The 1,093,728-nt window shown below is 41.0% G+C and overlaps 10 protein-coding genes and 1 long non-coding RNA gene across 44 annotated transcripts in view; 7 read left to right on the top strand and 4 right to left on the bottom strand.

Moving 5' to 3' along the window:
• Nucleotides 1–157,595: 157,595 nt before the first annotated feature.
• On the bottom strand, nucleotides 157,596–243,254 carry LOC122564373 (E3 ubiquitin-protein ligase RNF144B-like). 5 transcript variants are annotated; one of them, XM_043719154.2, is made up of 8 exons: nucleotides 242,749–243,177; nucleotides 198,043–198,255; nucleotides 195,059–195,163; nucleotides 182,232–182,292; nucleotides 175,020–175,224; nucleotides 170,500–170,644; nucleotides 169,150–169,239; nucleotides 157,596–164,896 (listed from the first exon to the last, which is right to left on the bottom strand). In XM_043719154.2, the coding sequence occupies exons 2-8, from the start codon at nucleotides 198,208–198,210 to the stop codon at nucleotides 164,756–164,758; spliced, it is 915 nt and encodes a 304-aa protein (XP_043575089.1). In that variant the 5' UTR covers nucleotides 198,211–198,255; nucleotides 242,749–243,177; the 3' UTR covers nucleotides 157,596–164,755. The 5 variants fall into 5 exon arrangements, with proteins under 5 accessions (XP_043575089.1, XP_087834742.1, XP_087834744.1 ...); XM_087978616.1 differs by lacking the exon at nucleotides 242,749–243,177 and adding an exon at nucleotides 203,663–203,798; XM_087978618.1 differs by lacking the exon at nucleotides 242,749–243,177 and adding an exon at nucleotides 203,503–203,543.
• On the top strand, nucleotides 212,146–214,019 carry LOC148141146 (uncharacterized). Its single transcript, XR_015752890.1, has 3 exons — nucleotides 212,146–212,562; nucleotides 213,275–213,376; nucleotides 213,914–214,019. It is a non-coding gene; the product is annotated as an uncharacterized LOC148141146 (long non-coding RNA).
• Nucleotides 243,255–243,285: 31 nt separating the features above from the next.
• Nucleotides 243,286–347,988, top strand: LOC122564371 (protein DEK). 6 transcript variants are annotated; one of them, XM_087978613.1, is made up of 13 exons: nucleotides 243,286–243,307; nucleotides 320,185–320,358; nucleotides 320,646–320,759; nucleotides 325,103–325,212; nucleotides 326,207–326,301; nucleotides 330,373–330,493; nucleotides 333,564–333,746; nucleotides 336,726–336,867; nucleotides 337,631–337,681; nucleotides 341,662–341,688; nucleotides 341,791–341,939; nucleotides 344,568–344,636; nucleotides 347,030–347,988. In XM_087978613.1, the coding sequence occupies exons 2-13, from the start codon at nucleotides 320,193–320,195 to the stop codon at nucleotides 347,039–347,041; spliced, it is 1,239 nt and encodes a 412-aa protein (XP_087834739.1). In that variant the 5' UTR covers nucleotides 243,286–243,307; nucleotides 320,185–320,192; the 3' UTR covers nucleotides 347,042–347,988. The 6 variants fall into 6 exon arrangements, with proteins under 6 accessions (XP_087834739.1, XP_043575084.1, XP_043575086.1 ...); XM_043719149.2 differs by lacking the exon at nucleotides 243,286–243,307 and adding an exon at nucleotides 312,128–312,285; XM_043719150.2 differs by lacking the exon at nucleotides 243,286–243,307 and adding an exon at nucleotides 312,180–312,285 and having other exon boundaries at nucleotides 320,203–320,358.
• A 682-nt stretch (nucleotides 347,989–348,670) lies between these two features.
• On the bottom strand, nucleotides 348,671–456,850 carry kdm1b (lysine demethylase 1B). Of its 6 annotated transcripts, none has more exons than XM_043719142.2 (22): nucleotides 456,711–456,849; nucleotides 450,075–450,169; nucleotides 442,110–442,231; nucleotides 436,077–436,166; nucleotides 429,619–429,730; nucleotides 428,900–429,016; nucleotides 423,324–423,362; nucleotides 420,700–420,913; nucleotides 415,207–415,284; nucleotides 407,651–407,835; nucleotides 404,682–404,858; nucleotides 400,217–400,291; nucleotides 396,202–396,336; nucleotides 394,833–395,004; nucleotides 389,480–389,607; nucleotides 383,949–384,080; nucleotides 380,087–380,161; nucleotides 376,662–376,778; nucleotides 363,912–364,037; nucleotides 356,687–356,809; nucleotides 351,645–351,797; nucleotides 348,671–349,781 (listed from the first exon to the last, which is right to left on the bottom strand). In XM_043719142.2, the coding sequence occupies exons 1-22, from the start codon at nucleotides 456,727–456,729 to the stop codon at nucleotides 349,698–349,700; spliced, it is 2,568 nt and encodes an 855-aa protein (XP_043575077.2). In that variant the 5' UTR covers nucleotides 456,730–456,849; the 3' UTR covers nucleotides 348,671–349,697. The 6 variants fall into 6 exon arrangements, with proteins under 6 accessions (XP_043575077.2, XP_043575078.2, XP_087834738.1 ...); XM_043719143.2 differs by having other exon boundaries at nucleotides 456,697–456,789; XM_087978612.1 differs by lacking the exon at nucleotides 456,711–456,849 and adding an exon at nucleotides 453,476–453,523.
• Nucleotides 456,851–456,944: 94 nt separating this feature from the next.
• Nucleotides 456,945–530,010, top strand: LOC122564372 (putative thiopurine S-methyltransferase). The gene is made up of 9 exons (XM_043719153.2): nucleotides 456,945–457,263; nucleotides 459,795–459,936; nucleotides 489,059–489,151; nucleotides 500,092–500,224; nucleotides 508,487–508,539; nucleotides 513,518–513,592; nucleotides 514,681–514,766; nucleotides 521,835–521,879; nucleotides 523,466–530,010. Coding segments are annotated over exons 1-9 (762 nt in total). The 5' UTR covers nucleotides 456,945–457,262; the 3' UTR covers nucleotides 523,600–530,010.
• LOC148141147 (uncharacterized) lies at nucleotides 485,168–638,469 on the bottom strand. Of its 8 annotated transcripts, none has more exons than XM_087978624.1 (4): nucleotides 638,241–638,335; nucleotides 637,145–637,290; nucleotides 633,324–633,483; nucleotides 485,168–485,504 (listed from the first exon to the last, which is right to left on the bottom strand). In XM_087978624.1, exons 2-4 carry the CDS (start codon nucleotides 637,178–637,180, stop codon nucleotides 485,284–485,286), a joined length of 417 nt encoding a protein of 138 aa, XP_087834750.1. In that variant the 5' UTR covers nucleotides 637,181–637,290; nucleotides 638,241–638,335; the 3' UTR covers nucleotides 485,168–485,283. The 8 variants fall into 8 exon arrangements, 5 of the variants coding, with proteins under 5 accessions (XP_087834750.1, XP_087834749.1, XP_087834751.1 ...); XM_087978625.1 differs by lacking the exon at nucleotides 485,168–485,504 and adding an exon at nucleotides 572,133–572,366; XR_015752888.1 differs by lacking the exons at nucleotides 485,168–485,504; nucleotides 637,145–637,290 and adding exons at nucleotides 602,736–603,633; nucleotides 629,835–630,364 and having other exon boundaries at nucleotides 638,241–638,469.
• Nucleotides 539,148–585,585, top strand: LOC122564369 (putative thiopurine S-methyltransferase). Of its 3 annotated transcripts, none has more exons than XM_087978622.1 (10): nucleotides 539,148–539,294; nucleotides 556,758–556,896; nucleotides 559,787–559,879; nucleotides 562,850–562,982; nucleotides 564,074–564,126; nucleotides 570,813–570,887; nucleotides 572,188–572,273; nucleotides 573,005–573,049; nucleotides 583,653–583,785; nucleotides 585,484–585,585. In XM_087978622.1, exons 2-9 carry the CDS (start codon nucleotides 556,760–556,762, stop codon nucleotides 583,775–583,777), a joined length of 747 nt encoding a protein of 248 aa, XP_087834748.1. In that variant the 5' UTR covers nucleotides 539,148–539,294; nucleotides 556,758–556,759; the 3' UTR covers nucleotides 583,778–583,785; nucleotides 585,484–585,585. The 3 variants fall into 3 exon arrangements, with proteins under 3 accessions (XP_087834748.1, XP_087834747.1, XP_087834746.1); XM_087978621.1 differs by lacking the exon at nucleotides 585,484–585,585 and adding an exon at nucleotides 584,895–585,482; XM_087978620.1 differs by lacking the exon at nucleotides 585,484–585,585 and having other exon boundaries at nucleotides 583,653–585,482.
• On the top strand, nucleotides 586,382–588,715 carry LOC122564368 (E3 ubiquitin-protein ligase NHLRC1-like). Its single transcript, XM_043719135.2, has one exon. The coding sequence runs from the start codon at nucleotides 587,186–587,188 to the stop codon at nucleotides 588,374–588,376; it is 1,191 nt and encodes a 396-aa protein (XP_043575070.2). The 5' UTR covers nucleotides 586,382–587,185; the 3' UTR covers nucleotides 588,377–588,715.
• kif13a (kinesin family member 13A) lies at nucleotides 637,837–969,001 on the top strand. Of its 8 annotated transcripts, none has more exons than XM_043719126.2 (40): nucleotides 637,845–638,821; nucleotides 638,997–639,093; nucleotides 734,926–734,938; nucleotides 739,649–739,709; nucleotides 798,129–798,221; nucleotides 801,314–801,494; nucleotides 825,289–825,376; nucleotides 828,587–828,721; nucleotides 828,853–828,965; nucleotides 830,727–830,838; nucleotides 842,212–842,424; nucleotides 844,128–844,238; nucleotides 846,697–846,831; nucleotides 850,525–850,655; nucleotides 857,037–857,123; nucleotides 860,329–860,501; nucleotides 862,398–862,629; nucleotides 871,551–871,713; nucleotides 875,210–875,356; nucleotides 876,046–876,195; nucleotides 876,542–876,700; nucleotides 878,175–878,348; nucleotides 878,486–878,637; nucleotides 880,475–880,607; nucleotides 881,068–881,214; nucleotides 891,748–891,780; nucleotides 896,450–896,549; nucleotides 896,737–896,863; nucleotides 900,175–900,230; nucleotides 908,186–908,310; nucleotides 920,960–921,136; nucleotides 922,372–922,464; nucleotides 926,055–926,207; nucleotides 931,784–931,861; nucleotides 944,633–944,683; nucleotides 947,419–947,530; nucleotides 948,612–948,757; nucleotides 950,631–950,750; nucleotides 955,885–957,064; nucleotides 967,490–969,001. In XM_043719126.2, exons 1-40 carry the CDS (start codon nucleotides 638,767–638,769, stop codon nucleotides 967,771–967,773), a joined length of 6,090 nt encoding a protein of 2,029 aa, XP_043575061.2. In that variant the 5' UTR covers nucleotides 637,845–638,766; the 3' UTR covers nucleotides 967,774–969,001. The 8 variants fall into 8 exon arrangements, with proteins under 8 accessions (XP_043575067.2, XP_043575061.2, XP_043575063.2 ...); XM_043719127.2 differs by having other exon boundaries at nucleotides 637,846–638,821; nucleotides 862,398–862,608; XM_043719128.2 differs by lacking the exon at nucleotides 891,748–891,780.
• A 26,770-nt stretch (nucleotides 969,002–995,771) lies between these two features.
• nup153 (nucleoporin 153) lies at nucleotides 995,772–1,074,263 on the top strand. 2 transcript variants are annotated; one of them, XM_087978628.1, is made up of 22 exons: nucleotides 995,772–996,006; nucleotides 1,007,694–1,007,898; nucleotides 1,013,612–1,013,866; nucleotides 1,016,869–1,017,005; nucleotides 1,017,103–1,017,234; nucleotides 1,019,294–1,019,410; nucleotides 1,020,615–1,020,659; nucleotides 1,021,378–1,021,431; nucleotides 1,023,605–1,023,751; nucleotides 1,030,345–1,030,397; nucleotides 1,030,503–1,030,620; nucleotides 1,033,637–1,033,774; nucleotides 1,034,394–1,034,486; nucleotides 1,034,731–1,034,809; nucleotides 1,034,899–1,035,027; nucleotides 1,038,969–1,039,592; nucleotides 1,047,317–1,047,505; nucleotides 1,050,872–1,051,663; nucleotides 1,064,359–1,064,727; nucleotides 1,065,976–1,066,254; nucleotides 1,067,918–1,068,080; nucleotides 1,073,164–1,074,263. In XM_087978628.1, the coding sequence occupies exons 1-22, from the start codon at nucleotides 995,920–995,922 to the stop codon at nucleotides 1,073,255–1,073,257; spliced, it is 4,299 nt and encodes a 1,432-aa protein (XP_087834754.1). In that variant the 5' UTR covers nucleotides 995,772–995,919; the 3' UTR covers nucleotides 1,073,258–1,074,263. The 2 variants fall into 2 exon arrangements, with proteins under 2 accessions (XP_087834754.1, XP_087834755.1); XM_087978629.1 differs by lacking the exons at nucleotides 995,772–996,006; nucleotides 1,007,694–1,007,898 and adding an exon at nucleotides 1,008,280–1,008,419.
• An 8,798-nt stretch (nucleotides 1,074,264–1,083,061) lies between these two features.
• Nucleotides 1,083,062–1,093,728, bottom strand: part of LOC122564366 (protein FAM8A1) — a 35,490-nt gene continuing 24,823 nt past the window's right edge. The window contains exons 4-5 of one of the 3 annotated variants that reach the window (XM_087978630.1): nucleotides 1,086,758–1,086,897; nucleotides 1,083,062–1,083,923 (exon numbers count right to left, since the gene is read on the bottom strand). In XM_087978630.1, coding sequence (XP_087834756.1) covers nucleotides 1,083,743–1,083,923; nucleotides 1,086,758–1,086,897 — 321 coding nt within the window. In that variant the 3' untranslated portion in view covers nucleotides 1,083,062–1,083,742. Of the gene's footprint in view, nucleotides 1,084,016–1,084,035; nucleotides 1,085,666–1,086,757; nucleotides 1,086,898–1,093,728 lie in introns of those variants that run through there. The other 2 variants (XM_043719124.2, XM_043719125.2) reach the window with 2 other exon arrangements.

Genomic DNA, 1,093,728 nt, shown 5'->3' on the forward strand with positions numbered 1-1,093,728 from the left:
TTGCATCAGAGTTTGAGAAATAAATAGTAAATTTCCCATCCAAAGAGAGATTGACTTTTTTTCCTCAAGTGATGGCACAGACAGCAAGGGACCCAAGATACAATGAAGGAGCTTGACTGATTTTAATTTCATTTAGTGCGGCCTGGAAAATGGTTTCGAAGAGTGCTCCAAAGCACTGGAAAGAACAGAGTGTTTCCAGTTTGCCGAAATTTGCTAAAGGTCTATAAGATTCCATTCCGGTATTATGTGTGGGTTCCATTGACTGAGCATCCTGATGCTATGATCAAGAATCAGCAAGTACAACAGCAGTGTAGTCCTGCTCACATAGGGCTCCTGTCCTCTCTATGGTCATGGTCTGCTCCATACATCCCTGAACTTCAGCTCTCCCCAGGTTCCAGCTCTCCCTGGCATCCTGCACTCTCTGAACCCTTACTTTCCCTGAATTTGTGCATTGTCGTGCTTACACAGTTTCCTGCTCTCCACTCCCCTTGGACTTGTGCTCTCCCCAGTCTCCTCCTCTTTCACAACTCCTGCTCTCCCTCAACTCTTGTTTTCCTAAGGGTCCTGCTTTTCGCATGTTCCTGTACATCACTGTCACAGATAACTATTAGTATTGCAGTTTTCTTAAAGCACTTCACTTGTGGTATTTCCATACTAGGTGTATTATACAGTATTATAACTTATAAGTTGAATCTGTAATTATTAATCATTTTAATCAAATTGAAAAGGAGTTCTAAACTTAAAAAAAGGTTTGAGAATCACTGAGCTACACCCATCCTATCCAATATCTAATTGTATAATTGTGAAACCCAGAAGGCGGCTTGCAACAAAGTGCTCCTAAACCCATAAAAGATTAGCTTTCACTCATTCTGTTCTGATGAGGCTTTGTTTTTCCATGTCCTTTTAACGTAAGTGTAAATCTATTTAAAGTAAATGCGCAAACAGAAGCAACTTTCAGTCTCATACCTGAGCCAATACAGAAACATTGCTAGGAATTCTTTTAAGTTTGCTGAACTGATCAATTTCAGGACGCAAATGAAGAGAAACTGACAGCAACCGGTAACATCAGAGAAAACCAGCTAAACATCAAAGTCAGGTACATGAAGATCCGCCACAACAGAGCTAATGTAGTGCACTACCACAGCGCTGAGGTGTCGTGTACTTGAATATTAACAGGACTCAGGATGGACTGTTCAATCAATCAGTCCCTGGCTTGTTCAGATAGAGAGAAAGAAAAATCACCTTTCTGGTACAGAGCATCTTCAAATGAACCTGGGGATGGAAGCAGAAATCCTCAATTTCAGGCTTTCTTAAAGCTCTAGAGATGGCTGTTTTTTTTCTCTCCATAGGATTTTAGCCTGCCAGTGACAGCTATATGGTACTTCAAACATGCTGCTACTCATTTAAAGCAGGTGACAAAGAGTTAGGTGGGGGATGTGAGGAATTTATAACGCAACTGCCAAATTAGCATACCAGGGAGGATAAAAGGACTTGAAATGCCTGTCGCCTTGGTATAAGCAGTACTGTCCCGTGACCTTTTCAGGTTCAAGGTTGATAATGAGAAAAGTCAGGTTTGAAGGTGGGGGGGAGCTGTGAGTCGACTCCATTAGTGTTAGCTGCGTATGCAATCAACACCAATGTGTCTCCTAGCTGTCAATTAACTTAGGTAGACCATGGGGCATCTGATTATCTCAGACATACAGCCACTCAGAACCACAAACTGCTGTTTTACTTCACTCTACACCTTCCTGAATTCTAATTAGCTGTCACCTTGAAGCCTCGGTTTATTAAAATAATAGAACCCACAAAGACTTCTTTACTGTTCTTCTCCAAATATATTGTAACGATTGTAAACCTTTTTTTTGCAAAGTAACTGATGCTAGTTTGTACACATTGATGAGCAGGTAAACCTAAGTCATTGGTCACTGTCAAACTTGCTTGAAAATGTTTAACTGTCCTGTACTTTTAACCAGGTTCTGTGATTGGGTGACAAAAAAAAAGAGTGAGGGGTTTGAAAAGCATTGACCAGACTATAATGAAAAATCAAATAGGGTTTCCTTTTGCCTTCACATTGGGAATACCCTCCACTGGGGCACTATAAATGTGCTAACTCAAGCTGGGCATCCATGAGGCACTGTGGGCCATCAACAGCAGCAGAACTGTACTCCAGCACAATCTGTAACCTTATGGCCCAATATATTCCAACTATTTACCATCAAACCAGGGAATCAACCCCGATTCAATAGAGACTGCAGGAAGGCATACCAGGGGTAACATGAGGCATATCTAAAACTGAGGTAGCAACCAAGTGAAGCTAGCAAACAGGACTACTTGGGTGCCAAAGAGTCATAGACAGAGCCTTGTGATCCTACAACTAATGAATCAGATCTAAGCTCTGCAGTCCTGCCACATCCAGACATAAAATCCCTGCAATGTCAAGGCAGGCCATTCGGCCTATTGAGTCCACACCAACCCTCCAAAGACAATCCCATCCAGTTCCCCCCCCCCCCCCCCCCCATCCTATAACCCTGCACTTCCTATGACTAACTCACCTAGCCTGCACATTATGCAAAATTTAGCATGGCCAATTCACCTCACCTGCCCATCTGTGGACTGTATGAGAAAACCAGAGCACCTGGAGAAACCCACTCAGACACAGGGAGAATGTACAAACTCCAAACAGATAGTCGCCCGAGGGCAGAATTGAACCAGGGTCCCTGGCACTGTGAGTAGTAGTGCTAACCACTGAGCCACTGTGCCATCCCCTTGCGAATGCTGGTGGACAATTAAACATTTCACTGGAGGAGAAGGCTCCACAAATATCCCTATCCTCAATGATGGATGGGCCCAGCACATCAGTGCAAAAGATTAGGCTGAAGCATTACAGCAATCTTCAGCCAAAGAGGATGATCCATCTTAGCCTCCTCCAGTGGTCCCCAGCGTTACAGAAACCACTCTACAGCCAATTCAGTTCACTCTACGTGATATCCAAGAAATGGCTGGAATCACTGGATACTGCGGAGTCTATGAGCTCTGACAACATTCCAGCAATAGAACTGAAGATTTGTGCCCCAGAACTTGCCACTTCCTGAGCCAAGCTCTTCCAGGACAGTGGAGAAAGTGAGGACTGCAGATGCTGGAGATCAGAGCTGAAAATGTGTTGCTGGAAAAGCGCAGCAGGTCTGGCTGCATCCAAGGAGCAGGAGAATCGATGTTTCGGGCATGAGCCCTTCCTGAAGAAGGGCTTATGCCCGAAACGTTGATTCTCCTGCTCCTTGGATGCTGCCTGACCTGCTGCGCTTTTCCAGCAACACATTTTCAGCTCTTCCAGGACAGTTACAACACTGGCATCTATCTGACAATGTGGTAAATTGCCCAGGAATAGCTTAGCGAATTTTGAGAAGATTTGTACTCAGGTTGAGGTTCTGGATGTAGGTTTGCTCGCTGAGCTGGAAGGTTCATTTTCAGACATTTTGTCACCACACCAGGTAACATCTTCAGTGGGCCTCAGGTGAAGCACTGTACATGGTTCCTGCTTTCTATTTATATGTTTGGGGTTCTTTGGGTTGGTGATGTCATTTCCTGTGGTGATGTTATTTCCTGTTCTTTTTCTCAGGGAATGCTGGATGGGGTCTAACTCGATGTGTTTGTTGATAGAGTTCCGGTTGGAATGCCATGCTTCTAGGAATTCTCTGTTTGGCTTGTCCTAAGATGGAGGTGTTGTCCCAGTCAAAGTGGTGTCCTTCCTCATCTGTATGTAAGGATACTATTGAGAGAGGGTCATGTTGTTTTGTGGTTAGTTGCTGTTCATGTATCCTGGTGACTAGTTTTCTGCCAGTTTGTCCAATGCAGTGTTTGTCACAGTTCTTGCATGGTATATTGTAAATAACATTAGTTTTGCTTGTTGTCTGTATCGGGTCTTTCAAGTTCATTAGCTGCTGTTTTAGTGTGTTGGTGGGTTTGTGGGCTACCATGGTGCCAAGGGGTCTGAGTAATCTGTCAGTCATTTCCAAGATGTCTTTGATGTAGGGGATAGTGGTTAGGATTTCTGGATGTGTTTTGTCTGCTTGTTTGGGTTTGTTGCTGAGAAATTGTGTTCACTGGGTACCCATTCTTTTTGAATACACGGTATAGGTGATTTTTCTCTGCTCTGCGTAGTTCCTCTGTGCTGCAGTGTGTGTTGGCTCATTGGAATAACGTTGTGATGCAGCTTCATTTGCGGATGTTGGGATGATTTCTTCTGTAGTTCAATATTTGGTCCATATGTGTTGTTTTCCTGGGCAACTAGGGATAGGCAGTAAATGCTGGGCCGGCCAGTGATGCTCAGATCTTCTGAATGAATAAAACAATGGAAATCTGCAGCCTTCTTTTATGAAACCTTCCTGTGATCTTTGTAACAATGTTGCCTACAACCTTTCAACGCATCTGGACTGCATTGATTGTGCTCATAGGGAAAAGTGGCAGTATAAAATAGAAATGTTCTCTCCATGGAGTAGATCTCAAGGAGGAAAACGTTCAACCTCATTACTACATAATGTGTTCCCTTTTAGTAACTGGGCAGTAAAAAACTGGACCCTAACTTCAATATTTAAGGACATAGGCTAAAGGACCCAGAGCAATGGGGTCAGTAACAAAGCCAAATACTGAAGCCTACCCTTAGGCACTGAAAGGGAAGGGCCTGCAATGGCAGGGGTACAATAAAGGATGCACTGTTTGTCATAATTGGCATACATTTAATCAGCAGTCACTCTAGGGATTGCAGAGTAATCTTCATTAAAATTGGTTCTTCCAGCTATAAAATTTATTATTAAAATAGAAAATCTTTTAGAATATATCTAACAGCCTTATAAGGGCTGATGTAACTTCTTCTGACTATATTAGGTAAAGCAAAAGACGTGCAATTATCGCATTTTTTTTTACATTCATATCTTTCTAAGCGTGAACTAAGAAAGTGTCAGTAACAACTGTGAGGAAATTGGAATGTCAGCCAGGCTTGATCTTCTCCTGACCAATGTTAGTAATTCCTGATGAAGGGTTTCTGCCTGAAACGTCGACTCTCCTGCTCCTCGGATGCTGCCTGACCTGCTGCGCTTTTCCAGCGCCACACTTTTCAACTCTGATCTCGAGCATCTGCAGTCCTCACTTTATGCTGACCAATGTTGATAGGCACACATGGTCCCTGAAATTCTGTGGGGTTTCTCTTCATCTCCCGGAATAACTCTGCCAAAATGCTCAGAAATTTGACGGATGCTCAGCATTACCAGTTTTTTTGTGGGCTTGAGGGAAGGAAGGTGGTTTTAGATTAGATTAGATTAGATTAAATTACATTACAGTGTGGAAACAGGCCCTTCGGCCCAACAAGTCCACACCGACCCGCCGAAGCGAAACCCACCCATACCCCTAACCTAACACTACGAGCAATTTAGCATGGCCAATTCACCTGACCCTGCACACCTTTGGGACTGTGGGAGGAAACCGGAGCACCCGGAGGAAACCCACGCAGACACGGGGAGAACGTGCAAACTCCACACAGACAGTCGTCTGAGGCGGGAATTGTACCCGGGTCTCTGGCGCTGCGAGGCAGCAGTGCTAACTACTGTGCCACCGTGCCGCCCGCGCGGTCTGGCAATCCTCAGCTACAACAAGAATCCATAGAATGCTTGTGGGATTCAGTGGCACACTCCTGTTGAGTATGTCAGCAATGGTTCGGTACGCTTGCCTAGACGATTCTACATTCAAATCCCACTACTCCAGAGGAATAATCAGAAATTCCAGAGTTCCAAGCCAGTGATGTATTAAGGAGATGCTGTAATGTTGAAAGTGTCATTTTTCAGGTAAGACAATGAAACCCAAGGCCAATTCTGCCCTCCATTAGCTATAAGCTATCCCTTGGTATTACTTGAGGAAAAGCAGGGGAACTATTCTTGCTGCCCTGACCCTTATTTATCTCTCACCTAACTAAACTTAAAATGCTTATACTCTGGTATGTATTATGTTGATGGGTGCAACACAGTTGACATAAATATCTGCCATATCTTTTATATTGTAAGAGTGACTATGTTTCAAAATTACTTCATTAGTTGCAAAGGAAGTCATGGGAGTAAATGGAAGTTCATTTTGTTTTAACTCTCAGAAGATGGAGCCTCGTTGGCCGTCCTGAGCTATGTCAATCCAAGATTTTATTTTTTTTTAGCATAACGTGTGCCTTTACTGCTGCCCAAGCTCAATGACTAAGTCTACTTAGGCTAAAGACGATCATGTCACTGTGCTGAACTGCAAAACACAGGGGGAGAGGTGAACACTATTGAGAGGCGAGAGATGGATGCCAACAGTATCAGGAAGTGATGGAGGGAGGTGAACCCCATTGAGAATTGAGGGAAGAAGGTGAAGGAGAGAGGCGAACATTATCGAGGTTTGAGGAAGTGAGGTGAACACCATCGAGGGGGTGAGGGAGGGAGATGAAACTGTTAAAGGGTGAAGGAGTGTAAACAGTGGTCAAAACTGGCCAGCCACACAGCAATCAATATTTGTAGACGTTATTTTTGAAAATATTCTCTTCTGTGAAACAAAGTTGGAAATAACACCATTAACACAAGCTTTGGGGAATTTAAGGTCCCAGTTGCTGTTGTTAAAAGGGAGCTCCATATTTCTGAAGAAGTTGGGATTGGAGGTCCTGGTGTCAAATGCAGAACCTGGTCATAGTGCAACAGAGTAGGAACGGAGTGGCTATCAGACAGTGAATGCCAGTCCTTGGAAGATTCAAGCCAATTCAGATCCAAGATGGTGGTGGAGTCGGACTCCTCAGCTGGAGCTGATCTGCTCCATCCATTTCTTTTTTTTTTCCAAAGTTTTTTCTCTTTTGTGTTTTCTTTTTCTTCTTTCCTCTCGGCGATATCCTGAACTCCCAGACTTAGCATGGACTCGGACTGACGGCCTCAGGGCGGATTCAGCAAGACGATCTCTCGGCCTAACATGGCGATCTCCCTGTCCAATGCAGTGGTCTCTCAGCCTGGCGTGGCAGTCTCTCGGTGGCTGAGCATGCAGTCCCTCAGCCCAGAGTGGCAGCATCTCCGCGGCCGGACGTGGCGGTCTCTCAGCCCAGAGTGGCAGGCTCTCCGCGGCCGGACGTGGCAGTTCCTCAGCCTGGAGTGGTGGTCCCTCAGCAGCTGGACTTGGGCGGTCTCTCAGCAGCTGGACTTGGCGGTCCCACAGCAGTCGGACATGATGGTCTCTCAGCAGCCCAGTGTGGTGATATTTCACCCGCCCGTGTCAGTCTCTCAGCCAAGCGTGACCTCAGCATGCACTACTGCCTCGAGGTGAATCCAGAGCGGTCTCCTGTCCTTGAGGTAAAGCCCAGCACGGTCTGGAGTCAGGGCCCGGCCCAGACTACAGGGGCTGGGTGCTGAATGGACTGGCTTGGAAGGACCGCAGTTTGGAACTTTTTATTTCATTATTTTTCTGATTTATTCCTGTGATCTAAAAATGCTGGACTCCTTAATTCTTTATATTTTCCAATATTTTTCCCCTAAGAATTTGTACTTAAGTATCTGTACCTAGGTATCTTCATACTTCAGGTCACGCCATAAGTAAAGTTTTCACTGTATTCATTTGAGTACGTGACATTAAAGCTGTTTCTAATAATCAATATGCTGAAACCTGAGATTACAATGGTGACATTGAGGTGTATTTTCCATGTTGTCTGGAAATGCAGAGTGCGGAGTTTACTCTTATTGTGTGTGTCTCTGAGCCAGACAATATTTACAAGATTTGTCCTAATGCATTGCAAGCTCCCAGGGAGATGATAATTCCTCAGGACTGATATGCACAGTGTTACTGAAAATAGGTAAAGAACAGTAGCTGCTTTCTAAATGGCAGAGACCTTTCTTTTAACCTCGACATGCAGCCTTACATGCAAAACGAAGCACTTCATCCGAACCAAACTTGCTTCTTCAAAAGAAGCTAAAATATTCATGTAAGATATTTAACACAAATTTTGAAACGTCACTATTTCCTGTGCCAAAATATGAGAGTTTGTTTTTAATATTGCAAATCAATTTCAAATGAAGGTAAACAGAGAAGGAATGAACAAGCACAACATGAGAAGGATTGTAAGCATTGATGAAGAAAATGAAGCCCTGACACTTCCTGTGAATCGACCCAAATGCTTACTAAGGTTTCTTTTATTAAATTGAAGGCCTTGAACTTTTTAAATCAATTCTCTTACAGACTTCAGTTTAAACAATGAGCCCTAATGGCACCAGCAGGAGGCAATTGTTTGGAGGTGTTGCTAGGCTTGATTGTAAAAAGCTGAATTAGTGTTAGACTGAATGCAACCATCAAGACGGGTAATTCAACTTGCCCAGCTCAAAAACCTGTCTGAAACAGTAACACAGGGCCCATTTCAATCACATTGCATGCAAAGGGAAGAATTGTAATCCCAATAATTCTTAATTACAATTTTCTTTTACACAGTTATGTGGGTCAGACACCCCCTGGAAGGGAGAGGAGGAGAGGAATCTGGCTTGGTTAGGATCTAGTGCTTTGTTCTCCCTAATGAATTGATCAAGTTGATTGCTCAAAGATTACCATCTGTAGATGAGAATTGCTGCATTACCAGGGCAGCAGGAAATAGGCCAATCAGTTTCACAACACTTGGATCAGAATTGTAACATCAAGGGCCTATTTATGTGAGCTAAAAAACAGATGACATTGCTTTCTCACTCATGAAGGTTTAATCATTTAAATAGCAGACAGCTACCTGAGTGTTCTCACTGCAAGACCATTAAGGCAGACACCGGAACCCTTTAATTAACTGGCAAAGTTACCTGCAGCGTCCAGCACTACCAGACATCGAGCAGGACTATATCCTGAGAAGCATCACCCTATTACAGTCTCTGCATGCTGCCACTGCTGCTGCAGAATAATGATCTTAATCAACTTCACCCTTTTTTTTCCTATTTCAATCAGCATTTGACATTTCATTCCCTGTGACTTGTTGAATAGGCAATGCATTGAATCAACAACAAATTGCACTTACATAGTGCCTTTAATGCAGTACAACACCCCACATCACTTCACTGCAGTGTAATCAGACAAAAGAAAATTGACAACCAAACAAAAGCATTAGCACAGATGCCCATAAGCTTAGCAAGAACACTAAGTTTGAAAAAATACCCTAAAGAAGGTAAAATAGTGCAGCAGAAAGGTACATAGAGCTGGGGTCCTGGTGTTTAGGGCCTGGACAGCTGAAGACTCCATAGACAAGAATGACAAGAAAGTGCTTTATACAAATGCAATCATTAAGATGCTTTGTGAGGAGATGGAAACCAATGGAAGTAGAGGAATTCAATTAGGGAATATGATTAAAGAGAAAATGGAGCAAAGCTTCTGTTAACTATCAAGGTAGTGAGGTGGAGCAGTTCAAAATTGAACTGCAGAGATGGAGCTGGATGTGATGGCTGTACGAGCATTGCCAGGATGGAAAGAATATGAGGCAGAGGGTGGGGTTGGAAGAAAACTGTCAAAATTAGCAACAAAATACACTTCTGCCTAAATCATTAAAATTGGCTTTGATTTGTTCCAAACACAAAGAACTCTGGAAAACTGAGCAAGTTAACGTTTAAGAGTTAACATTTTGAGTCCGTTAAGGGTCTTCATTCTGATGAAAACTCATACTGGTGTTGAAATGTTAACTCTGTTCTTTCCACAGATGATGCTGAATGAACATTACCTGGGTCTCTGCATTACTGGTCCAGTTACAATACCACTAAGCCATAATTGATCAGACAGGATAAGGTTTCCACCCTTAAAGAATATTCATTAACTAGTTGGATTTTGATAATTTCTAAAGGGTTTGTGACAATTTTAATGATACTAGCTCTTAACATCAGAATTATTGTTACTTTAGATTTAGTGAATTCAAATCTGAAACCACATTCAATTTTGATTCAAAGAGCTGTCATTATCCCAGGTTTCTGACCACCAGTCCAGTAACATAACCACCACTGACCACTGAGATCCTCTTTGAAACTTTACATTTCCAAAATTTCCTATTTCCTTTGAGTAAATAGCTACTTTTCTAACTTAAATTTCTTTATCTTTCAAAATATATCATTTTAAAAATGCATAATCTACATTGTAACATAGAAGAAAGAAATTGACATGTTAATAGTTTTTTTATAAGAAAATTGCCATTTCACGATATGGCTTCACAATAAGGGAAATCATTTTTGCATTTCTCAATCTGGAAACAAAAGCATAACTCATCTTTTATCTAGCCCTGTGTCCCAGCATCTTATATTAATGACTAAAATCAAGAATTTTGCACAGAATGCTTCGCCCATATGTGTATGATCGCAGTAAGACCTTATCTCAAAACATTCCTTGCAGTAAATCCACTTTTGAATTCTTCAAATGTAATCTTTCATAATCCTGGACACTCTGCAGTGCCTATATCCGTGATATTAAAGACAGTGCCTGACTAATACAGACACACAAAACAGAATGTTTGAGCTAATGATGTTTTTAAAGGTCAATCGAACAATTTGTAGCACAGAATAAGTTGAAAAAGACTGGCGGGGAACCTATTGAACCAATGTCACTGCACAGTTGTCTGACTGCTCCCTTAATTGGTTTGCAGTTTGACCCACTCCACTTACAGAAGTAACCTCTGTGAAACTACATCAAGAAGACCAAGTACGAAGGACAAAAATGATACCACACACCATCGTGCACAATGCAAAGCTCACAACTCAGCGCTCAATCCTAAAGAATTTTACCAGTCATTGTATCGCTACATTTTCCGTTGTTCTTACACCAACAAGTTACATTCTGCAAGAATACATTGCAGAGACATGCAATATTTGCATTTGTACGGGATCTTATCACATGGCTAGATATCCCAAAATACATTTCGATCAGTCATTACTTTTGAAGGGAAAACATAGAAGACATATTCCATACAACTGGCTCCCACGAAGAGGAAACAAAGGATTGGCTAAACAACCTGTTTTAATAACTAAACAAAGAAAACAATGAACTATGGATGCAGGAAATCAGAAACACAAATAGAAATTGCTGGAAAAGCTCAGCAGGTCTGGCAGCATCTGTGGAGAGAAATCAGAGTTAACATTTTGAATCCAGTCAGTTCTGATGAAGGGTCACTGGACCCAGAGCATTAGTTCTCCTTTCTCTCCATGAATGCTGCTAGGCTTGCTGAGGTGTTTCAGGAATTTCTGTTTGTGAATTTGATTTAATGATGTTGGTTGAGAAAGCAAAAGTGGCCAGGATATTCAATGACTGTTCTGCTCATGTTCAATAGCAGGGAGAATTGATAGGTTTGATCTTAGCCCCCACAGGAGCTGGAAATGGAGATAAGTGGATTTTAAAAATGGCGTCACCAGATTGTCTGCCAGTTCCCCAACTTCAACCTGCCCTGAGTTGCTTTCTGAGAGGAGAAATGAGGGAAGCAGAGTGACATGTAGGTACATAGCAGGTAATCAATGAGATCAATTAAAGGCCTATTAAGTTAGGCCTCCAGATTTTCAGAAGGGGATACTTTCGCTGCCTCCATCTGTGTGACAGACTGAGAGTTGGTTTAGGCTGAGAGCTCTTTCCTGCCTGGATAGAGCAACTGTTCCTATCTAATAGTGATGTGCCAGCCTTTTCAACTTTACGTTTTAAAATGTTGCAGCAAATTTGCGGCTATTTTGATGCAGACTTTCCCTCATTTAACTTCCATTACAACCTTGTGCTGTTTTCAAGCTGGAAGGCATCTGACATCCCCCCAAACAGGAAGAACCCCCACACCCAGCAACACCCCATTCCAGTCCCTGAAACCTTTATTTGAACAGTAAACTTGTCCATGGGTGACAAATCGGCCAACCTGGGGAGAATTATGTTGAGTAACTTTCCTACACAATGCAGCATTCTGACCCACACTTGAGTCTGGAAACGGGGTTTTAAAGCACCACACCCTCCCCACTCCGCCACCTAAAGTCCTGCTACAGTCTCATCTGAAAGATGAAAACGTAACGCTACCTAAGTTGTGCAAAGAATTCCCTGGCTATCTAGTTACATTTGAAGCAAGGCTTGATCAGGTCATTTGGTCATTATCCTATTTCTTGTTCTGGATCCTGGATATGTACAAAATTGTCTGCTGTATCGCTTTGATATGTAAACGTTACCGACACAGTTAGTTGTAAAAAGCCTGCAGCCCAGAAAGGAGCTAGATCAATGCAAGTGCTTTCTTTCAGAGGCATGAATGCTGCCAAATGAGTAAGTTGACTCAAGAGTTGCATCTGACTTTGTGCAATTGTGCAAAGCGGCCTCTTTTACTTCTCTTCAGGTATTTATTTTCATTGACACACTCTGAATGTACACCTGTTTTTAAATCTTTTACTCATTGAATAGATTATGTACTAGTGCTTTCAAAAAAACACTCACTGGTGTCACAGCTCTTTGACATACACAACAGATGCTAGCATGGCAATCAGTCATATGCAATTAGGGATGTAAAGAGGACTTTGAGAATTCATTCATTTCATGTGTTTTCAAAACATCTAAATCGCATCTTGGTTGATCTCCACATTTACAAGACCTGATTTCATGTCACGTCTGCCACATTTTTTCCCACTGGCCCTGATCATTATTACCTCTGTGCCTGGCTATTGTACTCCCCTGCCAGACATTAATGGCAAGACAGGTTTGAGGTTGCACTGTCTGACAGCAAATCCTTGAAGCTTAAAGCAAATGCTGCCTTGTTCTACATCTGGACTGATAAACATTTGTGTTCAAAAAGAACATAATTAGGACTTGGCTGTAAAGAAAGCTTTCTGTCCCTCATGCAGTAAATAAAGATTCTCATCCTGGAACCAAACAGCAATGGAAAGGCCATTCAGCCCATTGTGTCCTGCAACTTGTACCTTTTCAAGTATCCTCTTTCTTTTCATTTTTTTTCTAATTGTATGTCTGAGCTAATAATTAAAACTGATCACAAATGTTCAATGTTGTTCATTTATATCTGAATTATCGTACACTTTTATGTTTAAGCAAGATGATTCTTATAATAAAACCAAAATTAAAACAATACAAATTGAATCATGTAGTACTTTTGTTTTAGACATGGCTGTATGAATGAATTTAAGATGGTAAGTTGCCCTAAATGTACATTTCATCTTGATTCTTTGTTCAAGCAGAACTCCACACTGACCTCTTTTTTTCTTGTAATTGATGACTGTGTCTTGCTTACCTTGCTGTTAATCAGATCTAGAAAAATTTCACAAATAGACCATAAGACCATAGGGCATCGGAGCAGAAATTAGGCCATTCAGCCCAACAAGTCTGCTCCTCCATTCAATCATGGCTGATAAGTTTCTCAACCCCATTCTCCTGCCTTCTCCCTGTAACCTTTGATCCCCTTGATATCCATCTCAGTCTTAAATATACCTGTATGACCTGGCCTCCACAGCCTTCTGTGGCAATGCATTCCATCGATTCCCCACTCTCTGGCTGAAGAGGTTTCTCCTTATGTCTGTTCTAAAAGGTCTTCCTTTTACTCTAAGGCTGTGCCCTCAGGTCCTAGTCTCTCCTACCAATGGAAACATCTTCCCAACATCCACTCTGCCCAGGCCATTCAGTATTCTGCATGTTTCAATTTGATCCTGTCTAATCCTTCTACACACAATCCGAATATAGACCCAAAGTCCTCAAATGCTCCTCATATGTTAAGCTTTTTATTCCTGGGACAATTCTTATGAATGTTCTCTGAATGCACTCCAAAACCAGTGTATCCTTCCTGAGATATGGGGCCCAAAACTGTGCACAATACTCCAAATATGGTCTCACCGGAGCCTTATAGAGCCTCAGAAGTACATCCCTGCTTTTAGATTCAAGTCCTCTCAAAATAAATGCCATTGTTGCTTTTGACTTTCTAACCATTGACTCAACATGCAAGTTTACCTTGAGAGAATCCTAGACTAGAGCTTACAAGTCTCCTTGCACTTCAAACTTCTGAATTTTCTCCCCATTTAGGAAATAGTCCACGCCTCTATTCTTCCTACCAAAATGCATGACCTCACACTTTCCCACACTGTACTCCATCTGCCATTTCTTTGCCCATTGTCCTAACCTGTCCAAATACTTTTGTAGCTTTCCCGCCTCCTCAACACTATCTGTTCCTCTAATTATCTTTGTGTCATCTGCTAACATAGCCAGAATGTCCTTAGTTCCTTCATCTAGATTGTTAATGTATGAAGTGAAAAGTAGTGGTCCTAACACTGAGCTTTGCGGAACACCACTAGTCACCAGCTGCTATCCTGCGTAGGACCCTTTTATCCCTACTCTCTGGCTTTCTGCCAGACAGCCAAGTTTCTATCCATGCTAGTACCTTGCCTCTAACACCATGAGCCCTTATCTTACTTAACAGCTTCCTGTGCGGCACCTTGTCAAAAGCCTTCTTGAAGTCCAGGTAGATAACATTCATTGGCTCTTACCTGCTCATTACTCCCTTAAAGAATTCCAGCAGATTTGTCAGGCATGACCATCCCTTGGTTAAACCATGCTGACTCTGTCCTATTTTACAATACACTTCCAAGTATTCAAGAAGCTCATCCTTCACAATGGATTCCAGGATCTTACCTACAACCAAGGTTAGGCTAATCAGTCTCCAAATTTCTGTCTTTTGCCTTACTCCCTTTTTAGGATTTTTCAGTCTTCCAGGAGCCTTCCTGATTCTAGCAACTCCTGAAAGATCTCCACTAACTGAAAGATCTGCTATCTCTTCAGCTATCTCCCTTAGAACTCTGGGGTAGTCCATCTGGTCCAGGAGATTTATCCACCTTCAGGCCATTTATTTTTCTAGCACCTTCTCCTTGGTGATGGTCCCCATACTCAGCTCTGCCCTCTCACTCCCTTGAATTTGGGGATTTTATTCATGTCTTCCACTGTGAAGACTGATGCAAAGTAATTATTCAGTTCCTCAGCCATTTCCTTGTTCCCCACCACTATCCCTCCAGCATCATTTTCCAGCAGTTCAATGTCCACTTTTGCCTTTCTTTTGCCCTATATGCATCTAAGGAAACTCTTACAGTCTTCCTTTATACTGTTGGCTAGCTTATCCTCATACTTAACCTTCTCTCTCCTTATTTCTTATTTTGTTGTCCTCTGTTGACCTTTGTAAGCTTCCCAATGCTCTCAAATTTCTGCCATTCTTCACTTTTGTCTAAGCCATCACTAACTCTTTCCTTTCTGGATCTCTTTCTGTGGCAGTGAACTTTGAATAATGTCACAGACGAAACAAGGTGCTGTTGAAATTATCTCCATATCCTCAACTCTCAGTTGTCCACGACTTTCAGGGTGTGTTTTTAATCCACTTTTGGATGCTGCGACTTTTAATAATCAACATGACACGAGCTTTCTGATTCGCTTGAACCTGAGGAAAAGATAAATGCTTACTCACACAACGCCGGTAATATAAATGTAATAAAACAGTCACTTCTGAAAATGCACAGGCACATACATACCCAAGAATTTTACAAATAATATCCACTCTTATATTGTTGAATACAAGACATTAATCACGTATTTAAATTAGTCCTTTAAGCTGAACTCAGTGCAAGCCTGGATGGAGTCATCTCAACTGAATGGAGGTTGGTAAGTCATGGTAATGTGCTGTAGAGAAAAATATAGTTTTATTGCAGATCGGGAGCAAATTAGACCCCTTTCATTGCCCCAGTTAGCCATGTTATTCTGTCTTCTTGATGGAGGTCTCTGGCTGTTTCTCGGAGTAACAAGATTTGTTATCTAAAATTAATTTCAATCATATGATCAACACTTCTTCTATCCACAAAAATGATTTGAAGTTGCAAGTCTTTGCTGAACAATGGGGTGGTGAGTGGTGGCTGCCTATGATAAATCAGCCTCTCTGCTCTGCTCTTTGTTAAGTTTCAAGCTTGCAAACACTGATTCTGTTGGAAGAGCATTAATATTTTTGTTACGATAAACGAGACATTAAATTCGCTGGTGATTTCACATCTTACATGCCGATTCAAATTAGTGTGTTCCATTCTTGGATACTTATGTTTCAATGGTTTTCTGAAAGCATGTGTTAGTTCTTGTCTCAACAGAGATCAAAAAAGTCATCAGATCCTATTTTTTCAATAACATTTTGTTCATTTTTTTAAAAGGCACCAGTTTATTTCAATGGTCTGTATGTTGCATTTTCTTCTGCTATTGTAGTGGTTGGAAACAGGGCTGGCCACGTTGACTATGAGGTCGTTGATTGGGGTTGTTAACATAGGCCATTCAGGAAAGCCCTGACTGACCAATATAACCAGGAGACACTCTGGTGTTTCCTTTCTTCCTGGTGGTGGAAACTGAATAAAGATTTGTACACCTGTTGCCTTTCACTGTGTCTCACACCTACACACACACAACATGGGTGCTGGGGAAAATATCAGCACTACTGCTGTTTTAAAAGATCAATATCTGTTTGCTAATGTCTCCCTTTTGAAGAGAAAAGAAAACAAAAAGAAAAAAGAAAAAATATATATAACCAGGCGATTCACTTGCAAAAACAAACCAGGAGATATTACTGCTGTTTGGTAGTAGTGTGGGAGAGAAAAAAATAAAGAAAGAAGAAATAAAAGTATAACCAGGTGATTAGAATCTCCTCAGCTCAAGCAACTGACTTTGACCTGGCTGGCTACAGCCAGTGTACTCTGTACCAGTAAATAAAGGGTGACTTGGTGATGGGATACTAGCTTCTATGCAGTTATTTCTGCAATGTTCCTGATTTTTTTGGAGGGCCTTGTGCTGTGATGTCTAGTGAGTCCTCTTGCTGAATTTGACCAAACCCATCACATTAATTACCCAACTCACCGCTATGTCACCTCCCATGCCTGGTCTTAGCCTGCACCGTTCCCAAGACAACTCATCACTCAGCTGCCTCAGAATTCAGCCTGGGCCTGCATCCTTTTTACATGTTGTCGTGTAGCTGGATAAGCACTGACAGTGCAAACACATCCTGGCATTTGCCTCAAACATGGCAGATCAGGGAAATCAGTGAACAGCTGTGTGGGCAGTGACCTGGACATCCAGCTGGAAGGTGGACATCGTCTTCCTTCAGGATCCAGCCTGGTGCAAAGTTTCCACTGGCTCAGGGCAGTCTCAGCCATTTGGAGGAATGCCCAGCAATGTAGGAAGAAGGTCAATGAACTTCTCTAGTCTGCCAGTATAATTGCCACATCTGCTCTCCAATACCTCATGTTCACTAAATCTTTGCTACTGTACCCACCTCCCAGCAAAGGTAGTGCTTTAACTACTGCCTACAATATCTTCCCTATCACCCATCCCAAAACCAGCAACCACTAATCCCGCATGCCCCCTGGTGCTGCCTACTCACTCTCTTGGAACACCTTCCCACCCACATCAACAGGAGCAACCATGCCACCCACTCATTTCTCCTCAGAGGAAAATAGCCCACAGCCAGGCAGGAAGAAGCAAGGTGGATAGTACGCTGTCTGTCACTCAGTCCTACCACTTTATGCAGACAGCATTCTGATTCTGAACACTCCGAGTGACTGATGGACCACTTCCAAGCTCGCTTACTGTGACCAGAGATTTCCTTTGACTTACTGCGCTAGGACCCACCAGGTGAAGGGTGTTTGACTTAACTGAGGCCTACTGTCAACCATGTCAAAATTCCGTCCTTTGTGTCTGCACTAAAGGTCAAGGCAAAACAGAAACAATATAAGTCTCATATCTCTGGGTGACGGGGCAAAGCACAAAAAGGCAAGGCCAAGTGCAGCAAGGATGCTGTGAGCATCCATGTAGGCTCAGAATGAGTGAAAATTATGAAGGCAAGAGAACATCATGGATGTACATCCTGTTGTAGCACATAAGCTGGGTGTATATCCCTGAGTGCACAGTGTCCTTGTTGTAGTGTTACTATGACAGTGCAGCATTAAAGTACAGAAGTATCCTGTTAGTGGATCAGAGATATGCCAGTAGGGTTCATAGAACCCCTACATGGACAAAAAAGACTCTTCAACCCATTGAGTTTGCACCCATACTCTGAAGACTATCCCACCTAGACCCCCCAACGTAGCCCATGTCCTCACATTTACCACAGCTAATCCACCTCACTGGACACTATGGGACAATCTAGTATCACCAATCCACCTAAGCTGCACATCTGTGTAATGATGGGAGGAAACGCACATAGAATGAGGAGAATGTGCAAACTCCACATAGACAGTCACCTGAGACTGGAATTGAACCTGGTTCTCTGGCACTGAGGCAGCAGTCCTAACCAATGAGCCATTGACCCAGAACAGATGCCAATGTCCATGAATATGGAATGCTTGTGGCCCATGCCTGGGGAGATGTTGGTGCCCAGTGTCCAACATGGAAGCTGTTCAAAGCAAGCAATGGGCTGAATCCATCAGGTTTCCACGGGCAGTTTTCTCAACATCGAGCTTGTTTGATAAGATCACTGAGTATTAATGATGTGAGTTTTGCCATTAACAAGAACTTCAGCAAGAAATAATCCCCGAGCTTAGTGAGAAACTCGCCAAGCTGCATGTAAGATGGAGCAAGTTGTTCCCCGTGTCGTGATGGGTGTAACTGGATTCTTCACAAGATTCTGCCACAGATCTGGCCATAGCCCTATGACTCAGACCTCTATAATACTCTGCCCAATGAATCCTTACTGAATAAAGTGCATTTCTTCAAAGTGAGAAATATCATATCTTTACTGCACGCAGCAACTGACATAAGTCATGAACCCATTGACCCCCTTTTCCAGTTCGGGCCTTATTTGCTGTTTTCAGTTTCTCCAGTATATCTATCCTCATATTACCATATCCATGCTTCTGAAATTAGCATGAAATTAGCATTGAGTGGGTGAATTTGGGTCCCTTTCCCTCTGTGCATTATTTGCTCTGTTCCTTTTTAAAAGTTGTTCATCTGTAACCTCCTTTGCTTCAGAGGCTGAGGCCACATCTGAGATATTGGTTCTGACCATAGAGGCTGAGTGTCTACAGCAATTCTGTTTTGTCTTTCATTGTTCAACTGTCAGCTCGTACCTGCAGGAATTTCAGTTATCACTACCACTTGTTTTTGTGGTTACCTTTCTAATAGGTTCAATTTGCTGATAGCATCAGGGTAATATAGATCTTGTGTTTGGGCCATTCTTTGATTTTAGAGAGAAGAGTTTATAGGTTTCTGTGCAATCCATGAAGCTAAGTCTGTTTATAAAGCACCTAACTTCTTCAAGATGGTAACTATATAAATTAGTCTTGAAGAACAATGGGGGCAGCTCAGTGGTTAGCATTGCTACCTCATAGCACAAGGAACCCAGGTTCGATTCCCACCTTAGGTGCTGTGGAGCTTGTATGTTCTCCCTGTGTCTGTATGGGTTTTCTCCCATAATCCAAAGATGTGTTGGTCAGGTGAATTGGCCATGCTAAATTGCCCAGAGTATTAGGTGCATTAGTCAGGGGTAAATATAGGGTAAGGGAATGGGTCTGGGTGGGTTGCTCTTTGGAGGGTCAGTGTGGACTTGTTGGGCTGAAGTGCCTGTTTCCATATTGTAGGGAAGCTAATCTAATTTAATGCTCATTGGCATGGAAGGAAAATGGACAGCTCTATGCCACATACGATAAACAATTTATTTGCCAAATAATAGGACAGGATTTCTTGGCTCAAAAATCAAATACATGGGCAGTCTTCTTTATGAGTATACTTTCCAGCTAGTTCCCAGAATATTCACCCCCTTCCCCATCAATATTCGGCCTCTAATAATGTTTATCCCCCCAACAAAACCGTTCAACTCCTCTAAACAATGTTTGTAACCACCTGGCAATGTTTATCCTGATGAAAGGCTTATGCCCAAAACGTTAATTCTCCTGATCCTCACATGTTGCCTGAGCTGCTAGTGCTTTTCCAGCATCGCACTCTCGACTCTGAGCTCCAGTCTCTGCAGTCCTCACTTTCTCCCATGTTTATCAACCCGTGTTATTGTTCATACCCCTAACTCTCAACAGTACTCACCTCTGTCCAGTCAATGTTCAGCCCTCCCAGCTCAACTCCTGAAAAGACTGGCTCCTTTTTGACCAATGTAAGGAGAATAAGCAATTTTGCTGCTTGACTTTGAAGGAGGGTGAGCAGGAAAGGGGGATGAGACAGGAGGTGAACAGCATCAGGCTGAGTGGTGGGAGAACAATGCTGACAGATGAGAAAAGATGTAAGCATTGTTGGGGGGGTTGCTGAGGGGAGTGGGTGAGTTTCTTGTGGGATACTGGGGGAATGAGGTGATTATTGTTCAAAGGATGAGGGAGGGAAGTGAATATTGTCTGAGGGTGACTCTGTGACTGTTTTGAGGGCTGACAGACTCATATCTAAACCCTTAAATCAATGAACTGCAGATCTTAAGGGGAATGTCTTCAATTCGTGACAATAAAAGGAACGTGACTTCTCTAGAATTACCAGCGGCACCTGGCCTCCTGTCTTTGGTTATCGCCGGATCCAAACTGGTGCTGGGATCAGAAGGTGCAGAAATCTGCTGTGAAATGGCAAGTGTACAGTTCAAATTGCGATCAGGAGCTGGCACATCCTATCGTATCAGAAACAAAACATTCTGGGATTGTCACTGGGTCAAAATCCTGCAAATATCGAAGCAACCATATTGGAAGCATCTTCTCAACTGCAGAGGTTCAGGAGCAAGACCCATGAGCAGCTTCTCGAGGGGAACTAGGGATTGGAGATAACATTGACCTGGCCAGAAGTGCCTTGAGATTGAACACAAATCATATCAGTAAGACTGTAATAGTCTTGAACTATATCATGAGGACAAAAAGAAACCAAACTGGTATCAGTGATCCTTAAGCAATAAGGCTCCATTTTTTATCCTACTGTTGACAGTAGTTTCAGTTATTCCAGCAAGCCATAACACTTCACCATGCAAATGAACCAACTGACCTGTGAAAATAACATGACTTATTTAAATGGTGGTTGGAAACATGCAAATTGACAACTGAACGCCATCATTGTCAGCAAAGAAGGTGAATGCTTTAACTCGGGTAATTTGATTCTGAAAAATTTGAAGGAGTCATGCTTTGAAACACACAGGCAACGATTCCAAACTTGCAAGAACAAATGAAAGAACAGCTTAGCTTTTTTTTTAAGGTTAATCTATATTCAAAAACATGCAGACAGCTGTCTTTTTGCATGTGTATCAATAACTTCAGAAGATCATGTTCAAAGTAATGAAGGGTTTTAATGGAGTAAATAGGAAGAAATCAGGGGATGCAGATTTTAAGTTACTTCGCAAAAGAATGAAAGGCAACCTGAGGAAAAATAAGTTAATGTAGTAGGTTACAACAATTTGGAATGAACAGCCTGGAAGCAAACGCCTCTAAAAGTAATTGTCCAAAGAGAATCAGATAAATACTGCAAGGAGGAGAAAAAGGCAAGGGGAATGGGGCTAACCCAGCACAAATATGATGGGCCAAATGGTCTCTTTCTGTTACCATGATTTTCTGATTTTATTAGGAAAATGTGACTTGGAATACACGTGGAAATTGAAGGCAGCAGCAAACTAAATTACATTAAAGGTCATACAGAGAGAGTCCGATCAAGCATGAAACCATCAACTTCGTACAAAATGAAGTGGGATAAGGACAACCAGGCCTCTTTCTTGGCTCTGGCTGCAAAGCAAGCTGGTAGCTCATTCGTAGAATCACGTAACCCTGAATAAGACCATTTGGTCTATTTTGTCTGTGCTTGCTCTTTGAAAGTTTACCAATTCGTTTCTATCCCTTTCTCTTTTCACTGAATGGTTCATACATTTTCTCTGCAAGTACATATTCTATTTCCCTTTGAAAGGTACTATTGACCATATTCCCACCACTTTCAGGACACTAATGGGAGGAAATCAAGTCCCACTATTTCACGATAGAAGTGTAAATGACCAGTTTAATCACTAAGATGGTTCATTGGCCTTATTTTGACCACTACCTAAGACAAAAGGAACTCACATCAGGGTTTCATCAGTAAACAAATAAAAAATGATGATAACAATCTTATCCTTTATTAAGTGAAAAAACTGAAGTTTAATTACTAAGAAGCAACTTAAACTATACTGTCTTTAAAGTCCCAAAATTCATAAACAGAGATGGACAAGATGGATAGTTTTGCAGAAATAGCAACAGTGGAAAATGTAGGTAAAAAGGAACAAATTTGATGGATCAAAAGTCCAAAAGATACAATGAGGTGACGTTTTTCACAGTCCTTTGGGTTTCTGGTGATGATCGAATGTTGTTATTAATTGTAGCAATTATCAACTTGGTAGCTCATCAGTCCAATCGAGGTTTTGGGTTGAGTTAGAAGTTGTTCTTTTCAGAAGCTCTTAGTGCCTGTTGTATTCTATGCACAGAGGGGGAGACAGAGTACTCTGTCTTGGCACGCAGGCTTTTCAAAGTTTAAGTGCAGCTGCTTTCTTCTCTGTTCTGTGACAAACTGCAACTTAACTGATCAAAAGCCGTTTCTGGGCTGTTGATTAACAAAAAGACATCTGGTGCCAGCAAAAGTATTAAGTCAAAGTATTGCATGGAAGCATTAAATCCAGCTTCTTCAAAATGTACAGGTCTTGTGTAACCAATTAGTGAACACCACACAGTTTTATTTTTCCTCTGATTTTTTAAAACAATTGATTCATTCGCTGCAACACGTGTGCAAGTGACTGCGTTCCCAGTTTATGTTTCCAAAAAATAATGCAGTGTTTACACAACTCTTTCAAACAGTGCATTCCAGATCACAATAATCTATTTAAAAATACCCTGCTCATCTCTCCCAGGTTTGACTTCCAATTTTATCAGGCGTGGCCTTAAAAGTCAGAATATTCTATACATGCCAACTGTAAGTAGTAAATATTGTGAATCTGCTGATGGTAATAAGAACACAGAAACACAGGAACAGGAGTAGGCCTTTCAGCCTCTCAAGCTTGGTCATTGCTGATCTGTGGCCTAATTCCACATGCCTGCCTTGAGCCCATATCCCTTGATACCTGTGCTTAATAAAAACTTGTCTATCTCAGATTTAAATTTAACAATTGAATCAGTATTGATCAAAATTTGAGGAAGAGAGTTCCAAGCCTCCACTACTCTGAGTGTAGAAGTGCTTTCTAACATCTCTCCCAAATGGCCCGGCCCGAATTCTAAAACCATGCCCCGATTCCAGACTCTTCAACCAGTGGACATAGTCTATGTTTATCAGTTTAGCTCATTTGGTTGGATGGTTTGTTTGCAAAACAATATGATGCTGACAGTGTGGTTTCAATCCCCATACCAGCTCAGGTTACTATGAAAGGTTGTCATTCTCAAACTCTCCCCTCACCTGAAGTATGGCGGCCTCAGGATAAACCACCAGCAGCCATCTCTCTTCAATGAGAGAGGAGCCCTATAATTTGGTATGACTATGGTAACTTGATTTATGTATTAATAAAAACTCTTCTTATTAATTTTTATGTCCATAATCTATTTTCTTCCTTCCATAATCTATGTTAACCTCTTTTATAAGCTGCTTTGCAGCCCTTTGTTGGTCTTTCTATTTATTGCATTCTGTGGGATCTGTACAATTCTTTGCATATTTATAAACCTTTTCTTTTAAATTAATGCTGTATGTTATCTCCTTAAATGTCAGTGAGTAATTTTTGTGAGATGTACTTTTACCTTCTAATCGAGCTGTACTGCTTCTAAATAGCATTACATTTCTTCAAACACCCCCCACTGTTCCTTGGTTCTTTTACTTTTCAATTTACTGTGGACAGTCTCTGACTCATCCCATTAACGTCTGCCTTACTGAAATCCAAAATTCTAGTATCTAATCTTTGCTTCTCTCTACCAAATGTTGCAGGAAACTTGATCAGGATATGATCACTATTTGACAAATGCTGATGAACAATTAGGTCACTAATCAAATCAAACTCGTTGCTTATTATTAGTTCCAATATTGGTTGTCCCCTTGTTGCATCCAAGACACGTTACTGTAGGAAACTATCCAGGCGCACTCTAGAAATGTATAATCTTTCTGGCAGGTGTGTAACTGTCTCTCTCAGTTTATGTTAAGAATAAAATCCCCCATTAGTACTACTCTGTCTTGGCTACATAATGGCTTAATTTCAGCATTTATACCATCTAGCACGTCTGAGCTGCTACCAGTTGGTCTATATATGACACTTATTGTGCTTTTAGTTCCTTTATGGTTGCTCAGTTCCACCCATAAGGTCTTCATTGTGTGCTTTCCCCTCACCATAGAAATGATTGTGTTTTGAATCAGTAACACTTCTCTAACCCAGCTGCCATATTCTCTCTCCCTCCTATAAACTGTATAATCTGGTATGTTTAGTTCCCAGTCCTGACTACCCTGCAGCCATGTCTCTGAAATGGCTACTCTATCATAATTTCCAATTTGAATCTGTGCCTGCAGCTCATTTAATTTGTTCCTTACACTTTGTGTATTTGTATGACGATATCCAATTTTTACTGCACACTCTATTCTATCCTTCAGCATCTTTTTATTATTTCTCCCTCCTGGCTTACTCAAATCACTTTTTAATGGACCCACCTTCTTCATTACACTGGCCCTTTTTTTTGTCCTATTAACCTCCACTTCTCCTCACTTGCTGACCTGTTGACCCAGTTCCAACCTCACCCCCCCGCCGCACTAGTTTAAACCCACCCCAGTGGCACTAGCAAGCATCCCACAAGAATATTGATGCCTCTCCAGTTTAGATGCCTTCCTTAATCTCTGGAAGAGATCCCAATGATCCAGATTTCTGAAGCCCTCCCTCCTACACCAGCCCTTTAACCACTATTCTGTTGTACTATCTTCCCATTTCTGGCCTCACTACCACCTGGCATAGGCAGTAATCCCTAGATTACAATCCCAGAAGTCGTGCTTTTTAAATTTCTCCCTAAATCTCTCAATTTTCTTTTGTAGGACCTCATCTCTCATCCTGCCCATGCCATTAATTCCAATTTAGACTGCAATCTCTTGCTGTTCACCTTTTTTAATATGTCCTGTGCCCACTCAGAGAATTCCTTGACCTTGGCACCAGGAAGGCAACATACCATCCTAGAGTTCAGCTTGTGGCTACAGATATGCCCTGTCTGTGCCCCTGACTATAAAGTCCCCAACTACCACTGTTCACCTGCACTTTGAACCTCTCTGCTGTAGCACAGAGCCAGCTATGCTCCCACCATTCTCGTTACCAACCCCTCACAAGCAATCTCCCCAACAGTTTTCAAAATGGTATACTTGTTGGAGAGGTGAATAGCCACGGGGGACCCAGCACTGACCGTATGCCACTCCTGACAGTCACCTATCTACCTTCCTCATGTTTGGGTGTGGCTACAGTTCTGAAACTGCTATCTATGATACTTTCCACCAAATGCATGCTCTTAAATGTGCCCAGCTACTGCTTCAGTCAATCTATGCCAACATCTTTCATTATCCAATCTGTTTCCAGAAATTAGCCCAAATAACTTTCCTTTATCTTCTGCTATAGTAGTCACACACCAGAGCTCCATACATGTTCAAAGTTTAAGTGTCAGATACTGGAAGTGAAATGCTGGTGACCATAAGTGGTTCAGTCTAGCTATATGTGACTCCAGACACATACTTGAGTAGCTGAGGACAGAGGACCTAAATTGCAGTTCTCCCAGTTACACAAATGTAGCTAACATTGCTTTCCTGACTGGTCCATTAGCTGATGTTGTATGCAGTTAGCTGAATTGTTAACTTGTGGTGAAGAATGTTGCTGTCAGATTGACAATGTGAGCTGGATAGTCAGTCAGACCTAATAATTTCGATGCATTTCATGGTTGAGTGGACAATCTCTATATTTACCTGCCTGAGTGCAATGATGTTGGAGACTAATGCTCCTACAAAAAAAGTGGGTTGTTTTCTGAACATGAGAAACTTGGCTGCCAGGTCTGAAGACTAATTGAGGTCAAATTTGCAAATAATATACAGCATGCATGCAGTGTCTTCTGCCATGTATTAGGGAATCACATCTGATCATTTAAAACGAGCAGTAAGTTTTGGAAAGCCCACCCATAAGTATGTTGGCACTTTGGGTAATTGTAATGGAGCTGCTGGTTTTGAGACAACTATTTTTCATTGTTCGTCAAGTACAGATTAAAAAACAAACTTAGATAAAACAGGTGGAATTGTTTTCTTCGAAAATAAGGTTTTTTTCTTGGGAAGCTTCTGCTGTAAGAATGGGTTTCGGAACATAATTTCCTGGCTCCAGCAGCCATGCATTTGAAATGGCTTCTTGTTTTTTTAACCATTTAGTGTTTGGGGACCTTTAACATCAGTTTTGAGTCAGTGTCTACCTGTGCTATCTTTTAACACATTTATATTTCATACACTGGCAGTACTGCTGTGGCATATACCAAATGACAGGTTTAAATGCCCCACAGTAATATTTCCAAACCAATGAAGAAAGCTCTGCTTTCCTCCAATTTCAGCCTCTTCCACATCCTTCATTTCCTTTCTCTCCAGTGCCTCTAGCTATCTCGAACCTCAGCTACAATTCCCTCCCCAAAACTCTCTAACCAATTTTCGTCATCTGTCTTCATATATTCCTATATCTCACTGTGAAAGCAGGTTGGCACATTTTATTTTGTTAAATGCAATATGTCCTTCTTTAAATAAATAGGCTGCTCAGTAGAAGGTGAGGAAGTGAACAGCTAGTGTTAATTGAAGTGGAAGCATGGGAAAATCGATTAGCATAATTTATTTCGAACTAGTAGCTGTACTGGGGACAGACCTTCGTAAGTAATTTTTTAAAGGTTCAATTCTACTCTCTGCATTAACCTCATCGCTAGTTTGCCTTCTTCCCTTTCATACTCCTCTAGACTACGGCATACTTACCCTGTTCAGCTTAAGGCCAATATATGCTTTCCAAACTGAACCCCTCATGTAATACCTCCACAACCAACTATTCATTCAGATTTTTACTGCCCGCCTTGGTTAAGGTCCATGTCTCCTTGTTCCTGTCTTCACCATTTCCATTGTGCTCTAGAAAATTACCAAGATCCATCATATTCTCACCTTTGGCCATCCATAACACTGACAATTTAGCAGAGCCAATCCACCTAACCTGCACTTTCATGGACCGTGGGAAGAAACCAGAGTACCCAGAGGAAACCCACACAGACACAGGGGCAAATTCCACAGAGTCACCCGACAGTGGAATCGAACCCAGGTCTTTGGCACCGTGAGGCAGCAGTGCTAACCACTGAGCCACTATGCTGCCCAAATTCAAACATTTACATATGGAAAGACTGGTAATGTCTATTTAAATATGTGTTCAATATAAATTTCACATTTCATTCTATCACAAAACTTTTATCATGGGTCTTCTGTTTCCAGAACATCTTTTGCTGTGAAGCCATATAAATGTTGACATTGGACCTCTATCACAGCTGGAGGATATTTGATTACTTTGAAAAATCGCTGGAAGTTGCCTTGTTTTAACCTTATTGTAAGGTAAATATGGATAAGTGTCTCCCAGCCTGTCACATTGATGTGTTTTCGGTGTTTTAGATGAATTCAGGGCCTGAAAATCCTCTTGTGGCTAAAGGATAAATAAAGACTTCTTCCAATCCTGTAAAGGTAATGATGTCATCTTTGTTGGGAATCATAAGTAGTTGATTGTTAATGACACGCAATTTCTACAAAATGATGAACTTTATGTTTTAAAGAGATGTCTAATGTTGGTTTAAAATTAGGAGTGGTTCCACCTACACACGTAGCACCAAATTAGCAGCTTGTAAAGTCAAGTTTTTCAGCGAAGGAATTATGTTGGCTAACACAGTGGGCTCCTGTTTCGAGCTGAAATTGAATTGAATGTCCATTGTCATTGATGAGCACCATCATTTCTGGTTCAAGTTGGTCACTGGTTTCTCTTAGGAATGACTGTGGTATTTCTTCTAAAGGAGGAATGTCATCACTTAAGAACATATGTAAATATCTCTTGGGAGTCAGGTGTGCTTTTTTTAGTGACATTTGGGAAAATCCATTGACTTCTTTGTGGGAGCAACCAACATAGTTTCTGTTGTTAAGAGATTGCTTTTGATTTATTGCACATTATTTGAAAATGTCCCTTTTTCTGAAAGAGTGACATTTTTGTGACAGAGTTAGATTTTTCCTTGTAATCGTGTTTTCTTCTGCTTCACACTTTGGATAATAACTCCTAACATCAAAAGAGTTGAATACTCTTTGTTTTCTTTGGTTGTTTGGATTCTTTACACCATTATGAAGCTGATAGGTTCAGATGGGCTTCTGTTTCTACTTCTGTTGCCCATATTTTCCTGTGTTTTGTGGAATCTCAGCTTCTAACACGATCTGGGCAGTTTTTTTTTTCCCAATGTGAGATCTTCCTTCAAAATTGCAGAAGATCTGAAAGAGATGAAACAGAAATTCTGACACAATTCTGTCTCTAAATAATTTTGGTTAGAATGCCTCCATATTCACAAGATCCAGACAATGTATAAGGTCATTGACGAAGTCGTCAACAGGTTCCTTGAAAATCATTTTCTTTCAGTGAACTTTGTACTTTGCTTTACGTGATTGGTTGTTAAAGTAAGATAGTTAGACAAATCTTTTCTGCAATATTTCTGCACTAATGTTTTGAAAATTATTTCCAATCAGTGTAAAAACTCTTTGTATTGTCATTTTTTCATCAATGTAAAGCGTTGAGAAAGGAAATAAAGAAGGATGATTGTCACCATTTTATCCCTCTTGTTTGTGGGTTTAGAATAGAATAGCCTTTATTGTCACGTGCACTCGAATGAGTGTCGTGAAAATTTTATAATGTTGTCTCTTGGCACCATCCTAGGTGTAGGGCACCTAGGTACAGATACTTTAAAGTGTTGTTACAGAATTGAAATAGTAAAGAAAATAGACTCGCATGGGAATGCAGAGTTTAAAAGTCCAGAATGAGAATAAAGGTGTCTTTAAGTACCCAAGTTATAGTTCTTTCTCACTGAGTCTATGCCCAACAGGCTTCAGAATAAGTGCAACACTCTTCAACAATATTAACAATTAATATAATTTCTGCTTCATCCAAACTCATTTCCACTCTTTTCATTTGAAAAAAATGTTTTTAATCCTTTAAACATTTTTAGTTGAACAACAAAAATTTGTTTCAAATTCAAAACAATTGTTTTTAACAAGAACTTTCTCTGCCTTCAACTTTTAGGATCTAATATCACAAACTAAATTGCTGTTTTGGAACATTTCTTTAAAGAATTATGTTTTTTTTAAGCCTTTTCTGCAGCATATAATTGTGATTTTTGTGATAACCAAAATGGACATTTTGGTAAAGATGATAGCCTCTTTTATCTTGCTTGCCAAGAATTCTGTCATAAATGTAACACATGTTTCATGTTCTCTACAAGGATTTAAAAATTAAATTTTATTTAAAACTTTACAAAAAACATGCTGAGGAGAAAGTGAGCACTGCAGATGCTGGAGATTAGAGTCAAGAGTGTGGTGCTGGAAAAGCACAGCAGGTCAGGCAGCATCCGAGGAGCAGGAAAATCAACGTTTTGGACTTAAGCCCTTCATCAGGAATGAGGCTTGGGTCAGGGCTGAGAGAAAACATACTGATGCTACTTCTCTTGTAGGGGCTGACTGGATCTGTGTCCCTCTGTAGAAGCTGCTGAATTCTTAAAGAGACACACTGTTTTAGTAGAACTTTTCTCTTCTCCCTTCTGTTTGGAAGCTGCGGATTCTTGCTTGGGGTGATAATTTCATTTATTTTCTAAAAATATATTTTATTCATAAAGTTACAAACATACAATAAAACATTTAAACTTGAATGCTACAATAATTGTAAGAAAATCCAATTTGTCCCCAACAGCATGTTCCACTTAATACCATTGTATAAGACACAAAATTTTAAAAATACATTCCATGTCATGTATATATCCAAATTGGAAATTGAGGCAGTAAATCTAAGCTTTTACATGTCCTTCAGCATGTAGTCATCAGCGTGGGAATGTGCCAGTCCAGAACACTTGGTAGAGGATACTCCTTGCGCTGGAAAATTAGCAAGTTTCAAGCAGACCAAATAGAGGCTTTCACAGAGTTCCCTGCCCTCAAAGGCACAGTTGATGCTCATCTTAATGTGGACCACAGAGTTGTGTGTCACAGATCTGGTTAGGATGAACCATAACCAAAAGCCATTGTGTCTCTCTCCAGATCTTCCTCATAAAGAGGAATTCCACAGGAGGTGAACAACATTCCTTTCCCACCACGGCCACTTTGGGGTAGTGAGTGGAATATGGGAGACTCGGCGTGTATAAGGAAGATCTAAAGGGAAAGGTCTTCCTCGGCACCAGCCAAGCTACTTCGCGGTGTAAGTTCTGTCAATGAGGCATTCTGCCATATGATTTTGATAGTCAGCTCAGAGTGCCATCCAAATAGGACCCATGGTTTCATTTTCCCTCAGGGCCTTGAGGATGTTATGTGCTGACCGCTGTCTGATGGACTTGTGGTCAAAGATGTTTTTCTGCATACATTTCTTAACAGGACAGCACAATCCAGTAACCTCTGTGATAATATAGTCAGACCCACCTTTCACAACACGTTGGACAAATACAACCACAGCATATAGTGACACAGGTTTGCATTCTGAGTACCAACACAAACTGCTGGATGGAGCCAAACTCAAAGGTGGCCATCAGAATAAGAGTGCTGTCGGATACATTTTCCCAGTTTATCTAGAGTTTTGTACATTGTGAGGTGATGAAGGTTCACAGTACATTATTATTTGGAAACTTGGTTTCTGACAGAACGTGGGCAGAGCCATGTCTAGCTGTAAATTTGATTTGTAATTTAGAATTCAAGAAAGGACTTAGTTCCATTTTTGTGCTCTGTGAGTGGTGTGTGTTTGAAAATGCATTCACATACATTTAAATAAAACCTTGAAGTGAATAGTTCAGTGCCTTAGAAAACAAAGGGGAGGGAAGAGGGAAAAAAAATGGGCTGCTGCCTAGCAACGAGGTGTCCTATGAAACGGCAAAATACAGACAGAAACAGTTCCCATTTGAAAAGTGAGAACTATCCAGAAGTGAGTGTTCAGGTTTCTGTCACGGAGAAACAGTCAATGGTAGCAAAGTTGCTCTTAGCTGAGTAACGTCCAAAGTAGTTTTGGCTGAAAATAAGTCCTCACTTGTTTTATGTCTGTCAAAAAAAAGCTCCATAATCAGAAAGCTGTGAAAGAGGAGTTGAAGGTATTCATGTTAAAATATAAGGGTTTAGATCAGAGTGGTGCTGGAAAAGCACAGCAGGTCTGGCAGCATCTGAGAAGCAGGAAAATTGACGTTTTGGGCAAAAGCCCTTCATCAGGAATAGAGGCAGGAAGCCTCCAGGGTGGAGAGATAAATGAAGGGGGGGTGGGGCTGGGGAGAAGGTAGCAAAGAGTACAATAGGTGAATGGGGGTGGGGATGGAGGTGATAGGTCAGAGAGGAGGGTGGGGGAAGGTAGCAAAGAGTACAATAGGAGAATGGGGGTGGGAATGGAGGTGATAGGTCAGAGAGGAGGTGAATGGGGGTGGGGATGGAGGTGATAGATCAGAGAGGAGGGTGGGGGAAGGTAGCAAAGAGTGCAATGGGTGAATGGGGATGGGGATGAAGATGTTAGGTCAGAGGGGAGGGTGGAGCAGATAGGTGGGAAGGGAGATTGGTAGGTAGGACAGGTCATGGGGACAGAGCTGAGCTGGAAGGTTGAAACTGGGGTAAGGTGGGGGATGGGGAAATGAGGAAACTGGTGAAGTCCACCAGTAATATAAGTAAGCTGTGTTAGCAACTTGTTTAAGATTCTTGGGATGAGACGTTAACTAAAGAAATTGAGTGAATGCAGAAATTTACTGAGAAAAATATTAAGTATTGCTATACTTGAGACCAGCCAACATAACCACTCTGGACATGACCAGCAACAGTGGGAGCTGCTGAAGTTAATTCAGCCACTCCTCGTTTTGAGCTGGAATTCATTAACCAAAGCAGAATTCTGCCAATCAAAGGTTGAAATACATCACAGAGTAGAATTCAGCTAATATGCATTAATGGAAGTGCTTTTAATACCCAACTTTTTATAATTGCTTACTATTACCATTCATTTTTACAGGTCTGCTCCTGTACTCCTGTAATAATCACAAATTGTTTTACTCATGATTGGAAAAAGGGCCCATCTTCATATACCCTGATCAAATAGTCCCGCCCAGGATTGATTAGTGGGTCCTTACAAGGGACAGGGTTCCGATTCTTCCCTGTAGAGGATTAACCCCATCAGTTCCCCTTTAGGGATAATTGCTGCACCCAGCTTCCTGGCCTCTTTGCTTCTGCAATATTTTGGGCTCAGGTAGCTTCTCCTCCAGCTCCTGACTCTTTGCGGCCTTTTCTGAAGATGACACCAGTAACCTTCTTCCTCCTTTTGCCCATGTTGGAAGGAAGTAGTCTTTTGCCATTGTTTTGACCTCTTCTTCTTTGTGGACCTCAGTCGCTGCTACTCTGGATTGATGCTCTGATTACCTTCTCCATGGTGATGAGTGGGAGGCTCAGGGAAACGGTCCTGATGTTTGTCAGGCTGCTGCCTCTTTCTTTTCTCTCCTCTGTTTCCTCCCTGTGTCTTTCTTTGACTCATTCTGCTCAGTGAAGGGCTTGATGGGTGGACTGCTTCACCATGGTCACATTCTCCATTCACGTGTCTCTTTCTTCAATGCAGAAGCAGCTCACGCCACATTGACACCATGTTGTACAAGATGACTGGTTCTGGGTAGTTAACTCCTTTGGTAGATATTACTGCCACCAATCCTTTTGTAATACTAGTTTGCAGGGCTTACTCGTATTAAGCGGTGAATGGTGAACCACTGATAGGTCTTTGCCAAAAGAAGCATGTACTGAGTAACTAACAGTAGTTCATTACATACCAATTAAGATGACAGATTACTTTAACGCAACAGAGTTCAACTATATTACATTTAGTCAGAGATATGAATATCACTAAAAGACACCAGGCTAACCTAAGAAGCAACTACAATAGACATCTAGAACTGGCTAGCTCCTCCCAGAAGCAGTTAAAGATGTCTCAGTGGGCACAGTGATACAATCCTTCAGAGTTAACTCTTGCAGACCAGTTGTTTTATACGACATTATTCACTCCACATTTTTCAGCTCTTGGTAGAGTGACCTTATTTGTGCATGTGACAAAACCCTGTGAATCAATCAGTATAAATTTTAAAATGGTGAGGAAACTGTTGTGTAATCAGACCTGCTCTCTGCTGAAACTGTACCAAAGTACAAAGTGACCTATAGACATGAAGCCTCACCACGCTTAGAACCCAGTACTGTGAGAGCTCTGCACTGTTGAAGGTACTGTCTTTCAGCTGAGATGTTAAACTGAAGCTCCATCTACCTTCTTAGTCAGGTGTTGAATATCCCAGCACAGTAAACAAAGAAGTATTCTCTCCGGTATCCTGGGCACTATTTATCCCTCAGCCCATACTGAAAAAACAGATTATTTCATCATCAGCACAGTGCTGTTGGTCGAACCTTGCTGTGCTTAAATTAGCTGCCACAATCCATACTCTGAAAAAGCAGCTAAAAATATGCATCACAGGCTAAAGCATCGGATATGCCATGGTTATGAAAGGAATATAATTGACAATTCTTTTCTGGTCTGGTTTCCAGGTTATTAATCAGCTTTCCTGCTGTTGTATTAAATTTGCACTTCAGCCCCCATTGCATTACAGTCACCATGGCTGCTGTGCCTGTTCCCAGATTCCCCTCTTTTAATTAGATACAAGCCAACTCCTTGCTGTCCAGAAACCTCTGACTTGTGTTGTGATCCAGTAGAGTAGTATACATGCTGATGCCTCCCTAATGCTTCCCTTTATGTCTGCAAAGCTCAGCATCCACTGGCTACTTGACTGAGAGCATCACAGCTGGTTCCGAAGCTATAAAACATTTACACTATCATTTGTCTTTGTGCATGTCCATACACAAAAGTGCGCACTTCCCTGTACACACAATATTCAAACATACACACACTTGCAAGCTGAGCTCACTGAATTAGCGAGTTAATTTTCAGAAGAATTTGCAAATTTGATAATCACACTGCTTAGTCATTAGTCTAGCTTGCTGATTATAAAAACACTGGAGAATGTAATCTTGTCATTTTCTCCAGTGCTTTTTGAGCCATTGCCTTGGGCTATCAACCTGAGTCATTAGGAAAGCACAGGCTTTTGGACTTCCCTGATGCTGTGATGGTTAGGTTACTGATTACAGAGATATGGAACTGAACCGGAAGGTCAGGACAGGACCCTGTTTCACATCCACTGCTTTACGATAACTCATTATATTTGTGGCTTCAAAGAGGCACCTGAAGAATTTGATGTTATTACAAGAATGTAACAATTATCATTCTTTGGCCAATGTAAGTAACTACCCATTCTCAATGTAGCTCCAGAAATATGGGGATATAAAGTGGATATTCAACCCTTAAGCCTGTTCCTTACTTTAAAGATCTCTGAGCTGACCAGTATCTTTACTCCATTTAGCTACCTTATATGCACAACGTTTAATGCCTGGCAAAAAAACTATCAACATCAGTTTTGAAATTTTCAACTGACCTAATCTGAACTGCTTTTTGAGAGAGTGAGTTCCAGATTTCCACTTCCTCTTGTGTGAAGAAATGCTTCCTGACACTATCTCGAATGACCTATTTCTAACTGTACATTATAACCAAAGGAAAATCTTCTCTCTCCAGCTACTTTGCCGCAACATCTAATCATCCTAAAAATCACAGTTAGATGACTCTTTGATTTTCTACAATCAAGAGAATACAAGCTTTGGCTGCAACCTGACCTCAAAATGTCATCCCTTTAACTCTAGTATTATACTGTGCTACATGTCTTCCCATGGCCAGTTCTCTCAATTCAGTGCCCAGAACTCAATAAATTGTATTTAGCCAGAGTTTTATATAACTGTAATGAACTTCTGCCTCTTGGCACAGTACCATGTAACTTCGTAGCATCAGCAAACTTGGCTCTCCATTTCTTCATTGAAGTCATTGATAAATATAGTGACAAATTGAGGCCCCACTCCCAGTCTCAGTGCTATCAGAATCACCTCCTGTCAGTAGGGCTGTTTTCCTTGCAGTATGTCTCTGAAGCTCTCAACTATGCATCTCATGAGATCACCTCCAAATCCACACAATCACATTTTTGTTAGTAATCTCTTGTATGGAATATTCTAAAATGCACTTTGAAAGGTAATATAAATATCATCCAGAGACACTGAAGCAGTCCATGTTTGTATGCAGCAAGACCTGGACAATACCCAGGGTGGGCTAACAAGTGGAAAATAACATTCATGCCACTTAAGTGCCAGGCTATGACCATATCCTATATGAGAGAGTCAAACCATTACCACTCAAAATTCAATAGCATTACCTTTGCTGAATCCCCCATTACCAGCATCTGGAAAGTTACCATTGACCAGAAAGTTGAACTGAATCAGCCATATAAATATTGTGGCTGGGTTAGAGCAGGTCAGAGGTTGGAATCCTATAGTGAGTAACTCATCTCATGACTCCTCACAGCCTGTCCACCATCTTCAAGGCACGTGTCGGGAGTGTGATGGAATATCCCCCAATTGGAGTGTGACACCTACAACAGTTGTGAACTTAACACCATCCAGGACTGAGAAAGCCACTTAATTAGCATTACCTTCAACATTCACTGCCTTTAGCAGCAGTAAACACATTATGTCAGAAATGTGTACAAGGTGCACTGCACTAACTCATTCAGGTTCCTCCAACACCACCTTCTAAATTTGTGACCTCCAGTACCTAGAAGGTCAGGTGCAGCAGATATACGGGAACACCATCACCTACAAGTTCCCATCCAAGCCACATACCATCATGACTTTGAACTATATTGCTGTTCAATATTGTTTTTGCGTCAAACTCTTTGTGCTCCCTTCCTGGAAGCACAGTGGGTGTCCCTAAACCCAAGAATAGCCCTCAAGAAGGCAACTCATCACCACTTTGTCTAGGCCATATAGGGATGGGCAATAAATGCTTACCCAGTCAGCTCATAGACCGATAAAAATAAAAGTTAGTTGCCTTAATTTTATTTTATTTCTGCTGATGTTTTTGGCATTTTATCCTCATCTTCTATTCTGAAGGTTGACACAATGTAAGTTTACAAATTTCTAATTTTCAATTAAATTATAACTTACATCTGAGGGCGGGGGGTGCATATCAGCTCAGCTCTGTTCAACCTCCTCATTTAACCTTAAACAATATGTCGTTTAAAATCATTACAATGTCCTTGAAGTGTAAGCTTTCAAGCTGAGATCAACAGCCATTACAAATATTGTGAATACTTAAGTTCTTGGTGCCTGAATAGTTCTCTACAACTTGGTGGATTCTCTTACCTGAGAAAGAGCTTTCTCCAGTTTTTCAGTTACAAATCCATTTCTTCTGCTCTGCCGAAAACAGGTCCTTGAAGTACACAAACAGAAATTGCTGGAGAAACCCAGCAGGTCTGGCAGGATGGAGAGAAATCAGAGTTAACGTTTCAGATCCAGTGATCCTTCAGTACAAGTTCCTCTCCACGGATGCTGCCAGGCCTCCAGTTTTTCCAGCAATTTCTGTTTTTGTTTCTGCTTTCCAGACTCCACAGTACTTTTCTGGTTTTTTGGTTCCTTGAAATACAAGCTTGTTTTGTGTATCCCATTGGCACAAGTTCTGTTTCTTTAATTGTAGGTCAGTTTCCATTTCCGAAATGCGAAAGTTTTCAAAAAGTTTATAAATAAAAATTGAAAATAAGGATTTCTTCATGCCTGCTGGGTTGACTGGTTTCAGTGTCTTCTGATAAATTATTAATTTTAGTTCAAACTCTCTTTGTTTGCCTCACGTTGGTTTCATGTGTGGAGCAACCTGTGGACAAGTGATTGTGGTTGTGAATTTTAACTCAGTTTTTTTCTTTTGAATACCATTTCAGACAACGAATGTCCCACCTTTGAAGGTGATGGAATTCAAAAATCATTACTCTATATTTTATTCACAGAGGAACTTGTCATTATTATTTGAAAATGAAAAGCATACAGGTTAATGGGGGAAAGACACGAGGTATGTTGCTTACTCAGGGACCCAGTATCGTACCAGCAGACTTAAATGGCCTCCCTCAATTCTATAATGATTCTGTGACTGTAATTCTGTTTTCAAAGGACCCAGTTATTTATCGTTCTCCTTGTTTTCTTAGCAAATGTGTAAATTCCTTTAGTATGAATATCCTTCACATGTATTTTTTTTCCTTAATGCTGTTTTTACTATTTGTTTTAATTTCCCGTTGCTGTTCTTCATATCTCCTGCAGTCCACCAAGTTTTTTGCAGCATGGTGCATAGGTATTATAATCAGTTGGGCAATGCACTTGTTTACACTGACAAACCACAGGTAGAATTGTATTCTTTCCATTTATACTACTGGGTTCTTGTAATAACATCAAATTCTCCAGGAGCTCCTTTGAAGCCACAAGTATAATTTGGTTGAATTGGATATGAATTCAATGACATAGAGGGGGAGGGATGTAATGATTGCAACAAGGTCAGCCAGGTAGCCTTCATACAATATTAGAGGCACAGTGGCTCAGAGATTAGCACTGCTACCTCACAGCTCCAGGAACCCAGAATCAATTCCAGTCTCAGGCAGCTGTCTGTGTGGAGTTTGCACATTCCACCCCCCTATACCCCCTACACCCCCACAATGTCTGTGTTGGTTTTCGCCGGATGCTCCAGTTTCCTCCTACAGTCCAAAGATATACAGGTTAGGTGAATTGATCAAGCTAAATTCCCCATAGTATTAGGTGCATCATTCTGAAGGGAATGGGTCTGGGTGGGTTACTGTTTGGAGGGTTGGTGTGGGCTTGTTGGGCTGAAGGGCCTGTTTCCACACTGTAGGGAATTTAATTCTCAATATCCTTGACACAATTCCAAAGATGTTCAGGCTTGTACTCCAAGTGACCGAGCTGCTGTTTAATTCTCGATCAACATCAGTAAACAAAAATCAAGCAACCTGGTCATTATTGTATTATGGAACTTTGCTATGCACAAATTGGTAGCATGTTTCCTACGTTACAACAGTGATAGAATTTCAAATTAAGATGATTTATTACCAAAAAGTGCTTTGTTACATCTTATAGCTTGGAAAAGTACTATATAAAAGCATTTCCTTTCTTTTACTAGTCTGGGGCTTTGCAGTCCCAGACTTGATGAATTCTTAAACCTGCAGGAAGATGAAGTGGGAACTTTGACCATGTACAATCCATGTACAAAATCTTCTACCTCCCTTCTATACCCATCCTTTGTTCCCTTCTTAATCCTTAAATTTCTTTGCTTCAAGTGGAGGTCCCATAGCCTGTTGATCTTGTTGCAGTGAGCTCAGGTTTATGACAAGTTATGGTACTAAAGGCTTTGAACTGAATGTTGCAGGATAATATCTAACACACCCTCCTCCAGCATGATCCAGTCCATCACCAATCTGAACACAAATTTGGTGAAGCTGATCTGATATCACTGCATACTAAGGGTATGGGAGTCATTGTCTTTTATATCTCATAGTCACAGTTGTTTCCTGAATTCATTTCAAACTCTTTTGAGAATTGGATAGGACTTTCCCATTAGTCCATGAATTGGCATAGGGATTTCTTTCTCATCTTTAGCCTCTCCCATGTGACCCCAATAATACTGGCAGTGGGGATCATTGGAACTCATTATCTGTATCATGTACTATACTATATTAATTTATTATTGTTAATATTAATTATTATTGTTGTATGATTTATTTGGATTTCCAGAAGATGCTTGATAAGGTACAAGATATTAGGCTAGTTAACAAAATATGAGGCATGGCTTTGGCAATTGTTTATTAGCATGGATAGAGGATTTGTTAAGGTATAGAAAACATCGAGTTGGGATACACAGAACATTTTCAGGATACTAACCTGTAACCAGTGGAGTGGCGCAGGGATTAGTGCCAGGACCACAATTATTCACAACATATATTAATGACTTGATTATGGAAAGTGAATGTATTAAAGTCAAGTTTGAAGATGACACCAAAATAGGTAGGAAGGCAAGTAGTGAGGATGACACAAAGTAAAGGAACATAGACAGATTTAGTGAGTGGGCAAAAATATGACAGATGGAATATAGTATGGGAAACTGTGAGGTTATGAACTTTAGCAAAAGGAATAGAGGGGCTGACTATTATTTAAATGGCGCAATACTGCATAAAGTCACATTTCAGAGGGATTTGGGAGTACAAATTAGATTAGATTAGATTCCCTACAGTGTGGAAACAGGTCCTTCGGCCCAACAAGTCTACACCGACCCTCTGAAGAGTAACCCACCCAGATCCATTTCCCCATGACTAACGCACCTAAAACTATGGGCAATTTAACATGATCAATTCACCTGAACTGCATATCTTTGAACTGTGGGAGGAAACCTGAGCAAACCTACACAGACATGAAGCGAATGTGCAAACTCCATATAGACAGTCGCCCGAGGTTGGGATTGAACCCAGGTTTCCTGGCACTGTGAGGCAGTAGTGCTAACCACTGAGCCAGCATGGTGCTGCATAGAGCAAAACGATAGCATGGAAGTTCAGAAGATCAAAGGGAAAGCAAATGAAATGTTGGTCTTCATTTCAAAGGGATGGAGAATAAAAATAGAGGAGTTTTGCTAAAATTATACAAGCACTAGTTAGGCTACTCTGTGAACAGTTTCAATGCTCTTATCTGAGAAGGGATCTATTGGCATCTTTCAAGGGAAAGTTGACTAGGTTAATACCTGGTATAGAGGGACTTTCTTAGAAGGAGAGGTTGAGTAGGTTGGGCTTTTACACACTGGAGTTTAAAAGAATCAGAGTCAATCTTATTGGAAGAAGCAAGATTCTTAGAAAACTTGACAATGTATGTGTTTGAGAGGTGGTTTGCCCTTGTAGGACAATCCAGTACCAAAAGGCATAATCTCAGAGAAAGGGGCCTTCTACTTAAGAGAGATATGAGGAGTAATTTCTTCTCTCAGAGGATAGTGAGACTGTGGAACTCTTTACCATGAAAAGCTGTTGAGGCTGTGTCATTGAGTATATTCAAGCCTGAGACAGAATGTTTAATCAGTAAAGAATCAAGGGTAATGGGGAAAAGGCAGGAAAGTGGATTTGTAGATTATCAGATCATCCATGATCTCCTTGAACGGTAAAGCAGATGGGCTGAATGGCCTATTTCTGTTCCTACCATTCATGGTCTGTGGCAATTACTTCTGGTCTTTTTCTTCCCACATATTCCCATGACATGCTTAAAGACTCTGATGTAGTTTTTGATGGACGCCATTAACAATTATAATTCCTTTAACTCACTGGCTGAAGATCACACTTGAAGAGTACGAAAACTAGTCTAAACTTGCTTTCTAAATACGAGTTAGAAAGATCAAAATGATTTAACCACAGCTGTAGGGAAAAGAAAGGGTCTGTACAGTGGAAGAGCCCCATCCAAACCAAGCATTTTTCTGCCTATTCCCACTGCTAACTGGTTCCCTGTGTTTTTTCAGACCTTTTATTCCTATGTTGCCATCAACCAGTAACTTTCCCTCCTTGAACATTTCTGACATGAATAAATAACTGCGCTTTGACATAAAAGTCTCAAAAATAGAGTGAGGGGCAGGTACATGTACCGGGATGATTCTCTCTGTAGAGCTCAATTTTAAAAGGGGATAATTTTTCCCTTCAACTTTTATGATTTTAACATTGTTAACAATCCAATTAAAATGTAGTCAAGTCTGACACTTAACCCTCAACTTGCCTTTCGTTTGATTTTTACGTCATTAACAATTAGTACAAACTTAAAATAGCTTCAGAGGCCTTTTGAAACTGTGACACATTTGACAGTAATACATTTGAAGAGCCTGCCACTTTGCCTACCCAAACAAGACTCATTAATGAGTGAAGCTAAGACAAACTGTCAGATTTCTTTCTCTCTCCCTCTGCTGTTGCTTCTTCCCCATTTCTCGCTAATTAGCTTGTTTTCTCTCACTCCACGGGCTGGTGCTAGAACTGGAGTCAAAGGATGTCAGTTTTTTGTAAACCCAAGAGTCAAACTAATCAACAGAATTAATGACTCTGCAGCCCATTGTACTGGAGGTCCAATAGAAAGGTTTGGGAAAAGCAGACTCCAACACGCTGCTTTCCATCAAAAAGCTGCCAAACCCCTACTGAACTAAAATGAGCAGCGATTAATATATTAACCTTAACAGCTTTGAACTCACATTTTCTGAAAGACTCGGCTGCTTGCTGACAAGGGATTGATGGGCGTTTTGATAGGAAGCAAACACAACTACATTACACGCAGTACATCAAAAGACAAGCACTTCTTGGGAGCTTTTCTTCTGTATTCCACAGTAATGATGTATAGAGACAAGTGCTCTGAAGTGGGTGGAATTATTCATTATGCTGTCGCCTGCTGATTTGTGTATCCAACAATTTTTGAATAAATATGGAAACTAAAATTAGCCTTTCAGCATAATGTAATTAATTGGATCTCTTTGCATATCTGATTTCTGAATCATTATTCAGTTCGTTGCATTTTCCAGCAAGGAACTCACTAATGCAATATATTGAACTGGCAGCATGACTGCATTCTTCCCCTTATTAGACAGGCAAGAATGAAATGGGTTTTCACTTTGAATCTAGCGATAGCGCTGAGAATGACCAAGTCAGAAATAATACGGGTCAACTTTAATGGCACTCACTACAGTACAGTGCAGCATTCCTTTGTAGCCTGACCTTCATCCCAGACAAGCCTAATCTACCAGCCAACTGGTGTCAGCAAACATTCACTGTGAATTTTTAATAGGATTGTTCATTCTTTTTATCTTTGTTCATTTTTCTGTCTGTGCTTTTAATTTTATTTTCTTACTGTACTAATGACATTTTTTTAATGAGTTTTTTTGTTTCTATAAACGGTTTACTTTTTAAAAAATTCTTTCATTCGAAGTTGGGGTGTGGCTGACAATTTGTGGCTCATTGCTAATGCCTCCCGAAAAGGAGTTTTATGAGGTGCCCTCTCAATTGTTGCCTTCCACCGGGTGCGGGCAGACCTGTGAGGAAGATGGTTCTACAATTTGACACAGTGACAGTGAAGGAAAAGCAAAACCTTTTAATGTCAATATGGTGTGTAGTTTGGTGGCAAACTTGCAAGTTATGGTTTTCCCACACAAATACTGCCTAAATGGGAGGGTCACTGATTTGGGAGGCACTGTCTAAGGTGAGTTACTACAGTGCATCTTGTGGATAATACAAATTGCTGCTACTGTATGTCAGTTGCAGAGGGAGTGAATGCTGAAGATGGTGGATGATGTATTAATCAAGTGGGCTAACTTTCTTCTGGATTGTGTCAAGTTTCTTAGGTGTTGTTAGGACTTCACGTATGAAAGTGACTGGAAAATATTCCATCAGAGTCCTAGCTTATGCTTTATAGATGATGATGAGGCATGGAGGAGACAGAGGATGAGTTACCTGGTGCAGAAACTCAAGCCTCTTAATCCAATTTTGTAGCTGTGGGATATAGGTGAATTAATGTTATTTCTGCAATTATAAGTTCTGATACAGAGTAAATGAATTCACATTAGTTTGGGATTGTTTCGGCCGAGAGCTGACTTAGCAAGAATGAGGAAATATATAATCCGTTAAAAATGATATGTCAGCATGAGACATGATTACAAAACAATGGTAGAAATACAGGCACTAGATAAAATGCTGTGAAGAGAGGCCTGTATAAACATCTGTTTTCCCACTTGTATGGGGACACAGGAACAAACCCTAATTAAAGAGGTCATAAAGGTCAGAGTGGCCTCCGGAGAGGAATAAATGCTGATAAAGAAAGGATATGCCTAGCGGTGACCTGCAGTGAGATGACGTCAAACAACCTTATGGGGGCCAGAGATAGGCATTTGTCACGGACAAGGCCGGATAAGCAGAAATTGTGGGATCAGTCTTAAGGAAATGAATGACGTAAGCGGAGGAGGGGGCAAACAATGAAATAAGACAAAATATGGGGATTCAAATTGTATAAATTTCGAGAGTTTGTTGGATTTGCTGTGTATTTGTCATTGTCTTACCTGGCATTAGACATTGCACCCACTTGCAAGTGTACAAATAAACGGCGCTACTGTTTCAGATTTTTGGTCTCGGACTGAAATTATTGAAGTGAGTGAGCTTTTGTTTCTCACAATTGGGCGCTCGTCCGGGATTTTCTTCCATCGCCAGGGGGAGTGGCTGGTCTTGGACACTGGGAAGACGCGTCACGTTCCCCATTGAGGAGCGGTCTCGTGTCCCGGTTTGGTCTGCTCCCTTGGGTGACTGGTGTGAATCCTACAAGAGAGACATCTGAATCAGACAGTGAGAGGAGGTTGATAGACAATACGGCAAAAAGGGGCCAGGCAACTCTGTGCACAGACCAAGGTAAGAAAATTGACTTTTAAGTATTGCCTTGGTGGCCGGGATTGGGTTTTAGTAGTTAATAAGGCACTAACGAAGGAACTCAATATGGATTGTGCTGTGGGTGAGGAAAAAGCCTCCGGGAACACAAAGTAAGGAAAAGGCAATGGAAATGGAGGCGGGGTCCCTTACAACATACCTCCAGAAAGTCCTTTGGGCAGGATGTTGTGGAATTGGCAAAATAATACTTGTACAAGGGAGAAAGATGATTAAATATTGTTGCTTTGTATGGACTAAGGAATCCATTCTTCGTCCCACTGTCTTCTGGCCAACGTACAGATCGGACGAAGACTGGGTTTGTAAATATCTGAATTTATATGTCAATGTGCGAGAGAGAGAGAGAATGAAAAGAGCTGTACAGCTGGTAGGAAGTTTAACCCTTTGTGATTTGGTTTGAGTGAACATTTGTTTGTTGGTGATTGAATGTTTGTGTTTTATTCCCTGGAGCTTGAGTTCCAGGACTGTTTTGAATCTGATTTTTATTATGGAAACTTAACATGATTTCTTTTAAGGTTAAGGATTCTATCGAGATTATGAAGAAAAAAAAGAATGATAACTCCTGTTCTTTTTACAGATCATGACTGCCTTACTATCAGTTTCTAACTAATCTCTTTTATCTTTACATAAAAGCGATTTATGGAGGACAGTTGAAGTTTCAGTTCAACATTAGATTGTAGTAAAAACAAAATTCTATGGTTAATATCTGTGACCTTGGATTCAGCCATTGTTCATGCATTAGAAGTTTTTTTAAACTTGAGTAGACAAATTCTTTTAAGGCAGCTCTGATTATTTTACGACCTATAGTATTGTAATTGAGCAATGATTGGTCAGGACTATTTAAGAAAACTAATTTTGGATTTAAATTACAGGACTAAAACTGGGTAATTACAGTGAATTGCAAAATTGGGAACTGTATGCATTTTGCATTTTAACTATTAAATACTGAAGAAATGAACGTAAATATATAAATATATTTATAAGTTAGGAACAGGCTTTAAAGGTTAGTCAAGCATGAATTGATGAATTGGTGTTTGAAGTTATGGGGAGCTAGAAATATTGCAATATTTCTTTAAAAAAAAGAAAAAGGGGAAGAACGTAACGACTTATCCCCTTCGGGAGGTACCCATAGGGGACAAAGAGGTTGGGTTTGTAAGTGCCCCCCTCACCAGTGGGGAGGTCAGAACATTTAAAAAGGAAATGAAGGTCCTGGTTGAGGATCCGGTGGGGTTGTCTGAACAAATTGATCAATTTCTGGGGCCCAGTCTGTATACATGGGCTGAGTTAATGTCTATTTTGAATATACTATTTACTGGGGAAGAAAGGGGACTTATACGAGGAGCTGCCATTAAAATATGGGACAGGGAACACCCAATTGGAGATGGGGATGCTGGACAGGGAGAGGTGAAGTTTCCCCTCAAAGACCCCCAGTGGGAAAACTAAAACCCGGAGCATAGAGAAGAAATGAGGGAATTGAAAGACCTGATTCTAAAAGGAATAAGAGAGGCAGTTCCGAAGTCACAGAATTTGACTAAAGCCTTTGAAGTTAAACAGGAGAAAGGTGAGACTCCCTCAGCTTTCTTGCAAAGATTAAGGGACTCAATGCGGAAATATTCTGGAATGAACCCTGAGGACCCAGTGGCACAGGGCCTTTTGAAAGTACATTTTGTGACAAGAGCATGGCCAGACATACAGAGAAAGATACAGAAGATAGAAGGATGGAGTGAAAAACCATTAGATGAATTGTTGAGAGAGGCACAGAAAGTGTTTGTAAAGAGGGAGGACGAGAGACAAAAACAGAAGGCGAAAATGATGGTAACTACGGTTGATGAGGTAGTTAAGAGGAGAATGGAACCAATAGTGAACAACCGAAGCAGTGGGTGGCAGCATGTAGGACAGAGAGGAAGAGGGAGAGGGAGAGGACAAGGGGGAGCATTTGATAGAGGGTTTGGGCGACAGGGGCAGAGATGGAGATCTCCACAGACAGGATGCTATTATTGCGGAAAGATAGGGCATTTTAAGCGGGAGTGTCCTGATCTACAAAGGGAAGAAAGGGCAATTCCGCTTATGAATTTTGATGAAGAATAGGGGTGTCAGGGGTTCCTGCCCTCGGGAGCCCACCAGGAACCCTTGATAAACTTGAAGGTGGGACCCTGTAGGGAAGAGGTAGTCTTCCTAGTAGATACGGGGGCAGCACGGTCATCGCTGAATTTTAAACCAAAGAAGGTAGAAATGTCGACACGGTCAATTACTGTTTCGGGGGTACTGTTCCAGTATTTAAACCTATGATGATAGAAGGTCCTAAGGATAGGGTCACAGGGGAACTGCTGTATATTCCTGATATAGGAAGTAACTTACTGGGGAGAGACTTAATTATCCTTTTAGGACTGGAGATTGGAATTCAGGAAAAAGGAATTAGTTGTACAACTGGCGATGTTGACAGAGGATGCAGAGAGAAAGATAGACCCTATTGTATGGGCTAGAGAAGGGAATCGTGGAAAACTACAGATCCCTCCCCTTTTAATAAATTTAAAATGGGAAGGAGACGTTGTCTGTGAACGACAATATCCCATTTCCATTGAAGGTACACGAGGACTGCAGCCAGTAATTGCAGGACTGATTAGAGATGGGCTGTTGGAGCCATGTAATACCCCAATTCTACCAGTGCGGAAATCTGATGGAACAGGATTGGTGCAGGATTTGCGAACATTGAATCGAATAGTACAGATCAGGCACCCAGTGGTGCCAAACCCCTACACGTCATTAAGTAAGATCCCTCATGACCACAGATGGTTTAGTGTGATAGATTTAAAGGATGCCTTTTGGGCCTGTCCCTTGGCGGAGGAAAGATTTGGGACTATCCCCCTATGAAATCTTATTTGGATTACCTTATCTGGGAACGAATGGAGAATTGCCAATTCCCAAAACTAAAGATTTGTTTTTAAAGAAGTATATACTGGGCTTGTCCTCCTCTTTGACTTTCCTCAGGAAACAGGGTTTATTGGCACAGACTCCGCCCCTTGAATTCACTGTTCACCCCATCCGGCCAGGAGATTGGGTCTTAGTAAAATCATGGACAGAGACTAAATTGCAGCCGGACTGGGAAGGGCCGTACCAGGCTCTTTTGACTACCGAAACGGCAATAAGGATGGCGGAAAAAGGCTGGACTCATTACACTCGGATCAAAGGGCCCGTGGACCCTTCAGTTGAGGAAGAAGTCTGGACAGCCGAATCAACGCAAGACCCGCTAAAACTCAGACTAAAGAGACTTTGAGTAACTGACTATACAGTGGCGGCGCGAGCATGGGATTATTTCTGTAAGATTGTATATTAAGTCTTTTTGTGCTTCAGCATGATGATTAGAATACTGGGAATGTTTAGAGTTATGATGCTAGCCCTCTTAGTATTGGGATTTTGTCACATATCATTTTCATATGTATTATTAATGGTTCCTGAGTCTGATAATCCACAAGTAATAGACACTGATGCATGCAGTTTAGTAAATTGTGGGGATGTAGCTAATCAAAGACAGTACCGCAGCTCTGAGATACATCTTAAATCCTATGGGGATGACCTCGGGGATGGTACCTGGTATAATGGTCTCATCACAGTACACCGGGCCCCCTTCCGACCAGCTCGCGATTGTCTCGATAAAAAGTGTAACCCAATATACTTAACGATAAGGAAAACCTCATGGCACGAAGCAATTTGGGGGGGGGGCACCTATGAGATACAATTAAATGAAAGCAAATGGGAAGGATTTCGTGGGTTGTTGTTTTCGAATTAGTGTAGGACAGGGAAAACGGGTAGAATTACTGGGTAATAAGATACAACCCTTCACCCCTCCCGATGATCCTAAAGTAGTAAAAATTATAGAGATAAACGACTTGAAACAGACCATCGAGATAGAGACTGGGTACAGGGATACAAATGCCTGGGTTGAATGGGTAAAGTATACTGTAAAAAGTCTGAACAAAAGCAATTGCTTTGCATGTGCCTCCGGTAGGCCAGTGGCCCAGGTGGTTCCCTTTCCGCTCGGGTGGAAGCGAGACAGGAAGGGCATGAAATGTATGATAGCCCTGTACCAGGATGAGACTGCATGGAATGATAGGAATTGTACCTCCCTATCTCTGATGTTCCCTCCCTTGGATAAGAAAGATGCAAAAGTTCCCCCCACATTTTCCGCCGCAGTTGGAAATCACACGTCATGTGTGCACAGGCGAGGTACAAGTCGGTCGAGAGATTTGGGGGAGCTGAAATTATGTACAGAGATTAAGAATGTTACCGAAACAGAGAAGGGAGGGAACTACTCAGCACTAAAGGTTCCCCGAGCGGATCTGTGGTGGTACTGTGGAGGCAAAATATTGAGACCCACGCTACCTCCGGATTGGAGAGGGATATGTGCAATTGTACAATTGGCAATTCCATTTACCTTGGCATTTGAGAAGGAAAAGATCGTGGGGAAAAAGGGAACGGGTAAGAGATTACTGTTAGATACTTCTTTTGATGACAGGATTTATCTCGACTCGGTAGGAGTCCCTAGGGGAGTGCCTGATGAATTCAAGGCTCGTAACCAGATTGCAGCAGGCTTTGAGTCAGCTCTCTTTTGGTGGGTAACAATTAATAAAAATGTAGATTGGATAAATTACATTTTCTATAATCAACAGCGATTTATAAATTATACAAGAGATGCGGTTAAAGGAATATCAGAACAGCTTGATGCAACAAGTAGGATGGCATGGGAAAACAGAATAGCCCTTGATATGATTTTAGCAGAAAAAGGGTGTGTGTGTGTGATGTTAGGAGGAAGCTGTTGTACCTTTATTCCTAATAATACTGCGCCTGATGGTTTAATTACTCGGGCCTTACGGGGATTGACTACTTTAGCAGAGGAACTGGCTGAGAATTCAGGAGTAGACACATCTCTCACAGGGTGGCTTGAATCCTGGTTTGGAAAATGGAAGGGGGTGGTGGTTTCTATCCTTACTTCCCTGATAGTAGTAGTCGGGGTATTGGTGGCCATTGGCTGTTGTGTCATACCCTGTATACGAGGGCTCACCCAAAGACTGATTGAAACAGCTTGAGGAAACAGATGCCCCTAAGAGGGAATCAGACAGAGGAACTTTATCGACTAAATAATGAGGAAATGAGTGAAACCAAGATGGATGAAATCTCTGAAATGATGCTTGCGAATTTTGGGAACGATGTTTAAAGAAAAAAAAGAGACAAGAATGCAGAAGATAACAAATGGTAATCAAAAGAAAAAGGGGAAATTGTGGGATATAGGTGAATTAATGTTATTTCTGCAATTATAAGTTCTGATAGAGTAAATGAATTCACATTAGTTTGGGATTGTTTCGGCCGAGAGCTGACTTAGCAAGAATGAGGAAATATATAATCCGTTAAAAATGATATGTCAGCATGAGACGTGATTACAAAACAATGGTAGAAATACAGGCACTAGATAAAATGCTGTGAAGAGAGGCCTGTATAAACATCTGTTTTCCCACTTGTATGGGGACACAGGAACAAACCCTAATTAAAGAGGTCATAAAGGTCAGAGTGGCCTCCGGAGAGGAATAAATGCTGATAACGAAAGGATATGCCGAGCGGTGACCTGCAGTGAGATGACGTCAAACAACCTTATGGGGGCCAGAGATAGGCATTTGTCACGGACAAGGCCGGATAAGCAGAAATTGTGGGATCAGTCTTAAGGAAATGAGTGACGTAAGCGGAGGAGGGGGCAAACAATGAAATAAGAAAAAAATATGGGGATTCAAATTGTATAAATTTCGAGAGTTTGTTGGATTTGATGTGTATTTGTCATTGTCTTACCTGGCATTAGACATTGCACCCACTTGCAAGTGTACAAATAAACGGCTCTACTGGTTCAGATTTTTGGTCTCGGACTGAAATTATTGAAGTGATTGAGCTTTTGTTTCTCATAGTAGCCCCAGTATTACATAGAGTCATAGCATCACACAGCAAAGAAATACTCCGGTCCAACGCGTCCATGCCAACCAAGTTTCCCATAGTAAACTAGTCCCACTTGCCTGCATTTGGTCCATATTCTTCTAAACCTTTCCTAATGTCTTTTAAGTGTTGTAACTGTACCTGCACCTACCACTTCCTCTGCAGTTCATTCCACACACAAAACCATGCCCCCCACCCCCCCCCAACCCCGTGTGAGTGTTACAGCCACATTTGGTCATTCGTAGTGCCTGGGATATTGATAGCGGTGACAGGACTGCTGATCAAAAGTCATGGGGTGTTGATTAGATTCTCTCTGATTAGAGATGTCATTGCTTGGTGCTTGAAACGTGGCACAAATGTTACCTGCCACTTATCAGCCCAAACCTGAATCTTTCCCAGGGGTTGCTGCATATGGAACCAGACTGCTTTAAAGTCTGAGAATTTGTGAGTAGCACATAACACTGTGAAGCATCTCCTTTTCTGAGGGTATGAAAGAGGAAGATACATTGATGATGCAGCTGAAGGTGCATAGGCATAGGACACTTCCCTGGGAAATCCCTGCAGCTACGTCTTGGGGTTGAGATGGTTGCCCCTAAAACCCATAAGGATCCACTCATACAATGTAGAGAAGCAATGTCTTTATAAATCCTAGAATGAGAGACATACTTGTGGTCAGCCCTGACCTGATTGATAGGACTGTCAGTTTTGAGACAGAAGGACTCAAGTTAAAGTTTTACTACAGAAGAGTGAGCACCGAATCTCAGCTGACATTGCAATGTTGTCCTGAGGGAGTGCAACGCAATCTGAGGTATTGGTTTAAGGTATGATGATAAACTAAGGCTCCATATACCTTTTCAAATGAAAGTGAAAGATTCCACACATTCTTTCAAAGAAGAGTCCTCATCAGTGTCCTGACTATTATATTTCTTCCTCACTTCCTCACTTGTCTATTATATCTCCAGACAACTCACTTGAATAGGAAGTTGGTACCATGGATGTCATCATTGTGCATCCACACTGCATGGGAACTAGAATTGGAAATAGTGCTCCTATTGTTGCTGCCTGACATTCAGCTGATTACCTTTAATCTAATAACTTAATATTAAGCCAGTGTTTAAAAATCCAATGCTTTTAAATAATCAGTAACAGTGATAAAATCCAATGCTTTTAAGTAATCAGTAACAGTGATATATCTCCAGACAACTCAAGTGAGTTGTCTGGAGATATATTAGACAGGTGAGGAAGTGAGGAAGAAATATAATAGTCAGGACACTGATGAGGACTCTTCTTTGAAAGAATGTTGCATCCTTCAGAACCCTAATATCTGCACTCAGTTTTGTTTGCTTTGGGAGATGACTTTGCCCCATCAAGTAAAACCTTTCGTTGAAGGCAAAACTCACATCACCTGCCAGGCTATATATTACTAACAGTGGGGGAGGAGCACTTTGCCACATGGGGAGACAGCCCAACAAATTCTTGAGTCCTCGCCGGGGATGACAACAGAGCCATCCAGATCAGCAAGCTGTGGTCCATGAAGGGCTTCCAACATCAATAGACACCCCTCAAAAGGTCTGCTGAATTCCATGGACCGGGTGCAGACCCGATCTTAGTGGCTCCGTCTGGCATTCATGAAACTGATGAGCTGTCAGCTTTCTAATTAACCAGCTGTCCTTCGAGGTGGGACCTCACCCCTTAAAAGAATGCAAGACTCAACTCCAGGCTATTTATTACCCGACGCTTGTAAAATATAGTCAGGGTTCACAAAGCCAGCTGAGGCCAAATTTCCTGCAATATTCTGTGAAATTCCAGCCCAGGTGCCAACAAACTGACTGTGAAGATGTTGACATTGTATTAAACTGCCAACCCGGCTAAAAATTTCATTTCAGGAAGGAATTCTACCATCCTTAACCAGGATGGTTTATTTAACTTCAGTCATACACCAATATGTTTGACTCATAACTATTCGTAGAGGAAGTACTCTGCAAGCCACTCAATGGTGTCAAACTAAGAAATATTAAGAATAAACAGGATAGATTTCTCAACTAAGATATAAACATGATTGGATCAGTATAAATCAAAGGCACAACCAGCTTGTTAAACCCTCCAAAGTGTTACTCACTAACATATGTGGACTGGTGCACAGGTTGGAAGCATTGACCTGCAGATTAGTTAAGCAAAACTATGACATTGTGGCAGTTATAAATTGACAGTTATTAGCTAACATCCTAGAATTTTTCAGACAGAATACCTTGGACAGGTGCTAGTGTTGATGTTCAGGAAACACCTCTGGTGAAGTGACAACCCCTAATGCCAAAAAGTTTCAATGGCTAGAATGTGGGCATCCGCCTGAAAAAGACAAATTTTATTTTAGTCACTCACAGGATGTGGGAGTCACTGACTAGGCAAGTATTTGTTGCCCATCTCTAATTGCCCACAAGACAGTTAAGAGTCAACTATATTGTTTTGGGTCTCAAGCCACACATAGGCCTAACCAGGTAAGGACAGTAGTTTCCTTCCCTAAAGAACATCATTGAACCAGATGGGTTTTTCCCAATAATCAACAATGGCTTCATGGTTACCATTAGGCCTTTAATGTTCATTGAATTCAAAGTCCATTCTCTGCCATCGTGGGATTTGAACCTAGGTCCCCAGAATATTCCCTGGGTTTACTAGATTAACAGTTCAGTGATAATACCACTAGGCCATCATCTCCTCATGACTGGGCCACAAGTGTGTTGAGAGAACTGGCCAACAAAATCACATGAGGTTTCATAGGATCCCTTGCAGAAAACCTCTGAGTCAATTCCTTCCATAACCATATCAACTATTACAGGTTCTTGTTCACTTCCATCCTCCTCCTGCAACCTGATCATTAATATTCCACTAATTGTTCTTCCATTAGTGTACTTATGCCTCTTGAACTATCTTTTCAACGTCAAGCTGCAGCTTACATACAGCTCATTGTTGTTTCCACAGCCATTACATTTTACAGAAGAGAATTTGGCCCCTTTAGGTCTGGGTAGATCTGTGAAAGAACCTTCCAATTAGTCTCTCTCATCCTCTTTGAGTACAGAAGCAGGGATGTCTTATAGAAATTATATACGGTCTCAATGAGACTACACCTGGAGTATTGTGCACAGTTTTGTCTCCTTATCTGAGGAAGCATGTTCTAACTATGCAGAAAGAGCAACAAAGGTTTAGATTACATACATTGATTAGATTACATCACATACAGTGTGGAAACAGGCCCTTCGGCCCAACAAGTCCACACCCGCCCCGCCGAAGCACAACCCACCCATACCCCTACCCCTACATTTACCCCTAACCTAACACTACAGGCAATTTAGCATGGCCAATTCACCTGACCTGCACATCTTTTGGATTGTGGGAGGAAACCGGAGCACCCGGAGGAAACCCATGCAGACACGGGGAGAACGTGCAAACTCCACACAGTCAGTCGCCTGAGGCGGGAATTGAACCCGGGTCTCTGGCGCTGTGAGGCAGCAGTGCTAACCACTGTGCCACCGTGCCGCCCTGTTTACCAGACTGACTTCTGGAATAGCAAAACTGATGTATGAAGAGAGATTGAATCCATTACTACTATATTCATTGGAGCATAGAAGAATGAAGGGGAATCTCATAGAAAGCTATAAAATTCTAACAGGACTACACAGGATAAATTTTACCCATTCTGCTGATCTATGCCCAGTTTGCAGCCAAAAGGTGTCATCCTCCCTGTTTGCCATCCCTTTATGTTTGGTTTCTTCCGCAAATTTTAGCATTTTGCTCTGTATTCCAATATTCAAGTTTTTTATTGACATCAAAAAATCCATTGTTCTAATGCTGACCCATGAGAATCACTACTATTGACCATCTTCCATAACCATAGTCATTTGCCATGAGTTCTTAATGTCCCTAAACCTGTTATAGTCCAAGGTGACACTCACCCTCCTATTCCATGAACTTCAATTTTGTGTTCCATCTTGTTATGTGGTATTTTGGTAAACATTTATAAAAATGATATTGATAACCACTACTTCATCAAAAAATTCAATTTGAATAATCAGTATGATCTGCCTTTTATAAATCCTTTTACTAAATCTCTGGCTCCATTGACAATTTTCTTAAATCTGCATCCTTTGATTAATAACATATTATCAGTTGAAAGAGTTTGCCCATATTTATTCCATCAAGATCCCAATTAAATTTGAACACCTCTATTAAATCTATCCCTGCCCTTCTCTACCCTGAAGAACAATTCCAGCTTTGTCAGCCTTTCAATAAAATAATAATATTTCTATCCTATTTTTGTGGTAAGGAAAGCAAACACAAGAAAAGTTAAAAATCACACAACACCAGGTTATAGTCCAACAGGTTTAATTGGAAGCACACTCGCTTTCGGAGCGACGCTCCTTCATCAGGTGATTGTGGAGGGCTCGATCGTAACACAGAATTTATAGCAAACATTTGCAGTGTGATGTAACTGAAATTATACATTGAAGAATTGATTGTCTGTTAAGCCTTTCATCTGTTAGAATACAGTGATAGTTTCACTTCTTTCATGTGTAAATCACAAAACCCTTTTTTTTAAAGTTGCATTCTTGGGTTAGCTGTTAACAATGGTGATAACTAGACAATATGTTGAAGGTGTTAGCCCCCTGTGTTCTCTGTCTATGACCTGATGTTTAGATTGATTCCAATCTAAAAAGTGAGATAACAGAGCTTTACATAAATTCATGCAGTTTTTGAGCTCAGAGTTCTACATGAATGTATGTGGTTTTTGAGCAAAGTGCAATGTAACTCTGAAAGTACCAAAAAAATTCACCACACAAAATATATGTGTGCATGTGGGTCTTTGTCTGTCTGTGTGTGTGTCTGTCTGGGGTGGGGGTTGTGAGTGTGAGAAAGTGTGTGTGTGTGTGTGTGTGTCGTGAGTGCAGAGTGTCTTAAGTCTGTGAGAGAGTGCATGTGTGGGAGTCTGTGTGTCTATAAGGGTATGTGTGGGTGTCTGTGTGCGCGTCTGTGTGTATCTGTGTCCGTGTGTATGTGAGAGTGTGTGTGTGTGCAGGAATATCTGTGTGTGTGTGTGTGTGTAGTGCAATGGTGATCACCTGTAATGTGACATGAACCCAAGGTCCCGGTTGAGGCCCTCCCTATGGGTACCGAACTTAGCTATCAACCTCTGCTCAGCCACTTTCCTCTGCTGCCTGTCCCGAAGTCCACCTTGGAGGATGGTCACCCGAAGGTCCGAGGCTGAATGTCCTGGACCACTGAAGTGTTCCCCAACTGGGAGGGAACCATCCTGTCTGTTGATTGCTGTGCGGTGCACATTCATCCGTTGTCGTAGCCTTTGCTCGGTTTCCCCAATGTATCATGCCACCGGGCATCCCTGCCTGCAACGTATAAGATAGACAATGTTGGCTGAATCACATGAGTACCTGCCATGTACACGGTGGGAGGTGTTCCCACGCGTAATAGTGGTATCTATGTCCACAATCTGATACGTTTTGCAGTGTCCACCGTGACAGGGTTGTGTGGGGTTGTCCTGAGAGCCAGGCAGTTTGCTACGAACAATGATCTGTTTGCGGTTGTTTAAAGGCAAGTAGTGGAGACCTTTGGTACTTTCAGAGTTACATTGCACTTTGCTCAAAAACCACATACATTCATGTCGAACTCTGAGCTCAAAAACTGCATGAATTTATGTAAAACTCTGTTATCTCACTTTTTAGATTGGAATCAATCTAAACATCAGGTCATAGACAGAGAACACAGGGGGCTAACACCTTCAACATATTGTCTAGCTATCACCATTGTTAACAGCTAACCCAAGAATGCAACTTTAAAAAAAAGGGTTTTGTGATTTACACATGAAAGAAGTGAAACTATCACTGTATTCTAACAGATGAAAGGCTTAACAGACAATCAATTCTTCAATGTATAATTTCAGTTGCATCACACTGCAAATGTTTGCTATAAATTCGAGCCCTCCACAATCACCTGATGAAGGAGCGTCGCTCCGAAAGCTAGTGTGCTTCCAATTAAACCTGTTGGACTATAACCTGGTGTTGTGTGATTTTTAACTTTGTACACCCCAGTCCAACACCGGCATCTCCGAATCATGACAAGAAAAGTTGATCTTGAACTTAATAGAGCCCTGTGGTTACTTCACTTTCTTGTGAAGTGACTTTGATGTAGAATCTTTTTGCATCCATTTGAGTAAACAGGCAGTGCCTCAGTTTAGCTGAAAGTGAGGACTGCAGATGCTGGAGATTAGAGTCGAGAGTGTGGTGCTGGAAAAGTACAACAGGTCAGGAAGCATCCGAGGAGCAGGAAAATCGACATTTCGGACAAAAGCCTCATTTCTCGACCGTGCCTCAGTTTCACATCCCATCTGAAAAACAAATAGCCATGGCTGCACAATTCCTGCTCAATACTATATTGTAGTGTTAGCCTGGATTATGTGCTCTGATTCCTAGAGTGGGGTTTGAGTCCATAATCTTATAATTCAACAGTTTATTGCAAATTACAGCTTTAACATAATTCAGTGTCCCAAAGTCCTATGATATAAAGTTTGACACAAAATCACATTTGGTCAAAAAGGTGGATATGAAGAGGAAAGCAGCAGGGAAGTTTGAGGAGAGAATCTGAAAGATCAGGGGACTAGGTAGCAGAAAGAATCACAGATTTTCCAAATTCTTGAGGATTTGAAGGAGCAAAGAAAGAGCTAGGGAGAGGCAAAACCATCAAGAATTTTTGAAAATGGCTGAAAGCTGAGGTTTGGCCGCTTGAAAAATATCTGTTTAACTATTGCCAAATTTTGCAGCATCAGAATAATGCATCATATTTGGTGAAGAGGTTGAAAGATATGTTGTTGATGTTGATTAGGTATGTAGGTGGAGCTAAATTTGTGCTTTCAAATTATTATTGGACCATAACCTGCTGTTGTGTGATTTTTAACTTTGTCCACCCCAGTCCAACACCGGCACCTCCATATCATTGCTTTCAATTTATATCACTGGGAGGCAACATGTACTTGAAGGATAATGGGACTCCAGAGAGATGACAGGAAGAGACTCCAGAATTATATCAATGGTTAGTTGAATGGGTGGGAAAATGGCAAATCATAGAATCACCACAGGGTGGAAGCAGGCCATTTGGCCCATCAAAGAACAACCACCCAGACCCAACAACCCCAACCTATCCCTCTAACCCTGCATACCCCATGGCTAATCCATCTAGCCTGCACATCCCTGGACACTATGGGCAATTTAGCATGGCCAATTCACCTAACTTGTACATCTTCAAACTGTAGGAGGAACACCCAGAGAAAACCCACGCAGACAAGGGGAGAATGCGCAAACTCCACACAGGCAGTCGCCCACAACGTAGGGGACACCTTGTAAATCAAACTTACTGTGACCAACCAAGGACACACCTGGAGCTTGGTGATTTGCAATGTCCCTTATTGAACTATAATAATTTGGAAACCTTAACCCCAGGGTTCAGTTATTACATATTATATATGCTATTATATATGTATGTGTTTGTGTGTGTATGTGTGTGTGCATGTTAATGCAATCTATTTTAGATTTTTAATTAGCAGAATGTGGATTTGGTCAGTGTTTCTGAGGAGGTTTGATGATTAACTTGCAGGCGTGGTTTTCTGGAACAACTGTAATTTCTCCTTCCCAGGTATGGTGATGAAAGGCATCCATACAGAAACCGTCCCATTAGGCAGACACAGCATGGGTTCATGAAGGGCAGGTCATGCCGAACAACCTTTTGGAATTCTATAAAGACATTATGAGCAAGGTGAATAACAGGGACCCAGTGGATGTGGTGTACCTAGATTTCCAAAAGGCCTTTGACAAGGTGCCGCACAAGAGACTGCTACATAAGCTAAAGATGCATGGCATTATGGGTAAAGTATTAGCATGGATAGAGGATTGATTGACGAACAGGAAGCAAAAAGTGGGGATAAATCAGTAACTAGTAGTGTGCATCAGGGATCAGTGTTGGGGCTGATTTGGAGTTGAGGACCTCGTGTAGTGAGTCGAAGCTTGAAGATGACACTAAGTTGAGTGGCAGAGCAAAGTGTAGAGAGGACTGTGAAACTTTACAGAGGGACATAGATACTTTAAATGAGTGGACAAAGGTCTGGCAAATGGAATACAATGTTAATAAATGTGAAGTCATCCATTTTGGTAGGAGTAACAGTAAAAGGGATTATTACTTGAATGATAAAATGTTGCAGCATGCTGCTGTGCAGAGGGGCCTGGGTGTCCTTGTGCGTGAATCACAGAGGGCTTCTCTGCAGGTACAGCAGGTAATTAAGAAGGTAAATGAAATTTTGTCCTTCATTGCTAAAGGGATTGAGTTTAAAAGCAGGGAGGTTATGTTGCAGCTGTACAGGTTGCTGGTGAGGCCACACCTGGAGAACTGAGTGCAGGTTTGATCTCCTTACTTGAGAAAGGATATCCTGGCACAAGAAGGGTGCAGAGGAGGTTCACTAGTTAGAGTTGAGGGAGTTGGCTTATGTGGAGAGAATGAGTAGACTGGGATTACATTCATTAGAATTTAGAAGAATGAGGGGGAATCTTATAGAAATATGTAAAATTATGAAAGGAATAAATAAGAAAGAAGTAAAGAGGATGTTTCTACTGGCAAGCAAAACTAGAAGAGAGCATAGCCTCAAAATTAGAGGGAGAAGTAACTTCTTCACCCAGAGGGTTGTAAATCTATGGAATTCCCTGCCCAGAGAAGTAGTTGACACTACTTCAGTAAACGTTTTAAAGCTAAGTTAGATGATTTTTTAACAACAAAGGAGTTAAGGGATTCAGGGAGAGGGTGGGAAAGTGGATCTGAGTCCACGAAAAGACCAGCCATGATCTTATTGAATGGCGGAGCAGGCTCGAAGGGCCAAATGGCCTACTCCTGCTCCTAGTTCTTATGTTCTTATCATTTCTCTTTCAAAAACAAAACAGTCTGATTGAGGTCGTCTTTACAGTCTAATGGGCATTTGTTCACATTTTACACGTGAACAAAGTAAATAATTATGCATTAGGTTTGTAGTTTAGAAGGTCAGAGATTAGCCTGGATTTTCAGATGGCCAGATAATTATTTCTGAAGGGTAGATGGGAGTTGCATATGGGGTCCCTGTAGGATCTTCATCATAGCAGACGCTGAAGAATTTGCTTGGAAATTTGAAGATTCTGCTCATCAATTCTTCTATGTCTAGAACCCTCTAAAAGCATCCATTTAAATCAGATAATTCAAAGGGTTAGGAAATGTTAGTTTATTAAATATCAAATCTAACTCCCAAGAAACAATTAATTTGACTTCCAACTTACCTTAGACACCTCGAGCTGGACCTTCTTCCCCACAACCACTGACCCTGACCGTGACCTGACACCTTTCCTCCTGGGATCTAACATTCCTCCCACATCACTGGATGTGATACTCTCTCTACCCTGCCCAAGAACAGACCTTCCCCAGAATCTGACCACCTTCCCCTTCACCAGATCTGTCTCCAGTGCCCCCATGACTCAACCAAACCGTCCCTTCCTCTACTCCATCTGACCCCTACTCCCATCTCCCAACTGACTCCACCTCCCCCATTCTGGACGCCCCCTTTCTTACAACGACACCCGTATCATACCCCAAACCAAATAGCTCTGCCCCACTACTAGAGCCAACACCACAAAGCCCCACCTTCCCACTGGTTCTGGTCACTACTACACACACCCCACCCACCCACCCTGATACTACCCACTCTGACCCACCTAAAACACTCCAAGCACTTACCTGACCCATTTGTCAATTTGTACCTTGGCATCCTATTTCCCTGCTACCCCACATTAGAATCCTGCCCACCTGGCATCCCATACTGGCACCCTAACCTCACCCTTACTATAAGTACTTACCATTTGATGACAGCAGTCAAAGTGGCTGTCTTGCTCCTGGACCTTTAAATTTTGGAAAATGGTAACTAGCTGCTGTGAAAAAGGGGCTCATTTGCCTTTCCCCAACTCTTATACATAGTGAGGGGCCTGTCTGCATCGATGTGGAACTTCTTACTGATTAGAATCTCCTGTTCAGAAATACAGAGCTTTCTCACGTAAAATTTGAGGAATAGATTGCCACTCCTCAGAAAATCCGAACTACTGATGTGTTTTCTTTTGATTAAGGGAACACCCATAGCTTTTAAAAATCTTTTGGTGTTTGCACAATTTTGTTGAAGCCTTGGCTGCAGCTGGATATGTAAGACAGTTGCTTCTTAAAAAAGGAGGTAGTTTAAAACTCTGAAGAAATAGATTGCCTCAATATGAAGAGTTTAATTTAAAGATTCCAGACCAGATGCGCTTGTTCAAAACACAGAAAGAGTTATATTAAACTGAGAAAGTCTATGCTGCGTTGGTACTGTGCCTTTAAGAGAGACTTGTACTGTGCTGCTTTTCTTGCACAGAGGTGTTTCCACAGTGGCATCAGGAGGTCTGCTTCAGAAGCAATAGATAAACGGCTTTGAGCTTCCTGAGTGTTGGCTTTATTATATAAATTAGACAAAAGAAGCATGTTTGGGTGGAGTCAGGTTCACACAGACCCAGGGTTTTAATTTTATTTTCAGTTGGGGTTCAGAGTCAACCGTTGAAGCTGATGGATACAACTCTCTCTCGCTGCTGCAGCAAAATGCTTGCATTCTCTCTCTGCTGCTCGATTGTTTATTTCAGCGTACTTTTCTCCTGGACTGGAGAGGAGATGGCACGTGCGGAAAATCTGTTTTGCTGAATTTGTCTTTGCCAAAGATGTGTTCATGTGTTGCTGGTATACTGAAACAGTTGATGTTTAGTCATTAAATAAAATATGATTTTATTAAGTATTTCAATTGAGTTTAAAATTCTTTTTTTATGTGTATATTAACAGTGTTGTGAGAATAATGTATATTTTGTTTAAAGCCTCGTATCAAATCACATGTGGAACTCAGTGCTTTAAACTTGCCTTTAAATGAGGTAAAATGTTAGGGTCTGGGCTATCTCCTTGATATATTTTGAGGGGGTTTGGTCTGGTCTATAACAATGCTTCGTAATACAAAGGCTTAAGGGAGAGACTATCAGATTCTCCAAACCAGGAGTTGAAACCACAACCTAGTCAAGTCCTCTGTGCAAATGAGAAAGAAATCCTGCCTGGTGTTTGTGTACAGTAAATGAGTATCATAGTCATAGTCCTAGTCATAGTCATAGAGAGGTATGGTGTGGAAACAGACCCTTCGGTCCACCTCGACCATATCAACCAAATATCCTAAATTAATCTAGTCCCAATTGCCAGCACTTGCCCCATATCTCTCTCAACCCTTGCTATTCATGTCTCCATTGTGGTTTACTGTGTAATTCAAAATCTTTAAACTTCTGTTACATGCAAGTAGTTTAGTTCATACTTTTTTACCTTCATTCTTTTTACATTATAAATTTCTGTTTTACTGATAAAACCAATTCTGCAGCAGTGTGTGTTTGTGTTCCAATGAAAGGTTATTTCATTAAAACAAAACAAAATACAAAATATGATCTACCGAGCCACATTTCAATCTGGGATCTAACTTGCCCAATAATAACATCAGCTGGTATCATAACAACATAATGAGGTTTTTTAAAGCATCTTGGGCATCACCAAGATGGCGGTGACGTAGGAGTAATGGAGCCCCTGAGCTCGTTCATTTCCATCCACTTTTCTTTCTTTTATTTTCTTATTGCTTTTTCTTTGCCTTCCCCTTTCGTTTAAAACCTTTTGTTTCAGCGAGGCATTGAAGACAGTCCCTGCCCGACCATATTTCAGGACCCAGCAAACTAAGGCTGTGAGTGGGCCCTTCCTGAGCAGGTTCTGGGATCCGGTGTTCAGAGGTTGCGAACGGGCCCTGCCTCAATATGTTCTGGGATCCAGTGAGGGATCTGGTGATCGGAGGCTGAAAGCAGGCCTGCCTGAGCATGTTCCAGGACTCGGTTGCAGTACCAGTAGTTATAGAATCGGAGGTGGCAGCGGGAGCAGGGTGAGAATGGAGATGGTAGTGTCACTAGCAGCTCCTCCTGACATTCCAGGCTGTGGCTTGGCCCAGCCACCTGCACGGATGTGAGACCTAAATAAGACTTTAATATCTGGATGTTCCTCATTCCTTTTGGCTTTGTTCCTTTGTTTCTGCTGGTGTTGAAATCAAGTGTGTCACCAAGATGGCACCAGTTACATTGGTGGAGCCATGGTGGTACTTGAAGAATGATGACTTACGTGCCAGTAGCAGCAGAATGGTGAAAGGGCCTCATGCCTGGCCACCAGGGCCATGGCCCATGACAGAGCACTTAACACGAAGGACCGTAATTCTGGACATTTCTTCATTTTTCCGCCTTCATATCCTACGTTTTGGCTTATTTTTCTGTGTTAGATGGCGCCGGAGTGTGGTGACACTATACAACACTTTTCATGTTAGTTTGTTAAAAGATGCACATGGCAATAAATAAATCAAATACAGACCATGGGACACAATATTGTAAATGGCATGTTCAAGTCATGATGAAAAAGCCAGCTTTGTTCTCTGTAACTGTTCTTTACCACATGGCTTCCTATATCTGGTCAATGTTTGGCAAACATTTTATGCACTAAAATAAATTATTGAATCTTTCAAAATGTAAGTACATAAATACAACTTTTTTGCAAGGTTTGTGAAGGTTTGTAGCTCAGGTTGAGGTTTAGGGTGTAGGCTTGCTCACCAAAGCACTGCGAGCAAACCTACACCACATAAATACAACTAATTTTCTAATAACTAGTGTGTTGCTTCATTTCCCGGATGCATTTCACAGAGTACACACAAAATGTTATGACACAACAGCACAGCCTGGATTATCCTTTAAATAGGCTGCAGTACATAAAATTTAGTGCAACAATTTATGCAAAGTGGCTACTTCTGCATAAGTAAAGGCCCTGGGTTTCCAGAGTTCATCTCCTTCAGTGAGCAGAACACAGGAGTGGCAAACAATGTCAGCCTTGTGTCCACACTGCTGGTCAGCATGTGCTGTATGCTGGTGGTATTCTTATTTATGAGTCACTCCAGAGATCTGAACACAAAATCCAGGCTGTTACTCCACGATAGTACTGAGGGCGTACTGCACTGTCAGAGGGGCGGCTGTTCAGGAGAGACATTAAGCCAGTTTTTACTCAACAATCTGTACAATAACTGGCGAATTGTAAACTTTTCATTGTCCTCATGTGAGTACATGTGACAATAAAGCTAATTCAATTCTATCATTAAAATCATTATATAAATGTAATTCCTCATACCATTCCATTTTTTTTCCTCTTCCTTCCTTTGGAGGCAAGAAACTAAAAGCCATATCATTTGGTTGAGATATGATTCTTCTCTATCTCATATATTATGCTCTACAATAAAATTGTTAATCCCCATGATGCACAACATTTAATTAGTCTGTTCTTTATAACATTTCAGGAAGGACAAAGACCTCTGATAGAGGTTTTTGCAAAATCTTGATACATTTAGAAGCATTTGATACCACCCACTCTGGCCTCAGGGTCAATTTTATAATTGCTGTGACATAGGCTTTAATTAGGGTTTGGGATTGCTGACTACATATGGGAAGGACTAAATTGTTTTGGGAAAAGAACTTCCTTAACAAAAAAGAACTATGAATTTAGGCCATAAAAAAAAATCTAGGCATTGAAGATGGATTAGTTAGCAATTCAAAATCCATCCAAAGACACATCAATAAGTACTTCCCTCACCTCGGTGAATGTGTCAGGGAGCTAAACAAAGGCAGATAAGAAGTTGGAGAGCAATGAAGAGTGGGCAGGAAAGTGGACTTGAGGCTGAGATGAGATCAACCATGATCATATCAAATGATGGAGCAGGCTCGAGGGACTGAACTCATCGAGTCCCTGCAATGTAGATAAAGGCCATATAAGCCATTGACCCTGCACTGACCCTCCAAAGAGCATCCCAGCTCGACCCACACCCCCACCCTATCCCTGTAACTCTATAGTTCCCTTGGCTAATCCACCTAACCTGCACATCTTTGGACTGGGGGAGGAAACCAGAGTACCCAGAGGAAATCCATGCAGACACAGGGAGGATGCGCAAACTCCACACAGACAGTCACCCGAGGCTGGAAGCAAACCTGGGATCCTGGTGCTGTGAGGCAGTACTGCTGCCCATTGTGTGAACTGTCTACTCCTGCTCCTGGCTCCTATGTGTCCATATTTAACAGGAAAGAAGTACCAAACGCATGTCTGACAGAAGGATGGAAGAAATGAATGCACAGTCGACAGATGAGGTAAAATCAAGATGCACAAGACAGAGACATAGTCTTCTGCTGTCTCTGGAGGGGCATTAAATTAGGCCGAGTGGTGGAGAATTATTTTTAATCAACCTATTCAGAGATGTTACTGAACACCTCTGGAGTCTGAGTTCAGAAGCAGTGATACTATCATTGCACCCCAACAGCCACACACACACACACACATTCACACACAGCCCCACACACACACACACAAAACCACCACCACAACCACAACCACTACCACTACAATCACCACAACCACCACAAGCACAACCACTACCACTGCCACAACCACCACAACCACCACCACCACAACCACAACTACCACAACCACCACAACCACAACCACCACAACCACTACCACCACCACCACAACCACAACCACAACCACCACATCCACCACCACTACCACCACCACCAAAATCACAACCACAACCATCACCACTACCACCACCACAACCACAACCACCACAACCACCATCACCACCAAAACCACAACCACAACCACTACCACCACCACCACCACAACCACCACCACCACCACAACCACAACCACAACCACCACAACCACCACCACTGCCACAACCACCACAACCACCACCACCACAAACCGCCACCACCACCACAACCACAACCACCACCACCACAAACACAACCACCACCACCACAATTGCTGCCACCACCACAACCACCACCACCACAACCAAAACCACAACCACAACCACCACAACCACCACCACTGCCACCACAACCACCACCACCACCACCACAACCACCACAACTACCACCACCACCGCAACCACCACAACCACCACAATCACAACCACAACCACCACCACCACAACCACAAACACACTAAAACCTGTTCTCCCACCTCCACCTGAATTCAATTCTGGATGGGCATCTCATTGATCGAAGTTCCTAATCAGGGGAGTAGACACATGGAGAGGGGCTCAGTCCCAGCCAAATCCCTACCAGTCTTGCCCAACTACATGCTCCCTTCTCTCCATGGACACCAGGCAGCAAAGCCCCCTCTGACTCCAGGTCACCTGGGGTGTTCCACCATCCTAGAACTCAGATGCATACAGCAAATCCTGGAATTCCCTCCCTAACGGAATTGGGGGTCAACCCACAGCAGTTCAAGACGGCAGCTCACCACCACCTTCTCAAGGGCAACTAGGAACAAGCAATAAATGCTGACCTGGCCAAAAAACACCTATGTCCCACAGATGTAACACCTTCTCAAGGTTGGGAGAAGGAGAGGATGTACTGAAGGACAGTTCCTGCTGCCTGACAGAGCAAAGAAGGAAGTTGCCCAATGATCTGTCAGGATGGACAGAGGTAGTAGAACACAGGGAGCATCAGAAGAGCATCAGAATGATTATGGGGAGAGCAAGGGTCAGACTAGGAAACTTATTCTCCAAGATTTGAGACTTAAGGGGAACTGTGAGAGGCTCAAGGGTAATAGTAGGAGTGACAGATGGATGCCATATTGAAATTCTGGAAGTGAAAAATATATCATTGTGCTGTTGGGAAAAATCAAGGATCCCAGCTAGGTTATTGTGGCTGATTAGAGAATGGGTGGAACATACCTGAGGGGAAGGCAGATGGGTTGCCCTGAAGTTTGACCAAGTTGGAAGGAAATTCAATACTGACTGAGATGGGGCTAACAGTGATTGCTTCCATTGCCAGGCTCACATCTTAAGGGGCCAAACATATGGCTAGACAACAAACAGTGATCTCTATAGTGATCCTCCAGGCTGGAATTGAACACAACGGGTTGGCTGGAGGCCAGGGTGTGTCTGATGTTATGGCTAACATTTCCCTTTGGGAAGGAATGCTCAGGACAGGAAGTAAGGTCTCAAAGAATTTGCCAACTAGACTGTTTGCTGCTCACAAATCACCTTTTTCGCTAACTATGGTGCAGAGGAAAGGGAACCAGCAATTGTCAGCGGCCCTGGCAGATCAATGGGAGTGGCAGCAGAAGGTCAAGTAGCATGGGCTATTGGCAACCAGGGACCAGTGTGATGTCAGGCATTGACACACCACCAAATATACCATGGGCAGGACAGCTTCCCGCAAGCACTGGAGGCAGGTAATGTCATGGGCTGCTGTCATTCCCAGGAAAAGCTGCACCTGGGAGCCAATGGAATGATGGAAGCTTTATTCCATCACGGGTTCTTCATGGATCATATAAAGATATCTCAGACAGCAAAGAAATCACCTGTTTGGAAGAGGGAATGCATTTGTTAGACTCCCAATTGTCCTTGGTAGCCAGAGCTGTGAGATTCGCTGCCAGATGCAAAATTTCCACAGATGCAAAGGCCAATTGACTATGCACATGTAATGCTGAAAACTTCCTGGGATGAGTAAACAGCCTCCATTAACAGTAAGGAAGTTAAAACTCTGAGTGTGCAGCTGATCCACGATTACCAGAAACAAGTCTTTCAGGTAACTGTCTCAACGTGTACATCCTCACTGACTCACCACTGCCATTAGGGTTTCCATCCTCTCATCAATTGCAGGGTGGGCTCCTTGGTGACAGGAGATACTAACAGAGGACCCAGACAAAGGAAGTAATGCAGAATCTACAAAGTGCAGTCCTGGAGAGGTCCAATAACTCAACAAGGGCACCAATAGAATGCACTACAGGACTGCTAAAGGTAAGGGTCCACACCTTAGTCCGCTCAAGTGGTGCACTCTCCAGAAAGGGTGTAAAGGATTACTGTGATCTGCCCCACCCTGCATAACCAAAACGAGCTAAGAGTAAGGGGGCACGCAGGAAGCTGCAGAGGAGGAGCTGGAGGTGCCAGCTGTCAGTTATTTAGAGGATAGAGAAGATGACATATCTCAGTAGGGAATGGAGGGTGCAGATCCTGCCGCTACCTGGGTGATGGAGTGATGTGGCAGACAGGCCCATGACATTCCAGGCTGGTGAAGCACTGCTGCATCTGTGCAATGTCAAGCTTTAATACTTGGGAGTTCTGGCTTCCCTTGCAGGATCAGAAACCTGGTTCGATTATTTTTGTGTCTGCAATGAAGTTGGCAATATCAACTTAACAACGTTGGTACTGCAACCCTGCTTGACGAGATGGTGCTTGTTCTGAATCTTCAGAGTCATCGCCTGCAGAGGTGGTCCTCAGGTGGAAATGGAGCTGGGAGAAGGTTAGTCCTTTTTCAACTTGCTGCAAGAGCAGGCAGTGGAGAGCAAAATGAATTAGCTGATGGCTGAGTAGAACAAACTTTTAATTCGACAAAATTCTGGTGTCATTCCTTATGTCCATTTATCAGATGGTGAGGGTTCATCATTGGATGTCTGTAAAGCTCTGATCTCTCCAACACCAGAAGTTCTAGTGTCTACGTCTTAGTCAGTATGTTCTAAGCCCCCTCCTCTACTGAGATCAGGATTCTGATGTCTGGGGCACTTCCACCTGTCTTTTCTCTCTCCTGCCTTTATCTCCTACAGACAAACCAGAATGATTGAGAGTCATTGCAATGGGTGTATGAGAAATCTATGAGCACACATTTTATGGTAGCTCCTGAGCTCTGCATAGTAAGTGTTTCATACCAATACTGAGATGCCACTGGTACAACATTCACAACATGAAGTGACCCCCGCCACACAATCCACATGTTCCATCAATCTCCTGTCTGACAACGTCCTGTACTCATACACTTACTGTTAATGCCCTCATGAATATCACTTTGCAGTGACTACATAGAGTTATAGAGAAGTACAGCATGGAAACAGACCCTTCAGTCCAAATTCGTCCATGCCGACCAGATATCCTAACCTAATCTAGTCCCATTTGCCAGCACTTGGCTCATATCCCTTTGAACCTTTCCTATTCATATACCCATCCAGGTGCCTGTTAAATGCAGTAATTGTACCAGCCTCCACCACTGGCAGCTCAATCCATACATGCACTATTCTCTTCATGAAAAAGTTGCCCCTGAGGTCCCTTTTAAATCTTTCCCTTCTCACCTTAAACTTATGCCCTCTAGTTCTGGACTCCCCCAGCCCAGGGAAAAGACCTTGTCTATTTACCGTATCCATGCTCCTCATGATTTTATAAACCTCTGTAAGGTCACCCCTCAGCCTCTGACACTCCAAGGAAAATAGCCCCAGCCTATTCAGCCTATCCCTATAGCTCAAACCCTCCAACCCAGCAACATCCTTGTAAATCTTTCCTGAACCTTTTCAGGTTAACAACATCTTTCCTATAGCAGGGAGACCAGAATTGAATGCAGTATTCCAAAAATGGTCCATCAGAATGACCTGCAGTGCTCAAGTGCCCGACAGGTACCAGTAGGAATGTCTGCAATACAGGAATGTTCGAGCAAGTGAGGAGTACTATTGTCGACCGGACACAACATTAGCAATGTCACCATAAGACTAACCAGACACTGTCAAAAGGGAGTCAATAGAAAATGCATTGGCCTTGTGTTGGAAATGGACATAATGAAGATTGAGGGAGGAGGTCAGGAAGCAAAATGAAACAATAGAAGGACAGGGGTAGATGATGAAGCACAGCTTATGAAGGTGGCTTTTTAGACATTTAAGACATTCTCTCTGACAAAGGATGTGCGGCATTGAGGACTCCCGGAACGGACAGCATATAGATTAACGGAGTTAGTGAGGAAGGTGCCGCTGAAACTTTTATATTACAAACTACTTATGTTGGATTTGCAAAACGTATGACAAGGTGCCTACATAACCCTCCATAGTGCTGAGCACAAGGGCTGCCTTAGCTTAGCACCTTCCAGTAAATCCAAACAAGATCTGTGAAAACTGGAATGACTGTTGTGGTTCTGTTCGCCGAGCTTGGAATTTGTGTTGCAGACGTTTCATCCCCTGACCACGTGACATCCTCAGTGCTTGGGAGCCTCCTGTGAAGCGTTTCTGTGATGTTTCCTCCGGCATTTGTAGTGGTTTGAATCTGCCGCTTGCGGTTGTCAGTTCCAGCTGTCTGCTGCAGTGGTCGGTATATTGGGTCCAGGTCGATGTGCTTATTGATTGAATCTGTGGATGAGTGCCATGCCTCTAGGAATTTCCTGGCTGTTCTCTGTTTGGCTTGTCCTATAATAGTAGTGTTGTCCCAGTCAAATTCATGTTGCTTGTCATCTGCGTGTGTGGCTACTAAGGATAGCTGGTCGTGTCGTTTCGTGGCTAGTTGGTGTTCATGGATGCAGATCGTTAGCTGTCTTCCTGTTTGTCCTATGTTGTGTTTTGTGCAGTCCTTGCATGGGATTTTGTACACTACATTGGTTTTGCTCATGCTGGGTATCGGGTCCTTCGTCCTGGTGAGTTGTTGTCTGAGAGTGGCTGTTGGTTTGTGTGCTGTTATGAGTCCTAGTGGTCGCAGTAGTCTGGCTGTCAGTTCGGAAATGCTCTTGATGTATGGTAGTGTGGCTAGTCCTTTGGGTTGCGGCATGTCCTCGTTCCGCTGTCTTTCCCTTAGGCATCTGTTGATGAAATTGCGGGGGTATCCGTTTTTGGCGAAGACATTGTATAGGTGTTCTTCTTCCTCTTTTTGCAGTTCTGGTGTGCTGCAGTGTGTTGTGGCCCTTTTGAATAGTGTCTTGATGCAACTTCTTTTGTGTGTGTTGGGGTGGTTGCTTTCATAGTTCAGGACTTGGTTTGTGTGTGTGACTTTCCTGTGTACCTTTGTGGTGAATTCTCCATTAGGTGTTCTCTGTACCATCACGTCTAGGAGCACCCGAGCTACAAATCTTCTCACGAACTTTGAACTGGAATGACTGCTGAGACTATTTAGGGGAGAGTTGCCATGGGGCTTGTACTGGATGATACAGACTAGGTGGCCACGCTCAGACTCGAGGTCTTACCCAGCCATTAATTATCCTGCACACTGGAAAAGAGACTCAGCACCAGGAGCAACATCATTTACCAGATGTGGCCTCCCCTAATGTCCAGCTGTTAGTTCTTCAGCTCCAACCTCGCAGATTAATTACAGCGATTGGTTACTTATTACAGCTCTAGTCACACCTGCAGCCTCCGCAATTAGTCACTAGATTGCTCTGAAATCCTAAACAGATGCAAATTGGCCCCTTGCCATTTTCTAGCCAGGTGTGCCCTGCTGAGGGATAATAGTGTCTCTCTTTTAACCGGGATGAATTTCAATCACTGGTTTTCCCTTTCATTGCCTATAACATATAGTGATGATCGATGGAGATACTGTGTCCCTGTTTTAATAAATTAATATGAAATCATCTTCATCTAGGATTTCACACAGTAATTCTTCACCTTACAAAGAGTGGCTAACCTTAAGCTTTCAGATTGCTGTTACAGAGCTTTTCTGCTTTTAACTGTAGTAATTTTACCTCATACAGTGCCCCTGAATCTAAGCAGAGGCTAAAAATCATCTCTGGTGATTTGCCCGAGAGATACTGAGGGTCTGATGAGAACAAAGTGACTTTTTTTCCTGATGTTTAGCTGTCAGGGAGACAATGAATGCCATGAGTCAGCTTTCCTGTGGTTTCATTTCTCTTCTGTTTCCCATCCCCCCACCCCTGTGCTGTTTCTCTTTGCAAATTACATTTTCCTCTGTTACTTTCTCTGAGGCATCGATCCTTGCAATTCTGCAGTACATCATATAAATGACCATTTTCGATGTGTGAATCTCAACAATGAGCATATTCTGTATTTTTCTCCCTGGGTAACACAACCAAATGTTTCTGTTCAACAAAAATCCAGAGTGGACACTGTGACTAATCATTTACTGCCTCCTGAATGTGAAGATGAATAAAATGTGAATAATCAGTTTCTTTGGGTTTTACTTCCCTCTCTCTTCACCCCTCCCTAAGTTATTCTCCCCACCTGCCACTGATGCTCAAAGCTATATATTTACCATCCAGTTAGGTTCTTCGCATAGCAACAGAAGTAGATCCTTCAATGTGTTGAAGCTGTTCTGCCATTCAGTTAGGTCATGTCTTTTTTTTTATTTATTCGCAAGATGAAGGCATCGCTGGCTAGTCCAGTATTTATTGCCCATCCTTAATTATCCAAGGGGCAGTTAAGAGTCAACCACATTGCTATGGGTCTGGAGTCACATGTTGGCCAGACCAGGTAGAGATGACAGTTTCCTTCGCTGAAGGACGTTAGTGAACCAGATGGGGTCTTTCCAACAATCGACCATGGTCATTCCAGACTTTTACTTCATTGAATTCAAATTTGAACTAGGTCCCCCGAATATTACCTGGAGGTCTGGATTAACAGTCCAGCAAGAACACGGGGAGGCCATTATCTTAAATCAATTTATGTGTCATGGTTCCAGATTTCTTAATCCCCTTAATTAACACAAATCCATCAATCTCAGTTTTTAAATTTTTAACTGACTTCGCCTCAACTCTTTCAGAGAAAACAACATTCCAGACTTCCATATGTGAAAAACTGTTCCTTAACACTACCCTGATTGGTGCAGCTTTAGTTTTAAGATTATTGCCATAAATGTGCTCAACCTCTCCAAAATAGTTTACCTCAACTACACCATCAGATTCTTTAATCATCACCTCACCTTTTAATTCCCTATACCCAAGGACTTTTAAAATCAACCTTGTTATGACACACTTCTCAGCTAGGTAAAAACAATGACTGCAGATGCTGGAAACCAGATTCTGGATCAGTGGTGCTGGAAGAGCACAGCAATTCAGGCAGCGTCCGAGGACCTGTCCTCGGATGCTGCCTGAATTGCTGTGCTCTTCCAGCACCACTGATCCAGACACTTCTCAGCTAGGCTGGACTCGAACTCAGGCCCTCTAACTCCAAGGAAGAGCCATTTCCACTGCGCAAGAGCCTTTTACTAATATTTCTTACCTTTTAATATGTTTTATCCCAGTGTAATTTTGGTAGATCTGCACTCCATCCCTTTCAAATGTAATGTGTTGCTTCTGGGATATAGTAAACAGAACACAACATGCTAAATGGTGTCCAATCAGACTTCTGTACAACTTTAACATAATTTCTATTCCTTTCAATTCCAACTTCCTGAAGATAATAAAACTGCTATTAACTGTTATATTTATATTTTATACCTGTCCACTAGCCTGTGGTGAATTCTGTACTTGAAGGTCAAAATCTCTCTGCTCTTCTAAATCTCATTACTTAGAAAATCCTCTGATTTTTCGAAACCGTATCAAAAATGAAATAAGAGCCTACTTGACAAATTTCCTCATAATTTCACCCTCCAGGCCAGAGTATAATCCATTTGAATTTGTGTGGTATTCTCTCCAAAGTCAATAAATGATCCTCAGAATTGAATAGCCCCTCTGCCAATCGATTCATTCAGCCCTGGGCTAAGGAGATTTAAAATCACTGGATTCCTGGTCCTGTTTGCCAGTCAATGGACTTTTCTGGAGCTATCCCAAGTGAAATTCACCCTCAGAACTCTGTACCGTGAGTCAAAGGGAAACAATTTTGATACCCAAATAAGCAAATTGCTGCCGAAAAAGATTCTTCAAGGAAGAGAGGAAAAGAAATTCAAACTGAAAACATTGGCATTGGTACCAAAACAGAAAGTCAGATTGAGGGTAAATAGTCAATTTCAGTGTGACCTTTCAACTTAGAATTTTAATCTTAGATCATGATATTCTGCAATACTTTAAATTAGGAAATCAGCAGCTAGTTTAGACATCTTTCTGTGTTTTAAAGTTCATTGACAACCTCATGATGTTAAGGTTTCATAGAAGTATCCCAGACAGGAAGTGGCTTTGTTTGCCCTTAGACAAATGTAATTACTGTAATAAGTCCTACCATCACTTTCTTCCTCTGTGTATATGCATCGACTGTGTATATATATTTCCTTATCGAATGGTAATTGAATCTGCTTCTAGCACCCTTTCAGTCAGTTATGTTTCTAAGCACAATAGCATGATGCATAAAATACAATTCTCATGTCACCTCTGGGTCTTTCTATTGGAAGGCAAGAATTAAGACTACTTTCATATGACAAAGAATTTGTTTAGTAACATTCAGATAACTAAATCCAAATTAGTGAGTTAGTGGGCAATTGTGGAAGTGATTTGAAGATCACCCGATTTAAAATGTCACAGACCTTCCACATTAGTTTGGAAATAAACCCATTTCCAGGGTTGCTTCTGTGCTGTCCCAGATTGGGCTGCAAAGTCTCATTGCAAAGTGCTTGCAACTTCAGCTTTGTGGGTGTCATTTGAGGATCAACATGATTTCATACCAGGGGTGCGTGCTTCAAGTGTGCAACATACTGGGAGTCATTTTGGGTACGTCATTCATGTGGGCATCAGGAGTATGCAGTGAAAATCTACAGAGATGCCAAATTGTGCTATCAGTCTGTGTATGTTGCTGACTGTCCTCTTGCTGAGTTGTTTTCCATCTCAATAGTCCAGTTAATTCCCCTCACCTAATCTCATGCAGCTGAACAGGGGTCAAGCAAAAAGGTTTTCTCCCATCAGTGGCATATAAACATAATTAAATACTTTCAGCTTAGTTGCTGAAATCTTTCCACAGTCTGTTTTTGAATTATTAAAGTTTTTGAAGGTTTGTATAGTTGGGCAGCACAGTGGCTCAGTGGTTAGCACTGCTGCCTCACAGCACAAGGGACCTGGGTTTGATTCCAGCCTTGTGTGACTGTCTGTGTGGAGTTTGCACATTCTCCCCGCGTCTGTGTGGGTTTGCTCCAGTTTCCTCCCACAGTCCAAAAATGTGCAGGTCAGGTGAATTGGCCATGCTAAATTACCCATAGTGTTAGGTGCATTAGTCAGGGGTAAATATAGGGTAGGACAATGGGTCTGGGTGGGTTACTCTTCAGAGGGTCAGTGTGGACTTACTGGGCTAAATGGCCCGTTTCCACACTGTAGGGAACTAAATCAAAAAAAAAGAACTATAGTTGCCGACATCTACAGGGCATGGTGTGGTATGTGGTGATGGACTTGGCTCCCATTTTAAGGGTTCTGCTGAGAGCACTGGCTTCCAGGCATGAAGCTATGGCTCCATTCCCCTTCGTTTGCAACTCAAAGTTGAGAATGAGCAGAAGGAAAACAAATGCCTTGGATAGGGAGTGAAAAGTATGCACAGAGTCCATGTCTGAGCTGGTGACTGAGTGAGAGAAATTGACAGCATTTTTTCTTCATTGCTGTCAACCTGCTCCTCTTCAATTTTTCTACTGCTACCCACACAGGTTACAGTTCTTGGGGATGTAGAAGGAGAAATGAACAAACAAAGGTTGTTTTGCATGGAATGGGACGGGCATGGGGAGACAAGATATACATCTTGAAACCATTTGCAACCTGTAAAGCAGAAGATATTGTGGAAAGAGGAGGAAGTGAGGTGGGAGGCGAAGGCTGAGATATGAGCATATTGGCATCTGTGGTTTCAGCTCACTGGGTGGTCCTCGCCTCAGTCATGACTGCTCTCATGATAACAATCACTATCTTCTCCATGTACCCATGACTAACTGCTGTTAGGTGCAGTTCTCTTCTGTGCCATCTTATCCTGCAAGAGGGAGGGAAGTGTCAGTGAGTGAGGTGCAATGTCTTCGGGCAAACTACTTATCTTGGATTAATAACTGGTAGTGTATGCCAACTGTGGCATGTGGGTGTGAAGCTAGCAAGAGTATATGTGGGTGAAAGAAAGTAATGAATGTGAAGAGTGAGTCCTGGCTTGTAGAGATTACTGGAAAGTGACTGAAGGGGTACCATTGTGTGAGGCACCATTGTACAGACAAGGCAATTAAAGACTGACCTTGACCACTTTATTGAACTTCTTGCATTGGGCATCCAGGTCCTCGGCACTGTACTGTTGGCATTACCATAATGACAATCTTGTCCCACTACTTTTGTTGTGTGTCTGTCTGTCAGTCAGTCTGTTTGGATGGTCTCGTAATTCTCTGTGGATAGAGGACCTTTCTCCACCACAGTGGATTATAATGGAGCCATCTCTCTGCCATGATGGGCCAATTCTGTGTCTTTCTGAGATCAAAATCATTTACTAAATGACTTCTAGGATCTGCTCCCTTAGAAATGCCCTTACCCTGTAAGAGATTTCAGTTAATGAATAGTAGTTTGCCCTACCCAGTTTTTCAGTGTCTAAAGGTTTGGCGCTGGAAAAGCACCGCAGGTCAAGCATTCAAGGAGCAGAATGTTCTGAAGAAGAGCTTATGCCTGAAACGTCAATCCTCCTGCTCCTCAGTTGCTGCCTGACCTGCTGTGCTTATCCAGCACCACACTTTTTGACTCTGACCTCCAGCATCTGCAGTCCTCACTTTATCCTACCCAGTTATTCAGCCATTCACTAGAACATTTACAGCTCTAAATACAATCGTGTAATTAGCAGGCAGCATGAAGTTTGCATTAAAATGAATGGATGGCTGGTCAATATTGCACCGTCCTCTCCCACCCACTCATCTCCAGGGCCAATTTTACCCGCTCTGCCACTGATCAAATTTTACATTATTACTCACACCAGGATGGAGACAAACTAATGCCTAAAACCTCATGATGCTATGTGTTGAACTGCTCAGTGCAGAGCTAAAACATCAACTGCAGGTTACAATCCTGCTTCAGAAAGGCCTGGAAGACCACTGGATTCAAATTAAGCCAGAACCTCACAGTGATAGTTGAGGTAGAAGTCTGTCCTGGGCCAAAGATGAAGAAAGCTAGACATGAAAATGACCACAGGCTGCATAGCAAGTGCTACTGACTTAAACAAAAATTCAGCTCAAAGTCATTGAAGGCAGGTGAGAATCCCCCACATGTAGTTCAGTGTGCTCGCTGAGCCACGTTGACTCAATTTAAATTTCTCTGCACATTTACCAGACCGAAGACAACAGGAATATCATCAGATCCAGCAGGTGGGAGCAGGAAATCAGGTGGTAGGCCAACCCCATCTCTGAAAGATCCAAGGGAATAAAAACTGAAATAACTGTGGGTGCAGTAAATCAGAAACGAAGACAGAGGTTGCTGGAAAAGCTCAGCAGGTCTGGCAGCATCCGAGGAGCAGGAACATCGAGGTTTCGGGCTAAAGCCCTTCTTCAGGGTTGCCATGCTTTTCCAGCACAACACTCTTGACTCTAATCTCCAGCATCTGTAGTCCTCACTTTCGCCCTCTGTGGAGAGAGATCAGGGTTAACATTTCAGGTTGAGTTCTGAGGAAGGGTTACTCAACCCAAAACATTCACTCTGATTTCTCTCCACAGATGCTGCCAGATCTGCTGAGCTTTTCCAGCAATTTCTGTTTTTGGATCCAAGAGAATGGTGTTTAAGCAAAAGTTAGTGTTCAGAAAAGAGAGATGACCTCCATGGAGCTGGTGGACTGATGAGGCCCATGGATTCTTTATGGGGCCAGGAGGAATGTTCCTGTTTTGCCAAGTCCATAAGCACACTTCATTAAAATTATTCCAAACTCCTTACCTTGGGCTTGTAGGAATATCATCACAGGCTTCTAGAACTTGAAACATGCAAGAATGAGATGCAAGGGAGGTGTGAATCATCCATATTTATAGAGTCATAGAGTCATACAGCATGGAAAAACACCCTTCGGTCGAATTTATCCATGCTGACCAAGTTTCTGAAACTAAACTACTCCCACTTGCCAGCATTTGGCTCATATCCGTCCAAACCTTTCCTATTCATGTACCTATCCAAATGCCTTTGAAATGTAGTAACTGTACCTGCATCGACCACTTCTTCTGGCAGTTTATTCCACATTTGAATCACTCTCTGTGTGAAAATGTTGCCCCTCAGGTCCCTTTTAAGTCTTTCTCTTCTCAACTTAAAAATATGCCCCTAGTTTTGAACTCCCCCACTCTCAGGAAAAGACCTTTGCTATTCACCTTATCTATACCCCTCATAATTTTCAAAACCTCTGTAAGGTCACCCCTCAACCTCTTATGCTCCATTGAAAAAAGTCCCAGTCTCTCCTTATAACTCAAACCCTCCAGTCCCAGCTACGTACTGATAAATCTTTTCTGCGCCCTTTCTAATTTAATAATATCCCTCCTGTAGCAGGGCAACCAGAACTGAACACAATAATCCAAAGTGGCCTCACCAACATCCTGTACAACCTCAGCAATGGTATGATCAATGGTCTGAGAAATGAAGCCAAGTGTGCTAAATGCCTTCTTAACCACCCTATCTACCCATGATGAAACTTCCAAAGAAATATGTACCTGAACTCTTAGGTTTCTCTGTTCAACAACACTACCCAGGGCCCTACCATTAACCCTATAAGTCCTGCCCTTATTTGTTTTACCAAAATGCAATACCTTGCAGTTATCCAAATTAAACTCCAACCACTACACCTCAGCTGATTGGCCCAATTGATCAAGAACCCTTCATAATCTTAGATAACCTTCTTCACTGTTGACTACACCACCAATTTTGGTGTCATCCGCAAAGTTATTAAGCAAGCTTCCTAAATTCTCATCCAAATTGTGTATGTAAATGACAAACAAAAGAGGACCTAGCATCGGTTCCTGTGGAACACCGCTGGTCACAGGCCTCCAGTCCGAAGAATAAACCTCCACCACTTACTTGTCTATTAACAAACAGTACATAAATATGAATGGTAGAGCAGAAATTAACAGGAGCTTTCTCCATTATTGTCTCAGTCCGTTATTGTTTAATAACATGTGACATCGCTTTTTCACATACCCTTGATAAATATTTGTATTATAGACAACACTTTGCCCCATATTCCTCTTCTGGTCATCCCTGACAAGTTTTGTTGGTGTGTCTCTTTGTTTTTTTGACCTCCCTAAGTTTCAAACAGATATTGTACCATGGCTCTAATTCTTTCAACTTGCCATGACCTCAGAATATTAAGTAGTCCCCAGCTATCTGATGATGTTGGGCATTGTCTCCCTTAAAACCTTTGGTGAAAATGAATGGAATGTGATACTAACCATTCTGGCTGCCATTTCATGACATACCAAGCATTTTGGATCACATTGGAGTATACATTTTTTATTTGAATACAACTCGTTTTAAACTAATCTGTGTGGTTTAGGTGAGGTTAAAGCAAACTGATGTTCATAATTTTATTCAGTCAAATGTTCTTTTCTTCATTTCAAAGGGGAATAAAAAGCTATACTTCTGAAAATGGACCTTTATTGCAGCAAGAAACAGGCAGAATGTTGAAACCTCTACAAAAGGTCCTCATTTTAAACTGAAGAGCTAATTTCATGTTCAAGTCTCTGCAGAAAAAGAGAAGCAGTTTCCACTTTCCACCAAAGTATGTTTTCGACAAGTGCAGTTCAAGATTTAAATCTCCTCATGCTGAGCCACACTCCAAAGTGGATCCTATGACTTGTTCATTCTTTCTCATCAGGGAACTGGAAACCAGGTACTGTGCTACATTTCCACAAATCCAAGATGGCGGCGAAGCAGAGCTCCTCACCAGTGCTCGACCACACTGACCACTTTCCTTCCTTATTTCTTTCTCGCTTTTAGCTTTCTTTCTTTAGAGGTTTGTCATGGAGGTGGTGACCGAGGCGGGTGTGGGACTTTGACAGCCCACCACGAGGTGGCAGGTCACGGTGGGTAGGCAGCATCGCGGCTTCAGCAATGTCTGAAACAGTGCCAGCGTGGGTCTCTGCAGCGAGTCTGCTGACACAGCAATGGAGCATGGCAGCAGGCGGGGTGTTGGGCCGGGATGGCAGCAGGCGGGGTGCTCGGCCGGGATGGCAGCAGGCAGGATGTTGGGCCGGGATGGCAGCAGGCAGGGTGCTGGGTCGGGATGGCAGCAGGCAGGGTGCTGGGCCGGGATGGCAGCAGGCAGGATGCTGGGTTGGGATGGCAGCAGGCAGGGTGCTGGGTCGGGATGGCAGCAGGCAGGGTGCTGGGCCGGGATGGCAGCAGGCGGGATGCTGGGCCGGGATGGCAGCAGGCAGGGTGCTGGGCCGGGATGGCAGCAGGCAGGGTGCTGGGCCGGGATGGCAGCAGGCGGGATGCTGGGCCGGGATGGCAGCAGGCGGGATGCTGGGCCGGGATGGCAGCAGGCAGGGTGCTGGGCCGGGATGGCAGCAGGCAGGGTGCTGGGCCGGGATGGCAGCAGGCGGGATGCTGGGACGGGATGGCAGCAGGCGGGATGCTGGGCCGGGATGGCAGCAGGCGGGATGCTGGGCCGGGATGGCAGCAGGCAGGGAGCTGGGCCGGGATGGCAGCAGGCAGGATGTTGGGCCGGGATGGCAGCAGGCGGGATGCTGGGACGGGATGGCAGCAGGCGGGATGCTGGGCCGGGATGGCAGCAGGCGGGATGCTGGGCCGGGATGGCAGCAGGCAGGGTGCTGGGCCGGGATGGCAGCAGGCAGGATGTTGGGCCGGGATGGCAGCAGGCGGGATGCTGGGCCGGGATGGCAGCAGGCGGGATGCTGGGCCGGGATGGCAGCAGGCAGGGAGCTGGGCCGGGATGGCAACAGGCAGGGAGCTGGGCCGGGATGGCAACAGGCAGGGAGCTGGGCCGGGATGGCAGCAGTGCCAGTCAGCATCGAGGTGAAGTCTTGCAGCAGCAAGGCCTGGTGTGCCCAGTTGACGTCAGCAGTAGCAGTTAGTGGAAAAGGCAGCTATCAAAAACAGATTCTGAATGTGGAACAGATGCAATAACACTTTTTTTCTGCAGTCGGGTTTCATTTGGATCGCTTTTGCATTTGTCTCCAATTCCATGAGAACTGTGTCCTTATCCCTAATTCCCACACTGCTTCTGAATAGATTTCAGTTCCAGCACTTCAGGGGGGAGGAGTAGTAGATTTATATCCCAATTAAATGTGTCACTGTTGCAATAGGACATAAATCATAACCCTTTTTTTTGAGTTCTTTTCCACATTCTATTTCTTCCTCGGCCCTGGTACTGTGGGCACTGGCAGCACAATACTCAATTGCTAAAGTTGTCACACTGAATTTTTATGCTGAAAATGTGTTGCTGGAAAAGCGCAGCAGGTCAGGCAGCATCCAAGGAGTAGGAGAATCAATGTTTCGGGCATGAGCCCTTCTTCCTTGGATGCTGCCTGACCTGCTGTGCTTTTCCAGCAACACATTTTCAGCTCTGATCTCCAGCATCTGCAGTCCTCACTTTCTCCCACACTGAATATGTATGGCAGGATAGTGAGCATGCCAGGCAAAAGAACAAGTAACCTAGTCCAGCCCTGTGTGATCCCAAAGTCTAAATGGGTGTGTATTTTCCCAGATGTATTACTGGGACAGCGACCAGCAGAACAAACGTTATTTCCTGTGCTGTCCAAAATGTTCAAACAGCATGCCAATTCAGTGTCTAGTTCCACATATGGGCACTTGAATGAGCAATCATAGTATTTTCCAGGACTGTACACTAAGGCATTTATAGCTCCTTACCTGGGAACCAGCTGAGTGTCACTAACCCAGACAAGGGATCCTTCTCTTTATTAGCTTTGTTGCACATGCGCAGTTCACAGAAAAAAAAGATCACAAAGACAATAAAACAATAATAACAGGAGAGAGAATCAGCCCCTCAAGCCTATTCACAGTTCAATTAGATTGTGGTTGTTGTGATAGGAATGGAATGCTAGGTTAGTATTTTATGTTCACAGAATGGATAAAGTGAATGGACAGAATTGCATAGGCCTCAAATTCGCCTAGTGCTTGGCCCTACATTGGTGGAAATGTAATTAGTGTGTAGTAATTGCTGAACATCTAGCTAAATACACTAGAGGAGCAGAAGAGTTTCCATTAAAGCACCCAGTCGTACTGATTTTAACGCATGTGTTTTCATGTTACCACTGGCCACTGTTTGGTAAGCTCTAACTAGCACCTTTGAAGAATGGGTCTCCCTACACCAGCAGAAAGTGAGGGCTGCAGATGCTGGAGATCAGAGCTGAAAATGTGTTGCTGGAAAAGCGCAGCAGGTCAGGCAGCATCCAAGAAACAGGAGAATCGATGTTTCGGGCATGAGCCCTTCTTCAGCCCTTCTTCTCCCTACACCAGCCTTGTAATTAGTCCGTAAGTACAGAAGTCCAGCCAGGAGCCTACCTGATGTCAAAGTAAACTTCATAAGGTTTTCTCAGGAGTTCACTTCTGTTTTCCCATGGAGTCACTTCCTTGACACCTGATTGCTGTGCAAGAGCAAAAGGTTCCTTTGACAGCTCCACTCAAATCCAAACACTCTATCATCTAATCTTTGTCAACGTGTCCACATCCCTAGGAAGAATTTTGACAAAAGAGTCACACTCTATCAAGCTTCAGTGAAAATTAGGTTCCCTCCAAACGATCATTGTATTAACTCTTCAAGAACAGACCAAAACCACAGTCAGGACCCAGCCTGATATTAGAGTGAAGCTTAGAAGATTCCCTCCAGGGAGAATTTTGTTCGGCTTTAGAATCATCTCAGACCTTGCCACCTTATTTCTCACTGCAGATTTTGCACTGGGGTGAAGTGCATCCATGCTAAACTTAGAGCCTAACTATCAAGTCCTCCGGCAAAGAAGGTAATAATCCTCATTAAAATTTACTCTCCAATTTACTCTCCTATTTTCATTTCAAACCCTTGCAAACAACGTGGTATTTAAAAACACAAAATAATGACATGGAACACAAGCCAAGTATGAAACTTGCTATCGTTATGTGGCTTATCCCATGGAATGAATCTGTTTCCTCAATCAGCCCCATCAATCACAGATTTATACCCACAAATAAAGCCCAAATGTTTTACAAGCTGTCAAACATAAACAGTTTAATAAATGCATGTTTTGGAGATTAGGAACAGCATATATAGCACAACAGTCACTCTTTCAAAGGCACCTTGCTAATGGAACCATTAATTTAAAGGTACCAATTAATATGAATGTGCACTTGGAGGCAGAAATTGATCAGGTATTGATTCACTTCTGGTATGCTCCAATATAAACATGTAGAAAGGACTACTAGGCAAATGACAGAGCATCACCAGTGGCTCAATAACAATGAGTAGTGGATTATTTTTGTTTTGGTTCTAGCCAAACAAGATTAGTGTAGGGGGTATAATCCCCCTCTATTTCAGTAGCATCAAGCTTTGCCAGGTCAGGTGCTGGTCAGATGTGCACTGAGTGATATGGGTTGCTGATAGGAGTAAAGCTCATGATGGTAATCAAAGGGCCCGACAAGTAATTGCCTCAAACTTCCAACTTATATGCAGAAACCAAGCTTCAAGTGTAACTATTATTTTCCTTAAATATATTCAACTAACATTCAAATGTTCTAAGGGCTCTGGTTCTCTTACTGACAGAGACGGCAGAACACGCTGAGTGCATCAATTGGTAAAGGAATAACCTAGCTTGCAACTGAGCCACAGAAAGCTGGAAGTTATCAAATCTCAATCCCATGCCAGTGTGAGTTTGGCAATCTCTGCCATAGGAGCTCTAGGTGCTCCCTGTATATGTGTATATATATGATACACACACACATTTAAGGACTGTCAAGCATCACATTTTAATCATTAAGTCACATCACAGAGAATTACAATAATCTTCATCACGTGTTGTCCCTGTACCATGTGGACTGAACGATAATTAACTTTGATTAAAACTTCTCCAACGGCCGAAGACAAGTCCAGGTAATGCGGAACATAGCCTATGAATAGTTCCCGTATGGAAAATTGGGGATAATGGGACTTTGTTCAGAATTTGTCCCTGGCAAAGTGCACAATTAAGAGTTTCATTTTCCCTGGCACCTCGCTCTAGTGCACACCTATATGCAGGCAACCGATCTTAAAATAAGCGAGTTGACTCCCCCCACACCCCCTGCCACCACCCCCCGCAAACCAAGAAGACAGAAATGGAATATAAGAGAACTGGGTGCTTCTGCATTGGCTTCTCTGATCAGATAAACTAATCAAAAATGTTGGTATCATACTTGCACAAGAGAATGTGTACCTCTGTTCTCCTATTGGTTAGAAATCCTTGTTTTAAGACACAGTTAGTAAAAGATGACTAAAACCCTGAGCAGAAAGTCTGTCTGATCATTGCTGCCTTCAAGCAGAAAGATCCAGCTTTCAGCAGTAACCCATTCAGAAAGCTGCAAACTAATGTCCAGAAAGAAAGGCAAGAAGAATAGGGCAGGAGTAGACCATTCAGCCCCTCAAACCTATCCCACCATTCAGTTAAATCATGGCTAATCTGTATTTTATCTCCATTTAGAATCCTTTACTCTTTCCCTACCAAAACTCTACCAAGCGTAGTTTTGAAATTTTCAATTAACTCAGCCTCAACAGCTTTTTATAGTTGGGAGTTCCTGTTTTCCATGGTCCCTCTATGTGAGGACAGGTCAATCACTGGAATCAAGATTTATAGAAAATTCAGCTTCCCAGCTATTAATTAGAAGGCATCATGCTGGCCAATAGAATGCTTGCAGTGCCTACAGTGTTAAATCATATGCCACTGTTCATAATATATTCATGCATTTTACATCCTAACTCATGCAAATTGCATCTGCAGTGGAGCAGAAATTAATTCAGTGCTGTAAATGTTTCATGACATTGGCTGTGACAAAGATGAGACCACCTTTCCATATCAGCAGTCCTTGGCATCTCACATATAATGCTAAACATGCCAGAGTTCCCCAGACAGAGGTGCCTGGGAGTTAGACAGTGGCAAATAAATGTCTCATCCGTTAGGGCGAGTACTCCTTCCATAGAAGGATGTGTCCTCAAGGCCTGCATTTCATTCAAATGGCTTTTAGACACTAACTCTACTGCAATGTCATTAGAGAATGGCTTGCTAATTATGGATTTCCCACTCGCATGGAGACCGGTTTATAATTTATTAAAATGAACAGCAACCATTTTGAGTTTACCTCACTTTTAATGTTCATGTTTGGATCATTAATAATATGAATGGTGCAAATTCACAAGATTTTAATCATGCTGTAAGATCAGCATTATGAAAACTACCTTCTGTCTGCAGGTTTGTTGAAAAAAAACTGATTTGTATTGAATCTGAAACCCCACTGACTGTCAGCTTGTAACAAGAACTGTGAGAGAGCTATGAAATGGAAGGCTCCTAGAGGAGATTTTGAAATCAGATGATTGCCACCAGCAAGTCAGCATTAATGGAATGCAATCAGCTCTTATCCAATTACAGCAATTTTTTGCATAGACCTTTCATGCTGAATAGCATTAAATAAATGAGATAACCTTCTGGTTATAAACAAAAAGATGATATACTGTCCTGCATGAAATGTATTGCCACTGAGACATTTATACTGCTTAGTAATTGGCCTGACTGTTCTCAGGGAAATAGCCTCTGTTCAAAGACCCAGCACCCAACATTTTCACTGAGGAGCTAACAGAGACTGGTTGTAGTTTATACATTCATGGTTCACAGAGCTAGCTATAAATACAAAAGTGTAATTTTTGTTACTGGAATGTGCAAAATATGACCGGTGGGCTTTAGACATTTGAGCAAAGAGTCTGATTGACTCTGATAAAATTTTCTTCTTTCAGTTGAAGACAAGTCCAGGGAAAGAGGAACTAATCTGTTCAAAGAAGTTACTGTGTGGGAAAACTTCAGATAATGCGACCTGGATCAGAAATTATGCCTGGCAACATCCACATTTAAGTTACCAGAGTCATTCGGAGATGTAAGGTATCCTTGTGGAGACATCAGTAATTGGTCAATGGGCCTCTTTGGGATAAATTCCAAACAGCCACAGCAAGCATTTTTCTAATTGGAGATTTAAATATCTCTTCAGATCAACAGTGCCAATGAGTTCATCCAATTTAACGCATAGCAATGTCAACTTTAACAATCCCATAGGGCACTTCTCCCAAAGAACACTTTACCTTTTCCAAAGGTGTCCCCAGATCTTCTGTCCAAAAGTGTTCCTGATCTCTTCATATGATTCCAGCATATTTAGACCTTGTGCTCCAATATCTAAAGTCTGCGAGTCTTGTTTGTAAATCTCACACTGATGAAAAATGCATCTGTTTGAAGGCAGCTGCACAGCTACTGTCTAGCATACATATAGCCCTATATTCTAATTTCATCAGACTAGTGTCTCACGGGCCTGGTTTTGCTCCTGACATGCTCTCCTCCTCTGGAACCAGGATTGATCCTTTGGTTTGGCAGTAATGACAGATTGAGGAATGTGTTGGGATCATAAGGTTACAGATCGGGGTGGAGTAGAATACTGCTCCTGCTGACGCCCCATATCGCCTCATGGGTACCGAGTTTCAGTTCTTAATCAGATCCACTTAACATTGTGGTGGTGCCACACAATATGGTAAAGCATTGCCACAGAACTTTGCAAGCATGCTGTCATGACCAGACGCAAACAAGTAGGTGGCCACTTCAATCTATGATACAGGTCACCTCATTTACATTTCTAATGAAATCAATGGGATGAAATTGGATGAGTTCTGAAATAAGAAATCAATTCACTCTCCTACACCCAAAAAGCCAGCTGATGCTTGAAAGAAATTACTCACCTTGTGGCAGTTAGTGCCACCTAGTGGATTATTTAGCAAAGCTTTAGGTGGCACCTTATTCCCAAGATAGCTTGTTGCAAACCAGCCAAAAACGCTTTTAATTGTTGGCATCACAGGGAAGTAAGTCAAACCTTCTCTTGAAGTGACAGCTGACACTGAACACATCACCTGTTCAGGGCCTCTATTGTGTGATCTGTTGTGTTATATTTTCATTCGCACCTTTGCATATTTAAAAATCTGTCTAAAATAAAACAAGTTTCCAATGCAAAACCCTTCAGAAAACGTGAGACAATGTTTTGACTAGCTTACACGACTGAATGTATAAACAGGAGCTTTGGAATGAGTTCATTGTTACACACATTACAGGTGACAATGTTTATGTTGTTTGGAGTTTGCATATTGTAGCGTATTTGAATGTTCTTTTGTCAAGTATCTGGCCATATGCTAGTTAATCACGAAACTAAACTTTCATTCATAAGTGTCAGCTCAGTTTCTCACAAACAGGCTTATTCCAATCATCTTCGTTGCTCCTTATTTCCCCACGCTTTGTGATTTTCTCACAAATTTTAGCTCCTAGCTACCCAACGTTTCACCTCCTAAAGGCCTTGTGAAAGACACATCTTAGGCCATCACTGTATAAGTCACCTCCCCTGGCATTACGCTGATTTCTAACTTGCTGCTTGATGTCCATTCTCCTCCTCGTGTCCCACATTGATGTCCATTCTCCTCCTCGTGTCCCACATTGATGTCCATTCTCCTCCTCGTGTCCCACATTGATGTCCATTCTCCTCCTCGTGTCCCACATTGATGTCCATTCTCCTCCTCGTGTCCCACATTGATGTCCATTCTCCTCCTCGTGTCCCACATTGATGTCCATTCTCCTCCTCGTGTCCCACATTGATGTCCATTCTCCTCCTCGTGTCCCACATTGATGTCCATTCTCCTCCTCGTGTCCCACATTGATGTCCATTCTCCTCCTCGTGTCCCACATTGATGTCCATTCTCCTCCTCGTGTCCCACATTGATGTCCATTCTCCTCCTCGTGTCCCACATTGATGTCCATTCTCCTCCTCGTGTCCCAACCCCTCCAGGCTCCCTATCTCATTTGGCAAGGTCTCTCAGGACTCCTCATTATGTTAAAGGGACTGTGTAAGTGTAGCGTATTCTTATGGTTCATGTGCTGGCTTTATTGATAAACCAATCCAGCTACTTTTCCAGCAGCTGAAGTTCTCTCATTAGTCCTAACAGACTATGGTTAAAGCTCTGCAGCCAAGCTACCACAAAGCAAGATTTCATCAGTGAAACAGGCTTCCTGACCAGTAAACGTACTTGGTAGGCGGCACGGTGGCACAATGGTTAGCATTGCTGCCTCATAGTGCCAGAGACCTGAGTTCAATTCCCACCTCAGGCAACTGTCTGTGTGGAGTTTGCACGTTCTCTCCATATCTGCCCGGGTGTGCTCCGGTTTCCTCCCACAGTCTAAAAATGTGCAGGTTAGGTGAATTGACCATGCTAAATTGCCCATAATGTTAGGTGAAGGGGTAAATGTAAGGGAATGGGTGCGTTGCTCTTCAGAGGGTCAGTGTGGACTTGTTGGGCCGAAGGGCCTGTTTCCACACTGTAAGTAATCTAATCTTATATCAAGTGTATAAATAATCTTTCTCACCTCTTAAAATAGTTGCATGGACCCTTCTTTTGTGGAAAAAGAGCATGCCAAACTTTTCAACTTTGGTCAATAACTGAAAAATCCAATAAAATCAGTACCACGAGAAATGTGCATTTTGCAACATCATCTAATAAATGAGATAATAGAATCCTTACAGTGTGGAAACAGGCTACTTGGCCCATCAAGCCTACACTGACTTTCTGAAGAGCATTCCACCCAGACCCACTCTGCCTATCCTATCCCCGCATTGGTGGGCAGCACGGTGGTTAGCACTGCTGCCTCACAGCGCCAGAGACCCAGGTTCAATTCCCGCCTCAGGCGACTGACTGTGTGGAGTTTGCACGTTCTCCCTGTGCCTGCATGGGTTTCCTCCGGGTGCTCCGGTTTCCTCCCACAGTCCAAAGATGTGCAGGTCAGGTGAATTGGCCATACTAAATTGCCCGTAGTGTTAGGTAAGGGGTAAATGTAGGGGTATGGGTGGGTTGCGCTTCGGCGGGTCGGTGTGGACTTATTGGGCCGAAGGGCCTGTTTCCACACTGAAATGTAATCTAATCTAATTCCCAACGGCCAATCCACCTGACCTGCACATCTTTGAACTGTGGGAGGAAACTCGCACAGACACAGGGAGAATGTGCAAACTCCACACAGACAGTCATGAAAGGCTGGAATTGAACCCAAACCCCTAGTGCTATGCTGCAGCAGTATAAGTACTGAGCCACCATCCCACCCAATGGTGTACCATTCACTTGGATCTTCAAGTGTTCTAATCATCAAAAAGTTGCCTACCTCTTTAAAAAAAGGACTTCCATTTATTACAGTACTCTTCAGCCTCAGGATGTCTCAACATGAGGTACAGTTATTTGACTGGCATAGATATATTGGACCGAATAATCTGTACCTTTTATGTATTTAAGGAATTTTTAAATCTGCAGTCTTCACGTTTTCCTTAAAAATTGGGCAGCCCTGAATTAACAGTACATTTGAAAGACCAGCACTTCTAACAGTGCAACACTCCTTTTATACTGCACAGGAATGTCAGCATGAATTACCTGCTCAAGTCTGTGGAATTGACCTTTCCCCCAATGACAACAGTGTGTCCATTGAAGCCACAGGAAACAAGAATCAATAAATAGAAAAATGCTGATTTTCATTCAAACAATCTTAGACGTAGATTTACTTAGATCCTCCAGCACTGTTCTGGACAATGGGCAGAATGACTAGACTCCAAGAGAGGTTCAAAAGGGCTTTTGCCCGAAACGTCGATTTCGCTGCTCGTGGGATGCTGCCTGAACTGCTGTGCTCTTCCAGCACCACTAATCCGGAGTCCAAGAGAGGTTCCCCAATTTGTTACAATTTCAGAAGGCACACCTCAAATGATTAAACCCTTGGCTGAGGAGAATTGAACTGGCAGCACTTGGTTATTCACCCAGCTCCCTCGATTGGTCACAACAAGGTTAATTTAAAAGGTTATTCCTTTGCTTTTATGTACCTTCCTTCCAGATCCAAATGAATCTATGTTTTAAAAGGAGCCAGCTTTTGCAGACTGTGGTGAATTACTGAAGGTAGTGAGTTTATTCATTACCACATGCGAGAAGAAATAGTAACGTAATACACAAACACACAGAAGAGAAAAGAGTCCAAAAAGATAAAAATTAAAGAAAGAATATACATGTCAGTCTACAAATTGTGAATGAAATGCAGTTAAGATAATGTTGCAGACATTACTGGATGGCACCAGTAGTATTGACATTGGCAGTTGAGCAATTGATTTTGAGATTCTTGAGTTTGCAATATAGCGGAAATTCTGTTGTTCCAGCTCCTTTCAACAGTAATTGATTTCCAGTATTCAGAACAAGAAACAGTCTTTCCCTTTGGTTTATAGGGTCAGCACAGGATTAAGTAAAACGACTGTTCTCAAAGTTGTAGACTCATAGCACTGTAATCCAAGGGCAATGTCTTAATGGTATTGTCACTACAGCATTAATCCAGAAAGCCAGCTAATGTTCTGGGGACCCAGGTTTAAATCCCGGCACAGCAGATGGTGAAATTTGAATTTTAAAAACAATCTGGAATTTGCAATGTACTGATAACCATAAAATCATTGTCAATTGTTGGAAAAACCCATCTGGCTTACCAATGTCCTTCAGGGAATGAGATCTGCCATCCTCACCTGGTGTGGCCTACATGTGACTCCAGGCTCAATTGCTCTCTGAAATGGCCTAGCAAGTCATTCACTTGCATCAATCCCTACAAAGTCTCAGCAAAGAAATGAACTTAGATGGAGCACCTGGCATCAAACTAGGCATCACAAAAGACAACTGCAGAAACAGCCCTGTCAACCCTGCAAAGTCTCCTTACAAACCTCTGGGGGCCTAGTGCCAGAATTGGGAGAGCTTTTTCACAGAGTAGTTGAAACACAGCCTGATGTGATCATACATACAGAATCATACCTTACAGACAATGTCTCAGACACCACCATCACCATCCCTGGGATATATCATGCCCCACTGGGAGGACAAACCCAGCTGAGGTGACAACACAATGGTATACAGTCTGGAGTACTGGGAGTCCTCAATATTGACTCTGGACCCCATGAAGTCTCATGGCTTCAGGTTAAATATGGGCAAGGAAACCTCCTGCTGATTATCATGTACCATCCTCTCTCAAATGATGAATCAGTGCTCCTCCACATTGAACAAACCTTGGAGGAAGCACTGAGAGTGAGAAGGACACTAAATGTACAATGCCCATTGCCAAGAGTAGCTCAGTACCAGCACTACTGATTAAGTTGGTTGGTTCCTAAAGGATATAACTACTTGAATGGGTCTGTGGCAGGTGGCGAGGAAACCAAGAAGCAGGAAAAACATGCTTGACCCCCTCCTTACCAATCCTGCCAGCTGCAGATGCATCTATCCATGACAGTATTGGTAAGGGTGACCACCACAGAGTTGCTGTGAAGACAAAGTCCCACCTTTACATTGAGCATAACCTTCATCATGTTGTGTGGCACTATCATCATGCTAAATGGCACAGACTTTGAACATACCTCGCAGCTCAAGACTGGGCACCATGAGGTGCTGTGGGCCATCAACAGCAGCAGAATCATATTTCAGCACAATCTGCAACCTCATTTCTTGGTATGTCCCCCACTCAACCACTACCATCAAGGCAGAGGATCAACCCTGGTTCAAGGTAGAGTGGAGGAAGGCATACCAGGAGCAGAATCGGGCATAGCTAAAAAGGAGGTGTCAATCTGGTGAAGCTACCAAGCAGGACCATTTGTATACCAAATAGTATAATCAGTAAGTGATAGACAGAGCTAAATGATCCCACAACCAACAGATCACATCTAAGGTCTGCAGTCCTGGCACACTCAGACATCAATGATGGTGGACAATTAAACAACTCACTGGAGGAGAAGGCTTCACAAATATCTCCATCCTCAATGATAGAACAGCTCAACGCATCAGTGCTAAAGATTAGGCTAAAACATTTGCAGCAATCTTCAGGCAGAAGTGCCAAGTGAATGATTCATCCAGTGGTTGCCAGCATTACAAAAACTAGCTTTCTGCCAATTCGATTTACTCCATGTGATATCAAGAAACAGTTTGAGACACTGGAAATCGCAAAAGCTGTGGGGCCTGACAACATTCCACAACAGTGCTGAAGGCTTGTGCTCCAGAACTTGTGGGCGGCATGGTGGCACAGTGGTTAGCACTGCTGCCTCACAGCGCCAGAGACCCGGGTTCATTTCCCGCCTCAGGCGACTGACTGTGTGGAGTTTGCATGTTCTCCCCGTGTCTGCGTGGGTTTCCTCCGGGTGCTCCGGTTTTCTCCCACAGTCCAAAGATGTGCAGGTCAGGTGAATTGGCCATGCTAAATTGCCCGTAGTGTTAGGTAAGGGGTAAATGTAGGGGTATGGGTGGGTTGCGCTTCGGCGGGTCGGTGTGGACTTGTTGGGCCGAAGGGCCTGTTTCCACACTGTAAGTAATCTAATCTAATCTAAAACTTGATGCTATCCTGGCCAAGCTCTTCAACTACAGCAGGACAAATCCAACTTGGTCAATTATTACCTGGATCAGATTATTCTTGATCATTAGTAAAAGTGATGAAAGTTGTCTACCAAACAGTACCTGCTCGGCAATTACCTGCTTAATTGATGTCCAGTTTGGGTTCTGCTGGGGACATTCAGCTCCTGACCTCCTTACAGCCTTGATTCAAACATGGACAAAAGAGCTGAATTCCAGAGATGTGGTGAGAGTGACAGCCCTTGACATCAAGGTTGCATTCAAACTAGTATGGCATCAAGGAGCCGAGCAAAATTGGAATCAATCAGTATTGGGGGCCAACTATCCACTGGTTAGAGTCATAACTGGCAAATGGGAAGGTGATTATGGTTACTGGAGGTCAGTCATCTCAGCTTCAGGACATCTCTGCAAGAGTTCCTCAGGATACTGTCCTAGCCCAACCATTTTCAGCTGCTTCATCAATGACCTTCCCTTTATCATAAGGTTAGAAGTGAGGATGTTCGTCAATGATTGCACAATGATCAGCACCATTCGCAACTGCTCTGATACTGAAGCAGTCCATGTACAGAGGAACCTTGATTATCTGAACGAGATGAATGGGCAGTATTTCATTCGGATAATTGTTGATTCAATGCCTCTCCTCTGGGGCTCAGAGTTTTTCTCATTCTGTCTGCCTTGCTTCCTCTCTGTGCCAGGGTTTGTTTCTGAGCAGACACACCCTTGTGTGTAAGGGGCCTGCAACATTCCTGAATCTACTCCCCACCACTGCTTCACTTCAATGAGATTGACAGAGTGAGCACTTGCTGAGTCCGCTCCCCATTCAGGAGACTAGGCAGCAGCACACTTCGCTCCACACGACCTCCCAACCCCACCCCCACACCGCCCAGCACAACCCACCCACGCCCCTGTAAAGGAGACAGCAGCTGGACTGGGTACCAATAGCAAGACAGTTGCTGCCTTTGGAGGGTGAGACACACACACACACATGCACACACACATGCACACACACACTCACACATTAACACACACATACACACACACACACATACACATACACACACACAGACACACACACTCTCTCTCTCTCGCAGCCACACAGACACAACTTTTTGACAAGTTCCCACTCTGCCCTGTATAGGGAAGGTGGTTTTAGGGTACATCCCTGTGTAGAACTCCGGGGAAAGTGTGGGGAGAGAGTGGGAAGGTGGGAGGTCAGTCATTTGGAGATGGTGCCTGGGCTCCCATCAATGTCCAGGACTGTTCTCGGCAGCATTTCAGTAAGCCGAGTTCACTTCTAATCAGTGTAAACAGAAGATGCGATCAATGTTGGTAACACCTCTTTGATGTAATGTTTCTATCGGGACCTCGAGATCATCTTCAGAAGAGAAGGAAATGTCTGCTGAGACAGGATCAATGTGGACTTCAACAGTTTCCTCATTTCCCCTTCCCCCACCTCACCCTAGTTCCAAACTTCCAGCTCAGCACTATCCCCATGACTTGTCCAGACTTGTCCTACCTGCCTATCTCCTTTTCCACCTATCCACTCCACCCTCTCCTCCCTGACCTATCACCTTCATCCCCTCCCCCACTCACCCATTGTACTCTATGCTACTTTCTCCCCACCCCCACCCTCCTCTAGCTTATCTCTCCACGCTTCAGGCTCATTGCCTTTATTCCTGATGAAGGGCTTTTGCCTGAAACGTCGATTTCGCTGCTCCTTGGATGCTGCCTGAACTGCTGTGCTCTTCCAGCACCACTGATCCAGAATCTGGTTTCCAGCATCTGCAGTCATTGTTTTTACCTAACAGAAAAAAATCAGTCCATTCATAAACTTTTCTTGTTTATTCTCTCATGTTTGAAGTTTTGCTGACAATTAGCTGGTGTGACCTTCCATAGGCTTCACTCTGGATTTCGCAAGACAGTCACTGACATTCCACCGAGATGTTTTCTCCTTGTTCCAGTCCTCCATTTACAAAAAGAAATACATATTTAGGAAATCAAAGTGAATGTATGTCATTAAATACTTTAAGGTTTCTGATCCATCAACATAACAAGCGTTAGACTGCCACTGACTGCACTCTAATGCAATTTCTCCCACTCCACCCCAAATTCTTGAAATATGTTCATTAAATATATTATACCAGGTTGCCTTTAGCCAGCTTAATCTTCATTAGCCAACTGCTAATGTCCATCTCACTGCCACTCTGGCATAGCATATGTCTAGGAAATGAAAAATATGTCCTTCCAGTCACATTACCTCTATGCCACAATGTTCTGAAGGCACTCTGACCAGACCAATACACAGAATATTTACAATTCAACTTTTAGTTTTGGGAAGAGATTTTTTTTCGTTTCTAAGTTATGTTCATATAGATCAGGCATCAATATAAAGCAGATGTCTAAATACACATGATTTTTGTCTTTTGTTTCATAGGCTCATTGACTCATTGGATGGAGGATTTTCAGAAAGTTATGGTTGTTACTGATGCGAGATTTACAGATCGTAGGCTGCATTCTGCCAGGGTGATGGAGTAACAGCAGTTAGTAAAGACAGGAAATTGCTTTTTTAAACTTCAGGCTTTACACCTTATGAACAATTCGTGAATAAAAGATGCAGTCGCATAACCAGTCATCATGGGAGTTGAACTAAGGAGGTAAAGGAATATAATGTTATAACCAATTATACCATAGGGTGTAATGTGCTTGTGAGGTCTGTCATAGAAGACTCCTTAATGAGGTAGCCGGTCTCTCCTTGTTCTACACATACATATACATAGATCGTTAAAAATCTTCTGTAGGCCACATTTTCTACCCACATTCCTGCTGTTACAATTTTCTGTTAAATATTTCTGCCTCTGCTTCATCATAGATGGGCTCCCGAATCTTAATTTTGACTCATATTTCTACAATTTCTGTCCTGTCACACCATCATTGAACTGCACTTCTCAACACAGAAGTATATCATCTTTTTCTTTCATTCACATTTTGAACAAATCCACATATGCTTCCGTTCGAAGAGGGCTTTAGCAGTTCAAGAGCATTAGTCTTAGGCTTAATCTCCTAAATTAGGGTGTCAAATACTTTGGAGAGGATTTGGAAGAGTGCACCAGAATGATATGACAGGGGATGAGGGACCTCAGTTTATTAACAGACCTGAGCAGCTGGGTTTGTTCTCTTAGAGAAGATCATGTGGAGATCTAATAAAGATGTTCAAAGTTAGGAAGCGCTTTGATAGGATAGATAAGCAGAAATTGTTTTCACTGACAAAGGACAGGTAACCAACTGATAGAATATTAAGATAAATATCAAAAGCATCAAAGAAGAAATTAGGAGAATATTCTTATGCGCAGAACTGTTATGATCTGAAAATGACTATCTGGACAGGAAGTGGAAGCAGGTTCAAAGTTAATTTTAAAACTAAATGTAAATTTGAAGATAGAAGTTGCAAAACTATGGATAAAGTTCAAAACAGTGGGCCAATATGCTGTACAATTTTATGATTTACTAACTTTGAATATATTATAATCAATGCATTTAAAACAACCCCTCATAATTATAGACTTACCCCCAGGAAGTAGTGTTGCAGAGTCCCAACTCTTTTAACAGTTGCAGAAGGAACAGATTTTTTTTAGAATCCCTACAGTGTGGAAACAAGCCCTTCAGCCCAACAAGTTCACACTGACCCTCCAAAGAGTAGCCCACCCAGACACATTTCTCTCTGACTAATGCACCTAACACTACGGGCAATTTAGCCTGGCCAATTCACCTGACCTGCCCATCTTTGGACTGTGGGAGGAAACTGGAGTACCTGGAGGAAACCCACGCAGACACGGGGAGAATGTGCAAACTCCACACAAGCATTCACCCAAGGCTGGAATCGAACCTGGGTCCCTGGTGCTGCGAGGCTGCAGTGCTAACCACTGAGCACCATATAATGGATGAGTGGGTTTTAATATGTCCACGAGTGAGAACGAATTTGGACATTTGAAAATTTATAACATTGATGATTAATGAACTGAATTAGGAGTTAATTTTTGCACAGCGCTCCTGTTTCTGTAAAAATAGCAGGTGGCTCCAATGTGCAGAAGCAGATTCAGTTTTTCCAGTGAGGAATAGGGGTGAGGAGTCATTCACAAAGGGGCAAAGCTGAACTCAGACGTGTCATTTGAGCTCAGCATTAAGTTTGAATATTTTAGCTGCTGCAATGAAGTTAACCTGCAGTCACAGATTGGGCAGAAACAGTCTTGAAAGTCAGATAAGATCTATTTAATTGTCACAATCTGAATTTACATAAGTCCCAATGTCCTTAGAAATTAAAAAAAAGGCAGGTGTCAGTGAGAGTTAACGTAACTGTTCCAGCTGTTCCATTAATTTGTTATCATTTCCCTAAGGGGTCTTTATGAAGTTTGACTGATTTTGCAAAATTACAATTATCTCAGCTGGAGATTTAAAATTCACAATTTGATTGACAGTTGGAAAAGTCCATTAAAGGATTAACTACCTTCGAAGTTGGATTTAAATAGAAATGTTGTTTCTTTTTTATAAAAGATTAACCATGGAGTAGTTTTAAAAACTTTGAATAGGTTCTGTGAATGGGTGGGAATGTAGAAATTAAAGCCATATTCGAAATTTAATCATTTCCATCTCCACTTGGCTCCTGGGGTCAAACCATGATGGATACAAAGTGAATGACTTTGGAGGTAACAATGCAAGATATGTGGACCCAAGGTAATAGTTAGGAGGCATGAGTTGGCATTGAGTTGACATGGAAAATATAAAAGGACTCAGGGATAGAAGGTGGATTGGAGAATGTGAATAGTGAGGTTTGGAAGGCCTTACAACAATTAGGAAAATTTCCCAGAGAAGGAAACAGGTGTTCTAACCAGCCCATCTCAGCACTTACCCACACCATTGTTGGCTACACTTTGCTTCAGGGGTCAGTGGGTACGACTGTGTTGTGATTAGAACCAGGTGGACTTCATTGACGATGAAGTCATTGATTTGGGTTGTTAACCTGAGCCAATCAGGAAGTCCTGGCTGAAACATATAACCAGGGTAGAGGTGGGTAAGCTGTCCTGACCACTGTCACCCCTGGCAGGTTCCTGGGGCGGGCTGTCCTAGAGGTGGTCGAAAGGTGTGTCAGGGCGGACCGAGAACTGGAAGGGGCATGGGGTGGACCGAGAACCGGAAGGTGGGTAGGGGTGGGTTGCCTTAGAGTGGTCGGAAGGTGGGAGGGGCGGGGGCTTGCTGGGTCTGTATTGTCTGCACTTTTGTATGTAACGGTATTGTCTAATGTATAAATGTCATTGTCACTGTCTTGTCACACGTGGAACTGGGATTTGAGGTTTGTCCTCCTCTCCCTGTAAAATGGTTGAATGGTAGGGTTCGGGGCCTAGCTTTGCTGCTCCTCTCCCTTGTAAAACTGCTGTCTTTTGTGTACAGCTGTCAATGTTTTTTGTAAACTGTTTTGTAATTTGTTTAATAAAAAAAAAATAATAACCAGGGTAGAGGTGGGTAAGCTGTCCTGACCACTGTCACCCCTGGCGGGTTCCTGGGGCGGGCTGTCCTAGAGGTGGTTGAAAGGTGTGTCAGGGTGGACCGAGAACTGGAAGGGGCATGGGGTGGACTGAGAACCGGAAGGTGGGTAGGGGTGGGCTGCCTTAGAGTGGTTGGAAGGTGGGAGGGGCGGGGGCTTGCTGAGTCTGTATTGTCTGCACTTTTGTATGTAACAGTACTGTGTAATGTACAACTGTCATTGCTGTTGTCTCTTTATATCTTTGTGAAACTGGGATTTGAGGTTTGTCCTCATGTCCCTGTAAACTGTTTGAACGGTAGGGTTTGGGGCCTGGCTTTGCTGCTCCTCTTCCTTGTAAAATTGCTGTCTCTTGTATGCAGCTGTAAATGTAACTGCTTGTTGTAAACTGTTTTTGTAATTTGTTTAATAAAATAAAATAACAGGAGATTCAGAGTCTCCTCAGTTTCGGGAAAAAAAAATAACCAGGGTAGAGGTCAGATTCTCCTCAGTTGAGGACAGACTCGAATAAAAAATAAAAAGTTATCGATGGGGCAAGGGCAATTATAATGCATTAGGCACGAATTAGGATACATAGAATGGGGTAGCAAAATGCAGGGAATGCAGACAATGGAAATGTGGAGTTGGTTTAAGGAACAGATATTGCGTGTCCTTGATAGGTATGTCCCTGTCAGGCAGGGAGGAAGTGATAAGGTAAGGGAACCGTGGTTTATGACAGAAATTGCATCTCTTGTTACAAAGAAGAAGGAGGCTTATGTGGTGATAAGGCAAGATGGTTCAGATGAGGCGATGGAGAGTTACAGATCAGCTAGGAAGGATTTAAAGAGAAAGTTAAGAAGTGCAAAGAGAGGACACAAGCAGTACTTAGCAAATAGAATAAAGGAGAACCCTAAAGCTTTCTATAGGTTTGTGAGGAATAAAAGGATGATTAGGGTAGGAATAGGGCCAGTCAAAGACCGAAGTGGGAAGTTGAGTGTGGACCCTGTGGAGATCTGAGAGGTGCTAAACAAACATTTCTCATGGGCTTTCACTCAGGAAAAGGAGAATATTGAAGAGGAGAAGAATGAGGTACAAGACATTAGACTAGAAAGAATCGAGGTTAGTTATGACCAGGTGTTATCAATTCTTGAAGGAGTGAAAGTAGACAAGTCCCCTGGGCCGGATGGGATTTATCTGAGGATTCTCTGGGAAGCTGGGGAGGAGATAGCAGTGTCCTTGGCTTTGATATTTGAGTCATCATTGTCTACAGGTTTAGTACCAGAGGACTGGAGGATTGCAAATGTTGTGCCCTTGTTCAAGAAGGGCGGCAGAGATGACCCAGGTAATTATAGACCAGTGAGCCTTACTTCTGTTGTAGGAAAGATATTGGAAAGGATTATAAGAGATGAGATTTATAATCATCTAGTAAGCAACAATTTGATTTCAGATAGTCAACATGGATTCGTCAAGGGCAGGTCATGTCTGACAAACCTCAGAGTTTTTTGAGAAGGTGACCAAGCATGTGGATGAGGGTAGGGCAGTTGACGTGGTATACATGGACTTCAGTAAATCCTTGGATAAGGTTCCACATGGTAGACTGTTGGAGAAAATGCAGAGACATGGAATTGAGGGTAATTTAGCAGTTTGGATTAGAAGCTGGCTTTCTGAAAGAAGGCAGCGAGTGGTGGTTGATGGAAAATATCCAGCCTGGAGTCCGGTTACTAGTGGTGTGCCACAGGGATCTGTTTTGGGGCCACTGCTGTTTGTCATTTTTATAAATGACTTAAACGCAGGCATAGGTGGATGGATTAGTAAATTTGCAGATGACACTAAAGTCGGTGGAGTAGTGGACAGTTTGGAAGAATGTTACAGGTTGCAGGGGGACTTGGATAAACTGCAGAATTGGACTGAGAGGTGGCAAATGGAGTTCAATGCAGCTAAATGTGAGGTGATGCACTTTGGAAAGAATAACAGGAAGGCAGAGTACTGGGTCAACGGAAAGATTCTTGGTAGTGTGAATGTGCAGAGGGATCTTGGAGTCCATGTGCATAGATCCCTGAAAGTTACTACCCAGGTGGATAGTGCTGTTAACGGTGTGTTAGGTTTCATTGGGATTGAGTTCCAGAACCGCAATATCATACTGCAACTATACAAAACGCTAGTGCGGCCACACTTGGAATATTGTGAAGCATTCTGGTCCCCATATTTCAGGAAGGATGTGGAAGCATTGGAAAAGGTGCAGAGGAGATTTACCAGGATGTTGCCTGGTCTGGAGGGAAGGTCTTATGAGGAAAGGCTGAGAGACTTGAACCTGTTCTCATTGGATTTGACAGAGACATACAAGATGATCAGAGGATTTGATAGGATAGACAGTGAAAGACCTTTTCCTAGGATGATGTCAGCTTGTACAAGAGGGCATAACTACAAATTGAGGGGTGATATATTTAAGACAGATGTCAGAGGCAGGTTCTTTACACGGAGAGTGGTAAGGGCATGGAATGCCCTACCTGCTAATGTAGTCAACTCAGCCACATTAGGGAGATTTAAACAATCCTTGGATAAGCACATGGATGATGATGGGATAGTGTAGGGAGACGAGCTGAGAATAGTTCACAGGTCGGCGCAATGTCGAGGGCCGAAGGGCCTGTTCTGCGCTGTATTGTTCTATGTTCTATAATCAGGCGATTAGAATCTCCTCAGTGGAGGACTAACCAAAACAACAACAAAAAATGCATATATATAGAATCAGGGGAATTTGAATGTCCTCTGTATAGGGGACTAACTTCGAGATAGCTGGTCATAGCCAAAGTACTGTGCACAAGCAAATAAAGGGTGATTTCTGATAGGATGCCAGCCTCTGTGCAGTTATTTCAGACTGTATTTGACTATCTTCCAAAAGCACCCTGCCATCTGCAGCCATATCCCCAACCTCCAAACCCCTCTCCTCACAACCCCACTCCTCAAACGAAAAGCAGAAGAACTCATTTAAAAACCAAGCTCTCTGTAAAACATGTCATGACTCTAACCACAGTTAGTGGTTAAGTACAGATGAACAATTACACTGGTGATCCTTCCTCTAAGATGTTACGCTTTCCATTTTCTTGCACTGACCCTTTTTCAAGCATCTATCAGTTTATAGTCAACTTAACTGCAATTATGTTGCTCGTCACTGGGGAAAGAAAGAGAAAAGATATACCTTGTATCCATATAGCACCTTTATTGACAGAAGAACATCTGGTAAAACTTTACGACTAATGTAGCACTCTCTGAGATGTAGTCATGGTGTGAAAGTTAGATATTTTCTAATCAACCTGTTCAGAGCTGATATTACAGACCTCTGGAGCAGGTCAGACTTGAACCCAAACCTCCAGGCTTAGTGTTACATGCACTCCCACTGAGCTACAAGAACCCCCTTTATCACTGCTGTAATCTAGGAACACAGAGCCCATATGCATTTAGCAAGCCCCTACAACCAGACATTAATGAACAGATAATTTAATTTAGTGAACTTGTCTGGGGAATAAATATTAGCTGAAAATGTGTTGCTGGAAAAGCGCAGCAGGTCAGGCAGCATCCAAGGAGCAGGAGAATTGACGTTTCGGGCATGAGCCCTTCTTCAGGAATCCTGAAGAAGGGCTCATGCCCGAAATGTCGATTCTCCTGCTCCTTGGATGCTGCCTGACCTGCTGCGCTTTTCCAGCAACACATTTTCAGCTCTGATCTCCAGCATCTGCAGTCCTCACTTTCTCCTGGGGAATAAATATTAGCCCAAGCACTACAGTAAACTGCTATGATCTTTGTACAGTGCCATGGGAACTTTTACATGAACTTGAAAGAGCAGTTAAGGCCTTATTTTGATTTCCCAGCAGCATTCACACAGTGTTGCACTTGAATTCCAACCAAGATAAGGCACTCAGATCACCTCAAGAATTTTGATTTGTTTCGATTCGATTTATTATTGTCACGTGCAACAAGGTACAGTGAGAAGTGTTACCTTACGTGCTTTCAGGCAGATCATTCTATACAAATGCATGAGAGTAACAGAGCAGAATGCAGGATACTATGCCACGAAGGTGCAGAGAGAGATCAATATTAACATTAAAGAGGTCCATTCAAAAAGGAAGAAGCTGTTCTTGAATCATAAGAGCGTGGAAAAGAGTATAACCAGAGTGGGAGAGTTCATCGATTATGTTGGTTGCTTTCCATGAAGTTTTGACTCGGAGACTCAGACTGAGCCAATAAAACTCCCATCTCTTTCTTAATGAAAGTCTTAAGTAACAATATTTTGAGTTTGTTTTAAGTATTATACACAGATGCCTTCAAAATAACCAATGAGCTTCCAGTTGAGATGGACAAGAAGGAAACAAAACAGCAACTTCAAAACCCAGCTGTGCCAAAGATGGCCAAAGGCAGTCAACTGTTTGCTGATGACAGGCAGTCCCTGCTCTGGACCTGCAACCATTAGAACTGGTCAAATTCATTTCCCTTGGGAGCTCTTCTGACAGACAGAAAAAGGAGACCTTTATCCCAAAGAATTTGGACTGAATTTTAAGACAGATAAAGGTAGTGGTCTAACTTGTTGGACAATCCTCTCACTGTACATTCTTTATTCAATAAAAAGGGACCTGGTTTGACAAGGCCTCGCATTTCCCACAGGGCCTTAACCCCATCTGCCGCAGATCAGAAAATTGGATTTTAATGGGGGTGACATTGTTGGTAAATAGCAGCCAGCTTCCAACTTCTCTAGTATCTCTCAAGACCTGTCAAAAACATGGCTCTCACACAACTTGGTTTATATTTATTCTTATCAAAACCAGAATAGAAACAGATAGCTTTTCCAATCACGTGAAAATATTAAATTAAAACTGAAAACGCTGAATTAGAAAATAACTTGGGCAGCATCTGTGTGGAGATTTAATGGGTTGAACTATCCCATTTTTTTGACCATTATTTTTCAAGTGTAATTCATGGTGGCAAACCCACCATGGCACTTGTTGACATTTCTCACACAATCATCTGCTCTTCAGCTTAGTAATTATACAAGTAGCCTTGTGGAACCTTGCCAGGACTCACATTATTGCCTCCGTTTTTTTAACCCCAGACATATAACACTTCATATGCTGTGAGCCAGGAGATGTCCCTCACGCTGTGATGTTCCAATGCTATCCCAAAGAAAATGTCAGAGAAAGGAAGTTTAGCCTTCCACTTTATGGACCAGGACCTTGAGGTTATGGTGGCCTGGGAAGGAAGGTCATCCTTTCTCTCGCTGACCAGTAAATAATGCCAAGCTGCCAGGCTCAGCCAGCCCCAGGACTGAGGCAGTGTGTCAGTCGTGTCTGCTCTAGTGTCTTTTTCAATGTTGGATCTGCTGAAATCACACCCATTTGACAGATGCACAGCCTCTGCAGACAACCCAAGAATGGAAGAAATTGTGTTGACAAAGCATTGCTTATCGCTCATAAGCAACCTACTCCTTCATGGCAGATAGCCTCGGACATTACAAGTCTTTAAACCATTGGCAACACCCAAGGCATTACAGTTTCATGTAGACAACACTGAGGCTACACGTAATGTGCCAGGATTTGAATAGGTTCTGTTGCACAAAACACCCACACTCATACCCACCTTGTGGGTGAGGGCATGGAGTCAGTGATGGTTCCAGATATCTCTGCAGGTTGTGCTTCATTCTGTCTCATTAGCTGTTCCAACCTTTCCCCCTGCCCCTTCTCTCCTTGTCTCCCCCAACTCCAAACCACTAAAACTGCACTTACCTGAGGTATGGGTGTTCAGGTTATTGTGTGTTCTCCCAGAAGCAGCCTCTGCCTGTGTGGTAACACTGCCAAAGGCAAGATCTGTTGGCCTCTGATTGGCTGGGGGGTGTTACTGGGCAGGAATTCAGCTTCGAGGGACATGATTTCAGACAAAGGCCCAATGTTTTCATCTAACTGCCCGAGCGATGGAAGATGACATGAGTAAGGGTCAGAGCAGCGGCTTACAGCATCCATTCAAGCTACCTGAAGACACCAAACAACCCGGCCTGTATATTCTAAGTTCAGATCCTTTCTCTTCAGTGCCTTGCTAACAAAGTCTTTATTGTAAGGGTGTCACCCCACCACAATTCCTTTTGCTATTCTGCACATCTGCTGTAAGAGTCAAATATCCTGGAGTATTTAACTTGATACAAACATATCTCTATAACAACTATTGGATCCAACCCATTAATTTCTTTCTGCATTATTAATTTATCTGTTTTATTTTGCCTAGTCCTTGAATTTAGATATTGTGCCTTTAATTTTGATGGTTTTCTTAGAATTCCTTCAGTGTGGAAGCAAGCCATTGGCCCATCAAGTCCACACCAAACCTCCAAAGAGCATCCCACCTAAAACCCCTTACCCTATTTCCCACCACTAATCTGCCTAAATTGCGTAGCTTTGGACTGTGAGAGGAAACCACAGCACCCAAAGGAAACCCGCACAGAAACAGGGAGAACGTGAAAACTCCACACAGTCACTTGAAGGTGGAATCGAACTCAGGTCACTGTCGCTGTGAGACAACAGTGCTAACCCCTGAGCCACCATGTTGCCCCGACCCCGACTGAGTGTTGCAGACTGGCTTCTCGGCCTTTTGGCTCGGAATATGTGTAGTTCCTGAGGACCAGAGGAAGAGATTCTGCTCGAGTGCTGTCGGTTCGATGCAGCGGACGTGTGCTGGCGGGGGAGAAACCACGGGGATCGTGTTGCAAGTCGTCGGAGCTGCTGGAGACCATCGCTGGGTCGTGATTGGACGTTGGAAGCAGTGGACGTGTACTGCCTGCAGGATTTCCCTGCGGCAGGCTATTTCGATGTGACCTTCAGGAGCGTGAAGAATTGCGAGCAGCTCCTGAAGGTCTTCAAAGAGAAGGAAGGGGAACCTCTGTTCTCCATCTTGTCGGCGGTCCCGTTGTGTGTGCTTCCTGCGCAGAGGAGTCGGGTCGTAACAATCCAGATGTACAACCCTCACGTCCCAGCAGCAGATGTCCTGACCTTCTTGAGGAGATACGTCCAGGTCGAGGGAGAGAGTACCGATGTGGTCGATCCTTTCGGGATCTGGACCAGCAAACGACAGGTCAGGGTAACCCTGAGGGTCGATGCCAGTGGGAACATCCTCCACCCACCCTCCAGCTTTGCCATCGGAGGAAGCAGAGGTTACCTGACATACGCAGGGCAGCCGAAGGTGTGCCGAACCTGTGGGAGATCAGGCCACATGGCGGCGGATTGTAAGGTGACCGTCTGCCGAAACTGCAAGCAAGAAGGCCACCCGACCAAGGAATGTAAGGAGGCCAAGAACTGTAATCTGTGCGAAGAGGCGGGCCACATGTACAAGGCCTGCCCAAGACGAGGGGCCGCCACCTACGCACAGATGGCCAGAGGTGGCAACACGAGCCGTGGACCGCCTAAGACCAGCAAGGTACCACAAAACAGCACAGGAACGGTGTCTGGAGGCACCCAGAAGGAAGGGCAGGCTGTAGCGGGGCAGACAGCGGGGAGATGCAGCAGCTGATCCAAGCTCCTTCAGGACTGACGGAGGAAATGGAAGAGAAGGGACCAAAGGAGGCAGAGTATTGGATTACCGTGAAAAGCAGGAAGAGGAAACCTCCCAAAGCCACCCAGCGAGGGGGGAAGCGACACCTACACGGTGAGGATACAGGCAGCTCTTCTGATGGTGAGGACGGGCGCAAGGAGGGTCGTCACCAGAGGAAGAGACAGAGCACCGTGTGGAAAAAGGAGGGCAGCACCGCCCAAGCAGGCAAAGACGATCCCTCTGAGGGGATGGGTAAAGCCCTCCCCCCAACCGGTGAGAACCAAGAGGTACCCACCGGCCCACAGCTCCAGGTAACTGGGAGCAGCGGTCCTGTGACAGCCTCGCTGTCAGATGGAGAACTGGACTATGCGGAGCCTGGGCCCGATCCGAAGACACCCCGAGCGGGGAAATGGCTCCAGCGTGGAGCCGGACAGCTACCTCAGCCCTGGGAGGGTCCAGCAGTTTGCCGTCACCACGGGGATGCACACAGCTACCCCAGAGGGGCAAGACCAGCAACAAATGGACAGTGTCAACCTTGTAAACTGTTAAAATGGGGATAAGAGTTGCCAGCATCAATGTGCGTAGCATCAAATCGGCTACGCGATGTGTTTCTACGCTGGCCTTCCTGGCCAACGTTAAAGCCAACGTCCTGTTTCTGCAGGAGTGTGGGATACCGCACCTCAGCAGCTACAGGAGATGGTCGAGTTTGTGGGCCCATGGACCGTCAGTTTGGTCAGGGGGCAACGATAGCGGCGCCTCCGGCCTGGGTATCCTGTTGCGAGGAGGCAACTTCACCATCTCCGAGGTTAAGGAGGTGGTGGGCGGGCGCCTCCTCGTCGTCGACGTCATGTACAGGAATGCTCCCCTGAGACTGATTAATGTGTACGCCCAGTGGGTAAGAGTGAATGGTAGGTCGTCCTGCAGCAGCTTCCACTGTGGCTGGCTATGTCCAGGCCGGTCATTCTGGCCGGAGACTTCAACTGTATCATTGATGCAGATGGACGATCCGGCAGGGGGGACGGTAAACTGGACGCCACATCCAGAGACCTGATGGACACGGTAAAAGATGCCAAGCTGCACGACGTCTTCAGCTTCCCTGCAGACGGAGTGCAGCGTAGATACACCTGGTCACGGGCAGACGGGTCTATCCGCTCAAGGATAGATTACCTGTTTGTGTCTCGAACGCTTTCGGTCAGATCCACCGACGTCAAGCCGGTGTTTTTCTCTGACCACTGCCTCCTGCTGGCCGACTGTCACCTACAGGACGAGCAGCGGGCTGGGAAGGGAACGTGGAAGCTGAACACAAAGCTGTTGACCCCGGGAAACATTGAGGAGCTCAAGAGGGACTACGCAGGTTGGAGAACCGTGAAGCCCCTCTTTGAGTCCCCAGCGGACTGGTGGGAAACAGTAAAAGGGAACATCAAGAGGTTCTTCATCCTCAAAGGTGTTCAGGAGGCGAGAGAGAGGCGGGGAAAACTGTCCCAGCTCCAGGAAAGTATGCAGAACTTGCTCCTGCTGCAGATGATGGGGGTGGATGTCACGGAGGACCTCAAGGAGGTGAAGGGCCAGCAAGCCTCGCTCTTTGCCTTGGAGGCCTCCAAGATAATCTTCCAGTCCAGGGTCTGCTCGGTGGAGCAGGACGAGACGTGCTCACGTTTCTTCTTCCAGAAGGTGCACAAAGAGAGCTCTGTGCTCAGCAGCCTGAAGGAAGAAGATGGCTCGGTAATGTTATCTCAGGCTGACGTCATGAGGATCAGTAAATCCTTCTATGCCAGTCTGTATGACGCGAAGCTGACCGACAGCACGGCCTTCCAGTCGTTCCTGTCCTCTATCACGGAGGTCTTAGACGACAGAACACGCGAGAGGCTGGACCAGCCGCTATCTCTGGATGAGCTGAACAAGGCCCTCGAGTCCTTTGAAAAGAATAAAACTCCCGGAAGCGACGGCTTACCGGTCAAGCTCTATTCCGCTCTGTGGGACTTGATTGGCCGGGACCTGCTGGAGGTGTATGTCAGTATGCTTCGGGCAGGTACCATGAGTGAATCCATGAGGAAAGGCATCATCACCCTCATCTACAAGCGGAAGGGGGAGAGGGAGGAACTCAAAAATTGGAGACCAATCTCACTGTTGAATGCGGATTACAAAATTCTGTCAAAGGTAATCGCCAACCGGGTCAGGTCTGCTCTGGGGTCAGTGATTCACCCTGACCAAATCTGTGCTGTGCCAGGCAGGAAGATCGCTGAGAGTCTCGCACTCCTCAGGGATACGATCGCCTACGTGCAGGACAGGGGGGGTGGGCACCTGCCTGATCAGCCTGGACCAGGAGAAAGCCTTTGACAGGATATCACACACGTATATGAGCGATGTTCTCTCCAAAATGGGCTTTGGGGAGGGAATCTGCAATTGGATCAGACTGCTCTACACCAACATTGTCAGTGCTGTCTCAATCAATGTTTGGGAATCAGATAGCTTCCCAGTCAGATCTGGAGTCAGGCAGGGCTGCCCTCTCTCTCCTGCCTTGTTTGCGTGCTGCATAGAGCCATTTGCCGAGTCCATCAGGAAGGATGCGAGCCTGAGAGAGGTGACTATTCCTGGCAGCGGGGGCCTGCAGGTTAAGGCCTCCCTGTACATGGATGACGTCGCCGTTTTCTGCTCGGATCCGCTGTCCGTGCGCAGACTCATGTGCATATGTGACCAGTTCGAACGGGCCTCGGGGGCCAAGGTAAACCAAGGCAAGAGCGAGGCCATGCTCTTCGGGAACTGGGCCGACCAATCCTCGATCCCTTCACCGTCAGGACCGACCACCTGAAGGTGCTGGGTACTTGGTTTGGGGGGCTGGGGCGTGCGCCAAGTCTTGGAAGGAGCGTATCAGCAAAGTGAGGCAGAAACTGGGCAGATGGAAGCTACAGTCGCTCTCCATCACGGGAAAAAACCTGGTCATCAGGTGTGAGGCACTGTCATTGCTGTTATACGTGGCACAGATCTGGCCTATTCCCAGAACCTGTGCCGCTGCAGTCACCCAGGCCATCTTCCAGTTTATATGGAGGTCAAAGATGGACCGGGTCCGAAGGGACTCGCTGTACAAAGATCTGGGCAACGGGGCAAAAAATACACCCAATGCCACCCTCACCCTGATGGCCACCTTTGTGTGTGGCTGTATCAAGCTGTGCGTGGATCCCCGGTACGCAAACACCAAGTGTCACCACGTACTGAGGTTCTACCGGTCCCCGGTGTTGCGAAGGATGGGCCTGGCCTCGCTGTCGCGGAACGCTCCGAGTAGTTGGACCGTTCCGTATAACCTGTCCTTCGTGGAGAAGTTTATGAAGAAAAACACCTTTGACCACAAGTCCATCAGGAAGTGGTCAGCACATAGTGTCCTTGAGACCCTTCGGGAAAAGGAGAGGGCGGATCCTATCGAGCGGTTCCCTGAGCAGACTGTCAAAGCCATTTGGTAGAATGCCTCATCGCCAGAACTTTCCAACAAGCACCAAGACATGGCTTGGCTGGTGGTGAGAAGGACTCTGCCTGTGAGATCCTTTATGCACGCCCGGACTCTCAGCCGCACCGCATACTGCCCTCGAAGCGGCTGCGGGGGGGAAGAGACTGTCACACACCTCCTTCTGGAATGTGCCTACGCAGAAGAAGTCTGGAGAGGAATGCAGTGGTGTTTGTCGAGGTTCGTCCCGAGCAGCGCTGTGGCGCGGGACTCCGTGCTCTACGGCCTGTTCCCCGGGACGCACACCGAGACGAACATCAACTGTGCCTGGAGGATCATCAACTCGGTGAAGGACGCTCTCTGGGCGGTCCGAAACCTGCTGATCTTCCAGCTGAAGGAGTTGACCCCGACTGAGTGTTGCAGACTGGCACATTCCAAGGTCCAGGACTACGTGTTGAGGGACGCGCTGAAGCTTGGGGCAGCTGCCGCCAAGGCGCGGTGGGGAAAGACCACCGTGTAACATCTGCCTGACAGCACTTGGGTCTGACGCAGTAAGGCGGGCTCCGCAGACCCCCCTGCTAAATATGTGGATAGTAATCGTACAGACCTGTATATATGAATGATTACTCTGTCTCTGTATGCCAAGAAATGGAATGTTTACATATGTATGGCATGACCAATTGTACAGATCATCAAAATATTTATGAATAAAGTATATTTTTGAAATAAAAAAATTAGCTATTTTTTGATGTCACTAACGCAGTAACTTTGTTAACCTTTGATTCTTCTTCACCCACTCTTTTTTTAATTTAAAATGTTACCCTGTACTTCAGCCTTGACATTTTGCTTCCTATTTTGAATTAGTTCTTAACCCATCCCCATCTTTTAATTTTCTTAAAATCTTACTTGGTTCGTCAGAGTACTAGTTTCTGAAGGGCTTTTGCCCGAAACATCAATTTTCTGTTCCTCGGATGCTGCCTGACCTGCTGTGCTTTTCCAGCACCTCACTCTCGACACTAATCTCCAGCATCTGCAGTGCTCACTCATCCTAGGGTACTAGTTTCAGCCTGATTAAAGTGGACTCTATTGCAATAGTACAACTCCCTGTTTCCCAGGACAAGTGTCTGAAAAACCTTTGCTTCCCTCACCATTTCTTCAGCCACACGTTTAACTCTTTAATCCGTTTACCCTTGAGCCAATTATGCTCAAATGACAAACTAGAGATTATTTCTAGTTAGGTTCTGCATTCACTTTACAGCTTAGCTCTTCAAACTCTCTCCGCAGAACCCCATTGCTAGTTTGATCTATTTCACTGTTTCCTTCATAGTTTACAATACCTAGATTCTTCCTCTTCCACTCCAGGTACCTCTCTGTCAATGATGAGACCTACACCACTGCCTCACAGAAGAGATGACTGTCTGATAGATCAATACGTCCCCTCCCTTTACATTATCTGTAACTCAGTCTCCAGCTCAACAATTCAAACTGCCGATATTTAAAGCAGTTATGAGTGTCTGGAAAGCTCAAACATTTACATGCCACAGTTGTGGTCTGCCAACTGCTCTGTTATTCCCATATAATATTGTTCTATTTATTTAAATATCAAACAAAAGTTAAATTAGAATTAGAGACTTCTTTTAAACTGTTTTCCTTCCGACACATTGATGTTTCTCCCTTTTTGTTTGGTTTATCATCTCCTTTAGTTATTCACCTTTTATTATGTGCATATATCAGATTTTAATGTAATGGAAATTCAGAAACCTTTAATGTTAGCACACTCCTTTTAGTTAATTTTAATTCTATCCCCACCCTGATCTGATTAATTAGTTAATCGCCAAATTTAATGATATAATAAATTATACACTTGACTAAGTTATAAAATAAATTAATCAACTAGCTGTATTTCCTCAGGCTCCAAAACTCCTCTGATATCGCTTTGCAGATTTAGCATTACCTTTTCCAGATTATTCCTCGCTTCACAGACAGGCTGCTCGTGACTGTTCCTCTCATCATTTATAGTCCCTGCTCGTTATTCTTCTTGATCCTTGTGGCCTCTCTTTTCACAATTCATGGCCTTGCCTCATCTACTCTCTCACAGTTTATAGCTCAGATCCTAAACACATTTCTCACTATTTAAACCCACTCCTTGCCACAGCTCTCACAGTTTGTGACTGCCCTTCACCAGTTCCTTCTGCATTTTATAGCACACTTTACCACCCCCTTCACAAATTTACATCCTGCTGCTCTCAGGTTTTATGACCCCCATCTCTCACAATTTACGGTAAAAAATAATACAATAGAGTAATCTTACAAAAGTGACCTGCTGCAATGATTCAGCTTGTCAGAACTTTGATATCTGATAGAGTTGTTAATATTCTTCTAATTTAGATTACTTACAGTGTGGAAACAGGCCTTCGGCCCAACAAGTTCACACCAACCCACCCAGCCCCATTCCCATACATTTACCCCTTCACCTAACATTATGGGCAATTTAGCATGGCAAATTCACCTAACCTGCACATTTTTTGGACTGTAGGAGGAATCCGGAGCACTCGGAGGAAACCCACACAGACACGGGGAGAATGTGCAAACTCCACGCTGTCAGTCGCCTGAGGCAGGAATTGAACCCAGGTCTCTGGCACTGTGAGGCAGCAGTGCTAGCCACCGTGCTGCCCACTAATTGTGGGATTTCTGATGGTGCTAATAATCTGGCCTTTAGAACATGGAACACTACAAGACAGGAACAGGTCCTTTGGCCCACTATGTCTATGCTAGCCATGAAGCCATTATAAACTAATCCCATCTGGCTGCACATGGTCAGCATCTCTCTATTCCCTGCATTTGTATGTATCTGACGTATGTGGTCAGTGAAGCAATAGAAAAAGTGTGCAGTGGCTAAGTCTTGGCTAGTATAGCAAAACAAGTTAATGTTCAGGGCATGGTAGTTGGTGGGATTTAAATTTGAATAAAATCTGGAATTGAAAGCTGATCTTTTAGAGTCATTGAGTCATACAGCACAGAAACAGACCCTTCAGCCCAACCAGACTCTGCTGATCATAATCCCAAAAGGAACTAGGCCCACCTGCCTGCTCCTGGCCCATATCCCTCCAAACCTTTCCTATTCATGTACTTATCGAAGTGCCTTTTAAATGCTGAAACCAGCCCATATCCACTGCTTCCTCAGAAACTTCATTCCACACATAGTGGGCGGCACGGTGGCACAGTGGTTAGCACTGCTGCCTCACAGCGCCAGAGACCCGGGTTCAATTCCCGCCTCAGGCGACTGACTGTGTGGAGTTTGCACGTTCTCCCCGTGTCTGCGTGGGTTTCCTCCGGGTGCTCCGGTTTCCTCCCACAATCCAAAGATGTGCAGGGTCAGGTGAATTGGCCATACTAAATTGCCCATAGTGTTAGGTAAGGGGTAAATGTAGGGGTATGGGTGGGTTTCGCTTCGGCGGGTCGGTGTGGACTTGTTGGGCTGAAGGGCCTGTTTCCACACTGTAATCTAATCTAATGAACCACCCACTATGTAAATATTTTGCCCCATGTCTTTTGTAAATCTCTCTCCTCTCACCTTAAAAATATGTCACCTAGTCTTGAAATTCCCCCATCCTAGAGAGAAAAAAAACACCTACCATTAACCCTATCTTTACCCCTCATGATTTTACAAACATCGATAAGGTGACCTGTCAACCTCCTACTCTCCAGTGAAAAGAGTCTCAGTCTCTGTAATGGTGACCACGAAACTTGAATTAGTTGTTGTAAAAATCCACCAGGTTCACTAATGACCTTTAGGGGAGGAAATCTGCTGTCCTTACCAAGTCTTGCCCATATGTGACTCCAGACTAACTGACTTCTGAAATAGCTGAGCAAGCCACCCCATTCAAGGGGCAATTATGGTGGGAAAAAAAATGACAACTTTGCCAGGGATACTCACATCGGTTCAAAGAATGGGAAAAGGTTAATAATCAACAGCTGATATTTAAAGATACTATAATAGATATGGTGGCCAATTACTAATACATGTTTAAGCTGTTAAGGACCAGGTCAGACCTCTTCAAAATGTTCCAAAAGGGAGATGTGAAGTGGATATTCCAGGTGTGATGCAGCTGGTCAAACCACTCGGCTTTAAGCAAAACAGATTTTATTTAAACAACTACAGTTTCGAACACAAACAAAGAAAACAGAATTTAGAATAACGTAACTATTTGAAAACGCAACCAACTCAATATAGCAACTTAACTAAGGAGCTGTTCCAATTTCCATAGCATCCCATAAACACACCCTTTGGGAAAAGGTAAATGCAAACCCAGGTTCTTACAGGCAGTGGAGATTTCAGAGAGAAAGCCAGTCAGGAACCATCTGCTGAAGCTTGGAACCTTTCTCCACTGCAAGCAGCTCCTCACTCTTACAACCAAAAACAACTTGGCAAAACCTGATCTGGGAGAACTGGCCACTCCCCTGCCAAGGTTAAACTAGGCTCATTTCCAAATATTTCGGCACCTCTGTAAAAACAAAAAAAAAAACCAAGGTCAAAATAACCTTGTTAAAGGGGCAGCATTGTCACAAAGGAGAATTACTTCAGCTGAAAATGGCTTTCAAAAAATACCTGTAACACGTATCTCAGAGGGATGCATCAGCTGAATAACAGCTAAGTAAGTCACAACAACTTCACAGGAAGTATCAGACTCCATGGACAGAAAAAAGTCTAAAGGGTCATCAGACTTGTTTTTGCCACCAAGTGAATACTTCCTGTCAACAATTTCCACATTGGATCCCTGAGCTCTCATGCTGACATTCCACCAAAAACAACGTTAGATGACAGCTTTAGGTAAAATCACAATGGAGCTTAGAACAAATACTTGCCACCCCCAATGGGAAGATGCTAACATAGTTGATCTCCAAAGATAATCAAGCTCAATTCTTTCAATCTAATTTCTCCACTGCTCAACTCTGGTCAGTTGCCTTCCACAGACACTTGTCTCTGTTACCCAAGAGCACATTATATATGGCCTGTGAAGTTTTATGATCCTTTCTGTCAAAGTCAATTATTCTTTTCACTTGCCCGGCTGAGAATTTACTCCACCCTCTTCCAAAATGCATCAGTTGCTCATTTTAAAGTATCACTCTGCCTTTTGCTATGACTGAAATTGGAGGGTGAAAGTGAGGACTGCAGATGCTGGAGATCAGAGTCTAGATTAGAGAGATGCTGGAAAAGTACAGCAGGTCAGGCAGCATCCGAGGAGCAGGAAAATCGACATTTCAGGCAAAAGTCCTTCATCAGGAATGGAGGCAGAGGGATAAATGGGAGGGGGGGGGGGGGTGGGGATGGGGAGAAGGTAGCCAAGAGTACAATAAGTGGATGGAGGTAGGGAGGAAGGTGACAGTTTGGAGAGGAGGATGGAGCAGATAGGTGGGAAGAAAGATTGGCAGGTAGGACAGGTCATGAGGATGGTGTTGAGCTGGAAGGTTGGAACTGGGGTAAGGTGGGAGGAGGGGAAATGAGGAAACTGGTGAAATCCACATTGATGCCCTGGGGTTGAAGTGTTCCGAGGTGGAAGATGAGGTGTTCTTCCTCCAGGGGTCGGGTGGTGAGGGAGTGGCAATGGAGGATGCCCAGGACCTGCATGTCTTCAGCAGAGTGGAAGGGGGAGTTGAAATGTTGGGCCGCAGAGCGGTGTGGTTGATTGGTGCAGGTGTCCCGGAGATGTTCCCTAGAGCGCTCTGCTAGGAGGCATCCAGTCTCCGCAATGTAGAGGAGACCGCATGGGGAGCAACGGATACAATAAATGACATTAGTGGATGTGCAGGTGGAACTTTGGATGTGGAAGACTCCTTTGGGGCCTTGGATGGTGTTGAGGCAGGAAGTGATGGTGCAGGTTTTGCATTCCTGCAGTGGCAGAAGAAGGTGCCAGGGCAGGAGGGTGGAATGTTGGGGTGTATGGACCTGACCAGGTAGTCATGGAGGGAACGGTCTTTGCGGAAAGAGAATATGGGTGTGGAGGGAAAAATATCCCTGGTGGTGGGGTCCGTTTGGAGGTGGCGGAAATGTCAGTGGATGATGCAGTTTATGCAGAGGTTGGTAGCGTGGAAGGTGAGCACCAGGGTTGTTCTGTCCTTGTTGCAGTTGGAGGAGTGGGGTTTGAGGGCGGAGGTGCGGGATGTGGACGAGATGTGTTGGAGGGCATCTTTAACCACGTGGGGAGGGAAATTACGGTCTTTAAAGAAGGAGGCCATCTTGTGTGTTCTGTAGTGGAACTGGTCCTCCTGGGAGCAGATACAGCGGAGGCGGAGGAATTGGCAATATGGAATAGCATTTTTGCAGGAGATGGGAAGAGGTGTAATCCAGGTAGCTGTGGGAGTCAGTGGGTTTGTAAAAAATGTCAGTGTTAAATCGGTCATCATTGATGGAGATGGAGAGGTCCAGGAAGGGGAGGGAGGTGTCAGAGATGGTCCAGGTGAATTTAAGATCGAGGTGGAATACGTTGGTGAAGTTGATGAATTGCTCAACCTCCTCGCGGGAGCATGAGGTGGCGCCAATGCAGTCATCAATGTAGCGGAAGAAGAGGTGGGGAGTAGTGCCAGTGTAACTGCGGAAGATGGACTGTTCCACATAGCCGACAAAGAGACAGGCATAGCTGGGGCCCATATGGGTGCCCATTGCTACCCGTTTCGTCTGGAGGAGGTGGAAGGATGCGAAGGAGAAATTAAGGGTGAGGACCAGTTCAGCCTAATGAATGAGAGTGTCAGTGGAAGGGTACTGGTGGAGACGTAGGGAGAGAAAGAAGCGGAGGGCTTGCAGGACCTGGTCATGGTGGATGGAGGTGTAGAGGGATTGGACATCCATGGTGAAGATGAGACGTTGGGGGCTGGGGAAACAGAAGTCTTGGAAGAGGTGGTGTGCGTGGCTGGTGTCTTGAATGTATGTGGAGAGATCCTGGATGAGGGGGGATGGGACACCTGCCAATCTTCCTTCCCACCTATCCACTCCACCCTCCTCTCTGACCTATCACCTTCATCCTCACCTCCATCCACCTATTGTGTTCTTAGCTACCTTCTCCCCAGCCCCACCCCCCTCCCATTTATCGCTCCACCCTGGAGGCTCCCTGCCTCATTCCTGATGAAGAGCTTTTGCCCAAAACGTTGATTTTCCTGATCCTCAGATGCTGCCTGACCTGCTGTGCTTTTCCAGCCCCACTCTAGAGACTCAAATTGGAGGGTGCTCCGTCACTGTCTGGAACCAACATGCCACTGGTCACAAAATAAATGTAAGTGCTTTACTCAGCTACTGGAATGGTCAGTTATATACTTTAGTTATATTAGGTTTGGAATAAAAACATCCATCAATAGATTCCTTTAATAATAAACAAAATTATTGATTTATAATAAAAATAGAATTTATTCAATAAGGATATAAAGCTGATGAACAGTTTGAAAGCTGAAAATATAGATATATGCCTTCCTAAATACCTCAACACATACCTACAAATTAAAGGGAAAATAAAGAACTTTCTCAGCAGAGATTAATAACAAAGGAATTTCAGCTTCAACGAAGAAAGGAAAGAGCATGAAATGATGAAGATGGTTTTCAGTCAGCATCCTGGCACTAGTTGCAGGTGTCATTGGATCTTTGGAAACACAGTTCAGTCAGGAAAAACTGGGAGGAACTCCTTCAGAGACTTTTCAGCGGAATGGCTGAATCACAAAAGACCTACAAAGTGGTTTTGTCACAAAGGAAGAGGATGAGTTTGATGACTTCGCCCTCACAGCAGGCTGTACCCCGACTGGACTCCGAGTAATATTCAAAACAAAGTCTAACTCCTGGTGTCTATAAACCCAGACATGTGATTTCTATTAAATCAGTCAAAGCAACTAACCTTAGGCATGTGGCTTCCAAGAAGTGTTTTAAAAGATATCCCAATGTCCTTTAATGACTCCTATTAGAAAAAGCCAGTTCATAAATTCTCAGTCCTGTCAAATGAACCACACCCACAGTTCTTTAATCCACAAATCATCAAACAAAACATTTAAATGCCTTCATAAAATATTTTAGCCCATTTCCTTAACTGGTTAGGATTATGTTAAATGTTAGTTTTCTCAGCTATAGCTGTCAAAAAAAAATTTGCATCCATTTACTTCCATTTACAACTCAAGACTTCCCAATGCTTCTTTAATACCCGAAGTAATTTTAAAGTAGTCCCTGTTGTAATGTCAGAAGCACAGAAACCAGTTTTCCACACAGCAAGATCCCACAAAGAACAACAAAACATCCTATGTTCTAAAATATTTGCTAAACTTTCATAATCTGAGGTGGTATGTGGGATCTTGGTTTAATGCAACATTTGACAAAGCTGCACATTTGAAAACTCGAGCACATAACTTGGGTTACGATATTGATGGGGAAATTACATAGATAGAAAATGGGCTCCAAGGTCTGAATTGTCCTTTCTTGATTTTCCATGCTTGCATGTGCATTAATTGGCTGATTGATTGATTTATTGTTGTCACATGTACCGAGATAAGGTGAAAAGTGTTGTTTTACTTGCTACACAGGCAGATTATACCGTACAAAGTGAGTCAGGGTAGCAAAACGGAGTGCAGAATACAGTGTTATAGCCAGAGAGAAGGTACAGAGAGAGAGAGAGAGAGAGCGAGATCAGAATTAACATTTGAGCGGTCCATTAAAGAGTCTGTTAACAGTGAGGAAAAAGCCATTCTTGAATCTGTTCGTATGTCAATACAAACGTGAATATCTTCTGCCCAATGGAAGAGGGTGGAAGAAAGCAGGGTGGGAAGAGTCTTTGATTATGTTGGTTGCTTTCCTAAGGCAGTGGGAAGTATACATGGAGTCAATGGATAGAAGGTTAGGTTAGTTTGCGTGGTGGAATGGGCTGTCATGACTCTGCAGCATTACATTGTAACATTACAATCCACTAGAATGCGAACTCATATGGCAGGGGTGAAAATGGAAAGGTCACTGGAAAGCACTCACACAACTCAGCGGCAAAAAATACAGTTGCATCACTAAAATCTGACTCAACTGCCTAAAAGCAGCCTAACATTCCTTGATTTGAAATTCCTTCACAGATTGTTTTCCAAATTAAAGTGTACGATTCAACATTTCAGTCAAACATCTCAGTCTGCCAGCCCCAATAATATAAACACTGCAGCCCCAATAGTTGCTTAGGGCCCTGATTGATGATCACATGCCCAGCTTTGGACATCGAAGGAAGGAGGGTAGAATCCAAAGCCCTCTGACTTAAATAAAACTTTGACTCTCTGTCCTTGCACTAAGTAAAATTCTCGTGAGTTCATGAGTGGCCAGAAGTGGTTGTGATTTAAAGCAGATTAAGCTGATCGGGAGAGTGCCGATCCAGTGACCTCAGAAAATGGCTGGATGAATATTTATCATCATTAGCATCATTACACAGCACAGCGCTCCAACGGTCGAGGGCAGCTGTACTACCAACGGCTGTGCTGTTGTGGGGGAGGGTTGATTTTATTTTCCCTTCTTCTTCTTCGAGAACCTTGTTTTCAACAATAACCTCTCTGTCCTGAAGCACATTCCACCACCACACAAGTGTTTTGTCCCCACAGAATGGGAATCAGTAGCGTGTACGTGGGATCTTTCTTCTTTGTATCCAGGACAAGGGACCGAAAAAATTCTTGCCTTTTCATAATGGGCCTGACTCATCTTTTCACTAAACTATATTAACATTCCCTTGATTGCATGCTGCAGGACATCTGGCATATCAATGCAAACAACTGAGCTCTCTTTAGTCCAATTTTCAGTGGAAGAGAGAACACTTCTCTCGATTTTTTTCTTCCTCCCTGCAGAAGCCAATAATTGCTGTATGATTAAAACTATTATGATCTAATGGCAGCCCCAAAGCATTAGTCACTTTGTCTCCTGAAAACAACACATGGACTTCTTGTCTCTTGATGGCACAGATGAGGCTGATGGCACAGTTCAGCAGCAGGGTGGTGGGGGGGTGTCCGGCCTGTTAAGTCTTCAAGCTGCTCCTTTTCCACGACCATTTACTGTCAGAATTGGCATAAAAGCACAAACTAAGACTTTAAATGGTCTCCAGCATCAGAGAAGTCAGCTGCAGTCATTCAGATTACTCAAGGACCAAGGAACAGCAGCAGTTCAGTTGATGATGATTCAGCTTCAGTTAATTGTGGCGGGCCATTGATTATTTTGACTGGATTAACCCTTGAGGACTACTCATATGCATTGATACAAATATATAAATTGATGGTCCAACTTTAATTTTCCTCAGAAAATATGGTAAATCAAGAGACACTTGCTATTATTTGGTAAGGATGCCTATGAAGAAGAATTTTCAAAGTGATATATTTGAAGTTCTGACTGCTGAACCATTAAAACTGTAAGGTACAGCAAAAAGGCTTTTTGATTTACAATCATTGGTGAAAAATGGATTTTCTTTCTCCCAAAGGGTACAGGAAATGACATCGTGATAGGCCTAAGTTGATAGCTGCTTTAGAGAGTCAAACCAGGTGTGATGGGTTAAATGACCAGATCGTGTACTGTAAGAACCCAATGATGTAGAGATATTGACACTACCAGTGCAGTAGCCATTATACTTGGTTTGCAGTGGGCCAATGTAATCCTGAATCCCTAATTGCTGTCTGTTGTAAATAATCAATGTTGGGCTGAAAGGATGGAAACTATCTGACAACTTTTCAGTGAACTTTGTACATACAATATTTGTGTCAAATCAAGAAGTCTTTTGACAGCTTTGAGCATAGGTTGACCTCAAGTGGCTATTCAGTGAATTGCATTCAGTAGGTATCAATGTGCTGTGATAATGGGATAAGCCCTTGATGGAAATAGGACAGTCAACTGTATCAATGTCACAAAAATGATTTTGTAGCATGACACTTTTCTAAAACTACAACAAAGTTATGATTTAAGGATCATTACCTGGTTTTGTATATGTTTCTTGTGATTTCAGTTTCTTTGGGAAGGTGTGGTTATGAAGGGTAATGAGTGTTGTCAGGCCATAGGAGGCAGTTTTGGAGATGAGAGCATGAAAATTTGATGGCGGGAAGGTCAACAGAATTTTACTAGATGTAGGTTTGCTCGGTGAGCTGGAAGGTTCATTCCCAGATGTTTCGTCACCCTACTAGGTAACATCTTCAGTGGAGATGTTACCTAGCATAGTGACGAAACATTTGGAAATGAACCTTCCAGCTCGCCAAGTAAACCTACATCCAGAACCTCAACCTGAGCTACAAATCTTCTCAAAACTCGCTAAGAATTCCATTAGATCAGTATCCTCAGGTGTTCCCATGTACTTCTGGCTTTCCTGGTGGGGAGAGACTTTGCTAGAGCAGGCAACAAACCTTATGGTTCAAGCAGAAAGGCAAATAAACTCATGAAGGGGAAATTTGAAGAGGGAATTTCTGGGCCAAAGCCGTCCTCTTTTTCTGCCTTTCTATGAGCTCACAACTCTCAGGTTGACCTCCAGTCGAAAGTGAGCGATTTTGGGGGACAGCTAGTCTGTTGTCTTCACTGTTTGCAGGCGATACGAAGATTGGTGGAGTTGTGGATAGTGATGAGGGCTTTTGTCGGCTGCAAAGGGACTTAGATACGATGCAGAACTGGGCTGAGGAGTGGCAGATGGAGTTCAACCTTGTCAAGTGTGAGGCTGTCCATTTTGGAAGGACAAATAAGAATTCGGAATACAGGGTTAACGGTAGGGTTCTTAGTAAGGTGGAGGAGCAGAGGGATCCGGTGGAGGAGCAGAGGGATCTTGGGGTCTATGTTCGTAGCTCTTTTAAAGTTGCCACTCAGGTGGATAGAGCTTGTAAGAAGGCCTATGGTGTATTAGCATTCATTAGCAGAGGAATTGAATTCAAGAGTCGTGAAGTGATGTTGCAGCTGTACAGGACCTTGGTAAGGCCACATTTGGACTACTGTGTGCAGTTCTGGTCGCCTCATTTTAGGAAAGATGTGGAAGCTTTGGAGAGGGTGCAGAGGAGATTTACCAGGATGTTGCCTGGAATGGAGAATAGGTCGTACAAGGATAGGTTGAGAGTGCTAGGCCTTTTCTCATTGGAACGGCGAAGGATGAGGGGTGACTTGATAGAGGTTTATAAGATGATCAGGGGAATAGATAAACAGTCAGAGACTTTTTCCCCGGGTACAACAGAGTGTTACAGGGGAAAGAAATTTAAGGTGAAGGGTGGAAGGTATGGGGGGATGTCAGGGGTAGGTTCTTTACCCAGAGAGTGGTGGGGGCATGGAATGCGCTGCCTGTGGGAGTGGCAGAATCAGAATCATTGGTGACCTTTAAGCGGCAATTGGATAGGTACATGGATAGGTGATTAAGCTCGGACAAATGTTCGGCACAACATCGTGGGCCGAAGGGCCTATTCTGTGCTGTACTGTTCTATGTTCTATGTTCTATATTCCAGTGAGTGTGCTGACTAAAACATCAATGATCCTCAGAAACATCCCTTTCAACACAATATTTCCTCCGACAAAGTGGCAGTGTTGTCCCTCCCACCTTCCAGTTTGCTGAGAAACCAGGATGTGGGCTTTTAATTAGTTTGTTCTGGAAAAGAATGTCCTGAAAATATCTGTCCAGAAAACAAACTAAGTGAATATAATTCCATTAGTCCTATACCTCTATCCTCATTGCTATGCAAAGTCATTTTGTAAAAAATTATTAATTCAATTAGCAATATTTATATTACTAACATTGACAGATCTTCCTGAATGTCGCTCAAAGTGAGTCTCACAATGTGGTCTACAAGTGATGGCTGTCAAGTTTACACTCACTTCCTGAAATGTGAACATATGAATCCACGCTGATACGTGTGCAGCACTTGGGATCCCCTGAGGTTGTGAAGTGTGCTGTATAAATGTTGTTTTGCCGAATAAGTGTTGCACTGCCAATGTTCAGATGAGACATTAAACTGAGATCTTTCCAGTATCACACTTCCTGTACAAGTTAGCTCAATTGACAGAACAGGGATTAGTTTGACACTGGGGGATCTCCACCTCCCCCCTTTGAAATATTACATTGGACTCTTCTACATCAACCTGAGTGGGCCTCAGTGAAATGTGGTTTCTGAAAGCCAGTATCGCTCATGATGCACTATCTCCTCGAATCTGCGCAGAAGTGTTAGCCTGGATTCCATACTTTGGATAGTGGACTGATGTGATCCAATGGCAATATGGAATCAGTATTATTGGTTGCTTTTGGACTTGTTTTCATTTCTTAAAAATAAAATGAAACCTGCAGCTGCATTTTATTGAGATAGTATAGTCTTGTCAGCAGGGTTGAAAGTGGGATGTAACTCCACTTTGACAGAGGGGGATCCAGGATTCATACAACCACAGTCCCAATTAAGGCCTCAAAATCCACCAGAACAATTAATGGAAGTGGCCATTGCTGAGGCTGCAGCTACTGGGAGAAAGTTCTTCAATAGGGTTCCCCATAGAGAGGTAGGCGAGGTCAAGACAGGCTCCAGAAATTAGAAGGGTACCAGTCAGTGTACGAATGGTACATGGATGAGGGGATGGTTATTGTTGCGGGAGGTGAGGTGGGGGGGATGGTGGTGCTCAATGAGCCATTGAGTGCACTAAAGCAGCCACTAGCATTCACTGGGCGGTCTCTCCATACGAAGACAGCCCTCCCTAGCCTCCATCAACCCTTCCCTGACACAGGCAAAGTTCTCCAAGAGGTGGGAAGGTGCCTCTGAATCGATCTGCCAACTTTCTGACCTCTGACAAAATGGCATGACAGCAGGAAGATCTTGGGCACCTATCGAAATTCCGATACTTAGGGCCTGATCAGCTACATTCCTGATGAAGGGCTTATGCCCAAAACGTCGATTCTCCTACTCCTTAGATGCTGCCTGACCTGCTGTGCTTTTCCAGCGCCACACCTTTTGACTCTGGTTAGCTAGAAGCGTAACTATTAATTAATTAAGCATTTTCTCTAGTAATGATATTAATCAGGAAACTTGGTGATCTCACATCCCCTTCTCAGAGGAATGTTGTGGGATCCACCTGCTACAAGAAGTAGGCAGGACCTCCATTTAACATGTCATTATAAAGATGCCATGTCTTGATTGCTGAGAACTCTTTCAGTGTTGCACTGAAATGTCAGTCCAGATTAGGAGTCCAAGTCCATATTGTAACCTAAACCTACAAGCTTCTGTCTTTCAGGTGACAGGAATTCCAATTAAGTCGAACTATCCTACATTCTTAAAGATCAATGGACCAATTCCCAGGACTGTATTCACTCCAGGCCAGAACGCTTAAAGGGTTCAATAAACAGCCCCTAGACATGACTAACCAGACCCCTGACTGCTGCCTGTGCAGCTCCCAAGAAGCTGATTTATTCTCCTGACTGCAGCTGCAAGTCCAATAAGACTGAACATCGCCCACTCCCTGGACTGTAGTCAGACTGGTACCCTGACCACGAGCATGCCAAATGGATGACTGACTGTAGCCGAGCCCCTGGACAATGTGTGGACTGTATCCATGACTGATCGGGATTCCTTGACTGACAACAACACCCCACCTTGACGAGACTGAGGACTAACCCCAACCCATTTTCCAACATTGCCATTTGTTTGAATAGATGTGCAGCTGCTTTGCTGTGCTTTTGCTGGCATAACCTGTAGGGATAGGGTTGACAGCTCGATTGCTGTAGAGGATGACGTGATCGCCTCCCCCCACCCTCAACCTGGACAAATCCCTACTGACAAGCAGCAACACTTAAGAATAGCAATACTGACAGCCTTTGACTCTGCCTGAAGCAGTGAGCAGCACCAGGCAAGCTATATCAAGGCAAGGAGATTGCGAGCATGCAAGAGAGCAAACATGAGATGCAGCTTTGTCCAGTCATGGGCTGGGTGCCTGTTCCTGTGCAAATTGTTCTTGCTGCAGCCTTTCTGTTCGAGTTGCTGATGTACCCTGCAATGCAGCTCTATGATTCCTATGTGGCCTACAGATGGATCAGAGAGGGGTCGTGATATTTCTGAAGGATTGGCAGATGTTGGATGCCATTCTCTATGAATGAGGGGGTGCATGCGGCTGGTACTCATGGATCATATCCCGTATGATGGTGGTCAACATGGAGGCTCCTTACAGCAAGCAATGAGCTGAGGTATCTGCTCTGACCACCATGTTGAGAATTGTCAATGTTAGCTTTATTGGCACATTTGGTAAGAGAGACAGCTAAATATTAAGACATTTAACAAATTATAATCTCCCTGATTTGACAACCTGCTGCTGCCTAGTGAGAAATTCACATCACCACGTGGCAAAAACATCAAAGGTATAAAGACTTGCTCCCAATGTCAAGATAAGTCTTGTCAGACTACTCACTCAATTCTGCCTCAAATCTTGCCATATTCCGTGTTGCTCAAACCCCTATAAAGTACAATTCTGCGGGACAATTCTTTACATTAAATGTACTGTATGAATCCATGTTGCTTTTCCTATTGAAGTAATGAGAGGTTAAATCCACCAACATCAAGCTTGCAGTTTGGAGTTGCACTCTAAGAGAATGAAGGTTGAAGATAGTATGTACACTGCCAGGGTATTATAGATAGGCAAAAGTGAGGACTGCAGATACTGCAAACCAGAGTTTGGATTAGAGTGGTGCTGGAAAAACACAGCAGGTCATAGCAGGTCCCCATTCCTGATGAAGGGCTTTTGGCTGAAACGTCGATTTTCCTGCTCCAGGGTATTATAGATCCAGTATCATCACTGTCACCACATAACCAAAACTCCAGGATAGTATTGAGGGACTGCAACTCAATAAGTGGTACCATCATATCGTATTACTATTTGTGGAAGCTTTCTGTGCACAATTTGGCATACTAGTTCTGTCTGTTCACTGGATTTTATTGATTCTGAGATGCTCTACAATGTACAGAGTTGATTAAAGGCGCCTTATAAATAAGGGCTCTTTTTACAACATGTTGATGATTTCCTGACCTACATTCCTTTCTTGCCTATGTGTCCAAAGCGGGGGAGAATCCACCTTTAGCCAGTTGTGCACCTCTACAACCACATGGCTTGCAGGTCATTGTGATCACGCAACAGGAACTTAAGTTTTCATTTGTGAAAGCTGTGACTTTAAAATCTTAGTCTCTGAGTCACAAATGCAATGTCAGTTCTCATTTTGGTTGTGAGCTGCCATTGTGTTCCTGTGAGGGAAAAAAAAGGAGAATGTGTGATATACTTTGGGCTGGAAGTAATGTGGAGTTTGATATGAGGGTGTTGCCTTCAGGTAATTCTGAATTCTTCTAAACTCTGCTGCCCTTATCCTAACTGGCACCAACTCCTCATCATGCCTTCAATAACTGACATACAGTGACTCCTTGTCCATCAAATCAAGACTTCAATCCTTACGTTCAAACCCACTCATTGCTCATTATTATGCTCTGTAACCTCCTCTATCCCTACAACCATGTAAGAAGTTTACATTAATCTAATCATGGTCCCTTATGCACCCTACTTTCACCGTACTGTTTGATAGCTATACCTTTAGCTCTGTAGGCTTTAAGCTCTGAAATTCCCACCTGATATTTGGATGTCTTTCCACCTCTCTCTCCTCATGTTACTTAACTCATTGATCGTGTTTATGATCTAATATAGTATCTTCTTACATGGTCACATGTCAAATACTGCTTGTCAATATTCCTCTGGAACGTTTTACTAATTTCTAAGTGCTATCTAATTGCGAGTTGATGTTTGCAGACTGTATTCATTTAGTGCATGTATTAGGGCAGTGCTGCAGATGTTAATGTTGCCAAGAGATGCTGGGTGGAATGGGCCCCTCGTCTCTGCCACCTGCAAGATTCCAAAATTGTTATTGGGCATTTTGAGTCGAATGTGTTGATCCTGTGAGACTTTCTCCAGTTGCTGTCGAGAGCTTGGAACAGCCCAGGGAACCTATGTGCAGAGATGCAGCTGTTGCCGGGAATGGTAGTCCTGACAGTAGCTCCAGGCATCTTGAGGCCTGTATGATAAATGCCTGTTATCACACATGTGGGCAAGAACAGGAATCTGTCATAGCCAGTTTCTCACTGCACTTTCAACAGAAACTTGGAGCTTGGTTTAATTGTGTGTCAAAATGGATGCCAAATAAATCCTCTCGTGCGAATTTCCTTATTAATTTTATGCCAGCAGATATGTTTCAGTGACAGAGGCTCTACTGTTTGTACATTTAATCTTGTGACTATTTCCAGTGAATTCCAAAAAACTCTAAACTTGTCCTTTTCACTAGGCGTTTACTTCTCTGTAGCTGTAACACTACATTCCACATGCTGTTCTCTTACCCTGATATACTTATGTAAGGTAAGATTTACCTGGACAGCACACAAAACAATGCTTTTCACTTTATCACAGTATATGTGAGAACAATCAAATTGTCAAAACTGAAAATTAGACTGAGAACAAAACAAATCAACTGCCTAATATTTTGTTCTGTTTAGCACTTGACCAGTAATTTTCTTTTGATTTTCAAATATTATTGATACACAGCATTGACAATTGTTATTCAGAGGTCTCCTGAAAGCTTTGTGTGATTACAATGGGTAAGACTTCATGTTTATCAATCAATTTATCTCTCCACCCTTCAGGCACCCTGCCTGTATTCGTGATGAAGGGCTTTTGCCCAAAACGTCGATTTTACTGCTCCTCGGATGCTGCCTGAACTGCTGTGCTTTTCCAGCACCACTCTAATCTAGACTTTTATCAATCAATGTCAGTCAACAGAGGTTGCAAGTGTCATCCATGTTCTGTGGTCAAAGTCATACAGGCAGAGGTAGAAGATCCCCTGGTATTACTTTGAAGAAAAGTGGCAACAACATACTGGGTATTCTGACCCATTCTTATTCCGCAACCAACATCACTCGACAAATTTGTTTCATTACTGTTTGTGAGATTGAGCTGTGTGCAAGTAGACTGTTGTCTTTCTTGCGTTACATCAGTGATTTCATTGCTAATTTACTTCATTGCATTTACAAAGCATTGAGGCAGTTTGAGGCTTTGAAAGCTGTAATATAAATACAAGTTTTTTTTTATTTACAATACTCTTTTTTCAGATTTGTGAATGGTGAAGCACAGTATTGCTCAAATTCAGTGCCCAGCTGCAAGTGTACAGCTCTGTGACTTGTTTAAGAACGCATTTAGGATTAAAGGTAAATTTAGTAAAGAGTTTAGAAACAGAAGTTATTTTCATTTCCAGTGGATCCAATTATTCTAAAGGGCTAATATTTGAATGGAACAAAGTTATAGACAGTGGGGGTTAAATTGGGTACAGGATTAACATTCACTCATTTCATTGCTTTGCAGGTAGTTGGTCAAATTTGTGAAATCTGCTGTCTTGAACAAATGTGACCAGTTTGTTGCTGTTCATTCACTTCAAGCAGCAGCAGAGAATCTAATGTCACAGGTGGATAGGATACTTAAAGGTAACTGCATCTCTTAAAGGGGTAGACCACTGTGACTGCAAGAAGTGACAGGAGATATTTGCAAACTAAATCTGTACCGTGAAGATCGAAGAATGGTTGTGCGTTCACAAAAACCGTGCATCATGATTTCACAAGAATGCGCTGAAAGCCTTGGTAGAAGAGATGGAAAGGAGGCGTGGTATCCTTTATCCCGTGCACAGGAGACAACTCGAATAAAGAACTCGAGCCATCAATGTTATGAGTGCCACTACAAGAATGTGGATGCAAAGTTGGAGAGTTTTAATAATTTCATAAGTGGTAACAAGGTCAATAAACTCATCTTTAAGAGGTATGCCTCACCTAATGTACCACTCACCCGCTGTTCAATTCATTACACCTCATCACCATCAACCAGCAATCTCCGTCACTGAATACTCGACCTGAATATTTCTCTGCTTTACTTCACGTCCACACACTTTGCACACCTCACTCATGGAATTCACAACCCTCATATAATAATAGAAACAAAATACTTCCATTGCTGAAGAACTGAAATAAAAACGCAAAGTACAAGAGAAACTCATCTGGTCTGGTGACATCCATGGAGAGAGAAACCAGGGCTAAATCCTGTGGGTTTTTTTGGCTTGGTACAAGTTCTGTTGAGTTTTTGATGAGGTACTTTTGCCATGAGAACTAGTAAGATTTCTTGCCATACCTTAGCTCACTAACAACCTATTCCAGCTTTATTATGTCCCTCATATGCAATGCTATCCCAATCTCACAATACACCATTTCCAGAAGAATTTACCACTCACCAGATATCCACCAAAAGATCAGCATCCCTTCTACCCACACCATTATTGAGAAGCCATTGTCCAGATGGACAAGTGTTGGCAATCTGGTGTTGCCCTTCACCAGCATTATGATGGTATACCATACGATGCTACTCATAGCATTTAGAAGCATGGCTGACTCACCCTCACACATATGACCCTACTCTCACCCTAGTTGCTGTTTAACCACCAGATCACTCAATTTACCTTATGCTTTGATACATTGTGTCTAAGCATTCTGCCTGAGTACTCAATACACTTTCTCCAATAACCAGTGGGGAACACTGGCCCTGAACTCTGACCTTACATCTTAATGGTTCCACCTGCTCCTCTGTGCTTCCTCTGTGGAGGCCACAATGATGGTCACTGCCAAAAACACCCACTCCTGTAGCCTATCATGCCCTGTGTAGACATAGCCCCGTAGACCCTGCCTTCTCACCTAGCACTGTCCTTGTTCCCACCTCCAGAAATGCATCTGACTTCCTCCTAAGGGCTTGCCTTGCCCTCCCGTTCTGGCAGTGATCTCCTCACTACCCTTTCAGGCCCCCTTTATACCCTCCTGAACTATCAACGATGGACGCTTAGGTCAGCATTCATCTCAGACTTCTGACTTCGATGAGTAGCCCCTAGACATGACTAGTCAGACCCTCGACCACAATCTTTGCAGTTTCCTGACTGATGCTACTGGCCCTACAGGAAGGAACCATTGCCCACTCCCCAGCCTGTAGCCAGAGAGATCCCCTGACAGTGAGCATCTCTGGCTGACAACAGACATGTCCATATCCCTGAACTGTGTGCAGACAATGTCCATGACTGACAGTACTAGGACCCCCGACTTACTGCTCACCTGCACCCTCTCCCTGACTGGACTGAGGATGAGCCCCTACCCAGTTTCCAAAATGGCCATTTGGTTGAATGAGTGTGCAGTGTGTATGTTGTGCAGGCCGTAGGCACGTGCTGTATGTGTTACATTGACATCTCAACGTCATGATGTTCCCCATCCCAGGCTGGCATGACTTTATGCAACTGTGTAAAACACCACAGTAATATGGCAGTACTGAGAGACATTAGCTCTGATTGTAGCACCAAACTGCTAACTGGCATGGCATGGCAGACAGGGCAAGTCATAGTATGGATGCTGCATGCTTACAGGGAGGCACCAAGTGAGTGAGCACTAAGAAAGCAAGCGAGCAGCCCTGAGGTGCAACTTGGTCCATTCCAAGAGCTGGGTAACTGTCCCTGCACGTAAAGTGTCCTTATTATAACCTTTCAGTGCTAGTTGCCATTGTGCTCAGCAAAGCAAGTCTCTACCTGCAGCCTGCAGGTGGATCAGGGAGGTGGCATGATAGCCATTGGAAAATGTCTGATGCCAATGTCTGTGGATGAGGCATGTGCGTATACCTGTGGACCGTGCCCTGGTCCATTTGTAATTCATCAAGACAACTCTTCAAATGAAGATCACATTTTAAGGTACATGGGTATTAGTGAACACACTGTTAAAACTTTTGAGATATTGTTCAATTTGCTGAGAAACTGACATCCATGAAGCTAGCAAATGGTTTAGCACAGACTTTGTTTTATCATTTTCCCTTACTTAAAATCAGGTTACTCATAGGGAGTGAACTTGACACTTACTAAAATTGCTTATGTTAGTAATAAATCAATTTTAATGGTATTAATAAAATTGTACTGAGTGACCACTGTTAAGGGTATCAGTAATTTGTTTTAAACCCAAGGTGAGGTAAACAATTATGTTCGATTATGTCACCCAGTGGAAAACTCCACATATTCTAATTGTGTAATTGTGTTTGACTGTAAATTTGAACCACAGTTTCATATCAAAAATCCAACGTAATTTTCAATCGCAACTAAAATGAAAACTCCAACTCTGCGTTGCTCATGCAATAGTTTGGACAAAAGCCAAGTACTCAACACAAAATAATCTGGAGGTTCAGTTAACTTGGAAACTGTTTAAAGTATTTTAAAATCTCATATCTTATTGTCCTAAAGAAAATCTCCAGGTTGGCTGTGAGAAGAGGCAATTTATTAAATAATCCCGTTCAATGATGAAGCTGTTGATTTGTTAATCTCTCTCTGTGCAGCTACAATGCTTTTCTTTGCATACTTTGCACTCTCGAGAGTAGTGTCAACTAGTGGAAGGATTCATAGGATGGACAAGAGTCTGGCAGGCTGCTTCCATGGTTGTAATCATCTCTACAGCAGCCAATGTATGGTTTGACGTGCACAGTGTGAAAATATCTTGAGCTCTCACAGTCCATGTGTTGAAGCCGAGAGGGAGGAACCACCCAGACTCACACATTACGAATAGCCCACTGGAAACCAACACAGTCCATTCATTGGAACTGTCTGGAGCAGAATTTGAACAACGTACCTTCATTGGTAGAAATTCAATCATTAACTAAAGTCCAAAGTGATTTGATAAAGGTTTTTAAGATTATAAAGGGATGCTAGAGACAAAGAGAGAATAGTTCGAATGATTGAAAAACTCTAGAATAAAGTGGCATTGTTATAAAGTGAATTGTAAGAGGTTTAGTTCAGACAGCAGAAGAAACATATTTGTTTATTACAGAGAGCTGAGAGGTTCTGAAATTTGATTTGATTTATCATTGTCACATGTACCTATGTACAGTGAAAAGTTTTGTTTTGTGTGCAGTACAGGCGGATCATATCATGCAATGTGCATAGGGCAATTGAACACAGTGAGGCATACAAAGTTGTGGCTGCACAGAAGGTGTGGAAAAAGCAAGGCAGACTTAGGAATGAGGTTTAGAAGTGCAGAACGATGGTAAGAAATGTGAGGGTAAGATCTGCTGTGGAAAGCTCACAAATCGCCCTGTCTCAGCACCATTGTGAAATTTTCACTACAAGACAGCAATTAGAGCAGACACCATGTCAGTTTTAAAGCATGAGTTTGATCAATAATTGAAGGTAAAGCGAATAAAAGGTCAAGAAACAAAAACAGAAAATGCCAGAGAAACTCAACAGGTCTGGAAGCTTATATGGAGAGAGAACCAGAGTCATTGTTTCAATCTAGTAACTCTTAGACAGACACAGTCATAAAGATGTTTCTTAATTCATTCATGGAATGAGGGTGTCTCTAGCATTTATTTTCCATCCCTAATTACCCAGCGGGAAGCGGGGAGTCAACCACATTGGTGGGGGTCTGGAGTCACATGTAGGCCAGGCCAGATAAGGATGGGAATTGCTTTCTCTAAAGGTTGTTGGTGAACCGGATGAGTTTTTCCTACAATTGACAATGGATTCATGGTCATCATTAAGACTCTTAATTCCAGATTTTTATTGAATTCAGATTCTGCCATGGCGGGATTCAAACCTGGATCCTGAGATTATTACCTGGTTCTCTGAATTAACAGTCCATTGCCTTCCCATAGCATAGGACAGCATAGCACAGAAAAAGGCCCTTCGCCCCATCATGTTTGTGCAAGGGAAAATCAAACACCTAACTATTCTAATCCCATATTCCGGCACATGGCTCATCCCGTTTTAAGGTTTGGCATTGCAGGTGCCCATCTAAACACCTTCTCAATGTTATGAAGGATTCTGTCTCTACTGTCCTTGTAGCAGTGAGTTCCAGATTCCAACCACCCTCTGAGTGAAAAAAATTGAAAGAGTTCAGTCTGTTTTAATGAAGCATTGGACTGGATTTGAACAATATCTGTTTCTCTCTCCACAGATGCTAGCTGACCTGCTGAGTTTCTCCAGTATTTTCTGTGTTTGTGTCTGTTTTCCAGCTTCTGCAATATTTCATTTTTGTTAAAGGGATAATGAAACCAGAGTGAACATATGGGATTGGGGCTCCTGCTTTTGTTGAGAGCATGTTCCATAGTTATAAGAGAGGGGCACTTCAACACAACCTACTAGTAGAAATCAGAAGTGATAATTGTCAAGGGACTTACTAGCACAAGTCTCAACCTAATTTCACAGGTTCCAATTTTAACCTGGTCATCCGAGCACAAAGGGACATCAGCTGAAAAATGATCCTTTACATTTGCAGGTCCAGCTCCAATAGCATTATTACAGCCCAATGGTTATCTTATTCAGAGGGCTGGATACAGAAACAATTATGAATTTACTTTTACCCATTCTATCAGGAAGCAGGATCAAGACTAGTTTCATTTTACTGACCTTGTTGTAGGGTCAGGAAGAGGAAGAGTGCTCTTCTCTGCCCTGTAAGTAATGTTTAGACCTCTCTTTGTTCAGTGCTTACCAACTTTCCTGATCTGAAGGCTCCTCCAAGTCTTTGGTCACTTAAGTGAGTGCTGGGGCAACTGTTCTTACAATCCCTACAACATGGAAATAGGCCACTCAGCCACACTGATCCTCCAAACAGCATCCCACCCAGATCCAATCCCCCACCCATCCCTGTAAGCTTGCATTTCCCAAGGCATATCCACCTAACCTACACATGCCAGTACACTATGGGCAATTTAGTGTGGCTAATTCACCTAACCTGCACATCTTTGGACTGTGGGAGGAAACCAGAGCATCTGGGGAAAACCCACACAGATCCAGCGAGAACATGCAAACTCCCCATAGTCATCCAAGGGTGGAATCAAACCCAGGTGTCTGGCTTTGTGAGGCAGCAGTGCTAACCACTGAGCCACAACGCCACCCTGTTCCTTTCTTTTATTCACATTTACTGACCAGCTCCTCCTTCCTCGTGGAATTCACTATGCAGCTGAGGGTTAGGAGCTTTGCATCTTGGCCAGCCCCTCACCCTCATGTCTGCCTGACTATGGTTAAAATCAGGTTACATTGCATGTGAATCTTTGCATTTTGTTTCCAAGTACACAATACGATTGCATTTGTTGCGTCAAAATGCAAAATTGGATCATTGGCACCTAGATGTAGGCAAATTGGCAGCCCATTTTATCTTTAGTTAAGCTTAAAACAGTGACTCAATGGCCAACAAAGGTTGTGAGAGCATTCAGATTCTTCCCACTTGTCCTTCATACCTGCCCTCACAGACACTTCTTCAAACAATACCATCGAGATCAGTATTGACCAGAAATGCAAATGGAACCAGCTACATAGCTGTTATGGATGCTAGAGCAGGTCAAAGGCTGGGTCCTCTGCATAAAGTGATTCCCCTCCTGATGTTTCAAAGCCCCTCAACCATCTACAAACACAAGTCAGAAAGTGATGGCATTTCTTTCACTTGCCTGGATGGCTGCAGCTACAACAATTCATAAGCTCAATACCACCCAGTCAAAACAGTACACCTGATCAGCGCCTAGTTCATATAAAATAAGCATTGTTCCCCCATTGTTGGAATATGAAATTGCAGTGTCTCACCCAGACTTCTTGGACACTCTTACTCTTGAGATGGAAGGTTGTGGGTTAAAGTTCCACCCAGTAACTTGAAATCAGAAATCACTGGCTGACCCTTCAGTGTAGCACTGGTGGATAGTTGCACTGTCAAAAGTGCTGTCCTTTGGACAAAGTGTTAGACCATTTTCCTAGCATCCCCCCTAAGGTGAATCTGCAGTTCAAAGAGTAGCTAGGTCCATACTTTCCATATTAACCCCATTGTAACCAAACCAATAATTTCAGTTCCAAATATTAGTCTCAGTATCTAACTAAAACAATTTCAAGCAGCCATTTCCATCTCTTTTGCATATATCTGAAACAAATAACTCAAAACTTAGAATCACCACAAACTTACTGAAGATGTCACCCTGGTTTTACCAATAAACATTGTTTGTTGTAATTCAAGAAGATTCCAGTGAATTGGGTTCTGTTTGGTATAAGTCATGCCACAAATCATGAACAGCCTCCAACTCACTCATACCACAGTGACATCAATGAAAAATCTTTCGTTTAAACTTACTTATTGCTTTACATTTAACTATTTTATCCACTGCCTCTTCATTTGTGAAGCTTGTTTAAAATTGCAATCTTATCTGGTGGCAATGGAGCAGGATGCTGGCAAAGCGAGTGGTTGCTTTTACAGGTGCCCAGTAGTATTATATAAGATCCCCCTCCCTCACTTCACCCCCCCCCACCCCCCTTCCATCCGCTCCCTCTCCTGCCCCCCACCCCCACAACCGACAACAGTGCCACACTCTCCCAAATCAATCACTAATGACTTGCAGCTGCCACCAGCCTTTGGGGCAGTGCCATGCATTATTAATATTGGTGAGTAGCCAAATGCCAGGTGTTGGCACTGTTAGTTCCAGTGTGAGGGAAAGGCCCACGATTGCCTGCTTGTACAAAATGTAACGTCATTTTATGCAGAGTTGTGCCTTGATATTTGGCTTTGAGTGGGCGGGCAGGAAAGTGAGGGAGGAATTTTGTCTTTCAGATTAGATTTTTAAAAATTGTCTGATTGTTATATTTCTTTGCCTAAAACCCAAGCCACTGTAATCTATGCTTGTTATCTGATGGCCTGTTAACAACATAGTTACTGGTTAACCACAGAAGTGCCATTGTTAAATGAAAGTACTTCATTTTATTTTCAGTCCCACAATGGCAGACAGGATAGAGTGGCAGACTGTTATTCATGAGCACTTCACAACTCATTGTCTTCATTGAAACGTTCTTTCATTACAACAAGCTGTGGTTGTTGTTGAGCTCTTGTTTGAAGTCCGCCTTTTTCTTTCTCTCTCTCGTGTGATTTGACTTCTTTTAATTTCAATTCATTCTTTTGCTCGAATTGTTTCTGTTTCACAGAGTCAAAGTGCAGACCTGACCGCCTACTTACTGCCCCAGATATAGAGGACAGCACTCCTCATTAATAAGTACGTGCTTGTCTGACTGTCAGCTTTTCAGAAAGTTTAACATATCAATACTTCCAAAAGGCACAGTGGGAATGATATCATTCCTGACTGGAATTGTGGGAAATAATTTTAAAATGCTGTAAAACATCTATTTGCCCATTTTCAATTTGAAGCAGTCTTTAGATAATAGAACAGAACTCTAATCTCCAAACCTCCCACTCGACAGAGTGGGTTTAAACTCCAGCACAGATGACTGAGGGTGGAAAGATCTGTTCGCTGGCATTAGGACAGAAAATGCTGGCAATACTCAGCAGACATGGAGAGAACAGGTTGTGACCTTTCAGCACCGTTCTGCAGATTAGCAGAGATTGGATTTCAGCCCTAATAACACTGTCCGAGCACAACCGGCCAGCCATTTGGCACGAGACATAGAAAGGACGCACTTAGCCATAGTCTTACCAGACCATAGGGGCTGCTCTCTTGTTAGAGAGAAGCAACTGGTGGTGATTTAACCTGAGGGCCACCAGACTTCAGGCAAGAGAAACAGAGCCCTTCATGGTAACCTCAAACCACTGATGAGAATTGAACCCATACTGTTAGTATCACGCTAATCTGTAAATCAGCCATCCAGCCGACTGAGCTAAACCAATTCCCACCTGGGCTCAGGGCATACTGTAGCATCAGAGAGTCTTATGGCATTGGAGGAGGCTAGTCAGCTCATTGTACTCTTTGGAAGTGCTGTCTAATTATACAGTAAGACAGTGAGACCTTGATCATTGAGCCCATTAAGTTTGCTCTGCCAGTCAATGGCTGATCTGGTATTCCTCAACTCCATTTTCCTGTCTTTTCCCTATAAATCTTGATTCTCTTACTGATTAAAAAGTTATCTCTCTCAGTCTTGAATATACTTAAGGAGCCAGCCTCTACAACTCTCTGAAAGAAGAGATTCCTGTTCACCCCTGTCTTAAATATCTTAGTGTTTCTTCTTTCTCTATTTCTTTGTAGTCCCACCATTGTTTCCTTTACGAGTAAACAGTTAATTCCATTGTGAAAGTTACCATCAAATCTACTTTCATTATCTTTCAGGTAAGTTGCATTCTAGATCAGAACAATTCACTGTCAATTATCTTAAATGTGTGTCCTCTGATCACCATCACTGAACCTCCTGCCAATGGAAACACATTCTCGATGGTGAATCGTACATTTTCTTTCGGTTGGGTGCCAGTTTTGTTGAGGTTCATGGAGAGTTTTTCTCTTTGGGGCCCGGCAGATTTTCTTACCACATCTTACCAAATTCACCTCATTGGCAATCTACCCTGGACCCCCCTCTCGTCCAGTTCAAGCCCCATTCTACCACCCATCTTACCCAGGACAACTCACCACTGCTGAGATATCCTGGAATAGACTGCTGTTGGTGCCATCTTTAAGAGGCTAATGTGTACCCAGACAAGCACTGTCAGTCCAAAGCCGCTTTGCATGGCTCCTAATATTTGTCCTGCATATGACAGAGATGGGAACACTGTAGCATTGCTTTGTGGCCAGGGATGAAGCTGGCCTGCTGGACAGGGTGATACAGGTAAGCATGTCCTCTTACCTCAGGATCAGCAAAGGAGGCCACAACACCAGACCCTGACAAGCTAACCTGAGGTTGCCACCCCAAGCTGAAGGAGAAATGCCTAGCACCATAGGAAGACAATCACTCCAAGTGTCTATGCGACCAGCTTCTCTCTGAAACCACACACACGATCTATCTCTGTGACTACGCCATAGCTCATGCTCTACCACGCTCACTATTACCTGTGACAACTTCCCTCACTCATTTTCACCCACCCAACCCCAAAGATCGCTCACCTTGCATGTCCTCTGTGCAGCCTACTCACTTGCTCAGGACATCTCCAAAAGTAGCAGAATGCCAACCACTTTCACCTTCCTTAATACTGCCTCTCTCTCTCTCTCTCTCTCTCATTTCAGAGGAAAACAGCCCACAATAGGGCAGGAGACTCAGGATGGGTGGTGGGCTGCCTGACCTTTGACTCCTCAGCTTCTAAAGAGGAGAGGATCCTAACTCTGACTATCCTGACTGAGCCAAGCCCCTGGACTGGCATCACAGAATTACTGTGTGTGAAGGGATCCTCCTGATCAAAGCCTATCTCCCTTAACTTAACTGGGGACTGCTGACAATCATGACAAATGCCCTGGCTTTATGCTGTGCTGAACAGCAAAGCAATACAGCAGCACTCTGACCCTGGTAACTTTGGCTGAGGGAGCAAACTGTGAAAAGGCGAGGCAAGGCAGCGATACAGTGAACAAGGAGGTTCAGAGTGAGTAAGCACCAGGAAAGCAGGTGAGCAGCCCTGAGATGCAGCCTGGTCCAATCCACGAACTGGTTACTTGTCCCCGAGTGCACAGTGTCCTTGCTGCTGCCTTACAATGATAGTTGCCCGAGATGCAGCATTGAAGCACAGAAGCTTACCGACAGTGGGTGGAGATGTGCCCATGAGGGTTGTTAGAGGCTGGCACATATTGGATGCCAATACTCTTGGAATTGTGGTGCATGGAATGTGCCTGAAAAGATTAGTGCCGGTTGTCCAATGTGGAATTCCTTGGCAGCAGCAGTGAGGTGAAGTTATGGAATCATACAGCATAGAAGCAGGCCCTATGGTCCAACCCGTCCATGCCATCCAGGTATCCTAAATGGAACCAGTCCCATTTGTCTGCGTTTTAGCCCATATCCCTCAAAACCTTCCCTATTTATGCCAGATTCCAGTCCTGACTTCCATATCAACAATCCTCAGAGTACAGTTTATTAATGGCAGGTGATAGGATAGCAAGCTGCATATTGATAAGTTGATATGTGAAGTTAATAAGGTCCTTATCAAGCACCAATCTCCCTTAATATAGAACTCACTGCTGCCTGGCAAAAGCTTTGCCTTGAGGCCTGGAACTTAGTTAAAAGATGCAGCAAACTGTTCCCAATGCTGATATAGGCATCACTGGCCCTCTCCTGCATTTAGAATCCCATACAGTGTGGAAACAGGCCCTTCGGCCCAACAAGTCCACACCAACCCTCTGAAAAATGACCCACCCAGACCCATTCCCCTACCCTATATTTGTCTAATGCCCTAACCTAGGCATCCCTGAACACTATGGGGCAATTTGGCATGGCCAATTCATCTAACCTGCACATTTTTGGACTGTGGGACGAAACCAGAGCACACCCACTCAGAGAATTTGCAAACTCCACACAGACAGTTGCCCAAGGCCGGAATCAAACCTGGGACCCTGCTGCTGTGAGGCAGCAGTGCTAACCACTGAGCCACCATGTTGCCCATGTCATCCAGGCCTCCTATAAGTTTCCCAGCCTCTCTATTTACTCTTGCTTATAATTTTGAATGTGCCTGTTAAATTTCATCCTAACCTTCCCTGGTCTAAGAAAAACAATCTCAGCTTCTTTAGACTCATCACATCACTGCTGAAGTTTGAGCAGTAGGAACTTTACTAGGCATTTAACCTATTTCCACTTTATTCTTGCAGCATTGAGCATTTGTTTTACCTAATCCTTCTTTTACTATCCATTGTTTCCTGAACCAAATTAATTTTAAAAAATCTTCCAATATCATCTTCTGCCAGTTTGGAACTAGAAACCATTTGAGAGTGTTCCATCTTCACCTGTTTGCTGTGCATCTCACAGAGATGACACTTGTTCTAAATTTATTACGGTTAGGACATTGGCAGGAACTTGCAGGAATTCCTATATACATCCAGTCACTGCCACAACCTCTAGCCTTTTCCTGCTAGTTTTCAGGCTCCCTGATAAAGTTGAGCAATCATAGAACCCCTACAGTGCAGAAAGAGGCCATTGAACCCATTGATTCTGCATCAATCCTCCAAGTCCACCCCACCCTGACCCAGCCTCCTACTCTATCCCTGTAACCCTACTAACTAATCAAACTAATCTGCACCTCCCTGGACACTGTGGGACAATTGAGCAGGGCCAGTCCGCCTGGTCTTTGAACTATGTGAGGAAACTGGAGCACCCAGAGGAAACCCGCACAGAAAGGGGGAGAATGTGCAATCTCCACACAGTCACCCAAGGCCAGAATCAATCTCGGCGCTTGGCATTGTGAGGTAGCAATGCTAACCACTGAGTCACCATGCCAGGAACTACTAACATAATCAAGCACAGATTAATCAAACTCTTGGGTGCAAGAGGGAAAAAAAACATTTTGAATGGTTGTAAACATTGCATTGTTTGAGACACAGATTTTTCTTAATCAATTGAAAGAACAAAGTGTAAGAATGATCATAGCCATGAAGGAGATACAGCCCAACTTTTCTAAAACACATTCAATCACAGCTCTCTCTGGTTGATACAACATGCCCTGTTGCTGCATTTGAGGGAGTTATAATTTGGAGATGCCGGTGTTGCATTGGGGTGGACAAAGTTAAAAATCACACAATACCAGGTTATGGTCCAACAGGTTAATTTGGAATAACCAGCTGCTCCTTCATCAGGTAATTGTGGAAAATAAGATTGTAAGACACAGAATTTAAAGGAAAAGTTTCCAGTGCGATGTAACTGAAATTACATACTGAAAAAGACCCGATTGTTTGTTAAGTCTCTCATCTTTTAGAATGACCATGTTGGTATTAGTTCTTTCATATGTAAACTTTTTTTAAAAAGTTACATTCTCAAGTGCACCTTAACAATTGGTCCTTTTTAACTTTGAGGGAGTTCTCCCTCTATCCTGGCCAATACTTATGCCTCAAGCAACTCCACAAAAAACATGTTTTTTATTTACCTCATTTCTGTTTGTGAAACCTTACCATTCTATTTCCTTACCAAAGAAAGTTTTAATTATATAGTGCCTTTTCTTTCCCACAGGACATTCTGAAGTGCTTTACAATCAATACACGAAGTAACATCAGTAATTACAACTAAAAAGTATTTAATCGGCTATGAAACAATTTGTAACATCCTGAGAATGTGAAAGGTAACATACTGATGCAAGTTTTTCTTTCATTTGAAATTTAATTTCGACTCTGAATACACAACACTCACAAATCTTGTGGTATACACAAAGTCAGCAAGCTCCCCACCTAGTGGAGCAAATGTGCTATAACACCTTTTTTAAAATGTCACTTATTTCAGGCCCACAATGGATGCTAACTATAAGGGAAAAGAACATAATAATAAATAACGCTGGCGCTTGTAATGTCTACATTACAGCATGGTCACAGTTCAAAAAGTACTTCTTGGTTGTAAAGCACTTTGGGAATATCAGAGGTTGGAAAAGGTGTCGTACAAATGCAAATCCTTTTCTCAATATCACACTGCGATTCTCTATCTTTTCAAAGAACTTCGTGCAGGGACTTAGCATGAAGTGAGTTTACTAAAGTGTGTTGGCAAATACAGCAGTCATAGCTTTGAGATGAACAGGGACAGGTAAGAGCTAGGTACATTCAAACTAAGGGAATCAAAATCAGGGCACCTTGGATGACAAGGGAGCTGGAGAATATGATGAAACAATAACATCTTACATATCAAGGGAAGTTTTCAATTGAAAAACTGACAAATGCAGTACATTGAGAAGGAAAGAGAGGACAAAAATACAACTTAGTTGAAGTAAAAGGAAACCCAAAAATCTTTTACTTTCAGTTAAATAGTAAGTAACGTGATAATTTTTTTTTGTCTTTGTTCTGTAAGTTAGCCATTTGTGGAGAGCGACAGTTAGTTGATTGGATCTTGTATCATTTGAAACACCAAATGTTCCACTGGTTCATACATTTGAATCTACCTACAAAAGGAATGGGTCTTTGTTGGGGGGTTTAAAAAGCACAGTTTAAGGGCCATTGAACAGCAGTTAGCAAGGTCGAGCAGAGGAAGTTAAAGACATTCGATTCGATACACCTCAATGTTGTTGTTAGCTCTGGACAAATGTGGTCTTAGTGAGGCCTAGAAGCCATTTGGTATCTCCTTGCAGTTGGAGCTCAAAAAGCCTGTCAGATGCTGAAAAGTTGATGGAAGATAGCATGCTGCTATCCATGCTGCTATCCATGCTGCTATCCAGGGATCAATGTGGCTGAGCAACCAAGGCTCAAGGAATCCCTGCGGCATAAATGTTGCTGTCTGCCAGAGAGTGAGACTTTGAGCAAAGGAAATCCTAGAAGCAGTGATTTTCTGTCAGTGAAGCTGGCAGCTTCAAAGCAACACCTCTGAGCAGTGAGGTTTGACTCAGGACAGCAAGAACTGTACCAGTGTTTAGATGATGGAGTGCAACCTAATGAATCCCGTAGGACACAGTCTCGGGAGAAGTAGTGCAACTAATGGGTGAACAGTCACTGAGTCAGTCCAAGTTGAAGACACACTGAGGGAAACGAGAGGCCACATCTTCAGAAGAGAAGAACTGACATCCCTCATGAGAGGTGTCCTTTTGTGACTCATTTTTGTACGTGATCACTTACATTGGATTGGGTTACCCGGAAATTTATGCGATACATCTTGGTGGTATGTACCAGTTAAACAGTAGTTTTGGATGTGTTAAACTAAAGTTTGCCTATTAACTCAGTTCCTCTCATGTTAATTCTTGATGTTAGAGTATAAGATAGATATTCTTGCTTGTTTGCTTTGCTGACTTGCATATTGTAATAATCTCTTATGTCATTTTATGTTGAAACTTGGAGCTTTTTTCACTTAGTAATAAACTGGGATTTAAAATTTCATCTACTTTAAACAAAAGGTTATGACGCAGATTGTAACCAAATTTAGGGATCTCCTCAGTGGGTAGTTAAAGGTATGGATTAAGTCCCTCCAGGGGCAAAGAGGGTGATATATGCTTACAGGCACAGAGAATACTTGACAAGTAGTTTGTATTAGTGTTTACTAAGAAAGAGAAAATGGCCAAAATATCAGTAAAAGTTAAACAGGGTAGTGCTGGAAAAGCACAACAGGTCAGGCAGCATCCAAGGAGCAGGAAGAGTCGACATTTCGGGCATGAGCCCTTCATCAGGAATGTGGAGTGGGAAGGGGAATGAGAGATAATTAGAGGGTGGGGGTGGGGTTGGGGGAAGGTAGGTTAAATGGTGATAGGGTGGATGCAGATGGGGGGGGTAATTGCGATAGGTTGGTGGGGAGGGTGGAATGGATAGGTGGGAAGGAAAATGGATAAGTAGGACAGTCAAGAGGGCTGTGCTGAGTTGGAGGTTTGATCTGGGATGAGGTGGGTCCCAAAGCGGAAGATGAGGTGTTCTTCCTCCAGTTGTTGGGTGGCTTGGCTTTGATGGTGGAGGAGGCCCAGGACTTGCATGTCCTTGGTGGATTGGGAGGGGGGGGGGGGTTGAAGTGGTCGGCCACGGGCTGGTGGGGTTTTTGGTGTGTGTCCCAAGGATGTTTCCTGAAACGCTCTGTGAGTTGGCGTCCTGTCTCCCTGATGTAGAGGAGACCACACTGAGAGCAATGGATGCAGTAGATGAGATCTGCTGGATGTGAAAAGATCTTTTGTGGCCTTGAATGGAGATGAGGGGTGAGGTGTAGGTGCAGGTTTTACATTTCGTGCAGTGAAGGTGCCAGGTGTGGAAAGTGGGTTGGTGGGGACCGTGGACCTAATGGAGGGAATGGTCTCTGTGGAACACAGATAGGGGTGGGAAGAGAAATATATCCTTGGGGTTGGAGTCTGACTGTAGGTGGCAGCAAAGGATAATGCACTGTATCCGGAGATTAGTAGGGTGGAACGTGAGGGGTAGACAGTAGAAGTAATGGGTGAGGTGCAAATTGAGAGGGATGATATATAGGTCAGAGTGAGTTCTGCTGCTAATGGCGTGGATGGCTTAAGTCTCACCATTATTTTCCAATCTCCCCTAGACAAAGGAGTGGTGCTAAAGGATAGTGAAGTGACAACCATGACACCGTTATTCAAGAAGGGATTTCAGGTTCCAATTATGCAGGCCAGTTAGTTTAACGCAACTGATGGGTAAGGTTTTAGAAATTCTGGAGTTAAACAATGACAGGAACTTGGAGAGGTTTGAGCTAATTATGAAAAATCAGCACAGATTTTTAAAAAGCAGATCACAGCTGACTAATCTAAGGCAAATTATGTTAAAGTAACAGAGAACATTGAATGTTGTCTGTGAATTTTAAACAAGCAATGAACAAAGACCCATATCAAAGGCTGGTTTACAATTGAACCTCAAGAAATAGTGACAAATTGAATTAAAAATTAGCTTGTGCAAAGAAAACATTAAGTTGTGGTGAATAGTTATTTTTCAGTTTCAGAGATGATCAATGTTCAGACTTCAGTTTATAACTTTGCCGATGACACCAAACTTGGAAAGGTGGCAAATAATAATGATGTTACTAATTGAAGGAAATTATAATGATTCGTAAAATAAGCACACAAATTTAATACAGATAAGTGTGAACTGATGCAATTTCACAGAAGCAATAAGGAATAGCAATATAAAGTATTATGGACCAGGCCAGGACCAGGAAGGCAGCCAAACCCTAACCCTTCTAGCAGTTTTGAGCAGGTGTACAGTGGATATTCCAGGACTGATGTAGCTGGTCAAAACCCCTTGGTTTTAAACAAAACAGAATTTATTTACAAAGTATGGAATGAAAAACAAACAAAAGAGAACAAAATACAGAATAACTTAGCCTATCCGAAAACCCAGTAGATTATTCCAACTTAACGATGCTGTTCCAAATACTTGCAACATCCCTATAAACACCCCCTTGGCAAAAAAAGGTAAAATCAAACACAGGGTCTTACAGGAGAGCTGAAAAATGTGTTGCTGGAAACGCGCAGCAGGTCAGGCAGCATCCAAGGAGCAGGAGAATCGATGTTTCGGGCATAAGCCCTTCTTCAGGAATGAGGAAGGTGTGCCAAGCAGGCTAAGATAAAAGGTAGGGAGGAGGGACTTGGGGGAGGGGCGTTGGGAAGGCGATAGGTGGAAGGAGGTTAAGGTGAGGGTGATAAGCCGGAGAGGGGGTGGGGGCGGAGAGGTCAGGAAGAAGATTGCAGGTCAAGAAGGTGGTGCTGAGTCCGAGGGTTGGGACTGAGACAAGGTGGGGGGAGGGGAAATGAGGAAGCTGGAGAAATCTGCATTCATCCCTTGTGGTTGGAGGGTTCCTAGGCGGAAGATGAGGCGCTCTTCTTCCAGGCGTCGTGTTGCCATGGTCTGGCGATGGAGGAGGCCAAGGACCTGCATGTCCTTGGAGGAGTGGGAGGGGGAATTAAAGTGTTCAGCCACAGGACGATTGGGTTGGTTGGTGCGGGTGTCCCAGAGGTGTTCTCTGAAACGTTCCGCAAGTAAGCGGCCTGTCTCCCCAATGTAGAGGAGACCACATCGGGTGCAGTGGATGCAGTAAATGATGTGTGTGGAGGTGCAGGTGAATTTGTGACGGATATGGAAGGATCCCTTGGGGCCTTGGAGGGACGTGAGGGTGGAGGTGTGGGCGCAAGTTTTGCATTTCTTGCGGTTGCAGGGGAAGGTGCCAGGAGTGGAGGTTGGGTTGGTGGGGTTGGCACACCTTTTCCAGCACTGATCTCCTCACTTTCTCCTTACAGGAGAGCTGTCAGAGAGAGAGATGGCAGAGAGATTCAGCATGGAACACCTTCTTCAATGCAGCTGTTTCTTTGACTAGCAGATTCCAAAAAAAGACTGACTGCTTGCTCTGAACAGCCAGACTGTTAAAACCAAACCAAACCAGAGAAAAGCTGAGCTGGGAAAACTGGCCACTCCCCTTTCATTGTACAGGGTTTTTTTTTTAAGATTCTTCAAGTAGATAAACACAGGAGCCTCTGTTTTTACGACCCCCTCTAACCTTGTTAAAGGAGCAACATTGTCACAACAGATACAATGACACAATTTGAAAGAAAATGTGACAAAAGTGGAACGTAGAGGTACAAATATGTATCAATCTCGGAAGGTGGTAAGTCATATTTACAGTGTGGTTAGCAAGGCCTATGAGATCTTACAATTCATCAACAGAGGCATTAAGTACTATGTAGGGGTGCGATGATGAATCTTTATAAAGGTTCAAGCACAGCTAAACTATTACATCCAATTCTGATTACCAGATATTATGAAGAATGATCAGTTGATTACTTTTTGTAGGGATTTAGTTAAGAGAAACATGTTACTAAAGCAGGGAAACTTCCTGTTCCGCATTGATCCTTCTATTTACGCAAGACATTATTTCACACAATGTATGTGCAACAGACATCTTACACAGCACGCATACGTTGTTGTGGAAAATGATTATTAGTTGTGGCATAGTTCTTGCAGCATTATAAGTTAAAGAACTACAGAAGTTTTTAATACTGATGGAGGCCATTCAGGTTAGCGAATCTGAGCCTGTACTTATCACCATCAGTTCAAAATTAATCCCACTTTCTCTGCATACTTCTGTATTATTATTCTCTAAAGATGAAATCACGTCGATTCCATAGCAAATACATGATACCACTGGGGGAAAAAAGTATGAGCACTGTTATGCTGCAGAGAATGAACTAGTTGTATTTTTTAAGAACCCAAAAGTTAAAAGTGAAACTTGTGGTCTTCACTTTTTGGATGCAAAACCATGTAAGTTTCAGTGGAAAAAAACAGTTTTGAGTTCTGAAGAAAGGTCACTGGACCCAAAACATTAACTTGGATTTCTCTCCACAGATTCTGCCAGACCTGCTGAATTTTTTTCCAGCAATTTCTGTTTTTGTAACTTTTGGAGAAGCTGGATTTGATACAAGCACTTCCAACTCAAGCGAAAACCTTTGTCTAACTGACCAGCTAGTGAATTGCGGATTTGTCCATAGAATCCCTACAGTGCAGAAAGAGGCCAATCAGCCCAATGGGTCTACACTGGAGAGCTATCCACCCAGACCCAGGCCTATCACCCTATCCCTTTAACCCCACATTTATCATGACCAATCCACCTAGCCTGAGCCTTCCTGGGCACTAGGGGGCAATTTAGCTTGGCCAATCCACCTAACCTGCACATCTTGGACTGTGGGAGGAAACCACAGCACCCAGCAGAAACCCACGCAGACATCAGGAGAACATGCAAACTCCACACAGCCAATCACCCAAGGATGGAACTGAACTCAGGTCCCTGGCTCCGTGAGGCAGCAGTGCTAACCCCAATGTGCTAACCATTGTTTACTGTCGACAACATAGTATTGTTGCTAAAAACCAAAAGACCAATAACACAGTCACCCCATTCCACCTTGTGGTTTGGACTCTTGATCCACAGAATTTGCTTCTTTTTGCCTAAGCTTTCAACCCATAAAATTTCTACAGAATTCTCTGTGTCTCTGCTGTTTTTGTGAATGAATGTGTGGGTGCTCGGGTTTAAAGACAACAGCTAAAGCCAGCGAGTTGATTGGTCATTTCTACATTTGCAATAGCTCATGAATTTTTGAGACGTGATTTTCAGTGCACAGTTCCCATCAGTGTCACAATTGTGTCAATGTTAAAATGATCATTTACAATATTGACTAACTAACAGAAAGACTAGCTTTTCCCTGTTCATTCTATCAGCATGTCATCAGTTTAAAGATGGCTTCAGGTGGCATGGTGGCACAGTGGTTAGCCCTGCTGCCTCACAGCGCCAGAGACCCGGGTTCAATTCCCGCCTCAGGCGACTGACTGTGTGGAGTTTGCACATTCTCCCCGTGTCTGTGTGGGTTTGCTCTGGTTTCCTCCCAAAAATGTGCAGGTTAGGTGAATTGGCCATGCTAAATTGCCCATAGTGTTAGGTGAAGGGGTAAATGTAGGAGAATGGGTCTGGATGGGCGTGCTTCGGCAGGTCGGTGTGGACTTGTTGGGCCGAAGGGCCTGTTTCCACATTGTATCTAATCTAATATCTTCTTGCCTTATCTTTTTTTTACCAGAAATGGTATGAGCTTTATAGAGTCAAACAGCACAAAAACAGACCCTTCTGCCCAACGTGTCTATGCCAACCAGGTTTCCTAAACTGAACTTTGGTTCATGTCCATCTAAACCTTTCCTCTCCAAGTCTCTGTCCAAATGTCTTTTAAATGTGGTAATTGTGCCCACTTCCAATGGTTGTTCATTCCATATACACACCACCCTCTGTATGGAAAAGCTGCCTCTCAGTTTCCTTTTAAATCTTTCCCCTCTCACTTTATACCTATGCCCTCTAGTTTTGGACTCCCCTACCCTGAGGATAAGACCTTGGCTATTCCCCTTATCTTGCCCCTCATGATTTTATAAACCTCTATAATGTCACCACTCAGCTTCCTACGCTCTAGTCTTCAAAAGTTTAATTGCTCCTGATACCAGCTTTTTAAAAGGACGACTTCAAGATGAACCCTTAATGTAAACAAGTGCTTTCTGATCTAACTGGTCCAATTTGAATTTTAAGATTGCAGCCTTTTGTTCTGAAGCCTTCCACAAGGGAAAGTACTTCAGCTGGGTCTACACTGTTAAGTCACTCAACTTTCTAAAACTCAAAAAGCCATGTTTAATCCAATGTTACCATTTTAGGAAAATCCTATTGAATCCTTAATACCCATGTCTTCAAATAATGCATTTAAAAATTAAAGTACTTTTTAATAAAATTATATATAAATATATACAGTAATTGTTTTTTTTTAAATTAGTTTAAAAATATCTAAATGCAGATTTTCTATAAACACAAGAACAAGGGTTAACAAAATCTGCAACAAACCATGTTGTTAAACTGGAGTTTATTTATTAGCCACCAGAGGGTAGACTGGGTCCATTTATAGATCAACAGCCAATTAGTGCTGTGGCTGGTTTTTGGGCAGCTGTTACCAGATCTTGTCCCATGAATCATGTCATGTAAATTATTAAAAATAGATATTTGCAATCACAAATACATCACTATTTTTAAAGTGAAGGGCAAGTGTGTCAATGCTGTCAAGTGTAAAGGCATTTTGGGGCACAGAGTCACTGGAACTGAAAACTCTTAAGTTAAAGTCCATAAATTACACTGATATATAAAAAGGATAATTGCTTGATGGTTGGTTTGTAATGCAGAGTGATGCCAACAGCATTCAATTCCTGCCATTGGCTGCGGTTACCATGAAGGAGTCTCCTTTTCAAATTCCACCCTGACCTGAGATGTGGTGACCCTCAGGTTAAACCACCATCAGAGTCAATCTTATTAGAGAGCAGGCCTATGGCCTATATAGGACAATAGTGACTTTACATAAAAAGAGAGGAGAAACAAAGGTACTGCGGCAATAAAGTGTGTGAATAGGTTGAATGACGTATGTCCTGCCTAAAGAATTGTGATTTGTTTTAAAACTTATTCTTAAGTTGTGGCCCCTGCTTGGAAGATCAGTATTGGGTTTTCTCAACCTTGCTGAGCTGACTGGTTTATGGGGTCATTTAAGGGAATAGCAAAGATGATGGCATGAGTCTGGAGTCACAGCAGGCCCCAGGCTGGGTTTCCTCTTCGAAAGGACTGGAGAGAAGCTGGTGAGTTTTTACAACAATCCAATAGCTTTGTGGCTACTTTTACTGATCAGTTTTTTTATTTCTAGATTTTTAAAATGGAATTCAGTTCTCAAACCCAATTATCAAAATGACATATATATATAGTTGAATATATTTTAATGAAATTAACTTATCCACTAATTTATTGGTGACAACAACCCTTTAGAAATAGATGGTTAAATGTGTGGGGTTTCTTTAAGAAAGACTGGAGTTGCAGATATTTCATACGATGTCCGTACACCAATTCCAACTAGCATGACTCTTTATTTTTAATGAAGTGCATTTTCTTCCTACATTACAGCAATTACCATACTTGGAGACTGCTTATTAGCTGCAAAACGCTTTGCAACTTGCCAAGGTTGTGAAAGTTGCTATGGAAATGTAGATTTTAGCTTTTCTAAGCTGAATAGGCATCTCACAATGTGTTTATAATAGAATTAATTTAAAACAAAAAGTAACTTTAAATCCCTCTATAAATGTGCATTTTCTATTTGCACACACCCCACAGTACTGCATTCTCCAATGGAAAATTGTGCTCCCGTCATTTGGATTTCAGATGAGAAGCTGAAAGTCAACTATCAGAAAATCCACTTAATAGTTCAAGCAGCACAGTTTTGCTGTGCATTTGGTGCTTGAATATTATAAACCCAGAGTCCTAGACATTTGGTAAAACATCTAATTTATAGGGAAATCCTGATTGAGGAAAATTGTTTGATTTGCGAGCCCTTTATTAAGAAATAATTGGCAACCACTTGCTAAAAGTCTTACAGACCAGTTCACAGACACAAATGGTTTCATATGTTTGGTTGCCAAAACTCCTAGCTAGTTGGAGCACTTGCCCAGACTGTGGCCATTGACGTCATGTGTTTGGTATTCAGGAAAATGTGGGAAGCCTCTTAAGAATTGGTTGTCTTGTAAGCACCATAACTGGATTTAAATGGGCTGTTTTAAATTTGACTAATATTAAAGGAACTAACATGTTTTCTGGAGCTTTGGAAAGTGAGAGGTGATCGAATTGAAATGTAAAAGGTTTTGCAAGAAAGATGTTGAGAGACATGTGAAGAATCTGGAATTACAGGCCATAAGTTCAGAATAAGATCAGGGATGAGGAGAAATTCCTTTATACAGGGGGTTTGTGAAATTTCAGAATTCACTTCCACAGGGGATTTTGGACACTAAGTTGACGAGTAAAGTCAAAGTAGTGACTGATAGGTTTTGTGCCATTAATGGAATCAAGAAAAATTGAATATAAAGTGGGAAATTGGAGTCAATGGAAACGTTCAGTCATGCCTTTTTTGAAAGATAGAATTGCCTCAAATTCATATATTGTAATTTTTTCCAATTTCTCAAATCCTGTGGATGTGTGCTTTATGAGCACGGTAAAATTTGGCTCTCTGATAGGTGTGGCAATGTTTTATGATTCACAAAACAATGAAGTTGTTGGACTTCTAATCACATCATGGGATTGTCATATGATAAGCTAAAGTCCTCACAAAGCAATAGAAGGAAGAATGAAGTCCTGTAAATCTCACCACATCCACCACAAACTTCAAGTCCTTTTAGATAGTATTATTTCAAAATGATAACCCAATGGAGGAGTTAAGATTGTGGAGAAATAGAATCATGTGTCCTCAACATTACCAAGGAGTAGTATATGTGTACCGGAAACGAGAAGGTTTCTCTATCAGACATAAGAGATTACAACACCAGAACAGGAAGAGGGTGGGGGAAGATTTGACTCAAAGGGCAAGTGCAGGGAGAGAAACAGTAAAAGAGTTGAACACAAGGTCCTGAACATGACTGTAAATATGACCACTTTGTATTTGTAGGTGTAATTAGAAGGTGGTGTTTGAGGGCATTATTGTTGCAGAAAAATCAGTGTTATACTTTGTTTCCAGGATGACCCTGAAGTATGCTGGCTTTAGAAAATCAGTATGAAGCTTGGTAGCCATTTGAACCTGAAGATGAATAGTTAAGTCGCATGTTGAAAGGAACATTCGACCATATGCAAGCAGTGTAATTTGAGAGAAAACTAAGAACCAAAATGACTGCGGATGTAGGAAATCCAAAATAAAAACAGAAATTGCTGGAAAAGCTCAAAAGGTCTGGCAGCACCTGTGGAGAGAAATCAGAGTTAATGTTTCGGGTTCAGTGACCTTTCCTTAGGACCTGTTGAAAACCTTCCTGTTTTGTGGAAGGGTCACTGAACCCAAAACATTAACTCTGATTTCTCTCCAAAGATGCTGCCAGACCTGCTGAAATTTTCCAGCAATTACTGTTTTTGTTTGTAATTTGAAAGTAAACTTGACTCTGCGAATACCTTTGGGGAGATGATCCATCTCTTATCAATGTATAACCGAGAATCAGTCAAACCCTGTCAGTAATAGCCAGCACACAACCATTACATGACTGATAAACACAGCACAAAATGGGGCTATTGGAGCAGTGTTTTTTATTGGTAGCAGGAGTAGAGAACTGTACAGACGTGCCTTTCACCGGGGGAGGTCACAGGTAAAACCAAACACTGTTGAACCGGATTGATGAGGACAGAGTTATATGGACATCAGTAAGACATTCGATAAGGTTCCTCACGGTGGACTGGTTAGCAAAGTTAGATCACATGGAATACAAGGAGAACTAGCCAAAACTGGTCGAAGGTAGAAGACAGAGGGTGGTGGTAGAGGGTTGCTTTTCAGGCTGGAGGCCTGTGACCAGTGGTGTACCACAAGGATCGGTGCTGGGTCCATTGCTTTCTGTCATTTATATGAATGATTTGGATATGAACATTTGGATATTGTTAGTAAGTTTGTAGATGACACCAAAATTGGAGGTGGAGTAGACAGCTAAGAAGATTAGAGCTGAAAAATGTGTTGCTGGAAAAGCGCAGCAGGTCAGGCAGCATCCAAGAAGCAGGAGAATCGATGTTTCGGGCATAAGCCCTTCTTCCTGAAGCTTTTCCAGCAACACATTTTTCAGCTCTGATCTCCAGCATCTGCAGTCCTCACTTTCTCCTAGCTTAGAAGATTACCTTGGAGTACCACAGGATCTGGATCAGATGGGCCAATGGACTGAGGAGTAGCAGATGGAGTTTAATTTAGATAAATGTGAGGTCTTACATTTTGGAAAATCAAATCAGAGTAGGACTTACACATTTAATGGGAAGGTCATGGGGAGTGTTGCTGAACAAAGAGACCTTGGAGTGTCAGTTCATAGCTCCTTGAAAGTGGTGTCACGGGTAGGTACGATAGTGAAGAAGGCATTTGGTATGCTTCCCTTTATTGGTCAGAGCATTGTGTGTAGGAGTTGGGAGGTCATGTTGCGGCTGTACAGGACATTGGTTAGACCACTTTTGGAATATTGCATGCAATTCTGGTCTCCCTCCTATCGGATGGATGTTGTGAAAGCGTTCAGAAATTATTTACAAACATGTTGCCAAAGTTGGAGTGTTTGAGCTATAGGGAGAGGCTGAATAGGCTGGGGCTGTTTTCTCTATAGTTTCTGAGGCTGACGGGTGACATTACAGAGGTTATGAAATCATGAGGGGCATGGATACAATAAATAGACAAAGCCTTTCCCTGTGATGGGGGAATCTAAAACTAGAGAACATAGGTTTAGGGTGAGAGGGAGCAACCTTTTCATATGGGGGTGGTGCGTGTATGGAATGAGTTACCAGAGGAAGTAGTGGAGGCTGGTACAATGACAACATTTAAAAGGCATCTGGATGGGTTTATGAATAGGAAGGGTTTAGAGGGATATGGCCCAAGTTCTGGCAAACGTGTCTAAATTAGGTGAGGATATCTGGTCAGCATGGACAAGTTGGACCAAATGGCCTGTTTCCATGCTGTGCATCTCCATGACTCCATGTTATTGAGAGCAGTATGAAGAATCTAATGTATGAAGTCCATCTTCTTTTGAGCGATGATGTCAATGCCATGGCAACTTGTGTGTCCTTGAGCTCAGCCAGTGAAAAAGGAGACAGTAGACAACAAAGGTTGGATGTTTTCAGCAGAAGACAGTATCAGTTGGTCTTTTGTACAAACAACAAAACAGGTTGTTTTTTGAAACTAATATCTGAAAGAGTCTTAGAATTAAGTTTGTATCTTAATCCTTTCCCTTACAGATGATGCGTGCCAAAGGACAATCAGAAGCAAAATCAACAAGTCCTGCTTCACAAAAATGGAAATGTGAAATGAGACCATAAGACATAGGAGCAGAAATTAGGCCATTCAGCCCATCGAGCTCACACAAGTTTCTCAACCCCATTATCCCACTTTCTCTCTATAACCCTTGATCCCTTTGTTATCCAAGAACCTATCTATCTCAATCTTAAATATACTCAGTGACCTGGCCACCACAGCCTTCTGTGGCAATGAATTCCATCGATTCACCATTCTCTGGCTAAAATGGGCACTGTGACCCCCATCCTATAGGGTTAGGATTGTAGTCCTGAGGGACAATTACATTTTCAAGATAGTGATAGATTTTTATTCAGGAAAAGGTATTAAGGAGTTTGGAAAAATTGTAGTCAAACGAAGTTGAACCACTGATCAGCAACAATCAACTTGAACAGCAGAACACAGTGACCTATTTCTACTCCTCGGTCAAAAATGATCATAGAGCAAAGAAATTGAAAATATATTCCTTAATTCTTCTTAAAGGTCACTTTATCTCAAATGTTGCCAAATGATCACTTGGCAGAGTTGGGTTGTATGTCCAGCAAAGGATTCCCTGTGAAGTAACTGAGATACAGTATGAAACTACTACAGCCAAAGCTACGTTCACTAGAGATCATGGAGACTCAATCTTAATCAGTCAAGAACCTTAAACTTATAAACAAATTGCCCCAAGGCCCAATTAACATAGGATAAGTCGAAGAGAAGGTTAAGGTAACAGCAGTTTTGTTTGATTGGAGGCGCAGAGGAGGGGATAAAGGCCTTGGTGGGGATTGGGGAAAGTGGGGAAAGATCTGAAGCCAGGGGATGTGAATAGCTGATTGATCTGTGGAGTGGTGACCAGATGTTGACAATAAGTTCCTCCTGCCTACCAATAGCAATGCGCTGGTCTCCCAGGTAGCTGATCAGCCTGAAAGTGAACAATATGAGGAGAAACCTTCAGGCCGCCAAAAAAAGATGATGTCTCTCCTTCTTTCTCATCAGTAAAACAATACCTAAAGCAAGCCATTTATTTACCCTCAGTTGGTATAAACTGTTGTTTTTAAACCAGTAACAAAGACTATGAACGGTTAGAAACTGTGAATCAGTCACTCTGTGCCTCTTACAAGCAAACAAAATGTACCTGGAGAAGAGAGATTGAGAAATAGCAAGTCTTTGCAAAACAAAAGAATCATCTCAGTGAACCCCCTTATCAGGGACTACAACTGCCTGACCAGTTATTTCTTTTTCCCTCCACCCAGAACACTAATGCTTTTTATCTCTTTGTGGGAGAAAAGGGGATTAGAGTTTTAGTTAACAGAAGTATTTGTCTATGGTTCATAATTGTTACTTGTGAAAAGTCTATTCGTTTGTATTAAATGTTCTTGATAAGAACCAAAACCTGGTCTATACTTTGTCAACCTTCATCCAAAAAGATACAAATTGGGCAATTTTGTGCATTTTTATAAAATCTTTAACTATTGCGCCAACTCCAGGAATCATGGGGCTATATTTCCAGCACACTACTCCAGTGAGATGTGGCAATCTCTGCTCAGGCTGGTGGTCTTATGCCATATGAATCGTATTGGTAACTTGCAACTGTCTTCACTATAAATGATGCAAGTAATACCTCAGAAGTAACCATAGACCAGGCTATAGAAGGTCTTACATACATTTTAAAAGTATGGACTAGGCAGTATTAACATAGATAACGGGGAAACAAAAGTTGGTGAGAGCCAACTTTGGATTAATTTAGGTTTTGGAGGACAGATGATCAGCTAGAACATGCACTAGGGGGACACTCAAAAAGAGAAGATAAATGAAAGGAGGAAAATATAGTAAGAAAACCAGACCAACATCACAACAAACATAATTGAAAAGCAGAAGACTGCAGAAGCTAGACATCTGAAATAAAAACAGAGAATGCTGGAAACACTCAGCCATTCAGGCTGTAGATGGGAAGACAGAAGCAGAGTTACTGTTTCACGTTGATGACTCTCCATCAGTGCTCACCAACATTAGCAAAACAGTTATAGATTTGCACCAGTCGTGGATGCGACAAAGACCAAAGGAGGGTCTGTGATGGGATGGAAGACAGGGGAAATATAATGACAGAAATATTAACTCTACAGGGCCAAAGTGAGTAGCGATGGAGGAAAGAAAAACAAAGAAAGAAAAGATATCCTAGCCATCCAATCTTCAAAACCAATTGAATTTGGACTGCCAGTGGCTTTGTCATTAGAATATGCAGGAAGTGGAGCATATGAGTTTCAAGGTGTATTGTTGGAAGGGGACACCCTCGCCAGGCCCTACTTAGCTTGGGGGACATCACTTGAGTGAAGGCAATTGCATAGCCTCACTCAAGACGTGGCCTGAATAGACGGACTCTAGGTCAACCCACAGCAAAACCCTAAGACAAAGCCAAATCTCAGCCAAACGGTTAACATTTTTTTTCAGGATCCGGGCCAGCAAGCCACTGTAGTTGCAGCTGGTGTGTGGATTCAAGGCAAGAAGAGTCTCTCTAGCCTCAAATGAGTAAGAGAACTGATAGGCCAGTGTCCAGGTGAATGCACACCCTGCAAAACCTGCTTACGTCTGGCATGGAACAATTAAGTTGCCCAGCAACATCCAAATCAGAACCAATCATTTGGTTAAATGGTCACCCAGCTCAAATGGAGGTTGATATCGGTGCAGCTGCATCAGTGATTACAGTCTTTAACAAAATTCACTCTGGACTCCAACTCTTAAGTTTGAATAGGGTCTTGGCTCGACTGAGCACCTAGACTGGGGTACCTTACAGATTAACGGTACAACTTCGGTTCCGGTCTCATATGAGGAGGAGCTAGCTCAGTTCCCACTGATTGTGGTAAAAGGCTTGAGCTCAAGCCTGATGGGGTGAAATTGGTCGGGGGAAGTTTACCTATTTGGTTCAACATTTTTTGGATACCTGAGTGAAGTCCTAACTCAATACCCGGAAGTCTTTTAGGAAGGTCAAAGCAGCCAAAGCCACCTTGCAATTGTCCAGAAAGTAATTCCATGACTCTGTAAGGCCTGCCCAGTGCCATTTGCCTTACAGGCAAAAGTAGGTGTAGAAATCAGAAGGCGAAGAAATCATCAAAACAGTACACTTTGCAGAATGGGCAGCACCAGTCATACTGATTGTGAAGCCTGATGGGTCAGTTCACCCTTGTGGGGATTATAAATAAACAGTAAACAGTTTCTTGCCATTGGATAAATAACCAATCCTTCACAGAAAGGACTTGAATGAAAAGCTGGCAAGGGAAAGGGTGGGCTGTCCTTCCTGAAACTAGATTAGATTAGATTACTTACAGTGTGGAAACAGGCCCTTCGGCCCAACAAGTCCACACCGACCCGCCGAAGCGCAACCCACCCATACCCCTACATTTACCCCTTACCTAACACTACGGGCAATTTAGCATGGCCAATTCACCTGACCTGCACATCTTTGGACTGTGGGAGGAAACCGGAGCACCCGGAGGAAACCCACGCAGACACGGGGAGAATGTGCAAACTCCACACAGTCAGTCGCCTGAGGCAGAAATTGCACCCAGGTCTCAGGCGCTGTGAGGCAGCAGTGCTAACCACTGTGTCACCGTATCTCTATGACTCTTGCAAATGGTGCAAGAGCAAACTTGCAACTGATGCCCAATTCAGAAGTCTTTCTGACTGTTGCAGAACCCCTAGGTTCTCCCGGTCTGCCTAGTGAAGAAACCTCAGAATCAGAAATTGACAATGGTAGATGTCGCAGCCTCAACACCCTTACCACCTGAAGAGAATGAATTTCTTCAGAGATTCATTTTTTTTCATTTTTTCACTATCTCTTGGCAATTTAGAGCAGAGGGAATGGAGGCCAGGGCAGTTGCATGCTCCTCTTGCAGGATGTGGGAGGTAAGGGTCACCACTAGTGTCCCTGCTGACTTCACCTGTGAGAAGTGCACCCAACTCCTGCTCCTTACAGACTGCATTAGGGAGCTGGAGCTAGAGCTGGATGAACTTCGGATCATTCGGGAAGCTGAGGGGGTGATAGAGAGGAGTTACAGGGAGGCAGTCACACCTAATTTACGAGATAAAGGTAACTGTGTGACTGTCAGGAGAGGAAAAGGGAATAGGCAGATAGTACAGGGACCCTTGCTGGCCGTTCCCTTCAATAATAAAATTGTTTTGGATACTTTTGTCAGGTGGGACCCTACCAGGGGAAAGCCACAGCAGCCAGGTTTCTGACACTGAGCCTGACTCAGAAAGGAAGGGGGAAGAATAGGAGAGGGATAGCAATATGAGATTCAATCATGAGAGGAAGAGACAGGAGATTGTGGTCGCGAGCGAGACTCCCGGATGGTATATTGCCTCTCAGCTGCCAGGGTCAGGCATGTCTCAGATTGCATCTCCAGGATTCTTAAGGATGTGGAAGAGCAGCCAGAAGTCATGGTACACATTGGTGACATAGATATGGAAAGGGAGGAGGATCTGAAAAGAGAATATAGGGAGTTAAGTTGGTGGTAAATGGAAAGTATTCAGCCTGGAACTCGGTGGCCAGTGGTGTTCTGCAGATACTGATTCTGGGACTTCTGCTCTTTGTGATTTTGATAAATCACGTAGATGAGGAAGTGGAAGAATGGGTTACTAAGTTTGCTGATAACATGAAGGTTGGAGGAGTTGTGGATAGTGAAGGTTATATACTGTTGTAGGTTGCAATGGGACATTGACAAGATTCAGAACTGGGGTGATAAGTAGCAGATGGAGTTCAACCTAGAAAAGTGTGAAGTCATTCACTTTGGAAGGTTGAATTCGAATGCAGACTACAGGGTTAAAGGCAGGATTCTTGGCAGTGTGTTGGAACAGTCGGATCTTGCAGTCCATGTCCATAGATCCCTCAAAGTTGCCACCCAAGTTGTTAGGATTGTTAAGGCGTACGGTGTGTTGGCTTTAATTAGCAGGGGAATTGAGTTTAAGAGCCACAAGATTATTCTGCAGCTCTAAAGAGCCCTGATTAGACCACACTTAGAATATTGTGTTCAGTTCTGGTCGCCTCATTATAGGAAGATGTGGAAGCTTTAGAGAGGGTGCAGAGGAGATTTACTATGATGCTGCCTGGACTGGAGGGCATGTCTTATGAAGCAAGGTTGAGGGAGCTAGGTCTTTTCTCATTGAAGTGAAGAAGGATGAGAGGTGACTTTGTAGAGGTATACAAGATGTTGAGAAGCATCTATAGAATGGAGAGCCAGAGACTTTTCCCCATAATAGCAGAAATGTCCATTATGTGGGGGCATAATTTTAAGGTATTTGGAGGAAGGTTTCGGGGAGATGTCAGAGGTCAGCTCTTTACACAGCGAGTGGTGAGTGCACGGAATGCACTGCCAGCAGTGGTAGAAGAGTCAGATACATTAGGGACATTTAAGCGACTCTTGGATAGGCACATGGTAGATAGTATCATGAAGGGTATGTAGGTTAGTCTGATCTTAGAGTAGGCCGGCACAACATTGAGGGCTGAAGAGCCTATACTGTTCTATGTTCTATTCTCTGGGCACAAGAGGCAGGCTATGTTCTGGTACACACCACACATATCCAAGGCCGAGTCAGAGGAACTGGACCTGGTGCAAAAATGCTCCAGGTCAGGCTACAAGAAAAAGAACAGGCCGATGTGCCCAAACATAGAGGGGGAGGAACGTAGTGATTGCAACAAGGTCAGCCAGGTAGCACTCAGAATACGAGTTCCCTTATTGGGGGTGTCCAATCTGGTCCATTCAGCACCCCTGGCTGACTGTTATAAACAGGAGAGTTAGAGGTTCTGTTCACTCGGAGGAAGCTGGGCCAGTTCAAGTATGATGCATGTGTTAATAAAGGATGACTTGATGATGGGATACTGGCCTCTCAAGTTCAGAGATTGAACGACTTCTCACAGCTACACCTCTTCCAATGACTCTGACACACAATCAACATGGTTTACCCACCAATGTCAATAAAAGACACTAGGCAAGTGATGGCCTTAGTGGTATTATTACCAGACCATTGACCCAGAAACTCAGCTAATTTTTAGGGGACCTGGGTTTGAACCTTGCCACAGCAGCTGGTGGAATTTGAATTTAATAAAGCATTTGGAATTAAGAATCTAATAATGACCAGGAATCCATTGTCGATTGTCAGGAACACCCATCCAGTTCACTAGTGATCTTTAGGGAAGGATATCTGCCATCCTTACTTGATCTGGCCTACATGTGATTGCAGACCCAAAACAATGTGGTTGACTCTTTACTGCCCTCTGGGCAATTCGGATGGGCAATAAATAGTGGTCTCGCCAGTGATGTCAACATCCCAGGAATGAATAAAACAATTAAACAAGTAATATTATTTATTTTAATATCAAACAAAAATATACATAAGCTTCCAAACTATTATTTTCTTAAATTTTGAATATTTAGCAATATGGCACAGTTATGTCGGGAACTACATTTATAGGTACAACAATAAAGTGCATGGATTTACAATGCTGCTCTTATGATATTACAACAATGTGACATAGGCTTGGGCACAGAGTTTAATAACTGGGACTACAAGTGTAAAACTCAAATCAGTTTTAAGTAGCACATAAATACAGGAATAAAACTAACTGGCCTTGGGTTTCTAATTTTGCAGAATTCTCTTGGTGTCTTCAGAAATTGAACATTAACATTCTTGTCACAGCTGAGTATAACATATGGAGCGGCGGGGGGGGGGGGGGGGGGGGGGGGGAGGGAAGGGAAAGGGGAGAAAAAAAAATTGACAGTGAAAGTTTTTGCCCCCATTTGCTTTTGCCTCTATTTCCAAACAAATTATTGGAAGCTGAGGACAAGGGCTGTTAGAAGGACGTCATATGCTGGAACCTACAGAAAGAGCTCCAACTAGAATTAGCAAGCTTATTGCACTGTATTACGCTCTAGAAGGCACCTGCATCCCTTTGTGTAAATTGCATGCTCCAAAAACAAGTTCATTTGCCAACTCTTCTAGGGTTAAGTTTGCCTGCTTCAGCAGAGTAAGCATGGAGACACCAGATCCACAACCTTAGCCCTGTCAGGACAGTTTGTAAATCCTGGTTGTGTGACTCTACCTTAAGAGTAACATAAAACATATTAAATAAATTATCAAAGTATATAATAAGAGCTGTCCATGTTAACTCTTGCCAGGCAATGGATTAGCTTCTCTACATACCAGCACAAGGGTGTCACATGATTCACAAAAGGATTTAAGTCTATTCAAATAAGGACACTTTTTGAGACCACCTGCAACTCTCCACCACCACCTACTCCAGTCTCGAAAACAGAACAAAGTGCAGCAAAAACTAGTAGCTGGGTGGGAGAGAATTTCAGCACAAGAAGGTGCGTCTCTCCAGCAGCACCAAATATACTAACAAATTCCTCCTCTTTCCATCTTGCACTAAATGAGTCTTTTCAGGTCAGTTATAATGGATAAATTTCCACAGTGTATCTCCATAATATCAAAGAACCAGAGAGGAGAGGATGATGCATTTTATTACACCACAAACTACTATCAGCTACAATGTACTTCCCAACACATAGTAAAGGAACTTTCAAGAGGGAAATGTCATATACTTGACTAGGGAAACTTGCAGGGCTATGAGGGAAGGGCATAGGAAAAACTGAATAACTTCCAAAGGGAGTCAGCACTCCAGGCTGAAAGTTTTCAAGCACGGATTCCTTTTATATTATACAACAAAACAAAACTCAATTACCAATCCAGTTCAACCTCAATGCTGGCTGCTGGGAGATTGTAAAATTTGGGAGTAACAATAAAAGTATTCATCTTAGATAATGTAGATTGGAGTGTGTTTGAAGAATTAGACATGTTGAAGTTCATACTTGCAACAATCCAAATTGTCATCTAAAATCTATAGTATTAATCCAATATAACCTTCTAGTCTATATCTTATCCAATATTTCATTATTCAATTCAGCTGGTCAACAGTCCATATGATCCCATTCTTCTGGAACATGAACCTTAGTACTCCACCCATTGCAGAATTTAGGTGTTTGATAAGTTAGTCTAGTGCCCTGGCTTCAGCCAACTGATGTGTAACCTGCTCCAGATACTGATAAATCTCTGGTGTAAAGATGCATGTACCATCCTCTGTCTTAAATTCTCTCTGACCTCATATCCTCATGTTGCTGCTCCAGGCACAGACAAAGTAAGCAAACTGCTTTAATCCAGGAGCTAAGACCATTTCTCAGTTCAGCCACTATGCGGCTCTCCCATCAATTAATGGACAATGGTCACAATTTTAGAAAGGCAAATTAAATAATGTCCTTGGAAAGTCTAGCATCATTTCGTTTTCACATTATAAGAAGTCAGAAACACCCCTGGCAAAGGTAACATTTCACTGTAAGCTTGCTAACATTGTCTAATTGCACCAAATATGTCTCCACAATTCATTGTACAAAATAAGGGATACAAGCACAGTGAGCTGTTCCCAGAACACACAGAGATTTAGTTGTTTGCTTGTACAGAACTGGCGTATTGTTGAAGTAAAGACAGACACATGACTAAAGCTTTCTGTTTTGTACTATCAAGATAGAATCACACGAAAACCAGACGACGTATCGCAGGAAGTGGTAGATCATATCAAACAGCGTTTTCCGATGGCTATTCAAAACAGGCAGCATACTGACCATACTCAACAAGCCCATGATTGTAAAACTCAGAAAATAAAGTTCCACCATTGGATGGAATTTCCCCAAATATACAACACCTGCTAAACAATCCCAAATATGCTAAGAGTTGCATTAACAACTCTCTTGTGTTTGCTAGGAGCTACACACATTCACATATGGCACCTTGTCTTTCAATGAACACAAAGAACATGGCCTAGTGTTGCGCCTTTTCACTTAAACAAAAGCTCGGGGGATAACTATTCCCTGGTGCATTCCTCCAGGCAATGATTTAGCCAAATCAGCTAAATCAGCTTGGCACTCGCTTGGTCTGAATTCAAGTTAAAAAATGGAAGTTAACTATTCCTTGGTGCATTCTCCATGGTAACACCTCTATCAAAGCCCACCTGTCAACTAATCAGTACCCTCTTCTCCTGTTGTTCTCAGAGATTTGATTTTCTTGTGATCTTGTCCTAATGAATGCAAGATGAAAAAACTTCAACAGCATGTCTCTCTTTTCAGAAATATTTCTAAATAAGATAAATGTATACTATTAACACTTTGAAAACAAAAATAATTGAAGTGAGAGATTAAAAAAAAAACTGAAAAGATGCAGGAGAGCAATAAGTCAGCTCAGTACATGACAAAAAAGAATCTGCATTTTCACAAGTCCTAATAAAAAAAAATTAAAACATCAGCTGCAAAAGTCAGGACAAATCCCAAGTTTTGACTTCCTTTACTTTTTAAGGGTGGTGCAGTGGCTCAGGGGTTAGCACTGCTGCCTCACTGCGCTAGGGACCCGGGGTTTGATTCCAACTTCGGTGACTGTCTGTGTGGAGTTTGCACATTCTCCCCATGTCTGTGTGGGTTTCCTCCAGGTGCTCCAGTTTCATCCCACAGTCTAAACATGTCCAGGTTAAGTGAATTGGCCATGCATAATTGCCCAGAGTGTTCAGGGATGTGTAGGTTAAGTACATTAGTCAGGGGTAAATACAGGTTCGGGGAATTGGTCTGGGCGGGCTACTCTTCGGAGGGTCAGTATGGACTTGTTGGGCCAAACGGCCTGTGTCCATACTATGGATTCTAAGATTTCCTTTTATAAATGCATGAGATACCGTGTGAATACTTAGAAAGGAAGCTCACAGGAAGCTCAGATACTACAGTGCTGTTTGCAGACAATGTAACATTTTAAAGGCTTATGACGGAACACTCTCTATCCTTACACATTTTCCTCCACCCTCTGCTCTAATGCTTTAAGTAATAAAACTGATCAGGGACTGCCTACGTGCAGTTTGTGTGGCCTCTGCAGGTGACTTCCTGTGCCTTTTCAAGTTGCAAGTGCTGCCCAGTAATCTTACATCCCTTCTCAATAACTTCAATGCAGGCTCCCATCACAGAACAATCACTCAATCAGAAAAAACTGGTCTGGTAGCAAGAGCACATGCAAAGTCTGATTACAGTATCAATTCCATGCCTGTTGGGAGCAAAACAAAATCTGGCAGACCTTGGGCCTGGTCTCCAGTAAATGTTTAGACTTCCTCTTCGTTCTTGAGGAATACATTTACTTTTCAAGGGGTTTTCAGCGTCATAAACTACCACTTCCTTGACAAATATGGTTCAGGCCCAAAATCACCCTCTTCCTTGGACTGACCAAGTCAAGGGATCAAGGAGTAGTTGGAAGATTTAGCATCATTGTGGTTCAACGATTCCACCCTTGTCTGAATCAGTGAGTCGCAAGTTCAATGTCATCTGATAAGATGCGAGAAGATAATTTAGGTTAAGTGTGATAGGTTTCATTTGAAATGATAATCTGAGGCTTTATGTACTCTCTCAGACTAGCAATCAAAGACACTATCCCATACACTCAATGGGGAAGGAAAATTCACAAGGGATGATTACATATCCATTAGGTCAATATTAGGGAATGCCAAAAGGAAAATATCCTGGAAAATATCATGTTAAAAAATAGGCTCTTTGATGCAATTATTTTACAGTATTAGCAATATCACAACTAAATGTTATAGTTGTAAGTTTACAGATTTGTGCTCCTGACAACCTTTGACTACTGGAGATAATAATCTATGAATCCTGCACACAGTCAACCGACTGCCTCATCCAACTTTCTAATATACTCTCCCAATAGATAAATCTTTGCACTGTGAAGACAATTCCTTAAAATCTATACCTTTACCAAATGTGCATTTGGTCATATTTTTCCAATCTCAGTCAAATTTTTGCTGTTTCTTTTTAAAACACACACCTAATAGTAAAATAAAAATGGCATTATAACTTTTAATAATGCAAAAATAACTCCTACGTTCATCAAAAGGATTTGTTATCCTCACAAAATGGATGTTGAGATTTTTTTATCATGTATTCCCTCTTTCCTATGATAATCTCAAAATTTTCTAAAAAGAAAACTTTAGCACAAATGTCACCAATAAGATATTCCACCGTAAAAGGGAAAACATGAGCAGATTCAAGTCTAACCAAACAACCAATTTTAAATTGGTATCATTTCTTCTCAAGAAAATTGACCAAATTATGGGTAGCCAAAGCTCACCACGTTGCTTTATCTTTCAACTTCTGTCATCAAAAGGTGGATAGAATATTTACTTCCTAGTCTCTGAATATCTCTGTTCAATCTATAGATTACAGAATGGGTCAGTATTGTTGCTGGAGTCGCATTGGAAATGGAATATTTTTTAACTGACAATATTCAAAACTTACTTTCATTTGTTTCTCCTCATTGTCTCTCTCATTCTCATGAATCTGTTGTTACAAAACAGTATAAAAGAGACTAAGAAATACCCTTACATCTGCAGCAATAGTACAGGTGGAAGCATATACCTTCTTATATGGAGACAAAATATGCTGAAAATCCAAATAAATAAATGACGGGTTAAAAACCAGTTCAGCTTCTGTATGCAGGTTGGGCATCATCTTTTAGAAAGCTATCAGGCCATACAAGTTGCAGAAGGGATTAATTAGGATAATCAGTGATGAGAGCATTAGTTATAATATGAGACTAAGAAAGTGGAGCTCTTCTAATTAGATGCAATAACAACAATTTTTAATTATATAGTACTTTTTAACAGCAAAAAAAATGTCAATAGCACTTAATAGGAACATAATCAGGCAAAACTTTGACACTGAACCAAATGAGACATTGGGTCAGGTATCCAAACACTTGGGACTGATTTTTTTATGGTTGGATCACAATGCTGATGTCACTTTCAAATCTGTTCATGAACCTGGAGATAGCGGTTCAAGACGCTGGCTGCGATCTTCCAACGGGAATCACGATGCCCTGTCCAACTAAGGATGGTGGGTAGACAATGGAAATGTGAGGACAAATATTAGGGCTAGCAGTTCCACCAGGAGAAATGGACTGAGGTCATTAGAGACTACGGGGCATCTCAATATGGAGGGGCTCTGTATAATTTTAAATAATTTTAAAAATCACACATGGCCACAGCTATCAGGCCACAATTATAGAAAGGAAATTTCTCTATGGATGCCATGAGATATCCCAGTGGGTCCATGCTGAGGTAATAAGAGTGGACAACATCCATGGCACACTGCTCTGCCACTCTAGTTGCCAGTCAAGCTCTGGCCTCACTTGAGGAGCCCATCCACCATTGGAAAGACAACAATATCACAATCAGAATCTCCCCTATTGGGCCATTCATTGATCTAATCATTGCCTATTGGTGCTGGATCCATAACCTCTGTTATGTTGGCCCTGTCTCTGGCAAGGTACAGCTGCACTGGGGAACCAGCTTGATGCATTGTTTTGTAACTTCAATCCTGATTCTGAGTCTTGACCTGCTTCCAACAGACTGGAAAAAAATCAGCCCTTTGATGGGAATTGTCTGGCTATTACTTCAACACCCAAAATTAACCCACTTTCTCTAAAGCTGACTTTCCCAATCCATGGTAGACAGTTGTCTAAACTTAATGCCAATGGTATTTGTAAATGTGCTTATATATTAAGAATTCACTTCACATTCAAAGTCATGTTCGACATTCTCCTCCTCCTTCCATTCACAACAAACCTCAAAGCTCTAAAAGGAAAGAGAATGTCATGATCAGTTTCTTGCGATTCGCTGTTTGTAGCCTTGATGATGGAAGATAAGTTTCATAAGATTTGGTACCAAATGCACATTTGGTGCTTCTGCACATAAGCTACAACTTGACATAAACAAGTACTTTAGTGTGAAAAGGGAAATGAAATAACACAACCACCATAGTCTAAATATCAGAATAACAATCCGGTGGGTAAAGCAATGCAGTTTCTCATTGAAAGGGTTTAGATGGCTTTGAGTTTGAGTCTTATATTGCCCCATTCAAGTGAATTTCAATGATTTTCTTCATATATGGTAGTAGGTGAAGGATTTTTATGGATGTCAAACACTGCCTTGTCCAAGTGATGGAAAATGGTATAATTGAGAATCTTATCCTGTCCCAAGCTGGATAAAACATATAAATAAGAAACCTGCTAAAACACAATGGGTCTGTTATGGGAGAGCAGGCAAAGGGAGAAATGTTAAAGGTGGGCAGAATATTTAACTGAAAGCACACAGTCATCCTCATCGAGAAAATTAGGGTGCAGCATCTTGCTGCTGAGACACCTGAGCAATGCTATATTCACCAACTGCACTTTAGTGTGACCTGTTTCTTTCAGTCACTACAATGACATCTCCCAAATCAAAGCTACCACCAACTTCCCTTCCCCCACAGTCTATACTATATATATTTTCACAGCACTGATCCAGTAGGCACTTCAAGAAGAAGATGGTCCAGGTGGAGTGAGGAAGGCTTGGCACCCAGAGAACACTGGTGCACTGGTTTCCTCAGCTTATGTAGATGATGGGCCATGGTGTTTCCTCTTACTCCTACAGGACTTACAGGCACAGCAAATGATGCAGGGAGAGGCCAGGAGGAGAAGTGGAGATGTGACTAGCACAATAAGGCCTAATCCAAAGAGGATCCCGACAACCTGCAGGGAAAGGGAAAAAGGAAAGTTAAAATTTTAGTAATACACAGAATAATCAGATAGCAAGGCATGGATATTTGCCAAGACTGCATGATGCAGGAGCCCTTTGAAAACAGCAGGCAAATGGCAGGGGCAGCACGGTGGCACAATAGTTAGCGCTGCTGCCTCACAGCACCAGTGTCCTAGGCTCAATTCCAGCCTCGGGCGACTGTCTGTGTGGAGTTTGCACATTCTCCCTGTGTCTGCGTGGGTTTCCTCCAGGTACTTCGGTTTCCTCCCACATGCAGGTCAGGTGTATTGGCCGTGCTAAATTACCCACAGTGTTGGGTGCATTAGTCAGAGGGAAATGGGTCTGGGTGGGTCACCCTTCGGAGGGTTGGTGTGGACTGGTTCGGCTGAAGGGCCTGTTTCCACACTGTAGGGAAGATAATCTAATCTTGATTCTGCGATTTCCATCCTAATACTGCGGTGTCCAATTATTGGAGGTTACTTTAAAAAGTGCAAACTATTTTGTGTCAAAAGCCCTGAACATCCGAACAGGCTGGCTTCATTGCAGAGAAAGGCATGGCCTGTTCCTCTGCTATTTTCATGGGGTCAGACCAGCTTTTCAAAAGAGTCCTAGTTCAGGGCATCGCAGAATTGTCATGAACTACAATTCATAAGGAAGACATTTATGAAAGGCAAGTTTGAAAAGGGCTTCCTCATGCTCCCTATTGCTGAACATTATCCATTTGCCCACCATTCCATAGCTCCTCATGCCAGTCTCTGTCACTCCAATTCCCATTCACCATTCTAATATGTATAGAAGCAATAAACGCTATAGTGACTTAGAATATTAAATAAAAGCTTTAGAATATTATTGTTCACTTTCCAAATTAAAAAAAACTTTTTTCAGTAAAGGACCATCCATCCAGACCCTTTTAATATCACTAGCTGAAGCTGCAAGCACTTTGTAGAAGATGCAGATGGAATACAATGTGGGAAAGTGACAGATTGACTAAGTTAGCCTTTATTGTCACAAATACTTGATGAGTATAGTCAAAAGTGTATATGTCAGCATTTACAGCACTACTTAGGTACCTAAGTACAGCTTCTTTGGTTACAAGATCTTAGAGAATAGAGAAATATAATATCGTGCATTGCAGAAATACAACAGTCTTCCAACCCAGACCACAATAGTATCGAGCCTCCAGTTCACACCAGGCCCTGGCTCCAGACCGCGCCAGGCTTCACTCTGAGGATCATGAGGCGGAGAGCTTGCTTCAGACCGCCACCCGGGGAGGCCACTACATCAGGCTGGTAGGTTGCCACGCTATGCCAGGAAGTTACCACAGGAGGCCACTGAACCAGGCTGGGAGGTCGCCAGCCATCGGACGCCAGGAGTCAGCTGGAGGTCGTCTCTGAAAGCCGGGATTTGTCATTGGAAGTCGGAGAGAAGTAGGTAAAAAAGAATTAAGAGGAAACAGAAAGAGAAGAAAAACAAGCAGAAAGACGTGCTCCAGCTGGAGCATCTTACTCTGCCAGCATTGGATCGGAAGGTTATGCACTTCACTGGAAGAAAGATGCATTGACTATTTTCTAACTGGGGAAAGACTTCAGAAATCTGAAGCACAAAGAGACTGGAGAATCCTAGTTCAGGATTCTCTTCAGGTTATCATGCACATTCAGTTAGCAGTTAGGAAGGCAAATACAACATCAGCATTCAGTTAGCCATAGAACCAGAGATGTACAGCATGGAAACAGACCCTTCGGTCCAATCCTTCCATGCTGACCAGATATTCCAACCTAATCTAGTCCCACCTGCCAGCACCCGGCCCATATCCCTCCCAACCCTTCCTATTCATACATCCATCCAGGTGCCTTGTAAATGTTGCAATTGTACCAGCCTCCACCACATCTTCTGGCAGCCCATTCCATACACGTAACACCCTCTGTGTGACAAAGTTGCCCCGTAGGTCTCTTTTATATCTTTCCCCTCTCACCCTAAATCTCTGCCCTATAGATCTGGACTCCCCCACCCCAGGAAAATGACCTTGTCCATTTAACCTATCCATGCCCCTCATGATTTTATAAACCTCTATAAAGGTCACCCCTCAGCCTCCGACGCTCCTAGGAAAACAGCCCTAGCCTATTCAACCTCTCCCTATAGCTCAAATCTTCCAACCCTGGCAACAACCTTAGAGCCATAGAGTCATAGAGATGTACAGCATGGAAACAGACCCTTCGGTCCAACACGGGCATGCTGATCAGATATCCCAAACCAATCTAGTCCCACCTGTCAGCACCTGGCCCATATCCCTCCAGAGCCTTCCTATTCATATACCTATCCAGATGACTTTTAAATATTGCAATTGTACCAGCCTCACCTGAAAAGGTTGCCCCTTAGGTCTCTTTTATATCTTTCCCCTCTCACCCTAAACCTATGCCCTCTAGTTCTGGACTCCCCCATCCCAGGGAAAAGTCTTTGTCTATTTATCCTATCCATGTCCCTCATGATTTTATAAACCTCTATAAGGTCACCACTCAGCCTCCGATGCTCCAGGGAAAACAGCCCCAGCCTGTTCTGCCTCTCCCCATAGCTCAAATCCTCCAACCCTGGCAGCATCCTTGTAAATCTTTTCTGAACGCTTTCAAGTTTCACAACAGCTTTCCGATAGGAAGGAGACCAGAATTGCACGCAATATTACAGCAGTGGCCTAACCAATGTCCTGTACAGCCGCAACATGACCTCCTAACTCCTGTACTCAATACTCTGACCAATAATAGAAAGCATACCAAACACAGCCTTCACTATCCTATCTACCTGCGAGCATAAAAGGTACTGGTGAGGTGGCATAAGGCTCTGGTCCAACCACATTTGGAACACTGTGAGCAGTTTTGGGACCTCTATTTAAGGAAGGATGTGCTGGCCTTGAGAGATCCAGAGGAGGTTTACAAGAATGATCCTGGGAATGAGGAGTTTGTTGCATGAGCTGTTGAGGACTCTGGGTCTGTACTTGATGGAGTTTAGAAGGATGAGGGGGAAGCTGATTGAAATTTACTGAATACTGAGAGGCCTGGATAGAATGGATGTGGAGGAGATGTTCCTACTTGTAGGAGTGACACAGACTCAAACTGAAGGGACCACCACTTAGAATGGAGAGGAGGAGGAATTTCTTCAGTCAGACAGTAGGTGATCTGTGTAACTCATTGCTGCAGAAAATTGCGGAGGCTAAGTAATTGAATGTAATTAAGAAAGATAGGTTCTTGATTGGTAAGGGGATCCCCAGTTACAGGGTAAAGGCAGGCCAATGGGTTTGAGAAACATATCAGCATGATCAAATTATGGAGCAGGCTTGATAGGCCAAATGGGCTTATTTCTGCTCCTATGTCTAATGGTCTAAACCTTCATATTACCTATAGGTGCACAAACACAGTATTGCTCACATTGGTTCGAGGACCAAGTGCACCTCCAGATGAAGGAGGACTAGAAGATGCGAGATAATTGGAAAAAGCTATACAGTCCCAGCTAAAAGGTTTTGCTGTTCCAGATATCCCTCTAAGTACTTCATAATTGTATTTCTGACCAATATCTCTACATAACATATGCACGGAATTTAACTGCTTCCATCTTCCCAGTTAGGCTAGGAATGAAGCAGCAAGGAACTGACCTCCTGACTCCTCCAAAGCTTGTCCATCATCGAGGCACAAGTAAGGAGTGTGAGGTGATGCTCCCCACTTGCCTGGATGAGCATAACTCCAACAACAGGCAGGTGGGACCAGTTCAGTTTGGGATTATGTTCAGCATGAACTGGTTGGACTGAAGGGTCTGTTTCCATGCTTTTTGACTCTATAAGAAGCTTGGCATCATTCAGGACAAAGCATCCTGCTTCATTTGCACCACATCCACTCCCTCCATCACTGACGTTCAGTAGCAGCATTGTGTATTCTCAACAAGATGTACTGCAGAGATTCAAAGATCCTTAGAGAGTGCCTTCCAAACTTGCAACCACATCCACCTAGAAGGGCAAGGGCAGCAGATATATGGGAACTCCACCACCTGCAAGTTCCCTCCAAACCGCTCACAATCCTGACTTGCCATTCCTTCACTGTTGCCAGGTCAACATCCTGGAATTTCCTGCTTAACAGTATTAGGGGTCTACCTGCAGCACATGGCCTGCAATGTTTCAATAAGGCAGCTCACCACCACCTTCTCAAGGGCAACTAGGGATGGCCAGCCACATCCCAAGAGAGAATTTTTAAAAATTGCTACTCACCTGGGTTCTGTTCCAAATAACTGAGGCCCTAGAGTGGCCAAGTTTATTGCGACATGGGCCTTTGTCATAATGTCTCAAGAAAATATCATTCTGAAAAATACAAATAGCCAATATCTGAATAAACTACACAGAGTTGTCACATTGTACTAAATGTATTCCATACCTTGATTTTCAAAATCAATAAGTTATAACAGGTGAGGATTAGCATGCAATTTTACATAGGTCTGTTTGTTGTTCTAAAGATGAGGTTTGAAACACTGCACTCTTTGAATAAGATCTACTATTGCTCCCATAACAATTAGAATTTCTATAGCATTACTAACAGGAAACATCGTATGATGCTTCACAAATGTTTTAACAAAACGAAAACATAGAAAAGCCAAACAGACAAGGGGAGGGGGGGTGGTTGTGGAAGGCATGATCAAAAGCTTGGTCATACAGGAAAAGATGACATAGTAGTAGAGGAGTTTCTAGACATGGAACCAAAAGAAGCTGAGATTGCTCTCCTGAGAGCAAGGGAAAATAAAGACAGATTTTACACAAGTGGGTGGCACGGTGGCACAGTGGTTAGCACTGCTGCCTCACAGCGCCTGAGACCCGGGTTCAATTCCCGCCTCAGGCGACTGACTGTGTGGAGTTTGCACGTTCTCCCCGTGTCTGCGTGGGTTTCCTCTGGGTGCTCCGGTTTCCTCCCACAATCCAAAAATGTGCAGGTTAGGTGAATTGGCCAGGCTAAATTGCCCATAGTGTTAGGTGAAGGGGTAAATGTAGGAGAATGGGTCTGGGTGGGTTACGCTTCGGCGGGTCGGTGTGCACTTGTTGGGCCGAAGGGCCTGTTTCCACACTAAGTAATCTAATCTAAAGTGTTCAAAATTGAGAGATTTCAACAGAATAACTTCCAAATCTGCTCCCACTAGCAAGGGAGTCAGTAGATTTAAGATAATTAGCAAGAGAATGCTGACCATTTAAGCTAGCTAACCCCATAATCTTTTGAAATACCTTTAAGGATTTATTGTGGAGTTCTGAAAATGAGTTGATAAATTCTTCGATGGAAGTTTTAGCTTTTTAACTCTCACTGACAGCTGAGGACATGCTTTTAAAATTTGTAGTGGCGTCCACAAGGACGAACCAGTCAATTAATTAAGTACATTTTATCTGGACCAGTTGAGTGGCTACCTCAGTGCAGTAGTGTGATCAAGGGACAGAAACAATGCACAAGATCAGTCACTTCATAGATGAGGACATCTGTCCTGATCAGAATATCTGTCCAGATCACAACTTTCAAACAAATTAAAAGAATGCAAATTCGTGTAATCTGAATGTCAAACAGCATTTTGATGATCCACTTACATCCAGATTGTGAAGACAATACCAGCAAAAGGTGTGTTTGCAGTTTTTACACATCATTTGAGCACAACCTTCATTTCGTTCTATGAAGATATGACACACTGGACATTGTTTAATGGGAGCATCGGGGTCAAAGCTGGTGGAATCACTACAGAAAGAGGCAAAGGCAAAAAGAGGTTAGTTAACATTTATTAACATGCATATTTAGCCTCACAAACTTAGCCAAAACAAACAATCTAAGGCTGATCTCAGAACAACCCACAATGTATACTAGAAGGTGTCACAATCAATTTACAATTTAAGCAATGATTTCATTATCAACAGCAATATTCCTTCATTTGAAATTTTCACATACACATAAATAATGAGAACTATTGATTATAATCCATTTTAGACAAAATCTGAACTAGTTCTCGTTTGTAGGCTCCATGACCCAGATTGGAGTTTCCAAAAATGATAGGTGTAATGGGAGTGTGGAAGTTTGTTGCTATTTCCAAATTCTGTCTGATGGAAAGGGAGTGAGGTATGATTCACACATAAGGGAAACCCAAAATCAGCCTTACTATTTTACTCAGTGCTGCATTCAAACAGACTAATTTGGCTGCGATGAGCAACTTGATGCATAACATGGCAGTCACAAATAAACAAAGGTTTTTGAACAATAATGTCTATTTAACTGCCATGATCTGAAGGTTATTAAATCGCCTCCAACTTCAAATCTTAAACATGATGTGGAGGTGCCAGTATTGGACTGAGGTGGACAAAGTTAAAAATCACACAACACCAGGTTATAGTCCAACAGGTTTATTTGGAAGTACAAGGTTTTGGAGCATTGCTACTTCATCTGGTAACTGATAAAGAAGCAGCGCTCTGAAAGCTAGCACTTCCAAATAAACCTGTTGGACTATAACCTGGTGTTGTGTGACTTTTAACTCAAATCTTAAAAGCATGCCCACAGTTGTCAGTAAGAGTTTAAAAAACATGTCAGCTACTATATGCTGCAGCATCTTTCCAGCAGTTTTAAAAATCATTTGATGACATTTCCCGAAGGGGCATTTATGAATGTTTGACTGACTTCCAACAGCTACAACTGTCTCAGCAGGAGTTCCAAGCTCTTAGTTTTATTGACAACTTAAATGGCCTATTAAGGGTTCTGCTTCCTTTAATGTGGTGAGAACATAGAAGTGATTATTTTTATAAGGGAATAAACGTGAAATCTAAAACTTAAACAGACTTTCAAGAGTGAACTTTTTTTTTATTAGAAATATAGTGAAGACTGTACTTATTTTTGAGAACTTTATTTCATATCAACCCAACATAGCTCTGGAAGTTTGCCCAGAGTAGATACTGGGCAAGTTGGCATGGAGGGTATAATAGCCAAGGTGGAAGGTGCATAGGTTGAGTCCCTGTAGTTTAGGCAGGAGTGCAGGGAGGCTGGTCGCTTGCATTGCTGAATGGAATGATCATAGTATCAGTCTTCAGCATTGCAGCACCAGTGGGGAAATTTCCAGTGGTTGCACTGACTGCGTGATGCAGGAGCAACACTAATCGCAGGAAATTTCTGTAGGATTGCTACAGAGGGAAAAAAAAAGAGGACGGACCAATGAAAGATCACTTGAGAGGTGGTTCCCATCAACATTATCTTGGTCTCACCCTTTCAATGAATGTATGCAATGCCCAATAGAACAAGCAGCCAAGTGGGGATTTTAGTACCATCTCAGCCCCATCAACCCATCTGACCATTCAAGGCGACAGAATGCAACATGCATTCTGTACAACTCAGTGCGATGGCTTTCCAGGAGGTTGGCCACTCTTTGAATCAAAGAGTTCATGCACTTGAATGTCTGAAACACTGTAGAACAGATGTCATGAGTGATCTGCTCCAGGCTCCACACTGCCTCGAGGAAGTCCAACATTTGGGGACACATTGCTGTTCCTCAAACCTTCACCTCACAAATTAAAACAAAATTGCTTCCTGATATATAATTTCAGAACACACTCATGTAAACAAAAGGTGGGGGGTAATCAAAGTTGTTTTGTAGAATACTCCTTCAATGTAGTGTCCATTAATAAGGAGATGAATTTCAAAGTTAGAGAATAAAATCTACTAAATCATTCCATCTCCTTTTTAAAGAAAGGGCAAGTTCAACAGCCTAAATTTAAGCTCCACTCAAGTAGTTCAGCACTTATTCTAGGAAAATCTCAATACCAAATGAATACTTGACTTCAGAGTAACAGAGTAATACAGTACAGTAACAGAGCAGTGCCTGAATTATACAACACAGTAACAGAGCAGAGTCATAGTATTATACAGCACGGTAACAGAGCAGGTATCCTAAACTGATCTAGTCCCATTTGCCATCATTTGGCCCATATCCCTCTAAACCCGTCCTATTCGTATACCCATTCAGATGCCTTTTAAATGTTGTCATTGTATCAGTCTCCACTACTGCTTCTGGCAGCCATACATGCACCATCCTCTGTGTGAATATGTTGCCCCTTTTCACTCTTTTCCCTCTCACCTTAATCTATGCCCTCTAGCTTTGGGATCCCCTACTATGGGGAAAAGTCCTTGGCTATTTATCCTATCCATGCCCCTCATGATTTCATAAACCTCTATAAAGGTCATCCCCCAGACTCCAATGCTCCAGAGAAAATAGTCTAAGTCTACTCAGCCAGCCTCTCTCTATTGCTCAAACTCTCCAGTCTTGGCAACATCCTTGTAAATCTTTTCCGAACCCTTTCAAGTTTCACAAGATCCTTCCTATACCAGGGAGACCAGAATTAAATACAGTAATCGAAAGATGGTCTAACCAATGTTCTGTACGACTGCAACATGACATCCCAACTCCTTTACTCAATGCATTGACCAATGAAGGCAAGTGTGCCAAATGCTTTCTTTTTCACCCTGTCTACCTGCAACTCCACTTTCAAGGAGCTACACACCTACACTCCTAGGTCTTCTTCTTCAGCAATACTCCCCAGGCTCCTAACATTAACTTTATAAGTCTCATCCTGATCTTATAGCAAGATGGAGGCAGAGTAGGATGCTCCACCCAGAGCTCCTTTGCTCTGCCTGTTCTTCTTTTTCTGTTTCTAGCAGTCCCTAAGCAGCATCAGGGGAAATGGGTTCTGGAACGTTGTGCATGGAAGCACTCCCTGAGCAGCACAAGAGGAACGAGACCTGATGCAGCTTGAGGGCGAGCAAGTCCCAGATCAGTGCAACTTACCTTGTTGCAGCTGAGTAGCCATATGGATCAGTATGGAGGTTGGAGCGGAGCAGGACAGGTGTTGGACTGGGGTATTGCACCGGCAGTCAGACCACCTGCTGTGCTGCTGCTATTTGAAACTCGTTACCAGAATGTAATGTCAATCCTTTAACTATGTTATAACTCTCTTACTTCTAACTTATTTTTCAGAAACTAGATTATGCTACTACTTCTCCTTTTATTTATTTTATTCCTCTTTGTATCCGAGATTTGTACCTACGTACTTTTACTTATGATGGTGCCTTCAGAGGCAGCCATTGTGAATACTTCTCACTGTACTCCTGTACTCGAGTACACGTGACAATAAAAGGATATTCTAATTATTCTGATTTGCCTTACCAAAATGCAACACCTCACATTTATCTAAATTAAACTCCATTTGCCACTCCTCAGTCCATTGGCTCATTTAAGCAAGAAACATTAAACAATACTCTGAGTATCCCAGTAGACAAGAAACGTCTTACTATTAGAAGAACAAATCTTTTACCTCAGTCTGACAACATTCCTTTCTCAAGCAATCAGATTAGCTTAACTTGACATCAGCTCAATGAAGTTAATGGAAGCTTGCCACAATCAAAATAACTACTGCTCATCCCTACGTAGTCACAATGACCACATTTCAGCAAGGATTGTGATACATCTGATTAGGATTAACATTTGCGTGGAAATTCACCAATATGAACAGGTTAGACAACATCTATTTAATTGCTCCCTTTAGAATAAGGTTAAAAATCTCACAACACCAGGTTATAGTCCAACAGGTTTAATTGGAAGCACTAACTTTCGGAGCGACACTCCTTCATCAGGTGGTTGTCTCCGAAAGCTAGTGTGCTTCCAATTAAACCTGTTGGACTATAACCTGGTGTTGTGAGATTTTTAACTTTGCACACCCCAGTCCAACACCGGTATCTCCAAACCATCCCTACAGGATGCCCTTTCGACATTTCTTTGGACAATGTTAAAACTGAACAAGGCCGAAATATAAATATTTTGCCACTAATTTAGCGCTTGCGCAGTTGTCTTTTATATCCCAATAAACATATCAAAAAACCCCAAAGTTGGATATCTAAAATGATAAAGGACTAATACTGTAATAAAACACTTATTCTCATTTCAGAATGGTTTCCATTGGTGTCTCTCTCTTGTTAGGCACTTCTGATTCTGACAACAAAAGGGAAGAAAATGATAAAATTCACCCAAAGTTCTGTCCATTCCAAGAGCAACGGTTATTGATTCATGCCTCATAATTCTTACCTTGCATCATTTGCTTTTGAGGGCATTAAGGGCTGGCTCTCTTGACATGCCCGCCCTGGATGCCAACTGGCCTTGCAAATGGAGCAAAACTCCGCCTGGCAGGTGGGACATTGGACTGACACAGCCTGGTGAGAATCAGCTACCTGGCATACAGCCTGACATTGGACCCTGGGGCACCATGTCCTAAAAGGATCCAGATGGACTTCTAAAAACAAAACAAAGAAACGTCAAACAAATTTGCAATCCCAATGGTTCTTTAAATCCTAAAATTATTTTCAATTCTAGCCTCAACATTACACAAATTAGATTTTATAACCAGTTGAGTTTTCTCTCCATTTAATGTATCACTGTGGGTTTTATGTTTAAAAGTTCCATTGTGTGACACGGGTAGCCTTCTTCCCAAAGGTTTAAAAATGAATATTAGATGTCAACCTTAGTGAAACAATTACTAAAATGTTTGATTTTGAATCAACTGCTGTGCATTTTAATCGATGGAGATTTTCCTGGATGTCAGATAAGGAGAAAGTCAGGTTTGGAGGGACAAATTTCTGTGAATGAGTTCACATGACCTCTGATACTAATCTTTTATTAAACATTCAATTTAATGTTCTTGTACATCACCTATTTCATCATCTGCAAAGTGTTTCAGCTCTCACACTCACATGAGTTGGTGTGGTTGGCAATCGTCTCACAATGCCAATGACGTAAGGCGCAGAGAAAATTGAAACAGAAGGGATTTCATTTTTATATATAGTCGAGACGCTTAGTATCATGACATTCATTGATGCTGCCATTAAATAGCGACTAACTTTAACAGCTCTGAACAATTTTACTTAACCTACATGTCCTCCTCCATCAAATACCCTTGAGAAATTATGAAATATTAACACAACCCCTAGATGTTATCTCAGTCCTCACTAAATTGTTTCACTGGGGCACAAGCAAATGATCCTGTTCAATAGATTCAAAATTTCTAATATTATTCCCCTTGAAATGGTTGTTGACGGTGAGTCCATTTGCTAAATACTTTAAAAATAAATGAATACTGCCAGAGAGACCAACCACATGGAAATTACAGCAGAGAAATTGGTACCAGCCTCCTCTTGATCGACTTCATTGAATTAAAGTTGTCAGGTTATCTTTCAATGCCTTTGTCCCTCACTTATTCCCTTCCCTTAAAAGGGACAATTCCTACCCTTAAATGCTATAATCCTCAACTAGGCGATATGTCATAACAATCTATTTTTGAACAACTTTCTGGTTAAAGCAGTTTCTCCTGGATTCATCTATTTATTCATGGCCATCTTGTGTTGACTATCCCTAATTTTGGACAACCCAGAATTAGAAGCATTGTTTCTACATTTACCTCCATCACGATCTATCGTATTTAACATTTTAAAGAACCCTTTCAAGCCAACTCAGAAAATGCTATTCAGTTAGTGTTTTGCTTTTTCCTGGGTTCCCCATAGGAATTACCTCCATAACTGAAATCCTGACTTCCACTCCAGTGCTCGAAATAAAACAAACATCATTTGCGTTCGGATTATGAAACAAAATGACCACAACTTAATGACCAACAAGTGATAAACTGGAAGTAAGAATATATATTGTTGAATATTTTTCCATTTTTCTGGATGAACATAGAGCAGACATCAGCATGCGATATTATTAGGTTAGGTTAGTTAAGTGGTTACAGGAAGCAAGAATAAAGAAATCAAGAGTGATTACAACTCATTGTGTTCATGTGGAGCAGAAGCGTCAACGTTGAAAGACATCAGGTTCATGTTTTAAGTTCCAGAATTTTATTAGATTAGATTACCTACAGTGTGGAAACAGGCCCTTCGGCCCAACAAGTCCACACACCCACCCATACCCCTACACTTACCCCTTAACCTAACACTATGGGCAATTTAGCATGGCCAATTCACCTGACCTGCACATCTTTGGACTGTGGGAGGAAACCGGAGCAAACCCACGCAGACACGGGGAGAATGTGCAAACTCCACACAGTCAGTCGTCTGAGGCAGGAATTGAACCCGGGTCTCCGGCGCTGTGAGGCAGCAGTGCTAACCACTGTGCCACCGTGCCACCCTGCAGTTTTGTTCCCCAATTTACTGCATGATTTTGTTTTGGTTATGTTTGTATGAATGATAAAATGGTGATGAGGACACTGTAGCAGGTCATTAACTTTCTGCTAAAAAGTCTAAAAATGGTCACATCCAGGAGCTTTGTTGAGTTACTACTATCTACAAGAGACTCAGATGAAAGTACAAACTAAGAGTGTCACCAGGCCAAATTCTACACAATATCTGAAAACTTAGGTTGCGTGTTGCAACTATTTAGAATTTTTTTTTTTTAACTTGCATTTCCAAAATTCCAACAGGACTTTCATGGAAATGAGTGATATTTTTAAAGTAGTTGTCAGTAGGGAAAGTTTCAATGCAAAATAACCCCAATATGGAGAAGGACATTTCACACTTGTACTATAATTCAACTGGGGCAGGCAATTTGATCAAACAATGAAGTTGGTGTGGTTTATGCAATTATCTGAATCATTGTCTCAGAAAGAGAATCTTCTATTCCTTCCAAGCATTAGCTATTGTCAATATAAAAGGTTATGTGAAGTGAGGTAACATTTCTGTCATACCGTTAAAACTGTTACCAAATATATGAGGTGTACTCTATGCAGGAAGTTCTAAAAGGAGAGTGTGACAAAAAATGTGATACTTACAGGAAGCGAATGGTACTCATAAGACTTTATGAGTATTTTAAAGGATTTCTTTCCTTCAACTGTTTTAGGCCTTCGCTTGTTTTGGTAATAGCAGCTATAACAACAACAACAACAACCTGCATACTCTGTAGTCCACACTGACAGTATAACGATTGGGACAGGAACACTGACTTTCACCATCAACAAACATTTCAAGGGGAATAATATTAGAAATTTTGAATCCAATGAAACAGATCATTCATTTCTGCTCCAGTGAAACCATTTCAGGAACATTGTGGTAACGAACATTGAGAGTTTTTTAAATTTTTGATAATAATCTCTCAGGGATATTTGATGGAGGAGGACATGTAGATTTTAAAAAAATTTCCAGAGCAGTTAAAAATAGTTAATATTTACTGGCAGCATCAAAAAATCTCATGGGGTTGTATTTTATGTTGGAGCGGGGTCAGGGGAGGGGGTGGGCAGAGAAATACAAGAGCCCTAGCAAGAAAATAAAAAGTAAGGTTGTCAACCCTCAGGGAGAGAAAATCTGACTCTTTAAGAGTGCAGGGCAACTAGCAGTGCAAGAATTTAGTTCTGGGTGTCGCTGAGATTCAAGCAGTGTACTTTAGGACAGCAAGGAATTGTGGATCCAAGGTACTGAGGGAGGAGGTGGGTAGACCTCAATGTGCACAGAGTGCCCACCCAAAACACTCTCTTCCCAACTCTTCTCATCTTTTCAACACAGAAAAAGAAAATACAAGTGGTTTCCCTTTTGTGGTGCGTTCCACATCATGTTATGGTGGGAGAAGTGGAATTAGTTCTGAATTGCACACTAACTGGACAGGAGCGGACATGATATATTATTGAATGCAAACTTTAAACAAAAAAGGACAATTTTATTCAGATGTAAAGTAGCACTGGCTTATTCTTCCTCTATTTCCAATAATACTTTATAGCTTCTCCAGCATTCATTGTTATCTCCATCAACAGAAAAGCAGTGACTACACAGTTTAATAGTCTTTGAAAGCAGTGAAATCTTCATCCTAGAGGAGAAAGTGAGGTCTGCAGATGCTGGAGATCAGAGCTGGAAATGTGTTGCTGGAAAAGCGCAGCAGGTCAGGCAGCATCCAGGGAATAGGAGAGTCGACGTTTCGGGCATAAGCCCTTCTTCAGGAATGAGGAAAGTTTGTCCAGCAGGCTAAGATAAAAGGTAGGGAGGAGGGACTTGGGGGAGGGGCGTCGGGAATGTGATAGGTGGAAAGAGGTCAAGGTGAGGGTGATAGGTCAGACTGGGGTGGGGGCGGAGAGGTCGGGAAGAAGATTGCAGGTTAGGAAGGCGGTGCTGAATTTGATGGATTTGACGGAGACAGGGTGGGGGGAGGGGAAATGAGGAAACTGGTGAAATCCGAGTTCATCCCTTGTGGTTGGAGGGTTCCTAGCCGGAAGATGAGGCGTTCTTCCTCCAACCGTCGTTTTGTTGTGGTCTGACGATGGAGGAGTCCAAAGACCTGCATATCCTTGGTGGAGTGGGAGGGGGAATTGAAATGTTGAGCTACAGGGTGGTTGGGTTGGTTGGTCCGGGTGTCCCAGAGGTGTTCTCTGAAACGTTCCGCAAGTAGCCGGCCTGGGTGGTTGGAGGGGCGGGGTTCAAGGGCGGATACCCAGATGGCCTCCTTCTTCAAGGACCGCAATTTCCCCCCCGACATGGTCAACGATGCCCTCCACCGCATCTCTTCCACTTCCCGCTCCTCCGCCCTTGAACCCCGCCCCTCCAACCGCCACCAAGACAGAACCCCACTGGTCCTCACCTACCACCCCACCAATCTCCATGTACAGCGCATCATCCGCCGTCATTTCCGCTACCTCCAAACGGACCCCACCACCAAGGATATATTTCCCTCCCCTCCCCTTTCAGCATTCCGTAAAGACCACTCCCTCCGTGACTCCCTCGTCAGATCCACACCCCCCACCAACCCAACCTCCACTCCCTGCACCTTCCCCTGCAACCGCAGGAGGTGCAAGACCTGTGCCCACACCTCCCCCCTCACCTCCCTCCAAGGCCCCAAAGGAAACTTCCATATCCGCCACAGATTCACCTGCACCTCAACACATATCATCTATTGCATCCTCTGCACCCGATGTGGCCTCCTCTATATTGGGGAGACAGGCCGGCTACTTGCGGAGCGTTTCAGAGAACACCTCTGGGACACCCGGACCAACCAACCCAACCACCCTGTAGCTCAACATTTCAATTCCCCCTCCCACTCCACCAAGGATATGCAGGCCTTTGGACTCCTCCATCGTCAGACCACAACAAAACGACGGTTGGAGGAAGAACGCCTCATCTTCCGGCTAGGAACCCTCCAACCACAAGGGATGAACTCGGATTTCACCAGTTTCCTCATTTCCCCTCCCCCCACCCTGTCTCAGTCAAATCCATCAAATTCAGCACCGCCTTCCTAACCTGCAATCTTCTTCCCGACCTCTCCGCCCCCACCCCAGTCTGACCTATCACCCTCACCTTGACCTCTTTCCACCTATCACATTCCCGACACCCCTCCCCCAAGTCCCTCCTCCCTACCTTTTATCTTAGCCTGCTGGACAAACTTTCCTCATTCCTGAAGAAGGGCTTATGCCCGAAACGTCGACTCTCCTATTCCCTGGATGCTGCCTGACCTGCTGCGCTTTTCCAGCAACACAAATCTTCATCCGAGACTACTAAAAGCAATGATCACTCCCTCTCACTGGGCACAGCTCCTTGACCTGGAGTGCCTTGCTGAATTGATATCCACATGGAAGGATAGATATTCCACATCAGCAGTTTTCGGTTGTCAATCAAAAAGTGAGGCCAATCTGTCCTCATCCAAGAGTATCATACCACATACTGTCAGCTTATTTAAAAGCTAGATTAAACATCCTAGTTGGCAGAGAAATTAGATTGCTCAGTAAGATGCTCAGCTTTTTCGGAATCGAGTTCCTCAAGAATGTAGGAAGCAGTATAAACAGAGATAATCATAAGGCAATATGGAGGGGTAAATTCCACGATCCAGAGTTGCTGAAAAGGCAAATCACAATACTGCAAATGATGACATTTTCCAACCATTAATCATAGTTTGAGATAGAGTCATAGAGATGTATAGCATAGAAACAGACCCTTTGGTGCAACCTATCCATACCAACCAAATATCCCAATCCAATCTAGTCCCACCTGCCAGCACCCGGCCCATATCACTCCAAACCCTTCCTATGCATGTACCCATCCTAATGCCTTTTAAATGTTGCAATTGTACGAGCCTCCACCACTTCCTCTGGCAGTTCATTCCATACACGTACCACCCTCTGCATGAAAAAGTGGCCCCTTAGGTCTCTTTTATATCTTTCCCCTCTCTAAACCTATGCCCTCTAGTTCTGGACTCCCCCACTCCAGGGAAAAGACTTTGTCTATTTACCCTATCCATTCCCCTCATGATTTTATAAACCTCTATAAGGTCACCCCTCAGCCTCACGACACTCCAGGGAAAACAGCCCCAGCCTGTTCAGCCTCTCTCTGTAACTCAAATCCTCCAACCAGCAAGTAAATCCATCCCCCTTCTTGCTAGTATCTCCAAGGTCAACTGTAACCATTGTATTCTATTTGCAATCACAGGCCCCTTGACTGCAATTATCATTGTGGTTGTTTCCTGTGTTCAGACAGCATTGTTCGTAAATGCAAATAGCTGTGGTTAAAATGGTGGAAACCAGTGGGGATGAATGAGTGTGCCGCAGTTTCATTATTGGCACCAGGGAGCAGTTGCACAGAATGTTCCCTCAGCGGATTAAGTATTTGGTACAGCATTTATCGTACAGCTGGATGTAAATAGACTGGGGAGGATTAAGCAGTCAGGAAGACTTCCATTATAAGATCGTTTATACGTAGATTTGAGAAGACCATTAAGTAGTTGGGGTAGAGTTTGTGATAATACCAGTGGTGCACAAGACTGTGGAAAAAAAATTTAGGTTGATACATGTCTTTTCTCATTTTATGGTTCCATTCATTCTTCTGATTGAAGTAGAAACTTGATAAGAGTTCTTTTGGCCTGTCTTGATACATGTAAATCATGTCTTAACACAAACAACCAAACAAACAATTTGCACACATTTTACCTTGCATCTGGGACTGAAGAGGAAATGAGTCTGCATTATCCTATTGAGCAGTATGCAATGTATTTGAGAAGGTAACAAAGCAAGTGCAGAAAAATGTCTGAAGAATCAGAAGTCAAGCAAAATTTAGGTGCGACAAGGCAAAGCACAATTAAGCTAGATCAGCTAGTTGTTGAAGATATTAAAGATATGAAAGATTTGCATCTGTAACCATGTAAAACACAAAAGCACATTGACATCTCCAGCTGATGCACTGATTATGCGAATATTGCTTTGCAATAGTTGAGAGTCAGAAGCAAATGCAGCCCCAGTGGAGAATACCAATACATCATGCTGTTGCTTATAAAAACGTTGCACACCTTGTTCAAATTTCAGTTGCTGGTACAGCTGAAGCACATCAGCTGGAACCAAACATGCAATCTGAAACAAATATAAAACAAAACAAGTTAAACAAAACCGGAATTTTTCTTTCTGAAAATAACAAAAGCCATAAATATTTACTTATACAGATAAACACCCAAAATACGCCTTTGCACTTTACTTCTGCCAATTGTTGTTAGTGACTGAGAACACTGTTGAGCAATGAAACCATTTCTGTTGCTGTGTCCAAACACCAGCCATTAGGAGATAAAACTGGGCAGCAGGGAAGGGGAACAGACAAGCACATCATAGAATGATCTCGAGAAGTACTTCCCTGAGCACCTGCATTTCCAATCCAGACCCTCACTGATCTCGGATGCATGCGTATTAGTTGCCCTGCTACACCTCAACTAAGTACCAAATCTTCATGTCTGAAGTATAACAGTGATCCTCAACAGACTGTTTAATATGTGCAGACAGAAACTGTGAAAGAAAGCAGCAGTTATTTACCATTAGAGTAATTAAAATCCCCAATAGTATCATCACTCTGGCTGAGACTAGTCAGCTTGGTGTGTGACCCTGAATCACAGCTGGACCTCTGTGGCTTTACTGTCATTTGGCTACTCGCTGAATTACTCAGCAAAGCCACTGATGCAGCTGCTTTGCAGCACTTTATTTGCATTTAGCATTGACAAAGTTAAAACCAGCTGAAAACATCATAGATTTCTTTTTTTTTTAAGAATCACAGAATCCCTACAGCGGGGCAACGGGCTATTTGGTCCAACAAGTTCACACTGTCCCTCCGAAGAACAACCCACCCAGACCCATTCCCCTAACCTATTACTCTGACATTTCCCCTGACTAATGCACCTAACCTACACATCCCTGAAAACTATGGGCAATGTAGCATGGCCAATTAACCTAACCTGCACAGCTTTGGACTGTGGGAGGAAACGAGAGTACCCGGAGGAAACCCACACAGACACTGGGAGAATGTCCACACAGACAGTCGCCGAAGGCTGGAATCGAACCCGGATCCCTGACGCTGTCAGGAACATCTGAGGGTAAGCACACTCCCATTTGATGGGAAAATCTGACTTTTTGCTAATATCTATTTTCCTTTTAGTAATCCCATCTCTGCCCACGTAAGAAGAATAAATTGCATAATACATATTTGAAACATTTTCCATAATGGCAGATGTTAGTTACAAATCACTACAGTCCATTTCAATTAAAATGAAGGAGTGAATCAAATTTAATAATCTCAAGGTTCTTTTTCTCCTGCTCCAACTGTGTTCATCTCAGTTTAGTGTATACTCCCAGATTTAAGTTTGTGACCTTTACAAACCAGAAAGACAAAAGGAACAGATGCAAGTTTCCAGTAAGTCACAAATCGTGGCTTCAAAATATATTGCTAATCCTTCATTGTCGTTGGATCAAAATCATGGAAGTGCCTATCTAGTGGAAGCTCCTTCACCACACTGATTATAGAAAGCTCACTGACGTCTTCTCAACAGTAGCTAGGAGTGGGCAATAGAAGCTGATTTTCTAAGTTATAACCAATCCTAGCAAGGCATATTATAAATAAAGTCAACAAGTAGCTTTTACCTCATACATTTCTTCGAATAAATAGGCTTAATTTGTCAGCAATTATCAAGCATTAGAAAGATCTACCTGTTTGTTTATCCCCCAGTAACCATGTGACTTCATCATATTTACCTCACCACCTTCCAAGGTTGCATTCCGAGGCAGTAGTTAACCAAGAGAGACAGGCAGAGAAACGAGTGATACTGACCTTTACTCCAAAATTCACAGCAGATTACTAAACACTAGCTAATTCTTGCTAAAAGATAATAACGAGAATTGATTCACATCTTCAAACTAAAAAAAACTGCATTTGACAACTTTTCTCTGTATAAAATAGCTGAAGGAAGTCACCAGAAAGTAAAAAAGTGATTCATTATGGTAGGAAGAACCAATATAAAATATGAAGTATAAGACACAATATAAAATAAAGGAGTAACCCTAAAGAAGGTACAAAAGCAGAAACACCAGTTTGTATATGTTCAGAAGTTATGCCTGTGGATGGTACCTCCACATTATTGTGACAAGACAGATCTAGAGCAATTGATAAAACATACAGCCTCTTGGGCTTTATCAATTGGGTTATAGAATACAAAAGCAATGAAGTCTTACTTAACTCGTATGCTTGGCCTCAACTGGAGTATTGCACCTCGTTCCAGACATCACATTTAGGAAGGATGTGAAGGCACCAGATAGGGTGCAGAAAATATTCGTGGAGAATGGTTCCAGTGAAGAGGAATTTTATTAAGTAGACAGATCGGAGAAGTGGGACTGTTTTTCCTTGGAGAAGGGAGATTGATAGAGGTAAATCAAATCATGAAGGTTCTCAGTGGAGTAGTTAAAGAGAAACACGTTATACAGTACTTACAGAAGGATCAAGGATCAGAGGGCACAGATCTATGGTAATTTTGCAAAAGAAGCAACAGTGACAGGAAATTTTCTTTTTCCCCCCCCACAGCAAGCGTTTTGATATCTAGAATGCACGACCCTGAGACTGAGTGTGGTGGAATCAGAGACAATTAAGGTATTCAAAAGGGAATTGAATTATTATCTGAAAAATAACTAAAGGTCTACAGTGAGAAGGCAGGGGAATGGAACGAGGTGAACTGCTCATTTGAAGAGCCTATACAGACATGGCAGCCTAAGTGCCTTCTTTATTGTTATGATTCTTTGACCAGAGAGTAATAGCTGGTTCCTGGTGAAGGGCATATGGATGAAACATCGATTCATCTGCTCCTTGGATGCTGCCTGACCTGCTGTGCTTTTCCAGCGCCACACTTTTTGACTGTTAACACATGCAGAACTAGCAGCCCCAGGTTCAATTGCTGGCTTGTACTTAGTTTGCTGAGTTGATCCAGTGTAGTTATACAAATAGCATTGGCTTCAGTGTCCTTGGACTGAGGACAGGAAAATGTTTCTCACACAGAACCACTGTTCAATGTATCCTAACTGAGGTTGGAATCAAAGTAAGGAATGTAAAGAACTCAACAGCTTTGAACCAGGGGTTAAAATATTTCTATGGGAATCTATGATTCAATATTAAAACTAGAGTTAGTCTTCTTCAAACAATTCTTGCTCGGAAACAATATACTGAATTTACATACTGTACTACGTGATTGCAACACTGTGCACTCCTAGCTCAAATAACTTGTGCAATAAGATCTCATAGTATGCAAGGAACATCATAGAGTTAAACTTCAGGGCCTTTCTCAGCAGAGAAAAAAAAAACTTTCAAAAGCACGAAATCAAAATGGTGTACATCCCTAAATGTCTACATTCATAAATAAAAGAACAGCCAGAACAATTTTTAATCGAAATGTAATCAAAAAGCACATACAAAAATCATTAATATTATATTGGCCTGATGATGGTAAATTGACCAAGCTATATCTAACGGCAGACCTTCTGATGAAGAAGATAGAGGACAGGGACAGGAACTGTAGGAAGGCTAAGGGAAGGGCAGGACTGTACAATAGTTGAAGCATGGGTCAAAGGTCCTAGAAATCAGCAGGCCACAGAACAGGAAGTCTGTGACAAAACAACAGCAAACAAACTCCCAGTATTAATGTCTTTTAATAAACAAATGCCAATATTTTTGTTTAAAATGATTCAAAATTAACTGAATTGACTTTGAATAGAGTTCCTGTATTAAAAGTAGTATTGCATTTGCAATGATTTGATTTTCATTCACAGGAGGTGGCCATGCTGGCTCAACCAATATTCACTGCCCATTCTCACTGTCCTGGAGAGGTATTGGTGAGCTGCTGTCTTGAACCACTGCACCTCTGGGGTGAATAAACACCAGTGTTGGCCCAGAGAAAATTCCAGGATTTTGACACAGCAAAATAACAGTAATATATTTCCAAGTTAAGTTGGTGAGTGGCTTGGAAGGAGATTTGTAAGTAGTGAGGCTCCCATGTGTCTGCTACCTTTGTCCTGCTAGATGTTTGAAGCCATGAGTTCAGAAGGCACGGTTTAAGAAGTGTTGGTATATGTGTATGTTGCAATACATCTTGTAATGGTATAAACTGCTACCATTGTATTTAGAGGGAGTGAATATTGAAGATGTTAGATGCGGTGTCAAATCTTTCAGGCTGCTTTGCACTGGATGGTATCAATACTCAAGACGCTTATGGAGATGAACTCGTCCAGGTTAAAAAAAGCATTTTGCCAAATTACAGGTGTTTATACCTTGTAAATGGTGTTTAAGCTTTGAGGAGACAGAGGGTGAGCTACTCACCACAGAACCTCGTGCCTCTAACCTTCTCTTGTAGTCATATTATTTATGTGGCTGGTCCAAATCAGTTTCTGGTCAATGGTAACCCCTAGGATGTTGACAGTGAGGGATTCAGCACAAGAAATGCTATTGAATATCAAGGTGTAAGCCTTTGTTTCTATCTTGTTGGAGGTATTCATTGCTTGGTATTTGTATGGTGTGTCTGCGTTATTTATCAATTGTTAGCCGAACCTGAATGTGGTCTAGATTATGCTGCATGTGAATATGGACTGCTTCAATAACTGGAGGAATCGTGCTACAAGCAGCAAACGCCCACACTTTGACCACATGGTGCAGATAAGGTCCCTGATGAAGCAGCTACAGGAAGAACTGCAATGACGCCCTGAAGCTGAAATGATCGATCAACATGTAGAACCATCTTCCTTTGTGCTCAGTATGAATTCAAAATGCAGTGTTTCCTCCTCAATTCCCATCTATTCCAGTTTTGTTAGGCCATTTTGATACTGTTTCTAGTCAAATGTTGCCTTGATGTCAATGGCAATCACCCTCACTTCCCCTCTGGAGTTCAGCACTTTTGAGCATCTTTGGAACAGGCCATATTGAGTTCAACAGCTGAACAGGCTTGGAGTAGACCCAAAAGTAGACATCAAGAGCAAAGGACACAGTAGATGAGGTGTTTGGATATGCAAGAAAATCTTTGCCAGATGTGGAAGGATCCTTTGGAACCTTGTATAGAGGTGAGGGGAGAGCTGTGAGGGTAGGTTTTCCATCTCTTCCTGTGGCAAGGGAAGGTGAAGGGGGGTGGAGGGTGGAGGGAGAACAGTTTCTGGAGGCTTTGGATTTGCCATAGGTAGTGGTTGTCCTGATCAGGTCCAAACTGTGATGGTCTGAGTGTAGTCTGGAGTCCATGCGGACAAGTCGCTTGCATAGGCAGACGCTGAGGAAGGAGACATGGCTACAGTAGCGGGTCTGTTCCACCCTCCAATCCCAGCACCTTCCCTTGCCACCGCAAACAGTGTAAAACTTGCACCCACACCTCCCACCTCACCTTCATCCAAGGCTCCAAAGGATCCTTCCACATCTGGCAAAGATTTTCCTGCTTATCCAAGTACCTCACCTACTGTGTCATTTGCACTTGATGTAGTCTCCTCTACTTTGGGGAGACAGGACGCCAACTCATGGAACGTTTCAGAGAACATCTCTGGGAAACATGCACCAAACAACCCCACCGCCCTGTGGCTGACCACTTCAACTGCCCCTTCCACTCCACCAAGGACATGCAAGTCCTGGGTCTCCTCCATCGCCAAATCCTAGCCACTTGACATCTGGAGGAAGAACGCCTTATCTTCCACCTTGGGACCGTCCAACTACATGGCATCAACGTCAATTTCACCAGTTTCCTTATCTCCCCTCCCTCGACCTCATCCCAGATCCAGCCCTCCAACTCGGCTCTGCCCTCTTGAACTGTCCCACCTGTCAATCTTCCTTCCCACCTATCTGCTCCAACCTATCACCATCACCCTCCACCTGGATCTACCTATTGCCTTCCAAACTACCTTCCTCCCAGCCCCAAACCCCTCCTATATATCTCTCAGCTCCCTTCTGCCACCACCCCCTGACCCACATTCCTGATGAAAGGCTAATGTACAAAACATCGACTCTCCTGCTCCTTGGATGCTGCCTGACCTGCTGTGCTTTTCCAGCAGATCCCAGCTATATAACACTTGATCAAATGCCTTTTGTCCATATAGACAACCATCACACCTCATCTATCAATTCTATTACCTCACCAAAAACTCAAACAAGTTGATTAAACACAGTTTCCCTCTTAACAAATCTGAGAGGCTTTCCTTAATTAATCTACTCTCGCCACAATAACTAAAATAAACCAAAGAACTGTGAATGCTTGACATCGGGAGGTCACTGGACTTGAAACATTAACTCTGCTTTCTCTCCAAAGACATTGCTAAAATTGTTGCTTATTTTGTCCCAAAATTATGATTTCTAAAAGTTTTCTCACTATTGAAGAAGTGTATAACAAAGCAAAAATGAGTCAGCATTGTGACAGCAGAGGGACTAATTGAATAGCTCTCTTCTCGACACAACAGGATGAATAATCAACTATGCTGCATCATTTTATATATATATGCCAATCCTTTTGAACAATTGTTTTTTAGTATGCTATTCTAAAACAGAGGAAAACAAAAAGTTCGGCTTCCATTCAGAAGTAGAATCTAACATCCATGTAATATATGAAATTCTGATGTCAAATTATTGAGGAATGACTCCCAATAACTAGCTACAACTGGGAAATGCGTGCCATCAAAGGACAAGAATATGGGAGTTAAACTATTTACTACAAGCTTTGAAAAGAGCAATGTTGCATCCTGGCTTTACCAGGCAAAAGAGTGAAACTAACTGGATTGTTCTTAGAGAGCCAGTGGAGACTATGTTTCTATAGCAAGTGCCCTTTTGTCTTACACCTCTGGCTGGTTGAAAGTCTGGGTATGATTTTTTTAATATAAAAGTAAAAAGATTGCTGATTTGATAGAAGTAAAATCTCTCTTATCAATATGGGCTCTCGAGCAGCTGGCATTTAACTATTGCCAACATAAATTGGCCTTTCATTTTATATGTGCTCCTCAGCAGTCTAACTTCCAAGTAATCTCATATTCAGAAGCAATACTCATATTGGAAGTTCAACTAGATGCAGCACAACGACTCACTAACAATGAAAAAAAATCAGAAAAACATCTGAAGTCATATGAACATTCATCAAGTTTCCTACTGCTTAAGGAATCATCCCATATTTGTTTAAGCCAGTTTCCTAGTTGACAGATTGAAGAGCTTGGGAACAGGGTGGGTCTGAGACAGTACAGAAGTTGGCAGAAACCTATGGGAGCACTGAGTCATACCATCTCCAGTAATACACACAAACAAAATACTGGAAATCCAAACTAATGACATGAAATGTGGAAAGTACAGAGGTCAGGGGCATGCATTTCTCTCATCACAGATTCTACCTGACCTGCAAGATATTGACAACATTTCCATTTCCAACCCCAGTAATGTCTGGTCAAGTATGATGGAAGTGAGCCTTTATTCGACTGCTAAGAATCAAGACAGCTTGTATTACATTTTCTTATAATTTGGGATAAATATTAAGTAAAAGTAAATTTCAACCCTCAAATGCTGAAATGACCATGAAAATTTCAAAGGACATGTTTGTTATAATTGACAACATGTACTACAACCAAGAAAATTAGATCAATGTTACACCATATTGTTCTGCATCAGAGTTGCACCCAGGACCATTTTGAGTCAGGAACCAGCACAGCTGACAGAAATTATGTAGTGATCTATTTAGTAAACAAGTGCAAGACCTTCATTTTGCACTGTGGACTCAACTGTCATTTTCAAAATCTCTAGCATGCTACTGATCAGCTCTACAATAGATTATAAATTATTAATCGGAGAATATAGCTTCCAGTTGATTTTCAGAATGCAACTAATTTCAGGTACCTCACTAGTGTGTAAATGTTGGTGTTTACCCGGTGCGTTAGGTGTCTTAGCTAGCCATGAAACACTCTGAAAGGTTATCTGTCTGTGCCTACTGTAGAATCTTAACTAGAGCTTCTGGCAAGCCTCTAGCTGTCTTTGTTAGTGTGCCAGTATGCCTAGAAGAAAGAGGAGGAGGAAGACGTCAGGTTCTGGGATGTCAGCATTACTCAAATTCCAGCCACATAGAGTCAAAGACAAGTACAGCATAGAAACAGACCCTTCAGTCCAACTCATCCATTCCTAAATAAATCTAGTCTCATTTGCCAGCACTTGGCCCATATCCCTCTAAACCCGTCCTATTCACATACCCATCCAGATGTCTTTTAAATGGTGGAATTTTACCAGCCTCCTCTGGCAGCTCATTCCATACACGCACCACCCTCTGCGTGCAAACGTTGCCCCTCAGATCCCTTTTAAATCTTTCCCCTTTCACCTTAAACATATGTCCTCTGGTTTTAGACTCCCTTGCTGATGCCTTGCTGATCTTTAAGGGGCCCTATTCTCTCCCTAGTTACTCTTTTGGATTCTCCTTAACCCTATTTGCCAAAGCTCTCTCATGTCCCTTTTTTGTCCTCCTGATTTCCCTCTTAAGTATACTCCTACTGCCTTTATACTGTTCTAGGGATTCACTCTATCCCTGCTGTCTATTGCTGACATATGCTTCCTACCTTTTCTAGACCAAAAACCTCAATTTTTCTAGTCATCCAGTATTCCCCATACTTACCAGCCTTGCCCTTTACCCTAATAGGAATATACTATCTCTGGACTCTCATTATCTCATTTTTGAAGGCTTCCCATTTTCCTACCATCTCTTTACCTGTAAATATCCACACCAATCAACTTTTGAAAGTTCTTGCCTAATACCGTCAAAGTTAGCCTCCCCCCAATTTACAGCTTTAACTTTTGGATCTGGCCTATCCTTTTCCAGCACTATTTAAAACTAATAGAATTATGGTCGCTGGCCCCAAAGTGCTCCCTCACTGACACCTCAGTCACCTGCCCTGTCTTATTTCCCAAGAGGTGGTCATGTTTTGCACCTTCTCTAGTAGGTACATCTACATACTTAATCAACAAATTTTCTCGTGCACACCTAAATCCATCTCCATCCCTTAACACTATGACATCCCAGTCAATGTTTGGAAAGGTAAAATGCCCTATCATTATCAACCTATTATTTTTACAGATAATGGAGATCTCCTTACAAATTTGTTTCACAATTTCCCACTGACTATTGGTGGGGGAGGGGGTGGAGGGGGGGGGGGGGGGGGGAGAGGAGGGGGTGGAGGGGGGAGGAGGGGGTGGAGGGGGGGAGGGGGGGGGGGGGAGGAGGAGGAGAGGAGGATATCTAGAGTACAATCCCAATTAAGTGATCACTTCTTTCTTATTTCTCAGTTCCACCCAAATGACTTCCCCAGACATACTTCTAGGAATACCCTCACCAAGTACAGTCACAATGTTATCCCTAATCAAAAACATCACTCCCCTCCTCTCCTCCCCCTTCTTCTATTCTTTCTACAGTATCTATACCCTGGAACATTAAACTGCCACTCCTGAACCACCTCTCTGTAATTACAATGATCTTCTAATACCATGTTCCTAACCATGCCCTGAGTTCATCTATCTTCCCTGTTAGGCCTCTCGCATTGACATAAAGGTAGTTTAATTTCTCAGTTCTACCTCATTCTCTGCTTTGTTCCTGCCTGCCCTGACTGTTTGACATGCTCCTTTTCCCAACTGCACCAGTCTCAGATTGATCTCTTTTCTCACTATCTCCCTGGGTTCACTACTAGGAATTAAAACTTTCAAAAGATCCAGTTTTCACAACAAAAAAAAGTTCTAAATTATCATGAGGTGAAAAGGGAAAGATTAGCAAAGACAAATATGGGCCCATTACAAGCAGAGTTCGGAGAATTAATAATGTGAAATAAGGAAATTGGAGTGAAACTAAACAACTTTGTTTCTGTTGTCACAGAGGAAGTTGTCACAGAGGAAGTTGAAAGAAAAACTCCCAGGGATACTACGGAACCAAGGTATGAGCAAAAATGAGGAACCGAAAAATACTAGTGTTATTAACAAAGCAGTACTGCAGAGGTTATCAGAGCTGAACGCTGATAATTCTTTCAGTCCTAACAGTCTATATCCCAGTGTGATGAAAGAGGTAACTGTAGGGAGAATGGATCCGGTGGTGGTCTGCTTCTAAAATTCTACAGATTCTGGAAATGTTCCTACAGACTGAAAAGTTGCACTGTAACCCCAGTATTCCAGAAAGGATGGAGGAAGAAAACGGAAGTACAGACCAGTTAGCCTAACATTTGGGAAAATCTGTTACAAAGAATGTGATGACTGGACACGAGGATCAGGCTCATCCAATATAGATTATGAAGACAAAATCATGTTACCATGTTGTAAGCTTTTGAGGATACAATAGCTAAGATGCTACCATTGGATGTAATGTATCTGTATCTTCAAGAGCATTTCAATAAAAAAAGTCCCACACAGGCAATTAATAAGGAAAACTGTAGGACATGGCATCTGGTCTAATACATGGAACCACCAGCTCAGGGGGCAATGAGGTGGTTTGAATGGGCCATGGGGAGTCTGGAAGTGAGGACCGGAAAACCTTACTAATTTTATTATAACTGGGAAACAAATTCCAAAGCACAGAGTTGGACCATCTAACCAACTCACCTCAGCACTTGAAAGCTCCTGTGACTGACTCCAGAGTTCTGCAGGCCTCACATCACTCTTCCACTCCCCCAGTTGAGCATAAATCTGGTGGTTTCTGGGCAGTTTCTCCTGAATGGAGGTCAGTGTCAGGATTGGGATTTTTCCAGACATTGCCTTTCAGTCTCAGGAGCAAAATGGAAGAAAATCTGCCTTCCAAGCACCAATAGGGCTCAGAATTCCAGCAGACTAACAAATGGATGTTGCTCCCTTAAAGTTTCAAATGCTAGTCATCAACCATGCATTTTCTTTTTTGATTCTAACATTTTTACTTCATTGAATTCAAAACGTTTTTGTTCTTTGATAGGTTGTAAAGACATGAGACGAAATCTTCAGAAGCAAATAAACAGTCAGACCAGTATTGTGAGGCCCCTTCCCTGCACACTAACATGAAGCAAGATTTTGGCATTAGTTAATTGCAGGCACAACCAATGGCACCAATCTGATATGAAAATTCTGACATAATGCAAAATAGTTGGCTATCAAAGTAGCCAAAAATGAAAATAACAGGGCAAGTCAAATAGTCTATCGCAGCAGCCTTGGTTCAGAATGCACTCAGTGAATTTATCAGATTCTTCATCAGGCTAAAAGTAATGGAGTATCCAGCAGTCAACCAAATGCACTGCAAGCACTCTACCCTTTTCTAAAGACTCATGTTTGATCCCATGAATGAAGGTTCATGTACAGTAATAACAGGACCTTCTTTTCAGAGTCTGGTAGCAAACATCACATTAGTAGTGGAGTACCAAAATTAGCCCCAAAAAATTTTATTTCAAACCAACCTTTTATTCTGAATCTCTTACCACGCTATCAACAGGCAAATAGCTTCCCAGAAAGCAAGCAAGATTTAACTCAAGCATGACACTAGGAAGCACATGGTTGTGTCCATATGATTCCACCCCCAGATTTCCTTCTCCTTGTCCAAAAAAAAATGAAATTATTCTACTGCAATCAGTTGGGTACCTCAAGAATCCAACTCACAATAATGTGGATCAGACATGGTGACATGTCACTACTCATGTAGGTCTTTCAACATTCAAAGTCACTTCCTTAGGAAATCACTAAGTATTTCAATGATTGTCTGACTCTTACTAATCCCATCTTTTTTATTGAAAGATTGCTATTCACCCCCTTGAAATGCAATGCAAAATATTCTACTTGAAAAGAGAAGCAAGCTGTGGCCAAGGCTGGAGTTTTGTTGAGTCAAGACGAAAAGGAGACAAGATGATAAAAAAAAAATTGGTTTATTCCTAACACATAAATTTCCCCAAGGCTGGGTGGACAGCAGGTGCTGATGGGGGAAGCCTCTAACTAGGAGGCTTGGTCTGAGCTCATCTGCTGATCCAAAATGTTCATGGGGCCAGGTGGTCATTACAGCTCTCTTAAAAATGACCCACACCAATCTGATGGGAATATGGATAGCAGTAATGCATCATTCAATACAGAAAACGTGAACATTTGGATTAAAAAAGTCGTGAAATGTAGTAACATTTGAGTAATCATCCTTTTCCTACACTAGTTGGCTCTCTCTCTCTACATACCTACTTACCTACCTAAATATTGAGGGAGCAGTCCTTTGGTCCGGTAAGACTATGGCAACTTCACCTCTTACCTACCCTATCTCTGGTCTGAGCTCAAGTTACTCAACATGAAGATCCTCTTTCTTTAAACAAAAGAATAAGCACCACATGCAGAACACAGCCACAGTGAAGGCTGTTAATTCAGGCTAGAACGTGGCCCACTTCCCACCTCCCCATGTCCACCAACTAGGGAGTTTCTTGAGTCACTAAAATCCTGCCCTGTGATCTCACATCAGCAGTGAACTCCTGAACCCAAAATCCTCCCACTTTCCGATTCCAATGTGCAAATTTGACTCCAGGTCTCAAAGGAGTGGGTAAGATTTCATACGAGTGCCACTTCTATTTTCCATTGGAATCATGTCAGCATATTTTCCTTACAGAAAACATTGCTCAAAACCGGAGAAATGGGCAAGGTGCTGAGAGCAATTAAAGACCTAGACAGAAGATGGGAGAGAAAAACATTGCTTGGAACATCAGAAATTTTGCGCATTCTAAGTTAAAAGTTGGTTGTAGGCTTTTTGTGATAGTTCTGAAAACTATATATATTGCAAATTTAAAATCAGTTTAAAAAATTTATGTCAGAAGCAGGTTGTTAGGAAGAATGGATTCTATTAAACTATAATGTTGAAAACATTTTTACCTCTGTATCCTGCAAGACCCCATTTTTAGGACATCCAAGCTCTGGGCATGTGATAGGAGATCCACAACCTTCTCTGATCATCAGTTCCACGTAGCGCATTAAGCACTGATGAATCAAAGCATAATTTGAAAAAAAAAACACAAGTATACCTGTTACTTTGTGTCACAGAGCACCAGCATATTTATTCAATTAGTGAACCCTGGACTTTATCATTCAATGTGATATTCTAATGAAATCCAAAGTTAGCTGAAGGCAATACTTAAAGATACTGATTACAATCTCTGGATTGGGTAGTACTGAATACTGCATTAAAATACTCAATCAGAATGTCAATTTGCAACTTAATCAGCAGAATATTATTAAGCAACTCAAGTGATTGGATTCTATGAGAAAAATCAACTTTCTTCAAACATGATGGTCATTTTATTTCATCTGATAAGGGTTCTAAAGAAGGGTTCAAACATTCACAGATGCTGAGTCAATTACTGCACATTTACAGCATTTTCTTCAGATTATTTACGGTTTATCCCCAGTGCTCAAAGAGAAACTGAATCTAAATCTAGGAGTGAAAGTGAGGAAATCTTGCGCTGTTTTAGTTTCTCAACAATGAAGCAAAACCTTATCCAAAACACCTCACAGGAACAAAATGAAATAATAACTGACACCAAACCAAAGGAAGACACATTATAGGACAGGTTAGCAAGCATATGATCAAAACAGACTGGTTTTTATTCAAATTTTAAAGAGAGAGGAACACAATGCTTTGGAGAGGAAGTTTCTGGAATTAAGACTAGATAATTGAATGCATGTTGACTAAAAGTCGAATGAAGGAATTGGGGATTGCATATGTTGGAGGATGATAGCACTCTTGGGTATATGTAGGTGTACTTGTTAGGGTACTTGTAGAGAAATAGGAATTGATGTCTGGCCATGGAGCAATTTTTTTTTAAATCCACTCACAGGCATGTTGTTAGGGGCCATAGCCTTTGCAACATTCAGCGCCTCCAATTGTTTCTTGCTATTACATGAAATGAAATGAATTGAATTGGCTGAATACTGGTGACTGAAATGTTGGGGACCATTGGAGATGGATCATCCACCTGGCAGTTCTGGCTGAAGATTGAAGTGAATGCTTCAACTTTATCTTTTGCAATGATGTTTGGGCATTTCCATAATTGAGGTTGGGGTATTTGTGCATCCTCCTTTTCCAGTGCCCACCACCATTCATGAGTGGTGTGGCAGGACTGCAAAGCTTGAATTTGATCTGTTGATTGTGGGATCATTTACTTCTATCTACCTATGAAGTTTGGTATGCAAGTAGTCCTATTTGGTAGCTTCACCAGGTTGACACCTCACTTATAGGTATGCCTGGTGCTGCTCCTGCATACTCTATTGAGCCAGGGTTGATCCTCTGGCTTGATGGTAATAGTTGAGTGGGGGGGGGGGGTTACAAATTGTGCTGGAGTGCAATCTGCTGCTGTTGATCATCCACAGCACTTTATGGATGCCCCGTCTTGAGACGCCTGATGTGTTCAAGGTCTGTCCCATTTAGCACGATGATACTGCCAGACAACATAATAGAGATTATTCTCAATGTGAAGGTGAGACTTTGTCTCCACAAGGACTGCGTGGTGGCCACTTTTATCTTGTTATGTACAGATACACCTTCAGCTGGCAGATTGAAAAGAATGAGGTCGTGTATGCTTTTCCCTTTCAATTACTTCATCACCACCCACCGCAGACTCAGTCTAGCAGAATGTCCTTTAGGACCTGACCAGCTCAGTAATGCTGCCACCAAGCCACTCTTGGTGACGGGCATTGAAATTCCCCAGAGTATATCTTGTGCTCTTACCACCCTCAATGTCACCTCCAAGCATTGTTCAACATGGAGGAGTACTGATTTATCAGCCAAGGGAGGATGGTCCATGGTAATCAGCAGAAGGTTTCCTTGCCCACATTTAACCGGAAGCCTTGAGACTTCATGAGGTCCCAAATCGATGTTGAGGACTCCAAGGGCAATTCTCTTCTGACTGTATACTACTGTGCCGCCACCTCTACTGGGACTGTCCTGCCGGTGGGACAGGACATTTCTGAGTCTGAGACATTGTCTGTCAGGAATGATTCAGTGAGTATGTCTGTGTCAGGCTCTTGCTCTTCCAAAGTTGGCACTTGCCCCAAGAAGGGGGACTTCCGCATCCACAGGCCCCAACAGGGCTGTTTCTGCCATTGTCTTTTCTTGTGCCTAAGCCGATGCCAGGTGGTTTGTCCAGTTTCATTTCTTTGCTGAGATCTTGTAGCAATTGATACAACTGAGAGGCTTGCTAGGCCATTTCAGAGGGCAGATGAGAACCAACCACATTGCTGTGGGTCTGGAGTCACATGTAGGCGAGGATGGCAGATTTCCTTCCCTGAAGGACATTAGTGAGCCAGATTAATTTTTCTGACAATTGATAGCGGTTTCGTGGTCATCAGCAGATTCCTAATTCTAGATATTCTTTAATGAATTCAAATTCCACCATACGCCATCGCAGGATTCAAACCCAAGTCCCCAGAACATTAGCTGAGTTTCTGGATTTATAATCTAGTGATAACACCACTAGGCCATTGATTCTCCATTTAAATGGGTGAACCTAAATGAGAATCTCTTTAAAATTAAATGCGGCTTCAGTTGATCGGGAGCCGTCATAGATTAATGAGCGTAGTTATGATGAGTGCCTGTATTCGAACTTGCACCAGTGTCTGCTTGGAGTTTGAGATGCACCTAATGAGTTTGGAATATGGAAGGTCAGGCAAGACAGCACAAAAATATTAAGTCTCGGGAATACAAGTGTGGACATGTGTGGTATTATTGATGACCTACTGTTTAAAAGGCAAAGTTGAATCATTCCAACCGAATCAAAATTATAGGGATATCACTTAAAGCTTCCACTTAGCTTCAATTCTAATAAACCCACTAGTTACAAAGCCTTGCTGAGCATACTGACCATGGTGCAGAAAAAACAGTTGCATTGCTCCAGAGTGGTCATTCCATCAAGAGGGTATTCACAAAGGCAGAGCTTGCATGTCACCAGTGGGTCCACAGCCAATTCCGCATCCACAGACAAACCTGTTGTAATCACTGGGTGTTGGTGGACTTTACTGGAAGACTCCATTTTTCTACTGAATTAGGTCACTGGATTTGGCCTGAGGTACTGTACCTGTCAGAAAACACAAAGAATTTTGAAGGTTCTTCCATAGCATGACAGCGTTTTTAATCAATCAACAATTTTCTCGCTCGCATAACTGCAGAAAACCGAGGTATGAACTTGAACCCAGAACACCTGTTTTGGCAGAACACCAAAGACTGAACCTAACTGAATGATCATGTGTGCGACCCACCCAGCTTAGTTTCATCTGGCTTTACATCAAGTCAAACATCTTGAATGTGCAAATTTGTGGTTCCTGGATTTTAAGTAAGCCAGTTATGCCAATTGACAACCTATTTTGCAACTCAAAAGTACAATATAGTCACACTGAACTAAAGGTAATGTAACACCTTTTTAATTCTTTTTTTGAATCAGAAAAAGATTTCTCCACAACAATTACAACAGTTCACTTCATAATTGCTAACAATTATTATAAAGTTAAGATTCTTCTTTTATGGGCTGTCTGACCATCTGCAGCAATAAGAGATAGTATACAGTTAGGAAACTCTTAATTAAGGTTAGCATTTTGGTGACAAAATAGATAAAATAAAAAAGTTAAATCTAAATTGTTATTATTAATATCAAACCATACAATTACAATATATTAGTCTCCTTGAAACAACTATATTCTGCGCAAAATTGAAAGTCATCAGTACGGTTAAGTGAGAAATTTGTCTTCCAATTCAGAAGGTTATGGAGTCAAATTGTATACAGTTTATCAAATTGGGACTCCAATCTTAGCCAAGTGTCTCCATCTACTTGTCAGAGTTAAAAAAAAGTCTGTTACATTTTGTTCAGGAAAAGCAGGGCGTTTTCCCAGAATCCTGTACCATCACTCATCACATAAACAGTACCTCTCAAACCTTTTATTGCTTTTAGTACTTGAACAGCCTTGTTAGAGGCACATTTCTTTCAGGGTTTTCCCAACAACAAAAAAATTACCTAATACAAGATAAAATGTGATACAGATGCAAAGCTTCCTATTGAAGCAAATAGCTTACTCAGAAGAAAACACTGAATTCAAGTAAAACTTTGGATTATCTTCACTTGTCAGCTTTTTTCTCCATCCTTCAAGGGATCACCAAAGTTTGCATCACTGACAGGTTCAGCAGATGGTAAAGCAACAGAGTCCCCAGTCAAAATTAGATGCACATGAACCCAGAGATATCAACACTTGCTTGCTTCCTTCTTTGTGGGAAACAGTTTATCATTTTCACATATGTTCCAATTAAGTTCAGAAATTCACTACATAGAAACCATAGATCTGAATCCAGCTGCCCTGTGGTGTAACATGTTGATATACCAGCTCAGTGTTGCGAGATATTCAAGCAGTGTTAATCTCCGCAACAGGCCTCATTAAGTATAGACTGTAACTATAGTGATTAAGCTCGTATCTAAACAAAGCCCAGTAAAACGCGACCCACAAACATTTTAAAAATTTTGATCTGGATTCAGAAAACATGAACCATCCAAAAAGATAATTCTTTTCTTTCCAGAAAACCTTATTGGTAATATTCTATCACCAAATGCCAGCAGTAAAGCAAATGCACTAATCCTTTATCCTATTTCTGTCAGTGGGAACTTGCTGAGCACAAGTCGGCTACTGTATGTGGCCACTTTACAAGAACAATTATACTTTAAAAAGTACTTCAGTAGATGTGATACCCTTTACAGCCCAACACAAAAATCACAATACACGAACATTCATTTAAAAGACATCTGAATGGGTATATGAATAGGAAGGGCTCAGAGGGATACGGACCAAATGCTGGCAAATGGGACTAGGTCAGATTGGGATATCTGGTCAGATTGGGATATCTGATCAGCATGGATGAGCTGTTTCTGTGCTGAATGACTCTATACGAAATAGAAACAGAAATTGACTATTCAGCCCTTTAAACCTGCTGTACCATTCAATAAGATCATGGATAGTGTTTCAAATTCCACATTCCGAGCTACTCCTGATAAAACTATTCCTCTGCCTAACAAAAATGTATTCACCTAGTCTTCTAAATACTTAATGACACCATCTCCACCACCTTCCAAGGCACAGAGTTCAAGGCACTCAGTGAAAAAATATTTCTCCTCATCTCTGTCCTGGAAGGGTGAATCTCTTATTTTAAAATGGTGTCCCTTGGTTCTGAACTAATCTAGATGAGGAATAATCATTTCCTCGACTACTTTTATGTTCAGGTTATTATACACTTCTGTCAAGTCACCTCTCTCTAACTTCCAGGGCAAGCAGGCCCAGTCTGTCCTCAAAAGCCAACCCACTCATTCGGTATCAATCTAATAAACCTCTTTTGAATCACTTCCAATTGACCTACAGCCTTCCTTAAATAAAAACATCAAAAAAATTAAGCGATGTGGTCTCACCTCTGCTTTGTAAAGCATAACACCCTCACTTAAGTTCAATTTCCCTTATGATAAAGGACAGCATCCATTAGCCTTCTTGATGGCATGCTATACCAGAGACTAACCTTTTGTGGTACATGCATGAGAATACACAAATCCCTCTGCACCTCAGAATTCTGCAGTCATTTCCCATTTAAGTAATTGTCTGCTTTCTCATTCTTCCTGCCAAAGTGAATTGCACATTTTCACATACAGTCCAACTGAAAGAATTTTTGCTCAGTCACTCAGTCTATCTATACCCATTTGCAACTTCTTGGCCTTTTCACAACTTAGAACTATCGTGATGCTGTCTGTAAATTTAGCCATTGTGCCTTTGCACCCCTCTAAGTCATTGACTAAATTGTAAAATACTGATGCCCCAGCATCGCCCCCTATGGGATTCCAGTCATCATATCCTGCCAATCATTTATGCATACACTGCTTTCTGCTAGCCAGACGATATTGCATCCATGGTGATCTCTATCCTTTACAGCATCAGCTTTTACTTTCTGCATCTTATCAAATACTTTCTGAAATCCAAGTACACCCACAAGCACCTCTTTATCTATTAGTACATCACTCCTTCAAAAGAACACCAATTTTATTTATAATAGATGCACCATAGAAAGCATCCAATCTGGATGCGTCACAACTTAGTACGGCAACTGCTCTGCCCAAGACTGCAAGGAATTACAGAGAATTGCCAATGCAGCAGAGTCCATCATGAAACCAGCCTTCCTTCCACTGACTTTGTCTATGATTGCTGCTGCCTTGGGAAAATGGCTAATATAATAAAAAAAACCCTCCCGCCCTAATTATACTCTCTTCCAGATTTTTCCATCAGACAGAAGGTACAAAATTTTGAAAACACTTACCAGATTCAAAAAACAACCTGTTCTCCATTTTTATCAGACTTATGAATCATCCCGTCATATAGTGGAGTTGATCTTTCCCCACACGCTCTCTGTAACTGTAACACTACATTCTGCATTCTGTTCTAATACTCTAATGCACTTATATTAGATATGATTTGTCTGGAGTGAAGAAGTGGGGAGCTGGAAAAAGCACAGCAGGTCAAGCAGCATCTGACAAACAGGGGAGTCGACATTTCAGGTCAGAGCCTTTCATCAGTCCTGACTTTCCAGTATCTGCAGTACTCACCATCTCCATGATTTGGCTGGGTAGCACGCAAAACAATACTTTTCACTATCTCGGTAAGCCCAGCTGACTTCCCCGATTACCTTGAATGTTTCTAAGTGCCCAGCCATAAACCCCTTAAACAATTGATTTAAACATCTTCCTGTGTCAAATGTCAAGCTTACTGGCCTAGAGTTTCCATTTCTGCCTCTCTTCCTTCTTGAATAGCGTGCTTACATATGCCAGTCTGACAGAACTGAATCAAGAGAATGTTGGAAAATTAACACCAACACATCTACTACCTCCTTACCAACCTGTTGTAAGAGCCTAAGAAGTTCATTTGAACCTGACAATTTTCCACCACATTCCTCATGATTGTAATTTCACCAAGATCCCCCCCCTCCCAATTCCACACCCGAAATTACAGCTCTGTCAGGAACATTTTTTAATCTCCACAGTGAAAACGGAAGCAAAATATTTGTTTATTATTTCATTCATTTTCTTACTATCCAATACCAACACCCCATTCTCACTCTTTAGATACCTAATGCTCGAATTGCTTACTCCTTTTATTTTTAAAATACCTGTAGAAATTCTTGCTTTCCCAATTTTATATTTCTAGCTTGCTTCCACTCTAAAAGATTAATCAGGAGGAAGGAATTAATCATTTACTGCTGTTCTTTATGTTCTGACAAATCATTTGATATGCACTCACCTTTGTGCAGTTGTCTGTCTTTTCCTCAAATTAAATTATTTACCTAACATCTTTAATTGACCACGATGATAATTAGAATTTAGATTTTCTTTTCTTTTGATTTTCTTTCTACCTGTCGAAAAGAACTTATACTAAAACGCTTCCTTATTAGGTCTACCACTATATCTCTATTGATCTAGCAATACCCTATATACCAGTCCATTTAAGCCAGCTCAGTTTCATGGCCCTTTGGTTTCTCTTACTTATGTTTAAAGTAGTAATCCTGAATCTCCCTTCCAAACTGATTGTAGCCATTGATACCTACAGATGCCTTGACTTGGAGGCTATTACTTAATCCTGTCACATTGCACAATATCAAATCTAATATAACTTGCTCCCTGGTGAGTTCCAAAACATGCTCCTCTAAGAAACTAAAACATTCTATGAAATCTTCATCTCAGCTACAACTGTCAAGTTTATATGTAACTTAAAGTCACCGATGTTACTTACTGCCCTTTATCACAAGTATCCAATGTTTCTTCTTGTGTGCTTTGTCCTCCATTATGGCTACTGTTAAAGCCTTTAGACCAGTCCCACAATGATTCTTTAACCTAGTATTGCTGATCTCCGCCCAATATCAAATTCTATATTCTGATCTCCTGAATCAAGCTAATCTCCAACTTTTGCACAAATGCCATTCTCGAGTTAACAGTGCTCAAAGTTTATCTAGCTTTCTATTTTTCTTGAATGTCATATACCCTTCAATATTCAGGACCCGACCCGTTACCCCCTGTAGCTATGTCTCCATAATGGCTATCACATTGTATTTATTTACATCAACGTGAACTACCAATTCATTCACTTTACTCTATTACATATGCAATGTACAGACAGGAGCCTTAAGCTTTGTCCTTTAGCTATCTTTGTAACATTGCCCTAACTATTGATGTATTTTTCAGTTTTGTCCCCCCATCCTCACTGCCCCATTCTGCTGACCCTTCTTTCCCATATAGCTATTTTTCTTTCTTTCTTACCTTGACTCGACTCCTTGATTTATTAGATCTTTCCACAATTGATCCCTTGCGACCACTACTTAGATTAAAATCCTTTCCACATCCAGAGTTATGCGATTCACAAAAAAAATTTATCCTAGCACGTTTCAGGTATAGATCATCTCAACAGTATAGCACCCACCTCTCTTCATACTGCCTTCAATGGCCCACGATCAGGAATCCACTTCTCCCACAATGTTCGAGACATTATGAACTAAAATGTCAGCTTGCATGCAACTCAAGTTATTATATAACCTTTGAGTTTCCGCTTTTTAAATTTCATCCCTGGTTCTTCATATCCCCTCTGTACAGAATCTACTTCCTGGTTCTCCCTAGGTCGTTAGCTCCAACGTTGACCACCCTTCACCTCTCACTACACATTCCTTTCCAGCCCTGATCAAAATATTCCAAACTCTGACACTGGGCAGGAAACACAGCTACCTGATCTCTCACTCTTTGTTACAGAAAACAGAATTAAGTCTCCTTCACTATATTATCTACTATGAATACTATACTGAAAATGTGTTGCTGGAAATGCGCAGCAGGTCAGGCAGCATCCAAGGAACAGGAGAATCGACGTTTCGGGCATAAGCCCTTCTTCAGGAAGGCTTCTTCGGGTTTATGCCCGAACTGTCGATTCTCCTGTTCCTTGGATGCTGCCTGACCTGCTGCGCTTTTCCAGCAACACATTTTCAGCTCTGATCTCCAGCATCTGCAGTCCTCACTTTCTCCTATGAATACTATACTCCTTGCTACTTTCCTCACTTGAATGGCTTCTTGTATCATGGTGCCACAGTCATAGAGTTATAGAGATGTACAGCACGGAAATAGACTCTTCAGTCCAACCTGTCCATGCCGACCAGATACCCCAACCCAATCTAGTCCCACCTGTCAGCACCCGGCCCATATCCCTCCAAACCCATCCTATTCATATTCCCATCCAAATGCCTCTTAAATGCTGTAATAGTACCAGCCTCCACCACTTCCTCTGGCAGCTCATTCCATACACGTACCACCCTCTGGGCTGCTCATTCATTTGTAGTCCCCCAAACAGGCTGAAGAACCTTAAAAACTGACAATGCTGTACTCTGGGCACCCCCCCCAACCTGCCTCCAGTTCAGAAGTACTTATCCCAAATAAAATGACTACTTCCTCATACAAAAGAATCCAAGTAACCTTCCCTGTATCTGATGCGTGGCAGTGTTTATGGTTCAGCCTCCAGTTCAAACTCTGAGCCAAAGTTGCTCAGCTTGAAAAACTGCTTGAAACAGTCACTGCAGAAGTGCTTGCCATCAATCACAACAGTATACAGGAGCTCCTACGTACTATAACATCATCTCAACTACCATCCTTAGCGAGTGACTTTTAATTATTCATTTACGTTCACTTCATTATATTTGGTTAATTGTACCACCATTATGCATACTGTAAAAAGACCTTAAATGTGTACAAGAGACTCACCAAACACCTTGTTTCTCTGTAGTACAGTGAGAACAAATTCCAGTCAACTTCAATGAATCCATCTCTGCCTGCCACAGGGTGCTCATGTCACCCCCTCCTGGCCAAGTGACTGCTGTGTTCCCTTAGCTTAGTGTTAGTGTGTACATTGCATAAATTTTCTATTGAGCATATATTCAGTTGACAGCTAGCTCAGATGGTCTCCAAACTTATTTACATAAGCCTTACAATCACTAATCAAACTTGAGTCCCAGTAGTGAAAGGATGATGCTCTAACATGCATTGCTATTTAGAGGGAGAAGGGCAATGTAACAGTACTACATTTTGACCAATTGCTCATTCATTCTAATGTGCAATTCCAGATCTCACTTGCTCACATTCCATTACCCTGCCTCCATCACCACCACCACCGAGTGTATGTACTTTAAAGATTCAGTTTAAACAATGAAGATATTTCCTTTGTTCTTCAGTCTATGTTCTTCTCCAAGGTTATTGACCATAGAAACCATGTAATAAAAGACCCATATTTTGTTTGAAGTACTGTAACCCAAAACTTCTGGTTAAACAAAAACATTGAATGATATGATTTGTCGTTTAGTGAAGTGGACTTCCATGATCAAATATACTATACAGTATGTACAAATGATCCACACAGACTTCATGAGTTTCAAATTAAACTCTGACTAGAGCTGGCAGATCTCAGGTAGGCAGTAATGAATAACAAGTTTCATTTATACAGCTGCAACAATATAACATCCCTCTCAAACATGTGGAATGTTAAACAAAAGTGAACATTGAGACACATAGGAAAATTGTATAACAGGCAACCAAACATTTGTCATAAGACCTCGGTTTGAAATGATGTCTTAAAAATGGAGAAAGTAGTGGAGGGATGGAGTGTGCTTAAAGAGAGAATTCTAAAGTTTAGAGTCTAAGTAGCGATAGGCAAAATTGCTGATGTTGCAATTGATAAAAATCTTGGTTTATGCAAGAACACAGACTTGGAGGAGCACAGAAATCTTGGAAGGTTGAATACAGAACTGGCTCAAAGGTAGAAGACACAGGGTGGCAGTGGAGGGTTGTTTTTCAGACTGGAGGCTTGAGACCAGTGGAGTGCCACAAGGATCGGTGCTGTGTCCACTACTTTTCATCATTTATATAAATGATTTGGATGTGAGCATAAGCGGTAGAGTTAGTAAGTTTGCAGATGACACCAAAATTGGAGGTGTACTGGACAGCAAAGAAGTTTATCTCAGATTATAACAGGATCTTGATCAGATGGGCCAATGGGCTGAGAAGTGGCAGATGGAGTTTAATTTAGATAAATGTGAGGTGCTGCATTTTGGGAAAGCAAATCTTAGAAGGAGTTATACACTTAATGGTAAGGTCCTAGGGAGTGTTGTTGAACAAAGAGACTTTGGAGTGCAGGTTCATAGCTCCTTGAAAGTGGAGTCACAGTTAGATAGGATAGTGAAGGTGGTGTTTGATATGATTTCTTTTATTAGTCAGAGTATTGAGTACAGGAGTTGGGAAGTCATGTTGCGGCTGTACAGGACATTGGTTAGGCCACTGTTGGAACATTGCATGCAATTCTGGTCTCCTTCCTAAAGGGAATATGTTGTGAAACTTGAAAGGGTTCAGAAAAGATTTACAAGGATGCTGCCAGGGTTGGAGGATTTGAGCTATAGGGAGAGTCTGAATAGGCTGGGGCTGTTTTCCCAGGAGCTTCGGAGGCTGAGGGGTGACCTTATAGAGGTTTATAAAATCTTGAGGGACATGGATAGGATAAATAGACAAAGTCTTTTCCCTGGGGTGGGGGAGTCCAGAACTAGAGGACATAGGTTTAGGGTGAGAGGGAAAAGATATAAAAGCAACCTAAGGGGCAACGTTTTCACTTAGAGGGTGGTACGTGTATGGAATGATTTGCCAAAGGAAGTGGTGGAGGCTGGTACAATTGCAACATTTAAGAGGCATTTGGATGGGTATATAAATAGGAAGGTTTTGGTGGGAAATGGGCTAGGTGCTGACAGGTGGGACTAGATTGGGTTGGGATATCTGATCGGCATGGACAGGTTGGACCGAAGGGTCTGTTTCCAAGGAGTACATCTCCAGGACTCTATGACTGTAGTTGGTTACAGGGAGGGAGGGCCAAGTCGTGAAGGAACTTTTAAAGATAAGAATTTAAAATCGATGCAAGGCAAGCCCAGTCAATATAGGTCAAGGAGCCCAAGGCTGATAATTGAAAGGGATTTGATGAGAATTAGTATACAGGCAAGAGAATGTTCGATCAGTTCAAGTTTACAGACAATTCAGCAGCAGCACCTATATTGATGTAGGAGAGATTACTAATGTTGCAATGCTGGAAGTAAATAGTCTTGACACTATAATTATCTTCAAAAGAGAAGAAACAGCAAGAGTTCTTTATTATGTCACAGAAGAATCAGAATCACCAGTCATTTCACTTCCCTCTCTATCATAATTATAAAGCTTACTCACTAACCAACACAACTAAAGAATCATGGCGGAGAATTGTTCCCAAAGAATTAATGATGCATTCATTCAGGAGAGGAAAAAAATTGAAAAACATTATAACTTTTTAAAAGCTCTACATGCTCCCTTACCATCTCTTGGTCGGTGAAGATTTAAAACATACACAGAGTGCTGGAGAAACTCAGCAACTATGGCAACATCTTTGGAGAGAGCGACAGAAATAACATCAAGTCTGGTATGACTCTTCTTCAGAGTAGTTTCTGAAGTAGGGTCACTGAACTTTAAAGTTAACTCTGTTTTCCTCTTCACAGCTTATGCCAGATCTGCTGAGTTTCTCCATCGTTGTGTTGTTTGTTTCACAACTTTCAAGCATCTGCAGTATGTTGCTTTGAAATGAGGATCATGACAATTAATTTTACACTCAGTATTTAACTAGGAGAAAGTGAGGACTGCAGATGCTAGAGATCAGAGCTGAAAAATGTGTTGCTGGAAAAGCGCAGCAGGTCAGGCAGCATCCAAGGAACAGGAGAATCGATGTTTTGGGCATAATTCCTGAAGAAGGGCTTATGCCCGAAACGTCGATTCTCCTGCTCCTTGGATGCACTCAGTATTTAACGTCAATTAACCTTTTGTGGTTTCTGTTCCGCTTAAGGAATTTGCCTACAGACACTTGTATAGCGTTGACAAAGTTGGAATGCAGAGCAGCAAATTTATCGAAATTAGAGGAGTTAACCACCAAACCAATCAAGTTTCACAATGAAAGGGTGTGTTGCAATGCAATCTCTTCTCTGATCATCAGTTGAAGGATTCACTTGCCACTAGCTTTTCTCAATATTTTGTTCAGAATTTTCATGTTTGAGTTTTCTACCTATGGTTCACAGGATGTTATTTACTATTCATTCGCTATCAGTCCATTTCCAATCAAGCTACTGCTTGAGGTTGGGTGTACTTCTAAATGCATCACTTCAGGGTCAGGATGGAACCATCAGTCCACCAGCCATTCCTAGGTTAAATGTCCTAGGTCAGAGTCATTATGTATTTATAGCAGGGCTCCCAGAAGGACTTCCATAAGCAAGGTGAATACCCTTCACCATCTAAGACATTATGGATAATAATGCTGCAGGACTGCCATTGTGGCACTACAAAGCTTAGCAATTGGAAAATAAGACTGAAAGATGTAATTTACCAAAAGCTTCAGCCAATAAGCAAATTCGTGGGAGATGGAGCTTCAACTGGCCACAATCAGGGCCAAATTTGTCCTTAGGGTCAATCACCAATCTTCAGCAGGTTGTCCCTGTAGGCAGCACAAACAGAGGCATCTGGATCCCAGCCCCTGCAGGCCCAGCATCATTTACAGGAGGTGGTGGTGGAGTGTCCAGTGACAGGGTTATTGGGAGAGGGAAGTTAGGTCAGTGAGGTAGGAGTTGGCCACAATGCCAGTTTTGTCCCTTTTCTGTTGCACCTTTGCACAATTTCAAATGTCTTACACCTGAGAATAATAGGAAAACATGCTGTATGATCTCATCTGCAAATACAATTAATTTGCCTATGTTCTTTTGATATTTGTTTCTTCAGTTACTTCAATGTGTTTTTCCTTTGTTACTTACGTTCTATCCTTTTGAAACTTTCAATTCTCCAATCAGTGCAAGGGGAGCAACAACAGCAATAGAAAACTAGAAAAAAAACCTCAAGTATATTAACATATTTCACCTAACTAGCTAAAGATAACAAAACATATTCGTAAAAGGAAAGGCGCAAAAAAAAATGCAACCTGGAATTAAATCCCCGTGGCCTCCTAACAATTTTCAATGGGTGAGGCTCTGGCAGGAACATGGTTAGCAAATATTTACTTATACAGGTATGCCCTCCAGTAATTGGATATATCTCAGTAACGTGAGATTACAATAACCTTTGTAATTGATTCTAAACAAAGTTTTATTTGAGAGGAGATGGCCAGCAATTATTTCTATATGTAGTTCTGCAGTTATGTTACTGAATGAAATATGGTACAAAGGTCTGGAGTTGTATTCTCCCCAACTGTACAATTGGTCAATAAATCCATTAGTCATCTGGAAAAATGACAAAGTATATAGGTAGGCATAAAATACCAAACTGATCTTTGTAACGTCAAGAAATGGAAATTTCCACCCTACCAAATTTGGTTTGTACGTTATTTCAGTCCTTCACGCAGAGTGGTTGTCTCGTAATGCCTCAAGGATGGTCAATATTACATTGGTTAGAACTCGGCTAGTGTATTGTGTACAGTTCTGATCACCACAACATAGGATGGCTGTGATTGAAGGCAGAAAAGTTTTACAATAATGGTTCTGGGGTGCGATACTTCAGTTATATGAGAAAAGATTGGGTAGTTGGGACTGTTTTCCTCAGAGAACACAAGGTTAAGAGGATCTTTAAACAGTTTTCAAAATCATGATGGTCTGGCAAAAGTGGAGAGAGATTAGTTCCACCCTTAAACCAAATCAAGAACCAGCAGCTATGGTTTTAACGTGCTTTGACAAAGAGGCTTGAGCAAGGTGAGAAGTACTCAGTGTGAAAAAGCTTTTTAAGATATCAACTGCCTGGCAAAGTATTGGATGCAGGCTCACTTAAACGTTCAAGACAGCATTGTTTCTATTTAAATAATCAACCAATATGCAGAATTGTGAGCAAAGGATTAGCACCAAGTTAAAATGCTGACACAATTGTTTATAGTGCAGAAGGAGGCCATTTGGCCAATCTTGTTAGTCTGCCCTATCTCCAATATTCCAGGATAATGAAAAGTACATCTTATTCACATGCAAGTACCTTTAGCACTGAAATACATGTTGTTCTGGTAGAACATGCACTTTGTTATAGCCAATTGGCTATAATGCAGTTGACGAATTGCGTAAGCTGTTTGGATAATGCAAACTTTCTACTTAACGGGTATGGCAATTTTCTATCGCGATCTTGTACAGCGTGATTTTCTATAGTGGTTTTCTATAACGCAGGGTGGCAGAGGAATGCAACTATCATGTTATCGCAGAATGACCTGTAGCTGATGATTAAGATAGATTGAAGTGGCAACATTTCATTCAAACATGGCTGACTCATGGATAGAAGAATGGAAATGGATTTTTATGAGATTTGGTTTCCTGATAGATTTTGTATCAAACAATGGACCTCCCTTTGTGAAAGAGGATTTCAGGATTTCACTAGGGAGACCAGAATCCAATCAGATGACAAGTTCTCATCCCATCCTCAGTCATATGGAAAAATAGAGCCAACAGTCAAGCTTGGTGAATTCACTGACACTTGAGAATTCAATCCATTTACAGAGCACCACAAGAATTATGGATACTTGCTAGTGTTAATAGGGCGGAGGTTAAAAAACTGGTGTACCAGTTTCAGAACACAAAACCAAAGCTATATCGAGCCAAACATAGACTCTAATGACCACAAGAAGGTAAAACAACAAGAGAAACGCCTCTGCAAAAAGCAAGAAGTGCTATAATTTCAGGCACAGACCAAAAACTACTGACATTTAAGCCGGAAACTGAAAGTCTGCTGAAGAAGCAGGAAGTCAAAAGCTACGCTCATCAGAAAAACCAATCAAATGAGATCTTATATTATCAGAACATCCGAAGGGATGCTCAGGAGGATCAAAAAGATATTGATTTAGCTCGACCTAAGACGTGATATTGAGTATGATTATGACAAGAAGTGGGACAGTCTTGTCTTTAATGCATCACATAGTGGACAGAGAGGTACAACACCAGCACCTTACTGTTGAACTGAAGAAACTTTGCTCAGGTCATCTAGTCTAATTTCCCTGAACTGTACGATTCAGATTCTGAGTGGGTAAAGGGAGATGGTGATCACGTTGATAGCAGCAATAACGGTATTAATGATGCTAATGATTGCAAAATTGAATTAAATAGCAGTAAACTACTGGAATAATGAATATCAAGTAGAAAAAAAACTGTGGGGGAACATAGTATAACGAGATTGATATAAATCATGATTAAATTAACTGATGACATGACTCAGACAGAAAGACACCAGTCTAGAATGAGCATGTGAAGTGAGGTATCTTAAATGCAACACGAGCGTGCTGAATTTGATAACCTACCATCCAAAGGTGTTTTGATAACCTACCATCCATAAGAGTGTTGCAGTATATTAAGATTGAACAGCCTTCTGTAGAGACATGGAGCAAGCAACCTTAGAGACAGTGCATGTGCAGACATCCACAACCTTAGATTCTCAAGATCAGTATCTCAATATACAAATAGTATGCATGTGACGTTAAACATGAATTCCTTCAATTTATTTTCTAGAGCCACATATGTATACTAACCCTAATTGGGCATAATAGACCATGCAATTATTAATACACAACCACCCACCGACCCACCTTTCTGTCGAGTTAAATTTACTCTTTAGTACATCCTGTTCGAAGACTCATGTACATGAAGGGCAGATGAGAAAAAGGTTAGGTTTGGTTATGATTCTGCCAGAGCGATGTGCTCACTAACTCTTATTGCTTGGCTTTAAATATTAAGAAGGGCAACTAAGGTAGTGTTTGGAGGCCTGCCATGAAAATAATCCTAATGCTACTGTGTAGATTTAAAAAATTAAAGCAGAGAAATTCCATGTAGACGACAATGGATTTATGTACCCATTTGATTTGCTTTTCTGATCTATGGCTAATCCACTGTACCAATTTTCCACCCCTGCAGATATGGAATTCAAAACCCAGTACAAGTAGTTCTCCTATAACGCACATTTGTTAAACGCGATCGGTGAATTGTGGACCTTTCTTTGATACAGCGATCACCTGTTGTGCAATTCTATCATGGGCACTAGCTGAAGAGCAAATCCCAGTCTCAGGATCCTCTGCGTGCAAAATGCAAATTCAGTGTGTTCAGCTAAAACAGTAAAGCAATCAGCTCTGCAAGCTTTGAAACTTAGCTTGAAACTGGGAATCGTAGTCTATATTTAGAAGGAACTGCATTCCAAACTGGGTGAGAATCTTGAGGAGTACTGGACTTCCGCGTGGCATCATGTGGTCAGTCAGCTCATGCACTTTCTGAGGAAGACCTTCATGAAAAGGTACAGTGCTCTAGTCAGCGATTTTAGTGTTAAATTTACATATTATTTCATTAAAATATATGCTTTAAAGATTTACTTAGGCTGTGCTATTGTTTGTGTTAGGCTAACTAGTGTTTTCGTTTTGATTTTTGGTGGTTCGCCCCTAACCCGGTTTTTCCCATAGCCTCCATTATTTATATTGGGCGATTTTCTATAACACTATGTCGCACGGGAACACAACTACCACGTTATAGGAGAACTACCTGTAATAGTGCTCTTTTAAGCATCAAAGCTGCTCTATCTGACCAAAGAGGAAAATCAGGAGAAAATCGCATGCCTAAGCCAAATTCCATTATTTTAAAATGATGCTTCAAATCCACTTTAGTAATTTGTCACCATGAGCTTCACAAGACAAATCTATTCTCCAGTTAGCCTCCCTACTCCCCAGCAGTAATATTTCTCTTTCAAACAGCTACATGCTGCTCTTTCAAACAATAAAAGGTGGGCCCTTGTGGACAGTTTAGTGTCCCTGCCTTGAGGCCAGCCTGGATTCAAGTCCCACCTGCCACAGAAGTGCCATAACTTATCCAAATATAAAATATTACAACATTTCTTGAAAATTCTCTGAAGTGAATTGAGTCTTAAAATGAGAAGAACATTTTTAGCTCAATTTTAATTTCTTTCATAATTGGTTCAATGTCCTAAGTGCCTATAAATATGGTTTGATTTACAGATTATAACCACTGAAAAATGCAAGTAAACGAATAGTTGGCCCTCTCCAAAAGCTCTGGGGTTCTGAGGATGCATCCTGTCACTGGAGGGCACTCCTGTACAGGTAAATATTTGTGAAGCTGAATCCATGCCACAGCCTCACCCATCAAAATTCAAGTCAGGAAGTCACAAGCGTGCAGCTTAGGATTCTCAAAATAATGAACAAAGAATTGTGGACTGTGCAAGCACGATTTCTCAACATACACTCAAATAGTTAAGACTTACGCTATTGTACAATTGGAAAACGACATTTTTCAAACTCACCATATTTGAGTGAGGGTGTAAACAACTAGTAGGAAGGGCAAGAATTAAAGCTACATTTACATGGTGGAGAAGTTTGCTGAGGATTTAAACACATTGAAAAGTTGCATGCTGGAAGAGAAAAGTCTCATAATTTTATTGCAGCATCTGGAAATTAGCTGGGAGAGAATTTTAGCTCTAGCTCTGCACAGAAGGAACAGGGTAAGCAAACAATTCAAGTGGAGCAAATCCATTTCCATCTTGGCAAGTGAGCTGTTACATCATTCCTAAATTTGCTAATGACAGAAACATAGGAAAATAATATGCAAATAACACATAGCCTAACCAAATCCCTTTACAGACTCTATAAGCGAGTGGAAGAAAGTGAGGACTGCAGATGCTGGAAAAAGAGACGCAAAGTTTCGCGCTGGAAAAGCACAGCAGGTCAGACAGCATTTGAGGAGCAGGAGACTCAACGTTTTGGACATAAGCTCGTCATCAGGAATGTGGAGAGGTAAGGGGGGTGACAGATAAATAGGGGAGTGGGGTGGATCTGGGGAGGCGGGGGGGGGGGAGTAGTTAGGAAGGCAAACGTGGATGCAGCTGGGGGATACTATTGATAGGTCGCTGGGAGGGTGGAGCGGATAGATAGGAAGGAAGGTGGACAAGTGGGACAAGTTAAGAGAGTGGTGACAAGTTGGAGGGTTGGATCTGAGATGGGGTTGCAGGTGGGGATATTTGGAAACTGGTGAAATCAACATTGATCCCGTATGGTTGAAGGGTCCGAAGACTGAAGATGAGGTGTCCTTCCTCCAGGCGTCGGGTGACTTTGATTGGCAGTGGAGGAGGCCCAGGATTTGCATCTCCTTGGGGAAGTGGGAAGGGGAATTGTCGGCCACAAGGTGGTGGGGTGGTTTGGTGCGTGTGTCCCAGACATGTTCCCTGAAAAGCTCCACGAGTTGGCGTCCTATCTCCCCGGTTTGGGTGCGCGTGAAAATATCTGCTGGATGCGAAAAAAATCCTTTGGGGCCTTGGACGGAGGTGAGGATGCAGGTTTTATATCTCCTGCAGCAGTAAGGGAAGGTGTCGGGTGTGGAGGGTGGAGTCGTGGACCTAACGAGGAAGTCACAGAGGTAATAGTCTCTCTGGAATGCGTATAAGGGTGGGGAGGAAAATATATTTTTGGTGGTGGAGCCCTGGGCCTCCTCCACTGTCAAATCAAAGCCACCTGACAATTGGAGGAAGAACGCCTCATCATCCATCTCTGGACTTTTCAACCACATGGCATCAACATCGACTTCACCAGTTTCCAAATCTCCCATCACCCCCCACCTCATCCCAGATCCAACTCTCCAACTTGGCACCACCCTATTGACTTGTCCATCTTCCTTCCCACCTTATCCACTTCACCCTACCCACCGACCAACCTATCACTACTATCCACCTATCGCCTTCCCAGCCACCTTCCCCCCACCCCAACTCCCCTACAGATCTCTCTGCCCCCTCCTCCCACCATATTCCTGCTGAAGGGCTCATGGCTGAAACCTCGACTCTCCTGCTCCTCAGATGCTGCCTGACCTGCTGTACTTTTACAGTGCTGAAAATGTGTTGCTGGAAAAGCGCAGCAGGTCAGGCAGCATCCAGGGAACAGGAGAATCGACTTTTCGGGCATAAGCCCTTCTGCAGGAATGAGGAAAGTTTGTCCAGCAGGCTATGATAAAAGGTAGGGAGGAGGGACTTGGGGGAGGGGCGTAGGAAATGTGATAGGTGGAAAGAGGTCAAGGTGAGGGTGATAGGTCAGACTGGGGTGGGGGCGGAGAGGTCAGGAAGAAGATTGCAGGTTAGGAAGGCGGTGCTGAATTCGATGGATTCATGGTACTTTTCGATGGTACTTTTACAGTGCCAAACGTTTCATGTCTCACTCTCCAGTATCTGCAGTCCTCACTTTTTCCCCACTCGCTTTTTGTGACAGTAGTGATTTTTTTTTAGAAAAACAGAAAAAAAGTCAAATACATCAAATCCAAGAAGGCATGTGATATCAGGAAGCGCCTGGCAGGACACCTATAAACTTAATGCTGGCACATTTATGTTGCTAAATGTAGGGGAAAAAAAGACCGAAAGGTCATCAAAGCCAAAAAGTATTGTTAGTTCGTAGAGTTGCTAAATTGAACAGAGCTTGCTCAGAAGTCTTCAAATTGTTAGAATGGAGAAAGTTTAGATCATCAAAATTGTGACAGGTTCATACCAGCTTACTCAGAAAGGTATCGGAAAACTGCTTCCACAGTCCAAGAAAAAAAATTGTGAAGAATCAGTTAAGTAATATTTAAAGAGTTGAGAAAGGAATGATATTTCTCTAGAAATGAGTATCTGTAAAAGGATAGCGTTCAGAAACCGGGTAAAACTTTGTTTTGCTATTTGTATTAAGCAATTTCTAATTCAACAGTTGCACAATTTCCCCCACCTCCCCCGGCCCTGTGTGTAATAAACATATGTCAGTTGTTAAAGAATATCTGTAGCCTCGTCTGAATATCTTTCAGTGACTAAGCATCATGGTAACCAAGTGCAATAATTAACCATATGATCTATCAAGCTGGGTATCATTCTGCAACCTGGCTGGTCCAGTATTACCATCAGCTGGGATCATAGCAAGTAATGCAGGTCAGCAGCCAGATGAAGGGCAAAGAGGACCTTAAATAAACAAATGACCTATTTTTGTTCCTGATGAAGGGCTTTTGCCCGAAACTTTGATTTTCCTGCTCCTCGGATGCTGCCTGACCTGTTGTGCTTTTCCAGCACTACACTCTAAATCTATTTTTGTTTGAGGTCAGGAGCAGAGGTGCTCCCCTGAACTTCACAAGCAAAGGCTGTCCATGCCCAGGTCTCAATCTCTCTTCCCTGCTATAAGACCCCTAAGAAAATACTTTCACATTTTCTCTCAAAACCCCTGGACAACAGAGAGTAAAACAACCAACCGCTCTGCTCCCTTTGCTGGGGCCTCCCTGTCTGTCCCTAGTCAACCTGTCCCACTAACCTGAAACCTGGGACTCTATCAATCTGTGACATTGGCCACACCGCGGTGATCATCATGGTGGGTACTGGGGAGCTGCCAGCCTCTGGTTAATCAGAACCTCTCTAAAGCAGTACATGCCATCACATCAGGCTTTTCAGGATGAAATTCTATTCACAGCAGTTGGAAAGCCCAATGGCAGACAAGCAAGTATCTGAGAAGAATTTGATCTCAATGCGCTTCCAGCAAATGCCCTAAAATGTGGAGTCGGCACTATGTTCCTTGGCTCCCTGCTGTGTCGATTAAGTTCTGCCCAACTTCAAATAAATAGTGACTGGAAATATTGTGAAAATGTGACAAGAAATGTGGGTGTGTATGTGGCAATGCAAAGTAAAGATTACAGGTATACCAAAGCAAACGCTTAGGAAGCAAGGTCAGTTTTGTTTTACAGTTGTGAGGAAACAAATTTGTGCGTGATAAAGACACGTCTGAATTTCTGGAACCAATCTGTTCATCAAATTTTGGTATAATTAACACACAAATGAGAAGATCTTAAAAGATATTATCTTAGCACAAAAGGCATTGCAATCATGAAATGGTTAACAGCAGAGAAAGCTGGAACATTACTAAGAGTACAGCAGAAAAGCACATTGGTCTTTTTTTTAGGTTTGGTGACTACGAACTGGATCAGCAGCCAGAATAATAAGTTGGAGGGAGTTGCTCTAATATTTACATAGAGAGTTTTCTGCTTGCATGCAGGTTGTGTGAAAGGGGTGGGGTGGAGAGAAGAGTGAGAAAAAAAAAGAGGGGACGAAAAAAGGAAGGAATAGAGAGAAAGAGAGGGGGGGGGGAAAAGTGAGAGACAAATAAAAAGACAAAAAATAAAGAGAGAAGGGGTATTTATATTGTCAAGATGGAGACCAGACCATGAGTAACTGCTCATGTTTGAAAGCTAATAAATTAATTTTTTTTTTAGATTGGCGTGTACCAGATGATCAAAGTCTTGAACATATTCTCTGAACGAATCAGGTTTTACCCTCTTGAGCTAAGAGGTTTAGCATTGCAAGTAGTATTTATTGATTCAGAATTTTGAAATCAAATAATAAATCCCATTTTTCAAGTCACATTGAGGTAAACTATTTGATTACTATATTAAAATGATGATAGTTGGAATCTGACTGACAGTTAAATATCAGTCATGCCACCTTTCTTGTTGACATATCCAGCAGTGCAAATGTTTATTTGCCAATTATAGATACTTTTAAAAATCAACCTGTTCAGACAGGTTATGACACACCTTTGGAGTCGGTAGAATTTGAACACAGACTCCTGGCTCAAAGACATAGACACTACCACTACACCACAACAGCTGTGTGTGTGCAAATTATATTGAAAAATCCATTCTCCTCATTTAAATACCTATCCAATCAAAAGGTATTAAAACATCCTTAATTCTAGGCTGTTGCTGCTTATGTTTGGTAACCCTGGAATTCAAACATCAAATTTTGGTTATTGGAATCTACCTAAGATCCCAATGCCATGCCTATTTTGAACCCGTTTTTTTAGTGAAGTAAAGGACAAAACTTAGATATCGGACTTAAATCAAAATAACACACATAGCACTCCTGCAGTCATATTACAGACTCTTTGGTCCAAATCGTCCATGCCAACCAGATATCCTAAATAAATCTAGTCCCATTTGCCAGTATTTGGCCCAGATCCCTCTAAATCCTTCTCATTCATATACTCATCCAGATGCCTTTTAATGACTGTAATTACACCAGCCTCCACCCCTTCCTCTGCCAGCTCATTCCATACACACGTGAAAAGGTTGCCCCTTAGGTTCCTTTTAAATCTTTCCCCCCCTCACCTTATATCTATGCCCTTCAGTTTTAGGCTCTCCTATCTTGGGAAAAGACCTTGGCTATTCACTCTATCCATGCCCCTCATGATTTATAAACCTCTAAGATCACCCCTCAGCCTCCAACGCTCCAGGGAAAATAGCCTCAACCTATTCAGCCTCTCCCTATAGTTAGTAGTGGCTTGAAGATTTAGTTCTGCCATGGCCAGTGTTTGTATGTGACACTACAATGAAAGTGAGACGGTCCATTTGGGATGGAAATTTACTTACATCTGGGAAGGAACGATTTCTGGGTCCAGTTTCCAAGTTCAACCCACCTGTCCAATCGTTTTAGAGGAGGCCAATTCCCAGGCCTATTAATTGGCTGCCTCCAGGAGCCCTATTTAGTTAAAGGAAGGGAGGAGAGCCAATAGGCTGGCCATTTGGCAGCCCCACGCGAGGACGTAGAGGTTGCTTCAAGATGGATTGATTGCCCAAATACTTCTGAACACAAAAAGAAACATACAATGGCCTATTGCTACAGTTGTGTAATTCTGGCAACCATAGCTCTGGGAATGGGTTGGGGGAGGAAATGGAAGACAGCCTGATCGTTTCCCTGTTTTGTCATCAGAAGACCAGCCCCAGTCAGCTGACAGCTTTGCCTTCACCACTGATGGATGGGCCCAGGATCCAGCAGTAGCACCAAATTTGCCCCCAAGGGGGCAATTAATTGCAGATAATTAACCATCCACCAGTACTGGACTGGTAGCTATTGTCGGTCTCACCCCTTCTGCAGTAATTTTACTCAGCAGTGTCCTTGGATCAAAAACCTGCAGCACAACTCAAAGGTGTCCGTGACCCTCTGCTTCAAACCTGCCTCCGTACGATTGATCAGTGCAGTTAATGAAAGAAAACATCTTTATTCTCCACAACCACCTGATGAAGGAGCAGCGCTCCGAAAGCTAGTGCTTCCAAATAAACCTGTTGGACTAAAACCGGGTGTTGTGTGATTTTTAACTCAGCTAACTTGCACATGGTAAGGTATCATACGCAAGAAATAGCCAGATAATCTGATTTAGTAATGTTTGAGGGGTAAATAATGGCATGGACTCCAGTACAATCTCCCCTGCTCTTCTTCAAAATAAAGCCAGAGGATTTAAATGTCACCTGGAGAGACCAGAGTTCAGGGATAAACATTTCATCTGAAAGACGGATTTCTTTTGCTTCACATCATAAACGAAATGGCCCGATGTTGACTGGAACATCGGGATTGATTCCATTTTGGTTTGAAATGTAACCTCTATTCCCACTGAGCGGATTTAAAAAGGTAGCAGCTGTCAACTCTGATGAAAGGTATAACGGTTCATTTGACCTACTGAGCAGCAATAAAAAACCTTTTAATAACCCTCATCATGGATTTACTTGAATGGATTTAACCATGTGCTTTCAAGTAGAAGGAAGAGAATGTTAGCAAGGATTGTGTGATGAATGGTTACAGATGCAACAAAACAGCTGTCACCAAGAACCCTTTTCCAAATTTAATTTTGTGTTTCACATTTCTTTAGTTCTCGGGCCAGCACAGTGACTCATTGGTTAGCACTGCTGCCTTGCAGCACCAGGGACCCCAGTTTGATTCCAGCCTCGAGCAACTATCTGTGTGGAGTTTGCACACTCTCCCTCTGTCTACGTGGGTTTGCTCCGGTTTCCTCCCACAGTCCAAAAGATGTGCAGGTCAGGTGGATTGGCCATGCTAAATTGCCCATAGTGTTAGGTGCATTAGTCAGAGGGAAATGGGCCTGGGTGGGTTACTCTTTGGACAGTCGGTGTGGACTTGTTGGGCTGAAGGGCCTGTTTTCACACTGTAAGGAATCTAATCTAATCCTGCTCCAATAACCATTACTGATTCCAACTTGTTTAATTAATTCAGGGGATGCAAACAACCACTTACAAAGCCAGCACTGGCTGTTCATCCCCAATGCCTTTGAAAGATGATAGTGAGTCAACTTCTTGAACTGCTAAAATTCATGGACGGTAGGTATACCCACAGTGGAAGAGAATTACAGGGTTTTAACTTAGAGACTGTGAAGAAATGGCAAAATTGTACCCAGTCAGGACAGCATGTGGTGGCGTTCCCAAAAGTCTCCTGTGCTTCTAGTGGTTAAAGGTCACACATTTAGACGGTTCAGTCAATGGAGGATTCGTGAGTTTCTACAGTGAATCTTGTAGATTCCACAGATTGCTGCCTGTGTATCAGTGGTGGATATTGTGTTAATAAAGACAGAGTTTTGTCCTGGAAGGTGAATGAAGCTTTGAATATTATTGCTTCTGCACTCTTCCAGACTACTGCAGGGAATTCCATCACACTCGTGACTTGTGATTTTAGGAAGCAGACCTGCTCTGGGAAGTTAAGAGGAGACTTACTTCTGAAGACCCAGCTGGTCTTAGCAGCTCTTGTAGCCGCTGTATATAATGTTGGTCCAGTCAACTTTCCAATCAATGGTCACAATGAAGGTGTTGATGGTGGGAGATTCAGCAATGATTATTATATTGAGTATCATGCAGAGATTCCCTCTTACTGCAGATACCCTTCTCTGGCATGTGTGGGGGCAAACGTTACCTGCCATTTTTCAGCCCAGGACTTGGTGTTGTCCAGGCAGGGTGATGTAATGCACACAGTACGGGACTTCAGTATTTGAGGCAGCAAGACTAGCATGAAACACTGCAGACATTAGCAAACATTCAAACTTCTATCTTTATGATAGAGGGAAGGTTGTCAACCAAGATAGTTGGGCCTAGGACATTATCCTGGAGGAACTCCTGCAGTGAAATTCCATTCTTCACTGCATTTCAATATCTTTGTCTGCATCATCAAATCCATCCAAGAGCACTCTGATATTGGAGCCTGTCTGATCAGCATTGGGTAGAGAGGGTAGAAGAGAACTTTGCCGGAGTTTACCGGCGAAGTAAAGAATGATAGGCAAGTTATAATATACCAGAAATGGGCAGGTTCAGCACATTAGCTCTAAATTTCTTACATTTCAAGTATGTTTGAGTCACCTCACCCCTCACTAATATTGCAACTTACAGATCCATGCCCCACTCATTACAGTCATCTCTTACAATATCTCTTACTGTAATCTAATCTGTTTGATGATTTTCAATTCCTCAAGTTCAGAAGTGATCAAGCATTCAATCATGTTGTCACATACTTTACAAATTCCTGTCCAAATCCCTTCATCTTGTTACATTTCTCCCCTTTAGAATCATAGAGATGTACAGCATGGAAACAGACCCTTCGGTCCAACCTGTCCATGCTGACCAGATATCCCAATCTAGTCCCACCTGTCAGCACCCGGCCGATATCCCTCCAAACCCTTCCTGTTCATATACCCATCCAGATGCCTTTTAAATTTTGCAATTATACTTACCTCCACCACATCCTCTGGCAGCTTATTCCATAGATGTACCACCCTCTGAATGAAAACATTGCCTCTTAGGTCCCTTTTATATCTTCCCCTCTCATCCTAAACCTATGCCCTCTACTTCTAGACTCCCCCACCACAGGGAAAAACCTTGTCTATTCATCCTATCCATGTCCCTCATGATTTTTTAAACCTCTATAAGGTCACCCCTCAGCCTTCGACGCTCCAGGGAAAACAGCCCTAGCCTTTTCAGCCTCTCCCTGTAGCTCAAATCCTCCAACCCTGGCAACATCCTTGTAAATCTTTTCTGAACCCTTTCAGGTTTCCCAACATCCTTCCAATAGAAAGGAGACCAGAATTGCACGCAATATTCCAATAATGGCCTAACCAATGTCCTGTACAGCCGCAACATGACCTCCCAACTCCTGTACTCAATACTCTGACCAATAAAGGAAAGCATACCAAACACCTCCTTCACTATTCTATCTACCTGTGAGTCCACTTTCAAGGAGCTATGAACCTGCACTCCAAGATCTCTTTGTTCAGCAACACTCCCTAAGACACTACATTAAGTCCTGATCTGATTTGCTTTTCCAAAATCCATCACCTCGCATTTATCTAAACGAAACTCCATCTGCGACCCCTCAGCCCATTGGCCCACCTGATCAAGATCCTGTTGTAATCTGAGGTAACCTTCTTCGCTATCAAATACAGCTCCAATTTTGGTGTCACCTGCAAACTTACTAACTGTACCTCTTATGCTCACATCCAAATCATTTATATAAATGAACAAACGTAGTAGACCCAGCACCGATCCTTGTGGTTTATTTGAAACAAAACACAATTCTCAGCACTGTACTGTGCCACCTCCGTTCCTACACCTGCTCCACCCAACTCTTAATATGAAATGCCTGGAGATATTTTGCTAAGCTGGTTGTTGCACAAGTGATACATTGCAGCAATACCTGTGATTTAATACTTTTGTTGTTTAATGAAAAAGTCAAGTAATTCTCAATTTAGGTAGTCATTGTTTGCAATTGTCAAATTTTCAAAGACTGCTCAGTGCTGATAATCTCTTGTAGAAGTAGCCAAGTTTAAAACTAATGCAAATTTTTTCAGAGGAAACTCATTTCATTACTGAGCTGAATCAGAAAGCTGTAGACACTTGGACACAAAATTTGAGTTAACTCTCCAGTGCATAATAAAGAGTACTGCAAAATCAAAGACCTGCAGAAGATGGCTATCCAGGCCACAGTGTTTGTATCACCTTCAATCGGTTTAATTAGTTTAAAATTATTCTCCTCTCCTCTCCTCCCCCCCCCCCCCCCCCCCGCCCCACCCCCCATACCCTTAACGTATCAACTTATTTAGATACATTAAATACGTATCTAATGCCCATTTGAACCTGTCTCCATCACACTTTCAGACAGTGCATTACACACATCTCACATTTACTTATTTTGCAAAAGATGCTGCTTTTAGAATGAGGAATTAATCAAAGACCCCCAGATGTGCTTTCCAAGGCAGGTGTGAAAAGTCCCGTCGTAGTCTCTTCAGTGTCCAGGCCAATATTAGCATGCAAGGACCACTTTGCTGTCTGTGAGACTTTACTGTGCAACCTACATTACAAAACTGACAAAAAAATTTGAAATACTTAATTGGCTGCAAATAGTTTTGAGGCATTATGAAAGATAATATGTATACAAATCTAAATCAATAAGGACTCATCCCTTGTGAGTGGTGGAGTGGGAGTGACCCTACGTCTGGATCAGAATACATGTGTCCAAGACTCACCATCCCTAAAGGTGTGCTTTAATAGCTTGATTTAAAAAGTCTATAAACATGAATCTTCTTTTCTTTTACCTTTGAAAATCCTGTTAAGGCGAGACCATTAGTGATGTTGCCTTTACCACAACCTTTCAAAAATGTTGTTTGCCAGCTTGCAATAATCCTTTCATCGTGACATGCTGTATCCATTTTATAGGTTCATGCAAATCACATCTTAAGGCACTTGGTTTTAAGCCGCAGTCATTAAGTAAAAAAACAACTCACAGGGACCTCTTTTAAACAACTTCATTGGCAACTACTTCTCTTAGTAACGTAACTACACTTGTAGTTATTTGGCAAAGGGTTGCTTTAAAATATTCAATTTTTGAGATCACAACGTTGTTGGCATTGAGACTTGTCACCAGAAAATGGCTGTTTATGTTCCCATGTTGTCAATAATAGAATAAAAGAGGAATGTGGATGAACATTTGAAGCTAAGAATACTACACAGTGATGGGAATACAGCCACAAGTATGTGGGCTGGGGTTGGATTAATTCTGGTTAGAGTGGTGCAGATGAAGGGCTCCTGCCCAAAATATCGATTTTCCTGCTCCTGGGATGCTACCTGACCTGCTGTGCTTTTCCAACACCGCTTTAATCTTGACTCTGATCTCCAGCATCTGCAGTCCTCACTTTCGCTTTGGATTTATTCTGGTGTTACTCAACAAAGTGTCAACACGGGCAGAAGGGTCAGATGACCTCTCTCTGTGTTTTAACCCGATTTAGAAGGTTATAAATAACTGCAGAGTAAATCGTTTAGCATTAGCATTATTAGCAGGATTAGCATTGTTCTGACATTGATAGGGTCCTAGAATTTTTACAGCATGGAAAGAAACCCTTTAATTGTGAGCACATCGATCTATTCCAATCTCATTTTCCAGCACTTAGGCAGTAGCTTTGTAGCTTTAAGAACTACTTAAAATGTCTTGAAACATTTTAAGTAGTTCTTAAAATGTCTCAAAAGTTCCCACCTCCACCAACCTTTCAGGCAGTAATTCAAATCCCCACTAGGCCTCATGCCCATTGTGTTGAAACTGTCTCTCCTGATTAATGATGCCCCAATGGTAAAACATTTCTCCCTAAATCCAGTGTAAGATTAAAATAAAAAGGATTAAAAAACATCCAGGGTTGCGCTGTTTATAGTACAATGCAACTGGTGTTACAAACAAGGCAGATGAACTGAGGGCACAAATATACACAGACAGCACGACGTCTTTACTATAACAAAAATTGGTTAAAGGAGGAAAAAACTGGCAGCTTATAACATGCAGAAATTTCAGGCAGGGTAGAGTGAGTGACAAAACAGGAAGGGATTAGCATTATTGGTTAAAAAAAATCAATTACAGTTGTGAAAACAGATGATATACTAAATGAGTTAACAAATGAGGTTTTATGGGTTGAACGTAGGAATAAAAAAGATGCAGTCACACTACTAGTAGTATACTACAGACCCCCAAATAGGAAAAGGGAGATAGAAGATCACATATGTAAGTAAATCTCTGCCTACAGAAATAAGAGGAGACTTTAACTATCCCAATATCAACTGGGTTTCAAACAAAGGGTGAAAAGTTCATCTCCCGTGTCTTGGAATTTTTTTTTTAAACAATATGTGACAAGCCCAAAGACAGGAGATGCAATTCTGGATTTAGTTTTGGGAAATGAAGATGGGCAAGTGGGTGAAGTGATAGTGGACGACCAAATTGAGAATCGTGATACAATTTGGTTAGATTTAGTATAATTATGGAAAATAAGAGCTAAATCAGGAATAAAATGTTTTAGACTGGGTAAAGAGAAATTTTACAAAACTGAAGTGATTTAGCAATCTTGTCCAGTTCACCCCAACCAAAGGATAAATTAATGGTAAACCTCTGGGAGGCACTAAAACATGAGAACCTTAGGACACAAAACTGTCATGTTCTCTCCAAAAATAAGAAGGTACTTCCAAATCTAGACTCTAATGGCTTCTAGAAAAATATACAGGGAAGATTAATAAAAAAGAAAGCTTGTGATAGTCACAAAAAAATCAACTTAAAAAGAAATAAAGGAAATCAAAGACAGGGCATGAAAAAAATATTAGCAAGCAAGATAAAGGAAAATCAAAAGGTGTTTCACTAGTATGTAAAGAGCAAAAGTGTTTTCAAGGAAAGTGGGACCTATCAGAGATGAAGAAGGGAACTTGTATGGAAATGCAGTGGATATGGGAAGATTTCAAATGAATTTTTCATCCCCATATTCACAACGGGACGGGATGATATGATATAGTAAACAGAGAGGTGCAGTGTGAAATACTGGACAAAAATAATCAGGAAAGGAAGTGTTAGAGGAGTTGGAATTCTTGGAAGTGGATTGTTTCCTCAGATGCTGAAGGAGGTCAGAGAGGAAATAGCAGATGCTCTGAGGATTATTATCCAATTTTCACTAGATTTAGGCAAGGAGCCAGAGGATTGGAGGAACGCAAATATGGTTCTGTTGTTTAAAAAGGATACAAAGAAAATGTGAGTAAATTGTTAGAATCAATCACGGGAAATCAGATAAACTGTCACTTAGAAAAGCATGGACTAGTCAGGGATAGCCAGCATAGCTTTATTAAGGGAAGGTCATGCCTTATTACTGCAGGTTACAACGGGATCTTAAATCAGATGGGCTAATGGGCTGAGGAGTGATAGATGGAGTTTAATTTAGATGGAGTTTAATTTAGATAAATGTGAGATGCTGCATTTTGGGAAAGCAAATCAGACCAGGACTTATACACTTAATGGTAAGGTCCCAGAGAATGTTGCTGAACAAAGAGACCTTGGAGTGCAGGTTCATAGCTTCTTGAAAGTAGTCACAGATAGATAGGATAGTGAAGGCGTTTGGTATGCATTCCTTTATTGGTCAGTCCATTGAGTATACAAGTTGGGAAGTAGTGTTGCAGCTGTACACGACATTGATTAGGCCATTTTTGGAATATTGCAAACAATTCTGATCTTCCTAAAGGGAATATGTTGTGAAACTTGAAAGAGTTCAGAAAAGATTTACAAGGATGTTGCCAGAGTTGGAGGATTTGAGCTATAAGGAGAGGCTGAACAGGCTGGGGCTGTTTCCCTGGAGCGCCAGAGGCTGAGGGGTGACCTTATAGAGGTTTATACAATCATGATGGGCATGGATAGGATAAACAGACAAGTGTGGGGGAGTCTAAAACTGGAGGGCATAGGTTCAGGTGAGAGGGGAAAGATATAAAAGAGACCTAAAGGGCAACTTTTTCATGCAGAGGGTGGTACATGAATGGAATGAGCTGCCAGAGGAACTGCAGGAGGCTGGTACAATTACAACATTTAAAAGGCATCTGGATGAGTATATGAATAGGAAGGGTTTAGAGGGGTATGTGCCAAGTGCTGCAAATAGGACTAGATTAGGTTAGGATATCAGGTCGGCCTGGATGAGTTGGACCGAAGGATCTGTTTCTAATGCTATGTATCTTTTAGATGAGATTACATTACAGCGTGGAAACAGGCCCTTCGGCCCAACAAGTCCACACCGACCCGCTGAAGCGCAACCCACCCATAGCCCTACATTTACCCCTTACCTAACACTACGAGTAATTTCGCATGGCCAATTCACTTGATCTGCACATCTTTGGACTGTGGGAGGAAACCGGAGCACCCGGAGGAAACCTACGCAGACACGGGGAGAACATGCAAACTCCACACACTCAGTCGCCTGAGGCGGGAATTGAACACGGGTCTCAGGCGCTGTGAGGCAGCAGTGCTAACCACTGTGCCACCGTGCCGGCGTATCTCTATGACTCTATAAATTTGAGGAAGTGACAAGGAGGATCAATGAGTGTAGTGCAGGGCATGTTGTCTACATGGATTTTAGTAAGGCATTTGACAAGGTCACACATGGCAGACCAGTCAAAAAAAGTAAAAGCCCATGGAATACAAGATAACGATCAAATTTGGACCAAAGTTGGCTTAGTAACAGGAAACAACGAGTCATGGTCGATGACTGCCCTTGTAAATGGAAAGCTGATTCAAATGATTTTCCACAGGGCTCGGTGTTGGAATCCCCATTGTTGTTTATATATTAACAATTTGGACTGAACATGTTGGACAGTTAGGAAATTTGTAGATGACAAGAATTAGCCATGTAGTGGGTAATGTAGAGAACAGGTGTAAGCTCCAAGATGATGGGTTGGTGGAGTGGGCAGGTGAGCGATAAGTGGAGCTCAGTTCTGATATGTGTAAGGTAATGCATCGAGGGAAGTCAAACAGTTAAAGGGAATTCACAATAAACAGGAATATACTGAGAGGGATAGATGAAGTGAGAGATCTCAGCATGCAAGTGCACAGCTCCCAAAGACAGCAGTAGGTATAGATAAGGTAATAAAGGCAGCAAATGGAATGCTTTCCTTCATTGGCAGAGGTACAGAATACAAAAATAGGGATACAATGATGAAACTGTACAAGACGGTGATGAGGCCACAGCTGCAATATTGTATGCAGTTCCGGTCACCACACTACAGAAAGGACGCAATTGCCTTGGAGAGAGGGCAGAGATTTACTAGAATGTTGCCTGGGCTGGAGAACAGTAGCTGCAAGGAGAGATTGGAGAGATGAATAGATTCTTTACAGTGTGGAAACTGGCCCTTCAGCCCAACAAGTCCACACCAATCCTCCGAAGAGCAACCCACTCATTCCCCTACAAATTACCCACGACTAATCCACCTAACAGTATGGGCAATTTAGCAGGCCAATTCACCTGACCTGCACATCTTTGGACTGTGGGAGAAAACCAGAGCACCCAGGAGGAAACCCAAGCAGACACGGGGAGAATGTGCAAACTCCACACAGACAGTTGCCTGAGCTGGGAATTGAATCCGGGTCCCTGGCGCTGTGAGGCAGCAGTGCAAACCACTGAGCCACCGTACTCCCAAAGATTGGTGTTGTTTTCCTTGGAACAGAAAGGCTGAGGGGCAACATGATAGAGATATACAAAATTGCTAGGGGTAGAGATAGAGTAGACAGGAGAAACTTGTTTCACTTGGCAGAGAATTCAAAAGCCATAGTTTTGTAAGATCATGTCAACAAATTTGATTGAATTTTCAAAAAAGATAACTTGGTATGTAGATGGGGGTGGTGCAGAAATATTGATGACATGGACTTCAGTAAGGTTTTTGATAAGTTATTGAAAGGCAGCCTGCTTAAAAAGCTATCAGCCTATGGGGATCCAAGGCAACTTCACAACTTGGATTCAAAATTTGCTTAACAGCAGGAAGCAAGGGTTTTTTTTGTGACTGGAAGCCTGTGTCCACTGGCATAGCACAACACACCACCCTTTGCATGAAAAAGTTGCCCCGAGGTCCCTTTTATATCTTTCCCCTCTCACCCTAAACCTATGCCCTCTAGTTCTGCACTCCCCCAATTCAGGGATAAGATCTTGTCTAATTATCTTATCTGTGCCCTACATGATTTTATAAACCTCTATAAAGGTCACCCCTCAGCCTCTGAAGCTCCAGGGAAAAGAGCCCCAGTTTTGAGGTTGACTGCTTAAAAGGCATCCCTCGGAACTCAGACTTTATCGCAGTTACAATTTAAAAAAAACACAAAGATCTCAAGCCCTCAATTCCCTTACACGCTGCTTATGGGCCATCCAGCTCATACACCCTTCATAATCCTCTATCTCTCATGACTCCTAATAACTTTCATGCCATCCCATGGTCCATTTCTTTATAGTCCCACGTCAATTTAGCACCAAATCATATCTCCATCAAGCCTTTACCCTTACTCTCTCCATGCCAATTCACCTAGTGTCCACCATGTAAAGACCTTAGCAACCAGGCAGAAATCAAATACAGACCACTATAAAAACTCATTAATAAAAGCCAATTCAACACATTTGAATCTCATCAAGTACAGAATTCCAGACCCAGAACCTGAAGCATTGCCCTCCTCCCTCAAAATAGTCTTACAAATAAACTGTGCTCGTGCCATTGAGTGCTACCTGAGCTCAAACTCAATGGATAAGTCTTTATTGTTTTGAAAATGAATAATTAAGTATCAGGACTGAATACATGCTTCAGTAAAAGATTCAACTTGTAACTGAGTGAGGTCACATCATCATTTTAACTTACTCCCCAAGTCTCCCAAAAATAGTTCTTGTTAAACAGTCATTTGAAAAAAAAAAGAACATTTGAATAGGTTTATGAAGTACTTGTTAATTTGCATTTAGCAGTGACTAAATTTGGTACATGCTAAAAAATAAAATCAAAGTTTAACCTTTTAAAGTTCATTTCTAAAATACACGATGCCTTAGATCTACTTTCAAATCAAAAAAAGTGTACTTGATTACCTAAGCCCTGTACTCATACCATGTGACTAAGACATGGGCGGCACGGTGGCACAGTGGTTAGCACTGCTGCCTCACAGCGCCAGAGACCCGGGTTCAATTCCCGCCTCAGGCGACTGACTGTGTGGAGTTTGCACATTCTCCCCGTGTCTGCGTGGGTTTCCTCCGGGTGCTCCAGTTTCCTCCCACAGTCACAAAGATGTGCGGGTCAGGTGAATTGGCCATGCTAAATTAAAAGGGGTAAATGTAGGGGTATGGGTGGGTTGCACTTCGGAGGGTCGGTGTGGACTTGTTGGGCCAAAGGGCCTGTTTCCACACTGTAAGTAATCTAAAGTAATCTAATCTAAAACTGTGGCTCAACATTCTGGTCTCAATTGGGGGGAGTGGGCACATGTGGAATCTCATGTCATAGGTCAGTCGTTGTGCCATTTTGCCTGCAGCATTCTGCTCCTCGGTCATTTTCCTCAAGGTAGGGTGGGTGGATGCCTTCCTGCAAACAATGGTAGCCAATAAAAAAAAACTTTAAAAGGCCCATTAAAGTCAGATTGTCAACATATGATAATGCAGCTGCTAAGGCAATTTTTTTTTTAAAATCAGGCAGTAGGCACTTTAAAAAAAAATGGAGTGGCCTTCTCTCTTTCCTGAAAAGGACATGTGCTGCTTTTTTAATGCTGAAAGTAGTTTGCAGAGGTCACTGGAAAGTTTGCCCAACCTCTGGTCACTAATTTGCTAATTTCTGGAAAATCAGTGGGAGTTTCTGACCCCTGATAAAAATCAGCGGGAAACACAATTTGCCTCTGTCCTCTAACATGTAAAGTAACTAATAATATGGTCTTGCCTCAACTATCAACTATTCTATCACTCTCCGATTATTTTATCTGTCGTAATTCGCAATGCAAAACGTGGGAGATTAATAATATTGAACAATTCTAGGACTATCACACATATGCAGAAGTTGTCCAGATGGGCGGGTTTGAGGCCAGAGCTGTTGAGTTTGAAAATGGAACCAATTAACTGCTTCTTGCTACCAAGGCAGATAGCTCACATGAGCAAACTCCTCAACCTTGCAAATCTGTCTCATCTGACCCAAGTTTCACTTCACTATGGTGGGCATAGGGTCCATCTGGGCCTGCTGTCCCCAGAAGAGCAGTATTAAGGTGAGCCAATTGAAAGGCGGCACGATGGCCCAGTGGTTAGCTAGCACTGCTGCCTCACAGCGCCAGGGACCCGGATTCGAATCCAGCCTTGGATGATTGTGTGGAGTTTGCACATTCTCCCAGTGTCTGCATGGGTTTCCTCCGGGTGTTCCAGTTTCCTCCCACAATCCAATGATGTGCAGGTATGGTGAACTGACCATGCTACATTGCCAGGAGTGTTCGGGGATTTGTAGGTTAGGTGCATTAGTCAGGGGTAAATATAAGATGGTAGGGGAATAGGTCTGGGTGGGTTGCTTTCGGAGAATCGAAGTGGACTTGTTTCAGAGAACACCTCTGGGACACCCGCACCAACCAACCCAACCACCCCGTGGCTGAACACTTTAACTCCCCCTCCCAAGGACATGCAGGTCCTTGGCCTCCTCCATCGCCAGACCATGGCAACACGACGCCTGAAGGAAGAGCACCTCATCTTCTGCCTAGGCACCCTCCAACCACAAGGGATGAATGCAGATTTCTCCAGCTTCCTCATTTCCCCTCCCCCCACCTTTTCTCAGCCCCAACCCTCGGACTCAGCACCACCTTCTTGACCTGCAATCTTCTTCCTGACCTCTCCGGCCCCACCCCCTCTCCGGCCTATCACCCTCACCTTGACTTCCTTTCACCATCGCATTCCCAATGCCCCTCCTGCAAGTCCCTCCTCCCTACCTTTTATCTTAGCCTGCTTGGCACACCCTCCTCATTCCTGAAGAAGGGCTTATGCCCGAAACGTCAATTCTCCTGCTCCTTTGATGCTGCCTGACCTGCTGCGCTTTTCCAGCAACACATTTTTCAGTTCTGATCTCCAGCATCTGCAGTCCTCACTATCTCCTTGTTGGGCTGAAGGGCCTGTTTCCACACTGTAGGGATTCTAAGGCCAGTCTTGCTAATCTGAGAATTCACTTCAGTAATTTGCTTGTATTTTCAGCCCTCAGATCTCTCTTACCAACTCATGCTTTCCACCCCGTATGTCAACTCAAGATACTTCCATGCCTGGTCTCCAAGTACACACACAGCACAGAACTAATGAACCTCATAAACCAAAAGAGAAAATGCTGGAAAAACTCAGCAAGTCTGGCAGCATCTGTAAGGAGAGAAAAGATCTGACGTTTCAAGTTTAACTACCCTTTGTCAAAGCTGCTTTGACAAAGGGTCAGTTAGACTCGAAATGTCAGCTCTTTTCTCTCCTTACAGATGCTGCCAGACCTGCTGAGATTTTCCAGCATTTTCTCTTTTGGTTTCAGATTCCAGCATCTGCAGTAATTTGCTTTTAATGAGCCTCATACTTAGAATGGTACTTGTGGAAGGGCTTAGAAACATCCATTCACGATTTTATTTTTTTAAAAAGCTGTTGAAACAACCAAACCTTTAAAGCTTCAATATTGAAGTTTTAAGAACTTAACTCCTCTTGAATTTTGTGCAACTCAAAATTGTTAATAGCTCATAAAAAAGTCATAACATCAAAAAGATATTCATCAAGCAAAATTTTCCCTTCTGCACCTGCGTCAACAAAATTGATTCTTGCAATGGAAGTCTGGACAAGTCTTAATGAATGTGATCTCTATCAAGGGCTTTGTATTTTCTGTAGACTTAAATCAGATAAAAGTCAAAAAGAGGGAGTTTTTAAGATTGCATCCCAGGCCATTTCTTTGTTTATATGCTGAATGTCTCTCCAACAAAAAAGGGATGTGGGTGATAACACTAAAGAACGTTTTGAAAATAATTACAACAAACCAAGTTGGGTTTCTTTTAAACAAAGGTAGGACAAAGCTTTTTTTTTTAAAAGTATCATTTTATCAGGGTGCTGCTATAAATCAAATTGCCTATTTTCTTGGAATGGAAGGATAACTAATTCAAATTAAATGGTTGAGAAAGAAAATGTCAGATCACATACAGCACAAATGAGAGATTTTCAAGTCGAAAATAAGTGATATAGGTTAAAAGGTATTCCAAATAGGATTCTGAGGAATTCCTTCAAGAGATGGACTTCCACAGTATATGTAATTTTTAAAAAGAAAACTCAAAAGGGATAGGGAAAGGAAATTCAAAAGAAATTATGGTCAAGCGTAAAAGCCTTGAGCATAAACTAAAGAGATATTAGGAATAATACAAAAGAAAATTCAGGAAAAATGGGAAGTCCCAAGAACATTTTTTATTAAATTCACAGTGGAATATGGAAGTCACTGGCTGATTGTTCTGGGATTCCTTGATGCCACCCTCCATCAAATATGGCCTTGTGGTTCAGGGCAGTCACTTTCACCTCACCTCTGGAAGTCAGCTCTTTTATCCAAGGCCGTAATGTGGGTAGAAGCTGAGTGGCCATGGGGGAGCCCAAACTGAGCTATAACCTGCTCATTGGCGCTAAGTGTTACCTGATAGCACGATAATTGGCCAAGTTGGATTTGTTCTGCCTTTTGTGTACAGGACATACTTGGACATTTTTCCACATTGTTGGGTAGATGCCAGTGTTAGTGCTTTGTTGTTGGAACATCTTAGCTAGGGGCGCACCAAGCTCTAGAGCACAGGATTTCAGTATTATTACTGCAATTTGCAGTGTCTTGTGCTTGCCACCAATTTCTGATGTCATGTCAAGTGACCTGAATTGGCTGGAGACTGGAATCTGTGATGCTGAGGATCACTGTGGGAGGCTAAGATGGATCATGTACTCAGCATCCCACACTCAAGATTGTTGTAAATGCTCTAGCCTTATCCTTAGCATGATCTTCTGGGCTCCCCATCATCGAGGATGGAGATATTTGTGAAGTTTCCTTCAATAAGGAGTTGTTGTTTAATCAGCCACCACCATTCATGTTTGGATGTGGCAAGACTGCATTGCTTATGTCTGATCCCTTGTTTGTCGAAAGAGACCTGGGAGTGCAGGTTCATAGTTTCTTGAATGTGGAGTCACAGGTGGATAGGATAGTGAAGAAGGTGGTTCCTTTATTAGTCAGAGCACTGAGTACAGGTGTTGGGAGGTCATGTTGCAGCTGTACAGGACGTTGCTTAGGCCACTTTTGGAATATTATATGCAATTCTGGTCTCCCTTCTATCGAAAGGATGAAAGAAAGGGTTCAGAACTTGAAAGGGTTCAGAAATGATTTGCAAGGATATTGCCAGGGTTGGAGGATTTCAGCTATAGGGAGAGTCTGAATAGGCTGGAGCTGTTTTCCCTGGAGCATCGGAGGCTGATATTATACAGGTTTGTAAAATCAAGCGGGGCATGAATAGGATAAATAGACAAGGCCTTTTCCCTGGGGTGGTTGGGGGGGGGGGGGGGGGGGGAGTCCAGAACTAGAGGGTATAAGTTTAGGTTGAGAGGGGAAACATTTAAAAGGGACCTAAAGGGCAACTGGTGTGTGCATCGAATGAGCTGCCAGAGGCAGTGGTGGAGGCTGGTACATTTACAATATTTAAAAGGCATCTGGATGGATATACAAATAGGAAGGGTTAGGGGGATATGGGCAAAGTGGGGGCAAATGGGATTAGATTAAGTTAAAAAAAATCACAACACTGGGTAATAGTCCAACAGGTTTAATTGGAAGCACACTAGCTTTCGGGGCATCGTTCCTTCATCAGGTGGAAGTGGATGGCTCTACAACCACCTGATGAAGGAACGTCGCTCTGAAAGCTAGTGTACTTCTAATTAAATCTGTTGGACTATAACCTGGTGTTGTGTGATTTTTAACTTTGTACACCCTAGTCCAACACCGGCATCTCCAAATCGGGATTAGATGAGGTTAGGATATCTGGTCGGCATGGACGAGTTGGACCAAAGGGTCTGTTTTTGTGCTGTACATCCTTATGACTCTATGAATTGTAGAACTCGGTCTGTCTCAGTTGCTGTATAGCATGGAAGTAGTCCTGTTTTGTAGATTCACGAGGTTGACACGCCATTTTTAGGTATGTTTAGTCCTGCTTGTGGTATGCCAGGATTGATCTCCTAGCTTTGATAGTAATGTGGTTTGGAGTTGCTAGATTTGCTCAAAAGTCTATCTCAATAATAACAGTAATGGTACCACACCACACATGGAGGCTATTGTTGATGTGAAGTTAGGAGTTTGTTTCTGAGGAATGTTCATCAGCCATGCTTTCCGATAATGTGATGGACAGACGCATCCTGAATGCATAGGATTCAATGCCGCCACCTCTGCTGAATTTGTCCTGTTATTGGGAAAGATACAGATGGTGATGGCATTGCCTTGGACAGAGTGTAGAAGGTGGCACTGTGGCCCAGTGGTTAGCAAGTTTGCCTCACAGTGCCTGCGACCTGGGTTTGATTCAAGCCTCAGGAGACTGTGTGCAGTTTGCACATTATCTCTGCATCTGCGTGGGTTTCCTCCGGGTGCTCTGGTTTCCTCCCACAGTCCAAAGATGTATATATTAGGTGAATTGGCCATACTAAATTGCCCATAGTGTTCGGGATGTGTAGATTAGGTGCATCATTCAAGGGAAATGTAAGGTAATAGGGTAGGGAATGGGTCTGAGTGGGGTACTCTTTGGAGGGTCGCTGTGGACTTGTTAGACCAAATGGCCTGTTTCCACGCTGTAGGGATTCAATGATAATCCAATGAGTTTGACTGTCAGGCTGTTCCTTGAGTAATCTGAGACAGTTCTCACAATTTTTTTTCTTGAGCCCTCAGGTGTTGCAAGGTGGTCCTTGCAGGTCAAGTCTGCCATTGTCATTTCCAGTGGTATGTCGGGTTTCATTCCCATTTTGAGACTTTTTAAAACAATTGAATGGCCATTTGAGAGAGCAGTTAAGAGTTAAACACTTTGCTATGGTTCTAAGAGCTACATGTAGACTAGACCAGGTAATGGCAACAATTTTCTTTCCCTGAAGGCTAGTTGGCCCTTTACAACATGGTCATCATTAGAGTTGTAACTCCAGATTTTTATTTACTTCAAATTCCATTAATTGTAGAAGTGGGAATTGAACAGGAGTCCCTAAAACATTACCTGGGTCTCTGGATTACTAGTTCAATGTCACTATGCCATCATCACTTCCGTATGAAAGATTCAAGATTCTGCAACTTTTATTGAAATCCTTGTCGACATTTATTCCTCAACCAACACTGCGTGAGAACAATTGCATGGCTGTTCATTTCCTTCTTGTAACAATGTTTATTTTTGCAAAATAGCTGCTGCATTTGCCTGTTTAACAACACTGTCTGTACTACAGAAATATTTCATTGACTTTTAACGTAAATTACTAGACAAATCCTAGATTTATTTTCTTAGTACGATGATGCTCGCACTGAGAACTAGGAAAATATTTGTCTTAGTTCAGCTGAGACATTAAACTATGCAGAGGCTTCTCTGGTGAATGCAGAAGATTCCACATCATGATTTTGAAGAGCAGGGGACTTATCCCCATCAATATTTTTCACTCAACATCATATTATCAATTTACTACATATAGGAGCTGACTGTGCTTAAATTGGCTTCTTGTTTCCAAATTACTCCAATTATGAATGCTTCAAAGTTACTTCATTAGTTTAACATACTTTGAGACACTGGGAAAGGTACTAATAATGTTTGCTTTTCTTCCCTTCATCTCATCTTAACATTTTGATAAATGTCAAATCTAACTGAATTTCTGCTATAATTACATCTATAAACGGATGATTAAATTTTGGCATGAATAGTATGAATAACATAAGCTAGCCAAATTTTCACATCCTATTAATACTGTGCACATTTATTAATGCTGGTATATATTTTAGAACAGTCAACTAACAAATCACAAGCAGGAAACAATTTGAGTCACTGTCAGGACTCACTGTATATGGTCTGGATGGTGCTTCAGAAGTTGAGGTTCCATTTTGTATCATTTTACAGGAGTGTGAATACCTGGATACAATGAGATGGGCAGCATAGTGCTCAGCGGTTAGCACTGCTGCCTCACAGCGTCAGGGACTTTGGTTTGCTTTCAGCCTCAGGTGACTGTGTGTGTGGAAGTCTGCACACATTTCCTTTGGGTGCTCTGGGTTCCTCCCACATCCAAAGAGTGCAGGTTAGGTGGATTGGCCATGTTAAACTTCCCTTTAGAGTCCAGGGATGTGCAGCCTAGGCAGATTAGCCATGGGAAAGGGTTAGAGGTTTAGGATAAAGGGGTGGGTCTGATGCTCTTCAGGAGGGGCAGTGTGGACTTGATGGACCGAATGGCCTGCTTCCACACTGTAGGATTTTTATACAAGTGGATAAATTATTTTGTTGATTGTTTTGCTGTCTGGAGGCAATTGCTGTTTGTGATGTGACTTGCACTGTGCCAAACCTTTTATTGAAGTAATTATTACAGTGCCGAATCTTTATTATTGAGACAATGTACATGATCCTGTTGTTACTTGTTCAGTATGTAAATTACCCAGATATAATATTTCTCCACACCCTCATGGTGGTTTGTATGGCATAAGAATGCATTTGACAAGAATCTGAGTGCTAGAAATTTCAGCATAAAAGATGGTGATTTGCCCATCACTGGGCCAATTCTTCAAAAAGAACTGTTTTACTTAAACAACTAATAGCTATTTTTGCATAACTTTTAAATCATTTTTCTATTTCACATTAATTTATTCTTAATATATAATATTAATTTTAATAATATTATTCTAAATAGATATCATGACATTTATTTCTAAGCCATTCGTGTTAATATTTTCCTGATTCCATATCCTTTCAGAACATCATAAACGTCTGGCTTCCTCACTTGTCTTATTGGTTATCTTGAAATTATATTTCCTTTTTGTTACTAGCTTACCAACCAGTGGAAACAATCATTTTCTGTTGGCCATCTCAAAAGTCTTCATTATTTTGCAAACCTTTATTGGATTCTTTCATTTTGCCAAGAAAGAACTCTCAATTCCATCAATTCATAAAAGTAGCCTAAGGTTATCCATAACTTCTGGCTTGTCATTTTCCCCTCTATCACAGATGTAAAATTTGCCTTCTTCTGCTTCGTGGGAATTGTTGCCATTACCAAAGATTTGATAAAGGTTTGATAAGATATGGCTTGCATCTTCTACTTTCTTCTTCCCACCTGCTTCAGACTTCTGAAATGTATACCATCCAGACCTTTGCCAATGATAGTTGCATTTTCTTCCCCAAATATGATGTCCTGTTGAACATGCATCGCCCAGAATGTTTTGTTCACCTTTGAGGTATTCAACAGCCCCATCTTCACCTCTTCCTGTCAAAACTGAATCAAAGTCTATATTTAACAGCTTACCTGACACCTTTTGAAATGAGTAAAGATTTTGTAAATTTTACTTGATGTCAATTGTTGCAACCTAAGTAAACTGTATTTAAAACTGGAGTCAATGGGAATCAGAGAAACATTTGTTGGAGTCATACTAGCAAATAGTAAGATGGCTGTGCTTGTTGGAAGTCAGCCATCTCAGCTCCAGGATATCTCTGCAAGAGTTCCTAAGGCAGTGTCCTAGATCCAACCGTCTACAATTACTTCATCAATGACCTTCCTTCCATCATTAGGTCACAAATGGAGATGTTCGCTGATGACTGCACAATGTTCAAAACCATTCATGACTCCTTAGATACTGAAGCAGCTCATGTCAAACACAAGCCTTGGATTGAAAACATTTGCAATGCACAAACCATGTCCAAGAAGAGACAATCTAATTACCATCCCTTGACATTCAATGACCTTACCAGCACAGAAATCCCCCATTATCAATATCATGGGGTTTGCTGTTGACCAGAAATTGAACTGGACCAGCTAAAACCGTGGCTATAAGAGTCGGTCAGAGGATAGGCATCTGCAGAAAGTATTTCACCTCCAACTCCACTATCTACAAGGCACGAGTCAGGTGTATGATGGAATACACCCTACTTGCAACTCCAACAATATTCTGACACCACTCAGGACAAACAGCCCACTTTATTGACACAACATCCACAAATATTTATTCTCATCACCACCAAGCTCAGTATCAGCTATTTCTCATCTACAAGATACACTGCAGAAATTCATTAAGGCTACTTAGACAGCACCTTCTAGATGGTAACGGTTGTAGGTTTAGAAGAATAAGCAAATACATGGGAACACCATAATGTGAAAGTTCCCCTCCAAGCTACTCAGCATCCTGACTTGGAAATATATCACTGTTAGTTCAATGTCACTGGGTAAGAATCCAAGGCAATAATGATATTGGGGTCTACCGACTCCGGCAGTTCAAAGAGGCAGCTCACAACCATCTTTAAAGGGATGGACAATAAGAGTGCTGGCTTAGCCAGAAATGTCCACATCCCATGAATGAAGAAAATAAATCCACCTGAAGTGGCAAAGGAGGCTCCACTTCAATGAATTAAAGATAGCCATCCAAGAAGAAAAACAGATAGCCCCTCCAAAACGGAAAAAAAAAAGACAGGCACCTCTCAGTACTGCATTGATGTGTCAAACCGTATATGATCAAGAGTGCAATCAGACTTGGCTTCTGACTCTTCAGCAAGAGCATTAGCGACTGAACCAACTGAACTACCGCTTAACATTGAACACACTGACCATAAACATGAAGATACCAAGACAAGTTGTCACAATCAATTCCCATTTCAATGATGAGTCAGCTAATTATAAAAAAAAGGTGCAGCAAGTGACATCATTAATAGCTAGGATCTCATAACTTCATCACTATCCAGTCATTCTGACTGGAAGACCTTGGATTTGGCATCAGCTGAACCAGTATGGCTCTATAGTATCCCAAAACCAAATATATCATTCACAATTACTACTCAGACTTGCATATGAAGAATGACTGTACAGGGGAAGATAGCAGATGACCCAACCCCAACTGAGACAAAATAAGGATTAGAAAATTCGAACACAATGAGAAATAAGAAAAAGGATTGAAAATTTTGGATTCTGAATTTGCCACACTTCCTGACTAATGGAACATGGGTGTGATATCAATGGCAGCAATATTCACAACTCCTCATCAGGAACAGCAAGATTCTGAAAATTTCACTACTCTTATGTGTTAAAGGTAGGCTTTGGGGAGAAAAGCCAAAAGGAGGTAATTCTGTAGAATCACTAGTGTGATCACCCATAAATCATCATTTAACAGGGGTATGACTGATCACTAATGTGGTTAGTTAAAAGCTAGATTCAGCCCAGTTACTAATTTAGTACCTATCGCAAAATGTTTCTTCCAATAGAATCTTAATTCCTGTTCCTGATTGGGTTAGAAATCAAGATCAAAATAAGTTTCCTCATCTTCACTTCAATCCATTCTAGTGGCATGCCATGTTCATAATCTGAACATCCTTACCATCTGTCAAACCAATTGAAACCCAGCCTTCACAGTCTTAAATAACATTGCACACAGTGGATTCAATACACTTGAACATTTCTACGCCAGTTTGACAATATGCTGAATTTTGCTCCATGCAAAAATCTATCCAAATTTATCAGTTCTCTTCCATCAATATAGAGAAGACATTAGTTTAAGGAATTATATTTATACTTTTCCCTGAACCGAATAAGGAAGACTTTTGGTGGACATCCCCTTGGGGGTGACAGCACTGTACTTTTTGTGCAACTATTCTTTGTTTTCATTTGGATTCAATAGCCTATTGGTTAAACTTTGAGAGTCAATAACCAGCACTTTTTTGTAGTAATCCAGCAGTATAATATCATAAAGCACAGAAGATAACCATTTGGTTCATCACAACGGTGCTCCAAAAGACGCTACACAAATTAGTCATACATCTCGGCTCTTTCACAAAGTTAAGCAAATCTTTCATTCAAGTATTTATCCACTCCTTTTGAAAGTAACTACTGTCTCTGGCGCCACAATCTGTTTTTCAGAGAGCGCATTTGAACTCATTAAATCGCCACACTAAAAGTTTCTCACCTTCCCTTCTATACTGCAGCAGTTCAAAAAGACAACTCATCACAACCTTCAAGGGGAGTTCGGGATGGACAATAAATGTTGGCCAGCCAGCTAGTGACACCCACATTCCCCAAATGAGTGAAAATCAAAAGTTAGAAGTAACTACACTTCATAAGTTTTTCATTGACTAGAAAGTGCTTTTGGACATCATGAAATTATGAGAAGTGCTATATAAAAGCAAGTCTCTTTCTGGTTCATTTGTTAATTATCTTATGCAAGGTGATCAAAAATAGCAATAACTCACACTTTTGCCTTTTCTCTTTCTGATGGCAGGATATTTCTCAGACTTGGAAAAGGAAGAAACTGCCTGACGGGCAAGATCATGGAACTACTGGAGTTTATAGTAATAGAATAGTCTGGTAAAAGGGGCAGAAGAGTCAAGTCATTTTCTCATTAGATTGACCTCTTCTCATTATGGCAACAAAACCAGATGCAGGACAGTTATTTGTCAGCCACAGTATTATAAAGGAACAGTTAGTGCTCTTCTTTGACATAGTTTGAATCTCATAAGCACCAAGAATCTCTACCTGTGCCTTCTAATTTCAGACAGCGTTGCCACTACCCAAAAAGTTACCCATTTTAAAACTGAAATCAGGCCATGTTCGCAATGATAGGATACTGTTTTCCTAAGTCCCACTATCCACCATCTTGCCTCTTTTTGCGACCTTCTGTCAAGACCTGGTCATAGCCTGTCACCAGCAAGTCTCCCTATTCTGTCAGCAAAGAGACACAGTGCACATCTCTGGTTTACCATCTTAAGGGTCACATTTTCAAGTTGGAGCCAAATTATAGCAGCACAAGGTAAGCTGTCAAGGGATGGAGCAGAAGACTATTCTTTCCTCACAGGGTGCATGATAACTCCACATCAAATTGACAGCAGTCAAAGCAGAACCAAACAGCCACCAAAGGCTACACAGCAATATACATTATGTGCTGGAACTCAGGTCCCAATTAGTCTTGAAACCAATCCAGTTGTTTAAAATCATGTTTGCATATAACACTAACCCCAAAAAAGTACTAGCAGCAACAGATGTTGCCACTAAATTACTTTATTGACCTTACTGAAATATTAGTGGAAAGCATTTAAACCCACTGCTACAAGGAACATATAATTCATCACAGGGAAGAGTAGAAGCACAAATCCAGGGGCAAGAAAGTGACAATATTTGGAGTGTTTGATCTACTATTTTGATTGGAAGTAGAAGCACCAATAGGTTACCCCCAGCCACAAAATACTTGGGCTTTGAAACCAGTAAGGAACATGGTTAGGTTTGATAAGATAAAAGCATCATTTTCATTTCCAGACTAAACAGATGATAAAACAAAAAGAGTGGTATTTGAAAAATCACTTTAGCTTTGCCAAAACACTTCGTGTTCCAAAAGTGGTTACGTGACAAGGTTGTTTTAAATGTTATCAAAAGAACTCCTGGTTTTATGCACGTATGACTGCTGTAAATAGGAGTTACTTATTGAGAAAGGCATTTCTAAATAATTGTTGTTACTTTCTATAAATTCTATGCCTAAGTTATGCCACAATCAAAGGATAAACATTAAATAAAAATACCCAGCTCCATACCAACCAAATAGAGTTCTATAGCAACCTTACACCTTTTTTTTTACTGCGAGAAAGTAAAACTAAAACGGGTCAAACATTTGTTTTCACATTTCATACCTTGGGAGGTGAAAATTCCAGCCCTGAAGGGAAGAAGGTGAGATCAGTAGAAGTTGTTTATCTGCTGAAGTTATTGGACAGCCTGATACGAAAGACCCCCCACGCCTGGGAAAACACACACGCCGAGGCAGGCAGGCACACGATGCAACTTTTCAGCTGCTGCAGCTTTCTAAGTAGCTCGGCTGATTCGATAGGCTTCACACACAACCAAGGCGCACGTCCTAGCCAGAGACAGCCTCACACCAGAAACAGACACTTCAGTTTTTGGGAGCTTTGCTTTCACGGTGAGCTGGCCTGACTGGTTTCGTGAATGACTGATTTGAAAACACAACAGCTTTCTTTTTTTACAGCAAGTTACCTCAGCAGACACCCACGTCATAAGCTGTCTCCACCCATGATTAAACAGGAAACTGAGCACAGAACTTCCTCCTTTCTCTGTGAGCAGTTTAAATATTGATAAAGAAGACTTCAGTTTTGTGAAGAACTACTCGATGCGGGAGCTAATCCATAGATTCCAGTCAACAATTCTTCTTTGGGACGATCAACATCCTGAGAAAAGGTTAATGGTATTTAAAGAAAAATATATATCAAAGACACAGTGGCTCAGTGGTTAGCGTTGCTGCTACCTCTCAGCGCCAGGTACCTGGGTTCGATTCCAGTATCGGGTAACTGTCTGTGTGGAGCTTGCCCATTACCCCCGTGTCTGCGTGAGTTTCCTCCCACAGTCCAAAGATGTGTAGGTCAGGTGAATTGGCCATGCTAAATTGCCCAGAATGTTAGGTGGATGAGTCAGGGGAATGGGTCTGAGTGGATTACTCCCTTGAGGGTTGATGTAGACTTTTTGGGCTGAAGGGCCTATTTCCACACTTATAGTCATAGAGATGTACGGCACGGAAATAGACCCTTTGGTCCAACTCATCCATGCTGACCAGATTTACCAATCTAGCCCCACCTGCCAGCACCCAATCCAAACCCTTCCTATGCATATATCCATTCAGATGTCTTTTAAATGTTGCAATTGTACTAGCCTCCACCACTTCCGCTGACAGCTCATTCCATACAAGTACCACCCTCTGCGTGAAAATGTTGCCCCTTAGGTTGCTTTTATATCTTTCCCCTCTACCCTAAACCTATGCCCTCTAGTTCTGGACTTCCCCATCCCAGGGAAAATACTTTGTCTATTTATCCTATCCAAGCCACTCATGATTTTATAAACCTCTATAAGGTCACCCCTCAGCTTCCGACGCTCTAGGGAAAACAGTCTAGATTAGAGTGGTGCTGGAAAAGACAGCAGGTCAGGCAGCATCCAAGGAGCAGGAAAATTGACGTTTCGGGCAAAAGCCCTTCATCAGGAATATTCCTGATGAAGGGCTTTTGCCTGAAACATCGATTTTCCTACTCCTTGGATGCTGCCTGACCTGCTGTGCTTTTCCAGCACCACTCTAATCTAGATTCTGGTTTCCAGCATCTGCAGTCCTTGTTTTTATCTAGGGAAAACAGCCATAGCCTATTCAACCTCTCTCTATAGCTCAAATCCTCCAACCCTGGCAACATCCTTGTAAATCTTCTCTGAATCTTTTCAAGTTTCACAACATCTTTCCAATAGGAAGGAGACCAGAATTGCACGCAATATTCCAACAGTGGCCTAACCAATGTTCTGTACAGCCACAACATGACCTCCCAACTCCTGTAGTCAATACACTGACCAATAAAGGAAAGCATACCAAATGCCTTCTTCACCATCCTATCCACCTACGACTCCACTTTCAAGGAGCCATAAACCTGCACTCCAAGGTCTTTTTTTTCAGCAACACTCCCTAGGACCTTACCATTAAGTGTATAAGTCCTGCTAAGATTTGGTTTCCCAAAATGCAGCACCTCACATTTATCTAAATTAAACTCCATCTGCCACTTCTCAGCCCATTGGCCCATCTGATCAAGATCCCGTTGTAACCTGAGGTAACCCTCTTCGCTGTCCACTACACCTCCAATTTTGATGTCATCTGCAAACTTACTAGATATACCTGTTATGCTCACATCCAAATCATTTATATAAATTGGGATTCTAATTCACAAACAAACATTGGGCTGAATGTTCACAGTTGGCTAAGTATCATTTTTGGGGAATTTCATGAAGTATGGCCCATAGTGATTTTTAAATACAATCTTCCACTGTTCACCTAATTAATCAAGTATCCAAGCTCCATCGTACCCTTCTAGTTCAATTTTGTAGATGCAGAGGTGAAGTCCACATCACTGCCACTATACCACTGGAACCATGTTTGCTCTCTCCTCTGCCTCACCCAGCTGTAACACTGCAAATTGAGAAGTGGCCTTCACACTCTATTGTTAGCACTGAGGAAGTGGCTGAGAAAGGCAAACTGGCAACCCACTTCAACTGCCCCTCACACTCCCCGAGGACTTAAATATTCTGGGCCTCCTCCGCTGCCAAATCCAAACCACCCAACAACTGGAGGAAGAACACCTCCTCTTCTGCCTTAGGATCCTACAACCAGATGGCATCAACATCGACTTCACCAGTTTCACCGCCCCCATCTCATCCCAGAACCTGAAACTTGGCAATGCCCTCTTGACCTGACCTATTTGTCCATCTTACTTCCCCCCTCTATCCACTCCACCCTCCCCAACAACCTATCACAAACAACTCCTACCTGCATCCACCCATCACCATCCCACCTATCTTGCCCCCCAGCCCCATCCACGTATTTATCTCTCAGTCCCCTTCCCCCTCAGCTACTTCCTGAAATGTCAACTCTCCAGCTCCCCAGATGCTGCCTGCCCTGCTGTGCTTCTTCCAATGCCACACTTTACGATCCCACTTCATCAACGAGAAAATCTTCAAGTTAGCTATAGAGGATGTAGACTGCTCATGTGAGCTTGTTGAGACTTCAATATTGAGGCAATCAAAGAAGCTTTATTGTGCTGAGGCTGCACTGCTGTCCCATTAATCACTGTTGTGAATGTGTTCTTAACATGCTGAAACTTATACCACTATTGTGAAACCAATGGCCCCTCTTCTCTAATGCAGGCATCAAAAGCACTCTTACCCACCCCAATCAACCCCAAAGAGGCCAGACCCTCACCCATCCAGAATACTCCAGCTGAAATCTCATCAGTGCCTCATATAAGTTCAATATAAACTCCCTGATCTTGTACTCCATACCCCTACTAGTGAAACATAGAATACTAAGTACTTTATTAACAACTCTCCCTACGTGTCCTGCTTCCTTTAACAATTTGTACCCAGATGCACACAAGTCACTGCACTCCTGCACACCCTTTAGAATAATACCCTTTGTTTTATACTGTCTCTCCTTGTTCTCTGTACCAAAATGGAACACTTCATAGTTTTTCTCATTGAACTTCACCTTCTACCTATCCACACGAGCTATCAGTTTGTCCATGTATCTCTTTGAACTTCTCCACTGTTCACCGTTTACAAGATTTCCATGTTATGGATTGTCTGAAAACTTTGAAAATTATTCCATTGTTTTGGCTGTGATTTACTTTGTGCAAATGCAGAGACAGTCAGTAGTAGTCATAGAGATGTACAGCACAGAAACAGACCCTTTGGTCCAACTTGTCCATGCCGGCCAGATATCCTAAATTAATCTAGTCCCATTTGCCAGCACCAGGCCCATATCCTTCTAAACTTTTTTCTATTCATCTACCCATCCAGATGCCTTTTAAATGTTTTAATTGTGCTAGCCTCCACCACTACCTCTGGCAGCTGATTCCATACACGCACTACCCTCTTCGTGAAAAAGTTGCCCCTTAGATCCCTTTTAAATGTTTCCCCTCTCATCTTAAATCTATGCCCTCTAGTTCTGGACTCCCTCAACCCAAGGGAAATACCTTGTCTCTTTACCCTATCCATGACCCTCATAATTTTATAAACCTCTATAAGGTCACTCCTCAGCCTCCGACACTCCAAGGAAAACAGCCCCAGCCTGTTCAGCCTCTCTCTATAACTCCTACCAACCAACCCTGGCAACATCCTTGTAAATCTTTTCTGAACTCTTTCAAGTTTCATAACGTGTTCTGATAGGAAGGAGACCAGAATTGTACGCAATGTTCCAAAAGTAGCAAGCACATTCATCAGAGACACTTGATAAACTGGACCAAAAATTGCACTGGCCCACTAATATCTTCAGTTTTGTACTGGCTTCAGCATGTGCGCATCTGGCAGTCTCCATGGACAGATTGGCAGGTGGCAGGAAGAACACAGCAAGCCAGGCAGCATCAGCAGGTGCAGAAGTCGACGTTTAGGGTGTCACCCTTCTTCAGGACTCTGGACAGATTGGCAGCTATCACAGAAATCTGGGTTCAGCAAAATGTTCAGTGGCAGCCAAAAGTACATGAGGACCAGCACTCCATTACTTGAGCCAAGGTGTTCAGCATCAACAGCAGGATGAGAGAGAGCCAAGGAACCTTGACCTTACTCCAGATGCCCTTTCCTCTGAAGAAGACAGGGTGGTGGCAGCAGACACCCAGACAAAGGAGGAACCACCGACATGTCTCCCATAGGTTTCCTCCCAAGACAATACCCAAATGCCAAACCTTCACACTGCTTGTGACCCCTAACACTGTGAATGTTGTAGCTGGGGGTGAGCCAACATCAAGATAGGACACTCTCAGCGTGTCTGAATGAATGAATAATTTTATTGTCACAGATATTTGGGAAGATACAGTGAAAAGTGTTTTGTTGCCACAACCCAATGCCATTTTTGATTACAAAATTAATAAAAAGACATTACTTAAATGAAACTTTATCTTCTCATCAACTGACAGAAAAATATAAAGGCAGAAAAATAAGAAATAATGTTCAACTTTACAGTCCTTCTTGTCAAATTGTCTCCCTCTGGAACAAGTACTTCAAGCACTTTATAGACTCTTTGGATCTTTTCTTCTTCTTCCTTGAGAATTCCCTTCAGATCAAGATGCCTGAATGGGTTTGGACATGGCTAGTCAGTCTCATGGCAATCTGTAGATTCTGCAGGTGCATCGTCAGGTTAACCAAGCATTCCAGATTTTCCAAGATCATCCTACAATTTGGCTTCCCATCCCATATTTGGATTTGCGAGGATGACATGTCTTCCAGATTCCTCCAGGCAGTGATTGAGGAGTTTGCTTGTTACCTCCTCTTGCTGCTGTCTAAGCATCACAGTAAACATTTAGCCATAAGGAAACAGGAGCAATTGCTGAAGTTGTCCTCTCTGAAGTTGTCTGACTTTGACAGAATTGATTAGAATTAGGGTTAAAGCACAAGGTGTCCAGCATGCAAGTATCTGAGATGGAAGGTGGGGCAAGGGTGGAGGAGTTTTATCTGTGTGTGGGGGGGTGGAATGTGTCTGACTCCAGTGTGGAATCAAGGTGGGGGCCCTCGGCTAGCGCAGTTAGGAGTGGGGTCCAGTCAGGCTTAATGGAAGCATCTGGGGAGAGGATTTCTGAGTGATTGAGAGGGGCGGCATGGTGGCTCAGTAGTTAGCTCTGGGTGCCTCATGGCGCCAGGAACCTGTGTTCGATTCCAGCCTCGGGCGACTGTCTATGTGGAGATTGCACATTCTCCCTGTGTCTGTGTGAGTTTCCTGCAGGAGTTCCACTTTCTTCCCACAGTCCAAAGATATGCAGGTTAGGTGGATCGGCCATAGGAAATGCAGAGGATGGGGCAGAGGGCTGCGTCTGGGTGGGATGCCCTTCAGAGGGTCATATGGTCTTGATGGGCTGAATTGCCTGCTTCCACCCTGCAGGGATTCTATGATGTCGTATTTGGGTAGACAGAATTCTGAGTGAGCAGAGGAGAGATTGGGGAAGGAATGCTATTTTTCACCTCTCTTGATCAGCACAGTGCTTTGAGGGAGTAGCACATGAGCATTTACAGATCTAGGAAGCAGACTAGATGTTAAGAATTTTACATGTAATCTATTATAATGGGCAAAATGTTTTATCTGAGCCCCTGATCTGGGCCCCGTCATCCCCACTGATGCAATGCATATTCTTCCCTTGAAGTTTCACCCTGGGTTTCTGGTTCACTCTCACTTGCCAGCCCTTTATCTCCCTCCCATCCCACTACTAAGTTACTGTCAACAATCGTCTCTTAAGATATTATCAGATATCCACCCCATCCCCCTCAACCCTTCATTCTTATCAGCACCCTTTACCTGCTCCTCCAGCAAAGTAACTCTCTCGATACCCTCAGAATTGTTCACTTTGACCATCATGCTCTCTGATGCCCTGTTCTCAGCTCTGCATGTTCCAATGAACCCTCCCAATGTATTCAGTACCTTCCGATGTAAACATTTGACATTTTGGTCATCACAAGATGTTTGTCCCTCTTTAGGGATCTTTCAGAACATCCCTAAAGCCTCTGCTGTCCTCCTGGGAGTCTCTTGCTATCACCAAATTCTGACCTGAGAGGTTGCTTCAGGATTTTGCTGTCTTGACTAGTGCAGCTGGTTTTGAGTGAATGGCACTTCAGTGGTGGGCATGATTCAGCACTTTAAAAGGCTGGTTCAGTGGATCAGCAGGCTCTGAAAATACCTGGAAAAAAGACCCGGAAAAATATATCCTCATGCAATCAGCTCCTCTCCACGATCATGGTGACCCATGGCAACACCAAGTCACAGATTCAAACAACCTCTGGTCTGCCCTCAAGGCCACCATCAACAATGCCTGAAAAAACTCAGTCAGTCATTTAACCAGGAAACACAAGACTGGTTTGACAAGAATGATCAGGAGATCCAAGAACTGATAAACCGGAAGCGCTTGGAAGAGAAAAGGCAGACCTATAGGCGACTGAAGGCTGAGGTCGCACAACATGGGTGGAAAAAGCATTGGAGGCCCAACAAATGGATGATTATCATGAGTAGGATTTCATCTGTGCTGTCAAGACCACCTACAGTCCAAATACCCAAGGCCCCACCCCATGCTGGCCAGGGATGGAGTGACTCTTACCAAAGACAAATAATTAATCAAACTACTCTGGGGGCAGCACTTCAGAAAGCTACTCAACCAAGGCTCTGTCACCAACCCAAGCGTCCTTGATGGCATCACACAGTATGCAATGCCCTAGCCCCGAATGAAATCGAGAAGGCTATCCGCCAGGTCAAGGACAATAAGGCTGGTGGAGGAGCAGACTGTATGCCTGCAGAGGCATTGAAGTGTGGAGGCAAAGAGCTCCTGCAGCTACACATCTTTGTCTACCTTATCTTGAAGGAGGAGAGCACCCTGGGAGAGCTTCAAGATGTCACGCTCGTGAGTATTTTCAAAAAAAGAGAACAAGTCCAACTGTGGTAACTACAGGGGAATCTCCCTGCTGTCCTCCTCAACCATTTCCTGCCTGAGGAACCCCTCCGGAAACACAGAGAAGCACAATGGACATGTTTTTCACTAAGCAATAGCTGCAGGAGAAATGCAGAGGAAAGAACCTCCCCCTGCATATGGCCTTATTTGACCTTACAGAAGCCTTTGACACTGTCAACTGGGAAGCATAATGGAGCATCCTTCTCCACTTTGGCTGCACCGTGAAGTGTGTCACCATCCTATGCCTGCTCCATGACAACATGGAAGTCATGGTAATGACAAATGGCTCCACCACCAACCCATTCTCTGTTCCGACCGACGTCAAGCATCGTCCCAAAGGTGTTTTCGATCATCTCGCTGCAATGCTTCCTCTCACTGCCAACCAGCTCCCCACTGAAGTGGAGCTAACCTACAGAACCAGCAGGAAATTATTCAACTTCCGTTGCCTTCAAGCCAAAACCAAAGTCACCCCAACCAATGTCATTGGGCTGCAATATGCGGGTGATGCTTGTGTATTTGCAAACTCAGAGGACAAACTCCAGATCATCAACAGCACTTTTACAGAGGCATATGATAGCATGGGTCTCACCCCAAACACCCACAAAATGAAATTCCTCCACCAGCCTGGTCCAGAATCCCCAATAAACAAGGTCCACAGGGAGGCCTTAGTGAACATTGGCTGCTTCCAATACATCGGGAGTGTTCTGTCGACCAAGGCAGATATTGATGAAAAGTACAAGCACCACCTCCCATGTGCTAGAGCAGCATTTGGTCACCTGAGACAGAGTGTTTGAGGATAACAACATCAGTTCTGACACCAAGGTCATGGTATACAGAGTTGTGGTGGTTCCTGCCCTCCTACTTGCCTCTGAGATGTGGATTGTCTACAGCAGACATCTCCAAGTGCTGGAGCAGTACCACCAATGCTGCCTGTGCAAGATCCTGTGAATCCACTGGGAAGACAGATGCACCCAACATCAGCATCCTCAACCAGGCCAACATCCTCTGCATTGAGGCACTGACCACCCTTGATCGGCTTGATGGGCTGGGCCCACCATCTCCATGGTCAATATGAGACTCTGCAAGCAGGCATTCTACTGTCAGGTCTGAAATGGCAGGTGAACACCAGGCATACAGAAGAAACACTTCAGGGATACCATTAACATCTCACTGGCAAAGTGCAGCATTCCCACCAACATCTGGGAATCACTGGTGCAAAACTGTCCAAAGTAGAGGAGGAGCGTTTGGTTAGGGGTCGAGCACCTCGAGACTTGCCATCAGGACAAAGTGGAAGCCAGGGAAAAACAGCATAAGGAGTGCTCTGCTACAGCAATACCCCACCCAACTCTTCCCATGCCCACCTTTTACCTCAAGTGTAGCAGAGTCTGCGGAAGCTGCTTTGGACTACACAGCCACCTAAAGACTGAGAGTGGAACACAGTCATCCTCATCTGCAAGGGACTGCCGTCATGATGGATGCGAGGATGATGGATGAGCAGACTCAGAAAAAAGCTAAAACAGCTAGTAAACTGGCATTTTTGTGGCTTGCACTTGGTTTTTTGAGGAACAGGTTGAGAGCACAGGCAGGGAACTCATGGGCAAAATATGAAGCCAGTTATGTCAAGTTAGGAACATTTTACAGATGCATCCTTTTGCAGATGTCCATGTCAGCAACTCGGCAAGGTAAGGAAGGTAAATGCATAGCTGGAAGGCTACCATTACTGGAATAATATTAAGGAGGAAATCAGCAATAAACTGTCTGTCTATAGTGTAAACCTAGCACTAACAGGAGAAACATCCAGAGGTGAGTATTTTGGATACTTTGCATTATTAGGGACTTGGTGCCATTGTTAAAAAGTGTGGTGCTGGAAAATCACAGCCAGTTAGGCAACATCCGAAGAGCAGGAGAGTTGACGTTTTGACCATAAGTTGTCATCAGGAATTCCTAATGAAGAGCTTAAGGTCGAAACGTCGATTCTCCTGCTCCTCGGATGCTGCCTGACCGGCTGTGCTTTTCCAGAACCTCACTTTTTGACTCTGATCTCCAGCATCTGCAGTTCTCACTTTCTCATGGTGCCATTGCACTCACACCAGTTTGGGGAGAAAAGGGACAACATTAATCTATAAAGTTATATAATAAATGGAAATGTAGGGTCCACATAATCTGAAATGTGGCAGTCCACTGAGGAGTTGGTACGGTATCCACAATAGTCAGGGGATCAAGCTGGACCAAATATTGCAGACTCTAATACGGGGAATGCCTGAAACAATGCAGGCAGAAGTTGGTGTGCACAGGGCCAATACATCAGCAGTTAACCTCCTTGACCTGTCAGAGCAGCAGTGTCTCTGAAGGCTGCAGCTGTCAGGTTAGATGGTCACTAGCTTGTTTATACTGATGGAAGATGATCTCGTGTTATTTGGAGCATTTCACCATCTGTTGCTGATGGCTGCGAAGGTGACTTCAATGTTTTTTATTAATCCTTGATAAATGGGCATCGCTGGCTGGACAGCATTTATTGCCCATTCCCAGTTTCCCTTGAGAAGCTGGTGGTCAGCCACTTTCTTGCACCGCTGCAGTTTACATGCTGGGGGTTGACTCCAGGATTTTGACGCAGTGACAGTGAAGGAGTAGCGAAATATTTCCAAGTGAGGATGGTGAGTGTCTTGGAGGGGAACTTGCAGGTGGTGGTGGTGTTCCCACATGACCTCCTAGCTGGAAGTGGTCATAGGTTTGGAAGGTGCAGCCTGAGGGTCTTTGGTGAATGTCTGCGGTGCATTTAGTAGATAGTGCTCATTGCTATTACTAAGTGCTCGTGATGAAGGGAGTGAATGTTTGTGGTAGTGATGTCAATCTAGTAGGCTGCTTTGTCTTGGGTGGTGGCAAGCTTCGTGAGTGTTGTTGGAGCTGCACCCATCCAGGCAAGTGGGGAGTATTCCATCACACTCCTGACTTGTTACTCACTGTAATATTCCTAGCCTCTGGTCTGCTTTTGTAGCTTTTGTGTTATGTGGTGAGTCCAGTTGAGTTTCTGGTCAATGGTAACCCCAAGGATATTGATAGTGGGGAATTCAGAAATGGTAATACTATTGAAAGTCAAGAGATGGTAGTTAGATTTTCTCTTATTGGTGATGGTCATTACCTGGCATATGTATGCCGCACTGTTACTTGCCACTTGCCAGCCCAAGCCTGGATATTGTCCAGAACTTGTTACAGTTGAATAGTGACTGCTTCAGTATCTGAGAAATTGCAAATCGTGCTGAACATTGTGCAATCATCAGTAAACATCCTTACTTCTGACCTTATGATGCAGGGAAGATCACTGATGAAGCAGCTGGCGGTGGTTGGGCCTAGGGCACTACCCTGAGGATGTGCCCTGGAGCTGAGATGACTGACCTCCAACAACCACAACCATCTTGCTATATGCTGTCATGACTCCAACTAGTGATACCCATTGATTTCAGTTTTGCTAGGGCTCCTTGATGTGACACTCAGTCAAATGCAACCTTGATGTCAAAGGCTGCCACTCTCCCCTCAGAATTCGGCTCTTTGGTCCATGTTTGAATCACGGCTGTAATGAGGTCAGGAGTTGAGTGATTCTGGCAGAACCCAACCTGAGCAAGTATTTGCTGAGCAGGTGTGGCTTGATAGCACTGTTGATATCACCTTCCATCACTTTCCTGATGATCGAGATTAGACTGATGGGGCACTCAGTAGCCGAATTGGATTTGTCCTGCTTTTTGAGTCTAGGACATAACTGGGAACTTTTCCACAGTGTCAGGTTGATGCCAGTGTTGTAACTGTACTGGATGAGCCAGGCAAATTCTGGAGCACAAGTCTTCAGTACTATTGCCAGAATGTTGTCAAGGCAAATAGACTTTCCACTATCCAGTGTCTCCAACGGTTTCTTGATTTCACATGAAGTGAATCGAATTGACTGAAGATTGGTATTTATGACACTGAGGAACCAGCGGATGAGGTGCAATGCTCTCGGCATTTCTGGCTGAAGGTTGGCTGTGAACACCTTAGTCTTATCTTTTGTACTGATGCACTGGGCTCTTCCATCATTGAGGATGGGGATATCTGTGGAACCTCCTCCTCAGGTGAGAGGCTTAGTTGTCCTCCATTATTCACAACGTGATGTGGCAGGACTGCAGACCTTAAATCTGACCTGTTGCTTGTGTGATGGCTTGGCCCTGACTATCACTGGCTGCTATGATGTTTGGTATGCAAGTAGTCCTGTTTGGTAGCTTTATCAGGCTGATATCTTATTATTAGGTATGCCCTCCTGTACTTTCCATTGACCACAGTTGATCTCCTGGCTTAGTGGCAATGATTGAGTGGGGGACATCAAGGTGCAGATTGTGCTGGAGTACAATTCTGCTGCTGTTGATAGCGCACAGTGCCTCATGGATGCTCAGTCTTGATTTGCGAGATCTGTCCCATTTAGCGACACAGCACAATGGAGATTATTTTCAATGCAAAAGCTTAAGGTGTCTCTTATCAAATCTAACTTTAAGAATTTTCTGATTGATATTGGGATATCAAGCAGCTAACCAAATAATAATATAAATAAGGGGATGAAATAGTCTGCCTTCTTTGCCTCTTTTGTTTTGTCTGTATTACTGAGCTTGTGTTATTCAATGGTAGGTTTGCCTGGTATAGCTGATCACAGCATAATTGATTGGGTTCAGCAAAAGGTGAAGTTGAAATTGTTTATCATTCGCTAATTTTTTGACACTTCAGTTGGCACCACTAATGAGATGTTGCAGAATTTCAATGTCCCCCATCTGAGATCCAGCATTAGCTCAGATTAAAAATGTTCACCCTTGCTTTCAAATCGCTCCATGGCCTTGCTCCTCCCTATGTCAGTCATTTTCTTTCTGCTTTATAATCCTCAAGACCTCTGTATTCCTTCAATTGTTGGTTTTTGCACAACCCCAGTTCTCTTCCCTTCCCTTCTCTTTTGGCAACGACAGGCGAAATCTTCCCAGCCTGAACAACTTGAACTATGGAGAAAAATTTGGGAAAACCAGACGAAATGTTCAGAGTTGTTAAATGTTTGTCGATGTCAAGGCCAAAAAGTGACATTTTTGAATCAAATGCTGAATGTTGAGGTAAAATTTTTGTTAGTGAGCAGCAAAAGGCCTATAAGCATGGATTATCACTCATTTTCACCATCATTACCTAATCTCACCTCATTCTACCACCCACTGGATAGAAATTCCCGACATGACAGTCAGAATGAGTACCTGTGATTCAGTTCGCCACTTGCTCCTTCAAACTCCCATTTTGGATACCAGTTACTGACATCTCAGGGCACACTCCATGGGCAGTGACTGTATGTGCCCCACATGCATGGCCATTGACATATGACATGAACCCACTTCATTGCATCATTATCGCACTCATCTGACCCTCTTACAGTACTGTTTCTTAGACATGCCAGTAAAACACGCAACAAACACAAGGCAGGTTTTTCAAGCCAATGGCCATGTCTCAAACCCAGCGCCACACTTTTCGATTCTTAGAATTTTCAGTTGAATCAAAGCAGAAACCGTTCAGGCAGGGGGCCCTGTCACAGTAAATCCAAGGCAGCTTCTGATATCAGTCCATGGGCTTGGGCACAGTCAATTGTGCACTTGAAGCAGTCATAGTCAGAATCCTGTTTTCATAGGCAGTGAGAGCTTAAAATGCTGGGCACTTCACCAGGCATCTCATCTCTACCTTCCAATTCGTGCAGTGTCATGGATGAGCAACAGAGCAATTGAGTGAGATGAAAGTACCACTGTTAGAGGTGGGGAAAGGTGATGAGATGTTCCAATTGAGTGAGTGTCCAGTAAAGAGATCACGCACAATTAGTGGTTTGGGGTTTAGGATGGGTGAGAGCAAGTGAAGGGAGATATTGAATGTGACAGTGAGAGTGGTAGACTGTGCGTCCTTTTGGGAAATGTGTGCAGTAGCAGAGAGAAGGCAGTGACACTTAACCTGACAGAGCAGAGGATTGTTTTTGTTCCTATGCTGCTGGGCATCCTTCTAGATGTTTGAGACCATTTTGACCTGTGTGGCAACCTCAAAACAAGCTGGTATGGTCTAGTGTCATGGCCTCCTCTGTCAGTCCAGGAGGAAGAGGACAGTCCTCTGCGCATGGTCCCATACACCAGGATTTCCAGGTCCCAGTCTGCAAATCAGGTTGCCAATTTCTCCTTATCTTCCATGTCTGGGGCAAATGTCAAAAAACTATGCAGGTTAGCTCTAGACGGATAGTGCTTTGACCAGGTGCACGACAGCGTTTTAAATTTGGCACCCGTGCAAAGAAATCTTGGATGTCCCGGTAGTTACGAGTACTTCCACCTACCATGAGGGGGAGAATTGGGCTAGCAGGGTGCCATAGGGCTATGTACCTAGTCAAGAGTTGAATTGGGATAATAACGTGAGAAAGCTCTCGAGGCCTTGGGGAGAGAAACCCTCCACAAAACTCAGCAAAAATTATACATAACCAATTTCTGTTTTCAGTTGTTTTCAAATTTGCTGCTGTAACATTTTCTCTTTTCTTCTGTAAGACAAAGTTTCTTGTTCTTACACAGTGGTGTTCAATTTTGATTCAGATCACTTCCTTGAAGCAACATAGGGCATTTTATTTCATTAAAGGTGCTATATAAATTAAACATCTCACTGTTGTTGAAACTCTCACCTTGTCAAGAATCTGCCACAATTGCAACAAGTTTTCATCCAAAGGTCAGAGGCACAGTGTCAGGAAAAGTTCCAAATCTGCAAATCAGACTCCAGAGTAACAGCTCCAGTGTCTTAATTTGGTTCTTTTGATGTTGTGAGCAGGCAGGTGTAAACCTATCACCCTAGTAAACACAGACACAAGGTGCAGAAGCAGGCTTTGTAAAAGGTTGGCCTTGGTGAACAGCAACTTAGAAGAATAAAAACAAAAAACAGCCCTCTAGCCCTTGCCCCCTCACAAGCCTCTGCTTGCTTGGATGAGAGACTTATGTGTGTGTTTTCTTTTAACCTCGGTTCGACAGTCAGGTAAATTGGAAAATTTGGATAGTTTGGATTTGGATAGTTCCATTAAATGTTTTCACATTTGTGATGACATAGGTAATAGTGGGGCTCAATTTCCAGTGTCCTACCCCAATGACCTAGGCCTGGATATTGTCCAGGTCTTTCTGTATTTGTAAATGGTCTGATTTAGTATCTGAGCTGTTACTAATAGCTCCGAATGTTATACAGTTATTAGCGAACATTCTCACTTCTGACCTTATGATGAAGAGAAAGTTCACTAATGAAGCAGCTGATAATGGTTGGGCCGAAAACACAACCCTGAAGAACTCCTGCAGCAACCACAATCCTCTGCCTCCGTGCCATGTATGACTCAAGCCAGCAGAGAGTTTTCCCTCAATTCCCATTGACACGAGCTTTACAAGAGCTTCTTGCTTCCACACTGTAAAATCTGCCTTGATGTCAAGGCCAGTGACTTTCACCTTATCTTTGGATTTCAGCTCTTATATGAGGTCAAGAGTTGATTGGCCTGACAAGATCCAACTCAGCATCAGTGAATAGGCTATTAGTAAGCAAGTGCTACTTATAGCACTGCTGATGATATCTTCCATCATTTTACTGATGATTGATAGCAGACTGGGATGATGTACGATTAGATTCCCTAGAGTGTGGAAAAGGCCCTTCGGCCCAACAAGTCCACACCGACCCTCCAAGGAGCAACCCACCCAGACCCATTCCCCTACATTCACCCCTGACTAATGCACCTAATGCTACGGGCAATTTAGCATGGCCAATTCACCTAACCTGCACATCTTTGGACTGTGGGAGGAAACCGGAGCACCCAGAGGAAACCCACACAGACACAGGGAGAATGTGCAAACACCATACAGACAGTTGCCTGAGGCGGGAATTGAACCCGGGTCTCTGATGCTGTGAGGCAGCAGTGCTAACCACTGAGCCACCGTGCCGCCCAAAATGGTCTGGTTAGATTTCTTTCATGTTTTTTGTGTACAGGATGCTTTTGTGTCAGGTTTTCATATTGTCAGCTAGGTGCCAGTGTTGGAGCTATGCTGGAATAGCTTAGCTAGGAGCATACGTTTTCAGTAATATTGCTGAAATACTGTCCGGCTTTGCAGTCTGCAGCCATTGCTTAATATCATCTGATGTGAATCAAAACAATTGAAGACTGGACATCTGCTTCACAGATTCCTCTGGAGGAAAATTGCATGGCACAGTCCTTAAGTTTTTGTCCACCAGTTATCTGAGTGCTAGGACCAATCGAGCAGAAAGAACACATTATTCTAAGTAGGCCCATTTTCCAGAAAGTAGGGACTGGGTCTTTCAAACTCCAGATAGTTGAAGACTGGACATACCCTGGAAAGTACCCATTGGGACTCCCAGAACTTCTGACACACTGAGCATGTGATAATTACACAGAGAGTTTAAGCTTCAAATGATCAATTACCCAACAACCACAGCCCTCCACAAATATCACCAACTCTAAGTTAGAGTCAGATATTTCAGAGGGTTCCAACTTACTTACTTGATAGTTAGCCAGGAAAGATTAATTGGACTAAAACCTGCTCTGACTCTGATTGGAAAACTAACCTCCATACACCAGTCACACACATGAACCCATCCCCCTCACTCTGAAACCTGAACCAACTTAACCCTACTCCCAATATCCACCCACAGCCACTCACACCTAGCTCCCCTAATTGGACAGCAGGATACCCAACCTTTTCCTCAAATACCCAAATGCTACCACCTGATTCGATCCCTAGTAACTGACACAACCTGTGCTCTCACGCATTTACCAGTCACCTGTATCCCCTCACTGACCTTCCACCATACAACACTCATACACTTACATGACATCTTATTGCCACAGACACTTTACACCACTTTACTCCATCAAGCACATGCCACCCTACCTTTTCACTAATTCAATTGTCACCTGTACATCCACATACCTGCCAGCCTACTCTATAATCAAACTTGCTACTCTACCCCTCATCTACCTGTCACCATAACCACCTCACCTTACTTCCTTACCTACCTGGCACCTTACCACTTTACCTAAGTGCTACCATGCCTCTGTAACCACCTATTCCAATCCTTTTCCAACCAATCAGCCACATACCATCTCACCCACTTACCTTACACACTTTCTCCCAGTGGATATCAACTAGGCTTTGGGATCATAAAACATTTCAGTTACTGGAGTAAGGCAATGATTGATGAGAAAAGAGGTTATGACTCGGATTCACTCTGATGCTGTCTGCGTTGGTTCACTGAACTGCATCAGGAGTCAGGCAAGATAAAATGACAGCCTTTTGTTTGATCTGAGTTGGAAATAGGGATTCCAACCCAAATCAGAAGATTCAGGCCTAGGAGATCATCAGAAGAAGAGTATTCTAAGTGTGATGGTGTCAAAGAATGCTAGGAGCAGGTGAAGTTTCAAATCCAAAACAAACCAGACATCCGACATACATTATTGGGATTAATTAAGAGGACTCCCTGAGAGACCACTTTCACTAAAAATACACTGAGGTGGCTGTGTACAGTGTTTCAGTGCTCCAAGCATGCATTGCTCAACATTATAATTTACTGTAAACAACAGAATATGGGTATAGGGTCAAAAGAAATATTTCTATTGGTCCTACTAATGAAAGATCTGTTCTCCTCTTAATAACATGTTGCAATCTAGATTTCTTCCCAAAATTAATCTGTCTTGAGTTTCTGATACAATGATAAAAAAAGATACAAAGACCAATTCAGCAGTGCTACAATTCAGACGTCCTCATTCTTCCTCTGCCCTATTCCCAGTAAATTACTAGTAACTCAATGCCCCTTCCTGGCTCCATGTTCATTGGTATTTTATGCGGCTTATTCTCCTCAAGTAATGGTCCCCTCCTTTCCCAAACCACAGTTATTACCTTCCACTAAAATAGCATGCACCTTATCCATTTATGCTCATTAACTACAACTCATCTCCAAACTCCCTTTCCTTTCCAATATTTTTGAATACATTTATTGCCTCCCAGATCATGACAAGCTGTCCATAATGGGAACCAAACTTTCTGTTCCCATCAGCTTTTCATTATCATTCCCTTCTCCTCTTCAAGCTGAAGTAACACACTTGACCATGTCATCCTCTGGGAGAAAGTGAGGACTGCAGATGCTGGAGATCAGAGCTTAAAAATGTGTTGCTGGAAAAGCGCAGCAGGTCAGGCAGCATCAAAGGAACAGGTAAAACGACGTTTCGGGCATAAGAAGAGCTTATGCCTGAAACGTCGATTCTCCTGTTCCTTTGATGCTGCCTGACCTGCTGCTCTTTTCCAGCATGTCATCCTTTGTCAAAGCCTTTCTTTTGTTATTAAGCTCCATGGGACTGCCTTTGCTCCATTCTACCATTCTATCCAGTCATATCAAAGCCAATTCTATCATGGCCGCATATTTCACTCACTCACCATTGGCTCTGGAGACCCTCCGAATATATACTCGTTTCCTTTGTGTTCCTCATCTATATGCTGTTCACTTATAACATAGATTTATAGAGTCCTACAGCATGGAGATAGGCTCTTTGGACAAAAGTGCTCCATGCCAACCAAAATGTCTGTCCACCCTAACCATCCACCCATTTCCCTGCACTTGGCCCATATCCTTCAATCCTTTCCTATCCATATATTTGTCCAAATGCCTTTTAAATGTTGTTAATATACCCACCACTTCCGCTGGCAGCCTCTTCCATATGTGTGCCACCCTCTGTAGTAAAAGGTTGCCCCTCAGGTTCCCTTTTATTCTTTCCCCCTAACCTTAAACTGATGCCCTCTAGTCCTCATTTCCTGAACCTTGTGAAAAAGACTGAGTGCATTCACCCGATCCATGTCCCCGTAATCTGGGGACATAGTATTTGTATCTGGACATACATTAATAAGGTACATCCCTACCTCTGCACCATTTCATTAAACCTTCTGACAATTCAACATTATCAAATTGGGTGAGCAACATCCAGTCTTAGATAAAGAATAACATAATAACAGTTTGGTCTTTGGTCCACACTGCAAATATGGTGACACTTGTCACTAACTCCTTTTGCCACTGAATTAAAATGTTTACATCTCCTGTGTTCTATTTGATGATATGGTGAGCTCTGAGCCCCAAAACATGTCTGTCACAATTAATTCTACATACACCTCCATACCCTCCTCAATATGCTGGAAAGAAAACCTTTCATAAGATCATCACCTCCAGATTCAGTGACCTATTTTCAATAATTGTTTGGTAGTACAAAATTTGATTATTGTTGAGAAAAATTTCATGAAAATTTTTCATTTTGCACACATCTGGACAATTCAAAAGGAATATCAAAGACAAGAGAAAATAACATTTCTACCGTATTAAAGGAGAGTGTTAATTGGTAAGTGCACACTGGTAAGTAGAGGTATTGCCATGGAAATTGCACCACTTAATGCTGACCATTAGTTAATTGCCAAGTTTTTGTTAAATTTTAAACAAAGTAGATTGACTTTGAATGAACAAGGCATTGCTGTCAGAAATGGACCTATGTTGTTGAGTTCAAACAGTCATAGTGTGTGTACAGGTTCTTTTTGTCAGCAAATAACAGGGCCCTGTGTATTAATACACACACACACATTAAAACTTCCAAAGACCCCTGTTCATCTGAGTCTTAATGGCTCAGTGCCTGTTACAACAGCACATTGTCAGGATTGAGCCTCTTCTCTCTTCCACTTAATACTGAACAGGCTTGCAGTGTGATGATAACAACCTTCTCCTTTGATTGCCTCTGTCCAACTAACTAAAACTGACAGTTCTGTACCCTTGAATTGCTCTGAGCGACTTGTTGAAAAGCTTGCAACCTATCTACCCTTATACCTAGATAAGATTAAATGTAACTAATATTTGAAACAGTCAACTGTAGGGACTCCCTATTTCCTGAATGTTACAACATACACAGAATACTGGCTTACATGTTACAATTGGCAACATGTTATATGACAACGATCCTTTATATTTAATGTTGCTTGAAAGACTTTTGTTCTGAAGGATTGCACAAAAAGAAATGTATTTCAAATTCTGCGTAACATACTGGAGTGCTTTCTTTAAGAGGTCGTTGGTTGTTTGCTGTGGACATTAGATTTTCGTTTGAACAAGTCTTAGAAATCTCATGAATGATGAAAACAGTTTGCTTTGCTGTGGACATGCTGGGGCTGTTTTGAATAGTGACTGGCTTGGAGAGGTTATTTTCCTAAGCTACTTCAGTTGGAGGAAGCCAGCTCAGCACCAGCAAAGTTGGTGGAACACAAGTTTAAAGCCATCTGAGCTGGAGGGAAGCATACTAATAACAAGTGGAATAGGACAAGAGCTTGCAATAAGCAATCTGCCCAACTTATCTAGTCTATTTCAATAAAGAAAATCCTTTATATCAATTTGGAGTGAAAATCTATTTGTTCTTTTGAAAAATTGATTAAAAGAACATTCCAAGATTATAATTACTGAGTGGGTTGTGTCTACAAGATTCCAGAGACAATGTATGTGATTGTCACAGGTGTGTGAAAACATCAGAGCAATCAGATTCCAAAGCACCCTCCACTTGATTGTCTAATGGATTATCTTGAATGCAAAACAATGTGTTTTGCTTTGTTAGAAAGCCAAGCTGTGCAGACAGATTTTTGTTTTCATTTTTCCTGAAAACAATATGTATCTTGAGGTAAGTACTAGCACTTTGATATACTCACTATGTATATCAATTAATTATTGCATCTTTATTGAATAAACAAAATAATAATAAGCACAATTATAGGTTTATTAAGAAACCTGATTTACAGATCTATTTGTTTAAAATATGTTGTAGATGTGGTATTTAATTGGCCACCTTGGTAACTGGAAAAAGTAATCGTAGTTTCTATTGCAACCCATGGAGTAGTGGAACTAAACGACAGAGCCCTCCTCGAGCCATGGTTGTAACAATGTTAAAAAAATGGAATCTAACAAATACTTACATTTTGAAAGCAGGGAATTCAAATTATAAATATGAGCAATGCAGTGCCACGTAGCATTTGAAGATACCACATCATCTCCTGTTACTTTAAAATATGAAGCGATCAGGAAAAATGTAGTCTGAGATAAACCTGTGATAACATATCATGAATTTTACAATGGAATTTATGTTATGGTTTCATGTTTTCACTTTTGCATCACACTGCAGCGTGGGGAGGCATGGTCTTCTGGTAAATTCACTTCAGACAGAATTTAGAATTTCTCCTGTTCAGTAATGATGACAATATAATCCCATGGTAAAATAAACTGAATATCTGTGAAAAGAAATTAAACACATTCAATACCATTTAGTTTTGCAATATATTTGCAAACATATCTACTCCATGTAGAGTATTTCATGCCAGTTCTAAATGTGTAGAAGCAATGGACTCTATCAGACATTTCCTTTTACCAGAAATGAGGTATAAAAGTAGCTAAACCTATCTTTAAATTCCAGGGTTTTAACAGTAATAGCCGCAGCAGTTTCTTCACCCTCAAGGGCATCAACAAGAGCTCAACTTATCTTCATACTAATTCTCAGGTTTAAAGAGTATGTGAACTGATTTTCACATTCCATGTCAGTTCAAAGGTCATAACATTTGCTGGAGATTTCTCCACATTTCATACCTTCCTAGGTGTATTTATCTACACATTTTGGTCTCTCAGGAAATCGAGTGAGATGGAAAATGAGCACGAAAAGTGGAATTGAAGCCAAAGATCAGCTGTAATTATACTGGAAGATGAAACAGCCTCAATGATCCATTCTGCCATTCACTTGTGTTCACTTATAATTGCAACTACATAATTAGATTCCCTACAGAGTGGAAACAGGCCCTCCGGCCCAGCAAGTCCACACCGACCCGCCGAAGAGTAACCCACCCAGACCCTGAGAGACCAAAATGTGTAGATAAAGACACCTAGGCATGTATGAAATGTGGAGAAAACGTCAGCAAATGTTATGACCTTTGAACTGACATGGAATGTGGAAATCAGTTCACGTACTCTTAAAACCTGAAAATTGCAGCAGTAGCTAAAGCTGTCTCCTCAGACTTTAACAACCTGTGGTTGGAACAGTAGCTTTAACCTCATTCCGTACTGGCTCTTGCAAAATGACAATGTCTTGAGTTATATTAGAGCTGATAATATGTAGATATACCATACCACCCTCAGTGATATAGCTCTATCTAAAACTTTCTTAATAATTCTACAGCAGCTCCCAAGGTTTAAAAGGAGCAAAACATAACTTCATAGCAGTATCAATCACAGAAAAGATAATATCAGCTGAATCTATGTCCTCATTGAATACCAGCTACATGGATATAACAGTAGCTGAATCAATTTCGACATTCATATTAATATAAAAACAAAATAAGATAAATGCTGGATATCTGAAATGAAAACAGAAAATTCTGGCAATACTCAGTAGGCCAGCCAATATCTGTGGAAAGAAACATAGTTCACAGGCTAGATTTCCATTTCAGAGGTTGGTAACTCATGGCTCCTTATATCCTCCATATCAACCTCTTCCCCCCAGCCATCCGTGGCTGTTTACATCCCTTATGCCAACTTCATGCCAAGTCATGATCCCCAGCCAAACCCAGTGCACATTCCAACTTAAATCCAATTCTTGTTGGACCATGTACAAAATCACCACCAAGTCCTTTTTAGCCATTGTGCCAATTTACTGCTAACACATGCACCCCCATGGCCCATACACTCTCCATGCCAAACCACCAATTATCTATTACAGGCAGACCTCAGGAGCCATGTTGAGATGAAACAAAATAAGGATCTGAATATGTGTTACAGCCTATACTATAATACCATACAAACTCATTCGTGAACGCCTGTTCAAAACTTTTAAAATTCCCTCAAGTCCTTACTCCCTCATAAAAGCAAACCAATTCATACTCATATCCCCACTTCAAAGATAGCTAACGCTTTAGTAACTTATTTTAGCTGTCAGTCAAACTGTAAACTACAGACCCCTGCTGAGATAATTAGTTGCGGAAAGGAATCAAGCATTAACAGTTATATGATAGTCCTTGAGCAAATGTCAACAAATAGCTATTGTAACTGCTAGACAGTAGTTTTGAAACCTCTCATTGATACAGGCAGCCTATTTTGTAGAGTCATAGAGATGTACAGCATGGAAACAGACCTTTTGGTCCAACTCGGCCATGCCAACCAGATATCCTAAACCAATCTAGTCCCACCTGCCAGCACCCACCCCATATCTCTCCAAACTCTTCCTATTCATATACCCATCCCGACGCCTTTTAAATGTTGCAATCGTACTAGCCTCCACCACTTCCTCTGGCAGCTCATTCCATACATGGAGCACCCTCTGCGTGAACAAATTGCCCCTTAGGTCTTTTTTATATCTTGCCCCTCTCACCCTAAACCTATGCCGTCTACTTCTAGACTCTCCCACCCCAGGGAAGAGACTATGTCTATTTATCCTATCCATGCCCCTCATGATTTTATAAACCTCTATAAGGTCACCCCCCAGCCTCTGATGCTACAGGGAAAACAGCCCCAGCCTATTCAATGTCTCCCTATAGCTCAAATCCTCCAACCCTGGCAACATCCATGTAAATCTTTTCTGAACCCTTTCATGTTTCACAACATCTTTCCGATAGGAAGGAGACCAGATTTGCATGCAATATTCCAAACGTGGCCTAACCAACGTCCTGTACAGCCGCAACATGACCTCCCAACACCTGTACTCAATACACTGACCAATAAAGGAAACCACAACAAACACCTCTTCACTATCCTATCTACCTGCGACTCCACTTTCAAGGAGTTATGAACCTACACTCCAAGGTCTTTTTGTTCAGCAACACTCCCCAGCACCTTACCATTAAATTTTTAAAGGGTGGCGAATTTAAATAACTTTTCTTTACCACATACTGACATATGCAGGATGTTTTCATGTCAATCTTCAGTAATTGTCAACAGCTTGACAATCCTACAAACGTTTTCCACCCTTCATAAATATTTAAGTAGAACATTAAAAAATCCTGACTGCAATACAGTGGGTAGAGACTTGACTCTATTTGAACTTAACAATAATTAAAAATGGCTGACTTAATGTCCCCCATGTATGAATCTTACACCCTTCCCCACCCAGCAAACCTGAATCTATTGGAAATGGGAACAGATGTCTTGATCTGGGGTCCCACTCAACATTTTTAAAGGTTCACAGAGTTTCCATAACACTGAAAAGCTGGCCCACTTAAGATCTCTTAGATGACCTGCTCAGAAGTAGACTTCAGGTTTTTCATTTTTTTTAAAGTATAAATGGACAGGTAAATAAAAAATTAAAAAGCAATGACTAATCCCAAATTATAGACACAAGGACTGTCATTTTCTCATCCTGGGTCAGGATGGAATGACATCAGGATGGCATACAAAATTATCATCAAGCTGTACGGCTGGAAATCCCACCTTTACTTCTACCCTTCACCATTTTTGCACAGTGGAGGAAAACATAGAGGTGGCAAACCAGGTTGTGCCTATTAAAGCAGAAACAAGCCTATTGAGGCTACATTAAAGGTCCAATTTCAGATTCCATTCAATTTTCCAAGAAAAGGCTTGTGGAGCAATGGTAACTTTCCTACCTGATCAAGTCCCACCCACCCTGGGCATGTGTCACAGCATGTCTGAGCAGGTTAGTTAAGATAACTACAATATTCCATGAGTCAGCTAGGAATCATAAGCATCAGTAATCAGACCCAATGATTAGAGGTGTGGACAATGATACAATTATTGGGAAGGAGGCAAGGAAAATCTTTGAAACTTTATTTAGAGTGTTTGAACTGATGGCAAGATCTTACTACATGCACTGAAAAGATGGAAGAGCTCAGTAATGGAGAGTGGAGAGAAAGGGATAAGGTTCCTGCCATCATATAATATGGATTATGTCTCAACAGAACTGATAACTTGAAAATCTTTGCATCCAATTCATGTATTTTCCAAGTTTGCAGTGATGACTCCAAATTTTGAAATGATACCTTTCCTGTTGGATTCTTCAAACCAAGTACCACAGAGCAATGCTCCACAGTCAAAGCTCAAAGTCCTGAATTTGTTTAAGGGTAATCATGGAATCCCTACAGTGCAGAAAGAGGTCATTCGGCCCATTGCATCTACACCAACCCTCCAAAGACCATCCCCCAAATCCCTATAACCCCACATTAACCATGGTTAAACCACCAAGCCTGGACATCCTTGGACTCTATGGAGTAATTTAGCATGGACAATCCACCGAACCTGCATATCTTTGAGCTGTTTTGTGGAAACTGGAACACCCAATGGATACCCATGCAGACACAGGGAGAACGTACAAACTCCACAAAGGCAGTCACCCAAGGCTGGAATTGAACCCGAGTCCACGTATTGTGAGGCAGCAATGCTAATCACTGTGCCACGGTGAATAAATAACATAGAGTCCACATGAATGGCTTTTATTTATTTTTAAGGTAGCACTTCTTTTTCCAAAAATATACTTTATTTATATAAACATGGTATCTAATTGTGGGTTTTTAGATTTAGGATTTAACTCATTTAGTCTGGCCATTTGTAGAAACACATATGTTCTATCAGGCTAACAAAGGAAAAGGGCTATTTTGTATTAATACAAGAAACATGATTATGGTGTACTTACAAACTCAAAACACCAGCTAGCAACAGGATTAGAAGAAGCATTTCAATTGTACCATGATTCAAGAGTAATTAATTAATAAGTAATCAATAGCAAATAAATTGTAATTTTTATTGATTTTTACTAAAATGTAATAACAGCTTGGCATTTCAAATGGACTTTCTCTATATTGTGAGAGACTGACAGGCTATGGAATGCAAGAGAACAAGATGTCTCCATGTTCTTACCAGCTTAACATTGTCTTCTTTACAAAAGACAGCTATACATGTCCATTCTAAAAGATAAGGTAGTCAGTCTCAATTGCTCCATTTTCTTATGTTTAAGACAATTTCAGCAAGAAAAATTCCAAATAAACAATAAACTATCACATTATGAGCAAATGGGTTCAAACAACTTTTAATTAAGAGAGAACATTAATTCTTAAGGAACTGAAATAAAAGTTTTGAGCAGCATGCTTTGTGCACGTGTAGAGGTTCTCAAAATAACTGAGGGTGGTGAGGTGGGCATGCACCAACGCTGGAGAATTATTAGATCAGCCTAAAGATGGTGACAGTTAGTCAGGAACTGTTCTGCCCAGGTTTAACAGGTTTTCAATGTTACTCCATAACCTTTTCTATCAGCGTGAAAACTTGAAGGTATTTGCCTTAAAGAAGAAAGAGATAATCTTGCCCAAAAGCCAGGTTTTGATTTGATTGATTTGATTTGATTTATTCTCATGTGTACCTAAGTACAGTGAAAAAACTTTGTTTGCAAGCAGTACAGGCAGATCATAGTAAGCAAGGAAATACAGATCAAGGGTGCCTGGACAGAGTAAGGTATGCAGGTTACACTGCACAGGAGGTGCACAAGGTAAGGTCAACATTCAGTCTGTCTTGTATTGCCAATAAGTATAACTTTATTTTTGTTATTTAAGTAGTTCTTAGCTGGCAGATGAGTATAATGTCTTCCTCGATTATACTTAATAAAATCTGGTATTACTCATTTACTCCGTGTCCAAGTGTTAGTCTGTCAATACAGTATATATGCATTTCTTTGAGAAATGGGAACATTTAACTTACTTGGACAGTGCTGGGTTGAAGAAGCTTTATCATGTATTTTCTTGGAAGAAGTCAAGGTTTAAGGAGAATGCTGGCTATTTGATATTTAATGCAAAAACAAATTATTTTGAAAAAGTTCTCATCCTGAAGCTTTTATGTGAGAGAAGAGATTACTTTTGTGGCTTTAATTGTAAAACAAATATCCTGGATTTTGGAAGGCAGCTGGTGCTGAGGGCTATCTAGCAACAGTCTCTGGAATTTTAGTTTCTGTTTTGCCACTAATTTAGGAGGTAGTCAGTTTTGAACAGATGTGTAAGGAAGCAGAGTGATCTCTGTCTCTTTCTCAGTGAGTAAAAGATAATCCATCTAAAGATCTATTTCAGTGAGGTATTTTCTGGAACCTGCACATGTTCCAGAAATCAATATCTCTGTTCTCCCCATACATTCTAAATGTTGAACTGTTATTTCAGTTCAAAGTCCTCGGTCTAATTGACCTTACAGCCAAGCTGAAGATCTTTAACTACAGTTAACAACATGACCTTATCAACATGAAACTGAGGAAACTGTGGGAGGTCAACTACTTCTACCCGTCTTGATTCACAGGGATTTTGTAAATTTTTCCCACCTATACTATCTCTGTAGAGCTGTGTCAACTTCTGAGAGTGTGTGTGTGTGTGTGTGTTAGGATTAAGTGCAGTATCTTAATATCCCACTCACTTAAAGAATATGTTTGTTTTAATAAACAAGTTATTATTGAGTTTGTTGAAGCAAGCTAGTGATAATCCCTTTTGTTCTAGATTACAGTAATTAAAAGAAACAATTTGACCATTTTGCTGATTAAATAAAATGTTAACCACTTTTTGTATGGCTCATGGAGTAATGGGACTTAATTAGTAGTTGACTCCTCTCATCAAAGTCGAACACTAATCTTGCCTGATGGTATATTCCTCCATGACTCCAACAAATATAGTTTCTCGTGTCCAAGATGACCTTTTGAGGTCTTTAAACTTTACTTACAAACTCAAGAGTTCCTATACTCTAACCACACCTTCCTGCCTGCTTCTATTTTACAGGTAAAAGCCATACTGTGGCCATAAACCACAGATATATTGAAACTACAAACCAATATTACTGAACAAAATAGTAGATTAATATAGCCCACATTATTTAGTTAGTCTATACTAAGAAAAATCACATAGAAACTTAGAATACAGGAGCAGGAGAAGGCCATTTGATCCTTGAAGCATGCTCCACCGTTCAATATGATCTCGGCTGATCATTCAACTCAGTATCCTGTTCCCAATTTCTCCCCATATCCTTTGATCATTTCAGTCCTAAGAATTATGTCTATACCATTCCTGAAAGTCTTCAATGTTTTGTTCTCAACAATTTCCTATGGCAGAGAAAGTCTCACCACTTTCAGGGTGAAGAAATTTCTCCTCATCTATGTCTTAAAAGGGCACTTATTTTTAGAATGTGGTCCCTGGTTATCAACTCCCTGGTCTTCGAAAACATCCTTCTGGTACCTACCCTGTCTAATCCCGTTCAAATTTTACAGGTTTCTCTAGGATGTCCCCCTCATTCTTCGCAACTCCAGTGAATATAATGCTAACAAACACAGTCTCTCCTGTACATTAGTCCTGCCATCCCAGGAAACAGTTTGGCTCATATGCAAAGAACTGTGGATGCTGGAAATCAAAAACGCAACAGAAATTGTTGGAGGGAGAAGAAGAGTTACTGGACCCAAAACATTAACTCTTGTTTTCTCTCCAAATATTGCTGCCAGACCTGCTGAGTTTTTTTCCAGCAATTTCAGTTTGTATATCCGTCTGGTAAATCTTTGTTGCACTCCCTCAATAGCCAGAACATCCTTTCTCAGATATGCCAACAAAAACTGCACATAATACTCCAGGTAACATCTTACCAACCCCCTATAAAGTTGCAGCAAGGCGTATCTGCTCCTGCACTCGAATCCCCTCACATCGAAGGTAATATATCACTTGCCTTCTTCACTGCTTGCTGCACCTGCATGCCTCCTTTCAGTGATTGGTGTTTAAGATACTGATATTTTGTTGCACCTTCCTCTTTTCCAAACCATCCCCATTCAGATAATAATTTGCCTGCCTGGTTTACGCTACCAAAGTGGGTGCCCTCACATTTATACACATCAGATATGTATTTGCCCACTTAAACTGTCCAAAACGGACTGAAACTTCTCTGCATCTTCCTCACAGCATACCCTCCCACCCAGCTTGGTAGCATTTGAAAACCTGGAACTATTACACAGCTTCCTCACCCAAATTAATAATATAAATTGGGAAGAGCTGACATCCCAACTCTTGGTCCTCCAGTGCCCCACTAATCACTGCCTGCTATTCGGAAAAATACCTACTCTTTGTTTCCTGTCTGCCAACAGTTCTCAATCCACTTCAGTACAAAACCTCCAATCACATGCATTTTGATTTTGCATGCTAATTTCTTACATGGGGCCTTAATTTGCAGTCTTTTTTTCAAGGTCAGCCTTGAACTGCTGGTAGTTCTTCCTGCAGCACTGTTGGGTACAGAGTTCCAGAATTTCAAGCAACAATGATGTACTATAAATCAGGATGGTTCATGATTTGTGAAAAAAAAACTTGGAGCTAATGTTGTTTGCATACCTCGCCTGTTGTTTTTATCCTTTCAGGTGATGGAGGTTAATAACCACAATGGCAGGATAATATGATAATATGTTCCTCAAACATATGGTGAGGAATTTTAATGGCCCAGATTTTGCAGTTATTGGCGTTTATTCCTATATTCCTTGTCCATCAAGTTTACAGGGAATATTGAGATATCGGAGAAAGTAAGGACTGTAGATGCTGGAGATCAGAGTCGAGAGTGTAGTACTGGAAGAGCACAGCAGGTCAGGCAGCATCCGAGGAGCAGGAGAATTGATGTTTCAGGCATAAGCCCTTCATCAGGAATTCCTGATGAATTCGGGTTAGATGCAGCCTCTTCAGTGGCCCGGGGCACAGCGAAGGAGGAGAATTCCTCTCCTTTCTAGGTCTAAATCTTCCGCATCTGCTTTCTGATTTCAGCTACCTCTCAGTATAGTTTTTCCATCCTTTGGAAGTCAAACATGCCTTCTTTCTTCTCCCCATTTAATGGAAAAAATTTCCTTAGGGATCTGCATTCCTGCCTAAAGTTCTCCTCCTTAATACAATTGATTCATTCCCTTCATGTTCCAGGGTCACCACTGCCCCGTCTGTTGTTCCCATCTTGCTTCCATGTCTTGAGGGGACAGCTTTTTTGCCTCGCATATTTTAGCTTCTAGTCTGGCCCTGCTTTCTTAGCCCATTGTCTCTTTTCAAGATGATGTGTTATTTTTCTCAAGACTGCAACTTGGACAAGTGGGTCAAATTCCTCAAGCACAACCTGAATATTCAGGATGAATTTTCTCACCTGACTCCTCAACCAGTGAGTTATGGGGAGGTTTGTAAGGTGTTTGCATTGTTCAGGAGCCCCAGGAATGGCCATTTTATATGTGCCCACAATCGATCTGCATTTGAAGAACTGGACTCGTTAGGCCCTTGCTGAAGATTATCTAAGGGTTTGATCAGTGTTTTCCCATTGCTACCCATGGCAATTAACACTTCGTTTGAAGTCCAGCAAACAAGACAATTATTTGCCTTGTTTCGATGTATTGGGGAGAGTAGCAAACAGGCTATTGGATCAGGCAAACAACACTTTCCATTTGTCACTCCCAAGCAAATTATGGAGGGTAGTTGTCTGAAACATCTCCTGGAAATGCTCGTATGGATCCTTCCCAAAGTCTAATATAAGATGGTTTCCTGTAAATGGTCAAGGATACATAATACTACATATTTATATTCTATCTCCCCATCCTGCTCATTTGTACCCAACTTACTTTTGCATAACATTATAGGGCCACCAACGCACATATGCAATGGTTTTGGGGTGGGGCCATCCAATCAACTGCCATGTATCATAAATATCCCCTTCCTTATCTTCTTACATGAGATCACTAATATCTGTCTTGCACACCCAACCTAATCCTTCACCCACCCTCCTGACTGGCTCACCATCTGAATCACCGTGTCTGTTTTAAACTGAACTTCAGCTATTCCAGCGTTAACAGTTCAGTTCATTACTACTGAGTTACAAAACTTAATATAAACACATAGACATACCTTCAGCAAAACACAGAAACACATTAAAGCCAGAGACCTTTCTAATCATTAGGTCATTATCAGGCTTCATATCCGTATTTCATTTTAACTTCATTTAATGTCATTTTGGCTAACCAGCAAATTTAAGTTAATATTTAAACAGTCGACAATAACAGAAGTTTAATGTGTAAGCCACGTATAAATCGTCTAGCAACTTCTGCCGAGGAAGAGGTATTCTGCGTAGTACAAATCTCTAGAAGTCTGGATAATTTGTGCTGTTGCATTGTTAGGTTTAACAAGCAGATTTTAAAATATTTAATCTCCTCTTGAGTTTCACGAAATTCTTGAAATTGTCTAGTAATTAGTAGTCAAACCTACTGAAGTTATTGCCGTTAATTAGTAACTTACAACTCTTCTACTGGCATGATTTATGTTCCTACAATGACCCAGAAAAGGAATGAATGAAACTGTGCTCTCTCAATTCTCTATGTAATAAATTGTTGATATTTAAAATGTAAACTTACTTTTCCTTTTTCTATCTCTTTTGCTTCTCTCTTTATCGTAATCCAAATTTTCTTTCCCTTTTTCTTTTTTTGTGGCTGACTTAACTTGAAATAAACTCATTTCTGGCCCCATTTCTCTGTGTTTCTTTCTCATTAAATGTCATTAGTTAAAAAGGTACACATTTCATACTGGAGGAGAAAGTGAGGTCTGCAGATGCTGGAGATCAAAGTTGAAACTTTATTGCTGGAACAGCACAGCAGGTCAGGCAGCATCCAGGGAACAGGAGATTCGACGTTTCGGGCACAGGCCCTTCTTCAGGAATGAGCAGAGAGTGTTCAGCAGGAGAAGATAAAAGGTAGGGAGGAGGGACTTGGAGGAGGGGCGTTGGAAATGTGATAGGTGGAAAGAGGTCAAGGTGAGGGTGATAGGTCGGAGTAGGATGGAGGCGGAGAGGTCAAGAAGAAGACTGCAGGTCAGGAAGGCGGTGCCGGGCTGGAGGGATTCGGCTGAGACAAGGTGGGGGGAGGAGGGATGAAGAAACTGGTGAAGTCCAAGTTCATCCCCTGTGGTTGGAGGGTTCCCAGTCGGAAGATACTGTTGGTCACTAAGGTCCCAAGTCTCCATTGACCTCACTGCACCATTAGGTTACTTAATTAATTAAGGACAAAGAAATGTTCAAGCTTATAGCTGAGGGAAGAATTTCAACAAATGAAGTACACTGCAAAATGCCCTTCTGTTACAAATACTGGATCAACACTGTAGAGAACAAGTTTTAAACACAGCTTTCCTTGGACATCTGAAAACTGGTTTGAGTACAGGAATAACTCAGTTTTCACAGAAACCTTAAATGGGAGTGGTCAGCACAATGAGATTGAGAAATTAATGAACTCACCGCACAGCTCATGACTCAAACTGTACTTTACACTCTTTCTGATGATTAGTGATTCACTAAAACAAGAATTCTGCCAACAAGGTGAGTCACAAGTTCTAACAACTGTTATGACAAATGTCCATTCAGCCTTCTTCTACACTTTCCTACGTAAGAAAAATCAAATGTATCACACCCATTGTGAAGCCTCTGTCTTGCACAAAGTCTCATAACTCCAAAAATAATAATCCATTTCACTTTGTTATCATATTGCCATTGTGTCATCATTGTTTAATTGGACCTGCAGGATAATGGTCCACTACTCGAACTGCAATGATAACGAATTCCTGAACTTAGCCGCCCAAAAGCGGCAGACTGACCTTGTCCAAGCAACTATACTAAGATTGGATGCTGTCCTTGATTTACTGTGGCAGGACCTCCCTCCACTGGTATCAATCCTCTTGAATTGATGGATGACTATCTGTCTTAGATAAGGTGATGGCATAGTGGTATTGTTGCTAGACTATTAATCTAGAAACTCGGAAAATATTCTTGGGACCCTGGTTTGAATCCTGCGAAGGCAGATGGTAAAATCTGAATTCACTTTTTAAAAATCCAGAATTAAGAATCTATTAGATTAGATGAGATTCCCTATAGTGTGGAAACAGGCCTTCGGCCCAACAAGTCCACACCGACCCTCCAAAGAGCAACCCACCTAGACCCATTCCCCTACATTTACCCCTGACTAATGCACCTAACACTACGGGCAATTTAGCATGGCCAATTCACCTAACCTACACATCTTTTGACTGTGGAAGGAAACTGGAGCACTCAGAGGAAACCCACACAGACACCGTGCAAACGGTACACAGACAGTCACCCGAGGCTGGAATCAAACCTGGGACCCTGGTGTTGTGAGGCAGCAGTGCTAACCACTGAGCCACCGTGCCACCCCAAATTTTGCTGACCGTGAAACAATTGTTGTTTGTTGGAAAAATCCATCTGGATCAGCTGGTCTGGCCTACATGAGTCTCCAAACCTACAGCAATGTAGTTGATTCTCAACTGTCCTCTGAAATTGCACAGTGAGCTTGTATAAATCGTTACAAAGTCTCAACAAAGAAATGGAACCAGACCACCACCTGATAGCAACCTAAACACTGGAAAAGACAATGGCAGAAGCAGCTCCGTTGACCCTGCTACTGCCAAAATTGGGAGAACTACCTCACAGATTAGTCAAACAACAGCCTGATGTAGTCATATTCACTGAATCATACCTGACAATGTCCTAGAAACTACTACCACTATATCTGGAGAGGTCCTGTCCCATCAGGAGGACAGACACAGCAGAGGTGCAGCATGGTGGCTTACAGTTGGGAGGGAGTTGCCCTGGGAGTCCTCAACTTTGACTCTGGACTCCATGAAGTCTCATGGCTTCAGGTTAAACATTAGCAAGGTATCCTCCTGCTGTTTACCACATCTGCCCTCCATCAGCTGAAGAATTAGTACTCCTTCATGTTGAACAACACGTGGAGGGAGCACTGAGGGTGGCAAAGATGTAACATGTACTCTGGGTGGGGGTTTCATTGTTGGCAGCATTAGCAGCAGCAGCACTACTGACTGGTTGGTCAAGTCCTAACGGACATACCTGCAAGGCTGGGTCTGTGGCAGGTGGTGAGGATGCAACAAGAGGGAAAAACATACTTGACCTCATGATTATCAATCTACTGGCTACAGGTGTATCTGTCCAAAATAATATTGGTAAGAGTGACCACCACACGGTTCTTGTGGAGATAAAGTCCCAACTTCACATTGAGAATAACCTCCATTGTGCTGTGTGGCATTATCATCATGCTAAATGGGATAGACGTCAAACAGATTTAGCATTTCGAAACAGGGCATCCATGAAGTGTTGTAGACCAACAATGGCAGCAGAACTATCCTCCAACACAAGCTTCAACCTCATGGCCTGGCATATACCCACTCAACCATTACCATCAAGCTAGTGGATCAACATTGGTTCAAAGCAAAATGCAGGAGGGCATCCCAGGAGCAGAACCAGGCATACTAAAGATGAGGTGTCAACTTGGTGAAGTTACCAAACAGGACAACTTGCATGCCAAACAGCATAATCAGCAAGTGACCCATCGTGATCTCCACCAGTGGTTCCTAGGATTACAGATATCAATCTTCAGTTAATTCAATTCACTGTAAGTGACTTCGAGAAACAGTTGGAGGCTCTGGATACTGCAAAAGGCTATGGACCCTGACAACATTCCGACAATAGTACTGAAGACTTGTGTTCCAGAACTTGCTGCTCCCCTAGCCAAACTTTTCCAGTAATTACAGTTCTGGTATCTACCCGACAATGTGGAAAATCGCCCGGGTATGTTGTAAACGCAAAAAAAGAAAGCACATACAGGTCATTTAAGAAGCAATATGAACCATGCAACAGTGGAACTTACAACAAGAGCTCATTTGCAACAAAATCATCATTGTCTCTGGAAATAAATCTGTCACTGAAGTTCTTGAATTGAAAAAGATTTTTTTAACTCTAGAATGAAAAGTCCAAATAACAGTGGATAGAGTCTAGAAAATTGTTCAAGAAGCATTATACAGCAAAAGTTCCATTTCATGCAGAACATTCTGGAGAGTGTGTTGACAACTTAAATAAAGCATTTGACCAGAGAAGTCAGACTTCTAATGTGAAAAATATACAATAGATGACAACTTCAAAACAAAATCCTAAACAATTTAATGCTACTGTAATAAAGATAGAAACTGCTGGAGAAACTCAGCAAGTCTGACAGCAGCTATGGAGGGAAAACAGAGATAAACTTTTGAGTTCTGAAGAAGGGGCAGTAAAGATGTCCTGTGGCAGTTGTATAGAACTATATCTGCAGTTCTGTATATAGATTTGGTCTTACCTTAGGAATGATATATTTTCCAGACAGGGAGGACGACAAAGATTCACTAAACTGATTCCTGGAATGTGTTTGAAGCTCAGATTCCAGCTCATCAATTCTAAGCTGGAGTTCCTCCAACATCCAACACTGGCTGTTGATGTGGTCAGAGCAGCTCGCAATGGGAACTGCCAGCTCCCACATCATACAGCTACAACACATTACATAATGGCTAGCATGTACAGGTTCACATTAGTGACAGCATTCTCTTCTTACACCACCAGTTTGGGCAGATGGTGAGGATTGGGGTGTTTGCATTTGCTGAAATGGGTCTTCTCAGTCTCTGGTCTGTATTGGTACTTTCTAATGCATCCAGATTCTGTGGCAGCTCACTTACGTTGTGGTCAATGTGGATCAGGGATCCAGCTGTCATATGATTGATGGCACTCGTTGCTTCAATTTCTGCCTCTTCACAGATTATCCCTTCATCATTTTCCAGGGTGGAAGCAGGCCTTCAGCACACTGAATGTGTCACCTGGATGTACATCACAGGTGACTCCAAGATTCCTCAATGCTATCTGACTCTACTTCACTTGACTCTACTGACACTTTAGGCTCTGAAGTACTGTTGAGTGAACTACTTTCCTCTACTTCATCCACCAGATCACTGGTGGTAAACCTTTAATGAGGTTGCTGTCTAGTTATTAATTCCAGAACATAGTTTTCACTGATGTCGAGCTGCTCAATGATTCTATGGGGTTCAGGATCCCAGACACCCTGTAACTTATTCTGACCTCAGATAGCCTGATTTCAGAGCAATACTTTTTATTGATTGGAAAGTCAGTCACATCACTCTTGCAATCATTCTATGTTTTTCCAAGAAAATTACAAGAACCCTTCCTTCCCGATCCCGTAGACATCATTACAAATGCCTGACCTAGCCTCATGTGATGTTCCATTATCCATTCATTGACCTGGCCATCTCCCTCAGAAAGTGTGATGAGCCCAAGGAGATGGCCCATTGGAAGTACTTGATCTCAATCAGTTAAGAGATAGTGTGGAAAAAGGCCTGTGAATTTAGTGTAGGTGCTATTATAAACATAACTCAGCTTCAGAGGATACAAAAAATACTTTTGTTCACTCTCAGGAGGCAAGGTGCACAGACAGTCATACAGAGTACTTCTTGTAATGTCAGTTTTGAATTGTCATGGAATGTACTTTTATTATTTTTATGAATAGTGCATTTTGGAATAAAGCTAGTGTGGTTTTGGCCAAGCTATTCCAGCATAACTTCTCATGTGATATTGATATTTGCCAAACTTCTCATGTGATATTGATGCACCTCTTAAATTAAGTGGGACTTGATCCCTAGCCTCCTGGTTTAGAGATAAGGACAATATCACTTTTCCACAAGCACCCTCTTGGTCATGTGGAATACAGTTGAATCATCTGCACTGTTGATTACCCTCTGGATGACAAGGGGTGGTGTGGCTTCTGGCATGTCCATAAACCTTGCAAAACTCCTTTGGGATCTTGGTCTCCAAGTTGCTACAGAGTTATACAGTCATACGGCAAAGAAACACACCCTTCAATCCAACCAATCCATGCTGACCATAATCCCAAAGTAAACTAATCCCACCTGCCTGTACTTAGACTATATCCTTCCAAACATTTCTTATTCATGTACTTATCCAAATGTCTTTTCAATGTTGTAACTATATCTGCAATCATCACTTCCTCTGGAAGTTCATTCCACATACAAACCACTCTCTGTGGAAAAGTGTTACCCTCACATCTTTTTAAAATCTTTCTGCTCTCACCTTAAAAATCACTCCTCATCTTGAAATCCACAATCCTCTGAAAAAGGTACCAGCCATTCACCTTATCTATACTTCTCATGATTTTATAAACCTCTATAAGGGCACCCCTCAACCTATTATGCTCCAGTGAACAAAGTCCCAGCCCACCCAACCTCTCCTTATAACTTAAACTCTCCATTTCTGGCAACATCCTGGTGAATCTCTTCTGAACCCTCTCTCATTGAGTAATATCCTCCCTATAACAGGACGACCAGACCTGGACACAATACTCCAGAAGAGGCTCTCACCGATGTCCTGTATAACTTCAACATGAGGTCTCAATTACTATACTCAAAGACCTGAGCAATGAAGGCAAGCATGCTAAACGCATTCTTAGTCACCCTGCGTATATATGAAGCAAACTTCAAAGAATTATGCACGTGAACCTCTTGGTCTCTCAGTTCTACAGATTACTGAAGGCCCTACTTTTAATCAAATTTGTCCTGCCCTTACTTGTTTTCACAAAATACAATACCTCGCATTTATCTAAATTAAACACCATCTGCCACACCTCAGCCCATTGACCCAACTGAACCAAGTCGTTGTAATGGATGAGGCCTTTTGGTCGGTGGTGGGATTGGCCTGTGTGATCTTGGCGAAGACACCTGTGAGTATGAGAATGTGCTCAGACTCATTAGACCTGGGGCCAAGAACCAAAAGATCCATTGCAAGGTCTTCTTCTGGTCTCTTGTAAACCAGAGGTCCCACTCTGGAATGAAGTCGCATTCATGCTTTGGCTAAAGTAAGGCTCTCAATTTCGACAGTAGTTAGTAATATCAGCAGCCATCCTCGGCCAGTAACACCACTCTCTATGCAGGGCAGCTTTCTCTCCAGTTGCTTCACTTCCTGCTTGATCATGAACTGTTACCATACTTGACACTTGAGGCTGTTAGAAAGGATGAGTTGCTTGATCTCAACAGTTTCCACGTTTGTTTGGGCACCCACATCTGCTGGCATTCAATTGGTGGAGTTACGTGTAGAAATACTGGAGGAAGCTGAAGTTGAATATAAACATTGGCATGTACTTGGTAGATGAAGTTACGTTTTGCTGCACTGTATATTGAATGAAATCAGATGGAGGATACAGGTTTTCTCAGAATAGAGATCTAGCTTCTACACAGATAATGAAAATTACAGACAATCCATCTATTCTTATCCTATCCGACCTGATGTGTCAGAACGTATTCACTTCACACTTGACCCAAAAGCCACGTATTTCCCTGCAGGAAGTGAAAAACAAGGTAAATCTCCAGTCAAACTAATGGGAAAAATATCTGGTAAATTCCTCTTCGATCTCCTTAGGACATTGAAAGCACTCTGACCCTGATGTGTGTGATACAGTGCCTATCTTGTGTACAAAGTGTTTTTTGCCATAGCCAGAAACTAGTGCAGCCCTCACTTGGAGGAATTCACAAAGTCGATGCCCAGATGGCAGCCTATCTAACAGACTACCATTCTCTGCGGAAAGAATAATCCTCTGATTATATAACCTAATGCCAGCTTATATTACTAATTTAATTGAAACGATCCATTTCAAGGTCACAAGTTTTATTTTTAAACTAATTTCTAAAACATGGTCAAATCACCCCAAGCTTATGCTTCTCCAAATTGCAGCTCCCCAGGCCTTTTTTTAATTACGAGGATGATCGAAATTGGGAAATAACATAGTGACCTTCCTTTGCACCCTTTCAAAAGCAATATCAAATATAAGGCCATTATACATAGGAACAAAGAAAGGCCATTCAGCCCATCAAGTCTGCTTTCATTCAATGAGACCATGGCTGTTCTGATAATCCTCAACTCCCCGTGTCTGCGTGGGTTTCCTCCGGGTGCTTCGGTTTCCTCCCACAGTCCAAAGATGTGCAGGTTAGGTGAATTGGCCATGCTAAATTGCCCATAGTGTTAGGTGCATTAGTCAGGGATAAATGTAGGGGAATGGGTCAGGACCTCTTTGGAGGGTCGGTGAGGACTTGTTTGGGCCGAAGGGCCTGTTTCCACACTGTAGGGAATCTAATCTAATGCACTTTCCTGCCTTTTCCCTACTAATGATTCCCCTACTGATTAAAATCTATCTCAGCCTTGAATATACTTAATGAATCAACTTTAACAGCCTTTAGCAGTAAAGAGTTCCACACATTCACAACCCTCTGACAAAAGAGATTTCTCCTCATCTCTTAAATATGTCACCCCCAATTCTTAATTATGCCTTTGTTCCTCCTCCCTCCCATTAATGGGAAACAATCTTCCCATACCTATACTGTTAAAAGTTATCTATAAGAATAATAGGGTGGTAATGATAGGGGATTTTAACTTTCCAAACATGGGACTGTCATAGTATTAAGGGCTTTGATGGCGAGGAATTTGTTAAGTGCATACAAGAAAACGTTCTTCTACAGTAAGTGGATGTATCTATTAGAAGGTGCAAAACTTGGGAAATAAGGCAGGGCAGGTGATGAGGTATGGGTGGGGGTGCACTCGAGGACCAATCACCATAATTGTATTAGTTTTAAAATAATGATAGAAAAGGATAGATCAGATTGAAAAGTTGAAGTTCTAAATTGGAGGAAGACCAATTTTGATGGTATTAGGCAAGAACTTTCAAAAATTGATTGGGGGTGGAAATTTGCAGGTAAAGGGATGGCTTGAAAATGAGAAGGTTTCAAAAATAAGATAACGAGAGTCCAGAGACAGTATGTCCCTGTTAGGATGAAGGGCAAGGCTGATAGGTGAAGGGAATGCTGGATGACGAGAGAAATTAAGGTTGTGATTAAGAATAAGAAGGAAGCATATGTCAGGATTGAATGTATCCCTAGAAGAATATAAAAGCAGTTGGAATATACTTAAGTGAGAAATCAGGGAGGCAAAAAGGGGACATGAGATAGCTTTGGCAAATAGGGTTAAAGAGAATCGAAAGGGAGAGAATAGGGCCTCTTAAACATCAGCAAGGCCACCTCTGTGTGGAATTGCAGGAGTTGGAGAGATACTAAATGAGTATGTTGCATCAGTGTTTACTGTGGAGAAGGATATGGAAGATAGAGAACGTGGGGAAATAAATAGCCACATATTGAAAAATGTCCATCTTATAGAGGAGGTGGTGCTGATTATCTTAAAATGCATAAAGATGGATAAATCCCCAGGATCTGATCAGGTGCACCCTTGAACTCTGTGGGAAGCTAGGTAAGTGATTGCTTGGCATTTTGCTCAGATATTTGTATTATCAATAGTCACACGCAAGGAGGTTGGCTAATATTGTGCCACTCTTTAAGAAAGGGGGCAAGGAAAAGCAGGGAACTATAGACCGGTGAGCCTGACATCAGTGGGTGGGCAAGTTGTTGAGGGAATCTGAGGAACGGAATTTATGTGTATTTGGAAAGACAAGGACTGATTAGGGATAGGCAAATGGCTTTGTGCATGGGAAATTGTCTCACTAATGTGATTGAGTTTTTTGAAGAAGTTACAAAGAGAATTGATGAGGGCAGAGTGGTGGACGTGAGCTACATGGACTTCAGTAGGGCATTTAACAAGGTTTCTCATGGTAGACTGATTAGCAATCTTAGATCTCACAGAATAGAGAGCGAACTAGCTACTTGGATACAGAACTGGCTCAAAGGTAGAAGACACAGAGGATGGTGGTGGAGGGTTGCTTTTCAAACTGGAACCCTGTGACCAGCAGTGTACCACAAGGATCAGTGCTGGGTCCACTGCTTTTCTCTATTTATGTAAATGATTTGGACGAGAACATGAGGTATGTTAGTAAGTTCGCAGATAACACCAACATTGGTGGTGTATTGGATTGCAAAGAACTTACCTCAGAGTACAAAGGGATCTTGATCAGATGGGCCAATAGGCCAAGGAGTGGCAGATGGAATTTAATGCAAATAAATGTGAGCTGCTGCATTTTGGAAACACAATCAAGGCAAGACTTATACACTTAATGGTAAGCTCCTGGGGAGGTTGCTGAACAAAGAGACCTTGGAGTGCAAGTTCATTGTTTCTTGAAAGTAGAGTTGCAACTAGATAAGATAGTGAAGAAGGCATTTGGTATGCTTGCCTTTATTGGTCAGTGCATTGAGTATAAGGATTGGGAGGTCATGTTGTGGCTGTACAGGACATTGGTTAGGCCACTTTTGGAATATTGCATGCAATTCTGGTCTCCTTCCTATCGGAAGGATGTTGTGAATCTTGAAAGGGTTCAGAAAAGACTTCCAATGATTTTGCCAGCGTTGGAGGGTTGGAGCTATAGGGAGAGGCTGAACAGGCTGGGGCTTTTTTCCCTGGAACATCAGAAGCTGACGGGTGACCTTATAGAGGTTTAGAAAATCATGAAGTGCGTGAATAGGGTAAATAGACAAGATCTTTTCCCAAGGTTGGGTGAGTCCAAAACTAAAGAGTATACATTTAAGGTGAGAGGGAAAAGATTTAAAAGGGATCTAAGGGACAACGTTTTCACACAGAGGGTGGTGCATGTATGGAATGAGCTGCCAGATAAAGTGGTGGAGGCTGGTACAATTATAACATTTAAAAGGCATCTGGATGGGTATATGAATAGGAAGGGTTTGGAGGGATATGGGCCAAATGCTGGCAAATGGAACTAGATTTATGTTGGATATCTGTTTAGCATGGATGAGTTGGACCAAAAGGTCTGTTTCTATGTTGTACATCTCTATGATTCTAAGTACCCTAAGAATCTTGTATGTTTCAATAAGGTTGTGTCTCATTATTCTCAATTCCAATGAGTGCAGGTCAAACCTACTCAACCTCTCTTCATTAGACAATTCGTCACTACTTGGTACCTGCCTAGTAAACCATCTTTGAATTGCCTCCAATAGCAGTATACCTTTCCTAAGATAAGAGACCCAAAACTACTCACTGTACGGGCAGTCCCTGGGTCGCAAACAGGTGCCATTCTTGAGTCCATTCACAAGTTGATTAGTATGTAAATCAGAACAAAATGCAGGACATTATAAAGTAGCCATTTTTAAGTACTGGAAATGTTCTCAATGTGTATCTTTAATATCCCTGTAAGGGATCGCATTTGTAAGTTTAAGTATTCGTTAAGTCAGACATTCATAAATTGAGGATTCCTGTATTCCAGCTGTGATCTGATGAGCTAGAATCTTATATAATTTTAGAGAAACCTCCCAACTTTTATACTCCAATGCCTTTCAAATAAAGACCAACATTCCATTTGTTTTCCCTATTATCCATTGAACTTGGATGCAAACTTTTTTGCTATTCATGGATGAGGACTCCCAAGCCCCTCTGTTCTGTAACTTTGTATTGTCTTTCTCCTTTTAAATAATATTCAGCTCTTTTATTGCTCTTGCCCTTAATGCATAACCTCACAGTTTTCCTCATAATATTCCATCAATCAAGTTTATGCCCACTTTTATCTCTTTGTATACTCTTTGTGTCATCCTTACCACTTGCCTTCCTACCTGTTTTCAAGTAATTTCTAAATGTGGCTACAGTACATTAACTTTCTTCATCCAAGTAATTGATATATATTGGAAATAAGTGTGGCCCTAGTACTGATCCCTGTGGATACCACTGGTTATATATTGCTTTCCTGGAAATGGTCCCTTAGCCCAACTTGTCTGTCTTCTATTAATTAGCTAATCATTTTCCCATGTTAGTATACCACCCCCAACATATTTATCTTAAGTAGCTTAAGTTGTAGTACCTCATCACATAAATCATAGAATCCCTACAGTGTGGAAACAGGCCATTTGGCCCAACATATCCATATTGACCCTCTGAAGAGTATCCCACCCAGACCCATTCCCCTACCCTATTACTTTACATTTCCCCTGAGTAATGCACATAACCTAGAACACTATGGGCAATTTAGCATGGCCAATTCACCTAACCTGCACATCTTGGAACTGTGGGAGGAAACTAGAACACCCGAAGGAAACCCACGCAGACAGGGAGAGAATGTACAAACTCCACACAGTCACCGAGGCATGTCTTCTAAAAGTCTAAATCTATTACATACATTGCTTCCCCTTTATCTATTCTGCTTCTTACTTCCTCAAAGAATTCTTATAAATTTGTCAGACAAGACATCCCCTTCATGAAGCCATGCTGATTTCACTTGATCATATTATGTATTTCTAAATGATCACCTATTATATCCTTTATAATACACTCAACCATTTTCCTAATAACAAGATGCAGTATTCTAAATAAGGCCAAAGTGAGGAATATTACAAAGATTAGCTGCAGTAGAAAACTTCATCTTACATTCAATTGTCCTACCAGTACAAGTCAGCAGATTACTTTCTTAGCTATTGCTTTATTACATTATCATGAATCTTTAGAGATTGTATGCAAGTCCAATATTCACGTTGTCCCTATATATAACATTGTACTTGTATTCATTAAATATCATTTGTTAGTTACAAAACTATTCTCATCACACATCTAGATTTGTGTGCAGTACTCAAGTATCATCCTCAACTCTGGTATTTGTACATTCCTTTCATATATCATCTGCAATCTTGTAGATCCCTCCCCCAGCACTCATATCCACAGCATTAACAAGGAAAGGTAAAAAGCAATGGTCCTAATAGTGATCTTTGTGGGATATCATTGGTGATTGGTTTGTAAAAAATTCCAGATCAACTGACAAACACTTTTGACAAACACTTTTGCCGAAAGTCTTTCAGTCAGTTCTCAAAATTGCTCTGGATGGCCATTAATACCTGAACGTTCAACCTGAGAAAACAAACCTCTTTTGCATTACCTCAGCAGAAAAAATTTGTAAGTCTAAGTAAACACAGTCTATCAGGTTCCTCTCCTCCTATTTTGTGATTTGTTCTGTGTGCTGGGTCAGTGTCAAACCAAGTGGCATAGTCATTGATCAGGATTATTTGCACTTAAAACCCTTTGAAATATGATAGAAAGCAATCTGGTAGAAAGCAATCTACACAACGATGGAAAGCAAGCTGTGAAACACATAATAATATAGAGTAATTTCCTCCAGCACCTATGGATGCTAGGTCACTGTTTACTCAGATGGATACATCTATTAATCAACTATGGAATACAGGAAGAACAAGCCATTTGGATACAAAACTGGCTCAAAGTAGAAGACAGAGGGTGGTGGCGGAGGGTTGTTTTTCAGACTGGAGGCCTGTGTATAGTGGAGTGCCACAAGAATCGGTGCTGGGTCCACTACTTTTCGTCATTTATATAAATGATTTGGATGTGAGCATAAAAGGTACAGTTAGTAAGTTTGCAGATGACATCAAAATTGGAGGTGTGGTGGACAGTGAAGAAGGTTACCTCAGATTACAACAGGATCTTGATCAGATGGGCCGATGGGCTGAAGAGTCGCAAATGGAGTTTAATTTAGATAAATGCGAGGTGGTGCATTTTGGGAAAGCAAATCTTAGCAGGACTCATATACTTATTGGTAAGGTCTTAGGGAATGTTGCTGAATAGAGACCTTTGAGTGCATGTTCATAGCTCCTTGAAAGTACAGTCGCAGGTGGATAGGATAGTGAACGAGGTGTTTTGTATGCTTTCCTTTATTGGTCAGAATATTGAGTACAGGAGTTGAGAGGTCATGTTGTGCCTGTACAGACATTGGTTATGCCATTTTTGGAATATTGCGTGCAATTATGGTCTCCTTCCTATCAGAAAGATGTTGTGAAACTTGAAAGGGTTCAGAAAACATTTACAAGGATGTTGCCAGAGTTGAAGGATTTGAGAATTAGAATTAGAATTAGAATCCCTGCAGTGTGGAAACAGGCCCTTCAGCCCAACAAGTCCTCACTGACCCTCTGAAGAGTAGCCCACACAGACCCATTTCCATACATTTAGCCCCTGACTAATACACCCAATCTACACATCTCTGAATACTGTGGGCAATTTAGCATGGCCATTTCACCTAACCTGCACATCTTTGGGTTGTGGGAGGAAACCCACGCAGACATGGGGAGAATGTGCAAACACCACACAGGGAGTTGCTAGAGGCTGGAATCGAACCCAGGTCCTTGGTGCTGTAAGGTAGCAGTGCCAACCACTCAGTCACCGAGCTGCCCCTAAAACTTGAGCCCCCAACCTTTGAATAGCAACCTCAACCATGACAGAGAATTTCAAAGTGCCCTCTATTATGCCACACAGACGTGTTAATGTATGCTTTCCTTTATTGGTCAGAGTACTGAGTACAGTAATTGGGAGGTCATGTTGCAGCTGTACAGGACATTGGCTAGGCTACTTTTGGAATATTGTGTGCAATTCTGGTCTCCTTCCTATCGGAAGGATGTTGTGAAACGTGAAAGGGTTCAGAAAAGATTTACATGGATGTTGCCAGGGTTGGAGGATTTGAGCTATAGGGAGAGTCTGAATAGGGTGGGGCTGTTTTCCTTAGAGTGTTTAAGGCTGAGGAGTGACCTTATAGAGGCTTATAAAATCATGAGGGGCATGGATAGGATAAATAGACAAAGTCTTTTCCCCGGGTTGGGGGAGTCCAGAACTACAGGGCACAGGTTTAGAGTGAGAGGGGAAAGATATAAAAGAGACCTAAGGGGCACTTTTTTCATGAAGACGGTGGTGCGTATATGGAATGAGCTGCCAGAGGAAGTAGTGGAAGCTGGTACAATTGCAACATTTAAAAGGCATCTAGATGGGTATATGAATAGGAAGGGTTTAGAGGGAAATGAGCCGGGTGCTGGCAGATGGTACTAGGTTGGGTTAGGATATCTGGTCGGCATGGATGAGTTGGACCAAAGTGTCTATTTCCAAGCTGTGTATCTCTATGACTCTTTAACTATAATTGACTGACCAGGCCAATCTCTTTTTTGAACTGAAGAAACTATTTTGAGAGTTGAATTTGTATTAATGTAATAGTTCAAATTAAAAATGCACATAAACTATTCAGCAACAACTTGCATTTACAATGTGTGCCTTTAACATAGCAAAGCATCAAAAATTAATAATAGAAGTCTTCACTTTATAACCTGTTATCAATAGTTGGAGGAGCAATAGAAAATGTTCTAATGTCCACTAATGAGGTCAATATGATGCAACTTATAGATTTTTTAATGGGAGCTGGTAAGTAAAAAAATCTAAAGAGCAGACAAAATAAAGATTGTAGTGGGCACAAACAAGAGGCCAATGATATTCAATATTAGTAGATTTCAAACATCAATGAAAACTCTGCCCTGATATAAAGAATCAAATGCACAGCTTGTTGATTATTTTTCAGACACTACAAGAAAAAGAAGTTGAGTTTAGATTCTGTTTCTGATACATCTATTTATCCCAAAACAAATAAATGTTTCATCTCAGAGATAAAATTCCACAGGCATGATTGGGTAGATACCTTGCAATCCTGCGATAGGGTTAGACATTTCTCAACATAGACTAGTGACTGTATCTACAGATCTTGGAACACCTGCATGTCTGTTGTTAAGAACAATTTAAGCTGTGTTGGCCTGGCTGTGTATTGATATCCACAGTAAATGTGCAAAATAGATACAGTACTGCCACCTGTTGACAAGAACCATGACCTATGGCTGTTATTGTTGTGGCTTATTGCCAACCAGAGCTGAAATATCAGAAAACAAAGTGCTCACAGATCGATTGTTACAACACAGCGGTAAACTCCTCTGATAATTAAACCAAACACATAGAAAAGCTCACCTCACCTTGTAATCTGTTAAAGTATGAGTGACAGAGAACTACACAAATTCCACTATTTAAAGAAAAAAAATAACAATTTTATTCTTTAACTCCAAAGTGAACATTAAACAACTATTTACAAATCTAAGCCTCATTTCTCTTAAAGATTTGTTATCTACCTCTCACTGTATAACATTATTTGATCCAATAAAGCCCCTATTAAATTTACAGAATCTTAATTTTCAAAACCAGACACCGTCTCCGGTCTCACTCTTCCTCTTGTTCCTAGATCTCCCTGAGTCGTCTTCGGTCTTCTGCTGCAAAGATGTTTCATGTGAAAAAGGTACCTTCGACAGAGAGTGTGCTGAATAGCAGTCTTTCAATGGCAGTTGGTACTCTTTCTGGCCAACAGTCCAAAATGCCTGCCTTTTTTTATACCCTAAACATCGGACCATCTCATTGGTTAGATGTTGTCAAAACAGTACAATTCAAATTTAATTGGGTTTTAGTATCTTGGGGCATAATTTAAACTGATTGGTTAAATTCAAACTGCTATGAAAACAACTGGTATTTATGTTACGGCCAAAATTTTACATCTTTCAATTTTCCAGCACACTCTGTGACTGCAAGTCAGTCGCATGACAGGTGCTTGCCAGCTTTCACTCTCTTTAAAGGTACAGTACATGCCTTCAACTTCATAACAAGATCAAACAGGTAACATGCGTCATTCAGGGTGCTAACAGTTTCATTGATCCTGGTCAATACTTACCTCTCAACCAACATCAAGAACAGTTGATTTGACAATTTATTTCACTGCTATTTATGAAACTTTGATGAGTGCAAATTAGCCACCAAATTTCCTATATTATAACATTAACTATACTTCAAAAATTAATTAATTGTCTAAAACTTCTTTGACGCATTCCTAAAAAATGAAAGACATGAGATAAATGAAAATGTCTTCCTTCCTCTCCTGTTTCCCTTGCTTTGCTCTTTATTCCTTTTCATCCTTTATACCGTGACACCATTCTCCACTGTCAATATAGTGCTGCATCTATATACCAGTTAGTTACAGATGTTTTCTGTGGGTTGCAGAAACGCAACGTTGCACCAAAATACTATGTTAAAAACTGATAGGTGTGTGGACAGACTACCCACATGCCCTGTTCTCACCAGGTGCAGGAAACCAGCATCAGGGGTCATGTTGCAGTGCTTGATATTATCTAATCAACCTGATAAGAGATGTTGTTACACACCTCTGGAGCAAGTGAGACTTGAACCCAGGCCTCATGGCCCAAGGGTAAGGGCATAACCACTGCATCATAAGAGATCTCAAATGTTGCAGAGCTTTGCTGCATAAATTCCATAATGGAAGGAAGTGTAATGAGGATTTTTACTTTATCGTCCATAAGAACAAACTGAGATATGGATGTACATGAGATGCAATATGAAAAAACTTAAAGGTGAAATGACAGAAAGAGAAAACATTTAAGCATCGTTTGCAATCTGAGCATACCCCAGAATGTTCTGCAGCCAAAATGCTTTTAAAATTGTAATTACTCATGTTATATAGAAAGTGCAACAAACAATTATTGCATAGCCACACCTCACAAATAAAAATCATAATGACCAGATAATCCGCTTTACAGTGATGTTGCGTGAGAGATAAACATTGACATAACATCAGGAGAATTCCCCCATTCTTCTTCAAAAGTATCATGGAGTTGTTTGCATTTGCCTCAGCTGGCACCTTTGACATTGCAGCATTTGCTCAGTTGTGAATAGGCATGTCAGCCAGCCTAGATTTTCTGCTCAGTCTTCTTGAACACGCAAACTTCTGACTGTTATCTATCCTATTTACCAAAATTCTGTCAATGTCCCTTTGAAATTTTTAACTGAATTAACCTCAACAACTTTTGAGTGAAAAGAGTTCAGGGTTTTTATTTTGTGAGAAGTTTTTCTTGTCTAAATGTGTGATTTATATATTTTAATATCATTTCATTTAGAGTTTGTATTTGAGCTATTGGCATATGGGTTTGAGTCTCTGTGTTTGAAGAGGTTTAATGGTTAACTTGTAAGTATTTCTGTGTAGCTACAGTAAAAGAGACTGTTTCGGGTATGTTTTAATTGGGCAAGATATGAGTGAATAAAGTTTAGTGTACTAAGCTTTCAGCTTGTATGTTCAGGAATTGATTTGTTTCTTTTGATTAAGAAAAACGCTTACTTGGAAGAAACGTTTCTGGGTTTCAGTTTGGCAGTTTTGCAGAAGTCTTGGCTAAAAAGTGGATGAGCAAAACAGATACTTCTGACAAAAGCAGATTATTTAGAACTATTAAGAAATAGGTTACATCAGTGAAAGGAGTTTAATTTGAAAGTTTCAGATTTGGAAATGTTTGGTTACAACCCTAAAGGAGTTATTTAAAGCTGACAATTACTATGTTTACTTTAATGGAGGTTGAGGGAAGAGGGGATTAAATTCTCAAGACTGGAAATTGAAGCCATTGTTAAATTAATTCCTAGAGATGTGAAAGAGAAGAGAATTCTCCCTGGTATGTAAAAGAGGGTGTTTGGGATTATTGGGATTGAACTTTACTGAATGTATAAAATCCTCAAACTTGTGTTGAGAGTAAATAGTTTAGTTTATAATATTTTGATTTTTATTCTTACATGCAATAAACTGCCATTTAATTGTAAAACCCAAATGCACAACATTATGTCTTGTGTTTCTATAAAAACACCATCTCCTTAAAACCAAATAAAGCGAAATGTGATTTATCAAGCTAGATTTCAGTCTGGGGACTGACTTGTCCAACAATAACATCAGCTGGGATTATAGCACTTGACATCACCCTGAATGGTCTAGCTGTGTTTTTCAGGCTGTACTGCTTTTTGTGAGGGCATTCCACCTGAAGAAGTAGTTTCTCTGTCCATCCTATTAACTCTTTAAACAATTTAAAGACCTCAATTAAATCCTTTATCTTTTACACTCAAGATACTATAAGGTGAGTTGCACTGTATGGAGTTGCATGATGTATTGCAGAGTGGGAATTATTGATAAGGATCCAAGGCTCCTGCTTATCATGCCACCTTCAGGGCAGCAGAATAAAATAATGTTAAATTTTGAAATTATTGGACCAAAAATTGGCATTATTTAGATTCCTTTTGGGAGGGAAGGGTTCAGCTTTAAATGCTCTTTTCTCTCTGTCATAGACAAAACCTATTATCATGTCAACTAAGCCTGGCATTGTGGAACAAGCCCCTGATCATCAGGGGACACAGGGAGGCCTTAGAGAATGACACTTGATCACATTCAGTGTCCTGTCAGCTTCAGCAACTTTTGATGAAGAGATCCAGCATCACCTCCAGTGTGCTAGCGCAGCCTTTGGTCACCTGAAAAAAAGGTGTTTGAGAACAACAACATTAGATCCGACACCAAGATCATGATTTACAGAGCTGTGGTGGTTCTGCCCTCCTATATGGCTCTGAGGCATGGACTGTCCACAGCATACATCCCATGGCACTGGAACAGTACTTCCAACCCTGCCTGCACAATATCGTACAAATCCGCCGGGAAGAAAGATGCACCAACACCATCATCCTTGACCAGTACCAGGCCAACATCCCCAGCATCGAGGTACAGACCAGACTTGATCGGCTACAATGGGCTGGACACATCGTCCACATGACCAACACGAGATTGCACAAGCAGATTCAAAGCTTCAAAGAAAAGAAAACCATACCCCAATACTCCCAGCTTCAAAGTGGCAGACAAGCTCCAAGTTGACAGAGGAAACGCTTCAGTGATATGCTCAAGGCCTCACTGGCAACATGCAGCATTCTTACAGATACCTGGAATCACTGGCCGAAGACCATCCAAAGCTTCTGTGAAAGCATCGAGCACCTTGAGATTTGCCATTGACAAAAAGCAGAAGCTAGGCAGCGCACTGCCACACCAATGCCCCACCCACCCCTTTCCGTGACCACCATCTGCCCCAAATGTAACAGAGCCGGTAGTGGCCGCATTGGTCTGTACAGACACCTATGGACTCACCCAGCGAGTAGGAAACAGTCATCTTCATCTGCAAGGGACCGCTGATGATGATGATCACATCAACAGAAAAGGACAACATTTCATTCCAAAGTTCTGCCACCATCAAATGCAGTGACACTTTAAACCAGTTTAAAGACAGAGGAAGTCTTGGTCTTTTTTTTGTACAGCACAATGAAACCAACAGTCAAAACTGCAAATTTCTGTTCTGTTACCATACAGCATCAAGTAATGATTCTGTAAGTGATTGCTTTGCAATTTTGAGCTTTAGGTTGAATACGGCACATCAGAGATTTTCAGCCTTTGATTTAAACAATATTCCTAAGAGCATGATAAAAACATTTTCACCAGGATATATTTATTACGTTCCTCCCTCAGCCTGTGCACCAAACAACTTTCCATTGCTCAGCAACTTTAAACTTCACATCAATTCAAGTTCTCTCATCTTTGATTCATCGTCCTTTCTTCCTCCCTTAACCATGTTCTCCACTTAAACTCCTCAACCCTGTATTACAGGATAGTCTCACCTTTGACCTTGTTGGTCACATGCTGTCATTACTTCCAACCTTTTAATCAGAGTTAAGGATATCTCTGGTCTATTTCTTCAAACACTTGCTTGCATCACCTCTATTCTATTTCCCAACATTACCTTCTTCACTTTTTGGAAAAGAAAACCATATCCCAATTCTCTTACAACTGCACATTTGAAATTTCAATTTTCTTGTTTTTACATCTACCATTTGCTATAGCATTCTACAACTATTGATTTGCTTAACCACATTCTCATTTGATACCCTCATACCCTAGTATGACCCTGATAGCTCTCCCAAACTGTTTGAGACATTAGCTTGAATAGACATGGAAGACTATTGATTTAGCCGTTTATTACTGGATCTTGCTGGACCACATTGGGGCCTGCTTTCCTAAGCTGAAACTGCTCACACCCCAATACCATCCTGGAAGGCAAAGATAAGCCCGGTCATGTCTTTGCTACAAATAGTCCTTCCACATCCTCTATCGTCGCGAGCAGCACATGCACTTCATTGTAATAAGATTGAGACCTCCAGTCAGTTGCCTCCACAATTTTCCTCACTCCTACTAGGATCTATCTCTAAGGCAGTGCTCCCCAACGTTTGCAGTGTCAAATTAGATTTAAATGTGCCAAATAATTTCACAACACACCCATGTTTTTCAGCTGGATTGATGGCTCACAGACGTCACATTTACTTGTATTTACACTGTCACAGTAGGAATGGAGACACTGAGTGATTGTTAAGTGTCCCTCACGACCTCCTCATTTCCTGCGATCCATGCTGTCCTCCAGCTGCCACGCACAACACGCGCCCATCCTGCAGGGGTCACCGTGTGGCCCAGTGTCAGACAACAAGCCAAGGTCACCACTGGCAGCAGCTGTCCCCCACCACGCAGAGCTGGAGTGAGGCAGTGAGCTGTGACACTCTCTCCCAGACTAGGTTCCAATAGCTCCCACATTCACCTTGTTCTCGACACTGCTGCGGCGCAGCCTTGACAACCCAATAGTAGCTAGCAGTGCTGCGCAATCTGTCTCAGCCCAGCAAAGGGCAAAGACTACAAGTGACAGACGCACCATCTCTGCGCACTGAGCAATAGCGTCATGCATCAATCGGATGCTGGGAACTGGCCCACACCTCTGCTCCCACACATTGAGTGACAGCGCCATTCACCGACCAGATGCTTGGAGCTGTTTTTGCTGTCCTGCAATAGGGGTGCCTGGTGTCAGCCGATTAAGCGGTGTTGCGACCCGATAATTTCCAGGCACACTTGTCACCTTATTGCAGCACACCAGTTTTAGACTACTGCTCTAAGATTCTTCCCACGCCTAACTCTGAACAGGCATGTTTCTGTAATTGCTGTACTATCTTCCCCAATTCCCATGCTCACCTTGTAAATGAAACACAGGTCCTATTCTCTCAACAGTATTCTAGTTGAATGGCTGGCCACTCAATTTTCTTCCTACCCCAGTTACTCAGTTACTTGATATTGTTAATGGTTTTCTCTCTTCAGGTACTGTCTCTCATCCCATTAAATCTGTCCTCTTTTAAAGGGCAACCTTAAACTCTCTTTAAAAGGGCAAACTTTTAAACCTTCTATGCACTATCCGATCTCCAATTTTTCTTTCCTCCCCAAAATCCTTAAATCTGCTGTTGCCTTCCAAATTTGTGTTCATCTTTCTATGTTTGATCCTTCCAATCAGGTTTCTACACCTACAGGAGTACTGAAAATTCTCATCAAAGTCATAATGGCATCTTATGTGTCCATGAGATAGATAATTCCTCCTTCTCCACTTTTGCAGCTTTTTACATTGTTGGCTCTACTATCCTTCTCCAACATTTCTCCACTGACATCCAACTGCATGAGACTGCATTTACCTGATCCCATTATTACCTATCTAATCATAACAAAAATACCATTTGCAAAGGCTTCTCTTCTTAGTCCCACACTGTAACACCCTATAAGCCCCAATGAGCTATTCTTGGCCCCATCCTAAACTATATGTTGTCTTTTGGCAACAAAAGCAGAGCAATGTGTATGCTGATGATACTAAGCAGCACTACAGGACCAACTTTCCCACCTCCCCCACCAATACTAAATTACCAAACAGCTTATCTGACATTCAGGGCTTAATGTTCTGTAATTTCCTCTACTTGAATATTGAGAAAAATGAAGTAATTTCTTTAGGTACCCACTTCAATCTTTGCTCCTACCTACTGACTCCTGGAAAATTGCCTGAGAAGAAGCCAAACTGTTCACAACTTAGTATCATCTTTGACTCCAAAATGAAATTTCAGTTTGTATCATTCCTAAGTCTATTTGTTTCCATATCCAAACTATAGCCTGACTTTGCCCCTGCCTCGGTTGATCTGTTGCTGAAACCCCCATTTGAAGCTTTGTTAGGTCTAGAAATCACTGTTCTAATTCACTGCTGGCTGACTTCTGACATTCTACCAATATACATAAAAACTTAAGAATTAAGAGCAGGAGTAGGCAATTCAGGCCCTTGAGCTTGCTCCAGTATTTGACATCAACTGATTTTAACCTTTTAACCCATTACTAATTAAACATCTATTTCTTTCTTAAATTTACTCAATGTCCCAGCATCCATCACACTCTAGGGTAGTGAATTCTACAGACTCATGACCTTTGAGTGAAATTATTTCTCTTCAGTTCTGTTTTAAATCTGCTACTACTCAACCTAAGCATGTAAACGTGTATGCATGAGATCATTCAAAACTCTTCTATCGTGTCACTGCTTGAATCAAATCCCATTCACTGGTTTGGAGTGGAATTCAATCATGTCAGATAGGATAAATTGACAAAGTCTCTTCCCTGGGGTGGGCAAGTCCAGAACTAGAGGGTATAGGTTTAGGGTGAGAGGGGAAAGATTTAATAGAGGCAACTTTTTCACACAGAGTGGTACATGTATGGAATGAGATGCCAGAGGAAGTGGTGGAGGCCAGTACAATTACAACATTTAAAAGGCATCTGGATGGGTTTATGAACAGGAAGGGTTTGAAGAGATATGGGCAAGGTGCTGGCAGGTGGGGCTAGATTGGGTTGGGATATCTAGTCAACATGGACAAGTTGGACCAAAGAGTCTGTTTCCGTGCTGTACATCTCTATGGCTCTATGTTGTCCCTCCTTATCTGGCATAGTCATGCGACTTCTACGACAAGGCACATATGATTTGGTAGATGTATAAGTGTACTTCAATTACGTAGTCCAAAGATGTGCGAGTTAGGTGGGTTGGCCATGCTAAATTGCCCTGTAGTATCCAGGGATGTGCAGGTTAGCCATGGGAAATATGGAGTAGAGGAGGTGAGTCTGTGTGTGATGCCATTTGGAGGGTCGGCGCAGACTTGTTGGGCTGAAAGGCCTGTTTCCACACTGCAGGGATTCTATGGATTCTGTGAATTAAATGCACGTGTTGAACACATTGCTGTGTTGTGCACTCAAAACATCCTTGTACTTGCTGAGCTACATGGGCTCTCAGTCAAGCAACAATTTGATTTTAAAATTATCTTCCCCCTTCAATCCCAATCACAACACGGCCACTACTCATTCACATAGATGTAATCTCCTCCAGCACCAAAACCCTCCAAGATGTCTGCTGTCAATAATTCTGGCTTTTTGAGGATCCCTGATTTTAATTGCTCCACTATTGGTCACCTTTGCCCTAAACACTGGAATACCATAAGACCATAAGACATAGGAACGGAAGTAAGGCCATTCGGCCCATCAAGTCCACTCCGCCATTCAATCATGGCTGATGGGCATTTCAACTCCACATACCCGCATTCTCCCCGTAGTCCTTAATTCCTTGTGACATCAAGAATTTATCAATTTCTGCCTTGAAGACATTTAGCATCCCAGCATCCACTGCACTCCGCGGCAATGAATTCCACAGGCCCACCACTCTCTGGCTGAAGAAATGTCTCCGCATTTCTGTTCTGAATTATCATTTTAATTTAAGTCTGTCATCAATACCATCTCAAATCCCTCTGGCAAGTCTACTTCTCTTTCTTCTTTATGACACTGGTGAAGACAAACCTTTAAGCATTTGGCCTGCTGCTGTAATATCACGTTAAGTAATGTTTTATTTTGTTTTTCAATGCTCCTTTGAAGTGCCTTGGGATGATTTGTTATGTTAAGGGCATGAAATAGTTGTAAGTTTTGTATTTATTCAAAATAAGGCCCCTCATTTGCAGCACAAAGTCACCCAGAACCCAATGTTTTTACATTCAGTCCAGGAATATGAGTACTGCTAGCAAGGTCAGCATCTATTGCACATCCCTGGGTTCTTAACAAAGAAAAAGTGTGCTTATAACAGGGGTCAGATAATAAATATAATTGAGAACCAAACACATAAGATTCAGAAGGGGTGCAGAAAACAAATAGAAGGAGCAAAGAGGGATTCTGTAAAAAAGACTGGCCACTAAGATAAAGGGGAATTCCAGAGTCATCAATAAGCACATCAATGGTAAAAGAGTGGTAAAAAGAGGAGTATATCCCCTAGAAAACAGTGGCCATAACATGGTAGAATTTAGCAGACAGTTTGAGAGTGAGAAAATAGGGCTGGAAACAATTGTGCTAAAATTGAATAAAAGTCATCACAAGGGACAAGTTAGCTGGAGTGAAATGGGGAAGATGTTGAACAGGCAACACCGTTAAGGAATAATGGCAGACATTTAAGAAAATTCAAAACAAATTCACAGTGAGGAAGAAACATTCTAAGAAGGAGATAAACCAACCTGGTTAGCCAAGGAAGTTAAGAATAATATTAAAATGAAAGAGTATAATATGTGTTAAAAATTAAGCCAGAGAGTTAAAGACTTTTAGAAGCCAACAAAAGATGGCCAAACTGGTAAGTAATATCAAAATAGACAACAAGAGCTTCTTTCTTTCATTGGGGATGGACATCATTGGCTGGCCAGCATTTTATTGTCCGTCCCTAGTTGTCCATCAGAAGGTGGTGGTGAGCTGCCATTTTGAACTGCTGCAGTCCATTTGCTGTAGATTTTGACCCAGAATGCCCTTAGAGATGGTGTTCCAGGATTTTGACTCAGCAACAGTCAAAGATTGGCAATATATTTCTAAGTCAGGATGGTGAATGGTTTGGAGGGAAATTGCAGGCGGTGGTATTCTCATGTATATGCTACCCTTGTCCGTCTAGAGGGAAGTAGTTGTGGACTTGGAAGATGCTGTCTAAGGATCTTTGATAAATCTTTGCAGTGCATCTAGCAGATAGTACACATTGCAGCTACTGAGCATTGGTGGTGGAGGGAGTGGATGTTTGTGAATGTAGTACCAAACAATTGGGCTGCTTTGTCCTGGATGGTGTCAAGCTTATTAAGTGTCGTTGGAGCTGCACCCATCCAGGAAAGTGAGGAGTATTCTGTTACACTCCTGACTTGTGCCTTGTAGATAGTAGACAGGCTTTGGGGAGTCAGGAGCTGAGTTATTTGCTGCAGTAATCCCAGCCTCTAAATATAGAAAAAGGAAGAGAGAATCAAAGCAAATATATGCCTCTTAAAGCATGAGGCAGTGAAAATAGCAATGGAGAACCAGGAAATGGTACAGGAAATGAATAACTACTTTGCATCAGTCTTATCAGTAGAAAACACATCTAAGTAAGGGGTAAAATGCAAAAAAAGAAACAAAATATAATAACTATCACCATATATGATTAGATTAGATTAGATTACTTTACAGTGTGGAAACAGGCCCTTCGGCCCAACAAGTCCACACCGACCCGCCGAAGCGCAACCCACCCATACCCCTACATTTACCCCTTACCTAACACTACGGACAATTTAGCATGGCCAATTCACCTGACCTGCACATCTTTGGACTGTGGGAGGAAACCGGAGCACCCGGAGGAAACCCACGCAGACACGGGGAGAACGTGCAAACTCCACACAGTCAGTCGCCTGAGGCGGGAATTGAACCCGGGTCTCTGGCGCTGTGAGGCAGCAGTGCTAACCACTGTGCCACCGTGCCGCCCACATATAAGAAGTACTAAGAAAGCTAATGGGACAAAAGGCCATTAAATCCATGGAACTGATTGGTTACATCCGAGGAAATTAAAAGAAGTCGTAACAGAGGTAGTGGATGCACTAGTAGTAATCTTCCAAGAATTGTTAGTTTCTGGAAAAGTCACAGAGGAAAACTGACAATGTAACACCCTTATTCAAAAATGGAGGGAGGCAGCAAAACAAGTAATCATAGGCTGGTTAGTTTAACATCTGTCAGTGAGAAAATGTCATTAGAGTCTATTATAAAGAATGTGAAAACAGAGCATCTAGAATACATAACATATGAAGCAGGGTGAAGGGAAGCACCCCTGATAAATTGATTCAATTCTTCAAGGAGGTATCATGCAGGATAGATAAAGCATGTCCAACTTGCTGGAGTGTACTAAAGAGGCAATAGAGAAGATTGATGAGGGCAAGCCATTTTTGTGTTGTACAAGGATCTACAAATGACATTGCCACAAAACAGACTTGTGAGAAAAGTTATAGAAACAATAGATTTAAAGTCATAGAATCATAGAGATGTACAGCATGAAAAAAGACCCTTCAGTCCAACACGTCCATGCCGACCAGATATCCCAACCCAATCTGGTTCCACCTGCCAGCACCCGGCCCATATCCCTCCAAACCCTTCCTATTCATATACCCATCCAAATTCCTTTTAAATGTTGCAATTGTACCAGCCTCCACCACTTCCTCTGGCAGCTCATTCCATACACGTACCACCCTCTGTGTGAAAAAGTTACCCCGTAGGTCTCTTTTATATCTTTCCCCTCTCACCCAAAACCTATGCCCTCTAGTTCTGACTCCCCGACCCCAGGGAAAAGACTTTGCCTATTTACCCTATCCACGCTCATGATTTTGTAAACCTCTATAAGATCATCCCTCAGCGTCCGATGGTCCAGCCTGAAGGGGCTTGATAAGGTATCACATGTTACATGGTAATAAGAGCCCATAATGTTGCATGGTAAATTAGCACAGATAGCGTATTAGCTACCTAATAGAAGACAGAGAGTGGGTAAAGATCATTGAGGACTGTGGGGGAGGTGATATTCAAAATGGCAAACTGTGCCTCATGGACTGCCACAGGAAGTTGTGCTGGGACCAGCCACAATTATTTACAATAATTGGATGTAGTATACATGGATTTTAGTAAGGCATTTGATAAGGTTCCCCATGGTAGGCTTATGCAGAAAGTCAGGAGGCATGGGATAGAGGGAAATTTGGCCAATTGGATAGAAAACTGGCTAACCGGTCGAAGTCAGAGAGTCGTGGTAGATGGTAAATATTCAGCCTGGAGCCCAGTTACAAGTGGAGTTCCGCAGGGATCAGTTCTGGGTCCTCTGCTGTTTGTAATTTTTATTAATGACTTGGATGAGGGAATCGAAGGGTGGGTCAGTAAATTTACAGATGATACGAAGATTGGTGGAGTTGTGGATAGTGAGGAGGGCTGTTGTCGGCTGCAAAGGGACTTAGATATGATGCAGAGCTGGGCTGAGGAGTGGCAGATGGAGTTCAACCCTGTCAAGTGTGAGGTTGTCCATTTTGGAAAGACAAATAAGAATGCGGAATACAGGGTTAACGGTAGGGTTCTTAGTGAGGTGGAGGAACAGAGGGATCTTGGGGTCTATGTTCATAGATCTTTGAAAGTTGCCACTCAGGTGGATAGAGCTTGTCAGAAGGCCTATGGTGTATTAGCTTTCATTAGCAGAGGGATTGAATTCAAGAGTCGTGAAGTGATGTTGCAACTGTACAGGACTTTGGTTCGGCCACATTTGGAGTACTGTGTGCAGTTCTGGTCGCCTCACTTTAGGAAAGATGTGGAAGCTTTGGAGAGGGTGCAGAGAAGATTTACCAGGATGTTGCCTGGAATGGAGAATAGGTTGTACGAGAATAGGTTGAGAGTGCTAGGCCTTTTCTCATTGGAACGGCGAAGGATGAGGGGTGACTTGATAGAGGTTTATAAGATGATCAGAGGAATAGATAGACCAGACAGTCAGAAACTTTTTCCCCGGGTACAATAGAGTTTTACAAGGGGACATAAATTTAAGGTGAAGGGTGGAAGGTATAGGGGAGATGTCAGGGGTGGGTTCTTTACCCAGAGAGTGGTGGGGGCATGGAATGTGCTGCCTGTGGGAGTGGTAGAGTCAGAATCTTTGGTGACCTTTAAGCGGCAATTGGATAGGTACATGGATGGGTGCTTTAGCTAGGACAAATGTTCGGCACAGCATCGTGGGCCTTCCACATCCATCAAAGTTTTACCTGCACATCCACTAATATCATCTATTGTATCCGTTGCTCCCGATGCGGTCTCCTCTACATTGGGGAGACTGGACGCCTCCTAGCAGAGCGCTTTAGGGAACATCTCAGAGACACCCGCATCAATCAACCAAATCGCCCAGTGGCTCAACATTTCAACTCCCCCTCCCACTCTGCCGAGGATATGGAGGTGCTGGGCCTCCTCCACCGCCGCTCCCTCACCACCAGACGCCTGGAGGAAAAACGCCTCATCTTCCGCCTCGGAACACTTCAACCCCAGGGCATCAATGTGGATTTCAACAGTTTCCTCATTTCCCCTTCCCCCACCTCATCCTAGTTTCTAACCTCCAGTAACTCGACCTGTCCGGACTTGTCCGACCTGCCCACCTATCCACTCCACCCTCTCTTCCCTGACCTATCACCTTCATCTCCTTCCCCACCTACCTATTGTACTCTATGCTACTCTCTCCCCACCCCCACCCTCCTCTAGCTTATCTCTCCATGCTTCAGGCTCTCTGCCTTTATTCCTGATGAAGGGCTTTTGCCCGAAACGTCGATTTTGCCTGTCCTCGGATGCTGCCTGAATTGCTGTGCTCTTCCAGCACCACTAATCCAGAATCTGGTTTCCAGCATCTGCAGTCATTGTTTTTACATCGTGGGCCGAAGGGCCTATTCTGTGCTGTATTGTTCTATGTTCTATATTCATGACATGGATGAGGGAAGTGAAGGCACTATTACCGAGTTTGTGGATCCATAGAATCCCTAAGCATGGAAACAGGCTATTCGGCTCAACGAGTCTACACTGACCCTCTGAAGATCATCCCACCCAGACCCATTCCCCTACTCTTTTCCCTGTAACCCTACATTTCCCACGGCTAACACACCTAACCTAAGTATCTCTGAACACTATGGGCAATTTAGCATGCCATCCGTATAACTTGCACCGCTTTCAGCTGTGGGAGGAAAGCGGAGGACCCAATGAAAAGACACAGGTAGAACATGCAAAGTCCCCATAGACAGTTGCCTGAGGGTGGAATTGAACCCAAGTCTCTAGTGTCATGAGGCAGCAGTGCTAACCACTATATCACCTTTGATGATGCAAAACACATGGAAAAGCAAGTAAGGAGGAGAATAAAAGAGTCTAGAGGGTTATAGAAATATTAGGTGTGTTGACAAACATTTGGCAAATGGCATATAATGAAATTATGCACTTTGGCAGGAAGAATAGAGGATTAAATGAAAAAAGACTGCAGAAAGCTGCAGCACATAGCAATTCAGGAATCATTATGTATGAGTCACAAAAAGCTAGCATACAGATTCAGCAAATAATAGGAAAGGCAAATAAAACATTGGTCTTTATTTGAAAGGCAATGGAGTATTAAAATAAGGAAGTCTTGCCAAGCAATGCAAAGCACTAGTTAGACTAGACCTGGCACACTGTGAACAATTTTAATGCCTAATCTAAAAGATATACGATCATTGGATGCAGTCTAGAAAAGGTTCACGAGGTTGATGTCAGTTATGGAGGGATAATCTAATGAGAAAAGGTTGAATAGGTTGGGTCTCTACTCAGAATTTACATGATTAAGAAGCAACTTTATTGAAAGGTAAAATTTTTTAAGAGGGCTTGAGAGGGTAGATGCACAAACATTGGTCCCTTTGTCAGAGAATTGAGGACCAGAAGGCATAAATTTAGAGCGCAGGGTCACTAATTTAAGACTAAGACAGGGAGGAATTTCTTCTCTGAGAGAACAATGAATATATGGAATTCTTTCTGTATACATCTATCGAGGCTGGATTATTAAGAATATTCAAGGTTGAGATATGTGAATGTGAAGGTAAAGATTATCAATTCAGTCGTGATCTGATTGAATGGTACAGTGGATTAATATATAGAAGCAAAAAGTATGACTAGGCTGTGAAATGAATACTTTGTATTTGTCTTTACCTATGAGGCAGATGCCACCCAGTTCATGGTGTCTCAATCACAAAAAGCGTTTACAATTCTGAACGTAAGTTTGCTCGCTGAGCTGGAAGGTTCACTTTCAGATGTTTCGTCACCATACTAGTTAACATCTTCAGTGAGCCTCCGGACGAAGTACTGCTGATGATTCCTGCTTTCTATTTATATGTTTGAGTTTCTTTGAGTTGGTGGTGTCATTTCCTGTGGTGATGTCATTTCCTATTCTTTTTCTCAGAAGGTGGTAAATCGGGTCCAAGTCAATGTGTTTGTTGATAGAGTTCCGATTGGAATGCCATGCTTCTAGGAATTCTCGTGCGTATCTCTGTTTGGCTTGTCCTCGGGTGGATGTGTTGTTCCAGTCGAACGTGGTGTCCTTCCTCATCTATATGTAAGGATACTAGTGAGAGAGGGTCATGTCGTTTTGTGGCTAGTTGATGTTCATGTATCCTGGTGGCTAGTATTCTGCCCGATTGTCCAATGTAGTGTTTGTTACAGTCCTTGCATGGTATTTTGTAAATGGCATTAGTTTTGCTTGTTGTCTGTGTAGGTTCTTTCAAGATCATTAGCTGCTGTTTTAGTGTGTTGGTGGGTTTGTGGGCTACCATGATGCCAAGGGGTCTGAGTAGTCTGGCAGTCATTTCCGAGATGTCTTTGATGTAGGGGCTAGGATTTCTGGTCGAGTTTTGTCTGCTTGTTTGGGTTTGTTGCTCAGAAATCTGCGGGCTGTCTTCATTGGGTACCTGTTCTTTTTGAACACATGTAACCCAAACACTACATTGGACAATTAGGCAGAAAACTAGTCACCAGGATACATGGACACCAACTAGCCACAAAACGACATGACCCTCTCTCATTAGTATGCTTACAGACAGATGAGGAAGAACACCACTTCGACTGGGACAACACATCCACCTGAGGACAAGCCAAACAGAGACACGCACAAGAAATCCTAGAAGCATGGCATTCTGATCGGAACTCTATCAACAAACACATTGACTTGGACCCGATTTACCATCCCCTGAGAAAAAGATTAGGAAATGACATCACCACAGGAAATGACATCACTAACCCAAATAAATCCAAACATATAAATAGAAAGCAGGAATCATCAGCAGTGCTTTGTCCGGAGGGTCACTGAAGATGTTACCTCGTATGGTGATGAAATGTCTGAAAATGAACTTTCCAGCTCAGCGAGCAAACGTACATCCAGAACCTCAACCTGAGCTACAAATCTTCTCAAAATGTATTTAAAGTTGGTAAGGAGGATATATTGGATAAGTTGTTAGTACTTAAAGATGATTAGGAACTACACCAGATGAGATGCATCCAAGAAAAGTGAAGAAAGTGACAGCGATATTTGCAGAGTCCCTGGCAATAATCTTTCAACACTCCCTGAATTCAGAAGAGTTATATAATGACTGAGGCTGAGGGGTGACCTTACAGAAGTTTATAAAATCATAATGGTATGGATAGGGTGAATAGCCAAAGTCTTTTTCCCAGGATAGGGAGTCCAAAACTAGAGGGCACAGGTTTAAGGAGAGAGAAGAAAGATTTAAAAGGTACTTGAGGGGCAACTTCTTCATGCAGAGGGTGATGAATGTATGGAATGAGCTGCCAGAGGAGATGGAGGAGAAGGGTATAATTTCAACATTTAAAAGGCATCTGGATGGGTATATGAATAAGACGGCTTTAGAGGGATATGGGCAAAATGCTGTTAATGGGACTTGATCAGTTTATGATGTCTGGTCAGCGCAGATGAGTTGGACCAAAGCATCTGTTTCTGTATTGTATGACTGAAGAATTGCAAACATTACACCCTTGTTCAAAAAAGATCAGCTCAGCAAATTCAGCAAATACAGGGTGACTGCTGTATCCGTGGAATCGGTTTCCACGGTTTCAGTTATCCATGGTTTGCCACAGCTCTAAAATATTACATGGAATGTTCCAGAACCAGGAACCAGGTTCTGGGGAGGTACATTTCCCATTTAAATGAATGGGTTCACTACTATCCATGGTTTCAGGCAACCCCGGTAGGTCTTGGAATGTATCCACTGTGAATGGATGGCTCCTGTAGTTAGTTTGATGTTGGTGATGCTGAAGCTTCAAGGAACAATTACTCAGGACATAATCAATAATCATTTAGGAAAGTGAGGATTTATTTGGAAGAGTCAATGCAGATTTCTTAAAGGAAAGTCATGTCCAATTTGCTGGAGTTTATTGAAGAGGTAACAGAGAAGATTGAAGAGGGCAACACTATTTTTGTGTTGTACAAGGACTACAAAAGACATTGCCACAAAACAGACTTATGAGAAAAGTTATAGACCATGGAATAAAATGGAACAGTAGTAAACATTGATTCAAAATTGCCAAGTGATAGAAAACAAAGAATACTGTTAAGAGGTATTTTTCAGACTGGAAGAAGGTTTGCACTAGATTTCCACAGGGGTCGATATTTTCACATAGTCATTAGGATCTGGACTGTCCTACCTGTGCAGTGGAGGCAGGCTTAATTGAGGTACTCAAGAGGGCCTTGGATAACTTATAAAGTGGAAACTATAGCAGGGGAAGGACAGGGGATTGATACTGATAAAATGATCAGAAAGCCATTGCAGACACAGTGGGCTGAGTAGCCTCCTGCACAAAACAATTCTGTGATTCTGCAAATACACCATATAAAACCACAACTTTGCTCCAATTATCAAGGCATTGGCCATGACAAAGCTCAGATGCCAGTCCTCCACCTCTATCTTGGCCACGATTGACACCACAGGCCCCCATGGCCATACCAGGGGAACAAAGCAGAAAAGTTGCTAAATTCCATCTGGAGTAGGGCAGGTGTCAACAAGCTTCTATCGTCAGATTAGCCGCTGTCCTAAATTTCCCATCAGCTACAATTCACCATGAGCCACAATCTGAGCTCAGCATCACTGAGACCAGCTGGCCAGGTAGTGGGGAAGGAAGGCCAATGCCGTACAATGCCAGGTTTTGGCAGCCAGCAAGTAGGGAGCTGTGGTCTCTCTTAAAAGATCATTTGGCCACAATGCAGACAGGAACAAGAAATGGCCCAAGCAGGTGGTCAGGGGCCTGACCAGCAAAGGCCTCTTGATGTAGACCGCAGGCACATCTTGGTGGGTCTACTACAGGAGATGCTGTAAGTTGAAACTAAGGTACTCTTTTAAACATTTGTTTAATTTAGCAATGTAAGAATTTAGCTGTTTAAAGTACCCTTTTTCAATTTACAGGATTTGAAAAAATTCTCTCTTGGGATGTTGGTGTCACTGGCTGGCCAACATTGACTGGCCATCCCTAGTTGCCCTTGAGTAGTGGTGGTGAGCTGTCTTCTTGAACCACTGCAGTCCATGTGCTATAGGTAGAACCACAATGCCTTTGGGTATTTCTGGATTTTGATCCAGTGATAGTGAAGGAACGGCAATGTATTTCTAAGTCAGGATGGTGAGTGGCTTGGAGGGGAACTTGCAGGTGGTGGAATTCAATATATCTGCTGCCCTAGTCCTTCTAGATGAGTGTTTGTAGGTTTGGAAAATGCTATCTAGGGATCTTTGGTAAATTTCTCGATACATCTTGGTGATAATAAAACTGCTGCTACTGAACATCAGTGGTGGAGAGAATGGATGCTTGTGGATGTAATTCCAATCAAGTGTGCTGCTTTGTCCTTGAAGATGTCAAGCTTGAGTGTTTTTAGAGCTGCACTCATTCAGGCAAATGGGGAGTATTCCATCATACTCTTGACTTGTACCTTGTAAATGGCTTTGGGGACTCAGGAGGTCAGTTACTTGCTGCTGTATTCCTAGACTATGAACTATCAGGTAGCCGCTGTATTTATGTGGCAGTTAAGTTTCTAGTCAATGATAATCTCTAAGATGTTGATAGTGGAAGATTCAGTGATGGTTACGTCATTGAATGTGAAGCGGTGGTGATTAGATTGTCTCTTATTGATAATGGTCATTGACTGGCAATGTTTAAAAAAAATTGTTGTCTGCTAAAGGACCCCCTGATAGAACTTCACTCTGATAGGAATCAATACGTATCTTAAAATCATGGTGGTTGTAATTTTCTGGATTTAAACTACAAGACTTTCTGTATATGCAATATGCCTTTCATATTCCTTTAATGGATATCTTCCAGGTATCTTGTTCTACTGTTATTACATGATAGTACCACACTTGCTCCAGTACAGCTCATTGAAGTCTACTGACTTTCAGTAAAGGTATTGCAGATAATCACTGAGGATGATCTTAGGCAGCTCTCCACCTTGATCTTTCAGTTCCAGGCTGCTGACTTTGGCATGAGCAGCAACCTTCTCAGTTAAGACAGGCAGCAGAAAGGGCACTGGCAGAATGGCAACTGTAGCAATGGGAAAATTAAAGTGGATAATGTATTCCATGAAGCCAATGCCACAAAGAAAGACAGTGCCTCACTAATGCTAGTAATCTGTCGAAATACAAATTGATGAAGAGCTGTCAGATCCTACAAGCCCTTCAGCACTGCGATTTACAGCCATAATGGGAAACAGTTCAAACCTGTATGGCAGCAAACTAGGATTTCACTTTGTCTGATATGCCACTCCCAAAACCTAGTCACAAAGGGCCAGATATTCCTATTTCAACAAGGAGACTGAAATGGATCAGGCAGGCTTTTGAATTGCCCAGGGGAGCAGATTCCTGGATTTTCATCCCCTTTTCCATCTCCAGTAATTTTCAGGGGTTTGGGATAAGTGAACATAAGCAGTTATAATTGTTATGCAGGCGTGAAATTCCCACCCTCGCCTTGGAAACTCGTCATGCGAAAGCTTTCTGTTTCTCTCAGGGACTTAGTATGGGAGATGTTGTACACGACAGTCACGTGCAATAAATTGTTACTTGGTGGCTCATGCGCTCAAGAGGTGCATCTAATTTAGAATACCTGAGGAATATGCATTTGACGTGTACACACAGTGTGTGAGAGTGCAGTCGCTGATTCACTTTCAGAGGACAGTGCTAATTAATATCTTGCCACACTCCGGATCTTTGGCCACTTGGTGCAAAGCTGAGTAGTATTAAAAATAACACAACAACAGGTCATAGTCCAACAGGTTTGTTTGGAAGCACTAGCTTTTGGACCGTTGGCTTTTCATCAAATAGTTGTGCAGCAGGATCATGAGACACAGACTTTACAACAAAAGATTTGGTGTCATGCAGTTGAAATGATATATTAAAGAAACCTAGATCGTTCATCTTTTAAAATGGGTTGCAGGTTTCAGTTTGAAGAGTGAGAGAGATGGAGAGATGGCATAGGGTCACGTGTAGTGTGACATGACCCCAAGGTCCTGGTTGAGGCCATCCTCATGGGTACCGAACCTGGCTATCAGCCTCTGCTCGGCCACATTGCGTTGTTGCCTATCCTGAAGTCCTGAAGAAGGGCTTATGCCCAAAACGTCGATTCTCCTGTTCCCTGGATGCTGCCTGACCTGCTGCGCTTTTCCAGCAACACATTTTCAGCTATCCTGAAGTCCGCCTTGGAGTCACCCGAAGATCCAAGGCCGAATGTCCCTGACCGCTGAGGTGTTCCCCAACTGGGAGGGAACACCCTGTCTGGTGATTGTTGTGTCATCATAGAGATTCGTAGAGGAGTGACCAAAGGAGTAGAAGATTTGGACCAGGAACACTACAGGCAACTATCGGCCAATCTGACCAAAGAACGCTCCCATGAACTAAACACATTGATCAAGACATTTGATCTAGTCCTTCAGAGTTCCCTACATGCTCTCATTCCAATTACTTCTCACATAGGTAACTTTTACTGCCTTCCAAAGATATACAAAGCCAACACACAGGGACGTCCCATCATATTGGCAACGAGACCCTGTGTGAGAACCTCTCTGGCAGTGTCGAAGGAATCTTGAAACCCATTGTACAGGGGACCCCCCAGCTTCTGTCGTGACACTACAGATTTCTTACAGAAACTCATACCCAAAGACCAGTCGAACCGGGAACGTTCCTGGTTACAATGGACGTTTCAGCACTCTACACCAGCATCCCCCACGATGACGGCATTGCAGCAACAGCCTCAGTATTCAATACCAAAACTGTCAATCTCCGAGTACTGTCCTACAATTCATCCGCTTTATCCTAGACCACAACATTTTCACCTTTGATAACCAGTTTTTCATCCAGACACACGGAACCGCCATGGGGAACAAATTTGTACTCCAATATGGAAACACTTTCATGCACAGGTTCGAACAAGATTTCTTTGCTGCACAGGACCACCAATCAAAACTATACATCAGATATATTGACAACATTTTCTTCCTCTGGCCCCATGGCAATGAGTCACTGAAACAACTGCACAGTGATATCAACAAGTTTCATCCCACCATCAGACTTACCATGGACTATTCTTTAGTATTTGTCTCATTCTTGGACACATGCACCTCCATCAAGGATGGGCACCTCAGCACTTTACTGCAAACCCACAATAACCTCATGATGCTACACTTTTCTAGTTTTCACCCTAAACATATTAAAAAAGCCATCCCCTACAGACAAATCCTACGCATACACTGGATCTGTACAGAGGAGGAGGACTATGACAGACAGCTGAAGGTGCTCAAGGATGCCATTGTATAAACAGAGTACGATGCTCAACTCTTCGATCGCCAGTTCTGACATGCCACAGCGAAATACCGTAATGACCTCCTCAGGAGACAGACACAGGTTGCAACTGATAGGGTACTCTGCATTGTCCAGTACTTCCCAGAAGCCGAAAAATAATGCTACGTTCTTCGCAGCCTGCTGCACATTATCAATGAGGATAAGACCTTTGCTACACCTCCACTTCTCACCTTAAACAACTGCCAAACCTTAAACAGATCACTGTTTGCAGCAAACTGCCCAGCCTTCAGGACACCACAACCACAACACCGTACAACCGTGTCATGGCAACCAATGCAAGACGTGTCAGAGTGTCAACATGGATACCGCCATTACATGTGGGGACACTACCCACCATGTACAGGGCAGGTACTCATGTGACTCCAGCAACATTGTCTCTCTCAATTGTTGCAGGCAAGGATGCCTCGAGGCATGGTACGTTGGCGAGACCAAGCAGATGCTATAACACGGATGAATGGGCACCACATACACAACAATCACCAGACAGGGATGTTCTCTCCCTGTCGGGGTATACTTCAGCAGTTGGAGACATTCGGCCTTGAATCTTCAGGTGACCATCCTCCAAGGCAGACTTTGGGACAGGCAACAACGCAAAGTGACTGAGCAGAGGCTGGTAGCTAAGTTTGGTACACATGAGGATGGCCTCAACTGGGACCTTGGGTTCATGTCACACTACAGGTGACCCACTACAGTATACACACTCTCACAAACACAGAAGAGCACACATACATGCACACTCTTACATACTCATACACAGACCTTCTCTCATTAACATGCTCTCTCTCATAAACACACACACCTGCACACTCATCCTCTCACAGACTTGTACTCCATGACACTCACATACACACTTTACCTAGCTTGCACACATGCACACACTCACATGCACTCACTCACTGTCTCGCCTACCCATGCACATACGTATAAGTCGGTGGGGTGAATTTGTATTTGCAGAATTATATTTGCAGATATATTCTATTTTGCTCAATCTGCAGGCACTCAATACATGTAATATTTTATCAGTTCCAGTCTGATTTAAGATTGGGATACAGACTCTAACCTCACACCTTTAATGCATTGTCTGAGCTGATATGTCACCTTTTGTTATAAAACCTTAAGTTATATTGAGAATGTGACTTAAAGGAAGTTCTCGAATTTACATATTAATGAACTGAAACCTACATTCTTAAAGATGAAAGACTTAACCAGGTTTGTTCAATATATCACTGTAATCATTTGCTATAAATTTTGTGTCTTAAGATCTTATACTCCACAACCACCTGATGAAGGAATAGTGCTCCAAAAGCTGGTGCTTTCAAATATACCTGTTGCAGTATAACCTGGTTTTGTGTGATTTTTAACTCTGTCCACCCCAGTTCAAAACCAGCTTTTCCACATTAAAGCTGAGTCGGTTTGTGGCACCACCTCGCGGTTAGCTCCGCCTGGGCCTGGCCGAAGAGTCCAACAAGCGGGGTTTGGGAGCAGACAGCCATTTGCTCCAAAGGTCTGTTTCTCTGCTGCGGCCACGGGTGTCGTTGGACCAACCGCAGGAACCTGCTATAGTAGGGCCACCAGAGAATGGGGCGGTGCTGCAGTACATCATTTACCCTGAGAGATGGCTGATTTGTTAAGTTTTCTTTGCAAGGCCGGCTTTCTATTACCAGAGATGTCAAAGAAGCGCTTAGTTCCGCTGATGGACAGCCTGGAAGATTATTGATAAAAGGGCCATGCCCACGCTGTGTTTTATATCTCCAGTCTCCACATGTATTCTGTTGTGGGTGTACGGTCAGACACAGCCTGTCACTCGCTCAACACCCCCTCCCCTGGTTGCTAAGGGCCCTTCCGCACTTCCTCCCATTCTTCACTCCGATTGGATGCCGTTTTCCCGCGTGCGCCACAACTGCCATTTTGAACCGAGGAGCTCGAGCGGTTTGAAATCGGCCGCCCGCCCGCCCGACTGAGGACTGTCGCCCGGCCTTACATTGGATCCAGGTAAGTTCCGCGCCAGTCGTTATTGCCCCCGCTCTCACCGACTCTCGGAGTTACTTGGATGGGAGCAGAAAAAGAAAACCCAGCAAGTCGCGCCGCCTCCTGGGCCGCCGGATCCAACTTGCGTGTCCGGGCCAGACTGACAGAAAATCTGCAGCTTCGTCCTTGTCCCGACTCTCAATCCTGGGGATGCTGAGCCAGGCACAGGGCAGCGAGTTCCGAAGGCCGAGGTGGAGAAATCCCATAAACATGGGGGAAGGTTGCCTGTAGTTCTGGGCCGGACTCAGTCCCCAATTAACTGCACCACAATCAGTCCGAATGGGGATTAATTTAAAAGGCCGCTGTGCATCAAGTTAAACCTGATCTCTTCATGCCGCCCCTCTGCCAGCTCCAGGCTGTAGTTTGCATTATTTTTCTCTTTTGTTTTGTGTTTCCCGCCATCAGATCTTCTAGAGGAATGAAACAGTTTTTTTCAATTCTAATGGGGTTACTAACCACGGGAGCGTGTTACATCAATGAATCTTCAGTTTTACTTGAAAGAGAGATCGGAAAATAAACTCACGAAGGGAAATGCATAACGTCTAATCACAGTACTGCACCAGCATTTTACGTATTCAAATAGGTTTCTTTAAAATAAAGCATTGTGGTCTAAATTTGTAACAACTTTTCAGAGAAATAAAATCTAGCGCCACTTCTATTGAGTTTGTAAACTAATGAAATTGTACCTCATTAAAACCTTGCTTGGTTCGTGTTAGTGCAGTTTTAAGAGGTTGCCCATTTAAGACAAATGAGAAATTTCTAATGAGGCTGGTGAATTTGTGGAATTCTGCTGCAGAGGGGTGTCCAGGCTGGGTCATTCAGTATATTCAAGGCTGAGATAGACGTTTTTTAAAATCAGTCAGGTAATGGAATGTTATAGTGAAACGACAGGAGATTGGAGTCAGTAATTGAATGACAGCAGACTCTGCCTGAATGGTCTCCTTCCGCTCTTGTCATGTGGTCTTATTTGTTTTGGGCAGTTGCTAAAATATCTCCAGTGGGTTTTTATCAGATCAGTGAATTAGAAGATTTTGATATTTTAAAGGCAGTGTTATGTAATCTGGAACATACTTAAAATAGCTACTGGGATCTTAGGGAAAAATTCAGTTCAGGGGAAGGAGCAGAGAAATGGGGCTTATTGGATTGCTCCTTCAAAGAGTAAGAACTACTGCATGAGGTGACTAGCTTCATATATCAACTTACTTTTCTGCGTTCTGTTCAGAAGCATTTCTTTAGAGATTATTTGCCACGCAATGGCAAAGTGCTATAGTTTGCTCATCTATGTAAAGTAAGGAGGCAGATCCTAAATCAGACAATGAGAATCAAACCCCATGTGAGCCAGCTGAGCTAACCACATCTTGTTTCATAATTTTCAAAAGATCTTGAACATCCCTGTATTAATCCTGGTGTTTTGTGAGATTCTATGCCACAGTATCATCAATGAAAAACTGCGCAATTTCAGTAAACAATCCTCTTTCACATTATTATCTGGAAATAGAGTAGATTGTGCAAAATTTTGTGTTCTAGTCAATCCAGTGATGAGAATTAAAGCTTGCATTCAAAACTACTGTGTACCTATTGTACTATTCCGTCTCCGCTATTCCCCCCCCCCCGTAGCTGAAACCTTTACCTGGTCTTTTTGACATGTTTACTGCAAAACTTTACTTGCTAATCTCTTCGCCTCCTTTCTCAATCTTCAGCTCGTTCAAAAATGAATTGGTATCATGTACTCTCATGCATGTGAATCAAATTTGGCTCTCTGTTCCTTGATGCATTGAATTTAATATCCTTGGCTTTGTTTCTAAATTCCTCCTTGTCCGCACCTTGCTCAATGTCTTCTTTCTGTGTGCTTTTCTTTCTGGTTGGTATGCTAACTGGTTCTTTATGAATCCACACCTCCTTCTTTGCTTTGTTTTTGATGGCACCTGCAGCTGTTTTGAATTCGCTTCTGATGCGGTCTTCCAAAGTGACTCTTCCTACTCTCCAGTGTTTGATAACTGTCTTTGGGTCTATCTTTGTCACCGGTGCAGTACGTTTTTAGTAATTGGTTCTTAGTCATCAACGTGTTTGATTGCCAAGTCCCATTCACTCATCATTCTGTCACTGAATTGTCATTTGAATTGACTCAAGGAAAAACCTTGACTTAAAAATTCTCATCCTTATTTTCAAATCCTTCTGTTCTTGTTACCTCCTATCTCTAACTGCTGTCAACCTTTCAATTCATGTATGACTGCATCGCTTCACTTATGTGTCTTAACATCCTTTATTTTAATAATTTTCTGTTGTGCTTTCAGTAGCTAGGCGCTAAAGGAGCACAACCTCCTTAAATGTCTCTCCGTTACTACTACTTAAGAGCTCTTTAAAACCTATGTTTAAGTTTTAAGTCCCCCATGTGGTGTAGTGCATAATTTTGTTAAAGCTCATGAGAGATGCTTTGAAATGCGTCACTATCAATTATATAAATGTAAACTTGTGGTTCTGCACAATTTTAGTATACTGCTACCAAGAATTTAAGGTGGAATGAGCTCTTACTTACCTTTTGAACCTGAAGTTCAGTTCATTACGTATTTCACATCGTTAACTGACTCGATTTCTGACTTTTTTATATAATCCTAACTATTATGTTGGCAAGCTTAGAAAGAGTCACCAAATGTATTGCTTGAAAATTGCAATTCTATTTTACCATCAATGACCAAGTTAGACCATAAGATATAGGAGCAGGATTAGGCCCATTTGATCATGGCTGATTATGCTTCTGAGCCCACTTTCCTATCTTCATCCTCTAACCTTCGATCCTTTTATAAATTAAGAACCTATATATCTCTTAAATACACTCATTCATTTGGAGACCAAATCATTATGTAGCGATGAATTCCACAGATTGGCCACACTCTGGCTGCAGGAATTCCACCTATCTCAGTTCTAAAGAATCGTCCCTTCCTACTAGAGAAAACATCTTCTCCATGTCCACTGTATCCAGACCTCTCAGTATTTTGTAATTTTCAATGAGATTTCCCTAAATTCTTCTAAATTCCATTGAGTATGGACCCAAGGTTCTCATCCCCAGAAACATGCTTGGAAACCTCCTCTGGATCCCCTCTGAGGCCAGCATGCCCTTCCTCCAATACAGGGTTCAAAACATTTAATATTCTAAATGCAGTCTGACCAGAACCTTGTACAACCTCAGCAGTACATATTGCTGTCACATTCTCGCCCTTTTTGAAATGAATGTCAGCATTGCATTTGCCTTCCTAACTGCCAACTGAACCTGCATGTTAACTTTAAGACAATCCTGAACTAGGACGCTGAAGTCATTTTGCACTTCCAGATTTCTGAAGTCCTCCGTCATTTAGAAAATGGTCTATGCCAGTTCTTCCTGTCAGAGTGCATAACCTCTCTCTTTCTCGCATTGTATTCCATCTGCCATTTCTTTACCAACTCTCCTAGCCTTTCCCAGGTCCTTCTACAGCCTCCCACCTTCCTCAGCCATGTCTGTCCCTTCAACAGTCTTTGTGTCATCTGCAAACTTATCAATAATGCCTGTAGTTCCTTTGTCCAGATTGTTATGTATGATGTGAATAGTTGTAGTCCCAACAGTGAGCCCTGTGGAACTCAATTAGTCACTGGTTGCCATCCTGAAAAAGACTCCATTATCCTTTCTCTGTTTTCTGCCAGTCAGCCAGTCCTCTATCCATGCCAGTACCTTACCCCAACACCATGAGCTCTGATCTTATTTCGCAGCCTCCTGTGTGGTACCTTGTCAAAGGCCTTCTGCAACGTTTCTTGGGATAGAAAGTGGGCTACACCGCCAGTGCTTCATCCGAGGCTCACTGAAGATTTTACCTAGTATGGTGACGAAAGAAAACCTTCCAGCTCAGTGAGCAAACCTACATCCAGTTTCTTGGGATGCATACTTATTTTTGAGACAGTTCAGTTTTTGTCTGTAACTGTTGCTTCACACCTTATTGCATCCCAAATAAAATTCTAATGTAAGAAATGTGTCTTACTGGTGACATTCCTCCTTTGTTAGTTTTACATATGTTCAAAGTAACACATTGCATTTCCTAATCCTTCAGTATAACTAACCAAGCTTCAGCACCTAAAGAAATGCATGTAGATTGAGATGGAAAGGGAAAACCAAAACGATTCTCATGAAAACTTTCAGATTGAGGCAATGCAAATGAAACCTGTTATCAGTGTAGTATTGCTTGTTTTCTGATTTTGTCGTTGTGGGTTTTCAATTTACAATTGCTGGGCAAGCGGCGAAACTGAAACTGTTCAAGAAATTATAATTTTGCACAGTAATTTTGAAGGTAATTCAACTCCATGCTGTGACAGCACCTTGTACGATGAAAGTGACACTATCTATTGCAACCACAAGTGATTTGTGGTGTTATTTGACATTTTTCTAATGCCATGTGTCCACCTTACATATGCCTAAATTAATTGTTCAAATACTTTTTTTACATTTTCAGGTGGCTTTCTGTCTGGTCAATAGCAACTAATTATCACTCACTGCTTGTTAGCTCATAAAATTTAAAAGGGGTACTATTTACTGCAGAAGGGTAATGTGTTTATTTTTAAAAATCCAAGTAGCAATATTATATGAACATGGTGTCACTGGTAATGGAATGTTCGCACCAATCAAGAGAGCATGTGTCACAGTTTGACTTTCTTTCTCTGGCAGATTATTGACATTACTTGTCATTTACTCTGTCACTTCTGCGAGGCTGTGGATTGTTGCCAATCCATAATTGATGTTTGAAGGTGATGCTGCGGTGCCCCCTTGAACTGCTACAGTCATTGGGGTGTAGGATTGCCAGCAGTGCTGATAGGAAGGGAATTCTAGGATTTTCAATGCAGATTGTGTATTTTCAAGTCAGTGGTTTATGACTTGGCAAGTAGTATTGTTTCCATTGTATCTGCTATCCTTGTCCCTTCTAAATGCTAGAGGTTGTGGATTTGGAAGATGCTGTCAAAGCTGACTTAGTTAGTTGCTGCAGTGAATTTTTTTTTTGTTTAGAAGCTGTGTCCTGCTGCTGTGCATTGGTAAAGGAAGTAAATGTTAAAGATTGTGGATGGGGCACCAATTTAGCAGGCTTCTGATAGTGTTAAACTTAAATGTGAGAACTACATCCTTCTGGACAACTGGAAAATATCCGCAATGCTGACTTGTGCCCTTGTAGACCATGGCCAGATATTGGGGAGACAGGACGTGAGTTGGTTGCTGCAGAATTCCCAGCTTCTGATGTGCTCTTGCAGCCATAGTTTTTACATGGATGGTCCAGTTCACTTTCTGGTTAGTCGTTTCCAACATGTTGACAGGGGGGAATTTAGTTAAGGTAATGCCATGAATATCCTGGGCTGATGGTTAGATTCTCTTTTGTTTGAGATGGTCATTGCCTAGCACTTTTTTTTGTAGTGTGATTATTAGTTGCTATTTATCAGTCTAAGCCTGGATATTGTCCACGTTTTACTCCATGTGGAAATAGGTGCTTTTGGTATCTGACAAGATACCAGAGATGGTCAGTATTGTGCATTCATCGAAGAAAATCCCCATTTTTAATCTTAGGATGCAAAGAAGATCATTGAAGTAGCTGCATATGTTTGAACTTAGGACATGACAATGAAGAACTCCAACAGTGATGTCTTGTGACCAAGATAATTATTATTCAACAACCATGACCACCTTCCTTTGTGGATGTTATTGCTAGGCCATTTGCCACTTTTGAGTGGAAGTGAATGCTGATTGACTTGAAATCTGGAGATCCTAGTTCAAATATCACCATGGCAGATGTTGGAACTAAATTCAACAGAAAAATCTGAAGTTAACAGTCTGATCGTGAAATCGTTGTCAGAGAAACCTGTCTTGTTCACTAATGTCCTTAGCTGTGACTCCAGGCACTGTAGATGGATTGTATCTGCTCTCTGAAATGGCCTAGCAAGCCATTCAGTCGTATCCAGTACTTGAAAAGGGGAAAAAAAACTGGGTGAATCACCTGCCATTGACGAAGACATTGGAATTGACAACAAAATATACAACCCTGTTGATCTCGCAAAGTGATCCTTGCTAAATTCTGGGGCTGGTGCCAAAATTGGGACAACACTCGTATAGACTAGTCCAGCACCAGCATGAGAGTCATACTCCGAACCATTTTACATGCAGTGTCCCAGACAATGCCACCTTCATCCTTGAGTATAGCCTATCATGTCAGCAGAACCACCTTGGCAGAGGTGGCAGCATAGTGGTAAATATTCAGATGGGAGCTGCTTCAGGAGTGCATATATAAGGAGTGTGGACCATCTGGGTCAGCGGTAGACAGGTAAATCCCTCTGGAGACTACATTCGGCACCCATATCATCCTCGGTGCTTCCTCTGTATGCTGTTCAACTTGGAGTAGTACTACTCCATGTTGAACAACATTAGGAACCACTAAGGATTATATGGGTGCCAGATGTAGTCTCTGGAGGGAATTCCTTGTCCTCCACTGATTCCGGTTGTGTGGCAATGACTTGTCATCCTCACTAATCTGCCTTCTCACCCCCTCCTTCCCCCCCCCCCCCCTTTGAGAATACTATCCATTTTGTATGGCACTGTGCTAAATGGGATCAACTTCAAAGAGTTCTACTATCTCGAGGCTGGGCAATTTTGAGGGGTAGTGGGCCATCTTCAGTTGAATTGTACTCCCAATCTTATATCCCAGCATATCCCCCCACTCAACCATTACCATCAAGCCGGGGATAAACCCTGGTTCAATAGGCTGTGTGCAGGAGGGCATGCCAGGAGCAACACTAAGCCTGTCTAGAAATGAACTGGCAACCTGGTAAAACTATACAACATGGCTACATGTGTGGTGAATAGAATAAGCATCAAGTCCTGATCTAAGCTCTGCAACCTGCCACATTTAGTTGTGAATGATTTCCTGGTAGAGGAAACAGTTCCACAAATACATCATCCTCAATGGTGGGGGAGCTTAGTGTATTAGTATAAAAAAACTGAATTGTTCACAGCACTTTTCACTAGCAATGTCTTTGTAAAGCCTCCGAGATCTCCAGCATCTAGATGGCAGCCTTCAGCTAATTTGATTCACGCCACGTATATCCAGAAAAAAAGTTGGAGGTACTGGATGCTGCAAGCATAAAAGGCTCTCACAGCATTCTGATAATTAATCCTGAAGACCTGTTCTCCAGAATTGCCATACCTTTAGCCAAGCTGTTCTGGTACGGCAACAGTACTGGCATTTGTCCAACAATGCGCAAAATTTGCCAGGACGTCCTTTAAAATCCTGCCCAGCAACAGCCCAGCCAGTTACTACTACTTCATCAGTGAAGTGATGGAAGTGCGCCATTAACCATGTTATCAAGCAGCAATTGCTTAGCAGTAACCTGCTCACTGATGCTCAATTTGGATTCTGCTAGTGCCCCTCTGCTTCTCCAAACGTGGATAATGCAGCAGAGATGAGGGCGAGAGTTATTGCCCTTGACATCAAGGTTACGTTTGACCATCTTGTTGTAACTAGGAGCTCTGGCAAACTAGTCAGAATCGTTGGAATATTTTCCACCAGTTGGAGACATTCCTGGTGAGTGGACTCTGGTAGTGATTTTTGTCATAGAGAATTCACCAATTAACGATCGACAGTTAATGGCTGCACTTTGTGACTGGTTTAAAATATAAACATTGACCATCACTGGATTTTGGAGCGAGGTTATTTGATGATTTCAAACTTTGTTGTATGGTAAAGGTAATAAGTGCTACAAACTGAAGGTTGGCTGCAGTAATTTTAAGCATGGTGCATCCCTGAAACATTGTGACAATAATGGTGTAAGTTACTGAATACCTGATACATATTCTGTTTTTGATAGAGTTTCTAATGTCGACAGAAGCAGATTCAAAGATGGCTGCAGTTGAGAAAGGAGATAAGGCTGAAGGAACAAAGAGGAGAAATAAGCCTGACAAGTCTTCCACCATTGAAGAAGAAAAAGGTGAAAAATTGGAGAGTGAAGATGAGGATGAAGAGGAGGAGGAGGAAGAGAGGGGTAAAATACAAATTTGTGCAATGATTTTTAACATTTTGAAATCAAATTCCATTTATGGGAATAAAAACCAAGTACTGAAGAAACTCCAATCTGGTAACATTTGTGGAGAGAGACAGTTCATGCGTCAAGTCCAATCTGCTGCCTCTTCTGGATTCCAATTGAACTGTGTAACTGCTTCTCTCTACAGGTGCTACTAGCCCTCCTGAGTTTCTCCAGCACTTCCAGTTTTTATTTCAGATCTGCAGTACTTTGCTTCTGTTACAGGAATACTTATTTTGATGTTGCAGTGGGATTACTGGAAAGAAGTCCCATCGTAGAAGGGAAAAGAGAAAAGAAAAAAGTGGAAAGACTGACTTTACAAGTGACACCATCTGCAAAAGAGACTTTTAGTATTCCCGAAGGTAAATATTTTAAAGCTTTGTAGCTATTGCCTGGATTTTTGTTCTGAGCTTTCAACATCATTGAATTTTGGTGATTTGAAGAACTTGCTCCACAAATGCTCAACAATGTGGTCTGTGGTAGAGAGATGCATGATGGATTGAAAGGCTTTAACTTCTTTGATAAATGCTCTTTAGTACAGCATATAGAAATACAAGTCCTAGAACTACAGTGAAGAAGGCTGCAGTATGCAGTTGGAGTTCCGCTTTTACCATTTGGGACACAAGAAAAATAAATTATCATAAGTCAGTGTTGCCAAGCAAAGCTCTTAATATCATGGACTTGAGTAGAAATCACTGACCATTTGCTACTTTCTCATTAAACTGTGGACATTGCACCATAGTTCTTTCCTTTGCTCTGAAGAGGTTCATTGCATGCGTGATTGCCACAACTACAATGCAAAGCATTGACCACCTGAAATATTGGCAACAAGCTGAGGTTTGATTTGTCACTTGGCACAATATCCATCTCGTTGGAATGATTTCATTTGGTACATGTTTGCTGATGGTAAGTCCTTGAGATGTAAGGTCATCCACATATGAAGTAGACACTTCCATGAAGGGACCTTGCATATTCACATCTTTTGGCAACCTGTTGCAGCCACTGATCAACATTATAATGTGTGTCAACCCATAGGTGGTGCTGCTACCTTTCTTGTTTTTTTTTTAAAACTATTTACTGATGCCCAGGAGCCAAATGGACTAGTCTTGTTCCTATTTATATGATCTACTTTTGACATCAATGAATTAAGCATCGGATGCTGCTCCTCTTTAAACCTTCTCTGTTAATTAATAATGCATATAAAACCCAGGTTCCTGTGCTCCTGCATCCACTTGAAAATTGTACTCTTTAATTTTATTGTCTCTTTATTCTTCCTACTGAAATTAATCATTTCACAGTTCTCTGTGTGAAATTCTTATTTGCCACATCTGTCAATTCCACTAATCCATCCTGTTGAAATTATGCCTTGTGCACCAAAGTCCAATTCATGTGTATATATCATGAAGAGCAAGGCAATGGTCTTAACACTGACCCCTGGGAAATCCAGTACAAGTCTTCCTGCAGTCTCCTATTGGGGCGGCACGGTGGCACAGTGGTTATCACTGCTGCCTCACAGTGCCAGAGACCCAGGTTCAATTCCCGCCTCAGGAGACTGACTGTGTGGAGTTTGCACATTCTCCCCGTGTCTGCGTGGGTTTCCTCCGGGTGCTCCGGTTTCCTCCCACAGTTCAAACATGTGCAGGTCAGGTGAATTGGCCATGCTAAATTGTCCATAGTGTTAGGTAAGGGGTAAATGTAGGGATATGGGTGGGTTGCGCTTCGGCGGGTCGGTGTGGACTTGTTGGGCCGAAGGGCCTGTTTCCACACTGTAAAGTAATCTAATCTAATATTAAACACTTTAGTAGGTCATCCCTTACAGCAAGGTACTGAACGCACAAACTTGGAAGTTATTCTTGTGTTTAGATTTGCTTCTGAAATCGGTTTAGGTGTATTTTTTTTGCCAAATGGGGAAGAAAAGAATTTCCAATTTTTAAAAAATCTTGAGCATTTCATCAAATTTATATTCTAGTTTCTACAGAACATAGAACAATACAGCGCAGAACAGGCCCTTCAGCCCTCAATGTTGCGCCAACCTGTGAACTATTCTCGGCTTGTCCCCCTACACTATCCCATCATCATCCATGTGCTTATCCAAGGATTGTTAAAATCTCCCTCATGTGGCTGAGTTAACTACATTGGCAGGTTAGGGCATTGCATGCCCTTACCACTCTGCGTAAAGAACTTGCCTCTGACATCTGTTTTAAATCTATCGCCCCTTAATTTGTAGTTATGCCCCCTCGTACAAGCTATCGTTATCATCCGAGGAAAAAGACTTTCACAGTCTATCCTATCTAATCCTCTGATCATCTTGTATGTCTCTGTCAAATCCCCTCTTAGCTGCTGCCTTTCCAATGAGAACAGACCCAAATCTCTCAGCCTTTCCTCATAAGACCTTCCCTCCAGACCAGGCAACATCCTGGTAAATCTCCTCTGCACCTTTTTTCAATGCTTCCACCTCCTTCCTGAAATATGGTGACCAGAACGCTTCACAATATTCCAAGTGTGGCCGCACTAGTGTTTTGTATAATTGCAGCATGATATTGCAGCTCTGGAACTCAATCCCTCTACCAATGAAACATAACACACCGTATGCCTGATTAACAGCATTGTCAACCTGTGCGGCAACTTTCAGGGGTCTATGTACATGGACTCCAAGATCTCTCTGCACATCCACACTACCACACTACCATGAATCTTTCCATTGACCCAGTACTGTGCCTTCTTATTCTTACCAAAGTGCATCACCTCACACTTAGCTGCATTGAACTCCATTTGCCATGTCTCAGCCCAATTCTGCAGTTTTTCCAAGTTCCCCTGCAACATTCTTCCACACTGTCCACTACTCCACCGACTTTAGTGTCATCTGCAAATTTACTAATCCGTCCACCTATGTCTGTGTCTAAGTCATTTATAAAAATGACAAATGGCAGTGGTCCCAAAACAGATCCTTGTGGCACAGCACTAGGAACCAGACTCCAGGCTGAATACTTTCCACAATAGGGTGTAGGTTTGCTCGCTGAGCTGTGGGTTTGATATCCAGATGTTTCATTACCTGGCTAGGTAACATCATCAGTGGCGATCTCCAAGTGAAGCGAAGCTGTTGTCTCCTGCTTTCTATTTATATCTTTCTCCTGGATGGGGTTCCTGGGGTTTGTGGTGATGTCATTTCCTGTTCATTTTCTGAGGGGTTGATAGATGATATCTAGATCTATGTATTTGTTTATGGTGTTGTGGTTGGAGTGCCAGGCCTCTGGGAATTCTCTGGCATGTCTTTGCTTAGCCTGTCCCAGGATAGATGTGTTGTCCCAGTCGAAATGGTGGGATTTTTTTATCTGTGTGTAGGGCTACGAAGGAGAGAGGGTCATGTCTTTTTTGTGGCTAGCTGGTGTTCATGTATCCTGGTGGCTAACTTTCTTCCTGTTTGACCTACGTAGTGTTTATAGCACTCCTTGCATGGAAATTTGTAGATGACGTTGGTTTTGTCCATGGGTTGTACTGGGTCTTTTAAGTTTGTTAGTTTTTGTTTGAGAGTGTTGGTGGGTTTGTGTGCTACTAGGATTCCGCGGGGTCTTAGTAGTCTGGTTGTTATTTGAGACTTCTTTGATGTATGGTAAGGTGGTTAGGGTTTCTGGCTGTGTTTGGTCTGCTTGTCGTGGTTTGTTCTTGAGGAATCTGCGCACTTTTTTTTTGAGTATCAGTTCTTCTCAAATATGTTGTATAGGTGCCTCTCTGTTTTCCGAAGTTTGTCTGTGCTGTAGTGTTTGGTGGCTCGTTGGAATAATGTTCTGATACAGCTTTGTTTGTGTGTATTGGGATGGTTGCTGATGTAGTTAAGTATTTTGTCAGTGTTTATCGGTTTTCTGTATACGCAGGTTTGTAGTTCTCTGTTGTCCTTTCTTTCGACTGTGACATCCAGGAATGTGAGTTTGTTGTCTGTCTCTTCCTCCTTGGTGAACTTCATGTCTGTGAGGGTATTGTTGATGATGTTAAACATCTCTTCTATCTTGTTTCGTTTTGTGATGACAAAGGTGCCATCTATGTAGCGGACCCAGATTTTTGGTTTGGTTGGTAGGGCTGTTTGTTCTAGTCTTTGCATTACTGCTTCCGCTATGAATCCTGATAGCGGAGATCCCATGGGTGTGCCGTTGGTTTGTTTGTAGACTACGTTGTTGTAGCCCTTGTAGCCCTTCACACGGATGAAAAAAGCCACTATTTTGACTGGGACAACACATCTATTCCAGGACAGGCTAAGCAAATACATGCCAGAGAATTCCTTGGGGCCTGGCACCCCAACCACAACGCCATAAACAAACACATAGATTTAGATGCCATCTATCAACCTCTCAGAAAACGAACAGGAAATGACATCACCACAAACCCCAGGAACCTCATCCAGGAGAAAGATATAAATAGAAAGCAGGAGACAACAGCTTCACTTCACTTGGAGGTCGCCATTGATGATGTTACCTAGCCAGGTAATGAAACGTTTGGATATCAAACCTACAGCTCAGCGAGCAAACCTACACCCTAAACCTCAACCTGAGCTACAAACCTTCACAGACCTTGCAAACATTTTCCATAATATTCAGAACATCCTTCCAGCTGGATGTTTGTTTGTGTGTTTGTCTGCCTGCCTTGGACCAGTGTATGAATTTAAGGGCAAAGTCCAATTCGACATAATGGATTTTTCTTTTGTTTTATTCAGGTAGAGGCACAAAGCTGGGAGAAATTGAGAGGATACAGTATTTCATGGGCAAAACTAAGGCCGAAGATCTCAAATCACTTCACAAAATCTTATATAACAGGCCAGGTTCGGTAAGATCAAAATATTTAGTATTTGGGGTTCATCAATTTAAATACCTGCTGTTGGGCAAAAGCAAAATTTGCATTGCTTTTCAGAGGATCACATTTTTTTCGAACATGGGAGTAAAGTTAATTAGTGATTGATGATACTAAGCAAAAATATGCTATTTTTGTAAGAGGAATTTTGCTTTTCCTGAAGAGGCAAGCTGTTTTACAGAGATGCAAGTCATTGGACATAATTGTGCACATGTAGTAACAGTTAGACATTTGCAAAATTTGTTGTAATTCCTTATTGCTGTAAACCTTCTAAAAACAACATTTCCAGTCTTCCAACAACGACTTGAAGCAGAATTAAAATGTTTCATTCTGGAAAGCTACATAACTTTAGCCATGACTAAAGTGTGTGGAAATGAAAATAAATGGTGTCAAGAGTCTAGCCTTGTTTCAAATTTATGCTCCTAAAATATGAAAGTTTAATTGGATATTAGGTGGAAATTGCACGTTTACAGCTGATGGGGTGCATATTATTTGAGGAATATTCTTAACTGCTATAACTTCAACACCTGTCATTGATAAAAATGGCTTCCGAACTATTAATCGTATTCTGTGACATTGTTTATTTATAATTTTTTTTATAATCCAATCAGTTCACACCACAAATTTGGTTTGTTATAAATGTATTCAAAAAGTGGAATGGTACCAGAGACAATCTGGATCTCTTAGCTAAGAGTTGACTAACTTGCCTGAAATTCACATGCTGTTTCAGGAGGGATTATGAATCAAATATGCTGTTCTTCCCTCACAAACTCAAAGGAGCTGAGGCCCATGATTAACTCATCATAAACTGAGGACCAAGCCAGACATTGCTAGTCTGTCTCAGCAACTCATCAGTTGACTGGTTATCTTTTGTTTGATGTACTTAATTTATGGTTAGTATTTCCTGTAAGTGACTTTTAAGTCTTATTAGTTTGCTGCAATCTGTTTTGTTTATATTGAATTCTTTCAGCTTGCCACGTTGAAAAGAAACATTCGGCTGTTTGCTGGGTTCTCCTTTGAAACTGGCAGTGAGCAGCACAAGAAAAAAGAAGAGGTATTGAAAAAGTGAGTGACTGACTAAACATTTTACTCACCTCTTACACTCTCTACCAAGAGCTTAACTTTTTTGTGTGTTGCTTGTTAACTAAATTACTTTTCAAATAGTTTTCAACTAGCTGCCTATTTCGTAGTCTTTTATAATCAAGGTGTATGTAGGAAAATAATAGAGGAGACAAAATAATATTTACATCTTCAGAGATGAGAAGGGTTCTTAAATGGTCAGTAAAAGAATGATTAATGTTTGCTTACTATGTAACAAGATCACCTGGAGAACAAATTGGTCATGTGAAACCCTGGATGACCAAGAAATCTAAGAAATTACCAATTTTCTTCTCCCTATTTGACCAGAATTTGAGTCTTTTGATATTCTGCTGGGTTAAAAGGTGGATCCTGTTTGGAGTGAAATAGGCTTGAAGCATCAACTTAGCCATTGTCAAAAGAGATGAAGCAAAGTACAGCATCATGACATTATTGTGAAGACTGAGGAAAATCTTGTTTAATGGGGACTACATTCCATTGTCACTTTTATTTTGTGAATCTAGGGAAGTTTTTGTTTTAAGTAGCTAGTTGTCCCTTTCTTGAAATAGAGATTATCAAGTCTGATATTAAGTCATTCACTACCGATCGTCAATGGGTGTTTGTGTATACTTAATAAATTGGTAAAGTGCAGTGATCCTGGTAGTAGAGAGATGTTGCTGATTGACAGGAGTAGGTCTGGTCGGGATAGTCTTTGGTTCTCAGCTACTTAAGATCATAATAATAGATTTGATCCTAAACCTATCCAATTGCTAAAATAGTGACTGACAAAGGAAGCCATGTTACCTATATATCCAAAACCATGAGTCAGTACTTTTAAGTCCTGCTCAAACTATCGTACTCCAATCTGATCAGATTTTGTACCAAATGTCCAGTTTGGTCTCAGCAAGGGAGTGTTCAAGCTCAAGAGCACTGTTTAGAGGAGAACCACACATCTGATTGATTTTTTTTTTTTCTTACCTTGAAAGGAAGTGCCTGATTACTGACTACTTAAGATTTCAAAAAGTTGGGGAGTGGAGATAAAAACAGAAGTTTGGAAGACTTCAACCAGAGAATAAGAAAGGTGAGGGTGGGGGATTATTGCTATTAATAGGACTGATAATCTGGCACTCCTTCTAAAATAATGATGAAAAAGTGGGGTAGTGAAAGTCAAGCCCTAGTATCAATTACGAAGAAATTGAATGAGGTGAAAGTGAAATTTTAGTGTTCTGTTGTGGAATGATGAGCTCAATGACCAACTTCATCCATATTTGTCTTGTGAACTAGCACTGCACTTTAATGTCTTATGAAAAGTAGGGAGTGGAAAAGATTGTCTGCCTGCAATACCAGTTGAATGTTCATTCTAGAACAATGGCAAAACGCCTTTTCTATTTACAGGCCAAAAGCTAATGCACTAAACTGTACTGTTCAAATTTTTAAAATTCAATCTGGTATGGGTGTTGCTGGCTGGCCAGTATTTAATGTCTATCCCTAGTTGCTCTTGAGAAGGTGGTGATGAGCTGCCTACTTCAACCACTGCAGTCCATGTGCTGTATGTAGATGCACAATGCCCTGAGGGAAGTATTCCAGAATCTTAGCCCAGCGACTGTAAAGGAGCAGTAATATTTTCAGGTAGGTGAATGCCAGGGAGGGGAATTTACAGTGGTGATGTTCCCATGTATTTGCACGTGCCCTTCTAGATGGAAGTGGTTGTGGGTTTGGAAGGTGCTAACTAATGACTTTTTTTACTGTAATGCAGCTTGTAGTTAGTGTTCCATGCTGGTACTGAGTATCAGTGTCGGAGGGAGTGGATCAACTAGGTTGTTTTACCTTGATGGTGTCAAGCTGCTTGTGTTTTTGGAGCTGCAACCACCCAGGCAAGTGGGGCATTTTTCATTACACACCTAACTTGTGTCTTGTAGATGTTAAACAGGCTTCAGGGAGTCAGGAGGTGAGTTACTCCAGTATTCCTTGCCTCTGATCTGCTTATGTAGCTACAATATTTGTATGGTGAGTCTAGTTGAGTTTCTGGTCAATGGTTAGCCCCAGCATGATGTTAGTAGGGGATTCCATGGTCTTCACACCGTTGAATGTGAAAGGTGGTGATTTAAATGATCTCTTACTGGAGATGGTCACTGTCTGGCATTTGTGTGGCGCAAATGTCACTTACAACTTGTCAGGACGAGCCTGGACATTGTCCAGATCTTGTTCCATTTGAACGTGGACTGTCTCCGTCTCTGAGGAGTTGTGAATGTTGCTGAAAATTGTATAATTATTGGCAAACATCCCCACTTCTGACATTGATGGTTGGAATGTCATTAGTGAGGCAGCTGAAGATGGTTGGACCTCAGATGGTACCCTGAGGAACTCCAGAGTTGTCCTGGAACTGAGGTGAAAATGTGTTGCTGGAAAAGCGCAGCAGGTCAGGCAGCATCCAGGGAACAGGAGAATCGACGTTTCGGGCGTAAGCCCTTCAGGCTTATGCCCGAAACGTCGATTCTCCTGTTCCCTGGATGCTGCCTGACCTGCTGCGCTTTTCCAGCAACACATTTTCAGCTCTTGATCTCCAGCATCTGCAGACCTCACTTTCTCCTGGAACTGAGGTGACTGACCTCCAGCTACCACAACCATTTTCTTAGAGTCATGCCTGACTTATATCAACAGAAGAGTTTACGTGCTGATACCCATGATTCAAGTATGCCATGGTTCCTTTGCCAAATTTGATGAAATGCAGACTTGATGTGATTGGCTGTCACTCATCTCTGGAATTCAGCTCTTTTGATCAAACATGGACAAATGCTGAATTTATGTCAAGAGCAGTGATTTTGATGGAACCCAAACTGGATGTCATTGAGTGGTGTATTGCTGAGCAGTTGCTACTTGATAGCGTTGTTGAAAACACCTGCCATCACTTTTACTGATGATCAGGCAGTAATTAGCCATTTTGGATTTGTCCTGCTCTTTGTGCCCATGTAAGTCCTTTGGCATCTACCTGACAATGTGGAAAATTGCAGTGTTGTGACTGTATTTGCCTTAGCCAAACTGTTCCAGTACAATGTTCTGGAGCACAATTTTTCTGTACTGTTGCTGGAATATGGTGAAGGCACATAGTCTTTGCAATATCCAACCATTTCAGTACACAAACCAACAGCCACACTCAGACGACAACTCACCAGAACGAAGGACCCGATACCCAGCATGAGCAAAACTAATGTAGTGTACAAAATCCCAAGCAAGGACTGCACAAAACACTATATAGGACAAACAGGAAGACCGCTAACGATCCGAATCCACGAACATCAACTAGCCACGAAACGACATGACCAGCTATCCCTGGTAGCCACAAACGTAGACGACAAGCAACATGAATTTGACTGGTACAACACTACCATTATAGGGCAAGCGAAACAAAGAACAGCCAGGGAATTCCTAGAAGCATGGCACTCATCCACAAACTCCATCAACAAACACATCGACCTGGACCCAATATACCGGCCACTACAGCGGACAGCTGAAACTGACAACCGGAAGCGACAGGGACAGGCCACTATAAATGCCGGAGGAAACACCACAGAAGTGCTTCACAGGAGGCTCCCAAGCACTGAGGATGTCACCTAGACAGGGGACGAAACGTTTGCAACAAAAATTTCCAGCTCGGCGAACAGAACCACAGCAACGAGCACCCGAGCTACAAATCTTCTCACAAACTTTGATTTCCTTATGTCACTTGGGAGTGAATTGAATTGGTTGAAGATGTAATGCTGCGGACCACTGAGATGGATCATCCACTGGCACTTTTGCTGAAGATTGTTGTGAATGCTTCGGCCTTGTCTTTTGCATTGATTGTTGGGCTTTTCCGTCATTGAGAATGGTGGTATTTGTGGAGCCGCCTCCAGTGAGTTGTTGAACTGTCTACCACTGGATGTGGCAGGACTGCAGACTTTAAATCTGGCCTGTTGGTTTGGAATCACTTAGCTCTGTCTATTACTTGCTTATGTTTGTTGCTAAATCTTTATTCTAAAAAATGTTTATTTGTTTTCTTTTTGTCCCCCATGATTTTAGGAATCCAATTTCGGTGCTAAAGGTCATTTGTACTGTCCTGGATCTGGAGAGAAAAGGCACTAAAGATGAAATTGTGTCAAAAATTCTGAATTTCCTCATGAAACCCAAAGCATCTGGCAAGGTTGAGATTTTGAAATCGAATTCTATTTATGTATGCTTGTGTAAAAGTCAGCCTGAGACTTTTGGTCATAAGTTTTCATTTACCTCGTGTAAACGTTTACCCTAATTTTTCAGAGATCAAACTGCATTTATAAACAATCAGATTGTCAGTACAGAAAAAAGATCTTCAGCCTATTGCTTCAACACCAGTCAAAAGCAAACACCTAACTATTCCAATCTGATTTCCCAGTACTTGCCTCACTGCCTTGTTTGCCTTGGCATTGCTGGTACACATCTAAATAGTATTTGTGTATGAGGGTTTCTGTCTTTGCCACTTTCTTTTTTTGACAGAGAGTTCCAAAGTCTGACTACCCTCTGGGTGAAACATCTTTTCCACACATCTCCAAATCTTCTGTCCCTTGAATCAACGCTCCCGGTCATTGATCCCTTTATCAAGGGGAAATTTTTGTTTCCTATAAACCCTGTGTATATTTCTCAATTTTATACATCTTGACCACATCATCTTTTCAATCTCATCTGCTCTGAGAAAAAACTACTCCAGTCTATCAAATCTCTTATCATAATTGAAATATTGCCCATGTGCATCCTAGTGGATCTTCTCCAGTGCTCTAACTTGCTTCCTAATAAGTGGATTCTACGCTTAATACTTTTTTAGCTGTGGCCTAACCAATATTTTATATAGTTCCCTGTTCTTAAACATCTGTGCATAAACTAATAAAGGTAAGTATCCCATATGCTGCCTTAACCATTTTCTCTACCTGCTGTCATACCTTAAGGGACTGGTGTACATGCACACCAAGGTCCATTTAATCCTTGATACTTCCCAGGACCCACTTATTCATCATGTAATCCCTTGCCTTATTTTCCTGCCCAAGACTATCACCTTTCATTTATCCAGATTGAATCTCATTTGCCTGTCTATATCCTCATGTAGTGTAAGGCTAACTCCATTATTTACTATGCTGTTTACCACACCACCACTTCTTGTATTGCCTGCGAACTTGCTGATCACCTCTCTTACATTTGAACATTTAATAAAGATTATATAAACCACGAAGAGAAAGGGCTTCCTGTAGGACCCTAATGGAAACTGACCATGTCACAAAAAGGTCCCTCAACCATCCTGTTGCACTGGATCCCATGGGCTATTAATTTTACTATCAGTCTCCCATGTGGGATTTATCAAAAGCCTTGCTGAAGTCCAAATAAATTACAGCAAAAACATTGTCTTCATCTACACATTGGATACCTCTTTGGAAAATAAAATCAGTTTGGTCAGACATGACCTCCCCTTAGCGAAACGATGCTGACTGTTCTTGATTCATCCCTGCCTCTCCAAATGCAGAAAAAGTTTATCCCACAAAACTGTTTCCAATAGTTTTTCCATCACCAAGGTTAGCCTGACTAACAAATAATAACAGGTCAAGTTACAGATGCAACCAGGAAGCTTTAATTTTTACACCAATTCTAGCCAGTTGACAAACCTAACTGGTGCCAAATGATAAATCAAATATAACAGCTCAATTTAAAACTGAAGTTATAGCAGTCACTGGGAAAACTTATTATTGTATAGTGACCCGTGAGCTTGTTTTCACGAGAATGGTGAAATATATCCAATAAGTAGAAAAGCTTTGGAATAAATTCACCAGCATAACAAAAGTGAGCAAGTGGCCTTAGCTGGAGAAAAAATCAGCAGAACAATTTAATAAGCATTGGCAATATTATCACCAGTGGGACCATCTGACTTGATGTCCCCCAAGAAGCAAAGAAAGATGAATTCAGAATTTAATGCAGATGGTGCACAGGATTCACGAACAGGCATGATTTAAAATAGACAGTGAAATCTTTGATTCCTGACTATCACTTGATAAAGTCAAGTTCCACTGTTTCTTCATCAAACATCAAGTGAAGAATACATATGGTTGAAATACTAATCAAGTTCCACATGCTAGCAAAATAGTCTGCTGAGATTGGTGGAACAAACCATCCTTTTTAAAAAAAAAATACAAGAGTGTGTTCAGTGATTCCATCTTATGGAAGGTGGCACAAATTACAACCAACTGATATTGAAGAGTAAAACTCTCCCAACAAAAATTTCAGAAAGATGTTGTCATCAACCTTTTTATAAGAAGCTGGACAGATGAATGCAGTTTCAAGAAATGAATCAAAGTGGTCTGGAATTATAAATTTTTATTAAATTTATTTTCAGATTCTGTTTTGCTGATAGCTTTAACCCATTTTCCTGATTCCTAGGAGAATCATAGACTGCAGCATCTATGTCCCTCCATTGCAGCTTCAGATGTCTTGGAGGCTATTATCTGAGCACACCAAACGTTTTTTCAGTCGCAAGTACCATTTTTAAATAGTTGTTGATCGTAGCTCTTCAGAGGAGATGTTAATCAAGGTTCTGTCTGCTTGTTCAGTTTGTTGGGAGTGGATGGCACTTTCAGAGAGCAGGTAGTTTTTTTTTTGATATCCTATTCAACATTCCTTTTCTAAATTTCAATTTCTTCCTCCATGTGAACCACTAAAAACTGTTCAGATTAACTGATGGTGAATCTCATTTTGCAGAATCGCTTGGACTAGGCTTCCTGCTTTGGCGCATTTGGAAAATTGTGCCAGAACATACTTGAAATGAAGCCATTTTAAATTAGTGTCAAATTTCTGCTCAAAACATTTGCATAACTAAATGAAAACTCCTCTGTGAGCTGGTTCATTTAGGCAGTCTTCCAGAACTACACTATTTTACTCTTCAATACAAATGAATGTATTTTTAAAAGATCCCCCTGGCTCACTTCAATTTTTCATAGTTACATAGTCTTTAAAAATGAAAACACCAGCTCCTAAACTGGGTTTTATAATCTTGTATGCAGCATGGTTCTGTGTCCTGAGAAGTTTATAATGTTCATAACGTGCCATTTATTGTAGCTAATTCAGATAATAAAATTGCTCACACTGTGCGTGTGAGCAAACTATTGAAGCACCTGCACCTTTCGAGGTATGATTTTGATAAATCTCTTCATAAATTAATCCTTCATAAATTAATATTTATTCATGTATATATTTTTCAGTCATTACCAAAGCCTAAAAAAAAACGTCAAAAGGGTGGAAAGAAAGACCATAGCAGCTCTGGGTCCAAGAAAAAATCCAAGGCTGCAACCTCAGAAGAAATTCTCACAGATGAGTCCAGCAGTGAAGAGGAAAAGAAAAAGGAAAAATATTCTGATGAAAGTGATGCAGAGGAAGAAGTGGAGGTTTGTGTTTGTCTTCGACACAGTGGGTACTAATTGCTTATAGACGAGTCAACTATCTGCAGAGCAGATAGATTCTACAATAAAAAGCTAAACTGATCTTTTAAGCTAGATGCTACTTAGTTTAAAAGTGATTAAATTGCTTTCTCTCTCTAACTTAGAGCGCATGTTTGTAACAATCATTTGTAATTCTTTCTAGCTTTCGATGGTTAATACAATTTAGCTTTCTTTTCACCATACCATCAATCCTTTCTCTCATTACATTATTTTAATTGTCTTGAACTGATTCATGCTTTCTCTGACTAGGCTATTCCAATCTCCTAATTCTGTTACTCTTTTTGATTCTTATCACCTGTCTCATATGAGCTGCTCACTATTTGCTGATGAAAATTGTCAACTTTGTGTAAATTTGAGAACTTTAGTAGAATTTCTATCTTTTTTTAAAGAAAGTGGAACCAACGCAACATGTTCAAATTTTCCTCAAGATTCCTTGGTCTTTTACACTATTACAGTGGCTATGCTGAAAGCTGTGTCTTTTTGCTCACCGCTCTGATGAAGAGTCATATCAGACTCGAAATGTTAACTCTGTTTCCCACTCCACTGATGCTGCCAGACCTGCTGGGTTTCCCTATTTCATTTTTATCCCTGGCCAGTCTTCATCATAACATTGTTGCAACCAGTCACTTTGGTACCAAATATTTTCACTTGAAATGATTGTTTGTTTTCGTTAGCACTCAGTCTAACCAGAAGGCTGTGATTTGATATTAGGGTGCCTAAGGCATATCAGATATTTTTTCTGACAGAATGAGAAGTCCTCATGCTGTTTCAGTGACTTGAAGTTGTTGATTAGAGGATGAAGATTTATTTGGTAACATTATCTATTTGAATATGCAAGTTTATTTAGTTTCCACTGTTTAAATCTTGGATCATAATGCACTATTCCATTTAATATGTCAGTTAGTTCTTCCTTTTGCTACTTAACCAAATTATTTTCCACTCATCTCATACTGAATTCTGGCTGCAACTTGTGTTTAGGTTCTTCTGAATCCTGTTACATTTCCTTTCATTTTACCTATCTTTTTTTCCTTTTCAAAAAAAAAAATCACCTGAGGAGTTAAAGGTGCTGCTGGCAGGCCAGCAACTATTTCCCATCCCAAGTTGCCTTTGAGAAAGTGGTGGTGAGCTGCCCCCATGAACTGCTGCAATGCATGCTCTGTAGATTGATCCACGATGCCTTTTGGCAGGGAATTCCAGAATTTTGACCCAGCAACAGTGGAGGAACAGTGATATTTTTCCAAGTTCAGGTGGTGAGTAGATTGGAGGGAACCTTTGCTGGTGGCGGTGTTCCCATTATTATCTTGACCTTCTGGATGGAAATGGTTGAGAGTTTGTAAGGATATTTTGATTTTCTGCAGTGTATCTTGTACATAATACACACTGCTACTACTGAACGTTGATGGTGGAAGGAGTGGCTGCATATGGATTTGGTGCCACATTGGATAGATGCCAGCATTACAACTGTACTTCTCTCAGAGAGGCAAGTTCTGGAGCATAAGTCTTCAGTACAGAGTTATGATGATGTTATCAGGGCTCATAACCTTTGTAGTATCCAGTGCCGCCTCCTGTTTCTCTATCATATGGAGTGAATTGAAGTGGTTGAAGACTGGTATCTGTGGTGTTTGGGACCACTGGAGGAGGTCGTGGTGGATTGTCACCTGCACTACTGGCTGAAGATTGTGTGAATGTTTCAAACTTACCTTTTGCACTAATGTGACTCTTTCATTTGAGGATGGAGATATTTGAGGAGCTTCCTCCCCCAGTGATTTATTTTAATTGTTCATGATTAGTTGTGGCAGGACAGGAGAGCTTAGATCCGATCCATTGTTTATGGGATTGCTTTGCTCCTTCTGCACTTAATCTCACCAGGTTGACACTTCATTATTACGTATGCCTTGAAGTGTAGTGCTGGAAAAGCACAGTAGGTCAGGCAGCATCCTAGGAGCAGGAAAATCGACGTTTCAGCCAAAAGCTCTTCATCAGGAATTAGATATGTCTGGTGCAGCTACTGGCAGGCTGTCCTACATTCTCCATTGAACCATTGATTGTAGTGATTAAGTGGGGGATATGCCAGGCGATGAGGTTGCAAATAGTGCTGGAGTATTATTTTACTGCTATGGATGGCCCACAGCGTCTCGTTGATTTCTTGTCTTTGTTTGCTAGATCTGTTTTGAAGTTTGTCTCATTTAGCACCGTGATGGTGCCACACAACACTGAGGTTATTCTCAACGTAAAGGTGGAACTTTGTCTCCACAAGGACTGTGTGGTGATCACTTTCAGCAATAGTGTCATGGACAGATGTATCTGCAGTCACAGATTGAAAAGGATGAGGTTGTGTTTTTCCCTCAATTGGTTTCTACACCACCAGCCGGATACTCTGTCTAGCATCTGTGTTTTAGGACCTGGCCAGCTGAGTCAGTAGTGCTGCTGCTGAGCCACTCTTGGTGCTGGACATTGAAATAAGTATGCTTTGCCCGCTTGCCACCTCCAAATGTTGCTCAACATGGAGGCATGGTGGTACACAGTAATTAGCAGGTTTTTTCTGCCCATGCTTAACCTTAAGCTACGAGGACTCCCAGGGCAGCTCCTTTCCACGATAATGCAATCTCCTGGATGTAGTCTACCTCGTTTGGATGCTAGTCATGTCAGGATAATGTTCTGACTACTTTTATGTTTCTGACTGGTGCAGTTAATAATTTTCGGGTAAGTGCCAGTTAAAGATCTGTTTCATTTTCAAGTTGCTCAAAGCTCTTGATAATTGAATCAAAACACAATTAAAAATAATTAAGTTAAAATCTTCTTAGCTCAATGTAGTATTGTTAGAAAACATTGTAAAGCTCTAGAATACAAACACAACAGAGTGAACCACGACTAGCACTGAGAAATAAAGAAAAAATAGAAAATCTGTTTTCTTTTCTCTTCCAGCCACCTAAGAAAGCATCTAAAAAAGAGAAATCAACATCAAAAGCTGTTCCTAAAGGCAAGAAAGGACAAAATACTAAAGCAACAAATGTGAAAAAAGCTGACAGCAGCACTGCAAAGAAAACTCCAGCTCCTGCCAAGAAGGGTAGGTACATAATTATCCAATGCTGTGACTGTAGCAAACAATACATTAATGACCAGAGGGTACTGTAATTCTGGGATGTTGGTTGAGGGGAAAAAAACTGTTTCCTGGAAAAAAGGTCTTTATTGTTTAAGATATGTTCTTTTAAATCACTCCAGGGTTACTGAGGCATAGCTTGCAGCTTCTAAAACCAAAGCAACAATCTCCATTTTCCTAATGTCAACTCTTGTCTTTCTTGCTTCCCTCTTCATCTTTCCCACCACCTTTTCTCTTCCACCCGCTGCCTGTCTCACCTCTCCTGACCCAAATACGAGAGAGGAAGGCAACCGTCTTGTGGTTTCTTTTAAAACTGAAAATCTGAATGCATACAAATAGCTTACTGTACCAGAATGTTTTAGCAAATATTTTTATTGACCGTGGTGTTCTCATTAAAGTGAAAAGGGATTTATTTTGTAAACAATGGACATTCTGTTCTGCATCAATATTGCATCAGTTTTATGTAGGTTAAGGTATGGGATGAAACTTGTATGGGACCTCATTCCCTTGCCTGATTTTTAACCGAGTCGTCTCCTATATATGAGTGAATTTGCCACAATTCTTCTCTCTCTCTCCTTTTGACTTAAATTCAGTTGCTGAGCATTATTGATTCGTAACTGGCAGGAAGAAACTGCGCTGTCCTTCATGCCGCGCTGAAATTTGAATCCAGATCTCGTAAATAAAAGAATAGTATTCAACAGTTCCCGTTTAATGTAATTTTGTTCCCTAGACATGGGCAGTGGCGTTAAAAAGGTGGCTTCGATTGGGAGGCTAGCTGAGAGTAAGTAAATCTTTTTAAATATCATCTTACATGCAGACCAAAATTATGTGGGGAGAATTTATTTGTTAAAAATTAGTGTAGGAGAAAGGTGCTATAAAACATTTCGTGGAGTTCTCCTGTTAAAAAGTTTTAAAAATAAAGGCAGATCTAGGATATCATTGTATACATCAAACTGAAACTCTTCCTGAGATAAAGAATAAATAATACTGGGAAAACTTAACTCGTTAACCAATATCCTTTCTAATTAACATCCATTTAATTTTGAAACTGTCAATGGTATAGATGTACTGAGCCAAGTAGCCCCCCTCCATATGCCATAGACTTCTTGATTCTGTGATTTGGTTTAAACTTTAATGTTTACCAGTAACCAGGATCTTCACTAACAGAGTGATTGTAACCTTCCATTGAGATACCTTGTCAAAATTTAAGTTAATGTATGGTGTCACATCACTTTGGAATTTGCCACAAGTTATCTTGTCACCCCGGTCATAAGAAACTAGTCCTCTTGTAGGTTTAATCTTGTCTGTTTCCATTTTGACACATTAACAATTGTTTATTGCAATCAGGTGATTAGTATTCTTGTTTATAGCCTGACATAAGAGAGATTCTGTCATGATGTCTCTCCTACCTAATATGTCGATCAGACATAAGGCCATCACTGATCACTTCCTTGTTTCATTCATCATTTTTTCCCACTTCCACATCTCAATCTTAGTTGAGAGGTAAGAGTGACTGGTCTTTTAATAGCAAGGCAGCATTTGACCGTGTGTCATCAATAGGCCAGTAAAATTGAAGTCACTGACAATTAACAAAAATCTCTTCATTGGTTAGAGCCAAAGAACTCTGCTGTAGAAGTTCCTTAGTGTAGAGTCCTGGCTCAGCCACCTTCAGCTATTTCATCAGTGACCTTCCAGCTCTCCAGTGAGAAGTAAACAGTACCATTTGTGACTCCTCGGGTACTGAAGAATTCAATGTCCGTAAACAGTAACATTTTGCCTAGTACTTATCAGCCCAAGTCAATGTAACTTTTCATTTATATGCTGTGAATGACCATCAACCCTTGATATTTGGCTGGATCAGGATCAGTTTAGCTGAATAAATACTGTGGCTATAAAAAGCAAATCAAAGACTAGGAATTCTGCCAGTAACTTGTTGCCTCATCTCTAGTATCTCTTTATTCAACTATGGAATGTGGGTATCACTGACTAGACCAGCATTAATGGCCCTCCACTAATTGTCCAGAGGGCAGTTAATAGTCAACCACATTGCTGGGGTCTGGAGTCACATGTAGGCCATACCACGTAAAGATGGCAGATTTCCTTCTCTAAAGGGCATTAATGAACCAGAAGGGTTGTTCACCATCTACACGACACAGGTCAAAAGTGTTACAGAATACTTCTACTTATCTGGATATTGCAGCTCCAACAACACTTGAAGTTTGACACCAACCAGCACAAAACAGCTTGATTGGCACAGTCCACTACCTTCAATATTCCTTCTCTCCACCAGTGATGCAAAGTGGCAGCAACATGTTTTCATTCGCAAGATGCATTATGTCAACTTTTCAATCATCCTTCTCAATTCTGGAACACCCCTCCTAACAGCACTATGGATGTCCCTATGTCTTTGGACTGCTGTGGGTGAAGGTGACCCCACCTTGAGGACAAATGAAATATTACCAAATGCTGACTTTGGATGTGATGTAATATTTCATGTCATTTTTTTTAATCCACCCAGTCAGACTGCTTTCAAATTTGCAAACATTCCTGCAGCTGCTGATTTACACAACCATACTCTGTCCATCTCCTTTTCATCTTCTCTCCCAAATGTCATCTCTATATTTTCCATGAGATCCTCCACCGTCTCCTGTTTCCTCTGCCCTATTTCCACAACTCTTCCTGGTCCCCTTGTTAGCTGATGTTGCTTGTATCATCTTAAATCTGCTGTCATCACCTCTGCCCTCTGCTAGTTAGCCCTTCACCCCATTTTTCTTGCAAACTGTCACACCAATTCCAACTTACCTTTCTTTTTATCCAAAGTGATGTCCAAAGGCATGTTTCCTCCCTAAATCAGTGACCATCTTCCCCAGCTCTCCATGTATTAATTACCCCAATCAGACGTCCCCTCCTGGCACAGTACCTGAAATTCTGTTTCTCCAAGGTGAGAGAATACCTTTCTGGTTCCTCTTGACTTTTCACATTTGACCATACCATTCATCAAGTGTGTCTACTGTTATTACCTGGCTGGAATTTTTCTTGCCTGTTTATTCTTGATCTAATTGTATTGAGTATCATTTGCAATAACTTTTCTGATCGTTCAGGAACTGATATCTTTTGTGCCCCTTCTATTCCTTATCCAAATGCTGCCCTTTGGCAGTATGATCTGAAATCAAAATGTATCAACTGATAACAGCCAGTTCTATCGTCTCTCCACTAAATTCAGACTGCTAACTCAAACGTCCAATACTAATTGAGCTGAAATTTAATATAATCTAAATATTGGAAAGACTAAAATCATTGGTTTTGGTTTCTGTTGCAAGCACTATTCTCTAACCAACTCTATTTCCCTCGAACAGTGAGTGGAAACCTTCAGTTTGTAACTTTGTCAGAATTGATCTGAGCTTCTGAATGCAAATTTGCACCATTATTAAATCCAAGTATTTCCATTTCCTTAACACCTGCCCTTGTCTTTGTCTCCACCTATCTGCTGAAACCCTGATTCGTGACTTTGGTGCTTTTAGTTTTAAGTATTCCAACAGTACTGGCTGGTCTTTCATATTCTGACCTACATGAATTTGAGGTCATCCACAACACTCTCTCACCTATGCACTATTACCCGCCCCAAGTTCTATTCTGTGTGTGTGCTGTTCTGTACAGCTGCTGGTCAAGTCACATCTTATTTGAAAACTATGTTTCTGCAATGGTTTCACTGTCCCTATTTCTAGTTTCTTCCAAACCCACGACTTTAATACGTATTCATTTAATTCTGGCACTTAAGTATCATTTGTTGTTTCACCGTTGACCATATTGACTCCAAACTCTGAAATTCTTTTGTTTCCTCTAAAGCCATCTCTAAATCGACCTCTTGTTTTTATTGCCTAATGTGTTTGTTTTTGTGTGGTTGGGCACTATGGTTTGTTTGTAAAGCTTCTGTGAAGCGCCATGGGACATTAAAGGTGCTCTATAAATAGGTTGTTGTGAATTTTGCTGAAAAATGAAGTATCTGCTTTCTTCCTCTTGGTGAAAAGGTGACTTTAAAACTTGAAATAATATTTTTTTGAAATCTTAAGGTGATGTGATGTCAATGATTTATGGTGTTGAATATACTGTAATTCCTTTGGAAAATCATTCTTAACAGTTGATCAATGTTTTTTGGATGTCGTGCTCTCCAGTTATTATTGTGAATTCTTGAATTAACTATTGTGCTGTTACAATTTGAAAACTATTAGTGACTGATATTTCTCCTCTTAGCATAGGCTGGAAAAGAATGTATTAATCTATGACTGTCCATAGATGTAAGCCACAATATGCAAACAAACAGGTCAATTCAGAAACAAGAGAACTGTTAGTGAATTGATCTGATTTTTTTTTCCCAATGGTAAGCTAAGCAGTGGCATTGCAAGTCTCACTTACAACTGTTTAATGTGCAATTCCACAAAATTAAAATGGAGGCAAGAAACCAATACAAGAAAGATAAAAGTACGAAAATGATTTTAATTGAGGCTATTCTTGTGTCCTCTTGGAATGTTCCTACTTACAGAATCCAGATGGTAGGAATCTGTCCTTATAACTCGTGCTAGCATACATGATTATCATTTTTTTTTACACTTGGAATGATTTTGACTTGGTCATAACTTAAATTGGTTGAATTTTCACTTTAAAAGTACTACCGTTTTCCATGTTTATCAACTGTGATCTCTTTTATATCTTGTGTACCATTTTCTTTTCCAACCTTATCCACTGCTTGATCTTTCTGAAAAGCCAAGCTAAATCGAGCAATGTCAGCTGGTATGTATTTGAAGTGTAACAAAAATTGTCTAAAATAGTGTACAATTGCATTCAGTATCCTGTTTATTTTGCAATATTTGCATCTTGTTATTTGTTTCCCAGAAAGTGAATCTGAAGATAGTTCAGATGATGAACCTCTGATTAAGAAACTTAAAAAACCACCTACAGATGAGGAATTGAAGGAAACTGTCATGAAATTGCTGGTTGATGCAAACTTGGAAGAAGTCACAATGAAACAAATCTGCAAAAAGGTGAATGATGAAGAATTTATTATGTATGTTTTCTTTAAACTTGATTGGAATCTGACGCAATAGTTCTTTTGTATAAACAAGCTCAGTACTGAAGAGAACTTGGGCTTTTAGTCTATTTAAATGACTGACTATTTGAAATATTAACAGCAATAGTCAATTATCAAATTTTGGTCATGGTGAAATTATATTTAAAACTAGCTGCAATTTCCCGATCACTGCACATTTAAACATGGAAATGCAAATATTACTGTCAGGTGATTTGTTTCTCCCATCCCCACCCCCAATTGCCATGTTGAAATCTGTGTAGGTGAAATCTCCTAAATTTCTTGATTTTGTATGAATTGGTCTTACTGTAAAAACTCTTCGGGCAGGGGCAAGTTGCAACTTGTTGAATGAGCTGTGGCCAAGTTTTTTAACTGGTGTAAAGTTTATTTGATATTTCATCTCTTCCCCCCCCCTTTTTTTTATTTTTGTCCCATGAATATTATGATCTTGATAGTGCCTTTTACCTGGTTCTTTGCTTGATGATATTACAGTTGCTGGATCTCTTCAAGGTGACAGTGGAATGAAATAGTCAGATGGTAAAATCTACAGTATAAAGGTTATTAGGTCCATAGACTATGTTTCAAGGTTAGTTGAGATTGTAATCATTTTTCCACTAACTGTAAAGTTCAGTACACCCAGAGAGAATTAGTCAAGAATTAAAAGAAGCTAGACTTTGTTTTGCAGTACCTTTTTTTAATGGAAAAACTACAAGAAATAGAATATGAATAATGAATCAGACATATGTAAGTTTTTTTTTTAGTCACTAAGAAATCATAACACATACCTAGTTGTGCAAAGTAAGTAATAACTCCTGCAAGATTTAGTCTGGTGGTAGCTTTACAGATAACATTAAATGGCATTTAGTCGTACTGGCTTTAATTGAATAAAATTGATTTGAAAAAAATATTTTTACATTGTACTATATGTGGTATGATTGAACCTACTGTGTGTTGATACAACATAGCGTGATTTTTAAAACAAGTCTTATATCATGGAATGTTTAGCATAAATGGTTGAACTCCTTCCATTCTCACTGCTTTTAGTATATTTGATATCTAACCGATTTGTAGGCATTTCCATTGTGTTCAATTCTTGTGACTCTCCAGTTCTAAACAATCTCTATATACAAAATCATTCTCTAATATGATGCATGCAAGGGAACCTATAGAGTAAAAGATATAGATTTTCTGCATTTGATATATTGAGTGTGTCATGAATTTAGAATTCATTTCTGTTGTATTGAATATGAGTTTGGGAGGTCTTGCTAAGGCTGTACAGGACATTGGTTAGGTCACTTGTGGAATATTGTATGCAATTCTGGTCTCCCTGCTCAAAGAAGGATGTTGTGAAACTTGAAAGGATGCTGTCTGGGTTGGAGGGTTTGAGCTATAGGGAAAGACTGAATATTGCTGGAGCTGTTTTTTTTTTCCTGGAGAATTGGAGACTGAGGGGTGACCTTAGAGGTTAATACAATAATGGAAAGGTAGATAGACTAAGGTTTTTTTCACCTGGAGTTGGGGAGTCCAAACTTAGACTGCATACATTTAAGGTGAGGGGGAATGGTATAACGGGACAATTTTTTCATGTAGAAGTTTGTTTGTGTATGAAATGAGCTACCAGAGGAAGTGGTGTAGGCTTTTAAGTACTTTTAAAAGGATAGGTATATGAATAGGAAGGATCTAGAGGGATAAGGGCCAAATGATGGCAAATGGGACTAGATTTATTTAAGAGATCTCGTCGGCATGGACAAGTTAGATCGAAGGGTCTGTTTCTGCTGTACAACTCTATATGGCTCTATCTTGAACCATTTCAGAAATGCACATTTGCATTCCTAGTCAGTTTTTACACCTGCCCTTCAGCCCAACAAGTCCATGTTGACCCTACGAAGAGTAACCCACCCAGACCCATCCCCAACCTTATTTGCCTAATGCACCTAACCTACACATCTTTTGGATTAGTGTTAGAAGTGGTGAAACAGCATGTTTTCTAGATTATTTTCTAAAGTAGAAAGGTCAAAGGCAAGACTTTAAATGTTTGGCCACTGAACTATGACTCACAAGACCTTATCTTAACCTTACTTGTGATAAAGTTAGAAACTCCTTTCTTCTCTCAATTTTCACTTGAGATAGTGTACCCTGTTGTTAATAACTATGGGATGCTGTATGACCAAACTTGAATTGCTTTCTGGTAATTGTAGGTTTTACAGCTTTTTTTTTCTCTTGAATAAGAAACTGGATTAATTATAATTGAAAGTAATTTGACATGGAAGCATAGTCAGTTCTTGCTTGTGTGCTGTTTGTTTCATAGTTCATGTTTCTGAAGACAAATTCATATCCTCATGTACGCTCACTTGTTGAAGTAGGGTACTGTGGATTAAAGTGAATGGGGTAGATAATCTCTCAAATTTGCAATGAGCTCAGTTCAGTTATTCATTGATCATTTGTGTATAGACATCTTTTATACTTTTAAATATTCTGAATGGCATCTTTGACCCTTGTAGTTTTAATAGACATTTTTGTTTTCAACATTGTTATTTTTAATGTACTATTCTTTAGCATTTAGTGAATTTTCTTTTTTATTTAGGTCTTTGCCAGCTATCCAGATTATGACCTGTCTGACAAAAAAGATTTTGTCAAGAATACTGTGAAAGAGGTATGTGCTTAGTTCTCCAAATCTAGTATCTATTTATAAATCAGTGATTTAATGATGCATTGATGTGAAAATTTGCAAATTCCAGTTAATGAGTTTGAAAGGAAATAAACCTACATGACCAGAAGGATTTAGAAGGTTTGGGGAGTGATGCTGACAGGATTGATAGGCCAAAAATGACACTAACTCTATAATTGCCTGATGTCAGGCTAAAGGCGAGGAACAATTTTTAATGTAATTTGGGATAAATTTTAGTGTTATAGCATAATGTAAGAAAATACTTGGGTAAAAATGATATTTATTGCAAGTCTAATATTTGACTACACAGTGTACATGAGAAGTCCCATTTATAAATCAGATCAATATACCTCATTTTGCTTGTTGCCATAAGATGTAAGATCAGAAGTAGACCATTGAGTCCATCGAGTCTGCTCTGTAATTCAGTGAGCTTGTGTGATCGGAACATTGTCAATATCCAAATTCTTTTTTTTCCCCATTTTAATGATTTAAAAGTCTGCCTATTTCAACCTTGAACATACTTAATGACCCAGACTCGACCACCCTCTGCAGCAAAAACTTTCACAGATTCACAACCCTCAGGAAAAATTCCTTCTCATCTCTCTCAAATGTGTCACCCCTTATTCTGAGATTGCTAGACTCTCCTGCATGGGAAAAGAGCACTTCTGCAACAACCCTGTCAAATTCCCTAGAACTCTTGTATGCCTCAATTAGGTCACCTCTTTCTTGTATATTCAAATGAGTACAGACCCAGTCTAGTCAACCTCTGTTAAAGCAATCCCTCCATTACTGGTATCAGGCTAGTGAAGCTTGTCTAGACTGGGCCAAAGAACTTTAGATAATGGACCTGCAGCTATTCACCATATTCCAGCAGTGATCTGATTAGCACATTGTGTGGTTTTATCAAAAGCTATCTACTTCTGTGCTCCTTTCCCTTTGAAGGTGACCATTTCATTTGCCTTTCCTATTAAATGCTAAACCTAGATGCTAGGTTTGATTCATGGATTGTGGCTCCTAAATCCCATTTTGTAGTTTTCTGCAGTCTTTCTCTATTTAAATGATAGTACTCTATTCTGCCTGGCAAAGTGCATAACCTCACACATTGTATTACATCTGCTATAATTTTGTCTCCTCACTTAGCCTATCTATATACGTGTGCCGACTGTCAGCCACAAACCTAGCTACTGTACGTTCATTTTCCTCATCCAAGTCACCTAATGTATAGTAATGAAGTGACTGCACCAGGGATCATTGTGGTGTAATTACTATTAATTATGAAAATCCACCCCTTATCCAAACTGCCTTCTATTAGACAGCTAAAGTGATGTGAGAATGACAGCCTTTAACAGTAAGACCTCATTTGACCAAGTATGGCATCAAGGAATTCTAGTAAAAACAAAATGGGGGCAAACTCTGCTCGCACAGAGGAAGAGGGTTGTGGCTGTTTTGCTGTCCATTTTGATATTAACTTTTCCAATTCCCTGGCTTGCTACTAATCTTTACCACGTTGAAATAACTGATAATCTGATGACTATCCTTAATTGCACTGGTTAATTATCATTTACTTAGCCCCTTCCTAGAATCCTCCTTTCTCACTGAAATATGCCTTCATTGTGATTCATTAACATTTTTATGTTAACATAACGGGTGGCATGGTGGCTAAGTGGTTAGCATTACAGCCTCTCAGCACCAGGGAACCACGTTCGATTCCAGAGTCTGGCGCCTGTCTGGGTGGAGTTTGCACATTTTCCCTGTGTCTGTGTGGGTTTCCTCCACGTGCTCGGATTTTTTTTTCCTCCACAGTCCAAAGATGTGCAGGGCAAGTAGATTGGCCATGCTAAACTGCTCAGTGTGCAGAGGGAAATGGGTCTGGGTGGGTTACTTTTCGGAGGGTTGGTGTGGACTTGTTGGGCTGAAGGGCCTGTTCCCATATTATGGGGAATCTAATTTTTCTTAAATGTCTGCCAGTGTTCCTCAACCACCTTTTTCAACTACACTCTTCACTAACACTGATCCTCACATTAGCTACTGGAATAATTTTCAGAAGCATGATTTAAACTTAATAGTAATGCCCATCACAAGTAGAGAATAGCTGAGAAGAATTGCCTTCCTCCTAGTTTAAATTGCCTTAGAGGCATTCCTGCACATCATCACATTGCAGAGTGAAACAATCACTCTGATCTGTAAACTAGTGCAACAAGTAGGAGTTGCAGTCTTTGAAAAAGCTGAAAGCAAGCAAGACTCTGCAGTGATGATTATAACTTGAGTAGAGGTCTGTTCCTGCTTTAAGGCATTGAGGGAATGGTTTCCATTGTGCATTCCACAATTTTTTTTAAAAGCATATTGATAAGCATCTCATTCAGTTTTTATTTTTTCAGTTGATTTCGTGATGAAACTTCTCCTAGTTCAAAGAAACCAGAGTGTTAAGGCGGCTCCATTACCATGTTCCCATGGATTGTGAAATGGGATTGTTAAACACCAGCAGAAGTGAGAAGAGAATGTATTTCTTTGCAAGCCAGTGAGATTTATATAGGTTGTCTCATCCTAATGTAAATTGAACATCTTTCAACCAATTGCTATAGATCTGACTTTTAAGACTTGAGTTTTATGTTACTTTACTAGCTTTTTTAAATGTTTGAAAGTGTACATTTGAATCTAGAGCTGTGAATAAAATTACTTAGAACATTCATTACTTAGGTGTTAGGCATGTCTCATTTTTCACCAGCTAGAGTCCAACTAATTGAATTGAAAAATATTTTAGCCTGTTCTGTAGCTTTAAGTTGCCACATTTTTTTGCATGTGCTCTGTTCAATTTAATTTTTAATCTTTGTTTTTGTATTTAAAATGTCTTCAGTGTAAGGCCATGGTTTTAATCTTGTCAGGGGAAATTTTATTGCAGATGCAGTATGTATACTTCTGTAAGCTAAGTTCTTATTGTAGAACTTATTGAAGATTCTGTTGAACAATTTCTATCCTAATTTCCCTAGAGTAAATAAAACTTTGTACACATGAAAAGGTAGTTCATGTTTTAATTTTACTTGAGCACCTTTTTGATTAACAACTTGAATGATCAAAGTTATTAATGCTTTACAGAAAGTAATCTTTCTAATGGAAAAAGTAGAACTTTCATCTTGCTGCAAGGCCATTTAAAATGATGAGAAACAAATACTCAAAACATAAATTAAGTTGTATTAATGATTAAATGTTATCACAGTACAAGAATACTCCTCCTCCTGATGGTATTTTTGTTCAGCCTACTCTGGTTAGTCAATTGTGCTTAAAACCCAATCATTGAATTAAACAATCTCAACAAATAAAATTTTAGTATTGAAACTGAGACCAGATGTTGTACCTTTCATCTACCAAAAGGACATATTCTGCTACATAATGATATGCAATGACATTCAGACCTAGATGCAGAAATAACAGTACAACATCGAATGTAACTATTACTTAATTGGTATTCCCAGGAGATTGGTATCTTGAGTATTACTAATCCCAGATTTAAAGTGGTCCTGAAAAACTCAATGCCAGATAGTAAACATTTTTTTGGTACTGATGCAACTGGCTTGAATTTTGCAACAAGTTAAATAGCAAGTAGGCTGAGGCAGTTACATTGGTGAATTAGTATTGTTTCAGTCTAGTGTAATTGACGGACAGCTGTTAAAATACCTGAGTTTTTTTTTAGTGATGGAGTTTTTAAAATGATGTTTGTCACTATATTGAGACTAATTTAGTCCACTTGCTTTGTGAATAAAACTACCCTATTGATCTTGCATAACTCATGTTCAACAGCATTTGACTCTACACTATTACTCATTTGGTTGCACAGACAGGTGATCTGAACATTAACTAAATATTTACATCAAATTATATACAGGATTTAAGTTACAGGTCTAGAAAATCCTGTACTTTACCATATATAAAATCAAAGATACAGGAGCTTTAACCTTGTTCAAGTAGGATTATTATCCTTGCATTTGTCATTCTATACACTTTACAAAAATAATTAGCCCAGATTAACTGAGTAGAAAAGGCAGTGTCAGACTTACTGCACAATCACCAGGTTTTATTAATGAAAGAAAGAAACTAGTCATTTATCATTCCAAACTGTTCTGTCTCAATTTGAGTTTTTCAAATAGGGAGGGAAACGAGATATTTTACCTAATTTTGACATGGTCCAGAGTCTGTGATGCATTACACTGCTGCTCAGCATTTCCAAAGCAAGAGGATTTACCCCATCTGGGTAAGTTGGTGCTTTAAGAATTAAAAGCCTTACTGGAAAAACCAAGTTTAAAAATCACAATACCAGGTTATAGTCCAACAGGTTTATTTGGAAGCACTAGCTTTTGGAGTGTTGCTCCTTTATCAGGTGGGTGTCCTGATGAAGTAGCACGCCCAAATAAACCTGTTGGACTATAACCTGGTAGTGATTTTTTTTTAAAAACTCTGCACACTCCAGTCCAACACGGGCTAAGTCATGGGAGAAACCAGCTTTAGTTTACATTTTATCTTAAAATAGTATTCTGCATTTTTGTCAGGTCACAAATCTTTAACTGCTGGAATTCAGACAATACAAACATTGAATGCTTCCTTAACTCACTCTCCCTGGTCAGCTTCTGTGGCAGCTATTTTAACATGTTAGAATCAAAAATGCTAATTGTACAAAACAAACTGCATAGTTCAAACCCTGTGAAGTAGCTAGTGACGCTCAAGTGTGACCTCTTGTTAATATTGTGAGCTTTGCTCAGTAACTTTATTAAATAAATTTAGTGTGAAGGCAGCTTTGCCCACACCATTTATAAATGGAACTGGAGTATTGCAATGGTATAGTTTTCCATGTCTTCATGTGAAGCTTTGCCACTTATTTGCTGACAGTTTGAAAGTGATATTCATTTTGCACTTTCAAACACCAGTTTTGCCAAGAATTTCAGTGATCTTTAAAACTTGACCTGTATAATAATCAGCAATAATTTGTTTAGAAATGTAGACTCTCTATGTACATTTTCTTCTTGTACCTTAAGTTATAAATTACAAAGTCATCTTTTACAATGTAGCAATTTTACTCGCTTCTCTGACTCCACTCAGGTAGGCCCCAGTAACAGTTTGCGGAAAGTGTCGATTAGTTGCCTGTGTAAAAAGAAATATTTTTAAACAGTGAAATAAACTAAAATGTTGAGTATTACTTGTTAAATAACTTGGTTTTGCTATTATATGCAGCTGGTCAAACCAAAAGCCTCATTATTTTAAAAGCTAAAAGCAATGTTCCAAATTGGAACTGCAAACCAGACCCATCCAAGGAAGATGTAATAGTTAGGTTTCCTTCATTCATTCCTTTTGTTTCAAATCAAAGTTTTGTACAAGTGTCAAGTGCTGACAGCAATGCCTTATGCTAAACAAATTTCTAGTATTTTGAAAGGTAAGTTTTTAGGAAGCTATTTTTGGTCATGATTCATAGGTCTTGATTTTCATGGTTTTGCTGTTAAGACCATGCTTGTCATTGTACAAATTGAAGCATACAAGAATTTATTTAACAGCATTTAAACTATGTCTTTCAAGTAAGTCAATTTACTGTTAGATATGAAAACAAATGAAAAATCAAATATGCCAGTCTGATTACAATGGTGAGTGTGACCAATACAGTCCCAGTTGAGAAATTGCTGTGATCTGTATAATGTTTGGCACATCTATGCTCAATGGGAAATTCAGAACTGACCTACACTCTCCTAAGCTCAGTGACTACACTTCCAACTCCGTGCCATGCAAACTTCTACACTAAAAAAAAATTCACTCTGTGCCTTGTGTGTAGTGTTAGAATGGTATTTAAAATGCATGTAGTCCTGAATGGTGAGTGATTCAATAACTAACTTGAGGATCCCACAAAATAACCTAATATGCACCCTGTCAAGGACAACTAGAGACAGGCAATAAATACTGGCCAGCTCTCAAATGAATTAAATTTTTAAAAAATCCAAATTTGGATAAAATAATCTGAGATCCAGAGGTAGTGATAAGGATGTTCACCGACATCAAGACAGCATTTAATCAAGTGTTCAACAATTTGAGTGATAACTGGCAGAAAGGAAGTTGGCTGTAGTCATGGACCCCAATCACCTCAGCTCTTTACTGCACAAATTCTCCTGTATTAGCTCAAAGATTATTGAAGCAGTTGAAAATGGTTAAGGTCAAATGGAAATTTTCATGAATAATTACAGTATTGAGTATCATTCATGACAACTTGAGCTGACAAATCAACTATCACTTCGATCAACACAAAAGCTGACTACTTCCCTGTTACATTCACCTAGCTCGACCAGCCCCAAGACCATAAGAGCAGTATTAAAATTAATTGTGAATGCAGAGACAGTTTAAAACAGCATGCCAATCAAAACTAATTGCTCATAAAAGAAAATTTCTTAAACACCACTGAATACAAACATTAGAAAATAACCATGACAACACTGGAATAAATTGTAAAATTAAATCATATTAGCCAAGAGCAAACCCTTTGATTTTGTATCATAGTTAATTCAGAAAATTTCCAACCATTTTGCAAGCAAAGCTGGTTGTCTTGTACAAATTTTAGTGAAAATAGTGCAGAATCATACCATTACTGCAGGGAGTCAAAACAATGAGTCAGATTTGTGTGGACAAACTAATTTACATTCAATACTTAGGTCAACTTAATTGTAAGAGGTACAAGGCATAAATTAATTTATGCATTTATTACCAGCCAAGGAGCAATTTGCACATCATAAATGCCATAAGTCCATAGACCACAATTTTTTAAATTTAGCATTTAGCTAACCTTAAGTTTAAAAACTGAGTACTTCACAGTCATGTGTAAGTAGTCATACAGAGGATTTGGAAGTTGCTACGTAAATGCATTGTGTTCCTTAAAATTAGTAATCCCTTCACTACTACTTCAGAAAAGAAAATTATTTTTAGAAGTGTACAAATAATTGGCAGTTGAATTTTGAATGACAAGCTTACCTCCCCAGCAAAAAACACTTTTCCTTGTATATCTTCCGCGATTATATCATAGGCCTCACCACTTCCCCCTGCCTTTATAAAGCTGTAAGCCATCTGTGCCCATGGGTCCTTGCTCCAGTGTGTAACAAAATATCTGATTGGATCTGGGACTTCCTGTAATGATATTTAATGTCTAGGGTTTTAATATGTTGAGAGACTCAAATGCTCAAAACAAAGTACTGAAGTACCTTTTTATGTAGTTCCTGCATTAATAAATTAAGAATTTACTTGTCATTAAAAGAATTGAATGCAAGTTAATGAAGCTTTTTGTTAATTAGTAAATGAAGACCAGTAACACAACACGTAACATAGCAGTCCAAGGTTTGGCTGTAGACATTTAACTGCATTAATGAGTTTTTACACCAGATAGCTGAATGAAATATGAGCAAGTTGACAAATATTACTTTCAGAATAGTTATCAGATTGGTAAACATAACTCATTCCAATAGTCTGAATTAGACTTCAGAACACAGGTTTGGTAATATAGTCCTGATGTGATCAACTGACTCTCAGAACTAATTTATTTCATCAAAATGCATCATTTGTCATCAGCGAGTTTTTTTTTGTAATTTGAGCCCAAAATCAAATTATACAAAAGAAAAAACAGGTTTAAATTACACTTAAAATTCAAACGTGTCTTTACATGAATGTGTTAGACGATGGAACCACTCCTATGAATCACCTAAGATCATTTTATCATGTTAAAAGGAGCTACTTAATGTGCAAGTTATTCTCAAGTCACTTACTTTGATGAATTTTTAAAAATCAACCTGTCCAGTTGTCACAAAGTTAAAAATCACACAATATCAGGTTATAGTCCAACAGGTTTTATTGGAAGCAGTTGCTTTTGGAGCGCTGTTCCTTCATCAGATTTTTAACTTTGTGCACCCCAGTCTAACACCGGCATCTCCAAATCATGTCCAGTTGTGTTGTGACACACCTTTTGAGCAGGTCAGACTTGAATACAGGCCTTCTAGCTCAGAGGAAGGAACACTACCATTGCAACACAAGAGCCCATTATCTTATTTTAAAGAGCTAAAAGAGCAGGTTAGTATCGAGGAATCTGGCAATGGATAATTCACCTAACTCTTCAATGCCTGTCCAACGTCCATAAAGACAAAAATCAAGTGTGAAGGGAATATTTGTCTGGATGAGTGCAAGATGCTCAACACGACTAGAGAAGGTGCAAACTTGACCCACTCTTGGGAAATAAGGCAGGGCAGGTGACTCCGGTGTCAGTGGGGAAGTATTTTGGGGCCAGTGACCATAATTCGATTAGTTTTAAAATAGTGATGGAAAAGGATAGACCAGATCTAAAAGTTGAAGTTCTAAATTGGAGGAAGGACTATTTTGACGATATTAGACAAGAATTTTCAAAAACTGATGTTCGCAGGTAAAGGGACTGCTGGAAAATGGGAAGCCTTCAGAAATGAGAACCAAGTGTCCAGAAACAGTATATTCCTGTTAGAGTTAAAGAAAAGACTGGTAGGTGTGGGGAATGCTGGATGACTAGAAAAATTGAGGGTTTGATTATGAAAAAGAAGGAAGCATATGTCATGTATAGACAGGAGAGATTGAGTGAATCCTTAGAAGAGTATAAAGGCAGTAGGAGTATACTTGAGGGAAATCAGGAGGGCAAAAAGGGGACTTGAGATAGCAAATAGGTTAATGAAAAGGGATTTTACAAATACATCAAGGACAAAAAGGTAACTAGGAACAGGGCACCTCAAAGATCAGCAAGGCAACCTTTCTGTGGAGCTGCAGGAGATGGGGGAAGATACTAAAAGAGTATTTTGCATCAGTGTTTACTGTGGAGAAGGACTTGGAAGATACAGAATGTGGGGAAATAAATAGCAGCATCTTGAAAAATGTCCATATTACAGAGGAGGAAGTGCTGGATGTCTTGAAACGCATTAAAGTAGATAAATTCCTAGGACCTGATCAGGTGTACCCGAGAACTCTGTGGGAAGCGATTGCTGAGATATTTGTATCATCGATAGTCACAGGTGAGGTGCCAGAAGACTGGAGGTTGGCTAATGTGGTGTCACTATTTAAGAAAGGTAGAAAGGACAAGCCAGGGAACTATAGACCGGTGAGCCTGATGTCAGTCGTGGGCAAATTGCTAGAGGGAATCCTGAGGGACAGGATGTACGTGTACTTGGAAAGGCAAGGACTGATTAGGGATAGTCAACATGGCTTTGTGCGTGAGAAATCATGTCTCAAACTTGATTGAGTTTTTTGAAGAAGTAACAAAGAGGATTGATGACAGCAGAGCAGTAGATGTGATCTATATGGACTTCAGTAAGGTGTTCGACAAGGTTCTCCAGGGGAGACTGGTTAGCAAGGTTAGATTTCATGGAATACAGGGAGAACTAGCCATTTGGATACAGAACTGGCTCAAAGGTAGAAGACAGAGGGTGGTGGTGGAGGGTTGTTTTTCAGACTAGAGGCCTGTGACCAGTCCACAAGGATCGGTGCTGGGTTCACTAAGAGGTATTGTTAGTAAATTTGCAGATGGACAGCAAAGAAGGTTACCTCAGGTTACAATGGGATCTTGATCAGATGGGCCAATGGAGTTTAATTTAGATAAATGAGAGGTGCTGCATTTTGGGAAAGCAAATCTTAGCAGGACATTGACACTTAATGGTAAGGTCTGAGAGAGTGTTGCTGAACAAAGATCTTGGGAGTGCAGGTTCATAGTCCCATGAAAGTAGATTTGCAGGTAGATTGGATAGTGAAGGCAACATTTGGTATTTTTTAGATTAGATTTCCTACAGTGTGGAAAAAGGCCCTTCAGTCCAACTAGTCCACACCAACCCTCTGAAGAATAACCTATTTCCCTCTGACTAAAGCACCTTACACTTTGGGCGATTTAACATGGCCAATTCACCTGACCTGCACATCTTTGGACTGTGGGAGGATACTGGAGCACCTGGAGGAAACCCACACAGACACTAGGAGACTACACACAGACAGTCGCCCAAGGCTGGAATTGAACTTGGGACCCTGGTGCTGTGAGGCAGCAGTGCTAACCACCGAGCCACTGTGGGTCAAAATCCTGAAACTCCCTCCCTTAGAGCATTGTGGAAGTACCTATACAAAATAGACTGCAACTGTTAAAGGCAGCAATTCATGACCACCTTTTGCAAGGTCAGTAGGAATGGGCAATAAAAAATGCTTAGCCAGCTAGTACGATCTTCCTCTGAATGAATGAGTACAATAAAAAATCACGATTACGTGAGCACACTGGTTTGATTTTGGTGTCTTTGGCTACAGAACAAGATACCTGCCTTGCGGCGGGGGGGGGGTTGCAACTACAGTTTACAATAGGGGTCCTTGATTTTCACATGCTCATGCTTATGAACATGATTCCATAGAAGTATACATTAATAATCAGATTAAAAATTCAACTTGTGAACATTTTCTTATACGTAAGAATTGCTATTTTATATTGTCCAGCATTGTGTTCCACTTGTGTACAAATTAATTTGTGAAGTCAGTCAAGAATGGAACCCGTTCCCAACCCGAGGAAAGCCTGTACATTGATTCATGAGGTAAGATGGTGTTATGTAAATCTCAGTTCAACATAAATTCTGAGGGCTGTTTGAGAAATTAAACGCAAAACTGAAGGCTTACTGGAAGATTGATGCATGTTTTAAAAGCAAGTAACTTAACACTCACTGCAACAATAGTTTTTACAGCTGCATGTTGAGCAATGGTTAAAGTGTGACTGACTCCAAGGGGTTGTGTATAGATGGAGCTTTGATTAGTACAAGTAGCTGATTGGTCTGTAGAAAAGTGACCAGTTATCGTTCACTAAGGCCTTCTCTTGCCAATGTTATTAGTTCTCAGTTAGCTGAATAGCTTGGAGCTGTGAACAAGGAACGGAGAAATCATCAGATCTCCTCCAGCTCAGAAGCTCTCTCCATTCTCTGCAGTAAATAACACTTTTTAAGGCTGAAGAAAATCAGTTTACCTTTCCTTCAGTTGATGTAAGCTGTAACTTTTAATTGATAAGTCTGTAAGTGAATTAGCCACCCGTGCATCTTGCAAACCAGAAAGAGGATTTGGAGAAAGAAGATGGTGAAGCAGAATTTTGACCAGCACAATCATTAGAATCATCTCAGCAACTGTGGTGAATGGGAACTAGTTTTTCTCTCCGTCTATAATACCCTTTTTCCTTGATGCGTGTGTATGCATACGTAGAAATTTATAAGGGGATTAAAGTTTTCATTAGTCGAATTGTACATCAAGAGTTCATAATTGTTTACCTGTAGGTAGAATCTAGTTGCATGTCATAAATAATACTTTAAGTACAGGTCTGTCAACCTGGGTCTAAAAGGCTGGTATTTTCAGGGATGTATACTACTTCAAGTCTTTAGTTTTTGTGACAACTCCAGGAATGCTCGATTTACAGCATGCCACCCCAGTGAGATGTCGTACTGTAACTATGGATCATATCCTCAGAATAGAATAAGGGTTGACCAATCAGGACTGAATTAAGGAGAAGTTGCTTTACTCAATGTTTGGAATTCTCTGACTTAATAAGCTGATTTATGACTAAAGATAGAATAGAAAATGGAGAGGATACAAAAGATCAGTCTGATTTTGCTGAATGGTACCATTGCTTTACGATCTACTCCAACTCCTATTTTCTTTGTTCTCACCTATAAAAACTTCTAGATGTAAAGCAACTTAATACAACATACAGTGAAATTAACAATCATACAAATCTTCAAAATATTTAATTATGGTAGCCTTGCCCTACTTTTCACCCAAACAGAAGCATGATATTTAGGTTTAATTGCTGTCTGTGCCATTTTTGCTTTTGGAACATGTTACTATTTGCAATACTGGGATTACCCAGACAGTTGTATGAATGCATCCAGGCATCAGTAACTAATCTCAAAACTTGAGATTATTACTTGATATGTTGCAAGGAAAAAAAAGCATTTTGAAAAAAATTTATTTAATAATAGTATTTTAATTCTCTATTATATTACCTCTTCTTTAAACAGTTCTCTGAGGACGCTCATACATAATTCAGCCACTTGCTGCTCTTGCATATCCCGAACGACGGCCACTGCATCTCCACTGATCACAGACATCAGAACACAATGCTCACCCTGCAAGTTTCAAATCATGTAGAAATGGTATGAATATAGGACATGTAAAAATAACCCATGACCTGTTGGCAAAGGACAAAACAAAATCAAATTTTCCGTGAGGACGATATACTAAGGTTTTAGGTAATGATATCAATGGATATGTTTTGATTATTTTTAAAGGCCTAATTCATGTACTTGAGAACCCTTACCTCTCAAGCTCAGCAAATATGACAATATGCATAGAAATAATTTCAGGCCCAGAAAAGCCCATACATAATAACTAGCTCAAATTTGTCACTTAAACTTTGCTTATGATGTTTTCAATATTGAGATGCAAGTCAAGCTGGTTTTGCTCATTTTGTAGAAATATGATCTCTTCCTTAAACACCAACAATTTTTATACTGCCGAAATTATCCACATCTTGATTGAATATCAGATCACAAAGTTCCTTCTAAAATAAGCACCTGTTCCAACTGTACACCAGCCCATCAAGTGCTGCTCATTTGATTAATGCTGCATTTATGGCACATAGAGTATTCTAATAATCCTGATCAATCCAGCCAACCAGGCTGCATGGCAACAACATAAATGATTGGCACCTCACCCAATGACAGAACAGAAAGATAGCAAGCAATGCCTGGGAGAAGATGGTTATTTATTTGATGTTATTTTAGCAGAGATGCAAGGATTTTCAAACTCAGCTGTGTTCCAGAGAGGTGGCAAGTGGGAAGGCAGAGGGATGCAAAAATTCAGGAGTGACAGCAAGTCAAAGGCAGGAATTAGTAAACAGGATGATTTAGTAAATTATTGCTGAGAGGAGAAATACACAGCCAACATTTTTCATATTGCATTCATCAGAATAAAGACAAGAATGCCAAATTTCAAATCATTTCAAATTCATACAAAAAGGAGAAAAGGATGCTAAGTGATGTCAAGTCCACAGTGATTTGTCAAGGCATTACCATGGAGAAAGCCACAGGGAAACACTGGCTCTCCACTCTATTGCCTTGCTTTTTCTGCAGCAACACCTGACCAGTGTTGATCTGCCAACCAACGAACCAACATCGGTTTCTCCTGGGATAAATTCTTGCAAAGATTTAAAGTGTAATCTTCCGTTTGCCATAATGGATTCATGACTAAAACCTCTGACAACATCATTTTTTCAGTAATAATAAAGAAATGTGAAAATTACAAATGAGGAATGTTACCCAACTGTATTTTCATTTACCAATTTTCATTCAGCACTGTTTCTGAAGAACAGATTAGGAGTGCAAAGCAAAGGCTTGCTGTACTTCACTGGCTGTGCATCTTGAGGTGGTGAACATTGCTGTATAAATGTTCCTTTATATAGATTGAACTTCTGCAACTGCTAACATCTGTGATGAAATAGATCTCCAAAATTCCTAGATTGTAACTTTAGATGCAGAGCTCCAAGCATGCTACAATTGACTGGTTCAGAATTTAGCAACATTTGGTTCTGCCCAGCAATAGGCAAGGGATTTTTTCCAAGGTTTTCAGGATAGTTTGGGGGACAATGAAGTGCAGCTCAAAGGTTATAGCATGTTGGAAAAAGACAAAGACAGAAACAGAAGCAGATTCCATATCAGAAGTGCTGTAGTTAGCTGTCCAGCTAGGAAGGCAGGTAAATGTTAGAGTTCTTTCAGCCCATTGAATCTGCACTGACAAAAACTGCTCTAAATCTGCACTGGGCCCACAACCTTGAATATCAAATACCCTCCAAGGCAATGTATTCCAGATTCTCTTAACCGTTTGGGTAAAAAAGCATTCTCAAATTCCTTCTAAACCTCTTGCCTGTCACTTAAAAACTTTGGCCCCTCATTATTAAGGGGAACAAGTTGATTTATTCCACTCTGTCCATGGCCCACAATCTTAAAACACCTCAGTTAGGCCTCAGGACTTCTTAAAACAATCAGAGCTCATCTAGCCTCTCTTCATAGCAAAACTGCTCCATCCAAAGCAACATTCTGTGAATCTCTTCTGCACTCCTGCCAGTGCAAATACATCATTCCTATAGTGTGGTAACCAGAATTGCACACAGTACTCCAGCTGTGGCTGAACCAAACTTGCACAGCTCCAACATAACCTCCGTGCTCTTGTAATCTTCCACAACTAGAAAAGATGTGTCCCATGTGTCACTTTAACTACATTACTAACTTGTTGCCTTCAAAAGGTCTGTGGGAAACCACCCCAGATCTCTATTCCTCTGATTGTCCTAGCATCTTACCATTCATTGATTACTCCTTCATCTTGTTGCACTTTGGAAAAAGGATCACTTCAAACTTTTCAGGATGAAACTTTATCAGCCATTGATCTGTCAAATGACCAATCCATTTAAAACCTCCTGTAATCTAAGACATTCTTCTTCACTGCCAACCACCCGGTCCTTTTTTTTTGCAAAATTACTTATCATTTCCCCCACATTCTCATCTATTTCATTTATACATATCATAAACAATAAAGGGGCCAACACTGATCTCTGACGGTAAGCCAGTGAACACCACTGTGCAGTCACAAAAACAACCTTTACAACCACCGTCTGTCTCCTACCACAGCCGATTTTGATTCAACTTGGCATGTCACTCAGGATCCGGAGTGATTTTTACCTTCCTTATCAGGCTTCCATATGGGACCTTGTAAAAGACTTTGCTGAAATCCATATTAACTACATCTACGATACTACCCTCACTTCAATATTCCTGGTCACCGCTTGAAAAATTCAAATTTCTTGGGCATGACCTCTCCCTGAAAAAGCTATGCTGACTATCACTAATCAAACCTTGCCTTGTCAAGTGAAGAATAATTCTCTCTTTCAGCATGTTTTCCAATAGTTTCTTGATTTGAGACTCACTGATCTGTAAATCTCTGGTTTCTCTCTTTTTAACAGTCAAGCAACACTTTGCTTGAAAAGTGGAACCACTTTAGCTGACCTCCAGTGATCTAGCATCTCCCTTGTGGCCAAAGAAGAAATAAAAAAGCTTTACCCAGAAAGCCTCATGTAATGATCCTTCTAAGATATCATCCCTCTTCACTACAGTAACTGACTCCTTAATTAATAATGCAAGACCACTTCCTTTAACATTCTTCCTTCCTGAAGATTCTATACCTCAATGTAAAGCTGTCATTTCTGCCCCTTCTTCATCCATGCCTTTGAGGTCCGACCAAGCAGCCTAAATTCTTGATGGAATAACTCATCCCTTGTTCTACCCATATTGTTGGTATCAATGTGTATTGCGATCTTTGCCTTATTATCCTCCCCCTCCAGGTACCCTATAGCACTGTGACATTCCTGATCCTGGTACCAGGTAGGCAACAGACCATCTTGGAGTCACATTTGTGGCTGCAGGAACACTAGTCTATTCTCCTAACTAATGAATCCCTTATTGCTATCACTCCTGCTTTCCTCCACTCCTGTGCATTCAGGCTACTTGTAGTGCCAGAAGCTTTGCTCTGTTTGCACTCTCTTGGGGAACCAGTGCCAACAGCTTCCAAAACAGAAAACAATTTGAGTGGGATCCCAGTGGACTTCTGCCCCATCTATCTGATTCGCATTGACTGCTTTGTGGTCACTCTTTCATCCAGTTTCTTGAGCTACTGTGTGACCACCTCTCTAAATGGATTTTCAGCCTCACTGATGCACCACAGTATCTCTAACCACTACTTAAGCTCCAAAACACAAACCTCAAGTTTCTATAGTAGGAAATATTTTCTGCACACATGGTCAACTAGGGTACCATGATTTTCCATAAATGACAGATCAAACATTCCACTTGTGTAAATTACACAGATTGTGTGTCTGGCAACTCAGTGTAGAGCCAAGAGCAGTTGGATGGCTCTGTGCTGGTAGCTCTCTAGTAATTCCGAAAGTTCTTGAGTTCGAAGTGTTGAAGTCAGGATTTCCAAGTGCAAAGTCACTGGCTCAGTGTTACAGGAAGTAGTGAGCCACTCAAAAGAAGCCTTCAAGCATTGGTGCTTCAGTGCATCTGGGTGAACAGGGCTTGAAAGACAGACAAGTGGTATTAGCTGAATGCAACTGAACAAGATTGGAGTTCATTGAAAAACCCAGGCAGTTTTGCTCGGTGAAGCTAGCAGCCAGTGAAGAATTGAGGCTCAGCTTGTGAATAAATAGTGGAGTGTAGTTTTGGAGTCCAAGATAGCACAGACCAAGCAAAGGAGGCTTACAGAGCAGCAGCACTGAGGCACTGAGCAGCAACCCTCAAGAGGAGGCTATGTAGTTGAATAGGTGCAATTGAAGAATTATGATCCCTTATGAAGTTTAATCTTCCATTGTGCTGGGTGTGGCTCCAACTAGCAGAGAGACTCGCCCCGCTCATTTTTGTTCGGGCTCCTTGGTGCCACAATGTCACACGTGGCCTTGATATCAAGGGCAATCACATGCATATCATCTCCGTAATTCAGCTTTTATGTCCATGTTTGAACCAAGGTAGCAATAAATTCAGGTACTGACTGGTTCTAGGTGAAACCGAAGTGTGCATTAGTGAGCAGATTATTGCTAAGCATTGTCAATGGTCATTTATAGATGTTTGAGAGTAGGCTGATTAGATGGTAATTAGCCAGGACGGATTTGTCTTGTGTGTACAGGACAATACATGAACAATTTTTTAAACTGTCAGGTAGATGCCAGTGTCATAGCTAGACTGGAACAGCTTACCTAGGGATGCACCAAACTCTGAAGCACATATTGTCAGTGTTATTGCTGGCATGTTGTCAGGGCCCACAACCTTTGTTGTAGCCAGTGCCTTCAGCCATTTTTTGACATCACAGAGTGAGTTAAATTGACTGAAGACTAACATCTCCAAGATGGATTAGCTACTTGCAACTTCTGGCTGGATTGTTGCAAATGCTTCAGGATTAACTTTCACAAGGTGTGCTGAACTCCTCCATCATTAATGATGAGGATATTAGCGTCACCGAGTTGTTTAATTGCCCAACATCATTCATGATTGGATATTGCTGGACATAGAGCTGAGATCGGATTCCTCAGTTGTGGATTTTCTTAGCTCTGTCAGTTGATGCAAAATCAGTTTCGACACAAATATTCCTGTTTTGTAGCTTCACGAGCTGACCTCTCAGTCGTAGGTACACCTGACGTTGCTCCTGACATTTCCTCCCGTGATCTTCATTGAATCAGGGTTGATCCCCTGTTTTGAGGGTAATAGTAAGAGTGGAGGATATGCCAGGCTATGAGGTTGCAGATTGTATTGGAGTATGATTCTCCTCTGGCTGATGGCCCAGAGTGCATCAAGTTTGCCCAGTTTTTACTTGCTAGATCTGTTCAAAGTCTATCTCGTTAAGCACAGATGGTGGTGGGGTCAATGTAGAGGACTCATAGGGTAACCCTGCAGTCTGTATATTACAGTGCTGCCACCTCTGCTGGGCCTGTCCTGCTTGTGGGACAGGATATATCTAGGGATTTTTTAAATTTGGGACAGTTTGTGTAAGGTAGAAAGATTCCACGAGTATGACTGGATGTAATCAGTGAGTAGTTATACCATTGCTTGAGTAGTCTGAGACACACCTCAACTTTGGCACTAGCCACCAGATGTTATTAAGGACAATTCTGCAGGGTTAACAGTACTGAGTTTGATGTTGTCATTTCTAGTACTTAAGTGATGCCAGTTGGTCCATCTGGTTTCATTCCATGGTTAGTTCAGAGTCACCATATTATTTTCTGGCCAGACCAGGTAAGGACACCAGTTTTTCTTCTCCAAAAGACATTAATGAATCAGATGTGTTTTCACCACAGTCAACAATACTCATACTTCTGCTTCCTTTCAACGTGAAAAAGCAAATTTAAAAGTATGTGGGAGGACAGGGAATGTAGCACTGGTTGTTTCAGTTACTCAAAGATTACAAATTGTTCTGTGATTTTGAAATTAGCACTGAATTCAAATTCCATCACCTGCTGTGGTGGGATTCAAACCCGCATCCACAGAATAATACCTGGATCTCTGGACGACTGATTCAGCAACAATACCACCAAACATCGCCATGAACACTTAACTCTGTATATATGCAGTACTTTCATTGCTGTCACCAGTGCTCTGAATTCATTGTCAACGTAAATGCTGTCAATTTAGAATACCAATCATTTTGACATTTAACAAACTCAGTACTGCAATATAAACACACCGATTATATTTGTTGGATTTATTGAATCATGTTGCTCCTAATAGTTTAGGCATTGGTATTAAAAACATAAGAACAGTTTTATTTTTAAAAAAGCTTATCAAATTTTCTGTTTTCTCTTCTCTTCCCATTTGCAATATTACTGCCAAATTTTACTTGAAATTTACTTTAACTTTCGATAATTGTTCAGGGCATTAAGACTTTATTTTGACCTTAAAAGGTTTATAAAACAATGAGGGGGTATAGATAACGTGAATGCCAGGAGTCGTTTCCTAGGGTGGGGAATTTCAAGATTAAGGGACATAGTTTAAGGTGAGGGAAGGGGGATTTTAAAAAGACAGAGTCATAGAGATGTATAGCACAGAAACAGACCCTTCGGTCCAACTCGTCCATTCCGACCAGATATTCCAAATCAATCTAGTCCTGGCCAATATCCCTCCAAACCCTTCCTATTCACATACCCATCCAGATGTCTTTTAAATGTTGCAATTGTACCAGCCTCCACTACTTCCTATGGCAGTCCATTCCATACACATCACCCTCTGCATGAAAAAGTTGCCCCTTAGGTCTCTTTTATATCTTTCCCCTCTCACCCTAAACCTATGCCCTCTAGTTCTGTACTCCCCCACCCCAGGGAAAAGACTTTGTCTATTTATCTTATCCATGTCCCTCATGATTTTATAAACCTAATTTTCATTTTTATACAGGTGTGGAATGAACCTCCAGAGGAAAGGGTGGATGTGGGTACAGTACAATGTTTAAAAGACATTTAGATAAGTACATGGATAAGAAATGTTTGGAGGGATATGGACCAAGTGCAAGCCGGTGGGACTAGTTCAATTTGGGATTATGGTCAGCATGGACTAGTTGGTGCAAAGGGTCTGTTTCCATGCTGTGTTACTCTATGACTGTACTAAAATTAGTACCAAACAATAAAATTAATTTACTTACTTGTGGATCCATATCATAAAATACTCCAAAAAGTCCTCGTTTGTTAGGACTGGGAGGAATATGGCCAAAGAAATCCGCTCCTTGAATTTTTTTCTGCCAAAATTTATATGGAAACTGTAGGGCAATCTAAAAGACAAAAAAAAGTTCAGTTTCAGTGATTGGAACTCATTTTTAAAAGTATCCAATCAATTCCTAGGAAGAGCGCAGATTATCTTTTTGGTAGAAGTTGAAGGATTCTAAATGCATTAACACAAGATCTGAATTTAAAATGATTTCAAAGTGCATAATTCCACAGGCCTTCACTCAGTGACTGAGAAAGGAGCCTGCAGGGAAAAAAAGAGAAAGTAATGAAGTGTTATCTTTGGAAAATTCTGTGTAGCAGCAGACGGCAGAGTTTTCTTTTTAAATTTCTTAACACATTTCAATACTTTACCAATCGAGAGCTTCAAGAATATATTCATGGAAATTTTGCAGAGCTTTTGTCTATCAAACTAGATCATGGGCGGCACGGTGGCAAGCACTGCTGCCTCACAGTGCCAGAGACCCGGGTTCAATTCCCGCCTCAGGCGACTCTCTGTGTGGAGTTTCCACATTCTCCCAGTGTCTGTGTGGGTTTCCTCCTGTTTTCTCCCACAATCCAAAAAATGTGCAGGTTAGGTGAATTGGCCATGTTAAATTGCCCGTAGTGTTAGGAAATGTAGGGGAATGGGTCTGGGTGGGTTGCACTTCAGCGGGTTGGTGTGGAGTTGTTGGGCTGAAGGGCCTGTTTCCACACTAAGTAATCTAAAAAAAATCTAAAAAATCAGTACTCAATATATAGCTACTCAACATAAAGATACTAATATAGTTCTGAATTCAAAGTCAACTGAGCGATTTCGATATTGGTTCAAAAGTAAAATTGTACTGAAATGTATAGAATGGCTTGTTGCAAAATAATCCTTAAGCTTTCCTGTTAAGTTTTTAAGCCATCATATTGAGTCAAGTCCTATTTACACGGATTAACATATTTTGAACTTTTATTTAGAAATACTAATAAACTCCTTGTACACTAAAATATGTTTGTCATCCCTTTAAAAAATGATCTCCTTCCAATGATTGGAAGGTTCAATCTACACAATACTCCAGATGGGGTTTGATCAAGTGCAACCTGAAATTACTTTTAAATACCGAAAGAACTGCAAATGCTGTAAATCAATAACAAACACAAAAATTGCTGGGAAAGCTCAGCAGGTCTGGCAGCATCTGAGAAGGGAAATCAGAGTTCACTAGACCGAAAATGTTAACTCTGTTTTCTCTGCACAGATGCTGCCAGACCTGCTGAGCTTTTCCAGCAATTTCTGGTTTGCTTTTAGAATTACTTTTCTTTTGTACTCTGAATATTTTGGGGACAAAATGCAAACTAAGGTGTATTTACTAGACCTTAAAGCTCAATCGTAATATTCGTGCCCTCCCACCCATATTTGCACATGCGTTTCCTATTTGAAAGTAACGTAGCATTGGTCATTTCAATTAACACCTCCAAATCATTCTGAATCTTGCTCTTTCCTATTCAAATTAATTCGTCTGCCACTGGAACCAGTTTTTCTTATTTGGTATTATTTGCATTTATGTCAAAGCCATCTTAAATGGCCTCACTTCTGTCCCATTTAAAACTTCCTATTACTGAATTATTCACTTCTTTCAGTCCTCTGTATGCAATGCTTCTCCACACCAATGTTCTATCCTTGTTCCCATCATTTAGTGGCTTAAGCCATACCCACATAAGTTAACATTTCAACAACATACAAATCGCTTTATTTTGTGTATAAGGACTAACTGGTTACAGTATCTCAAGAACTGTTTATGTAGTTCAAGGTGTTTTCCTTAAAACTGTATTTACTGCACAAATGACCACATTCTCAGAGTCTCTAGATAATTATGTATCACGGTTGGCAGTGTATAAATGGAGGTGGGAAGGAAGCTGAGTGGCATTGTCACTGGACAAGTAATCTGGAGCCTGGCTAATCTCAATGTGAATTCAGTAAAAATCTGGAATAAAAAAGCTAGTCAAATAACGATCAAGTATAACCATTGTCAATTGTCATAAAAACCCATCTAGTTCACTGATGTCATATATGGAATGAAATTTGCTATTCTAACTTGATTTGGCCAACATTAGACTCCAGACCCCAACAACGTAATTGACTGTTAACTGCTCTTTGGACAATAAATTCAGGCCCAGTCAGCAAATTCCACATCCCAGGAATGAATAACAAAAAGATGTCCTTATACATCATGAATGTTCGGATGTTTTATCAAGATATATCTTCCCTGAAATCTTTAAACTCATCATGAACATCTTCCTTCTAAAGTCTCAGACGCCAGGGCTTTCTTTGGTTCTGGTCTCATTAAGAAGTTTTCGATGCTCCACACTCTTCCTTTCCACTTCCTCTCTTGGATGATTGCAGAGTGTTCTCTTGTTCCTCTTCTTTGTAGAAATCACTGCATATTTAAATTATGGTTTCTTGTTCAATAATATCAATGCACTGTTATTTCCTCCTTATATCCTTTGATCAGTTTCAAATCTACGTTAGCTTGGGTGCTGTGTTGATCTCTTATCCATTCTCTCTCCCCAGGCTGTAGATCTGGTAGCTCTTGTATATGCATCGTTTACTAATGTTTCTAGCCTGGCTGGTTCTCTGCTCTTCTTCATATCTTTTTTCTCTGTTATTGTTACACTCAGTGATGTTTAACTGTAGCTTCTGAGATAGGAGTTGTGTGCTTAGTCATCCAGCCTTCAATAACTCTAATAATGCCAGTCTCAATTTTCAGCGGTGATCATCTCTGGCTTGATTTGGACGTGCCGGTGTTGGACTGGGGGCATAGAAAGTTAAAAATCACAACACACCAGGTTGTAGTCCAACAGGTTTATTTGGAAGCACTACCTTTCGGAGCTGTGCTCCTTCATCGGGTAGTTGTGGAGTATAAGATCATAAGACACAATTTATAGCAAAAGTTTACAGTGTGATGTAACTGAAATTACATATTGAAAAAGAACTGGATTGTTTGTTAAGTCTCTCATCTTTTAGAATGACCATGTTGGTTTCAGTTCTTTCATATGTAAATCCCAGAACTTTTTTGAAGTTACATTCTCAAGTGAACTTTAACAATAGGTGCCATGTCGGCCCAGATAATGCATTGAAGGTGTGAGGTGCCCTGTGTCAGGCTATCTTTGCCCCAATTCTAATCTAAAAAAGGGATTTACAGAATCTTACATGGGTTCATACAGCAACATAAAATTTAATTCTGTAAGATCAAGTTTACCCCACAACTTGTGGGTGCATGTGTGCGTGCGCACGGGGGAGGATGTGAGGCAGTGTAGTGCAGTGGGGTCACCTGTAGTGTGACATGAACCCAAGGTCCCAATTGAAGCCATCCCCACGGGGACCGTACTTGGCTCTCAGCCTCTTCTCGGCCACTTTGCATTGTTTCTTGTCCCAAAGTTCGCCTTGGAGGATGGTCACCTGAAGGTCGGTCACCTGAAGGTCTGAGATCGAATGTCCTGGATCGCTGAAGTGTTCTCCATTGGGAGAGAACATTCCTGTCTGTTGATTGTCGTGCAGTATCCATTCATCCATTGCCTTAGCCTCTGCTCAGTCTTGCCAACATAGCTTGTCTCAGGCCATCCTTGCCTGCATCCTGGCCAAGTCAAGGGAGTACCTGCCACGTACATGGTGGGAGGTGTCCCCACGAACAATGGTGGTATTGGTGTTGACATTCTGACACATCTTGCAGCATCTACCACAAGGTTGTATGGTGTTGTCCTGAAAACTGGGCAGTTTGCTGCAAACTGTGATCTGTTTGAGGTTTGGTGGTTGTTTAAAGGCGAGAAGTGGAGGTGTGGGGAAGATCTTGGCAAGGTAATCTTGGTTTAATAATGAGACTTAAGGCTTCATTCTTTTTGATGGTGTCTTGATTGTACGCACACCTCACTTAGTTTCAAAGATAGTAGGGTGAACTTATGACAAGAGTAAAATCACATTCACGGCACATATCTTAAATTGCTCACTTGCAAATTGCAGACTTGGTCTGAGATTACAATGTCCCGAATGCCAAGCATAGAGAAGGTTTTTAGATGATTCTATCACTGCATCTGCGGTAATCTTATGTACATTCTTTACTTCAACAGCAATGATATTAATGAAGACCTTAGTTTTGAACTCCAATAAATCCATTCCCAAGCACTCTCATGGCCTTGGCAGAAAATATGGTAATAGTGTTTCTCGGTTCTCAGCTGCTCATCACATGTGAAACACAACTGTTAATCATTTAAAGACAGTCATATGTATGTATTGAAATCCTTGGTGACCACACTGACATTTTGTAACGCCTAGTATTGCAATTCTTCAGATTGGTTTGTTGCCAATAACAATAACATGTCTACACTGTTCAAGTACTGAAATATCTTGACCATTCTTACAAGCAGAATTTACCTATATTATAATCTGCATCAAACCTTTGCGCTTCCCAGATTTTTACAGGTTTCATTCTGTAGTCAGTTGATCATTTGCAACTTTGGACATACAGACTTCAACCTCTGCAATGAAGTCAACTCTGTTTCTCAGCTGCACTTGCTGGTATTCTTTACTCAGACCTGCTGTCCTGATACTTCGACATGTAGTCAGTTGTAAAGTCATAATTCCTTAGTCTCAAACTGAACCTGGATAGGATCTTAGCTGTTTCTTTCACATTTAGGTCAGTGATCAATGATTTATAGTCTGTTGCTATTTTAAACTGTAAACCAATTTGCCAAACAGAGAGGCAGAAAGAGGGACACAGCATTTGCTAGATGAAGATTGCAAAAGATGTACAGGCCAAGAATATCTACATATTTACATATAGTCTCTTCAGTTTAAGATTCACTTACTCTCTTTTTTTTAAAATGTAGATCCCCTAGATTTTACATTAATGTAACTTGGGCCCATTTAATATTTATAATTGTTTACTTAATTTTAACTTGATCTTTTAGATCCAATTAATTACTGCAATTACTTATGTATTCGTTTTGACCTTGGCTATAAGTCATTTAGGATCTCCTTGCCACCATTGAAATGACAAATTTTCATCAAATGCCACTGCCATTCTGTTCATTAAATGATTACAGTTAACAGATTTTCCCAGTTCTGTGCACACGCACCTTACACCCCACACAACTGTACTACCTCATTTACTCAAGCTTCTTATTATAGCATTTACAAACTGGGAGATTGTTATCTTCACGGAGCACACAACCTTTCCAGTTTGATAAATGTCTTTTCATGACCTCTTCATAGCCAACTGCTGCCGCGATATTAACCGTCACCTGAACTCCCCCACCCCTCTCACCCACTCCAACCTCTCAACTTCGGAACGCGCAGCCCTCCACTCCCTCCATTGCAACCCCAACCTCACTATCAAACCAGCAGACAAAGGAGGGGCGGTAGTAGTTTGGCGCACTGACCTTTACACCGCTGAGGCCAAACGCCAGCTCGCAGATACCTCCTCCTACTGCCCCCTTGACCATGACCCCACCCCCCACCACCAAATCATCATCTCCCAGACCATCCATAACCTCATCACCTCGGGGGATCTCCCATCCACCGCCTCCAACCTCATAGTCCCACAACCCCGCACCGCCCGCTTCTACCTCCTGCCCAAAATCCACAAACCTGACTGCCCCGGCCGACCCATTGTCTCCGCCTGCTCCTGCCCCACCGAACTCATCTCCGCATACCTTGACACCGTCCTGTCCCCCTTAGTCCAAGAACTCCCCACTTACGTTCGGGACACCACCCATGCCCTCCATCTGCTCCAGGATTTTCGCTTCCCCGGTCCCCAACGCCTTATTTTCACCATGGACATCCAGTCCCTGTACACCTCCATCCCCCATCACGAAGGACTCAAAGCCCTCCGCTTCTTCCTTTCCCGCTGTACCGACCAGTACCCTTCCACTGACACCCTCCTTCGACTGACTGAACTGGTCCTCACCCTGAACAACTTCTCTTTCCAATCCTCCCACTTCCTCCAAAGGAAAGGAGTAGCCATGGACACCCGCATGGGCCCCAGCTATGCCTGCCTCTTCGTAGGATATGTGGAACAGTCCATCTTCCGAACTACACTGGCCCCACCCCCCACCTTTTCCTCTGCTACATCGATGACTGTATCGGCGCCGCCTCGTGCTCCCACGAGGAGGTTGAACAGTTCATCCACTTCAACACCTTCCACCCCGACCTTAAATTCACCTGGACAGTCTCAGATTCCTCACTCCCCTTCCTCGACCTTTCTATTTCTATCTCAGACGACCGAATCAACACGGACATCTACTACAAACCGACCGACTCCCACAGCTACCTGGACTACACCTCCTCCCACCCCGCCCCCTGTAAAAACGCCATCCCATTCTCCCAATTCCTTCGACTCCGCCGCATCTGCTCCCAGGAGGACCAGTTCCAAAAACGCACATCCCAGATGGCCTCCTTCTTCAAGGACCGCAATTTCCCCCCCGACGTGGTCGACGATGCCCTACACCGCATCTCTTCCACTTCCCGCTCCTCCGCCCTTGAGCCCGGCCCCTCCAACCACCACCAGGACAGAACCCCACTGGTTCTCACCTACCACCCCACCAATCTCCATGTACAGCGCATCATCTGCCGTCATTTCCACCACCTCCAAACGGACCCCACCACCAAGGATATATTTCTCTCCCCTCCCCTATCAGCATTCCGTAAAGACCACTCCCTCCGTGACTCCCTCGTCAGATCCACACCCCCCACCAACCCAACCTCCACTCCCGGCACCTTCCCCTGCAACTGCAGGAGGTGCAAGACTTGCGCCCACACCTCCCCCCTGACCACCCTCCAAGGCTCCAAAGGAAACTTCCATATCCGCCACAGAGTCACCTGCACCTCCACACATCATCTATTGCATCCTCTGCACCTGATGTGGCCTCCTCTATATTGGGGAGACAGGCCGGTTACTTGCGGAGCGTTTCAGAGAACACCTCTGGGACACACGGACCAACCAACCCAACCACCCTGTGGCTCAACACTTCAACTCCCCCTCCCACTCCACCAAGGATATGCAGGTCTTTGGACTCCTCCATCGCCAGACCACAACAACACGACGGTTGGAGGAAGAGTGCCTCATCTTCCGCCTAGGAACCCTCCAACCACAAGGGATGAACTCGGATTTCACCAGTTTCCTCATTTCCCCTCCCCCCACCTTGTCTCAGTCAAATCCATCGAATTCAGCACCGCCTTCCTAACCTGCAATCTTCTTCCTGACCTCTCCGCCACAACCCCAGTCTGACCTATCACCCTCACCTTGACCTCTTTCCAACTATCACATTTCCGACACCCCTCCCCCAAGTCCCTCCTCCCTACCTTTTATCTTAGCCTGCTGGACAAACTTTCCTCATTCCTGAAGAAGGGCTTATGCCCAAAACGTCGATTCTCCTGTTCCCTGGATGCTGCCTGACCTGCTGCGCTTTTCCAGCAACACATTTTCAGCTCTGATCTCCAGCATCTGCAGACCTCACTTTCTCCTCAAATGTCTTTTCATGGCCAACATCCGTTTCTAATTTTTATCTGTCATTTTATCCTATTTGATAACTACTGTCCTATTTTAAATTGTAGATCTGACAATCTATCAGTTTCTAAAGATGCAAGCACATAGCACCTACATTTCCCTGTTAATCATGTTCACTTAAAAGGTTGCAAAAAAAGTATAAAACATGTTTCACCTTCCACAATTTATTCAAATCTCACCACATTTTCAGTGCGTTTTCACTGACATGTATTAAACTTAATGAACCAAACTTTTAATTTATGTCGACTGGCCCAATTTTAAAATACAGAGGAACTTTGAATATGCAGATATGGGCAGAGAGTAGTTCATTTGGTTAACTGAATGCCAGATAAGTTTAGCCAAGCATCGGGACCCTACGATCTTGCTGGATAATCCGATATTCGGATTATCAAGTGCTAGATAATCGAGGTTTCTCTGTTATGCTTACATTTCACTTCTGCAATCTCTCCTGAATACAAGAAAACTTTAAATGCAATTACTTTTATCTTCTTTGAAGCTTGCACTATTTGTACAAAACTTTTACTATCTACTCCTTTTCTCAGCTACAAAAACAATTATTCTGTCAAATTTACTGATCATACTAAACTTATAGTTGAGGGATAACAGGAGGCAGCATGGGATGCTTATATTGACTGGTTGCAAAAATGTGTTTTCAGTCTCCTAATCCCACAGAATCAAAATGTTGATTTAGTTGTCTTTTGAGCAGCCTCCTTAGCAAAACTAAATATGTTGTTCAATGGGAAGCATATCTCAAAATTACAAGCGAGAGCTTGTAATTGGCATTGAATCTTTATTTATTAACCAGACAGTTTCTCACAATTACCACATTTTTACTTACAGGTCTGATGCCAATAGATCATTCACAGCCAAAAAGACAAAAAACATTGCCTTCACAATCACCGATTTAGGTGAGAACTGAATGGTGCGGATTCAAAAATCATTTTTGGGTCATCACCTATGTAACAACAGTATTAACTTCATAAGGTGCATAGAGGTTGCAGAGTGGTGGAAAAATTGTTCAACCACAATGGAGTGATTATTTATAGCGGGCAATCAGTTACAAAGCCTCACTCTGGAAGAACAACCCTCACCAGGAATACCAAGCTCATGCTCTTCATTTATTCCCAGACAAAAACTACTACATTCACATTTTCACAAATAGAGGTTAGTGTTGCTAATTCAACTATTCAGACTAGCCTCTCTCATCTATATCTCTAACTTATTGGGGCATTTGTAGTGTATTTTACTACAACCAGACTGGAACTAATGTCCTTGGGGGAGTTCTTGCTACTGCTGTTGGGGACGGTTTAAACTAATGTGGCAGGGGGTTGAGAACCAGAAGAGAAGACTAGTAGATAGTGAGGTCGAAACTAGAGACTGTAAGGTACAGGATCATGAAGTTAGCATTACCAAGGGGAAGAGTAGGCAGAGAGTAGATGAACTGGTGGTCTAAGGTGCATATGCTTTAACGCAAAGAGCATAGTGGGAAAGACAGACGAACTTAGGGCTTGGATTGGTGCCTGGGAGTACGATGTCACAGAGACTTGGTTGAAGCAAGGGCATGATTGGAAATTAAATGTTCCAGGATATAGATGCTTCAGGCGGGACAGGGAGGGAAGTAAAGGGGGGGAGGAGTTGCATTGCTGGTCAGGGATGATATTACGACTGTGCTAAAGGACAACACTATGGAGGGCTTGAGAAGTGAGGCATTATGGGTAGAGCTGAAAATAAGAAGGGTGCAGTCACATTGTTGGAGCTGTACTACAGGCCTCCCAACAATGAGCGTGAAGTCGAAGAAAAAATAGGTAAACAGATTATGGAAAGAAGTGGAGGCAACAGGCTGGTGATGATGGGAGATTTTAATTTTCCCCACATTGACTGGGATACACTTAGTGTCAGAGGTCTGGATGGGGCAGAATTTCTAAGGAGCATATAGGAAAGTTTTCTAGAGCAGTAGGTCAATAGTCCAACTCGGGAAGGGGACATATTGGACTTGGTGTTGGATAATGGGCCAGGCCAGGTGGTAGAAGTTGCAGTGGGGGAATTTCTTTGTGGAAAAGTGACCATAATTTTGTAAGTTTTAGAACACTCGTAGACAAAGATGAGAGTAGTCCAAAGGGAAGAGTACTAAACTGGGCCAAGGCCAATTATATCAAAATTCAGCAGGAGCTGAGAAATGTAAATTGGGGACAGCTATTTGAAGGGAAGTCCATATTTGATATGTGGGAGGCTTTCAAAGATAGGTTGAAGATAATGCAGGATAGACATATCCCTTTGAAATCAAGGGATAGGAAAGGCAAGATTCATGAACCGTGAATGGCAGGAGAAATTGTGCGACTAGTCAAGAGGAAAAGGGAAGCATTCATAACGTCCAGGCAGCTAAGAACAGAACAGGCTTTGGAGGAATATCAGGAGAGTAGGACCAATCTTGATCGAGGAATCAAGCGGTTAAAAGGGGTCATGAAATAACTTTAGTGAGCAGAAGTAAGGAGAATCCCTAGTCATATATGAGCAGCAAGAGGGTATCTAGAGAAAGGGTTGGTCATCAAAGGATAAGGAAGGAAGTTTGTGTGTTGAACTTGAGAAAACGGGTGAGATTCTCAATGATTACTTTGCATCAGTGTTCACTGAGGAACGGGAGATGATGAATGCTGAGATTAGAGATAGAAGTTTATTTACCCTGGATCACGTTGACATAAGGTGGAAAGATGTGTTGGGTAGGCTAAAGAATATTAAGGTGGACAAATCCTCAGGACCAGATGGAATCTATCCCAGGTTGCTGAGGGAGGTGAGAGAGGAAATAGCTGGGGCCCTGACAGAAACCTTTGTAGCATCCTTAAACACAGGTGAAGTGCCAGAGGACTGGAGAGTTGATAATGTTACCCCCTGTTCAAGAAGGGTAGTAGCGACATTCCAGGTAACCAGTGAGCCTGATATCAGTGGCAGGTAAGTTGCTAGAGAAGGTACTGAATCTATTTATATTCGAAAAAGAAAGGGCTTATCAGTGATAGGCAACATGGTTGTGTGTGGGGAAGATCATGCCTTATCAACTGAATACAATTCTTTTAGGAAGTGACCAAGTTGATAGATGAAGAAAGGGCTGTTGAGATGTCATATACATGGATTTTAGTAAGACATTTGATAAGGTTCCCCATAGCAAACTAATGGAGAAAGTGAAGTCACATGGTGTACATTGTAATCTAGCCAGGTGGAGAAAGAACTGGTTGAGCAACAGGAGATAGAGTAGTAGTTGAAGAGAGTTTCTCGAAATGGACAAAGGTGACCAGTGGTGTTCTACAGGGATCAGTGCCACTGTTGTCTGTGATATACATAAATGATCTGGAAAAAGGCATTGTTGGTCTGATCAGTACGTTTGCAGATGACACAAAGATTGGTGGAGAAGCAGAAAGCATAGGAGACTGTCAAAGAATACGGGAGAATATAGATAGACTGGAGAGTTAAGCGGAGAAGTGGCAGATGGAGTTCAATTCAGGCAAATGTGAGGTGATGCATTTTGGGAAGTCTAATTCTAGAGCAAATTATACAGTAAACAGAAGTGCCTTGGGAAAAGTTGATGAACAGAGAAACTGGGAGTTCAGGTCCATTGTACCCTGAAGGTGGCTGCACAGGTGGATAGAATGGTCAAGAAGGCATATGGTATGCTTGTCTTCATCGGATGGGGTATTGAGTATAAAAGCTGGCAGGTCATGTTAAAACTGCACAAGACTATGGTTTGGCCGCATTTAGAATACGGTGAACAATTCTGGTCGCCACATTACCAAAAGGATGTGGACACTTTGGAGAAGAAGTTGCAGAGAAAGTTTACAAGGATGTTGCCTGGTATGAAAGGTGATAGCTATGAAGAGAGGTTGAGTAGGTTAGGATTATTTTCATTAGAAAAAAGGAGATTGAGGAGGGACCTGATTTGAGGTCTACAAAATCATGAACGGTATAGACATAGCTTTTTCTCAGTGTGAGGGATTCAATGATGAGAGGTCACGGGTTCAAAGTGAGAGTAGAAAAGTACAATGGGGATACACGTGGAAAGTACTTTCCACAGAGGGTGGTAGGCGCCTGGAACACATTGCCAACAGAGGCAGTAGAGACAGGCATGGTAGATTCATTTAAGGTGTGTCTGGATAGATGCATGAGTAGGTGGGCAGCGGAGGGATACAGATCCTTAGGAAATGGGCGATGGGTTTAGATAGTGGATTTGGATTGGCACAGGCTTGGAGGCCAAATAGCCTGTTCCTGGGCTGTAAATTTTCTTTGTTCTTTGTTATTTTTACATAGGGATCTTGATCAAATGGGTCAATGGGCTGAAAAATGACAGATGGAGTTCAATTTGGATAAATCTGAGGTGTTGCATTTTGGGACAACAAACATGTATACAGCTTATATAATTAATTATAGGGCCTTGGATAGCATTCTAGAGCAGAAGGACCTAGGTGTGCGCGTATATAATTCTTGAAGTTTGCATCACACAGACATGGTGGCTAAAAAGACACTTGCCTTCACTGCTCAGTCCTTTGAGTTGGGGAGTCATGTTGAGGTTGTATAGGACATTGATGAGACCTCTTGTGGAAAACTGTGTCCAGTTCTAGCCACCCAGTTATAGGAAGGATATTACTATGCTGGAGTGGTTTTAGAAGAGATTTACCAGGATGTCAGTGGGTATGGAAGTTAAAAAGAAAGGCTGGGACTTTTTTCACTGGAGTGTGGGAGGTTGAGAGGCGATCCTATAAAAGTTTATAAAATAATGAGAGGTACAGATAGAGTTAATAGTCTTTTCCCTAGGATGTGGGATTTCAAGACGAGAGGACACGTTTTTAAGGTGAGATGAGAAACATTTAAAAAAAACGAGGGGCATATATATTTTTACACAGAGTGGTTAGCGTGTGAAATAAACTTCCTGAGGCAATAGTGGATGGGAGTATAATTACAACATCCAAGAGATATTTGGATAAGTATATGAATAGGAAAGGTTTGGATGGATACGGGTCAGGAGCAGGCAGGTGGTACTAGTTTTGATTGGGATTCTGTTCGGCATGAACCGAAGAGTCTATTTCCATGCTGTATGACTATGACTCTAACATATGTGGCAAACTATGGTTAGCAACTGATTTTAATTCGACTTCCACATACCTTTTCAATTACCCCTTGACCTAGACTGTTGATGGCCTTGAGTTTCCGTTCAGATAGAGCTGGATAAAACTGAATAGTGTTTTTCTGAAGAAGAGCTAGAGGAACAGTAACCAAGACCTGCCAAGATAACATCCAAAGATTAGTCAGTTAAGGGGGACACTGTAAACCACTAAGAAACTTAAAATAAATATTCACAATATTTTTTTTTAATACATAATCTAGAAGAGATTTGTACAATTTGTATGCTGGGTCTGCTGATGCTATGCATGAAAAGATCAAAGTCCTAAAACCTTAAGGAAGAGTCCAGAAAAAAAATCCAAAGGTAGCCCAATTCCTGTGCACCAGAGTTGTTACCATTTACACAGCTATTTATCTAAAAATAAAGATTGAACAATCTGAGGCTCTGTTCACTAAAAAAAAAGGAAAGCTGAAGAGTAATGACAGTTTTTTTTTAAGATTTTGAAAGTATATACTCCATAAAGCATTTCACCTCAGGAAGATCAAAGCTTTGGATCATCAAAATCAATTTAAAATCCCTTAGGGAGTTCATGATCAATCTATTTTGCCTGAAGGTTAGTTAGAATGTGAAACTTGCTGCCACAAAGCTGTAGTAAGGAGAATACCATAGATGAATTTAAGGTAAACCAGATAAATGAGAGGGAAAAAGGAATTTAAGTGAAACAAGATAAACACATCAATGTGAAAGGAAGAGACGCTTCTGGAGATATGATCACACGAATGATGGTTGAAGAAAGTTCACGTGAGGTATAAAAACAGCATGAGCCAATGATTCAAATGGTCTATTGCTGTGTTGTACTTACTATGTAATGGCAAGCACCATTTTCAAAACAGGAATTTAGAAGGTGCAAGAAACAACAGTTTCAAAAGATGGTAAAAATTTGCAAGATGTTAAGATATTGGTTCAATTATTTTTTCTTTTAGCTTCTCAAGATTCTAAAATGTGTGCTATGCTGTATGGAACAGTAGATCTGTACTGATACACGCATCCCAATCAGTATCTCTACTTCAGTCTCATTTCTCCTTTTTCAAAAAAGTTATATTGAAATATGCAATCTTTAATTTTGGGAACAGAATGCTTCTCATTTCAGAAGAAGGGCTTATGCCCGAAACGTCGATTCTCCTGTTCCTTTGATGCTGCCTGACCTGTTGCGCTTTTCCAGTAACACATTTTGAAGCTCTGATCTCCAGCATCTGCAGTCCTCACTTTCTCCTGCTTCTCATTTCAGGTCAGCATTGTGCTTTTCCTGGCCGAGGAGCGCACAATGAGTAAAAGGTCTGAAGTTTCATACCAGATACAAAAGCAAACTCTTTGCCTCCATAGATGCTGCCAGACATGCTGAGTTTCTCCAGCATTCTCTACATTTGTTTTGGATTTCCAGCATCCACAGTATTTAGCTTTTATGCAGTAGGTAATGCATCTTTGCTGCTGCTTCTTGATTTGCATAGGTGTGCTATTTCCAACATCAATTGTGCTGCAGTCTTCCTGATCAGGATTGCCAAGTTAACACTGAATTCAAAACTATTTATGCACTACAGATTCATGTTCATCATTCCAACCTTACTTCATATATGTACTACAACTAAGATCAACAGAAGTAGGCCATCACATCACCACCTTAAAAAAACCTAGGTTGCCTAAATGACTTCAGTTCAAAAGTCATTCATTGCATAGGATATATTTTGGAGTAGATAAGGAGATACCAACTTTGGAAAGTAACACATGGCTTGTTTCCTCAACAGTCAACACTTTGTCAAAAAGTACACTTTTAAATAGTACATACACAGTTTAAATAGTAGAATATGTTTCTCAAGAAATAATTTACTAAACTATCATGCCTTTTCATAAATGTTCCCAATATTCTATTGTAAAACTGGACAAATCTTGCCAACATCCAGAACAATTGTTATCAAGTTGAAGGCACTTTAAGAGAAAGTGAATGCCGTTCTGAACTGACAGTTTACAAGCAACTGTGTATATGATTAGATGGCAACCCAGAGAGTACTGGAAAATTGAAAAGATGTAATATTTGGCTGTGAAACAGATACCTGAGGTTTGGTTACTGTTTTGACAACAATTCAAATTTAAATCAGTTTAAATTATGCCCCATACCACCAAAACCCAATCAAGTTTGAATTTATTGTTTTGCCAACATTGAAACAATGTGACGATCGACATTGGAGTTATAAAAATGAAGGCATGCTGAAAAACGATCAGAGACCAACTGCCATCGAGACAGATCCAAGAAATTAGAAAACACTCTCTATCAAAGGTACCTTTTCACATGAAACATACTCAGTAAAATGAAAGACGAAGACCCAGGGAATTCAGCAGCCAGAGAGTTAAGTCCCAGAAGACAACAGCAGCTGTGTGGCTTTGAAATTAAGTTCATGCAATTGTAATAAGTGTCTTATTGGGACAGCATATTGTTATAGTGTTTGAGGTAGGTAATAAGCAGTTAAGACAAAGGGGGCTTAGAGTTGTAAATAGTTGTTATTTGATGTTCACTTTTAGAGTTAAAAATAAATTTATGTTATTTTCTTTAAATACTGGAATTTGGGAGTTCTCTATCACTCAATCAGGTGAGCTCTTCTGGGTGTTTGATTTAATTAAGAGAGGTTCACAGCTATGTCATTGCACAATTTCAATTTCAGAAGTCTCACTAAGTACACAAAATCTTATGTTCAGAGCTCCAGATCAAGGAACATTTCTTCCCTGTAGGGCTCTGCAGAAATTGAATTCTCCCTTTTTTTAGGCTTGGAGCTATTTGGTCATCAAGTTTACATTATAATTTCATTCTATTATAGTTTGTGCACAAATCCCAGGTGAGACAGATTTCATTTTCAATAAACTGCAGATGAATTCTTTCCCAATAACAGGTACTGTATTTTGGTGAACGCTTATCTCAGAGACAGAATCATAAGATCAATGGACCCTCTTGTCTGCATTGGAAGCCAATGTAATAGATACCTGATTAGTACCATGGCTCTCGTCAGTACACCCTACATCCAATCTCCAGGAAATGGGAGACTTCTTATACAACAATATGCCAATTAAACTTTCTCTTCCTCTGGAAGAGGTCATAAATTCATATATGACACGGCTCAGAGAACAGGACTGGAACATAAAGCTAGAGTAACTTCATGGATACCTCAATCGCACTGATTTATTCCTTTGTAAATTGGGATAATTATTCCCTTTTCTCCAATATACAAATAGATTATTTACCATTGTTGTTTTACAATGAAGACAGATAGTTTCTATGCTATTATTACTACACCATTATCAAACATTTCATTCCTCATAAATGGATTGATGAGGAAAACCATTGTGGTCAGATCATGTGGTAGTTTTCCAAAAAACTTTAAGAGCTGAATACAACTTATATTAAGAAATAGAGATTTACCTTCTGAGTTGTCCATAACATTCCATTAGCTGTCCCAATGCGAATGTCATCTCCTGAGTAATTAACGGTCTGTACCTGTAAAGATAAAAAAAACTCCATGATTAAGCTGAAACAAAATAATGGACATAAAGTATGGAAATAACACTAGCAACAAACTGTAAAAATAAATCTGCAAGGCACTGCAGTTCCTAACCCTGAAATTAAATTGCAGTCCTTGAGTTTATTTTTGGTATTCCATTGCACATTAACGACTCCTCTAAATGATCACAATATATCAGACTTGAACTGTTAACGGTTTCTCTCACTATAGATGCTGCCAGACTTACTGAGTTTCTCCAGCACTTTTTATTTCGTATTTCCAGCATTGGCAATATTTTGTTTTTGTTATTGAAGAGAACTAATGTTTGTTATCCTCCAAGTTATTCATGTTTGACAATATCCTCACAAACTTTTACATCATTAAGTCATTATCACAAATTTCACAGAGAAAAAGACAACTTTTGAGATTCTGGAGGAGATAAAAATTGATAAAGGAGTACTTAAAATCAACATGAAACTCAGACTGGGCAGAAAACATCCTCTGTTCCAAAGGGAAGAGAGAGGATAAACTCAGACATATTGGTTATTAATCCGCCTTAGATAAGGAGTGACGCAATAAGGATTGCAAATGTTATACACGCATTCTACCCTCATTCTATTAAAAGGGAAAGACAGGGAGACAGAGTCATTTGAACAGACACATTCAATGGGGGGAAAACAGTCAGGGATAGTAGTTTGATAAAGGTGAAACTAGTCCTACAGCTACAGGGACTCACTCCTGGCCAATTTACACAGAAATATACAAGTGAAATCATAGAAAGTTTGAATAAGGTCACTTGTCCCATCATGTCTGAGTCAGCCCAAAAAAATGATTCACCCAGTCCAATCTCGCTTTCCAACATCTGGCTCATGGCCCTTCAGGTATGTGGAGGCCTTTTAATGGACTAAGAGCTTCTGTCTTGACTGATTTTTCAGGCAGTAAGTTCCAGAATTGTGACACCCTCCTGGTCAAAAAATCTTTTCATCTCCCTGCTAAACCTTCTATTGATCATTAATCTATACTCCATGGTCACTAATTTCCCTAAGGTAAAATGGCCCTGCACAGCCACCTTGTCCACGCCCTTCATAATTTTGTACATTTCAAGCAAATCTCCTTTCAGCCTTGGCCCTGAATTATATGCAGATTCTTGGATATTTTTGACCCTGCAATCATCCAGACAAGAGGCGAATATTCCCTTGTACTCGCACTCTTGACTTGGGCCTTGTGAATAGTGGACAAGTTTTGTTGAGTGAGGTGGTGAGTTACTTACTGCAGGATTCATAGCTTCTGACCTCTTGTATGACTAATACAGCTCAGTTTCTGGTCAATGGAACTCCAAGGATGTTGATAATGGTGGATTTAGTGACAATAATGCCATGGAATGTCAAAGTAAGTGGGTTAGATTCTCTCTTGTTGGAAAATAATTATTGCCTGGCATTTGTTGGTTAATGCAATTAATAGAATAGTTACTTCTTTGTGCAAATCTTTTACCTTTGTCCATATGCGATGCAAACACATTAGCCTGTGATCTCATGAGAAGATTTGCTTAGAGTTATAGAGCTGTACAGCATGGAAACAGACCCTTCCGTCCAACCCGTCCATGCCGACCAGATATCCCAACACAATCTATTCCCACCTGCCAGCACCCAGCCCCTATACCTCAAAACCTTTCCTATTCATATACCCATCCAAATGCCTCTTAAATGTTGCAATTGTACCAGCCTTCACCACTTCCTCTGGCAGCTCATTCCATACACATACCACCCTCTGCGTGAAAAAGTTGCCCCTTAGGTCTCCTTTATATCTTTCCCCACTCACCCTAAACCTATGCCCTCTAGTTCTGGACTCCCCGACCCCAGAGAAAAGACTTTGTTTATTTATCCTATCTATGCCCCTCATAATTTTGTAAACCTCTATAAGGTCACCCCTCAGACTCCGATGCTCCAGGGAAAACAGCCCCAGCCTGTTCAGCCTCTCCCTATAGTTCAAATCCTCCAACCCTGGCAAACATTCTTGTAAACCTTTTCTGAACCCTTTCAAGTTTCACAACATCTTTCCAATAGGAAGGAGACCAGAATTGCGCGCAATATTCCAACAGTGGCCAAACCAATGTCCTGTACAACCCCAACATGACCTCCCAACTCCTGTACTCAGTACTCTGACCAATAAAAGAAAGCATACCAAACGCCTTCTTCACTATCCTATCTACCTGCGACTCCACTTTCAAGGAGCTATGAACCTGCACTCCAAGGTCTCTTTGTTCAGCAACACTCTCTAGGACCTTACCACTAAGTGTATAAGTCCTGTTAAGCTTTGCTTTCCAAAAATGCAGCACCTCGCATTTATCTGAATTAAACTCCATCTGTCATTTCTCAGCCCATTGGCTTGCCATGACGAATGTTGGTGTCTACAAATGTGTCAATCATTGGTGGGCACTTTTTTTGCTAACTTATGCTTTTTTGAGTTAGTTTAAATACTGACGTGTCTAAGAAATTAACGTTTGTGTGTGTTGGGTGTTTAAATTTACTGGAAGAATAATAATTGATGATATAAAATTATTCTTACTTTGATGTCAAGTGTCCAAATACCCCCTATGACAACTCAAAACAGAAGACATTGTTACTATATAATTGCATCACCCAACAAAAGGAGCTGGTGAGAATGGGAAAGAAACCTCAAAATCAAAAGTAGCCCTCAGGCAAATCAAGAGGAGCCCTTGAGAAAGGATTATTATTTTTCTTGAAAATACCCATAATTAAGATTCAACTTCAGCTCAAGATGGAATTAAAAAGGGAAGGAGACAAAGAACAACAGGTAAGTATAATAACAGCTTGCTGAATATCTGTCATTGGGAAACTATTTGAGTCTGTTATAAAGGATGTACTGGCAGAGCATTTAGAAATATGTAAAGTATGATCAAACAGAGTTATAGTATGGTTTCATGAAGGAGAAATCATGTTTGACAAAATGCACGAGAATTTGTTAAAGAGGTAACAAGTAGGATAGATAAAGGGGAAGCAGTGGATGTAATATATTTGGATTTTCAGAAGGCATTTGATAAAAGTATCACTTGGATTGAAGGTACTTTTTTTAGCGTGGATAGAGGACTGACTAACTAATACAAGACATAGCTAGGATAAAGAGGGCACTGTCAGGTGGAAACGTGTAATTAATGAAGTGTCACAGCGATCAGCACTGGGCCCACAATTATTTATATATATATTGACTTGGATGAAGAATGTACAACAGTCAAGTTTTTGAATGATACGAAAGGATAGATGGGACACCAGGTGAAGATGACAGAGTCTGCAGACAGACAGGTTAAGCAAGTGAACAAAAACTTGGCAGATAGAATATAAAAAGTGGGTAAACGTGAGGTTATGCATTTTTCCAGGAAGAATAAAGGGGCTGAATAATTATTTAAATGGAGGAAGCTAGCACACAAATTCAGCAAAAATGGAAGGAAAACAGAATGTTGGTTTTTATTTTACAGGGAACAGAATAACAAAGTAGTGCGATTTTGCTAAAACTATACAATTTCCAAATTCTTAAATGTCAATCTTTAAGATATGCATTGAATTCTGTGATCTAGCTGACCGAACACCAATTTGCTTGTGGCTCAGGGACGAATCCAAAATAAACTTGCTAGTTCTGCTTTTTTAAAAATAACCATCCTTTAAAATATATCCTGTGATTAACTTTATCAGTATGATAAACTGCAAGTTTTTGGTACTCCATTTTTGTTTTACAAATGGAGCTGCCATTTAAAAACAGAAAACTTACTGGAGTATTAAGTCGAATGTCCAGACCATCACCAAGTTTATTGATGATGGCAGAGTAACCTGATGTGAAGAGAGTATGATCACCTGCAAACTGGGCAAAAAACTCATTGTGATCCCAGGAACGTGCAGACACCTACAACAAAAATCATGTCAGTTACATACAGAAAAAGAAATATATTTGCATTTTTTCAACTTGATAACCTTTTACAGTTATACCAGAAAAATAAACAATAGCTTAGATTAGTGGAGTGTGTTCCAAAGGAAGAACATTAGTCCAATAGTCACCATTCATGAGAACAGGTTTAAAGCACTGACAGAAAAATTAACAAGTTAATAACAGTTGGAAATAAAGAACTGGAAGACAGCAAACCCCGGATTTGAGAAAATATGACAGTTGTGTTGCAAGCAAAAACGACCAAGTAAATATTCAATGAATAAAGACTAGAATAGTTAAGTTACAAACAAGCTTACTCCAAAGGTCTCAGGGTGACAAAAAGAAATATTTAAAGTCAAAAGCATAAAATGTTCATAATCCAGCAGAAAATCAGACAGGACATCGAGAATACAGAAAATTCAATGTGAGAAAAATAATCGCAATAAAGTTGAAAAAAAAATAATGTCCTGACAAAGAATCACAGGATTTGAAATGCTACCTCTACTTCTCTTTCTGCAGATGCTGCCAGAGTTTCTCCAGCGCTTACTGTTTAATGTTTCAGAGTTCCAGCATCTGCAGTTCTTCGTTTCCATCATACAAAATACTAGATGGTAATACAAAAGGGAAGGCTACTTTTTGCATGTGGGATAAACTAAGGGCTAGAAAAAGGAGGAAATCTCAGGTACAGGACATGACTAAGCATTGAGTTAGTGTTTTGTATTGCTTCCACAGAATAAGATAAATTACTGTTAGAATAGAGGAGTGGTTAGAGATTATTATTTACAACAAAGAGATAAAAACTGTGTCGATCAAACTGCTACTCAAAGTTATCAAGTCACCTAATACAAATGGGATGCATTATAGACTGCTAAGGGAACTAATATTGAATACAGCAGAAACTGGTCACAATCTTTCAATCTTCGTTTAGACTTGGGAGTGGTGCCAGAGTACTGGAGGAATAGGGGAAATAAACTTGGTAACCACAGGCCAGTGAAAAGAAAATTACTAGAGATCATTACCAAGAATAAAATTAATTTGAGAAGTATAGTGGAAAGCCAGCATTAACCTTTTCCTCAAAAAAGGCAAGTATCAATTAACAGACTTATCCAGAAATGAAAGCTTTGTATTAAAGTCACTTTAGCAAACTGGATACTTAATTGGGTGGGGGGGCATAGTTCATCACTGCTTGATCAGATGTTGGATAGGATTAGTACCTGTATTCGGAGAATAACACAGGCCCCTCACAAGCACTACAAGTTCACAGGCTGTAACTTTATATTTTTGCAGAAAAATGACCTGGAGTTCAGCTTCAAAAATAACATTTGAAGGTTTGGGAGAGAAAATGAGAAACTGCTTACTGTCTCAAGGGGGTCAGCAACTCCTGATTTAAAATAATTGACAAAAGAGCGAGAGGGAAAACAAAAATAAAATTTACATTGTTCCAGAATGTCCATTCATTTGTAAATAAAGTCCTTGTAATCCATGAGCTTACAGAAAACTACATGAGCATAACATTGATGGAAAATGTACTGAGGAGTAATCACACTTCGCCCTGACTGAAGCCCTGGGTACACACTTCACCACTTGCCTTGCCAAGTCTGTCACAGTCTAGATTAATGTGGTGCTGGAAAAGCACAGCAGTTCGGGCAGCATCTGAGGAGCAGTAAAATCGACATTTTGGGCAAATGGCCTTCATCAGGAATACAGGCAAAGAGCCTGAAGGGTGGAGAGATAAATGAGAGGAGGGTGGGGGTGGGGAGAAAGTAGGATAGAGTACAATAGGTGAATGGGGGTGGGAATGAAGGTGATAGGTCGGGGGAGGGTGGAGTGGATAGATGGAAAAGAAGATAGGCCCTCCAACGCATCTCATCCACATCCTGCACATCTGCCCTCAGACCCCACCTCTCCAACCGGAACAAGGACAGAATGCCCCTGATGCTCACCTTCCACCCTACCAACCTTCGCATAAACCAAATCATCCACTGACATTTCTGCCACCTCCAAACGGACCCCACCACCAGGGATATATTTCCCTGCCCACCCCTTTCTGCCTTCCGCAAAGACCGTTCCCTCCGTGACTAACCTGGTCAGGTCCAAGCTCCCCTACAACCCACCCTCCCATCCTGGCACCTTCCCCTGCCACCGCAGGAATTGCAAAACCTGTGCCCACACCTCTTCCCTCACCTCCATCCAAGGCCCTAAAGGAGCCTTCCACATCCATCAAAGTTTTACCTGCACATCCACCAATATCATTTATTGTATCCGTTGCTCTCGATGCAGTCTCCTCTACATTGGGGAGACTGGACACCTCCTTGCAGAGCACTTTAGGGAACATCTCTGGGACACCCGCACCAATCAACCACACCGCCCCGTGGCCCAACATTTCAACTCCCCCTCCCACTCTGCCGAGGACATGGAGGTCCTGGGCCTCATTCACCGCCACTCCCTCACCACCAGATGCCTGGAGGAAGAACACCTCATCTTCCGCCTCGGAACACTTCAGCCCCAGGGCATCAATGTGGACTTCAATTGTTTCCTCATTTCCCCTTCCCTCACCTCACCCCAGTTCCAAACTTCCAGCACAGCACTGTCCCTATGACTTGTCCTACCTGCCTATCTTCTTTTCCACCTATCCACTCCACCCTCCCCCTGACCTATCACCGTTGTCCCCTCCCCCACTCACCTATTGTACTCTATGCTACTTTCTCCCCACCCCCACCCTCCTCTCATTTATCTCTTCACCCTTCAGGCTCTCTGCCTGTATTCCTGATGAAGGGCTTTTGTCCGAAACGTCAATTTTACTGCTCCTCGGATGCTGCCTGACCTGCTGCGCTTTTCCAGCATCACTCTAATCTTGACTCTGGTTTCCAGCATCTGCAGTCATTGTTTTTACCTAAGTCTGTCACAGTGTCATGTGGCTCCTTCAGTTAAATTCCACAGCAGTCTGAACCCTTATACTTCTGCCATCTTCTCCTCCTTGGATCTTACCTCCACCCCTCTCCCAAATGTGTGTGTTTTGGACCTCCATTCACCTTAAGATTTCTAGAGTTATTGATCTATTCAACCACATGCTCACCTCCATGTTCAACACTCTAATCACCATTAAACCATTACCTTCTCTCACCTGGCTGCTCCCCCTGAACAGCCTTTACTTCAAATCCAAGAAAGACAGTCTCAAAGTTATATGGTGACCAACCACTTTAGCAATTCACCGAATGTGACAGGGTCACAACATACGAACAAATGTTTCATCTTCCATCTGCAAATATAGTTCACTTTTCTAGAATCATCCCGGAATCAAAGGATCTTTTGCCTACTTCAAATCATTTGTTTAAAATCCTTTCCCACATTCCCTTCGAACATGAAATATGCAACGAACTCATGGATTCCTTTGTCACTAACATTAGGACCACTTGGTTAGCTGCCTCTGCAACTTTCTTCTGTCTCTGCTGAAAGATTATATGATGCTCTTACTTAATTTGGCCTTTTGCAACCACCTTTCTGCAGGCCTACTCCTGCACCTATTGTCTATTTCACTTTGATTTAAAAATTGATTATTTCTAGACCATGTCCATGTTTTTGTTTCAGGAAACATTTCTCTCAGCATCTACTCCATCAAGCCTCTTCAGAGTCTTGCATATTGCAATGAAATTGACTCACATTCGAGAGCATATAGGCCCAATTTACTCAGTCATTCATCAGAGAACAATCCTCACATGCTAGGAATCAATCTGGTGAACTTTCCCTGTATTGCCTTCCTTAAATATGGAGACCAAACTGCAATCTGTATTCCTGATATGGCCCACCAAAACCCAATACAATCATGGCAACACCCCTCTAATCCTCTACTTCAAACACCTTGCAATTAAAGCCAACGTGCCTTCAATTGCTTTCTCTATCTGTAGACTTTTTTGTGTGAGCCTTGAACATGCACACTAAATTATTTGAACATTAATATTTCTAAGTGTCACACCTTTCATGAAAAATTTGCTTTATTTTTGTGATCAAAGCGAATAACTTCAGGTACAAATTACACGTCAACTACCATCTTGCTATCTGTAGCCTGTGTCCTCCTCAACTTGCATTTTTGTCTGGCTTTGTATCAAACGTAGATACGTTACTGTCTCTTCATCCAAGTAATTATTGTAGATCGTAAATAGCTAAGGCCCAAAGCATGATCCTTGTGGCACTCAACTAGACAGTCTGAAAATGCACAATCTGTGCCTATATTTGTTTGTTACTAAGACTAACTATCTTAACTTATTCACTCTTTCGAGCCCTGGTTACTCACTATGTCTTAAATGCAAGCTGCCCCTTCTACTGTAAAGACAAAATATTGAATATCCATGCAATTTCCCCATTTGCCATAACTTCTCTTGTTTCTGCTTTTAAATCAAAATTTATATTAGCACTCTTCCCAAAACCATAGTCCTTTGGTGGCTGCAAAAGGCCAAATTTGTAAATTCTTGGCTAATTTATTAATTTTTTTCTCCCCATTTAATCAATTATTAGAGGTCTTACAGTGCTTAAAAACACTTCGAATTCAGTTCCAAAGAAGAATCGCAGTGGACTTCAAACTGGAATTGTTTTCACTCTCTGCAGATTAAGCCAGAATGGATTTTCTCAAACACTGCTTTTGTTGCTCCTGAACCTGCCTCATTGCAGAATCCCAAATCCAAAATGGCTTTTACCACAGCTCTACAATGGTGTGCTTTCAGAAGCAATCCTGAAAAACATTCTTTCAGCTAATTCTCTATACTACCCAGGCCATTTTATTTTCTGATTTATACAAAAATCAAAATCCCCACAATTTTTAGATTACTTTTGCTCAAATAATTTGTTTAATATTTTGTGCAATGGTATAACTACTTTTAGCGAGTTTATAAACTAGTCCCACCTGCATTCTATGCTTCTTGCCATTCGTAATTGCGACCCATATTGACTGTACTGTATGAACATCTGAGCATAGATCCTCTCTCATTTATGTTATTGTTCACTGTCAAGGGTACATCTATTCTTTTGCCACGGTTTATCTTTCCAAAATACTGTGTAGCCTTGAACATTTCAACCCTTGGATCACCTTGAAACTTCATTTCTATAATGGTGATTAAACCTACACACACCAGTTACTCCCTTATTAGTACAGAATTCGAGCATTACTGAAAAAAATAAATCTGTTGAGGATTTTTTTTCCAGAAAAATTTGAGTTCTCCGGTCCAAGCATCCCTTTACAATTCTCTACCTGAAGACCCACAAAGTATAAACTATTAGCCACTGAAAATACAACTTATAATTACTGCAGTTATTACTAAAATCAATGTTATACATCACTGACAATTTTCTATAGCATTCAGATGATTCTTTCATTTTATTTTTACCTGCTGTAGGTTGCTACCACATGCATATTCAAGGTTGCCAAGATGAAACTGCAGCACTTTGGCTTCTAGTTCACTGAACTGGACTCCAGATTCTTGAATAAAAGTTTGGTAGATCTCCTCAATCTTTTCTGCACACAGAACAAAAACTTGTATGTTGAGTTTTGCTTTTTTTTTGGAAGCCTTTTGTTCAACAAATCTGCTTGCCATTTCCCAAACAAACATATCTTGCCCTCTTCTTCGAATTAGAAGGAAAGATTCACTTGGTAACACCCCAGTGTACTTCTCAATGACTCTCGTATTCCAAGCCACCTTTCCACACAAATGCAGGAGAAACAACATCTGCTATTTCACCTCATTCCTTCATTCAAACATTCCTTTCAGATAAAATAGTGACTTTTGTACAGTTTTTTCAACTTAATATAACAATTGTTACTGCTCACAATGCAGTCTACTCTAAACTGAAGCCACCCAACACAGTTTGGTCAACTACTTGGTCAGGTACTTCCGATCAGTCTGCAAACATAATCCCAAGCTTCCAGTCATCTGCCATTTCAAAATCTCCAGTTTGTTTTGATGCGATCGTTCAGTCTTCGGCCTCCTGCAGTTTAAATGCAAGATCAAGGAACAGGACTTGATCTGTCAATTCTGAAGAAGGCATACCAAACTTCAAACATGAAGTCAGCTTCTCTATCTACAGATTCCCTGACTGTGCCTTCCAGAATTTTCTGCTTTAATTTCAGAATCCCAGCAACTCCAGTTTTTTAGAATATCAAACTGGAACACAGCCAACCATTGCTTATTTGCTTATTCTAATTCAAGATCAACCAATATTCACTGATGATTAACCCGTGGGAAAGAACAAAAATTCGTATTCGTCCTACAAAATGACATTAGCACCACACATGGACTATTATTCAGTACCAGAGGGAGCAAGTAAGTGAGGCAGTAAGACAGAAAGTGAGCTGGACGGGAGGATGGGAATGGTAGGGAAAAAGCAATCAAACAAATAATCAATGTTCAAAATGGACTTAACAACAACAGGAAGGAGGCAGTTCAGAGAATGTACATTGGGATGATTACTGGTATGAAGGAATTGTTTTAGGAGTAAAGACTAACAGTTTGGGACTCAACTCGCTGAAGTTTAGAAGAATGAGAAGTTTAGATTAGATTACTTTCCGTGTGGAAACAGGCCCTTCGGCCCAACAAGTCCACACCGACCCTCCGAACAGCAACCCACCCAGATCCAGTCCCCAACATTTACCCTTTCACCTAACACTATGGGCAATTTAGAATGGCCAATTCACCTAACCTGCACATTGTGGGACTGTGGGAGGAAACCGGAGCACCTGGAGGAAACCCATGCAGACACGGGGAGAACATGCAATCTCCACAAAGGCAGTTGCCTGAGGCAGGAATTGAACCCGGGTCTCTGGCTCTGGCAGCAGTGCTAACTATTGTGCCACCATGCCACCCAAGTTCTCAGCGAAACATATAGGATTTACAGGGCTTGACAGTAAATGTTGAGAAGATCTTTCTCCCCATGGGAGAGTCTAGGACTAGAGGGCATAGTCTCAGGGGTGTCAATTTAAGACTGCAATGAGGAGGAATTATTATTTTGATTGGTTGATTGTCTTTGGACTCCTGGCTTTAGAGTGTGATGGGCGCAGAGTCCTTGTGTATATTTAAGTCTGAGAGAAATAGATTCTTGACTAGCAGGAGGAATCAAGGATTACAGAGAAAGATCAGGAAAGTGGATATGAGGAATGTCAGAGCAGCCATGATCCTCAAGACTGGCAGAAAAGGTTCGAAGGGCTGGGCATACTACTCCTGTTCCTATTTCTATGGACTCATGGCAAGATTTAGAGTAGCTTTTCAATCTTTAAAATTCTTACCCCATGTGTACTTGCTTTGCGCAAGGACCAATGGCAACATATGGAGAAGCACACTTTACTTTCATGAAAACTTGTATAACCTTTTCAAATCTGAACGTTGTATCACATTCCTCGCTACCCAGAAAGACATTGCAACACAACATTTTGTAAAATGGATGGAGATGGGGCAAAAGGGCAGAATATATAAATATTTTGCGCATGCCTTGTTAAGATTCACTAATACTGTTAACCCTGTGATGATGCTGTCACTTTAAAAAGGTTATTGTGTCCTTAGCTTTTATTCCCAATAGAGGTGGTAAAGGCAGAGGCAACAAAGAGTCCAGTTTAACAATGGAAGGGGAATGGTCAGTTCTCCCAGTTCAGGCTTTTTTTTGAGTTTGTTTTGCTGTAGCAGTCACAAGCAGAATCACAAGTCCAGAAGAAGTGCAAGCTTCAGTAAAGGACCCCGCTGACACTCTCTGAAATCTCTCTCTGGATGTTGATCCCTCCTGCTTGATAGAATCGGTGCTTGAATTTACCTTTCTGGCAAGGGGAGTGTTTATGGGATGTTACTTCATTGGAACAGTTAATTATTGACAGTTAATGTATCGAGTCAATAAAGTTTTCAAACAGTTAGGTTATTCTAAATTCCCCTTTCTTTTGTCTGTTTCAATTGCAGTGTTTAAATAAATTTTGTTTTACTTTAAGCTGAGTGATTTGACCAGTGAGTTGTATCACACCTGAAACACCCACTTCACATCTGCCTTTAGCATAAGAAAAAGTTAGGGTCAAGGCTACCTTCTTAAAATATTTTTGAGGGGGTCTGGCCTGGTCCATAACAACCTATATTTGTGTTGTTTCCTTTAAAGCTTGGGGTGATGGGGAGCAGAGAAGGTAGCTTAAGCATTCTACACTATCAGAAAATCACATTTTTAAGTGAACTGTACAACATTAAGGGTCAGGGCACAAACACTAGATGGCTAAGGTAAATTTATCATTTTACAGCACAGCTACAAAAACAAAACTGTCCTGTATTTAGTCATACAGCTGTACAGCATGGAAACAGACCCTTCGGTCCAATTTGTCCATGCCGACCAGATATCCCATTTGCCTGCATTTGGCTCATATTCCTCTCAACCCTTCCTATTCATATTTCCATCCAGATGTTTTTTAAATGTTACTATTGTACAGCTTCCACCACCTCCTCTGGCAGACATTTCATACATGCAATATCCTGTGTGTGAAAACATTGCCCCTTAGGTCCCTTTTAAATCTTTCCCTTCTCACCTTAAACCTATGCCCTCTAGTTCTGGACTCCCCTACCCTGGGGGAAAGAAAAAACCTTGACTATTCACCTATCAATGACCCTCATGATGTTATGAATCTCTAAGTTCACCCTTCAGCCTCTTATATACAGCTTTGAATATCTGTGGATCCCTATTTTTTATTTTTACCTTTTATCCAACAGAATATACCTCTGAATATTTCAAACTTGCAAGTGCTTGTACAAATCCTGGGAGCAATAGAGTTAGTCATAGCGATCAATGGCACAACAAAAGACTCTTCAACATATTGGTTTACCAAGTCTGCACCAGTCAAAAACAAGCATTTAACTATTCCAATCCCAGCATTTGATGGAGCTTTGTAAGTGCATTCAGGTCATTCTGTTATAATGCGTGTTTTGTTAACGCGAATTTGCTATAACGCAATTGGTGAATTGGAGGACACTGTTTCTAAAGTACAAACTTTTAAAACATGTATTGGCTGTAATGTGATTGCGTCACCAACACTTTAATCTCCATTTCTAAAGTGCAATTTTTCTATCGTGCGGGGCTGAACAAGAACACAACCATCGCACTATAGAAGAATTACCTGTATCTAAATACTTCCTCAATATTATGAGGGTTTCTGCCTCCACCATTTGTTTTCAGGCACTGAGTTTCAGATTCCAATCAGCTCTGGGTTTTCCATACATCTCCTCTAAGACTTCTGCAGTTACCTAACATCGATACTCCCAGTCATTGATCCTTCCAAACAGAAAGGTTTCTTCCTATCTGCCCTGTCTAGGTCTCGTTCACTTTGTCCATGCCCACCTAATATCCTAATCTAATCTAGTCCCATTTGCCAGCATTTGGCCCACATCCCTCTCAACCCTTCCTATTCATATACCCATCAAGATGCCTTTTAAATGTTGCAATTGTACCAGCCTCTACTACTTCCTTAAGTCTAAATCATTTGTATATAACACCAACAGCAAGGCCACAATGTTGATTCCCGTCACAAAGACATGCTTTGATCATCACCCTCTGCTTCCTGCAGGCAGCAACTTCTGGGTTCAACTAGCCAAATTTTGTTGGATCCCACAGACTCTTACCTTCATGACCAGTCTCCCATTCAGGACCTTATCTACTTATCTACTTGAAGTTCAAGTAGAGTACGTCAATGGCATTGCCCTCATCTACACATCTGGTTACCTCTTCAAAAAATTCAATCAAGTTGGTCACACACAACCTTCAACCTTCCCATTTAAAAATTCTTGATGATTATTCTTGATAAATCTCTGCCTCTAAGTGAAGACTAAATCTGTCCCTCAGAATTTCTTCCAATAGTTTCCCCATGACTGAGGTTAGACTGACTGGTCTGTAATTTCCTGGTTTATCTCTTGCTCATTTTTGAATAACTTTACCGCACTAACTTTCCTCCAGTCCTTTGGCACCTCCATGGCCAGGGAAGAAGTAAAAATTATTGCCAATGGCTTGCTACTTTCTGCTTGCCTCCCTCAACAGCCAGGGATACATCATCTGGCCCTAGAGATGTATTTATTAATTTTAAGCCCACCAGACTACTCAGAACCTCCTCACTGTGTTAATTTCCTTAAATATATCTCAGTCCTTCTCCTTTACTTCGATATCCACAGCACCCCCCTCACTTGTGAGCATCAACTCAAAGTATTCATTTATATCAAAAACAAATTGCTGGTGAACCTCAGCAGGTCTGGCAGCATCTGGGGAAAGACAGTGGAGTTAAAGTTTCAGGCCCAGTGACCCTTCTTCAGAACTAGTAGTGATGAGGGAAAAGATATGCTGATGACAGTGGGGGTAAAGAACATGGAAGAAGGTGTTCCTTTCTCTCTACAGATGCTGCCAGACCTGCAAAGTTTCTCCAGTAATTTGTTTTTTTCAGATTTCCAGTTTTTAATGTTAAATTTTAGTATTCATTTAGAAATCTACCTACATCCTTCCTGTTCCATGCACAAATTACCACTGTGGTCTTAATGGGCCTTTTTCTTCCCCTAAATATTCTTTTAACTTTAAATTATTGTAAAATAGCTGATTTAGATTTTAGATCTTTAAATTTAGATATTAGTTTTGTGAATTCTAAACAAATAGAATACTTAGCACAGTGTTATGACTTTTAAGGATTAAATCCAGATTATTTGAACTCTAAACAACATTCATGAAAGTTGTTTCGAGACAACTCACCTCCAAGAGGCACATCTTGAAATTGTTTCTTGTCTTTTCTCCATTCTGCTACAACATCCAGCATTGCATTGAAATGGAAGTCAATGCACTTGTCTATGGTGGGATCAACCACCCTTCCACCTTCTTCAATTAGATCACACCTATCCCCCAATTTGTACATCTTACTTCCAAGCTGCAGAAGGAATTAATTTCAAAAGGATTCAACAAAGCTTATACAAATTTTTCGTATCGCAACAAGTTAATTTAGACTTCTGCCAGTAGCAATTTGAGTAAACAAAAATTCCACATTTATATGAACCAATGACTTAGGACGCTACCATGCTAAAGTGGTGATCACAAGATTGCAAGCTATAGTCTCTGTAATTTTAATGGTTTCCTACCATCTCCATTACTGGAGGAATGGGGGATGAAGAAGTAAATACATCAAAATTTTAAGTGGCATTCAGGTGTTGGTAAACATCAGTGAGGAGCAGCAAAGCAACATCTGGATTCATTCCTCTATATATCTCCATAGAAATACATTCGCACAGCCAGAGAACAATCTTTTCCCCAACAACTTTTTCAATGTACAGGTTATGGGAATTCTACTTAATAGTAATGTACAAGTGGACAGTATGCCATCATACTCTCGACTTGGGTATTGTAATTCCTGGTCAGGCTTTGAAAGTTTGGTGGTGAAACGTGTATCTCTAAATTCCTAGCTGCTCTTTTAGCCACCGTGTTTATATAGTTAGCATAGTTCAACTGCTGGTCAACGGTAACTTCCGGATGCTAATACTGCAGAATTTAGTGATGTTAAATGTTATTGATTGTCGGGGAGGGTGCCTGGCACTTGTGTGGCACAGAAGATACTTACCATTTATCTACACAAGTATAAACGTTGGGGTCTTGCTACACTGGACATAGTCTGCTTCAATTTCTGAAGAGAAGCAGATCATATTGATCATTGCACAGTGAATATCCCCATTTCTGGTCCTAATGTATAGGGAAGGTCACTCACCAAACTACTGAAGATAGTGAGCCAAGGACACTACTTACTTGCAAGAATAAAAACTGAATTTCTCTCCTTTTGCTATTAAAAAGGACCATGAATCAGCACTAATTTACTTTTGTTTGGAAAGAGTAAACAAAGTAGTTAGAGTAAAGTAAATCAATATTGTTTCATTTACAAGCAGCACAAAGAGAGACATAAAACCAAAAATTGCTAACTTAAGTCAGGCAACCAAAATGATGGGCAAAAAATATTAAAGGAAAAAAGTTGTAAATTATAATAAATCATTAAGACAAAAAATGCAATCTGCGAAATCATTATTCAAACAGGTCAATGATTAATGCAGTCATAATATTGCTATATAATACAAAAACCCACTTGCTCACACATTAGTGCTATAGGGTTGTTTATGCAGCCATTAACAATCTGTGCTCCTTTTCCTACAGTCACACCGAGAGAGTGGTCATCCCAAACACGTCCACCAATCCGATCTCTGGCTTCCAGCACCATTACCTAATGTGAAACGCAACAATCAGAAAATCCATTTCTGTATTGTCACAACTGCCAGTAATCATTTGTTAGAAGTCTTCCCTCTGAAACCATACACAGGACCAATTCTAACACTTAAATCCAGTTTATTTTTAGTTGGTCAAGCAACTTAAAGCGACAATAGCTGTCACTAAAAGAAAATGAAATAGTCAACTCTATCAAAAGAAAATAAAATCTTTGCTGTACAGTCTAATCTTAAACATCTAATCACCAAACAATGATTCAGGGGATGCACAAGCACCATTACTGAAAAGAATTGTGAAAGGGAAGAATCTCAAATTCAATATGCTTCCCAGAAATTTCAAACATGCTTAGAATTACAAACGAAATTCCTTTAACCATCCACTACCAAGATGCTGACCTCTTAAATCAAAGGCTGAGCAAAGTGTGTGCAAAGAGCCAGGATTAAGCAAGCCAGTAGAGTAAAATTTGAGCTGCCTGGCACATCACCAACCACAATACTCCCACAATTAGGATGGGTGATGTCTTATCCTCCGCCCTGGGCATTTTTGATGTGCCAGCATCAGCCTTTCCCATTGCATAAGAGGAGTTTTATTAGATTATATTTCAATATATTGCCTTAAAAACATAGCAAAGATAGTATACCAGATACTATCTGGGCAGCAGGGTGGCACAGTGGTTAGCACTGCTGCCTCATAGTGCCAGAGACCTGGGTTCAATTCCCACCTCAGGCAACTGTCTATGTGGAGTTTGCACATTCTCCCAGTGTCCGTGCGGGTTTCCTCCGGGTGCTCCAGTCCAAATCATTTAAATTGTATATATTACATATAAATCCAACAATTATAACTATAATACAGGCACTGTAGGTAAGAGATGTACATCATCAGGAATATTTACAAACAAATGGTAAAAAAACAAATGACCTTCCTTAGACTACACTGACATGATCAGAGTGATGACGATTCCTAGAAGACTGTCCCAGCTGAGGAACCTTTCCTAGTGTAGTTTCCCAGGTTTCAGGAAGCTCCTGTTGTTCTGCATAGATATCCCTCACTGTTGACCTCTGGCACTACTGTTGTCTCCTCCCTGGTTATGACCAACTCTGCTGTGACTTGTCAACAGCACAGTTCCCATCTGGACTAGCCTGGTCTTTTGAGGGACATTTCCCAGCAACCCCTGCCCTTTACCATTGATGAGGTGCAGCATCCAGCTGGTCCATGTCTCTCCTCCGGACCATATACGACAACAGTCCTGTTTGAACCACTTCTACCGCTGGGATCAGTTCTTCCCCAAACATATAATTCCAGGCCAACATGGTCTCTCCTCTATGGAATACCCTTGGCCTTGAAGTTCCCATCCTTCTGGCCGTCTGTCCTTCTTGATTTCGCTCTATCACCTCTCTGGTCTTTTCCAGCTGCAGTAACTCAAAACAATGTTCAACTGCCAACGGAGAACCATAAGAACATTGAGGATCCCAGTGAACACTGTGGCATGTCCCTGTATATGCTAAGGAACCTGTTGAGTCACCGTCCAAGCAAACCTTCCCCTTGAGACACCTTTAAGACCCGCTTCAAGGTTTGAACAAATCTCTCCACCTAGCCGTTTGTTGCACAGTGGCATGGAGCTGATTGGTACATGTATGACTGCGATTTTCCAGGAACTCCTTGAAGACGTGCACCAAATATTACGGACCATTGTCACTCTCAATTTGTTTGGGATTCCTGAATCTGGAAGAGATTTCACCCACTCGGCCTACTGTTACTTCTGCTGATACTGACTTCATCACCACCACCTCAGGCCACTTTGAGTGGGCACCCATGGCCACCAGAAATAAGTCCCTCTACTGGTTCGTGGGCGGCACGGTGGCACAGTGGTTAGCACTGTTGTCACACAGCGCCGGAGACCCGGGTTCATCTCCCGCCTCAGGCAACTGACTGTGTGGAGTTTGCACGTCCTCCCCGTGTCTGCATGGGTTTCCTCCGGGTGCTCCGGTTTCCTCCCACAGTCCAAAGATGTGCAGGTCAGGTGAATTGGCCATGCTAAATTGCCCGTAGTGTTAGGTAAGGGGTAAATGTAGGGGTATGGGTGGGTTGCGCTTCGGCGGGTCGGTGTGGACTTGTTGGGCCGAAGGGCCTGTTTCCACACTGTAATGTAATCTTATCTAATCAAAACTGTGAATCTGATGTCACATGATTGAGGCATGGGTGAAGGGGCGACATTATCCAACTTTCTCCTCAATCTGAGAGTCCATCTTCAGCCACCCCAAATCTTTTTGCTTCGCCTCCATAAACCTCCTCACATTCCTGGGCCCATTCCCACAGTCATCCTTTCCCAGCAACAGATGCAAGGGTTTTAGAATGGTTCCCAATTCAGCCAAAAACCATAGTAATGTACAAGCCCAAAGAATGATTTCAGTTGAGATATATTCTTAGGTCTAGGGGCCTTCATGATAGCCTGCATCTTACTGAGCACCTTGTGTACTACTCACCATTTGTTGTATGGCCCCAGTACTCAATGGGGTCTTGCATCCAAAAAAAAAATCTCTCATTTCCCCCTTGTCACTTGCGGGCTATGCTCCTGCAACCTTTCTGGATTTCTTCCAAGTTAAGCTGAAGAAAACAGTTGTCTGACCTATGCAAGAGACAGTTACCTTAAAAACAGCTAGCTATTTACAGATAACTAGCAATTGCTGGTAAAGGGGAACTGTAGCAGACCATTTAGCCTTTTGATCTTGTTCAGCAATTTAATGAGATCATGGATGATCTGTGAACTAATCTGAACACTGGTCTTTACTCCATATCCTTTAATACTTTGATTAAGCCTAACTTATCAATCCTAGATTTAAAATAAAACTGACTTAGTATTAATGACCAATTGAACAAGAGATGCCAAAATTTCTATGACATCTGTGTGTAGCATTTCTTAAATTTGCTCCTGACAAGTCTCTATCAATATTGAGGCCATATGCCCTGACTCTAGGTTTCTCAATCCATCAACAATACTGATTGAATGACTGACTAAAATGTTTGGGAACAACAGTCTGAACTAGAAAGATATTTCATTAAATATTTCTTGACTCAACAGGTCACCAAGTATGTAATTCTTTACTGACAATTAAGTTTAAAAAAAAATTAGGATAAAATCTAAAGCTGGATTTTTACCAAGTACTTTGCACAAATTAAACACACCAACAAAACTTACTACGAGAAGCTTTCTACTCCTATCCCCACTCCTCCCCTATCAAAATATACATTCCTTCAAATTACATTAACAAATTCCACCAACTTTACTCTCATGTGTTCTTCAAAATTGTGAAGAGACACATAATGAGAAGAGAACAAACAACTGGTGACTATGAAACTGTTACTGCTACTGAACAATGGATGTCAGTGAATAAGGTCAGGAGCAGCTCAACTGTAATGCACTCCCTAACAAACAATGGATAGTCACACTGAAATGAGAGGGAAAAGGCAACACACATGGAACTGTACCCCAGCTAGGTGAAAGGAGGAAAGAGGACAGGAATATTAGAAAGCAAATTCTAACAATATATTTTCAAACAACCAGGTCAGTTATCAAACATCAAAACAAGTCAGTTAATTGACTTCATAGGGATTTTATCATAGCTTCTCCTTGTAATGTTAGGTGCTTAAAGTCAATATTTGCGTCCTCACTTCTCAGTGAATGTGGTTGCACACGTATTTAAGTCAGTCCATTAAGATAACCAAACAATTTTCCATACATGTATTTTCTTTGTAAAATGACCCAATTTAGTGATTTCAAATAGACATGTTTGTTAAATTTGATGAAGTCGGTTAGTAAACTAAAATTGAGCTTTTGTGACTAACTTTTAAATTACAAGTTTTCTAAAGAGCTGACTTACCTTAATTCCAAAATTTTGCAGTTGTCGTGCAGCTGCTAAGCCTGCTGCACCAGCGCCAATTACAATAACATTTTTCTGTCAAAAATAAGAATAATACACAATTGATAATCACAAATCTAAAAATACTCAATACATATATCAGATAGAACTTTACTCAGGAAAATTGGTTTGTTATATTTTCAGTAATAAGTCAACTACTGAATCAATAACATGACAAGAAAAGTGACAGAATATTTTAAAAGCAACAAAATTTCAACAACTAATAACTTCAGTCATTTATTTAGATAATTTGAAAAGCAAAAACCTAGAGGGTTGTTAATTAAGATCAACATACTACAATGACTGCAAAAACGTGAAAACAGTTTTGTTTTATTTATTGGTAAAAACAGATTTGAACAGGAGGCTCCAACAAAAGTTAAATAAACAACAATGTTTACAGTCCTCTAATATTAAACAAATTATTCAAAAAACTTTCCAACCCTCAGTAAGAGCATGACATTTTATTTTTAAGAAAAGTATGTCAGTTGAAATGAACTACAAGTCTTGTGGAACACAGAGAGGAGTCAATTTACCAAAATACCGGGGGAATACTCAAAATTTTGAGAGGACACCAACATCAATAAAAATTAACTTCTACCAGTATGGGTTTTCAGCAACTGCAAAGAATCTCAGGGATTAAGTTAATCAGACTTTGTTTGCGAAGTGTGGACATCTCAGGCCTGCATTTATTGCCCATCACTAACTGTCCTTGAGAAGTTGGTGGTGAGTGATCTTCGTGATCTGCTGTGGTCTACATACACCCACACTGGGCGGCACGGTGGTACAGTGGTTAGCACTGCTGCCTCGCAGCGCCAGAGACCCGGGTTCAATTCCCGCCTCAGGCGACTGACTGTGTGGAGTTTGCACGTTCTCCCAGTGTCTGCGTGGGTTTCCTCCAGGTGCTCCGGTTTCCTCCCACAGTCCAAAGATGTGCAGGTCAGGTGAATTGGCCATGCTAAATTGCCCGTAGTGTTAGGTAAGGGGTAAATGTAGGGGTATGGGTGGGTTACGCTTCGGCGGGTCGGTGTGGACTTGTTGGGCCGAAGGGCCTGTTTCCACACTGTAATGTAATCTAATCTAAAAAAAAAAAATCTAATTCATATAACACTGCATTTAGGAAGATTTTGGCCACATGACACAAAGAAATCACCATATGTTACCTCAGACTGGAATATAACTGCTTACTTTGCCATGAAGAGCACTGAGCTGCTCCAGAGTGAATGAAGCCACACTCATTCAGGCATCCACACTCCTAATTTGTGCATTATGGATAGTGGACAGACTTTGGAGAGTCTGAACAGGTGGTTTTTCCAAAATTCCCAGCCTCTCATGTAACAGTATTTAGATCATGAGTCCAGGTAATTTTAACTTCAAAGTTAGCAAGGATGTTGATGGTGGGGAGTTCATAGTTATTAGTAATGCCATTCAACATCATGGGGAGATGAGTAGATTCTGCCTTGTTGGACATGGCCACTGGTATGAATTTTACTTGCTACTTTCCAGCCAAAGTCTGAATGCTGTCCACATCTTGTGTGTGCAGGCAGAGACAGAGACATTTCATTATCTGAGGGACTACAACTAGTAGTTAACATTGCACAATCAACAAGCAAGTATAACTCCAAAAAAGAATTGACTCCCAAATTTAAAACAGAGAGTGAGAAAAATGGTGGGGAACTTAGCATGAAACAGGAGACTGAATGGACTAAGTAGCAACCATCACCCTGTTAATGTATCTCTGATACTTTAATAATGATAAATTATACTCAGTTTCGCAGCAAGAGGAGTTTTAATATTCCAAGATGATATTTAACAGAAAATTAACTACAATAGGGCAGAATTTATTGTAAAAGTAATTAACATTAATTGTTGGCACTAAATATTGAGCTACATCTTGCTGCCATAAGCTCTGAAAAACCACATCTCACTTTCTAGCTGTCCATTTAAGTGAACTGAGTTTGCCAAGTTCCTGTACATGCATCATAAATGTGAACTGAAATCACAAAGTTACAGCTTGCCTATTATATCCTGTACTCTTAACTGTGCAGTGACTCAATCGAGGAAAAACAATGTGAAAATTAACTTCTACCAGTATGGGTTTTCAGTCCATCAAATTTTAATTGTTATTTCATTTTTTAAAAAAATGTAAACTTGTTTTTTTAAAAAAAACTTGCCTTGTTTATTCTTCTCTTATTGCAATATTTCTTCACTTGTTTTTATGTTCTGATTTGAGACTTTTCTAACTTCATGGTTCAGAGTCTGTACTGCTAATTAACAATTCCTTAATCTTTATGAAACAGGAAGTTGTTTGTCTCTCATTCACAAAGGTTCTAGGTGCCTTAAGCGGCCAATTCAATCTCCGACTTAAGCTTTTGCAAGGCCATTTGTTCTAAGAGCATTTAACAGGAAGGGGCAATTCTAATGAATGACAGGCAGCATTTATTGCAATTGTAACAAATTCACTCTGATGATAAAAAATCATGAGGCATAATTCCCCTTTATTGGCTAATTCATATAGAATAATACCAGGAAAATTATTTTCCAATTCTGCAAAACACTAGTTACATTACTGCTAATTCATTGCAAAAATGCATTGCAGGAAACAAATGCTAAAATCTGTATAAATGACTTGTGAGGACGCTACCTGGAATTAAGCGTTTTAGCTAAAGATAGATTAGATAGATCAAGGGTTGTTTTTTGGAAGAGAAATAGCTGAAGGCAGATTGAATTGAGGTGTAAAGATTTATGAGTAATTTATTAGATTGGATAGACTGTTTCTCTCAGCAGAAGTCAATTAAATGGGGGCATATTTTTGAATCAACTGGGTTAGAATCCTCACTGATATTTCACTTTATTTTTATTACTTTATCATTTTTGGTTGAACCATGAGCTGAGAGCTGAAAGTGACCTATGGACTGTGAGCAACAGCTTGTTTCTAAAAAAAAACAGACAAATTAATGTTTGCTTAAGCTAAGACTGTGGTTGACTATTTGTGGTTGATTCTTGTTCAAAGAATGCTGTGGATGTTTGATTCCAGCAATACATTATGCTGAAACAGATCACTGATGTTTGAAAGTTAACAGATGTCCCATTGGGAGTCAACCAGCCTATGAAAAAGAAACCAAAGTTTAATTTGATTTTTAATTATGTTCAAGTCAGAAAGATTGTGGCTTTGACTACAGGTCAGAAGTCCTTGGCTATCCTCCTTTATCAACTTATTGAAAGTTTGGATAATAGAATTGCAGTTATAAGTACGAAGTGAATATTTCTCAGTTCTGGATGTAGGTTTGCTTGCTCAGCCTGAGCTACAAATCTTCTCAAAACTCACTAATTCCTCAGTTATCTGGAAGCTATCTGCATGCATCGGTGTCTTTAGAAACTAAGCAAGATACAATCCCATGCATCTGAGATCTTATGTTTTGTGGAGTCAGGTTTGGTGAACTGGTCAGTTGCCTGTTTTATCTTTCGATTTATCCCTTACCTATGTCTGTTTGTTGGCCTTTAAGAGAGTCAGGGAGGGGTTAGAATCAAACAAGATGGATCTTAAAATTATTGAATAATTAGATTACCATGCAGTTTACCTTTGCTCTTCCAGAACCACTGTATTACTAATAAATTGTTAATTCTTTTGTTTAAGCTACAAATTTAGTGTCCACTATCAGTCATGCACAATGTCAAGAAGTCCGGGGCCAATTTTGAGGGTGAGTTTTGACTTCACTGTGTGGCGAATACAGGAATAGGGAGGCTGATCTGATTTGGCTGCCTGTCTGTGTATTATTTCAAGGTAGGAGGAGCAAGAAATTGAAGAAAGTTCATTTCACTGAGTTGAGGGTGTCTCACATTTACTGCCTTAAAAGGTGGTAATGGCAGAAACCCCCATTGCATTTAGAACATACAAGTATGTGCATTTATGGGCAATGAGCTAGAAAAGATTATTGAACTTCTTGCAACCACTGTGGATACAACAGGTCATTGGCTCTTCCAGTGCTTTAAAAACTTCATTTTATTCATAATCTTGAAATAATTAAACAAGAACTTTTAACCATTTTTCATCTGCTTGATCCCTGGAGTTACAATTTGAACAGCTTGCCAACATACATGCAGAGGAATGTTGCTAGTATCCAAGAACACCCATTAAACATTAATGATCAAAGTAACATGAAGCAAAACAGAGTTATTTTCTTTCATTTTTCAATCACATTATCCAGCAAAATTTGTACACTATTTAGTTATCAAGTCAGACAAATGAATTATTTTCGAGTAGTTATTTTGAAGTATACTATCTACCATTCAAAAAATTGTAAATTAACTTTTTAAATTGAATTACCCAAAAAGCATCCTTTTCTCTACATGTTTAGAAATCAGCTTTTTAAAAAGTTATATTTAGAAAACCTAAAAGAAAAACAAAAAGAAACAAGTGCTGTCCAACCTTGTGATAATAACTGGGCAGGAGGGGATGATCTGGGTTAACAGCCAAGATCCCAGTGTTGACCAAGCCCTTTCTTGTCACAAAATATAAAATCTTCTCCACTTCCAGGACACAACGAATACGAACAAGCCCTCGAACAACTATATGGTTTGCACACTTTTGTGGAGTAAGAACCTCCTGCAGATGAAAGACAAGGGCAGACAATTTAGCATTTTTCATTAAGACATGACAGGAAGACAAATACACTTTATCCATTGAACACATTGATATTTTGTTGACAGCACGATCATCTTAACTCCAATTTCCAGCCCTATTCCATATTGCTCAATATCTAAACATCCCAACTAAGTAGCCATCACTGCATTTAAAGACCCCAATTAATTTTGCATCATTAACAGTCTGCTGATTTTTCTAATAAGAATGTGCAAGCTCATTACAGTGTACATTAGTAAACATATGTCATGTCTGTTTCACAATAGTGTGCCAATTCAGTTGCAAGAGGCAGGTTATATAACCATTTTCTTGATAACATAGAAAGAATGGTGGCTGTGGCACCTGAGCTATGGTGAAAGTGCAATCCAAGATTCACAGTGAACAAGACATGTTAATGTTAAACAAACCAATTCAAGGAAGCATGCAAAATATTTAAATTATAATGATCAGCAATCACAGAGTAATCATTCACTAATATATCAATAAGAAATCCAAACTACAATGAAAAATCTTTACAAAGCTTCATTTTTTAAAAAAACTGTTCTGAGGGGGTTTGGAAATCACTCAGATAGAACACTGCATATTCAAACTTGCTAGTGCAGAATATACTCAAGCATATTCTTAGAAACTGAAGGAGACTAGGGGAATTCTTCCCCCATTTCACAACGCATTATTTAAATATGGAATACCAAAATATAAACTGAAAAAAAAATTAGAAAAGTAAAAAAACAGTACAGAAACAAGCAGAAATTTGCAATTAGATGAAATACTTTAGTTGAAGAACTAATGGAAGCAAAATGAGTCAAATGGTCATTAAATGTTAAATGCAAAGTTAAATGGTGCCATGATAAGGGAATCAGCAAGAGAGAGAGAATAGTAAAGTGAAGACAGTATAAGTTTATTCTAATGCAAGATGAAATACATATCTGGTGAAACATATCTGTAATAAAGACTTTTAGGTCAACCAAAAGACTAACATTAAGGTGGTATAAGAGCAGAAAAAGTGCAGCAGGAGGACTGAAGAGGAGGTCGAACTAGAAATATTGACATTTCTAGTACAAAAGAAAGCAGAACTATAGAGAGAGAAAACTTTATTTTTGCCTAACAATATGTGCACTGAGCTCACATCTGAAATTCTGTCCCACAAAACACATGTTTTGACTATACTAATGCCCATTTGGAACTTAAATATGCTTTTCATTTGATGTGATACCATCAAATGTGGATCTTCTGCATTTTCAAAAGCATTCCTGTATGTAAACTACGAGAACTCTACAAACACAATCAGCAACATACTCACTTTTGCTCTGAAGTTGGAAGATAATAGGGCCTTTAACTTGCTTACTTTTGGAACAAATAACTTTTCACTCGTGGGATTTTAACTTCATACTGAGGGGTGACCTTACAGAGGTTTATAAAATCATGAGGGGCACAGATAGGATGAATAGACAAAGTTTTTTTTTCCTGGGGTGGGGAGTCCAGAACTAGAGGGCAGCATGGTGGCACAGTGGTTAGCACTGCTACCTCACAGCGCCAGAGACCCGGGTTCAATTCCCACCTCAGGCGACTGACTGTGTGGAGTTTGCACATTCTCCCCGTGTCTGCGTGGGTTTCCTCCGGGTGCTCCGGTTTCCTCCCACAGTCCAAACATGTGCAGGTCAGGTGAATTGGCCATGCTAAATTGCCCGTAGTGTTAGGTAAGGGGTAAATGTAGGGGTATGGGTGGGTTGCGCTTCGGCGGGTCGGTGTGGACTTGTTGGGCCGAAGGGCCTGTTTCCACATTGTAATGTAATCTAAACTAGAGGACATACGTTTAGGGTGAGAGGGGAAAGATACAAAAGAGACCCAAGTAGCAATTTTTTCACACAGAAGGTGGTTCGTGTATGGAATGAGCTGCCAGAGGAAGTGGTGGGAGCTAATACAATTACAACATTTAAAAGGCATCTGGTTGGGTGTATGAATAGGAAGGGTTTGGAGGGATATGGAGCGGGTGCTGGCAGGTGTGAATAGATTGGATTGGGATATCTGGTTGGCATGGACAAGTTCGACCGAAAGGTCTATTTCCATGCTGTACATTTCTATGACTCTATATTGGATACAAGTTGTTCACATGCTACCGCTAATTTGCTGAGCAAATGTCAAATGCTCACAAAGAGATTCAGAATCATTCACACAAACAAAAAATAAGTCATTTGTGCTCAGATTCAAAGATCAAATCAAAGATGATAAAATTCTTGAGGACATTTCATTGGGGATACTCTGAATTTCAATATTTTGTAAATTTAATTCTGCCTGCTTCAGAATTTGGAAAACATGCTGCATTCCTTTGGGAATAGGAAAGGAAACTTTCTATTAAAGTACTAAAGTAAATACTGGGATTCCTTTTGGTACACATGCAAATATTGCTGACATTGATGTTTGTAAGATGGCCTTATGTTCAACTCCTGTGAAATTTAGAATTAAAACTTAGCCTTCAAAGACAGACTAAGAATAAAGGGGAGCAAAGAAAAGTCCTCTACGCACATGTAAACTAGCTAGAGTACTCCATGGAAGCAAGAGTCCAGGATAGTTACAACATCTGTCGCATTCAAACAATATATCAACCTGTTATTTGGATTTATAAGTATTGGCCATTAGAAAAATGTTATTGATGGAACTATGTTGATGTCACTTTTAGGAAATGCGGCATAAGAAAAAACATGCTAAAGAAATGAGTAAGGGAAAGCAACTAGAAATTAGGCATGCTAAGGGCTTACTTTGCAATTAATATGCCAAAGAGCCAAAATTAGATTTCTCAATGCTAAGTACATTGTAGGATCCCGGGAATATTCAGGAAACTCATACAACTCATCCAGTTCCATCACATCTGGTCTCACACAAAGGGCTTTTCCACATTCATTGGGTTGATAGAAAGGTTGGAAGTAAGGACTCATTCCTGCAACTGATCACAACAGATTCAAAGTTAATTCAATTTATAAATAAGGTACAAGTTAAATTTAGTTTTAATCAGTATTTTTTCCTAATACTGCTGGAATGCTATTATAAACCTTCACAGTGTTACTAAAGTATTTCATGTTTATAATTTATAAACTTAAACTTTTGAAGAATGCAGAAAAATAGATTTATTTCAAAGTTCTGTGGATCTGATCTGTTTAAAAAATAGCCCAATGTAAAGACACAGTTATTTTTGACAATGCATTTCTTCATAGTTTACAAGTATTACAATAATTGCTTGTTTAATGTAGACATTTTGCCACGGTTACAAAAATCTGGATGTATATGATGCTTTGAGATTAGTTGTCTTTTACAGTTAGTAACCAGCCTGGGGCAGTGAAAAGAGCTTCCATGCCAGCTCTCCTGTTTATTGAAATATTCTCATTGTAAAACCAATGAGAAACTCAATTGTGCTCTTAGAGAGCATCTGGAAGAACCTTTCTTTCTGTATTTCCTGAGCAAACTGTACTTACAACATGGTGATGGCGATATCTATCTATCTACAGCATTTGAACATGCCAAATTATCTTTTTCCCTCAAGAACTAAAACTTATTGGCTTAAAGTGCTTTCCCCCCCTCAACTGCAGAATTATACAAGATAGTAGCATTTTGTAACAAAATTCTTCTCAAAGGAGAAAGAAATTGCTTATTCCTCAAATGCAACATTGCTCAAATGTTGGCAAACCTGCAGTTATACCAACAGATACATATGCCATCCAAATTCTTACGGGGGAAAGACACCTTTTCCACAAGAACATGCAATGGATACCAAAGTTTTGGCAAAAAAATGTTAACAGTCCATGTACACCTGTGTCTTTGCATCAGGAGAACTTAGAGTATGATCTAATGTTTGGGACTATAATTGAAGGGATTATCCATAGTTTGCCTCAAATGTTGATCCACCCATAGGGAATGATTTGGCCAGAGCAAAAGTTGTAGCTTCTCTCACAGCCACAGAAAGCCAAGCTAAGTCAAGGACTCAAAACCGCTGCAGGAGGAGATTTCAAGAGCTTTTCTTTCATCATAGGAACGGAGCAATATCTCAAAAAAAGTTCATTATGAGGTCAAGTTGGCACCTCAGACAGATATTTGGTTATTCCAAACTTTCCTTGAAGACTTGAGTAATGGGACAGAAGCATTCAATAAACTTTCTGCGACTGAGACTCAACAAGCCAACTAAGAGGTAAGTAATAAATCTCAATCAGCTCAAGCCAAAGCAGAAGGAGGAGTGAACTTCCTTGTCAGAATTGGAGACCTCCTCACTGTCCAGTGGATGGATGATAGCTCACCAGACAGTGGTATCACCCAAATTATGTCAACAGATATTAAAGGATTGCTCATGAAATTCCTCTGATGTAACATGTAGGAATCTGAAGACCAACTGCATGTATTGACATTTTTACTCACCAACTCTTCACAGGAATGTGGTTTAGTTTTGTAAAATGTTCTATTTATGTCAGCTGGTGGGAAACCAATAAAATGATATAATACTGTCACCTTTAATTTCTACACAAGTTTGAGGAACCAGTGTGTTAGTAGATCATTACTGAAAACAAAAGCTAGACATGAGAATATCCTTACTAGTCAGGATATGGAGGCTCTGTTTTCAGAGACTATACCCTCAAGAACAGTTAGTGCTAAGGTAGAGGTCTTCACTTAATCTGCCTGAAACTCCACTGGTAATCCATATCAAATTTCTCATTTATGTATAAACATTTTGTGGAATGAGTATAGTCTAGGTATAATACAGTTAGAGGCTTTCGCATATTATCCATAGACAGGAATTTTAGAAAGGTACTGTCAAACTTTCAAAAATAATAAGAATATGCTGTCATGAAAATCTCCGAGCGTGGGGCAAAGAACTTGAATTTCTATTGGTTGGCATTCAAGATTCATCTACTGGTTTTAGTCTTTTTGAATTAGTTTATGGACATGAACTAAGAAGTCCTCTGAAACTAACCCAGGAAAGATTTCAGACCAGAGGATCAAATTTTCCATGTTACACTAGAATTGCAGATGCCTGCATATGAGTTCAAAACACTTGACAGCATTGTAAACAACAAAGAATAAATGGATTGATAAGCAAGCCTAACTACAAATATTTCAACCAAGGGTTAAGGTGTTACTATTACCACCTTTATAAGATGACCATTGAAAGCACAATCCAGTGGGCCACATAAGGTACTCAAAAAAAATTGGTCAAGTGAGTTATTGGATAGACACCCCAAATCACTGGAAAAATAATTGGCTGCATTACGCCAGTATGTTGAAGCAATATCACAGTCAGCCAGAGGATAAGCAAATGCAGATATTTCAGGTAGTAGTAACAGTGGAGGATGAAAGGGATAGTGAGAATGAGGCAGAAAGGGGTCCAGACAATTCCCAAATTCAGTCCCTTTGGTTAGCTAACACTAAACTATTAGAGAGGCTAGATTGCGTGCTTTCATATTTGCAACTAGAACAAGATGACTTACAGAATTTGAAGAAATCTATAGCAACAAGCTACAGCATACAACTTTAGCCACACATGATATGGATTGCAGGGGAATCATTTCCTATGAAACAGGATCCTTAGATTAGGTCCAGAGAAACAAACCCAGTGAAAATAGAAATCCAAGTTTGAAAACCACTTACTTGAACCTTGTCTTAGCAGCTGGAGCTCCCTATTCATACCAATGCCCAACCTTGATGCTTCAACCAGATTCAGCACATAGAAAGGCTAATGTTGAGTTGAAAAGAGATTCTCAACTAATTCCTTGGAAGTTGACAGTGAGAGATTTAATATCATTTGGGGTAAAAAAAAACCTCAACCACTTTTCAGAGATGGCTAGTATACATTCCCAATTGTGTGGTTTATTCCATTTTCACTTGAAGGCACCACTTGGAACAATTAACAGCTTATTTTGAAAATTAAATCTATCACTAAATCAGCTGAATGTATCAAAATTGAGTTTATGAACAATGCAGGTACCCTACTTAAGGCAAAGAGTACAGCAAAGCCAAGCACTGCCAATTGATTCCTGATGAAGGGTTTTTTGCACGAAACGTCGATTTTCCTGCTCCTAGGATGCTGCCTGACCTGCTGTGCTTTTCCAGCACCACTCTCATCTCGACCCCAAGCACTGCCAATGGCAGCTTAAATACAATTTTTACTGGAATGCGCTGTCCCTGAAACTATCACAAAATTGAGATTTTTGGGGATGTAGGGTTTCTGGTTTAATTTTTTATAAACCTACAGCACCATAGCTCCTCCCCAGACAGACTTATTACAAAAGGCAGCTATGATAATGTAGCCATGCAAGGTTTGAAACACTAAAAAGCATTTTGATCAATAAATCACTGTTGGCTGCCCCCAAATTTACTGACGAGGAGTGAGACATATAGAAGCAAATGGGGATTTCATCAAAAAAAATGAAATAGAAATCAGAAGTAGCACTCTATTATAGAAAAAACTAATTCAAGCATTGCTATTAATTCTTAAATATTTTGAAAAGTGCATACCACACAGCTAAAGGAAAACACTGATACATAATGACTACAAGCTCTTAGCATTTGTGGAAAAATTCAACAGCCAAAATGTTGGGTTCAATGGAGTTTGCTAATACAGCCTTATTAGTTAGATACCATAGAATCCCTACAGTGCGGAATAAGGCCATTCAGCTCACTGAGTCTGCACTGAACCCCACCCAGCCGCAGACCCTATCCTAACCCAGTAACCCTGCATTTACCATGAATAATCCATTTAGCCTGAACATCACTGGTCACTATGGGACAATTTAGCATGGTCAGTTCATCTAATCCGCACATCTTTGCACTGTGGGAGGGAACCAGAACATGCAAACTGCACACAAACAGCCACCCAAGGCTGGAACTGAACCCAGGTTCCCTGACGCTATTAGACAGGAGCACTAACCACTGAACCATTGTTTCATCTATAAAGAAGTCACATTGCAAGGAAAAATAAGGTAATTCCCAAATTCCCTTTTCAAGAATGTAACTTTATTTGAATTGTCTAAGCATCAAGAGGGCAGCAACAATAACTGTATAATGAAGGGGTTAAGATAATCAAGCATTAAAGCTCCAGCCATTTAGCCAATGACAAGTAAAGTGTTTCAGAACTATAAATGCGTAGAGAAATGGATAACAAACAATATATTCAAGGCTAGTAGTGTGGAAGCCATGCTCTCAGAGATTGTGGGTAAAAGAACAGCCGATGATGATAAAAGACTTTGGGAAACAAAGATAACATGGGATGCATGGATGTTGAAGTGTGGGAATTGTATTATTGTATTATGCATGGTGTATTCTGTATAAAACATGATGACATTCTGTAACCCACCAGAGTGAGTTTTAAACTTTAATGTTAAGGTTCTCTATAGACATATGCATAAAAAACAAAATATTGTCATCCTGTTTTCCTGAAGTCCTTTTATCAACTTGTCAAGGTGACCCCCATAACAGTTTGGCATAGTCACAAAAGGTCATGTCACAACCCTGGCATTAGCATTGCATTTGGGGAAGTAGGTTTTCATTTTCCACTCAGGTATAGCAGGCAGCCATACCAAACAGAAGTAAATGGGATCCAAAGAATCTGAAGGACGAGTCAGGACAACAGGTGCCGAATGTGGTGGCTGGACCATGCTGGTGGAATTGGGTGGGAGAGTGTTGATGAAAAAGCCAAAAAATCCAGAGGGGTCAGGCACCTCAAGAGCTGCTAGCAGAACAGGACTGCCAAAACCACGTGGTCAGAAAAGGTTGCAAAAGCAGACAAAATGATTTACTCATGACAGAATCCAGCGAAATGAGATGATGAGCTTAAGTGAGACACCTTCCTTTGTTCTTTGTTCCTGGATAGCAGCCAGAGAAAATAACAGAAACATAATTAATTAAAACACGTTTCCATGGAGACAAACGGCAAAAGAAAAAATTGTTTTTGTATATTTCCTATTAGTTTGTTTAAATCTGGAATTGTTAAATGTCTAAAAATAAAGGATGAACTGTGCAAAGATGTTAGTGCATGGCATCAAACTGAATTGTTTGATTTTTGATGTTAAGAACATTGTAAGGATATTTCTAAGACTCATGAGAAGAGAGAAACAGTTAAATGCAATTTGTTTTGTGAATTTCGAACAGTTTAAGGAAAAGGGAACTGTAGGATTTTAAAAAATTAATTTGGTGTAGTGGTTAAAGTATTTGTGTCTAAGTGCTAATAATTAAGGATTAGCAACAATTTGTTCAAAAATGTTATTGAACAAGGTAATCTGTAGATAGACAAACCATCACAGATAGATAGTGACCATCTACATCTTCAAGTGTACTGGAGAAAAGAAATAGGACCTTTAAAAACACATTGAAATGTTCAGTACAGATTAGGATACAATGTGATACTGCACACAACAAACTTAATGATGATTGATCACTTATTGTGCAAGATTTGCGGTGGAGAAGACATGGGAAATTAGGTTGTTATGTGTTTTAAGTTTAAAATTTACAAGCCATTCTACAATAGCCATCAGCTCCTCTTTATGACCATGGACAGGCTGTCTGCCATAACGGAGTGAAAAACCAATTGACACTGACACGGGAGTGTGGGCACAATTAAACATCAAAGACTGAAGTCAGCAAGACCAGGAATTCTAACAATAGAGTGGTGGATATGCCAAGAGCATAATAAATTTACCACAACCCCATTATTATCCACAGTACCATCAGAAGTCCAGAAAATGGAAGAGTGTCAGTAAAGAGCAATAAACTTCTAGGTGATATCCATGAGCAGGTACCCATTATTCTAAACATCTCCAATAATGATTCTCCTGAGTGGCACTCAGTTCAGACTTACACACTATATAAAATATTTGGTAAATCAAGCAATAGCATGTTTGGTTTAATGGTGGAAGGTAGCCAATGGCTGCATGCCAATCCAGGCAAGAGTCAACTGAAATGCAGTCTGGCCAATAATGTTTTATTGTATTCAACACAAGGACATCAATAGTAAACATGATTGACTTGGCAGCAGTGGACCGAAAGATTTGAACATAAAGTTCTCAACTTAAAGAAATCTTGGAATAAGATAAGAATCCAGCTCATAATGGACCAAAACCTGACATGGGTGATTCAAAGTTTTGCTACAATACTAGATAGTCATGCTTGGTTCATTAATGAATTGATCACAGTACATGAAGTCCTCTTAAATAATGCAATTAGATGCTACCACTTGGTGGGAAGAGCAGTGAAACTCAGGACCAAATATACAGATTCACCCATGGATTTAATTTACTTCCCGTACCCTGGTTAATGTTCAACCGTTATTAATTTTATACATATTGTACTGGGCCACATAGGAAATGGCAACAGATATTTAGAAATTGAGACAACATGGAGTTAGTTCAGAGGCCAACTGTAATAGATCAAACTGTATAGACATTATAACTAAATATTTATACAACCCACGCTTAGTACATATCCAAAATTGATGGGCAGAGCGTGAAGAGAAAAGCAAGCCACTTTGGGCTAGGCCACAGGGCAAAGGTAAAAGGGAGGTGGGAGAAGAGGTGAAGGGATTAAGTTAATTAAGGATGAATGTTTTAGCCATATGGTCAAAGCTGGCAAGGCATATGGAAGCTACAAATGTACAGAGAAATGGAGAACTAATGAGATAATTTAGTAGCATAGAAGCCATACTATCAAAGCCTTGGGTGAAACAACAAAATACCTATGAAAGACTATGGGAAACAAATAATGTGGGACACATGGATTTTTTTGTCTTGCAATTGTATTATGCATACTGCAATCTGGATAAAGCTTGTAATCATTCTGTAACTCACCAAAGCAAGCTTGAAACATCAGAGTTAAGATTGCCCCTGTGTACATGAGTATAAAATAAAGAATTGTTGCCTTGTTTTTCAGATGTCCTCTCAGAAATTTATGAAACTGACACCATAATAGGTTACAGATAAGCAGAGCAAAGGAGAATGAGTAGATAAATAAGTCATAACTTTAAAAATACATTGTTGATTTTGTTTACACTTTATAATGAAACACTTAAAAATGTCTCTTCATTTTTACTAAGGTTTGGAATATGACAAAGGCACTTCAAATTTAATACTAACTTATGGATTTGGGTTTTGAAGGATTGCCTGGAAAATGAATTTATTCCAAGTCCTTCGGATCTGTATTTTTTTGTTTAGAAAAAGTTGCTTAGTCCATGGGATGTGGTGTTACTGGCTAGGCCAGCATTAGTGCCCATTCCTCATATTGGAATACTTTTCTTAAAAGAGGCATATCTTAGTCACATGTTTTATGATAACTGCTTACTTACTGCAGATCATCTGCCTGGGCCTACAACGGTCAGACTGCAGTTTGTGTTTGTTTGGATTTTCAAGTGGTGGTGGCCAGCCTGTGGAAGGAAAAAAGATGACCAGGCTAGCTCTCCGTAATCATTGCTGTGAAAGTATTGAGAAACCTGACTATGCTCTCATAGAAAATTTGACAAAATCCTCAATTCTGTGCCTCTTGAGCAAACCACATTTGGGGAAAGACTTCAAAGATGCCTGTCTATGTGAGCGACTCCTATTTACATGTGCAAGACATTTAGTCAACAAAAATTTATTGCTTACATTTTTTACCTCAGTGAATTTATGCGCAGAGAATTGTTTTCCCTCTTTTTCCTACTGGGAGCATGTATGTTTGTGCACACGCACATTTATGGATGTTTAAAGGAAAAAGCATGTATATTGTCAAATTACAAACTGTTAAGCAATTCTATGTTGTTATGGAATAAGTTTTGTTTTACAGTAAAATCAGTAATTGTGTTCCAAGAAATCTAGTTGATGGATCTTTTAGTTCCAAGTCTAAGTCAAGTTGCCACAGTCCCAGAGTTTCTCTCATTACGTGAGACAACTCTTGGCGGTTTAACCAGAGGGTTATGACAGCTCAGACAAGGGGAGAGGTTGAGAAGAAAAAGCCTTCGATCTGGTCCTCAGCTAGTACAGGAATGGAAATCATACTGTTGGAATTACTCCGCATCATAAAGTCAACTGCCCAGCTAACTGACTCTTTTTGAAATCTGCATTGGAACCAAGTAGAACAATTAAATTTATGTTGTAGCCAACGTACTTGTGTACTGCACCTTTTAGAGAGAGGGGAAGCTAGCAAAGACTGACTGAAAGCACACAGTGCGTTGGACAATTTAAAAATGTAACACTTGGTTGAAACAAATAGCTGGAGTTGTGTTGCCATGGATCAAAAACAAATTCAAATTTGGCCAGTTTAAATTATGCCCAAGAGACCAAACTCCAGTTGAATTTAAATTTAATATTTTGATGACATCAAAACAATGAAATGAGACGATGTTTTGGGGTAAAAAACTGGACATTTTGAACAGTCGGGGGAAAACTGCCAAAAGCACCAGCAAGTATAGACTGCTACCCGAATAGCACTCTGAAAGGCACCTGTCCAAAAGACATGTGTGCAGTACACCGTAGACGACCCAAAGAAAATTCTAGAGGAAAATCGGAAAAGGAGAATCAATAAGGCCGGCTGGCTTTGAAACGAGACTTTTATTTTTGTAAATCTTTATTGTTTTTTAAAAAATATCAGTCCAGTATTATAGAATGGGAGGTAAACGATAGGTTTAAGAGAAAGGAGTTGTAAATAATTGTCTAATGTTCTCTTTTGGACTTGAAGAATAAAATTGTTAATTTCTACATTAAATAGTGACCTCTGGGATAGTTGCTTGCCTCTTGAAATTGAACAGATTACGGCGGGAAGTGAGCTTGTGTGTGTATCGGCTTTTAATTAGCAGAGGGGTTTACCCAGTGTTGGAATAGTTTGAGGCTTTGAACACTTTGGGTCTCTGATTCATGATTTGAATAGGTTTAGACAGATCCAGACAGATTTGAATAGATTTGTGTTATGAGAAAATCCCAGTAGATTTAAACACCTGCCAGTTAGTGTCCTAGATCTTAAAATACAACGTAGGTGAGACAATTTGTTTAATTTTAGTTACTTGTAGTTGGTTAAATTAAAAGTGACAGAAATGGCTCTTAAAATAGCTAAAGAGGTTCTGGGGTTTGAAGATGATTCCCAAATTTGCCAAGAAAGTTTAAGAAAAGACCTTAGAATTAGCAAAGAGATTAGAATTGGGTTTAACAGAGGACAAAAGCAAAGCTGAATTTGTAAGGAAGTTACTCAAATGCTGAGTTGTGTCAGAAAAACTGACAAGTGCATTCGAGTTAGAAAAACTTAATTTACAATTGAGGAAAATGCAGTTAGAAGATAAGGAGAGAGAGAGGAAAAAGAGAGAAGGTCCTGAGCTGAGCAAAAAAAAGAGAATTTGAACTTGAGAAGTTGTGACTTAGTCAGCAAAGTCAAGTTAACAGGATGGAGATTAAAAGAGAAGGCAGTGATATATACAAATATGTCAAAACTCTGCCACATTTTGATGAGAAAGATGTCAAAGCCTATTTATTTCATTTGAAGAATTGGCAAGACAGATCCAAGGATTTATGGGTAATGCTAGTTCATACTAAGCTGGTAGGCAGACCTAGTGCAGTATTTGCTGTGCCATCAGATGTGGGGTCAAGAGATTATGAAGAATCAAACAGGCTATTTTAAGAGCTTATGAATTGGTACCGTAAGCACATTCACAGCAGTTCAGAAACATAAATGAGGAAGCAGGTCAGACTTATATTGAGTTCAAAAGAATTAAACATAGTCATTTTGATAGATGGGTGTGAGCCTTAAAGTTAGATAAGTCACAGGTAGGTAGGATAATGAAGGTGGAATTTGGTATGCTTTTCTTTATTGATCAGCGATTTGAGTCTAGGAGTTGGGAGGTCATGTTGCAGTTATACAGTACATTGGTAAGGCCAATTTTGGAATATTGCATGCAATTTTGGCCTACTGCCTGTCGGAAGGATATTGTGAAATTTGAAAGGATTTAGAAACGATTTACAAGGATGTTGCCAAGGTTGGAGGATTTGAGCTACAGGGAGAAGTTGAATAGGCTGGGGATATTTTTCCTGGAGCATCGGTGGCTGAGGGGTGACGTTATAGAGCTTTATAAAATCTTGAGGGGCATGGATAGGATAAATAGACAAGGTCATTTCCCGGAGATGGGGGAGTCCAGAACTCGAGGACATGGGTTTAGGGTGAGAGAGGAAAGATATAAAAGAGACCTAAGGGGCAATATTTTCACGCAGAGGGTGATGAGTATATAGAATGAGCTGGCAGAGGAAGTGGAGGAGGCTGGTACAATTGCAACATTTAAAAGCCATCTGGATGGGTATATGAATAGGAAAGGTTTAAGAGGGATATGGACTAAGTGCTTGCAAATGGGACTAGATTAAGTTAAATATTTGGTCAGCATGGACGAGTTGGACTGAAAGGTCTGTTTCTGTGCTGTACATCTCTATGACCTATGAGGCTCTAGGAGAGATTATTCTGCTGGAGGAGTTTAAAAATTCACTTCCAGAACTGGAAGGTTCATTTTCAGATATTTCGTCACCATACTCGGTAACATCTTCAGTGAGCCTCTGGATGAGGCAGAGGCTTAAGGCACAATATAGCCTCCTCTTTATTTCTTGTATTCTGAGACATCAAAGTTCAGTCCAAATTGGTCCCATAGCTCAGTTGAACCCAGATTCCCACGGCAGAATCTGAAGATGGCCACAAAAGGAACAGTCCATCAAATTAGTAAGAATGCTTCGAATACTCCATATTATTTTCCAAGGGTAAAAGTGCGTGAAGAAACTAAAAATAAACAAGTTGACATGTAATAAACATGACCCAGCTCTCATTCGAGCATGCTGTTGTGGGGGGCACTTGGAAAAAGGAGAATAACCAACTTTATGAAAGGAAAATAGTGTTTGACAAAGCATAGATTTCTTTTGAGGCTGAAATTGACCGGGTGGTTTGTAAACGAAAATGACATGGTGGCTGAGGCTGCTCTGCATTCTTGGAATAATGGAACAACAAAATTCATAGACCCCACCTGAAGGAAAAAAAAAGATTTTTTTTTAAAAAACAGACTGGATTTTCCAAAGAATGTCAGGCAAACAGTCATTCTAGCCTTTTTCTGGATGCTCTGCATTTTTGAGAGGAGATTCCACACAAGGGTCCCTCAAAACTGCAGAATCATGGCAAGCCACATCTTTTCACAGCAGTTGGATTCTGAAATTTCAAAGATTTTGACAGAAACTGTGAACCCATAATTAGATGAGATAGAAGAGATAAGGGCACTGGATGGATGTGTTGCCTGGTGGGTAAGGATTAGTGGTCCTTCTAATCTAAAGGCTTGGTGGATGGCAATCTACATTGGCATGGTTCCAGCAGTTGCTGTCATGCACAGAAGGGCTGGGGGCAAAGAAAAAGAATAGCGTGCCAGTTTGGTTGGGGATAGGGTACCAGGTAAGTAGTGTCCAGCTGCTTAAGAGGTAAAGTGCCAGCTGAGTCACATGTGAGGGAACTATGGAATTTGTTGAACGGTTACTCAGGAATTAGATGATGTTACTCATGCCCTCCTAGACATTAACAGCATAGAGGTGGAACAATTGAAGAATATCAAGCTCTTGGCAGTGGTCACCCACAACAAGCTTTCTTGGACTCTTCATGTGGACGCACTAGTTACAAAGGCCCAACAACATCTCTTCTTCCTCAGGCAACTGAGGAAATTTGCCACGACTGCAAATACCCTTGCCAATTTTTATAGGTGCACCAGAGAGCATTCTGTCTGTATGTATTACTATTGGCAGGGCAACTGTACCATTCAAGATCAGAAACAGTTACAGAGAGTGGAGAATTTGGCCCGGACAATCACAATTTATAGAATCCATCTACAGGCCTGCTGTCAAGGAAAGGCCACCAACATTCTTAAAGATTCATCCCACACTGGCACTGTTTTTCTACAACCTCTACCATCGGGGAGAAGGTACAGAAGCCTGAACACACGCACCAACAGGTTTCATAACAGTTTCTACCCTACTGTTGTTAGAATACTGGATGGACTCACAAACTCTTAACATTCGCCTGTACCTGTGTTTTTATTTTTGCTGCTGTTTACCTATTATTTATGATCTATGCTACTTAACTATGTGATCTGCCTGCATTGCTCGCAAGACAAAACTTTTCACTGTGCCTTGGTACATATTACAATAAATTCAATTCAATTAAACACCAACTTCCCCTGAGGAACTATTAAGTTAACTTCAGCAGAATCCCCTGAAGTGTCTGATTTAAAATAGAGACTTTTGAAGAGAGTTCCAAGCGTAAAGAAATTGCCCATGGAAAAGTCAATTTTCCAGATATTCTTGCAGCATCTTTGATGGGGTTCCACAAGGTCCCAATGCAAAACTCCTACCTAAGCTGGTGTAACAACTATCTGGCCAGTAGAAAACCTGCATCAATAAACTATCTGGCAACTTTCAATTTGTTTATTGTTAATTCTGACCAACTCATTATTACTCTTGTTCTCTGGATAGGTGGTCAGGAAAACAAGTTGAGAAGCATCATCATTCACACATCAATAAATGTGTGAACTTGACCATCCTTCTTCCTCAATTTTGCCAGAAACTGCAGAAGTTTACATGGATTTTTTTCGTTGGTGGGAGAAATGCCAAGGTTGGAATCTAGTGATAACAAGATAAATCAGGATAAATTGTTAGATTCAGATTTTAGAACAAAGTTCTATTTGTACTGAAAAAGAAAATTTTAAACCACTGTCAGAAGTTAATCCTTCAAATTGGCCCAAGTCTTCATTAAAGGACTCATTTTGGGGCTTATATTGTTAGCAGTTTGATTAGGAACATCTTACCTGGTGACTGCACATTTTTTTTACTGTGCTCTGAGGAGATCATCTTCATGCTGGAGAACTCATTGTGGAAACGATTTGTGTTGCTGCAGGATGGACTCATGCCCACACAGTCTGGATAGTAAGCACCAAGAAAGGGGGCTGCTGGGCTGTCCTTCAGCAGTGGAGGCACAATGAGCATGGAATACCACTTACCATCTCCAACTTCACTCACTCGCTGAAAAAAAATTAATTGACATTACATAATGTGAGCAAAGTAGCTAGAAATACCCTAATATATGAATGCATTTCAGAAAATTAAATGATAGAGCTCCAAACATCAATTGTTCGTACTTTAGCAGATGATCACTTGAATTAATCTTAAAAAGCATTCATTCCACACAGCTCATTTGTTTTGTTACAAGCCGAAGACAAAGTTTTTACAATTAAACATACCTAATTAAAGAAAAAAAACTTACAGAAAACAATTTTAAAAGTTGTAAGAAATGATCAAAATTAAACTTAAACTGGATTTCCAATTATATTTCATTAATTTTTAAAATGCTCTTAACAAAATAACCAACCTACACAATAGTACTAGTTCTCAGCCTCTTACACAATACAGGAGGAAGGTATGAATCAGTGGATCATTTGACAATTTGCCAAAATAACTTAAAAAAAAATTAATTTAAAGTTTACTTTCAAATTTTTTTTGAACAGTTGCCAAGTGAGTGAATACACTTCAGGATATGTGGCTGAACCATGCAGGTCAGTTCCTGGTCTGCGCTAAGTTGCATGAATTGCAAACAACAGAGCAGTTATAAACAAAATATTCAGCACCCTCTACTGGGAGAAGAATTAGACGGGAATCTGGTCCTGACTTCTAATAAAAAATGCATCAATTTTCAAATAAAATGTAGTTAGTCCTCAAGCTCTGCCATCACTCTCATAAATACAATTTCTTAGGAGAGATCAAGAGGTAATCGGTGAAATAGTATCCAAAAGAACAGAAAACACTTCAAAAGGTGATTTTTAAAAATGCCAATAAAAACATTGTTTTTAAATCTAATACTTAATTAGAATTTCAAATATATTCAGATCATATGGTTCACCTAACTAGTACATTATACTACAGAATAAACCCTCTCATACACGTTAACTAGATTAAATCATGATGAGTTACCAAACAGAAATGTTTGCAAGTATTTGCCAGGTAGATATTTATAATCAACCTGTTCAAAGATGTTATTACACACCTCTGGTCTAGATGGGTCTTGAACCAAGACCTCCTGGTTCAGAGGTAGGCTCTTGCACCACAAGAGCCCTAGTATTGTCCACGTATGCTATCAAAGAGCCTCCCCTACCTAGACCTAGCAATCACCCTTCATTAATGCCTTAAAGATAGGGCACACTTAATATCACGTACGAGATGACACAATATTAAACATTGTATTTGGATCACAACCACTGATGTTTTGACCAAATGCAGTTTAATTCACATCTATGCTGATATTTAATTTCACAAGTGTATTACAACCTGGTCTGGTTTCCAAGATAACATTTCATATAGGTACAATTTTATTAAAAAGCAAAATTCCACAAATGCTAGAAATTCAAAATCAGAAATGAAAGATCATTGGCCTGAAACATCCACAATGTTTCTGTCTACAGATGCTGCCAGCGTTGCTGAGAATTTCCATCATTTTCTAATTCCACGGTCTAAAATGTGAAGTTTAGTAAATGAAAATTGTTTCCAATTAATTCAATCAATTAGTATGAAACAAGAGCTGAATTTTTTCCCCCATTTGTCATCATATGACACAGTGGTAGTGTCCCTCCCTCCGAGTCAGGAGACTCAGATTCAAGTCAAATCCCACCTGCTCCAGAAGTGTGCATTTATATCTCTGAACAGTTTTCCCAGTTCCGGAAAATAATGAACAATAATAATATTCAACATATTTAATTGAAAAGAAGCATCCAAAACCAACTCATGGGATCATGAAAAAACATTTTAAAAAGAACACAAAGCCAAATATACATGTGCTATGTCAGGTGACCAAAGGTTTTGACCAAGAGGTAGGTTTTCAGGAATGCCTTACTAAAGGAGGGAAGTAGACAGGCGAAGAGATGTAAGGAGGAAATTCCTAAGCTGAGTTCATGTGTCACCATAAGTGTGGCCACAAATGGTGTAGTAAAATTCTCCATAAATGTAACCTAACCTCCTGATTATTTCCAGCACCAGTGTTTTATCATTAAAATTATTCATTCTTCTTACAAATCCACTCATGGGTTTACTGTCCCTCTCTACGCAACTTCCTCCACCCTTAAAAGATTTCAAAAATCAGTGTTGCTACAACTAGTCTCAAAGCATTTAATCAATAGCTGCTGTGCTTTCAACTGCTTAATCTTAAAGTTCTGGAATTCCCTCCCTAATCTTACCAAGGTTTCCACAAGTCACTTTTGCAGCCTACCTCTTTGACTATCTGTTAAATACTACTTCATATGTTTCTGTCAAATTTGATTGATATTGCTTTTGCCAGGCACTTTGAAAGTTTTTACAACATGATAGACACCTTAAATAGACGTGCTATTGTTGACAGTTTAGCTTGGAGCTAAAAACTTCATTTGGATTTATAATTAGTACTTACCATGTCTTCAGACAAAGAGCAAGGATCTGAATTTTCACTCTGGATGGACATTAAATAAAAAGTTGGTTAGGTTACATGGAAATCAAAGGATAAATATACATTTTCCAACTTGACTCCTCCTCACATATATCCCATTCCAGATCAAAAGGGATAGCAGTTAAACTATTCCTCAACAAATATTAATGACTCCTCAAGATAAGCCAAGATGGCTAACCAATTTCTTACATTTCAAATTCCATTTTAAATGGTGGAAATGCTTAGTGGATAGTTGCAAAAAAAATGTAATTTGCACTTTGTTCAAAACTCAGCCAAATGCAAGTCAAATACAAACTTAAACCTCCAATGCATCTTGCCGCTCTATAGGTTTCAAATATTCATTTTGGTCTCAGTATGAAGAAGTCAAATACTTTACTAGGTGTGAAATGATGAATATAGGCTTAAACAAGGATTAACATAGCAGTGAACATCCTGAATAACAACTTCCATAAATTATTCACAAGGAAAAACAACATCATGACATCTAGGCAAAGTTAATAGTGAAGGCAGAATTCTTAAAAGCACACAAAAACATTAAATCACCAAAGATAAAGTTCATTAATCTCAAAACACTCATAGAAAACATGAAATTTTAAGAAAAATTGTCAATTCTGAGGCATCATTGAATGTTGGAGAATTACAAGTAGGTTGCTAGCAGGTAAGCAGAATGCTTTATTCAAAGAGTAAGAAACTAGATTAAGGCATAATGCTAATTTTAATTCAGTTACACGCGAAGTACTGGAATGAACCATCAATTATAAACTTGAATTATATACACAATAACAATCAGTCAATCTGGGAGGATTTGGTAGTAGTTCTGGTTTGTCAAACTCTTACTTCCCTTGAGAAAGTGGCATCTCCGATGTGGAATAGAGTGTTCGAATGACAACTTCCAGAAGAACTTTAGCAAAAATAATTGTCTTTCAGACCAGGCTAAGCTTAACACAAATGAAGGTTCAGATAAGAAACTGGCACATGGGCATAAAGGATTTTTGATAAAGGAAGGGATTCTAGTTAAAGGAGTTATTCATGGGAAGTACTGGATGGGTCATCTAAGGAATCAATGTTAAGAATTTAGAGTTAAGAGTCATAGAGATGTACAGCACGGAAATATACCATTTGGTCCAACTCATCCATGCCGACCAGATATCCCAACCCAATCTAGTCCCACCTGCCAGCACCCAGCCCACATCCCTCCAAACCCTTCCCAATCATTTACCCATCCAGATGCCTTTTAAACGTTGCAATTGTACTAGTCTCCACTACTTCCTCTGGCAGCCCATTCCACACATGCACCACCCTCTGCGTGAAAAAGCTGCCCGGTAGGTCTTGCTTATATCTTTCCCCTCTCACCCTAAACCTATGCCCTCTAGTTCTGGACTACCCCACCTCAGGGAAATGACCTTGTCTATTTACCCTATCCATGCCGATCAAGACTTTGTAAACCTCTATAAGGTTACCCCTCAGCCTCATACGCTTCAGGGAAAACAGCCCCAGTCTATTCAAATTCTCTATAGCTCAAATCCTCCAACCCTGGCAACATCCTTGGAAATCTTTTCTGAACCCTTTCAAGTTTCACAACACCCTTCCGATAGGAAGGAGACCAGAATTCAAGTAATATTCCAAAAGTGGCCTAACCAACGTCCTGTACAGCCATAACAAGACCTCCCAACTCCTGTACTCAATACTCTGACTAATAAAGGAAAGCATACCAAACACCTTCTTCACTATCCTAACTACCTGCGACTCCACTTTCAAGGAACTATGAACCTGCACTCCAAGGTTTCTTTGTTTAGCAACACTCCCTAGGACCTTACCATTAAGTGTATAAGTCCTGCTAAGATTTGCTTTCCCAAAATGCAGCACCTCACATTTATCTAAATTAAATTCCATCTGCCACTTCTCAGCCCATTGGCCCATCTGATCAAGATCCCGTTGTAACCTGAGGTAACCTCCTTCACTGTCCACTACACCTCCAACTTTGGTATCATCTGCAAACTTACTAACTATACCTCTTAAGCTCACATCCAAATCATTTATATAATTGACGAAAAGTAGTGGACCCAGCACCGATCCTTGTGGCACTCACTAATCACAGGCCTCCAGTCTGAAAAACAACACTCCATCACCACCCTCTGTCTTCTACTTTTGAGCCAGTTCTATATCCAAATGGCTAATTCTCCCTGTATTCCATGAGATCTAACCTTGCTAACCAGTCTCCCCTGGAGAACCTTGTCGAACACCTTACTAAAGTTCATACAGATCACATCTACCACTCTGTCCTCATCATTCCTCTTTGTTACTTCTTCAAAAAACTCAATCAAGTTTGCGAGACATGATTTCCCTTTCATAAAGCCATGTTGAATATCCCTGATCAGTCCTTGCCTTCCCTCAGGATTCCCTCCAACAACCTGCCCACCACCGACGTCAGGCTCACTGGTCTACAGTTCCTTGGTTTATCCTGACCACCCTTAAATAGTGGCATCACGTTAGCCAACCTCTAGTCTTCCAGCTCCTCACCTGTGACTATTGATGATACAAATATCTCAGCAAGAGGCCCAGCAATTGCTTCCCTCAGTTCTAGGGCACACCTGATCAGGTCCTGGGGATTTATCCACTTCAAGACATTCAGCACTTCCTCGGCTAATAGGGACATTTTTTCAAGATGTCATCATCTATTTCCCTACAGTCTATATCTTCCATGTCCTTTTCCACAGTAAACAGTGATGCAAAATACTCATTTAGTATCTCCCCCATCTCCTGCGGTTCCACACAAAGGCCGCCTTGCTGATCTTGGAGGGGCCCTATTCTCTCCCTAGTTGCCGTAAAAACCCTTTGAGAAAACCCTTTAGATTCTCCTTAACTCTATTTGCCAAAGCTATCTCATGTCCACTTTTTGCCCTCCTGATTTCCCTCTTAAGTATACACATACTGTTTTTATACTCTAAGGATTCACTCAATCTATCCTGTGTTTACCTGACATTTGCTTCCTTCTTTTTCTTAACCAAACCCTCAATATGTTTCGTCATCCAGCATTCTCTATACCTACCAACCGTTCCTTTCACCCTAACAGGAATATACTCAGCACTCTTGCTATCTTACTTCTGAAGACTTCCCATTTTCTAGCCGTCCCTTTGCCCGTGAACATCTGCCCCCAGTTAGCTTTTGAAAGTTCTTGCCTAATACCGCCAAAATTGGTGTTTCTTCAAAATCCAGTCTATCCTTTTCCATCACTATTTGAAAACTAATAGAATTATGGTCGCTGGCCCCAAAGGACTCCCTCATTGACACCTCAGTCACCTGCCCTGCCTTATTTCCCAAGAGCAGGTCAAGTTTTGCACCTTCTCTAGTAGGTACATCCACATACTGAATCAGAAAATGTTCTTGTACATGCTAAACAAATTCCTCTCCATCTTAGCCCTTAACACTATGGCAGTCCCAGTCCATGTTTGGAAAATTAAAATCCCCCACCATAACCATCCTATTATTCTTACAGATAAATGAGATCTCCTTACTAATTCATTTCTCAATTTCCCTCTGACTATTAGGGGGTCTATAATACAATCCCAATAAGGTGATCATCCCTCCCTATTTCTCAGTTCTATCCAAGTAACTTCCCTGGATGCATTTCCAGGAATATCCTCTCCCTCTACAGCTGGATCGCTATCCCTTATCAAAAACGCCACTCCATCGCCTCTCTTGCCTCCCTCTCTTGTCCTTTCTGGAGCATTTATATCCTGGAACATTAAGCTGCCAGTCCTGTCCATCCCTGAGCCATGTTTCTGTAATTGCTATTATATCCCAGTACCATGTTCCTAACCATGCCCTGAGTTTCCCTGTTAGGCCCCTTGCATTGAAATAAATGCAGTTTAATTTATCAGTCCTACCTTGTTCTCTGCTTTGTCCCTGCCTGCCCTTGACTGTTTGGCTCGCTTCTGTTCTCAGCTGTAGCAGTCTCAGATTGATCTCTTTCCTCACTATCTCCCTGGGTCCCACCCACCTATCTTAATTGTTTAAACTTTCCCGAGCAGCTCCAGCAAATCTCCCTGCCAGTATACTGGTCCCCTTCCAATTCAGGTGCAATCCATCTTTTTTGTAAAGGTCACTTCCACCCCAGAAGAGATTCCAACGATTCAAAAATGTGAATCTTTCTCCCATACATCAGCCATGCATTCATGTGCCATATTCTCCTATTTCTATCGTCACTTGCTCGTAGCACCGGGAATAATCCAGATATTACTACTCCTTTTTTAAAATTTCTGCCTAACTCTGTATTCTCACTTCATAATCTCACCCTTTTCCCTTCCTATGTCGTTGGTTCCAATGTGTCCGATGACCTAGTGCTGGTCCCTCTCCCCCTTGAGAACATTCTGCACCCTCTGCGACATCCTTGGTCCTGGCACCAGGAAGGCAACACACCATTCTGATTTTTTGTTGCTGGCCACAGAAGCGTCTGTCTGTGCCTCAGGCTAGAGAGTCCCCTAACACAATCGATCCCTTAGAACCCGACGTACCTCTCACTGCATTCGAGCCAGTTTTTATACCAAAAACTTGGCTGTTCGTGCTCCATTCCCCTGAGAATCCATCAGCCTCTACATTTTCCAAAACAGCATACTTGCTGGAAATGGGGATAGCCACAGAAGTCTCCTTCAGTACCTGCTTACCTCTTTCATCTTTCTTAGAGTTAATGTGACTGTATCTATGACTTTTCTCCCTTCCTATTAACTGCCATCCATCATATCCCCTTGCCCTTGTAAATTCATTATTGCCTCGGTCGCTCCAACTGTTCCATTCGATATGATAGGATTCGCAACCAACGGCATTCATTGCAGATATAATCCTCAGTAACCCGTAAACTCTCCCTAAACTCCCACATCCGACAAGAAGAGCATACTCTATTCAATGCCATTTTTGTTTCTTCCAATCTCCAGAAAATAACCTGGTCTTATTCTTCTACAAAACATTGCTCCAGGCTAACTTAATACTTATGGCTTATATTTTTAAGTTTAATCAAGAGACATAACTCAATAAAACATATAATCAAGAAAGAAGCCACTCTACTCACTACCATAGGCTTACAGCTAGACCCCAAGACTACACTTTAAACTCTTCATATATCTGTCTCTGTGCTGTGACCTTTCCTAAACAGGTTCCTCCACGATCAGTTGTGAACTTCACTTTGTTCATTTTCCCAGATGGACTCCAGCGCCCATTGATACATGAATTAAACAGCAAAGGCAGTAACTGCACAGGTTCACTGCTGTGTCAGGGAGCAGTGTGGGTTTCTCTCGCTCTCTCCTGCACTGACCTTACCATGTAATGTTCTGACTTTTTTTTTCACCAAAGTTCCAAAACAATGCAGCAGCATATAAAACAGTAATTGCTGCTCCTGGTATTTGAGGAAATCACTTCCAACACCTAAAATACCCAAAAAAAGGAGCAACCTGTTACAGCCAGACATTTTTCCTACCCTCCATCTTGAATTACGCAGAATCCTTACTGCTTACAACTTAGCAATTGATGAATATACAATGCTTCACCTTAACAGTGTTATGGGTTTTCAGGCCGCAACGGTATGTTTTTGCAGATGTTGTTGTCATCTGGACATCCCTTGTTAGCTGACGCCATTTTGCACAATCTGACTTAGTACACTGTACCTGTTACAGATAAATCAAAGAATCAATTGATACACCAATTCAAACACGCTGTTGATTAAAAATGAATACCAGCTTATGTAACATAGTACCATAACCAAACTGATTTACAAGACATTACAAATGTTTGACTGCCTGGACAGAGAAGAAAGAAGGAGAAACTAGCCATTGTTAAAACTATGCTTTCAGCACTGTTAAGGACTGTGCAGTTTAATCTGCTCAAAATAAATCACATCAGGGCTAAAACTACATAGAAAACCTTGCCTTTCATTCACACTTACTGACTTCCCTGACCTCCAGATGAAATTTTCACAAGCTCAATGGAATTGAGCACTTGAAGCTATGGAAAGTAGGCTTCACAGGCAGTGTGGTTTCATCTTGTCCTATACTAGCCTTGAATTGAAAAAACATAGACATCTTTTTCACAATCAAGCATTTTGCAAAACTACTGCTTCAGAAATGTATAACCTAAGACATCTTTCCTTTGTGCATTAATTATAACATTCATTATGTTGTAATGAAATGTCTATTTCTACAATTTTTTTAATGTACCTTTCTACAATTTCACAAACTAAATCTGAATATTAATTTGGACATGAGCTTACCCAGTAAGGAACCAGCTGATCAGCCATAAATGCTTTCAGACTAGGTTCACTTTTGCCATTACTGGTCCAAATTCTTTTCCAAGTTGCATACTTCTCATATCCATCTTTGTGGCTAGAAGATTAAAGAAATCAAATAAAAAGAAAAATTAGTGTGGACTACTAATACAGTAAAAGTTAAATTTTAGTTATTAAATTTATGTGGAAGGTACATTTCTGCTGAAAAGAGAAGATCTGCATTAATATTAAAAGGAATAGATTAATTATTCGAGTTCTGCTTTCATTTCCTTGCCATGCCTATCAAACTTATTATTGACACCGTACTTTTTTATATAGATATTTTTATTGAAAATTTAATATTTTTACAAGTTTATAAATAAAAAAAAACAAGTTTCAACATTGATATACAATTAAATCTTCAATAAATAATAACCAAAATTTATCAAACAGAAAAAAAAGAAATACCGAGAGAAAAGAAAACTCAGCTAACTACTAACCTGACCTACAACTAACCAGAGTGTATAATTAAGTCTCTTACATTATTCAGGGAAGAAATAAAAACTGACGGATAACACAGAAATTGAGTAATGAGATACGTGCTCGGAATGTGTTAACATCAGATCATAACAAAACCCGTATTCGTGTGGGATTCTTCTCCCAAGGGGCCCTGGGCCAGCCAGGTTTGCCATCTCAATTAAATAAAATCCCTTGTTAGGATGGCCAAAATATCTGTATTTATGTAATTCAAGAAGGGCTGCCATATTTTATGGAATAATTCGGTCTTTTGGTGCACCATATTTGTAAGGAAGTACATTCCATGATTATTCTGTGCCAATTCTAAAGTCCAGGGGGGGCCTCAGCCACCCAGTTTACCAAAATATTTTTCCTTGCACAGAAAGAGAGAATGGAAAATAATCTCTTCCTATGCATATCCAGGGAGGGTAAGTTCGAAAAGCCGAAAAGGAGAGATCCAGGATCCACTCTAATTTCCGTTCCTAAGATTTCTGTCAGAGCACTTGCTACTTTAGTCCAATATCTACTGATCTTATGACAGGTCCATAAGCAATGTACAAGAGTGCCCACCTCTATTTTACATCTGGGACACATTGGAGATGCTCCTGCCTTAAATTTTGCCAATCAGTCCGGTGCTAGATGGGCCCTATGAAGTATCTTCAAGTGAATGGCCTGAGTTCTGTTGAAGATGGAGATTCTTCTGGCATTTTCCCAAATGTCATTCCACATTTCTATAGAGATTTCCAGTCCCAAATCCTGATCCCATGTTTTAAGCAGATTGTCCATATCTCTCAATTAAATCTTAAATAAATACTTCATTAAGTAATAAATGATAAATAGTGCTGACCGAAGATACCCCTATTGGCCATAACACTCTACGTTCTCTATCTGATTTATAAAGACTATCTAATAACGTAGCCTTCTTCTGTATGTAATCTCGAATTTGGAAGTATCGAAAGAGATCACCATTAGGTAATCCAAATTTCTGATGCAGCTGTTCAAAAGACATCAGAACCCCTTCTTTAAACAGATCCCCTAAACAGGAGATACTCCTGGATCTCCAGAGTTTGAATGTGGCATCTGTAAGCCCTGGTTGAAATCCCCATGCTCCCACTACCGGAGCAGAGGGGGATGTTTTATGTGAGTTGCCCTCATTTTGCCGTATTATATTCCAAGCTTTAATTGTATTTAGTATTGTAGGGTTTTTACAGTGATCCATGATGATTTTCCTCTTGTCTGAAAACAAGAGGTTAATAATTGGGCATTTTACTTGAGAAGCCTCGATGTCCAGCCAGATTGATTGCGGGTCAGACAAGACCCAATCGGCTATGTAACTTAATAGGAAAGTTAACTAATATTTCCTAAAATCTGGGAAATCCAATCCTCCCCTTGCCTGTGGAAGCTGTAACATCTTCAGCTTAATGAGGGGCCGTCTATGATTCCAGATATAGGAACCTAGCCAGCCATACAATTTACGTAGTGCCAGCCTCAGCAGCATCACCGGAAGCGTTCTCATAGGGAACAGGAGACGGGGCAGGACATGCATTTTAATTAGTGCTATTCTGCTTAACCAGGAAATTGGAAGGTCTCCCCATCGCTGGAGGTCCTGCCAATGCACAATGTTAGCGTTGTATAACTGACCAAATACTGGGGAGATAAAAATGCCTAAATATAAGAAACCCTCCAGAGACCACCGAAAGGGAAAGTGGGATCCGTCCAATAAGTGGGATATACTAGCAAAGCCACCCATTGGCATCGCGTTGGATTTTGAAAAATTAATTTTATAGTCTGAAAATACACTAAATGTATTAATAACTTGGATTAAGCAAGGCACGGACGTCAGAGAATTACTGAGAAATAGAAGAACATCATCTGCATAAAGAGTAATTTTATGTTTACCAGTACCAATCCTTGAGGCCATTATATTAGGGTCAGCCCATATAGCTTCTGCTAGTGGCTCAATTATTAGCGTAAATAACAATGGCGAAAGAGGACATCTCTGACAGCAGCCCTTATCCACACTGAAGCTATCCGAGTCTAATCCATTGGTAATCACAACTGCTTTGGGATCACTATACAGTGCTGAAACCCATTTGGTACACACCTTTCCAACGCCAAACCTTTCCAATGTGTAAAACAAATATGACCATTCAACACTGTCGAATGCTTTTTCTGCGTCTAATGAGACTACTACTCCTGGTATCTTTCCCTGATGGCAGGCTTGAATCACATTCAAAACCCTTCTCACATTATTGGATGATCTCCGGCCCTTAATAAAACCGTCTGATCCTCCTTTATGATGTGTGGCAATACCCTTTCTAGCATCAATGCTAATGTTTTAGAATGGATTTTAAAATCTACATTTAGCAAGGATATTGGTCTGTATGACGGGCAATCTTCTGGGTCCTTTCCTTTTTTGAGAATAAGAGAGATATTCGCCTCTTTCAGCGAAAGCGGGAGACAGCCCTGACTGTATGAGTAGTTATACATGTCCATAAGTGGACCAATCAATATTCCTGTAAATTCTTAATAGAATTTAGCTTGAAAGTCATCTGGGCCAGGTGCCTTACCACTCTGAAATTGCCCGATTGCGTCAAGTATTTCTTGGCTTGTTAAGGGGACATTCAGAACCGATACCTGTTCCGGAGTTAGGTGCGGAAAGGTCAGGTTTTTAAAAAATGACTGCATCCTCCTAGCTCTGTCTTCGCAATCCTGCGATTTATACAAATCAGAATAAAATTTTCTAAAGATTGCGTTAATCCTTTTATGATCATGAGTCAGAATACGCATACTTTCCTTGACAGACATGATAGTTTAAGGGGCCTTTTTTCTCTTTGCGAGAAATGCTAAGTATCTAGCAGGTTTATCGCCAAGTTCATATAACCTTTGTTTTGCAAATAATATTTCCCTCTTAGCTGTTTGGGTAAGCGTGGTGTTCAGAGCTGTCCTAAGGGCCGTAATCCTTTGTAATTTGATAATAGGAGGTCTGTCAACGTATGCTGTTTGAGCTGCTTTTAAGCGAGCTTCGAGCAGACGCTGTTGTTCTCCCTTTAATTTTTTCTGGGTCGCCGAGTATGAAATGATCAAACCTCGCGCGTAAGCTTTGATGGTCTCCCACATCATTGATGGGTTGCTAGCCGTACCTGAATTAATTTCTAAAAAAGTTTTAAATTCTTGAGAGAAGTACTTTACAAATTTACTATCTTTCATCAGGAAGGGGTCCATACGCCAATGCCAGGGGGATGTCTCATTGTTCTTTGCCTTGATTTCCATATATACAGCAGCGTGATCAAAAATTGCTATACTGCCTATTATACAGGATGATATAGAATTTTAAAAAAATCGAGGGGGCAAAAAACATATCAATTCTGATATGACATTTATGTGGATTGAAGTAAAAAGAAAAATCTCTGCCCTGTGGGTGAAGGCATCTCCATACATCTACTAATCCTAATTCTTTGTTCAAATCCACCAATTGTCTACATCTGGGAGGTACTCCTGCAGTTCTCTTGGGAATCCTATCTATTTCCAGATCCATAATACAAGTAAAATCTCCCCCTATAATTGTATGACAAGCACCAAGAGCCATCAATTTTGAAAAGGCTTCAGTTATACATTTAAAAGGATGTGCCAGGGGACAACACAGATTTAAGATCCCATACTCCTCTCCATCTAGAAGGGCTTTAATCAGAATATATCGTCCAGATTCGTCTTTTATCTGATTTAGGATTTTGAAAGGGAAATTCTTCCAAATAAGAATAACAACGCCCCTACTTTATGAGCTGAAGCAAGAAAAGAAGGCCTGAGCAAATCCATCATGTCGTAATTTCAAGTGTTCAGGTGTGACTCCTGTAGGAGAGCTATATCAACCCTTTCTTTCTTGAGGTTTGATAATATTTTCTTCCTTTTGATTGGTGAATTACTCCCTTTGACATTCCAGGTGCACCATTTAACCAACTGATTAACCATAATCGTCCTGGCAAGTCAGAGACCCCTTGGGAGGGGAAATCCTATCAAGAACATCCCGAGCATAGGGCATATAAAATTCACAAAAATAAAGGCTCTTTAATACACTCACATCAATACAATAAAAATCTATTTTTAAATTAAAAAAAAGTATTTAAATGGAGATTTTCCCCCTTGTTCCCAGGGGGTATCACTTCCTTTCCAAAATTCCATCATATCCTCTCCCAACCAGTGCCCCACCCTTGACCCAGGCACCCCTCGATAGGATGAAGAAAATTCAAGTAACTACAGAGCTAGAGTTAACAGTGAGCACCTTAACACCCCCCCCCACCCCAACCGGATATATTTGGTAATGTTAATACCATGTATAAAGATATATAACTATAAAATTACAACCTCAACAAGTAATAATTAAATATAATAATACAAAATAACAGGGGAAAACAACCCCGCTCCTAAAGACAGAAATAAAATAGGATAAAAGGTAACCACCTCCTCCCACCAATATTAACTAGACCCCCCGGCCAAGGGGGGGGGGGGAGGAGAAAATTGCTAAGTAGAGAACAAATAAATAAATCCCTCTCCCCACCCCCCCGAAGGTAATATTCAACAGTAAGGTAAAAAAGGGGATTAATATAAAGAAAAAGGGGGCGATGTAAACCGGGAGGGGGGGGGGGGGGGGGGGGGGGGGGGGGGGGAGGAGAGCAAATTCTTGCCAAAAGTGCTGAATTTCTACAGGGAGCTTGTGTATATATCACCCATTGATAAACTGGACAGCAAAATAACGAAATAGGTAATTCCTAAAACATCTAAAATGTAGTTAAAAACTTACTAATCTTGACTGGAGCAAAACCATTGAACCAAATCAATTCAAGACAGCTTAAGAAATAGGATCAATAGGCCATTCAGACTTTCGAGCCCTCTGCACAGTTCAATGAGATCATGACTGCTCTACTTCAACACGATTTTTCTATACTACCCACGTGTCCCACAATGTGTTTATGATGAATCAATCAACCAACCTCTTCCAAAGATTCACCACCCTCTCGGTGAAGAAATTCCTCATCTGTTCTAAATGGTTCATAGACATTCACAGCAAAGGGTGGAGCCATTCAGCCCAATGATCGTGCACCAAAGATCTGAATACACTAAGTACATTTTCTAGCTTTTGGCACATAGATCTGGATGATTTCGCAATGCAAACGAATATCTAAATACTGCTTAAAATGTTAAGAATGTTTCTCACTTAACTATTCTTCCAAGCAGCGAATTCCAGACTCCCACCATCCACAGGGTGAAAACATTTCTCAACTGTGTTCTTATATTTCTACCTCTTACCTTAAATTCACGTCCCCTCATTAGCGACTCCACTATTTATGAAAATCCTCCACACTATTCACTACTTTACTAATGTTAGCGTCAGCCACAAAGATTTTGATCATACCCTCCACATTTCAGTCCAAATCATTTATGTACACCATTAACAGTAAGTGCACTAAGACCAAGCCCTGCCGATCCACACTGAAAACAGAGTTCCAGTCACTGAGGCATTCTTTACCATTATCATCTGCGTCCTAACACTCAGACAATTTTGGATCCAACATGCCATTTTGCCTTGGATTCCACAGGCTTTTCTTTCTTGACCAGTCTGCCATGAGGGACCTTATCAAAAGCCTGACATACAGAGTACATCAAATGCATTTGATAAAATTTGATTAAATTTGTCAAACACAATGCTGACTATTCCTAATGAATTCACATCTTATTTCAGATATATTCCCAATCAGTGCTGGCATTCTAGAAAAATAAATTTACTTGAAGTCAGATTCTGCCAGAGATATTTTCTCATATATTAATAAGTGCAACTTGAATATATTTTTAAAAGCACTTCAGGTTTACGAACAGGTTTATCTGCAGGCATCTTCGGTTCAGAAACAATAATCAAAAACAATTTAAGGTACAAACAACTTCTAGGAACTTACCTTCTGTAACAATGATCAAAGCATTCATTGCAGAAATGTTCCCCACAAGATAAATGGTACCAACGTGATGTATAACCATTTTTAGCACATCTAAAAATGACAAATCACAGAAAGGAATTTAAAAGAAACAAAATCATTCTAAATTTAAACACAATCAATTCTGAATGTTTCAGTGTCAGTTGAGTTTTAGGTAGTAGCACTCTTGCCTTCAAGTAATAAGAGAGGGCATTCAAATCCAGAGTCTTCAGTACAAAAGTCTAACCCAACTTTCAGTATATTGCTGAAAGGCTGGTGCACTGTTGATGATGCTGTCTTTCAAATAAGGCATTAATCATGGAGACTTTGTCTGCTATCTCAGGCAGACATAACAGTTCAAATTCCATCATTCTGCAGAAATCCAGGAGAATTTCTGAGTTCTAACCCATACCTATTCCTAAATCAACACGGCAATGGTTAGGCCACTTTTGAAATACTGTGTTCAATTCATGTCACTCTGCTGTGGAAGGATGGTGTGAAACCTGAAAGGGTTAAAAATAAAATTCCAAAGATTTTGCCAAGGTTGGAGGGTTTAAGCTACAAGGAGAAGCTGAATAGGCTGGGACTATTTTCCCTGGAGCGTAGAAGTTAATAAAATCATGGATACAGTGAACAGACAAGGTTTTTCCCCCAGGGTGGGGGTGTCCAGAACTAGAGGACATCGGTTTAAGGTGACAGGGAAAAGTTTTATTAGGGATCCAAGGGGCAACGTTTTCCACAGAGGGGGTAGTGAGTGTATGGAATGAGCTGCTGGAGCAAGTGGAGGAGACTGGTACAATTGCAACATTTAAAAAAGTATCTGGATGGGTATATGAAAAGGAAGACTTCAGAGGGATATTTGCCAAATGCTGGCAAATGAAACTAGATTAAGTTAGGATATCTGGTTGACATGGACAAGTTGGACTGATAGAGTTGTACAGCATGAAAACAGACCTATGATTCTATGACAAAAAAGTATTTTGATAATATTACATTGTTGCTTGTGGGAACTTTGTGAATCAGCTGACTGCCCTGTTGCCTATATTACAGCAGTGATTACATTTTTCAAAAAATGTACTGAGGCGTTGAAAGTTGTTTTGAAACTTTACAATTGTGAACAGTAGTATTTAAATGTAATTGTTATCTCTAAATATTTAGCAACATTACATGACTGTAATGTAATATCATTGTGCTAAACGAAAATGTGAGAACATAATCCCTGCATGCAAATTAGACCAGCTCCTAAAATTCTTCCAAAATACTAGCCATCTCAAAACATCTTATGAGCAGAATGGTGGCTCAGTTGTTAGCACTGCTGCCTCTCAGCACCAGGGACACAGGTTCGATTTCAACGTCGGTCAACTATGTATAGAATTTGCACATGGTCCCCGTGGGTTTCCCGGTTTCCTCCCACAGTGCTGGTTAGATGAATTGGCCATGCTAAATTGCCCAGTGTTCAGGGATGTGTAGGTTAGGTACATTAGTCAGGGGAAATGTGAAGTAATAGGGTAGGGTAATGGAACTGGATGGTGATACTCTTCTGAAAGTCGATGTCAACTTGTTGGGCCAAATGGTCTGTTTCCACTGTAGGGATTCTATGCTATTACAAGTAGGTAGGCCTCAACAAGAAGTTGCAATCATATAGCATCTTTAATATAGTAAAATATCCTAAGTTATTTTACAAGGACAATATTCAATAGAAACAGAGTGAGAAGTGTCTTACCAACTGAACATCAGACTAGAAGCATGACCAAAGGATGGAGAAAGGATGGAGAAATTAAGGATGGAGAAAGTTGCAGGCATGACTACCAATAATGTACAACAAACTTCTTTCTCACCATGAGGTCAGAATGAGAGGAGAATTGGGAAAAGGCTTCAGAGAGAGGGGGAGAGGAAAGATCATGAAATGATCTGAACAGAAGGATAAAAATTTTAAACTCATTGGGGAATTCAGATTTAATGTGGGTCAGAAGGATGGAGACTTGATGCAAGTTCTGAGAACATCAATAAGATTTTGATGAAGATCAAATTTATGGGGTGGGGAGTAAAAGTGAAAAATAAAATGAACATGGGCATGGTGCGCAATAGCTGAGTCTGGTGGGATAAACAGCTGATCAGTTAAGTTGGTCGATGTTAACAAGGGCATTTTCAGATTTTGAGTGATAGAGGATGTGGGAACAGTCACTCAACTGAGGGTTAACTGAAGTAGATGGTTTAGCTGAGCAGTCAAAACAAAAATAAACCAGAGCTCTCCAGCTATTTTTACCTTGAAAACTCTCTTTATATACATTTCAAGCATCTATTCTCCACAATACTGGTACACATTAGATTTATCCAAAATACACAGAGACTGAAGTCGCCCACAAATGTTGCATTACTATTATTGTATGTATCTGTAAATTCCAGATGCATACCATGCTTTATATTATCTAGACGATTTGATGGCCTGTAAACAAATATCTTTGCCATTTCTTTATGCAACTTAATTGTACATCTTCTTCTGAACTAAGATTGGCTCAAAGTAATGTACTGACCCCCATTCATTATTAACAGCACAACCCCACCTCTCATTTTTGCCTGTCCTCCCAAGATGTTGAATATGCTTGAACATTTAGGTACTGTCGTGACCACCTGCAGCCACATCTCCACAAAGGTAACAAAATCAAGTTAATTTTCTTCTACTTGTGTCAACTATTTACCATCCATGCTGCAAATGTTACACACAAATCAGATAGAGTACCTTGAATCCTGTCTTTTTATCATTATGTCTTTTGGTTCCATTTATATAGTCCATTATCAGCTCAATTTTCTCCTTTCCGAATTCCCTTTCAGGTTCAGATCCTTAAACGAAAGTTTAATCTTTCCCCATCATCACTAAGAGACTTCCTTGTGCAGATTTTAGACAACTGCACAGGTGAACTATTCACTTGTGGCTACATGCTAGATAAATTAAAGTTAAGGTTGAAAAGGAAATAGGCTGTTAATTGATTAATTGATGTCTGGATATATAAAGGTGAAAATGAGAAGGGCTCTTGTGGTGCAGTGGTTGTGTCCTCATCTCTAGAGCAGAAGCATGGATTCAACTCCCACCTGGTTAAGGTGTGCGATAAACATTGATGAACAGGCTGGTTCAGTAGTAGTGTTCCTATGGCAGAGCCAGAGGCCTAGGTTCAAGTCCTACCTACTCCAGAGGTGCATACAAACACCTCTGATCAGGTTGATTAAAATATCTCAATGTATTTAGCAACTGATTCCTGGAACACTAGCATAAGGGGCCCTTGTGGTGTATGGTAGTGTCCCTATCCCTGAGCCAGTAGACCTAGTGAAGACCTACCGGCTACAGAAGTGTGTAATATCATCACTGAACAGGTTGATTAGAAAAACAAGGTGTAAATGAGGAGTGCTCTTGTTGTGCAGCTTCACATCAACGTCATTTCTCAAAGTAGCAAGACCTAAATAACCAAGAACTTTGCCAATTTTATGCTCGTGTCACTCATGAGATTACTTATAATACTCAGAATCTCTGGCTGCCTTTGGCAGGAATACTTACCATCTGTACAAAGCACCCCTCCAAAGTAAAAAGGGTAGTGTCTTGTGGTGCAGTGGTAGCATTTCTACCTCTGAGCCAAGGGTTCAAGTCCCACCTGCTCCAGAGGTGAGTCATAACTTCCCTGAACAGTTGAAAGAAAATATGTGGCCTACCTGGACTCAAATCTCCAAAACAAACAGGGGCACAGGGATCACTGCTGTCTGGTAGACCATGACATTCGTTCTACCTCTGAACCAGGAGATACAACTTTGTACTAACTTCTATACAAGCAAGAACTGAGGAGGGATCTTGTGATGCAGTGATAATATCCCTAATTCTGAGCCAGGTGACCAGGACTCAAGTCCCTGCTCCAGAGGGGTCATAACATCTCTGAATAGGTTGATCCAGAAATACCTAAAGGAGAGACTCAGAGTGATAGCTGCTGGATTGGCATAATCAATAAACTATTTACACAAAAACATGTGTCGGCCTCAGCCAAGTTAGAATATATTAACAATTTCCAATTTCAAAAAAGATTGTGTTTACACAAACTGGAACCATTAGAAAATTATTTTTAGTTAGGTAATTAACAAAAGCATACAGACCAGTACACATGTGAAGAGTATACACAGCAATGACAAAGCCAAGGTATGAGCATTGATGCACAGGGTCATTGGCATGAAGGGAGCAATCTCGGCTCTAATTTACCAGAGGATAACTCAATTCTAACTTATTTTCACTAATTATATCACCTTGAAACTATCCTCTGGGACATGCTAATGCATGCCATACCTCATTTAACCAACAAGACTGAAAGGAAAGTTGGAGTTTCAAGACACATTTGTTTGTAAACAATGGGGCAGCACCCAATTTTGAATCCAATAGGGAATTCAGAACAAAGTATTTTCCCAAATTAGTGAGCATGTGAAACTTGCTACCACAGGAAGTGGTTGAGTAAATATTATCAGTGCATTTAAGATGAAGTTAGACAAGGATGCAAGGGAGAAGGGAATGGAGTTACAATGGTAGATTTAAATGAGGAATGAGGAGAGTCTGAAGTGGAGCATAAATGTGAACATAGACAAGTAGGATTGAACAATCTATTTCTGTGCTATACAATTAACATAATCCTATTACCCTGAACATCAGAAGGACACCATCACCCGAAGATGAAATAGATACTTTCAGACAGCCCGCAAAAAATAAAGCTTCAGAGTTTATCTATAAATAACATATTGGTAGCACAATACACATTTCACCCTTACACACTGTTTGAACAAAGAATGATAGGAGCTAAACATTTCCAAAAATGATCCTGAAGCTACATACTATTGAAAACATACCAGAATTCTATTCCAAACATTCTTCTATAGAACAATTATGAAGTGTCAATTATAAAGTTTTACATCATAGAAGGTTTATAAGAGAGTACAATAATTAGATGTCACCATTTAAATCTACATAGAAGTTCACATGTGACAAGTGAAGTCAGCTTCTGAAGCACCCCGAACACCCTGGAAAATGCAATCACAGATGTGACTAACCAGAGAAATGGTTGCCACAAGGCTGTTGGTCGAATTGACAGAATCGATAAGGAGCTGATCCTCCAACCACAAGTTAGCATTTGCTTGCATTTCCTGCTACTAAGGATTATAGTGAGTCTATCAACAGCATACAGGTGAGCAGCAGTAGTGAAGAAGGCTGCCTAGACAGAGGAACTCAGCTAACTAAACCTGAAAACAGAAGTGATGAATTCCTTGCACAAGAGGGGAATTGCAGTGGATGTTATTATAATGAACAGAATTTAATCTAGATTTGCATTTAAATGTTAAATCTCAACGTATCTCACAAACTGGGAATGACAGGAGGCGTAGTGACTGTGTAAGGGACAAATGTGCAAACGTTCAGTTGTGATGGCAACAATCCATGGAAAGCACAGATAGGGTGATGGCTTGTTTTGCACAGAAGTGTGCATGTTAGCTATTTAAGAGACTTTTTCCTATTCATATCTGTCATCTTGTGTCAATTTAAATGCTATGCAATCCAGGTAATAATGGCTTTTCATGAATTCAAGTTCAATAGAAGGGTGATAATTAAAGATTTTGATGAGTTCTTCCAATTTTGCTTCCAAAAAGTCCAAATATGTTAATTTGACTACATCTCAAAGAAGAATGAAAATCAAAACCGAAAATGAAACTGAAAACTAAAAGTAAAGACCTTAAAAAAAAAAATTTGACTCCTGTTAAATTCATGCTCTGACCAATAGCATAATTCACGAACTCTGACCAATAGCATAATTCCATTAAGCACACACTCTATTGAAAACTCAGCATTTGTAAATCCCAAAACTGCACCAATACCAGAAAATAATATTGATTATTACATTACTTGTCCAAAGGGAATTGAAGAGATTCCAACTGAACTGCTGGACTATAGCTCTTCTGTTCACCGTATTGTAGCAACCTATTAACAGAATTAACTTCACTTGCCTCTCTGAAGCACTTGCAAAACAAACAGGATATGTTGCACTGCAGCCAGCTTTTTCACACTTCCTATATTTTTTTTCAGAACCCTCTTCCTCTTCCTCAGTTTCAAAAGTTTTCTTCTTGACCTTCATTATAAGAAAATACAAAATGAATTTGACAATGAAATTTGGATCTCACACTCCACAAATGCTTTCAAGTTCATATTATTTTTCAAATTACATATTGTTTAAAAAAAAAAAGACATTTTGCCCAAGCTTTCCATCTTGCACTTAACAAGACAATTCTAAGGATATGGGGTACACCATTTACGACTGATATGAGGAGAAATTTCTTCAGAGTGGTGAGCCTGCAGGATTTGCTACCACAGTAAGCAGTTGAATCTGAACACTGTCCGATTTCAAGCAGCTGAAAATTCCACTCAAGGCTAAATGGATCAAAGGACATGGGGGAAAAGCAGAACAGGCTATTACATTGGATGATCAACCATGATCATAATGAAGGACACAGCAGGCTCAAAAGGACCAAAAACCTTATTTCTGCTCTTTGATTTTTATGTAATTCACAAGAACAGAAATTGAAGGGGAAAACATTTATACTAGGGAGAGTACTCATCTGTTGGCATGGAGACTGTAGTAGAGATATTGTCATCGAGGGATGCACCCATTAATGATGATTGATAGCTTATCGTCAGATTTTGTTTAATCTTTAAACTAAGTATGTTGAGTCCGATATCCAACACACCAGATAATGACCGACAACTCTGCTGACATTTCTTGGCTAGATAATCTCAGTGAGAAGAATTATGCCAATGACCAATTTAGAACAGAATATTGGGCAGCAGCCTGGTGCATTTGCATGTATTAGAAGCTGCATATATTTGTATACAGGATCTTGCCATTTGCAGACAGAAGGAAGATGTACTCACATTGTACCTGTTTCAATTGAACAAAATATGCGACAGCCATTCACCAGTTCACTGATCAGAGCAATGCCTCAAGTAATCAGAGTTAACCCATTTGGTTTAAAAATTAGTATTCTTGTGAATTATCCTGATATGTACAAGTTGAAAAGTGTCAAAGTGTGTCATTTTAGAACATTTAAGTTTTGTACTACCAAACAACTGCTTCCAAATTATAAAAATACAATTACAGACCATTACAATGTATTGAGAGGACAAGTAATATTAAACCAATTCGATCAAATGCTACAATCTTCTATAGTCTATGGATCATACTATATCCAGCATAGTTCACTTACAACAGCTCACATTAATCTGCAAAGCTGCAAAAACATCCATCTTGCATCTTCCCATGGTTGCAAGTAGTACAATGCAAATTGCATCTTTAGTGGAGAACAATAAATTCTGTGCATCAATAAATTGAGAAAGGGCCTGTGAAAGCACACAATCATTAACATTCGTGTGGTCAGTAAAGAGTGATCACATCCAGCATAACACAGCCCAAGCGAGTATCATGTTTGGAGAATTTGGAGGAATATAGAAATAGATTGTTTAATTTTTTTCTCTCCGTTTTAAAAGTTTAAAGTTCAGTAGTCGAGTGAAAAGATTAATAAGCTCACAGATGGACAGTTGTCAGTCAATCATTTGAAGCTTGGACAGGGTCTTAATAGGTGTTAAGTACTACTGAAGTCTAACTAGTGTGGGCCATCTAAGTTCACCTCAGCCCTATTTCAGAAAGCGTCTATCGAAAGCACACCATCAGTAAGCTTCACAAGTAAGGAAGTAGAGGTCACATCTGCACGCGACACAGCCCAAGTGGAGTATATCGTTTGACGAATTTGGAGGCAACATAGAAATTCAGTGCAGACAGGAAGAGGTACTTCTGCTTTTTTTTTGGCTAATACTTTGTGAAGTATTTTTATTAAACAAGATAAATTGAAACCCAGAAGCAAGGGCCCAACACAAAAGAGTGACATCACAGGTAAACCCCAAGTTCATTGCTTGGTGCTAGCTACTATTTTCATTAAATCCCTACAGTTTGGAAGCAGGCCATTCCAACCCTCTAAACAGTATCCTACCCATACCCACCCCTCTAATCTATCAGTATACCCTTGCATTTCCCATGGCTAATCCACCAACTTTGTACACCCCTGGACACTATTGGCAATACAGCATGACCAATCCACCTTACCTGCACATGTTTGGACTGTGGGAGGACACCAGAGCACCTGAAGGAAATCCATGCAGACACAGGAAGAATCTGCAAACTCCGCACAGACAGTTGCCCAAGGCTGGAATCAAACCCGGGTCACTAGTGCTGTGAGACAGCAGTACTAACCATTAAGATACCATACATGTCTTAGAGTTGCCTGGACACTGGTTCACGATGCAATCGCACCCCTTTGATTAACTACCTCAAATTAAATCAGGGACAACAAATTAGATAGAGGGATCCAGGGGGTAGTGCTGAAGGACACTATGAGCTTGTCTAAAAGGTTTGACTTTCTTGCTCCCTGTGTTTGAGAGTGGAGCTGTAGGGAGGGTGAGCAAACTGACTACAGCATACTGGAATGGGCAGCAACTTAAGAATGGGGAGAAAACAGAAATGTAATCGGGAATAGTATATTTATGAGAATAGACACTGATCTCTGTAGCCAGGATTGAGTGTCCTAAAGATGTCTTGCCTGCCTGGTTTCTGGATTTAGGAGCTCTCTTCTGGGCTGAAGAGGAACTTGGATTGGAAGGGGAAAGATCCAATTTTCGTGGTCCACATAGGTACTAACAACATAAGTAGAAAGAAATCTGTTGATTGAATATGAGCAGGTAGGGGTTGAACTGAAAAGCAGAACCAAAAAGACAACAATCACTGGATTACTACCTGAGCCACAAGTAAATTGCAGAGTCAACAAGATTAAAGAGGAAAATACATTACTCAAAGATTTGTGTGGAAGAAGCAGGTTTGAATTCACGGGACATGGGCCGCAGTACTGGTGCCACAGTGTTTTAAATTTCCATAACATGTAATATGACAGACTATGAGAAGTGTCAGGCACAGCAGATAAAGGGACAACTGCAAGGTGAGGGGGGCAGTCAACACAGGTCTGTTCTTATGCAGTATACAAAACAAGGTAAATGAGCTTGTAGCGTAGATTGAAATTGACAGTTATGAGTTGTGGGTATTCTGGAGACACAGCTGCAAGGGGATCAGGCTGAACTAAATAGCTAAGGACAAACATCCTATTGAAAAGGTCAGACAGATGGGTAGAGAGTGCCTTATTAATAAGAAATGAAATTAATTTGATAGCAAGACATGATACAGAGTCAGAAGACATAGAATCTGTATGGGTAGAGTTCAGTCAGCACGAAGATTCTCCTTCGAATCCTCCCACTTCCTCCAGACCAAACGGGTAGCCATGGGCACCCGTATAGACCCTAGCTATGCCTGTCTCTTTGTCAGCTACATAGAACAGTCCATCTTCTGTAGTTACACCAACACCACTCCCCACCTCCGCTACATTGATGACTGCATCGGCACCACCTCGTACTCCCACGAGGAAGTTGAGCAGTTCATCAACTTCACCAACATATTCCACCTCGATCTTAAATTCACCTGGACCATCTCTAACACCTCCCTCCCCTTCCTGGACCTCTCCACCTCCATTAATGACGACTGACTTGATGCTGACATTTTTTTACAAACCCACCGACTCCCACAGTGGATTACACCTCTTCTTACCCTACCTCCTGCAAAAATGCCATCCCATATTCCCAATTCCTCCGCTGTATCTGCTCCCAGGAGGACCAGTCCCACCACAGAACACACCAGATGGCCTCCTTCTTCAGAGATCGCAATTTCCACATGGTTGAAGATACCCTCCAACGCATCTCATCCACATCCCGTACCTCTGCCCTCAAACCCCATCACTACAACCGTAACAAGGACAGAACCCCGCTGGTCCTCACTTTCCACCCTACCAACCTTCGCATTAACCACATCATCCACCGACATTTCCGCCACCTCCAAACGGACCCCACCACCAGAGATATATTTCCCTCCCCACCCCTTTCCGCAAAGACCGTTCTCTCCATGATTACCTGGTCAGGTCCACGGCCCCAAACAAACCACCCTCCCCCTGCCACCACAGGAATTGTAAAACCTGTGCCCACACCACCAAGGCCCCAAAGGTGTCTTCCACATCGAGAGTTTCACCTGCACATCCACTAATGTCACTTATTGTATCCGTTGCTCCTGATGCAGTCTCTTCTACATTGAGGAGACTGGATGCCTCCTTGCAGAGTGCTTCAGGGAACATCTCCGGGACACCCGCACCAATCAACCCCACCGCCCCGTGGCCCAAAATTTCAACTCCCCCTCCCACTCTGCAGAGGACATGCAGGTCCTGGGCCGCTTTCACCACCGTTCCCTCATCACCCGACACCTGGAGGAAGAACTCCTCATCTTCTGCCTCGGAACACTTCAACCCCAGGGCATCATTGTGGGTTTCACCAGTTTCCTCATTTCCCCGCCCCCCACCTTACCCTAGTTCCAAACTTCCAGCTCAGCACCGTCCCCATGACCTGCCCATCTCCCTTCCCACCTATCCGCTCCACCCTCCCCTCTGACCTAACATCTTCAACCCCATCCCATTCACCTATTGTACTCTTTGCTAACTTCCCCCACCCTCCTCTCTGACCTATCACCTCTATCCCCACCCCCATTCACCTATTGTACTCTTTGCTACCTACTCCCCAGCCCCACCCCCCCTTCATTTATCTCTCCACCCTGGAGGCTTCCTGCCTCTATTCCTGATTAAGGGCTTTTGCCCGAAACGTCGATTTTCCTGCTTCTCAGATGCTGCCAGACCTGCTGTGCTTTTCCAACACCACTCTGATTTAAACAAAGAAAAAAAGACCCTGGGAGATGTTGTGCACAGGCCTTCTAGCAGTAGTCAGGACGTGAAGACGAAAATAAATCAGCAAACAGAACAGCCATGTAGAAAAAGTACTATTACAGGGGAGTTCAATGTGCAGGTAAACTGGGAAAATCAGGTTGTTAGTGGATCTCCAAGAAAGGAATTTGTGGAATGTCTGAGATGTTTTTCAGTGTCTGAACATGGTAAGTTTAATGAGGTAGACTTGATTAGAGAGCAGAGGGTAAAGGAAACTTCTGGGGGCAGTGACTATTATGATAAAATTCACTCTGCAATTTGAGGGGGAGAAGCTGGAATCAGATATAACAGTATTATAACTGAGTAAAGGTGACTACTAAAACTGAAAGGATAGCTGGCCAGAATTGATTGGAACTGAAAATGTGTTGTTGGAAAAGCGCAGCAGGTCAGGCAGCATCCAGGGAACAGGAGAATCGACGTTTCGGGCATAAGCCCTTCTTCAGGAATCCTGAAGAAGGGCTTATGCCCGAAACGTCGATTCTCCTGTTCCCTGGATGCTGCCTGACCTGCTGCGCTTTTCCAGCAACACATTTTCAGCTCTGATCTCCAGCATCTGCAGACCTCACTTTCTCCTCAGAGTTGATTGGAAGGTGACCCTAGCAGCAAAGTGGAAGATATGAGCAACATACCAGAACTTCAATACAATCAGGGACAAAGGCAAGTGTAGTAGCCATCACTAAGGAGGTGCTGGGGAAGCTATAGGTCTGAAATTGGATAAATCACCCAGACCAGCTGGACTGCACCCCAGAATTCTGAAGGAGATAGTTGAGGAGATTAGACAATTATTGGTGATCTTTCAGGAATCATTGGAGTCAGAGTAGATCCCAGAGGACTGGAAAATGGCCAATGTAACATATTTGTTTTAGTAGGCAGAAGACAGTAAACTATATAGACTAGTTAGCCTGTCCTCGTTTGTTGGTAAGTTTTTAAAGAGTTCATTATTAAGAATGAGATTGCAGAGTACTTGGAAGTGCATGTTAAAAAAATGGCTGAGTCACCACAGCATTTTAGTGGGGAGGTCATGTTTGACAAATCTGTTAGACAAATCTGTTAGAATTACTTTGAAGCGTTAACGAGCCTGTTAGATAAAGGAGTGACAGCGGAAGTCATCTATTCTTTTAAAGACTGTTGACAAGATGCTGCATAGGAGGTTGCTAAACAAGAGCCTATGATGTCAGGGGAAAAGGTACTGGCATGGATAGACAATTGTCTGACTGGTAGAAAGCAGGGAAAAACGGGTCATTTTCAGGCTGGCAGCCAGTGACTAGTGGAATTCCATCAGGGTCTGTGTTGGGACCACCTCTATTCACATTAGGTCAGATTGGGATGAAATTGGGATCCAATTCATCTGTGCTTACCAGGCATCCCAATTTGACCTAGTAACGTCAAATGTGACTAGGTGTGGTCCCAACACAGACCCCTGTGGAACTCCACCAGTCACTGGCTGCCATCCTGAAAATGACACCTTTTTCTCTGCTTTCCACCAGGACCTGTTTCTGTTTTGTACGACTCAATGAGGGCATCAGTTTGCAGTTGACACAAAGATAGGTGAAGGGACAGTAAGCAGGAAGGACTTCAACAGGCTAGGAGAGTGGGAAAAGAAGTGACAATGGTGGGATACAATGTTGGAAAATGTGAGGTCAAGCATTTTGGTAAGAAGATTAGAGGCATAGACTATTTTCTAAACGGGGAAAGACTTCAGAAATCTGAAGCACAAAAGGACTTGGGAATCCTTGTTTAGGATGATCTCAAGGTTAACATACAATTAAGGCGACAAATGGAATGCTAGCAATCATTTCAAGAGGGTTAGAATTACAAGAACAATATATACTGCTGGGACTGTATATCTAAGGATGGATGTGTTGGCCTTGGAAGGGGTTCAGAGGAGGCTTGCAAGAATAATCCTGGGGATGAAGGGCTTATTATATGTGGAGCAGTTGAGGACTCTGGGACAATATTTGAAGTTTAGAACATGGGTTGGGTTGCTTGCAACTTCGAATACTGAGGCGCCGAAATAGAGTGAATGTGGAGAAGACGTTTCTACTATTGAGAGAGACAGCCTCAGAATGAAGAATGGCCCTATAGAATGGAGATGGCAAGATTTTCCTCAACCAGTGGGTGGTTAGTCTGTGAAAATCATTGGCGCAAAGGGCTGTGAGGGCCAAGACAGAGGTAGATAGCTTCTTGTTTGGCAAGATCAGCATTAATGGGAAGAAGGTAGAAGAATGAGGTTGAGAAACATATCAGCCATAATCAAATGGCAGAGCAGACACGATAAGCCAACTAGCTCAGTTCTGCTCATTTCTTATGGACTTGTGATCAAAGAATATTTGCAGCCTTGCAGGAATGTGATGATCTTTTGTGACACATGTATGAAATACATCAAATTACAGAACACCATTGAGCCTACATTCTCTATCTTCACCACTCCAAATATTACATCATGCAAGAACAATTTAAAAATATCAGTATCTTAAAAAGAACATTTAATATCAAATTAAATAAGGACTATTCAAAACATCAAACATATACTAAATTTAAGTCTAAAACATACAATACCACGTATATATAATTTAACATCCATTGGTTTCTATGTGACAATAATTTCAAGATGCATTAACTTAAGAGGCAGTATGACATGAATCTAATTTCAAATTTGTTTTTTAGATTACTTAGTGTGGAAACAGACCCTTCAGCCCAACAAGTCCACACTGACCTGCCGAAGCGCAACCCACCCAGACCCATTCCCCTACATTTACCCCTTCACCTAACACTATGGGCAATTTAGCATGGGCAATGCACCTAACCTGCACATTTTTAGATTGTGGGAGGAAACCGGAGCACCCGGAGGAAATCCATGCAGACACGGGGAGAATGTGCAAACTCCACACAGAGAGTCGCTTGAGGCGGGAATTGAACCTGGGTCTCTGGCGCTGTGAGGCAGCAGTGCTAACCACTGTGCCACCATGCCGCCCACTTTGTTCAACAGGTGAAACCCACTTAAATTAAAAAGTAAACTAAGAACCACAATGAGTTAGGTTTAGTGGTACTGATCAACACCTGTCTTCCAGATGATCTCAGTGGAGGGTTGTTATCCATCGATCCTTCAAAACTAGGAGGCCTCTTCTTTGCTCGCATACGTCCACTTATGGCATCTACAAATAATCAATATGCAGGTGTTCACAGTGGGTGAAGCTTGAAAAATAAACAAGGTTTTACTTTATGAGCTTATTTTTTAATCACCTGTAAAAAATATCAGACTCAAGCTTTCACTTAGCATTTGTTCAGTTATTGTTTTGTAAAATGGATACATCCATTTTGGACTTAGTTATAAAGATGAAATTTGCCTAGCTATCTCTCTTAATTTTGAAATGTTTTAGGACAGAAAAAAATATGGGAGGAAGAAAAGATTTATGCAACAATAATTGGGGAACCATAAAAAGCAAAGAAATTCAAAGAAAATTAGATTTATCTAATAATAAAAAACAAAATTAATTGGACATGCAGAAGTATTAATCTATGCTGATCCATGACATTACCAGGTACTGGGAGTAGTGAATTTTATCATTATTTTTCTGCTTTATAAAAGCTGCTGGTATTTTAAAACAAAGTCGGGAACTCACAAAATATTGTAATCTTGATGTATATATTAAGATGACAGCCAAAATCTGTAGTTATATTGTGCATAATAAATATCATTAGGGACTTCATGGAAATGTAATGAATATATTTAATGTTTTGGAGAAGGAGCTGTTGGGACAGGTGATTAACTGTATGGTCAAAGACCTTGAAGAGAATGTTACAAGAGGAAATTCTTTTGCTTATGAATTAAATGGTGGAAGGCAAGGTCACCAATGACGAGGAAAGAGCTGGGAAAGGTTGTTCAGGTGAGATCATGGAAGGGTTTTAAAATGTCAATGAGAATTTGAAACTTGAAATATCTGGAGACTGAGTTCCAACATAGACTAAAGAGAATAGTGACAATGGGTAAACAGTACTTGGTTAGGATATGGGCTGCAGAAACTTGGTGGAAGGTGGAACATTTGAGACCAGTCAAGAAAACATCGTAATAATCACATTTGGAAGCGACGACAATCAAACATGAGTACTGCCAGCCTGGCAAGACAGCCTGGATTTTTGACTCAATATCCTGAGAGTGAGATTTAAACTTGCAATCTGAGTCAGTGCAAGAATTATACCAATTAAATCAAAGACAACACAAAGCTATTTCAGGTGCTAAAATGAAATAATATTGAACAATTATTAAGTTTGAGACATAATGTCATTTAATTGTGTTATCTACCATTTAATAGTTTATCAGTTGCCTCAGCTTCATGCTCGAGAATACCTTTTGTATTCTCCTCTCTCTTCCTTTTCTCTGAAAAAGCATTATAAAAACCTATCACAATCAAATTTCTGTCTATTTGCTTTTGGTAGAACTACATAACATTGGTCATGAACTGTTAAAACCCTATGTATTGCAACAGCCAAGTCTTCTTCCTGCTCAAACATTAAGTCTGGACCACTGCATTTTGTACATTTTGGTGTTAGCCCTACCTTTATGCCTACACTATATTTTAGTTGCTATTTGTCAGACGTGGACACATCTTCCCCATCTTGGTCTGAATGCATCAGTTTTTTTTCGCATCCAAGACCCTGACTCAAACATTTTAGTAGACTGCTCGCCCATTCCTCAACATCCTCCACAGTGTCATCCAACTGATTGTGTGTGATACCATGAATATCAAAGTGCTTCACATGTTGTACAAAAGTAGTGCGTGGCACCAAACCATAAGACCATATCAGTTTTAAGACCTTTTAAATTCAGAACATGGTCCAAATCAGTCCCTGGTTCAGCTCATCAGCTGCTTAAACCTTCATCCCTGCCCTTTGTTAACTTGACTTGTCCAATCTCCTACATTCTACCTTGACAAACTGGAGATCACAGAAAATTCTGCTCCTTATGTCATATATATATTATATCACATATTAGGATAGATAACCAAAAGCTTGCTAAAAACAGATGAACTTTAAAAGGAGAAGATAAAAATATACAGAAAGGACATCGGTGGAAATTCCAGGCTTTAGATCCAACAAAGATTGAGATCTCAGAGATGGGGAGAAGTGGAAGAGAAATTTGCAAACAAGGTGAAAATTTCAAAATAAAATTGTCCAGCTGGGAGCTAAGGTTGGTCATTGATCACATAGGTGAAAGTAACTTGATACAAATCAACATATGGTCAGTATATGACATCAAATTTACAAAAGGCAGAAGGTAAGAGATTGAGTGGGCAAATACTGGAATATTCAAGCAAAGAGATAAAATTCAGCCACCGAACTTAGAATATTCACAAAATTAATTAAATCAATATGACCTGCAACAAACTCATTTATTATTCCCTGTGTACAGCGCTATAATTATTTCAGCGTCTGAGAGTAAAATGGGATCTTTAATCTAGGTTCAGAAAAATAATCAAACATCCAATTCTTAAAATAAATTAGACAAAATAATTGATCAAATATGAGGTGCACCTTGGTTTACATTTGCAATATTTTGATATTGGTTAAGAAAATATGAGTTGCACTATCACCAATGTTTGTTATTTTGGACTGCACCAAATCTTACCAGAAAATAGATTTTGAACAAGAATAGCAATTGTTAGTGATCATCAAAAGGTGACACAGCCAATAAAGCACTTCACTGCAGAAAAAAAAGTGACAACCTCCTACGGTTCTCATCTACAGGAGAGTATTTTTTTTAAAATGAGAGGTTGCAGAGTTATACTGATGCAGAACAAGAATACACAACACAGATTTTACAATTATGGAATCTGTCAGTAACCTGCCAACATTTGCTGTAATTAACCCTCAGAAACTGATGACAACTTCAGGATGAGATGCATGCAAAGATTAGGATTGAAATCTTGAAGTTGCAGACTGTTACTCAATCCTCCACTACAGGCAGTGCTGTAGCTTTTCACTTTCCAAGGAAACAACAATATAAATAATTCAAAATCATTCCTTCACTGCCACAACCACCACCGTTGCTGACCACCAACATCATAGTTAGAAAGCCCATTAAAGACTAAACCTTGGTCAATATGGTTCAATTTGCTTTTGGTAAGGATACCAGTAATTATTGCTGAACAATAGAATTGGTTCTCAAATAAAGCTGCTAAATGTCTCCATTTACTGCATCAATTAAAAAAATACTTAAAAGGAAAGATTTTTCTGGATAATCTCAGTTTTCATTTCCAATCCATTTAAAGTATATGTCAATTTTTTTTCTTTTACACAAAGCAAATGAAACATTGTGTACATGTCTGGCAGCAAGGGGAGTCGATGCAAATCCTTTTGTGATTGAATGTTTGCATAGCTTAATATCTTTACTATAGCTCCATGTCAGATATCCCCAAAATAAGTTACAATACCACTGAAAGGGTTATAGTTACACTTCTCACCACAGAGATTGAGAGATTTCACAGCAGCATTTCAAAACGAGCACCAAGAGGCCTTAGTTCCCTGCTGATGCGGTCTTCAGGCCTTACAGATTAAGAGTGGGGGCTGAAAATTAATTGCTACAAGAATCCGTCAATATTATTTGCATTGGATTAAACTACTTCAATTTTATATCATTTTAATATTAGTGAAATCGTATTTATAGACTGCTAATGCTACATTTCACTTATTTGGTCTTACACTGTTTGTCGTATTGTGTTTTTAATTTGAGCTGATAAATCAACTGAAATTTTGATTTTATTTTGATAGTCCAAGAACTTAAACTAGTGAAACCCATTCTCTGGCATTTTAAGAATTTTTAATGAAAACCATTATGTTACCGCCACAGCTTGTTTCACTGAAACATGTAACTTTGCTCCATCTTCAGCACAGAACGTTTTATTACTCCAAAACAAAATTATTTTCAAGTCAAGTTTAATGAATCAATTTCAACATCTTGACATTGTGAAGTCAGTAGTGCTATTATTCAAGTTCAGTGGCAATGGAGTGAAACTGGAATTGAAGGTAGATACTTATTATTTATGCCCATGAAGATTGAACTACAATAACCACGGTGGCACAGTGGTTAGCACGAGGGACCCGGATTCAATTCCTGCCTCGGGCAACTGTCTATGTAGAGTTTGCACATTCTCCCCGTGTCTGCGTGGGTTTCCTCCGGGTGCTCCAGTTTCCTCCCACAGTCCAAAGACGTGCAGGTTAGGTGAATTGGCCATGCTAAATTGCCCGCAGTGATAGGTGAAGGGGTAAATGTAGGGGGATGGGTTGCTCCTCGGTGGGTCGGTGTAGACTTGTTGGGCCGAAGGGCCTGTTTCCACATTGTAAGTAATCAAATGTTGAGGTTCATATCTTGTGTTCACTGACAAAAGAATTGCACTCTCCATTTATTATGGTTAAAGTTGCTCACAGCATCACATTAGCTTTTATACAGCAACTTACAGTTATTAGAATTGTTTTTGTGCATAGCATAAATACAGGGAATCAGTGACATGTAAGTGCAGAGAAAGTAACCCCATGCCTCTTCAAACAATCAAAACAAAATCATTGTGACATATGGAGTCCAAACTATGAAGCATCAACGACAGTATGTGAATGCAACTACAGAAAGTCAAAATAAATAAAGGGGAAAGAAAGATGTCAGAGGGGAGAGAAAAGGGGCAAGAAACCAAATAAGTAGACAAAAAGCTTAATTTTCATTAAAAAGTTAAGACTAATTAAATTGTGAAGGAATGAGAGTCTACATTTGTAAGTGTAACTTTTCAATGCCAGAGGGTTTTTAAAAAAAAAGTGCTCATGACCTATTTGTAGAGGTAGAACTCAAATATAGAAACTAAACATAATGACTTCTTGATGGTGAAACAGCTTCCAATTTTTGTTTAAAAATCATGTATATCGAAAAACATCAGCCTGAACCTCTTTTGGGAGTTTAGTACGCAACTAGTAAGCAAGGGCCACAATTTGAAACACTTCACGTATTTTAATTGTGACATTCTAATCAAGGTTATGTTATAATGAAGCTCTGGATTAACAGAATAAATAAAAAAAAACATTTTCCTAAGATCAGTATTTCATACAGTGTATGCAGATACCTGGAACTGTTTTTGAATTTATTTTATAGAAATGGTCACTTCAACGATATTCTTATTATAACATATGGTTTCCTCTATTTTAACCAAGAACTATAACATAGAAGAGCAAACATCTCAAGGTGGCTTACAGTGGTATATTTAATGAAACAAACAATTTTTTTGTTGTTTCCTCTTCTTTTTGCTCTGTTCATCTGTGCCATACAGGGTCATCAGAAGAGTTTAAACACCAGGAAAGTTTTGAAGTGGGATTCACAATCTGCCCATGAAAGGTGTCGACAATACTATTTGCTGTGCTTTGGAGTACTAAAAAGGATAATAGTCATGGAGATTATTTAGTGCTTTCAATAGCACAAATTTTCCAATGTCCCTTTGGGTTGCATTATGAAAATAACAGAGAAGCTTTAGATATTCAATATCTTTGGTTCCTTAGCAAGTTGAGAAAATAAGGTGAAATCAAAGTAAAACAAATAGTCACAACTCCTACTGCTGAACTATTGGGAAGACTTGGAAGTACATCACCATTCCTTCAGTGTTGTTGGGTCAAAATTCTGGTATTTCCAATCTCTAACAGCATTGTGGATCTACCTTCAACACAAGGACTGCGGCGGTTCAAGATGGCAGCTCACCACCACCTTTTCAAAAGGCAATTAGGGATGAGCAACAAATGCTGGTACAGCCAACCAAACCCACACCCTATGAGTGAATATTAAACAAATTCATACAAATTCTATTGCAACTTACAGAGGATTGATTACTACAACTAATCACTGAGATTAGACAATACAATTAGCTAAGAGTTTTAAAATGACACGAGTTTTTTTTGGAGGGGGAAGCAAACGACTTAACTTTATGTAGTAAATATGTAAAAAAAATCTTTATTACTGTACATAGTTACCTCTAGATTTCTGCTTAACCATGCAAAAAAAGCCTTCACAATCATTACTACCAGTGAATAAAACTAGTGTTTTTGTGCTTACACAGAAACGAAACATTAAAAACGGGAAGAAAAAAAACTATACTACAAAATTCGAACGCACTCGCAAAAATTATTAAAATCTCAATCTAAGACTAAAAGCCTGTAATTCCAAGTATAAGAAAAACAACGTCAAAAGCTAAAATCAACCGTGTGAACATTTCTCGAACACAATGTTAACATTCCTGCTGTTAACATTGACCCTGCTTGAATTGGCACATAACGTATCCCCTTCTTGTTAACAATGTAACTCCAGCCATGCCGTGTATCGCTAGTTCAGGGTAGGCAGGTCAGACATGGGCTGGTGCTGATTGTTGCACAAAGCCTGAGCTCAAGGCCAAGGATTCGAAATCCTGGAGGCTGCCTGTCCCTCTCTCTTACTCGTTATATTTATATAATATAAATCACACACACAGCTGCACTTGGCCAATTCAGCGACGGAGCTAGTAGAGAGAGAGAGAGGTAGACCTCTGGGGGCCGGGTCTGAGTGAAGCGAGATATTTAGTGGCAACACTAATAACTTTGTCCAATGGGATGATTAGACTTAGGGAGGCGAAACAAAAGACAACAACTGTCTGGTTAACAGAAAAACGGCGCCACGCACCGAGTAGTATTCACCTGTATCCGAGTAATACATAGTGGCAGAATTGTCGAACCCACTTGCTCCCCCTCTCTCCGCCACCCCGGTTCCTGTCCCTTCAGCTTTCTCTCGCTGGTTCGAGCCCAGGCTCGTCCTCGCGCACCCACACACCCGACTCTTCGTGCGCGTGCACCTTCAGGTGCCGGAGCTCGCACCGAGGCCCATGCGCGCCCTCTAACGATTGATCGGACGGTTGTGTTTTCAGCCTCGCACGGGCGCGCATGTACCCCTCTCGCGTGACTCCCGCGTGCAGAGTGTGACTCTATCTAACTGACGTGGTTTGAATGAGTTGAGCGGCTGAGCGCGAGCGTTGTCGCGTTGTGTGTGGTTTTCCCCGGCGTCAGTTTTCTCTTGCAGAGTTTCGGTTCTTCAGACTGAAGTCCTAATAAAATCCAGTCCCAAAGGAAGATTGTGTGTGACCTTTGTCATCCTGCCTCCATCTGTCAGCGCTGCTCGGTGTGGTCAAATAGCAAAATAAGAGCGGCCGGGAGCACCGATCCAGTCAAAGACCAAAAAAAGCACACCAAAGAAGTAAGTCAGAGACCTTATTGTTAATCTAAATTAATTGGGTGTACTGGGGAATAATTTACCAATAACATTGTGTTTTTGTTGCTCTGGAGTCTGTGGCTGAGACTCAGCACTTGTAGCAAAACGTCATAGCTCTCATTTAAGATAAAAACAGGAAATGGTGGAAAATGCAGGTTAGGCAACATCTGCAGAGACAGAGAGAAACATGATCTGAAATGTTAACTCTTCCTTCTCTCTGCATAGATGCTGCCTGACCTGATGAGTATTTTCTAGCAGTTTTCGTGTTCTCTCCAGACTTTGAGCATCCGCAGACTCTCCTTTTGTTTTGATTAAGTTGACTATCAAATATATATAAATAATAATTGAAAAGCTGCTCTTGAGATATTTAAATTAAATATCTGCCGCATCTAATTGTCTCTACGTTTTATGTCTTGATAGTTTACATTTTTCCAGTTATTAAAAAAATACGAGCTAAGGAAATATATGCTTATGAATCTTGGAACTATTTTCCAAAATTAATTTTTGACATGTTTGAAATCTAAATTTTGAGCATCCATTTCAGTGTTACTACATTGTATTCATGTGAAGTTACTATTTTCAGACTGAAAATGAATATTTGTTTGTAAGCTAGCTGTTTAAATTTCTTAACATTCACTGCTAAGCTCAGGCTTGAAAAAATATAATTTCCAAGGAATATCAGAGTGCTAACAATTTACAGTAAAAATAATTTCCAGAAGACCTCACAGAACCAAGCATCAATTCCAATGGAAGTTGCTTCATTTGGAATTGATTTTCAGGAATCAACCATAATGTTAAGTGAAATGTCCTGAATACATTTTATCAATTCATTCAAGTCATCAATACAAATTGTAAATTGTATGTCCCAGTACTGACTCCTGTAGTATTCCATTCATTTCATCTGAACAACTTGAAAATAGTCTCTTTTTGCCTACACCTGTTTCCTGTTAGCTAACCAATTCTCCACCTCCTATCGGAAGGATGTTGTGAAACTTGAAAGGTTCAAAAAGATTTGCAAGGATGTTGCCAGGGTTGGAGGATTTGAGCTATAGGGAGAGGCTGAATAGGCTGAGGCTGATTTCCCTGGAACATTGGAGGCTGAGGGGTGAACTTATAGAGGTTTACAAAATCATGAGGGGCATGTCTAGGATAAATAGACAGAGTCTTTTCCCTGGGGTGGGTGAGTCCAGAACTAGAGGCATAGGTTTAGGGTGAGAGGGGAAAGAAATAAAAAGGACCTAAGGGACAACCTTTTCAAGCAGAGGGTGGTGCGTGTATGGAATGAGCTGCCAGAGGATGTGGTGGAGACTAGTACAATTGCAACATTTAAAAGCCAATGAATGGGTATATGAATAGGAAGGATTTAGAGGGATATGGGTCAAGTGCTGGCAAATGGGTCTAGATTAGGTTAGGATATCTGGTCGGCATGGACGAGTTGGACCAAAGAGTCTGTTTCTATACTGTACATCTCTGTGACTCTATCTATGCCTATGTTAATCCTGATATGATGAAACTTTTATTTTGAGTCATAACCCTAATAATTTAGTAGAGCATGATTTCCCTGTCACAACTGAATTGACTCCACTTGATTGCATTGAGACTTTCCAAATTCCCTGTTATAACCTCCTTAATAATAGATTCCAGCGTTATCCCTATGACATACGTTAACTTTCCTGGTTTGTAGGTTCCATTTTTTTGTATCCTTTCTTGACGAGAGGAGTCATATTTTCCAGTTTCCACTCTAACGGCATCTTTCCAGAACCCTTGGACTTTTGTGAAAATAATGCCAATGAGTGGTAAATAGGCTAATTAAGTAGGCAAACCTTTTTGACAGTATGAGATGGGAAAATGTGAACTTGCCCAATTTGGCAGGAAGAATAGAAATGCAGTATATTATTCAATAGAGAAAGCAGAACTTTGAGATACAGAGGGATCTGGATGTCCTGACACATGAACCACAAACGTTATGTCACGGTATAGCAATAAGGGATGTTTTGCTACGCCTGTAGTTGTCTTGGATGTTGGTGAGACCACATCTAGATTACTGTACACCGTTTTCGTCTCCTTAATTAACAAAGCATATAAATGTGCTGAAGCAGGTTAAAGGAGGCTTATTGGACTCGTGCTGGAATTGGTGTGGGGGAGGAGTGTTATCTTAAGAGCAAAGGAGTAATAGGCTTGCCCAGTATCTACTGGAGTTAAGAAAAATTAGATGTGGTCTTATTGAACCTTAACATCCTGAAAGACTTGACAACGTGAAGACTGAAGGATATTTGCCTTTGTGGGGGAGACTAGAGCTGAAGCCATAGTTTAAAATTAATGAGTTCCCATTTTACTTGGAGTTTATGGGTAATTCTTCTCTCCCATGATGTTGAGTCTTTCAAACCGTAACTTTTTTTTCTAAAAATTAGAATTAATTTGCTTGTTCTCATGTAAAAAAAATCTGAATTTTGAATTTGGGTACCTTTTACAATGTTCTTTGTACACATTGTCGTGTATGCATTTTCTCAAAACAGTGACAAGTGCTGGAGTAGAAATACCAGAAGGAAAGAGGTTGAACAAATATGGAGACCTAGAAAATCTTAACTTGACTACGGAAGACTGGAAGATACGATGGGAAAAGAGGCACATTGGTTTTCATAAGGATGAAATTCATGGGTGAGTGCAGCTCTTAGTTTCCAGACAGTTTTTAATTCTTAATTTTTAGAAACATATTTCCATGGCATTGAACATCTGAAATCCTTATTTTTTTGTTTTTCTCATGGTATGCATCGATGATCAGATTGATTTGGGGGTTTCTTGCAGACTTAACTCTTGCAAGGACCGATTTGATTGTTTTGATTGGCGTTGTGGTATGAGGAGTGACTGTTGATCACAGAAAATGAACTAGAACTTTCACAGAGCAATGTTCTGATAAATTTTCTAATGAGTAAAAACTGTTGCTGCCAAGTGCAAGACCCAGAACATTGCTGATTAGTATGAGTTTGCAAGTCAAGCACTTTGTGAACAAATTATGCCAGACTTGGAAGTGTAGAGAATTGAGCACCTTCTTTCCCAAGTATCCATTTGTACTTTATCATTCTTCAGAATACTTAACTGTTCTTTCCTACTGTCTGTGCTTTTGAGCTCAGATGAGCAATATACATGTGTTCAGCTTTTTGACCAAATCAGTGCCTTGTAATGAAAAGATATTTGCAAAGTGATTGTGGTCAGGCCTGAAACCTGGTTGATTTAGTTACACGTTAATTTACTTTTATTTCTATACAGGAGAATGATTCATTAATAATGAATGGCTCCCAATTTATAAACCTAACACTATCATCCAATTAAATAGCTCTAACTATATATCATCTGTCTTGTATAGCAAATTAATTTCAAGGTCAGCGCATTAAAGTATTCAATATTTATCCACACACATTCATGAAGGACATTTTTCACTGACATTTTCCATTATAAATATATCAAATTTATAAGGCAAGCATTGAAAATTGATCGTGTAAAGTCATTGTTTTCAGTTCCAATAGATCTCATCACAAATCACAGTAGTTTGCATTTCATAGTCCATAAAGCAAACTTAATTGGTTGCAGTCATGAGAAAATTTGAAATTCACTGTAAAAATTTATATTATTCATTCATAAAATAAACCTGCTTGTTAGTTATCTTAGGTCTGTCTTACCAAAATATTCATGAGTTGGACTTTGAGAGCATACAAAATGTATGCTGGGCATGCATATGATAATAAACAGCTCATATAGTGAGAGATATGATTGTTACAACTCCCAGGTCCGATGAGTAAGATGAAACTTTATCAGCAATTGAAAAGCTCTTATTGTGAGAGCGGAAGGGACCAAGTCGGTTGTGGCTCTGTGGGAGATGCTCTGTCTTCTGAATGATAACACCTTTGCTCTTCAAGATGTAGACATATGAAAAAGAAGCCTGACACTCCAGTTCAGTATTGATGGAGTGTTGTAATGTGAATGATGCTGCCCTTAGTACACTGGGGCTTCATCTGGCCAGTAATATGAATGTGAACCATTTCATCGCATCATTTTGAAGAAGAGTAGAGAGCTACCCTTATGTGGTCTTGTCAATATTTATTTGTAACCAGGTCTCATACTTATTTTTACCTTGCTGTTTGTGTAAGCTTCCCAGATACAAATTGATTGCAGTGTTTCTTAGATTAAACTGTGACCCCCTGTACAAAGTTCTTCCTACTGATGTGCCTGACCCCCTGAATACCTACTGAATACTATTAAGAGGAAAGAATATCAGACTAAGACAAAACTGAAAGCATTATGGTATTTTGCTATAGTTGTAGATGAATACCATCCAGTTTCTGACAAGAAATGACCACTTTAATAAGGAGCAAGTAGCTTTTGGTGCACAAAAGAATTAAATCACAGTATGGGGAAGAAAATAGAAATAAATTATTCCTCCAAAGATAATAACCCTGGCAGTTGCATGATGCGATAACAGTGGAATTGATGAGTAATCATGCAAATCAATTTCTGTCACTTTGCTTGCAAGTAACTCCAAAATGGGGTGATAAAATAAATTCAGGAACCATAGGTTCAAAATCATTTTCTCACACATTTCTATGATGTCTCTGACTTACTAACACATTCTCTCAAAATTATTTTTTCTTAAAAAAAACTGTCAACTTTGCATTTACATAAATTAATACTAATAGATCAAGTAGAAACCTGGATATTGTTTCCACTGGCAGGTGAAACTAAAACTAGGAGGCATAGCCTCAAAATAAGGCAAAGCAGATTTAGTACTGAGTTGGGGAGGAACTTCTTCACTCAAAGGCTACCACATTGAATGTTTTTAAGGCAAAGAAAGATTTTTGAACAGTAAAGGAATTAAGGGTTATGGTGAGAGGACAGTTAAGTGGAGCTGAGTCCACGAAAAGATCAGATCTTATCAAATGGCGGAGCAGGCTCGACTGGCCAGATCGCCTATTCCTGCTATTTGTTATGTTCAGATGCATTCACTATTTGCAGAAAGGCTATTCCACAGATTAACTACTTGTTCAGTATCCTAGAGAATAATACCTGCTACTCCTGGCTTCCAAAGGAATGCTGAAAGAGGCTCTGAGATTTCAAACTCTCATCTCCTTTTCTCTACAAGATTTTCTGGACACCTAAGAAACCAAGCAACTGAACTTATTTTAAAATCCGTTTCCCAAATGCATTATTGGAACTCGATTTAAACATGTTAATAAACATGCCATTTCTCTATGGTGAAACACCAACAGCTCAATATCTGCCAAGCAGTAGGTTGGGTTATGTGTATGTTACCTCTTAGCCTCTGGCCCTTTTCCACCCATTGTGGAAGGCTATTATTGAGATCAATGTTTTTGCAAATTTATTTACAATTTATCTCTGCAGTGTAGATCATGTTTAGTTTACAGTTCTAGGTGAGATATAATTATTTAGACCTCTAGAATTCTAAAACTCATAAACCAAAAAGAAGGATGGGAGAAAATTGTGGCTGTAAGAGCTGCTCTTTTTTTTGAGATATTTTAAGTGTTGGAGGTGACTTTCTTGAATTCCAGAAGCAGTAATAACTGTTTTATAAGTTGTTGCATTGTTTTGGAACTGTCAGGGGAGAAACATCAAAACAACAGCACTTTAAAGAGGAAGAAGAGAGACAAAGGAAAAGACCACATGGTCAGAGAAAGAAACCTGCACTGCTGTCTGACATAGCTGTGAATTTGCACAGCTACTGCCTTTGCTGTTCGAGTTTAAGTATCTCTGGACATTGGAGAGCGTCTATGAAAAATTAACAAGCAGAGGAATTCACAGCTGACCTTATAGGAACCTGTGGAGGAGAGCTCACAGCACAGGAGAAGCTAAGTGCGTAGTTTTCAAGTGTAACCTTGCTGTAAATCTACAATAGTGAATAGAGTGGGTTCTTTTTTGCTTGTGTTTTATTGAGCTCTGTCACTTGATTAAACTTTAAAAATATAAAGCAATTAGTACTAAGTTAGCCTGGAGCAGTGTTTTTAAGAGCATTACGATGGTACTATTTTCTGGGTCTGCAGATTGTTAAGTAGCAAACATGGCGTTTAATAGAGTGATGTGCTCTTTCTGTTGGATGTCAGAGTTTAGGGAGAGTTTCCATGTTATTGATAATTATGTCTGCAGGAAGTTTTTGATTGCGAATCCTATCATGTTGCATGGATCAGTTGGAGCGGCACTTAGAGGCAATGAAGAACTTACAGGAGATAGGATGGCACTTATAGGAACGGAAAAAACCCCACAGATACAGTCAGGTAGATGGGTTACCTCCAGGAAAAGAAAGGTAGGAGAGAGAAAGGCAGGTAGTTCACTACCCCATCTCAAACAAGTATGCTGTTTTGGAAAATGTAAGGTGCGATGGATTCTCTGAGGAATGTAGCATGAACAGCCAAGTTTCTGGTACTGAGACTGTATTTAATGTAATGAAGGGTACGTCGGGTTGCAAGCAATTGAATGTGATAGGGTCTCTCTCGTCAGAGGCACAGGATGGTGAGGGGGTGTGGGGGGTGGAGCGGGAGCGTTTTTAATAAGGGATCATATTATGGCTGTACCTGGTGAAGATATTCCTGGAAATATATCCAGGGAAGTTATTTGGGTGAACCTGAGAAATAAGAAAGGGAAGTTCGCCTTATTGGGATTGTACTATAGACCCCTTCAATAGTCAGCGAGTAAGGAGCTCTCAATTATTTGTAAAAATAATAGGATGGTTATGGTAGGGAATTTTAAATTTCCAAACATAGACTCGGGACCGTCACAGTGTTAAAGGTTCAGATGGAGAGGAATTTGTTAGGCGTGTACAAGAAAATTTTCTGAGTCAGAACGTGAATGTAACTACTAGAGAAGGAGCAAAAACTGGACCGCATCTTGGGAAATAAGGCAGGGCAAGTGACTGAGGTATCAGTGAGGGAGCACTTTGGTGCCAATGACCATAATTGTATTTATTTTAAAATAGTGATGGAAAAGGCTATACCAAATCTAAAAGTTGAAATTCTAAATTGAAGGAAGGCCATTTTTGATGGTGTGAGGCAAGAACTTTCCAACGTTGATTGGGGGTGTGATGTTCGCAGGCAAAGAGACTGGAAAATGGGAAGCCTTCAAAAATGAGACAACGGGGGAATCTAAGATGGCGGCGATCTGAGAAGATCACACTGCAGAGCTTCGCATCGCAGCAGGAGCAGGACGGTCCTTTAACCCGCCCAATCCAGGTCATCAGGATTTCTTGGGGCGTTGGAAAGATTGTGGAGCCCCAAGAAACATTTAAAAATTGACTTACCTGTATTTTCCAGCTGTCTAGAAATGCCGAAAAAGGGAGGAGGAGCATCCGAGGCCAGGTCTGCAGTTCAGCCTGCAGCAGCCTCTGAGCCGATAACTCTCCAGGACCTGGTGAACCAGCTCTCGAAATCTCGCGAGATGTTGGGGAAACAGATTGAAGAGAAATTGGCTCTTGTCTCTCTCATGCTGCAGAAGCATGAACAGCAGCTGGGAGACCTGGAGAAGAGCACGGATGAGGTGGAGCACAGGGTCACAGTGGTGGAAGCTGATGCCAGTTAATTCAAGGATGAGATCCAAACCCTGAAGACGCAGGTTCGTAATTTGCATGACTAAGTGGATGATCTTGAAAGCAGGGGCAGGAGAAAAAACATTCGGATCATCGGTCTGCCTGAGGGTAAGGAAGGTGAGCGGCCTGCGGAATTTATTGAAGATTGGCTTCCGAATCTCCTTGACTTGGAGACTGGCATGAGAGGATTGAAGATAGAGAGGGCTCACCGGGTTGCAGCACGGAGGTTGGGTCTGGGTCAACGCCCTCGTCCTTTCCTGGTGCGGTTCCATCATTACTGGGATAAGGAGAGAGTCATGGAGGCTTCCAGACTCTAGGGGGAGGATCCAAAAGCTCTAATTTACGAGGAGTCTAAGATCATGTTTTTTCAGGACTTTTCAGTGGCGGTGATCCAGAAACAAAAATCGTATGATGGTGTCAAGAGAAGACTGAAGGAGCTTGGGATTCAGTACTCCCTGAGATATCCGGCAATGCTTCGGATCACTGAGATGGATCCATGCATCTCTTTGACACATCGGAGAAGGCAAGAGACTTTGTGGACAAACTAACCGAAGTAAACAATTGTAGTATGTATAAATATCGTTGCTTGGGTATGCGTTTATCATTCTGTAATAGAAATGGAGGAAATCCAGTTGGAGCTTTGCTTTTCCCCCTTTTTTTTCCTCTATTGATAATAATTTGGTTCAAACTATGTCTGGCGGTGGTTAAGATGTACATTTTAAATTTCTAAGTTTTTTTATTCATATGGATATTTTATGGGGTGTTTATTCTTTTTAGCTTGTGCTTGCGATGCGGCTCTAGCTGGGAGAAGTGAAGGTGGTTGAGATGGTTAGATGCCTATTTATTGGCAGTTCGGGATGGGTAGTCGTCCCCTCCGGGCAGGGGTTGAGTTTCCCTTCTTAGCGCTATTGGCGCTTTATATGTTGGTTTGTTTTCTGGTTTTTGTTGGTTTTTATTTTTAATAATTTTGTATGTTTGTTAAATGTAGTGGTTTTAGTTTATGAAGTTTTTATATTTGGTGGACTATGCAACACTAAGGCTCAGCAATTTGTGGTTCAGGTTCCACCTCTCTGGAATTTAAATGTAATTGCAGAAGATTATGGCTAATGATTTGATTAAATGGTGTACCTGGAATATCAAGGGAAGTCACTCACCAATTAAAAGGAACAAGGTACTCTTGAGTCTTAGAAAGGAGAAGGTGGATATTGCTTTGTTACAGGAGACACATTTGGATGACAAGGAGCATCTGAAATTACAGCAGAATGGCTTTGACCGAGTTTATTTTTCATCATTTAATACCAGAAGTAGGGGAGTAGCTATATTGGTTAGGAAAAATCTCTCATTTAAATTGTTGGAATGTGTTAAAGACACATACAGGAGGTTTGTAATTCTTAAAGCCTTGATAAATGGGGAAGAATATGGTATTTTAAATGTTTGTTGTCCCCTAGCTCATCGTCTTAAATTCTTGGTATATGCTTTTTCTAAACTGATAAGTCTCAAGTCTCGGCACATCATTATAGGGGAAGATTTTAACTGCCTCATGGACCCCACAGTAGGCAGGTTGCCTCAAGGTCCCTCGATACCCTCTGCACAAACAAAATAGTTATTGGGTTTGTGTGAGGAATTAGGGTTGGTGGACGTCTGGAGGTGTCTCCACCCTACAGGTGGGGATTTCACGTTTTTCTCTAATCCGCATAGATGTCACATGAGGATTGATTTTTTTTCTGACTCCTGTGGTAACCCTGGATCTGGTGGAATCCTGTATGATTGGTAATATTGCCGTCTCTGATCATGCTCCAGTGTACCTCATAGTTAAGATTAAGGATGTTACAGTGGATTCAAGTTACTGACAGATGGATCCCTTTATTCTCATGGACAGTAAGTTTGTGGAGTATTTCTCTAGGGAATTTCGGGCATTCCTAGACATCCACATAGGCTCAGTTGATAGCTCATCTGTTCTCTGGGAAACTGCCAAAGCTTATGCCAGGGGATTAGTTATTTCATATTCCACCAGTAGGATGGTTGAAGGCAGCCGAGAAGGCCTATTTTGACAGACCCTCGTTGGTCAAACTACAGAGGATTATGGCACTGCGGTCTGCACTAAATTCCGTGCTCATGCAGACGGCAAAAAAGGAACTGGCTTTTGCAAAGCAAAGGTTATACGAGCATGGTGACAAGCCAGGCAAATACTTAGCATACCTTGCCAGAAAGAGAAGTGCCCCACAAACCATTACAGTGATTAGGGAAGGGTCTGGGAACCTAACATATGATTCTAAAAAGATTAATGTGGCGTTCCAGAGAGCCTACTCTAAGTTATATCAGTCTGAGAATTGTGAGGAGGGGCAGGCCAAAATGGAATCCTTTTTTAGAGATCTGAAGCTCCCAGGTGTGACTCCGAACAACGGTCCTTTCTCAATGCCCCATTATCAGAGCAAGAAGTGCAGTAAGCTGTGAGGCAGCTTCAGAGTGGAAAGGCGCCCGGTCCTGACGAACTTCCCAATGAATTCGATAAGGAATTTATAAGTATACTGTCAGGCCTGACGTTTAATGATTCATACAATCATGATTGTCTCCCACCATCTCTGAGAGAGGCCAATATTTCACTTATCCTTAAAAAAGAGAAGGATCCGGATGACTGTGCTTCATACAGGCCCATCTCGCTCTTAAATGTGGACTTTAAGATCCTCTCTAAGGCTCTTTCATTAAGGCTGGAGACTGTGTTACCCTCTATTATTAAAGAGGATCAGACGGGCTTCATAAACGGTCGCAGAACCTCCAATAATGTTAGGAGGCTGCTTAACGTAATTCAAGCATGCCAACAGCAGTCAATACAGGGATTGGTGATTTCTTTAGATGCAGAGAAGGCATTTGACCGAGTTGAGTGGCCATACCTTATCTATATTCTAGACCGGTTTGGTCTGGGCGAAGTTTTCATAAGATGGGTAAAGGTTCTCTACAGTGTACCTCTTGTGCCGGTCATTATCAACGGGGTAAGATCAAGCAATTTTAATGTTTCTAAGGTCAGCCGGGAGGGCTGTCTCCTTTCACCATTACTTTTTACGTTGATGATTGAATCGTTGGCAGAGGCCATTTGTGGGGATCTCAATATATCAGCTCCAGAAGTGGGGTCAAAATTACATAAGATCTCGCTGTATGCAGATGATGTTCTAATTTTCTTGACAAATCCAGCAGTTTCAGTGCCTTGCCTGATACAATGCATTCACGTGTTTGGCGCTTTTTCAGGTTATAAGATTAATTTTGCTAAATCAGAGGCTATGCCTATGGGTGGTCTTACGAAAGAGTTGGCTCTTGAGAGTAACTATAGATTCCCATTTAGGTGGTCACAGGGGGTTTTGTGTATTTGGGCATATTCATTACTCCACTTCTGGATTGGCTGTTCAAAGCCAATTTTACTCAATTATTTGAAAAAATTAAACAAGATCTCCAAAGATGGGAGACACTTCCAGTCTCACGGTTGGGTTGGATAGCACTTATTAAGATGAATATTCTCCCTCGTTTGCTATACCCTACACGGATGCTTCCCCTGATTTTCAATAAACAAACATTTAGGAGACTGAACGGTTGGTTCAGCTCCTTTATCTGGCATTGTAAACGGCCCCTCATTAACTTAGCCAAACTGCAGTTGCCTCACAAATTGGGGGGAGTAGACCTTCTAGACATTAAAAATTACCAATTAAGCTCGCTTTTGACCTACGTGAGTGATTGGGTTTGTGTGTACCCTCTTTCAATATGGCCAGATAACAAAGTATTCCAGGCAAGGTGCCCCCTTACCAGTTTGCTTTTTTTGGACAAAGTGAGGACAGTTAGGGAATATTGCCATTACCCAATAGTCATCAATACCGTTAAAGCATGGAGGGCAATTCGGCAGAGGGAAGGTAATATTGGCAAAACATCTTTGTTTACACTTTTAGTGGGTATGCCGGGTTTTCAACCGGGTATGATAGATTCAGGATTTAAACGTTGGGCAGCTTGGGGTATATCTTGCATGGGTGATTTATTTGAGGGAGATGTAATGATGTCCTTCGTTCAGTTAGTATGGAAGTACGAGTTACCTAATAGAGACCTCTTTTGTTTCTTTCATGTTTGGGATTTTATTCAAAAAACGACCACACTTTTGACTGATCCCTACAAATCTGACATAGAAAGAGGGGTACTAAGGGCTAAGAGTACACTCTCTGTCAGTACTTGATATCACCAATTGGGGGGTGCCACCTCAGATGAGTCTGATCGACTTTGCAAGATGTGGGAAAGAGAGCTGGGTGTTGAAGTTTCTTCAGAGACATGGGAGGATATTTGGGAGAATGCAAGGAAGATATCGATTTGCAATAGAACCCATGCTTTACAGTTGAAGATTCTCCACAGGGTCCACTTAGCCCCACACCATTTGTCAAAATTTAAATCTGGGTATCTTCAGCATGTCCCAAGTGCAAGGTCAGCACAGGCACTCTTACCCATTGTCTTTGGTCTTGTGACAGGCTTCAAACATACTGGAGTGCAGTGGAGAGGATTTTAGGTGTAGGGGTCGAGAAGGACCCAATTTCGCTCTTTTTGGGCCTACCCATTGTATTTCCTGCAGACGTGCATAAGAAAATACTTTTCAATATTCTTACGTTCTGTGCAAGGAAGAATATCTTGCTAGGTTGAATATCAGAAAACCCCCCAGGCCTGTCGGGTTAGCGGAAGATTGTTATGGACCATATTCCCCTAGATTTTCTCACAAATATGATACACCACAAAACTGAGAATTTTTATAAGACATGGCAACCCTTTTTGAAATACCTGGATACAGATTTATCTGCCACACTAACAAGGGCTTCTATATAGCCGTAACGATAGTGTTTCATGAGTCCAATATCCAGGGAGGAGGAACTGTGAATGTATGAGTGTTTTGTTTGGCTGGGCTGAGTTATTACTATTTATTTGTTTGTTGTTAGGTATTTATTTATTTTATTAAATAGCTAGTTTAGTTTTTTTCATTTTGTACTTCTCTATATATGTTTATACGGGATATAGGAGGGTGGGTTGGGGAATTTTTTTATTATTTGAGTTTAGTTTTGTACTATTTTTGTACTGTTTGAATTGCATTGTTTTGTATTTGTAATATTTAAAAATCTATTTTTTCTTAATAAAAATATATTATTAAAAAAAATGAGACAACGAGAGTCCAGAGATAGTATGTTTCTGTCAGAGTGAAAGACAAGGCTGGTAGGTGTAGGGAATGCTGGATGACTAGAGAAATAGAGGTTTTCGTCAAGAAAAGAAGTAAGCATATGTCAGGTGTAGACGGCAGAGATCAAATGAATCCTTAGAGTGTAAAGGCAGTAGGAATATACAGAAGAGGGAAATCAGGAGAGCAAAAAGCAGACATTAGGTTGCTTTGGCAAATAAGATTAAGGAGAATCTAAAGGTATTTTATAAATACATTAACAACAAAAGGGTAACTAGGAAGAGAATAGAGCCCCTCAAAGATCAGCAAAGCAGCCTATGTGTGGAGCTGCAGGAGGTGGGGGCGAAAATAAATAAGTATTTTGCGTCAGTGTTTATTGTGGAGAAGGACATGGAAGAGACAGAATGTGGAGAAATAGATGGTAACATCTTGAAATATGGCCATATTACCGAGGATGAGGTGCTGGATGTTTTGAAAGGCATAAAGATAGATAAATTCCCAGGGCTTGATTGGGTGTACCTTAGAGCTATGAGGGAAGCTAGGGAAGTGATTGCTGGGCCCCTTGCTGAGATATTTGTATCATAGATAGTCGTAAGTGAGGTGCCGGAAGACTGGAGGTTGGCTAACATGATGCCACTACTTTTGAAAGGTGGTAAGGAAAAGCCAGGGAACAATCGACTAGTGAGCCTGACATTGATGGTGGAAAGGTTGTTAGAAGGAATCCAGAGGGATTTATATATATTTGGAAAGACAGGGATTGGTTAAGAATAGTCAACATGGCTTTGTGCATGGGAAATCATGTCTCACTAACTTGGTTGAGTTTTTTGACAAAGTAACAAAAAAGATAGATGAGGAAAGAGCAGTGGATGTGATCGAAATGGGCTTCAATAAGGCGTTCAACAAGGTTCCTCATGGTAGACTGGTTAGCAAGGCAAGATCACATGGAATACAGGGAGAACTAACCATTTGGATATAGAACTAGCTTGAATATAGAAGACACCACTTCTGAGGCAGAGAGATCCAAAGTCACATAACCATCTGAGAGAAAAGGTTTCTCATCTCGCTTTGGCGGTGAATTGTCGCCTTTCAGACTGGAGGCCTGTGACTATTCGTGTACCACAAGGATCAGTGCTGGGTCTACTGTTTTTTGTCATTTATATCAATGATTTGGATGTGAACGTAAGAGATACAGTTAGTAAGTTTGCAAAATACACCAAAATTGGAGGAGTAATGGACAGCAAAGAAGGTTAGCTCGGAATACAATGGAATCTTGATCAGGTGGGCCAATGGGCTGAGGAGTGGCAGTTGGAGTTTAATTTAGATAAATGTGAGGTGCTGTAGTTTGGAAAGGCAAATCAGTCCAGGATGCACATTTAATGGTAAGGTCCCGGGGAGCGTTACTGAACAAAGACCTTGGGGTGCAGGTTCATTGTTCTTTGAAATTGATGTCTCAAGTAGATAGGATAGTGACGAAGGCATTGGATATGCTTCTCTTTATTGGTCAGAGCATCGAGTATAGGAGTTGGGAGGTCATGTTTCCGCTGTACAGTCATTGATGAGGCCACTTTTGGAATGCTGAGTGCAGTTTTAGTCTCCCTCTTATCAGAAGGATATTGTGAAATTTGAAAGGGTTCAGAAAAGATTTACAAGGATGTTGCCAGGGTTGGAGGGTTGGAGCTATAGGATGGAGCAGAATATCTTGGGGCTGTTTTCCCCTAGAGTGTTACAGACTGAGAGGTGATCTTACAGCGGTTTATAAGATCGTGACGGACATGGATAGGATAAACAGACAAAGTCTTTTCCCTGGGTTGGGTGAGTCTAGAACTAGAGGGCATAGGTTTGTGGTGAGGGGGGAAATTTAAAAGGGATCTCAGAAGCAACTTTTACACACAGAGGGTAGTGCATGAATGGAATGAGCTGCCAGAGGAAGTGGTAGAGGCTGGTATAAGTACAACTATAGGGCATTATAGGGCAAGCGAAACAAAGAACAGCCAGGGAATTCCTAGAAGCTTGGCACTCATCCACAAACTCCATCAACAAACACATAGACCTGGACCCAATATACCGGCCACTACAGAGGACAGCTGAAACTGACAACCGGAAGCGGCAAGGACAAGCCACTATAAATGCCAGAGGAAACACCACAGAAGCGCTTCACAGGAGGCTCCCAAGCACTGAGGATGTCACCTAGACAGGGAACGAAACGTTTGCAACAAAAACTTCCAGCTCGGCGAACAGAACCACAGCAATAAGTACAACATTTTAAAGGCATCTGGATGGGTATATGAAAAGCAAGGTTTCAGAGAGATGTGGGCCTAGTGCTGGCAAATGGGACAAAATTATGTTAGGATATCTGGTCGTCATGGACACGTTGGATCGAAGGGTCTGTTTCCGTGCTGTACATCTCTATGACTCTATCTCTTATCAGCATTTTCATAGGTGAAAACTCGCTCAGCCAGTGTAGTCTCACTGAGTCTTGAGTTGTTCTTGGTGCAAAAATTTCAAGTGCATTTGTATCATTGATTTAAATAAATTATGGGATGACTTTATGATAATGACTGAATTCTGATCTTACAGGTATCCCGGCATTTGATTGTATTACTTCCTGCCAACAAGTATTCTTAAAAAAATTATAATTTGATCCTTGTCAGAGCTCTGTGTTTCAATTTTCCATGAGTGTTTTTCTTTCCTACTAAATAATACATTTGTGAATGTTTTTGTTGCCATTTAAAGTGTTGTATTTCTTAATATTGGATTTCATCTGTGATTTGTCATTCCAATTTTCAACCACTTAGCCCTGCAATTTTTTCTCTCTTCAGATAAATATCCAATTCCCCCCCGAAAGCCATAACACTCTCATTTAGTCCATTTTTGTTCCTGATCACTTGCTAATTTGTAAAATAAGTTTTTTTTCTTCTAAGTTTTGGTTCTTTAATGGTTTGGTTCTTTTTGGACCTTAAATCAGTCCTCTGGTTCTCAACTTTATCACAGATTGGAACAGTGGACTGAATTTCTTTTGGTTAAGTATCAGTTTCATAAAGTTTCTTGGATAGTTTTTCACCACAAAGCCTGGCAAGAGCTGTCATGGTATCTTAGCAAATCTGCCTCACTTAATTAACCACCTCACCCCTTATGGTGCCATTCTAATTCAATTCGAACTCAGTTCTACCATTTGTCATTCCTGGAACAATTCCATCCTGGAATTGTTTGGTAGACCTGGCACCAATACAGTCTTTAAAAGGTCATTGTGCATCCAACATGCACCATTATTCCAGAACTGCCCGGACTTTACAGAGTAGGGGAAATTGGTGCTGAAGTTGCAAACAGAGACCTGGAGATCCTTTTGGATGATGTGGTGCAGAAGCATTACGTTTTCTTCTGTCAGGACTGAAAGAGGAAGTCATGACACCGGACCGTTCCAGCCTAGCCAACAGTAGCTCCCTGAGTCAGTGATATCTGGTCCATTTGGAAGAATGCACAGTAGCATAGAAAGAAGCTCAATAATCTTCTGTACTGTGGAGGTGCAAGTGCCACCATATTATTTCCAATAACTCACACTGTTTCCACCTCCCACCAAAGGTCAGGCTCTCCTACTCTCATGATTGTCTGCAACATCATCCTTCACTTGATATGTCTCGCACAACCTCACTAATCCTGCATACCTGCATCTTGCCTAGTCTGGTCATCTTCCCACTTTCACCAAAGTAACAGTTGTGCTATCCACTTTCATCTTCCATGCTACCTTCCTCTCTCCCATTCCAGGAAGAAAACAAACCACAATAAGGTGAAAGATTGCACCATGTTCAGCACCATTCACATCTCCTCCAGATACTGAAGCAGTCCAAGTTCGAAAAGATCTGAGCCAATATCCAAGTTTGGTTTCACAAGTGGGAAGTAATGTTCATAACACACAAATGCCACACAATTACCATCTCCAATAAGAGACTATCTAACCACTGACCCTTGAAATTCAATGGTTTTACCATCATTGAATCCTTCACTATCAGCAACCTTGGGGTTAGCATTGACCAGAGACTTAGCTGGTCTTTCCATATAAATATGATAACTACAAGAGTGGGTGAGAGATTAGGGATATTGTGGTGAGTAACTCTTCTCCTCCCTCCCCAAAGCCTTTCTATCATCTACAAGTTACAAGCCAGGAGTGTGATAGAAAATTCACTGCTTGCCTGAATAGATGCAACTCCAACAACATTCAGGAAGCTTGACACCATCCAGGATCAAGCAGCCTGCTTGACTGGTACCATATCCACTCCCTCCACCACTCATGCTCAGTAGCAGCAGTCTGTGCTATCTACGAGAAGCACTGTAGAAATTCACTCGAGATCCTTAGACATTACCTTCCAAACTCATGACCACTTCCAACTAGAAAGATTAGGGTGGTAGATATATGGGACCACCTGCAAGTTCCACTCCAAGCCACTTGCCATTCTAACTTAAAAATGTATTGCTGTTCCTTCCCTGTCGCTGCATCAAAATCATGGAATTCCCTCCCTGAGGGCATTGTGAATCAATCTACAGCATGTGAATTGCAGTGGTTCAAGAAAGCAGCTCACCACCACCTTCTCAAGGGCAACTAGAGACAAGCAAAATGCTGACCAGCCAGTTGCGCCCACATCCCATGGATTAATTTTTTTATAAGCCGAGTCAGCACACAAGTGGTGGACTGCCTGATATCTGGCTCCTCACCACTTATGTGGAGAGATCTTCACTCTGACTGCCTTGAGCAGCTGACCGACCAAGTACTGGATGCCTTTAATTTACTGTGCAAGGAACCCCCGACCAAGGGCTATCTCTCCCGATGTGACTGAGGACTGCAGGAAACCATGACAGTGTTCCTGGTTTTACACATGCGCTAAACAATTGTACAGTGAACCTTGTAACTATGGGTGAGGGGCAAGACCGGGATACAGTGTGCCTCCAGTTAGGCTAAATGATGAGCACTAAGGGAGTAAACAAACAGTTCAGAGATGCATCCATGGTCCAGTCCCTGAGCTGGGTGTGCATCCCTAAACGCAAAGTGTCTTTGCTGCAGCATAACAATGATAGTTGCCATTGCACCCCAAGATGCAGTACTGGAGTGCAGAAGAGTATTGAAAATGAATCGGTGATGTGCCTTGAGGAATCTTAGAAGTTGACACATATCATTGTCAATATTCATGGATGTGGGTGCATTTGGCTAGCACCTGTGAAGCATGCCCTGAGATTTTGGTGCCGATGTCTAACATGGATGCCCTTTAGAGGAAATGGTGAGCCAAAAACATCGAGAACCTGATATGACTTCCAGGTCGAGAATTGTCAGGAACAATAAGTAATGATTCCTTGTAATAAACAGTTTGCTGCTCCCTAATGAGAATCTCAACTCAATGTTCAGAATGTAGCTAAAAGATGGCACAGGTTTCTCTCAATATTGAGAGAGGTCTCGATGGATGTTTCGTGCAATCTTGCCAATTTTTTCACCATCGGCCATGTTGTTCATGATCCCGCGTGATTTTGCCCAATTTTGTTTTTCCCAAACTATTTTGTCTGGTGCCTTCATAATTTTGAACTTCAGTATCAAATCTCCTAACCTTTCTCTGCTTAAAGGAGAACTGGAGAAAGCAAGCAGTTAGTTAAACACTTTTGGTTCTAATAAATCCAGGCTGATTTTCCTTAATTCACATTTCCCCAAAGGACAGTTTATGTTTTCCTGAATTATTTCTTCGAACTAACTTGCCTACCATTAGTTTCATGCTCGCTGTCATGGAGTTGCTACATTTATTCTGGGATTTTTTTTATGGACCAAATTAGTGACCACCTGATTAGTGACCACCACCTTCTACTATGTATCATATGCATGTAGCAATAATGTTAACTTCTACTAACGAAATGAATTAATTTTTTTTTTAACTAATAAATGGTGAATGTTGATTCCATTCTTCTTCACACAATGTAATACTTGAAAAATCACAGATCTCCTCTACAGTTAGATTCTAGTGAAGCATTGAGGGTTTTAGATTTAGATTAGATTACATTACAATGTTGGCCCTTAGGCCCAACAAGTCCCCACCGACCTGCCAAAGCGCAACCCACCCATACATTTACCCCTTACCTAACACTACGGGCAATTTAGCATGGCCAATTCACCTGACCTGCACATCTTTGGACTGTGGGAGGAAACCGGAGCACCCGGAGGAAACCCATGCAGACACGGGGAGAATGTGCAAACTCCACCCAGAGAGTCGCCTGAGGCGGGAATTGAACCCGGGTCTCTGGCGCTGTGAGGCAGCAGTGCTAACCACTGTGCCACCATGCTGCCCACAATCAGAAGTCTTCAGAACTGATTTGACTTTACATTATTCATGCCTGAAAATCACAATAATTTTACATTGGAGTTGGGTTGCACATCACCCATGATTTCATTGAATAGCAGAATAGATCAAAGGAGATGAATGGCTTTCTTCTGTTCTTGTATTCGTGAATAGATTGTTGTTGAAGGGCCTATCCAAGGAGCCTTCCCTTTCTGTTTATCCAAAAATCCATTCATTGCTCACTGTAAGCATATTAATATTGGGTTAGATTTGACTATTTGGTGATCAGCTATTTGGAATGTGAGCCACCCATTTGGCCTTTTAGCCAGAACGAACTACCTGCCTTGGGGGAAACCTCCTGGTTCTCTGTTGCATGATTTTGTGAAACTTGGAAGCAATCTGGGCTATAAAGTGGCTGTTTGGGAGAGGTAAGGTTAGCCCAAATTTTCTTTAGTGTAAACTAGAGGACAATCCTGCTTCTCCTGGCCTCACAAATTAAATGAGAACTTATCAGTTAAATTGATGGAAAATGGAGTGTTTGCAATTCAGGCTCCTTTCCATTATGTCCTAAAGTGGCACTTGGGAACAATGTGTTTCACACCACCTTAATGCATATTAAAAGAACGTATTGTCTGAAACAAGTTGATGTTTTTGGATTCTCAATTGCAGCCAGAGCACTGATTCCAGAGAGGTATCATCTTAGTATTGGACAGAGCTCAGTGATATGTTTCACGTGGTTATCAGGGTTCCTTAACAGCAGCGGTAGCAGTGGAATACTGATGAGGACCAAGGTTCTTGAATTCACTATTTGAAAGGCTAAATTAAAGAGTCTGAGGGATTGGCATACCTTCACTCAGAGTCTCAAAGGCCTGAGCGTTTGCCTAGAATCGCTGCCTGAAAGAAGGTCTAAGAAGGAGGCTGTTTCAGTTTCTGAGAGTTAAGCTAAGTGTTGAAATTTAAGAATTTAAATCTTCCTTTGTTTTTCTATTTTGCATACTCAAAATTTAAAACTGCAAGTAAGGGAAGGGTAGACATTTTGAAAAATCGTATTTAGAGCTTCTTGTAGGCCTTATAATATATGTTCATCGAGCACAGCGTGTCATCAGCAACAATGTGTAATTGCTGAATTTGAACAAAGTGCAGGTCATTTTAGTCTATATTAGCTAACTTTTATGGGGCAAAGATGGCAGTCAGTGGAGTGGTATGTTCCTCCTGTCCATGGAAACTCTGTCAGAAGTGTGTTTGGATATGTTTCATGACAGACTGTTTGGATCAACTGCAGAACCAGTTGAAGTTACTGTGAAGCATCCAGGAGGCACAGATTGCGATGATTAGTTTTAGAGTAGTGGTCAGAGGGGTTCAGTCAGATAAACAGGTGACTGTCAGGAGAAGAAGTAAGGTAATGCAGGAGTCTCCTGTGGTTATCCCTCACCAACAAATGTGTTGTGGGGTTAACGCCTCAGAGAAAAATAACAGTAGCAGCGAGGTCTTGGGCACTGTGACTGGATCTTGACAAACCCCACTTAACAAAAGGTTCAAAGGAACAGTTTTTAGAGGGAACTCTTCAGTCAGGGGCACAAACAGGCAATTGTGAAGTCATTGAAAATTCAGATGGTGTAATGCCTGCCTAGTGCCAGGGTCAAGAACGTCTTGGAGCAATTTCAGCAAGTTATCAAAGGGGAGAGTGAGCAGCTGAAGTTGATTGTATACATTGCTTCAAATGATATAGGTAGAGAAAGGGTGAAGTTTTGCAGAGTGAATATGGGAAGTTTGGTAGGAGGTTAACAAAGCAGGGCCTCAAAGTTGGTAATCTTTGGATTAATTCTGGTGCCAAGTGCTAGTGGAGTAGAAATAGGAAGATAAGACAAAAGAGTGAGTGGCTAAGGCGATGGTGCAGGGAGCAAGGATTCAGATTTTTGGATCATTGAGATCTCTTTTGCGGCAGAAGAGACCTGTTCAAAAGGGATGGATTTCTCTTGAACTGGATGGGGACCAATGTCCTAGCAGAGAGATTTGCTATTGCTGCTTGGGAGGAATGTATGGAGGGAAGTTGGGTGGATCCTAAGCTGCAGTGAGAATAGAGAGAAAGCTGATGGTGGTTTGCAAGTTAAAGAAAGCAAATCAATTAGTCAAGACAGACAAGAACACGTCAGAGAATGAGATCACTCTGAAGAATGATAGTATTTATTTCAATGCAGGAGGTCCGACAGGTAAAGCGAATGAATTTGGGTCATGTATGGGAACATGGGACTTGGAAAGCATAGCTATTACTGAAACATGTTAGAAGGAGGGACAGGACTGACAGCTCAATATAATGGGATACAAATGCTGTAGGTTGGATAGAAGGGGAAGTAAGAGGACAGGGAGTGACGTTTTTGATTAGGGAAAACTTCATGGCAATACTTCAGAATGAATATACCTGGGGGATTGTCTAGTGAAGCTATATGGATGGAACTCCGAGATAAGAAGAGGATGATCATCTCAATGGAACTGGGTTATAGGACCGTTAATAGTCAATGGGAAAGTGAGGAGCAAAATATGTGGAGAGATCTCAGATATGTGTAAGAATAATAGGGTTGTAATAGTAAGGGATTTTAACTGTTCAAACAGACAGGGACTGTCATAGTAATAAGAGCCTGGATGGGGAGGAATTTGTTATGTCTGTTCAGGAAAGAAATCTCAATCAGTATGTAGTTGGCCCCACTACAAAAGGGGAGGTGCTGGAGGTCTTAGAAAAACATGAAGATAGCTATAGACTTGATCAAGTGTAACCAAGGACATTGTGGGAAGCTAGGGAAAACACTGAGGGGCTCCCAGCACAGGCATTTTTTTCATTACAGCCACGGGTGATGTGCTGGAAGACTGGAGGGTGGCTAATATTGTGTCTTTATTTAAGAAAGGCTGCAAGGAGAAGCTGGAGAACTCTAAATCAGTGAGTCTAACTTCATTGGTGGGTGAGTTGTTGGAGAAAATTCTGAGAGACAGGATTTACATGCATTTATAGAAGCAAGAACTGATTAGGAATAGTCAGCATATCTTTGCGTGGGAAATCTGATCTCTCACACTTGATTGATTTTTTTTTTTGTAAAGGTGACCAAGAAGTGAAGAGAGAGCAGTAGATGTTATCTGGGTAAGGCATTTGAAAAAGATCCGCTGATAGAGTGGTTAGTAAGGTTAGATCACATGGGATTCAGGGAGACCTTACCAGTTTGATACAAAATTGGCTTGACATTTAGAGACAGAGGATGGTGGTGGTGGAGGGTTGTTTTTCAGACTGGAAGCCTGTGACCAGCAGTATTCTGCAGGGATCAGTGCTGGGTCCACTATTGTTTGTCATTTATGGAAACAATTTAGATGAGAATGTAGGAGGCATAGGTAGTAAGTTTGTGGATGACACCAAATTGTTGGTAAAGTACAGAGAAGAAGGTTATCTAAAGACTACAAAGGTATCTTGATTAATTGGGCCAACAGCTGAGGAATTGCTGATAGATTTTAATTTAGATAAATGTGAGGTGTTGCATTTCAGTAAGACAGTTATTGGTAGAGTCCTGGGTAGTATTGTTGAACAGCAAGATTCTAGGGATTTAGGTATGTAATTCTTTGGAATTTGGTTCACAAGTAGACAGGGTGGTGAAGAATCATCCTTGCCTTCATTGCTTAGACCATTGAGTATAGGAGTTTGAATGTCATTTGCAGTTGTACAGGATGTTGATTGGATCACTTTTGCAGAATGGTGTACAGTTCTGGTCACCCTGCTATTGGAAGGATACTATTACATTGGAGAGGGTGCAGAAAAGATTTAGACGGATTTTACTGGGACTGTAGGGTTTGAGTTATAGGGAGAGGCTGTATAGGCTAGGACGTTTTTCACTGGAGGGATGACCTTCTCAAGGTTTATAAAATTATAAGGGTCATAGATAAAGTGAATGACAAAGGTCTTTTCCCTAGGGTAAGGGAGTTCAAAACTAGGGCATGATTTTAAGGTGAGAGGGGAACTATTTAAAAGGGACCTGAGAGGCAACATTTTTACAGAGGGTGGTTCTTTTGTGGAAAAAAACTACCAGAGGAAGTGATAGGTGTGGGTACAGTTACAACATTTAAAAGACATTTGAACAGGTATATGGACAGAGAAGGTTTAGAGAAATATGGCCCAAACTCAGGCAAATGGGACTAGTTTAGTCTAGGAAACCTAGTATGGACAAGTTGTACCGAGAGGTCTGTTTCCGTATGACACCATGGCTCTATGATGCAAACAAGGGCAATCAGCATTTTTGGACTAGGCCCATGTTGAAATCTAACCAATAGCATTTATCAACAATCTTAATCTACAAATTTTTCATTATTTTCCTCACAAATACTTTGTAATTCTGTTGACCAAAATGGCATGTATCCAAAAATTTATATTATCCAAGTTGTGAAATTGAAATGTATCTCCTGTATCTCTCATCTGTGTATTACAACTGCCATGTGATGTCTACATGAATGGCTGCTGGTAATACATACAAAATCGTTGTGCACAGGTGTTTATTTTGATTAGAGTCATCTCAGAACCATAGCATTATTCTTTTCCTGCCACTTGTAAATTAAAGTTAACACAATTGAAGTCTGAGTTTGCTGAAGTAACTGGGTAAATAGGTTAAAAGGAAACAAGTTGAAAAGTAGTGGCAGATATTTAAGGAGAACAGGGTACATAAAATTAAAAAGTTGAATACAAGGACCAGTATGAGAGAAGTCGACTCCAATACATGATGCACTGGCACCAGGAATGGGGGAAATGGGAGCTTTGCAATTGGGATCATCTGCACTTGGACTGTGCTATGACCAGTTCTGATATGAACTGCATAACTAGGAAAATAGAGTTTTTTTTTTAACAAATAGTAAGGGCAAGGGATAAAATGTGGTAAGATATGGTAAAAGACAAGGTAAGAAGAAAGTAGCAGTACTGGATGTGAAGGTCAAAGAATAGCAGCAAAGTGACCAAAATAAAACAAAGCTAGGAATATTCCTATTGTCAAGATTTGATCGTACAACGATAACTAAATACTCTGTGTCTGAATGTGTGTTGCATTCTTAAGAAAGTAAACAAATTGATAGTTCACATTTGAAGTAAATAAATAGGAGCTGATAGCCCTTGCAGTGTGTAGGATGACAAGGGCTTTGTCCAGAATATTTCCAGAATTGAAGAAAGCCAACTAAAGGTGGAACGATTATACTGTCCATCAAGGATAGCATTGGTGTAATAGTTAGAGATGACCTTGCTTCAGGCGATGGGGATGTAAAATTGTTTTAGGTTGAGATGTGAAATAATAGAGAAAAGAAGTTACTTGTGGGAGTGGTCTGCAGGAGTTCTAACAACCACAATATAGGACAGTGTGTGCAAGAATTAAATTGATGCTTGTAATAAAGGGACAACAACAATGATGGATGACTTAAATCTACATTTCAATTGGAAATGTCAGATTGACCAGAAGTAGCATAAATAAGGAGTTCATAGGATGCTTTTGACATTGTACTATGTTCTTAGAATTGAACAGAGAACACATTTTATACTTAGTTTTGTGTGATCTGACAGGGTTAACTAATGACTTCAGAGTAAAGAAACTCCAGGTAAGAGCAACGACATTATGATTAAATTTAATATCCAATTGAAAGAAGATTGAGTCTAAGACTGGAACTTTAAGTCTAAATAAGAGAAACTATGTAGGTGTGAAAGAAAAACAGAAATTGCTGGAGAGAGTCAACATATCTGGCAACCTCTTTGGAGAGAAGAAGGATCCTTAACACTTCTGTGATTTAGTGATGTGGCAGAGAGCAGGGAGAATGCAATGGAATCCTTGCAGGAAGCAGAATGAGAGGTAACATAGTCGAGGTAACTGGGAGTAAATAGGTTTGCATGAGATATTAGTGGACAGCCTGTCCCCAGAAATGGAAGTGGAGAAGTCAGAGCTGAATGAGGTGAAAATGAGAGGAGGGCAGAAATGGAAAGAAAATTGATTACCTTTTCAATTCTGAATGAGAGTAGGAATTGGCATGGATGCAGTCAGCAATGCAACAGGGACCCCAAGCAGAAGTGGAACAATGAATGTTCCGCATATCTATTTCTTTGTGAGTAATAACTGGAATCCAATTGGATACCCATAGACACATCCTTTACTTGGAAAAAGTATGTTAAATAAAACATTCTTCAAATGAGAAGAAGCTCAGTAAGGTAGAGGAGGATAGTAATCTAAGGAGATTGTCCAGACCTCTCTTTAAGGAAGAAACCTCTCTTGATGGGGGTGGAGGTAAAGAGGGATTACAAGTCAATTCTGGGCTGGACTTAGAAAATCATGGAACTAACAACAACCTTCAGAACAATCATGAATGTGGGTGAGAAGAGACTTGAAAATTGGGAGAAAAAATAGAGTCAAAATAGGAAGATAGAAGTTCATTAAAAGTCAGGGTGTTATATTCATGTTAAACCAAGGCATTATGGAAACTGCATCATTATGTGCAATTTGGTCTCTTAATTTAATAAAGGATGAAAATGTTTTAGACATGGTTCAGGGGTGTTTACTGGACTGATACTAGGAATAACTGGGATATTTAATGAGGATAAGTTGCACAGGCTGGGTTTATTTTTACTGTGTTTAGAACAGTGTAGGGGATTTGATTCAATTGTTTAAAACCCTTACTGATCCTGACAAGGTGAACATTGAAAGGATGTTCTTTCTTGTGTGTCAGTCCAGAACTTGAAGGCGTTGCTATAACATTGGGTGTTACCTTTTTTGGTTCATAGCGATATACAGCATGGAAACAGACCCTTTGGTCCAACTCATCCATGCTGAACAGATCTCCTAAATAAATCCAGCATTTGGCCCATATCCCTCAAAACGCTTCTTATTCGTATACCCAACCAGATGCCTTTTAAATGTAGTAATTCTACTAGCCTCCACCACTTCCTCGAGCAGCTATTCCATATACTCACCACCCTGTGTGTGAAAATGTTTCCTCTTAGGTCCCGTTCAAATTTTTCCCCTTTCACCTTAAACCTAAGTCCTCTAGTTTTGGACTCCTCTACCATGGGAAAAAGACCCTGTCTATTCACTTTATCCATGTCCCTGGTGATTTTATAAGCTTCTATAAGGTCACCCCTCAGTCAGCTTCTGACATTCCAGGGAAAATAGTCCCAGCCCATTCAGCCCCTCCCTGTAGCTCAAACTCTTCAATCCTGACAACATCCTTGTAAATCTTTTCTGAACCATTTCAAGTTTCACAACATCCTTCCTATAGTGGGGAGGCTAGAATTGCATGCAGTATTCCAAAAGTGGCCTAACCAATGTCAGCTCCTTTACTCAAGAAGGGCTTATGCCCGAAACGTCGATTCTCCTGTTCCTTGGATGCTGCCTGACCTGCTGCACTTTTCCAGCAACACATTTTCAGCTCTGATCTCCAGCATCTGCAGTCCTCACTTTCTCCTGTACTCAAGCATTGATCAATAAAGGCAAGCATGCCAAACACCACCTTCACTATCCTATACCTGCAACTCCACTTTCAAGGAACAATGAACATGCATTCCAAGGACTCTCTATTCAGCAACACACCCCAGGACCTTACCATTAAGTGTATAAGCTCTACCCTGATTAGCCTTTCCAAAATGCAGCACCTCATGTTTATCTAAATTAAACTCCATCTGCCACTCCTCAGGCCATTGGCCCATCTGATCCAGATCCTGTTATACTCTGAGGTAACCTTCTTTGCTGTCCACTACAACTCTAATTTTGGTGTCATCTACAAAATTTCTAACTATACCTCCTATATTCGCATCCAAATCACTTATATACATGATAAAAAGTAGTGGACCCAGCACTGATCCTTGTGGCACACTGGTCATAGGCATCCAGTCTGAAAAGCAATCCTTCACCGCCAAAGAGAGATGAGAGTTTTTTTTCTGTGTGAACTTTATCCCAGAAGGTGATGAAAGTGAAGACATTTAATATTTTAAGACTAATGTTGACAGATTCTCCTTAGGGATGACAATCAAATTAGGAGTAGATAGGAATATGGAATCTGGAACACAAACAGATTAATTATGATTTGGAGATGCCGGTGTTGGTCTGGGATGTACAAAGTTAAAAATCACACAACACCAGGTTATAGTCCAACAGGTTTAATTGGAAGCACACTAGCTTTCGGAGCGACGTTCCTTCAGGTGACAGTGGAGGGCTCAATCGTAACACAGAATTTATAGCAAAAATTTACAGTGTGATGTAACTGAAATTATACATTGAAGAATTGATTGTCTGTTAAGCCTTTCATCTGTTAGAATACAGTGATAGTTTCACTTCTTTCATGTGTAAATCACAAAACCCTTTTTTTTAAAGTTGCATTTTCGGGTTAGCTGTTAACAATGGTGATAGCTAGACAATATGTTGAAGGTATTGGCCCCCTGTGTTCTCTGTCTATGCCATGATGTTTAGATTGATTCTAATCTAAAAAGTGAGATAACAGAGCTTTACATGAATTCATGCAGTTTTTGAGCAAAGTACAATGTAACTGCAAGTACAAATTCACCCCACAAAATATGTGTGCATGTGGGTCTTTGTGTGTGTGTGTCTGTCTGTCTGTCTGTCTGGGGTGGGGTGTGTGTGTGTGTAGTGAGTGCAGAGTGTCTTAAGTCTGTGAGGGGGTGCATGTGGGAGTGTGTGTGTCTATAAGGGTGTGTGTTGGTGTCTGTGTGTACCTGTGTCTGTGTGTATGTGAGTGTGTGTGTGAGTGTGTGTGTATGTGAGTGTGTATGTGTGTGAATATCTGTGTGTGGGGGTGTGTGTGTGTGTGTGTGTGTGTGTGTGTGTGTGTGTGTGTGTGTATAGTGCAATGGTGATCACCTGTAATGTGACATGAACCCAAGGTCCCGGTTGAGGCCCTCCCTATGGGTACCGAACTTAGCTATCAGCCTCTGCTCGGCTACTTTTCTCTGCTGCCTGTCCCGAAGTCCACCTTGAAGGATGGTCACCCGAAGGTCCGAGGCTGAATGTCCTGGACCACTGAAGTGTTCCCCAACTGGGAGGGAACCCTCCTGTCTGTTTGTTGTGCAGTGCCCATTCATCCGTTGTCGTAGCCTTTGCTCGGTTTCCCCAATGTACCATGCCTCTGGGCATCCTTCCTGCAACGTATAAGATAGACAATGTTGACTGAGTCACATGAGTACCTGCCATGTACAAGATGGGCGGTGTTCCCACGGGCCTCATCCGTGGGGATTTTTAGATTAATTATGATTCTGTTGGATGGCATGGCAGATTCGAAAGGCTGAATATCCTAATACAGTTCCTAATTGCAATGTTTATATAGAGTCATATAATCATTGATGTTTGTAAATATTTCATACCTTTCAACAAAGACCTAACAAAAAGCTAAGGGTGATATCAAATTAAAAGAAAATCACAAACCGAGTTACCATGGTTTTGTGAAAAGGAAGTCATGTTTGACAAATTTGCTAAAGTTCTTTGAAGGCATAAAAATCACAGTTGATAATTGGGAATCAGTACATCTGTATTTAGATTTCTAGAAGTATTTAATAAGATTTAGCTCACAGTACTAGGGTAGTATTTTAGTATAGATTGGTTAACATATAGAAGACTGAAAGTTGGAATTGTGGTTGGAAAGTTATAAGTAGTGGGTGGATGGTGTACTGGACAGTGAAGAAGGTTCTGTAAAGATACAATGGGTTCTTGATCAACTGGGCCAGTGGGCTGAGGAATTGCAGATGGAGTTTAGTTTAAATAAATTTGAAGTGTTGCATTTTGATAAGACAAACTAGTTGGCGACACAATTGCACAGTGGTTAGTACAGCTGCCTCACAGCGCCAGCGACCTGGGTTCGAAGCCAGTTTTGGGCGACTCTGTGTGGAGTTTGCACATTCTCTCTGTGTCTGCGTGGGTTTCCTCCCCAATCCAAAGGTCTGCAGGTCATGCTAAATTGCCCATAGCGTTCAGGATGGTGTAGGTTAGGTGCATTAGTCAGGAATAAATGTAGGGGAATGGGTCGAGGTGGGTTACTCTTCGGAGGGTCGGTGTGGACTTGGGCGGAAGGACCTTTTTCCACACTGTATGGATTCTATGAAAAGGTAGGCCACAAATAGTTACTGTTTGGGCCCTGGGGAATGATATTGAACATGCAAGATTTAGGGGTGTCAGTACATAGTCCCTTGAAAATAGTGTCACAGGTAGACAGGTTAGTGATGAAGGCATTTGGCATGCGTGCCTTCATTGGTCAAAGTACAGGAGTTGGAAAGTCATGTGACAGCTGTGCAAGGTATTGGTAAGGCGACATTTGGAGTAGAGTGTACAATTCTGGTTACCCTGCTACAGGAATTATGTTATTAAACAGGGAAGGGTGCAAAACAAGATTTACAAGGATGTTAACAAGACTGGGAGGTTTGAGTTAAAAGACACTGGATGGGCTGGGACTTATTTTTACTACAGTGTAGGAGGCTGAGGATTGACCTTGTAGAGGTTTATAAAATCATAAAAGGCATAGATAAGGTGAACTGCCAAGGTCTTTTACCCAGGGTATGGGAGTCCAGAACTAGAGGGTGTACGTTTAGGGTGAGAAGGGAAAGATTTAAAAGGGACCTGAGGGGCAATCTTTTCACAAAGAATGGTGTGTATATTGAACCAGCTGCCTGAGGATATGGTAGGGGCTGGTGTAATTACAACATTTAAAAGATATTTGGACATGTATGTGGATAGGAACTATTTATAGTGATCTAGGCCAAACACAAGCAAATGGGACGAGTTCAGTTTCAGAACGTGGTTGGCATGGACGAGTTCAGCTGAGGGCCTTGCTTGTGTGCTGTATGACTCTAAAAAGGCAAGGCAAGGGAAGGCAGGGATGCTGTGAGTATCCAGGTAGGCTGAAAGTGAATGAGCACCATGAGAGCCAGTCAACAATCCACTGATGCAGCTTGAACTCGTCCTTGAGCTGTGTCGCAAAGTGACTTTGCATGTAGCATTACAATGATAGTCGCCGTTGCACCTGAGGTGCAGTATTGAAGTGCAGAAGCATACTTTCAGTAGATCTGAAATTTGCCATGTGGGTTCCTAGAATCTGGCACATTTCTGACGTCGCTGTATGTAAACATCGGTTACATGTGGCCAGTGTGCATAGAGTTGTTGAGATGTTGCCTAGTGTCCAACATGGAGGTTTTTTGGACAAGCAGTAAACTGAAGTCACCAGGTACTCGCACTGACTTCCATGTCGAGAATTTTGTATCCGATTTGCTTACAGCAGATCATACAATAGATAGCTGAATATTAATGAAGTGAGACGTGCAGTTAATAAGCTTGTTCATAATCAATAATCCCCTTTAACAAACAATTTTCTACTGCCTAGCAAGAATCTCACCGCACAACCTGGAAATTATGTTTAAAATGTAGCGAGTTGTTCCCAATGTGGGGTATGCCTTGCTGGACTTCTGCGCCTTTTTGGCACAATTTTTGAATCGTGACCCACTGCAATGTTCTATCCTTTGTCTCTTAGATTTTGTTTAACGTCTATTCATAATAGTACCACAGGGATCAAAGATGAGGCTTCATTATTTATGATCAATGTCAATGACTTGGTTGAAGACCATAAGACCATAAGACCATAAGACATAGGAGTGGAAGTAAGGCCATTCGGCCCATCAAGTCCACTCCGCCATTCAATCATGGCTGATGCGCATTTCAGCTCCACTTACCAGCGTTCTCCCCGTAGCCCTTAATTCCTCGAGACAACAAGAATCTATCAATCTCGGCCTTGAAGACATTTAGCGTCCCGGCTTCCACTGCACTCCGTGGCAATGAATTCCACAGGCCCACCACTCTCTGGCTGAAGAAATGCCTCCGCATTTCTGTTCTGAAATGACCCCCTCTAATTCTAAGGCTGTGTCCACGGGTCCTGACTTGAAGGGACTGACTTTATTTTTGCTGATTTTGTTGATGTCATGATAATAGGAAACTACGTTGGAAGAGGATACAAGTTGTCTGCAAATGGATATAGACAGATTTGGGAACCAGTAAAAACAAATGGAGTGGAATGTGGGCAAATGTGTGGTTATCCACTCTGGGAAGAAGATTTGTAAAGCAGACAATGACTTCATAGAATCCCTACAGTGTGGAGCCAGGCCATTTGGCCCATAGAGTCAACACCGAGCCTCAGAGTTTCCCACCCAGACCTACTGCCCTACTCTATCCCTGTAACCCTGCATTTCCCATGGCTCATCCATCTAGTCTGCACATCCTTGGACACTGGTAGGCAACAGGAAAGTAGTGTTAAAGCCACAATCAGATCAACCCTGATTGTATTGAGTGGTTGAATGGCCAACATTTTCAATTTCTTAAGTTTGTATGTTATTATACCCCATGTTCTTTTTGTTCCTAAGTTACTGCACACTTTTTTTTCCTGATGTTTATGTTGTTGCATTTTTTGCTTTCAATATTTCTCCTAACTTCTGCCATTGCCTTCTCGTTCTTTGTTTTTTTTAACACTAGTTCTTTTTACATCCATGTTTCTTCAAGCCTTGTGTCAGTTTGAGTTAGTCGTTTAACTACTGAGTTCATTAATTCACTGGCCCAACATAGATTTCCTTCATTTGATCAGTTTTGATAATGTTCCAATATTGGAAACATTGTTTTAGTAAAATATTTTGTTCTTCAGAATTTACTTTTATTTTTATAGATTGTTGCAGAAATACTTGAGCATCATTCTACATGGGAGGAAACAAATCCGTATTTTTGTGCCCCTGTGTGGAAAGTCAGTAGATATGAAATGGTGAGTAAATTCTTCATTTGAAAATTTAGCTTTAAAATGTTTTTCTAGTTGTTCAAAATATGTGCTTAAAATACTGGAAGTGCACAGATGCTGCCTGTTATGTAGAGGCAAGAGAAACCATCTTGACATTTCAGACTAGTGACCTTTCTTAAGATACTGGGGAATACTCGTGAAGCCAGGTTTTAAGTAAGTGAAGAAGGGTCCAAAGGAAAGGTTGGTCTGTGATGGGAAGACAGGAGCAAGTAAGGACAAAATGGATATGAATGTGAGGCAAAGGGGGACTTTATCAACTACAGGTTTGCAGGAGCCATTTAGAGTTGTACAGCACAAAAACAGACCCTTCAGACCAACTTGCCCACGCAGACAAGATATTTTAAATTAACGTCGCCCCATTTGCCAGCTTCGGCCTATATCTCTTTAAATGCTTTTTAAACTTTGTTATTGTACCAGCCTCCAGCACTTCCTCTGGCACCCTCTGCATTAAAAAGTTGCCCCTTAGATCCCTTTTAAATCTTGCCCTTGTCCCCTTAAACCTATATCCTCTAGTTTTGGACTCCCCTACTATGGAAAAAAGAGCTTGGTTATTCACCCTGTCCATGCCCTTCATGATTATACAAGGTCATCCCTCAGCCTTCGACGCTCACGGGCAAATACCCCCAGCCTGTTCAGCCTCTCCCTATACCTCAAACCTTCTGAACCCAGCAATATTCTTTTAAATCTTTTCTGAAGCTTTTCAAGTTTAAAAACAGCCTTCCTGAGGCAGGGAAACCAGAATTGAAGGCAGTGTTCCAGAAGTGGCCTAACCAATGTCCTGAACAGCCTCAACATGATATCCCAATTTCTATACTCAATGCACAGACTAATAAAGGCAAGTATACCAAATTGCCGCCTTCACTACCCTGTCTTCTACCTGCCATTGCAACTTCAAGGAGCTATGAACCTGAACCCCAACATTTCTTTGCTCAGCTATACTCCCCAGGCCACTTCTATTAAGTGTCTAAATCCTGCCCAGATCAGCCTTGCTAAAATGCAATGCCTCACATTTATCAAAATTAAACTCCAACTGCCCACCTCAGCCCATCGGCCTGTCTGATCATGCTCCTGATGTACTGTGGGATAACCTTCTTCACTGTCCACTACACGTCCAATTTTGGTGTCTTCTGCAAACTTACTCCTACATTCACATCCAAATCATTTACATAAATGTCAAAAAGCAGAGGACCCAGCACTGCTGGTCACAGGCCTTCAATCCTCACCCTGGCACATTGCCCTCCACACTTTGACATTATTAATGACTATTGGGTTATGGCAATATTCTTTAACTGTTCTCATTTTGTCTAAGAACAGCAAGCTAATAAGGGGGCACCTTGCCTGAGATGCTTCAATGTCCAACCAAAGTGAGTGAGCCCCCCCCGGGCCAATCGTTCATGTGAGATAGCAACCAGCTTTACTGATAGTTTTTGATAACTGGGAGGCCTAGTCCTCCTAGTCTGCAAGGTAACTTCAATTTAGTCAATTTAATTAGGGAACACTTGTGATAGCAGATAAAAGAGCTGAACCAGCCGTTCAGTCTTCTAAATATTTGCTTAGTAAAAAGCATAGGAAGCGTTCAAATAATATACAACAGGCGGTGCAGAGTGTTCATTTTTTTAATGAGGGCTATCCGACCTAACCAAGAGATTGGAAGCGCCTTCCATCTACGAAGGTCCTGCTTTATTCTGTTGAATAAATGGGCAAAATTGGCTTTAAGTAGTTGATCAAAAATGGGAGTACTAAGTATACCTAAGTAGAGAAAGCCATTCTGCGACCATCTAAAGGGGAACCGAGTTCCGCCCTCAGGATCAGGCACTCTTGGGAGACCACCCATGGCCAAGGCCTCTGACTTCGCAAAATTGATCTTATAACCCGAGAAGCCACCAAATAGATTGATGCTTTGTGTCTGGTGTGGCACTGAGACTGTTGGGTTTGATAAGAAGACATGAGTGTCGTCTGTATACAGTGTGATCTTATGTGACCTCGTCCCCACTTCTGGAGCAGTTACACTGGGATCCCTACGTATCGCCTCCACTGGATTGCGATGCGCAGGTCCAGGTTGGATCAGTGCCCCCACCCGGTCCTGGTGCGATTCCAAAGAAAAGCAGTTAATAAAAGAAATATCCAGAAGACTGGAAGAGATCCACACACTCTGGTATACAAAGGTTCGAGAATAATGTTTTTTCAAGACTTTTCTGGGGCCATAATAAAGAAGAGGAAGCCTTTTGATAAGAATAAAATACGGGACTTAAATATTCCGTATTCTCTGAGGTACCTGGCTGTATTGCATTTTAATTATGGAGGATCTGTCAGTAACCTCGACTCGACGGAAAAAGCAGAAGAATTTGTGAACTCTCTGAAATATTTAGCTTGCACCAAGGGGGAAAGAGGAAAAGATGTTTTCGAACAACGGCATAATTTTTTTTCTTCTGATTCTTTGTTCTTTTCCCTTTTGTGGTTTCTGATCCTAAGGGCTTGATATTCTTTGGTGTAAAATTTGGTTTGTTTAATATTATATCAGTTTGGTAATTATCTGTTATTTCACGGTTCTTTTTTCTGGGTGAGGGGTAAATCCATCTTTTGTGTAAAGATGTATGGGGTTGAGGTATGGAGAGGGAGGGGAGGACTTCCATTGTTAACTTCCATGTGTGTAAAAAACATGTTTTTTTCCATTTGGGTTTGGGGTGCACCCTTAACTGGAAGGAGCCACAATGGCTATAAGGTTGCGAGTGATTGCCCCTCATGGGCAAAGGGGGAGATTTCTCGTGATTTGTGGTTAATGTGTTTATTTGTTCAAGTTAGGAGTAGTGGTTACTTTTTTTTAGTTTTAATAGTGTTTGTAGGGATAGTTTTTAGTTTTTATGAAGTCCGTGTCTCGGGGGGACCACAGGTTGCAGTGGGCGGTCATGGCAAGCAATCTGTTCCGATGGTGCACCTGGAATATAAAGGGGAGTCATTCCCCTATTAAAAGGAAAAAGGTACTGTCAAATCTTAAGAAGAAAAGGGTTGACATTGCTCTGCTGCAAGAAACACGTTTAATGGATAGGGAACATCTGAAATTACAGAAGGGGGGATACGATAGGGTATTCTTCTCCTTCTCCAACTCTGAAGCAGAGGAGTGGCCATACAGGTACGAAGGAACCTCCCATTTCAGATGATAGTTCAAATCAAGGACGAGCATGGATGGTTCATTCTCAAGGCTCTAGGACATGGAGAAGAATATGGCACCATGAACATTTACAGTCCCCGATGCATCCTCTCAAATTTTTAGTTGATGCAGTCTCTAAATTAATGGCTCTTGAGCTGCACCATACGATTATAGGAGGAGACTTTAATTGTCCCATGGACCCTGGGGTAGACAGGATACCAAGGCATCTATCTGGTACACTCCTGCAATCTAGACAACTAGTGGACTTGTCTAAGGAGTTGGAGCTAGTGGATGTGTGGAGATATCTCCACCCTAATGGGAGGGATTTTATCTTTTACTCCAACCCACACAAGTGCCACACAAAAATTGATATTTTCTTTATTCCGTCAGTTTGTTTGGACTCTGTGTTGGCCTGCAGGTTTGGGAACATAATTATTTTGGACCATTCAGCAGTGTACTTGGATATTTAAACTAAGGGTAGTGGAACAAACACATGGCACTGGCGTAAGGATCAGTTTCTGCTGAGGAATGGCAACTTTGTACAGTATATTACAAGAGAGTTCAGGGCCTTCTGGGACATCAGTTGGAGTACAGCTAGGAATCCATCAGTGCTTTGGGAGACCACCTAGGCATATTTAAGAGGTCTGATTATTTCATATTCAACAACTAGAAAGAGGCAGAGAGTTCAGCAGCAGCGGATGCTTGATGTCTGGCTGAAAGCAGCTGAGTCGGCATATTATAACCGACCATCTGTGGTTAAGTCATAACGGGTCTTGGCTCTCTTGGCTGCTCTGGATTTAGTGCTCACTCAAACGGTGAATAGAGGGTCTCCTTTGCAAAGCAAAGGCTGATCAAATATGGATATGTACCTGGCTTATCTGGCTAGGAAGAAAAGTGCCTTGTAGTCTATTGTATCTATTTGGGAGAGAACTGGTAACATTACTCGCAAGCTGAAGCAGATAATGCCAGATTTCAGGAATTCTATGCAGAGTTATACTGGTTGGAGGGCTGTGAGGATAGAGTAGCGAGTATGGAATCCTTTTTCAAAAACCTGGACCTCCCCGGTATAAACGCAGAGCAGGCCTCCCGTTTAGATGCACCCCTGATGATACAAGAGGTGCAAGAGGCAGTAAGGCATCTCCAAGGTGGCAAGGCACCTGGTCCAGACAGGTTCCTGAATGAGTTTTACAAGGAGTTTATATACGCTAGCTGAGCCACTTCTGGAGATGTATAGTCACTCGTATATCCAGTACTACCTTCCACCCTCCCTTAAGGAAGCCAATATCTCTCTTATCTGAAAGAAAGGGGAAGACCCCAAATTTTGCGCGTCACACAGACCTATCTCGTTGTTGAATGTAGACTTCAAACTTTTATCGAGAGTGCTGGTTCTGAGCTTGGTGAATGTACTGCCCGTTATTATAAAAGTAGACCAGACGGGTTTTATCAAGGGCCGCAGCTCTACCAGTAATATCAGGAGGGTGTTGAATATAGTGCACTTGTGTCAGCAGAGAGTAATTCTGGGCTCAGTGGTCTTCCTGGATGCGGAAAAGGCATTTGAATGGGTGGAATGGTCATATCTCTGATATTCTATATCACTTTGGTCTTGGGCGGGGGGGGAGGTGGGGGGCTTTGCTAGGTGGGTGGAAGAGTTATATAGCGACAAGGGTGGCGGTTATCATGAACAGTGTCAAATAGAATAATGTTGATGTGGAAAAAGGTCGGTGACAGGGAAGTCATCTCTCGCCTCTGCTATTTACCTTAGTAATTGGCGGGCGCCATCTGGAAGGACCCTGAAATAGTGGCAGCAGAATTGGGGAGCACAAAATTACTCTTTATGTGGATGATGTCCTTCTGTTTCTGGCTAACCCGGAAAAGTTCGGACCCCAGCTAGTACAAAATATTAAATTATTCGGCAGTTTTTTGGGATACAGGATAAGTTTTACAAAGTTGTAAGTTATGGCCATGGGAGGATTGGAGGAAGTGTCTGAGCTGGAGGATGGAACACAGTTTCCTTTTCAGTGGTCTCAGAAAGGTTTTCTCTACCTGGGAAGTTTTTTTATTACCCCTATCTGCTGTCAGGCTGTACAGAGCTAGTTTTGTGCAATTGTTTGATAGAATAAAGCAGGACTTGCAGCCGTGGGAGGGACTACCAATATTATGGCTGGGCCCTTATAGCCCTGATTAAAATAAATGCTCTTCCTCGGCTATTATATCTTGTTATCCAGAGAGTGCTGCGGAAGTTTAATGGCTGACTTGGATCCTTTATTTGGTTCCATAGGTGCCCCCTAATTAAATTTACTAAGCTGCAACTTTTGCAAGATATGGGGAGAGTTAGGTGGAACTCCCAGATCTGAAGAGATCCCAAATAGGTGCCCTGTTGTCGTATTAGGAAGGCGGGGGGAGGGGTGGGGGGGAGAAGGCTGAGTGGGGGTGATTGGGTGTGTAAGGAGTTGAGGTCGATGTGGCTTGATGTTGAGGCCTTGCAGGCAAGGTCTCCCCTTGCCAATTTACTCTTTAGGGTCAAGATGAGATTTGTGGCTGAGCATTGTGAGAGCCCAATATTCTTAAATACGGTGAAAGCATGGAGAATAATATGGCAAGGTGAGGGCAATTTGCTTAAGACCTCACCATTCACCCCATTAGTGGGAGCTCCAGGATTTAGGCTGAGGTCAATGAACTCTGGCTTCAAAGCATGGGAGGGTAAGGGAATCTCCTGTTTGGGAGATTTGTTTGAGGGAGAGGTCTTGATGTCTTTTAACCAATTAAGTCAGAAATATAGGATTCCTAATAGGGACCTTTACCGATACTTTCAGGTTAGGGTATTACACGTAGAAGAAGACCACGCTCTTGGCTTAGTCCTACAAGTCGGGCATAGAGAGAAGAGTGCTCCGATGTGGAGGCACTCTCTGAATCAGTACCATATACTATTCGCAGAGAGGGAGTGCCTTGGGAGATAAAACAGGCTCCATAGGATCTGGAATCGGGAACTGAGAGAAGAAATTTCATTAGAAACATGGGAGGATATGTGGGAGAATGTGAAGAAAATCTCAATATGCAATAAAAGACAAGCTATACAATTGAAGATCCTTCACAGCACCCATATGGCACCAAAGGTTAGCAAAGTTTAAGAAAGGATCTTCTCCAGGATGTGCCAAATGTAAATTTAGCATAGGCATTGTTTTTGGTCTTGCTACAAGATTTGTGGATACTGGGGTGCCATAGTGAATGAGCTGGAGAAGATACTGGGAATTGAAGTTAAGGTGGACCTTGTATCCCTTCTTTTGGGACTGCAGAATCTGCCCTGTCTGAGTGGGTATGGAAAGAGGTTATTTAACATTCTGACACACTGTGCAAGGAAGAACATTCTAATGAACTGGATATCAGAAAAAAACCCAGGTTTTACAGGGTGGCGCAGACTTGTGATGGAGTACACCCCCCAAGATTATCTGACAAGTATTGTGCACCATGGAACAGAACAATTTTATAAGACATGGCAGCCCTTTCTAAGCTACATAGATACGGACCTATCGGCGATACTGATTAGGGCCTTTATATAGCCGTGAAGTCCATATATGGTGGGCCGGGGGCCTCTGGGGGAGGAAGCCTATTAAATACAGGTATGATAACTGTTGCTATCGTGTACAGGAACTTTGGTAAGTGGAGCAATGTAATGTAATTCATTTAATTTAATTCGGTTGTAATTTAACTTAAAATACTGTAATTTTACTTAAATGAAGTAAAATTAACTTAAGTAAGAGACGATTGTATTCTGTAGAGTAGTAGATAGTTTATTAATATTACTGTAATATAATGTATTATTGCTATTTTTCTGTATTTTTTTGTACTTTACTCTTTTACAAAAAGAAAAATAAATTATTAAAAGTTTTTTCAATAAATATATACATTAAAAAATACTAAGCATCAGCCCTGACAATATACTTATAAATTTCTTATAGAACTCACTGTCAGGACCCGGTGCCTTTCCATTCTTTGGGGAGGGCTTTTGCCCGAAACGTCGATTGTCCTGCTCCTAGGATGCTGCCTGACTTGCTGTGCTTTTCCAGCACTACTCTAATCTTGACTCATACCCATTCTGTTGTAGCTTCATATACTCTGCGTCATCTAATGTGTTTCTTGTAATAAGGAGGAGAAAGTGAGGTCTGCAGATGCTGGAGATCAAAGTTGAAACTTTATTGCTGGAACAGCACAGCAGGTCAGGCAGCATCCAGGGAACAGGAGATTCGACGTTTCGGGCACAGGCCCTTCTTCAGGAATCTTTCCTGAAGAAGGGCCTGTGCCCGAAACGTCGAATCTCCTGTTCCCTGGATGCTGCCTGACCTGCTGTGCTGTTCCAGCAATAAAGTTTCTTGTAATAAGGCAACATCCACCCTTTCCCTTTTAAGGCTGGAAAGTATCTTCTTCCTCTTGACAGGTGAATGACTCCCCTTAATATTCCAGGTGCACCACGTAAACACATCCTTAGCCATAACTTTCTATAGCACCATTTAGACACCAGAGAGGAAGAACCCAAACTACAGATCACTGAGCTTTAATGCAAAAGAATCCACAAAACCCAAAAACTACACAGACTAAAATAACTACAGCCAACAAATCTACAAAACTTACAAAAACTATATACAGCCAAAACAGAAAAACAAAGAATCGCCAAAGGCACTGACTGGAGGAATTTACCCCCCCATTTAAAAGGGGTATCTATACATCGTACAACCCTGCTAATTATCCCAATCGCCCTCTCAATTCCTACCAGCTAGGATCGTGTCACATATACCAACCACCCAGTAGAGAGAAAGAAAACACCTAGAGCAAGGTTAGTGCTATAGACAAATAAACTAAAAATAAATATGTCACCCATCCCCTAACATAACTTAGACATTAAAGATAAATACTCTATCCATCCTGGACATTATTTCACACAATTTATTACCAGAAAAGAAACTCCTCCAAGTCCTTTTTAAAGAAAAACAAACCTGAACAGCTCTGTTCTCTACGCCTATTCGGCCATTTGACTTAAGTCAATATGTCCACAAAGTTCTTCGCTTTCTCTGGCGAGTTGAACAAATGTATGGATCCATTACAATTGATCCAAAGCACCACTGGATATGTTAAAGAATACTGGATCCCAAGCTTCCTCAATCTCCTCTTGACGCCATCGTAGGACTTCCTTTTCCGGACTACTGCCGCCGAGAAGTCTTGAAAAGACACCACCCTGGAGCTGCCACATATCAACGCCCTTGAATCCCTTCTCTGGGCTCTAGAGGCTTCTGTGACCTTCTGCTTGACTTTATAATGATGAAATCTTACCAGGATAGGGCATGGGCGCTGAATCCGCACCTAGCTTTCATTCTGCGATCCAATGGGCTCTTTCAATTGTTATCCTTCCCTTCTCAACCTCCAAACCAAGGAATTCTGAGAACCACTTCTCGAAGAACTCCACTAGCTGCTCACCTTCTGTCCCCTCCATTAACAACGTACAGCTTCTTTCTCCTGCCCCTGTTTTTGAGGTCATCCACCAGATCCCACAGACCGTAGACCTGTGTTTTCAGGGCTTCAATCTGGCTCTTGGAGGAGTCAGTCTCTGCTTCTACTTCTGCAGCCTGGCGCTCGAGCTCATTGGTCCTTTTTCCCAAGTCTTGCAGCATAGCAGACACAGGAGCCAGCTTCTTCTTGATTTTTTTTGTTTCTTTCCTGATCTGCCTCCCCAGGACCTCGCGAGATTTGGCCAGCTGCTCAACCAGGGTCTGGTGAGAAAGCAAGCCCGCTACCTCAGAGGGCTGAGGCATGACCCCGGCCCTAGGCCAGCTTCCTCATTTTTTCGGATTCTCCAGCTGCAAGGACAAAGGTAAGTTGTTGTTTTTTTCAGGATCCTAGCTCCTTAACTGTGCTTTTACTCGCAGTGAAGTGTTTGGAATGGGTTCTGGCTCTGTTAGGTCGGTGTTGCAGCGCGGAGCCCAACAAACGCGATTGTAACAGGATGCCGCCATCTTGGATCCTCCCAATCTACTTTTGAAAGTTCTTGCCAAATAGCATCTAAATTGGCCTTCCTCCAATTTAGGTTTTGGATCAGATCTATCCTTTTCCATAGCTATTTTAAAACTAATAGAATTATGACCATTGGCCCCAAAGTGCATCCCACTGACACCTCGGTCATCTGCCTTGCCTTATTTCCCAAGAGTACATTAAGTTTTGCTCTTTCTTAAGTAGGGACATTCATATACTGAATCAGAAAACTCTCTTGCATTCACTTAACAAATTCCTCTTCGTCCAAGGCCTTAACACAATGGAGTTGCAGTCAATGTTGGGAAAGGTAAAATCTCCTACTATTACTTTCCTATTATTCTCACAGATAACTGAGTTCTGCTGACAAATTTCTTTCTCAATTTCTCATTGACTATTGGGAGGGTCTGTATTACAATCCTGATAAGATGATCATCTCTTTCTTATTTTTCAGCTCCACCCAACTAACTTCACAGGGCAAACTCCCAGAAATATTCTCTCTAAGTACAGCCGCAATGTTATCCCTAATCATAAACTCCTCCTCTCTTGCTTCCTTTCTATCCTTCCTATAATGTATATACCTTGAAGCTGCCAGTCCTGCTCTTCCCTGAACCTCATTCTAAAATAGCTGTGATATTCCAGTCCCATGTTTCCAACTATGCCCTGAGTTCATTTGTCATACCTGTCAGGCCTCTAGCATTGAAATAAATGCAGTTTAACTTATTGTCTTACCTCAGTCTCTGCCTTGCTCTTGTCTGTCTTGATTATTTTGACTTGCACCTCTTCTCAATTGTACCAACCTCAGGCTTATCTTTTGTCTTACTGTTTCTTTAAGATCCCCCACATCCCTTCCCGTGTAGCACTAGCAAATCTCTCCTCCAGTACATTGGTCCCCTTCCAATTCAGGTGCATTCTGTCCTTGTACAGGTCACTTCTACCCCAGAAGAGATTCCAACAATTTGTAGATTTGAATTGCAATAAAAAGGATAGGAATGCCTGGTGCAAAAAATCCACTGTGACCATATCTGTCTTTGAAAAGCATGCTTAGGGAGATTTTGTAAAAAAAAAAGGCTTTTGGTCCCAAGTTACATCCGTTGCCTTGAGCCAATTAAAGTCTCATGATATCGAGGATGTTAATGGCTTTCTGGCATATACTGGTTTTATGTTTAATGGTTGTTAAAATTATTGAGGATATTGATGAATTTTTCTCATTTTTCTTCTGTGTGAATTTAAATAGTTCATATGTTAACACAAATCTAGAAGGTCATTTTAGTGTCAGACTGCATCACCTAATAAATGAGTTGAGAATAGAAAAACAGCATTGATGGCTGAGACCCTGCAGGCAGCATTTTTAAGTAGTCTTGTTAAAGAGGGGTGAAAAATTCTGAAGACAAACAATGGCAGGATCAGATGTCACCTGGGCTTTGGTGTTGTCTGCGACCCCACCTTTTCTGTGACCCAGAGCTTAGGAACCATTGCTTAATAGTGAGATGTATTTTTCTATTCTGAAGTTGCAAGATCCACTATTTAATCAGATGGAGTAATGATAGCCCTTGTCATACCATAGAAATAGATGGAATTACCTAATTAATGGGCATTACTGTGTGCCACATGACTGCTGTACGTTTGTACATTCTAACCATTTTAACTCAAAAGTACTTAATTGGTTGTAAAATTGAAGTCATGAAATAATTTTTTCTTTGCTGTAAGAATCATTCCTCTTTATTTTATTAATTTTCTATAGGCTTGCTGACCAAGGACACACTGTTGTTGGTGTGGAAGCATCTGAAATGGCTATAAAAGAATTCTTTGCAGAACAGAACGTGTCCTACACACAGGAGTCTATACCAGGAATTGCAGGTGCAGAAGTATTTCAGGTAGTATAACAGCATAGCATTTTGTTTTTAACCATAATACATTGAGATTTGTGTGCTGTAAAAATGCAGTAATGAGATGAATTTACAAATGTTTTGAATTCTTATAACTCTGCATCAAACAGATCATAGTCACAAATTGGCATGTGAGAAATGGATATGTGGATAACAGTTTGCAATAATTTAATGAATATGTTTATTATATAAACTAAGTAGTTAGATTAAAGCCTGACCTCAGGAAGATTTAAATTCTGGTATATTTCACTGAATGTCTTAAACAAAGGTTAGAAGTCAGGGTGAAAGCTGATATTCTGTCAGAAAGCTTGCCATGTAGCAAACTTTTATTAAGTTTGTAGTTGCTAGGAGTGATATCTAAAATATAATGTACTTATTTTACATTATCCACATTGTACTAAATTCTGCTTTAAAAGGCAGTTGCATTTTGACTAAAATGGCAATAAAAATAATTTTTGGATCTTGATTTCATTTAAGTAAAAGTTGCTTGAGTAAAATTAAGGAACGAATATCTTTGTTGCAAGCTGTATGTGTATCATCACAACAAGCAAGCTACGTTGTTGGCTGTAACCTTGCGAAGTTGTATTTGTATGTAATCATTCACAGAAGTAGATATCTAGTCATGAAAAGGTGTTCTATTTCATTCATCAATTGGGCTATGATTCCTTAACTTGCAATCAGTGATTTCTCATAAAACTTACAGGAATCTAACAGTCATAAAGGTAGAAAAGTTTCCCACTTCCCCGATGCAACTGGAAAGGTGAATAACCTTTAAGTTGCCATTTTAACGCTCACATGGTCTAATTTGTACTCTTACTGAGGTAATTAAGTTTGCTCCGGCTCTCTTTCTATCGAAGGGATTAATTCCATCAAGTCAGTTACAATTGAGAACATATTAGACGTGATATTTTAATGATGAATCAACATGTTTCTACATTAAACATGCAGATATCGTGACCATCACGTGTCCACAGCATGGCCCTTGAACTGTGAATTTATAAAGCTCATTTAGTTCCCTTTCTTTGCATTGAAACTTGGAAATAACCATCAGCAAAGTGTTAATTTAAATAAGGTTAAAGATTAGTTTAATAGACATCTGTTACTACTAGTTGCTAAGTTAAAAATATAATGTTATTGGATAAAACACAGAGGCAAAGATTAAAAGTAGATAGCTCTAAAAGAAAAACTTTTAAAAAAGTTCAAAAACAAAAACAGAAATTGCTGGAAAAAATAAGCAGGTCTGGCAGCATTTGTATAGAGAAATTAGAGTTTTAGGTCCATTGACCCGTCTTCACTACTGATTTATAGCAAGGAAAAGATTGGTATTTATGCTGAAGATGGGCGGGGTGAGAGGAGTAAACAATGGTAGAAATGGATACCAGAGAGAGAGAGAGAAAAACAGTTGGGCAGACAATACAATGTGGAGCGGTCAGCCTGGGAGAATCAATAGCTGCTAATTGGGATCATTAGTGGCTGACGATTGGATGTTGTGGCACTAGCCCACATGATGACAAGTTCTGGTGTGTGGTAGTTGGGATAAGTGCTCAGGCCCTAAAATTATTGAACTTTATAATTGAGGCTAGAAGGCTGTAAAGTTCCCAAGCAGAAAATGAGATGCTGTTCATCCAGCTTGTGCTGAGCTTCACTGGAACAGTGCAGTAAGCCTGAGACAGAAATGTTGGCCAGGGAACACAATGGTATATTGAAGTACCAGGCAAGAGGAAGCTTAGGGGCATTTTTGCAGACAGAACAAGCAGTCGTCCACTCTCCATTTCATCTCCCCAGCGCTGGTAGAGCATTGTGAGCAGCAAATGCAGTAAAGTCATAGAGCTGTACAGCATGTAAATAGTCTGTTTGGTCCAACCCGTCCATGCCAACCAGATATCGTAAATTAATCTTTCCTGTTTGCCAGCATTTGGCCCATATCCCTCTAAACCCTTCTTCTTCAAATACTTATCCAGATGCCTTTTAAATGTCATAATTGTACCAGCCTCCATCACTTCCAATGGCAGCTCATTCCATATGTGCACCACCCTCTACATGAAAAAGTTGCCCCTCAGGCCCCATATAAATCTTTCCCCTCACCTTAAAACTATGCCCTCTAATTTTGGACTCTGCTACCCTAGGGAAAAGACCTTGGCTATTCACCCTATCTATTCCCCTCATGATCTTGTACTTTCTGTAAGGTCACCCTCAGCCCCCAATGCTCGAGGGAAAATTGCCTCAGCTATTCAGCCTCTCTCAGTATCTCAAACCTTCCAACACTGGCAACATTCTTGTAAATCTTTTCTGAACCCTTTCACATTTCGCAACATCCATCCTATAGAAGGGAGACCAGAACTGAACACACTATCGAGCAATTAAGAATTAAGTGCAATAGATTGGAACAAGTGAAATGCAAGTAAATTGCTGATTCACCAGCAGGTGTGTCTGGGACCTTGGATAGTGAGGAGGGAGGAAGTAAACAGATAGGTGTAGTACCTTCTGCGATTGCATGGGAAGGTGCTGTGGCACTAAGGGGAGGTGTTAGGTGTCGAGGAGGAGTGGACCAAGGTATCCCTGAGGGAACAGTCCCTGAAGAAGGCTGACAGGGGATGAGAAGAGCATGTGTGTCTGGTGGTATCCCACTGGAGGTAGCTGAAGTGGCAGCTAGAATGAAATGGTGTCTTTACGTGAAGTGGGTATGAGAATGTACCATTAAGGTAACTATGGGAATTGATGGGGTTGAATATTGGTGGTCAGCCTATCCCCAGAAATTGAAACAGAGATGTTTGTATAACACTGTCTGAGTAGATTGATTAGAAAATATCTATATAGCTTTTCTTGAAATACATCAAGAGGGAGAGAGAGGGATTTTTTTGGCACAGACATAATGTCCGTACCTCAGAGCCAGGAGGCCTTGGTTCATGTTCCACCTGTTCCAGAGGCGTGTGATAAGATCTTCACACAGATTGATGAGATAGGAGGTTTGGGCAAAATGTTATTTGAGTGCTTTCGTGCAGCAGTTATTGTGTCCTCACCTCTGAGCCAGGAGGCCAGGTTCAAGTCCCACCTGCCCCAGATGTGTTTAATCATTCCAGCATATCAGAGAGAAGGTTTCTTCTTCCCCACTAGTTCTATGGATCTGACACTTGCAGATTGCCTAGATTGTTTTTGGAGAACTATGGTTGTTTGCTGAAAGCCTTTCTTGTTTAAGCTGAAAACTTAATCTGAGGTCTTCCTGGGGAGATGTTTTAAAATGTTATGTCACAGAGTCTTTTACAGTTCAAACTCTAATGGCTCGTGATGAAAACACAATGAATTATGTTGGAACTCCCTGTGTAGGTCCTTCACAGTCTCCTCCTTTTATCTGAAAATCTTTGAATTCTCACAGCTTTCAAAAAAAAGGTCAATTGTGTTGTGTTGTGTTCAAGAATTACTCAGATTCTAAATTGTACTGTTTGTCGTTGACATTAAGAAAGCATATCGGAATTATCTATCTTTTTGACTGAAGTGAAATAACAAGTGATCATGTAACCCTTCACAGCCTTTTTATTTACATGCTGTCTATTTTTAAATTATTCTTCCTTATGTAAAATTGTAATTGAACACTGACACAAAATATGAAATATTTCAAATATAAAATTTAAATATGAAATACAGCAAGTGTAACTTCTGATTTTACTTTAATTCTAAGTCGAACATAGTTTTATGACTGCAAATTTTGACTGCAAGTGGTCTCCTAATAAGAAGGAGGCAAAAGCTATGCAGAGTCATTTTTGACAGAGGTATTGCAAGATACCTTTATTGTGAATCTCTGGTTGCAAGAAAAAATATGCAAAGAAAATGCTGCTGTTGGTTCAATATTTTGTTTACAATTACTAAGCTTACAAACTCTAAGTCAGATAACATTGATAATCTACATGTGCAAATGTTTCACTTTGAAATTTGCAAATGTTTTGACTTACTTGACTTTAGTGTTCATGGTTTCCTCCTAGTACTCCGGTTTCCTCCCACATTCCAAAGATGTGCAAGTCAGGTGAACTGGCCATGCTAAATTGACCATTGTTGTTAGGTGCATTAGTCAGAGAGGGGTGGGTTACTCTTTGGAGGGTAGGTGTGGACTTGTTGGCCAGAAGGGCCTGTTTCCACACTGTAGGGAATCTAATCTAATCTAATCTAATTTAATGACTGACAGAATGTTTATAGCCCAAATGTGCTTTATTTTTAATATACAGAAACTACAGTTTGAGATTACAATTTAACATTTGGCACCACCCTACTGAAGGCAATATTTTCTGTTTCAACAATGTCACCATGAAATTTTGCAATCTTTTTCTTTAAAATTAGCAATGTTGTTCATAAAGCAAAACGTAACAATGTTTTCTCTCGAATTCAATGTACATGTAGGTAAGATGTTCCATCAGATTTGTTTGGTTCCTTGTTGAGGGATATACCATTATAGAACAGTAGAACATTTAGCTTTGAAAACTGATGCATAATTGGCTCCTCTGGCTGCTATCTTTGGACTCCCCACCTCCCTGTAAGGAATTTGGCCCAATAAATAATTCAACTGCAAGACTGTCAAAGTGGAAGGACTTCATAAGCAAAGAATTTAACTTAAATTAGAGGGGTCTTGTAACAAAGTGGTATATTCCCTACTTTTGGGCCAAAAGACCTGGATTCAAGTCCCACGTCTTTGAGAGGTATGTCGTAACATGTTTGAACTCGCTGAACTGTAGGTTTAATATCCAGACGTTTCATTACCTGGCGAGGTAACATCATCAGTGGCGACCTCCAAGTGAAGCGAAGCTGTTGTCTCCTGCTTTCTCTTAATATGTTTGTCCTGGATGGGGTTCCTGGGGTTTGTGGTGATGTCATTTTCTGTTCGTTTTCTGAGGGGTTGATAGATGGTATCTAGATCTATGTGTTTATTTATGGTGTTGTGGTTGGAGTGCCAAGCCTCTAGGAATTCTCTGGCATGTCTTTGCTTAACCTGTCCCAGGAAAGATGTGTTGTCCCAGTCGAAATGGTGGTTTTTTTCATCTGTGTGTAGGGCTACGAAGGAGAGAGGGTCATGTCTTTTTGTGGCTAGCTGGTGTTCGTGTATTCTGGTGGCTAACTTTCTTCCTGTTTGTCCTACGTAGTGTTTGTGGCAGTCCTTGCATGGAATTTTGTAGATGACGTTGGTTTTGTCCATGGGTTGTATTGGGTCTTTTAAGTTTGTTAGTTTCTGTTTGAGAGTGTTGGTGGGTTTGTGTGCTACTAGGATTCCGAGGGGTCTTAGTAGTCTGGCTGTCATTTCTGAGACTTCTTTGATGTATGGTAAGGTGGCTTTGGTTTCTGGCTGTGTTAGGTCTGCTTGTCGTGGTTTGTTCCTAAGGAATCTGTGGACTGTATTTTTTGTGTATCCATTCTTCTTGAATACGTTGTATAGGTGGTTCTCCTCTATTTTCCGAAGTTCGTCTGTGCTGCAGTGTGTGGTGGCTCGTTGGAATAGTGTTCTGATACAGTTTTGTTTGTGTGTGTGTTGGGATGGTGCTGGTGTAGTTAAGTATTTGGTCAGTGTTTGTCGGTTTTCTGTATATGCAGGTTTGTAGTTCTCCATTGTCCTTTCTTTCAACTGTGATGTCCAGGAATGCGAGTTTGTTGTCGGTTTCTTCCTCCTTGATAAACTTTATGCCTGTGAGGGTGTTGTTGATGATGTTAAATGTCTCCTAACTTGTTTCGTTTTGTGATGACAAAGGTGTCATCTATGTAGCGGACCCAGATTTTTGGTTTGATGGTTGGTAGGGCTGTTTGTTCTAGTCTTAGCAGAAGCAGTAATGCAATGAATCCTGTTGGCAGAGATCCCATGGGTGTGCCGTGTATCCTAGTAGCAACCCACAAACTCACCAACACTCTCAAACAAAAACTAACAAACTTAAAAGACCCAGTACAACCCATGGACAAAACCAACGTCATCTACAAAATTCCATGCAAGGACTGCCACAAACACTACGTAGGTCAAACAGGAAGAAAGTTAGCCACCAGGATACACGAACACCAGCTCACCACAAAAAGACATGACTCCCTCGTAGCCCTACACACGGATGAAAAAAACTACCATTTCGACTGGGACAATACATCTATCCTGGGACAGGCTAAGCAAAGACATGCCAGAGAATTCCTAGAGGCCTGGCACTCCAACCACAACGCCTTAAACAAACGTATAGATCCAGATACCATCTATCAACCCCTCAGAAAACGAACAGGAAATGACATCACCACAAACCCCAGGAACCTCATCCAGGAGAAAGATATAAATAGAAAGCAGGAGACAACAGCTTCACTTCACTTGGAGGTCGCCACTGATGATGTTACCTAGCCAGGTAATGAAACGTCGGGATATCAAACCTACAGCTCAGCGAGCAAACCTACACCCTAAACCTCAACCTGAGCTACAAACCTTCAGAAACCTTGCAAAAATGTTTGAACTGGTTGATTAAAAATATCTATAAGTTAAAGTAGTTAATAAATAACATGGCTTAACAGGTCATACTTATATTTCAAATATAGAGAACAAATACACACAAGTACTTAGAACATATAGACAAAAAACATAGAACATTACAGTGCCGTACAGGCCCTTCAGCCCTCGATGTTGCGTCGACCTGGATCCAATCTGAAGCCCATCTAACTAACACTATTTCATTTTTATCCATATGTGTATCCAATGACTATTTAAATGCCCTTAAGGTTGGTGAGTCTACTACTGTTGCAAGCAGGGCATTTCACTCTGAGTAAACACATTACCTCTGACATCTGTCCGATAGCTATCACCCCTCAATTTAAAGAAACTTCTGAGCAGATTACAGTGGTTCCCTGATCCCAGGTAGGATCAATACCATCCCTTTGGATCTTTCTGTCTCTCCAATGAAACAAACATGGTTTCAACCTCTTATCGATTCTTTAAATCAGTCTATTCAGATGTATTAAGATTAAATTCCCTACAGTATGGAAACAGGTCCTTCGGCCCAACAAGTCCACACCGACCATCCGATGAGTAACCCTCCCACACCCATTCCCCTACCCTATATTTACCCCTGACTAACGCACCTAACACAAGGGGCAATTCAGCATGGCCAATTCACCTGACCAGCACATCTTTGGATTGTGGGAAGAAACCGGAGCACCCGGAGGAAACCCATGCATGCATGCAGACACCCACCCAATGTGGGAATTGAACCCTTGTCCTTGGTGCTGTAAGGCAGCAGTGATAACCACTGAGCCACCGTGCCGCCCCTTAAAACATGCCTCTGGAGGAGGTGGGCCTTGAACCCAGGCCTTCTGGCCCAGAGATAGGAACACTAATATTGTACCACAAAAGCCGTCAAATTTTAGCTCTTAGATAATTTCTAATGAATCTATTCAGAGATGATTGTACACACCTCTGGAGCAGGTAGGACTTGAACTCAAGCCTCCAAGAAGTAAGAAACTATCACTGTGCTACAAGAGTCCAACCACCTCTTTTTTTAATATACCCTCCCACTGTTTTTTTAATGCCCTATGCAATTGACTGATCATCTCCCTTACATACCATTTAAGTCAAATGAACATTTCGCAGAGCATTTAATTGACCGTTAATGCTCCCTGCATCTGGCATTAGTTCCCAATCCATAACATGCCAAATAAGACAATTCTCACGCATCCAGACAGCTTACCAGTTCCATCTGCTTTTTCATAGTTCAGGACTAGTCAATGAACTTTCAAGCAAATATGAAATGGTGTTTAAAAAGGTTCACCAGAAGTTTAAAGTATAGTATCAGAGATTTAATAGACACGTATTAAAGCATCCAAATTTGAAAAATGGTTTAGTTCCTTTACAAAGTACAATTTTCTCAAACTTCTATCATAAATACAACTAACTAAGATTTTTGACTAAATTGATGAAGTGAGCTTTGGAAATGTGATCTGCATGATATGTTACAATTGAGTGAAACATGCAGCTTGTGGACAGTTTTTGCCAGGTTTCAAATGGACCAATACAAGGGATTGGAGAGATATGAACACTGATACCAGTTCCTCACCTGTATCCTGTTCATTCTGTCACACAATTGAAATCTAGCATTTGCACCAGTGAGATGGCTGAATGCAAAGTAACTTACTATCCTGACCAAAAGAGAAGGACTACTATGTTGGATATAGTGGCGATGAGACATTGAAAATAAATTTAGATATTTAATTTGGCTCAGAAACTGACAAACCTCTTATTCTCTATTTCTGTTCCAGAGTACTGATGGGAAGCTATTTTTATTTAACTGTAATATGTTTGATTTCACAAGGTGAGTAGCTGTGAAATGAAGATATTGTTAAGTGACTGCATCACCTATTGAAAGAACTGATGAAAATGAAAAAACAAGAGCAAAGTCCCCAAATACCTAAAAGTAACCCTCAAGGAAATCATGCGAGGGGAGGGAGAGATGACAGGGATGGAAGGTAACAGTAGAAGATGAGAAATTCGACATCCAAGAGCTGAAATTCAGATTTGCTGCATGTAGAGTCATAGAGATGTACAGCACGGAAACAGACGCTTCGGTCCAACTTGGCCATGCCAACCAGATACCCAACCCAATTTAGTCCCACCTTCCAGCATTGGCCCATATCCCTCCAAACCCTACCTATTCATATACCTATCCTGATGCCTTTTAAATGTTGCAATTGCACTACCCTCCACCACTTCCTCTGGCAGCTCATTCCATACACATACCACCCTCTGCATGAAAATGTTGCCCCTCAGGTCTCTTTTACATCTTTCCCCTCTTACCCTAAACCTATGCCGTCTAGTTCTGGACACCCCCACCCCAGGGAAGAGACTTTGTCTATTTATCCTATCCATGCCCCTCATGATTTTATAAACCTCTATGGAGTCACCCCTCAGCCTCCGATGCTCCAGGGAAAACAGACCCAGCCTATTCAACCTCTCCCTATAGCTCAAATCCTCCAACCCTGGTAACATCCTTGTAAATCTTTTCTGAACGCTTTCAAGTTTCACAATATCCTTCCAATAGGAAGGAGACCAGATGTGCACGCAATATTCCAAAAGTGGCCTAACCAATATCCTGAACAGCCACAACATGGCCTCCCAACTCCTGTGTTCAATACTCTGACCAATAAAGGAAGGCATACCAAACACCACCTTCACTATCCTATCTACCTATGACTCCACTTTGAAGGAACTGTCTCTTTTGTTTGGCAACATTCCTCAGCACCTTACCATTAAGTGTATAAGTCCTGCTACGATTTGCTTTCCCAAAATGCAGCACCTCGCATTTATCTGAATTAAATTCCATCTGCCACTTCTCAGCCTATTGGTCCATCTGATCAAGATCCCATTGTAATCTGAGTAACCTTCTTCATTGTCTACTACACCTCCAATTTTGGTGTCATCTACAAACTTACTAATTATCCTCTTATGCTCACATCCAAATCATTTATATACTTTCATCAGGATGCATAACCAGAACAAATTGCCTCTAGTTAGTGTGCTGATTACAAATGAACAATTAGTTGCTTTCCAACTGTGTTATTCTCCCAAAACATAATATATTCTAACAATTCTTACAAAGTAATCTTAAACCAATGCTTAAATTTACATTGGTGTCAATATTAGAAAAGCTGTCAAATATATGTAGGTAAAATACGAGTTAGTTGTTCTGTCTACAATCCCAGTAATGTGGATCCATCCCAATCTGAGAGAACACATCCAATTCTTACTTCTTGGAAGTAGTGCAATTCAGTTATTTAACGCCAACTTGTTGTTCAATGTGGAGGAATGCTATACTTTACAGTTCATTATTTACCTTGGATTAAACACCTTCATTTCTGTTATAACGATGTTCTTTACATCTATGCATTCCATCAACCCTCACTTTGTCAGATAATTGTCAATGTACACTGTCCTGTTCTCTTTCCACTATTGTAATGATGAAGCGTTAAGAATTCAGTATTGGAAGCTAACATTTTCTACCCCAAGTTGCCTCGAGAAACAAAGAGCTAAGAACTTGCATTTAGATTGAATTTGTACAGCACCTTTCACAACATCAATGTCCCGTAGTGCTTAACAGCAAATTCAATAGCTTTGTACTGTAATGTAGTATTGCAGCAGCCATTTTGTGCACAGCAAACTCCCACAGTCAGCAGCATGATAATAGTCAGTTAATCTATTTTGATTATTTTGCTTTAGGGATAAATTTGGGAGCACACCGCGATCTTATGCATCCATCTGAGAAAGCAGATGGTGCCTTGGTGTAATGTCCTTTTCAAGGAAGGGCACCTCTAATAGTGTGGTACTCCATTAGGACTGGCTGTCTGACAGGACAGTAATCTTTAAGTACTACAGTAAAATGTTGGCCTAAATTGTGAACCCACAATTTTTGTCTGAAAGGTGAGTGTGCTGGTTGCTGAGCCACGGCTGACATGTAAAGTATAACCATACAAGATTGATACAAGGTTGATATTATTGTTGGTTGCGGAATAAATTTTGATGAAGGCTTCAAGTAAACAGCCTCGCCTTCTTGAGGAATGCTATATGCTCTGTAAAGTTAATTGGAACAAAAAGATAAAACCTCAATTTAATGCATTGTTTAAAGTATAGCCACACCCTCTGAGTACTACATTAAAGTGTCATCCTAACTAGTATGCCAAAGTCCAGGATTGTGACTAGACTTACAAGGTACTTAGAACAAATTCTAACAATAAAAGAGGCATGTAGTTTTGATAATGTTAGTGCAAGGAGTACAAACCACAATCAGTTATAGATACCAGTAAATCAAGTGAGAACAGTAGGTTCTGCTTTAACGCGGTAGTTCCATTCTTGTGTTAACCCATGTTACAAAAAAATCGTGTAATAACAGTACCATTTAAACTAATGGGACTGGAATCATGTTATAAGCGATACCTGCTTTAAAAGTTTGCGTTTTAGAAACCATGTCCCCAATTCATCAATCGCTTTACAGTGAATTTGCATTAACAAAATGCACTTTATAGCAGAATGACCTGTAATGGCAGTAACAAATATGGGAGATGGGTACATTTGTCGAATGAAGTGAGTGTCAGGAATGAAACTGGCTGCAAGATATTTTTGTAAGTCGTGAAATATTCCAAGGTAGATCACAAGAGTGTAACCGAACAGGGAAACTGAATCACATAAGGAAGTTTTAGGCACAGTTTGACCCAACCTTGGGAACGAGTAATGTTTTAAGGAGTAGCTTAAAGGAGAAGATGTGTTCAGGAACAGAATTCCAGATCTTAGAGCTCAAACAGCTGATGGCATGGTTGCCAATGGTGCAGTAATGAAAATTGAAACCACTCGAGAGATCTGAATTGGAGGAAGGCAGAGATCTCACAAGATAGTGACCTGGATGAGGTTATAGATAATAGGATGGTTGAGAGATTCAGAAAAGTCCAAAGAATCACATTTAAGTATTAACAAGCTGTACTAATCTTTAGAAGTTTTGATAGTAATTGAAGTAATTTAATTCTATCTTCGTACATATTCCATCTTTGCTGTGTTGACCAATACAGAAAATGCAAACTTAATGACAAAATTAAGGTATTTATTTATTCATGCAAAAGGCAAAGAAAATAACCTCATGATCTTTCCTGTGTTTCAGTAGTGCTGGCAACCTGAGAATGTGCATTATCTTCTAAATTACTGTTGGAAATATACATTATGTTATTCATATGTATAGAACGAGCTACCAGAGGAAGTGGTGGAGACAGTACAATTACATTTAAAAGGCATCTGGATGGTATACAAATAGGAGGGATTTAAAGGATATCGACCAAATGGTGGCAAATGGGGCTCGGTCAAATTGGGATGTCTGGTTGGCACCGGCAAGTTACACCAAAGGGTCTGTTTCCATGCTTCATGGCTCTTTGTTCTGCGACCTCTCGTAATTGCCATTTTGCCAATTATGCTCTGAATCTGTAAAAGCAAGGGACTGGATGAAATTATCCATATTTTATTTACAAACAAAAGCAGAATTTGCTGCTAAAACACAGCAAGTCTGGCAGCATCTGTAAGGAAAGTAGGACTACAGATGCTGGTAAAGTCAGAGTCAAAAAGAGTAGGGCTGACGATGGGCTTATGCCCAAAATTTCGAATCTCCTACTCCTCAGATGCTGCCTGACCTGCTATGCTTTTCCAGCGCCACTCTTTTTGACTCTGGCAGCATCTGTGGAGACAAAGCAGAGTTTACCCTGTTCTGAAGAAGGGCTACTGGATCCGAAACATTATCTCTGCTTTGTCTCCACAGATGCTGCCACACCTGCTGAGGTTTTCCAACAATCTCTGCTTTTGTTTCTGATTTCCAGCGTTCAGCATTCTTTGATTTTTCATATTTCATTTTTGACCTTTTTTTTTTTAGCTCACTTGAATTCTTATGCCATCACTTTACACATTAACAGAAAGCAAACTGTTGCACTGGCTGAAAACCTGAAGTAAATACGAGGCAGCATCTTTAAAGAAAAAAACGATTATCTGAATGTTCCTTTGTCAGAACTAGAAGTTAATACCGCATTTTCAAAGCTGTTTATCAGTAATATTAATGTTCCCATCCTGATAACCTGTCAGGGCAGTGTCAAGGGCAAAGCAGTTTGCTTCACTGGTACTCAATCCACCACCTTAAGCATTTACTCCTTCTCCTACTGATGCAATGACAGCATTGTGTACCATCTAAAATTGCAAGAAAACACCTAGGCTTCTGAGACATCATCTTCCAAACCTACACTTCAACCACTCGGAAGAGGGTGTTCAAAACTGGGGGGAATATTTTTAAGGTGAGAGGAGAAATATTTAAAAGGGCCTGAGAGTTAGCTTTTTTTTTACACAGAGTGATTTGTATGTGGAATGAACTGCCAGAGAAAGATGCAGGTACAGATATAACATTTAAAAGGCATTTGGACTGATAAATGAATAGGAAATGTTTGGAGGAATGTTGGCCAATTGCAGGCATGTGGAACTAGTTTAGTTTGGGAAACTTGATTGGCATGGAAGAGTGGGACTGAAGGGTCGTTTCCGTGCTGTATGCCTCTATGACTATAACTGTGACGCTAACTTATTGACTCTTCCCCAAGATAATGGCCGAGCTGCTGAATATTTCCAGCAGGTTTTTTTTCTTGTTATAAATTTCCAATTCCAGAACGTTGTTTTCTCAGTAATTGTGCATGTTGCTGTATAGTTTTTTTTGTTCATAATATTCCATCCTGTGAACTTTGCAATATAAAAGCTTGTGTTTTGTTTTTGTTTCTGATGAGTAGTGCAATTGCTGGAAAGTTTGATGGAATCTGGGACAGAGGTTCTCTGGTAGCAATCAACCCATCTGATAGACAACAGTGAGTAATTTGTTATCTGCCAGCTTGTTTATTTATTAACTTTAAGAAGTTGTTGTTCAGTATTTCACCTGAAACGTGACAAAAAGTAAACTTGTTTAATTTGTATTGTGAGACCATATTTAGCAAGTTTTGAGAAGATTTGTAACTCAGGTTGAGGTTCTGGATGTAAGTTTGCTCGCTGAGCTGGAAGGTTTGAACCTTTCAGCTCAGTAACCAAACCTACATCCAGACCATATTTAATTCTAAACGCAATGCACTGCGTGTTGTAAAGGACACATGGAATTGACACTTCTTGGGTCTCCCAAACCAAAGTGAAACCCTGAATTTAGACTCCATGTGTTTACCTCACTTATAATGAATTAATCTCAGCAATTCTATTATTTTAAAAAGAACAGAATTTGCTCAAACGTGTCAGTTCACTGAATCCATCAAATTTCCCTTCCACCATGAAAGAAAACAGTTGGATTCCATTAATGTCTCTATCTATGTTACAGCTCAGATTAGAAATTGAATGTATTGAATTATCAAATCAGAAATCTTATTCCATTGTAGTGCATATTAGTATTAAATTAAGCTGTCATTTTTAGATATAATATCTAAAGTGTTTGTTTTAAAATACACATCACCATTAACATGAAAATGTTATTTTCCTGCTTACTTTCTTTTTAAAGAAAACTTTTTAGCTATATATGTTTTGTAAAGTGTATTCCGTAAATCTGTAATTGTACCTTTCCATGAGCTTCATGGAATATAGTATGGCTGTTTATGAAAAATTACTATTGAGCATTTCAGTGTAAGCAGCAATAAATGTGATTCAGCGTGCATTGTTGTATTTTGCTACTGATGTGTGAAATCTTTTCTCTCAGAGATGGTTTCTATGTCCTTTCGTGTCCAAGCAAAATTAACTGAACCATTTGAGAAAAATGAAAACTAATATTAATGCAAAAAGTACAACTAAATTAAGCAAAGTGAAAATCAATTAAAGAAAAGAGATCAAATAGCAAAATTAAATTGAATATTATAAAGCATGTTAAAGAAGTAAGACCTTTTGTCAAATTAAAGACTTTTTCTTAATGTAATTATTGCAGTTATGCCAAACTAATGACTACACTTATGGCCAAAGGATGTCATTACCTTCTGGATGCTTTAACATACGATCAAGAAAAATTTTCTGGTAAGTAATTTCATGGTCCACTATCATATACTCAAGTGTGAAAAGCATTTGCATGTGTTTGCATAAAATGATACAAGCTTTTTGTAATGTACTTCAGTCTACCTAAGTAACCTAATAAAATACAAAAATATTTAAATAAATCTTAATATGCAAATTCTGGTTCCATGTTTTCTAATTATAGATACCTCTGATAAATCTTAATTGAAGAAAATATTTATAAACAAAAACCCTGAATTGATTTGTTTTGCATTTTCTACTGCCTCACTAAAGCCAATCTGTTAAATCATACATAGAAAAGTGTTTAGTAAAAGCAGAAAATGCTTAGCAGTTCAGACAGCATCTGTGAAGATATGCAAAATAAACATTTCAGGTTCCTGCTTTTTCCTCAAAACTGAACAAAATTAAATGTCTAATAGATCTTGAATAAGTATAAAGGCAGATGAAGTGAGGTTGTAGAAATTCAAAAGAGAAGTTGTGGTAAGGTGGAGGACAGAAGAGATTAAACGAGAAAGGGATTGTTGAGGTCAGCAAAAGCAATTGGAAATGGGACAAATAAGGAAGTAACAAAAGTTGAGTGTAGAGGCAACTTGAATGGACAAAAAAGCAGCATACTCACCAACTTCTGCCATCCAGAAGCAAGTAAAAACCAAATGAGGCAAATATTCTGGTCTGAAATTGTTGAACTCCATGTCAAGTCCAGAAGACTGTGAAATTTTCAGTCAAAAAGATGAAGTGCTGTCCTCTAGCTTAAAATGAGCTTCATTGCAATAGGTGTTGGAGGCAAAGGTAACTCCGGAGGTGAAATGGCAAGTTAAAATTGCACGAATGTTTTATTTATTTTTGATGGCAGCTTTTGATTCTACTTTCACCATTTGCTTAGATTTTAACCACATTTTATCAGCATGTCTATGAATGTTGGAAATGCCAACTTCACAGAAGTTGTTGATCAAGTGAAAGTTCTTACAACGCTGAATGAGTTGAAGAATTCCCAGAAGACAAAAGTTCCAAAAGTTTGACATAATGCTGTTGGCTTACTTTAAGTTTGTTGTGCTGTTCTGAAATGTATACCTTTTATCTAAGAAAATTACATACACAACTGAGTTTTCCAGAGCAACTGTGTGACCAATTTTCTAGCACTCTAATCGTATTCCAGTCTGCGCTTTATAATTAGTTTCTTACAAAATTTGATACGAAACGTGAATGCAAATAAAAACATGAATAAAACTACTTCAGAAAATCATTACTCATTTAAAATTTTCTCTTTTGCAGGGCCACAAATTGTGTTGTTTGAATTGTTTTGAATTATGCCAACAAAACTGGTTCACAAGAATGGTCCCAGGAATGAAAAGCTTAACATATGAGGAACATTTGTGGACTTTGGTTCTGTAGTCAGTGGAGTTTCGTAGGATGAGGGGGTATCTAATTGAAACTTACAGAATGACTTGTACAAAGTGGATGTTGGGAAGATGTTTCCATTGGTAGGAAAGACTAGGAACTGAGGGTACAGCCTTAGAGTAAAGGGAAGACCTTTAGAATAGAGATAGGGAGAAACTTCTTCAGCCAGACTGTGGTAAATCTGTGGAATTCATTGTCACAGAAGGCTGTGGAGGCCAGGTCATTGAGTATATTTAAGACAGAGAGAGAGAGAGAGGTTCTTGAATGTCATGGGGATCAAATGTTACAGGGAGAAAACGAGAGAATGAAGTTGAGAAACTTACCAGCCGTGATTCAATGGTGCAGCAGACTCGATGGGCTGAATGGCCTAATTTCTGCTCCCATGTCTTATGGTCCTTAAGATTTTCAATAGCTGATTTTTCTGTTGCTTTCCTCAAATGTACAGAAGGATCATTCAAAGCCCTAGCAAAGTATGATTTGGTGCAGTTAAAACACAGCAAAATTAGAGTTTTTGAGAGGTCTCTTGAAATTTAAGGAAGGATGGCAATCCCAAGAAATTGACGGACGGATTTTGAAAGGCTGGTATGAATTCTGCAATAATAGAGGTTGCAGGGAGAACCTGGTCACATTTGAAATGATACATCAACTTGAAAATTCATGTGTTAGCATATGGATTTTACAATATAGTGGTTAGGATACTCTGCTAGCAACCCAGGGTCTTGAGTTAAAAACACCATAGTAAATTGCAAAGTATATACTCCATAAATTAGCAATTTACAATTAGAATCAGAAAAAAAATCTCAATGAAAGATGCTGTGTTGTCGCTTTTATAACATTTACAGTTTTCTAATATCCTACAAAGTAGGGAACTTGACACATACTGAGCTATTGGCCCAGAATTTTAACTGGCGTTAAAAATTCAATCTGGCCTACAAGTGATTCTCATTTCTCTTCAAATTTTGTCATTTTCCTCAACATTATTCAACAAAAAAGTTAGGATTGAAGTATATTTTCACATTGTGTTCAAGAAAAACCAGAGACTTCAACTTTGAAGGATGTTTATCAAAATCAGGCTTTCTTTTGAAGGAAATGTCATAATGTCAGCTTGTTTCAAACAGAGAATATGGGAATCTTGCATCTCAACATTATTCCCAACTCGCTGTATTGGAAGGAGTCAGAGATTGCTTCCTTATGTTAGATTTAACAGTCAAGAAGGGAGACTCTTGTTTGGGAAGCATTCCAGCTTTGAACAAAAGGATCCTGACATTGAGTTCTTTTGATCAGAACTGAAAACAAATAATGCAAAAATCAAGATTATTAAAGAAGTACATGCTGTGCCAGATTTATTGCCCATTATTTTTTATTATTTATTGCTGTTGAGAAGATTTTGGTCAGTTACTTTCTTGAATCACTGCAATCCATTTGGTGTTGGTAGCCTTGTGAAGTCATTAGGAAAGGAATTGCAGGATTTTGACACTGAAGGAACGGTGATATATTTCCAAATTGGAATGGTGAGTGGCTTGGAGGGGAACTTGCAAGGTGGTGATATTCCCATTTGCTTGCTTCCCTTGTCCTTTGGGATGGAAGAGGCCATGAATTTGGAAGGTACTGTCTAGGAAACCTTTGTGAATTTCTACAATGCTTTTTATAGATGGTACACACTTCTACTACTGATGGTGTTAGAGGGAATGATTGGCACCACACACAAACAATCACTTGGGTTGCTTTGTCCTGAATGTTATCATTCTTTGATATTGTTAGACCTGCACTCATCCAGGCAAGTGGAGTGTAATCTTGTACCTTGTAAATGATGGATAGACATTGAAGAGCCAAAAGTCGAGTTACTCACTGCAGGATTCCTCGTCTCTGACCAGCTCTTGGAGCCACTGCTAGTCCAGTTCAGTTTCTGGTCAACAGTAATGCCCAGCCTAGTGATGGTAGTGCCTTTGAATGTCATGGGTAATAGTTAGATTCTCTTCTGTTAGAGTTAGTCATTGCCTGACATTTCTTATTTGCCACTTGTCATCCCAAATCTGGATATTGCCCATGTCTTGCTACATTTGGACATGGACTGCTTCAGTTTTTGGGAAATACAAATGGTACTGAAAATTGTGCATTCATCAACAAACATCCCATATTCTTACCTTATAGAGGGAAGATTGGTGAAGCAGCTAGAGATGGTTGGGCCCACGAACTCCTGCAGAAATGTCCTGGAGCTGAGATGACTGACTTCCAACTACCACAAGCATCTTTCTTTATACTAGCTGTATCTTTAGTCAGTGACAAGTTTTCCACTGATTTCCATTAACTTCAGTTATGTTCGGGCTCCTTGTTGCCACATAATGTGGCTTTGATTTCACTTCAACTCAGGAATTCAATCGTTTGTACATGTTTGACCTAAGGCAGTAATGAGGAAAGGAGTTGAGTGGCCCTGCTGGAGCCCAAATTGAATTTCAGTGATTAAATTATTACAAGGCAGGTACTTCTAGATAGAAGTGTTGACAACATCTTCCATCATTTTACTGATAATTGAGAGTAGACAGTCAAGGCAGTAATTAGCATGTTGGTTTTGTCTGTGTTTTGTGAGCACAACATACCTAAGAAACATTTTTGGGTAGATTCCAATGTTGTAGCTTTATTGAAACAGCTTGGCTAGGCCATGTGACAAGTTCTGGAACACAAATATTCAGGAATACTGCTGGAATGTATCAAGATTCATAGTTTTTGTAGTATCCAGTTCCTTCAGCTAGCCCTTGGTTTCATAGGGAGCAAATTGATTTAGCTAAAGACTGGCATCTGTGATATTAGGGACCTCTGTGAGACTGAGGTGAATTATCCACTCGGCACTTCTGGCTGAAGATTGTTGAGAATGCTCCAACTTTACCTTTTGCACTACTGTGCTTGGCAACCCCTTTGCTGAAGATGGGAGTATCTATGGAACCTGCCTCATCTGTTAAATTGGTGAATTGTCCGTCACTGTTCAAAACTTATAAATTAAGCTCTAACTCTTCACTTTAGATTGTTTTTGGCTAGGTCCTTAGAGTATCTTGAAAGTTGTTTTTGCTATTTTCAGAAGCTGAGTGTATCGCTGACAAGGTTAGCATTTGTTGGCCATCTGTAATAGTTATTGAAAATAAGGTAATGAGTCTTCAGCCACTACTGTCCAATGCCATTAGGAAGGGAGTTTAAGGTTTTTCAACCAATAACATTGAATGAACAGCAATATACTTCCAAATCAGTCTAGTGTGTGACTTGAGAAAAATTTACATCTGGTGATTTTTCTCCCGTATCTGTTAACCTAGTAGCTCTAAATACTAGAGGTTCAATGTTTGGAAATTACAATCAAAAGAAGCTTGGCAGGTTGCTATTGTACATATCGTATTTGATCATTTCTGCTACCATGCTTCAGTGGGGGATGGAATAAATGTTTGAGTGGTGGACAGGATGGTTTTGGTCTAGATGCTGTAGAGCTTCTGGAATGTTGTTGAAACTTCACCCATTCAGGCAAGTGTAGAGTATTCCATCGATTTCCTTTTGTACCTTGCTCAGGTTTTGGCAGACTCAGAGGTGAGTTTCTTGCACATTCCCTGCCTCTTGGTTTCTGGTCAATGATAACCTCCAAGACACCGAAGTTGAATAAATCTGTGATAATAATACCCTTGAATGTCATGAGGAAGTGGTTAGATTGTCTCCTGCTGGAGATGAGTCACTGCTTGTCCCTTATATGGTTTTATGTAGCTCCAGTCTGAATGTTGTCTCAGTCTTGCTGCATTTGAGCACTGAATCCTTCAGAATTTCACAAGGCTTGTGTTGTACAGAATACAGTACAATCATTAATAGACATCTCCGCTTCTCACCTTTTTATGATGGAGGGAAGGTCTATCAATAAAGCAGCTGAAGATGTTTGGATCAAGGCCACTATCCTGAGGAATTTCTGCAGCATTGTCCTGTAACTAGAATGATTAATCTTCTTTTGTAATAGGTAAGACTCCAATGATTGGGAGAAAGTGAAAACTGCAGATGCTGGAGATCAGAGTTGAGAGTGTGGTGCTGGAAAAGCACAGCAGGTCAGGCAGCATCCGAGGAGCAGGAGAATGGACATTTTGGGTATAAGCCCTTCATTATGAACCCCTTCTTGATGAAGGACTTATGCCCAAAAAGTCAATTCTCCTGCTCCTCGGATGCTGCCTGACCTATTATGCTTTTCCAGCACCACACTCTCAACTCGAGTCTCCAGTGATTGGAGACTTTTCCTCCTGATTCCCAATTGCTTCAGTTTTGCTTTGGCTCCTTGCTGCCCCGCTCTTTGATAGCTTGATGTCAACTTGCTTCGGAAACTCACCTCAATTTTGATGCTCAGTTCCTTTGACCTTGCTTCAACCAAGGCTGTTGAAAGATTTGGAGCCAGGTCACCCTGGCAGAATCTAAACTGAGTATCATGGCTGGTTCTGGAGCACACAACTTGTCTACCCCAGCCAGAATTTTATCAGGATTCTCATGATTTGCTGTATTAATTGCAATCACTATACCTTGATAACATGAATTGAATTAGTTGAGAGTGCTGCTTCCGGTGGGCCACAATACCTCATGGATTTCAAGTTTTCAGCTACTGTTTTGAATTTATCCTGTTCAGCATAGTGATAGTGTCACACAACACAAAGAAGAATATTCTGAGTGTGAAAATTCTGCTTCACCTCAATAAGAACTGTAAAGTGACGATTTCTGCTGATTCTATGGGCAAATGCATCTGTGACTGATAGTGATGTGTCATTTCTCTTGGCACCTATCACCAGCTCAGTCTGTAGTTGTGCCCTTCAGACTCTGCCAGAGCCACTCATGGTGATGAAGGTTGTACACTAGGTTAAGGACTTCATTCTGTGCCCTTGTCATCCATAATGCTTCTTCCAAATGGTGTTCAATAAGAAAGAGTACTAATTCATCAGAGGAAGGGAGGTAGTTGATAATTAGCAGGGGTTCCTTGCCCACATTTGACCTGGTGCCATGAAACTTGATGGGTCTGGAGTTGGTGTTGAAGATTCCCAGGACCACTGCTTCCCAACCATTTACCTCTCTGCTGCCACCTGTAATATCACTGGGACAGTAATGGTGGCAGCTAAGACTGGGTCATTGGCAGTAAGATACGATTTGGTGACTATTTTAAGGCCATTGCAAGACACACTTGGAATAAGTCCCCAAATGTGCATGAAGAGCACTTTACAGAGTCAACTGAGCTGGGTATACCTTTGTCATCTAGGTGGTCAATCAGATCAGTTTCTTTGTTTTGTTTATTTATCTCTTTGTTGCAATTTGATACATCCAAGTATTTTCCAAGAATAATTAACCTGGAGTTAAAAAGTTAAGTATAGCAGATTTCCTTCCATAAAGGACATTAGTGAAACCAGATAGGTTTTTACAACAGCTTTTTATTCGCATTTATCAATTTAATTGAATTTAAATTATAACGGTGGGATTTCAATTCATGCCTCAGTATTAAGGCAGCCCTCCACTAGTCCAGTAATATTACTACTTTGTTACTGTCCCACTGATCCGCCTTTGCATCCCAATCATAGTTGTTCATCTGTAGAATTTTGTGACTTTCCTTTGTATCATGTATCTGTTTGATCACTTGATTTTAAATTAGTACTTTAAATGTATATTGCATTGTTTTTGTAGGTCCACCATTTTCTACTCCCCTGCATGTAATCCATGACCTCTATGGTGAGTTTGTTTAAAGGATTTTGTAAGAATTAAAGATTGATGTTATGATTCCAAGCTGATAGACTACTGGACAAGTCAAATACTAGAATAAAACCTTGCTTGATAGATCATATGTTTAATATTTTGTTCATTAGTTAACATGGTGGTTAGTCACTAAAAATATTTACATGAAGCTGCAAATATTCTTTAACAACAAACCATAATTTTATTACACAAAAGAAAGAAAGCAAGCAAAGCAATTTAAATATACATTACAATTAGAACTGAAGAACAAAGTTTCAACCTGCTTCCCAATACTATCCATTATATGGATCCAAGTACAGAGGAGTAATGCTCTAATCTCAACTCTTCAAATTTCCACTTAACTAACTACTTCTAGTTTCTCATTCTTAAACTAAAGAGGCGTTTTTTACAATTCCTCTCTGGATCTGATGGCATGGACCTTTCACAATTCTGAAAACCAAAATATTTTCAGTTCCAAAAATCCAAAGATTTCTGTACCAAATTCTCTTGGCTTACAAATTTCTTAAACTACAAAAAATACTTCTGCTGTCGTGACTTGTTTCCTCTGAATGGAACTGAACTAAACTGTGTTTCCTTGCTAGGAGAGAAACTAAGCTTGTTTCTGAGCTCAACTCATGATTCTCGTCAACTAAAACTCTGGTATTTACTGTTCTGAAGTCAAAGCAATACAGATGGCTTAAAATAATTATACTGCATGTAATAAACTGAAAATTATAAATATCTTGTTCCCTGAACACTCCATGGGTGTTCTCAGGCTTTCGACTGCATTCACATGTCTTCTTGGAGCCAATGCATTTAGGTCACTGTTTCAGAATAACTTTGTGACCTTTTTGAACAAAAAGTCCTTCAAGGTACTAATCAATATCCATAGACTTCTCTTTTCAAAACAATCCAAATTGTAAGAATGATGACATATTTTACAGATCATTATCACATAACTGAATTGTGCCAATCATAATAAATGTCTGACACTGATTCTATGTAAATGTGGGAATCTGTTCTCGATGTCATTCTGGTAATAGGTCAAAAAGAATTGACACAAAAATAACTAAAGTTCACAACATAGAACTTCCCAACCAACCTTCAGACCCAAATCGTCCAATTTTCCAATGCAGAAGGAAAAAAACCAGTGAACTTCATTATTTTTGCCCTTGTGTAATCAATCCTCAGGAAAGCCATCTTGGTTCAGTACATATAGGTATAAATATTTGGTCCCATTCTCCACAGAATTGATTGGTAGATTACAAAGGAAAGAAAATAACTACCAAAAATAAATGTAACAAAGTTAACAAATACTAGAGAATTGTATTTAACTTGAAACGTTTTGAATGTTGTCATCATTTTTGTGACATCACTTGTTTTGCTAATTTAATGTGAATTTTTCAAAGTTGATGATGCAATTTCCCTGTCAATAATAACTTGATGTCAGTGCAGTCACTTCTTGAAAATTAATTTACTATTTCTTCTTCCATTACCTTTATTTTATACAATTTAACATTTGAAAAACTGTCACATTAAGCTTTAGGCTCTGAAGTAAATTATTATTGATACTCTTCTTACAGGCCAATCATGCAACATTCAACTGTTAGAATCATCAGATGCTTTGACTGACAGACAGAGAAGTTGGGGTCTGGATTCCTTCACTGAACAAATCCACTTAATTACATTGAAGACCAATACGGATTCCTGTGCTTAAATATATTGACAAATGCTGCATTGATTTTATTAAAAATTTGAAAACTAGAAATGTAAATCTGATTAGGAAAATTTAAAACATTAGGTTTGGGATTGAATTGGAAATTGGGGGCTTTTAGTTCCCCTGATGGCAGATTATGTGCTGTATGCTCTCTTAATTCCAACATGTAGGCAAGGTTTTTTCCCTGGGGTGAGGGAATTCAGAACTAGAGGGCATAAGTTTAGGGTGAAAGGGGAAAGATATAAAAGGGAATTAAGGGGCAACCTTTTCATGCAGAGAGTGGTACAAACTTTTAGAACAAAATGAAATGGGTTTCTTGTATTATTTGCAGTTATACTGTGAATGCAGATCCAGGGTATTCTGTAAGTGGTTTCTTTTCCATTGCTTTCACCCTCCTTTCAAAATATTTGTCAGTATTTCCACCCCCCCCCCCTTAAAACCTACATTCGACTTCTGTGTACTCTCAACATAATATTCTATCAACAAGCTCTCTTAATCTCCAAATTAGTGATTGTGTTGCCTCCCAAATTCATGTCCATCCTGTCACCACTTTTTTCGATATTCCATGGTCAAGTTTCTGCTTCTGCATTCTGCACCAAAACAGCCCAAATCAACCATCAAATGGCATCTGCTGTGGCAATATTATTCCTTCTTAGGTTACATCCGAGAAGCAAAGAACAAAGAAAATTACAGCACAGAAACGGGCCCTTTGACCCTCCAAGCCTGCGCCGATCCGTAACCTCTATCCAAACCTGTTGCTTATTTTCTAAGGGTCTATATCCCTTTGCTGTCTGCCCATTCATGTATCTGTAGAGATACATGCCATCCACATTGTCTATACTTCTCATGATTTTGTAAACCTCAATCTTCATCTTTCTAATGAAAATAATCCTAATCTAGTCAACCTCTCTTCACAGCTAGCACTTCCATACCAGACAACATCCTGGTGAACCTCCTCTGCACCCTCTCCAAAGTATCCACATCCTTTTGATAATGTACTGACCAGAACTGTACACAGTATTCCAAATGTGGCCGAACCAAAATCTTATACGACTGCCAACTCTTGTACTCAATGTCCCTTCCAATGAAGGAAAGCATGCCATATGCCTGCTTGACCACTCTACTGACCTGCATTGTCACCTTCAGGGAACAATGGACCTGAACACCAAGGTCTCTTTTTGTATCAATTTTCCCGAGGACTTTTAATGTTGCTGCTTGTGACCCATATAAGGTTCATCCCACGCTTGTTATTTAATCTCATAAAATCATAGAATGGTTACAATTCAAGTGGCAGCTATTTAGCCCACTGTGTCTTTGCCAGCTCTCTGAAAGAGCAATTTCTCTTTTGCCACTTCCCAGCCTCCTCCTATTAAGTAGTGATCTAATTCCCTTTTCGGAGCTACACTCAAATCTATTTACAGGGGAACCTCAATTATCTGAATGAGATGGGCAGGCACTATTATGTTCGGATAATCAATTATTCAGTTAATTGATTAAATGCCTTTCCTCTGAGGCTGGGAGTTTTTATAGTCTGCTCCCTCTTCAGAAGAGTGAAGCTGCAGCAGCACAGCATGCGAGCCCCAGCCCCAGGCCCCACCGTCCCCGTCTAAAACCGCCCCCGACAATGTCCAACACTGCCCTCCGCTCCCCAACCCCATCCAACACTGCCCCTGACTAACACCGTCCCCTGCCCTACACTGCACCCCCCTCCTCACGTGCACCCCCGCCCCCTCTCTGGGGCAGCTTGCCTGGACACCAACAAGACTGCTGCTGCACTTGCCTTTGTAGGGTAAGTCTCCAGATAGCACGTGCGCACACAGCCACACACAACTTTTTACTGCAACATTTTGACTGGTTCCACATTTGCCCTGTACAGGATAATGTTGGAGAGCTTATCTAGGGGAGTTTAGGGTACACCCCTCTGTGGAACTCCAGGCAAAGTGTGGGGAGAGAGAGAGAGGGTGGGAGGTCAGTCATTTGGAGACTGTTTCTGTTTAATCACTGTAAACAAAAGATGTAATCACTGTTGGAAACACGTCTTTGATGTTATGTTTCTATCAGGACCTCGAGATCTCCTTTGGATAATCCAATTTTTGAATAATTGGTATTCAGATCATCGAGGTTCCTCTGCACACTATTTCCTTTCACCTTTTCAACATAGCAGATGGTTTGTTTCTCCATGTTTCTATTTCAGTGTTCCCACTTTGTCCTTTACCTTTCTGTAGCTTTTGACAAGATTAATCATATCATCCTCATCCAAGAACTCTGTTTTACAGACTATTGTGATTTGTTTATACTTTTACTTTCCCAATCCCTGCTAGAACAATCTGTCATTGGTTTCTCATCCTTCACATTATTTCAAGTACATTTTGTTGCTTTGCATATATAGAAAGCAATTAGCTTTAACATAATTGTGATGCATTCAGTATCTCTTGTGATGTTAGGTGAGTGTTGAGAGAGACCTATAGAATTGTCCCAGAAGTGTAATACGAGCATCCGAACAAATCAGGAGCAGAAATAGAACCCTTGGCCCATTGCACCTGAATCTACCATTCAATAAAATCATGATTTATTGCTGTCAACTCGAACTGGATTGATTCTGTTTTTGCTCCAGCAAGGATATCCCTTCTTTCCAAGATTACAATATCTTTCTTAGTCAGTACTGCGATCTCATCTCCCCTTTTTGAACACTTTATAGCCAAGAATATCAAGAACCCAGGCCTCACCATTTTTCATCCACATTTCTGTTGTTGTTACCATATTACATTCCCACAAAGCTGTTGTAAGTCACAAACTAAACAATCATTATGTATAGAAGTCATGACAAGACTGAAGATAATGGCTTTGAGGAAAAGGCACTCAGGTCTAATGAAAGACTGAGGAGGCAGCGTAAAGGACGTGCAAGTTTATTAATGTGGGAGGTTGATGTGAAAAGTGCAAGTGAGGTAAGATGTTGCATGTAATTGTGAGGGTGGCAGAATGTGAGTCTTGGTGCAAAGTCGATGTAGTGATAGAGATATTGTGAGGAAGCAGAGAGAAGAGTGGCACACTCGAGTTGAAAAGACAATTGACCTTCTTTGCAAGACTACAGGCTGCTCCTACATATAACTCAGAATCGACTGTCAGTGTGTACTGGTACATCTGCTCTGCTAGTCTTCTGGGAAGAGAACACTCTTGTTTGGCACCAACCTGTCCATCAAGACCTCCAGGTCCCTGTTGGAGAAATGCAGTGCTATCCTCCCCTTCTTTACCAGATTGTGACTTGTCCATCACTGAGAATGACAGCTTTGGAATGCTAGTATTTATCTGGGTGCACAGTGCCTTTTTACGATGGTGCAGGCACAAGGGATGCCAGTCTTTGGGTGGATATCCACTGATTGCTAAGTTGTTTTTAGTAATAATGTGTAAGATGGAGCAGAAATCAGACGTGATACAACAGTGTGGAGCAGGATAAGGTAGTCAATGTTTGTTAAGATAGAGCAATAAAATTCTTATACCTCATAGTGGTAAACCTTCCAAAACTCTTGATATGACTCAGACTTTGCCAAAAACAATGTAAGATTTAATTATATGTATGTAACTCAGATTCATCATGATTTGCATTGCGTAATAATTTGCTGGAATATTAACAAAATTCTACTAAACTGCCCTCCTAAAATTAATTAAAAAATTGCTCTCATCACTGAGCCCGTCACTGGATTGCCATTTTCCTGGATTATGCCATTTTTCATCAGAAACAAAGATGTGTGGCAATCTCAATAGTTGCAATAAATCTGCCTCCTGGTCATGCTTCAATCTGAGTAAGGGTATTGTTTTTTATATAGGGTTAAGTGATTAATTAGCAAGATAAGCCATTCGCTAGTTATCTGTAAAGTTCCTGACTCATCATTAACATATATCATGAACAGTTCAAAATTCATGGTGATAGTGCAAAATAAACATGGAACTAAATTTACAGCATTGACTATATAACTGTTCCAGCAAATTTGGAATCCTTATATGTAACATCAATCATTCTAAAGAGTTGATAAAATTAATGCAACTTGCCGCTAGTGTGGTCGCTGCTACTCTCTCAACTATGTATCCCAGTATTAGCAGATTACAGAATATTTCTACCTCAGCAATTACAGTTGCACTATTGCGAAAGAAAAAGATAGTTCCATTATGCATTTGAAATGTTAACAGGGAATATGAACAAATGTTATGTTCTTACAAAAGCAGGGGCTGGATTTTATGCTTCACCGCTTGTGAGTTTGAAGAGCGAAAGTGTGGAAGAATAAATTCCAGCTGGTGAACTTCCTGCCACCTATTCATATGCCACAATATCTGAAATTTTATGGAAGCAGGGGAAGCATTTAGTACCTGGCCTGTGGGGCTATTGATGATACAAATATGTTAGCAAGGAGCCGAGCGATCACTTTCCTCGCCTGGGGTACACCTGATCAAGTCCTGGGGATTTATCTACCTTTATGCGTTTTAAGACAGACTGTAATATGGACGTTTCAAAATATCGCTACTTATTTCCACAAGTTTGTTATCTTCCAATTCTTCACAGTAAACACTGATGCAAAATACTCATTTAATATCATCCTCATCTCCTGTGGTTCCACACCAAGGTGGCCTTGTTGAGCTTGAAAGGTTCCTGTTCTCTTTCTTGTTATTCTTTTGACCACCTGATTTCACTCTTAATGTCTACTTCTATGCCTTTATACTCTTCTAGCGATTCACTCTATACCTGCTGTCTATATCTGACATATGCTTCCTCCTTTTTCTTGACCAAAACCTAAATTTCTCTAGATATCCAGCATTCCTTACACTTACCAACCTTGCTCTTCACCCTAACAGGAGCATACTGTCTCTGGACTGTTGTCTCATTTTTGAAGGCTTCCCATTTTCTAGCTGTCCCTTAACCTGAGAATTTCCACCCCCAATCAACCTTTGAAACTTCTTGCCTAATACCATCAAAATTGTCCTTCCTCCGCTTTAGAACTTTAATTTTTAGATCTGGCCTATCCTTTTCCATGACTATTTTAAAACTAATAGAATTATGGTCACTGGTTCCTGTGGCCCACTGGTCCACAGTACTCCCACACTGACACCTCAGTCACCTGCCTTGCCTTATTTCCCAAGAGTTGGTCAAGTTTTGCTCCTTCTCTGGTAGATACGTCCATATACAGAAGCAAAAAATGTTTTTATCCACAATTAAATTCCTCTCCATCCAAGCCCTTAACATTATGGCAATTCTAGTCTATGCTTGGAAAGTTAAAATCTCCTACCATTACCACCCTATTACCCTTACTGAGATCTCCTTACAAATTTGTTTCTCAATTTCCTGCTGACTACTGGGGGATCTATAGTAGAATCGCAATAAAGTGATCATCCCTTATTTATTTCTCAGTTCCACCCAAATAACTTCACCGGATATACTGCCTGGAATGTCCTCCCCAAGTACACAGTAATGTTATCCCGAATCAAAAACGCTACTCCCCATCTTCTCGCCCCCCCCCCTCCCCCCCAGTGTCATTCCTAATAGCATCTATACTTTGGAACATTAAGCTGCCAGTCCTGTCCATCCCTGAGCCACATCTCTGTAATAGCTATAATATCATAATTAATGTTCCCAATCATGCTTTGAATTCATCTACCTGAAATGTTAGGCTTCTTGCATTTAATTTATTAGTGTTTGTTCCTGTTGACTATTTCCCAATGGTCCTTTTTCTCCTTTTCCCAACTGCCTCAGACTGATCCCTCTTCTCACCCACACCCCTTAGGTAATTTAAATCTTCCTGTGTGACTCTAGCAATTCTCCCCAGCAGTATATTAGTTCCTTTCCAATACAGGTGCAACCTATCCTTCTTTTACAGTTCACTTCAATCCCAGAAGAGCTTCTAATGATCCAAACATGTGTATCCTTCTCCCCTGCACCTTCCTCAGCCATGCATTCATCTACTCTATCCTCCTATTCCTACTTTCACTAGCATGTGGCACTGGGAGGAATCTAGGTATTACTACCCTCAAGGACCTACTTTTTAATGTCCTGCCTAATTTTCTACATTCTCTCCTCAGAACCTCATCCTTTTCTCTTTCTATTGATCACAACTTTGAAGATACTCAATGAACGTGCATAGTCATTTGAGGTGAAAACAACAAATGTTGGAGATCACAGCGGGTCAGGCAGTATCCATGGAGAGAGAGCAAGCTAAGGTTTCGAGTGGACCCTGACCCACTGTGATCTCCAGCATTTTTATTTTTGGTACAGATTTTGCAGTACTAGCATTTGCAGTACTCTGTTCATACATAGTCAATTGAGGGACAGGATTCCAAAGAATCACAGCCATCTGAAGAAAGAAATTAAGTATGTATGTTGAAATTATATAATCATGAGAAAACAAATGTTAAAACTAAAATAGACCTAACTGTGTACAATCACATTTTTGCTATTTTCTGAATCGTTTCCTGTTAGAACATGTTCAGATTTTATACATAAGTGTAAGTGAATGTTATATAAGTATGTTTTATCAAAAATGTAAAAATGATCATTTGTAATTTGATAGAAAAATAACATTTTCTATTTTTGAGTAGGATAATAAGAAATATATTTTTCAAAGAAGTATGTTTTGTGTGTGCGTAGCAGATCTTGCATTTTTTTAAAACTATAAATGTATCAGTAAGGACAGCTTTAAAACAAACCTTTTAGTGCAAGATGCATGCAATTAAGACGATTCTATCTGTTACTGATGTTTGTAATCAAAAATTGCTACAATAGTGCATTCAGAATATTAAAACAATAATTGTTACAATTATTACCTGTTCCTCGAACAAAAGGCATTATCTACAAACATGGTGTAATTATATAACTGATAAGGTTTATATCAGGCACAATAAGCTTTTGATTAGATATCCCTTTGAAACAATGAAATGCAACACAGTGATTAACCTTTTATCCCCACACTAAAAACATGGGTTTACTTCCTCAGCTAATGATAAAATTTCTATTTTTTTGTTGTCTTCTTACATAATTTAGTAAATTCTAGTGTAAACAATTAATTCTTGAATGTTATGATCAACAGAGAAATCATAACTTGCACAGGTTATTCCCAGTGAACAAATTAAACTAATCGCAAAACAAAATTTTGTTTTGAGACTGATACTGCAACAAACTAAAATCAAAATTGACTAAACATTTCTAAACTATTAGTCTAAGCTGCAAAAATTGTAACTAATTAATATCTTTAAAATTACAATCCACAGAACATACATCTACATTATAGTATACTTTGTACAGAATTGCAGTCTTTATAAGAAACAAGCCACAGTCATTCCAAGCTTCCAATGTGTTTGCTTCTCCCAATTTTGGATAAATTGTAATATCGAATGACAATCAAAAAGGCATTTCAGTTTTCAAAAACAATCCCAAATTGACTACAAGTGGTAAGGCCCACTCCAGCATTTTCCTCTCCCAGCCTTGAAAGGCAAGTTGCCCAGAGATTTTTAAAAATTCTGTGGATATTGTGTTCAGCAATTAACCACTCTCCTTTATACACACTGCCTCATCACCTGAAGAGTATTCAGTACTTTCTCCTCAGTAGTTCCTAATACAAGCCATTCCCCACTTCCAACACCCCCCATAAAGTAAAAGTAAGCAAGCTAATAGCAGACAGGATGAAAATAAGAGCTCCACAAAAAAAAGAGACTTTCTCCAACTATATTTCCATTTTTCCTTTTGAATTTTTTTGGTTTGCAGAGACTTTTTGTAATTCTCATTAACTCCTTTATTAGGTGATGTAGGAACAAGGTAACATTATCTTCTTTGAGTTGGCTGAGTTTCATTCTTTCGATTTAAAAAAAGGTAAATCAAATATCAAAGACCGTATGTATTTAAATCTTTTAATGTTTAATTTATAAGTAAGTCTTTAAAACCTAATTCCAGTATTTGGCAAATGGCAACGTATTAGAAATGAGTCAAACATCTGCAGCCCCTTTGAAAGGTTAATTGCAAACAATTAGCGCTGTCCAGCAGTATTTGATTTGTTCTGCCAGTTTTGAGTTTCTTTCCCCTTGATGCTTGTGTTTAAAGTGTGTGCCAATAAACACATCAAGCTGCTGACTTCCAAAGATCAAACTGTGCAACGAGGGAATACACGCAAATTAATTATACAGCACCAGATTAAAAATCAGATTGCAAATATGAGTGGCAGAGTGGTTAGCACTGCTGCCTCACAGTGCCAGAGACCCGGGTCCCGCCTCAGGCGACTGACTGGAGTTTGCACATTCTCCCCGTGTCTGCGTGGGTTTCCTCCCACAGTCCAAAAATGTCTGAGTTAGGTGAATTGGCCATGCTAAATTGCCTGTAGTGTTAGGTGAAGGGGTAAATGTAGGGGAATGGGTCTGGGCGGGTTGATGTGGACTTGTTGGGTCAAAGGGCCTGTTTCCACACTGTAAGTAATCTAATCTAAAAAAATATTTTTATTTGCATATACTTTTTTCCAAGCCATTGAACCCTTATTGTATGATAATCCATTGTTTAATGAGATATACTGTAGTTTGAAACTCATCACCATAGGAGCACCATAATTATATTAAAGACCACATTACACCTCACAGTGGGATTTAACTCACTTATTGTAAACCCCATAGGCATACCTTTTGCAACAGACATTGAAGGTCTGTAATGAGTCTTGAAATAGAATATTGCGTGTTCAAAGTAACTTTAATAAATTTCCCAAATTTTGCCAACCATCTGGTGGTATAATCTGATTACTACATGAACAACTTTAAATTGAATAAAGAGTTTCAGCTTTCAATCAAAGGCACAGCTCCAGTAAGAAATTTCATCCAGCCTATGCAAATATTTACATGGCAGAGTGAAAAACATACATTTAGAAAGTGCTCCAGGCTACTTTTGTGTTGTGATGAAATATTTGGAAGACTTATGGGGTACTGGACTTGCACAGATACAGAATTAGAAAAAGTCATTAATATTCTCAATAATCATTAGTGTTCTGTTAAACTTAAAGCTAGCATACACAAGGGAAGTATTACCTTCCTGGATACCACAATATTTAAATTAGCACAAGAAACAAAAGATTCCTTCAAAATAACTGCATACTTCTATACATAAAAAGCACTGTTTTTCAAGGATACATCCCACTGACTGGTGAGGCCACAGGTAATGCGTTTTCCTCACACTTGTATTACAATCTTACTGCATTCATGAAAAATTCAGCAAATGGAATTCAAATATTAATTGCTAAAGGAATAGAGTATAAAAGTCAGGAAGTATTGTTGCAAGCTGAAAGACATTAGTGAGGCGACACTTGGAGTAGTGTAAACAGTTCTGGTCCTCTTATTTGAGGAAGAATGTGGATGCATTGGAAGCAGTTTAGAGAAAGTTCACAAAACTGATTCTAGAAATGAGAGGTTTGTCTTATGAATAGAGATTGAGTAGTTTAGACCAATACTTGCTATTTTGAGGAATGAGAGGAGATATAATTGAGGTGTGTATATAAGATACTAAAGAGTGTTGATAGGTACAGTTGGTTCTGATATAACACAATAGTTCCATTCCCGTGTGATCTCATGTTATAAGAAAATCACACAATAGGGATGCCATTTAAACTAATGGGGTCAGAAACACATTATAGCTAATACAGGTAAAGAAAGTTTGCATTTTACAAATAACGGTCTAAAATTTTCAATCACATTAAACCCAATTTACTTTGAAGAAACACTCGTTACAACAGAACCGACCAAACATAGGTTGATTCCTCGTGGGGCACTCTACATTGAGAGGCCACAGTTTTAGGGTACAAGATAGCAGATTTAAAACAGATGAAAAATTATTCCTCTCAATAGATTGTAAATCCATGGAATTCACTACCACAGAATGTGGAGGGTACTGGGACATTGAGAAAATTTAAGGAGGGCAGGGATTTTTCATTACTAACAGGTTGAAAGGTTGTGGAGAAGCGGACAAGAAAGTGGAGTTGAGGCCAAGATGAGATCAGCCAAGATCATGCTGAATAGCGGAACAGACTTGAGGAGCTAAATTTTCTACTTTTGCTCCTCGTTCTTATGCTCATAAGAGAGGATACAAAAATAAAAATTCCTCAGACATAGAAATTCTTTTTTTCCCCAGAGGTAGACAACCTATCATTGCAAAATGGGTAAATACCAAGAGCGCTGTTCCATTGTTAATTACAAAAATGGATGATCCAACAAATAAATAATAATGATTTTTAAGAATTAAAAGCGGATGTCAATTCACCAAGACAATTTAAAGAATTTATGCTTTAAAAGGTTTAGTTGTCAGGCGCATTCTTCACTTCCCAATCTACTAACCCCAATTGCTGAACAGCTCCATTTTTCAATTCCTGCAGTTTCACTCTCCCTCAATGACCCCTGCAGGATTTCCCTAAGTGACTCCCACAGTTGCTTGCTTTTGAAATGATCGCCATTGTTTCTCTCTCCCTGGCTGACTGCTGCAGTCGCTTTCACTCCCTCAGCGGCGCTATTTTCCCCAAAATTTCCCCACCTCTTGGTGACTCTTGCAGTTTTCCTCTCTTTCTTCCCCTCTCATTCCATTCTCTTCCCTCCCTTGCTGAATTTAGGTTCTTGGTGATAAATTCTTGCACTACAGCCAGAGGGGGTGTTTTACAAATGCAGTGTGAATCTCTATTACATGGTTCATGTATTTTAGTTTTTAGTAATTAATGTCTTACAGTAAAAAAAATGTGACAAATGGGTCTCATGCATCTTGGAGCCTAGTGTATTTAAAGTTTTGGGGCCACATTGCTTAAAGACATAACATCTGGAAAGGTTAGAGTAAAAACAACAGTTGGGTTTGCTGAGCTGACATGTAGGATTAAAAGCTTTCACTGAATTCTGAAAGGCTGTAAACCCATTTGCTTCATCAGATCAAAGTCAAAATTGCAATTGAGGGATACTTAGCCACAAGATCATATAAGGATAGCTCAGGGCAGTCCATGCTGTCATGGAGTTGAATATATTTGTATTCACTAAGAGAGAAGTTAGATGCAGTTCAGAGCTCAAAGTTATAGTTTGAAGATCAGAGAGTGCTGAAGCAGAAAAGTGGTTTCAGGAATCACAAGTGCTGTTGTTAGCACAGTAGGCAATCGGCATGAAAAGCCCATGGGCGCTATTGATAGCTCAGAGTAGAGTGCAGGGAGTCCACAAGTAAACTTTTCTTGATACAGCTAGGAAAGATTGGAGTTCAGAGAAATTCAGCTCACTGTTAGATAAAAGTTGAAATTGTGCCACTGATGAGCAGCCTCAGGAATGCTGGGAATTTATTCTCAGGAGGATAGATAGAAAAACAGCAAGATGCAAGTAGTTAGAAGAACATAGAACAGTACAGAACAGGCCCTTCAGCCCACAATGTTGTGCCAACCACTGATCCTCATGTATGCACCCTCAAATTTATGTGACCATATGCATGTCCAGTAGTCTCTAAATGTCCCCAATGACCTTGCTTCCACAACTGCTGCTGGCAACACATTCCATGCTCTCTCAACCCTCTGTGTAAAGAACCTGCCTCTGACATCCCCTCTACTTTCCTCCAACCATCTTAAAACTATGACCCACATTGTTGAAGCAATGTGAGTTAGAGAGATTTTGAGTGGGCTCTAAACAAAATCTTCAAAAGTAGATCTTTGGAATCCTTGAAAGGAAATAGATTTTTAATGCAGTTTGTTTACCTACAATATCACTAATGTCTGAGTAGAATCTGTCTTGTCTGTATTAACTATTTAAAGTGCAGTGTGTGAATATATCTGTTAAATCAGATTTACCTTGTTACTTCTAAGTGTTAGAGTACAGTTTAGATATATATACGTCATAGTTTGTTCTTGCTTTTCTAATCTTGTATAGTAAAGATTCATTTATTTGTTCAAGACAGTAGACTATTGTGATTGTATTCTCTCAGTATGTATCTGGGATATCAACGTCTACTTTAAACAAAAAGGTTACTTGTGCCTGATTTGACTGTAATTTCTAGCATGAAAACAAATGCAGTAACTTTAATAACTGGACATAAACAGCAATGAGGAAATGACTAGACATTTTGCTTTAGTGATGTTAGCTGAGAGAAAAATATTAGGTCAGATTTTCCAAATTTGGCAATCACAGTCAGATTGCCTCTCAGTGCTTTTTTTTCTCTCTAAAGAAATAGTTGCACACTTCTGACAGATGATTCCAGTCATGAGGAACATACTTTAAATCCAACTGTGTCCTTGTACTGCAGGATAGTCAACATAAGGCAAGCCACACTCACATTTTCATGACAGTCATGATTTGGAGATGCCGGTGTTGGACTGGGGTGTAAAGTAAAAAATCGTACAACACCATGTTATAGTCCAACACTCTGAAAATGGGTGCTTCCAAATAAACCTATTGGACTATAACCTGGTGTTGTGCAATTTTTAACTTTCATGACAGTGGTAGCTCTATCTTATGTTTTAAATGCCCAGCAGCACAGACAGCCACTTTGGCAGCTCCTGTGAAATGTGTAAGTGTGAAGTTAGAAATCCAGGTGGGAAGGGTGTCACGTGGGTTAGCTGTAGGGTTGGTAGGGTGCCAAGCAGGAAGGGTTCCAGGTAACCATTTGAGTGTTTAGGGTAGGTCAGCATGGTCAAGAGGTATTGAGTCTCTTGAGGGGACTGGAGAGGAGAAGAGACTCTCAGGTCAGTTGGTAGGAAAGAGTGAGTTGGGTACTGGGGGGAGGGAAGATGTCAGATCCTGAGAATGGCAGGTATTGGGGGAAGGGAGTGATGTCCTGGGGGGAGCATAGAAGGAGATGTTGGGATGCAAGGGGAAGGGCACTCTTGTGTCTTGTAAGTGAAGTGTTGAATCTGGGAGGGAGAAAGTGCAGGCTGGAGAACTGGTGTCAGGACCTCAGGACAGGGGTGTAGGGTCCTGGAGAGGGGAGTTACTGGGTTCGAGGAGGGAGGCATTATTGAGTCTGGGGTAGGGGAAAAGGGTTACTTTGTTGAGAACGGGGGTCTTATCAGGTCTGGGAGGGATCGGACTTTGTGGGAGTTTGAGGAGTCGGGGAAGGTGTATTCGGGGGTTAGTTGGGGAAATTGGGGCTCAGGTTAATAGTTAGAGTCACAGAGATGTACAGCATGGAAATAGACCCTTCGGTCCAATCTGTCTATGCCGACCAGATATCCCAACTCAATCTAGTCCCACCTGCCAGCACCCGGCCCATATCCCTCCAAACCCTTCCTATTCATATACCCATCCAAATGCCTCTTAAATGTTGCAATTGTACCAGCCTCCACCACATCCTCTGGCAGCTCATTCCATACATGTACCACCCTCTGCGTGAAAAAAAGTTGCCCCTTAGGTCTCTTTTATATCTTTCCCCACTCACCCTAAACCTATGCCCTCTAGTTCTGGACTCCCCGATCTCTGGGGAAATACTTTGTCTATTTATCCTATCCATGCCCCTCATAATTTTGTAAACTTCTATAAGTCACCCCTCAGCCTCTGACGCTCCAGGGAAAACAGCCCCACCCTGTTCAGCCTTTCCCTATAGCTCAAATCCTCCAACCCTGGCAACATCCTTGTAAATCTTTTCTGAACCCTTTCAAGTTTCACAACATCTTTCCAATAGGAAGGAGACCAGAATTGCACACAATATTCCAACAGTGGCCTAACCAATGTCCTGTCCAGCCGCAAAATGACCTCCCAACTCCTGTATTCAATACTCTGACCAAAAAAGGAAAGCATACCAAACGCCTTCTTCACTATCCTATCTATCTGCGACTCCACTTTCAAGGAGCTATGAAACTGCACTCCAAGGTCTCTTTGTTGAGCAACACTCCATCGGATCTTACCATTAAGTATATAAGTCCTGCTAAGATTTGCTTTTCGAAAATGCAGCACCTCGCATTTATCTGAATTAAACTCCATCTGCCACTTCTCAGCCCATTGACCCATCTGGTCCAAATCCTGCTGCAATCTGAGGTAACCCTCTTCACTGTCCAGCACACCTCCAATTTTGGTGTCATCTGCAAACTTACTAACTGTACCTCTTATGCTCGCATCCAAATCATTTATGTAAATGACAAAAAGTAGAGAACCCAGCACTGATCCTTGTGGCACTCCACTGGCCACAGGCCTTCAGTCTGAAAAACAACCCTCCACCACTACCCTCTGTCTTCGACCTTTGAGCCAGTTCATGGCTCGTTCTCCCTGTATTCCATGAGATCTAACCTTGCTAATCAGTCTCCCATGGGGAACCTTGTTGAACGCCTTACTGAAGTCTATATAGATCACATCTACTGCTCTGCCCTCACCAATCTTCTTTGTTACTTCTTCAAAAAATTCAATCAAGTTTGTGAGACATGATTTCCCACGCACAAAGCCATGTTGGCTATCCCTAATCAGTCCTTGCCTTTCCAAATACATGTACATCCTGTCCCTCAGGATTCCCTCCAACAACTTGCCCACCACTGAGGTCAGGCTCACTGGTCTATAGTTCCCTGGTTTGTCTTTAACGGCCTTCTTAAACAGTGGCACCACGTTTGCCAACCTCCAGTCTTCTGGCACCTCACCTGTAACTATCGATGATACAAATATCTCAGCAAGAGGCCCAGCAATCACTTCTCTAGCTTCCCACAGAGTTCTCGGGTACACCTGATCAGGTCCTGGGGATTTATCCATCTTTACCCGTTTCAAGAGATCCAGCACTTCCTCCTCTGTAATCTGGACATTTTGCAAGATGTCACCATCTATTTCCCGACAGTCTATATTTTCCATTTCCTTTTCCAGAGTAAATACTGATGCAAAATATTCATTTTCTGTGGCTCCACACAAAGGCCACCTTGCTGATCTTTGAGGGGCCCTATTCTCTCCCTAGTTACCCTTTTGTCCTTAATATATTTGTAAAAACCCTTTGGATTCTCCTTAATTCTATTTGCCAAAGCTATCTCATGTCTCATTTTACTTACAAGTTAGACAAGGCTTTTAGTTACCTAGCTTTTCCTGGCCAACTATTAAATGTAGACAACCTCCAAATTGTCCAACTACAAACGGATACTTTCAGAGAGTTCTGGGCGTGGAGGAAGTTGCTTATCCAAATCTTTAATTTCCACATGTCCAGAATTTGGTAGGTCACAATGCGCAACTCCCCTCCATACCAGAGAAAGCACTGTCTGGCCATGGGAAATCTCGGCTTTGGTTGAAACGGTGGTAGTCTTGATTTGGAGATGCCGGCGTTGGACTGGGGTGTACAAAGTTAAAAATTACACAACACCAGGTTATAGACCAACAGGTTTAACTGGAAGCACTAGCTGTTGGCAACCACATGGTGAAGGGACGACGCTTCGAAAGCTAGTGTGACCATCAACAGCAGACTATTCATGTCCTTTCCCAACGTAGACTCTGAATAACCAGCAGCAACATCCTCCTGCGAGCGGAGCTCTGCTAACAAAAAAAGCAGGGTCGATTTCTGGGGTTTTCATTGGACAGTTAAGTTTGCAACATCTCCATGGGACTGGACTCCTCCAATCTAGAGGGTGCTCACGGCACTTCGAAAGTATCGGTTATCGGAAGCCGGAAATGTGAGAAGTGGTGTGTTTTATTACTGATGTTATTGAGTTCGAATCACGTAAATCTTTAGACTTGGAAGAATTAAAAAGCACGTAACTGACAGCCTTCCAGGAGACCAGGTAGTTAATTCTTTCTAAAATATCGGTGTTGTAGAAAATATATGGACAGCCGTTTGTTGTATTTAGAAAAGAATATTTCATTAATAATTTTAATTAGTAATTTTAGAAAAAACTAATGTTGCCACTTGCTGACAGGTTGCAAGCTTCCACTTTGCACTGTACTGGGCAGCGAGTGACTGGTGCCTGCCTAAGTTTTGAACGTTCGCGACTGGACTCATCATTTCTGGTCCAACGACACATATTCGGGTGTCTGGTTAACTTTCCTGTTGTCCACTGATTTGACGATCTAGCTTTTTATTTTGTTCGGGGAAATGCAGCCTTGACCCATCGTCGTCCACGCGTATAACATTGGTTTTAAACGGTATTATCGCTTCGCATCATTTGCTTGGCTACGTTCCGTTCAATTGACGAGCTCGTTTTCCACAGGAGGCAAAGTGAATCGCCCATTGCGACAGAGTTGAGGCACAAGAAAGTATTGAAAATAGAAACATCAATGCTCCTCCACGTTATAGGCTATTGACTTTCTTTTCAAGGAATGGAGGCAATTACAGTCTCTTGTTGGGTTGTGCTAAACTAGCTGGAGAGAGGTTGGGACTTTTTCTCTCGACTGTTCCAAGGGAACGGTTAAGAATTATAAAACCCTACACCGCTGTTTTGAAGGGGCTGTCCAATTAAGTCCACAAATAACTGTAAATATTTTTTCGTAAACTGGAAAATAAGGAGGTGGCATATCATTTAAACTGGTATTTTGCATCGGTCTTCACTATAAAGGGTATAAATAAAGTCCCACAAATAGCTGTAAATAAAAAAAAAATAGACGGGGAAGGAGGAGCTCAGGAAAGTCGCTCTCACCATAGTGGTATTGAATAAATTGTTGAAGCTGCAGCTGCCAAGCCCTGAGTTCTGTTAGACTTTATCCTAGAATCTTAAAGGCGCTGGCTATTCAGATACTGTCGTACTGTTGTTTTAATTTTCCAAAATTCCCTAGATTCTGGTAAGGTTCAGTTTGGTTGGATAATACGAAACGTAATTCCTTTATTTGAAGAGGGAAGGAGACAACAGCTGGTAGGAAACCACGGGCCAGTTAGCTTAACGTACGTCATAGGAAAGATGTGAGAAGTTATTATGAAAGATATTGTGGCAAAGCACTTAGAACTAAGTTCAAGATAATCAAACAAAATCAACATGGTTTTGTGAACGTGAAATTATATTTAACCAATCTATTGGAGTTCTTTGAAGTAAAATGTGCTGCAGACAAATGTGAACTGGTGTACTGTACTTCGGTTTCCAGAGGCATTTGATCTAGTGCCACATCAAAGGTTATTATAGAAAATAAAAGCTCATGGTATAGGGGATAGCATATTGGCATGGATAGAAGAATCGCTAGATAACAGGAAGCAGAGTAGATATCAATTGGTAATTTTCTGGTCAGCATGATGTACTCAGTGGTGTGCCACAGGGAATATGTAAATGACTTGAATAAAGGCATAAAGATACTAAGTTTCCTGATGACACAAACATTAAATTAGTAAGTTTGATAACAACTTGAGGCTACTGTTATGAAGATGTGCGTGTACCTTTTTAGGAGAGTTAAAAGCAGCAGAACTACCAGACACAGCACCAAGTGTTCTCAATAAGGCAACAATGTAACACTGAGTCAAACAACTCAATTAGATTGTTGCCTGGAGAAACAAACCAATTCAAATTCGGACAATCAATTTAAATTATACCCTGAAAAAATACCAATTTCCAATCAAGTTTGAATTGAGTATATTGACAATCTTAAAAGCCAGTGACACAATCTGATGCCCTGGGGTATAAGACCGGGGGGAAGTTGAACAGTTAAGAGGAGTTCCAGTATGTAACAGACTGCTTGAAAAAAAACTCTTAGAACATAGAACAATACAGCACAGAACAGGCCCTTTGGCCCACGATGTTGTGCCGAACATTTGTCCTAGCTTAAGCACCTACCTATCCAATTGCCGCTTAAAGGTCAACAATGATTCTGACTCTGCCATTCCCACAGGCAGCACATTCCATGCCCCCACCACTCTCTGGATAAAGAACCTACCCCTGACATCCCCCCCTATATCTTCCACCCTTCACCTTAAATTTATGTACCCTTGTAACACTCTGTTGTACCCGGGGAAAAAGTCTCTGACTGTCTACTCTAGCTATTTCCCTGATCATCTTATAAACCTCTATCAAGCCACCCCTCATCCTTTGCCGTTCCAATGAGAAAAGGCCTAGCACTCTCAACCTATCCTCGTATGACCTATTCTCCATTCCAGGCAACATCCTGGTAAATCTCCTCTGCACCCGCTCCAAAGCTTCCACATCTTTCCTAAAGTGAGGCGACCAGAACTGCACACAGTACTCCAAATGTGGCCTTACTAAGGTCCTGTACAGCTGCAACATCACCTCACGGCTCTTGAATTCAATCCCTCTGCTAATGAACGTTAAAATACCATAGGCCTTCTTACAAGCTCTATCCACCTGAGTGGCAACTTTCAAAGAGCTATGAACATAGACCCCAAGATCCCTCTGCTCCTCCACCTTACTAAGAACCTTACCATTAACCCTGTATTCCGCATTCTTATTTGTCCTTCCAAAATGGACAACCTCACACTTGACAGGGTTGAACTCCATCTGCCACTCCTCAGCCCAGCTCTGCATCACATCTAAGTCCCTTTGCAGCCGACAACAGCCCTCCTCACTATCCACAACTCCACCAATCTTCGTATCGTCTGCAAATTTACTGACCCACCCTTCGACTCCCTCTTCCAAGTCATTAATAAAAATTACAAACAGCAGAGGACCCAGAACTGATCCCTGTGGAACTCCACTTGTAACTGGGCTCCAGGCTGAATATTTACCATCTACCACCACTCTCTGACTTTGACTGGTTAGCCAGTTCTCTATCCAACTGGCTAAATTTCCCACTCTTCCATGCCTCCTGACTTTCCGCATAAACCTACCATGGGGAACCTTATCAAATGCCTTACTAAAATCCATGTACACTACATCCACTGCTCTACCCTCATCCACATGCTTGGTCACCTCCTCAAAGAATTCAATAAGACTTGTAAGGCAAGACCTACCCCTCACAAATCCGTGCTGGCTGTCCCTAATCGAGCAGTGTCTTTCTAGATACTCATAAATCCTAACCCTCAGTACCCTTTCCATTACTTTGCCTACCACAGAAGTAAGACTAACTGGCCTGTAATTCCCGGGGTTATCCCTATTCCCTTTTTTGAACAGGGGCACAACATTCGCCACTCTCCAGTCCCCTGGTACCACCCCCGTTGACAGCGAAGACGAAAAGATCATTGCCAACAGCTCTGCAATTTTCTCTCTTGCTTCCCACATAATCCTAGGATATATCCCGTCAGGCCTGAGGGACTTGTCTATCCTCAAGTTTTTCAAAATGCCCAACACATCTTCCTTCCTAACAAGTATCTCCTCTAGCTTACCAGTCCGTTTATCCTCTCCTCTTCAACAATACGGTCCCTCTCATTTGTAAATACTGAAGAAAAGTACTCATTCAAGACCTCTCCTATCTCTTCCGACTCAATACACAGTCTCCCACTACTGTCCTTGATCGGACCTACCCTCGTCCTTGTCATTCTCATGTTTCTCACATACGCATAAAAGGTCTTGGAGTTATCCTTGATCCTACCCGCCAAAGATTTTTCATGCCCTCTCTTAGCTCTCCTAATCCCTTTCTTCATTTCCCTCCTGGCTATCCTGTATCCCTGTCTGAACCTTGTTTCCTCAGCCTTATGTAAGCCTCCTTCTTCCTCTTTACTAGATATTCAACCTCCCTCGTCAACCAAGGTTCCCTCACACGACCATCTCTTTCCTGCCTGACAGGTACATACATATCAAGGACACGTATCTGTTCCTTGAAAAAGTTCCACATTTCAATGACATGCTTCCCTGACAGCCTATGCTCCCAACTTATGCTCCTCAGATCCTGTCTTGCAGCATCGTATTTACCCTTTCCCCAATTGTAAAAGCTACCCTTTTGCATGCACCTATCTCTCTCCATAACCAAGGTGAAAGTCACATAATTGTCACCATCACCAAAATGCTCACCCACTAACAAGCCCATCACTTGTCCTGGTTCGTTACAGAGTACCAAATCCAATATGGCCCCCCCTCTGGTCAGACAATCTACATACTGAGTTAGAAAAGCTTCCTGGACACACTGCACAAACACCGCCCCGTCCAATCTACTTGATCTAAAGAGCTTCCAATCAATATTTGGGAAGTTGAAATCGCCCATGACTACTACCCTGTGGCTTCTGCACCTTTCCAAAATCTGTTTCCCAATCTGTTTCTCCACATCTCTGCTGCTATTGGGGGGCCTATAGTAAACACCCAACAAGGTGACTGCTCCTTTCCTATTTCTGACTTCAGCCCATACTATCTCCAAAGGCAGATCCCCCTCGAACTGCCTTTCTGCAGCCATTATACCACTTCTAATTAGCAACGCCACACCCCCTCCTTTTTTACCACCCTCCCTAATCTTTCTGAAACATCTGTAACCAGGAACCTCCAACAACCATTCCTGTCCCTCTTCTATCCACGTTTCCGTGATGGCCACAACATCGTAGTCCCAAGTACCAATCCACGCCTTAAGTTCACCCACCTTTATTTCTGATATTCCTTGCGTTGAAGTATACACACTTGAATCCATCTGTATGTGCAAGTATTCCCTGTCAGTACTACCTTCTCCACAGCCTCCCTACATCTTGGACATCCTGAAAAACAGCTAACCTAGTTGCTGGACTACAAGTCCGGATCCCCCCCCCCCCCCCCCACCGAAGAGTGCTAGCAAACCTACCTCCCAGGATATTGGTGCCCTTCTGGTTCAGGTGCAACCTGTCCTGCTTGTACAGGTTCCACCTTCCCCAGAACGCAGTCCAATTGTCCAAATACCTGAAGCCCTCCCTCCTACACCATCCTTGCAGCCACATGTTCAACTGCACTCTCTCCCTATTCCTTGCCTCACTGTCACGTGGCACCGGCAACAATCCAGAGATGACGACTCTGTCCGTCCTAGCTTTTAGCTTCCAGCCTAACTCCCTGAGCTCCTGAATGACCTCTTCACCCCTCTTCCTACCTATGTCTTTGGTGCCAATGTGCACCATGACTTCTGGCTGCATACCCTCCCCCCTTAAGGATTCTAAAGACATGGTCCGAGACGTCTCGGACCCTGGCACCTGGGAGGCAACAAACCAACCAAGAGTCTCGCCCATGTCCACAGAACCACCTGTCTGTCCCTCTAACTATAGAGTCTCCCATAATTAGTGCTTTCCTCCTCTTCCCCCTTTCCCTTCTGAGCCTCAGAGCCGGACCTCGTGCCAGAGACCCAGTCACTGCAGCTTACCCCTGCTAGGCCGTCCCTCCCAACAGTATCCTAAGTGGTATACTTATTGTTGAGGGGAACGACCACAGGGAATCCCTGCACTGCCTGCTTCCTCCCCTTCCCACCTCTAACTGTTACCCAGCTACCTCTGTTCTCTGGCGTAACTATGTCCCTGTAGCTTCTATCCATCACCCTCTCAGCCTCTTGAATAATTCTCAGTTCATCCAACTCCAGCTCCAGTTCCCAACGTGGTCTGTGAGGAGCTGGAGCTGGCTGCACTTCCTGCAGATGAAGTCAGCAGGAGCATCGGTGGTCACCCCTACCTCAAACATCCTGCAGGAGGAACATTCCACTGCCTGCGCTGCCATAACTCTACACTTAGTCTCCAAAACAAGAACACTAAGTAGCTTACCTTTTGTTTCGGTTTGAGGAAGAGGGAGGGTGGGAGACACTACACGTGTAGTGTCTCTGGTTCCTTCTCCACTCAAATAACAATCACTTGCCTTCCCGACCGGCTTTGCGCTCCGACTTCACTTCCGCCCAGCTCCCGCCGCTCTCTGCTGCAAAAGGTCCCTTTTTGATCAGTAACCTGCGACGCAGAAATTCCTAACAAGGAGAAATGAAGACAAAAGATCCAAAGACAAGAACCTACAGCTGCCTGGTTTTGAGATAAGAAGTGTTGTTTTTTAAATCTTAATTGGGAGTTTTATCGAACTCCTATTTATAGAAGAGAAGGTAAAAGATAGGTTAAAGGAAGGAGTTGTAAATAGTGGTTAGTTAATTATTCTGTTATAAAGTTGCTAATTTTTACTTAGTTCTTGGCGTATATAAAGAATGTTTACAGATTACTGCACGGGATGCATCTTTTGTGTTGTTGGTTTTAAATTAAGCAGAAGGGTTTACCCAGTGTTGTAACAGTTTGGGGTTTTGGGTCTGTGATTTGAACTGGTTTAGACAGATTTGGGGGTATGAAAAATCCCAGTTGATTTAAACACTTGCAGGTTAGTGTCCTAGATCTTTAAATGAAATGCAAGTGAAACAGTTGTTTAATTTTGGTGGCGTGGGGTTGATTAAATTAAAAGTGAGAGAAATGACTGGGATTTGAACTTGATTCTCAATTTGCCAAGAAAGTTTAGAAGGAAAGAAAGAGGCCATACTTTTAGAATTAGCAAATAACCAAGGACAAAAGTAAACCTGAAATTGTAAAGGGATTACTCAAACACTTAGATGTGTCAGAGAAACAGATAAGTGCAGTGGAGGAAGTAAAACTTGAATTACAATTGAGGAAAATGGAGTTAGAAGAAAGAAAGAAAAAGAGAGAGATAAAGGAGAGAGAAGATTCTTGGCTGAGCAAAGAGAGGAGAAAGAGAGAGCAAGAATTTGAACTTGGAAAGTTGCAACTTAGTCAGCAAAATCAAAGTAACAGGATGGAAATTAAAAGAGAAGGTAGTGATATATACAAATATGTCAAAACTCTGCCACATTTTGAGCTTTGTAGCTTTCTTTATTTCATTTGAAAAATTGGCTAGGCAAATGGAGTGGTCTGAGGATGTATGGACAATGCTAGTTTAGACTAAATTGGTAAGCGGAGCTAGTGAAGTATTTGCTGCATTGTCAGCTGAGGTGTCAAGAGATTATGAAGAGGTTAAGGAGCTATTTTAAATGCTTCTGAATTGGTATCAGAAGCATACAGACACAAAGAAGGAACCAGGTCAGACTTGTGTTGAGTTCGAAAGAATTAAACATAGTCACTTTGATAGATGGGTGCAGGCCTTAAAGATAGACAATGACCTATGAGACTCTGAGATTATTCTGCTGGAGGAGTTTAAAAACTCAGTTTCAGAGTTAAGAATTCACGTGGAAGAACAGCAGGTTCAGGAAGTGAGAAGGGCAACAGAATTAGCAGATGAGTTCATGCTGGTGCATGAGACAAGCTTCCGGCCAGAATTTCATCCTGTGAGGGATAGAAGTTGGGAGAAGGGGAGATCCTACACTACTAAACCAAGAGTAGAGAGCACTAGTAAGAATTTACAACAGGATAAAAACTAGGCCAAGAGGGTGGAAAGGAGGTGAAAGGCATGAGGTGTTTCCACTGTGGTAAAGTGGGACGTGTAAAGACACAGCAGTGGTCGTTAAAGAAAGGCAGTATGCGAAAGAATGTGGTAAAAGAAGCTAAGCCAGTGCCATTAGTGAAGGTAGTAAAGGAGACCCCAAAAAGAGCTCAGGAGCTGCAGGAGAGCCCAGGCAGGGGCTGAGTATGGAGTTAGTACCTGATCTCTACAAAGAATTGTCCTCAGTGGGTAAAGTTTACTCAAAGAACAGGGGGAGAAGGACAAGAAGTTATAATTTTTGAGAGATACAGCATCTAACAAGTCACTGATAGTAAGGGATGAGCGAATATGCACTCTTTCTGATCTGTTACCCGAGTGTGGTTATTTGTGGGATAGATGGACAGAAATTTAGCGTTCCCCTATGGTTGCTTGAGGCAGGTTGCCAACTTTAGGACTGGGGAAGTAACAGTGAGAGCGGTCGACAGTGTCAGTTCCAGGAATTCAGTTTGTTCTTGGGAATGATTTGGCAGGATCCAAGGTGGGAGTGACATCTCCTGTTGTGGAGAAGCCCAAGAAGACCAAGCAACTGAGGAGTTAAAACAGAAATACCCTGGTATTTTCCCGGACTGTGTGGTAACATGATCCCATTCTCATAAGTCACAGCATGAAGTGAAAAGTAAAGAGAAAGATGAAGGAGTTGAGATTTAGTTAGCAGATACCCTGTTTGATGTAATCGTGCAGGAAAAACATGAACAGGTAGTGTATCAGACAGAAGCATTTGGTCCTTAAAAGCTAAGAGACTTGCAACAGCAAGACAAGGTGATTAAATGAGATATATGTGGATGCATACACTGAGAAAGAGGCAGAGCATATTCCAGAGTGTTATTATCTGAAAGATAGAATACTCAGATGGGAATGGAGACCACGACAGGTTAGTGCAGAGGAGAATGGATTGAAGTGCACCAGATTGTGTTGCCAGTAACATACACAGGAAGCGTTACGGATAGCATGTGAACTATCTGTAGGAGGTCACCTAGGGTTACAAAAGAATCCAGCTGAAGTACAGAAACATTTTTGTTGATCTGGAATGCACAATGATGTGGTTAATGTTTGCCGTACATGTCGTACATGCCACATGGTAGGTAAGCCACAGATGGTAATAAAATCAGCATCTTTGTTGCCAATTCCCACGTTTGAAGAACCTTTTCATATTGATTGGGTAGGTCCCCTCCGAGAACTAAAAGTGGGAACTAGTACTTGTTAACCATAATGGATGTGTCTTCCAGATTTCCACAAGCGATTCCATTACAGAGTAAAAAGTGTAGTAGAGGAGTCAATAGCTTTCTTCACATGGTATGGGCTACCCAGAAAGATTCAGTTGGACCAAGGGTCAAATTTTACTGCTAGGCTGTTTAAGGAGATTATGGATAGCTTAGGTATACAGCACTTTAAATCCAGTGTGCATCATCCTGAATCCAGGGAGCTTTAGAAAGGTGGCATCAGACCTTGAAGACCATGTTGAAAACATGCTGTCAGGGTTACCCGAATGATTGAGATAAAGGTATCCCATTCATATTGTTTGGCAATAAAGATGCCTCAAACAAATCTACTTAGTTCACTCCCTTTTGAGTTAATATTCGATCATGAAGTGAGAGGTCCTTTGAAATTAATTAAAGAAAAGTTGACAGGACCAAAGTCTGAGATCTCACAAGTAGATCATGTATCGGAGGTGAGGGAGAGATTAAACCAAGTAGGTGAGTTAGCTAAGCAGCACCCAAAGAGGGCACAGTGTAGAATGAAGCAGGTGACAGATAAAAACTCTGAGACTTGGACATTTTTCCCAAGGGGATAATGTGTTAGTACTGTTTCCAGTGAAAGGGGATCCCTTCAAAGCCAGGTTTAGTGATCCCTATCAAATTGAGAAAAAGTTGAGTCAGATGAACTATCTAGTAAAGATGCCAGATGGGAAAAAAAAAGGGTATCGGGGATGTCATGTGAACCTGATGAAACCGTATTACACTAGAGAGAAAGAACTGGAGAAACGGGTGTTTGTTATTGCCCCACAGAGTAAGGAATCAAATCCCAGATGATATTTTGAGGTGCTTCAAAATAGATTTAAAAATGAAGTTGTCCTCTAGGAGTGGGATACACTAGTAAACTATCTGTCTCAGGAGCATAGAACAGAGTTGAAAGATTTGTTACTTCAGTATAAGGATATATGCAAGAATCAGATGGGGAGGACTAATGCTATTGTACATGAAGTAGACATAGGGAATACTGCTCCGATTAAAACAACACCCCTTTCGGCTTAATCCTCTCAAAGCCAAACAGGTCCAGATGGAGGTGGAGGCCATGCTCGACATGAACACCATCAAACCAAGTCAGAGCGAGTGGAGTTCGCAATAGTCTTAGTTCCCAAACCGGACAATTCTGCATGGATTATCGGGAGTTCAGCGCTGTTACAAAATCTGACTCTTATTCAATTCCTAGATTGGAGGACTGTATCGAGAAAGTTGGACAAACCAGTTACGTCACCAAGTTGGACTTAATGCGTGGTCACTGGCAGCTACCTTTTATCAGAGATGGCAAAAACAAATTCTGGTTTATAACCCCAAATGGGCTATATCAGTTTAAGGTGATGCCCTTTGAATGAAGAATGCACCCACCACATTCCAAAGACTCGTGAACAGAGTTGTGGCTGGGTTAACAAACTGTGCAGTCGATTTGGACGATGTAGTGATCTTTAAGTCCTGGAAAGATCACGTGGTACAGTTGGCAGAACTCTTTGAATGACAACTAGAAGCAAAACTGGTGATAAATAAAACTGAATTCGTGAAAGCAGAGGTGACGTCCTTGGGACATAACATCAGTCGTGGAAGGTTGACCCCACAGAATGTAAAGATGAAGACTATCGAAGAATTTCCATGACCAACCTCAAAGAAGTGCTTTGATTCTTAGGACTTAACGGATTCTATTGGACATTTGTTCCAAACTTCAGCAGTATAGTGGCACAGTTAACCGATTTGCTGAAGAAAAACACAGTTTCGTTGAACAGAACCATGCCAGGAGGCATTCGACCATTTAAAATCGATATTAATCACCAAGCCAGTTTTAGCTCCACCAAACCTTTCAAAACCTTTTAAAGTTGCCATTAATACTAGTGACATAGGAGTTGGAGCTATACTCCTACAGGAAGATGAGGATGGGATTGAACTGCCAGTTGGTTACTTTTTGAATGTTGTATCAGAGAGGGTTGTGTACCCTGATCAGAATCCACTTGCGTTCTTAGAATGTTTTTTAAAGATAAGACTCCAACGAAATAGTCTCAGTCTCATTCTTATGTTACAGACTTCTAATTTAAAAATCATAAGTGTTGCGGGTTGGAAGAATGTAATCACAGCTGCGTTATCGTGGATTTAACTGTGTTTAGATGAGATTTGTCTTTATTTAATGTCTTGTGTATATATAGGAAGAAGTAAAGTTGAACTTATCTGAAAGTTATCGGTATGTTTCAGTGATGTGTTTAAAAGGTAGGAAAAAAAAGCCATCCTTTCATTATGGTGGTTCATTTGTTCTTAAGGGGGGGAAATGTTATGAAGGTGTGGGTGTACCTTTTTAAGAGTAAAAAGCAGCAGAACTACCAGACACATTATCGTCTTATTGATTTAAATGATACCCTGAAAGAACACCAATTTCCAATCAAGTTTGAATTGAGTATATTGACAATCTTAAAAGCCAGTGACACATGATCCGATGCTCTGGGGTATAAGAGAGAGGGTTGGAAATTGAAAAGTTAAGAGGAGAACTGCCAGGTCCTAGCATGTAACAGACTGCTGGGGGAAAAAAAACTCTCTTAAAATTCCCTTTTCAATGAGTCATGTGACACAAAAATTCCTAAAAAGGAGAAAAGAAGACACAGGAAGATCCAAAGACAAGAACCTACAGCTGCCTGGTTTTGACATAATAAGTGTTGTTTTGTAAATCTTAATCAGGAGTTTTATTGAACTAGTATTATAGAAGAGAAGGTAAAAGATAGATTAGAGAAAGAAATTGTTAATAGTGGTTAGTTAATTATTCTGTTTTACTTTAAGAAATAAAGTTGTTAATTTTTACTTCTTACCCACTTGAATTTTTACAGATAACTGCATGGGATAAATCTTTTCTCTGTTGCTAGTTTTTAAATTGAGAGTTTACCCTAGCTAGGTCTCTATTATGGGAAAATGCAAAACTAAATCTTGATTACAAATTTCTGAGATGCAGAGGAATCTGGATGTGCTACTGCATGAATTACAAAATGCTAGCATATCTGTACTGCAAGTAATTAAAAAAGCTAATATATTACTGTTCAGAAGAATTGAATGCAAAAGTAGGAATGGTATTCCTCATTTCTACAGGGTATTGGTGAGACACAAGCATTCAAATTAAGAGCAGACTGGACTTGTTTACATTGGAGATTAAATTCGGCCCCACAAATCTGTTCCATTGTTCAATAACATCATGGTTGATCTAATTGTTTTTTTTGAATTTCACATTTCTAATTACCTACCTTGGCTCCCATTGCCAAATGAGAATCTATCTACCTCTGCCTTAAAAACATTCAGTGAACTGCCCCCACCTCTGACACAGAGTTCTGAAGTCTCACAGTTTTCTTAGAGAAAGAAATTCCCTTAAAGGGGTGATGCCTAATTTTTAAACAATGCCTATGATTCTACTACATGAAGAAAGACCCTTTCCGCAGCCTGCCTTGTCAAAACCATCCAGGATCTTGCATAACTCAGTTGAGTCATCCCTCACTCTTCTAAACTCCAGCGGAAACGAGCCCTGTCTGTCCAACCTTTCTTCATAAGGCAACCCATTCATTCCAAATATAAATCTAGTAAACCTCCTCCCCCGCCCCCCCCCCCCCCCCCCCCCCCCCCTTGATCCTCCTTCAATATATCTGCAATCTTCCTTAAATAAGGAGACCATAACTATACACAGCACACAAGATGTGGTCCCACCAGTGTCCTATATAACTGAAGCATTACATCCCAATTTCTATATTTAATTCTTATAATATAATTTTCCATAGCTTTCTTAATTACCTACTGTACCAGCATACTAACCTGGAACCCAGATCTAGAGTGCTGAGTGCAGTATTGCCTCTTTATTTAAGGAAGCAGTTTAAAAAGATTAGGCTAATAGCTATATTGGGCAGGTTGTCCTATGAAAAAAGAATGAGATGCCCACTTTAGCAGGAAGAGTAGAATATTATTTCATTGGAGGCGGCACAGAGAGATCTTGGTGGCCCAGTTGATGAAACAGACAAAGCCAGCATTCAGACACTGCAAATGATCAGGAAGGCAACCAGATGGTTGGCCTTTTCATGCAGGGGATGGAATATAAAACTAGAGACATATTACAGCAACTGCACAGGGCATTATTCAGGCTGCATCTGGTTTACAATGTGCAGTTGAATGAAAGCAAAATACTGCAGTTGCTGGAAATCTGAAACAGTGTGTCTGGCAGCTTCTGTGGAGAGACAAACAGTTAATGTTTTGAATCTGGTATCCGGGTTCAGGCATACACGTACTTCAATCTCTTAAATTCTTATGTTAATCAAAACTGGACTGGGTTTACATAGGACTGTAAAGTATTCCAGGGCATATGAACATCCTGAAATAGAATTGGAAGGAAGCAAACTTCTGTATTTGTAGGAAGGCATTTGTTGAATTACAATAATAATCTGTTATGAGTTTATTAAACATCTAAGTGGTTGAGGTTGCTGTTCTATAAAAGCAAAATTCTGCAGATGCTGGCAACCTTTAAAACAGAAGATTCTGGAAATACTCTGTAGGTCTTGTGATGTCTGAGGAGAGAATCAGAGTTTCATATCTGTGACCATTTTGATCAGAACAGAAACTGATGTTGATTTAGGCAGTAGCGGTTTGTAGTGGATGTGACCTGTGAACTAATTATCTATGTACGCCATTAACAATGTTAGTCGAGTTACATTTATCACTTATCTTTGCCTTGTCTGTTTCATCACAGCCTACATCAGTGAAATAGTTTTCAGATTGCTGCTATAAGTAAAAAGACCTACTTTCTTAAAAAGTGTTGACATTTTTTACATGCACTGTTCCCATATACTAAATAACTTACACCATTATAATTGAGGTGAAGATACATAATTAGTGCCCAGTTTGAAAAGGTGTCTTATATCCATACAGTCTGAGAAGTCTACTGACTGAAAAGTGGGAACCCTGGCAATGTTCTGGTAAAACTGTACCACATTTCTTCCTGTTAATGTATCTTTTCTAAATGCAACTCCCAGAACTGTGTAAAGTACAGTCATCAAATATGATATCTGTGCTTTATATGATTATAGCAAAACTTTCTCTCTGTTATATTGTACACCTCCAGTTGTAAAAATGACATTCCATTGGTATTGGTGATTTTTCTTTTGTACTTGACTTTCTACATTTCAGTGCTGTCTGTCCATAGACACCTAAATCTCTTGGAGTTTCTGTAGATCTTAAGTTTCCCATATTTTAAAAAATCCGGTCTATCCTGTTTTGATCTAAAAATGATCGGCTTTTACTTAATTGCATTGAAATCCATCTTCCATAGTTTTTCCCACTCAATCTATAAGTGTGCCTTTGAACTTTTAAGCTCCCAACTAAATTAGATGCATACTATGTCGACAAATTTTCTATCATCAGCACACTAAGTCATAAATAAATGTGATGAAAAGTTAAAGCCCCAACACACTGTTGTGAGGTGCCTCTTAACCAGGTCCATAATTTGCTTACAATTCCATAAATTTATTAACCTTAACTCATCTAATGAAAGTCCATATATGCTACAATCAAGAGGACATTCCCTGTGTACTGTTTATATTGCTCAGAAAATGGAATTAAGCTAATTAGTCATAAAACTTACATTTATAAATAGTTTTTATGACTTTTGGGCACACACTTAAGATGATTTCCAAAGAAGTAATGGAGACATGAAGAGAAAAGTCTCATCCAATGAACATTTAACATCTGGAATGTGCTTCCTGAGAATCTGATGGACGCAGCTTCAATTAAAGGAGAAAATCAGATTACTATCTGATAAGGAAGAATATGCTGGGGAACTGCACAAGGTACATTGTTCATCTTGGCAGGATAAGATGGACCAAATAGCTACATGCTATAATAATTCTGTGATCCTATGAAATCCTGGAGGAGAGCCTGACTGCATAAGCTTTGTGCTTAGAGGTGGTAATGCTGTGGTAGAATCCGCGATTGACACATTTAAATGTTTACCTTTGTCCCAATCACTAGTAGAGTGGTGCTGGAAAAGCACAGCAGTTCAGGCAGCATCCAAGGAGCAGGAAAATCGACGTTTCAGGCAAAAGCCCTTCATCAGGAGTATTCCTGATGAAGGGATCCTGCCCAAAACGTCGATTTTCCTGCTAGGATGCTGCCTGAACTGCTGTGCTTTTCCAGCACCACTCTAATCTAGAATCTGGTTTCCAGCAGTCCTTGTTTTTACCAATCGTGTCGGACTTTGGCTCAATCTACCAATTTACTTTCTTCTATGTGTGAGCCAAGTCCTGCATGTTCTTTAAATGAAGCAATAGGAGAAGATATTCGGTCTCACACTTTTAGTTCATTTTAGCAGTAAGTGGATAAAGTATACAGAGCTCTGGGTCTCGACCTTCCCATCCCTGACAAACAGCAGAGTGTGTCAGTTCACGAAGTCTGACCCCTATCCTGCCCCTGACCCAGTCTTTTATACAGTACAAAACGTCATGTAATCACAGAACATTGTGCAAGCATTGAGGTGTGGTTGTCTTCTTGACTGACTGTTGACCTGACTCCATTCTCCGCCTTCTCGTGTTCCTGAATATCTGACCCCATGTGACCTCCTTCTGCAGGAGGTGGCGCGAAATAGTTCTTGCTTTTTTTAACCACAGCTTACAACATGTCCTGCATCTGCACTCACAGGGCGGCAACACCCCCGCTGTCTGTCTCGCTCTCCCATCCGCTACCAAGGCCGCCAGTACACACTGCTCTTTATTAAAAGTCATTCCTATTGTGTGTTTACATCAGCATATCTTTACAAGTCAGATGTACTCAGTACTTTTCCACTGTCTGTTCGTACATACAAGGGTTACACTACACACTGTGCTAGTTAATGGTTAAGTATAACATTGTATTATAAGTACTGAAACAAATCTATCATTAAAGGCTTCTGAATGCCTCAAACTAAGCCATATATTTACAATCGCTAGTAGAATTTGTCATCCTGCTTATACAAAGATCAAGAGCTGGAAACAGGTCACTCATCCCAAAAAGACCACATTAATAGTTTTCCTCCATATAATTTGTAGTTCTGTTTTTTTTAAATTTGTTTACAGGATGTGGGAACCACAGGCTTAGCCAGCATGTGTTGCCCATCCCTAATTTCCGTTGGTGAGTTGCCTTCTTAAATTGCAATAGTTCATGGGGTTCCAGAAATGTGACCCACTGAAAGTGAAGGAATGGTGATATGTTTACAAGCCAGGATAGTGAGTGGCTTGGAGAAACACCCAAAGATGGCAGTGACGCCATGTATCTGCTGCCATGGTCTTTCGAGATGGTAGAGGTCATGAGTTTGAAAAGTGCTGTTGAAGGAGTTGTGGTAAATAGTTCAGGTGCATCTTTTAAAAGTTATACACAGCTGCTACTGGTGTCGGGAGCACCAGGCAGAATGTTGGGCAAGCTTCTGCATGGTCAGCTGTCAAGGTTTGCTCTCTTGAAGACCAATCCTCTTCACCTATAAAGTGATCATCTGAGAAGATAGAGGTGGCAACCAGCAAAACTCCTTTGTGGCAAAGTTGTTGATAATTGACCCATCCAACTGTACCTGTGATTAGTCACAATTCTCCCATTCACCAAGTCTCGTACCTAATTATCCATTTGTTACTAATCATTGCAGCCATCTTCTTGACCACAATGCTAAGTAAAAAGCCACAATCAGTTTCTGAATGAAATTAATAAATTGACCTGTCCATGACTGCATGCAAATGTAATTACCTTTTGCATTCCCTTGATGTTTGTTTTCAATGTTGCCTTTGCCTGCTGTTGGTGCTGTTACGCAGCACTGTGCTAGGGGCTGCAGCATAACTGGTGGAATGCTGCTAACTTTCAATGAGGTAGACCTCAGATGGGCTCACAGGCTGACCTTGATAGCTGTGGCACCAGAGGGTTGGGTGCCAGCCTAGCAGCATGCATTTTCCCTGGAATGTGTTGAGTTTCTTGAATGCTGTTGGAATTGCATGGATCCTAGGACTGTCTTGATATCTTCATATTCACATAAGGACTGCTTATGGACTGTCTTTTAAAGAAAAGCATGATATGAGGATAATTTCCACTGGATCTTTGACAATACGTTCCAAGTAGTGTATTCTGTGTTTCCTGTGCTGGCGGAGTCTCCGATAAGAACTGAACCAGATCATTTAGGAGAGAAATTATGAAACGCCATTTAATTCAAGTACGGTAGTTGTAGGATTGTGAAACTCCGATGAAAAGCTATATATTGCAAGCTCAATTTTAGTTTTAAATCTTGAGTCAATAGATTTTTGCTGGATAAATTGAGTGTAGAAGCTACACTGTTAGCAAGTTAGAACTGGCCGTGGATGAAGCACAGACTGTCTGGAAACCACAAGAGTTAGTTTTATAGTTCACAGTGATAAAACTAGGTCTCCTTGCATACCAATGAAAATAAACAATCAATCTGATTACTGACTCCTCGTATCAATTTAAGTTATCAGACAACAGATACCATAGTACTGTACATTACTGCATTGTGTTCATGTGTTGTGTATTTGCTCTTCAATCCATTACCTTTATTCCATATTTTCTCCCGTAGGAATTCTTGAGTTTAAATTGTAGACGTGTGAAATTCTGAACAAATTTCCCCCAAAAAATTACATTTTGAGAATTACATTTGGCTTGAAGCAGTCAAAACTGTCTTTTTTTGATATTTTGCTTTTTGTGTAAACATCTAATGTCCACTTTTTCAACCCAGCCATGTCTACAGAAGCAGATGCTGTTGGAAAGACATTCGACATTTTGGAAAGAAAGAAGCCCTCTGACCTGACTCTGGAACACTGGATTGCAAGTTGGGAGAAGCAACAAATTGGATTTCACCTTAATGAAGTCCATGAGTAAGTGCTACATTCATATTTTATTCCAAGCTTTACATAATTTTGTGGTTCAGTCACCTTGTGGTATTATATTGTCCATCAAGTCTCCTTGCGTAATGAAAGACCATTGGAGCAGTCCTTTCCTGTCACATTACCAAATAAACCCTCTCCTAATCAAATCATTCACCATCAGCTGCAAACATATAAAAGCAGAGTATAACAATAAAGTTGTAACACAAATCTTTGCAATACAATACAAATAATTTACAAAGTTTTCAAAGCTATGCTAATCAAACAAAGTGGTTGTTTGCTGGAGGTTATTTTCAGCAGCCCGTTGTCCATTTCTCATGTTTAAAACATGCAGTTGACCAATGAGAATTTGGCACAGGCGTACCCCTCCCCAACAGTGCCCTGCCAGCCTGCATCACACCAGTGCCAATTAATTTATTACTGACCCACAATCAGCAAGCTATTGTTTGATGTCTGTAGATCACACACAGTAATCAAACAAGACCCATGTTTGGAAATTGTTTGGGCTGTCTGCAGCCAACATGAAACTTCAACAAAGCAGTGTGGATCACTGATTTGTCATCAGCACGGCCATTCTGGGTGTATGGGCTCTGGATATTTTTATCTCTAAACCACAGTCAGAGCACTGAGCACACCTCACCCCATCCACTTCCCCAATACAATTTAAAGATCTCACTTTTAAGTTACTTACTGATTGATGTCTACTTGCTGAGTTTGTAGAAATATTTAATGGTATGTACATTTAAAGTTGAAGACTATAGGGAGTGCTATGGCATGCAATGAAGAACTTGGTCCTGATTGCAAAGATTCTATAGAAAATACCTGCTCCTAGACACTATTGTAGTCATTTGTATCCCCTTTTTGAGGAACTTGGGCACAAGCAACACAGACAGACAGGGATTTGGGATGCTTTAACAACACTGCTGCTTGGACTGTTCTGGAGGAACCCTGGAACACCAGGCAGAATGTGGGAGAAGGTTCTTCATGGTCTGCTGTTTAAAAAAAATTGCCATTAATGAAGGAACAGTCTTTGCCACCAACTACAGTCATCATCTGAGAAGATTGAGGAGGCAACCAATACATCTCTTGTGGCAAGGTTGTTGTTAATTGACTCATCCATCTGTATGAGTGATTACAGCCACAATTGCCGATCACTATAATAGTCTCAAACCTCATCTGTTAGTACATTATTTGTTACAAACCATTGCAGCATTCTCTTGACCACAATACTAAAATAAAAGAAATTCTGAATGAAATTAGTAAATTCAACTACCCATGATTGCATACAAAAGTCAAGAAATCATCTTGTGTATTTCCTTGATGTTTGTTTTTGTTGTCTTTGCTTGCTGTGATGCTTCTAAGCAGCACTCTGCCAGGGCTGCAGCATAATTGGCGAAAAATTGCTAGCTTTCAATGGGGAAGAACTCAGATGGCCTTATAAGATAACCTTGATTTGTTCTGGCACTAGAAGGTGCCAGCATAGCATGACCAGCCACAATTTGAGGTGGCCAGCTCATAGCAAACTGCAAGGGCATTGGGCAGAGTGATGCTGGTGCGAAAGTGATTGCTGTCAGTCTTACAAAGGCCCATAGTCCTTTGTGCTACACTGAGCCACTGCCACTCTCCTGAGACATCACCTGAACAAACCTAGTAATGTTTTGGAAGACAGAATGCTGGATTGCCTTGATGACCTGCACATCTAGTTGAATACTTTAGACAACAGTGGACTGAACTTGTGAGGCAGCAAATAGACCCAGTGCTGCATCATGGATGGGTGGGTGTTCTTATGAAATTGGCAATGGGCTCCAAACTCAAATGAAAGCTGTGTGTTATATCAGAGTCTTCAGCACTCCTGACACTGAGCACAGGTTTCTGACAGGCATGCCAATGCATCAAGCATTTCAGTATGTAACCACTAGCCTTCTATTAACCACTTCATCAAAGTCCTATTCTGGAACCTGTCTGATCTTGCCCTCTAGCAAGTGAACTGCTGTAAACATAAGAACTAGGAGTAGGAGTGGGCATTTCATGCCCTCCAGACTGCTCCACCATTCATAGCTGATCTCATCTCCATTCTCAATTCCATTCTCCTGCCCACTTTCCATAACCTGATTCTGGATCAGTGCTGCTGGAAGAGCACAGCAATTCAGGCAGCTGCCTGAATTGCTGTGCTCTTCCAGCACCACTGATCCAGAATCTGGTTTCCAGCATCTGCAGTCATCGTTTTTACCACTTTCCATAACCGTTCAACCAGTTACTAATTAAATATCTGTCTATCTTCTCTTTAAATTTATTCAATGTACTAGCATCCACTATACTCTGTGATAGTTAATTCTGCGCTTCACTTGTTTTCTGTCCTGACTACATGTTGCTTGCTCTTCATGTCTCATCACATGCAGATTCTGCTTCTAAGCTTCCCCATAAAGTATGCACGATGCTAGTGTCTGAGGTTCTGGCTGCAAATGTGAAAGTGAGTGGTGTTTCCTCCACTTCACTTGCTGTTTTTGCATCTCTCTTCCACACTGCCTGGCCACGTGGCTGTCCTTGAATGTTTTAATCGAGAAAAGCAGAAGTACAAGGTTGCAATAAAGGTGTGAGACAGTGAAAATACAAGTTGTAAGCCTAAATAACCTGCACTTTAGAAATCCAAGTAATTGTCAGATGGGGACACAGTTAGTGGATTGTGAGAAAAAAGATTAGCTATAAATGTGCTAGCACTTTCAACTGGGAGGAAATGTGTAAAATTGGAAATATGCTATCTATGAGTAAAGTAGAAAACCTTTAAATTATATTGACGACTGCTAAACTAGTTGTAACCTCCACATTTAATTGTTTTTACCTGTCAGATAATGCTTGATTTTTAATTGCTCTTAATCTGCAGAATGTTGAAAAGACACCTGGATGTTATGCTAAATGGGAGAAAGCAAATCCGTATCTTTTTTCCACTTTGTGGAAAGGCAGTGGACATGAAATGGTAAGCAAATGGCTGGCACATGTTAAACATTTGAATGATTGAGAATGGAGGGTGCACTTTTTTTATTCCGCTAACATTTCATTATTCCAACATTATTCACAGGGTTTTGGAACGGCAATCCCAGCTATTAGAACCCTTTCTCAAAGGTTTAACTTGCCAGCACCATTTATGGTTTTGACTGAAATTTGTAATTTGCTACATACTGACATAAAATAAATATTGTTTTTTAAAATTGGAGCATAGGAACAGGAGTAGGTCTTCAGCCCCTTGATCCTATTCTGCTGGTCAATGAGATCAGAGGCCATACTCCACTCACCTCTTAGCCTACATTCCTTTATACCTTTGCTTAACAAAAAAAAACTAACTTAGATTTAAAACTAATAACTGATCCAGCATCCACTGCCATTTATTGAAGGGAGTTCCAGACATCTGCCACCCTTTGTGTGTAGAAGTGATTCTGAACAGTCTGGCCCTAATGCTCAAACAATGCCTCCAAGTTCTGGAATCCCCAACTAGTAGAAATAATGTATCTTTGTCTACCCTGTCTTTTCCTGTTAAAAGTTCTATCAGATCACCTCTTAACCTTCTAAGTTCTGCAGAAAATAGGCCTAATTTGTATAATCTCTCCTCATAACTTCACCTCTGAAGTCCAGATATCATTCTTGTAAACCTATGTTGTACTCACTCCAAGGTCAATATATTGTTCCTAAAGTGTGGTCTCCAGATCTGCTAATAGTGCTAAGTGGAGTCTAACCAGGGTTTTATATAACTGCAGCATTACTTCTATATCCTTGTACTCCAGTCTTTTGGTGACGAAGGTCCCCGTTTCATCAGCTTTCTTGATTATTTGTTGAACTTCACCTGGTTTTTGAGCATTTTCAATTTGCAGTAATGCTCATGATACATTAAAGTGGCTCTTTTCATTTTGTAAATGCTTAATTCTAAGATTTAACTATATATTGGTGTTTGGTCATAATTCATTAACCTGATTGAAATATTCATTTTTTAAAAACAGTTTTATTGCAGCATAAATGTTCTACTTGAGTCTTGATTGCTAGTTGCTAATATTTAGTGCGCATTCTGTATTCAAAGAAGATTGCAGGAGGGCGTGCCAGGAACAGGAGCAGTCCCAGCAGCTGAAATGAGTTGTCTATCTGGTGAAGCTACAACACAGGACCTGCACGCCAAGCAGGGTAAACAGCATGCAATAATATAGAGAACTGAGCCATTCCACAACCAACAGATCAGAACTAAGTTCTGAGGTTATGCCACATCCAGTCACAAATGGTGCTGGACAATTGTCCAATCAGCAGGATGTGGAGGCTCCATAAATATTGTCATCCTCAATGACAGTGGAGACAAGCCCATCAGTATAAAAGACCAAACTGTAACAATTGCATCCATCTTCAGCCAGAATTGCTGAGTGGTTAATCCATCTTGGCCTCCTTCAGGGGTCCTCGAGTAACACTGCAACAGGAACTCGCCAAAGGTTCTCTGACAACACTGTCCAAACCTCGACCATTTCCACCTAGAAGAACACAGACTGCAGATACATGAGAGCTTTGCCACCAGTAAGTTCTTCTCCAAGCAACACACAATCCTGATTTTGAAACTGTCCTGATTTTGAAACTGTCACTGTCCTTTCACTATACCTTGATGAAAAGTCTTGAACTCCCTTCTTAACAGCACTGTGGGTATATGTCTGTGGACTGCAGTGGTTCAAGGCAGGTCACTACCTTGTAATCCAAGGTAATTAGAGATGGCAATATGTACTGGTCCAGCAATGAATCCCCACATCGTGTGAATTAATTGTTTAAAAATCCTGCACACGACAATGGTGTATCTTTAAACTTTAAAAATGCGGACTAAAATTGAAGTTATTTTAAAAATTGTCATTAAGCTTGCTGTCCTCCTTCTTAACCGAAAATCTTTGGATATTCTTGCTACGCACAACCTGTGCCATACTTCCTTCCCCTCAGTAATACACCTCTGAGAACCCATTCCCCAGGCCTGTGTTCTAGTTACTGTCCTGTGACATGTTGTTTCTCTTAACTATTCCCTTCTAAATCAAGGGAATTAATTTTGAAAACATTATTAAATTCAAGTTGTCGGTGATGATGGCTTTTAAACCTTCATCGAATGTTCACCTAAAACTTTGGCCGCCTGCACAGAAAGTTCTTTAATCTCTAGCTGCTCACAATAGCAGATATCACCAGTATAAACTACTAGATTGATTAAAATCAGTGGGGGGGGTGGGGTCAGCTTGCTCATTTTAGCTGCATGGCTTGTTTTGCGATAGTCATGCCAACAATTGGGTTTAATCCCCTCACCAACTGAGATTACCACGAAGGACTTCTCCTGTCTCAACATCTATCTTGGTTTGAGGTATGGTGACCCTCCGGTTAAATCATCAGATGCCTCTCTGTAATGAGAGAGTCATCCTATGGTCCTGTAGGACTATAGTACTTTGCCCTTTATTCATACCTTTTGAACTTTTGAGAACTCTCGAACTTTGTTGAATAGGCACAAAGTTTGAGAGCTTTTGGATTGGATTTTCATCTTGACTGCTTGAGTAGTAATCTGACTGAGTAAACTATCTGTCCTTATTCAATTTTTTTTTTGTGAACTCGTACTGATTTCAATATATGTTCTTGACCAGGGCAGTGCTGTGAACTGTGTTCACTCGGTTTAGGTTTGGCGATTTATTTGATATTACGATACACTTCAAGCAGCCAGGACTGATTCTCTTACTGTGAAACATTTAATTCAATTAAAAATAAAGGCTGCATCAGTTATTTTATAGTTGCATTGACAAGGCATAAAGATACAACTGAGAAACTAGTCGAGTTTTGTTTCAGATTTTGCATTTATATGTATACTTTGAAACGTGAATGACTGACTGACTGAGTTCTAAGATTCTCTTGCCTATGAATGATAACAGAGCCTCTTCATTTCGTCTCTTGACTGTAGGCTTGCTGATCAGGGGCACACTATTGTTGGTGTAGAAATATCTGAAATTGCAATAAAGCAATTTTTCACCGAACAGAATCTGTCCTACATTCAAGAACCTGTTCCAGGGATACCAGATGCAGAAATCTATAAGGTAATGATAACTGTTCATCAACAATTTATGTTCCTGTGGTTTTACACTGAAAATTACTAATACAGTATGGCTAGAAATTTGCTTGATACATTATTGTGGACAAGCAATTTTCCCTATGGGTTAATTATAAATAATAAGGCTATTACCAAACAATGTTTCCTGAATTAATGTTTTCTAACCTCTGCCAATTCAAAGAACCATAAGTAATTGGCCTTCCAGTTTCTTAAGAGCTCACGAGAATTAGCCCGTGACAGTGGAAGTGCTGAAGCTTTCCAGTGCCTTTGGCATAATGTCCGACTGGGAGTACTGCATTTCTTTTTCTCCCCACTGCCCCCCCCACTCTAGCCCTCTTCCCTATTTTCCTGTTCAATCCTTCTCTTGCTTTGAACCCAGTCACCATCCCTTCCCCTGCATTTGACCTGCCATCATACCACCACCACTCCATTCTCCTGCTCCGGACTCACTCCCACATTTCCCCCATGTCCCCCTGCCCTTGCACCAGACCTGCTACCATCACTCCTTCCCCCGTTGTAGACCTTATTCCCACCGATCCACACTCGAGGACCTAACACTTATCCTAAACTCTGTACCACTTAACTGGTCCCTTGCACTCTGACAACGTATGTCTTACCAACTTGGCATCGTAACTACCTGGTACCCTACCCACCAACTTACCTCCTACTTGTATGGCACCCTATCCCACCTGCTATCCTACTTGCCTGGCACCCTACCCTTCCAGTATCCTAAGCTTACACTCACCTTCTGTACTTACAGTTTGATTGTAGCTGTCAAAGTGGCAGTCTGTGATTCTGGGCCTCCAAATGTCAGAATATGGCAGCTACCTGCTGTGAAAAGGGAAGCATGGTCTGCGCTACACGAGTACTGCCAAAATGGATATACAGTTGTACATTTCTGAAAGAGCCCTGATTGGAATCTCCTGTCAGAAATATGGAGCTTTCATTTAGTAAACAAGAAGGGGCAGAGACACAAACCAGCCAGCCCTTCTCTCTAAGAAAAGCCAGAGCAGGGGCAAGAATCAGCAGAAGTGGGGCAATTTTGATACTTAGTCACTTTACACTGTTTAATTTCAGACTCCTGAAGGGCACATTACTCTGTTTCGGGGTAATATTTTTGATTTCTCAAGGTAAGAACAAGTATTCCCATCGCCATTTAAACATATTCTTTATTCTCAATTTTCTCTGTAGAAGTTCATGGATTATTTCTGTATTTAGGGTCACTTGCTTAGCCCTCTAAGCCTCTCCCTTTTCACTTGTCACCTTTTGCACAATGCCTTAATCCCTTCCCCCAAATCCAGTCAGCCCCATAACCTTCTAATTTCTGTTTGACCAAATGTCAAGACAAAGTCGCTGTAGTGCTGCTTTCTCATTAGACAGATGACTAGTAATGGCTTAACCTGAGGGTGATCATGTCTGATCATGAATCCATGCTGTTGGCATTACTGTACACTGCATTGTAAACCAGGCAAATTAAGTGATTCCCCCACCAACTTTTACTGTGCACCTAATCCCTTAGCATTCTAGTTTTCTTCATGTACTCACCTCCTGAGCCTTTAAGCACTTTTCCACTTTTCCAACCCAAATCTTGACTAAACAACTTGCTTTTCTTGCCATAGCATTTGCTGTCAGTACTAATGGTGTCCTTTACACATGTGTCCCTCTGTTCTTAACAGATATAGTTATCATCCTGTCCTTAAAAAGTCCATACCTAAACCTTAAGCCTGTAAAACTCCTGTCTTATCTCTAAATTATCTTTCATCTCTCAGAACTCTGAAGGCATCTTCACACCAGTTCCATATTCATCTTTCAAACCATGCCCTCTTCAAATGTCTTCTGTGCAGCTTCCACCCTACTTACTGTACTTGGACGACACTGATCAAGGCGACCGTTTGCTTTATAACTACATCCATGGCATTTTTTTTTGTCCTTCTCAGTTTTTCCACTCTATTAAACAGCCAACCATGCCATTTTTGTCCACCGTCCTTTATTGGTGTGCCAGCTACATTGCTCTGCGTATTGATGCCCATCTACATTTTTGATTTCTATTTCTTGCAGTCTTAACATAAATTGCCAGCCAGGGTTCGTCACCCTCCTTCCTGTCCTTGAAACACCGGTATCCTCTCTCTTTCTTGCAATTTCTTCAATGACGTTAAGCGTTGGCTTGGGATCAGATTCCAAATGTACGCTGTTAAACTTCCAGCCTTTGATTATTGTCTTTTGCAAAAATACTTCTGAATCAATAGAGTTAATGAAATACACATCGATTTCAATGTAAATAAATATATTATAAAATAAAACCTGCATGTCGTGAAATGATGTTTATTAGCAAAATCTGAAAAGGAAATTGAAAGAAGAAATTATTTGCATTTTAAAGTACTCAGAATAACATACAACAGGAGGTGGTGATAGTCCAGTGGTATTATCATTAGACTGTTAATTGTTTGAATCCAGCCATGGCAGAAGATGGAATTTAAATTCAGTGAAAAAATATCTGGAATTAAGAATCTACTGATCACCGTGAAACCATAGTCTCAATTGTAAGGAATGCCCATGTGGTTCACTGATGTCCTTCTGGGAAGGGATTCTGCCATCCTCACCTGGTCTGGCCCACGTGAGACTCCAGGGCCACAGCAATGTGTTTGACTCTCAATTGCCCTCCAAAATCAGCTAGCAAGCAATTCAGTTGTATAAATTGCTATGAAATCTCAATTAAGAAACGAAACCAGACATATGACCCGGCATTGACCTAGGCACCTGAAAAGACAAGGGCAGAAAAAGCCTTGTCAGCCGTGCGAAGTCCTCATTATTAACATCGGGGTCAGCTGCTAGAATTGGAAGAGCTATCTATCAGACAAATTATAGGATTCTGGGAGTATGACTATCTGACAATATCCCAGAAGCCACCATCAACAACCCTCTATGTCCAGTCCCACCAGCAGGATTGACCTATCTGAGGTGGTGACACAGTAGTATGCAGTTGGGAGAGGGATGCTCTGGGAGTCCTCGACATTGACACTGGACCCCATGAAATATCATGGCTTCAGGTCAAACATGAGCAAGAAAAAATCTTGCTGATTACCACAGACGATCCTCCCTTGGTGATGAATCAGTACTCCTTTGTGGTTGAACAACATCAGTAACTGGGTGCAAAATGTACTCTGGGTAGGGGACTCCACTATCCACTGCAAAGAGTTGCTCAGCATCTGTACTACTGATTGAGCCAGTCTGGTCCTAAAGACTGTACCTACAGCTAGTGGTGAGGGAACCATCAAGGGAAAAACATGGTGGCTCTGGGGTTGGCATGGTGGCTCAGTAGTTAGCACTGCTGCCTCACAGCACCAGGACCTGGGTTCGATTCCTGCCTTGGGCGATTGTACAAACTCCACACAGACATTCTCCCCAAGTCTGTGTGGGTTTCCTCCAAGTGCTCCAGTTTCCTCCCACAATCCAAAGATGTGCACGTTCAGTGAATTGGCCATCCTAAAAATTGCTCATAGTTTTCAGGGATGTGTAGGTTTGGTGCATTAGTCAGAAGAAATGTGTAGGGTAGGGGAATGGGTCAGGGTGGGTTACTCTTTGGAGGGTCGATGTGGACTTGATGGGCCAAATGGCCTGTTTCCACACTGTAAGGATTCTATGATACAGGTACTTCTCCTGTAATGCCGTAGTTACTTTCCAGCAAAACCTCCCTTAAGTGATTTTCTATTAATAGAAATAATGGGGTCTATGGGAAAAGTGGGGTTAGGGGCAAACCAGCATAAAATATCATTCATGATCACTCAAAAATCACGCAAAAGTCTAATTCAATGTATAGCACAGCCTGAATGAAGGTTGAAATAATTTATTAACAAAACAAAAGTAAATTTAACACAATACATTCAGAAAATGTAAGGAAGCTGCTCTCTGTACAGTACCTCGATCAGAAAGCTGCTCTGGTCGCAGCTGACAGCAGCACATGTGCAGAATGGCGCAAAGACTTTGTGGCTGTCGGTGCATGCATGGACTGGCATGGACATTGGCATATGCACACAGCGACATGGAGATTTGGGTATGCATGTTGGCACATGCACAGAATGAAGCGTGCAAACCAATAGTGCTGAAATCGTGCTATTGCCAATGGAGGCAAGCATTCTCAAAAATACCATTTCCTAATTCTTCAGTAACGTAATAGCCAAATCACACTGCCAAAACGTGCATTATCCCAGAACTCCCTGTACTGGGCCTCATCCTGCTCAAACTGCCATCTGCAGATGCATCTCTTCATGACACAGCATCAGCAAGAGTGACAACAACGTAGTCCTTGTGAAGACAAAGTTCTGCTTTCACATTAAAAATACCCTCCATTGTGCTGTGTGAAACTATCACAATGCTAATTTGAACAAATCTAGCAGCTCAACACTGGGCACCCGGGAAGTTCTGTGGGCTATCAACAGCAGCAGAATTGTACTCCAGCAGCCTGCATATCCCCCATTCAATCATTACCATAAAGTCAGGGGATCAACCCGGCTTCAATGGAGCGTACAGGAAGGCACGCCAGGAGCAGCACCAGGCATACTTTAAAATGAGATGCTGATCTGGTGAAGGTACCAAACAGGGCTGCTGGCACGCCAAACGGCATAAGCAGCAAGTGATAGACCGTTGTGGTTGCCTTAGCCAAGCTGTTCCAGTATAGGGCATTTGCCCAGGTATGTCCTGCACCTAAAAAGTGGGACAAATCCAACCTAGCAATCACTGTCCTATCAGTCTACCCTTGATCATCAGTAAAGTGACAGAAGTTGTCATCAACAGTGCTATCAAGCAGCATCTGCTCAGCAATAATCTACTCATTAATAGACAGTTTGGGTTCCTTCAGGCCTACATTACAGCCTTGGTTCAAGCATGAACAAAAAACTGAATTCCAGAAATGATGTGAGAGTGACAGCCCATCACATCAAGGAAGCATTTGAGTGAGGCATCAAAGAGCCTTAGCAAAACTGGAATCAGTGGGAATCCGGGAACAAATTCTCCTTTGGTTCAGGTCATAATTGGCATATAGGAAAATGATAGCAGTAGTTGTTGATCAGTCATCTCCCCTCCAGGACATCTCTGCAGAAGTTCCCAATGATAGTGTTCTAGGTCCTACCGTCTTCAGCTGCTGCTTCAATGACTTTCCTCCATCATAAGGTCAGAAGGTTGGGGATGTTCACAGATGATTGCATAATGTTCAACACCATTTGCGACTCCTCTGATACTGAAGCAGTCCGTGTTTGAATGCAACAAGATCCAGACAATATCCAGGCTGATAGGTGGCAAATAACATTCATGCCACGTGTGCCAGGCAAAAACTATCTCCGATAAAACAATCTAACCACTGCCCCTTGACATTGGATGGTGTTACTATCACTGAATTCCCCACCATCAACATTCTTGGGGTTACCACTGACCAGAAACTCGATTCGTCTCACCACAATGAAGTGGCTACAGGGTGCATCTCTTGATTGATTGGCACCACATCAAAAAGCATCCACTCCTCCACCGTCATTGCTCAGTAGCAGCAATATGCACTATCTGTAATATGTACTGCAGAAATTCACCATAGATCCTTTGACATCAATTTCCAAACTGATGACTGCTTCCATCTAGATGGACAATGGAGCAGATAAATGGGAACACCACCCCCTGCAAGTTTCCCTCCAAGCCACTCACTATCCTGACTTGGAAATATATTGCCATTCCTTGACTGTCAGTGGGTCAAAAGCCTGAATTCCCTCCTTAATGGTATTGTGGGCCAACCCCACAGCGTATGGTGTGCAGCGGTTCAAGAAGACAACTCACCACCACCCACCTCAAGGGCAACTAGGAAGGGGCAATTAATAGTCAGCAATGCCCATGTTGTACAAACGAGTTTTTAAAAAAATGTTACATTGAATCAACTGACAATTTATGTAAAATTGAGACATCGAACGTAGAACAGTACAGCACAGGAACAGGCCCTTCAGCCCACAATGTTGTGCCAAACATGACGCCAAATGAAACTAATCCCTTCCGATTGCCTTTGGTCTATATCTCTCCATTCTTGCGTATTCATTTGCTTATCTAAAAGTCCCATTAAATGCCCTTATCGTATATGCTCCATCACCACCCTGGCAGTGTATTCCTAACTCCTACCACTCTGTGGTTTTAAAAAAAAACTAGCTCCTCCTATCTCCTTTGAACTTTGCTCCATCCCACCTTAAATGCTTGCTCCCTAGTATTAGACATTTTCAACTCTTGGGGGGGGGGGAAAGATTCTGACTGTCAAACCTATCTGTGCATCTCGTAATTTTATAGATTTCTATCAAGTTTCCCATTGGCCTCTGCTGCTCAAGGGAAAAAACAAAATTTTCTAGCCTCTCCTTTATAGCTCATACCCTCTAATCCAGACTGGTAAATCTCTTCTGCACCCTCTCCAAAACCTCCACATCCTTCCTGTAATGTTGCAACCAGAATTGAATGCAAGACTCTAGGCATGGCCTAACCAAAGTCTTATAAAGCTGCAACATGACATCCTGACTCTTGTCCTCAATTCCCTGACCAATAAAGGCAAGTATGCCATATGCCGTCTTTACCACCCTATCTACTTGCATAGCCACTTTCAGGGAGCTATGGACTTGAACCCCAAGGTCTTTCTGTATATCAATGCTTTTCAGAGTCCTACTATTAACTCTGTGCTTTTCCTTGACGTGAGCAGCACCTCATACTTATCTGCCATTTCTCCGCCCTGCAACTGATCCATATCCCACTGTATCCTTTGACAACCTTCTGCATTATTCACAGCTCCACCAATCTTTGTATCATCTGCAAACTTACTATCCCATCCATCTACATTCTCACCTAAGTCATATATATCACAAACAGAAGTCCCAGTGCAGATACCTATGGAACACCACTAGTCACAGACCTCCAACCTGACAAACACCCTTCCACCACTACCTTCTGTCTTCTATAGGCAAGCCAGTTCTGAATCCGCATGGCCCAATCACCATGGATCCCATGCATCTTCATCTTCTGGATGAGCCTACCATGAGCGACCTAGTCAAAAGCCTTACTAAAATCCATATAAACAACATCCACTGCTCTACCCTCCTTGATCACCTTCATCACCACCTCAAAACATTTAATCAAATTAGTAAGACATGACCTGCCCTTTACAAAGCCACGCTGACTGTCCCTAATTAGGCCATGCTTTTCCAAATATGCGTAAATCTAATCCCTAGGAATTCTCAAAGAGCTTCCCAACCACCGATGTGATACTCACAGGTCTATAGTTTCCTGGATTATCCCTATCTCCCTTCTTGAACAGAGGAGCAACATTAGCTACTCGCCAGTGCTCCAGTCCCCCTCCATTGGCTACTGAGGATATAAAGATCATGGTCAGAGCCCCAGCAATCTCCTATCTTGTCACTCTTCGTAACCTGGGGTTGATACCATTGGGCCCTGGGGACTTCTCCACCCCATTGCTGTTCAAGAGATCCAATACCACTTATTTCTTGATCTCAAAATGCCCTCGCATGTTAGTGTGTTCCATAGAAATCTCACTATCCTCCATCTCCTTCTCCTGGGGTGAATTCTGATGCAAAGCCCTCCTTAGGAACTCACCCACATCCTCTGCCTTCCAGCACAAGTTCCTTTCTCTAAACTTGTGTGGTCCTACCTTCCCCTGAATTATCTTGTTTTTAATGTATTTATAGATATGTATCTATATGTTTATGATTATATGATAGCTGAAATGGCTAATTAATATCTGACATCACAGTGGCTTGTAATTATTCCATTCTGTTGTTCCCATGAGTAGTTCAGTTGCTGGGCAGTTTGATGGGATCTGGGACCGAGGTTCTCTACAACCTCTCAACACCTCTGACAGACAGCGGTGAGCACATCACTTTCTGATTTCACAGACACAAATTAACTTCTGGTATGTTATCTCCAATCATGTAGGATATGATGCTCGGTGTGGAGTATTTTCATGCTTATCTTTTTCATTTTGAAAATCAAAATCTGGATAGAATAGCAAATTCATTGTTTAACTTCTCCTTTTCGGAGTATGCTTTCTTTTGTACTTTTGAAATGGAAGAGCAGCATTTGATATCCTCAAATTTCACTGCTGTTTATGAGGTCCATTCTGTCAGTCTATAAGCGGACTTTGTTCCCAAGAAATTGGAAGTGCTTACCTGGAGAGTTTCTCATTGCAATCGTTAGTTGTTACGCTGTCCATAGAATTCAGCAACACCACATTGTGTTTGTGCGATATCTTTAATGTAGTAAAATGTCAAAAACGTTTCAGACTAATGTTATCAAATAAAATTTGGCACAAACCGTGTAAGGGGATAATAATACAATTAACCAAAAGGTTAATTGAAACAGTAGATTGTAAGTATACTTCAGAAGAGAAGAGAAATTAGGAGAGATACTGGGCAGTTTAGGGTGAGAATTCCAGAGTTTTGGAACAAGCTAAAGGTATAATTGGCACTTGTGGGAGTAACCAAAATCAAGGTTGTGTAAGTAGCTAGATTTTGAGGATTACAGAATTCGTGGCTGATTATTGCTGTTAAGTACCATACATCTGGAACCAATATTAACACTATTCTATATATTTGCAGAGCTACAGATTATACTCGTCCAGCTTTCACCTTAAGGCTAACATTGCCTCCTAACATGGAGTATATAATTTAATAATAGGGACTGCAGGGAGAAGTGAGGTCACAGCATAACTTGGAAACAAGTCCCAACAACCAGTTTCATATTAATAGTTGCAGTGAAACCTCTGAAATAAATTGAAACAAAGATTGTTAAAAACCTAACAAGCACCTAAAAATCTAAAAAAGTTAAAGTATATTGTTGAAAAGAAAAATACTGTTAAATCATTTTTAATTTGATTTTTTTAATATTGGTTTTATATTGCAAGTGCATACAATCAAGATGTATCATTATCAGCAGATAGTTCATAATTAGTCAAAATCAAAGTTTCAAATTTGTTTAACTTTGGGATTAATTTTTATACAGGAAAAGTATTTGTGTTACAGAGGGTGCCACAACATAAGAGAAAGTGATCGCAGAAGCAAAAAAGCCAAGAAACTCAGTCAAAATTAATTTTATAAAAGAATCTTGAGTAATATCACAGAATTTTAATGTGTATAAAGATTATTTTAAGTCTTTCTTGTCTCTTTCAGTTATAGCAAACTAATGATAACCCTAATGGCCAAAGGGTGTCGATATCTTCTGGACACTTACGTCTGTACGAAAACTGATTTTGATGGTAATGATAACTGTGTTTTCTATTATATCCCAAATTTATTTCGATAAACTACGATGATTGAAATGTTGGAACCAAGCAGCAGGCTAGGTGCATCTGTGGAGAGAGAAACAGTTACTATCTTAGATATAAATATACATATGTAATGTTTATTGTTTTGAGTGTAATTAGCATGCAGTGCACAACTGAAGATAGTGTAAACAAGAACACACAAATGGCAAATTGCATGACAGTTCAGTGGAAAGGAGGAAGGAGGTGTTGCTTTTTGCCTGCAGTGACTTGAAGTTTGAAACAGAAACTAAAAGTTTTCATTCCCTGTTTTGGTGCTGAGTCCACGTTAGCATGCAAATAAACATAATCTCATAGTATATAAAACAGCATAAAGAATAAAGACTTGAGGTTAGGAAGAGCAGGATGTGTCCAGATTGTGGCATTTAGGAACTTGCAGACTGTCCAAAGTGAACACATCTGCAGTCAATCTCTTCCATTTTAAAATTGTCCAACTGAAAGTCGTTGAACTAGAGTTCAAGCTGGAGTTAAGGTCCTTATGATCTTATTAAGGAAGTGAACACTTCTTTTAGAGAAAGGAAATAGTTCAGAGCCTATGGGATGAAGAATGATTTGTGTGATGAATATCGATTCTTCATCAATGTATAAGTCATTAATCTAGACTTGTATTTATTTTAAAACTGGTGAAGCATTTGGAACCTGTTCTTGTGTTTTACCTTTTATAGGCTTACCACCCAAGATCTCGGAAAGCGAAACTCGGGATTTGTTTGGTGAGTTGGTTTTACTTGTCTTTTTATATTTTAGTGTGTGTTCATCTTCAAAATTTCAAGAGTCTCATTTAAAACTGCACTACCTCATATTGCTGTTTCAACAATAAAGAAAATTACTTTTCTTATTTGTCATTTTGTTTATTTTCTTTGTAGAATGTTTTTTTTTTAAATCATTTTCATGATAGATAACCATGATGTTACTTACAATTTTTGACTGCCCTTTCTAATGACTTGTCCCCTCTGACCAATGCCCTAACTGCAGCCAATGGAGAAGACAATTTCTCTTTAGTTCACTCAACAACTGATGCAGATGGACTCTCACTCAGCATCTACTGCTGCTGATAGTCTACCTGATATTGGAAAGTTCCAAAAGGATTGCAAGTGTGGGGTATGTTTTTACTAATGTTCCATACTAAAAAGCAGCACTTAAAATGCTGACTATGAATCAATCTAGAAGTGACATGAACGGGCTGATGGACACCTAATGTCATTTGGAATTTGAGAAGCTAGTCTTTCTCACAATTGTGCAAACGAAAAGTTGATGATTTCAGTGATAAAATGATCATTGAAAACTAATGATTCCAACACACACTCAGAACTAGCTTGTAGTAATGTAACAAAACAAATCTGATATGAGTTAATGGTGTCCATAAATTGTACAAACTTGTATCTTCTACTGTCTTGCCACTGAAACAGAACATTACCTGCACCCCCCCCCCCCCCCCCCCCCCCCCAGCAAAAGCTGATAGCCACAAAGATTCTGGATCAAGATAGGCTCTGAATAATGTTTACTGGTTTCTTGTGTCCCAGAATAGCAGAAATTAAGCTTCCTGCTGCTTATCTTTCCAGCTGGTTTTCAGTAGCAGTCAGAATTAGAACATACCAGTGGTTTGAAAACTAGGGAGCCTGATAGTTTACCATTTCTTTGGCATTTGCTCCTTGCCAATACTGTTCCGATCCCAATAGTTCCAAAATAAAGGTGGCCCTTTGTAACTCGGGACAATCTGTGATGTGAATAAGGATGGTAGAGGGTAGAAAGTCTTTTTTATTGGCCAATGTCTGAGTAACAAGGAAAGGGAGTCTTCTCATTGTTTCATGTCTCTTTACCAAAATACTTTTATTTCACTAAATATCTAAGTCTGGCAATTGGGACTGAATTTGAAAATCAAGAATATTGAAGTGTTTAATATCGTACCATTTGCCCTATGTAAACTTGCTTATTGCACTGAAAATGGTGAGCTGCCTTACTGCTAAAAGGAAACTCTTAAGACCTGAAAGGACAGCTTTTGGAGACATTATCTGCAAAACAAAAAAAAATTAATGAGCATCATCCCAGTGTTGTATACTGGGAATAACTGCCACAGTACACTGGGTAAACTCCCAGGGATTAGACTCTGGACACCAGCTGTCTTTTCTGACACTGATTTCCTGAAACCATTGATCTCATGATATCATGTTGTAAATGAGACTGATATATAAGACCATAAGACACAGGAGCGGAAGTAAGGCCATTCGGCCCATCGAGTCCACTCCGCCATTCAATCATGGCTGATGGGCATTTCAACTCCACTTACCCGCATTCTCCCCGTAGCCCTTAATTCCTTGTGACATCAAGAATTTATCTGAATTCCACAGGCCCACCACACTCTGGCTGAAGAAATGTCTCCGCATTTCTGTTCTGAATTTACCCCCTCTAATTCTAAAGCTGTGTCCACAGGTCCTAGTCTCCTCGCCTAACAGAAACAATTTCCTAGCGTCCACCCTTTCCAAGCCATGTATTCTCTTGTAAGTTTCTATTAGATCTCCCCTTAATCTTCTAAACTCTAAAGAATACAATCCCAGGATCCTCAGCCGTTCCTCATATGTTAGACCTACCATTCCAGGGATCATCCGTGTGAATCTCCGTTGGACACGCTCCAGTGCCAGTATGTCCTTCCTGAGGTGTGGGGACCAAAACTGGACACAGTACTCCAAATGGGGCCTAACCAGAGCTTTATATATCTTTAATTGTCACAGTTCCTTCAAATGATCTGTGGACTTTGAATTTGTGTTTTGCTGTTCCCTTTGTTTTTTGCAGGGAGCTGTTGAAATTTCAGGTCACATTTTAAGCTTGATTCTAAGTGACCACTGGGGTTGTGGAAATGAAATTTTCACCAGCCGGTGAAATCCCATTGCTGACATTTTGCAGCAAAGCAGAAAGTATCTATGAGAATGTGAAACACAATATAAATGAATCACCCTGAGCATTAGTTTAATATACTTTTATTTGTTTACTGGGGTAGTCATAAAGGCCAGCAACTAAAAGAGCAACATCTATGTTTTGTTAATTTCCCTGGATAGTTTAACACTGGCTCTGAGATCTTTTCACACTCACTGCAGTTCTTGTGGGTGCCACTTGGTGGGAGTAGAAATCCAGGTCTGATCATTGACATGAAGCAACATTTTGGATCATGTTAAACCTATTTTGATAGATGTTTTGAAGTCTTCTGTGCATATCCATTTAGGAACTTCTGCTCTGGCAATGTTGATAACTCACTTGGCCCAGCTCTTTATCAACACGTTAAGGAATTCTCTTGGTATACATATGGTTTTGATCCTTACATCTGAGTTCCGGATAACCATGTGTGACAGTATCCTAACATCTTTTGTCAGTTAGGCAAGACCAATAGCAAGAAGGTTTAAGCAGATAAGCTTCATTATTTTAATCAGTTACATTCCAGTTATGTTTTTACATGGACCTAAACATCTTGAAGTCCGAGTTGTGGGTATCTGCACTTCCTCTATCAAGACTTGGTTAAGCAGGTGTGTCAATTGAAAAATTACAACACTGAGGTCATTCAGCCCATCATGTCTGTGCTAGCTGAATAAACTAGCCGACCATTCTAATCCCTCCCACCTAGTCTGTAGCCTTGTAGGTTCCAGTGCTTCAGGTGCAGACCCAGGATCCTTTTCCAATGAGTTGATGATTTTCCTCCTCAGTCACCAAACTGGACAGAAAATGCCAGACACTGACCACGCTTTGAGTGAAAATGTTTTTCTTCATGGCCCTTCTAATCCTTCCACCAGTCACCTTAAATCTGTGTCCCTGGACAATTAACCTATGGACGAGGGGAAAATTATCTCCACTGCTCGCTGTATCTGACCCGCTCATTATTTTGTATACCTTATTGAAGTAGGAGAAAGTGAGGACTGCAGATGCTGGAGACCAGAGTTGAAAAGTGTGGTGCTGGAAAAACACAGCAGGCCAGGCAGCATCCGAGGAGCAGGAGAATCGACGTTTCGGGCATAAGCCCCTCTTCAGGAATGAGCCTGGTGTGCCAAGCGGGCTGAGATAAAAGGCAGGGGGAGGGGTGCTGGGAATACGATAGGTGGAAGGAGGTGAGGGTGAGGGTGATAGGCCGGAGAGGGGGTGAGGGCGGAGAGGTTGGGAAGAAGATTGCAGGTCAAGAGGGCGGTGCTGAATCTGGGGGTTGGGACTGAGATAAGATGGGGGAGGGAAAATGAGAAAGCTGGAGAAATCTACATTCATCCTGTGTGGTTGGAGGGTTCCTAGGCGGAAGATGAGGCGCTCTTCCTCCAGGCGTCGTGTGGCCAGGGTCTGGTGATGGAGGAGGCCAAGGACCTGCATGTCCTTGGTGGAGTGGGAGGGGGAGTTAAGTGTTCAGCCACAGGGCGGTTGGGTTGGTTGGTGCGGGTGTCCCAGAGGTGTTCCCTGAAACGTTCCACAAGTAGGCGGCCTATCTCCCCAATGTAGAGGAGACCACATCGGGTGCAGCGGATACAGCACGTCAATCTCTGCCCCCCCCCCGACCGTCTCTGCCCCCTCACGACTAACTCCGCCCCCACTCCAAGCTCCAGCTCCCAGCCCTGCCGGATTTTCACCATCACTCCAGACCTCCCCTCTCCTGAGGATGAACGATCAGTCCTCAGCAGAGGCCTCACCTTCATCCCCCCCATGCTCCCGGATCAATGAGTTCGACACGCGGCTAGACATCGAACAATTCTTCCGCCGCTTTCATCTCCGCGCCTACTTCTTCAACCAGGATTCTCGCCCACCCTCTGACGACCCCTTCTTCCACCTCCAACACACCCCATCCACCTGGACACCCCGTGCTGGCCTCTTACCCGCCCTCGATCTCTTCATATCCAACTGCCGCCGTGACATTGACCACCTCAACCTGTCCACCCCTCTCACCCACTCCAACCTCTCACCCTCACAACGTGCAGCCCTCTGCTCCAACCCCAACCTCACCATCAAACTGGCAGATAAGGGAGGCGCGATAGTAGTTTGGCGCACTGACCTTTACACCGCTGAGGCTAAACGCCAGCTCGCGGACACCTCCTCCTACTGCCCCCTTGACCATGACCCCACCTCCCACCACCAAACCATCATCTCCCAGACCATCCATAACCTCATCACCTCAGGGGATCTCCCATCCACCGCCTCCAACCTCATAGTCCCACAACCCTGCACCGCCCGTTTCTAACTCCTGCCCAAAATCCACAAACCCGACTGCCACGGCCGACCCATTGTCTCAGCCTGCTCCTGCCCCACCGAACTCATCTCTGCATACCTCGACACGGTCCTGTCCCCCTTAGTCCAAGAACTCCCCACCTACGTTCGGGACACCACCCACGCCCTCCACCTCCTCCATGATTTTCGCTACCCCGGCCCCCAACATCTTATCTTCACAATGGACATCCAGTCCCTGTACACCTCCATCTCCCAACACGAAGGCCTCAAAGCCCTCCGCTTCTTCCTCTCCCACTGACCCAACCAGTACCCTTCCACCGACACCCTCCGAAGACTGACTGAACTGGTCCTCACTCTTAACAACTTCTCCTTCCAATCCTCCCACTTCCTCCAAACCAAAGGAGTAGCCGTGGACACCCGCATGGGCCCCAGCTATGCCTGCCTCTTCGTCAGATATGTGGAACGGTCCATCTTCCGCAGCTACGCTGGCAACAACCCCCACCTTTTCCTCCGCTACATCGATGACTGTATCGGCGCTGCCTCGTGCTCCCACGAGGAGGTGAGGAGGTTGAACAGTTCATCCACTTTACTAACACCTTCCACCCCGACCTCAAATTTACCTGGACCGTCTCAAACTCCCCCCTCCCCTTCCTAGACCTCTCCATTTCTATCTCTGGCGTCCGACTCGACACAGACATTTACGACAAACCGACCAACTCCCACAGCTACCTAGACTACACCTCCTCCCACCCTGCCCCCTGTAAAAACGGCATCCCATATTCCCAATTCCTTCGCCTCTGCCGCATCTGCTCCCAGGAGGACCAATTCCAATACCGAACAGCCCAGATGACCGCCTCCTTCAAAGACTGCAATTTCCCCTCCGACGTGATCGATGATGCTCTTCACCGCATCTCCCGCACCTCCGCCCTTGAACCCCGCCCCTCCATTCGCCACCAGGACAGAACCCCACTGGTCCTCACCTTCCACCCCACCAACCTCCAGATACATTGTATCCTCCGTCATTTCCGCCAGCTCCAAACAGACCCCACCACCAGGGATATATTTCCCTCCCCACCCCTATCAGCGTTCTGGAGAGACCACTCCCTCCACGACTCCTTCGTCAGGACCAAACCCCCCACCAACCCAATCTCCACTCCCGGCACCTTCCCATGCAACCGCAAGAAGTGCAAAACTTGCGCCCACACCTCCCCCCTCACTTCCCTCCAAGGCCCCAAGGGATCATTCCATATCCGTCGCAAATTCACCTGCACCTCCACACACATCATTTACTGTATCCGCTGCACCCGATGTGGTCTCTTCTACACTGGGGAGACAGGCCACCTACTTGCGGAACACCTCTGGGTGGCACGGTGGCACAGTGGGTGGCACGGTGGCACAGTGGTTAGCACTGCTGCCTCGCAGCGCCAGAGACCCGGGTTCAATTCCCGCCTCAGGCGACTGACTGTGTGGAGTTTGCACGTTCTCCCCGTGTCTGCGTGGGTTTCCTCCCACAGTCCAAAGATGTGCAGGGTCAGGTGAATTGGCCATACTAAATTGCCCGTAGTGTTAGGTAAGGGGTAAATGGAGGGGTATGGGTGGGTTTCGCTTTGGCAGGTCGGTGTGGACTTGTTGGGCCGAAGGGCCTGTTTCCACACTGTAAAGTAATCTAATCTAATCTAATCTAAAACCCGCACCAACCAACCCAACTGCCCCGTGGCTGAACACTTTAACTCCCCCTCCCACTCCTCTAAGGATATGCAGGTCCTTGCCCCCCTCCATCACCAGACCCTGGCCACACGACGCCTGGAGGAAGAGTGCCTCATCTTCCGCCTAGGAACCCTCCAACCACACAGGATGAATGTAGATTTCTCCAGCTTCCTCATTTCCCCTTCCCACCTTATCTCAGTCCCAACCCCCAGATTCAGCACCACCCTCTTGACCTGCATTCTTCTTCCTGACCTCTCTGCCCCCCCCCACCCCCTCTCTGGCCTATCACCCTCACCTCCTTCCACCTATTGTATTCCCAGCACCCCCCCCAATTCCCTCCCTTTTTATCTCAGCCCACTTGGCACACCAGCCTCATTCCTGAAGAAGGGCTTATGCCCGAAACGTCGATTCTCCTGCTCCTCGGATGCTGCCTGGCCTGCTGTGTTTTTCCAGCACCACACTTTTGAACTCTACACCTTATTTAAGTCAATTTTCAGCCATCCCTACTCTAAGGGAAACAGCATGAGACTGTCATGTGTTACTTAATCCATTGCTTTGTTTGCCCTCCCCAAATGCATAATCTCACACACCTCTGGACTGAGTTTTGTCCCCCAATTTTTTTGCCACTCAACCAAACCATTGATAACTTCTCTGTCAGGAGAAAACGTGCACTGAATAATGAGCCGAACCGAGCCAACCAGAAAGTTTGAATTTAAAGTAACTTTGTTTATAGTTTCTGCAGAACAGTAATGATGCCAGGTACTCAGCTGACCAAAAGAAACACACCGAGCAATCACATGCAGCATTTTTAAAATGTGTAGAAGCCAAATGTGCAACAATTATTCTCCCCCTCACCCACCTTCCACTTTTGATTCTCTGACCTCAACTGTGGATCTTTCTGGTGCCCTATGATTTTTTTCTTTAATAATTGCTTGGCAGTAAAAAAAAACTGCAAAAGGGATGAGCAAGTTGGCTACAGCACCATGTACAGTAAACCATTCAAGTGGAGTAAGTAATAGGAATGCATAATTACTATTCTCCACAGTTTTGAGCATGTATCCCAATGGCTATGTTCTCTCCCTTCTGCTAGGGTTAAGGAGATTTCTTCAGAGAGGAGCTTGGTGGAAGGAGAAGGATCCAGTGCTCATTGACCACTTATGTGCAAAGGCATTGCTAGATCTAAAAACACAATTCTGTTAAACAGTTTTGAACATCTAGGAGCTGAGATGAAAAGCAGAATCTCCAAGGATTCTGTGGATTACTGCCAGAGCTATGGGCAAACTGGCATAGGATAAGTAAAGTCAAAGTTAATGTATGGCTCAAAGATTTGGTGTGAGAGGATGGGGTTCACTTCATGGGCCAATGTCATCAGGACTCCGATAGAAAGAGTGGGTGAGATGGGCTTCACACGAACAATGCTGGAACCAGTGTCCTTGCAAATTGAATACTTAAAACTATAGAGAGGGCTTTAAACTAAATAGGTTCAGTCAGTAGGTGGTTCTGGAGAAAGGATAATGTAAACCTCCAAAACAAAAGGATATGGCAGTATTAGAGGGCAGCTATTTAGATAATGGGACAGAGTGTACAAACTTTTTTTTATGCAGCAAGTAAAGTCCAAGATGATTAAAATGGTAAAAGGGCAAAAAAGAATGGCTTCCATGTAGTATGCAGAACAAAACAAAAACAAAGTAATAGCACAAGTAGAAATGTATGGGTATAGCCAAATGGAGATATGATTACATGGAGAACAAAGTTGGGAACCAAATACTCAGCCTCTGTGACTTTTCGAAAGGGTAGACTAAAGGAAAGTTTAGTGGGGTAGCTTCATTAATATGGGATGGAATAAGTACGATAGGAAGAACTGATCTTGTATTGGAAGATGTACTATACATGCATATGTTTGGATGGAGGTAGGAAATAACAATGGGAATAAAACATTTCTATAGGCCTCGTAACAGTAGCTATATTGTAGGACAGACAATAAATGTTGAGATAATGAGGCCATGATCTTTTGGGGAAACAGGGTCCATAACATGGTAGAATTTAGCTTTCAGTTTGATAGTGAGAAATGTGGGTCAGAAACAAATATGCTAAACTTTTTTTTTTAAAAAAAGGTAATTACAATGGAAAGAGGGCTTAGTTGCCTAGAGTGGACCTGGAAGAGAATTTAGCAGAAAGGATGGTTGATTAGCAGTGGCAGACATTCAAGAAAATAGTTCATGGCTCACAACAAAGATGTATTCTGGTCAGGGCATGGTTAACCAAGGAAGGTACAGATAGTATCAAATTAAAAGTATAAAACATAGAATATGGCAAATCTGCTGGTAAATCAGAGGAGTGGGAAAACAACAAGAGGTGACCAAAAACATAATGGAGAAGGAAATAAATGATCAGGATAAATTTGCGAATGATATAAAAATGGACAGTAAGGGCTACTGTAGACACTTTAACAAAGAAACACCAGATCCAAGGGAATTTAAGCCCATAGGAAAATGATGCTGGTGAAATAATAGAGAACCAGGAAACAGCAGTGGAGTTGAATAATTCCTTTACATCAGTTTTCATGGTAGAGGACATTAATAGCACTCCAAAAATATGAAATAACCAAGGTGCCCAAAGGGAAGGCATATGAAATAAGCATGATGGCTGTCACAAGACGAAAAGGTAGTAGAGAAACCAATGGGTCTAAAAGCTGGTACATGCCCTGAACCTGATTGATTTCATCCTAGGATATCAAAGCAAATAGCTATGTGGATAGTGGATGCACTGTTGCAATTTTCCAACAATCTTTAGATTCTGGAAATGGCCCAGATTATTAGAAAACTGCCAATGTTACACATTTCTTCAAACAGGGATGGAGTAAAAAAAAATGTAACTGTAGCCCAGTCAGCTTAATATCGGTCATTGTGATAATGTTAATTACAAAGGATGTTAAAACAGAGTATTTAAAATGCATAGGGACGGCACGGTGGCTCAGTGGTTCTCACAGCACCAGGGTCCCAGGTTTGATTCTAGGCTTGGGTGACTGTCTGTGTGGAGTTTGCACATTCTCCCCATGTCTGCATGAGTTTCCTCCAGGTGCTCTGGTTTTCTCTCTCAATCCAAAGATGTGCAGGTCAGGTGAATTGGCCATGCTAAATTGCCCATAGTGTGAGGTGCATTAGTCAGAGGGAAATGGGTCTGGGTGGGTTACTCTTCAGAGGGTTGGTGTGGATTGGTTGGGCTGAAGGGCCTGTTTCCACACTGTAGGGAATCTAATAGTCAAGCAGAATCAACATGGTTTTATGAAGGGGAAATCATAGTTGTTAAATTTATTAGAAATGTTTTGAAGAGGTAACAAACAAAACAGATAACAAACAAAATCAAAGACCCCTCCCACCCCAGTTATATTCTCTTACATCTTCTTCCATCAGGCAGAAGATACAAAGATTTGAAAACACAAATCAACAAACTCAAGAACAGCTTCTTCCCTACTATTATCAGATTTATGCATGGAACTCTCCTATATGAGAGTTGATCTTTCTCCGCACCTTCTCTGTAGCATTAACACTATATTCTGCATTCTATTCAATTAGCCTGATGTACTTAAGTAAGGTTTTATTTGTCTGGATAGCACACAATGAAACTTTCACATTATGTGACAAAAATAAATCAAATCAAAAGATTTGAAGGGGAACCAGTGGATATAATATATTTGGATTTCAAAAGGTATTAGATAACACATATACGACTATTTAATGGTGTTGTAGGTGGTATCATAGCATGAATAAAGGATTGGTTAACTAACAGTTGGGATAAAGGAGGCGCTTTCATGTTGACAACCTATACATAATGGAGTGCCACAGAAACCATGCTAGGTCCACAATTAATTATTTGAATGACTATTATTACCAAGTCTGTAGATGAAATAAAAACAGGAGGAAATGCAAGTGGTGCAGATGACACAAAAATAGGTAGGCAAAAAGTGGTGAGTCAACAGAGAGATGCGAATAGGTTAACTGAGTGTGGAAAAATCTGACAGGTAAAATAAGATGTGGAAAAATGTGACGCTATGCACTTTGGCAAGAAGACTTTAGTATTGTTTAAATGGAGAAAGACTATAGAAAGCTGCAGCACAGAAGGATTTGAGGGTTAGTGGCATACCTCCAAACACAAGGTATTTTCAAGTTGCTCTTCTAAACAGAACCTCTCTGCCTCATATCTGCTGATCATCTAATGCTTTGTGAAAGCATAACCAATAATGAGAATATCCTTAATAGAACTTTAAAAAGGAAGCTATTGTGTGTTGGTGAGTATTTGGTTTGCAGTTTCAGTCACAGTTCTATTCAAATGGACAGTTATCTAATGTGAATCTTCAAAAGCAGTTAGGAATACCCATCAGTATTAAAGCTTGTAATCACTGGTATCATTTTTCTTTTATAGGCCATGCCTGCAACATTCATTTGCTGGACTCAACTGACAAATTGACTGGAAAGCAAAAGTTGTTCGGTCTAGAAGGCTTCATTGAGGAAGTTCATCTCATTACATTGAAGTCAGATTCTTCCTGAATATTTATGTAATAACATTGTATTTTTGCTCATTTGAATTCTTCCAATGTTCAAAATAGCTGCAGTTTCATGAGTTTCTTCATAGAATGAGGTAATTCACTCTGTGGCACTGTTATTGGTAAGCTCCTCAACCATATGATTTTTAAATCAAGGGAATTCCTGCACTTGATTTTTTTCTTTCTAGTGGGAGAACCCTGATTTTCATTTTTGTTAAAGCAGGGACTGTCCTTAAATATTCTGTAAACACATTTCATAAATTTAAAAAGCATCTTAAATTTCTCTTGATAACTCAAGGATGTGTTTCACTACAGCTGATTGATTGATTGATTGATTAATTAATTAACCAGAGCTAGACTGATCTTCACCTATATTTCATAATTTAAAGCCAAGCCTTTGCACACATACTTAACTATCATTTCCATATCCTAGAAGTAATAGCAATTTCCAATATCATGAAGGATTTCTCTGTGACACGCACATCTATGTCAAATGATGTATACGAGGGGTAACTGAACTTGAAACATTAACTCTGCTTAGTTGCTAGACATGATAGGTTTCTCCAGCACTTCCTGTTTTTGTTTCAGATCTCCAGTGACCATAGTTCTTCATTTTATTTAAATGATAGCATATGCCTGTCAACTTTTTCAAAATGGTGTTGTCTGTTTCTCTCCGTTGAATGACATAAAAACTGTTCAGAGATGCATCACTGTGCATTTCCCAGCATCACAATCATTCATGGTTACACATGCCATGCAGCCACCAAAATATTTTTTTTGCTGAGTAAACACAGAAAATAATTCCTTGCCAATGTTTTGATGAGTACATTAAAATAATTCAGCCTCTGCAACAATTTCAGAAACATCAAACCATTTTGTAGACAGCCTTGTAATATACATCAAACAAATGGTGCAATTTTAATTTTTTTTCATTTAATATCTAAATTAGATGTTTTTTAAAAAGTCAGCAATTACTTATCTGTTTAACAACGTTTTGTGCAAAGTAATTTTAATCAAAAGAACAAAATAATCATGCATTTTACCATGACAAATTTTGAACTACAATAAATGCATTGATAAGAAAAGTGGACTCATTAGGTGTCAAAACATTTGTTTTACAGTTGACAGAAGACCTGTAAGCCAGAAGCTATTCAGAGTTTGCACCAATGATAGGGAGAAAATGTTTAAATATTACAGTGCAAAGATCACCATGTTGAGTTTTCAGAGAACGCAGCATACAGACACTTTCCTGGTGGGAATTTCAATGGACTGCACTTCCTGGATTCTAATCTTGGAGTCTGAGGTTCTCGTGTGGTATACCACTATGCCAATGTTGACTCATTTGTGCCAAGCACTGTTCTAATTCTTATGGTGGAGTTAGCAGTGAAGTTTTTTTTAAAACACAAGGATTTTGTCTTCGTTAAATATAACACTGAACAGTGTTTGGTAACAAACTATTTTGTTTAGAGTAGACTTGTGAATGTGGCCAATGTTAGAAATGAAATGAAATGTATAAACTTTAGCACCTAACATTTTTAGAATTTTATATTAATACTTGATAATTTCACCTGAAGCAAAGGAGCGATCTATTCCCGAGGAAATCTTAACAGATTTCAATACATTTTTTCGAAAGCTTCTAGTTCAAAGCAATGTATTTTTAAAAATGTTGTCATAATCAGTTTTATAAATATAAACTTTTTTCACTTTCAGGATTGTTCAGGTGAATCATTATTTTGGCACAAATCACTGAAGCAAGCAATTCCATGGAACATTTCCTCTCTCTGGACAGAAATTCAAGCTGTTCCCTGTGGCACATTTGACTGGTGGGGAGCATTTAATCAATGGGGAGGGTGGTAGGTATAGACACCACCCCAATTAGGTCTATTAGTGGTAGGCCAGCACATCCATTAAATATCACCTTTTCTCTCTGAATCAAAATCTCACAGTTGGATGTAAGAGATTTCTGGTACTATTTCCAACAATTCCTGTTGAAGGGCTTATGCCTGAAACATCGATTCTCCTGCTTCTCGGATGCTGCCTGACCTGCTGTGCTTTTCCAGCATCTCTCATGCTATTTCCAACAAGAACAGCAGACTTATTACTGGTGTCCTGACCAATATTTACCATTCAATCAGTGTCAAATAAACCCTAGCCCAAGTCTTCCATAGTCTGGAATAGCAACAGCCCACATATACAACATTACAAATCAGGACTCCACAGAGATCCCAACACAATGACAATGCGGGAATTGCCCAGGAAATTTCAACTTGTAATGTTGTAATGGGCAACTCCCCAGCACCTTGGAACCTGAAAACTTAAATCCTCAGAGTTTAATATTTTTGAGGTTCCAACTTGGATAGTTATCTTGACATAAACCCTTCTCCCAACTCCTTTCTTTCCCCCCCCCCAACTCAATTCATCCTTGACCCACCACAACCTATATCCTCCTCAATCTGCACCTTTCCCCTCCAAACCTATTAACCCTCAAACTCTATCTAACCAGAACCTGACCCACTCTCACCATCCAACTACTCCCTTGACTAATGCATGACTCTGACTACACTCAACTCTTCCCTGCCATCCTCTGATACACTCCAAAACCCATTACCTAACCCACCTGCCTTCCACCACAATCATCACCTTATCGCACTACCAACCTTCCCGCTGACCACCTTGGCCACTTACATTCCTACATATTCAGACAAATGTTCTGGGTCATGGAATTGTTGCTTAATAGAACACGGTAACTATTGCCTTAGAAAGGGTTATAGCTTCTGCACACATTTTCAACACTGCTCCCACTGAGGTTTCCTGTGCTTAATGAGTTTGGGAGTATCCAATTTGTCTGGTCAGTGTCACAAAACAGGAATTCAGACACTGGCCAGAAGATATGGGCCATCATCCAGTCATTGTATTGTTACTTGTAAAGTGTGCAGTTTGGTAGCTGCAGCTCCTGCCTTACAAGAATGTAATTTCTTAAAGTACTTGTTCTAGGCCACTGGTTATAATGTGCTTTGGAACAACCTATGGCAAGGTGACAGCACAGAAAACGGCTGCCTGGATCTTTGCCTCCGCTCACTTTTTGGAGTAATTCACCCGCACCACTGTCCTGCACGTTTTCATTTTTAGATGAAATCTAAATGAGAGGGAGGTCAGTTTTCACAGAGGGAGCTGGAGACGGATTCAGCATGGAATGTTATTATCATCTGAGAAGGGCAGTGACTGGGGAAGGGCAAAGGGCAGTGACCGGGGAAGGTGTCCTACAAGGCAGGCTAATTCCGGGCTGAGCCGGTGACCAGATGGCGCTGGCCATCAACAAGGGAGACTCGACCCCCACCCGGGAGGTGGACCGGAGGCTGTGCCGGGGAGAGGAGCCCAGCCTCCTCCCCCCTCACCCCGGGAGAAGGGGGCGATGAGTAGCGCCGGCTCCGAGAGGCAGCAGCCCCGAGGCCTGATCAGGGACATCGAGCTGCATGTGCTCGAGTGTAAGGTGTGCTTCGAGAGGTTCGGCAGCAACCCGGGCCGCCGGCCGTGCGGCCTACCGTGCGGCCACGCCGTGTGCTGGCCCTGCGCCTGGGCCTTGTCCCGCACCGGGACCGCGACCGCGCCCGGGGGGCAGCTCGAGTGCCCGTTCTGCCGCTGGAGCGGGCCCGTGTCCCGGGCCGCTGACTGCCTCCCCCTGCTGCAGCTGGCCGAGCTGGTGTCCGCCGCGGCGGCGGGGGCGGGCGCCGCCGAGCCCCTCAGGCCCGGGGAGTGCCCGGCGGAGCTCCGCTCCGTGTTCGGGGGCTGGGGTGAGCTGCTCAACCCCCGGGGCCTGGCGGTCTGCTCTCACTCCGGGGCCCTGGCTGTGGTCCAGGACGGCGAGCAGTGGCTGCGGCTCCTGGAGCGGGGCGGGGGCCCGCTGCCAGGTCCAGGCCCCGGCCCCAGTGCGGACGAGCCGCCCATCTACCCGCTGGACGTGGCGGTGGCCGGTGGCGGGCGGCTGCTGGCGGTGACGGACGCCGGGGACAGGTCGGTGAAGGTGTTCGCCCGCGGGCCGGGCGGCCGCCTCCAGCTGCTGTTGACTGAAGGCGGTTTCGGCCTCCCCTGGGGCCTGGACAGCGGCTCGGAGCCCGAGCGCTTGGCGCTGACCGACTGGGCCCGGGGCTCGCTGCTGCTGCTCGAGCTGCAGCCGCCCGGCGGGAGAGCGTCCCTCCGGCGGGAGAGAGTCTGTCACGGGCTCTGCCACCCCCGGGAGGTGGCGGTCAGCCGGCAGGACGGCTGCATCCACGTCGTGGAGCATCCCGGGCCCAGGGGTGGGGGCCGGCGCCTGAAGACCTTCAACAGCCGGGGGCAGCTGCTCCGTCAGGTGGACGGCCTGGGCCGGAGCCCCGGTGCCGGCCTCGGCATCTCCGGTATCGCCGTGGACGGGCAAGGCAACGTGCTGCTCGCCGACGGGGACAGCGGCACCGTGCTGTGGATGGGCGGCCCGGACAAGCGGCAAGGCCGCAGCCTCATCGAGCGGGGCCTAGTCCGGCCTGTGGCCTTGGCCTGGGCTGATGGTCACACCCTGATGGTGCTGGACGCTGGAGATCACACCCTGAAAGTGTACACGGTCCATTAAAGACACCGCAATAAACATCTCACCGACATCCCATCACTGTCACTGCAAAACCTCCCAAACACAAAGCACTTTGCAACCACGAGAAACACTGGGAATGAAATTCAACTTTTATTAGGGAGCTGCTATTGCAAATACTATGATTCTGCATACTTTATAAAAAGAACAAACTTTGCTGGAATTCGAGCAACAAAAGTGAATTAAATTATGTCATTTTAAATATTATTATATTATAACTTATGCCCTTTAAAGATCATTATAAATTATGTCGTTTAAAGAGAAGACTGAGAACTGTTAAGTGTAAGCTATTTTTTTTCCTGATTAAACATAAAATATCCTTTACTCTGTTTGAATTTTTCTCGTTTTCAGCTACTTAAAATATTTGTGTTTTTTCTCATTTCTCAAAAGAACCAGACTTTGGTGGTGTTATTGTATCAATTAACACAAAACAACCTTATCACACCCTAAAGTCCTTTGAAGACAATCAGATTACTTTGGAACCACAGTGACTGTTATAGAGTCAAACACAGCAGTCCATTTGTCCAGATGAAAATTCTAGAAATAACACTGAATAAAGAGCATACAGTTTTCTTCTTATGTTATTTGAAAAATATATTTAGTATTGAGTACAGGAGTTAAGAGGTCATGTTGTGGCTGTGCAGGACATTGGTTGGGCAACTGTTGGAATATTGTGTGAAATTCTGGTCTCTTTCCTATCGGAAAGATGTTGTGAAACTTGAAAGGATTCAGAAAAGATTTACAAAGATGTTGCCAGAGTTGGAGGATTTGAGCTACAGGGAGAGGCTGAACAGGCTGGGGCTGTAATCCCTGGAGCTTCGGAGGCTGACGGGTGACCTTATAGAGGTTTACAAAATTATGAAGGGCATGGATAGGGTAAATAGACAAAGTATTTTCCCTGGGGTCGGGGAGTCCAGAACTAGAGGGACAAGATATAAAAGAGACTTATGGGGCAACATTTTCACACAGAGGATGGTACGTGTATGGAATGAGCTGCCAGAGGAAGTGATGGAGGCTGGTACAATTGCAATATTTAAGAGGCATTTGGATGGGTATATGAATAGGGAGGGTTTGAAGGGATATGGGCCAGGTGCTGGCAGGTGGGACTAGATTGGGTTGGGATATCTGGTCAGCATGGACGGGTTGGACCGAAGGGTGTTTCCATGCTGTACATCTCTATGGCAGAAAATTGACAGCTTACCAGCTTTGAATAATGCCACAGAAACGTGTATATTGTCAGGAATATGGGGCATATGTTTAAAGTCTCATAATTCAGCAGTGCAATTCTCACATTGAAGTCTACATAATGTATTCAGGTTCACAATGGAGACTTCAAACCACAACCATCTGGCTTGAAGTCAAGAAGATTACCAACTGAACCAAGCTGGCATGAGTGCAGTTAGCCTTTAATTGATTAAAAGTAGTGCCCATTCTTTATTGTCAGTGGCAACAGACTATTCCACTGAGGAATATCACAGCTAAGGCCTGCTACATTTGACCATTCCATCTCCTGCAATACCACTGCTTGTCACTCAGCTGAGTGAGACTTGCTTTATCTGGATCTATACTTATTTATCTAACCACATGCAATGATTTCTCATCTGTTACCAGACCATTACCTCAGATCATCTACAATTGCTTAGGCCAGAAGCTCTGTGATATCCTCCTGCACATCTCAGCCTCTCTAACTTAGAGTCACAGAGATGTACAGCTTGGAAACAGACCCTTGGTCCAACTTGTCCACGCCGACCAAACATTCCAACCCAATCTAGTGTCACCTGCCAGCACCTGGCCCATATCCCTCTAAACCCTTCCTATTCATATACCCATCGAGATGCTTTTTAAATGTTGCAATTGTACTAGTTCCATCACTTCCTCTGGCAGCTCATTCCATACATGCACCACCCTCTGCGTGAAAAAGTTGCCCTTTAGGTCTCATATCTTTCCCCCTCACCCTAAACTATGTCCTCTAGTTCTGGACTCTCCCACCCCAGGGAAAATATTTTGTCTATTTATCCTATCCATGCCCCTCATGATTTTACAAATCTCTATAAGGTCACCCCTCAGCCTCCGACGCTCCAGGGAAAACAGCCCTAGCCGATTCAACCTCTCCCTTGCTTGCCTTCCTTAAGATACTCCTAGAGACCTATACTTTTGGTCATCTATGTATTGGGTCAGATTTTCTGAGGAATGGCAATCACACTCAGATTACCACTCCACTCCTTTTTTACATTAAGAAGTTACTCTGCATTTCTGACAGGAGATTCTGATTTGCACTCTATCACAAATGTGTAGTGTACTTTAAATCAAATAAGTCATTTGTAGTGCATGATAGGAAAAATCAAACTGCACCTCCTTATTCACAGCAATAGTTGCCATACTGTGTGACTTAAAGCTGCTGGAGAAAGTGAGGACTGCAGATGCTAGAGAGCAGAGTCGAGAGTGTGGCACTGGAAAAGCACATAAGGTCAGCCAGCATCCGAGGCACAAGAGAATTGACATTTTGGCATAAGCCCTTCATCATTACGCCCGAAACGTCAATCCTCCTGCTCCTCAGATGCTGCCTGATCTGCTATGCTTTTCCAGCACCACAATTTCAACTTAAAGCTACAGCATTCAGGCAGCACTTTGATAGCTCCCGTGAAAGGGTATGTACGTAAGGCAAGTGTGAGAGTAGAGTGCCATGTGGGTAAGGTTGTGGGTGGGAGAGATGAGGTTTTGGTCCCCTGGGGGCATGTGATTAGTTGTTAAATAGTTGTTAAAGATCTGTGGGTGCCGGAAATCTGAAACCAAAAAAACATTGTTGGAGGAACACAGCAGGTCTGGCAGCACCTGTAAAGTGAAGAACAGTTATTGTTTGAGTACAATGACTCTTCATCAGACCTCAATAGTGTTAACTTTGATTGGCTGGCTGGATGACGAAGAGTGATGCCACTAGCATGGGTTCAAACCCATACTGGCTGAGATTACTGTGAAGAACTCTCCTTACAGCCTCTCCTTTCACTGAGGTGTGGTGACCCTTAGATTAAATCACCACCAGCTATCTCTCTCTAATGAGAGAGCAGCCCTATGGTCCAGTAGGACTATGGCAAATTTACTTTTTATTTTGAAGCTTCTGACACCTTAAGAAATGTATCTACTATTTCTGATAGGACTCAGGCAGAACTCAGTTCTGTGAATTTTTACAACAGATTTGTAACATATAATGGACACAAAAACTACCCTTACAGGGTTAATGTTAAAAAGTGAGAGCACCGAATGAAAAGAGAGTAAGATGTAGAAAACAAACAAAGACAGAAAGGGAGTTACAGAAATAATAATGGAGGAGAAAAGTTTTTAAAAGAAAGATATATTTTATGGATAATTACTAGTTTTTAGGTTATACCCTTTTTCAATATTTCATAGTTTAGATCTTATGATTAGTAATCCAAGAGTGTTCATTTTATATGGAACATTTCTTTAAATCACATTATTCCATTCCACCTCAGGACAACATAAGCAGAACAGAACCTTACACTATCACATAGATCAATTAGACTGGGAAAGTAGGAGTGCATTGAAACCTAGCTGAAATTAAGCACATAGGTGCAGCAGGCAGGACAAGAAAGCAAATGGTATGTTGACCTTCACAGTGAGAAGATTTGTGCATAGTGTCTTCCTGCAACTGGGGAGGATCTTAGTAAGACCACACCTGAAGTATTGTGTGCATTTTTGGTCTTCTGATCTGAGGAAAAATGTTCTTTTGAGGGAGTGCAATGAAGATTTACCAGATTCCTGGAAAGGCAGGATAGATGTAATAGAGAGACTGGATTGGTTTGGATTATATCCCCCAGAGTTTAGAAGAATGAGGGGGATCTCAGAGATATCTATAAAATTCTAACAGGACTAGACAGGGTAAATGCAGAAAGGATATTCTGAATGACTGGGTAGTCCAGAACGAGGGGTCACAGTGTAAGGATACAGGGTAGGCCATTTAAAACTGAGATGAAGAAGAATTTCTTCACCCATACAGTAGTGAGCTTGTGGAATTCTTTAGCACAGAAAATGGTTGAGGCCAAAAAATTAGATGTTTTCAAGAAGGAGGTAAATAATGGTTCTAGGGGCTATAGGGATCAAAGAGTATGGGGACAAAGCATGAACAGGATATTGAGTTGATCAGCCATGATCATATTGAATGATCGGCCAGACTTGAAGAGCCAAATGGCCTACTCCTGTTACGATTTTCTATTGCTTTATACTTGTATAGTAATATCAGATCAGCAATGATTTTCTTGAATCAGGTAGGGCAGGTTCAACATGTTGTATGACCTTCTGCTCCAATTCCTTACGCAGGTCATTATATACATTTTAAATTATCAAATCCCAAATGATTTTTAACTAGCAATTCACCAGGAATGAGTGTATCACTAAGATTTCTTATAATGTCTCTCAAAGTCATACACCACCCTGACTTGGAACTATATTGCAGTTCCTTCACTGTAGCTTCATGTGTCTAATTTCTGGAACTTCCTCACTAACAGCACTGTGAGTGAACATATACCCCATGCATTCATATGCATTTACATATGCATTACTCAAGAAGTCAGCTCACAAGCACTTTCTCAACAGCTATTAGGGATTGACATTAAATGCCAACCCAGCCAAGGATATCCACATCACATAGATGAATTTTTATAAATATAAAATTGCTTTAGTTCAGTTAAATTACTTTTTTTTTGAGAATTCTTCAATTAAACCAAATCACTTCAATTTTCTGCAGCATCTTTGATGTTGTGCCAGAATTAAATGGAGCAAATAATGACTAAGTATTTCTGTTTACTTCTTCAGTATTGAGTTTAATTGCAGATGATTAAGATAAACAAAATTATACTCGTGGTATGTTTAGGAGGCTCAGAGGGACCTATAATGACCCTAGAACAACATTTGTTGCACACTCTTCAAGAAAAGGGAAATATAAAAAATGCCATTTTCCTGTTGCCTTTTGTGTCCTTTCTGTAACCATTCAGAATTCTAACTAACAAAGGCTACTCAACCGTATCATTTAGTGTTAAATGCATTATTAAAACAAAATGTTCAGAGTACAGGTTCATTCTATGATGAGAGCCCTTACAGATTTCATTCAGCACTACTGGATAATTACAACAACTCAATTTGGAGTCAGAGACGAGGGACTTTCCTTAAATTGTAAAAATAACTATGCTGAAAGCTAAGGTCCATTGTACAGCAACCTTTCAATGAAAAAAAGAGAAAATAATCAAGAAGTTAATATTACCATCGAACCCATAGATGTTTACATTAGTATACAATAAAAACACTACAACTGGAATTCTAAAGGTCTTCTGTAAAAGGTGGACAATTGGAAGAGCAGCGAAAGATTGAAAGAGGTTACCAGTTCCACAGTTTAGTGGTGAGACAGCTGACTGATCTACACAAGATTGTATATTAAATTTGAACACAGGAAGGAGAAAGATCATAAGAGACAGTTAATTTCTAGCCAAGAAAAAAAATGAAAGAATTGTAAAGAGAAACTATTCATAGTGGTATCAACAAAATGGACACAGGAATGGATATGAGAAGGAAAGCGTTTGAGGCTGGCAGTTAAAGATGTACTCAATCTCAGATGACAAATTTATTGTATCTAGTCTATAAATGCAAGGGAAATGCCAGAAGAAGTTGCTCAGCATCCCTGACTCTAATTTAGACATTATGATTCTGATTTTAATTGAATACAGAGATGTATGGCACGGAAACAGATCCTTCAGTCCAACTCATCCATGCCGATCAGATATCCTAACCTAATAGATAGGTAGATTAGATAGATTACTTACAGTGTGGAAGCAGGCCCTTTGGCCCAACAAGTCCACACTGACCCTCCAAAGAGCAACCCACCAGACCCATTCCCCTACATTTTACCCCTGCACCTAACGGTGCAATTTAGCATGGCCAATTCACCTAACCTTTTTTTGGACTGTGGGAGGAAACCGGAGCACCCGGAGGAAACATGCAGGGAGAATGTGCAGACAGTCGCCTGAGGCAGGAATTGAACCCGGGTCTCTGGCACTGTGAGGCAGCAGTGCTAACCACTGTGCCACCATGCCGCCCATGAATCGAGTCCCACTTGCCAGTTATCCAGCCCTCCAAACCCTTCCTCATCATATACCCATCCAGATGCATTTTAAATGTTGCAATTGTACTAGCCTCCATCACTTCCTCTGGCAGCTCATTCCATACATGCACCACATTCTGCGTGAAAACGTTGCACCGTAAGTCCCCTTTATATCTTTCTCCTCTCACCCTAAACCTATGCCCTCCCATTCTGGACTCCCTAACCCCAAGGAAAAGACCTAGTCTATTTATCCTATCCATGCCCCTCATAATTTTATAAACCTCTATAAGGTCACCCCTAGCCTCCAATGCTCCAGGGAAAATAGGCCCAGCCCGTTCAACCTCTCCCTACAGCTCAAATCTTCCAACCCTGGCAACATCCTTGTAAGTCTTTTCTGAATTCTTTCAAGCTTCACAACACCCTTCCAATAGAAAGGAGACCAGAATTGCATGCAATATTCCAACAGTGGCCTAACCAATGTCCTGTACAGCTGCAATATGACTTCCCAATTCTGTACTCAATACTCTGACCAATAAAGGAAAGCATACCAAAAGCTTTCTTCACTATCCTATCTACCTGTGACTCTACTTTCAAGGAGTATGAACCTGCACTCCAAGGTCTCTTTGTTCAGCGACATTCCCTAGGACCTTACCATTGAGTGTGTAAGTCCTGCTAAGATTTGCTTTCCCAAAATGCAGCACCTCGCACTTATCTAAATTAAACTCCATCTGCCACTCCTCAACCCATTGGCCCATCTGGTCAAGACCCCATTGTAATCTGAGGTAACCTTCTTCGCTGTCCACTACACCTCCAGTTTTGGTGTCTTCTGCAAACTTACTAACTATATTTCTAATGCTCACGTCCAAATCATTTATATAATTGATGAAAAGTAGTGCACCCAGCACCGGATGCTTGTGGCACTCCACTGGTCACAGGCCTCCAGTCTGAAAAACAACCCTCCATCTAGCCCATCTCCAGCTTCAAGCCAGTTCTATATCCAAATGGATAGTTCTCCCTGTATTCCATGAGATCTAACCTTGCGAACCAGTCTCCCATGAGGAATCTTGTCGTACACCTTACTGAAGTCCATATAGATCACATCTACTGCTCTGCCCTCATCAATCCTCTTTGTTACTTCTTTAGAAAACTCGATCAAGGTCATGAGACATGATTGCCCACGCACAAAGCAATTTTGACTATCCCTAATCAGTCCTTGCCTTTCCTGTCCCTTAGGATACCCTGCAACAACTTGCCCACCACCGACATCAGGCTTGCCAGTCTATAGTCCCTAGCGAATCCTTACCACCTTTCTTAAATAGTGACACCACGTTCGCCAACCTCGAATCTTCTGGTACTTCACCTGTGACTATCGATGATACAAATATCTCAGCAAGGGGCCCAACAATCACTTCCCTAGCTTTCCACAGAGTTTTAGGATACACCTGATCAGGTCCTGGGGATTTATCCACTTTTATGCATTTCAAGACATCCAACACTCTGTAATATGGACATTTTTCAAGATGTCACCATCTATTTTCGCACATTCTATATCTTCCATGTCCTTCTCCACAGTAAACACTGATGCAAAATACTTGTTTCGTATCTCCTCCATCTCCTGAGGCTCCACACAAAAGACTGTCTTGCTGATCTTTGAGGGGTCCTATTCTCCCCCGAATTACCCTTTTGTCCTTAATGTATATGTAAAAACCCTTTGGATTCTCCTTAACCCTATTTGCTAAAGCTATCTCATGTCCTCTTTTTGCCTCCTGATTTCCCTCTTAAATATACTCTTCTAAGGATTCACTCGATCTTTCCTGTCTATGCCTGACATATGCTTCCTTTTTCTTAACCAAACACTCAATTTCTCCAGTCATCCAGCATTCCCTACATCTACCAGCCTTTCCTTTCACCCGAACAGGATTATACTGTTTCTGGACTCTCGTTATCTCATTTCTGAAGGCTTCCCATTTTCCAGCTATCCTTTACCCTTGAAAAATCTGCCCCCAATCAGCTTTTGAAAGTTCTTGCCTAATACCATCAAAATTAGCCTTTCTCTAATTTAGAACTTCAACTTTTAGTGGGCGGCACGGTGGCACAGTGGTTAGCACTGCTGCCTCGCAGCGCCAGAGACCCGGGTTCAATTCCCGACTCAGGCGACTGACTGTGTGGAGTTTGCACGTTCTCCCCGTGTCTGCGTGGGTTTCCTCCGGGGGCTCCGGTTTCCTCCCACAGTCCAAAGATGTGCAAGTCAGGTGAATTGGCCATGCTAAATTGCCCGTAGTGTTAGGTAAAGGGGTAAATGTAGGGGTATGGGTGGATTACGCTTCGGCGGGTCGGTGTGGACTTGTTGGGCCGAAGGGCCTGTTTCCATACTGTAAGTAATCTAATCTAATCTAATCTGGTCTATCCTTTTCCATCACTATTTTAAATCTAATAGAATTATGGTCGCTGGCCCCAAAATGCTCCCCCACTGACATTTCATTCACCTGCCCTGCCTTATTTCCCAAGAGTAGGTCAAGTTTTGCACCTTCTCGAGTAGGTACATTCACATACTGAATCAGAAACTTTCATTGTACATGCTTAACAAATTCCTCTCCATTTAAACCCTTAACACTATGGCAGTCCCTGTCTATGTTTGAAAAGTTAAAATCCCCTATCATCACCACCTTATTATTCTTACAGATAACTGAGATCTCCTTACAAATCTGTTTCTCAATTTCCTTCTGACTATTGGGGGCCTATAATATAATCCCTTTCTTATTTCTCAGTTCCACCCAAATAACTTCCTTGGATGCATTTCCAGGAATATCCTCTCTCATTACAGCTGTAACACTATCCCTTATCAAAAATGTCACTCCACCTCCTCTCTTGCTTCCCTTTCTATCCTTCCTGTAGCATTGTATCCTGGAACATTAAGCTACCAGTCCTGTCCATCCCTGAGCCAAGTTTCTGTAATTGCTATCATATCCCAGTTCCATGTTCCTAACCATGCCCTTACTTCATCTACCTTCCCTGTTCGGCCTCTTGCATTGAAATAAATGCAGTTTAATTTATCAGTCCTACATTGTTCTCTGCTTTGTCCCTGCCTGCTCTGACTGTTTGACTCGCTTCTTTTCTCAACTGTACCAGTCTCGGATTAACTCTTTCCTCACTATTTCTCTGAGTTCCACACTCCCTACCCTACTGGTTTAAATCCTCCCGAGCAGCTCTAGCAAATCTCCCTGCCAGTATATTAGTCCCCTTCCAATTCAGGTGCAATCCATCCTTCTTGTACAGTCATTTCTACCCCAGAAGAGATTCCAATGATCCAACGATGTGAATCCTTCTCCCATACACCAGCTCCTCAGCCATGCATTCACCTGCTCTATCCTCCTTTTTCTACCCTCACTAGCTTGTAGCATCAGGGATAATCCAGATTTTACTACTCTCAAGGACCTCCGTTTTATATTCCTGCCTAATTCTCAATATTCTCCCTTCAGAATTGGCTGCACGGTGGCTCAGTGGTTAGCACTGCTGCTTCACAGCGCTAGGGACCCAGGTTCAATTTCCACCTCGTGCAACTGTCTGTGTAGAGTTTGTGCATTCTCCCAGTGTCTGTATGGGTTTCCTTGGGGGCTCCGGTTTCCTCCCACACTCCAAATATGCAGGTTAGGTGAATTGGCCATGCTAAATTGCCCATAGTGTTCGGTGCATTCGTCAGGGGTAAATATAGAGGATGGGTCTGGGTGGGTTGCTCTTTGGAGGGTTGATGCGGACTTGTTCGGCCGAAGGGCCTGTTTCCACACTGTCGGGAATCTAATCTAATCTTTTCCCTTCTTATGTCATTGGTTCCAATGTGTACAATGACTTCCTGTTTGCCCTCTCCCCTTTGAGAACATTTTGCACCCTCTCTGACACATCCTTGATCCTGGCACCAAGGAGGCAACATATCATTCTGATTTTTCTCTGCTGGCCACAGACATGTCTGTCTGTGCCTTGGACTAGAGTCCCCTAACACAATCGACTCTTGAAACCTGACGTGCCCCTTATTGCAGGAGAGGCAGTTTAGATACCAGAAACTTGGCAGTTCATGCTACATTGCTCTGAGAATCCATCACTCCCTATATTTTCTAAAACAGCATACATGTTTAAAATGGGGATAACCACAGAAGACTCCTACCTCTCTTACTTTTCCTGGAGTTAACCCATCAATGTTACTGTCTCTGTGACTTGTCTCCCTTCCTATAACTGCCATCCATCTCACCCGCTTGCCCCTGTAAATTCCTCATAGCATGTAACTGTCACTCTGACCAATCCATTCAATATGATAGGAATTGCAACCAATGACATTTATTGCAGATATAATCCTCAGTAACACGTAAACTCTCCATAAACTCCCACATCTGACAAGAAAAGCATATCACTCTATTCAAGGCCATTTTTGCTTCTTTCAATCTCCAGACCCAGAAAATAGCACTGTCTTATTCCTCTACAAAACAATTCTCCAGGCTAACTTAATACTTATATTTTTAAGTTTAATCAAGAGGCTTATCTCAAATAAAACATATATTTCAAGAAAGAACCCACTCTACTCACTATTGTAGATTTACAGCAAGGCTATATTTTAAAATATTTACTTATCTATTTCTGTGCTGTGACCTCTCCCAAACAGGTTCCTCCATGATCAGTTGTGAATTTCACTGTTTGTTAATTTTTCTCGATGCACTCAGAAGTATATTTAGTTGAACATCAACAGTCTTTCAGCAAATCTCAACAAAATAGTATTTCTTCTTGAATGAAAATACTACTCAAGTTAAAAGTCATCGTAACCAAGTCCTATTTTATTCTCAATCAAAAACATAAATTGCTGGCAAAAATCAGCAGATCTGGCAGCACCAGCGATAAACGAATTCAACAGCAAAGGCAGTAACTGCACAGGTTCACTGATTTGTCAGTTAGCAGTGTGGGTTTAGTTGATAAATAGTTGCAAGAAAAGACCAAATGCCTTGGTGGGAGGTGGTTTGTTTAAAATGGCACTAAACATAAGTGTTTAGAGTTATCCAAGGCAAACGCAAATAGCACACTATTATATTGAAGAACAGAATTAAAAGGTGTGACATTGCTAATAAAAAAAAAAGAACTGAGATGCTGGTGAAAGAATCATACAGCACAGAAGCAGACCCATCAGTCCAACTTGCCCATTCCGACCAGAAATCCCAGTCTATCCTAGTCTCATTTGCCAGCATTTGACCTATGTCCATTTAAACTCTTCCTATTCATATACCCATGTATATGCCTTTTAAATGTTATAATTGTACTCATCTCCACCAATTCCTCTGGCAGCTTGTTCCATACATGCAACACCCTCTGCATGAAAAAAATACCCCTCAGGTCCTTTTTAAACCCATGCCCTCTGGTTTTGGACTCCCCTATCCTAGAAAAAAAACCTTGGCTATTCACCCTATCCATGCCCCTCATGATTTTATAAACTTCTATGAGTTCACCCCTCAGCCTCCGACGCTCCAGGGAAAGAAGCCTCAGCCTATTCAGTCTCTCCTCAAACCTCAAACCCTCCAGTCCCAACAAAATTCTTGTAAATCTTTTCGACACCCTTTCAAGTTTAACAACATCCTTCCAATAGCAGGAGGACCAGAACTGTATGCAGTGTTGTAAAAGTGGCCTCACCAATGTCCATTACAGCTGCGACATGAGGTCATAACTCCTATACTCAAGTGTTCTGACCAATGAAGGCAAGCATGTCAAACACCTTCTTCACCACCCAGTCCACTTTCAACTCCACGGTTAAGGATCTATGCACCAGTACTCCGAGGTCTCTTTGTTCAAATGAAAAGAGAAAGTCATCGTAATCAAGTCCTATTTTATTCTCAATCAAAAACATAAATTGCTGGCAAAATTCAGCAGATTTGGCATCAGAGCTGAAGAGTCAGCAAATTCATAACATTAACTCTGCTTCTCCTCACAGATGCTGCTAGAGCTGCTGATTTTTGCCAGCAATTTATGTTTTTGATTGAGAATAAAATAGGACTTGGTTACGATGACTTTTAACTTGATTAGTATTTTCATTCAAGAAGAAATACTATTTTGTTGAGATTTGCTGAAAGACTGTTGATGTTCAACTGAATATACTTCTGATTGAATTCAGATTTCCCTTGATTTTAGTCACTTCCCTACAAATAAACCTGAAAAATACTGTTTCTAATAATATTTTGCCTCAGTTGACCATGCACTAAAGAAACTGATATTGGGACAAGCAGCAGTAGACTAGATTTACTAGTTGCCAACATTGAACTGACATTCCAACACATATTCTCTTCATCATGAAAACTACCTACAATACTCCACCTCTATAATTCTGATTCCCTCCATCTCTTCTTTAACTCATTTCATGCCGAATCCTTCATCCATACTTTTGTTATCTCCAGACTAATCTTTTCCTTGTTGGTATCAAACCTTTCACTCTCTGTATGCAGATGATTATCCAAATTCTGCTGTCTGTATTCTAATTTGCATCGAGTCCAGTTCATCCATCACCATTATGCTCCTAATCAAGCAGCACCTCAACTTATACAATTCTCATCCTTAAGTTCAGATCCCTCCTCTCCCTATCACTCAAACTCCTCCAGTTCTGCAACCTTCCAAGAAATCTACATTTCTCGAACTCTTGCTTTTTAGGCAATCTCCAATTCAATTGATTCTCCACTGATCATAGAATATTCAATCAATTAGGCCAAAAAATTGCAGTTTTCTCTAAGTCCCTCTACACTACTCTGTTGTCCTTTAATATGCTTCTGAAAACACATTTGTTTGACAAAGTTTTTGGTTACTTGTCCGAACATTTGTTTCTTTAGCCCCCAGACTCAGTTTTTGTCTGATTACACTCCATTCAGGCGCCTTACTACATTAAACCATGATATGAGTGGAAACACTTTTAAAATAATAAGTCCAAAGGTTCGACATTTCTTCCTGACTTGATTATATAAAATCACACATGGCACATTACAAAATGGAAAAGGCACTACTTGCTCTTACTATAGAATTGAAGTAATTTATTTTGCAAAGGATCTCAAGAATTGAATGATTCAATGAAGATAATGTTTTCTTTTGGTCCCAGATATGGTATTGAATCCAGTTCAGATAGTTAAGTGTATCTACTTAGTATTAAATTAGATGAACTTCAAATAAGTGCAAATCCATAGTACAAGACTGCTCACAGTTCGTCGATAAATTAGAAGCTTATTGAGTGAAAATATTCCTTTGTTCATCTGCTTCATCAACATACAAAATAATGTACCCATTATGATGTTGCCTGAGAGGGAAATGTAATGGGAAGAACAGTTTTCCAGAGGCCAATAGGATGTAGGAATTCTGAGAATGGTGCTTTCAAAGTTCAGTCACATTACTGAACAGGGTAACAATTTCAACCTGTATTTGGTTGGCATTGTATATATAATGAGTGACAAAATCTGTATTTCATTCAACAGAGCTAGTAATTTTGATTTTAATAAAGATAAAAACATTGAACAAGTAATGTTTATAATACAAATATGAAATTAATTTTAAAGTATTAGTGAGAGGATGCAAGGTCAAGGATCTGGTTGAGTTAATCTTGTTTATGTCAGGAGTAAACAATAAGAGAAAATATGGAAATTTCACAACACATTAAAGTCATTATAATAAAGGGTGGACCCCAATGTTCCAAACCTTCAGCAAATATTTATCCTTGCTTTGAGATCCAAATACATTTTCAAGAAACAAACTGCAAAATCTATCCAATAATATCTTTCATTGTAATTCTTGATGCTGATTGAAAATCTGCATTTGCTTGTGCAACAACAATAATGATGTGTGCATGTGTTTTGGGGGTCACGACAATATAACTATATGTTCAAGCTCTCTCTTTGCCGATACCATTTTGAAAATTTATCTGAGCATGCGTTTAATGACATCATCACTTACATGCAGAAACGAGGAGGATGGATGACAAAACCACCATGTACAAATTCCCCTCCAAGCCATAACCCAACCTGACTCAGAACTTTATTAACAATCTTTCATGGTTGCAAGGGTCAAGATGATAGAACTCATTTCCTAACTGCACTGCATGAGTCCTCCAACAGATGGATTTCAGATCTGCTAGTCGCTACCTTCTTAAGGGCAATTCAGGATGGACAACAAATTCTAGCTTTGCCAGTGATGCTAACATTCTAGGAAGAAATAAAGAAAAACATCATTTTAAGTTAAAAATATCAAACAAATTTATTGTTTAAAAATACAAGAAACCACCTAAATAACAATTATACAAGTATAAAGTCAAAGTTGGATGCATTCTATTTAACTTTTAATTAGTTAAAATAATAAAAAAGGTCTCAAATCAAAGAGTTAAACTGAACTTTTATACATGTTCCTTGCAATGTGTGGTAGTTTCACTTCAAAGAATGTCAAAGAACGGTTGCTTCTCTGAGATTTTAAACTTTCTCCTCTCATGGCTTTTGCCAAATTCATTCTATTTAAACAACTTGAATTTATATGGTACCATGAAGAAACTACTCTCCCAAGGTACCTCACATGATGTTATCAAACAAAATTTGACATCAAGCTGCATAAGGAGATATTGGAACTTGTGACCAAAGGCTCAATGAAAGTTGCAGGTTTGAAGGAATTACTGGAGAGAAGAGAGATACCTGAAAGCATTTAGGGAGGAAGTTCCAGAGCTCAGTTCTAGGCAACAGAAAGTGTGGCTACCAAATTATAGTGGGATGACAAAAGCCTAGAACTGGAGGAGTATAACAATCTCAGAGATTTTCAGTACTGGAAGTGGAAATAAATAATCTTGGTACTGGAACAAATATGCAACTAGAAGCCTACCTCTGTTTAAGATAAATGACCTGTTTCAGCCTCAAGACAGTGGTCAGAGAGAGAAAGTGAACTGATCACTAGGAAGTGGAAAAGTATGGGAAAGGAACAGGTGGTAGATATGCTCTCTCAACAATATTAAGGATAAATTCTAACTTAAAGATGCATAAAATATACTCAATTCACATGTATGCAGTTGGAACAGAATAACTTATGTTCCTTGCCAGAGTAAATTACTTTGCTCATTTCTTCGGGGTTAGCTTTCTCAACCTCATTCCTCAACCTGTTTATAAACATAAATACAGTTACGATAAGAGCAGGTGAAGAGGATATGCTGGAGCTGCTCGGACTTTGGTTAGGCTCTGTGCACTGGTCACTGCACTGTGGTAAGGATGTGATTACACTGAGGGAGTGAAGAGGTGATGTTGTCTAGGATGGAATATTTCAACTCCGAAGAGAGGCTGGATAAGCTTGGTTGCTTTCTTTGGAGCACAGAAGGTGGTGAGGAGATCTGACAGAGGTCTATAAGATCATGAGTTGCATGGACAGAGTGAAAAGCAGCTGTTCCCCTTCGTTGAAGGGGCATTAAAAAGGGGACATAATTTTAAGATGACAGGCTAAAGGTTTAGAAAGGATTTGAGGTGTGGTGGGGGTCTGGAATGCACTGTCTGGGAGGATAGTTGAGGCAGGTAACATTACAACCTTTATAAAGTACTTTGATGAGCACTGGAAATGTCATGACATTCAAGACTGTGGGACAAGTGCTGGAAAGTGGGACCTGTGTAGATTTAGTATAGCTTTGGCAGATAGACTGGATGGGCTGAGGGCCTATTATGTATTGGATGATTCTGACACAATTTAATGCGAAGGTACAATGCTCTTATGTGGATTCACGATCAAGAAGAGTAAAAGTGCCTCTGAACTCTATAAATCTGTTACACAAGAACTCAAGAGATTCTCTTTCTTGCAGCATATGTCTGATTCTAAAGAGAGGGAGAATCAGTGGGTATCATCCTGTTTCTCCCAATAATTCTGCTTTTGTGCTATGCTGTATTAAGAAACAGTTACTGAGTCCCACATACTTATTAATTGCAAAGTCATCTTCCTACATTGCTGAAATTGAAAGTGAAGAAAGCAAAATAAACCACAAATCACTGGCCTGATGCCAGCATGATTCCTTTATGTAGTTAGGAAAGTAAATAAATATACTTCACCTTGTCAGTACTGCAGGGCTTCACAATGTACATGACACAAACCAAATGTTAGTATCCTGTCCTCCAGAGTTTATAGTTAGGTCTCTTGATTCGCAATTTTTACATTCTACTGACTTCTGCATCCTTTTCAAAAATATCAGTCAGTTTTGTTTCAGATGGGTTTGTCCCTTTTGTATTTCTGTCAAATGTCTTGGGATCTTTTACATTACAGGGGCTTACATAATGCAAGTTGTTGTTTTTGTTCTATATGCACTTCTCACTTCATCAGGCTGAGTTGAGATTGGATATTTACTGTGCAATTAGGTTAAGTAGCTGCACCATTGTTAAAATCTTAGATCGTCTCATTCAAGTGAATAGCACTTCAAAAATCCCCACTTCTCACCACATCTGTGTTTAGTAGCTCACCTCTTCTAGTCCATACTCTATCTCATCCTCTGTCTGGAAATTTTAGCCTTGATTTACAGATAGCCCTTGCCTCTGAATCAGAAGATCATGTATTCCAGCCTCACTCTAGTAATTTTTTTAACCTATTCATACATGTTCCTGGATGTGGATAATGCAGGCGAGGTCAGCACTTTTTACCCATCCCGAAATGTCTTGGAGAAGGTGTTGGGGCCTTCTTGAACTGTCGCAGTCCATGGGATGTTGACTCATCTACAAATGCTGTTAGGGAGGGGGTTCTAGAACGTTGACCCAATGACACTGAAGGAACACTGATATAGTCCAAGTCAGGATGCTGTGCAACTTGAAGGAGAACTTGCAGTAGAAGGTTGGGATCTAGATTTCACTTCCTGAGAGAATGGTGGTGGTAAATTCATATGTGGCTTTCAAAAGGGTATTGAATAATCACCCGAGGGGAAGAAGTTTACTGGGCTATAGGATAGATCTGAAGAATGGGACTAGTTGAATTCCTCTTGCAAAGACCTAATATGAACAGTATTGGCTCAATGGTCACCTCTCTATAAATTTCCTATGATTTTGATACTGCTAAACAGAACATAATCTGTAGTTTATCATCATTACAAGCAGTTTGCAAGCCTTTTGTCAATTTGTTGTTTGAAGTTCTCTATCCATTTATTATCAAAGACCTAAAAATCCAGTTCAAAATCATAATGAAATCTTATATGGTTTTATGTCTAATACATTTTACATTGTTTGTGGGAAAGACATTATTACATAGCAGAAAATTAATGGGTTGATGAGAGAGAACCTTTCAGCTCCTGCTAAATGCTTCTTTACAGCCAGTTAGCTGTGGCATTTAGTGAGCCTGCAATTTTCATAATGAAGAAAACTACTTTATCATTTTGTTCTCTTATTGCTGAAATTCAAGTAAAATGCTGCATTGCTCACATGGCTCAAAGTCTTTAAATAAGAATGCTATTCAATATACAATACACATTCAATATACCCAGAAGGTAATCTTTCGCATTGAAGTTTTGGGCAGAAACTCATATTCAATAATTTCTGATCTGTCATTCAGTTCACTAGATATGACCTTCAGTTATCTTTTACAATGTTTTTCTTTAATCTCACGTACACAATTAGTTACTTCAGGCACAATTCCTTTATTTCCCACTATAGTCTGTGATAACTGGAAATCGCTCCAATGTGTTTTCTCTGTAAGAAGCCTTTGGCGCTCAGTTGATTACTGCTGATAATGTTAATGTTTGAATTATTTTCTTGCTGGTTATGCATCACTGTCTGTACATTAATCTACAATTGTTGGCACATCTAATGGTTTCACATCATTGGATGTTACATAAACTTGTTCTCACCTCACTTCCCTTCTCTAGTATCATGTTAAAGTATTCATTCTTCTCTGTGTGTCATAACAGGGAATGTCAGCAGGTTATTCGATTAAAGCATTCAACATAAATGATCATAACTGTTTTTCCCAATGTCCACACATGGCACCTCCAATAGAGTCATAGAGATGTACAGCATGGAAACAGACCCTTCGGTCCAACCCATCCATGCCGACCAGATATCCCAACCCAATCTAGTCCCACCTGCCAGCATCTGGCTCACATCCCTCTAAACCCTTCCTATTCATAAACCCATCCAGATGTCTATTAAATGTTGCAATTGTACCAGCCTCCACCACTTTCTCTGGCAGCTCATTCCATACACATACCATCCTCTGAGTGAAAAAGTTGCCTCTTAGGTCTCTTTTATATCTTTCCCCTCTCACCTTAAACCCAAGCCCGTTAGTTCTGGACTCCCCGACCCCAGGGAAAAGACTTGTCTATTTATCCTATCCATGCCCCTCATGATTTTATAAATTTCTATAAGGTCACCCCCCCCAGCCTCTAATGCTCCAGGGAAAACAGCCCCAGCCTATTCAACCTCTCTCTAGAGCTCAAATCTTCCAACCCTGGCAACATCCTTGTAAATCTTTTCTGACCCTTTCAAGTTTCACAACATCTTTCCGATAGGAAGGAGACCAGAATTGCATGCAATATTCCAACAGTGGCCTAACCAATGTCCTGTACAGCTGTAATATGACATCCCAACTCCTGTACTCAATGCTCTGACCAATAAAGGAAAGCATACCAAACGCCTTCTTCACTATCCTATCTACCTGCGACTCCATTTTCAAGGAGTATGAACCTGCACTCCAAGGTCTCTTTGTTCAGCAACACTCCCTAGTAATGTGAATGCAAAAATGAATCAAAGTTATGTCCCAGGTGGACTCAGGCCACGTGATAAAAAAATCTAATAAAATGTGATGCACTGATTGACCAGTTAGAGTCCCACAGCATGAAGACAGGCCCTTTGGCCCAAACTGCTGCATGCTGACCAAAATATCCATCCACTCTAACCACATTTCCCTGCACTTGTCCCATAACCTTCTAAACCTTTTCTAAGCGATGTATTTATCCAAATGCCTTTTAAATGTTAATCATGTACCTGCCTCAACCACGTCTGCTGACAACTCATTCCATGTGCATACCACCCTAAGTGTAAAAACGTTGCCCCTCAGGTTCCCTTTTATTCTTTCCCCTCTAACATTAATTTGATGCCCTCTTGTCCTCAATTCCCCAACCCTAGGAAAAAGACTGAATGCATTCACACTATCCATGACTCTCATGATCTTATACACTTCTAGAAGAACCCCCCCCCACCCAAGTCTCCTACGCTCTAAAGAAAAATGTCCTAGCTTGTCCAACCTCCCCCTATAACTCAGGCCATTGAGACCTGGGAACATCCTTGTAAATTTTTTCTGCACTTTTTTACAGTTTAATAACACCCTTCCTATAGTAAGGTGACCAAAACTGAACACAATACTCCAAATGCAGCCTCACCATGGTCCTGTACAACTGCAACATAATCTCCCAAATTCTATACTCAGTGCCCTGACCGATGAAGGTCAGTGTGCCAAAAGCCTTCTCCACTGTCCCATCTATCTATGACTCCACTCTCAGAGAACCGTGCATCTGAACTCCAAAGTCCCTCTGTTCCATTACACTCCTTAAGGCCCTACCATTCACCGTAAAACATCTATCTTGATTTGACTTTCCAAAATGCAAAAACTCACACTTATCTATATTCAACTCCATTTGCCATTTCTCGGTCTACTTCCCCAGCTGATCAAGGTCCTGCTGCAATTTCTGATAATCTTCCTCACTGTCCATGATACCTCCTATTTTAGTGTCACCTGCAAATTTAATAATCATCATTTGGACATTCTCATCCAAATCATTGATATAGAAAACAAACAGCAATGGGTCCAGCACCAACCCCTGAGGCACTCTACTAGTCACAGGCCTCCAGTCCAACAAGCATCCTTCTACTGTTACCCTCTGTTTCCTACCATCAAGCCAATTGTGTATCCAATTTGCACCAGTTGCATAATACTCATTTTGAATAACTTTACCGTAATGTAATTATGTTAATTATCTACTTAAAAATATTCTTCTTAAGAATCAACTTTCTCTTTTTTAAAATTTCAATCTATCCCTTGAACTATTTTTCAGCCCTAAGTTAAGTAATGACTTGGTCCCAATCATACACCAATTATAGTCAGTAACTGGCCACTTACAAATGGACATTATTATAAATGCCCAAAGTCATGATTAGACCATGGGAATACATGTTGGGGTTCTGGGCATCCCAGATTGCAATGAATATACTGACCTTGAAAAGAATGCAGTGCAGAGTTGCCAAACTATTACTTCAAAAGTTAAATTATGGCAAGAGGTTCCATAACTAGGTTTGTATTTCCTGGTATTTGGAAGTTTAAGGGGTGATTTCATTAAGGTTTAGGATTTTGAAAAGAATTGATAGCATCAGTGCAGTGAAACATTTTACACTGATGGGACAGTTTAGGTCAAGGGGATGGGAACAACATTTAGAGAAGATTAGATTGAAAATAACTATTTCACTCTCCACAAATATTGCCAGACTTGCTGATTTTCTCCAGTGATTTCTGTTTTGAATTAGGGTACTTCCCCCTGTCTGGACCTAGATTCTCCCAAAAATGGAAAGGGTTTCCCTGTTTTTGTTCCATATCTCTTGCATTCTCAGAACTTTTACTTTACCTTAAGTCAAAACCAAGCCATTCAGGAGGGACGTTTGGAAACATTTCTTCACACAAGAAATTGTAGAAGTGTGGAATTCTTTTAAAGAAAATGTAGCAGATAATTAATTCAATTCATAATATTAAATTTGAAGTCAATAGAGTTTTGCTGAAAATGTGTTGCTGGAAAAGCGCAGCAGGTCAGGCAGCATCCAAGGAGCAGGAGAATCGACGTTTCGGGTATGAACCCTTCTTCAGGAATAGATTTTTGACAATCAGGAATGTTAAAGGATATCAGGAATTCATGCTGGCCATTCTCTGGTACACTCTCATCTCTACTTCCCTCGGTCCAAAGGACACAGACTTGAAAGGATATGGAGGAGAACTGGTTTTGCAATTCAGCTCTTGGTCTGGCTTCATCACTTAAGTCTAGCTTTTGTCTAGTAAAACTATTCACTAGTCCAGAGTCATTCTGTAAATGTGTGTAAGTGTGACATCTTCCCCCCATACTAGACCCACAAATGAATCAAGGATGTCATTATGCTATTTTCTCCAAATCACAGCAACTCAAATCCTTCACCAATGAGGAGGAGAGTCAAGCAGCCTGGGCAATGGGATTCTCCAACATCTCTGGCTTCTCCCAGATACAGGATGCTGTAGGCTACACCCACATTGCTTTACAAGCACCATATCACCAACCTGCAGAGCTTGTCAACAGAGTTAGCTTGCATTTCATCAGTACTCAAATTATACGTAACCCTTGACTTAGATTTTGGAGATACCCTGAGATCTGCCATGACTCTTACATACTAGAATATTCTCAGGTCCCTACATCCTTCCAAGGTTCAGAGCCTATACAGGGATGACTGATGATTTCTTTACAAAACTCTCAAACTTATGCAGAACAGAGATTTAATGCTACTCAAGCTTTTGATGGACTGTAGCGGAACAGACTGCAGAGCACAGGTTTTGATGGCCACGCCCCTCCAGTAGGGCCTTGCAGTGTATAGCCCAACATTATGACATGCTGCTCCCTTCACAATTGGAACCAACAAAGGGGTGGATGTCCTCAACTGAGAGGAAATAAGGAATTGACAGCAATCGTCTGAGGATGAAGATGACAATAGGGGTTGGGACATTGACCGGGTGAGATACCTAAGAGGGCATGATAGAGCTGTGCAGCACAATGAGCCAGGGAGAACCTCATTTAAACTCAGCTCTTGGCTGAATGAGCTGGTTTTGGACATGGTTCAGCTGTTAATATTCTGTTGCTTATATAGCAAGCAGCCCATGCTAAGTGAGCTTAGTTAGAAAAAGATGTGTTTTTTCCTGTTTACTGTTAGGGAAAAGCAGCAGTCAAACATCAAATGGTGTTAAAGTTGGCAGCTTTTCAATTCGGGTGCTCGTTTGATATCCAAGTACCGTGCAGTGAAGTCTCTCATGATAAAAAGCAGGTTGAGAAAATTCCTGAGCAAACTCCTTTTGACTCATGCATCATCAATTAGCTTCCAACATTTCAGAGTGCACGTGGGCTGCTACATTGTCCTTAAATGGTTGAGCATCCTATAGGGCAGCACTGAACACACCAGAGACAGCATTGTGTGCAGCTTTTCTCAGCAGGTCAATGTGCTGAGCGACAATGGAAATGTTAGCTGACTATTAAACATATCCTAACCTTGTATGATAGGGATATAAAGGAAATTTGACTGTAGAGATGTGGGAAATCAGTGCTTCTGTCATCTCACTCATATGTTGGGTCTAACAGTGAAGGTTACTTCAGAGTACAACAGGGCCTTGATCAGATGGGCCGATGAGCTGAAGAGTGGCAGACAGAGTTTAATTTAAATAAATGTGAGGTGCTGCATTTTGGAAAGGCAAATTACAGCAGGACTTATACACTTAATGGTCAAGTCCTAGGGAGTGTTGCTGAACAAAGGGACCTTGGAGCGCAGCTTCATAGCTCCTTGAAAGGGGAGTCGCAAGTAGATAGGATAGTGAAGAACTTATTTGGAATGCTTTCCTTTATTAGTCAATGCATTGAGTATAGGAGTTGGGAGGTCATGTTGCGGCTGTACAGCACATTCGTTAAGCCACTTTTGGAATACTATGTACATTTCTGGTCCCCTTGCAATAGGGAGTATGTTGTGAAACTTGAAAGGGTTCAGAAAAGATTTACAAGGATGTTGCCAGGGTTGGAGGATTTGAGCTATAAGGAGAGGATGAATAGGCTGGGGTTGCTTTCCCTGGAGCATCGGAGGCTGAGGGGTGACCTTATAGAGGTTTATAAATCATGAGGGACATGGATAAGGTGAATAGCCAAGGTCTTAATCCAAAACTAGCAACCACAGGTTTAAGGTGAGAGGGTAAAGATTTAAAAGGGATCTAAGGGGCAACGGTTTCATACAGAGGGTGTTGTTTGCATGGAATGAGCTGCCAGAGGAAGTGGTGGAGGCTGGTAAAATTACAATATTTTAAAGGCATCTGGATGGGGATATGAATAGGAAGGGTTTAGAGGGATATGGAGCAAATGCTCGGAAATGGTTCTAGATTAATTTAGGATTTCTGGTTGGTATGGACAAGTTAGATATGTTTCCATGCTGTACAGCTCTATGACTCTAATGATGTGTGCTAGACCCTAACAAAATCCTTGCATATTGCGTTTACCCTTAGTATACTCCACACTAAAGTGCAATGCCTCGATTGCAGTCATTACTATCATGGTTCTGTGACGTCTGCGGCTATCTCCAGTCAATGAGGTTCTCACATGTAAGAGATGAGCAATTCTTAGCCATTGCTAATTGAGTAGAAAAGGCACTTTCAGTGAGGTCAAGGTCCCTCATTCTCCTTCGTTTACCACTGATATTAGGACAGAGTGATGGAATTCAGATCTGTGGGCATATCTAGGAGAAACTCATCTGCTTGACATGGTTCTCCACAGCAGTAGGCAACCTGTCCATGGAAATGCACAGATTCACAGTTGCTAGACCCAAAACAGTACTAATGACGCGGGAGAGACCTTTCCGTGCCTATAAAGTTTACTAATTGCCTCTGATAAATCATTTTGCTATTCCCGTGCCTATATGCGCATTTTCATAAAACCTTTGATGGCTGAGAAAATGGGATAATCTTTTTCTTGGGGCTGAGCAGGTGCCTGGTATCTGGCAACTGAAGGGAGGCGATGGCCTAGTGGTATTTTCACTGGACTATTAACCCAAAGACCATGATATGTTCTGGGGATCCAGGTTCAAATCCTACCATGGCAGATGGTGGAATGTGAATTTGATAAAAATCTGGAATCAAGAATCTAATGATAACCATAAATCCATTGCCAATTGTTGGAAAATAAGTTAGCTGCTTTCCTCGTCTGCAGCTAACTCCAGGATTTTCACATCACATGGGGTGAGGAGCCTAAAGTCCACCACACCCTGACAGCCTTGGTCCAGTTTTCCCTCTAATGAGACAAAGGGCAGAATTGAGTCTGATGGAAGTCAATGGAAGAATAGTTAATCATGAGGTAGGAACAAGAGGCATGGTGAGGTGTCCCCTGTGAGTGAGTGGGAAGCACAGAGGTCAAAAAGCATTGTAGTTTGGGAGGATAAGGTGGATGTGAGGCATTGAATGGGCATGGTGCATGCAATACAGCTTTTGTGAGAGGTATATGCTGTTGTAAAATTAGAATGAGTGGTACCCAATGAGTGTGAGGTAGCAGAGAGAAGGTGGTAGCACTTACCCTTGCAGAGTGCTAAAAATCACTGATCTATCTCCTGCACTACTTTTTGTTTCTTTTCACCTGTAACACTGCGCCAATTCTGGTGATTATCTCTGTCCAAAACCAACAGTGCCTCCTTTGGCAGTCAGCAGGATAAAGTACTGCATTCCTCTCTGCCATCCCTTCCATCAGCACATCCGATTTCCTGTTGTGAAGTGGATTGCCAGCTTCCCCTTCTGTGTCATGTCTTCAGTTATAATTCTTGAGTAACATAGTTCCTGGCTTGCAGCTTCTGAAATGGTGCACAACTCAGCTTTAGATATGGTGCTAATAGTTTGAATGCTGTAAGGTTCTGCCAGAGGCAATCACTTCTCTGTCTCCTGCTGTTGATTCCATGAGAGGGCTCTGTAGTGCCCAAATGCATAATTAATGAGGTGAATAATGTAAAATTACATGAGGAAAGTTGCTCCAAACCATGGTGGACCTTTTAGTTGCATCATAAGGTCTAGAACTTGTCTGTACACACAGTGGGGGTCAGGATTTAACACTCTACACTCGACAGAAGAATCATATTGGTCAAAACATCTCATTTTTTAAAAATGCTGGCATTCTTTATGAGTCTTTTCTAAAGTGGGTGATAATAATAATAAAATAATAGAAGCATGCAGTACCCAACTCTATTTCAAACTAAAATGTAATTTTTAATGTAATAGTCCATTCTCCTGGTTGCAGTACAGGCAGCACTAATCAAATTTAAGTCAGAGAGAAGAAAGTGATCTCATTAACACTACCTGTTTTCTTGCCACTGTTTAAAGCCATGATATAAATGCTGTTTATTGGTCAAATCATTTTTTTTCAATTAATAGTGGATGTAAAGTCACTGAAACAATTATCTTATATCTAGGAGACTAAAAACATCACTTGAAAGCAATAGAAAATAAAAGTATGAAACTGCCTGATATATAACAGCCATTAATTAGTGTATAATCTAATTATACCACATCTGACTTTTTTTTTGGAAGTCCAAATCAATGTTTTCACTTGTTGTTTCTGCTCTCTTAACAGTCTATTTGTGCAATACTGCTGTGTGCAAACTTGGTGCTCTATTTCTGGATAATAACAATCATGAGTACATATCAAATTTAATGAACTGATTATAGGAGACTGTATTTCATAGGTTTGAAAGGTTCTAAATTAATGTAATGCCTTTCTGTCTAATCTGTTTTGTTTACCATCACACTATGCTCTATCATTGCCTACTTCACCAAAGTGGTAGCCAAATCAAAATGTAAAAATATTATTTTATCTTATTGTGGTATGTTGTTAGATGTTTAAAAACTTCCTTAAAACAGGAAAGCAAAGGATGTTTTATGTCGATAAAATAAAACAAAGAACTGTGGATGCTGGAATACGAAATAAAACCAGAAATTGTTGGAGGAACTCAGCAGGTCTGGCAGCAATGTGATTTTAGTGCATTTTAAAATAGTTTACAGTCAACTAAATATTCTTGATGTGCCATCACTGCTGTAATGTAGAAAATGTGACAAACAATTTGTGCACACAACTATCCACAAATGTATTCTGGTAATGTTGAATGAAGGATAATAATTATCCACACCACGAGCAGAACTCCCTTGTTCTTGAAAATACTGGCATGGGAGCTTTTACATCCCCTTGGAGAGAGCTCATTTCAGATCTACATTTTAGACAAACTATTGCTCACAGAAACTGGATATGACAAGCAATTATGTGTGTATATATTATAGAGTGATTTAATCTAGTGTTTTTGAATGCAATCTGATATCTCATGATTAAAGCAATGTTAGGAAACATGTCTCACTTTCTCTTTGCACTTAATGATGTTGTATCTATCCCTTAATGCATTATTGTTGCAATATGTTAAAGTCCAATTTTGCAAAGCTTTCAGCACAGACAATTTTCAAACAGGTGTGTGGATCAGGGAATCTGATACAGAATCCATTAATTAAAGCAACTGCCAAAAAAAGCTGACAGCACCATGGTAATACAAGTTGCAATTGTCTTCATTCATTGCTGTGAAAACTTTGCAGGCTCCAATAAAATTTTAAACTGCAGTTAATTAATTTTGTAGTCCTTTGAAGTCAATGGCAGCTGTGAAATCCATGGTATGTAAGTATGTGGGTGTGGCAATAGACATTGAAAGGACAGAGATGGCCAACTTGGAAGATGAATAGCAGAACACAGAAAGAGAGCTGGAATGAGAGGATAGTAATCAAAAAGGGACAGCAGAGTGGAGGGAAGGGATGGGGGTTGAAGAATCTGCGAATGAGATGAGTGCAGAGATGTGAGGAGGATGAAGAGGAGGCATGAGTTCAGCCAGAAAACAGGGAAATTGAGGGGTGAAGAAGTTGATTAGGAGGGAGGAAAATGAGGAGGGTTTAAACAGTTGAATGGACATTGATGGAAGACGTTGAAGGTAAAAATTAATGGATTGAGCAGAGTGAGGACTTGTTTTGGCTTGGAATTTTCAATGACAGTGGTTCCCCTTTTGTGTTGGGCTTCTGTGTTTAATGAATATCAAGGCTTTTCAGAATTGTGATATTATAGCTTTCTGTTCAGGATAATTATTAATTTGTGCATGTCATGCTGTCTTTTCCTGCATGGCCTGCCTGAATTTTTCGTGAATCAGAGATTGCATTTCTGCACATTCATGCAGGCCATTCACTGCTACTTGACACAAGGATCTATCCCCACCCCCAAAATGCTGAAAGACTTTGATACAGAGTGCAGCATTGTGTACAAGAACAATGTGAATGCAGTTAATGACAATCTGGATTCTAAGAAAGCTCGCAGTGTTTATAACTGTGTTGCCCTCTCAAGTTGCTGTTCTTGGTTACTGCTGATAGTGGTGTGCTGATTGGAGCCAGTACCTCTGGGACCTCTTTGATATATCTGTGTGCCACAAATTGGCTGACATTGCAAGACTGGATAGAATTTGGTGGATAAAAATGAGATTCATACTTACTTTGACAACACAACACGCGCACAGCAGATCAAAAGGCTCGATTGGTGCTTAAAACTTCAGCCTCTAAATGATTTGTCCATTGCATTGCAACTGACTGCTAAATTGTTCAAAGAGGCATTCAGTGTGGAGCTAGATTGATGTTATTGATTTGTCTAAGCAGCTAATATCATCAGACTTTTCACTGACCTGCATCCACAGCACTGTCCAAACAGGAAACTAAAAGCACTAAAATAAAACCAAGTCTACTAATTAACCATTTAATAGCACTCCACATTTAAAACATTGGGCTGATTATTCCCAGGCCCTGAATAACATGGACTATGGTGAGAAATTTGAGAGAATTGTGTGAGAAGTTGAGTTTCCAGCTAAGCTTCAGAAGTAAAGACAAGATTCTTGCCAGTGAGCACCCAAATGCCTACTATCCATCTGCTGGATTGAAACAAGAGGCGGCAAGAACTCCCAACATGAAATTCAGAGCTGGTACAGTGGCTCCAACTCACCACTTGCTCTCTAGATCTCCATCTTGGAGACCTGACATCAATGTCTCTGGGCATGCTCCACAAGAAGTGGCCACAACCAGCCAACATTTACCAAATGTCTACAACATCATGACACACCTCTGATGTACTTGCAATATGCTTCTGCACTTTACTGCTGCACTTTGAAGTACACTGGCAACTATCACTGCAATGCTGCTGCAAGGACGCCATCACATACAAATCCCCAGCTCATGCATGGAACCAGGCTGCATCTCAGGGCTGCTTGCTCGCTTTCTTAGCACTCAGTCGCTTGGTGCCTACCTGGATGTTCACAGCATCCTTTGCCTAACTTTTAGGGCTTTGCCTGTTCAGATAGAACTAACAGACTGACAGTCTGTCTTGACTTGCCTTTTTGCACAGATGCAAAGCCAGGAAGCTTGTCAAGCTTGTCAGCAGTCAACAGTCAAGGGGGTGAACATGTTACTGTATTGCACAGTGCTATGTTAATCTCACACCTGTACCATGTTCCAGCAGCATGTGTGGCAATACCATGTCTCAAAGTCTAGGAGGAATAGTTCTCAGTCAGGTAAACAGACACACCTTTCAGTCAGGGAGTCGCAATGTGAGGCGCACCATTCAAGTCCAGAAACCCAGATACCTACGATCATAGGAACATTGAAAATAGGAGGAATAAGTCATACTGCCATTGAGGCAAAAGTGAGGACTGCAGATGCTGGAGATCAGAGTCAAGATTAGAGTGGTGCTGGAAAAGCACAGCAGGTCAGGCAGCATCCAAGGAGCAGGAAAATTGACATTTTGGGCAAACGCCCTTCATCGGGAATTGACTGTCCTGCTTTTCTCTCTCTCTCTCTCTTGACAGTCAATCAATGTGACATTTTATAAATTCCTATTTTGGAAATAAAACTAGTCTGGATTGGATATAGACTCTAACCTCACACCTGTAATGCATTGTCTAAGGTAAGATGTCACCTCTTTTAATACACTCATAAAACCTTAAGTTACCTTGGGGCTGTGACTTGAAAGAAATTCTGGGATTTACATATTAATCAATTGAAACCTGCATTTCCATTCTGAGTGATTAAAGACTTAACAGCCATCTAGGTTTGTCTAATACATTGCATCAGTTGTATGACATTTTGATCTTTTACTTATAAATTCTGTGTCCTACGTACTTGCCCCACTAGCTACCTGATGCAGTGCTCTGAAAGATTATATTTTCAAATAAATCTGTTGGACTAGAACTTGGTGTTGTATGATTTTTTTTAATCAGTAAGGACACTGAGCGATAATGGAACAAGTCAGTCACTGATGCTAGCTGATGGTATTCTTCCAGAGAGGTTAAACAAGTTCTTCCAGAGGGGCAGCACGGTAGCTCAGTGGTCAGCACCGCTGCCTCACAGCACCAGGGACCCGGGTTCAATTCCTGTCTCGGGCGACTGTGTGGAGTTTGCACAGTCTCCCTGCCTAACTCTCAATACTCTCCCTTCAGAATTGATGGCACAGTGGCTCAGTGGTTAGCACTGCTACCTCACAGCGCCAGGTTCAATTCCCACCTCGGGCAACTGTCTGTGTGGAGTTTGCGCATTCTCCCTGTGTCTGCGTGGGTTTCTTCCCACAGTCTAAATTGCCCATAGTGTTAGGTTCATTAGTCAGGGGTAAATATAAGATAGGGGAATGGGTCTGGGTAGGTTACTCTTCAGAGGTTGGACTTGTTGGGCTAAATGGCCTGTTTCCATACTGTAGGGAATCTAATCTAAAAAGAGGAGAAAATATCAATTGGGGTAAACATAGAGATTACAAACTAGTCCCATTATGTCAAGTTGGATAAATTGGTGACTTGTGAATGGACAATTTGTAGGTGAATAGTGAAACAATTCCTCCAGTAGAAATTGACTTTATTTTGGGAAATGACCTGGTAGGATTAAAGGTTATTGCTTTCAACAAGGTTGGTAAAAGAACCATTGAAAGTAAAAAAAAATGTGGAATATTACAAGAGGAACTCTTGAATTTTTTTCTTGACTATGTTGTAACTAGACCTTAAGCCAATCCAATTAAATTGGAAGAAAATCAATCTATGAAGCAGTTACTCTGAGCTTCACATCAAGCATCTTACTGAAACCTTGGATAAGTGTGGCAGCTTGTTTCACAAACAAATCTTTACATTTTTCTATGCGGTCTCTGGAGCCATTCCTAAGCAGAGTCAGAGAGCCCCTCCTCAATGACCCATCTCCCCCAGTCCCTCACAGCATATCTGAGAAGGAACAGTTACAAGCCTCAAAGGATGCACCATCAAGGCCTTCCTCCCGACCTCCACTCATATAGATTCATTTACCTCAGCAGCTAATCAATCTGGACTAGGCTTAAAGTTGCATTCTGGTGAGCACTGCACTAACAGGGCCTGCAACCAGAAAAGGTCTCTGACACTTAGAGGACTGCTAGGAGAAAGTGAGGACTGCAAATGCTGGAGAGTCAGAACCAAAACGTGTGGCGCTGGAAAAGCACAGTACATCAAGCAGCATCTGAGGATTTGAATAGAATTCAAATGTACTCTAACAAAAAACTTCTACGGGTACATAAAAGGGAAACCTTGGCTCGGATGAATGTGAGACCATTAATATCAGAGTCAGGAGAATTTATAATGGAATATAGAGAAATATTGGAAAAGCTAAATGATTACTTTGTGCCTGTTTTCAATGAGGAAGATATAAAATTAGAGAGCCAAATGACTAGAGAGAATGAGGAGTTTATGGAGATTAGCTTTTAAGATTTTCCTACAGTATGGAAACAGGCCCTTTGGCCCAACAAGTCTACAGCGACCCTCCGAAGAGTAACCATCCAGACCCATTCCCCCCACCCTATAATTACCCCTGACTAATGTACCTAACACTACGGGCAGTTTAGCATGGCCAATAACTATTAATAAGAAGGTTGTACTGGAGAAATTAATGGGCTGATAAATCCCCAGCTCTCATAGTCTATGCCCCAGACTGTTGAAATATGTGGCTACAGAGATAGTTAATGCATTAGTAATCATCTTCCAAAATTTCATAGATATTAAAATGATTCCTGCAGATTGGAAGCTTGCAAATGTCACTTCAATATTTAGAAAGGAGAGACAGAGAGAAAACTGAGAATTAACGACCTGTTAGCCTTGTATCAGGGGTAAGGAAATTGCTAGAATGATAAATGGACACTTGATTGAAATGATCTGATTGGGTATATTCAGCATGGATTTGTAAATGATGTTTGACCAACTTGTTCAAACGTTAGGAGGACACGACAAACAAAACTGATAAAGGGGTCCTGGGAGGTTGAGGATGACCTTAGAGAGGTTTATAAAATCAGGAAGGTTGTAGATTAGGTCAATAGCAAATTTTTCCTATGGTGGGGAATTCAAAACTCGAGGGCACAGGTTTAAGGTGAGAGGAGAAAGATTTTAAACGGACCTGAAAAGCAACATTTTTGCACAGTGGATGGTTCATATGTAGAATTAACTGCCAGAGGAAGTGGTAGATGTCAGTACAGTTATAACATTTAAAAACCACTTGGAAATGTACATGAATGGTAGGGGGTTAGAAGGATATGGGCCAAATGCAGACAAACTGGACTAGTTTAGTTTGGGAAACTTGGCCAGCATAGACAAGTTGAACCGACAGACCTGTTTCCATGCTGTATGACTTTATGACTCTACGATGGATGTAATATATTTGGATTATCAGAAGACTTTTGACAAGGTTCCCCAGAATGGTAAACAAAATTAAAGTGTGTGGGATAGGAGGTAATGCACTGGCATGGATTAATGATTGGCTAACAGACAGAAGACAGAGAGTAGGGGTAAATATGTTATTCTCATACTGGCAGATTGTAACTAGTGGGGTAACACATTTATCAATGATTTGGATGTGGAGGCCAAATGCAATATTTCCAAATTTGCAGATGATACAAAGCTAAGTAGGAATGTGCATTGTAAAAATGATGCAAAACAACTTCAGGAGTATGAGGGCAGGCTTAGTTGGCTGAATGACTGGTTTGCAATTGACAGTAACTGACAGCATGGATTCAATCTCCACAGTGGTTGATGTTACCATGAAGGATTCTCCCTCTTGACCTCTCCCCTTGCCTGAGGCATGGTGACCCTCAGGTTAAACCACCGCCAGCCATGTCTCTCTGATCAGAGCAGCCCTATAGTCCGCTAAGAGTATGGTAACTATCTTTAGTGATTGAGTAAAAATATGGTGGATGGAAAATGTGACATTATCCACTTTGGTTGAAAGAACAGATGTGCAGAGTATTTCTTAAATGGCAAGATGCTGTAAAGTATAGGTGTGCAAAGGAGTTTGGGTCGATAAGTCACCCAAAGCTAACGTGCAGGTGAAACAAGCTATTAGGAAGATGAATGGAATGTTGCTCTACATCACAGGAGGATTTGATTAAAGGAGGAGTGAAGTCTTGCCACAATTATATTAGGAACTTGGTTAGACCCCAACTGGATACTTTTGTGCAGTTTTGGTCTCTTTATCTCAGGAAAGATTTTATTAGCACAGAGGGAGTGCAACAAAAGTTCACCAGACTTGTTCGTGGTATGGCAGGACAGACCTAAGAAGAGATATTTGACTAACAGGCCTGTACTCTCTAGAGTTTCAAAGCTTGAGAGGTCATCTCTTTGAAAACTACTAAATATATAAAAGGAGAGACAGGGCAGATGCAGGTAAGATGATTCCCACAGTTGGGGAGTATAGAACCAGGGTACAATTTAAAAGTCAGGGAGGTGCCATTTCGAATACAATGAGAAGTTCTTTTTACGCAGAGGGCAGTGAATCTTTGGCATTCTCTACCCCAGAGGCCAGTGGACATCTAGTATATTTGAAGTAGAGATGGATAAATTTTTGATTCAATGGTGTAAAGGTGCAAATAGTGTGGGTAAAAGGCATTGAAGTGTTTGATCAGCCACGATCACATTAAATGGCAGAACAGGCTAAATGTGTTGAATAGGCGAAAGTGAGGACCGCAGGTGCCGGAGATAGAGTCAAGATTAGAGTGGTGCTGGAAAAGCACAGCAGGTCAGGCAGCATCTGGGGAGCGGGAAAATGGATGTTTCGGGCAGGAGCCCTTCATCAGGAATGAGGCTGGAAGGCTCGGGGGTGGAGAGTGCTCTATGTTCATGCTGCTGGTACTATATTTAAACCCAGCATCTGAGATGCTGCAAGCCAGGAACTGGCTATCACACTTTGCTGTACCATCATTGAAACTCAGCAAATAGTTCAGAAAGGGTAGCTGGTATCCTGATCTCCAACATAGACTTTTACTTGTGAACAAGATGGTCAAAAGAATTCTTCCTCATTTTCCCTTTGCTTCAGAAGGGTAAGTATGACCATTGTCTCACACTTGTAGAGCCAACCCTGCTCATTCTAGCTTCACCACTGGACATGCCTCAAACCAAGGCCTATGGACTATAACTACATCACAGTGTGACTTCATAGTTGTAAAAAGTGGTTTCAATAACTTCATGAACACAAGCGGTCCTGAGCTCAGTCAATTTGGTACTATCCTAAAAGTGCCACAGTGTCCTTTCTACTATTTTCTGTGTTGTTTCACAATTTGGCATTCAGAACTGTACAATTTTTTGAAAGAAGGCAAATCTGTCTGTAAAAATGGACTTAGAATCCCAGGGAGAGGCTCATAGAAATTACATGACTGTCCTTGTTGATGGACTACAGCCAAAAGAACACAGACTGAGCTGTTGTATCTGCATCAGCCATTTAGTTTGTGAGCCACCATTTTAATACAGTTCTAAGAACTCTGAGGCACACCATCAGAGAGAGAAGGGAGAGTTCTCAACAGGGAGATAGAGTAGGACAATTCAGCTAAATGAATGTTGTACTGAACTAGGCTTCCCATGGATACAGTCTGCAGTGCCATGAAAGCAAACTAAAGGAATCTTTACTCCCTCCCATAACCTGTTCTACTCAGTCTAGCTGTGGGATAAACCTTCAGCTATTTAACTACAGAGGGCGCCACAGCAGTTGAATTCATTTCAGAAAGAGTATCTTCAATGAAACAACAGGCTTGATACCAGACGAATCTCACTTCAAACTTTTTAGATCTCTAAAACAAGATTATTGTTAATTTATCACTCAGCTATTGTGCAAGTTCCTAGGCAAAAGTGATACAGTTGTCAGCTAAAATGCATTATAAAAAGTAAGCCCAAATATAAGTTTAAAGGTTTTCCAATAGTTAACTGTAAATTGCAACACTTGATAACCTAAAGGAGGTTTAAACAAGCTGTACGAATTTTCAGTTCACTGACAACAATGCAGACAGACATAGTGTGTTCCTGGCAGTATAATGTGCAACTTAACAGTCTATTAAGGCCATAAAGCAGTCCTTGGTTGAAAATCATACAGCTAGGTCTGAAGTATCCATTTTAAAATGAAGGCATATTTTTGTTCAGATTTGACAGATGTAGAATCATATCCATCATTTGTTTTCAGATGAGGAAAAATATTTGTGATAAAGGCCTAGATTTTCAGTTGGTTGGATTGTCTCAGGCCTTGTTAAAAATGACAGGTGAGACTTGATTCTGGCTTTATGATCAGAAGTGCAATTTTTAAGCTGCAGGATAATTTGGGTCACAAGATTGCAGCTTGCATTCCTGACCTGGCTAGCTCCATTGTGGAAATAAGTATGGTCTACTCCTTTGCAATTTTCATGTAATCAGGCCAGGCCTTTACAGTCTGCATGCTCAGATATTTTTTTCAATCATGCCTTTACGATGCAGTCTAAAGCTTTCCACATAACAGCTTGACTTGTACACTGTTCACCACGAGGTATAAAAACTTTTTTGACTGGGTTATTAATTTCAATTTCCAACTCATATTCAGAAACTTATGTTCAAAACAGCTTCATCCAATGCCATAGCTTCCCAAGCATTTTTATGGCTGCTCAATCATCTCCAGTATACTCACTGAACAAAATAAAGCAAACAACTGTGGATGCTGGAAATCAGAAACAAAAACAGAAATTGCTGGAAAACATTGGCAGATCTGGCAGGTAAAGTTAACTCTGATTTCTCTCCACAGATGCTGCCAGACCTGCTGACGTTTTCCGGCAATTTCTGTTTTTGTTTCTGATTTCTAGCATCTGTGGAGAGAAGAGTTAACTTTAACTACCAGGCCTGCTTAATTTTTCCAACTATTTCTGTTTTTATTTCCAGTATACTCACTTTCAATTGTAACATGAAATTAGGCTTTACACTTTCTCTTATTTGAGATAGATTTGTACAGGCCAACCCTAGCTCAGCTGATGTCTGACTGACAGCTTATGAATGGTGGACAGCTAGCCACACCTGTGACCTGGGGTTCGTTGTCCTTGCCCATACCTGGTCTGTAGATACTGTGGGAACCTGAAATGGTGCTTGCTCCTACAAGATGCTGAGTTACTTTCCCTTAGATAGCACCTATCCAGCATTCTTTTATTTCTGACAATGAAATGACCTGCTTCTACTGTCTGCCATAGCACTGTGGTACAGGTTGTAGTGTGCTCTAAATTGACTGCAGCTTCTCATGATACCCACTGCCTTTTTCTCATCATGCATTTCTTTCACAGTTTTATGGTTGTCACAGCCTTTAAACTGCGTTTGCACATAGCGTGTATATTGAGTTGAGCTCTGGATTTATTGGCTCTTTTCTGAGCTGACTCAGCTTGAAGTTGCATCGCCTAACAGAGCAATGTGAGCTTCATTAAGAGTAATGTCATTTGTATGTTTCAAGAAAGCTTTGATCGACTTCTCAATGGGCCTTTCTCACTTATGAAATTTCATGTCTCAACTGAGGACCAAGTAATTCAAACATTCCCAAATCTAGCACTTCACTTTGATGCTATCAAATTACAGTTCTGAAGACAGGTCACCAGACCCAAAATGTTAACTCTGTTTTCTTTCTACAAATGCTGCCAGACCTGTTGAGGTTTTTCAGTAATTTCGGTTTTTCTATCAAATTACAGTTGCCTGGCTTGAGATACCTCTGGCATGTTTCTGATACGTACTTCTCCTCAAGGGGACTTGAAGAAGAAAATTCACATTCTCTGTTTGCTTATCACCCAGTTGTCTCCCTTATCAGTGGGGAAATGCAAATCCCAATGCAATACCAGTCAATTGTTTTCCATGCTGTTTTGCAATTTTGCCATCAACTACATTGATCCATCTTTGATTAGATTAGATTACTTAGTGTGAAAACAGGCCCTTCGGCCCAATAAGTCCACACCGACCCGCTGAAGCGCAACCCACCCAGACCCATTCCCCTACATTTATCCCTTCACCTAACTACGGGCAATTTAGCATGGCCAATTCACCTAACCTGCACATTTTTGGACTGTGAGAGGAAACCGGAGCACCCGGAGGAAACCCACGCAGACACAGGGAGAATGTGCAAACTCCACACAGTCAGTCACCTGAGGCGGGAATTGAAACCGGGTCTCTAGCGCTGTGAGGCAGCAGTGCTAACCACTGTGTCACCGTGCCACCCACAGAAAAGCACTCCTGCATCAGATGACTTATCAGAATTTGAATTCGGAACTACTGCTCCAGTGACTGCTTCACTGAGAGTATGATATAATCATCCTTATCATACTCTCAGTCAGTGCTAACATGTTTCCGTTGCACAAAAACATAATAGGCCATTGAGACAGAGTATTGTTCATCAGCAGCCAAGTCTTTATAAAGAACCAAACCCTCTCCCATGGCCTTACCCAACCCCCACACACCAAGCCATATCATCATATGGGCTGCTACCACAATCATCCCATCAGCTACTATTGGCCCCAAATAGCCACTACTCATTCCCCGAGCTGACCTCTACTCATTTCATTGTATGTCCAACTGATGTTCTCTCTCTCTGGGCTTCATCTCCACTGATCGCTTACTCCTCCTCCTCCCATCCCCCCCCCGCCCACCCCATGTGCGGCAATCTTTTTCTAGCTACAATCAGCTCTGAAGAAGGGTCACTGGACCCAAAATGTTAACTCTGCTTTCTCTTTACAGATGCAGCCAGACGTTTTCCCAGCAATTTCTGTCTTTATTTCTGATTCTCAGCTTCCACAGTTCTTTGATTTTTATTTGTTTAGTCTTTATAAAGGCCTGTTTGAGTGTGGTAATTACCTCTTGTGTGATATGACAGATTAACACTACTGGTGTTCCCAACTGATATGGGCACACAGAGACTCAAATACAGTGACCAGCTGCTTCTTTTACTGTTACAGTCATAGAAATGTACAGTTTGGAAACAGACCCTTCGGTCCAACCCATCCATGCCGACCAGATATCCCAACCCAATTTAGTCCCACCTGCCAGCACTGGCCCACATCCCTCTAAACCCTTCCTATTCATAGACCAATCCAGATATCTTTTAAATGTTGCAATTGTACCAGCCTCCACCACTTCCTCTAGCAGCTCTTTCCCATACATGTATCACCATATGTGTGAAAAAAGTTGCCCCTTAGGTCTCTTTTATATCTTTCCCCTCTCACCCTAAACCTATGCCCTCTCCTTCTGGACCCCACCCCAGGGAAAAGACTTTGTCTATTTATCCTATTCATGCCCCTCATGATTTTATAAACCTCTGTAAGGTCACCCCTCAGTCTCCAACGCTCCAGGGAAAACAGCCCTAGCCTATTTAAACTCTCCTTATAGCTCAAATCCTCCAACCCTGGCAACATCCTTGTAAATCTTTTCTGAACCCTTTCAAGTTTCACAACATCTTTCTGACAGGAAGGAGACCAGAATTGCATGCAATATTTCAACAGTGTTCTAACCAAAGTCCTGTACAGCCGCGACATGACCTCCCAACTCGTGTACTCAATACTCTGACCACTAAAGGAAAGCATACTATACACCACCTTCACTATCCTATCTACCTGCGACTCCATTTTCAAAGAGCTATGAACCTGCACTCCAAGGTCTCTTTGTTCAGCAACACTCCCGAGGACCTTACCATTAAGTGTATAAGTCCTGCTAAGATTTGCTTTCCCAAAATGCAGCACCTCACATTTGTCTAACTTAAACTCCACCTGCCACTTCTGTACTGAGGGAGGATATTCCCAGAAATACATCCAGGGAAGTTATTTGGGTGGAACAGAGAAATAAGAAAGGGATGATCACCTTATTAGGATTGTATTGTAGACTCCCTAATAGTCAGAGGGAAATCGAGAAACAAATTTATAAGGAGTTCTCAGTTATCTGTAAGTATAATAGGGTAGTTATGGTAGGGGAATTTAACTTTCCAAACATAGACTGGGACTGCCATAGTGTTCAGGGTTTAGATGGAGAGGAATTTGTTAAATGTGTACAAGAACATTTTCTGATTCAGTTTGTGGATGTACCTACTTGAGAAGGTGCAAAACTTGATCTACTCTTGGGGAATAAGGCAGGACAGGTGACTGAGGTGTCAGTGGGGGATAGCTTTGGGGCCAGTGACCATAATTGTATTAGATTTAAAATAGTGATGGAAAAGGATAGACCAAATCTAAAAGTTGAAGTTCTAAATTGGAGGAAGACTAATTTTGATAGTATTAGGCAAGAACTTTCAAAAGCTGACTGGAGCAGATGTTTGCAGTTAAGGGACGGTTGGAAAATAGGAAGCCTTCAGAAATGAGATAACCAGAGTCCAGTATTTACAGGGGGTCCAGGGTTACAGGGAGAAGGCAAGAGAATGGGGTTGAGAAATATATCAGCCATGCTTGAATTGCGGAGTGAACCTGATGGGCTGAATGGTCTAATTTTGGTTACTTGTTTTACTCTCAATGAATCCAGCAACATAATTTCCAAATGTTTGACATGAGAGTTCAGTCTCACAGATATCTTGGGTCTGGCAGCTTTGACTTTAATTGTCTCACCTGATTCCATGGAGCAGCTGCTTCAGTTTTATCCTTTAAGGGCTTTGTGCTTTGCACTGCCAACTGAGTAATTACCTGGCCTTATGGACTCAGACTTACTCTAATTCCGAGTTCTGAAATCATCACTACAACCCTGTATTTCTTTCATTATCTTCCCTCAAAAAAATCTTGAAAAATATTATAAAATAGAGTTTCCCTCCAACATTCCAGCCAAACTGGTTGTGCGTATATATATATATGGGTTCTCATTTTAATCAAACAATGTTACAAAATAAAATACAACATTCCAATGCTTATATTGTACCAAAATACAAGTTTAAAGGGATCCTTCAGTAAGAATGATGAGATCACACAATGAGCATGGTGGCCTAATTTGGTATGCACACTTCATTAAGAATTTGGAAGAAATGGAAATTATTTCAAGATCTTCAATACAAAGTTTTTAGGTTTTGGATCATTTCATTGGAGCATTTAGCTTGGCCTCTTTGCATGCTGAATCTCTTCTCCCTTTCAAAACAGATTGAAGAAATGCAAGGAAATATATAAGTTGAAGTAAAGGGTGATTTTACTATAAAAAGAGCAAACTGGTAGCCATAAGTTGAAAATGTTTGCCGCTACCATCTAAATAAAGAACTAATGTTTTTCTACCTATTTGTCTCTGAACAGTTTGTTACTTAGTGCTGTGAAAGTTTACATAGTTGAAGTGTTGCAAAAGAAATAAATTTTTGCTTTAGTGAGGAGTTAAGTAAATATGAACTTGGCCCTGGGACAGGTAGGAAAGTAAAGTAGTAATGACTAAGCAGATCGGAAAAGCAGTGTGGCCTTTATATTATTTTAGATTTATGTTGTGTGTTTGTTTTTCATACAGTCAATAATAGGAGTGAATTTGCAATTTATTTGGACAAGTATTATGTAGGTAATAGGTACAAAAAGCTCGAGCTAAAGGTCATCAACCTGAAATGTTAACGATCTCTCCGCAGAAGCTGCTGGACATTACTGTTTTCTGTTTTTATTTAAAATTTCCAATATTGGCAGCATTTGCTTTTAATACGATATGGGTGTTTGAAAGTAAAAGTTGCCACAGTGCTAAAGAATCACAGAATACTCTCATTATATAGAGACAACTGGTGAGCTTAAACTGAAGGTCACAATACCATGTTTCACGAATTAGTAACTGCTTAAATTTGAACAGATGATATTTGTTTGTTTTCCATGGATTTGAAGCCAGTTATTGCCAAATACAATCTGGAAATTAATGGAGTTTTTCCAAGTAAGTTGAGGTTTCTGTAGATTTGCAATAGTTGGAGCCATATCTGTGCAAGTGAGTCCACAACTTCACCCAGGTCCTTTTGGTTGTTTACATGAGGTCAAAGCAAAACCCACTTGAAATGCTTTCTTTTAAAAAAAACTAAGCAGCTTCTTAACATAGCTTTCATTTGCTGTTAGCTAATAGGCCAATGTTTGATCATGTCAGTTCAAAAATGTTGACATATTTTGAAGATTTTCCCATTTAATAAAGTTCTACATTGTTATTGCAGTGGAGCGGAGATTTTTCTCATATTCTTGTTTTCCTGAAAGTGGTCACAGCTCCAATATTCTTGCATTTCAATGATAATAAAGATCAGAACTACTTCCAGTAGCAAAAATAAATATAAAGAAAGAAGGATTAGAAGTAATGAAATAAAAACAAAATGTTAGAAATACAGAGTATGTTCGTTGAGCACTGGAAAATGTTTCCTTGACTGGTGAAACTACAATGAGCAGTAGATTTTGAAAATAATACTATAATTTCATTTGTTCAACTTGCTTCCCTTTAAATGACTTGTGTTTCAAAGAAAGGGACAATTTGTTAAATTTATTTAGTTGATGACTCAACTAAATAAGTTGAGTCCTTATGGGCCCATGAAAATAATCAACTTTCAAAGAGTTACTGTGACTAGTGGACACCAGAGATTTCAGTACCTTCTCAACATAGGTGATAATATTTAATGTACTAAGTTTGCTTCATTACTTCTGCCACTGAAAATTGGTGCAGGTAATGTTTTTCCTCCTCCTTGGACTATTTTCTATGATGCCAAAGATGGCAGAATATAGGGGAATTATGTCGGAGGGTACACATCAGACTCCAGGTGGCAGGAAAAGATTAAGTCAGCAGTGGGAAGGTAACAAAATGAAAACCACAATTAGTAGCAGGAAGCACTGATATATTTGATTATCCATTTAGATTCAATTTAATTGCAATTCAATATGATTTAATCCAATTGCCTCAATTTCATCAAAGTTATATGTGTCTCTCATGCTTTTAGCAGCATGCCCAATGGAATCTGGTGACATATCTGGATTCAATGATTCACTGTGAGAGTATTTCTCAGGTTTATGAGAGGATTTGTAGGGGGTTAAGGCACAGGATTGATCTTGAAGATGCTTATTGTGTGTAAAACCTATTGAGCTGACATTCTGACAGGCAAAGCCTCAAGTAGAAATATGAGAACCAAGAAGTACTGGATCCAAACTTTAAAGGGGCAGTGCATAATGGTGCAATGGGGCCATCCTTTCAAGTAATATCATGGATATCAGTTCCTAACGGCATGACATTTAGGAGGCTATCTGCAAGGAAAGGAAGAGGAAATGGCAGCATTAGAATCATCCACCTTGTCCTTCTTCATCTTAGAGCACTGCAGCAGTTCTGCTGGCCGGGCAATGACATCTCAGACCTCAGGCGTAAGTGAGGACTGCAGATACTGGAGATTAGAGTCGAGAGCGTGGTGCCGGAAAAGCACAGCAGGTCAGGTAGCATCCAAGGAGCAGGAGAGTCAACGTTTCGGGCAAAAGCCCTTCGTCAGGATCTCAGACCTCAGTTGAACCCATGGATGCTATTGAATGGCTAGCCATCTTCTCCCTGATTCTTGGGAGATCTTCTAGTGCTGCAGCATTAGAAATTCAGATGCTAGAGATTTCAAATGCAGAGCTTTCTTAAAAAGGCTGCAAGATTGTCTCCAACTTGAAAGCTGGTTGCTCTATAAATATGCGACTATCTCCTGGATGGTCATAAAGTAAGGTAGGCTTCACTATGTCAGTGTTGCTCACTGCCACGTGATCTGGCATTCACAGGTTTGTTCCCATATAATTGGATTCAGTCAATCACCTTGAAGTTATGCTGGATGACCAACGACTTCTGGGCCTGGAGGCAATGCAACAATGATAGGATTAAATCCAGCTCTTTGTCTGTAAACAATATATTTCAAAACCTAATTAATGGGCTTCAGTGAAACTTGGTACTTTAATACAGTATCACCAAAGGAAGAACTGTTAAGACTTCGGTGAAGATTCGAAATCTGGAAATGTTTTCAAGAATCCAACAGCATTGGGGGAGTGGGATGTGTTAATTTTTTTTGAAAAAGAAACATTATGGCTTGTGTTATTTAGAATTTTCAGGATGTTGCGAGCTCTCTGAGTTGCTAAACTGGAATTTGTCATAGCTGCCAATATGTGAGCACAGTTTTCAGAACACGTTGTTGGATGTGGATTGGCCTGGAGCCTCCTCTGCAAGATGACAACTCTTAATAAGAAAAGTTTTCTCTTCAGGTACATAGTTATAGAGTATCAACCTGACAAGGTAAAGTCTCCAGAAAGAGTTGTGTAATTGGAATAATGTTGAATTCACACAACATGGCAAAAGTATATGCTCTACTGGGGGTCCTCTTTCCTTGTTATTTATGACATTTAAGTTTCCTGTTGGTAATACCCCTTATAAAGGAGACATTTCCATTTGGTTTTCAATATGTTTCACTCATTCAAGGATGTTAGGTAACTGTTGCTCATCCTTAATTATCCTTGAGAAACTGGCAGAGAGCTGCCTGCATGAATAACTAAGGTTTGTGCAGCATTGATATACCAACAGTGCTGTTAGATAGACAGTTCTAAGATTTTGAACCAATGATAATGAAGAAACATCTACATATTTCCAAGTCAGGATGGTATGTAACTTGGATGGAATTCCACAGGGGGTAATGTTGAAAGTGCACCTCCTGGTCCTTGTTCTTTGGGTGAAAGGAGTCACAATTTTGGAAGTACTCTTGAAGGAGAATTGGTGAGTTGTCGCAGAGCCATTGTGCACTGGTGAATGTAATAGTGAATGGATTGGATGGCGGTCACACTGGCTGCTTTGTTTTGGACAGTGTCAAATCTCTTGCAGTTGGCCATGTTTCAAAGTCTGAGGGGAGTCATCAGTCAAGCCAAAGGACACTGATATCAGTTAAGGGGTACTGGCATTGTAATTCGAGAACAGCCTCTCGTATTATTCCAGGGCTTGGCCATGGTCAGTATTGGTTGTCTGGCCACTTAAAACTCAAAGGGACATTTATCAGGGGGCCCTGATGCTGGTGTGAAGCTGGGGAACTCAACTGTGAGCACTAAAATCAGCATGCTGGGATGCAGAGGAGGTAACAATTGTGATGGTGCAGTAGGCAACTTATTAGCTAAGGGGACAGACAATACAACATGGAAAGGGATAAATGTGGAGGGATGGGGGTTATTCATTGATGGTCAGCAGCAGCCTGAGTTTGATGGGGTATCTGTGGATTACTATATCTCACATGTTGACTTGAAATGCCTGGTCTGGTGGAAGAAAAGTAGGGAGGTGAAGTTTTAGATCAGACAGGTTGAGTGGGAAGGTAGGGAAGTTCAAAGATAATGGGGTTGACAGGAACGTAACAGTGAATGGATGGGATGGCAGTATGGGTTGCCAAATAGTGAATGTGCACATTTTGGGTGTTCACCAGGGTAACAGGCTGATCCTCACTGCATGAGGAGGAACTGCTGTTTCTTTCCATCGTACTGTAAATAATAAGTGCACAAAGGAAATGAAATTGGCTACAACACCACACAATGTGGTCATCTATGTATTGCGTTCTGTGAGGGAACAGCCTTCATTTTCAACCAATGTGGGCCCTTCAAACAGCAATAGCGTTACACAGACACTCATACAGTACAGATGAAAGACACAGGCTAGCACTTCATGCTATGTGAACCTTAGGTGTCAGCAACTGTGTGGATTATAAATCCTGACCCAAAGCACAAAGATCACATCTAGCAGACTCAGGAATCAGTCTCAGTAATGGCTGTGATGCACAAGCAACATTTTATAGTCTGTAAACATTCACCCTCAATAGCAAAGTAGCAAGTATCTCCCAAGTTCCCATACTTTTATGTGGTGTAGCAGCTGCACACTATACATTGAACCATAAAACATATAGTGCTAAGGACGTCTAGGCCCAATAGCTTCAATCTTGTAATTGCAGCTGGACATACATTCACTTACAAAGCTGATCTTAAAAAGTGAATATTTATTTATAAATGTGATAATGCTTTTACAATTAAGTGGCTCTTGTGCTATTGATGTGTCCTCCAAAAGCTCCCTTTTCCCTCCCCCTCCTCTACACCTTAGTTCCAGGGTCCACAGCTAAGATGGAGTAATCCTTCCCTACAGTGGAGCCTGTTAGCCATTGATTTTGGTCAGGTAGCCCCATGGGTATTTGTGGATTGAGGCCCGAGGTATGCTGCGTGTGTCCTGCTCAGGAGCTCATTCACTTTCCTCAACTTTCCTGACAGGAAGGGATACATGGAGTGAGATCAAAGTCCCTAAAATTCCTGTTGCCTTGTTATTGGTGTTGAGGACCACTGAGTGGAGAAATGGAGCATGGATCTGTTTGGATCTCCTGCAGAGTCTGGGACTGCTGGACCAGGCTTTCTCTCGCAGCCACCAACCTATACATGGAGGCAGCCAGATGTTCAAAAGCCAGAGACAGCATGGTGGCAATACTGTTGGTGTCGTGCTGAAACCTTTGTTCCAGTTGGTCCTCCGCCCCAGATAAACCATCCTAGTTTCCAGTGTCTGGTTGTGCATTTGATTGTTAGTTTTTAAGGGAACCTGTCCTTGCAGGGCTTGAACAGATAGTCTTCCAAGTGCCAGCGATCTGAGGCATTGTTTCCTGACTGCCGACACTATGCTTATCCCAATGATACTTGCAGGAGTCAAAACAGAGAATGGGTTGCGAAGAAAGGGGAGATGTTTGGGCAAGTTAAAAATACAATCATAGTGAAAATAATGGGAGAGTAGCACAACAATGGATAAGTCTTACTTGGTTTCTGGGACACGGAAGCCTCAGAATCTCCACAGCAGTAGTCCTGGTCTTCAACTGAAAGGGCAAGTATCCTCTCTCCGAAGGCGGTGAGGAGTCGAATGTCACACAGCTCATCTCCCGTCTTGGCCTTCTCTGCCCTATTATGGATTGATTTCTCCTGGAAAAAGATAAAGCAAGGGACTGAATGAAATGAAAGTGACTGGCACAGTTGTTGGTGTTGGTGCAGAAGGGAAAAAGATGGTGAGATGTCTGAACCAGTGAGTAGACAGTGCAGACGCCACGCAAGGTTAGTAATCTGAGGGTGTTGGTTTGGGTCAGAGTGAGTGAGTGAAGAAAGGTGTTGCCTGCAATAGTGAGAGAGATAGACTATGATCCTTCGTTAGAAGTGTGTGTAATTGTAGAGGTAGCAGAGAGAAGATAGTTAATGGAGAGGAGAACATCTTCGATCTTTTTCCTACACTGCTGAGCACTTTTCCGGATCATGGAAGGCCACACTGATCCGAGTGATAACTTCAGAACAGACAGACAAGGCCACTTGATGTTGTAGACTCCTCTACTGTCCCGGGAGAGGAGACCACCCTTCCCTGCACTCCTCATTCACCAGAACCTCCAGGTTCCTGTCCATAAAGCATAGAACCACTTTCCATTTATTTGACGTGTTCAGGGCAAGTTACTGAAAATATGCAGGCAGGTCCTGACTACCGGGAGTTGATGCATGCACAATTGCCTTTTAGATACGGTGCTGATGTCAATAATCCCAGGAAGTCATGACAGTGGCATGTACTTCTGCCTCATGTGAGTGGGAGAACTTGACAAGTGGGATGTCATAGGGACATGGTTATTAGTTAATGAGGTGAAGCGGGACAATAGTCCAAGAAAAACCACTAGGCCTCATGGAGAGAAACTCTCCATGAAACTCACCAAAAATTACACTTAGTCAATTTCCAGTAAGATTCAACCCAGTGTTTCTTCAGCGCTAAATCCATGTAATTCAGCCTCCCTCTTTCCAGATGTTTTCATATCTATTTCTTTTTTCCAATAGTCCCCAATGGGCCATATTCTTCCCCTGGTTATTCTTTTCTCCTTGGTGTACTTACAGAATATTTTGGAATTCTCTCTAATCTTACCTTCTAGTGTTTCTTAATGTACCCTCTTTGCTTTGCTAATTGCTTTCTTAAACTTCCTCTCTGTACTCTGTGCTCCACATGCGACATGGTACATTATAAAAGAAAAGAGCAGAAAAGTGGTTCTGGCAAGGTTTTGGGTAATGATGGAAAAACAGTCATTTTAGAGCATTGAATTGCTAAGGTGCATTATTTGAGGTTAACTGGCACTGACCATACATTTGTAGAAATGCAACAAGTAATAAAGTGAAATGAGCGATCCAAGTAATGCACACATCTTGGATAAACATGAGCAGAATATTGCAGATGAAAGGCTGGCTGAAATGGAAAAATCAGTATTCATGCTTAGGAAAAGGCTATTGATCTCCACAGGCTGGAACTGAAAGTCAGCACTAAAGCTACATATATACCAGAGCAGACCAGTGATTGGAGAGATGCCACCATTCTAGGGATGGCAGGAAAAGCCACCAGCAAATACAAACATTAGCTAAATATGCAGGATGAGGGAGAGAAGGTGCAGTCTGTAGCTTGGCAAATGTAGTGGAAGTTCTGAAAGTGGACCTGAATGTGAAAGCATTACTAAGAAAAGATCATGGACTGCAAAAAGAATTTCTGACCAAAGGAAGGTGAGATATTGTAGTTGTTCGACAGAATGAGATAGGAGGCTAAGTAGTGGATGTAAATTGACATGCGCAAAGATGGTACAGGCTAGAAATGCCATGAGAAGTACAAGTTCTTATGACTGACAAGTTTTAGTGTCTACTAACAAATTAGAAAAGTTGATAAAGGTCATTGAGTGAAAGAGTTGGAAGGCTTGAAAGAAGTTGGTGTATGCACTGAGGTGCTAGGAAGGGGACAGCCAACTTTATCACACAGATGGATATGTATCATAGCAGTGCTTCTTGACAGTAATAAAGAAAAGATTGAAGACAGTCAAGTGGCCCTGAGTTTTGAAAAGAGAGTTGGTGATCAAAATATTAGAGTTGACTCCCCCACAGAAGTAAATATGAAGATTTTGTTAGCTCTCCTAACATGAAATTCTGTGAAATGCAAATTGATTGATAACATTTTCACGAGAGGAAAAAATTCAAAAGGAATTCTCTTTGGTGCCAGCAATGAAGGCTGTCAATTTGGAGAAGAAACTGTGGAATTGGGTTGCATGCTTCATCGATGATATTTCTCAGTTAGGGCCATCCTGCTGAAAGTCTATTCAGTTAAAAGTAGATTCAGCACTATTTTACTTGTTTCACTTAAAAAAAAAAGCAAACATCTTTATGATGCATGTTGATGATTTTCGGTGGGGCAGTTTTGCAGAATTCAAGTAATGTGTGATAGATAACATTAAAAAAAGTATTTGTCTGTTGGGAGCAGATTTCAGGCCTTTAGATATATAGAATTAAATATCAAGCAGATTAGGTCAAGAATGACCTGAGATCAACAATCATATTTAGAACATATCACTTTCGATTAGATTCCCTACAGTATGGAAACAGGCCATTTGGCTCAACAAGTTCACACTGACCTTCCGAAGAGTAACCCACCCAGACCCATTCCTCTTCCCTATATTTACCCCTGACTAATGCACCTAACACTATGGGCAATTTAGCACAGCCAATTGACCTGACCTGCATATCTTTAGATTGTGGGAGGAAACCCACACAGACACGAGGAGAATGTGCAAACTCCAAACTGGCAGTCACCCGAGGGTGGAATCGAACTCGGGTCCCTGGCACTGTGAGGCAAGTGTGCTAACCACAAAGCCACCGTGCGACCCTTCATACCAATAAATAGAACCAGGTCATCGTAGAGAGGATCTTATATCCAACATAGAAATAAACATGTTAAGGAGTTTGATTGGGCACTTAAACTGGTTCTATACTCAGACTACATGAAAGGGTTCAGAAAGGATTTACAAGGATGTTGCCAGGTTGGAGGATTTGAGCCAAAGGGAGAGGTTGAGTATGCTAGGGCTGTTTTCCCTGGAGCATTGGAGGCTGAACAGGCTGGGGCTGTTTTCCCTGGAGCTTTGGAGGCTGAGGGGTGACCTTATAGAGGTTTACAAAATCATAAGAGGCATGGATAGGATAAATAGACAAAGTCTCTTCCCTGGGGTGAGGGAGTCCAGAACTAGAGGGCATAGATTTAGGGTGAGAGGGGAAAGATATAAAAGAGAATTAAGGGGCAACGTTTTCACATAGACAGTGGTATTTGTATGGAATGAGCTGCCAGAGGAAGTAGTGGAGGCTAGTACAATTGCAACATTTAAAAGGTATTGGGATGGGTATATGAATAAGATGGTTTTGGAGAGAAATGGGTAAGGTCCTGGCAGGTGGGACTAGATTGGGTTGGGATATCTGGTCGCCATGGACGAGTCAAACTGAAATGTCTGTTTCATGCTGCACATCTCTATGAATATGACTAAACCCAATGCTAGTTGTGATCCATTGGAATATAGTGCCATGTTAAAACATCATACAGTCGAAGGTTCATAGAGTGAATGCCACATTGAAAAAAATTAATTTAGAGAAATGTGCACTCAGGCTTCCAGACTTGGGTGATTCAGAAGATATGAAGTTAGTCACCTTTAGTGTTTCATATGCCAGTCTTCCAGATGGATACTCTAGTATGGAAAAATAACAAGTGTTGCTCATGAGTCAGGGGAGCTAAGAAAATAAAAAGGATAGTTTAAAGTACCTTATTTGCTGAAACTCTGGCACTAGTGGAAACCATGGATATAGGAATGTGAATGTCGAATATTCTGGTGGAAATTCTATACAAGGGGCAATCTGAATGTAGTCTGGACAATTCTTGGGACAGATGAGCTATCCAATGAGTATTTACTGGAATGAAGCAAATAACAAATTTAGGAACAGTGGGGAACCGACAGACCTCTGACCACAGAGACAGTCCTAGTCAACACATTCTACCATTCTTGCAATTCTGAAGAGTACAGATTCAAGGAAGATAGTGAAATGTCCAGATTATCTATGGATAATGGTAAACACAATGTATAAATAAATCCATAACAACAATAACATGAGGGTAAAAGACTTGTATGGAGATGTTATATAAACAGGCTAATATTTGGTTGAGTGCAGTGGAAAAATGTAATTCGGACATGGGCGGACTAAAGGGGTTGGTAGGAGACACATCTGGGGCTGCATATGCATAAGTTTCAATAGAAATGTGAGTCAAACTCGTGAACTGTGCATATCTCTTGTAATGCAAAAGACCTCAGTGTTTACTCAACAGGACTCTTCCAATTGGACCAAAGAAGTGACAGTTGGCATGTGCACAATATCACTCCGGACTACACACATAAAACAAGGTTACGCGTCACGGTCAATGGTAAAACAAATTAAGTTTCAGTGATGATGGTGGAAGAGCTAGAAATTTTAGGGGCATAAAGAGGTGCACCCTGAGTGCAATTTCTTTGAAGTACACGCGCGACAAACTCGTTCTCATCTCACCATATTGCTTGTGGAAACTGAAAACTGAGATTCCTAACAATAACTGAAAACAAAAAAGCTCAAGACTGGAAGGCGCGAAGAGATGATCCCAGGACCGGACCTTGAGCAGATGATGAATACAGCAAGCATTCGGGTGTGGAGTCTTGTTTGGTTCTGAATGAAACCCCCCCTTCCCTGTATTCCCCTCTGGACTTAACATGCCTTGCATCAACTTCTAGAACAGTTCTATTCAAATTAAAATTACTCGCAGTGCTATGCAAGAGACCGGTGTTTACACGGATGATATAATCACATTTGAAAATAAATGCGAAAAAACAAACCTTGTCTTGCCAGTGGGCTGTGGCAGCAATCTTTGGGTCAGGGTTGGGTTTCTATCAACCCTCATTGTGTCTGACCTGAGGCCATTCGGGCATTTCCGTGCGGACCTGTTGCCTGTGTATTTTTTTCCCCTCTCAGAAAACGAGTGCCTTATCCTCGGGTGTTTCCGTGCAGCAGCCTGAAGGTCGGCGGGAGCGGAGCCGAGCTGAGCTGAGCCGAGCTCAGTGGCTGAGCGAGTGGAGGTTTCGGGAATCTCCGCGGGGCCCTGACTTGTCTGATTGAGCGTTACGCTTGTAACATGGCGGCGGTGGAGGTGCTGGTGAAGGGAGAGGAGTGGAACATCTTTGGCTGAAATAAAAGAGAAAGAAACGTGAATTCCGCTGTTCTAATTTCTGTCGAGTAATGGACCCGTGGCTTTCTGCAACACGTGCGCACGAAGAACGTAAGAAAGATTTGCAACAGCGGGAGCAACCAAAGGAATAAGTTTATAGGACCGACGGGGAGGGAAAGAGGAATAAAAGTCCGAAAATGTCGGGTTCTAAGGTGAAAGTTGCAGTGAGGGTCCGGCCAATGAACCGACGAGGTAAGGAGGAATTAAAATCAAGTTCAAGAAGCGACGCGGCTCCCGGGAATGTTTTAAGAAATGGCCCGCACTCTTGTCCTTTGTTATTGTTGAAGTAACATTGTTAATAGTTGGGGAGATGGATACACGGGAGTTGTGAGCTGTTTGGTAACATTGTGACTGATGTTCCACACAGAGCTGGAGCTCAATACCAAGTGCGTGGTGGAGATGGAAGAAAATCAGACTGTCCTTCATCCACCGCCTTGTCCAAACACGTCCAAGGCAGACAACAGGTAATAGCCACGGCTTTGCCAGCGACAGTCTATTCCCACCGCAACCTTCCTCCTTATCCCCCCCCCCCCCCCCAGTCCCCAGAGGAAACAAAAACCTCAATGCAAATAGTTTATTTCCCCCGATTTCTCTTTCATTATGCCGCCATGAGAATTAACGCCCTGAGCATGGTTTAAAATTGGAAACTCTGCACAACAAAAATCTGCTGTTCGCATTAAAAAAAAGGGAGGGAGGAGGGGAGAGTGTCTCTGACGATCAGACTACAAACGGCGCCAGCAGCGACTTCCACTTGGTACGGTGCTGAGATTAGAGTCCGAGTCGGACAATCGGAATTTCATAAACAAGTTTAAATTAAAATTTGTTCAAAAGGCAGTCGTAACAAATATATCACACTTGTTTCGATGGTTTCCCATCTTCTTGTTAAAAGAAGGAAAGATAATGTTGGCACGCACCCAATTTCTATGGTCTGTTGCGTTGGAATTTATTTTGGAAGAGGAATGGAAGATTGGGGGCTGGGAGAAGAGACTTTAGTGAGACGCTGCAAAGATTTCACGAGATGTGGCATTGCTGTTAAACAAACGATTGTAGAGAATGAATGGTGACTGGGACCGAAGCCTCATTTAAGTTTTAAAGTGGACATTAGATTATAGCAAATACAAAAATATAAATATGCGGTTCGGGTTGTGCTTTGACTATTGAAAGACAATAGTATTCAATTTTTGGAAATTCAGGTGACAGTACAGACCGCCGTGCAGCTGGATCGGCTCTGTAGCCTCTCCCTATACGAAAGGCATTTGTAAAATTCCCTGTTTACCCACTCCTGTGTCAGATTTGCTGTAAACTGTTGGTGTAGCGTTGCCCCTTTTAGTCGCAACTTTGGCTGGTCTGTTTTCAGAATCGGTATTTCTTTTTTGGAGGGTAAAGATTAGTTATTGATTTATGTAAACCACCAAATTGAGTCACTTTTCAATTGGCCTGTACGGGGAAGATGCGGAACTAACCTCCAACCAACCGCAGCGCAACCTTTCCTCCGATCAAACGAATCCCAGTCACTGAGATATAACTGTTTGAAAAGCAGGTGTGGTTTTCTGCTTCCAGTTTACTGATCGCTTTTCGCGGCGATTTCGTGCTACCCTGATTTACTTGATTTCTTTTGAGCGAACCAAGTTCTTTGTGCATGATTGAGTGTTCGGGCGTTATTTGGCTGCTAAATGAACACTCAGTCGGAATGGTTTTAATCCGAGTTGTTACATAGTTTTCGATCGAAAGGGCTCTCGCATTGCAGGCGTGTTTGCAACATGTAGAATGCATTTGACTCTTGCAATCTGAGCATCTGTACTTGGAGTTATTTACAATATACGGGAGATCACATACTGCGTGGCTTTAATTGAGGATTTGGACTGAGAATCTTGTGTACCAACTCGACTGTGAAAGTCTAATGTTTGTGTCTAACCCGCGTCACTCGCTGCTTTAACTATTTGCAGTACTCGCTATACTTCCATGTTTTTACATTTCAAATTCACATTGATGGAAAATTATCACCATTTATATCTAATCGTCTTTAACGCACTGCGGAATCCATGTGTAGCATTTACATTTCAGCTGCATATCATTCATAATTGGAATTGAGTTGTAGTCAAAGAAATTGCTTTTTGTATTCTATTTGCAGCATTGTAGATCAAACAATTCCTGCTTTCTTTCTAACCCCCCCCCCCCCCCCCCATGGTTGGGCCCAATGGCACTGATGTGGTATGTTGTGTCCTGTTTACGTTTTTGAGGTAGTACACAATGGATAGAAATGAAATTGAATTCCAAAGACACTTTGAATAGCAGACAAGGTCATGGCTCAGTAGTAGATGGGCACCCACAGAATGGTGGAGTAGTTTATGTGCCTACTCTAGCTTATTGTTTTGATTCTTGAATTTCTTTGCAGTAAGCTCACGGGCAGTAGAAGCAACAGCAACTCAATCCATTTGGTATCTTAATGCTTTCGCTGTGGCAGTCATTTCTTTTGTGTATAACACAATTTTTGGATCTCTTGTATTGATTAATGGATTATTAATCATGTACTCTGGAACAAGGAATGTTTTCCTAATATCAGTTCCATGTTGACTTTTTCATTAATGCTCACTTACATTCTCTCATATTGTGTTTTGTGCTTTGCTTCTGTCTCTTCTCCCATCTCCCTAACTCTGAACTACTGTGGTGTAAAATTATGTCCCAATACATGTGTGAATCATAATGTAACACATGTATTGGGCCAAGCAGTGGAATGTGGTGAAAGGGTTAAAATTATGTCCCAATACATGTGTGAATCTAACCGGAATGGAGGTGTTGCTTAGTCCCGTGTGAATCTTATTACACACCTCCCCGTGTGAATCTTCTTATCTGTATGTAACCAGAATGGAATGTGTTTTTTAGCCTTGCTCTGCTGTTCACATGAATGTTTATATCTGGAAAAGAGTATATCAGCTGGAAAAGTCTCCAGTTCGGTGAGTCTGCTCCGGGGTTACGTTTAACCGCCGAGCGTGGGTTGTTGGCAACCGCTCTACGAGAACTGACAGCTCCCAGTTCCGGTAACATGTAGAGTGAGTATAAGCCAGACCCGGGAGTCTGCTCCGGGGTTACGTTTAACCGCCGAGCGTGGGTTGTTGGCAACCGCTCTACGAGAACTGACGGCTCCCAGTTCCGGTAACATGTAGAGTGAGTATAAGCCAGACCCGTTGTAAGTATGAGACCTGGTTGTGGCGACGCTGCGGGGAATAAAATGCTCATATTCTAGCAGACTCGCCTCTTGGTCGTTTGTCCTGTGTCAGACTACTCTCCTACGAACCTGACCTTGAGAATTTTTTAAAACAACTACTAAACTTGTGTTATTTTCTTTTACGTAGTGCTCTAAATTTCCAGCGTTTTCTGTTTTTATTGATTCAGGGTGAGATTTATTATAAGCTTTTACATTTGTTGTAGATAGTTATGTAATTTAGTTGGCTCACCCTTTAGAGTCTAATAATTTGAATTTCTGTAATCTCTTTCCATACTTATCCTATTACATTTGGATCCTGCTTGGTTGCATTTACACTGTTTCTCATACAAATGTTCAAAGGGGAACATTGATCTGCACAGAATGCAATAAGAGTGTAAATCTCAGTCATTGCTTTTTGTGTTTTAAATTATTTTACCATTTTGCCCATTGTCTGGCCATTGCAAATATGTCTGCTATTAGCTCCTGTACCTTTTTTATATAAGTCCCTTTTTAAATTAGATTTAATTATACCTGTTTCCACCTTTATATATCCTGTAGGCACTTTGTGCATTGCATTTTGGTGTTAAATTTAATCATGTCTGCCTAATGTGTATGTGAATTCTAGTACTTCTGCAAGTTATTAAGTGGATTTTGAATTTCTGTCACTTTGTCATCTCCAAATTCAACTAATTCATAGTTTTGGCATTTGGGTCACTTATGTTCATTAGAAGTTCTAGCGATTCAAGCACTGATACTTGTGTGATATTTAGTATTAGCACTAATGCAAAGATTTGGTTACATTTTTGAAGCCAATGATTTAAAGTTTGACTCTCTATTTTTCGTGGGCTTTAGTTGTTTGCTTGATCTTTTGCAAGATCTCAGTATCATGCAAATGTTTGATTTCCCATCAACATGTATTATCTTTGTACTTGCCACTTAAAATGGCCACTTAAACCAACTGTATGGAATAAAAATGGTCATCTTTTCCCTGGCCCTCCTTTTTATAATATGCTCACTTCATAAAGATGAGCACATACCTTGCTACCAATTTACTAGCCACAAACATTGTCAGTAGAAGTTACTGAGTTTATCTTTGTGGATTCAGAAGTGCTTGTAACAAGTTTGTGTAAGGCAGTTATTAATCTGTATCCCTACCATTGAGCCAGGAGGCTCAGTTCAAGTCCCACCTGTTCCAGGGGTGTATAATAACTCTTCTGAACAGGTTGACTGGGGGCGAAGAAAAGGATATCCAGGAATGTATAATGCGTATCCTTATGGAACATTAAAAGTAGTAGCATTAATCAGAGATCCTATCCACTTTGCTTAATCCAGTGAGTGAATGAAACATGATAATCTAATGTTCAAACCTAGAAATGACCACAGTTAATGAAGAAACATTTTTTGATAGGTTATTCATTAGTTATTAAAACACTAAGAAAATATTGTGTTAAGGAAGGCCAGTTACCAGTTTAGGACTTGGAACTCTGCCAATCTTCTAAATGTTGTGCTGTGAAATAATTTGTTTGCAAGAGAAAATATTGGAGCATACCTTAGCACAATTTAAAAAAAAAATAATTTTTTTGTCCATGGAACATCCTTTCTTCACATCATGTAAATTCCACAGCTCAGTACCCAACTGTATTTGTTTTGACTTCACAGGAGGTTATGATGAGTGCATTGTGTAGTAGATTGTTACATTTGATGACCTAGAGACCTTGAGATTTCTGTCACACTTTGGACAGTGACTGGGCACTAAGAAATGTGAGAATGTGTTATCATCGGTTCCATTCAACATTCAAGTTCGGACTATGTATATTTTTCTCAGTGTTTCACCAAACATGTCAAGTTCCATGCATGTACACTAAACCCATTCCTTTCTCACCAACATCTCTCCTGACCATGACATGACTTCTGATTTGTCACACTTTGTCCGATGTCCATTATCATTGAGCAGAAATCCTATTCGTAAATATTGGGAAGATCAAAGCCATTGTATTTGGACCACAGTAATTATACCATATCAATGAATAACTTCATTTCAATCTTAGCTAAGGGTAGGTCTGAACCTACCCTTGGTAAACTTCGTATCTTGTTTGACCATGAGATAAACTGCCAGACTCTGATTCTTGGAATCTCGGAGACTTCCTGTATCTCCCATAGGAATATATTTAGCTTAATTGTTTATTTCATGTTCTCGCTGAAGCTCCTTTTACACCTTTTGATACCTCTAGATTTGACTAGTCATATCTTCTTTTGACCTTTTTATCTTGACCATCCTTAAACTTGAACTCACGTAAAATTCTGTAAATCTACTTGAATACTCATCCAAATCTCTGGATTTTGTCAGGACCCTACAGCTGTTGGCCTCATACCAACCTTGCTCTAAATGTGGCAAAAAGACTGGCTTCCAGAGGTGAGAATGCACTGATTGTCATTGACAGCAAAACAACATTTGGCCAAGGATGGCATCAAGGATTCTCAGCAAAAACTTGAAGTCGGTGGAAAATAGGGGAGCAAACTCTAATGGTTGGAGTCATAAATAATACTATCTACAGAGATAGGTAGTTGGGTTTCTTATGTCCGACCATCTTCAGCAACCTTAATGAATTGTCTTTACGTACACCTGTAAGGTGTGAAGTTGGGATGTTCACTGCGCAGTACTCGTGACAACTTACAACGTGCGTGCTAAGTAGTCTCCGCAGAACAGTTTTCTTCCAGTGGCTCCTCTTGAGAGTTTGAGTTTTTTCATGTAGTGTAAGGACTACAAATGTTTTATTTGAAATGTAAACAGGAAAATGGAAGTTTGCACTTATGTTGCAGAGAAAAATGACTTTTGCAACTTGAAGCAAAAGTAGAACTGTAATGTTCGCTCATTGGTTGCATGCATTTGTAAATTTTGGAGTAGCTGAATTTAATAATTTTGAGACTAGCTGACACTAGGTGCTTTCTGGTTGGAAAAAATCCTGCTAATCAACAGCCTTTGGATGTATTATGAGCAATAGTTCATCGCAGAATTGAGTGAAAGGAGCACTGGCACTCAGGTCTGCAAAAGCATGCAACCAAGACATGTCTCTGACTCTTGGCTTTGGGAGAGTAGAAGAAAACTGGCACTAAAAGACTCTAAATAGAAGCAAAATCCAACTGACCAGCAACCAAACTGAGGATTAATGTTGTTTTCAAAAACATCAACAGCAAAAACCAATAGAACTGTGAACTGTCAACTGTCACTTTGTTTTATCTGTTTGTGGTTTGGATTCTTGACCTACAGGCTTTTGTACTTTTTGCCCATATTTTCCACCCACAATATCTCTGCAAAGCTATCTTTCTTGTACAACCTATTTGTGGATGAACATGTACTTGTTTTGGGTATAAAGGGGATACAGTTTGAGTTTACATGTTTGTAAATAATTCTGTTTTGCCACATGCTAAAGGACGAGTTTGTTATAATTTTTTTGTTTATTTAAGAAAACTGATGAGTCAGGCAAATTAACTATCTTTATGATTATAAAATTATTCTTTCACATTTATGATGAGCTTGATTTTGCTTTGACTCTTCCTATTGCGATCATAACAGAAGGCTACTATTTTGGTTTTCAGTGGCTCCTTAATTTTCTCACTATCTCATTTGTTATATATTGCAGTCATGTTATGGGGTGTTTAGACTCAGGTGGCACCAGAAGAAGTCATCAATATCCTAAATTTAGTAGAAGATGAATAATTATTCAGCCACCACACTCATAGAAAGTGGTGGCATCTGATTTCTTTAGATGCCCCAGTATTTAAATTAGCAAAAAACTATATGCATATGTAAGCAACAAAAATTTCTTTCAAACCAACTGACGCACTTCTACATGCAAAGGGTAAACATCCTCTCCTGATTGGTAAGTTCGTAACTAAGACATGTTCACAAAGGTAGAATATTTCACATGGGTAGTTGGTGCCTTTTTTTTTTGCATCTCCAGTGTAAATTGAACTGATACATTGTTCATTTCAATAGCACCCTCGTTAAGTTTCCCATGTAGTAGCTTTTGACCATATGACATTGCTGAACAGGTTATGCCCTACTTCAAGAAACAGAAAATCGATAGCTAAGAAGTGGGCCACTTAACACTGTTCCTTCACCAGCTGTTTGAAAGATCTTTCTTCTAGACAAACTGCCCTGCTTTTACTCTGTAGCTCTGCAAATTAATTTTGTATACCCTAGAAATTTAAAAATTACTTTTGAGTATGCTTCCAGCTTTCTTCAGGCTGTGATTTCCCAATCACGATGATGCAATCTAATAGCAATTCATAAAATGTTGAGAGAGATGGATAGAGATAATGGTAGCTTTCTTCTCCCTAGGATGGGGGATTTCAAGATTAGGGGGCACATTTTTAAGGTGAGAGGAGAGCGATTTTTAAAAAAAGACACGAGGCAAATTTTTTAGAGGGTGGTTCACATGTGGAATGAACTTCCTGAGAAAGTGCTGGATGCAGGTACAATTACAACATTTAAAAGACATTTGGGTAGAAGCATGATTGTGAAAGGTTTGGAGAGATATGGGCCAGGAGCAAGCAGATAGAACTAGTTTTGTTTGGGATTATGTTTGGCATGGACTGGTTGGACCGAAAGGTCTCTTTCCATGCTGTATGACTCTGACTCCATGACTGTGCCTCACTCCATCTTCTCAAAAGAAAAACCCTTTACAGGCTGATAGATGTTTCTTTTTACAGATTATTTTAAACTGTGTCCTTTGGATACCAAGTCTCTTAGCAATAGAAGTACATTGCTCAAGGCAGTACTAGTCTGAGAATGCCCAATCTTGTCTTGGAAGCTTATCAGACTTTGGTATGGTTAGTACTTGGTTGGGAGACTATTTGGGAACTCCAGGTGCAGTAGTTCAAAAGGGGGAGATGGTGGTTTAGGACCAATGTCAATGGACTAGTAAGCCAGAAGCTCTGAATGATGTTGTTTTAAATGGGAATGGGTTCAAATATCATCCGGACAACTGGTGAAATTTAGTGTCGGTGTTGTGGTGCCATTGTTGTCATTTTATCCCTCCCAAACATACTGTGAAGAGTTTTTCTGGGACATCAAGCACAACTGTGCCTCCTGCTTAAGGGGCCCTCAACACCTAATGATTTCCTCTTCAGATGCTGCAGAGATGCCTTTTTGTGTTGAGCATCAATGACTTATTCCACCTGTCCAGTGCACAGTTCTGTTATGATGTATAGTTTCTGTTTATGGCATGGATGAGTCCTTGGATGATCTTTCAGAAATTGCTGCCTTTTGTCTGGACTTGATCAGAGTTGCAACATGGTTGCCTTGCCTTGGAGTTGTCCCTGCATAAAAGTGGTTGCTGCTATAAGAAAGCAACTCCTCAGGATAGAGACCCTCTTTCAGTGTGGTTTTAAACAGCTGTTGAAGGACAGGGCTTGAGATGTAGAGGTGATCTGACTTTGGATTTGTTGAATGGCAAATGAGTGAGTGAGATGATGCTAGAATAACTAGCTAAGAGGTTTGTCTGTCTGTGTTCAATTTATGGCCAGGCCCATCTGCAGCCTTGTGACTATGGTACACAGCCCTAAGAACACAGTAAGGATTGAGACAATTCAAGTGTACAGTGGACTTCTGCCAAAACTGTGTGCTGTCCATATGGAATTTGGCATTGGCCCTGCTGAACAAATCCTCTCTTGGGATTTGGCATTCCACAATTTGAAGAGAAAATGAGGTCTGCAGATGCTGGAGATCAGAGATGGAAATGTGTTGCTGGAGAAGCGCAGCAGGTCAGGCAGCATCTAGGGAACAGGAGAATCGACGTTTCGGGCATTAGCCCTTCTTCAGGAAGAAGGGCTAATGCCCGAAACGTTGATTCTCCTGTTCCCTAGATGCTGCCTGACCTGCTGCGCTTCTCCATCCCACAATTTGAGCCATTTTGAGAAAATTCCATTCCTGTAGTTTAAAACATGATGAAATTCCCTGTACGGGCTATTGCTGCACACTGTCCACTTCCTTGCCCTTGTCCTCTCTCTGAATATGCTTTTGCTTGATGTTCTATTTTCTAGCAGCAGAGATCCTCAGTAGGATGTTCTGTGTAAGGGAGTCCTTCCTCTTTCCATTGGGGATTTGAGGTGAAGATTGTTGCATGTAACAATCCCATGCGACCATAGTTTAGGTGGATTGCCAAGTCTTGTGTATTTTTCTTTTGCTAAAGGAAATGTATTTAATTTTAAAATTGCAGCCCCTATTTACTTAAATGGGCTACTTTAAAAAGTTTTGGTTGTTCTTCAGCCCCTTGGTCCTCATCTATGGGTACTCCATATGTAGAGGTGTGGCAGATCTCAGGACCTCCTTGGGCCTGTCCCTGTACTTCTCTAAAGTGATCAGTATTTTCAGGCAGTGGATTATGGAGGGGACTGTGGCACTCGTTTGCCTGTTCTCTTTCCCAGATGGTACCATCTATGTTTGGGAGTCTGCGAGAGGGAGTATGTTGGAAGACACTGTCACAGTGCATGACGTTTGTGATCAGTGGGCACCACAGGAGCTGGGGTATATCATCATCCTAAGCAATGACATTTGTTTTCATGTTGTCATCCTGTCCCCGCCTCAGTCGAAGTAAAATGCTCGGACACAGTATAATTTTATCCCCTTCATCTTTATTCCGGGCCCTGGAGGGAGAGAGAGTGATCGCCCATGTGCATAGGGACATGAGTTCTCAGTCTTCTTTCTGGAGCAGCAGTTTCTTAATGAGTTATGTAGTCATTTTTCAGGGAGGAGCATCCAGAAAAGACAACATATTGATTGGGTGACCGTTACAATCAGTGATTGTCAATAGCAAAGATTAAGTCTTCTGCTGTTCTTGAATGTTCTTAACCTTAACTGGCTTCACGTTATGAATACTTATCACCTTGTTAAACTGACCTTACGTACTGAATGTCTCCAATATTGTTAAATGGCTTGACATAATGAATGCTTTTCCACTTTGTTGTCTATTACCCTTGTCTGAGCACCCCATTGTTAACTGTAAGTTCTTAACTGATCTGAGCCATGCTCAGCTGAACCTCTTGAATTGAATTTATCATCACGTATACCAAGGCACAGTGAAAAGCTTTGTCTTGCGAGCTATACAGGCAGATTACATAGTTAAGTAGCATACATAAGTAAGTAATAGGTAAACCGCAGCAAAAACAAAAACACAGATATAGGCAAATGTTAAAAAATTGAGAGTCCATTCAGTATTCCAATAACAGTAGGGTACAAACTGTTTCAAAACCAGCTGGTGCGTGTGTTCAGGCTTCTGTACTTTCTTCCCGATGGTAGAGGTTGTAGAAAAACATTGCCAAGTTAGGATGGATCTTTGAGAATGCTGGCAGCGTTTCATTGACAGCTGGAGTGGTAGATGGGAGATTGGCCTTTGTGATTGTCTGGGCTGAGTTCACCACTGTTTAACAGTCTCCAATCTTGAATGGTACAGTTGCCATACCAGGCAGTGATACATTCAAACAGAATGCTCTCAATGGCACACCTATAAAAGTTGGCAAGGGTATTCGCCATCGTGCCAAATTTCCTCAACTGCCTGAGGAAGAGGAGACATCGTTGGGCCTTTTGTAACCAGTGCATCCACATGGAGAGTTCAAGAAAGCTTGTTGTGAATGACCACTCCCAGGAGCTTGACATTCTCCACTTGTTCCACCTCTGTGCTGTTAGTTTGCAGGGGGAACTAACATCCCGCGGAAGTCAATAATGAGTTCCTTGGTTTTCCCGGCATTGAAAGCTAGGTTGTTCTCAGTGGACCATTTTTTTTCCAGGTCTTCCACCTCCAGTTGGTAATCTGTTTCATCTCCATCTGAGATTTGACTGACTATTATGGTGTCATCAGCGAGCTTGTAAATGGCATTAGTCTGGTATTTGATGATGTAGTCATGGGTGTACAGTAAGTACATTAGGGGGCTGAGTATGCACCCCTTGGGGGGAGCTCCAGTGTTGAGTGTTAGGATGAAATATTGTCCCTAATCTTCACTGATTGTGGCCTATGGGTCAGGAAACTGAGGATCCAGTTGCAGAGAGTATGGCTTAGTCCGAGATCACTAAGTTTAGTAATCAGTCTCGAGGGGAAAATAGTGTTGAAGGCTGAACTGTAGTCAATGAGTAGGATTCTTACGTAGCTGTTCTTGGTGTCAAGATGTTCTAGGGTGGAGTAAAGGGGATGTGGTATGGCATTTGACGTGGATCTGTTGGTCCGATAGGCAAATTGGAGTGGGTTAAGAGTAGTGGGGAGCCTGGAGTTGATTAATGCCATGACCAGCATTTCAAAACACTTTATGGCCACTGAGCGGTAGTCATTGTGACATGCTGCATGAACTGTCTTAGGCGCAGGGATGATGTTGGCCCTATTGACTCAGGCAGAGACAGTGGCCTGCTGCAAGAAGAGGTTGAAGGTCTCTTGTTTCACAAAACCCAACTTAGCTCTTTTCCCTACCTGCTTTTACCCAGTACACGTTTTCAGTTTGATAAGTACTTGTCATTGTTTAGTAAGCTTGTGCAGATGTTTTGATCATTTGTCACTGTGGCCCACCAGAATTTGAAATGTGTGTTCATCTCGCAGAAAGGAGGCTCATTTATTGATTTAATTTGAGTAAAAATATCTATTTCTTGAAAGCCCCACAATTTTGGATAATAATTTATATTACTATGTACTACCTTCCAAGTGAAGTACATGAAATATATAATTCCAAAACCAATAATCTTAATACTGAGTATTTTAGGAACATAGAGCTCAGGACCAGGAATTGACCCTTTAGGCATGGTCCATCACTTAATAACATTGTGGCTGATCTGATTGTGTTTTCAACTCTGGTTTCCTATCTGTCCCCTCAACCCTTAAAATAATAGCTAACTCCGCCTTGAATAAATGAAATGACCCTACCTGCATTGTTTTCTGAAGAAGAGGTCCACTGAATAAAACTCAGACATAAAAAAAACTTATCACCACCTTATGAGAGACTTTTTTTATTCTTAAACTGTGTCTTCTGCTTTTATATTCACCCGACAATAAATCCACATGTCGTTTGCATTCTTGTTTGCTTGCTGTACCTGCATCCTAATGTTTGTAATGTATTAGAATATTGCTTTTCTATTCTCTATCAAAATAGTCAACTTTCCATTTTTACACAACCCTCAATCTACCGAATTTTTGCCCACTCATTTCACCGACCACTTGGTGACTCGAGTCCTTTCGACAACTTAATTTCCTACCTATCATAGTGTCATTGGAAAATTTAGCTGTCATACTTTTAGTCCCTCAATCCAAGTCATTGATGTAGAACTTAGATAGTTGATGCCCCGCACTGATTGCAATGGTACTGTTCAAGTTATTGCTTGCCAAGCAGCTAACTATTCCTTTGTCTAAGTAAATGTGTTACCCCCATGTCATGTGTTCTTATCATGTAGAATAATGTTTTGAGGCAACTTATCAAATGCATTTGGAAAATCAAGTGCACTATGCCTAACTTTTTTTTTGCTTTTATATACTTGTTACTTCCTCTAAATCTCAAATACATTGGTTAAACTTAGTTTCCCATCCAGAAACATTGTTGATCATGACTGATCCTATTATGATTTTGCGTATCCTGCCCAGAGCTTCCTTACTGAATGGTTCCAGCAGTTTCTCCATGACAGCTGTTAGGCTGAAATTTTCCTGTTTTCTGCTTCCATTTTGAGTAAAGGTGTTATATTTGCTGTTCTCTGATCTGCCAGGTCCCTCCCAGAATCAAAGGTATTTTGGAAAATTCCTTCCTGCTCTGATGCACTTGCACTGTCTGTTAAGATGGTGGTTTTCAAAAGGTTTTGAAGTGAAGAACTCTTTTCAGATAGCGGTGATCAAACACCCCTCCCATGCAAAATGTTCTTAATGCCAATAGTAAAGAAGTCCTGCGTGTAAGGAGTATTTTAATAATGGTTTTAAGAAAACAGTTAGTTATTTACCCACATTTGTGAAGTGGGTGTGTCTGTTTCTCACGGAAGAGTCCCTCATTGTGCATTTTCCTTTTGTGTAGTGGCTATACTTTCTTCCCCCTTCCTTCTGGCTTCTATTTAATGTTATTTAGCTGACCACCTAATATTGATCTGTTTTGTACAAGAATTTCATTTTTTTTTAATAGAACTATTACTGTTGAGTATTTCAAACATTGAATATAAAAAAAATCACTGACTCAGCCCCTATCATCTGATGTGCTTAGCTGCTTCTAAGTGTCAGAAACTACTGTGCAATACCCTGTTTACATTCCTGGAGATTTGAGCAAAAATCTAATTGAAAAAATATGGGGTCAAGACTATTAACTCTAAGCTGGTGAATTGAAGAGGGGGAAGAGAGATTGAGCAGCTGATCAGATAATTACCAAAAAATTTTTCACCTACTCAATAGTGCCGTTCAGCACTTCAGTAGAGTGGATCCCTCAACACGTGAATCGGTTGGTATTAAAGGCTTGAATGGAAGCTAATTCGATTACAAATAGGGTTTTGAAGTACAGTAAGGAAATCTATCGCATGTTTTGTTTGAGCTTCTCTGTCGAAAGATGTTGGGCCTTGTGATTTAAAAAAAAACAAATTGGATTTACTAAAAAAAAATCAAGTGTTAACTGTGAGTAGAGTTTTGTTTGAGAATAATATTTGTTTTAGAAAACTGGATAATTGACCATACTGGTGAGCTCATATTTAATGAAAAATTCCACAAAATGCGTTCAAAAGATACTCAAGGAGGTAATGTATTTCCATTCGCTACAAACTTTGCATCAACTCTCTCGTGGAATTTTATATCAGCTGCCTGTACCTGTTGTGTTCAGTTATATTTGAATTTCACCTTTGTTACCCAGTTTCAGGGAGGGAAGATTATTTTTAGTATTTACCAACAAGGAAGAACAGTAATGTAGACTGCACTGGAATCGCACTATTTTGGACTTGGAAATTTTGGTACTTCATCAAATTTTAACCTCACTTTCAAAATCATTTTGGGCATGGGAAGTGGCATCAAAAGCAGAGGACTTAAAGCAGGGCATTTCCTGATCATCTTTAACTATTGTTTGAGGTGCAGCTTTGGACATGTAACTATTGTGGTATTGTTTGGTTAATATAAGCCATTGGCATTTTTCCATTGGTGTTTGTTTAATTTGTTTCATAGATGAGCAACACTAGAGGAGATTTATGTTGTCTCTTTGCCCTTGTGTTTGTGAAGCTAGCTTTTTATACTCATGGATGAGTCACAATTACAAAAATATTCCCTACATGTCAGGCGAAGTGAGCCTGAGTGTATATTTGGATTGGCAATAAATGGATGTCAGTTGCCTGCAGTAGATATTTTAAAAATGACTATGAAAACTAAGTTATGTAAATTAAAACTACAATATTCCTAATTTGAAATATGATATTTCTTGGCAATTCAATATGAGCTATTAGTTGCATGTTGTTTTAAGTGGAGAAAATGCCACTTAGAAAAAATGGAGTCTTGCTATTGTACTTTGTGACAACATAATTGTATGTGACATTGTAAAAATATTTGTTTATTTATTTAGTTTAATCATTTTATTCCTGTTTATTAACACACCCAAAATTTTCTGATAATGAATATTGTTTTATTCATTCTAAAAAAAAGTTTGTATTTCTTTTGATTTTGTTCACTTGACCCCCGTGGTGTTTGCATTTCTTGTACTAGTTGTTTCCTGTGACTGTATGTTTCAACATATTTCCACCAATCAATTGAAGTAAATTACTTTCCCTTTTTAAATTAAGTCCCTTTTTAATATACCAGTGAGGGGTCATGCTGCGCGTGGATTTGTGAAAATTAACATAACCTGTCACAGTGTTTATGTTGAACTGGATTTTATCAAAATGAGAGAAACTTTGAACATTCTGAAGGAAAATATTATGAATTTTGCTCACCAGTTCACACAACAGCTGTATTAGTTTTGACCATATCACTATTTCCATTACCTCAAAAAAAAACCCAGAGACAGTTTGCACAACCTGTCACTTATTGTATATTATGGATTTTTGAATTAGTCGGGCACCTAGAAAGAATGTAGAGAGAGAATTGTTGTTTGTCCTTTTTATGATATAAACATATATGATATATGTTTAAGTTTGAAATAGTACCATGCAGGTTTTTCTGTGTTTGAAAACTATTTAGTTAATAAATTTATTATAATCACTTGTGGAGTGTGGGTGTCGCTGGTTGGGCCAGGATTTGTTGCCCTTGAGAAGGTAGTGGTGAGTTGTTGTCTTGAATTGCTGTAGAGCATGTGCTGTAGAAAGACTAACTTTGCCATTAGGGAGGGCTTTGCAGCACTTTGATTCAGCAATAACAAAGTCATTGATGTATTTTCAAGTTAGGTTGGTGAGTAGCTTGGAGGGGAATTTGCAGGTGTTGGTGTTCCTATCTGCTGCACTTCTCCTTCTCAGTTGTAATGGTCGTGGGTTTGTAAAGTGCTGTCTAAGGATCTTTCACTTTCTGCAGTGCATCTTATAGGTGGTACGTTCTGGTGCTGCCATGCGTCTGTGGTGGAGGGAGGGATGTTTGTGAATGTCAGTCAAGAGGTCTGCTTAAGAGTTGTTGAAGCTGCACTCATCCAGGCAATTGGGAAGTATTCCATCATACTCCTGACTTGTGCCTTGCAAATAGTGGAGGACAAGCTTTGGGAGTCAGGTGAGTGACTTTGTACAATATGTGAAGTTGCTCCTGAGAAAAGGGAGAAGCCAGTTAAATTTATTAACAGTAGATTATCTGTGAGTGAGGAATTAAGTGATAGTCCTCAACCATTAAGGTTTGAAGCTGAAAACGTTTAAACTTAGCTTCTTCCCAGAGAGATCCTACAGCTGTCACATTTTCCAGACTGGGAATTCCAGCCCAATTTAAATGCACCCAGGTGTTAAAGGAAAGGATTTTCTGGTGAGTACTGTTTAAGAGGTGCCCTTGAGTAGCATACCAAGGTGATGTTGGTGTTTGGAAAGGTGTGTTTTTGGAACTCATGAGAATATTTGACCAGTTGTTTCAAGATCTTTTACATTTGTGTTTGATGTAGTCTAGTTTATTCTCTTTTTATCTTCATTCCTTCTGCTTTAATAAAATTGTGGTTTAATGTTAAAACAAAATCTGCAACATTTCATGCTTGAGTTTCAGTGAGAGATCTCACGCTAAAATCAAAATTAAAAGAAAATGATCTACCAAGCCTGATTTCAGACTGATTTTACTTGTCAAATAATAACACCTGGAATCATAACACCTTGTATTCCGGGTGTTCACTGTCAATTTTGCAACTACTTTACTTTGAGTAATCAGTTGTAGTTGCAGTGGAGGAGATGACCATTCAAATAGTTTTAAGATTTTTCTGGCATGAACTTTGAAAGCATGCAGTTGGTTTTGGGTCATTGATCTTTATATGCTCAATAATGTTTGAAACTGCGTTAATATCTAATCTCGACGTAAATGTTCTTTACAAATACAACATTGACAATGGAAGAAAGAGTTTATTATTGTTTCATAATTTGGTTGAAATTGTAACATGTTTCATTTTGTTCTTCTAATCAACCCACCCTGATTCTTCACACTCTGACCATTACATTTCAAGTTAGAGTAGAGATCATCCTGAAATGATCCAATACGTTTCAATACCAGTCACTTCTCCCATCACTTTAGTTTCCTTCAATCAGATTGCTGCTCTGCTGATAGCCGTCCAATCTATCACTAAGTTAGATCATAGTTCATTGCCCCTCTTTATTGCCTTTGAAAATGTGGGACTTCAAATTCTGAATGTCAAATTTTCTTCCAGCTCTCACTGACAAAATTTAAGGCATCTTATGTATTTTTGCCAGTACCAATTCCATCAGTGTTTCTGTTGGCCTGCTCAGGCATTTGCACAGTCTTTCTTGAAGTGACCTGAGTATCTAATATCTGGTCAGTCACTGAGACTACTCTATGCATGTGGTAGTTAGAGACTCTTAAGATTTTTTTCATCTATCAAAATACAGTTTGTATTGATTACTTTGCCCTTCAGTTGCCAGATTGGTCTGTATTCACTTTTTAAACTATAAATTTACACTATTTCTTTTCATCCCTGCAACAGTTAAGAATCTTGATCATTCTGGATTATCCCATTACTTGTAAGTTTAAAGTTCAATGAAATCTGTAATTTTATGAATGATCCAAACCAGATAATTTATTTCACGAAAGCCAACAATCACATCTGCAACATTTCAAGCTACTCAACCTTCCATTTTAATAAAGTGTCCTGCAAAGTGTGTTTAGATTCATGGCTAGCACGTCGTCGTCGTTGTCGTATGTTGGGGGAATGTCACTGACCCATGACTTTGCTTGTATTTCAGACTGTCCAGACCCCCCTCGAGGGAAAATTTGAAATGTTTGTCAAGCTGCTTTCACTTGTGTTTGCAAACCCCATAGGTTGTGAGATGCTGAGTAGTAAAATGAAAAATAGAAGTCATAAGTTCTGATTCAGGATGCAGGAGCAAATTACTGCAGATGTTGGAATCTGTACTGAAAACAAAAAATGCTGGAATTCGCAGTGGATCAGGCAATACCTGACTCTGATGAAGAGTCATTTAGACTCAGCACCAACTTGCTGTCTCACCACAGATGCTGTCTGACCCACTGCGATTTGCAGTATTTTGTTTTCAGTGAAGTTCTGATTCAGCCTTGTTCCAATGATGTTAACAGGTATATAGGATAGGCCAGTAGAGATGCAGTGGGAAACATTTAAGGGGATAGTCCAGAAAGTGTAAAATAGATAAACTTCAACAAGTTTAAAAACATTTCGAAGAGTGGGACCCTCCTTTTGTGATCAAATTTAAAAAAAAGACAAATAATTGTGCAAAGGTGAGTGTTAATTCAGAAGTTTGGCTAGAATATAAAAAAGAAATAATTACTATAAGATTAATAAAGAGGGGAAAAATTAGATTAAGAAATAAAGTTAACCAAAATTATAAACAGAGGAAAAGTTTCTTCAAATATTTTTTTAAAGAAGTGACCAAAGTAAGTGCTGGTCTTATAGAAAATGAGTCTAAGGAGTTAGTTGTGGAGGTTAAAGTGATGGGAGGATGAATTGAACAGATATTATGTTGGTCTCACTAAACAGGAATCCAGTATCAAATTGGAAATAGCTCTAAATCAGGAATTGAAAGCAAGGGAGGAACTCAAAATCTCAGTTACCAGAGGAGAAAGTACTGAGTACATTTGTGCAACTGAGGGTTGATAAGTTCCTAGTCCTGATGGATTTCATCTTGGGCACTTAAAAGAAGTATCTAGTGAGAGAGTTGATTAATCGATTTTTAATTTCCACAACTGACTAGATTCAGGCAAAGTGCCTTTTATATTAGAAAATTACATACCTAATACACCTTTCATTCGAAAAGGGAGAGTGTCAGAAAACAGGAAAACATGGGCCAGTTAGCAGAACGTCTGTCATAGTGGAAATATTGGAAGTTTTTATTAAAGCCATTACAACATGGCACTCTGGGAAGTTCAGGGTAATCACGCAGAGGCAATTTGGTTTTGTCAAAGGGAAATTGTGTTTAAATTATTGGAATTCATTGAACAAGTAATTTATGCCGTGGATAAAGGCGACCAGTAGATGTATTGTACTTGATAAGGTGCCACGTCAAACTTAATTGTGGAAAATAAAAGCTCATGATTTAGGGGGTAACATTGGCATGGGCAAAAATTTTAGCTAGTTAACAGTAAGCAGGGAGTAGGAATACGTGGGTCTTTTTCAGGCTGGCAGAATGTCATGAGTGGTGTGCCACAGGGGTTGGTGCAGGGTCTTTAACTCTTTTTTTTTTTTACAATGTATATAAATGATCTGGATGAAGGGACCGAAGGCATGGTAGCTACATTTGCTATTGACACAAATATGGGGAGGAAAGTGAGTTGAGAACAAGACAGAAGCTACAAAGGGTTATAGATTATGTGTTGACAAAAGATCTGGCAAATCGATTACAATGTAGGAAAATTTGAAATTGTTCATTTTTGGCACACAGAATTTTAAAAAAAGCATATTATCTAAATAATAAGAACTCTGAAGCATAGAGATTTGCATGTCCTAGAGCAAGAATTGCGGAAGGTTAGTATGGAGGTACAGCCAGTAATCACAAAACTAATAATGTTATGGCTTGCTGTGTGAGGAATTGAATGCAAGAGTAGGAAGGTTCTGCTTCAGTTATACATTGATTGCTTCAGAAATACTGTGTACATCATACGTATAGAAAGATGTAAATGTGTTGAAGGCATCTCACAGTTGGTTTGCTTGACTAATACCCGGGATTAGTGGACTAGTTTAAGAGGAATGCTCAGACAATCTAGCACTGACACTCTGGAGTTTAGAAGTGTAAGAGATGACTTAATTGAAACATCTGGGCCTGAGGGGTCTTGACTAGGTGTATGCTGAAAGGATGTCTTCTCTTGTGGGAGAATCTTCATTTACAGATTATAGTATTAACAATGATTTGGAGACTCCAGTGTTGGACTGGGGTGTACAAAATTAAAAATCACACATCAGTTTACAGTCCAACAGGTTTATTTGGAAGCACTAGCTTTCGGAGCACTGCTCCTTCATTCTCCACAACCAGCTGATGAAGAAGCAGCACTCTGAAAGTTAGTGCTTCGAAGTAAACCTGTTGGACTATAACCTGGTGTTGAGATTTTTAGCCTTAACAATAGAGTTGCTCATTACACAGATGAAGAAATCTTTTGAGGTTTAAGTCTTTAAGAGGCAGTGGATGCTGAATCTTTAATGATTCTTGATTACAAAGGGGGGTGAAGTTTACTGGAGGTTTGCGGAAATATCGAGTTAAGATTAAAACCAAATCCGCCATGATCATATTAAATGGTAAGAGCATGTTTGAAGGGCTGAGTGACGTACCCTTGTTATTTTTTTTTTGTACGACCATTCGTATGTCTGGACTCTTGCTTGTAAGAGCCGCCTTTACGTTTACAATGGATGCTACCTCAGTCCTCTTTTAAATAGTACATCATAGTACTGTTTCCCCGTGTCTCTGCTACTATCTCCATTCTTTTCTGTAACATCTGGAAGAGCCTGTCGCCTAGGCTGTTCACCTGATTTGGGCTACTGAGGTTTTGGGGAGCAGTCATTATTGACTTTAAAATAGGCCACCAGATGTTTGTGCCTGCACAAATGTTTCATCCTTCCTTTATCGCTCTTTTGGTCATGTGGGAATTCTTGCTTATTTATATTGTCTTTCTGTCTCCTGGTAGGCAAAGCTCTGCCTGGAGTGCATGAATTTCAATACTATATCCTGTCATGTATGCTGGTGTTACTAAATCTATAGCTCAATCTTAGCCAGAGGGTAATGAAATTTTTTCAAACTAGAATCTCTTAAAACGAAGTACATTTGCAGTGTGGAAACACCCTGCTACGATCACCTCTCGAATTCAGTACAGTTACGAGGTTTCCCTCAATTTTTTTTTTAAATAATGGATGATCATTTTGAGAAACATTGGCACCACTGAGAGGAAATTAAATTTCCTAAACATAAATTGCTTTAGTTACAGCATGGAGAGAAGCCAAGTACTGAACACAAAACAGCTAGGAAGTTTAGTTGACTATTTGGATGCCTGTTGGGACTGACCAAATTATTTTTAAACCTCCTGTTTATTCTTCAAAATAAATTGCAGCTAGACGACATTATATCGAAGTGACTGCTGATTTTTAACTGTCGCTTTTTTTGTTAATTTGTATTGACAGCTGCATTTATTTATTTATCCATCCATCCATATTTCTCACTAAATAATAATTCACCTCTTCTCACTTTTGTATTATGATATTTGGCAAGAAAGTAATACCTGGTAATGTTTAAGTTAACAAGGAGTAGAATACAAACAGATTTGGTTTTCATAATTAGGGATTTAGAATAAAAAAACAAAGTTTTGATTAAATGGAAGAATTAGGATAAAAAGGAAAGGTAATAATTTCTTCTATATCAAGGATTAGGAGACGACAAAGTGTACTTCCAGAGTATCTGGTTGAAGCTATATCACAAATTTAAGAATAGGTTAATTAGGTAGATAGTTGAAGAAAAGAGGAATAAAAAATGTGATGGAGACCAAGTAATCATATCGATTATAGAATTGATGAATAGCACCAAGATGATCATTTCTGTGGATCATTGAAATCATCACTGACTAAATTGTGTACTGAGTTTCTTTTGAATATGCCCTATAAGATTGTTTACTTTCCAACATGCCTTGTTAGCTGAAAATAATTCTCTCCTTTTGTTTGTCTGACATCCAGTACTAGAAATTTTATCCTATTTGAATATTGGGAGAACTAAAGGTATTGATTTGTTCTGTACCTGTTCACTCGCTACTGACTCTGTTCCTTCCCCTAGCACTGTCTGAAGTTGAACATAGTAGTTCATCCTGGTACCACTTCTGACCACCATGAAAGCCATTTATTTCGACTTGTGTTAAATTGCCTAAGCCAGCCCCTGTTTAAGCTCTGTTGATGAAGCCCTCAGTCATACGTTTTCCATCTCCAGACTTGGCAATTTCAATGCACTGTTGGTCATCCACCCATTTTCCAAAATTTGTTGAGCATGTTTTAAGTCCTACTCACGTATCACTTGCTTTCTGACTTCCAGTGACCACTGGTCGAGCATTTCCTGGATTTTAAAATTCTCGTTTTTGTTGTCTAATATCCCCACATCACCACATCTCTCCCTATCTCTGTGTAACCTTCCACAACCATTCGGATATCATGATGCATTTGTACAGGATATTGGTGAGGCCACTTTCTGGAGTACTGTGTACAGTTCGGGTTGCCCTGCTATTAGCAAAGTTATTAAATTGGGCAGGATTCTGAAAAGGTTAACCAGAATGTTGCCCAAACTGAAGATTTTGAGTTATAAGGATATGCTGGATAGGCTGGGACTTTTTTCACTGGAGTGTCAGAGATTGAGCGGTAATCTTTTATAGAGGTTTATAGAATGATGAGGGGTCACAGATAAGTTGAGTAGTAGAGATCTTTTACCTGGCGTAGGGGAGTTCAAACCAAGAGGGCATATTTTTAAAGTGAAAGGAGAAAGCTTTAAAAAGGACCCGAGGGGCAACAATTTTTCTCTCAGTGGTTTGTCTGTGGAATGAACTGCCAGAGGAAGTGGATTGAATTGAATGATTTATTGTCACTTGTATTTAGCAAATAAATAGTGAAAAGTGTAATATGTCGCCATGTTCCAGCATTTTGAATTACAGAAGATCTTAAGATGTAACTAAAAACAGATTTCTTTCTCTATTCTTGGCTCTGTGGAATTCTGGTGCATTCCAGGAGTTTTGCTCCAGGACTATTGGCGTGCTACCGGAAGCACCACACAATGCCTACAACATAGCCACTCCTGTTGATCCACCAGGTGTACCAATTCGGACCTACTGTATTGTTGCAGCTGAAACCCAATGTCCCGATTCCAGTGCCGATGGAAAAGCTGCCCTGCCATCGCCACCATCTTGAAGGCTGGTGCGAACGCCTTATGTCTGGTGCTGATAGCCCACTGGTGTCAAAGTCGTCATGCTCTGGTACCATCTCTTGCTGCTGGGCCCACATTCACTTCCATTGCAAGCCCTCTGAGAGCTTGCTGTCCTCCTCAGTGAGTTCTTTATTCCCAAGGAGCTGACTCCTGTCACAGCTGCACCTGCTCGGGAGGCCGGCCCCGCTCTCACCTTGCCGAATATGCCAAAAAGCTTTTTAAAGAGGGGGGAAGAAAGCAAAAGAAAGGAAAAGTAAGTAGCAAAAGTAGGAGTGAAAAGGAAAAATTACCAGTCAATGCTGATGAAAGTGGACAAGCCCAAGGGTCAGGATCTTGGATGCAGCATTGCTACTGCGCCATCTTGTTAAGCGTCCACTGTGTGCAGATAATTGCAACATTTTAAGAGACATTTGGACAGATAATGAATAGGAAAGGGGGCCAAATACAGGCAAGTGGGACCAGTTTAATTTGGGAATCTTGGTCAGCATGGATGAGTTGGGCGGGTTTGTTTCCGTGATGTATAATTTTGAATCTGTAACCTCGTTGTGACTTGTGACTTTGATGATGTGCTAAAGTTCAATAACTAAAGTGTGACAGAAAAACTATAATGAATAGATGATGTATGTACTTTATGCAGGACTTCAAGAACAAAGTTCTGTGATCCATTGGGTGTGGGATGGGAGGTGAGGATGTAAATATGGTGTTTCATTTACAATTTACCTGTTCCCACCAAATGGGGAAGTACCAGGTGCCTCTTGAGGTCCTTAAGAGGCCAATTAGTGACCTCTTTGTGCCATTGCTGGGATTTCAGTCTAAAGTGTCACCTGGCACACTGGTGGTCAGGCAAAGGAAGTGTCTGTTTTCAGCTCCTCCTGCCCATTGCAGGCCTGTCTCCTATAATGATACAAACTTATCTTTATCCTCCCTCTCCTTGCTTTAGCCTGCCAGCCATTTGTTGTGTGGCACCTCTAGAGGCTGGACATCCTCTGTAATGGGGGCAGAAGCCTGGTCTCCACCCAATTAAAAGTGACAACCTGCTTGCAGAGTGAGTTGATGAAACAAAGGCAGGCTGACCGCATCCATTATACTGATGATGATGGCCCTAGGATAAAGGTCTGCTCCATGTTTCTGTATGCAATTTATTTTGATAAAAACCACAAGATGCGAATGTTGTAAATCAGAAACAAAAACAGAAGTTGCTGGAAAAGCTCAGCAGGTATGGCAGTTTGTGAAGGGAAATCTGTTAACGTTTCAGGCCTTGAGGCAGCTCAGACGTGCTGAGCTTTTTCCAGCAACTTGTGTTTTTGTTTATTTTACTTTTAACTTGCCTGCAGTTGAGAATACTGGGAGCATATAAATTATATATCTGTGCATGAAACAGCATTCAGGTGTATGAGTTGCACAGATCTCAAATTGCAGATACACATTTTGCAGTAACCATCAATAGAACACTTCTACAACAACGGCTATTGTCCTATTATTATTAAAACCAGTTTTAAATTGCACTTGGTATCCCAGCCTCCTAATGTGCTGGGTTCTAGCAAGGTTAGATTTGTCATAAAATGTGGGTTTTTCAATGTGCTTTCCTGGGATTTGGTGGTTGCTGTCTAGTTGTTGTTAAAAGTCAGCCACGTTACAATTGATCTGCAGTTGCATTTTGGCCAAACCAGATGAGGAGAGCAGATTTCTTTCCCTCGAGCCTTGGTGATTTTACATCAAGCAGCAGTGGCCCATGTGGTCGTTATCAGGCTAGCTGTTTTCATTCCAGATTTTTAATTGAATACAAATTTCATCATCTGCCATGGTGGGATGTGAAACCATGTTTCCAGAACATTAGTCAGGGGTTCTGGGTCACAAATCCAGAGAAATTGCCAACATATTGCCATTTCTGCTGTAGAGTCAGTGGTTGAGAAGCATCTTTGAACCATAAACCTACAGCAAGAGAAAGGTCACATGGCTCATCATGTCTGTATCAGTTGAAAAACAAACCATCCAGTCTAATCCTACTTGCAGCAGTTCTATCGTAGCCTGCACATTAAGGCCTTGGACTACATATTTAGATATCCGTGCCATTTTCAGATGGTGACTTTGAGACCCTTACCACCACCAGGTGACAAAACTATTCCTCAGCTCCTCTCTGATCTTTTCTACCAATCATTTTGAGATGTTATTAGAACTGGAAGTTTTTAAACTGGAAATGTACTATATTTTGTTGAGAAGTTCACAAGTAGGTTTAGGGCTCAATTATATCCATCACAAAGTGAAGATGGAAACTTGTTTTTCATCATTTGTATTGAAATTAAGGGAATCTTGTTGAGCTGTCACTACAAGCTAATGTCAAAATGGCTATTTATCATTTGATACATCTAAATATAAGTAACATTTATCAAATGCATTTGGCATTCTGCAATTTTGTATTTTACTTTGTCATTCTCACTTGAAAACTGGCATATACATCTTATTTAAAAACTAATTGCTTTCAGTTTCTGTCACAATTACGAAGTAAATAAACAGGTTAGGTGTTAGAATACAACCAGTTGGATGGTTAACCTTTTTATTTGTGATTTATAATTAGCAGTTTTGTTACTTACAGAATATATTTGCTATTGACAGATCCCTGTCTGTCATACAACCTGTTTAGCCTGTTCCAATGAGAGATACTGAAGGTTTCGAAAACTAGCTTCCCTAAGTACTCTAATTCCACTTATGGATTTCATGCAAAGGCTTCTATTTCATATACAAAGGCTAAGAGTAGGGCTGATTAGAGATCAAAAAGTTGGCTTTTATTTGTGGAGCTGAAGGTGTGGGTCTGGCTCTTGATGAATACTTCACAAAAGCTGTGGTTGATGCATAGTTTATAGTTAAGAATGAAAAGTGTGAAATGCTGGATAGTATTGATGGTAGGAGTGAATGTAATCCTGCTGCTAGGGAAACAGTGTATCTGACCATAACATTCCAATCCTTTCTGACCATTGGCATGGGCTGGAGGGCAAGAAACTGCTAACCCGTACCGTTGTTTAAATAAGTGAGATAAGGATGAACAAAATAATTATAGACAGTCAGTCTAACCCTGATGGTGGAAAAATGTTTGGAAAAAAATTCTAAGGGACTGCAAATTATTGTTTAGAAAGATAAGATTATTCATGGATAGAATAAATTTGTTGAGAAGATTATTTGTGACTAACTTGCATTTATTTTAAAGTGGAAAGAAGAAGGGTCAATGAAGATAGCAGCATGTTCGACATGGCTTAGGTGAATTTTAGCAAGGCTTTGCCTGACAAACTTGGCCAGGTAAGAGTCCATCAGATGGAAGGGCAAGCTGGATCCAAAATTGGCTCAGTTGCTGGAACCCATGGGCAATATCAATGGTCTGGTGGACAGAAAAGTGGCAAGTTATATTTTTGATTCCAGAGAAGTCTGAGGCAAGTAACTTGGAGAAAACTAAGCAAGAAAATAGACAAGAGTAAACATGTGGTCACTGGGAAATGTAGAGGTATTGTGGAGTGCATGTGCGCCAATCACTGAAGGTAACAGAATAGTTTGATCGGCTAGGTGATGTATGCAGCTTACAATTCTGCAGATTTACACAGGTGTTTCCACTATTGGAGAATCTTAGCCAGGATGTAAGATTGATATACTGTAGTCTTTGGAACACAGGAAGCAGAGGGGAGATTTAATTGAGATTTAAACTTGTGGGGAATGATAAGCTCATTACAAACAACCTATTCTCATCAGTGAGCTCAGGAATTAAGAGGCAAGGACAGAAAGAGTAAGGCAGTTGAGAATTTTTTTTTTACCCAGGGATTTGGGGTGGGGTGGAACTAATTCCTGAAAGAATGATAGATGCAGAAACTCTCAGCATTTGAAAGGAAAATTCATGAATTGGCATTTGAAGTGCCCTTATCTACAGGGCTACAGACCAAGAGCTAGAATGTGGGGTTAGGCTAGTGGTACTACTTTGAGTTGGCACAGACGCGTAATTTTAGTTTGTGAGCTGACTGAGAACTGTCTTGAAAAATACTTGGCTCTGAACAATTTAATTGTGTATGAAGGAACAATGACACTATCAAACAAACACAACCACCTGATGAAGGAGCAGTGCTCCAAGAGCTAGTGCTTCCAAATAAACCTGTTGGACTATAACCTGCTGTTGTGTGATTTTTTTTTTTAAGTTTGTCCATCCCAGTTCAACACCAGCACCTCCAAATCAAAGCAAACTTTTAGATTATTTGCTTGCACGGTGTAGATGATGTGAAAACACACTGGACTAGTCAGAAGGTAGACTGGAGAGCCAACTTGCAATACATTTGGACGTAGGGCAGAGAAAGAATAAAGAGTAGGTTAATGGTTTTGAGCAATGTTATTAATGAAAAGGATTAGTATATAATATGGTCCAATGCAAATATGTTTCCGCTTACCAACAATTCCCTGATTAAACATTTCATTTAGGATGGAGTTTTCTACATTAAGATAACAAAATGCTCAAATGGGTGGAAGTAATTTACCCAGAGCATTTACAAAATGTAAAGAGACAGTTTGCCCAATTATGTCCATGTGTGAATTCAGTTTGATTGATTCATGAAGTATTTGTAGACTTTCCAAGTGTGTGAAATGGCACCAATGTTTCTTCTGCAGCTTTTTTTTCCCTCAACTAGGAAACAAAATGTTTCAAGCAGTGATTCTATTGATCATTGTTTTACTTGCAACAAATGTGCATTTATGCCTTTTGTGATTTTCTTCTTTATCCTGTTTTTAGAAATAGTTTTATGCAGTCACACAATAGGAGGCACACAAGAGTTGGCCTTGTATGAGTTAGCCTTTTCTTTCTCCCTCCTTCCTTCTCTCAAAAACTTTTGCGAATAGATATTTTTGGACATATATCAATACTGCCATTCTAAAATGAGTCGACTATTTTAATCTAACAATCATAGCTATGTAATTGAACACTCATCTCTGAAAAACAATCCGATTTAAGCTATAAATGGTTATTTACCTCACTCCGCAACATTTTGGACTAAGTTGAGCAAGCACCAAACGTTGAAACATTCTGTTTGTAAAAAGGAACACTTCAGTTTCACATATTTCCATAACTATGTAAAAAATGAGGGGGAGAAACTGATTCATGTCTTTGAATTGAATCAGATGTTTAGAGCAAAAAAATCTGAACTACATTGACAAGAAAACAAAATCCATGAGAGAGCTTGTCAGTAGTTAAACACTCTAAATCGTCAGTTTTTGAAACTTTAGATAAAATCCTGTTGACTATTATTTTGTCAAAAGATAACAAAAATAAAGCAGCTGCATTAAAAATCCGCAATATTTATTCCTGTACTGTTTACAGAATCCATCCAGGAAATTCGACAGCAAAGTTGTGGGCACTTGAGGTCTCCTAACATACAGCAATGATCCACTTCGTTGCCTTCTGACATCTAAAACTACTGTATTTTTCCCATCGCCATAACATTGCCTGCTTTTTGCCCAGTCCCAGCCCTTCTGCAGAAGTCTTCAGCCATGTCTTATAAACTTTTGACTGAGAGTTTTCTAGTACACACTTTTGGCTTGTCTATAGTCTACCCTCAGTAAAGTTAAGGTCTACTTATCTCAGCAAATTCCATCCAGAAACATTGATTATTGCTTTGTCAAGTTTCATGGTAACAAAAGGTGAAAGGAGGGTGACCAGGCACACTAATTTGGTCAGACTTATCAAGGTTCTAACATTCATATCTGTAGACCGTGCTGTAGCTTTGTAGGGAACTGTGGCCACCAGAGAGCCAGTTGCAGAGCTATGTTTTCTATTGTAAGGCAAATCAAAACGAAAGTTTGGATTTATATCGTACTTTCATTACCTAAAGTCATTCCGTGAGAGTTGATGTTGTACATGTGGATATTGTTGCAATGTAAGAAACAAATTGGTTATGATTGGCAATTACCTGTGTGATAATTTGGTCTGTTTTTGAGACTTTAGTTGAATAATAAATATTGTCTAAAACACTGAGACATCACTGCAGTTTAAAGCCCACCCGTTAGGGAAGATTCAGATTTGCATGTGATCAGTACTGCTTTGGAATGTTGGCTCAGAATATGTGCTCAATTCCCTGTACTGGAATTACACATCTTAGCTTTCTGAATGTTGAGTTTAAAGTGTGGAAGCACACTGTTTTATTATCTTGCAGGCAAGTTACTATGTTGACCTGTTATTGCATTGCTATTTCCTGCAGCACCAGCCTTTTCTTCAGCCATTCCATGAGAATTGGGGTGCTGAGCTGCAATGTCATTTGGCTGCAGGCATCTTCTGTACCTTACAATTAATAGGAATGGAAATTCATTTGTCATTTCTTAATCCTGGCATGTTCAACCTTTGCAAAGATTGCCCATGGGCTGACAGGTCATCTGAACTTTTCAAAGGATTTCAGAATTTTTTACCCTTCTGACACTTTCCATCCCATAAATTTGGTTTCCATATTATTTTCTGTTCCTACCACGAGACTGTTGGTTGCATGCATAAAAGGAACTGACTTTGGAAAATCACATTCATATTGTACACTTTCGATCTCTTTTAATAAAAAAATTGGTGCTAATCATTTGGATGCCAACTACATCCATACTGGGAAAGATCTGTCATTCAGCTTTCATCGAATTAAACTCAACTTAATGGCTCCAAGATAATTTTCCTGACATAAAAGACTGTTCATCTATTGTGGCTGAAATCCACCGACGGTAACTGGTGAGAAATTATTGAAGTTGAAAGAAATTTTTTTTTCACTTTTGGACTGTTGGTGCTCAGAAATAGATTGAACTATGACAGCAAACCCAGAGGATTTTTTTTTTCTTTTGTCTTCTAGGTGCAATAAGGTGAAATTTGTTGCATACCACATCAAAAAGGGTTTTCAGTCAACATGAAGGAAGCATGTGACATACTTGACAATGATAGGCAAAGAAGCAGCAACTGCAAGAAAGCAGAGATGAGTCTGCTCAAAATTAATCGCCATCTTAAATGACAGCATGTAAAAAGTCATTGTTTGTTGAATGAAAAGTAGGCAGGAGTCTTTAGAACCTTTGCCACCTGAACTTGAAAAGTAGCAGTTTCTCATTTGAGATTCTGTTTCCTCAGGAAAGCAATGGAAAAATTGAAAGAAGGTTGATTGAACACAGATGCTATCCAGTTGTTTAATCCTTTGCCCGAGCTAAAAATTGAGCTTTTAGATGAGGGAACAAATGTGAAAGCTGCACAGTTTAAAAGGGCAACAGCATGCAAACTTTTGGTTATTATTTCTTAGGCATGTGATCAATGTACCCACTTTTTAAAAAAAAAAGTCCGGTCCAATCCCAGACTCTTCAGATAGGATCTTTCTGTCTCAGTAATCTAATGACTGTCAGAAAGAGATTATTGAAGTTGTGTTTGATTTTCTTGTGATTGCAATGATGTATTTTTGGCAAGTCTTTTATTTAGATATTAAGCTTCAGTGTGAAGACATTTGATAAGCTTGCTAAAAATACCTAAAGCTACATGGACCCATTAAGAAATCAATAGCCTTTAACTTCTATTTGCTATGGCACAATATTTATATTCGGACAATGAAACATTTGTCGAAGTACAGATTTGGATCGTAAAGCTGAGAAATCAAGATCCATGCTTGAGTATCCAAAAGATGTACAAGTGACATCAATTATCCTATTAAGTCTTGTAAATTAAAACTTAATTGCTGTTTCGGCATGTGATGGGTGGTAGCTCTTTAAATTAGAGTCACAGCCATTGAGATCTACAACATAGAAAAATGCCCTTTGGCCCTCCTGAGTCTGCACTGGTCAAAAACCAGCAGCTAGCTATTCTAATCCCATTTTTCAGTAATAGTCCAGAGCCTCCTGTGCTTTGCTGTCACAACTGCACATCTAAATATTCAGTTCTTGAATGTTTCTTCAAGTTTCTGTTTCTGCCACCCTTACAGGCAGTGAGTTCCAAATTCCCACCACACTCTGGGTGAAAATATCCCCTCTGAACCTCCCTGTCCCTTACCTTAAATCTACACGTCCAGTCTTTGATACCTTCATTAGCAGCAAAATGTCTATTTATCTCCTCCTCTATAGCATATTACCTACTACTGATGTGAAACTCATGATTCTGCAGTTCTGTGTTTTCACACTCGTTCGCTCCCTTCTTGGGCTGGGGTGACACATACTGCAGGAGTAATTGCAGGTGGCATGGTGGCTCAGTGGTTAGCATTCCTGCCTCAGTGCCAGGGACCTGGATTCAATTCCGGCCTCTGTCTGTGTGGAGTTTGCACATTCTCCCCGTGTCTGTGTGGGTTTCCTCTGGGTGCTGTGGTTTAGTCCCACAGTCCAAAAATGTGCAAGTTCGGTGAATTGACCATTCTAAATTGCCCATTGTGTTCAGGGATGTGTAGTTTAGGTGCATTAGTCAGGGGAAATGTAAAGTAATAGAGTAGGGCAATGATTCTGGATGGGTTACTCTTCGAAGGGTCAGTATGGACTTATTGGGCCAAATGGTCTGTTTTTCCAAATTGTTGGGATTCTATTATACTAATTCCAGACTCAATATACTTGTGAAAGATAATCATATTCTACTGGATTCCTTTCACTATCACCAGAAGTCAGTCAGTTGAAATTTTGCTTATTGTTTTGTGCTGCTTACTTCTGTATCGTTGTACTTGGAGAAATTGCACATTATTCAGGCAGAATTATGTAGTCTCTGCGCTTTATGGACAGATGTCTACCCTATCCAAGTCAGCAGCAAGTATGTGTATGGAAAATCTCAGGTATTTTTATCCTTCTTCAAAAAACAGTTTTCAGATAAGGTGGCAATGAACAATACTGATCAATTCTAACAGTGCTGACTTTGGAGCAGTAGTTCCCAGTGTTAATATTGGTGGTTTGGTGTAATTCTCATCGAAATAACTTCTGTTTTTAATTACTTATTTGAAAGTGGTAAATTTTTATTTGGGTTAGACAGGATGACTCCAAGTGGTGACACAGTTGATGATGGATGATCATTCTAAAATAACTATTTTGTTCATGGCAGATTGCTATCTAATAGCTGAACAAGGTAGGTTTATTGTACTTGTACATTTGAAGTAGTGATTGACTAAATAATGTGGTCCATTAATTGAATCTACATGAGTAGATCTGTCGATGGAGAAAATGATTCTTAGTACTTGGCACAAATCACCTGTAAACTAATGCTCTAACAAATGATGGGTGTACCTAATTTGTTGGTCTGTGGCTTCACGGCGTTCTTGACTTGGATAGCCTTTTGAAGAGGGATGCACAGCATTACCCCCTTTCTAGGGCACCCAGAACTCCATTCCTTTGATTCTGGCCTGCTGTGCATTACTTTTCTCCCTCTGTCACAACATTTGGCAGCCATTTTGTTTCTTTACTAAAAGTCCTTGCCTCATGTCTTTCAAAAACCAGATCCTTTGCCAGATTTTTGGTCACCCCTTATAATATCTCTTTCGGGTTGATGTTCCCTTTTCATTCTTTCAACTCTGCAAAATGCCCAGATACTATTTACTGCCTTTAAATGTGTCACACAAATGCAAGTTGTTTTGGATTGGAGTAAAACAGTAGGTTTGGCTGGTATTATTTGTAATATACAGGAGACATCTGTGAAATCGTTTGTGAAAATTGTTTTTTTCTGTTACCATTTGAATTTTTGATTGTTACATTAAATTAATTTCTCAGTTTTGTTTTGTGGTAGGTTCATACTTTAGTGCAAAGCACGAAAAAGAACTTTAATTTCCAAAGTGCTGTTCACATCGTCTGGATGTTCTAACATGCTTTACAACCAACTCTTTTATTGTGTGTGTGAGGGTCAATGACCTGCAGGGAGATGTAGCCAATTTGTGCACTAAACCTCAAACAAGAGTTAAGTAAATAATTGGTCTTTGTCTTAATCAACACTTTTCATTCAACAATGGAAGAATTCTGTCCTTTGAATAATATCAGTGGATATTTTGACAGATGTCTGTGGTTTAACATCCCATCTAAAATGGCAATTTTGTCGGTGCTGCATAGCACACCATTAGTGTACTGAAGGAAAAATGAGGGTTAGGTGCTGAAATCTTGAGTGGGGCTTGAATTCATTACCATCTGACTTAATGATTGTAGGATTATCGTCTGCCCCTCATAAGGAATAAGTAGTGTCAATATTCTGTTCAATGATTTTACTAAATGGCAACACCTTCATGAGTACGTAAAATCTTTAATGAGTTAAAGTGTCTGAATTTCTTAGGATACAATATATACATCATATCTCTGATCATCAAAATGTTTCTCAGTCAATGTGTCCTAATTTTAATTGGGATTTGAAAAGATTTTGAAATTGTATTTTGGGATCGGTGGGGGAAAAATGCAAAGCATATGTACAGAATTTACTTTAAAATATGGAAACACCTTTTCCATTTTCCCCAGAGTTGGATCCTTTTCATTGTCTTGAGCTATTTCTAGTCTGTGAACAAATGTGTTTTTTTTATATATCTTATTGGTCTGGCACTGGGGTGAAAACACCTTGTGTTAGCTGTGGTTGGACGACTTTGTGTTTCTGGATTTCTTCCCTGTGGTGCTAATCTTTTTGTAGGCTGAATACAGTGCAACTTTCAAGGTAATGACCCATTGTCTTAATGTAGCTGTGTACTGTTGTAACAAACTAAAATCGAGCCAGTTCTGCACAACGTCTGGGCATTTAGGGACCTAAATCAAGAGCTATTTAAACAGATGGCAGGTTGTAAGATTTGCAAAAATGCAGGTCCCATATGTAGCTCAGAACTCCAGAAATAGCTGCCTTTTATCTTCATTTGCTGTCAAAGGTACTTTGGTCAGTGTAAGATTGACTTGAGCTGTTTGCATGTAAATTTGTAACCTGCAGGGTGATTAACCTTAATCTTTGCCTACTAAAGACAACAGTTACAGCTTATTAAATGCTAGGAGAAAATTGTAAATCATTTTTGATGAAAGGCTTTAGTTCTATTATTGCTTCAGCTTTGACCGACCCTGTTAAATGTGGTGTCTTTTTAATGGAAGAGGTGGAGACTGTTGAATAATGACTATGGATTGATTCTACTCTTGAGTGATTGTGTTGCTCATTTAAGTAAGAACAGCTGTGCTCATTCCATTTGCCAAATTTCATTCTTTTTAAGGCTGTTTTTGAAAATAAGTATGTCAGTTTTTTTATTCACAGTTTGAAATACGCTTTAAAAATACAGCAAAACTTAATGAGAAGTGAGCAATGCACTCCCTATGAATTCAACTTTTTATATATTGTATAAAATAAAGTAGGGCAGAACACATTGGTTAGAAGTATGTATTTTGGGTGGAAATTATATGCATAAACACAGCTGAATCTTTATCTGGCATGCCTTTATTCTCTTTCATAATTAACTGACTACCCCTAAAGCATGCATTCTGTTCAGTCAGTCATGGATTCTCCTATATGGATGTAGTGCTTCAGTGTCATTCACTGTTTATTTTTAATGGTATGCCTTGTATTGGCTGTACTTATAAAATTTTAAGCAACAGTCCTTTATGATAGATTTGAAATAACATTTCATAATTTCTTGATTTACATGACTACCAAAATATGTCCAGATATGTCCAAAATATGTCGGGTCTTTGCTGAACCTGACTGAGATTACTTATTGCCATCAATCGTGCTTCCTTTGCATCTCTGTTACAATGAAATAATACACCATTCTTTGCCTGGAGGTTTTCTCATACACACCAGCTCAGACGCATCACTTTGTTTCCATTTCTGGTGGAAAGATAAGTGCTTTGAGTTCTCTGTTCTGTCAGTGCATGGGCAAGTTATAGTTTGGAAAAATTTGGTCAGACCACAGCAGGATAAGAATATGGCGTAACAATTTGTCCCAATCAATGCAATTTCCAAATGGCAGACCGAAGAGAGCTGCAGGAGTGTTTCTATTATTTTAAGGAATATTTCTCGGAAGGCAAAAACTCTTGCTAAACTATAGTTATAGAGTCATAGAGATGTGCAGCATGGAAACAGACCCTTCGGTCCAACCTGTCCATGCTGACCAGATATCCCAACCCAATCTAGTCCCACCTGCCAGCACCCAGCCCATGTCCCTCCAAACCCTTTCTATTCATATATCCATCCAAATACCTCTTAAATGTTGCAATTGTACCAGCCTCCACCACATCCTCTGGCAGCTCATTCCATACACATACCACCCTCTGCGTGAAAAAATTGCCCCTTAGGTCTCTTTTATATCTTTCCCCTCTCACCCTAAACCTATGCCCTCTAGTTCTGGACTCCCCGACCCCAGTAAAAAGACTTTGCCTATTTACCCTATCCATGCCCCTCATAATTTTGTAAGCCTCTATAAGGTCACCCCCTCAGCCTCCAAAGCTACAGGGAAAACAGCACCAGCCTGATTAACCTCTCCCGGTAGCTCAGATCCTTCAACCCTGGCAACGTCTTTGTAAATCTTTTCTGAACCCTTTCAAGTTTCACAACATCTTTCCAATAGGAAGAGACCAGAATTGCATGCAGTATTCCAACAGTGGCCTAACCAATGACCTGTACAGCCGCAACATGACCTCCCAACTCCTGTATTCAATACTCTGACCAATAAAGGAAAGCATACCAAACACCTCCTTCACTATCCTATCTTCCTGCGACTCCACTTTCAAGGAGCTATGAACCTGCACTCCAAGGTCTCTTTGTTCAGCAACACTCCCTAGGACCTTACCATTAAGTGTATAAGTCCTGCTAAGATTTGCTTTCCCAAAATGCAGCACCTCGCATTTATATGAATTAAACTCCATCTGCCACTTCTCAGTCTGTTGGCCCATCTGGTCCAGATTCTGTTGTAATCTGAGGTAACCCTCTTCGCTGTCCAGCACACCTCCAATTTTGGTGTCATCTGCAAACTTACTAATTGTACCTCTTATGCTCGCATCCAAATCATTTGTGTACATGACAAAAAGTAGAGGACCCAGCACTTATTCTTGTGACACTCCACTGGTCACAGGTCTCCAGTCTGAAAAACAACCTTCCACCACCACTCTCTATCTTCTACCTTTTGAGCCAGGTCTGTATCCAAATGGCTAGTTCTCCCTGTATTCCATGAGATCTAACCTTGCTAATCAGTCCCCCATGGGGAACCTTTGTTGAACGCCTTAGTGAAGTCCATATAGATCACATCTACTGCTCTGCCCTCATCAATCTTTGTTACTACTTCAAAAACTCAATCAAGTTTGTGAGACATGCACAAAGCCATGTTGACTATCCCAAATCAGTCCTTGCCTTTCCAAATACATGTGCATCCTGTCCCTCAGGATTCCCTCCAACAACTTGCCCACCACCAAGGTCAGGCTCACTGGTCTATAGTTCCCTGGCTTGTCTTTACCGCCCTTCTTAAACAGTGGCACCACGTTTGCCAACCTCCAGTCTTCCGGCACCTCACCTGTGACTATTGATGATACAAATATCTCAGCAAGAGGCCCAGCAATCACTTCTCTCGCTTCCCACAGAGTTCTCGGGTACACCTAATCAGATCCTGGGGATTTATCCTCCTTTAACTGTTTCAATACATCCAGCACTTCCTCCTCTGTAATCTGGACATTTTGCAAGATGTCGCCATCTATTTCCCTACAGTCTGTATCTTCCATATCCTTTTCCATAGTAAATACTGATGCAAAATATTCATTTAGTATCTTCCCCATTTTTTGTGGCTCCTCACAAAGGCCGCCTTGCTGATCTTTGAGGAACCCTATTCTCTCCCTAGTTACCCTTTTGTCCTTAATATATTTGTAAAAGCCCTTGACTACTTAGGGAATAAAAAACAAGATGATCCATCCTTAAACTTTAGAGTAAAATGTAACTTTGCCAAGGTTGGCCAATAAGCAAATTGTGACCATTTAATCTCTTTGCCTAGACAGTGAGTCAGTAAGTACTGCAATCAGCTCCTTGTAACAAGCGCTACTTTTGTTTCTCTCAAACACTGTTTCAGACTCTGACCTCATCTAGAAATGGCCATGCTAAGCAGATGTTCATTAACTCTCACTTCCTACAGTTCCCATGATTTAAAGAGCGCTTGTACTCAAGGACATTAAGTGGCATACAATTACTTTGTATTTATATCATTGAAGATGTTATTTTCCAATGTGCCCTTGAGTACCATAATGTAATAAGAAGAGGTAACACAGTGCCTTAAAATATAGCACACCATCTCCAGTTCCAGATATTCGTTTCTGCAATGTTGCTGGGACAACGAATTGCAGCTGTGCAGACTTCCCAATGTAGCTAACTAACAGGAATTCTGCTGGAAATTGAAAATTATGATGGGCAATTCCTGTGCATCTGGTACCCTCTAAGTGCTGTAAGGCCAAGGAATTGGGAGGTTCTGATTCGCGTAAGCTTAAAAGTCATCCAGGGAATATTACGGGATGAAGATTCCACTCTAACTTCTGGACAACTGGCATTTCTGACCTTGATTGTAATTTCAGCGCTATTATTTTGCAGCCAACGAAGAAAATTACACCTTCAGTTTCTGCCTGCAATGTTAATTAATGTGGATATTCTATTTTGGTGGTGGCATTAATTAGATTTATTGGAGGTCATGTATATCAGATTATGGAGTTAGGTAACGAGACATGCTTGTGTCTTAATATATTAAAGGGAAACACTAGACAGACCCATTAAGTGAGCAGGCTAAGGCTAGTGAATTTCTTATTCATTTCAAATAAAGATGATTTGTGTGGTTTTCAGAAGAATTGTTCCATTTCCCCTAATGGGTAGCTGGTTGCTTCATTTCATAAAAACAGTGAATAATAGGCTCTTGCTGACTTTGTTCTATTCACTAATGAGATATGGACATGGTTGGCTGGGTCAGCATTTATTGCACATTCCTAGTTGCCCATGAGAAGGTGTTTTGTGAACTTCCATGTGGTATATGTAGATGCAGAATACCATTAGGGAGAGAATTCCAGAATTTTGATGCAGTGATGTAAAGGAATGGCAATATATTTCCAAGTCGGGATGGTGAATGTCTTGGAGTGGAATTTGCAGGTACTGGTGTTGCTATGTATCTGCTGCCCTTGTCTTTCTAGATGGTAGTGGTCGTGGATTTGGAAGGTGATGTCTGATGATCTTTGATTTTGTGTGGTACATACAGCTATTACTGAACTTAAGTGACAGAAAGAATGGATATCTGTGGATGTGATGCTGATCAAATGGACTACTTTGTCCTGGATGGTCAAGATTAAAGTGGTTCTGCAAAGCACAGCAGGTCAGGCAGCATTCGAGGAGGAGGCTCGATGTTTTGGGCAGAAGCCCTTCATCAGGAATGAGGCTGGGAGTCTCTGAGGTGGAGAGATAAATGGGGGAGTGGGGCCGGGGAGAAGGTAGCTGAGAGTACAATAGGTGGATGGAGGTGGGGAGAAAGGTTATATGTCGGAGTGCAGGGTGGAGCGGATAGGTGGGAAGGAAGATTGGCAGGTAGGACAGGACATGAGGATGGTGCTGAGCTGGCAGGTTGGAACTTGGGTAAGGTGGGGGGAGGGGAAATGAGGAAACTGGTGAAGTCCACATTGATGCCCTGGGGTTGAAGTGTTCCAAGGTTGAAGATGAGGCGTTCTTCCTCCAGGTATCAGGCAGTAAAGGAGTGGCAGTGGAGGAGGCCCAAGACCTGCATGTCCTCAGCAGAGTGGGAGGGGGAGTTGAAATGTTTGGTCACGGGATGGTGGGGTTGATTGGTGCGGGTGTGTCGGAGATGTTCCCTAAAGTGCTCTGCGAGAAGTCGAGCTTCTTGAATGTTGATGCAGCTGCTCTCATCCAGGCAAGTGGGAAATATTCTGTCTCACTTCTGATTTTGGGGGCCTTGTAGATGGTGGACAGGCTTTGGGGAGCCAGGAGAAGAGTTACCTGCCACAGTATTCCTCTGACCTGCTCTTGTCTCTGTATTAATCTGGCTAGTCCAATTCAGTTTCTGGTCAGTGGTATGTTGGTAACGGCAGATTAAGTGATGGTAACACAATTGAATATCAAGATGTGGTTAGATCTCTTATTGGAGATGGTCATTACCTAGTATTTGTGTGGTACGAATGTTACTTGCCACTTTTCAGCTCATTCTGTATATTGTCCAGATCATGCTGCATTTGGACATGGATCACGAATCGTGATGAACATTGTGCAATTGTTGGGAGCAACTCCATTTCTCCTATTATGAAGGGAAGCTCATTGATGAAGCAGCTGAAGATGGTTGGACCTCGGATGCTACTCTGAGGAACTCTGGGCTCTTGTGTCACAATAGCAGTGTCCCTAGTGATAGTGGGTTCAAGTCCCACCTGCTTCAGAGATGTGGAATAACATTCCTTAACAGGTTGATTAGAAAATATCTACTGTGAAGAACTCCTGCAAGGATGTTTCGGAGCTGAGATGACTGAACTCCCAAGAACCACAGCCATCTTCATTTGTGCCAGGTATGGCTCCAAGCTGTTGCGAGTTTCACCCCAATTCTCATTGAATCTCGTTTTCCTAAGACTCCTTGATGTCATACCTTGATCAGTTGTGGCCTTGATATCAAGGACTGTCACTTCTGCCTCACCTCTGAAATTGACCTCTTTTTGAACATGTTTGAACCAAATCTGTATTGAGATCAGGAACAGAGCCGTCCGAGCAGAGGTCAAACTTAGTGTCGGTGGATAGGTTATTGCTGAGCAGGTGCTGATGGTCTTGGGTTATGATTGCTCTGAATTGGGTTGTTTCCAGTTGGAATAGTGTGTGTACTATCCTTGGGCCATGGAGGGAATAAAAGGAAACTAGTTCTTGTTTCTGATCCCTTTTGAAGTTGGCTCTGATGCGACATGTGTAAACTTGTGGAAGTTTGAGGACAGGAGTGGGTTTGTCTTTGAGCCCATTCTTTCTCATATTCCCTAATCAATTTCGCTGGAAATACTGATAATCTGGCAGAATTATCTGCTTCTGCCTGAGAGATAATGCGGAAAGATTGGGCATGTTGAGGGAGAGTGATAGGGAGTATGTATTCAGCCCTTCAGTTGGAAATTTCTGATTTCATCCCCACCCTCCACCCCCCACCCCCCTTAATTTATGCTAGATGTGGTAAAATTTCTTGCTTTCCATAGATTAATGATGCATATAGACTAGTTTACAATGATAAAGTTTTTGCTGCGAATTTAAAAAGCTAAAGATTTAAAAATTCAAAGTTTTAAATTTAAAATTTAAGTTACAGTACTAGCAAATCAAGTGGTCGATGCTTTATTTGACTTGACTTTAATAGTCACATCAGAGTGGATGAGTGGAAGTTGAGTTCAAGCCTCCCCTATGAGTATCGTTCATAAAGTGTAATTAGGTAACCATCAAGGGCAACATAGTGAAAATTTCCAATCCTTTCTTCTTCTCATCCTCCTCTTGACAGCCTGAGGACACAGTGATTGTTCATGCCTTCACTGTTACTATAATGGGTCTTGCAAACTCACCACAAGAAATGCATCCTAAAAACTTTGGCTTGCCATAAAGGCATATAAAAATGGTAATTTAGCAAAATAGCAAAGGAAATCTTTTTGCTTATTTGTCTATGCTTTTTAGAATAAATTTTATGAGTAGGTTATGCGAGTGATCTCATTTTTCAAGAGTTAAAAGTTGCAACAGTTTAAACTTGTTAATTTAATTTTCATGTTCTTGTCACTTTTAGATAGGCCCATGATGGTGGGCAAATAACTTGCACTCATCATTTGCCATTTGCTTTTGGTTGGATTTGACATGCAGGGGAAATACTTGTCCTCGCTCAATGTGTGGCCTATCAGGAGGCTGAAATTAGGTCTATCATTTATGCCTTTAATTACAGTTTATGGTTAAGTGTCTTAGCATGGTGAATGTCCCTGTAATGCCAAAAATCATTTTGAAGGATGCTTGCTTTTCCAGTCAACTGATTATATGCTGCATTTTTAAAATTACTAGTGGTGATAATTTAAAGAAAAACTGAAATTAAAATGGCAAAATGCTGATGAGTAAATATGATGAGTGTTAAATCTTAATTCATGTGTCTATTATTGAAGTACTGAATTCTAATTGAATTGATGAGTCAATGTTTATAAGTTCTTTGTAGTTAGCAAATCTTGAGTAACTTTTGTAATTAAATGGGGTGTGCCATTGGCTGTATTCAGTTTGTACTTGCAGCAATATATTATTTCGAGGTCGTTTTTGAAACTTAAAACTATCTTGTTTTTAACTGTGTGAATTCTGGTTCCTTTGCCCAAGAAACCAAAAATCAATATTTTGTCTAACTTTGGAGCTCAAATAGGCCAAGTTCAACAGACTTCTCAAACTTTCTGTAGTTTAAATTATCTCCCCAGAAGCAGTTTATTCTTTGTACAAATCTGAAGCCCACCAAATGTTTGAATACAATTTGTACATCTATTGCTCTGGGAATGAGGAATGAAACATTTGTGCAAATTGCTCCCTTTCTCACCTCCAGTCTTCTATCTTTTGTCTCATCTTGAGGCTATCTTTCTCTCAGAACTTATTCTATCCTACTCCTCTCACCTATACTCTCTTCTGCTTTCAAAAATACCTTTTTGTAAACAGAGTTCTTCGTTTTCCTGTTGCTATGTAGAGAGCAAGCTTCATCAAATTGTGTCCTGTTTGTCCATGCCTCAAAACTGTGCCATGTTTTCCTTGGTGTTTCTTTTCAACTGCAAGGCTATCTCTTTTTAAAAACCAAAGCTGAAGCAAGAATTAATGATTTTATGTACTTTATATGTATTCCAATCAAATTTGGTGATCTGAACTTCTGGTTGTTAGTCTTTGACCATGAGACCTCAGTGGTGGTAAGTAGTTGAAGGATTAAATTAAATTTTTGCCCATATCTGTTGAATATGCAGACATTAATAGTTCAGCTAATTTTGAATCTATTATGTATGTCTATATAAATATGAAGCTTGTAAGAATATTCTATTTTTGGGAACTTGTTTTTAATTTGACCTTTTTTAACTTCTCCTCCATTTTACCCAATATGACTTGTTTTGAATTCTGTTCAATGACAAAAGACATATCAGGCCAGGAGTTATAACTTAATGGTAAGATCCTAGGGAGATCCTTTGCTGAATAAAGAGACTTTGGAGTGCAGGTTCATCGTTCCTTCAACATGGTGCTGCAGGTAGATGGGATAGTGAGGAACGCGTTTGGTATGCTTTCCTTTATTCGTCAGAACATTGAGCAAAGCCGTTGTGGCTGTGCTTACAGACGCTGGTTAGGACACTTTTGGAATATTGTGTGCAGTTTTGGTGTCTCTCCTATAGGAAGGATGTTGCCAGGGTTGGAGGTTGAGTTATAGGTAGAGGCTTAATTGACTGGTCTGTTTCCCTGGAGGGTTGTAGGCTGAGGGGTGACCTTTGGAGAGGTTTATAAAATCTTGAGGGGTATGGATAGGGTAAATAGACAAGGCCTTTTCCCAGGGTAGGGAGTTCTAAAACTAGAGGGCATAGGTTTAAGGTGAGAGGGGCAAGATTTAAAAGGGACTTAAGGAGCAATTTTTTTTCAATGCAGAGGGTGGTGTGTATATAGAATGAGCTGCCAGAGGAACTGGTGGAGGTTGGTATAATTACAACATTTTTTTTCTAAGGCATCTGGATGGGTATATGAATAGGAAGGGCAAGTTGAACCGAAGAGACTGTTTCTGTGCTGATACATATCTATAACAAACTTGAAGGAGTTTCTTATTGGAAAGTAGTGTGTGATATTCCTACCTGTTTTTTTAAAAACAAGACACCGCTGATGGGGGTAAACCATTATCTCCAGATCCCACAGGGAAATAGGGAATGTCAGCTTTTGTAAATAATTATACTATTTAATCCCAAAGTGGAATGGAGTTTGGGGTCTTGAGAATGGCGAATTAGCCTTTCCATCTGGATATAAGGCTCAAATAATTCAGGTAGGCCATCATGGATATCAGCTTTGAGAGGGCAAAAGTTTTGAAGCAACCATTGTACTACTGATGTACAGGTTTCGTAAGATACCCTCGAATCTCTTGGAAAGACCAGTCTGCAAGAATCTGTATGAAAGAGCACAGAGATTGAGACAGCCAGTCTCTGCATTCACTACGTGGAATGCAATTGGCAGCTGGGCTCAGAATGAAGAAACCAATTTTGTGAGGATTTAAATGAGGCTGCAAGATTTGCTTAAATTGGTCTAGAGGAAGAAATCTCTGGGGTATTCTTAACTGTAGCTGTCAGTTTGGGCATGAGAATTTGTCTCGCTGGTGAGGAACCCAGCCATTCTGAGCTCCGACTAGCTTTGAACTCCATTGAGGCGAATGTAAGATTAATGTAAAGGACAGCGTGAAATATTACTGCAGACGGGGATTTTCAGTCAAGTTCCAAGTTAAATATGGGACGGTTATTGTAGCTGAAACTAAATATTGCTGACAGTGTTTAGCCAAAGTTGCTTTGAATTTCTGAAACTGTAACAGTCTTGAGACTTTAAATCTTGTGCGATTATTCAATCATCGGAAGTTCAAATTTCTTGTTGAAAGTTATTGGTCTCTAAAAGAGTGGCATAAATGCTTTCTTTGTCACTGAAGATAAATATGTCATGGATATGCTTTAAACTTGTAAAGCTAACAGCCTGGCATGGTAATCTTGTAATGGTACTGTTTTTTCCTGAGCCCAGGAGCTGTGAATTGATGTAAGATGGAATTTGTCTTAACTGTTTTTAATCTTATTTTTGCCTTCTGTTATTAATATGGGCACTGTGGTGACAGCACTTTTTTCACTTCTTTTGTTTAAAAAAAGACAAGTGACAATAAATGACTTCTATTAAAAAGATTCAATGGATTATCAGGCAATAAAACAGTAGGTAGAAATTACTTTTGACGAATTCTGATTTGCTGGCAAAGTTGGTTTCTGAGTTGCATGCACAATGATATGATGAAAGGAAGGCCAATGAACAGTTGCTGGCTGAGAGAGGAAGTACTGCACTAAACAATGCAGATCAGAAGGTCCTGGTTTGATTCTGGCGTTGATTTAACTAATGTTGGACAGGGTTTTAACTAACGTCAGTTGCAATAGAAGTTGACTTGACTGCAGTGCTTCAGTCAGATTCCCAGGACTGTGTCTGTTCATGCTACTGAATATGAAGGCTCACAAAAGGGAAAGCAACTACTGTCCATGGAACTGCAGGAGAACCTTTTGGCAGGAATATAAACGCTGGAGAGAATAAACTAATATATACGCAATAGAACATTCTGATTTATTGACAATTGAAAGATATATCCTTTAGTTTAGAAGTATTTTGTGATGAGAAGGAAGAACAGTCTCTTCTTAAATGCAGGTAGTCCATGTTTAAAAGTCCTATTTAGCAATGTTTCACTTTGTTTGGTAAGTTATTAAGACTGGCATTCTCATTTGAGCATTGAGATTTAAAAAAATAATGTTGCCTACATCAGTATGTAATGCACATTACTTGACCTGACTTGACATCCTTTTCTACTTGCTGACTTTGAGTTACTCCTCCTTTCTTCCCCGCCCTCAGGACTGCATTTGTGGTATCTCCAGTCACACACAAGACTCGTAACAATACTTGGAATTGTGAACTAGTCAGGAGATAACAAATGGAGAAAAGTCTTTGCGTTGTTGTAATAAAGTTATTTATCATTGTAATGGAAAGAATAAGAATGATTTGGAGATTGAGAAGGACTGGGGATGGTTTTAGATTAAAGTTTAAAAATCAGACACCAGGTTATAGTCAAACAGGTTTATTTGGAAGTACAGATATTCAAAGCACTGCTGCTTTATCAAGTAGTTTGTGGGACAGGATCATATGAAACTGAACTTAGTGTAAATTTATAGTAAATTCTGTGTCCTATGATCCTGCCCCACTAGCTACCAGGTGAAGGAACAATGCTCCGAAAGCTTATACTTTCAAATAAACCTGTTCAGACTATAACCTGGTGTTATGTACAAAGTTAAAAATCATACAACACCAGGTTATAGTCCAACAGGATAATTGGAAGCACACTAGCTTTCGGAGCGTCGCTCCTTCATCAGGTGGTTGTGTTGGCACTCCGAAAGCGAGTGTGCTTCCAATTAAACCTGTTGGACTATAACCTGGTGTTGCGTGATTTTTAACTTTGTACACCCCAGTCCAACACCGGCATCTCCGAATCATGGTGTTGTGTGATTGTTAACTTTTTGTCAAACCCGGTCCAACACTGCTATCTCCACATTTTGGATTTAATGAGTGAACAAATAAGTCTTAACATCTTAACATAAAGAAACACCTGCCTAAGAATGTGATAAGTTTATTGCATGATAGCAATGAGTATGTTGCATTGACTAGTTGGGCAAAATTATCAGAAATATCTGGAGCTTGAGGGGGAATGACTTATTCCATTGGAATTTGGTGCTAGACTCCATGATCAGCTGCCTAAGACTCTGCCAAACTCCGTCTCCAACGTTAATGCTTTCAGACCTTTAAAAACCTGTTTGGATCCTAATATTCAGTGGGATGGTGATAAATTATACAAAAGAAATGTTATGAATGGTATTGAGTTTGGTATTGTTAGCTATTTAGGTGATCAATGGTGTTGACTAATGAGTGGAATCAAGCTCCACCTGATCAAATTCTAAATAACTTTACATTGTTTCATAAATGTAGAATCATATCAGACTGGTTATTCTAAATATATTGCACAGTATCTGTTTTGAGGGCAATTCTTATTTTGGTCCATTACTTAAATGATGTTTTAAAAAGTTTTCCATGGATCTTAAACCTTTTTGACCTCAAATGTTTGGCAACCGTCAAGCACACAAAATAGTTTGCCTAGTATTCGAGATGTATATTAAAGCAGAATACTTCTGCTTTAAGCTGAATCTTAATACTGAGAGAATGTAAAATGCTTGGATTAGGCTGGTAGTTGTGGGGATAGGTTTACCTGGAAGGAAGTAGCTTAATAATCCAAAGATCTACAGCAAGGTTTGAGATTGATGGCCATCCAGCTTATTTCTCAAACCACTCTTCTTCAATTTAAGCAAGAACCTCATTAAAATTTGCAGAATGCGGAGAGGCCTGGATCAAGTGGAAATGGAGAAGATGTTTCCAATAGGAGAGATCAGGACCCCGAGGTGAATCTGTGGACCTCATTAGTCTTTGAGTGTATTTAAGAGCGAGATAGAGGTTCTTGATTACAAGGGGATCGTATGTTGTAGGGAGAAGGCAAGAGAATGTGATTGAGAAATAAATCAGCCATGATTGAATGGTAAAACAGCCTTGATAGGCCAAATGTCCTAATTCTGCTCTTTATATCTTAAGATCGTATTGTCTTATGGGCAATGTTCTCTGGACTGTTGTATAGTAATGAATGCTCAATATTGTAATTGTAACTGTATTGTGCAGTATCTTGTACATTTTAGATTTTCTGAACCTACATTAACCTGAACTTTTTGTTAATAAGTACTCTTTTGAATCTTGTTATGGATGTCTGCTAATTGACTTGGATGCGATTTCCAGTCTTTAAATTCTATCTCTTGCTGATCCAACATGAAGCAGGATTCATCAAAGCACAGTAATAATCAGAATTGAATATAATAATGCAGTTGTCTAGCTCATCGGAATGAATGGTTTTAAGAACACAGCCATGCTAGGAGCAGTCATAATGCAGAATGTATGGAACGGATGAGTTCACTGAAAAGGAAATTAAGCATCAGTAATGCTTAGCTAGCTTTCTAGTTCAGCTCTGCTCCAGCAAAGGAGTTTAATTTTTTTTCAAAAAGCAAACTGTTTGGACTTAATAGGAACTTTAATTGTGGTGTTAACGATAATAGGAACTGTGTGTCAGTGAAACAGATATAATTGAAGACCAGAACCGTTGCAAGATTGTCACAAGTGTAGACTTTCAATCAATTGCCCAATGATTAAAAGGACATATTTAATTTTGAAAATGCATGGTTATAGTTTTCTTTGGTGTATGACGCACTGTCCTAATCATGCTATCTTCCTGTGGTGGCATGCTTTGGGATGTTGGTGATCATGGCTCTCCAAGTTTCATGCTTCTTGATTGCTTATCTAAAATTTTTGTTTAGTAACTGAGGTGAATAACTTCACCTGAAAACCAAAAACCCTGAGGTTACCAAACATTATGTAGGGCAAACTGGAAGAAAAGTAGCCATCAGGATACGCAAACACCAATTAGCTGCCAAGAGATGTGATCAACTATCACTTTTGTCCATACACACAGATAAAGGACACCAATTAAACTGAGACAAAGTTCCACCCTAGGACAAGCCAAACAGACACATGCATGGGAATTCCTGGAGGTCTGGCACTTAACCCAGAATGCCATTAACACACATATAGAGTTAGACCCCGTGTAAAGCTAGCATTGAGATTTGTGGTGAGGACCACCCATGAAGAAACAAAACCGGAAATGATATAAACCACCTCAGCAATGTAGGACGGAACACCAATGTTTCTCCGAAGGCGCACTGATGACATTACCTAGTATGCAGATGAAACATCTGTTAACAAACTTCTTAGCTCAGCAAGCAAGTCAACAACCTCATCCACAACCTGAGAAACAAACCTTCTTAAGAACTTCAACTAGTGGAATCATTTTTAAGCTTGAGAGAATCTTTGGTACTTTTAAAAAGCCTTGTGGTTTGAAGTTTACCAGAGAATAGGAGATTTTCATAGGACTATGTGTTTTAGCATTCACTGAGATAAAAATGTGTTAAAGAAACACTTCAATGATTGAAGAATTTACAATATTTCTAAAGGTACACAAATGGATGGAAAACTGTTGTGTTCAAGCTGGAAATCTGTGTGGTGGTGCCACAGAGAAATAAATTGCCATTATTTGTGGGAACGAGTGAAACCAATTCAAAATTGGAATAAAAAATACCAAAGGTCACTGAAGAGTGGGTCACTGGACCTGAAATGTTAACTCTGCTTTCTCTTCTCTGATGCTACTGGACCTACTGAGTTTTCCCAGCAATTTTTTTTGGAAACTGAAATGGAACCTAGTTTGATAGCTTAATCTGAAATCTTTGAATGATGAGGTGCCAAAATGTTTTATCCAGAACCCAAACGACAGTTCTAAACTGCAGGCTGTACAGTCCTGTTTTAGTGGGAAGCAGTTTGGCAACCAAGTTGTACTTTATAGCTGAAGCTTTCTGGAAAATCTGAGTGTGTCTTGGTTCTGGATTTCAAATCTTTTAGGTGGTATCTCCTTATTGTAAGAATGACTGACTGTAAGCATTTAATTTAACTTGGCAAAGTATCTACACTATTACTTAATATAACCTTTTTTGGTGTTTGACATTGAGTGAAATGGAGGTTGATAATGCAAAAAAATTCTTGGATTGCCTTGTCTTTTGTACTAAACAGAAAATGATTAACAGCCCTTGACTTCCTGTTCATTGTGGGTCTGGTTGATGGTAACATTGAAGGTAAAATGAGCTGCTATTGGAGACTCTTTTGAAACTGCAATATGCTGCCATGGCTTATTGATGTGGTTGGAATTTTCTGATCTGTTAAGCAAACCTCACAAAGTAGCTAGAGTAAACGTAATACTTGTATCATATACCGGAATACCCTAAGATCTATTTTAATGTTATTATTACATTGGCAACTCTGAAATATTAGATGATTCCCTACAGTGTGGAAACAGGCCCTTCGGCCCAACCAGTCCACACCGACCCTCCGAAAAGTAATCCACCCAGACCCATTTCCCTCTGACCTAACACTATGGGACAGTTTAGCATGACCAATTCACCTGACCCACACACCTTTGGAGTGTGGGAGGAAACCAGAGCACCCGGAGGAAACCCGCGCAGACACGGGGAGAATGTGCAAACTCCACAGTCAGTCGCCCGAGGCTGGAATTGAACCTGGGACTCTGGTGCTGTGAGGCAGCGTGCTAACCACTGGGCCACCGTGCCGCTAGCATTGAGATTTGTGGTGAGGACAGAAGTTAGCTTGAGCTTTGAGGATCTCTCTTTCTCCTCCTCACCTGACCTCTAAGTTCTTGATTTATACATGTAACATGTAACTTACAAATAATACCGATCTGGGGTGGGAATGGTGAGTTGGAAACTCTGGGTTCTAATGCTCCCAAGAATACTGTGAAGATTTTGCAGAGAAAACTAGTGGCTCAATAACAAATTATGAACAACAGCAAAATACGAAGCACGTGCACGCCATGAGTGGGAAAAGCTTAAGAGCCTTGTGAACGGTGTGTATTTTAGCAATAAATGAATGACATGCTGATGTATATTGCTGATTGCAAGAACAGGAGTAAACCACTTAGTTGTTATAGAGTCATAGACATATACAACACAGAAACAGACCTTTCGGTTCAATTTGTCCATGCTGACCAGATCTCCTCCTTCAGAAATCTAGTCCAATTTGCCAATATTTTGGCCCATATCACTCTAAGCCTTTGGCAGTCATGTATCCTTCCAGATTCTTTTAAATGCTGTAATTGTACCAGCTCCACCACTTCCTCTGGCAGCTCATTCCATACATGCACCACGCTCTGCGTGAAAAAGTGGTCCCTTGGGTCCCTGCTTTCTTCCAAAGATGTTCAGGTCAGGTGAATTGGCCATGCTAAATTGCCCGTAGTGTTAGGTATAGGGGTAAATGTAGAGGTATGGGTGGGTTGCGCTCCGGCGGGTCGGTGTGGACTTGTTGGGCCGAAGGGCCTGTTTCCATACTGTAGTGTAATCTAATCTAATCTAAACCTTTTCCCCGCTCATCTTAAACCTATGTCCTTCCCCCACCCCGGGGGAAAACCCTTGCCTCTTTACCTTTTTATCCATGCTCCTCATGATGTTATAAACCTCTAAGTTCACCCCTCAGCCTCTGACGTTCCAGGGAAAATAATCCCATCCTATTCAGCCTCTCCCTATAGCTCAAACCCTCCAACCCTGGCTACATCCTTGTGAACCTTTTCTGAATCCTTTCACAATATCCTTTCGATAGGAAGGAGACCAGAATTACATGCAGTTCTCCAAAAGTGGTCAAACCAATGTCCTGTGCAGCTGTAACATGACCTCCCAACTCCTGAACTCAACACAGTAGCCAATAAAGACAAGGATAGTAAACACCTTCACTATCCTGTCTACTTGCAACTCCATTTTCAAGGAACTATGAATCTGCATTCCAAAGTCTCTTTGTTTAGCAACACCTCCTTGGACCTTACCATTAAGTGTACAAGTCCTACCTCGCTTTGCCTTTCCAAAATGCATCACCTCACATTTATTTAAATTAAACTCCCATCTGCAGTTCATGTAGATCACGTCCACCACTTTACCCTCAGCAATCCTTTTCATTACTACTTCAAAAAACTCATTCAAGTTTGAGTGTGAGAAATCATGTCTCCCTAAGTCATGTTGACTATCCCTAATCAGTCCTGGCCTTTCCAAATGTGTGTCACTCAGGATTCCCTCCACCAACTTGTCTACCACTGCTGTCAGGCTCACTGGTCAATACTTCCCTGGCCTTTCATTGCTACCTTTCTCAAATAGTGGCATAACATTAGCCAGCCTCCAGTTGGGAGCTCACATGTGGCTATCGATAATACAATTATCTCAGCAAAGGGCCCAGCCAACTCTTCTCTCGCTTCCCACAGAATTCTAGGTTACACCTGACCAGCTTCTGGGGATTTTAAGACATCCAGTACCACCACCGCTGTAATACGGATATTTTTCAAGATGTCACTATTTATTTCCCCACGTTCTCTACTTTCCCTATCCTTCTCCGCAGTGAACACTGCTGCAAAATACTTATTCAGCATCTTGCTCCTCTCCCACAGTTCCACTTATAGGTGGCCTTCTGATCTTTAAAGGGGCCTTGTTCTCCTCAGTTCTGGACAATTTCACCAATTGTTTCAATTACATTTGGCATGTACCTCAACTCTTTTTATTATTCTTTACTTGATATGCCTTCATAACTTCAATGCATTAATCTTGGTCCTGAACATTTAAACTGATGCCCAGGATCCACAGCCGTTTCGGAGAACAGAGTTTCCGATTTCAGCTGCCTTTAAACTGAAGAATTACGTTTATTCATGAATGGTGTAGCTGTAATTTTATGCTAATACTCCTTGTTCTGATTTCTCCCAACAATAAAAAACAAAGTTTCTCTGCTTCAACTATCTGAACTCCCTTTTTTTTTGTTATTTGAAATTTCTTCTGTGGACCTTCTGGTTTAACTGACTAGAAACCTGACCCTATTGCAGAAGGCATTCATTCTGCGTAAGATAAAAACTGAAGGCCACAGAAAAATTGATACAGGCATAGTTTCTGATTATGTATTTCTTTCCAGTAAGTTAATTCCACGAACCTCAGTTAAAAAGATTAAATTGTAGATGAGCATAGCAGAAAGTAGACAAGTCTTTGACAGGCTTCAATTAATGCAAGATGCTGTTGTAGTTTAAATAACACCTTAATATGGCAGTGATTTTCTAATATAGCTGTTTGATCAATTAGGACCAAGTTGCTAGTTGGGGCATAGACTTGCAGGTGTGCCTAAAGTTCATTGATATATGCAGACTTTTGACTGTTGTGTGACTCAGTTTTATTAATGAATAATTGGTCTGGTTATTGATTCAATAGAATTCTGAAGTGTTGCAGACGTGTCTTGCTCGGATATCTGGAAAATATGACGTTGAACGTTGATTTGTTCCGGTGCTCCATCACTTTCCCACTGATTCCAATGTGCAGTACTCTAGTCGAGCCCCACCTAGAATGCTGCACACCTAAGCATAATCCTGAGCAACTGCAGAAAACAGCAAGATCAATTCTTGATGTATGAGCAATGAGAAATAAATAAGGTTTGGATTATTTTATCTTACAATAAACAACTCTTGATCTGGGACTTCTCTCAAGATGTAGAGAACAAATAAGGAGCAAAAATTTTCAGATAAAATGAAGCTGTGATTAACATGTGGCAATGATGGTTCAAGTCAAGATGTTGGGTTTGTTGTTATCAACTTTCACATACAATGATGCTGTTTTATCTGGGTTCCAGGAAACTGGAGTCAGTGAGCTACTTTTACAGTGTTAAATCAGGCTCCCCTCTTCTAGAGGCAGCTTCATAGTCTCATGAGCTTCTGAGTATATGACTGTTTAAATAAAGTAGCCTGATCTAATGATTTGATTTTCTTACCGATCAAAATATGATGCTGGTTAAAACTATTGCAATAGGAATCAAATTAACAAATCAAATGGGTGAATGGATATCTTAATCAAAATCAATCTTGTAGTAATGTTTGTTAGATTTGATTAAATTAAATTAGATTATATTACTTACAATGTGGAAACAGGCCCTTCGGCCCAACAAGTCCACACTGACCCATCGAAGCGCACCCACCCAGACCCATTCCTCTACGTTTACCCCTGCACCTAACACTACGGGCAATTTAGCATGGCCAATTCAACTAACCTGCACATTTTTGGACTGTGGGAGGAAACCGGAGCACCCGGAGAAAACCCACGCAGACACTGGGAGAATGTGCAAACTCCACACAGACAGTTGCCTGAGGCGGGAATTGAACCGGGGTCTCTGGCGCTGTGAGGCAGCAGTGTGCCACCGTGCCGCCCACCAACATTGTAAAATAGGAAACTGAATGATTGGCTGGTTATTCAGTTTTGGAAAACCTGAAGCTTGAAGTGAAATTCTTGCAATCAAAACAAAGGAAAGAAAGAAATGTTTTGTGAACACAATTTTTTTTCTTTCCTTAAAAATTAAAGTGAATGTGCTAATACAACATACTTTTCATTCACCAGCACCTGTTGGACCAGAAGTAGTTGATCAAATATTCCAGATAATGAAGAGGTCCACATAATGTACGAACACACTCAGTCATAGAAATGTATTGTAGCAGATATACACATCACTGTTATACTTTATTTATAGTACAGATCACATAAATAATAATGCCACTTTACTTTAGATAAAATTTAATGGCAAAGAGTCTTCTCACTTACCCCCTCAGCTGACTATTTGGACAGCGCAGTGTTTGAGCAAAATTAACTCAAAATTGAATAAACTGTTGATATTTCATGTGGCCATTTGATTGAACAGCAAGTATATTTACAGTGAGGTAAATTTTAAAGCTTTAATAACTGGACAGAATTATATTGTAAACTTTGTGGTATTTGAGGTATGTAATTTTTGCCAGTTTATTGAGAATGCCTGTACATAAATGCTGGTTAAAACAGATTTTGTTGTTTTTCAAGTTGATATGGAACTTTTTGGTGACCTCTTTGACCATGGCAAAATACAAAACTGCATAAAATAATATTTTAAGACCTAAGAACTAAAGGAGCAGGAGTAAGCCATTCAGCCCCTCATGCTGACCAGATTATTCACTAAGGTCATGGCTGATTGTGGCGTTGTATGTGGGGAAGGCATCTCATGCAGTATTTCAGTTTGTTATTGATGATTTAAATGAGCAGATTGAGGATCCTTTCTCCCAATAGAAACTTTTTTCCAATGTTTTGATAGTAGATTGAATCACTGATCACCATGATTGACCATCTCTTGTTTCTGCCATCGATCTGCCCTGATGTCATTTCAGTTCCCTGTCAGTGATCCATGTCGGAGGGGATGTAATTTCAGTTCCCTGTCAGTGATCCATGTTGGAGGGAAGAATCTTTTCTCTGTTTCTTCTTTTTGTTCCCATCTTAAGTCCCCAATTTAAAGACTTCGGCAACATGATTGACACTGTTGATCTGTTACTGGCATCCAAATTTGATTCCTTTATCCCACACAGGTATGCAATCCCTGTAAACAATATAATTTTTTCCTGCCATCTTTAGGTTCTCCTAGTTATTGGCTATCATAACTGAAGTGTTCGTTCTCCTTTTATCCCAGCCAAATCCTCCCTGATTTTAGGGTATTTTTGTGTGTGAAATGGTTATAATTAAGAAGGAAGGAATTGGCAACTAAAGAATGGAATTTGGAGCAGAAGCCAAAGATGCCTTCAGTCTATTCAACAACTAAATTTGGAAATGTCTGCTTACCCAATGCTGGATGGTGAATAAGCAGTTTTGTTTTGTAATTTAGGAACTCGGCAGCAGTTGAACATAGAGCATAGAACATAGAAAAGTATAACACAGAACAGGCCCTTTGGCCCACAATGTTGTGACAAGGATTAATCCTAATGTAAAATAAAATAACTTAACCTATGCATCCCTCAATTCACTGCTATCCATGTGCATGTCCAGCAGTCACTTAAATGTCCCTAATGACTCTGCTTCCACCACCACAGCCAGCAACGCATTCCATGTATTCACAACTCATGGAAAGAGGTAGAGCGGGGATGTCAAAGAACCTTCCTTTGACATCCCCTCTCTACCTTTCTCCTAATATCTTAAAACTATGACTCCTTGTGCCAGTCAATCCTACCCTGGGGAAAAGTCTCTGGCCATTGACTCTATCCGTGCCCCTCATTATCTTGTATATCTCAATCATGTCTCCCTTCCTTCCTCTCTCCCTCCCTTTCTCCCTTTCTCCCTCCCTCCCTTTCTCCCTCCCTCCCTTTCTCCCTCCCTCCCTTTCTCCCTCCCTCCCTTTCTCTCTCCCTCCCTCCCTTTCTCCCTCCCTCCCTTTCTCCCTCCCTCCCTTTCTCCCTCCCTCCCTTTCTCCCTCCCTCCCTTTCTCCCTCCCTCCCTTTCTCCCTCCCTCCCTTTCTCCCTCCCTCCCTTTCTCCCTCCCTCCCTTTCTCCCTCCCTCCCTTTCTCCCTTTCTCCCTCCCTCCCTCCCTTTCTCCCTCCCTCCCTTTCTCCCTCCCTCCCTTTCTCCCTCCCTCCCTTTCTCCCTCCCTCCCTTTCTCCCTCCCTCCCTTTCTCCCTCCCTCCCTTTCTCCCTTCTTCCTTCCCTTCTCCCTTTCCCTCCCAAGAGAAAAAAGTCTGACTTAGTCAACCTCTCTTCATAAGGCAAGCCTTCCAGTGCAGACAGCATCCTGGTAAACCTTCTTTGCACCCTCTCCAAAGACTGTATCTTTCCTATAGTAGGACGACCAGAACTGGACACAATTTTCCAAGTGTGGTCTCACCAGGGACTTGTACAGCTCTAGCAAAACCTCACAGCTCTTAAACCCGATCCCCCTGTTAATGAAAGCCAAAACACTGTGCTTTCTTAGCAACCCTATCCACATAGGTGGCAACTTTGAGGGATCTATGCACTTGAACACCACAGTCCCATCGGTTCTTCCACACTGCCAAGAATTTTGTCTTTTTTCCTGTATTCAGCATTTGAATTCGACCTTCCAAAATGCATCACTTCACATTTGTCCAGGTTGAACTCGATTTGCCATTTCTCAGCCCAGCTCTGCAACCTGTCAATATTGTGCTGCAGCCTGCATTAGTCCTCAATACTATCAACGGCACCCCCACCCATTTCTGTCTTCTGCAAATTTACTAACCCCCCACCCTCACAACCACCCCATCCAAGTCATTTATAAAAATTACAAAGAGCAGAGGCACAAGAACAGAGCCCTGACTCAACACTGACCTCCAGGCAGAATACCTTCTATCCACAACCACACTCTGCCTTCTGTCAGCCAACCAATTCTGAATCCTGATAGCCGTCTCACTGTATCCCGTACTTCCAGACTTTATGAATGAGCCTAGCATGGGGAACCTAATCAAATGCCTTGCTGAAGTCCATATACATCACATCCACTGCTCAACTTTCTTCAACCTGTCTTGTCACCTCCTCAAAGAACTCTTAAGATTTGTGAGGCATGAGCTGCCCCCCCCACAAAGTCATGCTGACTGCCTTTAATCATGCTATGCTTTTCCAAATAGTCTTAAATCCTATCCCTCAGAATTCTTTCCAAAATCTTGCTGACGACAGATAGAAGACTGACTGGTCTGTAATTGCCAGGGATTTCCCTATTACCCTTCTTGAAAAGAGGAACAACATTTGCCTCCTTCTAATTCTCCGGTATGACTCCTGTGGAGAGTGAGGAAGCAAAGATCTTCGCCAGCGGCTGAGCAACCTCCTTTCTTTCTTCCTGGAACAGCCTGGGATAAATCTGGTCTGGCCCTGGGGACTTATCAATCTTAATGTTTGCCAAAATTTCCAGCACATCAACTTAATCGATCTTGATCTGTTCAAGCCTGTTTCCCAGCTCCTCAAAGTTCTCATTCATAACAAGGTATCTTTCCTGACTGAAAACCGAAGCAAAAAATCCATTTAGGCTTTCCCTGTTTGCTCAGACTCCATGCATAAGTTCCCTACGTTATCCCTGATCAGCCTACCTTCTCCCTGATCATTTCACTTATTCGTCATGTATGAGTAAAATGCCTTTGGGTTCTGACCTAATCCTTCCTGCCAAGCCTTTTTCATGTCCCCTCCTGGCTCTCCTCAGTCTATTTCTGAGCTCCTTTCTGGTAAGCCTGTAATCCTCTAAAGCTGTGCTAGACCCTTGCTTCCTCCACCTTTTACATAAGCTGACTTCTTCCTTTTGACGAGAAGCTCCTCTGTTCTCATCATCCACGGTTCCTTAATCTTACCCCTTCTTAACTGTCTATGGAGGAATAAATTTGTGTCTCAGTTGAGAGAGATGGTGGTGAGATGGAGTTGTTTTTCAGTGAACTTGATGCTTTTGGATGATGTTGGCAAGAGATAGCATATCACTGAGCAGCAGGAAACAAACTATTCGATCCTTATGTTTTTGATTTGTAGATCAAACAATACATTTTTCTAAATATGCTTTATATGTAAATCTGGCAGGAAATACTTGATCAATGCTTTAACATGTATGTGTATGAAATATTGAATTGCTCAAGTATCTCATGAGTCCTGAATCTAAATATGGGAGACTATGATGCTATGAGGCACAAGCTGTCTATGGTAAATTGGGGGGCATTGCATGAACTTTCAGAAGGCTTTTGATAAGGTCCCACATAAGAGATTAGAATCTAAAATCACAGTTCATTGGATTGGGGGTAGTGTGCTGACATGGATAGAGTCAATAAGTGTGGAGCTAGAAAAAGCATAGGTCAAGGAGCATCAGAGGTGCAGGGGAGTTGACATTTCAGGTCTGAACCTTTCATCAGGACTCACCTGCTCCTCTGCTGCTGGAGCTGCTGTACTTCTTCCAGCTCCACACTTTATTGACTCTGACTTTCCAACATCTGCAGTTCCCACTATCTCCAAGTGACATTCATAGAGAACTAGTTGACCGACAGGAAGGAAAGAGTAGGAATAAACATGATTTTGAGTGGCACGCAGTGACTAGTGGGGTACTGCAGGGATCAGTGCTTGGACATCAGCTAATAACAATCTAGATTAATGATTTAGATGAGGGAAGCAAATGTAATACATTTGATGCAAAGTTGGGTGGGAGGATGAGTCCTGACGAGGATGCCGAGATGCTCCAGTGTGATTCGGATAAATTGAATGAGTGGATAAATGTGAGGTTATCCACTTTGGTAGTAACATCAGGAAGGCAAATTATCATCTGAATGGTAATAGATTGGGAAAGGAGAAGGTGCAACAAGACTTGGGTACTTTTTTTAGATTAGATTAGATTCCCTACAGTGTGGAAATAGGCCCTTCGGCCCAACAGGTCCACACCGACCCTCAGGAGAGTAACTCAGCCAGACCCATTTCCCTCTGACTAATGTACCTAACACAACGGGCAATTTAGCATGGCCAATTCACCTGACGTGCACATCTTTGGACTGTTGGAGGAAACCGGAGCACCCGAAGGAAACCCATGCAGACACAGGGAGAATGTGCAAACTCCACGCAGACAGTTGCCCAAGGCTGGAATCGAACCTGGGTCCCTGGTACTGAGGCAGCAGTGCTAACCACTGAGCCAATGTGCCACTTTTGTGCATCCCTTGCTGAAAGTGAGTATGCAGGTGCAGCAGGTGGTGAAGAGTCAAATGATATGTTGGCCTTCAAAGACTCTGAGTCCCCATCATGTGGAAGCAAACCCATTGAGTGCACATGGATTCTCCAAAGAGCATCTCATCCAGGCACACTCCCCAACTCACTCCTTCAAGCCCTGCATTTCTTTAGTTTAGTCCACCGAGCCTGCACATCCCTGGACACTACAGGGCAATTCAGCATGGCCAATCCACCTAACGTGCACGTCCTTCGACTCAGGGAGAAAACTGGAGTGCCTCGCAGAAACCCACACAATATAGGAAGAGCATGCAAAGTCCACATAGTCGCCAGAAAGTGGAATTGAACCTGGGTCTCTGGCACTGAGGCGGCAGTCCTAACGACTGAGCCATTGTGCTGCCCTTCATAATGAAAAGATTTGAGTACAGGAGTAGGGATGTCTCACTCCAATTGTACAGGGCCTTGGTGAGACCACATTTTGACTATGGTATGTAGTTTAGATCTCCTCATCTGAGGAAGGATTGCCCTAACAATGCAGGGAGTGCAGAGGGGTTTACCAGACCATTCCTTCAGCTGTTATGAAGAGGGATTGGTTAGGATTATATTCACTGGAGTTTAGAAGAATGAGGGGGTTCTCAGAAACATACAAAGTTCTAACAGGACTAGACAGAGGGTAAACACTAGAAGGAACCCGGAACCAAAGGTCACAGTTTAAGGATAGGCTATTTAAGACTGAGGTGAGGAGAAATTTCTTTGCCCAGGGAGTGGTGAACCAGTGGAATGCTCATCCATAGAAATCAGTTGATCCCAAAATGTTGAAGGAGTTAGGGTAGATATAATATTTAGGGCTAAAAGGTTCGAAGAATATGGGAGAAAGCAAGAGCAGGTTAACGAATAGGAAGATCAGCTGTGAGCACATTTGAATGGTATCGTAGGCTCAAGAGGCCAGATGACCTACTTCGGCTCCTCTTTTCTACATTTCTTCATTCTTTCCAAAACTACGGCACACGTGGAAAATTCTGAAGTGAGGTGTACTCCAGCACTTTTTTTTTTGGAAAATGGCTTTGAAGAGATTCTGTGGTATTGACTTTATCCAGACACTTGAACATCTTATCTATCAGAATTTTGGTACCTTTCCAAAGCTGATATTAAGCTTATCAGCCTCACACCCTGTACTATAAAACAGAATGTTTCCTATCCAGCTAAAACAGTCACCAGTCTCAACACATTGCCATCCTAAACTTAGAGTGGCATCTTCAATGTCCAAAGATTTCTGTGTCAAGGCAGTGATGGATACAGGTGTGTGTTTCATTTGAAAGCAGATCTTCTCTCTTCTGTGGACTATAAATATGTGCCCTGTAGGACTAATTTCAGGTGCCATGGGTGGAATTTTTAATCTGTCTGAAAGCATTGGTACACGTTGGTTACAGGAGTAGTTCAGAGGTTGGGAATTCTCTGGAAAGCAACTTACTTCCTGGTTCCACTAAATCAGTCTATCATCTGAAAAGTACAAGTCTGGTGTTTGATGGAAACTGTCCACTTGCCTGGATAAATGCAGCTCCCTTAACACCCGGGAATCTCCATGCAATCGAGGATGATGCAGCAAACTTGACTGATTACCCCATCCACCATTTTAAACATTTATTCTGTCCACCAATTATGTCCTGAAGTATCAGTGTGCACCATTTACAAAATGCACTGAGGCAAATTCCTTCAACAATGCCTTTCAAAACTGTGACCGTTTTCAGCTAAAAGAACAAGGCCAGCAGTTATATGGGAGCACCACTACCTGCAAATTTCCCTCTGACCACACTGTTCTGACGTGGAACTTTGTTGTTGTTGTTCTATCACTGTCACTGGCTCAAAATCTTGGGCGTCCCTTCATAACAGCTCTGGGTGTCCCTGCACCACATGGTTACAGCAGTTTGAGGGTGGCACAAGACAACTTTGTCAAGGGCAATTAGGGAGGGGTAATAATTGCTAGCCTCGTCAGCAGTGGTCGCAATGAATCATTAATCAAAGCTTTTTGCAGTATTAATAAAATCCACTGTTCACAATTCATAGTTATAATTTAGATTTTTGAATTCAAAATTTAATTTGTAAATTTGCATCGCACTAAGAAGAAATAGTCACTCTATTGGTAAATGTTGATTGTTTTCCAAGTTTTAGTATTTTGTGATTGTGGAGGACTTCAAGTTATAGGGCAGCACGAATGAACTTGCAGAATGTTTTAACTTGCTAAATTAATTTTAACATAGAAAATTATACTTCATACTTCTCCCAGACAAAAATGATTGCGTATTACATGGAAAAGGAAAATCTGAAAGTACTATATATATATATCTTTTAAAAGTTGCAACTTGAGTTGTTAAGGCAAATGCAAACAGTTATTTCTGGAAAAAGAAATTTTAAAATTAGGGAAGTTCTGCTGAACTTTCACAGACTCTTATAGAAACCACATTTTGGAGTACTGTGTACAGTTTTAGTTGCCAAATCATAAGGATATAAATTTAGTTACTAGCTAAGAAATATATGAATTGAGAATTTCCTTCACCCCTTACTTTTCAGAGTTAATGCTTTTTTTTTGACAGTGTTTGTTCAATAAATGCAGTGCTAAGAGGAGCGTATAATTACACATGGTCTGCAATTATTCTGAACCAATAGTACCCTCAATAATACCAAGTGTAAAATCAGTCCTTCTGCATCATCTGTTTCCAAAAAAAAACTCTGCAAGTATATTATTCTGTAAGAAAATTTAAAATCCAGCCTATGATTTGAGATGCCTTTTTTAAATGTTAGTGCTGATTAATGTTTTATTTTAATTTTGACATTTTTGTCATTGAATTTCTCTGGATCTTGAGGTATGTTCAGCCATGATGTGTTGATAAAGTCTGGATGTAGATCTGACTCAGCCTCTGCAAATCTCTCTGTGAAACTATCATTTAATTCTTAAGTTGCAAGTCTTTTTTGGTGGACTGTTATTGATCCAGAGGTTCTGATCAACTGATTCAGCTTAATTTATATAGAATCACACAGCACAGAAGAGGCCCAATGGTCCATTATGTTTACACCGACCTATCTACATCAGCCTACTTCCCAGCACTTGGCTGAGACCTTGAATATTATTACATTTCAAGTCCTCATCCACGCTCTTATCACATCTGTCTTGGATATGGTACTCTTAACCTTAAAGTAGAGGCCATCCAGCCTTCCCTTACTCCAGTGAAACATCTCATTCCTTGGTTCCTTTACAAAAGTATGCCCCTAGAGTACTAAGACTTTGTTACCTCTCCCTACCAAGTGAATTTAAACTCTTCCCAACAGCACTAGTAAACCCACCTGCAAGGATGCCAGTTTCATTCTGGTGCATGTGCAGGCTCTCCTGATTGTCATGCTTTATTCAGAAAATCAAACACGAGAAGTGGTCCACATCAGGATCAACTGCCTTGAATTGTGGTGGAAGCAGGTTTGATTTGAGGCATTCAAGACGGTTTTGAGTGGTTATTTGAATATGAACAATGTGTAGATGACAAGGAAGTTGCATCCTTCTCAGTTCTGTGATTGCAAGTATCTGTTACTGTCTGAATTACAAATTGCAAAGGTACTAACCAGAACCAGAGTGATCCTGACTTCATTATTTTCAATCTGACAGACTCCTAAAAATGATATCTGTTATCTTCAACCTTCAGCTACTTTAATTGCCCAATTTTTTTTATCCTATTTGGGCACAGCTTTGAATCTGGCTATTAGCTTTAACAAGAAGCTTTTCAAATTCCTTTGGAAAGTCTGAGTTCCCACAGTAGTACGTTTTGAGTTGTTCTAATCTCAAAATCAGTGGTGAGGATTTTCACTGATGTGAGCCCTTGTTGACTACTGTTTTCTCATACAGATATTCCTCCAGTTGATTCCTCATACAAAATTTCATTATTGTGCACCATTTGACCTTTAAACATTGATAAAACTTCCTAGAAAACCCAAACCAGTTCATATTGGATATTAAAACAGCAGAAACTTTAAAAAAAAATCCTGATTTTAAGCATTATGTCAGATTGAGAAGAATTAAGTACTGGATCACTAGGTTCCTGTTAGGACCACTGTTGTTATAAGTTAGACTAGTGACAGGTGCACTCAATCCCAAAATTGTTATGGGTCAAAAGGAGGGCATTCAGCTCATTGTGTCTACATCAGCTGATATTTTTACTTTATGCCTACAGGATGTTCTGCTATAATTCACGTTTTGTTAACGCAAATTATCTGTAACATGATTGACGAATTAGGGACACTCATTCTAAATGAGAATGTATATAGGGTATAAGCATGTAGGGAAAGAGTTGAGTTTTGTGAAACAAGAGGTTCAGCTGAGCATGACTCAGATCAGATAAGAACTAATAGTTAACAATGGGGTGCAAGAGGCAAGGGTAATGGGTTAACAAGGTGGAAAAGTATTTATTATATAGAGCCATTTAATAAGATGAGGTAGCATTCAGTATATGAGAGCAGCTTAACAAGGTGAAAAGCGTGAGGTGAAACTAGTTATTCATTGCGTAATAGCAGATGGCTTAATCTTTACTATTGACACTCACTGATCGTAATGGTCACCCAATCAATTCTTCTGTTGTCTTATCTAGATGCTCCTTCCTGTAAAATGACTCAATAATTTCTTGGGAAAATTGTTTGAGAGAAGACTGTGAACTCATGTCTCTGTGTACATGAGTGATCGTGTTCTCTCCCTCCCTCCAGGGCCAGGAATAAAGATGAAGGAGGTAAAACTACAAGGTCTCAGAGCATTTTGTTTCAACTGGAGGGGGGAGGTGGTGGGGATGGGAGGAATGCGACGCGAGTATTGGTGTAGTCGGCAGGATCCAAACGAGTAGTTACAATCAGACGATATCGGCGGCTGCCTGGGAAATTGTCTCAAGACGGACAGGCCCATAAGGTAAGATTTTAAACCTTGGTCCCTCTCGATATTCCTGTGTGCTGGAGGTGGTCCCCTCGCTTGATCGCTTTGTATTCCTCGAATGGTAATTAGTTCAGTCGAGAGACACAATTTTGCAAGCAAACAGAAGTTGGAGTCCTCTGCGAGGTACTGGGCTTAGAGTCTCCTGGGTGGGTGTAATTGAGGTTTAAGTTCATTGTGCTGAGCTTTGAGTTCTGTGTTTAAGCGAGCTTTGAGCTCCGTGTTAAGTGAGCTTTGGGCTTTCTTTAAGTGGAATTTGAGTTCTGTGTTTAATTGGGTTTTGAGCCCCCGTGAGGAGCAAAGTGAGAAAGGGGTTCAAGTCTTCAAGTGGTAGAATTTGAGGCTCTGATAGTCTCAATTCAGGGGGAAGAGAGTGGCTTGGATTGCGGCACCATGTGGTCTGCGGCAAGGGCTTTCCCTTTTTATAAGGTGTAATTTCAGAGAGAGGATACAAAAAAAATGCTGAAATTAAGGCTGTACTAATACTTGGGTTGAAAAGGGAACGTTTCAATGTAAATTGTGCCATGTTGTGAATGTTTGATGTTTAAAATATTTGGTTTGTTAAAATACTGGTTCGGAAAATCCTTTGAAGTAATTGTTTTGCCTTGTTTGAATCAGGATCTCAATTTAGTATGTTTTGTAGGCTATGTAATGTTTTAACATTGAAATTGTACAACATTATGTCCTTTTTAAAATGATCAAACTTGTAACCTTAAAACAAATTGAGTGCTTGAGCCCCTGATTTGTTTCAAATTCTATATTGCCTGTTTAAAAAAAACTGTTGGGTTAGTGGTCATGCTTTAGCAAGATGAGGGTATTGTATTATAATATCTTTGCTGTGTTTTTTTTATTGAGTATTCACAAAAAGAAGAGTGTATTTTAATTTTGGTGTTTTGTTAAGATTTTGGAGAATACTGGAAATTGAGGCTCAGCTGCTTAAATTCTGTTAATTATTGTTAAGACTTCATTGGCCCCCTTCATATTGGGAGAATTCTTCACACTCTAATTACTGTAATTTTTGTTGTTATAATCATTGTATGCAGTGTGTCAATAACTTAAATACTGGCTGAGAGAGTCTTTTGAAAGCTGGTAGTGCCATCTCTGTGGTTATCATGATAAAAGGAGGGAATGAGAATGTGTATAGGGTACAAGCATGTAGGGAAAGAGTCAAGTACAATATGCAATATGAAATATAAAGAATGTTGAACGCTACCAAAGTTGCCACTGTCATTCCAACTTTTATTAGGTAAGTTTCATTTGGAGAAAAAATTTTAAAATATTCAACATTTGTTTCCCATGAATATTTGAAATTTAAATCAGTACTGAAGCTGCCTCTTCAATTGTTAAAGCACAGGAAACATTTTGTTGTTTTCTTGCTGTTCTAGATTTTGGAAATGCGTTTCCTGACAGCTTTCACGTTAGCCAAGTATCAATTTGTTAAAGGAAAACAGTTTTTGAATGGAGGTACCAGAGGGTTTAATTTTAGGACCATTGATTGTTATCTATAATTGACTGAATTGTTTAGGCAGTACAATTTAGAAGTTTATGGATTGTATAAAAGTTGATAATATCATAAATAGTGAGCAGAGTAATAGACTTCAAGAATTCAAAGAATGTTCAAATAGGCAGACACCATTTAGTATAGTTAAATGTGTGACTGTCTTCATACTGATAACTACCTTGGCAAGCAAAGAATGAGAGAAGAAATGCAAAGATACTTTCAGCAGATAATATTTTCTCTAGAGTTTTTCCATTCATAGGTAAAGTACGCCTTTGGATCATCACCCACCCCTCCACAACCTGATCCAACGGATTCCATCACCTCCCCAGTCATGAGCATGAAAAGTGAAGAAATTAACAACAGTGAAGAGGAGGTTGGTACGCTTTTTGTTAGTGGCCTTCCTATGGACATTAAACTACGTGAGCATTACTTTGTCTTTCGATCATTTAAGCGATAGGAGGGTTCACTGATCAAGGTAACATCAAACCAACCAGTTGATTTTGTTACATTTAACGGCAGAGCGGGAACAGAAACAGTGAAGAATGCTGCACTCAACTAGCCTGCAGCTGCAGCTGCTTCACTGCATGTTCAGATACACTGGTATCCGCCATCTGAAGCATCTCTACAAGGACTGAAGTCTCATCAGTTTTGTGAAACATTTAACTGCCCTTATCCAAGAAATCAGATTTCTCCATGGAGTGATGCACAAGGACAGGCCTGAATTTTGTTTTTACCTTAGAGTTTACTAAAGGAGATTTTGGAGAACTGGCTCATTTCCACTCGACTTGGATGGGATGGAGTGGTCACTAAGGACTGTGGATTTAAGAACTTTACTGGTGAACTTTTTTACCACTTGGGAGAATTCTTCACACTCTAATTACTGTAATTTTTGTTGTTATAATCATTGTATGCAGTGTGTCAATAACTTAAATACTGGCTGAGAGAGTCTTTTGAAAGCTGGTAGTGCCATCTCTGTGGTTCTCATGATAAAAGGAGGGAATGAGAATGTGTATAGGGTACAAGCATGTAGGGAAAGAGTTGAGTTTTGTGAAACAAGAGGTTCAGCTGAGCATGACTCAGATCAGATAAGAACTAATACTTAACAATGGGCTGCAAGAGGCAAGGGTAATGGGTTAACAAGTTGGAAAAGCAGTCATTATGTAGAGCCATTTAACAAGATGAGGCAGCATTCATAATGTGAGGTCAGTTTAACAAGGTGAAAAGTATTCATGATATGAAGCCAGTTATTCATTGTATAACAGCAGACAGCTTTATCTTTACTATTGACACTCACTGATTGTAATGGTCACCCAGTCAATATGTGTGTTGCCTTATCTGGGTGCTCCTTTCTGTAAAATAATTATATAATTCATAGAGAAACTCATGTTCGAGAGAAGACTATGAACTCCTGTCTCTGTGCACATGGGTGATCAATTCGCTCTCTCGCTCTCTCTCTCCCCCTCCTCTGGGCCTGGAATAAAGATGAAGCAGGTAAAGCTATACTGTGTCTCCAAGCATTTTACTTCGACTGAAGAGGAAACGGGATGACATAAAGAGTATATGGGTTATAACGCGGATCCGGCTTCATTATTTTAAATGGTGCTGCTGTTATGTGATTTTCTTATAGCACAGGATTGCATGAGAATGGAACTACTGGGTTATAGCAGAATTGACTCTATCTCCCTGTCTTTTCCCTGTCATCTTGCACTTTGTTTTTATTCAAATAATTGTTTAATGTCCTCTAGGATAGGTTCGATTGAACATGCTTCACCACACGTCACAGCAGGCAGTAATTTTCTTAAGTTCTCTTCTTTATCAGTAACTGTTTTTCATAAAGTAGTTGAGAAGTCCAGAATCTCAACTGACGTGGCATTTGTTTTTCTTTCTTTGAAAGGCACATAAACTATGCGGCAAAAATGGTAGGAATTTTATTTATAGACTGCAAATGTCTACAATCAAGACAGTAAATACAGATTATAGGGAAAAAACTTACTCATTTATTTCCAGGTATTCTCTGTTGAAAACAAGTAAAAAATACTGTCTTTCTGTAGTAATAAAGAGAGAAAGGTTGTGCGATTTTTGTTTTTAAAACATTGTTTTAGAACTGAAGGGATAATACCAAAAAAAATGCTTCAAGTTAAAAGAAAAGCTTTTCATAAACATTGAAACTAAGGCAGAGTATTTAATTTTTCTGCTTAAAATATTTTTCCTGAAACTTACTTTAAAATTGGGGCTGTGTGGTACTTAACTCAAAACTGGACCCCAAAGGTTTTTTTTTGAGGCAGTAACTTCTATTTCCTGAGGCAAAGAAAAAGAGTTAATATTTTGACTTTTCAAAAAGCAGATATGAAATTTCCTGTTTTCCTTGTAGTTACTCGAGTGTAATTGGATCAGCTCTTTAGTCATGTGAACTGGTGGAAGGTCTATTCATTTACACTTCTGAAATCAATCTTACTTTTAAATTGTCTTTCTTTCCAATAAGAGAGCATGTATTTCTGTTGCTCTGTAGCAAAAATATTGGCTAATTTAAACTTTGACTGTTGCCAGAGTCATTTGGTTGTACTAGACTCATTTTTGCACCATTACTTTCTAGTTGTTCTGCTGCTTTCAGGTCTTTTATTCTTTCCCAGCCCATGCTAAATGTGGTTTTTGTGCAAATCCATGTCCTGCCACCTCCGATGTCCCACCTCCATGATTAGTAACTACTGTATCCCTCGTCCATCTGCTTCAACTTCTCTGGATGTGTGTCTGCCTGTCATCCTGGGTTTAAAATTGATGCTGTTCCTCTGGCTTCTGAGATTGGCATCTTCCTGGGAGAATGCATGTCTCTCCTTTGTTACTTTGGAAGCTATAGACTGAAGCTTCCAAACAAGGACCCAAAACAAGTACTGAGCAACCAAAAGATTTATGTGACTGTTGTTGAGATAATGCTGAGATCCAATCTCATCTATCCTCTAATGTTTAGCATAGTCGAGTTTGTGAACCAGCCTGAGATTTTTTGATTGTAGGCCCATCTTGCTGTATGCTGTTGTCGACTTTGTTCACACAGTGAGAAGGTCTCTTTCTTTTTTTATTTTCTGAAAGTTGTGGGAATATATTTGTGACCACAGAATTCTAGCTGGTATGTAAGAGACGCAGCTTTATTAATTATAATACATTCTACTTTTATTTAAATTTACCATGATTTCCACCATGTTGCAATTATGTTCAACTGATGAAGTACCATTAGCTTTACTTCTTGGCAACAGTTTTGACGAGTATGTTGCTTTTTGAAAAAAAAATCTTCAAACAAAGAGTTGCTTTTGCCACTACAGTCATTTTACATCTGCTAAGAAATTGATAAACATTGTTATCGAGCACTTCAGTGACTGCATTAGGCTTCATGTGCACTGCATTGGTGAAACATGGTTTCATTTGGCTGAGCCATTGCAATTACAATGTAATTGAATGTAATTCTGGATCCAGTACAGCACTCTTTCATTTTGATGTTATGTAATAACTTAGGTCACACCACCCAATTTGTCTCATTTTATTGGTTCTGTGAAGCTGAAATCACTTCTCAGCAATGGTTTATTTATATTCATCATTTGGAAACATTACTGATTTAGTACAGTAGTTATTCAATTGACATTGTTAACCTTTATTTGTTGTTTAATTACCTTCTGTTGTCATGATTATTGTCAGGTAGCAAATGCCTGTTTGGATCTAGTGAGCAGGTGATGGTTACAGGTTAACTAAAAGGTAATTAGTGTGGTGCATAGATTAGATTACTTACAGTGTGGAAACAGGCCCTTCAGCCCAACAAGTCCACACCGCCCCGCCGAAGCGCAACCCACCCATACCCCTACATTTACCCCTTACCTAACACTACGGGCAATTTAGCATGGCCAATTCACCTGACCTGCACATCTTTGTGATTGTGAGAGGAAACCGGAGCACCCGGAGGAAACCCACGCAGACACGGAGAGAATGTGCAAACTCCACACAGTCAGTCGCCTGAGGCGGGAATTGAACCCAGGTCTCTGGCGCTGTGAGGCAGCAGTGCGAACCACTGTGCCACCGTGCCATATGAATGGAACAAGTAATCAATGGGTTTTTATAATGTATGAGTTGGAATAAAATGAGTTGGAATAAAATGAGTTGGAATAAAATGAGTTGTCTAAGCTAATTGTCAACAGCAGTGATGCATAAGGCTGTGTACTCGGGCCCTTACTATGTTTCTTATGCACGACTTTGTGGCCAAATCCTGCTCCAACTCCATTTTCAAGTTTGATATCACGTATGGGGTCAGATCTTAAATAATGATTAGACAGAGTACACGAGAGAGAGAGAGAGAGCTTAGAGGCATGGTGGTAAGCCAACAATCTCTCCCTCAACGTCAGGAAAATGAAGGAGCTGGTAATTGACTTAAGGAAGCTAAAGTCGAGGACATGCCCCTATCTGCATTGGTGGTGCTGAGGTGGAGATGGTTGAGAGCTTCAAGTTCCGAGGAGTAAATATCACCAATCTGTCCTGGTCCATGCACTTGATGCTATGGTCAGAAAAGCACACCAATGCCTCTACTTCCTCAGAAGGTTAAGGATATTTGTCATGTCCCAATGACACTGATCCATTTGAGTAGATGCACTATAGAAACGTCCTATAAGGATGCATCACAGCTTGGTATGGCAACTGCTGTGTCCAAGCCACAAGAAATTAGAATTGTGAATATGTAGACCAGCCTTTCATCTATTGACTCCATCTATACTTCCTGCCATCTTAGGAAAACAACCAACACAATCAAATGGTTGTACTCTCTTGTTCACCTTCTGTCGGGCAGACAATTCAAAAGTTTGAAAATATGTACCAGCAGATTCAAGAACAGCTTCTTCCCAGCTGTTATCAGACTAATGAATAGACTTCTACATTAAAATCGATCTTTCTCTGCACTTTGCATTCTGTTCTATTACCCTGATGTAGTTAGGTAAGGTATGATTTACCTTAATAGTATGCAAAATAATATTTGCGCTGTACCTCGGTACACATAGCAATACTAAATCAAATCAAAAACCAGAAAATATGTTTGGACAATACCAACCAAGTCTCTGGTTTAATGCCATTGCTGCCGTTCTGAAGATGTTGAGACTATGTTTGCTATGTTTTCGTGGACAGTTTTTTAAAATCTATTGCTTGACCAGATGCTCAATTGATGCATTTACCTTGCCTAAAATTCCAACTGTGGAAGAAAAAAGTTTTTACTTCAAATATGTTAAAACATCCCTTTTAGGTTGCTACCCACCCTATTGTTTTGGAACTTCCATGGTTTTCTCAGACTTAATTTGTGTATTAAGCAAGACCAGTGACTACAAATTTGCAGATTTTGTGCAAAATATGTGAAACAGCATTTAAAGTTTTGGCTTGTAAAGTTTGACTTGGAGTTTTTTATAAATTATCTTTTGGGAAAAAAATGTAATCCAATACAGAACTTGTACTGCTTGAACTTCGTGCATTCATTTGTAGAAAGTAAGTACAACACCAATTATGTTAATGTACAACTTCAATATAATTTAAGGTAATTCAAGTATTAATGGCAGACAATAACTGTATTACCTTTTGTATTACTACTGACGGAGTTGAACAATTCCTTTTGATCTACCTTAGTACCAGAAGTTTCACAACATATCCAAATAGATTTGTATTATTTTCAGATGCTCTGAATCTTCGGTTTCTTGTGTGGTGCTTCCTTTCTTCAAGAATAACTTTGTTGCCTCTGTAGTGAGGGAGGAAATTCCATGTTCAACTTTATGGGCATACGTTTTTGTATTTAATTTAATATTGAAAGTTAATGAATCTTTTTTTTGCATGGTGAAAGTACCTCTTTGACTTTGTCCTTAAATAGATAATTCTGTGTTCCGTGATTGGATTCTTGCCTTGTGAAGTCCAACATTTCCATTTCCATGATGTTCTGATGATGGTGTAATTCCCCCAGCTACATACTACTTCAGAGTAGCATGATGGCCATTTGTGTATTTCTAGTTGTCAGAATTTTGGCGAAGGTTAGTATCCACAAACCTTTTCCAACAGTTGAATGAAAGGCTACTTAGTGCATTGTTTAGCAGAAAAGTTTGAAATCACCAAAGTGCTGCTTGTAAAATAAAAACATGTCCTGAGGATTAGTTATGGTTACATTGCCTGTTGAAGCAAATTAGTTTACAGTAATAGAAATATAAATACATTTGCAGCCCAGTGTATGGTGTAGAATCATAGTGCTGACTTATAAAATGCACGTTCAAACTCTGTCTTAACTGCTCAGGTTTGTCCTGGCATGTTTTTTAAAGTGACTAAGAGCTCTTGTTGTGCAATGATAGTGTTCCAATATCCGAACTAGAAGGTCTGAGTATGTATCAACATCTCTGACAAGATTGATTAGAAAATATCTAATTATAAATTATTATTTACTTTTGTACGCATTATACCTCAGTTGATTAGTTAGTCACGAATGAGGCCTGGAAAGGGGATTGTCACAAGGTGGACCAGTGGATTGTTTTATGTTCCTCTTAATGGGCTGATATAAAATTTCATTGAATAATTTTGAAACTTGATTCAAGTGGTGCCAGCTATTTATAGGTCTGTACCATATAGATACACTCTGGCCTTCACTAAGCAGTGAGCCTTAAGTTCGTTCATAAGAGAACTTGAGTGAATAACTCTCAGCATGTAACAAGGCATTGATTGACTCAAGGAAATTCTTTTCTGATGAGATCATAAACAGCAGGAGTGACCTGGAAATCCACAATATAATACTGATGTGTCTGATCATGACAGACGATTTCGATATAGACCATTCTTTCAAAACTATTTGTGAGCTCGGAAGTTTTTTTTCTAATTAGTTGTCTGAAACTAATAAACACATGTTGAGTATGGGAAGGATAGGCTTCACAAGGTGAAAGTTGAAGGTGACTTAGCTGATTCACGCAGTTGTGATGTTTGGAACAGTTGATGAGGCAGTGGACTAAGTGGAATAGGGTGCCGGATTACATTGCAGAGCCTATTGATATTTGAAGGGAATTTCATCGTCATCTCTTAAATATGCTAATAGAATGAAAGAAGTCAAGAGCAATGTTTACAGATAAACTTGGAAAACAGGACAAAAACAGGGACTTGAGATAATGTTTGGAACAAGATTTTGTAGTTTTTCCATGGAGGGTGTTGAAAGGTTGGAACCAGTTCTGAATCAGACTGGCTGAGGCTATTACTGGATTGATATGTGTAGGGCAGACAGTGTGATTTTGTTTTTTCAAAAAAAAACTTCTTGATCGCTATAACCTTGCAATATAACCCATTGTATGAAATAAGATCAACAATAAAAACCTAATAATTCACTAAAACCTCAAATTTTGAAGAAAATATGTATTCTTCTATTAACCTGTAACTACGGGTGCCAGAGCCAAGGTATATTTTTAGCGGTTTATTTCTGTACTGGTGGAGTTTTGGAATGTTTCTCTACCGCTGCATGTATTGCTAAGTACAGGCTAACTTACATCCACAAACCTTGATTCATTTCTTTCTTCAGCCTATTTCCGCTTGATTCTTATTTGCTCACTATGTCGCCCTCAGTTCAGTAGTATTTGAAATATTTAATTGTTAAGTCATTGATTTTTTTTTGAATGAGGTTCTTATAATCATCAGGTTAATCCCTTTGGTACTCAATGTTCCAGACTAAAGCCTGGCAACCAGCACAATGTTTAAACATTGCTCAGTAATACAAGCTCTGTCCTTATTGCTCTTGGGATTTAGCCCAGTTACCAGTGCCCTTTTTTTGGCTCCAGTAGTACCATACTTAGTTACATGTCGTGCAAGTGAATCAAAACACTTTGGATTGCTGATCTGTTACAGATTTTGATGTTAGCAGTTTTGCTTGGTGCCTCTGGGTCACTGGCTGTTAGGAAAAATGGTTTTTCTGGTGTTTATGCACTGATGATTTTTGTCAATGCCTGAGCATTGATCATACAAACATAGGGGTAGGCATTTGATCCGTCGAGCCTGCTCTGCCATTCAATATGATCATGGCTGATGATCAAGCTCAATACCCATATACTTTGATCTCTAACCATGAGCTATATCTACCTCCTTGAAAGCAATGTGGGCGACATGGTGGCACAGTGGTTAGCACTACTGCCTCACAGCGCCAGAGACCCGGGTTCAATTCCTGCCTCAGGCGACTGACTGTGTGGAGTTTGCACATTCTCCCTGTGTCTGCGTGGGTTTCTTCCGGGTGTTCCAGTTTCCTCCCACTGTCCAAAAATGTGCAAGTTAGGTGAATTGACCATGCTAAATTGCCCATAGTGTTAGGTGCAAGGGTAAATGTAGGGGAATGGGTCTGGGTGAGTGCGCTTCGGCAGGTCGGTGTGGACTTGTTGGGCCGAAGGGCCTGTTTCCACACTGTAAGTAATCTAATCTAATCAAGATACACTTTGGTCTCAACAACGTTTGTGGTAATGAATATTACACATTTGCAAATGGCCTGAGACGGAACCAGAATATGACCATAAAAATGGATGAACTTTATTTAAGGACCATAGACAATAGCCTTGGTCATCCCAATATTTAGTTGAAGAAAGTTTATGCTCATCCAGTATGGGATATGCAGCATGATAAATCATGAACAGTAGAGAGTTTAAGAGAAATGTTAGTGAGGTAGAGCAAAATGTCCTCCGATAATATGTAATCTGATTAACTGTGGAGACCTGAAAGGTCATTATTTAGGTGCAGAAAGATAAATCATTGCAGGGATGTTGACCAGATGGGCCAATGGGCCAAGGAATGGCAGATGGAGTTTAATTAACATAAATGTGAGGTGCTGCATTTTGGAAAGGAAATCAGGTAATGGTAAGGTCCTGGGAAGTGTTGCTGAACAAAAAGACCTTGGAATGCAGGTTCACAGTTCCTTGACAATTGAGCCACAGGTAGATAAGTTAGTGAAGAAGGCATTTGGTATGCTTGTGTTTATTGGTCAGTGCGTTGAGTGTAGATGTTGGCAGGTCATGTTGCAGCTGTATAGGATAATGGTTTTAGGCCACTTTTGGAGTATTGTGTGCAATTCTGGTCTCCCTCCCATTAGAAGCACGTTGTAAAACTTGAAAGGATTCAGAAAAGATTTATAAGGATGTTAGTCGAAAAGTGTGGCACTGGAAAAGCACAGCAGGTCAAGCAGCATAGAAGGAGCAGGGGAGTCGACTTTTTGGACAAATGCCCTTCGACTCGGCTGCTCCTCCGCCTCCTGACCTACTGCCCTTTTTTCCAGCGCCACACATTTCAACTCTGATCTCCAGCATCTGCGGTCCTCATTTTCTCCTTTATAAGGATGTTTCCAGGATTGGAGGGTTTGAGCTAAGGGGAGAGGCTGAATAGGCTGGGGCTATTTTCCCTGGAGCATTAGAGGCTGAGGGGTGACCTTCTAGAGGTTTATAAAATCATGAGCATAGATGGGTGAATAGCCAAAGTCTTTTCCCCAGGGTGGGGGAATTCAGAACTAGAGAGCATAGGTTTCAGGTGATGGGGAAAGATATAAAATGGAACTAAGGGTCAACATTTTCCACGCAGAGGGTGGTGTGCATATGGAAGGAGCTGTCAGAGGAAGTATTGGAGGCTGGTATGATTACAGCATTTAAAAGATATCTGGATGATGAATAAGAAGTGTTTAGAAGGTTCTCTGCCGAATGCTGGCAAATGGGTCTAGATTTGTATCGGATATCTTGTCGGCATGGACAAGTTGGACAGAAGAGAGATTTGGCACGGAAACAGACACTATCTCTTTGAGGTGGATTCTACTGCTCTAGTCCTCTAACTAAAGTTAGGCTGAGCTCGCAGTGGCATGACCTTAATCACAGGTTGGGCAAGGAGATGGGTCCTGAATCCACCAAGCTGAAATGGCGATCAACCCCTGTGCTGTTAGCACCAATTGTCACTACTTATACAATCAACTGACCTAGACGCTATCCTGTATTCTGAGTTGCTGTTAAACCTCCAAATATATTTTGTAGTTTGGAGATATGGATAGTGATAGTAGAGATTCCAATGTTCTTTCCATCACAAGTCTGCAAAGGAGCCTTATCTGGTGTTGGTGTCTCTATTGTGATTATCGTGTTTAAAGTGAATGAGATGGAGTGGAAATCAGTGCTTGTAATAGCATATAGTTCAAGTAGGGCACCAGAATTGTGATTAGTTGCTTTCACTTGGAAAGTGGAGGGAGAAGATATTAATGATGAGGGAGTGGAGTTTGTTTTGTGGGTGAAACTTTGGTTTTCCCAGTGTTTAACTGGAGAAAATGTGGCCTGTCTAAAACTGAATGCTGGATGAGCAGACTGACAATACAGCAAGGCTGAAGACATGATGAAATTGTGCTAGAGGCCATCGCTATACACATGGAGCCTGATACCACATCTTTAGATATTATTGAGGGGCATCATGCAGATGTTCAGTAGTGGGGTGTCTAGCATTGATCAATTGAGGGAACTCCAGAGCTAAAAAGGGAAGAAGTAAAGCCTCTATCATCTTCTGGGTTTGGCTCCTGGGTCTTTTACTTGGTAGGTTATCATTATTAAAAATCAAATTCTCTTACTAGAATTGGATTATTTTATCTGCAGAGTCAAAAGATCAAGTATTTGAGGAAAGGATACATATGCAAATACCTTGCGATTCCTTTGCAATTTTCCATTTCGAGTCTATATTTCTTACGACTGTACTGTTTGAGCAGAGTGGCATGTCGATTGTGTAAGATCAGTGATCAGTAAGATATTTCCATTTTGCTGAAGGTTTTTCTCATTCAAGATATCAGGCCACTGAAAACTGTTTTGCTGGATTTGGTTTAACTGCTTAAGCAGTGGGCACCAATTGAGAGTGAGATAAGTGAGAAAAGATTAGTTCTCAGAGTTTGTAATTGCCATCTGCAATCTTTCCATTGATTATATTTCAGCAAAGGGAGACAAGCTAGTTTTGCATAAAGAGAAGACAAAGATGCCCGAAAATTTATATTTGGGGGAAAAGAGTTGAGAAAACAAATAAAAGAACCATTCAAAATGCATCTGCAGCTTTGTGTTAATTGCAGTAATTTCATCAGGTCATGAAAAGGTGAATTTTGATAGCCAAATGAACAATACTGAAATTCAAATGAATTTCCCTAGGGCAGCACAGTGGCTCAATGCTTAGCAGTGTTGCTTCTCAGTGCCAGGGACCTGGGTTCAATTAGACTCTAAGGCAACTGTTCCCTCCCACCGCCCAAAGATGTGTAGGTTAGGTGGGTTGACAGTGTTAAATTGCTTATAGTGTCCAGGGATGTGTAGCTTAAGTGGATTAGCCATGGGAAATGTAGAGTTTTGGGTCGGGGTTAGGGGAGGTGGATCTGGGTGGGATGCTTTTTGTAGGGTCGGTGTGCATTCAATGGCTTGTTTCCACACTTTTGATGAACTTATACCATATTTGAATGGGTGATCATGATTTGAGTTAAATTTTTGTTTTTATTAGGTTTGTTTGTCTCTGCTCTTGCTGCATAGGTTTGAGTTATACCCCTTCAAGTTGTGCCAGTTACTATCACATGTGGAACTTGACCTGTTGCTGTGATGTTTACTTTTATTCATTTTTATGGGAAGTGGGTGTTGCTGGCTGCCCAGCATTGATAGCCCATCCTTAGTTGCCCTTGAGAAGGTGATGGTGAGCTGCTGCCTTGAACTGTTGCAATCCACTTGCTGTGGGTTGACTCTCAATGCCATTAGGGAGGAAATTCCAGGATTTTGACCAAGCAACAGTGTTTCCAAGTCAAGATGATGAGTGGCTTAGAGGGGAGCTTGCAGGTGATGGTGTTCCCATGTATTTGTTGTCCTTGCCCTTCCAGATGTAAGTGGTTGTGGCTTTGGAAGGTGGTGTTTTGAGGATTTTTGGTGAATTTCTGCAGTACATCTTGTAGATAGTACATACTACTGCAACTGAGTATCTGTGGTGGAGGGAAGGAACGTAGTCTCTATCAAGCAGGCTGCTTTGTCCTGGATGGTGTCAAGTCTCTTGAGTGTTGTTGGGGATGCATTCATCCAGGCAAGTGGGGAGTATTCCATCATGCTCCTGACTTGTGCCTTGCAGATGGTGGACAGGCTTTAGGGTGTCAGGTGGTAAGTTACTTGCTACAGTATTCCTAGCTTCTGACCTGCACTTGTAGCTGTTGTATGTCGTGAGTCCAGCTGAGTTTCTGGTCAATGATAATCCCCAGGATGTTGATAGTGGGGGATTCAGTGATTGTAACACTGTTGAATGCCAAGAAGCTGTGGTTAGAATTGTCTCTTATTAATGATGGTCATAGCCTGGCATTTGTGTGGCGCGAATATCACTTGCCAGCCCAAGCCTGGATATTGTCCAGATCTTGTTGCGTTTGAACATGGACTGCTTCAGTATCTGAGGAGTCAAGAAAGGTGTTGAACATTGTGCAGTCATGCCCACTTCTAACCTTCTGATGAAGGGAAGGTCATTAATGAAGCAGCTGAAGATGGTTAGGTTGAGGACACTACCCTGAGGAACTCCTGCAGAGATGTCCTGGAGTTGAGATGACTGACCTCCAACAACCACAACCATCTTCCTAGGTGTCGGGTATGATTCCACCTTTTTCTGACATACTGGGTTTGGGTTGAATGTAGTTTTAGACCAGGGAATGATTGAGGCACCAATTTTCTAGCCTATGAAAACAAAATACAATAACTGTCATTAGAGAAAGTGGAATCTTTTAAGCTGACCTTCGAGGACAGATGGAACTGTTTTTGTTTCCTGATTAATTTTGCACTCCAATTAAGGATTACTCTAGATGCTCAACCTAAGTTATTGTGTTGAAGTCTCTCGGGTAGGATTTGAATTGGGTGGAAGTGAGGACTGCAGATGCTGGAGATCAGAGTCCAGATTAGAGTGGTACTAGAAAAGCACAGCAGGTCAGGCAGCATCTGAGGAGCAGGAAAATTGATGTTTCAGGCAAAAGCCCTTCATCAGGAACTAGTCCTGATGAAGGGCTTTTACCCGAAACATCGATTTTCCCGCTCCTCAGATGCTGCCTGACCTGCTGTGCTTTTCTAGTACCACTCTCTAACCGAGGATTTGTGTTCTGACTCTTGAGGCCAGAGTGCTATCAACCAGACCATGGTTTACGCCACATTGGAGATAAACCTGTCAAACGACAAGTGAGATAAGAGGGATGACTGAATTTAAGAAGGGTAGAATTATGCCTTTGGAGGAACGTCGCATCTCCACCAATTCACTCATGGTGTTATCCAACAGCATTTGACACAAAAGTCACTTGAGATATTAAACACATGCCGCAGAATGTGCTGCAAAGTAAGGAATTTTCTGCCTTTGTTTTTTATCAACATGAACAAGTGATCTTTATCTTTATTAATGGACTATATCTGGTATTCTTGCAAAATAATATCAAATGAGTGAATGAACATCAGACAGAAATTCAAAGAGTTTGGAAGCAGTGAGGCTGGGAAAATTAGCAAGAAAGGATGGAGTGAGGGCAAGGAGAAAATTAGCAATAGAGTTTAATACATCAATGCATTGTGATTTAGACAAACTTAAAGGATGGGATAAAATTTGAAACAAAATATCCTTCTGATTTTGAAATGTATCACTGGTCAGTAGTTCATAGTTCTGGAAGTTTTTTACTTTGAGAAATCATATCCTTTATTAAGTATGCAATGATAAAATTGTGTTTGTGTTTCAATTTTTGACCCAAGCAAGCCAGCAATTATGACTGGTAACATTTATGGAATAGATAGTTTTTAGAGTTGCTGGGTTGCAATATTCAGTTTGGCCCAGGGGTGTGGGATGGAGGAAGAGGAGGAGGAGGAGGAGGAGGAGGAGGAGGAGAAGCAGTAAAAGAGGGTGGGAGGTTTTCCATACATCACTTAGGACAGTTCAGAGTTCATGGCAGAGGAGTTCAATGGTCACAATGAGTTGATGGAGATCGATAAGAATAGAAAGTGAACCATGTAAGGAAGTGTTGTTCTTAACTGTGCTGCTGGAGGTAGCTGGACCACATGTTGAGAAGACTCGGGGAATTCTGAAGGCAATTGAAGAACTGTTTTGAGGTCTAAGCATGTTTTCTGGGGGTTCAGAAAACCCTGTGCCATTGATAATTAGTGCAATTCTGAGTAGGATTGAAGGAAATCCACAAATCATAATTCCTTCATGAATCTGAACCAAATTATAGCTGTGAAAAATTCAGGAGAAGAACTGTCTTGGAAAATCTAGTTGTCAGTAAAATATTGCAGTTGTGCATGTAAGCAAGTGCTCGTGTGCAATTTTGAGTCCAGCAGAATGTAGACCTGGGAAAGGACGATGATCACCCAGAATGGGAGGGGTTGTTAAGACAGTCCAAGATAGACCAACTCTTGAGAGGGAATTTCAAACTCAGATTGGCAAAAAAGAAGTGCGATCCTTGTGAAATTTTCATGACTGTTATTAATGTCTGGCGGGAGTTGCTGAGAAATCCACTTTTGCTATTTTGTATGTACTGAAGTTGGGGGTGGGGGGTGGAGGGGGGTGGGGGCGTGGTGGTGAAGAAGAGAGCTTGATCGTAGGATATTATCTATGTTTATCACTAATTAATTCTGAGCATTAGAAATGAGTTGTGTTTGAACATTGTGTTATCAATTTATTGTTGCTTGTCCACTGTTGTAAGTCTTTTGGATTTCACTGTTTTGTTTACATGAAAACTAAAAGGCACTGGTCCCTAGCCAGATTATACCATAAATTTGATAGTCTGCTTAAAATGGTTAGCAGAAAATCTCTCAATCATCAGTGGTAATCTGTGCGTGTGTTTTGCTGTTGTATCTGCCGTTCTACCTCTTTGTTTCATTTATATACAAGTCTGAAATTTTGCCTTGGTGTAGAGACATTCAGGATTACACTTTCTTACATCTACCAGTGAATCCATTTAAATGATCTTCACTGTGTTGTCCTGCTGTAATACTTCAGGTAGCTGGTGGCAATGAGCTTCCATTTGCCTGCCACTTCAACACACCACCTTGTTCCCTGCTGCAATGCTTCAGCTGAAAGAATAACACTTGATTTTCCACTTGAGAACCCTGATGCCTTCTCCTAAATTTCAAATTCAACAATTTTAGGGCTTGAAAATCTTTCCCCTATTCCCATACACCAAGCCTTATTGTTACACCAGCTGCTACCAAACACAACCCATTGTCAGCCACTAATTGCTCCCAATAGCAGCAATTCATTCCCCCTTTTGAACCACTGCTTTTTCTATCCGGCTGTTTTTTTTTCTCTTTCGCTCTCGTTCTCTATCTCAGCTCTATCTCAGCTTTTCATTTACTCTCCCCACCCCATCTTCTGTCTATGGATCCAAAATGTTAATTGTGATTCCTCTCCACGGATGCTTCCAGAACTGCTGAGATTTTCCAGCAATTTCTGTTTTTGTTCTAGTGACAGTGTGTTGACTGAGAGTGCTTTCGCAGTGTTCAGGTGGCAAGCAAATGGAAGCTCATTGCCACTAGCTATCTGAAGTATTACAGCAGGATAATGCATTGAAGATCACTTAAATGGATTCTCTGGTAGATGCGTGGGTTTCCTCCGGGTGCTCCGGTTTCCTCCCACAGTCCAAAAGATGTGCAGGCAACGTGAATTGGCCATGTCAAATTGCCCGTAGTGTTAGGTAAGGGGTAAATGTAGGGGTATGGGTGGGTTGCGCTTCGGCGGGGCGGTGTGGACTTGTTGGGCTGAAGGGCCTGTTTCCATACTGTAAGTAATCTAATGTATGAAAATGTAATCTTGAACGTCTCTACACAAAGGCAGAGGGAGTTGGCAGGGATGGCTGTCGGAAAAGATTGAATGTGTAGGTCATTGGAAAAAGGTGGGAAAGTGGCATTAAGGAAATCATTTCTGTAACAATCCAATGCAGACAAAATAGGCTGAATAATCTCCTAAATTGTGTCAATTCTGGGGGTTATGAGCATTGAGAACTATTTGTAGTTTCTCTTGTATTCTCACTCACTCGCCACCCCTTCCCTCACCCCCAATATTGACACTCGCATGTGATAAACTCCACGCTTTCTCACCCTTCTTTTAAGCTGTTGACTTGATTCTTAATCAATCTACTGTGTGAAAGTTTTAGGCTTCAAACCTCCTTGCAGCAGTTATCTGAATAATTTTGTCACCCCTTTGTTGAAAGAACTTGGCAAATTAGAATTGTTTTTTTTTATTGCAGTTCATGATTACTGAGATGTATTGAATTGTCCGAGTAGTCTATCTGTTTAACTGAAGTGAAATGCTGGAAAAGTTACTCTAGGAAATTGCTGTTTGTGTACTAGGGTTAATTTGCTAGAAGGCCAACTTTAATTGATATTTTAATGAGGAACGCTGAACCTCGCCTCCAAATAAACCTGTTGGACTAAAACCTGGTGTTGTGTAATTTTTAACTTTGTCCACCCCAGTCCAACATCGCACCTTCAAATTATGTCCAGACCTGATGTTCTTAGTTGTCTAAAGGAATCAGGTGGTCTTGATCAGGAATTGGAAATTTTCAGTATCTCTCCTTCCTAACGTCTTGGGCTCAGACTGATTTGTGTTCCCAAATGAGCACATGCTGGAAATCTGATCTAGGACCCTCTGGTATGTAAGTAACCACTTGAATTGTTAAATATGTCAAACCCACTAGGCCTAAAAATATTCATTATTTGGCTCTTATTGATTGCAGTTCTTATTGATTTCAGTTCTTGATCTTCTGTTATGTCCCTCAGTCCAATCCTTGGCTTCTTGCCCCATGTGATGTTTATAATGCAGCCATCAAGTGGCAACCTCCGTTCATCACTGCGCCTTGTTTTGAGACAGCCCTGACTTATATAATATCCAGGTAACTCTGCCGAGCAAGTCTTTACTCTCATTATTTTTGCATGTTGAGTTAATTAGGTGTGTATACTTTCTCTTAATATTTCTCCCAGAGTAAATTGGTGTGGACAGGTTTTCTGCCCCTGCATACCAACTACACTCATGTGCTTCCAATTAAACCTGTTGGACTATAAGCTGGTGGTGTGTGATTTTTAACTTTGTACACTTATTTATGTTCTGTTAGTTACAGAATAGAACTGATTAAAAGAATTCTAGCATCTTCACTTAAGCTAATTCCTTTCGAGTTACAACCATGATGGCGTGAAATAACATTGGATAATTCTGCATACAGCCACACATTCTCATAGTATCCCTGCTGTGTGGAAGTAGGCCATTCGAGTCCACACAGACCCTCCGAAGGGCAACCCACCCAGATTTGGATTTCCAAAAGACATGTAACAAGGCACTGCAGAAAAAGGTTATGGCACAGGGCAGAAACTCTGACATAGTAGTATGGATAGAAGTTTGGGCAACTAATGAAAATTAGAGTGTGCATAATTGGACAACTTGCAGATTGGCAGAATGGGATGAATACGGACCCACAAAAATCTTGCTGGGTGCTCAACCTTTTCGAATATATATCAGTGACTTGGATGAAGGGCTGAAAGGTACATTAACTACATTTGCAGATGACACAAAGGTAAGAAATTATGTTGTGAAAATTACATAACAAGGATGCAAACAAATAGATAGCCAGGACAAGTGAGTGAGCCAGCATCTTACAGATGAAGTCCGCTGTGGAAAAGTGTGAAGTTAGTCAGTTCAGCATGAAGATTAAGAAAGGAGAGCATTGTTTAAATGATGGACATTTGCATAATTCCAAGATGTAGATATCTCATGCATGAATCACAATATTAGAATGCAGGTAGAGCAAATGACTAAGGCAGCTAATGGAATGCTATTCTTCATTGAGAGGAATTGAATGTAAAACTGAGGATGTTATGCTCAAGTTAGAAAGGGCATTGGTGACACCACTTTATTGAAAGAGTGGTATAAATGTATTGGAAGTAGTTCAAAGGAGGTTTATTAGTTTGATAGCTGAAGTATGAGAGTTTGATCGTGAGGAAAGGTTGGACAGACCAGGCCTGTTTTCACTAGAGGTTAGATCAGTGAGGGATGATTTGATTGAAGTTTATAAGATTCTAAGCAGTCTTGACAAGGTGAAATGGAAAGCTTATTTACTCTTCTGAGGGAAACCAGAGGTAGGGAGTAACTGTTTTAAAATGGGGGCTGCCCTTTTAAGGGCAGCGATTTGTCAGGGGGGGGATTTTTTTTTCGCAAAAGGTTCTGCAACTTGGGAAAACTCTGCATCAGAAGATGGGGTGAATGGGGTCATGGAATATTAATAGATTCTTGTTGGCTAAGGGAATCCAAAGTTATAGAGAGTAGATGGGAATGTGGAATTCGGAACAGATCAGTCATGATCATCTTTAAAGGTAAAGGTAGGTTTGAAGGGCTGAATATTCCACTTCTAATCATGTGTATGTTCACAACAGCATTGAGAACTCAAACAAAATACTTGAAATAATATGCATTAATGCCTCTTGCAAATTATAATGCTGAAATTGTGCTTTTCCCATGAGTGCTTTTCATAATTTCATGAAGTTGTGCATTGTTTTCCAAAAGTATATAAAATTTGTGAACGTACATTAAAAAATATTTAGTTTTGAAAGTTACAATACAATTAAGTTCAACTTGTCTCCCTGCAATGTGTTCTATACTTAAGTGCCTCAAGACTGTGTATCTTATCTGTCATGCAATCTGAAGGAAAACATTTCAAATTGAAAATTTTAAGGTGCATCAAATTCAACGTTTCTCAGTACAGTATAGCATGGTTACTGAGATGCCTCTGTTTCAATACTCTTGATATTTGCCATGTGCATTCCTTATCAGGCATTAACCTGAGCTCTATACTGTTTCCACCTCTCTGTGTACCATGGCTGCAAAGTCTTAGCTAGGCACCTTGCTCCATTGTGCTTCTGTGGCAGCAGCCATAAGCACTAATGCAACCCTCAGTGCATAGTCTTGGAGTTTAGATAGGCCAATCTGCAACATTTGGTCATGAACATCTCTTTTCATTGGAAGATAAACAAGTTTTGTACAGACTAAGCAACATCTTTCATCAAGTTGATGGTCCTCCAACCTCAACAAAAGCTGTGCATCTCTCCCAAGACTTCCGTTCCAAAAGCACATTGTGCAAGAAGGTGGATAATAGTGTCTTGCCCTAACATAGCTGTCTCAAGGCAACATGTGAAAGGATCTGACTTTTTCATCACCGGCTACACGACATTCAGATGCTTGTTTGAAAAGTCTGGTCATGACTCCTTCTGCTGAATGACTTTGATAGTCTGGTCAGCGAGTTGTCCTGCAGGATATGTCATTGCCTTGCTCACCAGACCTCGAGGATGTTTGATGCAGACCGCAGTCTGAAGAACGTGTGGCCAAATTTTATTTTTCTGGATAAGCATTTCCACATGGGATTCTGTAAACTTCAGCCATTCTGCAAGCATTCTGCAGCAATGTGGTAAACATGTCCTTCACAACACCAGGGGTAGGTAAAAGGCCAATCCATGGTGACACTTGGTGTTTGCAGAGCTTAATGCAGCAGCATACAACGGTGGCCATCAGGATCAAGATAATGTTGCGTGTGGTTGTTCCAATGAAAATGGCATATTTTCAACCACTAGATGCCTTGTGTATCATTAGAATGCAGAAATGAGAAATGAACTTGATCTGTGTCACATAACACTGAGAGCACCTCACACCAGTTGCTCCTGCATGCCTACCTTTTGTTTTAGCGCTGAAAATGTGATGCTGGAAAAGCGCAGCAGGTCAGGCAGCATCCAAGGAACAGGAGAATCGACGTTTCGGGCATAAGCCCTTCTTCAGGAATGAGGAAAGTGTGTCCAGCAGGCTAAGATAAAAGGTAGGGAGGAGGGACTTGGGGGAGGGGTGTTGGAAATGCAATAGGTGGAAGGAGGTCAAGGTGAGGGTGATAGGCCGGAGTGGGGTGGGGGCGGAGAGGTCAAGAAGAAGATTGCAGGTTAGGAAGGCGGTGCTGAGTTCGAGGCATTTGACTGAGACAAGGTGGGGGGAGGGGAAATGAGGAAACTGGAGAAATCTGAGTTCATCCCTTGTGGTTGGAGGGTTCCTAGGCGGAAGATGAGGCGCACTTCCTCCAACCGTCATGTTGCTATGGTGTGGCGATGGAGGAGTCCAAGGACCTGCATGTCCTTGGTGGAGTGGGAGGGGGAATTAAAGTGTTGAGCCACGGGGTGGTTGGGTTGGTTTGTCCAGGTGTCCCAGAGGTGTTCTCTGAAATGTTCCGCAAATAGGCAGCCTGTCTCCCTGATATAGAGGAGGCCACATCGGGTGCAGCGGATGCAATAGATGATGTGTGTGGAGGTGCAGGTGAATTTGTGGCGGATATGGAAGTATCCCTTGGGGTCTTGGAGGGAAGTAAGTGGGGAGGTGTGGGCGCAAGTTTTGCATTTCTTGCGGTTGCAGGGGAAGGTGCCGGGAGTGAGGTTGGGTTGGTGGGGGGTGTGGACTGACGAGGAAGTCACGGAGGGAGTGGTCTTTTCGGAACGCTGATAGGGGAGGGGAGGGAAATATATCCCTGGTGGTGGGGTCCATTTGGAGGTGGCAGAAATGACGGCGGATGATACGCTGTACAGTTACTTGCACCTTGCAGTTTTTTTTTGCACATGCCCCACCCCTGGAAACTGTGAAGGAGATAGTCATGTGACCCAGTTTCCAAAGATGGCATTATCCCAATGACCCATTTGAACTGATCACAGATACTCAACAGTTTGCGCACTGACATTGGATCTGAGCAGCAGGCAGTGATGTCATTCATATGCTACACTGCATGCCTCCACTACCTAGACTCATCATATGCCTGTATCTTTCCTGAAGGAAGTGACAAAATGTTGGATGCATACATACAGGACAGGCCTGGTTAACTCCAGGTTTAGTTTTGAAAACTTGGAATTCCAGCCATTGATAGAATTGGCTCCACTGACATTTATGTTTGTATAGGATAGTTGGATTCTGTTGCACATTTCCTCCCTGAAACCTATTTTGGAGAACAATTCATCATGTAGGCGGATTTCGCCTCGAATGAGGGATTTCAAGACAATGGGACATATTTTTAAGGTGACAGGAGAGAGATTTTAAAAAAAAAGGCATAGGGGGCAAATTTTTTTACGCAGGTGGTTAGTGTGTAGAACGAACCTCCTGTTCTGAGGAAGTGGTGGATGCGAGCACAATTAGAACACTTAGAAGACACTTGGATAAGTACATGACTAGAAAGGTTTGGAGGAATAAGGGCCAGGAGCAGGCGGGTGGGGTCAAATTAGTTCGGGGTTATATCCACCATGGACTGGTTGGATTAAAGGGTTTGTTTCCGTGCTGTATGACTGTTAGTGTATGATATTCTTTCAAAGATGTACAGTATGTATTTGTCATCAGTACCCATCTCCACTCATTGTCCTTCATTCACCTCTTTCTGAAGTAAAAGTGCTTGAAGGTGTACATTATTCTCATAGGCGACGTCAGTATAAGAGAGACCACATCCGTGCAATGCAATATGTTATTGAAATTAACCCCAATTTTAGACCTTTGAAAGGTAACTTCTTGTATAATCAATTAAACTAACGTAGATAGACCAAAAGAAAACTGATCACACTTGTGGTAAATTTCTGTATTTGCAGAGACAGAAAGTAGATTTTACTTTTAAACTATTATGGAGTTAAAAATAAATTCAGTGTTAATTTAGCTCATGGCTGCATGTGGAAAGCCCATTCAAAGCTTTTGTAAGATACCCGTAGTTGCTCAGTTGTAGAATTTAGGCCCGAGTTCAATGGGGCTGACGACCTATTCCCGAAACTTGAGCATGAAAGCTAAGCTGATATTACTTTGCAAAGGCTGAGGGAGCACTGAATTGTCAGAGGTAGTGTTTTTTTAAAGGTGACATGGCTGATCTCTAAACCAACAGCTTTAAAACAGAGTATCTTAATCCTGTCGCATTGCTGTTGCATTTCCTGCATTACAACTGTAGTTACACACAAAAGGTGAATACTGTACTTGATTGTGAAAGGTACTATATAGATGTAAATTTTTCTTTACAAGAATGTGATCAGAAATTTGAGTATAGAATTGTTTTATTTTGCTTTCCCACTTTCTTTGTACAGCTTAGGATTGCTCTGATCTTCCATTGCAAAGGAAAGAATTGCTTCAAATTTTCTGCATCTGCTTTCAATTTGACATAGTACTTTAATCACAAGAAACGTGAAAATAATATTGTTTCTATATGACTTTCACACCCGGTATTGACAAGGAGTCCAATAAGTTGTCTTTATTGTAAATCCAATGACTTTGTCAGTATCGGTAGTCCTTCAGACCTTGAGCTTACAAAGCATTTATAGCAATTATTCATGACCTGTGAAATACTATCCAAGCATTAGAGTTCAGCATGTGACTTGGTTTGCAGTAAAAATAAACCATCAACTAATGTTTTCAGTGCAATTCAATTTCAAAAGGTGACTTGAGCTAGAATTGGTTGGAAAGAAGAGCTTGAATGTTTATGTAAAGGGCTTCTGACTCTTCTATAAATGCCATGCCTTTGTGATCAATCTGTTTGCCTCTCCAGTTAATGTCTGGAGCTAAAGCAGACTGCCTGACCCCATTTGTTGCAGAATCTCTCATCTGTATTTGTCACCTGAAGACTTTACTGTACCAATGCTGTCTTTTTGGCAGCTTTCCAATCCTGCATTCTATCCAAACTTATGATCACCCAAAACATGTGTTGTCTGTATCTTGTGATAACTCATGTTCCCTCAATCTACAGCTTGTTGATGTAGATCTATATTGGCTCCTGGTCTCTTAAAATTCATGTCAAATTTAAAGTTCTCATCCGCCTTTTCTATACTTTTTCATGGAGTCCTTTTTTTCTATGTACAAAGCCCCTTGCCTATTGGCTGACCAATCCTCGGCTACTTGCCTTCCCTCCAACTCCTGCCTTCAGCTGTCTAGCCCTCTTTCTCTGGAATTCTCATCCTAAATTCCTTCAAAGTCATTCTCACTTTGTATCCACCTTGGAGCATAGCTCTTTGACCAAGCACTTGGTTATCCTTCACAATATCTCCTTGTATGCCTCACCTGCTTACACAGTTTATTTTGCGTGAAATTTCAATGACTTGTCCCATGGTCTGATAAGGAGCTTTTGCAGTCGCATGGTAAGCATGTTGAAATCTTCCACCAATGGAGAAACTGCAGCATTATCATTTTTGCTTCTGAGGTGGTGGTCGTTGCTTGTTGTTTTTGAGAGGATGTCTTAGTCCTTAGGGTCCTCTTGATAAGAAATCTATTTGGTATTTCTCAGTTGCTCCAAATATTGCACTATTAGACTTAAGGGCTGTGAGAAGGTCACTGATATGCTTCACTAGTGATCCTAAAAGGCTTTCTGAATTTGACACTAATTCATGGTAGATTGGTCAAGTCTGTCAGAATCTACGTGTCTTTGATGTCATGATGTACTCTCAGGAGTCTGCACGTTTACGGCATAGCTGAGATAATATAATGCTTTTAAGAATAGGTAACCAGTGTGGTGGTGTCAATAAAAGTTACGTTGATCATTGTCCTGGAGGTCAACTGGACATGTACTGAATTGAAAAGAGGACTTGCTAGCCGTGGCAAAGAGTAGTACTCTGTAAACTAGTGGAACAAGTGCTACCAAACTGAGGGTTTGAGGAACCGTTGCTCATTTGGATCTGTATAGTTTGAAGTAAACAGTAATGGTGCTCATGCTGATACATGGCTGGAAAACTATCAGGATTGGGATCTTAATTTAAAAGATTCACAGGAATGATGGGAAAATGGTAGAGGAAGAGGTTAAACCTTGACGATCAACAATGAAGTTACTACAGTGGTAGACAATGTAGTGAGATATAAGCAGATTCTGTGGATAACATGGACAAATAGAAATGGCTTTAAAACTTGCTTATAGGCTCTAGGTAGCTTCTATGATGTGTTTGCGAAAGTACAGAAATAAGTGTGAAGAAAAAGCAGAGCAGAATTTATTGGCAAACTTTAACTTGCACGTAAATTGAGATGCAGAAGGTAAAACATGCCAAGAACGTCATGAATTTTTTGTTTGGGAGACCGGTTGATAGCAAAATGTCCTAGAGCCAACAAAAGCACACCGCATTAGATTTTATCACTAGTCAGAGGTGAGACCTAGTGAACAGCTTAACAGTGTGTATATTGTCTAATAGCACTTATAAGAAGTTCAATGTAGTCTGGTGGAAGGGAGAAATGCAAAATAGTTCCTTGTGTTCTACCTTTTAGAAAAGTTTAATTTAAGTGGGATGAGACAGAGACTGTCCTAATTAAGCTGGGAGAATTTGCTAATGGGTAAAATGCCAGAACATCAAAGAGATATGTTCAAAAACAAATTTTGTATGTTAAATATAGAGTTAATTTTCTTGAGACAGGAATTTTCCTTGCCAAAAATGTCATGGCCGATTGTGTTTTACATCTTAATGTCAAGCTGCTGTCAGAGAGAGGGATATAGGCAGTAGCTAGGAAATAGAGTTTGGCGGGGCAACCATTGATAATTGGCTTTAGTCTTCCCAATATTTACTTTGAGTCAGCGAGTTTTGAGAAGATTTGTAGCTCAGGTTGAGGTTCTGGATGTAGGTTTGCTTGCTGAGCTGGAAGGTTGATTTTCAGACGTTTTGTCAACATCAACAACAACAACAACAACCTGACATTCCTAAATGTCACAGTAGAGCAAACTTCAAACCAGCATCTACAGCAAAACAACACTTGGATCAAATATTGTACTACAGAAGCAACCATCCCAACATTCACAAACGAAGCAGCATTAGAACATTATTTCAATGAGCCACCACACACTGCAGCACAGAGGAATTATGTGGAGCAGAGGAAAATCACCTATACAGTGTACTCAAAAAGAATGGGTACCCAATGAACACAGTCCACTGATTTGTCATCAACAAACCCACACAAGTAGACAAAACACATCCAGAAACCCTCGCCACTCTCCCCTTCATCAAAGCCATTTTGGAAATGACTGCCAGATTACTCCAACCCCTTGGCATCATGATAGCCCACAAACCTGCCAACACACTAAAACAGCAGCTAGTGAACTTGAAAGACCCTATATAGATAATAAGCAAAACTAATGTCATTTACAAAATACCTTGCAAGAACTGTAGCAAACACTACATTGAACAAACAAGCAGAAAACTAGCCACTATGATGCATGAACACCAATGAGCTACAAATAGACATGACCCACTCTCGCTAGTATCTTTACATACAGATGAGAAAGGACACCACTTCGCCTGGGACAATACATCCATCCTAGGACAATCCAAACAGAGATGCGTGAGAATTCCTAATAGCATGGCATTCCAATTGGAATTCTATCAACAAACACAATGACTTGGATCCCATTTACCACCCCCTGAGAAAAAGAACAGGAACTGACATTACCTTAGGAAATAATGTCACCACAGGAAATGACATCACCAACCAAAGGAAGCCCAAACATATAGAAAGTAAGCTATACCACCAGTGCTTCATCCGGAGGCTTACTAAAGATGTTACCTTGTATGGTAACTAAACGTCTGAAAACAAATTTACTTTGAGTAAATGTTTGCTCCTCCAGTACTGCATGTTGGATGTGCAGTCTGATAACATAGCCAAATGTAGCAGCATAGAGGAGTCAAAAGAGGAGTTGGTGAGGTATTGTCAGCATAAATAGTAAAATAATGTTAAACTTTTTATTGCCACTGAAGAGGAGCAAATAGAAGAGAAATTGGGAGCCAAGCATAGACCCGGGGGTGGGGGGGGGGGCAGTCGAGAGATAACTGTAAGAAGGAAGAGAAGACATTCCAAGTGATTCTTTGGATACTGTTGTATAGATAATGGTAGAACTAGGTAAGTCTGGTCTCATCCAGCTAGATAACAATGGAAAGATGTTGGTCAAATGAAGGCATGATCAACTGTATCCAATACTTCCATCCTGTATCCAAGACTGCAAGCAGATGAATGAAAGTCTAACTTGGTTGCAGTTATGTAGGATGGAATTTGTGACTTTTAACAAGGGTGGCACGGTGGCACAGTAGTTAACACTGCTGCCTCACAGCGCCAGAGACCCAGTTTCGATTCCCACCTCAGGCAGTTGTCTCTATGGAGTTTGCACATTCTCCTGTGTCTGCGTGGGTTTCCTCCGGGTGCTCCAGTTTCCTCCCACAATCCAAAAATGTGCAGGTTAGGTGAATTGCCCATGCTAAATTGCCTGTAGTGTTAGATGAAGGGGTAAATGTAGGGGAATGAGTCTGGGTGGGTTGCTGTTCAGTGTGGACTTGTTGGGCCGAAGGGCCTGTTTCCACACTAAGTAATCTAATCTAATCTTATATTTTTCAGTATTGTGGAAAGTGCAGAAATGATTGGTGTTCTCAATTTTGTGAAAGATGCTAACAAATCTTACATAGTACAGAAGTATCAGATGGTTCATTTAACTTTTGCCCATCATTTCAAAAAGCTACCCAGTTAGTAGTGTTCCCCTTTTCTCCCCCCCGCCCCCCATAGTCCTGCAAAGTTTTTATTTATTTATTTATCCACTCCCTTTTTGACAGTTAATATTTAGTCTGTTTGCACCACCTTTTCAGGCAATAGATTCCATATCATAACTCACTACTTTTTAAAAAAAATAAAATCCTTTGCATGTTTGTGATTATTTTGCCAGTTAGCTTTCATTTCCCTGTAGCAAGAAATCATTTCTTATTGATTGAAATATCCAAATCTGTATTTTGAACAACTCTCCCTTGTAATGATCTCCATTCTAAGGATCATTAGTCTCATTTTCTGTAGACTCCCTATGTACTTGAAGTCCAGCATCCAGAGTACCATTCCAATAAATCTCCCCCACTTCCACTGAAAGTCCTCACATCCTTCCTAAAATGTGGTGCCCTAAATTGGTCACAGTGCTTTGCTATGGCCTTAACCAGTGGTTTATGTTGTTTCAGGATAACTGCCTTGGTTTTCTACTCTGTACGTGTATATAAGTATGGATGTTGTATGCTTTTTAAACACTCTCCTCTCAACTTAAGTGAGTACTGAGAAGTGCTACAACAAATTACAGGAGGAGATTCATTAAGTGAAGAGAAAGGTTATATAATTGGCAGATGAATTTCAATGCTAATGTAAAGTAAAGCATTTTGATTTTTAAAGAAAATGGAGGTCATATACTAGCTGGAATATAACAATCTGAATAAGACATGGGAACAAAGTGGTCTGAGCACAAAAATAAAAAGCCCTAAACTTTGTGATGGAAAAAAGACAAAACCAAGCACACTTAAATATTTATTGTGAAATAGATTAGAAAAGTGAACTTATAATAAGCCTGTGTTGTACTTTGGTTAGACCACACTTAAAATACTGCCCATCTTTGTGGTTTATATACTGTAGAAAAGATATAGAGGCAGTGGAGAGATGCAAAGAAACATAATTAGAAGGATGGCATCAGCACTACAGGATCCAATGAAAGCATTAACAAACAGATTTTTCTTTCTGTTCCCCAGAGAAGGCTAGATGTTCTCTTGATAAGTCTTTAAAATTAATACAGTTTTTTGCTACATTATTCATAGCCTTTCCATTTGTGAAAAGAGCATCACCAGCAGCCTTCAGTATAAGAAAGTAACCAAGTAAGCAAATGAGGAATTTATTCCTAGACTTGTAGACCTTTACAGTAAAGAGGAGTGTGATTCAGTCTGTCATGTGTGTGTTGGTCAACAAAGATCTAACTACATTCATCCAATTTTTACAGTTCTTGGCTCACAGCCCTTGGAGGCTATGGCGAAGCAAATGAAAATTTAAATATTGCTTAAGTATTTCCAGAGTTTCTTTTGAGCCGAGAGTCCCAGACTCTCACTACTTGGGTGAAAAAGGTTACCTCAACCTGCCGCTTAGAAGAAATTCCTAACCCAGAGAGTAGTATAAACTTGCAACTCATTATCACAAGATATATATTGATGTGAATTGTGTACATGTATTCATGGAAAGCTCAACAGCATAAAAAGGAAAATGGAGTAATGTGTTATCCTAACAGTTAAATGAAGAGGGTTGAGAGGAACCCAAGTGTTGACATGGACAAATTGGCATTATTGTTCTGCTTCTCCAAAATGTTATACATTCAGCTCTTGGTCTCCCTGTTCCTATAACCCCATTAAAATTGTTCCATTTTTAGAACATAGTGGAAGGAAATGATTTCCGCTTGATGAATATAATGCAATTTTCCATCACTGTTTAGTAAACATTAGCTGATAACTAGTTTAATATTAAAACAAAAAGTTCCAAGGCATTTCAGAGGAGCAGAAGGTAAAACTAACACAAAGCAAAGGAGGGAAATGAGCAACTTGTTTTACGAGGGATCTTTAAAAGGTGGAAAGATGGGAGAAATGCTCCTGAAGGAATTTGATAAGAACAGAATAACTAAAAGCAGGAGTAGGCTACCTGGTCCTTTTGAGACTGCTCCGCAGTTCAATTAGATCATGGCTGATCTTTTCATGGCCTCAGCTTCACTTACCCGTCCTTTCACTATAACCCTTAGTTATGCAGATGGTTATTGAGTTAGCATATCTGGGAAGAGTGGCGAAGAGTTGGGAATGTACAAAAAGAAGAGAAATGAAAAGTTTGCAGGAGATGTGACTGAAGGTACGACGACATTTTTAAAAAAAAAGTCTATGACAGACCTTAGAATGAGAATTTTTATGCTATTGGAAATCATTGATAGTATTAATGGGCAAATATGATTTGAAAATATATGGATGGAAGAAATTTAGAGTATTGAAGGCTATTCAAAGCAGTGATTAGGAGAACTTTGGCGAAATTGAGTTGTTAGATCGCAGGTACAGGTGACACAGGAGATAAACCATGCTATTCAAATCAAGTATGTACAACCTTTTCATAGTGGGGCGAGAATTTAAACTTGCAGTTGGATGGGTGATGAAGTTGCAAACAGTTCTATTTAACCTTAAGTTGTGACCTAATAGTGATGAAGTCAATGGCAGGTTTATGCAGTTTGTGAAAGAAATGGCTTTAGTCTCTTCACTTTTTAACTGAAGGAATTTACGGGGTATCCACCGTTGCATATGAGTATACGGTCTGGTCGAGTGAACACCAAGGGTGAGACTACAGACTTGTATGCTGTCCGTGCACAAATGGAAGTTGACTCCATATCTACAGACCATTTTACCAAGGAACTACAGTGTAAATGACTAATAGGGGACAGAAACGCATTCTTCAGAGTAGTGGCATTTGAATGAGAAGCTATTCTTCAAATTTATTTTGACTATGATCAGATTTGACTTTTGAATTTTAGCCTTCAGGTTGTGTAAAAGGATTTCACAGTCTCTGAATTACTGTTGTGACACAGGCAATTTCATTTGGTCTTCAAGTCTATTCCTCTCGCTTATGAGATTGTGGTGACCGACCTCAATTACACCTACCTGTATTTCCATGATTCTGTTGCTTTCTGATGGTCAACAAACATTGGCCTTGTCAGCATCCTCAACTTTCCATCAAAGATAAACTTGTTAAAAAAAGCTTAATTGGTGATCAGTTGTCATTCTCCTAATGTCCAGGGGCCATTGACCTTGTCTCCTCCTGCTCTCTTCTTCAGTCAGTCACTTCGACTTAAGATGTGGATTCCACATTCAGGAGTGAAATGTGAGTAAATAAGCTGTTTTAACAATGTTAATTCAGAGTTTAATTTTTGTTAGGAAAGTTCTTCTGCTTTTCAAATCATTACAGGATTTAAAAAAAAATTCACCTGGGACTGCAAGAGAGGCCTTGATTTAAGGTCATGTTTGAAAAATGTCACTTCGTTCAGTACTGCAGCAGAGTGACACTTAGGTTACTATGTGTTCAAGTTTCAGTAGTGAGCTCTGAAACCCTGCTGATTCAGCATTGATGTTATTCTCCATTGTTGGTCACCGTGCAATCAAACACCACTCTGATATGTATACTTGACTGCAAAGCATTTGATTGGTCTTTGTTTACCAATGGCATCGTAAATCATATATCAAGCCTGTAATATGCATTCACTTTGATATCTCACTGTAATGTGATAAATACCTTTTTATGCACCAGTGCCCCCCCAATCACCATCACCACCAGCCCCACCCCAGGCCATTTCTGCATGAAAGTGTAGTTTGAAGGACCAGTACATTCTGGAACACATCCAAAATGTTGCCAATGAATATATCAACTTACATAAAAGGTTTCATCACAATTCAAGCATGCTCCATCAACATGGAGTACCTTAAAATAATAGCAAGGCATTTGATTGAAACACCATGTAAAATGGTTAATTCTTTACAGTTCTAAGTAATTACACCATTGGCTAATTGCTGGCAGTTTCATTAGGAATTTATAATAAAAAAAGACTGTTCAAGAAAACTATTAAATAAGATGCAGTAAATTTAAAATTAGCAAGAATTGTTTTTTTGATCTCTGAGCAGTTGTATAACAGAAAACCCTTTTGGAAGTCCTCCCCTATGGTAAACTTTTTGTTTGAGAAATGTTCTGATGAAAGGTCCCGATCTGAAACATCAACTTGCTGCTTGACCTGCTGTGCTTTTTCCAACACAACACTTTATTGACTGACATTGCAGCATCTGCAGTCCTCATTATCTCGAAGTTTGAGAGACGTTGCACTGGTTGTGAGGGGAGAAAATGAGCAGATTTATTAATGACTGATTGTTTCCACATTTTCCAAATTTCAAAGTGTTTTTTGGAACAAATTGTTACCTGTTTTGTCACTGGCTAAGTGGTCAAACTTGCTTGTTGTTGAATTAGTCTTTGGTGAAATTTGCCTTTGTGGTTTTATGATAGTTATTTCATTAACATTTTCTGAACTTGTAAATTTTGAAGAATGTGCAAGAGTGCTAAGTAATTTCCAACCAGTAACTTGAAATATGCTCTTGAACATGCAGTCATGCATCAAGAAGCATCTTTTGCCCTGATGTCTGAATGTTCCTTTGAGCAATGAGACCATTTTGCTCCACATAGTCAAACAATGTGAATGTCTGGGTCATTTGGAAATTGGCTCCTTGTTATGATTGGATAATGTTCCCTCTTATAGTATATGTATGTCCACCATTCACATTTATTTTATGTATGTATATAATGTATATTATATCTATAATATATGTATTTCAATAAGTACAGGAGGGATGATTTCTTCTAGTTGAACCAATTTACCACATGATGTTGCCCAAACTCTGGCACTACAAGCAGAAAGTTTACGTCTTGAAATTGTGTTAATGGCTGTTTTAAAGCTGGTTTTATTAAAGTAACTGTCCATAAAATGTAATTTGGAATTTTACTAACCACAAACATTTAGCAGGATGGTACGGATTACATAAATATGTATTTAATGCATGCTGTTGAGGATTAATCATCGCGTGTCTGATTATTGGGATCACCATTAACTGAAGTGCGATGGAAGGTAATAAGTGTACAGAGAACTCTTTAGTAAAACGCTACCAAATACAATTATATCATTGTTAATCAAATTACTGTTGACAGATATGTTCTAAGGCATATTGCTTATAATCTTTGTAAGTGATTTAATCTGTGGATAGTGTTTCATAGAAGAATTTAATCTCATGAGCAACAGCTAAATGTTCATTCTTGATTTTTGCCAAGTAGTCGTTAGTGTAGATGTATCCACCAGGTTGGAGTTAGCTGAATTCTTCAGATATTTATAAGCAGCAGAAGCTTTACCCTTTATAGTTTAATTCAACAAGATCTTTGGATGTAATTTTGACCTGATTTGTCATTTATTTAGCATCCTTGCATTATCCTGTAAATGCAGCAGTTTTGTTCATGCAGACAATTGCCTTGAGCATGACTATCTGCTGGAATCTTAATTGGAGAAAGGTGGTTTTTGCTTATGTTTGACCTTAGACATCTTAAATAAAGTTTTTTTGTTTATTGCTATCTTTTGCGAGTTGAATAAATATAAAGCAATTTCAAAAATAAGGTCATGTGAAGCTGAAATCCTAACCATACTGTCAAGTCCAGCATGATTGTTAAAATGATTTTCTAAGCTTGTACTGAAAAGGAATGTTGCTGGATATTAAAACTCAATAGGGCATCTGATGTCTGTCAAATACTCAGAAAATTGATCTTGTTTTCTTCTTTTCTTTTCCCAAAATATACCTACCATGTGACTGGTGATGGATTTGTCATCCTTCGCATCAATAATTTTTACTTTGTGGATTGATCTTGCGTTTCCAGGAAAGGACCTAAGGTATGTATGGTAACTTCTGTGGGTGACTATATTTAGAGAACGCAAAGTTGTACAGCAGTAGTAGAACAATTGCTGTGTTGTATTTTAAATTTCATACATAACTAGTGCAGTTCTAGTTCTGAGTCTCGTGAGTTGTTAAGCAAGATAATATATATTTCTGAACTATTTAACAAAATGTCTCCTGATTCTGTGTGAAAATGCTCATCTGCAGTGACATTTCTTTAAATCAATATATTATAACCAATGAAAGTAAAGCAATCTGAGGGAAAATGAGACAAAGCAAATTGAGACTTCAGTTTGCTTAGCAAAAGGGCCGGTGTCAGCTTGGATTTTTTTTTAAAAAATTGGCTGAAGGACAGAAAACATTGATCATATAAATGATTATTTATCAAACTCAACAAGATAGTGATATTCCCCAGGGTTAGCTGAATTTTGTTTTGGCAGTATAAATTGATATTAGAATATGGAGCAAAATTTTAAAAATTGCCTATACTACCAATCTTGGAAATGTGGCAAAAAAAAAAGAATAATCATGTCAATCTGCAACAGTATATAGACCAGCTCTCAGAATGGGCAGACAAAAGGCAAATATGATACTCCATCTGGCAGATGAAATACAATGTTAATAAATGTTAAGTCATCCATTTTGGTAGTGAAAAGGACTATTGTTTGAATGGTAAAAAATTGCAGCATGCAGCTGTGCTGAGGCACCTGGGTTTCCTTGTGCATGAATTACAGAAGGTTGGTCTGCAGGTGCAACAGGCAATTAAGAAGGCAAATGGAATTTTGCCCTTCAGTGCTAAAGGGATTGAGTTTAAACGCAGAGTGGTTATGTTGCAGCTGTATAGGGTGCAAGTGAGGCCATACCTGGAGTACTGCGTGCAGTTTTGGTCTCTTTACTTGAGAAAGGATATACTGGCAGTTGAGGGGGTGCAGAGGAGGTTCACTAGGTTGATTCTGGAATTGAGGGGGGTTGACTTTTGAGGAGACACTGAGTAGACTGGGATTATATTCATTGAAATTTGGAAAAATGAGGTGGGGGAGGGTCTTATAGAACCACACTAAATTATGAAGGGAATAGATAAAGATAGAAGTAGAGAGGATGTTTCCACTGGTGGATGAAACAAGGACAAGAGAGCACAATCTCAAAATTTGGGGGAACGACTTTAGGACAGAATTGAGAAGGAACTTCTTCTCCCAGAGGGTTGTGAATCTGTAGAATTCTATGCTCAATGAAGTAGTTGAGGCTTCCTCATTGTTTTTAAAGCTAAGATAGATAACCTTTAATTCCTTTAAGGTTTAAAACATTATGTTGACAGAGCGGTAAGTAGAGCTGAGGCCACAAAAACATCAGCCATGATCTTATTAAATGGCAAAGTGAACTCAGAGTCAGATGGCCTACTCCTGCTCCTAGTTTTTTTGATAGATTTTGGTAAAAGGGCTGGAGGCATAATGTAAGTTTAATGACGCAGTTCTAAAATGGGTCTAAGGACATAAGGACTGAGGGATCTTTTGAAGGTGGCAAGATGGTATGCTTATCTACAGATTCAATATGAGGCATTGAGTACAAAAAATGGAAATTATACTCAACGTCTATAGAATTTTTATAGCAGTGTATCTGGAATTGAGGGGGGTTAACTTCTTTTTGTGACAATTTAGAGAGGACGTGAGCACCCTGGATAATGTATTTCTGGGAATAGTTCTGGGATAACCTTTTAGCTACTGGATTAGAATTGAGCAATTGAGGCTGTTCTCCATGGAGGATAGGAAGTGCTAGTGTAATTTGATAACAGTACAAAATTATGAAATATTTAAATGACATACTCAAAGAAAATTGATTTGAATCATTTTATCAAGTGTAATCAGTATAAAATACAGTGAAAGCTGTGTATTGTTGCCATGCATAGGCGTCATTCACATGAACTTAAAAAAAGAAATAACTTTGTAGTCTAGCTTTTCCTTCTTTGCTGCTACAATCCTTCTCTGGGCTTTACCAGCCCACGCCATGCCACTGTCACAGTCCAGCTCCAGGCAATACCAACCCATGCTATATTGCTGCCAGACTCCTGTTCTGGGCTGCATCAACCCATTCCATGTGCCACCAGAGTCCCATTCCATGCGAAAGTGAAAGTCCCACTCCAGGCTTCACAGGCCGACTAACTTGGTGTAGTCATGCTGCTTCTGAAAATGCTGCTGCCGCTCCAGAACCAAGTTGAAGTTGCCTTCCTACTGGTTTCCGTTAGTTCCCATTAGCTAATAGTACAAGAAATAGGGAACATGTTTACCATTTTGAGAAAGTGGGGGTGTGAGGAAAACTTTTATTTACATAGTGAGCAAACACACTGTCTATGAATATGGAATGGGAGATGATTTAAAAAGGCAATTTACGCTACTTCTGGTTTGAGGTAGAATAAGCTAATGGGACTGACTGGATAAGTCTGCAGAGAACCTCTGTTGGGACTGTGGTGGCAAATGATTTAGGAGGGGAACATTAATTGAAATGACCACTCTTAATTTTAGCTGGGTTGTTAGTTTCCAGCATACTTGAATTTTGATTTTATCTTCATTTACATTATTGTGTGTATCCATCCTTTTTATTTTGCCTCTCTTCTCCACTTTTTTCCGTGTTTATGTCGAAAGGCCTGTGTGTATGTGCTAATATTTCTCTCTCTCCTCTCTTCCCCCCCCCCCCCCCCCCCCCCCCTTCTATTGCTCATTCTTTCCCTCACTTAAGCTGATTGTATCACTGCATTCATTCAACCAAGCTCAAACTCTGGTCTTTACAGAAAAACAGAATTTAGAGATTCATTACATTGGGTTGAGATTGTAATAAACTAGGTTCCTGTCTCCACAATGGGTAAGGGTGGGAATTTTCAATGCCTAGTGTTGCAATTAATATTGTGAAGCTGAATAAAATGCAGATAATTACAGACATAAAATAATAAATGCTTCATTGGTGGAGAAACCACACAGCTATATCGTTAAGCTGGGAATCTTAAAACAGTTATTATAGTTCTTTCTAACTCATTTCTCTTGGCAGTGATTCAAAATTAATGTTGAAAATTTCATGCTTCCTAAATCTGTGTCCGTGGTAGCCTCTGAAACTCATGGAGTGATTCCCCTTTAAAATCTGTATTTGAGACGTTACATGGATATAGCCATACAGCACAAAACAGACCCTTAGTCCAGCCAGTCCCTGCCCAGCATAATCCCAAATGAAACTAGTCCCACTTGCCTGCTCCTGGCTCATGTCCATCCAAATCTTTCCTATTTATGCACCTATCCAATTATCTTTTAAATGTTGTAATTGTACCCTGAGGAAGTTCATTCCACATGCGAGCCACCCTCTGTGTAAAACAATTTGCCCTTCATGTCTTTTTTAAATCTCTCTTCTCCCATTTTAAAAATGTGCCCCTTCGTCTTGAAATCCCCCACCCTAGGGAAAAGGCAATACCATTTACTTTATCTACACCTCTCAATTTTTATAAACGTCTCTCAACCTCCTACGTTCCAGTGGAAAAAAATGTCCCATCCTATCCAGCCTTTCTATATAACTCAAATCTTCCATACCTGACAGCATCCTGGTAAGTCTCTCCTAACCCCTCTCCTCCAGCTTGATTATACTTTTCCTATAACTGGGTGACCAGAACCGGGCACAGTATTCCAGAAGAGGCCTCAGTAATGTCTTGTACAATCTCAAATGACTTCCTAACTCCTACACTCAAAGACCTGGCGACGAAGGCAAGTGTGCCAACCATCTTTTTAACCATTCTGTCTATATGTGATGCAAACGTCAAAGATGTACCTACACCGCTAAGTCCCCCTTTTCTTCAACACTCCCCAAGGCCTTACAATTAAATATATAAACCCTATCCTTGTTTGTACCAAAATGCAATACCTCACATTTATCCAGATGTGATTCATTTCTTCAAGTTGGATATTCAAGATCTCTTGGTTCTGTTTAATGGACAAGCAAGAAACATGACTAAAATGATGACTGACTTTGTTCCTTGCAATGCAAGCATCAAGTATTATTGAATTATTTTAGTTAATTGTCTTGTATGGGCCATTTCTTGCGCAGGTAGTCGAACATTTCTGCCTCAAATAGTCCTTGTGTGAAGTCATTTAAGACACTTTGCATTGTGCTTCATCACCCCAAAATATCAGAAATTTAAAATAGTCAACAGACTCTGGTATCTAAGGAATTCATCTGGTTCTGTCATAATTTGGTCGTGTGGATTTTTTTCTACCCTCCTTCAACCTGAAAGAACCCAAGTGTATTTTAAGTTATCGTTACATTGACATCCATCAAATATTGATGTTTGCTGCTGGGGATGTTTGGAGTTGGGTCAATTGTTGCCATTTAGTGGGCTACAAAGATTTAAATGACTCCAATTTATACTCTGCAATTCTTCATACAATGTCTGATAATTTATTGCCCACAATGTACTTGTGCTTTTGCTGAAAAGGATGTTTTAATAGAGCAAATGATGCATTGCTTTTTTCAAACAAACTTAATGTAAAATTGTTTTGGAAAAGCTACAGCACAAGATTTTTTTATGCAAAACATTTTTCTTTCATTCTGCTTTTTGTGGTTGAATTAGGTTATCCTTTGCAGTGAAAGGAGAAGTTAAATAGAAATCCTTCCATATTCGGTTGCATGTTCTGTAATTATTAATCAGGATAATAATTAACTTTTCTTTTAAATAGGTGTTTGCTTTTGATCATTGCTTCTGGTCCATGGATGAAACTAACAAAGCAAAGTATGCAGGTGAGCCTTTTTTAACCAACTGTGAAATTGTGTATTACCGTTAATTGCATGTGTATTTGTATGTGTGCACGTCTGGAGTACCTGTAATAAGCCTGTCAAATAATTGTTCTCATTTTTGGATTTTGTTTACATTTCACTAGGAAATGTTCACAAACTGCGAAAGCAGTACCTGCAACTGTAAATTAAATTGGCTTTTAATTAGAGCTGTCTTTAAATTTCCCAGAGCTATTTTGCACATGTGGATGGATTTGAATGTATTTTATGTAGCCATTCTCATGGAATCACATCTCACACATATTGTCCCAGGCACCAGTATCACCATCCTGGATAAGACCTGTTGCATCAGTAGAACAAATCCAGAATCTGCCATCCTCACCTGGTCAGGTCTAAATGTGACCTCCAGACAGACGGCAATGTGGTTGACTCTCACCTGCCCTCTGAAATGGCCTCGCGAGCCACTCAGTTTTGCCAATGGCTGCAAGTCTTTCAAAAGAAATGAAACTGGACACACCGTCTGACATTGACCTAGACACTGGAATAAACAGCAACAGAAATAGCCCTGTTGACCATGCAAAATCCTCTTTCCTAACATCTGGAAGGTAGTGCCAACATTGGAAGAGCTGTCTCACAGACTAGTCAAGGAAGAGCCTGATGCAGTCATACTCATGGAATCACATCTCACACATTATTGTCCTAGACATCGCTATCACCATCCCTGGATAAGTCCAGTTCCATCAGCAGGACAAATCCAGTGGAGGTGGAGGCATGGTGGTGTACAGTTGGGAAGGAATTGCTCTGGGAGTCCTCAACATTGTGTGTGGACCCCATGACACCTTATGGCCTAAAGTAAAACAGGGGCAAGGAAAACTCCTGCTGATTACCATGGACCATCCTCCGTCGGCTGTTTGAATCAGTACCACTTGGACAACACTTAGAGGAAGCACTGAGGGTGGCATGGACACATTGCGTACTCTGGGTGGGGGATTTCAACATCCACCACTGAGTGTTTTGGCAGCAACATTGCTGATTGAGCTGATCGGATTCTAAAAGTCATAGTGGTTAGACTGAGTCAGTAGCAGGTGGTGAGGGAACCAACAAAATAGAAAAGCAGACTTGCCTCATCCTTATTAATCTGCCAACTGCAGATGCATCTGCTTATGGCAGTATCGGTCAGAGTGATCACCACATGGTCCTTGTGGAGATGAAGTCCCACCTTGACATGTACAATAACCTCCATCATGTTGTGTGGCACTATCACCGTGCGAAATGGGACAGACTTCAAACAGGTTGAACAGCTGAAGACTGGGCAGCAGAGAGGTGCTGTGAACCATCAACAACAGTATTGTACTCCAGTACAATGTGCAACCTCATTGCCCAACATATCCCCCATTTAACCATTACTATAAAGCCAGGAAATCAACCTCGGTTCAGTGGAGAGTTCAGGAGTGCATGACAGGAGCAGCACCAGGTAGTCCTATAAATCAGGTGTTAAACTAGTGAAGCTAGCAAACAGGTCTATTTGTATGGAAATGTGTTGCTGGAAAAGCGCAGCAGGTCAGGCAGCATCCAGGGAACAGGAGAATCGACGTTTCGGGCATAAGCCCTTCTTCAGGAATGGGGAAAGTTTGTCCAGCAGGCTAAGATAAAAGGTAGGGAGGAGGGACTTGGGAGAGGGGTGTCGGAAATGTGATAGGTGGAAAGAGGTCAAGGTGAGGGTGATAGGTCAGACTGGGGTGGGGGCGGACAGGTCGGGAAGAAGATCTCCGGTTAGGAAGGCGGTGCTGAATTTGATGGATTTGACTGAGACAAGGTGGGGGGAGGGGAAATGAGGAAACTGGTGAAATCCGAGTTCATCCCTTGTGGTTGGAGGGTTCCTAGCCGGAAGATGAGGCGTTCTTCCTCCAACCGTCGTTTTGTTGTGGTCTGACGATGGAGGAGTCCAAAGACCTGCATATCCTATTTGTATGTCAAACAGCAAAAGCAGCAAGTGATTCCACGATCAACTGATCAAATCTAAGGTCTGCAGTCCTGCCACAGCCAGTGGACAATTAAACAGTTCACTGAAGGAGGAGGCTCCACAAGTACCTCCATCCTCAATGATGGAAGAGCCCAGCACATCAGTGCAAAAGATAAGGCTAAAGCATTTGCAGCAGTCTTCAGTCAGAAGCGCTGAGTGGATGATCCATCTTGGCCTCATCCATGATTCCCAGCATCACAGATACCTGACTTTAGTCAATTCGCTTCTCTCCATGTGATATCAAGAAATGGCTGAAAGCACTGGTTACTGCAAAGACAATGGGCCCTGACAAGATTCTGGCAATACTGATGTGCTCTAGGCTCTGCTGCTGTCCTAGCCAAGCTGTTTCAGTACAGTTCTAACGCTGGTATCAACCTGACAAAGTGGAAAATTGTCCAGGTGTGTGCTCGACATAAACAGCAGGACCAATCCAACCCAGCCAATTACTGCCCCATTAGGCTCCTTGCAATTCTCTGTCAAGTGATGAAAGATGCCATCAACGGTGCTTTCAAACAACACCTGTTCTGTGATGTTCAGTTTGGGTTCTGCGAGGGCCACTCCACTCCTTGCCTCATTTCAGCCTTGGTTCAAATATGGGCAAAAGAGCTACCTTCCAGAGGGGAGGTGAGTGACTGCTTGATATCAAAACCACATTTGACCAAATATGGTATCACTGAGCCTGAGCAAAGCTGGAATCCGTAGTTATCGTGGCAAATTCTCTGCTGGTTGGAGTCATACCTGACACACAGGAAGATGGTTGTGGTCGTTTGAGGTTAGTTACCTCAGCTCCAGGACATGTCTCCCAGACTTCCTTGGGGTAGTGTCTTTGGCCTAAACATCTGCTGCTTCATCAAAAACTTATCCTCCATGATAAGATCAGAAACATAGAGTCCTCACAGTGTGGAAACAGGTCCTTTGGCCCAAGAAGTCCACACTGACCCTCCGAAGAGTAATCCATCCAGATCCATTTCCCAATCCTATTACTCTACACTTACTCCTGACTACTGCACCTAACCTACATATCCCTGAACACCATGGGCAGTTTAGCATGGCCAATTCACCTAACCTGCACATCTTTGGACCAGTGGGAATGTTTGTCGATGTTTGCACAATGTTCATCATTTGCGACTCCTGAGATACTGAAGCAGTCCATCTTGAAATACAAGAAGATCTGGACAATATCCAGGTGTGGGCTGGTAAGTGGCAAGTGACATTCATGCCTCACAGATGCCAGGCAAGGATCATCTACAATATGAGATAATCTCGCCACCACCTATGACACTGAGTGGTATTACCATTACTAAATTCCCCACTACCTAAATCCTGGGGTTTACCATTGACCAGAAACTCAACTCCACTCACCACATAAACACAGTTGTTACAAGAGCAAGTCAGAGGCTAGAAACACTGCAGAGAGTAACTTGCCTCCTGACTCCCCAAAGCCTGCCCACCACCTACAAGGCACAAGTCAGGAGTATGATGGAATGCTCTAGCTTGCCTGGATGTGTACAGCTCCAACGGCAATCAAGCTTGACAGCATGCAGGACAAAGTGGCCCACATGATTGCCAGGTAATGTTTTCACCCTATTCCTTAGTTTGTCTGTAAGCAATATGTCCTAAAAGCTAATGGACAGATTTCAACAAAACCTAGTATATAGGGTATGGCCCAGGGCTGATGATAGATTATTGAAGTACAGTTTGCAAAAAATTGGTTAACATTGACTTTAATTTCAAATGCCTGCGTTGCTTCTTAGAAAATGTTGAGGGTTGTCTCAATTGCTGTTTTTGAATATGTTACAACTGTGGTCACATATGATAACTTTCAGAGCTAATTGTTAGATGTGGAATGGCTGGGAGCCTTCTCGATGAGGTGGAAATTCTTGATAAAAAGATTTTCGTTTCCAACTTTTACCTTCATGGCATTAACCAGGAAGGGAAAAGCCTCTGGTAACAGATGTGTAATTTGTAATAATCTTGAGTTAACACGTCATCTTGACTTTTAATTTTGTTTTTATTTCAGATTTCTAGAGTCCATGTTATTTTGCTTTTGTACTATTGTTTTATAATGGATGGAATAAAGACACAGTTGGATGGGTTTGGAGTTGTTATTGCAATGCGTAGGATGCAACAAAATTGAGCAGCGGAATTGAGCAACAAATATAGTTTCCTGAGAGAGACGAATAACCAGACAAACGAGAGCCTGTAAGAGGAGAAATAATAATTAAGCTTTCTAGTCCTTCCCCTCAGGTTTTAATGACTTGTCCATGAGCACACATGGCATAGCTCTGGAGTTAGCCAGACGGCCACCCACTCTGAAGTTGAGTTGATTGTTAAGCAGACCAGTAGAAAATGATTTTCTTCGCAGCCACTTCAAGTAGTTTTGCTATTTTATATGCATTCTTCTTGTACAGGACTCTGATGTATCCATCTATGTCAGCAATTAAAGATAAAGTATTGTAGAATACCAGTGATACACTTTGTATGGCCTTTTATAGGCTTTTTACATAAAACTAATGCCGTTGTGATCTGTGTCTTGGTTACAAGAAGCTCATCTTTGGAAATGGAACCATTGCTGAAACTAGTCCATGAAAGGAGTCAGCCCACTAATACACAAAAGATAACTTGGTGCTAATGGGGAAACGCTGTTTTGTACTGTTAAAGTTGTGTGGGATTATTTCAAATTTGTTTGCCCTGTTATTGCTTTGGGCATAACTAGAAAGGAATACAGTAGAATCTTTTTAGAGCTGCATGTATTTTAAGTTGTTTTTTTCAGTTGAGCATTGTTCTGAGAGTATTTTCTGGTAAATGTGAAAAGGCTTCCACTTACGATGAAAACCAGCATTTGGGATCTGGGTTGTTTGATCTTTTGAATTAAGGGAGATTGATAGTATCCAGTGTGTCACTGTCTCAGTTTGGTTTTAAAACAGGATCACACCAAAAAAGGGTAGGAATGTGCAACTGCAGTCTGATCAGTAAGCCTATATTTAAAATGGTGACTCTGGTTGTAGTTCCACTCAACTTATAAAACTTTAGCATTTTATATAGTTCTTAACTTATTTTTATTTATTAATAATTGGCTCTAATGTACAATTAAACAATGCCATTCTTAATCCCTTGCTATCATATTCAGTTGTCAGCTGTGTGGCACTAGCAGTTTGGTGCTAGCCAGGAGTACCAAGTTGTCAGCGTGACCAGCTGGAGATGACTAATTGCTCCTTTTTGAAAGTTCCAGCACTTCCGATCTGAACATGTTTAGTCAGTGTGGTACTGGAAAAGCGCAACACTGAGGCAGCACCTGAGGAGCAGGAGAATCGATGGTTTAGCCGGAAACGTGAAGGGATTATGTCCGAAACATCGATTTTTCTGCTCCTTGGATACTGCCTGATCTGCTGTGCTTTTCTAGCACCACATTTTTCGACTCTGATCTTCAGCATCTGCAGTCTTCACTTTTTCCTGAGCATTTTAATGCCTATTAAAGCTATGTTTGGGGAACTAAACATTTTAAAACTGCTCTGCTATCTTTGTTAGGAATTGAGCATTTAACGTAAGAGTTCAAGTGGTTAATACTTTGCTTCTCTAGAACTACTGAATTGTTCCTGCATGCTTTAACAATCATAGTTATAACGTTGCCGAATTAATTTGCCTCTAGCTTCCTACAAATCATGTGATTTTGGGATTGTGGATCACTGCTCATAAAGGATTGATACCAGCTAAGTAAAACTTGGTTTGTTTTGGTTTTATTACATTGGGTGAGAAGAGATGCTGCTCGTGCCATCAGTGTGGGTTAAATTGAGCCACATTTCCAGAGATGTTTTCAATGATCCATCACAGTGCTTTTATATGGTTGCTGTTTTGATATGTAATCTTGTGCATTGTTGTCCATTTTTACTGATCTGAGCATCTGCATCAAAATCTTTTTGTCTTTATCTGATTGTTTGAAGGAAAATGAGAGAAGCTTCATATCACCTCAGTTCTCCTCCCATTCTTTGTGTTGGGTGAGTCCTAGTTCCAGGCACACTCTGGTATTGATCAACCAGTATACTGATCTGTCACGTAGCCCAGTCTCACATTTTCGCAGCACAGTATCAGTGTGACTTTTAAAAAAAAAATTGTGAATAATTGTATTACAACAAGGAAGATGCAAAGAACTGTGAAGTTTGAATGTTACAATTTGATGCTGGTGTAATGCTTGCTGAGTGGCAAATATTCCTTTTGTTTGCTTGATCAGTTTGTGTTGCTCATGTATGTTGAGAGCAGCATTTTTTAAATCTGATGCTTGCTTTCCAGTGCTAGTAAGTGCATGTCTGATGCAGGAAAGAGAAAAGTGTCAGGTCTATACTATTGAATTGAATCAAACACAACAAGAAGTGACACAATTGCCGAGGTTTGAGCAACTGTAGCACCAAGCACTTTGATGACTTCTGGTACTTCTGTTTTCTTGAATCTGAGTCTTACAGCATGGAAATAAACCCTTTGGTCCAACTCCCCTATGACAAACACATTTCCCAAACTAAGCTAGTCCCACTTGCTTGCATTCAGCCCATATCTATCGATACTTTTTCCAATTGAGGTAACTGCATCTACCACTTCCTCTAACAGTTCATTCTACATACAAACCACTGTGTGAAAAAGACCCTCAGGTCCCCTCCTCTCCTTTCTCCTCTCACCTTAAAATTATGCCACTAAGTTTTAAGTCCCCCACCCTAGGGAAAATATCTTTACTATTCACTGGTTCTATGCCCGTCACGATTTTATAAACCTCTGTTAGATTGCCCCTTAATCTCCTACACTCCAGCCTCTCCATGTACCTCAAATCCTCCAGTCCTGGCAACATCCTGACGAATACTTTCTGAACCCTGATCAATTTTAATAATATCCTTCCTAAAGCAGGGCTACCAGAATTGTACAATGTACTCCAAAAGTGGCCTCACCAGTGTCCCGTACAACCTCAACATGACATGCCAACTGTTATGCTCTGCTATACTGCTGTATCTGAGTAATGAAAGCAAGAGTGCTAAACACCTTAACCACTCTGTCTACCTGTGATGCAACTTACAAAGAACTATGTCCCTAAACCCCTTGGTCCCTGTTTGACAACAGTACCCAAGGCCTCTATATCAATAACTGTTTTAGACTGATCCTTGTTAGTTTACTAAAATGATTATCCCACATTTATCCAGAATAAACTCCACCTGCCCCTCTTGATGATGTTTCCTTTGCACTCTTAGATAACCTTCTTCACTGTGGACGATACCACCAATTTTGGTGTCACCTGCAAATTTACTAATCATGCCTCTTAAATTCTTATCCAAATTATTTAAGGCGATGACAAAAAAGTGGACCCAGCACCAATCCCTGTGAACACTGCTAGTCACAGACCTCGAATCTGAAAAACAACTCTCTACCACCACCCTCTTTCTCCTAACATCAAGCTAATTTTGTGTCCAGTTGGCAAGCTCATCCTGAATCCCATGTGACCTAACTTTATTAATTAGTCCACCATGCAGAACCTTGTCGAAGGCTTTTGTGAAGTCTATTTTGACTACACATAACACTCGTTTTTGGTTAGATCCTTAAAAACCTCAATAAAGTTTGAGACAGTGTGAAATATTTGTTCAGTGTCTTTCCCATCTTCGGTGGGTCCACACACAGACTACCTTGTTGATCTTTTAAGAGGCCCTATTCTCTTCCCTAGTTACTCTTTTGCCCTTAATGTACTTGTAGAATCTCTTTGGATTACCCTTAAATTTATCTGCCAACGCTATCTCACATCTCTTTTTTCTTCTTTTGCCTTCCTGATTTCCCTCCTACATACACCCCTGCACCCCTACTATTCTTGGAAAGATTCACTTCAGGTTAGATCAGGTTAGATTCCCTACAGTGTGGAAACAGGCCCTTCGGCCCAACAAGTCCACACCGACCCTCCGCAGAGTCACCCACCTAGACCCATTTCCCTCTGACTAATGCCCCTAACACTATGGGCAATTTAGTAGGGTCAGTTCATCTGACCCGCACATCTTTGGACTGTGGGAGGAAACCTGAGCATCTGGAAGAAACCCATCCAGACACTGGGAGAATGTGCAAACCCCACACAGACAGTCACCCAGGCTGCAGTCGAACCCGGGTCCCTGGTGCTGTGAGGCAGCAGTGCTAATCACTGAACCATCATGCCACCCCAACTTGATCACAGTTACAGATTCATAGAGATGTACAGCACGGAAACAAACCCTTCGGTCCAACCCATCCATGCTGACTAAATATCCCAACCCAATCTAGTTCCACCTGCCAGCACCCGGCCCATATCTCTCCAAACCCTTCCTATTATAATGCCTCTTAAATGTTGCAATTGTACCAGCCTCCACTACTTCCTCTGGCAGCTCATTCCATTCACCTTCCACCCTCTGTGTGGAAAAAGTTGCCCCTTAGGTCTCTTTTATATCTTTCCCCTCTCACCCTAAACCTATGCCCTCTAGTTCTGAACTCCCCGACCCCAGGAAAAAGACTTTGCCTATTTACCCTATCCATGCCCCTCATAATTTTGTAAACCCCTATAAGGTCACCCGTCAGCTTCCGACGCTCCAGGGAAAACAGCCCCAGCCTGTTCAGCCTCTCTCTATAGCTCAAATCCTCCAACCCTGGCAACATCCTTGTAAATCTTTTCTGAACCCTTTCAAGTTTCACAACATCTTTCCAATAGGAAGGAGACCAGAATTCCACACAATATTCCAACAGTGGCCTAACCAATGTCCTGTACAGCCACAACATGACCTCCCAACTCCTATACTCGATACTCTAACCAGTAAAAGAAAGCATACCAAATGCCGCCTTCGCTGTTTGTATCTGATATGACTTCTCCTTATCTTGATCAGAGCCTCAATATCCCTAGTCAACCATTATTCCCCCCCTCTTACCAACCTAACCCCTCATACTAACAGGAATATGCAGGCCCTGAATTAATCATCTCACTTTTGAAAGCCTCCCATTTGCCAGTCATCCCTTTATCTGTAAACAGTCTACTTCAATCAACTTTTCAGCATTCCTATCTAATTCTGTCAAAATTGGTCTTGATCTAATTTAGAACTTTAACTGTTATACAAGACCTATCCTTTTCCATAACTGTTTTAAAACTAATAGAATTATGATCAATCATCCCAAAGCGCTCCACCACTAACCCTTTAGTCACTTGCCCTGCCTTATTTCTCAAAAGCAGCTCAAGGTCTGCTTCTTTTCTTGGAGATACATCTACATAATGATTAAAGAAAATTTTCTTGAACACAGCTGCAAGATCCACACCACTGTTCTTCCACCATTTCTCTTCCCTTTGACTTTGTAACTGCAACTTGAATACCTTCACAAATTGCTGTATTTGTACTTGAACTAACTAGTGACCTGGAAATTTCAGTCTTTATCTGAGTAAAATATAACCAACTTGTTCAGATATTATTTTTCCACCTATCGTATTTAGATTAGATTATTTACAGTGTGGAATCATGCCCTTCAGCCCAACAAGTCCACACTGACCTTCCGAAGAGCAACCCCTACATTTACCCCTTCACCTAACACCACAGGCAATTTAGCACGGCCAATTCACCTAACCTGAATTCACCATTCACCATTCCTGAAGAAAGGCTTATGCCCGAAACATCGATTCTCCTCCTTGGATGCTGCCTGGCCTACTGTGTTTTTCCAGCACCACATTCTTCAGCTCTGGTCTCCAGCATCTGCAGTCCTCACTTTCTCCCAATTCATCTAACCTGCACATCTTTGGACTGTGGGAGGAAACCGGAGCACCCGGAGGAAACCCAGGCAGACACAAGGAGAATGTGCAAACTCCACACAGTCAGTTGCCTGAGGCGGGAATTGAACCCAGGTCTCTGGCACTGTGAGGCAGCAGTGCTAACCACTGTGCTACCGTGCCACCCAATAGAGAGGAAATTTTAAAGATAGTTTAGAAATGTTTTGCTACAGCATTAAACTCTTATTTTAAATTATCCTGTTGGGTATTATAGCATATCTGTAGGGTCCTGATTTATTTAAATTGTGGACCAGGTCAGATTAGGAATTCTGAACTTTCTTATTCCCAAAGCATACCCATAACCTGCAAGCATAAGTTAGGAGTGTGATGGAATGTACCCCACTTGCCTGGCATGAACTCCCAACAACGTTGTGACATCAAAACGTTTAACACCATTCAAAACAAAGCAACCTGCCTGATAGTCACCCCATGCACCACCTTAAATAATCACAAAGTTAAAAATTGCACAACACCAGGTTATAGTCCAGCAGGTTTATTTGGAAGCACCAGCTTTTGGAGCACTGCTCCTTTATCAACCAACTGTATAAGATGCACTGCAGCTGCTCGCCAAGGGTCCTGACGCACTACTTCCCTAAGCCTACAGCTGCTAACATTTGGAAGGACAGGCAGCAGGTGCATTGCCACAAGCTCCCCTCAAGTTACACTTGGAACTGTATCGCCATTCCTTAATGGTCTTCATTTTGCCATTTATGCCTGCTTTTGAGTAACCTGTTGTAGCCTAATTTTGTCCCATTACTCCCCTCTCTTATGCTTTGTGCACTTTATCATCATGTAATGTCTGTAATATTCAAGCCTTCACAGATCTTCCCTTTGTTTGATCTTTTGTCCAGCCCTATTTCCCCTCTTTCCCTGCTTAAAAATATTTTTTCCTACTACTTTTCTCCATTCAAATGGAAGCTGGTTGACCCAAAATGTATTTTGTTCACTTGTGGGATGTGGGTGTTGCTGGCTGTGCCAGTATTTATTCCCCATCCTTAGTTTCCCTTCAGAATGTGGTAAGCTGCTGCCTTGAACAACTGCAGTCTGTTGTAGGTATGCCATTAGGGAAGGTTAATTCTGTTTCTCTCCACAGATGCTGTTCACTTGTCAATATCTGTATTTAACCTTTGTAAGCGTTAAATATTAGTGGTCATTATCATAACTATCCTGTTTTCAGTTGGTAGTGTGACATGGCCTTTTATTTGTACATACTTCACGCATGCAGATTTAGTTCTGATGTTGCAGGTGGCTCTTGGGTGGCATTAGCTTGGCCAAATTTAGGGTACAATTTTGTCTGCGTATATAGAATTTCTGGAAGTATCTGGTTAAGATCACTATGAAGATCCCAATATATTGTTTTCTAAGTGCAATGAATCCTTGCCAGACCAGTAGAAAGGAAGATCATTGTTTTTAGCTTCTTTGGTGATTTAAATGTCACATGAAAAGCTGAACTTTTCATATCATTCTCGCAGTGCCCTGGGAAGTGCAGTCATTCTCCATGTTGCAAATGGAACCCATGACTCATGGCAGAAATGTTAAATATTTAAATTTTCACTGCAGTATCTATTACATATTTGAACTGATACATTGAGAGATTAAACAGACTAGATATCTGAAATTTAAAAAATGAATAAACAGCATAGAAGGACAGTCAGCACCTGAAGTTGATGAAGCATGTTACAGGTGGAAGCCTTGTATCTGAAGCCATTAATACGTGTAAAAGTGATTTTCTATGATTGGTCATGGTACTTCAGGAAATTTGATTTATTCCTACATCATAACATTGTGCCTTTTGCTGCTCTTGTATGCGCACCTACTTATCTGAAATTGTCATGAGTAATTTTATTTCCTTCCATTTCTTTTGCTTCATCGATCCTCTATTCCTTCATTTTTCCCTTTTTTTTTTCTCATTCCTTCCTTTTTGTTGTTTTGTTTTCAGTTTTGTTACCCTGCTCTGTCCCATGCTAAACATACTGACTGCTACTTCAGTGCATTTCCATGAGGGCCAGTTGCCCTCCATTAGCTCACATGGAAATGGTGTTTCCTTGTAGCGATGAGTTTTAACACGTTGGTTTACCATGATATCATAGTGATCCAGACCTTGCAGAACATTAACCTGCTTCATTGCTTTTGCTGTTGTCTAATAGCAATCAGGAGTGGAGGCCTTGTCTTTTTTAAGTTCCTTATTTCATCTTTTCTGGTATTAAGACCAAATCCTTCATACTGGTGCCGTCACAGATTAGTTACAGTGCAGGAGGAGGCTGTTTGGCTCATTGTGTCTGTATTGGCTTCCTGAGCATTTAACTTGGTGCCTTTTCCCCATAAGCCCAGGCATTATTTCTGTTCAAACAATTGTCCAATGTCGTCTTCAATGTCTCAATTGAACCTTTCTCCGTCACGCTTCCAGAATGCCTGAAGTGCTCACAGTGAGAGTTTTCTTTTCTCTTCTCACATTTACTTCCTTTGAAAATATTTGAAAAAATGTGCCTTGTAGTTTTTGATTTGTTTACAAGCGGCAACACTTTCTCTCTATCCAAACCTCCTCATGATTTTTGAAAACCGATATCAAATCCCATATTGTCTTTCTCTTCAAGGAAAACAGTCTCAACTTCTCCAATATTTCCACGTAATTGAAATCTCTCATCCCTGGAATCTTTATTGTAAATCTCTGCATAGAATTATAGAATCATACAATACGGAAGAGGCCCTTTGGTCTGCTGAGTCTGTTTCACCAAAAATACATTACAACACATTATCCCACTTTCCTGCAATTGGCCTACAGCTTTGAATGTTATGACATTTCAAGTGCTCGTCCCAAGTACTTTTCAAAAGTTGTGAGCTTCCTGCCTCAACTACCCTCCCAGGCAGCGCATCCTAGATTGCCACCATCCTCTGGGTGAAAAGATTTTTCCTTCAGTCCCCTGTAAAGCACCTGCTTTTCTCTTGAAAATTATGTCACTTTGTTATTGACCCTTTCAATAAGGGGAACAGCTGCTTTCCATTCACTCATTTACCCTCTCCTGCATGCACTCCACTGCATTTACATTCTTCCTAAAGTGTAACACTCAGAACTGTGCACAGTACTCTCCCTGAGGCCTAACTAGTACCTTGCATAAGTTCAGCATAACCTCCTTGCTCTTTCACTTTATGTTCCTATTGATAGAACATAGTGGTCTGTGTTTTATTAACAGCTCTCTTTCACTGCCCATCCACCTTTTTAATGACTTATATACAACTGACGTCTCTGCTTTTGAATAGTGCCTTTATTTTGTTCTTTGTACTACCTCACTTCATCTGTCAGCTTTCTGCCCACTCTCCCTTCACTTCACAGTTTTGTCAAGTTTTGTGCAGATCTGCAAACTTTGACATTGTTCCCTGTACGTGATGATCTCGATCATTGAAATATATATTTGGAAAAGCAAGAGTCCTAACAGAACTGTACGACAAATCTCCTTCCAGCCTGAAAAAGACCAATTAATCATCAATATGTTTCCTATCCCTCAACCAGTTTTGTATCCAGTTGTGTCTATTCCTTGTATTCCACGATCTATAATGCTCAAGTCTGTCATATGATACTGCATTGAATCTGTATTGTGGTGTTGTATCCTCGTCAACAACTTTCCCTTCATTACTTCTCTCAAAAAAAAGCTCCATTGTTTTTATACAGCCATTGTTTTCCCTCAATAAATTCAGACTGGCTCTGCTGAATGGGTCCACATTTTCCCAAGGAACTATCAAGTCTATCCCATGTAATTGTTTTTAGAAGCTTCCCCAACACCAAACTGATTGCTCCACAAATGCTAGACTGATCTTTACTTCCTTGTTCAAAAAAGTTTGTAATGGTTTGTAATTCTCCAGTCTCTGGCACTATCCTGCATTCTAGATAGATTGTCAGTGCCTCTGCAGTTTTCACTCTTGCACTCTGAAATATCTTTGAGTGCACCACGTTGCTACCAGTACTGACAACTTATCTAGCACGGGGTCAAGAGTATGGTGCTGGAAAAGTACAGGTCAGGCAGCATCCAAGGAGCAGGGGAATTGACGTTTCGGGCATAAGCCCTACATCATGAATCCTTGTATGATTGATTCTCCTGCTCCTTGGATGCTGCCTGACCTGCTGTGCTTTTCCAGCACCACACTTGACTCTGATCTCCAGCATCTGCAGTCCTCACTTTCTCCTAACTTATCTGATACGACCACCGTACCAATTTTAAACCGTTCTATTGACAGAGTTTCATCCTCCGTCGTCATTGCCTAAGAAGCAACCTACTTTGAAGGGTAAAGGCAGATACAAAGTATTCATTGTGTAAATCCTCATTTTGGTTGCTATTAGGCTCCATGCCACCTTTTAATACTATTTTACTGTTATGATGATATGTGCCTTTTAAGAGATGTTCTGCCCTGTTTCTCTTGATGAGACATGTTGACACCATGGTGCGGATATGTCTGCTTCAGAAGCAGTGGGGAAATAGCTTTGAGCTCCCTGACTGTTTTGTTAAGTTAGATGAAAGAACCATGAGCGAGTGGAGTCAGACTCTTTCAGACATAGGGTTATAGTTGTGCTTTCACCTGGGGTTTCTGGAGTTGAAGCTGATAAATACAGCTTTCTTTCTGCTGCAGAAGGAAAACACTTGAGTTCTGTCTCTGTTGCTAGACTTTCTTTGTGTTCCTTTCTCCTCGACTGGAGATAGCACATGAGAAATGTCTGTTTTGCTGAATTTGCCTTTGCTAAGGACATGTTTAGCAATATGTCATATGGATCATTGATGTCTCGTAGTTACACTTTCACTATTTCATTTGAATTATGCCAATTTTTTTTTGTTTGCAATTTAACTGTGTTGAATGAAGAAGGTGTGTTTTGTTTAAAGCATAGCTGTTGACCAATTGAATCACATTTGGAGCACAGCACTGTACACTTGCCTTTGAATGAGTCAAAAGTTAGGGTCTCTGCTATCTGTGATATATTTTGAGGGGTTTGGTCTACGCCATAATGTTATTGATGTGCTTATAGAAGACTTTGGGATTTTCTTTTATGTTAGCTGCCAATCTTTTTACATGATCACAAAAGGAAAAGATGATGGAGTGGCATTGCCGGTTAAAGAGGAAATTAATACCATAATGAGAGAGAATATTAGCTCTGACAGTGTGGAGCCAATATGGGTTCAGTTGGGAAGTGCCAAGTGGCAAAAACATTAGTGGGTTTCATGTTTAAACCCGCCAAACTGCAGTGGTGATGTTGGGTTTGGCATTGAACAGGAAATTAGAGATGCGTATGATAAGGGAATATCAGTGATCATGGGTGATTTTAATCTGCGCATACATTGGGCAAATCAAATTAGCCACAGTGCTATAGAGGAGGAATTCCTGAATCAAGGATGGTTTTCTTGATCAAAATGTGGAGGAACCAACTAGAGAGCTGGCCATCTTAGACTGGGTACTGTGTAATGAGAAAGGAATCATTGCCATCTAGCTGTGCAAGACCCCATGGGGATGAGCGGTCATAACATGATAGAATTTTTATCCAGGTGGAGAGTGTGTGAGATTTGGAGACTAGGATGTTGAATCTTAATAAAAGAAACTATGAAAATATAAGGGGTGAGTTGGCCTTGATGGATTGGGGAGAGTTACCTAAAGGGGTGACAGTGGATAGGCCTATGGCAAGCATTCAAGGAACACATGGGGGGAACTGCAACAGCTGTTTATTCTTGTGCAGCACAAAAGCAAAATGGGTAAGAGGGCTAATCTGTGGATTACAAAGGAAATTCGTATCTGTTCCAAGGAAAAAGCATGCAGGTTGGCCAAGAAAAATAACAGGTCGGAGGAATTAGGAGCAGTTCAGAATTCATCAAAAAAGGATGAAGGGATTGATTAAGAAGGGGAAAATACAGTACCAAAGTCAGCTTGCAGGGAATATAAAGACTTTCAGTCAGAGTTTCTACAAGTACGTGTAGAGAAACAAAGTGAAGACAAATGTAGGTCCCCTGCAATCAGAAATGAGGGAATGTATAAGAGGGGACAAAGGATTGGTTGTGTAACTGAATGTATACTTTGGTTCTGTCTTCACCAAAGAGGATACAAATCAAATGCCAGAAATATTGAGGAATCCAAGATTTAGTGAGAGTGAAGAGCTGAGGAAGACCAATATTAGTAGATAAATAGTGCTGTGAAAATTGAGAAGATTTGAAGGTGAATAAATCCCCAGGACCTGATGATCTACAGTCCAGAGTACTTGGCTTCAGAAATATTGGATGCATTGGAGGTCATCTTCCAGGATTCTATAGACTCTGGAAGAGTCCCAGATTGGAAGATAGCTAATATTACTCGCACATTCAAAAAGAGAAAGTGTGAATTACAGACCAGTAAGTCTGTCGTGCGGAAAATTCTAGAATCCATTATCAAGGACTTTATAGCGGAGCATTTAGAAAGCAGTTGCAGAATCGAGACAGAGTCAGCATGGATTTATGAAGGCGAAATCACACTTGACAAATCTGTTGGAATTCTAACAAGATATAACTAGTAGAGTCGACAAGGGGGAGCCAGTCAAAGTCTCGCATAAGAGATTATTGTGCAAGACTAAAGTGCATGGGATTGGGGAAAATGTACTGACATGGAGAGAAACCTGGTTGGCAGAGAGGAAATGAAGCATAGGAATTAATGGGTCATTTTCAAATTGGCAGGCGGTAACCAGTGGGGTGCCACAGAGATCGGTGTGAAGACCCCAGCTATTCGCAATATATTTTCATGATCTGGATGAGGGAACAATATGTAAAATCTCAAAGTTGGTGGGAGGGTGAACTGTGACGAAGATGCAGAGATCCTTCAGCATGATCTGGACTGGATGGATGAGTAGGCAACTCAATGGCAACTGCAGTATAATTTGGATAAGTGTGAGGTTATTCATTTTGGAAGCAAAAAGAAGGCAGATTGCCACCTAAATTGCTGTAAATTGGGAGAGGGGAGTGTGCAGTGGGACCTGGGTATCATTGTGCAGCAGTCACTGAAGGTAGGCATGCAGGGGCAGCAGGTGGTAAAGAAGGCAAATGGTATGTTGGCCTTCATTATGAGAGGTTTAGAGTACAAGAGCAGGGATATGTTGATACAGGGCCTTGGTGAGGCCACACCTAGAATATTGTGGGCAGTTTTGGTCTCCTTTTCTGAGGAAAGATACTCTTGCTCTCTAGGGAGTGCAGTGGAGGTTTACCAAGCTAATTCCAGAGATGGTGAGACTGAGGTATGAGGAGAGATTGATTAGGTTGGGATTGTTTTGCTAGAGTTCAGACAGATGAGGGAGGAATCCCACAGAAACTTACAACATTCTGACAGGGTAGACGCAAGGAGAATGTTCCTTATGATAGGTGTGATCAGAACCAGGAGTCACAGTCGGAGATTCGGGGTGGACCGTTTTAGAATGGAGATGAGTCATTTGTTTACCCAAAGAGTGGTAAGTCTGTGGAATTCATTCCCACAGGAAACAGTTGATGCCAAAACATTGAATGTATTCATAAGGGGGCTAGATAAGGCACTTTGGGCGAATGGGATCAAAGGTTATGGGCAGAAAGTAGGATTAGGCTATTGAGTTGGACGGTCCACCATGATTGTGATGAATGGCAGAGTGACTTGAAGGGCCAAATGGTCACCTCCTACTCCTATGTTTCTATGATCTGTCTTTGCACATGGAACTTGCTTTCTCATCTCTCTTCTGAGCTACTGTATTCAGCTTGGTTCTCAGCTTTGCTCCCTGAGCTTGGAGGTTCATTTTCAGACGTTTCGTTACCTTACTAGGTAACGTCTTCAGTTGGCCTCATGCAAAGCAATGCTGAAAATTCCTGCTTTCTATTTATATATTTGAGTTTCTTTCTATAAATAGAAAGCAGGAATTTTCAGCATTGCTTTGCATGATGCCCACTGAAGACGTTACCTCGTGAGGTAACGAAACGTCTGGAAATGAGCCCCCACGCTCAGCGATCAAACTTACATCCAAAACCTCAACCTGAGCTACAAATCTTCTCAAAACCTGTTGGTTCTCAGCTGTATGTATTAATTGATACTGGCCATAAGCGTACTTTTTTTCCTCCTTTAACTTGATTTCTATTTCCTTTGTCATCCAGGGAGCTCTGAACTTGTTTTTCCTACCTTGCTCTTTTGAAGAAATATACCTTGACTGTGTTTGAACCATCTCTTTAGCAACCCAATATTCAGATACTGTTTTTTCCATCAACCTTTGGTTCCAGTTTACTTGGCTGAGCTCTGTTACCCCCATGAAGACTGCTTTCTGCCAGCTGATTACTCTTATGCCAGATTTACTGATATCATTTTCTACTGAATTTGGACAGGATATTAAGTATAGGAGTTGGGATGCCATGTTTCTGCTGTACAAGACATTGGTAAAGCCATTTTCAGAAATTTGATTGTCCTTCTGTAGGCCGTTCTTATATGTAAGAGGGTGCAGAAAAGATTAACAAGGATGTTGCCGGGACTGGAGGGCTTGAGTTATAGGGAGAGGCTGACTAGGCTGGGGCTTTTTTCCCCTAGAGTATCACAGGCTGAGGGGTGACCTTATAGAGTATATAAAATCGAGTAGCTTGGATAAGGTGAATAGCCAAGGTCTTTCCCATCTCACCTTAAACCTATGCCCTCTAGTTCTGGACTTCCCCCACCGCAGGTAAAGATTTAAAAGGGATTTAAAGGGCAACATTTTCACACAGGGTGGTGTGTATATGGAACGAGCTGCCAGAGGAAGGTGTGGAGATGAGTACAATTACAATATTTAAAAGGCATCTGGATGGAAATATAAATAGTAAGAGTTTAGAGGGATATGGGCCAAATGCTAGTAAATGGACTATGATTTTTGGTTCTGTGTTCTTCTTGTATCTATAAGATGGAAAAGATGGCACATCATGTGAATATCTTTCTATTTGTTTAATAAGGTGATAACATTTGTTTAAAGGTATCACATTTTACACATGAAATGACATCACCAACCCTAGGAAACTCAAACATATAAATAGAAAGCGGTCCACACAACCAGTGCTTCGTTCGGAGGCTCACTGAAGATGTTACCTAGTATGATGACGAAACATCTGAAAATGAACCTTCAAGCTCAATGAGCAAACCTACATTTAAATCAGAAGTCTTCCATAGAAAGTGTTAAATTTAGCCTCGTCAACATTAAATCATATCTAACTATTGGTCTTCCAACTCATCAACACTAAGTGCAATCTAAGGACAATTCTGGATTTGTGAAACTGGTCCACAATTGATCATTGACGGTCAGTTTCGACATTTATGCATCAAATGGATTTCAGCTTTTGATGAGCTGGTTTGTGAAATTGAGGTGTTTAGAATAGAGTCATTGGATTATGCTGCTACCTTTTTAGTACAACCACACTACATGTCAAAGGTGGCCCAGACCAACCGTTTTAATCTGGAGTGGCTAATTGATTTATTATATATTTTATAAAAGATGCACAAGTTAAATTGCATTCTAGAATTAATTTTTCCCCTGGTAATGGCAAGAAAAGTAACAATTCTCTGGATTAATACAACTTGGCATTGTGGCAAATTGCCCAGTTATGTCCTGTCCACAAAATGCAAGACAAATTCAAGCCAATTACCACACCAATACTCTATTCTTTATTATCAGCAAAATGATGGGAAGTGTTTTTTAGTAGTGGTATCAAATGGCATATCATAGATTCATAGAATTCCTATAGTGTGGAAGCAGACTATTTGGCCCATTGAGTCCACACCGACCCTCCGAAGAGCATCTTTTTTTTTTGTATTTTTTTCTCTTTTTTTTCTTTTTTTTTCTTCTTTTTCTTCTTTTTTTGGTTATATTATTTTTTTTTTTATTTTTTTTCCTCCGACCTAATTCCCTGTTTTTTTCCTTTTTTTTTAATTTTAACCCCCACACTACCACCCGAAGAGCATCTTGCTGTATCTTTCATGCTTTTGATAGGTGGCAAGATGAGTTTCTCATTAGGCAGCAGTGATTTGCCAATTAAGGAGAATGATGACTTTTTAAATGCTGTGTTAATGGACCAACCTGCCTCATTAATATTGAGAAATCTCGACATGGAAGTCAGAGTAAGTACCTGGCAACTTCAGCTCACTGCTTGTTCCAAAAACTTTCCTTGTTGATCAACACCAAACCACATCTCAGCATATTCATGGGCATCAGCAACATGCACACCCCATCAACTGACATTGGCAATCTCTCTCAAGCATCATGGCACCTTCGATCTACTTACAGACCAAGACTTGTACCACAGGGCATGTCAGCAATTAGCAATGAAGGGCTGCAGCAGGAACAGTCTGAATGGAGGGATATGGACCAGGTTGCATCATGGGGATGCTCACTTGTTCTCTTGATGCTTGCTCACTTAAATGTCACAAGCATGCAAGTAAACACTTATGCTTTGCTTTGCCTTGTGCCAATTAGTGCAGGCAAATAACTAGAGAACTTCTCTTCATTGTATTATGTCAATGTGACATCTGCACCACAAGTCAGCAGCTTACACAGCAAACACACTGCATGTGTAGCAAGCAAGCAACTATGTCTCTATGTTTTAGGGAAGTAATCAATACTGAAGTCCATGGAGGCACCTGTCAGTTGGCAGGTCTTAGCACAGTAAGTCAACCACAACAGTCCAGGCTGCAGTCAAGTGTTTGCATAAAGGGGTCCCAGTCACGGTGTCTTTGCATTTGTGACATATTTCCCTGGTTTGCAATCAGTTCTGTGGCTATTTAACTGCCAGTCAAGAGGATAGGGCTACCGAGCTTAGTCAGGCTTGGTGGGAGAAGGTGATGGTTATGGGTCAGAGTAGGTGGGTGGGTGGGTTGGAGGAGGTGGGGAGAAAGAGTGACAGTTATGAAGGGAAAACAGGATCTGCCAAGGGGAAATAGTGACGCATGGACAGGAAGAGGCTTATGTGAGCGGGGGAGCATGTGGTTCATCCATGGTCAAGAGCATGGTGCCCTCAATGTGGGCATGAGGCAGTATATGACCTCACTTGTCATAGTCACCTCATACTGGGGCTGGGAGATTTTGTGCAAGCTGGATGTGTGGATATCTGGGGAGATCTGAGGCCTTGAGGTTGGGGCTAACTTTGAAAAGGTTTTGGATAGGAGAAATCGCCAATATGTAGAAGTAGAGGCTGCAACCCCACTGGCCAAAGAATGACCACTGACACCATCCACCATGTTGGAAATCAAAAGTGCATAATCTGGAAGAACATGTGACCATCATGAAAGTGGGTCAGATAAGCATCTCGACATGTTTCCTGAGGTGGCTGAACGACCAGTTGACGTGAGGGTGTTTAAAGGAAAATGGCATTATGTACGTTTATACAATGCACAGGACCTGCAAGGTTCTTAATCCCTAACCATCCGAATGCATTGGTCTCCTGTTTGTTGCCCACCTGTTTAGCCCCAAAACTGACCACCTCATTCACACCACCTAATTCATTCGACCAATTTTGGACATACAGGGAAATAATAATGTTGTTGAAAGAGGGCAGTGGTTTCAGCAAGACGGATGCCCTTGAAGTGTCTAGTTTATCCTGCTTCCAGATCCTATAGCAGGTTTGCAACAGTGACATTGTTTCATGATGCATCCTGTGTGGCCATGAAGTTTTGTCTAATGCTGGAGCATTTACGTTCAGGGCTGCACATAGAGACAAACAATTAGATGTAAGGTCAGAAAAGTGTCAAATAATGTAAATTTGAATTGTCACCTGTCCCACCAAAGAGTGCTCAAGATTAACTACTAATTCCCTCCACAGTGTCTTAGTTAGTGTCTGGCTCCACAGCTGAGATGAAGGATGTGTGCTCAGCAGTTGAGCCTATTGGCCCAGGAGATTTGCTGAGGTGAGGAGGGTCCTTTAGTAGGCTGGCAGCTCACGGATGTTTCAGCATCTTCACAGTTCTCTGTTTCCATCCATGAGAGCCAGGATTCTGTTGTAAGGAGTGAGGAGCCTAATTCCCAGCACCCCTTCACTCATATGGATGCTTTCTGCCCTGTTTTATGGGTTGTCTTCTGCTGTAATGAGAGAAAGGAAGGAATTTAGTGTGATGAAAGTGGATGGCATAGCTGTTAGTGGCACCCATCTGAGTACCGAAAACCACTAACCTTGCAAGACCTATGAGCTGCATTCCTTGGGACTCCTCAGCAGCTTTCACCTACTTGCAACCAGGCAACAGGAAAGAGTAGTAGTAGTAGGGCAGTAGCTGTGGTGAGAGATGGGTGTAGTAGCAGAGTCTGAAAGAGAGGTTGGCATTCAGAATGGATGGCCCCTACCCTGGTGCAGTGAAGAAGGTAATTGATTTTCTTATTGTGCTGCTTGCCATGTCTTCAGACAATGGAGATGGCAGAGACTTGGGTGGCGACATTGAATCAGGCTGCCAGAGTTGAGTGATACAGCTCCCTCTGCCGGTCACCTGGGAAGAAGGATCCTGTCCTTTTTTTCTGCACTTTTGACCAGGGCTTCTAGGGAGTCCCTGTCAAACAATTCTGATGCTGCCATCTCCTCCTTGGACACAACATCCTTGCCCGAACAGGACAGCCTTGGAATGCCAGTGCTTGTCCAGGTGCACAGTGGCCTTTTAAAGTTGGCAGGTGCAAGGGATATCTATCTTGTAGTGGATATCCATTGAGTGGCATGTTTTCTCAGAACATCATGTGGTAAGATGGGGCTAGGATCAGATGTGAGAGGTGCCACAGGGTGAGGTTTGGTAAGCTAACGTGAGAAATCTATTAGACATCGTGGCGGGAATCGCTTCCAATAAAAACTAAACACAACTCGCACTTAGACATCACAAAGTGAGCTTCAACCTACTGTCTCATTTTGGTTTCTGGTCCAAGTGGTCAGGTTTGCACAGTGGATGTAAGCTTTTGTATGATAGTGTATCAATCCAATTTTATTATCACTTATATTCTGGCAGACATAGAGCAACCAAGAATGGCAGTCCTCAGCTTCGAACAAATTTAACACCTCTCTCTGACTGAAGCAATTGTTTTGGCTGCTTTGATCTCTGTGTCTTAGAGATGTATATGATACATTTACCTTGTTACTTCATGAGCAGCAGTGGAGACATTGGTTTTTTTTTGGTGTGGAGTACCAGTGTTGGACTGGGATGGACAAGGTCAGAAGTCACCAAATTATAGTCCAACAGGTTTATTTGAAATCACAAGCTTTCAGAACACTGCTCCTTTGTCGGGCGAAGTGAAGAGAAGCATACAGGCACAGAATTTATAAGCACAGAGATCAAAAGATCATGTGAATGTTGTGAGTGTCAACAGGCTGAACAATAAGTCTCTGCAGGTGATCAGAAGTGTTAGATGGTATGAGTAAAGTGTCAACATCTGAATAGCAAGTGAAGGGATGGTCTATAATTTGATTAATTGAGGCACGGAGATAATTACAAAAAAATTAAGGTGGTGCTGGAGACAAACCAAATGGCTGGGATAACGTGATGGACATAAGAATCACTTGCCAACGTCGAACCAAAGTAACAAATAATTCAAAACTACAAATGTTGTTGTATACTCTTTTTTTTTGAAGAAATCCTTTACTGTGCATTGGATGTTGCTGATGCAGATGAAACCACATTTATGGTCCCATTCTGAATGCTATTCACTCCAGCTGTTTCCTCTCATGATAGTGTTCCCTTTTTGAAAAAAAATGTATACAATGAATTGCAGCCGAAATGACAGTAAAATGGAAAATCTGATTAAACAATTGGTAAAAAAAAAATTGGATTGAGTTCAGTTCTAATAGGAATACTGTTGAATTCTCTTTATTAATATCTTTGTATGCTAATATTTTCAGTTTAGCTGCCTTTCTATTAGCTGTGCCTTGTTTGTACCTAACTTTACCTGTTTCAGGAACTTCCTTCTGAAGTCCCCTTTGAGTTTAAAATAAACCTTTAATCACTGTCCATTTTAGGAATTTGTTTTGTCTTGCTGATGTCAGATTTCACTTGGCATTGATTCAGGAATAGTGGCAGCAGGAACGTTTTGCAATGTACATTTCTCCTAAGATAACTTGCTAAAGTTTAACAAATGACTGGTGGATGAAGCAGAAATGCAAGCTACATGGTACACAAGGGTACCATATCACAGAATGTGTTTTGTAAAAGATGTTAAGGAAAATTCAAACCTTTTGCTACTACGATTTCCACTTTAAAAAATGTTACGTGCTATGATTGTTAAGAGGGGCTCTTCCAGACAATGTGCTTTGACTCAGTGGAGAAGAAAGTCGTTTGGAAAATGTGACCACTCGGATGATAAATGTCGACTTGCATTTGTAAAATCAAGTTAGCAGCAGAAATGGGAGCAGTAATTAGATGTTTATGCTGAAATTTTTAAGAAAAGTGACCAATTTCAGGGTAATGTGCTTAGGTTTGGAGTGGAATGGGGGCTGATGATAAGAGAACAGAACACTGCAACTTTGCTGGTTTGGTTGCCGTGACAATGCAGGCATGCAAATTTCTGAAGTGGGAACTAAGACATGTTATCTTTTCAAACGTGAAGTGTATCTTACGTGAATGGTTTTGCTGTTAATTAGCGCTAACTTAATTCTAACTTTGTCAGTATTGTGTCATTAATTGCCCTTTATGGATGATGATTAACAAAGTGGATGAACTATATTTGTTTGTTAAAATATATGATTGTTCCACTCCTCCATGTCCCTTTAAAATGACGTGGTTTATTGTGGCATAATCTGGTGAAGGTATTTTCTCTATCAAAAAATGAAGTAGTTGCTATGCATTCCTGTCAAAATCGCATTTTAAGAGGCTGTGAGCATGAAATAGTAGACTTGAATGAACAGTGATTTCAATAGTGTGAGTAACATGGATGTATTAATTTATACTAAGTTACTGTTTCTGTTGCATTTCCTTTTAGGTCTAAATTCCTTGCATCCCAACTGTAGTTGTCAAATCAAAATGATATGAGGCTGGTTTAGATTCACCACTCTTGGTTAGCTATTTTCCCGTTGCCTATTCCACCTGAACCAGAAGGTAGTGATTTGTTTTCGGATAAAATTCTAGAGATGGTGATGTTTTGAAACCTCATTGCAGTGCCAGTTACTCATGTTGAAGCACTGATGCTAAGTCTCAGTAGCCCATTGAATCATGAATGTATTCCAGGTTGATGACTATCCTGGATTCCTGGATTCGTTGTTGGTCTGTTTGCTGAGATGTTTGGTTTGTTGGCAGACGTTTTGTCCTCTTGGTGACATCATCAGTTCTGTGTTGCCTACTGTGCTACTGTACTGTTCTGCTTTAAATTGATCTGATTCTGTTTGAGCTGTTTCCGGTCGGTACCAGTTCTGGTTTTCCATTGCAGCGATTTGTATATTGAGTCCAGGTCAACGTGTTTGTTGATGGAGTCCAAGGATGAGTACTATGCTTCCAAGAATTCCCTTGCTGATTGTTTCACCTGTCCTAGTATTGTGGCTGAGTTTGACTGGGACAACACAGCAAAACTAAGACAGGCTAAACAAAGACCAGCAATGGGATTCCTGGGAACCATGGTACTCATCCTCTGAGTCCATCAGCAAACGCGTTGACCGAGACTCAATATACAAATCGCTGCATCAGAAAACCAGAACTGGCACCAACCAGAAACAGCTCAAGCAGGACCACATCAATTTAAAACTGAACAGTACAGTAGCACTTCACAGGAGGCAACACAGCATGAAAATGTCACCTAGACAAGGGATGAAACATCTGCCAATCAACCTACCAGTTCGGCCAACAGACCAACAACGAATTCAGCCAGCTCCCGAGCTATAGATCTTGATTGTGTTCCCGTTCTATAATAGGCAGGATTCTGTTGTGTGTGTGTGTGTGTTTGGGTGTTTGTATTTTACTACCTGTCCCAAAACATGAGATCAGAGCTGATACAGAAGAATACACCTGCCATTCCATAAGACCATAAGACATAGGAGCGGAAGTAAGGCCGTTCGGCCCATCGAGTCCACTCCGCCATTCAATCATGGCTGATGGGCATTTCAACTCCACATACCCGCATTCTCCCCGTAGCCCTTAATTCCTTGTGACATCAAGAATTTATCAATTTCTGCCTTGAAGACATTTAGCGTCCCAGCCTCCACTGCACTCTGCGGCAATGAATTCCACAGGCCCACCACTCTCTGGCTGAAGAAATGTCTCTGCATTTCTGTTCTGAATTTACCCTCTCTAATTCTAAGGCTGTGTCCATGGGTCCTAGTCTCCTCACCAAACGGAAACAATTTCCTAGCGTCCACCCTTTCCAAGCCATGTATTATTTTGTAAGTTTCTATTAGATCTCCCCTTAATCTTCTAAACTCCAATGAATACAATCCCAGGATCCTCAGCTGTTCCTCATATGTTAGACCTACCATTCCAGGGATCATCTGTGTGAATCTCCGCTGGACACGCTCCAGTGCCAGTATGTCCTTCCTGAGGTGTGGGGACCAAAACTGGACACAGTACTCCAAATGGGGCCTAACCAGAGCTTTATAAAGTCTCAGTAGCACAACAGTGCTTTCATATTCCAACCCTCTTAAGATAATTGACAATATTGCATTCGCTTTCTTAATCACGGACTCAAGCTGCATGTTTACCTTTAGAGAATCCTCAACTCGCACTCCCAGATCCCTCTGTACTTTGGCTTTACGAATTTTCTCACTGTTTAGAAAGTAATCCATGTTTCTATTCTTTTTTCCAAAGTGCAAGACCTCGCATTTGCTCACATTGAATTCCATCAGCCATTTCCTGGACCACTCCTCCAAACTGTCTAGGTCCTTCTGCAGCCTCCCCACTTCCTCAGTACGACCTGCCTGTCCACCTAACTTTGTATCATCGGCAAACTTCGCTAGAATGCCCCAATTCCCTTCATCCAGATCATTAATATATAATGCGAACAGCTGCGGCCCCAACACTGAACCCTGCGGGACACCGCTTGTCACCGGCTGCCATTCCAAAAAATAACCTTTTATCCCAACTCTCTGCCTTCTGTCAGACAGCCAATCCTCAATCCATACCAGTATCTCACCTCGAACACCATGGGCCCTCACCTTGCTCAGCAGCCTCCCATGTGGCACCTTATCAAAGGCCTTTTGGAAGTCTAGGTAGACCACATCCACTGGGTTTTCCCGGTCTAACCTACTTGTCACCTCTTCAAAGAACTCCAGCAGGTTTGTCAGGCACGACCTCCCCTTACTAACTCCATGTTGATTTGTTCTAATCCGACTCTGCTCTTCCAAGAATTTAGAAACCTCATCTTTAATGATGGATTCTAGAATTTTACCAACAACCGAGGTTAGGCCAATTGGCCTATAATTTTCCATCTTTTGCCTTGATCCTTTCTTGAACAAGGGGGTTACAACAGCGATCTTCCAATCATCCAGGACTTTCCCTGACTCCAGTGACTTTTGAAAGATCTCAACCAATGCCTCTGCTATTTCCTCAGCCACCTCCCTCAGAACTCTAGGATGTAACCCATCAGGGCCAGGAGATTTATCAATTTTAAGACCTTTTAGCTTTTCTAGCACTTTCTCTTTTGTCATGGCATCCATACTCCACTCAGCCCCCTGACTCCCTTTAATTGTTAGGATATTACTCATGTCTTCCACTGTGAAGACTGACGCAAAGTACTTATTAAGTTCTCCTGCTATTTCCTTATCTCCCATCACTAGGCTTCCAGCATCAGTTTGAAGTGGCCCAATGTCTACTCTTGCCTGTCGTTTGTTTCTTATGTATTGAAGGAAACTTTTACTATCATTTCTAATATTACTGGCTAGCCTACCTTCATATTTGATCCTCTCCTTCCTTATTTCTCTCTTTGTTATCCTCTGTTTGTTTTTGTAGCCTTCCCAATCTTCTGATTTCCCAGTGCTCTTGGCCACTTTATAGGATCTCTCTTTTTCTTTGATAGATTTCCTGACTTCCTTTGTCAGCCATGGCTGTCTAATCCCTCCCCGGATAATCTTTCTCTTCTTGGGGATGAACCTCTGTACAGTGTCCTGAATTTTACCCACAAACTCCTGCCATTTTTGCTCTACTGTCTTCCCTGCTAAGCTCTGCTTCCAGTCTATTTTTGTCAGTTCCTCTCTCATGCCCTCATAATTACCTTTATTTAACTGTAACACCATTACATCCAATTTTGCCTTCTCTCTTTCAAACTGCAGACTGAACTCTACCATATTATGATCGCTGCTTCCTAAGTGTTCCCTTACTTTAAGATATTTTATAAAGTCTGGTTCATTACATAGCACTAGGTCCAGAATAGCCTGCTCCCTTGTGGGCTCCATGACAAGCTGTTCCAAAAAGCCATCCTGTAAGCATTCCATGAATTCTCTTTCTTTGGATCCACTGGCAACATTATTTACCCAGTCCACCTGCATATTGAAGTCTCCCATGATCGCTGTGACCTTGCCTTTCTGACATGCCTTCTCTATTTCCCGGTACATGTGCAATCATGGCTGACCTTGGGCTTTACCTGCACTCTCGCTCCTGCTATCCATTTTCCTTCATTCCCTGAGAGGCCAAAAATCATCGTTTCAGCATTGACTGTTCCGCTAGTAAATCAATTCACAGTCCTCTGTAGTGGAGCATTCTAAATATTCATAAACCTTTTGGGAAGCAGTTTCTCTTCCAACTTTCTCTACTCCACACAGTCTGCCCATTATTCTGAGACTGTGCCAGTTTAAATTCTGCAACCAGTGGAAACAGTCTCCTTGTGCGGACTATTTCAAACTACTTCAGAATCTGTAAAGTCATCTTTTGTACTGCTAATTTCCAGAGAATATAGGCTCAATTTACTCACTCCTCATCCTAGCATAAGCATTCTTAGCCCAGGAATCAATATATTAAAACTTCACTGCCCTGCTTCCAATGCAAATATATCCTTGAATATGGAGACCAAAATTGTGTGCATATTCCTGGTGTGGCCATATCAAAGGCCTGTGTAATTGTAGCAAGACTTGATTCCTATACACCAATCACCTCCTTAAGCCCATTCTACTTAATTTCCTAATTGCTTGTTGTATATGCACGTTAACGTTTGGGGTGCAACACAGTTGCACTGTGGTTAGCTCTGCTGCCTCAGGTTTGATTCCAGCCTTGAGGGACTGAGAAGTTTGTGTGTTCACCCCATGTCTGCATGGGGTTTCTCCTCCAGACTAAAGGTGGCAGGTTAGGTGGATGGCCATCTAAATTGCCCTGCAGTGTTCAGGGATGTTTGGGTTAGGTGGAATAGCCTTGGAAATGCAGGGTTATATGGGTGGATGGGGTGTAGGTCTGAGTATGATGCTGTTTGGAGGGTTATTGGTACAGACTCAATGGGTTGAATGGCCTGTGTGCATGGTAAGGATTCTATGATTATAAGGTTTTGTGTTCTGAGTACATGCACAAAGGTCTCTTTGAACAGCAAGTTACATACCTTTCAAAAATATTCTACTTTGTCTCGTAGAGCCGCAGCGAATAACTTCACAGTATCTCACGTTACGATCCATCTGCTAAAATGCCCAATTCCCTAACCTGTGCCTATCTCTTTGTGGCCTCTCTGTGTCCTCCTTGTAGCTTATCTATCCAGTTGGCATTGTGTCAATAGCAAATATAGACCCATTACTGTATCTGAAGAGATAGAAAGTAAAATCTCTGAATTGCAGGGGCCCATTCACAAATTCATTTTAAACAGAGCTTCAAGCAAGTGGAGGAATCTTAAAATGTAACCTGTTTCCTCTTGCATATGCTCTGTCAACAAAAAATACGAACAGAAGGACATGTGAAAAATGTTGTTTATTTTTCCATATTTACAATTTATCCAAATCTTACTATGGCTTTGTAAGATTTTGGGGGTTGGGTTTGGAATCTCTCTAATATTATTCCACTTAATGTAGGTCATTTGGCGAGAATAGTACAGCCTACCATGTCATCAATGCAGTGAATGAACAATCTTTTCCATTTCATTATCTTGCACTGCAAAGCCCTGGAGCATTTCTGAGGCTTTGCAGCTTCAGCTAAGGAAATGGGTGGGCACTCATTGGATTCTTCAGGGTCGTTGGCCAACTCAGCAACACTTCCACGGTTTCACAAAGGTCTGTGTTGAATCAATGATGGCTTCTCTGTGATTTTACACTGTTCCATGGCTTAACTGTGCTCCATTTGGTTGATGTGGTCATATGATAAGCCTGCATGAGTTCAACTAAGCTAGAGTTACCAGTTCAGAACTTCGAGTTAACATGGATATCATTTTATTGAATGTCTTTGACATGACTGGAGTTTTGTGGTATTGGATGCAGTTCCTTACAATTTCACAAAGTCATTAATTTAGCCTCCGCATGGATCCTTGCAGAACTTGATTTGTTTTAACCTGCCCACTTGAAAATGCTGGGTTTATGCCCATTTTTCACCTATGACCAATCCTGTAGCCATACTGAGAGCTTTTGCCAACTTCTTAGGCCCATACCCTGCCTGTGGACCTTTTTTGTATAGCATCTAATTGGTCTTTTGGAAATGCTGGGATAATACATCCACCTGTTCCATTTTACTTCCCCTATTCATGTGAAATCGGATTTTTCTTTTTCAAAACCATGTTGACTTGTTTTAATCACGTTGTACTTTTCTAAGTGCATTGTTAAAACTGCTTTGATAAGATTCCAATGTTTCCTAGCAGCTGATGTTAGATTAACTGGTCTGTAATTCCCTCCGTCCTTGAAATGGTCATATACTTGTCAATTTCCAACCTGATGAGATTGTTCCTGACTCTAAGGAATTTTGAAAAATCATTGCTAATCCATTACCAGTCTCTGTGGCTATCACTTTCAGAATCCTAGGATGTATGCCATCAAGTCTCAGGGATTTTCTTTTTTGGATTTATCCAATTTTTTTTTCTGTGATTATAAATATCTTAATTATCTCTCTCTTGACCCCAGCTTCCCCTATTTCACAGGGTATTGTCTTCACAATAAAAGGCAGACACGATATTTTTTCAATGTCTGAGCCATTTCCTCATTTCCCATGGTAAATTTTCCTCTCTGCTTATAAGAGGATGACACTGTTTACCTACTCTTCTGAGGAATCTTTAGAACTTTACTATATTTCTGGCTAGTTTACTCTTTTTTTTATCAATGTTTTGGGGACCCTTTGTAAGCCAAAATGCCACAAATTAGAATTAGAATTAAACCCCTACAGTGTGGAAACAGGCCTGCAGCCCAACATGTCCACACCGATCTCCGAAGAGTAACTCACCCAGACCCATTCCTTACCCTATATTTACCCTGGTTGATGTGTCTAGCCTACACATCCCTCCCTGGACACTATGGGCAATTTAGCATGGCCAGTTCACTGAACCTGCACATCTTTAGACTTGGTGCTGTTAATTGGATTGATTTTAAGATTCTTGTTTCTGATTGGAGTAGGCCGCTTTCAGATTGAACATGGAATTGAATAATATTATGATCGCTATTTCCCAGTGAATATTTCACTATGATATTAATAATCATCCCAACCTTATTACATAACATTAGATCCAAGACGTTTAGTCAGCTCCATAGCACATTGCTACAGGCATTCACAAAAACATTGCACAAATTCATCTTAGAGTCATAGAGATGTACAGCATGGAAACAGACCCTTCGGTCCAACCTGTCCATGCCAATCAGATAACCCAACCCAATCTAGTCCCACTTGCCAGCACCCAGCCCATATCCCTCCAAACCCTTCCTATTCATATACCCATCCAAATGCCTCTTAAATGTTGCAATTGTACCAGCCCCCACCACTTCCTCTGGCAGCTCATTCCATACCTGTACCACCCTCTGCGTGAAAGTGTTGCCCCTTGGGTCTCTTATATCTTTCCCCTCTCACCCTAAACCTATGCCCTCTAGTTCTGGACTCCCCGACCCCAGGGAAAAGACTTTGCCTATTTACCCTATCCACCCCCTCATAATTTTGTAAGCCTCTATAAGATCACCTCTCAGCCTCCGACGCTCCAGGGGAAACAGCCCCAGCCTGTTCAGCCTCTCCCTACAGCTTAAATCCTCCAACCCTGGCAACATCCTTGTAAATCTTTCCTAAACCCTTTCAAGTTTCACAACATCTTTCCGATAACTCTTGATCAATTGTGGCAAGGAAAGCCCCCCCACTGTCATTACATTGTCTTTGTTACAACCGCTAATAAGCTCTTGTTTAATTTAGTAGTATAACTACCTTTCAGGGACTTATGAATATACCAGCATTTTCCAATTCTAGTTAGTCTTTAACTCTTCCCTTTCCGATTCTGCATCATGATTTTCTGAGACCAGCTATTTTCACACTAATCTCTTTATGTCATCCTTTGTTATTAGGGCTACCCCTTCTCCTATGCCATTCTGTCAGTCCTTTTGAAAAATGTGTACCCTGTAATACCTAAATCACCTTGCACCATGCCACTGTATGACCACTAAATCTCAAATCACTTCCCTGTATTCATGCCCCTGATTCTTCAAGGATGTTGAAAATGTTTAGTGCATTTAAAAAATTATAATTTCATTTTTAACTACTTCACCCTCCATTGACCTTCTTTTCAAAGACAAAATTAACATTCAGCTCTGTCCATTCCATTACCATTCAGCTTGCCTTTACTCGTATCGCATCACTGTTCCAGTCACTTTTTTTCTCTTTGGATCTTCACCTGAATCCTCTGCTACCACCACCACCCCGTATGATTGAGCTGAATATTGGTCCGAGCCCAGCTTATGTGAGACCCATCCAAAGAAAATGGCTCTGTACTGAGTACTGATGCTGTGCCCCATGAATTGAATCACCTTCCACACCACACTTACAGACATGCTTTTAATTCTTTAATCTTTTTAACTGTCGATGCCAATAAAAACTGTTTAGTTTTGATATTCTACATTTGAATTTAATGTCAAGCTCTCTTGGGTCCAATTGGGAATGATGTTTAATGATGTTAGGTCCCCTGTGTACCATAACAACTGGCTCCTCTCCCCTTCAACTCATGAGCTGCAAGGAGTGGATCTTAACCCTGGCACTGCACAAGCTTTGTAGCCTTTGAAGCTCCTGGTCACAGTTGCAGAGAAGAGCACTTACCTGCCTGTCTATCCTGTCTCCTATTACTCTCACATTCTTTATCATTGCCTCAGTGGAATGGCTCCTGCACCATGATGCCATGGTCAGTTTGCTGCACTTTCCTGTATTCCTCATTCTCCACACTAGTAACAAACATGTTGAAATTGTTGGACAAATGCAGCCAATGGTGATGTTCTTCACTCCATGTTGGTTTCCCAATCCTATCTGATTCACTGTCACCCTCTTCTGTCCCTGACCATTGACCAAACGTTGTGCCCTAGTGAAGATGGCTGACTGCCACATTGAGCAAAGCAACCACCTAACTCTTCCCTGCTCTTCTGTTATGTCTGTGTATAGACTCCAATTCAGTAACTCCGTGCCAACTCGAGTTGCCTGTACAACTAAACTTTATAGTTGGCTGAGTGAGCAATGAATTCCACTGATTCCGACATGCTGTAGTCATGGCTCACCACCAACTCTGCCATGTCTGTCTAACCTTCTTATTTAATTAGTCAATCAATTATTAATTTACATAATTGAAGTAATGGAAAGTTACACTCTCAATTTGAAGATAATGAAGGATGACTCACTAGGTGCTGGAGGCAGTCGAAGGTAGAAATTGGAGTCTCTTTTTCTCTCTCAGCCAGAATTCTCACATGAACGAAATTCCCAATTTGCAGTTAGACATCACATTTGGGTGTGGTCTTCTCTTCATGCATCCTCTAATCCATATGGTTTGCAAATCTTGTCTGTTTCTCTGGAGTAATGATGACTTAGTCGCATGTTATAATGCTAGCTCAGCTTTCTGGTCAATAATTAATTGCTTTACAATTTATGCATGATATTGCCGTACTGCTAATGTTTTTGGCTCAACATATTAGGATTTTGAAAACCTGAATGACCTGATAATAGTGGCTGCTGAGGTTGTCTTTAGAAGATTTTTTTTTCTCAAAAATGCTATACGCAGTTTGATTATGTAAGTGAGGTGATCCACATTGAGGAAACCAGAGCTCCAGGCCATGGAGGAAGTACAATCTGGATGTCAGCAATGTTAGATTATTTGTCTCTCCCATGATTTCAAATTAATGTTACATGACAATTATAATCCATTATGTTGACCTCAAAGAATTCCTTGCATAAATCAAAGAATATACATTATAATCAATTAGATAAGAAATAAAAGCACCTAATACCCAATTTTTAACTTTTAAAAACTTTATCTGACCTTGTAAATAGGAATTTTAATTTTTTTCATTTGATTTGTTCTTTAAAAGAGTGGTGTCAAAACTGTGTTCTAAAAGAAGATAAAATAATAATGTTTTAGTGGATCAGGTGTCTTTATGGGAACACTGGGTCAGAATTCCAATATTATAATGCAGGGATCTTTCCTTGTGGTAGTGGTTTAGCTAATGTATTAAAATACAATTGGTATTGTTTTGAAAAATGTTGAAAAGTTGTGTATTTCCACGTGTCCATTATTTACTTCCAAAACCTTAACTTACTGTCATCAGCAAATCTCTCTTTGACACTTGATATGTGTTAAATATAGAACTGATGTCCGCAGTGGAGATATGTGGAGAGTACTAATTGCCAAGTGCAGAAAATGATGAGTAAAATCACTCCAGTGACATTCCTTTTGAATATAGGTACAACTGAAAACAAAAGCAGTTTAGTTTTTCATCTGTTTTGAACAATGTGGTACAGACCAATATTAAAATCTAATCAATTCTCATTCTTCCTAATTACACTTGCAATTTCTTAAATTTAATTAACAAATAAAAAACCCATAATATTACAAAAATGGAATGCAATGTTTTGTACATTTTTAATCAACCTTTTCAAAGGGTGGAGTTGCTTTTCAGACTAGAGGCCTGTAACCAGTGGTGTGCCACAAGGATTGGTGCTGGGTTCACTACTTTGTCATTTATGTAAATGATTTGGGTGTGAACACAGAAGGTATGGTTAGTAAGTCTGCAGAAGACCCTAAAATTGGAGGTGTAGTGGACAGTGAAGAAGGTTACCTCAGAGCACAAGGGCATCTTGATCAGATGGGTCAGTGGGCCAAGGAGTGGCCAATGGAGTTTAATTTAGGTAAATATGAGGTGCTGCATTTTGGAAAGGCAAATCAGAGTAGGACATATACACTTAGTGGGAGTGTTGCTGAACAAAGAGACCTTGGACTGCACATGGAGTTGCAGGTAGATAGGATAGCAAAGAAAGTGTTTGGTATGCTTTCCTTTATTTGTCAGCGTTGAGTATAGGAGTTGGGAGGTCATGTTGTGGCTGTACAGGACATTGGTTGGCCACTTCTGGAGTATTGCATGCAATTTTGGTCTCCCTCCTATAGGAAGGATGTTATGAAACTTGAAAGGGATCAGAGAAGATCTACCAAGGATGTTGCCAGGGTTGGAAGTTTGAGCTACAGGGAGAAGCTAAATAGGCTGAGGCTATTTTCCCTGCAACGTCAGAAGGCTGAGGGGTGACCTTACTGATGTGAATAAAATCATGAGGAGTATGGATAGGATAAATAGGCAATGTCTTCTCCCTGTGGTGGGAGAGTCCAAAACTAGAGGGCATAGATTTAGGGTGAACGGGAAAGATATAAAAGGACCAAAGGGGCAACCTTTTCATGCAGAGGGTGGTACATATATGGAATGAGATGCCAGAGGTAGAAGTGGAGGCTGGTCCAAAGGCATCTGGATGAGTTGGACCAAAGGATCTGTTTCTATGCTGTATATCTCTGACCCAACCCCCTGAGCAACCTAGACAGAATGCCCCAACTGATGAGTGACCATGCCCCTGACAGTACAGCTGCTCGACTTACTGTGAATCTCTGAGCTGTTTGAACTGAACCTGCAGGGCCCATTCTCCAAAATGCAGCAATATAGAACTCCTGACCCTGATCATCTCGTCTTATTTTAATAATCACATTTAAGTCTATGGACTGAAATCAAAGGAAGCCCCCTGACCCTGATCATCACCTGCTGTTTAATAACGATCTCCAAGTCCTGGACTGATATTGAAGGAAGCATTTGACTTTTTGTGCCAGGAACTGCTGATTGATACCTGTTTCCCTTTAATGGCCATTAACTACTCCCATTGGACCGAGACATGGACTTTTTTTTGAACCACATGCAGTATTTTCCATGTAAGCAGCTGACACATGATGCTGGTATGACGTTGATGTAGCACAGTGCTGTACAGCAACATGTCTGCCCCTTTGAGGATCATCAGATCAACCATTCTGCCCATTTCTGCTCCTGCATCTTGCCATGGCAAACTGTAGCTCTCGAGGCAGTCACTGCCCATGGAGTGTTGTCTGAGATGATGGAGGCATGGAGGAGCAAATGGTGGGCTGGAGTCACCATTTGTCCAATTTTGACTTTCATGTGTGATGTAAATGGGTTTCAATAAGTTATGATTATTTATTGTAAGTTGGATTGCTAATTTTTTAGTTAGCAACTATTAGAGTTTTCTTTGTCTGAAGTTGATGATTGATGTGCAAGTAGTTCTGTCAGTGTTTTGTTTTAAGAACAGTTTTTGAGAACTGGCTTCTGAGTTAAACTGATTTTGTGCATTACCAATCGAGTTGTGTTAATTGTTTTGCCACCCAGTCTTGTAACTAATGGCAGCTGTAATTGGGATAAAGGAATTGCATTGCTACAGTTTGCCATTAAAAATGTTTCTAATGAGTGAACAGAATTTAGTCCTTTTGAAGTAGTTTATTGACCTGAGATACACAGGCGACTTAGAATGGACATGTTGTTTCTGAGACTTGGTTGACTAACCTTTCTCTAACTTATGTCTCAAATTGCAGAGTAGCTGCCTAACACATGTGAGTTTATTAAAATATATCTGAAAGGAGTTCAATGCATTATGAAAAGTAGAGCAGATAAAAATGTCAAATTTTGGAACTTTGTTGCAGGAGACCTGGTTTTGGTGTTGTTGCCTGTCACTGAGGAATCATTAAAAACTAGGTTCACTGGACAGTACCAATTTAACAAGAAACTCAACAGTGTGAATTATGCAGTGAATATTCCCAACAGGAGAGAGTTATTAAGTGTGATTCTTATCTCGCTGTTCAAAACTTGTTTGCAAAATTGGGCGTTTTTTTTTCTTGATGCAAGAATCTCATTTTTCCAAGCTTGCAATATTTTCCCAGTGACTCATTGTTGCCTTTTTCATTCAAGAGCTGGGATGATTCTGCTGCTTAACTCTTTCTGTCTCCATAACCATTTTGACTAAGCTTTTGTTTACTTGCCCTCTGATATAGATAGAAGATCTATGGCTGAGCCAAAGTTTTTTCCAAGGATGATAGTCTAATTTCAATACAGAATTAAGGAAGAGAGGCGGAAATCCAACAAACTTATGTAAGAGAAGTGCAAACCAAAAAATAAAGAGACCAAGGGCGAGATATTTTCCCCATTTTGAAGCCTGTCTTCTGCTTCCAATCCCGATGAGAAAACTATGAAAGGAAGTTCCATTCATAGCATCGCAGTGGAGGGAGTAAATATCTCCATGCAGAATGAGCAACTTAAGGCCATCTCTCCATGTGTTAATCAAATGCCCCCTTCTTCTTTAAACCTCAAATCAGTCTAAGCTAGGCCCAGTACTTAGCAAAACATCTGGTTAAAATGGTCTAGCAGAGTAGTGAAATAAAACAAGAGCTTCAAAAGCTCGGGGAGCACACTTGGAATGTAACATCAGTTAGACTCCATGGTTGAGGATATTGGCTTTATGTTTAGTGGTCACCCAGAACTTGATATCAACCATTGTGATAGCTTTAGTCTATTACTACAATATATTTAAGGGAACCAATCTTGTACCTGAGAAATAAAGGGATTGTTGAGATTAAATTATGTGAGGTTAACAAAAGGGGGCTGCTAGAAATTAGGGTCCCCTTCAAAACTGAATTTTTTTAGTATTTAAGATTTAGTATTTTCTCTGTATCCTGAGTGTTACAGCTTTCTACAAATATTAACTGATTTCGAGTATATGAATCTTGAGAAGCAGTTATATCTCACATCAAATATTAATTTGACACCACACCTGTCTATTATCAATGTTGTGATTTGAAAAATATGTTTTTGTTCTTAAAAAGAATAGAAACTGACCTTCAAATGGATACAGGAAAAGGAGCCACAGTCAGCCTGTCATTGAATGGCTGCTTGTGGTCATTGGCTGACCTGGCTTTGATAGGTGGTTGACACATTGTGGGTGGCCAGTCACCAGAATAAGGTATATCAACAGGGAACGGTGGGGAGAAAGGAGTGAAATAATCTGGTGGATCATAATCTTTGGAAAAGACCAGGAGTAATCCTCCTCCGCCTCCGCCACCACCTCCGTCCAGGGGAAGATCAAAGACTGTGCGACGTTAGGGCTAAAATTGCACTACCCCTAACTGGCCGGCCCACCGCACCATTCTACAGGTCATCTTTGAGATTGGTGAAACATTCTCATGTGTCATAGCTGTATTATTTCTTTGTCTGATTAACTAATTTATCATTATCTAAACTGATCATTCTTAACAAACTCAAGCTGTCAGAAAATGTTAAGTAATGAGCCCTCCCCAAAATCAGTATTGATTAGGTGGCTTGGTGTCAACTTTTGTTTCAGAGAACTCTTGTGAAGCCCTTCAGTGTTTGTCTGTAGTATTATAAACCTCAGTTGTTGGTAATTTAATACTGATCAGTCTTTGAGACCAAATTGTTGTCAGGAGGGATGCTATTAGATGACAGTCTGTTCCAATGTGTGCACATTTGAGGTTGAGACGAACAAATGAGTGGACATTTTCGATTTAAGGCTGTATTAATGTTCTGTTTTATGTAATGTTTTAAGTTATTCATTGTATTGGGAAGAAAAATGTAACCAGAGAAAATGTGCATAAGTGAAAGCATCCGTTTAGCAATCATTCTCTCAAAATGCTTTTTTTGTTTCTGCATCAATCTGGTAAGTATGTAAGAGTTAGATTTTCACTTTGAATGAAAGCATTTAGGAAGTCATTGGGAATCAGAATGCATATTTTTCTTTCTTTCATATGTGTTAATTTAGCAAGAAATCATTCAGATGGCAGAGAATGAGACTAAGAGGCAGATTTAATTAACTCATTCTCTTTCTACGGGTTAGTGTTACCTGCTGGAGGATGTGAGGTGTTGACGACTGTCGTTCATTAACTGGCGGTTGAGTGAGCCCCCCCACGCCCCCGCACACGCACACAAAATTCAGTGCACTCGAACCTCAAGTGCCTTCCATCAGAGTGGTGCTAGTCACCTGTCTCCAATGACATCACTGTCCACCAATCAGAACACTCACCTGCTTGATGGGCAGGCCTCAAGCCAATCAGAGTTGCTGGCAAGAAACCTGCCCACCCAAATGTCTCTGACGTTGGAACTCCATGTACTGTATCAGAGAATGTAGCAAATTGGGGAAAGTTTGTGTTCTTGACTCGGACCCAGCAGGACGATGGACAGTAGAAGATTAGGATTCAGTAAGTATTTAGGATTCTTCTTTAACCAGTATTAGTTGTGCAATCAAATTGACTGCTGCTAATAATATGGTATTTCGAACCGCAGCATGAATTCTAGCCCCTGAAGTAATACCTCTTGTATAATTTCAGCTTAAAAGTCTTCAAAATTTGATCTGTACATGAGTATATATCGTACCTCAAGAGCTTCCATCTCAAGAGTTTTCAGCCACATTCATGTCCAGTAACCTGCTCTGAAAATTCTGCTCAACTTTTGACAGCTATGGCAAATTCTACAGCAAATGAGACAATTCACAACATTATAAAATAAATAGCATACTATACAAGAAAATGTCAATTTCTCCTTTTTCCAAATGGTAATGGAGGAATGCTTTTAAAAAGAAAAATGCAGGAACCTGAACATACATATTCACCAAAAAATAATAAGTTTTCTTCAGACTATACCCTACTACAGTGACAAGTTTTGTAGAAATCTGTCCGCTCATTTTTTAATATAATATATTTTTATGAAGAAAAAATAAATTTTTAAATATTACAACAAATACAAAACAATGCAATTCAAAACAGTACAAAAATAGTACAAAACTAAACCCAAAATAATTTTAAAAATTCCTCAACTCACCTTCCTATACGAATGTATAAACATATATAGAGAAGTATAAAATTAAAAAAAACCTAAACTAGCTATTTAACTAACTAAATAAATGCCTAACAACAAACAAATAAATAGTAATAACTCAGCCCAGCCAAACAAAACACTCATACTTTCATAGTTCCTCCTCCCTGGATATTGGACTCATGAAACACAATCGTTACAGCTATATAGAAGCCCTTGTTAGTGTGGCAGATAAATCTGTGTCCAAGATTTCAAAAAGGGTTGCCATGTCTTGTAAAAATTCTCAGTTTTGTGGTGTACCATATTTGTGAGAAAATCTAGGGGAATATGCTCCATAACAATCTTCCGCCAACCCGACAGGCCTGGGGGGAGTTTCTGATATCCAACCTAGCAAGATATTCTTCCTTGCACAGAATGTAAGAATATCGAAAAGTTTTGCCTGTCACAAGACCAAAGACAATGGGTAAGAGTACCCGTACAGACCTTGCACTTGGGGCATACTGAAGATACCCCTGGTTTAAATTTTGACAAACGGTCTGGGGCGAAGTGGACCCTGTGGAGAATCTTCAACTGTAAAGCATAGGTCCTATTGCAAATTGATATCTTCCTTGCATTCTCCCAAATATCCTCCCATGCCTCTGAAAAAACTTCAACATCCAGCTCTCTTTCCCACATCTTGCAAAGTCGATCAGACTCATCTGAGGTGGCACCCCCCAATTGGTGATCTAGAGTACCGACAGAGAGTGTACTCTTAGCCCTTAGTACCCCTCTTTATATGTCAGATGTGTAGGGATCAGTCAAAAGTGTGGTCCTTTTTTGAATAAAATCCCTAACTTGAAAAAAACGAAAGAGGTCTCTATTAGGTAACTCGTACTTCCGTACTAACTGATCGAAGGACATCATTACATCTCCCTCAAATAAATCACCCATGCAAAATATACCCCTAGCTGCCCAATGTTTAAATCGTGAATCTATCATACCTGGTTGAAAACTCGGCATACCCACTAAAAGTGTAAACAAAGATGTTTTGCCAATATTACCTTCCCTCTGCCGAATTGCCCTCCATGCTTTAACGGTATTGATGACTATTGGGTAATGGCAATATTCCCTAACTGTCCTCACTTTGTCCAAAAACAGCAAACTGGTAAGGGGGCACCTTGCCTGGGAGACTTTGTTATCTAGCCATATTGAAAGAGGGTCCCCACAAATCCAATCACGCACGTAGGTCAAAACCGAGCTTAATTGGTAATTTTTAATGTCCGGAAAGTCTACTCCCCTCAATCTGTGAGGCAACTGCAGTTTGGCTAATTTAATGAGGGGCCATTTATGGTGCCAGATAAAGGAGCTGAACCAGCCGTTCAGTCTCCTGAATGTTTGTTTATTGAAAATCAGGGGGAGCATCCGTAAAGGGTATAGCATACGAGGGAGCATATTCATCTTAATAAGCGCTATCCGACCCAACCATGAGACTGGAAATGCCTCCCATCTTTGGAGATCTTGTTTAATTTTTTCAAATAATTGAGTAAAATTGGCTTTGAACAGCCAATCCAGAAGTGGAGTAATGAATATTCCCAAATACACACAACCCCCCTGTGACCACCTAAATGGGAACCTATAGTCACTCTCAAGAGCCAACTCTTTCGTAAGACCACCCATAGGCATAGCCTCTGAGTTAGCAAAATTAATCTTATACCCTGAAAAAGCGCCAAACGCGTGAATGCATTGTATCAGGCAAGGCACTGAAACTGCTGGATTTGTCAAGAAAATTAGAACATCATCTGCATACAGCGAGATCTTATGTAATTTTGACCCCACTTCTGGAGCTGATATATTGAGATCCCCACGAATGGCCTCTGTCAACTGTTCAATCACCAACGTAAAAAATAATGATGAAAGGGGACAGCCCTGCCGGCTGACCTTAGAAATGTTAAAATTGCTTGATCTTACCCCGTTGGTAATGACCGGCACGAGAGGTACACTGTAGAGAACCTTTACCCATCTTATGAAAACTTCGCCCAGACCAAACCGATCTAGAGTATAGAAAAGGTATGGCCACTCAATTCGGTCAAATGCCTCCTCTGCATCTAAAGAAATCACCAATCCCTGTATTGACTGCTGTTGGCATGCTTGAAGCAGCCTCCTAACATTATTGGAGGATCTGCGACCCTTTATGAAGCCCACCTGATCCTCTTTAATAATAGAAGGTAAAACAGTCTACAGCCTTAACGCGAGAGCCTTAGAGAGGATCTTAAAGTCCACATTTAAGAGCGAGATGGGCCTGTATGAAGCACAGTCTTCCGGATGCTTCCCTTTTTTAAGGATAAGTGAAATATTGGCCTCTCTGAGATGGTGGGAGACAAACATGATTATATGAATCATTAAACATATTCAGCATCGGGCCTGACAGTATACTTATAAATTCCTTATAGAATTCACTGTGAAGTCCATCAGAACCGGGTGCCTTTCCACTCTGAAGCTGCCTCACAGCTTACTGCACTTCTTGCTCTGATAATGGGGCATTGAGAAAGGACCGTTGTTCGGAGTCACACCCGGGAGGTTCAGATCTCTAAAAAAGGATTCCATTTTGGCCTGACCCTCCTCACAATTCTCAGACTGATATAATTTAGAGTAGGCTCTCTGGAATGCCTCATTAATCTTTTTAGAATCGTATGTTAAGTTCCCAGACCCTTCCCTAATCACTGCAATGGTTTGTGGGGCACTTCTCTTTCTGGCAAGGCATGCTAAGTATTTGCCTGGCTTGTCACCATGCTCGTATAACCTTTGCTTTGCAAAAGCCAGCTCCTTCTTTGCCATCTGCGTGAGCACGGAATTCAGTGCAGACCGCAGTGCCATAATCCTCTGTAGTTTGACCAATGAGGGTCTGTCAAAATAGGCCTTCTCGGCTGCCTTCAACCATGTTTCAAGGAGACGTTGCTGCTCACCTTTCTGCCGCTTCCTACTTGTGGAATATGAAATAATTAACCCTCTGGCATAAGCTTTGGCAGTTTCCCAGAGAACAGATGAGCTATCAACCGAGCCTATGTTGATGTCTAGGAGTGCCCGAAATTCCCTAGAGAAATACTCCACAAACTTGCTGTCCATGAGAATAAAGGGGTCCATTCGCCAGTACCTTGAATCCACTGTAACATCCTTAATTTTAACCATGAGGTACACTGGAGCATGATCAGAGATGGCAATATTACCAATTGTACAGGATGCTACCAGATCCAAGGTTACTGCAGGGGTCAGAAAAAAATCAATCCTTGTGTGACATCTATGCAGATTGGAGAAAAACGTGAAATCCCTACCTGTAGGGTGGAGACACCTCCAGACGTCCACCAACCCTAATTCCCCACACAAACCCAATAACTGTTTAGTTTGTGCATAGGGTATCGAGAGACCTTTAGGCAACCTGTCTACTGTGGGGTCCATGTGGCAGTTAAAGTCTCCCCCTATAATGATGTGCCGAGACTTGAGACTTATCAGTTTAGAAAAAGCATCTACCAAGAATTTAAGAGGATGAGCTGGGGGACAGTAAACATTTAAAATGCCATATTCTTCCCCATTTATCAAGGCTTTAAGAATTACAAACCTCCTGTATGTGTCTTTAACACATTCCAACATTTTAAATGAGAGATTTTTCCTAACCAATATAGCCACTCCCATACTTCTGGTATTAAATGATGAAAAATAAACTCTGTCAAAGCCATTCTGCTGTAATTTCAGATGCTCCTTGTCATCCAAATGTGTCTCCTGTAACAAAGCAATATCCACCTTCTCCTTTCTAAGACTCGAGAGTACCTTCTTCCTCTTAATTGGTGAGTGACATCCCTTGATATTCCAGGTACACCATTTAATCAAATCATTAGCCATAATCTTCTGCAATTACATTTAAATTCCAGAGAGGAGGAACCCGAACCACAAATTGCTGAGCCTTAGTGTCACATGATCCACCAAATATAAAAACTACATAAACTAAAACCACGACATTTAACAAACATACAAAATTATTAAAAATAAAAAACAAGTAAAACCAGAAAACAAACCAACATATAAAGCGCCAATAGCGCTGAGTAGGGGAACTCACCCCCTGCCTGGAGGGGACAACTACCCGTCCCGAACTGCCCATAAATAGGCATCTAATCATCTCAACCACCTTCACTTCTCCCAGCTGGAGCTGCATCGCAAGCACAAGCTAAAAAGAATAAACACCCCATAAAATATCAATATGAATATTACAAAAAAAAGGGGGAATAAATACCCTGCCCATCGTTTGGTATGTCCTAACTTAGAAATTTAAAATGTACATCTTAACCACCGCCAGACATAATTTGAACCAAATTATTATCAATAGAAGTAAAAAAAAAAGGGGGAAAAACAAAGCTCCAACCAGGTTTCCTCCACTTCTTTTACAGAATGATAAACGCATACCCAAGCAATGATATTTATACAAACTACAATTGTTTCCTTAGGTTAGTTTGTCCACAAAGTCTCTTGCCTTCTCCGATGTGTCAAAGAGATGCATGATCCGCAGCACTACCGGATATCTCAAGGAGTACTGAATCCCAAGCTCCTTCAATCTTCTCTTGACACCATCATACGATTTTTGTTTCTGGATCACCGCCGCTGAAAAGTCCTGAAAAAACATGAGCTTAGACCCCTTGTAAATTAGGACCTTTGGATCCTTCCCCTAAAATCTGGAAGCCTCCATGACACTCTCCTTATCCTGGTAATGATGGAACCGCACCAGGAAAGGACGAGGGCGTTGACCCAGACACGACCTCCGTGCTGCAACCCGGTGAGCCCTCTCTATCTTCAATCCTCTCATGCCAGTCTCCAAGTCAAGGAATTTCGGAAGCCAGTCTTCAACAAATTCCGCAGGCCTCTCACTCTCCTTACCCTCAGGCAGACCGATGATCCGAATGTTTTTTTTCCTGCCCCTGTTTTCAAGATCATCCACTTGTCATGCAAATTACGAACCTGCGTCTTCAGGGTTTGGATCTCCTCCTTGAATGAACTGGCATCAGCTTCCACCACTATGACCACCTCATCCGTCCTCTTCTCCAGGTCTCCCAGCTGCTGCTCATGCTTCTGCAGCATGAGAGACTGGAGCCAGCTTATCTTCAATCTATTTTCCCAACATCTCGCGAGATTTCGAGAGCTGGTTCACCAGGTCCTGGAGAGTAATCTGCTCTGAGGCTGCTGCAGGCTGAGCTGCAGGCCCGACCTCAGATGCTCCTCCTCCCTTTTTAGGCATTTCTGGACAGCTGAAAATACAGGTAAGTCAATTTTTAAATGTTTCTTGGGGCTCCACAATCTTTCCAACGCCCCAAGAAATCCTGATGACCTGGATCAGGTGGGTTAAAGGACTGTTCTGCTCCTGCTGCGATGCGAAGCTCTGCAGTGTGATCTTCTCAGATTGCCGCCATCTTAGATCCCCTGTCCGCTCATTTTTGAGGAATATCATTTACAGCCAAAACAAAAGGATTGCAAAATGTTGCCTCCACCCATCTTCGTGGTGGAGGTAATAATTGATGAAAAAATCATTGAGTATTTTTTAACGCATTGAGCAGTGATCTGAAATGCAATGTTTGAAAGGTAGATGGAAGGCCATTTGATTATAACTTTCAAAAGGAAATTGGATACTTGAGGCTAAACATGCAGGCCCCTGCAGATAAAGGAGGGGACTGAGTATACTTGAAAAGCCTGTTCAGGGAGCCAACATAATAGGCTGAATGACATCTTATGAGTTCCATACTGCATTGTGGAGAGTAAGCATTGGTTACTGCACTGTATACAATGGCTGGGCAATCTTACACTCTGTATCCGTGATGACATATTAATTTGCAGAATGAATATTTTGTACAATACTAGGATTGTGCTTTCAAATTAACCAGCTGTGCTTCTGTTGCAGCACAGCTGGGGAAGTCTATTTTGGTAAAAAGGGAAAATAAATATTTTATATTTTCGTCTCAAGTTTGGGTCTTCCAACTTGAATTGCCATTTGTGAGCTCTGCGGGATTTCTGTCTTGGTGTTCTGCATGTAGTAGGAACAAGAGATCTTTCTGATGGGTAATATCCAAAGATACACCACAGAAGGTTATTGGAACAAAGAAACAGGGAATTTCCATACTGTATCCACAGCTAGTTTTAGTATTGTATGTTTGATCAAAAACAGGAATATGTCATACTAGATCTCTTTCTTGGAAATTTAGAAACAGGTAGCTAATTTACAAATTGGGAAACATATCCCCAAGCAGTTATCATGTCATTAGGTTCTATGGGATAATAGAAAAAGTCATAGATCACTTAAAGATGGAATTAATTGACTTATAAGATACCAGGATTGATAAAATAAAAATGAAACTGTACTTGATCAAGTGAAAGAAAACTGACACAACAGTTTACAAGCAATGGCAATTTGAAATCGAAGCTTATTTGCCTCAAGTTTAGACAATCTAGACTATAGCCAACTTTTAAGTACATTTAAGTCGTCATTGGGCAAGCATATGGATGTACATGGAATAGTGTAGGTTAGTTGGGCTTCAGATTGGTATGACAGGTCAGCGCAACATCGAGGGCCGAAGGGCCTGTACTGTGCTGTAATGTTTTATACTCTCTTCGCTCATCGAATGATCACTGTGGTATGGATGTCTCTCATTCCACTGGTATTTTAAGTCTGATGTCAAATCAAAATGATATCCAGATGTGGAATGACAATGATGTCAGCAATTGAAATAAGGAGGCAATTGAATTCAAGCATCTTCACCAGCAGTAGGATCGGAAGTTACAAGCAAAAACAAATTGCTGGAAAAGCTCAGCAGGTCTGGCATCATCTGTGGAAAGAATTCAGAGTTAATGTTTTGGGTCAAGTGGCCCTCAACTGTTGGGAGCTAAGAAAATGTCAATCTATATGTCGTCAAAAGGGTGGGATAGGGGGTAAGGGGTAAAAGATAGGTGGGGTTAGAGCCTGAAAAGAGAGAAGAACAGTCCTGTGTCCAAGTATAAGTTTGCGATAATTTGCTGATTGATTGTTTACGGATTGCAGTCTCGACAGGGATTGCAGTCTCAAAAGTGCCATCTCTGGAGGAGAATTGAGAATCACTTAGTACCTTAGCTTTTCTCACTCTGTGCAAGTATGGCTTTGAAAGTTGCCATCAGATGTAGTGGAGTAATGATAGTAAGGTCTGTAATTTTTAAATGCAAAATCTAGTCTAGTCCACTCCCACTCGCAGTAAAGATGAAGCACCACAGACAGTTTCTTGCTTGAGCAGAGAAATTAAAATACAGTTTATAATGAAATGTAAGTCAAATGTCACTAATATAACAGAACAAAGTTAAAATGAATATTAAAAAGATGATGAAGAATGGTGCCAAGAGGAGCTTTTAAGCTTAGAGGAAATAATAAAGAACTGGAAAGGATTTTGTGAACGCATGAAATTAAAATTCAAGGGAAAGTAGTTTTACTTTCAGAGAAAGAGTCTATTCTGTAAGAGGAATTGTGAACATACGAAATGAATACTTTCCTTTGTTTTTCAAATTCATGCAGCCTTTGGATTAAGGGACACAGAGGCTGAGCAATTAATTAGAATGACAGTGAAGCACAGGAAGTAGCCAAGAAAATAGTGGAAAAAGTACTGAGCCCTGAGGCGTGCATCCTAGAATGCTGATAGAAGTCCACAAGAAATTAGTTGCAGTCTTTAAAAAACCTGAGGTGTGGAGGTTGTGCCAGAGAAGTAAAGTGTTTCCACTGTAGTACCTGTGGATTTTGTTTTCAGAAAATGGAAGACATTAAACACAACTGTAGACTGGGCTCTAGACTGGATGCAGTGTAAGCTTCTAGAGTCTGTAATACAGAACAAACTGATAACCCTGAAAGATGGGCATATTTATGCAAGGCACATTTGAAATTTGAGTTCTTTGAGGAAATGGTGGAAAACCATTTCCAATTGACAGTTGCTGAAAAGGCATTCTGATAAAACCAAGCTAAATGGTACTAAAAGAGAGCATGATCGGATGACTGTAAAGTTGATTTGCAAGACTAGTAAACTGGTTTCTTGGAGGGATTTTGACATAACCCAACACTGCAAAAATATCTGTTGATTATTTGTATTTAATGAGACGTGAATTTGAGTATGTGATGGATAAAAAGGGACTTGACTGCAACATTCCCCAGATGTAGTCTGGCAGCAATCAACTGCCAATGTTTACAGATAGCAAAACGTCAAAGTACAGAATAATTTGGGAGCAAATAAATTTAGAAAGCTAAAACCCTTTTCCCTAATGTTCAGCAAATTAACAGAAGTTGAAGGGTCTGATGACTGGGAACTGGGACACGTGACAATCTTATTTACCCAATTGGTACTGCGGTGAACTCCTAAAACAGGTTTAAGTTACTCTCAAACGAAAACACTGACTGCATTGCTAGCATTCCCAGCATTCCCATTCTCTTAAATTGTAATCCTCATAGCAGCTTTCAATGGGGCTAATCTTTTAAGTACCTTTGTTAGAAGCAATATTATGTTAATCTGTATTCACTAAGAAATAGATCATCATTGTTTATCTGTGATGTATTTATCTTTAACATTGCTGGACATTAGCCGTGTGTCAGCTCATCTGGTGTTGAAACCCTCAATCAGGCCATCATTACTTCTTAGACTTCACGAATTCATCTGATCTACCACATTCTACCTGTCAAGTTGGGACCCATCCAAGCATCCATTGACTGTGCCTTAACTCCTATTCCTATCTTATACCTTTGTTTAATGACCTATATTGTCTTCCAGTTGAGCAATATCTTGATTTCAAAATTCTTAAGCCTTGTTTTCCAAATTCTTAAACCTTGTTTTCACACCTCTCCATGGTTTCACCCCTTCCTATTTCTCTAACCACCTCCAACTTCACAACCCTCTATGATATCTGTGCTCCTCTAATTCTGGTATTTTTTGCATTACAAATTCTAATTTGTCTAATCATGATTGTGCATTTCATTACCTAAGCCACAAGTTGTAGATTTCCCTCCATGCATGTCTGTTTCTTATTAAAAAGACTTGTTAAATTCTTCCACTTTTACATCAAGCTTTTAGTCACCTGACCTAACATTGTTTCGAATTATAATGAATCTTAAAGTTTTATGTGTCCTATATCCTAATTGCTCAGTGGTGTACAATAAACTAACAAGGTAAAAGCAATGACTGCAGATGCTGGAAACCAGATTCTGGATCAATGGTGCTGGAAGAGCACAGCAATTCAGGCAGCATTGAGGAGCTTCAGCAAAATCGACGTTTCGGGCAAAAGCCCTTCATCAGGAATAAAGGCAGAGAGCCTGAAGCGTGGAGAGATAAGCTAGGGGAGGGTGGGGGTGGGGAGAAAGTAGCATAGAGTACAATGGGTGAGTGGGGGAGGAGATGAAGGTGATAGGTCAGGGAGGAGAGGGTGGAGTGGATAGGTGGAAAAGGAGCTAGGCAGGTCGGACAAGTCAAGGGGACTGGAAGTTTGAAACTAGGATGAGGTGGGGGAAGGGGAAATGAGGAAGCTGTTGAAGTCCACATTGATGCCCTGGGGTTGAAGTGTTCTGAGGCGGAAGATGAGGTGTTCTTCCTCCAGGCGTCTGGTGGTGAGGGAGTGGCGGCGAAGGAGACCCAGGACCTCCATGTCCTCGGCAGAGTGGGAGGGAGAGTTGAAATGTTGGGCCACGGGGCGGTTTGGTTGATTGGTACGGGTGTCTCGGAGTTGTTCCCTAAAGCGCTCTGCCAGGAGGTGCCCAGTCTCCCCAATGTAGAGGAGACCGCATCGGGAGCAACGGATACAATAAATGATATTAGTGGGGATGTGCAGGTAAAATTTTGATGGATATGGAAGGTTCCTTTAGGGCCTTGGATAGAGGTGAGGGAGGAGGTGTGGGCACAGGTTTTACAGTTCCTGCGGTGGCAGGGGAAAGTGCCAGGATGTGAGGGTGGGTCGTAGGGGGGCGTTTCCGCCACCTCCAAAAAGACCCCACCACCAGGGATATATTTCCCTCCCCACCCCTTTCCGCCTTCCGCAAAGACCGTTCCCTCCATGACTACCTGGTCAGGTCCACGCCCTGCTACGACCCACCCTCACATCCTGGCACTTTCCCCTGCCACCACAGGAACTGTAAAACCTGTGCCCACACCTCCTCACTCACCTCTATCCAAGGCCCTAAATGAGCCTTCCATATCCATCAAAATTTTACCTGCACATCCACTAATATCATTTATTGTATCCGTTGCTCCCGATGCGGTCTCCTCGACATTGGGGAGACTGGGCACCTCCTAGCAGAGCGCTTTAGGGAACATCTCCGAGACACCCGTACCAATCAACCAAACCGCCCCGTGGCCCAACATTTCAACTCCCCCTCCCACTCTGCCGAGGACATGGAGGTCCTGGGTCTCCTTCGCCGCCGCTCCTTCACCACCAGACGCCTGGAGGAAGAACGCCTCATCTTCCGCCTCGGAATACTTCAACCCCAGGGCATCAATGTGGACTTCAACAGCTTCCTCATTTCCCCTTCCCCCACCTCATCCTAGTTTCAAACTTCCAGTCCCCTTGACTTGTCCGACCTGCCTAGCTCCTTTTCCACCTATCCACTCCACCCTCTCCTCCCTGACCTATCACCTTCATCTCCTCCCCCACTCACACCCATTGTACTCTATGCTACTTTCTCCCCACCCCCACCCTCCCCTAGCTTATCTCTCCACGCTTCAGGCTCTCTGCCTTTATTCCTGATGAAGGGCTTTTGCCCGAAACGTGGGTTTTGCTGAAGCTCCTACGATAAACTAACTACAGGCCACCAAGGCTAACTGGCTGGGGTGACAAATTTCAAAGTTTGTGGATGGCATGCAACTCAAATATTGTGAACTGTGGCGACAATAGTGTGTAATTTTGAAAATACTCGAGCAAGTTGAAGAACTGGGCGGTGTGGTGTAAAATTCCAAGCAGTGGAATGTGGTGAAACGGTTAAAAATTATGTCCCAATACATGTGTGAATCTAACCGGAATGGAGGTGTTGCTTAGTCCCGTGTGAATCTTATTACACACCTCCCCGTGTGAATCTTCTTATCTGTATGTAACCAGAATGGAATGTGTTTTTTAGCCTTGCTCTGCTGTTCACATGAATGTTTATATCTGGAAAAGAGTATATCAGCTGGAAAAGTCTCCAGTTCGGTGAGTCTGCTCCGGGGTTACGTTTAACCGCCGAGCGTGGGTTGTTGGCAACCGCTCTACGAGAACTGACGGCTCCCAGTTCCGGTAACATGTAGAGTGAGTATAAGCCAGACCCGTTGTGGCGACGCTGCGGGGAATAAAATGCCCATATTCTAGCAGACTCGCCTCTTGGTCGTTTGTCCTGTGTCAGACTACTCTCCTACGAACCTGACCTTGAGAATTTTTTTTTAAAACAGGCGGTCAATGAAATTTAATGCAGAACAGACTGACGTGATTCATTTTGGGAGAGAACATGGAATGGAATTATGAAATGATGGTACAATTCTCATAGCATTCAAGACCAAGAGACTTGAGGGTTTAATCTGAATAAATTATTAAAGTGGCAGCTCAGATTGAACAAGTGTTTTAACAAAATCAATTTAATATATGCTTTATAAATAGGGATATGGAGCATAATAGCAGCAAATGTATGAAAACCTGCATAACACTGGTTTGACCTCAACTGAGTACAGTGACCAAAATTTAGGAAGGATATAACAGCATTAGACAATGTGCAGAATAGATTCATAAGAATTACTCTGGGGTTAAAGAACTTTGGGGAAGCAGTAGTGTAGTGGTTATGTCACTAAACTAATAATCCAGAACCACAAGTTAATGTTCTGGAGTCATGAGTTCAAATCCCACCATGGCAGATGGTGGAATTAGAAATCAGTACAAATCTTGAATTAAAAGATAACTAGTCGAATGGGACTCATGTTGATTGTTGTAAAAAACCCATTTGGTGCAAATAATATTACTTTAGGTAAAGAAATCAATTGTCTTATCTAATTGGACTTGTATTAATCTCCAGACTGATTAGCAATATTGTTGACCTAAAGCTGCACTCTAGGCAATTAACAATGGACAATAAATGCTACGCTAACCATTTATACTTGCATCCCATGAACAAGTGCTATGTAGAAAGATTGGAGTACCTGGGCTGTCTTGCTTAGAGAAGAGAAAGTTGAAAGAAAATTGGGTAGATATTCAATCATTAGATTTTCAGAATAGCTAAAAAGTAACTTCCTATTGGTGGAAGGATCAAGAATCAAAACTCTTAAATTTAAGGTCAGTGGTGAAAGAAACTGTGATGCAAGGGAAATTATTTTTGTGTGGTGGCTGATTAGGATCTGAATGCATTGCCTGACAGAGTGGTGGAGGCTATTTGAATCGTAACATTCAAATAAGAATTGGATCATCTAAGAATGAACGTTTTGCAGTTCTACTTGGAAAATGCAAGGGAGCCAGGAGAGGCAAGCTGAGAAAGATAACGACTTCTCCACTGAGAAAGTGAGGACTGCAAATGCTGGAGATCAGAGCTGAAAATTTGTTGCTGGAAAAGCGCAGCCTGCTTGGCACACTTTCCTTATTCCTGAAGAAGGGCTCATGCCTGAAATGTCGATTCTTCTGCTCCTTGGATGCTGTCTGACCTGCTGCGCTTTTCCAGCAACACATTTTCAGCTACTTCTCCACTGAAACCATTCTATTTCTCATTGCCTACTTGCCACTTATTCTTGTCATCTGTGCATGATCAATTTCATTGAATTCCTTTTAAGTAGGTAGTTTATTTTAATGCTTTTGAGATATCTGTGTATGTGAATGAGCAATCAACTGTGCCAATAACTGGCTGCCATCCCTGCCTGAGCACTTCAGTTTTCATATTCTCAGCTATCTCTGGTGCTGCTGAATTTTGAGCACTAACCTTAATGAGTGCCATCCCAATGATGTGTCATTTCAGTCAGAAAAAGACATGCGTGCTTAATCATATGCTATTTATGTTTATTTTGACATTTATTTAGAGTAGTACTTTCCTCTCATTTTTAAGTTTTTCCTGAAGTACTGGGTGGTTAACTAAGAAAATGTTGTCATTCATCCTTCCTGTTGTGAACTAAAGGCAGAAGGGGATGGTTTATGGAACCTGGTCCATAACAGCATCGAAATAAGGCTTTGATATTAGGTGCAGAAAACTTTTTTTTTCTGCAAGTTCATAGATTCCTAGAATCCCAACAAGGTGGAAACAGGCCATTTGGCCCAACAAGTTCACTCCAACCCACCCAGACCCGTCTCCCTACCCTATTACTCTACAGTTATCCCAAACTAATGCATCTAATCCACACATTCCTGAACACTGCAGGCAATTTAGCATGGCCAGTTCACCTACCTGCACATCTTTGGATTGTGGGAGGAAACTGGAGCACCTGGAAGAAACCCACATGTGGAGAATGTGCAAACTCCACACATAGTCGCCTGAGGCTGGAATGAAATCTGGGTTCCTGGTGCTGTGAGGCAACAGTGCTAACCACTGAGCCACCATGCTGCTCTCCAAATAGTTGGTCAAATTTTAACTCACATTTTGGTTCCATTAGATTGAATCTCCCATTTTATCAAAGCTGCTGTTAACAGGCATTTGCAAGAAATCCAGCCCTTGCAAAAATAAATACAGAACCTTCAACAAGAGGCACAAGCATAAGGTTTGGTTGCCCTCTAATAATATAAAGCACCTTTTGAAGAATATGGAGTGTGGCTCTCATGAAGCAATTGTTGTTGTACAGCTAGGGACCCATTTAAAGTTTAGCAAAGTAAATTTTTGGTTGCAACCCCCCTACCCCAGTGTGGAACCTCGAAGAAATCTGCAATGTGCTGTGAATTGAAATAAACAAAGCACAACAATGAATTTGAGCAGGACTGGTGAAGCTGAGCATCACACTCTGAACACATTTGTGGGTGGTTTATTAAATTTCAACAAAACACAGCTGCAATAGCTAGAATGATGGATGTTCCAGTAGTGAAGATGACTAAACCACTAATGCAGGGCTTTGTGGGCTTAACTTGCATGAAATATACATGAAAAATGGTATTTTGTGCTCTTAGACCTCTGGGGCATGTAATTCATGATTTTATTTTGTTCAGTATTTGTCTAAGTTGGTGCCACAAAGGTTAAAGCACTTTCCTTCAGTGTGTGCAACCTGCTTTTGGATCATGCGAATACTAGTTGGACACTTGCAGTCTCTGGCTGTTGAGGGATCTCGATTGAAATTAAAGACACGTTATTGTGATTTATATATTCAACTGCCAAGTGTCAACTACTCAACATCTTGTAAGTTGAAAAAAAGTGTATGTTTGACATTAAGATTTTATAATGACCAGTACCAAGACAAGTGCAGCTGTGCTTTTGGTGTATAATTGGAAGCCGATTAAGATTGGAATTGAAGTGCATTTAGAATTTTTCCATGCTTTATCCCCCTTTGAAAAGTGTTGACCTTTGTGTCATTCTGAGTAATATGCTAGAAATTTCCATTCTTGTTGGCAACCAAAACCTTGTAAAAATTTCCTTTTTATTTATGTTTGATCCTTACTGCTGACTGTTGCTCTCCTTTTCAATTTGAGTATGTGGTAGGTGGAATGTAGCTGTACCTGACCCAGCTCTTAACTTCTCATAAGCATTTCCTGACCAGGATGCAAGAATGACTTTTATTTTTACCAGCCTTGGAGTGCAAAAGATAGATTTTACAAGTCTTGCTGCTGCCTGAATGTTTTATTTATAATTCTTTCAAAGACTGGGTTGCAAGGAGATCACAACTGGAAATTAAATATTCAGGAGTATGTGACTTTTCAAAAGGAAAGAAAGGAAGGAATTGGTGGGATGGCATTGTTAGCATGGATGTAATAAGTACAACAGCAAGAAATAATATTGGATCAGATGATGTAACGTCCATATTCGTGGATGTAAGTAATAAAAAGGGAAAGAAGACACTAATAGGTATAGTCTACAGGATGCTGAACAATACCCATATGATGGGATTGGGGGGGGGGGTGCGGGGAATGCAGAATATATTAGGAGATAATGAGGGCATGTAACAAAGGCAGTATGTTAATCATGGTGACTTTGAATATTCATATAGATTGGGGTAAATTGGCAGAAGAAGCCATAAGGAAGAATTTAGCATGCATTTGGGTTATTTCATAGAACAAGATATTTTGAATCTAATTAAGGAGGCTGTTTTGGATATCTGATATGTATTGTGGCAGGTTTAATAAATGATGTCAAGGTAAACAAGTCCCTCAGAAATCATGACCATAGCATAGTAGAATTTAACATTGAATTTGAGATGGAAGAACTTGCATTGGGACAAATTGTCCTAAACATAAATAAGGGTAATTACAAAGAAATGAGGGCAGAGCTGGATGAAGTGGACTTTGAAAGGAGTTTAGCAGACTATTGATGAGCAACGGCTGACATTTAGGGAAAAAGTTTGTTACTCACAGAAATCACAAATGCCAGTGAGGAAGAAGAATTCTGAGAGGGATAGGAAAACCATGATTAACCAGAGAAGTTAAGGATTGCATCAGTTTGAAAGAAAAACACAATGTGATAAAGTTTAGTGGGAAGCCAGAGAAATGGGAAAGTTTTTAAAAAAAAATAACCAAAGAAAAGGGAGAAAATCAACATTGAGGGTAAACTTGCAAGTGTTATCAAGATGGACAGGAAGAGTTTTATTAAATGTATGAAAAGAAAAAGGGAAACCAAAGCGAACAGAGGCCCCTTGGAGAATGATGCTGGGGAAATAACGATATAGAACCAGGAAATGGCAGAGGAGCTGAATATTGTAAATACTTTGTGTAATTCTTCACAGTCGAACATACTAATAGCATTCCAAAATTACTAAAGATAGCAAAAGGAGGAGTGAAAATAAATACAGCACTTGTCCCTAGACTCTAGTCGTGAGTGCTTGGGAAACAAATGGGGCTGAAATTCGGGCCTAATAGGATGCATCTTAGAATATGAAAGAATGTAGTCATAGAGAAAGCAGATGCTTTGATGAATCCATAGATTTTGGAAATGTTCTAAAAGATTGGAAAATTGTCAGTGCAATATATTTATTTAAAAGAAATTTCAATAAAGAGTGAGTATCGGCCAGTTAGCTCAACCTCTGTTATTTGGAAAATGTTAGTCTATTATCAAGGATGTAATAGCTGCACATTTGATCATGGCTGCAAGCCAGCAAAGCTTCATTAAGGGGAAATCATTCCTGACAAATTTACTATCATCCTTTTTAGGAGCTAACAAGGTGAGTTGCTTGTGAGTTGCTTTTAAAGCTGCAATGTGATGCAACAAAACATCTTCACAAAGTGAACTGAAGCTAAGTTGATCTTGCTCACACCACAGAAAGTTGGGCCAAGTTGAGTCTGAATGAGAAATTGAATTGCAGGAATCTATCCATCACCCCAATCCCTACCCCCATCTCCCCATCCCATCTCCCCACTGTGTTCTGAATTCAGCAGTTAGCAGTTACTTGTCTGAGGGTTTATAGTTGAGCTGTTCTGGGGTAGAATTTCATTGAACAGCTTCACTGTGTGTGAATCAGGGCTAATTAGTAAACTGTGAGATTTCTAGCACCCTTGCACCCCACTTTTAGGGTCATTTACCTATTAAGTCCTAAGAAAGTGAATATTTTAAAAGGTGAGCCAATGTTTTCAGTATATTTCACTAACTTGTGGTTAAACACTTTCAAACTATACAGCCACTTCTGAAAATACTTTTTTGTCAACTTTGAAAGAAGGAAAGGTAAGCAAGCTGAAGATTTTGTTGGGATCAGTGCAACATTTATACTGCATTAAGGGAATCTATTTTACCATTATAATTAATGCAGAATCTTTAGTTCGGTTCGGTAGGACTTCTTGCATCGGAATAAAGATAAAATATTTTTGAGAGTTTTCCCACTTGTTGCTTTCCTCACCCGAACCCTTAATGTGAGCGAGTGCCTGGTGTCAGTCAGCCAGCCAGCTTGGAGGGTCAGGGGGAAAACAGATGACCAGCTTGACTGAAATAGTAGTTGTTTATTCAGTACTGGTTGTTTGTATTTATAGGGCCAAAATTATAAAATATGTCATATGAACAAGGTATTGGTTGAATGGTGCCAATTGATTGCAAAGAGGATTTTTACAAAATGGTGGCACGTGCAATTATTCATCCAGTAGTGTGCTGGCACTAATTGGACATCTGCGCATAGCTGCTACTTCAGAGGAAATCTGGTGCATGCAGTTTCTATATGGCAAATTTTATAAAAATCTTCACTGCTTCCCCACCCCAAAACTATCAAAGTATAAACTGGGCAAATTCTGTACCAAGATGGTGTTAGTAGACACTTGAGAAACATCACTGATTGAAACCACACCAGCCTTCAAAACGCACCATTTCATTCTGTCATTTTCATATCAGAACACTTTTCTCAACCAACCGCGGTATCAAGCACCCCCATCATTTAGAACATATTCCTGAAGTAAATCTTTTTTCTCCAAAGAAACGCACTTTGACTATCAGATTGAAGCTGCCTAGTACTAAGTTTGCAGCGATATTGTAAATAAAACAGTAGCTAGTTTTATTGCTTCTGGCCATGCTAGGTCTGACTGTACAGCTTCTTGGTTAAGTTATTGTGCTGTATGTCAGAGTTACAATTATATAGTACTGGAGGTAGGCCAATATTATTAATGTTGTTATCTTGTACTTTTGCAGCATGGTTTAAATGAAGTTTTTCAGTTTCTGATTGATTGATTATCATTACAGCCAGTGACTGTGACACTGTCACTTCAGTATAAAACTGTCATGTTCTTGACCATTTTGTGTTCTAGACATTTGGAACTGCATTAAGACCACTTAACTCATTCTGTATATAATCTTTCACAACTGATGAAGATAAAGAATACTTTCAACTCATTAGTTGGGATTGCAATCATCCAAACAGTCAATTCTGTCTAAAGTGACTAAAGGTTTTCCAGATGTTAATTTCTGGAACAGGGTTACTTTAATAGTCAAGTTTTTTGCTTTCCAACTTTTTGATACCTTTTGGAGTAAAGGCATCATCTGGAGAAAAACTAAATAATTGAAATCAGAAGTTCATTGATTTGATCATTAGTCTTCACTGAGTTAATAGGTCTCAACAGAGGCCATTCGCTTGACCACCGTGGTGTTGGCTGAAGGAAGCTAACAGTAACCCTGTGCTCCCATTCCTGATTAACTCCTCCTGTGACTTCAGTTCAGTGAAGAGTTGAAGACAGATTGCTAAAATGTCATGTCTATGATCATATCTTAAGAATGGTCAGTTAGATAAAAGAGGTTATGACTCCACAGATCATCTTGACATAAGTGATGAAAAGGAGAGGTAGAATATGGAATAATATTCTTGTCTCAACTGGTGTTTTTGTTCTTTTTTTTGCTTTAGGTCAAGAAGTAGTTTTCAAATGCCTTGGTGAAGGGATACTTGAGAATGCATTTCAAGGATATAATGCTTGCATTTTTGCCTATGGGCAGACAGGTAAGATGTATGATATTTGAATTGGTAAATTTCAAGATAGATGGGCTTGACACAGTGTTGCATTAAATTTACTTGTTGAAATTGAATCATCATTGTCAAGATACTGATCAACCATTTAAAGTGCCGGGCTGTAAATCCTATTACAGAGGAACCTCAATTATCCGACTATCGGATTCTCCGAAGGAGATCTTGAGGTCCGAATAGAAACATTATATCAAAGACATGTTTCCAACACCGGTCGCATCTTTTGTTTACAATGATTAAAAGTGAACTCGGCCTGCTGAAATGCTGCTGAGAACAGTCCTGGACATCAGTGGGAGCCCAGGCACCATCTCCAAATGACTGACCTCCTGCCCTCTCTCTCTCTCTCTCTCTTCCCCCCAACACGTTCCATGGAATTCTACACAGGCATGTACCCGAAAACCTCCCTTCCTCAGATAACCTTTCCAACATTGTCCTGTACAGGGCAAAAGTGGAACCTGTCAAAAAGTTACTGTAAAAAGTTGTATGTGTGCGTGCATGTGCTATTTGGAGACTCACGCCCCAAAAGGCAGCAGTCTTGTTGTTCGTGTCCAGTCCAGCTGCCCCGGAGAGGGGGTTGTGGCGCACGGTTGGGTAGGGGGGGGTGGTTTTAGACAGAGTTGTGGGGGCAGGCAGGTGCATAGGGGATGGGGTTGGGGCAGCGGCTCACACGCAGTGTGCTACTGCCTAGTCTCCTGAACGGGGAGCGGACTTAACAGAAAACCCTGAGCCCCAGAGGGAAAGGCATTGAATCAATTAACCAAATAATCAATTTAATCCGAATGAAATAGGGCCCGCCCATCTCGTTCGGATAATCGAGGTTCCTCTGTTTTAGGTCGCAATTGCCATAGAAGTTCAGAGCAGGTGGAACGCTATTCAATTCACTTAGTCTGTGCCAACTCTTTGTGAGAGCATTCCAGAACTAATAAGCGTGCCACACTTTTTTCTCATTGCCATGAATTTTGTTCGTTTCAGATATTTATTCAAAATTCTCTTAGATGTAATAGATATTGTCTCAGAATCTGTGGCACTACATTCCCATCTGCATTAAAACATTTCTCCTAACATCTCTTTACTCTGTTAAAGTTTTAAATTGAATGCATCTTGTAATTGGCCCTCATTCGTAGGAAAATTTGCCTTGTTCAGGTGATTGAAACTTTTTCTCCATAATAAACTGTATGACTCTCTTCATGGCTGCCTCAGTGGAAATAATTAATTATCTCAGAATCCTCTCGTTTCAAATCTCTGATATTTTAATAAATCTGCACTGCATGTTGCCTGTAGTTTGTATGGTTGTTATAATAGGTACCTAAAACTGCAACAGAATTGTGTGTTGTATAAATTCGTTCAGAGTTAATTACTGTTACTCATTTATGCCACTGTTTTCAAAAGTCAAATCATTTTTTAACTTTTATATTTAAAAAAAACCTCAAACTTGAGAGAATTATTCAAATCTTTTATTGTTCACGTTTATCCACACTATTCAGCCCCTTTCCGTTGAGTATGCCCACCTATTCCTTATGTTTCTTCCTGAATATATTGCTTCACATTCTTGTGCATGATTTTGCATCTGCCACCTAATTGCTTATTCCAGTTATCCATCTCCAAGTCTTTTGCAGACTGCATTGCTATTTGTCAGACTTGTCCTTCTGTCTTGCATGAAAACAGGGGATTATTTTCTTTATATTCTAGTAGATGTAGAACATGATCTGTTTACTTTATCAGGTCAGCTACACCAATGTCATTTGATGATTACAGAAGTATACTTGAGATATTGAAACTTTGTGGTTTTCTCTGCAGACTGTAATAATTTGTACCCCAATTATTTTTAAAGACTCCCCTGGCATTAAGAAGTAATTTTATACTTGTGCTGGATGAACCGAGGCATTGTCTTAGAGTGTTGAACCTCTCCTTGTGACACTGTCCTCTGTTGCTTAGTTTTGTCTTTGAGCTACCTCCAGAACCAATATCCATTCCTTGTATCTTAGTAACCAACACTATGCTTGGAACTGGAATGTTGGGTTTGTGCTTTAAGAGCTGAGTATGCCAATGAGCCAAGGGATAGGATGATTCCACGTGACCAGTCACCATGAGGAGTCCAAGCAGTAGCATATTAGAATTAGGACATATGCAAAGTTAAAAATCTCACAACACCAGGTTATAGTCCAACAGGTTTAATTGAAAGCACACTAGCTTTTGGAGTGCTGCTCCTTCATCAGGTGGAGAGGTTTGATAAACTTCGACCTTTCTGCCAGCATGGATGGCAGTCACCTGACATTATAGTGTACATAGAACTTAATAAGTTGCATATAAAAGAAAAAAAAAGAACATTACTTTAGACTAAATAACCAAGGTTCAAATGAGGAAAAGGAAAAATTAGAGCCGATGTCACAAAGTTCTTCAGACAGAATGATTACAACCACCTGAAAGCTGGTGTGCTTTCAATTAAACCTGTTGGACTATAACCTGGTGTTGTGAGATTTTTAACTTTGTACACCCCAGTCCAACACCGGCATCTCCAAATCATGGCGTATACAAAGCTTGTAGGCTTGTAGTCATACACAAAAATATCAGTCAGCCAGTGTAAAATTTTCAAGTAAGTTGAACCCATGTTATTTACCAATCCAACACGAGGGTATTAGTTCAATGTTGATGAAAACATCACAAGAAACGAACTAGAGAGAGAATAGGACCCTTAAGAACCAAACTGTATATGTGGAACAGCAGGAGATGGGCAAGGTCCTCGATGAATATCTCCCTTCTGTGTTTACTGTGGAAGAAATACATGAAGGAAAGCGAACCTATCGGGCAACTTTTTTTAACACAGGATGGTACGCATATGGAATGAGCTGCCAGCAGAAATGGTTGAGGCGGGTGCACTAACAACATTTAAAAGGTGTTTGGACAAATTCTTCTCAACCTTTCCTATCCATGTATATGAGCCAAATTCAGGGAAATGGGGTTAGCGTAGATGGACATTTTGGTCGGCATGGACCAGTTTCAGCCAAAGAACCTGTCTCTGTGCTGTAGGACTGTATGACTCTAAATGTGCCTTTTTCTTGTGTACATAGGTTCAGGAAAGTCTTTCTCGATGATGGGCAGTGTTGATGTACCAGGCCTTATACCTCGTCTTTGTGGTGCATTGTTTGGGAGAGTCTCCAAAGAGGAAAGTGAATCTCACACATTTAAAGTAGAAGTGTCATATATGGAGATCTATAATGAAAAGGTGCGGGATCTCCTGGATCCAAAAGGGTAAGTACTAACTGAAAATGTTGTCTCGGTTGATTTTAACTGTTACCTTTTTGAGAAATTAACTATCCCAAGGACTGGGATATTTAACATTTTATCTTATATAGAAAGTTAAACAATCATTCAATGCAGTAATGATGTTACTGAACTGTGAATAGTAATAAAGCACATTAAACTGAAATGCATTATAGCAACACTTCAATACTTTCTCTTTCTAATTTTGCCTTTTAAAAATTTCCTGTCATTAAATTTACCGGGAGGTTTTCCTGTGTTCTTTTGTTAAGGTTGTTTACTGTTTGTGAAATGTAAATTCAACTCATTAATAAATCTGAAATTAAAAACTAGTGACAGTGACCATGAAACTATTGTCAGTTGTTAAAATTTATCTAGGTCACTCTTGTACATTGCCTATGGACCTGTCATAAGATCCGTAGATATTGGACTAAAGTAGCAAGTACCCTGACAGACATTTTAGGAACGGAAATTAAACTGGACCCTGTATCTCTCCTTTTGGGCTTTTCGAACTTTCCCTCCCTGGACACGTACGGGAAGAGACTGTTTTCTATTCGTTCTTTCTGTGCAAGGAAAAATATTTTGGTGAACTGGGTGGCTGAGGGCCCCCCTGGACTTTCAAATTGGCACAGATTAATTATGGAATGTATTCCCCTTGACTTCCTCACAAATATGGTGCACCGAAAGACCGAGTTATTTTATAAAATATGGCAGCCCTTCTTGAATTACATAAATACAGATATTTCGGCTATCCTAACAAGGGCTTTTATTTAATTGAGATTACAAACCTGGCTGGTCCGGGGCCCCTCGGGGGAGGAATCCTGCACGAATACGGGTTTTATTACATGTGATGTTAGCACATTCCGAGCATGTAAGAGACTTAAATATACACTCTGGTTAGTTGTAGGTTAGATTAGTAGATAGTTGAGTTTTGTTTTTCTTTTTCTTCTTTTTCGATTTTTTTTATCTTTTGTTAAATTTTGGCTATTGTATATTTGAGTTAATTGTATATCAATGTTTATATCTGAGAGTTTTGTTTATTTTTGTAAACTTGTAAAAATGTTAAATTTCTAATAAAAAATATCTATATAAAAAAAAATTTATCCAGGTGACAAATGGCTTTTGGGGATGGAAATCTGCTGTCCTTACCTGGTCTGGCTGATATGTAATTGTAGACCATTGACCTTAATTCCCTACAAAATGACCAAGCAAGTCATTCATTTGTATAAAATTGCTACATGTTGAAACGAAATAGAAGAAGTCAGGCCATCAGGTATCAACCTCAGCAGCAAAAATGACAACAGCACACCCAGACCGAATGATCTTGTGAACATCCAGGGACCTTTGCAAAATTGGGAGAGTTGTCCCACAGGCCAATCGAGCATGAGCCTGACAGTCATACTCATGCAATCATACCTTACAGAAAATATCTCAGACAAATCCTGAAGAGTCAAGTTGGACTCAATGTTACGGTGTATAGTCCTGGTCGGTCTGCTAATATCCCCCTCCCACTCCGTCAAGGACATGCAGGTCCTGGGCTGCCTCCACCGCCAAACTGTTCCCACCCAATCCCTGGAGGAAGAACGCCTCATATTCCGACTTGGGACTCTGCAACCACATGGGATAAATGTGGATTTCAACAGCTTCCTTATTTCCCCTTGTCCCCCCACATTATCCCAGTCCCAAGCCTCCAACTCAGCACTGCCCTCCAGACCTGTCCATCACTTCCTCCCCCCCCCCCCCCCGATATCACCTTCTCCCACACCTTCATCCACATCCACCTATAGCTTTCTCAGTTACCTTCCTCTCCAATCCCACCCCCACCCCTCTGTTCTATCTCCTAGCCCCCGACCCACAAGCCTTACTCCTGAAGGGCTTGTATCTGAAATGTCGATTCTCCTGCTCCTCAGGTGCTGCATGACTTGCTGTGCTTTTCCAGCAACACAGTCTTGCCTCTGATCTCCAGCATCTGCAGTCCTCCCCTTCTCCTATTGGAAAGATATCATTATTTTGGAGAGGGTGCAGAAAAGATTTACCAGGATGTTACTAGGACTAGAAGGTTTGAATTATAAGGAGAGGCTGGATAAGCTGGGACTTTTTCACTGGAGTGTAGGAGTTTGAGGAGTGACCTTTATAGAGGTTTATAAAATCATGTAAGATGAATGGCAGGTGTCTTTTCCTTAGGGTGGGCGAGTTCAAAACTAGGGGTGTTTAATTTTACGGTGAAAGGAGAAAGATATAAAAAGGACCCGAAGGGCAACACTTTCTCACACAGGGTGGTTTGTGTATGGAGTGAACTGCCAGACGAAGTGGTTGATGCAGGTAAGGTTACCACATTTAAAAGGGACTTGGACGGTACATGAATAGGAAGGATTTAGAGGGATATGAGTCAAACATAGACAGATGGAGCTTGTTAAGTTTGGGGAACTGGTCAGACCCAAGGATCTGTTTACATGCTGTATGACTCTACAACTTAACACTGTCTTCCAGGTGTTGTCTCACCAATACCCTGCACAGCTGCAGTAATACCTCCTTGCTCCTATGTTGATTTCACCTTGCAATGGAAACCAGCACACCATTTTGTTTTCTAACTCCCTGCTGCATCTACATGCTTGCTTTCAGTGCTAGTGTGCAATGACACTCGGGTCCCTTTGCACCTAAACATTTCCTAATCTATCATTCTTAAAGCAGTAGTATGCCATTCTTTTTTTAAAAACTGAACGGATCATTTTACACCTCTACTTGGTAGATGCGGTGTAACATTGTTTTGCCAACACGCTCACCTTTTGAATGCCTTGAAACATGTTTACTTCCTTGTCATCAAACTCCATTCCTCCTCGTTTTATACTATCAGCAAACGTGGAAATATTATTTTTAGTTATATTAAGTAGATATATCAATGATTTCGTGGAGGAAATTTAAAAATATATATGATCCCTGTGGGACCTGTTATGATCCCAACTGTTGTTACAGAACAGGTCAGATCCCAGACCGAAATATGGCTTGATATATTCTATTGTTTATGATAGATATTTTTTAATGGCTTCGAAAAGGTGGACTTTTACTGAAACACAAATACACAATGCTATTAATTCAATTTTACCAATCAAGCAGAAGATTATTATCTGAAAATAAGTACAAACCAATCTATATAACTCAAGTTTAAAGATTTATAAAACACACAGTAAAGTATAGCTTCATTAATCGAGAAACACTGCTTTATTGCACTCAAGCTGGAGAATTCCCTTCTCTGTCATCCTTATAGGACTTACTTTCGTGATAGCTTCAGTTCCCAGTTGTGCGAATCTGATAACCCCCTTTCATGAGTCTTCATAAAACTGAGTTTATATGGTTTTGTCTTCAGATAATCCCTTTGGGATTTTAACAACCACTTTTGGTCTGGAACTCAAACTAATTTGCTTACTCTGAGGTAATCTATTTCTATACTGTCTCCCTTCATTTTATACATCCATCTTCAGCCATGACCTCTACAAATCTGAAAGCCTAAAAGGGTTCTTCAAGCTGTGTGTTTCCCTGAAACCAAAGAATAAATTCCATGCCAGAACCTTCTACCTGAAGCCAAATACACAACAGTTTGCATTGTTCACTTGTAAAATTCGCCCAATGAAGTAAAAACCTAATTTCTCCAGGAAACTCTCCCTCGTGTTACATTTTAACTGAAATTGCCGTGACTACAGAAATCCTCACACATTGATCATTAAAATCCCTTCATAGATACAGACCAAACCCATATGCCAGTAATTCAAAATTCCCAAAATCCAAAATAAATGGTGGTAAAATGCCTATAAATCACACACTTTATATTATATGCTCTATTAGTCACCACCTTTCACTCTATAAAAGATCCATTTATCCTACTGCTTTCTATTTACTAACATATTTAAATCCATACTAGTATATTAGCTCTAATCCCTTGTTCTTTTAATCTTATACATTAATCTCTTAAGAAGGATTTCATGGAAAGCTTTCTGAAAATCAAATGCACCCTTACCTATTCTACTCTTATATCCTCAAAAAATTCCAGTAGGTTCATCAATCATGATTTATCCAATAATCATGAATCGGTGGAATTTGCTTATTCCTGTTGATATTTTCCAAGTATTCTGCTATTGTGTCGTCCATAATAGGTTCTAGCAGTTATTAGATAGCAGAGACCTAGCAGTTTATAATTCACTGTTTCTTCCTCATATCATGGGGTTATATTTGCCACCCTCCAATCTGCTAGAGCTGTTCCACAAGTTGTAGAATTTTGGAAGATGACAATCAAAGTGCATCCATTATTTCCAAAATACTGTCTTTAGTACCCTGCAGTTAGATCATCGGATGCTGAAGATTTACCAACTTTCAGTCCCATTAATGTTTTGAAGAGTACTTTTTAATTCTGCTAATACTAATTTCCTTCAAACAAAGCACCCTTGACTTCCCTAGCACTCTGCAAAGTTAGTTTTGTCTTCATCTGTGAAGACAGAACCAACGTAGTTGTTTAATTGCTTTGCTATTTCTCTTTTCCATTATCATTTCTCCTATTCTTCCAATATACATCTATATTGAATATATGAATTTGTATTGGTCTTTCTCTATTCATCTTTTCCTTCATGCATACTTATAAAAGCTCTTAAGTCTGCTTTCATGTACCTTGCAAATTTGTTATCACTGTTTTTGCACCTATTAATCAATCTCTTGGTCTTCCTTGCTGAATCCTAATTAATTTCCAAACCTCCAGCCTGCTACATTTTCAAGCAAACTCCTGAATCTAATTCTATCCTTGATTTATTTTTGTTAACCATAGTTAGACCACTTTTTTGATGTAAAAATACAAGAGGAAAGGAGTTAACTAATATGATTGTTGCAATGCATGCATTGATTTAAATATTAGCCAATTATTATGCACTGTAATGCAGTTTAATTAAATTAGCCAAACTGTTGCCGTCAATTCTTGCCCCATACTTGTGTAGCTTTCTTTGCTGAGATTTTGGGCCCTAGGTTTGGGTTAGGTGCCTCCATTTCTCTCCCAGTGAAGAATTCTTTCATGTTGTGGTCACTTTTCCTAAAAGGACCTTGTGCGACAAGATTATTAATTAACCAAAGCTCATTGCGCAATGACAAATCTAAGAGAGTCTGTTCCTTAATTGATTCCTCAGTTTAATGGTCTCAAAATCCATCTAGTGCACACTCCAGGAGTTCACGTGCCATTGCATTATTTATTGCTTATGTGGTTTGTACATTCGATATGTAGATTAAAGTCATCCATGCTCACTTGCACCTTTGTGTGCGTCTCTAATTTCTTGTTTAATGCACGGTGGCACAGTAGTTAGCACTGCTGCCTCACAGCACCAGAGACCCGGGTTCAATTCCCGCCTCAGGCTGTGTGGAGTTTGCATATTCTCCCTGTGTCTGCATGGGTTTCCTCTGGGTACTCTGGTTTCCAGAAATGTGCAGGTTAGTGAATTGACAATCCTAAATTGCCTGTAGTGTTAGCTGAAGGGGTTAATGGAGGGGAATGCGTCTGGGTGGGTTGCCCTTTGGTGAGTCGGTGTGGACTTGTTGGGCCGAAAGGCCTGTTTCCACACTAAGTAATCTAATCTAATCATTATTGTTTTTGGAGACCTCTTGACAGCGTTGTCTGCTCCGTGTTGCTTTGTTCCACCCAGACTGAGTTTACTTCTAGATTTTCTGACTAAATATCCTTTTTCAGTGTTGCACTGTTTACATCCTTTACTAATAACACTAATCAACCTCCTTTTCCTTTTTCCTTGTCCTTCCTAAAAATTGAGTATTCTTGAATGTTCAGTTCCTAAGCCTGGTCACCCTGCAGCCATGTCTTGGTACATACTCCTATTGTACCTGTTCACAACTATTTCTGTGGTTAATTTGTCCATCTTACTGCAAGCACAGTGCATTTGGGTACAATATCTTTAGATTTGTCCTCTTAAAAATATTTTTACACATCCTGTTTATATTATGGCCCTGTATGCTGCAGCCCTTGTTTTCTTTGTGCCCCACTTTTGCTTTCTATTTTTCATTTCCTATCTTTAATTTCCATTTCTTATGTCTACCCACTTAGTTCCCATCCCCTTGCCAGTTTAGGGTATATTGCCTTAAACTTGAATACAGTGCACTGTTTTCAAGTGTGTACGTGATCTTAAAATAAATCGGTCTCGTCTCATCTGTGATTTGAAGACCCAAGGTGGATACTGTTGTTAAGACCCTGGAGGTGTCTTGCCTCTTTCTTCCACTCTAACAATACTTTTTAAATACAGACAGCTAGTGTCATAGAGTCATGGAGATGTACAGTATGGAAACAGACCCTTTGGTCCAACCTGTCCATGCCGACCAGATATCCCAACCCAATCTAGTCCCACCTATCAGCACCCGGCCCATATCCCTCCAAACCCTTCCTATTCATATACCCATCCAAATGCCTCTTAAATGTTGCTATTGTACCAGCCTCCGCCACTTCCTCTGGCAGCTCATTCCATACCCGTACCACCCTCTGCGTGAAAACGTTGACCCGAAGGCCTCTCATGTCTTGCCCCTCTCACCCTAAACCTATGCCCTCTAGTTCTGGATTTCCCCCACCCCAGGAAAAAGACTTTGCCTATTTACCCTATCCACGCCGCTCATAATTTTGTAAACCTCTATAAGGTCACCCCTCAGCCTCCGACGCTCCAGGGAAAACAGCCCCAGCCTGTTTAGCCTCTCCCTACAGCTCAAATCCTCCAACCCTGGCAACATCCTTGTAAATCTTTTCTGAACCCTTTCAAGTTTCACAACATCTTTCCAATATGAAGGAGACCAGAATTGCATGCAATGTTCCAACAGTGGCCTAACCAATGACCTACCAACTCCTGTACTCAATAATCTGACCAATAAAGGAACGCATACCAAATGCCTTCTTCACTATCCTATCTACCTGTGACTCCACTTTCAAGGAGCTACGAACCTGCACTCCAAGGTCTCTTTGTTCAGCAACACTCGCTAGGACCTTACCATTAAGTGTATAAGTCCTGCTAAGATTTGCTTTCCCAAATTGCAGCACCTCACATTTATCTGAATTAAACTCCATCTGCCACTTCTCAGCCCATTGGCCCATCTGATCAAAATACTGTTGTAATCTGAGGTAACCTTCTTCGCTGTCCACCACACTTCCAATTTTGGTGTCATCTGCAAACTTACTAACCACACCTCTTATACTCGCATCCAAATCATTTATGTAAATGACAAAAAGTAGTGGATCCAGCACCGATCCTTGTGGCACTCCACTGGTCACAGGCCTCCAGTCTGAAAAACAACTCTCCACCACCACCCTCTGTCTTCTACCTTTGAGCCAGTTCTGTATCCAAATGGCTACTTCTCCCAGTATTCCGTGAAATCTAACCTTGCTAATCAGTCTGTAATATATTGAAATGAATTTTAAAAATCCCTATATTAATTATTCATCAAATATGTGGCATATTTAAAGTATGGCTTTTAATAAATGATTTGTTGTTGGCTTTAGAATGAGTAATTAGTATTTCAAAATTGTGTTACGTATTCTTTGGACTAGCAGAATACATGTATCCTAAATAGCGTCTAAAGTTGGCCAAGATGAAACAAACTAAACGTAAATATCTAAAGCTCATGTCTGCTTGCAATTGTCATAGAAGCATCTGTCACTGGCAGTATTACTGGGAGTCATCACCAGCTGGTTTTCACATTGATGCTGTTCATTGTATTGAATGACACTATGATCGTTCTAAATAGAATAGATTTTGATGTGATTGAATAACTCATCCAGGAGGCACTTTGGGCTAACAGGGCAGCAGATTTGTATTCAACTTGATTTGTTAACCTCCTGGCCCCCTTACTTCACTGTCGCTATCAAGCTGGGTGATTAACCTTGGTTAAATGAAAAATTCAGGAGTGCACCTGGAAGCAGTACCAGGCATGGACAAAGGTGGGTTAACTACCTGCTAAAGCTTCAACACAGGACAAGTTGCCTGTCAAATTAGAAGCAAATGCTATGGACAGCAAAGCAATCCCTCGACGAACCGATCACATCGAGGTTCTGCAGTCGTGCCACAATGAGTTGTGAATGATTATGAACAATTTAACAATTAATCAGGGAAAAGGGCTTTACAAATATCGCAACTTATTATTAAATAAAGGGGGAATCTCTCATTTCAGTGCAAAACATGACACTGAAGTGGTTGCAACCATCTTCAGCCCAAAGTGGAAAATGCCTAATCCATCTTGGGCTATTTCAGAAGCCCACAGCATCTCAAATACCAGTCTTTAGCCAATTTGGCTTTCTTTGTTTGAAGTCAAGAAATGCCTGCAGGCACTGGTTACTGCAAAGGCTTTGGACCCTTGCAGCATTCTCTTTTAGTACCAAAGACTCCAGAACTTACTGTGCTCTTGCTCAAGTTGTTCCAGTACAGTTACAGCACTGTCCTACCCACAGGCATGTCCTGTGTGCACAAAGCAGGACAAATCTAACCAGACCAATTACACACCAATCATTCTACACTTCTTCAGAAAACTGCTGGAAGTATTACTAACAATGCTATGTTGCAGTACGTCTGCAGCAATAACCTGCCCACTGACACTCAGTTCAGGTTTCCCCTGGGCCATTCAGCTTCTGACTCATTACAGCTTTAGTCTAAACGTGGACAGGAGAGCTGACCTCCAGATGTGAAGTGGATTGCGTTTGACAGCAAGGCATTCTCGCAAGACTGGAGTTGATAAGAATTTGATGGGCTTTGAAAATTTCTACTGGTTAGACTCATAGATGACACAGAGAAAGATGGCTTTGGTTGTTGGAGGTCAATCATCTCATTGCAGGATATTACTGCAGGGACTCTTAGTTACCATCCATATCATCATCATCAGTTGCTTCATCAATGGCCTGCCCTCCTCCATAATGTCAGAAGGGGGAGTGTTCACTGATCTGTGCACTATGTTCAGTGCCATTCACAGGTCCTCAGATACTGAAACAATCTGTGTCTGTATGCAGCGGATTTAGTATGGTACTTAGTGGTGAGCGAGGTTTGTGTCATACGTCAGTCTATGACCGTCTACAACAAGAGGTAATGTAACTGTCTCTCCTTTGATATTCAAGGACATTACAATTGTTGAGTCATCCATTTTCAGCATACTGGGAGTTACCATTGACCAGACACCAAACTGTCCCATCAAATAAATGCTGTGGCTACAAGAACAGGCCAGAGGCTAGGAATCTGGCAGCAAATGACTCAGCAACCACCTGCCCCCACCCCCAGAACCTGTCCACAACGTATGAAATTCAAGAGGTGAAAATACTCTTCAGTCGTTTGGATGAGTTTAACTGCAACACCAATCAAGAAGCCTGGTATCATGTAGGACAAACCAACAGCTTGGTTGGTGTACCCTTCTGTGAACGTAGGCATTCCCCACTTTCACCAATGATAAATAGTGACAGCACCATGTAGCATATATCAGATACTCTATCAGACGTCCTTCAACAGCATCTCCTAAACTTCTGCTGAGAAGGACGAGGGCCGCAGGTGGAAGAGTGCATCACCATCTACACGTTACCTCATAAGCTGCATGTCATCCCAACTTGGAACTTTTATCTCCATTTCTGTCAATGAGTCAAAATCCTGGCATTTCCTAACAGCACTTTGATGTGTCTACATCACATAGACTGTAATGGTTCAAGAAGGAGGCTCCCAACACCAACTCAAGGGCATCTGCAGATTTGCAATGAATGCTGGACTAGGCAGTGAAATAATCTGGTGGAATAATAAAAGGCCTTGCTGGCCTATACTATATTGCAGATGATGCTACCCTCTGATATTTCAGCCATGTACTTTTTGTTATTGAAGATCCCTTATTTGGTATTCTGGCTAAGATTCTGCCATTCGCTCCATTGCTCCTTTTAAACCCATCACCAGCCACACTTCCAGTGAACTTTCCTAAACTGTTCTCACCTGGCTTAGTATGTGTGTTTTGTTGAGTATGCAGTTTAACTCTATTACATTCCAAGGTATTTCACAGAAACAGTACAAAATAGTATTTGTCATCTAGCCATATAAGGGGATATTGTGGCAGATAAGCAAAGGCTTATTAACAGAAAAGGTTTTATGGAATGTTTTAAAGAAGATAGCGAGGTTTAAGGAGAAATTTCAGTGCTTTTGCAGCTGTAGTCCTGGCCAATAAACAGTGGAGCAATTAAAAAGTTACAGTCGAGAGATCATAATGGAGGAATGCAGATATTGTGGCGTTAGAGGTCATGGTAGGGAGGAGTAGTGTGGTTGCGGAAGGATTTGAAAGGAATTAAAATATATAATCAAGGCATTGCTTAATCAGGAATCACTGTAGATCAGCAAACACTGGAGTGATGAGTACGTACAGGTTTGAACTTGAGCAGCAGAGATTGAGATGACTTCAAGTTTTGAGAATGTAGAATATAGAAGAACAGCTGGTAGTACTTTGAAAGAGAAATCTAAAGGTAGTAAAGACATGTACGATGGTTTGAGCAGCATGTGAGCTGAGATGTGGCTGCATTTAACAATGTTACAGAATATGCGGTTTCAGCAAAGCATCAAGTACCACATCATGTTGCAAACTGTCTCTTTCAACCACAAGCAGTCGCAAGGAGAGGCATGAAGGTGGAGCTCAAAAATTGAGGTTATGCCATCCCTTTTCTCAATATTCAGTGGAGGATTTCAGTGATCCAGTACTGGACAACAGTGAAGCAGTGTGACAATTTAGTAACAGTGGAGGGGTTCAAGGGGTAGTGGTGAGATAGGGCTAGTTGATGTTTGTGTATTTTCAAAATTGGTGTGTTTTTAAATAATGTTGCTGAGGGGCAGTAAGTAGAGAAGAAACATGGGCTATGTCTGACAAGAATGGACAAGCAGAATGCAGTCCTACCAAATTGTATTGTTTACAAAAACATTGGTATGTGAGCATGTTCAGGGACTAACCACTGTAGGAATCAACTGCAAAAATTAATTTTATGTTCCACCAAGCCAGTTTCACTCTGGGTTCTGACTTAGCCAGGATTAACATTAGCTGAGATGGTCACTACGCATGTATTATTTTGCATGTGCACATCTGTTTAAAGTTAGGATGCTGACTTCCAGTGTTAACTATGCAACAAGCAGCACAGATGCAAATTAATTCTGTAGCACCCAGCTAACCATCTGATAACTAAGCGTTTAATTCATAGTTGCGTCATACTTCAGTGAGTTCTTTTCAAAGTAATACACCACTTCGCATGATAGTATAGGAGTTGGGAGGTCATATTGTGGATGGACAGGACATTAGCTAGGCCACTTTTGGAAAACTTTGTGCGATTCTGGACTCCCTGCTATCGGAAAAATGTTGTGAAACTTGAAAGGGTTAAGAAAAGATTTACAAGGAGATTGCCAGGGTTGGAGGATTTGAGCTTTAGGGAGAGTCTGAATAGACTGGGGCTATATTCCTGGGGCATCAGAGGGTGAGAAGTGACCTTGATAAGAGGGGCATGGATCAGGTAAATAGACAAGATATTTTCTCTGCGGTGGGGAGTCAAGAACTAGAGTGCATAGGTTTGGGGAGGGGGAGATTTAAAATGAATTTAAAGGGCAACTTTTTCACGCAGACGGTGGTGCATGTATGGAATGAGCTGCCAGAGGAAGTGGTGGAGGCTGGTACAATTGCAATATTTAGAAGTAATCTGGATGGGCATATGAACAGGAAGGTTTTGGAGGGATATGGGCCAAATGCTGACAAATGGGACTAGATTTATATAGGCTATGTGGTTGGCACGGATGAGTTGGACCGAAGGGTCTGTTTCCATGCTGTATGTCTCTGACTCTGACGAATAGATTGACACCTTAAAGGACAGAAACACCCAATTTGCATTCAAAATATGCAAGTTTTTGTGTTTTTTTTAAAACAACGACATTGAAAGTATGTGTATAAATATAGACGCCATATGAGTGATGCTTGTTGTCTGGTATATTTCCAGCCTGACATGTAGGTCAATGTTTTGGGATATTCTGGAGCAGGGTTTCACGGGACTGGTTTCAGATCTTGTTGGATGCTGTGGTACCAGCTTTAGGACTTTGAGGTTTGAGTCTTGGCCTCAATGGTCAGCAGCAAGAACTGGGTTTTGCCTCGTTCTGATCTGTTGTAATTCAGCTTTAGAGGGATTTGAATTCTGGTTTTGATGTGTCTCAGTTCAGACTATCTAATCAGATCTTGGGAAATATAGGTCCAGTTTTCAGCAGCCTGTGTTTAGATTTTTGAAGGCTAGATTTTTGGTGCTTGGTAACTGATAGATTGCATTAGATTTTGGAGGTTCTGTATCATTCTTTTAGATGATTCACTGTCATGATTTAGTGACAGCTGGCCCAGGTTTGTGTTAACCATGTCTGGATTTTCTGTGTTGTGCATTGAAGTTTTTGGCAGCAGGGTTTTGAAGGTTCCAGGTGCTGTTGAGTCCAGATCTAGGCCATGGGGACTTTGAAACTGTGTTTTGTTAGCTAGGAATCTAGATTTCATAGGGTTTGGATATGGGTTTTAGTGTGGCTCACATTTTAGAGTTTGAAATTGTTGTTTCAAGTCACAGTTTTGAAGATCAAATGGCAGCTGTTAGGTCTCCAAGTAAGGGTTTTGGGGATCTGCTTTTGAGACACTTGGTCCAAGTTTTTTTTGGACAGCAACCAGTCCCTGCCTATCTTCAGTCAGTGTCCTCTCGAAGTGGTAGAAGCCAGCAGCAGTGAGACCTGTCAGAACAACTGATCCAGCTTCTCCAAGTATAGGTTCCCTCCTTCTGCCCTTGCTACTGCTCCAATTGTAGATTCTGTCTCTTAAGCAGATAGAGGAGGAGAAAACCTGTGATTAGAGGAGTTGGAGCAGTGAAGAAGACAAAGATCAACAATGCGTTTCCTCAGACTTTCTCTCTCTCCTAATATGGGGCAACTGTTCTCTTAGTTGTCGCTCCAAAATTGTTTATCCTGGACTTTCGGGTGAATTCATCTGCTGCACCCTCTGTATTTTGAGCACCCTTGATCTCATTCTAAAAAAATTCTTGTGACAACATGCTTCTGCATGGAACTGTGCTCTTTTGGAAATTTCTGCCTGGATTTTCTTGTCAGTATTTCTCAGCTTGAAGCCAAAGATAACCAGCAAACTTTATTTTTGTTGAAATCATCATAATCTACTGAAATGTCAGCTTGGTGGCTGTCCTCCTCAAGAGCTGCATTACTGACTTGAGTATATGCTGATTCCTGATGCATCCATGTTGTGACCAACATGCATCCATTTGGTGGGATAAATTCTGAGGCCACTGTCAGAGGCAAAATTCCTCTCAGTTGACATTGCTTCTGGGACCATGTGTTTAAAAATGGCTGCTGAATTTGCCTACTGAGAAATAGGAAGTACATTTGAAGAACTAACTGTGTAGAGTTACTGATTGAAATTTATTACTCAGGTGATCAACTCTTGTGATTGCAAGATTCGAATGTAGCATGTCTCTGCAACTTTGCATCCTTCACCACCCTGCTTTAAGACCATATGGACTTTGCATTGATTTTTGCATGAAAAAGGAGCTCCTGACATCTGTAAACATGCCTTCCATCAGTTTTACTTTTTTTTTGTCGTCTTACCGTATATCAACTTTTTCTCTGGTAAATGACTATATCTTATCGCAGTTATTAAGGTTAGTTCATTCATCGGATGTTGATATTGCTGATGAGGCTTGGATATACTGGCTATCCCTAATAGCTGCTGAGAGGATGCTGGTGAAGCACTTCAGTGAACTGCTGCTGCCTGCCTGGTGAAGGTACCCCAAACAGTCAATACTGGAACAACAGTGTTCCAGTATTGTGATCCATTGACAGTGTTGAAAAATTAACCATATATTTCTAAGTCTGAATGGTATGACTCTGAGGTATTGATGTACCCAAATGCTTGCTGTCTGTACTTTTTTGATGGCAGTCATCATGGGTTTGAATGGTGCTGCTAGAGATACCTTGGAAAGTTGCTGCAGTGCATCCTTGTAAGATGCACACTCTATCCAAGGTGCATGTTTGCTGGAGGGGCTGAATGTTAAACATGGTGCATGGGTGCCAATCTGTTTGTTTTTTTCCAGATGACATTGAGCAGCTTGTGTGTTACTATATCTGTACTCATCCAGTCAAGTAGGAAATATTTCATTACACACCTGACTATGACTTTGTAGGTGATGTAAAGGCTTGCTGGTGCTGAGAAGTAAGATCTCGGTTCTGCTCTTGTAGCTGCCATTTTCAGTCAGTAGTGACTACCTGAGGATGTTGATGGTAGGAACTGAAGTGATGGTAATAACTTGTAACGTCTTGTGGAAATGGTGAGGATTTTCTTCAAGCTAGTCATTGTCGCACTGATGGTACTTTTCCTGAGTGTTGTCCAGGTTTTATTGCATGTTGATGGAGATTGCTTTAAAAGGGTTCAGAGAAGATTTACAGGTATGTTGCCAGGGTTGGAGGATTTGAGCCAAAGGGAGAGGTGAATAGGCCGGTACTGTTTTATCTGGAACGTCAAAGGCTGAGGGGTGACCTTATGGAAGTTTATAAAATCATGAGGGGCATGGATAGGATAAGTAGATAAGGCCTTTTTGCTGGGGTGGGGGAGTCCAGAACTAGAGGACATAGGTTTAAGGTGAAATGGGGAAGATTTAAAATGGATCTAAAGGGCAACTTTTTCACGCAGAGGGTGGTGCGTGTATAAATGAGCCGCCAGAGGAAGTGGTGGAAACTGTACAATTAGAAGATTTAGAAGGCTAAAAATCATGCAATACCAGGTTAAGGTCCAACAGGTTTATTTGGAAGCACTAGCTTTCAGAGCGTTGCTCCTGACCTGGTGTTGTGAGATTTTTAACTTTGTGCACCCCAGTCCAACACCGATATCTCCAGTCAAGATTTAGAAGGCATCTAGATGGGTATATGAATAGGAAGCGTTTAGAGGGATATGGGGCAAGTGATGGCAAATGGGACGAGATTAGGTTGGAATATCTGGTCAGTATGGACCAGTTGGATTGAAGGATCTGTTTCCTTGCTGTACATCTGACTCTATAATTGCAAATAACATCAAAGTGACCCTTTTGAAGTCATTGTAGTCATTGAAGATTGTTGAGTCCCAACCAGTGGGAAACTTTCCCAGTGATTCCCTTTGACCTCAGTTTTTCTGGGGCACCTTGACACTTTGCCAAATGCTGCTTTGATATCAAGGAAATCACTTGCAGCTTCTTTATCCATGCATGATTTGAAGCAATAATGAGATTTGGACCCAAAGGGTCCTGATTGAACCCCAACTCGGCTTTAATTCGCAGGTTGTTTGTGGGTGAGTACTGCTAGATTGTACTGTTGATGGCATGTTTCATCAGTTGTTGATTGCTACGAGAAAGCAGATAAATCAGACTAGTTTAGTCCTGCCTTTCATGGAAATGACATACCCGGTCAATTTTCCACTTTTCCAAGGAGAGTGTCTGTATTGTGATTGTGTTGGAACAGGTTGGCTAGAGAGTAGTTCATTCTGGAGGTGAGTGTGGTGTTCAAAATATATATGGTAAATGGGTGAGTTGTCCCCAAAAGGCCTTAAGATAACCTGGATAATTTGATTGGGCAGAGAAGCATCAGTCAGAGGCAAGTTACTTTGATTAATGGAAGATTTGAAAAAGGGCAGCTGCTCCGATTGCTGGCAGTTTCACCCTTGAGCTGTTGTTAATAGGCTCACTCGTGTCTCCATTAAGCAAAGCCTGTAAATCAGTGAGGGTGGTGGATGAGTCTGTCAGGCTTAGCAGGAGGCCTGGCAATTTAAATGTGAGACTGAGGGTTGAGACTCAGTATTACCAAAAACAACAGCCTACTTAAGATCTTCCAGCTTTGTTCCTACATGATGAAAATGCAATAGCAGTGACCTCCCCCGTCTGTGGAAGGCATGTTTCGGGCAATGGCTTTGTTTGTGTGCAAGTTTTTTTCCCCAAAAAAACTTTTCTAACTCGGTCTTGTTGGTTTATTTTGTTACAATTTTAAAAATATAGAATCTATGAAATGGTCATCGATGACGATGATGAATTCTCCTCTTTTCTGCTGGTGTCCAAATCCAAATACACAATACATTATATCAGATACAGAAGCTAATGTTGCTGCATAACTGCATTACTTAATACATGAGAATCAACAAGTATCTTCTGGGGAAAAGAAATCTCAAGTGCCTTCAAGAGGGAAAACTGTATTTTAGACCTTGCTCCAGGTTGAAGACAGGAATTTGTCTCGACTAGGACTGTATGGCAGTATTCCTATCATGGACATAGACATATTCATTTGAGTGGCAGGAGTACTGGGGAATTAACTCTAAGTATGCCACTTTAAATCTTTGAAGGCATTTTTATGAGCTTTCCTCTCAGACATCCCTTTGCAAGACTATTGACCCACAAACTATAATTACAGCTATTGTTCTTTGTCACCAATATTGAGCATCAGTAATCTTATTGCCAACAGAGGCAATCATCAAATATGATTATTTTAGAATGAGAAATTAGATGATCTAAAATTGATACTTGCAATCCAATCTCTTATGATGGATTGAATTTTGCAGATGGTATTTGTTCTTTGTGGCAAAAATGTTCTGATCTTCCAATTGTTTGAAAGTGGTGTTTTTGAAAAGAAATCTGTGAATGTCATAACTTGGGGTATATATAACCAAATTTTGTGAAGAATTCCTTCCAAACACGTGGGTAAACGTGAGATTGGAAATTATTTGCCATAAGCCGTTTGAAGCTTTATTTTAATCATATTTAGGATAGGAATGTTCATATTTATAACAGGAAATATATTAAAATTCAAAGCTAATTTGAATCAGTAGGTTAGGTCTTGCCCACCTTTATTCAAAATGTAATATTGAAAGGAGGTCAGACCAAAAATGGATCAATCAAAGCATAAAAGACCCTGATTCTTGTATGTTAAGTCAATTTTGTGATGTGTGATCTTGAAGTTTTTTTTTGCTTTCATTTAATTTTAATGCAACTCCTTTGGCGCTAAAGGTAATATTGTGGAAATATACAAATCAGTTGAACTTTTTCTTTTCTGTCTGTGCAATTAGTAATAAATACATTTTGCAGACTGTGTTGACTACGGCTCTCTAATGCGCACACCACCACTAGCCCATCCTATTCTCCTGTCCTACTTAGACAGTTTTGGAAGTTCAACAGCAGAACTGTATTTTTCCAGATGATGATGGATTCCACATGCATTCGTAAGCTTGGAATTTGTTCCTTTATGCTCTTTAAGCATGGGTACTGCTTGCTCAAGTGCCTTGAGTAGCCTGAAAAGTTTTTTGTATTTTGTATTGGGTGATCACTTTCTACCAAAGGCTTCTGTGAAATTCTATTCTTAATTTGTTTAAACTGAAATCCAGATGTATTCAATGACATTTACTACTTGCTCACTAGACTCGAGAGAGAGAGAGAGTGGGTATCCAGCAATAGCAGATTAGAAGGAATCAAAACAGAACCGCACCCAGGTTGAAGAATTTTTTCAGTGCTGTAAATCTTTCACATGGTAATAAGATGCCGAATGAGTAGATGTATTGTGAGTGTACTTTTGTGACCTAAAAGTGAATCTCTCAAACAGCAGCAATACATTTTTACTTTCCTTTGCGAGGCAGTGTTTTGAGTTTGAAATGTCTGCTACAATGGAACTGTAACACTTACTTTAAAACCTATCAGTTCCTCTGCGTGTGGTCTGGAAAAATTTCTGAAATGTATTTGCGTTAGGTCATTTTCTCCAGCTGTTGAAGGTTTACAAAAGAAGAGATGAGAACTGGAGCCTAGAAACAAAACACACTTTATTTTGTCAGATGAAGCTATTCCTTTTTCTTTTGCAGCCCTCAGTTTCACAAACCTATACTCCTGATCTATCCAGTAGACTTACTGCTTTGCAGCGATGTTCTCAGTTAACTTTGCTATTCAGCAACATCGAATCATAGAGACACATGTTTAAAGAGTTACATCACGTTAGTAATGTTTGTAGTGTCCTACTTGATGTCACCTCTATCCATTGAAGTTGCATTCCTCTTATGAGGACCAGCCAGAGCTACAAAAGAACATACCCATGCAAAAGCCCATTCTCCCGAGTGACAAGGAATATTCCTTGTTCTTTATATTCCCAGCTCCCACAGCCAGCTGTACTTTATTCACACATTGGCTTTTGAAAAGTCAGGGTGAACAAAATATCCTGAGCAGTACCGCTTTCCCAGACACAGGCAGCCTTGCCAGAGACTGGGTATATAATCTCAAAGGCTTGTGGTGCCCTATACGTGCAATCTAAATCACATACAGATATAAAACCATTTAGCACAGAAAGAGGCCATTCAGTCCATCAACTCCACTGTAGTTTTCAGTAGAATGGTCCAGTCAGAATTTTTCACAGTGGAATTTCAAATGTTCTCTAGAACAGAGTGCAGCTGTGAAGTCCATACCTTTTTTGAGTCGCAGTTAACTCACTCTTGTTTGATTCATTATTAAGTCTGGAGTTTGAGCTGTTTTCGGTGGAGGTTGAATTAGGTTAAGATGAAAATTGTATTAAAAAAATTCTAGACTCTCTTCTGCACAGACTGTCAAAACTTTGTTATTGCATTGGCCAGTATGAACAGTGATCCAGACAAAAATCGACTGACTAAAGCACTCAGACAAAGTTCAAGATTGACAGGACTAAAGTATAATTTGGCATAAAGTTACTCCAGATGTTTTAGATTTAGTGGCATGTTCCTTCGAATACTTGAATCTTGTTGCGAGTCTAGGTTTAGTTATTTGGCTGCCGTCTTAGTGACGTCTTGTGTTGTGATGTAGATGTTGGATTTTCTTTTCATTTATGGGATGGAGGTGTCACTGGCTAAACTAGTATTAATTACGCATCCTTAATTGCCCAGGTGATAGCTAAGAGTCAACCACATTGGTGTGGTTCTGCAGTCACATGGGCCTGACAAAGTAAGAATGGCAGATTTCCTTCCCAGACGAGCATTAGTGAACCAGATGGGTTTTTGTGACAATTAACGATCAGTAAATACATAGTTGCCATTAGGCTAGTTTTAATTCCAGGTTTTTATTAAATTCAAATTTCAGAATCTGCTGTTGTGGGATTTTAACCTCTGACCACAAAATATTGGTCGCTGACCACACTGTCGCTGACTCCTCTCAAGAGATTCAGCCTGCAAATAGGTTTCCTCTATATGAATGATTTGTTATGAAGGTGAATAAATGACCAGTTGAATGATCTGGGATGACATTAGGAAGTGTGGAAAGAGGAGGGGAAAAGCTGGAGCCAAGATTAAAGAGGCGACAGGCTCATACTTGATGATATCAGTAGTATCAAGAGTCTGTAGACACATACTATTGCTTCCTAAAAATGTCTGTCATACTTTTTTTTCCTGCTACCCTACATCTCTCCTGCAATATTTTTCCCTTTTTTCAGATTTTATTTTCAATCTGCTTCCAACCCATTTCATACATTGAAAAATGTTTCTACTACCTTTGCCAGCCTGCGTCTCTTCATTTTAATACCTACTCCATCCTCCCAGTTACCTCTGTGGACCCCTGTCTCTCCTTTTATCTCTAAACTATGGATGAAAGAGATTGATTGTACTATACTTATCAGTGATGGAAATGTGTTGCTGGAAAAGCGCAGCAGGTCAGGCAGCATCTAGGGAACAGGAGAATCGACGTTTCGGGCATTAGCCCTTCTCCTGTTCCCTAGATGCTGCCTGACCTGCTGCGCTTTTCCAGCAACACATTTCCATCTCTGATCTCCAGCATCTGCAGACCTCGCTTTCTCCTATACTTATCAGTGCCTAATTCCATCCAAATAGCTGTATCTCTCGTGTTCTGTTGTACTCCTTTATAGCCTTCCCTCCTTTCCCAGTACTTTTCTTTGGGATCTCTCCTCCTTTTCCCTTTCTTCCTTCGCTTTGAGCCAGATTCTTGCTTCTGTGGTGGGGAGCATGAGTCTGAAAATTTCCCAACTCAGCAGATCGACTCCAATAAGAAGTGCGCCCTATCAGATCTGATTTTTGCTTTCCAAGCTTAGTGTGGATGTGGAGTTGAACTTACTGCCCCTAGAAGCAGATTGGAGATAGTCACAGGATGGCCTAGTACCAAAGAAGACTGTTCAAGGTGCCCATCTTGGCTCTGTAGGACTTTATCCCAATTGTTTGGTTATTTTTAGACACTTTTCAGCCCTGAATTTCCTCAATTCTTCATCATCTCTTCCACATCCCCACCACCACCACATAACTCCTTGTACCATCTCGATGTCACTTGATGGTGCTCCCATGTCTGTTCACACTGTTCAGAGTCAGTGAACCCTATTTTAACAATGGCATGTTTGCATTTACTTAAAAAAAACCTCTTCATTATTTTCTTAAATGAAATTCCTGTTGCTGTAGCCCTGATTTAATCACCCAGACATTTTAAGTATTAGAGTCGTAGAACCATAGAGATATACAGCCTGGAAAAACCCTTCGGTCCAACTCATCCATGCCGATCAGACATTCAATTAATCTAGTCCCATTTGCCAGCACTTGGCCCATATCCCTCTAAACCTTTTCTATTCATATACCCATCCAGATGCCTTTTAAATGCTGTAATTGTACCAGCCTCCACCACTTTGGCAGCTCATTCCAAAATCCACCATCCTCTGTGTGAAAAAGTTGCCCCCTGGGTTCCTTTTATATCTTTCCCTCTCACCCTAAACCTATACCCCCTAGTTCTGGACTCCTCCACCCCAGGGAAAATACCTTGCCTATTCATCCTATCTATGCCCCTCAAGATTTTATAAACCTCAGCTTCTGAGGCTCCAGGGAAAGCAGCCCCAGCATATTCAGCCTCTCCCTATAGCTCAAATCCCCCAATCCTGGCAACGTCCCTTGTAAATCTTTTCTGAAACCTTTCAAGTTTCACAACATCCTTCTGATAGGAAGTAGATCAGAATTGCATGCAATATTCCAAAAGAGGTCTAACCAATATCCTGTACAGCCACAACATTACCTCCCAACTCCTAAGTAACAGAATGGAGAAGAAGTTGGCACCTCTTTATCTTCTGTAAATAAACCTCGAGTCTTTGACAAAATGGATCACAGAAGAAAATAGTGTATATTATCTTAAAATTGTCAAACACTGAGTTTCCATCTTACTATAGCTGTCCCAACAGAGATAAACCTTTTATTGGATCTCAACATTTTGCATGAGTTGGAATGGGGCCATATCGGTAAGGAAGGCTTTTTGACCTTTGCTTTCAAAGGTTTCTGAAATCCAGGCTTTGATTAATTATACCTGTGAGCTATCAGTCATGGAGAAACTGACCCAATTACATGAAAATTCTGGGCTCTAAGGGGTGCCAACCAACCCTGCTATGGAGCCATCCAGGTCTGGCTCACTACCCATATCATCCTCCCATGCTCGTGAAGATTGACCTGGGGAGAGCCCCAGTTTATCGTTGTCATTACCAGGTTGACTGAACATGATGTTTACAGGCTGTCAGCTGAAATAAAACATTGTGATAGATAGAAATGTCTAAGCTACTTTCCAGATATCAGATTCAGTATGTTTTTTTCCAGATGAGCAAGGAGGCGAATTAATTTGAATGCTAACATTTGTGCCTTGTAATCTAGCCTGGTGCACGGGTTCATCCAAAATTGTTGCTTTATTGTGGAAATCTATATTTTTGCTGACGGAAGTTTGGCCTTCCGTATGCCTTCTCTATATCATTCATAGAGGAAGTGTGCTTATTTTTGCCAAATTACTTAATTTTGGCCTTGGTAATTAGTGTGTGCATTGGGTGCCCTGAGGGCTCAATCCATGATGAAAATTGATGTGTTTGATCTACAAACTGGTGAAACTGTTCATTTTGAAGTAATCTTGAGGTGGTGATGAAAGCAGTTACATTGAAAGTTTTGCATCTAATGTAGTAATTTAAGTAGTGGTTTTTTTTTGAAGAATTTGCAATTAAGTAGCATTTTTGTCGCCATACTATTATAGCACTGAAATTATTCTTTAGTGAATGAAACTTTATTGTCAGTTGAGCAGCGGTGGCTGTTAGTATGTGGGTGGTTATACAGTATTTTGAGAGAAAATAAATATTCCAGATAGAGGAATGCAGATATGCTGCCTCATTATCGTGCAGATGAGCACAAATACATATTGTTTGATTTGCTGTATCTACATCATCCAAAATAAACTAAGATAAGCTGCTTCAGCGTAGTTCCAACAAAATTCAAGAAGCTTGATGCTAACCAGGACAAAGTAGCTGACATCCACAAATATTCAATCTCTCACCACCAACATTCAGTAACAATAACGTGTACCATGTAGAAGTTATACACTGTAGAAGTTCACCAAAGGTCCTTATCTTCCAAACCTACATCCACAACTATCTAGAAGAACAAGGATGGTAGGTATACGGAAACCGCCATCACACACAGGTTTCCCTCAAAGCCACACATAATTCTGACAAGGAAATACATTGCGGTTCCTTCAGTACTGTTGGGTCAAAACCCTGGAACACTCTCTTCTAACAGCACTGTGGGTCAACTGCAGTAGTTCAAGAAAGTAGCTCATCTTGAGAGCAGCTTGTGAAGGGTAACTAATGTTGGCCCAGCCAACAGCATCCACAAAATATGAATGAATTAAAAGAAAAGCAAACAGTCCCAGAAAGTTCCTTCAGGGAATGACAAGCCTAATAGTCTTATTTAGCTTTATTTATGTAGAGACTTCAGGCAAGGGCAGATGTGATAACATGTGGAAATCAAGAAATTAAGAATTGAGTTGCGCCCATCTGCCATTAGCTTTGCAAAAAAAGCATCTTGCCCTCTGTCTTGCTATTCAAATGCATTGGTCGACCTGACTTTCTGTACCTGCATTTGCAGGGTAGGTATCAAGTTAACCTGTGAGAAAAGGGAGTCATTTTGTGTTCAAGTATTCCCTTTTTGTTTTTTATTTTATTACCAATTACTACTGGGTAAGCTTACTGTTGCTCAAAATTAAGTATTTACTGTAATTTAATTTCTTTACATTTTAATTGTTCCTTGAAGATGCTTTAGTTCTTGGTCCCACACTTCCTCAATTGTAGTTTCGCTCTCTTTCACTGTCACTTTCTGTACCTGAATTCGCCATTCTAGCTTGCTCTTGTTCAGATTTTACGCATGATATTTCAGAACCCATCAATTTGTTTGGTCCAAGACGCACAGTTGCTTGATCCATTTACTCCGTCCCCAAATGCCTTGTGGCGGATGCCTTTTCAATCGTGCTCATCAATCTGGGTGCAGATTCTACACACTAATTTAGAGATAGGAAATGTTAAATGTCTACTGATACGGGGCATTGTATGATCTCTGTTGACTTTCCACTGAGACTGTTGTCTTTCACATAACATTTCACTGTTTCACCTTTGTTTAGTTTGTGATCTCTCACTAATGCTGTGTGCCACCCTTCTCAACTCATCCTTTTTATGTTTATACAGCCTTTCACTTTTAGGTTCTCTCCTTAAAGTGACTTCAGCAATTGATGACGACTGAACTACACTAACCACTTTCTCCTCTTCTGTCCCTTCTCACTCCTCTACAATATGGGGTCCCGATTTTACTTGTCAAAACCTGTGGGCTGTTTTCATCTGGCATTACATATAATAAGCATTCAAAGTCACCTTTTCATTTCTGAGCACTGCATTGTTCTCACTTAATGAGACTAATCATGTAAACTATTTAAAATAATTCTCTTTCTTAGGAGTCGGCACACCTTGAAAGTTAGAGAGCATAAAGTATTGGGCCCCTATGTAGATGGCTTGTCGCAACTGGCTGTTACTTGTTTTGAAGTAAGTATGTGCATTAATCATTACACCTTTTGGCCTGAATATGAAATGATTCATGATTAAGTTTGAACTGCATCAGCATTTCATTTCTTAAGAAGCAACATGACTAGTGCTTTCTTTGTGGTTTGGATGTTCTCGGTTCAAGAATATAACACATCTGCTAGGATTAACTAATTAATTGGCTTTAAGCAAGTAACTAAATAATCTGTATAGTCATGAGCACCTCAGTATTGAGATGCAAAAAGCTTCAGTAGTTACATAAAATTTTGTCAGGTTTGTTGTCCTGATGTCTGATGTTTACTTGAAGATCATTACATTTTTAGCTTCTCTTGTCTGTTTTTAATGTATCATTTAATGCATGAATTTAAGCATAAATGGGTATGAAGAATTGCCCTTCAGTAAGAAAAATAAGATTTAAGATTGTTTGGAAAACAAGAACCTAAACAGGGTCACAGAATGAAGAAATCTGGATTACAAACACACAAATCATGTAAAGGTCAGTAAGATCATATAAAAGGAAGGCAAGCAAGTGAGTCTTATTTCTAGAGACATAGATTTGAAAAGTAGAGAAGCTTCATGGAATTAATGTGGAATCTTGGTTTTCCACACTTGGAATACTATGTATAGTCCTGTTTGTTATATAAAAAGATAATGAAGAGGGTGGAAAATGACACGTAGAAAGGTGATATCAAAACTGCATGGTTATACCCATCAGGAAAATATGATAATCAGTAGTGAATCTGTTCTCATGAATGAGAAAACCTGGGGTTCTCTTAATAGAGGTCTTTAAAATGAGACCTTTTAGGCAGCATACACAGGACACTAATATCATTGATAGAAGCTGTAAATGTCTGAAGAGGTGAATAATGTTCCAAAAACAAACTAGAGGTTTAGGGTGAGAGGGGAAACATTTAAAAGATCCTAAGGGGCAACTTTTTCAAGCAAAGGGTGGTGTGTGTATGGAATGAGCTGCCAGAGGAGGTGCTGGAGGCTGGTACAATTAAAACATTTAAAAGGCATCTCTTGACTCCGAACAATACAGCACAGGAACAGGCCCTTTGGCACTCCAAGCCTGCGGGGACACATTTTGTCCTTCCATACTAAAAACTGTCTTCACTTAAGAGATCCATATCCCTCTGTTCCCTTCTTCTTTAAATATTTGTCCAGGTGGCTTCTTGAAAGCTGCTATTGTGTCTGCTTCCACCACCAACTCTGAGAGCACCTTCCAGGCACTCACCACCCTTTGTGTGAAAAACATGTCTCGCACTTCTCTTTTAAACAGTCCCGCCCCATCCCACCCCACCCTACACCTTGAATCTGTGTCCCCTTCCACCCTGGGAATGTTGTCTGAAACTGAAGTGCTGTACCTGAAAAGGCTGTGGAAGCTGCGCCATAAATAATTTTATATAGATATTGGACAGCCTTGTGAATGAGAAGCCTGCTGGATCGTCAGACAAAAAAAACTTAGAGTATGGGACCAAGCACAATCGCTCTTCCAAGGAGCCATGGTAGGCATAGTTGGATTATGGGTGTGTAAATTTCTCAAGATTAGATTCCCTACAGCGTGGGAACAGGCCCTTCGGCCCAACAAGTCCACACCGACCCTCCGAAGAGTAACCCACCCTGACCCATTTCCCTCTGACTAATGCAGCTAACACTATGGGCAATTTAGCATGTCCAATTCACCTGACCTGCGCATCTTTGGACTATGGGAGGAAACCGGAGCACCTGGAGGAAACCCACGCAGACACGGGGAGAATGTGCAAACTCCACAAAGACAGTCGCTAGAGGCTGTAATTGAACCTGGGACCCTGGTGCTGTGAGGCAGCAGTGCTAACCATTGAGCCAGTGTGCCACCCCAACTTCCTCTAAATCTGGCGACCTGCACAATCCAACATTTCTTGATTTCATCCTTGATAGTCATGCATTTAGCTATCTCGGCCCTAAATTTTCACACCAAAATGTCTTTGCCTGTCTACTACTCCCTTCCCTTTCAAGTCGCTCCTTCTGCGTGGACCTACCTTTTCATCACCTATCCTAAAACGACATAATGCGGCTAAGTATCAGATCTTGTCTGTGAATACAGCATGAAGCAACTTGGAAAATTAAATTCCATATAAGGCACAATATAATTGTAAGTTGTTGCCTGAGAAAGAGACAGATGTCACTACAGTGAGGAAAGCTAATGTACTGTACTAGGCTGAGTGGTTGCCACTAATTCTCCTTTTTAGGTGCTTCACTAATAATAAGACAGATTCAAATTGCCACAGACAATTTTTGTAGATTTTTTTGAATCAACCTGTTCAGCGATGTTATTACACACCTCTGGAGCATGTGGACCATCGGTGCACCACTTGAGTCTTTTTAATCCTCTGAGGGATTATTAATCAACCTGTAAAGTATGTTAATATGTGTATACTCTTCTGGAGTAGATGGGACTTGAATCAAGGACTTCTGGTCCTGAGGTAGGAGCTTATCACTGTACTACAAGAGACTTCCTGCAATCCTGTTTTATGCTGAGTTGAGAGGCCTACCTTATTATTTATTAGTAGTGCGGGATAGCCCACTGGTAGATCTGAACAAGAGGAGACATTTGGCTCACAGGACAAGAAGTGCTATTGCATCTTGCACTTAGTACAAATTACATTGACTAGTCAGTCATAATTACTGAAGACTATCAAGAGGCAGATAAGTCATTTTTGATCCCTTTGGGATCACATGCAAGACTGACTGATTCTCCAGCCAAAGACCCTCTGGCATTATCAGATTCAGGTAGAGCTTTTTGTACCTATAACATCAACTCATTCAGAACCTTTAATCTTGCACAACAAATCAAAAATTGCAGTCATTTAGAAGTTAGTCCAGATTTCAAATATAGGTTTACAGACAAATGGATAAGCAGAATATGTTCTATTTCCTTCATTCTAAGCAAATTTAATGTTTGAGCTGACATTAACTTTGAAATCATTAGATTAAATTATAAATTTGTAGAGAAACTGATCATCTTTATAATCCACTCTGGCACTTTCACATTGTGTTACAACTTAGTTTTATTTTATTTGGATATTTTACTATTGTATTTCTCTCTGCATTTCTTTCCTGGGACAGAAAAATAAAGTGGCTTGGCAATTGAAATGATTTTTAAAGGCATATTTGAACTCTGCATGATGATGTGCTTCATTATTGTTTAATTTTATCTATGGTATGTTGCAGGATATTGAATCCTTAATGTCTGAAGGAAACAAATCACGAACAGTTGCTGCTACCAACATGAATGAAGAAAGCAGCCGTTCTCATGCTGTGTTCAGCATTATCTTGACTCAGACACTTTATGATCTCCAAAGTGGCGTAAGTCTGTGTCCCTTTGCTGTGACATGAGAATGGTGTAGTCTGGCATGATTGCTAGAATGATCCAAAATCATTTCCAGTTTGCATTTGTTACAGGTTTGATTATTAACTTATTATTTTCTTATTTCTAGACTTCTGGAGAGAAAGTAAGTAAGTTGAGCCTCGTAGATCTGGCTGGGAGTGAGAGAGTTTCTAAGACTGGAGCTGCTGGAGAGCGGTTAAAGGAGGGCAGTAACATTAACAAGTAAGAAGCTGAAGAAACAGTGTAACACAAGCTATCTTAGTAATTTTCTGATACCACAAAAATATAATTTCAGGCAAGGCGAGGGAGATGCATATTTTAAAGCTAATGCTTCACAATTTCAATTCCATTTACCTAATTTGGGTGGCAAGCTAACTGTGTCAGCAAGTTAAGGGTTAAGCATTTGACTCCATCTAAATTGACTTTTGGTTGCATTACTGATGTAAGGCTGCTCTGTCAGTGATGTCTTATTTTACATGTGACATTAAATTGAGGCCCTGACTGCTGTTACTGGTGGATACAATTGATCACTTTTTAATGAACACTGGGACATTCTCCTTTTTTGTTTCGTCTGACATTTCTCCTTTAATCAGTACGCAAAAGCAGAATAATACCTATTGCACTCGTTACTGATTATCTGTGAATTTGCTACCTGCGGATCCATATACTCATGAAGTCATTATCTCATAGTCCTCTGCAATAGATAGGGTAGTTACATAGAAGTGGTATCTGTGATTTTTGTTATTCAGGGGAAGTTCCGTGCCCTATTCCCAATGGATAATGAGGATTTCTGGTACTCCTTTGCTGTTTGTACACTATTGCCATATTCCATGCAAAATAAAAGCCATTTATTAGTTTTGAATCCTACTAGGATTTCTTGCATTTCTGTAGCTATATTTGATGTGGAGGTTCTTTTTTGCTTTGTCATGGGGACAGCAAATGAATTCAAATTAATACCTCAATCATGTTGGCAACTTTCAGCTTGATGAAAATGGTCCTACAGCATGTTTTAATTTTGAGATAAGTATATGTGCTATGTCCAGTTTTTCTAGAGATCATAATAATTCATACAGATGATGGATAATTTTAATTTAAATTGGGATTATATTGATCTGAAGAACCTGTTCATATGTTTTCCTTCATGCAATCGCATAAGAGACTGTTATGTGCAATATATGAAACCTTACAGTAACCAAATTCTAACTGCATTGACAATTCAGCTCAGGTAACAGGGCAAAACTTTCATTTAGCCCAGGTTAAAAAAAACTAACCGCAGAACTCCCTGGATAACATAATTTCTCAAAGTCAAATTTCACGAGTCCTTTGCATTCACACAGTCTCATAATGCTCATCCTACCTGATCCATGTGAAGTCATTGGTTTTATTTAGTTTCTGATCCTATCTTCTCATAACTGCACGCATTTCTGTAAATTGACTTTGAGGTAAGGTAATTGTGTTACTACAAGACCATGAGGTTTCTGGAAGAACAGACTTCTGGGTCAAGTTGAATGAGTGACTTCAATGAATTCTACTTTGGAAACAGTGGTGAAGGACATCAGTTAATTGTCATAAAGAGACTAAGAAGGATTAGTACAGATTTCATCATGTACAAATTTGTTGGATGTCAAAATCCTTTGCCACAGGGTATAACTGAGGCAGTGACAATTGTTTCTTTTAATTGGATAATCAGGTTGCTAATATGTACAACATATTAACAAAGAGCATTAATGTTGCACTTAGTGATAAAACATTTATTATAGTTTTGCTTTCCATACACACTTTTTAAAAATACATTGAAATAATAAATGTTCACTTAAGGGCTCTTCATTGCATAATATTAGGCATAAGTCTTTACAAGGTAGGTACAGTTTGTCACTTATCACATAAAAATGCATACACCGTTTGTTTTACTCTCAATTTTTTTTATATTTAAGGAAGCTATATCTCTCAGATTTGTAAGTTTTTGTCCTGTTTTCTTCTCAGGTCACTTACAACACTAGGATTGGTTATTTCTGCCTTAGCGGACCAAGTGGGAGGCAAGGGCAAAAACAAGTTTGTGCCTTACAGAGATTCTGTGCTTACCTGGCTTCTCAAGGTATTGATAACCAGATCGAATTCTTTGGAAGAAAAGTATATATTGTAAAGAATATATTTGCATATTGTGCGCCAATATCATAAACCTTTCACTTCTGGGAAATGGACTTGCGTCCAACTTAGTCTGATTGTATGACGATCATCTTGTTCTTTGTACAGCTTCAGATGAAATGAATTTGAAACCCAAATCCTAACAATCATGGACTCACAGCAAAACAGCTGATCATTTAGCACTGATTAACAAAAGTTCAGTCTCATTTGGTGAGGACTTATGGATGGTGACTGTGGGAAATGGAGAGCATTTCCCTGGTACATTTGGGCTGTTGTGAGGTTAGTGTTTGAAAGTCCAATTTTGGTTAAGAGTAAAGGGAGTTTTACTTTGCACCTGCAGTGCGGCATCAGATTCTTCTACTTTGTGGCAAAGGTCTTACAAAAGTCTCACTTTTGAAAACCTAAAAATTATCATGAAAAACTGAAGAACAAATACTGAACTCCAAGCAGCAGGAATGGTGCAACAAGCAATTGTTAATCGCCTATGTTATTCTCATGAATTGTGTTGTATTGTGACTTTGGCATTGATGCATTATTCATAAATGAAGTCAGTGTGGTTGCATTTCGCTTTTGAGTCAGAAGGTGTTAGTTCAGCTTCGTGCCAGAACTTGAGTGTGTAACTCCGCCTTTTGTTCCTCTGCTGTATTGAGGCTGTATTGAATTGTCAGAGCTGTTACATTTTGGACCCAATTTGCTCCTTTGCTTCCATCTTCAAGAATTTGATGGAGAGATTTGTAGTGGGATTGGGAGCTTTCTGAATCAAGACCATCAGAAACATAGTGCTATTTTTGAATGATCAGTCTCTACCTAGGATTAACAGTTCTTCCAGTTAAAAATGACTTGCTGTGTGTGAAGCACTTTAAGACATATAAGATCTGCTGCTATGATCATTGCATGTCATTTCCATTTATGGATTTGTTGACAGTGAAGCCTGGGGGGATAAAAAAACTGTTTGCATTGCTTTATGCACTTTTGAAGGGGCTTTACAGCAAATTTCCTGCATTTCAAAAATGGACAAAAATCAAGACAAGGGTTCATCTTTCTGATAAAGATCTAGATTCTTCTTAAATAATACAGAGATTGAAGGTATTTACTTGAGTATTCCGATACGATCAGTCATAACTAGCATCGGGTAGAATCTGAACAATTTTAGAACATAGAACATTACAGCACAGGAGAGGCCCTTCGGCCTCTGTTCTGCCGTCCTGTGGAACCAATCTGAAGCCCATCTAACCGACACGATTCCATTCTCGTCCGTATGCCTATGTAATGACCATTTAAATGCCCTTAAAGTTGGCGAGTCTACTACTGTTGCAGGCAGTGCGCTCTACACCCCTACTACTCTGAGTAAATAATCTACCTCTGACATCTGTCATATAGCTATCACCCCTCAATTTAAAGCTATGTCCCCTTGTGCTAGCCACCTCCATCTGAGGAAAAAGGCTCTCACTGTCCAACCTATTCTAACCCTCTGATTATCTTATGTCTCAGTTAAGTCATCTCTCAACCACCTCTCTAACAAAAACAGCCTCCAGTCCCTCAGCCTTTCCTGGTAAGACCTTCCCTCCACACCAGGCAACAGCCTACTAAATCTCTAAACCCTTTCCAAAGCTTTCACGTCCTTCCTATAATGCGGTGACCAGAACTGTACGCAATACTCCAAATGTGGCCGCACCAGAGTTTTGTACAGCTGCAGCATGATCTCATGGTTCCGAAACCAATAAAAGCTTGCAATGTCACACTGTATGCCTTCTTAACAACCCTGTCAACCTGGGTGGCAACTTTCAAGGATCTATGTACGCCGAGATCCCTCTGCTCATCTACACTACCAAGAATCTACCCATTAGCCCAGTACTCTGCATTCTTGTTGCTCCTTCCAAAGTGAATCACCTCACACTTTTCCACATTAATTTGCCACTCTCAGCCCAGCTCTGCAGCTTGTCTATGTCCCTCTGTAACCTACATAATCCTTTGTCACGATACACAACTCTCCAATCTTAGTGTCATCTGCAAATTTACTAACCCATCCTTCTACGCCCTCATCCGGGTTATTTAAAAAATCGACAAATAAATGGACCCAAAACAGAGTCTTGCGGTACCCCACTAGCAACTGAATGCCAGGATGAATATTTCCCATCAACCAGCACTGTCTTTCAGCTAGCCAATTTCTGATCCAAACTGCTAAATCACTCTCAATCCCATGCCTCCATATTTTGTGAAATAGCCTACAGTGGGGAACCTTATCAAATACCTTCCTGAAATCCATACACACCACATCAACTGCTTTACCCTCATCCACCTGTTTGGTCACCTTCTCAAATAACTCAACAAGGTTTGTGAGGTATGACCTACCCTTCACAAAACTGTGTTGACAATCCCTAATCAACTTCTCCCTTTCTAGATGATCATAAATCCTCTCTTATAATGCTTTCCGACACTTCATCCACAACCAAAGTAAGGCTCACAGGTCTATAATTTCCAGGATTGTCTGTACTCTTCTTGAACAAGGGAAGTAGATTTGCTATCCTCCGGTCTTCTGGCACTATTCCTGTAGACAATGATGACATAAAGATCAAAGCCAAAGGCTTGGCAATCTTCCCCCTGACTTCCCAAAGAATCCTCTGATAAATCCCATTTGGCCCAGGGAACTTATTTATTTTTACACTTTCTAGAATTGCTGACACCTCCTTATGCACCTCAATCCCATCTAGTCTAGTAGCCTGTATCTCTGTATTCTCCTCGATCATGTTGTCTTTTTCTAATGTGAAAACTAGTAAAAACTATTCGTTTAGCACTTCCCCGATCTCCTCTGCCTCCACACACAACTTCCCACTACTATGCTTGACTGGCCCTAATCTTACCCTAGTCATTTTTTTTATTCCTGATATAGCTAAAGAAAACCTTACGGTTTTTCTTGATTCTATCCACCAATGACTTTGTATGTCCCCTCCTGGCTCCTCTTAGCTTTCTCTTTAGGTCTTTCCTGGCTAACTTGTAACTCTCATGATTTGGAGATGCCGGTGTTGAACTGGGGTGTACAAAGTTAAAAATCACACAACACCAGGTTATAGTCCAACAGGTTTAATTGGAAGCACGCTAACTTTCGGAGCGATGCTCCTTCATCAGGTGATAGTGGAGGGCTCAATCCTAACAGAATTTATAGCAAAAATTTGCAGTGATGTAACTGAAATTATACGTTGAAAAATTGTCTGTTAAGCCTTTCATCTGTTAGAATACCGTGATAGTTTCACTTCTTTCATGTGTAAATCACAAAACCTTTTTTTTAAAAAAAGTTGCATTCTCTGGTTAGCTGTTAACAATGGTGATAGCTGGACAATATGTTGAAGGTGTTGGCCCCCTGTGTTCTCTGTCTATGCCATGATGTTTAGATTGATTCTAATCTAAAAAGTGAGATAACGGAGTTTTACATAAATTCATGCAGTTTTTGAGCTCAGAGTTCTACATGAATGCATGCAGTTTTTGAGCAAAGTACAATGTCACCCTGCAAGTACAAATTCACTCCACAAAATATATGTCCGCATGTGGGTCTTTGTCTGTGTGTGTGTCTGTCTGTCTGGGTTGGGGGTTGAGTATGAGAACCCCCAACCCAGACAGACAGACAGACAAAGACCCACATGCGCACATATATTTTGTGGGGTGAATTTGTACTTGCAGGGTTACATTGTACTTTGCTCAAAAACTGCATGCATTCATGTAGAACTCTGAGCTCAAAAACTGCATGAATTTATGTAAAACTCCGTTATCTCACTTTTTAGATTAGAATCAATCTAAACATCATCTAAACATCATCTAATCAATCTAAACAGCGCCAGAGACCCAGGTTCAATTCCCGCCTCAGGCGACCCACTGTGTGGAGTTTGCACATTCTCCCCGTGTCTGCGTGGGTTTCCTCTGGGTGCTCCGGTTTCCTCCCACAATCCAAAGATGTGCAGGTTAGGTGAATTGGCCATGCTAAATTGCCCGTAGTGTTAGGTAAGGGGCATGGATGGGTTACGCTTCGGCGGTGTGGATTTGTTGGGCTGAAGGGCCTGTTTCCACACTGTAATCTAATCTAATCTAATCTAATCATGGTATACTCAGAGAACACAGGGGGCCAACACCTTCAACATATTGTCTAGCTATCACCATTGTTAACAGCTAAACCGAGGAATGCAACTTTTTTAAAAAAAAAGTTTTGTGATTTACACATGAAAGAAGTTCCTATCACTGTATTCTAACATATGAAAGGCTTAACAGACAATTTTTCAATGTATAATTTCAGTTCCATCACTGTAAATTTTTGCTATAAATTCTGTGTTAGGATTGAGTCCTCCACTATCACCTGATGAAGGAGCGTCGCTCCGAAAGCTAGTGTGCTTTCAATTAAACCTGTTGGACTATAACCTGGTGTTGTGTGATTTTTAACTTTGTAACTCTCAAGCGCCCTAACTGAGCCATTACATCTCGTCCTAACATAAGCTGCCTTCTTCCTCTTGACAAGAGATTCAACTTCCTTAGTAAACCATGGCTCCCGCACTCCACAACTTCCTCCCTGCCTGACCGGTATGTACTTATCACGGACCCACAGTAGCTGTTCCTTGAATAAGCTCCACATTTCAACTGTGCCCATCCTCTGCAGTTTCCTTCCCCATCCTTGCATCCTAAATCTTGCTTAATTGCATCATAATTGCCTTTTCCCCAGTTATAACACTTGTCCTGTGGTGTATATACCTATCCCTTTCCATCGCCAAAGTAAATATAACAAAATTGTGGTCACTATCATTAAAGTGCTCACCTACCTCCAAATCTAGCACCTGGCCGGGTTCATTACCCACTCCCAAATCTAATGTGGCTTCGCCTGTTGTTGGCCTGTCTACGTACTGTGCCAGGAAACCTTCCTGCGCACATTGGACAAAACCCCTGACCCATCTAAAGTGCTTGAACTATAGTATTCCCAGTCAATATTTGGGAATTTGAAGTCCCCTGTAGCAACTATCCTGTCACTCTTGCTCCTAGCGAGGATCAGCTTATCCTCTACATTTCTTGAACTATTTGGAGCCCTACAGAAAACTCCCAACAGGATGACCTCTCCTTTCCTGTATCTAATCTCAACCCATATTGCCTCAGTAGACAAGTCCTCAAACGTCCTTTCTGCAACCATAATACTGTCCTTGACTAACAGTGCCACACCAGCCCCTCTTTTAGTATTTTCTCTGTTCTTACTGAAACATCTAAATCCTGGAACCTGCAATGACCATTTCAGTCCCTGTTCTTTCCATGTCTCTGAAATGGCCACAAAATCGAAATTCCAGGTACCAAGCCATCCTGTAAGTTTTCTAAAACTTTTGAACATAATGGCACTTGTTTTAAAAAAAACTAAAACTGTTTCCAAACCTAAATGTCATCTCTAAATTAGCTGTCCATCAGCTTGCATTTTTAAAAAATTTGTGGAAAGAAACTCTACCAATGTGAACAAATTTACTATTTGTGAAAGTTGCCACTCATTAACAAATATTACAATTATGCATGTTTGTAGTAGGATTAGGAGTCCTTGTCTGTGAGAGGGATGAAGATTCGTTATTAGAAAAAAAAATCTGAGCTCTTCTTTGGAATTTACATTTCTTCTGCGGACATGTTAGCTTTCTATGCTGGGATGGCAAGAAGTTCCTCGTAGTTTTTAATCATCCAGCAATTTAAAGTCAGTAGTAGAACTGTAGGAAAATTATAACGTATAGAAAGAGGCCATTCCATCCATCATAGCCCCACTGGCTGAATAAACTAGCTTCCTATTCTATTCCCCCTTTCCAACACCTGGTCTGCAGCCTTGCAGGTTGTAATATTTCAGGTACAGATCCATGTTCCTTTTTAGATGAATTGAGGGTTTCCAATTCAATTGATCAAAATAAAGTGGTGCTCCAAGACTCCTGTTTGAAAATTTCACTTCAACATGTTCATGTTTGTTACTTGGTCATTTGCTAGAGCCGCAGAGAAAACCACCTTTTATAAGAATTAAGGATAATCCAGTTGATAAATGCATCTCTAATCCTCATCCTTCAATTTTGCCTGATTGGATTGATTCTAAAGATATATAGTCACAGACATGTACAACACAGAAAAAAGACCCTTTGGCACAATGAGTCCGTGTTATAACAAATGCCTATCTATTCTAATCACATCTTCCAGCAATTGACCCATATCCTTAATATCATCAATGTACATTTAACTACTTCCTAAATGTTATGAGAGTTTCTGCCGCTACCACCCTTATTGACAGTGAATTCCAGATTCCCACCATCCTCTGGATAAAAAAATGTTGCCTGACATCCCCTGTAAACCTCCTGACCATTACCTCAAATCTCTGCTGCCAATCACTGATCCCTCCACCAAGGGGAACTGTCTCTTCCTGCCAAGTCTTTTTACGTCTGTCAATTTTATTCATCTCAATCATATTTCCCCCGTCCCCTCTGCTGCAAGGGAAACTGCCCAGTCTATCCAACCTCTCTCCATAAGTAAAAACTCTCCAGCCCAGGCAAGGTCCCTGGTAAATCATCTCTGCACCCTCTCCAGTGGTATCTTACCCCTCCCATAATGTAGATTACAGAACTGCACACAATACTCTAAATGCGGCCTAACTAACATTTTACATTGTTCCAGCAGAACCTCTCTGCTCATAGTCTCTGTGTCGCAGTTAATAAAGGGCAATATCCCACATGCTTCCTTAACCACTTTGTCACCCTGTACTGCTGCTTGAAGGGACTGGTGTGCATGCATACCAAGTCACTCCTGATTTTTGGTGTATCCCAGGGTCCTAGAGTTGCTTATGTATTCTCTTGCCTTGTTTGTCCTGCCCAAGTCCAACGCCTCACACTTAACTGGTTTGAATTTCATTTGTCACCAATCAATCCACCTATGCTGCCTCACAGCACCAGGGACCCGGGTTTGTTTCCAGCCGAGGGCAACTGTCTGTGTGGAGTTTGCATATTCTCCCCGTGTCTGCGTGGATTTCCTCCGGGTGCTCCGGTTTCCTCCCACAGTCCAAAGATGTACAGGTTAGGTGGATTGATCATGCTAAATTGCCTGTAGAGTTAGGTGCATTACTTAGGGGGATTGGGTCTGGGTGGGTTACTGTTCAGAGGGTTGGTGTGGACTAGTTGGGCCGAGGGGCCTCTTTCCATACTGTAGGGAATCTAATCTATATCTAAGGCTATTCTCCTTTTTTTTTTCCATCCCACCAACTTTCGTATAATCTGTAAAATTGCTGTGAACCCTCTTAGGTTCAAGTCTGAATCATTTCTGTATACCACAAATAGTAAGGGCCCTAATACTGATCCCTATGGAGCACCAATGGACATGGCTTCCAGTCAAAAAGAAAATCTGTAGACCATCCCCCTCTGCTTGCTGCCACATATCCACTTTGGGGCCAATTGGCTAAATTTCCTCAGATGCTATGGTCTCAGCTTTGCAGTCAGTTTCCCATGTGGAACCTTCATCAAAAATTTGGCTGGACTTCAAGCAGACTACATTGCTCTCACCTGCACATCTGAGCACATCTTCAAAAGATTCAATCAGGTTAGTCAGACACAACATCCCCTTAACAAGAACATGCTGTGACTATTCTTTGACTAAACCCTGCCCTTCCAAGTGCAGAATAATTCTGTCCCTCTGAATTACTTAACAGTTTCTCCACCACTGAGGGTAGACTGACTAACCTGCAGTTTCCTGGTTTATTCCTTCCTCCCTTCTTGAATAACAATACCAAATTAGCTATCCACCAGTCTTCTGGCACCATTCCTGTGTCCAGAGAGGAATTGAAAATATTGCCAGAACCTTGCTATTTCCTCCATTTCCTCACTCAACAGCCTGGGATGCAGTCCTCTCGTCCCTGGAGGTTTATCTACTTTTAAGCCTGCCAGACCACTCAGAGCCTCCTCTCCTGCTGTACTAATTTCCAGGCCTTCTCCCTGATTTTAGAACATAGAAAAGTACAGCACAGTACAAGCCCTTCAGCCCACGATGTTGTGCCGGGAATTAATCCTCATCTAAAATAATATTGACCTACGCTCCCCTCAATTCACTGCTATCCATGTGCATGTCCAGCAGTCACTTAAATGTCTCTCATGACCCTGCTTTCACCACTACTGCTGGCAACACATTCCATGCAATCACAACTCTTTGTAAAGAATTATCCTCTGACGTCTCCTCTCTACCTTCCTCCTAACACCTTAAAACTACGACCCAGTCAATTCTGCCTTGGGGAAAAAAATCTCTGGCTATCGACTCTATCCATGCCTCTCATTATCTTGTACACCTCAATCAAGTCACCTCTCTTCTTCCTCCTCTCCAGAGAGAAAAGTCTGAGCTCAGTCAACTTCTCCTTGTAAGTCAAGCCTTCCAGTCCAGGCAGCATCCTGGTAAATCTCTGCACCCTCTTCAAAGTCTCCACATCTTTCCTATAATAGGGTGACCAGAACTGGATGCAATATTCCAAGCATGGTCTCACCAGGGTTTTGTCAAGCTGCAGCAAAACCTCGCGGCTCTTTAACTTGATGCCTTTATTAATGAAAGCCAAAACACCAAATGCTTTCTGAACAACTCCATCCACTTGGGTGACAACTTTGAGGGATCTATGCACTTTAACACCAAGATCCCGCTGTTCCTCCTCACTGTCTGTTGTGCCCTTTCTGTGGAACAATTTCTCCAATCTGTACTTCACAACTCCTGCCTGATAGTGTCATATTTTTCTTTTCCCCAATTAAATATCATCTATACTCACTTTGTCCGTCGTGTCAATGACCACAGACTCAGTGTTCATTTCTGACTTTACCTACATTCTCCACGCACAAATTAGCACTGTGGTCCTTGATAGGCCTTACTCTTTGCATGGCTATCCTTTTACCCTTGATGCATTTGTAAATTAACTTAGGATTTTCCTTTATTTACCTTCCATTCTCCTTTAGTACCCCATTTTTGCTCTCCTGATTTCCTTTTTAAGGAACTCACTGCGCGTTCTGTACTTGTCTGGGGCACCGACTGTTTTGAGCCTTTGGTATCTACCTCATGCCTCTCTTTTTTTCTTTTTCCATCCTTTATATTCCTCGATCTCAAGAGTTCACTAGATTTGGTGATCCCACCATTTATTGGAATATATTGGGCCATACATTTCCCTATTTCCTTCTTGAATTGGTCCCACTGCTCTGACACAAATTTACCTGAAATTATCTGTTCCCAGGTATATTGGACATTTATTCTAATGCATAATACTGCTTTCTTGTATTGTATTCATTTGCAGTTCAAACTGGATTACTCTCTGGCTCTGTTGTTATGATGAGCTTTTTGATTAAAGCAAATACTTATAATATGAAGCCTATTAATATAAATTAGAACTTTAAAAAGTGTGTGATCCAATGAAATTGCTTCTACTTTAAACATTACTTTTTCTCTGACAATTTGATTATATTTCTTTTGGTTTCTTGAGTATAACATTAAAAGTCTGTTTTCACATTTCCAGTAATTGCAAATCTATCTTGACGATGAAAAGGAGATTACTTGTCTTACTGCTAGATAGTTCATTTTTGCAAGAAGATCCTATAAGAATGATGCGAACCTAAGTATGGGTTTTGATTTTGTCAATCCCTGCTTCAAGTGCATTGTTCAGGAACAAATCTCCTGCTAAATTTGCTCTGGAATGTAATCCATAGCATGTTAACAATAATAAAATTAGTCTTGTTGGTATGACACTAATTATGCATAACCTTTGGGAGTGACCAAGCTACAGATAGGACACAACCTGTGTATGATCACATTGCTTTTGAGTGGTGTAGAACACTCATGAAAAATTGCACCCAGCTCCATTGAATTTTGAGCTGCTTGAAGTCATCAGCTGGAACTATACAAGAACCACATGTGGTTGATGCTGTTAATCTGAATTAACTGAAAATGCAAAACCGATCCGACAACATCTTTTGGAGAGTGAAACATTTTCAAGTCAGTGACCCTTTGTCAGGGTTCTGACCAGCTGAGGGTTAACAGCATCTGCTGTTTGTGTCTCACTTTCCTCTTTAGTGGCTCTTTCCTCCGAGATTTATGTCTTCCTCTTTCTTCATTTTTGACACTGACATTTTCTTGCCTGTTTCACTATGTCCTTGTTTCCATTTTACTGGTTCACTGGTATGTCTCCTGGTATGTGTTCTCCTTGCTTTCTTTCTTTCTTATTGTTGCTTTGATCCCACTTTATTGAGGCAGCTAGTGACATCAGCTTCCGACTGTTCGACAAAGTGGGTGGTGAAAATGAACCCATTGCATTAGTGTTGTTGCCCCTTCCTGCACTGTCTTAGTCTTGCTTGGAATCTGGCCTGGATTAGCAAGGAATCTTTATGGTGAACTGTGAGCACAAACTTAACGTTGAGATCCTGAAATTGCAGCATATAATCCATTGTTGCACCAAGGTTGTGCTATAGTTGTCTTTGCACCCTCTCCACCAAAAGCAAAGCTTTCTTTTGAGATTAGATGCAAGCATCCATGTTTCACCACAGTCAACAAAATCCAGTCCCGTTTATCGATTGCAGGTTTTACAGATAACTTTTCTTGAGAACGGATAAGGGCTTTTTGGTCATTTCAAGTTAGATAGCAACTAGATTTAAACCAGAGACTGGACTCTTGAAAATGTAGTTGGGTGCTTGATGACTGTTACTTTAAGAAATAAACTTGCCTTAACAGCTAAGCTAAATGAAAACACCAGTTTAAAGCGAGCTAAATTGTCATGAAGAGGGTAGGGTCTCATTTTGATTTTATAAATATATTAAAGAACAGTGAATTTTCCTGGTATCCTGGACAAATCCTCTCCTTTTATCTGCACCTCCAAAAAGAAGTCAGCTATTTATTAATTCATTTGTTGCTTTAGGAATCTTGTTGCTCGCAAATTGGCAGGTGCACTGGTCCACACAACAGCAACACAATTCCAAAAGTAGTTCTTTGGCTGCACTATCGATTAGTAGATTTTTAGAATGTGATGAAATGTTAAATAAATGCAGAATAGATAAATAATCAATTTAAAGGAATCGTGTTTGGAGTTATGATTAACAGTAAAATGTTGCAATATAACTGTTGAGTGACTATTCCATATTATAGCTTTTGAAATATTGTACCTAATTTAAAGACATTTTGCGATTATGTTCAACGTGATAATATATTGCAAAACATTTTAAAGCAAACAAATATCATTCATGCATTCATATTAAACATTTTACAAGCTATAAAAACTCCTCTGACAACAGCAAAAGGTAGCTTATGTTTTTGACATTGGATCTGTAAATTTCTGATCTAGGATAACTTGGGAGGAAATAGTAAAACGGCTATGATAGCAACAATTAGCCCTGCTGGAGACAACTACGAAGAAACACTTTCCACACTGAGATATGCTGATCGGGCCAAACGCATTGTAAACCATGCTGTGGTGAACGAAGACCCAAATGCCAAGATCATTCGAGAGCTACGTGAGGAAGTGGAAAAATTGAAGGAGCAGCTAAGTCAGGCTGAGGTAAGGATATTAAGGTTAAATGTACAGGACTGGAGAGAAACACTGTGTTAGTAAGGTTTGACTCTATAACACAAACTGTGAATTTAACTGAGGCTTCCTTTATTCAAACTGCAAACATGGTTAAGATATTTAATGTTTGAGGGAGCTGAGCAAGCAAAAAAGTGGTCTTTAAACCTTTAAGAAGCACTGATTAGGACACAACCACAGTGTTGTGCCAGTTCTGGTCACCATATTTCAGAAACCCACCTTATTTGATAATGAACGTGAAGGAAGAATGTCTCCTTACCTGATCTAACCTACATATGACTGCAGACACACAATCATGTGGTAGATTTTTAACTGCCTTCTGAAATGACCGAACACACCATACAGTTCAAAAGCAGTTAGCAATAGGTAACAAATGCTGACCTTGTCAGAGACACTACATCCCATCTAAAAATAAAACAAAAAGGATATTAAGGACCTTGAGATGGTACAGAGAATTACAAGAATATTTCCAGGGATTTGAAATTTTAGCTCCAAGGTTAGGTTGAAGAAACTGATACTGTTGCTCTGTAACAAAGAGGATTGAGGAGATTTGATAAACATGTAAGACGTTATGATAGGTTTAGGTCAGGTCAACGTTAAAAAGTTTTCCCATTTGCTGTTTATTGGGAAGAAGTGGAAAGAACATTTGAAAGATTTTTTTTTAATCAGTGAGTGATACTTGTCTGGAAATGGCTGATATAAAGTGTAGAATCAGAGATAATCAATGATTTAACAAGGAAATTGGGTGCCCAGTGTTGAGAAATAAACTTCTAAGACTGCAGGCTCAGATCAGGGGGTTGGCTAGTCTGCTTTACAGAAAGATGACATGGACTCGATAGGCTAAATAGTCTGTCAGTGGTCTAATGACTTAACGGGTAGGATTTTATAGAGACAATGACGGCCTTTTCTGCAGTCTGGACCACTGACAGAACTCTCCTGTTGCCTCTGGTAAAGCCTATTGCAATTTGTCATTTGGGCATTAACAGGCCAGAAGTGGACCATTGTCTGGAGTCAAGGACCTTGAGGGCAGATATGCAGCCCTTATCATGTTACGATTAAGAGCTAGAGCTTGTCTGTACTTGACAATATCACTGGGCAGGCAATAACTACTGCAGGTGCTCCACTCACCTGAGGTCTTGAGTTGAATAGGTTCCCGGGCACAGGTGGGCAGTCGCAGGAAAGTATTTGAGGAAATGGGAGGGACAGGCATTGTGCAGTGCAGGATGCTGGTTCTCTGCAATACTTCCCAATTCCTGATATTAGATCCCACAGTCAGGTACTGAGTCCCTTTGAATGGATCACCCTTCTTGGCCCTGTGGGAAGTTGGCATGTTTGCTTGTCCTGCTCCCCATATGGTGAACCTCCTATTTATCCCTGGGGTAATATTAGTGGTAGTGGAATGTTGGCCTTTCCACTCTTCCTTAATCAGGGTGGAGGTGGGAAGATGGTAGTGCCTGTCTGCCTCCCTGTCCCCAATTAAATGCCACAACTGCCACCAGATTCACCACTGGGAAAGGCACACGATTTGCCACTATGAAAATCAATTGAGTGCACTCAATTGCCTGCCAGTGAGTGAAGTGTTGCAAGCTATGATTAAGAGGTAATTTGGTTGTTTGGTTCAGTTGTAATTTGACTATAACAGTAATAGTCTGTTTTTTTTGCTTTTTTCATTTTAGGCAATGAAAGCTCCTGAGCTCAAAGAGAAATTAGAGGAATCTGAAAAGCTCATTAAAGATTTGACTATCACTTGGGAGGAGAAACTGAGAAAAACTGAAGAAATCGCACAGGTTTGTTAATAGGAGAAAATTAATTTGAGGTTTAGTTCTTGTTATTGTTTTATTGTAGGTACTGATTTTAGAATAAAAATGATTTCTGTCAATTTACCATTACTTGCATATTTTTAAACTAAAACCTTTAATCTTTGGCATTAAGTTGCTTCCTTTTTTCAATGTAATTAAAAGGAGGTGACAATGTCCTATAATTTAAACCATTGTGAGGTGGTGTGTAGTAATGATTAAATGTTGCTCCATGTAATGGAGCATTATATATTGAATCTCTCCTCTGTGTGACTGCCACCTAGAGTGTCTTACATTTTTGCTATGTTATCAAATACATTGATAATTTTGCATTAGATTGATTAATGAATGTTTACACTTAGGGGAACTGAAGTTATAGGTACAGAAACAAACAAACGAACTTGGCTCAAGAAATTGTCAATTCAAGTGCAGCCGCTTTCTAAGCTGTTTATTTTCTGTCATGATTGTTACTTTTTCGAGAAAGTAGGCTAGAGTCTCTATCAGTTCTCCTATTCCAATGTGCAACCCAAGTAGATGGATTCATATCTTGAATTATACTCGGAAATTTTATTTTTCCATTAGAAGTGCTGATGGAAATATAATATTTGATTCTGTGCACTTTTCACATTCGTTCATCTTTTCTGTACATTGCTTTCCAATCATTAAAAGTTGGTCTGGTTTTTGTGGGTGAAGTTGTCAACGTTCACGGATATTGCTCTGAAACTGACAGCAACATTTGGAATTGCTTGTAGGCAGTTAATCTGACGATCCAGAAGTTGTCAGTGATTTTGTACTTCTCCATGGGGTACGCTGTTTAAGTTTCCTCAGGCTGGAAATAGAAATCACCTAACTGATCGAACATACCTTTAAATACTAGCAGTTTCACTATTAAAATCCCAACAATTGTGCAATTTGTTGAATGAAGTGTAACTGGGTTTTTTTTTTTAAGTTTGATGTTTCTGTATCAAACATAATTCCAATTATATATTCCAATCATTTATTTTGCTCTTTATAAGATTTGGTTTAAAAATGTAGTGTAATCAGTGCATTATATTTCAATTTGCTCTCTGGGAATACATCAGTGTGAGGAGCTGCTTATTCAACTTGATCATACAACTGTAGCTGTATGCCTTGCGATCCTTGTGATTTAGTGCCCGATTCGGTTTAGTGTAAGGAAAGGGGATTGCTAGATCTTCACCTGCAGCTTTCTTGGAGGTCAGTGATGAATGCTACAACTTCAAGATGGGCTACAAAGTAAGGGAGTTAATTGAAAATTGACTAGATAAATAACTGTTTAGTCACAGATTTTGATCAAAAATAAAACAAACTAAGGTAGAGTTGAGGATCTGCATTTTTTTATCTTGGACAATGGGTGAGAAAATTGTGATGAATGAGTTTTTAAATTGCACTGGCAATTAATAGTTTAAGCTATTCAGAGTTCAAAATGAGGATTATCCATTCACTTGAGTTTGCTTGGAATTAGTCTTTGATATTTTGCTTCCTTTAAAGGCAATCTCATTTGATTTAAATTGTTTTTCTATCTCGTTACCCATGGATTTCTATAATATTTCATTGAAGCTGAATTGGGCAAGATTTGTTGGGTAGCTACTGTAAATCCTACAGTGTCAGGATTTAATTTAATTTAAGGTTAACATGAAGAGCAATGGATTAGGTCAATACATGCATCATCTAGCAAACAAAATTGAATTTGGCAAGCATTTTCTAAATAACCTGTTTTGTTTTCTGTGCAATAAGATATTCTTTGGAGTATATAGCTTTTTAAATTAGGAACTGTGATCTGGTTTACAAACACGATTTAATGCAATTTTTTGTGTGCAAGTAAATTAAAACTAGTACTCTGAAGGATTCTAAGTTAGACCAAATCTGATTAGTAGAACCTGTGCAATGTTTTCTGCTGAAATCAAATTACTGTAATCTCATGGCTTTTGCAAATTAAGATTCAGGTTCAAGCTGACTATGATAAGTAGCATTTGTGTCACACAAGTGCCAGACAATGACCATCTCTAACAAGAGATTCTAGCTATCTCCAATTGGCATTTACTGACATGGACCATTAATGAATTTCCGATCCTTGCCTCCAACATCCCAGTCCCACTCTCTCTCTTTCCCACTTACTGAATTGCTGTCTCACTCATTCAGTTTCTGTCTCACGCTGTCGCTCTGTTTCAACATTACCCTGAATCAGCAGTATTGTGGGTGCTTCACCATAATAAGGACTGCAACAGTTCAACAAGGCAGCTCACCTCCACCTTGTTGAGCGCAATTCAGCATCGTCTACAAATTCTGGCCGAGCCAGCAATACCCCTTTCTGTAAAGAATAAATAAGTCAAGATGTAGAAGTACATATGTTTGCTTCGAAGTGTTAGGGTGAACCCTTGTCACTTGAATTTCAAAGGGGTTCTGTTGTGTTTTATTGTCTTATCTGCAGGAACGACAAAAGCAACTTGAAAGTATGGGCATCTCCCTGGAGTCCTCTGGCATTAAAGTTGGGGATGACAAGTGCTTTTTAGTCAACCTGAATGCTGATCCTGCACTCAATGAACTGCTTGTCTATTACTTGAAAGTGAGTATTCATAACAAACTGCAGTTGAGGATTCTTGTGGCACTGTGATAGTGTCCCTACCCCTCAACCAGGAGACCAGAGTTCAAGTTCCACCTGTTCCAGAGGTGTGTCATAACATTTGGACAGGTTGATTAGGAAAAGGACAAATCACTGTTGTGCTGAGGGTGAATGCTGTCAAATATGTCATGATTTTGCTTGGAAACTTTCTTCTCCAAAGCCGCTGCGTAAAAATAAGTTGCAATCTTAACTTGTCTGCAGCACAAAGAAGAATAGATTTTGCATGACTTTTTTTTTCATCTGACTGTAGAAGTAATCACACCAATTATTGTTTAACTCGACCAGCCTGGGTATCTGTTCATCTTTGTGTATAGAGTGGTACTGTGCATCTAACCTGACTTAAGATTGCGCAATACTGGTGTTGAGTTCATTGTGAAAAACTTAACAATCTTTGCTGATGATCATAACAAAGAGCTTGGACAGAGGACCTTTGACATAGATGAGCAATCTACCCTGCACCTGTTAGAAACAGTTATGCTTGTTATAAGAGAACTCAAGATTTATATTACATTATGAAAACTAAAAAAGCTTGTCCATACATGTTCATATATACATGTTAAATACCAGTAAACCACAAAATATGTATGTAGAAAATAATGTAGTAGAAAATTAATTAAGATTAATTAAAATTAATTTTGCTCAAAAAATGGACACCAATTTCTGTTCCTCTGAATTTCAGGGTTTAAATATTTAACCTCAGCCTAAACATGCATTTACGCTCTGCCTGTATTGGGCAGGTAAAGCTGGGTAAGGTCAGGACATAGGATTCTGTCAAAACAGCAATGAGTTTGTAATTCGACTTGTGCAACCTGACAGTGTAGCTTTAATTTTGATTTTTTTTTGTCTCTTTTTCACAATTCTTAAGTTTTAAGTGTGATTGGGTTATGCAAATTTACAGCATTAAAACATTTGGTGTGATGTTACCTGAAGGTATTCATGCTGTTCATGAACATCTTCCTGGTATGCTACTCTAAACCCTTTGAGCAAATCCATTGAGATTTTTCTCAGTGATGTATGTTGATAACTTCTCACTAAATGCATCTGTGCTGTTCACCTCAAATACTTAACGTGATAACAAGTTTGACACTAATTTTCCTGAATTCCCTACTAGATGACTAAAGATGGTCATTATCTTAGATTTGTGGATAATAATTAGGCATCTCCCCAAAACTGGTTTCCATATCAGATCATCTTGCTATATTCAGTGGCAAATTCTTTTGGCTATGACTCAGAAGGTCATAGGTTCAAGTTCCACTCAAGACTTCAGTAGAAAATCTAAGCTGCTGCTTCACATTGGAACAGAAAGAGTGGTGCACATTCAAAAGTGCCATATTTTGATTCCCTAATAGTCTGCTGATTGCGATTCAGCCCATTTACCAGTATAGATTTGATGGGCTGAAAGGCTACTTCCTTTGTTCTAACTTTTTATGAAGTGGAATGGACACATTCGAGAGCTGCAGATCATACCAGAATTGATGAAGTGGACAGTGAAGGAGGTTATCACAGAGTACAATGGGACCTTGATCTGCTGGACCAAGGAGTGGCAGGTGGAGTTCTATTTAGATAAATGTGAGGTCCTGCATTTTGGAAAGGCAAATCGGGCAGGACTCATACACTTAATGGTAAGGTCCTAGGGAGTGTTGCTGAACAAAGAGATCTTCAAGTGCAGGTTCGTAGTTCTTGAAAGTGGAGTTGCAGGTAGATAGGATAGTTGAAGGTGTGTGGTATGCTTTCCTTTATTGGTCAATGTATTGAGTATAGGAGTTGGGAGGTCATGTTGCGGCTGTACAGAACATTGGTTAGGCACTTTTGGAATATTATGTGCAATTCTGGTCTCCCTGCTTTAGGAAAAATGTTGTGAAAACCAAAAGGGTTTAAAAAAGATTTACAAGGATGTTACCAGGGGGATTTGAGCTATAGGGAGAAGCTGAACAGGCTGGGGCTATTTTCCCTGGAGAATTGGAGACTGAGGGGTGACCTTATAGAGATTTATAAAATCATGAGGGGCATGGATAGAGTGAGTAGCCAAGGTCTTTTCCCTATGGTGTAGGAGTCCAAAACCAGAGAGTATGAGTTTAAGGTGAGAAGGCAAAAATTTAAAAAGGACCTGGGGGGTTACTTTTTCCACACAGAGGATGGAGCATGTATGGAACAAGCTGCCAAAGGAAGTAGTGGCAGCTAGTATAATTACAACATTTAAATGGAATCAGGATGGGTACATGAATAGGAAGTGTTCAGAGCGATGTGGGCTAAATGCTGGCACATGGGACCAGATTCATTTCGAATATCTGGTTGCCATGGACGAGTTGGACTGAAGAGGTAAAAACAATGACTGCAGATGCTGGAAACCAAACTCTGGATAAGTGGTGCTGGAAGAGCACAGCAGTTCAGGCAGCATCCAAGGAGCTTCGAAATCGGCGTTTTGGGCAAAAGCCCTTCATCAGGAATAAAGGCAGTGAGCCTGAAGCGTGGAGAGATAAGCTAGAGGAGGGTGGGGAGAAAGTAGCATAGAGTACAATGGGTGAGTGGGGGAGGGGATGAAGGTGATAGGTCAGGGAGGAGAGGGTGGAGTGGATAGGTGGAAAAGGAGATAGGCAGGTAGGACAAGTCCGGACAAGTCATGGGGACAGTGCTAAGCTGGAAGTTTGGAACTAGGTTAGGTGGGGGAAGGGGAAATGAGGAAACTGTTAGAACGCCTCATCTTCTGCCTCGGAACACTTCAACCCCAGGGCATCAATGTGGACTTCAACAGTTTCCTCCTTGGATGCTGCCTGAACTGCTGTGCTCTTCCAGCACCACTAATCCAGAGTTGGACTGAAGAGTCCATTTCCATGCTGTGTATATCTGACTGTGATCCACCTGTCAAAGTCTAATAAATCCCTACTGTACTGTAATTACTGAATTATTATTTAATCATTGGAAAATTGACAGTCTGTGTTATAAAATACGTATCAAAGGTATTTGTCCCTAAACCCTCCTTTGGTAAGCTATTTCAGAAAAGACCACCCTCTCAATACTATCCTCTTATTCCAAATGTGGAATATAAAGCAGAATAAGGACTATATAACAGACTTGTTCTTGTGGTTATGCACAATTGTTGCTATTCCACATATTTGAGTGCGATCTTCGTGTAATTTGCCGTCCTACCTTGTGGTTAGTGAGGTTTGATATGCTTATAATGTGGAGTCACACTGTGCCAGGTTTCCACTACGACAACTTCATGTTACCTCAACTAACAGGAACGATGATCTACACTCTGTTCAGTCGCATCTTGATTGTAAAATCACATCTTCCTTTTTCCAAAAAGTACAGCAACATGATAAAAGCAAATGCTTCCTTATTGAGAGCTCAGTGGATGTTATTGAAATGTATTGTTATTTTCAGTAGCTATTTTCTGCATTTGTGCACTTCATGTTTTGCAATTGCCACTGACTCCGGCTTTAAATTATTTCTCGGCTGCACATTTAATCAGAAAAAAAATGTTACGGTTAAATATTTGGCAAGCCATGTTACTGCTTACAGCAGGCATGGAAACATTGATTCAGGCTGAGTCACTCAAGTCACTTGTATGCATCCTGTGAATATTTATAGCCAAGTATAAGGTGCTGACCTTTAAACTTCTGATATTCTCAACAGCATCACACCAGGGTTGGTGCAGATGAATCTCAGGACATACAGCTGTGTGGAATTGGCATCCAGCCTGAGCACTGTGTCATTGACATTTCAGCAGATGGGGATGTTATTCTCTGCCCAAATGAAAATGCCAGGTAATATTTTCACTGTAGACCAGGTGAGAGTTTCAATGTAGAAAAACCCATTGCAGTCATCCTCTTGCCACGTGGTTCAGATTTAATCATTATACTTCCCGATCAAGGTTAAGTAGAACTCCCAGTGTATAACCTGTGAAAGGGAAGCAGCATAGACTCTTTCTGTTAAGAAATTGGCAGACCTAATATACATCCCATATATCTTCCATTTGACAACATTTTTAATTTGTTAATATTTTGCATGTGGTTATCTCATTGATGTTTAGCTTTAGTTTGTGTACTTAGTAATGTCTATTCAGTTGGATGTGTCTGACCTCTGACTAAAAATCTCAGACGAACATAGGTCTTTCATCTTTTTAAGTTTTGATTTATTAAACACAGTGGCCATTCAGGTAGGATACTGTACCATCTGCCTCCAGCTGCTGTTGATTACTGCCCAGCAGAAATAGATGTAATTGAGCAAGCTTTCATATTTATCCCCAACCAGTGACTATCCTGCTGCAATCAGAAGCTATGGGTGCAAGACTGAGCTGCTTTTCAGTGGTGTGCACCATGTTTATGCTCATTCTAGATTGGGGGTCAATTTCTAGCTAAACTAATTTAAATCATTCCAATTAAATTCGTGGCAGTAGATAGCAGAACATGAAGGTGGGACTCATCAATCAGTCAAGATGAGATGGAGGTGAAAGGTGGATTTACGGAGACCAGGGTGTGAGCTGTGTTGTGATATCTACTGAATACAATGAATTGTAAATGGTTTTAGCATACTGAGTATTCTAGATGGTATTAGAATAAATGGTTTATGGAATAAAGTTTCAGTTTGAGTATTATACCAGGTTCTTTGCGCTTGCTCAGTAATTGATCCATTACTTGCATTTCTGCTTCTGCTGCATTGATTTTGTTTGGGTCATATGATGTAATTTAAGAATTTCATCATTTCAAGAACAACACTGTGTCACTGTTTGAATAGTCTATCTTCTGATTTTTTTTAAAAAATATACCCTGTATTGAGAATAATTGTTGCATATTACAACAAATGTGTGTTCATGAAATTCTTGTTTTGACTAATTATGTTCAAATTGCACTTCTAAGTTTTTCCTTAACTGCTGCATATTGGGCCCTTTTTTTAAACTGGATTGGTGAGGATAGAAGCCAAAGTTGTCTTTGCAGTCTAGATATGTTCTTTAGAATATGCATCAGTTATAATACATTTTTAAAATAGTAGGGAAATTTCTGCACAGGGTCACAGACTCAGTTGCACTATTGGGAGGTCAGAACAGGAGCTAGGTCCATCCCTCAAATACAAGGGAGAGAGCATCAGAATATTCATCACTTTAAAGTTGTTGTTGTTCGCCTTAAGGATAAACTGAAATGGTGCGCTGATTGCGGATGGGGAAAGATACAAGCAAAACAGTTCCTGCATATTTAGAATGTTTTAATATATTCTGTATATTGATTATTGTTGTCTGTTTTTCATATTTAATAATATTGGTTTTAATTTTTTCAATTTGGTCTTTTTGCAGAGAAGATCTTTAATTTGGACATTGAACCTTGTAGCATGTTATCAATTATCAGTGTGATCACCCACACAAATACACACCCACACAATACACACCCACACAAACACACGCACCCAAGTATACACACACGCACCCACGCAAACACACACACCCTTCTGTTCTCCCAGTTACATGGTGACTGTGACCTTTGTAAAACAAGGGATGAGCAACATGCTCTGTCAAACATCTAACCTGTCGTCTAAGTACTTAATTTGTTATTTTCTTAAACAAAAGGTTTGGGTATCAGACTGCATCGGACATATTTTGTACTGTAGACCTTCTGATGTGGAATCAGCTGAAAAATAGCCAGGCATTTCTTGTTATCCAGGTTTTTGAATTTATAGAATTTATCTTGGTCCGATATTCCCATATTATATGAATTGAAATCTATATGATATTGAGAACATGCAAGTCTTAATTCAGCAAACTGGACATGATGTCCTTGTTATTTATCCTTTATTAACGTCATAGTCTGGCTTCATAGATTTTGAAACGTTGTTCAGATTTGTTCAGCTCTTCGTGGATTGCTAGATGTCTTTCCTCCCCTCTTTCTTTCACATAATGTCATCTTTGATGATTCAATAATGATAACACTCCTAACCTGTATACAACTCAGGAGTTGTCTAAAGAGTTTGCCAGACTGTGTTCAAATTTTATTAAGTTAAAAATCACACAACACCAGCTTATATTCCAACAGGTTTAATTGGAAGCACACGTGCTTTCGGAGCGCTGCTCCTTCATCAGGTGATAGTGGAGGACACAATTCTAAGGCACAGAATTTATAGCAAAAATTTACAGTGTAATGTAACTGAAATTATACATTGAAAAATACCTTGATTATCTGTTGAGTCTTTCATCTGTTCGAGTACCATGATAGTTTCACTTCTTTCATGTGTAAATCACAAAACCTTTGTTTAAAAGTTGCATTCTCAGGTTAGCTGTAACAACGGACGTTAGCTAGACAATATGTTGAAGGTGTTAGCTCCCTGTGTTCTCTGTCTGCCATGATGTTTAGATTGATTCTAATCTAAAAAGTGAGATAACAGAGTTTTGCATGAATTCGTGCATTTTTTGAGCAAAGTACAATGTAATTCTGCAAGTACAAATTCACCCCAAAAAAATATGTCTGCATGTGGGTCTTTGTGTGTCTGTCTGTCTGGGTTGGGGGTTGTGAGTGTGTGTGTGTGTATGATTTGGAGATGCCGGTGTTGGACTGGGGTGTACAAAGTTTAAAAATCACACAACACCAGGTTACAGTCCAACAGGTTTAATTGGAAGCACACTAGCTTTTGGAGCGACACTCCTTCATCAGGTGATAGTCTGTAGAGTGTCTTAAGTCTGTGAGGGGGTGCGGGTGGGAGTGTGTGCGCGTGTCTGGTGTGGGGGGTTGTCAGTGTCAGAGAGAGAGAGTGTACATATGTGTGCATGAGTGTAGAGTGGCCTAAGTCTCTGAGACTGTGTGTGTGTGTGTGTCTGTGTGTCTGTGTACAACTGTGTCCGTGTGTGTGTGTGTGTATAGTGCAATGGTGGTCACCTGTAACGTGACACAAACCAAAGGTCCCAGTTGAGGCCCTCCCTGTGAGTACCAAACTTAGCTATCAGCCTCTGCTCGGCCACCTTTCGCTGCTGCGTGTCCCGAAGTACGCCTTGGAGGATTCAGGTCCAGGACATTTGACCTCGGACCTTCGAGTGACCATTCTCCAAGGAGGACTTCGGGACAGGCAGCAGTGAAAAGTGGCCAAGCAGAGGCCGATAGCTAAGTTCGGTACCCATAGGGAGGGCTTCAACCGGGACCTTAGGTTCATGCTACATTACAAGTGACCACCATTGCACTATACACGCTCCCACTCTCGCCCACTCCTCCCCCGCCCCCCCACTCCCCACTTCTTGTTTTAATGCAAGCAGTGCAATAGATAATGCAGATGAATTTAGGGTTTGGATTAGTACCTGGGAGTATGGTGTTATTATTACTGAGACTTGGTTAAGAGATTTGATTGGCAACTAAATATCCCAGGATATCGATACTTCAGGCGGGATAGAGAGGGAGGTAAAAGGGGTGGAGGAGTTGCATTACTGGTCAGAGAGGATATCACAGCTGTGCTGAAGGAGGGCAGTGAGGCAATATGGGCTGAGCTCAGAAAAAGAAAGGGTGTGGTAACAGTGCTGGGCCTGTACAACAGGCCTCCCAAAAGTAAGCGGGAGATAGAGGTACAAATATGTAAACAGATTATTGAAAGATGTAGGAGCAACAGGGCGGTGTTGATAGAAGATTTTAATTTTCTCAATATTGAGTGAGATTCACTTAGTGCTAAAGGTCTAGTTGGAGCAGAATTTCTAAGGAGCATTCAAGAGGGTTTTCTAGAGCATTATGTAAATAGTCCAACTTGGGAAGGGGCCATACTGGACCTGGTGTTGGGGAATGAGTCCGGCCAGGTGGTTGAAGTTTCAGTAATGGATTACCTTGGGAATAGCGATTATAATTATGTAAGTTTTAGAATACTCATAGACAAAGACGAGAGTAGTCCTAAATGAAGTATGCTAAATTAGGGGAAGGCTAACAGTACCAAAATTCTGTAGGAGCTGGGGAATGTAGACTGGGAGCAGGTGTTTGAAGGTAAATCCACATTTCATCTGTGGGAGGCTTTTAAAGAAAGGTTGATTAGAGTGCAGGAGAGACATATTCCTGTGAAAATGAGTGTTAGAAGTGGCAAGATTAGGGAACCATGGATGACAAGTGAAATTGAGAGACTGGCTAGGAGGAAAAAGGAAGGATGCATAAGATCTAGGTGACTGAAGACAGACGAAGGTTTGGAAGAATATCTGCAAAGTAGGACACATCTGAAAAGATGAATGAAGATGGCTAACAGGGTTAGGCAGAATCCCAAAGCCTTTTATTCATATGTAAGGAGCAAAAGGGTAACTAGAGAAAGGGTTGGCCCACTCAAGGACAAAGGAGGAAAGTTATGAGTGGAGTCAGAGAAAATGGGTGAGATTCTTAACGAGTACTTTGCGTAGGTATTCACTGAGGAGAGGACATGACAGATGCTGAGGTTAGGGATAGATGTTTGATTACACGAGGCCAAATCAGCATAAGGAGAGACATTAAGCTGGACAAGTCTCCAGGTCCAGATGGGATCTATCCCAGGTTCCTGAGGGAAGCAAGAGAGGAAATAGCTGGGGCCTTAACAGATATCTTTGCAGCATCCTTGAACGTGGGTGAGGACTTAGAGGACTGGAGAGTTGTTAATGTTGTCCCCTTGTTTAAGAAGGGTAGCAGGAATAATCTAGGTAATTATAGACTGGTGAGCCTGACGTCTATGGTAGGGAAGCCATTGGAGAAGATACTGAGTGATAGGATTTATTCCCATTTGGAATAAAATGGGCTTATCAGTGATCTGCAACATGGTTTTGTGCAAGGAAGGTCATGTCTTACCAACTTAATTGAATTCTTTGAGACATTGACAAAGTTGATTGATGAAGGAAGGACTGTAGATGTCATAAACCATGGACCTCAGTAAGGCATTTGATAGGGTTCTCAATGGTAGGCTGATGGAGAAAGTCAAAGTCACACCGTACTAGCTAGATGGATAAAGAACTGGCTGGGCAACAGGAGACAGTAGTCGTGGAAGGGAGTTTCTCAAAATGAGAACTGTGACCAGTGGTGTTCCACAGGGATCTGTGCTGGGACCACTGTTGTTTGTGATATACATAAATGATCTGGAGGAAGGTACAGGTGATCTGATTAGCAAGTTTGCAGATGACACTAAGATTGATGGAGTGGCAGATGGTGAAGAGGATTGTCAGAGAATACAGCAGAATATATATAGATTGGAGAGTTGGGTGGAGAAATGGCAGATGGAGTTCAATCCGGACAAATGTGAGGTGATGCATTGTGGAAGATCCAATTCAAGAGCACACTATACAGTAAATGGAAAAATCCTGGAAAAAAATTTATGTACACATACATCTGGGTGTTGAGATCTGATGTACCCTGAATGTGGCAACACAGGTCAATAGTGGTCAAGAAGGCATACACCACACTTTCCTTCAGCGGACAGGGTATTGAGTACGACTGTTGGCAGGCCATGTTACAGTTGTATATGACTTTGGTTTGGCCACATTTGGAATACTGCGTCCAGTTCTGGTTGGAAAGGATTCAGAGGATGTTTACCAGGATGTTGCCTAGTATGGAGGGCGCTAGCTATGAGGAGAGGTTGAGTAGATTAGGGTTATTTTCATTAGGAAGGCTGAGGTTGAGGGGGTACCTGATTGAGGTCGACAAAATCATGAGGTATAGGCAGAGTGCATAGCACGAAGCGTTTTCTCCCAGAGTGGGGGACTCAATTACTAGGTGTCACGAGTTCAAAGGGAAAAGTTTGAAAGATATGTGTGGAAAGCTCTTTACACAGAGGGTGGTGGGTACTTGGGATGCATTACCAGCAGAGGTGGTAGAGGCAGACACAATAGCATCATTTAAGGTGTATCTAAACCGATATGTGAATCGGCAAGGAGCAGAGGGATACAGATCCTTAGAAAATAGTGACAGGTTTAGATAGAGGATCTGGATCAGCTCAGACTTGGAGGGACGAAGGGCCTGTTCTTGTGCTGTAATTTTCTTTGTTCTTTGATATTCAACTGTTCCGGAAATGCCAAAATGCCTAGAAATAGAGGCATCATCATTAAAATTTATTAAAATATCTTATTTATATCAATCCCTTCATTACATCGGGATTTACAGTTGCATATCATAAGGCAAGCAGATAGTGAATGTTATGAGACTGAACCCTGATTTTCAAATAAGAAATATTTCATCTTTTTTCAGAACCTGCTTGAATGGTGCTGTATTGCATGCTCCAAACTCTCTCTGGCATGGCGACAGAATTCTCTGGGGAAATAACCACTTCTTTAGGTATGTCCTTGTGTACTTATGTATGATTTTTGAAATATTTTGTTTATTTATCGTTCTTTCTGAGCAAATTATAGAATTCATTTTGCTACTTCCTTTCTGCTCTCCCACCGATTCACTCAGCCTGTTTTCCATTGTTGTGTTCTGCCATAGTGTCATCTTTTTCTTGTGAATCACTCCTTTAGATCACTCCTCAAATCTTTTAACCTTAAGGGGAAACAGCCCAAGTTTATACAACTTAACATAAAAACTTAATTCTTTAATCAAGCTTGCAAACCAGCAGAATACCTGCTCCAGGTCCAGTTATTCTTCCTAATCTGTTTTTGTACTCAAAATTGGACAAGATTCTACAAATGGGATGCAACTAAGGCACTGTGCAATTAAAACATAACTACTACGTCTTTACGGTGAGATAAAAGGCGATATTCCATTAGCCTTTATGTAACTCTGTACTGAATATTGCTGATTTGTTTACGTTGAGACTCAAATACTTGTATTCCATCACATTTAGTCTCTTGTTATTAATGTTATGATTTTGTTTTTAATCCATTCAATACGGAAAACCTTATTGAGCTTCACTTCAAACTCCCATCTGCCACAGTTTGTTCACTCATTTAATCGACATATGTCCTTCTGTATTTTGATGTTTTTATATTTACGAACTTCCTAACTTCATGTTGTGAGCAGGGTTTGATGTACAACTGTCTTCATTTGATTTATTGATATAGTAAAAAGCTCAGCACCTGGAGTAGAACCTTGGAGAACATCGTTTGCCATGTTTCCTTTCTTTTCCCTCCACTGTATGGACAGAATTTCATCTGGTCTCATCAAGAGGGCTAGGCGGCGATTGGTGGGGCACTGTAAAATTCGGAGAAAGGTTGATGGATATTCACTGAAATCCTATTTCCTCCAATCCAGTCAGGAGTGGGAAAGATGGATGATGGCCCTTGCTGAAGGCTAAATGATGCCCAAATGTCGCCAGTTAATTAGCAAAATGGGCCTCAACCAGTCACTGGTATACTCCTGCGGGCAGGATTGGTGCTTCTCTGGTGGCCTACTCCATGAGAATAGGCCACGATTTAATGTAGTCGGTCACATTGCAGTCGTGCACGGGTAAGCATCCTGTCAATCAGGAACTGTCTGAGCCATGAAGCACCCTGTCCTCATGGCAAAAGCTGCCTATTGGGAAAGACTCCCTGCTCTTAGTAATATGACCAGGTGAGATGGGGTGAATTGGTTCCCCCTTGGTGCCAGCAAATATTTTTCTCATTTTAGCATGCAGCTCTATCACGTTGAAATAAAATCAGTAGACCATCGTAAAGGAGCCAATTGCACAGTTTTCCTGAGTGAAAAGAAAAGGAATTTTAATGTTGGATTCAGTGGAAGCCCACAGAACAAAAAAGTTAAATTTGACTTAATCAAATTAGGGAAAACATAATGGGAATTGATTAGATCAGGGATGAGTTCTTAGTCAATACTTGCAGGGCAAGAATAGCAGTTTTGTATTGCTATGTGGGGAACTGATTATAGAAGGAACGTGGGACCTTTAAAATGGTTGAAGCACTTAAGTGAACAGCAACAGGTAACTGCAGAGATCAGTTTCAAGTGTCATTGCTATAGAAATTACCAAATGCAGTTTCACCTAAAAGCAACAGAAAACTTAAGGGGATAAGAATGTGAGCTGTGATTGGACAGGAGCAGCTGCCTTCTCACATCTGTGAAGCAGTCATGTCTTTGCAGTTGTCTTGTAACATTCATGTAGTTGCCATACTTGCACAATAAAGACTAATGAAGACGTTGTGTAGTCCCTGTGCCTAGTTATTCTTATTGTTGGGAAAACGAATACCCAACAATACCTGCCAACTCAACAATAACTAAAAGACAATATCAAACACACACTCAAACTCAGGCATAAAGTTTAAAAAGAGGAGAATGGCTGGTACTAAAATGAAGATAAAAGTTTAAAATTAATATATACTGGTTAAAAGCTCCTGTGGTCCTTGCGTTGTGCATAATTGCATTAGAGACCAAGGCTGTTTAGTTAATATTTTGTAATATCAGCATGAACAAAATTTGTAGATTAATTTGTTTTATGATTTGGTGCTGGCTTTTGAGGGATGTGAGGAAACAAAAAGGTTTTCAAGTCCTTTCTTATGCAACTGCACTTTCTTTACTGTTTGTCTGCTTTCTGCTAAGCAACTACAGAAATACACTTCATATGTGTGTTCTATAGTCTGGCTCCATTGTCTTTCTAAGCTATATATTGCAGGCAGCCCCTTAATTTCTGATGCGTGTAACTTCTGTCACAAACGTAAATTAAACAGAAGCTGCTAGTTCCTTGACGCTTGACTCAGTTGACTGATACCATTCATTAAAATGGTACTTTTAGTTCAGGTGATTTTGTTTATTCCACTTTGGTTTCCTGAACTTGCCTCAATCTGTGGTCAAATGATTGCTGAAATCTTTTAGATCTTTGCTTCCTCCTTTTGTAAAACCATTTTAATCCATAAAGACTTTGATAATAAACTCAATTAATAACAAAATTTACATCCACGCATTCCCTTTCAAGATGTCGGCACGACCATATCCACAGAGACTCTTCTTCCTCCTCTTTCCCCACCCCCCCGGCCCTTGCCATTCACCTTGTCAGAGAGCCATAAAAACGTACAGCACGGAAACTGACCCTTCAGTTCAACTAATCTGTGCCGACTAGATATCCTAAATTGTCCATGACCTTCTCAAAAGATTCAATAGTTTAATGAGACATGATCTATCCTGTCTGCCTGCTACAGTGTTTCAATGTGAAATAAGTTTAAACATTCTCAGTTTGTTTTATTTTGGGCATAAAGTCTCATTATTGAACTGATCATAATTCAACAGTCAGAAGCTATGAAAATGTCTGCTTTTGGAAAAATGGTGCAGGACTGGTTGGTGTTAAGAGATTTTGTTAAAGCAGTGCTCAAGGAGGTAACTTCTGTGCAGACCTGGGAGTACTTGATCTTAATGTTGGATTGTTTCATAATTTGGTTGCCATTATCCTGACTTTGGGAAGTGAACCTTTACCAAAGTCAAAAGATCAAATGTTCTTGCAGAATTTAAATGTGGGTTACCATGTTAACTAAACATTATAAGTGTCACTGCATAAAGGCAATGTTGTGGTACTGAAGTTACAATTTTGTTTAAGCAACTTTTTTTTTTAAATAAATAGAATTAACCTACCAATGAGGAAGAGGAGAGACAAATTAAAATATGAGAGTGAGGCAAATCGAGAATATGGTGCAGAGCAAGATGTGGAGACAGCAAGTGAAGCTTCATCCGAACCAGATTATAATTATGAATTTGCACAGATGGAAGTCATGATGAAAGCTCTCAGCACAAATGGTGAGCAACAGACTCTTGGCAAACTTGAGAGTTGTGATAATGTCATCACTTTCCTTTATTTCCCCATTGCACTTTTTGCAAGCTTGAAGCACTCATCACTAGTGCCTCCCTTTGAACAATATCTTCAAGACTTCATGTGAGAAAAGTACTGATTTCTATGCTTCTGGTATTACATCCAGACACACTTTTCTGCCAGTATTTTACCCAGGTTTCCTCAGGTATTGTCTCACACAACTGTGTAAGCAGCTGAGGTATCACAGGATTTCACATCTAGTTTTTAGCATTTTTCATATTTGGATTTTGTTCATCCTATTAAAATGTGATTCAACTTAGATCTATACCATAATCCCATTCAACAACTTGGGTAAAATTCTCATGCTACCACAATGAAAAGAATGTAAGTTTACCATCTGTTTTGTAGGATGGCATCTTAATATGCAGAGCTCCTTCATTACTGCACTGGATTAGTCCAGATTCCCCTGTAGTGGGGCTTTATTCTCAAACTTCTGGCTCAGACAAGAGGTCTGACCATGGCTGACTCATTGAATTAAGTATTTCAAAATTCACTCTCTCTTCTGAAAGCTAGAGAAGAATGTGCTGCTGTTTTTATTGTGTATCTGACTACTGAGTTTGGAGATTATATCATCCTTGTATGTGTCACCTTTGATTTAGAAGCTGTACAATAAAGGGAATTTTTGATTCCTTTAAAACATCTGGGATTTTTCCTCCAAACATTTAAAAATAACTTTTAAGTATTTGCGTGAATTATAGAGATCATTTATAATTTTCGTGAAAATCAAATCTTTTATCTGGAAGCATTCCCAAACAAAGGAATTTAAGTTACAAAAGCCATTTTTAAGTAGACAAAAGGAGGAGAGTCAAGAATGTGTTGCTGGAAAATCGCAGCAGGTCAGGCAGCATCTGAGGAACATGAGAATCGACGTTTCGGGCAAAAGCCCTTCATCAGTATCTTGTAGAGTGAGGAGGAGAACGTCTTCAAGGTAGGCACCCTTGGAAGAGGCTTCGCAGTAGGGTTGAAATCAACTAGGAGAAAGTGAGGACTGTAGATTAGTGTCGAGAGCATGGTGCTGGAAAAGCACAGCAGGTCGGGCAGCATCAGAAGGGCAGGAGGAGAACAAGGCTAAAGGGAGAAGCTAACAAGCACCAATGCAGAGAAAGAAGAGATACACAAAGAAATAGATGATTCCTAGCAGGTGAAGCAATCGAAGCTCTCCACAAAAAGGCAAAAAGAACAATTGAATTCCAGAAACTTCCTGTGAAATAATGCATGACCAAGATCAAAGGGATCGAATCCACAAAATCTCAGGCATACATAAAAACTAAGAATTTGTAGCTGGGGTCCAGGTTGAGAACCAAAGTTTATGAATGATCAGCTGAAAAGAAACTCTGGTAATCTACGCCATGAAGATTAATGCAACGTGAATGAGCGAGGCTTTGTAGATGCGTGACTTTTTAGTGTTAACTGTATACACCTGTCTGGGAATGAGATTGCACATTGGGTTCCCGTTATACATAGTGATGTGGGTGCTTGTGGCTGCCTGTGATTTCTTTCTGCTGTATTGACAATTTAGAATGAGATTTAATGTTTTCAATTTGAAGCATCATTTGCTTGTTTCATTTGTGCTGATTCTGATTTGGGGTGAAATACAAGTTGCAAGAAGTGAAATCCTGATAATTTCTTCATTTGTGATTGTACTTTGGTAAATTTAGTTATAACAATTTATGGTTTCCCAACAGGAATTTTAACAATGGTGGGGGGGGGGGTGATTTTGTATTACTATGAATTTGCATATTAAAATGCTACAATGCAGTGTGCATAGGTTGTTTGATTTAATGCAAACTGGCTGTAAGTAAGGTGTCTGTCTGATTTTATAGATCCTGTTCAGAATGTTGTGCAGATTCTCGAGAAGCAGTATCTTGAGGAGAAGAAGAATGCACTTGAAGAGCAGCGGCTAATGTATGAGCGTGAGCTGGAGCTCCTTCGTCAACAGCTGTCACCAGACAGGCTACACCGGCATGGCATCGAGAGATTGTCATTCACCTCTCAAACTGCACAACAAAAAGTGAAACTTTGGTCTGAAGAGAGGTACGGCTGTTTCAGTGAGAGGTGGGAATTTACATCTTATTAATAGGTGCATGTATGATTATTTGGGGTGAGAAAATCAAATGGTCTTAGTTGTGCAGCCCTTTAAGTGCTCGTTAATGGATTGAAAGCAATAATATTTCCTTATAGCTGTTAGTTAATAAATCAATAAAAATTAATAAAAATCTAATATTAACCTTTTATTAAACCCAGTTTTTCAGAAATACGATCTCAACTAATGATTAATGCACAAACTTTACTGTCAACAAGAGAACTCTTGAAACAATATTTGCCTTTTCCAGGATGCAGCCTTATAATGTTGGGGAATACAGCACCACATATATTAATTTTGTTTTCATGTACTTCATTAGGTTCAATCAGCTAAATTTGGAATTGCTGAGGCTTTAATATTATGTTAGCTTGTCACAGGGCAAAACTGACATTTTTGTATAAAAACATTCCATTGTAGTTTCTCATGGCCTCCTCGCTCCATTCTCTAATTGTTTTCTTGGGTGTGACTCCATTTCCAAACAGAAAATTGGGAAAAACACTTAACCAACAGATGATATGCGCTGTGTTAGTTGACTGTGTTGAGCTTTAGGTGCAAGTGAGGACGCAGATGCTGGAGATCAGAGTCGAGAGTGTGGTGCTAGAAAAGCACAGCAGGTCAGGCAGTATCCGAGGAGCAGGAGAATCTACGTTTCCGGCAAAAGCCCTTCATCAGGACTGATGCTGGGAGCCTCCAGGGTGGAGAAATAAATGGGAGAGGGGTTGGGCTAGGGGGGGGAAGGTAGCTGAGAGTGCAGTAGGTGAATGGAGGTGGGGGTAAAGGTGATAGGCTAGAGGGGAGGATGGAGTGGATAGGTGGGAAGGAAGATTGACAGGCGGGACAGGCCATGAGGATGGTGCTGAGCTGGAAGATTGGAACTGGGGTAAGGTGGGGGGAGGGGGAATGAGGAAACTGATGAAATCCACATTGATACCCTGGGGTTGGAGGGTCCCAAGGCGGAAGGTGAGGTGTTCTTTCTCAAGGCGTCAGTTGGTAAGGGAGTGACGATGGAGGTCCAGGACCTGCACTTCCTTGGCAGAGTGGGAGGGGGTGTGAAATGTCTGGCCACGGGGCAGTGGGGTTGATTGGTGCGGGTGTCCCAGAAATGTTCTCGAAGCACTCTCCGAGTAGGCATCCTGTCTCCCCAATGAGGAGACCACATCGCGAGCGATGGATACAGTAAATGATGTGTGGGAGTACAATTGAAACTTTGGATGTGGAAGGCTCCATTGGGGCCTTGGATGGAAGTGAGGGGGGGAGGTGTGGGCGCAGGGTTTGCAATTCTTGCCATGACAGGGGAAAGTGCCGGGAGGGGAGGGTGGGTTGTTGGGGAGCATGGACCCGATGAGGTAGTTGCAGAGGAAACTATCTTTACGGAAAGTGGCAGGGGTGGGGAGGGAAATATATCTCTGGTGGGATCCGTTTGTAGGTGGCGGAAATAGCGGAGGATGATGCGATGTATATGGAGTTTGGTGGGGTGGAAGGTGAGGACCGGGGAGGGGTGGGGTTCTGTCCTTGTTGCGGTTGGAAGGGCGGGGCTCGAGGGTGGAGGTGCAGCACGTGGATGAGATGCGCTGGAGGGCATCATCAACCACGTGGGAGGGGAAATTATGGTCTTTAAAGGAGGAGGCCATCTGGTGCCTTGTGTGGTGGAACTGGTCCTCCTGGGAGCAGATGCAGTGGAGGAACTGGGAATAAGGGATAGAATTTTTGCAGGAGGTAAGGTGAGAGGAGGTGTAATCCAAGTAGCGGTGGGTTTGTAGAAAATGTCATTGTTGAGTTGGTCACCGTTGATGGAGATGGAGGGGTCCAGAAAGGGGAGAGGGGTGTCAGAGATGGTCGGTGTGAATTTAACGTCGGGGTGGAAATGTGTTGGTGAAGTTGGTGAACTGTTCAACCTCCTCTTGGAGCACGATGTGGCGCCAATGCAGTCATCAGTGTAGTGGAGGAAAAGGTAGGCAGTGGTGCCAGTGTAACTGCGGAAGATGGACCGTTCCACGGAACCAAAATAGAGGCAGACGTAGCTGGGGCCCATGCCGGCGCCCATGGCCACCCCTTTTGTCTGGAGGAAGTGGGAGGATTCGAAGGAGAAATTGTTGAGGTTGAGGACCAATTCAGCCAAACGAATGAGAATGTAAGTGGAAGGGTGCTGATGGGGATGTCGGGAGAGGAAGAATCGGAGGGCTTGGAGGCCCTGGTCATGGCGGATAGAGGTACATAGGGCCTGGATGTCCATGGTGAAGATGAGGCATTGGGGGCTCGGGAAACTGAAGTCTTGGATGAAGTGGAGGGCATGGGTGGTGTTCCGAACGTATGTGGGGAGTTCTTGGACCGGGGATGGGAGAGTATCAAGGTATATGGAGATGAATTCAGTGGGGCAGGAGCAGGCTGAGACAATAGGTTGGCCAGGGTTCTCAGGTTTGTAGATGTTGAGTAGGAGGTAGAACCGTGCAGTGCGGGATTCCCGAACTATGAGGTTGAAAGCTGTGGGTGGGAGATCCCCTGAGCTGATGAGGTTGTGTATGGTCTGGGAGATGATGGTTTGGTGATGAGAGGTGAAGTCGTGGTCAAGCGAGCGGTAGAAAAAGATGTTTTTGAGTTGGCGCCTGGCTTCAGCGGTGTAGAGGTCAGTGTGCCTAACTACCACTACACCAGTTGAGCATTGCCTGGTGTGGCTTAGGACAATTGCACTGCCATGGCGCAGTCTGCTGCATTTGCTATAAACTGCGATGATGGGTTGAGAAGTTGCAAACTTCACTGGCTTCTGTTTTTCTGTGCCATATTTTTGACCAAATGAGTTTTTCATTTCTGATCTCCAACAAGTTTGCAAAACAATCAATCTCCAGGTATCAGGGTTGTCAACTTTTGTGGTTGAGACAACTGCTGTCTTCCAGGTGTCAGTGTTGATGCACACCACCTTCATGTCTTGCATGTAGGTCACATAGTAAATGTGTTAGTCAGTCTGTCCATTTGTTGCTGAAGGCGTTCCATATAATGCAATAATAGTGTGGTTGTGGTTCTGTTCGCCGAGCTGGGAATTTGTGTTGCAGACGTTTCGTCCCCTGTCTTGGTGACATCCTCAGTGCTTGGGAGCCTCCTGTGAAGCGCTTCTGTGATCTTTCCTTCGGCATTTGTAGTGGTTTGAATCTGCCGCTTCCGGTTGTCAGTTCCAGCTGTCCGTTGCAGTGGTCGGTGTATTGGGTCCAGGTCGATGTGCTTATTGATTTGAATCTGTGGATGAGTGCCATGCCTCTAGGAATTCCCTGGCTGTTCTCTGTTTGACTTGTCCTATAATAGTAGTGTTGTCCCAGTCGAATTCATGTTGCTTGTCATCTGCGTGTGTGGCTACTAAGGATAGCTGGTCGTGTCGTTTCGTGGCTAGTTGGTGTTCATGGATGCGAATCGTTAGCTGTCTTCCTGTTTGTCCTATGTAGTGTTTTGTGCAGTCCTTGCATGGGATTTTGTACACTACATTAGTTTTGCTCATACTGGGTATCGGGTCCTTCGTTCTGGTGAGTTATTGTCTGAGAGTGGCTGTTGGTTTGTGTGCTGTTATGAGTCCTAGTGGTCGCAGTAGTCTGGCTGTCAGTTCAGAAATGCTCTTGATGTATGGTAGTGTGGCTAGTCCTTTGGGTTGCGGCATGTCCTAGTTCCGTTGTCTTTCCCTTCGGCATCTGTTGATGAAATTGTGGGGGTATCTGTTTTTGGCGAATACATTGTATAGGTGTTCTTCTTCCTCTTTTTGCAGTTCTGGTGTACTGCAGTGTGTTGTGGCCCTTTTGAATAGTGTCTTGATGCAACTTCTTTTGTGTGTGTTAGGGTGGTTGCTTTCGTAGTTTAGGACTTGGTCTGTGTGTGTGGCTTTCCTGTATATCTTTGTGGTGAATTCTCCGTTCGGTGTTCTCTGTACCATCACGTCTAGGAATGGGAGTTGGTTGACCTTTTCTTCTTCTCTCGTGAATCGGATTCCTGTGAGTGTGGTGTTGATGATCCAGTGTGTTTTCTCTATTTCTGTGTTTTTAATGATTATAAAGGTGTCATCGACATATCTAACCCAGAGTTTGGGTTGAATTTGCGGTAAGACTGTTTGTTCTAATCTTTGCATTGCCGCTTCTCCTATGAACGAGGACATGCCGCAACCCAAAGGGCCACAACACACTGCAGCACACCAGAACTGCAAAAAGAGGAAGAGGAACACCTCTACAATGTATTCGCCAAAAACTGAGACCCCCGCAATTTCATCAACAGATGCCTAAGGGAAAGACAACAGAACTAGGACATGCCGCAACCCAAAGGACTAGCCACACTACCATACATCAAGAGCATTTCTGAACTGACAGCCAGACTACTGCGACCACTAGGACTCATAACAGCACACAAACCAACAGCCACTCTCAGTCAACAACTCACCAGGACAAAGAACCCGATACCCAGCATGGGCAAAACTAATGTAGTGTACAAAATCCCATGCAAGGACTGCACAAAACACTATATAGGACAAACAGGAAGACAGCTAACGATCCGCATCCATGAACACCAACTAGCCACGAAATGACACGACCAGCTATCCTTAGTAGCCCCACATGCAGATGACAAGCAACATGAATTCGACTGGGACAACACTACTATTATAGGACAAGCCAAACAGAGAACAGCCAGGGAATTCCTAGAGGCATGGCACTCATCCACAGATTCAATCAATAAGCACATCGACCTGGACCCAATATACCGACCACTGCAACGGACAGCTGGAACTGACAACCGGAAGTGGCAGATTCAAACCACTACAAATGCCGGAGGAAACGCCACAGAAGCGCTTCACAGGAGGCTCCCAAGCACTGAGGATGTCACCTAGACAGGGGACGAAACGTCTGCAACACAAATTCCCAGCTCGGCGAACAGAACCACAACAACGAGCACCCGAGCTACAAATCTTCTCACATAGTGTGGTATTGTTAGCATGGAATAACTCTCTGATGAAGTCTTGACGCTTGTCAGCAACACTGAAAATGACTTGAATGCGTTTGATAGCAACAAAAAGAAGAATATGCCAAAGACCGTTCGGTGCTCAAATGTAACCTTATTGATCACCAAAGATTCAGGTGTTGTACTGTAAAAGTTCCCTTGTTCACATTGAGGATACCTTCCATTGTATTGTATGGCTCCCCTCATGCTAAATGGAACTGATTTTCACTGACTGCAGTTCTGCTACTGCTCCTTGATGTCATATATGAGATTCTGAGGCCATCAGCAGCCGTTGAATTGTGTTTACCAACTATCTGTGACCTTATTTACAGCATATCCCAGTTTTACCAACATCATGAAGCTGTGAGATGAATCCTGGTGCATTGATGAATGAAGGAGGGCACAACACAAATCGTACTAGGCATACCTAAACATGAGGTGTCAACTTAGCTACAACATAGGACAATTACCTGCCTTCAGCAGAAGCACCATGCAAAAAGCAAGGTGAAACAATCCCGTAACTAACACATCTGATCTATGTTCTGCAGTCATACCATATCAAGCCCTGAGTAGTGAACAAAAAAAAATAGGATTATACCACAAATATCCCATTGTAAATGATTGGGGAGCTCAGCACATTAGTGCAAATGGCAGGGCTGAACTATTTACATCTACAGCTAGACGTAGAGTGGGTGATCTGTCTCTGCTTCCTCCTGAGGTCCTCAAGGTCACTGCCAATCATCATTCATTTTGATTCACTTCATGTGACATGAAGAAACAGCTGGAGGAGCTATTAGTATTCACAGCATTCCGCCAATAATAGAGGATAGTAATGAAGACTTTACTCCAGATACAGCTGTGTCCAAGCTGTTCCGGGGCAGCTACAATACTGGCATGTACCTGACAATGTGGAAAGGTGCCGTGCTATGTCCTGTCCAAAAGAAGTAGGACAATGAAATCTGGCCTTGTGGAATACTCTTAACCATCAGCAAACATATGGAAGGGTCATCAATTGTGATATTTGCAAAGGAATAATCTGTTTGTTGACACTCCATTCCTTGCCTCATTACATTCTTAATCTAAACACAGACAACAGAGCGGAACTCCAGAGCCATGGTAGGAATAGCTGCCTTTGACAATGAGGTAATATTTGACCTAGTATGGCATAAAGGAGCCATAGAAGAACTGGAGTCAGTGAAAATCAAGGGAAGGTTTTCACTGCTTTAAGTTCTTACCTTGCACAAAAACCGGTAACTGTGCTTGTTCAAGGTCATTAGTCCCAGCCACAAGACATCACTAAGCTCAATCAATCTCACTTGCTTCATCAATTACTTTTCCTCCATCATGAGGTCAGAAACAGGGATGCGGAATCATCAGCGAACAATATTAAGCAAGATTTGTGATGACTCCATTTCTTAAGCAATCTGTGCCTGAATGCAGCAAAGTTAAAAATCACACAACACCAGGTTATAGTTCAACAGGTTTATTTAGAAGTGCAAGCTTCCTGACCAGGTATTCAACAAAGAAGCAGAGCTCCCCAAGCTAGTGCTTCCAAATAAACCTGTTGGACTATAACCTGGTGTTGTGTGATTTTTAATTTTGTTCACCCCAGTCCAATACCAGCACATTCACATTATATGCAGCAAGACCCAGACAAAATCTAGGCTTGAGCTGTTGTGACAAGAAACATACGTGCCACGGACGTGCCAGGCAATGACCATCTCCAACTATAGCGAATCGAATCATTGCACCTGGACTTCCATAATATTACCATCAATGGATCCCCCTACTATTAATATCCTGGGGAATTTCTATTAAACCGAAACTGAATGGGACCAACCTTATAAAAACTGGCTTTAAGATTATGTCAGAGGCTAGTAATTCTGCTGGGGCTATCTCTTGTCTGCCAGCAATAGTTCACAATCTACAAAGTACAAGTCAGAAATGTGATGGAAGATGCTTCACTTTCCTGGGTGAGTGCAACTCTAACGTCATTCAGGATAAATCAACATACGTGGTTGACACCCTATACACTACCCGAAATGTTCACTCCTTTCGCCACTGATGTTTTGTGACAGCAATATGCACCATCTGCACATGCAGTACAACAACTCACCAAGCTTCCATCACCAGCACCTCTGAAACTTGTGACTGTTGCCACCTTGAAGAATAAGGGCAACAGATATGTGGGAACACCATCACCTGCAAATTCCCCTCAGCCATTCTTCATTCTGACTTGGAACTGTATTGTTATTTCCATCACTGTCACTGGGTCAAAACCCTGGATCTCCCTTCCTAAACAGGACAGTGAGTGTTCCTCGACACCCAAGGATTGTAGTGTTACAATAATGCAACTCACCAGCAGGTTCTCCAGGGTAAATAGGGATTTACAGTAATTCCTGGCTTAGCTATCAATGCCCAGGACCCACAACAGATAAACAAAAAAAAAGCATCAGCAATAAAAATGTTTGTGCGGATGTGCTGGTTTCTCTCGTACTTGATGTGATCACATGGTCTCGCAACAGTACACAAAACTTTGTCCATGATATGTGTGTCAATAACTTTGCACAGCTCCTCCACTGTGAGTTCTGTGTCCTGTTGTTATGCCAAGTAGGCTTTCTGTATGTCTAGAGCTTCTTCAGTGACACTGTTCTGCACAGAATACAACTTCGTGTATTATTCCACTCATGTTTCCATCTGTTTATTTCAATCAGTGATCGCATCTTTTACCTTTGTTTTTATGGAACCAATTTCTTTGATGGATCTGTTACCTTTTTGACCCCTTCCAATCCATTCTAGCCTTCCTAAACATCTGCATGTTTTATAAAGCATCAACCACTGGTCATTGGCACATGACTTAGTATGCTAGACCTTAGTTCATATGCTCTGCATTCACAGTCTTTTCACTGGGATCACTCTTGTAATTAATGAAAACCAAGCCCGTGGATTCAGTGATGTGTTCCATCATGATGGCGATAACCTTGAACCAGTCACTATTTTTCCATTATTCCTTCCCATGTTTTGAAAGTGCAAGGTTATCGATTGTGTCTCAAGTTGTGTTTCATTTTGTTAACTTTGTTGGACTGCTAGAGTGCATCTATTCAATTGAATTGAGGAGCTCTTGGTTTTATGCAGTGAAGCAGCATAATTAGAAAATGGAAGGTTTACTTATTGTCCAATATTCCCTTCCTGTATAAGAAAAACACTTCAATATATTATTCAATTGAGTTTTGATATGTAAAGCATTTTTTAAAAGTGAATTATCCCAGAATGAATAACTCTGGAGTCATAGAGGTGTACAGCACAGGAAAAAAAACCCTCAGTCCAACTCGTCCATGCCAACCAGATATCTTCACCTAATCTACTCCCATTTGCCAGCACATGGCCTATATCCCTCCAAACCCTTTCTATTCATATACCCATCCAGATGCCTTTTAAATGTTACAATTGTACCAGTCTCCTCCACTTCCTCTGGCAGCTCGTTCCATACATGCACCACCCTCTGTGTGAAAAAGTTGCCCCTTAGGTCCCTTTTATATCTTTCCCTTCTCACCCTAAATCTATGCCTGCTAGTTCTGGACTCTTTCCCCCCCCCCCCCCCCCCCCCCCCCCCCCCCCACCAGGGGAAAGACTTGTCTATTTATCCTATCCATGCCCCTCATGATTTTATAAACCTCTGAGGTCACCCCTCAGCCTTTGATGCTCCAGGGAAAACAGCCCCATAGAGACATTTTTACTTAACAAGCTTTTCAATGTGAAAATATTATGCAGTGGATAGTCTCCGATAGAATGCATCTTCTGCATAATTCTAAAAGTTACAAATTTGTGAATAAAAAGTTAGCCACAGACATTTCCATCATCGATAATCTGTAAATGTTTGTGAAAGAAGGAAAGTGCTTCATTTTTTTTCCTGTCTTTCTTCCTTTTGCAGAGATCAGCTGTTCCGCCACAGTCTGTCGAAGTTGAGAGAGCAAATAGTGAAAGCTAATGCTCTCGTGAGAGAAGCAAACTTTCTGGCAGAAGAGATGAATAAACAGACAGATTATCAAGTTACTTTGCAAATTCCAGCAGCAAACCTCAGTGCTAACAAAAAGGTAGTCAAATTCATACATATAATCTACTCTTAGTATACTCCAAATGAGCTCCATGCTGCTCAATTGTAAAGCTATCATGTGATTCCAGAAGCCCTGTTGGCACCACTCCAGGGAAGCTCTGACAACTCATTAGTAGCAACCACAACTTGTCTTGGTAACTTTCCTTTAATATGGCCAAATGACCTAAAGTATTTCACAGGACTGATGGAAAGCAATTGAACATGAGCAGCATGCAGATACAAGGACACATGCACAAAGCTTTGTCAATAAGATAAGTTTTAAGGAGGAAAAGTAAAGAGTGCTGTGAAAGTTTAGTGAGTTATTCCCAGTTAACGTGGCCTTGACAGCTGAAGGCAGTGCTGTTAGTGGTGGAATTAAAAGACCACACATTTCTTGGAAGTTGTAGAACTGCTGAAGGAGACGAGAGATTGGGAAGAAGGCATCATGAAGGGTTTTGAATAGAAGGATGAGAGTTGTAAAATCTAGATTTTGTTCAACTGAGAGTGATAGGGTGCAAGTCAGTGTACGGGCATTAACTATCTAGTAATTGAATGTTTAATTGTGTTTAAGTAGTGTACATTTAACTGGAGATTCACATGTGTTTCTAAATATAGGAACTAATTTGAATGCTGGCTGTTGGAATAGGACATCCATCTTTTAATATGTCTTACTAAATGGAGACTTAAAACTCCAAAAATTTAGATTCCACGCTTATCCTCACCATTGTCTTGAGTGAGTTTAATTTACAGAGATTTGAGCATGGGAGAATGATTAGACATAAAGGAACAGTCATGCCTAGAGGTAAAAGAGGCAATAATGAGAGTTTCAGTAGCTGCTGAGCTGAAGCACAGGTGGATTCAGCTAATGTTACAGATAGGGAAATAGGTAGACTTAAACTGACACAGATATACACTCAAAAGCTCACTTTAAAGTCAAAAGTGCCACCAAGATGGTAAAAGTTGGTTCATGTTCCAGAGAAAATCTCAGGAAAGCTAAACAGTGGAAAGCAACGTATATGAAAATATCAGGAATTATCCCTGCTGCTCCTTATATGAAACCCACCTCTTTCAAACTTTCACACTTGGAATCACTGTTGACGTAAGTTACACTACAGGGGTTTGTGATACTGTCCTGTGTGATCTTTGGTAAGTATTGTTACTAACCAATATAATGTGGCTTTTGGGTGATTTGAATAAGCTAATAAAATCCTAGTATAGGAATGCATCCCTGCAACTTTGTGAGAAGATCAGTCGTTACAGAAATGTATGTATTCTCCTGCTTTTCAGCAGAACAGTCATCTTTGACCATTTAAGGATTTTACCTTTAATATAGGTGTAGAATCTTTGGTCTCAAATACTTCAGCCATTAACTTGTTTCTAAATCCCAAATTTGTACTTCACTTAGAAATTATATCATGAAAGTCATTTTTGGTATATGGAGTCGTAGAGTCGTAGAGATGTACAACATGAAAACAAACTCTTCGGTCCAACCCGTCCATGCCGACCAGATATCCCAAACCAATCTAGTCCCACCTGCCAGCACCTGGCTCATAGCCTTCTAAACCCTTCCTATTCACATACGCATCCAGATGTCTTTTAAATATTACAATTGTACCAGCCTTCACCACTTCCTCTGGCAGCTTATTCCATACACATACCACCCTCTCCATGAAAAAGTTGCCCCTTAGGTCTCTTTTATATCTTTCCCATCTCACCCTAAACATGTGCCCTCTAGTTCTGGACTCCCCGACCCCAGGGAAAATACTTTGCCTATTTATCCATTACCCTCATAATTTTGTAAACCTCTATAAGGTCACCCCTCTGCCTCCGACGCTCCAGGGAAAACAGCCCCAGCCTGTCCAGCCTCTCCCTATAGCTCAAATTCTCCAACCCTGGCAACATTCTTGTAAATCTTTTCTGAACCCTTTCAAGTTTCACAACATCTTTCCGATAGTAAGGAGGCCAGAATTACACGCAATATTCCAACAGTGGCCTAACCAATGTCCTGTACAGCTGCAACATGACCTCCCAACTCCTGTACCCAATACTCTGACCAATAAAGAAAAGCATACCAAACGCCGCCTTCACTATCCTATCTACCTGCGACCCCACTTTCAAGGACCTGCACTACAAGTTGTTTCTTAGTTGACTTTATGGTCTCTGTTTCAGCTGCCACTCTGGAAGTAAATCACTCCATATTCCAATAACACTGTATAAAAGTAATATTCTTCTAACTTTTCTACTTTGTCCTTTCACTGATATTCCTGAAGTTTGCACTGGTTCATTATTGATTTTCTAACTGATCAATACTTCCATTCATTATTTATCTCCTCAAAGTGTTTACAATTTTTAACATTTCTTGCCACCACCAGAACCACCCCCCAACCTTCAGCTTATTCAGCACAAGGTTCAAATTTCTGAGCTTTGTATCAGACTGGTCAACATTGGTTGTAATCCCTCATTTTTCCTGGGTTTGCAGACAAAGTCGCAGGTGTTTCCTTGCTAACACAACATATATAAATGTTATTTATGTTCGAGCTTTCTGCATGTTGAAGATGCAATTTGCACTTCTGGCTTTCTATGCTATTCTGAAAAGTGAATAATTCAGTTGTTGAGAAGAAGAATTTGTAAAGTGGTTGCCTGGCCAATAGTGGACGAAAGTGAGGATTGCAGATGCTGGAGATTAGAGTCAAGATTAGAGTGGGGCTGGAAAAGTGCAGCAGGTCAGGCAGGAGCAGAAAAATTGATGTTTTGGGCAGAAGCCCTTCAGGAATTCATAATGAAGGGCTCCTGCCTGAAACGTCGATTCTCCTGCTCCCTCACATGCTGCCTGACCTGTGCTTTTCCTGGCCAACAGTGCCTTTCTTCTCTTCAGGATATTCTGAGGATGGGTAGAGTGCTCTATAAATGCAAGCTTGATTTATTTTTCTTGTTTGCTGCTCACATCAGTTTGCCCTCAGTTCCAGAGATATTTTCCTGTCAGCAAATTGCAAATGGTTTTATTTGAATTTTATCTTCACATTTTCATTATGGTCTCTGTCATTTGCATATATGACAACATGTGGCTTCTTGGAAATCCTTTAATAATATTTGCATATATTGCTGATGTGCTTTACATCTACAGTGCACTTATCTCAGTCAGTGTTTCCCTTCTTACAGCATTTTTGGCCAGTTAACTTGCTAATGCAAAACTGGAGGGAGCTGAAGACAATTCTACTTCTTATTGAACTTTGTTGATGAGTTCGAACCCCAAAGGTTGACATGCATATTCACGATATAAATGCTGATGGGCCAACTGGCTCTTTCCAAAGACTTCTGTCTTTGTTTCAGACTTGTAGTATTCAATGTATTTGTTTCGGCCCCACCCTGCCCCATTCACATTATCCAATTGTTAGATCAGTCATGAGATAAACTGCAGATTATCAGTATAAACTATATATTATTCCTACTATTTTAAACATTGTAAGCAGTTTTGAATTTGATGTTTTTCAAAATAGAGGGGAGCAATTGTGAGTGAGCCTGCTATTCAAGTGCGACGCAAGGGAAAAGGGACCCAAGTCTGGCCCATTGAGAAGCTGGAAAACAAACTAATTGATATGAGAGACCTCTATCAGGATTGGAAAGAGAAAGACATGGTAGAATATGTGAGTACAAGAAATTTTTTGATACAGAACTACTTTTGAGGAAATATTCCATTAATTCAGTTTAATTTCTTACTGGCATCAACTGCCTGTACATAGAACATCATGACCAAGAAGAGTTTGGGAATAAAATGTGATTTGTAATCTTTATTTTTCCACATGACTAAGGTTTTAGCCTTAGTAAGCTGTAGGGGTAGACACGAAATAAAAAAGCAAGCTAGCAGTTAACAGTTTGGACACTCACTTTATATTGTTGCTTTAATGTGTTGTAAAGTGGTAGTCAATTAAATTGTAGATTTGTCCATGAACAGATTCTAATTCACCAGATGTCCATACTTCTGAACTCCCAAGAAGCAAACTGACATCCATCAAAACTATTTTGAGTCTGAAGGTTGTGTGTTCAAGTCACAGTCTAGATTGGATTGTGGACCAGCACTTATTTATTCTGCTCAATCAGCTAACTTAGCCAAACTCAAAACCTTGCTTTTCGGTGTGGAGTTCGCCTGCTCACTGGATAAACTCATTCACTCGTGAGTAGCCAACATTGGTGGCAGTTGAGTTGTAGATTTAGGAGGAAAATACAGAAGAAACACAGTTATCATTACATGATGCCGGAAGATACTGCCTGAAATTTCTATGTTACCCTTGCTTTCTAAAGTAAAATATAATCATCTCATTTTATCTTATTTCAGTACAATAAGATACTTAGTAAACACGGAGATCCTTTCTACGAGGCACAGGAGAACCATAACTTGATTGGTGTGGCCAATGTCTTCTTGGAGTGCCTTTACCATGATGTGAAACTTCAGTATGCTGTTCCTATAATCAGCCAGCAGGGGGAGGTGAGAGTTGACAGAAAGAAAGCATATGAGCCCCTTGACATTGTCTGAAACTGTTAAATCAGCTGAAGAAGGGCTCATGCCCGAAATGTCGATTCTCTGTTCCTTGGATGCTGCCTGACCTGCGCTTTTCCAGCAACACATTTTCAGCCCTGAAACTGTTAAATGTTTGGTATTTTAGAACTTTAGGTAAAAGATTAAAGTGACCCTACATTGCTGTATTTTTTTATATATCATGTCAGCTGCAATATATCAAATTACCAAACAGCACATTTACCAAATGGCCTGATAAAATCTGAAGGAGATCTGTGACATTGATAAAGTTTTCTGACTTATTTCTTCAATCTAGGTTGCTGGCCGTCTCCATGTGGAAGTGATGCGGGTTAGTGGTGTGGTTCCAGAGCGTCCAGATGGTGGAGACGATTCTTCAGAGAACTCGAGTGGAAGTTATGAAGTCATGGATAATAATGGTGAGGTTGTGCACATGGCAAAGAAACTGACCTGCAGGGTAAGTAAAATAAAGCTATTGGTCATTGAGTAACTTTAGAAAGATTAAGTCACAAACCAAAAACATCTGTTGGTCTTGTTAGGAGCATAATTTATCACTTGACAGTTCTTTTTCTAAGGGCATTAAATATAAAGCTAGAATAAAGATTTCTTTTAAAAAATACATTTTCAACCTTAACACGCAATTAAGAAATAAGTATAGAAATGACACCACTCACAATTTTCTTAAATAAAATTAGTTTGTAAAGATTTAAGTTTCTGTTTGGTTAATGAGAATAATATGTTGCTTGATGTTTAGACCCCTTTTCTTCCTCTTCCTACATGGTTACGTTTAGTTAAAATTAGAATGACCTGAAATGAATGCGATTTGAGAGATTTTATATGGGCAGTTGCACAAATGCAGAAGATGGCCAGTGTACCTATCAATATTATTAAGTTACCAGCTCATAGCCGTGTGCATGCTTTTTATTTCACTTAGCACATTGGGAGTGCAAGATCATGTCTCAGCTAACTATGAGGCCTACCAGTAAAGAAGTCTGATGTGAGATTTGTTCTTTCTGAAAAACAAATCCAGAATTTTCAAATACTTATGAGAAATTCCCAATTTGGAAATAAATGCTGCTTATAATTCTGTAATTGAGGCATTCAAGAGGGCATTAGATTGTCATTTGAATAGGAGCATTGCACAAGGGTATAAGGAAAAGACAGGAGAATGGCACCATGTCATAATGTTTATATGATCGCTTGTGCAGATATGATGGGCCAAATTGCTGTCTATATATATGGTAACCCTTTGTGATTCTGTAAACAATGCCATTGGAGATTTGTTATTTATGTTTATAAATGGTGGCTATTTTTTCAGGCTACATAATAAAGTATGACCATGCGCGTCATTTCAAAGTATGCATATAAATACTAGGAAGTGCTAGCAAAATGTTATATTTACGAGGGGAAAATGTAATCCCTGTTGTATAAACAAACACATGATAAACTTGCTTCTTGAAAGGTTTAACAAAAATTCTGCACTGAAACTGAAACGGCGTGCCATGGTGGCTCGTGGTTAGCAGTCCTGCCTCAAAGCACCAAGGATGCAGGTTTGATCCCACCCTTGGGCGACTGTGTGGAGTTTGCACATTCTCCTTGTGTCTGCATGGGTTTCCTCTGGGTACGCCAGTTTCCTCCCACAGTCCAAGGATGTGCAAGTTAGGTGGATTGACCATGCTAAATTGTCCATCGTATCCACAGGCGTGCAGAGTAGGTTGACTAACCATGGAAAAAATGCAGGATTATAGGAATAGGGTAGGAGAATGAGTTTAAGTGGGATGCTGTTTGGCAGGTTGGTGTGAACTCGATGGGCCAAATGGCTTGCTTCTAAGCTGTAGGGTTTCTGTGATTCCCTTGGAATTGTGCCTATTCAGGGTATAATAGTTCCTGTTACATGAGCAGCTTCTAAAACTCCTACTCTATCTCAACAGGTAAAGATAATAGAAGCAACAGGACTTCCCCTCAATCTCTCAAATTTTGTATTCTGTCAGTACATCTTTTGGGATCACTCTGACCAAACAGTTGCACCTCCAATGGTCAATCCAGATATGCCACCTATCAAAAACAAGCCCTTTGAGTACACTGTGACATTTGACCACAGTAAGGTGAGCAAGTTCCCAGCTAAATGTCTTCACTTTGTGCTGAATATAACCTAAAGAAACAATAATAGTTTTATAACTTAATTCACTCAAAGAACTATCTAAAAAGCAATGTTCTTTTGTTTAAATGTGCATCATTTCAGGATTTTATAGTGCACGTTACGGAGGAGTTTCTGGAGTTTATTTCTGATGGTGCTCTTGCAATTGAAGTCTGGGGCCATCGATGTGCAGGGAATGGTCGGACTACCTGGGCAGTTGATGCACTACAAGCAAAAACACGCACACTCTGTGACAGGTACAGAGAGAATTCTTTTGACATGAGAACAACATAGTTTAAAATTCTTGAACTCTTACATCACCCTGTTCAGTTATTTGGTTCTGTTAATTTTATGTAGTGATGCGGATACCCAGATAACCCAATATCAATTCAAAGTATTTTACTCATAGTGTGCCAGGTATTGTTGGGTGAATCTATTATTTTACATCTGGAATGTTATTTATGTCTCCAGTAAATCCTTAGAGATGATGTAGGTTTTCAGTTGTGGCCAGTAAAGAGATACCTGAATTTCTCTCTGATAATTTTGCGTTTCACCTTGATTTTTTTCCTGTTATCCAGTATTTCTTTCTTGGGTGTGTGATGTCATCCACCCAACTTCTCCACAAGTCATTAAATGACTGGAGCATCTGATGCTACCATTCAAAACATTTACAGTACTGCTGTTGGTTAGCAATATTTACTGAAGCAGACTTGTTGAACCTCACCCAGTTAGTGTAGACTGTGTTTCTGTTCTTTCAAATCTGTAATGTATGTAAAGTAACTCTCTTTACTTTAATCTCATTTTTGATATTTTATCTTTATCAACTGGAACCAAAGTCACACAAAGGGAATATTGTTTTTTTTGTATAAGGATCTGTGTAAGGAGAGGGCAGTGGTCAGCTCTGCAGCAAGCTGAGCAGTTTCATTTCAGCCATGAAATGGTGAGAAGTTCAACAGGGAGCTGTGTGGAAACTCGCTCTAACTCTCGCTCTCCGGCTTTCTCTTGTTCTCTCGCTCTCTCGCGCTCTCTCTCTCTCTCTCTCTCTCTCGCGCTCTCTCTCTCTCGCGCTCTCTCTCTCTCTCGCGCTCTCTCTCTCTCTCGCGCTCTCTCTCTCTCGCGCTCTCTCTCTCTCTCTCGCGCGCTCTCTCTCTCTCTCTCGCGCTCTCTCTCTCTCTCTCGCGCGCTCTCTCTCTCTCTCTCGCGCGCTCTCTCTCTCTCTCTCGCGCTCTCTCTCTCTCTCTCTCGCGCTCTCTCTCTCTCTCGCGCTCTCTCTCTCTCGCGCTCTCTCTCTCTCTCGCGCTCTCTCTCTCTCTCTCGCGCTCTCTCTCTCTCTCGCGCTCTCTCTCTCTCGCGCTCTCTCTCTCTCTCGCGCTCTCTCTCTCTCTCGCGCTCTCTCTCTCTCTCTCGCGCTCTCTCTCTCTCTCTCGCGCTCTCTCTCTCTCTCTCGCGCTCTCTCTCTCTCTCTCTCGCGCTCTCTCTCTCTCTCTCGCGCTCTCTCTCTCTCTCTCGCGCTCTCTCGCTCTCTCTCGCGCTCTCGCTCTCTCTCGCGCTCTCGCTCTCTCTCGCGCTCTCGCTCTCTCTCGCGCTCTCGCTCTCTCTCGCGCTCTCGCTCTCTCTCACGCTCGCTCTCGCGCTCCCTCACCCTTTCTCTCTCTCTCTCTCTCTCTGTCCTTCAACGTCAACCTGTAAGCATGTGTTCCATTTATACTAGTTTTGAAGGGAGTTTGCTTATTGGGACATTGTGTATGTTCGGAACAGCATAATTAAGTCTAGTTGGATAGACCCAGTTCTGTAGAGGTTCTCATTCTGTTCATTGTATTTCATTCTGTAATTTTCACTGTACACTTACTGAAACATGTTGCAAACTTATGGTCTGGCGCTGCCTGCTTAAGAATGGTTTGAGTGATATGGCCCAGTCCATAACAATAGCAATATCAGGAACATTTTCTTTTTATTCAGTCATTGGACATGGGCCTTGCTGACTGGGCGTTTATTGTCCATTCCTAGTAGTTGTTCTTGAGAAGGTGGTGGTGAGCTGCTTTCTTGAACCACTGGCGTCCATTTATCACTGTGCTTGACTTTTTGCTGATACAGATGGAGTGAAGTCACACGCAGGATTGAGATGTGGATCTCTGTGCAAGAATTGAATGAAATGGGAGAGTACACATCAGTGGAATTGACTCAAGCCAAGGATGTCAATACTGGGGGTGTTTTCCAGATTCGACAGGTACCTGAAAACATTGGCAATCGGGGGGAAAGGTTATGTTATATCCAACTTGTGTAGACTGTGAAAGATAACATTGTACCTCCACAAAGGAAAGAATGTCAAATGTGCTGAGCTCAAGCTAATGATAGCGATCCCTTTATCTTCTGTTTTTACATCAATTAATTATTGTGTTCAAGCATGTATTAACATTTTGGATGATTGTCATCCAGTTTTCTGTTGTTTTTTAACGTGAAACAAGTTTAGGTTGTTCCCCAATTTTAAGGTGCCAAATGAACGATAAGTGTTTATACTTTGAATTTTCCATGCTTAGTTTATTGCTTTTCATTTAAATGTCTGTGGAATAGTACAATGAAGCATCATTAGTATGTTTGCAAATTTCGTGATGGATATGTTGTGTACTTTCTCTCATGTATTCCTTAGTTAAATTTGAGTCTAACATGTTTGGTGTGTTTATGTTCAGGGTCAATCTCGTAGGATTGAAGTTACTGTTAAACCTGTTCAGCACTCTGGGACACTGCCACTTATGGTGGAAGCAATTTTGTCTGTTTCTGTAGGATGTATTACAGCCAGGTCCATTAAACTACAGAGACCTTTGGATAGTTACCAGGTAAGGGACATGCTTAGATCTTTTTGAAGGGCAATTACAGAACTCCAGTCGCATTGCTGAGAACATATTACAATTCTGAAGCAGATCCAAGAATTTTGAACATTTTCATAAAATTTGTATTGGTCCAATAAATTTTGAGGGGCAAGTGAATACACTCAGCAATTTGTTTCAACTTTTGCCAAAGTTTTGAGGGATTTGAGGAATAAGGTTGAAAGTAAGAAAATCATTGTTAGAAAGCTAATTATTTGCTACTGAAGTATTTTTTCATTCCATACAACTTTGTGTGTTTAGTAGTGTACTGAATTCTGCTGCTTTTTGTGTCAGTGGATATGCGACTGTTTCATACTAAATATTTACTCAGTCACAGGATGCTGACAAAATATCAGTAGGAACAGAGATGGTAGATCTAATGAGTGGGTGAAAATTGATGGGCAGGATGTACTGGATAAATTGGCTATACTTAGAGAAGGTAAATCACCTGGTCCCAGAAGATGTGCATCTCTGATTGAGAAAGAGCATTGGCGGTGGAGTTTGCAGAAAGTTTTGGCATAACCTTCTAATCTTTCCTAGGTACTGGGGAGGTGCTGGAAGATTGGAATGTGATGCACTTAATGCAAAACTGTCACCGCATTCATAGTTCATGACTGCTTGGTCAATTTAGTGTCAGTGGTAGGTTTGGTTTTAGACATGAGAATTATGGATTGATTTTTTAAAATTAAGTTTCAGAGAAGATTGGTGAAGGGAATGGAAAAGATGTTGCCTATATTGATTTTAAGAAAACATTTAACAAAGTGCCACATAAAAAGTTGATTGATTGTCTTATTCCACAAGGCACAATTTTTTCAATGTCAGATAAATTGAATAAAGAAGGGAAAACAGTAAGTACTGAGTTTTTTCAGACTGGGGGCAAGAAGACAGGCTATTTCCTAAGGGTTAGTAGAAGGACTTTTTTTTCTTTAAATATTAAAAAATGACAAGAGTATTGGAAAACTGAAATTGCAAAATTTGCTGATTGTATCAAACTTGAAGGTGTGCCCAACAGTGAGGATTAGACTAATCAACTACAAGAGGTCATAGATAAGCTAGCAGAAGGGGCAGATTGAATTTAATATGCGTAAGTAATGCATTTTGGCAGAAGAATGGGATGAGGTAGTGTTCTCAATGATGTACAGGGAGGAAGGGACCTGATTATTAATGTGAAAAGTTCTTTGAACGTGACAAATGTTGTGAGCTTTATAGATTTTGGGCCACATAAATACAGCTAATGTATACCATAGCTATTCTGAATCTTTATAAAGCTCAAGATAGAATGTAATGAGTTTACTGTGGAGGGGTGCAAAGGTCACTGAAAGTCTGCACGGAAGATTTATCAGGATGGTTCCATGAATGACTGATTTTAGCTGAAAGGTTAAGTTGCAGAAAATGTTTTATTGTTAAAATATAGTAGCACTGATCTCTACCCTTCTCTTCTGGATAATCTCCATGTCCATAAATCACAATCCTTTTGGGAAAAATCCAGGTGTGAGTTTTTTTTTCAATTATCTTTGAGGATAGGAGAAGGTATCTTCTAATCACATTGTTCAGGGATGTTATTACACACCCCTGAAGCAGGTGGGATTCGAATTCTTGGTTCAGAGGTATGGACATAACCAGTGCATCACAGGAGCCCCTTAATATCCCAGCTCTTTTGCAAAAAAGCACTCTTACACAAAATAGTTTTATTTTTCTATTTCCAAATCACCCCTGGTATTTTTAATCTACAGTTAGTTCTCCTATAATGCAATAGTTGCATTCTTAACGCAATATCATCTTATAGAAAATTGCACAATGGGACTGATGGGGTATATCGGAAAATTAAGGGTTAGGAACTCCAGTTTAGTGAACCTGCCCATTTCTGCTGCGTTACAGAAATGCCAACTTCTTAGAAGGGAAATTTCCCAATAATTGTTTTATTCCTGGCTGCTTATAGAGTGGAGTTTATCCAGAACCTGTCTTTGCCATTAAACTTTGAAACTTCTGGAAGGTTTTCTTTTTGGCATGAGTAAAATCTCTCTCTTTGATGGGGTGGCTAAAGGGCTGGGAAGCTCTGAACAGTTGGAGGTTTTGATGGATCTCGGGTTTCTCTCTCTCTCTCACTCTCACTCTCACTCTCACTCTCACTCTCACACTCTCTCTCTCTTTCTCCCTCTCTCTCTTTCTCCCTCTCTCTCTCTCTCTCTCTCTCTCTCTCTCTCTCTCTCTCTCTCTCTCTCTCTCTCTCTCTCTCTCTCTCTCTCTCTCTCTCTTCCAGCCCCCCACACCCCCCAACTCTGTGTATGATGTTCCCAGCAAAATATTCAAATGTTTGCTTCCCCACCTTAGTTGCCGATCGAAGCAAAAAAAATACACACACAGACGACATTCTGTTGCAATACCTGGGCCAGTGGAATAAATCCCAGCTGGCTGCTAATACATGGGATGGAATCACATAACAGCAAATGGCTTTATATATTCAAAAAACTGCAAATCTCGTTACCGCTAAATTGCGTTCACGCAATGGGCATTTTCGGAAAACTACCTGTATTAACCCCCACCAGTACAGTAAATCACCGCTGCTTTCCAGTTGATTAATTTACATGCAAAGCATGGTAATGGTAATGCAGACCATCAAAAGTGATGGAGAGGTTTGGTGAGAAAGGAGAAGAGGACGAAATCTCAGGATTTTTTTTTTTGTATCCAGAAGTGTTACCTCACACAACTGTTTGGTTACTTTTTTCCCTTCACCAAGTCACTGTGGTAGAAATCCCAGCTCTTTTAAATTTCACCTATTTTTCAAATCAACCCATTGAGCGATGTTATTACCCACACCTTCTGGTGCAGGTGGAACTTGAACTCAGGTACCTGGTCCAGGAGTCGAGGCACTACTCCTGTGCAGCAAGAGCCCCAAATTCCAGCTCTTAAATACACAACCAGGAGCATCACATGCTCTCAATTAACTCTGAAGCTATTCTGTTTGCCCATAAATGGGACCTGAGTTTCTAATATTGTCAGTAATAACTTTGAACCTGCTACCGATTAGAGTGGTGGAAACAAAAGTGACAATTTCAAAAGAAAATTGGATGAACAGAGAGAAAAGTTAAACTTGCAAATTGGATTATGCTACCGAGGGGTGCCATAAACTGGCAGAATGGCCTCATTCTATATTGATTCTGTTTACTATCCAAGTCGTGTAACTCACCTGAAATGGACAGGTTTGCTAACCCTTAATTTTCCCATATACCCCATCAGTTCCATTGTGCGATTTTCTACAATACGATAGCGCATAAGAATGCAACTATTGCATTTAAATTAGATTCCCTACAGTATAGAAACAGGCCCTTCAGCCCAACAAGTCCACACCAACCCTCTGAAGAGTAACCCATCCAGTCCCATTTCCCTCTGACAAATGCACCCAACACTATGGGCAATTTAGCATGGCCAATTCACCTGACTTGCACATCTTTGGACAGTGGGAGGAAACCAGGGTACCCAGACGAAACCCGTGCAGACACTGGGAGAATGTGCAAACTCCACACACACAGTCGCCCGAGGCCAGAATTGAACCTGGGACCCTGGTGTTGTGAGGCAGCAGTGCTAACCACTGAGCCACTATGCTACCCCAAACTAACTGTAGATTTAAAAATACCACAGGTAATTTGGTAATAGAAAAATAAAACCATTTTGTGCAAAAGAGCTGGGATATTTAAAACCTTTTTGGTTTTAAAATAGTCCAACCTCGTCTATCTATTATGTATGTCCTCAACTTCTGAATTTTCTTTTTAGCTGTCAGTCTCTTATGTTCTGTCTTTGGCCTTCCGATTTACTTTCTGAATCCCATCTAAATTTTTTTGTTCCATCTCATTCTCATTATATTATCAATCTGGTATCAGTCATACACACCTTTTTTGTACTTTGCTATCAGCTTTGTCATTTTTAGAGCTGTAGTTTTGCTTTCCTGACTTTCAGCCCTATGGGAATGTATTTAATTGTACTAGAACAACCTGTTTAAAGGCAATCCATTTGTTCTGGTATAGTTTGTCTGCAAATCTTCAATTCCCATTTACAAAGACCAACTGAAACTTGTCCTCCTCCAATTCCGAGATTACTGTCGATTGCTCCCCATCTTTTCCCATAGACGAATGATCACAATTCGCGAAATGATCTTTCACATGGTCCAATTCACCCATTTGAAGTAACATTCATGCTACATAAATGCCAGTTAATGACTATCTCCAATAAGAGACAATATAATCAATACCCCTTCAGATTGAATCCCCAATGAAGTAACCATTGACCAGGAACCGAATGAGACCAGCTACAAAAATATAATGAGCAAATCAGAGACTAGGAGTACTGCAGCAAATAATTCACCTCATAACTCACCAAAGCCTGTCCACTGTCAACAAGGCTGTAGTGAGGAGTGTGATGGAGTAATTGCTGCTTGCCAAATGAGTGCAGCTTCAATGACACAATCCAGGATAATGTATATTGGTACAACATGCATGAACACCCACTCCCTCCACCACCAATGTTCAATAGCAGCAGTGTGTACTACCTACAAGATGCACAAACACTGCACAAATTCACCAAAGCTCCTTGTTCAGCACCGTTCAAACCCACAACCGCTGCCAACTCGAAGTATGAGGTCAGCAGATCCATGACAACACAACCACCCGCAAGTTCCCCTCTAAACCGTTCACCATCACACATGCAAATATGTTACCATTACTTCAGTATCACTGGTAAAAATCCTGCAATTCCCTCCCTATTGAAATTCATTGTGGGTTGACCCTGCAGCACATGGACTACAGTGGTTCAAGAAGGCAGCTAACCATCACCTTCTCAAAGACAACTGGGGACAGGCAATAAATGCTGGTCCAGCCAGTAACACCTATGTCCCATGAGTGAATAAGGGCTAAAATGTGATCCAGGAAGCCCCGTTCCTTATTGAACTGGAAACGTACTGACTGGGAAATTCTCCTGAGCATTCTTTGGGGGGAAATTTTTTTTTCCACTCTCTGCCTTTTATACCGTTAATGTCAAATTGTATTTAAATTAAGTTTTTCTGTTGTTACTACTTCCTCGCTTTTACACCTATATATTTACTATTCTATATTGTTCCCATTATTTGGTGAGTTTTAGATTCGATCTACTAATGTAATTGTATCTCTGCTGTTTCCCAATTTCAAGAGTTTATCACACTGCAGAAGTTAAATATGTTCTTTGATTAATATTTAACCTCTCCTCCTTTGTTTCCCTCCATAACTTTATTGAACACCTTTATATCCAAGAATGCTTAGTGCCCAGTCTTACCTTTTTTTTGATGTGGGTCTCTTGTTACAACCACATGATCATATACCCACATTGTTTGCAGCTCACTAACATATGTAGTCCACTTTATTAATCTAATTTCAACCTTACTACATTTCCTCTCACTCTGACGCAACCTTAGTATTTTTAACTCCACTGCTTTCTGCGTTTCTTAATTTGCTCGATCCAATGTGCACCATATTTCTCATTTCTGTTGCTACATCTTGAATTCCATTCCCCTACCAAGTTAATTTACAATATCTCCAACAGCTCTAAGAACTAGACCACTGGTAGTTCTGTTGAAGTGCAAACCATCTGATCTTTTAAGGTCCTACCTTGCTCAGACCTGTCCCAATGTTGCGGAAACTTGAAGTCCCTATTCATGCACATCACTCCACCTTCATGTGCTCTTTCCCCCAGTTTCTATATTCATGTGTGTGTGGCAGCCGGAGAAATCCAGAAATTTTTACGTTTTGAGGTCCTGCTTGCTTATTGCTTTCCTAGCACCTTAAAATTAGTCTGCAGACCTCGTCACTCTTTTTTTTATTGTTATTTGATGTTCATATTGATCTGCATAATGACCATGGACAATTCATCATTGCCCCTGAAAGTACAGTAGAAGCCCCCTGTATCCCCGGATTCGATTTCTCTGGTTTCAGTTATGAGCGGTTTACCCTGGCCTGAAAATATTACATGGAACATACCAGAAATAATTTGAGGGGGCTGCTGGGGAGGTAGGTTTCCCATGTAAATGATAGGGTTTGCTACCATCCGCAGTTTCCGGCATCCGTGGTAGGCCTTCTATTAGCTTAGATTCCCGACAGTGTGGAAACAGGCCCTTCGGCCCAACCAGTCCATACCGACCCTCCGAAGAGCAATCCACCCCTCTGACTAATGCACCTAATACTATGGGCAATTTAGAATGGCCAGTTCACCAATATTGTGCAGCCTCTCAGTGATGTCTCTGACACTGGGGAAGCAACATGCCAGCCTGGATTCTGAGCTGCTGCAACAGCACCTGCCTTCTCCTAACAACAGAATCCTCAATCACTATTGCTTTCCCATCTTCCTTTTAGTTCTCTGTACAGCTGAGCAGCCATGATACATAAAATTGTCTAGGTTACACTGCCCAGAGGAACCATCTCCCTGACCAATATTCAGAATCGAATGTAAATTGGAGAACAAGTTGCAGTTGTGCCTCCTGCATTTATCTTCCTGTTCTCCTTGATGGTCTGGTGTGCAACTTAATTCCTTTATCCCTTAAACGTTGAATTTGCAGGATGGCTACATCACTGCAGATACACCACAATAAAACCAACTGCTGCTCAAGCTCCAAAATCTGGAGATTGAGCTGCTCCAGCTGGCAAGAATTCTCGCAAGTGAGAAGCATCCTGAGTTTTCCCACATGGGCCATGATGTGCCCTCCCATGCCTCAAACATCAAAATAAACTGAGCCCATTTAGTAAAATGAGTGTACAAGGAGGTCTCAATTTGTTGTCATGATTTGGAGGTGCCGGTGTTGGATTGGGGTGTACAAAGTTAAAAATCACACAACACCAGGTTATCATCCAACAGGTTTAAATAGAAGCACTAGCTCTTGGAGCACTGCTCCTTCATCAGGTGGTTGTGGAGTACACAATTGTAAGACACAGAATTTATAGCAAAAGTTTACAGTGTGATGTAACTTAAATTATACATTGAAAAATACCTTGATTGGTTGTTAAGTCTCTTGTGTTAAAATGACCATAATAGTTACACTTCTTTCATATGTAAACCACAAACTTTTTTTTTAAAAAGTTACATTCTCAGTTTAACTGTAACAATTGGCGTCAGCGCAAATAAGATGTTGAGATGTTGAAGGTGTTAGCCCCCTGTGTTCCCTGTCTGTGCCATTATGTTTAGACTGATTCTAATCTAAAAAGTGAGTTAACAGAATCTTACATGGATTCGTAGTTTTTCAGCAAAAGTACAATGTAACTCTGCAAGTACAAATTCACCCCACAAACATATACATGCATGTGTGTGTGTCTGGGGTGGGGGTTTGTGAGTGTCTGTGAGAGAGTGTGTGTATGTGTGTCTGTGTGAGTGTAAAGTGGTCTAAGTCTGTGAGAGGGTGGGTGTGTGTATAAAGTGGTCCCTTTATACCCTTTAGACCCCGGCACACACGACACACACACACGCTCTCGCTCTCTGACACTCACAACCACTTGCCCCAGGCACACTCATTTGTGGGGTGAATTTGTACTTGCAGAATTACATTGTACTTTTGCTCAAAAACGGCATGAATCCATGTAAGACTCTGTTAACTCACTTTTTAGATTAGAATCAGTCTAAACATAATGGTACAGAGAGGGAACACTGGGCTAACACCGTCACCATCTCAATATCTTATCTGCGCTGACACCAATTGTTACAGTTAACCTGAGAATGTAACTTTTAAAAAACGTTTTGTGATTAACACATGAAAGAAGTGAAACTATCATGGTAATTCCAACAGATGAAAGACTTAACAAACAATCAAGGTCTTTTTCAATGTATAATTTCAGTTACATCACACTGTAAACTTTTGCTATAACTCTGTGTCTTAGAATTGTGTACTTCACGACCACTTGATGAAGGAGCGTCGCTCCGAAAGCTAGTGCTCCCAATCAAACCTGTTGGACAATAACCTGGTGTTGTGTGATTTTTAACTCTATTAATTGTGATTGTGCTGCTATTCAGAACAACACACTGGAGTTTTATAGCTAAATAGTTTAATGTGGTTTTGTTTGATCAATTGCTGTGGGGTCACTGGCAAAACTAAATTACATTTGAGTAATGAGTAAATGGCTTAAAAAATGATGTTTGGCTGTGTTTGAGTCATTGTATTATCTGCAGCTGGACCAGAAGTAGCCTGAAAAAGGATAATGTGGATTGTTGCATGATATAATTGAACTTTGCAAAATAGGAATCCATACATCATAAAGCAGGATTGGCTATCTAATTTAACTGGACTAGAAATAATAGGGAGAATGGTATGATGTAGCTCAATTGTGTTTCAGACACACAATCCATGGGAAATAGCAATAGCGAGCCAATTTGCAAAGTCTGCCTGTGGTCAATGGAGAGAAAATGCTGCCTGAGGAGCCTGAATTATGATTAATGATGGTTCACTGCATAAAATGTTATGGTTGTGTTCACTATTGCTAGGGATGACCCAAGTGTCACTGCATCATATTACTGGCTGAGTTTGAAAAATGAAGATTGCTGCATGTTACTCTGGGGCCATGTTTGATGAATGAGGTATCAGGGCTCAGTCTGAACAGTGGGAATTCCTATATGTTGTATTAGCCTGTGTTTGACTTAAGGGTCAACATAATTTTTTTTGAGAGCTGATCTCGAGATCATCTTAAGGGCTACAATTTTGGTTTCTGGGCTCATTTTTCATTGTCACTAACTCCTTTATTAGATGGCAATATTATCTACAAACATTACGTTGTATTTTCATTGTTTTTTTTGGGGGTAGCTTCAAATAAATAAATGAGCTCAAGTGCTGACGATTATGTATACGTTGAAATCTTCTACCTTAGAATTGATAGATAAGACTTTTTAAAGTTAATTTATTAGAAATAAATAATTACTAATTATGCATTTACCAAAATATAAAGTTCACTGCATACCTTATGTAAAAATGATGCAACATTAGTATTGATTTTCCAAGAATTACCATTTCTGGAACTAGGAAGTATGTAACTTGTAAATAGCCTCCTTTTGTAAAAAAAAAAAATTTGAATGTAAGATCGAGGTAAACAATTTGTAGATTATCTGTTTCTTTTCATGTATAGTGGCCTAGAATAAATATTTAAAGTCCCAGCTAGCAGGTTGGCTCCCTTTTGGAGAAAGTTCTCTTGAATGCCCTAACATGTTGAACGTAATAGTGTTTATAAATCTCAGTAGACTAGTGTAGTGACTGGTAAAGTTACGTGATATATAAAGACAATCGTGTCTTTACAGTCATTAGAGGTTTAATTGATAATTGCAGTTTCTCATGCTACTCCCTATTTCTCTTCCTTGGCCTAAGGCTGGCACCCAGTCATGGTGCCGATGGACAGTCTCTTCACCGAATAGTTGCTTTGGTCTCATATATGGTGACCTTGGGAACAACTGGCGTAGCTCCTCATCCAACCACCAGCTCCTTCAATCGGTATCTGGAGGAGCAGCTAGAATGGGAGGGAGGGAACCTATAACTGGTGGAGCTGAGGCAGCCAGCATGGGAGAGACAGATCTTCTGATTGGGAGAGCAGATCCTCATTGATTTTATCTCTGCCACCAGTGGAGTGATTTTTTTTCATTGATTGTCCCCACAATTGAAAGTTTGGAGCTTTTTAGAAGTATTTATGGTAAAATTGATCCACCATCCTCCTGTATTTCCCTATTGGATTGAATAAAGGGGACTACTACATGATGTATTTTGCCTACATGAGATCAATGGTGATTGTTATGTGACATTTCTGCTCTCTGTTAAATCAGTGTGGCTTCTTATGTGCTGTATATGAGGAGTGTTTGAACAATGGGGTTTGCTGTATTGACATAGCAGGACTGTGTTTGAACAACAGGGTTTGCAACTTGGTGTACCTCGGCTGTTTTTGAACATTTGAGGATTGCTCCATGGCATATGTGGGCTATTTTTGAAAAATGGGACTTACTGAATGATGTAACTGATAGACAATTTTTGCTAATTGTACAGAAATGAAAGTGTCCAGTTAGCAAGCAATAGAATGGAGGGATTGGACCTTTATTTTTATTAAATAATTGGTGATGGTTTCTCAGCTATTGCTTTGTTTGTATTCATATTGTGGAATTTAGGAATTTTCAGACCCTCATTTAAAAGAAAGTAATGGTCTTTTCAGCGCATCTGTTTTGGTTTCAGTATTAATTGTGATATGTTCTACATTACAACAGAGTAGTATGAAGTCTAATAGCTTTTAAAGTGTTTACATCAATTTATTTGCATCTCATTCATATCCTGTTTCGGTTACTGCTCGCATAAATTTCTTGCATACATGTGTGAACTTCATCTTTATTCCTTTTGGCATCCGTAACTTCAAAGGTAAAGCACAAAACCATGTACGTTTATTGTGAAGAATGTAAACCTTATGATAAAGTGACGTTTTTCTGAAATGTTTGCATCACAGTGTCTTTACTAAGTTTATTTTCTCCTGCCAGAAAGAGGAGGAGGAGGATATGGATAGTTATCAGGTATCGTTGCTATCATAAGTTATATATGGCATGAAGCACAACATTGGCCAGCATCAGCAACTGACTCGCAAATTATGTAATGGAGATGGAAAGTTTAGGTTTTAACAAGCCATAGTGTATTTTTGTGTATGCTTTTTCTAAACCATTCTGTTTTAACAATATGCAACTGTAATTATCCAAGATAAGTAGATGTCACATAGCACTGTAAAGTAGTGTATCTCTTAATCATGCTTGAATTAACATTATTACTGTTGTTTGAAGCTATATCAAATCAAATATTTTCTTGATGTGTACAGGCATTAGCATCAGAAAGTTTAACTCATGGTGGGTTCGATGCATATAACATTTTGAGGAGGGTTAATAATAGCAATTAAATATTGGGTTGAACCAACTGTACCAGAGTAATCTTTGTCTGAATACATGCAGAAAAATGGAATGATCAGATCTGAGTTCCATTTTCCACCTCCATGCCAAATAGAAGTATAGGAAATTTAGGCTGTGCTTTCTTGCTTAGATTTGGCTGTAAATGGCAGCTTGTCACCTTATCAATTTTAGAAAATTACTTCAAATTTTAACAACATTTTATATTCTTTTTCTCCCAGAGACCAATGCAGTCAGGTGTTGGAATTCCATCTTATTCTTCTTTCAGGTGTCTTTAGCATGGTGTAAATCATCTATTCATCAAATTGTTAGGGCATCTGCAAACATCTTATCCTCCAACATTTACTTACCCTCATGACTAAAGTAGAAAGTAAAACCTTCTCTCATCAGATTATTATTCCCTTACACTGTTTGACTATGTGGAACCACTACCTGCATAAATTAATCTCTAATTCAGTATTTTGGAAAATGGATCTGGCTCTTAAATAAATTAATCTATTCACATGTTCAAAATCTGAACTGATTTTAGAAAGTTTAATGTATCAAATATACAATTGTTTGCTGCATTATTGCATACTTTAAATAACTGGGAAGAAAATGTTGAATCCTCCTTTTCAATTATGACTTGGTAGATGTTTTTGTAAAAGGATTTTTATTGAAAAATTAATCAGTGTCACTTATTTTATTTTCTATAGTCCCACAATTACTAAGATGTAGAAAGTGATGGTTGCCAACGATCAATGACCGCTCAGATTTTTAGTTGTACTGATCCTTACACGTCACTCTCAGCAATAAGTCATGTAGATATCAAGGATTAGAATTTGTTTCTTAAATTAGGCAATGGACCCATTGATGAACATACCTGAACAGCGTAGATCACTGTTAATTAATGGCAAATGCATATTCAATCTTTGTATTTAGTTTCTGCCCTATATATAAACCCTGGTATCAGATTTTTTAAAGAAACTTTTGTTTTATGCCCAAGAAATGTTGAACTTTGTTGAAATTGACATTAGTTTTTTAAATGTGTTATTTTTGCAATTATGTAATTAATTATGGCAGAAGAAAGATTATTGGTATTTTTTCCCACAAACAGATGTTCAATAAAACGAGAATCTGTAACCAGGGATCCTTGGGCAGTAACTAATGGTTGGGAGAGGGACTGCAGGGCTTTTTGCCTCCTTAACAGATCAGAATATTGAACAAATCAAAATGTTTTCCTAACTGTTGTTCTGTCTGAGATCAACTTTAATGTAGGCAAGAGTATAGGCCAAGTTCTGTGGTTAGCAACAAAGTAAAGGCACTCACCACTGACCTGGTAGAAAGTTGAGCACCAAGTTCGAGTGATCTGTTTTACTTTGTGGATTTCACCACTCCCGATGTTGGCTTTGCACCAGTTTCAAACTAAAGGAATCTGTAAACTTCACTCAACAACATGGCATCAAATTTGCTTCCAACTTCTGTAGGGTAATTAGTGATTGACATTAAATGCTAGCATTCCGTAAATGAATAAAAATGGCAAGGGAAGCAGCTCATGACATTAAATAACTATTGCGGGCAACAAACCGGAAAGTAATACTGAATTTTGAAAATAAACTTGCAGGGAACAAAATAAATACTAAGGTATCCACTTCAGAAGAATAAATATTATTTTGAAAATGTCAGCCTTGTTAAACAACAAAATTTTTATTATAACGGAACTTTCTTTGCTTTGCAGTAGTTCAGAATGAGTTTTCTTGGACCTGAAATAGTTGATCTTTAAAAGTCTGTTTAGACCTTAATAATAAAGTGTGGGTTTTTAAGAAGAGTTTAAATGATGATAACACTGCAATTAAAGGAGAAGTTCTGGTCTGTGAATGAATGTTTTCTGTAGGTTCTCCAAAAGTGCATTGTGAGCAGGAATGGGAAAAGGCTGACACCAACTGTGGGCTCCTGCATTTAACCAAACAAGCATGGGAGGTCGTGGTTGCCGACAGTTTTTACTTGTAATTTTGGTCATTACAACTTCAAATGTTGTAATATGGAATGTAAGGCTTTGAAAAGTGGCTCAATAACCCACACAGTCAATGTATCCAAAGCTGGGGGCGTAACACTGCAATCTAATTGCAATGGTTAAATTTGGAATTCAGGGGAAGAAATTCAGCCAGTAGCTAGATTTGAATGGAACCCAAAAATATAAGCATTGTTGATTTTTTAAAAAATCTTTTTGAAGAAACCTATCTTGATACTCTACAACTTGTTGGTCATTAGCATGAGGTATTTTGCAGTTGGTTAATATGTAGTTCAGATGCCTTTTGTAACAAGACCAATGAACTAGTGCTTCGACAAAAATACTCCAGTTTACAAGTTTTAGTTCATAGTTTCCTCTGAACACTATTGATTTTTCATTTTCTTAATTCCTTTTCTCTTCTCTGTCATGTGGCATAAGTGATGACCCATAATCACAATCCCATAATGAACATTTAACTTGTATCCTAAATCAGAAATTAAGTATTAAATTTGCATATAGACACGAGAAAAATCTGGAACTTTACAGAAATCAAGTCTGAAAACAAGTAGGGCACTCATCTCTGACACTCGGTTGCTGTGTTTAGTGTAAAAATGCATTTCCAGCAAGTTAGCCATTATTTTGGGACTTGCAAACAAAAAGTGAAAGTAAGTGTGGCCGTAAAACCTTTGATCGTGCTATTTACTAAAATTGTGATCTGAGCGATTGAGAATGCAGCTAGTAGGTAGCTATAGTTAGAGTTTAATTTAGAGTTGTATAATCTCTTTTCGTGTTTAAGTGAAGCAGTCAGTTGAAAAGCTTATTTTTTTAAAAATACAGGTAGGAATATGATATGCTCCATCTCCATTTCACCTATACTAAAGCAGGGTTCGAAATACTACTTTGAGGGAAAAAATAATTTCGTGAAAAAGAATACACTTTTGTAAGCTGCAACACAAAATTTCAATTAAAGATGAAAATTAATACAATTGGTGGCTCTTCTGCTTTTAACTAATCAAAGAAGAATGCCACCTTTCCAAATAACGGCTTATCCGTGCTTCACATGTTCCCATAATGAACATTGAATTTGTATCCGTAAAACATGTTTTCATACTTGTGCATTTTATTAAATTGAATTCATTTGATCACAAAAATGGGCATAGATATAAATTTTACTTCTGTTCATATTTGTAAGATACTGTGATCTCCTGTTTTCTTTAGAACATTGCTTAAAAAATGGAAGACACAGTTTCTGTGAATGGTGTTTTAAGTATTTCGATTCCTGCAATTACTAACATTTTGAGGAGCTTCCTGTCTGCTTCTTGCCACATTAAATTGAATATTAAACTGCTGTTTTACTTTCAATTCCATGCTTATAGCATGAATGCATGTAACCACTGCATGGGGTATTTGAAACCAAACTTGTCATATGAAAGGCCTCATCTGTTTGTTAATCATCATAAAGATTTGCATACCTCAATTGAAACTTTCTGGTGTCAAATGTACAGGTGCGCTAAAGCCCAAACAACAGCAAATATTTTCATGTATGAAGTGCAACTGTACAGTTTTACAATGGTTATGGTTCTATTCGTTTGAAAATTTGACTTGAAAGATTTCTATCAAATTTATATTTGGTCTTTTACAGGAGAATTTTCTCTAATCCCTTATGGCATGATGAGAAGCTGAACCACACAAGATGGGAGTTGCCCCAGTTCAGTAACCAATCTGCAATGACACTGTTATATTTGGACAAGGGGTTGTTGATTTAGGGGGCAAAGGAACAGAAATTGGGCAGTTCCACCCCAACATTAATTAACCTCTACTAAAAAGTGCATTTTTGAATTATTGCGAAGACATGTTTTGGATGAAGCTCAAAAAAAAAATTCTCCCTAAGTGCAGCAAGAGTTAAAACATTTAACTCGTGAGGAAACGACCGCAGGTTAACATGTAGACATGTATTGACTCCATTCAAATTATGGAAGGGTTACATTAAAAGTAGCACAATGCACACAAATGTTACACAGGGTATATTATTGAATATTTGTTCAGCTCTGTACAAGGGGGATTCACTTCATTCTCTCTCTCTCTCTCTCTCTCTCTCTCTCTCTCTCTCTGTCTGTCTCTCTCTCTCTCTCTCAAAAGAAATGATTTAACTGGACAGCAAATGGGGAAGTTGCAATTTTCAAGCTTTCTGTAGCTTCTTGTGGAACTGTTCAGGGGCACTCCAAAATGCATTTTCAGAGTGTGAAAACATACACCAGTAAGCAATACTGAAATATCTTTGTCCTTTTAATTGCTCAGGAGGAAGATTTGAATGAAGTACGAGAAAGATGGTCTGATGCATTAATGAAGCGTCGGGAGTACTTAGATGAGCAAATTCAGAAAGTAATCAATAAGCCAGGTGTGTACTTCAGTCAGTGTAAATGATATGAACAACATGTAGATGCTGTGGCTGTTGGAAACCATAGCAATAATGTTTCAAGGCCATGAAACAATGGTAAAAATAAGTTACTAGCAAATACTGCAGACTTTGCTGGAACTGCATTTATTTGTGTTTGGCTAATGCCATCTTGTACTCTTCCATGTAGAAAAAACAGAAGATGATATGGAAAGGGAAGCCAGGCTCGTGGAGCAGTGGGTGGGCCTCACTGAGGAGAGAAATGCTGTGCTTGTTCCTGCTCCAGGCAGTGGGATTCCAGGAGCCCCTGCAGACTGGTTAGTAAAATTCCTGCCACAAAACTTGTGTGACACCTTTGCTTTAAAGTTGTTGAGTGTTCAAGATGGAATGTTCCCTTTGCACCCTTTTTCTGTCCGACTGAGAATTGCTTAGCTGCTGAAAGCATCTGCATGTTAAAATGTTTTAACTGCTACCAAACTTTTGTCTCTCTTCCCTGCATGCACTTTTCCCATTAAAGTATCGACTCTACCCACTATTCGTTCTGAGTGAGCTGCTCCTTAAGTGATCTATAACACTGATACTTAGCCACTGGTTGTTTTGAGTATACAGTGTACAAGGATGTCCTGCATCATGTGCTTCATAATTTAAAACTCTTCCTTAGCTTTCGGTGTGGAGGAGAACCTTACTGTCTCTGAAGTCCTCTCCCAGTGACTTGGCTGAGACACGAAATCCAGCATGTGGGTAATTAGTGCAAGCCCATATTTTGCCACTTCTAAGAGGAAAAAAAATTCAATGGCCTATTCTCTCATCTAATTATTGACATTAGTGGTGTAGTGATGGGACAGTGTGAACTTCTGTTTGGAATTCTCCCATAATGACTGGATTAGTAAACGAATCAAGGATTGCAGGTACATGAAAACTGATCATAAGGTCACTTCTTAAAAAAAAAAATGCAAGAGCAGACCATGCAAACCCTTAAGCTCATTCTGGTGTTCAATAGGATCGAGGCTGATCCGATTGTAGTATTAATTCCACTTCATTACCTACCTCAAATAATTCTTGACTCTGTTGTTAACCAAACACTGTTTGCATCTCATCCTTGAATAGATTCTATACCCAAGCTTTCACTGTTTTCTGGTGACAGAATTATAATCTCTAGGGGCCCTCTGAGAGAACAAAATTGTTCTTTATCTCCATCGCGTATAGGAGATGTCTAATTTTTGAACTATGTGCAAATCTTTGAGTCACTTCCACAAAACATCCTCCAAATACACATCCAGTTAAGGTTCTGTTTCCTGAGATCTCTTCAATCTAACAAGTGAAGGCCAAACCTGTTCAATCTTCCTACAAAACAAATCCTTGAGTCAATCTTCTCTGAACTACTTTGAATCCAGTTATGTTCCTCGTTTAAGTCAGAACTGTTCATGGTACCCCAAATGTGGTCTCTCTGAGGGTCTGTACAGCTGGTAGCAATACTTCTCTACTTTTATACACACTCCATGTACAATAAAGGTTAACATTCATTTTGCCTTTCTAGTCACTTGTCTTTCTGCACATTAACTTTTTGCCATTCGTGCAAGAATACTCCAGACCCCATGTACCACAGCTTTCTAAAGTCTCTCTCCATTAAAATAACCACTTTTATTCTTGAAAATGAGTAAGAAGTCTCAATTTCCTACTTCATACTCTGCTCTTTTGCCCGTTGTCTCAATCTATCTCTATATCTTTTTCTGGACTCCTTGTATCGTCTTCAGAACTTGAATTTCCTACTTACATTCATTATCAAATTTAGCTACTATACGCTTGGTCCCTTCATCCAAGTCAGTAATAACATTTGCAAATAACTGAACCCTCAGCTGTCACTTGTCATTTTGAATCCAACCCTATAATAGTTCATTCCAGTTTGCTTTGCTGAAAATGATTCTTTATGCTAATATATCACCTGCCAGCACCATAAGCACTTCCCTTGTGAAAGTAACCACTTTTATGTGGTACCTAATTGAATGCTTTTGGAAAGCCAAAGGCATTTAATAAGGTACCACATAAAAGTGGCTATTTTCACAAGGGAACTGCTTATGGTCCTGGGAGGTGAGAAGTTAGCATAGGTACAGAATTGGCCACTAACAAGAAAAATGCATCATGCAGCATTCTTGTTATTTCTTCAAAGAACTCCTAAGTGTGTTCAATTTTTTTCCACAAACCATGCACTTCCCTGACTGCATTATGATTTTGTAAATATAAATTTTCTTTTATTTAAGCTGAAGACACCAATCTAAGACCCAGGTTTAGTCTCCTTGGTGATGGATTCAAGCATGTATCCAATTTCACATGTGAGGCTAACTGGCCTTAGCTTGCTGTTTATGTTTCCTCCATTCTTGATTAGAAGGTTTGAATGGTGGGTTTCAAATCGGTTGGATCCTTTCTAGAAACTGAGGGATTTTGGAAGATTACCACCAACATCTTTGCAACCACTTGCTTGTAAACCCATATGATGCAAGGATCAGCTGGGGGACACTTGTCATCTTTAATTTTCCCAGTACTTTTTCCCTATTGATGAGGGGTGTTTTTGGGATGCCTTCTGCTTCTCCTACATGAGACAATACAAAATACCTTCCCAATGTATTTCCACCGCTTCCTTTTTGCCCCCATCATTTACTCCCTATGGAACCAATGCTGACTTAGCTACTTTTTTTTTAATCTTAATATCCCTATAGAAATACACAATCTGTTTTATATTTGTAGATAGGTCTCTTTCATAGCCTAATTTATCATGTCTTATTTTTTGAATCATTTTCTGCTGGTTTCTGAAATTTCTTAATTTTCTGACAACCTGCTAATCTGTGCAGCGTTGGCTTAATTTTTTCAATTTCTCACTTTAGTTAACTTCCTTATTTAACCACATAATGCATCCTCCTTGTAGTCTTTCTCTTCCAAAGGAATATATGTTTGAGTCACTATCATCTCCTGAAATGTCTGACAATATTTCACAAGTGTTTACAGTACAGGAAGAGGACATTCAGCCCACAGTGCCTGTGTGGGTTCTACCCAACCCATTTAACCTATTTTAGCCAATTCTGTCTTCACACCTTTGCATCATCCTTTATTTAAGAATAAGATGCCAGTCAGAGATCCATGATTTGGACCTTCAAACTGAATGTGAATTCATCGTATTATGATAACTGTTGGGAAGTGACTCACTTCTTGATTGTACCAGTGAAATGAAGAGCACTTTTCAAGGTGATTGTGCATCTGTTACCTGTTTAGGAATAAGGCCCTATGAGGACCCAGTGAGACAACAGACAGTAATCTGTTCGAACTGTCTATTTTTCTTTTACTTCAACCTAATCCCACAAGGATGTGGTATGGAACACTTTTCAACAATTATGTGGTTTATATTTTGAAAAGAAAACTTATTTTTAGGACACCTAGATTATTGAAATTTATTTTAGAAATTGTTTTTTTTTTCTTAATGTAAGTATTTGAATACAACTGCTCATTGACCAAGTTTAATAATTTTAATCTTGAACTTTTTCTTTTTGAACTTTTCCTTTAACTTTTGTTTCAAATAAAATGGTTGGATTTTAATCTGTATATTATTCTTTTGGGTCTAAATATGTGTTTGTTTCAGGATATCACCACCAGGAATGGAAACTCATATCCCTGTACTCTTCCTCGACTTAAATGGTGAGTTAATGTAAATAATTCATAAATAAGTTTCGAAGATTGAATATAAAACAAAACTATTGAAAATGGATTTAAAAAAAAAAAAGTTGGGTACGGCAAAGATGGATTATCCTGCTATGAGGAGTACTGAGTTCCACTTTGGGTACATCCATCAAGCAGAGTGGTGTGTGGGGGTGCTGAATAGGTATCCAGCATCTTTCCACAAATGGGAGAGAAGGTACATGCCACTGGCCACTCTTGCCAGCTTCTCCTAGTCATAGAAACATCGAAAATAGGAACCGAAGTAGGCCATTTGCTCCTTCAAGCCTGTTCTGTGATTCAGTATGATCATGCTGATCATCCAACTTAGTACTCTGTTCCTGATTTCTTCTCATCTCAATCCTAAATGGCCTAACCTCTATCCTTAGAGTGTGGCCCTGAATTTGGACTCCCTGTTTATCGAGAACATCCTTCCTTCATTTACTTACCTAGTCCTGTTAGGATTTTTTCAGTTTCTGTGAGAACCCTCTTAATTCTTCTGAACTCTGATGCATATAGTCCTGACTGATCCACTCTGACTTCGTTTTGTTTATACAGAATCCCAGTAGTGTGGAAACAGGCCATTTGGCCCAACAAGTTCACACTGACCCTCCAAAGAGCATCCCACACAGAACCAATACCCTATACTTTGCCTGTAATCTTGCATTTCCCATGGCTAATGCACCTCCCCGGTATATCTTTGAACCCTATGAGCAATTTAACATGGGCAATCCACCTAACTCGCATATCTTTGAACTGTGGGAGGAAACCAAAGCACCTGGCAGAAACCCATGCAGACACGGGAGAACATGCAGACTCCACATAGACAGTTGCCTGAGGGTAGATTCAAACCTGGGTCCAAGCACTGTGAGGCAGCAATGTTAACCACTGAATTACTGTGTCATATGTCAATCTTGCCATCCCAGGAATCAATCTAATAAACATTTGTTGCATTCCCTCCAAAACCAGAACATCCTTGCTCAGAAAAGGAGACCAAGACTGCACATGCTACTCCAGGTGTGCTCTCATCAGGCCCTGTATAATTGCAGTAAGACATCCCTGCTCGCTATGAAGGCCACCATACCATTTGCCTTCTTCACCACCTGTTGCACTGACATGCTTACTTTCAGTGACTGGTGTCCCAAGGGCACACAGATCTTGCTACACCTCACCCTTTCCCAATCTATGACCATTCAGATAATTAGATTAGATTAGATTAGATTATTTACTGTGTGGAAACAGGCCCTTCGGCCCAACAAGACCACACCGCCCCGCCGAAGCGCAACCCACCCATACCCCTACATTTACCCCTTACCTAACACTACGGGCAATTTAGCATGGCCAATTCACCTGACCTGCACATCTTTTTGGACTGTGGGAGGAAACCGGAGCACCCGGAGAAAACCCACGCAGACACGGGGAGAATGTGCAAACTCCACACAGTCAGTCGCCTGAGTCGGGAATTGAACCCGGATCTCTGGCGCTGTGAGGCAACAGTGCTAACCACTGTGCCACCGTGCCGCCCAAATTACTTGCCTTTCTTTTTTGCTACCAATTATCTTCATCCAAGTTATGCTTCATCTGCCGAGCATTTTCCCCCTCACTCAAATTGTCATTTTACAGGTAGTATGGGTGGAAGCTGAGGACTAGATTGCCTGCTTGTGCTGCCACCCATAACAATAGGCAAGTGAAGAGCAAGTATCAGTTGTTCATTTACTGTGATGTGATCAGTTTGGTAGAATGTCCATGATGAGGGACAATTTAAACTAAAGGGCATAATTGTAAAGGGGTCGCAGGAGCAGTGGAACCTGAGTGTAAATGTCATTGAAGATAGTAGGACGGTTCAAAAGAATGAGTAGTAAAGCATACAGTACGACTTGACCATATGGATTCAAAGTGGTTTTCCCATGGAAGGCAGAGGGTGGTGGTGGAAGGGTGTTTTTCTGGCTGGAGGTCCGTAACTAATGGTGTTCTGCAGGGATCTCTATGAGAACTTCTCTTTTTGATATATACAAATGACTTGGATGAAAATGTAGATGAGTGTGTTGTTAAGCTTGCAAATAATAAAAAGATAGGTGGAATTGTGGATAGTGTAGAAGGTCGACAAAAGATGCAGCAAGATATAGATTGGTTTAGAAAAGGGTGGCGAAATGGCAGATGGAGCTTAATCCAGGAAAATGTGACGTGCTGCACTTTGGGCAATCAAACATTAAGGAAAAATATGCAGGAAAAATATACAAAATAATGTCAGGACTCTGAACAGCATTGATTTACACACGGATCGTGGGGTTCAAGTCCAATGTTCCCAGAAAATTACCAGTAGATAGTACGGAAAAGAAGGCATATGACAAACTTGCCTTTATTGGTCAGGGAATTGAGTACAAGAGTCAGGATGTCATGTTGCAGCTTTATAAGACTTTGGTTAGGCCACACTTAGAGTCTTGTATTCAATTCTGGTTGCCACATTACAGGAAGCATGTGGAGGCTTTAGAAAGGGTGCAGAAAAGGTTTACCAGGATATTGTCTGGATTAGAAGGTACGAGCTATAAGGAGAGGCTAGTAAAATTTGGGTTGGTTTCTCCAGAATGGCGGAGGCTGCGTGGAGACTTGATAGGTCTGTAAAATTATGACATGCGTAGGTAGGATTTATGGCCAGAACTTTTTTTCCCCTAAGGGTTGAAATGTCTAACACTAGGGGGCATGTATTTAAGGTGAGAAGGTAAAAGTTCAAAGGAGATTTAAGGGACAAGTTTTTTTTAAACAGAATGCTATGAGTCTGGAACGCACTGCCAGGGTGGCGGTGGAGACAGATACGTTAATGACAAATTAAGGGAGTTTTAGGTAAGCACATAAATATGTAAGGAATGGGAGGTTATGGGCAGGCAGAAGGGATTAGTTCCATGTGGTGTCATGTTTGGTGCAACATAATGGGCCAACATTCCTGTGCTGTATGTTCTATGCTCTATTCTTGGCCTTATTAATAATGGCATAAATGACAAAGGGCAAAATGATCCTTTTGAACTTGTATTCGACACTAGTTTGGCTTCAACTGGATTATTGCAACCAGTTCTGGCTTCAGCACATTATGAAACAGTTGAAGGCCTTGGAGGATGTGTAGAAATAAATCACAAGAATGGTTCCAAGATGAGGACCTTCAGTTGTGGAGATAGGTTGGAGAAATTGAGATTCTTGTTTTTCCTAGGAGAAAAGAGTGAGTAGATAGTTACCAATCATTTAAATCCTAAAAGGTTCTGAACAATTTAGAGTGGAGAAATGATAGGGGAGGCACGGTGGCTCAGTGGTTTGCACTGCTGGCTCACAGCACCAGGGACCCGAGTTCGAATCCTGTCTTGGTTGACTGTGTGGAGTTTGCACATTTTCCCCGTGTCTGTGTGGGTTCCCTCCAGGTGCTCCGGTTTCTTCTCACAATCCAAAGATGTGTAGTCAGGTGAATTGGCCATGCTAAATTGCCCATAGTGTTAGGTGCATTAGTTAGGGGTAAATATAGTGTTGGGGGGGGGTTACTCTTTGGAGGGTCGGTGTGAACTTGTTGGGCCAAATAGCCTGTTTCCATACTGTAGGGGATCTAATCTAATCATGCAAGGATCCTAAATAAGAGGATAAGGGTTTACAGTAATTGGTGAAGAAAAAAGAAGTGATATGAGAGTGGTTAAGATCTGGAATACACTGGCTAATAATGTGCAGGAGGCATTGTGAAGCATTCTAAAGGACATTAGACTGTTATCTGAAAAGCAAGAATGATCAGAATTGTAGGGAGAAAATGGGAGAATGAGCAAATCACTTACGGCAATTCAGAGAGCCTGTGTAGACATATAGGGGGCAGCACGGTGGCTCAATGGTTCGCACTGCTGCCTCACAGGACCAGGGGCCCAGGTTCGATTCCAGCCTTGGGTGACTGTCTGTGTGGAGTTTGCACATTCTCCCCGTGTCTGCGTGGGTTTCCTCCGCGTGCTCCGGTTTCCTCCCACAGTCCAAAGATGTGCAGGTCAGGTGAATTGGCCATGCTAAGTTGCCCATAGTGTTAGGTGCATTAGTCAGAGGGAAATGGGTTTGGGTGGGGTTACTCTTCAGAGGGTCGGTGTGGACCTTTTGGGCCGAAGGGCCTGTTCCCACGCTGTAGGAATCTAATAATAGATGGAATAGGCTCCTTCTGCATTTTAATAATTCTGTGATTCATCTTCCAAACAAAACTACGTTAAGAAAATCTAATTCTTGATTTTGCATTGATTGTAATGTGCAGATTATTTCTTGTGAAAAGAACACATTAAATCTTGGTGTGTGTTAGGTTTCTCTTTTAGCCTGGACATAGTTCTTCATTACAAATCGGTTGTTTGCCTCTTTTCTGTCAGCCTCACCCAAGCAGAAGACTTGCTATTTTTTAACCTTAATAAGGTTGTTGGATCTTTGGAATCTCTTCTGGGGTAGAAGTCACCTGTATAAGGAGGACAATTGCACTACTGATGAGATTTGCTGGAGCTGCTCAAGAGGATTTAAATTGGGCGAACCCAGGGAGATAGTGAGAAAGTAGTAAGTGGGAAATTGAGAAGCAAACTTGTAAGGAGATCCAAATGTACAGGACATTGGTTCGGCCACTCTTGGGATATTGTGTTCAGTTTTAGTTTCACTGCTGTAGGAAAGATGTTGTGAAACTTGGAAGGGTTCAGAAAAGATTTACAAGAATGTTGCCAGCGTTTGAGGGTTTGAGCTATAGGGAGAGGTCGAATAGGCTGGGGCTGTTTTCACTGGAGCGTTGGAGGCTGAGGTGTGACCTCCTTGATATTTTTAAAATCGTGGGGGGTAGACATAGGGTGAGTAGCTAAGGTCTTTTCCCCAGGATGGGGGAGTCCACAACAAAAGGGCATAGGTTTAGGGTGAGAGGGGAAAATTGTAATGGGACCGAAGGGGCAATTTTTTCATGCAGAGGGTGGCATGTGTATGGAATGAGCTACCAGAAGAAGTGGTGGAAGCTCTTGCAATTACAACATTTAATAGGATCTGGATGGGTAGATGAATAGGATGGGTTCAGAGGGATATGGACTAAATTCTGATAAATGCGACTAGATTATGTTAGGATGTGTAGTTGGCATTGAGTTGAACCGAAGTTTCCATGCTGTACAGTTCTATGGCTCTGAGGTAAATGGTCCAAAGTATGTCACAAGAGCTTTACCATTTAAACAAAAAATTGTCACAAATTAACAAAATTCAGAGTACAATGGGATTTTGATCGGATGGGCCAATGGGTTGAGGAGTGGCAGATGGAGTTTAATTTAGATAAATGCAAGGTGCTGCATTTTGGAAAGGCAAATCAGAGCAGGACTTATACACTTAATGGTCAGGTCCTGGGGAGTGTTGCTGAACAAAGAGACCTTGGAGTGCAGGTTCATAGCTCCTTGAAAGTGGAGTCGCAGGGAGATAGGATAGTGAAGATGGCATTTGGTATGCTTTCCTTTATTGGTCAGAGTATTGACTATAGGAGTTGGGAGGTCATGTTGCTGCTGTACAGGACATTGGTTAGGTCACATTTGTAACATTTTGTGTAATTGTAGTCTCCCTGCTATTGGAAGGATATTGTGAAACTTGAAAGGGTTCAGAAAAGATTTACAGGAATGTTGCCAGGGTTGTACGATTTGAGCTACAGGGAGAGACTGAATAGGCTGGGACTGTTTCTCCTGGAGCCTCAGAGGCTGAGGGGTGACCTTATAGAGGTTTATATCATCATGAGAGGCATGGATAGGATAAATTGACAAGGTCTTTTTCCTGGGATGGAAGTGTCCAGAACTACAGGGCAGAGGTTTAGGGTGGAGGGGAAAAAATTTAAAGGGATCTCCGGGACAGTGAGCTGGAATGAGCAGCCAGAGGAAGTATTAGAGGTTGGTACAATTGCAGCATTTAAAAGGGATCTGAATGGGTATATGACTAGGAAGGGTTTTGAGGGATATGTGCCGAGCGCTAGCAAATGGGACTAGATTAGGTTAGCATATCTGTTAGGCGTGGACAAGTTGGACTGAAGAGTCTACTTCCGTACATCTCTATGACTGAGTGGTCAGGACCTATAACCTAAAGATGCAGTACATTTTAAGGTGAACCTTAAAGAAGAATTAGTACAAGGACAGCTCAGTTGCCAATGGAAGGGCAGTTAAAATTCACATTGTGTATTTCCAGAAGGACACAGTCAGCTTGAAGCTTGTAAGTCTGAAGAGTATTACAGGGATGGGAGGGGGCTAGTCTCAGAAGGGATTTGGAAAATGAGGAATTTAATATTGAGGTGATGTTGAAGAGGGCAGTTAGCAAACACAGACATGATGGGTGACTGAGAATAAGTGCAACTTGAACTACAGGAAGCAGTGTGTCCAGCTTCAGAACACTGGAGGCAGATGCTTGGTTCTGGTTCTTAAGTTTATAGAAAAGTGGATTGTCAGGCAAGAGGAAGTTGTGGTTTCTGTGAGGAAATAGTTCTTTAATATTGCACATTGACTTACAGTTCCTAAAGGATAAACTTACATTATGCTGTTAATTCTGTTGATTTCTGCATGATCCAGAATAGCGATTTTGTATGTAGCTGTGGTAGAGCTGAAAGATTCTCTTCCCTTGCATTGGTAATGAAATGTTCCACAAACGTCACAACAGTTTACATTGTTCATATTAAAAGTATCCAGCTTCAGTGTTTTGATTCTGGAATAGTTCTCATAGGCTTGTATTCTCAACCTTTTAGATTCACTTTTCTTTATATATTCACTTCCTCTTCAGCCTATCAAAGACTATATTTTTAAATTGTTTGTATAATGTGGAAGTACAACTTATCATTCTGTGACAGTGGATTCTTATACAATACTTAGAATAACTGAGGTAATTGAATAATTGTAAAATTTAAGCTGTAACAAATGTAATATAAATTAAATGAACATTTGATTTAAATACCTCCCTAAAATATTCCTGTTAAGGTACTTTAAAGTTATGTGTCATTGAATTTCTTATTAAGAAAGAGGGAGTTGCACCACAGGTAAAGACAATTCAACCATACCCAATCTGAAATCCAGTATATAAGATTTCTAGTTTTGCTCATCAGTTTCTCATGTACTGTGCTCAGAGAATGTAGTTTCTGTGATGACTTGTATAAATATCATTAGACTTCCTTCACAGAAGGAAATCTCCATATAAGAATTAAAATGTCAGATTGTAAATTTTGAATTTTTGGGCATCTGAACCATTGTAATAATATTTTGTTAGTCTTCTGACTAGCTGTTTCGCCCTAATGAAATGAGACAAGTCGATGAACTTTAGTCAATCAAATCCATTACTTTGGTAAAGCCATTGAGGAGAAACATGTTTTCCTCACTTCTGACCTAGAATTCACACCCCAAAAGTAACAATGAATAATCATCATTGATCTGTGATGCTTTTCTCCTTTATTGGGAAACATTCCTGCAGAAACCTGTAAATGTCATTTTCTCGTGTTGTACAAAACAAAAGTGGAAATGCTGATATCATTTGACAAATATTTGATTTGAATGCCTTAGTCTTTGATACCTTATGAGAGAGTATTTAATACCACATTGGCCATTTGAAATGAGTTGTTTGGGCAATGCCCATGAGGTATCAGGAAAGTTCTCTGACCTTTTGAATTAGTTCTAAGTGGCAGTCAAATAATTTGATAAGTATTGCTCATGAAACTTGTTGCTTCAAAATAAAGTTTGTAAATGTGGGCTTGTCTGAATTATTGTTCAGTTATGTTCGTAAGTAGTGATGCTGATCCAATGCTTATTCTACAAGTTGAGCTCCCTTGCAGGGAATAAAACTAATGAGCACTATTACATTGTTTAACTGGTGATTGCAAGAAATTTAAAAACAAGTTTAAAGTCGAGAATTTTGCATCTTTGACAGAGATCTTTTGATTGCGTTTTTTATTATTCCTTTAGCTGATGATCTCCGTGCAAATGAACAGCTCACTGGTCCACATGCACCTGGTGTGAACTCCATCTTACCGAAGGAACATGGCAGTCAATTCTTCTATTTGCCCATCATCAAGCACAGTGAGGAAGAGGTACTACAGCCTGTCAATTTAATTTGCATTTCATGCCAGTTCCAAATGCCAGCATCTCCCCTCCCCACCACCCTGATATTTATTAATTATTTATAATTGATGTTGATTAAGCACAATGAAGTTTATTATTGCCATTTCTCTCTGTGTCAACCATCATTATTGTTAAATAGTCAAAGCCATTCCTTCATATTATTACCACTTTGTTACATTGTCCATACCACATTAGCATTCACTTAGTCAAAATTTAAATGATTAAATTGCATTAGTTTTGCATTGCCAGCTAATAAAATAATGAATGACCAATTTTTATTATTCATTCATGGGAAATGAGTGTCATTGGCTAGATCAGTATTTATTACTTCACCTTAATTTCCCCTGACATGGTAGTGGCGAACAGCCTCTTGAAGCACAGCAGTCTATCTGTTCTACTGAGGTCGGAAATCTTTTGGTAATTATCATCACCATGTATAACCTTTTAGATCTCATCTGATTAAAAATTGTCTCAATTCTTTTAAAGGCTGTGAAAAATACATTTGTGTAAAATGTCATTGCTAGATACATTTCTCATATCTACTAGTCAAATGGAGTATCTCTCCTGTTGTGAGTCGAGTCAGGTGTGTCGTGGCACAGTGAAAAACTTTGTCTTGCGAGCAATACAGGCAGATCACATAATTAAATAAATAGTAAATAGTAGATAAACAGCAGCAAAAACAAAAAAAACCACAGGTACAGGCGAATGCTAAGAGTTTGAGTCCATTCAGCATTCTAACAATAGTAGGTTAGAAACTGTTTCAAAACCGGCTGGTGCATGTGTTCAGGCTTCAGTACCTTCTCCTCGATGGTAGAGGTTGTAGAAAAGCATTGCCAGGGTGGGATGGATCTTTTGAGAATGCTGGCTGCCTTTCCTTGACATCGGGCCTGGTAGGTGGCTTCTATAGATGGGAGGTTGGCCTTTGTGATTGTTCGGCCGAGTTCATCACTCTGTGTTACCATCTCCGATCTTGAATGGTACAGTTGCAATACCAGGTAGTGATATATCCAGATACAATGCTCTTGGTGGCACACCTATAAAAATTGGCAAGGATATTTGCCATCATGTCAGATTTTCTCAGCTGCCTGAGGCAGAAGAGATGTTGTTGGACCTTTGTAACCAGTGCATCCAAATGAAGGGGCCAAGAAAGCTTGTTGATGACTACTGTCAGGAGCTTGACACTCTCCACTCATTCCACCTCTGTGCTGTTAATGTGTAGTGGGGCATGAGTAACATCCCATCGAAAGTCAATAATGAGTTCCTTGATTTTGCCAGCATTGAGAGCTAGGTTGTTCTCAGTGCACCATTTTTCCAGGTCTTCCACTACCATCTGTAGTCTGTTTCATTGCCATCTGAGATTCTGCCGGCTATGCTGGTGTCACCAACGAACATGTAAATATGATGAAATAGAAGACTTTCAATGTTACTTTAATTAAAGATGAATGTAAACATTCATATACATATAATGGAACTCCTAAATCCAAAGTAGAGAGATGACAGTCGAGTGACATGTTTGGGATTAAGTGTTTAGTAGTCAGCATTTGCTGATACAGTCTATGGGATTGATCACAGCATGCAATCTCTTGAATATAAAATCTGATGGATTGATGCAGCTGTAGAACATTACACTCCATTAATATTTTTAGTTTTGCCTACAAAAGTGTCCTGTGAATTTAATATACGTAGCTCTGAGGAGCACATATGTATCATATGCAAACCCAACTGATGACCTTAAATTAGTTTCCATTGTAATTCTTAGCACAGTGCAGGTTATTAATAAATTATTTCTAATCCTAGAATAAAATCTTCTGGACATACTGTTCTGATGCTTGAAAGCATGGGCTAACTGACACTATTGGCAAGCTGCCCACTGCAAATGTTCATGAGATATGTGATATGTTTTTCAGTGCTGGCATAATGCCAGATATGTAGGCCACGTGTCTTAATGACTGGTGACCGAGTCAAACAACCTGCCCCATTAAATGTTACGTCCTTTAGCAATATAATTTCTGTACTACCGCACACAACGTATTCTTAAAATTTACAAGCACTAGTTAACATTAGGTTTGAATCCAGAAGTTGAACTCAACTGCATTAATCCTAAACACAGCCATTCGGTCACAACACAAAAAGAAGAGAGATTTTTTAAAAAAACAAGTCAAAAGTTAATCCCCTCTCTGTTGACCAAGAGTCTGAAAACAAATGGATAGAATCTGATGACGACCGAGAGTCCATCAGGTTTCTTATCAATGCAATTAAATTTCTGATAGCCTTAGACAGATGAAAAACTTTATGTTCAGAATGCAATCAAACTGATCTAAGTGTTTGGAAAGTGACCACAATTCAGCTTTTCAGGATTTATAATGTAGAAATACTGATAGTTAGAAATATTGTCAGGATCCCAAGAACTTCTGTTGAGAGATGGAGAGAGACTTGCAGCTCCTAATGTTTCTTCCTTACCACCTATGTCTGTGAAAGAGTTGCTAGGCAACCATCAGTGCCTACTTCTCTTCTGACTCAGGTTTTCCAGCAATCAAAGGCAATAAACTCCATCTCTTGTCTCCTAAAATTTGCCTGTCTTGACTCCAAAATGATTTGACTTTCTGTAAGCAGCAAGCCAACCACAGCACATGATAAATCCTGAAAGTGTCCAAACAAATCCATGTCTTCCAGTTTTTCACATTGTCCTTAAGTTTAAGTAGGTATTCTCTAGGATATTCCAGCATGCAGGCTTACTTTCCAGGGGATGTTCTTTGTAAACTGAGGCCCAATTTATTTCACTGCTAGCAAAAGACATTTTAGCAAAGCTTTACATCGTGCACTCATTAGGACAATTTGCAAGAATACAAACAAAGGGGGAAAACGAACGCAAAACCAATATGAGAAGAGAGTGCTGATTGGTTGATAAGTTCACTCTGTTGGAAGCATTGCCATGGAGAATGCAGCAGTTAATAATGATTGACTGTTTAGATTTCAAAACAGGCACATTGATTCTGATTGGTCAGGCTGTCACCCTGAGAAATTAATGAATGAATGGCTATCACTGTTTTGTAGAGTTGGAATAGAGTTTACTTATGTTACCCCACTATTTAAAAAAGGAGACAGAGAGAAAAAGCAGGGTATTATAGGCTAGTCAGCCTAACATTGGTGAAGAGAGAAAAATGCTAGTATCCATTATAAAAGATTTAACAGCAGAGCATTTAGAAAACAGCAACAGGATTGGACAGATCAGCAAGGATTTACATAAGGGCAATGAAGCTTGACAAACGTACTGAAATTTCAAGGATGCAACTAGTAGAGTTGACAATGGGGAAGCCAGGGGATGTGGTTTATTTGGAGGTTCAGAAGACTTTTAATAAGCTCTCACATAAGACATTAGATGTAAAATTAAAGTGCATAGCATTAGGAGTAATGTACTGCCATGATTAGAAAATTAGATTATATTACTTACATTAGATTAGATTAGATTGTGGGTGGCACGGTGGCACAGTGGTTAGCGCTGCTGCCTCACAGCGCCTGAGACCCGGGTTCAATTCCCGCCTCAGGCGACTGACTGTGTGGAGTTTGCACATTCTCCCCGTGTCTGCATGGGTTTCCTCCGGGTACTCTGGTTTCCTCCCACAGTCCAAAGATGTGCAGGTCAGGTGAATTGGCCATGCTAAATTGCCCGTAGTGTTAGGTAAGGGGTAAATGCAGGGGCATGGGTGGGTTGCGCTTCGGCGGGTCGGTGTGGACTTGTTGAGCCGAAGGGCCTGTTTCCACGCTGTAATGTAATCTAATCTAAAACTGGTTGGCAGACAGGAAGCAGTGTAGGATTAGATGGGTCTTTTTCAGAGTGGCAGCTGTGCTTTCGATTTAAGAACTACATGTGATATCTCCAAGTTTGTAAATGTTATAAAGCTGAAGGGGACGGTGAACCGTGAGGAGGATGCAGAGTTATGTTGGGGTGATTTGGAGAAGTTGGCTAATTGAACAGCTATCTGGCAGATGAAGCATAATGCAAATTAATGAGGTTATGCACTTTGGTAGCAAAATCAGGAAGGTGGATTTTTATGTGAATGGTGATAGATTGGGAAAGGGGGAGGTGCGTTTGAGCCTGCATGACTTTATAAACCTGTTGCTGAAAGTAAGTATGCAGTGACGAAGAAAAGTGTTGTGTTGGTCTTCATTTGTGAGCGGATTAGAGTACAAGAGCTGATATCACTTACTGAAATTGTTCAGGGCCTTGGTGAGACAACAACTACAGTTGTGTGTCCAGTTTTGGCCTCATCTGAGGAAGGATATCTCGCTGAGGAGGGCGTGCAACAAAGATTTACCACACTGATTCCGGGGGTGATATGACTGATGTACAAAGAGAACCTGGATTGGTTAGGACTATATTCGCTAGAGTTCAAAGAAATGAGGAGGCAATCCCATAGGAACCAATAAAATTCTAATAGGACTAGACAGGATAAATGCAGGAAGGACGTTCCCGATGACTTTGGAGTTCAGAATCAGGGGTCACGGTCTAGAAATACTCTGACTGCATGAGTTGTTCGGTTTATAAGTTGATTCCATGAATCAGAATTCATTGGTAGTAGGTTTCCTCTACTGTGGTGCAGTACAGTGTCCCTACCTCTGATCCAGAAGGCTGGGTTCAAGTCCTGATTGGTGGTGTGTCATAACATGTTGCACCAGATTTATTTTAAAAGATAATTATTTATTCTACTGCAGGGCAGATGCCTTGAGTGATATATTGATGATCAGCTAGCAATATCAAATTAACACATGACACTGCATTATGAAGTGTCCTAGACCTGACTATCTTCAGTTGCTTCATCAACAACCTTTCCTTCATTATAAGGTCAAGCATGTGGATGTTCTTTGATGTTTGTACCATTGGCAACTCCTCAGACATCAAAGAAATCAACGTCCAAATGTAACAAGGTCTGGACGATCTCCAGACCTGAGCTGAAAAGGGGTAATTAACATTTTCACAACAAAAACGCCAGCTAATGACCATCGCCAATAAGCAAAAATTTAATCTTTACTGCTTGACATTTAATGATAGCATTATCAACATCCTGGGGGACGACCCAAAACTTAACTTGACTAGCCATTTAAATACAATGACTACAAGAGCAAAGTGGAGCCTAGGAATTCTGCAGCAATTAGCTCACCATCTGATTCCCCCAAAGCTTGTTCACTAGCTATGAGGGACATACCAGGAGTATGACGGAAAACTCCTCACTTGCCAGAACAAGTGCAGCTCCATCAACACTGGAGAAATTTGACACCAACCATAGACAAAGCAGCCTGCCTGATTGGTATTACATCATAAACATAAACTCCCTCCACCATTGATACTTAATAACAGCAGTATGTACCATTTGCAAGATACACTGCAGAAATTCACTAAAGACCTTGGAGTGCACCATCCAAACCCGGGACTACTTCTGTCTGGAAGAGTAAGAACAGCAGATACACGAGAACATTACAATCTGCAAGTTCCCCTCCAAGTTGCTGTATAGCCATTCTTTCAACAGCAGTTCAAGAAGGCAGTTCACCACTACCTTTTCATGGGCAATTCAAGGTGGGTAATAAATACTGACCTGGCCAGTGACACTCCATCCCATAAGTGTATTTAAAAGAAAAGGTGGTAATGTGCATTATCTTTCCACCACACCCATGCAGATGAGGAAAACCATTCACTCTTTTCATACTTCCCTATAAGCATTGAAGATGTTTGACCCTAAATTAGCAGTGGAAAGCCAGAGATCTGCTACTTCATGTGAGTTCAAACAGTGTAAGTAGTCTGCTGTCAGAAAAGAGCAGGCTCTTTTTAACTTCATCTGACCACAAGATGCACTGGTAAAACTATGTGCAAAAGCTTATGTTCTTGATGATGTGTTACCAGGACTCTGGTAAGTCAGTTGAAAACCTACCATCCAACTTCGTAGAAACTTCCGCTGCAGACAGAAGTTATTGCCACCAACTCCTCTGCAATCTGTAATGCTGGCAGCTATTTGTTCATTTATGTGTCACAGTTATTTGTGGTCATGGACGTCTCGGTCATCTCCATCTACTTGTCATAATCCATGTCTTTAACTGCATGATGTAAATCAGAGTGGGCAAATTTAAATTTGTTCAAGTAGGTGTTCAACATTGTGACAGCCTCCTGAGCTCATTTTGGCATTTTGAATATGTGCTCTTCTAATGAAATAGAAATCTGCAAGGTTTACTTTACAGTTGTAGGCATAAGACATGAAATAAAACCATCAGCAAAGCTATTTACTTGGAAATAGCAGAAGTTGTATCAAAAGTTGCAGGACTTTCTTTGGTCTCACAAAAAAGATAAGCAGGACTGATAAGCAGGCTTCTGTTCTGTTCAGTTATTGAAGTTAGTCAATTTTTAAATTTTGTTTTCTCAGGATAATTTGTTTTCACGTATACAAATAAGGAACAAAAGTAAGCCACTCAACCCTTCGATTGTGCTGCCTCATTCAATAAAATCATGACAGATCTAACTTTAACCTCAATTTTGCATTCATGCATATCCTTGATAATCTTCCATCCCCTTGGTAATCAAGAATCTATATCTCTCCCTTAATATTTAAAGATTCTACATCCACTGACTTTCAAGCGAAGGAATTCCAAGTAAGCTGAAATCTTGAGGGAAATTCTTTTTCCGCCAACCGACCAAACCAACAGCATGTGCTTTTACCTTTTGCAGTAGCCTTTGATATGTGACCTTATTAAATGCCTTTTGGAAATTGAAGTATAATACATCTAGTAGTTCCCCTTTATCTATAGCACAAGTTAATTCCTCAAAGAATTCCACTAAAATAATTACCTTTATCCAATGCCCCATTCTCATGTCTTTCATAATAATTTGTAACATTTTTCCTATGGCAGATGTTAAGCCAACTGGCCTGTAGCTTCCTGTTTTTTTGCCACCTTTATTCTTGGAATAAAGAGGTTATATTAGCTATTTTCTCATCATTTTTCTTTGAATCTGAGTTTTGGAAAATTAAGACCAGTGCATCAACTATCTCACTTGCTTTTTTTTTTAAGACCTGAGAATGAAATCCTTCAAGACTTGGGGGATTTGTCAGTTCCAGCAATTTATTCAGTACTTTTTCTCTGGTAATTGTAGTTTTCTTGAATTCCTCTCTCCCTTTCAATTCCTGATTTACAGCTATTTCTAGAGTGATACTTGTTTCCTCAAAATGAAGATGCAAGATATCTGTTCACTTCATCTGCCATCTTATTATCCTTCATTACTGATTCCTAGACACATTTTCTATAGGACTTGAACTTTTTTTAAATGTCTGAAGGAACTTTTCTTATCTCTGTTGTTTTTGGGCTTTTTTTCGTATTCTAATTTTCCCTCCTTACTAATCTTATAGTAGTTGTTTGCTGGTTTTTCTATTCTGTCTAGTCTTCTGACCTGCCATGCATTTCTGCACAATTATATGTCTTGAGTTTGATATTATCTTTGACTTGTTTAAAAATTGACCACCATCTGTTGCTTAATTTTTATTTTGATTTTTGGAATGTATGATGTATAATCGTATGGGTTATTCTCCAAATTGCTTTCAACATTACAGAACCACTCTTACTTGCCTTTCAAATTTCAGTTTACTTTGGTGTCCAACACTGACCAACCATCCCCCAAGCTCACGTTAACTCTGCTTACCTTTCTCTCTCAAATCAGTTTTTAAAAATTCATTCATGGGATTGGACATTGCTGGCTAGGCCATCATTTATTACCCATCCCTGATTGCCCAGATGGCAATTAAGAGTCAACCACATTGCTGTGTGCCTAGAGTCACACGTCGGCCGGACCAGGTAAGGACAGCAGTTTCCTTCCCTAAAGGACATTAGTTCACACTATCAGGAGAAGAAGGGCTTATGCCCGAAACGTCGATTCTCCTGCTCCTTGAATGCTGCCTGACCTGCTGCGCTTTTCCAGCAACACATTTTTCAGCTCTGATCTCCAGCATCTGCAGTCCTCACTTTCTCCTGGGTAGTCCAGGGCCAGGTGTCACAGTGTAGTGGTGCAGGGTAGGCCATTTAGGACTGAGATGAGGAGAAATTTCTTAACCTAGAGAGTGATGAGCCTGTGGAATTCTCTGCCACAGAAAGTAGTTGAGGCCATGTCATTGAATGTTTTCATGAAGGAATTGGACGTAGTTTACTGAGCTAAATGGGTCAAAGGGTATTGAGAGAAAGCAAGAACAATGTGCTTTGTTGGATGGCCAGTTATGATAGTATTGAGTGAAAGAGCAGGCATGAATGATCAAATGGCATACTGCTTCTCGTTTTCTGTTTTTCTGTCTATCTGCCTGTGATTGCTGACCGTTCTCTTCATGGGAATTATATTGCATATGTTTGAGTTTGCCAATGTGTTGCTTATACCCAAATCCATACTATTAAATATATGAGAACAATGCTGTTGTCGATACTGGCTCTGAGAACACCATTGTTTACACACTCATCCATAAACATTACTTAATGAGCATTGTCAATTTTCTTTACATAGCCAGCTTCATATCCGTGCTGTCACATCATATTTAAAATTGCATACCTCCTTCTTAACCACAAGTTTCCTGTGTGGCATGTTATCGGATGCCATTTGAAATTTCTTATAGACAACATCCACTACAATCTTTAACAGTGGTATTTCCTCAAAAATTCAGCAGGTTTATTTGAAAGTTCAAGCTTTCGGAGCACTGCTCCTTCATCAGGTAGCTAGTGGGGCAAGATATGTAGCACGCATAATTTATAAGTAAAAGATCAAAGTGTCAAATAACTGATGAAGTGTATCAGACAAGCCTAGATGGCTGTTAAGTCTTTAATCACTTAGAGTGGTGATGCAGGTTTTGATTGATTAAAAATGTAAACCCTAGAATTTCTTTCAAGTCACAGCCCTGAGATATCTTATGGTTTTATCAGTGTATTAAAAGAGGTGACATCTCAGCTCAGGCAGTGCACTAAAGGTGTGAGGTTAGAGTCTGTCTGTATCCCAACCTGGAGTCAGACTGGTTTTATTTCCAAAGTAGGAATTTACAAAATGTCACATTGACTGACTTGTCTACAAATTGTGAGTGTGTTGCTGGAAAAGCACAGCCGGTCAGGCAGCATCCGAGGAGCAGGAGAATTGACACCTCGAGCATCAGTCTTCACTTTCTCCTGCTTACAGATTGTGCTTTTTGAACAAAATGGAATGTATCTGCAAATGCAAACTCACCCCATAGACTCATATGCATGTGTGTGTGGTGGAGGGGGTGTATGAGAAAAAAAAAGAGAGACAGTGTGTGCAAGTTTATAGTGTGGTGAGGTCACCTGTAGTGTGACATGAACATAAGATCTCGGTTGAGGCCGTCTTCATGGGTACTGACTCTGCGTTGTTGCCTATCCCAAAGTCTGGGAGGATATTCACCTGATGATCCGAGGTCGAATGTCCTTGACCACGGAAGTGTTCCCCCACTGGGAGGGAACATCTCTGTCTGGCAATTGTTGCGCAGTGCCCATTCATCAGTTGTCGTAGTGTCTCATGGTTTTGCCAATATATGATGCCTCAGGGCATCCTTGTTTGCAGTGTATGAGATAGAAAATGTTGGGTGAGTCACATGAGTACCTGCCACGCATGTGGTGGGGAAACGAAGAGGAAGGTGGTGAGTGTGTCTAGAGCTCAAAGGCAAACAGAGTGTTAATGGTAGTAGAGGAATGATATAGATGCAGATTGGTATTAATGAAAGGTGTCATTATTAGAAAATAGCTCCGCTCTGGGGAGGGCAATCTGATGGAAACAAGACACTTGGGTTTGGTGTGTTTGGGATTGGGGGTGTTGATGTTAGAGGGAGAGAGAAAGAGGACAGTGTTCTTGCTCTGAAGTGAAGCTGTAAAATGCCTAAGCAGCAAATGAGATGGTATTCCTTGTTATAAGTGTTGTTGCTTGCATTGGGCTTTGCTGAAGCTGCGCAACAGACCTTGAACAGAAATAATAGGATGGGGCCAAGATTATGAAGTGAAATAGCAAGTGAAATAGAAGGCCGGGTCATTCCTACAGTCAGAGCTGAGGTGTTTCACAAAGCCACCACCTAGTCTTTGTTCGGTCTCACCACGTAAAGGAGACCATCTTGTGAGCAGTGAGTGCAATAGATTAGATTGAAAGAATAAATTTCTGCTTCATCTCGGACTGTTTGGCCCTTGGGCATTAAGGAGGGAGAATGTAAAAGAGCAAGTGTTAAAACTTCCTCAATTGCATGGTGTAGTGAGAAAATGTTCACAATGAAGGTGCTGTGAGCCAGGATATTGCAAAGGAAACCGTCTTTGCAGTATGCTGGTTGGGGGTGGGAAGATACATTTGGTGTCAGCATAGACAGTCATTGAGGAAGGAGATGTGGCTTAAAAGCAAATTTTGGTAAATAGCTTATCAAAAACTGGACAGGAAATGAAAACTACTAATGATGAACAAGCTGGAAGGTTCAAATGGAAATCTTGTCAGAGATAAAAGCTGAACTTCAAGGTCAGCACACCTGGAAAAGTGACAATAAATTGAGCATTCACATAAAAGCAAGACCAAGGGATGCTGGAAGTCTGACCAATAAACAGAAAAAGCTGGAGAATCTCAATAGGTTTGGGAGCGAGAGAAACAGTTAACATTTTGAGTCTAATGTGACTCATCTTTGGGACTTGGAGGAAATATTATGGTCAAAGAGAGAGAGGTTTTAAATTGAGAGATTTAGAAAGGCAGTCTGGCTTATGGAGGAATTTAGAGTGTGGTGCTAGAAAAACACAGCAGGTCAGGCAGCATCGAGGAGTCGGTGAGTTGACGTTTCGGGCATAAGCCCTTCATCAGGATTCCTCACTTCCATCTGCAGTCCTCCCTTTCTCCTTACAGAGGAATTTGTAAAGTTCAGGACCTAACTGCCCCATAAAGCCACTAATTATGAAGTGTTGAAAATCTGTATTGCCTAAGAACTCAGAATTGTTATGGCACTGAGATTTTGGAGAGCTGTAGGTCTGAGGAGTTCACAGTCAGGGAAGATGTTGAACCATGTAGGGATTTGAAGACAACAGTTAGAGCTGTAAAATCAAGGACCAGGAGTCAATCTCTGATTAGTTTTTTTTTGGAAGAGATTGGCTATTTCTTAATGTGGTACAGACCCTATTTATGTTTATTTTGTCTTGTGTTGGTTTCGGTCTCTGATTTCTTCCTCTCTTCATTTTGATAGATTCATTAAGTATTATTCACTCTTCATTATAAATTATTAGATTTTTCAAGAGTAAAATTAGTTTCATTCCGGACATTGATTGTATTTCTCACCAATTATGAGTCCCTTTGAATATGTAACATCAGACTGAAAGGTGTTGCAAAAATACAGCAAGCCATGTGATCTGACCAGCTGGCTGACCTCTAGCATTTATTGCATATAGAAACAAGAACTCATTTAAAACGCCACACAGTGGGTCGTTTACCAAGGGATTTGTCTGCAGATTATTTGTTTGATGTTGCCGCAGAGTGACTGAAATGGAAGTTGTTCTTTTTCCAAATGCTGTTGGCTTTTTTGTATTAGCCAGTGATACAATTTTGTTTTTGTTTTAATAGCCCCTTTTATTGAAAGGCAAACTTCAAGGGATGGCAGGATGTAATTTTGTAATTAAATAGAAAGCAGTTTCCTTTGTCAGGGTATTCTGGGAAATTGTGGGTACAAGTTATTTGTCACTTTCCAAGATGAATTTCCTGCGACTGCCAATAGGAGGGTCAGATTTCATCTGCCAGCCCTTTGATCTTTATGGAAATTTAAGAACTTTATGCAGAACTAAAGCTTAGAAATCTAATGATCTGAAGATCCTAGCTCTTTAATACCTAACGCAATGAATCCTAGTTTAGTTGCAAAATTTCTTTGTTATACTGTAGAATGAACATTCAGTGGTTGATATGATCGACATGACCCCATTTGATAGTGCATCAAAATGAAAAATTGAAGGGGAAAGGTTGCAAAGTGAAGGGAGGAAACAATATTTTGAGTCTGAAGAATGTCAGATCATTTAGCAAGGTTTCTACTGTTTATGATGTATTTACTCTCGTGGGTTACCAGATATTTTAAATTTAATTTCTTTCCTCATGTCTCCACAAACTGCACAAAACTGCTAGAATATTATTATTCTTCCAGCCAGTATCTTCAATGCAAATTATTGTAGATCAGCATTTAGGCCAGGTTTGAGTGCTTATCGGGAAGTGGATAAGCCAGGCAAAGTCAATAGTAGTGCAATATTGCTAATGCAGGTTATTTTTGGCATTGAGGTGGATGAACTGCAGAACTTTCATAGGACTCCTGGGATACTCTTAAACACTAATGTTGGTGAAATAACTACATCTGGTGTGTAATTCCCAGACAAGTTCCCTTGGGAAAACAATGAAGCAAATCTAATACTTTCCAATGGATCCTTTTCTTGGAAAATATACTGTTTACTTGACATGATACTTTGATTGTAAGAAAACAGTAGAAAACAATATTGTAACAAATGAATTCAAAACACGTGATAACATTAAATTGCAGATGTACCTATACACTTAACAACCAAGAATCTGTTAAAAGCTGATCATAGTTCTGTTTGCATTTTTAGGTCTCAGCTATTGCCTCTTGGGACTCGTCAGTCCACGATTCCATATACCTGAATAAAGTTACCCCACAGAATGAGCGTATCTATTTGATCATAAAGACTACAGTGCAGCTCAGCCATCCAGCCTCTGTGGAGTTGGTGTTGCGCAAGCGTATAGCCGTCAATATTTACAATAAGCAGGTAGGAAGGTGTTATACCGTAGAATGAACATTCAGTGGTTGATATGATCGACATGACCCCATTCTTTAAAAATATATTTCCATGTGAATGCAACATCAATTACCATAACTTCTCCTCCTACTAATGAATTACAACAAGTAACTCAGCTAGTGCCCCATCGTCTTGACATACAAGTAGAGCAGAATAACCAGTGTTCCACCTGATATATCAGATTGCTCTTTCCCTGTAAATTACCATTACCTGTCACATAGCAATGTAGACACTTCTGACTCTCCCTCAATAAATAGGTACAGCCGTTATTGTGGGAACAGTATGCATTAACATCTTTCCAGCCTGGAAGAAGAGTAGTATACCAGCTGGCATATATTTTGTTGCTTAGGTTACAACGGTTTTCTTGCACCAAAATATTTGCCTCCAGTTCTATTGTCAATGCAGCTTGAATCCCAAGTCAGAGTCTGCTTGATTGGCAATACAAGTTACAAGAATGAGACTTCCTAGAGGATTTATTTTTGCCTGTTGAGCTCTTCACGGTCTTAGTTTTAGGTTTTGCGTTGACACTACGTTGCAGTGAAACCCAGGTTATATAAATTGTTTAACGTATTTGTTGTTGGGATGTGGGTATTGCTGGCAAGCAACCTTATTTCCACTGAGAAGAATGATGGGTCTAGTCCTTGCATATTGCAGCTCTTGGCATTTGGGAAGGAATTCCAGGGTACTGATGCAGTGACTATAAAAGAAATGCCAAACTTTTAGTGCCTGCCTTGGAACTGATGTTCCCAGCATAATACAGATCTTGCTTTCTCTGTAGTAGACTTTCCGGTGGATAAAGATACTGTTCAATTATCTTTAGGGAGCTGCTGCAGTGTAAGATCTCTTTTGAATGTGCGTAGTGTAGCCACAGATTACACATTAATAGATGAGTGCTTATTATTTCACATTCCAACACACTCCTTACAGTTGTAACGGCCAAGATCTGTGTTTTTCTTAATTATTTTTAAACAAATTTGTCGACGCTTTTAAGAAAAGTGTTGATGGTTTTAATATCAAAAGTCATTGAGGATGTATGAGATCTACCAACGTGAAGCCAGCAATGGGAGGGGATAAATTGAGTTAACAAATGAAGTGATTTGTGTTTTACATATTTTTACATTCCAGTTTTGTTTCTCGAAAGATACCTGCTTTTTGGTGAATGAAATTATTAATTCAAAATACTTCTTTGGAAACTTACTTTACAGAGTTTCACACAGAGTCTGAAACGAAGAATGTCTTACAAACACATACTTCATTCCTGTGGTGTTACCTATGAAATAGTATCCAACATACCCAAGGTAAATGTATGTTCAATTCTCTGGCAAAGCTGGGACTATGAGCTAATGAACAAAAATGTTTTCTGATTGAGTACAGCTGCAGTAATTTCACTATTGAATAAATAATACAAAAATTGTGAAAAAAAATGTAATTTTATAAATCCTGTCCTTGAAGACATGTCCTTAGTCCATTTGTTTTAATAACCATGTTTAAAATAAGCTTAGGTAGATTGAGGCAGTTCATGTAAATCCCAAGTGTGAAATTGGCTATAGTTCAGCAAAGATCAATACTGAAGTGGCACTGTCCATTGAAGAAGTAGGCATGTGAAATGTGTTTGCAAGGAAGATGTAGTCTGCAACCAAGTCAAATGCAACATCCCCTGGGAGTTTGAAATAAAACAAAATGCTGGAGAGACTTAATAGTCTGACTGCATCACTGGAGAGAAACCGAGTTCATATTTCAAGTCTTGTACAGAACTTGAGAAGTATTTTGCTTTTACTCACATAGATGTTGTAAGCACTTATGGTGAAGTGGAGGTCATTTACCCTGAATGTTGTCCTTCATGACCTTAGAATTCCCCCAGAGTTACATACAAGGAGAGCAGAATAACCAGTGTTCCACCTGATATATCAGATTGCTCTTTCCCTGTAAATTACCATTACCTGTCACATAGCAATGTAGACACTTCTGACTCTCCTTCAGTAAATAGGTACAACCATTATTGTGGGAACAGTATGCATTAACATCTGTCCAGTCTGGGAGAAGTTACACTCTAAATAATTTTATTGGTAGAAGCTCAGAAAAGCTTAATCCAAAGTATTTCTGCAAATAGAAACTTGGTAAATACTAATGCTGGATGATCAATGAGACCTTGGTGAGCTCGTTATGTTTTTAGCTCACATCCTAAAATCTGGCCTTGCACATCAGTATAAAACTTTTATGCTTCAGTGCATTGAAATACACTGCAGTTGGCAGTATTTAATTACAGTTTTTGCACATAGCTAACATATATAATATTTCAAAAGACTGGAATACTTTTTTCGTAAATAATCTTTATTCATGAAATCTGTGTAAGTACATTATATAACAGGTTATTTGTATGTGACATCACTAAATGAATTCAGTTTCTTCCATAACAGCATGTGGCACTCTGGAGTGTGGTGAGGCACATCACTTACAAGTTATATTTACAATGTACATTTCATGCCATACCTAATCACTAACATTTCTATCTGCAGCCGTGTTTCACTGTGTTGCTGCAGTCTTTGGTTTTGGAAAGCCAAGTTGTAAGGTTTTCAAATTGTTGTTCATCACTAAATACATTGTTTCATACTGTGTGTAAATTATAAATCGAAGGTAAACTAAATGCAAAATTGTTCCCCAATTGAAAATGCTGAAGTTTAATAAACAAACTGAGGTGGTTGACAGCTGATATATTGAACTGAGAACCCATTTTGCTTTCTTACTGAAAAAAAGGTATAAAAACTTATCTCTAGAACCTCTGTTCTACACGGTTTTAGGCATGGCTGTTCCATTGATTCAGTTCAAATGTCATCAGATTGTAACTGGTTTTAATGTCTTGTTTTATTAGTAAAGGTTCTATTAAAAACTGATATCCAGATCCATGTGTCTGTGAATGCTTCGGGCTTGCCTGTAGTGTCACTTCTTAGTGAATTGGTTATCCCTATTGATATGTATAAATAATGGATTGAATATGGTAGTTGAATATGACTGACTGTTGAAGCTTGGTACCTCTATTTGAGTCTTCAGAGGAAAAGAAATTTACAAGAAAATTATACTTTTCAAAAGTAATGTCTGATTATTTTAAGTTGAGTAATTATCCAGGTGAGAAACGCCAAAATAGTTTCTATCTTAAACAAAAATCTTCAGTTCTGTGGCTGCCCTCTAGTGGTGACTGTTTGAAGAAAGAAAGATGCATTTATGTCACATTTTTCATAATCTCAGGATGTCCAAAGTGCTTTACAGCTAATAGAATGTTTTTGCTGTGTGGTCACTGGTATGATTTGAAAATGTCAATTTGGGTTGTGTAAGTTTCCATTAAAAAAGAACAATATGATAATGTGCAAACGATCTGCTTGCTTTACTGATATTTATTAATGGATAAATGCTGTTCTAGGCCACTGAGGCCAAGTTCCCTCTAATGTACTTTATAATGGTATCATGGGAGCTTCTAGATTTGTTTTTGACAGCCAGCAGGGCCTTACTTTAATGTCTCAGACTCTGTCAGTGCAGTACACCCTCAGTACTGTACTGGAGTGTCAGCTTAGATCTCAGTTCTAAATCTCTGGCGTGGAGCTTGAACCCATAATCTTCTGATGTGGGGGCAATAGCCACAGATGACACTTAGAAACACGCAGGAATTGTTTTCTTTATTATTCATTCATGAGACGTGGGTATTACTGACTGGGCCATCATCGAATGCCTGTGCCTCATTGCACTTGAGAAGGTGGTGAGCTGCTTTCTTGAACCGCTGCAGTCCTTGTGCAGTAAGTAGGCAGACAATGCTGTTAGGAAGGGAATTTCAGAATTTTGACCCGGTGATAAACGGTGATATATTTCCAAAGTTGATTTAACTTTGAGATTTGGTTTTGAACCAATTCCCTGCAAAGATGTGAAAAATAATGGAATTGCGAATGCCTTAGAGTCATAGAGATGTACAGCATGGAAACAGACCCTTCGGTCCAACCTGTCCATGCCGACCAGATATCCCAACCCAATCTAGTCCCACCTGCCAGCACCTGGCCCATATCCCTCCAAACCCTTCCTATTCATATACCCATCCAAATGCTTCTTAAATGTTGCAGTTGTACCAGCCTCCACCACTTCCTCTGGCAGCTCATTCCATACATGTACCACCCTCTGTGAAAAAGTTGCCCCTTAGGTCTCTTTTATATCTTTCCCCTCTCGCCCTCAACCTATGTCCTCTCGTTCTTGACTTCCCCGACCCCAGGGAAAAGACTTTGCCTATTTACCCTATCTATGCCCCTCATAATTTTGTAAACCTCTATAAGGTCACCCCTCAGCCTCCGACGCTTCAGGGAAAACAGCCTCAGCCTGTTCAGCCTCTCCCTATAGCTGAAATCCTCCAACCCTGGCAACATCCTTGTAAATCTTTTCTGAACCCTTTCAAATTTCACAATATATTTAACCTCCTATTGTATTTTTCAGATACAATGTCTAAGTTTTTCTTGAATAGGCTTCAAGTGATTTGCAGATATTTTTAATCAACCTTTTTGACATCTTGTGTTTCATGTCTTGGGAAGGTTGGCTTTGAGACAACATCTTCTGGCTCAGAGGTAGGGGCATCACTACTGTGCCAGAAGGCCCCTCTTCAAGTGGCTTGCACCTTGCTCTAGATCTATTCATTAATTTAGTATAGAACCCAAGCCTTGATAACCCCAAGATTTTGTCTCTGTTTAAATTTTGGATAGAATTGGCATACCTAACCTACAATCTTTTGATATAAAAAGTTATGCTAAACTTGACAGTTCTTATTATGGAAGTATAAAGGCTGACTCTCTGTCTCAAAGAACATATTCCCACTTTATGCTGAGTTTTCAGATGATATTGACAAATTCCCTTTCTTCAGGCTTCTGAAGAAGCAGAGGATCGAGAAACTTTGGCACTTATGGCAGCAAAGAGTGAAAATGATGGTTCAGGTGATGGAGAAACGTACATTGAAAAGTACACAAGAGGAGTGCTAGAGGTGGAAAACATCCTTAGTCTTGAACGACTCAGACAGGTGAATGTTTTTATATTTTATTTAACAAGTGTAAAATTAGCATGAATTTGAAACAAAATGCTAAAGATATGTACAGAAATGGTTGGCAGGTCTGGTAGCCTATGTGGGGAGAAAGCAGAGTTAACGTTTAGAGTCTGGTGATTCTTCAGAGTTTATCTTAGAATTGGCTCGATGCCATATCTCTTCGAGGTATGCCTACCTTGGATAGGTTTTCCTCCTTGAAAGAATTTCCATTCTAACCTCATTGTTCACCATCATTACTTGCGTTTTCTCTCCTAACATTTGACAAAGTCTTTGCTAAAACTCGCTTCCACAGCCATCTCTCATGCCTCAGTGACTTCCTCCAGCTCAGAACTGCCCCACGTGGATTCCAACTGAAGTTTCATCCTTCGTGTTTCAAATCCACCCGGGATCACAGGTATCTCTATGATGTACAACGCTCCTCAGACAGCTGTTCTCACCACCTCCTGGGATCCATACTCTATGCTATGTCTCAATATTTGTGCACTCTTGATCTTTATCTCTATCAGCCCCCGCACCCTACACTGTCTCAAACCTGTGTTCCAACCTCCCCATTCGACTTCATTCTCCAGTTTGTTCGATGTTCTGTCAAGAAATGTTTTCACTTCCTTTGAAGCTTTAAGAAATGCAAGCTTCAACAGCTCGTACCCATACTCCTCTGGAAGCTTTCTTCCCTCCCTTCCACCCTTACTTCTAACCCTACCTTTTGAGTATTTACTATCCCGTTTGACCTTCTGCTCTGTGATGGTGAACATTCTGTGCTCAACAAGGGTTAGTTTTATCCATCTTACCCACACTCATTTGAATTATGGATACAACATGACATTGAACTTCTCAATCTGTCATTGCTACCTCCATGCTCTTTTCATCTGGGGAGTCCTCTGCCCGTTCCACAAATACCTTCACCTGCTCCAATGCTCTCCCTCCACCTGGATCCCTCCCTCTGGTCTTTTAGCACCACTTAACTCGTTCATTGATACCTGTTGATGTGGCATTGGTTGTCTTAATGCCTTGTCCATTCAAACCTATCCACCTCTGAACTGACTGCATTCCTTGCTTTCATATCCAATCCTGTCTTTTTGTCATCAAACCTGGCGACAAGAGTTGGTGCTGTTGTTGTCGTCTGGTGCACTGACTCTACATTCTGGAAATTTACTTTTAAAATAGGTATTTATATACTTCCTTTTATCTCCCGGACCATGACTCCACTATCAAACATCAGGCCATTGTGTCCAAAACTGTCACCAACGTAGGTTCGTTTGATCTCATCCCCACAGTCAGGAGAAAGTGAGGACTGCAGATGCTGGAGATCAGAGTCAAAAACTGTGGCTCTGGAAAAGCACAGCTGGTCAGGCAGCATCCGAGGAGCAGGAGAGTCAGCTTTTTCAGCATTTGAAGAGCTTATTCCTGAAAGCTCAATTTTTCTGCTCCTCAGATGCTGCCTGCTCTGCTGTGCTTTTCCAGCACCACACTTTTCGACCATCCCACAGCGTCCAAACTCATAGACCCAAACCCCGTACATTTCTCTTCTACTTTCTTCCAGGAAAAAAAATATTTTGAAGACTTACTGAAATTGAAACATTAACTCCGCTTTCTCTGACAATTGCTGCCAGACCTGCAGAGTTTTGCCAGTGATTTCCACTTTTGTTCCAGATTTCCAGCATCCACAGTTGTTTGTTTAAATTCACTTGAGAATATGTATATTATCTAGACTTGAGTTACTCTGGAATCTTCAAAATAACTTCAATATAAATACATACTTTAAAAGTAACTCACTTATTGTTAGTTAAGAGAGAAAAATGGAAGAACACAAAACAGTGGATTCATCATCATAAACAATATTTTCACACACATTGTAAGGAGGTCGGCCAGTGTATGCAATATAAAACATGTTGAACAATTGTTTCATTAGGTTATTAGGGTGAATGATCAGAGAGTTTGTTGTGGTTAGAGTAATGATCTATTATTCTCCTGCTTAAGATCACAAGTCCTAATAACTCAATGATCCAATCATGACATAAACCTAGAACTAAGGGCGATTTGCAACTGTGACTCTTTGGTAAAAGTCTTGGGTCTGTTTTGTGATTTTTGTGACAATATAGGATGTAACAACGATATAAGTAGTCTTCATTTGCTTGCCACCTCCTGAAAGAATTCTAACAGATTTATCAGGCATGACCTCCTCTTGATGAAGCCATGCAAGCTCAACCGTGTTTCACCACACACTTCCAAGTACTCCACAATCTCATCCTTGATAATTCATTCTAAAATCTTACCAATGACTGAGGTCAGGCTAACATAAGTTTCCATCTTCTGCCTCTTTCCCATCTTAAACAGGAGTATTACATCAGCCATTTTCCAGTCGTCTGGGACCCACTCTGACTCCATTGATTCCTGAAAAATCACCACCGTCTCCACAATCTCTTCACCGATTTCCTTCAGAACTTTGTGGTGTAGTCCATCTGATCTGGGTGATTTATCCATCTTCAGACCTTTCAACTTCTTCAGCACCTTCTCCTTAGTATTGGCCACTACACTCCCCTCTTCCCCCTGACTCTCATGAAGTTCTGGTATGGTACTTGTACCTTCCACCATGAAAACTGATGCAGAGTATTTGCCAAGTTCCTCAGCTGTGTTTGTTCCCTAGTTTCATTTTCCTATGTTCCATATCCACTCTTTCCTCTCTTACCTTCTTGTATATCTTAAAAAAAAATTGCAATTTTCTTTTATGTTACTAGCGAGCTTACTCTCCTATTTAATCTTCTCTCCCAATATTAGTTTTTGAGTTCTGTTCTGGTTTTTAAAGACTTTCCAATCCTTTGGCTTCCCAAAAATCATTACTACATATGCTGTCCCCGACTCCCTTGTCAGCCATGGTTATCTCGTCCTCTCTTTAGTATGGGGCAGCACGGTGGCTCAGTGATTAGTACTGCTGCCTCACAGCATCAGGGATCTGGGTTTGATTCTAACCTCTGGCAACTGCCTGTGTGTAGTTGCACATTCTTCCCACGTCTGTATGGGTTTCCTCTCTCAGTCCAAAGATGTGCAGGTTAGGTGGATTAGCCGTGCTAAATTGCCCGTAGTATCCAGGGATGTGTAGGCTAGGTAGGTTAGCCATGGGAAATGCGGGGGTATAGGGTACGGGATGGCTCTGGTTGGGGTGCTCTTTGGAGGGTCACTATGCACCTGATGGGCAAAATGGCCTACTTCCACACTGTAAGGATTCTATGTTTCTTCTTCCTCCAGATGATTTCTGCTGTGCCTCTTGAATTAGCCTAGAAACCCCTGCCATCTTCTCTGCTTTGCTCCCCTTCCAATCAACTCTGGCCAGTTCCTCCTTCATTTCTTTGTAGTTGCCTTTCCTGAATTGTAATACCTCTGAATTGTATCTGATTCAGCTTCTCCCCCTCAAACTGCAGGGTGAATTCTATCATATTATGGTCAATGCCCTCTGGCTGGGGGGAGGGGTGGGGTGGGGTATGGTATCCTTCACCTTAAGGTCTCTAATCAAGTCTGTATCATTACACATCACCAAATCCAGAACTGCCTGATCTCTATTGGGCTTTACTGCAAGCTGCTTCAAAAAATAAATCCCGTAGACATTCCACAAATTCCTTTTCTTGGCATCCACTACCAACCTGATTTTCCCAGTCACACAGCATGGAAACAGACCCCTTTGTCCAATTAGTCTATGTTGAACATAATCCCAAACTAAATGAGCCCCACCTGCCTGCTCCTAGCCCAGAACGCTCTTAACCTTTCCTACTCATCTGTCTATCCAAATGTCTTTTAACCCATTGTAATTGTACTCACATCCTACCACTTTCTCAGGAAGTTCATTCCACATGTGAACCAACCTCTGGGGGAAAAAAAGATTTGACCCTCCCCTCATGTCTGTCAATCTTGCCCCTCATGTTAAAAATCTGGCTGCTCATCTTGAAATCCCCCATCTTAGGGAAAAGGCAACTACCGTTAACTCTATCTATACCTCTCATTATTTAATAAATTTCTATCAGGTCGCCTCGCAATCTCCTATGCTCCAATGAAAAAAGTCCCAGCCTATCCAGCCTTTCTTTATAACTCAAGCCTTCCATACCTAGCAACATCCTGGTAAACCTCTTCTGAGCCCTTTCCAGCTTAATAATAGCCTTCCTATAACAGGGCGATCAGAATTGGACACAGTACTCCAGAAGAGGCCTCACCAATATCCTGCACAACCTCGATGTGACTTCCCAACTCCTATACTCAAAGGACTGAGCAATGAAGGCAAGCGTGTCAATCGCCTTTTCAATCACCCTGTCTATACGTGATGCAAACTTCAAACAATTATGTACCTGCACCCCAGGTCTCTCTGTTCGACAATACTACCTACGGCCCAACCATTAATTGTATATGCCCTACCCTTGTACCTTACATTTACCCCGTTGCTGTCCAAATGCCATTTTTTAGCCTACTGGCCGATTTGATCAAGATCACTTTATAATCTTAGAAAACCTTCTTCACTGTCTACTGTGCACCGTTTTGGTAACATCTGCAAACTTACTAGCCATGCCTTCTATACACTCATCCAAATCATTTATATAAATAACAAACAAAAAAAGGACCCAGAACTGATCCCCTGTGGAACACAGCTGGTCACAGGGCTTAGATATTCAGTTCCAAGCCCTGATTCTCTTGCAGCTACATCTGTGATACCTCCCAACATTGTACCCACCAATTTCAATCTACACTCCAAACTCATTTAATTTGTTTTATATACTGTGTGCTTTTAAGTATAGCACCCTCAGTTCTGCGTTGATTGCCTGCCCTTCTCAAAGTTATTCCCTTATCTGCTGTGCCTGAAATTAGATTCCAAACTCTTTCCACAGCATTGGGAGATTGCATACTCACATGTTTGACCTTTAGGTCATTATGAAAAATGGCTTCACCAGTCATAGTATCCCGACAGTGTGGAAGCATGGTATTTGGCCCATCAAGTCCACACTGAAGAACATCCAACCCAGACCCACCCTATTCCTGTAATCCTGAATTTCCCATGGCTAATCCACCTAGCCAGCAGATTCTTGTACACTATGAGCAATTTAGTATGGTTAATCCACCTTAACTGCATATCTCTGGACTGTGGGAGGAAACTGAAGCAGAAACAGAGAGAATCTACAAACTCCATACAGACAGTCGCCCGAGGGTGAAATTGAACCTGTCCCTGTGCTGTGAGGCAGCAGTACTAACCACTGAGCCGCCATGCTGCGTCAAGGTCCCAATTATTAAGCTTCCCATAATGGTGTATACTCTTGTCTTTTATAGAACACTGTGCAAACACTGCTGAACACAATCAGATTCAGAACTCTGCTCCCTAATTTGTTAAATTTAGAAACATCAACAAGATTAATCCAGAGTAACTTCACACACTTACAGGATGTTTATTTGCGTTCTTGCAATGGGTTTTTCGTTGCTTTGTCGTTTATTAATTACATTCAAACCAGACAGTTCATCGGCATATCAGACGAGTTTGTCATTTGAAATCTATTGATTTGTGATTTGTCTTCCTGTTTTAGGCAGTCACGTTAAAAGAAGCACTTTCATCAAAAGGGAGGCACATGAAGAGGAGTGTAAGCACACCGAATGTTCACCATGTACGTATCTCAAAAAATGGCATCATTCAGCTGCATTCTGATTTTACATTGTGTTTTCAAAAAATGGCACTTGCATGGCTGATCATGTGATCAATAAATCTGCATGTCAAAATCTATAAAGTTATGTTAGACCAAGAAAAGCTGTAATTATTTTGTGGATTGGCAAGTAAGTTTCCTGTTGAAATAGCTTTAAGTTATTGCTTTTGTATAAGAGTCCATAAAAGTGGGTCATTGTGAAGTAATCTTCCAAACATTATGAAGTCAACGCCCAGTTTATAGCAGGGTCCCAGCTATTTAAGTATTGGTATATGGAGCACTTGGTATGAAGGCTTCTTTTGAAAGAGCTATTGAAGAGATTTTAAAGTAACTATATGCCGAAAGACATCAGAGGATTAGGGAGAGTACTGATTTTTTTTTTTGAACTGTTAAACAGTCAATTTATCTTAAATATTTCTCTCCATTTTATTTCTGTTATTAGAAAGATCATTTGAGCATTAATTTGTGGTGCACAATATTTTAATGTCAAATCTTAACTGTTTCCTTGGACTGGTATCTCATTTATTTGAAAATCTTTCTATCTGGCACAGGATCCAATTAGATATTGAGCAATTGTTCATTTGTTACTTTTGTAAAGAATTGATCATTTGCGCACAAGTTTAGAATAGAGGTAATTATCTCAATACATCGACTCATTCTAACCCTGAGAAGTCTTGTACTTCAGTAAGTCTTTGCTGGTTTTCTGATGGAGTCTTAGGTTATTGAAACCTGCTTTTATCTTTTTTGAGCAGTGGTTGTGTATTGTATGGGGGAGCTGTGAATATTGCAACTTTTAATTGAGAAAGCATTTCATAATACTGTGCTGTCCTGGGCGTCTTTGGGAACCCTGTTCTGAGAGGACACAGAATTCACATTTCCAGATCTAAGAAAAATATTTCTGATCACTGATGTATTCTCTGTATCCCAAGATGCATGATATCCTTCTGTGTTATGGCCTAAATCTTCCAGTTAGTGGCAATGGCCAATCATTGCCTGCAGCATTTTTCTGACCTGTTGCTAAGACTAATTTCTTCAGATGACAGCTGAAGGAGATATGGGAAGTACAGCGTCTATAGCCCAGTCCAACGAGACCTGGACCAAGGAGAGAACATACTCCCTTTTTATGTTCTTAAAGGTCTTGCATCTTTTAATGAATGTATGTGAGTATGGGTGAGTATTGACACTTGGTGACTGAGTGAACAGCTAAGTTTATGAATAGGTGATTAGGCACTGGAGATGTGGTTGGGTTGAGACTAGCTGGGGAGATAGTGATATCAGGGTCCCAGTTGTGTGTGGTCACTTGATGAGTTGGGGGGTTCACATGAATTGGTTGGGTGATTAGGGGATTGGTTGTAATGCTCAGTTGAATTACATAGCTATTTGAACAGCTGTTATGAAACTGTGTTTCACTTTCCTGGTAAATATCCAGCTAAGTCATAATCTGTCCCAAATCTCTGCTGTGGGCTCAGGATCGGAGACATTTGGGTCCCACATAGCAGCGAATCAGCCCCATCAAAAATGTAAATTTCCAGGCAATTTCCACATTGGTCAAGTGTCAGCACTTCCATAGGATCCTGATGTTCATCTCCCAAATTAAATTTTGGCTCCAGCAAACCAGAATCAGAAATATTTGCTGAATAAATCATGCTAATGTAGACAGCTAATGTCGACAGCTCCAGTTCAAGTTCGGTGACGTATTTTGGACAAGTGGCAGCTGTAGATAAACAAAGGTAATGCTTCAGGTTGGTGACTTTACATCAGAAACAAAATACTTTTTAGACTATTTGAGTATCTTGCACATTCGGAGCAAAGAACACGTATGATGTTTAAGTAAAGAGATTTTTTTTTAAAGATCATGGGACACGGGTATAATTTGTTCCTGTTATAAAATTATGCATTTTCCCCTTTTATTTCATTGCAAATCATATTTCCATATTTATAATGGATACTGCTCATGGTAGTTGCATCCTCCTGCTTAAGGATGGAAAGCATGTAGGAAGCATGCACAGGTGCATCAATCTTAGTATATATAAATGGTGAATTCATCGCAGGCATGTTTTGTGTTTGTAAATTATCAGCTGCTACTTACTGGTAAACATGGCTGCATGCATGTTTTGAAGTGTTCAGAGCTGTTTAATACTTAGCACTTGTTTTGAAGAATTTACTTTTTTTTTAAAGAAAGTAAGTTATTTAGGCTGTCCGGCACCTTCTGGTCTCTTTCTCTTAGGGAAAGCGATACATATTGTGTTTTTGAAGTCAGGGGAGGTTGCACTGTTTCCTCAAGAAAATCATTGAAAGCTTGTTGGAAATCAGTTTGAAGCCCATATCCGTCATGTGCCTCAGTTTGTGCAAATGAGTAGGACTTTTAAAAATGTCATTACATTTCGTCTCTGCTGAGGAATAGAGATTGAATTTTTTTTTAAAATCTGCCTTTTTGGATCAGAAAACAAAGAATTACTTTAAAAAAGGACAACTGAACAGTTGTAACTCAAAGGAATAAGCTTGTTGAAGATTACAAAATAAGAGTTTATGTCAGGTTAATAGAATGATTACATGTATTGGCTGAATATTTGTGCATGTGCATTCATGCCTACAAACAACTGCTTTTTAAACAAGATGAAAACTTTAGAACTGAGTAAGTTCTAGATCTGTGTTGCTAAAGATTTATATGCCCTAACGATTATTATCTCTAGATTGTTCCTGAAGCCATGTTCAAAATGACTGAAGTAATTGTCTGAGGAAAAATGACTTCTATTTCATGGGACAGGAAAGATTTGTAGTGTAAAGGAAGAGATTAAAGCAAAAGTCAAAAAATTTGATTTAGCAAGACATGCAAAAACAAACTGGTAGATATAAAGGAATTTAAACTGGGAGAAATAACTAAGAAATGAGCATGTAAAAATATAGAGCTGAAGGGCAGCTTAACGTTTTGGTCCAAACAAGTGTTCTTTATACAAAAACACATTCACCTTGAAGGTTGTAACAAGATAGCCATTACTGACACATGGCTGCTGGTCAGTCAGCACTGAAAACTAAAACATACCACATTATAACTGAAATACAGGATTGAGAGGGGTAAATTGTATAGGCAGGAGAAAAGTCTGTGTTATTAAGGATAAAACTCCTTCAAGATTAAGAGAGGATTATAAACAAGAGGTGCATGATCAGTGGAGACTTTATGGGTGGAATTAAGAAATAGAAAAGGATTAAGATTGTAGCTGGGATTTAGTAAAGGCCTCCTGTCAGCAACTCCAAAATGGCAGGTTGCTTAAATGTACTGGATAAACATGTAGGAAAGGCTGATTGCTTTTTAATGAGCTGCTCCAATTCTCTCTCAAATTGGGTTAAGCAAACAAATGCAAGTCAAAAAGAGTGAATTTCTTCTGCAGTAGTTTTCTGTATCTAACAAGACATGTCTTATTAGATTTTATAACAAGCAATGGATTATAATTAGTTGGCCGTCCAATAATACATTGATGAATCAATTTATCTCATGGAGATCATGACTTGGCCCATATGGTGTTAATGGGAGAAATGTGCAACAGTTACTAGGATTTAGATAAGATTGACTTTATTGTGATAGCCCACACTAAAGTAGCAAATTTGTTATTGAGTAAAATGACAGAAGATCAGTGGCAATTGTTGAGAAATAATCTCAATTGGTGCCAAACCAGTTCATACCTTTTGAGGAGCAAGAGTTTTACTTGCCACGAATAACAAAAAACAAGGAAAGATACGAAATAAAGCTAAAAGGAAAAAAAAATGACAGTTGCAAAAATAGCCAGAGATCCTGATGAATTGGAAAGTGCAAAGAACAGTAAAGTGGTTTGAGAAAATAGATGGTGAGGACAGCAGAAAGGAAGAATGGAAAGAGACTCTCAAAGAATGTCAAAATCAATACCATAAAATTTTACAATTTTATTCCAAGAAAGTTGTGGTCAAGAGTGGTGAGTGCTCCTTGACAACTGATATTGTCAATGAAGAAATGGAAATCATGAGCATACTGAATAATTGCATTATTTATTTTGCATTGCTAGTTACAGTAGGCCAAGAGTTTAGCATATCTAAAATCCTAAGGAAATCAATATTGAATTGAGGGTGAGATTCACAAAAATTAACATGAATACAACAACAGTAATGAAGAAAATGCTCTATGGAGGGACAAAACCCTTGGGCCAAACAGTTTCTGTCCAATAAATTTAAAGGTAATGGGTAAGAACATTACAGTTGTCCAGCAGTAATCTTCCAATGTTCTCTTGATTTGAGAATGCTTCCCTTAGATGTTAAATAACATACTACTGTCCTTTTTAAATTATGAGGGTGAAGCCAGCTAACTATCCACCATCTTGCCCAAGATTTTAAGAGCACTCATATTTATGAGTACAATGACCAAAATCTTGGAAATCTCTTGGCCATCCAACTAATTTAATATTGTTCATAAATCCATGTCTTTGTAAATATAGCAGTATAAAGTTTCGCTCAATTTTAACTAAAAGACAGAAGTTATGAACAGATTTGCAGATTCTGTGTATTGAATAGATTAAGAAAGGATAGCAGGGCAAAGTTAAATCTTAATTAATTGACTTTTAATGAAACCAATTGTAGTGTTTTGCTAAGTGTTTGCAATTGCATAATTCAGCAAAAATTGTTAACATAGCATGGAAACCCAAAAGGAAATCAAGTTAGACAGCCAAGGTAATACAATGAATGCTGTTGCTCATGTCTGTCCCTTAGAAAAAGAAGCTTGCTGAACCGATGAAGGCAAGCAGTCATTTAACTGAAGTTCACTGGAGGCCACCAATACTGAACCATCAATCCTTTTCTCCTGCCCATACCTGCCTTGTGCCCAGCTGTCAATCTGAATCATTACCATTGGTTCTGCATCATTCCAAGGCTACATCCCAGCAATTAGTGAAGGTACCTGAGTTCAGCGGAAGTCCAGACTGTAGAGTTGACATAGAAGACTGGATCACATATATGCAGGAGCGACTGGTCATTAGTAAAATGCCTACCACTCTCCAGTTTGATCTTGTGGTGCAACACCTTAAGGGAAGAGCAAAAATATTTGTCCTTAATTTGCCACTCAAGGACCAGTCTCCTGCAAGAGCTTTTGAGAAACTCCGAGCAGAGTATGGGAGCTGCCAACTCTCACCAGAACCTGCAAATAGTTTCTTTCAAAACTTTCAGCAATCAAATGAAGCCAAACCCAGTTATGCTGTGGGGGCAGTGTTCAGGACTTTTAAAGCTAGGGCGAGTAAACGGAGTTCTTCTACACACAAGGATTTTAAAATGCGCCCAGAATTTATGAATGTTGTACTTGACCAAGATATTCATCAGAAGCCTCCATCCGTAAATCCAAAGTCGGTAACATTCAAGGGACGGCAAACTAAGATGAAACAAGTCCCGTGTGAAAATGAGATGTCCTCCAGACAGCACAGAAAGTCGGTCAAAGTTCATGACCAATCTAAACCTGCCTCTGTGCAAAGCCGTAATGAAAGCCTTGGAGATCCTTCACAACTAGTTGGCAAGCAGACAAGCTCCACACCAGATTCTGCACTGCTTGAGTTGACGACATTAGTGAAGCAACTTGCTTTGCACCAGAAGGATCAAATGGAGAGACTGCAAAGAATGGAGCAATTACATTTTCGGATGAACCCTGGAGGCAATTCAACGCCATCTACCGTAGCTAAAGCTTATAGCAGTGACATGAATTTCAAAGAAAGAGTGGACAGCAAAAGTACAGGATCGCTGAAGACTGAAGGGGTCTGTATATGTCACTTTTGTGGACAGGAAGGACATACCGTTAAAGCGTGCAAGTCAAAAAGACGACCTTTTCTAACAGACAAGCCAGAAGCACACTTTTCCAGCTTCTACCATTTAGAAAAATAAGACTTAGAATCTAGGGGGAAGTGACATGTAGCATTTTTTTAAGAAGAAAATTACCAAATACAAAGGAAATGTGGAAAGTCTTTACAGAAAATATTTCAAAACTAGGAGCTAACCTGCCTTACTACCCTCATAAATTTCAATTTTTAGCCAGCACTGGCAATGAGGGACATAGTTCAGCTGTTAGTGTAACATACAAAGATAGGGTAGGCTCTGCATTTTAATGATAGCTTGCGAACAGTTTGTAGAGACAGCTGAAACAAACACACCCCTCAGTAATATAGGAAGCCTAGGTGTCACGTTACCTCATGTCCTGATAAACTAATTTTTTAATTATATAGGTATCTTTATGTGACTCTGTATAGAAAAGGAGGAATAGTTTTCCTAAATTTATAGATTTATACAGTGGTGAAAAGGCCCTTCAGCCCAAAATGTCTGCACCAACATAACTACCACCAAAGGTGCACTAATTCCAATTTCATGCACTTGACCCATATCCTTGAATGTTATAAAACTTGAAGTGCTCATCAAACATTTTTTTGTAAAAGGTTGTGTGATTTCTAGCCTCCATTACCTCCTTATACAATGCATTCCAGATTCCCACCACCTGCGAAGTGAAAAAGTCTTTCCCCAAATCTCCTCTGAAGCTCCTGCCTTTTCCCTTAAGACTATGCCCTTTTGTGATTGACCCCCTCAATCAAGGGGAACAGCTGCTTTCACTTCACCTTGTCCATACCCCTCATGATCTTATACACTTCATTCATGCCTCCCCCCCCCCCCCCCCCCAAACCAGTCTTCTCTCTCTCCTGGAAAGATAACACTCCAAGCCGATCTAGTCTCTCCTTATAGGACAATTTCTCCATCCGAGGTAGCATCCTAGTTCCTTGCTCTCGTACTCTACGCCATGACTGGTTAAAGCAAGTGTCCCATATGCTGCTTTAACTATCCTATTCATGTGGTGTGCCAACCAGGAGATCTGTGAATAATTAACTCAATATCCCTCTGTTCCTCTAAACTACCCAGTGTCCTACCATTCATTAAATACATCCTGATCATGTTTCTTCTTTCACTTATTGGAGTGAAATACCATCTGCCACTGGTCTGTCTATCTGACCAACCCATCTGTGTCTGCCTGGAGCCTACAACAACCTTCTTCACTATTAAACACTCTACCAGTTTTGATGTTGACTGCAAACTTGCTCAAAATTCCCCCACATTTTCATCTGTGATTTTTGTGTGTAATTAACAAACAAGGGTCCCTGTACTGATCCTTGTGGTACACCACTGGATACCAGCCTTCAGTCACTTGAACTACCCCTATCCTTTGTGTCCTATTACTATGCTAGTTTCTGATCCATCATGCCAAGTTTCCCTCAATCCCATGTGCTTTAATCTTCTCAAATCAGTCTTCTACATGATTTGTACATGGGACCTGGTCAAAAGCTTTACTAAAAGTAATATAAACTACATCAACTGGAATTCCCTCATCCACATATTTAATCACATTTTCAAAATATTCTAACAAATTTATTAGGCATTGATGTCCCTCGGACAAAGCCTTGCTGAATATCTCTAATTAACCCATGTCTTATTAATTCCAAGTGCGTATTAATTTGATCCTTCAGACTTTTCTTCAGTGGTTTCCCTACCACTGACCTCACATGTGTAATTTCCTGGTTAGTCTCTGCAACCCCTCTTTAAAAAGTGGAACCACATTCTCTATCCTCCAGTCCTCGAGCAAACCCCACCCCCCAAGAGCACCTGCAATTTCCTACCGGGATGCATTTCATCTGGGCCAAGTGATTTCTCCATTTTTAAGCCCATCATAGACTCCAATACCTCCCCGTTTCCAGTGTCAAACTGCATAAGTTCCTCACATCCCTTTTCCTGAATTCTGTACCTATGTTTTCCTTTCTCAGCGTGAAGACTGAAGAGAAGTATTCATTTAACACCCTTCCAATATCTTGCGGCTTCACACACAGGTTGCCCCTTTGGTTCTGAATGGGCTGTACTCTTTTCCTGGTTTACCTCTTCCCTTTAATGTATTTATGCAATATCTTGTGATTCTTCCTAATCATGTTTGCAAGTCATTTCTCTTGTCACTTTCTTGCTCTTGGATTGCTTCCTTAAGTTCTCTCCTGTTCTTCCCGTGTTCCTCCTGGGCCACAGCTGAATTGCTCCCTTTGAACTTGCTAAAAGCCCTACTCCTCTTCTCTTTCCAGTCCTGGATTGTCCCAGACATCCAGGATTCTCTGAATCTTTTGCTTTTACATTTCCCTCTAAAGGGTACGTGTTGGATCTATACTCTGAGTTCCTTTTTGAATGCCCTCCATTGCGCTGCTGTAGACTTAATCGGAAGGAGCTGTTATCAGCCAAATATGGTCAGATTCTGCTTTATTTTAATAAAATCTGCGTTGCCCCAATCCAAAGCCATCTCTTGCAGGCCATCGTTTTCCTTGTCAGAACAAATTTGAACCAAACCGTGTTGTGATCGCTATGACTAAAACGTTTCCGTATGTTCACCCAGTGCCTTGACTAATATCAAAAGGATAATAATAATTTCCTTCTGTCAGAAAAATGCTACTTGAAAAAAATGGGCAGTAAGTTTTAAATCTATGATTAAGAACAACGAGCGATGTGCCATATATGTTGCCCTTGCCAGTGACACCTACATCTTTTGGATAATTAGTACATACATTTTTAGTGAGTTTTTTTTTGAGACGTTTTGTAGCTCAGGTTGAGGTTTTGGATGTAGGTTTGCTCGCTGAATTCAGGTCTGAAAATGAACCTTCCAGCTCAGCGAGCAAACCTACATCCAGAACATACATTTTTATCTTCACTTTAAATAAAATCAGGTTGGAGATCAACAGTAAGTAACTAAATAAATACAGTAGTTAGAATTAGTAGTTTAGGCACACTCTCACTTGACAATGAAAGGAAGCCCTTTCTATGTTTCAAACTCTGAGCAATTTAATCAAGAAGTTGAGTAAATCCACAGTAGTAAAAAGCCTTGATTTTCGCGAAACATGGAGTAATAAATTGAACTAATCAATCAATCTTCTATTTAAAAGTAGTCCAACCATGCATTTTTTAGAAATAACAAATGTTAAATTTGTGAATTTATAATATTTAATAACAGAACCAACAAATTTCACATCTAATTACATTTAACAGGAGTGGTATAATCTGTGGCTGTAATGCTGATGTTGAACCTTCCTGGGTGAGAACAAAGATTGTACAATTAGCCTTAAGTATATTTTGGATTAGTGGTGCTGGAAGAGCACAGCAGTTCAGGCAGCATCCGAGGAGCAGCAAAATCGACGTTTCGGGCAAAAGCCCTTCAACAGGAATAAAGGCAGAGAGCCTGAAGCGTGGAGAGATAAGCTAGAGGAGGGTGGGGGTGGGGAGAAAGTAGCATGGAGTACAATAGGTGTGAGTGGGGGATGGGATGGAGGTGATAGGTCAGGAAAGAGGGTGGAGTGGAAAGGTGGAAAAGAAGATAGGCAGGTAGGACAAGTCATGGGGACAGTGCTGAGCTGGAAGTTTGGAACTAGGATGAGGTGGGGGAAGGGGAAATGAGGAAACTGTTGAAGTCCACATTGATGCCCTGGGGTTGAAGTGTTCCGAGGCGGAAGATGACGCGTTCTTCCTCCAGGCGTCAGGTGGTGAGGGAGCGGCGGTGAAGGAGGCCCAGGACCTCCATGTCCTCGGCAGAGTGGGAGGGGGAGTTGAAATGTTGGGCCACAGGGCGGTGTGGTTGATTGGTGCGGGTGTCTCAGAGATGTTCCCTAAAGCGCTCTGCTAGGAGGCGTCCAGTCTCCCCAATGTAGAGGAGACAGCATCAGGAGCAACAGATGCAATAAATGATATTAGTGGATGTGCAGGTAAAACTTTGCATGTGGAAGTTTTAGGGCCTTGGATGGAGGTGAGGGAGGAGGTGTGGGCGCAGGTTTTGCAGTTCCTGTGGTGGCAGGTGTAGGTGCCAGGATGGGAGGGTGGGGCGTGGACCTGACCAGGTAGTCACAGAGGGAATGGTCTTTGCAGAATGCAGAAAGGGGTGGGGAGGGAACTATATCCCTGGTGGTGGGGTCTTTTTGGAGGTGGCGGAAATGTCGGCGGATGATTTGGTTTATGCAAAGGTTGGTAGGGTGGAAGGTGAGCACCAGGGGCGTTCTGTCCTTGTTACGGTTGGAGGGGTGCGGTCTAGGGCAGAGATGCGGGATGTGGACGAGATGCATTGGAGGGCATCTTTAACCATCTCTGCCTTTATTACTTATGAAGGGCTTGTAGAAACCCACCGACTCCCACAGCTACCTGGATTACACCTCTTCCCACCCTACCTCTTGCAAAAATGCCATCCCGTATTCCCAATTCCTCTGCCTCCGCCGTATCTGCTCCCAGGAGGACCAGTTCCACCACAGAACACACCAGATGGCCTCCTTCTTTAGAGACCGCAATTTGCCTTCCCACGTGGTTAAACATGCCTTCCAACGCATCTCGTCCACATCCCGCACCTCCGCCCTCAGACTCCACCCCTCCAACCGTAACAAGGACACAACGCCCCTGGTGCTCACCTTTCACCGTACCAACCTTCGCATAAACCAAATCATCTGCCGACATTTCCGCCACCTCGAAAAAGACCCCACCACCAGGGATATAGTTCCCTCCCCACCCCTTTCCACCTTCCGCAAATACCTTTCCCTCCGTGACTACCTGGTCAAGTCCACGCCCCCCACCCCCTACAACCCACCCTCCCATCCTGGCACCTTCCCCTGCCACCACAGGAACTGCAAAACTTGTGCCCACACCTCCTCCCTCACCTCATCCAAGGCCCTAAAGGAGCCTTCCACATCCATCAAAGTTTTACCTGCACATCCACTAATATCATTTATTGCATCCGTTGCTCCCGATGCGGTCTCCTCTACATTGGGGAGACTGGGCGCCTCCTAGCAGAGCGCTTTAGGAAACATCTCCGGGACACCCGCACCAATCAACCACACCGCCCTGTGGCCCAACATTTCAACTCCCCCTCCCACTCTGCCAAGGACATGGAGGTCCTGGGCCTCCTTCACCGCCGCTCCCTCACCACCAGACGCCTGGAGGAAGAACGCGTCATCTTCCGCCTCGGAACACTTCAACCCCAGGGCATCAATGTTGACTTCAACAGTTTCCTCATTTCCCCTTCCCCCACCTCACCCTAGTTCCAAACTTCCAGCTCAGCACTGTCCCTATGACTTGTCCTACCTGGTTATCTTCTTTTCCACCTATCCACTCCACACTGCTCCCTGACCTATCACCTCCATCCCATCCCCCACTCACACCTATTGTACTCCATGTTACTTTCTCGCCACCCCCACCCTCCTCTAGCTTATCTCTCCATGCTTCAGGCTCTCTGCCTTTATTCCTGTTGAAGGGCTTTTGCCCGAAACGTCGATTTTGCTGCTCCTCGGATGCTGCCTGAACTGCTGTGCTCTTCCAGCACCACTAATCCAAAATCTGGTTTCCAGCATCTGCAGTCATTGTTTTTACCTAGCCTTAAGTGTAGCCATGTCACCAATCTACATTCATATCCATTATGACACAAGAATGATAAAGATTCCTTGCAAGTTTACCAGATTAATCCTTATCAGAATAAGTGAACGACAGAATGTGTTTATACAGGAAGGCCAATTGAAATTATCCATATTGTCACCATAACCACTTCATTTAACAGCAGAATGTTTCAAAGTCACCTATCACCTGTTAGGGAAAAGCTCTCCCTCCTCTCCAACCAATTCATCCCCCACACAAAATACCTTCAATGACCAAGATTCAGCTGAACACTTTCAGACGTTGATGAAAGCTCTTACTGAGGGATCTGAAGAAATTGAAATCAGTCAGCTGGGAGTAAGGCACGACTGGCTTTGCAAACCATGGTCTGGAGTTGTTGTTGTGAAAGGTATGAAAGATAATACCTGACATCAGCATGCATGCATGTGCACTTCAGAAGGCTGAAGTTAGCAGCAGAAGCTGGACAATTGAATTTTTCTAACAGTTTGAGCTAACGCCTTTTAAATTCTTACCTAAATATGGCTTTCTTGACTTGGTGGCTGACAGTATTTGCAGTAGGCCTGTTCGTATTTCGGCCACTGGACTTCACAATGATTTGGGTATCATTGAACAAGTGTAGGCAATATAAATTGTGATCTTTTAGAAAATATCTAAGAAGTGAGGGACAAGACTGGAGTGGAAATAGGTGTCCTGTTCCTATATTATATAGTTGTCTCCTACTGTTTGCTGCAATACTGCATGCCTGCAATTTTATTTCATTACCCCCTTTCTATCTGAATTCGTGTTGTTGAAGGAAACAGCATGTTCTCTTGTTTTTTTTTTACAGAAATTAATATTGTATTAATTTGGTGTTTTTAAGTGTTCAATTAAGGTCTTTAACAGTGAAATGCAGATATGAGTGATGTGCTGATGCAAGATGTCCCATATTAGACATTTCTGAATGTTATCATTTTGTGCTTATTTGAAGACTTCCTGTATAAAAGATGCAAAATGGTTTTAATGCACTCATTTTTATACTGCTTAAATATTGCAAGAGACATAGTGTGCCTACTGCTTCTGGGTGCTATTTTGCTGAGGAAAAAAAATGAATTTTATTAGAAATCACATCTTTCACAGTATTTATAATAGTAAATATCAAGACGTATGAAATATAATATGCCTGAAGTTTGCAACCATGCTTTAAATGTGCTGCTTGAGTTTCACAATCTTAGATCAAAGCAGGAACAGAAGACATTGTGGGGCAAGGAGTGATTATTCAAAAATCTCTCATCTATGTTTTGTTATATCTGATTTCTACAGGTTTCCAGTAATCGATCAGAACTTTCTGGATATGAAGAGGATGAGTACAGGGTATGCTACAAGGAGTTCTCAAACTAAAATTCATTTATGCGAGAGCTGTAGGGAAATCACAACAAAGAGCCTGAAATCTGTGATATAACAGGTGGATAGCCTCAGAATAATTTGTAACAATATCAGAGAATCTGATTTTCTGTTCCATTTTTTAATGAATGGAAAAGTGAATGTGGTCGCCCTATTATTTCCCAACCTTTAAATTGTGGCATAAGGTCTGGAATTTAGTGCTGAGATTAGTAAGCAATCTAATTTTGAGCTAGAGCACTGAACCTGAACTAAAACAGTATTCAACAGCTGCCTGTCACAAATCTGCTGAAGGCAAGAAAGACTATTTCAAGAAGAAACTATGGAGGCCAGATAAATTCAGGAAGGTACATGCTTATACCTTTCCATAGGTGAAGTGACTTAAAGTTAAAGTTGCAACAACCCATCTCTAGTCAAGGGACCAGCCAGAATTAAGAACTTTGCCAGTCTTTTGGTTCAGGAGTCATTAGCGTCCTAGCATTGGAGCAGTGAACAAAGTTGAACACAAGCCAAGTCATTGATTGTATTTAAAACAGAGATATTAGGTTCCTGATTAGTAATGGAGTCAAGAATTATGAGGAGAAGACAGGAGAATGGTGTTGAAAAACCTATCAGACATGATCAAATGGTCGAACAGACTCAATTGGCTAAATGGCCTAATTCTGCTATACCTTATTGTCTAATGGGTCAGCAGTATTAAGGCTGTGACTGGAAATAGATGATACATCCTCCAAAATCAAGACCACCGAAGTTAAGGAGCATCAGCCTGCAAAGGAACACAGAGTTACAGGTATCAGAGGAGAAGGACAAATAATAAGAAAGAGACACTGCTCTGAATGTAGGAGCTTTGGGAAAAGCGAAGAAAATGTAGAGGTAACTGATAACTGTTGTACATTGCCGCTGCAATTCTTTCAGCAGAGAGTCACAGATGTGTATACTCTTGTCAGTGCAAATTTCTGTGGCATTTCGCAGGTTGCTGTGCACCAAAATGTCACCCAGATGACAAATACACACATCCAATTCACAACTGATGAGGTTTTGCAGGCTGTGGTGAGTGGGACCGTTCCTGAATTGGTCAGGTGGTGCCCTCCAGTACCCTCCTGCAAGGATCTCTGATGTTGTTGTGATCTGCTACACTGTCCACAACAGAGTGGCCCAGAGAGGCCTGATTTTGAAACAGTGGAGCCCTGGGTATTGTAGTTTATGCAGGGAGGAGCAGGAGACTAGAGTTGCTTTTTGGAATAATAACAGCCTTCCGTGATAGCTGCCTCCATTCCTGTCTAATTAAAGGTGATGGGGCAGAAAACTGTCTCTGTCAGATAAGGGCTCTCACCCACTAAAATCTGAACTTAAGTCATTTTGGATTTCTGACACATATCATCAAACTCCCCTGTTTCACCTCTGTAATAAAAATCTATCCCATTAACTCAGTTCCTCTATCCCCAGCTGCTGCCTGACCTGCTGAGTATTTTTAGCATTTTCTATATTATTTCAGATTGCCAGCATCAGCGGTGTTTTTTTTCTTTTGCAGTTGTATTATTGTTTTTTAAATAAAAGGACAGTAAAGTTAAAATTGATATAGACGAAGTCCTTTATAACAGTGCATGATACCAGTACAGATATGGCTGAAGTGCATTCCAGAGTACTTAAGGACGTGGTCCTAGAAGTAGTATATGTATTGGGGATCCTCTTTCAAGATTCTATAGACTTTTGGAACAGTTCCTATGAATTGGAGGTAACTAATATAAGCCCTGTATATTTTAAAAAAAGGAGGTTGAGAGTAAAAAACAGAATTATAGACTAGTTCACCTGACATCAGTAGTACTGAAAATGCTAGAGTTAATTATAAAAGATTCAACAGTCAAACACTCGGAAAGCAGTGACACAATCAGAAAGTCAGCATGCGTTCATGCAAAAGGAAATGATACTTGACAAATTGACTGGAATTTCTCAAGGAAGTAGTTCATAGAGTTGATACGGGAGAGCCAGCTGAAGTGGTTTCATAAAGCTTTTGATAATGCCTCAAGTGAGAGATTAATATGTAAAATTTAAAGCACTTGGCACTGGGCGTAGTAGATTAGATTAGATTACTTACAGTGTGGAAACAGGCCCTTCGGCCCAACAAGTCCACACCGACCCGCCGAAGCGTAACCCACCCATACCCCTACATTTACCCCTACCTAACACTACGGGCAATTTAGCATGGCCAATTCACCTGATTTGCACATCTTTGGAGTGTGGGAGGAAACCGGAGCACCCGGAGGAAACCCACGCAGACACGGGGAGAATGTGCAAACTCCACACAGTCAGTCGCCTGAGGCGGGAATTGAACCCGGGTCTCTGGCGCTGCGAGGCAGCAGTGCTAACCACTGTGCCACCGTGCCGCCCATGTATACTGACATGGATAGAAAACTGGTTGGCAGGCAGGAAATAGAGTGGCAGCCAGTGACTAATGGATACTGCAGGATTAATGTTTGGATCCCAGCTATTCATAATATATATTAATAATTTAGGTAAGGGAGCTAAAGGGAGCTTTCTGCCACAGAAAGTCATTGAGGTCAAAATATTAATTGTGTTCATTAAAGGAGCATCTTTGATTTTAATAGTGGTGCATCTTTTTCTAGCCATTCTACACAACTAAACGTAATTGATTAATTGTTTCTGTAAATGCTATAAACCATTTATTTTTTTCTTGGTGATACTGCTAGGGTCGTTCAGAAAGTCATCATGATATTTCTGACTGCTTGTTCAACACTCAAGAACATTCCTGGTACAACACCCTACCTAAAGACTCTCCACGCAGGATGAAAGACCCAGGAGGTATATTATTATACATTTCATAAGACAAATGTATGTCCTATTTAATAGGATAGGTCATGGTCAAGTTTTAATATATAGATATGTTACAAATATATATTAATTTTGTTTTAAATTTCCACCATGTCAGGCTTCCTGGAATACCTCAGATATGTGCTTCAAATATTTCACTTCTGTCACTCTATTCCCTAATCCCCTCACTTCCCTTCCTCTCATTCATTCCTCTTTTGCCAAAAAAAATTAAAAGAAACTCTGAATATCAATAGAGGCGAAGCTGTCTGACCTGGTAGAAGTGATGGAGGTGAAGGGTGGAAAAACTTGATGACCTATTGCAGTAATATATTCATACACCAACAAGGTGATCATGTTTAAATCTAAAAATAGTTCATGTTTTCTCAAAAGAAAATTATTAATTATAATTGCAGTTGACAGGAGTATGAAATCTCAATAAATGCAGAAGAAGAATGTTCAGACATTTGTGAATGCATTGGCTTTATTTGGCTTAGTGCCATTTTCTCTATGAAATGATCATCCAATGTCATGTCAAATGCCTCAATTGAACCTGGCTCCACCACTTTTCCAGATGGCATGTTTCAGATATGAATTAATTGCTGTGTCAAAAAGTATTTTTTCAGAGCACATGATTAGTTCTTTCTCAGCTTACATCCATGCCCTTGGAGTCTTTAACCTTTTAGACATGAGAACAGTTTCTCCCAATTTACTCTGTCTCACTCCCTTGTGATTTTGAAAACTTCCAACTTCTCCAGTCTGTCTTCTTTGATTCCAGCCATAAGAAACTTGAACATTCTCATAAACCTTTTCTACACTCTCTCCAATACTTTTACATCCTTCCTAAAGTAGGATGCCTAGAACTGTACACAGTGTTCTAACTGAGGTCTATTTAATGTCTTATACAGATTTAACATAACCACCTTGCTCCTGTATTCTACATCCCTATTGATAAAACCAAAGATGCTGTATGCTTTGAGTTATGCACTCGATCTGTGCTGCCATATTTAGTGATTTATGTCCGTATATACCCAATTCCATGGTGTTTTGTTCCTTTTGTTTCTTTCACTCATAGGTGCTCCACCAGACAGTCCTCATTCATTGAGTCCACTAAAAGCATTCTCTCCTCAGCCACCTAAGTTCCTGAAATCACTTATGCCTGTAAGAGAGGAACGAAAAGGCAAGCAACCTCTGGAAACCAAACCTCTCCTCGCGCATGAGGTAATAGTTAAAGCTATAAGCAAAATTGCACAACCTTTTAATATAGTGGAACTCAATTGTTGGAATTCCTAAATAGAGCTTAATACAATAAGGAATGTGGTTGATAGAGCTTAAGCCTTAATATGCGAGCCCCTGAAATGAGGAACAATTTGCTGGGTGTTGGTCATTCTACAATAAGCTTGCTATAATGAGTACATTATTTTAGTTAATAAATATTAATCTGTTTCCATGAAATTTGCAAAAGATGACTCTTTCTAAGTCATTTTGTTTTGTTTCATTTTCTCCTGCTACGTTTTTGTTGAATGCTTTTTTCAGTAGAATGACGAAACTTGTAGCTTTGATCACCACAACATGTATATGAATGTGTTAGCTTGGAAACTAGAACTTCAGCCTGTATGAATTGGGAAATTTGTCATTTGATAAAGAAACCTAACAATTCAATCATCAGATATCCACTTTTGTTACTACTACCATTAATACTTTTTCCAAGGTACATTCTTAGTAAGAAGTAAAGTGTCTGGGAGCAATGGAAAAAATGTCTGTTCAGAGTCCAAACCAGAATGTTAAAAAAAAGACTTGATAAATTCCACATTCCTCTTTATTACCAAAACAAACTCACACATTCTTATGATTTACCTCCATTCTCTCATTTAAATGGTTGGGACAAATGAGTGTTGCGTTGAACAATATAAAAGCTCAAAGGGTAGTTAGATCCTCTCAAACTGGTCTTGTGTCTTCAAATGTGTTGCTGTTTTTTGCTCAATGTTATGCACCTCTCAGATTCTTAACATTAAAACAGCTTTCCTGGTGCATGATGGCACTGTGCATTTGTTCAATCGTATTGGATTGCCTACGCATCTAGCTTACTGCTAGCTGCCTTTAGAGTCTGTAAGTAAAATTGTAGCGCATGCATAACAAATTTCATTACATCTGGTAAGTGGAAATGTTTCTGGGAGAATCTGCCATACAGTTCAAATTGATACCAAACCACAAAATGAAGAGTAAGGAGTGCTGTGATTAAAGACAGTTAAGCTTCCCTGATTATTTTGCTGTTTTTCTGATTTTTAAACTTAATACCATGCATCCACAGCATCCTTGCCAATTAGGAGGAACCATATGGACCTCCACAGATGTTGTTTATTTGTCAATATAGCAAAAATCACGATCAAGTGAAGGGATTATCCCATCATGAGACATGACAACTAGCTTAAGATAAATAACACCTTCAGAAGCCCAAGTTTTACTGCTAATTGAGATATAACTCTTTGTAATAACAGTGCTTTGTGACTTTGTTCCAGTAAATGATTATTGTTGTAGCTGCTGAATAAAATATAGTTTTACATTGAATATAGATGCTGTCATGATGTGATAAGAATGCAGATGACTGAATTAAGTAATCTGTTTTGGAACTAATTGGATTAAATCTGAACATTCATTCACTTTCAATTGGGAGCTGTGTTTGCAGCAATAATACATTAAATAGCATGTTCCTATAGCTTTAATTGGTTAATGTGAATAAAGTAATTGTACCTTTAAGCAGCATGGAGAATGAAAATATATTGTATTTATATTGTATGCAGAGTACCACACCAAACCTATTACAGATGGCTGATAATTGATGACACTTGAGTTTGGTTCATTTTTATTTCTTAGAGGCCATTAGTTAAATAATTTTAACTCAACCACTCACATGTGATGAAGGTACATTTTTTTGTGCATGAATTGAATGTTTGTAAACCACCACAGCTTCTGTACAGCTTTGATGTTAAAACTATAGTCTTGTTGTGTGATTGACTAACTGCATGTTTGTAGTCTTGATTAATGTGTCATTAGCAGTGTGACATTTTTCCATTGTGTGTCTCGACCATTACAGAGCATGTCTCCCCCTCACGATAAAAGCATGCTGGTACATAGCAGTAGCAGTGTTGTGTCCACAGGAACCAGTGTCATCCCCATATCAGTTGAAAATGGTAACGAGAATGAGGACACATTTGTAAGTTTTCCTTTTATTAAAGTCCTAATACTTGGTGGTGGGATTAGGGTCCTTTTACTTGGATTATGGCTGAAGCATTTATGAATGCAGCTATAATGTTCTCTCTGCTCTGCAGGCAAGCTGTTTGTTTTCTTTCTAATATGTACTTATAAAAATATTGCAATAAGTGAATTGCAAAACTGTTGAGCATATAAATTATTTGAAACACAAGGGTATCCTGTATTTTGTAAGCATGATTTGACTTCTCTCGTTTCTTTCTTGTCTCATTTTGTGTCTGAACATAATTAGGGTCTAAATGCCCTATTTTGAGTAATCTTTTATTTTTAAATTAGATGCATTGCTTATAAATGGAGGAAATGAGCATATTTTCATTGTTAATATGTTTGAAATTAGCTGCTAATAGAGAAATGCAATTAAATGCGATTGAAAAGTTACTATTCAAAAATATTAATTAAAAAATATCCTTTTCAGAACAGAGAATGTCACTATAAAAAATAGAGAATAATAAGGAAAATATGGTAGTTTCATGCCTAATAATAGACTTAAATTTCACTTCATAAACCATACTGGACTATAGGCCCTAGCTGTACAATGCACCTTCCCTTTCAGCTCCGACACGAATGTTTCCTTACTTTTATGGTGGTGAGAGGGCATGTTAGCTTTGGTCGTTTTCCTGAGCACGTTTTTTTCTTGAAGGCTTTCAGGAAGCATTGGTGTAGTGGGCAGTATTGTACAAGAAATGCCTAGTTTCTAAAACCTACTTGGAGGTACTTGTGTAAATAATTGACTCAGTTTGCCTGTTGTGTTCTGCTGCAGACTAAATTATACTCTATTATCTATATAATCTATAGTCATCACAAGACAATGCATGAGAGAAACCATTTTGTCCATCTTAATAATGCATCCAAAAATATTGAGTTGCCTAACTATACTAAACAGTTGTTTCTTTAATAACTCAGGCTGTCACCACCAGTATTGAATGTAGAAGTCCATGGCATACATTGTTTACTCTTGGGAAAAAAAAGAATTATATATCAGTTCAAACTAATGAAAGACAAACTATGACCCCTATGCTATGCTCCAACAATTTAATTTAAAGAATTATTACACCTACCTTTTCTGTTAATGATATGCCTGTATAATATTGAACCTTATCTTTGTGTTGAAATGTTCAATTATCATGTCTTTCTTCATAACTTAGGGATCATAAACTGAGGATTAGCTGAGTAGCTCTACTCTGCACTTTGTGTGTGATGCCCTTCTGTCTCAAACAGGTTATTTTTCAAGATGCAATTCTAATCAGTGCTATAAAGTTGATCAATTCCTTTTCTGTCTGCAGTTATCTTTTCAGCTCTATGGATCAGCATTCTGTTGTATCTGTGATTGCTGTCATACAATTTTCATGTGATTTGTAAGAAGTCTACCAAGGGCAGCATGGTGGCTCAGTGGTTAGCACTGCTACCTCACAGCGCCAAGGACCCGGGTTCAATTCCAGCCTCAGACGACTGTGCAAATTCCACAGAGACAAACATTCTCCCTGTGTCTGCCTGGGTACTCTGGTTTCCTCCCACAATCCAAACATGTGCAAGTTAGGCGAAATGACCGTGCTAAATTGCCCATAGTTTTCAGAGATGGGCAGGTTAGGTGCATTTAGTTAGAGGGTAAATGTAGAGTAAAAGGGTAGGGGAATGGATTTGGGTGGGTCAGTGTGGACTTGCTGGTCTGAAGAACCTATTTCCACACTGCAGGGATTCTAAGGCTACCATTGCTGCATATGATTGAGCAATGAAAAGTTTATTGCATTGGTTAATCTCATTACAATTTGTCATTATCACCAACGAATGGTTGGTTGAAATATATTTGCTCTGGATGTAGGTTTGTTCACTGAGCTGGCGGGTTCATTTTCAGACATTTCGTCACCATACTAGGTAACATCATCAGTAGGCCTTCATCTGGAGGCTACATCCAGAACCTCAACCTCAAATCTTCTCAAAACTCGCTAATGATATTTGCTATTTTGATATTATATTTCATTGCAAATTCAAAGTTTGGGTGAAGATTTGTAGCTCGGGTGCTCGTTGTTGTGGTTCTGTTCGCTGAGCTGGAAATTTTTGTTGCAAACGTTTCGTTCCCTGTCTAGGTGACATCCTCAGTGCTTGGGAGCCTCCTCTGAAGCGCTTCTGTGGTGTTTCCTCCGGCATTTATAGTGGCCTGTCCCTGCCGCTTCCGGTTGTCAGTTTCAGCTGTCCGCTGTAGTGGCCGGTATATTGGGTCCAGGTCGATGTGTTTGTTGATGGAGTTTGTGGATGAGTGCCATGCTTCTAGGAATTCCCTGGCTGTTCTCTGTTTGGAAATTGCATGTTCTCCATACAAATACATTGCAGTGTTCGGTATTCTGTATACAGTGCTTTTTCAGAAGATTCACTGTCATTTCTGCATGTATGCCCCAGGAAACAAACTTTGACTGTTCTAGTATTAGCTGATGTAATTGTGTATTTAACTTAAGTTTCAGCAATCTGACGTTATTTCATTTGTTTATAGGTACTGCTGATTTGCAACAGTGACAATTAATCAGTTACCTTTCCAGTGTAGTTTATTTTCTGGAGGTACACTGTCCTAGTACTTTCCCTCTCACTCAACAATTTCTCTTTCTGAATTAAGTCTTCTGAATAATGGAAATCTGTTTTGGATTTTGAAAACACAAAATGGCTAATCAAAGACTGATCTTACTTTTGAAATAAAACATAACCAACCGACTTAAAGTCTTCCAACATGATTCATTGATTTGTGCTATTTCAGCTGAGACAAAGTCAGACAATTCGGATGAAATAATAATGGGATAAATAGTGATTCCCTCAATAATCCATTGCAGGCCAAAAAAAGAAGAGCATTCCAGCCATTTGGGTTGTGGACTAAGCATCACAAAATCTCAGATTTGGTTGACTATTGTTTTATAGAATGCAACTCAAATTTTTAATTTTGCCTGGATTTTTTTAGTGCCACCCTGCATTGGTTTGAATCCCTTCAGCGATCAGTATCATAGAAAAAACATTTGATCATTCTTGATGCTTCCATGTACTGTCTTTGCAAAAGGTAAATAATTGTGTTAGTATTTCCCCAGCATTTTTAGTGCTTTTGAAAATAGCTTGGCTCATGCTGAGCACTTTCTCAAGATGGGCATCTTTAAGTACTATGAGGGTCGAGTGGAAATATCTGTTTTTTCACTCCTCTTAAGAGTAGAATAGTAAGATCACCTCAACATGTTTCTATTCCAGCACTATATGAATATATTCTGTCTTTCTTGGGCACACAAGTATGTTGTGTTTTCCAGTAATTATGACTTTTTCTTGTCTTTGTTGCTATAGTTTGAAATCTTTTGTGGTCTACCCTAATTAATGTATATTGTTTTTGATGTGAAAAATAATTTGCTCTTTTTTGTCTACTGCTTCAGGAGTGTTCATGGGCAAATTGTCATCTTTTAGTATGCAATGAATAATTAAATGTGGAGAGCTATTGACATTTGTAGGCTTTTTCTCAGCTTTCTAAGCCCGATACCTGAATAACTCTTGGCACATTTAGGTTTTAATTATCATTTTACAAGCAGTCTACATGTTTTAAACAAAGCCTCACCTTTGAAATTAATTTATTCATCACTTTACATTTTAATGTTGTGATTATGGTGGAATGATTCGTCAAGATTTGAAGTGGGAATGGTACAGCACTCTTATGCAATATCATTGGAAAAAATTGATCTCAAGATTTTTTTTTCTGATTGACCATTTTAAGATTAATTGTTGAACCGAGCTGTCTCCAAAAATTGTTTTAGTGGATTTGAGTTACATACCTATACAGTTAAAACATTGTCATATATAGGTCAAGGGCCATCGCTTCTACCCTTCATTTTCAATTGTAAACTTCATGTCCGTTCATAAATTATGGGTTGGAAGCACATGATTGTGAATATGCTGCACTTCAGAACTTCAAATTTTTATTGCGCAAAGTCTTTCCACTTTGAAGATTTGCTAGTTGAAGAGACTAGGCATGGGAATGAGTTTCTACGTCACCTGCTTGACCTATGTTTGACATGATGAATAGGCTTACAACTACAGTTTGTACCATTTAAGGTTTGCCTTTATTTTATGGTATTCTTTTGTCTTACTGAACACTGAGTGCATACTAAGGGACCCCAATTTTGTTTGGAGATCTTTTTCAAGTGAAAAGTTTAAGTCAGACCCGAGTTCCTGATATGATATAAAATTATTTATATTTAAGTATAGTTAAGTACTTTTTAAAATTAAAAGTTGACAGTTCTCTGAAAGTAAAGAGCCTTTTTTGCATAAAGATGAAAATCAGAATTCATTTTGGCAGTATTATTAAGAGTTTTCATTATGCCTATTCTCAACTTATCATTAATTTTCCAAATAATGGGAAAGTAGTCATCTCATGATATTAAATCTTGATGAATTATTTGCCTTACACATTTTGTTAAGGTGGCGAGCATATTTCAGAAACTCACCAGAAATTGTTGGCGAAATTGATGCAACGAAAGTGGACAACTTCTGCAAAATTGTGGAATAAGCAGTACTAGATTCTGCTTGAACAAAGCTGTACACAAGTTGCAATATACTGTATGATTGGCAATATCGAACTAAGGGCTCATAAAATTGAATAAAATAGGCTTTTGTAAACTTTGGTTCTGTTCTGCAACCTAATATTAATTACAGATTTTCAACTTTATTTTAATAACCTTTAACCAGAACATTCACTTATACAAATTGCAGAATACATTTTTGCAGTGTTCCTACTTTCAACTTGTGTACATGTTTTTCAATTCCCCATGAATTGAACGTTTACCAGTCAGATGTAGATCACAGTATTTGGTCATACTGTGCAGAACATTCTACAGACAGAATATTGCTAAATTTTAATTGAACAATAGCATGACTTGTTCAAAGAAATTAAATGAGAGCATTTGGGAGAAAAGGGCTTTTAATTGGATAAAATCTGCAATTCTAAAAAATTAGCCAGAAAATCCAGTGTGGTGTCTGAACCAGTATGCTGCTTCACCTAATGTGATACTCATTTTCTCAATATGAGTTAAAATGTGATCATTACGCAAATATTCTTACTGCAGGATTCGGAAGAGGAGGACTATGAAGTGGAGAATCTCAACAAGAAAATCAGCAGCTCTCAAGGCTTTCATGGTTTCCAACCTTACATTCCAGAAGATTTTGCAGACTTCGATGTGTACAATGCAAGCCTTGAGAACAGAGATTTATTTTCATCTAAGCCAGAACTCCTGAGCTCTCGCTTCCTTGAAAATGAGGTTTCTCGCAGTCCAACTGCGAGCAGTATGACAAGTGGTTACATCTCCCACAGTGCCTCTAATGCAACACTTTCTGATGTGGTATTTACTGGTACTGAGAACACAGACCAGCTTAGTAACCAGACACGACACTCTGACCTTCGGGATACTGTGGCACAAGTTTGTCTGTCTAATGTAAAACTATCTTCTGAAAAGGACGATGGAATTGAGGAACAAAATACCGATTTAAAAGACGTACAGAAGAATGTGTCATTCCCTACAAACAGTGCCTTAGTGAATGAAACCTCAGTATTGCAACAGTTTATTGAGTCTAAATCCATACTTGTTTATAGAACACTTCCAGATATGTATTCATCAAATTCATTGCCCTGTACATTAAAACCACAAGGTAGCATATCCGAAGATGGGGGAGATGATGATGATTTTTTCAATTCAACACTGAATGTAGATATTATCAGCAGTCAAGATTTCACAGATTTTCAGGGTGCTGAGGAAGAAAGAAAGGATCTTGAGCTACCTGATGAACTTATGATGTGCAGTACAGGTTCCTCTGATAACTCGAATAGACTTTCTGTAGATAGTCTAGAGCTTGATGAAAAATGGCAACATTCTGCAGTTAAATGTGTAAATGATGTTTCAGAACTTCCTGAGGATTCTTGTAGTATGACACATGATCAATCACAGACTACTGTACTTGATAATAGATTAGCAAATACCTCTGAGAACACACTATATTGTGAGGAAGTTGACCCTGAAGAAGCTTTTGATAATGCCCCCAACTCAGATAACTCTGTTTCAAGGAACCTTTCAGATTTAGCAGATATTCAGGATAGTGCAACTGCAGAACAGGGTGAACCTCTACCAAGTTGGATCACGTTGGGAGAACGTGTATCGGTTGGAAATGACAAGAATGGAACCATTCGATATGTTGGCACAGTGGATTTCTCTACTGGAATTTGGGTTGGAGTAGAACTTGATTTTCCAGCTGGTGAGTCATCAAGCATATCATCTTCATTTGTTTTATCCCACATTAGACGTCTTGCATTATCAGGATCTAGGTCACCCATGGCTTACTTGAATTATGGAACAATATCAAGGGGCTAAGTGACCTGCTTCTTTTGTGATTTCAAGCAATCCATTTAATTTGAGGAATTCATTGGATTTGTGTTTGAGATACTAATATAATTTATAAAACAACAGAAAAATAATATTTATGACTAACTGAAGAGGGATGTAATGGACTTAGAGGAGATTGATGGAATGGGCATTTTATGTTGGTTGAATTTTTAATGTGGATAAATTAGTTCATAGATCTTTGGCAGAAGAATAAGGACAAAATATCTGTACCGAGTGATCAAACATTAAAAAGAATGTAAAAGCATGGAGATTTAATTCCTATTTATCTCCCTCGAAAGAAAGGAGAATACGTTAAAACTGTGCATTTAAAATAAAATATATGGAATCCTTGATTTTGTTAAGGGGGGCATGGGTATGAACAGTAAGATATTATATGAAACATAATCAAAACATTGCTTGGAGTCTAGTTAAAACATTGTGTTCTGTTTTGGCACTGTATTCACGAAAGATGTTAGGGGCTGTAGAGAGGATATGTAAATGATTCACCAAGACTGAGGATGAGAAACTTCTGTTTTAAAGATAAATTTACTCTTTTTGGTCTGTTTTTAAAAATAAATTTTGGTTATGATTGAGATATTTTGAGAAACTATTTCCAGTGATCGGAGTTATTTAACTGGACAGTACAAATGTAAAATCTTTACCAAAGGAAAGAAGGAGGGTGTTTGAAGATCTTTCTTCACATACAGAATGTTATTAGGACATGGAGTGTCTCACCAGAAATATTGTTGGATACATAATCGAAAAAGATATTGATAAATATTTTACAAAGAACGTAGCAGACTCATAGTCACAGAGATGTACAGCAAGGAAACAAACCCTTCAGTCCAACTTGTCCATGCCGACCAGATATACCAACCCAATCTAGTCCCACCTGCCAGCACCCGGCCCATATCCCTCCAAACCCTTTCTATTCATATACCCATCCAAATGCTTTTTAAATGTTGCACTCCACCACTTCCTCTGGCAGCTCATTCCATACACATACCATCCTCTGAGTGAAAAAGTTGCCTCTTCGATCTCTTTTATATCTTTCCCCTCACACCCCAAACCTATGCCATCTAGTTCTGGACTCCCCCACCCCAGGGAAAAGACTTTGTCTATTTATCCTATCCATGTCCCTCAAAATTTATCAACCTCTGTAAAGTCAACCTTCAGCCTCCAACGCTCCAGGGAAAACAGCCATAGCTTATTCAGCCTCTCCCTATAACTCAAATCCTCCAACCCTGGCAACATCCTTGTAAATCTTTTCTGAACCCTTTCACGTTTCACAACATCTTTTCGATAGGAAGGAGACCAGAATTGAATTGCACGCAATATTCCAACAATGGCCTAACCAATGTCCTGTACAGCCGCAACATGACCTCCCAGCTCCTGTACTCCATACCCTGACCAATAAAGGAAAGCATACCAAACGCCTTTTTCACTATCCTATCTACCTGCGATTCCACTTTCAAGGAGCTATGAACCTGCACTCCAAGGTCTCTTTGTTCAGCAACAATCCCTAGGACCTTACCATTAAGTGTGTAAGTCCTGCTAAGATTTGCTTTCCCAAAATGCAGCACCTCGCATTTATCTGAATTAAACTCCATCTGCCACTTCTCAGCCCATTGGCCCATCTGACAAAGATCCCATTGTAATCTGAGGTAACCTTCTTTGCTAGGAGAAAGTGAGGACTGCAGATGCTGGAGATCAGAGCTGAAAATGTGAAGAAGGGCTCATGCCCAAAATGTCAATTCTCCTGCTCCTTGGCTGCTGCCTGACCTGTGCTTTTCCAGCAACACATTTTCAGCTCTAACCTTCTTTGCTGTCCACTACACCTCCAACTTTGATGTCATCAGCAAACTTACTTACTTACACCTCTTATGCTCACATCCAGATCATTTATATAAATGATGAAAAGTAGCACTGATCCTTGTGGCATTCCACTAGTCACAGGTCTCCAGTCTGAAAAACAACCCTCCACCACTACCCTCTGTCTTCTACCTTTGAGCCTGTTTTGTATCCAAATAGTGATTTCTCCCTGTGTTCCATGAGATCTAACCTTGCTCACCAGTCTCCCATGGGGAACCTAGTTGAACACCTTACTGAAGTCTGTATAGATCATATCTATCACTCTGCCCTCATAAATCCTCTTTGTTACTTCTTCAAAAAACTCAATCAAGTTTGTGAGACATGATTTCCCACGCACAAAGCCATGTTGGCTATCCCGGAACAGTCCTTGCCTTTCCAAATACATGTACATCCTGTCCCTCAGGATCCCTCCAACCTCTTGCCCACCACCGAGGTCAGACCCACTGGTCTATAGTTCCCTGGCTTGTCTTTACCACCCTTCTTAAACAGTGGCACCACGTTTGCTAACCTCCAGTCTTCCGGCACCTCACCTGTGACTATCGATGATACAAATATCTCAGCAAGAGGCCCAGCAATCACTTCCCTAGTTTCCCACAGAGTTCTAGGGTATACCTGATCAGGTCCTGGGGATTTATCCACTTTTATGCATTTCAAGACATTCAGCACTTCCTCCTCTGTAAAATGAACATTTTTTCAAGATGTCACCATCTATTTCCCTATATCTTCCATGTCCTTTTCCGCAGTAAATACTGATGAAAAATACTCATTTCGTATCTGCCCCATTTCCTGCGGCTCCACACAAAGGCCGCCTTACTGATCTTTGAGGGGCCCTATTCTCTCCCTAGTTACCCTTTTGTCCTTGATGTATTTGTAAAAATCCTTTGGATTCTCCTTAACTCTATTTGCCAAAGCTATCTCATGTCCCCTTTTTGCCCTCCTGATTTCCCTCTTAAGTATACTTCTATTGCCATTATACTCTTCTAAGGATTCACTCAATCTCTCCTGTCTATACCTGACATATGCTTTCTTAACCAAACCCTCAGTTTCTTCAGTCATCCAGCATTCCCTATGCCCACAGCCTTTCGTTTCACCCTAACAGGAATACACTTTCTCTGGACTCTCGTTATCTCATTTCTGAGGGCTTCCCATTTTCCAGCCGTCCTCTTACCAGTGAACATCTGTGCCCAATCAGCTTTTGAAAGTTCTTGCCTAATACCGTCAAAATTGGCCTTGCTCCAATTTAGAACTTCAACTTTTAGATCTGGTCTATCCTTTTCCATCACTTTTTTAAAACCAATTGAATTATGGTCGCTGGCCCCAAAGTGTTTCCCCACTGACACCTCAGTCATCTAAGCTGCCTTATTTCCTAAGTATAGATCAAGTTTTGCACCTTCTCTAGTAGGTACATCCACATACTGAATCAGAAAAGTTTCTTGTACACACTTAACAAATTCCTCTCCATCTAAACCCTTAGCACTATGGCAGTCCCAGTCTACGTTTGGAAAGTTAAAATCCCCTACCATAATCACCCTATTATTCTTGCAGATAACTGAGATCTTCTAAGTTTGTTTTTCAAATTCCCTCTGACAATTAGGGGGTCTATAATACAATCCCAATAAGGTGATCGTCCCTTTCTTATTTCTCAGTTCCACCCAAATAACTTCCCTGGATGTATTTCTGGGAATACCTCCCTAAGTACAGCTGTAATGCTATCCCTTATCAAAAATGCCACCCCGCACTCCTCTCTTGCCTCCCTTGCTATCCTTCCTGTAGCATTTGCATCCTGGAACATTAAGTTGCCAGTCCTGTCCATCCCTGAGCCATGTTTCTGTAATTGCTATGAAATCCCTGTCCCATGTTCCTAACCATGCCCTGAGTTTGTCTGCCTTCCCTGGTAGGTCTCTTGCATTGACATAAATGCAGTTTTATTTATCAGTCCTATCTTGTCTGCTTTGTCCCTGCCTGCTCTGACTGTTCGACTCGCCCTTGTTCTCAACTGGGTAAAAACAATGACTGCAGATGCTGGAAACCAGATTCTGGATCAATGGTGCTGGAAGAGCACAGCAATTCAGGCAGCATCCGAGGACCTTCAGCAAAATCGACGTTTCAGGCAAAAGCCCTTCATCAGGAATAAAGGCAGAGAGCCTGAAGCGTGGAGAGATAAGCTAGGGGAGGGTGGGGGTGGGGAGAAAGTAGCATAGAGTACAATGGGTGAGTGGGGGAGGAGATGAAGGTGATAGGTCAGGGAGGAGAGGGTGGAGTGGATAGATGGAAAAGGAGCTAGGCAGGTCGGACAAGTCAAGGGGACTGGAAGTTTGAAACTAGGATGAGGTGGGGGAAGGGGAAATGAGGAAGCTGTTGAAGTCCACATTGATGCCTTGGGGTTGAAGTGTTCCGAGGCGGAAGATGAGGTGTTCTTCCTCCAGGCGTCTGGCGGTGAGGGAGTGGCGGTGAAGGATGCCCAGGACCTCCATGTCCTCGGCAGAGTGGGAGGGGGAGTTGAAATGTTGGGCCACGGGGCGGTTTGGTTGATTGGTGCGGGTGTCTCGGAGTTGTTCCCTAAAGCGCTCTGCTAGGAGGCGCCCAGTCTCCCCAATGTAGAGGAGACCGCATTGGGAGCAACGGATACAATAAATGATATTAGTGGATGTGCAGATAAAATTTTGATGGATATGGAAGGCTCATTTAGGGCCTTGGATAGAGGTGAGGGAGGAGGTGTGGGCACAGGTTTTGCAGTTCCTGCGGTGGCAGGGGAAAGTGCCAGGATGGGAGGGTGGGTCGTAGGGGGCGTGGACCTGACCAGGTAGTCACGGAGGGAACGGTCTTTGCGGAAGGCGGAAAGGGGTGGGGAGAGGAATATATCCCTAGTGGTGGGGTCTTTTTGGAGGTGGCGGAAATGTCGGCGGATGATTTGGTTTATGCGGAGGTTTGTAGGGTGGAAGGTGCGCACCAGGGGTGTTCTGTCCTTGTTACGGTTGGAGGGGTGGGGTCTGAGGGCGGAGGTGCGGGATGTGGACGAGATGCGTTGGAGGGCATCTTTAACCACGTGGGAAGGGAAATTACGGTCTCTAAAGAAGGAGGCCATCTGGTATGTTCTGTGGTGGAACTGGTCCTCCTGGGAGCAGATACGGCGGAGGCGGAGGAATTGGGAATACGGGATGGCATTTTTGCAAGAGATAGGGTGGGAAGAGGTGTAATCCAGGTAGCTGTGGGAATCGGTGGGTTTGTAAAAAATGTCAGTGTCAAGTCGGTCGTCACTAATGGAGATGGAGAGGTCCAGGAAGGGGAGGGAGGTGTCAGAGATGCCTTGTTCTCAACTGTACCAGTCTCAGATTATAATCTTTTCTGACTATCTCCCTGGGTACCCCACCCCCCCACTTACTAGTTTAAATCCTCACAAGCAGCTCTAGCAAATCTCCCTGCCAGTATATTAGTCCCCTTCCAATTTAGCTGCAATCCGTCCTTCTTGTACAGGTCACTTCTGCCCCAAAAGATCTTCCAATGATCAAAAAATTTGAATCCTTCTCCCGTACACCAGTTCCTCAGCCATGCATTCATCTGCTCTATCCTCCTATTCTTGCCCTCACTAGCTCGTAGCACCGGGAGTACTCTAGATATTACTACTCTCGAGGACCTCCTTTTTAAATTCCTGCCTAACTCTCTGTAATCTCCCTTCAGAATCTCAACCTTTTCCTTCTCTATGTTATTGGTTCTAATGTGAATAGATCTTTCAGACAGCTGCCATTTTTTTGTGTTGTAAAATGTCTCCGACTGACCAACTAAATAATAGTCTCCAAGTATATTTTCATGTAATTGTCTTCAATATTTATCTCCAGCCCCATTCCTGTCTCCTTTACTATTCCACCTGCATAGTGATGTGTGTGTAGACACTTGACTTCTCCCACTTCTGCCACTATTATTGGAGCTATATGAGAATGATCCAGATTCACTTTCCAGTTGCGGAGAGTCACTGAACCTTTGCTTACCTACTGCAACATTGGGATTTAAAATCAGGAAGTAACCGCTGTGTTATGTAGATACGTAAAGCATTTAAATACTTGGTGCAGGTTTGAGGACACTGGCTGCCTTTACTTGCAACGAACCTGAGATACAGAGGCCAACTGTAGAATGCCTGACACCTGTCCAAACCCGACATTGATGTCTGTACGTTTCATGTATATGCCCCTCTGTTCTACAACATTGAAATTGCTATGGAGATCTAGAGGAATTTGCAGTAATCGGTGCAAAATATGAAACACCAGCAGATGTAGGCCATTTAGTACCTCAAGCCCGCTCAGCCATTCAATAGGATTTTGGCTAATCTATTTATGTTTTGAATTCTGGGTTTCCACCCACTCCCAATTAGCCTTTGATTTCCTTGACTTAACAAAAATCTTATCACTCCAACAAACAAAATTTAATGACCACACATCCCCTGCCTTCTGAAAGTCTCTCAACCTTTTCAAGAGGAAAACATTCCACTCATCTCTGACCTAAAAGGGAGTCAGCCTCCTAATTTTAGAACAATGTCCCGTATTTCTGGATTCTTCCACCAGGAGGAAAGTAATTTCCATATCAGCCTTGTCAAGCCCCCTCTTTGCATTTCAATCAAGTGACCCCTCACTCGTCTAAACTCTATGGAAAACAAGCCCTGTCTGTCTAACCTTTCGCTCATTCCAGGTATTAGATTAGATTACTTACAGTGTGGAAACAGGCCCTTCGGCCCAACAAGTCCACACCGACCCGCCGAAGCGTAACCCATCCATACCCCTACATTTACCCCTTTACCTAACACTACGGGCAATTTAGTATGGCCAATTCACCTGACTTGCACATCTTTGGACTGTGGGAGGAAACATGAGCCCCCGGAGGAAACCCAGGCAGACACGGGGAGAACGTGCAAACTCCACACAGTCAGTCGCCTAAGGCGGGAATTGAACCCGGGTCTCTGGCGCTGCGAGGCAGCAGTGCTAACCACTGTGCCACCGCCCACAATCCAGTAATTCTCCTCTGAGCTTCTTGCAATGTATTTACATTCTTCCTTAAATAAGGAGAACAAATATGCATTGAACTCAAGGCATGGTCTCACCAGTGACCTGTACACTTGAACCAACATCCCTACTCTGATATTCTTCGCAGGGTCGGTATGGACTCGAAAGGCTGAAGACCTGCTTCCACACTGTAGGGATTCTATAATAAATTGTTCAACATGATTTCTTTTTCACAAAACTGTGCTTACTTTCCTGATTACTCATAACCCAGTTATAACCTCTTCAATAACTCTCACCTTTCCCATGATAGACTTAAAGGTAATGAGCCAATAGTTTCATGTGTCCTGTCTGCCTAGCTTGAATAGAAGGATTACATTTGCTATTTATCAGGTTGATGGTACTTCTAAAATCTAATCAACTTTGGAAAATTAACACTCATGTGTCTATTACCTTTATTAGTAATTTATTTTAAGGCCTTCAGGATGAAGTCCACAAGGTCTGGGACCTGTCAACTCCCAGCTGTCAGTTTTGTTGAATGATGTCTCCCTGGTGATTGTAATTTCATAAAGTTCATCTCTTCCTTCTACTTGCTGAATTGCAGCAATTATCTCTATAGGGAAAGCAAAAGAAAAAAAACTTGTTCATTTCATCAGCCATTTTCTTGTTATCTCTAACTCCTCATTCTTGCTTTCTGGAAACCAACTTTATTTACTTTTTCCAACTTTTTCCAATTTAGATACTTGCGGAAATTTTTGCCAGTATTTACATTTATGTCCAGCTTCCTCGTGTACTCTTAATTTCTTTTGCTTGATTAACTATTTAGTCATTGGTCAGTATGTAAAGAACAGCAGATAATCATCTGATCTACCATTCATCTTCATGCAAATTTTATGCTTTTCCTCAAGTTTGATGCTTTGCTTAATTTTTCTAATTAACCACCGATGAGAGAGCCTCTCATTTGAATTTTTTTAAAAGTAGGAATATATTAATTGTGAGAATTCTTAAATATCACCTTAAATGCCTGCAGTTGTTTCTCTGCTGATCTGTTTTGTAGTCAAATGTTCCAGGGGACAGGCAGCACGGATTTGTGAAGGGTAGGTCTTGCCTTACAAGTCTGATTGAATTCTTTGAGGAGGTGACCAAGCATGTGGATGAGGGGAGAGCAGCGGATGTAGTGTACATGGATTTTAGTAAGGCATTTGATAAGGTTCCCCATGGTAGGCTTATGCGGAAAGTCAGGAGGCATGGGATAGAGGGAAATTTGGCCAGTTGGATAGAAAACTGGCTAACCGGTCGAAGTCAGAGAGTGGTGGTAGATGGTAAATATTCAGCCTGGAGCCCAGTTACAAGTGGAGTTCCACAGGGATCAGTTCTGGGTCCTCTGCTGTTTGTAATTTTTATTAATGACTTGGAAGAGGGAGTCGAAGGGTGGGTCAGTAAATTTGCAGGCGATACGAAGATTGTTGGAGTTGTGGATAGTGTGGAGGGCTGTTGTCGGCTGCAAAGAGACTTAGATATGATGCAGAGCTGGGCTGAGGAGTGGCAGATGGAGTTCAACCCTGTCAAGTGTGAGGTTGTCCATTTTGGAAGGACAAATAAGAATGCGGAATACAGGGTTAACAGTAGGGTTCTTAGTAAGGTGAAGGAGCAGAGGGATCTTGGGGTCTATGTTCATAGATCTTTGAAAGTTGCCACTCAGGTGGATAGAGCTTGTCAGAAGGCCGATGGTGTTTTAGCGTTCATTAGCAGAGGGATTGAATTCGAGTCGTGAAGTGATGTTGCAGGACCTTGGTTAGGCCACATTTGGAGTACTGTGTGCAGTTCTGGTCACCTCACTTTAGGAAAGATGTGGAAGCTTTGGAGAGGGTGCAGAGGAGATTTACCAGGATGTTGCCTGGAATGGAGAATAGGTCGTACAAGGATAGGTTGAGAGTGCTAGGCCTTTTCTCATTGGAACGGCGAAGGATGAGGGGTGACTTGATAGAGGTTTATAAGATGATCAGGGGAATAGATAGGGTAGACAGTCAGAAACTTTTTCCCCAGGTACAACAGAGTGTTACAAGGGGATATAAATTTAAGGTGAAGGGTGGAAAGTATCAGGGGGATGTCAGGGATAGGTTCTTTACTCAGAGAGTGGTGGGGGCATGGAATGCACTGTCTGTGGGAGTGGCAGAGTCAGAATCATTGGCGACCTTTTAAGCGGCAATTGGATAGGTACATGGATAGGTGCTTAAGCTCGGACAAATGTTCGGCACAACATCGTGGGCCGAAGGACCTGTTCTGTGCTGTGTTGTTCTATGTTCTATGGGACGTCAGCTACCTCAGCTTTCCTGCCCACATAGTTGTCCTTATACAAGTTTTAAAATAATAGTTTTAGTTGCAAACTACTCCCTTTCAAATTGGATGTTAGATGTGAATATCTTGTAGATGCTCTTGCCGTCATGGTCTTTTTATTCTGAGGTCATGAATCAACCCTGTCTCATTACAGAGGACCAGTCTGGTAAAGCCTGCTTCCCGCTCAGTTCCAGAGCTAGTTGCTCTTGGATTGCTTTGGAGAAAGTATGTTATGAACTGTTCATCCAGGTTACTGTTGCCACCCTGACCTTTCCAGTTTCAGTATAGATTAAAATTCCCCAAGGTTATGGTTATCCTGTTATCACAAGAACCCAATATTTCTTCTTGCATACTTTGTTCTATATTATGGCTACTGTAAAGGAGCCTGTAGACCACTTCCACTAGAGACTTCTTCTCATACTATTCCTCCTCATCTCCCAAACCAATTTTATATCCTGATATTGTGAACCAAGGTCATCTTTAATTAACAGTGTTATGTCTCCACTTTTACATAGCTTCCTATTCTTCTTGAATCATAAACTGCACAGTGTTGTTTAGGACTGACAATAAGAGAATATGTAGACATCATAGTAGTATCCAAATAAAATAACTGTCCATTTAGTCCAGCTCCCTGGTCTCAATCCATACAAGATCTTCCCTACAAGTAGTGAACAGTGCTGTCCAGATCATAATTAGCTGTGTGATTTTATTGTCCACATATCACATGAGGCTGTTTTGTCAATTACCTTATAACTTTTTTTTGTCATTGGAAACAGACTTACATTTGTCCAACCAAAAACATCTGTGCATATGAACACATCTGTTGAATCTTTCTTTAACCTTCATCGCTCCAGTGATAACAGCTCTGAATTGAAATTAACTGAGCTACATTGTATGTTCACTTGTGTATGATACCACTAGCCTTAAAATATTTATTTGAAACAGCCTACTCTTTCCTATTTGAATATACCACATTTTTATCATGTTAATGTAATGAAAAGTTGTCCACACTATCTTGTACATTTGATGTTGCCATAGAACATGCAGACAGTGAGGCTTTATTTAAATCTCATGTTCTTGTATTTTCAACTGTCATGCAGGCAAACATCAGGGTACTATTGAAGGAAAAGAATATTTTCACTGCAGTCCCCGTTGTGGTATATTTGTACGCCCAAACCGGCTCATCCAGGTCTCCAACACGATAAAGCAGCATAGCAGCACATTTCAAACTCAGACATCCTCAAGTCATGAAAGACAGAAAGTTGTCAGCCTTGGTAGATCACAGGTGACCTCATCGACTAAGCCCGATGGAACAATGCTACACCAGTCGGAAGATGCAGCACCCTCCAAGAAACAAAACAACAGGAAATCGTGGGTTAACTGAACTACAATGTTTGCACTTATGACACATCACTGTATAGACCTCTTAATGGAGTATTTTATAGATTGTACAATGTTGTTTTGTTTATATCACTGACTCTGTGACATAAAGGATAGAATGAAATCTTTAATATTTTTCCTTTTTTGAAAGAAAAGTATATTATATGTCAGTAACAAAAGATAGAGACTAAACTATGGCTTTGCTGAATAAAACTTAAGATTTCAGTTAAGAGAGCACCAGCTTCTGTATTACAAATTAACATTTGAGATGTATTTTAATCAGGAAATAGATATTTTATTAATAAGAAAAATGAGATGAAAATCATGAAGATCTCTAAACCTGTTTTTAATTACCAAAGATTTATTAGATTCAGGAGCTTTTTAGATTTTTTTGCCGTTTGTAAAACTGTATTCTAACATTTTAGGCACCTTTTGATGTTTTTATTAACTCGTTATGTTTTCTTTACTCTGTATTAAGCTGCCTTATTTCTGCGTCTATTAAGCACATGAAGCAAAACTGACTGTTGAATCCAGTTTTTGTCTTCCAAAGCTTGCTACTGTGCTGACTTGGCTTCACATGGGTGCACATTCAACTGTCATGTTGGACCCTTTGCCTGAAGCTTTGTATGTTACAAGTTGAAACACTAATACCCTGATTTGCCTGTTAGGCAGTTTAGTGCTTAAACAGTGTTATTGCAGGAATGCAGGGAACAGACTGGAGATTTGTTTTAAAGGTTTACGAAAGTAAGTATGCATGCACTTGCTGAAAAAAGCAAAGTAATGGTACATTTTTGCAACAATGTTGTGTGTATAATGAAAGATCACAATGGAGGATTTGGTTTAAATAATTTATACACAATGTTATATATACTAAAGGGTTTTCTGCATCCCATTGCAGTAAAAGAAGGGTGTAATCTGATGGACTAAAGACAATTTCAGAAAGCCATCCAATGTACATAAAGAGTTGTGCAAAATTGTAAGGGTACTTAAGAGTCAGTCTGTTTGAAAAGAAATATGATGCATGATAACTGTTAATTTTGATCTGAAAAAAACTTGGGGCTTGCTCAAGAGCTGCTGTTCTGAATTAGTCTTGTGTATATATATTTACCTCTCAGAGTTTTTGTATTACTATGTACAGAGTTGTAATATATATTTGATTTCAGCAATACTGTATTTAATTGTTACAGGGTTTGTGTTTTAGAATACATACTGTACTTCAACCTGGAACTGTTGATCAATTGTGTGAAGTTTGTTTGTATGTTAGTGTCTTGAAGGTGGAAATCTCACCAAATTTCTACCTTTTTAAATACCTGATGATCCAACAAAATGGTTCCATGTAGATAGTTCAGGTTTACAGTATTATAAGTGGGAATCCAGTTAAAGGGCTGTCTTACGTCACTGTCAATTGGCTTCTGTTCCATATTAATCAAAGGTGAGCAGTATAACTGCAATTAGAACCACAATTTGGATTGAGATTGACACTTCGGGAGAAAATGTCTCCAACTCGACAAGTGCAACATTATCTTTTCTACTGATGTGATTCACTATTGTGATGGTAATATTTTAATATTAGGAAAGAACTAACTTAACCATGGATACAATTCTGCAAGGTTGCTATCCAATGTGAGATATTTTAAGCCAAATTGAAGTTCCACAAAACCACCTGTAAAATGGCTATACATTTTTGCAGTAAGCTGTACAAGAACATGTACTTCTCTGTGGGGATCAAATATCTTCTACTTTACCATCAAGGACTAAACAATTAACTAATTATCCAGTGAGATTTCATTATAGCGATGATGTTGTGCCCCTCCCCCCATCTTCATTGCTAAATATATAGAGGAGTATCTACAAGAAATGGGGCACATTACTTAAATGTGCTGCAATTTTCTGTGCAAACTTCTTTCAAAATTCATATATTATTGAGACAAGAGAAAATAGCCCATGCCATTTGAATTGTATTCCCAAGTAAATAACTCAAAAGAGCTAGATAATAGGAACCATCTGCAAGTGTGTGAGGACCATTCTGCCATAAGCTAATTAACTGCAAATTGAAATATGTCAAACAAATTTGTGAAAAGAAGCTCTGAGTAGCCAGCATGTACACTGTGGGCCAAATGGCCAACTTCAATACCATCATGATTCAATGATCACAGCCAAACTGCAACCTTTTTAAATGCAAGATATTTAGCTCCATACCGGAAAACATTTCAAAAAAGACAGAGCCACAGCATTCAAAAAAACAAGCTTTTATTAAGGAGATGTAAGACAGCAAGGTTAGACTTGAAATTATCATCCTATTGTTGATTGGACTCCAAATGACAATCCATCATATTTAGGTAAATGTAACATGAATCACCTGTAATTATCTCACCTTCTTGATTCCTTCGACTTTCTAACCTTAATGTGAAAACATTACACCTACAACAGAATAATACTGTATGTTGCTACTGATCAAAAAATGGAATTTCCCTATGTCGGACTTGAACCCATGTCCCCAGTACATTAGACTAGCCCTCTGGATTACTAATGTTTGGGCAACTAGTGAAGAAAGCTGTTTAATGCTGCTAGTAGGCACTTGCAACACAAGTGATATGGTGTGTGAATTTCAGTGTCAGTGTTTAGTGTTTGTCCAAAAGACTGATGGATTATATCTAACAAGACTTCCTCTGACTATTTACATCATCTTTTTAAAAACAAATAATTCATGGAATTTGAGCATCTTGTATATGTTACACATCACTAATTGTCTCTTTATCTGAGTGGCTTGGTCAGGCATTTTTAGAAGGCAATTGGAGGTCAACCACATTGCTATGGGTCGAGAGTCATATAAAGTAATGGACAGGTAAGGACAACAGCTTTCCATCAGTAAAGGGCATATGTGAACCAGATGAGTTATTAGACAACTGTTACATGATTTCCATTAGGATAGCTTCTAATTGCAGTCTTTTATGGAATTCAAAATTGACCATTTGCCGTGGTGATATTCAAAGTCCTGTTCCCCAGAGCATTAGCATGAGGTTCTGAATTACTAGACAGTGACATTACCACTGCACAACTGCCTCCCTAACACACACAGCCTTGAAAAAAATCATATTATCTAAGGTTAGATATGTTTCTGAAATTAGACAATTGCTGAATAATCCTGAATATGTGTGAAATTGTGTTAACAATTATGTGCTCTGCCTGTTCAAATTCAACAGAATAGATGACCATTAATCTCTGGTTCATTTCTCAGGGCAATGTCTTGACTAATTAGAGTCAAACTGCCTCATTTGCAATTTAAACAAAATCCGACTGTTAAACTGACATTCAGCGCGTATGGGTGTGTTCTCCATGACTTTGCCTCTCGTAATCAGGACTCATGAAGTATGAATGTTGGTGCCCCTTGAATTTGGTATTCTCGCAAAATGTTCTGATGAATGCAAGATGAAAAATTTTGATAAAATGCCTGTTTTCAATAAAAATCAAGGGGACTGCTTTAAATTGGATGGGGCAGATTGTATGACAAAGGTTTCGTTTTGAAAAGTAAAGGGAATGGTAAAGGGTCAAAGAAGGAAATAAAATGGCAGAAATTTCCCAGGTCTTCAGTGACTTGAGCAATGGTGAGAAATTTTGGGGGAATGTGGCAAGAATGTAAAAAAGAAATATTCGATATTGAGAAATAAAAGTCTTGTTTCCCCTTTAAGGCTTAAACAGCTAGATGAGAATTTAATAAGTGGCAAGGTTTCTATTTGAATGCTTTAACAGCTCATCATTAAATAATCATGCTTCATTTCTAAACAGGTTGTGATTCTCTGAGCTACCGATGCGAAACTAAACAGCACCAATTCCTGTCCGGAAAGTCTGAGCAGTTACCTGTGGGATGCAGCTCACCAATGTGTTCTCTGGGTCTCCATGTTGGCCATCGTTCCCCAACATCTGGTGCATGGGCAATGAGCGCCTCCACAGAAGTCATCATTAGCAAATCATCAGCCTCATAACAGCACCATCTTGGCTGATTTTGGACAACCTTTGAAACAGCACTCTGGAGCTCACCAACACTTTACATTGCAATGCTCCTACCAGGTTAGCTTGTTTTCTTAGCAGTCACTTGGATGTGCATAGCACCTCTGCCTTGCTTTATATTGCAGGCAGAAATCTAGGCATCTTGTCATTGAAAAATCAAAGGGAGAAGACCATGTTGCTGTACAGCACTGTGGTATGTCTGTATTGCACCTACAGCATATGCCAACACCTTCCAATGGTAGCAACATTGCATGTGTTGCAGTCATATAGCCGGATGTAAAACTCTAAGGGGAGCAGTTCTTGACAGGCTCAAGGGAGACTTTGGTCAATCAGAAAGCCTGGCACAGTCAGTCAAGGGCATCATTTGCTTGGCCATGTTCAATCAGGCTCTTGTTGCAATTATGGTTTAGGGTTCTCTGCTCCACCAATTGCAGAAGTTGTGCCAAACTCTATCCTGTAATTCAAGGCTGACCGATATGGGAAGTACAGGTAAGTCGGGGAATTGTACAGTCATTATTCAGGGATCTGAGCCATTCTGAGGGCAGTTCTCACATGTCTCTCCTGGGAGTTTTGAGTAATAAAAATAATGGGGACTGTCTAGCTGTGTAGGTGAATGTGGGAAACCTGTATGTAGTTTGGAGCCATTACACAAGGTTACTAAGGAGATTGGGCAGCAACTACAAGTAAAATGGTGCGATCTTACGCAGTGGAAACGTATTGCAGGTAAAGGGAGTTTTTCAAGTTCCCACAACCCTGACAATTGGGTAGCACAGTGGTTAGCACTGCTGCCTCAGCGCCAGAGACCCAGCCTCAGGTGACTGTCTGTCTGTGTGGAGTTTGCACATTCTCCTTGTGTCTGCGTGGGTTTCCTCCGGGTGCTCCGGTTTCCTCCCACAGTCCAAAAATATGCAGGTTAGGTGAATTGGCCATGCTAAGTGCCCGTAGTGTTATGTGAAGGGGTAAATGTAGGGGAATGGGTTTGGGTGGGTTGGCTGGCTTCGGCGGGTCGGTGTGGACCTGTTGGGCCGAAGGGCCTGTTTCCACACTAAGTAATCTCATCTAATCAAATCAAACAGTTGAACTGAGTGAGATGAAAGTGACTGGCCCAACTGGTAGTGGTTGTGCAGGAGCAGAAAGGTAGTGAGATGTCCCGAGTGCATGAGTAGGAACGGCCAAGAGCTGGAGGACTTTGTGGTTTGGGAGGTTGAGGTGGATGTGAGCTATTGAATGAACATGTTGCATGCAGTAATGTCAGTAGAGACCATTTGTCTTGGTGGAAGGAATATGCAATAGTTGAGTTACAGTGAGGGAGAGTAGTGGAGACAAAATAGTGGCACATACCTTTGCAGAAATCAGTTATTTACCTTTCTGTGTTGCTAGGTGTTTCTTCTCATTGGGTACACTGCACTGACCTTGGTAGCTATCTTGAATAGGCTGACACCGTCTAGTTCTGAGACCTCTTTTTAGTCAACCAGAGGAAAGAGGTCAGCCTTCTACATACTACCCTACCCAATAGGAGCTCCAGGTCCCTGTTCATGAACTGGGATGCCAGCTTCCCTTTCTCAGTCAATCAATAATAGTCTAGTAGAAGCCTTTGCCAATTTCTGGCTTGCAGCATTTAACTGCTGTACTGCTGGGGTTTAAATATGGAGTATATGGCATCAGTAGTAGTTTCACCTCTGCAACAATAAAATTCAATGAGAAGTACATGTGGAGCCTGGATGCATTTTTATGATTCCTGATGAAGGGCTTATGCCCTAAATGTCGATTTTCCTGCTCAGATGCTGCCTGACCTATGTTTTTGCAGCATCACACTCTCAACTCTGGTACTCCAGCATCTGCAGTCCTCACTTTCTCTCTGCATATTTTTGAGCTGGAGAATGAAAGATTGCATGAAAAAAATCACCTGGGCTCATAAAGAAAAACTCCATGAAACCCAAAATTGGCACAACCAAAATATGGATAGATTCAGTTCAAGATCTGTACAAATGAGGTGTGAACAGCAGGATAACTTGTCTATGTAGATTGAGGAAGAATTGAGAACAAAAATGAGCCAAATGAAAAAAATACTTTAAAAAAGACAAAATGGGAGAAGAATGTCATAACCTAAAATTGCTGAACTTAATGTGGGTCTAGAAGGCTATCCCAGTAGAAAGTTGAGATGCTATTCCCCAAGCTTAGTTTGAGTTATATTGGAACCCAACAATAGGCTAAGACTCCAACGTTAGACTGGGAGCAAAATAAAGAACAGAAACGGCAGGTAACAGAATGATAGGGATTGTGTTTGCAGTCTGAATGAAGGTGTTCTGCAAGAGGATCTCCCATTCTGCATTGGTTTTCCCAGTGTAGAGGAGACCACATAGAGAGGTCACATCAGTGAAAGCTATGTACTAAATTGAAGGTAAGTTGTTGTTTCACTTGCAAGAATTGTTTGGGCATTGGATGGAGAGAGGGGAGGGCAGGTGTTAATCTCTAGCACTTGCATGAAAAAATACCATGTGAAAGGGAGACGATGACTGAGAATTTACCAAGGATATCATGGTGGGAATGGTGTTTTTGAAATGTTGAAAGAGATAAGAAAGACATGTTAAATGGTGGTGGAAATGACAGCAGATATGCTTCTGAATATGGAAGGTCATGGGTAGAATGTGAAGACATTGAGAATTTACTCAGGGTCTCAAACAACACAGGTGCATTAAAAATAATGGAAATGTTGAATGTTGTCATTGATTTCAACTATTTTACACCTCATCCAAACTTATTTTATTTCTTTACTTGACCCTTTACTATTCCCTTTGGCTTTTCAAAACTAAACATTTTGTCATATACTCTGTCTAGTCTTCTGCCCTATCATAGACCTTCCATTTTGTTGTTCTTCCCACTCCAACTCTGACTCCTTTCACTTGCTGAAAGCCTAATACATAACTAACTTTTCTCCGTTCTGATGAAAAGTCACAGATCTGAAATATTAATTCTATTTCTCTCCCCATCAATGCTGCCAGACCCCCTGATTTATTTGAATGTTTTTCTCTTTCTAATTCAAATTTCCAGCATCTGCAGTACTTGGTATTTGTAGGAATATAACAAGATCCATATTGAGTCAACGTCCATTGCACACTAGAATCACACTTAAATGCATTATTTTATCGTACACTTGCACCAATCTTATTTTTAAAAATTATTGACCAACAGCATAATTATTGACCAACCGTTACTTGGATTTGCCAACCAGAAACGATTGCCTTAAAATACTTGCCAAGCAAGCAGCTAAACAAACTGATTGTAAATCAAAGCCCAGTGTACCCATCAGCAACACTGCCACAAATTACAAGTTATAATTCAAATGTTTAATGAATGTAATGGTACTGTTGGGTTAAAATCTAGATTACATTAGATATGAAGTACTTTGTAAAATCTATCAAAGATAAGAATGATCCTAGGACAGTAGTTAGACGTGCTGCCTTTGAGATATTTTAGCTAGAACATTTTTTTTTCACATACTATAATAAAAGTTTAATTTTCATCAAACCTTTTGGCATGTTAAAGTGGTGAATATTGTCTACCCTGACAATTCAAGTTTCCTTTTGACCATGAAAACTACTTTGAATTAAGCAACATATATAACAGTATGATTTATGTGAATTTATTATTGAAAGAATTGAATCAGTTGTAATATAACTGAAGAAGGGCTAAATCGATCTCCTTGGGAGGTGATGGAAAAATCTCTAGCTGTTCTAAAAAAAAATGAAAGTTGAATGTGTTATCCTGGGACGCAAGATTTATGCAAACAAATGCCTCTGACTGTAAAATGGACTCTTATAATGGAGATGACTTTTTTAAAAAATTTCTTTGTTTGTATACAGTATGTCAAATAGATTTTAATAAAATAATTACAGTCACCTTACTGTCAAGATTATCAGATTGAAGATTTGCTAGTTTGTTTTGATTTAGGAGCCTTGGTTGAAGGGCTCCTGGCAGTCTGGACTTTGCAAACTCCATTCCCATGATGAATACTAAAATCTAATGACAACCACAAATCCACTTTTCTCATAATCTTGAAATATCATAAGGCTGGGTGTGTGCCAACTTCGGCTTCTCAACTGGTAATGAGTGACACTTACTTTAAACTAATTGGGAAGAAGAAAAGCTGAGGCTGATTAATGGTAATTTAGACCTCAAAGTGAATGCTGTGGCCAGAAATGTTTTAGGTTTCCGTGACGACTATTTTGACAGAGGTTTTCGATGTTGCCAACCAAGAAAGTTAACAAAAGTGATTTTCTATCTTCTAACATATGAAAATGAAAAGCTACATAGTTTTAGTTAAGCAGTTGGGATTCGTAACACTTATATTGGAAGAGAAAAAACAAGAATATGAAAGCCTGATTGAAGAATTACCACACTTGACAGAAATGTTCTTGATGTATGGTAACGTGGCTAGGCCTTTGGGTTGTGGCATGTCCTCATTCCATTGTCTCTCTCTTAGGCACCTGTTGATGAAATTGCGGGGGTATCCGTTTTTGGCGAATACGTTGTAGAGGTGTTCTTCCTCTTTTTGCAGTTCTGGTGTACTGCAGTGTTGTGGCCCTTTTGAACAGTGTCTTGACGCAACTTATTTTGTGTGTGTTGGGGTGGTTGCTTTCGTATTTCAGGACTTGGTCTGTATATGTGGCTTTCCTGTATACCTTTGTGGTGAATTCTCCGTTCGGTGTTCTCTGTACCATCACATCTAGGAATGGGAGTTGGTTGTCCTTTTCTTCCTCTCTAGTGAATCGGATTCCTGAGAGTGTGGCGTTGATGATCCGGTGTGTGTTTTTTTAACCATACATCAAGAACATTTCTGAACTGACAGCCAGACTACTACCACCACTAGGACTCATAACACCACACAAGCCAACAGCCACTCTCTGACGACAACTCACCAGGACAAAGGACCCCATACCCAGCATGAGCAAAACCAACATAGTGTACAAAATCCCATGCAAGGACTGCACAAAACACTACATAGGACAAACAGGAAGACAGCTAACGATCCGTATCCATGAACACCAACTAGCCACGAAACGACACGACCATATATCCTTAGTAGCCACACACGCAGATGACAAGCAACATGAGTTCGACTGGGATAACACTACTATTATAGGACAAGCCAAACAGAGAACATCCAGGGACTTCCTAGAGGCATGGCACTCATCCACAGATTCTATCAACAAACACATCGACCCAATATACCGGCCACTGCAGCGGACAGCTGGAACTGACAACCAGAAGTGGCAGAGACAAACCACTATAAATGCCAGAGAAAACATCACAGAAGCACTTCACAGGAGGCTCCCATGCACTGAGGATGTCACCTAGACAGGGGACAAAACGTCTGCAACACAAATTCCCAGCTCGGCGAACAGAACCACAACAACGAGTTACCACAATGCTGAAATTCAGGAAGAATTTCTGATAAAATCCATCTGTGCCAATATTTCACATTTTGACTTAAGTACAGAACAATAAGATTGCCTTTGTTTTTGTTTATTTAAGGTCAACTCGACTATATCACAAAGTATGGCTCAAATAAGCCAATTGTCCTTTGACAAATTAATTTTTAACCAAACTTATAACCATATTAACCTTTTGTACATTATGAAACAATTTGTTCAAGTTTTCACAGATTTACGATCCATCTAAATTTTTTTGTAACTGATCAAATGCTTTGTTCAAATGTTGTAAACCTTTCCGGATTTGGTTGAACACATCGAAGTCACCTATGTATACAACATAGTTGCATCATCCTTCAATTATGGTCATTGTTGAAAAGTTGTTTGTGCATTTTTCATTCCAAGTGTAATAACTTCACATTGATAAAATCTGTCCAATGTTACAATAGCTAATATTCTTTGCTTCTAACAATGAATGGAATTTACCAATATCCTTTTAAAATGAAGTTTTCTAACAATTCATGTTTATCTAATCCTCTCAACACAAACTCCAATCATGGAATTGGATATGAATGCCCCTTGTCACTGATTTTTGTGATAATTGATACATAACCTTTATACCTAGTTTCAGGTCCATCATAATAGGTGAGTGTCAGCTACTATGACCTAGTTCAATGATATCATTGACCAACATGAGCTTGATCTTTTCTCACTTGAGCTATCTTCTCTGAGTTGAGTCCATAGGGATGGACTTTTATGGGTAATCCATAGCCAACTTAATTTTCCCTGTCTATTTACACAAATGGACTAGCTTTTGTAAGTCACTTTTATATGTTTGCTGGGAGATAAAATAATACTCCACCTAAGAATTTAAATACCGCTCTATTCTCCAACCTGATTACCACAGCATTCACTTTAAATTTCTGAGTCATTCTTGGATCGCTCTGAAATTTTATTTCACTCTTTATTGCTTTCAAAACTGTAAATATATTTCTGCCCGTCCGCTGGTCACATCAAAGTTTTAACATTAATATGACACATTTACTGATTTTGTTCCTTCTGTCTGTAGTACTCACTACATAATTCACCTAATGAGTTTCTTTTTGATTTGAGAAGGCCAATTAACCCTTGCTTTGTTTTTATAGTTCCTCAGGAACAGTTAACAAAATACAAACATCTTGTCTGCAGCAACCAAAATTTGAGTTTGCTCTTTTCATCTGCTCAAGTTTTCATTTTTTGTTCAGCAGTTTTCACATGTGTTTTGGCCAACATACATGCTTTGGTGTGATTCTCAGAATCTTGAAACATAGATTTGAAGTGTAACCTCTGAGCATTGGTTTATAAAATTTTCTTTAACATAAGGGGTCTTCTCATCTAATGTCCATAAAGCAGTTCCAAAGGACTGAATCGTGTGTACTTATTGATTGCATCCTTTTTGCCAAATTGTAAGATCATTCTTTTACCCCAATCATTATGACATTCTCGACAATAAGCTCTAAGCAATGCCATCTTTTCATGCTTTTTTAAAACTTTGGGTGCTAACTCAAGTTGTAAATTGTTTATTCAATATTTCTTTGAATATTTGTATCAAAAAAACCAAAGATTTGTACAAAATTGGACAAACCTCTCCATTATGATTTTTGCCATGTTTTTCTCCTAAAAATGCCACTTCAGGAAATCTTGTCAAGACATCCATTAGTATTAAAAGATTCCCACTCTGGTTTTAGATAGCGATCCTGTACAAAATATCCAGAACGTTTTAGCATATCTTTTCCTAACTAAGTAATCTGCCATTGTGATTTTGTGAGCTGCTCAAATTATTTTTATAATATTCAGATGGACTACCAGCCGATAAATTGAAGGTCATTCCTCAACAAATTGTATTTGAAATTTTTTAAGGCAAAAATCACATGACATTGAGTTATCATCCAACAGGTTTATTTGAAGCCACAAGCTTTCAGAGCCTGGTTCCTTCCTCAGGCTCCGAAAGCTTGAGGTTTGAATTAAACTTGTTGGACTATAAGCCAGTGTCGTGTGATTTTTGACTTTGTCCTCCCCAGTCCAACATTGCCACCTCCACATTTTGTCTTTTAAAGTATTTGATACAGTCTTTCAATTCAGAATTCATCTGTAGTGTTTCTGTTGACATGTCAATTTTTTTTATAACTATTTTTATTTTTACTTACGTTTTCAAAAATCGGGTCAGCTAACAGTTTTTCCAAGTCCTCCTCTTTTCTCATAGATGCGTGGCTTCCTTTCTAATTGTTTGATTGTGCAATCTCTCACAAAACGGTCAGGAAATGATCAGAGTGTCCTCATGCAGAATCTCAGTTTCTGGTTTTTCCAACATCCTTGGTGAGGCCAATATTTTTAGACCAGCAAGATCAATCCCCAAGATAAAATCAATCCCTTCTATAGGGACTTAAAGCATGATTCCAACTACAACTTCTCCATTTACTGGGGCACTCTTTAATTCAACTCTACGTTTGCTTTATATAACCACCCTAACACTAATGGTACCAGTTTTCAACCTCTATGTATATGTCTGATTATATTATTTTCCTTAAGTAATTCCTCTGGAAGACATTGTATCATCATTCAACATCAGTGACTGAGTCACAGAGCTGTACAGTAGAGAAACAGACCCTTTGCTCCAACTCATCCATGCCGACTAGATATCTTAAATTAATCTAGTCCCATGTGCCAGCATTTGGCTCATAGCCCTCTAAATCCTCCCTAATCATATACCCATGCAGATGCCTTTTAAAAGTTGTCATTGTACCAGCCTCCACCACTTCCTCTGGCAGCTCATTCCATACACACACCACCCTCTGTGTGAAAATGTTGCCCCTCAGGTTCCTGTTACATTTTTCTCCTCTCACCTTAAACCTATGTCCTCTAGTTTTGGACTCCCCTATCCTGGGGAAACGACCTTGGCTATTCATCCTAACAATGCCCCTCGTGATTTTATAAACCTCTATAAGGTCACCCCTCACCTTCCGACTCTCCAGAGAAAATAGCCTCAGCCTATTCAGCCTCTCCCTATAACTCAAATCCACCAATCCTGGCAACATTCTTGTAAATCTTTTCTAAACCCTTTCAAGTTTCATAACATCCTCCCTATAGCAGGGAGACCAGAATTACACGCAGTATTCCAAAAGTGGCCTAACCAATGTTCTGTATATCTGCAATATGACCTCCCAACTCCTACACTCAATGCACTGACTAATAAAGGCAAGCATACCAAATGGCATTTTTACTACACTGTCTACGTTTACTCCACTTTCAAGGAACTATGAACTATTTCCTCTCCCTTTTCTTGCCTCTTGATTATTTAGTACTTTTTGAATGATATTACTGTCTTCTACAGTGAAAACTGATGGAAAGTATTTGTTCAACTCTACTGCCTTTTCCTGGATCCACATTATTTTATCCCCTGCCTCATTCTCTAAAGCATGCATCAAAGCTGTGGCTTTAAGGGGGATATTTTGTCCTGTGATTTTAGGGGAGAGGTTTTAAGGCAGAGGTGTCAATTTGACTTGAAAGCCCATAAATGTAAACAGCTGGTGAGATCCTTGGTGTTTTTTTTTAAAAAGTTAAAGCAACAGAAGCGGCATGAATGGGTGGGGCCAAGCTCCCACAGTACCAGGATTTTTGGGTTTAATTTTTTCCAGTAGCAGTAGCTGGGGTCTTGAAGCTGGTTGCAGGAGTTGTTTTTCCTCCCTTTGTCACAGCAAAAAGCTGGGCCTTCTATTCCTGTTGCTAGAACTACATGAGATAATCAATTTTACGGCATTTACCAAATGCCATGGATGTGTTTATGGGATGTGACTGTATATTAAACTACTGTTTAGTAGTTAAATAATCGATTATCCTGTGATGTTTTCCAAAAGAGTTAAATGATTCCAGTTTCTTCTTTCTTTTGTTGTGTTTTAACTATACTGTATGAATCAAGTGTCTTTGTTCAAGCCTGGTAATTTGACCAATCAAATTGTATCTAGAACACAATGCCTGGCACTTCCCTTTAAAATAAGAAAAATTTAGGCTATGTTCTGAATATATTTTGACAAGATTTGATCTGGTCCATTATAAGGGTCTATGTTTACTTTGATCACTCTTTTTTATCTTATGAACTTTTAAAGAAGCTCTTGCTGACCATCTTAATATCACTTGCAAGTTACTTCCTCCAATTTTTGAAAATCTTTCATTGGCTTTTTAAAATTTCTTAATCCTACTTACCGCTAATCTATATTCTGTCGTCTTCCTTTTCTCTCTAACTTCCCTGGTTAACCATGGTTGGTTTATCCCTTTCCTAGAATCATAAAACATCGGAGAAGTGAGACCATTTAGCCCATTAAGTCTGCTGCACCACTCAATCATGGCTGATAAGTTTCTCAACCCCATTCTCCCACTTTCTCCCTGTAACCTTTGATTCCCTTGACAATCAAGACTTGACCAGTGTGTCTCAATAATATTATTGTTTTGTCTCATTGAGCAGAAGAATAAGGAACTACTATTCCTATTGAAATAAAATATTCAGACTACAACAGTATGATTTTTAAACAATTAATTCATAGGATATGCATGTCACCATCTAGGTCAGCAGTTATTGCCCATCCTAATTGCCCAGAGTGCGGTTGCAAGTCAATCCACATTGCTATGGGTCTGAAGTCACATGTGTGCCAGAGTAGGTAAGGATGATATTTCCTTTCCAGAAGAGGGTTAGTAATGAGATGAGTTTTTCTGACTATCAACAATGTTTTCACAGTCATCATTAGACTCTTAATTCCAGATCTTTATTGAATTCAAATTCCACCAGCTGTCATTAAGGCATTTGACCCCAGGTGCCTAGAATATTAACTGTGTATCTGTTGACTGATAATAGCATTGTCATTTGGCTCCCACAAATATCAATAATCAAAGATTGTCTGTCCCAAGTCATCTCTTCCTTCCTACTGGGTTCCAAGAGTTCAAGCTCCTTTTGATTCTAAATGTTGAATAATCACGTTGTGTCCTATCTTGTCAAGGTGTCTTGCCTTTTATTTCTAGTTTCAATCTATTAGCTAACTCCCTCAGTCAAAGAGTTCAAATAGTGCTGTTAAATTCTCCTCCCCCAGAGAAGTTTCAACATCCACCAAAGCCATTTTGAAAGTCCAACCATGTAATGGACTTCAGAACAACTCTTCCGTTTTAATGGCAAGTACCTCCATACACTCTGAACCTTTTAAGGAAAAGAGATCCCTCTGAAGATCATACTCTTTCTATCCTGAATGAGCTCCCACTTTGCTACAATCCCAGCTGATGATAATATTTGACAAGTCAGATAACTGATTGAAACGGGAGTTGATAGACCAAATCTGTTATGAAGACAATTTTTAAAGATTTTAATAAATAGCACAGTGAACCTTTTTCCCCAGCAGTTTCTTTACAAATATACAAGCCTAGTGATGTATCACTTCTGTCTTGACAGTACAATTTCTTGTTCAACTTATTCATAAGCATTTCCTTTTGGCAATTTTCTGCATGTTCATCAGCTATCATTCTTTGCATCTCTCCCACAGACACACAGACAAGTGGACTCCTGGAACTCTAAGAAAAGCTTAGGTTTTTATTTCAGTCCTGTCTGTTTCCACTGCCAGAATTAAACTTCTCTTTTTTTATAGAAAGGTCATACATTGGATGTGGGTGTTACTGGCTGGATTTATGTCCAAACCTTGAGAAAATGGTAGTGAGCTGCCATTCTTCCTTTCCGCTGGTATAGATCTTTTCTTCTGAATCAAAACTGCTTGCAGACGTCATTACAAAAGCACAACTTTATAAACATTTGAGGAATTATCTGATGAAACTGTTCCTATAACAAGGTTTATGCCATCCTTGGCTTGTTCTTCAGAGATGAGAGTGTATTGCTGGAAATGCACAGCAGTTGAGAGTATAGTGCTGGAAAAACATAGCAGGTCAGGCAGCATCCGAGGAGCAGGTGAATCGATGTTTCAGGCATAAGCTGATGAAGGGTTTATGCCTGAAACATCGATTCTCCTGCTCCTTGGATGCTTCTGACCTGCTGTGTTTTTACAGCACTACACTCACTACTCTGAACTCCAACATCTGCAGTCCTCACTTTCTTCTTTTTCTTCAGAGAGGTCATAAATGACACAGACTCCGCAAGTTCTGGATGTGAAGGGTTTTAGGGCCAATTTGATAATAGCTTACAGAGACTGCCTTAGACAGAAGGCTTTCAAGTTTAAAAAAAATCACTTGTACAATGAAAGAGAGTGGCCAGTTCTCCGAGCCCAGCTTTTCTCTGGTTGGGTTGGGTTTTTAGCAGTAGTGTGGGAAATAAAAAGCTGATGGACCCAAAGAAGCAGGTCCAGGCTGGTATTCTAGGTCTGACTTCTATCCTGTAAGAACCTGTCTTTGATTTTATCTTTTGTGCCAAGGTTATGGGGATTGTTGCAAGTATTTTGGATAGTCTGTTGAGTTTGCAGATAGAATAAGCTATTCTGTATTCTGTTCTCTTTTGTTTATGTTTCATTCAGTAATCTTGTAAATAAATTCTGTTTTGCTTAAAACTAAGTGGTTTGACCAGCTGGTTCTCTCCTGGAATATCGACACCTGCTTAAAACAACTAGCAAAGCCTGGGCTATTACCGACTGAAGGCTCTTTGTGGGATTTGTTCTATAATTCCGATTCGGGTTGCTGGACTCAAAGGCAGCGAGTGGTAGGTGTCAATGTCTTTTGTTCTGGGTATTGAATTCGGTTGGTTTAAACACTGCGTGGGATGGCAATGGCTCTTACAGTCACCAGGAGATTTCTTCTGATGGAAGAAGTGACCTTGGGGGTTTTACAAAAGGTAGTTAAGGCCAAGCTGCTGGATTAAGCAGACAACCTGGAGTTGGAGCTGCCTCCTTCCCCAATGTAAGGAGATATAATTACAGCAATAGCTCAGCATTTAAATTTGTTGGAAACGCCATCAGAATCTTTAAAGATGTCTAAAATTTAATTGAAAGTGAAGTAGCTTGAGTTAGAGGCAAAAGACAAGGAATTATGTTTAAAAGCAGAGGAAAGGGAAAAGGAGAGGGAGGAAAGGAAAAAAGAGAATTTGAACTTCAGAAATTGGCACTTAAAGAGGAGTTCAAAAATTCCCTTTCTGAAGTAGGGAGAACTCTTGGAAGAGCAGAGTGTTAAAATGACATGATTAGCAGCTGGAATGGCTGACGATTATATGTTAGTCCATAAAGCAGAGTTTGGCTTCCAGAATCAATTTCAATCTGTGACAAATAGAAATTGGGGAAAAGAGAAATCTTCATGTGGAAAGGGAAAGGTAGATCTCTGTGAAGATCATAAGGATAACTTACCACAGGGTAAAAAGGAAACCCTTGAAGGGGCAGAGAAGTTAAAAAGCTTCTTTTTAAAGTTTTCACTGCAATAAAGTAGGCCACGTGAAATCAGTGTTGGTGGGTTAGGAAAAGCACTGGTAAGCCCGATGTAGGAAAACAGGATAAGCCAGTTAATATTATTGAAGTTGTAACAGAAAGCACAGTGTAGGCTAGAAAGCTGCACCAGAATTTACAAGCTGGTCGGAGGTTGGTTAAGGAAGAAGTGCCAGATCTTCTTAAAGCTGCAAAGGAAAAGTTTATTCACATAGGCCAGGAGCAGCAGGTAAAGAGGTTACAATATTAAGAGACACACGATCCTCTCAATAGTTGGTGCTGAAAGATTAAGAAATAAGTCCTTTTAGAGAACTATTGCCAGAAAAGGTACTAGTAATGGGAATTCACAATGAGACAAAACATTCAATTATATAAATTGAGGTTAGAGTCTTCAGTGAAGAGTGGAGAATTTGTGGTCAGAGTACTGGACAGACTCTCAGCTCCAGGAATACAATTTATCCTTGCTAAGGATATAGTTGATTCACTGGTAGGAGTGCTACCTACTATGGTTGAAAAGCCAGTGGAAACTTAGGCAACTGAACTATTGCAGGACACACATCCTGGGATTTTTCTTGACTGTGTGGTAATGAGGTCACAAAGTCACCAGTTGAAACAGGAGAGATCAAAGAGTACAGATAAGAAAGTTGAAGTGGAATTAGCAGAGACTCTGTTTGATCTGATGGTTGAGACAAGCCAGGAGCAGATAGATGACAAAGCAGACATCTTTAGCTCAGAGAAATTAACTGAGTTACAGCAGAAGGATGAGAAACAAAACTGAGTGTATCAAAAAGCATACACGAATGAAGAATCCAAATGTATCCCTGAACCTTATTATCTTAAAAATATCTTAATGAGGAAATGGAGGCCATCACATAGTCAGGCAGATGAGAAATGGGTAAAGCTTCATTAAATCATACTGCCAGTGAGTTATAGAAAGGTGATGTTGCGAGTGGTGCATGAGATACCGCTTGAGGATCATTTAGGAGTGAGAAAAACACAAACTAAAACACAAAAACATTTTTACTGGCCTGGACTGCAGATGGATGTAGTTGGATTTTGCCAGACATGTCATGCACGTCAGGTAATTGGAAAACCACACTTAATAAAACCTGCACTTTTAATACCTATTCGTGCATTTGACCAACCTTTTACAAGAGTCTTAATTGATTGTGTAGGTCCTACTTCAAACAAAAACTTGGAATCATTATTTCTTAACAATAATGGATGTGTCGACTAGATTTCCAGAGGCTGTACCATTATGCAATATCACAGCTAAAAGGATTGTGAAGGAATATTCAAATTTTCCACCAGATACAGACTACTGACATAGATGCAGATCAAGGGTCAAACTTCACATCAAAGTTATTCAAGGAAGTTATGAATAGCTTAGGGATAAAACCATTTAAATCTGCTGCATATCATCCAGAATCGCAGGGAGCGCTAGAAAGGTTAAAGACCATGTTGAGGGCTTATACTCAAGACTATCCAGATATTGAGGATAAGGGAATTCCATTTGTGCTTTTTACGATCAGAGATGTACAAAATGAATCAACCAAATTCAGTTCATTTGAATTAGTTTTTGGGCATGAAGTAAGAGGACTGTTAAAATTGATTGAGAAATGGGTAAGTCAGAATTCAGAGACCACATATTTGGGCTATGTGTCAAATTTTGGGGAACCATTAAATAGAGCTGGGGAGCTGACCAGATATCGTTTAAAAGCATCCCAGCATTCAATGAAACAGGAAGCAGACAATAAATTAAAAATGTACAATTTTGCTATCAGGGATAAGCTATCAGTGTTACTTCCAATGAAAGGTGAACCTTTAAAAGCAAGGTTTAGTGGACCTTATGAAGTGGATAAGAAATTGAGTGAGGTGAACTACTTGATAGGGACTCCAGACAGGAAGAAATCTCATGGAATGTCTCATGTGAATATGCTGAAAATATTTTAACAGGGAAAGAAAGCAAGAGGAGAATGTGTTATTGATTACAACACAGAGGGAGGGACCAAATTCAGAAGATTCTGAATTGGACAATGAGGAAGTTGTCAAAAGTTGGGATAAATTATTGAGTTACTTCCAGAGGAAAATCAAACTGACCTGAAAGAATTATTATCACATGGAGAGGTAAGTGAAAATAAGCTGGGACCTTCTAATCTATTTGTGCATGATGTAGATATAGGAAGCGCTGTTCCAATTAAACAACATCCTTATAGACTTAACCTGTTGACACTGGTTCAAAAGAAGATTGAACGAATGCTCTGAGATGACATAATCAATGAGTTACACTGACTGGAACTCACCCATAGCAATGGTGCCAAATCCAGAGGGTACCCAATGGTTATGTGTGGACAAGCGCAAAGTCAATGCAGTTACAAAGACTGAGGGATATCCAATTCCGTGTTTGGAAGACTGTGTTGAGAAGGTGGGACAAGTAGCTTAGAATTCTTCGTTGGACTTGCTCAGAGGATACTGTCAGGTACCTTTGTCAGAAAGAGCAAAAGCAATCTTGGCTTTTGTAACACTGAATGGACCGTATCAGTTTAAAGTCATGCCATTTGGCATGAAAAACATACCAACCACATTTCAGAGACTAACTGATAAGGCCATTGCCAGATTACCCAACTGTGTCATATATATTGATAACCTGGTGCTTTTTAGTCACACATGGAACGAACATTTACAACATTTATCAGATTTGTTCGACTGACTTCAGAAGGCAGGCTTGGTAATAAACCTGGCTAAAAGTGAATTTGCCAATGTCCAAGTCACCTTCCTGGACCATGTTATTAGACACAGACAAATGGCCCCACAGGATGCAAAAACAAAGGAAATTGGTAGCGGGGGTTCCCATACCTCGACAAAAACAGCACTATTACAGTTCCTGGAATTGAGTAGATTTGAAAGAAAATTTGTACCAAATGTTAACAGTGTGGCTGCTCCACTCATTGAATTGCTAAAGAAAGGCAAAAGGTTTCATTGGACAGTGGACTGTCAGAAGGCATTTGATAGTCTGAAAGCTGTGTTACTCACTACCCTGGCATTAGCCACTCCTAATTATGCAAAGCTATTCAAAGTGCTATTGATCAAAATGATGTGGGTGTCGGTGCTGGGCTCTTGCAAGAAGACGATGAGAAGATAGAACGACCTATCAGGTATTTCTTCAGGACGTCAAACATTCATCAGCAGAAATATTCAACGGCTAAGGAGACTTTGCGCTTGGTGTTGGTATTACAACATTTCAGTGTTAATGTTACCAGTAACATGTCTGAGATACACTGATCATAACACATTGAAGTTTGTGAAGAAATTGAAGGACAAAAATGCCAGACTGTTTAGATGGAGCTTGTTACAGCCATTCGATTTGAAACTTGTGCATGCGGCAGGATGAGAAAACCTGATTGCTGATGCATTGTCAAATTCGAAGGAGAAATGGAGGTGTTCAGTGGCAGGAGTACAACAGACTGAAACAGAATGTAGTTGTGCATGTTTGCACAATGTCAATGTAATGTACTGTGTATGTGTACTCTTTTTAGGGGTTTTTAAATGAAGCCATCTTTGGATATTGATGGTTAATTTTTTTTTAAGGGGGAGGTGTGATGAAGTTGCTCGTTTAAAAAGGTTATGCTGTCTTGGTTTTTTTTCCAAGAGAGATTGTAAATGACACAGACTCTGAAAAGTCTGGATGTGAAGGGTTTTAGGGCCAATTTGATAATAGCTAAGAGAGACTCCCTCAGGTAGAAGGCTTTCAAGTTTAAAAAAAACACTTGTACAATGAAAGGGAAGCAGCCAGTTCTCCCAGCTCAACCTTTCTCTGGTTTGGTTTTTAGCAATAGTGTGGGGGAAAAAAAACTGCTGAACCCAAAGCAGCAGGTCCAAGCTGGTAGTCTCTATCTGACTTCTATCCTGGAAGAACATGTGTTTGATATTACCTTTTGTGCTAAGGAGTGGTTATGGGGATTGTTGCAAGCATTTGGAACAGCATCATTAGGTTGGGATAGTGTTTTGGGTTTATGAATAGGATAAGTTATTGGATATTCTGTTCTCTTTTTGTTTTTTGTTTCATTCAGTAATCTTGTAAATAAATTGTTTTATTTAAAACTAAGTGGTTTAATGGGCTAAAATCTACTTTACACCTGCTTAAATCAACTAGCAAACTAGCAAAGGGTGTGGGTTACGTTCTTGAAATGTTTTGAGGGGGCTGGCCTGGTCCATAACATATCTCACCAGGTAGCTTATCTTGTCATTTAGCTAAAGTCATGGTCTTTCTTGGAAATGTTGCCTTGAACACACTGTTCAAACTGACTTTCTAATATTGGTGGAAGAAAATCGCCTCACATAACTCAAATGAAAAACCAATTTTTTGTTTGAATCCAAGTTCTCAAATAATACCTTGTAACCATTTATCACAAATTCTGTTCACTAAAGACAAATGCAATTAAGATAAACTGAATTATCCTCTTACTTCTGAGGCAACCAAAAATTGGGGTTTTGGATACAAGATACTCCAATATATCTAGTAAAGAATGCAGGAGAAACTTCTTAAGGAGAAAGTAATTATAATGTTGAACTCATTTTTGTGAGGAATGGGGACAACAAATAGAATTTAAATTCTACTAGCTGCCTTGATGGGATTTGAAACCATGGATCCCAAAGCCTAGGTTTCTGCCTTCCAAATACATTGACATCACCACTCATTATTATTTCTTGCTTAATTAGGCAGAGTAGTGTACTCAAACCAGTCACTTTCCTGCTTCTAACAGAATTATGTCTAGGATGGGACAATCCCATTAGCCACCAATTGTGATCCTTAGATGGCAAATTTGGACAACTTAAGTCCCTCAGCCTATATAGCCACTGGAATCAACCCGGTGTAAGTGATGGTCAACATGTTGACTCATGTGGAAAGCGCATCAGATGGGTGGATGGATGAACCCATAAAGGCAATTAGTGCCCACTGAGAGACTGGTGGTAGGGTATTTGCTTAGATCCAAGCCATGCTCCCATGTGATTTATTTACTCCCTAGTCCTCTGTAATCCTGCATTGTCTTCTCGCAACAACCACAGTCTCCTCCATAGTGCTGCCAAATACAGTAGCTGCGATCCAGCTCTTTTCCATATGATCTTAATTCCAGGTAAAGGCCTACCAGTGGCCATACCAATACCTGATTAGCATTAGATTTGGTGGGCCTTCCCTGGAAGAGGCAGCACAGACCTCTCACCAGTTCACTGAATAGCTGGCAGGTTGTGATGTCCAACAGGATTCCACCTGGGTTTCTACTAGGTTCTTTATCAGGAGGCTTAAATGTCCTTATCATTGCTGTGTCTGGACAACATCAGAATGGGCAAGTACAAAATGGTCAGAAATGGATTTAGATTCTGGAAGGGGAAGGGAAATGGTTCTTAAAAATATGCAATTCTGATATTTACACACTGCAGGATGCAAAGGAGAAGCAAGCAGTTAAGAAATTTGAACTGCAAATGCATAGATCAATGTTAGGATCGCAACTTTTGGAATCTGTGTGGGGAGAATCTAGTTGCTGTTCACAAAGGTGCTCAAATCCTCCTTTGTGAGTTTTTTTTATAGCAGTAATTGTTTCAATCTTATTCACTGGCCCAAACTAAAGCACTGTCAGCAAGACAGGTTCAGAAACAAATTTCACAGACACAATGTACTGTGACATCATAATAATTTTACATACATCAGTGTGCCATTTTGATTTGACATAATTTCAATCTTTGTTAAAAAATTAACAAAAAACTATAAACTTCAAATTTAAAACAACACAGGCAATTGATATATAACAATTGCTGTTTGTGGAAGATAGTTTCAATCCCAACCTATTTCTGCATAGAACTGACGCCTACTTTCACTTCTGGAAGATCTGGCTGTAATTTTAAAGCTGACATACCCAAATCCTAGTCTTCCCTGGCAGAATAAATAGTTTCAATCTACCTTACTCATTCTCCTTAATATTTTAGACTTTGAACAAATTACCCTTTTCTGCTTAATTTCATTTCATAATTTCATCACTGGATTATCAATTTTAATATATTTAAATTCTTAACTTCACTATATACCTTGCAACATCAATTTATCCTAAGATGGGCGGCATGGAGGCTCAGTGGTTAGCACTGCTGCCTCACAGTGCCAGAGACCCAGATTCGATTCCACCCTCTGGCGACTGTCTGTGTGGAGTTTGCACATTCTCCTTGCATCTGCTTGGATTTTCTCCGGGTGCTTCAGTTTCCTCCCACAGTGCAAAGATGTGCAGGTTAGGTGGGTTGGCCATGCTAAATTGCTCATAGTGCCCAAGGATATACATGCTAGGTGGGTTACCTACAGGAAATGAAGGGTTACAGGGATTGGGTAAGGGAATGGATCTAGGTGGGATGCTCTTCGGAGTGTTGCTGTGTACTCAATGGGCCAAATGGCCTGCTTCCACACTATAGGGATTCTATGATGTGCCCAGAACTCCTCTCAGTAAAGGTCATTCTGCGTGTTTTGTCAGCGCAAATTGGTTATTATGCAATTGACAAATTATGGACATTGTTTGGATAATGCAAAATTTCCACTGAACAGGTATAGCGATCTTCTCCAGTGCTATTTTTTGTAGCGGTTTTCCATAATGCGATTTTCAATAGCATGAGGTCACAGAGGAACACTACTGCCTCTTTATAGCAGAATGACCTGTACTCCAACTGTGATCTGACAAGAGTTTTTTTTATTGAGGAACTTGAGTTCTTCTATCCCTATCTGCTACTTTAATCCTATAAATATTAATGTGAGCAGTCCATGATTCTGATTATTTTCTGTCCCTGTCCAATATTTTAGATCCATGTAAATAGATCACACATCTCTTTGAACCTTCACTGCTTGAAGCTTTTCATCATGGGTAATATTCTATCCTTTTAAAGTTAATTGTGAATGATAATCACATTTGCACCCATTTAAATCTATTTTCCATAATTATGTCTATTCTCAATAGATTCATATCTAAACTGCATGTATGCTTTACTTTTGTGTCTTGGCAAACTTGGATTTGTGGCTTTGTCCTTTAATAGTGGTGCTTTTAGTCCCCACACAGATCTTTGTGTAATATTACGTAACATTGTGCCAATTTGAATTTTTCTTTTGCTTCAAGCCTACTCTGTCTCTTCCCACTCTGCCAGTTTCCTAACCAGAATTGTTTACATTTCCATGAGTTTCAATTTAGCTAAATAGGGAGTTTATTAAACATCTTTTGGAGGTTCATACAATAACATTCGTAGATATTCCTATGTCCATTGTTTCAGTTAAGTCTGTAAAATACAAAATCATTCATTTGTTCTTGAATAAGAAGCAGCTTTTTGGCCCATCAAGTGTGTGTCCACTCACCGCAAGAGCAACTCATCTTGTCCCATTCCTTATTCATTTCACTGTAGCTTTCCTCTTCAAATGCATATCCAAATCCCTTGTAAAAGCCATGATCAAATCTGCCTTTGTTACTCTCTCAGGCAATGCATTCCTGCTCTTAATCAATTGCTGCTTAAATTTTTTTCCAGATGTTGCTGTTGGGTTTGTTTGCCTCTCAGAATAAATCAGTGTCCTCTTGTTTTCAATCATTCTGTAACAGGAGGTCATTTCTCCCAATATCCTCTGTCTGGATTCTTCCTGATTGTGAACACAATATCAAATCTTCTCTCAAACTTCTCAAATCTGTCAAAATAATTTAAGTCCCTCATTATCTGTGGTAATTTTTTTTCTATATTCTTTATAAAGACTTAAGGTCTTTCTGAAAGTATGGTGCTCAGATTTGTCACAATATTCAAGTTCAAGGCTAAAGTCGCTGTATGAAGATCAAATTGAATCAGGTTCGTCAGGTGCAATTGACCTTTTTTATCTATTCATTTGTGGGTTGTGGCTTTTGTTGGCTAGACCAGCATTTATCTGCCTGATTGCCCTTGACGAGTCACTGAAGCTGCCTTCTTGAACTGTAGCAGTCCTTGGGATATGGGTACATCCATTGTTAGGGAGTTCCAGGATTTTGATTCTTTGGTGAAGGACCTACAATTCCAAGTCAAGATGGTATTTGGCTTGGAGGGGAACTTGCAATTTGAATACTATTTCCCACTTAATAGCTCAATCCTGAATATTGTCCAGGTCTTCCTGCACATGGACACTGACTGCTTTAGTAGCTGAAAAGTGATGATTGGTGAACAATGTGCAATCATCGTCAAATGTTCCCAATGTTCACCTTTTGGTAGGTCTGTGCAATCGTACTTTGATCAACTGAAATGATTCAAGGTGTTCAATCATTGTATAGGTGAATTTAGAGTCTAGTAATTCCATAACAACAAATATTATTCCTTGTATATAATTAAGGATTGGACAGACAGACAGAGCCACAGGATGGTGGGCATCAGCCATGAAAACGTTACACAAAGGAGAGCTAGTGGAAGTGATTATTTGGAATTCCAGAAGACTTTTGAGAAGGTACTGCACAGGACGCTGCTAAATAAGAACCCATGATGTTATGGACAAGGATTAGATGACTGCTAGATAGCAGAGAGTGGGGATAAAGAGATCCTTTCCAGGATGGAGGCTGGTGACTAGTGAAGTTTCAGTCGGGTTGGTGTTGGGACCGCAACTATTCACATTATATATTAATGATCTGGACAAAAGAATGTGGGTATTGTTGGTAAATTTGTAGATGATATAGAGATGGGTGAAGAGGCAGGTAATGTTGAGGGAAGCTGCAGGACTTGGATGGGAGAGTGGACAGAGAAGTGGCAGATGGAATACAATGTGCAAAAGTGTGAAGTTATGCACTTTGACAGGGAGAATAGATGTGTAGAGTATTTCTTTTTAAAAATGGGGAAAGGCTTTAGAAATCTGAAGCACAAAGGGACTTAAGAGAATCCTGAACTAGGACTCCTAAGGTTTACATGCATGTTCAGTTCAGAATGTAAACACAATGTTAGCATTCATTCTAATAGGGACAGAATACCAGTGCAGGAATACACTGCTGAGGCCATAAGGCTCTAGCCAGATCATATTTGGAATTTTGAGCAATTTTGAACTCTGTATGTACTTGCATTGGAGTGGAGATTTACAAGGATGATCCTGGAAATGAAGTGCTTGTTATCTGAGGAGTGAATGAGGAATCAGATGGAATTTAAGGATGAGGAAAAATCTCATTTTCACATAATTCTAAGAGGGTTGGATACAGCATACGTGGAAATGTTTCCACATCTAGGAGAGACTAGCATCAGAGTGCATAGCCCCAGTGAAGGAATGACCCTCCACCCAAGAAGAGGAGGAATCTGTGGAACTCATTGCAGCAGAAGGCTGTGGGGGATAAGTCATCGACTGTCTTTAAGACAGGGAGTGATCAATAGGAACTTGATTAGTTAGGGGTTCAAGAACTACCGGAAGAAGGTAGGGGAATGGGGTTGAGAAACATATCAGCCATAACCGAATGGCAGCACTGACATGAATAGTCTAATTTTGCTTTATATCTTTTTGTTTTATGAGCTATGATCCTATCAAATCTATTATCCTGCCGTGGCACATGGTGGAATCCAAGCTAACTTTTAAAAAACCTGAATGAAGAGTCTAGTGGTGACCATGAAACCATTGTTGATTATCAGGAAAAGGCATCTAGTTCCCTAATGTCCATCGGGAAGGAAATCTGCTGTCTGGGCCTAGCTTACGTGTGACTCCAGCTGCATAGCAATGTGCTTGATTTAACAATTAGGGTAGTAAAGTGTTGTGTTGGAAAAGCACAGCAGACCAGGCAGCATCCCAGGAGCAGGAGAGTCGACGTTTTGGACATAAGCTTACTGAAGAGCTTATGCCTGAAACGTCAACTCTTCTGCTGCTGCCTGACCTGCTGTGCTTTTCTTGCACCATTTTTCGTCTCTTCTCCAGCAGCTGCAGTCCTCCCTTTCTCTTAGCCTCTTAACAATTGGGTACAGGCAATAAATGCTGGCCAAGCCAGCGAGGTCCATATTCCTGTGAATGATTAGGAAAAAGAAATGCAAAGCATGATTAACGGAACATGCGGCTAACTGCTGTTCCTGTTTCTTATGGTTATAAAGAGAACATAGAAGTGAAAATTGAGTTTGGAACTTTCACCAGAATCAAATGAATTCCTCCCCACCCCATCTAATATAACCCGACCTTTTTATCGTTCGCTTGATTTTTAGCATCGGTAACAGGTTTTCCTGATGAAGGGCGTTTGCCCGAAACGTCGATTTTCCTGCTCCTCCGATGCTGCCTGACTTGCTGCGCTTTTCCAGCAGCACTCCAATCTATACACTGCTTTTTAAATAGGCATTTTGTATTATCAAGCAGAGGTTTTAAAAAAAAGAGGATTGTGCCACTACACCCAAATACGTAAACGCCAAAAATCACAAGTCAATTCGCCTCAGTAAAAGGTTAAATTTTACATTTCTACATTACTTGTCACGACTTCAAACCTAACACGTAAACCCTGACGCCTGTCCCTGAAGTGGAGGCACAGTTGTGATGTAAAATGACTCATAATATTTCGGCCGAAACTATTTTAACGCTTAACAGTGGCTTCTGCAATGCTGGATAAAACTGCATGGGAACACTGTCAGTCTTTAGCAACATTTTGGAGTACACGAACGCCGTTCACACAACTTCACGTTTTCAACAAGATAATCTTGGTTTCCTTTGAGTGAGGGCTGTGGTCAGGAATTCCCCCTCCTCTCGAGCACTGAGCTGATCAGACTCTGGAGTCAGATGATGTCCGTTGAAAGCTTCACTGATTCGCTGGAGCTCACGTCAATCACATGCGTGAGGCCTGGGATGGACAATGTAGATTTCGCAGACCTTTAGTCCCCACCCATCTCCGTCCCAGAATAAAATTGGTCCCGGGATCGCGCAGGGGAGGCGAAAGTACTTGCGCTGATCTTCTTTCTGCTCCCTTGATCCTTTGCGGGTCTTTGTTGGGCGGAGCCAATGGCAGCGTCCGGCGGCGGGATGACGCACGCGGAGCACGCTAGCTCTTGCGCGCACATCGAGCGTTGAGGGGGGAAAAACCCTTCCCCTTGAGGGAAGGCACTTGCGTGCGTGCGAGCGAGCGAGCGCGTGCCCGCACGCGGGTGGCTGGCTGCTTGTGCAAAGTGCGTGGTTGCGGGAGAAGAAGGCAGCGAGCGTGTGACGTTAGAGCGTGGATTCCCCCTTCCCTTGCCCCTCCCCCTCCCCCAGATACGGCTGCTAGGAGATAGAGAGCGGCGCGAGCGACTGGCAGGCAGACAGATTCAGACATGGCGGCGGCGACGACGGGAGGAGGAGGAGGTAAAATCCGAAACAAGAGACACCACATCATTAGCAAGCCTTACGCCAAGAACCAGGTATTTTATTTTTCTGTCGTCACTGTAAAGAAAGGATTGACAATCGGGACCGTCGGGTTTACCAAGCCGCTGCAGGAGGCGGCGGCGGCGGCTTCCTTGAGCCCCGCTTTTTCGGCAGAGGCGGTGTGCGCGAGCCGCGGCCTAGTGGCTGGCTTGAGCGGCCTGAGTGATTGAGGGCAGAGTCAGGACCACGTTCGGGCCCAACCTATTCAAAAAGAAAAGAATCAGGCCTGAGCGGGATGGAAGGTACTGACAACGAAGCGGTAACTCCCAACGGATCTCCCCTCTGGGTTTTAGTTCATTGTGTTTACTTATTGCAAATGCTGTTGGGACGCTTCCCGTCGGCTCGTTGTTCGCTTCCGGTTGCATTCTCATGGCCGGCTGATAAGAGCGAATTTCTCACCCTTTTCCCGCCGACTCCCTCTCTCCTATCCCTTTACACGGTCCTGTTTGTACCCTTCCAATGTCCCGGTCCTGTTCTCAGCCTCTCGGGGCAGGCTTTCAGCTTGCTCCGGTTTGTCCGTCCTTTTCGCGTGCCGCCATGGGGGTTTTGGCGCGGAGTTGATTTGTTCCTTTTAAAGTGGGTGTTCCAAGATGTTTCCGAATGCTAATATTTCTGTTGTGGAAGTTTGACGTGCAAATGCGATTTTTGCCAGTACTTTCGTATATTAAAGTTTAACCAGTTTCCTCTCCTAAGATCAGCGTGAGGTTGGGGGTGGCTCAGCTGCGATTTTGACATGAGGACTTGACACACTGCCGGTATCTGGAGTACTCGACTGTTGTCACGGATTTCTTTATAAATTTATATTTTGCCACAGTCGGCCGGACATTTTTCTTTCTGACCTTTGGCTTGTATATTGTCTGAGGGATTTGTATTTGAACAAACTGGTTTTAAATTTGTTACATTTAGCTAGAACAGTATATGGGGTTGTCAGTATCATGTACAACCAAATAGCATTTTGGTTGCTAGATTTTTTTTGGGCTCAGAAATTAGTTAATCAAAACCTATCCTATTATGTTAGTGGTATTCAAAACTAATGTCCACAAAACTTTTACACTTGTTTCCGACTACTCAGTAGGGATATTGCTTTAGTGTGATTGGCTGTTGTGAACGATGGCCTTGCATTCAAAAAGGAAGTAGTACATAATTGGGACTCTGTAGGCTTATATTACCACTTCAGTTAGATGCTCGTTCTTTAAGACTCAGATGTTACAGTGGTAAAAAAGTGAATTTTTTAAAATACATGGCACAAGCACCGACATCTTGAAGCACTTTGCAGTTACTAAAGTTTAGTCCTTCTAACATAGAAAACCTAGTAGCCAATTTGTGCACAGAGAACATCCACAAACAAGTGTGTTGGGCTGAATAATATCTCTTTCTGATTTTCTTCTTTGAGCTAATACCATGAGATCCTTTAAGTCTCTCAAGTACAGCATCTTAATGATGCAACACTCTCTGGGTACTTTGCTGGCTTGCCAGTGTTGATTTTATGCTCAAAGTTTTGAATGATTCTTGGATTTGAAACCTTGTGGCTTTGTTGAGTGCCACCAACTGAGTTTCAATCAATAGTACCGTATTAATATTTTTCATGTTCTGGAGAGAATTTTGCTTGTCAAAATGTGTATATTACTGTGCATCCTGCATCTATGAAGTGTGCAGCTATTTGAGAATTATGGTTATGCTTGCTGCATACACTCTTCTTGTAGTTCAACCCCACCCTTTACCCTTCAAATGTTCTCACCCCACCCCATTTGATCATTTGATCTTTCGCTCTTCAGTCATGTTTCCATCCATCCATTTGATTTCATGTGCACTAACGTATTGACAGCACCACAGATTTTTAGTATAGACATAGACTTGTGCTTTTGAACATGTACTTACGAGGTACCAAACTCTGATTTGTATTTGTTTGGTGCATTAAACCCAGTAAAAGATCTTATGCTTCATGAAAGCAATAACTAATAAAATTTAATGTTGCTACATCAGAAAATGATGCAAATATTAAAAGTTTGATTAAAAAACAGAGTTTTAAAGCTCCTCTTGGAGGAGGGAGAGGTAGAAAACTTTATGGAAGGAATTCAGTTTATGTCCCTGAATGCTGGAGGTGTGTCATTGATAGGCTGAAGGAGATCAGGAATTCAAAATGCACCAGGGTTCCAAGTTCTAAGTGAATGGGATTACTCTTCATTCGGCCTTTCCTAACATGATTGTAACCAAATTATCTCCAGTGATGACTTCTCTTCCTACACAGTTATGCCATTGTTCAGAAGATCCATGGATGCCTCTTTTGACTTAGCAGCATGTTGCAATCCAGTGACATCATCCTCAATCTTAGGTCAGCTTCCAATTAAAACATTGATCAGGCTGAAGCCATTGCATTTGGGTATCCAGTTTAATCTTGTTAAGCCAGATTTATCTCGACCATGGCATTCTCTTCAAATCTGAAATGAGATTCTGACTTCAAAGCTTTATTATAAATAGCACTCACGTTAACCTGTAAGATGTTCTTGTAACATTCTCTATTTTTGTAGAAGCATGCTGAGAATTTAAGAGTCTCATTCACTTTTTTGCAGGAAAAGAGGCATATGGATCATATACATGCAGCTGGGATTAGTTTAGAATGGCAACATGGTTGGCATAGACATGGTGGGCGGAAGGATCTGGTGCTGTGCTGTACTATTCTGTCTGTAATATTGCTTGCATCTATGTAGACCTTCCTGCTGGTACTCAACAATGTCTTTATTGCTTTGATTCAAATATGTCCAGGCTTGCTTTTGTCGTCCTCCTGCCTGTAAAGATCACCTCATTCAAAACTGCCTTTTATGTTCTATCTGTGCTATTTGCCCTTCTTACTAATCATTCCTGTCCTTGCTGACTTTGTCTCCTAATCCTCCAGGCCTTTAAATTAAAAAAAATCACTTTGATCTCTTTTATATTCTCTTTCTTTGTCTCTGAAATCTCACCCAGCCCACAGCTTTTCACACTTAAATTTTCCATCCTCTGACCTTTGGTTCAAAACGTCTTCAGCTCTCTGTCCGTCAAGCTGTGCCAACCCTAACCTGAAATATATTTCAAAAAATATTTCAAAAGTATGAAGTCATTGGGGACGTGGAGAAGGAATTGATGGCCACTAGAAAGAAAGTACTAAGGAATCTAATAAGACTAAAGACTTATCAGTTGCATCTTAGGGTATTAAAGGAAGTAGCTACAGCAATAATGGATGCAGTGGTTGTAATCTTCCAAGAATCCACAAATTCGGAAAGTTGGCAGAGGATTAGAAAACTACCAATGTAACATTATTCAAAATGGAAGGGTGACTCAAATCAGTCAATTATATCCTGGTAAACTTAATGTCTATTATTGGGGAAAATGTTATAACAAATATAATAGAGCATTTAGAGATGCATTACATAATCAAGCAGAGCCAGCGTGGGTTTGTTCAGCGAATATGCCTGATTAAACATTAAATTCTTTGAAGATGTAACAAGCAGGGTAGATAATAATAGAGTTTGATTTCCAAATGGTCTTTGATAAGGTACAGTACATGAGGCTTCTCCAGGTGAGCCCATTATATTGGAAGTAGTATATCAGTATACAGCATTGGCTAACTGCTAGAAACCATAGAGTGGGGTTAAGTGATACATTTTCAGGATAGCAACCTGTAATTAGTGGAGTGCCTCAAGGATCATTGCAGGAGTCACAATTATTCACAAAATACCATGATAATTTGGCTGAGAGAAATGAATGTACTATCATCAAATTTGCAGCTGACACAAATGGATGGGAAAGCAACTGGTGAGGATAAGACCAAGAGAACAAATTAATGAGTGGGCAAAAAATTGTCAGGTGTCAATAAAATGAGGCTATACACTTTGGGCAGAAGTATTGAGTAGCTGAACATTATTTAAATGAACAAAAACTGCAATGTAGAGGCGTTCAGAGGTCCTTGTGTATAAGTCATGAAAAGCTAGCATACAATTAGAGTAATCCTGAAGACAAATTGGAATTTGACTTATTTTAAATGGAGTAGAGTATAAAAATAGGGAAGTCCTTTGCATCCCATACAAGGCGCTGGTTAGCCCACTGTTGGAACACTCAGCAATTGTAGTCCCCTGATCTCAGGAATGATATCGTGATATTGGAGGCAGTCAGGAGAGGGTTCATTAGGCTGATTCTGGGTTATGAGGGGTTTTGTTGTGAGGAGAGGTTGAGTAGGATGGGCCTGTGCTCACTGGAATTTAGAAGAACAAGAGGCAACGTTATTGAAACATACAAGATTTTGAGGGGGCTTGATGTAGTAGATACTGAGAGGTTGTTTCCCCCTTATTGGAGTGTCGAAGACAAGATGGTGTAATCTGAGTAAGAAGTTATTCACTTAAAACATGAGGATTTTTTTTTCCCTTGAGGGTAGTGAGTCAAAGTTGTACTGCAGAGGCCTGTGTAGCTGTGTTGTTAAGCATGATCAAGGCTGAAATGGAAGATTATTGATGAATAAGGGAACGTAGGGTCATGGATTAAAGTCAGGGCAGTGGAGTTGAGGATAATCAGATCAGCCATGATGTCATTCAATGGAACAGCAGGCCTGAAAGGTAAACTGTCCACTTCTCCTACGTCCTGTAGTCTCAACAACCAAAATCTTGTTTTTAAGATGTTTCTGAAAAACTCTATTTAGCTTATGATTCTTAAAGTTGTGAAGTGCTTTTTGCTGTAAACGAAAGAAGGTCAAGTTACTGATATTTTTGCTTGAATTGGTGATCTGTTTTAAGAAAGCAACAAGTTGCTTCATCTCTGCTGACACTTTCTGGTTTCACTGTTGTAACATAGTTATTTAATGTCTTACCTGGAAATCTATTGCCTGTATTAATCATTTTGTGAATTTTTCTGTAAATGCTATTGATTTTAGAAGTTTGAACCTGTACCAACTGCCTAACCTAAAGGGGATTTTTTTTATTATAATGTACTTTGACTGTTTTTTCCATTTTATTTGTGATGACAGCAGACTCCCCCAAAATAATGGTCGCATTAAGATGAAGCCTCCCAGTGCCCCCCCCCCCCACCAAAAAAGGTGTTCTGTCCGCCTGACTAGGATCGCCCCTCCACATACCCCCATTCTGTCCCATTGCATTCAGGTATTTTGTAAAATCATAAATGCAAACTTGCGTCTTGTAACTCTGACCCAATGTGTTAGCGTGTTATAGCTGCTACAAAACTGGCCTCATTCAAATAGCTGTACTTATGACATTTGGCAACATATTTTAATGTGTAAAAGTGTTATGGATAATTGCAGTGGAAAGTCTGATTTAATCTTGAAACTAATAGTCCTTTTTTAGAAGTACCATATTCACTCAATGCTTCATTATTAAATATGAAGACCATTATACTTTGAGTTGTATATTTTAATATTTCAAACTTTGTAAAACTGACATCAAACTTATCAGTTATATCCATTATATCATTTGAAGTTATGATTAGCAATTTGAAGGTAACCATTAAAGTATGGTTATGTATAGAAGTCACTTGCATGACGTAGCAAGATATAACTCCCCTCAATACCCTAACAGCAATGATACTTTGGACAAACGTTTTCCTAGAATTGTTTTATAAAAACATGTTCTAAATTGCTTTAGATCATAAGACATAGGAGCAGAAGTAAGGCCATTCGGCCCATAGTGCACTCCGCCATTCAATCATGGCTGATGGGCATTTCAACTCCATTTCCCCGCATTCTCCCCGTAGCCCTTAATTCCTTGTGACATCAAGAATTTATCAATTTCTGCCTTAAAGACATTTAGTGTCCCAGCCTCCACTGCACTCTGTGGCAATGAATTCCACAGGCCCACCACTCTCTGACTGAAGAAATGTCTCCGCATTTCTGTTATGAATTTACCCCCTCTAATTCTAAGGCTGTGTCCACGGGTCCTAGTCTCCTCGCCTAACGGAAACAATTTCCTAGCATCCACCCTTTCCAAGCCATGTATTACCTTGTAAGTTTCTATTAGATCTCCCCTTAATCTTCTAAACTCCAATGAATACAATCCCAGGATCCTCAGCCGTTCCTCATATGTTAGACCTACCATTCCAGGGATCATCCGTGTGAATCTCCGCTGGACACACTCCAGTGCCAGTATGTCCTTCCTGAGGTATGGGGACCAAAACTAGACACAGTATTCCAAATGGGGCCTAACCAGAGCTTTATAAAGTCTCAGTAGCACAACGGTGCTTTTATATTCCAACCCCCTTGAGATAATTGACAACATTGCATTCGCTTTCTTAATCATGTACTCAAGCTGCATGTTTACCTTTAGAGAATCCTCAACTAGCACTCCCAGATCCCTCTGTACTTTGGCTTTACGAATTTTCTCACCGTTTAGAAAGTAGTCCATGCTTGTATTCTTTTTTCCAAAGTGCAAGACCTCGCATTTGCTCACATTGAATTCCATCAGCAATTTCCTGGACCACTCTTCCAAACTGTCTAGATCCTTCTGCAGCCTCTCCACTTCCTCAGTACGACCTGCCTGTCCACCTAACTTTGTATCATCTGCAAACTTCGCTAGAATGCCCTCAGTCCCTTCATCCAGATCATTAATATATAATGTGAACAGCTGCGGCCCCAACACTGAACCCTGCGGGACACCGCTTGTCACCGGCTGCCATTCCGAAAAATAACCTTTTATCCCAACTCTCTGCCTTCTGTCAGACAGCCAATCCTCAATCCATACCAGTAGCTCACCTCGAACGCCATGGGCCCTCACCTTGCTCAGCAGCCTCCCGTGTGGCACCTTATCAAAGGCCTTTTGGAAGTCCAGGTAGACCACATCCATTGGGTTTCCCCGATCGAACCTACTTGTCACCTCTTCAAAGAACTCCAACAGGTTTGTCAGGCACGACCTCCCCTTACTAAATCCATGTTGACTTGTTCTAATCCGACCCTGCTCTTCCAAGAATTTAGAAACCTCATCCTTAATGATGGTTTCTAGAATTTTACCAACAACCGAGGTTAGGCTAATTGGCCTATAATTTTCCATCTTTTGTCTTGATCCTTTCTTGAACAAGGGGGTTACAACAGCGATCTTCCAATCATCCAGGACTTTCCCTGACTCCAGTGACTTTTGAAAGATCTCAACTAACGCCTCTGCTATTTCCTCAGCCACCTCCCTCAGAACTCTAGGATGTAGCCCATTGGGGCCAGGAGATTTATCAATTTTAAGACCTTTTAGCTTTTCTAGCACTTTCTCTTCTGTCATGGCAACCATACTCAACTCAGCCCCCTGACTCCCTTTAATTGTTGGGATATTACTCATGTCTTCCACTGTGAAGACTGATGCAAAGTACTTATTAAGTTCTCCTGCTATTTCCTTATCTCCCATCACTAGGCTTCCAGCATCAGTTTGAAGTGGCCCAATGTCTACTCTTGCCTGTCATTTGTTTCTTATGTATTGAAGGAAACTTTTACTATCATTTCTAATATTACTGGCTAGCCTACCTTCATATTTGATCCTCTCCTTCCTTATTTCTCTCTTTGTTATCCTCTGTTTGTTTTTGTAGCCTTCCCAATCTTCTGATTTCCCAGTGCTCTTGGCCACTTTATAGGATCTCTCTTTTTCTTTGATAGATTTCCTGACTTCCTTTGTCAGCCATGGCTGTCTAATCCCTCCCCGGATAATCTTTCTCTTCTTGGGGATGAACCTCTGTACAGTGTCCTCAATTTTACTCAGAAACTCCTGCCATTTTTGCTCTACTGTCTTCCCTGCTAGGCTCTGCTTCCAGTCTATTTTCGTCAGTTCCTCTCTCATGCCCTCATAATTACCTTTATTTAACCTTTGGCCCTTTGATGCTTGGGATTTTTTTAACATTAATAAAGAACAGCACAGCATCACTCAAGGTTATTATGGTATTATTTTTAATGAGAGCAGAATGGCTGTATCTCCAATATAAAGCATCTTGGGGTATCAATTCGGCGAGGTGAGTTCAAGCCTAAAATGAGTTGCACTTGGATTTGTATACTTGAATTAACCTTGTGCCTTCTATTTTTGATTATGGACTTTTTAATGAGACATTAGTTTAAGTATCTCATAGTAAACATGATAATAAAATTCAAACTCATGGCCATCAAGGTGTAGTGTGTATATCTATACAATATTCCTGTGCTGTACTATCTAATATTGTTAGAAAAATAGCATGTACAGGGCAGTAGTTAAGACTGGAGAGAAATATAGTGGTATACACTGTTAATTTTAGGAACATTACAATTAGATACAGGTTAAAAATGAGCAAAGGATGTAGTTTCAAAGTTGATAGAAGTCATATAACTCAAATACAGTAGACAGTAAGAAGGTCGTTGACGCATTTCGGGACCCAGTTTTGCACCATGTGAAGTGTGATGGAGGGTTGTGAAGTTTTTACAGTATCGAAGGAGGGACTGTGGCCCATATTGTGGAGTTGTAAGCCAAGGTCCGCCTAATCCTCTGTACTTCCTAGCACCCTACCATTTGACCTTTGTTTTGTTAGTCCTCCCTAAATGTGTCACCTCACAGTTTTCAGGATTAAATTCCATTTGCCACATAAGTCCATCTGACCAGCCTGTTTATGTCATTCTGTCTAAGGCTTTGCTTCTTGCTGTTTACCACACCACCAATTTTCATGTCATCTGCGAACCTATTGACCATATGTTCATATCTAAGTTGTGAATGTACGCAACCAATAGCAAGGGACCCTGTAATGTGCCGTTGGGCACATGCTTCCAATCTCTCAAACATTGATCAGCGTCCGTTTGCTGCTTGCTACTAAACTAATTTTGGATTCAATTTGCCTGGATTCCATGGGTTCTTACATGTTCCTACCTTCTCAGAGGCCTTACTGAAGTTTATGTCGACTATTATCAATTGCACTACCCTCACCTGCAGATCAAGTCACCATATTGAAAAATTGGATCATACTTTTTAGATGTAATCTGACAATCCTGATTTTTCTTGATTTATCTTTGTCTCTAAGTGGAGGTTAAATCGGTCCCTCATTTTCCCAATCGTTTCTCTATCACTGGATTCATTGCCCAGTTGTTTCCTGATTCATCCTTATCAAGTTTGTCTGAGCCCCTGTCAGAGCTGTGTCCTCCCTTATCTCCAGTAGAGGGGAATTTATCGACTTTTGGACCTACAAATGCCTCATTCCTTTTGATACTGATTTGTTCACGTGTTGCAGTCTTCTTCCCTGATTTCTATACCTACATTGTCCCTCTTTATAGTGATACAAAGTACTAATTTAAACCCTCAGCTATACCCCAGCTCCCTGCACTCTTCGCCACTTATTCTCTCTTAATGGGCTCTACTCATTCCCTAGTTATTCTTTTGCCCCTGTTACACTTAGAAAATGCTTTTGGATTTTCCGTAATGTAACCCACCAATGTTTTGTCATGCCCCCTTCGCTCTCCTAATTTCGTTTAATTAGCTTTGTACGCTCCTGTATGATTTCTATTTTGGCGCCTTGGTAACTGCCAAAAAAAAGGTGTTTTCCGCCTTATTCCTTTTAAATTCCTTGACATCCAGGATTCTGTGGAGTTGTTGATCCTACTCTACGCTTTTTTTACAGAAACATGTTGGAGTTGCACTCTCTTTTCATGACTCCCACTGTTCTCAATGGATTTTCCAGTGAGTTGCTGCTGTCAGCCCATTTCTGGATAGATCCTGCCCTGTCACATTAACATTGTCTGTCCACCAGTTCAGAACCTTAATTTGTGGTTCAGCTTTGTCCTTATCTATCATAACCTTAACTCTTAAGAGTCATGATCACTATCACTGAAATGCTCCTCCATTGACATTTACTATTTGACTGGCTTTGTTTCCGATAAATAAGGTTTAGCACTACCTACTCTCACAAGACTTCCTATGTGTTATAATAAAAGGCTCTCCTGGACTAAATTTAAGAATTACTCCTTTCTCTAAGCCCAGTTTGACCCAGTTCATGTTGGGCAAGTTGAAATTCATTATACTGTATATTTATTCTGTGATTTTTACACTTTTGATTATTTGCCAATGCATTTGTCTTTCTATCCCTGAGTGATTGGAAATCTATATTATACCCCCACAAACTGATTCCCCCTTTCTTTGTTTTTGTTGTACCCATATGATCTCATTTGAGAAACTTTCTAAGACATCATTGCTCTTTCCTGCAGCCACTGACTTCTTGATCAATATTACAAAATCACCTCTGACCCATTTCCCATTAAATTGCAAGTTCTGTCCCTGTCTCTGTGATAGTAAGGATATCAAATCACTGTCCATTTAATTAACATCTTAACTTTTCTCTTACTCACTTGGAAAACTTGCAACAAAGTAAATGCTATCCAACCTTGTCTTGTTCCCTTGTGCTTGAACCTTATTATATCAATATTCAGACTGCCTTCTAGATTGAATGATGGTTCTTCCACACTTGACTGCTCATTATCCTCTACTATGTTAACACTTGGTATTACACCTCATGCAAAATCAGTTTAAACCTCCAACAACTGCATGTACAATAGCTTGGAATATAGTGTTTCAATTTAGGTACAACTGCTCTGCTTGTATAGGTCCTACTGTTCCAGAAATGGACCCAGTGCTTTTTAGTAGGAAGAGTGAAGAGAGGCAATATAAACTAAATACGGTAGTCTAATTTTAAGAGGTGAAACAGAAAAATGTAGTTGCTTTTAAGGAAAAAGACTACAGAATTCTTAGGTTTAGGAACTAATGTGAAGTTTGAAAGCCATGACATCATAAACTTTTGTAAATCTCTGGTTTGGCTCTGGTGAGCATACTCTGTCCAGTTTTGAACATTGTACTTGAGGAATGTGATGGCCTGAGAGAGAATGCAGTGAACATTTGCTAGAATGGTATCAAAGATGGAGAATGTATTGGGAGACACTAGAGAAAGGCAAGATTGATGTCTAAAATTGATGTTTGAACAATCATGGGTTTATCCTGAGTTAATAACGAGAAATTGTTTCTGATAGCAGAAGGATCGTTTATTGGAGTACACAGATTTAACATAATTCGAAGAATCAGAGATGCAAATATTCTTAGTGTTTACATGATTTTAACTGCATTGTCTGAAAGTGTGTTAGAGATAAATTCAACACTGATCTTCAATGGGGAATTGAATTAATAGTTGAAGGGGGAAATTATCAATGTTGTGAAGCAAGGGCAAGGCAGAATGTGATGCAGGAATTGGCTGAATGGCCTCCTTTTGTCCCTAATGGACCCCAATCATTCCATGGTTATTCTTTAGTTCCTACTATATGTATAAATTGCCTTCAGATTTTCCTTAATGTTACCCACCAGGGATTGACTGCGTGGCCTTCTCTTCTTAATTTTAATCTTTTTGAGAAGCATATTGTAAAATTAAAGTAGAAATATCAAAGTAAGCTTTAAAACATCAGGTGTTGCTAACCTATTGCATATGTTAAATTGTGACAAGCTGTGATATATTATGCATAAATTCATAACTTAGCTCATTCACCCTCACTTTTTCAAGTTGATGTTGCCTTTATATTTTTTGTTGATTGTGACTGGTATTTCACTAATCACCTTTTTGGATATCTGACAAGTGGTTCAACCTGGGGCAGAGCATACTTTTAATTCAGTCTGACTTTTAAACTGAGGCAGGGAAATTGGTTGTTATATCTGGCATAATTTATGACAAACTTTGCTTGCAGGGAATCATTGGAAGAGTTACAAGTACAGTTAAAAATATAGTACCTGGGTGGCTACAGAAGTACTTTGGGAAAACATCTAAGACAGAACCAGTTGAAGCAAGAGGGTCAATAAACAACCATGAAAATGATCCAATCATCGTAAATGAAACCCCATCATTTGATAATGGAAAGCACCAACCAGCACCAACAACCAGCAGGACAGCAGGTATTTGCACAAGTATAAATTTATACTCTCCATTTAAATAGATGCTTGACTGTAAAGAAATGTTGGGTTTACATGTATTTAATTAGCATAATTTAAATAATAAAATATTAAGCATGTGATAATTTGATTTCCAGTATGAAATATTATGAAGGAACCAATTTGTTCAATTATGATAACTACCCTTCACAACCCTGAGGAGACACCCTTTCTTCCACCTTATTTAAGAAAGTTTAGATGAAGTAATGGTTTCGCTTTAGACCTTTGCTTGGTTGAAAACTTAAATACACTTTCTTCACATTGTACAAGAATCAAATGTTTCATAACTGCCAGCTTGAATTTTGATGTTGCCATGCAGGGCCACGGATGTGGTCCATCAAACCTCCTGAACTGTGTTAAACCACAACGAGTTGCAGTACTTCGTGGTCTAACCCCAATATAGTACTATGCCAAATGAACCAACAACCTGATAGATGCCCTTTACTTATTCATTTGGAGAACAAGGAAGGAATCACCTTTAAAATGTGAGTGGTGTGTTTGATTTTTCACTGCTGCAAGTTTAACCCATTTTGCTGATCTGGTCTCCTCCAACTGTAGAAAGTAGTTGTAGAGAAATAATTCAATCATTTAAATCTTGCTGTTTGTGCTTGTTTGATTTAAATATAGCTTTCCTAAATTACAGTTATAGATTTTGATGTATGTTGGCAGTGTTATCTGCTTCAACCAAAATCTCTCGTAATGCATTCCACAACTTAACAATGTGTGCAACAACACTGTTTCTCATGTCCTAAATGTTTTATAGGTAACTTTGTCCATATGCTCCCTTTTTCTAGATCAACGTGTGAAAAGTAGTCTTTTTCTTTAACACAACACACTCAATTTCCTCTTTTAATGAGATCAGCCACCATTTTTTCAAAGCTTTATATATATTTGTCAGAGCAGACAAAATCCATGGGAAGTGCCCTCTTTGTTACTGGTGGGCAATGAATCATTTGGAGGAAAGTCAGACTGTTAGCAGGACTCTAAATATAGTAAACCAAAATTAGAAAAAAGGTGATGAGAAAGCAAACATCAAATAGGATCTGAATGGAAAATGTTGAGGCGTTATAAAGGCACTTTCTGAATGCATGTAATGTTGATTTAAATCACAAGTTATGATTTTATTGCCAATACAGAGACATCACTACAAGGTTTCTTAGATTGAGAACTGAATTATCCATGGATATTTGGCATTTAACAAGGACAGGTAAAAGGGAAAAAGTTGTGGGGTAGTGTTCTTAATAAGGTCACACTAGTAAGCAATGATCCTGGTGTAAAGGTTCAAAATGTCGAATCAGTTTAGGTAGAGTGAGCGCAGCGAATGGTGGCTTTTATTGGTGGGAATTGCTTTGTGGGCTAATCAACAGTAATAGTCAATATTAGGACCTTAAAGATGTATGTAATGTGGGTTACTTGGTAATAATGGTTGATGTCAATTTGCACATGGACTGGGTAAACCTAATCAGCAATGATTCTGTGGTATGAATTCCTGAATTATGTAAGAAGTGGGATTCTGGAACAATATGTTAAAGAACCAATTTCGAATGGGCTATTTTGAATTTAGCTAGGACTAATTAAGAACCTTGCGAAGAAACATTTGGGAAATAGTGACCATTAATTTTGAATGTATTGTAACTCATTGTGATAATGTTGTATTTGAACATAGAAGGCTATGAAGATACAAGTGACATGTTGGCCATGGTGGATTTCAAAAATACAGTAAAAGGTTGGATAGGCAATGGTAATTTTTTTAAAAAGTGCATACTCCCAAAGGAAAAGTGAATCAACTGTGGCTAATGAAAGATTGTTTTAGATCAAAGGAAGTAGTTATAAGATGTCAGAAAAAGTGGTAAGACTGAGGATTTGGCGCAATTTAAATCCCAGCAAAAGAGGATCAAGAAAGTGATTTTTGAAAAGGGGAAAAAAAATATATATATATAATATGTAAGCTAGCAAGAAGCATAAAGGCAGACTGTAAATGTTTCTTTAGGAATGTGAAAAGGAAAAGATTAGTTAGGACAAATGGGAGCCAGTTACACTTCGAGCCAGGAGAATATTTTGTAGTGCACAATTGAAATTGGTGGGAAACTTAACAGTTACCTTTCATATGTCTTTATTGAGGTCAATATCCAAACTTTTCCAGAAATACTCGGTAACCAAGGGACTTGTGAAACTGTAAGAGACTAGTATTAATACAGGCTAAGTACTTGAACAGTTTGGGCTGAAGGTTGATACATTTGCCTGTGCCAGATAAACTGCACTTGGAGTGATGAAGGAGGTGACTATAGAGATAGTAGATATATTAACCAATACTTTGCAAATATTACAAAGAATGAAGAACTACAGATCTGTCTGTTTGATAGTTGGACATGTACAAAAGAATTGTAAAGTTGAGCAGAATCACCAAATATTTGTGAGAGAGAAGTAAAATTTGACAAATGTGTTGGAACCTCCTGAAGATCTTTCTAGTAGCATCGGTAAATGGAACCAGTTGAGCAGGTGGGACATTTAGTAACACACTCAAATGACTTGAAATGGTGAACAGAAAGCAGAGACTAGGGATCACTGTCAAGATGGTAGGCCAGTGGGCCACCATGATTAATCTATATTCACAGTTGTTTGTAATCTTTATAAATTATTATGATGTGGAAACCAATGGTAATATTGCATATCTGATGCAAAATTGGGGAGGAATGCAAGCTATGATGAAAGTGTAAGGAGACTTCAGGATTTGGGCAGGCTAAATGAAGGGAGTAGAATATGGCAAACCAAATATAATGTAGATAATTGTGAAGTTTCCTCTTTTGATAGAGGAAAAAGCAGAATATTTCTTCAATTGAGAGGGGTTAGGAAATGGTAATGGGTAGAGGGAGCTGCATGTCGGTTCTCATGAGTCACTCAAAGCTAGCATGCAGTTGCAGCAAGCGGTCAGGAAACCAAATGATACAGGGAAATCCAAGATGTACATCATCACAATACGTTTGTTTTGCACTAACTGACTTTGAGGAAGTAAATGTAAAATTTCTCGATCGTTTGTTGCATTGTTTTCAGCTTAGGTCAGCTTTGTATAGAAAATATAACTTAATGGTAAGTTACAACTGCCTGCTTCTGAGTCACATTGTTTCTCATGTTGTTCATAGCAAGTGCCAGTCGTAATCAATGTGAACTTCTTATCAGAAATTATCATTGCAATCTTTGAACAATGAGTAACAGGTGTTGTGCTAGTGTAGGTGAAGTTGAAAGTACAATAGAATTACATGTTAAATTAAAAATCGTAAAGGTAGAAAAGGATAATGTGTATTTGATATTGGGTACTATTTGAATCTTGAGTATAATCTTATACGATTATCAAGAATGCTGCTCAAATGAAACATAAAGCTAGCTACTTTAAAGCGTACCGAGGTTAATATAACAAGGCAGAGAACTGTTATCATGGAAAAAAATAGAACAATTGCTGGTGTTAAGCATTGAGGATTTGCACAAAAACACTCTGATCAACTTAGCCCTTATTCAGGATAACGCCCTAAGACTTCCAACTATGTCTCTGTCCTCCACAGAATCTTGTCCCAGCACCCCTCAAAAATTATAAGTTAAAATAAATTATTTTAAAAATGCAGTTTGTGCTTTCTTATGTTAATAACGGTTTTCTGTTTGAGTCATTGCTAACAAAATTACAGATAGAATCATAGAGATGTACAGCATGGAAACAGACCCTTCGGTCCATGCCGACCAGACATCCCAACCCAATCTAGTCCCACCCGTCAGCACCCTCCAATCCCTTCCTATTCATATACCCATCCAAACGCATTTTAAATGTTGCAATTGTACCAGCCTCCTCCACTTCCTCTGGCATATTTTACAGGAGTGTGTATATTGTATTCTACAGTATAGTACACACAATATATTTTGGTTGTTAGGTATGAAATACAACAACTTCCTAAGTTTCAATCCCTTTCCATTTCGTTCTCCACTGTTTTGTATGGGAGACATTATCACGATGAATCACATAGATGGCTTTAATGCTTTTATGGTCCTTCTTCCTTCATATTTACATTATTCTGCTGTGGATATATTCCTCAATATAAGTAATTTTGCTTTCAGTTGCACTTCTTTGTTCAACAGCACTGATTTTATATTGAAAGGCCTCCTGTTCTTTGCCTTCATTGTAAGGGAATCGGAATACAGAGGTGAAGATGCCTGCTGTAAATGTGTAGAGGGTTTTGAGACCACATCTGTAGTATTGTGCAATTTTGGTCCTTTATTTAAATATAAAGTTGGATATGCTTGCCATGGAGGGAGTGTAGTGGAGGTTCACCAGACTAGTCAGGATTATTTTAAGCGTAGAGATTGAACAAACTAGCATTATTATGAATATCTGAACAAGGAGCAGGAGTAGAACATTTTGCACATGATACTCCTGTGGTCCTAATGAGTTTTGTTAGGTTCAACATTGCATCTCTCTTGTGCTGCTTCAAATAATATCCTGAATTCCATTGGTCTTTTATGGCCTCTTCCACTGGAGGTGCTGCTTTTAATGGTTCGTGAACCTAAAATCCATCACTCCCCTCAAAAATCTCTGCTCATCCACAAAACTTGTCTTTTGCGAATTCAACTTTGTTTTTGCCAAACTTCTGACTGCCTTTTTCTTTTGGACATGACCTTAAACCTTCTGCAACTTCATTTTGGACCTTAATTATTTAAAATAATTCCTGTTGGCAAATTTGGCTGCTGCCCCTGCAGTGTGTTATAGCCAAATTATTGATGCATACAGTGAACAGAATACAATGGGATACTATCTACATCCAATCACTCAAACCACTGTCAACATTCTCTTAGTCTCTTTTAATTTTCCACCCTTTTACTCTCACTAATTCCATTCCTTTTAATCTTACCTAATTACTTTTGAAAGAACCTATTTGACAAAATAACATTCCAAAAATACCACTTGGTCTGAAATTCCTTATCCATTATATAATCACATCCTCAAAGAAATCAGGTTTGTCAGTTGATCTGTCAAAATCCATGTTGACTGATGACAATTCGATGCATGCCTAAATGTTAAATTGAAACTTTATTTAATAACTTCTCAGATTTCTGCTTATTTTCTAATAAATTCATTAACCTTGCCTTGGGTTTAAAAAAATCTTTTTGCTGGTGTTAAAAATCTGCAATACCTTGCTATTTCTTAATTTTTTTTTATTCTTCTCATGTTTCCTCTTTATCCCTTTCACAAACTCTTCTCATTTAGTTGTGTTATTCTATGTATGCCTTCTTAAATTTGTCTTATTGCTATCTTTATTGCATTCTGAATTTTGACACAGCCTTCCATGGTATATATTTATTTTAAAAGTTTGTAGCATTTTGAAAAAAGATACTTTGTTACCTCATGTGTCTTTGCATCTCACGTCGGTTGATTCATCTTTTGTCTTTGTGTCCATCTACATCAAATCTTCCCTTTTTTAACCAATCCTTTTCTGTATTTCCTAAAATGCATACTAACCTGATTTTTTTTTTACTTTGCACAGCTGCTCACTTTGCAGCCAAGTTTCGTTAGTGTTATAATGGTAACTCATGATCTGTAAAAGGGGAATAACAGCATCATGTTAGAATTGTACGTGTGCTGGCTCAATTTTTAAAAAAGAATTAACATCTTCCATTTTACTTTTCACTTTCACAGTAAGCACAGCATCAAGCAAATCTGCTTTAAATTTCTCGGAAATGCTTCTTCTGCGACCAGCTCTCAGTCGAGCACACATTAATTGTGCTGCACTAGATACTCCAGCGCATGATTGCCAACCATCCACATCCTCCTCTTTTCCTATTGGCAATTCAGGATTCTCACTGGTAAAGGAAATCAAAGATTCTGGCTCGCTACATGAAGATGATAACATCTCCACAACAAGTGGTTTCTCTTCCCGAGCTTCTGATAAGGGTAAAGAATTCTTCTTTGCAAGAATTTTAAGGTGTAACAAACATTTGCACTTTCAAAAAGCTTATTTCATAAGTTTACTATAGTTACGGTAACCTTTACATGTTCTCTCCATTACATGATTGTTGAATAGCCTTAAAGTTTGTGTTTTAGGATGGAAGAAACATCTTTTACATGCACATACTTAACTTTAGGTTCGACTGATGCTTAAATATTGCACGGGTCTTGATCTGTTCCGTTATAGGAAGGGCATTTAATTCAAGGAAATGGTGCAATTAACAAAACTTATAAAAGATGCAGCAGAAATAATGAATTACACTGGGCTAGGGTAAGAAAATATCTAAATGTGATTTAGAACAATTGGCAAGGTTTTGACAAAGGAAAAATCATGTTTAATAAATTCATTACCTGTTTTTAAAGGAGTGACCTGCACTATGGATAAAGGTGTTTGTGTGGACATACTACATTTAGATTTCTAGAAGCATTGATAAGATGCCTTATCAGTGGTTACAGAAAATAAAAGTTCAGTGTGTCGTGGATAACATATTGGCATGGATAGAAGATTGGCAGACAACAGTGTTCATAAATGGTCTTTGGTAGAATATGGCCTCATGTTTTGCAATTTAGATCAATGCCTTCACTCCCTTCATTTAAGTCATTGTTGCTGAATTTGCATATAGTACCAAGATGGCTAGGGAGGTATGTTGTGAAGCAGACATAGGACATTGCACAGATGTAGATAAATTACAGTGAGTGGGTAAATTTCAAACAGATGAGGTACAACACAGAGAAATGTGAAGTTTACTTAAGCAGGGCGAATCAAAAAGCACAATATTACTTAAATGAAAAATGAATGTAGAATTCTGAGCCACAGGTGTTTAGTGCGAGAGGCACAAAATTTAGAATGCCGGATTCAGGAAGCTATATATCCATTTATAGAGCGAGGATATTTGAGACCTCATCTTGAATACTGTGAACTTTTAGTCTCCTTGTTTATGGAAGGATGAAAATGCATTGGAGGCTTGTCTTATGAGAATAAATTGGATAGAATAGGTTTGTTTTTATTTGGTAGAGTGAGGGGTGATTGAAGTTTATAACATCTTGAATGGTCTTGACAAGATGATCATGTGAAGAGTGCTTCCTGTTATGGGTCAGAACAAGAAGCATTCTTTTTAAAAATTTTGGGTGAGAGATGAGAATTTTTTGAGGGTTGATCAATTTTGGAACATTTTTTGCATCAGAAGATGAAGGAAGCAAGGCTATTTAATATTTTAACATGTATAGGTACATTCTTGTTGGGCAAGGGAATCCGATGCAATTGTGAGTATATGGGAATGTGAAATTTAAAATAAACCATTCAGGCATTATCTTACTGAATGCTGGAGTAGGTTCAAGGTGTTGAATAATCTTCTTGTACAACTTATCCCAGTTTCGATTCCAGCCTTGGGCAACTGTCTATGCGGAGTTTGCACATTCTCCCTGTGTCTGTGTGGGTTTCCTCCGGCTGCTCCGGTTTCCTCCCACAGTCCAAAGATGTGCAGGTCAGGTGAATTGGCCATACTAAATTGCCCATTGTGTTAGGTCAGAGGGAAATGGGTCTGGGTGGGTTTCTCTTCCGAGGGTTGGTATGGACTTGTTGGGCTGAAGGGCCTGTTTCCATACTGTTGGTAATCTAATCTAATCATCTCCTGTAGAGAGCCAGTAAAGGTCAGAAAGGGGATGATGGATGAATTACAGTTTTAGAACATAGAACAGCACAGAACAGTCCCTTCAGCCCACGATGTTGTGCCGACCACTGATTCTCATGTATGCACTCTCAAATTTCTGTGACCATATGCATGTCCAGTAGTCTCTTAAATGTCCCCAATGACCTTGCTTCCACAACTGCTGCTGGCAACGCATTCCATGCTCTCTCAACTCTGTGTAAAGAACCCGCCTCTGACATCCCCTCTATACTTTCCTCCAACCAGCTTAAAACTATGACCCCTCGTGTTAGACATTTCTGCCCTGGGAAATAGTCTCTGGCTATCAACTTTATCTATGCCTCTCATTATCTTGAATACCTCAATTAGGTCCCCTCTCCTCCTCCTTTTCTCCAATGAAGCAAGCTAGTCCTGAAATGGTGAAAAGTTGTGGTTCTGTTCGCCGAGCTGGGAATTTGTGTTGCAGACGTTTCGTCCCCTGTCTAGATGACATCCTTAGTGCTTGGGAGCCTCATGTGAAGCGCTTCTGTGATGTTTCCTCCGGCATTTATAGTGATTTGTACTTGCCGCTTTGGCTTGTCCTATAATAGTAGTGTTGTCCCAGTCGAACTCATGTTGCTTGTCGTGCCATGACAAGTCAAACCGAGAACAGCTAGGGAATTCCTAGAGGCATGGCACTCATCCACAGATTCAATCAATAAGCACATCGACCTGGACCCAATATACCGGCCGCAGCAGCAGACAGCTGGAACTGACAACCGGAAGCGGCAGGTACAAGTCACTATAAATGCCGGAGGAACCATCACAGGAGGCTCCCAAACACTGAGAATGTCACCTAGACAGGGGACGAAACGTCTGCAACACAAATTCCCAGCTCGGCGAACAGAATCACAACAACGAGCACCCGAGCTACAAATCTTCTCCCAAACTTTGAATGGTGAAAGGTGCTATGGTGATTCGTTTTATATGTTTTTTTGTTCTTTCTCTGTTTTTCTGGGAAAAAAATTGTACCAACTCAATACTGGAATTTAATCCACCTGCCCTAATATGGCCAAACCAATTACTCCAGTCTGCAGGGTTTCATGGCCTCAAAAATGCACAACATGTGCATTGTTGTTCCGAACATTTTCAGGGTGGATTTGCCTACTGTCTCATGTATTTTTGCGTTGTTCCATCTAGAAATATGGCTCAGTAATAAAACTGGCTGCCCTTATACTTGCATTCAAAGCGCACCATCGCTTTAATGATTGGAAGCTTGTTTGTAAATTAAGGTTTTATTTTTATTTGTTGTAAATGTTGCAGATGTGATAACATCAAGGAATGCATTACCACATTTGTGGTCCCCAGACGGGGAGCGGTCTCATTCCGTTCCCCAGCAACCTGCTGTGAGCTTGAAAAAGCCATCTTTTAATTTGTCTGCATTTGGAAGTTCACCTCCAGTAAGTACAATTACGAAAAATTGATGTTGTTTGTAATCATTAAATAGTCACCATATAATGAAAACTTGTGAAATTCAAAATACTCTTGCTTTTCCAGTCTTTTATTAGTACTTCTTTACTAAATTCAAGCCAGCTTGGGGATTCTCCTTTCTATCCTGGCAAGACTACTTATGGTGGGGCAGCAGCAGCAGTAGGAAGAACTTCTCAAACTCGAAGTACACCGTATCAGGTAAAGCGAACTGCTGAATCAATGCTGCTTTTCTCTTTTTGTTTCTTTATCTGCATGTTTTTGTTCTTCGACATGAAAATCAGTGATTGAAAAGGATTATTTGAAGTTGGGGCTGAAGGGGTTGGCTTATGAGGAGAACTTGCTGATTGGAATTGTGAATTTCAGTGCGGTTTAACAGGGTAGTTACTGAGGGGGTGATTATCCTTGGATATTTTAGAGCTAGGGTGGACAACGTGATTTTAAAATGGGAAGTCTCCTGTTTAAGTTTGAGGTGCAAAATTTCTTAAGAGTTTTACATCTTTGGAGTTCATTGAGCAGCATTAAAAACGTTCAGGGCTGAATCAGACATGACTTTATCAATAAAGAAAATCGCAATTTTGGTGAACAGGCTGCAAAATGAAGTTGTGATCCCATTCAAATCATCTATGATCTTTGTTGAATGGATGAACAGACTCAAGGTACCTTTTTTTTTGAGATCCTAGTTTTTTAAATAGCTGCTGTAATTCAAAATATAACCCCGACTTGCGTCAAACAGACAGACCTACTGGTCTAAGAATTTATAATATTTGCATCTTCTGTTATATGTTCATTTTCTTAAGTAATGATAAATTTCTCCAAAGTAGAAATTCCAGTACAAAACTCCAGGGTCTGATGGTTCCTTGACTTCCATGCTGGTTTAAAACACAGTTTATAATTTTAAAACGTTGTGTTGATGAGATAATCTTAGAATTATTTTTGTACTACTGCCATGGAGTTTCGAAAAGAATGCACTGACCCATTTTTTAATATTTTGTAATCCACCTGTTCAGAGATGGTATCTCACCTCTGGAGCAGGTGTCACTTGAATCGAGTGTAAATGCCACTGTATCACGAGCCAGAGTAATGCATTTATTTATTTTACTTTTTGTTTCCAGAAGTGTTATTACACAGTACAGTACTGAACATTTTTTCCACCAACAAATCACCTGTTTTTTTAGTCTATTAACCAACACCAGCAGTAAATCATTTGTGTTTTCCAATTAATTTATTTACATGCAAAGGTCATTCAGGGCAAAGCAGACCAAGGGTGAAGGGTAGTGACCCATTTATATCTTAGAAAACTCAAATTAAAAACCATCCCCTGTTTGACCTTATGGGTTACTTAATGTTGATTTATGTTTGGCTCGCAAAAAAGATTTTCGCTTGTATGGTGGTGTAAAAGATGAAATAAGTTCAACTGAATTGACATCTTCTTGATTTTGTATTAGGTGCAAAATTGCCTTAAAGTGTTGCATAAAGTAGTACCAAGCTAACTTTCAAACACCAAAGTTGGTGAACACAAGCAGTATGCCAGAGCACCTTCAAATTTCACATTATACAAAGTTTGGCCACTTCTATGATTGCAAAAATATATCAACAGCCATAGCTCTTCATTACCTGGAAATTTTTTTGGAACATCCTGAAGTGTTGGAAGGTGCTATTTAAGTGTACATCGGTTTGTTTATATGTTTAAGTATAAATGTTTGGAGCTGTATTTGAGTTCATTGGACAGCATCATGTCTTTAATGTAACTCTGTACAGTTTATTTGCACAGTTCTAAAAGTAGATATTGGCATCAAAAGTAGAAGCATGTGTCCACAGGAGCACTACGTTATTTGTTCTAATGTGATTTGCACATGGAGGAAAAATGCATATGCCCAGTCAATCTGGAATGCAATTTTGACTGTATTAAATTTCTTGTGAAGGATTCTGTGGTGTCCAGTGCACCTGTTTTCTGCCAGTCAACACACCACCGCCATGGTTCAAATGTGCGTGCCTTGTTTCTGTACAGAACATGCAATATTGAGATGGTTCTCGCATTCACACAACAGATGGAAAGGGAAGGAAACACAACTTATTAATGTCTTTTAATTACAATATGTACTGCAAATCCCCCTGCAACCCTGAGTCCCCTGAAGATTTGAACAAGTGTCAAGTGTTTGTACCTCTCATTAGTTTTAAATATAAGACAATTAAGATGAGAGTTCTACATATGCGTGGTTCTACATATTTTCACAAAATTTATGAATCTAACCACCAGGTGCCAATAAGGAGACAGATGAAAGCAAAACCAGCAAGTTCACCATCTTATGGAGTGACGAGTGCTACTGCCAGACGTATCCTTCAATCTTTAGAAAAGATGTCAAGTCCTTTAGCTGTAAGTCTTCATATTACTTCATGGTTTCCACCAGGTGATTTGAACTTCATAAGTCCATTGTCCTGTAAAATATTTGAATTATTTCGGATGCAGTTGATGGAATTCTATTATCAAAAAACCTGCACTGCAAATAAATTAATTGTCATTGGCTGAGTTTCCAGGTTTGTCTAAGTGTAAGTCTAATCCTTTTTATAAATTCAAAATGCTGTGGATACTGGAAATCTGAAATCAAAATCAAAAGTACTGGAGCACCTGTGGAGTGTGAAACACAGTTAACGTTTCAAGTCCAATATGACTACTTTATATTACTTCGCATTTTTTTGTTGATGTGCTGGTGTTCCCAGCATACAGACAATTCCTAAACTAGTTCCCATCTTGCAAGAATGCCCAAACAAAATCTCCAGCAAAACAATTCTGCATCACAATTTATGTTTCTCTTGGTTCGGTCGTTTCATTGTGTTAAAGAATTAATAGAATCCGTTATTTAAATCTTACATGTTTACATTTAAAATTGGTCATAGAAATAAATCACTTTTTGAAGGATTAATCTCTGTGTATTTCAATTCCATGAGGATTCACTAGTCAGAAGTTTAATACTTTGGCATTTGCAATTTGTGTATGGTATTTTTTATTATATTTAAATAAAATGGTTTGTAAAGTTTGTGCCATTTAGGTACAGGCAATATATGCTAACCTAACCACTGATGCCCACATCATGTGCGTTTTTTTAAAATCCTTTTTTTAACAGACAAAATATGACATGACACATTAAGCATAATGCTGACCCCCTTTTACGAGTAGGGAATTATGATGAAAGCAAGGCACTTCGCAAGGAACGAAGTTAAAGGGAACCACAATAAGATGTCAGACAGTGCTACTTGAAGTTGTGATAAGTCTTACACTTGGCTTTTGGTGTGAAGAAGAAACAGTGATGCTAGATGAGGTGGATTAGCTATGCTAAATTGCCCTGTGGTGTTCAAGGATGTGCAACATGGGGGGATTAGTCAATGTAAATGTGGGGCTGGCGAAATCTGGGAGGAGGAGCTTGGTCTGGGTGAGATTCTCTTCAGGGGGTCGGTGCAGTCTCGATTGGCCGATTGGTCTCTTTCCACTGTGTGGAGGTTCTATGATCCTAACAAGGGGAATAAAATACTTAAATTATTGAAGGGAAACTATTTTTAAATGTTATTTTCTATGCTTTCAGGATGCTAAAAGAATTCCTTCAACAGTGACATCTCCATTGTCCATGGTAAGTCTCTGGCAGTTTTCTATGAGAATTGGATTTTCTTGGCTTTCACAGCATTGTCTTGAGATTTACTTTTCATTTCCAGGTTTACTTTGCATTAAGTTGCCCTAAGCTTGCTTTATAAATGTTGTCAATTTATTCTTTGAGAGATTCTAAATCTTAACATAATTGCAGTTTTAAGGTATTAACAATGAACGTCAATTAATTTATTGTAAGGCATGTTTTGATATTCTAAGGATCTCAAAAATACTGTTAGTGTAGGACTTCTGTCATTGGATACCTGGAAAATTAAGAGTATCTGTAAGCGTGCAGCCTCTTTCAGCTCTTTAAACATAGATGTCGTTCTCCTATAACGCTTTCTCCTATTTGGCTTTAATGTGATTCGTGAAACACAAACTTTTAAAGTGTGTGTTGGCAATAATGTGATTATTTTGCCAACATTTTGTTTTGAACGATTTTTGTATAGCGTGGGGTCACACAGGAAAGCGACTACCATGTAACAGCAGAGCTACCTGTATTTGAGCACCAGAACCACTTACTTGATTGCCACGCGTGGGATATTCATTATAATTTTGCTAACAGCACTCAAGCTCAGTGTGTTGATTAAAATTGTTTATAAGAGGGGGCAGAATAATTTAAAACTGCCTCTCCCTCTACTCTTTATCTGAATTAATATTTTATTCTTCCATAGCTCTAATCATGCTTATGCGTTTTGTTTCAGTCCTTGGAGAAAAGTACCATTGATGCAACTGGTTGGCAGTCCAAAGTGAGAAAGGTAGAATGTTGTGCATCCTTTATTATAAATGTGGACATTGTCTTTGAAGGTCTGACTTGGAAAATGTAACTTGAAAGGGGGTCTTTTCTACTGCTTATTTTTAAAAAAAAAAAAGTGAGCTGTATTTTCATGTTGAATCCATAAAGGTTTGATACATTATCTGGCAACACTTTATTCATTTTGTCTTTGAACTGGGGGATGGAGATTTCTTTAGATAGAGTCATAGAGGTGTACAGTACAAAAACAGGTCCCTCCGTTCAACTTATCCATGCCAACCAGATAGGATTTCCTGATGAAGGGCTTTAGCCCGAAACGTCGATTTTCCTGCTTCTTGGATGCTGCCTGACCTCCTGTGCTTTTTCAGCACCACTCTAATCTAGACTCTGGTTTCCAGCATCTGCAGTCCTCACTTTTGCCATGCCAACCAGATATCCTAACCTAATCTCGTCCCATTTACCAGCACTTGGCCCATATCCCTCTAAACCCTTTCCTATTCATATACCCATCCAAATGCCTTTTAAACATTCTCATTGTACCAGCCTGCACCACTTCCTCTGGCAGCTTATTCCAGACATGCACCATTGTCTGTCTGAAAACGTTGCCCCTTAGACTCCTTCTACATTTTTCATCCTAAACCTATGTCCTCTAGTTCTGGACTCCCCACCCCAGGGAAAACACCACTCATGATTTTATAAACCTCTATAATGTTACTCCTCAGCCTCAGACGCTCCAGTCCTTACCTATCCAAATACACACACATCCTGTCCCTCAGGATTCCCTCCAACCTCCTCAGGAAAGAGACCAGAGTTGTGCACAATTTTCCAGAAGTGGCCTAACAACTGCAACATGACATCCCAACTCCTGTACTCAGTGCTCTGACCAATAAAGGAAAGCATACCACTATCACTATCCTGTCTACCAGCAACTTCACTTGCAAAGACATATGAATCTGCACCCCAAGGTTTCTTTGTTCAGCAACACTCCCCAGGACCTTGCCATTAAGTGTATAAGTCCTGCCCTGATTCACCTTACCAAAATGCCTCACCTCACATCTATTTAAATTAAACTCCATCTGCTGTTACTTGGCCCATTGGCACATCTGATGAGGATCCCGTTGTACTCGAGGTAACCTTCGCTGTCCACTACTCTTCCAGTTTTTGGTGTCATCTGCAAACTTGCTAACTATACCTCCTATGTTCACATCCAAATCATTTACATAAATGATGAAAAGCAGTGGACCCAGCACTGATCATTGTGGCGCACTGCTGGTCACTGGCCTCCAGTCTGAATAGCAATGCTGCACTACCACCTCAGCTGCTTGTAGCAAATGAGCATCTAGTCTAAATTTGTTAGAGCAATGTAAACAGATAAGTGTTATCCTGTTTTGTCACCCAGTCTTGGAGACGTAGCCAAAAAGAATTGAGATGTTTTGAATAATCCCCTCCCCTGCACCTTTAGGATATGCTGTTAGTAGTTGGATTTTTTTTTCGTTGTTATGAGCAAAGGTTCCCGGTTTTCAGATCGCCACTAAATACATTGTTGAAAGTTCTTGCAGTGTTTGTTCTTTAAAAAAATGTTGACGTCCTGCCAATATGCTGAGCAGTGTAGTGGAGGCAATGGCCTAGAAGTATTATTGCTAGACTATTAATCCAGAAATTTAGCTAATCTTCTAGGGACCCAGGGTTCAAATCCCACTATGACAGATGGTAGAATCTGAATTCAATAAAGAATTTGCAATTATTAGTATGATGATGACCATGAACCTGTTGCCTGTTTAACTCATCTGGTTCACTAACGACCTTCAGGAAAGTCCTTACCCGATTTGGTTTATGTGATTCTAGACCCATAGCAATTTGGTTGACTCTTAACTACCCTTTGGACATGAGTGGGCAATAAATGACATAGCCAGAGATACCCTCATCCTGTGAGTTGACCTTTAGTAGCAGAAACACAATAAAGTCAGAGTAGCTGATATATTTAGCTGCTGCTGGGTGATAGTTTTGTTTATTCATTATGCTATACACGCAGTTTAGTGCTATGAAATGTTAAATGCTGTTATTATATGGAAATAAAGGTTTTACAGTAATTCTAAATAAAATACCCCACAATTACAACTAGAAACCAAATGACAATCGTTACTTAGAATTTTATAATTTATTTGTTTATTTTTCAGCTGGAAGCACAGGGTCCTCCGGTACAGAAACTTCAAACGCCTGTGATTGTTTCAGGAGCAACTAATAGATCCGTATTTTTCAAACCATCTCTGACACCTGGAGGGCAGAGTAACAGACATATTGACAGGACAGAAAATCAAAACAATGTAAGAAATAAGTATTTTTAAAAGTATATGCATTTTGTATTTCCTTAATACCTTTATTAATTGAATTTTATTAAATTCTCATTTTTTTATTGTCGTCTGAAATAACTCCTTTCAGCATAACCTTGTATCTGTTCCCTGCCCTGCTTGTCGACATAAGCATATCCATAATATCGATGTCAACCAATTTCTTTAGGAGCAAGTCACTGACTCAAAAGAATTTTGATCTGAATTTCCCACTTTATTTCTTGGTGACCATCTTGTATTCACGACTGCTGGTTTTGCTGTCGCCCACAAGTGGAAGTGTTTGGACTCTGTGCAAGCAAAGCTTGTCATAATTGGAAAGGGATCTATTGGGTCATTCAGCCATCTCATCTTAAGAAACAAAGGGCCCAAACTGTTTTTTTTTTCTGGCAGGTATAAGCTTGCTTCTGGTTCCATAAATCTTTTTTGCACCCTCTCCAATGCCTTTATATATCATTTTGTATAATATGTTGACTGCAACTGTGCACAGTGCTCCACATGTGGACTAACCAAGACTTGATAGAAGTTTAGCATAACTTTTCTGCTTTTCAGTTCTGTTCTTCTCAGCCCTTCTGCTTTTTCTCCTCCCCTCTGTACACGCTTTGTCCATGTTTCTACTGTCTGTTGTGTTACATTATCCCAGGTTTTTTTTTGAATATCTCGATAAGTTCCACCTGTATTACCCTCGCCTGTTCAGAAAATCTAACTAAGCTTGCTCAAGCAAGCTTTTTCCTTTTGAAATGTATGTTAGAATATGTTCAATTTCTAGATGTTAAAAAACCTTTTCTCCTTTAGTTTGGATTCTGTTATTTCTTCTGCTTCCTGATAAGTTGACTGGTCTCCAATTGCTTGTACATCAGCATTCTTAATTATGACTTTTTATGGTACCACCAGTCCTCTTCCACTACTTTTTTTCCGAAAAGATGTTAATCAAATGCAGAAATTCCTTTTGTATCATTTTCTTACATTCTTTTAAAATGTGAAAATGCCATGTTTTTGGACTAAGGGGTTATTGTGAGGTTAAAAAGGAAAACTGTTGGCCTGGATTTTGTGATTATTCATAAAGCGAAGGGATGTCCTGCGCTGTCTGAGAAAGCTACCCAGAAACATCCAGTGCTCTGTCAGTCATAGTTTCTCTATTCCCAGTGGCGTTATAAATAAGGAAATGAATTGGGCAGCTACTCTCACCATGCTAGAAAAATAATGAAATTTAGTATCATTCATGTTTATTAAATAAATATAATTGCATTAAGATCAGTGCTAAAACAAGCTATCTTAAAATATTGAAGTGAGATTTTTAATCATTATGGAGAAATTTGTTATTCCACATTTATAAGATTAACTTTTTGGCCCAAGTAGTTAATTTTAACAATGCTAACAGTTCACTATGAAGAACCTATCCATACCTCTGAGCAAGTTGGAACTACTTTGAGGTTTTTGCAGACAGACTAATAACTGAGATGAGAAAGATTTCAACAAATTGTGTTAGAGATTGCAGTGTGGAAATCTCCACATTACACCCAGTGGAAGAGTATAGATACCTTGACAGCAACATTCTCTGTGCACTTCCAAAATTACTGTCGAATTCAGTGACCAGAAGTGGAGCTTTTCCCGTTCTTGTAATGTGAGCATTGCAGGTAAGGCCAACATTGTTGTGAATCTGTAATTGGCCTTGAGAAAATGGTGGTGAGTCACTTTCACAATAGATGCAGACCAGATGGTGCAGGTGCTCCCAGAGTGCTTACAGGGACAGAGTTCATTGCTATGTATTGGTGATGGATGGAGTAAATATTTAAAGTGGTGGGTGAGGAAGCAATCACATCAGTTGCTTTGTTGTGAATGTTGTTGAGAGTTTGAGGGCTGTATTCATGTAGGCATGTGGTGAGTAATCCATCACATTTGTGACTTGTAACTTGTAGATGGTGGACAGCATTGGGAAGTCAGTTAAGTCTGTTATTGCAAAACATGTGGCCCTTGTCACTACAGTATTTATATGCTGGTTAATGGTAAACCCCACCCTGCCCCCTCCCAACTCTGTTGATAGTGTAAACCTTGGCAAAGGTAACGTCTTTTCAATGTTATGATGGGATAATTCAATTATCGGTTGGAAATTGTCTTGCCTGGCACTCAGTTGGCATAAATTTTTCTTGTGAATCATTAACCCAACCTTGGATGCTATTCAGATCTTGCATGCAAGCATTTTCTTCAGCGTCCAGAGAGCTGTGAATGGTACTGAGCAATTGTGATCACCACAGAACATCCTGACTTCTGACATTGTTTTGGAAGGACATTCATTGAAGAAACTGAGAATCATTTGAGATCAGGGCACAGCCTGTAGTGGGGCTTTTTTTTTTAAAACCGTGATAACCTCTGTGCCCTAATTTGTTTTTCTCGTTGTTTAATAACTGTCTTCTTTATTCAAAATGTTCTCATTTTTCAGCATCCACTTGATCCATGTCCCTGATACATACTGATGAAAATTAATATTTACAGAACTTTGCTACTATTGTCTGTGCTTTTAAATTGTCCTTGTCTCTTTTGTACCCTGTTTCTATTCCTGACTTTCCCTTAGGTACCTGTAGATTATCTTAGTAACTTTGTTTTTTTTTCATAATTTATTTTCACAGTTCCACTTTACTTTCCTATTTGTGTTTTGCTGCTATTTTGTATCTCCAAATATAATTTTGGCAAATTATGATTTGAAATCAACTATTTGGAATTGAAAACTCTTGCTGTTTAATGTTAGTGATGTTCCCTTGTCCCATTTTTTTCTTTACAGTTAATTTCTAGTAAATAAAATAATATATTCAAAAGAACAGAGAAAATTATAGCACAGGAACAGGCCCTTCGGCCCTCCAAGCCTGTGCCGATTCAGATCCTCTGTCTAAACCTGCAGCCTATTTTCTAAAGATCTGTATTCCTTTGCTCCCTGTCCATCTGTCTAGATACATCTTAAATGACGCTATTGTTCCTTCCATCTCCCACCTCTACTGGCAACGCGTTCCAGGCCCCAACCACCCTTTGCGTAAAGAACTTTCCATGCATATCTCCCCGAACCTTTCTCCTTTCACTTTGAACTCATGACCCCTAGTAATTGCATTCTGCACTCTTTTGGGCGGGGGGGCGGGGGGGGTGGGGGGGAGCTTTTTGCTATCCACCCTGTCTGTCCTTCATGATTTTGTAGACCTCAATCAGGTCCCCCCTCAACCTCCGTCTTTCTATTGAAAATATTTCTAATCTGTTCAACCCCTCTTCATAGCTAGCGCCCTTCACACCAGGCAACATCCTGTGCACCCTCTCCACAGCATCCACATCATTTTGGTAACGTGGCGACCAGAACTGCAAGCAGTATTCCAAATGCGGCCGAACCTAAGTCCGATACAACTGTAACATGACCTGCCGACTCTTGTACTCCATAACCCCCAATGAAGGGAACAATGGACCTGAACACCAAGATCTCTCTCTACATCAATTTTCCCCAGGACTTTTCCATTTACTGTATAATTCACCTTAAATTGGATTTTCCAAAATGCATCACCTCACGTTTGCCTGGATTGAACTCCATCTGCCATTTCTCTGCCCATCTCTCCAATCTATCTATATTCCTTTGCTCCCTGTTTAGTTGAGGTGATGTTTAGGAATCTTGTCATGTTGAACTGTTGAAATCTTAAGTGAGTTGCCGACATGAGCAAAGAAATGTCTTTGAAGTCTACCGACTGACACTATTGACATTCAGATTTATTTTAATTTGCATGTATGCAGTTTGGGTTTCACAGATTTATAGCTTAATGCAATTGATGTGTTTGTTTGGATAAAAAATGCTCATGTTTAATTGGAATGTTGAACGTAAACTCTTAAGTAAATTTGTTGAATGTGTTTTATTTTTTTTAAGGATCTTCCCTTCCAGCTGAGTCTTATAGCACACAGCTCCTGAAGCCTTCTGCAGTGTTGCTTACTATTTGTTGCCAACTTGGAATAATCTGCAAATTTAGAAATTAAACTCCAAGTCATTTATATTCAAACAGCTTGTGGTTGTGTAGTGCTGGTGGTCAAATAGGGACATGTGTTTAGATCAAAAGGGGATTACAGTAACATTGAGGCCTTAATGGATTTTGAATACAATCGCTGAATAACAAACTTCTGGATGATAGGATGATGAAATTGACAGATCCAGTTTAATGCTGATAAATGTGAAGCTATGGAAGGAGTCAAACAAAAAGTTGAGAGCAAGTTGGCACGTGAGTTTGGAAGGCAGTTAAACATTCAAAGAATTTGGAAGAGGAAGGGAGATTAAGACAGGATAGTGGTTTACAAGAATAGAGAAGGCTGATGATGTCATGTTCGAAGGAGAGTGAACAGTACCTGGTTGGGAGTGGGGGGGTTTGCAGAGGGAGAGTGAGAAGGGGAGCCATTAATACTTTCAACATAAGAGCTATAAAAATTCAGTGGTCAGCAGTTTTATAGAAATAATATCAAGAGAATAACAGTGAGATAAGATGGATTTGAAAATGCAATGATGAGAACTCGTCTAAGCTTCAGATTCTGGATTGAGAGGAATCCTTAGAAGTTTAGCCTTGTGGGCTATAATTAGAGGAAAGCAACAGTGGCAAATGACTGTTAATCTGTATTTTTTTTATTTTAAAAGAGATCTGGGAGATAGTCTCCCTTGTTCTAAGAAATGGGGGCATATGATGTAAAAAGACACTGGAGAAGAAGGGAAGCTGACTGTTGTTTGCCTTACTGGATTTTTGCAGTGACAGAGAGCAAGACCTGGTTATGTTTTTCAGTGACTTTGCCAAATACTGTATAGCAATCAAAGGTATACATCTCTCCCTTAGACTTATGGGAGTGGGATCGCTGATATAGCAAGAAAAGCAATTTGGGTGGGAAAGAATAATAGTTTTAATTGGGGCAAGGGCATCAAAGGTTCTGAAGAAGATGTGATTCTTTTGAAAATTATTTATTCATGGGATATGGGTTTTGCTGGTTAGACCAGCATTTATTGCCCACTACTAAATGCCCTTGAGAATGTGGTGGTGAACTGTGGTCTTGAACCATTGCAGTCCATTTGGTATAGGTACATACTCTCAATGCTGTTAGGAAGTTTGAGAACTTTGACTCAGAAATAGCAATAGTGAGTGGCTTGGAGGGAGCCTTCAAGTGGTGGTGTTCCCATGTGTCTTCTGCCCTTAGAAAGTTATAGTATAGTAGAGTCCCTTCAGCCCAGTGAGTCTGTATTGCCAAAAATACATTCTTACCTAGTCCCACTTTCCCACACTATTAAATCTGTTTGAAATCTATCCCATTTAGCACAATGGGAGGTAGCCTCACTGAAGGTGGGACTTGTCTCAGCAAAGACAGTGTGGTGATTGCTCCTCCTGATACAGTCATGGACAAATCCATCTGTGGTACACAAATTGGTGAGGCTGAAGTTAAGTACACAGTCCCCTCTTAGTTCCTTTCCAGCCAGCTGTAGACCATTCTAGTAGCTATATCCTTTAGAACTTGACCAGCTTAGTGAGTGGTGGTGCTGCTGAGGCTGTCTTGGTGATGGACATTGAGAAATTTAGTGAATCAACAGCTTCTGGGAATCTTGTGATGAATTAAAGATCAGAGGATGAATATTTGGAAGGTAAGTGACTTGGACTCTTACCCCACCCCGAAAGGATTGATGTAGAAAGGGTAGTATGGGGAGGTAGGGGAATGTGGCTAAGCCGTGATGAAAGGAAATGGTTAGAGATTATGGTATCAAAAGAGTTAGAATTCTGTGCATGAAGACGTGATAGTAAGGTGGTCGTCTATGGTTGTAGGACAGATTGTATGAAAGAAGTGATTTAGATACAAAACGAGTGCAGTTAACTCAATTGAGAACAAGAGGAGTTGAGATGGAGGTTGAAATCACCAAGAATGAGAAGATACTCAATACAGCGGCAGAGGGAAAACAAACAAAAACTAGTAATGACTTCCTAGACCCCAACTTGCAGTCAGGAAAAGAGCCACCCACCACTCTGTCACCTAACTAAGCCAATTGTATCCCCAAGTTGTTATAATAAAAACAGAAATTGCTGTAAAAACCCAACAGGTCTGGCACGGAATTGAATTAGGGTCATTGGACCTGAAATATTAACTCTGCTTTGTCTCCACTGATGCTGCCAGACCTGAGCTTTCCAGCAAGTTTTGTTTTTGTTTTAAGTTTTTCTTCGTTTAAATAATTTTTTTAATCAACCTGTTCCGAGATGTTATTACACACCTCTGGAGCAGATGGAACACAAATCCATGCCTCCTACTCCAGGGGTAAGAATGCTACCACTGTGCCACAAGAGGGCCCCAAAAGACTAGTCAAGTGAAGTAGTGAGAAGAGGGGAAGAGAAAACAAGGATATCTGTAACTGACTTTGTAAGCAAATATCAACGATAACCCAATACCATATGGTTTAAAGTACACCTTTAAAAGAGTAACAGATTTTTTTTAAGTTGACCGATTTTGAATGCGACTTGACTTGAAATAAAATAAATTGAGATCTTATGCATATCAAAAACTTACTGTGAAAGTATTTTTCCTTGTATTTCTAGAGTGTGAAAGAGAAATCACCTATTCCTGAAATTAGTCTTCAAGCAACAAAAAGGTAGCGTATTCTTCATGCGGTTAGCATTGAATTACTTTCAGACAGAAGTTTTAAAATGTATCATAATTTGTTTTTCTTTAATGCACTCATTTATTTTTGTTGCAGTGATAGCTGTTCGTATCAAGTCATTAGTTCTCACGCAACCAATGGTCTTGCATCCGGAGGAGCTGGAGGAAAAATGAAGAGAGATAAAGGACATTACTCCTCGAGAGGTGCACAGGAGGTTAGATCAAATTGTCTCCTAATTTTTACAATTGCTTATCACTTGCTAGATTTACAAACACCAATGGAGATACTGTTGAGTAACTTTCTTTATAAGCTGAAAGTTCAACAGTGTATTTCTTGCATGTTTTCGTTATCAAGTATTTTATTGCATAAGCAATATCTATTTGACTTATTACTCAGTGTGATGGATTTTGCCACTTAAAAGCTGCACTGTTCATAAACATTATTTTTGCATTCACTGTTTCTATTGCAGTTTCTTTGGCAGCAACCTTCCATCTTGTGAGACCTTGGTTTGCACTGTAGTGGCCAGCACTCTGTTAAGCATTAGTATGGCTCAGAAGCCCCAAGGCCCATTCTGTCTTAGTGTATGCTACATTTGCTGCAAAGGAATACTGCGAGCTGAGAATTTACACAATTTGCTGACCTCTACTTATCCTGAATCACCTTAGCCAATTGAGCTATCGTGATTCTACTCTCCTTTCCAATGTAGTTGGCCATTAGTGTCTTCCAGTGTCATGTTGTCATCTTAATTTCTCACTTGTAGGTATCCTTAAACAAAGATATGGCAGCCTTGGAGGCAGTTGTCAGTGCATCCTAAGGGCCTTTGTTATACAGTTATCATCCATTTGATAAATGTGGCCAGACAATCACCGGCATCTTTAGTTTAGCATTGTCTGTGTCCTGATGGAAGTTGCATGTTCCAGGACCTCTGAACTGCAGATCTTGAGCTGCCAAGAGATGTTGAAGATATGTCTGAGACAGTAAAGATGGAAACTGTTCGATCTTATCTCTTGCCTAACATAAATTTTATAGATTTTTCTGTGGAGGAGTGTGCTGAGGACCCAAGGTTGGTTTGGTTGTAGTTTGATGTTTTCAGTCAGGCTGTTATTGTTTTATACACTTATTCAGCCTGGGCAGAGCAACGGCAGCTTTTCTAATGCAAATGTCCCTTTCAGTATCAAGGGAAAGACAACTGGTGATTGTGGCACCAAGATATATAAAAATATTGTCCATTTCAGCATAACTTTATCAAAACTGATAGATTGTGGTATTGCAATTTCCTGGACAATGATATTGTAGTCTTCATGGTATTCAAGCCAAACCTTCAGAGAGTCTGACCATTTGCCACAAAAGGTGTTCGTTGGTAAGGACTCCCCAAAGCCATCTACAAGGTCAAATCCAGAGTATGATGAAGGGCTATCCACTTAGCTGGATGAGTGCAGCTCCAACAAAACTCCTAGAAGCTTGACACCATCCATGACACAAGATCCCACTTAAGTGGCAGTTGAGAGGCTCGAGAAGGGGATTTTGTGACAAATTGAGGTTTCAGTTGAATGATGTGTAGTTTACCTTTGTCACAGTCATGTCAGATATCAATTCCAACATTGAAAGACAGTTGAACACTAGCCTAAAACAGTGTGGTGCTGAAAAAGCACAGCAGATTAGGCAGCATTGAGGAGCAGGTTCGGGTATAATCCCTTCATCAGGAATGAGGCTTGTGGGCCAGCGTGCTGAGATAAATGGGAGGTGGGTGGGGCTAGTGGGAAGGTAGTTGAGACTGCAGTAGGTAGATGAAGGTGAGGGAGAAGATGATAGGTCGGAGAGGAGGTTGGAGTGGATAGATGGGAAAAGTGATGGGCAGGTCAGGAAGGCCGTGCAAAGTTGGAGGCTTGGGACTGGGATAATGTGAGGGTAAGGGAAAGGAGGATGTTGAAATCCATACTGACCCCATGTGGTTGCAGGGTTGCAAGGTGGAAAATGAGGCGCTCTTTCTCCAGGCATCGAGTGGTAACGGTTTGGCAATGGAGGAGGCCCAGGACCTGCATGTCCTTGGCAGAGTGGGAGGTGGTGAGGTTGGTTGGTGCGGGTGTCCCAGAGATGTTCTTTCAAATGATCTGCCAGGAGGCTTTCCTCCCTGATGTAGAGGAGACCACATCAGGTGCAACAGATACAATAAATGGCATTGGTGGAGGTACGGGTAAATTTCTGTCCTATGTGGGAGGATCCTTTGGGGCCTTGAATGGAGGTGAGGGGAATGGTGTGGGTGCAGGTTTTGCACTTCCTGTGGTGGCAGCAAAAGATGCCAGGAGTGGGGTGTGGGCTGGTGGGGCATAGACCTGACAAGGGAGTCGTGGAGGGAAATATATCTCTGGTGGTGGGGTCTGTTTGTAGGTGGTGGAAGTGGCAGGGATTGGTGGGGTGGAAGGTGAGGACCAGGGGGATTCTACTCTTGTTGCATTGGGACGGGTGCGTTCAAGGGTGGTGGTACAGGAAGTGGAGTTGCTGCGCTGGAGGGCATCGTCGACCACATGGGAAAAGAAATTGCGATCTTGGAATAAGGAGGCCATCTGGGATTTTCTAAGGTGGAATTGGTCATCCTGGGAACAGGTGTGGCGGAGGTATTGGGAATTAGGTATGGAATCTTTACAGGAGGTAGGGTGGGAGGAGGTGCAGTGGGAGTCAGTGGGCTTGTAGTAGGTATCTGGATTAGTCAGTAGCTGACGATGGAGAGGTCCAGGAAGGGGAGGGAGGTGTCTGAGATGGTCCGGGTGAATTTCAGCCCCCCAACCCCAGCCCCTTCCCATTTATCTCTCCAATCTCGGCCCACAAGCCTCATTCCTGAGGAAGGGCTCTTGCCTGAAACGTTGATTCTCCTGCTCCTCTGATGTTGTCTGATCTGCTGTACTTTTCCAGCATCTCACAGTTGACTCTGATCTGCAGTCGTCACTTTTTCTCCTAGCCTGAAACAGTCAAAATGATAGACTTGTAAGAAAATCATACAAATTGGCAGGCTTGCATTCTTGTAATTGAATTAGCCTGTAAATTTTAAACCTTGATTTATTCATTGTCAATTTACGAGGCACATTCAGTACATTGTACATGGCATTACAAATAAGCTTGAGTTGCATTTTTATGTGCAATTTTTGTGAGAATGATACAGTCTGTTTGTTCATTACTCATACACAAACAAACAGTATTTGACAATGAAGTTGTTAATATTGTGTTGTTTACAGGTAAAGGCCCGAGCCCCTGAATTGCCTGAAGTATCTTTACCGATTAAAAACACAACATTGCCAACCTTCAACTTTGGCTCTCCTTCCACAGCTCCTTCACCTGTAATATCTACTGTAACACAACCTTTTCCTGACAAGGTATCGTCCTTTTGCATGTTTTATTCTTGTTTTCGTATAGTATATATCCATTTCTGAAGATTGCATCCAGCTCATGCCAGTGCATCTGTGACTGTCCTGGGAATTCCTGGTAATAGCTTCGTCATGCAATTGCATAATAAAGTATACCCTTTGCAATAAAGTTATAAATGTTCATTGTAGGTTTAAACATGGGAGTATGTTCATGTCTTGAAACTTATCGAAAAGGTGTAAGTTTGTACCTTTTTGAAGTTGAGATTCAGTTTCTTTTAATAGAAAGATTTTTGGCTTTACTTACTGGTTGTATCATTTGCCACTTTCCCTCCCCCTCACACTTCTCAGGAAAGTGAACCTAAAAGTTAAGATTATTTTAACATTTTAACAGACTTCCAAGTACACCTGTTAAACCTGTGTGCAAATAAGCATGTTGTCTAAACATCCATCCTTGGGGTGGTAAGAGAAGTTTTGTGGCCTTTGACAGCAGTTTTGCAAACATAGAATCAGATCTATTGTCTGTTTGCTTCGGCCAGGGTAAGGAATAATTAAGTAATGCTAGTGGAAAATAAGCACCTCTGTAATCCATGTATGCATGTTATAATAATCCCTTTTTATTCATGTGCAGGTAGTGGTATCCAATCCAAATAACGCTGCCTTTACCTTTTCTATACCAAATATAAAAGCAACTGAGGCAAATCTGCAAACTATTTCAGTGTCTGTAAGTATATTTTAAGCCCTAATTTTTAAGTTTTCATGTTTGAAAATCTTTTCAAACCATGTAATATGCATCTTCCGAATTAATATGTTCAAGTTGAGTAGTTAATTTGAAACCATTCCATTCAATCTCCAAGCTATTGAATGTGAAGTGGCAGCAGTAACAACCAGTATATAATCCTGCCTCCACTTGTAACAGAATTGATTCATTTTTTTTTCAAACACTTTTTTTTTCTACCAACACACAGACTGGATTTACCTTTAGTGAACCGATTGACAAATCCGTGCCACTTGTCTTTGTATCTGCCAGACCTTCCATTAATGCAGGTATGCATACTTTTACTCTGTAAATTAAAATCAGCCAATGACTGCTTGACTCTTGACAACACCTTTTTTTTTTTTTGCAATATTTATAGTGAAATGCACCACATCGCCTTCTGTTTCTACACCAACAAACGAGAGAAAAGGTGAAGATTGTGATGGGTTATTGAAACCTGCTAAAACTCTGAAGCAGGGCAGTGTCTTAGATGTTTTAAAAGGGCCTGGTGAGTAATTTTTACTAAGTAGATAAAAAGGAGCATGTTTCCATACTCTGCAAAGTAGTATCCATTTTATGGGGTTCACTTAGTAAAGTCAAGCTATGTATGACATTTCTATGGTCTGATGTCTGCTTTTATGGTCATCAAATTTGCAGCTCATTCATTTGTTCCTATAATTAATAATTTCACAACTTTAGATGAGAAGGATCAATGGTAAGGAAAAAATGTTGTGGAAACTTGTTTTTTTCCCAAACATTTTATTGCTTTGTTTTATTTGAAGCCAGAATTTTAAGTATGGTTGAGTACAAGTGAAAGATTTTTGCAGTAAGCAGCTTTTCCAATCAGAAGTCTTTTCTCTTTCATGAGTGCTGTTACAGGCTTACCTGTCAGCAGCAAATGTGGGAGATAACCTGTCTGTGACTGGCCAAAAATATAAAGGAGGATAGTAAAAGCTTTTTTAGGTATGTGAAAGGCAAAAAAATGGTTAAGACTAAAATTGGGCCCTTGGAACACAAACAGGGGAATATATTACAGGGAACAAAGAAATGGCAGAAGAGTTGAATTGGTACTTCAGATCTGTGTTCACTGGGGAAGACACAAGCAATTTCCCTGAGGTAACAGTGGCTGAAGAACCTGAACTGAAGGGAATTTATATTTGCCAGGAATTGGTGTTGGAGAGACTGATAGGTCTGAAAGTTGATAAGTCCCCAGGGCCTGATGGTCTACATCCCAGGGTACTGAAGGAGGTGGCTCGAGAAATCGTGGATGCGTTGGTGATTATTTTCCAGAGCCCGATAGATTCGGGATCAGTTCCTGCGGATTGGAGGGTGGCTAATGTTGTACCACTTTTTAAGAAAGGTGGGAGAGAGAAAGCAGGAAATTATAGACCAGTTAGTCTGACCTCAGTGGTGGGAAAGATGCTGGAGACTATTATAAAGGAAGAAATTACGACACATCTTGATAGTAGTAACAGGATAGGTCAGAGTCAGCATGGATTTATGAAGGGGAAATCATGCTTGACTAATCTGGAATTTTTTTGAGGATGTAACTCTGAAGATGGACGAGGGAGATCCAGTGGATGTAGTGTACCTGGACTTTCAGAAAGCTTTTGATAAAGTCCCACATAGGAGGTTAGTGAGCAAAGTTAGGGCGCATGGTACTGGGGGGGCAAAGTACTGACTTGGACTGAAAGTTGGTTGGCTGACAGGAAACAAAGAGTAGTGATAAACGGCTCCATTTCGGAATGGCAGGCAGTGACCAGTGGGGTACTGCAGGGATCACTGCTGGAACCGCAGCTTTTTACGATATATATTAATGATATAGAAGATGGTATTTGTAATAACATTAGCAAATTTGCTGATGATACTAAGCTGGATAGCAGGGTGAAATGTGAGGAGGATGTTAGGAGATTACAGGGTGACCTGGACAGGTTAGGTGAGTGGTCAGATGCATTGCAGATGCAGTTTACTGTGGATAAATGTATGGTTATCCACTTTGATGGCAAGAACAGGAAGGCAAATTACTACCTAAATGGAGTCAAGTTAGGTAAAGGGGCAGTACAAAGAGATCTGGGTGTTCTTGTACACCAGTCAATGAAGGTAAACATGCAGGTACAGCAGGTAGTGAAGAAGGCTAATAGCATGCTGGCCTTCATAACAAGAGGGATTGAGTATAGAAGCAAAGAGATTCTTCTGCATCTGTACAAGACTCTGGTGAGACCACACCTGGAGTATTGTGTGCAGTTCTGGTCTCCAAATTTGAGGAAAGACATTCTGGCTATTGAGGGAGTGCAGCGTAGGTTCACGAGGTCAATTCCTGGAATGGCGGGACTACCTTGCGCTGAAAGACTAGAGCGACTGGGCTTGTATACCCTTGAGTTTAGTTGAAACTTTATTGCTGGAACAGCACAGCAGATCAGGCAGCATCCAGGGAACAGGAGATTCGACGTTTCGGGCACAGGCCCTTCTTCAGGAAAGCTTCGGGCCTGTGCCGGAAACGTCGAATCTCCTGTTCCCTGGATGCTGCCTGACCTGCTGTGCTGTTCCAGCAATAAAGTTTCAACTTTGATCTCCAGCATCTGCAGACCTCACTTTACCCTTGAGTTTAGAAGACTGAGAGGGGATCTGATTGAGACATATAAGATTATTAAAGGATTGGACACTCTGGAGGCAGGAAACATGTTTCCGCTGATGGGTGAGTGCCGAACCAGAGGACACAGCTTAAAAATACAGGGTAGACCAGTTAGGACAGAGATGAGGAGAAACCTCTTCACCCAGAGAGTGGTGGCTGTGTGGAATGCTCTGTCCCAGAGGAGAGTGGAGGCCCAGTCTCTGGATTCATTTAAGAAAGAGTTGGATAGAGCTCTCAAGGATAGTGGAATCAAGGGTTATGGAGATAAGGCAGGAACAGTATACTGATTGAGGATGATCAGCCATGATCATATTGAATGGTGGTGCAGGCTCGAAGGGCAGAATGGTCTACTCCTGTCTATTGGAGGAGTCATAAGAAGTCTGAGGTATGGAGCCTGCAGACTGAGGTCTGGGAAAAGAAGGCTTTTGGAGAGACTCTGACTTGGAAAGAGAGAAAGGAGTTGAGAATTGCACCACAGGGGTAAGGTGATGAGCCAAATGTCAGAGGTGAACTACAAGTCGGCCCATGAGTTTAGATTGAGGAGTGAGTGATGGGTTGTTTGATCGCTCCTGCTAATTCTCTTGCATTTCACTTTTTAAAAAGGAATTGGCTTTTTACAAAAATGCGCTTAATTCTCTCCAGGAAAGAAAATGGCTACTTTCATTTTAATGTCTGGTGGTAGGGTAATGTAGCTGGTGGAAATGTTTAGAGCACAAAGTCCAATGGATTATTTTCTTGAAGTTAAAGGAGACAGCGTGCGATGGAACAGAAGGAGGGTTGAGAGATCAAAGGAGCAGGGTTATGGGTTGGGGGTGGGGGGGGGGGGAGGCGGGCGAGGAATGAGAGTGTTGGGGGAAACGGATGCAGACAGGAGCGGGAAACCCCAACTTGCTTCTGCTTCCCAATTTCTTGAGTTCCAATGAGGCCAGTTTTGTGTGTGTATAATTTAAGGCCACCCAAGGTCAGTGTGAATTAACCTAACTCCTTAGCTCAGTTTATTAGCAACCACCTTCCCTGGTAATTATAAGTTGACTCAGATTTTCTTTTTCTCTAGCTTAACCAAAGTAAATAAATTGATTTCATTTCTGTTAAATACTCATTTAAATGATCAATTTATTGCTCTAGGATTGATTTTGAAGAAATCTGTGTATTTACTGAAATTTCCCATTTTCCCCCTCCCCCTCCCCAAAGAATAAAAAACTCAATGTTTCAAAGTCACCCCAACCTCCACCCCCAATCAATGCGAACAGGTTGGCCACTCCGACTTGGAGTATAGCTCATGAGCTGTGAGATTAAACTCTATTACCACTTGGGAGCTGGGTTCTACGGTTTTCAGAAATGCATCACACCAAAGTACAATGTTGTACATTATCTTGTATTGACATATAGTGAGAAGGTTGAAGAGGCTAAAGATGGTTTCCCAAATATCGTTGTAGTTGTGAATTATTTTCTTTTGGCCACATGAGAAACATTGATTTCTATTCTTAAGGTGCAAGTGGGTTTTATATTTCATGGACATTTCTAATTGGATTATGTGTGAACTTGATTGTTTCAACTTCCCTGACCTGCTGCAGAAGCAGTGATGACTGCAGAATTCATCTCGGTTTGGGAAGCCTTGTAATAATTTGGCAATATTTCATTGCTTAATCAAGCCTATCTGGGCAGCTGTTGAAGTGTCTGAGTCTTAACAGAGCTTCAGTGTATTAGCCAGGATTGAGACAGTATTGTCTGTTCCTGTTACATGAACACTAGTCAGAATATTGAGAGTGTGTGCATAAACTACTTAAATTTGTCTTTTTGTTTTAACCTGTCCCAAGAGTTCACTTCGTCGTCTTCATCCACACAATGTATAACCAAGTCCTTGGACAGTACACCAGCTACTGTGAAACCTTTGCCATCAACTACTGGAAGAAATAGTTCCTTCACAGAGAGCTCAAACACCTTAGGATTTGGAGATAAGTTCAAACCTGCTGAAGGTTCCTGGAAATGTGGCTCCTGCCTTTTACAAAACAAAATCACAGACAGTAAATGTGTTGCTTGTCAGACTGCTAAATCTGTACGTCCCACACAGACTGATGAGTCAGCCAACAAAGACAAACCTGCATTTAAAGAGACTCCAATGAGTTTTGGAGACAAATTCAAACCTGCATTGGGTACATGGAGCTGTGATACCTGCTTGGTTCAAAACAAATCAGAAGCTGTAAAGTGTGTAGCTTGTGATTCACCAAAAGCTGGAACTGGAGTAAAATCTGCACTGACTTTGCCTGCAGTGAGTGAAAGTACAAGGAACAGAGAGTTGAACCCTTCAAGCAGTACCTCTGTCAGTTTGGGATTGGCAGATCAGTTTAAGAAACCTGAAGGTTCTTGGAAGTGTACTGTATGCCTCTTACAAAATAAGGCTGAAGACAGCAAGTGTGTGGCTTGTCAGTCTGCTAAGCCAGGTAAGTGTCTTTTCTTCCACAATATGGTTGGTGCTGCCAAGCCATTGTTTATTTGCTATAATATGCCATAATTAATGTGTTTTGATGCATTTGGAGGTAGGTCTTGTCTTTGGAATCCTCTTGTCTGGGGTGTTGATTATGGAATTTCATGATTTTGCATAGTTATCAATGAATGGCATTATGCATTCTGATCAAGTGATGTATGAATTGCACCTATTCAATTAAGTGATGAATATCCCAGTGCACTCCTGACTTGATCATATGTCAGGGGAAAAGTGTTTAATTGAGGAAATGTGCTACTTTGTTGCAAAGCAGCTTATGTAACTGTGCAGTTGATGTCATGATGCGTTTCTGCTTTTGGTTATAGTGAACCCCTGCCCAGATATTGATGCTGGCAGACTCTGCTTTGTTGATTGGGAAGTACTTCCACCTTCTATTAGAAATAAAAATAGAGATTGCTGGTAAAACTCAGCAGGTATATCAGCATCTGTGGAGAGAAATCAGAGTTAACATTTCTGGTCCAGTGACCCTTCCTCAGAACCTTTTCTTGGAGTTGGTTATTGCTGAGTGTGAATTTGACCAACTACTCTTGAACCTTTATCTGGATGTTGTTCATGTCCTGCTATTTGAAGAGATGTGGCCACAATAAAATAGTCAATGAACAAACTCATTCCTGACTTTATGGTGGAGAGACATAGAGACATAGAGCCATAGAGATATACAGCATGGAACAGACCCTTCAGTCCAACCTGTCCATGCCGACCAGGTATCCCAACCTAATCTAGTCCCACCTGCCAGCACCTGGCCCACATCCCTCCAAACCCTTCCTACTCAAGACACGTTTGGAATATGCGGCAGGATCCTGAAACTGGAATAATTCGTCTCAAAACTCAACTACATTTCCTTTGCAATAAAAACAAAACAATTAGAAATACTTGGCCAAACAACACCTGGAGAGAGAGAAAGAAACAGAATTAAAAGCCTTTGAACAGAACTAGTGAAAGCTTAAAATGTAATAAGTTTTAAACCACTGAAGGTTGCATGGCGAGGTTAGGGAAAAGACGAAAGTGAAGATCTTTGATAGCATGGAAGAAAAAAGATTTAAACCTCAAAAGGATTGGTGGTGCAGAATTAGTCTGTTAGGAAAATTCTACAATGAACAAACCTTTTAGACAATAGCTGCAGGAGTAGGCCATTCTGCCCTTCGAGCCTGCACCACCATTCATTATGATCTTGGCTGATCAGCCTCAATCAGTATCCTGTTCCTGCCTTATTTCCATAACCCTTGATTCCACTATCCTTGAGAGCTCTGTCCAACTCTTTCTTAAATGAATCCAGAGACTGGGCCTCCACTGCCTTCTGGGGCAGAGCATTCCACACAGCCACCACTCTCTGGGTGAAGAAGTTTCTTCTCATCTCTGTCCTAAATGGCCTACCCTGTATTTTTAAGCTGTGTCCTCTGGTTTGGGACTCACCCATCAGCGGAAACATGTTTCCTGCCTCCAGAGTGTCTAATCCTTTAATAATCTTAAACTTCTCAATCAGATCTCCTCTCAGTCTTCTAAACTCAAGGGTATACAAGCCGAGTCGCTCCAGTCTTTCAGTGTAAGGTAATCCCACCATTCCAGGAATTGATCTCGTGAACCTACGCTGCACTCCCTCAATAGCCAGAATGTCTTTCCTCAAATTTGGAGACCAGAACTGCACACAATACTCCAGGTGCGGTCTCACCAGGGCCCTGTACAGCTGCAGAAGAACCTCTTTGCTTCGATACTCAATCCCTCTTGTTATGAAGGCCAGCATGCTATTAGCCTTCTTCACTACCTGCTGTACCTGCATGCTTGCTTTCATTGACTGGTGTACAAGAACACCCAGATCTCTTTGTACTGCCCCTTTACCTAACTTGACTCCATTTAGGTAGTAATCTGCTTTCCTGTTCTTGCCACCAAAGTGGATACCCATACATTTATCCAAATTAAACTGCATCTAACATGCATCTGACCACTCACCGAACCTGTCCAGGTCACCCTGTAATCTCCAACATCCTCCTCACATTTCACCCTGCCACCCAGCTTAGTATCATCAGCAAATTTGCTACTGTTACTATTAATCCTATCTTCTATATCATTAATATATATTGTAAAAAGCTGCAGTCCCAGCACTGATCCCTGCGGTACCCTACTGGTCACCGCCTGCCATTCCAAAAGGAAGCTGTTTATCACTATTCTTTGTTTCCTGTCAGCCAACCAACTTTCAATCCAAGTCAGTACTTTGCCCCCCCAGTACCATGCGCCCTAACTTTGCTCACTAATCTCCTATGTGGGACTTTATCAAAGGCTTTCTGTAAGTCCAGGTACACTACATCCACTGGATCTCCCTCGTCCATCTTCAGAGATACATCCTCAAAAAATTCCAGAAGATTAGTCAAGCATGGTTTCCCCTTCATAAATCCATGCTGACTCTGACCTATCCTGTTACTACTATCCAGATGTGTCGTAATTTCATCCTTTATAATAGACTCCAGCATCTTTCCCACCACTGAGGTCAGACTAACTGGTCTATAATTTCCTGCTTTCTCAAAAAGTGGTATAACATTAGCCACCCCCCAATCTGCAGGAACTGATCCTGAATCTATCGAACTCTAGAAAATAATCACCAATGCATCCACGATTTCTTGAGCCACCTCCTTCAGTACCCTGGGATGTAGACCATCAGGCCCTGGGGACTTATCAGCCTTCAGACCTAACAGTCTTTCCAACGCCAATTCCTGACAAATATAAATTCCCTTCAGTTCAGGTCCTTCAGCCACTGTTACCTCAGGGACATTGCTTGTGTCTTCCCCAGTGAACACCGATCTGAAGTACCAATTCAATTTAGCTGCCATTTCTTTGTTCCCGGTAATATATTCCCCTGTTTCTGTCTTCAAGGGCCCAATTTTAGTCTTAACCATTTTTTTGCCTTTCACATACCTAAAAAAGCTTTTACTATCCTCCTTTATATTTTTGGCCAGTTTACCTTCGTTACCTCATATTTTCTCTGCATATTTCCTTCTTGGTAATCCTCTGTTGTTCTTTAAAAGCTTCCCAGCCCTCCGTTTTCCCATTCATCTTTGCTATGTTATACTTTTTCTCTTTTGACTTTATATGTTTGTTAACTTCCCTCGTCAGCCACAGCCACCCCTGCCTCTTCATAGGATCTTTCTTCCTTTTGGGAATGAACTGATATCCTTTTGATATCCTTGATCTCATTGATGGCATTCACTGATTGATATGGAGAGTGGTTACATTTGTGCAGTACCAATTCATGAATCCACAAATGGATTGCAGCTCTGATTTAAAATCAGGAGATAAGCAATTCCAGCAGAAGCAACTGCATATTCTCTGACTGGTTAATGCTAGTGTCGGCTACTGATTAGAAATAAGTTGAGTGTTATATTTATAGTTAATTAGTCTTTACCCATCACTCCTTTGGTTTTGCACATTGGTCGTCAAGACTAAATGTCGTCCTTTGTGTAAGATGGAATTTAAGCTGGAGAATAATTGGATGTGCAGAAATAAATCAGTACACCTGAAATATTAACACCTTTCTTAAGATAGCAAGTGTGTTTGTTAACTGGGCTCCAAGCTTCTTGTTACCTGCCATTTTAATTCTCTGCCTTCTGCCAATTCTAACATTCCTGTGCATAACCTGCTGCAAGATTTCAACGAAACTCTAGGCAGGCTTGAGAAACCCTGGACTGAATATTGATTTCAACAACTTCAAAAGAAGATGGAAGCAATATTGTTTTTGGGTTATTTTCCCTCAGCCTATTTCTTTATCCCTTCACTTTTCGTTCTGATGGCTGCTATAACATGTATTGAAGCACAATCTGTCTTTCTTTACATCACCCATCACCATACTCTTTGACATGAAATGTTTGGGTTGATTTCTCATGTCCGCCCTATCACAGATTTGCCCTTTTGTTCTTGCATGGTTCTGAAGAAGGATCACTGGACTTGAAACATTAACTCTGTTCTCTTCACAGATGCTGCAAAACCTGATGAGTTTCTCCAGCAATTTCTATTTTTGTTTGCTTCAGATTTCCAGCATAGAAAGCTCTTTGTTTTGTTTTAGTGTTGTTTAGTTTTCTTTTGAATATTCTGTCTTGCAAGGTTGACCTTTTGTATCCAAAACGGATTGCAGAGTGTTTACATAGGTTAAAAATAACAAGCAGTTTTTTAAATTAACTTCTGTTCAGCTGATTTACACGAAACAGACCCTTCAGTCCAACTCATCCATGCCACCAGGTATCCTGAATGAACTAGTCCGATATTTGCCCGAGTTTGGTCCGTATTCCTCTCAAACTTTCCTATCCATTTGCCTGTCCGAATGTCTTTTAAATGTTGTAATTGTACCACCTCTACCACTTCTTCTGGCAGTTCATTCCATATACACCACTCTGTGTGGGGAAAAGAATGCTCCTCATGTCCCTTTTAAATCTTTCCCCTCTCACCTTAAACCTATGCCCTTTTGTTTTGAACTCTCATACCTGGGGAAAAAGATCTTGACTATTCACCTTATTTATGCCCTTCTGGTTTTATAAACTGCAATAAGGTCACCCCATCAGGCTCCTAAACTCCAGGGAAAATTCCCAGCCTATCCAGCTTCTCTATAATTCAAACCTGGCAATGTCCTTGTAATTTTTTTTCTTCATCCTTTCTGGTTCAGCAACATCATTCGTATAGCTAGGCAACCTGAATTGTATGTAATATTCTAAAAATGTCCTTACCAAATCTTATACGGCTGTAACATGATGTCCCAACTCCTGAACTCATCAATAATACAAAAATTGCTGGAAATACTCAGGTATGGCAGCATCTTTGGAGAGAAATCAGAGTTAATGGTTTGGGTCCAGTGACCCTCCTTCAAAATGGGTCACTGGACCCAAAACGTTAACTCTGATTTCTCACCACAGGTGCTGCCAGACCAGCTGAGTTTTTCCTGGTAGTTTTTGTTTCTGATTTCCAGCATCCTCAGTTTAGATTTTTTAAAAATTTCCTGTACTCAATACTGTGATTGATTGAAGGTAAGCATACCAGACTTTCTTTGCCACTCTCTCTAACTGCAGCGCCATTTTCAAGGGGCAGTGTACCTCCACCGCTATGTCTTTCTGGTGGACAACACTCCCCAGGGCCCTAGCATTAACTCTAAGTCCTGAAATAGTTTGTCGTACCAATGCAATACCTTGCATTTTCTCAATTAAATTCCATCTGCTATTCCTTGGTTCATTGGCGTAGCTAATCAAAATTTCATAGTCTTAGATAACTTTCTGCACTGTCCAGTCTACATCCAATTTGATGTCATCCACAAGCTTACTAACCATGCCTCCTATATTTTCATCCAAATTCTTTCCATACATGCAGAACAACAGTGGACCCAGTGCTGAGCCCTACGACACTGCTGTTAAAAAGCCTCCTGTCCAAATAACAGCCCTTTACCACTACTCCGACCATCAAGCCAATTTTGTATCCAATTGGCAAGTTCTTCCTGCATTCCAGTGATCTAACCTTACTATTCAGTTGACCATGCAGAACCTTGTTGAAGATTTTTCTAAAGCCCATGTAGACAGCAGCAATTGCATGTAAATCCTGTCTCTTAGAATCCCCTCCACCAATTTAGCCACCATTGACATTAGACTCATCGGTCTGTAATTCTCTGGCTTTTTCTTGCCACCCTTCTTAAGCAATGGCACAATATTAACCACCCTTCCACTCAAATCTGTTGATGATGCAAATATCATAGAGGCTTCTGCAATCTTGTGTTTGTGTGTTGGGTCGACTTGTTGCCATTCAACCACTTGGGCTTTTTTTTGATGGCGAAAATACTCACGGTTCTGGTAGTATCTATGGAAAGGAATAGAGTGTTAACATCTCAGGTTGATCCTTTTTTCTCTCCACAGATTCTGACTGACCTGCTGAGTATTTGCAGCATTATCTATTGGTTTTAAATTTAAGGAAGCATGTAGCAGTGGATTTGCTTGGTGGAGTTAATGAAATAGAGGGCCAGGATTACCAACATTATCCATGGATTGTTGAACAGTTCTTTTTTTTGGTATATCTGATTGAAACAAGTAATGGCATCATTATCCCTCTCTTTGCTCTGGCACTGCACTCCATGAGTTGGACAACTCTTGACCGTTGTTTCGTTTTCAAAACTTTAGTGAATACTAATTATGGTTCAGCCATTTCAAGAAGTATGCATATTGGCACAACACTAGAATATCTGGTGAGACAGTTTTTGGTAATCAAGATTGTTGACATGTTTCATGATTATTTAAAAAGAAGCATCAAAGAATGGGACTATATGGCAAAGTAAATATTTAATTTGATGAAAATGTCTTTTTTAACATTTGACCAACAAATATACATTTCACAGGAGGAGAAGACTGTGCCTGGATTCAATGTTGCCAAAAAAGATCACCTAGTTTTTCATGTTGGGAATTTTGCAGGAGTTTATAAATTTAAGGCCTTAATGGTGTACCTGTCTGAGACACCACAGCAGTCAGTACAGTCTTTCTTGAACTTTGATTCTTGAACTGCATTAAGTCCTTGTTATAAGATTTGAGCATTTCCACAATGTCAGCCTCATCCACTTCTTCAAAGCTGATAGTCTCTGCAAGGTCGTAATTTCACGTTGAACCCTGGGGACGATGTCATGAAATTCTGCTGGTGCACTGAGATATTTGGGCCATGATCTCCTCCACACTGTTTAATGTGCCTTCATCTTATGAAGCAATGAATTTGCCAATGCCCTTGATATTGTAACCATCCCAAATTGCCTGCCTGATGGCACTAATGAATCGGAAGAAGGTACATCGGAGATAGCAGGCCATAAATATTGCTGTTGATCTCTGATCCGTGTTGGATCAGTGAAGTCATTTGAAATATCAGCTGAAACACCTTTGTAAGTAAATAGGATTAATGTAGTTTGGTCATTGTTGGTGGGCTGAAGGGCCTGTTTCTATACTATATGACTATATTGATTCCTTAAACTGACTACTTCAAGATCTGTGCAGTACTTTCTGCTGCAGAAAACTATGTGCATCACCATCACTGCAGAAGAACCAACTCTAATCTTCAAAGTGAATTTAAATTCACGTAGAGTCACACCACCTGCAATCCTCAATGTTCCCTTGAACTGAACTTGCAAGGCCCAATGCATGCAAACTTAGAAGTACTTTAAACTGGTGATTGTGATTTTTAAAGGTGAAAGGGGACTTAAATAGCTTTAAAATGAAAGAAAACCAAGCAGGGTGACTTTAAATACATGTCTGGGATTTTGCTGAGATGCTAGCAATGAAACAAAGAAATGTAAGCTACAATAAAAACTGTTAATTCCTTCTTGGCATTCTTTCTCTGAATGTGAATAATGCTCACACTTAGACCAATTGAGTCTTGTTAGACTGACTCTGCTCTGAAATAATATTAATGTTGGGCAGGGATCACTCTCCGACACACCTACAGTCTTTTCCCTAAAAGATGCTGGTTTTTATTTTGAAAAATCTGACCTTTAGGATCATTTCCAATGATACTACATATTTGTTTTGCACTGAATTAAAAGCATTAACTGCAACTACAGTGTACATAAATGCTAACTTAGAGGTCTCCTACACTTGTACACCACAATTAATTTTTGGTATTGATGTATGCAAGTTATGTTTCTCATTTTATGAATTTTGCTCTTAGGTGTTGTACCTGTTGTTGCCAACAATCCTGTTTCAGCACCGACAGATGGAATTCGGGGGTTTGGTGACAAATTCAAGAAGCCTGCAGGATCCTGGCGTTGTGAAGCCTGTTTCATTCAGAATTCAGCGAATGTAACAAAATGTATTGCTTGTACAACTGAGAAAACAGGCAGCAAGACTGACCCGAAAGGTATAAAATAATTAGTAAACTGAACCAGGGATGCTATCTGATATGTATGTGTCTGGAAGATGTCTAAAAGTTTACAGGTCGTGTCATTATGGGTGCTGTTAGATAACAGTGTATTTTCTAAAGAGAATTGCACGGAACGGACAGTAGGAACTATTCAACCCACTCAACCCATTTTAGAAATTTTACTGCACACAAGCGTATTCCTAACTATCTATGTAATCCTGCATTCCTTTGTCTCATTTCTACATTTGCATTCCAGGAAGAAGTGACACTTGTAGGTATAGCTGTGCCTCATTTAGTTGAGTTGATGGATAATAGAAGCTTTATTGTAGGATTTTCAACATATTCTTGTATGTGCGATAATGCTAATGGATATTGTGCACTCTGGTTTATTGTACTAGTTGTAAAACTGAATAAGTTTAATCAATTGTTAAATATTGTACTTAGAATAAAAATGAATGTGCATTTTAATTTCTTACAAGATAAAGTAGAGGATTAAGTTAGCATTTTGTTGATATCGGCGTGGCTCCAGGGTGCACTGGGCCCTTCAAGGACTTGAATTTTTAAAAATTGCTGATGGATTGCGAGTGCTGTCCACCAGGTCAATTATTATTATTATCCATTGTTGCTTTCTTTTCTAGGCCCTAATACACTAATGAGAGTTCACAGTAATCTGAAACTGCCCATTGGGCATCAGTTGTTATAATCCAATCTGAGTGGTGACCTTATAGAGGTTTGCAAAGTTATGAGGGGCATGGATAGGATAAATAGACAAAGTCTTTTCCCTGGGATTGGGGAGTCCAGAACTAGAGGGCATAGGTTTAGGGTGAGAGGGGAAAGATATAAAAAAGACCTAAGGGGCAACGTTTTTCACGCAGAGGGTGGTACGTGTATGGAATGAGCTGTCGGAGGATGTGGTGGAGGCTGGTACAATTGCAACATTCAAGAGGCATTTGGATGGGTATATGAATAGGAAGGGTTTGGAGGGATATGGGCCGGGTGCTGGCAGGTGGGACTAGATTGGGTTGGGATATCTGGTCGGCGTGGACAGATTAAACCGAAGGGTCTGTTTCCATGCTGTACATCTCTATGACTCTATGACAAAAGGGTAACAAGGGAGACAATAGGGCCCCTCAAAGATCAGCGAGGTGGCCTTTGTGTGGAGCCACTGGAGATAGGAGAGACTCTAAATGAATATTTTGCATCAGTATTTAGTGTGGAAAAGGACATGGAAGATATTGAATGCCGGGAAATAGATGGTAACATCTTGAAAAATGTCCATATTACAGAGGAGGAAGTGCTGGATGTCTTGAAACGCATAAAAGTGGATAAATCCCCAGGACCTGATCAGGTGTACCCTAGAAATCTATGGGAAGCTCAGGAAGTGATTGCGGGACCTCTTACTGAGATATTTTTATCATCGATAGTCACAGATGAAGTGCTGGAAGACTGGAGGTTGGCTAATGTGGTGCCACTATTTAAGAAAGGTGGTAAGGACAAGCCAAGGAACTATAGACCAGTGAGCCTGACATCGGTGGTGGGCAAGATGTTGGAGGGAATTCTGAGGGACAGGATGTACATGTATTTGGAAAGGCAAGGACTGATTAGGGATAGTCAACATGGCTTTGTGCGTGGGAAATCATGTCTCACAAACTTGATTGAGTTTTTTGAAGAAGTAACAAAGAGGATTGATGAGGGCATAGCGGTATATGGACTTCAGTAAGGCATTTGGCAAGGTTCCCCATGGGAGACTGGTGAGCAAAGTTAGATCTCATGGAGTACAGGGAGAACTCGCCATTTGGATACAAAACTGGCTCAAAGGTAGAAGACAGAGGATGGTGGTGGTGGAGATTTGTTTTTCAGACTGAAAGCCTGTGACCAGTGGAGTGCCACAAGGATCTGTGCTGGGTCCACTACTTTTCATTATTTATATAAATGATTTAGATGTGAGCATAAGAGGTATAGTTAGTAAGTTTGTAGATTACCCCAAAATTGGAGATGTAGTGGACAGCGAAGAAGGTGACCTCAGATTACAACAGCCTCTTGATCAGATGGGCCAATGGGCTGAAAAGTGGCAGATGAAGTTTAATTTAGATAAATGTGAGGTGCTGCATTTTGGGAAAGCAAATCTTAGCAGGACTTATACACTTAATGGCAAGGTCCTAGTGAGTGTAGTTGAGCAAAGAGACCTTGGAGTGCAGGTTCATAGCTCCTTGAAAGTGGAATCTCAGGTAGATAGGATTGTGAAGAAGGCGTTTGGTATGCTTTCCTTTATTGGTCAGAGTATGGAGTACAGGAGTTGGGAGGTCATGTTGCGGCTGTACAGGACATTGGTTAGGCCACTGTTGGAATATTGCATGCAATTCTGGTCTCCTTCCTGTCAGAAAGATGTTGTGAAACTTGGAAGGGTTCAGAAAAGATTTACAAGGATGTTGCCAGGGTTGGAGGATTTGAGCTATAGGGAGAGGTTGAATAGGCTGGGGCTGTTTTCCCTGGAGCGTCGGAGGCTGAGGAGTGACCTTAGAGGTTTATAAAATTATGAGGGGCATGGATAGGATAAATAGACTAGGTCTTTTCCCTGGGGTGGGGGAATCCAGAACTAGAGGGCATAGGTTTAGAGTGAGGAGGCAAAATATAAAAGAGACCTAAGAGGCAACGTTTTCACTCAGAAGGTGGTGCGTGTATGGAATGAGCTGCCAGAGGAAGGCATTTGGATGGGTATGAGTAGGAAGGGTTTGGAGGGATATGGGCCGAATGCTGGCAGGTAGGACTAGATTGGGTTGGGATATCTGGTTGGCATGGATGAGTTGGACCGAAGGGTCTATTTCCATGCTGTACATCTCTATGACTTTATGACCTTTTTTATGTCAATTTTGGTGTCCCTACAGCACCTAAGCTGTAGCAGTTCAAAAAGGATGCTCGCCACTTTGAGGGTAATTAGGGATGCATAATAAATACTGACCCAGCCAGTGACACTCCTATCCCCTGAATGAATTATTAAAATTCTGAAATGTATAAATTACATACCTCAAGCCTGTGTATATTTTCAGATGATTACTGACTAGTTTTTTTTCTGCCATGTCCAGTTTATTATTGTAATACAAAAAGACTCATTTTACTGTAATGGAGGAATGCTGCTATAAATCAGTTTAGATTACACTTAGCTGACTAGTATCTGCATAATGTTTACTCAAAACAAAAGGGCACTGATTTAGTGTATATTATGATCCTTTTTTTATAATAAATATTTAGAAGTTAGTGACTTCATTTCTCTTAGTATAGAACTTGTGTATCTTCTACTGAAAGGTCATTACATTATCAGACAATGTGAATTTAATTTAATTATCATGTTCTTTTTTTCTTAAGGCCTCAGCTCATCTGCATTATCGACTGTTGCTTCACCATTCAGCATTGGAATCCAGCCTTCAACAGCAGACTCTTTGCAAAGTAAAGATGGCGCTGCTGGTTTTAAGTTTGGGAATCAGGGTAGTTTTAAATTTGGCACGTCAGATTCTGCTTCCTCAACTAATGCCTTTGAAGGACATAAATTTGAGGTTACAGGGGGTTTCAAATTTGGAGTTACTTCGACAGAAAAAAATTCAGAGGAAAACAAAAAGGATAACTCTAAAGCCCCTAGTGGTGGATTTAAATTTGAGGTAGCTGCCTTTGGTAACAATTCAACTTCAATTAAGTTCGGTGTGTCAGATACAAGTCAACAAAGTAAGAAAAGTGACATGGCGCTTGGAGGTTTTAAATTTGGCACAGAGGAGAAGAAAGAAACCTCGGTATTGCAGTTACAGCTGGACAAAACAGAAGAAAGAAAAGATGGTGCAACTGTGAGTGCCGTTCTGCCTGAAAAAGCAGTGGATCAGGAGTCTGTGGCAGCGAAAACGTTTGTATTTGGAAAACCAGATGAGAAACAGAACTCTTTGAGCTCTACACCAATCGCATTTGATAAAAGGAAAGATGTTGAATCGCAACCACAGTCTGAACTTAAAAAGTCAGAGCAAACCAAAGAATCAGCATCTTTGTCTGACACTTCAAAAGCAGAATCTAAGACCGGGTTTACTTTCAACTTGGTTAAACCTGTTGAGAAACCAGAGGCAACTGAAACTGCACAGCAAGGATTTGTGTTTGGGGCTACTGTAAATGCTTCAGGTAAGGAATGATAAAGAAGAAAAGGAAGGTTTGCATTTGTAAACCTCTCCTAAAGTGCTTTTTGCATTGTGAGATATATTTGAAATGTATGTGTTAAAAATTGGGGAATATGGAAGCTATCAGGAACGTACTGCAAGAAGTGACAATGACCAATTAATCTTTGATTAGTTGGATAAATATTGAATAGGCCAAGGAGCAGAGCTTCTCTACTCCTGGAAATGGTGCTGTGGAATCTATAATGCCCACCTGAGCATTGGTTAAGTGTCTCTTTTGCAAGCAACACATCCCATGTTACAGCATTCCCTTAGTATTAGTGTGCTGTAGTCTCAGCATAGGATAAGTGCTCAAGACTCTGAAGTGGATCATAAACCCACTATCTTCTGAATTGAACAGGAGTGCTACCATTGAACTAGCATGCATTTTTTTTATTGTGCCTTCAGTAGAGGTGCAAATCATTGTTATTACCTTCATCATGATTTCAGAAACAGAAAACAGGAACACAGGTGCGCTCCCTTTGGCCTTTGGAACCTGCTGTGCCATTCAGTGAGATTATGGCTGATAATCCAACTCAGTACCCTGTTCCAACTTTTGTCCCATGCTGATGATGCTTTTAACCTCCAGAGCTTTGAGGCGGCATGGTGGCTCAGTGGTTAGCACTGCTGTCTCACAGTGCCAGCAATCCGGGTTCAATTCCAGCCTCTGGTGACTGTGCAAACGCCACACAGCCATTCTCCCTGGGTCTGTGTGGGTTTTCACTGGGCGCTCCGGTTTCCTGCCACAGTCCAGAGATGTGCACATTAGGTGGATTAGCCATGCTAAATTGCCCATAGTGTTCAGGAACATGTGGGTTATGCTTGGGCACTGATAGGTTATTGGGATAGGGTAGAGATGCTCTTTGGAGAGTTGGTGTGGACTTCTTAGACCGAGTGGCCTGTTTCCACATTCTAGGGATTCTATGATGAAACCAGCCCTATCTTCTTGAAAACATTCAATGTTTTGGCCTCGACTGCTTTCTGGGGCAGAAAATTCCAAAGTATTGCCACTCTTCCAATGAACTTTCTGCTCATCTCAGTCCTAAATGGCATATCCCATATCCTTAACACTGCGGCCCTTGGCTCTCGACTCCCTGGTCATTGGGGACATCTATCCTGCATTTACCATGTCTAAAACTATTAGGATTTTATAGATTCCAATGAAATTTCCCCCTCGTTCTGCGGACCTCCAGTGAATATACTCCTACTGGATCCAATCTCCCTTCAGACAAGACCTGCAATCCCAGGAGCCAGTCTGGTAAACCTTCCTTGAACTTCCTCCAAACGCAACATCCTTCCTCAGGCAAGGACTGTCAACTGTTGTACTCGGTACCCATCCGATGAAGGGGGGCATGCCGTATGCTTTTTGACCACTCTATCGACCTGCTTTGCCACTTTCAGGGAACAATGGACCTTAACACCCAGATTTCTCTGTACATCAATTTTCCCCAGGGCTTTCCCATTTACCGTATACAGAGGAACCTCGATTATCCAAACGAGATGGGTGGGCAGTATTTTGCTCGGATAATTGATAAATTCAGTTAACTGATTCAATGTCTTTCCTCTGGGGCTCGGAGTCTGCTCCCTGTAAAGTCAGGAGATAAGGCAGCATCATCACCCCAACCCGGTCTAACACCGCACCCGCCCCTAACCCTGTCCAACACCGACACCATCTGCCCCAATCCCGTCCAGCACTGCCCACCACCACCCCCCCCCCCACCCTTAACCCCCAATCCCGGCAGCTGGACTGGGCACCAACAGTAAGACTACCGCTGCCTTTGGATAAGTCTCCAAATAGTGCGCACACGCATACACACCCCACACACAACTTTTTGACAAGTTCTACCTCTACCCTGTACAGGACAATGTTAGAGAGAATATCTGGTGAAGGGGGGGTTTAGGGTTCACTCCTGTGTTGAACTCCAGTGAATGTGTGTGGAGAGAGAGGGAGGGTAGGAGATCAGTCATTTGGAGACCGTGCCCGGGCTCCCCATCAGTTCTCGGCAGCATTTCAGTGAGCCAAAATAGTTTTTAATCATTGTAAACAAAAGACGCGATCAGGGCTGAAACAGCGATCAGGGCTGTTTGATGTAATGTTTCTATCGGGACATCGAGATCTCCTTCGGATAATCCGATATTTGGATAACCTAGATATCCCTAAACACTACTTGCAATTTAGCATGGCCAATTCACCTAACCTGCACATCCTTGGATGTGAGAGGAAACCTCCCGCCCCGCCACAGATATGGAAAGAATGTGCAAACTCGGTGGAGCATTGGAGGCTGAGGGGTGACCTTATAGAGGATTACAAAATCATGAGGGGCATGGAGAGGGTAAATAGACAAGATCTTTTCCCTGGATGGGGGAGTTCAGAACTAGAGGTCATGCGTTTAAGGTGAGGGGGGAAAAGGTTTAAAAGGGGCAACTTTTTCATGCAAAGGGTGATGCGTGTATGGAATGAACTGCCGGAGGAAGTGTAGATGCTGGTACAGTTACAGCATTTAAAAGGTACCTGGATGGGTATATGAATAGAATGGGTTTAGAGTTTATGGCTGGGTGCTGACAAATGGGACTGCATTAGCTTGGGATATCTGGTTGGCATGAACGAATTGGTCTGAAGGGTCTGTTTCCATGCTGTACATCTCCTATAATTCCATAAGGAGAACAAAACTGCACACAAAATTCCAGGTGTTGTCTCACCAAGGCCGCATTCAATTGCAATAAGACTCCTCTTGTAGTCACATCCTCTTGCTGTGAAGTTCAACACAACACTTACTGTCTTCACTGTCTGCATTTTTTTTTAATTACTCCTGGGATGTGGCCATTGTTGGCTGGCCAGCATTTATTGCCCAACTCCAGTTGACAAGTAGTGGTGAGCTGCTTTCTTGAACCCTTGCAGTCCATATACTGTAGGTCAACCCACAGTGCCCTTTTGGGAAGGATTCCAGGATTTTCACCCAGTGACAGGGAAAGAATGTACTAAATTCCAAGTCAGAATGGTGATTGGCATGGAGTGAAATTTGCAGGCGGTGATGTTCCGATATGTCTGCTGCTCTTGGCTTTCTAAATGGAAATGGTCATGGATTTGAATTTCTGCAGTGCACCTTGTAGTTAGTAGGTATTGGTGCTACTGAATGTCGATGGTAGAGGGAGTGGATGCTTGTGGGTGTGGTGCCAATGAAGATGGCTGCTTTGTCCTGGATATGGTGTAAAGCAGCTTGAGTTTTATTGGAGATGCACCCATCCAGGCAAGTAGGAAGTATTCCATCACACTCCTGACCTGTGCCTTGTAGGTAATGGGCAGACTTTAGGAGTAGATGAGTTACTTACTGCAGTATTTTTAGCCTCTGACATACTCTTGTAGCCACTGTTTGTGGCAAGTCCATGATTAATGTCCTACCTTTTTTACATTCCTTTATTATTATTTCCTAATTTATTCTGTATCCTGCAAGCTACCCCAACACGCTTTTCTTCCTGCCTGTCCTTTTGAAAGGTCACACATCTCTGCTTAGTTCCCAGCTTTGATTGTTTTGTTACCATGTTTCCGTAATGGTTGTAAGATCGTACTAAGTAACCTCTGTTTGTGTCTTTAAATTGATTAATTTTGCAGATACTACGTGCATTTAAGTGAGGAGTAATTAATTTTGCCTTTTTACAATTTTCAGCCTCTTTAATCCTATTTGATGCTGTTTTTCTATGTTTGAACACACTGTCCCTTCCTGTCCCACTCTGGGTATTATTATCCATATTGCTGCCCTGCAATTCTGCGAATATCTTTTGATTTGTAAGGCTATATGACCTCTCCACGAAATTAATTCAAAGCCCTCTTTTCACCAGACAGCTCAATGAAGCCATCTGACCTCACTTGTGAATATCAGGGTGCAAGTGCAAAAGGCAAAATAGACAAGGCAGAGCACAATGGAATGTTGCAAGTCTGTATTCCATGCATGAGGGTTAGGCAATAAATATCAGAACTGCTCACATTCTCTTAGGAAACCCTTTTCTGCCTGAGGGTTCACCAGATAATTTTGAAGCATTGAAGTCTTGGCCATCAATCATCAAAGAAGCTGCAGATAACTATCTTTGGCAAAGGAAGAAATAGAACACAGATTGGTTTGAAATCCACCTTATAAGAATGCCTTATTGAAACAAAGAGCACAGCTCACCTAACTTGCAAGTTGTCTCCTAATTCTAAAACGTGTAAATAATCTTTACGTTGCTCAGGCAGTTGTGCAGAAGCCAGCAAAGTACCATGCCAGCAACTTTTGGATCTATGCAAAAAAAAAAGACAAACTACCAGAGACACTGGTAACCTTCATGCCATGCATGTTGCTATCAAAAGAACCCTCGGCTCCACTATTGTCATAGATGTTGCTTTGAAATCCACAGGTGGGACAGAACAAGATCAAGCAAGTGACCTACTGGATAGATCTGAATAATACTTGTGAGCTGGATATCATCATGCTCAAGTTTATTGACCTTGTACAGCTAAATGTTCTGCATGAACCTGTTAAGAATCTTCATTTCTTGACTTCAAAGGCTACTGCCTCTGTGAGCAGCAAGGAAAACACCTGGAAACATGAATTAGCTAGTTTCATATTGCAGTAAAGATATGGTTTATGGTAAAATTTGCTTTTAATCCACTGGCAGGAAACATGAATTTTAACTTTTAAAGAAGACTTTTTAAAACACAAGAAATGAATATGGTCAAGGTGACCAGCTAATTGGTCTTTCTGTACATTCCGCATTCTTATCCTCATTGGAATGAAGATATCAAGTTTGCAACATTCACCAAGGTTGTTGACTTCCTGGGGAGTATGAATGCTCTGACATCTGCCTTGTTCATAAAGACATATTTTTTAAAATGCTTCTTTCATGGGGTATGGTTATCACTGACTATTTATTGTCAACCCTAATTACCTTTAGGACTCAGTTAGTAATGGTGCTATTGAGCCACTTGTGTTGATTCGCTTTGGAGTGCTACACCCAGGATAATTTGCTGCCATCCACAATTTCCAAGTAGTGTTCAACTTGATTTATTGATTCTTTAGCTTTAGTGATCTGGAGGTGGTATTCATCAGTAGGTTTTGTTGCCCATATTTGACCTGATGTCAAGGCATTTGAAGGAGTTTTGGAGACAATGTTGAGAACTCCCAACAACTCTTTACAGGTTGCGTATCCTAGTACTGCCACTTGCATGTCTGTCCTGCCAGTGCAAGATAACTAATGTACATGTTGATGGTGGCTAGGATATTGTAAGGTCCATGAGTATGACTTTGTCAGGCTACTGTGGGGTCATCCAATTTTGGTAGAAGCCCCCAGATCCTAGTAACAGGGATGGGTGTGTCCGGTGAAGGGAAGATGCTGGGTGGTCCGTCTAATATATCTATCCTTGCCTGAACTTTTAAAATCATTGGTAGTAGAAACAGGAATACACCATACTGCCCATTATGCCCATTCTCCCATTCAATACAATCATGATTGATTTCCTGTCTACACTTGTTTTCAAATGCTCTCTATATCTTTTTACTCACTGAGATGCCACAAATCTATCTTAGCCTTAATTGTATTCAACAGTGGAGCATCCACAACTCTGAAGAAAGAGAATTCCAAGAACTCTATGAATGGAAGATTTCTCCTTGTCTCAGTCCTAAGTGATCAACCTCTTGCCATTTGATGATAACCCTGCCTTAGTTTTCTTCATTTCTCTCTTGGATTTTATCTTGTTGTTGCTTTGGTCTACTTAAGCTATTCTAACTTGCATATTTCAAAATTAGAAATAATGATACAGCGAGCTTGTAGTAAATTATTTATAGTCAAAGCCATAAATGTTTATTTTTCACAGGAAAGTGGGACTGTACAATATTATCCTCTAACAACATTGGCCTGTTAAGAAAATAGAATTTAACTTTGAGTTATTGGTACCATAAATCTAATTGAGGGTACGAAAAATTGTAAATGTCCTCACAGCTCTGCATAACTGTTCTACTTTAGAGAGAGAACTCTGGAATACATTTGAGTTCTTTCTCAAGTCAACCAGTGGCACCAATGTAATAGTCCAGTCAGGTACTGATTCTCAATTTTTTGTGAGGATTAAGTCAGTGATCCACTTTTTCAAGTATCAAGTGAATCTTCTGAAGTCTCACTGACATTGTTCATCTCACCACCTTTAAACTGCCATATGTTCTCAAATGAAATGACTACAGAACACAACGACTACATTATCCTAACAAGACAGGTGGAGGGGGAGTATTTTGTTTGAATAACTGATAATGTTTTTTGGGAACTTGAGATCTTGGTCAGGTTATCCAAAATTCGGATAATTGATCGGAAACCATGATTGTTCTGTAAATAGTTTAATGTCTAAGCTTGCACTTTGTTGTGTGTTCAAAATAATTTACAACCTGCTTCCCTGCAACTGAATCCATGATTCACTGAGTTGCTACCTATGGAAGAGAAAAGTAGCTGAACAATTATTAACTTCATTGTAGTTGAAGGATACTTTGTTAACTAGCTATTGTAGTAACAAATGTAATACTTCAGGTTGGAAGTTTTATTCCACAAGTTTTCTGTAAGCATTTTGAATGCGAAAAATATCACCAGATTTTAATGACTGCTTTTAATTTCACTCATAGCTATCTTTTGTGTATTTTGCATTTTATTAAATATGGCTGAACTAAACAAACTGGCAAAATGTCGAGGAGCAAATTATTGCAGATGCTGGAATCTACTACAAACAAAAAAATGCTGGAAACCATAGCGGGTCAGGCATGATCCATGGAGAGAGAGCAAGCTAGCTTTTTGAATCTAGATGATTTTATCAGTGCTGATGAAGTGTGGAAGGAGCAACATTTATGCAGTCGAGGGGATTTGGAGTGCTTTGTGAGAAAGTGTTGATAAAGCCGATTAAGTGATCGGAATGTGAGAATGGCAGAACAATGGTGTGTCCAACTGCCAAACTGTAAAGAATAGACAGTCCTACTGGAGAGGGGAGAGAGGTGACGGAACATGGTAACAGAGAATGTAACCAGTATTGAACTCAAAATTAAGTCTAGAAGATTGTAAAGTGTCTCATCTGAAGATATGTTGTTCCTTCAGTTGTGCTGTGATTTGCTGGAATATTGCATCATGCTGAGGACAGACCAGTGAGCGGAACGGTCTGGTTTGATTCCTAATTACCTCTGCTATTGGAGGTGGGCAGAGATAATCATTTTGAGCCTGCTTGTTTGGCTATAAACAATGTTTCAAAATGAATGGTTGCATTTTATCAACACTTAAGATGAATGCAGAACCAATTAGTTTCTTTTTGCCAATGATACATCTCTAGGTCAGATCCTGAACGTTTTATTGAAGTATGAGCTAACCTTGGGCAAGAGGGTGAATTAAATTCATTTAGAATATTATGGATTGTCTCAGCTACTGTGATGAAGAGGGTGAAAAGATGTCAACTTGTGCACAGAATTTCTAGAGCAGGTTGTTGGATATAATTTGGCTATAAAGCCTTAGTGGGATGGAAACACTTAATGACATTTTGTCGTTAGAGCATCAACCAAACAGGGCGAAGTGTAGAGGGGTAGCTCTGTAATTGCATATTCTTCAATTAGTACAGCATTGCTGAGGATTGCACTTTATAAACAAGTGAAGAGGACATTCATACTGAGTTGTAGAGTAATAGAGAAGTACAGCACAGAAACAGACCCTTCAATCCAACTCACCTATGCCGACTAGATATTCTAATCTAATTTAGTGCCATTTGCCAGCACATAGTCTGTGTCCCTCTAAACCCTTCCTATTCATATACCCATCTAGATGCCTTTTAAATGTTGCAATTGTACCAGCTTCCACTACTTCCTCTGGTAGCTCATTCCATACATGTTGCCCCTTAGGTCCCTTTTATATCTTTCCCCTCTCACCCTAAACCTATGCCCTCTAGTTCTGGACTCCCCCACCCCAGGGAAAAGACTTTATCTATTTCTCCTATCCATACCCCTCATGATTTTATTAACCTCTATAAGGTCACCCCTCGGTCTCTGATGTGCCTGGAAAAACAGTCCCAGCCTGTTCAGCCTCTCCCTACAGCTCAACTCGTCCAACCCTGGCAACATCCTTGTAAATCTTTTCTGAACTCTTTCAAGTTTCACAACATCCTTCCAATAGGAAGGAGACCAGAATTGCATGTAATATTCCAACAGCAACCTAACCAATGTTCGGTATAGCCAGAACATGACCTCCCAACTCCTATAATTGATGCTCTGACCAATAAACGAAAGCATACCAAATGCAGCCTTCGCTATCCTATCTACCTGCACCTCTACGTTCATGAAACTATGAACCTGCACTCCAAGGTTTCTAGGACCTTACCTTTAAGTGTAAAAGTCTCTTGTTCTGATTTGCTTTTCCAAAATGCAGCACCTCGCATTTATCTAAATTAAACTCCATTTGCCACTTCTCAGTCCATTGGCCCGTCTGATCAAGATCCTGTTGTAATCGGAGGTAACCTTCTTAACTGTCCTCTACACCACCAATTTTGGTGTCATCTGCAAACTTACTAACTATACCTATGTTCGCATTCACATCATTTATATAAATGACGAAAAGTATGGACGCAGCATCGATCCTTGTGGCACTCCACTGGTCACAGCCCTCCAGTCTGAAAGCAACCCTCCACCATCACCCTCTGTCTTCTATCTTTAAGCCAGTTCTGAATCCAAATAGCTAGTTCTCCCTGTATTCCATGAGATCTAGCCTTGCTAACCAATATTCCATGGGGAACCACGTCAAATGTCTTACTCAAGTCCATATAGATTCCGTCCACTGCTCTGCCCTCCTCAATCCTCTTTGTTACTTCTTCAAAAAACTCTATTAAGTTCGTAAGACATGATTTCCCACACACAAAGCCATGCTGACTATTCCCAATCAATCCATGCCTTTCCGAATACATGTAAATCCTGTCTATCAGCATTCCCTCCAACAACTTGCCCACCACTAATGTCAGGCTCGCTGGTCTATTGTTCCCTGGCTTGTCCTTAATACCTTTCTTAAATAGTGGCATCACATTAGCCAACCTCCAGTCTTCTGGCACCTCCCCTATGACCATCAACGATGCAAATATCTCCGCAAAGGGCCCATCAATCACTTTCCTAGCTTCCCACAAAGTTCTAGAGCACACCTGATCAGGTCCTGCATTTTTATGCATTTCAAAACATTTAGCACTCTGTAATATGGACATTTTTCAAGATGTCACCATCTATTTCCCTACATTCTATATCTTCCATGTCCTTTTCCACAGTAAACACTGATGCAGAATACTCATTTAGTATCTTCCTCCATCTTCTGTGGCTCCACACATAGGCTGCCTTGCTGATCTTTGAGGGTCCTATTTGCGCCCTAGTTTTGTCCTCAGTGTATTTGTAAAAACCCTTTGGATTCTCCTTAACCCAATTTGCCAAAGCTATCTCAAATCCCCTTTTTGCCCTCCTGATTTTCCTCTTAAGTATACTTCTACTGCCTTTACACTCTTCTAAAAATTAACTTGGTCTTACCTGACATATGCTTCCTTCTTTTTCTTAACCAAAGCCTCAATTTCTCTAATCATCCAAAATTCCCTACATCTACCAGCCTTTCCTTTCTCCCTAATAGGAATATATTGTCTCTGGACTCCTGTTAGCTCAATTTTGAACGATTCCCATTTTCCAGCCATCCCTTTACCTATGAACATCTGTCCCCATTGGCTTTTGAAAGTTCTTGCCTAATACCATCAAAATTAGCCTTCCTCCAATTTAGAACTTCAACTTCTAGATCCGGTCTATCATTTTCCATCATTATTTTAAAATTAATAGAATTATGGTCATTGGCCCCAAAGTGCTCCCTGACTGATACCTCATTTCTTATTTCCCAATAGTGGGTCAAGGTTTGCACCTTCTCTCGTAGGTACATCCACATACTGAATCAGAAAATTTTCTTGTACACACTTAACAAATTCCTCTCTATCTAAACCCTTAACACTATGGCAGTCCCAGTTTATGTTTGGAAAGTTAAAATCCCCTACCATAACCACCCTATTATTCTTATAGATAAATGAAGTCTCCTTACAAATTTGTTTCTCCATTTCCTGCTATTAGAGAATCTATAATATAATCCCAATAAGGTGACCATTCCTTTCTTATTTCTTAGTTCCACCCAAATAACTTTTCTGGATGTATTCCCAGGAATATCCTCCCTCAGTACAGCCGTAATGCTATCCCTTATCAAAAACGTCACTCTCCCCTCCTCTCTTGTCCCCCTTTCTATCCTTTCTGTAGTATTTATATCCTGGAACATTATGCTGCCAGTCCTGTCCATCCCTGAGTCATGTTTCTGTAATCAGATTCTCAGAATAATTAGCCATGGCACCCTGCCATTGACCGCTGTCCATTATAGAATATTTACAAATGAAACTTCCCTCTGGGTATTTTTCATATACTTTCCAAACACAAGTATTTACTAGCCTGATCTAATCACATGTGATTAGTATCATATCAGCCTTTAATTTTTAAAATAAATATATGACTAATGTACAGTTTGTTTTGTAATTGATATTCAAGAAAGGGTGTCTAATCCATAGTGTTGTGTACCCTTAAACTGGGCTGGGGTCTGTATGTTGGTCATTTGTGGTTTGGAACGATATGTTAAGCAGTTTTAAGTTTGTTAGGTAATGGCTAATATTCAAAGAATACTTGCTTAGTTTTCCAAAAAGCATAAATTCCTTTAAGGCAAGAATACCAACAGGATTATCAGGGAAGTGAAAGATGGCATTAAATCAAAAGAAGAGTTTTGTAAAATTGGCTAAGTAAGTTATAAGCCTGAGGATTGGGAGAATTTTAGAATTCAGCAAAGGAGCACATAGAAATTGATAAAAAGAATAGAATAGGAATGAAAAATGGAAAGGAACATACGCATTTAAAATTGTTATACAGGCATGTAAAAAGTAAGATTAGCAGTGACAAATGTGTCCGTACCTGGAGGGATAGAATTTATAGCAGGAAGTTGAGAAATGGTGAAGAAGCTAAATAAGTACTGTATTTGCCTTTACAGAGGAATACACAAGTCCTCTTGAAATAATTAAGGTCCAAGCGTCTAGAGGAACTGGTAAAGTAGTACTGCATAGGCTAATGGGATAAAAAAGTTGATTAATCCCTGGGACCTGATCACCACCACCTGAATGTTGAAAAGAAATTACAATAGAAATGATGGATGCACCAATGATCATTCAAAATTCAGTTAATTCTACATAGTGCTTACAGATTGGAAGCATACAATCATAACCACACTGTTTAATAAAGGATGTAAGAAAACTGGGACCTTCAGACCTGTTAGTCTGATGCTAATAGTAGGGTACATCATGTTAACTAATATAAAGGCTGAGATCACTGGATGTTTAGAAAATAGCTGTCTGGGTACTCAACGTGAATTTAATGAAGGGGAAATGATTAACAAACCCATTACTGGTTGAGTTGATTGGCTGGAGTCAGTGAATGTGGTATATTTAGATTTTGAGAAGGCCTTTTGATAATATCCCATGTGAGGATATTTATCAAAATTAAAGCACATGGGATTGGGTTGATATACTTGCTAGAACTGAGGATTGGCTAATGGACACTAAGTAGAGATCACGAATAAATAGATCATTCTCGGGTTGACAAGCTGTGACTGGTGCGCACCATAAGAATTAATATATGGGTTCCAACTGTTCACAATTTGTCAGTGAAATAGATGTGGGTGTCATTTGTCATAATTCCAAATTTGCAGATTGCACAAACATTGGTGGGAATGTGGTTTGTAAGGAAAATGCAAAGAGGCTACAAGGTAATATTGCAGGCTGAGTTAGGAAAGACTTTGGCTGATGGAGTATAGTGTGAATAGAAGAAATGTTACCTTTTTCTTAGGTTAAACAAAGGTGAAAAGTATTTCTCAAATAGTGACAGATTAGAAAATTGTGTCCTTTTTCAGAAGTCACTGAAAATAGCATGCAATTACAGCAAGCAATTCAGAGTACAAACTGTATGTTAGCTTTTATTTCAAGAGGAATTTGAGTACAGAGATGAATTCCTGCACTGGTGAGAGTGCACATGGAGTACTGTGTGCAGTTCTGATACCCTTGTTTCAAGAAGGATATATTTACCATAAGGGGAGTGCAGTGGAGGTTCACCAGTCCATTTCCTGAGATTGTCTGTTGAAGAGTCTGGGTCTGAATTCTCTGACCTTTAGAAAGTTTAGAACAGAATGGTGGATACTTCATTTGACAGTCTTGGACAAAAAGGGCAGCCATTAGGACTGAAATGAGGGATTTCCTCACGGTGGTGAATGGTGATGCAGGCTGGTTGGACTGAATGACTGACCATTTATCCTGCATTTTAGTTGCCTTTGCAGCTGCAGAGCCTGCAGAAGATACTTCAGTCTAAGGTGACCATGTATTTCTGTTTAAACAATCAGTATACTTGGATGCATGTATAATAACAAAGCATTCTTTGTGGGTGGATTTTTTTTTGTTCAGTGTGTGTATTTGTTCTTTTAACCTCTAACTGCATGATGTTTGAATAGTATAAGCAGCTTAGTGACAATTGTGGAGAAATATTCAGAAAGTTTGAATTGACCTTAATTTTTACCACTTTCTCTGTGTTCTAGAACAAGGAATTACAAAACCAGCTTTCAGCTTATTTGGCAACAGTTCTTCCATGTCTGCTGCAGCAAATGCTGGGGGTTCCACAACCACCTCCATATTTGGTAATTCTGCATCTGCTCCAAACCAACCATTTTTATTTGGACAAGCGAGCACCACTGTGGGAAGTGCAAATCTTGGAAATTGTTCTGAATCAACTGTTGCTGCAACCAAGCCATTTTTATTTGGCTCACAGGATATTAAACCGGCTGTCAGTAATTCAAGTTCAGGGGCTTCTGCTGTCGCATTTCCATTTGGCTCGACACCCAGTAGTAACACTGCTACAACATCTGTGTTTACGTTTGGTGCTTCAACCACAACATCTAGTTCAACAGGTAAGCCTTACCATATCCTCTCAGTTTTGAGATGTGCACAAATGCAATGTGGTCAGCGTGTGTTTTTTTGTATTTTAAATGGAAGTCCTTGAATATTAGATCTATCTGTCACTCCTCGGCGCATTGGCCCATCTGATCAAGATCCTGTTGTACTCTGAGGTGACCTTTGCTGTCCACTACAGGACCAATTTTGGTGTCTTCTGCAAACTTACCAACGATACCTCCTATGTTCACATTCAAATCATTTGTATAAATGACGAAAAGCAGTGAACCCAGCACCAATCCTTATCGCACTATACTGGTCACAGGCCTCCAGTCTGAAAAACAACCCTCTGTCTTCTATTTTTTTAAGCCAGTTCTGTATCCAAATGGCTAGGTCTCCCTGTAATCCATGTGTTTGAACTTTGCTAACCAGTCTACTATGAGGAGCCTTATTGAACGCTTTACTGAGGTCCATACAGATCATTTCCATCACTCTGTCATCATCAATCCACTTCAAAACTTCAAAAAACTCAAATCAAGTTAGTGAGACATGATTTCCCACACACAAAGCCATGTTGACTTTCCCTAATCAGTCACAGTCATAGAGATGTACGGCATGGATACAGATCCTTCAGTCTAACTTGTCCATGACGATCAGATATCCCAACCTAATCTAGTCCCATTTGCCAGCACATGGCTGATATCCCTCTGAACCCTTTCTATTCCTATACCCATTCAGATGCCTTCTAAATGTTGTAAGTGTACCAACTTCCACCACTTCCTCTGGAAGCTCATTCCATACACACACCACCCTCTGCATGAAAAAGTTGCCCCTTAAGTCCCTTTTAAATTTTTCCCTCTCACCCTAAACCTGTGCCATCTAGTCTGGACTCCCCCACCCCAGGAAAAATACTTTGTCTATTTACCTTATCCATTAACCCTCATGATTTTATAAACCTTTTTAAGGTTTAGCCTCAGTCCTTGCCCAAATACATATAAATCCTGTCCCTCAGGATTCCTTCCAACAACTCGTCCACCACCGATATCAGGCTCTGTGGTCTATAGTTCCTGACTTTTCCTTACCACCTTTCTTAAATAGTGGCACCACATTTGCCACCCTCTAGTCTTTTGGCACCTCTCAGTTTAATACAGTTTTTAAAAAAATTAATTTGAGCTAATATAGAAAAGTAGTTGTAAAAATGTAAATTATGATCAAACTGGTAACTAAGATATTTTAATGGTATTGTTTACCATTTGATCTTTCAGGTGGTTCCTCAAATTCTATCTTTGGGTTTGGATCAAGTTCTACAGCTGCAGCAAATCCTCCAGCTTTTGGTACCACACAGACCCCTGTCCCTCTGTTTGGACAAAGCAGCAGTCAACCACCTGCTGCCTTTGCTTCAGCTGATGCATCTACCTTTGCATTCTCAACCAGTTGCCAGCAAACTGCCTTTGGTTCACAGTCTACCAGTGGTCAACCATCTCTTTTTGGAGGACAGTTACCCAATCAAACGCCCACATTTGGTTCAACTTCATCTACCTCGAGTAAGTAAATTCATATTTTAGTAAGTTGAACTGTTTTAAATTTGGAATATCTAATTTTTAAATTTATTCTTTCATGCAATGTTGGCATTGCTGACAGTGTTTTTTTGCTAGCCCCTAATGTGCCTTGAACTGAGTGGCTTATTTAGTCATTTCAGAGAGCAGTTAAGAACTGACCATTAGTCTGTGGGGCTGGTGTTGCATGTAGTGTTCACTAAATAGAACAGTTATCCCGAGTTTGATGAAATACATTAGGTAATGTGACAGAAGTAGCTTTCATATTTAAAATCTAATACTGTACCTTCTCTAGTTATAAAGCTTCATTGTATGTGTCCAAGAAGAAAAGTTTTAAGCAATTTCCTCTGCACAGCATATAAGTTGTTTGTTGTAATAGGGCAATTGCAGCAAAAGTGAATAGAAAAGTCTTTAAATTATGAAAATTAATAGATTTCAATTTTATTTCTTAAAATGTTTACCTCTGCTATAAAACAATAATCATACCAATCCCAAAATAAGAAGGAAAAATCTCTCCATCTTAATAAGAACTGTGTTGACAAGTGTCTGTACACTGGTTATCTACCTAGTCTGATAGAGTATGGTGTCAGGCCAGATAGCTTTAAAAGCAAAGAAAGTTGAGAATTGATTACACATTACAAATTGTAATACAATTTCCAGCCATTTAGCTTTCCTCTCTACTGAAGACCTGTTAGGATCTGATAACATAGGTCCTTCTTGAGCATGGAGTGGTAAATTTGAAAATAATTGGAGTTGTCTGACCTATGGGATACATCCAAATTCACTGCAGCCTCATGAGACCTTTGAATGCCAATCCAAAATCTCTGTCAAAACAAAACTGGATTTTAAAGATAAACTTCCAAGTAGAAGATGGAAATGAAAAGGAAAAGGGTTCCAGCAAGTAAGGGCAAGATAGCTGAAAGTACAGCTGATGAAGATAGGGCAAAATGAGAGCGTTGCAAAAGTGCTCCAGATTATTGGATTGTATTTTTATAACTATTGCATTGAGAACAAGATTGAGTGGATTTGAAAATGAGAGTGGCAGTATTACATTAAATCCTAAAGGGCCAGGGCCGCTTTGTATGAGCCAGACCAGAAGTGGTGAGTGTTGGACTTAGACTACCAAAAGCATATTGTTAGTAGTTTAGGTGCGGTGAAGCTTGCTGAGGGTAAAAGACCAGACAAAAGAATAGTTGGGAGGTTAGGAAAACAAGAGAAATGTTAGAAAAATGTAATGTGATTGGGATGATGCTCATAGAGGGGCCATGTGAGATAGTATAGTTGTAGGAGTAGTGATATGTCCATGTGTATCAAAGGACTCGTAAGAGGGATACAAAAATATTGGGTATTCCATAAGTATGGGGGAAACGATGCAAATTAACATGCTGAACTATAGTAAGATCTCTCATGAAGACCAGGATAAAGTATAAAAGTGGTCTGTTTTTATTGTAGATTACAAAAAAAAGGCTTTCTAAGTTAGATTGCTGATTTGTGGAATGTGACCATGCCAGAGTTGATTTGTAAATTATAATGCTTTTCTGACAAGCAGACACCTGTCATTTCCAAGAACATTGCCTGTAATTGAAAATCTTTCTTATTCTATAGTGATATTTGTTTGGAGATGATTTCTAACTTAATCTGTACTCTGTAGGTAACACTTTCCAGTTTGGAAACAGTGGTCATAGTTTTAATTTCAATGCCACCAATTCATCAAATGACGTTTTTAAATTTGGAACTGCTTCTACGGGAGCAACACAGCAGCCTGGATCCAGTGGTGGCTTCCAGTTCAACCCAGCCCTTGGATTCGCTGTTGGGTAAGAACCTTCATGTGTATTGCAAGGTTTTCTCAAATAACTGAATGCTTCTCCCTGCTATACTTGTTTAGCTAAGAACAGCTGTTAAAAGATTGTTTAGAAAATTTTGTGGAAAGAACCATTGAATTGTTGAATTCAGGTGTCTTAGATGCCCATCAGGAAAAAGAATTAATTTCATCCAAGCTTAAATTTAAAGATCTAGATTGCACTTCAAAACAGTTGTTGTGTATACCAATAAATACAGCTGATATATGGCTTGAATTTATTTTTAACATGAAGAATATTCCATGATATATGTTGGGCAAAGGTTGTGGAATATGGCAGTAAGATGGAGGAGTTTCTGTGATCAATAGAAGCATCCTTTGAGTGACTCCATGGAAGTGCTGTCATGAAAGATATTATTAGATTAGTTTACTTAGTGTGGAAACAGGCCCCTTGGCCCAACAAGTCCACATCGACCCTCCGAAGAGGAGCCCACCCAGACCCATTCCCCTACACCCCTTCACCTAACATTACGGGTAATTTAGCATGGCCAATTCACCTAAGCTGCACATTTTTGGACTGTGGGAGGAAACCGGAGCACCCGGAGGAAACCCACGCAGACACGGGGAGAATGTGCAAACTCCGCACAGATAGTTGCCTGGGGCAGGAATTGAACCCAGGTCTCTGGCGCTGTGAGGCAACAGTGCTGACCACTGTGCTGCCTATATTAGGCAGTGGTTAACAATTTACATTGGCGTAATGATTATGAACTAAGTGACTGTGTTTTCATCAAAACAACATGGGGCAAATGAGCTTGTGGTGCAGATCAAAATTGGCAGGTATGAAGTGGTGGGCATTGTGGCTACAGGGGGATCAGGATTGGGAACTGAATATTCAAGGATATATATTATATTGAAAAGATAGGCAGATGGGCAGACAGAGTGGGCTTGCCTTATTAGTAAGAAATGAAATTAAATCATTGGTAAGAAATGAAGTGGGGCCAGATGGTATAGAATCAGTGTGGGTAGAATTGAGGAACTGCAAAGGTTGGGAAAAAAAATAGTTGGAGTTATGTAAACAGTAGTCATGAACTGGAGCACAAGATACACCAAGAGATAGCAAAAATGAGTAGTGATCATGGGGGATTTCAATATGCAGGATGAACTGGAAAAATCAGGTTGGTAGTGGATTGCAAGAAAAGGAATTGGTAGAGAGTCTACGACATGGCTTTTTGGAGCAGCTTGCGGTGGAGATCACTAGGGAACAGGCAGTACTGAATTTAGTGTTGCGCAATGAGGCATACTTGATAAGGAAGCTTAAGGTGAAGGAATCCTTAGGAGGCAATGATCATAATTTGATTAAATTTAGTCTGCAATTTGAGAGGGAGAGGTGAGAATCAGAGGTAAGTGTTACAGCTGAATAAAGGCATGAGGGATGAGCTGGGTCAAGTTGACTGGTTGAGGAGCCGAGCAGGAAAGACAGTGGAACAGCATTGGCAGGAGTTTGAGTGTGATTCAGGATATCCAGCAGAGATTCATCTCAAGGTAAAAGAAGCATGGTACGGGGAGGATGAAGCAACCATGGCTGACTAGGGAGGTCGGGGACAGCTTAAATGAAAAAGAGAAAGCATACAATGTGGCAAAGGCCAGTGAGAAACTAGAGGATTGGGAAGCTTACAAAGACCAACAGAGAGTAACAAAAAAAGAACTAAGGAGGAAGAAGATTAAATATGAGGGTAAGCTAGCCAGTAATATAAAAGAAGACTGTAAGAGTTTCTTTAGCTATATAAAGGGCAGAAGAGAGGCCAAAATGGACATTGGACTGCTGGAAAATGATGCTGGAGAGATACAAGTGGGGAATAAGGATATGGCTGAGGAACTGAATAATTATTTGGCCTTAGTCTTCACAGTGAAAGACGAGTACTATCCCAAAACTTAGAGAGTGGGAATGCAAAGCTTGGTATGGTGGCTATCGCCAAGGCGAAGGTCCTAGAAAAATTGGCCTGAAGGTCGATAAATGAGATGGACTAACCCCAGAGTTCTAAGGAAGGTAGCGGAGGCATTAGTGGTGATCTTTAAGGAATCGCTAGAGACAGGAAGGGTTCTGTATTGTAAAATTGCTAACGTGACACCCCTGTTTAAAAAGGGAGCAAGGCAAAAGATAGAAAATTACATACTGATTAGTCTAACCTCGGTTGTGGGTAAGATCCTGGATGGAAATGTGTTGCTGGAAAAGCGCAGCAGGTCAGGCAGCATCTAGGGAACAGGAGAATCGACGTTTCGGGCATTAGCCCTTCTTCAGATCCTGGAATTCATTCAAGGAGAGGTCATGCCTGACGTATCTGCTAGAATTCTTTGAGGACGTAATGAGCAGATTGGACCAAGAAGAGCCAGTGGATGTTATTTACCTGGGCTTTAAAAAGGCTTTTGACAAGGTGCCATATAAGAAACTACTGAGTAAGATAAAGGCCCATGGTGTTAAAGGCAAGGTGTGAGCATAGATAGAAGCCTGGATGTCTGATAGAAAGCAGAGAGTGGGGATAAAAGGGTCTTCTCAGGATGGCAACTGGTGACAAGGCTCAGTGTTGGGACCACAAATTTTTGTGTATACATTAACAATATAGATAAAGGAACTGAGGGCATTCTGGCTAAGTTTGCAGACAATTCAAAGATAAGTAGAGGAACAGGGAGCATTGAGGAGACCGTGAGGCTGCAGAAGGATTTAGACAGGTTAGAAGAGTGGGCAAAGAAGTGGTAGATGGAGTACAATGTGGGAAAGTGTGAGCTCATGCACTTTGGTAGGAAGAATAGAGGCATGGACTGTTGTTTAAATGGTGAGAAAATTCAGAAGTCTGATGTGCAAAGAGACTAAGGAGTTCTAGTCCAGGATTCTCTCAAGGTAAGCTTGCAGGTTGAATCGATAATTAGGAAGGTAAATGCAATAATGGCATTTATTTTGAGGCAACTTGAGTATAAAAGCAGGTTCTGAGACTCTACAAGGCTCTGGTCAGACCACATTTGGTATATTGTGCACAGTTTTGGGCCCCATATCTCAGGAACGATGTACTGGCTCTGAGTATGTTCAGTTCAGAGAAGGTTCATGAGAATGCCCCAGGAATGAAAAGCTCAACATGTGAGAAATGTTTGAGGACTCTGGCTCCTCAAAACTCGATGGAGTTTAGAAGGATGAGGGTGCATCTAATTGAAACTTACAGAATGCTGATTGGCCTGGACAGAGTAGATAAAAGTGAGGACTGTTGATGCTGGAGATTAGAGTCAAAAAGTGTCCCGCTGGAAAAGCACACCAGGTCAGGCAGCATCTGAGGGATAGGAGAGTCGATGTTTCTTGCATAAGTCCTTCAACAGGGATGTGGGGGTGTTGTGCCAAGGGGGCTGAAAGATAAATTGCAGTGGGTTGGGGGGGGAAGGTAGCTAGGAAGGCGATAGACGGATGCAGGTGGGGAGGGAGGGGGGGTGATAGGGTGGACAGGTGGGAGAAGTTCAAGAGGGTGGTGCTCAGTTGGAGCTGGGGTAAGGTGGTGTGAGGGGAGATGAAGGAACTGGTGAAATCAATGATGCTGTATGGTTGGTGGGTCCCTAGGTGAAAAATGAGGCTTTTTGCTCCAGGTGTCAGATGGCTAGGATTTGGTGGTGGAAGAGGCCCAGGGCTTCCATGTCCTTAGCAGAGTGAGAGGGTGAGTTGAAGTAGTCGGCCACAGGGTGGTGGGGTTGTTTGGTGTGTGTCCCGAGATGTTATCTGAAATGTTCCACACATTGGCATCATCTCTAAGTTGGAGGGACAGGGCAACAACTTGCGAAACATGCAAGTCCTGGGCCGCCTCCTTCGTCAAATCCTCGCCACCCGATGCCTGGAGGAAGAATGCTGCATCTTCTGACTTGATACCCTCCAACCACATGGCAGGAGCATTGATTCCACCAGTTTCATTATCTCCCATCCCTCCACCTTATCCCAGATTCAACTCTCGAACTCAGCACTGCCCTCTGAACTTCTCCACGTGTCCATCTTCCTTCCCACTGAACCGCACCACCCTCCCTCTGATCTATCATCACCATCCCCGTCCACCTATCACCTTCCTAGCTACCTTTTTCCCTCCCAGCCCCACTCCCCTGATATTTATCTCTTGGCCCCCTTGCCCACCCCCCCCCCCCCCCCCCCCCCCTCCCCACAACTGAAGGGATTGTGTGTTCCTGCTGGTCAGATGCTGCTGGACTTGCTGTGCTTTTCCAGCGCCACACTTCTTGCCTCTGAGTAGAGTGGATGTCCTGGTCAGAAACCAGGACCCAATGGCACTACCTTAGACCTTTTAGAACTGAGATAAGGAGAAACATCTTCAGCCAGAGACTGGTGAACCTATGGAATTCATTGCCACAGAAGATTGTGGAGACCAGGTCATTGAGTGTATTAAGACTGAGATAGGTTCTTGATTGTCAAGGGTTACGGGGAGAAAGCAGGAGAATGGGGTTGAGAAATGCATCAGCCATGATTGAATGTGGATTAGTGGTGCAGGAAAAGCTCAGCAGTTCAGGCAGCACCCGAGGAGCAGTAAAATCGACGTTTCGGGCAAAAGCCCTGCCGCAACGTCGATTTTACTGCTCCCTTGGATGCTGCCTGAACTGCTGTGCTTTTCCAGCACCACTAATCCAGAATCTGGTTTCCAGCATCTGCAGTCATTGTTTTTACTGCCATGATTGAATGGCCTAACTTCAGCTCCTACATCTTATGGATATAGTATTGAAGGTTCATTCTCTTGAACCTGCCTAATTGACTTAATCAAGTGCAGCACTGGAATATTTGAAACGTTCTGATTATTTTATGATCCTGGAAATGTTTCAGCCATTTGCATCCACAATTGTTGGACAGGAAAAACCTTGTTTTAAGGGGGGTAATGGATTATTTTAACGAGTCCACTGTTTCATTGCACCTGTTTATATAAAGAATAACTGAAGAAACATCATTTAAATGTGTGACGTGGTTAAACTCTGAAATTGAATTAAAAACAAAGATGTTCTTTATACAAGTTGAACTTGTGTTTAATTTGTTTTTATATAATTCAAGTATCTTTTGTTTTTCTTTTGAGCAGGGTTGGCGGCACCAATCCTTTTTCTACGACATCTAGTGGCCGTTCAACTGTTACTGGTCGGAAGATAAAGACTGCAGTTAGGCGCAAGAAGTAGTTGTCACAACTGTTTAAAAACAGCTAATTATTGAAAATGTTTTTTCTATAAAGAGCTGGTGCCCTGCATTAATAATTGAATTGTACCTCCTTCTGGGCTTTATCAGATCTACCTAGGACCATTTGAACCTGCATATAATTGGTCGCTGCTTTTAGTTGCCTGGTGATGGGTGGACTGTAGATTTTTTTTGTGAGATCCCAGCAGTGTCATTAGTTAAAGACTTGGCATGGTCTGGCTACAAACAACCTGCAAAGTGAATGGCTTTGTATATTGATACCTCTTCATCTGCACCACTAGATATTGTTCATAACCCACTCAATTGTACTGAAAGGTTTGTATAGACTGAAGAGCATCAGTGAGAATAGGGCTGATAATTCTACAAAGGTTTCATCACAGTATGTGTGAAGTATGTGAATGTGTAGATGTTAAATGGATGGCCTGTTGTGCACCGATGTTTTCTGACTGCAGAATGATTGAAGAATCATACTTCGAGGACTTTAAATGAATTGTCTTCATTTCATAGAACATGTGCTTTTTAAAAATTCTGTTTATGCTTTTTTGACTTATTTCATTTTATTACAAACTATTATGTACATATCTTATGATTTTCAGTCAATTACCATTCTTGGACAAAATCACAAATCTGTGAACTTGAATTATTTTTTGTTATAGCGGTATGTTTTTGGTTCAGTATTGTCTATTAGAAGATTTTATTATGTAAATCTCATTATTCAAAGTTGCCTAATCCATTTAACATCCTTTGTGATTTAAAAAAAAATTGGGAACTCTTTAAAGTTTGCATATTGGCTTTTGTGATCCACTTTTGTTTGGACCAAAACAGTGTTGTACAAAGTATTAACTATATATTTTTATATTTGTTTAAATGGACTATGGTGACTTTGGATAATAAGGAGAACAATTTAATATTAAAGCCATGTTTATTACTGTATGATTAACAAAACCATGGGATAAACGCCATCAATAAAAAAAGAAATATTAAATCATTTGATTTTGTTCAGTGTCTACCTGTATGTCCTTTTATTCTGTATGACTATTTATTGTATTCTTTCAGATCTTCTGAAATGTGTAGAATTTACAGCAGTAAAACAAGCCTGACCCTAACAGCATACCCATTTCCCTTTATTTTCTCTAGTTGCCTGTAAAGACATTACACCCCAACCCTATCACCATAACTGTTTTATGTGGCAAGTTCCATTATTATATCCAATTTCTGGGTAAAGGCATTTCTCCTAGATTTATTTATAACTGTCTATCTTTGTGTTTGAATGGAAAATTGAAAGCATTCATAACTTTCAGAATTTTAAAAACCTCCAAGACACTTCTCTCTCCAAAGATCTAGTCTGTTTAGTCTTCCTAATACATATAATCTCCAAGTCTGGTGTGATAGCCATAATTTTTTCTGCACATTATTTAAATTGTGTTAAAAAGAAAACATCTCCCTAGATCACTTTTGAACCACAATAATATGCCAAGATGCTTCATCGCTGAACAATATTTTTAGAATGTAATAACAAGAAATAATGCAGCTAATTTGCAGGGTCACAAATTAAGTCACCAGATAAACAGTTGGGGATGTATTTGTCAGGATACTGAAATAGTATTATCACAGGCTCTTACATATCTTACAAAGAAAAAAAAATAGATAATTCAATATTTGACACTTTGCAGATATGCCATGAAATTGCCTCGATTGATACAAGATCTGTGTTCTTATTTTTAACTACTTTGTGAAGGGGTGAATCAATTTCCTTAGTCTAATGTATCTCAATACTTTTTGCTGAAGGTTGTGGAGAATGGATTTAAGATGAAGTAGAGTATCCATTGAAGCCAGAATGACAATCTATTTAACACAAAAGGTATTGGGGGTGGGGTGAGGACAGGGGGTCATATACAACATTTGGTCTTCTTTTGATTTGTCTGTCTATATTTCCATATCCATATTCTGACTTAGAATTTCAGCACTAAATCTAGCTACAATATTTAACTAGAATAAATCTTGTTGGATAAACAACATGATTGTGTCTACTTAGTCTGTTAGGTGGTTGTGAGTATCTCTTAGAAAGAAACCTAGAATTTGTATTTGAAATGGGTCATTAAACATAACTTTTGAGCCAAGCAGTATCTCCAGGCATAATGTCCAGATTTATGCTAAAGTGAGAAAGATGTACTGTTTAAATGCTTAAGTTTTTTTTTCTCCCACTTAATTTCATCACTTAACTGCTCCTTTTAGTTCTAAACAGAGGTTGCATCAGCAAGGTCCAAAAAACTTAGCCCAAGCAATGTAAAATATCTCCCTCGTGGTATATAAACACTTTCTCAAATGCAATATTTGAGAAGATTTGTAGCCCAGGTTGTAAGTGAGCTGGTAGATTTCTCAGACATTTTGTCACCCTGTTAGGACAGAACACCAGCCCTTCAACAGACCGTCACCTGTTTTCCTGCTTTGTGTGTCTTGGTCTGTTGTGATGGGTGCTATCACTTCCAGTTCTTTTTCTGAGACGTTGGTAAATGGGGTCCAAATTAATGTTCCAGTTTGAACGCCAGCCATTGAGGAATTCCCAAGTGTTTGTTTAGCCTGTCCTAGAATGGAACTGCTGTCCCTCTTTGTGTGCAAGGGTACTATTGATAGTTGGTCATATCTTTTGTGGCTCATTTCCTGCCTGTCTGTCTCATGTAATGTTTGTCACAGTCCTTGCAGGGTATTTTGTCTATGACGTTCGTTCTGCTGGTTATTGGTACAGGGTCCTTTAGATTCATCAGCAGTTCTTTGCGTGTTGGCAGGTTTGTAGGCTACCATGATGCTAAGGGGCCAGAGTAGTCTAGTTGTCATCTCAGAGATGTCCTTAATGTATGGTAGTGTGGCTAGAGTCTCTGGGTCGGTTGTTATCTTGTTTAGGTTTGTTGTTTAAGAATCAGCAGACTGTACTTAAATATGTTGTGTTAGGTATTTTTCTTTGGCTTCTCGTAGTTCCTGGGTGCTGCAGTGTGTTGTGGTTTGCTTAAATAATATCCTGAGGCAGCTTCATTTGTGAGCGTTGGGATGAGATGACAGCCAAACTATTCTTGCCCCTTAACACCATGGTAGCCTACAAACCTACCAACACACAAACAGCTATTGATAAATTTGAAGGACCCTGTACCAACAACCAGCAGAATGAATGCCATATACAAAATATCCTGCGAGGACTGCAACAAACATTACATCGGCCAGACAGGCAGGAAATGAGCCACCAGGCTACGTGAGCACCAACTAGCCACCAAAAGACATGACCAACTATCACTAGTACCCTTACACACAGACAAAGAGGGACGCCAGTTCGACTGGGACAATACATCTATCCTAGGACGGGCTAAACAAAGACACTCAGGAATTCCTGGAGGCCTGGCATTCAAACAAGTTGATTTGGACCTCATTTACCAACCTCTCAGAAAAGGGACTGGAGGTGATAACACCCACCACAACAGATGAAAACACAAATAGAAAGCAGGACAGAACACCAGCACTTCAGAGGCTCACTGATGTTACCTAATAATGGTGATGAAATGTCTGAGAACAAATCTACCAGCTCAGTGAGCCATCTTGCAACCAGAACTTCTCATTTATTCCTGCTCTTTGAAAATCCCAGTTTTTATGTCGAGTATTAGTAAATCCAGAAATAGTTTTCTAAACAAATTAATTGCAGGGTGCCTTAACATTTTCCACCTGGACTGTCGGATTGACAATCTAGGAGAAAGGTGAGGACTGCAGATGCTGGAAATTCGAGTGGTGTGGAAAAGCACAGCATATCATACAGCATCCAAGGAGCAGGCGAGTCAACATTTCGGGTAAAAGCCCTTTGTCAGGAATAAAAGTCTAGCTGCCTGTGAATCAAACAGGCAACTGATGTTAGAAAACTCAAACTTTAGGATCTGTTAGCAGTTAAACTTGTTGAATCTGAAAGTGAACCTGAAATTCTAAGTCAATCTGGCACACAACTTCAATAAAGAAATTAGCAAATCATAGCATAGTTGTCTATTTGCTTCCATCAACACTGCAGAGACTTTTTCAATAAGGGTTCGTCCCACTCCCTGGCACTATCTCTGACTTTTTCTCCTTCAAATACTTATCCAACTTATTTTAAACTAATATTCACTCTGCTGCTACCACATTATTAGTTTCTTAATAAAGCTCCATTGCTGCTTGTTCTTTTGCCTCATGGACTTGGCCCTTTTATGTTTGCAGCCTTCTACATATCTGTATTCCTGCAGTCTGGGGATCCTGGCTTGAGTTTTAATTAAAATAGCTGTTAAAATGGAAATTGAAAGGATTTCAGTGTCAATCTATGGAGACCAGAAATGGACAGACCAATCTAGGTTTAAGATTAAGTTTTTAAACCTGCTTAGGGGAAAATTTTAACCTTCAAGGATAACTATGGAAGATTTTTTTTAGTGAGTCAAAGTAACTGAGTTTCAACTACTTTTTAAAAGACATTGCTAACTTGTTCAATCTCTCATAAAATACTGTAGAGAAATTTGAAGTCCAAGTTGCCCTCAAGATTGATAAATGAAGTTTATCTCTGGTAAAGTTCTACAGGAGTGGAAACTGTATAGTACTTTTTTTTTTCAAATCAGCAGTAGATTGAACTTAGAAATAATGACATAACTTTTAAGTTTTAAATTTGATGAGTTTTTAAGTATAGTTAAAGAAGAGGCAAGTTATCTCAGTTCCATAAACTCCAGTAGAAGAAACCTCCTCTTATACCACAGTTAGGATGCAGCAACTTATGTCAAAATCTATCAAGTCACTATTAGTCCCATAAGGAAATATTAATTTTCCACAAATTTTGCAAAAGCACTTCAGAAGCATCTTTCCCTCCAAGTGGCTGGATCTCCAGGAAACAAACTGAAGAGCAATCTTTCTGGTGTGACAGCTTCTGGTGCACAAACAGCAGTACCCACAGTACATGACCATCTAAGTGTTTTAATTATGTTACTAACCCTTATTTGTAATGGTGCTTTGAGGGAACTTTTCAATCAGTTTATTCAAATTCTTTATGCCATAATTCCCAAATTGCTCACTCCACGTTCTTTTTATTGTAATAAATGTGCCCAATGATTATTAGCGTTCCAGTCAGTTGAAAGTTTCCATATCTACTGTCAAAACTACTCTGAAAGGTTAGTGTGATTTTAAGACTAGAGTACAATCCTTCGTCTCACTAATCAAACATGGATACAGAACTGGTATGGAGGGTTCGTTTTCAGACTGGAGGCCTGTGACCAATGGAGTGCCACAAGGATCAGTGCTAGGTCCACTACTTTTCATGATTTATATAAATAATTTGGACGTGAGCATAAGAGGTATAGTTAGTAAGTTTGCTGATGACACCAAAATTGGAGGTGTAGTGGACAGCAAAGAAGGTTACCTCAGATTAAAACAGAATCTTGATCAGATAGGCCAAAGAAGTGACAGAAGGAGTTTAATTTAGACAAACGTGAGGTGCTGCATTTTGGGAAAGCAAATCTTACCCTTAAAGTGTTATAAGTCCTGGTAAGGTCCTAGGGAGTGTAGTTGAGCAAAGAGACCTTGACGGGAAGGTTCATAGCTCCTTGAAAGTCGAGTTGCAGATAGATAGGATAGTGAAGAAGGTCTTTGGTATGCTTTCCTTTATTAGTCAGAGTATTGAGTACAGGACATTGGTTAAGCTACTGTTGGAATATTACGTGCAATTCTGGTGTCCTTCCTATTGGAAAGATGTTGTGACCTAGGGGACACCTTTTTTCACTCAGAGGGTGGTACGCGTATGGAATGAGCTGCCAGAGAAAGTGGTGGTAGCTAGTACAATTGCAACATTTAAAAGGCATCTGGATGGGTATATGAATAGGAAGGGTTTAGACGAATAGGGGCTGTAAGGTGGGATTAGAAGGTCTGATCGGCACGGAAGAGTTGGACCGAAGGGTCTGTTTCCTTGCTGTACATCTGACTCTAAATGCTGCTTGCACTCTCAAATTTTGATGCAAGTTAATATGAATTGCGAACCTATTGCTTTCTAGCAGCCCAGAGAAGCAGCCAACAGGGGGGAAAGCAGTCCCAGAGCAGCAGCCAGTGTAGGGAAGCAGTCCTGGAACTTACCTTGGAGTAGTTGAGAGCTGGTACAGAGCGGACTGCAGGCTTGGAGCAGAGTAGGGATGGTTGTCAGATCACATAAGGAAACCTCTGCACTGAGCTGTTTATTTGTAATTTTTTTAAAAATCTGGCTGTAATGTCAATTGTTTAGCTCTATCTTATCTCTAAGTTAGTCTTTAAGCATTCTAAAATAATGCAAGTACTTTTTATTTCTCTTTTGTATCTGAGACTTGTACCTAAGCTGGTGCCATAAGATGCAACATTTCAAAAGTTTTTAAAATACTCTACACTTCTCTACTGGGGTACACGTGACAATAAAGGATATTCCATTCTATTCAAAATAACATGAACAGAAGTAGACTGTTTAGCCTCTCCAACGTCTTACGCCATTCAATATGCTCATGGCTGACTGATACCCTAACTCTGCATACCTGCTTTTCTCCACACCCTGCAATTACTTTGGTTAAGAAAAATGTATCAGGATTAGACGTTAACTGATGACAGTTTGAAACTTCTACCATACCATAAGTCTTTCCTAATTTCACTCCTGAAAGGGTCCAACTCAATTTTTTAGACAAAAACCCTCTCGTCTAACATTTACAAGGATGTTGCTAGGGTGGAGGGTTTGAACTATAGGGAGAGACTGAATAGGCTGGGGCTATTTTCCCAGGAATCTCAAAGGTTGAGGAGTGACCCTACTGAAATTTATAGCATCATGAGGGACATGGATGGTGAATAGCCAAGGATTTTCAATTTCTCCCTGGGTATGGGAGTCCAAAACTAGAGGGCATAGGTTTAAGTTGGGAGGGGAAAGACATAAAAGGGACCGAGCAGACCTATTTCACACAGAGGGTCATGCATGTATGGAGTGAGCTGCCAAAGGTACAATTACATTTAACAGGCATTTGAATGGGAACATGAACAGGAAGGGTTTAAAGGGATTTGGGCCAAATGGTACCAGATTAAAGTATCTGGTTGGCATGGATGAGCTGAATCAAAGGGTCTGTTTCCATGCTGTAAAACTCTACGACTCATGCAAATCACCACAGTCCAGCATTCACAACCACATCTCTTGTAATCTGATTCAATATATGGCTTATGCTGGACAGTCATTGAGAGGTTAGTTTCAAAAAAAATAAAGAATTGCGCATGCTGGAAATCAGAAATAAAAACAAATTGTTGGAAAATTTAGCATGTCTGGCAGTTTCTGTGGAGAGAAAGCAGAATCAATGTTTTGGGTCCAGTGACTGTTCTTCAGAGAAGTTATTTGCTCAATAATACAAATTGTAATCTCCACAAGGAGCAGTTGTCACCTGAGGTGTTGCTTTTAAATTTGCCAAAGTAAAATGATGATTGAATCCATTGAAATTTAAGGGCATTACATTTTCAGCTTCAGAAAGGGACTATTGTGTTGATTTTTTTAAAAATAAAGTCAACCTCAAATTTTCCTGCAACACTGACCACATTGTGGCAATACATTAGTAATAGATGGAGAATTATCCTCCTGCAGAGTCAATGTTTTCTGGCTCAGTTACAAAGGACATCGAACAAAATCAACTTTCACCATCAAAATTAGTTTTGCTTGAAGTCATTTGACGCGCATCAGAACATTTCCCAAAAGTATGCAGTCCTACTGTAAAACCAGCAACTGGCTGAATCGGACAGGTTGATTTGTGTTAATTAGTTAGGAATTGTGCTGTACATTGCTCCCTCCAGAAAGGAGGTGAGAAAGGCAGTTTCATTACCATTACAGTGGACAGAGCCACAGTGAATCAATGTTATGGGACTACTGGTTCTCAGAAATATTCCACTTTCTCAGCATAGAACTTCACTGCTTAGATCTTATAAATTCACAGGCTGTTTAATCACAACGGTCACCAGACTTACGTGACTGAAATGGCAGCTAAAATAAAACTAAACCATAAAGATAAGTCCTCTAAGATTTGATTTCTTTGCAGAAACAATTTTAACAGTTTGCATCACAGAAAAAAAATCAAGTAGTTTGGTATAATATGGAAATAATGCACCAGTATTGAAAGTGAAAAAATATTTAAATCCAGGGTGATAAGAGGATCTGCATTAACTATGAGTTTAATATTGTAATGTATACAAATTATTTCTGCAAAAGGTCGACCACCACATCTTTCAAGATAACAGTTGAGTCCCCAGACACAGCCTACACTGCTGTCAGTATTTGAAAATATTTCCTAATTCAGTCAACATTTCTCAGTTGAAGCATGGTAAAGGGTAGATTAGGTCTCTGACCCTGCAACCATCAGAGGACCTATATTGTGTTGGCCACATCCAATGCTATACTCAGCTTCAACAATACATTGTCTTAGCATTGTTAAAAATGAGGCAAGATAATGCAAGATAAGGGATACATTTAAAAAGACATGGCCATTTAATAGCAAATAGCTGCATAAAATGGCATTTTTAAAAGAACCTGTTCAGATATGTCATACAGATCTCAGGACTAGAGAAGACTTGAACCTGGGCCTTTTGACCCAGAGGTGGACACACGACTACTATGCCACAAGAGCTCCAGCTATTTACTGCATGTGACGATAAAATAGCTGTTAACTTTTAAAACATGTGTATATTTTTGACATGTTTCAACCTTGCAAAAAATTGCTTTAGATACAAGTGGCTGGTACAAAAATTGTCAAATCCATAAAACTAAACCTGCTACTTGACTGGAAAAGTGAGGCAAAGCTGAATGAAGATTTTGCGATCCTACTCAACATGGCGCAGCAGCCTTCACTTAGGCTAGTATTACCGTCTGTAGTAAAGACAGCTGACCACTTGTGCCACTGGCAGGGCCAGCTTTACAGTTCATATTGACTGCAGCAGTAAATACAAATGATACAGTTCTGACTGTAGCCACAGGGAGCATCATTCCACACTGGTCATTATCACAAAAGGGCAGCTCAATTTTTAGTCGCAGGTCAGAGCTGTGGGTAAAGTAAAGTGCCTGAACTATGATGCTTCAATTGCTTCCTCTCTTCTACCAAAAACATTAAGTAGGATTCTCATTGATCAACAATCAAGTATCCCTGAAAAAAAGAAGTTGCATGGATCATTTGACACATATCATCTCAACTAGAAAAATAAACAAAGTCACCAGACAAAAAGTTCATTAAATATCTCCAAATACCTCAATGATGTATTATTTAAATGCATATCCATAAACAAGACATGTTAGTTAACACTTTTATATGAGTGAACAGGAAATATCATAAATGCTGGGAAAAATACAGTATGCCTTGTCACAGCATTTAGGGCCTAACAGAATAAATTGGCATTTGGCAAGCATGAATGATAATTTGGTCAGACCATTAAATGGGAAAATATCTGAGAGTGGCCCTCCAGATACTCTCAAATTCCTATTACGTTAAACCGAATGGAAGTCTACCCATGAGTTTTAGATCACCAGTTCAAATATCACGGGTACGCAAAAAAAGTTCGGTATGAATTTGTAATTGATGACAGCATAAGACGACATGCTGTCTTGTGTAAAACAGCACATGACCGGTAGTAAAGAGTTTTCTGAATAAGTCATGTTACATTGAGGTGGTAGGTTCAGGGGCCAAGATAATCAGTCATGAAAGCAACTCAATGTGGATGCAAAGAATAATAATGTTTTTAAAAACAAAACAAATCACAAGTATGCAAGAACATCCATTTAAAAATATAATTTGCACATAAGAGTCATAACATGTTACTCAAAGTATATTTTTCAAAAATCCTACATAATCTTTGGGAATCAAACTGAATAGAATTAATTCTAATACTGAGCATATGGATTTACTATTGCAGAACAGGTATCAACTTTATAAACAATTGAAACCTTTAATGTGCTAAAAACAAAGTAGGTTTGAAAGTATGCTCTTTTCAAATCTGCTTTTCCTCTGAATATTTAGTGGAAGGGTTTCATGATTTAAAACTTCTTCTCTAATCCAATCTGTCCAGTTATATTTCCAGAGGGAAGTTGACAGCTATCAACAACACCTTGGTTATTGTTTCAAGTTGATCAGCTGCAAGTCGTTTTCTTCCCTAGCAGAAGTTTCCAAAGCAGCAGCCACACACAAAATAGAAGTATCACGACGAGGAGACTGAAGTAAAACAGCAATTGTAAATTTTAAAGTTGAGATTTCTCAAATGTAGCCATGCAATTTTTGTGGAAGATTTTGAGACTTTAATTTCAAAGTTATGCATATTTCTGATGTGGAACCTGCGAGTCAGTCAAGATACACATTTTAAAGACTACACTTAAGCACTGGAGGAGATTCATTCCCAAGACCAAATCAATTCCTGTAAATCCTCGTAGGTACTTTACTGTATATGTATTCATTTTCAACTTAGTTCTCAAAGAATCCATTACTTTGGAGTGAAGACAGCGAAGGGTCTTTTCTTCTCCTTCTGAATAATGCAGAACTTAGCAAATGGGAGGACCAGAGTAAAAAAATTATAGTCACTTGCAGAGTCTTTACCTTCCTCCACTTCTCTTTACCACAATGGTCCCAGCTACTATATCGTAGGCTGTACGATTATGTTGAAAGAAAAGCAATGTAACGAACGCGGGGAAAAAGAAGGCAATTGAAAAATTCTTGATCAATGCTCGTATTGAAGACCTGTTACAAATAACAAAACATCTGACAATAAATATGCATTACCTTTAGAAAGGAGATTTGCCCCTTTCCACACAGTTTTGTTACAATTTTAAGTGGTTTATCTGTTCCATTATTCTTGAATTTCATCAAGATTACAAAAGGATCTTGATCAAATGGGTTAATGTGTTGAAAAATGGCAGATGGAATTCAATCTAGATAAATGTTGCATTTTGGTATAACAAACAAGAACAGGGCATATACAATTAATGGTAGGGTCTTGGGTAGTGTTGCAGAACAGAGGGACCTAGGGGTGCAGGAACATAATTCTTTTAATTTTTAGTCACCTATAGACAGGGTGGTTAAAAAGATGTTTGGCATGCTTGCCTTTATTTATAGCTCTATTCCTGATGAAGGGTTTTTGCCCGAAATGTCTATTTTCCTGCTCCTCGGATGCTGACTGACGTGCTGTGCTTTTCCAGCACCACTCTGATCTAAACACTGGTTTCCAGCATCTGCAGTCCTCACTTTTGCCTATGCTTGCCTTTATTACTCAGTCCTTTGAATATAGGAGTTGGGAAGTAATGTTGAGATTGTACAGGACATTGATGAGGCCTCTTTCTGGAATACTGTATCCAGTTCTGATGGCCAGTTACAGGAAGAATATTATTAAGCTATAAAACGTTTGGAAGAGGTTTACCAGGATGTTGCCAGGTATGGAAGGCTTGAGTTATAAAGAAAGGCTGGAAGATTTTTCATTGGAGCATTGGAGGCTGAGAGGCGACCTAATAGAAGTTTATAAAATAATGAGAGGTATAGACAAAAGTTAATAAAAGTTGTCTTTTTGCTAGGATGGAGGATTTAAAGTCAACGGGGCACATTTTTAATGTGAGGACAGATTTAAAAAAGACATGAGGGGCAAATTGTTTACAAAGAGAGATTGACCTTTCTTAGGAAGTGGTGGATGTGGGTACAATTACAATGTTTAAAAGACATTTGGATAATTACATGAATAGGAAAGGTTTAGAGGGATATAGGTCAGGAGCAGAAGGTGGGATTAGTTTAGTTTGGGATTATGTTCGGCATGGATTGGTTGACCGAAGGATCTGTTTCTATGCTGTATGATTCTTTCACTTCACCAATTTATTACACACTGCATAGAACTTACAACACAAGTACAGGTTATTCAGCATTTTGGTTTATTCTGACATTCTTCTGCTCCACAGAAGCCTAGCTCCAACCTACTTTATCTCACTATCGGCATAACACTCTATTCTATTCTCCTTCGCATGGTTAACAAGCCTCAACTCAATGAGGCAAATTGCAAAGATGCCTTATCACTTCCTGGGTAGTAAATTCCATGTTTTACTCATATAGGATGGAGTTTCTTGGGAATACCCTTGTGGATTTATTAATGATCATATACCAATGATCTAGTTTCAGGCTCATCAAAAAAAATGAAGCACTTTATATAAATTCCAACATATAAAAATAATTGGATTTTTTTTTTTAAATAGTTGACAGCATCAATCATAGTTGTGCATTCGCAACTTAAACACATCGAGAGCACAAACTAGGAATTTATCAGCTAACAGTGTACCTGATGAGATTTTCCCTCATTAGTTTTACTGGATATGCCTTCTCTGAGTGACACTGTCTTCCACCATCAAATTTCTAATGTGAAGCACAAGACATGAACTTCTATAATTCTCAGTTCATTCGATATTGACTGAGTGAATCCAATTGAACAAACTTAATCCAAATTGTAACGCATTATGAGAAGAATGTTTAGTCTTTTTCTAGGTCACTGAGTTATGTAATACTGAGCTTCGATAACATGCAGCCTAAAATTTAATCTGTATAAATCTAACCACTAACGTTCAAAATTCAAACAAAAAGAGGACACCAAATACAAAGAGGAACTTATGAGCTTGATTGAGATCAAATTAGAGCATGTTAAAATTCAGTCTACCATCGGTTAAAATAAATCACAAAACTGTATTCTGTATACAGTAACATACTACAGGTATGTAGCCCACGAGTCAAAACCTAAATTTCTGAGGAAGGCTCAGCTTAACACATATTTTTGCATTTTAAAAACATGTGGCACACAGTCAAGCTAATTGGTTATTGCATTAAATTAAAAACTTCAAACACACCAGGAGAGTGAAAGAATGAATGAATTTTGCTTACCATCCTTTGTTGGACTTGCCAGACTTGCCCAGAATTAAGCAACCCAGAAATAGGTGTGTGTCTCAACACACCTGTACCCCCTTTAAGCCTACTACAAACTTACCTAATTGACCCCATCAACATATAGCTGAAAGGAATCAGAAGTTATGTCCTCATTCTAGCTAACTGACTCTCAGAAACCAACCATAGAGCTACATTCCTATTCTCAAACATTGAACGTGGCCTTATTCATTGTCAGGTACAAGTACCTTTTTAATCTATCACAAAGTTAGCTCTTTTAAATTATCACATGTACAGACCACCAACTCCTTCCAAATAAATTAAAACAGTTGCAAATGTAAAACACCCAAGAGGAATTAAATAATCTGTTATTAATTGCCTTGAGTGGAGGCACATACAAGTTCTGTGCTAATCCAATGGTGTAACTAAAATAATGTTATTAAAAAAATACAGATGCAAGACTGCAGCTGAATTAAGGTAAGTCCCATACCTTTGCAAAACAATACATTTGCTCACATACATACACATTAGAAACTGTTGTTAGAATCACATTAGAATCACAATGTCACTTACGACGATATGCTGACATTCTGTGCTGGAATCACCAATACCCGGTTAGGAGCAACAAGCACAGAGCTGTCACATGACACAACTCGCAACCCAAGCAGAAACTTGCCAGGTGTGGCACCTCCAACTCCCCAGAGGCAGACAATCTGGAAATTAAGATGACAAAATTAAATCAGAATCACACATATTTCAAGGAGGAAACATTTGGTCCACAATGTCCATTCGGAGTTCCTGTACCGTAATCCAGTCAGTCCCATTTCCCACATCCCTGCAAATTTATTTCCTTTTTTCAGTTCTTTCATGGGATGTGGGTGTTAGGCTAATATTTGTTACCCATCCCCAGATACACTGAAAATATAATAACGATCCACCAACTTGAACTGTTTCAGTCCATGTTAGGTAGATACACACAAAGTGCTGTTAGGAAGAGATTTCCAGGATTTTGACCTTGTGGACAGTGAAGGAACAGTAATATACTTTTGCATCAGAGTAATATGCGGACTGGATTGGGTACTGCTGTAAAAGATTTTGCCATGTATCTGCTCTTGTTGTCCTTTAAATGGTAGAGGTCAAGCTTTGGAAGGCATTATCGAAGGAGGCTTACTACTTTAATGATATAGCGTTAATGATATAGAAGATGGTATCAGCAATAACATTAGCAAATTTGCTGATGATATAAAGCTGGGTGGCAGGGTGAAAAGTGATGAGGATGTTAGGAGATTACAGGGTGACCTGGACAAGTTAGGTGAGTGGGCAGATGCATGGCAGATGCAGTTTAATGTGGATAAATGTATGGTTATCCACTTTGGTAGCAAGAACAGGAAGGCAGACTACTACCTCAATGGAATCAATTTATGTAAAGGGGCAGTACAGAGAGATCTGGGTGTTCTTGTACACCAGTCAATGAAGGCAAGCATGCAGGTGCAGGTAGTGAAGAAGGCTAATAGCATGCTGGCCTTCATAACAAGAGGAATTGAGTATCGAAGCAAAGAGGTGCTTCTGCAGCTGTACAGGGCCCTGGTGAGACCACACCTGGAGTACTGTGTGCAGTTCTGGTCTCCAAATTTGAGAAAAGACATTCTGGCTATTGAGGGAGTGCAGCGTAGGTTCACGAGGGGGAGGGGGGGGAGGGGGATGGGGGGGAGGGGGGGGGATGGGGGGGAGGGGGGGGGATGGGGGGGGAGGGGGAGGGGGGGAGGGGGGGGAGGGGGAGGAGGGGGAGGAGGGGGAGGGGGAGGGGGAGGGGGGGGAGGGGGGGGAGGGGGAGGGGGGGAGGGGGAGGGGGGGAGGGGGGGGAGGGGGAGGGGGGGGAGGGGGAGGGGGGGAGGGGGAGGGGGGGAGGGGGATGGGGGGGAGGGGGGGGGGGGATGGGGGGGGAGGGGGGGAGGGGGAGGGGGGGAGGGGGAGGGGGGAGAGGGGGAGGGGGGAGGGGGAGGGGGGGGAGGGGGAGGGGGGGAGGGGGGGGAGGGGGAGGGGGGGAGGGGGAGGGGGGGGGGAGGGGGAGGGGGGAAGGGGAGGGGGGGAAGGGGAGGGGGGGGAAGGGGAGGGGGGGGAAGGGGAGGGGGGGGGAGGGGGGGGAGGGGGAGGGGGGAAGGGGAGGGGGGGAAGGGGAGGGGGGGGAAGGGGAGGGGGGGAAGGGGAGGGGGGGAGGGGGGGGGAGGGGGGGGGAGGGGGGGACGGGGGGGATGGGGGGGGGAGGGGGGGGGGAGGGGGGGGAGGGGGAGGGGGGGGAGGGGGACGGGGGGAGGGGGAGGGGGGGAGGGGGGGAGGGGAGGGGGGGAGGGGGGGAGGGGGAGGGGGGGAGGGGGAGGGGGGGAGGGGGAGGGGGGAGGGGGGGAGGGGAGGGGGAGGGGGGGAGGGGGAGGGGGGGAGGGGGAGGGGGGGAGGGGGAGGGGGGGAGGGGGAGGGGGGGAGGGGGAGGGGGGGGAGGGGGGGGGGAGGGGGGGGAGGGGTGGGGAGGGGGGGAGGGGGAGGGGGGAGGGGGGGAGGGGGAGGGGGGGAGGGGGAGGGGGAGGGGGGAAGGCAAGGGGGGGGAAGGGGAGGGGGGGGGGAAGGGGAGGGGGGGGAAGGGGCAGGGGGGGGGAAGGGGCAGGGGGGGGGAAGGGGCAGGGGGGGGGAAGGGGCAGGGGGGGGGAAGGGGCAGGGGGGGGAAGGGGCAGGGGGGGGAAGGGGCAGGGGGGGAAGGGGCAGGGGGGGGAAGGGGCAGGGGGGGGGGAAGGGGCAGGGGGGGGGAAGGGGCAGGGGGGGGGGAAGGGGCAGGGGGGGGAAGGGGCAGGGGGGGGAAGGGGCAAGGGGGGGGGAAGGGGCAGGGGGGGGAAGGGGCAGGGGGGGGGAAGGGGAAGGGGCAGGGGGGGGGAAGGGGGGGGGAAGGGGCGGGGGGGGAATGGGCAGGGGGGGGAATGGGCAGGGGGGGAAGGGGCAGGGGGGGAAGGGGCAGGGGGGGGGAAGGGGCAGGGGGGGAAGGGGCAGGGGGGGGGGAAGGGGCAGGGGGGGGAAGGGGCAGGGGGGGAAGGGGCAGGGGGGGGGAAGGGGCAGGGGGGGGGAAGGGGCATGGGGGGGGGAAGGGGCAGGGGGGGGGGAAGGGGCAGGGGGGGGGGGAAGGGGCAGGGGGGGGAAGGGGCAGGGGGGGGAAGGGGCAGGGGGGGGAAGGGGCAGGGGGGGGGGAAGGGGCAAGGGGGGGGGGAAGGGGCAGGGGGGGGGGGGGAAGGGGCAGGGGGGGGGGAAGGGGCAGGGGGGGGAAGGGGCAGGGGGGGGGAAGGGGCAGGGGGGGGGAAGGGGCAAGGGGGGGGGGGAGGGGCAGGGGGGGGGGAAGGGGCAGGGGGGGGGAAGGGGCAGGGGGGGGGGGGAAGGGGAAGGGGCAGGGGGGGGAAGGGGGGGGGAAGGGGCGGGGGGGGAATGGGCAGGGGGGGGAAGGGGCAGGGGGGGAAGGGGCAGGGGGGGGAAGGGGCAGGGGGGGGAAGGGGCAGGGGGGGGAAGGGGCAGGGGGGGGAAGGGGCAGGGGGGGGAAGGGGCAGGGGGGGGAAGGGGCAGGGGGGGGAAGGGGCAGGGGGGGGAAGGGGCAGGGGGGGGAAGGGGCAGGGGGGGGGGAAGGGGCAGGGGGGGGGGAAGGGGCAGGGGGGGGGGAAGGGGCAGGGGGGGGGGAAGGGGCAGGGGGGGGGAAGGGGCAGGGGGGGGGGAAGGGGCAGGGGGGGGGAAGGGGCAGGGGGGGGGAAGGGGCAGGGGGGGGAAGGGGCAGGGGGGGGGAAGGGGCAGGGGGGGGGAAGGGGCAGGGGGGGGGAAGGGGCAGGGGGGGGGAAGGGGCAGGGGGGGGGAAGGGGCAGGGGGGGGGAAGGGGCAGGGGGGGAAGGGGCGGGGGGGGAAGGGGCAGGGGGGGAAGGGGCAGGGGGGGAAGGGGCAGGGGGGGGAAGGGGCGGGGGGGTGAAGGGGCAGGGGGGGAAGGGGCGGGGGGGAAGGGGCAGGGGGGGGAAGGGGCAGGGGGGGGAAGGGGCAGGGGGGGGAAGGGGCAGGGTGGGGAAGGGGCAGGGGGGGAAGGGGCAGGGGGGGGAAGGGGCAGGGGGGGGGAAGGGGCAGGGGGGGAAGGGGCAGGGGGGGGGAAGGGGCGGGGGGGGGAAGGGGCAGGGGGGGGAAGGGGCAGGGGGGGGAAGGGGCAGGGGGGGGGAAGGGGCGGGGGGGGAAGGGGCAGGGGGGGGGAAGGGGCAGGGGGGGGGAAGGGGCAGGGGGGGGAAGGGGCAGGGGGGGGGAAGGGGCGGGGGGGGGAAGGGGCAGGGGGGGGGAAGGGGCAGGGGGGGGGGGAAGGGGCAGGGGGGGGGGAAGGGGCAGGGGGGGGGGGAAGGGGCAGGGGGGGGAAGGGGCAGGGGGGGGAAGGGGCAGGGGGGGGGAAGGGGCAGGGGGGGAGAAGGGGCAGGGGGGGAGAAGGGGCAGGGGGGGGAAGGGGCAGGGGAGGGGAAGGGGGGAGGGGGAGGGGGAGGGGGAGGGGGAGGGGGAGGGGAAGGGGGAGGGGAAGGGGGAGGGGAAGGGGGAGGGGAAGGGGGAGGGGAAGGGGGAGGGGAAGGGGGAGGGGAAGGGGAGGGGAAGGGGGAGGGGAAGGGGAGGGGAGGGTGGGAAGGGGGGGAACGGGAGGTGGGGGGGGAGGGGGGGAAGGAGGGGGGAGGGGGGGGGAGGGGAGGGGGGGAGGGGACGGGGGCGAGGGGGGGATGGGGGTGATGGGGGGTGGGGATGGGGGGGGATGGGGGGGGAGGAGGGGGGGTGGAGGGGGAGGGGGTGGAGGGGGGGTGGAGGGGGGGTGGAGGTGGGGTGGGGGGGTGGAGGTGGGGTGGGGGGGTGGAGGGTGGGGTGGAGGGGGGGGAGGAGGGGGGGAGGAGGGGGGGAGGAGGGGGGGAGGAGGGGGGGAGGAGGGGGGGAGGAGGGGGGGAGGAGGGGGGGAGGAGGGGGGGAGGAGGGGGGGAGGAGGGGGGGGGGAGGGGGGGGGGAGGAGGGGGGAGGAGGGGGGGGAGTGAAGGGGCAGGGGGGGGGAGGGGAAGGGGGAGGGGAGGGGAAGGGGAGGGGAGGGGAAGGGGAGGGGGGGAAGGGGAGGTGGGGGAAGGGGAGGTGGGGGAAGGGGAGGGGGGGGAAGGAGGGGGGGGAGGGGGGGGAGGGGGGGAGGGGGGGAGGGGAGGGGGGGGATGGGGGGAGAGGAGGGGGGGTGGAGGGGGGATGGAGGAGGGGGGGGGAGGAGGGGGGGGAGTGAAGGGGGAGGGGGGGGGAGTGAAGGGGCAGGGGGGGGAGGGAGTGAAGGGGCGGGGGGGAGGGAGTGAAGGGGAGGGGGGGGAGAGGAGTGAAGGGGGAAGGGGGAGGGGGGGAGGAAGTGAAGGGGAGGGGGGGGAGGGAGTGAAGGGGGAGGGGGGGAGGGAGTGAAGGGGGAGGGGGGGAGGGAGTGAAGGGGGAGGGGGGGGAGGGAGGGGGGGGAGGGGAGTGGGGGGGGAAGGGGGGAGAGGAGGGGGGGTGGAGGGGGGATGGAGGAGGGATGGAGGAGGGGGAGGGGGGGGGAGGAGGGGGGGAGTGAAGGGGGAGGGGGGGGGGTGAGGGGGAGGGGGGGGAGTGAAGGGGCAGGGGGGGGGGAGGGAGTGAAGGGGCGGGGGGGGAGGGAGTGAAGGGGAGGGGGGGGAGAGGAGTGAAGGGGGAAGGGGGGGGGGGGGGGAGGGAAGTGAGGGGAGGGGGGGGAGGGAGTGAAGGGGGAGAGGGGGGAGGGAGTGAAGGGGGAGGGGGGGAGGGAGCGAAGGGGGAGGGGGGGAGGGAGCGAAGGGGGAGGGGGGGAGGGAGCGAAGGGGGAGGGGGGGAGGGAGCGAAGGGGGAGGGGGGGAGGGAGCGAAGGGGGAGGGGGGGAGGGAGCGAAGGGGAGGGGGGGAGGGAGCGAAGGGGGAGGGGGGGGAGGGAGCGAAGGGGGAGGGGGGGGAGGGAGCGAAGGGGGAGGGGGGGTGAAGGGGCAGGGGGGGAGGGAGTGAAGGGGGAGGGGGGGAGGGAGTGAAGGGGGAGGGGGGAGGGAGTGAAGGGGGAGGGGGGAGGGAGTGAAGGGGGGGGTGAAGGGGGGGAGTGAAGGGGGAGGGGGGGAGTGAAGGGGGAGGGGGGAGTGAAGGGGGAGGGGGGAGTGAAGGGGGGGGGGGAGTGAAGGGGGAGGGGGGGAGTGAAGGGGGAGGGGGGGGGAGTGAAGGGGGAGGGGGGGAGTGAAGGGGGAGGGGGGGGAGTGAGGGGGAGGGGGGTGAAGGGGCGGGGGGGAGTGAAGGGGGAGGGGGGGGAGGGAGTGAAGGGGGAGGGGGGGAGGGAGTGAAGGGGGTGGGGGGGTGGGAGGTGGGGGAGGGGGGTGGGAGTGAGGGGGAGGGGGGGTGGGAGTGAGGGGGAGGGGGGGGGGTGAGGGGGGGGGGGTGGGAGTGAAGGGGGTGGGGGGTGGAGTGATGGGGGAGGGGGGGAGGGTGTGAGGGGGAGGGGGGAGGGAGTGAGGGGGTGGGGGGGAGGGTGTGATGGGGGAGGGGGGGTGGGTGTGAAGGGGGTGGGGGGTGGGTGTGAAGGGGGAGGGGGGGTGGAGTGAGGGGGTGGGGGGGATGAGGGGGAGGGGGGGTGGGTGAAGGGGGGTGGGGGGGGGGAGTGTGGGGGTGGGGGGGGTGAAGGGGGTGGGGGGGAATGATGGGGGGGGGGGGGGTTGGGGTGGGGGGTGGGGGGGATGAGGGGGTGGGGGGGTTGTTGGGGGTGGGGGGGATGTTGGGGTGGGGGTGGGGGGGGATGAGGGGGTGGGGGGGGGATGGGGGGGGGGGGGGTTGGGGGGGGGGGGTGTGGGGGGTGGGGGGGTGTGAGGGGGTGGGGGGTGTGGGGGTGGGGGGTGGTGGTGGGGGTGGGGGGGGGGTGGTGGGGGTGGGGGGGGGGTGGTGGGGGGTGGGGGGGGTGTGGGTGGGGTGGTGGGGGTGGGGGTGTGGTGGGGAGGGGGGTGGGTGGGGGTGGGGGGGGTGTGGGGGTGGGGGGGTGGTTGGGGGTGGGGGGGGTGAGGGGGTGGGTGGGTGGGGTGGGGGGGGTGGGGGGGGGTGGGGGTGGGGGGTGGGGGTGGGGTGGGGTGGGGGGGGTGGGGTTGAGGGGGGTGGGGGGGTGGGGTGAGGGGGTGGGGGGGGGGGTGGTGAGGGGGTGGGGGGGGTGGGAGTGAAGGGGAGGGGGGGTGGGAGTGAAGGGGGTGGGGGGGTGGGAGTGAAGGGGGAGGGGGGAGGGAGTGAAGGGGGAGGGGGGGGGAGTGAAGGGGGAGGGGGGGAGGGAGTGAAGGGGGAGGGGGGGAGGGAGTGAAGGGGGAGGGGGGGAGGGAGTGAAGGGGGAGGGGGGAGGAGTGAAGGGGGGGGGGAGGGAGGGGGGGGGGGAGGGAGTGACGGGGGAGGGGGGGATGAAGGGGGAGGGGGGGAGGGAGGGAGGGGGGGGGGGGAAGTGAAGGGGGAGGGGGGGGAATGAAGGGGGAGGGGGGGAATGAA

Source organism: Chiloscyllium plagiosum, unplaced genomic scaffold, assembly GCF_037043375.1.
Source record: "Chiloscyllium plagiosum isolate Xiang-an unplaced genomic scaffold, Cpla_swu_hap1 HiC_scaffold_34, whole genome shotgun sequence".
Taxonomy (NCBI): Eukaryota; Metazoa; Chordata; class Chondrichthyes; order Orectolobiformes; family Hemiscylliidae; genus Chiloscyllium; species Chiloscyllium plagiosum.

Bases quoted from the DNA above. Each gene is read 5' to 3' on its own strand.
- LOC148141147 (XM_087978623.1), bottom strand. From the start codon at position 638,305: ATGAGGGTTGATAGAAACCCAACCCTGACCCAAAGATTGCTGCCACAG. The intron at 633,484-638,240 runs GTTTGTTTTTTC...ATCTTTTTCCAG, and splicing joins CAGCCCACTGGCAAGACAAG to GAGAAATCAATCCATAATAG. The intron at 485,505-633,323 runs GTAAGACTTATC...TATACGTTGCAG, and splicing joins TTCCGTGTCCCAGAAACCAA to GAAGGATGCCCAGAGGCATG.
- LOC122564372 (XM_043719153.2), top strand. The intron at 513,593-514,680 runs GTGAGTAATTTG...TAATTATTGCAG, and splicing joins AACCCATCTGATAGACAACA to TTATGCCAAACTAATGACTA. The intron at 514,767-521,834 runs GTAAGTAATTTC...TTGTTTTTGTAG, and splicing joins CGATCAAGAAAAATTTTCTG to GTCCACCATTTTCTACTCCC.
- nup153 (XM_087978628.1), top strand. From the start codon at position 995,920: ATGGCGGCGGCGACGACGGGAGGAGGAGGAGGTAAAATCCGAAACAAG. The intron at 1,034,487-1,034,730 runs GTAAGTATATTT...ACCAACACACAG, and splicing joins TGCAAACTATTTCAGTGTCT to ACTGGATTTACCTTTAGTGA. The intron at 1,068,081-1,073,163 runs GTAAGAACCTTC...TCTTTTGAGCAG, and splicing joins GCCCTTGGATTCGCTGTTGG to GGTTGGCGGCACCAATCCTT.
- LOC122564368 (XM_043719135.2), top strand. From the start codon at position 587,186: ATGAGTAGCGCCGGCTCCGAGAGGCAGCAGCCCCGAGGCCTGATCAGG.
- kif13a (XM_043719126.2), top strand. From the start codon at position 638,767: ATGTCGGGTTCTAAGGTGAAAGTTGCAGTGAGGGTCCGGCCAATGAAC. The intron at 844,239-846,696 runs GTTTGTTAATAG...TCTTATCTGCAG, and splicing joins AAACTGAAGAAATCGCACAG to GAACGACAAAAGCAACTTGA. The intron at 876,196-876,541 runs GTGAGAGTTGAC...TCTTCAATCTAG, and splicing joins TAATCAGCCAGCAGGGGGAG to GTTGCTGGCCGTCTCCATGT.
- LOC122564371 (XM_087978613.1), top strand. From the start codon at position 320,193: ATGTCGACAGAAGCAGATTCAAAGATGGCTGCAGTTGAGAAAGGAGAT. The intron at 325,213-326,206 runs GTAAGATCAAAA...GAATTCTTTCAG, and splicing joins TATATAACAGGCCAGGTTCG to CTTGCCACGTTGAAAAGAAA. The intron at 341,689-341,790 runs GTATGTATTTGA...TTTGTTTCCCAG, and splicing joins AAATCGAGCAATGTCAGCTG to AAAGTGAATCTGAAGATAGT.
- LOC122564369 (XM_087978622.1), top strand. From the start codon at position 556,760: ATGTCTACAGAAGCAGATGCTGTTGGAAAGACATTCGACATTTTGGAA. The intron at 559,880-562,849 runs GTAAGCAAATGG...TCTTGACTGTAG, and splicing joins AAGGCAGTGGACATGAAATG to GCTTGCTGATCAGGGGCACA. The intron at 562,983-564,073 runs GTAATGATAACT...GTTTAATTTCAG, and splicing joins CAGATGCAGAAATCTATAAG to ACTCCTGAAGGGCACATTAC.
- kdm1b (XM_043719142.2), bottom strand. The intron at 415,285-420,699 runs GTAAGATGTTCC...TTCCTTCCACAG, and splicing joins AAAAAATGTGCAGTCACCAG to GCTGGCCACCACCACTTGAA. The intron at 380,162-383,948 runs GTAAGTTTTCTG...TTATCTTTACAG, and splicing joins ACATTCGACTTAATACTCCA to GTACAGACCGTTAATTACTC.
- LOC122564373 (XM_043719154.2), bottom strand. From the start codon at position 198,210: ATGGAGTCTTCCAGTAAAGTCCACCAACACCCAGTGATTACAACAGGT. The intron at 195,164-198,042 runs GTCAGTATGCTC...TTGATTCATCAG, and splicing joins ACTGTTTTTTCTGCACCATG to TGCTTAATGCGCTACGTGGA. The intron at 169,240-170,499 runs GTAAGTGGATCA...TGTATTTTTCAG, and splicing joins ATTGTCTTCACAATCTGGAT to AATGATATTTTCTTGAGACA.